Here is a 1,133,495-nt window from a genome sequence, read left to right as displayed (position 1 = left end):
CCCCCGCCCCCATCCTCCCCACCCCACCGCCGGGCACCTATGTGAGACACTGTCACAGTGCCACGGGTACCGCGTGGGACACTGCACCAGTGGTGGAACTGAAGAGTGTCCTGCAGAAACAGTCCTCAGCATGCTTCAGAAACTGGGAAAAGGGGCTATAATGATTCAGTTCGAGCAAGAGCACATCCTCTTCTTCCTCCATCCTTAACTCCAGCGGCTGCTACTGCTGCTGCTGCTAAGTCGCTTCAGTCATGTGACCCCATGGACGGCAGCCCACCAGGCTACCCCATCTCTGGGACTCTCCAGGCAAGAACACCGGAGTGGGTTGCCACTTCCTTCTCCAATGCATGAAAGTGAAAAGTGAAAGTGAAGCCGCTCAGTCCTGTCTGACTCTTAGTGACCCCATGGACTGCAGCCTACCAGGCTCCTCCCATGGGATTTTAAATTGTGGGCTTGCCGGTAGGTCATCTGGGTAAGTAGTCCTTCCTAAAAGGCTTGAAGCAGCATGTATTAACTTTTTTATTTTTCAAAATGTCTGACATCTTGACTGTAGCAGAGCAAGGTGCTGGCATACAGCAGGCAGTAGATAAATATTTAATAAATATTTAATGAGAGATAACTGAATGCCAACATAGGACTTTTCCCACCATATCCATTAGTGCTAATCATTTTAAGCTGTCAGCTCCAATGTCCCTTTCCTGATCTTCCCAGATTTGAACAGATCCCCCTTTTATATGTCATTAGAAGACAGGATACAATTTTCTTACACACCACTCATTATAATTTATGCTTATTTGTTTTGTGAAGATGTTTAGTAGCTGTCCTTAAAGCTCAGAGTGCTAAGATTTTGTTTTTTTCTGGTACTGTATTCCTAGAATCTAGGACAGTACCTGCCAGTGATAGATATGTATGGAATTAAATGAATAAATGAATGACTATTTGTTGAATTGTAAATGGTGTTGGAAGAACTTGTTATGTTCACCTATTCTTTTTCTGTTTTTTTTGAGACTCTTGTGTTGTTCTGCAGCATATATTAGTATCCAAATTTTGCTAGTGGAAAAAGCAACCCCCTCAGGATTCCTGTCCCGAATCCTACATCTAGTAGGCATTAGAGTTTAGACTTGAGTAAAAGGCTCCAAAACTAATTCCTAGTCCAGTGCTTCTTCCATACTCCAGCTGGTAGATAAGTCAAAAACTATGAGTCTCTTTTTTAAAGACTGACAGCATGATACACTCAGACAAAGCACAGAATAATATTTGCATTAAACATGGAATGAAAATAAAGCTCTTCAAGCGGAATCACATGGTGACTTAGTTTTGGAGCTCTGCTCAAAACAGATGTGCCATTTTGAAGGACAGCAAACTAACCCAATTAGATTGTCTCATTTAAGAAGGATAAAGCCAGGCAAAAAGGGGGACAGTGGGGTGGGGGGGAGGGGAGAGGAAGGCAGTTACAGGACTCAGGATGTGCACCTAGGACTGGTAAGCACTTGTACCTGGTTCTCGGGAGGTCTGCCGTGCACCCCAATCTCTGTACCCAGGGGCTGCAAAATATATTCAGCGGGCAGGAATGTTTTCCTTTGATTGTGGTGTTTAAAAGAAGTGAGTCAAAACCACATAATGTAAGATTCAGTTTCTGTGAAATGTCCAAAATAGGCAAGCCTATAGGGACAGAATTTAAGCTAGTGTGTGATACCCAGGTGCTGGGGGGATGGAAAGATTGAGCGGTGACGGCTAAAGCCTGTGCATTTCATTTTGTGGTAGTGAAGTATTCTGAAATCATGATAATAGTTGCACAACTCTGTGAATATACTAAAAACCATTGAATTGTACATGTTAAATGAATGAACCGGATGATATGTGAATTGCATTTCAATACAGCCATTGCCCAGAAAAGTGAGCCAATAGCTAAACACTGGGAGGTTTCACATGTAAAGTTAGATGCCCTGCTGCTCTTGAAAAAACAGGCGGAAGCCCTGGCAATACTGGGACTTGTGGCTGCCTGTGACATGAGTGACCACTCCCCCAAGCCCCTACTTGAGCTACGATGCTGGTATCTGTGTCTTTACATATTCTTTGCAGGCCACAGTGCCAGAGGGCTGTCTGTGACCTGCCCTTGGTGAAGGAACTGTGGCAGAAGTGTCCTTGAGTAGGTCTCAGGGTAAACGTTGAGAAGTTCTGGCAGCTTCCACTTTTGTGCCTTGGGAGTCCTGGACCAAGCTACCTTGCTGGAGAGACCATGTGTTGGGAAAGATTCTGCAACTCCATGGAGAAGGGTTCCCAGCACTCCAGCCTTCCAGCAGGCCTTCCCGTTCAAAGAAGACACATAAGTAACCCCCAGAAACAGCAACAGGAAAAACTGCCCCGCTGAACCTCCAACCAGATCACAGAAAAATGAACAGATTGAACAGTTGTTATTATTTATTTTTTTAATCTTTTTTGTCTGTGTGGCATGGGAGATCTTAGTTCCTCAGCCAGGGATTGAACCAGCAGTTCCCAATATGGAAGTCTTAACCACTGGACAACCAGAAAGTGAAAGTCAGTCGTGTCCAACTCTATACAGTCCACGGAATTCTCCAAGCCAAAATACTGGAGCCTTTCCCTTCTCCAGGGGAATCTTCCCAACCCAGGGGTCGAACCCAGGTCTCCCACATTTCAGGCAAATTCTTTACCAGCTGAAGCCCAAGAATACTGTAGTGGGTAGCCTATCCCTTCTTCTGCAGATCTTCCCAATCCAGGAATCAAACCGAGGTCTCCTGCATTAAAGGTGGATTCTTTACCAACTGAGCTATGAGGGAAATCTGGACCACCAGGGAGGTCCCTAAATAGCTGTTACTTTAAACCACTAAGTTCTGCGGAGGTTTGTTAGGCAGCATGAGAAAATGAAAATATGCCTGCATTCTCCCATAGTCACCATCTGTGACTCCAGGTAACCACCCAACCTTTAGATGGAGCACACACTGTCTAGCTCACACATGTCATCCCAACTCTCTGTTGTCTTATTTTTTTTCACAGTAGAGAAATTATTCCCCATATCTACACTGACTGCTGTCCAACTGAAATTAGTTCAAATTGAATAAAATGAAAAATTCTGTTTTCCAATCACACCAGCCACATTTCAGGTGCACAGTGGCCCCAAGTGATGGGTGGCTGCCATTGTGCACAGCACAGTCCAGATCACTCCACAGCTACAGGAAGTTCTACTGCTGTATATGAATGTGCAAAGGCATGGTTGATTACTTGTTACCAATGTCCACACCCTCTTCCTCCTTCCAAACAATCCTGACCCCACCCTGCTCTCCTTCAACTACCCATGTAGTTCAAGAGAAACTAACTTGTTTGTTTCTGGATCTGACTAGTCCATACCAGTGCTAAATCTCTGATGCTTCTTCCTTTTTTAATTTATTTTTTATTACTTATTTTTTGTCTTCACTGTATGGCATGTGGGATCTTAGTTCCCCAACCAGGGATCGAACCAGTGGCCCCTGCATTAGGAGCACAGAGTCTTAACCACTGGGCCACCAGGGAAGTCCTTCTGATGCTTCACCACTTTCAGAAAACTAGACTGTAGCCATTCAGGATGTGAATTTCCACCAGGGCCCAGGAGAAGACAAGTGACATAGATGGGCCCAGTCAGGCTAAAGGAAAGGACTCTTACTCAATGACTGCAAGAGAAATACACAATGGCACCCCACTCCAGTACTGTTGCCCAGAAAATCCCATGGATTGAGGAGCCTGGTAGGCTGCAGTCCATGGGGTCGCTAAGAGTCAGACACGACTGAGCGACTTCACTTTCACTTTCCACTTTCATGCATTGGAGAAGGAAATGGCAACCCACTCCAGTGTTCTTGCCTGGAGAATCCCATGGACGGAGAAGCCTGGTGGGCTGCAGTCCATGGGGTCATACACAGTCGGACACGACTGAAGCGACTTAGCAGCAGCAGCATCAGACAGGGCGTGAATGAGAATGCCCATAGACCTAGTTGCCAGGGACGGCTGTTTCACAATCATGTGACAAATCAGTGTAGGATGAAGCCAGCTTTGTGGATGGCACAGTGATGAATCAGGGAGATGTCACATAACAAAAGAAACAAAAGATAGTAAATCTGACGTTGTTTAAGCCACGGTGCTGGACTTTATGTTAGTATGACCCAAAACCACCTGTTGTGATTTGATCAGAACATGGGAAAACTGGGATTTCCCTGGTGATTCAGTGGCTAAGACTGTGCTCCCAATGCAGGGTGCCTGTGTTCTATCCCTGCTCAAGGAAGTAGACCCTCACATGCTGCAACTAGGAGTCTGTATGCCACAGCTAAAGATCCTGCACACTGCCACGAAGACCCTGTAGCCAAAGAAATAAATAGATTCACGCTGGTGTAAAGCAGAAACTAATACAGCATTGTAAAGCAATTGTGCTCCAATTAAAGTAATAATAATTTTTAAAATAGGAAAATAAAAAATAGAATAAGGGAAAGCAGCCTAATTTCCTACCCCTTCCCCCCAACACATGGTCCAATTTGCTCTTAGAGTTTTCCACCTGGTTCTTGTAATCAGTGACTTTGCCGACTGCATACTAAGCCCACAATGATTATATAGCTAAAGGGTTGCTATACATTGACTCTCACCTCTTTGTTGGGTACGTATATGATCCATGCCCTCTTCCTGAAAATAATTGTATAAGTCTCTCCCCTGCACCTAAAACAAATAAATATGTAAAGGCCCAAACTCATGCAGCAAGTGTCCAGGGATAGGTGACATCATCTTATTATTAAGTTCTCTGGGCAGCTTCTCCCCCTCCAGGGCCCTCTAGGAAAGAGGATCTTACTGCAAGGACGCTTGTGGTATAGATTGATTTTGGAAATGCCCTGTTTTCTCCACCACCACCCTGCCCCCTGTGCCTTGCTTAATGCAGAGCTCAGAGAAGATGCTCTCGGAAGGGAGGTGTTCAGAAACCACCAGAGGCTGAGGACATTTCAGGGGCTGCCCAATCTCTCTGACTCTTTTTCATGTCATTTCTTCTTCTTGTTTCACATTTGTGCGGCTCACCCCTTGCGACCAGACAGTGGCATGTACTTACTCAGTTTCAGCTTCCTCAAAGTGCTGGTTTACAAATAGTCATCATGGACTTTCTGCATGTCCGTACATCACTCATTTGTTCAACAGACTGCCGAGCACCTTGCCTGCATGTCACAACAGCTCAGCGCCAGCACCCACGGCCGATCCTTCTGCTTTTCTGGTTTCCCAGTTCCCTACAGAGGAACTCAGGCACAGCTCATCTTTTGTGCATCATTAGCTTTATTAGACTCACAGGTCATGTCATTGGTCTTCCAACACTCCATGGAGAGCTGTCAGAAGTTCTCTTTATTACAGGGAATCCCTATTGCAACAGTTTTATCTGGATGCAGATAGTCTAGGTAGAAGCAGAAAACAGGACTGAAAACAGAGTCAACCAACAGAGCGGAATAAAGTCTTATTTTCTGAAGCCCAAACCAAAGCTACCCTAACCTGCCTCGGTGGGAATTAATTCAGCTCTCAGAATGACCTGTATTTTATTTTTGCAGAGGATGTGAGAGTGTGTGACCAGGAAGATGGGTTTTGATTTGACTTTTTTGAAACACTTGCTATGTTGGACCTTTGGAGTAGCAACCTCTGTTTCTTGGGTTTTTTCCCTCCTGGCTTGTAAAAACCTGTGGGACATCTGCAAAAGTCAGACATTCACCAATAGAAAGGGGGAGGTAGAAGAGGGAGTGAGAGAGTAAGTGAAAGAAAATGAACTTCTGTTTCCTCCTATTTGAAGAAGTAACAGATGTGAACACATAACAGATGTGGACCATGCCTAACCATTCTCTTTGCACTCCCACTTTAAGAAGTTCCTTATAAATATCTTATGTTTCAGTTGTAAAATAATTGTTAGTTATAAGTGTATTTATTTTTTAAATTAGGCCTTACAGGAAAGATAAATGGACATGAATCCAAAGGACAAAAATTGAAGCACATATTAATACATAAAGTAACTCAGCATGTGAAAATTAAAGGCATTTCCAATCCATGGGGAAAATAATAGATTATTCAGTAAGTTTTGTTGGCAGAGACTACACATGTGTGGGAAATAGGCTTCACATATTGTACTGACATAAATTCCAGATAGACAAAATAGTATCATGGACAAATTGAAAAGATAAAAGCGTTAAGAGAAAATATGGGCAAATATAAAATCTCAGGGTGGGCAAAGCTTTTCTAAGCCTAATACTAAAACCATAAAGGAAATTTTAATTGATTTGACTCCATAAAGATTTGAAACATACTTGTAGAAAAAAAAATTGCAGTTGACAGCAAACAAACGAAAAAATATTTTGAAATACATATGACAAAGTTATTGTCCTATTATACAGAGTTCTTTGGAATCCTATGAAATGTATTGAATAAGCATCCAATAAATAAAACTGGCAAAGTGAATGTCCAGGCATTACTGAAGACAGCTGTCCTTTGGGCTTCACCAGCCTCTGTTCCTGCTCTGGCAACAGCCCCTGGATTTTCTAGGGTCATCCATACCCCCTGTGGTTCCAGTAGGACTGGCTGAGAGTGATCAGCAGTGGTCGTGTGACCTATGCCCATCCAATCAACAGTAGTTCATCTATTGTGCTACAGTGATTGGATCAAAGATAGACATGTGACCCAAGTTAGTTTAATCAGAGCTAACCCCATGACTTATTCTGGAGTAACCAGGAAGAAACATTCCTTTTTCTCCTGGATTTGGAATTTTAAGGATATAAGCCTGGAGTTGCTGGGGACCATCTCATGAAACCTAAGGATGAAGCAACCCAGAAGAAGGCTGAAATGAAGAGAGAAAGCCCTTGTTTCAAAGTGGCATATTCTAGGTCTTAGTTCTGACCCTGACTCCCCCCCGCCCCCCGCCATCCCCCTGGCCCTGGACATTTCAATTTTGAGTCCATAAATTCTCATTTTGATTAAGCAAGTGTGACTTTCTTTATTTGCAGTTGAAAAAGTCCCAGTTAATACAAGCAATACACACACAGAGAGAAAAGCAAAAATGCCAGTGCCCTTCATGGAAAAAAAAAAAATCACATTTCATCAATACTTAAAAAATGCAAAAAGAGAGAACGTTTCATCACTCGAACATAAAAATACCCAGTATTGGCAAAGTTTGGGGAGATGAGTGTGCTTGTAAATGACCATGCAAAGTGAAATTGCACAACTTTTCTGGACGACAATTAGTCATTTGTATCAAAATCACATTCGCCTACGCTTGTAATGTGCAATTACATTTCTAGGAACATAAGAATGTGGCAGAGACTTAGCTATAAAATGCTCATTGCAATGTTGCTTAAAATAACAAAAAGATTAGAAACAGCAAAGATTTACAATTCAGTTGCTCAGTTCTGTCCAACTCTTTGCCACCCATGGATTGCAGCACACAAGGCTTCCTTGTCCATCACCAACTCCTGGAGTTTACTCAAACTAATGTCCATCGAGTCGGTGATGCCATCCAACCATCTAATCCTCTGTCATCCCCTTCTCCTCCTGCCATCAATCTTTCCCAGCATCAGGGTCTTTTCAAATGAGTCAGCTCTTCCTATCAGGTGGCCAAAGTATTGCAACTTCAGCTTCAGCATCAGTCCTTCCAATGAATATTCAGGACTGATTGCCTTTAGGATGGACTGGTTGGTTCTTTTTGCAGTCCAAGAGACTCTCAAGAGTCTTCTCCAACACCACAGTTCAAAAACATCAATTCTTCAGTTCTCAGCTTTCTTTATAGTCCAACTGAGAGGGTAACAGGCAGGAAGGTCAGGGGTCTCCAAACGGAGGTAATAGGCTGAAAGTGTCAGACATTTTTATCTCTCTTAAGTGGCAGGAGGAAACAAACTAGTAATTTTTTTTTTCCTTCTCTATACAAATTTAAAAGGTTTCTCTTAAAATACTGTGTTGCCATAATGACACCTGGTTTCACCTGAAGTTAACTATTCTCAAACCTTGAGTTAACCAATGCATTTTTCTTATGGAAATGTTTGTCTTAAGCTATGTTAATGTACTATGCATTTACCCCAAACTCTGTCTTCAAGTCGGTTCCACCTAATGGCTCAGAACCTACTTGACAAACCAGTATGTTATACTCAGATATTCCCCTAATCTATGTAAATGAAACTATTTGTATGGTAATCTGCCCTTCTACAAGATTCAAGTCAGTTGTTTTATGGCCCGGGATGAATCATCTGGTGCCAAGATTATCCCAAAATGCATCTTATGGATGGGGGGGCCTAGTGCCATTCTGAATTTTAAGACATTCCTTCTTTCGTCAACAGACTGCTCTGATGGCACCCCACTCGAGTACTCTTGCCTGGAAAATCCCATGGATGGAGGAGCCTGGTGGGCTGCAGTCCATGGGGTCGCAAAGAGTCGGACATGACTGAGCGACTTCACTTTCACTTTTCACTTTCATGCATTGGAGAAGGAAATGGCAACCCACTCCAGTGTTCTTGCCTGGAGAATCCCAGGGACGGGGGAGACTAGTAGGCTGCCGTCTATGGGGTCGCACAGAGTCGGATACGACTGAAGCGACTTAGCAGCAGCAGCAGCAGTGACTACATAACACCCAGCTGAAGACTAGCAGTGGGGTACTCTTTCTGCCCCCGTCTGATGCCTATATTAGAAGCTTTCTCTATCTCCTTTATACTTTAATAAAACTTTATTACACAAAAGCTCTGAGCAATCAAGCCTCGTCTCTGGCCCTGGATTGATTTCTTCTCCTCCGGAGGCCAAGAATCCTGGCGTCTTTTTGTTCAGCAACAACCTTTCATTTGGAGGCTCATCCAGGATCCTTCAGGACAAGATAAGGATGCTTGGAGCTCTAGTTCTTTGTTCTCCTAGCGAACACATTTTCTGCTGTGCTTTACTAACTCTACAGTGTGCTTGTGTGAATGAATGAAACGCCCTGAGTGAAGCAAGTGCAGAGCCCTGCTCTGCGGTTCTGTGGTGATCTCATATGGCTTATGGCAGAAACCTGTCAGGGGTTTATACCGACCTGCCAATGCCAAAAGGCACCCAACGTCTCCTTTGGGGACAGACCAGAAATGGGCAAAGTGTGTGGACCAAACTCTCCTTTCTCTGTCATACTTTTTGGTCTCTTTGACCATTTCATAACTCCTTGGGAATTAGAAGTACTAACCTAATCTATCAGATCATAGACTTTCAAGGGACTTGTGATCTATGCTATTAATTACTGTGTACTCTTACTTAGGTCCCAAACTTGAATTGGTAGTCAGGAAGCACCTAGCCTCACTAGGAATCAAAAGTATGGAAGCTAGATGGAGCTCTAGCTCCAAGAGCATCTCTGAGGTTAAAAGGTTACTCAGATTGGAACTGCATTGGGTTTTTTCCTTTGGTAACGCTGGCTCTTAGTGGACCAGAGGAGGCTCCTATACTGGTGTGGTGACGCTTGGAAGGAACATCTCAGTTTTATGTTAGTATCGGTCTTCTTGTGGTAAGGAATATATTCAGGGTTGTGCACAGGCACTCAGGTGACGAATGTTTCCCCCAGCGGTCTTAGCTTGGGAGGCATTCCGGAAGGTTACTCTGATTGCACCGCGGGTGGCATCAGAGACAAGCAAAGTTTTAATGGTGAAGAGCTGGACGTCAATCAGGGATGCCATCAGGTCTACCCCTGGTGCATCCCCACCCTGTCTCAGTGGTAGAACCGGGAGAGACGAGTATGACGCCTGTAAAGTCTGTCTACACCCCCATCTAGAGCAGGGAGGAACACCTCTGGTAGAAAGATGGCTCTGGTCGCTTTTTTTCTCTCTTACAGATGGGAGCTAACAATTCCAGCCTCACTCCTTTGAACTGTATCCTGGAAAACTGGAATAGATTTGATCCCCAGGGCTTAAAGAAGACACACCTGGTCTTCCTACATGATACTGCATGGCTGTGGTACCCACTGGAGGATGGAGAACGGTGGCTGGTTGGAGGGTCTCTTAAGTATAATACTGTTTTACCATTAAACCAGTTCTGTAGAAAACAAGGAAGATGGGATCAGAGTCATTTTGTCAGATGTATTCTTGAAGGACTCAGGCAGGCGCATTCTAAGCCTTTGCTGCTGCTGCTGCTAAGTCGCTTCAGTTGTGTCCGACTCTGTGCGACTCCATAGACAGCAGCCCACCAGGCTCCCCTGTCTCTGGGATTCTCCAGGCAAGAACACTGGAGTGGGTTGCCATTTCCTTCTCCAATGCATGAAAGTGAAAAGTGAAAGTGAAGTCGCTCAGTCCTGTCCGATTCTTCTCGACCCCATGGACTGTAGCCTACCAGGCTCCTCCATCCATGGGATTTTCCAGGCAAGAGTACTGGAGTGGGGTGCCATTGCCTTCTCCGCTATGGAAAATTGGCAAACATAAAACAGGAGGAGAAGGAAGCTCCTGGTAAATTCCTAGATAGACTGAGAGAAGCCCTTTGCAGGTTCACTGAGATTGATCCCGAAAGTGGAGAGGGAAAAGTGATCTTAAAAGATAGATTTCTCACTCAGTCGGCTCCAGATATCTGCCGTAAGCTATTAAAATGGGCGTATGGACCAAATCAGTCTTTAGATAATCTGTTACAACTGGCTCAGACAGTGTATTATGGTAGGAAATATGAGGAAAAGAAAGAAAGGCAGAGAAAGACAAAGGAACAGGTGGAAGCCTTCACAATGGCTATGAAAACCGTTCTTAAACAGCCCGAGAAAAAATGCCCAGAGGGAGCCAGGTGAAAAGGGATGGGCTTGCTATTACTGTGGAAAGGAGGGGCACCTTAAGCAGAATTGCCCTCAGGCATGTAAGCCGCCCCCAGCTCCATGTCCAGTCTGCAAAGGACCACACTGGAAGAGAGACTGGACCCAGAGGCGTCAGTCTCCAGGGTCAGACTCTCGGGACAATCAGGACTGAAGGTACCTGGGGGTCCCCACACAAGCTCCCGTCCTAATTACACCTGAGGAACCCCAGGTATTAATAACTGTGGGGGGCTAATCCGTCTATTTCCTTTTAGATACTGGGACAACTTACTCTGTGCTTATTGAAGCCCCTGGCCCACTTTCTTCCTGATCCGCTTCTGTAATGGGACTGTCTGGATGAGCCAAAAGGTATTATTTCAATTATTCTTTATGCTGTAACTGGGATTCTGTGCTATTTTCACACAAGTTTCTGATCGTGCCAGAATCTCCCTTATCCCTTTTGGGGAGGGATATACTGAGCAAGGTCCATGCCTCTGTTTTCATGAATACGGAGCCCTCACTTTCTCTCCCTTTCTCTCCCTGAACAAAACGTAAATCCTAGAGTATGGGCTGTTGGAAAATCTGTGAGTTGAGCACAAAATGCTATTCCTGTAGTTGTCAAGCTCAATGACCCACACTTATTTCCACATAAGAAGCAGTATCCACTGAAACCTGAGGTTAAGGAAGGGTTAAAACCCATCATCAAAAATTTAAAGGAGCAGGGACTATTAGTTCCCTGTAACAATCCATGCAACACTCCTATTTTGGGTATAAAGGAACAAGCATCTTTTAACTTCATGGCTGCAGTCACCATCTGCAGTGATTTTGAAGCCCCCCCCCCCCAAAAAAAAAAGTCTTTCACTGTTTCCATTGTTTCCCTGTCTATTTGCCATGAAGTGATGGGACCAGATGCCATGATCTTAGTTTCCTGAATGTTGAATTTGAAGCCAACTTTTTCACTCTCCTCCTTCACTTTCATCAAGAGGCTCTTTAGTTCTTCTTCACTTTCTGCCATAAGGGTGGTGTCATCTGCATATCTGAGGTTATTGATATTTCTCCTGGCAATCTTGATTCCAGCTTGTGCTTCATCCAGCCCAGCGTTTCTCACGATGTACTCTGCATATAAGTTAAATAAGCAGGATGAAAATAGACAACCTTAATGTACTCCTGTCCCAATTTGGAGCCAGTGTGTTGTTCTATGTCCAGTTCTAACTGTTGCATCTTGACCTGCATACAGATTTCTTAGGAGGCAGGTCAGGTGGTCTGGTATTCCCATCTCCTGAAGAGTTTTCCACAGTTTGTTGTGATCCACACAGTCAAAGGCTTTGGCATAGTCAATAAAGTAGAAGTAGATGTTTTTCTGGAACTCTCTTGCTTTTTCAGATGATCCAGCAGATGTTGGCAATTTGATCTCTGGTTCCTCTGCCTTTTCTAAATCCAGCTTGAACATCTGGAAGTTCAGGGTTCACATACTATTGAAGCCTGGCTTGGAGAATTTTGAGTGTCACTTTGCTAGCATGTGAGATGACTGCAACTGTGTAGTAGTTTGAGCATTCTTTGGCATTGCCTTTCTTTGGGATTGGAATGAAAACTGACCTTTTCCTGTCCTGTGGCCACTGTTGAGTTTTCCAGATTTGCTGGCATATTGAGTGCAGCACTTTCATAGCATCATCTTTTAGGATTTGAAATAGCTCGACTAGACTTCCATCACCTCCACTAGCTTTGTTCATAGTGATGTTTCCTAAGGCCCACTTGACTTCACATTCCAGGATGTCTGGCTCTAGGTCAGTGATCACACCATCGTGGTTATCTGAGTCAAGAAGATCTTTTTTGTACAGTTCTTCTGTGTACTCTTGCCACCTCTTCTTAATATCTTCTGCTTCTGTTAGGTCCATACCATTTCTGTCCTTTATTGAGCCCATCTTTGCATGAAATGTTCCCTTGGTATCTCTAATTTTCTTGAAGAGATCTCTAGTCTTTCCCATTCTATTGTTTTCCTCTGTTTCTTTGCATTGATCACTGAGGAAGGCTTTCTTATCTCTCCTTGCAATTCTTTGGAACTCTGCAATCAAATGGCTGTATCTTTCCTTTTCTCCTTTGCCTTTGGCTTCTTTTCTTTTCACAGTTTTTTGTAAGTCCTCCTCAGACAGCCATTTGGCCTTTTTGCATTTCTTTTCCTTGGGGATTGTCTTGATCCCTGCCTCTGTACAGTGTCAAGAACCTCTGTCCATAGTTCTTCAGACACTCTATCAGATCTAATCCCTTGAATCTATTTGTCACTTCCACTGTATAATTGTAAAGGATTTGATTTAGGTCATACCTGAACGGTCTCATGGGTTTCCCTACTTTCTTCAATTTAAGTCTGAATTTGGCAATAAGGAGTTCATGGTCTAAGCCACAGTCAGCTCCCAGTTTTTGCTGACTGTATAGAGCTTCTCCATCTTTGGCTGCAAAGAATATGGTCAGTCTGATTTGGGTATTGATCATCTGGTGATATCCACGTGTAGAGTCTTCTCCTGTGTTGTTGGAAGAGAGTGTTTGCTATGACCAGTGCATTCTCTTGGCAAACTCTGTTAGCCTTTGACTTACTTTGTTTTGTACTCCAAGGCTAAATTTGCCTGTTACTCCAGGTATCTTTTGACTTCCTACTTTTGCATTCCAGTCCCGTATAATGAAAAGGATATCTTTTTGGGGTGTTAGTTCTAGAAGGTCTTGTAGGTCTTCATAGAACTGTTCGACTTCAGCTTCTTCAGCCTTACTGGTCAGGGCATAGACTTGGATTACCGTGATATTGAATGGTTTGCCTTGGAAACGAACAGATCATTCTGTCGTTTTTGAGACTGTATCCGAGTACTGCATTTCAGACTCTTTTGTTGACTATGGTGGCTACTCCATTTCTTCTGATGAATTCTTGCCTACAGGAGTAGATACAATGATCATCTGAGTTAAATTCACCCATTCCAGTCCATTTTAGTTCACTGATTCCTAAAATGTCGATGTTCACTCCAGAAGGCATTGATTAAATGAATTACAGTGCATACATACTCTGTAATATTATGTAGTTATTCACACAAAAATATAGAAGTGGGTTCTAAGTATTGCTGATATGTTTTTGTATTACTTTCCTGTGAGTGAAAGTCACTCAGTCGTGTCTCAGTTCTCCAGGCCAGAATAGTGGAGTGGGTAGACTTTCCCTTCACCAGGGGATCTTCACAACCCAGGGATCAAACTCAGGTCTTCAGCATTGCAGGTGGATTCTTTACCAGCTGAACCACAAGGGAAGCTGCATAACACATGACCACAACCTTAGCTGCTCAAACAACACTGACCTATTATCTGGAGGCTTTGCAGTTCAGGAGGCTGGGCGGGGCTGACTGGGTTCTCAGCCCAAGGTCTCACCCAGCTGACATTAAGGTGTGGGGCGGCTGAGAGGTCACCTAGAGCTCCTGTACTAGTGGTTCATTCTAGTTCTTTGAGATGGTGGTGGGAGGCAGGGAGTAGGGGTATCCATTTCCTTCTGGCTGGCATCTGGGCATTGCTCTCAGCCTCTACCTTCTAGTACTCCTTGTCATGGGACTTCGTTTATGCCCCAAGCCATCATTAAAGAATCTCCCTGACAGCAAATCCTCTCTTCTACTTTGCATCTTTCCAACATCGGGAAATGCCCAGTCTCTTTAAAGAGACAGTTAGTGGGTTTGACTTAGCTTGCATAATCTCCCTATGGAGGGCAACTGATTAGTTTTGTTTGATTTTTTTTGTTTGTTTGTTTGGTTTTTTTGTGGACCATAAGTCTTTATTAAATTTGTTACAATATTGCTTGTGTTTTGTGTTTTGGTTTTTCGGCTGCAAGGCATATGGGATAGCTCCCCAACCACAGGTCAAACCCACACCCCCTGCATCGGAAGGCAAAGTCTTAACCACTGGACCACCAGAGAAGTCCTATGGACGACTGCTTTGGGGATTTAATCACTTTTGCAAATTCTCTTATAGCTTCACCTGGATAAGTGTTTAAATTGGAAGAATGTAAAACAAGAGGTGGGAAATCTTGAGGTAGAATGTTGCCTATCATAACTGTTAAAAGAGCAGTTACCTCCCCACCCCCCAACCCCCAAAAAAGTGTAGAGTGTTTCTACCTTTTGTAGCAGTCACAAACACAAAACAGAATAAAAATCAGCCACAATAAAAACTCCAAAGCAGAGCTAGAAAAATCACAGTAAAAAATCCACACTCCCTGTGTTACTTTGGGAAGTTTCTATGCCTGTTTCCTCATCTGGAAAGTGGTAAGAACCATAGTACCTACCATCTAGGACTGGGGGAAGGTCCGGAAGTATGCCGAATGTTTAGAACGTTGCCAAGCTCAGGGTCTGCAACCACTGCTAGGATGATTAAATTTACCTGTTAAGTCTGGAAAAACCTGAAAAAGTATTAATCGCACTGCTCTCAGAGAGTGGGATGCTGTGAGATTTTATAAACCTGTTTATCTGTATGGCTATATAATAAAACTTGGTCATGTAATAAAAATAAGTTGACAACCTGAAAGAATAACTATGGGCCTCTGCAAGCAACAGGTTGTTACTGGAAGCAGTTGGAACACCTTCCCTTTAGTAAAGCTCCAGTGTGCCCAGAATTGGACCTGTGTCTCTTGCATAATTAGAAATAGGAAGCCATATAGCTGTCAAACTCACTGTCTCCTTCAGCACTGATGAGAATCTTTAGGGTGAGCATCCTCCTGCTGAAAAGTTAGGAAGAGAGTCTGCTCAGCCGTCAGAACAGCAGTGGGAATCAAAGGCCTGCTTTCTTGCCCAAAGCCAAAAGGGAAAAGCACTTAGTCCTGGTTGACTTCCTCCTGTTCATTAAAGAACACTAGAAGGAACTAGTTATTTTCAGACTAACAGCTTTTTTTTGGTCACTTTCAAGTGCTGTCAGTGAAAGCCAGGAAAAGGAAACATAAGTGGCACACTTAAACCACAGTTCTACATGTATCTTTTTTTTTTTTTAATGAAGATTTCTCACTTTCCTTCCCTCTCCATCTCTCTCTCTCATACACTCACACACACACACACACACACACCCCATTTGTAGTTCTCAGTACTAAGGAGAGGAATGAAGATGCAAAGATGGAAAACTCTGGGGACTTCCCTGGTCGTCCAGTGGTTAAGACTCCACTCCTCCACTGCAGGCGGTGTGGGTTTGATTCCTGGTTGGAGAGCTAAGATCCCACATGTCAGGGTGCAGCCAAGGGCATGGGGAGGAGGGGTGGGGTGGGGGGAGGAAACAAAAAAAGATGGAAAACTCTGATGGAAACAAAGAAGCAGAATCCCATTTATTAATGTCAAGAAGGGTTGGGGGAGGGGAGTTGGGGGGTGGGGAATGGGGGTAGAGATGTAAGTGTTGACTTTTTTTCTTTTTTTAAGTCACAGAGCCATTTTTTAAGCCAATATGCCCACAGTGCCATCCCTTGAAAATGCTATCACTTTTATGCAGGTTAGATAATAAACTTTCATTTTCTCCCGCCCAGAGCTAGTAACTAGAGAAATAGTCTGAACAAACACTATGATCAAAAAAAAAGAAAAACACACACACACACAAATTTTGCATTATGTATATTTTAAGACCCTTATGTTAGAAGCATCTGGAGAAAACTCCTACGAGACACCAAGTTCTACCTCCTCTCCGCCTCATAATTATTTCTACATTATTCAATAATAACACAGTTGTCTTCGTACCCTTTTATATTACCTACCTGGGAAAATCATAAAAGACTTCATCAAAATGAACTAATTAACTATGATACTGTTTATAGCTTTTCTCGTTTTACAAATGGGTAAACGAAAGCCATGAAAGGATAAAGTAATGGTCCCCCAAAGATATGTCAGAATATCTTACCTCATGGAACAGGTGTATTCCAGGAAAACTGAATAAAAGTGAGTTTCAACCTAGCAAAGCCTACTGTGGCAGCACTGACTTTCACTAAAAAAATCAGAAATGCATTCTCAAGGGAATAAAATCTCACAACAGAGCAAATTCAGTGACTTTACTTAATTCAACAAGCATCTATTGATGTCTGTTGTCTGGTGCCAGACAAGCAAAGGTGAGCACTTCACCCTGATCACAAAACATAATGAGGTCAGTAGAGAAGAGACAGAGAGCACTAGGGGAGGGGAGGTAGAGAACAACCCCAGATGAGTCACTGGGGACCTTCATACATGCAGCCATCTGTGAAAAGGAGCCTCTGAAATGGATTAAATGGCAGCGGTGAAAAAGAAATTTTTGGTCACCCAAGGTCACCATTTTATTCAGGGTGGCAATATACCCAGCTAACAGACTGCATTTCCTAGCTGTCTGGGATGGACGATGTGGTCATGCACACAGTAAGATAAAGTCATAAAGGCTGTGTGAAATTCCAGGAGGAGCCCTTAAAATGAAATGCAGCATTATATCCTTCCTTCCTGCTGACCTGGAATGTGAATGTGATGGCTGGAGCTCCAGCAATCATATTACACCTAGAAACTATCTTAAGAATAAAGGCCAAACATTATGATGCTGGAGTAGAAAGAAAAAAGTCTCTGTCCTTGGTGACTATGGAGCCAAGATATAAACTTCAACTTCTTCTAACAACAGGAATACAGATTGAGCTCACAAAGAAATTGAAATGCACCTACAACCACTGTGGTAAACTGGGAAGCTCAGGTCCCATCTGTTAAACAAGGAGGCCACTTGACTGAGGGCTTAAATGCCCCGGTGCTTCCTTAACCACACCAAAAGACAAAAAGTGAAAGTGTTAGTGGCTTAGTTGTGTCCCACTCTTTGCAACTCCATGACTGTAGCCCACCAGGTTCTTCTGTCCATGGAATTCTCCAGGTAAGAATACTGAAGTGGGTAGCCAGCCATTCCCTTCTCCAGGAGATCTTCCCCACCCAGGGATAGAACCTGGGTATCCAGCACTGCAGGCAGATTCTTTCCATCTGAGCCAATCAAACCAAAACCTAAGCTGTAAATGCCTCAAGGTTATAGAACTGAAACCTAAGGATAACCAATCACAGAGAGCCAACTAAGCTTTCAGCAACAAGAGAAGACTCTACACATGGACATCACCAGATGGTCAATACCGAAATCAGATTGATTATATTCTTTGCAGCCAAAGATGGAGACGCTCTATACAGTCAGCAAAAACAAGACTGGGAGACTTAAATTGAAGAAAGTAGGGAAAACCACTAGACTATTCAGGTATGACCTAAATCAAATCCCTTACAATTATATAGTGGAAGTGACAAATAGACTCAAGGGATTAGATCTGATAGAGTGTCTGAAGAAATATGGATGGAGGTTTGTGACATTGTACAGGAGGCAATGATCAAGACCATCCCCAAGAAAAAGAAATGCAAAAAGGCAAAATGGTTGTCTGAGGAGGTCTTATAAATAGCTGAGAAAAGAAGACACAAAAGGCAAAGAGGAAAAGGAAAGATATACCCATTTGATTTCAGAGTTCCAAAGAATAACAAAGAGAGATAAAAAAGCCTTCCTCAGGGGTCAATGCAAATAGAGGAAAACAATAGAATGGGAAAGACTAGAAATTTCTTCAAGAAAATTAGAGATACCAAGGGAACTTTTCATGCAAAGATGGGCACAATAAAGGACAGAAATGGTATGGACCTAGCAGAAGCAGAAGATATTAAGAAGAGGTGGCAAGAACACACAGAACTATACAAAAAAGATCTTCATGATCCAGATAATCATGATGGTGTGATCACTCACCTAGAGCCAGACATCCTGGAATGTGAAGTCAAGTGGGCCTTAGGAAACATCACTATGAACAAAGCTAGTGGAGGTGAAGGAATTCCAGTTGAGCTATTTCAAATCCTGAAAGATGATGCTGTGAAAGTGCTGCACTCAATATGCCAGCAAATTTGGAAAACTCAGCAGTGGCCACAGGACTGGAAAAGGTCAGTTTTCATTCCAATCCCAAAGAAAGGCAATGCCAAAGAATGCTCAAACTACTGCACCATTGCCAAAGAATGCTCAAACTACTGCACCGTTGCACTCATCTCACATGCTAGCAAAACGATGCTCAAAATTCTCCAAGCCAGGCTTCAACAGTATGTGAACTGTGAACTTCCAGATGTTCAAGCTGGTTTTAGAAAAGGCAGAGGAACCAGAGATCAAATTGCCAACATCCGCTGGATCATCTGAAAAAGCAAGAGTTCCAGAAAAACATCTCTTTCTGCTTTATTGACTATGCCAAAGCCTTTGACTATGTGTATCACAACAAACTGTGGAAAATTCTTCAAGAGATGGGAATACCAGAACACCTGACCTGCCTCTTGATAAATCTGTATGCAGGTCAAGAAGCAACAGTCAGAACTGGACATGGAACAACAGACTGGCTCCAAATCGGAAAAGGAGTACGTCAAGGTTGTATATTGTCCCTGCTTATTTAACTTATATGCAGAATACATCATGAGAAACACTGGGCTGGATGAAGCACAAGCTGAAATCAAGATTGCCAGGAGAAATATCAGTAACCTCGGATATGCAGATGACACTACCCTTTGGCAGAAAGCAAAGAAGAACTGAAGATCCTTTTGATGAAAATGAAAGAGGAGAGTGAAAAAGTTGGCTTCAAACTCAACATTCAGAAAACTAAGATCATGGCATTTGGTCCCATCACTTCATGGCAAATAGATAGGGAAACAATGGAAATAGTGGCTGACTTTATTTTGGGGGGCTCCAAAATCACTGCAGATGGTGACTGCAGCCATGAAATTAAAAGATGCTTGCTCCTTGGAAAAAAAGTTATGACCAGCCTAGACAGCATATTAAAAAGCAGAGACATTATTGTGCCAACAAAGGTCCATCTAGTCAAAGCTGTGGTTTTTCCAGTAGTTATGTATGGATGTGAGAGTTGGACTATAAAGAAAGCTGAGTGTCGAAGAATTGATGTTTTTGAATTGTTGTGTTGGAGAAGACTCAAGAGTCTCTTGGACAGCAAGGAGATCCAACCAGTCCATCCTAAAGGCAATCAGTCCTGAATATTCATTGGAAGGACTGATGCCGAAGCTGAAACTCCAGTACTTTGGCCACCTGATTCAAAGAACCGACTCATTTGAAAAGACCCTGATGCTGGGAAAGAGTGAAGGCAGGAGGAGAAGGGGATGACAGAGAATGAGATGGTTGGATGGCATCACTGACTCAATGGACATGAGTTTGAGTAAACTCCAGGAGTTGGTGATGGACAGGGAAACCTGGTGTGTTGCAGTCCATGGGGCTGCAAAGAGTTGGACACGACTGAGCGCAGGTCAGGAAGCAACAGTTAGAACTGGACATGGAATAACAGACTGGTTCCAAATAGGAAAAGGAGTTCGTCAAGGCTGTATATTGTCACCCTGTTTATTTAACCTATATGCAGAGTACATCATGAGAAACGCTGGACTGGAAGAAACACAAGCTGGAATCAAGATTGCCGGGAGAAATATCAATAACCTCAGATATGCAGATGACACCACCCTTATGGCAGAAAGTGAAGAGGAACTCAAAAGCCTCTTGATGAAAGTGAAAGTGGAGAGTGAAAAAGTTGGCTTAAAGCTCAACATTCAGAAAACGAAGATCATGGCATCTGGTCCTACCACTTCATGGGAAATAGATGGGGAAACAGTGGAAACAATGTCAGACTTTATTTTTCTGGGCTCCAAAATCACTACAGATGATGACTGCAGCCATGAAATTAAAAGACGCTTACTCCTTGGAAGGAAAGTTATGACCAACCTAGATAGCATATTCAAAAGCAGAGACATTACTTTGCCAACAAAGGTTCATCTAGTCAAGGCTATGGTTTTTCCTGTGGTCATGTATGGATGTGAGAGTTGGACTGTGAAGAAGGCTGAGCGGGGAAGAATTGATGCTTTTGAACTGTGGTGTTGGAGAAGACTCTTCAGAGTCCCTTGGACTGCAAGGAGATCCAACCAGTCCATTCTGAAGGAGATCAGCCCTGGGATTTCTTTGGAAGGAATGATGCTAAAGCTGAAACTCCAGTACTTTGGCCACCTCATGCGAAGAGTTGACTCATTGGAAAAGACTCTGATGCTGGGAGGGATTGGGGGCAAGAGGAGAAGGGGACGACAGAGGATGAGATGGCTGGATGGCATCACTGACTCGATGGATGTGAGTCTGAGTGAACTCCGGGAGTTGGTGATGGACAGGGAGGCCTGGCCTGCTGCGATTCATGGGGTCACAAAGAGTCAGACACGACTGAGCAACTGATCTGATCTGATCTGATCTGAGCAACTGAAATGAACTGAACTGAACTGAAGTTCCTTACTTTGCTTCTGCCTTTTAGTTATAATAGCCTCTCCCCTGCTCCTGTTTGTGGCAAGCTCCTGGCCACTTCTGGTTCAGTACTGCCCAATGGGAATGAATTTTTGCTTAAACTTAGAATTATGCCTTAGTTTATCTCAATACCTCCAAAGAAGGCAATGGCTTCTTAGCTCAGACAACTGTGGGAATGGTGGCTGAATATTGCAAGATCTCTCATTTTCAAAAGATATCAGAAATCCCACGTGGTGGTACCCATGGGAGCGGACTTCAGGTCAACCTGATCCCCTTGGGAGTCCACTAATGGCCTCCTCTGGTTCCTGTAGGAGGGACTTGGTCATCATCCCTTGTGCCAGCCACCGTGGAAAGGGACTCGCAACCCTTGGTCCCCAGGGGAGCAATGGGCAGCCACCCTGGTTCCTCTGAGTGTGTGTGTGTGTGTGTGTGTGTAGTGGGGAACCTGTGGCTAACCCTGGTCCCTGTGGGAGGGGATTGTGGCTACCCAGCCCTCCTTGTCTAAGTGGGAAGGGACCTGTTATCTCAGATTACAGGCCACATGGATGCAGACCTATGTTCACTCTGGGACCACCAGAGGAGCCTCTTCTGGTTCCCATGTAGGGGACCCGCGGATGCCCCGGTGCTGGTCCCATGGGAGGGACCTCGCGGACGAACCCCCACCCCCCACCTTTCCGGGCACGCGCCCCACTCGCAGCCCAGCACGCCCCAGAGTCCCGGCGCCGGAACCGGCGAGCGCGGGCGCGGCCTGGGGAGCGGCGGGCGGACTGACTGAGCCCGGCCGCCCGCCGCCCCGGTCCGCGGCCCCACTCCCGCCCCGGGCCCGGCTTCGGTGGGCGGTGGATGGCCGGGCAGCGGCGGCGGCATGCGGCTCCTATTCCTGGCGGTGCTCCGGCGGCACACGGGCAACGCAGTCACCGCCCAGCGCGTCCGGTAGGTGCGGCTGCGCCCGGGGCCTCGGCGAGGGCACCGGGAGGGGGCGGGGAGGGGTCGGCCTGGCTTTCCCGACCGAACCGCGCGCCCAAACGGACCCGCCGGCGGGCGCGGGGCCCGGGGAGCGCGGGGCTGCGAGGCGCGCGCTGGCTCGGCTCTGGAGCGGGGGCCCGGGCCCTAGCCTGGCGCTCCGATTCTAATGAGACGCCCGGGGCCGCTCGGCGGGTGATCCCAGTGATACCCGGCACCCGGGTGGCCCCGTGAGGCAGCGCGGCGGAGGCTTCTCGGCGGTCTCCGCGCGCATCTCGCCGGGGCCGCTTTCAGTGATGCCCCCTATTGATTGTGAATGCCTTAGGTTTGGGGAGACAGCAACGAAACCCCGAGTCGGGGCTTCCGGACGCCACATTTCAGTGGGGACGCTAGAGGAAGAATAAAAGCATATGGGTCCATGTATACAGTGGTACCTATAGACCCATATAGACACAGGCCAGGGGCCGCGTGTGCGTGTGTGCCGTTTCAGGCAGGATGCTCAGGGAGGCCTCCCTGTTGGAGTGACATCTGCGCAGAATCCTGGGTGCCAGGAGCGTTCCTTGAAGCCGGGGCGGCCTGGCGGGGTGTGGGGGGAGGGCGGGTGGCTAACCAGAATTTCCAGGCAGAAGGCGCAGCAAAAGTACAAACCAGTGTTCCTGCATCCTGCCATCCTAAGTACGTTTCTTTGGACTTCCCTGGTGGTCTAGTGGTTAAGAACCCACCCTGCAATGCTGAGGATGGAGGTTCGATCCCTGGCGGGCAAAGTAAGATTCCACAAGCGCTGTCACATGGTCAACATACCCACCTCACCTACCCACACGCTAAGAAACAAACTAGTCTCTCTTCCTTACCTACCCCTCTCCCTGCCTGGCTATCTTCTTAACACTTGTCTTTTAATGCAGTTGCAGTTTTCTTGTTTTCTAGATTTACCCCTCTACTTTTTCTCTTCTCCCTGCTGGAAGGTAAAAGTCCTCAGGGCAAGGAGGGAACTGATTAGTGCCTGAAGCTCAGTTCAGTTCAGTTCAGTTCAGTTCAGTTGCTCAGTCATGTCTGACTCTGCAACCCCATGGACTGCAGCACGGCAGGCTTCCCTGCCCATCCCCAACTCCCTAAGCTTGCTCAAACTCATGTCCATCAAGTTGGTGATGCCATCCAACCATCTCATTCTCTGTCCTCCCCTTCTCCTTCCTTCAGTCTTTCCCAGCATCAGGGTCTTTTCCAAAGAGTTGGCTTTTCACATCAGGTGGCCAAAGTATTGGAGCTTCAGCTTCAGCATCAGTCCTTCCAATGAATATTCAGGACTGATTTGCTTTAGAATGGACTGGTTTGATCTCCTGGCTGAAGTTTCATAGCAGCCTTTTTTTTTTTTTTTTTTTTTCGGCAGAGTGACTTGCTTCATGTAATTTCTCAATTGACTTCCCCTCTGTGAACCTGCTTCCTCATCATGAGAATGAGTGATGGGGCTGTGCCTACCATTTACAGTTTTTCCGACCAAAATTTTCACCATACAGGTTTAAGGTAGTAACACTGCCATCACTCATTTGGAAGGCAGCTGTGCTTGCCACTACTTTTATTTATTTTTTTCCCATGCTGTGCCACATATGGGATTTTACTTCCCCAACTAGGGATTGAACCTGTGCCCCCTGCACTGAAAGTTTGGAGTCTTAACCCCTGGACCACTGCGGAAGTCCCAGTCATCACTCATTTGGACACAAGTAGCCAGGACGCACACAGTGGTCTTCACCCTCATGGAGCACATTCTGTGAGAGGAAGAAAGATTTGGGGATATTAACCAGAAATAAAGGAGGTGATTGAGGCTGTGGATGCAGAGAAGGGCTCTCTCAGGAGGTGACATTCAAATAAAGACCTCAGTGACAGAAGGGCTCACCCACTAAAGGGCTTCCAGGGGCACCAGACAGGCACTGCCACAGACATGTAGCAAGGGTGCAGGGTCCTTTAGTTACTGTGTTCTTTTTTTTCCTGGTTGTACAGGATGCAAAATATTGCTTTGGTCGGTCTCTCATCAGAGCCAGGCTTTGGCCTCCCCTTCACGCACTCAGGAAGATTGCTGGGGATGGGAGTAGAGAAGGGGAAAAGCAGAAGTTGCTGGAAGATATCTTTTGTCTTGTGAAAGCCTGGGTTCCTTGAGGAAATGATGCTGTGTATCCTGAAGGAGAGGGGAAGGTTTCCTTGGCAACAAACTTCCCTGGGAGCCAATTACCAGAAAGCAGTGAGAGCCAGAGGTTCAGACTTTCTCTGAGGGAGACTCCTGTGATCCTCCAGTGACCCTGGGCCATAGGAGAGGGAGCCCCTCAAATGAATAAGATTGGGGTTCCGAACCATCAGTCTACCTGGGCAGGCTGAGTTAGATAAGACTGGGCTTACAAAAAGGGGAAATGGGTCCATTCTTGCACACTCAAGCTTGTAGTTGTGAATGAACACCCGATATATAAATGGTGATGCTGACTTTCGATGGGCACATCCACACGGCACAGGATGACATACAGGGCACTCTGGGAAGCTATCCTGGGCTAGACTTAGGCTGGTTCAGATCTCCTGCCTTCACTTGCCAGCTTCCCTGCTTAAGATCTCTAAGATCTAGGTCAGGTTACATGATCACAGCTCAAACCTGCCACATAGGCTTGTTGTTAGGATCAAATGTGAGTGTTTTGAAACAGGGTGTGGTACTTAGTACGCACTCAGTAAACATGGGCTGGTTATGAAACTATGTACCTTAGTTGGCAAAGCAGGGAAGGGTCAGTGTGAACGGGGTGGTGTCTCGGGTTGCGGGGCAAGCAGGTGGAATGTTGGTAAAAGCGGATCCCTTCTGAACCAAATTGTGCAAACTAAGCAGTACAGAATATTCTATGTCAGTGATTTTTTTTTTTTTGGCTGCATCTTGAGCAATGCAGGATCTTAGTTCCCTGACCAGGGATTAAACTGGTGATCCCTGCAGTGGTTAAGCTTGGAGTCTTAACCACCGGACTGCCAGGGAAGTCCCATAGGTCAGTGCTTCTTGATGGGAGCAGAGGCCAAGAAAATGTGTGACAGAGGAGGGAGTGATTTTCCCCCGAGAACATGGAGCAATACCTAGAGGTATCTTAGGTTGTCACAGCTCCCGGCATCCTGTGAGTAGAGGCCAAGGATGCAGCTAAATACCCTCCAATGCACAGGGCAGCCCATGACAAAGACAGAATGAGCTCAAAATGTCAGTGGTGCTGAGGCTGACAATCCCTGCTCTTGGTGGAGTCAGCAGATGTGGCTGGAGGGGTAGACCCAAGTCATGAAAGACCTTCAGCTATTCATTTATTTTTAGCTGTGCTGGGTCTTCATTCCTTTGAGGGCTTCTACTCTTTGGTTACAGTGTACCGGCTTCTCATTGCCGAGTTTTCTGATGTTGTGGAGCAGGGGCTTTAGGGTATGTGGGCTTCAGGAGTTACAGCTCACGGGCTCTAGAACATAGGCTAGTAGTTGTTCAAGGGTTAGATACCTCACGGCATGTGGAATCTTCCCAGACCAGGGCTCTTGGGAACCCTTGTCCCCTGCATTGGCAGGTGGATTCTTATACACTGGACCACCAGGGAAGTCCTGTTGGCAGAATTTTGAAATACCCTAATCAAGGCCTACTCTCTGGGATTGTCTCCTAAGCCCCATGAATGTTAGAAACCTGCATCAGAGGTTTGTTCACCAGCGTGCAGCGTTTCATAAAGAAGAGAACTGTTTAGGGTACGTGGTTTGCTGCACAGTTATGGGGCCCTTTGTGTGGAGGAGAATCAGGGAGCCCTGCACACCCAGCAACCCTGCTGTCTGCATCTCCCTTTGGTCAGTGTCCCCACTGTGTCACCTGGCTCAGCTAGAAGCCAGGCCCAGTGAGAGAATCCATGTTTCCCTCCTCTCACTTCTAATCCCCTGAGGCTTTCAACAATTTCCAGAAGAACCCCCAAATCCTGAGGACCCTCTGAGCCAGGCGAATGGGTTCAGGTCAGTTCCTCACAGTAAAGGTGGAAATTTAAATTGCACAAGTTAAAAAAGAAAGTCATAGCATTCTCTTTGGGACAAAGTAACGGGAGATCAGTGTCAAAGGACACCTCCTGTTAGGCTAAAATCAATAACAGGGTCAAGTAGTAGGTCAGAGATCCTCCACCTCTAAACTCAAAGGTATTTACTCTCTGGCCATTTCCAGGGAAGGTTTGCTGACCCCTGCTCTAAATCAGACCATCAGAGACTTGATAGATTACTACGTCCCATACCTAGAGTTTTGTCTGTGGTGTTGTAGCCATGCGTTCCGGGAAACAAATTCACTCAGGACAATGCAGATAGTGGAGTGCAGTTTATTACACCGGCGGGCCCAAGGCAGTTTATTACTCCTCTTGGCCAAGGACCCTGACCAGTTTTTGTGAAAACCTTATATACCCTAAGTGTACTTGCTCAAACCCACCTCCCCAAATTCCTTGAAACTAGTCTGGACAAGGTAAAAGAGATATGATCAAAGTTAACCCATGATTCATGTGTCACAAGACTAGGTAAACAGTGGACATTTATCAATAGGCCTGTGGTCATATCCTAATAAACATAATGGAATTTACCACTTTGTTCTATTACAGAGATAATTAGCATATTCTTTTAGGCAACGGAGAGTCCAAGTCCAAGTCCTGAGGCTCTTTTATCCGGGGTGGGGTCTGGTTTTCCATTGGTATGCCATTTCTACAGACAAACCGGGCACAAAGTTCAGAGTCTATTGGGAGGGTGAGCCTGGCCTAAGATGGAGTCCAGCTCTGTCTGTTTCCTCCTTCAGTGCGGCTAAAGGTTTAAGGATGTCAAGTGCAAATTGGCACTTGCCAAGAGCGCTGCCAGCGACTGAACAAGGGCATTTGCCATCTGCCTCTGTGGAGATTGAACCCTGTGCTGCTTTAGCTGTTGACCTTCAGCGCCCCCTGAGGGAGTTCAGGGTAGAGTGAGGACTGTGTGCTCCAGGGAATCTGGTGGGACAGGTCTTTAGATAGTCAGATATTTTCAGGAACAGATTTTATGATCCCAATCCTTTTTGTTTGTTTTGTTTAGTTGCTCAGTTGTATCTGACTCTTTGCAACCCCATGGACTGCGGCATGCCAGGCCTCTCTGTCCCTCACCATCTCCCTAAGTTTGCCCAAGTTCATACCCATTGCATTGGTAATACCAGCCAGCCATCTCATCCTCTGATGCCCTCTTCTCCTTCTGCCCTCAATCTTTCCAAGCATCAGGGACTTGTATTGAATCAGCTGTTCTCTTCAGCTGACCAAAATACTGGAGTTTCAGCTTCAGCATCAGTCCCTCCAATGAGTATTTGGAGTTGATTTCCTTTAGGATTGACTGGTTTGATCTCCTTGCTGTTCAAGGGACTCTCAGGAGTCTTCTCCAGCACCACAGTTGGAAGGCATCAATTCTTCAGCAGTCTGCCTTTTTCACGGTCCCGCTCTCACAACCGTAAGTGACCACTGGGAAGAGTATAGCAGTGACTATAAGGACGTTTGTCAGCAGAGTGTTGTCTCTGCTTTTCAACACACTGTCTAGTTTTGTCATAGCTTTCCTGCCAGGAAGCAAATGTCTTCTAATTTCATGGCTGCAGTCACCATCTGCAGTGATTTTAGAGCCCAAGAAGAGGAAATATGTCACTACTTCCACCTTTTCCCCTTCTATTTGCCATGAAGTAATGAGGCCGGATGCCATGATCTTAGTTTTTTTAATATTTAGTTTTAAGCCAGCCCTTTACTCTCATCCTTCACCCTCATCAAGAGGCTCTTTAGTTCCTCTTCTCTTTCTGCCATTAAAGTGGCATCATCTGCATATCTGAGGTTGTTGATGTTTCTCTCGCTTCTCTTGATTTCAGCTTGTAACTCATCCAGCCCGGCATTTCTCATGATGTACTCAGCATATAGGTTAAACAAACAGGGTGACCGCCCTATCATACTTCTTTCTCAATCTTGCACCAATCAGTAGTCCCGTACTGAGTTCTGACTGTTGCTTCTTGACCCACATGTAGGTTTCTCAGGAGACAGGTAAGATGGTTTGGTATTCCCATCTCTTTAAGAGCTTTCCACAGTTTATTATGATTCACACAGTCAAAGGCTTTGGTGTATTCAATGAAACAGAGGTAGATGTTTTTCTGGAATTCCTTTGCTTTCTCTATGATCCAGCAAATGTTGGCAATTTGATCTCTGGTTCCTCTTCAGATCCTCATGACTAGCAGAAAACCTTCTGTAAAATGAATGCTTAATGGTATTGAGCTCCGCCTTAACCAAAACCTTATATGTTAATCTTTCCCCACTGCCTCTTTGGAGCAGTCTCTCAGAGCTATCTGAGGTGTTGCCTCTTGGGCTGCAGTCCTCATTTTGCCCCAGATAAACTTAACTCGCAACTCTCAAGCTGTGCATCTTTTTAGTAGAAAAGAAAATGCAAGAAAAGAGATGGAAAAGAAGGAACTTCCCTGGTGGTCCAGTGGTCAGGGCTCAGCACTTTCACTGCTGAGGGCCCTGGTTCAATTCCTGGTTGGGGAATTAAGATCCCACAAGCTACCTATTTTGGCCAAAAAAAAAAAGAAGAACAAGAGATGGAAAACAAGAAAAGGTGGTGAAAGATTGAGGCTTGCTGGGTCCACAGTTCTGGGACTTCCTTGGGGATTCAGTAGTTTAGACTCTACAGTTCTAATGCAGAGGGCGTAGGTTCAATTTAATTTTTAATTTTTTGGTGGGGCCCAAAAATTAAAAACAAAAAACCAGAATCACACAGCAGAGTAGGGAGTTCTAAAAGTTGGTGCTTGGACCAGGGCTCTGACACCAGAGTGAATGCAATGTCCCTGTGTTGAGAGAGCCAGACTTTGTACAGGAGTGTGTGGTTGTGTGTTCTCTTTTTCCTCCATCTGAAACACAGTGTGATTTTATTTGATGGGAAGTAGTTTAGATAACAGAAGCAAACAGAAGACTTTGTGGAAATGCACTGGAGGGGGAAAAAAAAGGAGGAAAGCAAATATCACATGTAGTACAGTCCTGACCCTACTGCCCAGGGACCCTCTGCTGGTATAGGTCTGAATTCTGCTGTAACCACCAAGTGTTGCTGGGGGTTTGGCTCTGCAGAAGAGTTCAAAGATACTGTTCTATGTACCCCTTGACATGGAACCAGGACCCTGTCCCACAGCTGCAGTATTGTTTCTTGACTGCTCTTCCCTTGTCTCCGCAACCCCTCCCTTCCCTGATGAACAACTATTTGAACCTGCTCTTTGGACCTCAGAGAAGGTCACCGAGGCTGTATGAAGCCTATTTCTTATAAAGGCTTCCATACCCGGAAGCCCCACAGGGTCCTGCCCAGTTTCAGAAACTGCAGGTGTACATTAAGTCAGTGAGAAAAGGCTTTCATCTTTTCCCCTGATAAAATCATTGTTGCTTATTGTTTTCATTCAGCAAATATTTATTATTGCACATCTCCAGGGGCACAGAGCTGGGAAGGCTCTGGAACAGAGGAAGACAGGTTAGCCCTGCAGAAGCCAGCAGCTGCTCAGCCAGAGAATTTTTAGCACATCAGCTCAACGCTATGCCGTCATTTGAAAGAAGGTTTCGGCATTCTAGCACGAATGTACAATCACACGGATTCTTTAATTACAATATGATCAATGCTAGGAAGAACTGCCAGGTGGAAAGAGTGTGTTCTACCTGCCAATGCAGGAGACGAAAGAGACGTGGGTTTGATCCCTGGGTCAGAAAGATCCCCTGGAGTAGGAAATGGCAACCTGCTCCATTATTCTTGCTTGGAAAATTCCATGGGCAGAGGACCCTGGCAGGCTACAGTCCATGGGGTTACAAAGAGTTGGACATGATTGAGTGCGCTCACACACACACACACACACACACACACAAGAGTGTGTTCAAAAGACAGACCTATTTCTAGAGGGTCTGGGAGGCTCCCCAGAGAAATAGCTTTTCCTTTCTCATGCAGTTTTTTTAATTGAGATATAATTCACATACCATAAAATTCACCCTTTTAAAGCATCCAATTCAGTGGTTTTTAGTATATTCATAAAGTCACACAACCATCACCACTATCTCATTTCAGAACATTTTTAACCATCTCAAAAGGCACCCCAGACCCATTAACTGTCATCTTCCCCTCCGCCCCCCAGTGCCCCTCCCCAAGCTCCAGGCAGCCAATAATCTTTCTGTCCCCATGGATTTGCCTTTTTTGGACATCTCATATAAATGAAATCATACTCTATATGGTCCTTTCTGAAGGCTCTGCAGAATGCATCAGTACTTAATTCTTTTATAGCGGAATAATATATTCCATTTATGGCCATATCACATGTTGCTTGTCCATCCATCAGCTGAAGGACATTTGAGTTGTTTGCACTTAACTAGCTACTATGACTAGGGCTGCTGTGAATGTTTGCATATGAGAAAAAAACTTTTTATTTATTTTTTATTATTTATTTACTTTGGCCACACTGCACAGCGCGTGGACTCTTAGTTCCCCAACCAGGGATGGAACCCACGCCCTATGCATTGGAAATATGGAACCTTAACCGCTGGGTCACTGGAAAAATCCCAAGAGAAATAACTTTTTAAGCTGGAGCTTAAAACCTGTGGGTTAATTGGATGAAGAGGGAGAAAGGTTGGGAACAGCATTTCTGGCCAAGGGACCCGCCTGTGGGGATGCCCTGACACAGGAAGCAGCTTGTGGAGTTGAGAAGTGGAGGCATCTGAAGAGTTAGCAAGAGAGGGCAGCTTCCAGGTGAAGGTTCTGGATTGAATGCTAGCAAGATTTGGGAGTGAGGGACTGAGGTGGGTGACATAGGAACAAAGGGAGAGTACAGGCTTGAAAATGATTTGGAAGGACCTGGGATGATGTAGCAGAGGAGAGAGATGATGTAAGAGATGTAAAAAATTGAATATTTCCTGCCATACCAGTAGACAAGGACGTCACAGTCATTGGTGATTGCAGCCGCCACTGATGGTGAGCTGGTGAGCCCTGAGGACACTCAGGAAGGAAAAAATACCTGCCATCTATTACTAGCAGACATCAGACTGCAGCCTGAGGAATCTCAGGATGTGAAAACTGAGGATACTGGCCCCAGATAGCTGAGGTGCATACCAAAGGAATGATTTCACCAAGCCCAGACTCTTGCATCTTCCCAATACATAGAAAAGTCCTCAATTCCTTAACTTGAGATATCCGGTTTTCTTTTTGTTGTTGCTGCTATAATTTTCCTTTTTTAAAACATTTTATTTTGTACTGGGGTATAGCTGATTAACAAGCAACGCTGTGATAGTTTCAGGTGAACAGTGAAGGGACTCAGACATGCATATCCATGTATCCATTCTCCCCTAAACTCCCTTGTCATCCAAGCTGCCACATAGCACTGAGCAGGTTCCCTGTGCTATACAATAGGTCCTTGTTGACTATTCATTTACAATACAACAGTGTGTATAAGTCAATCTCAAACTTTGGAACTATCCTTTCCCTTCATCCATCCTCTGGGCAACCTGTAAGTTTGTTCTCTATGTCTGTAAGCAGGACTCTTGCTTTATCACTAAATTATCCTTTCTTATTTTATTTTCTATTTTTGGGAGTTTATTTTTCTTTAAAAATTTTTTCTTTATTACTTTTTTGTTTTGTTTTGAGCAATTGATGGTTGCTTCTATTTTATGTTCCCTCCCTTCCCTAATTAATAACTGCTTGAGTCTGCTCTTTGGAACTTGGGGAGGGTCTAGGAAACGAAAGCCTTTTTCTACAAACAAGAAATAGGGGACAGGGAGGGGCTTTGTGACCCTCTGAGGTCAGAGTACTGTTGCTGTGGAAGGGATGAAGGGCCTCGGGGAAAGATCACCTCTGTGATTAGAGACCCTGATGGTTTATGAGAAGCTAGACAGGATTTTAGATCAGGAACAAGAAAGGCTCTAATCTGATGGTCTATAATAGTAACAGAGATTTGCAGCCTCATGTCACTGAAAACCCAACCCTAATCACATGGACAAGGAAAGGGATTTAGCTGCTTATCCTATAAAAAGTCTGAAGGTAGGGCAGACTTCGGGCATGATGTTACTTTTAAGATAGTATGGACGAGAGTCAGTTGCTCTCTCTGTCTTGTATCCACTTCCCATGCTTGTCAGGTTTTCTTTGCTGGCACCTCCCAACTCTATATCTATTCAGTTCAAGCCCAGCAAGAAACAGAACTCTCCCTGGTGGCTCAGACAGTAAAGTGTCTGTCTGCAGTTCAGGAAACCTGGGTTTGATCCCTGGGTTGGGAAGATCCCCTGGAGAAGGAAATGGCAGTGCACTCCAGTATTCTTGCCTGGAAAATCCCATGGACGGTATCCCATGGATGGCGGAGCCTGGTAGGCTACGGTCCATGGGATCTGCAAAGAGTCGGACACAACTGAGCGACTTCACTTTCACTTTCAGCAAGAAACACAAGTCTGAGTCCCTGAAAGTGCAGTCCCAAGTTCCAGAGTGCCTGCCCTGGGCTGGTTGTATGCATAGGTGGCAAGCTCTGATTGGATCCTGGAGTTGAGTGCTTCACACTGAAATGAGGGATGCGGATGTTCAAGGAAGAGGGGAAGTGGAAATGGATGTTATCGAAGTGTCGACAAAAAAGTGCAACGTGAGAGTTGCGAGCTAAGTTTTATTTGGGGTAAAATGAGGGCTGCAGCCTGGGAGACAGCACCTCTGATAGCTCTGAGAGACTGCTCCAAAGAGGCAATGGGAAGAAGGAAGGTCAATAGGGGAGTTCAATGCAATTGAGCACTTACTTTACACAAGGTTTTCTGCTAGTCATGAGAAGCCGATGTCACCATGAAGGGATTTAGTGCTTTCCTAGATATGAAGAGATACAAAGTTTGGGATCATGATATCAGTTCCTGGAAATATCTATCTATCTAAAGACCTGTTCCACCAGATTCCCTGGAACACAGAGTGTCTCATTCCACCTTGGATTCCCTCAGCCTGTATTGAAGATCAATAGCTGCATCAGCACAGGGTTCAATCTCCACAGAAGCAGATGGCAAATGCCCTTGTTCTTGTTTGGTGGTGGTGGGGGTGGTTTAGTCGCTAAGTCGTGTCCGACTCTTTCGATCCCATAGACTGTAGCCTGTCAGGCTCCTCTGTCCATGGGATTCTCCAGGCAAGAATACTGGAGTGCTTTGCCATTTCCTTCTCCAGGGAATCTTCCTGACCCAGGAATTGAACCCAGGTCTCCTGCATTGCAGGCAGATGATTTACCAACTGAGCTATGTAGAAACTGGCAAATGCTCTTGGCAAGTGCCAATTTTTAGTTGACAGAGGTGACATATTTCAGAGTGAAAGCTTTATTGATACTTACCAGTAAAGGAAAGAGGAAAAGCAGACCTCTGAACTTTTGAAGTTTTAGTTCAGTTCAGTTGAGTCACTCAGTTGTGTCTGACTCTTTGTGACCCCATGGACTGCAGCAAGCTAGGCTTCTCTGTCCATCACCACCCCCCAGAGCTTGCTCAAACTCATGTCCATCGAGTCAGTGATGCCATCCAACCATCTCATCCGCTGTCTCTGCTTCTCTTCCTGCCTTCAATCTTTTCCAGTATCAGAGTCTTTTCCAGTGAGTCAGTTCTTCACATCAAGTAGCCAAAGTATTAGAGTTTCAGCTTCCAGTGAATATTCAGGACTGATTCCCTTTAGGATTGACTGGTTTGATCTTGTAGTCCAAGGGACTCTCAAGAGTCTTCTCTGACACCACAGTTCAAAAGCATCCATTTTTGAAGGTTTAAGGGAAAAATAAATGTTGTAGGTATCCCTTGACTTCCTACTTTAGCATTCTAATCCCCTATGATGCAAAGGACATCTTTTTTTGGTGTTAATTCTAGAAGGTCTTGTAGGTCTTCATAGAACCAATCAACTCCAGCTTTTTCAGCATTTGTGGTTGGGGCATTGACTTGGATTACTGTGTTGTTGAATGGTTTACTTAGAAATGAACAGAGATCATTCTGTCATTTTTAAGATTGCACCCAAGTACTGCATTTTGGACACTTTTGTTGACTGAGGGCTACTCCATTTCTTCTAAGGGATTCTTGCCCACAATAGTAGATATAATGGTCATCTGAACTAAATTTGCCCATTTCTATCCATTTTGGTTCACTGATCCTTAAAATGTCGATGTTCACTCTTGCATCTCCTGCTTGATCCTGTCCAGTTTACCTGGATTCATGGACCTGACATTCCAGGTTCCTATGCAGTATTGCTCTTTATAGCATCAGACTTTACTTTCATCACCAGACACATCCACAAGTGAGTGTCGTTTCCACTTTGGCCCAACCACGTCACTCTTTTTGGAGCTATTCATGATTGCCCTCCGCTCTTCCCCAGTAGCATACTGGACACCTTCCAAACTGGGGGGCTCATCTTCTGGTGTCGTATCTTTTTGCCTTTTCATACTGTCCATCGGGTTCTCTCAGTAAGAATACTGGAGCGATTTGCCATTCCCTCATCCAGTGGACCACGTTTTGTCAGAACTCTTCACTGTGACCCGTCCACCTTGGGTGGCCCTGCATGGCATGGCTCACAGCTTCATTGCTATGCAACCCTCTTCTCCACGACAAGGCAGTGATCCATGAAGGAGTTCTAGAGCTGAAGAGGATGTAATCCATGTGTTTAGACATAAAGGGAGCCACTGTGTCATTTAAAACATTCTAGTAGTCACTTTAAACAAAGCAGAAACAGATCAAATTAATTTTAATAATACGGTCTTATGAACTCAGTATATCCACATATTATTTCAACATGTTGTCAATACAAAAATTATGATTGCGCTGTATTCATTTATTTGATTGCACTGGGTCTTAGTTGTGGCATGCAAGATCTTTAGCTGTGGCATGCGAACTCTTAGTTGTAGCATGTGGGATCTAGTTCTCTGACCAGGGATCAAACCCAGGCCCCCTGCATTGGGAGTGCAGTCTTAGCCACTGGACTACCAGGGAAGTCCCTGTACATATATTTTACACTCAGCACATCTTTTTTCGACTTGCCACATTTGCAGTGCTCAGTTGGCTTTATTATTAGACAATGTAGGACTCACCCTGCAGATGGGACCTGTCTCTTCCATTTGATGTAGGACCCCTCATTTCTTGTTGTCTCCCCTTCGCCCCAAGTTCATTTACTTCATCAGTCTGAGCTCAGTAGTCTTTTGGGTTCAGGAGACCTGATCTAGATGCTTTACCTGTTTTGTGACTATATGTTTGCATTATTTTAAAAAGAGTGACTTCCTAACAGTTATCTCTCAAGTATAAGAATCCACTAGAATCACATTAAAAAGTAGATTCACTTTACAGTTTGCAGAACTCACCAAAGGAGATAATATGCAAGGTAACACCATGTCCCACAAATGTGCTGTTATTATCTCACTGCATTTATGGAGAGGCAAGGGGGGCAGTGTTCTCTCCAGTTTACTCTCCTGAGCTGGGGCTCACGGGTTCATGTGGGCATTGCCTTGACAGGTCTTCATCTTGCTGAGCTTCATCATGGTTTCAAGACCAGCATGGTTTCTCTTAACTTATCTGAACTTCCTTTCTTAAAAAAGTTTTTATTTACTTAATTATTTTTGGCTGCACCGGGTCTCTGTTGCTGCACATGGGCTTTCTCTAGTTGCAGTGAGCAGGGGCTATTCTTCATGGTGGTGCACGGGCTTCTCATTGTGGTAGCTTCTCTTGTTGCAGAGCTAGGGGTCTAGGGTGCAGGCTCAGTAGTTGTGGCTTGTGGGCTCAGTAGTTGTGGCACACAGGTTTAGTTGCGCCTAGGCATGTGGGATCTTCCCGGACCAGGGATTGAACCCATGTCCCCTGCATTGGTAAGTAGACTGTCAACCACTGGACCACCTGGGAAGTCCCACGTCTCAGAACTCCCTGAAATAGTATCAGAGTGTGACATCTTACACTTCAACACAGGTAGCTTACCCCACCAGTGACACGACATTCTTTCCCCCCAGGTGAACCATAGTTGAGCCAGGTTGACATCACGGGACAGTAATGTCAACACCAGGTTGACATTAGGTGCAATGTTCTATGAGAATCAGTGGGCCCCGCCACCTGCTCACACTTAGAGGCCCACAAGGTGAGATGGCCTTAAGAAATATTAGATTCCTGTTTCCTGTCTCAGGATCATGCAGGGGCTCATGGCTATGGAATGGGATGCAGTTCGTGCGGCCTGCCCTGTATCAGTTTTTCTTGCCTTTTTTTTTTTTTTTAATGGAGACATCATAGCTTATCAAAATCCACATAGGCTAAACACACAAATGATTAAGCTCTGTTTGTGCACTCAGTTAAATATGATGGCTTTCAGCCAAGTGGAAGCAGATAGAGTCCTACTGAATCTTTGAATCTTGAGTCAGGGATGTGCAAGGAGGTTTAGTCAATTTCTAGAACATGCTCAAAGTCTCTTAATTTGTTGGAGATGCTTTTGTTCTCAAAAAAAAAAAAGCCTTCGTTAAGCCAAATAAGCCAGAGTTCCTGGGACATAACAGGTGCTTGGGGAATTTATTAGTTGAATCAAGTTATTACTCATGACAAGTGAAGAGTGAAAGTCACTCAGTCATGTCTGACTCTTTGCGACCCCAATTCTCCAGGCCAGAATACTGGAGTGGGTAGCTGTTTCCTTCTCCAGGGGATCTTCCCAACCCAGGGATCAAACCCAGGCCTCCCACATTGCAGTCAGATTCCTTACCAGCTGAGCCACCAGGGAAGCCTAAGAATAATGGAGTGGGTAGCCTATCCCTTCTCCAGTGGATCTTCCCGACCCAGGAATTGAACCGGGGTCTTCTGCATTGCAGGCAGATTCTTTACCTGCTGGGCTACTGGGGAAGCCCAGTGATGCTGAAAGGTCAGCCTCTGTGCGCTGGTGCCAAATCTGTTGCAGGAAGGGGGATCCCTTCCAGGGCCTGAGAGTGGGCTCTTGTCTAACACGTGGCAATGAATTGTTGGAGGAAATACATGTGCTGACAAAGCAAGAGACTTTTTTGGGAAGGGGACTTGGATGGGGAGCAGCAGGGTAAGAGAACCCAGGAGAACTGCTCTGCCACGTGATTCGCAGTCTCAGGTTTTATGGTAATGAGGCTAGTTTCCAGGTTGTCTCTGGCCGATAATTCTGACTCAGGGTCCTTCCTGATGGCGATTGCATGGCTCAGCCAAGATAGATTCCAGTGAGAAGGATTCTGGGAGGTTGGTAGGACTTAGGTACTGGCGTCTCCTCTTTCCTTTTGACTTTTCCTGAATTCTTCTGGTTGATGCTAACTTGTTAGTTCTACATTCCTTTTGAGGACCTCCTGTTTAACAGAACTCACGTAAGTGGTTACTATGGTGCCTGGCCAGGGCAGGTGGTTTCAGTCAGTGGTTCCCCTAACAAATCAAATCTCGGAGACAGAGTTTTGGGTGAAGTAGAAAAGAATAGCTTTATTGCTTTCCCAGGCAAAGGGGAGCCCTTGAAACTCTGTGTCCCAACCCTGAAGAATTTGGTGAGGATTTTTATAGCAATGGTCCAAGGGTAGTGTTGTTGATAGGATTAGGGTGTGTGCATGGCCTGTACTCAGTTAATCTCAAACCAGGATAGGATTAGGGTGTGTGCATGGCCTGTACTCAGTTAATCTCAAACCAGGATAGGATTAGGGTGTATTCATGGCCTGTACTCAGGTAATCTTAAACTTTGACCAGAAGCAAACAGTTGCTTCTTGGCTGTTCCTCTCTTGCCTCTGTATCCCCTTCCTTCTCTGACTGGCAACTGTTTGAACCTGACTTTTGGAACTCAGTGGAAGTCATGGAAGCTGAACAGAAAGGCTCCTGTGCCCCGGAGCCCCAGAAGGAACAAGGACAAAGCAATTTAAAAGTGTTATTTCCTTAAGATCTTATGGAAAAGCCAGAAAGAACTTTTTGGCCAACCTGATACAAATCGGCAGAAAACAAGGCTCAAGTCTTGGTCCATAGAGAATTAAGATTAAAAAAAAAAAAGACTATTTTTAAATATTTATGAGATCATAAAGCTAGTGTTGAAATGCCATTTGAAAATGCGTTTAATAGACAAAGAACAAGGCATTGTCTATATCCCGTCACCCAATCCAATATGCCCTGCCCTGTAGATTCTGCATCAGCCAGAAATCTCTCAGGTATAAATTTCCTAAGTAGAATTCAAACTGTTTCCTTTCCATTTCCCAACACCTTTGTTTTTGGCTTCTCATTTTAGAGTTTTAAAGATGGAATAACAGTCATTTCACAGTTATACTCTGAAGTTTGTGGTGTCCTTATTTTTGCATGATATGTATTTTTAGGCTGAAGTGAGCAGATAACTAGACAGCCTGCAGGCTTCTATCCTGGTTCTGCTTAACAGTTACCATCATCATTTCTAAAGGAGTTGAGGGGGTTAGGTGGTGGTGGTAGGGGGTTGGGGGGTGGTCGGGGGGTAGGGGGCAGTGACAGTGGTCAATCAGCATTAACAGCAGAAATGACAAGATAAAGATACTCAATATGTTGTAAGAACAGAAGCCAACTCAAGTCTCCAGACCTTAGTTTTTCTTTCTTGGCAAGGTGATAGCTGCAGCCTTGCATTTAATTTACAACACAAAAGAGAAAACAAAGAGAGAGAAAAAATTCATCATTCACGTAGTAGTATCGGTGATGATTCTCGCCATATTTCCCAGAGTGGAGGTGGGCTTGAAGATTTGAATCTAATGTATCTTCTGAAGACCTGAGTTCTCCTGAGGCGCCCCCTGTGTAAGGAAGTTGGTCATTTTATGATCATTTGGATTAAATGTTCTAGATCCTTGTTCTTCTATGTTTACTCTTATTATTTGATACAATATTGCTCCTAAGTGCCACCCAGCTAACTCCTCTGATGTTCAGCTGAAGAATAACCATTTTTATTATCTCTGGAATTAGGGGGAAAATGGCTGTGTTAGGTTTGAACTTTGTACTCCAGTACCTTCTGGATGATTTAAGAACTTTTCAAGAGTAATTTTAAGTGTCCTTGATTGCCACTAATGTGCTGATTTTGTGTTTTTCTGTTTGTTCTTTTCCGATTTTGTTTTTGGAGTATAGTTGATTTACAGTGTTGTGTTCATTTCAGGTGTACAACAAAGTGATTCAATCATAGCTATATATTCTTTTTTCAGATTCTTTTCCGTTATAGATTATTACAAGATATTGAGTATAGAGTCCCCTGTGCTATAGCAGGTCCTTGTTGGTTTTCAGTTCTGTAATAGGAGCTCTAAGTATGATGTGACTGCCTTGCTCATATGACTGCAGCCCAGAGGGATGGTGGTAGCGATAGGCTTGGAGCACAATGGAAATAGTGAGGGGACAGCTGCATTAGGAGCAGAGGCTGTCAAATTTCACTGAAGGGGGCTGGTGTTGGGGAATGTTGGGGCCATGTCAGGGGGCTCAGAAGGCATGATGCATTGGACATCCTCCAGATGGAAGGGCAGGACTGGAGCTAAGGATGGCAAGAGTGGGATGCACTTGGCCTTGCAGGGGAAGTGGGATATGAAGGGCACTGTGTGCTAGGCTAGGGCACTTGGACTTGATCCCAGAGACACATCCAGCCATCACTGCTTGCTTTATTCAGTAAGCAAGACAGATGCATGCCCCATTCTCGCAGAGTTGACAATTGAGCTCTCTACTCTTAGCCATTTGAGGGTTTTAATCAAGGGAGAGGCCAAGTTGGATTGGCTGTACATTCACATGCTCACACACATACACCTCAAGCAATTACAAGAAGTTCCACTTATGAACATTGCAGATTTTAAAAACTGCAGAGTGTGCATTCACATGTCTAACCATAAGTTAGTCCTGTGTCTGGCATACATTGTCACATGTGTGCATTGTCTACAAGTTGGTTATGCTTTTGTGTACTTTACTGTGAGTACTATATGGAGGACAGAGGTGCAGTATCTTTATTTCAAGCCCAGGAAGTCTGGAAGCAAGTGCAAAAGCAGCAGTCATGTAACTGTTACTGCTGTACTTTTCAAGGTTCTGTACTATAGGGTTAAAAATGTTTTCTCTATTTTTTTGTGTTTGTTTCCTTTTTATGTATTATTTGTGTGAAAAGTATTACAAACCTATTACAGTACAGTAATATATAGCTGATAGTATTAGCTGGGTACTCAGGCTAACTTTGTTGGACTTACCAATAAATTGGACTTACGAACATGCTCTCAGAATGGAACTCATATGTACGTTAGGGACTTACTATATTAAAAATAATGTATGTACCTGGTCAAAGTATCTAGCCATGCAAAAGGGTCTAGCCGTGCAAAAAAGCTCTGGTCCCTGGATCTCTTTGGACAGAATCATTGTTACCTATTTCTTCTAAATCTTTCTACAGATATTCTATGCACACATGCTATATATACACAGGGTTCTTCACTTTGCTCTCTTTTCATTAACAGTGTGTATTGAGTTCATTCTAAATAATGTCACAGTGATCTGCATTTTCTTCACAGCATCAGGGCTTGATGGCCTCATACTCACTGTAATATAACTGGTCCCCTCCTGTTGCACACTGAGGACATGTGCTTACTTTTTTGCTTCCTCAGTGCTTATTCTTGGATGCATGTGTTGCACTCGTACCCTAGTGTGCTTTTAGGTCAATTCTGAGAAGGGAAGTTATTTGATCACAGAGTTTGTGCATTTTAAATCTGCTAGTGGGGCCTCTCGGCGGACGGGCTGCGCTGCACCGGACGGAGTGGCCGCGCTTCAAGATGTGCTGCCTGACCATGCCCATGCTGCTTCGGGCCCTGGCCCAGGCCCAGGCCGCACGTGCAGGGCATGCAAGTGTCCGTGAATTAAAAAAAAAAATAAAAATAAAAATAAATCTGCTAGTGGTTGCTACTTTGCCCACAGAAGAGCTTGTGCCTGTTTCCCCAGTATAGTAGTGTTTATTTCTTGAAGCCTATGGCAGACTTTCCAAATAGTCTACATTGAAAAGATGATCACATTAAAAAGTTGATCACCATTTTGTGTATGGAAAAGCCCAATTGTATTATGAGGGGTATGGACTGTAATTTTATACTGATCTCTATTTGGGTTGATGGAACTTCTCTGGTGGTGCAGATGATAAAGAATCTGCCTGCAATACAGGAGACTGGGTTTGATCCCTGAGCTGGGAAGATCCCCTGGAGAATGGAATGGCAACCCACTCTCGTATTCTCGCCTGGAGAATTCCATGGACAGAGGAGCCTGGTGGGCTATAGTCCATGGGGTCACAAAGAGTCAGACACAACTGAAGCGACTAACATTTACTCTTTCTTTCCTGCTACCCTTGGTCCCAGCCCTGGTCCCAGTCCCAGTTTTGGTATTTGAGGCTGATGGATGAATGTCTTTTAGGTGGATTGCTTCTAGAGGACAATTCAGAAGATATGTATTATTAACTTTTGGTTTAATGAATCTTTTGATTGATTTAAAGTTTTGACCACAGCAGCAACATGTTCCATTTTAATTTTTTGTTTTCCTATCTTTTTTCTGTTTATTTTTTGATAAAGGGACCATCTAGAAGCTGCAGGTCATGTGTGTATTCTGAAAGATGCCTTTGACTTTGAAAGTCCATCTGAAATCTCAAACTTCATCAAGGCAGAAAACTTGGAGGCAGCTGTGGCTCTGCATTTGTATAGAGGAGGCAGACTTTTGCAAGGTAAGCCCCTCTCTTCGGGATGAAATGCTAGCAGTCACGAAAACCAGCAGTGCCTATAAGGTCAACTTGAAACATAGATGAAACAGTTTATCCCATTTATCCGGTTCCAAAATGGAAGGAACACAATCATCTTTTTGGTTTGTTCTTAACAGATGGATTTTCTAAAATGATGTAACTACGCCAGTTGAGATTGGATGTATATCGAAGCTGTTTTTACTACATTAAGAGTCTTATCGTGAATGTTTTTGATGTGTTTTTCTTCACTCAAAATCTAATGTTCAAAAGTTAAAAATGGGGCTCTTTCACAAAATGTAGAAGTGAGCACATAGGAGAGAGTTTACTCAATTTATTAATGAGGAAACTACTAAGATGCTAAAGCCAATTTAAAGAGCATTTGGGGAGCTGAGACTTGAGTGGGCAATTTAGTAAAGACTGTTAGGATGAGGACTTCCCTGGTGGTCCAGTAGTTAAAAATCTGCCTGTCCATGCAGGGGACACAGGTTCAATCCCTGGCATGGGAAGATCCCACACACCTCGGGGCAACTAAGCCTGTGTTTCACAACTACTGTGCTCGCGTGCTGCAACTACTGAAGCCCATGCACCCTGGAGCCCATGCCTTACTGCAGGAGAGCCACTGCTATGAGAAGCCCGTGCACCCCAACAAAGAGGAGGCCCCGGCTTGTGGCAGTAGAGAAAGCCCGCACTTGGCAAGGAAGATCCAGTGCAGCCAAAAATAAAGAAATAATAAGGTTTTTAAAAGAATATTAGGATGGGGTTGGCTGTAGAACTGGTTAGTGTCCAGCAGGGCAATCACCTGTAAGCTTCGGGCTAAGCTCTCTGTCTACAGCAGCTTCCCACCAGCTCTGTGTTCTGTACATGGTAGTGTGTGTGTGTCATTGCTACTCTCCCAGTTAGTCCAACACCCCGTCCCACCCCGCCATTACCCACCCCATGTCCACATGTCTGGTCTCTATGTCTGCATCTCTATTCCTGCCCTGGAAGTAGGTTCATCTGTACCATTTTTCCAGATTCCACATATGTAAATTGATACAGCCACTGTGGAGAATAGTATGGGGGCTCCTAAAAAAGCTAAAAATAGAGCTATTATATGACCCAGCAATCCTATTACTGGGCATATACTCTGAGAAAACCATAATTCAAAAGGCCACGTACCCTAGTGTTCCTGGCAGCTCTATTTACAATAGCCACAATGAGGAAACAGCCTAGTGTCCGACGACAGATGAAGAATAAAGATGTGGCACATATGTACAATGGAATATTAGTCATAAAAATGAATGAAATTGAGTCATTTGCAGTGATGTGGATGGATCTAGAATCTGTCATACAAAGTGCAGTAAGTCAGGAAGAGAAAAACAAATATTGCATATTAACACATATATGTGGAATCTAGAAAAATAATCCTGGTATTTTTCTTGAGTGCTTGTTAATTTACAGTGGTCTCCCAAAGTTCCCTAGGTGTCCCTCTCTATCTATAATTCCCTACTGGGAACTCTACAACTACCTATATAACTATCTTAGTCTATTCCTAACTACAACTTCACAGAGTAAGAACTTTTAATTAATAGTAAATACTGAAGTCACACAACAGTCTTAGAAAACTAATCCACAGGGAACCTTTAAACACTGCTTTCTTGCACCTTGAAAGGATGTGCATGCAATCATTCTCTTGGCTTTATTTACAATTTTTGGATATTTCTTCTTTTCCCTTCCAAGGTCGGCTTGACTTCACTGAGAGCCCGGTGGCTACCGAGTGGAGGCAAGACAGATAATTTTGTTGTTGAGCCACAAGTGGCTTTTTCCAAACATGAATTAAATGACATGGCAGTGGCAGCTTTTCAGGAGATAGTGTGTCACTTGAGGCCCTACATTATCTATAGTAATCATCATACAGGAGTAACACTTCACTCAGCAAGATGTATCAACTTCTGAAATTTTCAGACATTTCACTGCTGTGAAATTTCAAAGGTGACTTCCTGTTTCCCTGCACTATCAGTTCAGTTAAGTCGTTCAGTCATGTCTGACTCTTTGCGACCCCATGAATCGCAGCACGCCAGGCCTCCCTGTCCATCACCAACTCCAGGAGGTCACCCAAACTCACGTCCATCGAGTCAGTGATGCCATCCAGCCATCTCATCCTCTGTCATCCCCTTCTCCTCCTGCCCCCAATCCCTCCCAGCATCAGCCTTATTAATCTTCTAGCTCTGTCTCCCGCTCCTGCACCATAGGAAGTAGGACCCTCTTTTCCCATATAGGTGTCGCCCAATGGTGCAGCGGTAAAGAATCTGCCTGCCAAAGCAGGAGATGCAGGAGACAAAGGTTCAATCCCTGGTCCGGGAAGATCCCCTGGAGAAGGAAATGGCAACCCATCCAGCATTCTTGCCTGGGAAATCCCATGAACAGCAGAGCCTGGCAGGCTGCAATCCATGGGGTTGCAAAGAGTCAAATATGACTGAGCATGCACACATACATATGGTATATTTAAGCACATAACTTAGTGATCTTTCAAAATCAGTGCTTATGCTGACCATTTGTCACTCCCAATCATCTGCTGAGAAAAAAAATCTCATGGTTTCCTGAACCTGGCTTCTTAAAGCCACCTGATGTCTGTTCCTTGCTAGATTCAAGCCTAAAGCCTATTCTCAACAAGAAACAAAGGGAAAGATTTGTCAAAACCTTGATTTCTCCTTTCTGTGTAACATAATCACAGATCCCGGGAATTATGGATGGACATCTTTCGGGGCCATTATTTTAACTGCCACAGACCTTTCTCTGGTCCCCAAAGGTTCATGTCCATCCCATGTGCTAAAATCTTAACATCCCCCAAAGTCTAAGCCCCTGGCAGAAGGTAAATCCTCTCTACATGGTCTGCTTTTCCACGTCTGGCTGTGTGTATTTTTGGAAAAGGTCACACCTGCCAATAGTAAGAAAGGCAAGCAATATAAAATGTTATAGAGAGAAAAAGTAAGTTTCTCTACCATCCCAGATTTGTGATCTTCTGGGTTCCTTTTTTTTTTTCCCTGCCACACCAAACAGTTTGTGGGATATTAGTTCCCTGACCAGGGATCGAACTCGTGCCCCTGGCAGTGAAAGCATGAGTCCTAATCACTGGACCACCAGGGAAGTACCCGGGGTTCTTTCCATAGAGGCAATGGCAGCTAGGTTTTTCTGCTTATCTTTTCACAGATATTCTTTGTACAGAGAAATTTATGTTGATCATTTTACTACACACATTGTGTTCATCAAAATGCTCTTGATTTTTTTTTTTTTACTTAAATTCCTTTTTAAAGTTTTCATTTGAATTTTTTACTTACCGCCTTTCTGTACCTCCTGTGTATTGTCAGAGTGCTTAGTATCTAAAGGCTGTGAAATGAGAGGCACTTCACTAGAAAGAAAAAATATAAAATCTGCTCCTTTTCATGACAAAAGACTTCTAAGGTAAATACAAGGAAAGATCACTACCTTTTCGTTGCAATGTTGAATCTCTGTAGTGGAAAAGGCAATGGCAACCCACTCCAGTACTCTTGCCTGGAAAATCCCATGGACGGAGGAGCCTGGTAGGCTGCAATCCATGGGGTCACTAAGAGTCGGATATGACTGAGCGACTTCACTTTCACTTTTCAGTTTCATGCATTGGAGAAGGAAATGGCAACCCACTCCAGTGTTCTTGCCTGGAGAATCCCAGGGACGGGGGAGCCTAGTGGGCTGCTGTCTATGGGGTCGCACAGAGTTGGACACGACTGAAGCGATTTAGCAGCAGCAGCGATGGTTTGTTTGAGAAACCCCAGTATGAACTCAAATTAGATCTGGTCTGTTTAGTGGTTTGCTTTTGCTCTTTTGAAATTTTTATTGACCTTTGGAAGTCCTTCTGGGAAGCCCTATTTGATGAGCACGTGTTTAACTTGATCTGTGCATGCTCCATGCCTTTTGAGATTACCAAGGCAGGAAATGTGCCTTCCATCAGTTTAGGGCTCATCATTCAGAATAAATATGCTCCTGGAGGGAGGGGGTGGAATCTTTTTGCACTTGACATTCGCAGCATCTCAGATATTTTTGGTTCCCATACCTTTGTGCTCTCCGTAATTCATCATACTGCATGTTCCTGAAAGATACAGTCTGTGTCTCTTTCCTTTCCCTCCTGGTTCCTCGCCGTCATGGTGACTGATATCATGAATAGCAGGTCTACATTTCAAGCCATCTTTTCCCGTCATAAACACCAGCAGTTCCAAATTAACTCATTTCCCAGGGATGATACACTTGGCTTTATTTATTTATTTTAATTTTAATTTTTAATTGGAGGATAATTGGCTTACAGTGTTGTGTTAGTTTCTGCAGTACAACAATGTGAGTTAGCTGTTTAATGTGTGTATTCAGATATCCTCTCCGTGTTGAGCCTCACTCCCACCTCCCCCATCCCACCCCTCTAGGTCATCACAGTGTACCGAGCTGAGCTCCCTGCGATCTGCAGCAGGCTCCCACTAGCTGTCTGTTTCACACCTGGTAGTGTACATATGTCAGTGCTACTCTTTCAGTTCATCCCACCCTCCCCTTCCTGGCTATGTCCACGTGTTCATTCTCTACATCTGTGGCTCTGTTCTTGCCTTGCAAATAGAGTCATCAGTACCATATTTCTAGCTTCCAAACATTTGAGTTAATATTGCTGTTGTTTAGTCACTAAGTCATGTCTGACTCTTTTGTGACCCTCATGGATTATAGCCCATCAAACGCCTCTGTCCATGGGATTTCCCAGGCAATAATACTGGAATGGATTACCATTTCCTCCTCCAGGGATTCTTTCCAATCCAGGGATCAAACTTGAATCTCCTGCATTAGCAGGCAGATTCTTTACTACTGAGCCACCAGGAAAACCTCATGCATTAACAGACAGTATTTGTTTTTCTTTTTCTGACTGACTTTACTCTGTATGACAGACTCTGAGTTCATCCACATCACTACAACGGACTCAGTTTCATTACTTTTTGTGGCTGAGTAATATTCCATTATATATATATGTATATATATATACATGTATATATCACAACTTTAAAATATTAATTTATTTTAATTGGAGGCTAATTACTTTACATTATTGTGGTGGGTTTTGCCATACACTGACATGAATCAGCCACGGGTGTACATGTGTCCCTCCATCCTGAACCCCCCTCACACCTCCCTCCCCATCCCATCCCTCTGGGTTGTCCCAGTGCACCAGCTTTGAGTGTCCAGTGTCAAACATTGAACTTGGACTGGCCATCTGTTTCACATATGGTAATATACATGTTTCAATGCTACTCTTTCTAATCATCCCACCCTCGCCTTCTCCCACAGAGTCCAAAAGTCTGTTCTTTACATCTGTCTCTTTTGTTGTCTTGCACATAAGGTCATCATTACCATCTTTCTAAATTCCATATATATGTGTTGTCCGACTCTGTGCGACCCCATAGATGGCAGCCCACCAGGCTTCCCCGTCCCTGGGATTCTCCAGGCAAGAACACTGGAGTGGGTTGCCATTTCCTTCTCCAGTGCATGAAAGTGAAAAGTGAAAGGGAAGTCACTCAGTCGTGTCCGACTCTAGCGACCCCATGGACTGCAGCCCACCAGGCTTCTCTGTCCCTGGGATTCTCCAGGTAAGAACACTGGAGTGGGTTGCCATTTCCTTCTCCAATGCATGAAAGTAAAAATGAAAGTTGTGTCTGACTCTTAGTAGCTCCATGGACTGCAGCCTACCAGGCTCCTCTGTCCATGGATTTTCCAGGCAAGAGTACTGGAGTGGGGTGCCATTGCCTTCTCTGATATATGTGTTAATATACTATATTGGTGTTTTTCTTTCTGACTTACTTCACTTTGTATAATAGGCTCCAGTTTCATCCACCTCAATAGAACTGATTCAACTGTGTTCTTTTTAATAGCCGAATAATATTCCATTGTGTATATGTGCCACAACTTTCTTATCCATTCATCTGCCAATGGACATCTAGGTTGCTTCCATATCCTAGCTATTGTAAACAGTGCTGTGATGAACACTGGGGTACATGTGTCTCTTTCAATTCTGTTTTCCTCAGTGATATCACATCTTCTTTATCAACTCATCTATCAGTGGATATGTAGGTTCCTTTCATGTCCTAAATATTATAAATAGTGCTGCAGTGAACATTGGGGTACTTGTGTCTTTTTGAATTATGATTATACTTGACTTTGATAGATGGAAGCTAACAACATTTTTCATATGTTAAAATTTAAAGCATATTGATTTAAAATGGCCTTGCCTCACATGAGTAACCCCATGTAATGTTCACAATGGTGATACCTAATCTATTCAGGGGAGGTGGATGTAATTGAACAAACAACATGACCCAGTCCATATGTTTTGGGAACTTTGGTTTTTTATATCAATGCTTGGGGATAATTAGTGAGAGGGTGTTTTAAAGGTAAACTGTGCTTTGTTAAGTATCCTAATTTTGCAGGTAATGGAATTCCTTTTGGAATCATCTTTGGTGGAACTGATTTAAATGAAGATGTTAACCAGGGAGATAAAAACAAAGTGATGGGAAAAGTCCTTGAAGAAGCCAGGTAATCCTTAAGAGAATTTCACAGGAGTTAAGCATGTAACCTTTTTGGATAAAATTCATTAACACAAAACGATGGAGTAAACCAGTAGTTTGGAAGTTTTTATGTCTTACCCTAAAAAAAAATTTCTTTCCTTCTTTCATTTTTTAATTCAGTCGGCACATGTTTATTTACCAGGAATAGTCACTGTAAACAAGTTACTCGTCTTGAGCAATTCTTTGACTTCAGTTACTATTGGATGAATGTTCTTAAAATGTTTGTTGCGGTGGAAGAGACAGAATTATTGCTAAGAGTGAATAAGGGTAAACTCAGGCTTTATTAGCACACAATTTAGGGTCAACTTTGCATCCGGTTTGCCCAAGTCGAATGTTTTCATTTTTCCAGTTTTATTGAGATATAATTGACATGCAGAACTGTATCCATTTAAGGTGGTGGTTTCTTGCTAAGTCCTGTCTAACTCCTGTGACCCCATGGACCTTAACCTGCCAGGCTCTTCTGTCCATGGGGTTTCCCAGGCAAGAATACTAGAGTAGGTTGTCATTTTCTTCTTCCAAGGATCTTCCCAACCCAGGAACTGAACCCAGCTTTCCTGTATTGCAGGCAACTTCTTTACTGATTGAGCCATCAGGGGTGAGCCATCAGGCATAATGATTTGATTTGAAATGATTATCACAGCAAATTTAGTGAACATCCATCATCTCCTATAGCTACAAATTTAATTAAATAGAAAAGAGATTTTTTTTTCCCTTGTGGTGAGATTTACTTAAATGCGTAAGATTTACTCTCTTAGTTCCCCAACCAGGGATAGAACCGGTGCCCCTTGCAGTGGGGAGCATGGCGTCCTAACCACTGGACCACCAGGAAAGTTCCTGAAACTTTGTGCCTTTTGACTAATACCTTCCTGTTTCTCCCTCCCCTACCTTCTTTCATCCTACTCATGCTTCCATGAGTTTGCCTATTTTAGATCCCACATATTGGTGGAGTCACCCCCCCATGCCCTGCCATTTGTCCTTCAATGTCTGGCTTGTTTCTCTGAGCATAAGTATGCCCCGAGTTCATCCATGTTGTTGCAGACGACCGATGTCCTCCTTTTTAGAGGCTGAATAGTATTCTAGTGTATGTGCATGCCACATTTTCTTTAAAAAAAAAATTATTTATTTATTTTTGGTTGCTCTGGGTCTTTGTTGCTGCACACAGGCCTTCTCTAGCTGGGGCAAGTGGAAGCTACTTTCTGTTGCAGTGTGTGGACTCAGTGGTTGGAGCGCATGGGCTTCACTGCTCTGTGGCAGGTGGGATCTTGCCCCACCAGGGATCCAGACCCTTTCCCCTGCATTGGCAGGCGGATTCTTAACAACTGGACCACCAGGGAAGTCCCATGCCACATTTTATGTATCCATTTGTGTATTGATGTGTATTTAGGTTGCTTCCATATCCCCAATATGTGGCCAGCCTTGGGTTTTTTGTGGCTCATCTGTCACCCTTCTATGGCTGAGGAACTGTGGTTAGGGAATCCTGGCCTTTTCAAATCTGTATAATTGTCCCATTTCTGATCCATATCTAGGACAGAACTCCAGGTTCTATTGTACAGCCTAGTTCAGTTCAGTTCAGTTCATTCGCTCAGTTGTGTCTGACTCTTTGTGACCCCATGGACTGCGGCATACTAGGCTTCCCTGTCCATCACCAACTCCCAGAGTTTACTCAAACTCATGTCCATTGAGTCGGTGATGCCATCTGACCATCTCATCCTCTGTCGTCCCCTTCTCCTCCTGATCTCAATCTTTCCCAGCATCAGGGTCTTTTCCAATGAGTTAGTTCTTCACATCAGGTGGCCAGAGTATTGGAGTTTCAGTTCCAGCATCAGTCCTTCCAATGAATATTCAGGACTGATTTCCTTTAGGATGGACTGGTTGAACCTCATTGCAGTCCAAAGGACTCTCAAGAGTCTTTTCCAACACCACAGTTCAAAAGCAACAGTTCTTTGATGCTCAGCTTTCTTTATAGTCCAACTCTCATATCCATACATGACTACTGAAAAAACCATAGCTTTGACCAGATGGACCTTTGTTGGCAAAGTAATGTCTCTGCTTTTTAATATGCTGTCTAGGTTGGTCATAACTTTTCTTCCAAGGAGCGAACATCTTTTAATTTCATGGCTGCAGTCACCATCTGCAGTGATTTTGGAGCCCCCCCCAAAGTAAAGTCTGCCACTATTTCCACTGTTTCCCCATCTATTTGCCATGAAGTGATGGGACCAATTATAATCTTAGTTTTCTGAATGTTGAGTTTTAAGCCAACTTTTTCACTCTCCTCTTTCACTTTCATCAAGAGGCTCTTTAGTTCTTCTTCGCTTTCGCCGTAAGGGTGGTATCATCTGCATATCTGAAGTTATTGATATTTCTCTCAGCAATCTTGATTCCAGCTTGTGCTTCATCCAGCCCAGAGTTTCTCTCGATGTACTTTGCATAAAAGTTAAATAAGCAGGGTGACAATATACAGCCTTGATGCACTCCTTTCCCGATTTGGAACCAGTTTGTTGTTCCATGTCCAGTTCTAACGTTGCATCTTGACCTGCATACAGATTTTTCAGTAAGCAGGTTATATTGTCTGATATGCCCATCTGATTTTCCACAGTTTGTTGTGATCCACACAGTCAAAGGCTTTGATGTAATCAATAAAGCAGAAATAGATGTTTTTCTGCAACTCTCGTGCTTTTTTCGATGATCCAACAGATGTTGGCAATTTGATCTCTGGTTCCTCTGCCTTTTCTAAAACGAGCTTGAACATCTGGAAGTTCACGGTTCATGTACTGTTGAAGCCTGGCGCCCCCAATGTCTTTTGGTTAAGACAGGTGCCGGTCTTGCTCCTTAAAACTAGGGTCACAGTTGGATGTAGTTGCACTGCAGGACCCTGCTTCTTCCTGAAGACTTCCTGGAAACAAATGTGGCAATACAACCCTTTCAACATAAGGAGTACCTTCTATATACATGTGTGTGTGTTACAATAAATAAAGGCGTGAAAACAGTGCCGCCTCACCTTGAAAGGCGATGTATCATTGCAGGTTTTCTTCTTGTTGTTGTTCTTACACCCTCAAAATTTAATGTCTTCAGATTCCTTCAGTCTGTAATGCATTATCTTTTAGAAGGAAAATCATTCTTCTTGGGAGAAACAGTATGGAATAAATCATCTTATGATATTGTCATTAGCATTATTCATTGTGTTATTATTAAAACACACATTGACTTTTATTTGGGGGCTATTGATTGAAGTTAGTGGGCAGGGAAGTTGCATGAATCATAGATTTTTTGTCTGACACTATACAGCGCAGTTTTCTATAGAACAAAGTATTGAACTTGTCTAGCTTTATGACAGGTGTTTCATTTGAATACTTATATTTTTCCTACAAGGTATACTTTTCAACTTTAAAATTTTATTTATTGATTGGCCTCGCCATGCAACAAGCAAGATCTTGATTGCTAGACCAGGGATCAAACCTGTACCCTCTGCAGTGGAAGCTCAGGGACTAACCACTGGACAACCAGGAAATTCCCTCAACTTTTTTAGTATTTAAAACTTTTTTTCCTGTATGGTATAGTATGTGAACTTATTTTAGCACTCACTTTTTTTGATTTCTGAACACTGTAATAAGTATTTGGTAGTTATAAACACCAAAATTAAATAAGGACTATTTGAAATTTGTGAAAGTTGCTTAGTGAAGGATCATCCAGGTGCCTATTAGAAAAAAACTTAACCTTTCCAAGCAAATGAACAGTAGTTTGTATGGAATGAATTGCCTCATAAATACTTCCACGATTATGAAATCTATAGCACATTAGTAGGTTAAACCACACGAAATTACTGTTTTGTGGGTCAAAAATGGTTGAACGTAAGTAATTTCATATGGCTTTTGAGATACTTAGTGTTACTGAAGATGTTTTTGACAAACAGAATTCTTTGTCAATGTAAATATGATTTGAAATGGCAGTATTCAAGCGAAAGTGGTAGTTTTTATATTTTTCCTAAGATATATGTTTCTGTTTATGGTTACTTCAGATAGTATTTCTTTTATTTTTTACTCAAGTATAGTTGATTTCCAATGTTGTGTTAATTTCTGCTGTAAAGCAAAGTGATTCGGTTATACACATATACATTTTTAAAAAATATTCTTCTCTGTTATAGATTATCACAGGATACTGAATATAGTTAGTTCCCTGTACCATACAGTAAGACCTTATTGTTTATCCATTTTATATATGATAGTTTGTTTCTGCTAACCCCAACCTCCAAATCCATCCCTCCCCCTTGGCAACCGTAAGTCTGTTCTCTATGTCCCTGAGTCTGTTTTGGTTTCATAGATAAGTTCATTTCTGTCAAATTTTAGATTCCACAGAAAAGTGACATTACATATTTGTCTTCGTCTGTCTGACTGATTTCACTTAGTATGATAATCTCCAGGCCTATCCATGTTGTTGCAAATGACATTATTTCATTCTTTTTCTGTGGCCAAGTAATATTCCAATGTGTGTATGCACCACATTTTCATTATCCATTCATCTGTTGATGGACGTTTAGGTTGTTTCCATGTCTTGCCTATTGTAAATAGTCTAAATGAGGAAATGGCAACCCACTCCAGTGTTCTTGCCTGGTGAATCCTATGACGAGGGGAGCCTTGCAGGCTGCGGTTCATAGAGTTGCACAGAGTCAGACATGACTGAAGTGACTTAGCACATGTTATTTTAAATGTCTTTTTCTTCTGAGGATCTTTGGGCTAAGAACTCTTTTAAAAGGTTATTTGTTAGGTGAGTGTAAACCCAGGGCTACTGTTTCTATATAAGGGGCCACAATAAAGACCGTGTTATCTGCAGCTCTGAAATAAGTGACATGTCCGACAAGTTAATTCCAGTTGACCCTCCTGACTCCTGGGACATTTTCCCGTGCACCTTCGTCAAGGCTGTATATTGTCACCTGTTTATTTAACTTATATGCAGAGTACATCATGAGAAACGCTGGACTGGAAGAAACACAAGCTGGAACCAAGATTGCCGGGAGAAATATCAATAACCTCAGACATGCAGATGACACCACCCTTATGGCAGAAAGTGAAGAGGAACTCAAAAGCCTCTTGATGAAAGTGAAAGAGGAGAGTGAAAAAGTTGGCTTAAAGCTCAGCATTCAGAAAACAAAGATCATGGCATCTGGTCCCATCACTTCATGGGAAATAGATGGGGAAACAGTGGAAACAGTGTCAGACTTTATTTTTTTGGGCTCCAAAATCACTACAGATGATGACTGCAGCCATGAAATTAAAAGATGCTTACTCCTTGGAAGGAAAGTTATGACCAACCTAGATAGCATATTCAAAAGCAGAGACATTACTTTGCTAACAAAGGTTCGTCTAGTCAAGGCTATGGTTTTTCCTGTGGTCATGTATGGATGTTAGAGTTGGACTGTGAAGAAGGCTGAGCGCCAAAGAATTGATGCTTTTGAACTGTGGTGTTGGAGAAGACTCTTGAGAGTCCCTTGGACTGCAAGGAGATCCAACCAGTCCATTCTGAAGGAGATCAGCCCTGGGATTTCTTTAAGTTGACTCATTGGAAAAGACTCTGATGCTGGGAGGGATTGGGGGCAAGAGGGGAAGGGGATGACAGAGGATGAGATGGCTGGATGGCATCACTGACTCGATGAACGTGAGTCTGAGTGAACTCCGGGAGTTGGTGATGGACAGGGAGGCCTGGCGTGCTGCGATTCATGGGGTCACAAAGAGTCGGACATGACTGAGCGACTGATCTGATCTGATCTGATCTCTGATGAAAACCCTCCCAAGAATCTCATTCTTCCCTGTTGTCTTAAATACACTGTAGCTCCTACTGGTGCCTCATCCTGGGTGTCAAATGAGCAGGATGTGATGGTGGGGACCATTATTTAGGTAGGAACAGTCATCATCAGCCTCCAGGCTATGATGCACACAGAGTCCACTCTGCACACCTGGGACATTTTTCATTTCTTTTCTCCCTCTCTCCATTCTTTTCTCACCCTCACCTGTTTGGATTTTAGGGCAAACTCCTGTTGGAATTTACGGCAAAACTGTTCCTTCTCTTGCTTATTCACTCATTCAGCTGGCAGGTATTTTTGCCTCCTGGGTGCCAGACGCTCCAAGGGGCTGGGGTGGTGGATGTGAGCAGAGCAGTGTTCCAGCACATGTGGAGCTGACATTCTCACAGGAAGCGAGAGCGTCAGACTTGCCAAATGAGTGGATTTCCCTTTCCACAAAAGCCTGAGGACTGCACTTGTGCATGTATTCATCAATGCTGTTATGAGGTACAATGCACAGTCTTAGTGTCACTGACCTCGTTCTCTGTTCAATGGCTCTTCTTGGTTCTTGGGATCTTTTCTTTTTTGACAGTGTGAGGCTGTCACTGGCCACGTGGGGTGCCCTAACATCTTGCAGATGTGCTGGTAGTTGCATGAGTACTAGTGGAAAATAATAATAGCAGATGTGAAATGAACTAGGGACCAGCAACTGTGGCAGGCAATTTATAGGCAAGGTGTTCTTTGTTTGGCTCTTAAGTTTCTCATTTTTGCAGTTTTCTGCCAATGAAAGTTTCTACACTCCTTGTAACTGCTGTTTAGCTGCTTGTCTTTCCTTTTTATCTCCATTTTTTAGAAAAAAATTGATGGCCTTAGAATACAGTTGATTTTATCATTTCGCCAATGTTTGGGGGCGGAGCATAGAGAGTATCTCACTGGATTCTCCAATCCCTACTGGACTCAGATGCAAGGTTTAATGTGGTCTGGTCCTCGTCGCTCATGTTTAACATACACAAAGGGAAGGATTCCATATTTCTCCCTTAAGTAAGGAGCATACGATTGGCTGTGTCTGGGATTGGTTGCTGGTTGTAAAAGTGGGAGGGGAGAAGGGAAGGCTTGGAGAAGACACAGACAAGGGAATACAAGCTCCCCTTTCTGGGTCACGCCACAGGGAAAGAATCACATAAGAATCACATAATAATGCTTTTTTTGTTGACTATGCTGTGTGTGCAGCTTGCAGAACTTTAGTTTTCCAACCAAGGATCGTATCCTGACCACAGAAGCACCAAGTTGTAACCACTCAACTGCCAGGGAATTCCCTATTAATGGGTCTTTGCTCCAACATTCTTTGCTGCACTGTTTGTGTAATGATGATTTTCTATTTCTACCACTCCTACATTGGTTAATTGGAATTCTACTACAAGAAGAGTTGTCTGTTTGACCCTAGTTACTTGTTCAATTATTTATATAGTTATATCAACATGGACTCATGGCTATTTATTTTTATTTTATTGGGTTGGCCAAAAAGTTCGTTTGGGTTTTTTGGTGCCATCTTACAGAATAAATTTTTTAAAAAATAAATTTATTTATTTTAATTGGAGGCTAATTACTTTACAATATTGTAGTGGTTTTGCCATACATTGACATGAATCCGCCACAGGTGTACATATGTTCCCCATCCTGAACCCCTCTCCCACCTCCCTCCTCATCCCATTCCTCTGGGTCATCCCAGTGCACCAGCCCGGAGTACCCTGTCTCATGCATCGAACCTGGACTGGCGATCCATTTCACATATGATAATATATATGTTTCAGTGCCATTCTCCCAAATCATCCCACCCTCGCCCTCTCCCACAGAGTCCAAAAGACTGTTCTATACATCTGTGTCTCTTGCTGTCTCGCATATAGGGTTATCATTACCATCTTTCTAAATTCCATATATGTGTGTTAATATACTGTATTGGTGTTTTCCTTTCTGGCTTAATTCACTCTTACAAAATGAATTTTGGGCCAACTCAGTATGTGACTCTGTAGCTCCTATTACTTTTTTTGGTGCCCAAATCACCCCAGCCATGGCCATCGGAGATATTTTGAGTTGACTTCTGCATCCTTTCGATAAGCCCTCTCTATATTTTGAACTCTCTTACTTTCTGGCTCCATACCTGGTTCATTCCATGGGTACCCAGTCCCACTTCTGGAAACACGCAATTCTTAATGAGTGGGGACATTCACATTCTTTGTCCACAAACATTCAATAAATCTTGAGCACTTTAGCCTAGTCTTCCTTTAGCGAAGCTAGTGAGCCACATATCCTGCCCCTGAATATTAAGAAGTTCCTTGCTTCTCTCATCCATCTTGCTTTCTGTCGTTATCTCTGCTTCTCTCTCCTTCCATAAAGGAACAAGAAAGATAGGAAGCTTTGAGCTTCATTTGTTTATTTCCTGCCTACACAACTTCTTTTTTTGGATGTGAGTGGAGATGAGACCTAATAGCCAACAACCACGACTAATAGAGATTGATTGCGCTGTAAATTCCGCTTCTCACCTGTCTGTCACCATTTGTTCCAGAGCGCTGTTTTTCAGTTATGTTGATTAGATTCTGCCCTAATTGTTATCATTCTTTTTGTTCGCTTTCCTAGGTTTGCTGTTGCTTTCACGGAGTCAATGAAGGAAACGGCACAAAGACAGTGGGTAGGTGTTCCTTTCGTGTTTTGATTTGGGCAGGGCTGGCGAAGTTGCAGCGTTGGAGAATAGGAAGGCAGTTTTATTAAAGAGCTGACCACCTTCCTATTGGCACTGCCCGTTCGTGGTGGCCATCATGGTGTATTATATTTCTCATATATTGACTTTTTCTTTTTTTTAAATTTGTGTAGGTACTCTTAAACCTTCACTGATTTTTTTTTTTTCCTGATGTTCTTGAATAGCAAAAATAGCCCAATACCTAGATCTTTTCATTCTTTGTCAGTTCTCCTTTTGTGTGCTCAGATGCAATGGTTTACAAATCACACTGTAAATGTTGCAGCATCCTTGTACACATTGAGAAAATCTGATTGCACAAGTAGTCCCTTAGGTGGCACCTGGAGTTTCCTAGGCTGGACTCTTATTTGAAGAGCGTTAACAAGCAGAGGGCTTTGTCGCTCTGCGAGTTAATGCCCTTATTGACTTTCTAAATTCACTACAACTTAGGGGACAGGTGAGAGGAACTGGCGGGAGTCTAAATCCTCTGTAGAGCCCTGGTGGAGCTGGTGTATGCAAAACTAGAGAAAAAAGCCAGCCGAAATGCCACTTTCCTTGGGTGGACCATAGACACGAGGCTGTTTTCTCAGGTGGTGGCCCTCTGCAGTGTGCCTGGGCTACCAGGATTGCTGGCCCCTAGGCTTTGCCAGCCAATCATTGTGCTGGCACTTACACACTTACACCACAGCACTCACACCATTGTCACCTGGAAGCATTATTCCTGTTGGTGGCATTTTGCTGGCTATGTGCATTCTTTATCTGTGGGATTTCAACTCATAAAACCTTATGCTTGGAAATGGCTACAATGCAACAAGGGCAGATACAGTCTTTTGTGGGAATGGTGGTCCTTTACCAAAGCCCAGAGTACCGTGTGCACTTGAGATCCCCTGCAGCCAGAGTGGGGAGAGTCTTTTTTTTTTTTTCACCTTGAACTCTACAGGCAGAGAATCCGGGGGGGCATTTTTCAGTGCAATGTAATGAATGAAAAACAGCAAGCTTCCTAGCTGCTAGTTTCATGTCTGTATCAGTTTGACTGTTCATCAGCCTTATGGCAGTGATGTACCAGTGGTTCTCAAAGGGATTTCCCTGGGACTCTCTCAGGATCTCTGCAGAGTCAAACCAATTTCCTTCATAATGCTCAGACTTTATCAGAGGCATGATGAAAGGCAAAAACCTTTTTCACCATGTGGAGAGCACTGGTGAGGAAAACGCTGATGCCTTCATCCTCATGAAGGCAGGGGTACCCATGGATTATTCACCACCACCCACTTGTAGTTAAAAAACAAGAGCTAGTTTCGCTTAAGGATGTCCTCGATGAAGCATAAAAATTATTGATTTTCTCAAATATTAACCTTTGAATACATTTTTAAAATGTTTTGTGTGTTGACCTGGAAAGTATACATCAGCTGTTTCTGCTGGGTCTGAGTGAAGGATGGGGTTATCTTGACCAAAAGCCCTGGTGGGATGTTGGGGTTGTAGACTGAACCAGTTACTTCTTCATAGGACTTTTTTTATCTAAAAGACTGGTAGCCAAATTATGTTTCCTCAGACTTGGGCATCTGGCAGTCATTTAATCATTTCCTTAAAAATGAGACAATTGAGTGAGTTGCTTCCAGAAACACAACGAGTAGTATTTATTGCCGATGACACCATTTGAATTTTCAAGCAAAAATTAGAATTTGGTAGAAAATCCCAAGGACAGAAGAGTCTGGCGGGCTATAGACCATGGGATGGCAAAGAGTTGGAGGTGACTGGGAGACTGAGCACACACACAAGCTGCCAAGAGGCAGACTGCTTCCCTGCACAGCCTTTCCTGATGAGATCAGCGGTCATGTTAACAAATGTGATTTTTTTTTTTTTTCGAATGCTGTTTAATGAAATGGTTCCACGTTAGGAAGACCTGTGTCACTCAGTGAACCAATATTTTTCAAAAGACTAACAGGTGGCACTACAGAATGATACATAGATAACAGAACCATCAAAGTGCAAGACAGATCTATGGATTTTACTATATCAGAATGTGATGTAATTTCAGATTCCGTCTTGCAACTCACATTTAAGAAATAACCATTTGTTGAGTTTCGGTGTCATCAGTTCAGTTGCTTAGTCATGTCTGACTCTTTGTGACCCCGTGGACTGCAGCACACCAGGCTTCCCTGTCCATCACCAACTCCCAGAGCTTGCTCAAACTCATGTCCATTGAGTCAGTGATGCCATCCAACCATCTCATCCTCTGTTGTCCCCTTCTCTTCCCACCTTCGATCTTTCCCAGCCTGAGGGTCTTTTCCAGTGAGTCAGTTCTTTGCATCAGGTGGCCAGAGTATTGGAGTTTCAGCTTCAGCACCAGTCCTTCCAATGAATATTCAGGACTGATTTCCTTTAGGATTGACTGGTTGGATCTCCTTGTAGTCCAAGGGACTCTCAAGAGTCTTCTCCAGCACCACAGTTTAAAAACATCAATTCAGCTTTCTTTATAGTCCAACTCTCACATCCATACATGGCCACTGGAAAAACCACAGCTTTGACTAAACAGACCTTTGTCTGCAAAGTAATGTCTCTGCTTTTTAATATGCTGTCTAGGTTGATCATAGCTTTTCTTCCAATGAGCAAGGGTTTGGTGTCATATCCAAGAATAAAACCCATAATGATCTGAAAAGGCTCAGGAAGGGCTAAGATTAAAATACTCCTCACCATTTTAACTACCTATCAGCAAGAAGCAGAATTTTCTTTCTATACCTCAGCCTAAACAACATATGGAAACAGATTGAATAGAGTAGCAAATATGAGACTCCAGCTGTCTTCTGTTAAGCCAAACATAAAAGAGGGGTTTTCCTTGTTGAAGCATATTTCTCCCCCATGAGTTTCCCCCCCTTTCTCTAATTTCTCAATTTTTTTAAATTTATTTTTTAATCAGAGAATAATTGCTTTACAGTGTTGCTAGGGTCCAGTCCCGGTGGATCCAGGGAACTCGAAGCGGGGACCGCGGCGGCGAGGATCAGGAAACAATTGCTTAATTAAACGTTAATTAAGGATATAAAGAGTGGCTAAATAAGGATAGCTCAGTGAGGAAATTCAGTAGAGAAAAGAGGCTGAATAATTCAGCCAGAAGGTGAGAGAAAGAACGACATGGGGAGACCAAGCTTCGGTGAACAAGGCCCGCATTTTATTTTCCAAAGTAGTTTTTATTCCTTAAGTTATGCATAGAGGATAATGGGGGAAGGGGTAGAGTCATGCAGTAAGCCAGGCTTTCTTCCTGCAAACTTATCATATGCAAAAGTTTAGGTGATTTGCATCATTTTCTGGCCCAGAGGCCTGTTAACATTTTAAGACCCTTTCTTCAGAAAACTTATTTTTCTCTAAAGGTGATTAGTCAAGCACCACCCTCCAAAAGCATTAGATAAAGTTGCATTCCTACAGGGCAAAGGTGTGGTGGGCTCTAACAAGAAAAAGAATTAACTCAAGGGTCCAAGGTTACAAACATTAAAGCTGCTACTTACATTTCTATACACCAGTTATATCAATCAATACACTGCCAGGGACACAGTAGGTAAGGGATATGGAGACTTAGCAGCAAACATTGGCCCAACAAGTGAAAAACCCTTCACCAATACAATTTCTAATCAAACTTTTAACTGCTCAAAGGAATCTGTATTTAGACAGTTTAGAACATCTCATGCCTCTCACAGTTGGGAGGCTCTAAACAATCACATGTGGCAGGAAAAACCTATTCAGGCAGGCTAGAGGACTCCCAAAGGAGTTTGTAGGTTGAAACACTATCACACCCAGGAACTTTATTAACTGGAGCTGTAAGTTAACTCTTTTTTCAGAGAGAGGGACTGGGGGACAGCCCCCTGTAAAGTCAGAGGTGTAGGTGAGAGCACAAAGCAGAAAGTAGGCAGACTCTGGTTTTGGGGGTAGATGCTCGAGAATTTCCAGGGGGACTCCTGAGGCTCCATCCCGCCTTTGCATATGCTGAGCCTCCTTCCTCATGACCTTTGCCACGGGCAGAGTTCCTCACGCTGGCTCCCGGCACAATGTTGTATTGGTTCCTGCCATACAACATTGGTTCCTGCCAGTCGTAACTATATGTGTATACACATATATCCCTTCCCTCTTGAGCCTCCCTTCCACCCTACCCTCCCACCCCTGTAGGTCATCACAGAGTGCCAGGCTGGGCTCCCTTAACTTCTCAATTTGAATGTCACCTTTGTCTGTAAAATCTGTGTGTCTCCAAAATTGGTAGAGATCTGTTCACTGCTGTATCAGTTATTTTTTGCTACATAACTGCTGCTGCTAAGTCACTTCAGTCGTGTCTGACTCTGTGTGACCCCATAGACGGCAGCCTACCAGGCTCCCGTCCCTGGGATTCTCCAGGCAAGAACACTGGAGTGGGTTGCCATTTCCTTCTCCAATGCATGAAAGTGAAAAGTGAAAGTGAAGTTGCTTGGTCATGTCCAACTCTTCGAGACCCCATGGACTGCAGCCTACCAGGCTCCTCTGTCCATGGGATTTCCCAGGCAAGAGTACTGGAGTGGGGTGCATAACAAAGCTCATCAAACATAGTGCTTTAAGACAAACATTTATCATGTGTTCTTTGTGTTGTCTGGGCATTTCTGGCTGAGGTTGGCTCAGCAAGGCTGGGTGCTCCAACGTGGCTTAGCTCACATGCTGGAGCCCCTCAGCTGGGCTGGCTGGGACACTTGCTGTCTCTCTCTATGTGCTCTATTGCCCTGTATTAAGTTCAGTGGCAGGAGAGCGCAGGCACCAGTGCATGAGCTGGCTGCACGCTTCTGCCTGTGTGATGTTTGCTCCTGTCCTGTTGGCCAGAGCAAGTCAAGAATGGAGACGTTATCTCCATCTCATTACAGGATGATTTTCAAGATAGCCTTGAAAAAGGTTGGATTCAAGGAGGGGGTAATCTGTGGTCCATTTTAATAATCTGCCACATTTAGCATTTGTCTCTCACGATTATAACACTTCTTTCCTTTACTTTTCTCTCCATGTGGCTGTGAGCTCTTTGAGGTCAGGAACCAGATATGGTTCACCCCGTTATCCCCAGAGGTAGCATAACTAACACCTCCCATTCAATACATTTTTGTCCAGTTGACTTTGTCAGGAACGGATCCTCCTTTAAAAGTTTTTAATATAGAAATATCCAAGCATTCACAAAAGTAGCAAGAATAGTCGGGTAAAAATCTATATACATACTGTCTACTTACCATTCTCCAATCCTTATTCAATCTGCTCTCATTCTCTACTCACAACTCCTACACACACACACACATTTCTTTTTTCTGGACTATTTAAAAAAAATCACAACCACCATGCCATTTTATTGTTTTAACTTTCCAACCCAGCTTTTATTCTGAACAACTAATTGCTGTAGTTAGCTTCCAATTGTTTAGTCTATAAACCCCTTTGGGTGGCCCTGATAAAAGTCCCCTAAGTAGCATTACAATTTGATGAACGTTTTATGTTTCATTATTTTTTTTTAACTTTTTATTTTGTATTGGAGTATTGATGATGAACAATGCTGTGATAGGTTCAGGTGCACAGCAGAGTGCCCATTCCATTTTATCTGTGCATATATGCCATTTACCTGCAAATATTCCTTGGGTAAAAGCTTTTTTTTTTTTTTTTTTTAACATAAGCTCCATGTTATGGATCCATTTGTGGGCAGGAAGATCATAGTGTGTAAGGAAGAATTAAAAAGGGCTCAGGGATGTTAACATTTTGTGAATAAGTTGGAAGAACTTGAGTCAAGGAGTTTAGATGAGGAAAGGGAGGAGTATGGAGCCTTTGAGTTGCAGACACATTGAATTAGAGACAAAGATGGAACCTGAGGGGTAACTATCCAGCTGTGGTCAGAAAGGAGTGCAGCTGGAGATAACAGATGTAGGAGTCACCAGTGTCAAGGTGATACTTGAAGTGTGGAAATGATTATTCTTAGATGGGATTAACTTTTAGACGTGATGATGAGAAAGCGGTGTTAAATGCATAGTTCAATTACATTTGGGGCCGACTTTGCAGTCCTGGTGATAATAGCTAGCAGTATCCTATATGAAGAGTCAATTCTTTTTTTTTTGGCTGGGCCTAGGGGCTTGCTGGATCTTAGTTCCCCTTCCACTGCGGTGAGCCCTGAGCCACTGCAGTGCAATGAGAGCAGAGTCCTACCCACCGGACAACCAGGGAATTCCTGGAAGGATCATCTTACATTTCAAGATTAAGTTGGCCATTTGCCTGCCACCCAGGAGGTCAGTCACACTCTAATCCTGGGTTAGCAGTCTTTGTTTTCAGAAAGATACTTTCCCGAATATAATAACAAGGCATTTGAAGAAAAATGGGAGAAGTCAGCAAAACTTGTTTGGTTTTGGATGATGATATCAGAGGCAGTATCATAAAAGCTCATAGCAGAAAGGATGAATTTATTTTTATAGTTTAAAGTGGTGGAGTTAGTTATTAAATTTGAAGGTGAACCTGTTTTTTATTTTTTTAATACAGCTTTTTGGAATTTTTTTTTTTTTGGTGAATGATTTTTTGATAAAGTTAGCTCAATATCTTTATTTGGTTAGTTTTTAAAAATAAAAACTATATAGAAATAATATAAAGGTTAACTGTTCAGCCATATCTTTGGAATTCTTTGAGACGGATTTTTGTGGAAAGACTGTTTATAGATCTGTGTTCTGAACAGTGATGCAGTTTTTGAATAATTAAGGTTTGTTCTTCATTATTGAACTGCCAGCTTTTGTTTTTAATTCTTTCTTCTTTATTTTGGTGAGCAGGCTTGACTCAGGTATAAATATAGCTAATCCTTTCTAATTATTATCAGACCAGAATCAAGTTCCAATAATCCCAGATTAGAAAGAAAGATTTACAGCCTTTGCTTCTTACCGCTTTTGTGATGTCATTAGAGTCTGTGTAGATAAATACAGTTTTGAGCATAAAAGCTGGCCTAAAACTTATATTTTCTCAAGCTTCATTTGTATAAAAACACATGCATGCTCTTAAAAAATTTTAATTTTATTAAAAAAAATCTAATTTTATTAAAAAATTTTTTTTTGCCTCTGCCATGTGGCATGTGGGATCTTAGTTCCCTGGTCAGGAACTGAACCCATGCCCCCTGCATTGGAAGTGTCCTCACACCACTTAACCACTGCATCACCAGGGAAGTCCCCATAGGCACTCTCTTGATACCAGTACTAGAAGTTCAGTGCAACCTACAAAGGTGAGCCATGGATCTAATTTAAAATTTTCTGGTAGCCACATTTTAAAAAGTAAGTGGAAACAAGAAAAATCAGTTTTAATGATCTGTTTGACTTAATCCACCTCCTGGAGTTAGCCAATCTGTGAAAGATAAGCCAACCTGCAAAGACTGCCCTCACTTTTGACATCAACTGCAAGTTCAGGGGGTCCCCAGAACCAGCCTCAAGTTTGAGAATTTTCTTGCAAGATTCAGAACTCACTGAGTGTTATTATACTCACAGTTATGGTTTATTGCTGGGAAAGGATACAGACTAAAATCAGCCAGAGGAAGAGACACGGGCTGATCCTCCATGGCCTTCTCTCTGGTGGAGCCAAGACTGTGTGCCCTCTGGTTATCCACCTGTGGTTATTTTAACCTCCAGTTATTTTAAAACAGATTTTATTTGTGTATAGTTGCTTTATGATTTTGTGTCAGTTTCTGCTGTACAACAAAGTGAATCAGCTGTATATATACATGTATCCCCTTTTTTTGGATTTCCTTCCCATTTAGGTCACTACAGAGGACAGAGTAGAGTTCCCTGAACTATGTAGTAGGTTCTGATTGGTTACCTGTTTTATACATAGTAGTATATATACGGGACTTCCCTGGTGGCTCAGACGGTAAAGCGTCTGTCTACAATGTGGGAGACCCGGGTTCGATCCCTGGGTCGGGAAGATCCCCTGGAGAAGGAAATGGCAATCCACTCCAGTACTATTGCCTGGAAAATCCCACGGACAGAGGAGCCTGGTAGGCTACAGTCCATGGTGTCGCAAAGAGTCAGACACGACTAAGCGACTTCACTTCACTTCACTTCACTTTAGTATATATACACCAGTCCCAATCTTCCAATTCATCCCACCTTCCTTCCCCGCCTTGGTGTCCATATGTTTATTCTCGACATCTGTGTCTCTATTTTTGCTTTGCAAATGAGTTCATCTGTACCATTTTTCTAGATTCCACATATATGAATTAATATGCGATATTTCTCTTTCTGACTTCACTCTGTATGACAGACTAAAAATAGAACTACCATATGACCCAGCAATCCCACTTGTGGGCATATACCTGGAGAAAACCGTAATTCTGAAAGATACATGCACCCCAATGCTTATTGCAGCACTATTTGCAATAGCCAAGACACGGAAGCAACCTAAATATCCATCAACAGAGGAATGGGTAAAGAAGATGTGACACATATATACCATGGACTATTACTCAGCCACAAGAAAAAGAAATCATGCCATCTGCAGAGATATTAATTAACTTCCAGTTATTGATCTGAGACGGTATACACAGAGTTTTGCTAGCCCAGGAAGCTCACTCGAGTTTGGTGTCCAAAGTTTATTCTGGGGCTCATTGCATAGACTTGATTGACTGACTACATGGTTGGATCCAGTCTCCCAAGTGGACTGATACCACTTGATCCAAAGGCCCCACCTTCCATCACGTGGTGGTCTTCCTGGCTTGCCAGTCCCCACCTCAGACTGTTAGCTGCGGCTGGCCCCACCCTAGGCAATACATGCCCCTTAGGAATCACATAGATTATTTCCCAGAAGCCTAGGGCATGAGCAGGACCTGTCTTGGCCGAGGCCACGTTCTTAATTTTTTTTTTTTTTTAATTTGGTTGCATCAGATCTTAGTTGTGGCACACAGGCTTAGTTGTCCCATGGCATGTGGGATTGGATTTCGATAAAGAAAGTTTTATCTCTTTTAATTGGAATGCCTTTGTTTGGGCTGGTCATTGTTTTTTTAATGTTACTTATGTCAGCCTTAATGTGACGTCCTGCCTACTTTGTAAGGAAGCACTTTCCCAGGGGGCTTTTTACTAGGTCTGCCTTAGTATTTACCACCCAAGTTCAATATTGGTTATGTTTTGGGATAGTACTACTCTGTTGTTTTGTGATATTTTACCTTTGATTTGGTGTGTTTAAGAATTTGATTCACCATACATGTCTAACTGTGATCTAGGCATTGTACAAATTTAAAACAAAGTACAGTTACTGCCACAGTAACAGACCTTCAGAATGCAAATTTGGGCACTTCTAATTCTAGTCCGTGTTCAGAATGCTTTCTCTAAACTCACCAGGCTTTTACCAGAAAATGTAACTATTTCACCAGAATAATTAAAAACAAATTCGGTATGGATATAGTCTTAACTGAAGCCTTTTCTCTCTGCAGAACCAATGAGTGTGGTTTAATTTGTCTCCATTGAGTTCAAAACAGCACAGGCCTGTGTAAAGTTTAACTGCACTGTTCATGTACTTTTTTTCTAGTAAGTACTCAGCTAAGAGGACTTTTTCTAAATTCAAATATTTGTTAACTATTTTTACAAAATCGTGAGCTTGAGTCAATATTGCTTGATGCAATTATCAGATTCAGAACAACCAACATGTCACATGGGTACTCTTTGCTGAGTTTAGTGCTGAGCTAAGTTTCCTGGCATTGTTACTTTTTAGTGGTTTTTTTTTTTTTTTAATTATGAAACTGAGTCCCTGACTCCAGAGCCCTCGTGTATCTACCCTGCCTTGGCACTCCTGAAAGAAAAATAACTTTCTGGAAGCAGTTAGGCGATACTTAAAGAGTAATTTTCCTTTCATTGTGTACCTATACTCATCAAAGTTCTTTTAGAAGTTAAAATACAGAAAGCCAGACAGATCTCATTGGCTGTCATATGCCCGGTTCATGGCACAGGTGAGCTCAAAAGGCCAATGTCCGTGTGAGTTCTGTTCTAATCTGAATGCGCTGCCTCTTGCCTAATCGTTGAAGTTCGTTGTCCTGAGAATTGCTTATTTCTTCTTCTTCCTGCATGGCCTACTGCTTTATATCTGATCATCTTTGAAAAATCACATCGACAGAAGCTGCACAGACCACATCTTTTATTATAGCTTCTACTACAGTGGAAACTTAGGAAACATTTGCTTCCTTTGTTTCATCTCTGGAAACCCTAGTTTGTAATGCTGGCCCTCCCTGCAAATAGGCTGCAAAGGAAGCTCCAGGGACTGGTCATATCCTAGGGAGCTAATCATTTCTAATAACTTCTATTATGATTGGCTTCCCTCAGAGATTTCTTGATAGAACTGCAAGTGTTCTTTGCATTTTTTCCCCCATGTGAGATCCTTGGGAATTGAAAAATTTTAAAGTTTTTCCAAAGAATGGAAAAACTCATCAATTTCAGAGTATAGATTCTGAGTTAACATTTCCCATAACCTGGGGCACAAACTTTTGGAATGATCTGAAGTATTGCTTCTAATTCAAAAGATTACTAAGGCACAGAATGGTAGGGGAAGCTCCTGAATAAAATCAGCAATGTGTGCATGAATAAAATCATCTATGCATATGTGCTAAGTCGCTTCAGATGTGTCCGACTCTTTGCGACCCTGTGGACTGCAATCTACCAGGCTCCTCTGTCCATGGGATTCTCCACGCAAGAATACTGGAGTGGGTTGCCATGCCCTCCTGCAGGCAGATTCTTTACCACTAGCGCCACCTGGGAAGCCCCAGATCACCAACGATTCCACATTATTTACTCCATAGATTTAACTGTATTTTTAAAAAATCTTCCTGGGGATTTTCCTGTTGGCATTCCTATTTCTTGAATCGCTGGACTACATTACCTATTACACGTTCATGCCTTGATTTTTGCCCAGGGTTGTTTTAGTTTTATTTTTATTGCCTGTTCCAGATTTGATCCCCTGAAATCAGACCCCAATTTAGTTTTCAGATTTCTCCCCCATATCATTCATGGATTTTTTTCCTTTTCTTGAAAAGTCTTGGCTTGGTTCAGTTGTAAGAATTCCGTGAAAAGGTCGTGTCCCCTCCTTTTTATTTTTTTATTTATTTAAAAAAAATTTTTTTTTTTTTTTCCTTTGGGGTATTTTTTTTTTTATGATCAATTCCAAACACATAGTACAGGGAAGATGGAATGAGTAAGAAAAAAAAATTTTATTTCCCCATTAACACCAAGTCATATTATTCAAAATGTGTTTCAGAATACTTAGCCAGATCACCAAATCCCAGCCACTGCCTTAGTTCAAATGTCCACTAATAGTCAAGCAACAGAAATCCACTGAGACTTTTATACAGAGAGAAGAGCTACATTGCTATATATAATTTATTAACTTGGTTTAGTTTCTCGATATTTAGCAAGTTTGCATAAAAATGACTATTCCCATTGGTTCATAGTTACTTAATATAAATGCATAATTTCAAAGCCAATATTCCTTTCACTGTGAATATAAAACTTCTTAAAGAGAGTGTGGATTGGGACAAAATAATGACTGGCTGCTGGGATAGCACTGTTCAAAGCCAAATATACTGGCAGGATCAGAAAGCATAAATATATATACAAACTCTCAGGATGCTACTGTTTTCCACGTTTTTGCAATACATACTTAAGGTATGGTATGAATTATTTCCTCTAACTTGAAAAAAAAAGAATACTACATTTTAATCTTCATTTCAAAATAACTCATTCAAATGAAAAAGAAGTTCATTTGTTAATTCTGTTCAAAAGATGGATTTAAATATTTTCTTCACTACATGTACAATTTTTTTTTAACCTAAGTGTCTCATTACAACCAGCTCAGCAATAAGACCTCTAGTGCTTTGTTAGAAAACTGCATTCAGTAGGTACGACTGTAAAATCTATGGTTGAATCCTTCTTAAGACACTGAATTATAACCAACTCCAAAAAATGTATGAGCATTCAACAATACCTTTAGAACCTGTGAATTACTGCAAAAAAATTTTACATGTCCATATAATTCAAACATAAACTTTGTGGAGAAGGGGTGTAAAATAAATACTATAGTATTTTCCAACTCTATTTAAGTGCTGCCTAAATGGTTAGATGTGAAGATTAATATTACTAACATTATTAGTCAAACTATTTCAAGGACTGTTTTCCAAGTAGTGAGAACAATTTTGCAAAGCAAAGATAAGCAAGAGCCTATGCCAATACATTTTTTCCTGTAGTGTAATGTAATTGCTAATATGAGGTATAGTCTGTAAGCAATTAATACAAATATAAATAGGTATAGGTCACCACTAAATCACAGTCTGGCGAAAAGCTTCTCAGGTATGTAGTTTGAGGAGGGAGTAAGGGAAATGGAGAGAAGGGAAGGACAGGGCAGGTTTCCACTGGAAACATCATTTACACTCTTTATTGTTATCACTATGTTGTATGTAACTATCCACTGATGCAGAAAGGTAAATCCTTTCTAAGTATGCTGGTCTAGAATATACTTTGTGTAGCATAGTAAGATTACTTAAGTATTACTGATGCTTTATTTGCATTTATACTTGGATACACACATAATTATATGTATATCAAAAACTATAAACAGAATTTAAAAACTTTTATCTCATTTTAGAAAACTTATTAAGATAGAACTATGTGCTACAGAATTTCCTAGAATCCCAGGTATAAAACCAAAGGAAAACATTACTATGTCTTTAGTATAAATGGTTTGTGTGAAACCTCAAGCTCACTCATCTTTTTATAGATGTGTTTATTTGATGAGGATTGTGATCCAATGATTGTTTAGCAGCAATTTTACCAAACTGTAAATTCTTTTATTAACAGGTATTATAAACATAATACTAATCTTATTTAAAAACCATGAGTGCCACACAAGTGAATATACAGCTCATGAATAACTTAAAAAGTATTTCCCATTTTAAAAGGCAACACTCAGCATACAAAAACCTATACTAAACAAAGAAGCTATAATATGGATACATGATTGATGTGTCTAAAATGATATATATACAGTACATAATTAATGTTAATTATGCGATCAGTACGTTTTTTTCTATATGATTCCCTTCATGCTTCACTTTCCCCAGAAACTGAATTCTGAACTTCTTCTTCTAAAATTGGTACAATCAGGTTATCCTTGGACATCAAATTATATTTCATCACAAATTTAGTAAATCGATGACACAAAAATGTTTCATTTTCATATTCATCAAATATCTGCCGGTGATGAAAATAAGCATGTGAAAATATTCTGTAAATCCTACGGCATACTGATCCTAGTTTTGCTACAGATGATTCCTTTATGCTAACTCTGCTGGGAAAATATTTATTGCTATTCAGAAGACATGCAGCACCATCAAGTGTGTGTCTAGTGTAGTCTATAGCAGGACACTCTTTCGGTGTTTTATGAGCTGCACAAAGAAAAATCTACTGTTCAGTTGCTGTCATCTGAGTGCATGTATCTGAATGGCATTCACTCTGAAGTTTGACAGCAAGTCCATTTAGCTCAAGACAGAATTGCCTTAAATGTTCATACTTCCACACACCTTCATCTTGGCCTTCAGGTGGTTCAAGAATTTTGTCAATATTGGAACAATCTGCCCTTATGTTCTGTTGAATATACTGCTGAACAGCAAGTGTACTGTCCATTTCATCAAAGGATTCATCAGGCCAATTATAGAAATCCTGAGCCTTAGTACCCGGCCTGTTCCGCCTCAGCACAGCCGTCCCCTCCGCCATGACCATAGTGCCAGAGTCTGGGCGGCTGGAGTCGGTACCCGGATGTAGGGGACGGCTGCCTGCGCCTCCTTTTTATTTTTAATTCTTTTTTATTTTTTAGGCTTGCCTCTCAGCTTACAGGATCTTAGTTCCCCAACCAGGGATTGAATCCAGGGCCCTATCAGTGAAAAAGCTGAATCCTAACCACTGGACCATCAAGGAATTCCCTGGACATTATTTTCTTTTCTTGCTTAAAAACAATTTTTGAGGGGAAAAAGAAAAAGGAGAAAAGAAGAGACCTGTGTCACCTGAAAAGTGTCCAATTTCTGTGTTTTGTGATATATTTTGAGAGTTTTACACTTATTAGTCATGATTTCTTTGAACTCAAATCCATCATTAGAAGTTGTATTGAAATTGAAAATAAAAATTAATGGTTTTTGCCACCTGTAGAGGACGAAACTATGCACAGATTTTTAAAAATAATATTTATTGTGCTTTCCACTTAGCATAAAGTTTAATTTCAGGTCATATTAATCAAAGAGTGGGAAATCTTTTTGTTGTTGCCATCTGTCTGGTATTCCATTATACCACTACTACTACTAAGTTGCTTCAATTGTGTCCGACTCTGTGCGACCCCATGGACTGCAGCCTACCAGGCTCCTCTGTCCAGGGGATTTTTCAGGCAACAATACTGGAGTGGGGTGTCATTGCCTTCTCCCGGTATTCCATTATATAAAGGCATAAATGAGTATTTAAGTTTGTTACAAAGTCCCATATACATATAAGTATTTATCCAAAAAGGCCTTGGCTTTTTATATCTAGTAGTGGGTCAAATTAAGTAATGGTTTCACATAGACATTAAAAATGGAGGGAAAAAAATGGAGAATCTTCCTTTTCCATCCTTCCTACACACACACACATATACACAGTCTTCTTTTTCATTTTATGCATCAGTGAGCTCATCTTGCAAAGGAAATGATATATATGTAAGGACTTCAACTCATGTTATTTCAAGGCAAGTGAAACAATAAATATTGAGCAAAGAACACTGATTTGTATTTAGAATATTTTAATACAGAGAATGATTTTCAAAATCAATATAAGCCAATTGGCTTTTGCCAGATAGCTTTTTAGTGATTGAAAATAACTCAGATGCAGATTTCTTTTATACCATGCCTCTATTTTCTTGATTTGCCTGGGTAAGATCTTCAGATATCATTTATGACATGTTTTAAAAGCTTATGTCAGACTTGAGGGGGTTCAATAGATTCTGGGGAAATAATCCTCATAGACATAGGTAAAGATTAGCAGATAGACCCAGATGTTTCTACATAGGGTCAATTTATTCTGTTTATTGAGTTGAAATACTCATTTAATTAATTAATCTTTATTTTTGCCCAAAAGAGATTTCTTGAGAGGAGCTTTTGGGGTATATTTATTTATTTTTAAAAATCCTGCATATCTTTTTAAGAATAAATGTTTATTTATTTATCTGGCTGTGTTGGGTCTTACCTGTGGTGTGCAGGCTTAGTTGCCCCACGGCATGTGGGATCTTAGTTCCGTGATCCCTCAGCAGGAATCGAACCCACGTCCCCTGCATAGGAAGGTGGACTCTAATCACTGGAACACCAAGGAAGTCCCCAAAGAGGTTTTCTGTATTTCTAATTGCACAGCACAGTTCTAACGAACTCCATGTTGCCGGACTTTCATGAATCGAATTTATATAGAATTATATTGAATGTGTTTTTGTCAAACACATTGTATTACCTTTAAAGTTAAAATGCCATCTGGGTGTATTTTTTTTACCATGCTTCAATATCCTTCTTATAGACATTTTCTAACCCAATGTTGTAGCCTTTAGGGCTGGTTAAAGAAGAGATGCTCTTAAGCCTGTACCGCATTCCAATGCAATTTTCTTCAGTTTTCTAATGAAATTATAATTAAACAAAAAGGAATGTTTTAGGGCTCTGAGCTAAATTCTGACATCAAATAGTTACTATTATCCATTTTTTCCCCATTTAAGTTAACATCTTTTTTAACTAGTAGAGGTTTTTGAAACTTGTGTGTGTGTGTGTGTGTGTGTGTGTGTGTGTATTTTGGAGGCTTGCTATTTTAAGGGTTTTTTTTTGTTTTAAGGATGCCTCTCTGCTCTATGGTGAATTGAGGAGGATACACAAGACTTTTAGAGGTCTCAGATGCCTCTGATGGTTAAATGTAACATATCATGCTAAGGTGAAAAGCGAAACGAGACTGGTCTCCCTGTACCAACTTCCGATCAGCTGTTGTCCTAGCATGGCTGGAAGGTACCTCTCCCAGAAACTTCCTGTCCAGTAGGGAGAGGGCAGGGTAACCTCTACTTCTCCTCATCAATTATCTCTCCCTTCTTGGGACTGCCTCACCTTGAATTTGTTTCCTAAAACATAAAACTGATTTGAGGATGAAGGTCAAGTGGACCAGCAGATCACATGCAGAACGTGGGCTCCAGGTCACCTTAAGGACCTCTCAGAGCACCCCCCACCACACACACACATTCAGAGCTCAGCGTGGGGGAGACTTCTGGGGTGGCCACTCTTTACCTAGGTTAGTCACTTCATGCATGGAGCTAATATTTAGGCCTCCTGGCCAAAAAGTGCACCTTTTAAGACTTTTTCACCCAGGTGACCATATCTTTGGCTACTTACGAGAAACACCCATCGGAACCTACTTGACCCTGCCGCCCTTTACAAGCAGATGTCTCACTCGGCTCCTGCAGCTTCCGTCTTGGAGGTCTAACCCTGATTTTAAAAATATTTATGTCACTGTTTCAATATGAGCTCGAGAAATGGATTCTTTTTCTTTCTAGCAGTTTTGTGAAGTTCCACCAGAAAACATCACCAGGAGTAGTGAGTTTATCTCTGGGGACCCATATCTAGGTGATCATGCAAGTATCGCCTTGTCCCTTGATGTCAAAGAGGCTTTTGGGGAGGTGCTTTACAGAGTCCTTGAGACCAGTCCATTCAGCTCCTGAAAGAATCTGCCCCCCTGATGCCTGTCCTCCTGTTTCTCAACGTATTTGGTTCCCTTCCTCCATCTCCATCTTCTCCTCCATCTTTGTCTTCATCTCCTTCTCACTTCCTCCTCCTCCTTCTCCTCTGCCCCTTCCTCCTTTCTTCTCTAGAGGTGGGGAATGTACTCTCTCTTATTCAAGGACTTGTATCCTCAAACCACATTTCCCCCCAAAACTTCGACCTTCAGCCTCAGCTCCTGATGTGCACTTGATGGGCTTTGTCCCTGGCATGTTTTCTGTCTGAGCTTCATAACTCTTCGACTAACATAGCAACTATATTACAAGATATTTGTAATGATGCATAATGCTTGATTTAAGGGACATCTTTGTGCTTCTTATCTTAGAAATGCTGCATTTTTTAATGGGCTAACCCCCATTAAAAATAGAGGTAATTCTTTGCTCTTATAAAGTAACTAGTCTGTGAGCAGCTGTGTAGATGATTATTTTCGATGTTTGCCAAGAGGATATTTTTATGACCTTCATTTTATTTCTAAGAAACAATGAGAATGGATTATCAAATTTACTTTTTTTTTTCTCTTTCTCCCCTTTTCAAAAGCCACATGCTAAGGATAAGATCTATGTCCAGAGTCAAGGTAAGAAATTTAAAATATATATATTTGGGGAAAAAAAAAAAGTCTTTTATCTTTTAGAGTCATGTACTGAAATAGAATAATATGATGTCTGGGATTTACTTGAAAATAGTAAAATGGGTACATTTTTATTATCTTTATCATTAAGATAAAAAAGGAGAACCTTATAAAAGAATAATTTAAAATGCAGATCGCAGATCACTTAACAGAGTACAAACACTCTATCAGTGATATGTTTACGAAAGGAAAAGGATGAGCTTCTCCATTTATGTTGAGTTGAGATGGGGGCCCCGGAACCCTCTGCCTCCATTCCAACTCTTCCTGCCCTCCCCAGGGTCCTGCCCTGGTTGTGATTTCTGACATCCTTTCCTGAGACCCTCAGGATCTCCTAAACACAACTAGTAAAACATTGACCCACACAATAGGGAATCGACAGTTCCAGGAAGAACACAGCTTAGTCCAAGCTGAGATTAGAACCAATGCTGAGCTCAGGGTCACAAGTTCAATTCCACATTATACACATCACATTGTTGTTATTGTTGTTGTCGTTCATCTGCTAAATCCTGGCCGACTCTTTGTGACCCCATGGACTGCAGCATGCCAGGCTTCCCTGTCCTTCATCTTCTTCCAGAGTTACACATTTCATTGTCGTGGTATAAATGCAGTAGTGGTGTCAGGGATAATTTCAGAAGCAGAATCACTCATCAAATACACTTTTTCTCAGAGCCCTCATTTTAAAATGATGCGCTGACTCAGTGTGTATAAAAGGAGTGTGTCTGTGTCAGGGCAGGCCTGGAGTTGAAGCTCCCGTTCCTCCTCCATGGCCCCTGGTTTATAGCCACAGAAAACAGTGGTGCAGCAGGAAACACACGGGCTTTGATGTACCACGTGTGTTTGGACGCAGCCTCTAACACCTACATGCTGAGTCATTTTGGATCCGATTAACCTCAGTGAACCTCGGTTTCCAGCCAGATAAACTGGAGGAATCAACCTGCTTAACAGGGCTTATGGGTTTCCAGGAGGGCGTGGAACATACCCACCCAGATTCTGTGCCAGGGCCAGCATGGGGTGGGCACCCCTTAACTAGCTACTGTTTGTTTAGTCAGTGTGAAAGGCCAACTTAGAGGTGTCTTGGAGAGATGATTCAATGACGTAATTTATACTCCATAAATTTTTAAGTCTTTTCTACTCTCAAGATAAATGTTGCCTCTGGATTTTCAAACATTTTAGTGTTCATTTTTTCAGAGCATTTTAAATGAAAATCTGCCTGAAGAAGTCACACAGCTAGCAGGCAGTCATGTATGATTTAGAGGGATGAGATGAGGAATTTTAAATACAGATATAATTTCTGTGTAATTTTTTAAAATATAATTTTATTTATTTATTTTTGGCTGTGCTGGGTCTTCTTTGCTGTGAGGTCTTTTCTCTAGTAGTAGCAAGTGCGGACTACTCTCCAGTTGCATTGCACTGGGTTCCCACTGTGGTAGCTTCTCTTGTTGCGGAGCACAGGCTCTAGGGCGAGAGGGCTTCAGCAGTTGCAGCTCCCAGGCTCTAGAGCACAGGCTCAACAGTTGTGGCACACGGGCTTACTTGCTCCACTGTGCGTGGGATCTTACTGGACCAGGGATCAAACTCATGTCTCCTGCATTGGCAGACGGATTGTTCACCACTGAACCACCAGGGAAGCCCTGATAATTTCTATTAGAGTTTAGCTGGTAGTGGTTTGGATACTTGTTACCTAAGTGAATTTTTTTTAGGAACTCAAGCTTTCTGTGATCTAGAGACAGTTTGACCCAGGAATGGGTGGTGGGGTTGAAAGCGGTGTATCTTTTCTCCTTGGGAGCTGTGGGCTCATTTTAATTTAATTTAATTTTTTTTTTTTTTTGCCACACCACGCGGCATGCAGGATCTTAGTTCCCCTACCAGGGATCAAACCTGTGCCCCCTGCAGTGGAAGCATGGAGTCCTAACCACTGGAGCACCAGGGAAGTCCCTCATAGGCTCATTTTTAAACCTCAGGGGCTTGGAGAGATTAGTGGAAATTCAATGAAGCCCTCAGAACTTTAATTTTGTATGAGAGGCGAGTGTGACAGTTTTTAAAATGTCAACACAAAATAACTGGCTATGTTTCAACAACGTGAACTTTCCTCTGATCTCTTTCCTTTGACCCAGGAATTGCAACAGTGCCGAACACCGCCTTTAACTGGAATACTTTTCTTCAGCGTTCAGGTAAGAGATGAGATCTTCCAGTAGGACTTTGACACATGCATCTTGTCAATGCATCAGTTTCTTGCTAGGTTCATGTGGTTTTGAAGAAGGAGCTGTCAGGTCAAAGAAACTGGGTGACACAGTGGGAAGGGGCAAGGCACAATTAGAACAAGCTTTGTTTCTCCCCACCAGTGGTCTCATCCCCTTGAACCTGGGGATGCAGGTGGAATGCAAGAGGAAGAGTAACACCAGCCTTTCTGATGGTGCTCTTGGGACAACCCCTCAGATGTTTAGTATCATGTGACAGCTGTTCTTATTAAGGATGCTGACTTCCTGTGTTCATTTAACTCATCCATCTTATAGGTTGATGTATCTGTAGTTCTTCCTTTTTTTATTGTTGAGTCTTATTCCACTGTTCCTTGTATGGATGTGTCACAATTTGTTTCTTCATTCTCCTATTGATGGACTTTTGGGTGGGCTTCCCTGATAGCTCAGTTGGTAAAGAATCCACCTGCAATGCAGAGGACCCTGGTTTGATTCCTGTGTCAGGAAGATCCCCTGGAGAAGGGATAGGCTACCCACTCCAGTATTCTTGGGCTTCCCTTGTGGCTCAGCTATAAAGAATCCACCTGCAGTGTGAGAGACCTGGGTTTGATCCCTGGGTTGGGAAGATCCCCTGGAGAAGGGAAAGTCTACTCACTCCAGTATTCTGGCCTGGAGAATTAAATTAAATTAAATACTAAATTAAATTCTAGTCCAAGAGTGTTGGGAAAAAACTGACCTGCGTCAGGAAGAAATGGACCCCCTCTGAGGGCTCCATTTGGAATCTGATTCAAAGAAAACAACAGTTCCCCAAACTTCATATTGTTAATTGAGCCTCAAGTAAAACTCAAGTTTCCTGATGTCCTAATCTTGTGTACAAAGTATCTTCAGGTCGAGAGGTGCTGTACTTGAGGAACCACTTCTTGGGAGTTTAATCTACCCTTGGACCTGATTTAGATATTGAAGTTCAAGATTGTCCTGATGCCATAGTGGATTGAGACTTTGCAGGTCTTCGGGAGGGCACAGTGTAGTCTGCATATGGGAATGATGTGAATTTTGGCCAGAGTGAAGACTGTGTTACATTGTATTATCCAAAGATTGTCACAATAATATTTCCATTCTCACATGATTTTAAATTAAAAAATAATAAAATTAAAAAAAAAATTCTAGTCCATGGGGTCGCAAAGAGTCGGACATGACTGAGTGACTTTCACTTTCTTCCACTTTGGGTTGTTTTCCATTTTTAACTGTTATAAATAAAACTACTCTCCACATGTTTGTACAAGAAATCTGGTGACATTTGTTGGGATTTCTCTTGGATAAAGCCTGTAAGTTCAATAGCTTGAGTATAGGGTGGATACATGCTTAACTTTATAAAAGAACAGTCAAACACTTTTTGAAAGTGTTTTATACTTTACACTTTCAAAACTATTTTACACTTCCACAGACACTGATGAGAGATCTACTTATGGCACATCCTTGCCAACAATTGGTGATTTCAGACTATTCAATTGTAGTTATCCTAGGTGATAATGAATTGGTATCTGACTATGGTGTTGGCCATTCATGTGTCTTCTTTGGTGAGATGTCTAGCCAAGACTTTTGCCCAAATTTTTTAGCGTGTTGTCTTTTAATTCTCAATCTGCAGAGAGTTTTTAAATTTATTTGTTGTTGTTGTTCTGGATAAAAGCTCTCTCTCTCTCTCTCTTTTTTTAATGTTGACAGATTTGTCTTTTTTTTGGTTGTGCTGAGTCTTGGTTGCTGTAAGGGGGCTTTCTCTAGTTACAGGAAGTGGGGGCTACTCTAGTTGCAGTGAGCAGGCTTCTCACTGTGGTGGCTTCTCTTGCTGTGGAGCACAGGCTGTAGGTGTGCAGGCTCAGTAGTTGTGGCACACGGGCTTAGTTGCTCTGCAGCTTGTAGAATCTTCCTGGACTAGGGGTTGAACCCACGTCCCCTGCACTGACAGGTGATTTCTTAACCATTGGACCACAGAGGAAGCACATGGGCACAAGCTTTCTGTCAGAAAAGATTGTGATACACAGACTGTGAATATTTTCTTTCATTCTCTGGTTTACCTTTTTGTGTTCTTAACCATGTCTTTTGAAGAGCAGAGGTTTTAAATTTTAAGTTTAAAATTTAAATTAATTTAAGTTAATTGATTAAGTTAATTGATAAGTCTAGCTTATCAATTTTTTCTGTAATGGTTAGTCTCTTGGAGTCCTATCTAAGAAATCTGCTTACCCTAAGGTCAAAAAAATATTTTCCTTATTTTCTTCTCCAGAAGTCTTAGCTTTTCCATTAGGATTGTAATCCTTCTGAAATTAATTTCTGTGTTACGGTAGGGGACAGGGATTGAAATTCATTTTTTTCCTATAAATTCCAATATCACTGAAAATACTTTTCAACGAATTGCTTTAGTCCCTTTGCTGAGAATCAGTTCACTGTATATGTTCCTTTTATGTACCTGTATGTTGTTGTTAGTCGCTCAGTTGTGTCCAACTCTTTGTGAGCCCATGGACTATAGCCCACCAGGCTCCTCTGTCATTGGAATACTCCAGGCAAAATACTGGAGTGGGTTGCCATTCTCTTCTCCAGTGTATCTGTATATACCCACTCTGACGTCAGTATCATGCTGCCTTGTTGCTGTAGATTTATGGTACGTCTAGAAATCAGGCAGTGTTAGGCGATGACTTTGTTTCAGAATTGTTTTAGCTCTTCTAGGTTTTTTGCATACCCATATAAAAATTTTAGAATCATCTTGTCAGTTTCTATAAAATCTTGTTGCACTGAATCTATAGATCATTTTAGAAAGATTTGATATCTTAGCAATTCAGTTCAGTCACTCAGTCGTGTTCAACTCTTTGCGACTCCATAAACTGCAGCACACCAGGCCTCCCTGGCCATCACCAACCCCCCAGAGTCCACCCAAACCCATGTCCATTGAGTAGGTGATGCCATCCAGCCATCTCATTCTGTCATCCCCCGTCTCCTCCTGCCTTCAATCTTTCCCAGCATCAGGGTCTTTTCAAATGAGTCAGCTCTTCGCATCAGGTGGCCAAAGTATTGGAGTTTCAACCGCAACATCAGTCCTTCCAATGAACACCTAGGACTGATCTCCTTTAGGACGGACTGGTTGGATCTCCTTGCAGTCCAAGGGACTCTCAAGAGTCTTCTCCAACACCACAGTTCAAAAGCATAAATTCTTCAATGCTCAGCTTTCTTTATAGTCCAACTCTCACATCCATACATGACCACTAGAAGAACCATAGCCTTGACTAGACGGACCTTTGTTGGCAAAGTAATGTCTCTGCTTTTTAATATGCTGTCTAGGTTGGTCATAACTTTCCTTCCAAGAGTAAACGTCTTTTAATTTCATGGCTGCAATCACCATCTGCAGTGATTTTGGAGCCCAGAAAAACAAAGTCAGCCACTGTTTCCACTGTTTCCCCATCTATCTGCCATGAAGTGATGGGACTGGATGCCATGATCTTAGTTATCTGAATGTTGAGCTTTTAGCCAACTTTTTCACTCTCCTCTTTCACTTTCAAGAGGCTCTTTAGTTCTTTTTCACTTTCTGCCATAAGGGTAATGTCATCTGCATATCTGAGGTGATTGATATTTCTCCCGACAATCTTGATTCCAGCTTGTGCTTCCTCCAGCCCAGCGTTTCTCATGATGTACTCTGCATATAAGTTAAATAAGCAGGGTGACAATATACAGCCTTGACGTACTCCTTTTCCTATTTGGAACCAGTCTGTTGTTCCATATCCAGTTCTAACTGCTGCTTCCTGACTTCCATACAGGTTTCTCAAGAGGCAGGTCAGGAAGTCTGATATTCCCATCTCTCTCAGAATTTCCCAGTTTGTTGTGATCCACACAGTCAAAGGCTTTGGCATAGTCAATAAAGCAGAAATAGATGTTTTTCTGGAACTCTCTTGCTTTTTCGATGATCCAGCGAATGTTGGCAATTTGATCTCTGGTTCCTCTGCCTTTTCTAAAACCAGCTTGAACATCTGGAAGTTCACGGTTCATGTATTGCTGAAGCCTGGCTTGGAGAATTTGTCTTAAAATCTCCGAACATGATATATCTTTCCATTTGCTTGGGTCTTATTTATTTTCACAGTGGTTTGTAAAGAAACATAATAGTTTCTTTCATGTCTTTTAAAACTATTTGTAAGGATTTTATTATTTTTGATGTATTATGAAGAATTTTTTTTTATTTCAGTTTTGAATTTTAGTTGTTGCTAGTATATAGAGGTACATTTGGTTTCTGTACATTGGCATTATATCTTGAAATCTTATTATTTATTTATTCTAATTACATCATGTTCTTAATTCCTTTTTTGTATTTAAAATACTATAAATGTATCCAAACAATCCTTTTTGTTGGACATTTAGATTTTTATTATTTATTAAATAATTTTATTTATTATTTTTATTTTTGTTTGCCCTGGGTCTTTGTTGCTGCACGAAGGCTTTCTCTAGTTGCAGTGAACGGGGGCTACTCTTCTTTGTGGTGCACGAGCCTCTCATTGCGGTGGTTTCTCTTGTTGCGGAACACAGGCTCTAGGCACACGGGCTTCAGTCGTGTCAGCGCTTAGGCTCTAGAGTGTGGGCTCAGCAGTTGTGGTGCACGGGCTTTAGCTGTTCCATAGCATGTGGAATCTTCTCAGACCAGAGATAGAACCCATGTCCCCTGCGTTGGCAGGCAGATTCTTAACTACTGTACCACTAGGGAAGTCCAGGGCATTTAGATTTTTAAAAACCTTTTTGATATGCAGGGATGAAAGTGCTAGGATTTTAATCTTCATATGTCTGCCCAAATGTTTTCTTAGGAGCAATTCCTAGAGAAAGAATTGCTGGATTAGATTATGCATTTAACCAGAGCTTTCATACATTTTGTGTGATGGTCCCTTGGAGAGATGCCATCAGGGTGCGTGTCCATCAGTGAAGCTCTGAGAGTTCCATTTTCCGTATGTATGGTGCCATTGTGTTTTTTGTGCTTGGTATGATCGAAGCATAATCATGGTATTTAAGCAAAATTTTATTGTACAGGATCTTTAAGTGTAGAAAGTTAAGTTGTCCACAGATGAAGCCCATAAGCGTAAGCTGCTTGGGATTATAACTGCCTTACAGGCTGATCAGCCCAATAATTCTGGTGAAGGTGCTAGAATAGCTATAATAATCTCAGCAAGGACTTCCCTGGTGGTCTAATGGTTAAGAATCCACCCTCCAATGCAGGGGACATGGGTTCAATCCCTGGTCAGGCAACTAAGATCCCACATTCCGCAGGGCAACCAAGCCCACTAAGCCCATGGGCCACAACTAGAGAAGCGGGTGCATTGCAGCCAAGACCCGAGGCAGCCACAAAATTAAAAAAGAAAAAATAGAATTAAGGGATGGTATGGGGAGGGAGGAGGGAGGAGGGTTCAGGATGGGGAACACATGTATACCTGTGGCGGATTTATTTTGATATTTGGCAAAACTAATACAATTATGTAAAGTTTAAAAATAAAATAAAATTGGAAGAATAAAAAAAAAATAAATAAAATCTTTAATAAAGAAAAAAAAAATAGAATTAGCTCAGGAAATGCAATTTGAAGCCTAAATAAAGATTCATCTCTTTTAACCTGAAATGTTCTCCTTAAAGACAACAATGCAAGGGTATCTTTAGAGGGAGCTGAAGTTGCACGTCCTGCTATAAATGTCAGAGAAGAGCGTGAAAATGCAAAATCAGTGCCCTACTCGCAGCAAACAGGAAGACACCCCGGCCTGTTATTACTCCAAAAACTTCAAACAGAACCTCCACCACGTACTCCATTCCATTCCCTTGAATTCCATTCCCTTGAAAAGAAGAAATTTTCAAGCATTTGATGAGAAATAATTTTCCAAGTGTTTTACATCAATCTCGGCTACAGTGGCAGAGCTGTTGTCAGCATTACAAATGAACCCATGCGGTCCGATTGCTTTATCGTGTCAGGAAGTATAAGCCGTTATTCAGAACCTGGGGGCCTGTTTTAAATCGCCTGCTGTAAGGTTATTCCATCATCTGTATATCACAGGTCACCGTTACGGAGTAACTAAGATTCATAATTTCCAAAAAGAGGGTGATTTGTCATCCAGTTCTGTAGCCTAATGTTTGCTTGTTTCATCGGTCTTACTGTTGAGTGATTAACGGAACAGCCAGGAGATTTTAAATACTCCTTAGACAACATTCCCTCTGGAGACCTGATGGGCTGCAGTCCATTCTTAATGTGTGCAATTAGAAGGTGTAAATGTATTCAGAATAGATGGGCTTAGGGGAGCTGTGGTTGTGGCTGCAGGAGCTGACTGTGGATAATGGCTTAAGGATAAGATGGAGAATTCAGCAGCAACTCTGGGTTTTATGATCAGATGTCTGTTCTCATTTGTATGGTCGTTCATCTTTGTCAGTTCTGGAGTTCAGACTCCAGAGATGGAGCATCTTTCTCACCCATCTTCTGTCTTTAACGCTGTCCTCTGGAGAATTCGAAATCTGTGATTGTGTTTTGTCACTTCCACCCTGAGACAGTGAAAACAGAAGTTACAGTGAGCAACTTCTCTGGTGGTCCAATGATAAGGCCACTTCCACTGCAGGGGGCATGGGTTCGATTCCCGGTCAGGGATCTAAGATCCCATGTGTGCTGCAGTGCTGCCATTAAAAAAAGGTTGTAATGAATTTGATGAAGACTGTGAGTGATCAGTTACTCATCTTCTGGATTCCTATGGATTATTAATCTTAAAATCAAAGTTTTTGGTTTTTTTTAACTCTTTATTCTATATGGAAATGTAGCCGATTAACAATGTTGTGATAGTTTCAGATGGACACCTAAAGGACTCAGCCATACATATACATGTATCCATTCTCCCCCAAACTCCCCTCTCATCCAGGCTGACACATAACATTGAGCAGAGTTTCCTGTGCTATACAGTAGGTCCTTGTTGGTTATCCATTTTAAATATAGCAGTGTGTACATGTCCATCCCAAACTTTCCGTCTCTTCCTCCCATTCTTCCCTACTGGCAACCACAGGTTTCTTCACTAAGTTCATGAATCTGTTTCTGTTTTGTAAATAAATTCATTTGTGCCATTTTTTTTCAGATTCCTCACATACAGGATATTGTATTTCTCCTTCTCTGACTTACTTCACTCAGTATGGGTGGGTTGGGAAGGGTCTTAATGAATGCTTGGTTTAAATAGGCAGATAGCTGATGAATCCCCAGGGTTTATAGTCACCTTCTTAAACACCTGATGTCAATTTTAGGATGCATTCTCCTTTAAGGTACACCTTAGGTTTGCTGAGAATGTTCAGTTATATTTCTAAATCTCCTTAGTTTAAAACATTAAATCAGTTTTATGCCAACCAGATTCCATGTTAAAATAGGTCAACTAGGAACAAATAAAGAATAAAATAGAGTAAGGGCACTAAAGAAAGTGAAATGTTAGTCGCTTAGTTGTGTCTAACTCTGCTACCCCCATGGACTGTAGCCCGCCAGGCTCCTCTGTCCATGGGATTCTCCAGGCAAGAATACTGGTGTGGGTTGCCATTCCCTTCTCCAGTGATCTTCCCAACCCAGGGCTTAAAACCAGGTCTCCTGAATTACAGTCGGATTATTTACTGTCTGAGCCACCAGGAAAGCCTAAAAGGCACAAGTGGCATTATTCACGTGATAGTCACACTAGCACTTCTGATCCAGAGGTATGTGTTTAGACATCAAGTTAGTGACCTGGACTTTGAGTTTTCAGGTACATCTTGCATGTTGTTATGGTTCCATCATCCATGATTTTTGCTTTGATTTTTATTTATTTGTTTGACTGCACCAAGTCTTAGATGTGGCGTGTGGGATCTTCAGTCTTGGTTGCACCACGAGGCTTAGTTGCAGCATGTGGGATACAGTTCTCTGACTAGGGATCGAACCCAGGCCCCTGTGCTCTGGGCATGCAGTCATTAAGCACTGGACTATGGGGGAAGTTCTAATTTTTGTGTTTCAATACCAGTAACTAATGCATGTAGAGTAACGGTGCCTCGAAGGCCATCAGTCCTGAAACTGTAAACACTTGACCTGGCCACACCTTCTTGGGTTTTATTCTCACTTTATTTTTATTTTCGTTGTTTATTTTTCTCTCTCCTTTAAAACTCAGTATTCCTATATGGATACTCTAATATGCCAACTCAGATGGTCATATTTTCCTTCCTCAGGCTGCTCTGAGGAAAACTCACTTGTTTTTCAGATGGAAAATTCCTGTTATTAGATCTCTTTCTGCATTCACAGCCCCCCAAAACAGATTTTTCAACTTAACATTCACTAAGTCTGATCACTCAGCAGAAGTTCTTGAATTTTTTTCAAGAACAACAACAACAACAAAATAAGAGCTGCTGGAATAGAAAGCAGCAAAGAAAGTGACTTTAAGAAGGATTGGGTTCTGTTCTGGAACAAACTCAGAGGACTTGGAGTGTGGTGCTTAGTCTGTCGCGACCGATATGGTGTCAGACCATGAAAATGACACATTTTGTTTAGAAGATAAAAATACCGTTCTCCAGGAAATGGTAATATTGGAAAGACATGTAAATGGGTGTTTAAAGGATGAGTTCAAACCTTGGTTCATGTGAATCCTGGATCTTAGAGGAAAAGTCAAGAGAAGAAAAATAAGTTTTGGGTTAAAATGAGGAGGTGAAATCCACTGAAAAGTTTAGGTGGGTCTGTGCCTGATCTCCGAGCCTCTACAGGCCAGTCTGTTTTGTTCTTTTTTAAAATCAGAGAATGAACATAGAACATTTCCCCAGGAGAGGCTGAAATGGAATCACTCCAGATTGATGCGTTCCCAAGGGGGGCCTGAGACCTTGGTTGTGTGATCAGGATTTTTTAACTTCATTTCCTGAAAATGATGTTGGTATATCTGAAAAATGCACATAAGCTCTCAAACCCAGGTGCTGTCTCTGCATTTAATTTAAAATTTGTTTTTAGAAAATTCCTAAAATAAGACAAAGCGTTTGATTCTTTATTTGATCCTGTTCTAATGTCCTTTTCTAAATTCCTGTGACATTTAATCTTCAGCCCAGGAAGAAGTGGGGGAAGAGAAGCAAGGGGATATGGGATTAACTCTGTCTCCTTCTAGAGTCTAGTAGGTCGGGGAGGAGAAGGGCCAGGAGGATTCCAAACTCAGTTCAGTGAATTGGGCACCAGCACTTTTAAAAAATGAAGTGAAATGGAATAGAAAGTATCAGAGTGCCTGGTATATAATAAGTCTAAATGATTCTTTGAGACTGTACTGTGTATGTGTGTAGCTGTGAGTGTAAATAATTATATCTCATGGGTGAAGGATGGCAATATAAGTCACAAAGCATTCTAAAGATCAGTGTTATCGATTATGGATTATTTTCTTACAAGGTTGGCTTTCCTAGGGACCCTGGGGTACAGATACATCGAAGATCACTTTTTTTCAAGGGTCTTCCGAACCTGCTTTTCTTAAGAGATTTAAGGGTTTTCTAAGAGGACATCTGAATCTTAACATTTCAGTTAAGATTTTCTCCAGAGCTAGTTATGCATTATTATTATTATTAGCTTTTGTGATTGTGTCGGTGTGCTCTCAGTGTATCTTATTATATTTATTCTAATTATGTTACTAAAAAAAGCACAAAGGAGGGATTTCCCTGGCAGTCCAGTGGTTAAGACTCTATACTTCTAATGCAGGGAAAGCGAGTTCAATCTCTAGTTGGCTAACTAAGACCCCACATGCTTCAAGGCATGACCAAAAGATTTAAAAAAGAAAAAGAAAAAAGTCACAGAGGAAATGAACTTGTTTCCATTGAGAATTCGATGAATGAGGGGCCTTCCCTGGCGGTCTAGTGGTTAGGACTCAGTGCTTCCACTGCAGGGGACACAAGTTTAGTCCCTGGCTGGGGAGACCCCAGACATACCCACACACCCATACCATACCCAGCCATACCCGCATACCCACATACCCACAAAGCATGCAGTGTGGTCAACAAAACAAAACCAAACCAGAAGAGTACAACAAAAAAAGAAGTGGATGAACGAAATGAAATGTATGAATGAACACTTTCTCCTTGCATGGCTTTATGTCCAGTTATATGCATTTGCAAATGATGACGTTTTAGGCTCACTGGGGTTAATGATACTAATACTGTCTGTTGACCCTGTGATATGGCTGTGTAACAAACCACCTCAGCATATGATGACTTAAAACAACCACAATGCATTTCGTGGGTCGGTGATTTAGACTTGGGGCTTTCCTGGTGGCTAAGATGGTAAAGAATCTGCCTGCAGTGCAAGAGACCTGAGTTTGATCCCTGGGTTGGGAAGATCCCCTGGAGAAGGGCATGGCAACCCACTCCAGTATTCTTGCCTGGAAAATCCCATGGATGGAGGAGCCTGGTGGGCTACAATCCAAGGAGTCGCAAAGAATCGGACACGACTGAGCGACTTCACTTTCACTTTCTTTTCACTTTCCAGTATTCTTGCCTGGAGAATTCCATGGACAGAGGAACCTGGTGGGCCACAGTCTATAGGGTCGCAAGAGTTAGACATGACTGAAGCGACTTAGCACACACGCGCAGTTTGGACTTGGCTCATCTCTGCTTCCTCTGTGTGTATTGGGCTCACTTGTAAGTTAGGCTGAGGCCTGAAAGGTCCTGCATGAGTGGCTGAGTCTCTCTCCACCAAGTATACTTTTAAGGAGGCAGCCCAGCCTATGAGGCAGCAGTGTCCCAATGGGTTGGGGCTTCCCAGGTGGCTCGGTGGGTAAAATATCTGCCTGCAACACAGGAGATGAAGGTTCAATTCTTGGGTCGGGAAGATCCCCTGGAGGAGGGCATGACAACCCATTCCAGGATTCTCGCCTGGAGAATACCATGGACAGGAGGAGCCTATCGGGCTACAGTCTCTAGGGTCACAAATTTGACGCAACTGAAGCAACTTAACATGCGTGCACACATGTCCCAACGGGTGAGGGCATTGGACCCCAGCCTTCAAGACCAAGACTTGGGAATCACTTTCACTTGCTCTGTTATTTTTTTTTAAATATTATTTCTTTATTTGGCTGCACTGAGTCTTAGTTGCAAAATGTGGGATCTAGTTCCCTGACCAGGGATCAAACCCCGACCCCCTGTACTGGGAGCTCAGAGTCTTAGCCACTAGACCACTAGGGAAGTCCCCCCTTGCCGTGTAATTAATGCAAGTCACCAGGTGAGCCCAGCATCTAGGGGTAGGGAAATGGGTTCCACCTTTTGTTGAAAGGGACCACAAAGAATGTGTTTTACTTGTGTGTGTGTGTGTGTGTGTGAGCTCAGTTGTGTTCGAATCTTTGTGGCCCCATGGACTGTAGCCCTAGGAGCCTGGTGGGCTACAGTTCATGGCATTTCCAGGCAAGAATACTGGAGTGGGTAGCCATTCCCTTCTCCAGAGAATCTTCCTGACCCAGGGATCAAACCCATGTCTCTTAAGTCTTCTGCATTGGCAGGCTGGTTCTTTACCACTAGAACCTCCTGGGAAGCCCCAGCCTTACATGATAGCTTTCAAATGGCAAACCAAAACTTTTCTCTATCTGTGGGTGTGTGTATGTACTAATATATGAACTTAAGAGGACATTCCTATATAAACCATTTTTCTGGTTTCATAAAGAAGACATTCTTCTTAACTGGAATTTCACTGAAATATTTTCTATGACTGATGGCTGACGTTTCAGTAATAACTGAGTCAGTTCTCTGTTGGCCCCTCCCCTGCATTGCAGTGGGAAGTACCTTTATGTTTATTAGGCCAGGCTCAGCTTGGGCTGAGCCATCAGAAGAACTGTTAGTTCATGCAGTGAAATGAAAATAAAGGTTTGGTATGGGCACAGCTGGCTGAAAGGTCAGAGCCGAACAGCCTCTGACCTGTCTTGTCATCAGGTCATGGAGCTGCGTTCTCTCCTTTGAATATATCCTGAACTCTTCTGTTGCAGAGATTAACCAAAGTGCTGACAATCTACACGTGTTTCTCCTGATCTGTGGACTCAGACAAGTGAAAGACCCTCTCTATTTGGTGGATGCATTCTCCGGTATGTGTTCTCGGGTGACCTCTCACCTGCGGGATTCCACTGGGGTTCTCATCTTCGAAGGTCTCTCCTTAGGACTTTGAGATTTCTCATTTTTTTGGCCAACCAGCAGAACTGTTTCTAGATTGTTGCTTTGGAAACAACCAGAAAAATAATCGCACCGTGTAGTCATTTCAGTTGTTTTCTACCTTCCTGTAACCTCGGCTTCTGTTTTGCTGTTGTTATTTAGTCGCCCAGTCATGTCTGACTTTTTTGCAATCCCGTGGGTTCCTATAGCCTGCCAGGCTCCTCTGTCCATGGGATTTCCCAGTCAAGAATACTGGAGTGGGTTCCCATTTCTTTTCTCCAAGGGATCTTCTCAGCTTCTGAGAAAATTGTAAAAAATAGCCAATGATGATAAGGCTAAAATAATTTTACCTGGAAATAATTTACACATGCCAATTTGTATGGTACATTTGGAGTTTTGTTGCACTGCTTAAGTTAGTCTATAGACTCCAGTGCATCCTACTGCTGCTGCTGATGCTAAGTCGATTCGGTCGTGTCCGACTCTGTGTGACCCCATAGACGGCAGCCATCCCTGGGATTCTCCAGGCAAGAACACTGGAGTGGGTTGCCATTTCCTCCTCCAATGCATGAAAGTGAAAAGTGAAAGTGAAGTCACTCAGTCGTGTCTGACTCTTCGCGACCCCATGGACTGCAGCCTACCAGGCTCCTCCATCCATGGGGTTTTCCAGGCAAGAGTACTGGAGTGGGGTGCCATTGCCTTCTCCGATATGCATCCTAACTACCTAGTAAATTAGATATCTGAATAATATGCAATGGTCTAGAAAAAAAGTTTTCCTTTAAACCATAAAATGTCCAATACTTACATTTCAAATAATTATAAGTTGCTAATATGAAAGCAAAATGATATGAAAGAATTTATATTGTAGCACAGTTAATACTGAACTGACTTATGTTTTCAGCTGTGACTTAAAACCATTTTAAAAGTCTTTTTTTTTTCTTTTTTCTCCCCAAGAATGGCATCAAGAAGAGCCCAACATTTACATGGTTATTGTTGGTCCTGAAGTAAGTTGATTTGCTGTGAGCCTTGATCTCATCTCTATTTTCCTCCATTCTTTTTAGACATTTTATAAAATTAGTTACTTTTCTCACCCATATTTGATTTCTTTCTTAAGCAAATAAAGCCTGTTTGCCTTCTAAAAAATGAACACCAGACCAAGGTTAGAGATGATGACACTTTATAAGTCTTTACAATTAATTTAATGCTACAAAGGGTAAGTAATAGATTCTCTTGGGACTAGAGGCATATAAAGAAAGTTTGTCTAAGTCGGTATATAAGATAGATGTTACATGTGGTATATAAGATAGATGTTACATGTGGTCCAGATCATCTTTGAAACTCATTGGAAGTGCTCAACAGACATGGAGCTGTTCACCCAAGCACTGGACTAGGTAATTGACATGCAGTTAGAAGCCAAGTAGGGTGGAGAATAAGAATCTATAAGCACGAGCATCCCCCTTCACTGGGGGATGTCCTTGGCTGACCGTGGCCATTGTCCAGGGAACAGAGGTCAGTGGAAGGGCTTGGGGGTGCGGCCTCTCATCTCCCTGGGACTCTGGACACCCCCACTCCCCATTGGCAGATCTGGAGGAAGCAGGTGATCTGTTACAGAGTCGATTCTTTTTTTTTCAATTGTTACCAAGGCTGTGTTTTTTTTGTTGTTGTTTTATTTTATTTTTGGCCATGCTGCTCTTTGTTGAGCTCTTCTTTTCTGCATGGACTTTCTCTAGTTACCGTGAACAGGGGCTACTCTCTAGTTGTGGTGCGAGGGCTTCTCACTGCGGTCTTCCTTTGTTGCAGAGCATGGCCTTAGTTGCCTCATGAAATGTAGGATCTTGGTTCTCGCACCAGGGATCGAACTCACGTCCCCTGTGTTGGCAGGTGCACTCCCAACTGCTGGACCACCAGAGAGGTCCCCCGTTCGCAGAGTCAATTCCAAGCGCACAGGACTCAGAGAGTCTGGGTGGCAACACTGGTCATCTCATGAAAACAAACGTTGACTGGCTCTGTCCAAGCAGTTTAGAAAACAGAACCCTCGTCCCGCCAGTTGGGATGTAACCCTGCAGGAAGGATGTCTCGTCTTCTCTTCATGGGGTGTCTGTATCGGGGCTGCGTCTTGTTCCCATGAATGACATCTCCCACTGCCTTTCCCTTCCACCCGGCAGGCTGACTCTGGGCCTGTTAAATGCCTTCGTGGCATCCTTGTTCTATTCTGTAGTTTCTCATCTTGTCAGTTTCCTGCTTCCCTAGGGACCCATGAGGTATGCAGTGGAAGTGGCAAGCTTTTCTCAGTATTCTAAAGACCTCTGGAAATACTCCATTTACCTGGAGAAAGGCCCGCTAGCCTAAAACATATACCAAGAGCTAGAATTTGTAGGGCTACACTGGTTGTCACACGGAAGATGAATCGCTCCACCATCCATGTTGTTTGTTGGTATAACAGGCACTCACATATACACACCTGCATGCACACACACACATCACACACAGGCTCAGGGCCAGGCTTTAGATGGTTAGCAAGAGAATTCCCAGTGCACTAATGAATGTTAAGTCACATAGTGGCAAAGCTATTACTATTATTATTTTAATTCTCTTATATCCTTCTGTTCGAGCAGCATGATTGAAAAAGTTTTAATTTGATACTGAGATTCTTGCTAACCAAGAGAGAAGACTGCAAGCTTAGAGCCATGGCAGTAGCAGTTATCTTGAAAGAATTTAGTAATGTGGCTTTCATTTTCACTGCTTTTGGTTTTATGGTTTGGTTCCATTTATGATGCATGATACTGGTTTTCCAACTCTGAAAATTTCCTTTAAAAATCATTGATTAAAAAAACGAATTTATTTCACAAATGTATTAAATAAACAATAGTAGAGAGGGGGCACAGATGTGATGAATTGTGAAAGTACGCAAATAGCCAGTTTGGGAAGCAGTTTTTAATGAAGAGTCAGTGTGCCTAGGAGATGCAGGTTTGAACCCTGGGTCAGGAAGATCCTCTGGAGGAGGAAACGGCAGCCCATTCTGGTATTCTTGCCTGAAAAAAATCTCATGGATAGAGGAGCCTGGTGGGCTACAGTCCTTGGGGTTGCAGAGTTGGGCATGGTTGAGCATGTGTGTGCACACACACACACACAGTGTATCTGGAGGCAGAAATACCAAAAGAATAATACTTGGTGGAGAAACATGTTCACAAACAACTCTGGCCTAATGATGACCTGATTTCTCTGTTTGACTTTTTCTGTCATGCTTCCTTTTAAGGAAACCTGGAGAGAGGTGGCAAACTTCAAAGTATAGCACTAAACATGTGCCAGAAACCCTTTTCCAGGAACATAAAGACTGAGGTGGTATTTTAGCTGGTACCGGAGTCAGAGCAGAGGGAGAGGCTAGGGCGCGTGTTGTTTTCCCGCATCTATTAGCACCTTCCTGTTTAACTCACTTGCCTACCAGTGAGGGACGCCATTTGCTTCATAAAGACTTTCTAAGTCATGGTCTCTTAGAAGAGGCACTTCTTTTGTTTTTGCTTTCTTTTGGCCGTGTCAGGTCTTTGTTGGGGCTTTGTTATGGTGTTTGGACTCTCAAGTTGTAGTGCAGGGCTCAGTAGTTGTAGCGAGAGGGCTTAGTTGCTCCGAGGCATGTGGGATCTTAGATCTCCAACCTGTATCAAACCCACGTCCTCTGTATTGGAAGGCAGATTCTTAACCATTGGACCACCAGGGAAGGCCCAGTTGTTTTGTTTTCTAAACAATTAGGAAGGCTTTTTCATCCCCAGGGGAAAGAACCGTATTTTCCCATTTGTTTTTGAAACATACAAGCTTCCCTCTAACTTTAGTTGGCCTACTTTTGAAAGAACAGTGAGTGTAAAAAATGTGTTTCCTTCCTCCTAATTTCACTGCAAAGAAATTAGACTCTCGGGCTCTGGGTTGGGAGGCAGTAGGGGAGGGTGGAGACTGTGGCAAACCGTGGCATCACTGACTGGGAGCATGATTCAGCCGCAGCAGGGTTTACATCCAGAGATGCAGGCTCCCTTGTCAATCTTCCAAGAGAAGTCACAGCCCAGAGGCCTTTTTTTTTTCCTCTTTTGAAAAAAATGAATGTGTGTGTGTGTGAAATTTTTAAGTGCTCGCAACTAGCTAGACAAACATTCGTGTGTGGCCACGCTCTGTCTCTCTCTCTCTCTTTGTTCACCTTGTCGGTCCTACAAAATGCATCTCTGTATTTTCTTTCTTTTTTAAAAAGTTGTATTTATTTATTTACTTTGATCACACGAGTCTTCATTGCTTCACATGGGCTTTCTCTAGTTGCAGCAAGCAGAGGCTACTCTCCTGTTGCAGAGCGTGGGCCCCAGGCCTGAGGGCTCAGCAGTTGCGGCTTGAGGGCTCAGTAGTTGTGACTTGGGGCCTCAGTTGCCTTGTGGCATATAGAATCCTTCTGAACCAGGGATGGAGTCTGTGTCCCCTGCATTGCCCAGTGGATGCTTAACCACTGGACCACCAGGGAAGTCCCTGTATTTCCTTTTTTTGTAACTTCCAGAGGGAGGCAGTGACTTTGACTCATGACTGTTTCCTGATGAGAATCAGGAAACAGATGGTGACTTGAGCTGGCCGAGACAAAGCAGGTTTACAGGGACCCTGGGAAAGTCGTGTCTTGGGAAGCTTTAGTGCTTCCACAATTTCTAGTGGAATTTCTCCTTTCCCCCTTTCTCCTCCCCTTTTCCAAGCTGGTCTAATGCATCTCTGACATACCTGAGGACATATTTCTTCCTGAGCCAATGCAGGTCCAGAATAAGTCTCCTAGAATGCCCCACCCCCGAGGCCCTTGGAGGTCCCTTCTGAAGCTGCATCTTCAGCCACTGACTTAGTTTGTGTGAGTGGAGCCAGGAAAGCAAAGCAGCAAGGGAATAAAAGAGAAAGAGGAGCCTGGAAAGGGAGCTCTTGAGTGAAGGGTCGTGAAGGATTATGATCTGAGAGTTACTGGTCCTTAAGTTCATTGCCATGAATTAGTAATAATTCTCAGGCACTTCTTCCACAAGGCGCTCCACTATCTGTAATTAAAAACCCTCTAGGAAACAGAGAAAGGCATCTTGGGTTGCAAATTTGCCACTTGGGAAAACCAGCTGTAAGCACCTGGCACTGTGCCAGGGCCACACTCAGTCTGGAGATTTCCTGGGATCTGCTCACTTCTCCTCCACCAACCAGAGAAACTGGATCTTCCAGATCTAACTCTGCCTCCGAGATGTGGCTGCCTTCTCAGGCTTGCACAGACCTGAATGCAGAAGCAAGCGTTTGGGACCTGACTCCTGTGTCTTTGTCTTGGTCCATCTGGGTGGCTATAACCACGTACCGCAGACGAGGTGCCTAAGAAACAACAAATTTATTTGTGACGTTCTGGAGGCTTCGAGTCCAAGGCGAAAGTGCCAGCTGTGTCATTTTCTTCTGGGGTACTCTTCCTTTATCTTTTTTTTTCCTTCGATTTTTGGCTCTACTGGATCTTCATTACTGCATACAGACTTTCTCTAGTTTCAGCGGGCAGAGGCTACTCTCTAGTTGTGGTGCCCAGGTTTCTCACTGTGGTGGCTTTGCTTGTTGCAGAGCGGTCTCAAGGGAGGGCTCAGTAGTTGTGGTGCACAGGCTTAGCTGTTGAGGCATGTGGAATCTTCCCAGACCAGGGATCGAACCCATGTCCCCTGCACTGGCAGGCGAATTCTTTACCACTGGACCACGTGGGAAGCCCAGAATCAGCAAGCAACTCTTGCTTGCTGAGTCCTCGGAGCTGTCTGGGATCTTTTATCAGAATGCCAATCCCATTCATGAGGGTTCCTGCATCACTTCCCAAAGACCTATGCTCCCAAATATCATCACCTCGGGGATTAAGATTTCAATGTGTGAATTTTAAGGGGGATACAAACATTCAGCCCCTAGCAATATCCCTGCCTTCTAATAGGTCTTTATCAAATCTAAAGAGAATCAGTAGCCACCATCACAAACACCTTGCTGCTGCTGCTAAGTCACTTCAGTCGTGTCCAACTCTGTGCGGCCCCATGGACTGCAGCCTACCAGGCTTCTCCGTCCATGGGATTCTCCAGGCAAGAACACTGGTGTGGGTTGCCATTTCCTTAGTAGACAGAATAATTTGAGTTTCTGAAATACTAAGGCAGCACTGAATATGATTAGTCACAAATTCAAACCACTTGTTTCCTTCTTGGCTCCCTCTTCCCTACAAAAGTTTTCTTTTCTTTTTTTTGGTTACACTGCCCAATTTGTGAGATCTTAGTTCCTCAACCAGGGATTGAACCTGAACCCCTAGCAATGATAATGCAGACCACCAATGAGTTCCTCAGAAGATTTAAAACCAATATTTTGATATGTAGACACACATTTCATATCCTCCAATAATTCAGATAAGCTAGTGTCTCTTAAGTGTTATGTTTCTTCGCTTTTTCTCCATAACCAGTGGTATGCTGGTCAGTATTGAACAACTGGTTCTGTTGGGATGGGCAAGGTGGTAAACCCTATTTTTTTTAAATTTTTTTAATGTGGACCATTTTTAAAGTCTTTATTAAATCTGTTGCAATATTACTTCTGTTTTATGTTCTTTGGGTTTTTTTTTAAGCTCCCTGACCAGGATTGAACCTGCGCCCTGTGTATTGGAAGGCGAAGTCTTAACCATTGGACCAACAGGGAAATCCCAAGCTGTAGTTTATAAATAAAGCCTTATTTGCCTATTTCTGTAAAAATGTTCTCCCATGGCCAGTTTCAAATTACCAGACAGCAAGTAAAGCCAACTCCAGCACATTTTACATGGTGACCCATCACACACACACATACACCCCAGAAACAAGCTTAATTAAATAATCCTCTTGATTCGTGTATGTCACACAGTCTGTTTTTCTTTAAAAACCTGTTCTATGCCTCTGCTTTGATATTTCATGTCATTAAAACAGTGCCTATTTTTATTCCAAGATTGATTTCATGATGTGCTTCATGATTTGAAGTTTGGAAAACACTGACTTGGGCCACACTGGATGGTTGTGTGTATGTGTGTGTGTGTGATGGGTCACACACAAGCCAGTGAGTTGGCTGCTTCCTTAATGAGATTCCCTCCCCGGATCGTGGCCTGGCTTCGATATGCTTCTCGTGACCACTCAACTTAAACAAGCTCTTCCCTATTATCCTTGCAAGATTTCTAGGCATCTATCAGTTTTCAGTGTCAAGAATTCAATTTAACACCACTTTAGAATACAGAAGTAGGAGGAGACTAAAAGGGTTTTACACTTGACATTGAATCTTTGCTACAATGTTATGGGTTAATACACTGATCTTTTGGAAATGAATTTGAGAAGTGGGTCAGAGGTCAAATCTTGGGACACATTACAATTCATCTTTTAACCATTATCTCTTAGAGCGGATTAAACACCCCAAGTACTACAATTATTTTTGACATCTGATGTGAATACACTCTTCTTCCATTCATTTTTTTTTTCCTTTGTTAACTGCTAAGCTCAATGACTGAATAAACGCTTTAAGTCTAAATTGAACCCTTTAGGAGGACCATAGCCTTTCTGGGTCATGTGCAGGTCCTCTTAGAACAAAATTGCATTGACTCAGTTAGTGAATATGTCTTGAGAAAGAGCTCAGTCTGTTTTTAGGGAGTGCTCACAGTGCATTCAGCAGTGATTCGTGCTTCCTTTGTCCGTGTCTCTGCATGGAGCCTGGTCAGATAGGAGACGCCAGTGAAGAAGCTACACAGCTCAGCCTGTGCCCCTGGGCTGCAGCCTCAGACCAACTTCAGCACAAGGACATGTATTAGGAGATGATAAGAACTTCTAAGAGAATTGTTGGGGAGGCTGAAGATCAGGTTTGACTACATCCGTTTCTTAGTCTCTGGGTCATTCCCTTCAAGGTCCATGGTCTGCCATGGGTTACCTCTGCCATTTTGTAAGGAGAGGACCAGGCACCTAATTCCATTTCCATCAGACCACACCCAGTGGGCAGAAGTGAGAAGATGCACAGGGGAAGCAGAAGAGGTGAAATGGATGCCAAATATTCAAAGCAGAAAACTGATGATAGTGGCGTATGCAAATCACCGATTTGTTTGTATGAACGATCAGACAAGAACTGAATACTTTTGTAGGTCACTTAATGGATATCAACGTGGCCCTTATGTTTAGTCCCAGAGAATAGAATACACTTGGCCCCTGCCTGAGTGGACGTGAGGTCTGGTTAGGAAGAGAGATGACAGGTAACTCTAGACTGGAGGTGTATCTGCCAGGACAAGGGAGCCCATGGGCTGGGCTGCATACAGCATTCACGTTTGTTCCTACCATGTTCCATGGTCCAGCTCAGAAGGCAGTTATCACCCTCCCTTTGGAATATTATTGCTCTCCTTTTTAATCAATGCTTATCTCTCAACCAACCATTTATAAAATACTAGAGAGAGAGAATGTTCGGGAAAAGGCAATGGCACCCCACTCCAGTACTCTTGCCTGGAAGATCCCATGGATGGAGGAGCCTGGTAGGCTGCAGTCCATGGGGTCGCTAAGAGTTGGACACGACTGAGCGACTTCACTTTCACTTTTCACTTTCATGTATTGGAGGAGGAAATGGCAACCCACTCCGGTGTTCTTGCCTGGAGAATCCCAGGGACAGCGGGGCCTGGTGGGCTGCCGTCTATGGGATCGCACAGAGTTGGACATGACTGAAGTGACTTAGCAGCAGCAGAAGCAGCAGCAGAGAGAAGGTTGGGCTTCCCAGGCGGCACTAGTGGTAAAGAACCCACCTGCCAATGTAGAAGACGTAAGAGACGCAGTTTCGATCCCTGGGTTGGGAAGATCTCCTGGAGGAGGGCATGGTAACCCAGTCCAGTATTCTTGCCTGGAGAATTCCATGAACAGAGAAGCCTGGCAGGCTACAGCCCACAGGGTCGCAAAGAGTCGGACACAACTGAAACGATTTAGCACACACGCAGAGAGAGTGTTCTTAGATTGCTTTAAAAAAAGTGGTGATGCTGTGTATGTTACACAGCTAAAAAATAAAGTGATCATTCTTAACAAGAACATTTCAAAAAGCGAGATCCCAGTCCCCTGTTAAATCTACTTAATCCTTCATTACTGCTTACTGCTGGCAAGTTTGTTAACATCTTTAGAACAAGATCGAATCATCCCTGTCAGGCAAAGGGTAGTTCTGCATGGCTGGGTAATAGAGTGATTGCATGCTAGCTGGGTACCCTTCACTGCTCTGGGCCTCAGTTTCTCCATCTGTAAAGTGGACATGACTCAGAAAACACTACTCAGAAAACTCATAGTTTCCTATGAGGCCAAAATAAGCGAATACTTGGCATAGCACCTGGTTCATAGGCAGCATCATAGGGGCGTTTAATTAAAGAATGAAAGAACTTTCTGTGCTGATGTTTCCTTTGTGTGTTGACAGGCTAAGATTCTGTTTTAGCTGCAGGATGGTTTGAGTTAGACGCTGGTTTTCTATTAAAGCTTCTTTGATCTCTCGATCCAACCATTTTGGCAAAGCATGTGGTTTCTGCTTGCAGGGGTGTATGGAGTGGGTGCATTTTATGGTTCTCTTTGATAATCAGTGTGGTAGGAACATTCAGCTCGTGCGTGACAGCTTAATGACTTCCCACGATAATTTCTTATATCTAAGATGATTTTCCTTCAGCCTGGGAGTTGAGACAATGTATTTTGCTAGAAAGTAAATAAGCTTAGAAGGAGGAAATAGAATTTTCTTTGCTGCTTACCATGCTCTCGCTTTTTAAAATTTCATAACATGCGCTTTCATTAAATAAAAATATCTACCCTTCTTTTTTTTTTTTTTTTTCTTTCTCTTGTGTTTTGTTCCCCTTGGATTCACTAAGAGATTTGAAAATGAACTGATGTGGAAGGCAAGCCCAGAAAAGTTTAATGCAGTTTGTACTTTCAACTTGAAAGTTGCTGTTACACCTTCGGCTAAATTTTAGTTTAAGGGTTATGTTAGTTGCTCAGTCACGTCCAACTCATTGTGACCCCATGGACCACAGTCTGCCAGGCTCCTCTGTCCCTGGAATTCCCTAGGCAAGAATACTGGAATGGGTAGCCATTCGTTTCTCCAGTTAGGTATTTCAGCTATCTTTTACATTTTTTTTTTCCTTGATGAAATCTTTTCCCCTAATCATGAGAGAAGAAACATGTTTAAAAATTAAAACAAGAGGAATTTCTGTTTTTTTCGAATAAGAAAAAAATTTTTGGCCACACCATGGAGCATGTGGAATCCTAGTTTCCTGACCAGGGATTGAACTGGTTCTCCTTGCTTTTGAAGCACAGAGTGTTAACCACTGGACCACCAGGGAAGTTCTGAGGAATCTGTAACTAAAAATTATCATAAGTAAAGCATGTATGTCAGAATTCATGGTGGTAGTTGTTTAGTTGCTAAGTCATGTCTGATTCTTACGACCCCATGGACTGTAGCCTGCCAGGCTCCTCTATCCATGAGATTCCTCAGGCAAGAATACTGAAGTGGATTGCCATTTCCCCCTCCAAGGAACTGAACCTGGGTCTCCTGCATTGTAGTGGAATTCTTTCCGCTGAGCCACCAGGGAAGCCTCATCAAAATTCTTAAGTGTTAGTCGCTCAATCGTGCCTGGCTCTTTGCGACCCCATGGACTGCAGCCCACCAGGCTCCTCTGTCCATGAGAGTTTCCAGGCAAGGATACTGGAGTGTGTTGCCATTTCCTTCTCCAGGGGATCTTCCCAACCCAGGGATCGAACCCAGGTCTCCTGCACTGCAGGCAGATTCTTTACTGACTGAGCTGATCAAAATTCATATGTAATGCCAAAAGAAGGCTTTCATGAAATTGTTTACCTTTTCATGATGAGATATTAGGGTTATAATATAATCGAATGGCTTAGGATAATTCAAGTGAAAAGAATCAAAAGTAGGAAACAGAAAGGTAGAACCAGTTGGAAATCATTCATTTAGCAAATATTATCCAGCACAGAACTAGCATGACCTTGGGAGGAAAATGAAGATGTATAAAGAGAAGAGTTGGACAAATACCCAACAAGTACCAAAAAAAGTAGGTCCATGTTTTGTAGGAGGTGGTAGAAAAGTTTGAGAGGAGACTTTACTTCCTGTTTGGATGATCAGACAAAGTTTCTCAGAGAGGGAACTTTTGCCTGTGCAGTGGGGGATGAATGGATTTTAAGGATTGAGGTTGGCCTTCCTGGTGGAGAAAAAGACATGTAATTAGGAGAGAGGTGAGAAGCAGAGAGTAAATGTTACTGAGTCCGAATTCATACTGCCTGCTGCACGACAGGCCAATAAATCAAGAAATGAGTTGTTAAGGTAAGAAATAGCAACTTTATTTTGGAAGGCCAGCAGACTGAAAAGATGGTAGACTAGTGTCCCAAAGACCCATCTTCCATACAGATCTGCTTCTACAGAGCGCAGCTCTGCGTGCTTGGCAAGAGACAAGTGAGGCATCTGGTTGTCTTTTTAGAAGACACCAGTCTGTGGAGAAGGCAATGGCACCCCACTCCGGTACTCTTGCCTGGAAAATCCCATGGTGGAGGAGCCTGGTAGGCTGCAGTCCATGGGGTCACTAAGGTTTGGACACGACTGAGCGATTTCACTTTTCACTTTCATGCATTGAAGAAGGAAATGGCAACCCACTCCAGTATTCTCGCCTGGAGTCCCAGGGACAGGGGAGCCTGGTGGGCTGCCGCCTATGGGGTCACACAGAGTCGAACACGACTGAAGTGACTTAGCATCAGCAGCAGCAGTCTGTGGGCAATTCATGCCAAATGTGCCACGGTTATGCCAAAGGACATTCACCCAGCATGTTGCATACACCGAGAGTATCCCTAAGACCCTACTAGGACAGAAAACATTTCACTTCTTAAAAAAAAAAAAATTATCTTCCTGTTTGATATTTCTAAATGTTACATTTTTCCCCCATGGGGTCAAAAGCTACCTGTGTAATTTTGAGTGGAAAAATAGGGGGCAGAAATCAGGGGTCACAATTTTTCCATTTCCATTTGTTTGAGAATAGTATTAAAAGCAGAGACATTAACACAGGTCAGAATGTTTCAGCAAGCAAGTTTCAGAAGTTGAATTTTATAACAATAAACCTGTTAAAATATTGCCAGCATTTGGATTTTCTTAAACAAATGTCTTTAACAATTTTTTTTATTGATATGGGTGTACCTATGGCTCGTAAAAAGCCTCTTGATGAAAGTGAAAGAGGAGAGTGAAAAAGTTGGCTTAAAGCTCAGCATTCAGAAAACTAAGATCATGGCATCTGGTCTCATCACTTCATTGTAAATAGATGGGGAAACAGTGTCAGACTTTATTTTTCTGGGCTCCAAAATCACTGCAGATGGTGATTGCAGCCATGAATTTAAAAGATGCTTACCCCTTGGAAGGAAAGTTATGACCAACCTAGATAGCATATGAAAAGCAGAGACATTACTTTGCCAACAAAGGTCCATCTAGTCAAGGCTATGGTTTTTCCAGTGGTCATGTACGGATGTGAGAGTTGGACTGTGAAGAAAGCTGGGTGCCGAAGAATTGATGCTTTTGAACTGTGGTGTTGGAGAAGACTCTTGAGAGTCCCTTGGACTGCAAGGAGATCTAACCAGTCCATTCTAAAGGAGATCAGTCCTGGGTGTTCTTTGGAAGGAATGATGCTAAAGCTGAAACTCCAGTACTTTGGCCACCTCATGGGAAGAGTTGACTCATTGGAAAAGACTCTGATGCTGGGAGGGATTGGGGGCAGGAGGAGAAGGGGACGACAGAGGATGAGATGGCTGGATGGCATCACCGACTCGATGGACATGAGTTTGAGTGAACTCCGGGAATTGGTGATGGACAGGGAGGCCTGGCGTGCTGCAATTCATGGGGTCGCAGAGTCAGACACGACTGAGTGACTGAACTGAACTGAACTGATGGCTGATTCTTGCTGATATATGACAGAAAACCTCAAAATTCTGTAAAGCAATTATCCTCCAATTAAAAAAACAGAGTGGCAAAAATTTTTTTATTGAAATATAGTTGATTTACAAAGTTGTATTTCACGTATACAGAACAGTGATTCAGTTATATATATATTCTTTTTTAGGTTCTTTTCCATAATAGATTAAGTGATTCAGGTATACACACACACAGACACACACACGCACACATTTCCCTGGTGGCTCAGTCACTGCACTGCCTATAGTACAGGAGACCTGGGTTTAATCCCTGGATCAGTAAGATGCCATGGAGAATGGAATGGCAACCTACTCCACTATTCTTGCCTGGAGAATTTCATGGTCAGAGGAGCCTGGTAGGCTACAATCCATGGGGTTGCAAAGAGCTGGACACAATTGAGCAACTAACACACTCACACAAACACACATTAAATATATATTCTTTTACAGGTTCTTTTCCATTATAGGTTAAGTATTGTTCCCTGTGCTATACAGTAAGACCTGTTTATCAGTTTTATATACAGTAGTGTTTGTGTGTTGGGCTTCCCTGATAGCTCAGTTGGTAAAGAATCTGCCTGCAATGCAGGAGACCCCAGTTTGATCCCTGGGTTGGGAAGATCTGCTGGAGAAGGGAAAGGCTACCCATTTCAGTATTCTGGCCTAGAGAATTCCATGGACTGTATAGTCCATGAGGTCGCAAAGAGTCAGACATGACTGCTGTTAATATATCCCTCTCTCCATGCCTTTCCCCTTTGGTAACCATAAGTTTGTTTTTTGTCAGTGAGTCTATTTCTGTTTTGTGAGTAATTTCATGTACATCATTTAAAAAATTCCAAATATAAATAGTATTATATGATATTTAAAACAAGTACGTTTCTTGTTGATGGCAACTAAGTGGTCTTTGCAGTATTTTAATCATATGGTAGGTTCCATCTGTTCAGTACACTTTTGAGTTGCTTTACATACATGTGTCTAGTGGTGTGTATCTTCTGTACTGTTCCTGCAAGTTTGCTATTAAAGTATATTAAGCTTTTAAAAAATCTAGGAATAATTTCCATTTTGTTATACACCCAGATTTGCTGTGTCTACCATCAAAGTGATGTCATGACCTCAGGGGAATGAGTGAGCTTTGCGTTACTGGTTCTTTGGGATACATCTTCAGCATATGAATATTTTAAAGGATCTGGGCCCCTCCACACACACACACACACACACACAGTATTTCCTTGCCAGACGAAACCAAAATGAAGTTTTTGGAAAACACAAAATTATTTTAGTATGACAAACTCTAGGGATATCATCATATTCATTAAGTCGACTTGGTTTGTAATTCCTGATACCTACTGGTGAGGTGTGAATGAGAATAGAAATTGAATCTGCCTTCACTTCTAAACTCATCTGCAGTAACAGGAAGAGCTGGCAGACACTGTATTTGTAAAATGTGTTTACACCCTCATCTACCTCTATCTTTGAAGACATGTTTAGAATTTTGTCTTACACTTGCTTAAGTTTAAGAATATTTTCTCAGTTATTTTAAAATTGTATTCATTGTTAATAAAACCTGGGGAGGGATGCAGGGTAAAACCTGTCTACTGATTGTTTCATTTAATAGTTTGCAGTTGGATGAAACAGACGCGATAAACATGCACTGCAGCTTCATCCTGATAGGATTGTAGGGACCCTATGACAGGTGGAAAGTTATCCGTAAAGATCCTCTTGGTACTTCAGGAAGTAAATTTACCCGAGAAGAGGTCATTGTGCATAAAGAGTACGTTAGTTTGGCTTCTGATGGTCAGGAATAAGGTGTGTTTTCTGTGGATTCTGTGATGGCCTTCAGGTGTGCAGGGTCTTGCTGAGAAGTATGGCAGTGTCACTGGGAAAGTACACGTTTGAGATGGAGTGTCTAGATATTTTTGTATTAGTGCTGCAATCTGCAGCTCTCACTCTTATGCATTCTAGCAAGGCTTTGATATTTAACTTTTCTTCTACTACTCATATAGCAGTTACTGTGTTTCAGAAAAAGTTGTAAGCACTGAATGTATTTTAACTATTTGATCCTCCCAACAATCCCACGGTGCTGTTATCATTCTCTTCTTATGGATGAGGAGGCTGAAGCCCAGAGAGATCCATTAATGTGCACATGGCCATGTGGCTAGAGATTGGTTTGGGAAGGATTTGACCCAGGTGGTCTGTTTCCAGAGCCTCACTCAGTCTGGACATCTACATATGAGTTTTCTTAAAAGCATGTGGAGTCAAAAAATGTTGGTATAAGAGACCAGTTTAAGAAACATTGCTATTAATGTTTGCATTAATTTAGCAAACATATTGACTACCAGGGATACAATGGGATGAAACAGGGTGCCTGGGAGCTCCACTAGTAATCCAGTGGTTGAGAATCTGACTTGCAATGCAAGAGACACTGGTTCAGTCCCTGGTCTGGGAACATCTCACATGTCACAGAGCAACTAAGCCCATGAGCCACAACTACTGAAGCTTGTATGCCTGGAGCCTGTACTCCTCAACAAGAGAAGCCACCTCAGTGAGAAGCCCATGCCCCACAACTAGAGAGTAGCCCCCAATCTCCACAACTAGAGAAAGCCCACATACAGCAAAGGAGACCCACCATAGCCAATAAATAAATCTTTAAAAAAAAAAGCATGGCACCTGTCTCATAGGACGTATTTCCTCTAAATATGAAATAGGAGTGAAGTGCAGACTCAAGAATATCACATTGTAACTAATTAAAAGGTTGGACTTGGCTTTTTAAAAATGGAAATATAATTTGTGTGTCATACAATGCACCATTTAAAGTATTTAATACAAAGTTTTGCAGTCATCACCTCTATCTAATTTTGGGGTATTTTCATCATCTCCCCAAAATCCCATACCCATTAGCATTCACTCCCCACCTCCCAGTGCCTAGCAACTAACCTACTCTCTTTCTTTATAGATTTGTCTTTCTGGACATTTCATATAAAAAGAGTCACAATTTAGGGCCTTTTGCAAATGAGCGTTATATTTTCAAGGTTCCCCCATACTGTAGCATAAATCAGTACTTCATTCCTTTTTGTTGGATGAATAATATTTCATTGTATGGACCCCATTTTGTTTTCCCATGTATTGCCCCATGGACGTGACTTTGCTTTAAAATTGTGTGTCTGGAAAGGCTCCATGTTAAAAATAAAATTTTAATTCAGTCAGATCTTTTATTTTAGATCTACCAAGCATTCCAACTCCTTCTGCCTCAAAGGTTTTATGACAAAATCCACCACTGTAATCAACCAGGCAAAACTTTCATTGAAGTATTATGTTTTTGTCAGATTTTCCCTTGACTGTAAATGACTTCTGTTTTAGGAGTTGGGTGGATAATTCTTGGCCTCCCATACCTGGAGCTTCACCAGGCTCTTATCTTATAGACCAAACAGGAAACAGGACTACAGTTGGCCCTGTGTATCATCAGGTTCTGTATACTCAGAAACAACCAACCATAGACTGAAAATATTCAGGAAAAGAGATTCCAGAAAGTTCCAAAAAGCAAAACTTCAATTTGCTGTGCATTGGCACCTATTTAGATTGCATTTATATTAGTACTGTAAGTAATCCATAAATGATTTAAAGTATACAGGAGGATGTGTTTCAGTTAGATGTAAATACTATACCATTTTATATAAAGGACTTGAGCATCCACAGAATTTGATATCTGAGGGGGTCCTGGAACAGTGGATACTGAAGGACGACTGTATGTGTTTGTGTCTTTAAATTTTCTCTCAAGTCCTTCTTTTCCTTATTACTTTGCCATAGCTGGACTCCGGGGTATTCTTTTGTATTTGATTTACTTTTTCCTTTTCTGAGTTGTTACATATGGCTCTGTTGCCATGATCTGCAATCCTCTTGAGACTTAGATTCATTTCTGGCTTTTCCTAAAATTTATCTTTGTCAATTTTCAGGTTGATCCAGTCTTTACAAGGGAAGTAAAAGCCAAAGTAAAGAGGTAAGTATGGGACTTCCCTGGTGGTCCAGTGGTTAAAACTCCAAGCTTCCAATGCAGAGGATTCGGGCTTGATCCCTGATCAGGGAATGGTAAAGAACCTGCCAGCCAATGCAGGTTCAATTCCTGGGTTGGGCAGATGCCCTGGAGGAGGGCATGGCAACCCACTCCAGTATCCTTGCCTGGAGAATCCCATAGACAGAGGAGCCTGGTGGGCTACAGTCCATGGGGTCACAAAGAGTTGGACATGACTGAAGCAACAGGGAACTGAGGTCCCACATGCTGAGTGACATGATGAAATACATTTTAAAAAAAGAGAGAGAGATAAGCATAGGGAGTGAATAGGTGTTTTGCAGGAGCGGAAGCCTAATGACTGATAAACAATCCCAGTTCCCAGCATTCACCGTGTCCGAGGCTCTGTTCCCAACACTTCATTAATAATTCCTCCTTTAATCTCCTGATGATCCTGTGAGAATCTGGGCACTATTCCTTTCCCCACTGACAAGCCAGGAAGCTGACATGCTGGGAGCATCAGCAGTTCCCTAGGGAGCAGTCGCGTGGATGCACGTGTGAAGACATACTACCTCGCTAGGTCAGGAAATGCTCAGGAAACCCACTTTGAAGTTATAATTGTCCCTTACCTCGTGGGTCAAAACCGAAAAAAAAAAAAAAAAGACTAAAAATCTGCTGGTGAGGGTGAAAATTGCAGCCATTCCTCTGGAAAGCAATTTGCCAGAGTCTTTGCTATCAATTGTGTTTGCCCGTAACAGAGACCAGGGCTTCCCTGGTGGCTCAGTGTTAAAGAATCCTCCTGCCAGTGCAGGAGATGCAGGTTTGATCCCTGGGCTAGGAAGATCCCCTGGAGGAGGAAATGGCAACCCACTCCAGCATTCTTGCCTGGAAAATCCCATGGACAGAGGAGCCTGGTTGGCTCCTACAGTCCACGAGGTCCCAAAACAGTCAGATATGACTTAGCGACTAAACAGCAGCAACAGAGACCCAACAATGCTGGCTTACACACCCAGGGGTTTTAACTGCTCACATCAAAAAAATCTGAGGTCATTGGTCCAGGACCAGGTAAGACTTCAGAGACATTGTCTGCTGTCTCTCTTTCTTGTGTTCCCTACCTGTGACTTCTATTTCTAGGATGACTGTAGCTGTAGAACTCACACATCACTTTCTGTATTCTAAGTGGGGAGATGGGGCAGGACAAGAGCCAGAAGGATCCTCTCCCGTGCGGGTCAGCCCCCTTTTATGTGTATATCCTCACTCTCCCAGGATCCCAGCTCCTCCTCCTGGCTACTCCACCACCCAGGAGGACTGGGAAACACTGATTTCACCCCCATGTGCAATCATGGATACAGAATGCATGTATGTAAAAGTATCACCAGTTACGTGAAATGATAACCTCAAAACTGTGAGACTGGAGAGGGTTGGGGGAATGGGGATGAATGTCCGTACCATCAGGTGAGAAAAATAGAACAGGGCAAAACCTCTGTGACAAAGGTTGTGTTACCCTCTTGGTTTTACTATTTCTATTTCTCTCTGTTTATGATACATCTATGATTATCTCTTTGAGTATCTTTTCTAATATTTATCTTTATTTATTTATTTGACTGAACTGGGTCTTAGTTGCGGCATGTGGACTCTAGTTCCCTGACCAGGGATCGAACCCAGGCTCCCTGCATTGGGAGCACGGAATCTTAGCCACTGGACCACCAGGGGACTCACCCTCTCTGAGTATCTTTTAAAAAGCATTGGGAAAAAGGCTGCATTCTTAGGAAAGGTCTGTTTTCTAAATCATTCAGAGAAAAATGGCAAGAGCCACATCTCTGACGTCCAGTATCTGAGAATCATGTGTCTTGTTGGTCAGAAGGATTCAGGATGGAAGCTGATGTGTTCACAGCCTTCGTCCCTCCCTTATCAGGGCTGGAAATAGAACAGATTCTCACTCCAGTATGGTTTTCTGTACTGAACTCTTTATCAATCATGCTTCCCTGGTGATCTAAGATATTTCTCCAAAATTGTCATCTCTCCGCCCAGCCTCTCTCTGTAAGATTCCCAGCCATAGATGCTCTCTGCTCCCTGTTGTTTCAGGACCCCTGGGGTACGACTGATCAGGGAGATGGCTCAGGAAGACCTCCATGCAGTCATGAAGAATTGCTTCGCGCTGGTGAATAGCTCTGTCTCTGAAGGCATGTCAGCCGCAATTCTGGAGGTAATGATCTAACGAGCCCTGAAAGTGGAAATATGAAATTGTCGATCACCCCTTTTCTTAGTTATGGAGGTGATGCATTTGTCAATAAAGCTGTGTGCTTCTTAAAGCTAACAAGCACAGCGGCGTCTCTTCGGGAGTTCTAAAGTAGTTTTGAAGTTCTAGCTGGGATTTAAAAATACTATTTTCTTTCTCCTTGCCATTTTTCCTTGCCAGTGACAAAATGAAATAAAACTAGGATAGCGTTACCTCTCTGACTCACCAAGTAGCTTCAGTGGGAAGGTGATGGAGACTATGAAGGGCTGGGACAGGATGTGGATAAAGGTGTGTTTTGTAGGAAGCCTTCTTTTGTCTTGATTTCTTCTCCCTCTTTTCAGTGTGTGCAATGATCCCAGAATTTAGGGGATAAGAAAGGGATGGGCTTATGCACAAGACAGGGGGTGGGTGTGGAAACACACAGAGGAGTGGTTACAGATGCACAGGAGGGCGGGACTGAGGGTGGACCGAACCTCTCCACCTAGTGCTCAGCTCTGAAAAATCGCTTCCTGGACTTTCCTGGTTGCCCAGTGGTTAAGACTACACCCTCCACTGCAGGGGGCGAGGGTTCGACCCCTGGTTGGGGAACTAAGATTACACATGCCACCGTGCTGCGCAGCCAAAAGGAAAAGAAAAATTGCGTACTCTGCTTGGGCTGAATATACACATCCCAGCACAACCTTGCAGTCCATTGCTGGAGTTTTCTGCATTGAAATAAGCCCCTGCTCTTGAAAACCTGGCAGGCTCTAGTTTGACTGTATCAACTCTTGGGTAGAGGACTTAATCCAACCTTGAAGCCCTTTGCAGTCTCTTCTTACTGAGCATTTTCCATAATTGGGTGTTTACCCAGGATATCTTTTTTTTTTGGTATCTAAAAAAATGTTTTTTGGCTGTGCAGCATGGCGTGTGAGATCTTAGTTCTCTGACCAGGAATTGAAACTGTGTTCCCTGCATTGATAAAATGGAGTCTTAACCACTGGACTGCCAGGAAAGTCCCAACCTGGATATCTTTTAAAACTTTTTCTGTTTTTTTTTTTTTTGGCCATGCCCTGGAACTTCAGGGATCTTAGTTCCCTGACCAGGGATTAAACCCCTGGCTTACAGTAGTAAAAGTGTGGAGTGCCAACTGCCGGACCATCAGGGAATTCCCTTACCTGGATATCTTAGTGGCTTTGTACTAGTTACTTGAGGTCATCACCAGTGTGCACTTAATACAGAAGGGTTTTTGCTTTCTCTTATTTTGCTGTTGGTTCATGGTATGCTGGGTTCCTTTAAGGGTGGTATTAGTAAAGAAGAGATGCCATCTGTCCTGTCATAACCAGCTTTTGGTGCTGAGTTGTCTTCATATCCCTAAATCACAAGCCATCAAATGTATGGAATTTCCTATAGTTCTTTACACATGACTTGCAGACAATGGATGCCGCAGAAGTCCTATGGATTAGCACTTGATAAAACCCCCTGTTCAGTTCAGTTCAGTTCAGTTCAGTCGCTCAGTCGTGTCCAACTCTTTGTGACCCCTTGCAATACAGCAAGCCAGGCCTCCCTGTCCATCACCAACTCCCAGAGTTTATTCAAACTCATGCCCATGAGTCGGTGATGCCATCCAACCACCTCATCCTCTGTCACCCCCTTCTCCTCCTGCCTTCAATCATTCCCAGCATCAGGGTCTTTTCCCTGGTATGAGTGAGTCAGTTCGTCCCATCGGGTGGCCAAAGTATTGGAGTTTCAGCTTCAGCATTAGGCCTTCCAATGAATATTTAGGACTGATTTCCTTTAGGATGGACTGGTTTGATCTCCTTGCAGTCCAAGGGACTCTCAAGAGTCTGTCTCCTCCAACACCACGGTTCAAAAGTTATCAATTCTTCAGCACTCAGCTTTCTTTATAGTCCAACTCTCACATCCATACATGACTACTGGTAAAACCATAGTTTTGACCAGATGGACCTTTGTTGGCGAAGTGATGTCTCTGCTTTTTAATATGCTGTCTAGGTTGGTTAAAAATTTCTTCTTCTAAGGAGTAAGCGTCTTTTAATTTCATGGCTGCAGTCACCATCTGCAGTGATTTTGGAGCCCCAAAAATAAAGTCTCTCACTGTTTCCTTATCTGTTTGCCATGAAGTGATGGGACCAGATGCCATGATCTTAGTTTTCTGAATGTTGAGTTTGAACCCAACTTTTTCACTCTCCTCTTTCACTTTCATCAAGAGGCTCTTTAGTTCTTCACTTTCTGCCATAAGGGTGGTGTCATCTGCATATCTGAGGTTACTGATATTTCTCCTGGCAATCTTGATTCCAGCTTGTGCTTCATCCAGTCCAGCATTTCAAATGATGTACTCTGCATATAAGTTAAATAAACAGGGTGACAATATACAGCTTTGACTTACTCCTTTCCCGATTTGGAACCAGTCTGTTGTTCTATGTCCAGTTCTAACTGTTGCTTCTTGACCTGCATACAGATTTCTCAGGAGGTAGGTAGGGTGGTCTGGTATTCCCATCTTTTGAAGAATTTTCCAGTTTGTTGTGATCCACACAGTCAACGGCTTTGGCATAGTCAATGAAGCAGAAGTAGATATTTTTCTGGCACTCTCTTGCTTTTTCAATGATCCAACGGATGTTGGCAATTTGATCTCTGTTTCCTCTGCCTTTTGTAAATCCAGTTTGAACATCTGGAAATTCACAATTCATGTACTGTTGAAGCCTGATTTGGAGAATTTTGACATCACTTTGCTAGCATGTGAGATGAGTGCAATTGTGCAGTAGTTTGAACATTCTTGCCTTTCTTTGGGATTGGAATAAAAACTGATGTTTTCCAGTCCTGTGGCCACTGCTGAGTTTTCCAAATTTGCTGGCATATTGAGTGCAACACTTTCCTAGTATCATCTTTTAGGATTTGAAATAGCTCAACTGGACTTCCACCACCTCCACTAGCTTTGTTCGTAGTAGTGCTTCCTAAGGCCCACTTGACTTCACATTCCAGGATGTCTGGATCTAGGTGAGTGATCACACCATCGTGGTTATCTGAGTCATGAAGATCTTTTTTGTACAGTTCTTCTGTGTATTCTTGCCACCTCTTCTTAATATCTTCTGCTTCTATTAGATCCATACCATTTCTGTCCTTTATCGAGCCCATCTTTGCATGAAATGTTCCCTTGGTAACTCTAGTCTTTCCCATTCTGTTGTTTTCCTCTATTTCTTTGCACTGATCACTGAGAAAGGCTTTCTTATCTCTCCTTGCTATTCTTTGGAACCTTGCATTCAAATGGGTATATCTTTCCTTTTCTCCTTTGCCTTTTGCTTCTCTGCTTTTCTCAGCTATTTATAAGGCCTCCTTAGACAACTGTTTTGTCTTTTTGCATTTCTTTTTCTTGGGGATGGTCTTGATTACTGCCTCCTGTACAATGTCATGAACCTCCGTCATAGTTCTTTAGGCACTCTGTCAGATCTAATCCCTTGAATCTATTCACTTTGAATCTAATCCCTTGAATCCCTTGAATCTATTTCTACCCCCTGCAGAAAAGGAAATGTTTGGCCATTGGTCCTCCAAGTCTTTGAATCACATTTCACATCCACACTCTCATAACCCTAGTTTTTCACTTCAGGGTCTACTTAATTAGAGCAATGCTATTATTGTATCATAAGTTGTTTGTAACATCCATTTATTCCTTTGGACACTAGTTGAATTTACTGACCAAAGGTACAATTTGTGAATATTGATGTTTCAGAGGTCATGGTAAATAATTAAAGCAGGAAAAAAAAATGATGTTCCGTAAACTTAAGAAATGACTGATGTTGTATGCCTAATATTTTCTGCAAATGTGGCATCATTTAGAAAAGCAAACATAAAAAAATAAAATACTGTGGGCTGGGATAGAAGCTATATACTGACGCCTGTAATTCTCGTGTTCGGAAGCTTTTAGAGCACAGAGCCTGGATTTGTGACATGTTCTTCTTCATCTAGATGTTGAATGCCTCAATATCTCAATCTGAGCTTAATGATTAGCATTAATCTCCATTGTGGTTTAAAATCAGCTTTCAACTAGAATCACTGGAGCAGTACATTGTACTCTTCATATTAGCTTTAAAAATGTACATTCTTAAGAGTACCAGTCCTCAAGCCTTGGTGAATTGCTCCTTTGTATGTAAATACACATTTCCTCTCCCCCACCTTCTTAAGAAAAGGTAAAGTGGATTTGGGGAATGATTTTGTAGCCAGCACATACAGCATTTCATTGCAGATGAATTGCTGTCAGATCTCATTTACTTCAAAGGAAAGGCAGCTCTGAGTAATTCCATCTGCTTTCAGATGCCGACACTGTGTTCCTTTTGAAAACTCCAAAATAACCTTTGGGATGAAGGTTTTGAATGAAACTGATTTTAGAGGAGCCATGGAGGGTGGATTTCATTAAAATCAATTCAAAGATCCAAAATGGTTAATCACAGAATAAGTGCATCTCACTTTGGAGGGAGGGGATCTTTTGACCTTTCAGAATTAGCATTGTTTTATTATGCATGGGTACATGCTAAGTCGCTTCAGTTGTGTCCCACTCTTCCACCTTGTGGACTGTGGTCCGCCAGCCTCCCCTGTCAATGGGATTCTTTAGGCAAGAATTCTGGAGTGGATTGCCATAGCCTCCTCCAGGGATTCTTCCCAATACGAGGATCAAGCCCAGTTCTCTTACGTATTCTCCATTGGCTGGTGGGTTCCTAACCACTAGTGCCACCTGGGAGAAGTGCCACCTGGAGAAGGCAATGGCAACCCACTCCAGTACTCTTGCCTGGAAAATCCCATGGATGGAGGGGCTTGGTGGGCTATGGTCCATAGGATCGCAGAGTCAGACAGGACTGAGTGACTTCACTTTCACTTTTCACTTTCATCCATTGGAGAAGGAAATGGCAACCCACGCCAGTGTTCTTGCCTGGAGAATCCCAGGGACGGAGGAGCCTGGTGGGCTGCCGTCTATGGGGTCGCACAGAGTCGGATATGACTGAGGCGACTTAGCAGCAGCAGCAGCAGCAGTGCCACCTGGGAAGCCCTTATTTTGTTTCAGAGGCATGTAAAAATCCCATATGATAAGACACATTTCTTTTAAACGTGAACTGTCACCCACCAGGCTCTCCTGTCCATGGGATTTCCCAGGCAAGAATACTGGTGAGGGTTGCATTTCCTCCTCCAGAGGACCTTCCTGACTCAGGAATAGAACCCAAGTCTCCTGCATTGGCAGGCTGATTCTTTACCACTGAGCTACCTGGGAAGCCCAATATAGACACCTATATAAGGCACCCTTCAAAAACTCACTTACTGTGTTGATACAGAGCCCTGGTGGCTGTGTTTCCAAAGACTGTTCTGCAACGTAGACTGGGGGGTCATGTCTCTGAAAACCCTTATCAGCCCTGCTGAGGATGGTGCACCAGAGACAAAGCTTTTAAATTTATTTTTATTTGTTCATTGTTTGGCCACAACGCCCGGCATGTAGAATTGTAATTCCCCAACTGGGGATCAAACCCACACCGCCTGCAGTGGGAGGTAGAGTCTTAACCACTGGACCACCAGGGGACGCCCCAACGAAGCTTTTTTAAAAGTTCAAATGTGAAGCTTCCACCCACTTGCTGGATGCTTGAAGAGCTCATGGTGGGGAAGAGAAATCCAGTGACTGCAAACCTGAGTAAGTGTTTGGTACCTCTTGAGCTCTGATGTTTTCTCTTCTTAGTCCCCAAATGGGGCCCCAGGCACCAGATTTGAGCTGATTTCTGCTCCAAGTGCCCCTCCCCAACACTCCCCCTTTCCCAGATCATGACCTGAAGGGTTCAGAGGGTAAGCTCGCTCATCTCCAAACACCATCTCCCCAAGACATTCCCAGGCACCGTGTGCATCAGGACCAGCGTCACAGCACAGTCATGTTCTCAGACTTTGCCTTTTTGAAGAGGTAACTTTACACCTAAAGAAAGTGACTTGAGAATCAACCATCCTTAATGTCACATCTTGGCTGAATGAAAATAGCATTTCCATATGCTTTTTAAATGACATGTTTTTTTTTTTCTTTCTCTTTTATTAAAGTATAGTTGGTTTACAATATAATATTAGTTTCAGCTGTACAGCAAAGTGATCCTGTTATATGTATGCATCTATATTCTTTTTTCCCAATTCTTTTCTATTATAGGTTATTATAAGATATTGAATATACAGTTGCTTATGCTATACAGTAAATCCTTGCTGTTTAAGATGAACTTTGTCTCCCCAAAATGATGGTGATGAGGAATGGATTTGAAACCCGCCATGCCAGTCGAGAGCAAAGCTCCCACCAGGGCAAGACCACAGTTTTGTGATTCTTGGACTGTGGTCTTTTCCAAAATGCCAGATGGTACTCACTGGAGGTCGGAACCCAAGGCCCAAATAGTGGGCTCATAAGGGGGCTGTGACCCTAACGCTGAGATGCGGAGTTACTTTCTGCCCATGCTGCTGAGTTTTCTTGTTCCCAAGTGTAATGAGAGTTGTTGTTGTTCAGTTGCTAAGTTGTGTCCAACTCTTTTTGACCCCATGTACTGCACATGCCAGGTTTCCCTGTTCTTCACTATCCCCTGGAGTTTGCTCAAACTCATGTGTTGAGTCAGTGATGCCATCCAACCATCTCATCCTCTGCCTCTCTCTTTCCCTCCTGCCCTCAATCTTTCCCAGCATCAGGATCTTTTCCAATGAGTTGGCTCTTCGCATCAGGTAGCCAGAGTATTGGAGCTTCAGCATCAGTCCTTCCAAGGAATATTCTGGGTTGATTTCCTTTAGGATTGATTGGTTTGATCCCCTTGCAGTCCAAGGGACTTTCAAAAGTCTTCTCCAACACCACAGGTTCAAAAGCATCAGTTCTTTGTCGCTCAGCTTTCTTTATGGTCCAACTCTCACATCCATACATGACTACTGGAAAAACCATAGCTTTGATTCTAATGATAGTGGAGGGTCCCAATCTTTACCCTATAAGATGAGAAGGGAAATTTATGACTTGGAGACTTTTATCATCATGAGGAACCCCATGCTGGCTGATCCCAGGCATTTGAGACTGGAAAGGTTGTTTAGTGGGTAATCAGGTGATAAATCTTATTCCTCCTTACGTCTGTATCCATGCCAAAGGGATGTGTACAGATCTGGTGGCAATCATATGGCTGGTGCTGAAAGAAAATTACCCATCAAGGAAAGTGAGAATGATGATAATTAAAAATGTATACTCCAAGGACTTCCCTGCTGCTCCAGTGGCAAAGTTTCCATGCTCCCAATACAGGGGGCTGGGGTTGGATCCATGGTCAGGGAACTAGATTCCACATTCCACAGCTAAGAGTTCACATGCCACCATGGAGATCCTGCGAGCAGCAACCAAAACCTGGTGCAGCCAAATAAATAGGTAAATATTTTCAAAAAGTGTACTCCAGGCTGCCATTGAAGAAGGGTGAACTGAACATTGGAGAAAGAGAAGGTTTCTTTGTGATGTTGCAGTAAGATAGGCCATTACAGTATATAGTTTGCCAACACTTGCAAATACAGTCAGTCGTTAAGATTCAGTGTGTAGTTGGAAAATCCGGAATTTGTGTTGGGAAACCACTTTGGGCAAAGTTTTGGGGTGATTTTTTGGGTGGTGCCAGAGCTCCAGTGAAACTAAGGAGTCATTCTGTCACAGATTGGCTCATCTCACCACACAGACTCTGACAGTGATCGCCCACCTGTCTCCTTTGCCCTTTACATCCTTTCAGGCAATGGATTTGGAAGTTCCGGTGTTGGCGAGGAACATCCCCGGAAACTCTGCGGTGGTGAAGCATGAAGTTACAGGATTGCTGTTTTCAGACCCTCAGGTAAAGGAGAGCGATTTCTCTGTATTCACCTGGTCTGAGTCGTTTTCATCCGCCTGTGGTTCAGAGAGTCTGTAATTTGCATCTTTGTGATTAGCTCTCAGTGTTCCCTTTACACAGTAAGTCCCCTACAGACAAACAAGCCCAATTCTGAGAGCACATTCATAAGTCCAGTTTGTTTGTAAGTCCAGCAAAATTAGCTTAGGTACCCAACTAACACAATTGGCTATACAGTACTGTACTGCAATAGGGTTATAATACTTTTCATATAAATACTACATAAAAAGCAAACAATTAAGAAAACATTTTTAATCTTACGGTGCAGGACCTTGAAAAATACAGTAAGACAATTGACATACAGGGGCTGGCAGTGAGTGAACAGACGAGTTCACTCACTGAGTGAACTGACTAGAGGAGGGAGAGGAGGTGGGAGAAGGCAGAGCTGAAGGATTGTCAGCAACAGGAGACGGAAGGCAAGCTGCAACTTCACTCACGCCTGATGTTGATGGCTCAGGTTCCGGTTCCTTGCTGGATTTAATTCTATCGACCCTCTTAAAAAAACAATCCAGTGATGTCTGGGTAGTAGCTCTTTTTTTCTCATCATAGATGACACAGTAGCACTGGATTGCTTTCTGAACGTCTGCTGCAAGCTTCATGTACCATTCGACATGAGGGCCCTGTGCCTCAGAACCTACCAGTGCCTCCTCAAGTAAAGAAAACCCCCAGGCCATTTCCTGCATCATGAGTCTCTTCAGTTCTTCAGTTACTCCTTCTGCCTCTTGTCTCTCTTCATCCTTTCTCCGCCGCTGCTCTCAGGCTTGTTTCTGGGCATCCTGGACTTGAAATAAAGATGCTGTACTCTTGTACTGTATACAGTGCTGAGCAGTAAAGTACACAAAAGCACAGCCACTCGTAGAGGAGGCACGTGACAACGTGCGCCAGTGGTGGTGGTTTAGTTGCTAAGTCCTGTCTCGTTCTTGCAACCCCTGTAGCCCACCAGGCTCCCCTGTCCTTGTGGTTTTCCAGGCAAGAATACTGGAGTGGGTTGCCACTCCCTACATGATTGGACTTGCGAATGCGAATTAGCATCTTTGAAAGCTAGCAACTTGAAGGTTTACATGTAGGGGACCTACTGTAATCAGTAGAAGAGTATATGGAACACAGGGTCACTTGGTCACATGGGCAGCCTCCTGGACATGTCACTAAAAGAAACCTAGGGACTTTCCAGAAACATGAGACCTGGGTTCTATTTCTGATGCTGCTGGTGTTGATTACCATGACCTTGAGCAAGTCACTTCCCTTCTTAGATGCTTGAATTTCTAGTTTCTTTTTTTAAAGTTTATTTTATTGAAATATAGTTGATTTACAATGTGTTAGTTTCTGCTGTATAGGACAGTGATTCAGTGATATATGTATATACATGTATGCATTCTCTTTCATATTCTTTTCCATCATGGTTTATCACAGGATATTTAATATAGTTCCCTGTGTTCTACAGTAGGATCTTGTCATTTATCCATGCCATATATAGTAGGTTGCACCTGCTGCTGCTGCTGCTAAGTCGCTTCAGTCGTGCCCGACTCTGTGCGACCCCATGGACGGCAGCCCACCACGCTCCCCCATCCCTGGGATTCTCCAGGCAAGAACACTGGAGTGGGTTGCCATTTCCTTCTCAAAAAGTGAAGTTGCTCAGTTGTGTCCGACTCTTCGAAATCCCATGGACTGCAGCCCACCAGCCTCCTCCGCCCATGGGATTTTCCAAGCAAGAGTACTGGAGTGGGGTGCCATTGCCTTCTTATCTACTAACCCCAAACTTCCAAATAGATTTCTGGTTTCTGATGCAGGTGTTCTTCAGGTATAATCCTATGCTTCTGGAATATCCCCCAGTATTCAGAAGATTGCCATATATCTGATCCCTTGCAGTTCTTCAAAACAATGTACAGAAGAGGCAGCATGGTTGTGTTCATACATGTATGTGTCTGATACATGTGTGCATCTGAAATTAAAATAAAGGCCAGTGCAGTTGACATTGGGCACAGATGATGGGCACAGTGCCATCCAGGGCACACGTGTGTGCCAGGACCTTCCAGGATATGTGTGAGGGGGTTCCAGCCCCAAGGTCTGAAGTTCCAAGGATGTGCCTTTAAACCCCCGGGACCCTGTGCAGGGCGTGTAGCCTTAACCTGAGTCTCCAAGCTCCATCTTCTCCTCGGGACAAGTGGAACTAATTTTAACAGCGCATAGAGGTTAAAGCAGCTGATGATATACAGGGCTGAGCCGTGGGTACGGCACTCAGCCCAAGGCTCTGGGTACCGTTATCAGCAAAAGGAGAGCCCTTGATGCCCTATAGCTCGTGTTGTTGTTGTTTAGTCAGTAAGTTGTGTCTCACGCTTTGTGACCCCTTGGACTGTAGTCCTTCAGAATCTTCTGTCCATGGAATTCTCCAGGCCACAATACTGGAGTGGGTTGCCATTTCCTCTTCCAGCAGACTTCCAGATCCAGGGATCAAACCCACATTTCCTGCATTGCAGGCGGGTTCTTTATCACTGAGCCACTGTGGAAGCCCTTTCCTTTGAATGTTGTTGTTTGAGGAGGGCGGGGCAACCCACTCCAATATTCTTGCCTGGAAAATCCCGTGGACAGAGGAGCCTGGAGACTACAGTCCATGGGGTCAAAAAGAGTTGGACACAACTGAAGCAAGTTAGCATGCACGCAGTGCACATGTTATTTTTTAGTTGCTAAGTCATGTCTGACTCTTTTGTGACCCCATGGACTGTAGCCTGCCAGGCTCCTCTGTCCATGGGATTCTCCAGGCAAGAATACTGGTGCAGGGTGCCATTTCCTTCTCCATCGGATCTTCCCAACCCAGAGATCGAACCTGCGTCTCCTGCATTGCAGGCAGATTCTTTACCACTGAACCACTGGGGAAGCTGAGCCATCGGGGAAGCCCTTTCCTTTGAATAGTAACCCCTAAAAGCCAAAACAATACCAGGAAATGAAGAGTGTGTAGTGGTTCCCTGCTGATTCTCTAGACAAAAGCATATTGCTTTTTACCACGTTCTGCATCTCTCCACATCAGCACCAGCCATGCCGGAGGTCATAGGATATTGTCTCCCCGTGGGCAAAGAGATTTTATTTTTATCTTCCCAAACACACTGTCTATTTATTTTATAGCTCAATTTCAAACCACTGCAGTTTTATCAGCAAGTGTTTGAATAGCCATCACTTACAAATGGGTGTATCAAGTCCAGTGTTAGAACAAGAACAGTTTGGCTCTCCTGACTTCATTTCATGTTCCTTGTAAGACATTCCTTTTAATATTTGCAAATAACGATCCTGTCACTGACACATCCAAGTTATTTCTGCTGGTTACCGGCTTCCTGTGAGTTATCAGACACAGCCCCGAAGCACTGACAAAGTTAAGGCTTGGGCCTATTTTGATTCCAACTCTTTAATGTTACTTTTACAAAGGATGTTAAAAAAAAAAAAAAAATAGAACCGCTCTATGTTTCAAACAGGAGGAGGCTGTGGTTTTTTTTTTTTTTTTCCTTTTTAATATCACATTTTGAAACATGTGCTAGACACAGATATCACACGTGGCTTTGTTTCATAGTCATGATCAGACTCGACCTAGCATGGAGTGGGAGCTGTTGCTTTAAAAACAAATGTGCATTTTCCACAAGTCAGTGGCTGCGGTTGCTGTCATCTCGGTTCAGGAGCTCAGATGAAATTAACCACTGACTGGTTGTCAGTGTTTGTGAGATTTATTTCAAATGTGTATTCAAATATGTCCTCGAAGCTCTGTCTCACTTATTAAGAAGGGACTTCCATGCAAGGGTGTCAGCTTCATAAAGTTAATATAGATAGATACATAGAAACACAGATGGATACATAGTTACATATATACATAGATACATACATACGTACACACATGTGCATTTGCTCTGTCCTGTCCAACTCTTTGCAACCCCATGAACTGTAGCCTGCCAGGCTCCTCTGTCCATGGGATTTTCCAGGCAAAAATACTAAAGTGGGCTGCTATTTCCTACTCTAGGAGATCTTCCCGACCCAGGGATCAAACCCTCGTCTCTTGTGTCTCCTGCATTGGCAGGCAAGCAGACTCTTTACCACTGAGCCACCTGGGAAAGCCACATACATACATATAAAATGCAAAAAGTCATATTTTGGATTTTCAACAAAATGATGATTAAAAATATTCAGCTGTGGTAGGAACAAAATAACCTCTGTTTTTATACACCTCAACCATGGAAAACCTTAATTTACATGAAGCTTTCCAAACCTACTAAACATTGATTTTTTTGTTGTTGTTACCTCGACAATCTCATTCTTTTTCTTTTTAGGAAGAAAAGAGCTGAGCTATTTTATGGCACCATTTTATAGCTTCAGAATTAAAATCCATTTGACATTTAATAGAAACTGTGAATCTATATTCTTTGTCAAGGACAGACTTTTGAAGTGTGGTCCAAACTAATGTTGCTGGGAGGTTCTGTTTGTTTTTTAGGCAACTGTAAAGAAAATCATAACTTTTGTAATAATGATGATGACAGCTAACATTTATCATGTATGTATTTTGTTCCGGCCTCTCTTCTTTGTGTTCATCATGCACTTTTACTAAGACTGTTTGATTTTCAAACTTTGATAGTCAATCCAAAGTTTCAGGTTTGGAAGAAGTGAGGCATGTCGGAGACATAGCAGCCTCCTTCAGGCTGTGTTTGGAACTTGAGTTTTCCACTCGAAATATGAGTGATCCTGGACACATTTCTTCTTCCTGCACTCAGTCCTTGATCCTTAAGATGGAGATAATGATGTTGGTCTTTGGGGAACAGCAGAAAGCACGTGGGGTTGAATTCCGTCCTTGGTCTCAGTGGAGAGCTGTGTGGATACAGAGTTAATCATATTCACGGTGCTGACCGCTGGGTGATGTCATTGGCTGCCCCCTGGGAGCTATATAGTCTGCAGAGCTCTGGAATTAGGTTCAATACAGCGAGACGTTCTCCTTGTGAGATCTGGCCAGCGTCATGCAAAATATCATTTCTCTTTTTATTCAAAACAAGTGTTTAACTTTTTAATTCTGTCTATCTATTTTCGATTGATGATTGCTTTACAATATTGGTTTGCCATTCTCTCCATTCATCTCACCCTCTCCTTCCTCTCCCCCACCTTGTCCACAAGCCTGTTCTCTATGTCTGCATCTCCATTGCTGCCCTGTGAATAGGCTCATCAGTACCATCTTTCTAGATTCCATATATATGCGTCAATATATGATATTTGTAAAGCAAATTTTTAACTTTTTAGTCAAACATTTAGGATTCTTGGATATTAGGCGCTGGTGGTAAAGAACCTGCCTGCCAATGTAGGAGACATAAGAGGTGTGGGTTCGATCCCTGGGTCGGGAAGATCCCCTGGAGGATGGCACGGCAACCCACTCCAGTGTTCTCGCCTGGAAAAATCCCATGGACAGAGGAGCCTGGAGGGCTAGAGCCCACGGGGTCGAAAAGAGTCAGATACGACTGAGTGAACTTAGCACTAACACATGATGTATAAGCCCCCAACCAGTCCCTTCAAAATGTAAAAGCACAGATGAATGTTCACTGTTGATCGGATTTCCACTGAAGCCCAAAGGAAGCTCAGGGCAAACTCAGTTCAGTTCAGTTCAGTCGCTCAGTCGTGTCCGACTCTTTGCGACCCCACAGACTGCAGCACGCCAGGCCACCCTGTCCATTGCCAGCTCCAGGAGTTTACTCAAACTCATATCCACTGAGTCGGTGATGCCATCCAACCATCTCATCCTCTGTCGTCCCCTTTTCCTCCCGCCTTCAATCTTTCTCAGCATCAGAGTCTTTTCAAATGAGTCAGCTCTTCACATAGGTGGCCAAAGTATTAGGATTTCAGCTTCAGCATCAGTCCTTCCAGTGAATATTCAGGACTTATTTCCTTTAGGATGGACTGGTTTGATCTCCTTGCAGTCCAAGGGACTCTCAAAAGTCTTCTCCAACAACACAGTTCAAAAACATCAATTCTTCAGCACTCAGCTTTCTTTATAGTCCAACTCTCACATCCATACATGATTACTGGAAAAACCATAGCTTTGACAAGATGAACCTTTGTTGGCAAAGTAATGTCTCTGCTTTTTAATGTGCTGTCTAGGCTGGTCATAGCTTTTCTTCCAAGGAGCAAGCGTCTTTTAATTTCATGGCTGCAATCACCATCTGCGGTGATTTTGGAGCCCCCCAAAAATAAAGTCTGTCACTGTTTCCCCATCTATTTGCCATCAAGTGATGGGACCAGATGCCATGATCTTAGTTTTCTGAATGTTGAGTTTGAAGCCAACTTTTTCACTTTCCTCTTTTCACTTTCATCAAGAGGCTCTTTAGTTCTTCCTTGCTTTCTGCCATAAGGGTGGTGTCATCTGCATATCTGAGGTTATTGATATTTCTCCCGGCAGTCTTGATTCCAGCTTGTACTTCATCCAGCCCAGAGTTTCTCATGATGTACTCTGCATGTAAGTTAAATAAGGGGGGTGACAATATACAGCCTTGATGTACTCCTTTCCCTATTTGGAACTAGTCTGTTCCATGTCCAGTTCTAACTGTTGCTTCCTGACCTGCATATAGATTTCTCAATAAGCAGGTCAGGTGGTCTGGTATTCCCATCTCTTTAAAAATTTTCCAGAGTTTGTCATGATCCATACAGTCAAAGGCCAGGGCGAACTAAATCCCAAGTCAATATAACATTTATTTATATGGATTTGCCCTTTAGGGTGACCATATTGTTCATTGTGCAAAACCAGGATATCTTTGAGAGTGAAAGTGGTGTTATTATTTGTGTTTAAACTTTTGGCCACACTTTGCAGCATGTGGGGTCTTATTTCCCTGACCAGGGATTAAATCCATGTCCCATGTATTGGAAGTGCAGAGTCTTAATCACTGGACTGCCAGTGAAGTCTCAAAGAGGGTGCTATTGATAATTATGCTGAGATGACAGCTTTGCACCTTGAACAAAATGACTGTCTGATTGAAAATCTGGGATCAGGTGCATGGCTGGTATTTGTCCCGGGACCAGGGTGAGTCCAACCACGTGTAGGAGTTACAATTTCCTAATAGCCACGTTCAAAGAAAATAAAAAGAAACAGATGAAATTCATATCAATAAGACAATATGTTTTATTTAGCTCCATCTAGCCAAACTTGCATCCTCTCAACATGTAATCGATATAAATATTTTGTTAAAAGATTTATTTATGGTTGCTCTGGTTCTTCGTTGTTGCGTCTGAACTTTCTCTAGTTTCAGTGAACGGGGGCTTCTCTTTGTTGCAGTGAGCAGGCTTCTCATTGCAGTGGCTTCTCTTGTTGCAGAGCACCAGCTCTAGGCATGTGGGCTTCAGCAGTTGTGGCGCACAAGCTTAGTTGCTCTGCACCATGTGGGATCTTCCTGGACGAGGGATCAAACCCATGTCCCTGCATTGGCCAGTGGACTCCCAACCACTCGACCACTAGGGAAACCCGGTATGAATACTGTTTAATGAGATCTTTACATTCTTTTTTTTTTTTTTTAAGTCTCTGAAATCTTGTGTGTATTTTACACACCAGCTCATCTCCATCTGGAGATTAAATTTGTATTGAACTACTTGGTTTGCATTGAGACTCCATACCGTTTGCAGTTGGGAAAGTAGATGCGCGTATGCAGGCTGTTCCAATACACTTGAAAAGCTTTGCAATACCTGACTCGAGCACCAGTTTTAAAATTTAAATTTAAGTCCACTCAAGTGAATAATTAAAAATGCGGTTCCTCGCCGCCTGCACTGGCCACACTTCCAGAGCGCAGAGTGGGTGGTGGGGCTGCGTGCCTGGTGGAACTGCTCTCAGGAGAGGGAGTGAGTGATGGGGCAGGTGGTCCCTGCCTGACCTCCTCTGGGTGCTGGGTGCCCTTGGAGGAACTGTGCCCATTTCTCTTATTATTTCTCACGAGTACCCCACACAGGCTGGAGGTGGTGGGGCGGGGACTCGAACCCGCAGCCTGATGGCAGAGTCTGCTCAGCCGTTCCTGAGAGCCTTTGCACAGGATTCCTCCTGTGGCCACCTCTCCCTCTGTCTGTCTCTCCTCTGCTTCCATGTCTCTCTTTGTCTTGCACTCCCTCTGTCTCTCCTTTCTCTGTCTCTGTTTCTCCTTCTGTCTCTGTATGTCCTTGTCTCTGCCTTTGTCTCTGTCTCTCACTCTCTGACTCTCCCTCTTCTGTCTGTGTGTGTCTCTCTCTTTCTCTGTGTCTGGGTCTGTGTCTCTGGATCCCCCTCCACTTTGTGTCTGTGTGGGTCTCTCCTCCTCTCTGTGTCTCTCTGCCTCTCCTTTATCGCTGTCTGTTTTTGACTTTGCCTCTGTCTCTGTCTCTCTCCCTCTATCTGTGTCTCAGCCTCCCTGCCACACGTCTGTGTCTCTCTTTCAGTCTCTGCCTCCCTCTCCAACGCTCTCCCTCCCTCCCCTTCTCTCGTCTGGGGAGAGAAGGGACACTTTTCCATAGGACCGTCCTCTAAAAGGATTCTGCTCATGATTTTGTCCAAGTCCCTGGGGAAAGCGGACGTCTTTCTAAGTCCCAGTCCTCTTTGGCTTCTTTGCCTGTGGCTGGTCTGTGGGATCAGAAAGACACAGATGGCAAGGGATGCCCCAGGTGGGCACAGCACTGAGTGATGCTGCACAGAGCCAGACTTGGCCAGGTGAAGACGAGCGCAGAGCCACCAGGTGGGGCTCAATGCTCAGGAAAGGCCAGGCCAGGCCACGCAGTGGATCAGGGATGGAGCACAGGCTCTTCCTGGTTCTGGTCCAGGGTCTTGCTTCAGGCCATCAGGCAAAGTCTGACATTCCCCTAAAATAGGAGAAATACGGGACAGTTTTTTTTTTTTTTTCCCCCCAACTGTAGAGTCTTCATTTGCCTTTCCAGGGCAGGAGAAAGCATCTCGGACTTGGCCTTCTGGCCTCACCTCTGCCGGTGGCCTGCTTCTCACAGGCTACATGTGGGCTTCTGGGACCCACCCGCTGTGCAGGTCCTCTCTGCTTGTGAGCAAGTACATTATAGTTTGGGGGCTTTGTTTTTTGAAAGTGAGAGTTTTTAGTTACTTCATTAAATATTAATATATTCAATTTCAAGGCTTTGACCATCCCTAGTCACCATGATGCAGAATATGTGTCCGTGTGTAAACAATACCCATTCAACATACTTTAAGAGGAATAACTGTTTTGCAATCTATGCAACATGCAATAGAATTAGATTTTTTCTTTTTTAAAAACAAGTAACTGGGGAGTTCTCTGGTGGTCTGGTGGCTAAGACTCCATGCTCCCAATGTAGGGGTTCAGTCCCTGGTCAGGGAACTAGATCCCACATGCTGCAACTAAGAGTTTGCATGTCAGAACTAAAGATCCAGTGTGCCACAACTAAGACTAGCACAGCCAAATAAATAAGTATTTTAAAAAACGTCATTGTAGTTAGGGGGCTTGCAGTTAGGAGAGTGGCCTTTGTGACCTGGCCTGACCACACTGAAGGGACCCTCTGTCCCCAGTGAGTGAAGTAAGTCGCTCAGTCTTGTCCAACTCTTTGCGACCCCTTGGACTATACAGTCCATGCAATTCTCCAGGCCAGGATACTGGAGTGTGTAGCCTTTCCCTTCTCCAGGGGATCTTCCCAACCCAGGGATCGAATCCAAGTCTTCTGCTTTGCAGGCAGATTCTTTACCAGCTCAGCCACAAGGGAAGCCCAAGAATACTGGAATGGGTAGCCTATCCTTTCTTCAGTGGATCTTCCCCACCCAGGAATCAAACCGGGGTCTCCTGCATTGCAGGTGGATTCTTTACCAACTGAGCTATCAGGGAAGCCCATCTGTCCCCAGAGCTGCCAGCCAATTCCCTGCCCGCCACTCTGTGAGCTCCTCTTACCAGGGGCCTGGTGGACTCTTCTAGTGACTAGATATCGGGACAGCAAATGTGGTGCACAGCTTGCTCTAGCAATCAGCCCTGTAGGTGCCTTTGAAGTTGATCCTGGAGTTCAGAGCAAAGAGATGCCGGTGACTTCTTAGCACTTGCAGAATTCAGCCAGATGGCCTGTTTAGGATCTTTGGGGACTGCAGGCACGAGGGGTGATCCTATAGGAGAAGGAAGGGGGACCCTGGCAGCCGACTCAAGCCCCCTTCCCAGGGGCTTCCACCTTTGTCTGCAGCAAGTGAGGCAGTGAGCACACACCAGGAGCCCCGCACCTCTGTATCTGTGCTGCTTCTGTCTGTCTCTCGGGCACTCTGTCCCCAGAATACTGCTCAACCGGGACTCTTTGGAGGCATGACTGGGTCTTGTCTGGATGGTTATAACAGCCTCCGCCATTCCACCTATGCACTCTCCTCCTGGCCGCCAAAGGGACCTTTATACAATGCAGATCTTGGGACTTTCGAGGTGGTCCAGTGGTTAAGAATCTGCCTTCCAATGCAGGGGACACAGGTTCCATCCCTGGTGTGGGAATATCCTACATGCCACAGAGCAACTAAGCCCGTGGGCCACAACTACTGAAGCCAGCACGCCTAGAGTCTGTGCTTCGCGACAAGAGAAGCCACCACAATGAGAAGCCTGCGGACCACAACTAAAGAGTAGCCCCCCTCCCTGCAACTAGAGAAAGCCAGTGTGCAGCAAGGAAGACCCACAATAGCCAACACATACAAATAAATCTTTAAAAAAACAAATTAAAAAAAAAAAACAAAAAAAAACTCAGATCCTGTCCATCCATTCCAGTAGAAAAGCCCTGGGTGACTTCCCGTGGCTGCAGAGAAAATGCAGCTCCCATCTCAGTTCCCCAGGCCCCCGTCAGCCCCCTCACTCTCCTGCTCTGATTTCCCTGCCCCTTGCTCCCGCCCGGTTCCACCCACATCCAGGCCCCCGGGAGCATCCTTCCCCTTCGACTAAACTGTCTCTTTCTTGAGAGGCTTTTGGTGGCCCCCAACTTATCACCTCATCCCCACCCCATATTGTCTATCCCCCTACCCTGTATTTTTCCTCCATAACCCTCTGCACAGTTCAGACATGCACAGTTGCTTTTATTGTCCACAGCCTCACTTCCCCACCCCCACCCCAGGCTGGATGCCCCCCAGGGTGGCAGTCATGCTGGTTTTTCATGCAGCCCCCTCGTGATGGTTCTGGCACAGATGGGTGCCCAGTAACTAGTGGGAGACGTACTTAGACCAGGGCATTAAAGGGATCATCTTTCTGGTAAACACCTTCGGTTATTTAAGTATGATGTGACTGTACGCCACGCGCTGTCCAGGTGTGATTGAACTACTGTCTTTCCCTGTTTTCTTTGCAAAGTAGCCGATGACAGCTTTGGCCCCTGAGCTCTGCCTGGACTTTGAGGTGTCCCTCCTTAGGTGGTTCTTTCCACGTCCTCGCTGAAGTCAGTGATCCTTGGGTGACACTGTCAAAGTCATGCTCATGGCATCTCCCCAAATCATGACCAGGATGACTTAACTGCAGATTAACTTGCACATTTCTTCTGGGTTTTGCTCTTTCCCTCTGACATTTGACTGCTGGTAACGTGTCCACCAGAACCATCTCCGGAGTCCACCTCTTCTCTCCAAAGCCGTTCCTCATTTTCTTCCCTTTCCTTCCTTCCATCCTCCTCTTCCCTGCCTCCAGAGCTGCCAGTATAGCAAGGGCAATGTTCTGCCAGCTTGTATATTTGAGCTGATGCTCTGAGAGGAATCTGGGAAGCAAGAGAGAGAATGTCCACCATCCTTGGCTTTAGCTTCCTCAGCAGGTCCCAAGTCCTGTGGATCCGTGGACTTACTCCATCCTGCTGTGAAGCAACCTTGGCTCTGGGGCTGCATGGTCCAAGCTTACTTCCCGTTTCTGATACTTCCTGCTGTGTTACCTTGGGCAGGTTCCTGGACCTCTCTGTGCCCCATGTTTCTGTGAAAGGAGTCGTAGTCATAGCACAGAGTTCGTGCCCTTTTCCTGCAATTCCAAAGTTCCAAAAAACACTTGAAAAAACAATTTTATTTTTAGTAAATTGGGTGCCAAAACTCCCTTGGCAGGAAACTCCTATCTGAGCTGATGTGAAGTTATTTGTGGCTTTGTTTGTCCTGCTGGGTGGGACTATTCATAGTTTGAGTCGGAAGTTTCATTGTGTTGTTTACGGGGCTCCGTCTTAGACCTGCTGGAGGATACTTAAGCATCTTATTGGGCTTCACGGATGGCTCAGTAGGTAAAGAAATTGCCTTCAATGCAGTAGGCACAGGAGACGACGGTTCAATCCCTGGGCCAGGAAGATCCCCGGGAGGAGGGCACGGCAACCCACTCCAGTATTCTTGCCTGGAGAATCCCTGTGGGCAGAGGAGCCTGACAGGCTAAGATCCATAGGGTCTCAAAGAATTGGATACGACTGAAGCAACTGGGCACACACATACGTAACCCAAAATCCTGAACGCTGAAACGTGATCAGTGTCGGCTGTTGTCAAATTCTGCCTGATTCTGGCCACCACGGAAGGCTTTTGGCTACAGACATCAGGAGTCATCGTTGAGAAGTTAGGGAACAGGCTGGCACCTCACTGAGGTCTTCTGCCTGACTCAACCAGGCATGGAAGAGAATTGAAAGGCGGTTCACTTTCTCACCAAGTGGCCCATGGCACTCATGTATCAGAAAAGATACGTGCACCCCAGCGTTCATAGCGGCACTATTCACAATGGCCAGGACATAAAAGCAACACGTGTCCATCGACAGATGAATGGATGAAGAAGCTGTGGGGACATACATACAATGGAATACTACTCGGCCATAAAAAAGAATGAAACAATGCCATAGCAACATGGATGGACCCAGAGATCATCAGAATAAGTGAAAAGGAAGTCAGACAAAGAAAAATATCAGGTGATGTTGCTTATATATGGAATCTATATATGGCACAAATGACCTTATTTATGAAACAGAAATAGACTCACAGATATAGGAAACAAATTTATGATTACCAAAGGGGAAAGGGGTGGGGTAAACTAGGAGTTTGGGACTAACAGATCCACAGGACTATATCTAAAATAGATAAACAATAAGGTCTTGCTGTACGACACAGGGAACTAGATTCAATATCTTGTAATAAGCCATAATGAAAAAGTATACAAAAAAGAATATGTATATATATGTATAACTGAATCGCTTTGCTGTGCACCAGATACTAATACAAGATTGTAAACCAACTACACTTCAATTAAAAAATGAGAAGCTGGGGGTTTGGGCTTCCCAGGTGGCGCTAGTGGTAAAGAACCTGTCTGCCAATGCAGGAGAAATAAGAGATACGAGTTTGATTCCTGGGTCAGGAAGATCCCCTGGAGGAGGGCATGGCAACCCACTCCTCTATTCTTGCCTGGAGAATCCCATGGACAGAGGAGCCTCGCAGGCTATAGTCCATGGAGTCGGAAAGAGTCGGACACGACTGAAGCTACTTAGCACACACACAGGCTGGAGGTTTATGCTGAGTAATTCCAATACTATTTGTACGTTCTTATGAGTGGCCCCCACTTTACTTAATGGCAGGAGTCGAGAGAATAGCTAATATATGCAGACAGTTGGGAGTATTATGTGACCGTGTTTACATACCCATCGTTGTGAAATGTGGCATTTAGCTAGAGCTTAACACTAGACCAATGAATGGTGTTGCACATAAGAAAAACAGACTTTTCTAGATGGATCTTGAAGTGGGATTCTCATTACTGACAGTTTCCAATAAGATCAATCTATTCTGTGGCCTAATAACTTGTGTAAAATAAGGTAGGCACAGTGGTCCATCTTAGGCCAGAATCACCTGGGGAGGGGTGGAGAACTATTGGAAAACACACATGTGTTATGGACCAAATGTTTTTGCCTCCACACACTCACCCCCAAATCCACATGTTGAAATTCTAACCTCTCCTGTGATGGTGTTAGGAGGTGGGGCCTCCAATAGTCCATTAGGATGTGAAGGTGGGGTCCTCATGAATGGAGTTAGAGCCCTAATAAAAAAGACCGTACGTGGACTTCCCTCGTGGTCCAGTGGTTAAGAATCTGCCTGCCAATGCAGGGGACACAGGTTCAGTCCCTGCTCTGGAAAGATTCCATATGCCGAGGGGCAGCTGAGCTCATGCAATGCAACCACTGAGCCCTTGCTCTCTAGAGCCCGCAAGCTGCAACTCCTGAAGCCCTTGTGCCTAGACCCTGTGCTCGGCAACAAAAGAAGCCCCCACAAGGAGACGCTGTCACACTGCAGCAAAGAATAGCCCTGCTCAATGCAACTAGAGAAAGCCTGCATGCAGCAATGAAGACCCATCGCAGCTGAAAATTAACCAATTTTTTAAAAAGGACCCCACAAAGAGCTCTGATTCCTTCTGCCACATGAGATTATAATGAGAAAACGGCCATCTATGAATTAAGAAGCAGATCCTTTCAGCCTCCAGAACTATGTGAAGTAAATGTTTGCCATTTATGAGCTGCGCCCGACCCCCAACCCCTCAGCCTGCCCAGCCTCTAATATTCTATTGTTGTTGTTGTTGAGTCATGTCCCACTCTTTGAGACCCCGTGGACTGTAGCATGCCAGGCTTCCCTGTCCTTCACTGTCTCCCAGAGTTTGCTCAAACTCATGTTCATTGAGTCAATGATGCCATCCAATCATCTCATCCTCTGTTGCCCCCTTCTCCTGCCCTCAGTATTTCCCAGCATCAGCTTCTCTTCCAGTGAGTCAACTCTTTGCATCAGGTGGCCAAAGTATTGGAGCTTCAACTTCAGCATCAGTCCCTCCAACGAATATTCAGGGTTTATTTCCTCTAGTTTGGACTGGTTTGATCTCCTTGCTGTCCAAGGAACTCTCAAGAGTCTTCTCCAACACCACAGTTCAAAAGCATCAATTCTTTGGCGCTCAGCCTTCTTTATGGTCCAACTCTCATATTCATACATGACTACTGGAAAAACCATAGCTTTGACTAGATGGACCTAAGTGATGTCTCTGCTCAAACAGACTAAGACAACACTCCTGGACCCCACCCCCAACCTATCCAATCAGAATCTTATGGCAAAGTTTGAGAACCAGAGGTACAGACAAAACCTTAATTAACTGCAGGATTCCATGCAAGAAAGCCCCGGGGAAAACCACAGTCTTAATGACAGCACTTCTGTCAGTCTTCAGAAAGCTCCTTGTCAATTTCTCCCATCAGTGAGTTATATTCAAAGCATCTGCAGAAGCAGCTTTGGGGCTGTTTAATTGAACATACACCCCGAGCCTGAAATGCAGAGTTTTTATGTGATTGACTTTTGCTCTTCCAGTAAGAATAAATATGTGTCACTCACAGAAGGTTGTTGGAATGCAATGTTCTTTAGAACCAGCCCATGTTCAGTCTGCTAGCTCTCATGTTCTCTCCGCGTGGGTCATTTGTTTCTTGTTGAGGGGTTTTCCTCTGCCCCATGGCTTTCAGCTGACGTGGTTACGTGAAGGCTCCCAACAGAGGTCTAACTATCCATCCTGTGAAATGGACAGCTTCTCATGCCCTGGATCTGACAGTTGCATCAGGGCAACAAGGCAGGTCGAAAGGATTCAGTGATTAAAAAAAAAAAATTAATCGAAATATAGTTGATTTACAATATTACATTAGTCTCCAGTGTACAGTGTAGTGATTCATTATTTTTACACATTATATTCTATTTAAAATTACTATAAAATATTGGCTGTATTTCCTGTGCTGTACAATATATCTTTGTAGCTTGTTTATTTTGTAACAGCTTATACCTGTTGATCCCATACCCCTGTCTCACCTCTCCCCACTTACCTCTCCTCTCTGGTAACCACTGGTTTGGTCTCTGTATTTGTGAGTCTGTTTTGTTATATTCATTCCTTCATTTTATTTTTTTAGATTCCACTTGTAACTTACATATAGTATTTATTGTCCTCTCTCTGACTTATTTCTCAGTGAGAAGTTTTTCCACCGGTTTTTCCACCACTCAGAAAGGAAGAAAACTCTGAAAATGGTCAACAACTAATTGAATAATTATGAAAGCAAAACTATACTTATTTGCATGATTTTTTAAAAAAAACTTTTGAAACCTATAACCTATGCCAGGGTTTGCACACCGCTGGTCCTGGGATAGATCTAGTCTGCAAACATGTTTTGTTTAGTTTTGCTGTATACTTAAGATTTTGAATTAGCTGTTGATATTTAACATGGAGTGCCTTTAAATAAATATTCAGAATTTCAACTTCTCTTGAAGATCATAGGAAATGTGGAGACAAGCAGAGGCCTCTATTCACCAAGGTAACTGGGGTTTGACTCTTCCCTGCCAGGGCCCAGGAGGCAGGCACCTGAGTTTCCAACTCTGATTTTAAGATGTGGGATCCTAATATTGGTTTCTATTTTCTTTTACTTGTTCTAGTGTTACAGTTCAGTGGCTCCATCATGTCCGACTCTTTGCAACCCCAAGGACTGCAGCACGCCAGGCTTCCCTGTCCATCACCAACTCCTGGAGCTTGCCCAAACTCATGTCCATGGAGTCGGTGATGCCATCCAACCATCTCATCGTCTGTCATCCCCTTTTCCTCCTGCCTCAGTCCTTCCCAGCATCAGGGTCTTTTCCCATGAGTCAGCTCTTTGCATCAGGTGGCCAAAGTATTGGAGTTTCAGCTTCAGCATCAGTCTTCCTAATGAATATTCAGGACTGGTCTCCTTTAGGATGGACTGGTTTGGTCTCTTTGCAGTCCAGGGGACTCTCAAGAGTCTTCTCCAACACTACAGTTCAAAAGCATCAGTTCTTCGGCACTCAGCTTTCTTTCTAGTTCAACTCTCACATCCATACATGGCTACTGGAAAAAACCACAGCTTTGACAAGATGAACCTTTGTTGGCAAAGTAATTTCTCTGCTTTTTAATATGCTGTTTAGGTTGGTCATAGCTTTTCTTCCAAGGAGCAAGTGTCTTTTAATTTCATGGCTGCAGTCACCATCTGCAGTGATTTTGGATCCCAGGAAAATAAAGTCTGACACTTTCCATTGTTTCCTCATCTATTTGCCATGAAGTGATGGGACCGGATGCCATGATCTTAGTTTTTTGAATGTTGAGTTTGAAGCCAACGTTTTCACTCTTCTCTTTCACTTTCATCAAGAGGCTGTTTAGTTCTTCTTTGCTATGCACCTTTTAATGCCTCATAACTTATTATCATGAGTAATTTTCAAGAATAGATCATTACATGAGTGATGAACACTCCCCTTCCCAACCAGGATTTGGCAGTCAGATGGTGAGTGTTCTGGAGAGTTCTGCAGCTGACAGGTATATAGACGCTGTGGGGCTTTGGTTGGGATGATGATGAGTTGGCATTTGTACTTGTTTCCTGGAATGTTTTGAAAAATTTTTATTTATTTTTGGCTGCACTGAGTCTGTGTTGCCACGCTTGGGCTTTCTCTAGCTGTGGCCAGCAAGGTCTACTCTCTAGTCGCGGCACACGGGCTTCCCATCTGTGATGGCTTCTCTTGCTGCGGAGCACAGGCTCTAGCCATGAGGGCTCAGTAGTTGTGGTGCATGGGCTTAGTTGCTCCACTGCATGTGGGATCCTTCCACACCTGGGATCGAACCTGTGTCCCATGCATTGGCAGATGGACTCCTAACCCCTGGGCCACCAGGAAAGACCCTGGGAGTTTTGCTACAGCTCTTATAGCATGGTTCTTTGGTCCACAGGATGAGTGTCTGGTGGTGATGCAGGTGGTAGCCAGGCATCTTTGTCGAAGTGGTCTTTTGTCTTCAGGAGGCTATCTCAGGCTTCTTTGTGGGGTGACCTCGGAGGCCCATGATGGCAAGGGTGGGAGCTGTAAGCCCTTTTGAAGCTTTGCTTGGAAGTCAGACAACATTACTTCTGACCTAGTCTGTTAGTAAAAGCAAATTCCAGGACCAGCCTAGATTCAGGAGATGGGGAAATAGACCTCCCACTTTATAGGAGGAGTGGGCAGGTCCTATTGCAAAGAGACGTTCATGAAAGGGATGGAAGGGCTGTGGCCACCACCTTGCACAGAGTGGATGACAGAGTGTGTCAACATACTTTTCTCATCGTCCGCACAAGTGTGTTCAGAATATTGCCTTCGTTGAAATGGGGAGCTGTTTCAGCCCAGAAGAAAAAAATTTCAGGGCCTCAGAGAGTGACTCTCAACATTCCAGAGTGCGATTTTCTTCTTCTTTCTTTTCTTTCAGCCAGCATCCAGGGTTCTATGCCAGTGGCGAAGACATTTCTCACTCCTCGCCCGACTCTCTCTTGCTTTATTTCAGTCTGTGTTTTTTTTTTTTTTTTGTTCAGTCTCACATGCAGAGAGGAATAAACAGTGTGCTTTATCACATCCTATTCCTAGAAACTCTATCATTCAGGACTCTGTTGTAAAACGGTCATAGATTCTATAGAAATCATAAGCGGGGGGGGTGAATTTTAGCCAAAGTCTCTGTATCAGGTAAATCAAAGATATGACCAGCATCTTAAAATAATGTACCAAAGCTATAAGCCTCTAGAATAACTTTAATAAGGATGTTGTTATCCTATGAGATGAGAATAAATATGTTATATTTTTATTATAAAAAGAACACCAATTTACCATAAAGTGTATGCATACTGCTTAAAAATAAAATTCTACTCTATTGTAAATATTGCTATTTATATTGCTAGCTATAAAAATCATCCAACGTTTAATTAACAATAATTTTGAGAGTATGTGGATGTTCCTTGCAAACAGCAAAGCACTGTGTATTACTCTCTGTTGTTTTATTGGAATTTACACAAGTTGGCGAATCATAATAATAATGATAGCTAAGTCTGTGCTAGGCTCTGCCCTGAATTCTATGTATAAACTCATTAAATCCTTTCAGCATGCTACAAAGCAGGTACTTTTTTTTTAGTTGTTTAGTTGCTAAGCCGTGTCCAGCTTTTTAACCATCCCATGGATTGTAGCCCCGCCAGGCTCCTCTGTCCATGGGATTCTCCAGGCAAGAATACTGGAGTGAGTAGTCATTCCATTCTCCAGGGGATCTTCCAGACCCAGAGATCGAACCTCCATCTCCTGCATTGGCAGGCAGATTCTTTACCACTGAACCCCCTCCCTGGGAAGCCCTAGGTACAGTTATTATTCCTATTTTAAGGATGAAGAAACCGAGTCTCAGGTTGCAAAATGCATCCAGCATCACTTCTGTGATTGTTCTTCATTAATTTTTATTGGAATACAGTTGCTTTGCAATGTGTGTTAGTTTCTACTGTACAGCAAAGGGAACCAGCTGTATGTATACATATATCCCCTCTCTTTTGGATTTCCTTCCCATTTCGGTCACCACAGGGCACTAAGCAGAGTTCCCTATGCTACACAGTAGGTTCTCGTTAGTTACCTATTTTAACCACAGTCTGGTATGTATGTCAATCCCAATCTCCCAATTTGTCCTCAATATCTGTGACTCTATTCCTGCTTTGCAGATAAGTTCATCTGTATAATTTTTCTAGATTCCACATACACATTATATCATATGATATTTGTTTTTCTCCTTCTGACTTACTTTACTCTGTATGATAGCCTCTGGGTCCATCCACATCTCTGCAAATGGCACAGTTTTGTTCCTTTTTAGGGCTGAGTAATATTCCATTGTATATTTGTACCACATCTTCTTTATCCACCTCCTCTCGGACATAAATCACAGCAAGATATTTTTTTGACCCACCTCCTAGAGTAACAACAACAAAAAAATTAAACAAATGGGACCAAATTAAACTTAAAGACTTTTGCACAGCAAAGGAAACTATGAGATGAAAAGACAACTGTCTGAATGGGAGAAAATATTTGCAAACAAGTTAACTGGTGGCTCAGATGATAAAGTGTCTGCCTACAATGCAGGAGACCCGGCTTCAATCCCTGGGTCGGGAAGATCTCCTGGAGAAGGAAATGGCAACCCACTCCAGTGTTCTTGCCTGGAAAATCCCATGGATGGAGGAACCTGGTAGGTTACAGTCCATGGGGTCGCAAAAGTTGGACACGACTGAGAGACATCACTTTCACTTTCTTTAACTGACAAGGGATTATTCTCCAAAATATACAAATAGCTCATGCATCTCAGCATCAAAAAACAACCAACCCAACCAGAAAATGGTAGGGTGTGAATTTAAACGCAGGCCTCCTGGCTTATGAGCACTGCTTTGACTTATGTGCAAGCATAATAAATAATGAACGTTCCCTTCCTCTCTCTGAATACTCTTTAGCAATCAAAACAACTCTAATTCTTTCCAATTATGAAGGGTTTTGATTAAACCCTTAACCCTTAAACTCTTTAAACCCTTATTAAAAAGTGGTTACTTTGGGATTTCTCTGGCAGTCTTACTTTATTTTGGGCTTCCTTGGTTGCTCAGGTGATAAAGAATCTGCCTGCAATGCAGAAGACCTGGGTTCAATCCCTGGGTTGGGAAGATCCCCTGGAGAAGGGAATGGCAGCCCACTTCAGTATTCTTGCCTGGAGAATCCCATGGACAGAGGAGCCTGGTGGGCTACAGTCCATGGGGTTGCAAAGAGTCAGACACGACTGAGCAACTAAGTGTGCGGCTGGGGACTTCTCTGGCAGCCCACTGGGTAAGACTCTGTGCTTCAAATCCAGGGAGTGCAGGTTTGATCCCTGGTCGGGGAACTAAGATCCCCCCTGCTCACAGTGAACCCACAACAAAAAAATTACTTTTAATTCTTAAAAGAGGTGGCCAGTTTTTCATTGCATCAGTGTCTACAAAAAGTATGGATAAACATAGAGCAATGTAGACTTCCTCGCTCTGAAGCTGAGCACCAGAAGCAAAGTCTAGAAAATTGAGGCTGGTTAAATCCCCTTTCCCCGATGGAGTCAGGGGCAGGGCAGGGCTTATCTGTCAAGTGCCCACTGCCCCTTGGGAGACGATCAGTGTGGGACTCACAGAGGTTAACTAGTTTGCCCAAAGCTGCACAGCTAAGTTACGTGTTTCAAAGAGGATTTGTATCCAGATCTGCAATAGAAGCCTGACCTTTTCCACTCCGTCAGATGATGTCCATGATTTGAAGACATGCTCTGTGCCCAGAAAAGATGAAGGAATATAATGAAAAAAAACAAAACAAAACTGGGCAGAGGTACTATTGTCTACAATATAGGAGCTCAGATCCTGGAGTAAGACCTGACTTCATCTCCCAGCTGAGTACAAAGGAGGGAAGAAATTATGGCTCTAAGAGTCACTGTAAGAATTCAGTTACTGTAAGAAATAGTAAATTTGGGCAATCTAGAAAAGAAAGATGGAGGAAGCATAATTGATGGCTCCAGTATTTTTCCACGTTGTTCACCCTTGCGCACACGTGCCCACGTGTGTGTGGTTTGTGTATGTAATTTCTTATTCAGTCCCAATGTTTGCACTAACTTGCATCCCTCTGAAGGGCTATTTTTTTTCCAGAATAAGGGCGGTGGGCAAAAGAGGGACCAGGAGCAAAGGCCGACCTGGGCTTTCAGATGTGTTTGCATCCCCCATTTTACCAATTACTTACCTCTCTTTCTCCTCCACCTCCTTCTTTGCAGGAGTTTGTTCAGCTGGCAAAGAGACTGGTTAGCGATCCGGCATTAGAAAAAACAATCGTGGCCAATGGAAGGGAGTATGTGAGAAAGTACCATTCGTGGCAGGAGGAAAGACAGACCTACAGGCAGCTGGTCAGGACGCTGGAGAGAAGCCCTGAGGACTAAGAGTACCTGCCTGGTACTGTGAGACGCTCAGCCGTGGGCGGATACCCCGGACACAGCTCTGGGCAAGGGGCCTGGCCAGTACAAACCAAGCCCAGTTCATTGGAATCGTAGACCTATCAGTCATAAGACGATTCATCCAAAAACCTCTCTGTGCTTCCAAGTAACATCCCAGATGTGCTTCCAGATCATACCTCCTGGAGATGCAGTCCTCACTGGGGTGGGGGCGGGGTCACTGGTTTTAAGGGGAGTCAGGGAGAGAGTTGGATTAGCTGCTTTAGGACGTTCTAGGACTTAGCAGCTTAGCAGCAGCAGGGCCAACAAAGACTTATTTTGTAAAGCCCTCACAGGGTTAGACACCTCTCTCCTGTCTTCTGATGATCACTGCCTTCTCAAGGAGCAAAAGCAAACATCAGACATGTCAGCTGAGAGGGGTTCTGGCAGCGATTTTTAACATGGTACAGATCCTGCAGCAAATCTAGGGCTGACACATGTCTGGCTGCACCCCCAGGCTCTGCAGGTTTGCATCTCTGAACACCGGAAGCAGGGCTGTGTGTAATCGTCATGTAAGATAGCCCGGACCTCTTTAGATAAGCAGGCAGCACCACCCCCACTCCCCCACCCTGTAGACTCCACCTACCTCCAGTCGAATTGGGTTTGAAAATCAGTTGGCACTAAGGCCGCATCAACCCATGGCCTGGAAGACACTGGAACTGACTCTGGGTTCAGCATCAGGGTCTCAGCCTCAGAGACCCAGCAGTGAGTGGAGATCAGGTCACCAGCCTCCAGCCCGTCTCAGGACCGGCACGTGGGTCCCGGTGACCTTATCCAACATGGGGCGAGTTTAAGCAAGTGTCCGCATCACTGTAAGGACACCCTGGCCACACCAGTGGGCATCCCCCAAACCCCGTGCTTCTTTTCCTTGGTGGCAGCATTTGCCTCTGTTGGATCCTGAAACCCCCGCTTTCCAGTGGACATTCCATGATGACTGGGCGTGACATGCTCTGTTTCTTGTGTAAAGTTGGAAGCCACAGGATCCAAAGGAGGAGATGAAGCCAGCTCTGAGTCTATCCGAGGAAGTGTTTCCTTAGGGTTTGTTCTGATGCCCGCAGACCCTGGAGGGGGCAGAAAGACCCACGCTGTCTTTGCTTCAGACTTCACAACATCCTGGGCTTTTTTCTTTCCAACCATCCTGTCTTTATAAACAACCAAACCTAAAAGAGGAAGGCTCTGACTGAACACCTTAAACTCTGGTGCTGATGATGTGGAGATGAGAACAGCGAATTTATAGATTCTGTTCCGTGTCATTTCCAGTTTAATCCTACCCCTCAATCTCACAACAGAGTACCTTCCCAAAGGCAGTTATCTGGTAAACCTGCTCCTCATGCCCAGGATTCTCTAAAAATACCCATCACCACCCTCCTCCTTTTTTTTTTTTTTTTTTTTGGTGGCATCTGAGGGTCATGAGAGTTGGGGCTCCCTTATGGCCATAGAGAAGAGAGGAAGGGAGAAACAGAGTCCAAACCCCTAGTGGACAGATCCATCTGAGTTTGGAATCAGTGATGCCAACCTAAGAAAAGGCCAAGTGTTGTCCTGGGTACTGACCAGTGATGCTGCTGCTGATAAAATACTGGTCATTGGGAGTCTCTGCTCTCATCCTGGTTGAATGATATTGTATGTGCTTGGCTCCACTGAACCTCAGCATAGTTCATCCATATCTTTATAGAAACATACACACATGCCTCATGCCCTTTGGGGAAGGGCATGTTTTTAAATGAATAAAGTGTCACCGTCTGCTGTACAGCAAGAGTCCCTGTGTGTTCCTTTTGTGAGCCTGATTCAACAAGAACTAGACCCACCCCACCCTCCAGTTCCTGCACTTTAAAAGCAGATATTAGTACACTGACACAATTCATTAAGAAGGGTTTAAAATACAATTGCTATTTTAATACTGAAGTATAGACGTAAAAAGAATGCTTTTCTGTAAATGTTCTAGATGCTCTCAGTTTCATACTCCGTTAACTTTATGTTTAAACATTTTGCGTATAGTTTCCAATTTGCTGATGTACAGGTTTGGATGACTCAACGAGTCAATTTCCAGATAGAACTAAGATACTATAACCTTCCCATGTGGAGGGAAATTGCATTTAACGCAGCATGGTGTTCTCTAGCAAAGAGGCACTGCTCGTACCTGACTTGCAATTGGTGTGATGGGCTGGCTGGCGCTCACCACTTCTGCCAGAAGAGCCCTCCACACCCCTTCCCCACACTTTTGCAATGAAGTTAAATAGGATAGCTTTGTTTTGATCTCAAGGGTTCATCAGATATCTCCAGGTTTCCAAAGGCAGACTGTGCAGGCTCTCCATGCAGATGGGAGTGGGTGGTCCACACGGTGCCTTGTGCGCCCCATAGACTGGAATGCCCCACTAGCTAGTCTCCGTTCTGGTGGCTTCCCTCACTGTGGCTCAGATGCTAAAGAGTCCGCCTATAATGTAGGAGACCCGGCTTTGATCCCTGGGTTGGGAAGATCCCTTGAGAAGACAATGGCTACTCACTCCTATATTCTTGCCCAGAGAATGCCGTGGACAGAGGAGCACGACAGAGCGACTAACACACTCATACATATTATCAGTTAGGGATGGGATTTGGAAATCCGTTGTACTCTCAGCCGGCACGTGGCTTCAAGTGTTCGTTGTATTTCTGTGTCATCTTCAGTAACAATACTTGGCATAGCTGCATAAACTCTTCCCTAGAAGCTTCCTGGTGCTTGACCTTGCAGTTCGTTAATTGCAGCCCATTAGGAGAAGGCAATGGCACCCCACTCCAGTACTCTTGCCTGGAAAATCCCATGGATGGAGGAGCCTGGTGGGCTGCAGTCCATGGGGTTGCTACGAGTCGGACATGACTGAGCAACTTCACTTTCACTTTTCACTTTCATGCGCTGGAGAAGGAAATGGCAACCCACTCCAGTGTTCTTGCCTGGAGAATCCCAGGGACGGGGGAGCCTGGTGGGCTGCCATCTATGGGGTCGCACAGAGTCGGACACGACTGAAGCGACTTAGCAGCAGCAGCAGCAGGAGATGGGGAGAGCCAGCTCTTGTCTTCTTCCTCCTCCCACCTCTCTCTCCTCCCTTTTTCACATGCATCTCCCCATACTCCACCCTCCCACCTCCCTTCCCCTTTCTGACCCAGTCTCCTCTTGGAGAGTTAGGAGTCTGATGTGGGAATGACACGCAGGAAGTCCTCCCCAGCCAAAGCCAGCCCTCACCAGGGAGGCCAGGTAGTAAAAGCAGCAGTTCCCCAGCCTCAGCTTTTATTTTTAATTTTATTTAATTTTTAAAAATAATTTCATTTATTTATTTATTTTTGGCTGTTGCTGCATGGGCTTTTCTCTAGTTGCAGAGTATGGGCTACTCTAGTTGCCATGTGTGGGCTTCTCATTGTGATGGCTTCTCTTATTGTGGAGCACAGACTCTAGGGCGTGCGGGCTTCAGTAGCTGTGGCTCCCAGGCTCTAGAGCACAGACTCAATAGTTGCACTGCGTGGGCTTCGTTGCCCTGCAGCATGTGGAATCTTTCTGGGGCAGGGATCGAACCTGTGTCCCCTGCATTGGCAGGCAAATTCTTAACCACTGGATCACCAGAGAAGTCCCCGCTGTCACTTTGAAAACTCCTGATGCTTGGGCTGCCTCTCAGACTGATTACATCAGAGTCTTGGAGGTGGAGGCACCCAGGCCCGAAGTTTCCCTGATCCAAAGTGTAGCCACAAGGGACAAGGACTGACTGAAACATCCACTTGAATATGGACCAGAATTTCAGGGAAAACAAGGACCATTGAAATAAAGGTTGGTTGTGACTTTGTATTAAAAACTGAATCCCAACATTAAGAACATAGAGTACATTCGTCTAATGTTTACTAAGATTTATTTCTGCAGATAGAATTGAAACTCTCAGCGCAGTGCCAAGAAATATTTCACACAAACAAATAAGCAAAACCCATCCACTGGGACTTCATCAATATTCCTCAGAGCTTCTTTTCTTCCTTTGATGTTGTGGTTTTCTTTTGCAGTGTCTGCCCTGTCCTCATCCTTAAGTCACTCATTACCTGGTTCCATCCTGCCAGAGCCTCCTTTGCCTGGGTTTTAGGTAATTTTCCAGCATCCGTTTCATCCATTTCAGGAAAATCCTGCATCTTCTGCAAGGTTTGCTATTTCACTTTGTAGCTGACTTACATTGTGTTGACATTTAAACATGTAGAATGTGGAACCATCATTAAGAGGGGCCAACTCTATCCTGGGTATGGGGAGTGGAAGGGTATTGTTTAGAATTAACATTTGGATATGACTGACAGAAAATCCAAAATAATAGTGGCTTAAGCAGAAGAGAAATATATATTTATCTATCAAGTAGAGACAGTAATTCAGCTCAGATTGTGCTTCTCAGGGTCAGGGACCCTCCATCCTCAGCAGGTGTTCCTCTCTACCCACCCACCATGGTGTAAGGTGGCTGCCCAAGCACTGCCATCGTGCCTGAATTCCAGGCTGCAGGAAGATGGAAAGTGGGAACAAAGATTTACCTCTTTCCTTTCAGGAAAATTCCTGTTTCTAGTTACATACTGTGCCCACATCCCATTGTAAGGGAAGCTTGGGATTGCAGGCTTTTCTCCCAGCAGCCATGTGCCTGGTTAAAAACCAAGTGTCTATTATTGAGACTTCCCTGGTGGTCCAATGACTAAGACTCTGTGCTCCCAATGTAGGGGGTTCAGATTTGATCCCTGGTTTGGGAACTAGATCCCACATGCCACAACTAAGAGTTCACATGCTGCAACTAAGACCCACGGCAGCCAAATAAATAAATAAAGTTTTAAAAAAAAAAACAATGACCTACAATCAAAACAGAAGGGGATGAACAACCAGAGCAGACTATCCTAGAGCTATGGGACAGTTTTAAAAAGTGTAATATGCATAATGAGAATGCCAGAAGGAAAAGAGAGAAAGAAACAGAAGAAATATTTGAAACAATAACTCCGATAGTTCTCCAAGATCAAGGTCAGACACCAAACCACAGATTCAGCAAACTCAGAAATCATCAAGAAAGGTAAATGCCAGAAAAATATACATGTAAGCTTAACACATTCAAACTACAGAAAATCAAAAATAAAGAAAAAAATACCTTGAAAGAAGTCACGGGGGAAAAAACCCCCACTTACGTAGAGAGGAAAAAATTTACAGGAATTATATCTGACTTCTATGGAGCCATGCAAACAAGATGAGAGTGGAGTGAAATATTTAAAGTTTTTTTTAAAAGAAAGAGGGACTTCCCTGGTGGTCCAGTGGTTTAGAATCCACCTTCCATCTAGAAAGATGGTATTGACTAACCTATTTGAAGGGCAGCAAATGGGCATCCCAAGTGACGCAAGTGATAAAGAACCCACCTGCCAATGCAGGAGACATAAGAGACGCGGGTTTGATCCCTGGCTCGGGAAGATCCCCTGGAGGAGGGCACGGCAACCCACTCCAGTATTCTTGAGTAGAGAATCCCATGGACAGAGGAGCCTGGCAGGCTGCAGTCCATGGGGTCACAAAGAGTCGGACACAACTGAATCGACTTAGCACAACAGAGATGCAGACATAGAGAACAGACCTATGGATTGGAGTTTGGGGGAGGAAGGAGAGGGTGGGACAGAAGGAGAGACTAACATGGAAACACATACACTACCATATTTAAAATAGATTGCCAGTGGGAATTTGCTGTATGACTCAGGGAGCTCAACCCAGTGCTCTGTGACAACTTAGAGGGGTGGAATGGGTGGGAACTGGGAGGGAAGTTTACGAGTGAGGGGTCAACCTATGGCTGATTCATGCTGATGTATGGCAGAAACCAACACAGTATTGTAAAGAAATTATCCTTCAATTAAAAATTAAAAAAAAAAAATCCGTCCTCCAGTGCAGGGGCACAAGTTCAATCCCTGGTGGAGGAACAAAGATCCCACATGCCAGGGGGCAAACGCTCGTGTGCTGCAACTGCTGAGCCTGTGCACCATATTTACAGAGAAACCCACAGGCTGCAATGAAAGATACTGTATTTTGCAGTGAAGATCCTGAGTGCCGTAACTAACACTCGACACAACCAAATAAATAAATATTAAACAATAAATAAATAAATAGAGAGAAGGGAAAATGCTGATTTGGGACAGCTTGCAGTACAGTAGCCACTGTGAAAAACTGGTTTTAAATTCTGTAGTGGTTACAGCTGTATGACCTCTTACTTATCACTGAAGACCTTTTAATGCCAAGAAAAGTGTTTCCCATAAGGTTTTGATTAAGGCTTGAAGGCCATCTCAACACAGTTCACATTTTCTTCCCAAGATCTTATTTGTATACAAACCCTCAGCTGGAGCCATGTATCGATTATTACCTCAAACCCTGAGTACAAGGGTTTCCAGCTGAATCTCCTACAATGTTTCTTTGTGTGAGGTAAGACACAGTCCTGGAAGACATAATAAAATGAAATGTGTTGACTTTATATGTAATCCCAGTCTTTCCACTGGTTGTTCTCCTGATTCCCCTAAATGAGTAACCATGGCAATGCTCATGTCGGAAGGTCTTGGGAAATAGAAATAGTTTCTCAAATGATCCATGGGTCAGTTTGACTGAGACAAAACAAAAATTTGGACTAAAAACTAAGATCATGCAGTATTTGTCTTTCTCTGACTTATTTTGCTTAGCCTAATGCCGTCCAAGTCCATCCATGTTGTTGTCCACGGCAACATTTCACTTTTACAGAGTAGCAGTCCATCGCATATATGTATCACATCTTTATCCATTTGTCTGTAGATGGACACTCAGGTGGTTTCCATATCTTTGGTCAGTCTTTCTTTTTTAAAACAGAAAAAAAAATTATTTTTTGGCCATGTCACTCATGGCATGTGGGATCTTAGTTACAGAACCAGGAACCAAAAGCATATCCTCTGCACTGGAAGCATGGAATCTTAACCACTGGACTGCCAGGGGAATCCCCTAAGCCTGTATTTCTTATAGCAGTTGAGACAGACACTGCTTTCTGGTATGGATACCATAATGAACACTCCTGATCCTTATGAGAGGGGTCACTTCTTAGTGGGCTCAACCATTCACACAGACATGGATGGATGATTACAAGCAGTCAGTGAGCATGTAGCCAACGCTCAGGAAGGGATCAGATCAAAGGCTGTGAGAATATGACCCATGAGGCAGTTACGCCTCCAAAGTTAGAATGAAAACCCCAGCCAAGGCACCACAGGTCATTTCCAAGAGAACTGTTTTAGACTGTAAAGGAACTTCTGGTAAAAATGATTACAAAAAAAAGTCTATCAGGGGGAGGGTGTCAATTTAAAAAAATAAAAATGACTTCATCTTTATCTGTGGCCACAATCTATTTTAAAGAGATTATTTTACAATCTACTTCTTTCTTCAAACTCATTACTAGTCCTTAAAAATCCAGGCTGAAAGAAATATCTTCCCTCCAAATTATACAATTCTGCTAAATTACAAAATCTTTCTTCTTAGAAAAAAAAATAATAACTTCATGATGCCATTCTCAGTAGAAGCCTTCAAACTCTTTCTACAATCTTTAGAAAGCCCCAGCTATTAGGAGAGTCATGCTTCATTTAAAGTGGATTTTCTTCTTTAGCATCTAATATAAAAATATGCTAAGTATTTCCTCCAAATCAGAAAGGTTAATAACCAGGCATTTGCAAGAAGTCAGAGCATGAGGAACCAAGTAATACTAGGAGACTAGCTTTCTGACTTGGTATTTGGTGCAAATTCCCCCATTTTAGAAACAGCTGGAGAAACAACTCACAGAGTCTAAAGATCTTCTAGATTTCTGCTTGCTAAGAAGGGTTTCCTCTCTGTGTTACAGAGTCTAGGCTCATATGGCTCTCTGTACAGCAGGTCAATATATCAAGAGAGGAGATGTTGGGGCAAAGGTTAGCAACTTCATTTAAAAGACCAGCAGATTGAGAAGATGGTGGACAAGTGTCCCAAAGAACCATCTTCCTGAAGTTAGAATTCAGATTTCTTTGATACTAGAAGGGGAGAGGGTGTGGCTGGTTGGTACAAACTTCTTGGTGCAGGAATCCTTTGTTCTTGCAGCTGTCCATGTAGGTCAGGTCACCATGTTCCTATAAATGTCTAGCAAGACAAGTATTATTCTCTGTTCTGAAACATTTTATCTCTGTATGGATGGAAAAGTTTTACACCTTTAAAGGTCAGAGCCTTGAGAAGGGCCCTCCTGTATATTTCAGGCTCTAGGGAACATTCTTTTACAAAAGGTGCAGGGCCAGCATGACTCAGTCAAGGCAAAAGAGCACAAGAGTTAGAGCTAAAGGAATAGATCCAACATGGAGTCAGACTTGCTCTTCTCTGTTTCATTGTTCCTTTCCTATCCTATTTCTCTGAGTGTCTAATTTAGACACTATCCAGTATCTAAATGAGTTTAGAGGCTCAGCAGGCATATAAAAAATGATAATACACAAGGTGATTGAAAAAAATATCTGTGTTTATGACTTAAAATGGTGTCATTACTCCAATTTTGTCAGTAATCACAAACATTAATTGGACACTGTGTGCCGGGCAGGGTGCTCAATGCTGATGACCTTGAACTTTACCGGAGCTCTGTGTTCCTGGAAAACAGCAAAGGTTAAGAAATGCACTCCCCACGTTTATGTTCAGGGAAATGGTTTACTGTAAAGGACTTCCCTTCCCCACATGGCTTACATGAACTCACAGATTGCCTACTTCCCCCACTTCCCATGCACTTCTCCTTCCTCAGGTTCTGGTCCAGCCTTAGTCAGAGGCAGCAGAGAGCTCATCCATCACAGCCCCCCACCCCCACCCCCACCAGCCTAGTCTCAGGACACAGACATCTCCCACACATCCCACTTCCCCATACCGGGCTCTTTCTAAGCCTTGTTTCCTCTTCCTAGATTTAATAAAAAATTCACTTTGCAAAATGCTTGCAAAGATTTGCTTACAAATCTTATTGTCAGAGAGTCCTCTCTATTGCAAAAAATCCTCACAAATCCACTCCAATAAAATCTCTCTTTGCTAACTCAGGATTTGCTTCTTGTTTGACAGTGCCTTATCTGCGGTGTCTCGATCCTCACCCCAACCCCATTAATTAACAGATGAGGAAACCGAGGCTCTGAAACTGGTCCTGAGTCACAGGGGTGGAAAGAGATAAAGCCAGAAAACAGACTCAGGGCTGCTTAGACTGTTTTCTCCTCTCTCTCATTTCCTGCACCCCGCCTCCGCCCCCTCATTCTCTCTCTCTCTGTCTCATATTCTCTCTCTCATTCTCTTCTTGTCTCTCTCTCTCCAACCCTACGTGTGATTGTCTCCTTATCCCACGCACTTAGTTGTCAGCTAGACTCTAAGGAATTTAGTTTGCACATGAACTAGATAACTGTTCAACCCAAGTCAAAGGGAATTGAAAAGGATCAGAGTATGTGACACCCAAATATGCCTCTTGGTCATATAGATTCTTTTGAACTGAAGTCGGTGCCAAGATGAGTGACTGAGAGTGGCACAGTTGTGTCCGACTCTATAACCCCATCAGCTACAGCCTGCCAGGCTCCTTGGTCCATGGGATTTTTCCAGGCAAGAATAGTGGAATGGGTTGCCATTTCCTTCTCCAGGGGATCTTCCCAACCCAGGAATCAAAACCAGGTCTCCTATTTTGCAGGCAGTTTCTTTACCATCTGAGCCATCAGACAAACAAATTTTACTAAATAACATTCATCTTCCATTAGTTTCCCTATCTGTTTATCTTCCCACAACTGATTGCCCCTAGAATCTCAAATCCCCTTTCCATTTGAGGCAGGAGGTAGATGCCCACCTGCCATTCCAGGGTAAAGCAATTGGAGATTCAATCCTTGTAGACTGAAACTCCAAGACAAGAATACCAGAACAATTAAGAGAAGGCTAGACCCTGCCCAGATCACATGTTTCTCATTCTTGAAGTTATGAGACCTCCTTGACCACACATATGCAGAAAGTCTCTTTGGAGGTCAAAGGGGAGTGATGCTAACTAATGCCAGGCTACCCATAGGCCTTTGCAGTAGAATCCATCTTGGCTAAGAGATGCGTGCACACACATGGGAGGATCTGGAGAGGTACCAAAAATGGACTGTGAATCAGGCAAATCAAAATGATTGGCCAAAGGAAGCTAGAAGAAATGCCCTGTATAAGTGATTTAAACACGAAATGGCACCCCACTCCAGTACTCTTGCCTGGAAAATCCCATGGATGGAGGAGCCTGGTAGGCTGCAGTCCATGGGGTCGCTGAGAGTCGGACACGACTGAGCGACTTCACTTTCACTTTTCACTTTCATGCACTGGAGAAGGAAATGGCAACCCACTCCAGTGTTCTTGCCTGGAGAATCCCAGGGACGGGAGAGCCTGGTGGGCTGCCAGACGTCTATGGGGTCGCACAGAGTCGGACACAACTGAAGTGACTTAGCAGCTGCAGCAGCAGGAGGTACTCTCCCTCTGAGTCTAATACATCCTATACTCTTTTCCTCTTAATGAATACTTTACTTGCTTCTCTACTTTCTGTCCTTGTGGAAATTCTCTGCAGAGCTGAAAGGCCAGGGCCCTTGTCACTGACCACTGGTCTAGTGGCTAGGATCTGGTCTCTCGCCGTGTGACCTGGCCTCAGTCTGTGGCTGGGAACCTGAGCCCTGCTTCAAGCCACTGCAGGCTGGGGCTACCAGAGATCACTTTGTCTTTTCACAGCTCCAAATATATGTTGCCCTTTGTAGAAATTGTATGTAAGTCTCTGCCTCTGTAGGATTTTCACTTCTGTGAGCCTTCATATGGATGTGAATAAACTTGTTCCTCCTATTCATCCATCTTTTGTTAGATACGCAGGATTCCGGCCACTGAACCAACGGGGTAGAGGAAAGAGATGTTTTCCCTCATGTAAGTTTTAATATCAATATGTTTATTTTGAATGAATTACATAGGAGTATTGTTCTTTGTTGATCAGTAGAACCGAGATAGAATTTTGATCAATAGGTCTTAAAAATGTGTGAAAGCATGCTAAGTCCTTTCAGTCGTGTCTGACTCTTTGCAAACCTATGGACTGTTGCCCGTCAGGCTCCTCTGTCCTTGGGATTCTCTAGGCAAGAATACTGGAGAGGGTTGCCATGCCCTCCTCCAGGGGATCTTCCGGACCCAGGGATCGAACCCAAGTCTCTTATGTCTCCTGCATTAGCAGGCAGGTTCTTTACCACTAATGCCATCTGGGAAGCCCAGGTCTTAAATATAATAAGACTTTATTGTTTTTAGAATGTTTTTAGCAGCCTGAAAACAACTACGATGTTGCCTTTATTCAAAATTTTTTCCTATTTTGTGGTGGCAGAATACTACACCAATATATTAACTAAGCATATATTTTTTTGCACGCACCCATATAGGTACACACTTACATTAATTCTTTGTGAAAACTGGACCATTTTGAGCTTATTGCATATGGGACTGGAGGTAGGCATTGTCAGACCAGATTCAGATACAAAAGAGTCAAATTCTTGGCGTGAGTTGCTAAGAAGCCTTTGGAATTTCCAGAGAGAGAAAACAAGAGTCTTGAAAACCAAGGCTTTTGAATTGCAAAGCAGGGGTTTTTGAGAGAGACAGAAAGGTTCTGTTGCTTCAAAACAGAAGGTCTAGCCAGTTATCAGAGGCAAAGTCCTGAAGGACTCAAGGCATAATGTCTGTGCTTTAATGATCAGATTGGGAAGAAAACAGATGAGGACTCGGGTCACCTGGGCCTTGAAAATTTGAGGTGTAGCAAGGCAACACATCAGCTGCCATTCAAAAACACTGACTCACTGTTGCCAGGTGGAGGGGGTACATTGTGCCTTGAGAACCACAAAGGAAGCACCAGGGTACATCAGGAGGCAGAGGGAGCTGGTGAGGGGGATATGTGCATTAAGCCCACATTTTGGCCAGTCATGAGGAGCAGAAGCCTCCATCGGTTTTTTTTAATTGGACAATAGTGGGTTTTTTTTAATATTTATTTTAATTATTTGTTTGGCTGCTGCGGGTCTTAGTTGCAGCACATGGTATCTGGACCACCACAGCACTGGGCCACCAAGGAAGCCCTGGAACACAGTTGATTTACAATGTGGTGTTAGTTTCAGATGTACAGCAAAGTGATTCAGTGATACATGTATATATTCTTTTTCAGATTCATTTCCCTTACAGGTTTTTACAAAATATTGAGTGCAGTTCTCTGGGCTATACAGTGGGTCCTTGTTGGTTATCTATTTTATATTTAGTAGTGTGTTTATGTTCATCCCAAGCTCCCAATTTATCCCTCCCTACTCCCTATTAATGATTTTAGTGCTTTTCTAGGTATGAGAAGATGTAAAAAACTGGGCTTAGAAAATGTTCTCCTGAAAAGGTCTAATTATCTGAAGGCATGTTCTGCCAGTATCTTCTAGAGCACAGAGGGCCTCCTTCCTGACTTGTGCTCTGAATTCCTTTCAGGGTGTGTTGAAGATCGGTGGCCGTAGTGACCAGTCACTTTGTCTTTGTAGAATCAGAGGGTGAGTGACAGTTTCAGCCATCAGACCTAGGACTTGGAACTCAGGAATACTTCCAGTTCAGTGTCTATTCTCCAAACTAAGGCAGTCCTATGCCCCATTTTGACAGAAAGTTATTACAGTTATAGTTGCCTTGTTGTTGTGTTGTGAAGTTGCTCAGTCATGTCCGACTCTTTGCGACCCCATGGACTATAGCCTACCAGACTCCTCCCTCCATGGGATTCTCCAGGCAAGAGTACTGGAGTGGGTTGCCATTTCCTTCTCCAGGGGATCTTCCCAACCCAGAAATCAGACCCGGGTCTCCCGCATTCCGGGCAGACGCTTTAACCTCTGAGCCACCAGTCGTTGCCTAGTTCCCTAAATTAAAACTGAGCAGGTCTCTGTGGGGCTCCAGAGTACAGATCTGTTCTGTGTTCTGCATTTCTTATCCGTAGGATATAGGCTTCATTCAGCCTCCTTGACCTTCCCTGAGTTCCAAAGGGTGGATTCAAACAATTGCTAATCAGGGAAGGGAGGGGATACAGAAACAGAGGAGAAACAATCAAATGGTGGTACAGCCTTGAGACAGCGTCCTGGTTCCTAGTCAAAAAATATGCATAACAATATCTTTTAGTTCTTTTGCAGAACTGGGACCCCACCCAGGTGGAGGATGGTAACTTCAGGCTGAGCACAAGATTCCTGGAGCACAGCTCTGTTGCCTCACCACCAACCAATCAAAGTCACAAACTCTGCACCCCTCATCCCAAATGTTGCCTTCTGTTTCTGGGGACCAGTGATGACCATCCTGTTAGGTCTCCTGTTTGGCCCCTGTCTATTTCATCTCTGAGAGGAGCCAACAGTTTCAAACTAAATCGCTGTTATTACAAGGGTGAATGCTGGTTCCAGACAAAAAATACCTTGACTTAGATCAGGTAGAGAGAGACATCTGCTCTGCTAGGCAGGCCTACACCCATGCACAGCAGGAAGAAGTTACAGAATAAAAGAGACCTTTACCTCAATTCCCAAGAAGTATCTTGAGTATGAAGTCTCTTAGTGGGGAGTTGTTAGAGGAAGCACACTGACTGAAACCGTCCACCCTGGGCGGCTACCATAGTAACCATTTGCATGAGTTGTTGTACAACAGGAGGTCCTGGTAAGGAACACGGAACTAATAAGCCACCACCAACTGGAAGTTTGGGAAAGGTCAAAAGGAGACACCACATGTCCAACCACCTCCCAGAATCCTCTCTGGCATCCATCTTGGCTGAACAAGGCGTGGACCACCATGAAGGACTCTGAGTCAGAATGATTGGCTAAAGACAACCTGGAAACTAATCCCATCACCATAAAACCAGAGACTGCAAGCCACAGAGCTGTACTCCTGGGTTCCCTTACCCTACTGCTCTCCACCCGGTGCCCTTTCCCAATAAAATCTCTTGCTTTGTCAGCACATGTGTCTCCTCGTACAATTCATTCCCAAGTGTTAGACAAGAGCCCAGTTTCAGGCCCTGGAAGGGGGTCCCCATTCCTGCAACATTTCATATTTAGTAGTGTATATATGTTCATCCCAAGCTCCCAATTTGTCTCTCCCTACTCTCTATTAATGATTTTGGTGCTTTTCTAAGTATGAGAAGATGTAAAAAATCAGGCTTATAAAATCTTCTCCTGAAAAGGTCTAATTATCTGAAGGCTTGTTCTGCTAGTATCTTCCAGAGCACAGAGGGCCTCCTTCCTGACTTCTGCTCTGAATTCCTTTCAGGGTGTGTTGAAGATCAGTGGCCAGTGACTTTGTCTTTGTAGAATCAGAGGGTGAATGACAGCTTTCAGCCATCAGAGTAAAGTCAGGTCCCTGCTTGGGCCCGCCTGTGCAGGTAATGAGAAAGAATACCCCAGGTGTCACCTCATATCTTTTTTTTTTTTTTTTGAGTCTTTTTAAAAAATTATTCATTTCTTTTTGGATGTGTTGGATCTCCACTGTTGTGCATGGCCTTTCTCTAATTGAGGCAAGTGGGGCTACTCCCTACTTGCAGTGCTTCGGTTTCTCACTACAATGTCTTCTCCTGTTGTGAAGCACAGGCTCTAGGGTACAAGGGCTCAGGAGCTGTGGTGCACGGGTTTAGTTGCTCTGCAGCATGTGGGATCTTCCCGGACAAGGGATCAAACCCATGTTCCCTGCATTGGCAGGCAAACTCTTAACACTGGAACACCGGGGAAGTCCCACCCGTCTCTTTAACTCTTTCTGTTGGGATTTCCTTTCTTACACTTATTTATGATGACCCAACACATGCAGGTGAATTTGTACTGAGATGGGTGTTTTGCAGTTACCCACTCTCCATCTTCACAACTCGCCAATAATTGTCCTACTCTTGCGACCTCCAATCCATGGGCATGAGTAGTATCACAAATAGAATTTTCAAGGTGTTAAAAACTTAATTCTATGAATGAGACTATGTCAGGTTTCATTTAACACATTAGTGAGGGAACCAGTGGGAAATCAAAACCAGTTTAAAGGACACGAGGAACTGATGTCTGTGCATCACTAAAATTCTAAAAAGTATAAAGTAGGAGCGTGTCAAATGGTAGGTATAGTGGTTGGCTTCTCTAAATAATTTGAGTTGCACCTTGACAAAAATTATTTTTAATATCTAAATATTGAAACTTGTAACATGTCTGACTCCTAATCTATTACACACACACACACACACACACACTCACACACACGAGTCTCTTCCTCAGAACTCTTAATGCTGGCTACAATTAGCTGGTCCAGGAATGAACATTCGATCCAAGATAGGCAATCAATCTTTCTCTGAGAATTTTGAGCTGGAAAGAGTGAAAACTGCAACAAATGTTACAGAAAAGAGCAGAATGTGAAATGAGAGAGAGAGAGAGTTTTAAAGAATTCAATTACCAGACTTTGGTTATTCAGGCTGGTATTTTTTGTCTTTTGTTTTAAAGGGACACCTCTTTAAAATAAATTCTCTGTTTTGCTTACATTAGTTTGGGGTGAATGGAAATGGTATTCTTATAACTACCTGAGTGCTGTTGCTGAACTAGGCTGCTTGGATGGCTGCAGAGTCATTAGTACAGGGCACCAAAAGGTCAAACTGAAAAGCTCTAAGCTGGGTCCAGGCTTTGCGGCTCCTGGCATTCCCTGGCTTTTAGCAGCGTCACTTCAATCTCTGCCTCTTTCTTCACAGGACACCCTTTGTTTGTCTGGATGTTATGAACTGAAGTGAATCAAATTCGTATGTTGAAGCCCCAACTCTGAATGTGACTGTATTCAAAGATAAGGCTTTTCTGTGTGTGCTCAGTTGCTTCAATTGCATCCAACTCTCTGCAACCCCATGGACTGCAGCCCGCCAGGCTCCTCTCTCCATGGGATTCTCCAGACAAGAATACTGGAGTGGGTTGCTGTTTCCTCTTCCAGGGCATCTTCCTGACCCAGGGATTGCACCTGAGTCTCTTGTGCCTCCTGCATTGGCAGGTGGGTTCTTTACCACTGAGCCACAGGGGAAGTCCTTTCATAGATAAGGCCTCTAGGGAGAGAGTTAAGAATAAATAGAATCATTAGAATGGGTCCCTACTCCAGCAGGACCGGTGTGGGAGATGAAGGAGGAGGGGACACCGTAGGGGAGGAGGAGCAGAAGCCAGAAGAAATATCAGAGACCTCTTTTGCTCCCACATGCTCAGAGGAAAGGCACCTGAGGACACAGCAAGGAAACCATGTGTAAGCCAGAAGATGAGTCTCACTAGAGACCAACCCTGGTGGCTCCTTCATCTTGGACTCCCAGGCTCTAGAACCTTGAAAATAAAGGTCCATCCTGTAAGCCACCCCATCTTGTATTTTACCGTGGCACTTGAACTGATACACTATGTCTTCTTTTCTCTCTTCTAAAAAGACACTCATTCTTGGATTTCCCCCTCACCTTTATCCATGGTGGTCTCATCTTGAGATCCTCATCTTATTTACATTCGCAGAGATGCTTGGTCCAACAGAATCATGTTCCTAGGTCCTAGGTGAACATACCTCCTGGGAGCCTGATTCAACCAGCTTAACCAGCACATCTCATTTTTTAGCCAATTTAAGACCACTTATATATAATCCAAGGCAGGGCCTCACTGTTTATAGAATGTTATGTGCCTGGCACCCTTCTGCATTTATGCAGGGCAGTAGCCTCCTTCACAGACACATGCAGCCATTGTGAATGTGGGTTATTTAGGCAGCAGGCCACAGCGTGGCTAGGAGGGCAGCTCTGGGAAACGGTGGAGAGTGGGGCTAGTTGACATCAAATCCCTTGAGATCAATCAGAGCGCTTGTTAACTGCCTCATGGAATTAGGAGGTGGGTGCCGCGGAAGAAAGGAGAACATCAAAGCTCCGGCTAAAGATGTGAGCACTTTAAAAATCATCAAATTCTTGAGTGCTTATCCTGGAAGTGTAATGGGTGCAAACTTTCTTTAGGGCTATTTGGTTTTATATATGTTGTGTAAAAATACTGGAGGGTTGCCATGCCCTCATCTAGTGGATCTTTCTGACCCAGGGATCAAACCCACATCTCATGTGTCTCCTGAATTGGTAGGCAGATTCTTTATCATTGTGCCACCTGGGAAGCTCCATATATAAATTCAATTCAGTTCAGTTCAGTCGCTCAGTCGTGTCTGAATCTTTGCGACCCCATGAACTGCAGCATGCCAGGCCTCCCTGTCCATCACCAACTCCTGGAGTTCACTCAGACTCACATCCATCGAGTCGGTGATGCCATCCAGCCATCTCATCCTCTGTCGTCCCCTTCTCCTCCTGCCCCCAATCCCTCCCAGCATCAGAGTCTTTTCCAGTGACTCAACTCTTCCCATGAGGTGGCCAAAGTACTGGAATTTCAGCTTTAGCATAATTCCTTCCAAAGAACACTCAGGACTGATCTCCTTTAGAATGGACTGGTTAGATCTCCTTGCAGTCCAAGGGACTCTCAAGAGTCTTCTCCAACACCACAGTTCAAAAACATCAATTCTTCAGCGCTCAACCTTCTTCACAGTCCAACTCTCACATCCATACATGACCACAGGAAAAACCATAGCCTTGACTAGACAGACCTTTGTTGGCAAAGTAATGTCTCTGCTTTTGAATATGCTATCTAGGTTGGTCATAACTTTCCTTCCAAGGAGTAAGCGTCTTTTAATAATCATGGCTGCAATCACCATCTGCAGTGATTTTGGAGCCCCCAAAAATAAAGTCTGACACTGTTTCCACTGTTTCCCCATCTACTTGCCATGAAGTGATGGGACCAGATGTCATGATCTTAGTTTTCTGAATGTTGAGCTTTAAGCCAACTTTTTCACTCTCCTCTTTCACTTTCATCAAGAGGCTTTTTAGTTCCTCTTCACTTTCTGCTATAAGGGTGGTGTCATCTGCATATCTGAGGTTGTTGATATTTCTCCTGGCAATCTTGATTCCAGCTTGTGCTTCCTCCAGCCCAGCATTTCTCATGATGTACTCTGCATATAAGTTAAATAAGCAGGGTGACAATATACAGCCTTGATGTACTCCTTTTCCTATTTGGAACCAGTCTGTTGTTCCATGTCCAGTTCTAACTGTTGCTTCTTGACCTGCATATAGGTTTCTCAAGAGGTAGGTCAGGTGGTCTGGTATTCCCATCTCTTTCAGAATTTTCTGCAGTTTATTGAGATCCACACAGTCAAAGGCTTTGGCATAGTCAATAAAGCAGAAACAGATGTTTGTTCTGGAACTCTCGTCCTTTTTCCATGACCCAGTGGATGTTGGCAATTTGACCTCTGGTACCTCTGCCTTTTCTAAAACCAGCTTGAACATCTGCAAGTTCACAGTTCACATATTGCTGAAGCCTGGCTTGGAGAATTTTGAGCATTACTTTACTAGCATGTGATATGAGTGCAATTGTGCGGTAGTTTGAGCATTCTTTGGCATTGCCTTTCTTTGGGATTGGAATGAAAACTGACCTTTTCCAGTCCTGTGGCCACTGCTGAGTTTTCCAAATGTGCTGGCATATTGAGTGCAGCACTTTCACAGCATCATCTTCCAGGATTTGAAATAGCTCAACTGGAATTCCATCACCTCCACTCGCATTGTTCATAGTGACGCTGTCTAAGGCCCATTTGACTTCACATTCCAGGATGTCTGGCTCTAGGTGAGTGATCACACCATCGTGATTATCTTGGTTGTGAAGATCTTTTTTGTACAGTTCTCCTATGTATTCTTGCCACCTCTTCTTAATATCTTCTACTTCTGTTAGTTCCATACATTTCTGTCCTTTATCGAGCCCATCTTTGAATGAAATGTTCCCTTGGTATCTCTAATTTTCTTGAAGAGATCTCTAGTCTTTCCCATTCTGTTGTTTTCCTCTATTTATTTGCATTGATCGCTGAGGAAGGCTTTCTTATCTCTCCTTGCTATTCTTTGGAACTCTGCATTCAGATGCTTATTATCTTTCCTTTTCTTCTTTGCTTTTAGCTTCTCTTCTTTTCACAGCTATTTGTAAGGCCTCCTCAGACAGCCATTTTGTGTTAATTATAATGACCAACAATTCCAACAGTGCAAATATCCAGAAATAGCAAATTGATTGTTGCTGTTAGTCTTAACATGGAATAATGTGCCGCTTTTAGAATTTAAAATATAAATGATATGACTGGACAAGGAAACATAGACCGCCTTGTATGTAAAGTATGATCTCAGTTTCCTTATAAATCAGAACTTGTTCACAGGTGTGTATTTGGGTGATGAGGTTATGGGTAACATTTATTTTCTTGTGTGTTTTTTCTGTGGTCTTTAAGCTTCCCAAAGTGAACATATTTTATTTTCATAGGTTAAAAATGATATTTTAAAAATTATTATGAAACAATAATAATGATTATAAAATAATAAATGAAGAAGGAAAAATAATCACAAAGCCCCAAAATCTCCATCTGTCAATGACTAGTCTCGAGTTCCATTAAATGAAAATGCTGATATGAAATGCTACACATGTTTCTGGAACAGACTAGCTGAGGCCACTACATAAAATGAAAGACATCATTCCCTCTTATTCCTAAATGTCCCACTGGAGCTATCTCTTCAAAAAAGAGTCTTAAATATCTTCATCAAGAACAAAAACCATGCTTTGTTTAAGCATTGGCTTCTGGCTTAAGACTGTATTTCAGTTTTCTTGGAAGTGGTTAATAAAACTGTAGTGAAGCAGAAGTTGGACATAGACATAGGGCACATCTCAGATGCACTGCCATAGGCTTGAAAGTAGAAATGCTTATTCATCCATAGACTAGCACCTGACTTTTATCTGAGAGGGTTTATGGGGAGATTTGGAGTTTCTTTGTAGTAAACTATGGTGTGATGGGTAAAGGATCAATATGACCAGTGTTGAAATTAACCTAATTGAAAGTAATGGTTCTGTCACTGTAGCTGTCAGGTGTGTCAAGTCCACACAGAGCCCACCTGGTGAATCCTGGCATTTGTACCAAGTGCGTTCCTTGGATTCATTGCAGACATTTGGGATGCTAGCTTCAATTCAAAGACAGCTTTGAGTGCCCTCAAAGGAAAATTCTACCAGTTGCTAAGCCTGCTTTGTTTTAGGAGCCACTATATACTTTTTTCATGTGTTAATAATCAAGATAAATTAGAATGTGACCATTTTGTTAAACTTAGGTGACTTGCAGTTCTGAATTTTTGGTTAAAGGTTTTGGCTGATGTAGAAATGTTATTTTAAATATATTTTGAATTATAAGAACAGAAACTTTTTTATAGTTTTTCCCCCCATTTAACTGGAATGATTTCCAAGTTTCTGCAAATAAGGTAATTGTAAATTTAAAGAATTAAGCATTTATTGGTGAATAATGTATATCTTCTCATTCTGAGAAATGTAAGTGGGTCAAGTCAAAATAAATCCTTTAAAGTTTACTATGCTGCAAGTAGTTTCACAGCCATTCTCTTGTATTTATTTTTCAGTTAAGTCAAATAAAAATGATTAAGACTGAAAAAAAAAGTGGTGGCCAGAGTCACCTAAGATTTAAGGGCCAGTCCAGGAGTACTAAATTAACCAAATGTGGGTGATTACTGAGCTCTCAGAACTCATCTCTCATTACCTCATAACCTCAATTATTTGAATTTGAAAATCTCCAAAGAAGACGCTTTATTTTTCCTGGTGGAAGTCAGGGGTGGTAAACTACACTGGAAAAGAAGAAACGAGCCCTCTTTCTATATGAGCAATTTGTAACGCAAGTCCCCTCACACACACAAAAACAACAACACAGGATTAATACTTCATTTTCACTGGATGGGAGAGTGTCATCTATCTTGGGACCTTCTGGTCCTGTCTCTGGCTGTGTCTTGACTGGTGAGCAGTGAAGCTCAGACAAGGCTGCAGTTGGGGAAAACCTTTTTGGTTAATCTTTCTCATCCATAACATTTCCATGAAAAAATAAAGAAACAGTTTGTCAAGAGCTTGTCACAAGCCATGGAGGCTTCCATGTGGAAACCAACCATTTAATGCCTCAGTGGCAGCTGCGAATTTTTCATTAAGTTGTCCAGTATAATTTCATCATTCTGGGAAGTATTCGGCTTTCTTCTGTTCTTTTGGGTTGGAGAGAAGCCAGTCATTGGAAAGTCGACAGCTCTATCTAGGTGCATGGTCAGGGTGAAATTCTGGAAGCATGCTCTTAAAAATCCATTATTTACCACTTTGTTCTTAATTGATATGTGAGTATATGTTTTCATAATTTGTTCTTTCATGATGGACACTTGGTTATTATTTCTGTGTCTCCAATGACAATCCATTCTGATCTCTTCTAGCTTTGCCTGGAATGGGGTTCACCCATTTACCCATTATCTGTTCACTCCACAAGTAACCCTTGATGGTTTGTTACAGATCAGAAACTGGTGTAGACTTTGGGGAAGGTGGCTGTGAACCAAGGAGGGCAAGACTCCTACCATCACGGTGGGGTATATTCTAGAGCAGGGGTCCCCAACTTCCAAAATCTAATGCCTGATGATCTGAGGTGGAGTTGATGCAATAATAGTAGAAATAAAGTGCACAATAAATATAATGCACTTTAATCATCCAGGCTTCAGCTATATGTGAACCGTGAACTTCCAGATGTTCAAGCTGGTTTTAGAAAAGGCAGAGGAACCAGAGATCAAATTGCCAACATCCGCTGGATCATCGAAAAAAGCAAAAGAGTTCCAGAAATACATCTATTTTTGCTTATTGACTATGCCAAAGCCTTTGACTGTGTGGATCACAATAACCTGTGGAAAATTCTGAAAGAGATGGGAATACCAAATCACCTGACCTGCTTCTTGAGAAACCTGTATGCAGGTCAGGAAGCAACAGTTAGAACTGGATATGGAACAACAAACTGGTTCCAAATAGGAAAAGGAGTATGTCAAGGCTGTATATTTCCACCCTGTTTATTTAACTTATATGCAGAGTACATCATGAGAAATGCTGGGCTGGAGGAAGCACAAGCTGGAATCAAGATTGCCAGGAGAAATATCAACAACCTCAGATATACAGATGACACCATTCTTATGGCAGAAAGTGAAGAAGAACTAAAGAGCCTCTTGATGAAAGTGAAAGAGGAGAGTGATAAAGTTGGCTTAAAGCTCAACATTCAGAAAGCTATGATCATGGCATCTGGTCCAATCACTTCATGGCAAATAGATGGCGAAACAGTGGAAACAGTGGCAAAGTTCATTTTTTTGGGCTCCAAAGTCACTGCAGATGGTGATTGCAGCCATGAAAGTAAAAGACATTTACTCCTTGGAAGGAAAGTTACAACAACCTAGACAGCATATTCAAAAGCAGAGACATTACTTTGCCAACAAAAGTCTGTCTAGTCAAGGCTATGGTTTTTCCAGTAAGTCATGTATGGATGTAAGAGTTGAATTATAAAGAAAGCTGAGCACCGAAGAATTGATGGTTTTGAACTGTGATGTTGGACAAGACTCTTGAGAGTCCCTTGGACAGTAAGGAGATCCAACCAGTCCATCTTGAAAGAGATCAGTCCTGGGTGTTCATTGGAAGGACTGATGTTGAGGCTGAAACTCCAATTCTTTGGCCACCAGATGCGAAGAGCTGACTAATTTGAAAAGACCCTGATGCTGGGAAAGATTGAAGGCAGGAGAAGGGGACGACAGAGGATGAGATGGTTGAATGGCATCACTGACTCAATGGACATAGGTTTGGGTGAACTCTGGGAGTTGGTGATGGGCAGGGAGGCCTGGTGTGCTGCGATTCATGGGGTTGCAAAGTGTCGGACATGACTGAGCGACTGAACTGAACTGAACTGAATCATCCTGAAACCATCTCCCCCCAGTCCGTGGAAAAATTATCTCGCTTGAAGCTGGTCCCTGGTGGCAAAAAAAAGGTTGGGGACCACTGTAGAGGTCTGTGCTCCTCCCATTCCTGGGCATAAAGACCTATTTCTAGATGTATCAAGGCTTTAGGGAGATGTAAACCAATGTCACATCTATCTCTTTACATGACACATCTTTGATTTGTGTAATTGCCCTTCTACATAAAGGTTATTTATAGTTTAAGCTTAATTGAATCAAGCATTAGCAGATATCTGATGGGATCTGAGCAATTTTCAGAGATTACTTGTACTGCAGAATGGCCCAGGTTATTACTGGGGCCCTGGGGAAATAAAATGAGAAGCGGTAACTTTAACATAAGTGATCCATCAACATTACATGTGCAAACGAGCCCATACATGTGCACACATGCGTGTCTATCTCTAAGAATTTCCTAGAGAAACATTGCAAATAGCTTCTTCTATAAATAAGCTATCATTTCTTCCCCTGTCTTTGGATTCATTATGAAACGGAAATATGTTACATGGATACCAGCTATTATGGCTTTTACTTTTTAATATATTTAAAAATATATATTTTATTTATTTGGCTATATTGGGTCTTAGTTGCAGCATTCAGGATTTTCAGTTGTGGCATGTGGAATCTAGTTCCCTGACCAGGGATCAAATGCAGGCCCCCTGCATTGTGAGCTTACAGTCTCAGCCACTGGACCATCAGGGAGGTCCCTACTATGTCTTTTAAATGTATGTCTCTAAAACATATGTTTAAAGGTTCCTAGGAATCAAGGCTTTTTGTTTAAATTTTTAACACTTTATTGAGGTAACACTGTTTATAACACTATTTGTTCCCCATATACTGACTTCTGTACACACTGCAGAGCGCTCACCACCTAAAGTTTATGTTCCCAGAGTTTCCTCGTGGTCCAGTGTTTAGGACTCTGCACTTTCACTGCAGCCGGCCGGAGTTCAATCCCTGTTAGGGGAGCTAAAATCCCACAAGAGAGAAACCAAGGAGTAATTCAATAGACCAATAGTTTTTAGTTTTCATCTGTCACAATACAGTTGAGCCTCTGTACCCATTTCACTGCCCCCAAACCCTTCTCCTCTGATAACTACTGCTGTGTTCTCTGTATTTGTGTTTGCTTTTATTCAGTTTGTTCTTTTTCTTTCCTTTTTATGTCCGCATATAAGTGAAATCCTATGGTATTTGTCTTCCTTCATCTGACTTATTTCACTTAGCATGATATTCTCAAGGTCCACGCTGTTCCAAGAGGTAAGATTTCATCTTTTGGTATTCTATTCTCTCTGTGTGTGTGTGTATGTATCTCACATCTTCTTTATCTAGTCATCTATTTATAGACACTTAGGTTTCTTGCATGGGATTCCCTGGTAGCTCAGCTGGTAAAGAATCTGCCAGCAACGCATGAGACCTGGGTTTGATTCCTGGGTTAGAAAGATCCCCTGGAGAAGGAAATGGCAACCCACTCCAGTATTCTTGCCTGGAGAATGCCATGGACAGGGGAGCCTGGCAGGCTACAGTTCATGGGGTCACAAAGTGTCAGACATGACTGAGCGACTAAGCACAGCACAGCACAGGTTGCTTGCATATTTTGGCTGTTGTAAATATTGTTGGAATAAACATGGGAGCTGTGCGTATAGCATGGGGGGCCTCATGGCCCCTTGCTCCATCCTCAAGTTCAGTTCAGTTCAGTCACTCAGTCATGTCTGACTCTGCGACCCCATGGACTGCAGCACACCAGGCCTCCCTGTCCATCACCAACTCCTGGAGTTTACCCAAACTCATGTCCATTAAGTCAGTGATGCCATTCAACCATCTTACCCTCTGTCAACCCCTTCTCCTCCTGCCTTCAATCTTTCCCAGCATCAGGGTCTTTTCAAATGAGTCAGCTCTTCGCATCAGGTGGCCAAAGTACTGGAGTTTCAGCTTCAACATCAGTCCTTACAATGAATATTCAGGACTGATTTCCTTTAGGATGGACTGCTTGGATCTCCTTGCAGTCCAGGGGACTCTCAAGAGTCTTCTCCAATACCACAGTTCAAAACCATCAATTCTTCAGTGCTCAGCTTTCTTTATAGTCCAACTCTCACATCCATACATGACCACTGGAAAAACCACAGCTTTGACTAGACGGACCTTTGTTGGCAAAGTAATATCTCTGCTTTTTAATATGCTGTCTAGGTTGGTCATAACTTTCCTTCCAAGGAGTAAGGGTCTTTTAATTTCATGGCTTCAGTCACCATCTGCAGTGATTTTGGAGCCCCTTAAAATAAAGTCAGCCACAGTTTCCAATGTTTCCCCATCTACTTGCCATGAAGTGATGGGACTGGATGTCATGATCTTTGTTTTCTGAATGTTGAGCTTTAAGCCAACTTTTTCACTTTCCTCTTTTACTTTCATCAAGAAGCTCTTTAGTTCTTCTTCACTTTCTGCCATAAGTGTGGTGTCATCTGCATATCTGAGGTTATTGATATTTCTCCCGGCAATCTTGATTCCAGGTTGTGATTCATCCAGTTCAGTGTTTCTCATGTTGTACTCTGTATGTAAGTTAAATAAGCAGGGTGACAATATACAGCCTTAATGTACTCTTTTTCCTATTTGGAACCAGTCTGTTGTTCCATATCCAGTTCTAACTGTTGCTTTCTGACCTGCATACAGATTTCTCAAGAGGCAGGTCACGTGGTCCAGTATTCCCATCTCTTGAAGAATTTTCTACAGTTTATTGTGATCCACACAGTCAAAGGCTTTGGCATAGTCAATAAAGCAGAAATAGATGTCTTTGTGGAACTCTCTTGCCTTTTTGATGATTCATGGATGTTGGCAATTTGATCTCTGGTTCCTCTGCCTTTTCTAAAATCAGCTTGAACATCAGGAAGTTCACGGTTCATATATTGCTGAAGCCTGGCTTGGAGAATTTTGAGCATTACTTTACTAGTGTGTGAAATGAGTGCAATTGTGTGGTAGTTTGAGCATTCTTTGGCATTGTCTTTCTTTGGGATTGGAATGAAAACCGACCTTTTCCAGTCCTGTGGCCACTGCTGAGTTTTCCAAATTTGCTGGCCTATCAAGTGCAGCACTTCAACAGTATCATCTTTTAGGATTTGAAATAGCTCAACTGGAATTCCATCACCTCCACTAGCTTTGTTCATAATGATGCTTCCTAAGGCCCACTTGACTTCACATTCCAGGATGTCTGGCTCTATGTGAGTGATCACACCATCGTGATTATCTGGGTCATGAAGACCTTTTTTGTACAGTTCTTCTGTGTATTCTTGCCATCACTTCTTAATATCTTCTGCTTCTGTTAGGTCCATAGCATTTCTGTCCTTTATTGATCCCAACTTTGCATGAAATGTTCCCTTGGTATCTCTAATTTTCTTGAAGAGATCTCTAGTCTTTCCCATTCTATTGTTTTCCTCTATTTCTTTGAATTGATCACTGAGGAAGGCTTTCTTATCTCTCCTTGCTATTCTTTGGAACTCTGCACTCAAATGGGTATATCTTTCCTTTTCTCCTTCGCTTTTCACTTCTCTTCTTTTCACAGGTATTTGTAAGGCCTTCTCAGACAGCCATTTTGCTTTTTTGCATTTCTTTTCCATGGGGATAATCTTGCTCCCTGTCTCCTGTACAATGTCACAAACCTCCATCCATAGTTCATCAGGCACTCTGTCTATCAGATCTAATCCCTTGAATCTATTTGTCCACTTCCACTGTATAATCATAAGGAATTTGATAAATCAAATCATACATGAATGGTCTAGTGATTTTCCCTACTTTCTTCAATTTAAGTTTGAATTTGGCAATAAGGAGTTCATGATCTGAGCCATAGTCAGCTCCTGGACTTGTTTTTGCTGACTGTATAGAGCTTCTCCATCTTTGCCTGCAAAGAATATAATCAATCTGATTTTGGTGTTGACCATCTGGTGATGTCCATGTGTACAGTCTTCTCTTGTGTTGTTGGAAGAGGGTGTTTGCTATGACTAGTGCGTTCTTTTGGCAAAACTCTGTTAGCTTTTGCCCTGCCTCATTCTGTACTCCAAGGCCAAATTTTCCTGTTACTCCAGGTGTTTCTTGACTTCCAGTCCCCTATAATGAAAAGGATCTCTTTTTTGGGCGTTAGTTCTAGAAGGTCTTGTAGGTCTTCATAGAACCATTTGACTTCAACTTCTTCAGCATTATTGGTCCGGGCATAGACTTGGATTACCGTGATAGTGAATGGTTTGCCTTGGAAACGAACAGAGATCATTCTGTCATTTTTGAGATTGCATCCAAGTACTGCATTTTGGACTCCTGTTGACTATGATGGCTACTCCATTTCTTCTAAGGGATTCTTGCCCATAGTAGTAGATATAATGGTTATCTGAGTTAAATTCACCCATTCCAGTACATTTTAGTTCACTGATTCCTAAAATGTTGACTTTTACTCTTGCCATCTCCTGTTTGATCACTTCCAATTTTCCTTGATTCATGGACCTAATATTCCAGGTTCCTGTGCAATATTGCTCTTTACAGCATCAGACCTTGCTTCTATCACCAGTCACATCCACAACTGGGTGTTGTTTTTGCTTTGGATCCATCTCTTCGTCTTTTTTCCATCCTCAAAACTCATAGCATATCTTCAAATCTTGCTCTCTGCCCTCTGCTTCTGTCTTCACATCTCTTCTTATGACCCTCTGTTTCCCTCTGATAAGAATTTTTGATGACACTGAGCCTACCTGAATGATCCAGGAGCATCTCCCCATATTAGGATCTTTCATTGAATCACATCTGCAAAGTCTCCTTTGTTATAAAAGGTAACAAATCTACAAGGTCCATGGATTAAGATGTGGGCATCCTTTTGCTGCTGCTGCTGCTAAGTCGCTTCAGTCGTGTCCGACTCTGTGCAACCCCATACATGGCAGCCCACCAGGTTCCTCTGTCCCCGGGATTCTCCAGGCAAGAACACTGGAGTGGGTTGCCATTTCCTTCTCCAATGCATTAAAGTGAAAAGTGAAAGTGAAGTCGCTCAGTCATATCTGACTCTTAGCAACCCCATGGACTGCAGCCTACCAGGCTCCTCCATCCATGAGATTTTCCAGGCAAGAGTACTGGAGTAGGTTGCCTTTGCCTTCTCAGGGGGATCCTTTTAGGTGAGGTCATAGTCTATTAACCACACTGTCTAAGTCAAGAGTTAGGAGGGCAGAAACACAGAACCAATTTGGTTAACCCACATTCCTGGCTTCTGCAAATCCATTTATTCTAAGTCCTCCCTAAGAATTTGTCATTTTGAAAACTGAATGGCAACGTGATCAGCTAATTTCTACTCAAAGTAGTTGTTCAGTCACTAAGTCTGACTCTTTGCAACCCCATGGACTGAAGCACTCCAGGCTTCCCTGTCCTTCACCATCTCCTGGAGTTTGCTCAAACTCATGTCCAATGAATATTTATTAAATCTTACTGATACCTACCAGGGTTCTTGACCTTCTCCAATCAATAGAAACTGATACAAAGCCAGACAAGGAATTCAGGCAAAAGTTTTATTGGGGCTCCTGCTATAGCAGAGAGGAGTGAGAACAAGTAACAGATTCTGTTGTTCATTCGCTCCCTGAATGGGTGGCAAGGTTGTTCCTTAAATGGAGCAACCAGAAGTTGGATTGGAGAGGTGGCTTAGGTGGTTTGCCCACTTCTCTGGTGGTTTTGAGGGTAGGGGCACGTTCTTGCTCCCTTCTCTTCAGAAGTGGCAGTTGCATTTTTGGTCCTTTTGTATCTTTTGTCCAGAATGCCAACTATGGGTACATGCAGTTATTTTTAGTCCCTTAGGCTTTCTATTTTGTTGCTCAAGGGGACATTTGTCCAGGTTCAAGCACCGCAGCAAAGGGTCCCAGGCCCCAGCCTGTCCCACTACAAGGCACATTTGTGACATCTTGCACTAAGTAGGTTCTTAGTAAGATTTTTGCGGAATTTATGAGTGATAATAGTGGTAGCTTGCACTCACAGTGTTCTTCCTTTGTTTCAGATCAGATCAGATCAGATCAGTCGCTCAGTCATGTCCGACTCTTTGCGACCCCATGAATCGCAGCACTCCAGGCCTCAGTCAAGAGGAGCTACCCCGCGTCCGAGGTCAGGGTGGGCGGCGGAGAGGAGATACCCAGCGTCCGAGGTCAGGGGCGACGACAAGAGGAGTTACCCTGCGTCCGAGGTAAGGGGCGGCGGCCGGAAGGAGATACCCCACCCCGCTAAGCCCGAGGCCAGGGGCGGTGGCTGGGAGGACCAACCCCACGTCCAAGGAGCCGTGGTTGCGCGGGCACAGGAAGGCCTAGAGGAGCTATCCCACATTGAAGGTCAGGAAGGGCGGTGGTGGGGAAATACCCCTCGTCCAAGGTAAGGAGCAATGGCTGTGCTTTGCTGGAGCATCCATGAAGAGATACCGCACGCCCAAGGTAAGAGAAACCCAAGTAAGACGGTAGGTGTTGCAAGAGGGCATCAGAGGGCAGACACACTGAAACCATACTCACAGAAAACTGCTGCTGAGTCACTTCAGTCGTGTCCGATTCTGTGTGACCCCAGAGACGGCAGCCCACCAGGCTCCCCCGTCCCTGGGATTCTCCAGGCTAGAACACTGGAGTGGGTTGCCATTTCCTTCTCCAATGCATGAAAGTGAAAAGTGAAAGTGAAGTCGCTCAGTCGTGTCTGACCCTCAGCGACCCCACGGACTGCAGCCTATGAGGCTCCTCCGTCCATGGGATTTTCCAGGCAAGAGTACTGGAGTGGGGTACCATTGGCTTCTCCGTCACAGAAAACTAGTCAATCCTTTGTTTCAGGCCCTGTTCTATTTCATTAATATATACCTGCACATTCTAGGCAGAAGGTAGTAAAAGCTCTCTCTGGAGGGTTACAGTGTTAATATATTACTGACCTTTTATTTTAGTTAAGCCTATGCACTTTTTCCATTATTTTCGCAGAGTGCAATCTATAGAATTAACTCCCAATGGTGTTGGGCTTCTAATTGCAAATTCCTTAGGTGACTATTTCCCTGGGAAGGGGAGCAAAGATTAAAATTGGGCCGGGACAGTGGGAATTTATCAGATGGCAATGAACCATCTTACTTAATAGTTCTTCTGAAAGCCTACTTGTTGTTTTTCCACACTTTGTCTTTTGTTAAAACAATCAGCAATGATTTGAGAGAGGAGCTCAGGAAGAGGAGGTAGGAGGGCTACAAAAATGACCCTAGTGTCTTGTCGGTACACTCATCTAGAGTCTTATTTTCTGGACTTCTATGATGGTCCAGTGGTTAAGAATCTGCCTGCCATGCAGGGGACACAGGTTTGATCCATGGTCAGGGAAGATCCCACATACCACGGGGCAACAAAGCCTGTGAGCCACAACTACTGAGCCTGCGCACCCTAGAGCCTGTGCTCCAAAACAAGAGAAGCCACCTGAATGAGAAGCCCATTTCTTTAGGCAACTAAAGAAAGCCTGAACACAGCAACAGAGACCCAGCACAGCCAAAAGAAACAGAAGTCTATTTTCCTACTTCCGAGTGGGAAGCAGACTGGCCTTTTGACCTGCCTTGGAGAAAAGAATGCAACAGAACCAGTGTCTTATGAGTCCTGAGTCTGGACCCAAGAAATGTTACATGCTCTTGATCAAGCTTTTCTTAGAAACCTGCAGAACCATTACATAAATAAGCCCAGGCCAGCTGGCTGGAAGATGAGAGTCTTGGTGGAGCATAGAGAAGTCATTCCAGCTGAGGCCTCCTTAAACCATCCAGACCACAGCTGACCAGACACCCGACCACAGAAACATGGGTGATCCCAGCCACAGACAGCCAGCATGACTTAGATCAGTGGGACCACAGATTCCTGAGCAATAATCATGATAATTAACAAATCATTACATGCTTAGTTGCTCAGTTGTGTCTGACTCTTTGCAACCCCATGGACTGTATGGAGCCCACCAGGCTTCTCTGTCCATGGCGATTCTCCAGGCAAGAATACTGGAATGAGTTGCCATGCTCTTCTCCAGGGGATCTTCCCAACCCAGGGATCGAACACAGGTAAATCATTATAATACATTATAATTCATAAGCCATGTCATATTACAGTTAATAATAACAAAACATGATAATGGAAAATAAGCCATCCACTTTCTAGGTCACTGACATTTGGGGTGTGTGTGTGTGTTTTATGCAATAATAAACAACACAGAGTTAACTTGGTGGGCACTTCAAGCTGGATCTAAAAGAATCACAGAGACATTCCTGACAGTCCAGTGGTTAGGATGCTGCACTTCCACTGAGGGGGCGCAGGTTCAATCCCTGGTTGGGAACTGACATCCTGCATGCTGCACAGCCAAAATAATAAGAATAAAAAATACAAAAGAATCACAAATATGCTGGTCATGTTTGGGTTAACCTTTTCAAGCATCATATTTTCATAGCAAGTTCTAACTCAGAGGTTGTAATGTGATCTATACAGTTATTAAAAACCAAACTGAGTCAATACATAAGCACTGAGATATTTTATAAAGAAATCCTAATTTTGGTCTCTTTCCAGAAAACAAAACATCTGTCGATGCTGAATGTGCCTTCCCCAAAGGCAACAACTGACTCTCGACTATTGCTTCTGGGGGATGAAATCTTGCATTCCCATCATCTGGTTCTGACTCCGGTTGTCAGTTGTAGTGTTGAAAACCGAACTGGATTGTGTTGAGATGTCAGGATTCCAGCACATGCCTTCTGCAGCTAGACTGCTCTGTACTGAGCCCTAGACCTGCTGTTTTCTAGCTGTGATAGCAGGTACACTGCTCAAGCCCTTTCTGTCTCGGTTTTCTCATCTGTAAAATGGGGCTATAAAGGTAACCTACTTTCTGGGTTTGTTGTGAGAATCCAATAACTATGACATGCAAAGTGATTGTCCAGTCCTTGGCACCTTGACAGCACTACACAAGTGTTTACTATTCTTATCATTATGATCTTTATTAATTTCTATGCCTTGCCATGCCCTATAGGTAGGTGAAGGTTTTTGAAAGTATTTAATTAATTTATTTATTTGGCTGCACCGGGTCTTAGCTGTGGCCCTTAAGATCTCTGATCTTCGTTGCAGTATGCAGGATCTTTGGCTGCATCATGGGGGATCAGTTCCTGATCCCCTGAACTCCTGATCAGTTCCTGATCAGTTCAGTTGACTAGGAACTGAACTCAGTCCCCATGGATTAGAAGCATGGAGTCTTAGTCACTGGACCACCAGGGAAGTCCCACTATGTGAGTTCTAAAACTTCTGCTCGAATTCCCTTTTGCTGATTTATTTCCTATTCTACTCTTCTGCTGTTAATCACCAGTGAAAAGAAAGGACAGCAGTCTAGAATATAGATTTGGGATATTGTAAGATTCCTAGGATATAGATTTTCAATTCTGTGTGAAGTTTTTCCATCGACTCCATGGTAGGAAACCTCCTTAAGGCTACATTGCTTTTAAGAACACTGCATGAGTGTAGCCACTTTGAAGGGCAGTCTGGCAGAAAATATTAAAAGTAAAGATGTGATGCCTTGTGACGGAAATTCCTCTTCTTAAAGGCCTCTCCAGCTCCCCTCCCATGGTGCATGGGTAGTCAGGATAGCAATTGTGCAAGAGGAATAAAGTTTCAAGCTAATTTAATTAAAAATTCAGTTTAGTTCAGTTCAGTCGCTCAGTCGTGTCCAACTCTTTGCGACCCCATGAATGGCAGCATGCCAGGCCTCCCTGTCCATCATCAACTCCCAGAATTCACCCAAACTCATGTGCATCAAGTTGGTGATGCCGTCAAGCCATCTCACCCTTTCTCTGCGTATAGAGTTCCATGAATTTGAGATGTATGGATTCATGGAATTAACACCAGGATCAGGATACAGAAAATTCTTTGTGCCTTCCTTTATTTTTACAAGTCAAATAAGTAGTTTTTATTTCTAAATTGAATTTCTTTTCTAGATCTTTGCGTCCTTTATTTTTAACAAATTTTTTTATTGGAGTGCAGTTGATTTACAATGTTGGTTAGTTTCAGGTGTATAGTAAAGTGAGTCAGTTCTATATATACATATATCCACTCTTTTTTAGATTCTATTCCCATATCGGTCATTACAGAGTATTCAGTAGAGTTTCCTGTGCTCTATAGTAGGTTCTCATTAGTTATCTATCCTATATATAACAGTGTGTATGTGTCAATCCCAATCTTTCAATTTATCCCTCCCCCTTTTTCCCCCTGGTACCTCCCTTTATAATTATACTCTCCTTCCCCAACCCCTTACCTCTGATGACCACAATATCTTCGCCATAGGTGCAGTTTTTTTAAGGCTATCACAGAAATGGAATCGTACATATGTCATGTAAGCTTTTGAGATTTGGCTATCAATATTTATAACAGTGTAAAACTGAAAACTAACCCAGAAGTATACCAATCAGTTCAGTTCAGTCACTCAGTCATGTCCGACTCTTTGCGACCCCATGAATCGCAGCACACCAGGCCTCCCTGTCCATCACCAACTCCGGAGTTCACTGAGACTCACGTCCATCGAGTCAGTGATGCCATCCAGCCATCTCACCCTCTGTCATCCCCTTCTCCTCCTGCCCCCAATCCCTCCCAGCATCAGAGTCTTTTCCAATGAGTCAACTCTTCGCATGAGGTGGCCAAAGTACTGGAATTTCAGCTTTAGCATAATTCCTTCCAAAGAAATCCCAGGGCTGATCTCCTTCAGAATGGACTGGTTAGATCTCCTTGCAGTCCAAGGGACTCTCAAAAGTCTTCTCCAACACCACAGTTCAAAAGCATCAATTCTTTGGCGCTCAGCCTTCTTCACAGTCCACCTCTCACATCCATACATGACCACTGGAAAAACCATAGCCTTGACTAGACGGACCTTTGTTGGCAAAGTAATGTCTCTGCTTTTGAATATGCTATCTAGGTTGGTCATAACTTTCCTTCCAAGGAGTAAGCGTCTTTTAATTTCATGGCTGCAGTCACCATCTGCAGTGATTTTGGAGCCCCCAAAAATAAAGTCTGACACTGTTTCCACTGTTTCCCCATTTCCCATGAAGTGATGGGACCAGATGCCATGATCTTCGTTTTCTGAATGTTGAGCTTTAAGCCAACTTTTTCACTCTCCACTTTCACTTTCATCAAGAGGCTTTTGAGTTCCTCTTCAGTTTCTGCCATAAGGGTGGTGTCATCTGCATATCTGAGGTTATTGATATTTCTCCCAGCAATCTTGATTCCAGCTTGTGTTTCTTCCAGTCCAGCGTTTCTCATGATGTACTCTGCATATAAGTTAAATAAGCAGGGTGACAATATACAGCCTTGACGTACTCCTTTTCCTATTTGGAACCAGTCTGTTGTTCTATGTCCAGTTCTAACTTACTTCCTGACCTGCATACGGATTTCTCAAGAGGCAGGTCAGGTGGTCTGGTATTCCCATCTCTTTCAGAATTTTCCACAGTTTGTTGTGATCCACACAGTCAAAAGCTTTGGCATAGTCAATAAAGCAGAAGTAGATTTTTTTCTGGAACTCTCTTGCTTTTTCCACAATCCAGCAGATGTTGGCAATTTATACCAATAGGAGAATGATTTAATAAACAGCACATACATCCTATGAAATACCATGCAGCAGTTAAAAAAATTAGGTAGCCCTATATATGCCATCAAGGATAGAATTCCATGACATATACTATTGGGTAAAAAAATTGCCAATGGATACATTTGACATATTATCCATTTATGCTAATTTCCTCCCTCATATATGGGTTCTACATAAATGCCCAGAGAGGGGCTTCCCTGGTGGTTCAGTGGTTCAGACTCCATGCTCTCAAAGCAGAGCCACGGATTTGATCCTTGGTTGGGAAACTAAAATTCTGCATGCCTCACAGCTCGACATTAAAAAAAATGCATAGACAAAGGACTAAAAGGAAGAGCACCAAATAGATAACAGTGGGTATCTTTTCCTTTTTAACCTCCCCAGATGATGTTGACGTCCATCCAGTCATTGCATTAGTTCAGTAGTTTGTCACCTTCTCTGTACTGTCTTGCCTGGAGAATCCCAGGGATGGGAAGCCTGGTGGGCTGCCATCTATGGGGTCGCACAGAGTCGGACATGACTGAAGCGACGCAACAGCAGCAGCAGCAGTGGGGGGGCTTTTATTTCTTTATTATTATTTTTGGGGAGCATGCTTCAGGGCATGCAGGATCTTAGTTCTCTGACCAGAGAGCCAACTTGCACCCCTACGTTGGAAGCATGGAGTCTCAACCACTGAACCACCTGGGAAGTCCCAGTAGTGGGTGTCTTATAAGGCTAAAGTTCTCCACCTTGTTTCCCATCCTAGTCTGTCTCCGCCGCCCCCCACTGCCCTTATCTCCATCCCCTAGCCCTGGGGCTGTGCTGATATTTCCAGTTCTGTTACAAACATTGTGAAAACAGAGTTTCCAACATGGCGTCCAGTGATCCCCGCCATTTCCATCACTATATAATTCCCCTCCCATGTAGACTAAACCTGATCTGTGTAACCTCTCAAGGCTCCAGTTGGGGAAGAGGGAGATGCTTCTAAGCCCACCCATGTGGCTGTTGATCATCCTCACTGCTTTGCCACATGGACTTCCCATCGGGCTGCCACCAGAGCCGGCAACCCAAGAGAGAGTCTTTTTTTTTTCTCTTTCTCTTTAAAGAGAGTCTCTTTGAAGACTGTAGCTTTCCATTCTTGAGACACGGAAGCTACAGCCTTTTTATAACCTTTTTATAATTCATCTCTTCTGCCACATTGTATTAGTTAGAATTGGGTTGATAAGTCCAGATCACACATAATGGGAGCGGATGGCCCAGGGTGTGAACATCAGAAGCCTAGGGTCAGGGATTGGGGTGGGGGAAGCTTTAGAGACTGTGGCTACAACATCTGTGGACACCAACATAAATGACACAAAGCAACTGTCTGAAGACATTTCACTTCCATCTTTTAGAAGCATTCAAACTATACTGGGATTTAAAAAACAGTATTTTTGTTTTGTTTTTAAAAATCTAACCCCTTAGGGACTTCCATGGCGGTCCAATGGTTAAGACTGTGTTTCCACTTCAGGGGACACAGAGATGATCTCTGGTCAAGGAACTAAGATCCCACATGCTGTGTGGCATGCCCCCTCCCCCAAATCTAACCCCTTAAATAAGCAACACATTTAAGTGGTTCAAAAATAATATCCCCATTGCCCTTCCTCCTTTTACCCCAAACAGGTCATTATTTTAATTATTTGTGTTTTATTACAGAGCATCTTCATGCAAGCAGAAGCAAGGACAAAATACATTCATATTTCCCCCATTTTTTCATATAACTAGTTGTAGTGCTATGCATCCTATTATGTAACCTAAGTTTTTCCCTCGCTGAAATGTGTCTCTGTCTACATCAGTACACATTTTCCTCTTTCCTTTTTTTTTTCAGATGCACTCTTTTTGATTACGTATTCTGTTGGATACAATGCAATTTATCCAACTAGTTCCTTGATGGTGGACATATGGGTTGTTCTCAATCTTTTGCTCTCACCACAAAAATGCAGCAGTGAATACTCTTATGGACATGTATTCCTGCATTTCATATATATGGGTGGGATATTTTCACAGCAGAAGAGTAGATGGGTCAAAGGTATGTGTATTTCTAATTTGATGAACACTGCCAAATTAATCCATATGGAGCTTGTATCAGCTTACGTTTCCACCAGCTACGCAGGAGCGTCTGCTCTCCCTCAGCTTTACCAGCACAGCGTGTTGCCAGGCTTTGGGATCTGTGCCAAGCTGCTAGGTTAAAAACATAATATTTCAATCTGCTTCTAGTCTATACTTGTGATGCTATGGAGTCAAGTTGAACCTTTTCCCATATGTTTGAGAGTACTTTTTTTTCCGTGTCTGTTCACAAATGGCATTTTCAAGTCTCTGTATTTTCCCAAATTTTTAAATTAGAATACCTTTGCCTCCCTACAGCTGGGGAGTTCCTTAATCCCACTCTCGATTTCATGACTCATTAGAACTCCCAGAACTCAGCAAAACTATTATACTCATACTGCTGTTGTTCAGTTGCTAAATTGTGTCTGACTCTTTGCAACCCCATGGACTGCAGCACACCAGGATCCTCTATCCTTCACTATCTTAAGTTTGCTTGAACTCATGTCCATCCTGTTGGTGATGCTATCTAACTGTCTCATCCTCTGCTGCCCCCTTCTGCTCCTGCCCTCAGTCTTTCCCAACATCAGGGTCTTTTCCAGTGAGTCAGCTCTTCGCCTCAGGTGGCCAAAGTATTGGAGCTTCAGCTTCAGCATCACTCCTTCCAGTGAATATTCAGGGTTGATTTCCTTTAGGATTGACTGGTTTGATCTCCTTGCTGTCCAAGGGACATACTCATGATTATGTTTTATTAGAGCAAAAGGATACAGGATAGAATTAGCAGGTGGAAGACATATATAAGGATGATAATGAATGAAGAAGTACATTGTGGGTAGCTAGCTCAGCGTAGAGTGTAGTATTCCAACATGGGCTCTTCCAGGGATTCCTGGAAGACCCAGTTGAATTTGGGAATAGAGTCGGACATGACTTAGCAACTGAACAATAGAATTTGAGTACGAGGAACACTGGGTCAGGAATTTTGTATTAGTCAGGATGGGTTATCTGACATAAACAGTGGCTAACACAGTTTGTTCCTTGTTCATTTAACAGTTTGGAGCATGTGTATAGTAGGCATCTTCCACATGGTGACTCAGGAACCCAGATTCTTTCCATCTTGTAGCTCTGCCCTTCTCTAGGGCTTCACCGTTTAGCTGGTGGATGGGGGAAACACAGAGATGATACCCACAGGCTTTCTTTGCTCCATGCTTTAATTGGAAGATATCATTTTCTCCCATATTTCTATTGACCATGCCTCAGGCATTTGCTTTCTTCTACCACAAGGAACCCTGAGAAATTTAGTTAAGCTGTGTTTCCAAGTGGAAAGGAAATTAGGGTTTGGTGAACCCTTAGCAGCATCTGCCAGAGTCCCTGAATTAAACAGCTTTATCTCCTTGCTTTCCCCTCACTGTTGGGTAGGATGGAGTTCACCTAAGCTTGCTAGTGTCAGAAGCAGGAGTGTGAGGTCAAGGAGGAGGAGGATGAAGGAGGAATGAAAGCACGTCAGATGGGGAGGCGGACAGGCAGCCAGGGGGGTACCCTGATGAATTCGCAAACACCGGCTCCAGAGTCTTTCCTGGATCACCTGTAAGTGCCTTCCTTGCCATGCAAACTGTTGCTAAGTATTTTTAGCAAGGCCAAAAGTTCCCTTAAGCACCGTAATTATCTCCATTGGAGATGTCAGGAGAGTTTACTGTTAAAGCAGGAGTTGACTTTCCGCCAGCATGATAAGAAAGTACGCTCTGTGCTGTGTTATATCTTTGGGACAGAGCGCTCCTGCAGAGATATTACATATGGACTGGGGACTCACTTGTCCTTTGGGGGAACCAAAGAGGCATAATTTGTCTTCTGTGGAGTAGGGTAGAGTACGTTATTCTGACCCGCAACACTCCCACCTCAGGAGGGAAGAAAATCAGTCGACACTCTGTGCAAAAGCTTCCCTCGTTAGACCCAGCTCTGATGAGAACCCCTGGGGATCTTGCTGGTCTGAAGGCAGCACCCAGGCTGGATTCCACAGGAAAAAAAGAAAACACCTGAGGTTATGCAGGAGAGCTTTCTCAGAAACTGGGGACTGTGTAAAGAGAAATAGAACATGAGTGTTTGGTTCCACCAGGAGAGAAGTTATCTGTTGAAATAAATGGGCTGAAGAGAGGAGGTTGATTGTGAGGATAAAGAGAGTATGTCTGGGGGAGCCAAGCCCCCCGGACTTGAGGTCAGGCTCCGCCAATGACTAGCTATGTGGTAGTGGGCAGGTTCTATATTACCTCATACATATAAATGGGAGCCTGTAAGGTAAGTCCATGACTGGCCAGCTGAGGCTGATTATTTTCCAGTAACAACCCCCAGATCCAGAGACCTACAACCCCTGAGATTCATTTCAGGCTCATATTATATGTCTACCATGACAGAATGGCTCCTGTTCATGATGCTTCCAATCTTGTGGCGGAAGAAAAAGAAGAGTGCAGATCAGTCAGTGATGCTCTGTCTGGGAAATAGTGAAAGGCACGTCTATTCACATCCCATTGCCTAAAGCAAGTCAGTGGTGACGCCTGACCGCATGGTTCTCCCATAGAAACTGGACCTTAGGGGAGGAGCAGGAGTGACTTCTAAACAACAACCCATGGCACACGGGCTTAGATGCCCAGAAGCATCTGGAATCTTAGTTCCCAGACCAGGGATTGAACTCGTGTTCCCTGCATTGGCAGGTGGATTCTTAACCACTGGACCACCAAGGAAGTCCCTCTCTAGTAAACTTTTTTCTTTATTTTTGAGTAGAGGATAATTGCTTTACAATATTATGTTGGTTTCGGCCGTACAGCAATGTGAATCAGCCATAAGTAAACATATGTCTCCTCCTTCTTAAACCTCCCCCTCCACCCCTTACCCCATCCCACCCCTCTAGGTGGTCACAGAGTCCTGCACTGTGCTCCCTATGTTATACATATGTTGGTTTTATTTCTCGTTTTTAAGGAACCTCTGCAGTGGCTGTATCAATGTATTCTACTTTCTGTCTCTGTGAATTTGAATTCCAGGTACCTTGTAAAGGTGAAATGATGCAGTGTTTGTCCTTCATACCATTTATTCTTCCAAGCACAGTGTTTTCAAGGTCCACCTATGTTGTAGCATTGTATCAAATGTTCATTCCTTTTAATGGCCAAGTAGCATTCCATTGTAGATAGACACATTTTGCTTAACCACTCATCGCTAGATGGACACTTGGATTGTCTCTACCTTTTAAATATTGTGAATAATGCTTCCAGGAATGTGGTATACAAATAACCTTGAGTTTCCACTTTTAATTCTTCAAAATTACTCTTTTTAAAAAAAAAAATTTATTTGGCTGTGCTGTGTCTTAGTTGCAACGTGAGGGATCTTCAGTCTTTGTTGCGGTATATGGGTTTTTCAGTGGCAGCATGCAAATAGTTGCAGCATGTGGGATCTTGTTTCCTGATCAGGGATTGAACCCTGGTCCCCTGCATTGGAAGCACAGAGTCTTAACCACTGGGCCATCAGGGAAGTCCTCTTCAAAATTATTCTTGCTGATTCATTACTATGCTGGAAAACTTCATAGCACACACTCTGTCTCAGAAAACCAACACACACATCTTCATATTTCTCTTACTGAACAAGTGTTGATGAATCTGCTCAATTTAATTGTCTCTACTTTCCTTTGGGGTTCTTCTGAATCATTAGTTTTCAGCAAATCTCTGTCATTATTTCCAGAAATTTATATGCTCATCCGTAACTGTAAGCCATTCTCTTCCTGCGATTTTCCCCTATCTTCAGTAAAAACTTTCCAGCCCGGTGTGCCACCTCTCCAAGTCTTGCTAAATAATGACAGTCAATTTTACTGAATCGTGTCAAGAATAATGGATTAAAATCACTCCTCCCTGGGAACACATTTGCATCTGCCTAGGATCTAAAGAATCTTAACTTAGGGCAATGTCGAATGCAGGGAGTTTTGGCATCCAGCTACCATGATGGAGGGAAGGGTAATTGGAGTTTGAGGACTTTTCTAGGTTAGGAAGCCCCCTCATCACAACAACTGACCATCAATCAGGCTGTCAGCTTTGCACCAAGAAAGATGTGCAGTCAGCCCCAAAGTCTGCCTCTGCCCCCAGCCCTGGCTTGCTGCTTGCATCTGCTTTGCCAGGGAACCCTGTGGATCCTGAGAGAGAAGTTTTTCACGGCCCCTCTCTCCCACCAACAGCCAGGAAATCCACTCAAAGGTCAGCTCTGTTTTTGAGAGATGTGACATTTTTTCAGTCAGTTAATGACAAACTGGGGAATTGAAGTGTGTTCGTCCGTGATGCTCAGATCAGGGGAAGACAGATGGCTCATATTTGAACTTCAGACTTTGGGTGAAAGAGTAGGAATCTGCTTCTGTGCGCGCGCACACACACACACACATACAGTCTCCCCAACTAGCCTCCATGAATCACAGCTGGTGACACACAAGTGCTGGCTGGTCCTCTCGGGTGAGTGCTTTGCCTTCCTCTAGAGGTTTAAGTCGGTTTAAGGCAATGGCACCCCACTCAAGTACTCTTGCTTGGAAAATCCCATGGACGGAGGAGCCTGGTGGGCTGCAGTCCATGAGGTCGCTAAGAGTCGGACATGACTGAGCGACTTCACTTTCTCTTTTCACTTTCACGCATTGGAGAAGGAAATGGCAAACCCTGCAGTGTTCTTGCCTGGAGAATCCCAGGGACAGGGGGAGCCTGGTGGGCTGCCGTCTATGGGGTTGCACAGAGTCGGACACGACTGAAGTGACTTAGCAGCAGAGGTTTAAGTTCTCTTTGTACCTTTCATGGAGACCAGCGCATTCCAGAAGCACTGCTTACATTCCTCATCTGTAAGGGGTTGGAGAGGTGAAATGGTAAATGCCTGTTATATCTTAGTGGGTCCATCCTGACTCACCCCTCTCCAGCCCATGCTGCACACAGCACTCAGAGGCATCTTGTATCAATACAAGTTGCAAACAGGATAATGGCCCAGCTGAGAGCTTCTCATTACATTGCGAAGAAAAATCTTACCTCCCAACACAGCCATAGAAAGTAGAAAAGTGTCAGTGGCTCAGTCGTGTCCAACTCTTTGTGACCCCATGGAGTGTAGCCCACTAGGCTGCCCTGCCCATGGGATTCTTCAGGCAAAAATGCTGGAATGGGCAGTCATTCCCTTCTCCAGGAGATCTTCCTTACTCAGGGATCGAACTCAGGTCTCCTGCACAGTGTGTAGCTTTTTTATTGGCTGAGCCACCAGGGAAGCCTCTAGGATGGCCCTGCCCGTCCTGTCCCTTGGGGACGCTGCACCTTGACCCCTGCCATCCTCTCTCCTGTGGCAACTCCTCCCCCGACGCTCAGACGGCTGACTCTTATGTCACATCCTGTACAGAGACCTCGTTGTTCACCTTCTCCAAAGAGCTGTTTACTTAGGACTTCACTGTATCACCCAATTTTGTTTTTTTGTTTTTAAATTTTATTTATCTATTGTTTTTGTCTGTGCTGAGTCATTGTTGCTGTGCGGGCTCTTCTCTAGTTGCATCGAGTGAGGGCTGCTCTTTTTCTGCATGGATCACCCAGTTTTATCTTCTGTATGGCACCTGTCAGTGTCTGAAATGACCTTGCCCATTGATGGATTTCTTTACTAACCGTTTGCCCCACCTCCGCCCACTGTGCCAGACCCCACGCTGATAACACTAGGCGCCAGCAGGGGCGCTCCAGAGAGGCGTGAAAAATGAATGAATCCTTCAGTTGAGTTCAGTCATTCAGTCGTGTCCACCTCTTTGGGACCCCATGGACTGCAGAATGCCAGGCCTCCCTGTCCATCGCCAGCTCCTGGTGTTTACCCAAACTCATGTCCATTGAGTCCACTGATGGCCATCCAGCCATCTCATCTTCTGTCATTCCCTTCTCCTCGTACCTTCAATCTTTCCCAGCATCAGGGTCTTTTCAAATGAGTCACTTCTTCGAATCAGGTGGCCAAAGTATTGGAGCATCAGTCCTTCCAATGAATATTCAGGACTCATTTCCTTTAGGATGGACTGGTTGGAACTCCGTGCAGTCCAAGGGACTCTCAAGAGTCTTCTCCAACACCACAGTTCAAAAGCATCAGTACTTCGGCACTCAGCTTTCTTTATAACCCAACTCTCACATCCATACATGGCTACTGGAAAAAACACAGCTTTGACTAGACAGACCTTTGTTGGCAAATAAAGGTCTCTGCTTTTTAATATGCTTTCTAGATTGGTCATAACTTTTCTTCCAAGCAGCAAACGTCTTTTAATTTCATGGCTGCAGTCACCATCTGCAGTGATTTTGGAACCCCCCAAAATAAAGTCTGTCACTGTTTCCATTGTTTCCCCATCTATTTGCCATGAAGTGATGGGACCAGATGCTATGATCTTAGTTTTCTGAATGTTGTGTTTTAAGCCAACTTTTTCACTCTCCTGTTTCAATTTCATCAAGAGGCTCTTTAGTTCTTCTTTGCTTTCTGCCATAAGGGTGGTGTCATCTGCATATTTGAGGTTATTGATATTTCTCCCAGCAATCTTGATTCCAGCTTATGCTTCATCCAGCCCAGAGTTTCTCACGATGTACTCTGCATATAAGTTAAAAAAGCAGGGTGGCAATATACAGCCTTGACATACTTCTTTCCCAATTTGGAACCAGTCTGTTGTTCCATGTCCAGTTCTAACTATTGCTTCCTGACCTGCATGCAGATTTCTCAAGAGGCAGGTCAGGTGGTCTGGTATTCCCATCTCTTTCAGAATTTTCCACAGTTTGTTGTGGTCCACACAGTCAAAGGCTTTGGCATAGTCAATAAAGCAGAAATAGATGTTTTTCTGGAACTCTCTTGCTTTTTCGATGATCCAGCAGATGTTGGCAATTTGATCTCTGGTTCCTCTGCCTTTTCTAAAACCAGCTTGAACATCTGGAAGTTCATGGTTCACGTACTGTTGAAGCCTGGCTTGGAGAATTTTGAGCATTACTTTACTAGTATGTGAGATGATTGCAATTGTGCAGTAGTTTGAGCATTCTTTGGCATTGCCTTTCTTTGGGAATCCTTGTAGACCTGTAATCATATTATATACTATTATATGTCAATTTTAAGTAGTTTATCAGTTTAAATCTCAACATTTAATCAAAAAAGATTAATGATAAATAAGACCATGGATATGAATACCAAAAAAATGAATGAATGAATGGATAAGCAGCAATTTCTGATGTTGCCAGAAAACTAAGCGACACAAGGTATATGAAGCTCTCAGTACCAGGACTGGTCATGCAGTTGGTGTCACATTAATGTTATTTATCATTATTACCATCGAGAAGTTTCACTGGAAGATAGCGCTCACAGCCTGGACTGCAGGCTAACTTTGTGTAATTTGGGGGATTAAAAAAAATATGTTTATATATTTATTTATTTGGCTGCACTTGTCTTAGCTGGACTGTGCAGGATTTTCAATCTTCATTGCACGTGCAGGATCTTTAGTTGTGCAACCTTTAGTTGCTATGTGTGGGAACTAGTTTCCAGACCAGGGATTGAACCCAGGCCCCCTGCATTGGACCACCAGGGAAGTCCCTTTGGAATGCTTTTTAAAAATTGAGCCACTCACAAAATGTTGGAGGGTTTACATTAAATCCTGATTTCTACATTCTTTTCCACTCTCTATCATCACCCTCCAAAAATCAGAAAATCTGGTGACACCAGACTCACATCTCTCATGGCAGCAATGGCTGGCTGGTGCTGGACAGCACAGGCTGCTTTCCCTGGGGGTGTCTGGCCAGGTTGCTGCTGTCTCCACTGTCATTGGGACTGTTCACCTGGCCCCTGGGTGCATCTGAGTTTGCAGGATGAATAGGGGCCTGGTGATCACAGTAGAAACCTTGATTCCTACGGATCTACTTCTTGTAACCAAGGGCTGGGTTGAGGTGGGGGAACCGTAGTAAGCCTAAGCTCCTTATCCTGACCCTCCAGGGCCACAGATGTCTCCTCGGGCCCTTCATGGCTGTGTGGTGTGGTCCACAAAGCTGTGATGTTGGGTTTCCCTCTGCTGCAAGCAAGTCCCCCAGGGTCTCAGATCTGGCTGACTAGGCCCTGGGTGATCCCCTTCCAACCTCCAGCTCTCTGCATTCATCTTATCAGGGAGAGGGATTCCTCGATTCCCATAAACTGCAGCCTCCTTCCAGATCTCAGATATTGGGGAGTTTCACTGCCAGTAAGCGGGCAGCATCCCACCATCTAGCTCAGCCTGCAGCAGGAGAAGGGTAGAGACACATGTGGGTCTGACTGCTGGACAGAATTAATAATCAGATGCTCTGGGAGAGGCCCTGTTGCTCCCAGTTATCATCTCTGGGCAGGACCCACCACCCATTCAAATGGTTCAAATCAGCAAATAATTAAGAGCCCCATCCATAATGTCCAGCCCCCACCCTCCCTCTCCCCAAGGCTCTGCACACAGCTTGGACAAACCAGCCTCTAACAACCAATAATCAAGTGGACTTTCTGAGCACAGGAGACTTACCAGCCCTGCCATAACTCAGGTAGGGTCTCTTTTGACACAGGAGTGGTCCACAGAGCAAGTAGGATGAAAAAGTGGTGTGGCTGCTGGTGGTTAGGAAGCTTTCCACGCTGTCACCCTGGAAATGTATGTTGCTGCAGAACGTTATGCTAGGGTTGCTGGTGCCAGGGGCTCTTTGAAAGTGCCAGAGTTAAACACATCTCTCCCCATTCCATTAAAAGGGGACAGGAAGAATGGTCCCACACACGCTTGTTCTTTTATTAAGCGCTAATGGCTATAGTTTGTCAGCATAATTAGGATATGTATGGGGTCGCACAGAGTCGAACACGACTGATGTGACTTAGCAGCAGCAGCATGTCTTTCCAGGTATCTCAGGATAAAGCATTGATTGGTAAGATGCTTTCTCTGGAGCAGATAAAACTCTTTCCTGGAACTTCCCAGGCGGTCCAGTGTTGAAGAATCTACCTCGCAATGCAGGGAACACAGTTCCCCCCCACCCCCTTGTCAGGGAATTATGATCCCATATGCCCCAGAGCAACTAAGCCTGTGTGTGGCAACTACTGAGCTTGTCTGCTCTGGAGCCCCTGCATTGCAACTAGAGAATCCATGCATGGCAGTGAAAGATCCTGCAGGATGCAGCAAAGATCTTCTCTTGAGGTTCACACTGGTCACAGTAAATATTTTATTTTCAACAGACTCTTTATAACATCTTAAGAGTCTCACAGTTACAGAATTTCTCCCTAGTTGATGCTTCTGATGACAAATCAAGAGGCATTTTAATCTCATCCATAACTTGTCCCCAAGCCGTATTTTCAGGAAGATTTGCTTCAGGGAGGCATCCCTACAGAGAACTAATTCCATCTGTGGAGTATGACTCCTTGTTCCAACCTCATGGATTGATTTATATCATCGCTAGTAGATTAGGGGACTCATTATTTGGGGTTCATTTGTTACTGAGTCCAAGCTCACTCTGCTTGCCCCATGAGAGACCAGTGAATCTGAGAGACCAGGTGTTGTGGCAAGGACTATGACTTTATTTGGAAAGGCAGCTGACCAAGAATACGGCAGACTAATGTCTCAAAATAACGCTCTTGTGGGGGTCTGGATGCCAGGTTCCTTTATGTATCAGAGATAGAGGGAGGTGAGGAAGCAAAGTAAAAAGGTCATTTAGTCTTGCAAATACCTCCTAGAATGGCACGCTTCAGGCAGGGGAATGTATTAATTTCTTCCTTTCTGCCATCTACAGATGGACAGGGTTCTGAGAAAAAGGTTTTAGCTTGAGTGGCTCAGACAGTAAAGAACCTGCCTGCAGTGCAGGAGACTTGGTTTCGATCCCTGGATCAGGAAGGAGAAGGACGTGGCAACCCACTCCAGTACTCTTACCTGGAGAATCCCCATGGACAGAGAAACCTGGCAGGCTACATTCCATAGGGTCGCAAAGAGTTGGACATGACTGGGTAACTAAGCACAGCAAGCACTCAGGCATAGGGGCAGGATTCTCTGAGACAGGCCATAATATCTGATTATAGTAATAAAAGTGACCAAAAACACAGATCTAGCATGAAGAGTCAAAACTGACTCTTTCCTGTTAGAATCCAACATTCTTTTGTTGTAACAGAAAATGATTTTGACTAATTTTTCCCCACCAGGTCAGCTTTTTTTTTTTTTTTTCTATTGGAGTATGTGTGTGTGCTCAGTTGCTAAGTCATGTCTGACTCTTGTGACCCCAAGGGCTGTAGCCCATCAGGCTCCTCTGTCCATGGGGTTTTCCAGGCAAGAACATCAGAGTGGGTTGCTGTTTCCTCCTCTAGGGTGTCTTCCCCGCTCAGGGACTGAACCTGCGTCTCCTGCATCTCCTGCATTGGGAGGCAGATTCTTTACCACTGAGCCACCTGGGAAGCCCCTTATTGGGTGAATAGTTGATTTACAATGTTATGTTAGTTTCAGGTGTACAACAAAGTGGTTCAGTTATATATGCAAGTATGGTGGTGGTTCAGTCGCCAAGTCGTGTCCGACTCTTGCGATCCCATGGACTGTAGCCTGTCAGGCTCCTCTGTCCATGGGATTCTCCATGGACAAGTATACCTATCTTTTATGATTTTGACTAATTTAAAGAGAAATAGGCTTTATTATAAGGTAATGGGGTATCTTACAAAATAGAAAATTGGGGGGAGGGATAAATTAGGAGTTTAGGATTAACAGATACACACTAGTATAAACAAAGTAATCAACAGGAACCTAGTCTACAGCACAGAGTACTAGACTCAATAGTCTGTGTCAACTGAAAGATCAGTCACAACCTGAAAGCAGAGAGCTATTTTATTTGGTGGGAATGTTTGGTACCCGAAGCCCTGGATACAGCATCTCAGTAGCTCTGAGAAAACTGCTCAGGAGGCAGGACGGAGAGTCATGCTCTATACTTTCTTGCAACAAAGCGGGGCAGGCAGTCTGAACATCAAAGATTATTGTTAAGTAGTAAGAAAACCTAGATATCAAGTGAGGAGTTTAGCGCTCTTCTGTGTATGGGAAGATGCAAGTATCTGGGCTCACTGAATTCATTCCTTTCATATGCACCTCAGCTATCTGGGGCCAAATCCTGTTTGTTTTTTTTTTTTTTTTTAATTTCTCACATCCCCCAGGGCTCTTCAGCAATCACTGTAGCGGGGTGATGGCATCTGCTCAGGCATTATGCTCCCTTTTGGGAGCCCTCAGTCACATTTGGAGGCTTGAAGTCACTGATGGCTGTTACATCCTTGTTTATTGATATGATATTCCATTTCACATCTGTAATAACCTATATGGGAATACAATCTGAAAAATAATGGACACATGTATATGTATAACTAAATGACTTTGTTGTACACTTTAAACTAACACAACATTGTAAATCAACTATACCACAATCAGTTCAGTTCAGTCGCTCAGTCGTGTCCAACTCTTTGCGACCCCATGGACTGCAGCACGCCAGGCCTCCCTGTCTATCGCCAACTCCCAGACCTTACTCAAACTCATGTCCATTGAGTTGCTGATGCCCTCCAACCATCTCATCCTTTGTCATCCCCTTCTCCTCCCACCTTCAATCTTTCCCGGCATCAGGGTCTTTTCAAATGAGTCGATTCTTCACATCAGGTGGCCAAAGTATTGGAGTTTCAGCTTCAGCATCTGTCCTTCCAATGAATATTCAGGACTGACTTCCTTTAAGATGGGCTGCTTGGATCTCCTTGCTGTCCAAGGGACTCTCAAGAGTCTTCTCCAACACCACAGTTCAAAACCATCATTCTTCAGTGCTCAGCTTTCTTTATAGTCCAACTCTCACATCCATCCATGACTACTGGAAAAACCATAGCTTTGACTAGATGGACATTTGTTGGCAAAGTAATGTCTCTGCTTTTTAATATGCTGTCTAGGTTGGTCATAACTTTTCTTCCAAGCAGCAAACGTCTTTTAATTTCATGGCTGCAGTCACCATCTGCAGTGATTTTGGAACCCCCAAAAATAAAGTCTGACACTGTTTCCACTGTTTCCCCATCTATTTGCCATGAAGTGATGGGACCAGATGCCATGATCTTAGTTTTCTGAATGTTGAGTTTTAAGCCAACTTTTTCACTGTCCTCTTTCACTTTCATCAAGAGGCTTTTTAGTTTTTTGCTTTCTGCCACAATATTAAATAAAAATTAAATTAATAAAAGTTTAAAAAGTTAATAATGGATTTCTCTGAAATAGGAAATCAGGCTGAAACCTAGACTTAAAATGGACAGGAAAGGACCAAGGGATCAGAACATCAGTATAATGCAGAAACTGAGGGCACCTGGGTGGACATCCTCTGAATGGAGGAGGCCCGGGCAACTTGACCGACAGCTTCACCAGACTGCATCCAATTGGGCTCAGTCAGTAAAGAATCTGCATGCAATGCAGGAGACCCAGTATCCATCCCTGTGTTGGAAGATTCCTTGAAGAAGGGAATGGCTACCCACTCCAGTATTTTTGCCTGGAGAATTACATGGAAAGAGGAGGCTGGTGGGTCACAGCCCATGAGGTTGCAAGGAATCAGACACGACTGAGGGACTAACACTTTCACTTTCATCTTCCTCAAAGCAAATTTGAGATGCTGTCACCAGAGAAAGTGTGATACTAAAACTGCAAAACAACATGTGACCACGATGTCCTGTTTTATCATTTTTTTTTACTTTGTAATTTTTTAGATGTAATGCAATGCCTTTCAAAAGGTAATTTTTAAAAATAAACTTAATATTAATAATGCCAAGTTTTGCTATCTAAAACTTACTGTTGCAAGTTGATACACTTCATGCAGGCATTCCCAATTTAGAAAAATGTTTTTCAAGCTTCATAGGAAAACATTTGAACACATTAAATATCACTGCAGCAATGAACAGAGATCTCATATTCCTCTGATTTCCTCCTTTTCTGATTTCTACATCTTTTATTTATCTATTTATTTGGCTGTGTTGAGGCGTAGTTGTGGCATGCAGCATCTTTTGTTGCAAGCACGTGGACTCTCTAGCTGTGGCATGTGGGCTCAGTAGTTGCAAGGGCTTCCCTGGTGGCTGAGAGGTTAAAGCATCTGCCTCCAGTGCAGGAGACCTGGGTTCGATCCCTGGGTCGGGAAGATCCCCTGGAGAAGGAAATGGTAACCCACTCCAGTATTCTTGCCTGGAGAATCCCATGGACGGAGATGCCTGGTAGCCTACAGTCCATAGGATCTCAAAGAGTTGAACACGACTGAGCGACTTCACTTTCTTTCACTTGGTTGTTCCGAGGCAAGTGGGGTCTTAGTTCCCCAATCAGAAATCAAATCCACATCCCCTGCATTGCAAGGCAGATTTTTAACACTGGACCACCAGGGAAGTCCCTCTACATCTATTATATTATGAGCAGACATTGCCAAAGAAAAGGCAATAAATTACTATAAACGACGACATTGATTCTTAGGGAGAAAGGATAGCAAAAATCAGCTCTTTTATGTGACCATAGAATCTCTTTATTTAATGCTCTTATTAATGTGAACTGAACCTAAAAATGTGAACATCTAGATATATATACATATTGCTTAAGTCGAGTTTTACCTGCATTAGATAAACTGCCTTTAACTTCTTTTCTTAAGGAATAATTGTGTATTTCTTTTCCTCAATTTCTCACTAAATGTCAAATCTTTTTGGAATAAATAGTACAGTAAGGTATTATATAAATAGGAAAAAGTTAAATACTACATAAGACATTGTAAGATGCCTTCTTTTACATTTATTTTTTATTGAAGTATAATTGATTTATAATGTGTTAATTTCTGCTGTAGAGCAAAGTGACTCAGTTACACACCTATATTATACATTCTTTTAAAAATAATATCCTCTTCCATTATGGTTTATCCCAGGAGATTGGATATAGTTCCCTGTGCTATTCAGTAGGACCTCACTGTTTATCCATTCTATATATAATAGTTTGCACCTACTAACCTTAAACTCCCAGTCCATCCTTCTCTCTCCCTGCCTGCTTGGCAACTACAAGTCTGTTCTCTATGTCCATGATTCTATGTCAGAGATAAGTTCATTGTGCCATATTTTAGATTCCATGTATAAGTGAAATATGGTATTTGTCTTTCTCTGACTTAGTTCACTTAGTATGATAATCTCTAGTTGCATCCATGTTGCTGCAAATGGCATTATTTCATTCATTTTTAGTATTCCTGTATTTATATGTAACACATCTTTATTCATTCATCTGTCAATGGACATTTAGGCTGTTTCCATGTCTTGACTATTGTGAATAGTGCTGTTGTAAACATTGGGAGTGCATGTATCTTTTTGATTATGGTCATATCTGGGTATATGTCCAGGAGCCGGATTGTTGGATTCTATGGTAATTTTATTTTTAGTTTTTTAAAGAGCCTCCATACTGTTCTCCATAGTGGCTGCACCAGCTTACATTCCCACCAACAGTGTAGGAGGGTTCCCTTTTTTCTACACCCTCTCCAGCACTGGTAATTTGTAGACATTTTGATGATGACCATTCTGACCACTGTGAGATGATACCTCACTGGAGTCTTGATTTGCGTTGCTCTAATAATTGGCGATATTGAGCATCTTTTCACTATGCCTTCCTTTTTAAACTGGTCCTCTCCATAGATGCAGTGACTGTATTCAAAATACTTAATGAGCAGTGTGAACCCTGACCAATCAGCGTGGGGGTGGGACAGCCCTGCAGGGGTACAGCAGTGAACACCAGCTTCACTGCAGGCACACAATTCTATTATAGACGTTTTCCCTCTCCTGAAAGCTGGGGAAGTAAAAATAAACACACACTGCTTTCTTGTTTGTATCGTCTTCCTTTTCTGTATATTCATCTCTGGATAATTTTGGAGCCAATGCGCCTAATGAGATGAGCACTGGGTTAGGAATTCTGACATTCTGTCATTTCGACTCATCTTCTTAAATCAGTCTTGTTGTTTTACCAGGGGGTCTCAGGGTTCCCACTGTGAAACTGGGGCAAGGGACCTTTAAATCCAATTGACCTCAACAAGTTTCTTAAAATCCTGTTCACCTAGCATCTGTTAGCAACAGTTGACAGTCATTAATTGTAGAAAAGCAACACTTTCTGAATGAGTTGGCCACTCGGATTCTGTTTCTTTAGACTGATCAGCTAGATAGATAGCCTAGAACTTGAAGATTTCTGTCTCTCACGTGGATAAAAGTTAAAAGTCCACACACTACGGCCTGTTTAGCATCTCTGCTGTCAGAGTTAGCTTCACCTGGAGAAACCGTCCCCTCCAAAAAAGAGACTAAACAATGCCAAAACAGGGTCTCTCTTCATCTTGAAGAACAACAGCTTAATTGGCTCAGCCATTTAGAAGCCAAATCACCGATATGTTCACTAATGAAATGTTTCATGCTCTTTGGAGCCTTTGAGGGGAAAAAAGAAAAACGTTCACGCTGATCTATAAATCACATTAAATAATTTCTATTCCCTTCCAAGGAAACTTTTTTCACTCTCTGTGTGTTATATTATCTCCGTGAAACAGACACTGGCAGAGGGGAAAATGACAGGACACTCTAAGCAAATTTAATGAAGTAGCTCCAAATATTGTATCAAAATAAATGAAGTGAATAATGCAAGAGCTCGTTCCTGGGTCTCTTTTCACAACAATAACCATTGTATGAAACACATACCAGAGGGGATTCAGATGGATGGCTGAGTCTGAAGGCGTCATTGTGATGTATTACATACCAGGACACAATAGGCAGCTTCAATCGCTATATTTAATTTCAGTAATTCTTTGAGCCTGGTAATTGGGAAGAGGTAGGAAGGGGTGGGGGAGAATGAGAGTGACAGCCCTTTTGAGCTGTCTACAAACAGTGTTTGCTTTGGCTTCCATCAAAAAACCTAGATGGGTTCTTGAGTGTTTTTATTATTATTATTTTTAATTCTATTGAAGTCTAGTTGATTATAATGATTAACAAAGTGACTCCATTATACATTTGTTGTTAGTGGTGGTGTTTAATTGCTAGTCGCGTCTGATTCTTTTGCAACACCATGGACTGTAGCCCACCAGTCTCCTCTGTCCATGGGGTTTCCCAGGCAAGAATACTGGAGCAGGTTACTGATTCCTTCTGCAAGGGATCTTCTCAATCCAGGAATCAAACCTGCACCTCCTGCTTGGCAGGTGGATTCTTTACCACTGAGCCACCTGGGAAGCCCCCAGAACATATATATATATATGTTCTTTTTCATATTCTTTTCAATTCTGACTTATCACAAGATGTTAAATATAGTTCCCCGTGCTCTGCAGCAGGACCTTGCTGTTTATTCACCTATACATGCTAATTTGCATCTGCTAACCCCCAAACTCCCAATCCTTCCTTCTCCTCCCAACTTTTGGCAACCGTAAGTCTATCCTCTCTGTCTGTGACTGTTTCTGTTTCGTAGATAAGTTCATTTGTATTGTATTTTAGATTCCACATATAAATGGTATCATACGGTATTTGTCTTTCTCTGACTTACTTGGCTGAGTATGATCATCTCTAGGTCTATCCATGTTGCTGCATGGCTTCTTCAGTTTTTTAAAAATGTTTACTTAAATTTATTTTTATTTATCTGTTTTTTGACTGCGCCACCCAGCATGTGGGATCTAATTTCCCCAACCAGGGATCAAATCCGTGTCCCTGCAATGGAAGTGTATATTCTTAACCACCGGACTGCCAGGGTTTGGACTCTCTGGATCTCTTGGTAGGACACCCTCCATTGTCTGAGGGAGCATTGCTTAGAAATTAGGGGCTCCCACTAGGGTGGACCTTTGTCATCTTCTGGTTGTCCAACACTGGTGATTCCCTTAGGGAAGCCCTCACTGTGAAAGAGTGAGATTCCATCTCTGATGGTGAGGGGGTCAGCACATGTCCTGGATTTGGCCAACCTCATTCTTTTCCAAGAATTCTGATTCTTGAGTAACTGGTGTAGGGAGTCGGGAAATATAGGAGGTCACACAATATTGGGACATATAGAGGTCAAATACAGAGGTGATCACTATATGTCCTATAGCTGGGACATAAGTGGCTTTTGTCACCTTTTCTGTGGTCCCCAATAGCTGGTTCTCTTGGTTCTTACTCATTTCTCAGGTTTTTAATCTCTGCCTCTGATATCCTTCTAATAATGGGTCACTTTCTGTTGCTTGAAACCAAGAAAACCAACTCTCTTCAACAGCTTCTTAGAAGAACATGCCCCCTTTCTTTGTTTCGGGGGAAAAAGAGGTGTGAGGTATTTTGAAAACATCCTGAGGCTGAAGATAAGAAGATAATATGCCACAAATCCATTAAACTTGTGCTATGTGTCAGAAGTGGTTCTAAGCAGTTTGTATCTATGAGCTCAATCCTCACTATTATATTTTAAAGAGATTTATCATTCTTCCCATTTTAAAGATTAGAAAATGAAAGCAGAGAAATGATCAATAAATCACTTATGTGCATCAAAGTAAAAAGTGGAAGGGCCAGAAATTGAAATCAGGGAGTCTGGGTCTACCTCTTGTTTTTTAAGGATATTCTGTTGCTTCTCTCAAATGATAAAACTGTCCAACTTTTTCAAGATGGATTCCAGCCCAGAGGCCTCTGGGATCACATATTAGCATCACATATTATGGGTTGATGACCCCCATAGAGCCTTTCTGCACACGTGCAGTGTCTCCCCTACCCCAAGGATGGGAAATATGTGACCTTCTGATCCTTTACTCAGACAAGGTTTAGCCCGTCTCTGTTCCTGCCATGACCATTATCGCACAGCGTCCACAGGAGGCAAAGCCCGGCTGTTTACCCTGTCTCAGTTGCTACTTCCATTCCGGAGAGCAAATAGCAAGCTGGTTATAAATGCCTAACCTGGGAGCCTGTCTATCTCTTACTTCACTACCATTTAGATAGCAGAGTAGGCTAGAAATATTACAGTTTGGATATAATGGAGGTGGTTTTTGCTGCTTTTAGCAATTATCTGGCAGCTGTGTGCCCTCTGTTTAGGTCTTGGCTAAATTTGCTGTACCTGGTCCTTCTCAAACCTTGTAGAATTAAGATTCCTCTATCCAAGGACATCATTATGCAGTTCCATCACAGTCTCGCACATATGTTACCTTGTCGTTTTTATACTGTTAGTGGGCAGCATAGCACAAGGCCTAAAATTTTACTCAAAATGACATGTGAGATTTAGGAGCTGTGGCTCACTCAAAGTTGTCTTTGAGGGGACTTCCTTGGCAGTCCAGTGGTTAAGACTCCACACTCCCACTGCAGAGGGTACGGGTTCGATCCTTAGGGAACTATGATCCCACAAGCTGCATGCTGCGGACAAATAAAGTACCAAGCAGCTTTTTTTGTGTGTGTATCTTTGAAATCAGGAAAGATGGTTTTGGGGTAGTTTCAGAGAAGCACAGCTGGGGATATAAGAGGCTTGAAAACCTTTCCTTGGGGGTTTCTGCAATGCGGGACAGACAGAATGCACTGCCACCATTTTCCTTGGGGAAAGAGAAGGCTTTATTGATTATCACCCCTCCCAGGCCTCTGGAATCCATTAAAAAAGATTTATCATTTGCATTGACTGCAGAAGTTGTAGCTTGTGTAGGATTTATGCATCAAATTACTCCTTCCCCCTTGTACCCCAGGCTCCTGCTTCAGTTCTTCATGAGATTACTTAAGCTTTACCTGGGGGCTTCCCAGGTGGTACTAGTGGTACAGAGTCCACTTGCCACACAGAAAAACTGGGTTCGATCACTGGGTCAGGAAGATCCCCTTGAGGAGGAAATGGCAACCCACTCCAGCATTATTGCCTGAAAAATCTAATGGACAGAGGAACCTGAAGGGCTACAGTCCATAGGGCTGCACAGAGTTGGACATGACTGAAGCGACTTAGTAAGTGTGCAAACTTTACCTAGCTACTTTTTCTCCAGGTATAGCTTTTCTGGCTTGGCCAACCTCCCTCTAATCTTGCAGATTTGGAAATACAATCCAATTACTCTCAATTTCTCCCAATTATGGTCCAGGTCTTACATCTGGATAAGCATATTTTTATTCTTTTTTATTTTCCATTAAGTTGACAAGCACCATGGACAGGTCTACTCATCTATTTCTATCATATCTTGTGGTAATGACCAAGCTGAATCAGTGTTGGGCTCAGCCTTGGTATCTTAAGTGCATTATCACCAACCTAACCCTGTTAACAGATTGAGAAGCTGTAATTAATATGATAACTTTTCACACAGGACATTTCATCTACAGAAATAAATCACAAGAAACATGCATTGCTTTCAGTTAAGGTGAACTCAACTGAATTACTGAGAAGTTATGGCCTCACTGGGAGAGCTGAATGCCTTGAAAACAAAAGTAGAAAATGAATTAAAGTGAGTCTTAAGTAGACATACACAGATGTAAGTTGGGATTGTCACCTTGAGTTGCTGTGTGTGTGTGTGTGTGTGTGTGTGTGTGTGTATGTACATGCCATGTGTATCTATACAACAGGGATTAAGAATACAGGCTTTGGAGGCAGCCTGTCTAGTTTCATATCATGGGCCTGCTAATTATGAATTCTATGATCTGGGGCAGGTACCAATGAACTCAGAATTTGAGCCCAGGCATTCTGGCTCCAAGTCCATACCTTAAGCTACCATGCTTTACTGCTTTTCCAGCAGGATAATAAATAACAAGTCAAGAAGACAAACCAAGTGTTCTTCCCACATCCCCCTTGGTCTTCTGATTCTTTTCAAACAAACTTACTAGTTTCTTATTTTTTTTAATTTATCATTGCTTTACATTTTTTAATTGAAATGTTTCAGGTGTGCTGTGCTATTATTTGATATTTGCATAATTATGAAATGATCACCGTGATAAGTCTAGTAACCATCTGTCCTCATACAAAGTTATTACAATACTGCTGACCATGTTCCTTATGCTGTATATCCTCATGACTTATTTAATATATGAATGGAGGTTTGTACCTGTTAATCCCCTTCACCTATTTTGCTCCCTATTCTCTCTTCTCTGGCAATCCTCTATTTGTTCTCTGGTTCTGTGCATCTGATTTTTGTTTGATTTGTTTTTAAGATTCTACATATAAGGGAGACTGTGGTATTTGTCTTTCTCTGACTTATTTCATTCAGCACAGTACCCTCTAGATTCACCCATGTTGCCACAAATGGAAAGATTTTATTCTTTTTTATGGCTGAGTAGTATTTCATTGTATGTGTGTGTGCGCATGCACACATATGTGCTGTGCTGTGCTCAGACACTCAGTCATGTCCAACTCTTTACAACCCCATGGACAGTAGCCTGCCAGGCTCCTCAGTCCATGGAGATTCTTCAGGCAAGAATACTGGAGTGGGTTGCCAAGCCATCCTCCAGGGAATCTTCCCAACCCAAGGATTGAACCCAGGTCTCCTACACTGCAGGTGGATTATATCCCACCTGGACCACCAGAGAAGCCCATATATAAATACATATATATAATCTAAGTCAAAACATTTTGTGTTTATTTGTGTATATTGTGTGAGAAATTAGTCCAATTTTATTCTTTTGCATATAGCTGTCCATTTTTCCCAGCACCATTTATTAAAGAGGTTGTCCTTTTTCCATTGTATTTTCTTTCTCCTTTTGACATAGGTTAATTGACCATGTAAGTATGGGTTGAGTTACTGGTTTCTTATGTACCACTCCAAGAATATCGATTTTAATTAAGTGTGACCTAGTCTTCATATCTACATGTTTGGCTTAACAACAAAGCATAGAGTGTTCATGTTCTATAAAGACACCCTTCATTCCTTTTAGTATGCTTTATTTAAACTCCACTGAATGAGCTGGCCCTGATGTGAGACAGGGTGTCACTCCTGCTACAGTGACATCATGCTTGTGAACAGAGGGTGAACAGCTCAGCCAACACCCAGGTTGACTTCTCCAAAGCCACTCACAATGACAAGATCCCCTATATGGCTGTGGTGGCCCTGTGGCCAGCATCTTCCTCAGAGACATCTATTTCTATGATGATGGAAAGGGATTCCTGGGAGCCTGTGGTATCTTCATATGTCCAGGGAGACCTTATGGACCCTCTGTTACCATGAAACCTATAGGTTCTATGTGGCAAGAGGAAGTCACACTGACTCTACAAATTAAGGCATCATCATGGTCTTACCAAGGTGTATCAGTCAGCTATTGCTGTGTAACATCCAAGCACAAAAAATCCTACTGCTTAAATTAACAAACATTCTTTAGCTCCTGAGTCTGTGCATTGGCTGGACATTTCTTATGGTTTCAGATGGGCTTACTGATATTCCTATGTCAGTTTGTGAGTCAACAGTTAGATTGATTTTGCTGATTTTGGCTGGGCTCTCAGGTGTTTGGGGTTTTGACAGGACAACTGCATTTCCTCTCCTGCTATGTATGACTCATTCTTCAGCAGGCTGCCCCCGGCTCATTGATGTGGAGGCAGAAAGTTCCAAGGAGTGAGCAGGAGCAGGGCTCTTGAGACCTAGGTGTGGAAAGGGCACAATGTCACTTCCACTATACTTTGTGGGCTAAGGCAAGTAACAAGACTAGCTCAAATTTGAAGGCTGAGGAAATATACTGGAAATATACTCTACCTCTTTTTTATCTTTTTAAAATCCTAATTGTTTACCTTAATTTTCCCACAAGCTCAGTTCTTCTTTTTTTAAAAAAATTTTGTTTATTTATTTATTTTTGGCTGTGATGGGTCTTGATTGCTGCACAGACTTTTCTCTAGTTGAGCTAAGCAGAGGTTACTCTCTAGCTGTGGTGTGGAGGCTTCCTGTTGCAGTGACTTCTCTTGTTGTGGAGCAGGGGCTCTAGGATGTGCTCAGGCTTTAGCACTTGTGGCACGAGGGCTCAGTAGTTGCAGTGCCCAGTACTCGTGGCACATGGGCCCAATCGCTCTGCAGCATGTGGGATCCACCCTGGATCAGGGGACCCATGTCCCCTGCACTGGCAGGCAGACTCTCCACCACTGAGCCACCAAGGAAGCCCTCTACCTCTTAATAGAGGGAGCGTCCAAGTTACACTGAAAGTGATGTGCACCTGGGGAAAAGACTTGGAGCCCCTTTTTACAATCAATGCATCACACAACTAGAATATACTGTCCCAGAAGCTTGGAGACACTCACAGGTTGAAAAAAGACCTTGGAAGCCTCTACTGACTGTTAGCAGAAGTTCATGTTCTTGACACACAATGAGACCAAGCAAACTGAAATGACAGAGTTTGGAGCAGAGAAATGTTTACTGTAGGACCATGCAAGGAGAAGGGTGGCTCATGCCCTGAAAAATCCTGAGCTCCTCAAGGGTTTTGACAAAGTGCTTTAAAAATCCAAGTTAGGGGGTGGGGGGTGTCATAGAATATATAATCAGCTTGTGAACAATTCTATGACTGGTGAAGCAACAGGGTGGTGTCACAGGGGTTGACATGATCAGTCCTTAGGCTCCAGGAGAGCTGAGGCTATGAACTCACGAATGTCAACTAGTTAACAAGTTTCATTTGGTGAGAGGTTTTCACATCTGCAAAACAATTCAGGAAATGTGCATCAAATACTGTTATCTAGGTACTTTGGAGAGGAGCTAAACCAGAGGGTATGGAGGAGGGCCTGTCCCCCCACCCTCAGGAAGGCCCCAAGGGGTCCTGCTTGGTTACATGACCACTTGGGGCCTGAGAAGCTAGTTATAACTCAGAGAGCCAGAGGTGCCCCTTGGACTCTGCAGCCAGTTCCCTTTTGATTGTTCCCCAGTATTTTGTCACTCCAAAGAGCTGAGCGAGAAATATCCTGTCTCCATCTGTCTTTGTGCAAAAGTTCAGATCCAGCTGTAGGTTAACTCCCATGGACAGAGGAGCTTGGTGGGCTATAGTCCATGGGGCTGCAAAAGAGCTGAATATGACTTAGCAACTGAACAAGAAAAGGGAGCCCTTGAGAGAGAATCCTTCTTTTGGGGGGAGGAGTGTTTGGTAAAGTATCTAAATAACTCCATGCAGGCAGGGGCTTCCCAGATGGCTCACGAATCCACTCGCCAATGTAGGAGACACAGGTTCAGTCTCTGGGGTCAGGAAGATCCCCTGGAGGAGGAAATGGCAACCGGTTCCAGTATTCTTGCCTAAAAAATCCCACGGACAAAGGAGCCTGGCGGGTTCCTCTGCCCATGGGGGTCACAAAGAGTCGGACACAACTGAACGACTGAGCACGCACACGCTCTGGTTCCATGCAAAACAGTTCTCCCTGAGACCTGTTCCTAGAGGCTGATTCATCATCAGAGGCACCAGTGTCTAGCAGCAATGGTCATTCTCTGCGTCCAACCTCTGCTATCCATCCCCTCCAGCATTCAGCATCAGTCTTCCAGACAACGTTCCATGGAGTGCCTCTCCCCTCAGCCAGGTACACAGAACCAAGGACTGCACTAAACCAGATCTCGGTTGAATGGCTCAGTATTGCAGGGCATCCTGATTCCAGCCCTGCAGGCCAGTGCTATTGTTTAAAGAGAGGATTCGTTGCCCATCTCTGACCTTGGGAACTCACCCAAGGCTTGCAGGTGAATGCCAAATGCTAAGAGGAATGCTATTGATCAGGACTGGAAGGGGGGAGGAAAGCTGGGTCATAAATGCTTATTAATGGCTAGAAAAGGGACTGACGCTGGGGTTTTTGGCATGACAATAAAAGGGCAGAGAGTGAAGTTAAAGAATTGGAATTAAAAATCTCTGCCTTGGGGGAGCCAGTACTCAGACCAGGTTTACATCAGAATCAACTGGGGGAGCTTTTAAAAATACAAATTCCCGGCCCAGACTCAGCCTTATCAACTCAAAACTTCTTGGGGGAGAGGCCTTAGATTTTTCAAGTCATATTTTGTAAAAGGTCTCCAATTGGATTTTAGGAGCTACTGATGTGGTCCAGTGCTGTAATCCACTCCTCATCACCCCTGAAGGATGAACCCAGGATATTTACAACCATGGTACGTCCTGTGTATGAGGCTGACTGTGGCCAGGCAAAGTGCATTATTTCATCATGTTTCCTCCCAATCCTATCTATCTGTGTGTTGTTTAGTCACTAAGTTATGTCCAACTCTTTACAACCGCACGGACTGTAGCCCATCAGGCTCCTCTGTCCACGGAATCTCTGTCAGGGATTCTTTAGGCAAGAATACTGGAGTGGGTTGTCATTTCCTTCTCCAGGGGATCTTTCTGACCCAGGGATCGAACCCACATCTCTTGCACTGGCAGGCAGATTCTTTACCACTGAGCCACTAGGGAAGCCCCAATCCTATCTATAGGTACAATATAATCATTATTCCCATTTCCCACATAAAATAATTGAGGATTAGAAGGGATGGAGTAAACAAAGGTACACAGAAGGGGAGTGGCAGAAAGTGAAAGTGTTAGTCTCTCAGTCATATCCTACTCTTTGCGACCCCATACACTGTAGCCCACCAAAGAGAATATATATATTGGGCTACCCAAAAAGTTCATTAGGGTTTTCTGCAATACATCTTTTTTTTTTTCTTCCAGTTGTTTATTCATTTATGGCTGCGCTGGGTTTCTGTTGCTGTGTGCGGGCTTTCTCTAGATGCGGCTACTGGGAATTACTCTTCATTGCAATGTGTGGGCTTCTTGTTGCAGTGGTGTCTCTTGTTGTGAATCATGGGCTCTACGTGTGCTGGTTTCAGAAGTTGTAGTTGCAGTACCCAGGCTTAGTTGCCCCTTGGCATGTGGGAACATCCAAGACCAGGGATCAAACCCATGTCCTCTGCGTTGGCAGGTGGACTTCTAACCGCTGGACCACCAGGGAAGTCCTTTTCCATAAGATCTTATGAGAAAAAAACAAATGAGCTTTATGGCTAACTCTACATATAATATTTATATGTATTTATGCTTATATATATTGGAGAAGGAAATGGCACCCCACTCCAGTATTCTTGCCTGGAAAATCCCATGGAAAGAAGAGCCTGGTAGGCTGCAGTCTATGGGGTCGTGAAGAGTCAGACACGGCTGAGTGACTTCATTTTCATTTTTCATTTTCATGCATTGGAGAGGGAAATGGCAACCCACTCCAGTGTTCTTGCCTGGAGAATCCCAGGGACGGCAGAGCCTGGTGGGCTGCTGTCTATGGGGTCGCACAGAGTTGGACACGACTAAAGCGACTTAGCAGCAGCAGCAGCATGCTTATATATACTGAAACAGCTGAAGTTCCAATACTTTGACCACCTGTTGAGAAGAGTCAATTTATTGGAAAAGACCCTGATGCTGGGAAAGATATAAGGCAGGAGGAGAAGGGGAAAACAGTGGACCAGATGGTTGGATGGCATCACCAACTCAGTGGACATGAGTTTGAGCAAGCTCCAGCAGTTGGTGATGGACAGGGAAGCGTGGCATGCTGCAGTCCATGGGGTCACAAAGAATTGGACATGACTGAACAACTGAACAACAAAATGCATGTATATAAAGTGTGTGTATATGTATACACCCAGATGTATATACAAATGTGTGTATATATGTATGTATGTGCATAAACATTTCTGTATCTCTATGTGGATATATATGCATGTATAAATGTATGTATCAATGTGCATAAAGGTATATGTGTTTCAGATGAGATCAGATCAGTTGCTCAGTTGTGTCCAACCCTCTGCGACCCCATGAATCGTAGCACACCAGGCCTCCCTGTCCATCACCAACTCCCGGAGTTCACTCAGGGAGTGAATCAAGTCAGTGATGCCATCCAACCATCTCATCCTCTGTCGTCCCCTTCTCCTCTTGCCCCCAATCCCTCCCAGCATCAGAGTCTTTTCCAATGAGTCAACTCTTCGCATGAGGTGGCCAAAATACTGGAGTTTCAGCTTTAACATCATTCCTTCCAAAGAAATCCCAGGACTGATTTCCTTTAAAATGGACTGGTTGGATCTCCTTGCAGTCCAAGGGACTCTCAAGAGTCTTCTCCAACACCACAGTTCACAAGCATCCATTCTTCGGTGCTCAGCCTTCTTCACAGTCCAACTCTCACATCCATACATGACCACAGGAAAAACCATAGCCTTGACTAGATGAACCTTTGTTGGCAAAGTAATGTCTCTGCTTTTGAATATGCTATCTAGGTTGGTCATAACTTTCCTTCCAAGGAGTAAGCGTCTTTTAATTTCATGGCTGCAGTCACCATCTGTAGTGATTTTGGAGCCCAGAAAAATAAAGTCTGACACTGTTTCCACTGTTTCCCCATCTATTTCCCGTGAAGTGATGGGACCGGATGCCATGATCTTCGTTTTCTGAATGTTGAGCTTTAAGCCAATTTTTTCACTCTCCACTTTCACCTTCATCAAGAGGCTTTTTAGTTCCTTTTCACTTTCTGCGATAAGGGTGGTGTCATCTGCATATCTGAGGTGATTGATATTTCTCCCGGCAATCTTGATTCCAGCTTGTGTTTCTTCCAGCCCAGCGTTTCTCATGATGTACTCTGTATATAAGTTAAATAAACAGGGTGACAATATACAGCCTTGATGTATTCCTTTTCCTATTTGGAACCAGTCTGTTGTTCCATGTCCAGTTCTAATTGTTGCTTCCTGACCTGCATACAGGTTTCTCAAGAGGCAGGTGAGGTGGTCTGGTATTCCCATCTCTTTCAGAATTTTCTTCAGTGTATTGTGATCCACACAGTCAAAGGCTTTGGCATAGTCAATAAAGCAGAAATAGATGTTTTTCTGGAACTCTCTTGCTTTTTCCATGATCCAGCAGATGTTGGCAATTTGGCCTCTGGTTCCTCTGCCTTTTCTAAAACCAGCTTGAACATCAGGAAGTTCACGGTTCACATATTGCTGAAGCCTGGCTTGGAGAATTTTAAGCATTACTTTACTAGCATGTGAGATGAGTGCAATTGTGCGGTAGTTTGAGCATTCTTTGGCATTGCCTTTCTTTGGGATTGGAATGAAAACTGACCTTTTCCAGTCCTGTGGCCACTGCTGAGTTTTCCAAATGTGCTGGCATATTGAGTGCAGCACTTTCACAGCATCATCTTTCAGGATTTGGAATAGCTCAACTGGAATTCTATCACCTCCACTAGCTTTGTTTGTAGTGATGCTTTCTAAGGCCCGCTTAACTTCACATTCCAGGATGTCTGGCTCTAGGTCAGTGATCACACCATCGTGATTATCTTGGTCATGAAGATCTTTTTTGTACAGTTCTTCTGTGTATTCTTGCCATCTGTTCTTAATATCTTCTGCTTCTGTTAGGTCCATACCATTTCTGTCCTTTATCGAGCCCATCTTTGCATGAAATGTTCCTTTGGTATCTCTGATTTTCTTGAAGAGATCTCTAGTCTTTCCCATTCTGTTGTTTTCCTCTATTTTTTTGCATTGATCACTGAAGAAGGCTTTCTTATCTCTTCTTGCTATTCTTTGGAACTCTGCATTCAGATGTTTATATCTTTCCTTTTCTCCTTTGCTTTTTGCTTCTCTTCTTTTCACAGCTATTTGTAGGGCCTCCCCAGTCAGCCATTTTGCTTTTTGCATTTCTTTTCCATGGGGATGGTCTTGATCCCTGTCTCCTGTACAATGTCACGAACCTCAATCCATAGCTCATCAGGCACTCTATCTATCAGATCTAGGCCCTTAAATCTATTTCTCACTTCCACTGTATAATCATAAGGGATTTGATTTAGGTCATACCTGAATGGTCTAGTGGTTTTCCCTACTTTCTTCAATTTAAGTCTGAATTTGGCAATAAGGAGTTCATGGTCTGAGCCACAGTCAGCTCCTGGTCTTGTTTTTGCTGACTGTATAGAGCTTCTCCATCTTTGGCTGCAAAGAATATAATCAATGTTTATATATGTGTAAATGTACATATATGTGTATATGTCTATATATCATCTCCACACATAGCTAGCCAAGGAAACTGGAATCTGTGTGCCTTCTTCATATCATGTCTGGGAGATTCCGTGAGATGGCCTTTCAGGGTCTGGGGCAGAGCTTACCCATTGTCCCTGGAATCCATTCTTCCTATATCCCCTTTAGAAAAAGGATCCCCTGCCTTTGAGCCAGGCATAAGGCAGCTCAGGTGGTGACATTTCCCAGCATCCCTTGAAGCCCTGGGTGGACCTGAGACAAGTTCAGGCCAGCGGGATGTGAATGGAAGGGAGGTGAGCAAAATCAGGGTCATGTCCTTCTGAAAGGAGATTACTCACTCTCTACTGCTTTTTCGTTTCTCCCTTTCCTCCCTGAAGGCTGGAATGAGGACCCTGTGGTGGTCACACAGCACTGAGTGGTTCTTGTCTAGAAGCAATTTTGCCCACCCCCACCATTGGCACCTGGGAATACCTGGAGACACATTCTCCTATCACACGACAGAGGGGGTTGCTGCTGACATCTCATGGGTAGAGATGCTGTAAAATATCCTGTGATACACAGGAAGCCCCCTCTCCCAAATAAAGAATTGTTGTTGTTGTTGTTTAGTTGCTCAGTCACAACGGACTCTTTGCGACCCCATGGACTGTAGCCCACCAGGCGCCTCTGTCCATGGGATTCTCCAGGCAAGAATACTGGAGTGGATTGCCATGCCCACTTCCAGGGGATCTTCCTGACAGAGGGATTGAACTTGCATCTCCTGCATTGGCAGGTAGATTCCTTACCACTGAACCACCAGTACAAATAAAGAATCATCCAGCATTAAAACGTCAACTGTGTGGAAGTTGAGAAAGGTTGTAATAAATGTCTCTACATAAATATTTCCTTTTTCCTACAAGCTTAGCTTGTACCACGATATGGGACTTTATTAAAGCATAGGGCATCAGAGATCCCCAAATGATTGTGGACCAGATGCCATTCTGGGAGAACAGAGAAGCCCTTTTATTATCAGGAAGCATAAGAGAAAGACCAGTTTTTAAAGATAAGATATCTGATGGAAGTCAGGAAACTGACATGCTCATTAATACAAGCAAAATATAATTTCCTGGAAGGCCACTGAGAACTGTCAGAATCACTGGGGAGGCTGGAAACAGGCATGTAGCAGTAGAGCTTTGGAGACCTGGAGGTAGAAACTATAAAAATGTTCCCTAGCAGGAACAAACTGGATGAGTGGGTCCAGATTGGGTGGATGCAATTTCGTCTGCTTCTTCTGTCCTTGGGTCACTTGTTGGAAAGTTAGTGGCTCTAGTTAGCATCTACCTGGTTCAGTTCATTTCAGTTCAGTCGCTTAGTTGTGTCCAACTCTTTGTGACCCCATGAACCACAGCATGCCAAGCCTCCCTGTCCATCACCAACTCCCGGAGTTTACCCCAACTCATGTCCATTGAGTTGGTGATGCCATCCAACCATCTCATCCTCTGTCATCCCCTTCTCCTCCTGCCCTCAATCTTTCCCAGAATCAGGGTCTTTTCCAATGAGTCAGCTCGTCATATCAGGTGGCCAAAGTATTGGAGTTTCACCTTCAACATCAGTCCTTCCAATGAACACCCAGGACTGATCTCCTTTAGGATGGACTGGTTGGATCTCCTTGCAGTTCAAGGGACTCTCAAGAGTCTGTCTCCTCCAACACCACAGTTCAAAAGCATCCATTCTTTGGTGCTCAGCTTTCCTTGTAGTCCAACTCTCACATCCATACATGACCACTGGAAAAACCATAGCCTTGAGTAGATGGACATTTGTTGGCAAAGTAATGACTCTGCTTTTTAATATGCTGTCTAGGTTGGTCATAACTTTCTTTCCAAGGAGTAAGTGCCTTTTAATTTCATGGCTGCAGTCACCATTTGCAGTGATTTTGGAGCCCCCCAAAATAAAGTCAGCCACTGTTTCCCCATCTATTTGCCATGAAGTGATGGGACCAGATGCCATGGTCTTCGTTTTCTGAATGTTGAGCTTTAAGCCAACTTTTTCACTCTCCACTTTCACTTTCATTAAGAGGCTTTTGAGTTCTTCATTTTCTGCCATAAGGGTGGTGTCATCTGCATATCTGAGGTGATTGATATTTCTCCCGGCAATCTTGATTCCAGCTTGTGCTTTCTCCAGTCCAGCGTTTCTCATGATGTACTCTGCATATAAGTTAAACAAGCAGGGTGACAATATACAGCCTTGACATACTTCTTTCCCAATTTGGAACCAGTCTGTTGTTCCATGTCCAGTTCTAACTGTTGCTTCCTGACCTGCATACAGATTTCTCAAGAGGCAGGTCTGGTGGTCTGGTATTCCCATCTCTTTCAGAATTTTCCACAGTTTATTGTGATCCACACAGTCAAAGGCTTTGGCATAGTTATTAAAGCAGAAATAGATGTTTTTCTGGAACTCTCTTGCTTTCTCAATGATCCAGCGGATGTTGGCAATTTGATCTCTGGTTCCTCTGCTTTTTCTACCTGGTTAACCAAGCTTAAACTCTGAGCCCACCTGCTGGCTGGGTGCCCAGTAGAGATAGGAGTGCAGTTACTCAGGAACTCTCCAGGTGACCTCTGACCTCAGAAGATCGGCCGCCTCCCTGTACTGTCTGACCAGGAATGCACACAGTGTGACCTCCCTGGTGGTTCAAGGGTTACGAATCTGCCTTACAATGCAGGGGACACGGGTTTGATTCCTGGTCAGGGACCTAAGATCATGCATGCTGCTGGGCAGCTAAGCCTTCACGCCACAACTGGAGAGTCTGTGTGTTACAACGAAAGATCCACACGATGCAATGTGGATCCTGTGTGCCACAACTGAGACCTGATGCAGCCAAATAAGTAAACTAAAAAAAGATAATAATAAAATAAAACTTAAAAGGATCTTAAAGAAAGAATGCCCACAATGGAGTAAGATAATTGCAAAGGAATTTGGAGTCACAGTGCGAAATGGGGTTGAATACTATTGTAGCCCTAACCAATGATTCATGTTAGGAAGTCAAGAGAGGAGATTCAACCACTGGCTTTGCCACTTCCTACCCATGTGACTCCGAGAAAATTCCTTTGATTTCTTGGGGGCCTGATCATCAAGACTAGAATCTCAAACGATCCACATCCTCCAACTTGAAGTATCTCAGATCCACTCAAGCAAGTGCAAAAGATGATTAATAGCTGCTGGTAATAGATTACCCTGCTTGCCAAGATCTATATATTGACACCTACAGCTCAGGCATTTGTCTGTTCAATTACACATCCAAAAAAAAAGGGAACGTTTTAATTGCATATATTGATTTTGTCTCAGAGATTTGAGGGGCATGGAGACAGACTGGGAATTTTCTTCAAAGCCTTCATGTACTTGAAAGCATCTCAGAAGTTGGGAAGAAGCAGAGCAAGATCTCCTGTGCTGTGAATAAGCCATCTAGCCATAGAGAGGCAGTGAGGGAGTCTCATCATCCCATTCTTGTGTTTAGGGACTTCCCTCACAGCTCAGTTGGTAAAGAATCTGCCTGTAATGCAGGAGACCTGGGTTGGATTCTTGGGTCAAGAAGATCCCCTGGAGAAGGAAGTGGCAACCCACTCTAGTAGTCTTGCCTGGGGAATCCCATGTACAGAGGAGTCTGGTGAGTTACAGTCCGTGGGGTCACAAAGAGTCGGACATGTTTATCCTAATCTAAATCTCCTGAGTTTGAACCACAGATGCTCATTATCACCTTGGGCTGTGTCTAATCACACAGCCCCGAGAAATGTGGACTTTCTAATGCTTCTCGATGACACAGATCTTCCAAACGAGATTGTCTAAGATGAATGTTGGCCCATCCAGTTCTCATTAAAACCCTTTCTTCTTGGCATGGTGATTTGGTTTCTGTTTCCATGGAGGAGGCAATCAAGCCATAGACTCATTATTTAACTCATGCTTTCTCTCGCTCTCTCCTCTCTCTGTCTCTCTCCCAACTACAGTTATTTTCAAACACCTTTTTTGAGAACACTGAGTTTTGCATATTCCTTGAGGCTTTTTTAAACTGGGAGGATTGAGATTTTGTTTACATGGAGAAAAGTACCAATCTGGGAAATCTCATTTGTCGGTGCCTGAGTTCTGCCCCAGGGGCCCCTCCAGGCTAGGTGTAGAGCTCTCCTTTGTGGTAAATCATAGGTGACAGTCATGTCTGGGAGAACAGCTCTTGGGAACACAGAAATTCACACTGAGAGTGGCAAGAACTGCCTGGTGTAGTGTCAGAGGCAGCCACGGATGCCAGAGCAAGCGATGGCAGGGGACCAGCCAAGGATGACCAGGAGGTTACCCTCTTTAGAACAGAGGGGGCCCAGAATCATCCCAAATAGTGGAAATGGATGGTTCCATTCAGAGCAGTGAAGATTTTGAAAAATTTGAAATATCAATTGGATATTAAGCTTAACCTGGTGACTTGATAGATATTCTTGGGTCTATGTTTTCCTAAGATGGTATGGGGGGAAAGATAGGGCTAAAAGAAAAACAAGGATCTCATCTTCTAGGACTTCCATCAATCTACTGGGAAGTTATAAAACTCCCCTTCCACCAGGGTCCAGGTTTCCTGGGCTGCAGCACTCTCTCACTGTTCTAAGGCTGAAAAAACCCATATCTGTTTTAGTAGATGGATACAAGATTCAAATAGGTGGTTGATTGGAGACCATGACCCTCTATAACTTCAGCTCCTGAAATATCTGGGGCTAGAATGGTCAAAGGGCGAAAGAATTGGTGCCAGGCTCGTGGTCAGTCAAAGAGGATGCTACCTTGCAGGGTCCCCAAGGATACTTGTGCCCCATTCAAGATACTCACCTTCATCAAGGGCTATTGATGTCCTTGTTTTAACAGCTCTTTCTGCATCCACATCAAGAAGAGCTTGCTACTCGTCAAAGATGTCATGGATAACCTTACAAGTTCACCCCAATCATCTTAATGGGGCAGCTGTGGTCTTCTCATGACAGCCTTGCCTGTTACAGCAAGACTTTGCATCATGGAACAGGAAGCACAGGAGAGGGAATGGAAAGAAAGGAAGCCTCCCACACTGTTGGTGGGAGTGGAAATTGGTGCAGCCACTATGGAGAACAGTATGGAGTTTCTTTAAAAAACTAAAAATAGAGTTACCATATGACCCAGCACTCCCACTCCAGGGCGTGTAACTGGAGAAAATACTAATTTGAAAAGATATGTCCACCCCTATTTTCCCAGCAGCATGATCTACGATAGCCAAGATATGGGAAAAACCTAAATGTCCATGGATAAAGAAGATGTGATACATATATACAATGGAATATTACTCAGCCATAAAAAAGAATGAAATGATACCATTTGTAGCTACATGGATGAACCTAGAGATAATCATACTAAATGAAATCAGATAGAGAAAGCCAAGTATCATATGATATTGCTTATATGTGGAATCTAAGAAAATGATTACAAATGAACATATTTATAAAACAGAAATGGCTTCCCTGGTGGCTCAGGGGTAAAGAAACCACCTGCAATGTGGGAGACACGAGTTTAGTTTCTGGGTTGGGAAGATCCCCTGGAGAAGGAAATGGCAACCCACTCCAGTATTTTTGCCTGGGAAATCCCATGGACAGAGGAGCCTGGTGGGCTACAGTCCATGGGGTCACTAGAGTTGAACACAACTTAGAGACTAAACCACCAACCACCATAAAACAGATATAGACTCACAGACATAGAAAACAAACTTATGGTTATCAAAGGGGAAAGTGGGGAGAGAGGGATAAATAAGGAGTTTGGGATTAATCGATACACACTGAATGCATGTGTGTGCTCGGTTGCTCAGTCATGTCCAACTCTTTGTGACCCTATGGAATAAATTAGATAACCAACAAGGACATACTGTATAGCACAAGATACTTAATATCTTGTAATAACATAATGAAAAAGAATCTAAAAAGGAACATATATGTATTATATTCACATATTCACATACACATTGTGTGTTGTGCTTAGTTGCTCAGTCATGTCTGACTCTTTGTAACCCCACGGACTATATATAGCCCACTGGGCTCCTCTGTCCATGAGGATTCTCCAGGCAAGAATGCTGGAGTGGGTTGCCATGCCTTCTTCCAGGGGATCTTCCCAACCCAGGGATGGAACCCAGGTCTCCTACATAGGAAGGCAGATTCTTTACCACCTGAGCCACCTGGGAAGCCCATATATACAAACACATATATGTAAAAAACCAAATCCTAATTTTGAAAAATACAATTAAAATTTTTTTAAAAAGTGAATCACCTTTTCTGTCCACACGAAACTTTATAAATCAGCTATATTCCAATGAAATTTTTTAAAAATAAAAAAACTAAAAATAAGCTGAAAGCATAGATTCCAATCAACTAAATGGGGTCAGCTGAGGTCAGTAGGCAGGAAGTGAGTTTCTCTGGCTCTGTTATGAAAAGGGTGGTCGCTCAGAAAGCAGCAGTGGCCACTAAGCAAAGCACAGGAGTGGGGTCCATAGAGACTCTTCCAGGCAGGACCTCTGCTATATTGTCAAAGATACAGTGGTGCAGGCAAAGAAGTGGCCCTCAGCCAGGTGGCATCCTCTCCATATTGCAGGTCAGATGCATTGAGGCTGGCTGTGTCAGTTCCCGGATACCTTACAGAATCTGATCTTAGCAGCACGAAACGCTTCAAACAGTAGCAAGAGCAAGCTTCCCTGGTGGTTCAGCGAAGACTCTGTGATCCCAATGTAGGGGCCTGGGTTCCATTCCTGGTCAGGGAACTAGATCCCACATGCTGCGAATAAGAGTTCACATACCATACCTAAAGATCCTGCATGCTGCAACTAAGACCCGGCACAGACAAATTCATTTAAACAGACAAACAAACATCCACACGGGAACACAGGAGATTTCAGGCAACCTCAGCTTTCTTGCCAGCAACTGAGGCCACGTGGAGATCTAAGCCTGGACGTCTGCCCACATCCGCCGCTCATAGGAGTGGGAGTTGGACCCAAGCTGCCTCCTGTTGTTTCCTGACCTTAAGCTGCTTGGTGGGTCTGAGAGGCTGGGACAGGAGCTGGGAGGGACAGCTGAGCGGAACTTGCCTCCTTAGGACTGTAGTACCCACATCCCCATGTATCACTGATATGTGTGCTTCAAACAGTAGCTTGGGAGCAGGGCCACCAGTGGAGCTGGGACAATCAACCAGTACAGAGGCCTTTTGGGAAGGTCAGGCTGCTGAGTGATGCTGTCATAGACAGAGCAAAGCAGAGATGCTCCTTTCTCAGCCGCCTAATTAGTTCACACCAGCCACGAGACACCGGCAAGAAAGTCCCTGGTCGTTTCCCTCAAGTTGGTGATAAGAAGCCCAATTAGGCCTCGAGAGACCTAGTCCCTCTCAAGATGCTATGCTTGTTCCACTCCTTCAGGCCAAGCCTGCATGAGCATCCAAGTCACGTGGACCCTCAAAGGGGAAAAGGAACCTGGTTTGGCATGAACCTGGTCCCCCTCCCTCTGTGCTCCCATCTTTACAGGAAGGTCAGCTCCCCAGAATCCAGCCACTCAATAAGTCAAGAAGCTTCTACTGAACGGCTAGTGCATTAATCAGGCGGGAGTAGGTACCGCTGTAAATAAACCAGAACAGCAGTCAGTGAAACAGAATAAAGGACTGTTTCTTGTCCAGAAGGGTCTGGGAGGGTCCCATCCTCTCTAAGGCCATGAACCTCCCATGTGTCCCTGGGTCCTTGGGGACTTGGGCTCCCTCCAACCGGTGGCGCTACATATCAGCATGTGTCTTCCCCAAACACCATAGGATGCCACTTATATGTGGAACCTAAAATATGACAGATGAACCTACCTAGGAAACAGAAACAGAACCGTGGCCACAGACAACAGACTGGTGGTTGCCAAGGGGTGAGGGTGTAGAGGGAAGGATTGGGAGTTTGGGGTGAGCAGATGCCAGCTACTATATATAGGACAGATAAACAATAAGGTCCTACTGTAGAGCACAGGGAACTGTATTCAATACCCTGTGATAAACCACCATGGAAAAGAATATACATACACATATATATGTCTAATTACTTTGCTGTATAGCAGAAATTAGCATTAGAATTCAACTATATTTTAATAAAGAAAAAGTCCCCAAACATGTGTCTTCCCAGTCGCTGAGGCAGGATAAGGGAGAGCATGCACAGGTCACTCACCCTGGCTCCTGACTGCCCCTGCTGGGAGTGACCTGTCATCACTGTTCACAGTCGTTGCCAGAACTGCTAGTTATGCAGACCCAACTGAACTGCAGGGCTGGTTGGGAAATGTATTGAGCAGGTGTCCAAGCATGCCCCAAGGATGTGGGGGCTCTACACAAAGAAGGTAACCCCATTCCTTTCCTGGGGGGCATGAAAAGGCCAGAGAGATGTCATGTGTTTTTTCACTAGACTCTGGAAATTCTGATTGAATGGAGCATGACTGGCAAGATTTCGACTCAAGTGAAGACCTCCGCACAGTGAGGTTGATCTGGGAAAAGGAGGGGATGTTTTAATTCTTACCATGCTTCACTCACAGAGGGGTAGGCCTTGATGGCAAGCCAGCAAGGTCTGTATAAGAAACAGAGGACAAGGAGTATTGTCTTCTCTGCTCCTCTTGAGGGCAAGAGTTGCATCTAACTATTTTTATTGCCCCCAGAGTGACCAAATCTACAGACTCAGGGGAAGATGCTGTTGTTACCTCCAAGTGGAAGCACAGCCCCACTGTATTAAAAAAGCCTCTGACATCAGTTTAGTTCCTGGTTCCCACTAGGTGCCTAGCTAGTTTATCAGACTGTGTTTTTGTCATTCATGCTCTGCAAACCGTTCATTGTCTCTTGCCCATCCATCCATTCATTCAAACATCCACCCATACATCCAAACATTTGTCTATCCTTTCAAGCATCAAATCATCCATCTATTCATGTGTTTAATTCATCCAAACATCCACTCACTCAACCAACCATCAATCCATCCATCCATTCACTCACCCATCCAAATATCCACATATTCATCCATCTCTTTTCATCTATCCATCCAAGCATTCATCCATCCACCCAAACATTCATCAATCCATCCAAGAATCTAATCATCCATCTGTCCATCCATTCATTCAAACATTTGTCCATCTATTCAAACCTATAATCGTCCATCTTCCAACTGTCCATCCATTCAAACAACCACTCGCTCAACCATCCATCAATCCATTCATCCGTTCACTCATCATCCAAACATCCATCCATCCAAACATCCATCCATCCAAGTATTCATCCATCTATCCAAGCATTCATCTATCCATTCAAGCATCTAATCATCCACCCGTCCATCCATCTGTCCAAGTAAATGTTTACTGATTGCTGACTCTTGCTAGGCATGGCTCTAGTCATGGGGTATATAGCAGAAGACAGGTAGGACTAGATCCTTATTCTTCTGGAACTTATCTTCTACAAGGAAACACATATAGCAAACAAAGAAGCAAATACTTGGAAAGGACAAAGCCAGAGTTGTCTAGGAGATACAAGGACTGTAAGATGGGATGATAACTGGGGGGTAGGGGGAAGGGGAGGGACTTAAATGGAAGGGATGTGAAGCTACTCTCAGGTGGCTAGAGAAAGCCTCACTGAAGAAGCAACCTATGAGCTAAGACCTGAATGGTGATGAGGAGTCCAGCCTGTGACAATCTGGGAGAATAGAGTTCTGGAAAGAAGAGGGAAAAGGGGAATAAGCTCCAAGGTGGGGATGGGCTTGTTTTGCCAGAAAAATAGACAAAAGAGAACCAGTGGGACTAGAGTTAGTGACCAAGTGTGGCTGTGGTGGGAATTGAAGGTGGGGTTATGGGCAGTGCTGGTAACAAAGTCCGGATTTCATTCTAGGATTTATGATCATCTATTGGAGGGTTTTAAGAAGGGGAGTGAGCTCATGTGAATTATGTTTTTAAAAGGTCACTCTGTTAATTTTCACTTAGCAAACATTGACTGTCTGCTTAGTAGATTTCATTTAAGAGGCATGAAATGTTCTGGAGGTAGGGGAAGCAGAGGAGAGAAAGACAGAAGTTTTAGAGTTATAAAACAAACATTGGCCATCGTGCTTTGAGTCCATTAGCATCACTGGCGGACTTGATTGAACATCAGGGGAAAATGGTCATGAGATGTTCAAAGTCTGAAAGTCCTGGACAGAGGAGGTGACCCAGAGCCTGATGCCCCCAGGACTCTCTACTGGGCACCCAGCCAAGAGTGACAGATGGGTTTCCTTGTGAAGTTTTGCTTGTGAAGGGTGTTTGCTGTCTCTCCTTCAGCTTGGACCTCAGTCTTCTGGGGTCCTGTACTTGCGGTTCCAGAGTCTTCCTCAATGTCCAGAAAGCAAAGCTCATGGGAATGGAATTGGGGGTGGGGAAGCCAGGAAAAGGCAGTGAAAGGAGGAAGGAGATCCATTGCTTTGCAGGGCAAACATCCATTTTTATTGCAAAAATATCTTGATTTTCCCTTGGAAGTTAGTCCTTTCTCACTTTACTTTTTTTAAACCAAGATTTAATGTACATTTATTCTGTTTACTTAAAGCTGAATTTTATTTATTTATTTTTAAATTTTGGCTGTAATAGGTCTTCGTTGTGGCATGAGGGGTTCTCTAGTTTCGACACTCGGGCTTAGTTGCCCCGAGACATGCAGGATCTTAGTTCCTTACCAAGAATGGAACCCACTTCCCCTGCATTGGAAGGCAGATTCTTAACTCCTGGACCACCAGGGAAGTCCCTTGTATATTTATTCTCAATGTGTGGAACATGTAGTATAAAGGTTTCATACTGAATAAAAGATATTCTTTAAGCCAAAAAGGGAGGAATTCACATCAGGTTTTAGTTACCTTGTTTGCAATACAAATATGCAGATTTTATCACTGAAAGAAATCTCAGTTGTATTTCTTCATCAGAAACTTCAACTGAACCTAGAAATTTTCACACCTCGATCAAAAACAAAATAAAACAAAGACACAGGAAATAAAAAATGTAAGTTGATTGTTGAGACAGCAAGGCACTAATCTCTCCCCCTGGCACTAATCAGTCTCTAGGGTTGGAGGAAGATGCCTGTGATGGAGGCCTGGACATTGCATCTTGCAGGTGACAGATTTGATTTCTGTTCAGCTTGTGACTCCAGCCAGCCAATAGGGATCAATTGAAGGACTTCATCTGAAAGTGTCAGGACACTTACTGTCTTTAACTCAGAATTTCTTTCATGGGAAATTACCAAGGCTAGAGTTTCTGGAGGCCACTGTATGCAAGAGCTTTGCCTGAGCCTGAAGTCAAATAAGCAAAATGAGATATGGAGGTTATACATTTATTATTTAAATTTATACAGAGACCTAAACTAAACATTAGACCTAAATTAACATATCCCTAAATTTATGTTGTTAAAATGTAAATTTTAAAATTTTAAAAAATTAAATTGACAACTGCTTGACAATTCATTTGCCATAAAACCCCCATAGGTGTAATTGGGGTAGCCAGACAAAAAATTGGTTTTATGGCAAAACAGCCCCATAGAGTGGGTCCATCTGCTCGCTCAAACTAAAAAAGTAGCAGCTTCTTATCCAGGATTGATAGCTACTTTGATATTAAAGGAAAAAATCAGAACATTAAGTTATTTGGTAAAGAGCCATCATAAATTGTAATTCCATATAATAAAGAACAAACTGATGCTCTTCTAATGATTGATGAAAATTGGCAGATTGCTATAAGAAACTATTTTGGTCAAATTTTTACATCATTTACCCTCCAACGTTTTGTTAAATTTTATATCTAGACACCCAGTTATTTTCCCTGTTAAATACAAACAGTTCCCTATTCCAGATACCAAAAATTTTGTATAAAATTTCAAATAAAACATAACACAGGCATCCCTTACTATCCCCAGGGTCTAGCTATAGCAGGTAGAACACACTAAACATTAAAAATACACATTCAAAAATTAAAAGAAGGTGAGTTTAAGTATAGTTCCCTCCATCAGATCTTACAACATGCTCTCTTTGTAATAAATAACCTAAATGCTGATTCGTCCAGAACAACAAGATACAAAGCCATTGGTGAAATGGAAGGACCTCCTCTCCAGACAATGGAAGGGTCCTGAGCCATTATTAACTAGCAGTCGAGGATGTGCTTGTATTTTTCCACAGGACACAGATTCTCCAATTTAGATCCCGGACAGGCTGATTCACCATGTTGCAGTCCCCCAGACATCTGGTTCCCCCATTGCTTTGATCACAATAGAGGAGGGGTGCTCCTCTGCTCCTGCCACCGCTGCCGCACGGAACAGCCACGCGTCAGGAGCCGCGGGCCGGACCAGCCTGGCTGCCAGGGCCCAGTGCACAGCGCTCGCAGCCGGTAGCCCCGCCAGCGTCTGTCTGCGCTTGCTTGGCCGCCGCTGAGCCCAAGGCCAGTTCAGCGAGGGAGCAGGGGCAGCGCCCGCCGGTAGGGGAGGCAAGATAAACATCGAGATCCTGGCGAGACTGACAGGGCTGCTGCAGCGCGAACTCCAACCAGAAAATAATTCTACTTATTCTGTTTTAGCTTGTCTACCCTCGCCTTATGTTTTTCTTTTTACTAATGACTCCAAGAAACTCAATGTACATATGAATTAATCAGGTGGACCTAATATAGTAACTTGTGAACAATGTATGCTTTCATCTTGTTTAAACCCTCAATGTAATGTTTGCTCCTTTGTGGTGTTACAACGCCCATCCTATCTTATGGTGCCTATATGATAGCTATGGTCTTGCTGTGTTACAACAACTACAGGATTTAATGCCATCACGACGGTTTGTGGGCTTACTTATTTTAGAAATATCAGCTTTAATAACCGCAATTACATCTGTTACAGTGGCAGCAATATCATTGACTCAATAAGTGCATACTGCCCAATATGTTGATACCATGTCTAAAAATGTTTCTCTAACAACACAGGAAGCTATAGATACAAAATTGGAGATGAGAGTAGATGCCTTAGAAGAGACAATAATGCATATTGGGACTGAGTTACAGGCTTTAAAAGTGAAAATGGCTTTAACATGCCACGCTGATTACAGGTGGATATGCGTGACATCTTTGAAGGTAAACGAGACAGATTATGAATGGGAAAAGATTAAAAATCACATCTCAGGTGTTTGGAATAGGTCTGATATTGGCCTGGACTTAGGGAAACTTCATAATCAAATACAGACCTTGGAACACTCTCGACTGGATTTTACCGCCACTGGAGCAGCTAATGACTTTTTTCACACCTTCTCTAACTTTATTTCTGGAAAAAACATTCTGTCTAATATCCCTAGTTATGCTGTCGTTGGTGCTCTAATCCTACTTCTCATAATCATTCTTCCTTGTATTGTCAGGATTCTTCGGCAGAGCATTCGGAAGCTTGCGACTGAGCTGCATCTGGCTGTTTTAAGAAATAAAAAAGGGGGAGATGTTGGGGGCCGGCGTGAGGCACTCCGCCCATGGCAAAGGTCATGAGGAAGGAGGCTCGACATACACAAAGGCAGGATCGAGCCTCAGGAGTCCCCCTGGAAATCCTCGAGCATCTACCCCCATAACCAGAGCCTGCCTACTTTACTACTTTGTGCTCTCACCTACACCTCTGACTTTACGGGGGGCTGTCCCCCACCACCTCTTTTGGAGAAGGAGTTAACTTAGAGCTCCAGTTAATAATAATTCCTGGGTGTGATAGGAGTGTTTCAACCTACAAACTCCTCTGAAGGTTCTCTAGCCTGCCTGACAGGCTTGTCCGGCCACATGTGATTGCTCACAGCCTCCCAACCATGAGAGGCACGAGATGCTTTAAACCTTCTAAAAATAGGTTCCTTAGAAAAGTTAGAAAACCATTAGTATAAGTATAGTGGGCTGATTAGAAATTGTATTGGTGAAGGGTTTTTCATTTGTTGAGCCAATGTTTACTGCTAAGTCTCCACATCCCCTGCCCTTATACACATTAATGAATATATAGAAGAAATAAGTATTAACCTTTGATATTAATCACGTTAGACCTTAGGCTAAGCAAATTCTTTCCTTAATTAAAACCCACTACACCCTAACCCTATAGGAATGTAACTTTCTCTGGTACCTTTGGAAGGTGGCGTCTGTTTCAAAAATAATCACCCCTGGAGAAATAAGTGTTCTGGTTGACTGACCGCTGTCACAAGGAGAGGACCATAAATTGTCAGCAGGCCCCCCTGGCCAGAAGATGATGTAACACCCCTAAGACCTCTATATACATTTGTACAAAGTACCTGACTTTAATAAAAGTCAGGACTGCTGTCCCCACGTGACTTTTGTATAACACCTCAGTGTATAAAAACAGACCCTGGAAAATAAAGAATTGGGATCAGTTTCTCGAAAGACTGGTCTCCCCATGTCACTCTCTCTCTCTCTCACTCTGGCTGAGTCTCCATCTGGAGCGCGGAACCCACCATGCTTACTAATTATGCCTGGGCTTCTAAGATCCGACCGGGGAGGCCTCAGTGTCTCCTCTCCTTTGGGAGAACGGAAGGATGCCTGCGGCCTACGTAAGTGATCCAAACTTCTTGTCTTGAAGTTTTATTGGTCTCCTGCGTAAACCAAGCTACTCAGCCTCTTTTCTCCACTGAATTTTCCTACTGAGCTATCCTCATTCTATTACTCTTTATATCCTTAATGAATATTTAAATAGTCATCGACACCGTCTCCCCTTCGAATACTCTGGATCAGCCGGGGCTGGACCCTGGCACAAGAACACTGGAGTGGGTTGCCATTTCCTTCTCCAATGCATGAAAGTGAAAAGTGAAAGTGAAGTCACTCAGTTGTGTGCGACTCCTTGTGACTTAGTCACATACAATTCTTTGAGGCTTCATGGACTGTATGTAGCCTTCCAGGCTTCTCTGCCCAAGGAACTTACCAGGCAAGAATGCTGGAATGGGATTACATTTCCTTCTCCAGGAGATCTTCCTGACCCAGGGGTCAAACCTGCATCTCTTGCACTGGCAGGCGGATTCATTACCAGTAGCGCCACCTGGGAAGCCTGTTGTCCAGTCCTAGGGAGAAATAAATTCTGTCCACTGCCCCTATTCTTCCTGAAGTTTGGTTAAAAAATAATGTTTAAAATCACTTGCTGCATAGATTTTCTCCAAAGCAAACATCAGAAAAGGACTTCTTCCCTCGTAAGGGGACTGCTTCCTCCCTGGAGTGGGTAGAATTGTCTTCCTGAAAAGATATGTTGAAATCCTAACCCTCAGAACCTGGGACTGCAGCCTTATCTGGAAAGATCATCTTTGGAAACAGCTAAAGGATTCCAAAGATTGCTAGTGACCAGCAAAACCCAGGGAAGAAGCATGAGACAGATTCTTTCATAGCCAAGAACCAATTCGATTAACACCTTGATTTTGGGCTCCAGAATGGGGAGTAAATACATTTCTGTTGTCTTAAACCCCTAGTTTGTGATACTTAATGATGGTCACTCCAGGAAAAAATAAGTACACCTCTCAGAGGACACGTAGCCTTAGTCCTTTCAATTCTCTTATCTACAGGAGGCTAGATACACAGCTCAGCACTTTCCCCCATGTCTTGTGATAGACACAGCAACTGGAGCCAGGTGTAGGCAAAGTGTACCATAGAGAACTTAAGAGGAAGGCCTTTGAGGGCCAGGCAGGGGTCAAACTTGCATCTGGAACTCTGGCCATAGCATGTTCTTCGCTCCAAATCCCCTGTCCATCACCCCTCAGGTCATCAATGACGGCTGGGTTTGAGGAGCTGGTCCACGCTGTCAGAATATGCTTGCTTCACCCACATTTCTGCCAGAATCTCCATGGCTGCAGCCACAGCAAAGAGGGGGAGTGGTCCCCAGTGAGGAGCTAAAGACTGCTAATGACTGTGTCTTGGGAAGTGACACATGGGGTAATTAATTCACAGTTCTGAGCTTCCCCAGAGGGAAACAGATAAACTGTTCCCTTGCTCTCCCAGGGTGTCCTTGCACAGCCTCATTTGTAAAGTGGGTGTGAAATTGAGGATGAGGTGAGGCTTTTCAAAATAAGACAGTTTCCTGGAAGCCCAGTGCCCTGGTTGGTCCATGGAGCAGTCAATTGCTCTTAGTCTGCTCACGAGTTTAGCTCCTTAGACCTCTGGCCAGAGGCCAGTGCTATGACTTTATTTGTGCCCCTCACATTAATGGGTTGAAGTCCTAACTGCCCAGTAACTAGACGTGACCTTGCTTGGAAATAGGGTCTTTGTGGATGTAGTTAGTTAAGATGAGTCTTCCTGGAGCAGGGTGGGCTCAACTCCAACTTGCCTGGCGTTTGTTTATAAAGGGGAAATTTGGGGACCTCCCTGGCAGTTTAGTGGTTAAGACTCTGCACTTCCAGGTTTGACTCCTGGTCAGGGAACTAAAGGGGTTTCCCTGGTAGCTCAGATGGTAAAGAATCTGCTTGCGATGCAGGAGACACGGGTTTGATTTCTGGGTTGGGTAGATCCCTAGGAGGAGGGCCTGCAACCCACTCCAGTATTCTTGCCTAGAGAATTCCATGGACAGAGAATCATGGTGGACTACAGCCCATAGTGTGGCAAAAAGTAGGACAGGATTGAGCGACTAGTACTTTCACTTTCAGGGAGCTAAGATCCCATGTGCCTCGTGGCCAAAATAAAAAACCCTGATGACCAAAGAACCCACAAAGCAGCTCTGAATGCAGACCTTCAGTCCTCTTCCCTATAAGAGAGAAATACAAATAAAAAATAAAATGAGGAAATTGGGACACGCACACGCGCACATGATGTGGAAAACGCCATGTGAGCATGGAAGGAGAGATGGGGTGAAGCCTCTGCAGGACAAGAGCCACCACCAGGAGGCAGAGAGGGGCTGGATCAGAGCCCCGTAGAGCCTCAGAAGGAACCGACCCTGTGGACACCTGATCTCGGACTTCCAGCCTCAAGACTGTGAGCACATTTCTGTTGTTCAGGTGGCCGAGTGTGTGGAACTCTGTTCAGGGAATGGATCGCTCAACTCTGGCGCACTAAACGCTGCAGGAAGCCACGGGGTCCACCAGGGGGCGCTGATGATCCTGGTTTTTGTGGGCTTGGTATCTAAGTCTACTGGGTCGGAACTCACCAATTGGCGGGATGGGGGGCCCACGAGGGGTGGAAATGAGCAAGCAGGTCAGGCTAGGAGAAACTGCGCAGCATCCTTTATTTTATTTGCACCCTAAAACACCCTGTCTAAAAGTCAATTCGTTAAGGTGTTCGTATCATTTCTTTCTCCTACTCTCCGGGCACACAGATCACATTATGAGCTGTGTGAGCTGTGTTTTTTAAATCAGCGGTCCCCAGCCTTTTTGGCACTGCTGCTGCTGCTGCTGCTAAGTCGCTTCAGTCGTGTCCGACTCTGTGCAACCCCACAGACGGCAGCCCACCAGGCTCCCGTGTCCCTGGGATTCTCCAGGCAAGAACACTGGAGTGGGTTGCCATTTCCTTCTCCAATGCATGAAGGTAAAAAGTGAAAGTGAAGTCGCTCAGTCGTGTCCGACTCTTCGCGACCCCATGGACTGCAGGCTACTAGGCTCCTCCGTCCATGGGATTTTCAAGGCAACAGTACTGGAGTGCGTTGCCTCTAGGGACCGGTTTCGAGGAAGACATTTTTCCGTCGAAGGGGTGGGGATGGTTTGGGGATGTGTCAGGCGCATTAACATTTACTGACTTTTCTATTATTATTGTCAGCTCCATTTTAGATCATCAGGCATTAGACCTCTGAGACTGGGGATCCCTAAAGACAACAATCTCTATTTTCCTACCAGACACCGAGGGTACTCTCTTTAACATAAGAATATACTTCTCCTAATTTTGTCTAGAGAACACACAGCTCCCTCCATTTATTTTTGTTTTCAGCACTTCTGGGTAGAGACACAGCTGGGGAGAAATATTTCCTTATTAGAAGAAAAATGGTGAAATAGATGGCAAATGAAATTTGCCCTCTGGGTCAGAGAGACAATCTGGGTGTGGAGGAACCTGCAGGGGTGTGGGGGTGTCCTGCCTGGAGGCCACAGCAGTAAATTCAGGATGTCCAATTAGGGCCAAGGTGGATTCTAAGACCCATCTCACCAGAGTCTGAATTTTCGAGAGAAGACAGAAATTCAGATTTTTTTTTAGGTGCAATGGCCAAAGTCTTAAGCATTGACCCAGTCTTTTTCTATACCATAACCTATTTTATTATCCTTCATATAATGTATGATGATCTGAAAATTACATTGTTGTTAATCTCCTCCACCCCACACTAGAGGTCTTTGAGAGTAGGCATGGGTCTATTTACCACTCATCCTTGGCCTGCAAGGAGATCAAACCAGTCATTCCTAAAGGAAATCCACCTTGACTATTCATTGGAAGGACTGATGCTGAAGTTGAAGCTCCAAAACTTTGGCCACCTAATGCGAAGAGCCGACTCATTGGAAAAGACCCTGATGCTGGGAAAGATTGAGAGCAGGAGGAGAAGGGGGTGACAGAGGATGAGATGGTTGGATGGCATCACCAACTCAATGGACATGAGTTTGAGAAAGCTCTGGGAGATGGTGAAGGACAGGGAAGCCTGGTGTGCTGCAGTCTATGGGGGTCGCAAAGAGCTGGACATGACTGAGCAACTGAACGACAACTAGCATATAGTAGGTGCTCAATAAATACCAGTTGAATAAAAGAATGGTACATCACTTGATATTGCTTGCATGAAGACAAAGATTTCATGCAACTTCTTCTTCTGTGGAATCATCTTGGGACTGCAACTGATTATCAGAGGAATCTGAAAATCAACCTTTAAAAAATTATTTATTTGGCTACATGAGGTCTTAGTTGCAGCACTTGGGATCTTCACTCTGGCAGGCACACTTCTCTCTAGTTGAGGTGCAAGAGTTCAGTAGTTGTGGCATACAGGTTTAGTGGCCCTGCGACACGTGGGATCTTAGTTCCCCGAGCAGATGCCGACCCCAAGTCCCCTGCACTGGAAGGCGGATTCCTAACCATGGGGCCACGAGGAAATTCCCTGAAAAATCAACCTTAAAAAAACAACAACAAGAAACCCAGCCCACAGTCACCGTGGGCATATACATCCTTCAGGAAATTGACCTCTGAACGTACAAGAGCGATCTAAAGAAATGACAGAGCCCGTTCGTTCCCTCCCTCCAGCCCAAAGGGAGGCTGGGATACACGCTTGCCTGCCGTGGTTCTCACTTACCGCCATCAGTCAGCAGGCTTTTAGCAGAGAATTGCATGTGTGATTGATTTGCAAATCCTTTCAGGTCCTGAAGGAGAGATGCTTAGTACACAATGTACTTTGTCATCGTGTGTCAACATCGCCTCGATGCGGAGAGCGGCATTACACGATGTAAGCGTGTAATTGGATTGTTGCTGGGATCTTTCCATCTGCATTTTCATTTACCCAAAGCTGCAGCTTTGGAGGGTCATTTGCTGAGGATGCCAGCCACTGGGGCGGGGAAGGGGGTGGTGTGAGTGCGTAGAAAGACAAAGGACAGCCATAAGCCACAGAAGGCAAACTTTATATTTACAGTCGGTAAGTTTATAAATATATATTACATTCTTATAATCTACAATACATTCTGCACACAGACGGATTGGAGAGGGGGCATCGACAGCGGTATGAAAACGAGGGAAAGGCTGAAAGGAACAGGAGTGGGTTACTGAAAGCAAAGGATTATCATTGAAAAAAGGGTGACCGTTTAGTCACCCAGCCAGACAATGTAAGTCAACTTGGGGACAGGAGCAGGTGGCTGATGGCTCCTGGACTCTCAGTGTTAGGGCAAATGGACAGCACCTTAGTTTTAGAGAGAGTGCTGAGGTTGAGAGGATGAACTGGTGGAATTACACACTTGATCTCAGGAGAATTCAATTATATGCACAGAGAGAGACTGAGACACAGAGAGAGAGGAAACAGAGAGATAGGTTCAGAGAGACGTAGAGACAGAGAGACAGAGAAAGAGAAATTGACTTTAGAACCCAATGCTCGAATAACCCAGCTCTCTGTCCCATAGGCAGGTACCATGGGTCCCTCTATCCCTCCAAGGTGAAGAAGCAGCAGCCTCATGTTCTCCCCACATGTGAGGGGGGCCAGATTTCCTGCCCAACCCTCGTCACACACACTGAATCTCAACTCTCCTCACCCTGTACCCCTCTATGGGCATGCCCAGATTTATCTCAGCAGCCTTGGACAGCAGACCAGATGGGACTGTTGCAAGACCCATCACAGACCATCCCTCCCTTCTTTCCAGAAAAGCCAGGAGAATGAGCATCCTTGGGTGTTGTATTCCTTGTGAGCACTGCTGACCCCCAAAGACTAGCCTTTTCAAAGCAAGACACGTGTGAAGTTGGCCCCATGGGGCTTCAGTGTAGACTGATTGACACAGAGGCCACGGTGGAAGAGACTCAGCAAACAGTGACACGGCTCCCCACTGCCCAGGAGTGATTAATGACTTTTGCAAAGGTGGCAATGCAAGGAAGGGTACAAATGTGAACAGAGTAAATTTGCTTAAAAAAGAAAAAAAAAAAAGCCTGGTTCTTTGAACCTGATTGAAACTCTATGCCCAGGATCCCTAGTTTACCAATAATGGGATGCTCCGAATGGCTCAGAGGGTTTAGTTTCCTGGGTGTTTGTTCTTGACATCTAGTTACAAAGGTATTGGTGACCTGTTTGCCCTCTTGTTCCCTTTCAACCCCTTGTCAACGATTGCCTTGGTTTGTCAATAACCCGGGTTTACCCTGACCCAGCCTGTGGGAGATAATTGGAAATCATACTTCCCAAGAGCTGACTCTAGGCGGCGCTAGACTCCGCTTCTGCTCAGGCTCACAGCCAGGTGAGTTTCCATGACGCACTTCCTCCCATCCAGCCCGCCCAACCTGAGTCTCCTTTTTTTCCTGTGGTCCGCAACATTGAATATTGCAGCCATGTGGCTTTGGCTGTATCCAAATTGCTTCGATTAAAGAAAGAGAGATGGCAAGTGAGGGACAGTTTTTTCCTGGAGGCTGTCGGAAGCTCAGTGACTCAGAACTCATTTTTCTTCCAAGTTGAAAAAAAATCTCGCCATGAGTGATAAACCTCTTTTCATCGACTGAGACATCGGACCCTGGAATGTGGACATTGATTCCAACTCGGGGCCTCCCTGGGGGAGCCAGGGTCGTTTTCTGGGGCTCTGTGGATAGTGTCAGCCTGATCGTGTCCCTTTTTTTTTTTTGCCACGCCTGGAGGCATGGGGGACCTTAGTTTCCTGACCAGGGATCAAACCCACGCCCCCTACAGTGGAAGTGTTGAGTCCTAAACCATTGGACTGCCATGGAAGTCCCCCTTGTCTTTTCATTCCCCCCACTGCGGTCCCCGTTGCCCCGAATCCCCAAGTTAAAGGCCGAAAGGTGAGTGAGAACCAATGTCTGCGAATGCCCAGTTTACACATCTTCACGTAATCCTTCCCTGTAGCCATGTGACTCTTGGCCTCCCCCAGGGTCCAGATCCTGGCCGACCCAGTTCACGGTATCCTCCCTGCTGGCCGCTAGGGAGTTCACAGCAGGGCATCCATCCTCTGGAGAGAGGGTGGCGAAAGTGGTGAATTTGACTCTTTTCCTTTTTGAGGTAGGGGACGTTGGGGGCTCGCTTTTCTGATCTTTCCCGTCCATGAGGGTGGGTCCTGAAGATCTGAACAGCTGCCCGTTGATGCTCTTTTGGGAGTCTGTGCAGAGCAGATACTTACTCTCTTCGAAATCCATGCCCCTGTCGATGGCGGTGATCTGCTCCTCTTGGGAGGAGGCAAAGTGGAGCTGGTTCTCCAGCAGTTCCGTCCGGTGGCTCAGGCCGACCCAGTCGTGGGAGTGAGTCATCCCTTCCTGTTCTTCGAAGGGGACCTGTTTGTGCCTGTACTTTAATGCAAAGGTCACGCAATTGATGAGGAAGACCAAAATGGCCAGGCAGAAGACCCCCAGCAGGGCATACATTCCGATCTCCAGGTCGCTCAGCCCTTTGGAGGACTGGGGGTCGTTCTCCTCTGTCTCCCCATGGCTTCTGGGCAGGTCCACCTGGGCTGGGAAGCTGGTGAGGTCGATGGAGATGGTCTGCAAATGGCTGCCATCATCCAGAAGGCTTTCCTGGCCCCTGTTCTTCTGGAAGGTGGACCTCTCCGTTGTGGAGCCCCTGCCTTCCATGAGGCCCATGGAGGAACTGCTGTAGTACTCTCCCTCCTGACTCCCCCATTCCTGCAAGGGCTTTTTGGGTCTTCTGTCACTGATGTTATTATCCAGGCGACCTCCTGCCCCTGTGTGTCTGCTGTCACTGGTATTGGGGGTGGCATCGTTTTGGCCAAACTTCACTTTGATATTGGCTGTCCCCACAGCCAGCACGCTCTTCCGCTTGGATTTCTGGCACGATTCGCAAATGACCATTTCGACCTTCACCAGGGCCCCCTGTCCTTCAGCTTCAGCGGCAATTATAGGCCACTTGAATTTGGGGTCTTGGTGGATGGAGACCACCTTCTCATCCAGGGATGTGGCCATCAGGGAGAAGTCTTTTGCATCGTAAATATCCAAGGGGGTGACGGAGCCATCACTGAATTGGACCCAGCAACTGATGGCTGCTTCCTGTTGAAAAGAATAAGTAAGCTCATCAAAGATGGACAGAGAGGGGGAAGGGGAGGGTGGAACAAACTGAAAGAGTAGTGTTCACATATACACACTACCACATGTAAGACAGACAGCTGCTGGGAAGCTGCTATATAGCACAGGGAGCTCAGCTCGGGGCTCTGTGATGACCTAAAGGGACGGGATGGAGTGGGGAGGGGCGGGGGGGCAGTCCCAGAGGGAGGGAATATATGTATACTTATAGCTGATTCATGTAGTTGTACAGCAGAAACTAACACAACATTAACATTGTAAAGCAATTATACTCCAATTAAAAACTAAGGTAAAAAAACTGGGTCCCAAAGCTCATTGCACACAAAGACACTCTGTAGCAAAGAGAATGTTACAAGAACAAAGGGAAACCTGTTACACAGTATAGAAGTAAGAAGCACAAAAGGTATAAAATAGAATGAATTCTTGTAAAGACAAGAGAAGCTAAAGAAAACCCACAACAGTAAAATGACAACCACGAAACACGACCAGGAATAAACACCTCCTAATAAGATTTGCTTTCTTTCCCGAGGTGTTGAAAGAAAGATTTTTTTTTCCCCCTTCGCTGGAAGATCTACTTCTGCACAATAATAGATTGCATGTCAAAGGAGATTTACTGGCTAGTGGGTCATTCACAAGTGTTACACATTTAAATGAAACATATTTATTACATTACTTTTAAGCTGCTTTAATACCCAGTCTCTGAACATTACTCACAACACAGATGAAAGCCCCTGATCTACACAAGGGCGCCTCAGAGGTCTGGCTTTAGGCTTTAGTTGTTTCGGGTCCTGCCACACAAGCATCTAAGGATAGGCTTGTATTGGCTTGCAGACACAGTCCCGGCTTGGAGGTGAGGGGTAATGCTCTCCAGGCAGGGAGAGGGGTTGGGGTGAAGATTAAAGTTAGGAAGCTCTCTATTGGGAGAATTTTTGTACTCCCATCCATCCTCCAACCCACCCATTGGGGGAAACTGGGAGACCAAAGAGTAGCCAGGGCCAAGGTTTGTGTATATCTCAATTTCTTTTCTTTTTACTTTGTTGCTTTAGATCTGATTTCCTAGGGACTAGTCTGACCAGGGAGATCATAAGAGATGAGATAATCTCCAGGCCTTCCAATTCAGTGAAGATGTCATTGGCCTTGACAGCGAACTGGCAGGCCCGTTGCTCCCGCTTCCTCCTGTCTCCTGGAGAAGCTGCTGCATCCCAAGCCCAGAGGGGTGCTCAGCCCCAAGAGGCTTATGCCCCTGCCCACCTGGCCATAGCTGACCTAACCCGGAGAATGGCTGGTCAGAGCCATTCATCTCAGCAGCTCTGAGCCGGCCAGCATCTCCCCCTCCAGTTTGAAATAAGAAAGACAGGACTGAAGCACTTAGCTGTGGGCAGATGAGTGGGAGCTTGTATGAAACTGGGGAATGAAGCCTCACTTTGGAGCAACTACAATGGATCGAGTACAAACAAATGTCTGGGCTCAGCATTTATCTAATGAGATAATGGATATGAGAAAAACTGCTGAACCCGTTTCACCAAGTTCTTATAGCTGGGCTTCCCTGGTGGCTCAGACCGTGGAGGATATGTCTGCAATGAGGAAGACATGGGTTCGATCCCTGGGTCGGGAAGATCCCCTGGAGAAGGGAATGGCTACCTACTCTAGTGTTCTTGCCTGAAGAATTCCATGGACAGAGGAGCCTGGCAGGTTATACAGTCCATGGAGTTGCAAAGAATCAGACACGACTGAGCGACTAACACTTTCACAAAAGCCTTGCTAACCTTGTAGTAAATCCAGTGTTATTTCAACTTGCTTGAGTGGATTTCTCTTTCTTGAAACCAAGGCACCCCAAACCACAACAGATTAAGTTTTACTGGTGGTATCTGGTCTTTGGAAGTGAGAAGGAAGCTTCTCACATGAGACTGGGGGCTTCTGCTCCTGCTTCCACTCAGTCGGTAAATCCTGACCTTGTTAGACATTGGTTTGGACTGGCTGCTGGGTGGAAAACACCACCAGGAGCCAGTGCAAAAGCCACTGGGCATAACCCTGGTTTACAGGGTCAATTTTTCTTTTAAGCTGTGCCAGCTCTTAGTTGGGGCATGTGAACTTCTTAGTTGTAGCATGTGGGATCTAGTTCCCTGACCAGAGGTCAAACCCCGCCCCCTGCACTGGGAGCACAAAATCTTAGCCACTGGATCACTAGGAAAGTCCTCTACTAGGGTCTTCTGATTGGCCATGAAATCACAGCAGGAAAGTCAAATGCACACTGGATTTCTTGAAACTGAAATGTCAGAGCCAAGTTGTAGGCAGAGGCCAAGCTCCACCCAAACCAAGCACAGACCAAACCTCAGGGTCACATGGCTTGCTCTGCTTGTGGGGAATGGATCAGCTCTGTGGCCTTATTCTAACTGTGTCTTATTGCTTCCTTAACTCCTCACTGGCCGTCATCTGATTGGATCGCCCCAGGAAGACAGGAAGAAGCCTCAGGTTATTTCTCCTTTGCTACCTGGAATTTGTGTCCTGGCTGGCATTGTGCTCTGAGAAGAGGGAGGTTTGCCTTTGGCAAGAATTCATATCTGTTTCTGAGCTCACCCACTTTCGAGTGCTTTGTAGTCCAAAGCCTTGCACACAGAGACCAGAGTGAAAGGGCAAGCAATTAGCTAACGCCTGATGGAGGAGCATTCAGTGATGGATATGGGCTGGGGAAACTGCAAGACTGACTCTGTGCTTCCAGGGGAAGGTCTGGCTTAGCCCACCTCCCTGCCCGAACGTAGTCACAGCCTCAGTGGATGCACAAGGGGGCTCAAGTCGTAACGCACCTGCTGAGCATAGAGCTGCTGGGAAAAGGGCTCTTGATTGACAAGGCAAATTGCCTGAAAACTCCCCACAAGGACTGGAGGCCTTCCAGCATCCCCTCGGGAGGACGGTCTGTCTCATGGGGCACAGAGAATCAGCAGCCTGAGACCATCATCCTTGGGTGTTTGGTAAACAAGGCTCCTGAGACTCACAATCCAGGTTCTCTCTAAGAAATAATGTTTCTCCACCTCTGATGAGGGAGAAGATCAGATAACATTTTCAAGTGCCCTGTTTGTTTGGAAACTGTGGCATCAACACACAAACATGCGCTGCACAATACACACAACATGTGCACAACATACAGAAAACACAGCCAGCACACACACCCATTCTATTAGCACATGCTGTTTTCCAGTAAAGAGAAAGAACTCCACGTACAACGTAACCAGTAGTTTGTTACTTCTGCTCGGAGCTAAACAATAAATGTGGAAGCAACTCCTCCATTCTCCTTCTGAGCCCCCAGACCTGTGGCCCCATCATAGAGGGGCAGGGACTTTACAGGAGTTTGGACACCTCCTTAGGGTCTGTTCCTGCCCTTGCCTTCACCCCACTGCTCGGGGAGGTCAGTGGGGTGAAGAGCCAGGACCATCATGATGTGGAGAAACAGCAAACACGATGTCCAGTGGGATGTAGAGCCTGCATTGAGCCCCTGGATTCTGCCTAGAATCTATCATGCATGGCAACCTTGTTGTTCAGCATCTCCATTTAGGGGGTAGGAAGCCTGAGGCTGAGCAGTCACTCCTTCACAAACCCTTTTCAAGACTAACAAGGACCTATTGTACAGCACAAGGAGCCCTACTCAGCACTCTGTAGTGACCTATATGGGGAAAGAATCTAAACTAAAGAAAAGAGTAGGTATATGTATATGTATAGCTGATCGACTCTTCTGTACACCTGAAACTAACACAACACTGCAAATCAACTATAGTCCAATAAAATTAAAAACAAAATAACAACAACTGAGAAACACCCAATGTGCAAGCCCACTCTTTTTGTGGGACTCCCCCCCAAACTGGTGACTCCACCAGATGGGCAACCTCACCTGCTGCGTGACCTCAGCTGGTGTGTGACCTCACTTGATGTGTGTGTGTGACCTGCTGAGGGCAGGACCCCACTCAATGAATAAACCCACTGGTGTGTGACCCAAGCCCGCCATGCGGCTCCGAGACACATAGGGTTTCTCCCTGGTGTGTGACCCTCCCAGTCACGTGACCTCCCTGATAGGTGACCCCTCCCCATGGTGTGCTGTTCCCACTCCCACACCTGTTTAGGCCTTTGCAGAAGTTCTTGAGCCACCGCAGTGGCGAAGATGGCTCTGTTGCTCCCTGGGCTGAGTTGCAGGGAGAGGGACAGTCCCGTCACCAGCTGGACCCCAAGGTCTGTGATTGTCACCTTCTCGTCCAGCACGGTGACCGTCTTTTCAGCCAAGATAGCGTCTGACAGAGGCGACAGGATCTGAAAGGCAGAAATGACATAGCTCTCTGTGGTTTCAGAAAGCCCCCCCTTTGGTGTAAAGGATGCTCCATGCGGGGGAGGGAGAGAGATAGACAGATGAGTGGGTCAACTGCAGGAATTTAGATCTTTTTTAAAAAATTTATTTATTTATTTTAATTGGCGGTTAATTACTTTACAATATTGTAGTGATTTTTGCCATACATAGACATGAATCAGCCATGGGTGTACATGTGTTCCCCATCCTGAACCTCCCTCCCACCTCCATTCCCATCCCACCCCTCAGGGTCATCCCAGTGCACCAGCCCTGAGCATCCTGTCTCATGCATCAAACCTGGACTGGCGATCTATTTCACATATGGTAATATACATGTTTCAGTGCTATTCTCTCAAATCATCCCACCCTCGCCCTCTCCCACAGAGTCCAAAAATCTGTTCTTTACATCTGTGTCTCTTTTGCTGTCTCGCATATAGGGTCATCATTACCCTCTTTCTAAATTCCATATATATGCATTAATATACTGTATTGGTGTTTTTTTTTTCTGACTTACTTCACTCTGTATAATAGGCTCCAGTTTCATCCACCTCATTAGAGCTGATTCAAATGCATTCTTTTTAATAGCTGAGTAATAAGGAATTTAGATCTTTTGAGCAAAAGTCAGCTGTGAAGATTGTAAGCGCTTGTCTATGGGGCAGGTATGTTTTGTCTGATGTAGTACTTTAAAATGGGATGAATGGCCATCCTTAAAAAATAGAGGATTTCATATTAACGATAGCTTTCTAGCTTTTCTGGAAAACTGGCAATATCTCTCCATGCTGGGCTCCCATTTGCCCTTTGGCAGTTTTTGGAGAGGAATAGCAGCCTCTTCATCACACTCCTCACCACTCCGTATTGTGCTCCTCGCATTTAGGTTCCAAATCAGTCATTGTCTCTCATCTGACACCCATCCTGACTTTCTCACTGACGGCTCCTTCTCAGCTTTCAGAGAGCATTGGAACATGTGACTCCTGGGTCCCAATTCAAAGCAATCTATTTTCCTCCTTGATAAAATGATCTCTTTTATTTTCACTATTTTTTTCCAGTGGCAGAAGTACTTTATTAAATTATATCATTTGCAAGTGGTTTCATAAGAATATCTAAAAGGAAAGTTATAAAACATTCTCAAAAAATATAGGGTTAACAGCAAAATTACATTTTCTTGATCATATAAATAAAAACATTTTGTTTCAATAGGCTGTCTGAATATTTTATAATATATGCCCCAACTGACAGCTGCAATAAATCTATTTTAATGAGAAGTCCCATGGTTAATTAAGTCATTTGTTAATAACGGGTTCAAAAATGATCTCTTTTAAATTCAAGCCCATTTCCCAGAGTGATTTAAATTTTCCACAATCCAATATAGTTTCACTTATAAGTCTTTGCAATGCCCAAATACTTTAGAAACCTCACTTGTTGCTTAAGAGGATGATCGCCTCTCCTACAAATGGGGCAGCCACTGAGGAATATTATTTGGTCTCAGACAGGAGGAAAATGACTAAACCCGAGTGGCCCTCGAGAACCATGTCTTGTGAAAGGGTTTGCTTCAAAACTCCCATTCTGCGCACTGGTCTACCCCATCCATTCCCAGCAGGAGGTGCTCACAAGACTGGTGGAGTCACAATTACTGTGTTCCTTCCTTCCGCACATTTCTGGAATGTGTGGGAGCTGTGGCCTGGTGAATGCAGCTGAGCATCACGGCAGGATGCAAAGCTTTCAGGTGACAAGGGTCAGTGAGGTAGATTGACAGAGCGAGAAGCTGCTGGCCACGCCCCAAATTCTAATGAGGTTAGTTCATCTCGAGGGCTTTTCAAATTTTGTTTTTAATTTAAAAATTAAAAATTTGTATTTTATATTGGGGTAGAGTTGATTTACAATGTTGTGTTAGTTTCAGGTGTACAACAAAGTGATTCAGTTATACATACACATATATCTATTCTTTTTCAGATTCTTTTCCCACATAGGTTCTTACAGAGTATTTAGTAGAGGTCCCTGTGCTGTACAGTAGGTCTTTGCTGATTGTCTATTTTATATATGTAGTGTGCATATTTTAACCTCAGATTCCTAATTTATTCCTCCATCTACCTTTCCCCTTTAATAACCATAAGTTTGTTTTCTATGTCTGTGAGGCTGTTTCTGTTCTGTAAATAAGTTCATTTGTATCATTTTTTTAGATGTACAAATGAACTTAATATCATATGATATTTGTCCTTCTCTGACTGGCTTACTCCATTTACTATGCTAATTGTTGTTGCAACTGGCATGATTTTGTTCTTTTTAATGTCTGAGTAATATTCCAGTATATATGTGTGTGTATGTGTATATATATACATCTTCTTTATCCATTCTTCTGTTGATGGACACCTGGGTTGCTTCCATATCTTGGCTATGTAAATAGTGCTGCTATGAACACTGGGATGCATGTATCTTTTCGAATTAGAGTTTTTGTCTTTTCCAGATATATGCCCAGAAGTACAATTGCTGGATCGTATATATAGTGGTTCTATTTCTAGAGCTTTTGTCCCAAGATGGTAATGTCCACTGTGTCTTACAGACAAGTAATGTCTTGAAGTTTCAGACATGATTCAACCCAAGAAGTCAGGCCAGTGTTGCTCAAATGAAAGGAATATGTGAGGAATTTAAAGACTTGTAACATTATTATACCATTCATGTTATTTACTTGACAGTTCCTTTCAACCTACTCACTCTGAAAATGGGCATTGTCAAATAGTTACCTCATGATCCAGGGATAGCACTCCTGGGCAAACATCTAGAGAAAACTCTAATTTGAAAAAATAAATATACCTCTATGTTCATTGCTGCACTATTTGCAGTAGCCAGGGCATGGAAACAACCTAACTGTCAACTGACAAATCAGTGGATAAAGGAGATGTGGTACATGTATGCAGTGGAATACTACTCAGCCATAGAAAAGAATGGAATAATGCCATTTGCAGCAACACGGACAACCTAGACATTATCAAACTAAGTGAACTAAGCCAGATAGAGAAAGACAAATAACATGATATTCATATGTGGAATCTGAAATATGACACATACATATGTACTTACTACTACACACTACTATATATAAAGTTGAAAAACAACAGGGACCTACTGTGCAGCACAGGGAGCTGTATTCAACATTGTATAATAATCTATAAGGGAAAAGAATCTCAAAAAGAATAGATACATATGTATGTATAACTGAATCACTTTGTTGCACACCTGAAACTAACACAATATTGTAAATCAACTGTACTTCAATTTAAAGACTGGATATTATGGATATTAGTGTAAGAGACAAATAACAGAGTTCTCATCTGAGCTGTCTTACCTGAATGGTGGTCATCCCCAGTTCCTGGCCAATCAGGACTTGTCCCCCTTGCAGCTTAGCGATCCGGGGCTCCTCCACCTGCATGAAGTCATTTACCAGCTCCGTGATGTCCACCTGCCAATCGGAGCCCAGAAGGTGGGCCAGCTGCCCCCCAGGCTCAGCCGCTTCCGCCACAAACTGAGTCAAGACCCGCACCATGGCATGCTGGTATTGGAGCGTGCAGCCCCTGTTCCTCTTCTCGTCTTCATCCTCCTCCTCGCTGTCCTGAGCTGGCCTGTCAAAGGGGCGGTTCAGTTTAATAGATGCTGATTTGTTGGGTCAACGAGGGGGCTGGGTGTGAAACATGGCAGGAGCTGCAAAGGTGAGTGGGTGTAAGTCCTGCTGTTATGGAGTTCATAGCCAGGGGTGGGCTTTGACAGACATGCAGGGGTGATACTCAGAATATTTGACCACTGCTATGGCCTGAGGACGGGCTTCCCCAGTGGCTCAGCAGTAAAGAATTCTCCTGCAATGCAGGAAATGCAGGAGACTTGGGTTTGATCTCTGGGTCAGTAAGATCCCTTGGAGGAGGGCATGGCAACCTGTTCCAGTATTCTTGCCTGGAGAATCCCATGGACAGAGGAGGCTTGTGGGCTACAGTCCATGGGGTCACAAAGAGTTGCAACTGAGCACCCACCCACACTTACGGCCTGAGTACAGGCCTCCCTAGTGGCTTGGCTGTAAAGAACCCATCTGCCAATGCAGGAGACACAGATTAGATCCCTGGGTGGGGAAGATCCCCTGGAGAAGGAAATGGCAGCACACTCTGGTATTCTTGCCTGGGAAATCCCATGGACAGAGGAGCCTCACATGGCTACAGTCCATGGGTCACTAAGAGTTGGATGCGACTTAGCAACTAAACAACAACATGGCCCGAGTACTGACCAGTCAGAATAGACTGGAGTGGCCAGCAGAGATCTAAGTTGTCCCTAAACCCCCCTCACCTCCTAGTATTCATTTTGTGAAATCCCCTTCTCCTTGAGTGTGGGCTGGACCTAATAAATTTCTACTGAAGTAAGATAACTAATTGAGTTTTGCCAAGAAAATACACTGGTCATAGCAACACCCTCTTCCAACAACACAAGAGAAGACTCTACACATGGACATCACCAGAGGGTCAACACCGGAATCAGACTGATTATATTCTTTGCAGCCAAAGATGGAGAAGCTCTATACAGTCAACAAAAACAAGACCAGGAGCTGACTGTGGCTCAGACCATGAACTCCTTACTGCCAAATTCAGACTTAAATTGAAGAAAGTAGGGAAAACCACTAGACTATTCAGGTATGACCTAAATCAGATCCTTTATGATTATATAGTGGAAGTGAGAAATAGATTTAAGGGACTAGATCTGATAGATAGAGTGCCTGATGAACTATGGACTGAGGTTCATGACATTGTACAGGAAACAGGGATCAAGGCCATGCCATGGAAAAGAAATGCAAAAAAGCAAAATGGCTGTCTGGGGAGGCCTTACAAATAGCTGTGAAAAGAAGAGAAGCAAAAAGCAAAGGAGAAAAGGAAAGATATAAACATCTGAATGCAGAGTTCCAAAGAATAGCAAGAAGAGATAAGAAAGCCTTCTTCAGTGATCAATGCAAAAAAATAGAGGAAAACAACAGAATGGGAAAGACTGGAGATTTCTTCAAGAAAGTTAGAGATACCAAGGGAACATTTCATGCAAAGATGGGCTCGATAAAGGACAGAAATGGTATGGACCTTACAGAAGCAGAAGATACTAAGAAAAGGTGGAAAGAATACACAGAAGAACTGTACAAAAAAGATCTTCATGACCCAGATAATCACAATGATGTGATCACTCACCTAGAGCCAGACATCCTGGAGTGTGAAGTCAAGTGGGCCTTAGAAAGCATCACTACGAACAAAGCTAGTGGAGGTGATAGAATTCCAGTTGAGCTATTCCAAATCCTGAAAGATGATGCTGTGAAAGTGCTGCACTCAATATGCCAGCACATTTGGACAACTCAGCAGTGGCCACAGGACTGGAAAAGGTCAGTTTTCATTCCAATCCAGAAGAAAGGCAATGCCAAAGAATGCTCAAACTACGGCACAATTGCACTCATCTCACACGCTAGTAAAGTAATGCTCAAAATTCTCCAAGCCAGGCTTCAGCAATAGGTGAACCGTGAACTTCCAGATGTTCAAGCTGGTTTTAGAAAAGGCAGAGGAACCAGAGATCAAATTGCCAACATCTGCTGGATCATCGAAAAAGCAAGAGAGTTCCAGAAAAACATCTATTTCTGTTTTATTGACTATGCCAAAGCCTTTGACTGTGTGGATCTCAATAAACTGCAGAAAATTCTGAAAGAGATGGGAATACCAGACTATCTGACCTGCCTCTTGAGAAATTTGTATGCAGGTCAGGAAGCAACAGTTAGAACTGGACATGGAACAACAGACTGGTTCCAAATAGGAAAAGGAGTACATCAAGGCTGTATATTGTCACCCTGCTTATTTAACTTCTATGTAGAGTACATCATGAGAAACGCTGGGCTGGAAGAAGCACAGTTGGAATCAAGATTGCCGTGAGAAATATCAATAACCTCAGATATGCAGATGACACACCCTTATGGCAGAAAGTGAAGAGGAACTAAAAAGCCTCTTGATGAAAGTGAAAGAGGAGAGTGAAAAAGTTGGCTTAAAGCTCAACATTCAGAAAATGAAGATCATGGCATCCGGTCCCATGACTTCATGGGAAATAGATGGGGAAACAGTGGAAACAGTGTCAAACTTTATTTTTGGGGGCTCCATAATCACTGCAGATGGTGATTGCAGCCATGAAATTAAAAGACGCTTATTCCTTGGAAAGAAAGTTATGACCAACCATATTGAAAAGCAGAGACATTACTTTGCCAACAAAGGTCCATCTAGTCAAGGATATGGTTTTTCCAGTGGTCATGTGTGGATGTGAGAGGTGGACTGTGAAGAAAGCTGAGTGCTGAAGAATTGATGCTTTTGAACTGTGGTGTTGGAGAAGACTCTTGAGAGTCCCTTGGACTGCAAGGAGGTCCAACCAGTCCATTCTGAAGGAGATCAGCCCTGGGTGTTCTTTGGAAGGACTGATGCTAAAGCTGAAACTCCAGTACTTTGGCCACCTCATGCGAAGAGTTGATTCATTGGAAAAGACTCTGATGCTGGGAGGGATTGGGGGCAAGAGGAGAAGGGGACAACAGAGGATGAGATGGCTGGATGGCATCACTGACTTGGTGGACGTGAGTCTGAGTGAACTCTGGGAGATGGTGATGGACAGGGAGGCCTGGCATGCTGCAATTCATGGGGTCTCAAAGAGTCGGACACGACTGAATGACTGAACTGAACTGAACTGATGGTAACAGCAGAAGTTACAGGATGTCACTTTCAAAATCAGATTTTAAGATACTTTCTTGTTTGGCTCTCTTTCCTTGGTTCTTCTCTCTTGCTTGCCCTGATGAAGCCAGCTGCCATGCTGTGAGAAGCTCTCTGAGGACATCCCACAGCTAGAAACTGAGCAGCCTCTGGCCAACAGCCAGTGAGGAACTGTGGCCCTCAGCTCAATAGCCTGTGAGGAGCTAAGACTGGCCAGCAACCATATGAGCTCAGTTGCAGGTCCATCCCCATCGAGCCTCATGATGAGACCACAGCTCTGACTGACAACTGGATGGCAGCCTGAGAGAGACCCAAGCCTTGCCTGGGTTCTTGATGAAGAACTGTGAGATGACAGGTTTTTCCTTTAAGCCACTTGGTTTTGGGATAAGCCATTATATCATGTCATGGTAGTCAATACAATAAGGCTCTGGATGACCAGTGTAGCCCTATAAACCAATACACAAGGAAAGTGAGCGTTTCACTCAAGGTGTTTGGTGACGATAAATGTTGAAAGAACAAGGATGGTGGCCAGGAAGCAGATGTTAGTTGTTCCCTCATCATCTGATGCCTTATGCACTCTCTCAGCCCTTCCCAGCACCATCACAATCACCATCAAACCAGCTGTTGATTTCTTGAAATAGTTCTGTAGCTGAAAAGTTGTGACAGCATCTGGACTGTCCATAAAGAGACTCAGCCAGGTCTTTCTTTTTCCCTTTTTTCAGCCAAACAGCATGTGGGATCTTAGTTCCCCAACCAGGGATTGAATCTGTACCCCCTGCATTGGAAACATGGCATCTTAATCACTGGATCATGAGGGAAGTCCCCAATTCTTTGGTGAGTCCCTCCCTGCAACTGCCTGCCCTCAGGAGCATCAATAACCATGCTGAATTCCATTCTTCCAACTCAACATTAGAAACCCCTGTGGTTAAGAAAAAGATCGTGTCTGAAACCATCTTCCAATTGCACATGGAACCCAAACCTCCATTCCTGAAGTCATGCCCTCTCCCAGGGGCCACAAGAACTCAAAGGGGTGGACTTCCAAGGGTAAGAATGTGAAAGCTATCCCTCACATAAGTACCAATTTTCTCCTCTCTGTTGAGTACCCAGACTCCAGGAATATTTCCTTGTCTAATTCTGCACTTTCTACAAGTCACTTGTATGTGATTCTTTGAGCAAGGGTCTCTCTGAGATGATAAAGTTCTCTGAACAAAATTCTCTTTTTATCTGATGCCCACTTATTTGCCTCATGTGGATAGTGCAGACTTGTCATTCCATCAAACACCATCAGAGTGATGCACTAGGCACACAGATGACAAGCTTTGGACTTCATCTCCCCAGGGGAAAGTAATCTCAGAGTTTCTGGGCTGGGGCACAAAGAGACTGCCCAGGTCAGGCAGCATCTGTTCAGACAGGTCTCTAGTGAACCTCTATGGCTTGGGTCCTCCCAGATCAATTCTCCCTTCTCCTGATATTGATCCCTTGGTTTAGGCAGGGTTGACCTTCTTTCTTTAGTTCCTCTGGCTCCAGCCTAGCTGGCCAATCAGTGTATTCTGTCTACCCCCCTTCTCCTCCTCCTTGTCTACAGTGATTAGATCAGGCATGGACACACAACCCAAGTAAGAATAACACTTAACTCCAAGTCTCTAGTAGGAATTATTGGGGAAGAGAGGATGTACTTTTTTCAGAGTCACAAAGAAGGTAGACTAGAAGTTTGGAACCTCAGGAGCAAAACTTGATAGGGAATGAAGCTGATATAAAGCAAATTGGAGCTGAGAAGGGGATAGAGACACACACCCCTAGGCTACCCCTGAACCCCTGGAATGAGACATGCCTGAAGTTAGCTATCCTGTAAATTTCCACCTTTAGCCTAAGCATACTTGACCTGGGTTTCTGCTGTGGAGCCTGATCAGCACACCCACCTCTTGTTGGAGACGATGGGGACTCTCCAGCCCTTGATCTGGTTGAGCTCAGTGTCCGAGATCTCGATCTGCAGGGGCAACCGGGGCACCCATACCGTCATCTCCAGAGGAGTGTTCAGGTGCTGGAAGGTGAAGTTCACCACCACGCCCACCTTGCCCTTCATTTCCTTCCCATTGACAAAGATGTAGTCACATCTGTCAGAAACCTGGAAGAAGAGAGAGAGTGGTAGGGGACCCATGAGTGAGTTTTTATCACACCGCAAAGTGGTAGTGGAGAAGACTCTTGAGAGTCCCTTGGACGGCAAGGAGATCAAACCAGTCAATCCTTAGTGAAATCAACCCTGAATATTCATTGGAAGAACTGACGCTGAAGCTGAAGCTCCAATACTTTGGCCACCTGATGTGAAGAGCCGACTAACTGGAAAAGACTCTGATGCTCGAAAAGATTGAGGGCAAGAGAAGTGGGCAACAGAGGATGAGTTGGTTGGATGGCATCACTGACTAAATGGACATGAGTTTGAGCAAACTCAGGGAGATAGTGAAGGACAGAGAAGCCTAGCATGCTGCAGTCAATGGAGTCACAAAGAGTCAGACATGACTTAGTGACTGAACAGCAACAACACAGGAACAGCAAGAGAAAGCAGAGGAGAAAACTGAAGTGCCATAGCTCTTTTGGGGTCACGACCATGAGAAGTAAGTGGACGCTGCTTTTTTTTTGGCCACACCACATGGCTTGTGGGATCTTAATTCCGGATCAGGGATCGAACCGCGCGCTTGGCAGTGAAAGTGCAGAGTCCCAACCACTGGGCTGCCATGGAATTTCCTGGATACTGGTTTTTGCTTTCTGATACAGCAGAGGCTACAATGACAGATACCATGGGCCCCACCCACCTCTCCTTCGAGCTCTTTGACTAGTTGAGGTCATCCCCACTGGCTGCAGGTGTTCTGCTGATAATTTATGCTGCACCTCCTCTGGGAGATTGCTCTTAGGTGATGGAGCCGTACCTGCAGAGTTACTTGCATGTTATATACCACCCATCCCATCCCGTCCCATCACATCGCATCTCTTTGCCCAGTGATGACTTCCTGGTTTGTCTGAAGGAGGAACAAACTGCGTGTTAACACATCCACACACAGGTTAGATCATTTCATCCTCAGAACAACCCCGAGATGGGTGTTAGTCCCATATTCCAGATGAGGAAACTGAGAGTAGAGGAGTTTGGCCACAGTCCCCTGCTGGGCAGGAGCAGCCATGAATCAGCCCTGGGGTCTGGTTTTGGAATCCACATTCTCACCTCGTGCTGGTGTATGGGACGGCTCCTCTCTGCCCACGTTTGAGAGAAGAGCCAAGTTCAAATCACCTTGTCCCCTCATCTTTGTGTCCCAGCTCTGCAGGGGAGCCCATGCTCGTCCTAAACAAGACTTGGGGCAAAGTTCTGGAGTTGTGCGATAGGATGAATGATGGCCCTCAACGATACCAAATCCTAACTTCTGGAACTGGTGCATTAGTTTATTTGGCAAAAGTGACTTCACGGGTTTGATGACGTTAAGGGTCTTGAGATGAGCAGGAAGTCCGAGATTATCCAGGTGGTCCCTAAATGTAATCTGAGTGTCCTTATAGGAAAGAAGCAGAGGGAGATTTGAGAACCTCGGGCGGAGGAAGGCTGTGTGTCGCCAAAGCAAGATGCTACATGGCCAGTTTTGTGGATGGAGGAAAGGGTCAAGGAGCCCAAAGAAAGCATCTCGAGGAACTTGGGGAGTCAGGGACTGTTCTCTCCTCTAGAGTTTCAGGGTTCAGGGGGAGTGCAGCCCTGCTGACACCTTGTGAAGCTGATGAAGGGTTTCTTCTATCAGAACGTGTGGGGGAATACACGTGTGTGGTTTTCAAGAAACTTTTATTTATTTATTTTTGACTTGTGGGATCTTAGTCCCCCAATCAGGGATTGAATCCACACCCCCTACAGTGGAAGTGCAGAATCTTAACCACTGAACTACCAGGGAAGTTCCTCTCCATGGCTTTTTTCCCCAAGATTTTTTGATGTGGACCATTTTAAAAATCTTTACTGAATTTGTTGCAATATTGCTTCCTTTTTTACACCTCTGGCCACCAGGCATATGGCATCCCAACTCCCTGACCAGGGATCGAACCTGTATATCCTACATTGAGTGGTGAAGTCTTAACCCCTGGATCACCAGGGAAGTCTCACATGTATAGTTTTAAGTCATCAGATTTGTGGTCATTTTCCCCAGAAGCCACAAGAGATGGACACTGAGAGGGAGAGGAGGACAGAACCAGAGGCCATGAGGGTGTCTTCCTTGCTCGGGGCTTGGCTGGTTGAACTTGGAGCAAGATATGAACTGGAGTGAAGCCCTTGGTTTACTGAGCACCTAACCTAATATGTGCCCAGCCCAGCAGGTGACCACCTCCCACATATGGTCCCAGTTACTAGTCAGTCACAAGAACCCAGGAGGTGGGGCCATTACTGTCATTTCACAGGTCCAAGAATTAAGTACCTTTTCTTAAGGACACTTCCCAGGTGGCGCTAGTTGTAAAGAATTTGTCTGCTAATGCAGGAGATGCAGGAGATGCAAGAGACACAGGTTCGATCCCTGGATTGATAAGATCCCCTGGAGTAGGAAATGTCAATCCATTCCAGTATTCTTGCGTGGGAAATTCCATGGACAGAGGAGCCTGGTGGGCTTCTCCATGGGGTCACAAAGAGTCAGACATGACTGACACACACACATACACAAAGGACGCATGGCTGGAAAGTGGAAAAGACCAGATTCAACCCAAGTCACCTCCCAGCTGCCTCCTGCCTCGGTACAGGCATCACTCTTGCCTGGATGCTCTGTTGTGGTCTGTTTTTTTTTTTTTTTAAAGGATGTAAACCTCCTTCCAGCACTTGGAGGGGCATGAAGAAAGCAAATGCAGAAAAGACTAGGTTGTTCAAACATCTTAGAAAGGATTGCTGATGATGGCTCCTTGATCTTCCCGGTGAGGCAACAAGGGGGCCAGGGAGGCTCACGGGGAGCTCGGCATCCAGGGGATGGTCAGTGACTTGGAGGGAAATGTGGGCCCGGGTCCATTTCTGAGTGGAGTGGGTGGTCCTCCTAAATGTCCGCCAATAGTGGGAGTACTGAAATCTGATTGGAAAGTGGAATGGAACCAGCCCAGGTAGTTTGACTGTCATTTGTCCTGATCACTGACATTTCATCTTCAGGGCTGCCGAGTCTTGAATCTTAGGCATTTTCTTTCTTTAAATATTTTATTCTTTTTGATGCTTTTATAAGTGTAAATATTTTATTTTTAAATTTTATTTTGGCTGCACTGGATCTTTGTCATGGGGCTTGGGCTTAGTCGCCCTGAGGCAGGTGGAATCTTCACAGATCAGGGATCAAACCTGTGTGCCTTGCAATGGAAGGTGGATTCTTAACTATGGACCATCCGGGAAGTCCTAGCTTTTCACTTTTAAGCCTTTCAATTCTGAATGAGGCTGAACTGCCAGAGGTAAGCTGAGAAACAGAGAGACTGAGAGACAGAGGGAGCAAGAAAATACTGAGAAGACTTGCTTTCAGAAAAAGAAGCTGGGACTTCCCTGGTGGTCCAGTGGTTAAGGATCTGCCTGCCAATGCAGGAGACACAGTTCGATCCCTGATCCAGGAAAATCCCATATGCACTGGAGCAACTAAGCCTGTGTACCACAACTATTGAGCCTGTGCTCTAAAGTTCGGGCACCGAACTTTAAAGTTCACTACTGAGCCTATGTGCCACAACTAGAGAAAAGCCCGTGTGGCAACAAAGACCAAGCACAGTCAAAAATAAATAAATAAATAAAAATTTAAACAGGCATTAAAAAAAAAAAGAAAAAGAAAAAGAAGCTGTTTCATGACTTTAATTTTATGGGCCCTTTTGTCAAATCAGGGGCTCTAAGAAAAGATGCATGAAGCTCACTGTGGGCAAAAAGCCCTATATTCTCCTGTGGATGAGAGATGCTTGGTGTGTTAGCCAAAGCTGTGAGCGCAAAAAATGAAGTCTATGTGTTTTGTTCTTTTTTTTTTTTTAAAACAAACAAACAAACAAACGAACTCAGTGTTTCCCCCCTGAAGCAATGAGGAAAAGTGGGATTTAGACTTTGATACAAAGGACAAGGAAGGAGAGCAGAGGGAGAGCAGGGTTTGACACTTAGAAGGTCACTTTTAGTAGAGATGAGTGGAGGCAACTGATGCTTGGGACTTGGAACAGGAGTGCTAGGTAAGCCGGGCTGAGCACTGAGATAGAGACGGGGTGTGTGTGTGTGTGTGTGTGTGTGTGTGTGTTTACATCAATGAATAAGGACAGCATCTGCATTTGATAAGAGGTTTGTAAGTTTGATTTAAGAGTAAACTCTAGTTATTAAGTACTTTTAAAAAGAAATCCAGAAGCAGCATTTTTCCCTCCTGCGCAATCAAGTTACAAAGTTCAAAAGTGTTTCTTATGCTTCACCACTCAGTTTTTAGATGACATGTACCCCAGTGTGCGAGCTTCCCTGGTGGCTCAGACAGTAAAAAACCTTCCTGCAATGCAGGAGACCCAGGTTCGATCCCTAGGTTGGGAATATCCCCTGGAGAAGGGAATGGCTATCCACTCCAGTATTCTTGCCTAGGAAATTCCATGGACAGAGGAGCCTGGCAGGCTATGCAGTCTATGGGGTCACAAAGAGTTGGACACGACTGAGCGATTAATACACACCTGGGTGTGCATTGCAGCACTGTTTACAACAGCCAGGACATGGAAGCAACCTAGATGTCCATCAACAGATGAATGGATAAAGGAGATGTAGTGCATATATACAATGGTATATCACTCAGCCATAAAAAAGAATGAATTTGAGTCAGTTATAGTGAGGTGGATGAATGTAGAGCCTGTTATATAGAGTGAAGTAAGTCAGAAAGAGAAAAACAGATATTAATACATTTATATGGGATTTAGGAAAATGATATCGATGAACCTGTGCAGGGAAGGAATGGAGACAGAGATACAGAAAATGGGCTTGTGGACACAGGACGGGAAGGAAAGAGTGGGATGAACAGAGAACGTAGCATCGACACATATACATGGTCATGTGTAAAGCAGATAGCTGGTGAGAAGTTGCTGTATGACACGGGGAGCCCAGCCTGGGGCTCTGTGATGACCTAGAGGGGTGGGGGGAGGGGAGGGAGGCTCCAGAGGGAGGGGATATATGTATACTTAATGCTGATTTGCATCATTGTATAGCAGAAACCAACACAACATTGGAAAGCAATTTTCCTCCAATTAAAAAATAAAAAAGATAGTAACTAGAAAAAAACCTGTTTTTAACTTTGTAAACCACATCTGAGAGACTTGGCACTTCTGCATTATCATGTTTAATTTTTTTTTTTTTTTTTTTCTGTTTTGGTTGAGGACAGTAGAAGAAGATTTTCTGGCATTCTTGTTCAGTTGGTTACATTTGTCTAAACTTACGATTGCCAGTTGCTCAGATAGCAAGTGACAAGGCACAATTCTTTAAAGTGTTCAAGTTCCTTAAACCCGAGGCTAAATCCTGAATACAGTATTGAATTCTTTAATATTCTGATGGCTAGCATTGACAGGTGCACATGCGGCATACTTTGGTGTTCGGTTCTTTTTGGACTTTATTTTTCCTTGCAGGTTTATGTGGTAACTTAAAGTAAATTTTGTAAACTTGTATCAGGTTTATGAATAAAGAATCAGTAAAAAAGCAAATGGCCCTTCTGGTTTTCCATACCCAGCCCCTGTCCTTGCTCTGGGCGTGGAGGCATCACTAAAGTATTTGCCAACCACACCTGGTTCTTCTTTGGTGACACAGTAGGGGAGGGAGGCGGGAAAGGAGGGGGGAGTAAGGAGGCGGGGGAGAGAGAATTTTGGAGAATTCCTCTGGCTGGTGGGAGATGCCTGGTGAGGGTGGGGTCTTCCCACCCCTGCTTATCCCCTGGGCAGCCTGTGGCCAACCACTGGCTGTACGAACACACCTCAGGACAATGTCTCTAGTACATTTCAAACTCCAGAGCTGGCGTGGGGAAGCAGGGTCTCCTGAACCCTATGCGTGGGAGGCTGAATAATGGTTCCCAAAGATGTCAGATCCTGATCCTTAGAAACTGTAAATGTCACCTTCTATGGAAAAAGGGTGTAATTAAGCCCAGGATTTGGGGATGAGAGCATCCTGGATTATGGGCCCTGAATGCAGTCCCAGAGTCCTTAACTGGGAGAGGCAGAGGAGGCTGGACATGGACAGAACAGCAGCCCACGTGGAGAGGAGCAGCGGTGTGGCCACAAGCCAGTGAAAACCGGCTGCACTGCCAAAGCAGTTGGAGCAACTTCTCCCCTGGGGCTCCCAGAGAGAGCATGACTTCAGTCTTTTGGCCTCCAAGACTGTGAGAGAAGGCTGTGTTTTTTTAGAGTCCTTTTTTGTTTTTTAAGAGTTTTATTTATTTGTTTACTTATTTATTGGCTCCACTGTGAGGCATTTGAGATCTTAGTTCCCTTCAGTTCAGTTCAGTTCAGTTGCTCAGTCATGTCCGATTCTTTGCAACTCCATGAACTGCAGCATGCCAGGCTTCCCTGTCCATCACCAACTCCCGGAGCTTGCTCAAACTCATGTACATCGAGTCAGTGATGCCATTCAACCATCTCATCCTCTGTCATCCCCTTTGCCTCCTGCCTTCAATCTTTCCCAGCATCAGGGTCTTTTCCAATGAGTCAGTTCTTTGCATCAGGTGGCCAAAGTATTGGAGTTTCAGCTTCAGCATCAGTCTTTCCAATGATCAAACCCATGCCCCCTGCATTGGAAGGCAGAGTCTTAACTGCTGGACCACAGGCAAGTCCCAAGGTGTGGTTTTAAGACTCCAAGCCTGTGGTCATTTGTGACAGTGGCCACAGGAATCTAATATACCATCCCAGCCCATCTCTTCCCTTGCCCTGTTCTGCCCTCTCACCCCTCACTCCCTTATTTCTTGGGGGGGGGGGTTTCATCAATGGATCTCCTACACACAGTGCCTCAGCTATAGGGAATCTGATCTAAGACTTGGTGACTGTCAGTTGGGAAGATACCAGTCTGGTTTCCCAAGGGCAGACCTGGCCCCTGACCATTTTCTTGGCATCTGCTCAGGACAGATGAGCTGAACTGTGTTCTCACAGGAGCTGATGGGGCAGAACTGGTCCTTCTACCTCGATATCCATCTTTCCCTCCATCTCCTTGGCCACTGAATTCTAGCATTAATTCCTCCTCCCCGAGGAGCTGAACCAGAGAAATAGGACAGTCTAGGTGAGCTGACAAGACCTATTCATTCCCTCTTGTTTAAATACAAATGACTGTACATGTCCAATAATTCATTAACTACCACTTTACAATGCTGAAGATTTGAAGGAAGGATCCATTAAAACATTTCCTCTCATAATACATTTCCAGCCAGCTGCACTGTTCCGTGACGGGAAAATGGTTAATATTTCTGACTCTGGGTGTGTACAATCTGGCACTTTTGTGAATTTAATGCCATTTGCTTCTTTTCTGTTTAAATGCTGTACAAATTTAAATCTTATTTAAATATCACCAACATTTGTGGTGAAACGTATGTTCTTCTGATGTTTTTCTTTTTTTTTTTTTAAGAGTGAGAGCTAAGGATATTAAAATTCCATCCCCCTTCCCTTTAAATTTGGCAAAAAGTCACAGTCAGCAGGAGTATTTGTATCCAATTCTCAAGTTAGGCATTACCTACCTGAGATTAGTGTTAATCTTGGACAAAAATGATACCATTAATAATAACAGTAACAAGAAAAGCAGTGACTGATATTTATTGAATGCTTTCTGTATGCCAGGCACTGGGTTAAGCATCATTCCATTTAATCCTCATGATAAATCTATTAGTAAATGCTATTATCCCATGTTTCAGAGGAGAAACTGAGTTGCCGTGTCCTATGGGCTTGAGGAACATGTAGTGAAGTGACAGTCACTCAGTCGTGTCTGACTCTTCATGACCCCATGTACTGTAGCCCACCAGGCTCCTCTGTCTACAGGATTCTCCAGGCAAGAATACTGGAGTGGGTTGCCATTTCCTTCTCCAAGGGACATGTAACACTGGGCTAATTAATGGGAAGAGAATTTCCCAAGCTTGTGACACTGGTTAATTTATTGGGAGACAACTTTGTCTACCTCAGCGGTGTCTATAAATGTATAATAGACACTTTTCTGCCAAGCGAAAAGTTCTACATGAACACACTGGAGGAGGAAGAGCCAAGGCAGGGAGTATATGCAGGTCCTGAGGCTGACACTCAGGTGGATGGAGGTGCCTGGTGTTGTTATTGTTTATTCAATAATTAGAGTTTGACCCTTTGCAACCCCATGGACTGCAGCATGCCAGGCTTTCCTGTCTTGCACTATCTTCTGGAGTTTGCTCAGATTCATGTCCTTTGGTGATGCTATCTAACCATCTCACCCTCTGTCATCCCCTTCTCCTCCCACCTTCAATCTTTCCCAGCATCAGGGTCTTTTCCAATGAGTCAGTTCTTCACATCAGGTGGCCAAAGTATTAGAGCTTCAGCTTCAGCATCAGTCCTTCCAATGAATATTCAGGGTTGATTTCCTTTAGAATGGACTGGTTTGATCATCTTGATAGCTTGTAGGAAAAGGTTTTTAGAACAACATGAGGGGTGAAGGTTACGAGGGTGAACATTGCTTGGGTCGTTAGGTAACAGGGTGGTGTTTCAGGAATTTCATTCATCAATTTTATGGCTCTAACAGGTCTGGAGTCTATGTGCTGGTAGTTAGCATACAGTCAACTTTTTCCACCTGGTGGGGATTTTAGTAAGGATACGGTTCAAGGAAATGGCTCAAGATATTATCTCTAGCCCTTGAGAAGGAACTAAAGGTCATTGACTTGCTTTATGGATAAACCATTATTATTCTGTCTTGCTTGACTGCTTTCCTTGGTTTCTACATTTTTCTCACTTCTCTGATTAAATTTGTTCTTTGGAGATTGGGGAAAGACTAGGAGACTAAAACTTTTCTACAAAGAGGCCAGGGATGTGGTGGAGTCTTCCCCCAGGAAGGTCCTGTAGGGTCCTATTTGGTTCCAAGAGCCCTATTTGGATGGAGCATCTGAGGTCCCTTCCATGTCACCACAATGAACCTCTTCTTGAACAGGGATATTTTTCACATTTTTGGAATCATTTATATTAGATCCTATTTTTCTTCCATTAATAAAACCCTAAATTTAAGTTCCCAAGAAGCTCTGTTATTTTTAACTCAAAACAGAACATTTTTACACAACGCTACATTCTCACTTTCCCTCTTTCCTGGGTCAGAAGGAATAACACATTCAGTGAACGTTCTCTTTTCTTTGTTCTTGAAATTACCCCATGTGGTCTGGGTCACCATTGTTTTCTCACAGTTGCCAATCAGCACTCTGATAGAAAAGAACTTTCATACCAACCCATGCAAGGAGCTCTTGGCCTGTGCCAGCCTTGGCACTGGCAACATCTGGGGATGGATACTTCTTGTTACAAAGGCTGTTTCGGGCATGCTAGCGTGTTTAGCAGCATCCCTGATCTCCAATAACCACATGCCAGTTATGACCATAATATTGTCTCCAGTCATTGTCAAATGCCCCCTGGGCTGAAAAGTCACCCTCAGAGAAGAACTGTCATTTTGAGCACTTCTAAATGATTCCTTTGAGCATCACAAGGCCCTATGTCACAGATTGTACAACTGTGTACAGAGGGGGGTACTCTTTCAATTAAGAAACATTCACATGTTTCTACATTTTGCTTTTTAAAACCATGTGGTAACGAATGTCCTTGTGCACACTCCCTGTGCTGCAGTGCATGCTTGTCTTCAGTGCAAACTGAGAAGCTTGCCCTAGGGAATTCCACTAGGTCCTTCTGCTTTTCCCAGCAGTCCTGGGAGGTTGATGTGATGACACTGATTTGTTTTTTTTTTTCCTGGGTAGAGAACTTTGAGACTCAGGGATGCGAGGGAATGTGGTACATTGTATTCCCAAAGGTGGCCACAATTTCTCACAGCTCACATGCTCTTCCCCATGGGGCCTCACTGTACCCCACAGAAGAGGTGGAATCCAATTCCTCTCCTTGAGTTTGGACTGGTCTTAGTGACTCTCTGGACTTACAGGATGTGACACAAGTGGTAACCTGTGACTTCTGATGCCAGGTCATGAGAAGCCCTCCACCTATGGTTCCTGAAATACTTGCCCTTCAGATGTTCCCCCTCAGAAGTCATGTGCCAATATCCTAGGAAGCCTAGGCCAGGTGGAAGGCCACCTGTGGACTCTCCCATCTACAGCTAACACTGGGCTCCCAGCTAACCACCAGCACCAGTTGCTATATGCATGGGTGCTCCACCTTGGATGTTGGTCTGGTTCAACCTTCAGGTGGGTCCACCCAGGAGCCACTGATAGCAACCACATGAGGTCATGAAAACCACTCCACTGTGCCCAGTCAACCCACAGAACTGTGGTCTGTTGTGCAGATAACCAGAACAAGAAAGTATGTGTGGAAACCGAGAAACTGGCCTTGAACCAAGATGTGCCTTCCAATTCTTTGTTCTCAGAACCCAGGACCGCCATCAGTGTGGATCCTGTTCTGGTTGTATCACATGCCTAAGAGAGCCTGCTCTCTTGGTTCTCATGGATAATGTCTCAGGAGCACAGAATCTTTGTTCTGGCTTTCCACCCCCAATGTGTTCAGCACGTTGCTTCACCACATCCCACTGTGTCGGAAATTCCAGATTTCCCCTTATATAAATGCTGTCCGGTGCCTTGGTTTCTCATCAGCTCTGCCCCACTGCCCTGTCTGCCTCAGAGCTTGGTTCCTTAGCCTGGCCTCACTGGTTACAACTCTTCATTGAGACTTGTGAAGCCAAAAGATCTAACATTGATACATTCCAGTGTTACGGTCTTTGTAGACCAGGACCTGGGGACTGGAGTCGATGAGAAGGACGCAGGGGACCCAAGTCTCGAGTGAAACAAGGGTGCTTTATTTGCAGAAACGCATGTTTATGTATCTTCATACATGGAAGCTTTAGGCAGTAAAAAAATTGAGCAAAAACAAAGCCAAGCAAATAACAATCTTCAAAGGGCCAGAAAGCATTCCACATCCTGAGTAAGAGGGGTATAACTGAATAGATTACCTTTAAGTAAAAAGTCACTGAAGGGGGTCACTGAAGGGGGTCACTGAAGGGGGTCTATGAAGGGGGTCGCTGAAGGGGGTCTATGAAGGGGGTCACTGAAGGGGGTCGCTGAAGGGAGGCGCTGAATGGGGTCACTGAAGGGGGTCACTGAAGGGGGTCACTAAAGGGGGTTGCTGAAGGGGGTCACTGAAGGGGGTCGATGAAGGGGGTCACTGAAGGGGGTCACTGAAAGGAATCCAAGCAGGTGCCCTTCTCATGATCTCAGTCCTGAGAACTGCATGCAGCTCTGCTTGTTCCTGCTTTCCAGGAACTGATAAGGAATAGAGAGTCCTTGAGAAACGACACACAAAAGAAGAAAATAACATACTGGATCCCTTAAAGTTGAATGTCCCCTGACATTCCAGGCTCTGCATTAACCAACTTACATACATCACTTACGTCTTATGATAATCTTCTACATAAACAGAGGAGCAGAAAGGGAGGCCTCATTGCTGAAGAGTTGCAAATTAAGAATACAAAATTTCTATATACTTATGGTTACCAAAGGGAAAAAGGAGGGGAACAGATCAATTAGGAACTTGAGGTTAACATGTACACACTGGGCCTCCCTGGTGGCTCAGATGGTAAAGAATCTGCCTGCAATGCAGGAGATCCGTGTTTGATCCCTGGGTTGGGAAGATCTCCTGGAGAAGGGAATGGCTACCCACTCCAGTATTCTGGCCTGGAGAATCCCATGGACAGAGGAGCCTGGAGCGCTTCAGTCCACAGGATCGCAAAGAGTCGGACATGACTGAGTGACTAACACCACTGAACTTTTGATATACACACTACTATATATAAAATAGATAACCAACAAGGACTTATTGTATAGCACAGGGAGCTATACTCAAATCTTATAATAACCTACTATGGAAAAGAATCTGAAAAGAATATACATATACATACAAATACACACACATATAAACAAAACTGGATTGCTTTGTTGTATTCCTGAAACTAATATAAGATAGTAAATCAACTATACTTCCATAAAAATTAAAACAAAAAGAATACAAAATTTCTTTTCTTTCTTTTCAAAAAAATTTTTTGAAGTATGGTTTATTTACAATGATTCAGGATTACAGCAAAGTGATTCTATTTTATATATTATATATATGTGTTGTGTGTACATATATATATATATATACACACATATGTATTCCTTTTCAGATTCTTTTCCATTATAAGTTAATACAAGATATTGAATATAGTTTCCCATGCTTACAGACTTGTTTATCTGTCTTATATGTAATAGTGTGTATCTGTTAATCCCAAATTCCTACGTGCATACATGCCAAGTCACTTCAGTTGTGTCCGACTCTTTGCGACCCCATAAACTGTAGCCCGCCAGTCCCCTCTGTCCTTGGAATTCTCCAGGCAAGAATACTGGAGTAGGCAGCAATGCCCTGCTGCAGGGGATCTTCCCAACCCAGGGATCAAACCCATGTCTTCTGTGACTCCTGCATTGAAGGTGTATTCTTTACCACTGAGCCATTAATTCCAAATTCTTAGTTTATTCCTAATTTATCCCTGTCCCTACTTTCACCTTTGGTAACTACAAACTTTTTTTTTTTTTAATGTCTGTGGGTCTACTTCTTTTTTTAATAAATAAAAAAAAGAATTTTATAAATAAATTAATTTGTATCATTTAATCTGTGCTGGGTCTTGGAAGAGAGCCCAGGTAAGGGAGGGGCCATCAAGCTTAAGCTGCATTAGCTTCACAGTAGATCTGCCTCTGGGTAAGAATGATTAAAGTTATGACCAACCTAGATAGCATATTCAAAAGTGGAGACATTACTTTGCCAACAAAGGTCTGTCTAGTCAAGGCTATGGTTTTTCCAGTGGTCATGTATGGATGTGAGAGTTGTACTGTGAAGAAAGCTGAGTGCCGAAGAATTGATGCTGTTGAAATATGGTGTTGGAGAAGACTCTTGAGAGTCCCTTGGACTGCAAGGAGATCCAACCAGTCCATTCTAAAGGAGATCAGTCCTAGGTGTTCTTTAGAAGGACTGATGCTAAAGCGGAAACTCCAATTCTTTGGCCACCTCATGCAAAGAGTTGACTCATTGGAAAAGACTCTGATACTGGGAGGGATTGGGGGAAGGAGGAGGAGGGGACGACAGAGGATAATATGGCTGGATGGCATCACTGACTCGATGGACGTGAGTTTGGGTGAACTCTGGGAGTTGGTGATGGACAGGGAGGCCTGGCGTGCTGCAATTCATGGGGTCTCAAAGAGTCGGACACAACTGAGCAACTGAACTGAACTGAAGAATGATTATTATCTCCAGTTTACAGATGAGGAAACTGAGGCATAGATTGTTTATTTGCCTTGAAAATATTTATGTAAGCTAGAAAATAACAGAATCAAAACTCTGTCCCTAGAAGACTAACAAGCTGCCAACACCGAGTCACACCCCCTCTAGGCAGTGGTCTTCTAAACAGTGTCCCCAGGCAGTGGTGTGCTGGTAAGTGTAACAACCGGCTCTCTGTGAAATAAAAACAAGCCTTATTTATAGCGTGTGATTTCCATGGCATAAATGCTCCTGATGTTACGCTATCAACCTAAAGTCACTGGATGCAGACTTGAGAAGAGATGAGCGAGGATGAGTCGTGCTAGATTTACAAGCCAACTCCCATGCACCTCTGTCCCCAGCACTCTCCGGTTCATGGGGTCCCACCACCCCCTATTGTCTTGCCACCAGCATTGGATTGGCAATCCCTAAAAGAGAGGACATCACAAGAGGGAGAGAATCAGCGATGCTACCAGACTTCAAACTCAGTTTTCCAGATGAGAGAACTGTCTGAAAGAGGAAGCCTTCAGGGCCATGAACAATCACATACATTTCCAAGTGTTGCTCATCCATTAAACTGTAGATACGAGATCTGACCCAAAGGTTTCCCTGGCCCTGGTGTCCTTACTCATTTCATCATCTCATGCTGTTTTTCCCCCTTAGCCCCATCAGTGCAGTCCTTCCATCCATTTATCAAGAAAGAGCTATTCCAGAGAGAACAGCATTTGTACTGACAGTGAGAAATCGGAGGAGAAATGCTGATGGCAACCTAGATCCTTTGGCAACTTTCTGGTTATAAATGAGAATCAGTAAATACAAACAATGCTTATAAAAACACAGAGCAAGAGCCGGTCTTCTGGGCATGTCATTCATAAACCTCATGCAACCTCACCCTGCGCAAGTGATGAAGTCTGTGGATCAATGTCGCTGCCTTCATTCCCCATAGAATGGCATGGACATGGGAACAGGCCAGCTTCAGGGCAGTGGAGGCCTTGGATGTGAGACTACAAGGGTGGCAGAAGCTCTGGTCCGACTGATGGAGCTCTTGACTCCATCCTCATCACCAAAGAACACAGAAAAGTAAACCAGTGATGTATTTGTGAGTCAAACCAGTGAACTGTCAAGAGCCACGCGTCTAGAAAGACTCTGACCCATCTCTTTCTGGGGTATGTATAGACACACATTCATCATTAATCACACACACACACACACACAGATGAAATATAGATAAAGAGGGGAAATTGGAAGCCTTAAATCTCTAAATGGACAAATGCTTCTTTTGCTACCAGCTGTTGAGTTTTGTTTCCCTCTCTTGCTAAACCTCTCCTTAAATACCTTTATAAAAAATTATTCATGTATTTGACTTTGATGGATCTTAGCTGCGGGACTCAGGCTCTGGAGCACATGGGCTCAGTAGTTGCAGTGTGGGCTTAGTTGCTCTGCAGCATGTAGGATTTTAGTCCCATGACTAAGGATTGAACCCACGTCCCCTGCACTGCAAGGCAGATTCTTAACCACTGGACCCCCAGGGAAATTCCTAAATACCTTTTAATAGCCCTTGAATACAAACACTGCAGCCCACTTCTGGAAACCACCGCTCCTTTCTTTTCTTTTGGATCACACAACATACTCGACATTGAAGCAGCAGCACAAGTGAACAGGGAGTTGATGGAGGTTTTGTGTTTGGTCCAAGGATCCGTCTTCTATTTATGGTCTCTGGAACTCATGGAACCAAAGCCAGGTCTTGGGAGGACAGAGCCTGTGTCTCACAGCACACTCAATACTCAATAATCACAAAAGAGAAAACACAGCACAGGAGACCAGCAGGTGCTGAGTTCTGCTTTGTGAAAACGAGATAGAGGAGACTGTGAAGATCAGCGCATTGAGAAATGAAATGTTTTGGAAGGTGGTTATTGTCGCTGAGCTCAAGCTCGCTCTGCCATGTCCTGTTCCGGGACTCTGTAAAGTCAGCTGTGCTCTTTCATAGGTTTAGCCAATAAGATGATGAGAAGGCAACTTCCAGGCTGGTGGAGGAAAAGCTGGCTCCTTCCTATTTTCTTCCCAGGAGCCTGTCCTGTCTCCTGTTGGACCTGTGAGCATCACTGTAGCAATGCCTCAGGCCGTAGCAGCTGTGCCTCCTCTGGGGCATCCAGCCCACAGCTCCTTTAACATTTCCAGAACCAGCCTCATCACACCTCTTCAAAGACAAGAGCATTAGCCAGCCAGCATGCCCTCCTCCAAGCTCTGGCTTTACAAATGAACTTATTTGCAAAACAGAAATAGACCGATAGACATAGAGAACATGCTTATGGTTACCAAAAGGGAAAGACAGGCAGGCATAAATTTGGAGTGTGGGTTCAACAGATACACACTAATTTTCAGACTGTGGCCCGCCAGGCTCCTCTGCCCATGGAATTTTCCAGGCAAGAATATTGGAATGCGTTGCCATGCCCTCCTCCAGGGGATCTTCCAGACCCAGGGATCAAACTTGCATCTCTTATGTCTCCTACATTGGCAGGCAGGTTCTTTACCACTAGTGGGGAAGTGGGAAGGCCACTATATATAAAACAGAAGTGGGAGGCTATTTTACATATAAAATTGATAATTAATAAGGACCTATTGTATAGCACAGGTAAGTCTACTCAGTACTCTGTAGTGACCTATATGGGGAAAGAATCTAAAGGAGAGTGAATATTTGTATATGTGTAACTTGGGTTTCCCTTGTGGCTCAGCTGGTAAGGAATCCATTACAATGTGGGATCCCTGGGTTGGGAAGATCCCTTGGAGAAGGGAAAGGCTACCTACTCCACTATCCTGGCCTAGAGAATTCCATGGACTGTATAGTCCATGGGATAGCAAAGAGTCAGACACAACTGAGCGACTCTGACTTCACTTCATAACTGATGCACTTTGCTGCACACCTGAAACTAACAACACTGTAAAGTAACTATACCCCAATTAGAAAAAAAAACATAGCATCTAAAAAGAGTCATAAGGAGTAGACAAGTCTGCACACAGTCAGGGATGGCTACATCTCTGACCTCCTATCTGGATATTACCTAAAAGCTTTCACTGTTGAGTAAAATTTTCGAAGATGGTTTTTGGGGACACTGAGTCCACTATCTCCCCCAGATTGCTGGCTTTCTGATTAAAAGCATCTTTCCTTTCTACCAAAATTTGTTTCTCTCGAGTGTTGATTTTTGAGCAGCAAGCAGCCAGACCCAAGTTGGGTAATACAGGTAGAGACCTTGTTTCTAGTTCTCATTTTTCTTTTCATTCCTGACACTCCCCACCTCCTTGACTTAAGCATGGCTGTGAGATTTACTCTGGCCAATAAGGCAGGAATGTGTTTTACTTCTGATCAGAAGCATTTAGGAACCAGTGTACGTTCTCTGAGTCCTTTTCCCTGTCTGGGAGTCCCAAGATGCAAGTGCCCCCAGTGGAAGTGGTCTGGGAGGCTGTGGTGTTACTCCATAAAGGATACTTCCCCTGGGGAGCTTCCAGATGCTGTCTCTGAGAGTGAGAGGAAAAGTCAACAGTGAAAACCTGCCGAGTTTCCTGTGCTGTTTGTTATCTCAGCATCATCTAACCTATTCTGACTAATGGCCTGTTCATCCATTGTATCCACTGTGCCGAGAATTGGACCTGGTATATAATAGGTACACAAGACAGAATTGTTGAATGAATAAATAAAAGAGAACCACTTTGCAAGAAAGTCTTAACTGCAGCTAAGATAAAGCACACACTTCCTAACACCACGGTTTTCAACCTTATCAGACATAATACCTCCATTGTTCAATGAATATTTTATAACGCCTTCAAAATTCCAAAGTGGAATTCACAGATAATGTAACCCATCTGCAAGATCTTGTTATTAAGATAAATATATGCCCTAACTGGATATCAAGTAAAATAAAAATTAATTTATAATAGAATGATACACATTTCAACAAGTACCTTCTTAAGTGTAATTCGCTAGGAAATGTAGAGAAGGCAGATTCTCCCTCTTCTCCCCCCCTCAATCGAGCCATCATAAATGCTACAGCTATGAGGGTTCTGGTACAGAAGGTGGAGTGGTTGGTGGGGAAATTTTCCCTGGTAGGCACACTCTTGGTAAAGTTACAAACAAACACAAAATATTCTTTTTTTAAAAAAATTCATTCATTTATTTTCGGCACTGATGGGTCTTTATTACTGCATGTAGGGCTTTTGCTAGTTGCAACAAGCAAGCGTTACTCTCTAGTCATGGTGCTTCTCATTGCAGCGGCTTCTCTTGTTGCAAAGCATGGGCTGTAGTCAGTATGTGGGCTTCAGTAGTTGTGGTGTACGAGCTCAGCTGTCCCTTGGCATGTGGGATCTTCCCAGACCAGGGACTGAACCTGTATCCCCTTACTGGCAGGTGGCTCCTTCACCACTCTACCACTAGGGAAGTCCAAGTATTCTTTTGATTTACCTTGAGTTCGCATTACTGAGAAATTCCTGGTTGTGTGTACTAAGCTACTGTACAGATAATAACAGTTCCTCACCCCCTAGTTTGGAGGGACATCTAAAAGTCAAGAATGTATGGAATAATTTTCTATAGTGCAGAGCTGTCCTGGACATTACAGGACATTACTACCTCTGATGTTTGCCTACTAACTATTGGTAATCCCTGAGTGACTGAACTGAACTGAACTGAACTGAATCCTTATGAACAATAACAAACTACTCTCACAAATGTGCCAAACACCCCTGGATCTCTATCACAGTCCAGGGCCTCAGACTGAATATTTTAACCTTGGACCATGCCCAGTCACTGCCCCCTGCTGGGTCCATGTCCGGCACTCCATGACCATGATGGATGTGGCTACTTCTACTGTCCTGGTCCCAGTGACCAAAAGGAAGATGTAAGTGGATATAAGGGGGAGAGGACCATCTCTTTTGGGTGCATGGGCACAGGAGTTAACAACAGTGCATTTTCATTCACCAAGTTCTGGGGATGTGGAGGAATGGGCCAGGTGGAACATTCCGTGCGCCTTATGTTTGGGTGGCAGGAAAAGAAAGAAAAAGAAGCTTCTGGGAACTGCAGAGAAAAAAATACATCTCTCTTCCATGCAAACAGGAACAGGGCAAAGCTTTCCTATTAATGGCCATCCTCTCTCCATCACTCTCATCCTGACCTCCTCCTTTGCGATGTGATTGGCACAAAGCAACCACGAAATGGTCTGTTTACATTCAAGAAGCCATCTCTGTCCCCTTCTCTGGATATCAGGAAGTGGCTGCTTCTGGCCCCTCTATTGGCAGAGGGTGCCCAGGTGTGACCCAGGTCACTGCTCTGAGTTTTTCTTCAGGAAGGAGAGGAGGGGGTACTCTTCAAACCAAGGCATCCATGTGAATGACACCCTCCCCCCAGAGTTCTGCAGTGCACAACCTATTCAAACATACACTGCAACTCCAGAAGGCAGTTCTTGACTTTATAACACCGGAAAACAATATTAAGTCATCCCATCACTGGTCCTTTTGCCAAATGCATCATGGACTCTTCTAGGTCAATTTCTTTTCCGGTGATGAGTCCTCCCACGCTAAATGTGCTGGGCATCCCCTGCAGTCATTCTGGCAGCTGCAAAGCACAGGGTTTCTGGGGCTTCTGTGTAGGATATGTTTTGGTTAATATTTACAAGCAAATAGAACTGCCCACTCTTGCTCCTGAAACCATACAGACTTTTTTTTTTTAAATCAGTCAACCTTTATGAAATAATGCCATTTGCAGCAAGATGGATGGACCTAGAGATTGTCATAGTGAGTGAAATAAGTCAGACAGAAAAGGAGAAATATCATAAGGTACCCATACATGTGAAATCTAAAAAGAAATGGTACAAGTTAACTTATGTACAAAACAGAAATAGACTCACAGACTTTAGAGAACAAACTTATGGTTGGCAGTAGGGGTAAGAATGGTGGGAGGGGATAGTTAGGGAGTTTGGATGGACATACACACACCGCTGTATTGAAAATTGATAACCAACAAGGACCTACTGTACAGCACAGGGAACTCTGCTCAATGTCATGTGGCAGCCTGGATGGCAGGGGAGTTTGGGGGAGAATGGATACATGTATATGTATGGCTGAGTCCCTTTGCTGTCCACCTGAAACTATCACTACATTGTTAACTGGCTATACTCCAATATAAAATAAAAGTTTGTTTTTTAAAAGAAAAAGAACCATCCTTTGATGTTTAAAAGAGGTGTGGATGCAGAGCATAACAGACGTTGAGGGGCATGGCTCCAGAAGCGAGGGAGTAATCAACGCAAACCAGACCGTTTATACCCTTGAACCGAGGGACTCTCTACCAGTCACCGAACAGGAAGATTTTCTTAGTTTTCCCGATGACTTTTCAGACTTTTAGGGGGAGAAATCCCACTAACATCCCAAAGAGGGCAGCAGTACAGACAGGCAGAGTGGGGACTCTGCACCCACTCACAGATCTGGCATCACAAGCAAGTGCCCTCTCCTCTCTGCTCCTCATCTGAGCTGGTATTCACTTCACAGGGATGGAGAGTCACATGGTGCCCTCATGGCACTTACAGCAGGTCAGGAACACGGTGAAGAGCATACATTTATTAATACTTAAAACTATGAAAACTCAGGCTGATCACCAACAAATCCAGAAGCCTCTGGCATCCCCTATATCTTTACCCCAGGTAAGGCAGCTTTTCCTGAAGTTGAAAGTCTAGCCTGACCCCGTGTTGCTGCAGAATGTATTGATACCTACCTCGCATGCTTGGGCGTCATGTACCATCCGTGTTGTGCTTGGTCATTCAGTCGTGTCTGACTCTTTATGACCCCATGGACTGTAGCCCCACCAGGCTCCTCTGTCCATGGAGATTCTCCAGGCAAGAATACTGGCATGGGTTGTCATGCCCTCCTCCAGGGGATCTTCCCAACGCAGGGATCACACCTGGATCTCCTGCATTGTAGGCGGATTCTTTACTGTCTGAGCCACCAAGGAAGCCCCACGTATCGTCTCCCACACAAAAATGCCATAAGTTCTCCAGGGGTCCTTCCTGCGACCCTGTGTTTGCCTTAGACTGTGTGGCTTCGAGGAAACTTTCTGTGAGTTCATTTCGGCTCTGATTTTGGCAGGTGGGCGTGACTCAGGCTGCTTGTCTCACATCCTGATCTGGTTCTTGGCAGCATTACTAGGTTTGGGAAGATGGCTCAGATCTCAAAGCCTTGGACAGTCTGTTTGAGTGACAGCTGTGATGTCCGCCAGAAGAGGGGAGACCACACTGGTCAGGTTAATGCTCCCCTTCCCCCTGAAGCTGGAGCTCCCCAACCCCCAGTCAGGTCCAGGGAAAGCCTGAGCTGCTTGGTTCGTGCAGACTTTTCTGTCTCCTCTACCATTTGGGGGAGGACCTCTCTAGCCATCACTCACAACTGTACTATTTTCCAAACTCCAGCAATGCTCAATCCACCCACAGAATGACTACCAATCACACATCACCTACAGTTTACAGTTTTGATTAAACTGTTGACCTGCTGTTTTCAACCATTTGTTATGACAAATTTTAAACAAAAAAGAATGAACTCATATAGCAAACACTCATACACCCACCACCAAGCTTCTATCATCAACACAATCTGGACGGGCTTTGTCACACGTCTATCCACTTCTCGGCCTGTAGTCCATTTCCTTTTATGATTCATTTCAAAAGAAGTTGCAAACAATCAGTTTTCCATAAATGCTTCAACCTGCCTGTTAATAACTTCAGTTCAAGAATCAACTTTTTTCTCTTAAACTTTGTACTATTGTCAGAGATGGAAAACTATCATCAGAATGCATAAATAGAATTAATTCCTCTTAAATAAGGATAATGAAAATACTGTAGGGCTAGAAGAAACAAGAATTTGTTCAGAACTTTTACATGATGGAAAGGTCTGTGTGAGTTTTTCCTTCTGGGTAAATCCCAAGGCAGTCGAGTATCACTAGGTTCTGGATCCAGATGTTCCAGGTATTTTACATTATACCAGCTCCTTCATTCACTGGCTGTGTGACCCCGGACAAATCACTTAACCTCTCTATGACTTGGTTTCCTCACCTGTGAAATGGGAGTGGTGAAGGGTTCCAGCTTCATGCACAGTTTGAAGAGTAAATGAGTTAATATACATGCAGTTCTGAGGCTTCTGCAAGCATACAGCAAACAATAAAACTATCAACCCTGTTTGCCTTAGGGTCTACTCTGATGAGGGTGGCAGAACAGATGCTCAGCAGTGGTGAGGAGTGCCATTCAGATTTCCCTTCAGTGGGAGTCTACCATCGGGAGTGTCATTTGCTGACTCCATCTGCCTGCAGGGCCCCCAGCATCTGCCAGCCACTGTTCGAACACCGTAATGGAACCAGGATGACCATTTTGACCCAGTGTCAGTTTTCCAGGTCATCTGCTTAATGGCCTGAGAATTTTGAGATTTGCTGCAGGCAGGCTCCTTCTCCTCTTCCTGTTCCTACCCCTCTCCTTTCATAGGGATCAAATCCTCACTGCATTCTGAAGCTCACTCTGCTAACTTCCACTCCTTCCCCACTTTATCCTTCCCTTTGATTAATCTCTTACACATATAGCTCTGTCTGTTTGTAAAGAGGTACACTGATCTTGAGGGTGACCCACATGTTGGGATCTGAAACCTAGAGTCAAGAGAGGAAAGAGGAACCTCTTCCACCCTTTCAACCTCATTTAGAAAATTCACTATTAGTGATTCATTCCTTTGGCTATAGGGCTTATGGTCACTATTAACCACAGAGAGAGTCACACTCAAATCTTTAAAAATTTTTTCACATCATTTTCTGTGTAGTTGTAAATATAACACACACAAATGAATATTAAACACACAAATAGGGCTGCATGAATAATTATGATGCAAATTAGTATACTGCCAAGACAAGAAGTAACTATTTGTATATAAGCACCCTCATAATTTTCTCAGGTGGTACAGTGGTAAAGAACCCAGCCACCAATGCAGTAGATATAAGAGATGCATTTTAATCCCTGGGTTGGAAAGATTTCCTGGAGAAGTTAATGGCAACCCACTCCAGTATTCTTGCCTGGGAAGTTCCACGGACAGAGAAGCCTGGCAGGCTGCAGTCCATGGGGTTGCAAAGAGTCAGACACAACTGTGCTTGGACACACACATCCTCGATGGTATAATAACAATGCTCTGCCTTTTAGTCTTATCAGAGGTGTCTATGTAAGAGGAGAAGAGGGAGGGAAATGCTGACAGAGGAATAGGAGGACCAAGGATGTGCTCTGCCTGCTTCCTGACTCTGCTCAGTATCTCCCTGTTGGCACAGTAAATATGAGGGCCACGCTGCTCAGGTGGACCTGTGACCTTCTATTGAATCACACAGGTGCTAGCTGGATGTACACCTTGTGGTCTGGTAGAGCAAGGGGCAGGCTGGTGCTCCGCCCACTGAAGTGAAGGGATCCAGGATGCATCCCGAAATGAGAAAAGCCAGTGCCCACACAGAGGCCACCCTGGCTGACAGATCATCGAAAATCTCAACTGGATTCTAAGATCATTACTGTCCTCAGTCTCCAGGTCACCCCTGCCACCCCCGGGATTCCTGGGGCCTCTCCATGGCAGAGCAAGGAAGGGGTTTCTCTGTCTTGAAAGGAGTCTTGGGAGTGAGATAAATTGGGAGATTAGTATTGACACATATACACTATGTATAAAATTGATAACTAATGAGAACCCACTGTGTAGCACAGGGAACTCTATTCAGTGTTCTGTGGTGACCTGAACGGGAAGGAAATCCAAAAAAGAGAGGATATATGTGTATACATAACTGATTCACTTTGCTGTACAGCAGAAAACTGACACAACATTGTAAAGCAACTATATTCCAACAAAAAGTTTTTAAATGACCAAACTGGGTGGTTTATAAACAGCAGACATTTATTTCTGACAGCTCTGGGGATGGAAGTCCAAGATCATGGCTCCACCAGATTTGGTGCCCACTACCTGCTGTGTAGATGAACGTCTTCTCTGTGTCTTCATGTGGTGGAATAGGCCAGGGCACTCTCTGGGTCTCTTTCATAAGGGCACTAATCCCAAAGTAAAGGCCCCATCCACCTGACCTAATCACCCCCCAAAGGCTCCACCTCCTGCCACCATCACATTGGGCACCAGGTTTCAACGTATGAATTTTGGGGAGGATACAGACCCTCAGTCTAGAGTACCACCTATGATAAGAGCCTATTTTTAAAAAAATATTATTTATTTATTTATTTATTTTTGGCTGCCCTGGATCTTCATTGCTGGGTGAAGCCCTTCTCTAGTTTCAGAGAGCAGGGGCTTTTCTCTAGTTGTGGTGCATGGGCTTTTCATTGCAGGGGCTTCCCTTGTTGGGAAGCACAGGTTCTAGGTTCATGGGGTTCAGTAGTTGCAGCACGCAGGCTCAGTAGTTGCAACGTGCAGGCTGTAGGCATGCTGGCTTTAGCAGTTGCAGCACGTGGGCTCAGTAGTTGTGGTGCCTGTTGCTCCATGGTATGTGAAATCTTCCTGGACCAGGATTGAACCTGTGTCCCCTGCATTGGCAGGCAGACTCTTATCCACTGCACCACCAGGCAAGTCCCGATAAGGGTTTCTTAGTGTGTCTTTTCCTCCAGGCAACCTTTGATTTGTCTTTTTTTTTTTAATTGTATTTTAATTTTTAAACTTTACACAATTGTATTAGTTTCACAAAACATCAAAATGAATCCATCACAGGCACACATGTGCTCCCCACCCTGAACCCTCCTCCCTCCTCCCTCCTCACACCATCCCTCTGGGTCGTCCCAGTGCACTAGCCCCAAGCATCCAGTATCATGCATTGAACCTGGACTGGCATCTCGTTTCATACATGATATTTTACATGTTTCAATGCCATTCTCCCAAATCTTCCCACCCTCTCCCTCTCCCACAGAGTCCATAAGATTGTTCCATACATCAGTGTCTCTTTTGCTGTCTCGTACACAGGGTTATTGTTATCATCTTTCTAAATTCCATATGTATGCATTAGTATACTGTATTGGTGTTTTTCCTTCTGGCTTACTTCACTCTGTATAATAGGCTCCAGTTTCATCCACCTCATTAGAACTGATTCAAATGAATTCTTTTTAATGGCTGAGTAATACTCCATTGTGTATATGTACCACAGCTTTCTTATCCATTCATCTGCTGATGGACATCTAGGTTGCTTCCATGTCCTGGCTATTATAAACAGTGCTGCGATGAACATTGGGGTACACGTGTCTCTTTCCCTTCTGGTTTCCTCAGTGTGTATGCCCAACAGTGGGATTGCTGGGTCATAAGGCAGTTCTATTTCCAGTTTGTCTTGCTTTAGTGGAGAAGTGGAGAAGGCAATGGCTGCCCACTCCAGTATTCTTGCCTGGAGAATCCCAGGGACAGAGGAGCCTGGTGGGCTGCTGTCCATGGGGTCGCACAGAGTTGGACACAACTGAAGCGACTCAGCATGCCTGCATGCATTGGAGAAGGAAATGGCAACCCACTCCAGTATTCTTGCCTAGAGAATCCCAGGGACAGAGGAGTCTGGTGGGCTGCCGTCTATGGGGTCGCACAGAGTTCGGCATGACTGAGGCGACTTAGCAGCAGCAGCAGCAGCAGCAGGGGAGAAGACTTCATATCAGCAGGTTCCTCACCTCAAATGGTCATGGACCAAGGTCATGGTTCTGATGGCTGAGTTTCCACTAACAGGGGGCTACATAAGATGAGGACTGCCTGAATGTCAGTGTTATTTGAAGTCATGTGGACATATACCCAGATAAGGAAAAAATATATAACAAAAACAAATCCCTCAGATCTTTTGCAGATCTATGGTAGTGGATTGAATCCTTCCAAATTCCTGTCTACCCAGCAGCTCAGATTGTGACATTATTTAGAAATAGGGTCCTTGCAGATGGAATTAGTTAAAATGCAGTCAGACTGGATTAGGGTGGATTCTAAAGCCAAGGAGAGTGTCCTTGTAAGAGACAAAAAAAGGAGACACAGGAAAGCAGGCCACATGAGGATGGAGGCAGAGACTGGAGGGATGTGGCTGCGGGTCCAGAATGCCCAGAGACACAGGGAACTGGAAGAGGCAGGAAGGATCCTTCTCTGGACCCTCTGGAAGGAGCACAGCCCTGCCCACACCTTGATTTTGGAATTCAGACCTCCAGAATTGCAAGAGAGGAAATGAACTGATCCAGTTAGTGGCGATTTACTACAGTAGGCTCAGAAAGTGAGCAGACTTCCTAGGTGAGCCCTCCCAGTTAAGCCAGTGAATCTGCATTTTGACAGATGCTGTGGCTGATTCTCATTTAGTTGACAGTTGAGAGCTGCTGATAGGAGGGTGTCCTGCGCCCAGAGAAGGGATAGTGATATTACCCTCTCACTCCACAAAGAATGAGCTAATACTAGTAACTTCTTTCACAGATGAAATCCACCCATCTGTTCTGAAAGGCTTGGGCTTTGATTACAAGTTCTATGGTGAATAAGGACTGATGATAAAAAACCTCCCTTCCTCTCAGTCCCTCAACAAAAGCTGTTTCCCTGGCTGCTTTGAGCTGGAAGATTCTCTGCTTAATATCCAGTGATGTTGGACAATAATCCTTACAGGGCTAACATGAATGCCATCTAAAACATGCAATGCAAATGCAGCCTGACGATGCCTCTGTCAGCTCAGTGTTACCTACTTAATGTGTTTCCTCACTGCCTCTGTAAGTGATGTTACTGGTGGTCCAGGGGCCCTGGACCAGCAGTTCGGGGGTGGAGATGGTGAGGTGGCAGTGCTATGGCTAGAAATGTCTGCTACATCTCTGACATCCATCCATTCTTTCCTTGATCCATTCGTCCACCCCTCCCTCCATCCCTCCTTCCCTCCATCCATCTGTCCTTCCATCTAATCATCTCTCCATCCCTCCCTTCCTCCATCCCTCCCCCATCCATTCATCCTTTCCTCCATCCATTTATCTCTCATTCCATCTATTAATCTCTCCAACCTCTTCCCTCTCTCCCTCCCTTAATCTCTCCATCTGTCCCTCTATCCACTCATCGTCCCTCCCTCCATCCATCTCTCCTTCCATCTAATCATCTCTACATCCCTCCTTCCAACTCCCTCCCTCAACCTATCGATTCATCCATCCATCCATCCTTCCTTCCTTCCCCTCCTCCCTCCTTCCTTCCTCCCTTTATTATTTAAAAAATCTTGGGACACCCCTGGTGGTCCAGTAGTTAAGGCTCACACTCCCAATGCAGGAGGCCTGGGTCTGATCCTTGGTCAGCAAACTAAATCCCACATGTCTTGACTAAGAGCCTGCATACCACAATTAAGACCCAGCACAGCCAAAGAGATCAATTAAAAAAAAATCTTTTTAGGAGCTCATTTTCTGTTGAACTTTATTATCTACAGATAAGTGTACACACCACAACTGTCTGCTCAGTGACATCTCACAGTGAACAAACTCATAACCTGAACCCGGCTCAAGAACCAGAGCACTATGGTTCACACTGGAAGCCCCTCGCACCCTTCCAGTCCTGCTCCACCCCCACCACCGGAGTAAAGGCGAACCTCTTTTCTGATATCATAGCTTGGTCTTCCTTGTTTTTAGTCAGGAATAATGAGTCAGCACTGGGTGGACGCCAGGAGCCTGCAGGCACACCGACCTGGCAGGAAGGGTGAGCACTGTCCGCAGGCTTGTGGAAGCCAGAGCCCAGGACAGTCAACGTCACAAGCACCAAGGTGGCACATGAGTACGACCTGGATGAGCTCCCGTTACTTCCTGGCAGGACTGGCTGCAGGCTTTGGTGCAGGGGGCCCTGCACATGGCAGGTGAGGGCAGCCACACCTCCTTTTGGCTGGACACACTCTTTTTTTTTTTCCTACTTTTTATTTTCTACTGTAGTATATCCGATTAACGGGCTTCCCATATGGCGCCAGTGGTAAAGAGCCTGCCTGCCAATGCAGGAGACTTTAGAGACGCAGGTTTGATCCCTGGGTCAGGAAGATTCCCTGGAGAAGGGCACGGCAACCCACTCCAGTATTCTTGCCTGGAGAATCCCCATGGACAGAGAAGCCTGGAGGGCTACAGTCCACAGGGTCCCAAAGAGTCGGACATGACTAAATAGACTCAGCACAGCACAGCACAGGACACAGCCGATTAACAGTGTGTGATAGTTTCAGATGAACAGCAAAAGGACTCAGCCATACATATCCCTATATCCATTCTCCCCCAGATTTCCCTCCCATCCAGGCTGCCACATACCATTGGGCAGATGTCCCTGTGCTATACAGTAGGTCCTTGTTGGTTATCCATTTTAAATATGGCAGTATGGACATGCCGATCCTGAACTCTCTAAACAGCAAAAACCAACCCTTGTCATTTATTAGTGAGAATGGCATTAGAACACTGCAAATCTAAATTTGCATGACTGATAGAGAATAATAGTAATAGCAGCTAATGTTTAGACAAGCGACAGGCTGGGAGAAAATTTTTGCACGCATCTGATAAAGACTGGCATCCAAAATATACAAAGGATTCTTAAAACTTAACAATAAGAAAAAAAAAATTTAAATCAGTGAGAGATCTGAACAGATACCTCACCCAAGAAGGTATCCAGATGGCAAATAAGAATATGCAAAGATGCTCCATATGTCATCAGGGAATTGCGAATTAAAACAACAATGAGATGCTACCACACACCCATTAGAATGGCTAAAATCCAAAACATTAACAATACCAAATGCTGGCGAGGATGCAGAGCAAGGGAGACTCTCCTTCACTGCTGGTGGGAATACAAAACGGTACTCAGCCACTTGGAAGGCCATTTGGCAGTGTCTTACAAAGCTGAGCACATTCTTACAATATGATCCAGCAATTGTGCTCCTTGGTATTTACCCAAGCGAGCTGAACAACATATGTCTACATGAAAACCTGTGCACAAATGTTTGTAGCAGTTTTATTCATCATTACCAAAATCTGGAAGCAACTAAGATGTCCTTCACAGCAGGTGAATGGATGACGAATACACTATGGCCCAGCCAGACAAAGGAGTATTTAGTGCTCAAAAGAAATGAGCTACCAAGTCATGCAAAGACATGGAGGAAACTTAAATGCATATTGCTAAGTCAAAGAAGCCAAACTGAAAAGGCCAGGTACTGTGTGATTCCAACTCTGTGACACTCTGGGAAAAGCCAAATTACAGACGATAAAAGGATGAAGGTGAGGAGGGAGAAGGAATAAGTAGGCAGAGGACTTTTAGGGCAGTGAAATTATTCTGTATGATACCGTGAAGGCAGATACATGTCATATTGTTATTGTTTAATTGCTAAGTCATGTTCAGCTCTTTGTGAACACATGGACTGTAGCCCACCAGGCTCCTCTGTCCATGAGACCTCACAGGCAAGAATACTAGAGTGGGTTACCATTTCCTCTTCCAAGGGATCTTCCCAAACCCAGAGATCAAACTAGAGTCTCCTGCATTGGCAGGCGGATTCTTTACCACTGTGCCGTCAGGGAAGCCCACACATGTCACATACATTGGTCACAATCCACAGAAGCCACAATGTAGACGTTTCACCAAAAATGAAGGAAAGAAAATGAAATAATGTGATATGCAGCTACATGGATGGACCTGGAGACTATCATCCTAAGTGAAGTAAGCCAGATAGAGAAAGACAAATATGACATGAGATCACTTACACATGGAATCTAAAATATGATGCAAATGAACCATTTACGAAACACAAACAGACTCACAGCAGAGAAAACAAACTTATGTTTACTAAAGCGGATGAAGGAGAGAGAAATTAGGAGTTCAGGATTAGCAGATACACACTACTATATAGAAAATAGATAAGCAACAAGGTCCTACTGTACAGAACAGGAAGCTATTCACATATTCAATATCCTGTAATAAACTATAATGGAAAAGAATCTGAAAAAAATGTGTATAAGTATATATAACTTTGCTGTATACCAGAAACTAACACAATGCTGAAAATCAACTATACTTCAATAAAAAGAGTGGAAACTATGGACTTCAGTTATTAATAAAGTATCAAGATTGGTTCAAAAAGTCCCCTAATGTTTATTATAGTATTTTCTATATTGCAGGCACTGTTTTAAGTGCTTTCCATGTTTTATTGAATCTTCATAACAACTCAGTGAGGTAAGTATTTTTATCATGATTTTTTTTTCATGATTATTTTTTTGAGAGAGGAAATTAAGCCCTGCATGGCCCATGTCACAGCTGGTAAGAACCTAAGCACTCTTGTTTCCTGGGGTTGCACTGTTAGGCTCTCTTCTATAACAGCCTCGGAACACACCAGTCAGTTCCCAAAGGACAGTCTGAGCTCGGACTCCACAGCCATGCAAAGAAACACGTCTATCCATGAGTACAGGTTTCCCTTCAATGATTTTTTAAAATTCATAAAACTTTGTCATATATTCTAAACATTTCAGACTGGGTTTTCAAGTTTGAATACCTCGTTGGAGATTTTCAACTGTTACTTATTTTTCAGTATAAAAATGGAAAGTTGGTACAGGTTCATGGTTTAAAGTCAAATAGAACAGGAAGAAGCATTTGCAGTGAAACAAGCATAAATCCGTCCCCCTCCCAACTGGAGCTCCCCCTGCTTCCCACTCTGAAAGGAACCATCGTCAGCAGTCTCTTGAGCCTCCTTCCAGAAGAGTCTATGCATGTACAAGCATTTAAGTATATATACTTTTCTCATTTTTTAAAAATATGATGGCCAACATTCTATGTTCTGAGCTTTTCCCTTAAAAATACAGCGTGTGGGTAGTTCTAAGTCCTTCTCAGTCCATTTCAGATTTCTAACATTCAGGAATCTAAGAATCAAAACCATACTTTTGAGTTGCCATATATCCCACTCCTGGGCATACATCCAGACAAAACTATAATTCAGAAAGATACATGCAGCCTTTATGTTCATAGAAGCACTATTCTCAATAGCTTAAGACATGGAAACAATCTAAATGTCCATCAACAGATGAATAGATAAAGATGATACGGCATATAGACACAATGGAATACTACTCAGCCATAAAAAAGAATGAAATAGTACCATTTGCAGGAACATGGATAGATCTAGAAGTTATCATCCTAAGTGAAGTAAGTCAGGGAAAGACAAAGGTCATATGATATCACTTATATGTGCAAACTAAAATACAACACAACATGAACTTATCTACAAAACAGAAGCGGAATCATGGACAAAGAGAATGCATTTGTGGCGGTCAAGGAGGAGGTTGGTAGGGAAGGGATGGACTGGGAGTTTGTGGTTAGCAGATGCAAACTATACATATAGAATGGATAAACAACAAGGCCCTCCTGTAAAGAACTGAGAACTACAGTATCCTGATAAACCATAACGGGAAAGAACATTAAAACAAAGAATGCATGTATTAATATACGTATAACTGAGCCACTTTGCTGTACAGCAGAAATGAAACACTTTGAAGACTAATTATACTTCCATCAAAGACTTCATCAAAATCATACTTTTGAAGATGATGGTTAAATGGAAAATGGACACCAACTTTCTTTTAAACATAGGGGATGGATGCATAGGGGGTGTTGTGAATTATGAAGCATATGGTGCAGTTGGAGCACACGGGAGCTGCAGAGTGGCTTCCCAGAAACTCTGGGATGTGTGTTCTCAGTCAGCAGTGAATGCCCGTGATGAACCCCCTAGCCATCTCACTCCCCTGGGGGAGGGCACTGGACCCCTTTCATCACCTGCCCCTCCCGTAGCACTGGTTCCCAGTACCCTGACTGCTCTGGTTTCCAGGGATGCAGAGATGCAGGATGTCAGGCTGCCCAATGGCCCATTGGAATGGTGTGTGTTCTCTAACACCTTCTTTCTTTTTTATTTTTAATTGGAGTATAATTGCTTTACTATGCTGTGTTAGTTTCTGCTGTATAACAATGTGAATCAGCTATAAGCATACGTATATCCCATCCTTCTTGAGCCTTCCCCCAACCCATCCCAGCCTTCTAGGTCATCACAGAGCCCCGAGCTGAGTTCCCTGTGTTATACAGCAGCTTCTCTGGTAACTTCTGCACACAATGATCAACCTCAGGGCCTTTGAGAGGACATGAAATTAAACAGTGCTGCTTGCAATGAACGTCAAAGCAGAGTTGACTTGGGTGCTGCTGTTTGGAGATCAAAAACAATCTTTGTGAGATGCTCTGGAATGAGACAGGCCATGGAATATACTCAATGATGTCCTGGCAACTCCAGGCAAGGGTTCATGTCTCACCAGCATCTCTCCTCTGTGGTGAGAGCTCTGATGCATCATATACCACAGCTCGCACACAAGGCTGCCGCAGAGAAAGGGACTCAGGGAGAGCACAGCACCTACGTCTCTGCTGCTCAGATGCTCATAAAAGATCCACTTCTCTTCTGTCTGCAGAGGCAGTCTCGCTACTCTTACAAATGAGCTGTCCTAAAAGCAGGCTTCCTGAACTAAGACTGTCCCCAGAGAAAAAGAATGCAAACCACGTCATCCTTGCTTTTTTTTTTTAAACTTTTAATTAATTTTTATTGGAGTACAGTTGATGGACAGTGTTGTTAGTTTTAAGTGTACAGCAAAGTGAATCAGTTATACATATATTCCCTCTTTCTTAGATCCTTTTCCCATTTAGGTCATTATTTCCTGGTGGCTCAGAGGGTAAAGAATCTGTCTGCAATGTGGAAGACCCAGGTTTGATCCCTGGGTCAGGGAGATCCCCTGGAGAAGGAAATGGCAACCCACTCCAGTATTCTTGCCTGGAGAATTCCATGGACAGGGGAGGCTGGCAGGCTACAGTCCATGAAGTCACAAAGAGCCAGACACAACTGAGCGATTAGCACACACACACACATACACACAGGTCATTACAGAATACTGAGTAAAGCTCCCTGTGCTGTACAGTAGGTGCTTATTAGTTATCTATTTTATATATAGCAGTGTGTATATTTGTCCATCCCAGTTTCCCAATTTATCCCTCCCTCCTTTCCCCCTTGATAACTGTAAGCTTATTTTCTACTAATGTGATTCTATTCATGTTTTGTAAATAGGTTCATTTTTTTTTAGATTCCACATATTTTGTTTTAAATAACAGCTTTATTGAGACCTTATACTATACAATTCACTTACTTGAAATGTACAGTTGAGTGGTTTTTAGTCTATTCAGAGTGGCACAATCATTGTTTTAGGCTATTTTTGTCTTCTTGTTGCCAGAGTGTTTTTTCTTTTAACTTTATGTATTTTTTAATGTATGTATTGAAGTCTAGTTGATGTACAACATTATATGTTACAGGTATACAAGAGAGGGAGTCACCATTTTAAGTTATACTTCATTTATAGTTATTGTAAAACATTGGCTATATTCTCCATTCTGAACAATATATCCTTGTAGCTTATTTTCTGCCTAATAAATTGTACCTCTTCATCTCCTTCCCCATCTCCCCCCTCCCCCTTCACTGTCCCCACTAGTAATCACTAGTTTGTCCTCAGTATCTCCAAGTCTGTTCTTTGTTATATTCAGTAGTCTGTTATATTCACTAGTCAGTTGTATTTTTCAGATTCCACATGTAAGAGATTTGATACGGTATTTATCTTTCTCTGATTTATTTCACTCAGCATAATGCCCTCCAAGTCCATCCATGTGGCTGCAAATATATTGCCCTTGTTTTTAAGCATCTTCCATGAGTTGTTCCATGACAGGAGACTGACCACAGTAATTGAGGGGATGCTGATGGGGGCCATAGGAGAGGTTGAACTTAAGCAATTGGTAGAATTCCAGTGTGGGAAGACAAGGCTTAAAAAGGGTGTCTCTTGCTTAGATTTTATAGGAAGGCATTATGTTACCAAATCTGGAGGTGCTAGAAGTAGGAATCCTTTGGAGTCTGAAAAAGGTTGTTTGAATCGATGAAATGAACTACTCCTTAATCTGATGTTGGCTAGAGCTATGAACAGGATTAAAGGAATTCATTTATCCAACCAATGTTTTATGAGCACCTTTTGGGGGCCAGGTACTGTCCTCAACACCATAGATAAAATGGTGAATGGTAAGTCAAACAGAGAAAGACAAATATCATATGATATCACTTATACATAGAATCTAAAAAAAATACAAATGGATTTATTGGCAAAACAGAAATAGATTCACAGAGAAAACAAATTTTATGGTGTATATATGCACATACACCCACACACACACATACACACACACACACACACACATATATATATATATATATATAACACCGAATTCACTTTGCCATAAACTGGAAACTAACACAATATTGTATGTTAACTATACTTCAAAAAAAGCAGTGGATGGTAGAGATTAAATGTTTGATTTGAAGAAGCTTATAGTGGACTTCCCTGGTGGTCCAGTTGTTAAGAATCCACCAGCCAGTGCAGGGGACACAGGTTCAACCCTCGTCTGGGAAGATTTCACATGTAGAAGGGCTACTAAACCCATGCACCATAATTACTGAGCCCACACTCTAGAGCCTGGGAGCCCCAATTACTGAAGCTTTCATGCCCTTGAGCCTGTGCTCCACAGTAAGAGGAGCCCCTGCAATGAGAGTAGCCACTGCTTGCTGCAACTAGAGAAAGCCCACACACAACAAAGAAGACCCAGCATAGTCAAACATAAATAATAAAAAGAAGAAACTTATGGTATCATTGGGGCAAAGACATGCATTCAGATAATGGTGGGATTTGAGAAAATGAAGTAGAACCCCACACTTGGCCACAGAAGAATGAGAAAGGTAATAGAGATGGGGAAGGAGGCAATACTTTAACTAAGATCTGAATCCTAAGTCATGGGTCAACCATGAGAGGACCTGAGCAGAGGGTATTTAGGAAGAGGGAAAAGCAAGTGTAAAAGTCAGACAACAGAAATGAGCATGAAATCTCGAAGAAATAAACCAAATGCAGAATAGGATGACCGAAGCGGAAGGGAGAGAGGCAATGTGGGTGAGAGGAATTTGGCAGGGCCAGATCATACAAGGCCTGAAAGGTTAAAGTGAGAAGGTTAGATTTTAGTAAAACCATACAAAACCACTGCAAAAGGCCATCAGGATGCTTTCTGCATGGGAGTGATACAGCTGACTTACATGTTTAAAAGCCATTTTGACTACTTGGTGAGGTGTGGATTGTGGGGAGGAAGGGCTGAAGGCAACATCCCTGGGTGATGTTAATGTCAGCGGGTGAACATCTAAGGAGAAATGGGATATTTGCATGCTATCAGGATACTATCCCGAGATTAACTGCAAAGGGAAAGAAATAACTTCACAGTGGAGAAACCTGGCTGACACTACCTTAGCCACATAATCAAAGTGAACATCGCCGGGAAGAAAGCATACTGATATCACATCACCTCATTTCTGTGCTGTGTTTCCCAGAAAGCTAACCTCTAATCAGGAGAAAACATCAGACAGACCCATATCGGGAAACTCTCTACAATGTTTCTGACTGGGACCCTTCAAAAATGCCAAGATCATAAAAAATAAAGAAGGATGGAGAGATTGTCCAAAGTGCCCACCTGGCCCCAGGAGGATCAGTATCACCCACATCTTGGACCTCCAAGTCTTACCTGCACACACAGGTAGTTAATAAAAGTTGAGTCATAACTTACTACCTGAATGTGCACACATCTTACCTGTACAACTTGGTGGACGCCTGTGTGTGTACACACCTGTACAGCCTCCCAACTCCAGATCACCGCAGCCCTCTCAAAGTCTCCCTCCTCCTTCTCTTCATCACTCCCCGAACCATTCACAATTAGTTTGGCTTTTCTTCCCAGGGGTTAGTTTTGCGTCTTCTAGAACTCCCCAGAGAAGAAACAATGCCACGTCTCCTCTCCTCTTTCCAGCTTCATTAGCTCACCTTTAAGCCTGTGGGCTGTGTCCATGCTCACTGCTCTCTTTGAGCAGTGTGTTGTATATGAACCCACAGCCGTGTGTTTATCTATCCTCCTAAAGATGGGCATTTGGCTCATTTCCAGCTTTGGGCAATCACACGTGATGCTGCTGCGAATGTTCCCGTACACAACTTCTTTTTTCATCTCTTTTTTAATTAAAAAAATTTTTTTATTGAAGTGTAGTTTTACAATGCTGTGTTAGTTTCAGGTGTACAGCAAAGTGATGCAGATTCTTTCCCTACATGAGTTACTACAAACTATCACACCATACAGTGGGGCCTTGTCATTTATCTATTTTATATATAGTCGTGTGTATGATGCTTTTGAACTGGGGTGCTGAAGAAGACCCTTAAATCCCTTGGATAGCAAGGAGATCAAACCAGTCAATCCTAAAGGAAATCAACCCTGAATATTCATTGGAAGGACTGATGCTGAAGCCAATGCTTTGGCTACCTGATGTGAACAGCCAAGTCATTGGAAAAGATCCTGATGCTGGGAAAGACTGATGGCAGGAGAAGAAGTGGGTGACAGAGGATGAGATGATTGGATGGCACCATCGACTCACTGGACATGAGTTTGAGCAAACTCCGAGAGACAGTGAAGGACAGGGAAGCCTGGTATGCTGCAGTCCATGGGGTTGCAAACAGTTGGACACGACTCAGTGGCTGAACAACAACAACAGTGTATATCTGTTAACCCTAAGCTCCTAATTTATCCCCCCTCCACAGTCCTTCCCCTTTGGCAACCATAAGTTTGCTTTTTTTTATTTTTTAAATCTTTTTTTTTTTTTATGGCTGTGCCAGGTCTTCACTGAGTGCATGGGCTCCTCGTTGCAGTGGCTGCTCTTGTTGTTGAGCACAGGCTCAGTAGTTGTGGCACATGGGCTTAACTGCTCTGTGGCATGTGGAATCTTCCCAGACCAGGGATCAAACCCGGGTCTCCTGCACTGGCAGGCAGATTCTTAACCACTTTTGGGACATCGGGGAAGTCCTATAGGTTAGTTTTCTATGTCCGTGAGTCTGCTTCTGTTTTGTAAAGTTCCTTTGTACCACTTTCTTTTAGATTCCACATTTAAGTGATATCATATTACATTTGTCCTTTGCGGTCTGACTTACTCAGCCATAAAAATGAAGGAAATAATGCCATTTGCAGCAAGATGGATGGACCTCGAGATGATCACACTAAGTGAAATAAGTGGTATACAACTTTTGATGACACATGCATGCCCTCATTTTTCTTGGGTGGATTTGCTCGGTTCTGGACAGACCTATGTTTCATTCTGCAAACACTTCCCCTTCTCGTTTGGCCAATAAACTCAGTTTCTGCTCTGAGAGGAAGTCTGGTGCCCCCTATTAATGTAATTACATTTCCCCATCTCGTTACAATGACGTGGCTGCCGCTGTAACTAATCCCAGGAGGAAGACGAGAGGAGAATGGACCGTTTGCCTTCGGAATGAAGCACATCCCGACAAGCCTGGGAGAGACGGGGAGATGCCTGATGTCTATTAACGATGTTTCATGCTCTTCTGTCGGTTCCCAAAGAGCGATAATGCGACCCAGCTCAGAAATAATGGGACGTGTTCCTGGAAGTATGCTCATTTCTAGAGGGATTACGTATGTTGATATTAGAAAAATCTAGACCCACCATTAAGCACTCTTCTGGGACATGATCTCCCAATAGAAATTCTACCAGAGAAGTTGAGAGCCACATCCCGTAAACTCGTCCCCAAAGTTTAGCAAGAAACTAGCTCAGTGGGTCTGAGCTGTGTCAACTCAGTTCTTTTAGCTCAGGGCTCCTTCATCTCTGTGTGATAAAGAAAGTTGATTTTTTTTCTTTGATTTCCAATCTAGCACAGACTGACATTTTGGTAAAACACAATGAAAATGTATTTGGAATCTAAAAAGAAATGATATAAATGATCTTACTTACAAACCAGAAACAGACTCAGACTTAGAGAAGGAATTAATGATTGCTGTGCAGAAGGCGGGGAGGAAGGGATGGTTAGGGAGTTTGGGATGGACCTGTACACACTGCTGCATTTAAAACGAACAACCAACAAGAACCGACTGTATGGCACTGGGAGCTCTGCTTGGATGGGAGGAGAGTTTGGGGGAGAATGGATACATGTATATGTATGGCTGATACTCTCTGCTGCCCACCTGAAATTATCCCAACACTGTTAACCAGCTATACTCCAACATACAACAAAAAGTTTCAAAGAATGTGTTTGGAGGATGTGAAGATGCTGAGTTGCTATAGCCTTACTGAGGCAAGAGATGTGATGATATCTTCTTGGCCAGAGAGTTCCTATCAAAACATCATCGACACGGCGTTCCTTGCCCTTCCCAATCTTCTGCTAATTTACACAGTGTCCAAGGCAGGTGACCTCCTGGAGGACATGCCCTGGCTGCCCAGCTGTGCTCGACCCAAGCACATCCCTCTGTGAGGTAACAGGAGCTTTGAGCATTGAGTGCATCTTAATTTTCCTTTTCTTTTGCTCAATGAAAAGCAAGAAGTACATGGGCTTTAAAGTTATCCCAGGCCAGACGTACAGACAGAATATTGAAATGCACTGATATTAAAATCTATAATTGCTCTCTCTCTATTTATATCTATATACTCTTATTCATGGGCTTCCCAGGTGGCACTAGTGGTAAAGAACCTGCCTGCTGATGCAGGAGACTAAGAGACTAAGTTCAATCCCTGGGTTGGAAAGATCCCTTGGAGGAGAGCATGGCAACCCACTCCAGTACTATTGCTTGGAGAATCCCATGGACAGAGGAGCCTGGTGGGCTGCAAAGGGTTGCAAAGAGTCGGACACAACTGAAGTGACTTAGCACGCACATTCATATTCATGTAAGTATCTGTGGTGTCTATTTCAGTGGCACTCCAGAGCCAGTTAAAAATCTTTGTATTCAGTCACAAAAAAGAATGAGATAATGCCACTTGCAGCAACATGGGTGGACCTATGGACGGTCATACTAAGTGAAGTAAATCAGACACAGGAAGACAAATATCATATGATATCACTTATATGTGGAATCTGAAAAATGATACAAACGAACTTATATACAAAACAGAAACAGAATCACAGACAGAGAAAACTAACTTATGGTCATCAAAGTGGAGAGGTTGGGGAATAAATTACAGAGTTTGAGATTAACAGATACAAGCCACTATACATAAAATAGATAAACAACAAATAAGGTCCTGCTATATAGCACAGAGAAACATAATAACCTATAATGGAAAAGAACATGAAAAAGAAGACACATATATATATATCTGAATCACTTTGCTGTACACCTGAAATTAACACAACAGTGTAAATGAACTATGTGTTAAGTCGCTTCAGTCGTGTCTGACTCTTTGTGACCCTCTGGACTGTAGCCCACCAGGCTCCTCTGTCCATGGGGTTCTCCCTCCCCCATTGATAAGGATACTGGCGTGGGGGGCCATGCTCTCCTCCAGGATCTCCCCGACCCAGGAGTCAAACCCACGTTTGTTGCGTCTCCTGCATTGGCAGGCGGGTTCTTTATCATTAACGCCACCTGGGAAGCCCCAGCTATACTCCAATAATAATAATAAAAAATCTTTGGGTGGTTCTGAGACCTTGGTTTTCTCTCTGTTGTCTCTACTTTTGCTTTTTCCAGCAAGATCTTGTTGCAGTTTCTGGCCCCCAGGCCTCTCCTCCAGCAGAAGCATTTGAATAAGGAAGGGACAGACCTCAGAAGCAGCAAGAAACTCTCTGGTGGGTTTCTTCTATCTTAGTTTAATTAGCGTAGATAACATCTCGCGTACAGGAACCCACTCAACGCTGTAAGCCTCTCCGCTGTATCTAAGGGATCTGGCTAATTGAAGAACAAAAATATGCCAGTGCTGTCGGGCTGGTGGGTGAATGGTATGGGAATAACTACATCACAATATGTACGCATGTGGCAGGAATTTATATTAGGGAGTGAATTAGCATTCCTTGAATTAACTCAGGGTTCTAGTTTAATACATTTTCAAGACTCTGATAAAATGAGCTAGAACAGAGTTTTTCCTCTTAACAGCACTACATTTTTAAACTTAAGAAAGAGCTTTTCTCTTCCTTATTAGCATCAGGCAGTTACAAGAGAGGACCAAGTTGTACATGAAAAGATGTGTCATTAGGTCTAACAGATCTGTCACTGGGATGCTGAGATGCCACGAGTCATGAGAAAGACATCGCATCTGATTCTGGGGTGTGGGATGCCCTGTAGTTGCGGATGACATTGGAGGGAGGCAGTCTGAACTAACCTGGTGGCCTCAGAGAAACATTCAGAGGAAAAACATTTGGCACCAAGGAATGACAGACCTGTCCATCCATCATGGAGCCAAGAGGGAGAGGGACTCACAAAACGAATGACATTTGCATTATATCCTGTCATACTCCCTAAAGGTACTGGCGTGCATGTGTACCACAGCATGTGTGTCCTTGATGAAGTTTTTCATATTTCCAATCACTTGCATGCCAAGAACACTTGTTCTCCACAACTTAGGACTTTTTTTTTTTTTAAAAGAAAGACTAGCTCATGGTGTGAAACAGTGCACAAATGTCTCCTGCCTCCTCATGCCAAATGCCTCACTAATCCCAAATCCAAACAGCCCCGGAGCATCTGAGGCTAATTTCATTATAGCGGTTGAGATTCAACAATTGTCAGATGTGAGGAGACTTGGCCCAGCCGGTGGCTTCCAGCAGGTCCGGAAGGTTTCCCAGGAGCCAAATTTTGGTCCTTATGCATACACAGATGAAAGCAAATAAGCCAAATGCCCAAGAAAATTGGCCCTTCAAGGGTATGTAAACAGCCTACGCTCTAGGCATCTGCTAAATACTGGGGCTTTTGAAAATGCTTCTATTTTACCCTAGGTGCTTGGCCAGGTTGAAGCAGAAAGCCACAGAAACGGTCCTTGAGCCAAAAAAGCAGCAGCTAATTCAAACACAGCAAAACAGATTTTTGCCTAATTGGTGCATCTAAGTTTAAAGGTTCATATAGTCAAAGCTATGTTTTTTCCCAGTCATGTATAGATATGAGATTTGGACCATAAAGAAAGCTGAGTGCCAAAGAATTGATGCTTTTGAATTGTGGTGCTAGAGAAGACTCTTGAGAGTCCCTTGGACAGCAAGGAGATCAAACCAGTCAATCCTAAAGGAAATCAACCCTGAATATTCATTTGAAGGACTGATGCTGAAGCTGACGTTTCAATACTTTCGACTCCTGATGGGAAGAGCTGACTCACTGGAAAAGACCCTGATGCTGGGAAAGATAGAAGGCAGGAGGAGAAGGGAATGACAGAAGATGAGATGGTTGGATGGCATCACTGACTCAAGGGACATGAGTTCTATACATCACTGTCTCTTTTGCTGTCTCGTACACAGGGTTATTGTTACCATCTTTCTAAATTCCATATATATGCGTTAGTATACTGTATTGGTGTTTTTCTTTCTGGCTTACTTCACTCTGTATAATAGGCTCCAGTTTCATCCATCTCATTAGAACTAATTCAAATGTATTCTTTTTAATGGCTGAGTAATACTCTGACTCTGTTGGAGAGGGAGAGGGTGGGAGGATTTGGGAGAATGGCATTGAAACATGTATAATATCATGTATGAAACGAAAAAAAAAAAAAAAAAAAGGGACATGAGTTTGAGCAAGCTCCGGGAGATGGTGACAGACAGGGAAACCTGGTGTGCTGCAGTCCATGGGGTTGCAAAGATTCAGACACGACTTAGTGACTGAACAAAAACAACATGTTTCTAAATGAAGATGTCTGGCTGATCAAGAGGAAGGGTAAGAATGGCTGGTGTTTTGTACTGGACACCTCCTGTGTACTGTTTCATATGCTCTTGCCTGCATTTTAACCTTGGTGGTTGCTGCTGGAATCAGCATCCTGCAGGACTAGCCCAAAAGCTTCTCTCTGGTTGCCGCCTGGTGCCTGGAGGAATCTGTCCAAGTGGTGACCAACCGTTCTGGGTTGCCCATGATGGAAGAGTTTCCTGGGATGTGGGACCTTCAGTGCTTAAGCTGGGGCAGTCCTGGGCAAATCAGCTGGTCACCTCCTGTTTGGCCTTAGGAAGGCAAGTGCATACTTGAAGTGCAAGGGAGCTAACATCCCTGGTGGGCCCTGGACTGGTAGGGGAAGGAAGCTGGTAGGAAATTACTCCCCTTCCTGGAGTCACGAACACATGATTCTCAGATGTCTTCTGCATGCCTCCTCTGAGGGCTCTGAGCAGGACGGAGCCCTGTGGTCCACAGCTTGTTGTGTTGTTTTAGTTATTAAGTTGTGTCTGACTCGTTGCACTCCTATGGACTGTAGCCCGCCAGGCTCCTATGTCCATAGAATTTCCCAGGCAAGAATACTGAAGTGGGCTGTCATTTCCTCCTCCAGGGGATCTTCCTGACCCAAGGATTGAACCCACATCTCCTGCTGGTATGAATAAATACATCCTTCACTCTCCCTAGTCCTCCAAACCTGTTCCTTGGGTTAACTCTCCAAGATGAAGTTTGTAAGCTTGAAAATCAAAGGTCTGTTTGGGGTATGGGGAAACAGAAAGTTACTTTCTAAAGTAGTTTTGAGCACCGTGACACTGGCTGTGATGTGCCCCCCGCACCCCAGACCCCCATCTCCAGGAAGGAAGGAAGGGTGAATTTACTCAGGTGCCAGTGGTGTGGGTAGTAGATGGTCCTTCACCGTCAGCCCTCAGGGGATGGCTGTAGCCGAAGCAAACCAGCTCCCCCAAGGTGGCTCTCCTTCCAGGGATGCCTGTACCTGGTGACTGATCAGTGTGGGGGCATAGAGGTCCAGCCATCTTGCTCTAACTTAGCCCCAGGTCCTCCTGGGGGCCCATCACTGAGCCCTCCCGGAGGCTGCAATGCACCCAGCTTCTCCCTCCTCCCTACTGTGCTTCTGGCCCCTCTCTTTCACAGGTGTGGATCCCCAAGGAATATCCTGCAGGCTTACCTCCATCTTGGGGTCTTCTCAGGGGAGCCCAACCTGCTAAAGCACTTTCTAGAATGTTCTAGACACTTGAGACAACAGCTAAAAAGCCCTGTCTTCATGGAACTTTATTCTAGGAAGGGATGTGGGCAATAATCAGAGACAGACAGATTTAGGGGCTTTCCTGGTGGTCCAGTGGCTAAGACTTCGCACACCCAATGCAGGGGGCCGGGGTTCGATCCCTGGTCAGGGAACTATCCTGTGTGCCATAACGAAGACCTGGTGCTGCCAAGTAAAGAAATAATTTTTTTTTTTTAAAGAAAGAAACAGATTCAGAGCACAGTGTCAGAGAGTGAGAGGCTCAACGAAGATCAGTAAAGCCTGGTAGGGTGTGGAGAGTGAGGGCTGTGGCAAGGTGATTAGGAGGATGTTCTGGGGGAGGGGCTATGCTTTAAAGAATCAGTGAGCCAACATCTGCTGCAGAAATTAGCAAGAACCTCACACCTGCCGGTTATCCTGGATACACATCAGCTTAGACGCTGACTAAGACTAAAATGCTGGGGCTGAGCCCAGAGTGTGTTTTCCCACCCATTAAAATCATCTGGATAGCTTTAAGAAGGCAAATTCCTGGGCTTCCCCAGTGGTCCAGTCATTAAGACTCTGTGCTTTCACTGCAGGGAATGCGGGTTCGATCCCTACTGGGGAACTAAGATCACACATGCTATACAGAGCAGCCAAAAAAAGAAAAAAAGCCAATTCCCAGGGCCCATGCCAAGAGGTTCTGATTCAACTGGACAAGAGTGGGGCCCAGGCATGAGCATCGTAATGCCCCCGAGTGTTTTATGTGCATTTGGGTTGATAGCAGTCACCTAAACACTTGTTCAGTTGATCTACCTGGAACACTGTGACATACAGATAACAAAAATTACTAATGAGAAACAGAAACACAAATTGTGTCTTTCCGTGCAATTACATTATATTTATAGTTATATTCATCACGTGTGTACATGCTTAAGTTACTTCAGTCATGTCCGACTCTTTGTGACCTCATGGACTGTAGCCCATCAGGCTCCTCTGTCCATGGATTCTCCAGGCAAGAATAATGGAGTGGGTCGCCATTCCCTTCTCCAGGGGATCTTCCTGACCCAGGGATCAAACCCATGTCTCCCGCATTGCAGGCGGATTCTTTACCGTCTGAGCCACCAGGGAAATCCATGTGTCACATACATGATTGCATAAGTGTGTATGAACTCAGAACACTTTGGAGCGGTATTCCAGATTCCAGTGCATTTTCCTGCTTTGGGGGTCCAAAGATGCCTGCTTTGAGAAGAAACCTCATGTTAGAGAGTCTCCTAAAAATTGCAGGTGGTGAGCAGGTGTCAGAACCCAGCATACTCAAAATATGTTTAATGAAAAAGTCATGAAAAAGAAATCACCAAGCAACGCTGACAACTTTATGCTTAAATAACAACCAGCTCTATTTTCCTGAATTTTCATTAGACCCCAGTAACTTGCTCTAATAATTAAATTCCTACTAAGAGCACATAATCTTTGCTCTTGGACACTTTCAATGAACTAACCAAAATTAAAAGCAAATATTTTCTTAATATTTTCAAACTTTTGCAGGAGGACAAACACTGAATTTTTAGCTAGGCTTCACTTGAATGCTTTCTCATTTAGCCACCCCAAACTTGAAATCAAGACTGCAAAGATTCATGGGTATAGAGCAATTATGCTCTGTGTACAAAAGAGTTGAATTTGAAGTTTTATCCTACCTTCACTCTCGTTTTTACTTGCAATGAGTAATTTAAAAAGGATTTTTAAGGGAAAGGAAAGCTAGTATAATTCTATTGCTCTTATAGAAATGCTTTCCTTTAAATATGTTTGCCAGGAATCTGTTTGCAAAGTAGTAGGAAAAATATATACACACACATTACTAATATATATATATATTATATATATTATATTGGGACAAATCTCTTTTTGTCTGTTTATAAATATCAATGAAAATGAAAATTGTTGCTTTTAATTGACAAGAGAAACAATTACTCATAATTTAACTATTTTAGAATTGTAACTATGAGAACTGCATTCCTATTTCCTTAAGACTGACTGCTATAAATTTAGGAACTTATATATGTGGAAATATGTGTGTGTGTGTATATATATATATATACACACACTTAACTATGTGTAAGTTAGTCGCTCAGTCATTTCCGACTCTTTGCTACCCCATGAACTATAGCCCGCCAGGCTCCTCTGTTCATGGAATTCTCCAGGCAAGAATACTGGAGTGGATTGCCATTCCCTTCTCCAGAGGATCTTCCCGACCCAGGGATCGAATTCTAGTTTCCTGCATCAAAGGCAGATTCTTTACTGTTTGAGCTACAGGGAGATCTCTCTATATATTACTATATACATGTACATATAAAATGTATAACATATCATATACACATAATATACATATAATAAAATATAAATTATATACTGTGTATATAATTGCATAATGTAATAATAATATAATAATATATCTCTATATAATATATTTATATTATCTATATCTTACATTCCTAAATTTATAGCAGTCAGTCTTAAGGAAATAGGAATGCAGTTCTCATACTTACAACTTTAAAATAGTTAAATTATGAGCAATTGTTTCTCTTGTCAATTAAAAGCAACAATTTTCATTTTCATTGATATTTAATAAAGAGACAAAAAGAGATTTGTCCCAAGCCAATGGTGAAAGACAGAGTAACCTGGCGTGCTGCAGTCTGTGGGGTCACAAAGAGTCAGCCACGACTTAGCGACTGAAAAACAGACCTTGAGTCCAAGTCTCAGTGACTGCACGTCCCATATTATATTCGCCCTCTTCAAGTCTGGTGTTCACCCCTTTCTGCCCCTACAGTGCTCAGTGCCGCAGTGTCTTTCCACCTTTCTAATCTTCCTTGAAGATGCCTGCGGCTATGTGATACCTTTTGGACAATAAGAAGCAGGCTGTTCAGTTCTGGAAATGTTTTGCTTCCCTGATATAGCCTGTGCCCCTTCCTGCTTCATTCTTTTTCCTACTTAGAATGTAGACTTGTGGCTGGAGGTGTGGCAACCATCTTGTGACCACAAGGCAACAGACCTGAGCAACAAAACCATCATGCTAAAGACGGTGCTGCAAAAAAGGAGGAAGAGACGGCTCCCTGTTATCATTGCTAAACAGCTGCAACAACTCTGGACTCGAACCTCTGGACTCCTTGTCACAAGTCCAGCCCTAAAAATAGAACTTGGTTCTTCTACATGTTGCTATTGTCAGATCCTTGTTATTTCAAGCCACGTGTGACCCTAATCTGATCCCCAAATACAAATACAGCTTCCTTCTGTTTCAGGAATGCTGGTTTCTAAATTTTTCCCTAAAATTTTTAATTGAATTTGGGGGTCACCAAAGTCCAATAACTACAGAGAGTATATATACATAATATAAATAGACACGTTAAGTGTAAACTATAAAGCTCTCTCCCAGGCAGAAGAAGAATAGCTGTTAAGATTATCTGACTGTTGCCCTGTTAAAAAAAGGGGTCACTGTTGCCAGCTATTTTATTTTCTAAAAAAAGCTATAAATCCCATTTTAAATGCAACTTTTAATATAACAATCCCAGATTTCAAAATTTTGGCCAATATTAAAAACTTTAAGGCCAAACACAATGTGTGTAATGGCTGCACGTAACCCAAGGACCTCAAACCGGCAACCTCTGACTTAGAATATAAAGCTGGCATCATGACATTTATTTAGTTTAGGATATTGGAGAAGAAAAGAGCCATAAGAAAGCAGGCTGGGACTCTGTGATCTCTAAACCAGCCGTAAAAACCAACAGCAAAAAACATGTTGACAAATAGAATCTTCTCACACTGCCATTGTTCATCACCATCAACACAGAGACTGGAAACCGTGAAATATTGTAACGGGAAGCCCCTTCTTCAGCTTCTGCTGTGTCTCTAATCATAGCACCCACACCAGTGACCCCACCTTCATTCTGAAGACAAATGGCTGCCCCCAGACTTAAACTTGGGTGCTGATTTCTAGTGCTGTAAACAGCAGCCCTGACTATTTTAGTAAGAGCACATTAAAATCCTCCCCTTGCCCAAACACTGACTTTTTTTTTTGCATTACTGCTGAAGCTTGCAGGAAGCAGGAAAGATGAATCCCAGTTCAGTTAGGAAAAGAGAGAGGGGAAAAAAAAATATCAACTTTCCAAGGTCCTGAAGGAGGGAGTCTGATGCTGCCTGGACTTGGTTGCATGACTTAAAAAAAAAAAAAAAAAAAAATATATATATATATATATATATATATATTTAAATTTATTTTAATGGTAATTAATTTCTATTGGAGTATAGTTGATTTACAACATTGTGTTAGTTTCTGCTGTACAGCAAAGCGAATCACTTATGCATACACATGTATCGACTCTTTAGATTCTATTTCCATCTAGATCATTACAGAATATTGAACAGAGTTCCCTCTGCCATAGAGTAGGTCTTTATTAGTTATCTATTTTATATACTGTAGTGTGCATATGTCAATTGCAATCTCCAATTTATCCCCTCCATCTTCCTTAGTCAGACAGTCCCTTGGACAGCAAAGAGATCAAACCAGTCAATCCTAAAGGAAATCAACCCTGAATACTCATTGGAAATATGATGGATGCTGAAGCTGAAGCTCCAATACTTTGGCCACCTGATGCGAAGAGTCCACTCATTGGAAAAGACCCTGAAACTGGGAAGGATTGACGGAAGGAGGAGAAGGGAGTGGCAGAGGATCAGATGGTTAGATAGCATCACTGACTCAATGGACACGAGTTTGAGCAAACTCCTGGAGAGAGTGAAAGGCAGGGAATCTTGGCAGGCTGCTGTTTATGGGGTCGAAAAGAGCTGGACATGATGGCAACTTATCAACAACCATAAGTTTGTTTTCTACTTCTGTGACTCTATTTCTGTTTTGTAGATGGGTTCATTTGTACCATTTTTTTTTCAGATTCCACATGTAAGTGATATCATGATATTTGTCTTTCTCTGTCTGACTTACTTCATTTAGTATGATACTTATGACCTCGCCCACTTTTTCGCTCCCAGAGAAATTCCCTGGACATTTAATTTGGAGCTGTCCTGTGACAGCTGAGCGGCACTCCATTCATTATTTAGCTTTTCTGTTGTTGGACCCTTATCTACTCAAAGAGCTGATCAGGGGCCTGAGGGCTAAGATGGTATCTTCTCACCTTGCTTGGCACCCTCTCCCACACCTAGCATCAAGGTTTTCTCACAGAATTTCAATTAATGAAGAAGAGAAGTGGGCAGAAAGGAAAACAGGGATACACCAGGGTGAAGGACAAGCCTTAAAACTCGAGAACAAGCAGAGCGTGGAAAAGACACACCAGGAATTACATACGAGTCACGCTACAGCAGGGGTTGTGCTAATGGCCTCTAATCACTCATGCCCCCAGTGGCCAGATCCTTGGGGTTAGGGTCCCTTTCCATACTGACTCTGGGCTTCATGTCAAAATGATGATTTTCCAACTTGTTCTGGCCAAAGTAGCATCTGTGAGCACAACACAGAGGCTTGCTAGGTGCCTGGAGAGGAAGCCCTAGTTGGCCAAGTGGAGAAGCCTGGTGCAGGAGAACCAAGGCCACCAGCTGACAGTCTGGCTGATGCTCAGACCTGTGAGGGGGCATCTGGGACCACCCAGCCCTGATTGGGCTGCTGGGTGACTCTAGCTACCTGTGTGTCCACAGCAGAGGTAAGTCCAATTTGCAGTTATATTTATACAACTTAAGAGACTGAACAACAATATATTTAAATATATTTACATATAAATGATTTGTTGTTTGAAACCACTCTGGCTTTTCTGCAGTAATAGATAATTGATGCACGTTCCATTTGCAATGATATAAAGAGGTATATGTGTGTGTGTGTGTGTGTGTGTGTTTATATATCTGTATATATAAATACAAGGCTTTGCGGGTGGCTCAGAAGGTAAAGAATCTGTCCACAATGCAGGAGACCTGGCTTCAATCTTCCCATGTCGGGAAGATCCCCTGGAGAAGGAAATGGCAACCCACTCAAGTATTCTTGCCTGGAGAATTCCATGGATAGAGGGGCCTGGTAGGTAACAGTCTTAGGGTTGCAAAGAGTTGGACATGACTGAACAACTAACACACATATAAACACATATAGGAATTTATATGCATGCATTATTTTGTATGCATATAGACTGAAACACAAGTGTTCATATATAAGCACATATAACCAAAATGAAAGTTGTAAAAATAAGACTTGCTTCTCTTATATGCATGACAGTATTTTCTATGCCTTTCCTTTCCTTTATTCCATTCTTTCATCCCTTCTCTTTTTTCTCTAATTCTGGTCAAAAACCCACTGAATCTATTTCATAACCCACTAACGGCTCATCACTCACACTTGGAGTTCCTGACCTCAAGAAGAGCTCTTTAACTTGGACAAGGAGGGAGGGACTTCAGGGATGACTTCCAGGGTCATTCCTTAAATTTACATGAATATTTTTTAGTGCAAGTGGGCTTCCAGGAAAGAATCCCAGATTTCATCAAATGAAAAGAACCCACCACTGATCTTCAGAGTCACCTTACCTGGTGATGTCATACACAACAGCATTGTCATCAAGGTGATGGTGATAACTCTGAATCTCTGTCTCTGACACTGAGCTCTGGGCTCAGCCAACAGACCACTGGACATTTCCATCTGATGTCCTTCAGTTCAGTTCAGTCACTCAGTCGTGTCCAACTCTTTGCAACCCCATGAATCACAGCAGGCCAGGCCTCCCTGTCCATCACCAACTCTTGGAGTTCACTCAAACTCATGTCCATCGAGTTGGTGATGCCATCCAGCCATCTCATCCTCTGTCATCCCCTTCTCCTCCTGCCCCCAATCCCTCCCAGCATCAGGGTCTTTTCCAATGAGTCAACTCTTCACATGAGGTGGCCAAAGTATTGGAGTTTCAGCTTTAGCATCAGTCCTTCCAATGAACACCCAGGACTGATCTCCTTTAGGATGGATTGGTTGGATCTCCTTGCAGTCCAAGGGACTCTCAAGAGTCTTCTCCAACACCACAGTTCAAAAGCATCAATTCTTCGGCGCTCAGCCTTCTTCACAGTCCAACTCTCACATCCATACATGACCACTGGAAAAACCATAGCTTTGACTAGATGGACCTTTGTTGGCAAAGTAATATCTCTGCTTTTCAATATACTATCTGAGTGAGTGAGTGAAGTTGCTCAGTCGTGTCCGACTCTTTGCGACCCCATGGACTGTAGTCCACCAGGCTCCTCCATCCATGGGATTCTCCAGGCAAGAGTACTGGAGTGGGTTGCCATCATAACTTTTCTTCCAAGGAGTAAGCATCTTTTAATTTCATGGCTGCGGTCACCATCTGTAGTGATTTTGGAGCCCCCCAAAATAAAGTCTGACACTGTTTCCACTGTTTTGCCATCTATTTCCCATGAAGGGACGGGACTAGATGCCATGATCTTAGTTTTCGGAATGTTGAGCTTTAAGGCAACTTTTTTCACTCTCCTCATTCAGTTTCATCTAGAGGTTTGATGTTCTTAGGGCACCTCAAATGCATTGTTTCCAAAATTTTTCAATTTTTTTTTATTGTGCAATTTTTGGAAAGAATTTAATACATTCAATGGTTTTTCTTCCATTTATGCTATTCATCCACTATAAAGTATTATCCACTTCACAACATAAAACCATTTCCAGATAATTGTTGACTGTATCAAGAAGTAGGTAAGCTAAAACCAACAAATCTGTACAGTTGGGAGAAATGATAATAGCCAGGACTCAGCAGAAGCATTTTGAACCCTTCTGCCTCCACACTGTGGGCCAATGGAGTCCATCTACAGCCTTTAGGACTTTTCAGGATGACAACTGCACATCCTCCACCCCAAACCAGCTCCTCCTGCCATTTTCCAAGCCAGAAGCCTGGAAAGGCATTCATTAAAAAAAAAAATCACTGAAGTATAGTTGATTTCTCACATCATGAGAAGTGCCAGGCTGGATGAGTTACAAGCTGGAATCAAGATAGGCAGGAGAAATATCAAAAACCTCACATATGTGGATGATACCACTCTAATGGCAGAAAGCGAAGAGGAACTAAAGAACCTCTTGATAAGGGTGAAGGAGGAGAGTGTAAGAGCTGGCTTAAAACTAAATATTAAAAAAAATGAAGATCCATTACTTCCAGCCCCATTACTTCATGGCAAATAGAAGGGGAAAAGGTGGAAGTAGTGACAAATTTTCTCTTCTTGGGCTCTAAAATAACTGTGGATAGTGACTGCAGCCATGAAATCAGGAAATAATTGCTTCTTGGCAAGAAAGTTATGATAAACCTAGACAGTGTGTTGAAAAGCAGAGACATTACTCTGCTGACAAAGGTCCATACAGTCAAGGCTATGGTCTTCCCAGCGGTCACATATGGTTGTGAGACCTGAACCATAAAAGAATTGATGTCTTCAAACTGGTGCTGGAGAAGACTCCTGAAAGTCTCTTGGACAGCAAGGAAATCAAATCAGTCTATCTTAAGGGAGATCAACCCTGAATATTCATTCATTGAAAGGACTGATGCTGAGGCTGAAGCTCCAGTATTTTGGTCATCTGATACGAACAGCTGACTCATTGGAAAAGTCCCTGATGCTGAGAAAGATTGAGGGCCAAAGGAGAAGAGGGCATCAGAGGAGGACATGGCTGGCTGGCATCACCGATGCAATGGACATGAACTTGGGCAAACTTCGGCAGATGGTGAGGGACAGGGAGGTCTGGCACACTGCAGTCCATGGGGTCGCAGAGTGGGACGTGATTTGGTAACTAAACAGCAACAATAGCTGATTTACAATGTTGTGTTCATTTTAGGTGTTCAGTTATGTACACATTCTTTTTCATATTCTTCTCCATTCTCATTTATCACAGAATATTAGATATAGTTCCCTGTGCTACACAGTAGGATCTTGTTTATCCACCCTATATATACTAGTTTGCATCTGCTAGTCCTAAATTCTCAATCCTTCCTTACCCCTTGACAACCACAAATCTGTTTTCTATGTCTGTGAGTCTGTCAGTTTCATAGATAAGTTCATTTGTGTCACGTTTCAGATCCCATTTATAAGTGATATGCTATGATATTTGTCTTGCTCTTTCTGACTGACTTCACTTAGCGTGATAGTCTCTAGGTCCATTTGCTTTGCTGCAAATGGCATCATTGTGTTCTTTTTATGGCTGAGTAATATTCTGTTGTATGTCTGTACCAGATTTTCTTTATCCACTCATCTGTTGATGGTCATTTAGGTTGTTTCCATGTCTTGGCTGTTGTGAACAGTGCTGCTCTGAACATAAGCTTGCGTATATTTTTTAAGTTACAGTTTTGTCTGGATATATATGCCCTGGAGTAGGATGGCTGGATCATATGGTAACTCTATTTTTAGGTTTTTTAGGAACCTCTGTCAGAGAAGCCAAAGGCAACCCACTCCAGTATTCTTGCCTGGAAAATCCCGGGGACAGCAGAGCCTGGTGGGCTGCTGTCAATGGGGTCGCACAGAGTCGGACACGACTGAGCGACTTAGCAGCAGCAGCAACCTCTGTCCTGTTTTCTACAGTGGCTGTACGAACCAACATTTCCACAAACAGCATAAGAGTTGGGCAGGCATTCTTGATGTTTCCTCACCACCCACCAAATCACGTCACTCAAACTGCAGATTCTACTGACTGTATCTACCAGATATCTCCAAATCCTTTCCTCCCATTTGGCCTTCCTGCAGTTTCCCTGGTTCCAGTTCTCATTATCTGTTCCCTGGATGGTCACCATCCTTAATGACTTGCTGGCCTGTTATTTCGATTGGTCAGATCCATTTTCTACGATGGCCAGGGTGGTCTTTGAGAATTTCAAATTTTATGCCACCACTCACCTGTGTGAATTGAAGTGAAGTTGCTCAGTCATGTCCAACTCTTTGCAATCCCATGGACTATAGCCTACCAGACTCCTTTGTTCATGGAATTTTCCAGGCAAGAGTACTGGAGGGGGTTGCCATTTCCTTCTCCAACTCACCTGTCTGGACCTACATTAATCACTCAAACGCTAACCACACTATAGAACAACTAACAACCTTCCTTTGTGTGGGCGAGAGGCACTTCATAGTCTGGCCGCTCCTCATCTGTCCATCTTGTGCCACATCCCACCTCTCACTGTAGTTTTCAGCAACATTTCTTGCAAATCGGCAATGCTCTTATTGTACGTAGCCAGCTGGCAAACTTTGACACATCCTCCAGATCTCAGTTAAATGTTACCTTTCCTGGGGATAATAACACAGGCAGTTCTGCTGAGCACAGAATCCTCTTCCAGGGGCTTCACATGAATTAGTTCATCTGAGCTGCACACAGTCCAACCAGGGAGGTGCTGTTGGAATCCTTATTTTACAGATGGGTAAGCTGAGGCTCAGGGGAATCACAAAATGGGCTGAAGTTAACAGAGAGAATGAGAGGGTACAGCTGAGACTCAATCCCAGGCAAGTCTGGAGTCTGAGTTTACACTGTGTTCATTAAAAATTGCTTTTCATTTGGAAATAATGTCAAGTTTATAGGAAAGCTGCAACAGCAATACAAAGAGGGCTTCCCTGGTGGCTCAGTGGTAAAGAATTCAATGCCAGTGCAGGAGACACTGGTTTGATCCCTGGTCCAGGAAGATCCGACATGCTGCAGAGCACCTAAGCCCCTGCACCACATCTACTGACCCTGTGTTCTGAGCCTACGGCTCTAGCCACACTCTGGCAACAAGAGAAGCCACCACCATGAGAAGCCCCTGCACCCCAACTAGAGAGTAGCCACCACTCTCTGCAACTAAAGAAAAGCCTGAGGAGCAACGAAGACCCAGCATAGCCAAAAATAAATAACTAAAATTAAACAACAAATGATAATACAAAGAGTTTTCTTGACCTACATTCATCTACTGCCAATATTTCACCCATTTGCCATAATGTGTTCTAATCATGACTCCACTATCTATCATCAATTTATTAATCATCTCCTATTCATCTATAATCTAACATCTATCCACAATTTCTTTTTGAACAATATGAGAGTGAGTTACATACATCATGGCCCGTTGTTCTTAGATACTCAAGTATGAATTTGTCAAGAGCAAGGATATTCTTGAGAAATTCATATTTGAGTATTTAAGAGCAATGGGCCATGATAACTATAGTATAGTTATCAAATTCAAGAAACAACCTTTCAGTTAAATTCGTCTGATCTTCCATTCATATCTGAAGAACATTTTCATAATTATTTTTTCTCTCCAGGACAAGAGCCTGGAGTCTTAGATTGGGCATTGCATCAGGTGTCATAGTTTTTCTTTAATTTGGAACATTTCATCATATGATATCACTTGTGTGTGTGTGTGTGTGTGCATGCACACACTCAGTTGTATTTGACTCTTTGAGATCCCATGGACTGTAGCCTGCCAGGCTCCCCTGTCCCTGGGACTTTCCCAGGGAAAGAATATTGGAGTGGGTTGCCATTCAGAATTTAAAAAATGATACAAATGAACTTATTTAGAAAGCAGACTCAGCAAATGAATGTATGGTTACAGGGAGGGAGGGATAGTGGTCAGGAGGGAGTATGGGACGGACAGTGTACACACTGCTATGTTTAAAATAGATAACCAACAAGAATCCACAGTATAGCACAGGGAACTCTGCTCAATATTCTGTAATAACCTAAATGAGAAATGAATTTGAAGAAGAATAGGTTGAACAACTTGGAACATTTCCTTGACCTTTTGTTCTCTTTCACAATATTGACATTTTTGAGGAATCTGCCAATTTGTAAAAATAGGATGTTCCCCATTTGGGGCCAATCTAACAGTTTCCTCATGATTAGATAACTCTATGCCTTCCCATCTGGGATGCTGCCCAGGGAATGCTGTATCCTTCTTGGGAGAATTCCATCCACAGGTATGGGACATCCATTTGCCCCTCATTCGTGATGTTAATTTCGATCACCCCTGGTCAAGGTGTGGTTTGATTTCTTCACCCCAGACTTCCTACTTTTTCTTCTTGTAACTTATAAGTGTTGTGAGACACCTAAGACCGTGAGAGTATCCCACTCCATCCAACACCCTCCTACCACCCTAGCTTTAAGTGTGACTGACAATTGCTGTCAGAACTAACTTGAGTGTGATCATTTAGAAATCATGACTTTCCATTTCTAGCACTGTCTCCACATTTCCTGGCCAGCATCTGCACAGATGCCATGATTCCTTTCATTCTTCCAGATTTAGGCATCCCATATTTACATCCCCGTGCTACTATGACCATAATTTACTGCTTTGTGATTGCTTTGTTGACCTAGCTTTTTCTCTACTAAACCTCTGAGCTGACTGAAGGCAAACACCCCACCTTTCCCTCTTTGCATCTGCAGTGCTTTTAAAGAGCTTGTTCTAAAATAAGCACTCAATTTGTTTTTTAAAAAGCTATTTATTTTTATTTATTTAGCTGTGCTGAGTCTTAGTTGTGGCACATGGGATCTAGTTCACTGTGCAGGGATTGAACCTGGAGCCCCTGCATGGGGAGGGTGGAGTCTTAGCCACTGGACCACCAGGGAAGTTCCAGCATTTGCTTTTGAATGAGATAAAATGTCTCCCCACCATCCCACAAGATGTCCACATCCTAAGCCCTGGAACCAGAGACTATATTGCTTGAATAGGAATGGGAACGTTACAGATGTGATTCAACTAAGGATCTTGAGATGGACAGATTATCTGTTTGGCTACCCCAGACCCCTTCCTGGGACCCTCCCTCCAGACATGCCCAGTATACAGCAACTAAAGGTCCATCCTAAAGGAAATCAGTCCTGAATATTCATTGGAAGGACTGATGCTGAAGCTGAAACTCCAATACTTTGGCCACCTGATGCGAAGAACTGACTCATTGGAAAAGACCCTGATGCTGGGAAAGATTGAAGGCAGGAGGAGAAGGGGACAACAGAGGATGAGATGGCTGGATGGTATCACCAACTCAATGGACATGAGTTTGAGTGAACTCTGGGAGTTGGTTGATGGACAGGGAGGCCTGGTGTGCTGCGATTCATGGGGACACAAAGAGTTGGACACGACTGAGCGACTGAACTGAACTGAACTGAAAGGGAAGGCCAGGCTTCCAGCATTGAATCTGCTGTTGGCCTGTGCTTGGTTAACAAAGGCACCTTTGTAACATATCTGTATATCATCAATCCAAATCCATATGCCTTTAATTTCATTATTTAGTTACTCTGTGCCTTTTGTAATTTCCAGCTTTATTGAGGTATAATATTATAAGATATTAAAAGTACACATGCGGTGATTTGATATACATACACATTGTGAAAGGATTCTGCAATCTAGTTAATTAACACATCCATCACCTCACATATTTATCTTTGTTTATTATTTATTTTTTTTGTGACCATTTAAGTTTCTACTCTCTTAGCAAATTTCATGGATACAACCCCGTGTTGTCACCTGTAGTCACATTTTACCTTCAATCCTCACATCTCATTCATCCTATGTACCTTTGAATCAAATTACTTTTGAAGTCAATTTGCTTTATGAATTATACGAAATATTTAAATTTCTATATAGTTTTCAAAAAATTTTTTTAAATATCTTTTTTTAGCTGTGCCCCCGGCTTGGTGAGATCTTATTTCCCTGACCAGGGATCTAACCTGTGCCCCCTGCAGTGGGAGCACAGGGTCTTAATCACTGGACTCCCAGGGAATTTCCTTAATCAATTCACTTTAAAGCAAACAAGCAGTGCACTCTGGGCTTCTGTAGATGGGCTTTCTGTAGATGGGACTTTTCCTGTGAGGTGCTCCAGTCTCTCTGTTATGGGGTGACAGGGTGTTGAAATAGAGTGTTTTCCCATATTCCTGCCAACTTGAAAATACCATCAGCTGAGGTGGTGATGCATTGTCAATCTGCCTTTTGATTAGTGTCAGGGGAGGGGAAGCAGGGACAGTTGGGTTGTTAATTCTGCAGTCCTCTTAACCTTCTGCCCAGTAAGGCAGGAGCACCAAGAATGTGCTCAAAAATCCCCCAGGTGGGGCCTGAGATAGGTCTGGGCTCCAGTGGGAAGGCATTGCAGTCACCAGTTCTTTGTCTTGGAATGGCTGCCCTCGTGAGGCTCTCCAACCATTGCTGCAAGGGCGTTTTCTAACCAGGAGGTGAAAGAGGTCTCCCAGCCAGAGGGGTTCTGGAGCATCCAAGGGGAGAATCAGGATTCTGGGAGGAAGGCTCTCTCTCTCTTGTGTAACGTAGAAGTTATATCCTGGGTGCCTGGAATTTCCTCCTATGACTCACTCCCCTGCTACCCCACCAGCACTGCTCTGAATCACAGGTCTTTGCAAACCATTCCCAGGCTTCATGGTCAGCTGGCTTCCAAGTAGGTTCAGCCAAGTGGAGGCACTGGTGGGGTTGGAGAGGGATGGGGATACTGGGGGAGATCCAATAATATGATACAGGATTGTAACCTATAGTTACATTGTACCTCAAATCCTCACACCTCACTCTCTCTGTGCTCAGGACAGCATCTCTGGTAGGGGCTGGGTGACTCCGTGGTTCTGGAGATATCACCTCATCCATTCATCCTTCCAGACCTACTACTCATGGTGCTTGCTGCCCACTGCTGCTAATGTCTCAATTCTTTCGCAATCTCCGCTTGGCCCTTTCAGCTATTTGACAGCAGTCCCACACCTTAAATTCCCTCTGTGGAGGCTTTGCCTTGGTTTCTGGTGTCCTGATTGCACGTGGCTTAATGCAGCAACTTTGTATCCAGCCTGGTGCCCAGCACTGGGAGAAAAGAAGGATTCAGACACGATGATGTATAGACCACAGAGATGGCTGTACAACATCCTTGGGAGAGTTGATGATCACCGATCATGGACTTTAAATGTGGTGCTGCCTGTAGTATACAGAGTCTGAATATGATGGAATCAGGGATTTCTGCCTACATACATGGAAACTGATGTTCTGAAGCTTTTCTGTCTCCCCCTCTGAAGCTGGAACTCAGCGTTCAGGTCCCAGTGAAATGCCACAACCTCCTAGGTTCTGAAGGCAAGATTGGAAGGACAGCTGTGTATACCAATTATTTATTTCTACCTTTGACTTTTCTGTGTTTTCCTTAATGATTCTCAGAAGCTGACCTGGTGAGGAATTTTCACACTTGTAAACAGATATGAAAAGATTGCATCTGAAAAATTAACAAATGTTTTTCAAAACTGCCAAATCAGAAGGAAGGAAGGTGACTTTTCAAAGAACCCCAGGCTTGGCTGGTGGTGACCACCACTGCCAGCCAAGAACAGGAGTTCCTGGGAACCCAATCATTTTAGTTGAGAATCAGTGATAGAGATAGAGGTATGAGGTGGAGTTTATTGGGATGACTCTGGAGGTGGGGATGGTGGTCCTGCACCTTCTCCTGTGTGCCCAGGATGATGTTGGCTCTTATTTCAGTTGGGAGTCATTTCACAGACTGGAAAGTGACATAGGAAATGTATTTTGCAGGAGTGGAGCCAATTAAAAGTCAGAAGATGATACATCACAGCTGCCCATTCTAGGCAAGATTTATTCAGAATATTTACTAAGTTTCTGGTTCTTCTCTCAGTGTCACAATTTTCTCTGAAAACCATAATTCATCTTATATTTAAAATGCTTGAAGTCTGGGCTTCCTTGGTGGTCCAGTGGTTAAGAATCCATCTTGCAATGCAAGGGACACTGTTTTGACCCCTGGTCCTGGAAGATCCCACATGTTGCAGAGCAACAGAGCCTGAGCGCCACAACTACTAACTCAGTGCTCTAGAACCCTCCAGCCACAATGACTGAGCCCATGTGCTGCAACTACTGAAGCCTGAGAGCCTACAGCCTGTGCTCCACAAAAAGAGAAGCCTCCGCAATGAGAAGCCCACACACTGCAATGAAAAGTAGCCCCTGCTTTTTTCCACTAGAGAAAGTCCGTGTGCAGCAACAAAGACCCAGCATGACCAAAAATAAATACATCTAAAAAAATGCATGACATAGTCACATGTCATTGCCTCCTTCTCGACAAATAGGGACAGTGTGATAGATTCCTGGGTGGTCCACAGACTGCAGTTTGAGACGTTCTGGGGATGCGGTGAGAGACAGTGAGTGAGAGACAGTTCTCCGGTGGGATTACAGTGTGGTAGGATAGTAGAGAGACAGGCTGGAACAGCATCCAGAGGACCACATGTATCATTCCCATCTGAGTACTGCCTGCCTTCCCATTTTTAGAAATTGTGGAAAATATGCCTAAGTTTCCCCAATTTTGCAATGTACATTAGAGAGCTAGGATGAGATGATATAGATTGATTCATTAATTCCACAAATATTGACTCTTTAGCACTGATGATGATTCAAGATATACAGAGTTGCATAAAGGGTGGATTTTGTTTTGGGGTACAGTGTCTTCAACATTTGGTATCCTCAGATCATTTAATCAGTGTTTGGATGCAGAGTACAAGTTTATAAATAAGACATAATCTTTTGAGATTTAATAATGATGATTCTAATATTACTAAGAATGATCATATTTCTGATGATTACACCTCTGAGTCAATGACAGATAGCTTACACCCTAAGCTTGCTTGCTTTCTTTTGCTCTTTCTTTCTTCCCCTTTTTCTTTCCTTCTTTCCTCCCTCCCTTCCTTCCATTCTTTCTTTCTCCTGGCTCATTAGAGACAGCAGGTAGAATGAATTAGTTCTAATACTTCTGGATGTCTGAAGTGACCACAGACTCAGAGCATTTGCTGTGGCTTTTAATTGCCAACTGCTTCCTGAGAGTTACGTAATTCCTGCCCCTTTTGCTGCACATCCCTTGAATGGACACATTCCCATTCCATCTTTGATCATATCTACACTTCTCTGACATTACAGAGTCAAGATCAGGTAGCATACTGTCGACCACAAAATAATGAACAGAATATGAAGTCATCTAATATTTCTTTCTGATACACGCAAGAAACAGCACACGCACTGAGAGCTGTTTTGTATGAAACATGCATTTGTAAAATAAAATGTTTGCGAGAACACACTGATACAAGTTGCTTTTCTGCAGAGAAAGTTGTCTGATAAAGGAACTTACCAATACTGTACTGCACTCTCTCTCCAAGTATATCTGGTATTCAATTCGCACCTGACTTTGAAGCTTTCTTAGAACTAGTGTGTAAGGTACTCGTTTTACGCTACAAGGAAGACATACATCTTTGATGGTGATTATGTAATTTTGATTTCTTTACCTTTAACCATGATGCTAATTTGGTATAAAACGCATTATGTTGCTTTTGCTATAAAATGATTATTAGAGAACTACTTCTTTTTTGAAATGTCACAAACATTTCCATGGCTTCCTGTCAGTTAAATAAAATCCAGTTTTCAGGGAGTCATTATTCTTACTAGTTACTCTTTTCTTCTTCATGAAAGCTCATCATATTTTCAGATTCACTGGCCTCAATACATTCAGATCTACATTTGGGATTTGGCCATTTGGGATTTGATGTTCATATCATCATTCTAGATAAAATACTAATATTACTATTTTAATCACTAAGTTTGATACTTAGTTAACCTGTGTGGAGTCACTGACCTATGTTTATGATTTGGAGTATAATGACAACACGATAGAAATGATCCACCGTGCAAACTTAACAAATGCCAGCAAAAGCCACAAATTATATAAAAATACTTTAGCTGATATTAATTCCACCCTGATCACTGAACATTCAGTACAAACAAAACTCCAGACCATCTGGTCTTCGCAATGCCTATACAACTTTAAAGTTGTAACGATTATTAAGAACATAATGTAGTTTCTTTGATAATCACATTTCATCTTACATTTAAAATTTATGACATCTCTAACTCCATTGCTTTTTCCTCTGCAGCTGTCAACGCACTAGCTAGATGGCTGGATGTAGTCTACTAGGAGAAGAGGAGTGAAATTTATAGCACAGTGTGTTGGTGGAAGTGTAGTTCAGTTTGGCTGGAAAAATACATTTTGACAGGTGAATGGGGACAAGGTGGGAGAAGGGAGGGAAGCAGAGGCCAGATCGTGACATACTTTGGTAGCAGGGGGGGATAGGTGAGGTTTATATTTTAGTGGCTTGAAGAGGGTAAAATTGGGGACCCAAGAATGATGTAGGAAGTTGTTGTAGGTATGCAGGTGAGAGGTGATGGTGGCTTGGTTGAGGAGAGTTGTGATAAAGAAGGAGAGAAGGACTTCCCTCGGGGTCCAGTGGCAAAGAATCTGCCTTGCAATGCAGGGGATGCAGGTTCTATCCCTGGTCAGGGAACTAAAATCCCACCTGCCACAGAGCAACTAAGCCTGTACGTTGCAACTACTGAGCCTGTGCACTCTGGAGTCCGATTCACAGCTGTAGAGTCTGTGTGTCATAGCAGAGAGTCCATGCGCCACAAGGAAAGATCCCATGTGCTGCAACTAAGACCCAATGCAGCCAAATAAATTAATAAATAAAAGGAGGGAAGAAGACAGCTTGAAGATATATTAAGGAAGATAAGCCTCAAATCAGGGGTTGACTCCCAGTGATCAAGTATGTGTATGTTTTGCAGGTAGGAGGAGAAAACTGAAGAAGAAGGAGGAATCAGGAATGACTCTCCTTCTGAAACAGAAAATGCAGTTGTATGAGGAGGTTGGGGGTGTGTGCACACTTTTGATTCTGGACATTTTGCATTCAAGTGGTCCACGTGACAAGTGAGCAGGTATGTGGCCCAGACACTGGAGTTCAAGACAAGCAACTGGGTTGGAATTCATACTTGAGGATCACCAGTTGATGTATGACCATGGAAATGAGTGGGGACTCTCAGAGTGAGTGACACCATGAGAAATGAAGAGGCAGAGGATGGGACATCAGTCTTTAAGTTGCCAACTGAAGAATGTTGCCTGGCCACCGGCTCTATAGGGTTGAGTCATTTGCCACTGTGGTTGCTGACTTTCAACACACGCTGAAAGGAGTTCAGGGTGGAGATCAGGGTTAGGGTTCTCTGTGCTCTGGGAAAACTGGCAGAACAGACCTTCTGATAGATATTTTCAGGAGAAATTTTTTGTAAACCTGGATTCTTGCATCTTCCCATACATTGAAAAGTACCAAAATCATTAACTAAGACATCTGTTCCTTATGACTAGCGGAAACCTTCTATCGAGATGTATGACTGGTTGTTAAGTATCCCCTTCAGCAAAATCACATATATGTTGACCTCCCCCCTTATCTCTTCAGACCAGTTCTCAGAGGTACCTGAGAGGCTGTCTCCCTGGCTATAGTCCTCAGTACGATACTGAATAAACTTTGCTCACAGCTTTTACATCATGTATTTTTCTTTTTAAGTTGACACAGTCTTGGCCAGGAGGATAAGAGCCAAATGAAGGACAGGAGAAAAACTGGAAGAATGTATCATGGAATTTCAGGGAAGATGGTTTTTCAAGGAAGAGAGAGTGGTCAGTTTTACTAAATGTTGTTGGGAGTTCAAGCAGGATGTGGATGGAAAGTGTGTCTTTTTTTAACAGCAACTATTTGGTTCTGTGACCCTGGCAGGAGCATTTTTAACCCAGTGACATGACAGATGACAGTGAGTTGGGGGTTGAGATTGAGTAGGGTATACGAGAGGACCTCATGGGTGCAGACGATGCCTACAAGATTCTAAGCTATGAAAAAGCCCCAAACTGGCCACTAGCTGGAGGACACCCTACCTAGAAGGTCACTCTTTTCCCCCCTTTTAACATGGAAGGAACTTAAACATGTTGATGTCTGGGAAAGAGAGAGAGATCAGAAGGACATATATCGCATGACACTGTCTATATGTGAAATCTAAAAAAAAAAGATACAAATGAACTTATTTAAAAAACAGAAATAGAACCACAAACATAGAAGACAAACTGACGGTTACCAAAGGGAAAAAGGGGAAAGGATAAACTAGGAGTTTGAGATTAACAGATACACACTATCATTATAAAGTAGATAAACAATAAAGTCTTACTGTATAGCACAGGGAACTAAATTAAATATTTTGTAAGAACCTATCAGGGAAAGGGCTTCCCAGGTGGCGCTAGTGGTAAAGAACCCACCTGCCAATGCAGCAGATATAAGAGAATCCAGTTTCATTTCTGGGTCAGGACGATCCCGTGGAGAAGGGCATGAGAACCTATTCCAGTATTCTTGCCTGGAGAATCTCACAGTCAGAGGAGCTTGGTGGGCTACAGTCCATGGGGTTGGACATTACTGAAGTGACTTAGTGCACATGCATAAGGGAAAAGAATCTGAAGATTTCATATGTATATTCATGCTGTACACTTGAAACTAACGCAACGTTGCAAATCAGCTATACTTCAGTGAAAGATGCAAGAGATGCAGGTTCAATCCCTGGGTCAAGAGGAGCAAATGGCAATCCACTCCAGTAGTTTTGCCTGGGAAATCCCATGGACAGAGGAGCCTGGTGAGCTGTAGTCCATAGGGTCTCAAAGAGCTGGACATGACTTAGTAACTAAACCACCACCACCACCCATACACACACAAAGCACTACATGCGATATGCAGAATAGAAAAGGAGAATGAAAAAGACAAGAACAGTTGGGATTCAGAGAGAAACAGGATCAGCTACGACTCTAAGCAGAGGACGGCCAAATCATCCCTGTGACGAGGGAAGGAGGGTAGAATGACTACAGATGCAGGTGGGTGTTTTGATCTGACTCTTTCTGGTTTCTCTGTGGACTAAGTACTGAGTTGTTGCCTGAGAGGGGTGAAGTGGCAGAATCAGAGTAGAAAAGTGTGGGTCACATGTAAAATATTCACAGTTGTATATGAGGTGAACCGTCATCAATTAAAGAGTATATCACAGTTGACTGTGTTTCTGAAGGAATCTGCACTTCGCTAGAGCATCAGTTCCTGGTGGATATTTGCTGGGCATCTGTTGTTTCGTTCTGTACCAGCCCCACTGCATCCTCTCTCAGATACAGAATTCCTATTTCCCTTGGGGAGTCACCTTTCTCCCACTCTCAGGCCAGGTGATTCAAATGGCTCACTTCAAAAGTGGCATGCACCCATGTCTTGCCCGTCAATCAATCCCATTCTGTCTGGTCACATGGATTGGCTCAGAGATGGGTAAATAGCTCAGAATACACAAATCAGACTCAGTTCCAGGGTACTAGTTTGAATTATTGGAGAAAAGAATGTCTCTTTCAATTGTACTGCTGACTGTGTGGATCATGTAACTGAATCTGCTGACATCCATTTTATTTGAGAATGAGGCCGACCTGTGGGCAGCCAGAGTCGAGAGATGGGCAGAGACTCATACTGATGAGAGTGTTTGAAATCCTAGTTCAAGCCGTATCTGAAAGAAGCACCCCTGGATTTTCAGTTACAAAGGTTAACAATTCCATTGGGAATAAGTTTTCTGATCTTCCAAAGGAAGGGTCCTGGCTACTACAGAAGGATACGGCCTGATAGATTTGGGCACAGAATGGAAAGTTATCTGAGAAGAAAGAAACAGGACTTGGTGACGGACTGGATATGAGAGATGGCAAAACAGGAATTTTCCAGTGTGAGTGCCTGAAAGAACAGAGAGATGCTATTTACAGCAATGGAGATCACGAGTTGAGGGAGATAACAGATTCGGCTTTAGATCAGCTGGTCTGAGATGTGGTCAGATCACTGTAGGCAGACAAGTCCATGCTAACACAACTTGGAGAATTCAGGGGATGCAGTGTTTAATGGAAAAATTTGGTTCATTTCTCTTAGAAATGAGAAGTGAAGCTGCAGGAATGGATCAGTAACCTGAGGGAGAGAAAGAGAGAGGGAATAAGGCTGAAGACAGGACTTTGCGAGGTGTCCAAGTTGCAGGATGAATGGATAGATGCAGTTATAGAGGCAAGCGAGAAATCAGGGGTCCTGGCAAGTGGAAGGATGTGAATGCAGGCAGATATTATGAGAAGAATAAACAATTTACCAACAGCACCCAGAAAGATGGGAGAAGACAGATGATGGGGATGGTCTGAGGTGGGGGTATGGCAAAGAAAAGATTTCATTCTATGGTCAAGACAGCACTTGGCAGAAGTTTAAAGTGTAGACTGTGATGATCCAACAGGTGTTTGTGTTGCAGAATGATGACCACAATACAACGAGTTAACATTTCCATCCCCTCATACAGGTGTCATTTCTTTTTGTAGTGAGGACTTTCAAGAACTATGCTCTTGGCACCTTACAAGTATATGATACATTATTGCAACTACAGACACTGTGCCACACATTAGCTCCCAGGACTTAATCTTCTTGTAACCAAGCTTGTACCCTTGGTCCCACATCTTCCCATCCATCCTTTGCCCCATAACTCCTGGAAAACACCATTCTACTCTCTGTTTCTATGAGCTCTGTCTTTCTTTCTTTCTTTTTTTTTTTAAACAAAGAGTTTCCATGTAAGTGATTTCATGCAGAATTTGCCTTTATCTGATTTATTTCACTTAGGGTAATGCCCTCAAGATTGATTGATGTTGTCTCAAATGGTGGACTTTTTATAACTGAATAATCTTCCCTTGGATATATATGCTACATTTCTTCATCTGTGCATCATACATGGGCACTTGGGTTATTTCCACCCCTTGGCTATTGTGAATGGTGAACACGTGGATGCAGCTGGGCCTTCAAGAGAGTGCTTTCCTTTCCTGAACACACGATGAAATGTACATTTATTTCTTATGCTTACTAATACTGAAAAAAAAATCAGAGTGGAAGCATTTAACTGAGTACCTTAGACTTTTGGAACAGGCTTCCAAATATAAAAATCCAGAACTTTCTGGTGAGCAAAACTTTCTGTGGACATTTAGCATGACAACTGATTTATCTCAAGGTGCTATTTCAGAGGGCTGAGAAAAATTATAATAGATTCTTTTTTTGTTAACAAAATGAAGCATATAATATCTCACTTCTAAACCAATCCTTTATGCATTTCCAGTAATTTTGCAATCTCTTATGTAACTGCTTATGTGTCAGAAGTTAGATCATAATCCTACTCTTCTCTTCCAGCTTCTAGTAAAGCATTACTTGCTAAGAACTTGCTGGTTTTCTATTTAACTGCTAAGTTCTTCCTATATTTACCTTATCGTTTGGACAATTTAACTTTTTCCCTGACTTTTTATTTTTCACAGCACCAGCAATGCCAAGATTTTTGTTAGGATTTTGTTTAAAAGCTAAAACTTTGAGAAGCTTCTGAGAAGAAACATTCTTCTTCCTTCAAGTGCTCACAACTAGCTCCTTTTTTGGGGGCGGGGGATGAGTTTAATGTGTTACCTTTACCTTTTTAAAAAATTATTTATTTTTAATTGAAAGATAATTGCTCTACAACATTGTATTGGTTTCTGCCATACATCAACATGAATCAGTCATACAACTAGTTCTGTCTTGTTACATCCTAAAGCCCCGTGTCATAAATTTCTCTTTGCTTCTCTCTACAACCTGGATTGGTTCTGACCTGGTGGGTACATTAATATGCTGGTTGGCTTCTGTTCCAGTTATTTGGTTTGTTGTTGCTTAGTTGATGAGTTGTGTTTGACTCTTTGTGACCTCATGGACTGTAGCCTGCCAGGCTCCTCTGTCTATGGGATTCCCCAGGCAGGAATACTGGAGTGGGTTACCATCTGCTTTTCCAGGAGATCTTCCTGATCCGGGGATCAAACCCATGTCTCCTGCCTGGCAGGCAAATTCTTTACTGCTGAGCCATCTTGGTACCTTGGCCATTTGGAGTCAGACGTGCTACCTTTGCATGGTGAGGTCCTGGTACACCTGGCCATTCTGGACCATGAACTGTTTTAAATACCAGCTCTTCTACATAGGAACGAGCTAATTAATCCCCTGAATCCTCTGTCCTCTTCTTTCTCCTCAGGTCCTGGAATGAAAAACTTATACTCTCCTTTTGAAAATAGTTATAATAGACAGGAAACATCGAAACACCCCTCATTAAGAAATTGATTAAATAAATTATGATGCATCCATGCCACAGAATGCTACAGAGGAGTTACAGCAGAATGAGGCAATTCTGTGCATGCTGGTATTGTGATTTATAAGAAATCACATTAGAAATATACATTTGGTCTTCTCCACGGTTCCTGGCTCATAGCCCCCCAGACCTTTGAGATGTCCTCAGCTACAAAAACAATGGGAGCACCTTTTGCTATAACATTTGGCCTCTTGTCCTCAGTTCCTGAAAAACTGCTTCAGAACCATGAAGATGTAATGAGTGTCTTATTATTCAAAACAAGCCCCTCTCAACCTCAACAGGGTTCATGCTAATGAGGCAACTTTTGGAAATCCTTTAAAGATGGGGAAGCTGGTTGCCAGGGTAACCAACCTTGAATAGAAGGTTAGAACTTTCAGTCCCATCCTCTGATTTTCTGGAGAAAATGGGAGAGGGGCTGGAGGCTGAATCAATCACCAATAGCCATTGATTTCGTCAATATTGCCTGTTAAACGAGGCTTCCATAAAACCAAAAAAGGATGGGGTTCAGAGACCTTTCAGGTTGGGGTATCAGAACATGTTTTTATGCCTGCTGTTGGGGCTCAGACTCCCCTAGGACAGAAGCTCCTTTGTTTGGGACTCCACCTTAAATATCTCTTCCTCTGCCTGTTGATTTGTATCCTTTAATACCCTTTGTAATAAACCAGTAATCCAGGGAATAAACTGATTCCTTGAGTTATGTGAGCCATTCTAGCAGAATAGTTGAACCCAAGGAGTAGGTGCAGGAAACTCTGACTTACACACAGTTGATCAAAAGCACAGGTGATGACTCAATTGGTGTCAGAAGTGGGATGTGGGTGTCTTGTACGATTGAGCCTTTAACCTATGGGATCTTATGTCCCTGGGTAGAGTGTGTCAGAATTGAATTGAAATGTAGGACACCCAACTTGTGTTGGAGAATTTCTTCCTGGTGGGGAATTCCACCTCACTCCCCCAACACATACACACATTTGAATTGATTCCAGAACTTTTAGTATGCTAATCTGATGTGATCACTGAGTTTTAGGGCCGAGAAGAAAAAGCAAGATGCAGGATCCTAGAAATAGTGTGATACACTTTTGTATCAAAAAGGAGGGGGCAATGGGTCCAGATGGCTTCACAGCTGAATTCTACCAAAAATTTAGAGAAGAGCTAACACCTATCCTGCTCAAACTCTTCCAGAAAATTGCAGAGGAAGGTAAACTTCCAAACTCATTCTATGAGGCCACCATCACCCTAATACCAAAACCTGACAAAGATCCCACAAAAAAAGAAAACTACAGGCCAATATCACTGATGAACATAGATGCAAAAATCCTTAACAAAATTCTAGCAATCAGAATCCAACAACACATTAAAAAGATCATACACCATGACCAAGTGGGCTTTATCCCAGGGATGCAAGGATTCTTCAATATGCACAAATCAATCAATGTAATACACCACATTAACAAATTGAAAAATAAAAACCATATGATTATCTCAATAGATGCAGAGAAAGCCTTTGACAAAATTCAACACCCATTTATGATAAAAACTCTCCAGAAAGCAGGAATAGAAGGAACATACCTCAACATAATAAAAGCTATATATGACAAACCCACAGCAAACATTATCCTCAATGGTGAAAAATTGAAAGCATTTCCTCTAAAGTCAGGAACAAGACAAGGGTGCCCACTTTCACCATTACTATTCAACATAGTTTTGGAAGTTTTGGCCACAGCAATCAGAGCAGAAAAAGAAATAAAAGGAATCCAAATTGGAAAAGAAGAAGTAAAACTCTCACTATTTGCAGATGACATGATCCTCTACATAGAAAACCCTAAAGACTCCACTAGAAAATTACTAGAACTAATCAATGACTATAGTAAAGTTGCAGGATATAAAATCAACACACAGAAATCCCTTGCATTCCTATACACTAATAATGAGAAAACAGAAAGAGAAATTAAGGAAATAATTAAATTCACCATTGCAACGGAAAGAATAAAATACTTAGGAATATATCTACCTAAAGAAACTAAAGACCTATATATAGAAAACTATAAAACACTGGTGAAAGAAATCAAAGAGGACACTAATAGATGGAGAAATATACCATGTTCATGGACTGGAAGAATCAATATAGTGAAAATGAGTATACTACCCAAAGCAATTTATAGATTCAATGCAATCCCTATCAAGCTACCAACAGTATTCTTCACAGAGCTAGAACAAATAATTTCACAATTTGTATGGAAATACAAAAAACCTCGAATAGCCAAAGCAATCTTGAGAAAGAAGAATGGAACTGGAGGAATCAACCTACCTGACTTCAGGCTCTACTACAAAGCCACAGTTATCAAGACAGTATGGTACTGGCACAAAGACAGAAATATAGATCAATGGAACAAAATAGAAAGCCCAGAGATAAATCCACGCACATATGGACACCTTATCTTTGACAAAGAAGGCAAGAATATACAATGGATTAAAGACAATCTCTTTAACAAGTGGTGCTGGGAAAACTGGTCAACCACTTGTAAAAGAATGAAACTAGAACACTTTCTAACACCATACACAAAAATAAACTCAAAATGGATTAAAGATCTAAACATAAGACCAGAAACTATAAAACTCCTAGAGGAGAACATAGGCAAAACACTCTCTGACATACATCACAGCAGGATCCTCTATGACCCACCTCCCAGAATATCAGAAATAAAAGCAAAAATAAACAAATGGGACCTAATTAACCTTAAAAGCTTCTGCACATCAAAGGAAACTATCAGCAAGGTGAAAAGATAGCCTTCAGAATGGGAGAAAATAATAGCAAATGAAGCAACTGACAAACAACTAATCTCAAAAATATACAAGCAACTCCTACAGCTCAACTCCAGAAAAATAAATGACCCAATCAAAAAATGGGCCAAAGAACTAAATAGACATTTCTCCAAAGAAGACATACAGATGGCTAACAAACACATGAAAAGATGCTCAACATCACTCATTATCAGAGAAATGCAAATCAAGACCACTATGAGGTACCATTTCACACCAGTCAGAATGGCTGCGATCCAAAAGTCTACAAATAATAAATGTTGGAGAGGGTGTGGAGAAAAGGGAAACCTCTTACACTGTTGGTGGGAATGCAAACTAGTACAGCCACTATGGAGAACAGTGTGGAGATTCCTTAAAAAACTGGAAATAGAACTGCCTTATGATCCAGCAATCCCACTGCTGGGCATACACACTGAGGAAACCAGAAGGGAAAGAGACATGTATACCCCAATGTTCATCGCAGCACTGTTTATAATAGCCAGGACATGGAAGCAACCTAGATGTCCATCAGCAGATGAATGGATAAGAAAGCTGTGGTACATATACACAATGGAGTATTACTCAGCCATTAAAAAGAATACATTTGAATCAGTTCTAATGAGGTAGATGAAACTGGAGCCTATTATACAGAGTGAAGTAAGCCAGAAGGAAAAACACCAATACAGTATACTAACGCATGTATATGGAATTTAGAAAGATGATAACAATAACCCTGTGTACGAGACAGCAAAAGAGACACTGATGTATGGAACAATCTTATGGACTCTGTGGGAGAGGGAGAGGGTGGGAAGATCTGGGAGAATGGCATTGAAACATGTAAAATATCATGTATGAAACGAGATGCCAGTCCAGGTTCAATGCACGATACTGGATGCTTGGGGCTAGTGCACTGGGATGACCCAGAGGGATGGTATGGGGAGGGAGGAGGGAGGAGGGTTCAGGATGGGGAGCACATGTATACCTGTGATGGATTCATTTTGATATTTGGCAAAACTAATACAATTATGTAAAGTTTAAAAATAAAATTAAATTAAATTAAAAAAAAAAACCATTCATCCTAACAGTAAAAAAAAAAAAGGAGGGGGCTAGATATACAGAGGTCTAGAAGCCCACTGAGCATTTGAACTGGATGCTAAGTAGAATGGGTGTCTCAGGTGGATGAGCTGGGCACCTGGGTTCAGGTATGTCTTTACATCATTTCAGTCATGAGAGGGCATTAAAGTCCTATACATGAGTTGATGTTAACACATGAGTCCTATAAACAGATAGCTTGGGTACCAATCCCAGCCTCTCCACTTACCATGAGTCACTGCACACAAGTTATTTAACCTCACTGAGGATCAGTATTTCTATCTCTATAGTAGAGATAATAATAGTACTTACTTTATATGGTTGTCACAAAGATTATATGAATTAATGCATGATTTTTTAATTGGCTTATATTAAGTGCTATATGAGTGTTAATTATTATATGATCCCTTGCTGGAATGCTTTATCATAGACATGTAAAGCCTTTGTTAAATTAGAGGAAAATGTGTGAAAATAGATGAAGGCAAAAAAGTTAAACATTTCACACATAGACTTTGATTGGACTCAAAAGGACCTCTTGTCAAGCCCAGGAAATGAGTGATTTTCTCTTCACTGCCTGCCACCTCAGCTCCCAGCTTCACCAAAGATGAAAGCAGAGAGAAGCAAGGCTGCCCAGAGAAAAAGACAGCACTTTTGAAAAGGACTGAATAACTGTGTCCAGATGCAGTAAATGCCAAAGGAGATGGAACCCAGAGGTTCTCAAGTCAGGGGGCTCCAGTTGAAAGTTGACTTGAAAATTCAAATAAACTGATTGGAGCCTCCGTCCAGTCTTCTACGGTGAGACCTTCCTGGCCTGAGAAAAAATATCAAGGTCTTCACACTCTCCCGGTCAGTTCCGTTCTGAGCCCACTTCCTCTTTACCTTTTGGCCACGGCCCTGTGGTTCTTTTGTACATCCTGTCACCCCTGCGGAACAATGCCAAATTCCCTTCCTCCTCCTCCAGAATACCTCCATGAGGTAGCAAACACACCAGACTTTTACTGATCTTTTGGAGTGAGAGCGAGGTCTGCTGGGCAGTTGACATTGGGCCAGCACATGTAGTTCCAAGTCCAGCCACTGGGGGGCGTTGACTGGCCACCGAGCTCTATTGTTTCTTCCTAGTCCTTTTTTTCCTCTTCCTTCCAAATGCCAGTCTCCAACCTCCACTTGGTGGCTTCTGTGCTCACAGCACTCACTTTATATTCGTCCCCTCCTTCTAGACCATACCTTGTCCTTAGGGTTAAAGACGGTAGCAGGGAAAACAGTGCAGGGTGGAGGGGGGCACTGGTTTATTTTCTGCCCTCTACCAGCTATTAAAGTGGTTTCTTAAATCTATCCACACTTTTCTGAACACATCTTCTCTGATATAGCTTTGCCTCTTTCTCCATCCCTCTAACAGGCAGAGATGTAGTTGGAGGACCATTGAAATGATCATGGTCTAAATGGTCCAAATGAAATGGTCCAAATGAGGCCAGCCTGTCCTATGCAATGAGTAGTAGCCACAGGCCCCCTTGAGGATGACCTACTTTGCTGTATCAGAATCTCATCATTTTGAAAATGGAGCACTATGAAGCATCTGTTGTCCTGGAGAAAGCAGATAGTAAAAATTCTTGTGGGCTTCTGAAGCCGAGCCCTCCTAACACTCCTTTAGGAACTGTTAGGAAGTGCTAGGAAGGAGGCAGATTTTTAAAATCAAGTGAGGGTATTGAATGATCCAAAGAGGGATGTTAACCAGTAAGAATAGCCTGACTTGGTGACTCAGGATTAGGACAAAAACCTAATGGTTTGGGGACTTCCTTGGTGGTCCAGTGGTTAAGAATCTGTCTTGCAATGCAGGGGACTCAGGTTTGATCTCTGGTTGGGGAACTAAGATCCTACATGTCACAGGGTAACTGAGCCCGTGTGACTCAACTAGAGAGAAGCCTGACACAGCCAAATAAAAAATACAGTTTCTTTAAAAGCCTAACGAATGATTTTGTTGCAGAGTATGTAGTCTCACCCTCTGAAGTGTCATGCTTTGAGGATTAACAATTTTACCTTTAGACTACATTGTATCTTTTCCCCACCTTAAGTTCCTATGTTGAAGCCCCAACTCCCAATATACTTGGAGATGGGTCCTTTAAGGAGGTGATTAATGTCATGAGGGTGGGATTCTAATTCAATAGGACTGCTGTCCTTAAAAGAGAAGGGGGAGACGTCAAGTCCTCCCGCCCCACCCCTTTCCTGAATGCTCAGAGGGAAAGCCATGTGAAGACACAGCAAGAAGGTGGCCCTTTGCAATGCAGGAAGAGAGATACGGGAAACCAGCACTGATAGCACCTTGATCTTGGATGTTCAGCCTTCAGAACAATGAGAAAATAAATTCCCGCTGCCCAGTCTCGGATATTTTGTAACATCAGCTCAAGGAGTACCGGCAGGGAACATGTGAAGTGAGTATTGATCTGGGAGTCTGTGCAGCCCTGTCTCAGCTCTGGGTTAAAAAGGTCTCCACCCCAACATCAATCACCACGCGGCTGACTCTGCGGACGCACTACTCGGCAGTGCCGCCAAGTGGCCGCAGGATGCAACGGCAGACGTGAACCCGTCGCGCGGAAACCTCCCCCATGCTCCCGCTCTCCCATCCTCCTTGTTCTCTGCAAGCCCCTGTAGTTCTTGGACAATGCATGAGTGGGTGGCCATTGAAAGGAAGATTCTAGACATCCTGATAATAAGGCAGGTGTGTGCTTAAGAAATTAGTTTGCAACAATACAAGAAGTAAATTAATTGTATTTGTGTCCAAATTGGTGAAGCGTTTCATGAGATAACAATGCTAAAGCAGCTGCAGCAGTTATTGTTGTAAATAGCATTTTAATTTCTTCTTCCTACGTCGAAGTAACAGCTTATATGATTTCATTGAGCTTTGGGATTGCACTTTTTTTTTACTCTCTACCTCTCCTGATACATTCTCTGCCCTTCCCTTCCCTTCCCTTGTCTTCCCCCAGGAAGTCAACTTTCATGAATCAGATCAATAGATTTCCTTTTTTAAAAAAATATAATTTTATTTATATATTTATTTTTGGCTTTGCTGGGTCTTTATTTTTGAGTGGGTTTTTCTCTAGTTGTAGTGAGTGGGGGCCACCCTCTAGTCCTGGTACATGGGCTTCTCTTGCTGTGGAGGCTTCTCTTGCTGTGGAGGCTTCTCTTGCTGTGGAGGCTTCTCTTGCTGTGGAGGTTTCTCTTGTTGTGGAGCATGGGTTCTCGGCCATGCGGGCTTCAGGAGTTGCAGCTCCTGGGCTCTAGACCACAGCCTCAGTAGTTGTGGTGCACAGGCTTAGTTTCTCCACGGCTTGTGGGATCCCCCCAGATCAGAGACTGAACCCCTGTCTCCTGGATTGGCAGGTGGATTCTTTATCACTGAACCACCAGGGAAGTCCCACCAGATTTCCTTTTCCCACTAGATCCTGGGCTGGGTTTGACCAAAGGAAGACACTGACAGGAAGTCTGACTAGCGGCAGAGAAAGGCTGGATATTCAGTCTCCCAGCTCCTCCCTGCCAGGCTGCTGATTGGTCCCTGCTGCCTTACTTCCTGTATCCATGTGCACAGCTGCTCCTGAGCAGTGTCTCTCCTGCTCTGACTTTGTCTGAGGTTCAGCACCGGCAACCTCTCCCTGGCCCTTTCCCCCAGGAGTTCACAGCTTCTCACTGTTACTGTTTCCTGGGTTCTGCATCATGTTTGCCCATGCCTGTGAAAATGCCCTTCTTTCAATTCTGTTCAGTTACCTCTGCAAGTCTCCTGCTAACCCTGAATGTTGTTGAGTCACTCAGTCGTGTCTGACCCATTGCAACCCCATGGACTGCAGCACACCAGGCTTCCCTGTCCTGCAGCATCTCCCGGAGCTTGCTCAAAGTCATGTCCACTGAGTTGGTGATGCCATCCAACCATCTCATCCTCTGTTGTCCGCTTCTCATCCTGCCTTCAGTCTTTCCCAGCATCAGGGCCTTTTCTAATGAGTCGGCTCTTTGTGCATTAGGTGGCCAAAATATTGGAGCTTCAGCTTCAGCATCAGTCCTTCCAATGAATATTCAGGACTGATTTCCTTTAGAAATGACGGATTTGATCCCCTTGCAGTCCAAGGGACCCTCAAGAGTCTTCTCCAGCACCACAATTCAAAAGCATCAATTCTTCAGGGCTCAGCCTTCTTTATGATCCAACTTTCACATCCATACATGACTACTGGAAAAACCATAGCTTTGACTAGATGGACCTTTGTAGGCAAAGTAATGTCTCTGCTTTTTAATATGCTGTCTAAGTTCTTCCAAGGAGCAAGCATCTTTTAATTTCATGGCTACAGTCACCATCTGAAGTGATTTTGGAGCCTAAGAAAATAAAGTCTGAAAATAAACCCTGAATGGTACAGGATAATTGACTCCTTATTCTACTCTAGTTCAACCGTCTTTACTCCTTAATCTTCTTCACCCAAAATCTACTCTGCGGGAAGGAGAAACGTTTAGGTGAATCAACTGGGTGGAAAATGACACCAAATGGATGATCTGATCTTTGTCCAAGCATGTGGTTTCTGTGACACTGCATGGCTTCCTGTGTGACTGAGGACCCCCAATACTGCAATCTTCTCTGGCAAGTTTCCCCATGGCAGCTGGATTGATATGCAAAGTCAATCAATTGTGGGGAAAACCCACGATGCATGCCTAGGGTCTGGAAGCTGATGGGGCATCATTTCAGCTTCCAGCTTTGTGTCCCCAAGAAACACATTCCCCGGTCAGCTGGTGGTAAGAACTGGATATGATGCTTTTGTTCTGAACCAAGTCAAACATTGTTGTCCCTGATACCCACAACTCTGCACTGTTCTGGTGGCTCCTTCACCACCAGATCTGACAGTGCACCCGCTGGAGTGGCTGCAATTAAAAGAGCTAAGAGCATCATTTAAATATTGCTTGGATGTGGGCAAGAACATGGAGCAACTTGAACTCAGACTTGGTGGGTGGGGAGTTTGGCTCTTTCTAATTGTAGGGCTTATGACCCAGATATTTTACTCATATTTACAGGAAAGCAATGAAAATCATGTCCACATAAAGATTTCCATATGGGGCTTCCCTGATGACTTGGTGGTAAATAATCCACCTGCCAATGCAGGAGACACAGGTTCCACCCCTGGTTCGGGAATCCCTTATGCCTCCCAGCAACTAAGCCCGTGCATCACAACTATTGAGTGCTTTCTCTAGAGCCCAGGAACCACAATTACTGAAGCCCAAACTCCCTAGAGTCCATACTCCACAACAAGAGAAGCCCCAGCAATGAGAAGCTCATGCCCCACAGCTAGAGAGTAGCTCCTGCTTGCCGCAACTAGAGAAATGTCCACATAGCAATTAAGACCCAGCACAGCCAAAAATAAACAAAGAAAATTATTCTTAAAAGAATTTACATATGAATGTCCCTCTGTCCATGGGATCCTCTAGGCAAGAATACTGGAGTGTGTTGCCATGCCCTTCTCCAGGGATCTTCCTAATCCAGAGATCGAACCCAAGTCTCCCACTTTACTGGCTGAGCCACCAGGGAAGCCCCAAAATTATTTTAAAAAGGATTTACATATGAATGTCCATACCAGTACTCATATGAGCTAAAAACTGGAATCATCAACAGGAAAGACACAAACAGTGGGATATTCAGAGATGAGAACGGAAAACTATCCAGGCTTTAGAAGGAAAGAATTATTGATTCACATGATAAAGTGAATAAGCCTCAAAAATATTGCACTAAATGAAAGAAGTATTCCATACACGATTCCATTTATGTGAAATTTTCAGACAGGGAAACTAATCTATTGAGAAAAATCTCAGAATAGTGGTTGCGTCTGAAGAAGGCTAGGGTTGACTGGAAAGAGGGATAAAAGAACTTTTTTTCCTAATTTTACTTTCATTGGAGTATAGTTGATTTATAATGTTGTGTTAGTTTTAAGTGTTCAGCAAAGTGACTCAGTTGTACAAATACAAATATTCACTCTTTTTTAGATTCTTTCCTCACATAGGTTATTCCAGAATATTGAGTAGAGTTCCCAGTGCTATACAGTAGTTGAAGGAACTTTCTTAAATGGTGGGAATGTTCTGTCTTGACAAGAGTTTTGGGTACAAAGGTATATGCTTTTGTCAAAACCCATCACTTAAGGGGACTTTCCTGGTGTTCCAGTGGTTAAAAATATGCCTACCAATGCAGGGCACATTGGGTTCAATCGCTGGTCCTGGAAGATCCCACATGCCACGGGACAGCTAAGCCCATGAGCCACAACCACTGAGCCGGCACTCCAGAGCCCAGGAGCCTGCATGCTGCAACTGCTGAAGCCTGCGTGCCTAAAGATTTGCAACAGGAGAAGCCGCCACAATTAGAGGTCCAAGCACTGTGGTGAAGAGTAGTCCCCACTTCCTGCAACTAGAGAAAGCCCACGTGTAGCAATAAAGACCCAACACAGCCAAAAAAAGTAAAAATAAAATAAAACGACTGTTTCCTTTAAAAAAATCACTTTGTACTGTTAAGATCAGTGCATTTCATGCCATAAATTTTATGGAAATCAATTTAAACAAATACTGAACTCTAGTTAATGATAGACATACTTAAGTGTTCAGAGGTGAAATGGACTGATATCTGCAACTAACCTTGAAACATACAAATAAATAGGTCAGTGGTAGTAGGTATGAATAGATAATGAAAAGTATAATAAAGTAAGTATAGCAAAATATTAATTGCAAAAATTAGACCTTTCCTAACATGGTTTCCCTGACATTATTCTCTAAATGTGCTCCTGTGCTGTATGCTAAGTTGTCTGAGTCGTGTCCAACTCTGGGTGACCCATGGACTATAGCCCTCCAGGCTCTTCTGTCCATGGGATTCTCCAGGCAAGAATACTGGAGTAGGTTGCCATTTCCTTCTCCAGGGGATCTTCCCGACCCAGGGATCAAACCCAGGTCTTACAAATTGCAGGCAGAGTCTTTACCATCTGAGCCAAAATTATGAACCGATGAAACGTACTCCTACCACCCTGCAAGTGGAAACAGACTGGCATGACAAATGTAGATTTGGCCATGGGCAGGGCAGTATCACAGCTTTCTACCCCTGCTCTTTTTTTTTTTTTTGCCTGCAGAAAACACGCATGTTAGAAACAAAGCATTAGAGAAAGTTAAATAATGACACCAAGAACGCCTTCCCAGAGAGCCTTGAATTCTTCTGGCTGGATGTTCCCTAGGTTGTTTCTCTTGGTGTGTAAGTACAGGAAAAAAAATCATAAAACTGATGCCTGTATGATCACTGGCAGAGGCAGGCACTGCCATGGGATGCATAATTTATGACTTTTTCCTTTAGAAGAATCATCCTACAGGGTCCTGGTAACTTGACAACAGCTAATGTTGCAGAAAGAAGTCAATTCTGATTCTGTGTCAAAACTGTTTCTTTGACTTGCTTTCTGTTGCTTTTGTTATAATCACACATAAAGGCCCATCTCAGAGAATCCTGCCCCTCTGCCTGATACTGTTAAGCTAAAGTGCCTTTGTCATAACCCTGTCTACCTGTAGATGGCGGGAAGGAAGAAATCAACACATCCCCCTGCCTGAGGCTTGCCATTCTAGGAGATATTTACAAGATTAATGGGCTTTTTCGTTCGTTTTCTCCCCTCCCATCCCACATCTCTGATCCATAAAAGAACCTGGAATCCAGACCATGACAAGATGGTTATTTTGAGACTTTAGTCTGCCATCTTCCTGGTCAGTCAACTCTCCGACTAAAGCTGTATCCCCCCCCCCCCCCCCCCCAAAAAAAAAAAAAAAAAGCTGTATCCCTCTCTCAACACCTCATCTCTGACTCATCAGCCCATCAGGCGGTAAGCAGAACTTGGACTCAGTAACACTAAGACCAATATCTGAAGCCAAATGATGATGTTTTTGATTAAGGGCTGAATATTTACATCCTTTCAAAATTCCTGTGTTGGAGACTTATCCCTTAACATGTTGATATTAGGAAGTGGAGGCTTTAAAAGGTTTAGGTGAGGTCATGAGAGCAGGGCCTCCATGATGGGATTGGTGGCCTTATAAGTAGCGGAGAGTGACCAGAGCTTGCAGTCTATGTCCCCCAAGTGGGGATACAGTATGAAGATCATCTGCTAGCCAGGCAGAGGGCTCTCACCAGGACTGAACCTCCCAGGCTTTGATCTTGGACTTGCCAGCCTGGAGAGCCTTGAGAAATAAATGTCTGTTGTTTATGCTGCCAGTGTATAGTATTTTGTCAAAATAGACAGAACCAACTAAGACATTCATGGCATTATTAATAGCGACATTCATTTTATAGCTTACTTTGAGCTGGGCACTGATTTATCTTATTCACATGTATTCTTTTTAATTCTCACAGCCACCATTTGAAAGTACAGTTAGTATGAACATCATTTTAGGAGTGATCAAAACGAGGTTCAGTGAGGTTATATAAGTAGCTACGTCACACAGTGAATCATTAGGGGACCGGGACTTGACAACTAGTCTTTAGGATTTAAAACCCGGTGTCAGAAACTCAAATGCCTGCAGGGCTGAGGCAGGAAAAGAGAAGCAATGGGCTTTGTGCAAAGGGGAACGCCAGTTCACTCTCACTTGATTCAGTGTTGGGGTTGAACTGGGGTTGGTGGGGACTGCAGCAAACCAGACCACCCTGCTCTGCTTCTGTTTAAAGGGCCAGATTGATTTCAGCTCTAGCTGACGTCTGATGAGCATGTATGTATGTGGACTGGGTGTTGCAGGCTTTTTGGTATCTCAACTGATGCCAAATCTATATTCTGACCCAAAATACCTAAATACTTGAATATCAGAAATGAATTCAATATTAAAGTGCTGTAAATTAGCCAGTTTTACATTAACCTTAAAATACAGTATTAAAATATAGAAGTGTACATGCATGCATGCTAAGTAGCTTCAGTCGTGTCCGATTCTTTGTGACCCTATGGACTGTAGCCCGCCATGCTCCTCTGTCCATGGGATTCTCCAGGCAAGAATACTAGAGTGGGTAGCCATTTCCTCCTCCAGGGGATCTTCCTGACCCAGGAATCGAACTCTCACCTCTTACATCTCCTGCATTGGCTGGCAGGTTCTTTACCACTAGCGCCACCTGGGAAGCCCAAAATATAAAAGCAAACAATAACAAAAAACTAAAACTTATTCTGAACAGGGAGCTTCTGTTGTAAGACTCTGGATGTAACTACTACATAAATTGCCAGGCATTTCTGGCCCTATGCAAAGGCCCACTTATGGTGGGTAGCGGTGGTCAATGGCAGAGACATAAGAGACTCCGTGCTGTTGCCTGGGATTGCTGGGCAACCACGCCGATGCTGAGATGGGTAGCAAGCAGAATATTTCTTAAGTGACCTCAGGAACTCCGTGTGTTCCTTGGCTAGAAGACTCACTGGGGCCCGTGGTTCTGGCCATTGCTCAGTGGGAGGCATGCGGTAAACTCAACATCTTATGAGATCAAGGGCTCGTGCCCCCCGCCAGGAGGGGCGGCAGAGTCACTACCTACTAGGCAGCTCGCTTCCCTGACAAGTCCTATAAATAACTGACTTCTAAAACCAGACTGCTTCTGTCTAGGCTGTCTGCTGCTCTACCAGCTGACAAGGTTGCCTCACACCTGCCAGGTAAAAAGCACCTGCGGCAGCAGGAGTCAGGGGCCCTCTGCAGGTTCCCCGCAGCCCTTGGTCTCAGCACATCTCTCCATGGAACAAGGGAAGATCGGGAAACTTGCCTTCTCTAGCTACTGCTTCTTTTTTTATTTTTAAATTTTATTTATTTATTTTGGCTGTGCTGGGTCTTTGTTGCTGTGTGTGGGCTTTCTCGAGTTGTGGGGAGAGGGGGCCGCTCTCCAGCTGTGGTGCCTGGGGCTTTTCACTGTGGTGGCTTCTCCTGTTCCGGAGCACGGGCTCCAGAGGGTGTAGGCTTCAGCAGTTGTGGTGCACGGGCTTAGTGGCCCAGCAGCATGTGGAACCTTCCTGGACCAGCGATCAAACCCTCATCCCCTGCCCTGACAGGCAGATTCTTATCCACTGCGCCCGCCCCAGGGAAGTCCCTCTCCTGCTGCTCCTTGATTCATGACTTTCCCCATGAAAGCCCACCTCTGAAATACACAATGTGGAATTTCCACATTGACACTGTGGAATTTGCCTTAACCCATTTTGCATGAGAGTAGCCATAACATAGGTCTACAGGATAATGCGAGCATTTATGTAACGTTTAAATAATTGAGTTTTGAATTCAGATGGCAGCTGGTCAAACTGGGAGCCAGCCCAAGTACTGCATTTGGAGTTACTAAGATATACAAGCCTGGGGAAGAATTACCTTGACCCCAAATACTACAGAGGCTGCAGTGAGCACAAAGGGCTCCTGCACTTCTAGCTGCTTAAGGAAAGCGTGAGGATGGGTGGAAGAAGAACGCTGTCGAAAATAGTCTTTTTCATAGCGATTACCAAAACAATCAAGCTTTTTGCAAAAAGTAAAAATAATAGCCATATTCACGGAGATAAGATGACATATTCAGAGCTAATAGAAGGAAAAGTACCCAGTCATGATGATTCTTGGAAAAATGTATTCTTTTTTGAAAAAAGCTGGGGCATTAGCAGTGGGAAAATTGCAGCTTTTTCTATGAGATAGCACCATGGTTTCTCAACAGAAAGAAAAGTCTTCAGCACGGGAAATGGTTTTACTAAAGAGTTTTCGGTTAAGGGCTTTCAATTTATCCCCCCTTTTTCTTCCCCCCAATAACAGCTTTATTAAGATATTGTTTCCATACCATGAAAATAGTCCTTTTAAGTGCACAATTAAGTAGTTTCAACCATATTCACAGAATTCTGTAACCATCACCACTTCCAGTTTTCATCATCCCAAACAGGAAACCCCCAGACCCATTAGCAGTCAATGTTCTTTACCCTTCCTGCCAACTCTGGGCAACCAATAACCTACTTTCTTAAGGATTTGCCTCTTCTAGATCTTTCATGTAAATGGAGTCCTACAACACGTGGCCTTTTGTGTCTCGCGTCCTTCGCTTAACAGAATGTTTTCAAGGTTCACCTGTGTCGTGACATCCCTAGAGCCATCCCAGGGTTCCCCAGCCTTACTAGTGACATATGGGGCTGGATAACTCTTTCGTTTGCGGTGCTGTCCTTTGTACTGTAGGCTGTTTAGCATCATTCCTCTCTTCCACCCCCCTAGATGCTAGTAGTGTCTCCTCTCATTTTAATGGCAACCAAAAACATCCCCAGATACTGCCAAAGGTCCTGCGGGGAGAGGAATTGCTCCTGGTTGAAAACCACTGATTTGATCAAACCTCTTCTCAAAACTCCCCCCGCCCTTGCACTCCTATCACTGTTTAAATAAATGAAATCTGGGAAGTTAACTTAATTCCAATAACCACACAGTTAGCTAGTGACCAAGAAAGGGACCAGAACCCTAGCACTTGATAACCTACTTTATGTCTTTTTAGCATCTACCTTTCAAATTTAACTTGACTAAAATCAGGCTGCTTTTTACCCAAACAGCATTTTTCCAAAGCAGTGTTTTTTAAACTTGATAATGCAACCAAGGGTTTGTTAAAATACAGATTACTGGTCACCACCCTCAGAGTTCTTGATTTGGTTGGTCTGGGGTAGGATCTGAGAATTGGCATCTGTATGCAATTTCCAGGTGATGTTGACACTGTGAGTCTGGGGATCCTACTCTGAGAATCAGTGGCGGAGAGTAAACTCATCCTACCCTTTTATGGACAATCACAAATATCTTCTCTGGTCAGGCAGGAAACATAACTATGGGACATGGTGGTGTGAGGATGTTGTGGTTGGAGATGTAGCAGCCATTATGTGACAGTGAATAGAAAACCAAGAGAACCACTGGAAGCCAGGTTGAAGCCCTGATATCAGGGGCTGCTGACACAGCTGCAGCTGGAACTGGCAACATCTGAACATGTTGTCTTGTAGAATGGATTATCAGTTCAGTTCAGTTGCTTAGTTATCTCTGACTCTTTGAGACCCCATAGACTGCAACATACCAGGCTTCCCGGCCCATCACCAACTCCCAGAGTTTGTTCAAACTCATATCCGTCAAGTCGGTGATGCCGTCCAACCATCTCATCCTCTGTCGTTCCCTTCTCTTCCTGCCCCCAATCCCTCTCAGCATCAGGGTCTTTTCCAATGAGTCAACTCTTCACATGAGGTGGCCAAAGTATTGGAGTTTCAGCTTTAGCATCAGTCCTTCTAAAGAACACCCAGGACTGATCTCCTTTAGAATGGACTGGTTGGATCTCCTTGCAGTCCAAGGGACTCTTAAGAGTCTTCTCCAACACCACAGTTCAAAAGCATCAATTCTTCGGGGCTCAGCTTTCTTCACAGTCCAACTCTCACATCCATACATGACCACAGGAAAAACCATAGCCTTGACTAGGTGGACCTTTGTTGGCAAAGTAATGTCTCTGCTTTTGAATATGCTATCTATGTTGGTCATAACTTTCCTTCCAAGGAGTAAGCGTCTTTTAATTTCATGGCTGCAGTCACCATCTGCAGATTTTTATTGTCTCTGTATTTCCACTATCTAAAAGAAGGAGGTCTGACATTCAGAGGGTATTCAAGATGTCCTTACTTACTGAATGAATGAATTTACTGCTTACCCTTGCCAAGCTTCAGTCATCCATACATAGCATTTTTACTTTTGCCACGTATCTAAGCACCATTTCTGTTATTATCTTTTTTTTTTTCTATTTTTTGGTTGCACCCTAGGGCTTGTGGGATCTTAATTTCTTGACCAGGAATCAATCCAGATCCCGCTGCAGTGAAAGCATGGTGTCTTAACCACTAGAGCACTGGGGAAGTCCCTATTACTTTTTTTTTTTTTACCCTAACCTTCTTCCAAGTAAAATATTTGCAATCCCAGTTTTGATATGTTACTTACAGTTTCTAAGAGATTAAATGAAACACACAAATATTGTGTTTCAAAAGCATCCATCTATGATCTATGTACCACCTAGAATTCTTACACTGGCTATGAGTTGAATCATGTCCACACTTAGGGATACCCTGCTGGACTGCAGCCAGTCCTTAATTGGGTCCAGGGCGGTCTGACTTCTTCATGAATAATCAGGAAGTCTCCAAATCCCTTTCTCACTTAGAGCTGCTCTTTCTAGGTTAGGGGTGAAGCAATGGGGGGAGATTGTTTCTCGAATGCTCTTAGCGTATGCAAACTGTGAATAAATAAAAGATGATGACATCTGAGGCTGGCAGAGAAGATCCTCGAGGCAGTAACTAATCACCAACAGATGTGAGGTACAAATTACAGTGAAGAGAGCAAGCAAATATGCCCAGGATTTATTGCTATAAAGATGAATAAACCTTGCCTCCTCCAAAAGTCTCTAAAATGGACTGTGTTTTAAGAAAAACTACTTGTGAGATGAAGGGCATGATACTTTGTGTCCCTGGACATTTCTCCTACATTGTACCTAAAAAATTGTAAAAAAGGATGTTCTCTAATGAGACATTATTTCTCAGGCCAGCTCAAGCAACCTGTTTCTATCTGCCTCCTTTTGGTCCAAACCCTGCTTATTTCTCACCAAAGATTCCCAGCCTGGGGGACTCTTCATCCCGTGAGTATATGATCTTTTCAACATCAGCAGGGCAGTTTCTGACTCTCACATTGCATTAATGCAACTTTCTTTTGTGATTTATATTTATGCCAATGTTCAATTCTTCCACTTTCTCCTTCCCACAGCCTCAATGTCCTCTCCAATTCTTTTCATCCTGATAATATCCTTTTTGTAGCTAAGTCATAGGCTGTCACTTTGCATTTGTGAATGGAGTCAGAGATGTGCATGATTATTTTTATGAATGCCCATAATGACTAATGTACTGAGTGAATTCTGAGGGAGGGGCTTTAACTTCTGCCTAATGGATTGTCTCCTCCCCACCCCAACGAAACGCTTAGCTTTTTAACAATCTGCCTGTGTGGAACAGGTGATGAAAATCTGTCATTCTTTTTCAGGGTTTTCAGAGATTGTGAAAAAAGCCAAGCCTATCTTCCAATTGCTTGAATTTCAGAATCACTTTAAGTTGTGATTCAAAAGAAGAGGGAAATGCACTTCTATTTTAATAAGAATTGGACCAGAATGAGCTTAGCCTGGCTATATAAATACTCCTTCAAAGTCATAATTAGGCTGTCTGAAAAAAAGATGATCTGTTTTTCAAGGGAAAGCAACATGGTGGGCTGAGACGACCCAGCACGTGATATCCAGAGCTAGATTTCTATGTCACTTCTGACTTGGCTATCAGATACCAAGAATGTCATTTAACATTATGTGTTTCTGCTTCCTCATTTGTCTTACAAGTTTCTGTAAATGAGGAGAATATAAGAAAGTATTTGAAAACCTATAAAGTGCTATATAAATGAAATCATCCTAATAAAGCAAGGCTGCTTAACAAAATTGATTATTGTTGCAAATGCAATGATGCTTTGTCTACCTAACATCCTGGAATTAGGATCCTTAGCCTTCCAAGTTTGTTCTTTTACAAGAAATAATTTTATTTATTTATGGCTGTGGTGGGTCTTTGCTGCTGCCGGGGCTTTCTTCTAATTGCAGAGAGTGGGGGCCACTCTCTAGTTGTGGTTTGAGGGCTTCTCATTGTGATGGGTTCTGTTGTTGCGGAGCACGGGGTCTAGGGCGAGAGGACTTCAGTAGGTGCATCTCCTGGGCTTAAGAGCACAGGCTCAGTAGTTGTGGTGCATGGGCTTGTTGATCCACCACATTTGGGATCTTCCTGGACCAGGAATTGAACCTATGTCTCCTGTGTCGGCAGGCGGATTCTTTATCACTGAGCCACCAGGGAAGGCCTCAAGTTTGTTTTTGTCATGCCCAAGAACCTTCTAGACTTAGCAGAATGAAATCTCCTATAGGGGTGAGGATGTAAGGCAAAATATTTTGCAGAACATACACCTCCCCTCCCCACTGATCGCAAACTCCTTTGAGAAGCACTGCATTGGATCCAGAGACTGTCTCAGTAATTCCAGCACGGTCCAGCACCCTCCCAGCTCTAGAATTGGTCATCATTTTTTGGATGAACGCTGGATCCACTGAGGGGGCTTGGATCAGAGACCATGCTATGTGAAACTAGGCATTTTCAGAAGCTTCTGCAGGGAGATGCTCACATCCTGAGAACCGTCTGGGGAGGGAGATCATCGGGGAAGAGTAGATTCTGGCTCCCTTTTCCCCATTGCCCCCAGGAAGCTCCTCTGCATGTGGAAGGTGTGAAATCTCCTTATTATTTGATTAAGACTTCTCTTTTGAGGGACTTCCCTGGTGGTCCATGATTAGGACACCAATGCAGGGGGCACAGGTTTGAGCCCTCGTCTTGGAACTAAGATCCCACAGGCCTCATAGCACGGCAAAAAAAAAAAAAAAATCTCTCTCTAAGCTCATGTGTGTACTTGAATTTCCATGACAAATTCACATGCGATATGGTTCTACTGGGCTCAGATGCAGCTGCCATTTATAACTATAACTCCTGAATATTCATTGGAAGGACTGATGCTGAAGCTGAAGCTCCAATACTTTGGCCACCTGATGTGAAGAACTGACTCATTAGAAAAGACCCTGAGGCTGGGAAAGATTGAGAGCAGGAGGAAAAGGGGGTGGCAGAGATGAGATGGTTAGATAACATTACTGAGTCAATGGACATGAGTTTGAGCAAACTCTGGGAGATAGTGAAGGACAGGGAAGCCTGGTGTGCTACAGTTCATGGGGTCAGAGAGTCAAACACGACTTAGCGGTTGAACAACTTGAACTTCAGAAAATCTTCCCACCACATGGCAAAAGCCATAGAAGAAAGCAGGTCTCCAAGAGAAGTCTAAATATTAATTTAATTTTTAAAAGAAACTTATTATTTTTTGGCCATACCAAAAGGCATGCACGATCTTCACTCCCCAACCAGGGATTGCGCTTGTGCCCACTGCAGTGGAATCATGGAGTCTTAACCACTGGACTGCCAGGGAAGTCCCGAGACATCTAAATATTAGAAACATCACTTTTTTGTTCTCTGTGCTAGAACCAGGTGAATCCTGGTCTTCTGGAACTCTCCATCCCCTATTCACTTTGCTTGGATGACTCTTTCTACAACCCTACAGAGAATACATTTCTTTTCATTACAGGCATTAAAATCCATTTTGAGGTTTTTGCTGGGGCCTCTGAGAAAATGTGAAGATCTCACTGTCAGTAATTAGCTTTGCTGAAGGGCAGACACTGATGGCAGCCTGGCCCTGCCCGTCACAGGTGTGAGAACCAAATTCAGCAATTAGTGTCTGAGAAATACAGCTACTTTCCTCTATATGCATCTTGGGCATTGCCCAGTCCCAGATGTGACCAAGCAAACTGCCAGGCATGGAGGTGTATTCAGGCTGAGAAGAAAAGCTGCCATTTGGGAAACAGTCTGTCAAACACATTGGAAGGGAAATATGCCAATAAAGCCAAGGATTGCCTTCAGTGGCTTTGCCCAAATGCCATAGCTTTCTCTCTCTCTTTTAATATGTATTTATTTATTTGGCTGCATTAGGTCTTAGCTGTGGCAGGCAGGATCTTTCCTTGTGGTTTGTGTGCTCAGCAGTTGTAGCACATGGGCTTAAGTGGCCCACGGCATGTGGGATCTTAGTTCCTGGACCAGGGATCAAACCCATGTCTCTTGCATTGAAAGGTGGATTCTTAAGTGTCAGACCACTAAGGAATTCCCACTAGAGTCTTCTCTTTAACATGGCACATGGTTTGGAGATTCCAAAGTCCTGAAAATTATCTTGTTGGCAAAACCACAATAGGTGATATTTAATTCTCACAAAATGGGGAATTAATAGGATGAAAGGAAAAAAAATATCATTAGATACTTACAAGTGGAATCACAGGGAAGGGTTACTCTCACTTGTAAGTTGTCAATGAATTCATTCATTAAAACAAATATTTTATTGAGGACCTAATGCGTGCTCAATGAGAAATGTTCCTACATGGGCTCCATCAGTCAATAAAACAAAAATTCCTGTTCTTGTGGGGCATATATTCTAATGTGGGTAGAGACAATAAACAATCAATATGATAAGTACACTATGTAGTAGGTTGGAAAATGATGAATGATATGAAAAAATCAACCAGAAGATGGAGAGCCCACGTGGTTTCAAATGAGTAGGGATTCTCTGGTGGTCCAGTGGTTAAGAATCCACCTTCCAATGTAAGGGACACGGGTTCGATCCCTGATCAGGGAACTAAGATCCCACGTGCCTTGGGGCAACTAAACTCACACACAACTACTGAGACCGAGCGCCGCAACTCAGAGAGCCTTGCACTGCAATGATGTCAGTGTCGACATACTGAGCTCCTACTGTGTGCTCTGCACTGTTCTAGGCATCCAGGAGATGCTGAAGCCAAGGAAGTCAGGTCTTTGCTTTCATGGATATCACAGGGAAACTTTTGGATAGTATGGCAAATAGATGGGAAAACAATGGAAACAGTAACAGACTTAATTTTCTGGGCTCCAAAATCACTGCAGATGGTGACTGCAGCCATGAAATTAAAAGACGCTTGCTCCTTGTAAGAAAAGCTACGACCAATCTAGACAGCATTTTAAAAAGCAGAGACATTACTTTACCACAAAGGTCCATCTAGTCAAAGCTGTGGTTTTTCCAGTAGTCGTGTATTTCATGTCTGTCATGTATGGACTATAAAGAAAGCTGAGCACTGAAGAATTGATGCTTCTGAACTGTGGTGTTGGAGAAGACTCTTGAGAGTCCCTTGGACTGCAAGGAGATCCAACCAGTCCATTCAGAAGGAGATCAGTCCTGAATATTCATTGGAAGGACAGATCCTGGAGCTGAAACTCTGGTACTTTGGCCACCTGATGTGAAGAACTGACTCATTGGAAGAGACTCTGATGCTGGGAAAGATTGAAGGTGGGAGGAGAAGGGGACGACAGAGGATGAGATGGTTGGATGGCATCACTGAGATGATGGACGTGAGTTTCAGTAGGCTCTGGGAATTGGTAATGGACAGGGAAGCCTGGCGTGCTGCAATCCACGGGGTTGCAAAGAGCTGGACACGACTGAGCGACTGAACTGAAAGTGAACTGAAGATCTGTGAAGGAAATGATGGGAGAGATTAAGTAGAGCAATGGGACTGCTTAAGATGGGGGTGGTCAGGAAAGGTCTTTGAGAAAATGACATTTGAGAGTCGAGTGATGGGAAGGAGGTAGCCAACCCCAGATGTGGGGTAAGAGCATCGCAGACAGGAAGCAGAAAGGGCAGAGAGCATAACTCCCTTCTGTTGTCTCCTGGCTCATCAAGCACTGCCCTCCAAAAGAAAAGGAAAGCAGACCAGGGCAGTCATAATCCGGTAAGGGGAACATGGTAAGAGTTAGAGTCAGATGACATCAAGCCTTATAAACCATGGAAAGGCATTTGGATTTTTTTTTCCTGGGGGGGAATGACAAGATACTGGAGGGCTTCAGCAGAGAGAGGACATGATTTGATGGACTTTATGGGATCATGGAAGGAAATACGGAGACCCATAAGAAGGATGTTGCAATTATCCAGGTAAAGGATGATGTGCTGGACTCGGGTCGTAGCAGTGCGAATGGGATTTGTGAGCAGACACAGGAAACGCTGCAGGCAGCGCATACTCATTATAAACAAACTAAGTTCATTTCTCTTCAGATTTGTTTCTTCTCTTGCTTAGAGGTCAGGTGCTACTCTCGATCCAGAATTGTGGAAGCCATCTGAAATTCCTCCTCCTCCTTCATTTCCGATACCCGATCAGTCATCCAAGCTGGCAGACTCCATCTAAAATAGAGCCTCTAAAATACGTCCTCTTCTCTGTATCCCTACTTTATCATGTCTCACCCAGACTATTACAATGACCTCCAGATTGATCTCTCTGCCTCTAATTCCTCACCCTGCTTTGATTGATTCTGCAACATGAGGGAGAGTTTTCTGAAGTGGAAATCTGAAGATGCCATTGCGTTTCTGAAATCTAAGCAATGGCTCCCATCCCTGCAGGATAAAGCCCAAACTTTAGCAGGGCACATGTATTGCTCTCTAGATGATCTCCTGCCCGATTTCCCAGCGAGGTCCTACCTCTAACTCTAGTTAACCTGCCGGATGTAGGACCCAGGCTGTTTTCCCCTCTGCCTTGTGAAAAGCCATTTCCTTTGCCTAGGATGCATCTCTTCTAAACCACACACTGGATGAGACCCTGTTTAATCTCAGCTGATCCAGCTTCAGAGTCATTCTTTGATCACCCTCTTCCTCTGTGCAGCTGTGACCGTTCCCTCCTGTGCGGACCTGTTACACTCCATTCATTTTTCTATCATCTCCCATGTAATACTTTAGTGCACTGATTTGAAAAGCTGTTTTCCTTTTAGTGCAGACAGATTCCTCTGTTTCTTACTGCCACCATGTGTTCCATTCATCTCAGTGTCTTGAGCACCTAGCAAAGCTTCTGACACACATCAAACACAGAATCTAGTGGGGGTGGGCATGAGCGAAGGTATGAAGGATTTCTTTGCCGCCATACGAATGAAATGTGGAGCAAAAACAATTGACCTTCCTGTTGAATGGTGGGTGCATCCTGCCACCACACAATAAGCAAGACCAAAACCACCCACACTTGCCTTGGTGGGATGGTGTATCAATCAGGGTTCTCTAGAGAAACAAAACTAGTGAGGTGTATGAGTGTGTCTGTGCACGTGTGACTCTGTGTGTTTGTATACATACATTCACACCTACTTCTATAGATATCAGCGGATATCTATATCAGCTCTCTATACCTTGTGTGAATGCTCAGTCCTGTCTGACTCTTTGCAACCCAATGGACTACAGCCTTCCAGGCTCCTCTGTCCATGGAATTCTCTAGGCAGGAACACTGGAGTGGGTTGCCATTTCCTTTTCCTGGAGATCTTCCCGACCAGGGATCAAATCCACGTCTCCTGCTTGGCAGGTGGATTCTTTAGCATTGAGCCGTGAGAAAAGCCCACCAATAAAGCTGTTACCCACCAAAAGAGAGAGAGAGATTTTACCCAAGAACCTGGATTTCTAGTTTCTCTTGAAGAGTTACTAGCTCTGGCAGCACTGGGCCAGTGTCACAGGGACGATTATCTGGGGCCGGGTGGTGAGAGAGTCAATTCCTAGGCAGGTTGATAAAAAGTCTGGGGGTCCTTGAGGAGAGAGGGGTCTGGGGTTCTCGAGGAGGAGATAGGGGTCTGGAATTCTCCAGGAGGAAAGGACAAACATTTTTTTTTCTTTAAATTCCTGAGTCTTGTCACATTAAAATGTTTTTTTTTTCTTTAAGCCTGGAACTGATGATTAACAACAAACAACTTGGTTTAAACTCTGTACTAAGGATTATATAACAACAACGTATCCTGCTTGCGGACAGTTGCTCCTTCCTGAAAACCTTCTGACTAATCCTGATATCTTAGAACGTATATTATGGGAGTGGGTCTGGAAGGATCTTTCTATTGTTAAGTTCTAATCCTGTTATACTAAAATGTAAATTGTGGGAGTGGGTCTGGTAAAATTTTTACAACCTTGAGACATTCTTTTGATTTATTGTAACAACTAAATTAAAAAGTATGTAATTCCTTTCCTTGCTAACTCTAGCAAGGGGGGCGTTCTCCAGCCCCCTGCTGATGTCTATGTCAGAAACTTTCTTTGTCCCTTTTCACTGTAATAAAACTTCTGCTACACAAAAGCCTTGAGTGGTCAAGCCTGGTCTCTGGTCCTGAAACTAAATCTTCTTCAGAGATCATGAATCAGACATCATTCACTGTAAGCTATCAGTGGTGGCTTCCCCCCTTTAGTGGGGACCTTCTCCCCAGTTTTACAGAAAGCCCTCCATGTTTTCCCTCTTAAAAGAAGTTACATGCTGGTTGCCATTTATTGTTGAGCTAAGGTTGATGTTTTTCTCTTCATAGAGGTAAATTTCCCTGTGGACATGGTTTTATTACAAGAGAGACAACAAAAGCTGCCTTGGGAGAACTGTGCACACACATACCCTCCACATCCCCGCTCCCCAACCGCTCATGTCACCATGCTCCCTGCCACCACTGAGTCTGTGGTCCTCAGCAAGGCAGACTCTAATGGAGCCAGGCATCACGCCAGCAACAGGGCAGGGAAGATAGAAGGTCTGGACGGGCTCCAAGAGGACTAGGGATGCCCTCCTATCTCATGTCTCTCACTGTCAGAATTCCTCACATCCCACAAATAACCAGGACTGAACGCAGAAGCTGGTTGTGTTTCAGGAGTGCCTGTCTGCTGTTGCATTTCAGTAGAGGACTGAGCTCTTCTGAGCTCCTCTCCTCTGTGGGCTGTCTTCTGTATGGGCTGTTCCGAAGCCAAAGAGAAGAGTACCGGCTGATGGGATTTTGCGGGGCCAAAATGCTTACAGGAATGGGGGTCTCAGGGGCTATGTCAGTCCTGGGCATATTCATGGCATCCCCATAGCATACAGAAGAGCTACACTGGATGTTAGTCTCTTCACGGCTTTATATGTGAAGTTCAAGACCATCCATCCTCAGGCACAATCCACTCTAAGAATATACACATGTGATCTTATCTTTGGGACTTTTTTTTTTTTTTCCTTCTTTTTTCCCAATGACTTGTTCTCTTCAGCCCTGTATTATCTGGTGATCGAGAGAAGGTGCTAAGTCTGACTCAGAGGGGGCTTCATGCCCCTCCCCTTAACCTACTTCCTCTTTCCTATAAAAATCTCCTTTGGTTGTTTCATCAGAAATGTTTCATGCATTAAATTAGGAGGAAAAACAGGACAAGCGTTTGGGCAAAGCCAGGAGGTGGGAGCATGTACTTCTGCTTCAGGTGACCTGAGCTGACCCAAGGCTGAGCCCCACAGGAGAAGAGGGGACTAATTTGCTAAACAAAGCAGAACCTAGGTGGAAATTATTTCACAGAACCTCAAGTCTAACACCAATGAACGTGAGCTGGGTTGAATCTGGGCTGAACTTGTTTACTTTCTAAAACTACAGAATCGTCTTGGAATTGAACTTGAAGCTGATCAGGTTAAAATTCCCACTTCTACCTCCAGAGAGAGAAGATGCAGGAGCTTGTTGGCATTGCCGCAAGGAAAGGACCAGATGATACACAGAGCATGGAGGAGAGTAGATGATCACCTACAGAGGAAAAAGCGTTTCTAAGGTTTCAAGAAAAGACAGTTTCTATTATCTGTCAGCACTAGGACAAAGGGTATAGCAGGACAGAAAAAAGAATCGCATTTTCAATCAAAAGAGCATTTAAAGCAAACAAAGGAGGACTTCCCTGGTGGTCCAGTGGTTAAGAATCTGCCTGCCAGTGCAGGGGACATGGGTTTGATCCCTGATCCAGGAAGATGCCCCATGCCATGTGACAAGTAACCCCATGCACCAAACAACTGAGCCCACGTGCTGCAATACTGAATCCCGTGTACCTAGAGCCTGTCCTCTGCAACAAGAGAAGCCCCTGTAGCCTATACGCTGCAACTTGAGAGTAGCCCCCACCCGCCACAACTAGAGAAAGCCTGCTCAGCGACGAAGACCCAGCAAAGCCAAACTTAAATAAATAAATAGAAGGAACTGATGAAGACAAGTCATCACATTGCAAATTCTTGATGAATTTCTCCACCTAGAAAGTCAAGCTTTCCCCCCTAGTCATTTCCAAATATATCAACAACTGGGAATTTATGTATGTACAACATTCTAAGTTTGCTTCTCAAAATCAGTTGGTTTAAGATTTCCCAAAGGAATGCTTACAGTTTCTTTTTATCTATCTATCTAAAAGAAAATGAAAGTTGCTTGGTTGTCTTTGCCACTCCATGGACTATACAGTCCATGGAATTTTCCAGGCCAGAATAATGGAGTGGGTAGCCTTTCCCTTCTCCAGGGGATCTTCCAGGGATCAAACCCAGGTCTCCTGCATTGCAGGTGAATTTTTTACCAGCTGAGCCACCAGAGAAGCCAAAGAGTACTGGAGTGGGTTGCCATACCCTCCTCCAGGGGATCTTCCTGACCCAGGAATCCAACCGGGGTCTCCTGCACTGCAGGTGGATTCTTTACCAACTGAGCTATCAGGGAAGCCCATCTATCTATCTAATCACCTCCGCATTGGTGAACTTAAGCAACTTCGCTCTGAAGTAGACTGCATAGAGGGGTTTCCCAGGTGGCTCTAGTGGTAAAGAACCTGCCTGCCAATGCAGGAGACATGAAACATAGGTGCAATTCCTGGGTCAGGAAGATCCCCTGGAGGAGGGCATGGCAACCACCTCCAGTATTCTTGCTTGGAGAATCCCAGGGACAGAGGAGCCTAGCAGGCTACAGTCCATGGTTGCAAAGAGTTAGACATGACTGAAGTGACTTAGTATGCAGCCATGCGTAGACTGAAACAATCCAGAGGCCTTGGAAATGTGTCCTGTTTTAATAAATGATTTTCCCCTGACAACACCATGAAAAACCTCTCGATGGAATTGCCACTAGAAATGCTCAGACCTGTGGAGGGTTGCACTAAAAAGTCAAGATTAGGTGTTGAGCCTGACTCCCATCAACAGCAGGGTTCAGAGAGGCTTGCAGTCTGCAAAAGGCCAGACCCTTCTGCAGGGTTTTGAGGAGCTGCTGGGAGCCCCTTGGAGGGGCAGGGAGTAAGTCCAAGGGGGTTCTGCTTGTACATCTATTCAGAGTGCAGAAACCTCTGCATATCTGAAGTCCAGGTGAGCCCAGGGCCCCTGTCTGGTGCACCTCTGGTTTAGGTCCTGCTTGTCGAGCCTGATTCGGGCAGTTGTTTTGTAGCCACATTCAGGAACCTTCTGGGTACACTGCCTGTGGCTCAGCTTCACCTGCTCTTCTGAGGCCAGACTCCAATCTTCATCGCTCCCAGGCCTCTGCATATGGTCGTGCTCCACTGGAAGGGGTCCAGGAATCTCCTGTGCAGCACAGGGGTCTGCTTCCTCCCTGCCCTGTCCTTTGTGTGATCATCCACCCCATCCCTCTGCAGGCTGCACTGTTCCTGCCTCCCCGCCTCCTGAAAAAGGCCTCTCCCTTCTGTCTCCTCCTTTATCACAAATTGTCTTCATCTGTGATCAATATCCTGGTGAAGCCTGGGGCCAGACAGCCTGAGTCCAAGCTTGGGCACATGCCCCCGGTTCCTCATCTATAACACAGGACCTTCCTTACAGGGACATTCGGAAGGCGAAGTGAGCGATGGGTCTGAGTGCTCAGGACAGTGCTGGGACCAGCAAGACCACGAGGGGTTAGTGTGTACTCATCATTACTTGCTAAACTGCAACAGCAATTGCAGATTCATTGCAAAAGGACAACTTCGTTTCTTCACAATTGATTTTGCATGATATTAGTATCCTTTTTTTTTTTGCTGCACCGTGCAACATGTGGGATCTATGTTCTTAGACCAGGGATCGAACCTACACCCCTTGCATTGGAAGTGTGGAATCTTAACCACTGGACAGCCACGGAAGTCTTAGTATAATATTAGTATCTTATGAAGGTTCAGAATTTATTAAAACCATGTTCATTCACAGAAGCACTATTTACAATGGCCATGACATGGAAGCAACCTAAATGTCCATCAACAGATGAATGGATAAAGAAGATGTGGTGTATATGCACAATGTAATATTGGTGGTTTAGTCACCAAGTAATGTCTGACTCTGTGCGACCCTATGGACGATCGCCCACCAGGCTCCTCTGTCCATAGGATTTTCCGGAGAAGAATACTGGAGTGGGTTGCCATTTCCTTCTCCATAATGGAGTATTACTCAGACATAAAAAGGAATAAAATAATGCATTTGAAGCCACATGGGGGGACCTAAAAGATTATTATACTAAGTGAAGTAAGCCAGACAGAGAAAGACAAATATATGATATCACTTACATGTGAAATCTAAGATATTATACAAATGAACTTATTTGCAAAACAGAAATAGACTCACAGACATTGAAAACAAACATGGCCACCAAAGTGAGGGTGGGGGATAAATTAGGAGTACAGGATTAACATATAGACACTACTGTATAGAAAAGAGATCATCAACAAGGCCTTGCTGTATAGCACAGGGAACTATACTCACTATCTTGTAATAAACTAAAATGGAAAATAATCTAAAAAATATATAAACACACACATATATACATGAATAAAAGAATCACTTAACTTTACCCCAAAACACTGTAAATCAACTATACTTAAATTTAAATTTTTTAAAAGTGAATAATAATTTTAGATATCATATTTTTATGTTATAAAAATCTGTGGTAAATCATACCTTTATAACATGACACATGTGTCAATTTAATATAAATAATTAGCTGCCTACAGGCTCTCCTACTTCTTTAGACCTGAGTCCCCTCCACTCAGAGAACTTCTCTGTCAGTACACACCTAGCCTCCCTTGCACTTAGGTGAGACCATGTGACTGTGTTCCAGCCAATGACAGGAGAGTGGAGGCACACCACGCTCAGGCCTAGCCATCATCAACCACTGTGTGTGATTCGCCACGCTCTCCTCAGCTCCACCAGATGGCGCTAGAGGAGCCCCAGGGGATGGAGAAGCCACAAGATGGAAGGAGCTCCACCCTGAATCACCACGTAGAGGATGACAACCAATGCCAAGATTGTAGAAAGGAAAGTAAACTCTGATTGTGTCGTTGCTGCTGCCAAGTCGCTTCTGTCGTGTCCAACTCTGTGCAACCCCAGAGATGGCAGCCCACCAGGCTCCCCCGTCCCTGGGATTCTCCAGGCAAGAATACTGGAGTGGGTTGCCATTTCCTTCTCCAATGCATGAAAGTGAAAAGTGAAAGTGAAGTCACTCAGTCGTGTCCCACTCCTAGTGACCCCATGGACTGCAGCCCACCAGGCCCCTCCACCCATGGGGATTTTCAAGGCAAGAACACTGGAGTGGGTTGCCATTTCCTTCTCCGCTGGTTGTGTTAGGCTTCTTAAATATGGAGCTTTATTTGCTACAGCAGCAAGCCTTACTGTAACAGATACAGATGGAGAAGGGGAGATGGGAGAATACTATTAATAAGTGAGTAGCGTCAAGCTTCAAGCTTCAAGCTGCAAGGAGATCCAACCAGTCCATCCTAAAGGAAATCAGTTTTGAATATTCATTGGAAGGACTGATGCTGAAGCTGAAACTCCAATACTTTGGCCACCTGACACGAAGAACTGACTTACTGGAAAAGACCCTGATGCTGGGAAAGATTGAAGGTGGGAGGAGAAGGGGACAATAGAGGATGAGATGGTTGGATGGCATCACCGACTCTATGGACATGAGTTTGAGCAGGCTCCAGGAGTCGGTGATGGACAGGGAAGCCTGGCGTGCTGCAGTCCATGGGGTCACAAAGACTTGGACATGCCAGAGTGACTCAACTGAGCTTCAAGATCTTGGAAAATGGGGCTGGAGGGATTTAGGCAAGGGTGTCAGGGATGTGGTGGTGGTAATGGAAGGGTGAGCAGGGAGAAACTGGATGAAAGTCTCAGATTGTATTACTTAAAAGTATTTTTTAAATTTAGCTTAGGTTATAAACTTCTATCATAATCATGAAACTAGAACTTTTAATTAAAAAATATATATTTATTTGGCTGCCTTGTGTCTTAGTTGTGGCACATGAGATCTTCAGTCTTTGAGGCAGCAAATAGGATCTTTAGTTGCAGCATGTGGGATCTAGTTCCCTGACCAGGAATTGAACCTGGGCTCCCTGCATTTGGGTCTGTGGTCTTAGCCACTGGACCACCAGGGAAGTCCCCAGAACATTTACTTTTTAAAAATACTAATAAAGTCAGCTATACAGAGTGGAGGTTTCTTTTTTGTACTACTGCTGCTGCTGCTGCTGCTGCTAAGTAGCTTCAGTCGTGTCCGACTCTGTGCGACCCCATAGATGGCAGCCCACCAGGCTCCCCCATCCCTGGGATTCTCCAGGCAAGAACACTGGAGTGGGTTGCCATTTGTACCACTGCATCCTCACAATTAGAATGATGACCTATAGTTCTGGCATTCTAGGAAGGGACGATGAATCGTTGTATGACACTGGGGCCTTACCCGTGTCTTTTCCTATAGAATCATACTTTTAATGAGTACACAACAGAGCCATCTCCCGTTTCCATGAAGAGGGTTACCCACGCTTATTGAAGAAGGCAACAATTCCTCCACTTTAATGCAATTGTATGTCGAAGCGGCATTGTCTGATCCCTTGTGTACCACCTTCACTGTTTCTTATTCTTCCCACGTACCACCTGTATTATCGTTTACTAATATGTTTCCTTACATCTTCTTTATACTAACAACTTTTTAAATTTAGTCTGGTCCCAAGGAAGAATATCCGTAAAATCACAGTTGGATGTCCCAGACATATGTTAGCCTAGTAAACATTAAAATAAATAGAAACTGCTAATATAGAAAGTGTTCTTCTCACCCTCTAGAAAAATGTTATATATTCTACCTTAGAAAACACTGCATGAAAGGATCCAGGACGTGAATTTTCCTTAAACTGAACAGTTCAGTGTGTGAACCCCAGAGGCATTCCAGAATCGCTATCGTGTTCCTTCCAAGTCTAACCTCAGGGGTGACTTTTTCTTTGGAAATGGCATTCAATTATAGATTGCTATTCAGTGAGAGACTGCTTTCCGGCTCTGAGCCACAGAAAACACATCAGTGCTCACGGTTCAGTTTCTCTGAGCTCAGAATTCTTGCCCTAAATATCAGATGCACCCCACCCAGTGAAGCAAGCACAGCCCTTTGCTCCTATTTGGGGTCATTGCACACCCTGGTTTGCCCAGGACAAGTCAGCTTTACATCTTTCATCATGAGTACCATCTCCCTCCATTCTCAAAAGTGGCCCAATGTAAGAAATATGCTAAATTACATTCTATCTATTAGCTGCCCTGATTACACTATTCCTTCAGCATCTGAAATATCAAACACGGTGTGGCTATACTGTTTGAACTTCACATCTCCTCCTGTCCCCACGAACCTGCTTTTCGGTATTTTGGTGAATGGAAACACTGTCCCCCAATATGCTCAAGTCAGCCATGGCTGGTCAACGAGGGGATTGGGATTGCAGAATAAAGGGTTGTTTTATTGTGGGAGGATAGTGTTTCTGAGAGGAAAATCTCTCTGGCCCTCAGGCCCCCAGGAGAGAGGAGAGGAAAGTCCTTGAGAGGTTACTGCCCATCAAACCATCAGAAGGAAGCCCCCCAAATACCTATAGCATTTGGAAGCATCCAAACTATCCCCCTTCACAATGTCAGAGGCTGGTGACCCATACTCTGAAAGTGTGGGAGCCCTTGAACCAACAAAGTGTCTGATATGCTTGGAGATAATGAAAGTGAGACTAAAATCGTGGTTTGAGGTGAAAATTCTCAAGTCTCCAACTGCTGAGAAGTAAGGGAGAGGGTTCCTGCTCAGGCTTTGGAATTAAAGCCCAGGGATTACGTGATGGTGGGGGTGAGCTTGCAAGAGGCAAGAGGGACATGCAAAGGAATATGGCACATGGCCACCACCCACTCCTGCAAAGTGTAGCTGGATATGAAGGGCTGGGCTGGGCTGGGCTGACCCAGTCCCCCCTACAGATGGATAAAACGTGTGATGTTCAATCTGGAGGAAGGTGTGCATGGCCATCGCAAGCCACAGGAGACCATGTTTGGCTTTTCTCTCTCCTGTTGTGTCACCTTTCAGCCAGAGATGTTCAGGAGAAAAGGGTGTATGTGACACTTCGTCATCTAAATATCAAGAGAAGCACATCAGGTTGGCAGAGATGTTGGCGAGGTAGCCTGTGTTGGGCAGCACAAAGTGCCCCCAAGGATGTCAACACCCTGCTTCCTGGAAACTGTGCACAGATTGGGTTTCATGACAGAGGTTGTAGATGGAACCGAGTCTGTGATCAGCCGACTGTGAGACACAAAGACCATCCTGGGTGATTCAGAAGGGCCCAGTGTAGCTAGGGGGCCCTTGGAAGTGGAGGACAGAGGCAGAAAAGGAATCAGAGTGAGCACAGAGACACAACTCTGCTGACTTCACAGATGGAGGGAGGAAGGGGCCACAGACAAGGAGATGAGGGTGGTCTTTAGCTACTTCCTTAAAGGCAGATTTTCAATTTTAAGTGGGAACACCTTTGAAGTACTAGCCAATATGGCTCCTGCTTTGAGCATTTAGACACACCTTCCCTAAGGATACTGAAAAGTAAAACAAACAAAAAGAACCCTTTTAAGAATCTAGCATTTGCCTAAAGCAGACTTTGCAAGCCTAGTAGGATTCTGTCCCTAAGAAAAGGACTGAATTTCATCTGTCCTTAGACTGTTCTCGCCTTCTCTCTGTAACATCACTGAAACCAGGACGCGCTTCACAATCAACATTGTCAGCCTTGGGTCACGTTTTACCTCCAGTATTTTTCTTTCTTAGCGGTATTTGAAATCAGTGTGAAAATCAGCGATGGATTAAGTCAGATGAAATACGAAAATTGATTTATTCTTTCATTTTTATAAGCATCATGAAGCCTTATTTAAGTTTATTGTACTTTATTACTTTGTTATTACAGCTATCATAATCCTTCCTGTTTTTATGCATTTTCTTTTCACAGAGACAAAAAACCAGAATCACCCGTGGTTTCAATATTAGACCCGTTTTTTGCTCGCTTTCCCCTCCTTGCTTTGATGAGATGTACTCAACATGTAACATTGTGTAAATTTAAGGTATACAACCATGATGATTTGACACATGATCCCACATGCCACAACTAAGACCCTGACTTAGCCAAAAATTAAAATTAATTGATTAAAAAAGATAAACTTTCTATAGGATATAGATAGATTATATCGAATATATATATATATATATATATGCAATATGCATCTGTAAATAAACAATATGCAAACAGGATATTTACATATATATCCTATTTTTAACCTCCATGGAGAAAACCATATATGTGAAACTACATATATATGAAAGTGTATATACAGGATATACATCTGCTTACCCGTGGGTGTGTGCTGAGTTGCTTCAGTCATGTGACTTTTGTGACCCTATGAATTTTAGCCCACCAGGCTCCTGCTCATGGAATTCTCCAGGCAAGAATACTGGAGTGGGTTGCCATGCCCTCCTTCACGGATCTTCCCAACTCAGGGATCGAACCCATGTCTCTTATGTCTCCTGCATTGGCAAGTGGGCTCTTTACTGCTAATGCCCCCTGGGAAGCCCATGTCTGCTTATATATGAAACTATATATTATAGGTTGTATCAGATATAAAATTTATAAGAAAATATCTCCTACTTTACTCTTCTGTAAAGTATATGAAATTATATTTGTGAAGAAATATGTATAAGATATAGGGGATATAGAATATGTACGTGAAAATAGGATTTTCTTTTTTCCTCTTGAAATCATGAAGGCAGGACTCTGTTTTGCTCACTCCTGAATCTACAGCACCTGAAAACCATGCCTTCTGTGCATCAAAAACTCAGTAATTATTTGCTGAATGATTTATGTTTATAATTAAGCTCTTCATTAGACTAGTTATAAGCCTTTCAGTGCAGTTTTAATTTTGAATACCATATGGTAGCCTCCACAATATTTTCTGAACTTTGGGCCTCTAGAGTCTTAATCTGACTCTGGGGAAAAAAAGATATTTCCCTGGAGAGTGGTGGCTTGAATGCTTACCTCTGGTTTTCATCAATACCTGAGCATTACTTGGCCTGGCCTCTGCTATTTCTTATGGCCTGAGTTGTGCCCAGACTGGAGAGGCCTGGGACCCAGGATAGATCTCTGAACACTCCAGCCAGTTCAGTGTTGCTCAGAGACTTGAGGGTCCAAAGAAGGTCTGCATGTGGGATCTGAAACCACACTGATTCTTCTCCTTGACTGTGACCACTGCCTCCAAACTGAGAAATCTGACTCCCTAGTTTTACTTGCAAGGGCCCCAAGCTGGGTTTTTGTCTCAGTCACAAACACTCATTATGCTCCTGGCATTTTCTTTCCTCTTCTTGGATCAAAGATCATTCCCTCGGGGAAAAGCCAGCAGAAGCTTCTGTAACTCACCCTAAAATTAAAGTCAAGGCTTTGTGTCAAGTTCTTATAAGGCAGAAACCCTCAGTGCCAGGCCTGGAAAGACAAATAATGGAAAAAAACAAAAAACAAACTCCACAACTTTTGGCTAAGTATAATATCAAATATCGGATTTTGTATGTACATTTTTGCCATCATTTCTGCCCTCTATTAATTTTAACTCTGTAGAAGCAGAAGGTAAAGATGTATTGATGGGTTGGTACTAATTATCTCCTGCTGTCTTCATTGATGAGAGTTTCTGATGTTAGTTGGGATTTGAATCACAGCAGTGTGTTGTACACTCACATCCATTTTAGATGTGATGTGCGAGCTGCTAGCTGTATGCATCATTTTACTACCAATGGAGGTTTGACTCCTAAATCACCATGCAAAACACCATCGTTCTTATGTTGGGTTTCAAAAGAAGAGTGCAAAGGCTCTGTGCCAACAACATGCACTCTGTATAGGACAGTGTTTAAATGTCTGAGCATTAACTCAGAGGATTTAAAAGGGCTTAGGACCTATAACTCATGCCTTAATTCACCTGTTATCAATATGTTTTCCTTCTTCATATAACAATCTACTTTCAGTCACAGAATTGTAAGTCAAAGTAATAATTTCTATCACAGAAATGGAGGGAGGTTGAGCCAAGATGGCAGAGAGGAAACACACAGGGTCAGTGTCTCCCCACACCTAGGACACTCACCAGGTGCTGGTGGGGGACCTCTGACAACCAGGTGGGCACGAGGAAGCCCTGAGTGACCAGCACTGTTTACAATAGCCAGGGCTTGGAAGCAGCCTAGATGTCCAGCGACAGATGAATGAATAAAGAAGATGTGGCACATGTACACAATGGAATATTACTTGGTCATGAAAAGGAATGAAATCAAGTCTGTTAAAGTGATGTGGATGAATCTAGAGCCTGCCATACAGAGTTAAGTAAGTCAAAAAAGAGAAAAATAAATATCATATATATATTATTGCATATATATGGAATCTAGAAAAATGGTACTAATGAACCTATTTGCAGGGCAGGAATAGAGGCACAGACACAGACAATGGGCTTGTGGACATGGTGAGGGGGAAGAAAAAGGGTGGTGAACTGAAAGAGCAGCATTCACATATACACACTACCATGAGTAAAACAGATAGCAGGTGGGGAGCTGCTGTATAGCACTCAAGGAGCTCAGCTCAGTGCTCTGCGATGACCCAGAGGCCAGGGATGGGAAGGTGGAAGGGAGGCTCAAGAGTGAGGGGATACGTGTATACATATGGCTGATTCACGGTGTTGCATGGCACAAGCTGACACAATGTTGTAGAGCAATTATATTCCAAATAAAAATATAAAGAAGTGGAGGGGAATTAGTTACTCTCACCCTTATAGGCATTTTAGAATCCTGGAAGGTACTATGCTTGCAACTGGGGCTTCTGCCTGACCAGGCAGTGCTCAACAAGAAACCTTTAGCTCGTAATGAACATCTGGCTCCAGGTGTAGACAGATGATGCCTCTTGGCATCCAGCAAACAACACATCCAAAATCCAAATTTCATCAAGTATGTGTGTTCACAAAAAGACAGTGTAACAGAAAATGCTATGGCAAGGAAACGGAGAGGATCTGGTACTTCGTGCCCCACTGGATGTTTATCAATGCTCAGTACACATCTGTGTTTATTCTACCATTGATTCATTCCATTTATTTATTAAGAAACTGCTATACGCCAGACTCTAAGTTAAGTCCAGGAAGATAGAAATAAGTCAGAAAAGTCCCCCAACTAGAATGTCTCCAAACCTAACATGTAAATAACTGAGGATAACCACATTCCTCACAGAGTCACATCTTACCTAAGAGTTAAAGTCTAAAGAAAGGTGCATCCACCTAAAGTGAAAATTACTCTTGAAAATCTTTTAAATTGGGTTTTTTTGGACCACAAATGTATTGCTTGACTTCTAACATCTGACTTCTGTCATTTTGATCTTTAGCATCTTGGAAGTAACAGTGTGCAATTCTCCTGCACAGTCTAATTGCCTACCCAGTGTCTGAGAAAGAACGCTCAGCCCCTGGCTTCTTGTTACCATTTAAGCTGCCAAAGAATCCTAATTAGCTGTCACAGTTCCTCCTTCATGAGGAAAACAGAAAATATGGAGGAGTAGCAATGGAGCTGGATCCCTTTCTTTCTGACCTTGCCTTTACAGCCAAGGTATTATTCTCTCTATAGCCACTCTCATCATATCTTTACTGTTTTCTGAGTCAAACTAACAGAGCCATTTAAATACAATACTGAAAGCTGTCCATCAACTCATTATCCATCATCTATTGGAACTCCTGCATGTTTCCTCTTGGTCCTGGAGAAAATTCCCACCCACCATCCTTTAAATGATCTTGCTTTTTCATATAAAGGTTTGGAGAAATTCTGCTGCACAAATGAATATATAGGTGTCTCTTCACTTCAAAGAGGAGAATGCTGAGCTGGGTTACTTGCTGATTTTTTCCTACTGCAGGGAAGTTTCCCTTGGATATCCGAACCTTCCATGTCACAACCAAGAGAGATGGAGCTCTTCTCCCTCATCCACTTTGTGACTCCGTAGATTAGACCCTTCCTTTCAACAGTTATTGACAAAGCAGCAGGCATTGCTCTAGGTACTGGAAAATCATCAATGGTCAAACCAAGAAGGTCTTGGCCTCATAAAGGTGGACAGCGAATAGATGAACAAGGTTATGGTGATTAAGTTCCAGGAAGAAAAATAAACCAGGAAAGTGGGGGTGGAGAGTTGGGGAGTGATGGAGCCAGCTTATTGCCCTGTGAACTGGGGACTTTGGAGCTAAGAAGGAAGTGAAAGGGTGAGCTTTGTGTGGATCTGGTAGAAGAGACAGCAGATGTTTGAAGGTCTTAGGTGGGAGCATGCCTGCAAGGTCTCTGCAATCTTCAGAAGGCAGTCTGGCTGAAGGGAGAGGCAGGAAATGAGGTCAGGTGGTGAAGATCCATGGGGGAGGACAGGGAGATTGGATGGTCTTAGTGGCAATTGTAAGGCATTTTAGCTTTTATTTTGAGAAAATGGAGAAGCCACAGGACAATTTTGAGTGGAGGAGTGATGTGATGTGTCTTACATTTCTAAAGGAATACTTTCACTGATGAATTGAGAGTAGTTTTGGGGGTAGTTTTGGAGAGTAGTTTTAGGACAAAATCAAGGGCAGTAACATGCTTGAGGAAGTTGTGGAAAGTTCATTTTACCTTCTAATCTTGACCCCACTTATTAAGTTCTAAATGAAACTTGAAAAGATTTTGTGCAGATACTCCTGAAGTTAAGACTGTGGCTCAGAGGCAAATTTCTACTTATAAAACAAATATACAAGTGATCAAAGTGGCTCTAATAGATTGCTTTCCCAACACAGTGCAGAATCAAATTTGTCATAAGAATGTTATATCCATCTTACAACTGAAGAAACTGAGGAAAAGGAAGTTTAAGTATCCAGACTTGATCTCATTTATTAAGAGTTAGGATTTAAATCCAGACAATCTGGATGAGAGCCCAAACATGAGAGCCCAAACTCTTAAGCCCCATGTGTCCACCATGCAATAATCACACAGGATGTGGCATTGGCTGCACCTTTAGACAGGATATATGCTGCTCAGTTTGCTGAAGTCTCTACTATTTCCTATCTCCTTTACATGTTTAAGTTATTGTGTGGATCCTGTTTTCTGGGGTGATGATCCTTGGTCTAAATGTTTTCCGAGATCCTTTGTGTAAATTCTAGGTCAAAGATGATGAAGAGGTTTCATCTCTTAAATCCATGATTGATGGTGTTGAGAAGAGTTCCCAGGAATGTCTGAACATAATAGAAAGATGTGCTATATTTGACTGGCGATGCTGAGAATTTTGTATGAGGTATGTTTGCTGATGCTGCTCTTGGCTAACCCAGGATGGAAGGCAAGGTTGGTTTGCCCTCTCCGACCCAATCTATCCCATTTCCCCAAAAGGCAGAATCTCTGCTTGTCCTGATTTTGACTACCAAAGAGCAAAGTTGATCTAAGCAAGTTCATTCTGACAAAATTTTCAGGGAGGAATATATACACAGTCTCTCCCAGAAGTATGTTCAGTTTGACAAAGGAGAGCAGGAGAATGAATGGTTAGTCCAATAATATGATGTCTTGTTGGAGGGATTGCAAGCATCCATGTGTGGAGGAGTTATTTTTGACTGGGAGTGTGGGCTTTCCATGTGCCATGGTAAATGATCACTCACAGAAGGAAAGCCTGATCAGAGTCCTTGAACAGAGGTGGGCAAATATTTTCTGTAAAGAAGTGGATGGTAAGCATTTTTGGCTTTGCGGACTGTGTGATTGCTCTCACAGCTACTCAAGTCTGCCACAGCAGTGCTAAAGCAGCACTGATAAATGGATGGTACATTCCCAACTTGTTACCATGGCAGCCATAGTTTGCCAACCCATATCCCGAATGATGAGCGATAGAAGCAAAAGCAAAACAGGCCTTGGAAATGGGTATCATGGATCTCGGTTTCTGATGATGTGTTAAAATTCTGTGCATTCATCTTCCAAGAGAACTTTGCAGGCAGAAATCTTGCCCTAGTCCACTCTCAACAAAATCCATTTAGAAATACAAAAATCCAACCAGATTTAATCCAGTCTTAGAAAATCCTGAGCATGTACGATTTTAAACATGTGGTTTCTTTAGAGAATATCTCAGGGTGGCACTAAGTACCTTCAGTTTCCTAGATACCTTTAATCTCTCTGCAAAGGGAAGCCAATATTCAATAATTAATGCTTTAGTATCTTATTTCATTTGGAAATTACCTACCCATTAAAAAAACTCCCCCCCAAAATCACCCCAGAAACAAACAAAAAAACTGTGTGTTCACATCAGCCAGTTGACAAAAGGCTGAAGCAACCCAAGTTCCCACTGATGGATGAATGGATAAATGGTCTGTCCCTACGATGGAATATGACTCAGCCTTGAAAAGGAAGGAAATTCTGACCCATGCAAAAACATGTATGAACCTTGAGGATGTTACAGTCAGTGAAATAAGCCAGACACAGAGGACAAATACCGTATGATTCCACTAATATGCGGCACCTAGAGTGGCCAAATTCACAAAGACAGAAAGTAGAATAGAGGCTACCGGGGCAGAAGGAATTAGTGCTTAATTGGGACTTAGTGTTTAAATGGGTACCAAATTTCAGCTTTGCAAGAAGAAAAGAGTTCTGGAGATAGGTGGTGGTGATGGTTGCTCAATAATGTGAATATACTTGACAATACTGCCCTGTACATTTTGGAATTGTTAAGATGGTAATCTTATATGTATTTTGTCACAGTTTAAACAAAAAACCTCTGGGTGCCTCAATATTCTTATCTGAAATATAAGATAAAAACAACACTATTTCTTGGGGTCATAGTGAGGATCAAAGAAATGTTACCTGCTGTGTAATGAACACCCAGGATACATGAAAACATTGCTATTTCTATTATTATTATAATACTTTTCATGTTTAACCTGGATCAGGAGTCAAGACCTACTGACAACTCTGAAATGATGCTTTATATATTAGAAACTGGCAAGTGGATAGAAAGGAAGAGAATCAGGGTCTAAACACTGGGTCCAGGTTTGAGGAAGAGAAATTCTGTTTTCTCTAAGCTGAAACATTTACTCTCAATCAAGCAATAAAAATGTTCTGACACTAGTAAGTCAACTTCAGGGAAGGAACACTGTTATTTGGTGTCCAAATAGGATGCTGCCACATGAAGAGAGATGCCAGTAGTTGTACAGGCAGAGTTGATGCCGTGCAGCCTATTGGCTCTTTTTCTGCTTCTGCTGCTTCATTTGCATCCAAGAGTGTCTCTACTGATGGTGGGGGGGGGGGGACAAATATGAGGTCCAGACATTGCATCCAGCAGGTGGCTTCACCCCACTCTGTAGCTACAGATTCTATTCCTATATGTGAGGTTTATTTATTTTTTTGTTTTTGTTTTAAATATAAATTTATTTATTTTAATTGGAGGCTAATTACTTTACAATATTGTACTGGTTTTGCCATACATTGACATGAATCCGCCACAGGTGTACATGTGTTCCCCATCCTGAACCCCCCTCCCACCTACCTTCCCATTCCATCCCTCTGGGTCATCCCAGTGCACCAGCCCCGAGCATCCTGTTTCATGCATCGAACCTGGACTGGCGATTTGCTTCACATATGATAATATACATGTTTCAATGCCATTCTCCCAAACCATCCCACCCTCGCCCTCTCCCACAGAGTCCAAAAGACTGTTCCATACATCTGTGTCTCTTTTGCTGTCTCGCATACAGGGTTATCATTAACATCTTTCTAAATAACCACTGATACAATCTAAATGCTCATTGACAGATAAGTGGATAAAGGTGTGGGATATTTATACAATGGAATATTACTCAGCCAGGAATGAACTAAGGCCATTTGCAGCAACATACATGGACCTGGGGATTATCCTACTAAGTGAAGCAAGCCACGCAGAGAAAGACAAGTATCATATGATATCACTTACAGGCAGAAGCTTAAGAAAACAGATACAAATGAATTTATACACAAAATAGACCCACAGACATAGAAAATGAACTTATCGTTATCAAAGGGAGAAGGAAGGGGGGAGGAGGGATGAATTCGGAATTTGTGATTAACAGATGTGTGTGCTCAGTCACTCAGCCGTGTCCAACTCTTTGGGACCCCATGAACGTTAGCCCATCAGGCTCCTCTGTCCATGGGATTTTACAGGCAGGAATACTGGAGTGGGTTGCCATTTCCTTCTCCAGGGGATCTTCCTGATGCAGGGACCGAACCCATGTCTCCTATGTCTTCTGCATTGACAGGTGGATTTTTTACCTCTGAGACACCTGGGAAGCCCAATTAACAGATCAGATCAGATCAGTTGCTCAGTCGTGTCCGACTCTTTGCGACCCCATGAATCGCAGCATGCCAGGCCTCCCTGTCCATCACCAACTCCCGGAGTTCACTCACACTCACGTCCATCGAGTCAGTGATGCCATCCAGCCATCTCATCCTCTGTCGTCCCCTTCTCCTCCTGCCCCCAATCCTCCCAGCATCAGAGTCTTTTCCAGTGAGTCAACTCTTTGCACGAGGTGGCCAAAGTACTGGAGTTTCAGCTTTAGCATCATTCCTTCCAAAGAAATCCCAGGGCTGATCTCCTTTAGAATGGACTGTTTGGATCTCCTTGCAGTCCACGGGACTCTCAAGAGTCTTCTCCAACACCACAGTTCAAAAGCATCAATTCTTCGGTGCTCAGCCTTCTTTACAGTCCAACTCTCACATCCATACATGACCAGAGGAAAAACCATAGCCTTGACTAGACGAACCTTTGTTGGCAAAGTAATGTCTCTGCTTTTGAATATGCTATCTGGGTTGGTCATAACTTTCCTTCCAAGGAGTAAGCGTCTTTTAATTTCATGGCTGCAGTCACCATCTGTAGTGATTTTGGAGCCCAGAAAAATAAAGTCTGACACTGTTTCCCCTGTTTCCCCATCTATTTCCCATGAAGTGGTGGGACTGGATGCCATGATCTTCGTTTTCTGAATGTTGAGCTTTAAGCCAACTTTTTCACTCTCCACTTTCACTTTCATCAAGAGGCTTTTGAGTTCCTCTTCAATAGAGGAAAACAACAGAATGGGAAAGACTAGGGATCTCTTCAAGAAAATCAGAGATACCAAAGGAACATTTCATGCAAAGATGAGCTCGATAAAGGACAGAAATGGTATGGACCTAACAGAAGCAGAAGATACTAAGAAGAGATGGCAAGAATACACAGAAGAACTGTACAAAAAAGATCTTCACGACCCAGATAATCACAATGGTGTGATCACTGACCTAGAGCCAGACATCCTGGAATGTGAAGTCAAGTGGGCCTTAGAAAGCATCACTACGAACAAAGCTAGTGGAGGTGATGGAATTCCAGTTGAACTATTCCAAATCCTGAAAGATGATGCTGTGAAAGTGCTGCACTCAATATGCCAGCAAATTTGGAAAACTCAGCAGGGGCCACAGGACTGGAAAAGGTCAGTTTTCATTCCAATCCCAAAGAAAGGCAATTCCAAAGAATGCTCAAACTACCGCACAATTGCACTCATCTCACACGCTAGTAAAGTCATGCTCAAAATTCCCCAAGCCTGGCTTCAGCAATATGTGAACTGTGAACTTCCTGATGTTCAAGCTGGTTTTAGAAAAGGCAGAGGAACCAGAGATCAAATTGCCAGCATTCGCTGGATCATTGAAAAAGCAAGAGAGTTCCAGAAAAACATCTATTTCTGCTTTATTGACTATGCCAAAGCCTTTGACTGTGTGGATCACAATCAACTGTGGAAAATTCTGAAAGAGATGGGAATACCAGACCACCTGATCTGCCTCTTGAGAAACCTATATGCAGGTCAGGAAGCAACAGTTAGAACTGGACATGAAACAACAGACTGGTTCCAAATAGGAAAAGGAGTACGTCAAGGCTGCTTATTTAACTTATATGCAGAGTACATCATGAGAAACGCTGGGCTGGAAGAAGCACAGCTGGAATCAAGATTGCCAGGAGAAATATCAATAACCTCAGATATGCAGATGACACTACCCTTTTGGCAGAAAGTGAAGAGAAACTCAAAAGCCTCTTGATGAAAATTAACAGATACACACTACTATATATAAACTAGATAACCAACAAGGACCTACTGTATAGCACAGGGAACTATACTCAATATTTTGTAAAACTCTGCAAGGGAAAAGAATCTGATACACACACACACACACACACACATGTATACGTATAACTGAATCAGTTTGCTGTACACCTGAAACTAACACAACATAGTAAATCAATTATACTTTGATAAAGATAAAATTTAAAAAGAACAAATGCTAAAAAATGATATTGAGGAAACAGCAGCAACAAATAACTACCCATTACGTGCAAGATGGACTGAAGAAGGGGAGTATTGAGAGGTTATTCTAATCTAACAGCCTTGCTCAATAAAGGAACTCAAGGGATATGTGTTCACCAAATGAAAAGTGCGTCGCCTCTATCAGTGCCTGAAAAGCATCACGCTCCTTCTTGGAGGATGCCATGTCCTACAGCTGAACCTCTTCCCAGGAGCTCTTCCCCTGCAAGTAACACAGGGAGAGCCTGCAGAGGAGGCAGCAGGGCTGATCGAACAGGCATAATCCACACGATTTCCCGATTCCTTGGCTGGTATTTAAGGAACCACTTGGGGGACTTTCCTGGTGGTCCAGTGGTTAAGAATCCACCTTGCAATGCAGGGGACGTGAGTTTGATCCCTGGTTGGGGAGATAAAATCACACGTGCCATGGAGCAACTAAGCCCACGTGGACACAACTAGAGAGAATCTTTATACCACAATGAAAGAGCCTGCATAATGCAACAAAGATCCCACGTGCTGCAACTAAGACCCAAAAGAGCCAAGTAAGTAAATAAAACTAAAAAAAAAGAAGCCACTTCTCTCTGGGAGGGGACAAAAATGATGAGCCCCAGTAAAAGATCAGCAGACTGAGAAAAAAAAAAGAAGGGACTCAAGAGGATGCCCTCTCCTCGTGGCTCTCTCTGTGGCTGATCAGGTGACAGGAAGTTCAGCAGGGGTCCCCAAAGTGGGCTGCATGGTGGGCAGGGTCCCCACTATCCCTCTCTCCTCCTCTGGAGCAAGGCCACCGCCAGGACAAGCCATAGCCTGCAGCCCACAGCACAGCGCCCCGCTGGGGAGGCAATCTCTGCTACTCCTTTCCTCTCTTGGGGTTGTTAAGTGTCTCATTCCAGTCCTGAAATCACCCTCCTTCCCCTGGCAGCGGCGGTCTGCTCCTGTGGCAGGAACACTTCTGCCTGGATCAGCCTTGGGAGAACACGTCAGGCTTGATTAAGCCCAGCTTCCAACCCTTGTGAGTTTCTGCTGGAAAGCAGGGTAGGTCCTGATGCTGTCAGAGTATTAGAAGATGCTGAAGCAGGCTCACTGGATCCAGCTGCGATGTGCAGGGGCTGACCTCCCTTCACTGGTAACAGAGGACTTTTCTGTCATTTGGGGAAGATACTTGTCTGTTTAGGAGCAGTTAATGAACGCTTTAAAAACAACTCAGCAAAAAAAGAAACCTCCTACACTATTGGTTGGAATGTAAATTGGTGCAGCCACTATGGAGAACAGTATGGCGGTTCCTTAAAAAACTAAAAATAGAGCTACCATATGATCCAGCAATCCCACTCTTGGGCATATATCCAGAGAAAAAATCTAATCTGAAAAGATACATGCACCCAAATGTTCACAGCAACATTACTTACAACAGCCAAGACGTGGAAGCAACTCAGTGTCCACCAACAGATGAATGGACAAAGAAGATGTGGTATATATACACTGAAGTGAAGTGTTAGTGGCTCAGTCCTGTCTGACTCTGTGACCCCATGGACCCACCACGTTCCTCTGTCCATGGAATTCTCCAGGCAAGAATACTGGAGTGGGTTGCCATTTCCCTCTCCAGGGGATCTTTCCAACCCAGGGATTGAACCTGGGTCTTCTGCATTGCAGGCAGATTGTTTACGTTCTGAGCCACTGGGGAAGCCCATATATACACTGGAATATATTAAAAAAAAGAATAAAATAATGTCATCCGTAGCAACACGGATGGACCAAGAGATTATCACACTAAGTAAAGAAAAAGAAAGACAAATATCACATGACATCACTTATACGTGGAATCTAACTTTTGAACTTATTTGCAAAACAGAAACAGACTCACAGATAGAGACAACAAATTTATGATTACCAAAGGGAACATGTTGGGTAGGGGAGGGATGAGTTAGGAGTTAGAGATACACTCTGCTGCTGCTGCTGCTGCTAAGTTGCTTCAGTCATGGCTGACTCTGTGTGACCCCATAGATGCCAGCCCACCAGGCTCCCCCATCCCTGGGAGATACATACTACTATATATAAAAGAGATAAACAATGAGATCCTACTGTATAGCACAGATAAATATATTTAATATCTTATAATAACATATAATGGAAAAAATGAAAAAGAATCTCTCTATATATCTATAAAAATATGTATCTCTCTATATTCTATTACCATATATCTGAATACCTTTGCTGTACAACAGAAACTAACTCAACATTGTAAATCAACTGTTGTTCAGTCATTAACTCATGTTCGACAAGTCATGTCCGACTCTCTGAGACCCCATGGACTGCAGTACGCCAGGCTTCCCTGTTCTTCACTATCTCCCGGAGTTTGCTCAAACTCATGTCCATTGAGTTGGTGATGTTATCCAACAGTCTCATCCTCTCTTGTCCCCTTCTCCTCCTGCTTTCAGTCTTTCCCAGCCTTTTCCAATGAGTCAGCTCTTTGTGCATCAGGGGGGTCAAACTATTGGAGCTTCAGCTTCAGCATCAGTTCTTCCAATGAATAATCAGGGTTGAATTCCTTTAGGATTGACTAGTTGGATCTCCTTGCTGTCCAAGGGACTCTCAAGGGTCTTCTCCAGCACCACAATTGAAAAGCATCAATTCTTTTGGTGTTCAGCCTTATTTATGGTCCAACTCTCATGTCCGTATTTAAAGGAAAAAAAAAAAAAAACTCAGCAAGCATTTCAGGAGTGACTCTTGAGCCCAAATCAGTCTTCTCTGCTATGTGTAAAAGTGTAGTTTGGCTTTGCAGTACAGCCACTTCCCACAGGGCAACTGTGGGGCTCTTAAGGGTCCCTGACCTCCATAGCTCTGCCAGTCATAAGTGGCTGCATGCTGCTGCTGCTGCTGCTAAGTCACTTCAGTCGTGTCCGACTCTGTGCGACCCCAGAGACGGCAGCCCACCAGGCTCCCCCGTCCCTGGGATTCTCCAGGCTAGAACACTGGAGTGGGGTGCCATTTCCTTCTCCAATGCATGAAAGTGAAAAGTGAAAGTGAAGTTGCTCAGTCGTGTCCGACTCCTAGCGACCCTTGCAGTATATGCTGTTTCTGTTTCTCGAAGGCCCCCACCGTCTTCGGTGGTAAGAGCACGCAGAGTTCCTGGGGCGGGGGAGGGCCTGCCCCTCTCCCCACAACCCCTCCTTTATCAGTTTGTGTCCTTTGGAGTGATGTAGGCTTTGAACAATTGGTGTTTTAGGCTCTCTGAGCTTCAAGGATAAGGAGGTGACCTAAACAGGTCCCATGAGAGCATATCCCAGGACTTACACTGGACTGGCCCAGAAGATGTAGGTTCTTTCCTGTTGGATTTGAATCGGTTCTGAGGCATCCATTTTGCTCCCACAAGGGTAGCCTCTGTCAGAATGAAACTCACCCACAAGAAAGTGTGGCTATATGTGAGGGGGTGGGAAAGAGAGAAAGAATGTTCTTGTGGTTCTGAACAAAACCCTCAGAAATTAGTTCTGACTGAACTCTCCAATGACGTCAGCCACACTTTTTTCCTATTTAAACTTAAGTCAGTGTGGGTGGAATTTCCTGTTATTTCCAACTCCTAAGAATCACAATAGATATTCTCATCAATATCTGAAATGCATCCGTGAGGGACCCGCTGCCTTCTTAAAAACCCAGCAGCCTTGGGAGACACAAGGTAACATGCCTTCATGTAATTTACTATTCAGACCAAATGAGTTTTCCAGTGGATCTCCTGAGAGGTGGTTTTGTATGGAGGGAGGAGAATGCAAGAGCTTATTGGGCCTCTGGCTAGGGAAAGAAGATAAAGCAATGAAAATAAAAAGATGTAGGGGATGGGGAGATGGGCTTTAAAGACAGACCTACTGCTCAGAGATTTCCCAGGAGCCTCTGAGCAGGTGTTGAGATGCTTCTCCAAGGATTCCTTGGCTTTCTTTCTCAAGGGCCTCCAAATGGCACCAAAACATTATCTACACCAAGTGATTCTCCTTCAGCACCTGTGATTCATAGAGCAGCACGGTGACAGCTGTGCAGGCTGTGGGGTTTGATTTTCAAGTTATTCACCAGGCGGTGAGGCCTGTGGATGGACGTGAAACTGAAAAGGTTTTCCACTTTCCTTGAGCCTCTGCATTTCTGACAACGATTTCATGGACTCCCGAGACGACCCAAGTCATTCTGTACTCTTTAGGGCACATATATAAACCCGGACTTCTTTGGTGACTGGTATTATAAGATAAACAGAAATTGCTTTACACAAAAAAGGACTCCATTGGTTTAGGTTTAGGGAGTAGTGTGGTGGGCTTCGAGGTCTTGAGCAGTAGCATAAGTTCCTGTTTTTTCTGAACAGTGGTTCTGGCTTCCTCTATTGTTTCTAATTCCCTGGCAGGTTCCTTTCTCAAGATGGAATCTGGACATCCCCGGTGGTACGGTGGATTAGAATCCTCCTGCCAATGCAGGGGACATGGGTTTGATCCCGGTCCAGGAAGATTCCACATGCTGTGGAGCAACAAAGCCTGTGCACCACAGCTTCTAAGCCCACAAGCTGCAACTACTGAACCCATGTGCTGCAACTATCGAAGCCTGTGTGCCTAGACCCCGTGCTCCGCAATAGGAGAAGCCACTGCAGTGAGAAGCCTATGCACTGCAGTGAAGAGGAGCTTCCACTTGCAGCAACTAGAGAAAGCCTGCACACAGCAACAGAGACTCAGGGCAACCAAAAAAAAAAAAGGAACTTAATAACTCTGGCATATCCTCTCAAGGATAAGGAGTAAGAACAAAAGGAGAGAAAATGTTCTCTTACAGGAATTTCAGCCAAAGTCTCAGGATTGCCTCCCATTGATTGGGATTGAATACTGTGTCTCCCCCTGAGCCAATGAAAGTCTCTGGATGGATGCAGTGCTTTGATTGGCCACTGTGGGTCACATGGCCACTGGAAGCTGGGTTGGACACCATACTATTTAAATTGCATAGATTTAAAATAAATGAGGCATGGTTATGAAATACACAGCATGGGAATACAGTCAATAACTATGTAATATCTTTGTGTGATGACATAGTGACTAGACTTACCGTGGTGATCATTTTGAAATATATAGAAATCTCAAATTACTCGGCTGCATAACACAAACTAACATGGTGTTGCAGGTCAATTATATTTCAAAAACAAACAGATATAAAAGAGATCAGATTTGTGGTTATCAGAGGCGTTGGGTGAGGTGAGAGGGAATTGGATGAAGGCAACCAAAGAGACAGACTCCTAGCTATAAGATAAATAGGTGCTAGAGATGTAATGTACAACATAAGAAATAGAAGTAATACTGCTGTATGTTACACGTAAAAGTTGTTATGAGAGAAAATCCTAAGAGTGAGCATCACAAGAAAAAAATTTTTTTTCTATTTCTTTATTTATGTATCTCCCTGGAGTGAGAAGCAACTCACTCCAATATTGCCTGGAGAATCCCATGGACAGGGGAACCTGGCAGGCTCAGACTGACTGAGCACACAATTAGATATCCACGTGAAGTGATGGACATTCACTAAACTTATCATGATCATCATTTCATGACGTACGCAGGTTAAATCATTATGCTGGACACCTTAAACCTATACAGTGCTGTATATCAATGATAACCCAATCAAACTGGAAGAAAAATTTTAAATAAATTTTAAAAAGTAAAACATTCAAGACTCTCATACAGTGAAGTTAAGTCACAAAGAGGAAAGCAAATACCGTGGATCACTTATAAGTGGAATCTAGAAAAATGGTACAGATGAACTTACTTGCAAAGCAGAAATAGAAACGCAGATGTAGAGAACACACGTATGGATACCAAAAGGGTGGGTAGGATAAATTGGGAGACTGACATTGGCATATACACACTACTGTGTATAAAATAGATAACTGATGAGAACCTACTGTATCGCACAGGGAACTCTACTCAGTGCTCTGTGGTGACCTAAATGGGATGGAAATCTAAAAATCAGCATATGTAGGTATACATATAACAGATTCACTTTGCTGTACAGCAGAAACTAACACAACATTGTAAAGCAACTATACTCCAATAAAAATTTAAAAAAACAAAATAAAGAATTTGGGGGCAAAAAAAGGAAAAAAACGTGTACGAATTCGGTGGAGGGATTTTTAGAGAATATCCGGTTATTGTTATCAGAAAAAAGGAAAATGGGAGCTGCAGGACAAAGCTCCCTATCTACTGTAGGAATCAGTAGTACTTCCTAAAAGCGGCGCAAACTGGAAGAAACTCACAGTGGATGATTTACCTAATTCATAATAAATAGCCAACAGAGACTGTCTGGAACATAAAATGCCACCCACAACGTTGCAAACTGGAAGCTGGTGCAGGTTTAAGCAGCAGACCTCCCCAGGGGTATGTATGGTTTCCGTGATCTTCCTCTTCTGCAGGTTCATCTTCAGAGTTTCCTTAGTGTTTTCCTGGAGCCATGATGGAGAGGACCCTTAATAATAATAAGCTAAATAATACGCTTAATAAATATAAGCTAAATAAAGTAAATAATGAGCTAGATCGAATGGCATATGATTTTTACAAAATTTTGCAAAACTTACTCAGGGGGCTTCCCTGGTGGCTCAGTGGTAAAGAATCTGCCTGCCAATGCACGAGACACAGGTTTGATCCCTGGCCCGGGAAGGTCCCACGTGCTGCAGAACAACAAAGCCTCTGCCCCGCAAATCCTGAGCCTGTGCTCTAGAGCCTGGGAATGGCAAATACTGAGCATAGCCTGCCGGCCCTAGAGCCCACACTCCCCAAGAGAAGTCATCACAATGAGAAGCCTATGCAGCACAACTAAAGAGTAGCCCCTGCTTGCTGCAACTGGAGAAAGCCGGGGCACACCAACAAAGACCTAGCACGGCCAAGAATAAAATAAATAATATCATATATATCAAATGATATATATATAATTTATTTATATAAATATATATATCATATATATTATATATATATATATAAAACTTGCTTAGGAAAGACTTTAGCAAGAAGATAAAGGGCTGAGCATGCCTGAAAACCATCGAGGGGAAGAGAGTTAGGAGCTTGCGGAGCAGAAGGATGTCTGAACTGTTAGAGGAAAAGCGAAATCTGCAGAGTGCTTGGAACAGAGGTGGTGAGAGGGAGCATGACCAGAGTGAGGTCTGAGTTGAGGCAGGCATAGCTGGCTGGGCTGTACTTCCCCTGTCCTGGTAAACCCTTTGGCTTTACCTTTGAGGTGGGAGGAAGCCAGTGGATGGTTCTGAGCTAAGGAATAACATCACTAGGCTTCCACATGAATCACCTCAGCTGCCTCAGGAGGCCACTGGGAAGCCAACAAGAAGGTCACTGCTTTGATCCAGGAGAGTTATGGTGGCTTGGGCTGGGGTGGTAGCTGTGAGGACTGCTTGGCTCCTGGGTGTGTTTAGAAAGCACTGCCAACGGGAACTGCTGAAGGACTGGATGTGGGGAGAGAGAGAGAACCAGGAATATGGGATGTGCTAAGACACTGGTTTAAAGGATGTGCCAAGATTCTGGTCTGAGCCACTGGGAAGATGAATGTGCCATGTACTGAGGTGAAGGGAATGAAGGGTGGGATGTGTTGTATAATGTGTCACACAGCTCGGTCATCTTCTCACAGCACTGCCTTCTCTCTGAGACTCTAAGGACAGGGCCGTGCCTCTAACTTGTGGTCCCAGCATCTGAAACTGGACCCAGAGCTCAGCGACGACTCAATCTGCGTTTGTCCACTGCCTTCTCGTGGGTGGAAATGCTACCTGGGGTTCACATGGGGTCAGAGAGGCCCTTCAGTCCCTGAGCAGAAGAGGCAGGAAGGCTGGTGGCTCTGATGAGTCCTGGGGCCACAAGGATGGGAGGCCCCCGCCCTCCCCACTGCATCCCTCCCAGGATGGGGGCGTTTGCTGGGAGGCTGGCTCAGAGGAGGTGCCAGGAAGCTCTGTCTGCACAGTGGGTGGCGACAGCGTGACAAACCCTTTCCCCTGCTGACTGGCATCACACTACAAGCTGCTTGGCAGAGCAAACTAGGCACCCCCTTCCTCCCCAGGCATCGCATCCCCCCAAAAGCCTTTGTTTTAGATCACTTTTGCACTCAATTTAAAAGGTGAAAGAAGCAGCCAGAGAGAAGGAGGGAGTCTTCAGCATTTAAACCAGGGATGGGGGAACTGGTCACCCCATCCCTAACTCATGGAGAATCCTACTGGTTAGCTAGGGGTGTGGAGCCACTTGTGAATTCTCACTGATCCTCCAAAAACCTTTGTGCTATGAAATCATCCTAGAGCGTGGCGGCATACACATCAACCTAGTTTCTGATGCTCCCTTCTCTCCCCTTCCCAGCCGATGCGGTGAGCGGGGGGACAGTAAGCTCTATTTGGATGGTGGTCCCTCATCCCTCGGCCATCCTCCCTGGGGGCAAGGAAGAGGTCACAGCATTTGGAAACACAGACGGTTAGGATCATCACTGACCAGGACTACCATTCCCCACCACCCCCTGAAGCACCATGTCCTTCTCATCCTGATCTAATCTCAGGCAGGGAATGGAAGCAGCAGGATAACCAGAGTGGGATGGGGGATGGGGGATCTCGGGGGACTCTGTGATCCCAGCCGGTTGACGAGCACTGATGCTGACTCAACAGTGGATTTCTGCAGGGAGCCGGGGGTGTCAACTTGCCTTAATGACATCTTCATCAGACGATCGACACTCCACGGACTTGAGATCTGTCACCGCACCGTCCTCCTCCACAGAGACCACCTTCACGGGCACGGCCACCGTCTTCCCAGTGAGGATGGCTGTGTTCAGGATTTCCGCCTCCTGGAAGAGCAAACGTATTCTGCCATCACATCCAGACACGTGTAGATCGCCTTCCCTCAGGCTCCCTGTGAAGAAGCTGCCCCCACTCAGGTTCAGGAAGCCTGGCATTCTGCACCAGCCAAGGGATCATGGTGGCCCAGGTAATGTTCCTCCATCACCCAGACTTTTGAGGGGTTGAATATGATGGAGAGGGGTATGGGATGCAGAGGGCGGGGGAGCAAATTCATCATGAATATTGTATTTGACAAACTTCATCATGCACCAAGAACTGTCCTAGCACTGTATAAGTATGGACCTATGAAGTCTCACAGAATCATTTAACGTGCATTCAGATTTGCTCTACTATGTGGTTGGCACAGAGAGGTTTTGTTACTTGACACAGCTAAGAAATGGCGAAGGTGGAGGTGGAAGTAGAACCCAGGATGTTCAACCCCTGAGTCCACGTGTTCATGTTCCAATTGGTCTAAATTCACACAAAAGGATTCCGATGTAAACAGTCAACTGTTGGCCAGGGAACAAGATGCCTAATGTGCGGGACATAAGGAGACTGAGAGACTGTCACTCTGTATGCTGTGGCTCTTGCTTTCTTTCATTTCCTGTCACTTTTCCAAGGCTATCCCAGCCTCTGTATGTGTCTGGAATGCTATGATGACCTCAGTGACACCCCCAGAGCCCCATCAATGTGACACACACACGCACAACACTCATACACACACACTCACCCCAACATGCATTTTCCCTGCTAAACACTTCCTCCAGAGCTCAGCTCAACATGTGTCCTTTAGGACCTCCCTGTTTGCTTCTGTTATTTGCTTTCAGAGCCAAGAACATGACAGTCCCTCAGAGCCCAGGAAAGAAAGGCATGGGCTCTCCTTTGGGGCATCTGATACCACTGCAGTTTTGCTATTCCTTATAGTTGTTCAATCCTTTCATCCTTCTAGATGGTAAGCTCTGTGGGGCTGCCTCTGCTTCCTGCTCAATAGAACCTCACCCAGAGCCTGTGGAAAGCATGGAGAAGGACCCAGCAAGGGAGGAACTGGAACCCACACTAGCATCTTCATCTCCTTGTTCTGTATGTTAGCCTTCTGTGCGTAGGTCCCTTCCTTTTAATTTTTTATTTTTTACTGACATATAGATGCTTTACAATGTTGTGTTATTTGTGATACATGGCAAGGTGATTCATATATGTATATATATATTACTTTTCAGATTCTTTTCCATTATTGGTTATTCCAAGATACTGGATATAGTTCCCTGTGCTATACAATAGGTCCTTGTCGTTTATCTCTTTTACATATAGTCGAGTGGAAAAGGAAATGGCAACCCACTCCAATATTCTTGCCTGGAGAATCCCAAGGACAGAAAAGCCTGGAGGGCTACAGTCCATGGGGTTGCAAAGAGTCGGACACGACTGAGCGACTAACACACACACACACACACACACACACACACACACACACAGAGTAGTGTGTACCTGTTAATCCTAAACTCCTAGTTTGTCCTCTCCCTGCCTTCCTTTTTGGTAACCACAGTTTGTTTTCTATGCCTGTGAGTCTATTTCTGTTTTTGTAGGTAAGTTCATTTGAATCATTTTTTTGGACTCCACGTGTAAGTGATATCATATGACATTTGTCTGCCTGAGTTCTCTCTTCTTGGCAATGGGTACTTTTTCTCTGTGTTGGGAAGATCCCTTGGAGAAGGAAAGAGCAATTCACTCCAGTATTCTTGCCTGGGAAATCCCATGGACAGAGGAGCCTGGTGGGTTACAGTCCGTGGGGTCACTAAGAGTAGGCTACGACTCAGCGACTGAGCACACACGCACCTTTTCCTGGACACTAAGCAAGAATCCTCACTCCGCACTTCTGCCTCCAACAAGCCTATGCCTTCTAGGGTTACTCTCACACTCTTGCGGTTTGTGAACTGGAGCAGTCCTATGGGATCCTGTGAGCCTATTTCTCAGGTGGAGAACACTGAGCCTCAAGCAATAGGAATCTCATTCTTCTCTGCAAGGATCACCTCCTCTAACCACGTGAAGATAAAAATTCCCATATAAGCCTCAATCTTTGTACAACAAGACATTCGAGTTCTGTTCAACCCCCATTCATCACATGTCAGTCGTGTTCCTAAGAGATCTTATGTCAGCGTGCACGCCGAGTTTCTTCTATTCATCTGAACTTGACCGGTTGAGCCTGGGTACAGCAACACCACGTCTGGACGGGCCTCAGGACCTATTTAGGAAGCCTTTTACGTCTTTAGAGACAGGCTTGCAGAGATTCTTGTTAATTTGGTTTTCATGTGAAATCAAAAACGCCCATTTAGCTGTATGCCAGAAGAAGGCGTAGAAGTTTATCAGCTTAAAATTATATAACAGTTTTCCTTATGTTAACTTTCTATTTCTTATGTAAGATTTTACTTTTCCTGTATAGGACTCAGTTCGTTTTATAATTAGTTCATTTGGCTTAGCCTTTGGATATGATAATATATATATATACACACATACATGGATATATATGTGTGTATATATATATTGTTTCTTTAATTCTAAAAGACAAGACTACAGTTTGTAATGTTCCTGAATTTCAAAGACTATGCCTCAAATTGTCTGAATATGCATAGGCCTCCAAATACCCCATTCCTTATGCACCTTTTTTCCCCTCCCCTGTGGGTTTCCAGCGGATTTTTATTTTATTTTGGGTACAAACATAGTAAAAGAATGAAGGAAGCCAATCAGCATGGTGTTGCTACTTCCCGCTGCCTCTGGGGAGGAAAAAGGCCAGCCATATTTTTCCACTCTAAAGGGTAGAGATCAAAAGGAACTGTTCACACTTCGAGAAGAAGTGGAAAAATGCAATTTAACTCTTGGGCCCAAACTGGCTCATCTCTAAGGGAAAAAGCAGACTAGAGAAACAGCATTAGAACATCAGCTTCAGGGAAAACAATTTTGCACACCAGTGGTAGAAAAGTAAAGAGCATCTCTGCCCAACAATAAAACTCAAAAGGCCTGGAATGCATTGCAGTCAGGTCAGCATTGTGGGAAATGACCCTGGGATAACCACTGAGCAGCTGTGAGCCCACAGGTCTGGGATGTTTTCTTATCCTCTAAACAGAGTGCATCAGTCCATCTGCAAGATTTCAGTGGGGATTAGGGACCAAGCTTTCAAGCCTGGCATTTTCCTGCCTCCTCTGTGTGATTATTTGATATCAAGAAACTTCTCTTCACTCTGCTTAATATTCAGCAACAATCTAAATGGGAAAAGGATTTGAAGAAGAATAGACACATGCATATGTATAACAGAATCACTTTGCTGTATACCTGAAACCAACACAGCCTCAGTTGCTCAGTCACGGCCGATTCTTTGTGACCCCATGGACTGCAGCCTGCCAAGCTTCTCTGTCCATGGAGTTTTCCAGGCAAGAATACTGTAGTGGGTTTCCATTTCCTATTCCAGGTTATCTTCCCGACCCAGGGATTGAACCTGTGTCTCCTGCATCAGTAGGCAGATTCTTTACCACTGAGCTACCTGGGAAGCCAACTTCAATATAAAATAGAAATTAAAAAAGAAACCTAGATCTAATCCATGCAATAATTCATGGACTTCATGGTTATACAAAGCAATGTATTCCCTACTGCTTATAAAAAAACAAACAAACAAACAAAAAAACGTTATTGCTGTGTTTTTTTGAATTAGTTAAGTTTGGTTCTTTTGCTTGTATTAGTAAGGTTCTGAGGGTGGTCCAGTGGTTGAGGACCTGGTGGTCCAGTGGTTGAGGACCTGCTTTCCAGTGCAGGGGACAAGGGTTCGATCTCTGGCCCGGGAAGATCCCACATGCCATGGGGGCAACGAAGCCTGTGTGCCACAACTACTGAGCCCCTGCTCGAGAGCCCATGCTCCGCAGCAAAAGAAGCCTGAGTCCCATAGCAAAGACCCAGCGTAGACAAGAAAGAAAGAAGGAAACATAAAGAAAGTTCTGAGTAGTGCAAAAAATTTAAAAAAAGATGAAAAAAGAAGAGAGCCTTCTCTTGTGCATTGCTGACTTTCTCCAGGAGGTGACTGGTGTGTGGATGGCTCACAAAAGTCTCTGGACAAGAAGATGGTGGTGAATGTGCCTGCAGAGGCCTGGCGTGGGTTGAGATGTGATTCCATAAAACCCTTGAAGGCCCAGTTGCCTTATTGACGTGAGTTCCCCTTATCACAGCCCCTGAGCCTCGGATACAAAGGCAGGCATGTCTTGAGAAAGCCCTGTCTCAGTTCTTACTGGTAGCTCCATGCTTGTCTTCTGCCATCTGGACACTGTGTTCTTGCTAGTAAGTCCTTTCTGGGAATTGGACCACACGGCTGCAGAACTTGAGGGTCACCAGCGGCTAGGAGAGGGCAAGAGGGGGCAAGAGACTCTGACTGTGGCACCAGGAAAAGGGACGACCTCATGAGTAAGGGTGCAGATCCTTTTTTGAAATGTAACTCATTATCCTCTATTGTCAGGCAACAATGACTGTCCTCGTTTTACTTGAGAAACGATGACCCGCATCTTAGTTTGGAAAGGCCCCAGAAACAGATGCTGGAATGAGGATTCAAGAGCCATTTGTTTCAGAGACTCAGGAAACTTCAAGAAGGGACTGGGGAAGTGATACATGGAAAAATGGGCAGCCAACAAGGATGCATGTCCTGCCAGCGACCAGAGTTGGGGGCTGGAGCTTAATCTTGCAGGGGTTGATCCCTATGATGAAACACATTGGTTATGTTACATATTTTAATATGTTGAAATGTTTTATCATATATTTTCCTGTGGGGGAAGCTATCTAAAAGACACAGCTGAGGGGCTCCCCTGGTGGCCCAGGGGTTAAGATTCCATGCTCCCAATGGAAAGGGGCCCAGGTTCAATTGTTGGTCAGGGAACTAGATCCCATATGCCCCAAACTAAGAACCCTAGTGGCGCAGCCAAATAAATTAAAAAAAGAAAACACACCAAAATAAACAGCTAAAAATAATTACAGGAAGGGAGAGGGAGCTGGAGTCTTACCCATCAGCTCCTGCAAGCTGACCATTCCCTGGCTTGTCCAGCCTGCTGTGTGTGCAGACAGACAATCTCAACAAAAGATCCTGGCAGACGGTGATGCTAGGAATTGGTCTGGAGCACTCTGGCAGTGTGTAAGGGAAATGCACACAGCCCTGACAGTCTGCTGTGACTTAAGTGTGAAACACTTTGTCATATGGAGATCTGACGGATTGGAATCAACGTTAGAGTGTTTGTTTGTTTTTTTAAACTTCCTCTTGTTTCTAGGGTTCTGATTTTGTGTATGAACACAGTCATTTCTTCATGTGCACTTTTGAACATTATTTTTAAAACAGAGAAGAGGAAGATAATGGATACAGGAAAACACTTACTTTTGAAGGGGGACCCTCTAAAACATGTCAAAAACAGAAATAGACTCACAGGCATAGAAAACAAACTCATGGTTACCAAAGGGGAAAGGGGGGAGGAATAAATTAGGAGTTTGGGATTAACAGATACACACCACTATATGTAAAATAGATAGTCGACAAGGTCCTACTGTGTAGCACAGGGAACTATATTCAATATTTTGTAATAACCTATAATGAAAAAAGATTCTAAAAGAATATATATGTATGATTTAACCACTTTGCTGTATGCCTGAAACTAACACAACATTGTAAACTAATTCTATTTCAATAAAAATTAAAAAAGAAAACCACATCAAGAGATGGATCTGTGTGTTACAGGCAGTTTGTAACTCATCCAGTACATATCCTGCTTTCCTGCTTACCTAACAAAATGCCAATTTCCTTTAAGGCTGTAAAATGCCCAGCTAAAATTATTACATCTTTTTGGCTGCCCTTAATCTGTGATATGGTTTTGGTCCATGAGATATAAATGGCAGTCTCTGGGTGAAGTTGCCAGGGAAGTCTGTTTTAAAAAAGCAGATTCTGAAGGTTTGTTTTGCATTTTCCTTTTCTTCCAGCCCACCATGCACAGTTGGGGCTGTCTCTTGCACCCCCAAAGGTGGAGCTTGCTGTTAAGACCCAAATGGTTCAGTGTAGTACAAAGGTTAAGAGCAGGGAGACTCTTGTAGGACCACTGGGTTCAAATCTCACTTTTGACACGACCCACTGGGTGACCTCAGGCAACCTATATAACTTTTTTTTTTTTAATCTCTTATTAAGTATGCTATTTTTTTCTTTCTTTTTCTTTTAGCATTTTGGCTGCGCTTCACAGCATATGGGATCTTAGTTCCCTGAACCCACACCTCCTAAATTGGAAGCTCACAGTCTTAACCACTGGACTGCCAGGGAAGTCTAACTAACTTAACTCTTGGTGCCTAAATTTTCTCAACTATAAAATCAGGATAACAGTGCCCACCTCTTGCTTTTGACCTGGGTTTCAGTGGGTTAAGAATTGCCCGGTGCCTAAGAAATTCAAGTTGCAAACTTTCAAAGATGCTAACGTGCATTCCATCAATGTTAAGTGAGAGTGAAACTGCAGTTTGCCCTCCATCTCCTGTTGCTGACGATCTGCAGCTCTGCTATCTCCCACCTTCTCTCCCTCCTCCAGCCAGTAGCTCTTCTTGCCCGTTCACTCGATGCCAGCGCTTGGATGCCAGCTGTTGTACTATACTACTGTACTTTTCAAGGTCCAGTCCTGTAAGATTAAAAATGTTTTATTTTTTGTATTTTTTTAATGTATTATTTGTGTGAAAGGTATTATAAACCTATTATAGTATAGTACTATATAGCCGATGCTGTTAGTTGGGCACCTAGCTGCCTTTGTAGGACTCGGGAACAAATTGGACTTAGCAATGTGCTCTCAGAACAGAAGTCATTCGTATGTAGAGAACTGACTATACCCAAAGGTGCATGATGACTGTGATGGGGTGAACAGTGTCCCCCAGAGTTCCTTTCTACCCAGAACCTCAGGACATGATTTTATTCTAACAGAGAGTCTTTGCAGGTATAATTAGTTAAAATGAGGCCATGTTGGGTTTGAGTGGGCCCTAATCCAACAACCAGTGTCCTCATAGGAAGAGAAAACAGAGTCAAGAGGCACAGGGAGAATGGTCCTGTGAAGACAAAAGCAGAGACGACAGGGATGCAGCTACCAGCCAAGGAGCTTCAAAGATGCTAGCAGCATATGGGATCTTAGTTCCTCAAACCCACACCTCCTAAATTGGAAGCTCAGAGTCTTAACCACTGGACTGCCAGGGGAGTCTAACTAACTTAACTCTTGGTGCCTAAATTTTCTCAACAATAAAATGTGAGAAAGAGGAAGCAGGAAATGTACTCTTCAAGAACAATCAGAGGGAACATGGCTCTGTCAACACCTGAATTTTGGGATTATTGAACTGTGAGAGAATAATTTTTTTTTAATTGAAGTATAGTTGACTTACAACATTGTGTTAATTTCTACTGTATGGTACAGTGATTCAATTATACATATACATACATCCTTTTTCATATTCTTTTCCATGATGGTTTATCACAGGATACTGAATATAGCTCCCTGTGCTACAAGGTAGGACCTTGCTGTTTATCCAGTCCCTATATAGTAGTTTGCATTTGCTAATTCAAAACTCTCAGTCCTTCTTTTTCCTCTGCCCTTGGCAACCACAAGTCTGTTCTTTACATCTGTGAGTCTGTTTCTGTTTCACAGGTAAGGTCATTTGCGTCATCGTCTAGATTCCACATGTAAGTGATATTGTGATATTCGTCTTTCTCTTTCTGACTTACTTCACTCAGTGTGATAATCTCTAGTTGCCTCCTGTTGCTGCAAGTGGCAAGATTGCATTCTTTTTTATGGCTGAGTAATACCCCTTTGTGGGAGAAGGCAATGGCACCCCACTCCAGTACTCTTGCCTGGCAAATCCCATGGACAGAGGAGCCTGGTGGGCTGCAGTCCATGGGGTCACTAGGAGTCGGACACTACTGAGCGACTTCACTTTCACTTTTCACTTTCCTGCATTGGAGAAGGAAATGGCAACCCACTCCAGTGTTCTTGCCTGGAGAATCCCAGGGACGGGGGAGCCTGGTGGGCTGCCGTCTATGGGGTTGCACAGAGTCGGACACGACTGAAGTGACTTAGCAGTAGCAGCAGTAATACCCCTTTGTATACATGTACCACATCTTCTTTATCCATTCATCTGTCAATAGACATTTAGGTTGTTTCCATGTAAATTTCTGTTGTTTGAAGCCACCACATTTGATGTACTTTGTTACAGCAGCCCCAGGAAACTGGTGCCATCGCTGAGTCTCAAAGAGAAGCAGCCTGATGGTAGATGCCTCATAGCATGAAGCTTGGACTGCTTCCTCTGAACACATCTGGAGAGAAGACTGAGGTCCTGCCCTTTTCATCCTTTTGTATGTGTGTCCCTGTCACTCACAGATAATCACAGTCCTATCTGACACACCTTGGAAGGAAGAAATATTCATCAGTTTTCACAGCTCTTGGGCTGAAAGAAGTAAGTTAAATTGCCTGTTGTTCCTAATGAGAAGAAAACGATTTGGGAACTTCAACATTACTGTGGCTTTGGGAAATCATGTTAATATGTGGCTTTGAAATGATCCCACAAACGTTAATCTCAATGAACGAGGTTGGAATAGAATAAATGTGGTGTTAGCTGGGTTCACTCCTTCTCTAAACAGAAGCATCATAGACAGGGCTTCGAGTGCCCCATTGGAGGAGGGCAGAGAAGGGCAAACATCCTATAAAACAAACAGGATGAAGCACAAGTGGAAGTCGGCTCTCAGCTGGGATGTGGGAAGCCTGGCTTGGGGTCAGCATTTGCAAAATCAGAGGCTTATCTGATCAGACTGCACACGATCCCATCCCCTTACCTCCAAGCAGGGCATTTCACATCTTTTTAACTCAGTGAGAGAGAAATTTGAAAGATGGGCGTTATGAGGAGGTGGCAATAAAAGTGAACTGGCACACTCAGCTTGATTTTACTTAGATTTGCACAAAGATAGCATTTCCTCTGGGGGCTCATGAGGACAGAAGAAGAGCGTGTAAGCTCTCCAACAAATGGGGTTTGAGTGAAATATCACAGTCAATTTCCTTATATTGACAAAAAATTCGTTCGGGTTTTTCTGTAACATCTTTCGGAAAAAGCCACATGAACATTTTAGCCAATGCAGTAATATTTTTAAAGAAATATAATGAGTTTCTGGGATGGACAACCTTGATTTTCACCTGCCCCAAGTCCTTCTGCATAACAGGACTTCAGTTTTCTTTTGGAAATGCAATCCCTTCCTTTTTTTAAAAAAAAAGTATGAACATGATTTATTCTGGAGCTTCATACTATGGATTAGCACTGACATAAGGACTGACAAGTACATCTGTGTAACACACTAGAGAGCCTACAAACAGATTTCTATTATAAACAGCAATTTATAGTATTAATATAAATAAATTTCTATTTACTAGAAATTGGTACATGAAATGGATCGATTTAGAAATAGCTAGGGAATGGCTAGACTGGCTGAAACCATCCCTTTTTTTAGGACTGAAAATCAGCATAACCCTCTGCCCACAGTGATCTCTGAAGCTCTGACAATCAAGCCCTCTAACCCTGGGATTTGAATTTCATTCAAGAAGACCGAGGCAAGAGTCAAGAATGTTTGGATTCTATTTGTTGCACTGGTGGCACCTGGAAAAGTCTGTCATTTGCCCTGTTATCTGTATTTCCACTAAGGTCCTGATTCCTACCTTTTAAACGGTTTTATCCATTCTCCAACGGAGCCGTATTCATTAGGTAATAACCTTTTTAGAGGGTAGTGAAAGTGAAAGCAAATGTGTTAGTTGCTCAGTCATGTCCAGTTCTTTGCAACACCATGGACTGTAGCCCACCAGGCTCCTCTGTTCATGGAATTCTCCAGGCAAGAATACTGGAGTGGATTGCCATGTCCTTCTCCAGAGGATCTTCCCGACCCAGGGATCAAATCTCTTGCATTGCAGGCAGATTCTTTACCATCTGAACCACCAGAGGGTACAGGGTGTGTTAAATGTTCTTACCGCATACATGAGTAATAATAATGACAATGATGACAATAAAGGGGGAGGGAGGAAACACTGAGAGGTGTTGGCTCTGGCCATGATCTTAGTGGTGTCGATGGCTTCACAGGTGTATGTGTGCATTCTAAGTTTCTTCAGTCCTGTCTGACCCTTTGCAACCCTATGGACTATAGCCTGCCAGGCTCCTCTGTCCACGGAATTTTCCAGGCAAGCATACTGGAGTGGGTTGCCACGCCCTCCTCCAGGGGATCTTCCTGATCCAGGGAACCAACCCACGTCTCTTTTGTCTCCTGCATTAGCAGGCTGGCTCGTTACCACTAGTTCCACCTGGGAGGCCCTCACAGGTATATGTGCTGTGCTGCGCTTAGTCGCTCAGTCATGTCCAACTCTTTGTGACCCTATGGACTGTAGCCCGCCAGGTTCTTCTGTCCTTAGGGATTCTCCAGGCAAGAATACTGGAGTGGGTTGCCATGCCCTCCTCCAGAGGATCTTCCCAATCCAGGGATCATACCCAGGTCTCCTGCATTGCAGGCAGATTCTTTACTGTCTGAGTCACCACAGAAGACCAAGAATACTGGAGTGGGTAATCTATCCCTTGTCCAGGGGAACTTCCTGACCCAGGAATCAAACCAGGGTCTCCTGCATTGCAGGTGGATTCTTTACCAACTGAGCTACCAGGGAAGCCCAAAAGTACTGGAGTAGAATGCCTATACCTTCTGCAGGGGATCTTCTTGGCCCAGGAATCCAACCAGGGTCTCCTGCTTTGCAGGACCATCAAAGGCCTATCAGTTCAATTCAGTTCAGTCGCTCAGTCATGTCTGACTCTTTGTGACCCTATGGACTGCAGCACGCCAGGCATCCCTGTCCATCACTAACTCCTGGAGTTTACTCAAACTCATGTCCATTGAGTCGGTGATGGCATCCAATCATCTCATCCTCTGTCCTCCCCATCTCCTCCTGCCCTCAGTCTTTCCAGCATCAGGATCTTTTCCAGTGAGTCAGTTCTTCACATCAGGTGGCCAAAGTATTGGAGTTTCAGCTTCAACATCAGTCCTTCCAATGAACATTCAGGACTGATTTCCTTTAGGATGGACGGGTTGGATTTCCTTGCAGTCCAAGGGACTCTCAAGAGTCTTCTCCAACACCACAATTCAAAAGCATCAATTCTTTGGCACTCAGCTTTCTTTATATTACAACTCTCATATCCATACATGACTACTGGAAAAACCATAGTCTTGACTAGATGGACCTTTGTTGGCAAAGTAATGTCTCTGCCTTTTAACATGCTGTCTAGGTATATGATGCTACTGCTGCTGCTAAGTCACTTCAGTCGTGTCCAACTCTGTGCAACCCCAGAGACGGCAGCCCACCAAGCTCCCCCGTCCCTGGGATTCTCCAGGCAAGAACACTGGAGTGGGTTGCCATTTCCTTCTCCAATGCATGAAAGTGAAAAATGAAAGTGAATATCCCCAAACTCATTGAGTTGTATCCATTAAATATGTACAGCTTTTTACATGTCAGTCATACCTCAAGTGTGGTTAAAAAATAAAAATTAACCAGCATCATTTTCTTTTGGTTACAAAGCATCCTAATCAATAAAGTTGACCAGGAAGGTAGTCAGATGAAAGCACTTTGGTTTACAAAGTTTTCTTCTACTTCTTATTGAGATGCAGACTTGGTGTTTCTTTAACCATTATCAAGCTCACTTTGCCAATGTGCAAATTGGATATTGCATTAGTCTGAGTTTTCCCCAAAGCAGAGCCTGAGCCAAGGCTCTGGATGAAGTTGATTTATTTGCAGCAGGCAGGAGTGAGGGGTGAGGCATGGGAGGTAGGAAAGAAGGGAAAACTGACTGTAGGGTGTGTGGGGCAGCTTGCAGCTGTGGGTGGGGGGAGCATAGGCCTGGCCTCCCATAATTGGCTACTGGAAGAGAAGCATACATCCCCCAGGGTTATAAACTGAACACCTGGGCAGAGGCTCCTGGGATGTAAGGAAAGCCCTGGACCAACCTGTGGGAAGTTGTCTGAACGACTCAAGGTGGGACCAGGTCAGGGAAGTGCCCAGAGCAGGGCTGAGGCAGCAGATCCAAAATGGACCCAGCTGTTAGAAAGTTACTCCCAGGTCGGGTGAGAAATTTCCCAGGATCAACTGTGGGACAAGCATTTCACTTCATATTTAAAAAAAGAAACACACCTGGACATTCTCGTTTGCATGGAGATATGTGTCAGAAATTACACTAATAAAGCTGAGCACTGAAGAATTGATGCATTTGAACCGTGGTGTTGGAGAAGACTCTTGAGAGTCCCTTGGACTGCAAGGAGATCCAGCCAGTCCATCCTAAAGGATATCAGTCCTGAATATTCATTGGAAGGACTGATGCTGAAGCTGAAACTCCAATACTTTGGCCACCTCACGCGAAGAACTGACTCATTTGGAAAAGACCCTGATGCTGGGAAAGATTGAAGGCAGGATGAGAAGGGGAGGACAGAGGATGAGATGGTTGGATGGCATCACTGACTCAATGGACATGAGTTTGAGTAAACTCTGGGAGTTAGTGATGGACAGGGAGGTCTGGCGTGCTGCAGTCCACGGGGTCACAAAGAGTCAGACACAACTGAGCGACTGAACTGTACTGAACTGAAACAGCAGGTTTCAGAAGTAAAACTCCTTCACTTGCCTGCTTATCACCCTTGGAGAGACTAAAATACTCAATAAGGCTGTATCAAATGCTCCACTGAAGCAAAGACACAAACAAAATGGCGTCCCTATGGTTCATCAGGAGATGAAGAATTCACACACCCTGAATTAAGGATCCACACTGGGAGCCTTGGCACCATCTGAGGAGTTGACATGGCTCCTTTTGGAGCACAGTTTAGATCTACCTACAATTTGCAACCTTCTTACTCTCCTCCTGATAGTTCTGCAACTTCCTATATTGCTAACAAATGTTTAAAACAGGTAGTTGATGTCTTACAATATTTACCCATTCTTCAAAGTATCTTGGAAATGATGTTCAGTTTTGAGAAACACTATGTGAGTCAGGGATCTTAGTTGCACACAACAGAATCCAATATAGCTCAATTCAGCTGAAAGGGGTTTGTTGAGTGTGGACGGAGCCCTGCACTGTTGACAGGATTGAAGGAACAGACTCCAGCCTCACCTCTGAAGCTTAACATCTGGAAACACAGAGTTGGCCCACTTGCTGCTTCTGCCTTGATTAGGAAGCTGACAAATCAGGAAAATTGTTCTAGAATCTCACTGCCTCTTAAGAAATCTCAGGCACACATCCTTTCTCATGGCAGCATTGGAAATAAAGCATCACAGGTACATCCAACTGGCAGAGACTAAATCATGATGCTAAATCGCCATGGACACTTTGAGCGCACGCGTGCTCTCTCTCCATCTTTCAAGGGAGGCTACATGAAGCAGGTTTCAGAAATTTACCCAGAGAAGATGAGATTTACACTGTGGGGTACAAAGAGGGTACCCTTGGGGCAACTACAAATGATAGCTTTCCACAGTACATGCACTGGTATTTTCCTGATGTTAAAATACCAAGAGTATTCTATTAAGTCTGTTAACACTCTTAAATTAACATTCTATGTAGGCATGATTCACCCTCTGCTCTTGATGACACCTCGAACGACACAAACAAACAGTATCTTATGATTCTTTGTCCAAAGCAGACTGAATTCTAGGACCTCCAATGTCAAAGGATATAAGGAGTGAGAATTTAGGTTACACACTAAAATAAGCACACTGTTGAGTTAAAGATGAATGTCCAAATCAGGTATAGAAATAATTTTCCCCTTCTGCCAAAACATACATATTCAAAAGTGACAAATAAAATATGGACTGGGGCAGGGGTTCCCAGCCTCTGGGATCTAATGCCTGATGATCTGAGGTGAACCTGGTGTAATAATAATAGAGATGAAGGGCACAGTAACTGTAATGAACTTGAATCATCCTGAAACCACCCCTTCAACCCCAGTCCATGGAAAATTTGTCTTCCATGAAACCAGTCCCTGGTGCCAAACAGATTGGGGGTCACTGGGCGGAGGGACCCTAAAACACTGGTATGGCATGGGTACCAATTAATCAGAAGGGATGCCTGGCCAGTTAGACTGGATGTTGGTAGGTATGCCATGCAAGTGAATTCCAGTTTATGCCAGAAAAACAAGGCTCAGCCAATATGTCATTTGCTCTTTTATATTTTCCTTACTTTCTACCCCTGCAGATAGAGCCATGCAAACACTTACAGCCACTAAAATGCCAGAGTCAATGTTATTTGCTACTTCTGGGTTGAGGCATTAAAGCTTTCATAAAAAATTATCTGTTCTTTCTCATCACCTGCCCTGATGACTGAAAAGGCTACGCTTCCCAGCTGGTTCAGCTCCAAGAAGGCAGAGCTTGTTAGATCCAAGTTAGCATATGGAGAAGAGCTTCCTAGTGCCCCATGTAAGACATGAAGCAGGAGTAAGAAAAATGCTTTCCTTGTCTTAAGGCAACGAGATGGTGGAGCAAAACTCGTTACTGCAATATAACGCAATCCACTCTGACTAATACACAACACCTCCCAACGTCATTTCAAAAAATATATATTCATTGAGTTCTGGACTGTGCCCCAGGCCAAAGTATTTTAATAGACAGCTCAGGTATGAAAACTCAACACTGCTGGGTGGCTGGCTCTTCATCTCCTGGTTGACTGTCCTGATTTTTGTTGAAAGGAGCTGGGGCAGACACAGAACAGGAACCTAACATCACCAATGCCATGCTTTTCCTCAATGTGATTCCTTCACTGTAGTTAATTTCTTACATCTTTTCAATTCACTTCCCAACAAAGATCAACAACCTAATAAATAGAATAGTGACTCATCATCTTGTTGATCTCTTGCTTGTTTGGACAAGGTCTGTTATTCCAGCTCCCCCACCTGCACCCTTAATGAATACCAAACAGGCCAGTTCATACCACATTAAACAGAAGAGCCATTAGATGACCACGGAAATACTCTATCTCATTAGTGATAATGCTGCATCATGATAAATCACCTCTGTGCTTCTTTTAACAAGTGGGAGCATCAGTCAATTTGGCACCTGCTTTGCAAGCAAATTTATAAACCACTCTGTTTTTGAAGGTACATCAGCCCTCGGGCTTGATGGTATAGCATGGTATGGAGAATTATTTTAGCAGCCATAAAGGCTGCTAAGAAAATAAAAATTTTCTCCCTCCCAAGGGGAAACAGAGAAATGTCATACCACAGAGCCCACAGGAGACTGGCAGTCTGCTCATGCCTTTCATAGTTAGGCTGTCTTTCGGATGACATTAAGATGCAAACCCAATGCATGGTGTGTTTACTTTTTTATGTGAATTAAAAAATCTTATCAAGGTTATATAACCTCATTGTTAAAATTTTGCATTTTTGAAAAGGTTTATCATAAAATACCATAAAAAGTCATCTCATCCATCCCACTTTCAACTCTTCCACTATGTTAGGAAGGCTTTTCCCCTGTATATCTGAATAACAGTTTCTTGACATAGTATGCTCAAATATTATCTACTGATTTTCTGGGATGACATGGATGAAATCTTTCTCCCTCTGCAATTTCTCCTGTCCCAGTCCACGCAGCTAAGTTCCTGGTTTGATTCTTCTATTACCTGTCTTTTTTCTTTTCAAAATCAGAACCTTGCTGTATAGCAACATTAACTTCTTTTTTAAAAACTATTTATTTGACTGTGCCAGGTCTTAGCTGCAGTATGCGGGGTCTTTGATTTGGCAAGTAGGATCTAACTCCCTGACCAGGGATTGAACTCAGGCCTCTGGCATTGAGAATGCAAAGTCTTAGCCATTGGAGCACCAGGGAAGTCCCTTGATAAGCTTTTTTTTTTTTTTTCATTTTAAGCGAAACATACCTCTCATCAAGAGACAAAGTGTTGATTCCCAAGTGGTTTAAAAGTCTGTCTGCTCAGTTTTTGACTCTGCCTATGCAGAAGTGGAGTCTAGGGAGCCTCCCCTGAAGTACAGCCTGGACTTAGTGACTCACGTTCTGAAGCTGAGAATGCAAAGGAAGTGATATGTTTTTTTCTGAGAGTCAGTCATCTAGAGCAATATAACTTCTAGTTTTCTCCCTGGGGATCCTTGTTCTTGGAACTCAACCGCCATGCTGTGAAGGAGCCCAGGCCACGTGGAGAGGGCACTGGCATGTAAGTGGCTGCTGCTGCTGCTAAGTCACTTCAGTCGTGTCCGACTCTGTGTGATCCCTTAGACGTCAGTCCACCAGGCTCCGCCGTCCCTGGGATTCTCCAGGCAAGAACACTGAAGTGGGTTGCCATTTCCTTCTCCAATTCATGAAAGTGAAAAGTGAAAGGGAAGTCACTCAGTCATGTCCGACTCTTCACAACCCCATGGACTGCAGCCCACCAGGCTCCTCCATCCATGGGATTTTCCAGGTAAGAGTACGCTGAGTTAGCAGCAAAAATCCAGCACTGACCCACCAGCTACATGAATGAGGAAGCCTTCTAGGGCACTCCCCCAGCTGAGCCAGATAACTGAGTCCTGACAACTCCCAGAACCAGGACAGAAACAATATAAATGACAATCACCATGTTATGCCACAACATAATACTGTTCTTTCTAATGCAGATAGAGGTAACTGAGACCCCACACACTTTATAAGATGAGAGTATTAGCACGGCTTAAAGCCCCTTCAGCTTATAATACCACATTGACCTCCCAAGTTTTTTCATTTCTAACTGTTCCTTTTATCCTCTTCAGGTTGATAATATCTTTGTTGTGTCCTGATATATAATAAAGCCTCCTTTGCTTGGCACAAAGGTTGAATCTAAAAGTTGAAAACTGGTAATGGATCTATTACACTCATACAAATATTGTTCATTGGGGAGCAGAAATTCTCTGTCTAGACTGTTGATGTTTGGGGCTAGAAAAGTCTTTGCTCTCAGGCTATTCTGTGTACTTTATATATTTAGCCATATCCCTGGGCTCAGCACACAGTGTAATTCTCCTGTCGTGATGACCAAAAATGTCTCCAGACTTCTGATGTCACGTCAGTTGGGAACCGTGGTACGGAAATATACTGTGCTACGTTTCATTGCTTTCCATGCTATTGATAATACTGGGTTGGCCAAAAAGTTTGTTTGGGTTTTACATAAGATGGGATGGAAAACCCAAATGAACTTTTGGGCCAAGCCAATATTCACAGATGCGGGTGTCTCTGAGTGCCTATTTCTTCTCTTGCCTTTCACAATTCTCTTTACCATAGCTTTAATTGTTGTCAAGCTCTTCACTGACTTCTCCATTCTCCTGGGAGTGTTCCCAGCAGAACTTTCCATGCTTCTGTTCCTGCTAACACATTCTCCAAGCCTACTGCATAGATTTAATTTGGGGACTTTCCTTTCCTAGATTCAGGCTTTAATAAATACATGCACCAAAGGATAGAAAAAAGTTTATTGTTAAAGCAGGAGGGAGGGAAATCCTTGATTTTCTTCATGTCAGCAACCATTACAATAGCACTGTTATCTGTAGGAGATGTGCCTTTGAAAACTGAATATAAATTTGAAAAATTTGAAAAATTGTACTTTTTGTGCCAGTGTAGCTCACTGTTAAGAGTGATCCTAAAATGCTAAGATCAAGGTCCAGCTCAAATGGGACATCTTTCTTAATCTCTCTGGGTAGAAACAATCAGTGTGCTATCGTGTAAAGTTTATTACAGATATTATAGAAAATAAATTATATATGGAGACAGTAGATCAAAAAGTGAAGAATACTGGCTCTGAAGCCAGACAGGCTGACTTTGAACCCCAGTTGAGCTATTTCAAATCCTGAAAGATGATGCTGTGAAAGTGCTGCACTCAATATGCCAGCAAATTTGGAAAACTCAGCAGTGGCCACAGGACTGGAAAAGGTCAGTTTTCATTCCAATCCCAAAGAAAGGCAATGTCAAAGAATGCTCAAACTACTGCACAATTGCACTCATCTCACACACTAGTAAAGTAATGCTCAAAATTCTCCAAGCCAGGCTTCAGCAATATGTGAATCGTGAACTTCCTGATGTTCAAGCTGGTTTTAGAAAAGGCAGAGGAACCAGAGATCAAATTGCCAACATCCACTGGATCATGGAAAAAGCAAGAGAGTTCCAGAAAAACATCTATTTCTGCTTTATTGACTATGCCAAAGCCTTTGTGTGGATCACAATAAACTGTGGAAAATTCTGACAGAGATGGGACTACCAGACCACCTGACCTGCCTCTTGAGAAACCTATATGCAGGTCAGGAAGCAACAGTTAGAACTGCACATGGAACAACAGACTGGTTCCAAATAGGAAAAGGAGTACGTCAAGGCTGTATATTGTCACCCTGCTTATTTAACTTCTATGCAGAGTACATCATGAGAAACACTGGACTGGAAGAAGCACAAGCTGGAATCAAGATTGCCGGGAGAAATATCAATAACCTCAGATATGCAGATGACACCACCCTTATGGCAGAAAGTGAAGAGAAACTCAAAAGCCTCTTGATGAAAGTGAAAGTGGAGAGTGAAAAAGTTGGCTTAAAGCTCAACATTCAGAAAACGAAGATCATGGCATCTGGTCCCATCACTTCATCGGAAATAGATGGGGAAACAGAGGAAACAATGTCAGACTATTTTTTTGGGCTCCAAAATCACTGCAGATGGTGACTTCAGCCATGAAATTAAAAGACGCTTACTCCTTGGAAGGAAAGTTATGACCAACCTAGATAGCATATTCAAAAGCAGAGACATTACTTTGCCAACAAAGGTTCGTCTAGTCAAGGCTAAGGTTTTTCCTGTGGTCATGTATGGATGTGAGAGTTGGACTCTGAAGAAGGCTGAGCACCGAAGAACTGATGCTTTTGAACTGTGGTGTTGGAGAAGACTCTTGAGAGTCCCTTGGACTGCAAGGAGATCCAACCAGTCCATTCTGAAGGAGATCAGCCCTGGGACTTCCTGGGATTTTACTGGCAAGAATACTAAAGTGGGTTGCCATTTCCTACTCCAGAGCATCTTCCCAACCTAAGGATCAAACCCGTGTCTCTGGCATCTCCTGAGTTGGCAAGTGGGTTCTTTACCACTGCACTACCCTGGTGTCTCGGGACATGGTATCAAAGCTCTGGTCTCAACCAGCCTGGGAGGTGATGATGGTAACATGAGGACCCTGGTTCTCACATCTGATCAAAAGTGGGCAGTTTTAGCTCCAGCTAAGGACTACCATGTAAAAATGTGGACCTGGGGTTTGCATGTTTTTTGATTTTCCAAGAGGCACCAAGAATCAATATTTTTATGTATTGTTGTTCAAGGTCTAAGTTATGTCCGTATCTTTGCAATGTCATAGACTGCAGCATGCCAGGCTCCCTTCTCTTCCACCATCTCCTCGAGTTTGCTTAAATTCATGCCCATTGAATCGGTGATGCTATCTAACCATTTTATTCTCTGCCACCCCCTTCTCCTTCTGCCTTCCATCTTTCTCAGCATCAGGGTCTTACCCAGTGTGTTGGCACTTCGCATCAGGTGGCCAAAGTACTGGAGCTTCAGCTTCAGTCCTCCCAACGAATATTCAGGGTTGAGTTCCTTTAGGACTGACTGGTTTTTATGTGAGATCTGATTTTTTACCTTTGGTGAAAACCACCAGGAAGCCCAAACAAAACACATTTACCAGTTATGTTGACCTATGGGCTCAAATTTGTGACTTCTGTAGATAGTAGATAATAATCATTCCTAACAGAGAAGTCCCTTTGGGATAAAAGGGAAGTTCGAACTCTATACTTGTCCGCACTCCCCAGCGGGGTAAGCATTTTCCCAGGACCCCAGTTCATCTCTCTGGGTCACCCCATGACCCCTACTGGCTGTGAATAAGGTCCCTTTTATTCTAGGCCATGAGAAGAAATCCCCTGGTATCACAAAAGGACTGCTTATTTTTGCATCACTAATTTCAAATCTCATTTAGCATCAAGATTCAGAATTAAGAAACTAAGTGACAGCTGTTTAATTAACTCCTTAAGCTGATTAGACAGCATTACTGAAATCCCCTCAAGGGGGAATGCATAGCTATATGGAGAACGCAGGACCATGCTGCCGCCACTGTTTAAATTTTGAAAGATGCTAAAATTGGCCAAGCGTTCTTGACATCCCCAAGGATGTGGTCAAACAGAGATTTTTATTTATTACATTAAGTGCTACAGAACACTCCAAATGATAACAATAACATGAACTTATTTATATCTGCTAAGCAAACGTGTCCTGCATGTGAAAAAGAAAAGGAAAAGGAATGAATTGGGGGTTTTCAAAAAGCACTTTAAGACGCACAGAAATCCCAAGTGTTTAATTGTGTTGTTTAGAAGGATTTGGATTAACCCTTGGTCCTCACATAATGGGCTGTATATCCTCCTCCTGATTTATAAGACAAAAGCATATTAATGAATTTAAGACTTTAAGCCAATTTTGTCCTTAAGATTTCTGTTTCTAAAGTGAAGTTTTCAAGGAAGAGAAGAAATTGTCATTTTTGTCTGATTTTACATGTGAGTCTGAGGGTGGTTGGACATCCTAGCCCTGGAGAAAGGGTACAAAACAATGGATCCCCCCCCTCCATTTTCTAATCCCTATTTGGGCAACATTGAGCAGATGACAATGAGAATGTCAAAGATCTTGCAGACAGAGAGTCTAGCAGAATAAACTGTCATTTGCCCAAACTTTTCAGAAATAGATAAGTTTAGCTTCAATTTTTAAAAAATTTTAAATTGAAGTATAGTTGATTGACAACGTTGTTTTAGTTTCCGCTGTACAGCGATTCAGTCATACGTGTATGAATGCAGGCTCAGTCGCTTCACTGACTCTTTGTGATCCTCTGGACTGAAGCCCACCAGGCTCCTCTGTCTGTGGGATTCTCCAGGCAAGAATACTGATGTGGGTTGCCATGCCCTCCTCCAGGGACTCTTCCTGACCCAGGGATTGAACCCACGTCCCCTGTGGCTCCTACATTGCAGGCAGATGTTTTACCGCTGAGCCACCAGGGAAGCTTTCTACATGTATTCTTTTAAAAATTCTTTTCCATTCTGGTTTATCACAGGATACTGGATATAGTTCCCTGTGCTCTACAGTAGGACCTTGTTGTCTTGTTTATCCATTCCATATATAATGGCTTTTATCTGTTGTAAGTTTAACTTTTGAATTGAGTTTTAGAAGGATGTTCCCAAGAGGCTGAGGACACGTGGTATGATGCAGATATGGTGGGCTGGTTTTGTATGCTGAAAATTTCAGTTCCTTTTTCAAGGCAAAGAGGTTTTTGTTGTTATTTATTTTCTAAATGGGCTTCCCTGGTGGCTCAGTGGTAAAAAATCCACCTGCCAATGCAGGAGATGTGGATTTGATCCCTGGGTCAGGAAGATCCCTTGGAGCAAGGCATGGCAATGTACTCCAATATTCTTGCCTGGGAAATCCCATGGACAGAGCAGCCTGGTGAGCTACAGTCCACAGGGTTGCAAAGAGTCAGACAGGACTAAAGAACAACAATTTTTCAGACAGCTTCATGGAGATGTAATTCACATATTATACAGTTCACCCATTTAAAATGTACTATTCTTTAGTTTTTAATATATTCACAGGTATGTGCAACCATTACCATTTCAGTCAATTTCAGAACATTTCTGTCACCTCAAAAAGAAACCCTGTATCTTGTAGCTTTTTTCCCCCACCTCCTCCAATCATACCCCTACTCTGACCCTAAGCAATTACTAACCTACCTCCTGTCCCTATGGATTTTCCCGTTCTAAATATTTCATAGGAACTGAATTATGCAATGTGTGATCTTTCATTTCTGCTTTTTTAACTTGACGTTTATCCTTTTTAATTTTTAAGAATTGATGTACAATATTACATAAATTACAGGTGTACAATATGGTAATTCATAATTTTTAAAGGTTATACTTCATTTCAGTTATTATAAAATATTGGCTATATTCCTCATACTGACTCATTGAAGAACTGACTCACTGGAAAAGACCCTGATGCTGGGAAAGACTGAAGGCAGGAGGAGAAGGGGACGACAGAGGATTGAGATGGTTGGATGGCATCACCAACTCAATGGACATGAGTTTGAGCAAGCTTCGGGAGTTGGGGGTGGACAGGGAAGCCTGGCCTGCTGCAGTCCATGGGGTCGCAAAGAAGCAGACATGACTGAGCGGCTGAACTGAATTGAATATTCCTTGTGGTGTACAATGTATCCTGGTGGCTTATTTTATACCTAATAGGTTGTATTTCTTAATCCCCCACCTCTGTCCTACCCCTTCCCTCACCCCACTGGGAACCACTGGTTTGTTGTTTATATCTGTGAACCTGCTTCTTTTTGTTACATTCACTAGTTTGCTGTATTTTTCAGATTCCATATGGTATGTGTCTTTATCTGCCTGACTTATTTCACGAAGCATAATATTCCCTAGGTCCATCCCCATTGCTGCAAATGGTAGAATTTCATTGTTTTTTTAATGACTGAGTAGTATTTCATTGTGTATATGTATCACATCTTCTTTTTCTATTCATTTGTCAGTGGACACTAAGGTTGCTTCCATATCTTGGCTATTGTGAATAATGGGGCTATGAACATTAGGGTGCACATATCTTTTCTTTCTGCTTTTGTTTGGGTAAGTACCTAGGAGTGAGTGGAGTTGCTGAATCACACAGAAACTCTACTTTTGGTTTTCTGACGACCCTTCATACTCTTCCCCACAGTGGTTGCTCCATTTTACATTCCTACTGACAATGTTTGAGGGTTCCCTTTTCTCCACATCCTTGCCAACATTTATTATTTGTGTTTCTTTTGATGACAGTCATTTTGACTGGCTTCTTTTACAAAGCATAATGCCATCAAAGTTCATCTGTGGTGTAGCATGTATCACCAATTTATTCCTTTCATGGCTGAATAATATTCCTCAAGCCATGGAGTTTTACTGTCTTCCATTTTGTAAAAGTCAATTCTGAAAGTGAAGTTGCTCAGTCGTGTCCGACTCTTTGTGACCCCGTGGACTGTAACCTACCAGGCTCCTCTGTCCATGGGATTCTCCGGGCAAGAATACTGGAGTGGGTTGCCATTTCCTTCTCCAGGGGATCTTCCCAACCCAGGGATTGAACCTCGGTCTCTTGCCTTGCAGACAGACGCTTTAACCTCTGAGCCACCAGGGAATGCTGTTCAAATTAGAGTTTGTAAATGGGGCTCTGTGGACTGATTCCAGCCCACAGATATACTTTGCTTGGATTATACAGATTTAATTCTTTTTAATAGATCACAACATCTAAAAATTGGGAGATATGCAGAAGTCTGGATTTCTGATTTGTCTTGAAAAATGAGAAGTGCAGGCAACTCTGGGGCATCTTTCAGTGGGCATGAAGTAGTAACTCTCCATTTCACTAAGGTCCACTTCTCCTTTGTACAACACAGCTGGCTGCAGGAGGCTTTGAAGCTGGTCTCACTTGTTTAGATGTTTGGAGACTGGCAACATGTGTGTAAATCCCCAATGCCAGGATACAAAAATTGCCTAAGCCCAACAACTAAAGCTAAAATGTATAGGAAAGTATGAAAGGCACAATAGTTAAGCACTCAACTTCCTTTATAACACTTTTTTGAAAAGCAAATGATAAATCCAGTGATTCATTGCCCTCTCTGGTAAGAAAAGTCTGACATATGACAAAAATACTACAGAGTGCACTTAGCAAAGATTGACAACTCTGGATGTTGGTGAGGGTTCTTCTAAGAAACTTAAACTTCATTTACTTCATTTATAGCCTCCAAACAGCAATTCCATGAAACCTGGCATGAATATTTAATTTATGTCTGTTGATATAATCCTCTTGATATCATAAAGAATTTGCTTTTTGAAACTAGGGGAGTTTTTGCCTGTAGCCCTGAATGAAACCAGCTGTTGGACCATTTTCCCTATCGCTACAGAGAAATGCATGTCAAATTGTCAAAGGCAACAGAATTTTCTGAAGGCTGGAAGAAGCCTACTGGTTTTCTGAAACTAAGGAATTAATTCAGTTAGTGTGGAAAGGACATACAAAATTAAGAAACATGAAAGGACTTCATTTCACTGAGTGGGTGCACCTAAAAGTGGGTCTAGAATCTCAACCCTCCAGAGGGACTGCGAGTGGTGCTGAGTGCTTTTCTGACCTTCAAGCTACAGGGATCTCAACAAGACTTATTGGTGGGGCTTGGAGCCCAGCCTTGATGATCTATGCTAACGAGGATTCAGCGGTACGCCTAATTTGAGATGGTATAAAGTCCAAAAGTCATTTGCAGTTTGGCTCCAGAATACATTATGTGCCTTTTCTTTTTTTCCAGCAGACAACTTCTTAATTATGTTTTTCTTAGGCTAATATAAAAATGAATTTGCATGTCTTGAGCCCAAACTAATTAGGAAGAGAGGGGATGCAATTAACATTATTTTGGGAGGCAGGGGATACTCCATTTGGGATTTTTAAATTGGCTACAGTCACCCATGCATTGACTTCAGTCCCATAATGTCTTGGCCATGAAAATGCTTTTCAGGCATTGGTGGTGGCAGTGGTTGGTGCTACTTGTGAGAGGGACAAAATCAGTATTCTCTCATTTTGTCTTTGTATCTTTCAGTCTTTTCTCAGTATGTAAGCCTCGGATTCTATGATTCCTGGGTGTGGCTGCCCTCAGATCAGAAAGACAGATGAGGATCACAGGAGCTAGATGTGAATAAAGATGCTTACAGACCCTATTTCAAAAGGAAGCTCTATGATCAAGCTCATGAACACTGATCTTACTCTCAACCTGTTTGAAAATACAGAGAAATGTGTGATCCTTTGTGGGCCACATTGCCATGGAAGACAGCACCATGGAAGGTGATGTCATCCAGCCCCAGGATATTGAAACCAAGCAGGACCTTGTGGGTCTCCTGATCGCAAAAGCCCTTCTCTGTTCCCTTCCTCAAGTTCCAAAGGGCAGGTTCAAACAGTTGCCAACCAGGAAAGGAAGGGCATGTAGAGGCACGGGAAGGGCAGTCAAGAAACAGCAGTGCAGCCTTGGGGCAGGGTCCTGGTTACACCTTAGAGGATACACAGAACAATATCTTTGAGCTCTGCTGCAGAAACAAAACCTTCCCCAAGTCGGGTTAAGAGGTTAACTTCCTGATGAAGCACTCTTCAAGCCAGAAAAGGTCACAGTTTGAACATCACCACCTGATACCCAATGATCTCTAGGTTGATCAGCAATCCTGCCCCTGGACTATAAAACTCCTGACAACCACCTCTCTACCTCAGGTGTGAACACACAGTTTTGAGGGCATTAACCCACTGTGACTGCCTTTGTTTGGCAAAGCAATAAAGCTATTCTTTTGTATTTCACTGAAACTCTATCTCTGAGATTCAATTTGGTACTAGTGTACAAAGGCTGAATTTTTGGCTACAATATTCACATTCTATTTATTTCCAGATTATGTCTCCAGCTCTGACCTCTCCCATGAGCTCCAGACTCAGATGTTCCCTGGCTATTTGACCTCTCTCCCAGGGTGTCTCAAACTCTCTGTGTTGTAGAAGACAGATCCCTTCCTGAGCCCAAGAGTAGGCTCCTGTCTAACACTTGGAAATGAATTGTCTGAGGAGACATACGTGCTGACAAAGCAAGAGACTTTATTGGGAAGGGTAGCCCAGACAGAGAGCAGGAGGGTAAAGGAACCCAGGAGGACTGCTCTGCCACGTGACTCACAGTCTCAGGTTTTATGGTAATTCGGTTAGTTTTTGGGTTTTCTCTGGCCAATCACTCTGACTCAGGGTCCTTCCTGCTGGCACGTGCATCGCTCAGCCAGGAGGATTCTGGGAGGTTAGTAGGACATTGAACTGGCATCCCCTCTCTTCTTTTAATATTTCCTGAATTCTCTTGGTTGCTTATTAACTTTTTAGCTCTGCATTTCATACCAGGACCTCCTGTTGTAAGATAACTAATGCAAATGGTTACTATGATGCCTGGCCAGGGTAGGCGGTTTTAGTCGGCGTTTCTCCTAACATCTGGGTCCAAGATAGAACTCGTGATAGCCTCCTTAAAACCTGCTCCTCTTTCAGTGTTCTGAACAGCAAACTGTGCCACTGGGCACCTGGATGCTCCAGCCAGAAACCTCAGAAGTCATCCTTCACTTTCTTCTTTAGCTCATTCCCATACCTCATCCATTCATGAGGTCCTGTGAGCACTGTCCCAACATGTTCTGTCAACCCAGCCAATTCCTTCCACCTCCGCTGCCATCATCTTAAATTAAGCACCAGGATGTGAATCCAAGGTTATGAGAAAGTCTTTGAAACCACTCATCTTGTTTATTTCACTCCATTTAAGAGAGTATTTGTTCCTCTCAGAAGTTATTTTTTCCCCTATGAATTGATTGCCTGTTTGACCAGATCAGCATAAAAGCTTCAGAAGGGCAGGGCTTTTGTGTGACTCCAAAAGGCGATAGCACCCCACTCCAGTACTTTGCCTGGAAAATCCCATGGACAGAGGAGCCTGGTAGGCTGCAGTCCATGGGGTCGCTAAGAGTCGGACACGACTGAGCGACTTCACTTTCACTTTTCACTTTCATGCATTGGAGAAGGAAATGGCAACTCACTCCAGTGTTCTTGCCTGGAGAATCCCAGGGACGGGGGAGCCTGGTGGGCTGACGTCTATGGGGTCGCACAGAGTCAGACACGACTGAAGCGGCTTAGCAGACTTAGCAGCAGCAACACACAATCCAGAGCTGACCCCAGGAGGCAAGTGGGACTCACATGTCAAACTTGGAAGCGTCACATGCTTAACTCGGGACTCATCAGTATGTCTGGAATCAGCATCTGAAGTCCTTCCCTCAATTCATCTTCAGCGGATACTCTGTATTACAATCAGGTTTTCTGCCCCACCTTTTGTTTCTTAAATGATGGGTATTTTAAAATTTATTTCCTTATTTATTTTTGGCTGCCCTGGATCACCATGGCTTCGTGCCAGCTTTTTCGAGTTGCGGTGCATGGACTTGTCCTTGCAGTGGCTTCTCTTGTGGTGGAGCACAGGCTGAGGATACACAGGCTTCAGCAGCTGTGGCACATGGACTCTAGTGCGTGCACAGTATGGCGCACAGGCTTAGTTGCTCTACGGCATATGGAATCTTCCTGGACCAGGGATCAAATGCATGTCCCGTGCATTGGCAGGCAGATTCTTTACCACCGGACCACCAGGGAAGTCCAGCCAGATTCTCTTTGCTATTTTGTTCCACAGTGAAAGCTAAATACATCCTTAGTGGACCCTTGTAGAAACATCTCTAGCTCTCCACAGTTCCTGGCTGGACTTGGGAAATCTTGTCACATCCATAAACCTCAAAGTGAAAAATGAGTCACACATTTAAAGCGACCAGACTTGGTCCAATTCAGAGCAAGAACTTAAGGCAGGGTTACCTCATTTGCTGGAATCACCGTGTTATTACCAGTGTGTGTCATTGTTATTATCATTATTTTTTATTTAATTGAGTTGGACTTTGGCAGAAGTCTTCCAATTGATGGGCAGCCAAGGAAGCATCTGTCGTTGATGAGTTCAGCTGGTCAGAGCACGGTGTTAATGAGTCCAAAGCCATGGGTCCATCCCCACCTGGCTGTAGGTTTGCTCAAAATCAGCCAGCTGAGATGATAACAGTAACTCTGGCCAACAGCTTAATGCATAGAAGAGGAAGCATGGACACATAAGAGCCAAACTGTCTTGTCTTTCTTAAGGTTCTGGGGCACCTGAAGTTGGGTCCAGAGCACTGCTTCTCAACCAAGGCCATGGAAGATAATCCTGCAGGGAGGTGTGAAAAATACCAAAGCCAGGAACCTATCTCAAACCAATTATATTACCATCTCTAGGAAGAGAGGGACTTCCCAGGTGAATGGTAAAGCAACCGCCTGTCAATGGGGGAGATGCGAGTTCAATCCCTGGGTTGGGAGGATTCCCTGAAGAAGGGCATGGTAACCCAGTATTTTCCAGTATTCTTTCCTGGAGAATCCCATGGACAGAGGAGCCTGGTGGGCTGTAGACCGTGAGGTCACAAAGAGTCAAATATGACTGAGCACAAGCATGAGGGACAGAGACTCAGACACCAGTCATCTTCTCATATCTTCATGGGCGACTCTACCCTAATGGTCCTCAAACTTTGCTGCACATTAGAATCACCTGGGGAGACTAAATATACTGATGCTGGATCCTGTACTTAGGGATTCTGATTTAATTGTTATGGGTTTCGGTCTCAATTTTGAGAGGTTTCAATTCCTCCCAGAGTTCTCATGAGACCCGCTGAGAGTCATCTCTGTCCATAAAGGATGGTCACTTCACCAGCCCACTCCGTCCAATGTATAAAACACATGCACACACCAACATGGCCCAAGACAAATGACTCGACAGAGAGGGCAATTGGCAAAGCAGTGTGAGGCAGAAGGTTTACTGCTCAATGCTCAAGGAATATTAAAAGAGAGTGATGGTGCCATAAAGGAAACACAGAAGCAAGGAAGGTTGGCTGAACACAGAGCTAAATTCAGGAAGAATCATGTGGGCTCGGACTTGCCAGTCCCACCCAATCTGGTCCAGAGATTCCAAGATGCATCCTTGGGAGGCAAGATGTCAGGGGCGAGGCACTGCTTCCTTCCCCCAGTCCTTTATTCACGTTTTCATTCAAATATCATTGCCTCAGAGGGGCTTCTCAAACTGATCTACTGTTAGTTGCCTTCCGCCTCTGGCTCACAACCACCGCCCCTCCCTGAGGGTGCCTCATTTTCATTTTACCTTGAAAATGATCTGACTTTTACATATATTTAGTTTTAAAATGTAATTCATTAAATTAAATATTATTAAAGGTCCATCTAGTCAAGGCTATGGTTTTTCCAGTAGTCATGTATGGATGTGAGAGTTGGACTATAAAGAAAGCTGAGTGCCGAAGAATTGATGCTTTTGAACTGTGGTGTTGGAGAAGACTCTTGAGAGTCCCTTGGACTGCAAGGAGATCCAACCAGTCCATCCTAAAGGAGATCAGTCGTTAATGTTCATCGGAAGGACTGATGTTGAAGCTGAAACGCTAATACTTTGGGCACCTGATGTGAAGAGCTGACTCATTTGAAAAGACCCTGATGCTGGGAAAGATTGAGGGCAGGAGGAGAAGGGGACAACAGAGGATGAGATGGTTGGATGCCATCACCGACTCAATGGACATGAGTTTGGGTGTTGGTGATGGACAGGGAGGCCTGGTGTGCTGCAGTTCATGGGGTCGCAAAGAGTCAGACACGATTGAGTGACTGAACTGAACTGAACTGAAGTGACTGAAACACAATGAATTATTTGAACTTTGAAAGTTGTCTGCCTTCTATGCTAGACTTAAAAATGTGTGAGCACACGGATGGTGTGTGTTTTGCTCACTGCTCTGATCCCATACAGGATGTAGTGACACCCAGTGCTGGCTTTCAATCATCCTTGTATGAATGGATGGATGAGCGTTCCCACAGTTTTTAGAAAAAAAGATTCTTTTCCTCCCTAGGCTTATGCTTCTTTTTCATACTCAGATCCCCCAAACAGTAATTTATCTTTTAAAAATGATGCCCTGTTTTAGTGGTTTTGAAAGCTCTTATATCCGGTGTCATTATAGGATATATTTTTGGTGAGAGCAGGATTTATTCTATGAAATATGCTTCCTAGTGTACTGGAGAAACTGAAGCAAACAAGGTGATAGAGGGAGGTGTACCTTGGGAGGACAGACTGAAACCACAAAGTGATAGACAGTACTAATTTTATTTTAACGTGATTGGGTCTCTAGGTTTCCAAGGGTCAATGGATTAAAATAAAAAGAGCAAAGTACATATTTTAAAAATTGTGACCTGGATAATTGTTGCAATAAGTAGTCTAAGCAAAACAGAAAGAAAGAAAATGACATGGATATAAATGTGTCCCATGACTTTCAAGCCAAATTTTTAATGAGGGTTGTAAAGGGGTCTTTGTTTTCCACACCCAAGTCAGATATGTGCATAAATACAGGTTTTGAAATGTAAACTCTGTTCAGCCTGTGGCAAAACGTGACTTTAGGAGTTTGAGGGTTGAGACAAATTTCTAAAAGTGATTGTAGAAGAAAATTAAACCCACTCCATATCATCTCTATTGCCATGCAGGAAGGTTGCTCAGAAATTAAAGAATGGAAATTAAAATAAGGGAAAATTATGGAGATCATGCTGCTGGTTATTTGCAAATCTAGGGAGGTTTGGAAATGGGGAATTGGAGAAGCCATTATGAAGAGACAGAATCTGTCTTGCAATAACATTCTTAGAAAGTCCTGCAAGTAAAGGCTTTCAAGCCTTTCTCACTGTAGGCTCTGTAGCAACAGTTAACTAGCTCATCTTTTCCGAGTGCTTCCAAGAGAATTTATGTTAATGCTCACTATGTGCTCAAGAAAATAAATCTGAGCTTGACTTTGGCTTTCAAGCCCATGCCTTGAAAAATCTACATTTCTCCAAAATCTGATTTATAATGACCTGTAATCTTGTTCTCACCTGCCCTGAACACAAAACCAGTATTTCTTTTCTGCTCCTTTACCAGAATGAAGTACATTTTGTGAAATATCCTACTTTATCTAAATCTCTTTAAAATACCATAGGCACACAGAATCACAAATCCATAAAGAGAGCCAATAGTAATGACTTCTTGTTTTAATTGAATAGGTTTTTAATAACTGATAGAAATAGAAGTACTATTATTATGGGTGAAATAATGATTTTTATTCACAAAGGCAATCTATGTGAGTGAAATCCATTATCTTAGAAGCATTTTGATAAGGATAAATCTATGGAGAAAGGGCTATGTATCTTGCCTGCAATTGTTAAACTCCATTAAACATGCTTAATAATTAGTTGGCCAAAGAATCTCATTAGATGTACATTAAATGTGTATTTAAGGCATATTTGAGACACTTCATTAAGAGTGACATGGTAAACTTTACTGCAAGACTTTAATAAAAATTCTAGTCAAATTAAAACTTGAATTTATGGTCAGTCTTACTATAGCTTTGAGAACAGAATACTGCCTTAAATTCTGTTTTTTTTTTTTTTTTCTCCACAAGGACCAGTCCTGGCCATGATACGTATTTCATAACTTCTATATTTAGATATAATTTACATATGATAAGGGCTTCCCTGGTGGCTCAGATGGTCAAGAATCTGCCTGTAATGCAGGACACCCAGGTTCAATATCTGGGTTGGGAAGATCCCCTGGAGAAGGAAATGGCAACCCACTCCAGTATTCTTGGCCTGGAGAATCCCATGGACGGAGGAGCCTGAAGAGCTATAGTCCTTGAGTCAGATACAACTGAGGGACCAACACTTTCACTACATACAATTAAGTCAATGACTTTAAAGAATTTGATGTTTTTGTAAAAGTATACAATTTTGCAACAATCACCATAATCAATTTCAGAACATTTCCCCAACCCTAAAAATTCCTTCAGCTCCCTTAGTAGTCAATCCTGACTCCCAACCCACCACTCTGATTTTTTTCACTAGCTTGCATTTTCTGGAAATTTCTTATATGTGTCTTCATACAATGTATCGCCTTTTGTGACTAGTTTTATCTTAGTGTAATATCTTCATGTAATCTGTGTAATGTAACTTTTGTTGCTATGTATGTCTGAAGGTCATTTCCTTTTTCACTGCAGAGTAATATTTCATTATGAGGCTCTATCACAATTGGTTCATACATTTGTCAGTTAATAAATATTCTGGCTGCCTCCTTTGGCTCTGATAATTTTTTTGTGGGGGGAGGGGGCCTGCGCCATGCAGCATGTGGGCTCATAGCTTCTGACCAGGATGGAACCCATACCCTCTTCAGTGGAAGTTTGGAGTCTTGACTACTGGATTGCCAGGGAAGTCCCTCATTTGGCTATGATGAATAATACCTATTTGAATATTCATATACAAATCTCTGTGTGGACATATGCTTTCATTTTTTTGTTTGTTTGTTTTTGGTTGGGTGGAAATGCTGGATCTTATGGTAGTTTATGTAACTTTAAAATTCTGCTAACTCTTTTCCAACAAGGCTGTACCATTTACATTCTCACCAGCAAAGATATGGGTTCTAGTTTCTTCACGGCCTTTCCAACACTTGATATTGTCGATCTTTCAAATTTTACCCATTTTAGCAAGTGTGTAGTTGCATCTCATTGTGGTTTTACTGTGCATTTACCTAACAAAAATGATGTTGAATATGTTTTTACATACTTATTGGTCACTTGTATATCTACTCTCATGAAGTGTTTATTCAAAAAGTTTGGCTATTTCTATAGGATTGTTTGTCCTGTATTCTGATTTATAGGATTGACAATGAAAAGTGTTTTTAACACACACTGGATACAAGTTCTCAAAAAGATGTCATTTTCTGAGTCCCTTTGGTGTCTTTGTGTGGCTATAGTATTAGTAAAATCCTGGCCTTGTAAAATAAAATGGAAAATTATTTTTAATCTTTGTAAGGATCACAGATTGGTATTAATTTTTTTTTTAATTAAACACCTTTCTTGGGGTGTATATGTCATGTTCCTGTGTGCTAAGTCACTTCAGTTGTATATGACTCTTTGCATCCCAATGCAACCCCATGTAGCCCACTAGGCTCCTCTATCCATGGGACTCTTCAGGCAAGAATACTGGTGAGGGTTGCCATGCCGTCCACCAGGGGATCTTCCCAACCCAGGGATCGGACTTGCATCTCTTGTGTCTCCTGTGTTGGCAGATGGGTTCTTTACCACTAGCACCATGGTCACTTGTATATCTATCTATGTCATGAAACCAACCACATATATTTTAAGTCCACTGTTAAGTGTTGTATGTATACACCAGTGAAACCATCTCTACAGGCAATCAATACAATGAACATATCCATCAGTCTCAAAATTTCCTAGTAACTATTGGTCATTTTTAACTTACACCTCTCTGCTACCACCTGTTCCCCACCCCATCTCCTGGCAAGTATATCTGTCCCTATAGATTAGTGTGAATTTTCTAGAGTTTTATATAAATGGAATCATGTAGTATTATTGTACCATGCAACTGAGTTTGAGAATACCCCCCAAAAGATATGTCCCAATCCTAATCTTCAGTTATGAAGCTTATTTGGAAATGAGGTCATTTTTATGGAATTAAGGTGAGTTCCAACTGAATGAGAAAAAGTGAGAAGTGTTAGTTGCACAGTTGTGTCTGACTCTTTGCAATCCCATGGACTGCAGCCCGCCAGGATCCTCTGTCCATGGGATTCTCCAGGCAAGAATTCTGGAGTGGGTTGCCATGCCATCCACCAGGGGATCTTCCCAATCCAGGGATCGAACCTGGGTCTCCCCCATTGCAGGCAGATTCTTTACTGTCTGAGCTACAAGGGAAGCCCTGACTGAATAAGGGTGGACCCTAATCCAATGACTGGTGTCCTTGTGATGAACGGTAAATTTGAACACTGACACAGAAAAGGGGAAATATCACGACAGCTTGGGCAGAGACTGGAGTAATGCATCTACAAGCTGCTGCTGCTGCTGCTAATGCTGCTAAGTTGCTTCAGTTGTGTCCGACTCTGTGCGACCCCATAGAAGGCAGCCCACCAGGCTTCGCCGTCCCTGGGATTCTCCAGGCAAGAACACTGGAGTGGGTTGCCATTTAATTCTCCAATGCATGAAAGTGAAAAGGGAAAGTGAAGTCGCTCAATAAGTGTCCGACTCTTCGCGACCCCATGGACTGCAGCCCACCAGGCTCCTCCATCCATGGTAGTTTCCAGGCAAGAGTGCTGGAGTGGGTTGCCATTGCCTTCTTTGAACTACAAGCTAAGGAATGCCAAAGATTAGAGTCAAGGTTAGAGAGGAAAGGAAAGATTCTTTCCTAGAACCTTCAGGGAGAAAGCATGGCTCCACTGAATTCAGACTTCTTTCTTTAGAACCTTCTGTTGCTTTAAGATACCCAAATATGCAGGAATTTGCTAAGGCAGCCTTATGTGTGTGCGTGTGCATGTTCAGTCATGTGCAACTCTTTGCAACTCCAGGGACTGTAGCCCTCCAGACTCCTCTGTCCATGGGACTTTCCAGGCAAAAGTACTGGAGTGGGCTACCATTTCCTACTCCAGGAGGTCTTCTTGACCTCAGGATCAAACCCACATCTCCTGCATTGGCAGGCAGATTCTTTACCACTGAGCCACCTGGGAAACCCAAGACAGCTTTAGGACACTAACATACTTCATTTTGAACAATTGTGATTTCATTGCTCTGGATCTGGACCCAGATTTCCTGAACATACTTCCTCTCAATAGCTTAACAAAATTGGTCTTGTTTTAGCCAGAAGGGAGAAATGACCATTAGGTCAGTGATCAATGATGCCTGCCTCCCTGTCCAAAAAGATGGACATCCTGTCTTTTGCATTAGTGATAAAAGTTGACTCAGCATGAAAATTGTAGAACATTTGGAAGCTACATGGAAGCATAAAGAAGAAAACAGACATAAGCAGGAATTCATCCAGACAGAACCTCTGTTAATTGTCACTGCATATCCTCCAGGACTTTCAATATGTAAGAATATTTGTTGGTTTCATGTATAAAATAACTCCTTAGCCTGGTGTGTCTCGTGGATGCCTCTCATTTCCTATTCTATGGCTAATGTACATTTCTTCGATCCTGGTCCAGTAAATTGGTTTGAATTTCCCCCAGGGTAGCAATGATTATGACATTCAAGTAGAGGTTATATCACAGAGAGACTGAGCTAGCTGGGACCTCGTCAATCCTCAGACAATTTGTGTTGAATGAACAAGAACTTTAGAATTGTTCCAAATGACTTCCCCGGTAGTTAAGTGGTTAAGACTATGCATTTTTAATGCTGGGGGCGTGGATTTGATCCACGGTTGGGGAATTAAGATTCCACATGCCGAGCAATCAAAACAAATTAAAAAATAAAGAATTGTCCCAAATGAGAATGTATGCACTTAGACAATGTAATGTCTCTAAACTATAATATCAAGAAGCAGAAGAATGAAGGGAGTTATCAGAATAAGCATGGAGAATAACCTCTTGATCCACGATTTTTAAAAAAAGGCTTTGTGATCTGTGAGTATTGAATCCACCTGTGTCTTCATTATATTTTTATGGATATTTTCTCCCCTAGACTGAACTCTTCAAGGTTGAGGCAGTGAGCCTTGTTTATAATATTTACATGGATGCCCAATCTCTAAGGTACCTACATCAAATTCAATATATGCATACCTATAAACTGCCCCCATAAACTTAGTACACTTGAATTTTTCTCATCTTTGAGAAGGACATTCCCTTCTTTCCACATGTTCAGGCTATCAGCCTAGGAAGCTCAAAGACATCCCTTCACCTCCCTGTCCATCCATCACTGTGTCCTGTCTCCATTCAACCTTCTGAATCTCCCCCTATCCCATCCCCTTCTCCTCATACCCATCCTATCCATCCCAACCCACAAACACCAGCATCCAACCCCCATGTTTTCCTGCCTGGATTTGGGCAATAGAGTGGACTCAGTCGTTGGCCCACCCACCTCTAACCCACCCATCTCTAGCCTCAAAACCCCTTCTCATCTCCTGGTTCCCCGTTCCCCTGCCCTTCTGCACCTCCAGTCACAAACCAACTTCAATATCTTCAATTGCTACTGGAACAGAAAATCTTCCTTGATCTGATCCACAAGGCTCTGTTTATGACACTCTCCCTGCTCTCTGTTCTCTAGTCTTAGACCTGCTTCCAGCAACCCTGTAAGATGCTCCCTCCTGCCTCAGGTTCTCTGCATGTGGTATTTCCTCACCCTGGAACATGGCATCCTGCTCTGGGACCCTGGTTCCTTCACATCCACCCTTCAGATTTCTAAGCATCACTTCCTTGGAGAAAGCTCCTCCGACTTCTCTTAACAGGTCGGTTGACCTGAGGTTTCAGTACTGTACCTCTTCTAGTACATTTTCTCTCTCCTTTATAGCACTTGTCAGATAATTTTTATATTTCTTTGTGTAATTATTTGATTACGATCTATATAGATCATCGAATTCTGTGGTCCCCGGGGGCAGAGACCGAGCATGTTCTGTTTTCCATTCTATCTTTGGAGTGTAACAATGTGTTTGGAAAAGGGCAGATAACTAAAAATATTTCCTGATTAGATGATGCATGTCCTCAGTTGTGTCTGACTCTTTGCAACCCTTTGGACTATAGCCCACTAGGCTCCTCAGTCCATGGGACTGCCCAAGCAAGAATATTGGAGTCGGTTGCCATTTCCTTCTCCAAGGGATCTTCCTGCCCCAGGGACTGAAACTGCATCTCTTGTCTCTCCTGCTTTGGCAGGCAGATTCTTTAGCATTGTGCCACCCGGGAAGCCCCCATACAGATGATGCATATAAGGTGCCAATAATAATAAAGAAGGATGCATGAAGAGAGAAAACCAAACTTACTTAAGGAAAGAAAAAAATCTATCATCCCCTTCGACCTCACTATTCTGAGTGTGTGTGTGTGTGTGAGAGAGAGAATAAGGGAGAGAGGCCTTGAAGACTGATCCATTGATCCTGAGCTGTGCTCTGTGACAACCATTCCTAGTGTTCAAATGGGTCTCAATTGGGACACCAGGGTCTTTCAACCAGAGTGTCATTGAAAAATGGCTGTCAGCTCTATTCTTTTCTTTTTTATTAATTTTTATTGCAGCATAGTTGATTTACAATTTGTGGTAGTTTCAGGTGTACAGCAAAGTGAGTCAATTATATATATATATATGTATATATATATGTGTATATATATATGTATATACACACACGTATACAGATAGTCACTCTTTTTTAGATTCTTTCTCCATATAGGCCATTACAGAGTATTGAGTAGAGTTCCCTGTGCTGTTCAGTGGGTCCTTATTACTTATTTTATATATGGTAGTGTATATATGTGGGAGGAGGGAATGGCAGCCCACTCCATTACTCTTGCCTGGAGAATCCCACGGACAGAGGAGCCTGGTAGGGTCCCAAAGAGCTGAACACAACTGAAGTGATTTAGCAGGCAGGCAGGTAGTGTGTATGTATCAAGCCCCCTCTTCCAATTTATTGTTCAGCTGGTAAACAATTTGCCTGTAATGAGGGAGACCTGGGTTTGATCCCTGGGTTGGAAAGATCCCCTGAAGAAGGGAATGGCTTCCAACTCCAGTATTCTGGCCTGGAGAATTTCGTGGACTGTATAGTTCATGGGGTCACAAAGAGTCGGACACGACTGAGCGAGTTTCAGTTTTCACTTTCACTTTTCCCTTTGGTAACCAGAAGTTTGTTCTCTACATCTGTGATTCTGTTTCTATTTTGTAAATAAGTTCATTTGTATCTTTTTTTTTTTTTTTTAAAGATTCCACATGTAAGCGATATAAGCCCATCTCTGGAGAGTGGGGTTTTATAGCCTCTCCCATTGACTTGTTCTGGAAAATCCCATGGATGGAGGAGCCTGGAAGGTTGCAGTCCATGGGGTCTCTAAGAGTCAGACACGACTGAGCGACTTCACTTTCATTTTTCACTTTCATGCATTGGAGAAGGAAATGGCAACCCACTCCAGTGTTCTTGCCTGGAGAATCTCAGGGACAGGGGAGCCTGGTGGGCTGCCGTCTGTGGGGTCACACAGAGTCAGACACAACTGAAGTGACTTAGCATAGCATAGCATTGACTTGTTCTAGAGTTTAATCCTCCTCCACTTCAGGAAGGTTTCCTTATGTCCAATAAATTTGCTTTTCATCCCAGGAGAGGAATAAGGTTTCCGAAGACTATTATTTTGATTAAATATATATGAATGCAGAAAGGGTATAGAATGCATATATGTGGGTACATAGATGGATAGATAGATACATCTACTTACACTTTTTGCTACAAAATCTATTCATTCGATAGTTATATACCCACACTAATTTTCTTTTAACTAGAATTTGCTTTATATATAACTTCCCAACCATCTACTTTCAATCTTTCTTTGTGTGTATATGTTGAATGTGTGTGTTCAGTAAAAACATATAACTGGAGTATTATATTTTTTTAGGTAGTCTTATAATCATGGTCTTTAATGGCAGAGTTTAATTCATTTTTATTGGTTATCATTATCTACATATTTGAATTCATTTATTTCATGCTTTGGGCTTCCCAGGTGGTGCTAGTGGTAAAGAATCCACCTGCCAATGCAGGAGACACAAGAGATGCGGGTTTGATCCTTGGGTTGGGGAGATCCCCTGGAATAGGAAATGGCAACCCGTTTCAGTATTTTTGCCTGGAAAATTGCATGGGCAGAGGAGGCTGAGGAAATGGCAACCCGCTCCAGTATTCTTGCCTGGAAGATTGATGGGCAGAGGAGGCTGACGGGCTACAGTGCATGGGGCCACAAAAGTTGGACACAACTGAGCATAGCACTTTTGCGCTTTATGTATTTTGTGTTTTCTATCTGCCTAGGCTTTTAAAATGTATTTGATTTCTTATTTTTCCTCTTCTTGCTCTTTGTTTGACTCTTTTTTTTGGTTGTTATTTTCTCCCTTCTTTCAATTTTTTCCCCTCTATTTTCTATACCCTTATCTGCCCTCATTCCAATTTTCAGTAATTACTCCAGAGATTTTATTTTTGATGGTCCACTGATTTGTTCTTTAATCATTTAATTGTTACTGAACTGTGATGAAATGCCAGACCCTGGAAATGTGAAAATAAATAAAGCATCCTTGAGGACATGATCATTCAGTAAGAAGGGCAATAGTTTTAAATCAGGGTCTACAAGGATGGCATGGAGGCTGGCTTTCCCACAGCTTGTGTATGGAAACACTATTTTTAACTTTTTATTTATTTATTTTTAGGCCACACCATCAGGCATGCAAAATCTTAGTTCCCAGACGAGGAATGGAACCTATGCCCGCTGCAGTGGAAGTGCATATTTTAGTCACGGGACAACCAGGGAAAGTCCTTGGAAAACACTGTTAACGGGATGCAAAATCTAGACTTCCCTTCATGATTCTCTTAAAGACCAGTGGTTGGATTTAGCCCTTCAGCATAGTCTGGAGAAGCTAAGCAAGCACATGGATGCACCTATTCACACATTTACATGCATACTTTTGCAACCTCTGGTCAGAATGGATAAACCATAGTACAAATCACTAGATGCTTTTTCAAATATGATATAAGCATATGGAGCCTTACAGTTGTAGTTAAAAGCACTTTTACTTGCTCACAGCTTTTCCCCAAGGTTGATAATTTTTTTCATTTTCTGTCCTTTTTCTTTAACTTTATTTTTGGCTGTGTGGGGTCTTCTTTGCTGCCCATGGGCTTTTCTCTAGCTATGGTGACTGGGGGCTACTCAGTTGCAGCGTGTAGACTTATCGTGGCGGTGGCTTCTTTTACTGTGGAGCACGGGTTTTAGCCACGCAGGCTCAGTAGTTGCGAAGCGCAGGCTTAGCTGCCCTACGGCATATGGGATCTTAGTTCCCCAACCAGGCATTGAACCTGGCTCCCCTGCCTTGGAAGGCAGATTCTGTTTCACAGTGGCTTCTGATTCCATTTTACAGATGAGGACTTGCGAGTTTAGTAGTCAGGAGAGACGAACCCAAGATTTATGAACAACATGGCCCTCTTTCTATTATACTGCAGTTGTTGGATAAGCATAATTTGCATAAAGACATATTTAGATGATATTTGCCTTGTTGTGTGTAGGCTGTAAAACCGTATATGGGTTTGAAGCCCCTAGGGAGAGGGAGCTGCAAATCCAGCTCCGTGGAGTCCTACTCTTCGCATACACATGCAACTGTGGAAGCAATATGATTTTGCACCCTAGATTAGAATAGCTGGAAAGAGTATGACCTTTGGCTGATTTCTTTGTCAACACAGGGCTTTATCTCCAGGTATTTTGTGAGTCTCATTCTTGTCATCAGGTGAGATTTGATTTTCATTCTTGTAAAGGTGAGTTTAATGCAAAGTAAATTAGATTCTGTAATGGGATTTTCTTTAGCATGAATGAGAAATAGAAAAATGTCAATATCAAATAGCAAATTATTCTTGATTAATTTTTTAATGGGTTTAGCTAACAACCGATTGAATACATCTTAGATAATTACTTCTATGACTCCTGCATCTTAGAATTTTAATTAACTGTTGAAATGCTCTCGTTTTGATGGATTTTGTTTTTTTTTTTTTCCCTTGGGTAAATGAAGCAGGTACCTGGCTTAGTTTTACATCTGGAATCTTAACACTCCTCAGGGAGGGAGTACTAGGGACTCCTATAGTCACAGTCACTGTTCCCCCAAGGACAAGGACAGTGGTGAACAGTGAGGGGGGTGGTTACAGAAAGTGACCACCACTGACCACAGAACCAAGGACAAATATTTCACTGTCTGCATGCATTTTGAATCTACCATCGAGAAATTAGAAAAGGGCAAGAAATGAACTAGAAACTAGGAAAAATGAAGAGGGTGAGCTTAGAAAGATTGACTTATTGTGCCCGAAAATAAAAATCTTAGGAGCAACTTAATATTATAACTCTCTCTTAAAGCACTGAATAGTATTCCATTGTCTGGATGTGCCTCGGTTTGACTTATTCACCTGCTGAAGAATATCTCGGTTGGTTTCAATTCGGGGTCAATTATGAATAAAACTACTATAAACATTTGTATGCAGCTCACTTTTTATTATATTAGAACATATTTCTGGATAAAGAGAGTTTTTGCCCTCGGTCAATTTCTGATGTCAGCTTATATATTAATAACTTACACTTCCCGTATTTTGGGGGGGTTGCAGTTTGTTTATAAAGGACAATGACAGTGAGTGAAGTGGGAAACTGGGCATTGATATGGCTACAAAGCCAGTAGAAGGCAAAGTGGCAGAGAGAGAAGAAAGTTGACACAACATAAAACAGAATGTGGGAACTGGCATCCCAGAAGGCAGACCTGGCCTACATGGGTTCTGTTTAGCCTGCCTGTTTTTTTTTTGTTTTTTTTTTTTATAAGCTAGTTACTTGCCAACTTATAAAAATTAGGAAGTTTCACAGAAAAATAGAAAATTGGGACTTTTATTAAAAAAAACTGGAGAATCTGTCAGTTTGAGGTACTCTTCTGGAAGGACATTAGCTGACTGATTTGAGAGGCAGCTGTCTCCTCTTAGCTAGAATATGTATTGGTGGACTTGTCATCTTTCCTGCGTGACCCTTTTCATAGCATCCACTGACCTCTACAGGCATTTAAGTTTTTCATTTCACAAAGCAGGTTACCATGTTCATAGACAACTTCAAGCAACTCTAAGTCCTTTTAGAGGGAAGATCACTAGAAAAGAAAGAATGGTGTAACCACAGCAAGACAGCACCAAGCAGAATCACTGAGGCTGCTTTTTCTTTTCAACATACAAACCTGAGCTGGTAGAAAAAGAGACATGGAAACCTATGGAAAGAGATCAGGTAACAGCTCAACAAGGTCACAACTGAGGAACTTCCTGGTTGTCCCATGGTTGAGTCTCTGTGCCTCCAATGCAAGGGGTGCAAGGTTTCATCCCTGGTGGGGGAACTAAGATCCCACATGCTGTGTGGCCAAGAAAGGAAAAAAAAATGAAGAAATGGGATAAAAAGATGCTCTACATCCAAAGACAAAGAAGAAGCTGTCTTCATCATGACTTACTTCGTTTGTCTTTGAATGTAGGGTATCTTAAAAAAAAAGGTCACAGATGAGACTGTACATAACAGGATCAAAAGTTCTCATGCCCAAGACGTGCCAAATATATTATTAGTGATAGGCCAGTTCTGTTTATTTACTGGAGTTGAAGGGTCTTTTATGGTCTAGAATAAATTATATATTTATGCAACCATTTTTTTCATTAAGTTGGTATCGAAGGTGTGAAAACTGTAACTGCTATCATATGGATTTCCTTTGTTTACATCCCTTGTTCCTTAATCAAAAAGATGCTTCAAAAACTTTCTAAGTAGCTCATTTTACTTTCTTGAAAAATGTTTATTAGCAAATCGCTAAAGCTAAAAATCTGGAGGTCAAGGTAGATTTTCTTCGGGAAGTGGACACATTGTTATCAATTTATATTTCTCTAATCCTTCAGATTTGGGCTTAGTCATAGAGGTTTTTCTGCATTTCAGGCCAGACATAAACAAACAGACCTCACATGTGCAGAGGGCAAGGATTGGGATCAACGTAAAATAATGACATTTAAAAGAGATATACAGACCAGATCGCCAGTTTCTCCCTCTCTGGTTTTCAGAATTACAGCATATATTAAGCTATCAGCCTCCTAAAGTATTACTGAAATAGGTCATGCTCTGGATTTGGCAACTAAATGACATTTTCTGGTATTTAGATGACCACAAAAACCAAATCCTGAACTGCTTTCTCTCCTGTAATATTTTTCTGTGCTTCTCACTCTTTTTCACAAACAGGGAACAAAATTTTAATATAAATTGTCCTGATAAGATTCATATGAATGTGGAACAAAGATAGACACGATACTATTGAATATAACTACACACAGTTCTATCTAGAATAATGGTAGATAATATTGTCTAGAATAATGAGGCAGAATATTATCTAGAATCACTGAAATTGTCACTAGCTCTCAGGAAAGTTTCCTCATTGTGGATGAGATGTTTCAAGTCAAGGTATGGGGTTGGCTAATGTGGAAACTGAAAATGGTTTTGCCTGGTTAGAAAGGTGTCACTGAAATTGGAGGCTTTCGGCCTCAAGGAGCAGTTTTTTAAGATAAAACCTGAAGAACAGGAAACTTGTGCTTTGAAGCAACAAATTTCCAAGCTAGCAATGACATCTTAATAGATAAATAACATTGCATTGATTATTTACATACCTATAACATAAAATTCACATCAAATCTTTAGTTATTCTCTATCTCAATATCATGGACAACTTCTACAAGTCTCTTTGCAAAGAAGGGCAAAATGTCTTCATATCAAATTCAAATACCTAATAATTTGAATCACTTTTGACTTGTGATTTTGAGACAAAGGATGATCGCTGAGGAATCTACCTGTGTTGAAATGTTTGCTGAAATAAATAGCATTTCTTCACTTAATGCTGAAACTGTGTCACAGGTGGTTGATTTCCCCTTCAACTTTGTGCCAGAACTCAATATAATCCTCTGATCTCACACTAATTAACTCAGCTATCACAAAAGGCTGCTGCAGATACTCTTAATATTATAAAATAATGAAGATGTTCTGCCTTGCAAAATCCATTCTACAAGTGAAATGAAGACAACTCTAATGGATTCATTTAAAAATCGAATTCAGAATCCTCATTGTGGTGTAGCATAGAAATCACTGAAAGTGCTAAACGAGAAACAAGTAAGTGGCTATTTACTGCCACACAAAGGACTTAGAAACTAATGAGAAGAGAGGGTTTTTTTTTTTTTTTATTAAAATGTCTGTTTTAAATTTCTTTTCAGACAAGATCAGTATTACGGAAGCTATCTCATCTCTAAAATCCCACGATGCTATAAGACAGCTCATTAAGCATAATAAAATCACCTTACGATCATGGAGGTACTTTGTCATGTTTTAGAATACTGAATTAACTTGAAAAGTCATGTTTATAATCAGTGCTTCCTGGGGAAGCCCTAAAATGCTTTCCAACTCTCTGATTATCTAAAGTACCCTGTCACATCCAGGCATCATACAGTTGCTTAAAGGTCTTCTTAGCATTGAGAACTACTCGCAATTAATATGTTCACTTATAAGTTTACTCACTGTCCTGCCCCCCGAAGGAGGCACCAACAAAAAGGGGCTGGAGAGTACACTTGTTTGTGAAGGGTGGAAGCATGAGGTCACTGTGGGACAGAGGTGTTGCTGTGGTCCTGGCTGCCAAGCCTCCTTCTGGCTGCCTCCACTGGCCTTCTCCTATGCCCCCTTCCAAATGGAATGTCCCTTCTTCTGTCCTTGCTTGGTGACCTGGGTAGTGACTTGTATGGAGTCCTTTTGCCTTACTGGCTTCTGGTTTGGTTCCTGGGTGGGTTTGGCCCATGGGAAGCACCAGAGAAGATCTGATGGAGGGAAGTTAGCACCTGGTCCTCCTCCTTGCAAGGTGTCCCTGTTGGCTCCATCCTTTTTACTGAAGGTCTCAGTAGTTCTAAGTCATCTTTGACCACACAACCCTCTCTGTCTTCCAATCCTGGTAGTTATTTTCTCTTCTCATCCAGTCAAGTCTCAGGGGTCTGTGAACATCTTTGCTAAATTCTTTGTTAAACTTGCCTCAGATCCTCCTAATGTGAGTGAGCCATCTGTTTTCTACTGGGTCTGTGAATAATCCACTGTCCAATTTCTAAATGTGGTTCTAAGTTTTCCCTCTGTGATTCTTTGAGCCATTCAGTATCTTTTAACTTAAACTCCTTTTCTGTCTCTATCAGCCAGGTGGAATATCTGTTATTGCAACTGAGAGCCCTGACGGACATAGAGATTGGTCACTCCACATGGGCAAGACCCTGGCCCATATTACCTGCACCTGTTATGGGGACTGCCAAATAGAAGGAACTCAGTATATATTTGCTGAATGACTGAATGAGTGTGGCCAATGAAAGAAGACTGAGGGTTCAACATATGTCACAATTATATGCAATGCATTCTGGGACCTTCATAGTTGTTCCTTTGGAAAGTCATCCATTTATTTCATTGCTCAAAATATTCTTGGAATATGATGTGACTGACAGGGTTTAATTCCCAAAATATACAAACAGCTCATTTGGCTAATACAAACAGCTCATTCAGCTCAATAATGAAAAACCAAACAAGCCAATCAAACAATGGGAAGAAGATCTAAACAGAAATTTCTACAAAGAAAACAGATAGATGGCCAGTTAGCACATGAAATGCAAACCAAAACTACATTGAGATATTAGCTTATGCTGGTCAGAATGCCCATGATTAAAAAGCCTACAAATAACAAATGCTGGAGAGGATGGTGGGAAAAGGGAACCCTCAGACACGGTTGGTGAGAAGGTAAATTGGTGCAGTCACTATGGAAAACAGTATGCAGGGTCCTCAGAAAATGAAAAATAGAATTGCCATGTGGTTCAGCAATCCCACTCTCAGGCATAGATCTTCTCTCGGGAAAAGATTAAACTCTAATTTGAAAAGACACACGCACCTCAATGTTCATAACAGAGCTAGTCACAATACCCAAGACATGGAAGCAACCTAAATGTCCACTGACAGTTGAGTGGATAAGTAAGATGTGACACATATATACAATGGAATATTACTCAGCCATGAAAAATGAAATAATGCCATTTACAGCAACATGGATGGGTCTAGAGATTATCATAGTAAGTGAAATAAGTCAGAAAGAGAAACACAAATATCATTGTCTTGATACTATTTATATGTGGAGTTTAGAAAAATAGTACAAATGAACTTACTTACAAAATAGAAACAAACTCACAGAAATAGAAAATAAACTTGTAACAAAGGGGAAAGAAGTAGTTCAGTTCAGTCGCTCAGTCATGTCCGACTCTTTGCCACATGAATCACAGCACGCCAGGCCTCCCTGTCCATCACCAACTCCTGGAGTTCACCCAAACTCATGTCCATCTAGTCGGTGATGCCATCCAGCCATCTCATCCTCTGTTGTCCTCTTCCAGTAATGCTGAAGAAGCTGAAGTTGAACGGTTTTATGAAGACCTACAAGACCTTTTAGAACTAACACCCAAAAAAGATGTCCTTTTCATTATAGGGGACTGGAATGCAAAAGTAGGAAGTCAAGAAACACCTGGGGTAACAGGCAAATTTGGCCTTGGAATACGGAATGAAGCAGGGCAAAGGCTAATAGAGTTTTGCCAAGAGAACACACTGGTCATAGCAAACACCCTCTTCCAATAACACAAGAGAAGACTCTACACATGGACATCACCAGATGGTCAACACTAAAATCATATTGATTATATTCTTTGCAGCCAAAGATGGAGAAGCTCTATACAGTCAGCCAAAACAAGACCGGAAGCTGACTGTGGCTCAGATCATGAACTCCTTACTGCCAAATTCAGACTTAAATTGAAGAAAGTAGGGAAAACCACTAGACCATTCAGGTATGACCTAAATGAAATCCCTTATGATTATACAGTGGAAGTGAAAAATAGATTTAATGGACCAGATCTGATAGATCGAGTGCCTGATGAACTATGGACAGAGGTTCGTGACATTGTACAGAAGACAGGGATCAAGACCATCCTCATGGAAAAGAAATGCAAAAAAGCAAAATGGTTGTCTGGGGAGGCTTTACACATAGCTGTGAAAAGAAGAGAAGTGAAAAGCAAAGGAGAAAAGGAAAGAGGTAGAGGGAGGGATAAATTAGGAGTTTGGGATTAATAGATACAAACTACTATATATAAAATAGATAAACAATAAAGTCTTACTACATACCACAGGGAATTGTATTCAGTATCTTCAGTAAACTATATTATATATATATATGTGAATCAGATTGCTGTGCACCAGAAACTAACACAACATTGTAAATCAACTATACTTAAATAAAAATTCTTGGAAACTCTTCCTTTTGGAATTCTTTAGAGTAAAACAGTTCATCATTTGTGTAAGTTGCATGGAGGCAAATGCTTACTTCAATTTGTTCAACAGCTCAAATCCTTCTCTACTCCAGTATTTCTGGATCTCTGATAAGGGTCCAGAGCAGACAGAATACTTCTGCACAGATTAAACAAAAAGAGGCAGTTCAGTTCGGTTCTGTTAAGTTGCTCAGTCGTGTCCGACTCTTTGCTACCCCATGAATCACAGCACACCAGGCCTCCCTGTCCATCACCAACTCCCGGAGTTCACCCAAATTCACGTCCATCGAGTTGGTGATGCCATCCAGCCATCTCATCCTCTGTTGTCCCCTTCTCTTCCTGCCCCCAATCCCTCCCAGCATCAAGGTCTTTTCCAATGAGTCAACTCTTCCCATAAGTTGGCCAAAGTATTGGAGTTTCAGCTTTAGCATCATTCCTTCCAATGAACACCCAGGACTGATCTCCTTTAGAATGAACTGGTTGGAAGACTCTCAAGAGTCTTCTCCAAAACCACAGTTCAAAAGCATCAATTCTTTGGCACTCAGCTTTCTTCACAGTCCAACTCTCACGTCCATACATGACCACTGGAAAAACCATAGCCTTGACTAGATGGACCTTTGTTGGCAAAGTAATGTCTCTGCTTTTCAATATGCTATCTAGGTTGGTCATAACTTTTCTTCCAAGGAGTAAGTGTCTTTTAATTTCATGGCTGCAGTCACCATCTGCAGTGATTTTGGAGCCCAAAAAAGTAAAGTCTGACACTGTTTCCACTGTTTCCCCATCTATTTGCCATGAAGTGATGGGACCAGATGCCATGATCTTCGTTTTCTGAATGTTGAGCTCTAAGCCAACTTTTTCTCTCCTCTTTCACTTTCATCAAGAGGCTTTTTAGTTCCTCTTCACTTTCTGCCATAAGGGTGGTGTCGTCTGCATATGTGAGGTTATTGATATTTCTCCCGGCAATCTTGATTCCAGCTTGTGTTTCTTCCAGTCCAGCGTTTCTCATGATGTACTCTGCTGGAGGGCCCCAAATGCTCTTAGACCAATGGTCACTCTTAGACCAAATGTCTACTTATGTAGAAAATGAGTGATTCATTCATTCTCTCTTTGGGGTGGTTGAAAACAATTTAATGATAGAGCTGCCTAAGTTTTCCAGGAATATTCCCCAATACATATGGGCTGCTGGTGGTGGCTGGCCCTGGAGAGAATGACCAGATTCTCCAAAGATAAGAATTCAAGCCTAACTGGAGTCAGGCTCTCAACCATTGGGGAAGGATCATGCACCCCATGTTCACAAGTGGGAAGAGAGTGTAAGAGGCTAACTCATAGATTTCCACCCCCAGATTTCCTAGTGCAGAGGCATTATATTTTACATAAGAGGTAGTTTTGTCAGCAAGTGCATAAGGTAAAGCTGTGTGTAATCAAAAGAAGTTTAGAAAATCAGCTTAGTTGCCCATAAATTTCAACTTCCAAGGTTTAATGTGTGCCACACTGCACAAAAAATTTTCATGCACGCTGAAGTTTGGAAGCACTGAACAAGACAAAAGGAAGGAGTGGAAAGGTAGCTCCAATGTCGTCACTGAAATTGCTCTGCCCTGAAGTTAACTATCAAATCCCTTGGATGGATGAAGGATGTACAAATATTTCTTACATGTTCTGCTTGTCAGCAGGAAGTCCTTCATTTTATCTTATTATAAGCCTCTAACTTTTACCTGAGATCTCTTAAAGAAAATTAGAGATACCAAGGGAATATTTCATGCAAAGATGGGCTTGATAAAGGAAAGAAATGGTATGGACCTAACAGAAGCAGAAGATATTAAGAAGAGGTGGAGAGAATAGACAGAAGAACTGTACAAAAAAGATCTTCATGACTCAGATAATCACGATGGTGTGATCACTCACCTAGAGCCAGACATCCTGGAATGTAAAGTCAAGTGGGCCTTAGAAAGCATCACTACGAACAAAGCTAGTGGAGGTGATGGAATTCCAGTTGAGCTATTTCAAATCCTGAAAGATGATGCTGTGAAAGTGCTGCACTCAACATGCCAGCACATTTGGAAAACTCAGCAGTGGCCACAGGACTGGAAAAGGTCAGTTTCCATTCCAATCCCAAAGAAAGGCAATGCCAAAGAATGCTCAAACTACCGCACAATTGCACTCATCTCACACGCTAGTAAAGTAATACTCAAAATTCTCCAAGCCAGGCTTCAGCAATAGGTGAACCATGAACTTCCAGATGTTCAAGCCGGTTTTAGAAAAGGCAGAGGAACTACAGACCAAATTGCCAACATCTGCTGGATCATAGAAAAAGCAATAGAGTTCCAGAAAAACATCTATTTCTGCTTTATTGACTATGCCAAAGCCTTTGACTGTGTGGATCACAATAAACTGTGGAAAATTCTGAAAGAGATAGGAATACAAGACCACCTGACCTGCCTCTTGAGAAACCTATATGCAGGTCAGGAAGCAACACTTAGAACTGGACATGGAACAACAGACTGGTTCCAAATAGGAAAAGGAGTACGTCAAGGCTGTATATTGTCACCCTGTTTATTTAACTTCTATGCAGAGTACATCATGAGAAACGCTGGACTGGAAGAAACACAAGCTGGAATCAAGATTGCCGGGAGAAATATCAATAACCTCACATATGCAGACGACACCACCCTTATGGCAGAAAGTGAAGAGGAACTAAAAAGCCTCTTGATGAAAGTGAAAGAGGAGAGAAAAAGTTGGCTTAGAGCTCAACATTCAGAAAACGAAGATCATGGCATCTGGTCCCATCACTTCATGGCAAATAGATGGGGAAACAGTGGAAACAGTGTCAGACTTTACTTTTTTGGGCTCCAAAATCACTGCAGATGGTGACTGCAGCCATGAAATTAAAAGACACTTACTCCTTGGAAGAAAAGTTATGACCAACCTAGATAGCATATTGAAAAGCAGAGACATTACTTTGCCAACAAAGGTCCATCTAGTCAAGGCTATGGTTTTTCCAGTGGTCATGTATGGACGTGAGAGTTGGACTGTGAAGAAAGCTGAGTGCCAAAGAATTGATGCTTTTGAACTGTGGTGTTGGAGAAGACACTTGAGAATCCCTTGGACTGCAAGGAGATCCAACCATTCTGAAGGAGATCAGCCCTGGGATTATTTTGGAAGGAATGATGCTAAAGCTGAAACTCTAGTACTTAGGCCACCTCATGCAAAGAGTTGACTCATTGGAAAAGACTCTGATGCTGGGAGGGATTGGGGGCAGGAGGAGAAGGGGATGACAGAGGATGAGATGGCTGGATGGCATCACTGACTCAATGGATGTGAGTCTGAGTGAACTCCAGGAGATGGTGATGGACAGGCCTGCCATGCTGCGATTCATGGGGTCACGAAGAGTCGGACACGACTGACCGACTGAACTGAACTGACTGAACTTTTACCTATTTACATTTTTCTTGAACACTCAGTGGGATAGAGAAACTGAATAGGTGTTAAAGTGTTAAGGTCAGTGTTTTTGGCACAGATTCTAATCACCTACCTTCACTCTCCCCTTTTTTCCAGAACACAAAGCTGGACTACATTTCCCAGCTTCCCTTGCTGCTGGGTGTGGTCATGTGACTTAGATCACCAATGAATGAGTTGAGATATAAGAACTTCATGGGAAATAGATGGGGAAACAGGGGAAACAGTGTCAGACTTTATTTTTGGGGGCTCCAAAATCACTGCAGATGGTGACTGCAGCCATGAAATTAAAAGATGCCTACTCCCTGGTAGGAAAGTTATGACCAACCTAGACAGCATATTCAAAAGCAGAGACATTACTTTGCCAACAAAGGTCCGTCTAGTCAAGGCTATGGTTTTTCCAGTCGTCATGTATCGATGTGACAGTTGGACTGTAAAGAAAGCTGAGCACTGAAGAATTGATGCTTTTAAACTGTGGTGTTGGAGAAGACTCTTGAGAGTCCCTTGGACTGCAAGGAGATCCAACCAGTCCATCCTAAAGGAGATCAGTCCTAGGTATTCATTGGAAGGACTGATGCTAAAGCTGAAACTCCAATACTTTGGCCACCTCATGCGAAGAGTTGACTCATTGGAAAAGACCCCGACACTGGGAGGGATTGGGGGCAGGAGGAGAAGGGGACGACAGAGGATGAGATGGCTGGATGACGTCACCGTCTCGATGGACATGAGTTTGGGTGAACTCCAAGAGTTGGTGATGGACAGGGAGGCCTGGCGTGCTGCATTTCATGGGGTTGCAAAGAGCTGGACACGACTGAGCGACTGAAGTGAACTGAACTGAATGAATGCTCTTTGGAACATCTCATTTAAGAGAGCAAGGGTGCCTGTTCCATGTTCCTTATTGACTGTTGTGCCTGAACCCTGGATGTGATGTCTCAGGGACATGGCAGAGACACAAGATAGAAGAACCCAGGCCCCTAAATCTCTACTTGGATGAGAGCTCCTTGGTAACTGGAAGTGTCCACCTGTCCACCCTCTACGTTTATGCAAATGAGAAATACTTCTATCATGGTTGTGTCATTGCATTTGGGGGCTTATTTGTTACAGCAACTTAGTTTCCCTCACTAATACAAGGTAGTCAAATCATCCGCCTGTTTACTAAATATCTGTGTATCTCCATTTGATTTGTAGCACAGAGCTTCCCTGACTCCTATATTTCAAATTTACAAAATCTTAGAAAATGAGAGGATTGTTTAGAAAATAAAAGGAGAGACATAGGCCTAAGGTATCAGGTGAATAAAGAAAGAGAAGAACCAGAATATGGATAGAGTGTTTTGTCCAGAAGTAGTGGACTGGGTGGGGGATCTGCTTGTGCCCCTGACATGGAAGGCTGTTTTTCTGGGTGTGTATCCTTGGCTGTATCTTTGGATAAGGAGGCAGGGGGCAAGAGGATGGGACACCAAGAGAGAAGGTGATTTCTGACTTCAGGCTTCTTGCTGACACTGCTGCAGAAGCAGCAGGAATCCATAGACCTGACTGATAGTGAAGCCAAGCAGAGGACCACGGGTTGCCCCCTAGAAGGTTTCCAGGTTCCCAAGCAAGGTCTGGAATCCTCAGAGACTTCCAGTTCATGCTGCCAAGATGACCAAGGCAATGGCCTCCCAGTAGCGCCCTCACAGGGCAGTTGATCTGATGATCTTATGGGCCCACACCACCCAAAGTCCCAGTACTCTCTGAGTTCATTCACCACATGTTTCAATGACCTCAGAAACAAACCAAAAGACACCAGGGTTAATTTTCCTGCCAAACCATAAACAATGGGGTCTGGGAAAAGTAATTAAGTTGAGTTACAGAAAAACAAAGAAATAAATATTTCTTGATGACTTGAGCCTGTCCACTGAGATTTATAGCCCCTGGAGTCGGACTTTGGGTGTTGAGGAAGACCTCAGACCTACCAGCCAGGAGCGAGTTTTCTGTTGTGCATTTCAACTGAACTCAGCCTGTTGCAAACGGCAGGTGTCACAGAGCAGGGATGCATTGAATGGAAGTGCAGATTTAGCTGACTCCTTTCTGGAGCCTTCTGAGGACTACCTCCTATGTTTTCACTTCTCCTTGTGGGAGGTGGGGAAACCGAGTTTCCTGCAAACTCAAAGACTCCTAGCTGAGCATCTGCACTTCTAGGTGAGGTGGGATCTGGTGATTCTTCCCACAGTAATAATTAGGAGGAGAAATAAAGGCGCAGTTGTGAAAAATTAATTTCCTAGTGAAGCCATTTGAATCAAAAAGGCTCTTTGAAAAGAGGTGGGAGTCAGTGGGCAATATAAAAGCTGCAAACAAAACCCATAGACTCTCTTAGAGTCATAGATTCTCTTAGAAGTGATCAGACTTAGGGACGTTGGCTTTCTTGTCAGAAGTGGAGGAACCGATGTTGCAATGAGGCCAATTATTATTGTACTGTGGGAGGTGTGGTGCCCAAAAGACCTGCAGGCACAAATCCTTCAGCCTGGGCATCCTCATCCTCTGGGAAGTTGTGGGAAACTCCCCAAATGAGAAAGTTGCATAACGAAGCTATATTCAAAACTGAGGAGGGTTTCTTTTTTTAATTTAATGTTTTCGTTATTGTGGTAAAAGTCATATAATATTAAAAATACTATTTTAACCATATTTAACTGTACATTTCAGTGGCACTAAGTACATTCAAATTGTTGTGCAACTGCTACCATCATCCATCTCTCGAATTTTTCACCCTCCTAAACTGAAACTCTGTCCCTATTAAAGACTAACTCCCCATCTTTGTCCCCCCATCTCACCCCCAGCCCCTGATATCTACCAATATACTTTTTGATTCTATGAATTTGATTATTCTAGGTACCTTTTTAAAAAATTTTTACAATCTTGTGTTGGTTTCTGCCATACAACAATGTGAATCAGCCATAATTATACATCTATTCCCTTTCTGCAGAGCCTCTCTCCCTTCCCCCCTCCTATGCCTCTAGATCATCACAGAGTGCCAAACTGGGTTCCCTGTGCTACATGGGAGGGTTTTTTAAATGGTGCTGATGCTTCATAGCATCCCTTAGAAGAACAGAGAATTTAAGAAGGAGCATGGAGTTAGGTGGTCTTGTTCAATCCCACTCTGCCACTTGCTATATCTGGGACTTAGCAAATTAATCTTCTCTGATTAATCTATCAGACTCCTCAGTAATCAAATGGAAATAAATAAGAGTATCTAAATTGTAGAGCTGCAGGGGGGATTCAATGAGATCACGTCTGTAAGGAGCTTATTCGCAGTGCTTGGAGCATTCAAAGGCTCAGTGAATATTATGGAGCTTTGTTTTTCCTCAGAGGGCACGCCTGTCAAGGACAAGGCTCTTCTGACCACTTCTGGGATGGGTCCTACTCAGGGACACTTCCGTGAATCTCTTTTCTCATTCTCCCCTACCACCTGCCTCCCCTTCCCATTTATACATATCTTTATGTTGTTGTGTGTGTTTAGTTGCTATACAATATTTGAACATACTTTTCCTAAAAAAATAATTTTTTAAATCTGAAATTCAGTAAATTTTACTTGCTAACTCTTGCAACCTTATAAAGCTGATACTTGGAGATGGAGAAGAATCAGGTCCCTACAGAGGGACAGTTTGAGCTCCTGGATCAAGTCTTGCCTGAACACATCCATTACAAAAACAAAAAATTCCCTTTCAGGTTAAGATTGAGTTGGGTTTTCTGTGGCTTGCAGCCAGAGTCCTGACTATTTTCCACAGATGATGTAAAGGGAAAGGTGAGACTTCTAGGCTAGAATGACTGGATTGCAACCTGGTTAAGCTCAGTGGTGAAGAATCCATCTGCCAATGCAGGAGACATGGGTATGATCTCTGGTTCAGGAAGATCCCCTGGAAAAGGAAATGGCAACCCACTCCAGTATTCTTGTCTGGGAAATTCCATGGACCGAAGAGCTTGGTGGGCTACGGTCCATGGGGTCTTAAAGAGTCTGACATGACTGAGTCAACACACATGCATGTGTATAGGTAATATGCAAATACTACACTAATACTACATAGGCAATACTACAGAAGGATATATGACCCAGACAGAGATATCAAAGTGTAATGATTTTGATTTTCTAAGATGATTTTCTGGAGTTTCTCAGAGAGGCCACTGGAATTGAATCTAGGAGGACTGAACTTGAACTACTGTGGGCATCCTGACACTACATAGCTATGTATGGAGCTATCTGAGAATGGAGCTGGCTCAAGGGATGCAGAGAAAGCAGATCCTAGTGACCTTGTTTGAGCTCCTGGATAAAACTATATCTGAAGTCAGTGCCCCCAACTGTCCTATTACATGCTATTTACATGAGCTGTACAGTTATGTGAGTCTTTTCTAAGCCATTTTGGGTTAGGTTATCAATCTCTTGCAGTGCACAAAGTCCTAACAGATACAACAATTAAGACAGGGTGCACAACCTTTTCACATCCCACTGTTTAAATAGAACACTTTTTTTTTTTTTTTCGTAAAACTAGACACATGTGTTTGAATTCTATTCCAGTCCCTTCTGGATGGCTCATCCTGGCCAAGTCATTTAAACTCTCTGAACTTCAGTAGTCTCACTTACAAAGCTGGGCTAGATCCCACTTAATTTACAGAGTTGTTTTGAAGATTAAATGAAGTCATCTATGTAAATCAGGTAGTACATACATGAGCCATTGTCAGAACACTCTATCAAGGGTAATTATTATTATCAATGTCATTATTTAATAGTAATTGGAATATCCTACATACATGTAGGTAGGGTGACTATTCTGGATCTTCTTTGCAAAAATAGCACACTCCATGCTTACAAACTGCTTATTCTCAAATTAAGGAATAAATCATTCCTAATATATATTGGCTTATAGACAGCCATTGGGAGAAATCATTTCTGAATGGGAAGCTATGTGATGATCCTAAATGAATTCCGACTGACATCTGCAAGGGGAAGGATAATGACCCCAGCCATGTGTTCACTTTTTGCCTTGGTGCCAGAAGCCAATCAATTGACTAGTCAGTCACGCAAGACAGGCTGTCTGCTTTGCATGGGCTCATTTGTTCAATTTTTCATTTTCTCATGTAATATTTCTGGGCACCCATTATCCACCAAGTACTGTTCTGGGCTTGAATGGCATTGGACATGGATCTCCTCCTTTCACAGAACTTACAGTGAGAGAAAAGGACAGGAAATAAGCAAACAAATAAGTCAACTAGATAAATTCAGAAAATGATCATTGATTCCCAGTGGCTCTGCTGATAAAGAATCTGCCTGTCAATGCAGGAGATACAAGAGTCTCGGGTTTGATTCCTGAGTTGGGAAGATTCCCCTGGAGAAGGAAATGGCAACTCACTCTGATATTCTTGTCTGGAAAATTCCATGGACAGAGGAGCCTGGTGGGCTATAGTCCATGGGGTCACAAAGAGTTAGACACAACAGAGTGCACATGCTTGCACACCCGCATAAAGTAAATAAATATGATAATGGGATGATGTGTGTCTTGGGTTCAGTTTCCAGAAGCAGAGATAAGGTGTGTGACTTATCAAGGGTGTGGTCTTCTGGAAATGCCAAAAAATAATGAGGGAAACAGGTGAGCAAGAATGTGTTTCATGTAGAGAACGGACCTGTGGACCCAGAGAGGGAAGGAGAGGGTGGGATGAATTGAGAGAGAAGCACGGACATATACACACTACCACGTGTGAAATAGACAGCTAGTGGGAAGCTGCTGTATTGCACAGGGAGCTCAGCTCGGGGCTCGGTGGTGACCTAGAGGGGTGGGAGGGAGGTCCAAGAAGGAGATGACATATGCATACTTATAGCTGATTCATGTTGTACAGCAGAAAATAACACAACACTGTAAAACAATTATCCTCCAATTATTTAAAAAAAGAATGTGTCTCAGGTGGAGTCTAGGATTGGTAGAGCCTCATGGGCTCTTGGGACACCAATCATACAGCATGAGTGTCCACAACTGAGATCCAGACATCAGCCATACATTGACTCTGAGCCACCTTTGGGGGCACCACTGCCTCCCAGGTTAGGTGAGACCAGATTGTGAGGGGTGGGAATCAAGAGTCTCATCCAGCCATGCTGAGTCTGAAATGCATCTGACTTCCTCGAGGAACTATCGAGTAGGTAGTTGGAGACAAGGGTATGAATGTCCGTGGAGAAGTCAGGCTTAGATTTGGAATTTCAAGCTTAACAATGAAAGGAGAGAGCTGTGGATGGATGCCTGAGAAACTCTAAATTGGGGAGCTGAGCAAAGCTATCCAAGGAGACTGAGAAGGAGTGGTCCTGAAGGTGGGAGGATAAAAAGCAGGAAAGCCTGAGGATAAAGATGCTGAGACAACAACAAGTGTCTGGAGGCTGACAGAGGCACCCACCTTCTTAATTCCACTGAGAGGCGGGGTGAGATGAGAACAGAGGGGCCACCACTCAACCAGGCACACTGGAGTTCCTTGGAGGCTATGAGTCAAGTGGTTGGGGTCATAGCTGACTCAGATCACATAGAAGAAAGTAAGAAATGAACAGGTGATGGGACTTCTCTGGTGATTCAGTGGTTAAGACTTTGCCTTCCAATGCAGGGCGTGCATGGTTGATCCCTGGTTGGGGAAGTAAGATCCCCACGTGCCTCGGGGCTGAAAAACCCCAAAGTTAAAACAGAAGCAATATTGTGACTAATTTAATAAAGACTTTAAAAATGGCCCACCTCCAAAAACCTTGAAAAATAAAAAAGAGGTGAGCAAAGGATTTAGATATTCATTTAAAAATATTTCCAGGAAGGTGGCTTGTAGCTTGAGAAAGAGGGGAGGTCTAAGGGAGAGTGTTTTTAAATTGAAGTCTAGTTGTGGCACCATATTATATAAGTTTCAGGTGTACTATAGATTGTACTATTTATTGACTATGCCAAAGCCTTTGACTGTGTGAATCGCAACAGACGGTGGAAAATTCTTCAAGAGATGGGAATACCAGACCACCTGACCTGCCTTCCGAGAAATCTGTATGCAGGTCAAGAAGCAACAGTTAGAACTGGACATGGAACAGCAGACTGGTTCCAAATAGGGGAAGGAGTATGTCAAGGCTGAATATTGTCACCCTGCTTATTTAACTTCTATGCAGAGAATATGGCACCCCACTCTAGTACTCTTGCCTGGAAAATCCCATGGATGGAGGAGCCTGGTAGGCTGCAGTCCATAGGGTCACTAGAAGTCAGATATGACCGAGCGACTTCACTTTATTTTTTCACTTTCATGCATTGGAGAAGGAAATGCCAACCCACTCCAGTGTTCTTGCCTGGAGAATCCCAGGGACGGTGGAGCCTGGTGGGCTGCCGTCTATGGGGTCGCACAGAGTCGGACACGACTGAAGTGACTTAGCAGCAGTAGCAGCAGAGTATACCGTGTGAAATGCTGGGCTGGAAGAAGCTCAAGCTGGAATCAAGATTGCCGGGAGAAATATCAATAACCTCAGATATGCAGATGACACCACCCTTAGAGCAGAAAGAGAATAACTAAAGAGCCTCTTGGTGAAAGTGAAAGTGGAGAGTGAAAAAGTTGGCTTAAAGCTCAACATTCAGAAAACGAAGATCATGGCATCTGGTCCCATCACTTCACGGCAAATAGATGGGGAAACAATGGAAACAGTGAGAGACTTTATTTTTTAGGGCTCCAAAATCACTGCAGATGGTGACTGCAGCCATGAAATTAAAAGACACTTGCTCCTTCCAAGAAAAGCTATAACCAACCCAGACAGCATATTAAAAAGCAGAGACATTACTTTGCCTACAAAGGTCCATCTAGTCAAAGCTATGGTTTTTCCAATAGTCATGTATGAGTGTGAGAGTTGGACTGTAAAGAAAGCTGAGCACTGAAGAATTGATACTTTTGAACTGTGGTGTTGGAGAAGACTGTTGCGAGTCCCTTGGACTGCTAGGAGATCAAACCAGTCCATCCTAAAGGAAATCAATGCTGAATCATTGGAATGACTGATACTGAAGCTGAAACTCCAATGCTTTGCCCACCTGATGGGAAGAACTGGCTCATTTGAAAAGACCCTGAAGCTGGGAAAGATTGAAGGCAGAAGAAGGGGACAACAGAGGATGAGATGGTTGGATGCCATCACTGACTCGATAGACATGAGTTTTAGCAAGCTCCAGGAGTTGGTGATGGACAGGGAAACCTGGCATACTGCAGTCCATGGGGTCGCAAAGAGTTGGACACAACTGAGAGACTGAACTGATATAGTGATTTACAGCTTTTAAAGGCTATACTTCATTTATAGTTATAAAGTATTGGCTATATTCCCCGTGTTGTACAATATATCCTTGTAGCTTACTTTATATAAAATAGTTTATACCTCTTTCTCCCCTACCCATATTTGCCCCTCTCCCAGCCTATCCCCTCTGGTAACTAGTGGTTTGTTCTCTATATCTGTGAGTCCTCTTCTTTCTGTTACATTCACCACTGTGCTGTATTTTTTTAGATTCCACATATTAAGTGATCACATACAGTATTTTTCCTCCTCTGTCTGACTTACTTCACTTAGTATAATGCCCTCCAAGTCTGTCCATGTTGCTACAAATGGCAAAACTTCATTCTTTTTTATGACTGAGGAGTATTCAGTTGTATACGCATCACATCTTCTTTATCATTCATCTGTGGATGGACACTTATGTTACTTCCATATCTCAGTTATTATAAATAATGCTGCTGTGAACAATGGAGTGCATGGATCTTTTTGAATTAGCGTTTTCCTTTTTTCAGATACATATCCAGGTTTGGAATTGCTAGGTCCTATAGTAGCTCTCGGAGAAGGCAATGTCAAGCCACTCCAGTACTCTTGCCTAGAAAATCCCATGGATGGAGGAGCCTGGTAGGCTACACACCATAGGGTCGTTACGAGTCAGCCGTGACTGAGCGACTTCACTTTCACTATTTACTTTCACGAAATGGAGAAGGAAATGGCAACCCACTCCAGTGTTCTTGCCTGGAGAATCCCAGGGATGGCAGAGCCTGGTGGGCTGCTGTCTATGGGGTCGCACAGAGTCGGACACGACTGAAGCAACTTAGCAGCAGCAGCAGAAGCATAGTAGCTCTATTTTTAGTTTCTAGAGGACCCTTCATTCTGTTTCCCACAGTGGCTGCACCATTTTATACTCTGTATAAAATGTACAGTGTATGACAATGGCTCAAAGGGAGGGGTTTGTAATAGTCTGTGTCAGTGAAGCTCAGCATCAACAACAGAAATGTGCATTCTCACAATTCTGAAGGCTAGAAGTCTATGGTTAGGGTGTCAGCAGGGTTGGGTTGTTCTGAGGCCTCTCTCTTTGGTGTGTAGATGGCCGTCTTTCCCCTGTGTCTTCAGTTGGTCACCCTTCTGTGTGTGTCTGTGTCCTTATCTCCTCTTCTCAGAGGATACAGTCATCAGGGTGGGTCATCAACTTAATCACCTCTTTAAGGACCCTATCTATAGTTACATCACCTTCTGTGGTGCTGGAGTTAGGACTTCAATATATATGTTGAAATATAAATTTGAGAAGATACTCTTCATTTCATTACAAGATACTAGAGCCTATTCTCTTGATGATATAAATGGGAGAAATGGATGATGCAACAGAGAGGAAAATATCTCAGGTGGCCATGTCCTTAGGTGGGTCAGAGGGGATATGTCCAGGGGCACTGGTACAAGGGCTGCTCCTTTCCTAGAATCCATTTCCTCCAAAGCCTATGCTTGTATATCACTGCCTGTCATGGCTGCTCATTTACTATTTGTTAAAAGGATTCACCAATAATGCAGAGTTTCAGCTAATTTCTTATGGTGATCAAGGCAAACGACCTTAATTGAATAAGCAATTAGCTTTGAAAATATTAGTGTGCACAAAGGCATAACAAATGAGTTTTCTAATTATTCTTTCCTACCAGAAGCATCAGCTGTTTTGGTCTTTGACAGGAAGCTTCTAACTCTTGTAGGTAAGATATTAGCTTCTAGGTAGCTACTGAGTTCTGGGCATGATAAAGCTTAAGGCAGATGTCCCAAACTCATGTGTCTGCTGGGTTGGGAAGGTAGTGATGGGGTGAATGACCACAAAGAGTAAGAGCTATGAGATTCGAGAAAGTACACACTGCAACTAAAGAAGTAATTGTGGCAGAACGTGGGCTCAGGGCCACCTGTTGAGTTTTTCACACAAAAGGCTGCAGGACCCAGGTAAACAGTGAATGCATTCTCATTGATATGACCCTAGAGGCTCCAGTGTGCCATCTCCGGTCTGGGGTACCACCACCCTTTTCAGAGGTTCATGGTCCAGATGGAGAAGGTTGGGCTAGTTAGCAGAGTCCATGCACAAAGTGTTCTGAGTACAGGTTAGGACAGGACCAAAGAGTAACAATAACTCCTACTCATGTTCTAGGTACTTCATCCTCCCGATTAGTCCTACCCTTCCCCACCATGCTCAGTGACCTAGACGCTGACCAGTATGGGCTATCCATGGCTCCTTGACCTTGGGTTTCCAGTTGGTTAGTCCAATGGGGAGCTCCAGCAGCAGACCAGAGACAAGGGACAAAGTAAATCTGAAGATTTATTCCCCATTCCCCTGAGCACCTGTTCTCTGCAAGGTCACTGTGGGCTGGCTCTGTCCTTTGCCTGAGGCCACTGCTCCCACCCAGTGACTCTGTCCACATAGTGTCTTTCTGGGTTTGAGTAACTGTATCCTCTACTCATTTCTTGAGATCTATGTATGGAAATGGTTCTTGTCATAAGTCCTGATACATTACACTGTGCTCTGTTGCTTCTCTACATCCCTTTATTATACTCTTCTCAAATGCCCCAATTTGGTTATTCCTTTTTTTTTTTTCCTGATAATGTCTTAGAAAATACTGGCAATATGGTTGACAATGTTCTAACTGGTTGGAACTCACTTCCTCAAATGTTATATCATTCCTATATTGCAGATGTTAAGCCTGAGGTGTAGATTTGCCCACCATCACACAAATGGTAAGTGATGGAGCTGGAGTTTGAACCCAGGCAGTCTGTCTCTAGATTCTGTGCTCTTGACTGATATACAGAAGGGAGTCATTTACACCAAGATAGCAGGAAGTCACAATGATCAGGAAAATCTTAAAGATCAACTATTTTAACAATGTCTAGAAGGATGGATATATAGGCAGAGAGGGAGAGAGGGAGAAGGAAGGAAGGACATACCAGACATATGACTGCTGTGAGCAGAAAAAGGGATTCTGTAGATGTGTCAAGGTGCTGATGAAGCAACTCTTTTCACCCAAGAGTAAAATACCAATCCTTGAAGAGAGGAAAAAGAAGCAGAAGGCAGGATATGTAGGGTTCTTCAGAACAAAAAAGAAGGGTCTGAATCTAAGACAGGGAGTGTATATACTCACCATTGTATCAGATTCAAGTAACAGGAAGTCAGTTGAAAATAGATTAAGAAAAAGGAACTTGTGGACTCATGTGACTGAAAGTTCAAGAGGAGGCTCAGCTTTGGAGTGTGGGAGTCAGGGTCTGTTTGAGAAATATGCTTTTGCGCTGCATGTGACGTGTAGAGGTCTACACGTGACCGATAATCTATAACGTTGCCTAAAACATCGGTATGCCCTTCCTCACCTTAGTCCTTCCCCATCTCCCTTGGAGTCACAGCCAGTGATGTTCCTATGACCTGCTAAACATGATGGGTCATGCTCCTCCTGCATCTTCACTGCTTCCATGACTCCATCTCTACTCTCCTCCCCTTGGTACCTAAACTCCGGCACCGTGGCCTCCTCTGTGAGTCTACATTACTCTTATGCAGCAGGTGTTTGTCCTCAATACCCTCTCTGCAGAGCTCTTCCCCAAGAAACCCAGATGCCCAATTACCATCTTCTATCAAACGTCACATTCTTAGTGAGGTCTCCTCAGACCACTCTAACCAAAAATTGTAACCCCTCCCCTAGCTCCTTGGAAGAAAGGCTATAACAAACCTAGATGGCATATTAAAAAGCAAAGATATCACTTTGCCAACAAAGTTCCACACAGTCAAAGCTATGGCTTTTCCAGTAGTCATGTGTGGATATAAGAGTTGGACCATAAAGAAGGCTGAGCACTGAAGAATTGATGCTTTCGAATTGTGGTGCTGGAGAAGACTCTTGAGAGTCCCTTGGACAGCAAGGAGGTTAAACCAGTCAATCTTAAAGGAAATCAACTTTGAATATTCATTGGAAGGACTGATGTGGAAGCTGAAGCTCTAGTACTGTGACCACATGATACAAAGAGCCGACTCATTGAAAAAGACCCTGATGCTGGGAAAGATTGAAGGCAGGAGGAGAAGGGGGTGACAGAGGATGAGATGGTTGAATGGCATTACTGGCTCAAATGACATGAGTTTGAGCAAACTCAGGGAGATAATGAAGGACAGGGAAGCCTGGCATGCTGCAGTTCATGGGGTCACAAAGAGTCAGACGTGACTTAGTGACTCAAAAACAACAACCCATCCCAGACACTGCTGTCCCACTTACATGCTTTATATTATTATTCTCTTTAACATCCATCACTAATAGGGCATACATCTTACTTATTTATCATAGTTATTATGTCTTTCCAATGATGATGTAAAACAAAGATGTTTTGTTTGTTTTGTCCATTGCCTAACCTGGCATGCTCAGTTGTGTCTGACTCTTTGCAACCCTATAGACTGTGGCCCACCAAGCTCCTCTGTCCATTGAAATTCCCAGGCAAGAATACTGGGGTGGGTCCATTTCCTTTTCCAGGGGATCTTCCCAACCCAGGGATCAAGCCTGCATCTCCTGCATTGACAGGCAAGTTCTTTACCACTGAGTCTCTAGGGAAGCCCCTCATCAATTCTTTACCTGGTATCATAATGAACTTTAAATAGCTACCCCGCCCTCATTTAAAAACCTCCAGCGGCTTCTGATCACACTGTATAATCAAATGCAACTTCTCACAAGTCCTGAGATAGGGAACCTTCGAACCCTCTGGGATGTCCTGTTTCATTCTCTGGATCATCACACTCCAGTCACAAGGGCGTTCCTTCTCTCTTCAGACAGGCCTGATTCCTGTTTGGGTTTTCCATTAGCTGTGTCCCCTTCTAATTACACCTTTTTCCTTACCTTTGCATAATTGGCTCTTTCATCTTACTCAGATCTCAGACTACGTCAAAGGGAATCTTCCCAATCCTCCAGGCAAAGGGCGTCTTTTGTATTTCCTTAGTTTATGTCCTTTCCCGAACAGTACTTATTCTAACATTCTTTACCCACTCCTTTTTTTCCCTCCCTCCCCTCCTTCCTTCCTGATGTCTGTTCCACTGGATTGTCAGTTACACAAAAGCAGGGATTTTTACATGAAAGCAGGGACTTTGCCAATCTTGGACTCTGTTCCATTCTCCCAACCCTAAAAAGGTACTTCATATGTCAGACACATCAATAAGCATTTGTTGAATGAATGGATGAGTGTATGAATTCCTTAGGTGTTCATGGACAACGTGGCAGACAGAATGGGGAGGTGGCTTATCAGCACAGGATGATGGCAAAAGGAGAGGAGATAAGTTTGGCAACTCCGTACTTAACAGAATCCTCAGGGAATCCGTGTTCTCGGCTCTACTTCAGCTCCTTCCCCTCAGTCCCACTGGCAGTCCGGTCCTTTGTGTCTCATTATTGGGTCAGAGTTAGAGCAGACTTCCTCTGAGCAGTGACTTGATCTAGTTTTCATGCTGTGTGCAGAACCCAGCATCTTGTTAGTGAAAGTGCCAGAACAACAGGGCTTCAGCTAGTGCCACTAAGTGATGGATGGGATGTGACCAAGCTCCTCCAAAAGGGAAGGTGGAGGCATGAACTCAGGGGGTACCATCTGGTGAATGAATGACACTGACATCTGGGTCAGATTGGGACAATCCAGCGAGCCAGTCAGAGAAAGCTGAGGAAGAGAGGAAAGGCTCTCATAGGAATCTGATACACTCTGGCTCTTCGGAATCGCCGTTTGTTAAGTCTTGATTTCTGTTCTTGGTGCTGGTGTCCTGTATGTAGACAAGGTCATGCTGGTTCTACATCTGCTCTGTTTTCTCATTTTTCTTCCAGCAATGATTTATCATTTGCATCTCTGCCAGAAGGGTAAGTGTTGTCAAGAGCAGGTCCTGTAACCAAAGCTGAACAGCAGCATCAGGACAAGAAACCCGGCCCTCGCCTATCTGGCCTTGTTACCATAGAAACCGCCTAGAACATAGGGTACCACCTGAGTTTAAATTCTCAGAATTGAAGAGACACGGATGGCTTCTGGAAAATGAAAGTATATAGACAAGCTATTCAAGAACTGTCTGCATCATTAAGCAAGGTGGCACCAGCCGACGCATGTCATCTTGTATTTCCTGTGAAAACAAAGCTTTGCAACATACCCTACTTAAACGCCATTAGAATCCAGTCTAGACAAATCTCCATCAGGTGACAGAATATGAAATGCAATTGCATATTTAGAGAGTTTCCCTTTGATCTTTGGAAATGCCTTACATCCTTCACGGTCAAAATCCCACATGGTTGGTGTGAGTGTGAGAGTGTGTGTCGAAGGAATAGGTGTGTACAGCCAATGGCTCAAGTTGCAAAAATACATACTTTCTGTTTTGCTAGGCAAGTGAGAGTCTAAAGTGTTCAGCTCACAAAAGGCTGCGATGTTTTCAAATTAGTCCTCATCCTCCAAGTTGGTCACATGTCAAAATATTAGCATCCCTTCAGAATTCATCAGAGATAATTATAGGCATGACAAGGTTTAATATGCATTTTAAAACTGGTTGTTGTTGAGTATCTTACTGGAGCATCTGTGGGCCTGGCTTTCTCGTAGGCAGGGATATTTTTGACCTACATGGTGGTTCCCCATGACAGCTGCCTCAAAGGCTTCATTGTTGAGAGCAAATAAAGGACTAATGCTCATATTTTATGTCACAGAAGTGCACAAAGGTTTTTTTGTTGTTGTTGTTGCTTTGTTTTTGGAGTGTATTTTCCTTAAAGCTGTAGCTTTTGAGTTGTGTTTGTAAAGCTGATTAAAAAAAAAAAAAAGACCAAGCCATGTTTTGCTGATACTGAGTGATGCTGTCAGGGAAAACGACAAAAAATACCGACAGCCTAATCTCCGAAGATTGGGAGCTCTTTTAAGTGGGTATTCAAGAGGACTGTGATTCTTAGCTTTGTAACATCACAGCTAAAAGCAGGGTTAGAGAGCTTTCTTGCAATAATCTGACTCAAAACATTATACCTCTTCTGTGCAAAGAGAGATCTCAGGAAGATTTTCCTTCTCCAAAGTTGGGATAGTCAAGTGCCAGGTACTAAAATATCTCAGGGGTGATAGCACCAGAAAGCAAAGGCCACCTCAAGTCATGTAGCAGTTGGCTCTTCCAAGGAAAGTCCTTAGGGCACCAGAGGTAACACCATCCGGGAGTTTTCCAGCAATGCAGAGTTCCAGGTTCACTCAAGACCAACTCCATCAGTCTCCAGTGTAACCAGATGGCCAGAGAATCTGTCTGCACATCAGATCTGGGAAGCACTACTCTAGTGAGTCAGGGGATTGAGTCATCAATAACCCTTGGTTGTAATGCTAGAGGATCAACTGCCAGCTTCATTAGATGAATTCATTGGCAACATGATTCGTGACTAAATCTATAACAGAAATCCCACAAATCTTAACATTGGGGTCCCACGAGGCTCTTTACAAATTGGATATTTCTTTTCTATTGAGACACAGTCTTGTCCGTAAGCACGTTTGCATCTGACTTGTAATACAGGACTGACCATGTCTTTATTTTGCCAGGTATGGAGATGTGAAAAGCACACCTAATTTAGACACATCCTGTATCTGCCACGTTAAAGAAGAAACATTCTCTGCTGTGCTTCCCACCACTGTGGAATAAAGGATGGACTTTAAATGGCCAGTTTTCGCCATAAAATTGGTAGCTGGGTATGAATATTAGAAGGAATGGGGCCTTGCCTGTCCATCCCATGGGAATAATTTTACTCAAAACAGTGGACTCTTCAAGTGTATTGGAAATAGGACAGAAAATTACCATGAGATATTGCCTCACACCAGTCAGAATGGCCATTATCAAAAATGCTACAAACAATAAATGCTGAGGAAGGTGTAGAGAACAGGAACCCTCCCACACTGTTGGCAGAAATGTAAATTAATTGGTGGAGACATGATGGAGAACAGTACAGAGATTCCTTAGAAAAGCAAAATTAGAGCCACTGAATGATCCAGCAATATGGGCATATATCCTGAGAAAATCTTGGTTTGAAAGGATACTTGCATCCCAGTGTTCATTGCAGCAATATCTATGATAGCCAAGACATGGACTCAACCTAAATATCCATTAACAGATGAATGGATAAAGATGCAGTACATACACACAATGGAATATTACTCGACCTTAAAAAGAATGAAGTAACTCCATTTGCAGCAACATGGATGGACCTGTAGATCTTCACACTAAGTGAAGTAAGTCAGTCAAAAATAAATATATCATATAACTTGATATATGATTTGTTGAGAACCGAAAACAAATGAAACAAATGAACTTATTTACAAAACAGAAATAGACTCACAGACTTAGAAAACAAACTTATGGTTACCAACGGGAAGACAAGGTAGGCAGGATAAATTGGGAGTTTGGGATTCACATATATACTAAGCTATGCATAAAATAAACAAAAAGGACCTACTGTTTAGCACAGGGAATTTTGCTCAATATTCTGTGATGACCTAAAAGGGAAAATAATTTGAAAAAGAATAGATAACATAGTGTATGTATAAATGAATTACTTTGTTGTATACCTGAAACCAACACTTCATTAATCAACTCCAGGCCAATATAAAATAAATGTTGGGAAAAAAAAGGACAGAGTCTGCTTCTGCAACAGATGTTCCTGCAGCAGAATTCTTGGGTCTAGAGTTTCTCAGATGATGGCACTGGGCCCGGTTTCAGCATGCACGGATGGCAGGAAAAAAACAGAAAGAGATGTTGTAGGGTCCCCTCTTCAACCACCACCCCCAGTGGTTCTGGGGACATTACAGAGTTTGATGCTGGTGTGACCATACTTCAGACACTGCCAATTCCTTCCCTACATTTTTTTTTTCTTTTAACAAAGAGCAAGACACCTTTTCCTGGCAAGGAGATGCACTGGGATTGTTTGCTTTATAATAGCACTATTTTTACAGTTACCTTATTGCAAGCAATCAGAGCAATAAAAGCAATATAAAGTATCTTTAAAAACATTTGTTAAATGAAGAGTTGAGTCTGTGTGAAGAAGAGCACAAAGCTGTTAGCAGAAGTAGGAATACAGAACCACCTGAAATCATGCAGGTTGAACTTGCATAGCTGAAACTGGGGCAAGGCTGCTGTGATTTAAGCAATAACGGGTTTATTCATTATTTGGTATCAGTTTATTTCAGTGCCACTTGCCAGATTTGAAAAGAAGCTAAAAATGCAAACCACATGCTCAGAAAACTCAAACCCCACATAGAGTGGAGTTTCCAAAATAAATTGTTCAAGAGGGACACAGAGCAGCTGAAACACTGCACCCCAGGGGATGGGAGGACACAGCGGTGAAGGGCAGAGGGATTTGTGTTCCATCTTTGTTCATTCTACAGCTGCTATCAGACCCCTCCCAAGCCCCAGTGAAACGAAGCAGGGGCCTAGGGTTCTTCCCCCGCCATGTCCTCCACCTGCCTTCTGTCTTCAAAAAACTTTAGGCAAAGAATAAATTTAATCAGAGAAGTGAGAAAATGCAGGAACAATGGAAAATAGTCCAACAAGACTAAATAATAATTTAGTACATAAGCAAACTCAAGGACCTCTAGTTCCTTCTCAAGGGCTAAATATAATATTCTGAGCCATCTCTTGTGAGCTGTCTTATAGATACTGAAACCCCCATCCAGGGAGAAGTTAACTACATGATGACCAGACTGTAGCCATGATGTACACTGCCACAATTCCAAGAAATGGTCTCAAGGAAATGAATGCAAACTGAAGATGACCTGTACTTCAGCAAGATGATGCTGGTCAGATCACAGATGACCAATTTTAAGAGGACTGTCAGAGCTGACTGTGCTGCTTCTGCACATGGCCCCTGCCCTCTATCTAGAAAAGCTCTTGTTCACTGACTGTTTGGGGATGGGGGTGGCTTTTGGATAGGCGTCTGCCCTCCCTGCAGGTTACCAGCATACAAAATAGAACAAACATTTCTTTCTACCAAACTTCCCCCTTTAATTGCTTTTGAGGGGCAAGCAGCCAGACCCCACTTTTGGTTATACCAGGTCCCTTGTAAGTCACTAAAGCCATTCTTGAGATTGGGGACCTTTCTTGACCCAGAGGAGTAGCATCTACAAGGGTATGAGCCTAACCACTGAATGGCTTTTTTAGACTCTGTCCATTTAGGAGTATAATCCCTGATCACTCTTCCAGGCAAACTTTCTCTTTGAATTGTTACTCAAAGATAAAATGTTTCCTACCCAAGGCACCATTTCATTGAATAGCACCTTTTATAGGGAACTAAGTCATTGGCAACTCTGAAAACTATACTGTTAATCTGTGGGGAGCATGCAAAAATTTTTTTTTAGAGATAGCTTTCAAGGACACTGATGATAAATCTATGAAAAGAACTCTTACAAGCCAGGGATTTATGGAATTTGCCATTTATTTGTGTCTTTGCTTTTGTCAATAACACTACGATCTGCTGTTGGTGTGGAATTATCCACTGACCCAAATCCTAGCAAGCTATCAAAATCTGTTTCTCAGCTAAAGTCGTGCAGGGGGAGATACATTTATCAGTGCCAGGCAGGTGGCCACTCCACAGAGGGGGCTATTTGTGACTCCTTTCAGTGTCGGTCGAAACGGAGAATTAGGGATAAATCACAACCCACTTACACAAATAGTTTTCAACCATTACTAAGCACTCATTGTTTCAAAAGTACCATCACAGAAAGGCTGTCTGCTGGTTTCCTATGAACTTTTAAAGGATAATGACACCCAATTTGTTTATCTAATGCACAGCCCTGAAAATTACTGACACGGCCAACATGATTTATTGTTCTCACATTATGCAAAGTGCTTTGGGGAGATCATGGCTCATTATGCAAAATCAAAACCATTGCTGTTCACTTCAATGAGTCTCAATGTGTCACTGCCAGGTGCCCTCCTTGACTGACGACCGTGTTTGTCAGCGACCTGCTGCCTAAGAGTTCAAGGCAAGACTGAAATGCCAAGTATAGAGTCTTATCTGGGGAGATGCCAAGTTGGACCAAAGTCTGGTCCAAATAATGAAAGGCAGCACATAGGTGCTAAATAATGAAAAGGTGAACCTCAGGGTCTTAGAACACAAATCGGAGAGAAAACAGTGGCAGCGTTTAACACAAAAACTTGAGAAAAAATGCTGGCTTTCTCCCTTTATTTTTCTGGCTAGAGAGAAGTGGACTGTGTGCTTCTGAGTCTCTCTCTCTTTTTTTTAAATTATTTATTTTTAGTTGTACTGGGCCTTCATTGTGGTGTGAGGGCTTCTCATTACAATGGTTTCTCTTATTTCAGAGCACAGGCTCTAGGCACGTGGGCTGCAGTAGTTGTGGCCTATGGGCTAGTTGCTCCATGGCATGTGGGATCTTCCTGGACCAAGGATTGAACCCTTGTCCCCTGCATTGGCAGACGGATTCCTAACTACTGTACTACCAGGGAAGTCCCCAAGAGTCTCTTTAAAAAAAGAAATGTATTCTCCTCAACTACCAGACCCAAGTCTTAGTGGCATCTATGTCAGATTAGAGCTTCACTGTTACTTTGAAATAGTTATTATAAAATAGTTCTATTAGTTTAGAGATCTACTCAGATTATCACTAGAGATTTCAGCATTCAATTTGTCAAGACAAAGAGACATAGTTTCAACTGATGCAAATTTTTGAGTGCTTGTAAAAATGATTAAATGTATTTTATTACCTATGTATCAATGCTGACTATCAAGAATTTGAAAGGCTCATTAAAAAAGGATTTGATGCGACCATTTCAAGAATGAAACCAGATAGTTAAAAGTTATGCACAGGCATGTCAGCTAAAGTTTCTCATTAACAAATTTAAAAGGTTGTTATTTGGAAGTTATAAACAAATTTAGCATCTAACTTTTAAAATTGCTTGTATTGTGTTTTTTTTAAATCATAATCAGATCATTGTAAGAAACACACCACTTTTTCACGGGCCCCCATATATTCTCTGAAGACCCTCTCAATCCCCCAGAGCTGCTCAAATTTGTGTGGATGATAAAGTTTGGGATGTGTTGATCCCAAGAATGATTCCATAGGGTTAAGAACACTTCTCTCTTTGTATCATCTTTGAAAACTCCCACCCCTATGTAGAGAGAAATGTCCAGACCTTAGTTGAATATCAGCTTTCTGGTCAACCCTCTTCCACTTGCAATGAGAGAATCCAAGCCAGAGTGAGAGATCAGAGAACTCAGGAACAAGTGCGCCCAACAGGTAAGAACTCAGATACAAGGTGGGGTCAACAACTGGTCCTCCTCAAGACAGATCTGGTCTTATACCAACTTGAGTTTTCTTCTTTTAATTTTATTGGGTTACAGTTGATTTACAATGCTGTGTTAGTTTCAGGTGTACAGCAAAGTGATTCAATTATATATCCATTCTTTTTCATGTATGCATATATCCATACACATATTCATTCTTTTTCAGATTCTTTTCTCCTATGGGTTATCACAGAATATTGAGTAGAGTTACATGTGCTATACAGTAGGTCCTTACTGGTTATATATCTTATATACAGTAGTGTGTGTATGTTCATCCCAAGCTTCTGATTTATCAGTTCAGTTCAGTCGTTCAGTCGTATCTGACTCCTTGCGACCCCATGAATTGCAGAACGCCAGGCCTCCATGTCCATCACCAACTCCCAGAGTTCACTCAGACTCACGTCCATTGAGTCAGTGATGCCATCCAGCCATCTCATCCTCTGTCGTCCCCTTCTCCTCTTGCCCCCAATCCCTCCCAGCATCAGGGTCTTTTCCAATGAGTCAACTCTTCACATGAGGTGGCCAAAGTACTGGAGTTTCAGCTTTAGCATCAGTCCTTCCAATGAACTAACCCCTCCCAAATTTCCCCTTTGGTGACTATAAGTTTGTTTTTGGTATCTGTAAGTTTTGTCAATAAGTTCATTTGTATCACTTTTTAAAAACTTAAACCCCACATATGAATGATACAATATGATATTTGTCTTTGTCTGATGTGAATGTAAATTGGTAAAACCATATGGAGAACACTATGGAGGTTCCTTGAAAAACTAAAAATAGAACTATTTTATGACCCAGCAATCCCACCACTTGGCATATATCCAGAGAAAACCACAACTAGAAAAGACATATGCATCCAAATGTTCATTGCACGACTATTTACAATAGCCAAGACATGAAAGCAACTGAAATGTCCATGGACAGAAGAATGGATAAAGAAGATGTCAGTTCAGTTCAGTCACTCAGTCGTGTCCGACTCTTTGCGACCCCATGAATCACAGCACGCCAGGCCTCCCTGTCCATCACCAACTCCCAGAGTTCATTCACATTCATGTCCATCGAGTCAGTGATGCCATCCAGCCATCTCATCCTCTGTCGTCCCCTTCTCCTCCTGCCCCCAATCCCTCCCAGCATCAGAGTCTTTTCCAATGAGTCAACTCTTCGCATCAGGTGGCCTAAGTACTGGAGTTTCAGCTTTAGCATCATTCCTTCCAAAGAAATCCCAGGGCTGATCTCCTTCAGAATAGACTGGTTGGATCTCCTTGCAGTCCAAGGGACTCTCAAGAGTCTTCTCCAACACCACAGCTCAAAAGCATCAATTCTTCGGCACTCAGCCTTCTTCACAGTCCAACTCTCACATCCATACATGACCACAGGAAAAACCATAGCCTTGACTAGACGAACCTTTGTTGGCAAAGTAATGTCTCTGCTTTAGAATATGCTATCTAGGTTGGTCATAACTTTCTTTCCAAGGAGTAAGTGTCTTTTAATTTCATGGCTGCAATCACCATCTGCAGTGATTTAGTACATATTAATAGATATAATGGAATATTACTTGGCCATAAAAGTGAACAAAATGCCATTTGCAGCAACATGTATGAGCCTAGAGATTATCATACTAAGTGGTGTAAGCCAGCTTGAGTCTTAACTGTTCTCTCCTTTACATCCCACCCCTGCTCCTCCCAAGCCCTCAACTGTAATGCAAACTAGCAGCACATTTCCTTGAGATCCCTATTGCCTCTGTGAGTTCAAGATAGCAGCAAACTTCGTATCACAGAGATGGATGTCAAATGAGTAATGCACCCAGATCTGGGGTGGGGGATTCAGGGACTGTCACTCCTGGGAATGACTCAATTACAGCAGCTGGACACACACAGCCCCTGGGTCATGCTGCTACATTACTGCTGGGAGAAGGTCAATGAAAAATTTGGAAAGGAATTTTTCAAAGAAGGGAAGGGATTAGTTCAGAAGGGAGCAGTAATGATTTCATTCCAAACCAAGCACTCCAAGGCTCCATTTTAACCCTAATCTTTCATCTGGGTCACAGCCACGCTTGGCTTCTAGAGGACAGACAACTCTGCCAACTTTCCAGGGTCGAGTAGCCATTTTACTGCGTTTGGATTCCTCTTCAGGAAACTAGATAACCACTGCGTTTAAAAAAGGCACCTGTGCATACACACTGAGGAAACCAGAAGGGAAAGAGACACGTGTACCCCAATGTTCATCGCAGCACTGTTTATAATAGCCAGGACATGGAAGCAACCTAGATGTCCATCAGCAGATGAATGGATAAGAAAGCTGTGGTACATATACACAATGGAGTATTACTCAGCCATTAAAAAGAATACATTTGAATCAGTTCTAATGAGGTGGATGAAACTGGAGCCTATTATACAGAGTGAAGTAAGCCAGAAGGAAAAACATAAATACAGTATACTAATGCATATATATGGAATTTAGAAAGATGGTAACAATAACCCAGTGTACGAGACAGCAAAAGAGACACTGATGTATAGAACAGTCTTATGGACTCTGTGGGAGAGGGAGAGGGTGGGAAGATTTGGGAGAATGGCATTGAAACATGTAAAATATCATGTAAGAAACGAGTTGCCAGTCCAGGTTTGATGCACGATACTGGATGCTTGGGGCTAGTGCACTGGGACGACCCAGAGGGATGGTATGGGGAGGGAGGAGGGAGGAGGGTTCAGGATGGGGAACACATGTATACCTGTGGTGGATTCATTTTGATATTTGGCAAAACTAATACAATTATGTAAAGTTTAAAAATAAAATAAAATTAGGAAAAAAAAAAAAAGGCACCTGTGGCACAAAGGCTTCTGTGGATTTTGGCTCTGGGAAGAATAAAGAGAATTTGGTTTTAGAAAGAATCATGCTTTCCTTCCTTCAAATAAATCTATTATGTGGTCATAATGGCCAGCCCTGAATGGTAGATAAATAAGCAGAAGACTCAATGAATGTTGTGTACATGAACAACTTGCTCAATCTGGGACAATATTTATTTAGACATCATTTTGCTATTGTTGCTGTTTAGATCAGAGGTATCCCACAAATGGGGTCAAAATGGAGTGGATTGGGTGGGTCTTGAGGTCAACTGGAAAATGCAGTTCTGAATTGGAGAAGCTTCAGCAGGCTGTAACCAAGCAGGGCTCTCATCTGCCTGTCAGTTTCTAGTTTTACAAGAGAACTCAGAAATCCAGAATTGACATAAAGTTTGCTGATGTTAAACCTAGCAATAAAAATTTACATATTTTTCTTTTAGAAAAAAATCTCTGTGAGTACTCAAGATAACCTTCAGTAGGTGAATGAATCAATAAGCTGTGGTACTTGTTTGTAGATTTTTTGATGATGGCTGCTCTGACTGGTATGAGGTGATACCTTATGGTAATTCTGATTTGCATTTCTCTAATAATTAGTGATGTTCAGCATCTTCTCATGTGCTTTTTGGTCACGTGTATGTCTTCTTTGGAGAAATGTCTAGATCTAGCGCCCATTTTTGGATTGGGTTGTGGTTAATAATGAAATATTGCTCCTCTGTCCATGGGATTCTCTAGGTAAGAATAATGGAGTGGGTTGCCATGTCCTCCTCCAGGAGATCTTCCCGACCCAGGGACTAAATCCATGTCTCCCGCATTGCAAGCGGATTCTTTACCGTTGAACCACCAGGGAAGCCCATGAAATATTATTCAGGAATTTTTAAAAAAAGAGCTATCCTTGCATCCCTGGGATAAAGCACACTTGGTCATGGTGTATGATCTTCTTAACGTGTTGTTGGATTCTGATTGCTAGAATTTTATTAAAGATTTTTGCATCTATGTTCATCAGTGATATTGGCCTGTAGTTTTCTTTTTTTGTGGCATCTTTGTCAGGCTTTGGTATTAGGGTGATGGTGGCCTCATAGAATGAGTTTGGAAGTTTACCTTCCTCTGCAATTTTCTGGAAGAGTTTGAGTAGGATAGGTGTCAGCTCTTCTCCAAATTTTTGGTAGAATTCAGCTGTGAAGCCGTCTAGACCTGGGCTTTTATTTGCTGGAAGATTTCTGATTACAGTTTCAATTTCTGTGCTTGTGATGGGTCTATTAAGATTTTCTATTTCTTTCTGGTTCAGTTTTGGAAAGTTGTACTTTTCTAAGAATTTGTCCATTTCTTCCACGTTGTCCATTTTATTGGCATATAATTGTTGATAGTAGTCTCTTATGATCCTTTGTATTTGTGTGTTTTCTGTTGTGATCTCTCCATTTTCATTTCTAATTTTATTGATTTGATTTTTCTCCCTTTGTTTCTTGATGAGTCTGGCTAATGGTTTGTCAATTTTATTTATCCTTTCAAAGAACCAGCTTTTGACTTTGTTGATTTTTGCTATGGTCTCTTTTGTTTCTTTTGCATTTATTTCTGTCCTAATTTTTAAGATTTCTTTCCTTCTACTAACCCTGGGGTTCTTCATTTCTTCCTTTTCTAGTTGCTTTAGGTGTAGAGTTAGGTTATTTATTTGACTTTTTTCTTGTTTCTTGAGGTATGCCTGTATTGCTATGAACTTTCCCCTAGCACTGCTTTTATAGTGTCCCATAGGTTTTGGGTTGTTGTGTTTTCATTTTCATTCATTTCTATGCATATTTTGATTTCTTCTGTGATTTGTTGGTTATTCAGCAGCGTGTTGTTCAGCCTCCATATGTTGGAATTTTTAATATTTTTTCTCCTGTAATTGAGATCTAATCTTACTGCACTGTGGTCAGAAAAGATGCTTGGAATGATTTCAATTTTTTTAAATTTACCAAGGCTAGATTTATGGTCCAGGATGTGATCTATCCTGGAGAAGGTTCCATGTGTGCTTGAGAAAAAGGTGAAATTCATTGTTTTGGGGTGAAATGTCCTATAGATATCAATTAGGTCTAACTGGTCTATTGTATCATTAAAAGTTTGTGTTTCTTTGTTAGTTTTCTGTTCAGTTGATCTATCCATAGGTGTGAGTGCAAATCAATCAATGTAATACACCACATTAACAAATTGAAAAATAAAAGCCATATGATTATCTCAATAGATGCAGAGAAAGCCTTTGATAAAATTCAACATCCATTTATGATAAAAACTCTCCAGAAAGCAGGAATAGAAGGAACATACCTCAGCATAATAAAAGCTACATATGACAGACCCACAGCAAACATTATCCTCAATGGTGAAAAACTGAAAGCATTTCCCTTAAATTCAGGAACAAGACAAGGGTGCCCACTCTCACCTCTACTATTCAACATAGTTTTGAAAGTTTTGGCCACAGCAATCAGAGCAGAAAAAGAAATAAAAAGAATCCAAGTCGGAAAAGGAGAAGTAAAACTCTCACCGTTTGCAGATGGCACGATTCTCTACATCAGATCAGATCAGATCTGTCACTCAGTCATGTCCGACTCTTTGTGACCCCATGAATCTCAGCATGCCAGGCCTCCCTGTCCATCACCAACTCCCAGAATTCACCCAGACTCACGTCCATCGAGTCAGTGATGCCATCCAGCCATCTCATCCTCTGTCGTCCCCTTCTCCTCCTGCCCCCAATCCCTCCCAGCATCAGAGTCTTTTCCAATGAGTCAACTCTTCGCATCAGGTGGCCTAAGTACTGGAGTTTCAGCTTTAGCATCATTCCTTCCAAAGAAATCCCAGGGCTGATCTCCTTCAGAATGGACTGGTTGGATCTCCTTGCAGTCCAAGGGACTCTCAAGAGTCTTCTCCAACACCACAGTTCAAAAGCATCAATTCTTCGGCACTCAGCCTTCTTCACCATCCAACTCTCACATCCATACATGATCACAGGAAAAACCATAGCCTTGACTAGATGAACTTTTGTTGGCAAAGTATGTCTCTGCTTTTGAATATGCTATCTAGGTTGGTCATAACTTTCCTTCCAAGGAGTAAGCGTCTTTTAATTTCATGGCTGCAGTCACCATCTGTAGTGATTTTGGAGCCCAGAAAAATAAAGTCTGACACTGTTTACACTGTTTCCCCATCTATTTGCCATGAAGTGATGGGACCGGATGCCATGATCTTCATTTTCTGAGCTTTAAGCCAACTTTTTCACTCTCCACTTTCACTTTCATCAAGAGGCTTTTTAGTTCCTCTTCATTTTCTGCCATAAGGGTGGTGTCATCTGCATATCTGAAGTTATTGATATTTCTCCTGGCAATCTTGATTCAAGCTTGTATTTCTTCCAGTCCAGTGTTTCTCATGATGTACTCTGCATATAATTTAAATAAACAGGGTGACAATATACATCCTTGACATACTCCTTTTCCTATTTGGAACCAGTCTGTTGTTCCATGTCCAGTTCTAACTGTTGCTTCCTGACCTGCATATAGGTTTCTCAAGAGGCAGATCAGGTGGTCTGGTATTCCCATCTCTTTCAGAATTTTCCACAGTTGATTGTGATCCACACAGTCAAAGGCTTTGGCATAGTCAATAAAGCAGAAATAGATGTTTTTCTGGAACTCTCTTGCTTTTTCCATGATCCAGCGGATGTTGGTAATTTGATCTCTGGTTTCTCTGCCTTTTCTAAAACCAGTTTGAACATCTGGAAGTTCACGGTTCACATATTGCTGAAGCCTGGCTTGGAGAATTTTGAGCATTACTTTACTAGCGTGTGAGATGAGTGCAATTGTGTGGTAGTTTGAGCATTCTTTGGCATTGCCTTTCTTTGATATTGGAATGGAAACTGACCTTTTCCAGTCCTGTGGCCACTGCTGAGTTTTCCAAATTTGCTGGCATATTGAGTGCAGCACTTTCACAGCATTATCTTTCAGGATTTGGAATAGCTCAACTGGAATTCTATCACCTCCACTAGTTTTGTTTGTAGTGATGCTTTCTAAGGCCCACTTGACTTCACATTGCAGGATGTCTGGCTCTAGGTGAGTGATCACACCATCGTGATTATCGGGGTTGTGAAGATCTTTTTTGTACAGTTCTTCTGTGTATTCTTGCCATCTCTTCTTAATATCTTCTGCTTCTGTTAGGTCCATACCATTTCTGTCCTTTATTGAGCTCATCTTTGCATGAAATGTTCCTTTGGTATCTCTGATTTTCTTGAAGAGATCTCTAGTCTTTCCCATTCTGATCCTCTACATAGAAAACCCTAAAGACTCCACTAGAAAATTACTAGAGCTAATCAATGAATATAGTAAAGTTCCAGGACATAAAATCAACACACAGAAATCCCTTGCATTCCTATACACTAATAATGAGAAAACAGAAAGAGAAATTAAGGAAACAATTCCATTCACCATTGCAATGGAAAGAATAAAATACTTAGGAATATATCTACCTAAAGAAACTGAAGACCTATATATAGAAAACTATAAAACACTGGTAAAAGAAATCAAAGAGGACACTAATACATGGACAAATATACCATGTTCATGGATCGGAAGAATCAATATAGTGAAAATGAGTATACTACCCAAAGCAATCTATAGATTCAATGCAATCCCTATCCATCTATCAACGGTATTTTTCACAGAGCTAGAACAAATAATTTCACAATTCGTATGGAAATACAAAAAACCTCGAATAGCCAAAGCAATCTTGAGAAAGAAGAATGGAACTGGAGGAATCAAGCTGCCTGACTTCAGGCTCTACTACAAAGCCACAGTCATCAAGACAGTATGGTACTGGCACAAAGACAGAAATATAGATCAATGGAACAAAATAGAAAGCCCAGAGATAAATTCACACACCTATGGACACCTTATCTTTGACAAAGGAGGCAAGAATATACAATGGAGAAAAGACAATCTCTTTAACAAGTGGTGCTGGGAAAACTGGTCAACCACTGGTAAAAGAATGAAACTAGAACACTTTCTAACACCATACACAAAAATAAACTCAAAATGGATTAAAGATCTAAATGTAAGACCAGAAACTATAAAACTCTTAGAGGAGAGCATAGGCAAAACACTCTCTGACATACATCACAGCAGGATCCTCTGTGACCCACCTCCCAGAATATTGGAAATAAAAGCAAAAATAAACAAATAGGATTTAATTAAAATTAAAAGCTTCTGCACAACAAAAGAAACTATAACAAGGTGAAAAGACAGCCTTCGTATGGGAGAAAATAATAGCAAATGAAGCAACTGACAAAGAACTAATCTCAAAAATACACAAGCAACTCCTACAGCTCAATTCCAGAAAAATAAATGACCCAATCAAAAAATGGGCCAAAGAACTAAATAGACATTTCTCCAAAGAAGACATACAGATGGCTAACAAACACATGAAAAGATGCTCAACATCACTCATTATCAGAGAAATGCAAATCAAAACCACTATGAGGTACCATTTCATGCCAGTCAGAATAGCTGCAATCCAAAAGTCTACAAGCAATAAATGCTGGAGAGGATGTGGAGAAAAGGGAACCCTCTTACTCTGTTGGTAGGAATGCAAACTAGTACAGCCACTATGGAAACAGTGTGGAGATTCCTTAAAAACATGGAAATAGAACTGCCATATGACCCAGCAATCCCACTGCTGGGCATACACACTGAGGAAACCAGAATTGAAAGAGACACGTGTACCCCAATGTTCATCGCAGCACTGTTTATAATAACCAGGACATGGAAGCAACTTAGATGTCCATCAGCAGATGAATGGATAAGAAAGCTGTGGTAGGTATACACAATGGAGTATTACTCAGCCATTAAAAAGAATACATTTGAATCAGTTCTAATGAGGTGGATGAAACTGGAGCGTATTATACAGAGCGAAGTAAGCCTGAAAGAAAAACACCAATACAGTATACTAACGCATATATATGGAGTTTAGAAAGACAGTAACGATAACCCTGTATGCGAGACAGCAAAAGAGACACAGATGTATAGAACAGTCTTTTGGACTCTGTGGGGGGAGTGATTTGGGAGAATGGCATTAAAACATGTATAATATCATATAAGAAATGAATCGCCAGTCCAGGTTTGATGCAGGATACAGGAAGCTTGGGGCTGGTGCACTGGGATGACCCAGAGGGATGGTATGGGGAGGGAGGTGGGAGGGGGGTTCAGGATGGGGAACACGTGTACACCCGTGGTGGATGCATGTTGATGTATGGCAAAACCAATACAATATTGTAAAGTAAAATAATAATAATAAAAATAAAATATATTTTGTGATAACCTAAAAAAAAGAAAAAGAGCTATTAAGCCATGACAAGACGTATATTACTAGGTGAAAGACTCAACTTGAAAAGGCTACATACAGCACGATTCCAACTATATCATATGAAAAAGGCAAAATGGTGGAGAAAATAGAAAGATCTGTGGTTTCCCAGGGTGGGATGGCAGGGAGGATGAACAGGGAGCACAGAGGATGTTTAGGGCATACTAAAATACTCCATATGAGACCGTAATAATGGATGTATTTCATTATACATTTATTCAAACCCATAAAATGTACAACATACAAGTGAACCCCAGTGTAAATTACAGACTTCAGGTAATAACGGATGTCAGTGCAGACTCATCAGTTCTAACAAGTGTCCACTTTGGCAGGGAATGTTGACAATGGAGGTGTGCTTATGTGGGAGCTGGGGGTGAATGGGAAATTTCCCCTCAAGTTTGCTCTGAACCTAAAATTGCTCAAAAAAGTAAAAAAAAAAAAAAAAAAAAAAAGGTCCTGTGTAGCCCAAGCACCCACATATCTGACTAAGAGGACACCAATTTGCAACTTTTGATTCAAAGGGAGCAGTTACTACCATCTATTTGGGGGCTTCTAAGGTGGTTCTGGGGCTTCCCTCATAGCTCAGTCGGTAAAGAATCTGCCTGCAATGCAGGAGACCCAGGTTCGATTCCTGGCTCGGGAAGATTCCCTGGAGAAGGGAATGGCAACCCACTCCAGTATTCTTGGCTGGAGAATCCCATGGACAGAGCAGCCTGGCAAGCTAGTCTATGGGGTCACAAGAGTCGGAAACGACTGAGTGACTAAGTGCACACGCAAAGTGGTGGTTGTGGTAAAGAAACCAGCAGTGCAGGCAGACATAGAAAACATGGATTTGATCTTTAGGTTGGGAAGACACCCTGGAGGAGGGCATGGCAACCCACTCCAGTATTCTTACGTGGAGAACCCTATGGATGGAGGAGCCTGGTGGGCTGAAGTCCATAGGTTCTCATAGTTGGACAAGACTGAAGCAACTTACCACGCATGCATGCAAGCCCTACCATCTAATTAGTATGTAATTAAGACACTTAAGAAAGTAGGATTTTCTCTTGCTAATAATGGACCTTGGTAAAATAATAAATGTTGTGGCAAAGTGGCAGATGTTTTTACCACTTCCTCTGCTTCCTAAAGAAATTTTTAGGAATGAGAACTTTGTACTCATTTAGGAGAGAATTACCAGACAGCTCTGGCAATTTGTGAAACATCATCTTAAAACTGGAAACCTGGAATAGAAATCCTAACCATGCTTTGCACTGTTTGAAAAAAAAGTGTGAAAATTCCCTAATGGCTGCAGTCTTTAATATTTGATTTTTTTACCTTGAATTTTTTTTTTTTTGGTAGAAAAGTGCAAACCTAGAAAACCTTTTACCAAGAGTTTAAATAATGAATTAGAGCCAATCCTTTAAGGGCACTAAGTCACTGGGAATCCCACCATCTCTTAAAAAGGGAACTCCTGGTCTCGTGAGTGAAAACTGAGAAATAGTGAAAAAACAAATGTTTGGCCCACCCTTCCTCATGGCTGTGTCACATGACTAGGAAAATCAATAACAGTACAAGCATCCAATGATGATCTCATTTTTTTTTTTTATGGAGCTGCGTCAATTCACTGCTAAATGATGGCACTTCATAAAGGACACAGTCAGATAATTCCATTGTATCTGAAGTCGAGTACGTTAATGTAGCCTGAATTAATTTCCCTGGTGTTAAAGTGCAAACTGGGCTAATAAAAGTGATACATTGACTTTTCCAGAGAATAATGTGCAGCTTATGAGGAATGGCAGCGTAAATGAAAATTAGCCTCAAGACAATGTTAATTATCCTCTACCCATTAGCAGAAGGGGAATTGAATGACTCGTTTTACAGCAAAGAAAACCCTGCTGGCTTCGTAAAGGGAAACTATAGTATTTAATGTTCTAATTAAGGCTAACAATGTGGCTGTATAGAGAGAAGAAATAGTGAAATACACACAGTACATTTGAGATACAAACTGTGAGTGCCATCTTGTTGAGTTCTTTTAACACGCTCATCTTCCCTCTGATTTCTAAGAAACTGCTTCATAAAAAGCATTCAAGATAGGTATGGCGGACTTCCCTGGTGGTTCAGTGGTTAAGAATCCACCTGCCGATGCCGGGGACACAGGTTCTATCTCTGGTCCGGGAAGATCCCACATGCTAAGCCCGTGCACCACAACTACTGAGCCTGAGCTCTAGAGTCTGGGAGCAGCCAGTACAGAAGCCCTCACACCTAGAGCTGGCGCTCCACAATAAGAGAAGCCGCCGTAATGGCAAGACCACGCACCACAACTAGAGAGCAGCCCCCGCGGAGCAATGACGACCTAACACAGCCAAAAATAACTAAATTTTTAAAACATTAAAAAAAAGAGAGGTACTGTGATGGCAATCATTTCCATGACATACCGTGACCCTGGGAACACACAAAGCTAGTATATTGTTGCAGATACAATTGAAATCAAGTTAATTGCATTTACAGTGTACACATAATACAGTATCTGTTTTTTTCCAGAAAAAGAATATAAAATGATTGATTTTTATAAAAAACAGACAGACATCTCCTTAGTTTTTTTTTTTATATATATAAGCAAGAGGTTCACTTTTAATTGTTGTTGTCCAACATTTTAGAAAATAGAATACAAAGAGAAAAAATTTCAGAAAGTACGCCATAGCTTTAATGGGTAGAATAAGAAGCAAATAGTTAAAAATTTGGAGATCCTACTCTAAGTATTATCATTTTAAACTTATTCTGTAAAACTCAGTTACTGCATGCATGCCAGTGAAGTTTAAAAAGAGAGAGTAAAGTTTAAGCAGTAAATGCTGTGAACATTTAAATAAATATAACATGTTTGTACATATACAGCTTTCTAGTAGGTATATATCATTTCTGCCTGGTAATTTTCTCCCTCCCCTCTGTGTCTTCCACTTCAGCACAATACAATATGACAAAACAACAGCAATTGAAAAAGAAAAAAAAAACTAAAAATAGAACTACCATATGACCCAGCCGTCCCACTGGGTTTTCCTTAGGTCTTTCACCAGAAAGTGAAAGTGAAAGTTACTTAGTAGTGTCGGACTCTCTGAGACCCCATGGACTATACAGTCTATGGAATTCTCCAAGCCAGAATACTGGGGTGGGTAGCTGTTCCCTTCTCCAGGGGATCTTCCCAACCCAGGTCTCCCGCATTGCAGGCAGATTCTTTACCAGCTGAGCCCCCATGTCTTCTTTCAACTTCCTACTTTGCTGTAGAACTTCAGGAGCTGGCTTAGATGGGTTCGTGCCAAAGCTGCTGATGGATACATACAGACGTCCCACTAGCTTGAGCCTGAATTTTGTGGATGGAGAGGCATTTGTTTTACAAAATTTGAAATCATGTGGCTAAACGAGATTTTAACTCACTGAGTATGGGAAGAAATTTCTTTTATTTCCCTGTTTTTATTTTATTCTGGAATATTGCCAATTAACAAAGTTGTGATAGTTTTCAGGTGGACAGCAAAGGGACTGAGCCATATAAATACATGTATCCGTTTTCCTCCAAACTCCCACTCCCATCCAGGCTGTCCCATATCATTGAACAGAGTTCCCTGTGTTACAAGGTAGGTCCTGGTGGGTTATCCATTTAAAATATAGCAGTGTGTACACGTCCATCCCAAACTCTCTAATTATCCCATCCCCTGCTTCTGCCAATGGAAAGAATCTTCCTGATGCCTCAGTGGTAGAGCATAGTGCTCAGATGTATCCAGTTATCTTCTATCTTCTTTGTTTAAATAAATAAACCGTTATTGACACCCCCATCCCAACTCTGAATCTGCTGCTGGGGTTGATGCTAATAGATTATAGTTCAAGAATCCTGAGAACTACCTTTGGACAATGGGAGCTGCCTCCCCTGGTATTATCTGCAAGATTCTGCTTTTCCTGAAAACCACCCCAAACGATGGCCCATGCCAGACTGATGGGGAAGACAAAAGACCGTCTTCCTTGCCCCCTGGGGCCTCCATTTAGTGACGCATTCGCTAGGACAGCAGTCCCCAACCTTTTTGGCACCAGGAACTGGTTTCATGGAAGACAGTTTTTCCATGGACTGGAAGCGGGGAGGTTTGGGGATGATTCAAGCACATATGTTTATTGTGCATTTTATTTCTAGTCTAATGCTGCCGATATTCTGACAGGAGGTACTGGTATGCCACCTGGAGGTTGGGGACCCCTAACCTAGAGCTTCCCATGGGGTCAGGCTGAGGATGGGCTTCCACAAAGCTGATATCAGATAACAGATAGCCTGGCTATCTGTTCCCCTCCCGCTTTCCTTATAGTTCTCTCCTGAGACCACCTCCTCAATTAATCACTTATTTGAGAAACTTCATCCCACTTCTAGAAAACCCAACCTAAAACAGAGTCATAGCTGTGATACCATAACTCAGAAATAAAGTGAACAGAAAGCTGAGGGTTCCTGCAACCTGACTCCGTCCTGGGCTGAATTGCAGAAGGAATAATAACATCTTCAGGTAAAGTGATGGCTCAGATGGTAAAGAATCCTCCTGCAATGCAGGAAACTCAAGTTCAATCCTTGGCTCAAGAAGATCCCTTGGAGAACCAAATGGCTACCCACTCCCGTATTCTTGCCTGGAGAATCCCATGAACAGAGGAGCCTGGTGGGCTACAGTCCACGGAGTCGCAAAGAGTCGGACATACCTGAGAGACTAGTATATTACTATATTCAGGTAAAGTTGGGACTAGGAGAGCAGAGGGAACAGAGCCATCTGCCTAGTTTTGCCCCACAGCACATACTGGGAACTGACATGGTTACCTTCTGAAGACAGCAGCTGAAGTATTAAAATCTACACGAACAGACTTACAGACTTAGGAAACAAACTTATGGTTACCAAAGGGAAAAGGTGGGGGAAGCCATAGATTTAGAGTTTGGGACTGACAGACACACACTGCTAATATTTAAAAGAGATAACCAACAAGGACCTACTGTATGACGCAGGGTACTCTGCCCAATATTCTGTAAGTAAGGTAAATGGGAAAAGAATTTGAATAGGAAAGGGTCCTTCCCTGGTGATCCAGTGGTTGAAAGTCCACCTTCCAATGCAGAGGATGTGAGCTGGATCCCTGGTTGGCTGGGGAACTAAGAACCCACATGCTGTGGGGAAATCAAGCCCGGGTACTACAACTACTGAGCCGGAATGCCATAACTAGAGTCCATGTGCCGTAACTAGAGAGTCTGTGGGTCATAACTAGAGAGTCCAGGTGCTGCAACAAAAGATCCCACATGCTGCAACCAAGACCTGATGCAGCCAAATAAATGAATAAATATTTTTTAAAAAGAAAGAAGAAGAATAGATACATGTATAACTGAATCACTTTGCTGTACATATGAAAGTAACACAACATTGTTAAACTATAATATAAAATAAAAATTAAAAAAATAATCTGAGTGTAATTAAGGTTTGAGACCGCTTGGAAGCACGCTACATCTCCTGGTGGTAAGGCAGTAGAAGGGACATGGGCATGGCTCAGAACCATGGCATCTCTATAGACAGCAGTGGTCCAGACGAAGACCAGTAACATCTGGGTTGATTCACAGCCCAGGAGGAAAAAAGGACTGATACAGAGGTTCAAAGACCTCCCTTGAACCCAAGGCACGACATGGCAAATAAGAAAGTCCCTAGAATTTCTGTCGGATCCTAAAGAAAGACAGAGTTGAAACTTTGGGTCACCTGAGATATAGGAGGAATGCAGGAGAAATGAAAATCAAGTGGAGAATTAATAATAAAATAATAGATACATTTACATTTCTTGCATGGGTAAGGTACTGAGATGATGGTCACACCTGAATAAAAAGTGAAAAGTGAAAGTATTGGTTGCTCAGTCATATTTGACTCTTTCCAACCCTTATGGACTATAGCCCACCAGGATCCTCTGTCCGTAGAATTCTCCAGGCAAGAATACCAGAAGCCATTCCCTTCTCCAGGGGATCTTCCTGACCCAGGGATTGAACCTGGGTCTCCTGCATTGCAGGCAGATTTTGTATCATCTGAGCCACCAGGGAAGTCCCATGATGGTGGCCTCTAGTAGGCTTCAAAAACATTTCAGATCCTGATCATCTGTCGGATGCTACAGTCCCAAAGCACAAGCTCTGAAAGCAAAAGTCCCTAAACTATGAAGCATGAGGCTGGGGATGCTTTCGTCACTTGTGCCACCTGATAAAGGCACCTGGGTCAGTTTTTTGGGTACAATATTAGCATTTCTGGGCACCTGTATCTGAATGGGTAAGTTTCCTGAGCACAAGAACAGAAAAAAAAAATCTTTGATTCTCAGGTCTGCTCAGAAACTCTATTAACACTGAGTCACAGACGGGACTTGTCAGGAAAGAGCTGACAGTCACAGATCTGTCATTCCGTCATCCGTTCATTCAGGCATTCATGAATCAAGTAAGTATTTATCAAGCGTCTACTATAAATCAGACATTCTTTGGTTTTGGGCATTTAGCAGCTATGGCAACAGAAAAAGACTCATTCTTATAAATATTACATTCTAGAGGAGAAGAAAGACAATTCATAAATAAATACCAATATAATTTTAGATAGTGATAAGTGCTCCAAAAATGATAATCTCTATTTCCTATGTGCCAGAGCCTCTCATGAGTGTTTTATGGGGTTCACTCACTTAATCATAATAAAAAATCCTCACAAGATGCATGAAATTATTGTTCTAGCCACTCCAGGATTCTTGACTGGATGATCCCATGGACAGAGGAGCTTGGCACTCTACAGTCCAGGAGGTCACAAAGAGTCAGACACGACTTGAGCACGCACACAGGCACATGCGCAGTTTGATAGAAGTATAAATGGAGGGACAAAGGAATAAGAGATAGGCTTAAGGTCAAGGCTAGGAATGTAGCTTGCAGACTAGATGGTTCAATTTCAGTGTCCATATGACTGTGGTTGGCTGTTGCCAGCCTGGCATTATACTATAGCCAGAGTATAATGTGAGTCTATAGACCCCCTCACAGCATTGTGACTGCAACTGGAAGATCCACTTAAATGGTTACTTTCACATTATTTGACTCCACCTCAATAAATTATATTTAAAGGCAATTATATTACCTTCATGTCTAAAATAATGTCTTTACACAGTGACATGGTCTTCTGTATGGTAGAGACGGATAACAATCTCAGACTGGGACCATGATTCAGGAACAGACCAACAGTAAACCAGATGAAAGGCACCATTCTGATTTCAAGAACTGGGACACCATCCCCAGGTCATGACTGTTGATCTATGATATAACCAGAGAAAGCTATGTCATCGTAAAAGTGAAATGCCTGAAAATTTACTTTCACTTTTATTTTCTCAAATAAGTTGCTATTTTGATGTGTTGTAGCCAATTATATTTAAAACGAATTGCCTAGAATATAGGTGTGAAAGGTACCTTTTTTTCCTCCTTCCATCATTATAATTCAGTCTACCTCACTCTTCCCTTTCTATACCAGCAGTATTCTCCCTTCTGCTTCTCCAGTTTGTCCCTCAAAATCTTCTCCTCTAATCTAGATTTTTCTTTAGCCATAGTGTGTTATAGAAACAATGTAACTTTACTAACCACATCTCACAGTTTCACAGTTCTATTTATTCAGATCAGACACTTGAAAAAAAACCATGTTATGAAAGCCTCTTGTTTTCTTATTGTTAACAAGAGAGTTTTATTTTAAATGAATGGTTTATAGAAGGCTGTGACCACCAACCCCTGAGTCCAATTATGGAGAGAAGGTTTCTGGAGTTTGGGGTTCATTAGGAAAAAAGTCAAACTAAAAATAAAATAACTAGAACCTGAGTTTCAGACATGCCAGCTTGCCACAATCCACTTTAGATTGTTTTACAGGGAAAACAGCTGATGGCAAACCCGAAAAGAGTGCAGAACCCAAAATACAAGTGGGCCACGGTGTTTCACTTTTGGTGGTGAATAAGATTCAGAAAATATCACCATGGCCAGATTTGAAGCTGTCCTGATCTCCTTATGGATCAGCTGAGATATTTTTTAGTGACAACGAACATGGATAATCTACTGGGACTGTGACCAAGGAGACAGGCTTGGAGGATTACATTGCAGGGTTATTTTTAAGAGTGAAAAGTTGGAAGCCTAGGACGTGGGTAAATACAGAGGGCTCAGCACACTCAGCACTACCGTAATGGCAAGAGCACCACGTGCTCATCACATTGCATCCTTTCTTGGGTATTGAAAACGTAAGATTTCTCGGTCTCCCTGATCTTAGGTTGGGAGTGTGTGACCGAGAGCCAGCAACTGGGAGTGAGAGCAGGGGATGAAGCACTGTGTCTGTCCCAAGACAGCACATACCCCTAGAACCCAGATCTTGGAGCCAAAATAACGTCTTCAATAAAAGGAACTGGGATCCTTGGAGAAATGGCAGATGCCAGTCTGCAACATGACAAGTACACGATGAGCCTGGGACCTCTTCTGAAAGTGAAAGTGTTAGTAGCTCAATCATGTCCGACTCTTTGCAACCCCATGCACTATAAACTGCCAGGCTTCTCTGTCCATGGAATTCTCCTGGGTTGCCATTCCCTTCTGCAGGGGATCTTTCCAATGTAGGAATCAAACCTGGGTCTCCAGCATTGCAGGCAGATTCTTTACCATCTGGGCCACAAGGGAAGCCCAGGACTCTCAAGGTGGCAGGCAATTTAAAAAGTGCTCCAAAAAAAAAAAAAAAAAGGATAATGGCATCCTGAAAGGGCACAAGGACCAACTGAAGGAGTTTTAAATGGACAAATCTGGGATAATTTGAGCAAGAAACTAAATCATGAGAAGGATGGATTGTATTCCACAGAATAAAACAAATATCCATGTGTCCATAGCTGATATAAACATATAGTGGGACACATGAATGAACTGCAGTTAATAAACATAGAAAGAAGGGTGGAAATAGAAAATCAGCAGAGGTGAACACTATAGTGATGACTGTTCTGGAGTTGAATCAAGGGGTGACACAATTTGTAGGAAAAGTATGACAATTAATAGGATATTTACATAGTCTCCAAGTATCTCTATAGTTATTTAATACACAGGAGAAAACAGAAAGGTCAGAGTGCATAGAGTCTGGAAGATGCTACCTTAACCAAACGCTCCAAGCTAGCCTCCCCTGTAACAGGATATAATGATGCCATCCACCTGCCAGTACAACTCTCCAAGAAGGGCACAGCATAATTTCCATGGTATTCATGCCAAAAAAGGACATCCTGAATTTAACCACAAGGAAACATTAGCCAAACCCAAACTGAGGCACGTCCTACAAGATAACTGACCAGTACTCAAGGCAAAAGGAGAAGGGGGTGGCAGAGGATGCCATAGTTAGACAGCAGCAATGACTCAATGGATGTGAATTTGAGCAAACTTTGGGAGACAGTGGAGGACAGAGGCGTCTGGCATGCTGCAGTCCATGGGGTCACAAAGAGTCGGACACAACTTAGTGACTGAACAGCAACTCATTAAAAATGGCAAGGTCATGAAAAACTAAGTATAAGGAATTATCTCAGATAATATCTCAGTAAGAGTGTGTGACTCATGCTAGAAAAGGGCATTAATGGGACAATGGTGGAATCCAAATAGGTCTGTATTGATTCACATTCCCATATCAATATTTATTTCCTGGTTTTGATCAATTGCACTGTGGTTATGTAACATGTTGACATTTAGGGAATTTCAGTAAAGAGCCTATGGGAATTCTTTCTATTATTTTTGCAACATATTTTTAAGCCTAAATGTATTTCAAAATGAAAATGGAACAAGTAAGGCCCATGTGTTTCCTCCACCCCTCTCTTTCCTTTCCATGCTATTCTTGGAAACGATGCATTGAGGTGGGAGCATCACAAAATGGAAAAAGCCTGGATCCCCAAGTTAGCAGATAAAAAAACTCCTTGCCAACCTGATGGTAACTCTACATGAGTGAGAAATACATTTTTGTTGTGCTAAGACCCTGAGATTTCCAAGAACATTGGTTACTGTACTATAACCTACATTATTTTGGTTAACATAACTATGTGACAGGTAATGGGAATAACTGGTTTTATGTGCAGAGACATGGGCAGATCACTAGAAATGCTGCTGCTGCTGCTAAGTCACTTCAGTCGTGTCCAACTCTGTGCGACCCCATAGACGGCAGCCCACCAGGGTCCCCTGTCCCTGGGATTCTCCAAGCAAGAACACTGGAATGGGTTACCATTTCCTTCTGCAGTGCCTGAAAGTCAAAAGTGAAAGTGAAGTCGTTCAGTCGTGTCCGACTCTTAGCGACCCCATGGACTGCAGCCTACCAGGCTCCTCTGTCCATGGGATTTTCCAGGCAAGAGTACTGGAGTGGGTTGCCACTGCCTTCTCCGAGAAGTGTTACTGGTGAAGAAAAAAGGGAGTTGCAAGGCAATAACTTCAGAATGACAGCTTTGATGTGGAAATAAAATCTCCAATGTCCACTATAGATTTCACATGTGCATGAATGTGTATGTGTATGAGATGTGGACTAATGTGTATGATATGTGTATATTCTACATGTGCATGAATGGGCATATAAAAGCCTAGAACGAGGCTGAAAAGAACACATGGTTAAAACAGTGGTCATTCCTGACTGGGGGGAGGGGTAGAAGACAGTAAGATGGGAAACTTCTATGTAATACTTTAAAGGTAATAATATATTCAGCCATCATTCTTACAATTAAAATTCACAATAAAAGCAGGCCATTAAGTTGTTGACCTCAACCAAGTGATGTGTCAACCCATGGCAAAGATGTATTTTCATAGCAGACATCATTAGTCTGGTAGGGTCAGACTCTCTATTTATTGTGTAATGAAGTTGCCTTTCCCTAGAGGATTAAGCCTCAAAGTCAGAGCAAGACAGAAACGGCATAAAGTTCATTACTTTAAAATTTTTCCTTAATTGTCCATAAAGTACGGTGTAGGTGGTTTCATGTGTCCAATCAACACAGTGATCTTTACAGACTTGAATGTTGAAGAATCACTGGGCTAGGACTTCCCTGGTGGTCTAGTAGGTAAGAATCTGCCTGCCAATGCAGAGGACATGGGTTTGATCCCTGGTGAGAAGATTCTACATGCCTTGGGGTAACTAAGCCCATACTCCACAACTATCAAGCCTGCGTGCTCTGGAATTCACGATCCCCAACAAGAGAAGCCACCACAATGAGAAGCCTGTTGCATCACAGCTACAGAGTAACTCGAGCACAGCAACAAAGACCCAGTGCAGCCAAAAAGAAATAAACCAATAAGTAAAAGTTTTGAAAAATCATCAAGCTAAAGAGAGAAACCAGACCAAACTCCAGGTGCAGACATCTAGGATAACACCCTCCAATGTTAAGTACACAATTCCTATGAGCCAATGGCTGGAGAGACATCCTTACATGATTTCTTCTACTCTAATATTTTGTGTCTCAAGTTCAAAATATGCTAAAAGATATGTCCAGTGTTGCAGAATTAAGTAAAATAACAAAGTTTCATCTTCCTGGGGTTCATTTCCAAATATAGTTCTTAAATTAATTACAGCCCAATTTCATTTTACAAGGCTTTCTTTCATTAAAAAAAAAAAATTTTTTTTATTGGAGCAGAGTTGACTTACAAGATTGTGTTAGTTTCAGGTGTACAGCAAAGTGACTCAGTTATACATATACATATATCCACTCTTTTTTTAGATTCTTTCCTCATATGGGTCATTACAGAGTTTTGAGCAGAGTTCCCTGTGCTATACAGTAGGTCCTTATATTATTTATCTATTTTATATATAGTAGTGTGTATATATGGAGAAGGGAATGGCACCCCACTCCAGTACTCTTGCCTGGAAAATCCCATGGACAGAGGAGCCTGGTAGGTTGCAGTCCATGGGGTGGCTAAGAGTTGGACATGACTGAGTGACTTCACTTTCACTTTTCCCTTTCATGCATTGGAGAAGGAAATGGCAACCCACTCCAGTGTTCTTGCCTGGAGAATCCCAGGGACGGGGAAGCCTGGTGGGCTGCTGTCTCTGGGGTTGCACAGAGTCGGACACAACTGAAGTGACTTAGCAGCAGCAGCAGCAGCATTGTGTATATGTCAATCCCAACCTCCCAATTAATCCCTTAGTAACCAGGAGGCTTTCTCAACAGAGACTACATCTTTGTAATCTTTCCATTTGGCTCTTCCTCACAATGATCTGGAATAATTACAATTCTCTTGTTTTCTTCTTTTTCTTCTAGACTTTTTGTCTTAATCTGAACTACTGAATCCAGTCTGCCATCTCTCCCCACTTCCCCTACTTGGAGGGAACTATTTTTAAGAAACATATTCGTTACTTTTATACCAGAAGGTAGGCGATATAAGAAGATGCTTAATAACACTTGGGGGCATAGGCTATGAAGTTGGAACTCAAGATCTTTGCAGGGTTGGTTTTGACTTGACTATTAAGATAGTCTGGGCTTTCCAGGTGGCTCAGTGATAAAAGAATCTGCCTGTTGATTCAGGAGAAGAAAGGGATGCAGATTTGATTCCTGGATCAGGAAGATCCTCTGGAGGAGGAAATGGCAACCTACTCCAGTATTCTTGCCTGGGGAATCCCATGGGCAGAGGAGTCTGGTGGGCTACAGTCCATTGGGTCACACAAAGTCAGACACGACTGAACATGAAAGCATGATTAAGATAGCCCATGGGCTGCACAGTCCCTTCCAGTGGCTCTAAGACTCCCTCTGGGTTCTTGTATCACTGGGAAGTGGGAGTTGGAGGGGCGAGAAGATCTTTGGGAGAAGGGCTCAGGAATGGCTATGAGGTTATGGTAGAGCAATGATTCGTGGCCTGAGAAGCGGCTGGGAGGCTGAGAAAGGTCAAAGTAAGTGTCACATCCGAGGAAGAAGGTGGAAGAATTTGCTGCAGGGAATCAGAAAGACAGACTGAATGGGTTTGGAGAAGCCCAGGTGGGAAAACCACAACATTAGGGGAGATGGGGGAAGAAGCTCTTTAATATGATTCTATAGCACAGCCTGTGATGGGGAGGAAGAAATGCAGCTGAGATGATTAGAGCATGCCTGTTACACAGGATGGGGTTTATAATTAGGATTGACTTATATATACTCCCATGCATAAAATAGATAGCTATTGAGGATGTATATCACAGGGAGCTCAGCTCGGTGCCCACTGGGAACCCAGCGGGGTGGGATGGTGGGGGTGGTGGGAGAGAGGTCCAGGAGGGAGGAGATAAATGTATACATATAGCTGATTCACTTCAGTGTACAGCAGAAATGAATACAACATTGTAAAGCAGTTACACTTCAAAAAAGGAATGCAGGAGTCACAGCATTGTAAATCAACTATGTGCACGCTCAGTCATGTCCGACTCTTTGCAATCCCATGGACTGTAGCCCACCACGCTCCTCTGTCCATGAGCTTTCCCAGGCAAGATTACTAGAGTGTGTTGGCCACTTCCTCCTCCAGGGGATCTTCCCAACCCAAGGATCAAACCTGTGTCTCCTGCATCTCTTGCATTAGTAGGTGGATTCTTTACCACTCCATCACCTTGGGAGCCCCCAAATCAACTATACTTCAATAAAATTTTATAAAGAGACAAGGGAGAACATTAATAAAGGGCAAACTTATTTTGACTGGTGCTATTCACATTCTTTGTATGACTCAGCAAACAAACTCATTCTCATCAGTGAGAGGAGAGATGATGCTTCCTCTCCCACTTCCCAAACGTAGCCCTAATGTGGTCAGCAGAGCAAACAACGGAAGAAATCCATCATCATCTTCCCCCTAGCCCGCCTCAGCAAAGCAGATAATGATTCCTGGGCAGACAAAGCTCCTCATAAGAAGAGGGAGCTACCCACATACGCCTCTTATTGCCAGTCAAATCACACCCATGAGAGTGAATGAGGGTGATCCATCCTTTAAAGAGATTCTTTAACTAGAGAAAGGCAGGGTTAATTACCAAAGGAAAAAGACCAGCAAGCACACTTCAACCTTATTCTTGAGCATCTCAGTTCCAGACTCAGATTTATAAACTTTACTTCTGGTTCCTTATATCCTGCACCACTTGTCTTTGGTATAGACAAACACAGAAAAATGCAAGTAGAAACACTCAGAGAGAAAAAAAAAAAGAAACACTCAGAGAGTTCAATTGGTATTAATGAGGATTATAAAGATTTATTTTTTAATAATGTATAATTATGAATAATAATAGAGACACACACGGACTTCCTAGGCGGCGCTAGTGGTAAAGAACCCACTCGCCAATGCAAGAGATATAAGAGATGTGGGTTTGATCTCTGGGTCAGGAAGATCCACTGGAGGAGGGCATGGCGACCCACTCCAGTATTCTTGCCCAGAGAGCCCACAGACAGAGAAGCCTGGCAGGCTACAGGGTCTGACATAACTGAGGCAACTTAGCACTTACACAGGCATGCATAGACATACACATGATTAACTATGGCATTGTGTGAAAGAGATGTGCAAATAAAATGTAGAGAAGAAAGCAAAATAAAGAGAGAAAATTTTTTACTGACTTCTGATTTCCAAAAGTCTACACTGGAATAGAGAAAAAATACAGCCAATGTTAAGATTTGAAGGAATACTCAGTGAGTAATGTCAAGTGTCCTTCAATTTCCTGAATTTGCTTCCTCTAGCCAAGAAGAGGGGAAGACAGTCAGTGACGAGGTGGGGTGGGTTTCACACAGAGTCTTAGACTTCAAGCTAAGTGTGAGAGCAGTGAAGTGGCTCCATTTCTTGCTTCCTGAGGCAGTTCCCAGGGATGTGAAGAGTCTCCAAAGATAAGATTTTCTTGAGATTTCACTAGGCTGACAGAGTATCTTGGACATGTGCCATGCCCTGGGTTGTAGAGAAGCAGCAGAAATATTCTCATGTGCCCAGGAGTGGCTTGGAAGTAGCCAAGGGAGTTTCTGGACCTGAAAAGATGCTTCACTATATAGATGAGGGTAAAAAGCTTTTCCTAGTGGATTGTATGCATGGAGACGTTCATGGACCAATGTGTAAAAGCCAGATGGGAGAGTTGGCATCTCAGAAGATGCTTGCAAGAACACGTTCTATGCATTCAGATGTCCTCATCTCCAGACACTTTGGAATATATATTCTGGGACTGGAATATATATTCTGGGACTTCCTGGTATGTCAACAACCCAAGAAGAAAAGGGGAGGTGGATGAGATTAGATTCCTGATAACTAGCCTAGCAGAAACTTGAAAAAAAATTGACTTATTGAAAAGCAATAAAAAATATTGATCTTGCATCTTGACGTTTATGGCTCAGGACACTATTTCCATGGATGGATCATGAACATTTATGTAATCAGAATACAGTGAGTGATACGGACCCAAATTCAGTGCTTCTACCATGATTTAGAACATACTGTAAGATTTTCAACACCTCGAATACAAATTATATATATGGGGAAATCAACAGCTGGCAGATCTTTATGTCTATTTCCTAATCTGTAAAACAAAGTCATTAGAGGAAATATTTTATGAAGTGAAACAATCCAATCAAGCTTATCATAAAATTCATCAATTGCCTGCCGTGTGTTAGGGACTTGGGGCTCAAACAATGAAGGCATCATGAGGAGGCATAGGGCCAGAGTTTTTCCCACTAACTCTGTCCAGACAGCCAACCTTCATTCTCACCATGGGGGCTTGGTGGACAGTTGACATGAGCAAGGACTACAGGAGGGACTCTGGGAGAGCTGAGCATTTCTCACAGAAAACTCAGAGTTTTGGTGTGTTTTCCTGCTCTCAGCACCACCTCACACTGATTTCTGAGATGCCTGGAACATCTAAGTCCTAAGCAATTTTATTCACTCTCTCTCTCCACCTGCCTCTCTCTCTTATCAATATATCCCCCCGCCCTTCTGCAGGTGGTTGGCTATCTCTGGTCTGCTAATTCAGTTACCACCTGACAGTCATCTTTCCACTTTTCAACATTTTGTGCAGTCTCTCATATGACTGTTTACTTTTTTCTTCAGTTTGATGGGTTTTTTGAAACAAACAAACAAAAAACTTCACTGTTGTGATGGCTAATTTTATGTATCAGCTTTGATTGGGCTTTGGGGTCCCCAGATAGTTGGCTAAACATTATCCTGAGTGTTTCTGTGAGAATATTTTTGGATGAGATTGACGATGAAAGCAGACTGCTCTCCATAACATGGTGGGCCTCATCCAATCAGACGAAGGCGTGAATGGAACAAAAAGAACGGCCTCTACTGAGCAAGAGAGAATTCTCTTGCACACTGCCTTCAGACTTCATTTGCAACAACAGCTCTTCCTGGCTCAGCAGAAGACAGCCTCTAGACTCAAACTGGAACACTGGCAGCTTGTATCCTCAGTCTGCTAGTCTACTCTGCAGATTTCAGACTTGCCAGACTCCATAATTATTCTTTAGTATAAGTCTCTTCATATATATGTGTATATATACATATATAATTCAGTGTATATATATACATATATATATATACACACACATATACATATATGTATAAAAGTAAAAAGTATATGCAGCCACACCTCATTCATTCTGCTTTGCTTTATTGTGTCTTCAGATACTGTGTTTTTTTGTTTCATTTGTGTGTGTGTGTGTGTGTGTGTGTGTTTTACAAATTCAAGTTTTGTGGCAACCTTGTATTGAGCGAGTCTATCAATGCCCCTTTTTCCAATAGCATTTGCTCATTTTGTGTCACTGGGTCCCCTTTTGGTTAATCTCTCAATATTTTAAACTTTTGCAGTATTATTATACTCGTTACATTTATTTGTGGTCAGTGATCTTTGATGTTATAACTATGACTTGCTGAAGACCCAGATGACCGTTAACATTTTTAGAATTTTATTTATTTTTGGCCATGCTGGGTCTTCACTGCCGCACTGGCTTTTCTCTAATGCAGTGAGCATGGGCTACTTTCTAGTTTCAGTGCACAATATTCTCTTTGCTGTGGTTTTTCCTGTTGCAGAGCACTGGGCTGCAGGGTGTGCAGGCTTTGGTGGTTGCGGTTCCCGGGCTTCAGGGCACAGGCGCAATAGATGTGGCGCATGCGCTTAGTTGCTCTGCCGCATTTGGGATCTTCCCAGACTGGGGACTGAACCCGTGTCTCCGGCATTGGCACGTGGATTCTTTACCAGTGAGCCACCAGGGAAGCCCCAGAATTTTTGTTAATAAAGTATTTTTGAATGTATGTTCAGTTATTATTTTAGACATAATGCTGTTGCATACAGTATACTACCATATGGGATAAATATAACTTATGTAAGCACTGAGAAACTAAAGAATTCATGTGACTCACTTTACTGTGAAATTGGCTTTATTGCAGTGGTCTGGAACCAAACCCACAATACCTCTGAGGTGTGCCTGTACATATACTATTGGTTCTGTTTTGCTGGATCACCTTGACTAACACAATAGTAAATGCAAGTAAACAACCCGCCATAGAAGTCTAGATTTGGTAACAAGAAAGCCTTTGGATTGCATTGCATGTGTTGGGAGAATCTGAATGCATTATCCCACTTAAACCTCCCAATGGTGTTGTAGAGAGATGCTTAGATTGCATAACTGGTTTGCCAAAGGGAAAATGGCAGTACAGATATTTTTTTATATTAAAAATGTTTTCAGCCGTATTGAAGTATATTGAATATAACTACAATTGTAGTTATATTTAAAGTGCAGAATATGATGATCTAATGTATATATAATTTTGAAATGATTATCACAGTCAAGCTAACACATCTATCACCTTACACAGTTACCTTTTCTAAAAAAAGGATACTTTAGATCTATTGTTAGTATAGTTCAAGTGCACAACACATAATTATTAACTATAGTCACCCACTGTCCCCAGAACTTATTCACTTAATAACTAGAAGTTTGGACCCTTGGGCCAACATCTTCCCATCCCCCACCCCCAGACACTGGTAACCACCATTCTACTTTCCGTTTCTATGAGTTCAACTCTCCTTTATTTCAGATTCCACATATAAGTGATAGCAAACAGTGTTTGTGTTTCTCTGTCCAGCTTATTTCACAGTCTCATACCCTTGGAAGGAATGCAAGTTGGTACAGCTTTTATGAAAAACAGAATGGAGGTTCCCCTCACTCCCCAACTTAAAATAGACCTACCACTTCTCTCCAGTTATCCCACTTGTGCGTATACATCCAAAGGCAACAAAATCAATATCTGGAAGAGATATCTGCACCCCTGTGTTTACTGCGGCCATATTCACAACAGCCAAGGTAGGAAGCAACCTAAATGTCCATTGATGGATGAATGGATAAAGAAAGTGCACTATATGTATTCAGCCATAAAAAAGTAGGAAATTCTGCCATTTGCCACAACAGAACAGATATTTTAAGCTAAGTACACTACACCAGAGTTACCTCTCTGATCACCTCTAACTCACCCTTACGTTCTATTCTAGGAGCAACAAGACGCCATTTGGGCAGAATCAAAGAATCTCCTGTGTTATGTACTTTGACTTCATGCTTTTCACAGCCATGCAGCCTCATTAGTGGACAAGTATTAGAAGCTTCCAAACCATCCTACTGTTTCTATGGCTGAGGTGACTCTGGATAAAACCTGTAACTTTGTCTTACTGAAGTTCCCTACACCTTCCCCAACAAGTTCCATAGTGTCCTGGGTGTGTAAGGTACTTTAAGGTGTCTGAGAAAGAAAAGGCATCCCCTTCTTCCAAATGAATCATAATCACTCAACCTGTATTCTACAGAAAACCTGAGGCAGAGGTTATGTGCTGTGAAACAAGAGAGTATGCTAGCCCCTGGGCAGGAGTGCAGAAAAAGGGGGAAGAAATAGAAATGAAGGAAACTGGTATGAACATGCATGATGGAGCTGGTCAGTGTTTGATGTCAAGCATGACAAATTGCTCAAAGTCGCCAGACTCTCTTCTGTGACCAGACCCATGGATGCTTCTCAGATCCATCCATTTGGGGAGGGATTTATCCACTGGATTCCATCTTTTGTTGGTCAAAGATGTGTCCTGAAGGATGCTAACTCCTCTTTGCTTCTGAGTACCATGTGTATACTTGACCACAAAATCTTTTACATTTCAGAATGAACAAGACAGTTCTAGGGCAGGACAGCACAGGTCTAAAGTCAGAGGCTGGTTTTTGTGTGTGTGTGACTCTCCGGAGTCACTAGGGAGTTTGTTACTACTGTATCTAGAAAGAATGGCCCAATGCCCCTGCATCAGGTAGAGCTGAAAAGATCTGAAATGGCACAAAGATATACAACTGATACAAATTCTTTAGTCCAGCTCTCGTTCCCTGTTCACCGAAGCCCATGCTGGGTGATTCTGGCCTGGCTAAATCTCCTGGTGGGTACAGAACAAGCATCCTGATGATACAGCTTAAGCTCCTGGATCAAGCCATACCTGAAATCTATGTGCAGACTGCTTCTTATGAAAGTCAACCAATATCTCTCTTTGGTTTCACCCAGTTGACTGGATTTCTGCCACACGCAACAAAGAGTTTTGACAGCTTAACACTGGACTGATGTTTCTCCAAAGCACATTTTGGTCCAAAACTATATAAAGAAAAACTTAGAGACAGCTAGGGCAGCTCAGAAAATGTATTATACATGACAACTCCTCTCGATTTCCCCCACCCCACCTCTCATCAAACTGGAATTACTGAACGACTGACATTTTTTTAAACTCTTGGAACACGCAGACACTATAAATAAGAGATCATGTTCACATCTTCACTGACACTAGATTTAATTCACTGCTAAGACAAAATGGAAGCATTCGCTATGTCTTTCTCAGATGTCCTTCAGGATGGTCTCACAGTGGTGCTAAAGAAGAGGAAGCCATCATCTCCATGAACCTTTTGGTGCTGTAAAGTTAAGCATGTTTCTCCAATGAACCATCCCATTCTGAACAGCTCTCCAATCATGCTCCATCATTTTCATAGGCAAGCTTCAGACCTCAAGCACTTTCCTTGTGCTCTCAAAATCTGAAATTAATCAAACATACAGAGATAACTTGAGCTCTTTAAAGGTTGACAAAAAAAAAAAAAAAGAGTGCAAAAATGAAGAAAAATAAATAAAACCTCACGTCTTTTCTTTTTTTCAAGTCTGTGCACATTTGGAGTTTGGGCGCAAAGAAGATTCATAGAATAATGACTGCTTTAATGGGCCTTTCAAGACATACAGGGGAGCCAGCTGATCTCAGAGGCGATGCTGAATACTTGAGCAGCTACTAATAAAGATGCAGGCATGTGTGGTGTGAGTTCAATACTCCTGAGGCCAATCAATGCTCAGAGAAATTATCAACCTACAGAGCAAGGCACTTTGCCACACAGTTATCCTGTAAAAGGAGAGAATTCTGAAAGTCATAAAAACGGGAATGTGGGACTTCTGATAGTCCAGTGGTTAAGAATCTGCCTTGCAATACAAGGAACCCCAGTTCGGTCCCTGGTCCAGGAAGATGCCACATGCCGAACAGAGCAGCTAAGCCTGTGCACCCCGACTACTGAAGTCCATATGCCCTAGAGCCCATGCTTGGCAACAAGATAAGCCACTGCATTAAGAAGCCCACGCAGAACTAGAGAGTAGTCCCCCTCGCTGCAACTAGACAAAGCTCATGTGCAGCAACAATGACCCACCACAGCCAAAATAAATAAATAAATTTTAAGAAAGGAAAAAAAAGGAATGTCATTGATTCATTCAAATAAAAAAGGCATTCGATGTTATTGGTAGCCAGGGCTACGAATGGAAGGAGTGCTACAGATAACCCCAGGGCACCTGCCCAGCTTAAGACCTCGCTCAGCTGAGTCTGACTCTTTGCGGCCCCATGGACTGCAGCCCGCCAGGCTCCTCTGTCCGTGGAACTTTTCAGGCATAAATACTAGAGAGGGTTGCCATTTCCTCCTCCAGGGGATCTTCCCGACTCAGGAACTGAACCTGCATCTCCTGCATTGGCAGGTGGATTCTTTACCACTAGTACCTCCTGGGAAGCACCACTTAAGAGCTTACACACGTACAAGCACCTGTTAAGGTCCCTGTATTACTTTCCTGTTGCTGCTGTAACACATGGCCAAAGGCTGGTGGCTCAGAACAATGCAAATAGATTCTCTTTCACTTTTGCAGGTCAGAAGTATAAAAGCAAGGTGTCCACAGGGCACGTTCCTTTTGGAGGCTCCGGGGGAGAATTTGTCCACTTGCCGTTTCAAACATTAGAGGCAGCCACCATTCCATGGCTTGTGGCTCCATTCCAACACCACTCCAACCTGTCACTTTCCTCCAGCCTCCTTTTGAAAAATCCCCACATCAGAGTCCTCCTGTAGCCAAATTCTGCTGTTCTCTTCTATCAGGACATGTGTGATCACATTCATACTGATGATCAGGGCAAACCCCCTCATGTCACTTTCTTAACAACACCTGTAGAGCCCCTTTTGTCACAGAAGTGTACATTCCTAGGTTCCAGATCCAAGGAAGGGATATCTTGGGGCCATTATTAAGTCCACACAGTCTTTTTTTAAAAGTATTTATTTATTCAGCTGTGCCAGATTTTAGTTGCAGCACACGGGATCTGGTTCCCTGACCAGGGATTGAACCTAGGCCCCCTGCATCAGGAGCAGAGAGCCTTAGCCACTGGACCACCGGGAAAGTCCCTCCCACACAATCTTGAAAGTAGATGACGGAAATCAATGCACAAAGTCCCATTTCAGAAAGGACTGTCCCATTGGAACAAGCCCTGGGTTTTGCTGTGTCATTTATTTAAGCTTCTTGCAAATGCTCGATGTTTTCCAGAGTTTGGTTTCTTAGGTCCCTGTATTAAAAATATTAATATCTGGATCCTCTTTCATGTGTATACTGCATGTCCCTGTATAGAGCTTGGCGGGGGGTGGGGGGTGGCTCATGGCATTGTTCCAGCTCCTTTCTATCTCAACATTTACTCAGTAATGTTGGACAAAGACCTTTTATGAGATGTTGGAAGAAAAGACTCATACAGGAGACTGAAGTGTCTGTGGTAATTTACTTCCTCATCAAACTTGTTTCCAAAGCACAGACATTCCTGGGACTTTCCTGGTGGTTCAGTGGCTAAGACTGTGTGCCCCCCACTGCAGGGGGCCTGGGTTCAATCCCTGGTCAGGGAACTAGATCCCACAGGCCGCAACTAAGAGTTCGCCTGCTGCAGTGAAGACAGCAGCTCCCGTGTGCTGCAACTAAGGCCTGGTGCAGCCAAGTAAATAAATATTTTTTAAAAAGCACAGATGTTCTTCTTATTCTCCAGACTGAGGACCAGAGTGCCCCTGCTGTCTGAGGCATGGTTCTGGGGGCTTTTGTGCATTGTTTTGCTGTCATTTTTTAAAATTCTTATTTTATACTGGAGTATTGGGCTTCCCTGGTGGCTCAGACAAAAAAGAATTTGCCTGTAAAAGCAGGAAACCCAGGTTCGATCCCTGGGCTGGGAAGATCCCCTAGAGAAGGAAATGGCAACCCACTCCAGTATTCTTGCCCAGAGAATCCCATGGACAGAGGAGACTGGTGGGATACAGTCCATGGGGTTGCAAAGAGTCGGACACGACTAAGTGACTAATATACACACACACATACACACACCGTTGATGAACAAGTTTGTGCTTGTTTCAGGCATACAGCAAAATGATTCAGTCATACATATTCAACTACCTATTCTTTTTCAAATTCTTTTCCCACTTAGGTTATTACACAATATTGAGCAGAGTTCCCTGTGCTATGCAATAGGCCCTTCCTTGTTGGTTATATATTTTAAATATAGTAGTGTGTATATGTCTATCCCAAACTCCCACTCTACCACTCCCTCCTACCCTTCCCCACTGGTAACTGTAAATTCACAGGTGCATTGTTTGAGACCTTCACAGCACCAAAAGACCTGAAGAGCTACCAACTCTTTTTTTCCCTCTTTTTATCTTGCATTCACAGCATTTATCTGAAGAACATAAACTGAAGCTATTGTCAACCTTAACAGATTCTCAGGCTCCAAAGACTTTGATTAAGAAGAGTCAGAACAGGACTTATCCATATTCATAAGGCGTGTCTGCCACACTTCCTACGGCTGGGACTGGTGTTTCTGAAGAGCTCTGACTCAGTTAGAGTGATGTACAACACGAAGCATTTATTCTCAGCATCCCTGATCCTTGGCTCAGCTGATGATGCTCTACTTCAGGCTGTGGGTTAGCTGGGCTCAGAAGGTCCACAGGACTTGGCTCCAGGCTCCAGATGGCGTTCAGTCGTTCTCCACACATCTCTCAGTCTCCTGGGACCACCAGACTACACGACATGTTTTTCTTATAATGATGCCAGAAGCACAAGAGGACAAGTCTGGTCACATAAGCATGTTTCCAGCACCTGTTCTGCTCACATCTGCCACCATCACCTTGGCCAAAGCAAGATGCATGGCAAAGCTCAAAGCCAATGGGAGAGGAAGTGAACTCCACCTTCTAGGAAGCGGGGAGGCAAATACAAAATCCAGGATGGAGCTCTGGGGTCCCAGTGTAACCTATCACAGCCTGTTCATTTCTGGTTTGTTTTTCTGACAGTGATTCTCTCACTTCTACATCTGCTTTGATGAAGGAAAAGCCAAAAAAATAAAACACAATGTATTCTACCCCACTTGCAATTTTTTGCTCTCAACTCCATCCCCATCCCTTAAATTCATCCCCAAGGACTAAGTGTCAATGTTTCCACCTCAATGCCACCTGATTTGTCATCTGTGCCATCTTGCTGCATCCCATCTCCATCATCACAGGATATTCAGAGCTTCAAGCAGCACCCTTGACTCTGTTCAGCACCCTTGTTTTCACACACTGGCCAGGGTGGTCCTTTGAAACAGGGGTCCCAAACTTCCAGGATCTAATGCCTGATGATCTGAGGTAGAGCTGATGTAATAATATTATAAATAAGGAGCACAATAAGTGTAATGTTCTTAAATCATCCTGAAACCATCCTCCCACCCTTGGTCCGTGGAAGAACTGTCTTCCACGAGACCAGTCCCGGGTGCCATAGAGGTTACGTGTAAACTCCCTACTTTACAACTGTGTAGTAGGAGAAAGCAATGGCACCCCACTCCGGTACTCTTGCCTGGAAAATCCCATGGACAGAGGAGCCTGGTAGGCTGCAGCCCATGGGGTCGCTAAGAGTTGGACACGACTGAGTGACTTCACTTTCACTTTTCACTTTCATGCATTGGAGAAGGAAATGGCAACCCACTCCAGTGTTCTTGCCTGGAGAATCCCAGGGATGGGAGCCTGGTGGGCTGCTGTCTATGGGGTCACACAGAGTCGGACACGACTGAAGTGACTTAGCAGCAGCAGCAGCAGTTACAATAAAATTCAAATTCCAGATCATGCTCCAAAAGACCCCATCTTCCCCAAGGTCCTGCCAACCTCTCTCATGTCATCTTGTCACCATCCCCCAACCTGACTTTGTGTCCCAAGCATACCTGCATCTTGTCATTTTTTTCCAGCTCATGACTAAGTTATTTATTTAAGCCATCTCCTGCTCTAAGCAAAGGGAAGATCAGTGTAAAGGTCATCAAATATGTGTCTATATGCATGTGTGCTAAGTTGCTTCAGTCGGGTGTGACTCTTTGCGACCCTACAGACTGCAGCCCACCAGGTAATGATCATCAAATACAATGGCCATCACTGGATATAAGAAGCTGAGCTGTCGATCAGATAATTAAACATTTCCAATAAATATCTTAAACAACAACGAAAAAGAAGGTAGGCTCTAGGTCCCATACATTCTTCTGGCTCGTGGGTGCAGAGCAGTGGTCCAGTTAGTGCTGTGGTCCCCACTGGGTGGTGGTCCAGGTTCTCTTTGTTCATCTTCATAGCTTGGATCTGATGTGCCCATGAAGATCGGTGATGGACTCAGGTCTCTCCTCCTCTCCGCAGTGAGACTTCAGGAAGAGTTCAGCTTGCTCACTCCCACCCCTGGGAGTGCAATGGAGTAGATGAGGGCCTTCCACATGCAAGCTGAGCCTTCCTCAACACGGGCATCATTGGAAACAGGCTGACCCAACTGCAGCCCAGAACGATCTAGTAGCTCAGAAACCAGCTGCCACTGCCACCTTCCACCTCCATCACCGCCTACCTGGGTTTTCTAATTTGTTGTTAGAATTTGCTGTGCTCTTTACTTGGGGTCGTTGTGACCCTGGGTCTTCACACTGCTAACCCCTCTTGATATCCACATCTCTTGAAGGCTAACTATGGTGGCTCAATGGTAAAGAATCCGCCTGCCAATGCAGGAGATGGAAGTGGTGATCCCTGGGTCAGGAAGATCACTTGGGGAAGGAAATGGCAACTCACTCCAGTATTCTTGCTTGGGAAATCCCATGGACAGAAGACCCTGGTGGGCTACAGTCCATGGGGTCACCAAGAGTTGGACACAATGGAGCAACTAAAGAACAACAATGGTACCTGCAAAATCACACACACCCCCACAACCCCCACAAACTAAACTGTTCTTACGGTGGTATCATTTGGTGGTGCCAGTTTCTTCCTTAGAAAGGAACTTAACAGAGCAGGGACCTTATCAGCCCAATTTACACTGTGCCCCCAATAGCAAGCACAGTGCCAGCTTATAATAACATGTCCCTAAATACTGTGTTGAATTAGAAAAATGATCAAACAGAGACATCCGAACAAGAAACTCACACGCGGAAAGTTGCAGAAAGCGATGCTTCGTAGAGATCACCGGACACTGAAGGAACATTGCTCCAAGTCTGAGCTGCTCATTAATGTCAGCTCATGCCTACACGCACTGCTGATATTTGGGAAATGAAAGTTTAGAGTTCAAGGGCCACTGTGCTTTCTGAGGCTTGGTCAAGGGTCTTACGTAATCCCCAAAGAGTAGAACATCAAGATCTGTGTTAGTTACGAAGTCAAGGTAAAGTAAAAATGCATTCCGATAGAAAGTAGGTACAAATACTCTTCAATTCCCCTTGAACAAGATACTCAGAGTAGTCAAATTCACAGAGTCAGAAAGTATGATGACAGATATCAGGGGCTGGGGGTGGGGTGGGTGGTGGGGAGTGGGGGTTAGTGTTTAACGGGGACAGAGTTTCAGTTTAGGAAGGTGAAACATTCGGGAAATGGATGGTGGTGAGAGTTGCAAGGCAATGTGAATGTAGTTAGTGCCACTGAACTGTATAGTTAAGTATGGTTAAAGGAGTATGTTTCATATTATATGACTTTAACCACAATAAAAATCATTAAAAAAACAAAGTCAAGGTCATGTATGTCTGAGGACAGACAGTTACATGATGTACTGCTAAGCTGATGAAAGACAGCCTGATAGGGGTCTGAGCTTTGGAGCTGACCGTCTGTGTCAGAATTTGGTTAGTTTCTTCCCTCTCTTAACCTCAGTCTCAGCATCATTAAAATGAGGATAATAATAGCCCCTACTTTCTAGGCTATCATGAAGATAAAATGGGTTAGTTCATGCAAAGCCCTTGTGAACACTGCTTGGTACATAGTAAGCAATCCATCTGGGTTGGCTATTATTAGTATAAATAAATATTAATTTGGATCAAATTGTAGATACAAAGTGTGGAGAGAGAGGGGAAAAAATCATAATTAGAGCTGTTAAATAACACTTGTTATAATTTGCCTGTGGTGCCTTCTCAAAATAAGGTCTTCTGTAAATGCCACTTCAAATCTCAGAACTCAGCAACTCACCCACCAGCCAGCTGTCGGAAAATGGGTTTAACTCGTAAAAGTGGTTCTGTTCAGCCATTTCTTTTTCTCTGACAATGTGATCTCAGGGTTACCCAGCAGAAAAGTTATACTGCTTATTATAACCATAGTACAAACAAGGCCTGGGATTTATGTAACACCTCGGATACCAAAAGCTAAAAGCCCATCTAAGTGAGCCAGTCCTGTCTCTTTTCACAACATCCATGCAAAATCAAGAGAGTTTGATAATATGGTTCCCTAAGCAGATAAAGAGATCAAGAAGAAATCAAAGAACTCCTTCCTGGTGACCCAAGAGAGACGTTACAAAGCTGAAAAGAGGTCTGAAAACCAAGGTTAGCATGCCAAACCTTCTGTAAATTACCTGACTTTACATTGTTGATCTGTTTACTTATATTTCATCTCTTTCCAAAAAAGGAATGGGGACTTCCCTGGTGGTCCAGTGGTTGGGAATCTGCCTTCCAATGCAGGGGACACAGGTTCCATCTCTGGTCAGGAGGATTCCACATGCCGCAGGGCATTTAAGCCTGTGCAGCACAATCACCGAGCCTGCGCTGTAGAGCCTGTACTCTGCAACAAGAGAAGCCACCACCACAAGAAGCCCACGACTAGAGATGGCCCTGCTCGCCGCAACTAGAGAAGGGCTGAAGGCAGCAATGAAGAGCCCGGGTGCCACAGCAAGCACCCGATGCAGCCAAACAAGTAAGTAAATATATTAAAAAATAAGAAAGGAATTGGAAATATATTTAATATGTCAAGTAAGATACCCCAAATTGCATCCTATAGAACAATTACAGATGGTGGTGATGGTGACTTGGGAAAAATCCACTGGCACATAGGATTCCATGGTGAAGAACATCTTAACCCCCTTCACACAGAAAAGGGTCATTATTTACAGTTCTGAGTGGCCCGACTGCAGAGAAGCCTGCTAACTTTGGTTAACCCAGCATTTTACATCCCTGGCAAAGCATTTTTTTAAAATACAAAATCAATACTCTGCAGAGTGCCAGTGTTCCATGGATCATCTGTTTGGAAAATGCTGACTTGAAGAAATCATGGTACAGAGAAAAATAAGGATGATAACAAGAAATCCAGGGTTGGGCAAGTGCATGAGTCCAAACCACCACTGCCTTGGCATCCAGTGGTGATAAGCAGGCTGCAAATGTGTCCATGAGCACCCTACAGGCCAAGGAAAGGGTAAGAATACCAGCGATTCTAAGCATCAGGTTATGAACAAAAGATAAATCTTGAAACAGCTCATTTTAGGATGTTTAGTGAGCCTTTAACCCCGGCTTCTTCTTCAAATATTTTAAGATTTGAAATAAAGAAGCAACACAGGACAGTGAGCAAAGACTACCCTGGCTTTCTTTTTCCTAAATAAATTTAGCAATTCAAAGTGCAACATGTGACATTCATAGAGGTACTATTTAAACTTGTTTTAAAATTAGTGCTACTAGTTTGAAAATGATAGTGTAAATGCAGAAAATTTTCAGACTTCCTAGGAGAATTAGAGAGAAACTTGGAAACACTATGGAAAGGATAATAATTTATACAAATAACAGTAACTATGCTGCTGCTGCTGCTAAGTTGCTTCAGTCTTGTCTGACTCTGTGTGACCCCATAGACGGCAGCCCAACAGGCTCCCCCGTCCCTGGGATTCTTCAGGCAAGAACACTGGAGTGGGTTGCCATTGCCTTCTCCAATGCCTGAAAGTGAAAAGTCGCTCAGTTGTGCCCGACTCTTAGTGACCCCATGGACTGCAGCCTTCCAGGCTCCTCCGTCCATGGGATTTTCTAGGCAAAAGTACTGGAGTGGGGTGCCATTGACTTCTCCGACAGTAACTATAAGTCATCTATAATGCACCTAACAGAGACTGGGTATTCAGCAAACGACTCCCTGACATTATTATTACTGCTATTAAAAAAAAAAAAAAAAAAACTAGTGGAAATGTTGTAACTGAAGCTTCAATGCTGTGCTTAGTTGGTAATTCAAGCCTAGAGATCCTTTTTGGCGATGAACGCATGATTTATATAAAGGTTGTAACCTTAACTCGTCTTCCTATTGAAATGGAGCAATGAAATGGTCCTTGCCCACCATGGCCTCCACCTGCCTTCTGTCTGTGGAAAAACTTTAGCCGAAGAATAACTTTAATCATAGAAGTGAGAAAATGTAGAAACAAAGTAAAACAGTCCAACAAGACTACATAATAGTAGTTTAGTCATTAAGTATGTCTTCCCTGGTGGCTCAGACGGTAAAGCGTCTGGCTACAATACAGGAGACCCAGGTTCGATCCCTGGGTGGCAAGGATCTCTAGTTCCTTCTCAAGGGGTAGAGATGATATTCTAAGCCATATCCTGTCCACTGTCTTATAGATGCTGACACCTCCACCGGGTAGAAGAAGTTAACTACATGATGACCAGACTATAGTCATGACATAAGCAGCCACAATTTTGAGAACTGGCCTCAAGAAACGGGAAACAAACTGGCCCTGGAACTGAAGATTAAGTGCAGTTAAAACAATCAATATGACACTGGTTAGGCCACTGATGACCAATTTCAAGATGACCGTCAGAGCTGACTGTGCTGTTTCTGCACATAGCCCCCTCCCTCCATCTATAAAAGCTCTTGCCCACTGATTGTCAGGGAAAGGAGTTGGCCTCTGGACAGGAGTCTGCCCTCTTCCCTGATTGCCAGCATCCAAAATAAAGCAAACTTTCCTTTCCATCAACCTGTTCTTTTTAACAGCTTTTGAGTGGTGAGCAGTTGGACCACATTTTTGGTTCCATATTTTCCAAGTACTCCCAAATTTACATATCAATAACTAAATTTTTGATTTCTCCTTGAAACCATGTCATCTGCTTCTTCACCTCTCCAGTTTGAAGCAACACCTCCTTATTTCTATTTATTTGAAATCAGACATGGACTTCTCAGGATCCTCTTTTTTCTCTAAATGCCCACATGATCATCCACCAGCAAGGTTCAATGGCTATTCCTCTTACGATAACCTCAGGTATCTTGACTCTGCCCCCTTCTCTCTACCCCATCCTCTTTCATCGTTTCTCTGCAGGACGCTGGGAAGTAGTCCACAGGTGGTCTTGCTGTCTCCATCTCTGCTCTGTTCCAAAACAATCCCCACTCACAAAGTATTTAAAATCCATAATATATACATATATATTTATATTTAAAAATTCTCTAATTGACACTCTCAAATTCTAACCACTGCACTTGAGATAAAATCCAGATAGTCATTTCAAGATCATTTTGAGATATTTTTCTCTGATTTCTTGCCTTCTGGCCTCGAAGGTCACCTTAGGTCCTTTTTCACCTTAGACTCCACCTGCAGAAGTTTCCTTCTGTCTGCAGTCACATTCCTTGCATTATGCAGGAGTAACATACTTTTATCCTGTAAGCCTCAGTTTATTAATTTTTACTGGAGTATATTTGCCTCCCACTGGGCTTCCCTGATGGCTCAGCAGTAAAGAATCTGCAGTGCAGGAGCTGAGGGTGTCAAGGGTTCAGTCTTGGAGTCGGGAAGATTCCCTGGAGGAGGGCATGGCAATCCACTCCAGTATTTCTACCTGGAGAATCCCATGGACAGAGGAGCCTTGTGGGCTACAGTCCATAGTCCATTGGGTTTCAAAGACTGAAGTGACTGAAGTCCATAGGGTCAGACACGACTAAAGCGACTTAGCACACATGAAGTATAATTGCTTTACAATGTTGCATGTGTTTCTGTGTGTACAGCAAAGTGAGTCAGCTATACGTACACATATATCCATTTCCTTTCAAGTCACCACAGAGCACTGACTAGCATTCCTGAGCTACACAGGAGCTTCTTATTAGCTATCTATTTTATACATAGTATGAATAGTGTATATATATCAATCCCAATCTTCCAATTCATCCCACTCCCACTTCCCCTTGTGGTATCCAATATGTTTCCATAAGTCTCAGTTTAAACACCACCTCCTTAAGGCTGATTTTCACTAATATTCCAAACTAAGTACCCTCCCTTCCACAATCCTGAATTCTCTATCATGATATTCTGTTTGATAGTTTATACTATGCTGTCTGATACTCACAATGTTTACTTATCTGTTCTTTACCTGTTGCCTATGTCTTTACTGCTAAATTCATGGGATTGGGCTCTATGTCTGTTTATTTACCAAACCTTACACTTACCTAGTATATTTAAGGCATGTAAACACACACACACATTTGTAGAAAATATGCATGATTAAATGAATGAGGAAAACACCACAAAGGATTCTTTATGAAAAAGGAATATAATTTGAATTCATGGTACACTATGTTGATGATTTGCAAAACATCCGTGAAAGGCCGATTCACTAATAAATTCCATTTTTCTCTGCCACAAAACCCACTTTGGCCAGCATATCAAAACACAAGCAGGCCTTGCTCACTATCATTTCCCTTGAAGATAATCAATGACCCTTTGCCTTGTTTAGAAATCATAAATTGATTGCAGCAGCAACATAAAATAATTCTCCAGAAAGAGCAGAATACTGCTTAGTTAACTCTCGAGCGAATAATAAAACATGATAAACAGCCTATGTCAGTGGGATGGATTTATTAACTAGGGTTTACAGAAAGAAAGAGCACTTGTAATTCAGCCATTCTTTCTGGACCAATCCCAGCTACACATGGGCAGATACTATTTGATGGAATGAAAATGTCCTAGGTAAGTGGTTTCTATCTGCCACAATGGGACCAACAGCAGACTCTAGGTGGATACTGATTAATTTGCCATTTTAGATGTTAATCTAAATGACATTCTTAAAGGTACTATCAATATAATGGAAGTAGGTAGTTGCTAGGAAGGGAGTATCTGTAGCTTTTGGCCAAAATTTGCAAGGAACATTACATAAGGGTAAGTAGCTAATGTTAACTTACTCTTTAGAATACATGGTCTTCGCAACCTCAGTTTACCCATCCACTGGAGGAAGATCAGCCCTCCCTCTCTCTATGTCATTTGTGTAACCTCCTGAACAAACACATTCAGAAGCCAGTTATAGGGTATAGCCATTAATAGCAAAATCTATCATCAATATCATCTCTAAAGATTGAGAAAAATGATACAGATGATCCTATTTGCAAAGCAGAAATAGAGAAACAGACATAACAAATATATGGATATCAAGGGGGAAGTTCACCTGACTAGAGTGGGATGAACTGGGAGACTGGGATTGACTTAAACACACTACTGATGCTATGCATAAAATAGGTAAGTAATGAGAACCCCTTGTATAGCACAGGGAACTCTACTTAATGCATTGTGGTGACTTGAAGGGTGAGGAGGCCCAAAAGGGAGGGGATACATGTTTGTGCACAGCTAGTTCATTTTGCTGTAAAAACTTTTGCAGTAGAAACTAATACAACATTGTAAGGCAACTATACTCCAATAAATTTTAAAAAATAAACACACACACAAAACTCTAACTTTTCCTGGGTTCCTCATCATACATTCCCTCTGGTTATTTCTGAAAGTTGAGTTGACTTTTCTAATGTTCTTTTTGTGGTTGCTGGTGACATATTGTTGTTGTTAAATGCAGAGGAAATAAACTGTCCAATTACCTATTTAATTACTAGTTCAGTAATTACTTTATCACTACTTAGGTACCAAATTATCTCAATAGCTTGTGTTCTAAGATCTGTCTTGGAACAAATCTTCTGGGATTTGTCTCTTTAATACATTGGGTTGGCCAAAAAGTTCATTCGAGTTATCTTTTTTTTTTTTTTTTTCTGTAACATCTTATGCAAAAAGCTGAAGATTTCTGGACAACACTTGTAGCGCTCTCTCTTTCCACATGTTAATGTGGGTAGAGTCGTCATGGATGAAAGTAGGACTGGGATTGAGGTGCTCTGTGACTGAAGATGCTTCATAGGTGACGGTCCAACCTGCTGTCCAGTTTCAGAGGCACTCCCAGCCTGACCATCTAGGGGAGAGCTGGACTTCAGGCAGGACCCATGAACTCTGACCCTCCTCTTCGTCCATATTTGTTAATTAGTCCACACCCATTAGGAGGATAAGGAGTCTTACAGCCTGAACAATTAAGATGTGCTCAGGGGCTTCCCTGGCGGGCTCAGTGATAAAGAATCCGCCTGCCAATGCAGGAGACATCAGTTCTATCCCCGGTCTGGGAAGATCCCACATGCCTCGTAGCAACTGAGCCCATGTGCCACAACTATTGAGCTGCATGCTGCAACTCCCAAAGCCCACACATCCTACAGCTTGTGATCTGCAACAAGAGATGCCACTGCAATGAGAAGCCCGTGCCCTGCAACTAGAGTAGCTTGCCACCACTAGAGGAAGAGGGGGAAAACTGAAATTCTGCATTCAAAAGGCAAAGGACTGATAGAGGAAGAAAAGCCACAAATATCTGAAGGTCTAAGTTTGACCAGGGAAGGGACAGGTGGGAGTCTTGTGGTGAGAAGTGGGTCTTTTTAAAATCTTTTATTTCTTTTTCAAGGTGAATATTTAAAAAATTATTTATTTATTTATGGCTGCTCTGAGTCTTTGTTGCTGCACAGACTTTTCTCTAGTTTTGGTGAGCAGGGGCTCCTCTCCAGTTGCGGTACACAGGCTTCTCACTCCAGTGGCTTCTCTTGTTGCAGAGCACAGACTGTAGGGTGCAAGGGCTTCAGTAGTTGTGGCTCCCAGGTCTGGAGCACAGGCTCAATAGTTGTGGCCCATGGGCTTAGCTGCTCTGGGACATGTGGGATTTTCCCGAACCAAGGATCATACCCATGTCTCCTGTATTGGCAGGTGGATTCTTTACCACTGAGCCACCAGGGAGGTCCAGATCCTTTTTTAAAATTAAATTTCTACTGGAGTAGAGTTGTTTCACAATATTGTGTTAGTTTCTGCTGTACAGCAAGGTGAATCAGCTGTATGTATGCATATATCCACTCTTTTTCCGATTTCCTTCCCATTTAGGTCACCACAGAGCACTGAGTAGAGTTCCCTGTGCTGTAAAGCAGGTTCTCGTTAGTTATTTTATACATTGTTGTATACATGTCAGTCCCAATCTCCTTGCAGGAGGATTCCTAGGGCATCAATTAGGGTTCCGATAGAAAATAGGACAGGTTGAGAAGGGTTCATTTAGGAAGGTGGTGACACAGAAGGACCATAGAAAACCCATCAGTAATCTGCAGCCAGCACCAGGCTGTACCTGCCACCCCTTGGCTGGAGGGGAGGAGGGATGTTGTTGGGAGGACCAGATATGTTTGGTAGACGGACCCCCTCCTCCAGGGCCTCCCCCAGCGTCCTGGGAAACTTGCAGAGAGGCAGTCAGGAGGGAAAATATTGATACTACTCTGCCTCCCTTTACTCCTGCCATCTGGACTCCTGCTGGGGCCTCCAGAGACTTCTCTCTGGCCAAGCCTGGTGACAGACCAGAGGGTCTTGAAGCCCTTTAATGTAGAAAAGGGATGACAAAAACAAATGGGTCTGCAGAAGCAAAAAGATTCCAGGCGCACACATCCAGGAAAAGGAAGGCTTTCAGAAAACAGTATCAGCTACCAAAAAGCCTCATTCCCATTTGTGCTTCCATTCTGTTGTCAGAGAATCGTCAGAGCAGGAGTGAGAGTGGTTAAGAAGGAACTGGACTCCCAACTGGATAAATAATTTGCAAGCCATCACTGAACCTTTTTTTTTTTTTGGCCCCCACAGTGAGCCTTGTAGGATCTTAGTTCCCTGACCAGGAATCAAATCCACGCCCCACTATAATGGACACATGGAATCTTAACCATTGGACAGTGACGGAAGTCCCTCATTGAGCCTTTTTAAATGAGATCAAGCCTTCATAATTGAATGTATCACTCTGGGGGACAGACAGACAGACTTTGTAGTGTTTTTACTGAACCTTTGAAGAACCATAAAGAGGCAGAAAAACCCCTGAATAATTTCCAGTGAACAAAAATGGACAGGACAGAAAGTAGATTATGAAATCTGCAGATCAGTAAGCCTGAAGTCAACAGAGACATGGGTGTAGAACATGTGATCATGGATAAAGAAAGAGTGGTATGTATAAACAATGGAATATTACTCAGTCATAAAAGGAACAAATTTGAGTCAGTTGTAGTGAGGCAGATGGACCTAGATCCTGTCATACAGAGTAAAGTAAGTTAGAAAGAGAAAAACAAATATCATATATTTAATGCATATAAATAAAATCTAGAAAATGGTACTGATAAACCTATTTGCAGGGAGGGAATGGAGACACAGACAGAGAACGAACTTGTGGACATAGTGAGGGAAGAAGAGTGTGGGGCGAATTAAGAAAGTAGCACTGACATATATACACTACCATGTGTAAAATAGATGGCTAGTGGGAAGCTGCTGTATCAAACAGGCAGAGTGGCTATCGGTGATGACCTGGAGGGGTGGGATAGAGGCTCAAGAGGGAGGGGATATATACATATATATGTAGTTATGACTAATTTGCATTGTTGTACAGCAGAAACCAACACAACATTGTAAAGCAATTTCCCCCCAATTTAAGAAAAAACTGACAATCACTAGAAGTTGCTATGGCTTCATAAGGACATGCCATGTCTGAATAACCTCAGGTATTAATTGGTTGGATGTTATATGCATCAACATTTAATCATCCAACAAATATTTTGAGCCCCTACCATGTGTGAGTTAATATTCAAGGTGTGTGGATATCACATCAATCAAAATGGACAAGCACCCTGAGCTTAAGAAGTTTAAAACCTGTGTGGATGTGGGTGTGTGTGTGTGCGCGCGCGTGTGTACTAAATTGCTTCAGTCATGTCTGACTCTTTGCAATCCTATGGACTGTAGCCCACCAGCCTCCTCTGTCCATGGGATTCTCTGGGCAAGAATACTGGAGTGGGTTGCCATGCCCTTCTCCAGGGGATCTTCCTAACCCAGGGATCTAACCCACATGTCTTGTGTCTCCTGCATTAGCAGATGAGTTCACCAGTAACATCACCTGGGAAGCCCTTAAAACGTAGGAGGGGAGAAACAAGCTTGTAAGTCGATATAAAAACAGGGAGGATAATTTCAGACAACTAAAGATAAAACAAAGCAGATAAACCATGGGATGGAATGTCTTGATGGTGGTGGAGGCAACACTGATTTCTTCACTGATTGAAGAAAGCTTATAAAGAGAGGACAGGTTGAGTGATGAGTCACCTGGAGACATGCTTATGATTGAGACTTCCAGGCAGAAGAACAGCTAGTGCAAACCCACTGAGGTCAGAGTAAGTTTCAGGAAGACCAGAGAATGGGACTGTGAAGCTTACCAGCAAGAGAGTTAGTTTCAGGAAATGAGGTCAAAGAGGCAGGAAGGGATCAGACAATGAAGGAGCCTTTGAGTCTTAGTAAGAACTTCATGACCCAGATAATCACGATGGTGTGATCACTCACCTAGAGCCAGACATCCTGGAATGTGAAGTCAAGTGGGCCTTAGGAAGCATCACTATGCACAAAGCTAGTGGAGGTGATGGAATTCCAGTTGGGCTATTTCAAATCCTGAAAGATGATGCTGTGAAAGTACTGCGCCCAATATGCCAGCAAATTTGGAAAACTCAGCAGTGGCCACAGGACTGGAAAAGGTCAGTTTCCATTCCAATCCCAAAGAAAGGTAATGCCAAAGAATGCTCCAACTACCGCACACTTGCACTCATCTCACACACTAGTAAATTCATGCTCAAAATTCTCCAAGCCAGGCTTCAGCAATATGTGAACTGTGAACTTCCTGATGTTCAAGCTGGTTTTAGAAAAGGCAGAGGAACCAGAGGCCAAATTGCCAACATCCGCTGGATCATTGAAAAAGCAAGAGAGTTCCAGAAAAACATCTATTTCTGCTTTATTGACTAGGCCAAAGCCTTTGACTGTGTGGATCACAAGAAACTGTGGAAAATTCTGAAAGAGATGGGAATACCAGACCACCTGACCTGCCTCTTGAGAAACCTATATGCAGGTCAGGAAGCAACAGTTAGAACTGGACATGGAACAACAGACTGGTTCCAAATAGGAAAAGGAGTACGTCAAGGCTGTATATTGTCACCTTGCTTATTTAACTTCTATGCAGAGTACATCATGAGAAATGCTGGGCTGGAAGAAGCACAAGCTGGAATCAAGATTGCCAGGAGAAATATCAGTAACCTCAGATATGCAGATGAAATCACTCTTATGACAGAAAGTGAAGAGGATCTAAAAAGCCTCTTGATGAAAGTGAAAGAGGAGACTGAAAAAGTTGGCTTAAAGCTCAACATTCAGAAAACGAAGATCATGGCATCTGTTCCCATCACTTCACAGGAAATAGATGGGGAAACAGAGGGAACAATGTCAGACTTTATTTTTCTGGGCTCCAAAATCACTGCAGATGGTGATTGCAGCCATGAAATTAAAAGACGCTTACTCCTTGGAAGGAAAGTTATGACCAACCTAGATAGCATATTCAAAAGCAGAGACATTACTTTGCCAACAAAGGTCATCTAGTCAAGGCTATGGTTTTTCCAGTGGTCATGTATGGATGTGAGAGTTGGACTGTGAAGAAAGCTGAGCGCTGAAGAATTGATGCTTTTGAGCTGTGGTGTTGGAGAAGACTCTTGAGAGCTCATTGGACTGCAAGGAGATCCAACCAGTCCATTTTAAAGGAGATCAGTCCTAGGTGTTCATTGGAAGGACTGAGGCTAAAGCTGAAACTCCAGTACTTTGGCCACCTCATGTGAAGAGTTGACTCATTGGAAAAGACTCTGATGCTGGGAGGGATTGGGGGAAAGAGGAGAAGGGGACGACAGGATGAGATGGCTGGATGGCATCACCGACTCGATGGACATGGGTTTGGGTGAACTCCGGGAGTTGGTGATGGACAGGGAGGCCTGGTGTGCTGCGATTCATGGGGTCACAAAGAGTCAGACACAACTGAGAGACTGAACTGAATTGAAAAACTCTTAATTTTATTTTAAGTGTGGATGGAAGTGCATGCCATGATCTCAAGCAGAAAAGATAGGTAGATGTCTTGTATTTTATACAGATCTTCCAGCTGATATGAGGAAAATGAATCAAGTGGGAGTAGGGATAGAAAGAAGTGGAGGAAAGGAGACCATGTGATTAGGGCAAGACAGTGAAATGTCTTGAACTTAGGGAACAGCAGAAGAGATCAAACTCAAGGATATACTTTGGAGACAAAACAAAAACTGGGACTTCTCTGGTTTGATCCCCGGTTGGAGAACTAAGATCCCACATGCCTTGCAGTCAAAAAACCAAAACATTAAACAGAGACAATATTGTAACAAATTCAATAAAGCTTTTAAACATGGTCCACGTTAAAAAAAAAATCTTAAGAGAATAAAGTTCTAAAAACTAACATGGTTATTGCTTGGCTTATCAGATAAGAAAAATCAGTACCACAAGAACTCTTAGGTTATTGTGTTGAGAACAAGGTAGCTTGAATTATAATTTATTGGGATGCTGAACCCAGGAGAAGAAAAGGTTTAGGGAAATTTTAATTAATTTTTAGAATATGATAGGCATGTTTTACCTAGGATATTGGTCTGACTGTGATAGAATAACTCACTGTGTCATTTTGGACAATGAGAAGTCATATGAAAATCCCCTGGGCAGAGGAGCCTGGTAAGCTGCAGTCCATGGGGTCACTAAGAGTTGGACATGACTGAGTGACTTCACTTTCACTTTTCACTTTCATGCATTGGAGAAGGAAGTGGCAACCCACTCCAGTGCTCTTGCCTGGAGAATCCCAGGGACAGGGGAGCCTGGTGGGCTTCCGTCTATGGGGTCGCACAGAGTCGGACACGACTGAAGTGATGCAGCAGCAGCAGCAGCAGCAGCAGATGATATTTAACATCACAAGAAAGGTGCAGTCATCAGAGGAGTCAAAGTAGCCAGGAAAGAAGGCTGAAGACTTCCCAGGAGCAGATCAGGTGGGTAGATGAGAAGGAATGGTGAAAGGGGCGGGGGGAGGTCAGGAAAGTAGCCCACAAGTCAGGAGGAAAAGCTGGTACGTGTGCTATCGCAGAAGCTGTGGAATTCCACAGAGGGTGCCATCCTCATCCCTTTTCTGATCAGAATTCCAGTTAATGAACTGAATGAGGATACTGACAGGAAGCTAATTACAGTCATACATGACATCAAGCTGAAACGTATCATCAAAATGCTCCAACACAGATTCAGAACCCTAAAATATTTCAAGGGGCTGAAATGATGATGAACTGTATCTAATGAGGTTAGAGTTGAGAAAGAAATGCCACTTTTAGCTTCCTGGATCCAAACCCTCACTGATTCAGAACAATCATAGATAAGATGCGCTGAGGACCCATGTGTGAAAAGGACAGAGATCTGTGTAACTAGGTGTTGGCAATGCCATGAAGCTTCCCAAGAAAGGTCATGGCAAATTGGCCATGATTCATGGGGATATGGTGACCCCAAATGAGATATTAGAGACAAACTCCACTCTCTTGCCAGCTCACGCCCTGAATACTATTTTCAGTTCCAGGACTACAAATTAATTCGGGATCAAAACTGAGACTCAAGCATAATTGAATGCTGAAAAGAAGTGGAGCAGTCATCTCCAAGGACACTAATAACCCAAGGGTATTTAGAGAAGAATGCCTGACATAGTTAGAGATTAATAACAGTTGAAAGAACTGAGAGATATTTAAACCCGAGAAAGACTGAAGACTGTGCTGTGGATTTGCCAGCTCCTTCTTAGGCAGAGAAAACTACAATTTCCAATTCTCTTGCAGAAGAAAACGATGTCAGAAGAGACTGGAAAGGTAGGTAAGACGTATGTCACAGACAGTAGGCTTCATGTGAGATGTTAAGCATTTTGATGTCTCTTTCCAGAGCAATAAGAAGTCATTCAAATGTTTCAAGCAGGAAGTAGTGACATCATCAAAGTTGAGTTTCTAAAAGATTACTATCTGCAGTGTGGAGAGTGAACTGGAGAGGGATTAAAAGTAATGAAACATGAGACTTCCCTGGTGGTCCAGTGGTAAAAAAAAATCGCCTTCCAATGAAGGGGATGCAGGTTAGATCCCTGGTCAGGGAACTAAGATCCCACATGCCTTGGGATACCACAATTAGAGAAGTCTGCGCATCGCAAAGAAGAGCCCACGAACTGTAACAAACATGCAGCACAGCCAAAAAAAAAGAAAAAATAAATAAAATATATCAATAAAAAGTGATGATTTACTGTATAGCATAGGGAACTATAGTCAATACCTTGTAATAACCTATTATGGAAAATAATTTCAAAAATAATATATGTATATTTGTGTAAACGAATCACCATGCTGTGCGCTGGAAACACTGTAAGTCAATGATACTTCAGTAAAGTATTTATATGAAAAGAAGAGTGATGAAACGTAGGTGATGACTAGAAATAAGGTAATTTGATACAACAGTGGCGGTACGTATGGGAAGAAATGGATGGTTTTGAGAATTAGGAGGTAAAAAGTTCTTGATATTGGGTTGAACAGGGGGATATGGGACAGAGGAAAGTCGAGGATGACTTGAGTGGGTAGCAAAATGGCAAAGAAGCCATCTACTAGGGGTTGAGCATTACAAACCTCTCTGTGTATGTCTTCATTTGTGTATCACTTATAGCTAAATTATCTCTACCACCCATATTCATATTCATACTTTACCCATGTCTTTCCCGTCACCAATTATGTCTGTAGCATGGGTTTTCCTAAGACGTAGTGCATTATTCTCTATACCCAGAGAGGATCAATAAAAGCCTATACAGGTCCCTGGTGAGGAGTGCTATAAGGGAAATTCTATCTTAATATGAAAAACTCACAGGTTGTTGTGAAACATACTACCATGGATCTAACAAAATGTCAAGAATTCTATTCAGTGGATGGGCTCAGTGTGGCATTATTTCATAGATAAGGAAAGGCAGACACAAAGACAGAAACTTGCCAAAGTTACTCTGAGAAGAGGTGAGAGTGACATGGGTTTTCTTTCGTGGGAGTCCCATTTATTTTCTCCTGTCATTCAGAAAGCTCCCAACATCATCCGCCTACCATTTAGCCATACCATAGCTTTGCTTTCTCGTCTTCTATTTTGAAGAGAAACGTATCTGGGACCACTGCATGAAGTACGCCTTTACCACCCATCCAGGTATGGGATCGATGTTTTACATTTGCTTGTCTTAAGGCACATAGGTACATCTTATGTCCCATGTCCCCGTTCAGAGGACAAGGGATGTTTCTGCATATTCTTAGTGGCATAATTCCACATTTAAACCCTGCTGGTTAACAAGTGCCAGACTTTTTCTAACTGTGTGACTTTTGGTAACTTATTTTCTTTCCATGATCCTCAGTTTTCCCATTTGAAAAATGGCCATGATGCTTCTCATGGTATTGTGGAGCATAAATAGGATCTAGAAAAATGGTACAGATGAACCTAGTTCCAAGGCAGGAACAGAGATGCAGATGCAGAGAGTGGACATGTGGACATGGGGTTGGGGAGAGGAGACGGTGGAACAAATTGGGAGATTAGGACTGATGTATATTCACTACCATGTGTAAAATAGAAAGCTAGCAGGAAGCTGCCGTATAACACAGGGACCTCGGCTCACTACTCTCTGATGACCTAGAGAGGTGGGGTGCAGGTGAGAGGGAGGTCCAAGAGGGAGGGGATATACGTATGGCTGATCTACTCTGTTGTACAGCAGAAACTAACACAACATTGTAAAACAATTATATTCCAGTTTAAAAAAAAAAAGTTTTGTAAAGCACCTAACATGGTGACTCAGGTAATAGAACACAATATAGATACTCAATAAATCAGAGTCTGCTTCTTCTTGCATGATTGAGCTCTTTTCTTACTAATTGAATTGCATGCTTATTATGATTTTGCAACTTCATTAGCACAAAGGGAATTTAAAATCAAGGACAGATTTTTCTAGAAAGACATGGGAACTAGGTTCCATCACTCTACCTGGATTCATAGACTGGAAGGCTAAATTTGCCTCCTGTCTTGTATCTCAGAAATGAGTTCAACCTTTTTCCATTTTTTAAAAAGATGAATCTGGTATACACCATAAGAGGTAGGTAATACCTATCGCTCTGATAGTCGTTAAAAGAATTAACTGGCTTGTCACACACACATTTTCAAAATGGAGAAAGACAAGATTTACGGATAGAACTTGCAGATCTCTGGTAACATGCCTAGCAAAATCCTTTTCTTAATTATTCCATTGCCTTTCCATATGTTAGCTTATTATACTTGCATATAACTACAAATTCATAAGGAGTGATGGCCTCCATTTCCATTTCACATTGTCAGGCAAGCAGATCTGCCTGGAATGCACAGAGCAGTTTAAATACTTCCTGTCCCACAGTTAGCTGCAGACAGGTCTAGGAAAAATAAGTTCTAGTTAAAAAAAAGTCACTTTCAACTATAAGTACCACATCCCTCAGATAGTAATTTTGAAGAATTTTGCTGCAGGGCAATCATTGTGATGTTTTATGGTGTAGCTTCCTTTTTAGAAAAGCCGTGCAAAAGTCCCTTCTTTCTATTACTGTTAATATTTCTCATGTTTTTACAATTAAAAAAGCTTAAAGGCTAACTTCTTCCATCTTTTCTGATCTAGTCATGATTGTCTCTGACACATATGATCATTCTATTAGTTCAAAAATGAATACACTCCCACTTGCTATGGCCCTGGAGATGAACACCAAGCTTTGCGAATATATTCCAAACAGACAAACACGATCTAGCATTAGATGAATTAATAAACCAAAGACTCACCACTGGTGAGCCATAGAGAATTAAACTGATTCTGAAGAAGAGTGCTGATTTATTAGCAAAGTATGCTCAGAGGCAGTTTGGACTGGAGCTTAAGATGGTCAGCTTACTTTGCTATGTTTTGCTAAAATCCCTTTTGATGAGAAGTTCACAGATCATAGATAAATACATTGCAAAGCTTTAAACCTTGGCTGAAGCTCAATCTTCAACTATTTTACTTTTTTAATCGAAATATAGTTGATTTACAAAGTTGTGTGTTTCTGGTGTATAGCAAAGGGATTCATATATATGCACATATTCTTTTTCAGAATTCTTTTCTCTATGATATATAGGAAATCCTTTTCATTTATCTATTTTATATATAATAGTTCATATGTATCTGACAATCCTGAACTCTTAATTTATGTCCTTCCCCACTTTCCCCTTTGGTAACCATAAGTTTGTTTTCTATGTCTGTGAGTCTAGTTCTGTTTTGTGAAAGTAAAATTCACTCAGTTGTGTCTGACTCTTTGCGACCCCAAGGACTATACAGTCCATGGAATTCTTCAGGCCAGAATACTGGAGTGCGTAGCCGTTCCCTTCTCCAGGGGATCTTCCCAACCCAGGGATTGAACTGGGGTCTCCCGTATTGCAGGCGGATTCTTTATCAGCTGAACCAGCAGGGAAGCCCAAGAATAATGGAGTGGGTATCCTACCCCTTCTCCAGTGGATCTTCCCCACCCAGAAATCAAACTGGGGTCTCCTGCATTACAGACAGATTCTTTATCAGCTGACTTACCAGTTCTGTTTTGTAAATACATTCATTTTTATTCTTCATATCCCACATACAAACAATATCATATATCTGTCTTTCTCTTCCTGACTTACTTCACTTAGTACGATCATCTCTAGGCCCATCTGTGTTGCTGCAAATGGCATTATTTCATTCATTTACTATGGCTGAATAATTCAGTCCTCAACTTTTAATATTACTAACCAAGCATTTTATACCAGCTATTGTGATGAACTATAGCAAGACCCTTATGGTTGCTTCATTAAGGACCACAGTACCATTGGTGGTATCCCAAAGGTGGGGACTAATTTGTTTCATACTGTACGCAGTTGTGTTTCACTAATGAAGGATGGTGTGTGGGTTCTTCCTTCACAAGTCTATCATTTTGATTTTTCAAGCACCTTCTCTACTGAAAAGTTTTCACTCTTGTTGGTTCTAAGATGTGTTTTGTACATGATATGAAAAGGTAGTGTATCTCCTTTCACCCAGAACTCTATGTGATAGTATTTGTCCTGTGTTTTTCTGCTGGAGATTTTCCAGGACACCTCCGTGTCACAGGTTCCCCTTCTTTCTTCCCTCCTTCTTATCAGAAACCTGGTTTTAGTTGAATATCCATCCTTACTAACAGCTAGTGGATTCAGAGAATGCTGACATCATCTTCCATCATAGCCAAGCATCGCGGTACTATCCCCTTGGCTGGAATGAGTTTAGACAGTCAGCCTCAAACTTCTCATAGTATCTGGTGATTATTTTGGGGGCAAGTGATCAAGATTGAATCTGGCATGAGCTGATCCAGAGGAAGAACTTCCATTGGATAGCTGCAGGAGAGCTGCACTTCTTTCTCTGGCTGAATGTGAGCAAAGAATCCCTTTGCCCAGGGGTTTGATGCTACCCATGAAGGCTGCATGGAGGACAAGCAACAGCAGAGCAGGACTGAGAGAAGTACAGTGAAACAGAGTGGGCACCCTGGACTGGCCACCACCCCAGAGACTGCCGCCCAAGACTCCCTGGGAGGTGGCATGAGACATTTGCTCGTGCTGTTTGCATGTGTGAACTAGATCCCCCGGTTCTTGCATTCTGAAATCATCTCAACTGGTGACACACTGATACCTCGTAAATGCAGTAATAAGATCCTTAGGTGGCCCACAATCTGTTTAAGCTGGAGACCTGCGAGAGCTGGTGGTATAAGTCCAGGCAGGGTCCATAGGTCTGAGAAGCAGGGGAACTGGTGGTACTAATCCCAGTCCAAAAGCAGGATGAGATGAGATGTCCCAACTCCAGCAGTGAGGCAAGGGACGAGAGGGTAAATTTCCTCCTTTTCTTAGTGTATAATGTAATATTGATATAAAGAAAAGGAGAATAATAATGTAATTATATTACATATATACACATGGATATAGATATGTATCTATTTCTCTATCATCTGTCTATTATCTATTTACCTATTATCCCCCTGTTATCTATCATGTTATCTATCTATCTGGGTGTCCTGGGTAGCTCAGTGTTAAAGAATCCACCTGCCAATGCAGAAGATGCAAGAGACATGGGTTCGATCCCTAGGTCGGAAAGATCCCCTAGAGAAGGAAATGGCAACTGAGTACAGTATTCTTGCCTGGAAAATTCTATGGACAAAGGAGCCTGATGGGCTATAGTCTACAGGGTCATAAAGAACTGAACACGACTGAGCAACTGAGCACATTTATCTATCATCTATCATCCATCTATAATCTATCTATCTACCTGCCTACCTATTTATCAGGTTTTCTCTGGAAAACCTTGACAAATACAGGAGGAGAGAAAGGAATAGGGGAGAGAGAACAGGAGGAGACAAAAAGGGAAAAAATAGTCTCTTTCACCAAAATAAGAATCGAGAAAGCATGTCCTCTGCATTTGTATTCATAATCTCTTTGAAGCAAAAGAGAAATTGCATTTAAGGATAAATCAATCCCTTTTGCTTAGGCTAAATTTAAGGAATAATTTAACCACACAACTGAAAAGACTGGTTTATTCCAACTGAAAAGACAGATTTTTTTTCCCCTAATTTCCCCATATTGCAAAGCTCTAACTCTGCATTTACCACCCGTCACACAAAGATTAATAGAGCAAAGAGCTTGTGGAAATGTTACTTAAAAAGGAGTTTTCTTTAATTCTACACCAACTCAAATTTTCAGCATCTATTGAAATTTCCAGTTTTCTTAGCATCTGTCAAGAAAATAATGCTTTTTGTTGATCACTTCTGAGTTAAAGAACACTGGGAAAATAGTTAAGCCCCACATGAGAAAACCACTACTTTTTGAAAATACATATTTTAATGTGCTCTTTAGAAAAATTTTTCAAAAATTTAATAATATTCTTTTCTCATGACTGACACGTAATTACCAGCATGTTTATATTTAGACTCTTTATGTTTTGTATGAGAGTTCTCTGCCTTCCCTTATACTTTACAGCCAACACTGTGAATGCAGAAACTCTTCTTATTTAAGATAAACATTATCTAAAAGAAAGAAATTAAGGTATCCTCAGTGCAGTCACTCAGTCGTGTCTGACTCTTTGCGACCCCATGAATCGCAGCACGCCAGGCCTCCCTGTCCATCACCATCTCCCGAAGTTCACTCAAACACATTTCCATCGAGTCAGTGGTGCCATTCAGCCATCTCATCCTCTGTCATCCCCTTCTCCTCCTGCCCCCAATCCCTCCCAGCATCAGAGTCTTTTCCAATGAGTCAACTCTTCGCATGAGGTGGCCAAAGTACTGGAGTTTCAGCTTCAGCATCATTCCTTCCAAAGAAATCCCAGGGCTGATCTCCTTCAGAATGGACTGGTTGGATCTCCTTGCAGTCCAAAGGACTCTCAAAAGTCTTTTCCAACAACACAGTTCAAAACCATCAGTTCTTCGGCGCTCAGCTTTCTTCACAGTCCAACTCTCACATCCATACATGACCACTGGAAAAGCCATAGCCTTGACTAGACGGGCCTTTGTTGGCAAAGTAATGTCTCTGCTTTTGAATACGCTATCTAGGTTGGTCATAACTCTTCTTCCAAGGAGTAAGCGTCTTTTAATTTCATGGCTGCAATCACCATCTGCAGTGATTTTGGAGCCCAAAAAATAAAGTCTGACATTGTTTCCACTGTCTCCCCATCTATTTCCCATGAAGTGATGGGACCGGATGACATGATCTTAGTTTTCTGAATGTTGAGCTTTAAGCCAACTTTTTCACTCTCCACTTTCACTTTCATCAAGAGGCTTTTGAGTTCCTCTTCACTTTCTGCCATAAGGGTGGTGTCCTTTGCATATCACAGAGGTTATTGATATTTCTCCCGGCAATCTTGATTCCAGCTTGTGCTTCTTCCAGTCCAGCATTTCTCATGATGTACTCTGCATAGAAGTTAAATAAACAGGGTGACAATAGACAGCCTTGATGTACTCCTTTTCCTATTTGCAACCAGTCTGTTGTTCCATGTGCAGTTCTAACTGTTGCTTCCTGACCTGCATACAGATTTCTCAAGAGGCAGGTCAGGTGGTCTGGTATTCTCATCTCTTTCAGAATTTTCCACAGTTTATTGTGATCCACACAGTCAAAGGCTTTGGCATAGTCAATAAAGCAGAAATAGATGTTTTTCTGGAACTCTCTTGCTTTTTCAATGATCCAGCGAATGCTGGCAATTTGATCTCTGGTTCCTCTGCCTTTTCTAAAGCCAGCTTGAACATCTGGAAGTTCATGGTTCACGTATTGCTGAAGCCTGGCTTGGAGAATTTTGAGCATGACTTTACTAGCGTGTGAGATGAGTGCAATTGTGCGGTAGTTTGAGCATTCTTTGGCATTGCCTTTCTTTGGGATTGGAATGGAAACTGACCTTTTCCAGTCCTGTGGCCACTGCTGAGTTTTCCAAATTTGCTGGTATATTGAGTGCAGCAGTTTCAAAGCATCATCTTTCAGGTATCCTAGAGACTCTCTTATTTGGGGCTGTTCTTCACATGTTATTCTATTACAGGAAATTTGTATTTTCAAGTCTTGAGTTCTTATTAAAAAGACACCAGATGCATACTAAGTTAACCTTAAAATGCATTCTAATATATAGTACATGCCAGAGAAGGCAATGGCAACCCACTCCAGTATTCTTGCCTGGAAAATCCCATGGACAGAGGAGCCTGGTAGGCTGCAGTCCATGGGTCTGGAAGAGTTGGACACGACTGAGAGACTTCACTTTCACTTTCACTTTCAGGCATTGGAGAAGGAAATGGCAACCCCCTCCAGTGTTCTTGCTTGGAGAATCCCAGGGATGGGGATCTGGTGGGCTGCCATCTATGGGGTCACACAGTGTTGGGCATGACTGAAATGACTTAGCAGCAGCAGCATACGGTACATGCAAATGAATACTGTTTGATTCCCCTTACATAAGGTATTGAGAATAGTCAAATCCATAGAGTCATATAATACACTGGTAAATGCCAGGGGTCAGGGGGTGGGGTGGATGGGGAGTTAGAGTTTAGTGGGGACAGGTGAAAAAGTCAGGTCATGGATGATGGTGAGAGTGGTACAGCAACGTGAATATCCTTAGTGCCACTGAACTGTACAGTTAAATATGGTTAAATTAGTATGTTTTATATTATGTGACTTTTACCACAATAAAAAAAAATTTTTTAAGATAACAGATGCCATTTGTCATTCATGTCAAATGTCAAATGTCATTCACGTCTTGACAATATTTTTGGATGGTAGCATTACTAGGTTTCGTAGAAGCCACGCAGTCAGAGATCTGAATACTCAGTCTTGTCTAATGGATTTGCATGCTTCTTTGAAGAGTAAGTTTTCAAAATCTATGCGCGTTCACTTTGCCTGAGCAACATAAAGAGGCACAGTGGAATCCATGTGTGCCCCTGACAGCATCTGTGTCTTTCTTCTTGCTTTAGTAGTCAGAGACACTTCTTCGAAGAACCATTTCTCATCCTTGGGAAACGGACTTGGGAAAATCAGGATTTGAGACCTGCATAGTCCTCAACATTGCACTACCAAGAGGAGATCAGCCTGAGGGTGAAGCTGGTTCCTGGGTGAGAACCAGTACGAGAGAATTTCAGGGAAGCAGACTCAGATCCTGGGTGATATCACATAATTTTTGGAGTAAAATTGGTCAAAGTCAGTTTTCATTGAGTTTGAGGTTATGTATTTGAAGTTAGTGTTTGAGGTTATGTGTTTCCAGAAGACTTGGCTCATTGCTAGGGACATCTGGTCTACCCATTTCCTCAGTACTGGAGGCTCAGTTTTATTTAGGTACAGACTTGCCATATATTGCACACCCCCAGAATTGTACTATAATGCAGCCCTCTTTCAGAACCCCTGGACTCAGCCCAAAAACTTCATTTCCCGATATTCCCAAATATGACCATATGATTATGTTCTGACTGAGGAGATATAAGCAGAAGTGTAGGGGGAGGCTCCTTACAGGAAGCAGATTCTGATATTCGGTGAATTTTTGGTTCCTTTCCTTCTTCCTCTTTAAGTCTGTAACTCAGACTTGATGGCTGGAGCTTTATTAGCTGTTTTGGATCATGAGGTGATTTGAGAATGGAGTCACATGGTAGAGGGACAGATTCAGGTGGCTCCTGGAGCCCTGATAACCAGGAAGTCACCATATGTGTCTCAAAATGCCTACCTCTGGACTTCTTTCCGATGCAAAAGAGATAAACTTCCATTGCTGTTATAGTCATTGTGTTTTGGGGTCTCTTGTATGCAGCCAAATGAATCTAATTTTACACAGTGAGTCAATCAATTATGATTTCTGCATAAACCAATTTGGATTGAATTTGAATATGTCCTAACAGATTCATCATTGTCATCCTGTGCCCACATAACTGTTTACTTAAGTCTCCATGTACAGAACTTAGTTATTATTACTTACTATTTTTTTCTTATTTTTTAAATTCAAGTATAGTTGATTTACAATGTTGTATTATTTTCAGGTGTACAGCAAGTGATTCAATTATACATATATATTTACTTATGGCTTAAAATGTTAAAGTCATTTCATTTAAAATTGAGTCATTTCATCTCTATAGGACATTCAAAGCTTATTTTCCCATAATTTCTTGGAAAACTTGTAGAAGAATAATATTGAGAAAATAATAAATACTTCAGTATTTTGTGCTAATATCCACAAACATACCTTCTTATGACTATGATTCTTAATAGTATGATTCTTAATAGTAGTGAGATTATTTATTGTACAGTCACTAAGTGCCAGATCCTGTGCCAAATATTTTATTTTGACACATTAAATTTTACATCACCCTATAAGGTACCTTTATTGATGAAACCATCATTATCCCCACTTTCTAGATAAGAAAAGTGAGGTGCAGGGAGGTAATTTAATTTGCAAAGGGTCCACACAGTTATCAACTCTCATGCCTGGGATACTAATTCAGCTTCATCTGATTCATTCTACATCATAAGCATGTTTATAGAGACTCTACTGTGGGCCAGACACTGGTCTAAGTGCTACAGATCCAGCATGAGCCCCACAGGCCATGCCTCTGTTTCCTTGGTGTTTGTGGGTTGAACAAAATCAATCTATGATACATTAGGTGTCAAGAAATACCATGGAAAGAAAGAAAATAAAGATAAAGAGGTCAGAGTGAGAGAGTATGCTCTTTAGATAGGGTGGTGGTGGTTGCTGTTGTTTAGTTGCTAAGTCTTGCTTGACTCTTTGTGACCCATGGACTGTAGCACACCAGGCTCCTCTGTCCTTCAGCATCTCCCAGAGTTTGCTCAAATTCACCTCCACTGAGTTACTGATGCTATCTAATCACTTCATCCTCTGCCTCCCCTTCTCCTTTTGCCTTCAATCCTTCCCAGCATCCAGGTCTTTTCCAGTGAGTTGGCTCTTTGCATCAGGTGGCCAAAGTACTGGGGCTTCAGCTTCAGCATCAGTCCTTCCAATGAATAGTCAGGATTGATTTCCTTTGGGACTGACTGGTTTGATATCCTTTCTGTCCAAAGGACTCTTAATATACAGTGGTGGAGGAAGCTTTCCTGATGAAGTTGGATTTTATGGATCACAATCTGGACCATGTGGTATATAATGCCAAATTCTGACCCTAACATATAAGCAGGTAGCTAGTATCTCAAAAATACATGGATCCTAATATCTTCCCCCTGGAGAAGGAAATGGCAACCCACTCCAGTATTCTTGCCTGGATAATCCCATGGACAGAGGAACCTGGCGGGCTATAGTCCACGGGGTCGCAAAAGAGTCGGACACGATTGAGCGACTTCACTTTCACTTAATATCTTCCAGAAGTCCGAGTTGGGGTTTAGGTCATCTCTTTTGTAAGAAAAATATCAAGATTCACAGATAGACAACAGTGGCTTGGCTGTTGGCATAAATGTCTGAAAAGCCCATGGATCATCTATGCAATCCTGTTTTCTGAGAGGTGTTTTCACCTTCTTTTAATTGCTGCCAAGATTGTGGAGGTCCTGGAGTGAGCCAGCCCTTAACAAATAATTCAAGAGGCAAGGAAATGTTGACGCTGAGATTTAGCGGCAAGCATGCCCTTAGATTAGTTACCAGCTCTCTTTTTCCTGTACCACCTTCAACTCTTGGATAATGAGGTTAATTGGAAGGTTAATGGAAGCAGTACAGCCAACAAATTTTGATATCATCCAGTGGAAATCACCAGAGGAAGACGATGAAGTTAACCAAAGAATGTGAGGAATACTGAGGCAGATTTAAGAAGAATAAACATCATGAGTGTTGGGTGGGGAGTCTCCCAGGACTCTGCAAAGATGGAAGACATTCATTTGATTCTAAGTGTCAGGAAGGTTTGTTTCGCTCAGGAGGGGAATTAACAAGTACAAGGCCAAGTAGTCAAAATTGAGATGTTGAGAGTGTGATCATGGCTCAGACTTCCTGCTCTGGTTACCCTGAACCTTTTGGAAACTCTTTATGGAGTGGCATATGGTGGGAAATGTATCCATGTTTACTGCAGAAAATACACTTTGCTCATGCTAATGTTACTATTTAAATTTGTTTTTATTTTTAGGGAAGCTTTCATGCAAAGTGGTTTAGTCACTAAGTCCTATCTGACTCTTGCGACCCCATCAACTGTAGCCCTTCAGGCTTCTCTGTCCATGGGACTTTCCAGGCAGGAATATTGGAGTTGCCATTTTCTTCTCCAGGGGATCTTCCCAACCCAGGGGTCAAACCCTGGTCTCCTGCATTGCAGGTGGCAAAAAGGTCAAGCCTTACAGCATAACTGGACTCCAAGGGAGGGGATGTTCTCAACTTGCAGAAGAAGAAACTGAGACAAAGATAAGAAGAGACTGTCTACATTAGATCAGCAATGGGCAAATTATGGCCAGCAAGCTATAGTTTTTGTACAGCCTGCAGCTAAGAATAGCTTTTATATTTGGGAGAAAAAGACAGTTTTTACATTTGGAAAAAAATCAAGAGAAGCATACTTTTTTTGGTGACACATGTACATTACATAAAATTCAAATTTCAGTCCCCAGAAATAGTTCCACTGGAACTCAGCCACGCCCATGTGCTTACGTGTTATGGCTACTTCTGAGCTACAAGAATACGGCTGAATTGTTGCAAAAAGACTGTATGGCCTGCAAACCTGAAAATATTTACTATCTGTGCCCTCACAGAAACCATGTGTCAATGCCATTGTTTTGGGCCCTTTTGAGCTATTGCTCCTTTTACATAACAAATATAGTAGTGCTGACTTTATTATCCAAAATAAGAACCATAATGAATATAAGCTTGCAGCACACATGCTTAAAAAATACAATATAATGTTGTAACTGAATTATAAAGGCAGAAATAAAAGTGAATTGTTTGTAATAAAATAATATGTACTTCAATGCATGCATTTGAGGGCAGGAACTATACAAAAAGACATAATGGTGCATTCAGGTTAATTTCACCTAATTGTTGAAGGAGTGTGAATAAGACAACTATTAGTGCAGATGGACACTGATGCCTATATTTGCAACACAAACTCCACAGCTGGTATTGATGCAGTTCCTTAACCACACTTTTGACTAACAGGAGCTGGTGCTATTGATAGAACAACACAGTCATTGAGAAATGGTGGCTCATCGGGGAAGGAAGTAAGGGAAAATAAAAGCCAAACTTTCTTTTCACCCAATGATCTTCTTCCATTTACTGGACCCAACCAGTGGACAAGACAGCCCACTGGAGGTGATCCATACAAGAAACACTCCAAGAGCATAGCTCAGGGTGCAGAAGAGTGGGGTGTGGGTCCACAGACCATGTGGAGAAGGTACAGAACACCATCTCAAAAAACAGCATGATGGCCCTCTCAGTTTCCCAAACCAAAAGTTTAGCACTGTACTGTCTAATCTGATAGACACTAGCTCATATGAGTATTTAAATTAATTCAATTACATGAAATATTCAGTTCCTCCATGATACAAGTCACCTTTCCAGAGCTCAATAATCCCATGTGGCAATGGCCACCATATTAGATGGCTCATACTTTAGAACATCTCAGGGCTTCCCAGGTGGCACAGTGGTAAAGAATCTGCCTGCCAATGCAAGAGATGCAAGAGAAGTAGGTTTGATCCCTGGGTTGGGAAGATCCCCTGGAGGAGGAAATAGCAACCCCCTTCAGTAATCTTGCCTGGAAAATCTCATGAACAGAGGAAACTGGCGGGCTACAGTCCATGAGTCACAAAGAGTTGGACACGACCGAGTGACTGAGCAACAAGAGAGTCCTACTGGACTATAAGAAAACAGTGACTAATCTAGGCTATTTCATCTCCCCATCCAAACACACTCCTTATCTATAAGCAGTTTTTGATGGCTATACTGAGAAAGGACAACCCAAGACCTTCCTTGCCTTCAATATCGCCATCATCCTAGCCCAAGTCCTCATCCTTTTCCACCTGGACCATTAAAGTAGCCTCCAGTGTGATATTTCCATTTTCATTGTTGCCCCCCTTCCAAATTTGTTCTCCCCTTGGTGTTTAGAGTGATATTTTAAAAACAGATCATGAATCAGATGAGATTTATACACAGAGAAATCAGAAATCCTACTGCATGCATCATGGCTGATAAGGTATCTACTCCAGTGTCTGCCTGCCCTGACCTCATCCCCCCATCTCACTGTTCTCCAGCTTCACTGGATGCTCTCTATTCTAAGGCTCATCAAGCTGGCCTTGCTTTGGGCTTTGGCATTCACTTCTCCTTCTGTCTGGAAAGCCAGCTCTTCTCAGATCTCTCCATTTGGGTCCTTTTTGGCAGCTCAAATATCACCCCTGCAGAGATGACCCCCATCTCAAAGAGCTTGCCCAGCCAGTCTTTCCCCTTCCCAACCTTCTGTTCTATTTTCTCCTAAACATAGATCAGTTCTGAATTCACCTTGGTCAATTATTTTTTACTTATGTTTTAAATTGAACTATGCTTGGTTTGGGCTTCCCAGGTGGTACGAGTGGTAAAGAACCCTCCTGCCAGTGCAAGAGACATAAGAGGCATGAGTTTGACCCCTGCGTTGGGAAGATCCCCTGGAGGAGGCCATGGCAACCCATTCCAGTATTCTTGCCTGGAGAATCTCATGGACAGAGGAGCCTAGTGTGCTACAGTCCAAAGGATCTCAAAGAGTCAGACATGACTGAAGCAACTTAGCATGCATGCTTGGTTTACAAAGTTGTCTTACTTTCAGGTATACAGCAAAGTAATTCAGTAATTCAGATATTTATATATAAATATAAAGAAAATACCACTGACCTAGAGCCAGATATCCTGGAATGTGAAGTCAAGTGGGCCTTAGGAAGCATCACTACGAACAAAGCTAGTGGAAGTGATGGAATTCCAGTTGAGCTATTCCAAATCCTGAAAGATGATGCTGTGAAAGTGCTGCACTCAATATGCCAGCACATTTGGAAAACTCAGCAGTGGCCACAGGACTGGAAAAGGTCAGTTTTCATTCCAATCCCAAAGAAAGGCAATGCCAAAGAATGCTCAAACTACCACACAATTGCACTCATCTCACATGCTAGTCAAGTAATACTCAAAATTCTCCAAGCCAGGCTTCAGCAATACGTGAACCGTGAACTTCCTGATGTTCAAGCTGGTTTTAGAAAAGGAAGAGGAACCAGAGATCAAATTGCCAACATCCGCTGAATCATGGAAACAGCAAGAGAGTTCCAGAAAAACATCTATTTCTCCTTTATTGACTATGTCAAAGCCTTTGACTGTGTGTATCACAATAAACTGTGGAAAATTCTGAAAGAGATGGGAATACCAGACCACCTGATCTTCCTCTTGAGAAATCTGTACACAGGTCAGGAAGCAACAGTTAGAACTGGACATGGAACAAGAGACTTGTTCCAAATAGGAAAAGGAGTACGTCAAGGCTGTATATTGTCATCCTGTTTATTTAACCTATATGCAGAGTACATCATGAGAAACGCTGGATTGGAAGAAACACAAGCTGGAATCAAGATTGCCGGGAGAAATATCAATAACCTCAGATATGCAGATGACACCACCCTCATGGCAGAAAGTGAAGAGGAACTCAAAAGCCTCTTGATGAAAGTGAAAATAGAGAGTGAAAAAGTTGGCTTAAAACTCAACATTCAGAAAACGAAGATCATGGCATCCTGTCCCATCACTTCATGGGAAATAGATGGGGAAACAGTGGAAATAGTGTCAGACTTTATTTTTCTGGGCTCCAAAATCACTGCAGATGGTGACTGCAGCCATGAAATTAAAAGACGCTTACTCCTTAGAAGGAAAGTTATGACCAACCTAGATAGCATATTCAAAAGCAGAGACATTACTTTGCCAACAAAAGTTTGTCTAGTCAAGGCTATGGTTTTTCCTGTGGTCATGTATGGATGTGAGAGTTGGACTGTGAAGAAGGCTGAGCGCTGAAGAATTGATGCTTTTGAACTGTGGTGTTGGAGAAGACTCTTGAGAGTCCCTTGGACTGCAAGGAGATCCAACCAGTCTATTCTGAAGGAGATCAGCCCTGGGATTTCTTTGGAAGGAATGATGCTAAAGCTGAAACTCCAGTACTTTGGCCACCTCATGTGAAGAGTTGACTCATTGGAAGAGACTCTGATGCTGGGAGGGATTGGGGGCAGGAGGAGAAGGGGACGCCAGAGGATGAGATGGCTGGATGGCATCACTGACTCGATGGACGTGAGTCTGAGTGAACTCTGGGAGTTGGTGATGGACAGAGAGGCCTGGCGTGCTGTGATTCATGGGATCACAAAGAGCTGGACACTACTGAGCAACTGATCTGATCTGATATATATTCTTTTCCATTATATGCAATTGTAAGATATTGAATATAGTTCCCTGTGCTATACAGAAGGTCCTTGTTGTTCATCTGTTTGATATATAGCACTGTGTGTATGTTAATCCCAACTTCCTAGTTTATCCCCCCTTCTCCTTTGGTAGCCATAAGTGTGTATTCTATGTCTGTGAGTCTATTTCAGTTTTATAAATATGTTCATCTGGATCATTTCTTTTTAGAATCCACACATTAAGAGATATCATGATATTTGTCCTTTTCTGCCTGACTTATTTCACTTAATATGACGTCTAGGTCGATCCATGTTGCTGCAAGAGCATTATTTCATTCTTTTTTATGGCTGAGTAGTAGTCCATTTATTAATACAATACACACCACACTTCCTTTATCCATTCATCTCTTTATGGACATTTAGGTTGCTCCCATGTGTTGGCTATTGTGAAGAGTGCTGCTATGAACATTGAGGTGCATGTATCTTTTCAGATTACAGTTTTGTCTGGATGGATGCCCAGGACTGCTGGATCATATGGTACATTTTTTACCAGCCACCTCCCATGAGTGCGATGCATGCTGTTATCCCCTTCTCACAAAGGCCAGTGCCTGGTTCATAGAGGGAAACTCAGTAAATGCTTCTTCAATGGACTGCCTTTCTGGGGTACCTGCAAAATGAGTTACATCATGAGCATTTGTTCACTGAGAACAACCAGTTGTACAGTCTCTGGGGCTGTAATAACCACACGACTAAACAACAATAGCAGTAAGTCTCCCTATTTGTTTTGCATCATGTACCTTTAAAAGCACCGAGGTGCAGCCACCACTGTCTCATTATAAATCACCTCTGGAGAGGACAGCTCATTAGCGAGCATCAAAGGTAGCACAGTGGGCTGAAAAGAAAAGGCAGTGGCTTTGTGTGTAATAAATAATTCATTTTCAGATGACTTTTCCTATTTCAGTTAAGACTTCTCAATTTCATATTTTTACGAGTGCACATTCTTGCATTGCATTTTCCAAAGGTCTTCCCACATATTGAACTGATCAACAGCCTTAACTCTGTTTTCAGGGAGGTGCAGCACACAGGTTTCGAGCACAGACTCCGCAGCCCATCTATCTAGAATCTAATTCCAGCTCAGTGTCTCACCTGAATCGCTTGGCGCCATTCTTCAAACACTACGTGCTCTCATCCATCTGTGAAATGGGCATAAGAGTAGTCCAGGGACATCCCTGGTGATCCAGTGGTTAAGAATCTGCCTGCCATTGCAGGCGTGGACATGGGTTCAATCCTTGGTCCGGGAAGATCTCAAACCTGTGGGTCTTAGACTAAGCCCATGCACCACAATTAATGAGCCCGTGTGCCTAGAGCCTATAATCTACAACAAGAGGAGCCAGTGCAATGAGAAGCCCGCACACCACAACTATAGGGCAGCAATGAAGACCCAGCAGGGCCAAAAATAAACAATAAAATAAAAGTAAATAAAATGTGAAAAAGAGCAGTACCAACATCAGTAGGTCTCTTAGAACTGAATGAGTTAATCCCTGCAAGGAGGAACCTAGAGGCATATCTGATACATAATAAACAGTAAGGACCTAGAATCATCATGACTGACGGTGTTTTGGGGAGTTAGTGACTCAACAGACACACAAAGGAAAGAGTACGTCTTGGAGCAGAGATTTTTCTCAAGGCCTGTTGCAGCATCTTAATTTGCACTTGGTTGAGAAAGTATAAAAATGAAAGCAGTGCTATGCTATCCAATGTGATTGAATTTTCAAAAAGTCTGAGGAAAACAACAGAGGGTATCTGGCATATTAATTAGCAGGCTGACACAGGAAAAGGATATCATGAAAAGTCAAATAAAAAAAGAGCCAAGGAATCTGCTTTGATGACAAAAATAAAAAGAAACTTCATTACTGGAGCCAGGAGAGAGAGTTTTTCTTCTATAATTTGGGAGCCTTATCTCAAGTTCAGATCTCAAAAGGTGACGGTCAGGGCACGTGACCTGTGCTAAGTTCACAGTTGATGGGGGATGAAGCAGCTGGTGTGACCCTACAAGACCCATACGGCTCTAGTGAGTGGTAAAACTGTTCTCCAGGCTTCTACTATGGGTGGTACCATGCCTTCAGCCAGGAATACAAATGTGAAGGGGACATGGATTAATAATAACCACAGTGTTTGCAGGAGATCATCCAGGCAAGGTGGTGTGCAAGAAGATTAACTCCTGAAGATCCTAAAACCAGGGGAAGGTATGGGAGATGAAAGGGCAGTTCATTTGCTTTAAGGAGACAAATGTATTCAATTCAGGAAAGCTTACTTAAAATGCATTTATTTCATCAGGAGCTTTACAATAGCAAATTATATGGTAATGAACGTGGGGGTGAGTTTTGTCTCTAAGGTTTACAGAAATGGAATTTCTGCTGAGTCCTGGATTTAGGAGGACATGCCTTGATTGGCAAGATTTAAGAAGATGCAAGTGAGATCAGGAGGAAAGAGGTTATTTGATGATTACTTTCTTGAAATCCCCAAAATTGTAGAAGAAAGAACTCAGGCCTCAGTCAAAGAAGAGAAGGATCTGGCTACGTCTAAACTTCATGGTTCCCTGGGACTTCCCTGGGTCCAGTGGCTCCCAATGCAGGGGGCCCAGATTCGATCCCTGGTCAAGGAGGTAGATCCCACATGCTCCAAATAAGAGTGTGTGTGTCGCAACTAAAGATCCTACGTGCTGCAACTGAAATCCAGCACAACCAATATATAAATAACACAATTTTTTAAATGGCTGCTACCTGCTCTTGTCTGGCTTATGAGGCCCTTAACTAAGGCAAACTCAAGAGAAGAAGGCATTTGGTTTGGACATAAATGGTAAGTCAGGAGTGGCGCCCTGGAGTCTCGCTTCTTCTATTTTGGAAGAGGGACCTGGACATCAGAAGGATTTAGGTGGAGTTCAAACAATAAGATGACATAAGGAAGGACTTTGAAGGTACATAAAAGGACATTCAGAGTTTATGTCTTTCCAAGCATCTTGGGTACAGCTCTTGCTCCCAGTGGTGTGATCTCAACCTGCAAAAAGAACTGAAGAGCGTTTGAATTCCCCAACTTGATTGTTACCCTCACAAATCGTGTGGTAGTCACAGAAGAAGGTCCAATAAGAATCACGTCGAGCTGTGAAGATCCAGGAGGACTCCCTGGAGGAGGTGGGCAGGGGAAATGGGCTTATACAGAGAATTCTGAGTGATATCTGTTCTCCCATGAGTGTCATGTTTGAAGAAAGGTTTGGAATATATCAAATTGCACTTCATAAAGAGCACATGGCACATCTGACTGTTTTTGCTTAAAAACTCTGTTGGCCTTCCCCAAGCATCTTCAGGGCTGGGTCTGGCAGACACATCTGTACTCTTATGTCATCTTATGTAAATGCCATGGAACGTCACCATCACCAAGGCACTTTTGATTATTTTCAAGGATAACTGCCTGTCCAGACTGTATCTTGTGATTAATTTTTATCTAAAGTTCCAACTCAATTCTAATAACTAAAATTCAGGGACTTCCCTGGTGGTCCAGTGGCTAATACTCCATGTTCCCAATGCAGGGGGCATGGGTTCAATCCCTGGTCAGCAAACTGGATCCCACATGCGGCAACTAAGAGTTTGCAAGCCGCAACTAAAGATTTCACATGCCTCAGTGGAGATCGAAGATAAATAAAGTCAAATAAATAAATAAATATTAAAAAATAAAATTCAGTGGTCAAGGCTGAGACACAGCAAAATCAGAAACATCAGAAGCTCAGCATTAAGAGGAGGGTGTGCCCTTACAATCCAGAGGAGAGCTGAGTCACCTACATCCATCCTACATTCAGAACAGCCATCACAGTTATGGTACCCAAATAGCTACCGCCCAGCATGAATGAAAACACTGTTTGTTTTATATTAAAATAAAGAACACATGTTAATAGGTTTGAAAGGATATTCAACTAACTGATACGGCATTCAAATTGATGAATATCAGTCTCATCATCTTTGAATCCCCACAGAAGTTCAAAACACTTGTTTTAGCCAAAACACATGAGGCAGATAGGACAGAATGATAAAGAACCTTGAGAAACTGGGTGCCCACTCCCCACCCCTGGAAGAATATTTTCTGACAAGAAATGCAAGAAATGGAAGAAATGCAAACATGCTCCCCAGAACCCGACAATGACATGCAGTTACAGACAAACACTAATTAGATTAATGGCAATGCTCATTTAATGACCTTTTCTTCAGAATTTTCTCCCAAAGGACCAAAAAAAAAAAAAAAAATAGATTTACTCACGAGATAGTAAGGGATCATTTACTGAACAGAAAAAATAAATACTGTAATAACAGAGAGATACACGAATGGACTTAGGAAAAAGAAATATACAGGTTTTAAGGCCATAGACATCAGGAAAAAATATGCAAAATATTGAGAAAGAAACAAGCATCTTTCGAAAAATGAACTTTGAATGGAAGGGGTTAACTGCGTGTCATCTCAAAGCTTTCCTGGAGATGAAGTTACACATCTCAGAAAGAACAGAGGGGCCATGTGCTCACCCCATGTGTACAGGGAGTCACAACTGCATTTCCTTTTAGCATTGTTTTCTGAAGATTATAGTCCTACCTATTCAAATATGCTGTGGGGGGACATTTTAATATTTGGAGGTTTTACAAGAACACAAAAGACAGGCATGATTTTTCCTCTTGGTTACAATTAGGGACAGAGGAAAAGATTTCCACTATGGAAAAGATCAGTAGATTTGACTACATAAAAATTAAACAAATACCCACAAACTTCTGCATGCTATAATATATACAGTAAATGACACCATAAGACAAATGGTAAACTGGGAGGAATATTTACAGCACTACGATCAAAAGGCATGAAAACAGAAAGTAGAAGGCATTTCTAACGGCTGGGAGGAGGGTGGGGTGGGGCTAGTGTTCAGCGAGTTGCCAGATGAAAATATTCTGATGATCTGTGGCACAACAGTGAAAATATTAAACACTAATAAACTGAACAGTTAAAAGGGACTGGGGTTTCCAGGTGGCGCTAGTGGTACAGAACCTGTCTGCTAATGCTAGGGACATAAGATAAGAGATGCTGTCTGTGGGTCTCCTAGAGGAGGGCAGTTTGGTGGCTCTTATAAAAAATATTATATAGTACTGCAAAGTTTTTGATTCCCATCCTTTGATTCAAATGTATTTCTAAAAGTTTATCAGAAATGTGGGCAAAGAATTGAGGGTAAAAATGTAGACCACAGAAAATTTTATAATAGAATATCTTTTTAAAAAAACATTTTAAGTTTTTGTGGTGCTATCATATAATTACTGCAGATGGTGATTGCAGCCATGAAATTAAAAGACACTTGTTCCTTGGAAATAAAGTGATGACAAACCTAGATAGTGTACTAAAAAAGCAGAGATTTCATATAGTCCATATAGTCAAAGGTCCATATCGTCAAAGCTATGGTTTTTCTAGTAGTCATGTGCGGATGTGAGAGCTGGACATGAAGGCTGAGTGCCGAAGAACTGATGCTTTCATACTGTGGTGCTGGAGAAGACTCTTGAGAGTCCCTTGGACAGCAGGGAGATCAAACCAGTCAATCATAAAGGAAATCAAACCCTGAATATTCATTGGGAGGACTGATGCTGAAGCTCCAATACTTTGGCCACCAGATGCAAAGACCTGACTCATTGGAAAAGACCCTGATGCTGGGAAAGATTGAAGGCAGAAGCAGAAGGGGACAGCAGGGGATGAGATGGTTAGACGGCATCACTGACTCAATGGACATGAACTGGAGCAAATTCCTGGAGATAGTGGAGGACAGAGGAGCCTGGCATGCCACAGGATTGCATGCCAGGGGATTGCAAAGAGTCTGACATGACTTAGTGACTGAACAACAACAATCATATATAGGGAGCTTTGGGGCTGGGTCTAAAATCAGACTCATCTTTCCCCCAACTTCTTCCTTCACACCTATAACCGATGTATTGAAAAGTCCTATCATTTGCCTGCTAAGATGTATCCTAAAATGGTCTACCTCTGCATCTCTCCACAGAGATCACTGCAGTCCACTGCAGTCCAGAATAACCTCAGTGTCTCCCCATCATACATCTGTATATATACATTCCCCATATACATTTTCACCAAATACATCTATAGCTGGACACAGGGGCTCCTGTGATAAAACTCACTCTCCCAGCCTCCCTTGCTCTAGACGTGATCGTTCAGCTGAGTTCATGGGCTGATGGGATGGAAGCGGAGGTGGTGGATTCAGAGAAGGGTCATGTCCTTCGTGGAGAGGGGCACACCCTCCCCTTGCACGCTTGTCCTAGTCCTATTGGCTGCCACATGGACACGTCTGTTATTAATCTGGGGCTGTGTGGATAAGGTCAGTGTTTTTAGAGTCACTTGGCAAGAGGATAGAAGGATGCTATGTTCTACCCCTTGGGGCCACCTGGTAACGCTGCTCACATTCAGATGGGAGAGGTGGGGACAAGTAAACGCCACGGTTCTTAAGTCATGGTTATTTTACAGCAGCCAAAGTAGTCCTTTCTGATGTTCCCTTGCTCTCCCAAATCCATTCTCTACATACAGCCAGAGTGCTTTCTAAAAACATTCATCAGCACAGCGGCTGCTGTGCTGAAAGCCTTTCAGTGACTCCCTATCACACTGAAATATCCACCTCTGTTCTCTAGCTTACAAGCCTCCATGTGACCTTGAGCTCAACTCAAAGTATTCTCTCCTCATGGACTCATTATAGTCCAGGTGAGCTGGCCTTCCTTCTGTCTCTAACATTTCAAAAAAAGGTAACACATGTGAGTGATATTATATGGTCTTTGTCTTTCCTTTTCTGGCTTACTTGACTTAGTATGATAATCACTGTGTGCATCCATGTTGCTGCAAATGGCATCATTTCACTCTTTTTTATGGCCGGGTAGCACTCCATTGTATGTATGTATCACTTCTTCTTTATGCGCTAATCTGTGGATGGACATTTAGGCTGTTTCCATGCCTTGGCTGTCGTGAATACTGTTGCTGTGAACATAGTGGGGCGTGTATTTTTTTGAATTATAGTTTTTTCTGGTTATATTTCCAGGAGTGAGACTGTTGGATCTGGCACAAATGAACCTATCCACAAAACAGAAACAGACTCACAGACATACAGAAGAGATCTGTGGTTGCTAAGGGGGATGTGGGGAGGGAGGGGGTGGACTGGGACTTTGGGATTGGAAGAGGCAAAGTTCTGCCTTTGGAATGGATAAACAATAAGGTTCTCATGTACAGCACAGGGAACTATATTCAATATCCTGCCACAAACTATAATGGAAAAGAATATAAAAAGAATGTCTGTATGTACATAACTGAGTCACTTTGCTGTGCAGCAGAGATTGGCACAACATTGTCAATCAAACAAACTTCAATAAAAAAGAATATGCAGCACAAATGAGTAGATGACAGAATGATATCTGATTTCAAATACCTCTCAACAAATATATATGAACAAAAATAAAGTAAAAATGAAAATATACAGCAAAAGGTCTATTTAATGACCACTCCTCTAAAAACAAGTAAAATTTTTTCCCATCAAGTCAAAGGTGAAATGATGCAACTTTCTCTGGAAAAGGGACTCAAAACGCTCCAAATACAAAAAGACTGGGGAGTCAGGACCATGAAGACTTTAAGTTCCAGAGGAAGATGCTCAGAAGGTACTAGCAAAAAACTCCTCAGACCACATATGTTTTAATGCAATTTTAATGCAATTCATTCACTTCCATTCAAGAATTAGAGAGCATCCCCCAATATTCAGAGCAGCATTATTCACAATAGCCAAGGCATGGAAACAACCTAAGTGTCCAACCACAGATGAGTAGATAAAGAAGATGTGGTGTATATAAACAAAAGAATATGCCTCAGCCACAAAAAGGAACACAATTTTGCCATTTGCAGCAACACGGAAGAACTTGGAAGGCATTATGCTATAAGTGAAATAAGTCAAACAGAGAAAGACGTATATTGTATGATATCACTTATATGTGGAATCTAAAACAATACAACAGACTAGTGAATATAACAAAAAAGAAGCAGACTCACAGATCTAGAGAACAAACTAGGGTACCAGTTGGGAGAGGTGGTGAACAGGCGATATAGGGGTAAGAGAGAGGGAGATATGAAGTATTGGCTGTAAGGTAGGCTCAAAGACTTACTGTTACAACATGGGGAATATAGCTGATACTTTGTAATAACTGTAAATGGAGTGTAACTGTTTAAAATTGTTAAAAAAAAAAAAAGAATCAGTGAGCATATACACACCGCCTGCTGCTGCTGCTGCTGTCGCTTCAGTCATGTCCGACTCTGTGTGACCCCATAGATGGCAGCCCACCAGGCTCCTCTGTCCCTGGGATTCTCCAGGCAAGAACACTAGAGTGGGTTGCCATTTCCTTCTCCAAAGCATGAAAGTGAAAAGTGAAAGTGAAGTCGTTCAGTGGTGTTCGACTCTAGCGACCCCATGGACTGCAGCCCACCAGGCTCCTCCATCCATGGGATTTTCCAGGCAAGATTACTGGACTAACACTCTTCTTATCTTGGGAAACATGGGGACTAGGAACATTCCCTTTCCTGAAGACTTTACAACATAATTGCTAGAGAATTATTTATCTTTTGCATTTAGTAACTAAATGATTGTAATAAGAGCAAACATTTATTGTATGCTTGACTTCACTGGGCACTCTTCCAGGCCCTCTTGAATTATCACCGTCTCTTACATCAACCTTACGAGTATTATCTCTTTCACCCCTTGTAGATGAGGAAACTGAGCCAGAGTGAAATGAAGCATGGTTGCATAGCTAATAATGGCAACTCACTCCAGTATTCTTGCCTGGAGAATCCCAGGGACAGAGGAGCCTGGTGGGCTATAGTCCATGGGGTTGCAAAGAGTTGGACATGACTGAGCAACCAAACAACAACAATAGCTGCTAAGGGAGACTAAGATATACGTATATTTTATTTTGCTTCCCAGGAGGCTCATAAAGATGAACACAGAATGGAAAACAGGTGCCAGGATGAGGAACCTCTCTGAGCCTCAGTTTCCTCATCTGGAAATGGAGAAGGATTGTTTCAAATACTGCTCATTGCTTTGCAATATTTAATCTCTTGTTGTTTCCTTGTAACAGAACCTGAGCAAATGTGCCATGCTAAAAAGTAGACTTCCAACTAAGTATCCATATAACCAAGTTCTTGTTCATTGGATACACACAGAAATATTACATTGGCTTCTTATGAGGACTTCTTGAAAGGGAAAAGGAATGGATCCAATTCTATATCTCTTCCTTTTTCTGGCTGGCAGAATATGGATATGCTGGCTGGATCCCAGGAGCCATTTTGGACCACAGGGTAACCATAAGGATAGAATGTATGCCTTCGAGTGCTGAAGCAGAAATAAAGATGAAGACTGAGTCTCAGATAGCATGGGGCAATGTACCAGCCCTGCACTACAAACCTTAAGAGTTCTTTTACATGAAGGAAAAACACACTTGTATTAAAGTGACTACTGGCCAGGGCAAAGTGGAGTGAGTGGGTAGGGCTAGGCTTGGGGTTAAGGTTAGGGCGTGTTTTCAGCCAAACGCAATTCCTAACTGATAAAAACTGAGATTCTTCTAGCTCTGCCATTACACACACTTCTACAATTATATGTATCGTAGCCAGAAAGGGTGATGCAAGGTGAGAACTGTTTCAGAGACCAGGAGAGGACAGAAAGTAGATTCATGTGAGCAGGGATTCATGTAGGTTATGAAGAAGAGTGGGGTCTGAAACAGGCTGACAGTCTAGGCAGAAGAAATGCTGAACTCAGGAAACCAAGCAGACTGTCTGATGCTGAGCCAAGCAACAGAAGCCGTGTAGTGTATGGCTAACAGCTCATCAGACTAAAGGTGCTGAAAAGGGGAACAAATTCAAATAATTACTTATTCAAGACAAACGGTCTTGCCATTGCCAGTAACAGAACCACTAACAGCCTAAACGAAGGAGCACTGCTGTCACATATGAAATAATGTACCAGGGGAGATCTGGTGCCTTTAAAATATAATAAAAGAAATAGGTAATAAGAGCCCTTATCAACTGAAGGATCCCAACACCTTTACATCGCCTAATGAACAGTATAATAACCAACTTAGTGTCACTAGGCAACTGTCCATGTTACCTTGTATTGAAAGATTGATTCCTGACATCCTTTCATGGCCCCATAATAACTCTTGTCAATAATTCCTAATAGATGGTGAGGGGGAGACATGAGGCTGTCAATCCTTCACTTCCAACAGTAAAAGTACTTTTGTAACATGAGGAAGCTCAAAGTACTCTCAGCAGACTCTCAATCCCAAGCATTTGCACTGTGAAAACTCACATCAGGAAAACGTATGATTCCTTTGTAGAGAGACCCTGGGAAAAGGTGAGGCTAGATAAGGCATCGGTGTGTTTGTTGAGGTCAACCTGGGTGGTTAGTCGTCCCACAGGCAGTGTGGTCCATTGCATAGCAACCAGGGGGTGGATCCTTCTAAGGATGAAAACCCATCTCTATTCCACAAATCCTAGGAAACACATGGAGTGACTTAGAGACCTAAATCTTTTACAAGTTACTAATAGATGGCCTGTGAATGGATTATAGCTAACCCTTTCCTAGACAAGCTTGATTTAAAATAAAATTAGTTCTAACAAGGAGTTGACGGTTCACACTAAAACTATATGGATGTTTTCTGTTGAAAAGTTAGTAGGTCTTAAGAATTCAGACTTTTCCTTGGCTTTCCTGCATGGCTTTCCTTGAATTTCCTGCATGGCTTTCCTCTTGGCTAGGCCTTTTCATTGGGTAGGTATTTGTCAAATCACTTGTCACCTTCCACTCAGATGCTAGATCTGTTTGGTCTCTGCAGGTATACATGTTTAAGATCCTTGACTAGTCTCCAGTGTATCACACAAACACCTTGATAAAATCATCAATACTTTTCTTATAGTGGAAGACCCAAATCTAATGCGTGGATTTTAATTATTTTCTAAATAATATTTTAAAGATATATGTAAGTATGTATTTAGAATCAGCAATTTGCAGTACCTTTGTCAGTTCTCCCTGACCCTGGTTCTGGGCTCACTGACATTTTCCCAGTGCGTTTAGGTCATGTGTGTGATGCTGTGCCTTTCCCTGAGGTCTGTATTAACAGCCCAGGGCAGGGACTGTCTTACCATGGCCAGTGGGATGACTCCGATCAAGTCTTTCTGACTCACGTAGATCTTGGAGACACCCAAGTCAGACGTGATGTCTCCTGGATATTCAACCTGCCATGTGACAAGCTGTGTGGCTGGCGGGTCACCAGGTTCTTCGATTTCTACGTCGATCTGCATGACTTCATAGGAGGCACCGTTAGCACTGGACAGAAGGAGAGAGAAGGAGAGAACAACACTGAGGCCTGGGTGGGCGTGCCTGGCAGGCAACAGACAATTTCCACGCGCACTTATACTATCGTTCAAAGAGTCTGTCGGAAAAGCAATCTTCGATGACCATCGACAGATGAATGGACAAAGAAGATGTGATATATGCACATATATAATCTATATGATATATACATACATATTATACATATATTTATATATAACAGAAAATTACTCGGTCATAAAAAATGAAATAAATGCTATTTGCAGCAATGTGGATGGACCTAGAGATTATTATACTAGGTGAAATATGTCAAAGACAAATATCATATGACATCATTTATATGTGAAATCTAAAAAAGAGGGTTCAGGATGGGGAACACATGTATACCTGTGGCGGATTCATTTTGATATTTGGCAAAACTAATACAATTATGTAAAGTTTAAAAATAAAATTAAATTAAAAAAAAAATGAACTTGTTTACAAAACAGAAATAGACTCACAGACATAAAAAACAAACTTACAGTTACCAAAGGGGAAGAGGTAGGGGAGGGAGGAGAGATAAATTAGGAGTTTGAGATTAACAGGTACACACTATTATATATATGATAGATAAGCAATGTGGATTTACTGTATAGCACAGGGAACTATATTCAATATCATGTAATAATCTATAATGGAAAATAATCTGAAAAGAATAGACACACATATATATATGTATAACTTAATCACTTTGTTGTACACCTGAAACTAATACAACATTGTAAATCAACTATATACCAATGAAAAAAGAAAGGAAAAAAAAAAGATATTCAATATCCAAAAGATTTGAATATCCAATATCTTCAAGAAGATTCACAGCCTTGGCCTGGCCTTAGACACCATTGCTCAAGCTTCCCAACCCTTGTTTCTTGTGAGCTGCTCAGAGTCCCCAGAACAGGTGTTTGTGGATGACTACATGAAGTGCTGATTGAATTTCCTAAATATTTCTTCCCTGAGCTCCATCTAGGAGGACAGGATTCTTTCTCCCACTCCCAGAAATCTTTTTGCTGCCTATATTAGATTTTCCAAAGCCACAGTCCCTTCAAGTTGGATGCACAGAATTTTAAAGGTGTTTGAGGGTGATATGGCTTTTTATTTCTGGTGGGAATGAGAAAGAAGTGGAGAGAATCAGAGATGAGCCATGAACAGAAGACTGGGGCTATGGGACCCACACGGATGAGCAAGGAGAAGCAGCCAGATGTTACCTGAAAACAGGAGTGATTATGACAATGATTAATTTTCAGACGTCTTGGGTTTTCTGTAAACACATATCTGAAAATGAATCCAAGTCAGAATATCAGATGATTTTTTTCAGCTATTTTGGTTAGTTTAATTCACTGGCTACCTCTTCTTCTTTTTTACAGTCAGCTTTTATAAAATGTCTGCTTTTCTAAGTGACAGGCGAAAAAGATGCAGATGTGGTGCCATCCACACCCCAAGGGAAGATGTGAAGAAGTACAGGTGAGGGTTCACCAAGGAGGCAGCAAGGAGAGATGCTTTTTAACCCTACGTGACCAAAGCCACTTCCACCTATCAGATCTGTCTCTAGAGATCGGAATTTCATGTAACTGCAAAAATGATCACTGACCTTGACATTTAAGAGGATAAGAATTGGCCTTTAAGATAAGAAAAAGCTATTGAAACATTTATCATACCATCAGATCCATGCAAATGTACTCCAAGAAGCTTGGAGATAAATGGTGGGGAATTTGGAACATGAGGAGGAGGAGGGCAAGAAAGAGAAGGAATATCAGAAGATATTCCCAAAGAGAGAGCACCAGTCACAGAGGTAAACTCCCTGCATGAGCAGCGGCCTCTCACGTGGAACAGGAGTAGCTACAGTGAACCATGGGCAATGGTGAAAGCAAAATGGCACTGGCTTTGATTTTATGTAATTAGTTAATTTATTCTTTGTTTAAATTTTCTAGTTTTTATTGGAGTATCGTTGATGGACAATGTTGTGTTAGTTTCAGGTGTACAGCAAAGTGAGTCACTTATAAATCCATAATTCAAGCACTCCAGTGTTCATAGCAGCACTTTGCACTAGAGACAAGACACAGAAACAACACAAATGCCCGTTCATCACTGGCAGATGAATGGATATGTGGTGCATATATACAGTGGACTATTACTCAGCCATAAGAAAGAACAAAACAATGCCATGGCAGCAATATGGATAGACCTAGAGAAGGCAATGGCACCCCACTCCAGTACTCTTGCCTGGAAAATCCCATGGACAGAGGAGCCTGGTAGCTGCAGTCCATGAGGTCGCTCAGAGTCAGACACGACTGAGCGACTTCACTTTCACTTTTCACTTTCATGCATTGGAGAAGGAAATGGCAACCCACTCCAGTGTTCTTGCCTGGAGAATCCCAGGGACGGGGGAGCCTGGTGGGCTGCTGTCTATGGGGTTGCACAGAGTCGGACACGACTGAAGCAACTTAGCAGCATCAGTAGCAGAGATGATCACACTAAGTGAAGTAAGTCAGAGAAAGACAAATATGTATCACTTATATGTGGAATCTAAAAAAAATGTTACCAATGAACTTATTTAAAAAAGAGACTAGCACCTGATTTTTAAATCCTACAAGAATCACTCTCTCTCGGAAAGACGATGAACTCTTTAAGAAACAGTGGCTGTGATAAGAATTAGAAACAAATTGTGTAAGCCACTGTGGATTGATACCCTGTGCAGATTTCTTTTCCTAAGACGCATGCCGTTGCCTTTTTGGAACTCTGAACGACAGTTTCGACAAGCACAGGAAACTTGGGAAAGTGATACTAGAATGCATCTTGGTTTTTATATTTGGAATTCGCAAGCATTCCAGTATTCCTCTCCCATTCATGAAATGGGATAATCCTTCTTTTGGCTGTTATGAGCCTTGTCTTCTATGTTTAGTCACAAGGAAAGGGAAATTCACAGAGCAGAATTGGTAAAAGTTGAATTCAGAAACTCAACTCCACAATGAAGGCACGTGGGAATTCCTTCAGAGTAGTAATTCCTTGTATGCAATATCATGACCCTGCTCCATACTTTACACTGTTCTCTTTTTTGCCCCCCCTTCCAGGTGCCCTAACCTCAACAAAACTGCACAATTCCAGATTCCACTGGAATGTGGGACTTTTCTTACTGCCACATCCCCACCTTTTACTCACAGAGTTCACTTTATCAGAAATACCTTTATAAATCTCTCCATTTGGTCAAATTCTTCCCATTCTGCAAGACCCATCTAAAATAGCATCAGCTATATATATATATATATATATATATATATATATATATTACTTATTGGGATATAGTTGTTTTACAATGCTGTGTTAGTTTCTGCTGTACAAAGAACTGAATCAGCTATAAGTGTACATACATTCCCTCCTTCTTGTATTTCCCTCCCACCACCCCCCTCATCTTACCCATCTAAGTCACCACAGAGCACCAAGCTGAGTTCCCTGTACTATATGGTGGCATATAATTAGTCATCTATTTTATACATGGTAGTGTATATGTGTCAATCTCAATCTCCCAATTCATCCCACCCCCTTTCCCCCAACCCCATGTTCATCCATCCATTCTCTAGGTCTGCATCTCTATTCCTGCTCTGCAAATAGGTTCATCCATGCCATTTTTCTAGATTCCACATATATGCACTAAATATTTTTCTCTTTTGGACTTACTTCATTCTGTATGACAGATTCTAGGTCTATCTAGAATGAAATGACCCAATTTCATTCTTTTTCATGACTGAGTAATATTCCATTGTATATATGTACCACATCTTATCCATTCTCCAAAGAAGACATATGGATGGCCAAGCAGCACATGCAAAGATGTTCAATATCACTAATTATTAGAGAAATGCAGATCAAAACTACAATGAGGTACCATTCCACACTGGTCAGAATAACAGTAATGTTTAAAGTGCTCTATTTACTTCTTCTAATTTTACTCCTTCAGTAATCTTGCACCATTCTCCTATCAAGTCTGATTTTCTTTTTGCCCTTAGATCCATTGCCTGGCCAAAGGGTAAAGCAAACAGTTTCTTTTGAGCTAACTTTCCTCTATTTGATTTGCTGATGCAAACAACGTAGGTTGGAAACGCTTAACCTGGCAGCCAGAGCAAACTCTAGGAAGGTCACGTATTCTGAGATTGTGTGTTTTTCTTGAATGGTTCCTTAGCGTGCAGGAGCTTCTCGGTATTTCTGATGCACTAGGGTGTGCACCAGGTCCCTGACAGTTTCCTCTGCAAATTCTGCATATGGTGATCTAGCTTTGGAAGAACTCACCTTGTGTGTCTTAGCAAATCACTGGAAATTTGAATTTTAGTAACTTTTTGTAAATATTTAGCACTTGAGAGTTTCCAGAACTCTTCCATATTTGGCACTATTTATCACTTCTTCATGTTTAACTGGAAAGCTAAGGACTGTATCTTTGCAGTTGGAGTGCTTGGGTGTTAGCCTGAAATACTCTGAAAAGAGTAGTCATCCTTAGGCTGTTCCCAGAGTGCCTTGTGCAGAGGACAATACGTGGTATCTACTGTGTTACAGGAGACAAAGTACTGTGAAGTGGAAGCTTATGAAATATGTCTGCATATATCATATGCAGTGTTTCTCCACTTTACCCAGGGATTAGAAATACCTGGGGAGAACTTCACAAATAAACTAATGACCAGGCAACACTCTGAGTTCTGATTGTTTCTGAGTGGGGTGAGGCACAGATTTTGTTTTTTCTTTTCTCTTATCCTTTTTTTCTTTGTCATTTCCCTTTCTTTCTCTTTCTTTCTTCTCCTCTTCCACCCCTTTCCCTCCGCTTCCTCCTTCTTCTCTCTCTCCCCTCCCTTCCTTGCTTCCATCTTTCTCTCTTTCCTTTGATCCAGGTCATGCTATTATACCACCAGATCATGAGCAACTATGTTAGAAGTTTTAAAATTTAATTATATGGATACCCACACTCTTGGAAATGTTTTGTATATAAAGGTATTTGAAATGGAATGTCCTAACTGAGCAGATTTGGGAAATATGATCAGTAAAATCTGTGAAGACACAGATGAACCAAGAAGAAGAAACATTCAGGGTTTCCAATGTCCATCAGTGAGAGAATGAGGAAGGAAAAGAACAGAGCTCCAGCCAAGGGCGCCTGGGGGTCTGGAGCAGCGTAAAGCGTTCAGATGCCACTTTCAGTGGCCCTAGACTCAGCCCCAACCATTCTGCCTCCTTCTTCTCCTTCCCTCAGTGTTAGCCGCTCAGTTGCATCTGACATTCTGCGAAAGCATGAACTGTAACTTGCCAGTTTCCTCTGTCCATGCAATTCTCCAGGCAAGAAAACTGGAATGGATGGCCACTCCCTCCTCCAGGGGATCTTCCTGATTCAGGGATCAAACCAGGGCTCCTGCATTGTAGACAGATTCTTTACCACCACCAGGGAAGCTCCCTCCCTGCAGAGACCGAGTTAAACAATTAGCAACAGGGATGGGCAACGCTTTATGCGTGAACTCCATCTGGAAGGCAGTATCGCAGTCGAGTTTGAGCAGAGTTTGCATGGAAGACAGTGCAGTCACCCATGGAGAGGCTCAGTTCTGGATTGCGGACCTCAGAGCACTGTGGGCATGGAGCTGCCTGCAGGTTTAGGTTCTTCCACTGGCGTGGCTCCTACCAGCAGAGGAAGCCAAGAGCAACCTTCCTGCCCTGTCTTGCTTTTAGCTGTCCTTTGCACACAAGACAGAAATGGAAGCAACGGTATGGTAATGCACCCTCTTAGGGACTCCTCAGATCCCTACTGACTGGTTCCACCTCAGTTGGCTTGGAGGCATCTCTTAATAGTTCTCTTTCACAGAGAAGTTGAATAATATATCCTTGATTTGAGGAACTCTTCTTATTTGCCTATAGCTTCCCCCTACATCGGAGAAGGCAATGGCACCCCACTCCAGTACTCTTGCCTGGAGAGTCCCATGGACGGAGGAGCCTGGTGGGCTGCAGTCCATGGGGTCGCTAGGAGTCGGACATGACTGAGCAACTTCACTTTCACTTTCCCCCTACATGGGCCACTTGGTGCATTGGGTTCAAAATCTCAGCCTTTAATTTCTTAATTTTAAAAAGTGTTATTTATTTATTTATTTTTTGCTGTGTTTGGTCTTCACTGTCACATTCAGGTTTTCTCTAGTTGCGGCGAGTGGGGGCTACTCTTTGTTGCAATGCACAGACTTCTCACTGCAGAGCCTTCTCTGGTTGCAGAGCTTGGGTTCTAGTGCATGGGCCCAGTAGTTCCGGTGCATGGGTTTAGTTGCCCCTCGGCATGTGGGATCTTCATAGACCAGGGATCGAATCCATGTCCCCTGCACTGGCAGATGGATTCTTCACCATTGGATCACCAGGCAAGTCCCCAAATCTAAGCCTTTTAGATAAGCAATAAGGACCCACTGTGTGGCACAGGGACTGATATCCACTATCTTGTAATAACCTCTAACGGAATCTAATTTGAAAAACATTGAATCGCTATGCCATACACCTGATACCAACATATTGTAAATCAACCAAACTTTAATAAAAATCTAAGTGTTTTTCACCTTTAAAGACACATGGTTTTTGACATAGCCTGCTGTTGTTCAGTTGCTAAGTTGTGTCTGACTCTTTGCAACCCCATGGACTGTAGTCTGCCAGGCACCTTTGTCCCTGGGATTTCCCAGGCAAGAATACTAGAGTAGGTTGCCATTTCCTTCTCCAGGGTATCCTCCTTACCCAGGGATCGAACCCACATCTCCTGCATGGGAAGGTGATTTCTTCACCTCTGAGCCACCAGAGAAGCTCTGCCATAGCCTGAGGCTTCCCCAGATTTAAGGAAAAGAAAACACCCTTTCAGAAAACAAGGCTCTGGGTCAGCTCAGACAGTCAATGACCACATCCTCCAGGATCAAATGGAACCACCCCAGCGCATCCCAAGGTCAAGGAAAGGCATCACTTTCAAACAAAAAGAAAATCTTCTTTTGGATGGACATGCTTCTTTTCCCAAAGTGATGGAATAATTACCACTGAGTATTTTGAATGTGAGCTGTTTTAAAAGCATTTTATGTCTTACCTCTTGCTATCCTCACAGTATTACAATAAATAGCTGTTATTTACTCCCAGTTGGTAGATGAGGAGTTTGGGGTCAAGGAGGGTAAACCATCTTTCCAGGGTCACCCAGCTACTGAGAAAAGGATCCAAGAGATCTGGGTACAGGATGCCCAGTTTGCATCCGTGGGTTATAAACCCCTATCTCTTTTTCCACTGCCAGGACAGGTATGCTTATTAGCAATAAAGATCAGTAAAACAACTTTTCAAACCCCAAGAGAAACACAAGTCAAGGCATTACACAGGGCTTCCTCAAGACCCCAAATTGGATGCTTCGAGTGAATTCTGTATAACCAAAGCTGGAACATTTTTTGTAACAAGATGCTTGAGATGAGCTTGCCTTTAGGGTCTTCAGCCAACTATTTTAAGTTCCACAATGTGTCCATAAATCAGAACAGAGATGTGGAAACAAGAGTATTAGATACGGAGGCCTACCATCATCATTTGGAGAGATGAGAAACCATGCAGACACGGACCTCCCAGCATTAGAACAGTTAGGAGCTACGTATTTGAGATGCAAGTCAATGCATGTTGAAGTTACCTGTATTTTTTTTTTTTCCAGCTTAGAAAATCAACATATTATGGTTAAAAAAAAAAAAAAGTGTGCCAAAGATCAGAGTGCATTCTGTAACCAACCACGTGGACAACGGGTTTCCACCACAAGTGTGAGTGTCCTGGGTGATATGGTGGGGTGGATGGGGGGAAGCAGAGAGTGGCATTTCATTTGCAACTTAGGTTTCTTTTTCCCAGATGGCACTCTATAAGATAAATAGGTAAAACTGCTAGAAACAAAGGAAAGCTGGAGAGAGAGCACATCTAGTATCTGAATGACTGCCCTTAGGAAAATTGTTCCAGATGAGTTCTAAAAACTTCAGGACACTTTCTAGAGGTCGTGTGAATGAGAGCCACTTATGACCGGGGAGCAAATGGTGATGGACAGTGTCAGGGTTCCAACCAAGTCTCCTCATATCTCTTCATCATTTCCACATGCCTTAACTCCTGGCTTCTAAGTGCTTTTTCTTTTTTAAATTTTACTTTTTTTAAAATTATTTACACAATTTTTAAAGGTTACTGTCTATTTATAGTTATTACAAAATTATCAACCATATTCCTTGTGTTATACAGTGAATCCCCGAGCCCATCTTACACCCGATAGTTATACTACCCACCCCCTCCCTCTGTATTGCCCCCCTTCCCCCTCCCCACTGGTAACCACTAGTTTGTTCTCTATATCTGTGACTGCTTCTTTTTAAAGTTATATTCACTAGTTTGCTGTAAATCTTTTTATATTTCAGATATAGGTGATATTATATATTATTTAGGAGAAGGAAATGGTGACCCACTCCAGTATTCTTGCCTGGGGAATCCCACGGATAGAGGAGCTTGGCGGGCTATAGTCCACGGGTTTGCAAATGAGTCAGATACGACTTAGTGACTGAACAGCAACAACATACAGTATTTGTCTTTCTTTGACATATTTCACTAAGCATAATACCCTCTAGGTCTATCCATGTTGCTGCAAATGGAAAAATATCATTCATTGTTATGATTGAGTACTATTCCGTTAGGATTTTCCAGGTGGCACACTGGTAAAGAATCCGTCTGCCAGTGCAGGAGATGCAACAGACTTGGGTTCGACCACTGGGTCAGGAAGATCCCCTGGAGGAGGGCACGGCGACCCACTCCAGTATTCTTGCCTGGAGAATCCCATGGACAGAGGAGCCTGGCGGGCTATAGTCCATGGGGTCTCAAAGAGTCGAACACAACTGAGCACGCACACTTATACTGTACCATTCCACTGTATGTATGTACCACATCTTCCTTATTCATTCATCAGTTGAGGACCACTTAGGTTGTTTCCATGTCTTGGCTATTGTAAACAATGTTCCCATGAACACTGGAGTGTATGTATCTTTTCAAATTACTGTTTTTGTTTCTTTCAGATATATCCCCAGGAGTGGAATTGCTGGGTCATATGGTAGTTCTAGTTTCATTTTTTGAGAGCCTTCTATACTCTTCTCCACTGTTGCTGCACCAGTGTACATCCCCACTCACAGTGTAGGAGGGTTCCCTTTTCTCCACATCTAAGTGCTTTCATTTGTAATGATATCTACCTGTGACTCTCCCTGGATGGCTTTTCTTGAGTTTCTGGAGCCATCTTGCCCGCAAGTACAAAGGGCTGCATGTGCTGTAGAGATCACTACCCTTGGAGGCTGCTCTTGGGCAGAGCCTGATGGTGCAGAAGGTGAGCTCTCACCTCCAGCTGAATCAGTTGGAGGCACTGAGCGTGCTCCATGGGCTCCCTATGGGGTTAGGCTAAAACCACCCTGCACGTGACTTTGAAAACAGCATGAGTGCCTGGGCTCTTCTCTCCTTCTTCTACTCTCCCTGACCTCTTATTGATTTATGGGGGACATTTCCTTTATAAATCACACACAGTCTTGGCTCAGGATCTGCTTGTTGGGAAACTGAAGGAATTTTTCAAATAAAGAAGACACCACTGGCAAATGACAAATGCTGTGTGGATGATTCTATCAATGAAAGAGACATGAGGAATGAGTGAAGGGGTGGAGGAGCCATTAGTCCAGGCACTAACCCTTTCCAGCTCCACCTGCAGGTATCCTTCTGACCAAGCCAGTATTTGTCTGCAGTGGCATTTTGGAACTTTGCATCAAATCCAGACATGGGCAACTAGATGTCTCCTAAATGCAAGTGCCATGGACTTCTTTTTCCTTCCCTTCACATCTCATGTTCAAGATTAAAATAAGGCTATTATTCAAAAAAATTGTTTTTCTCAGACATTATCACAGGATGAAGGTTTTCTATTACTGACATCTTTTTTCTAACTTTTTCATTAACATTTCAGAATAAAAACCTCTCTTTAGGAGAAAAAATAGACACGATCCTTTTAATGTATGTACTTTATAATTAGGGCTTCCCTGATGGCTCAGTGGTAAACAATCCACTTGCCAATGCAGGAGATGTAGGTTTGATCACTGGGTTGGGAAGATCCCCTGAAAAAGGAAATGGCTACCCACTCCAGTATTCTTACCTGGAGAATTCCAGGGACAGAGGAGCCTGGTGGGGTACAGTCAGGGGTCACAAAGAGTCAGACAGACTGAGCGATTGAGCTTGTACACACTTTATAATGAAGTTTTTGTCCCCATAAATTTGTCTTACCATGTCCTCTGTTTCTACCTTATAATACTCTGAGGTTGGGTAACCAGAGTACTTCTGGAGAAGCAAAATGGAAAGCTTGCAGCTTGAATCAAATTATGCTACATTTCCTCCTTTTATCTATGCTTTCTTGCTTTCCCTGCCAATATTTACTTTATTCATTCGTTCACTCAAGTGATATGTGAGGAATTCTTCTTATTTATTGGACACTTCTGGGTGATAGAGATGCAGATACAAAAGTTAGCTTAAAAAGATGGAGATCCAGTGGTTGCCCAGGCCAAGCTGATTCTAAACATTTCCTTCTACCTCCACATCCACTGACATCATTTTAGTAGCTTGACTTTGACTGGAGTGGAAATACTTTCTTTTCTAAAATTTTTTATTGGGGTATAGTTGATTTATAATTTTGTGTTACTTTCTGCTGAACAGCAAATTGCATCAGTTATATATGCATATATATCCCCCCTTTTAGATTCTTTTCCCATATATGCCATTACAGAGTATTGAGTAGAGTTCCCTGTGCTGTACAGTAGGTGCTTATTAGTTATCTATTTTACATATAGTAGTATGTATACATCAATCCCAATCTTCCAATTTAACCCTCCTCTGCTTACCCTCTGGTAACCATAGGTTTGTTTTCCACATCTGTAACTCTATTTCTGTTTTGTAAATAAGTTCATTTGTACCCTTTATTTAGATTCCACATGCTCAGTTCAGTTCAGTTCAGTCACTCAGTCGTGTCCAGGCCTCCCTGTCCATCACCAACTCCCGGAGTTCACTCAGACTCATGTCCATCAAGTCAGTGATGCCATCCAGCCGTCTCATCCTCTGTCATCCCCTTCTCCTCCTGCCCCCAATCCCTCCCAGCATCAGAGTCTTTTCCAATGAGTCAACTCTTCGCATGAGGTGGCCAAAGTACTGGAGTTTCGGCTTCAGCATCATTCCCTCCAAAGAAATCCCAGGACTGATCTTCAGAATGGACTGGTTGGATCTCCTTGCAGTCCAAGGGACTCTCAAGAGTCTTCTCCAACACCACAGTTCAAAAGCATCAGTTCTTCGGCGCTCAGCCTTCTTCACAGTCCAACTCTCACATCCATACATGACCACAGGAAAAACCATAGCCTTGACTAGATGGACCTTTGTTGGCAAAGTCAAGTCTCTGCTTTTCAATATGCTATCTAGGTTGGTCATAACTTTCCTTCCAAGGAGTAAGCGTCTTTTAATTTCATGGCTGCAGTCACCATCTGCAGTGATTTTGGAGCCCAGAAAAATAAAGTCTGACACTGTTTCCACTGTTTCCCCATCTATTTCCCATGACGTGATGGGACCGGATGCCATGATCTTTGTTTTCTGAATGTTAAGCTTTAAGACAACTTTTTCACTCTCCACTTTCACTTTCATCAAGAGGCTTTTGAGTTCCTTTTCACTTTCTGCCATAAGGGTGGTGTCATCTGCATATCTGAGGTTATTGATATTTCTCACGGCAATCTTGATTTCAGCTTGTGTTTCTTCCAGTCCAGCGTTTCTCATGATGTACTCTGCATAGAAGTTAAACAAGCAGGGTGACAATATACAGCCTTGACGTACTCCTTTTCCTATTTGGAACCAGTCTCTTGTTCCATGTCCAGTTCTAACTGTTGCTTCCTGACCTGCATACAGATTTCTCAAGAGGCAGGTCAGGTGGTCTGGTATTCCCATCTCTTTCAGAATTTTCCACAGTTGATTGTGATCCACACAGTCAAAGGCTTTGGCATAGTCAATAAAGCAGAAATAGATGTTTTCCTGGAACTCTCTTCCTTTTTGCATGATCCAGCGGATGATGGCAATTTGATCTCTGGTTCCTCTGCCTTTTCTAAAGCCAGCTTGAACATCCGGAAGTTCATGGTTCACATATTGCTGAAGCCTGATGGTGTCATATGATTATTCATCTTTATCTGTTTGATTTATTTCATTCTGCATGACAGTCTCTAGGTCCATCCGTCTTATTGCAAATGGCATTATTTTGTTCCTTTTTATGGCTGAGTAATATTTCATTGTATATATGTACCACACCTTCCCTATCCACTCCTCTGTCAATGGACATTTAGGTTACTTCCAGGTACTGGCTATTATGCACAGTGCTGCAATGAACATAGGGGTGCAAGTATCTTTCCAAATTATAGTTTTCTCCAGATCTATTGCAGAAGCAAATGATGACCCACTCCAGTATTCTGACCTGGAAAATTCCATGGGCAGAGGAGCTTGGCAGGCTACAGTCCATGGGGTCACAAAGAGCTGGACACAACTGAGCACACACACACTGGATACAAGCCCAGGAGTGGGACTGAGAGATCACATAGTAACTCTATTCTGCTTTTTAAGGAACCTCCATACTGTCCTCCATAGTAGCTGCACCAATTTACATTCCCACCAACAGTGTAAGAGGGTTCTGAGGTTGGGGGGAATAGTCGTGCCATGGAAACTGGCAAACATCATAGTCCAGGGTTCACTCTTAGCCCCCAAAGAGCAGATGGATAAAGATTCTTGCTTTTCCAGAGCATACATTCTAGTGAGGAAGATGGATATGAAATAAATGATCCAGTCAGAAAATGTAATTAGCCACTGTAAGAAGAGGTGAGAGACAGAAGCAGCTGGTGAGATGAGAGCTATGTTAGAGGACCCTCCTGTACTCAGGGAGATAAGGATGCATTTCCTGGTGTAACAAGCCTTGGCCTGTGATCTCCAGGCCAAGTTCCAGGCTGGTTTCCAGGCAGAAAGAACTGCACATACAAATGCCCTGAGTTCGGAGGGAGCAGGGTGGGTTGAAGAAAACAAAAGAAACCAGCGTGACTGGAAGATGCAGAGGGCTTAGAACTGAGGCATGAGAGATACACTGAAGGGTGAGTAGAGGGAGAGAGTCCTTGTAGCCACATTCAGAGTTGTTGTTTATTTTTTTTTTTTTTCAGAGTCAGCAAACTATGGTCGGTGGTCAAATCCAGCCAAAGCTTGTCTGTGTATAGATCCTGGGCTAAAAGCAGCTTTGCCATTTTTAAACATTGTTTAAAAAGAAACAAGATTATGCAGGCTAGAAAGCATATGGCCCACAAAGCCAAAAATATTTACTATCTTACCCTTTATGGGAAAAGTTTGCAAATCTCTTTATCATAAGGGAAATGGGAAATTATTAAACCTTAAAAAAATAATAAGCTAACATTGATTTCCATATATAAATGCTTGGAAATAATCATCACTGGAAGATATTAGGAGGTGGGGAAATATTTATTCCTAAGGATGAAAAATAAATTTGGATTTAAGAGTTGATCTGAGACTGTTCGGAATGAGAAAAACAGGAAACGAAAAAACACAAATGTATGCACAAGCCCTGGAATAAAAACTGTATACCTAGGATAAGAATTCACAGACCGGACTTATTGTTATAAGATAACTTAAAAAGTACAGAATGACACAGAGAATTATATTCAATACCCTATGATAAACCATAATGGAAAAGAATACTAAAAAAACAAATAATGCATATGTATGTATACCTGAGTGACTTTGCTGTATAGCAGAAATTAACACAACCCTGTGAGTCAACAATACTTCAATTTTTTAAAAAAAGTACAGAATGATAATTGAACTAGGAACAATAAGTCAAGCTAAACTATAGATCTCTGAAATAGGGAAAAATGAAAAAAGTCACACTCTTTCAGATGAGCTATGAGTCCTACAAAAATGTCTGCAGAACATTAGAATTTCAAACTGCGTAAGGGACATTCTTCATTGTGTGGAACCATCTGTCATTCTGGGCCCCACCTACAGGTGCTGAAAGCAAACCCCAATCATCACGATGACTATCACTATGCTAAGCCACACTCAACACTCTCTAAAGAGAAGTACAGGCCTGCTGTGTGTCTACGATCCTTCCGTATTTTTTCTGTCTTTAGGAAGTCCTTCTGTAAACCAGGTGGGGTACAGAAATGGTTATTTCCTTTCTTTTCTTCCAGTTGCACATCCTATTTTTAGCACTGAGAGCCTTCATGTAAAACTGTGAGTGTAGGGTCAATGGGGAAGAAGTTGGGGAAGGGATGAAACAAGAGGAGGCCTTTGGATGGGGGAGGCAGTGATTACTTGCTCATATCACCATGTGGTGGGGGGCAGGTTCCCCTGAAACTCATGACCACTCCTATCCTCCATCTGAGCACCCAGGGAAGGTTCTTGACCAGAGTATGCTGGGTGGGTTTGCAGTGGGAATGCAGATGGAGGGTGCTCCAGATCAGTCCATGATGGGTGGGAGTCAAGAGAGCCTGCCATAAGGAAGTCAGTCCAAGAAGTGAGGACTCCCCCGGAAAAGTGGCCACCACCTTCTTGATCAAGCCATTTCTGATCCCTCACCTGGATGCCTCCCACTGTAGAGTTTGGCTTTTGTCTTCATTGTTCTGATGACAAAGGTGACTTGTAGAGTCTGCATGTCAGCATATAGCTCCTTCTTGGATAGGCCTATTGCTGGGGTCTGATGGAAGGGACTATAGGGGTCAAGCATTCAAACCATGAATGGGTTTGTCTTTGTCTAGAAACACAAGTTTCCATGGTGGCTCAGATGGTAAAGAATCCACCTGCAACGCAGGAAATCTGGGTTCAATCCCTGGGTTGGGAAGATCTCCTGGAGGAGGGCATGGCAACCCACCCTAGTATTCTTGTCTGGAGAGTCCCACGGACTGAGCAGCCCAGCGGGCTACAGTTCACGGGGTCACAAAGAGTCAGACATAACTGAGCGACTAAGCACACACAGAGAAACACAAACGAAGTTCTGTAGTCAGGGCATCCGGGGGCACACCAGGACATTACACCTGCCAAAGCAGCCCTAGAGTCCCAAGTCTAAATAGGATTCCATCATAAGGGAGGATGGTTTGAAAACACCATGATGGCTACAGTGCTGAGAATGGATTACAGGTGAATCAGAGAATACCAGGTAGATATTTAAAGAAATAAGGCCGTGGGAGAGACACACTTAAGCTTGGGTGGGCAGTAGGAATTTGCAGGACTGAGGCTCAGGGTGTATATATACGAATTTCTGTCTTGAGTTTTTTACTTTTTTTCCATTTTATTAAACTTTTTTAAACTAAAATTTTTTATTTTGTACTGGAGTATAGCCGATTAACAACATTGTAATAGTTTCAGGTGGACAGCAAAGGGACTCAAGCCATACGCGTACATGTATCTATTCTCCCCCAAGCTCCCTCCCACCCAAGTTGCCAGCTAACACTGAGCTGAGTTCGCTGTGCTTTGTTGTTCCCTGGTGGCTCAGTCAGTAAAGAATCCACCTGCAATGCAGGAGACCCGGGTTCTATCCTTGGGTCGGAAAGATCTCCTGGAGAAGGAAATGGCAACCCACTCCAGTATTCTTGCCTGGCGAATCCCATGGATAGAAGAGTCTGGGAGGTTAGAGTCCATGAGGATGCAAGAGTTGGACACAATTTAGCAACTAAACCACCACCACCCTGTGCTGTACAGCAAGTTCCTGTTGGTTATCTATTTTATTATTTTTTTTCAATTAATAGTAATTTTTATTTATTTATTTATTTTTATTTTTTTAATTTAATTTTATTTTTAAACTTTACAATATTGTATTGGTTTTGCCAAATATCGAAATGAATCCACCACAGGTATACATGTGTTCCCCATCCTGAACCCTCCTCCCTCCTCCCTCCCCATACCATCCCTCTGGGTCATCCCAGTGCACCAGCCCCAAGCATCCAGTATCGTGCATCGAACCTGGACTGGAGACTCGTTCCATATATGATATTATACGTATTTCAATGCCATTCTCCCAAATCATCCCACCCTCTCCCTCTCCCACAGAGTCCAAAAGACTGTTCTATACATCAGTGTCTCTTTGGCTGTCTCGTATACAGGGTTATTGTTTTTAAACATAGCGCTGGGCACCTGTTCATCCCACACTGTGTTGATTTTTTAAACTCCTGTTGATAGAGTCATGATCTTCCTGCCCAATGACTGTGAAGACACTAGTTATCACCTACAATTGCAGGTTTGCCCGTAAAAAGATACACCACAAATACATTCACTGCTCCTTATAACCACAAACACACAAAAGCATACAGACCAGGTTTCCCTACAGCAAGGAAGGGAAAATGAGAAAACAGAAGGCAGGGAAGATAGCGGAAGAAATATAGGGGCTCCTTGTATCTGGACAAGGGCTCTGTGATGCCGTTGATGGAAATGTAGACCTCATTCGGTGATCTCTCCACACTCAGCATCTGCATCCTAAATGTCCATCATAAATGTCACTGTTGTGTGAACTCTTATATAGAGAATGCATAAACAACAAGGTCCTACTGCACAGCACAGGGAACTATATTCAATATCCTGTGATAAACCATCATGGAAAAGAATATGACAAAGAATGTATAAATGTGTGTAACTGAATCACTTTGGCATACAGGAGAAATTAAATCAAATATTGAAGTAAAACATTAAATGTCATCACTGATTGCTATTTGTATATGGAACACAATCACATGCAAACACCATGCAAATCTACTGCAAAGGGATATTTTTAATTTTTTAAAAACTGTCATATTTAATCAAATCCACCAGTGGAATTTCGAAGACAATTGCTTGCATTACTTGAGTCACACATGAAATGATTGACAAACAAAGGCTTGGTAGACTTAAACATATTAAGAGAAAATATACAAGGATTATGACAATTTAGGAATGTCAAAAACATACGATGTAACAAAGGCACAAGTCTTTGAGAAAAGTTAATGAAAACCTAGATTACTTTTTAAAAATTGATCAAAACTGAAAGTTCCCCCTCCCCCAAAGATTACTTCTCCGCTCAAGGAATACTGGTTTCAGTCTTTATCTGAGAACAAGACCATAATTCTAACTTTTGCATATTTAAGGTGAAATAACCTGATCATGTCTTAAGCTTCATTTACAAATTGTAAGTTCCTAATCAAATGCATTTTAAACTACTTTTACTATGACATTTCAACCTCTATTTGACATAGATGGACTTGGCTGGAAGTATAGTTTATTTACAAGGTTGTGTTAGTTTCAGGTGTACAGCAAAGTGAATCAGTTATCAGATCAGATCAGATCACATCAGTCGCTCAGTCGTGTCCGACTCTTTGTGACCCCATGAATTGCAGCACGCCAGGCCTCCCTGTCCATCACCAACTCCCGGAGTTCACTGAGACTCACGTCCATCGAGTCAGTGATGCCATCCAGCCATCTCATCCTCTGTTGTCCCCTTCTCCTCCTGCCCCCAATCCCTTCCAAAATCAATTCTTTTCCAATGAGTCAACTCTTCACATGAGGTGGTCAAAGTACTGGAGTTTCAGCTTTAGTATCATTCCTTCCAAAGAAATCCCAGGGCTGATCTCCTTCAGAATGGACTGGTTGGATCTCCTTGCAGTCCAAGGGACTCTCAAGAGTCTTCTCCAACACCACAGTTCAAAAGCATCAATTCTTCGGCGCTCAGCCTTCTTCACAGTCCAACTCTCACATCCATACATGACCACAGGAAAAATATACATATATCTTTTCCAGGTTCTTTTCTTAAGTAGGTTATTACAGAATATTGAGTAGCATTCCCTGTGCTATACAATAGATACTTATTAGTTATCTATTTTATATAGTAATGTGTATATGACCTGCTGCTGCTGCTGCTAAGTCAAATCAGTCATGTCTGACTCTGTGCGACCCCAGAGATGGCAGCCCACCAGGCTCCCCCGTCCCTGGGATTCTCCAGGCAAGAACACTGGAGTGGGTTGCCACTTCCTTCCCCAATGCATGAAAGTGAAAAGTGAAAGTGAAGCTACTCAGTCGTGTTCAACTCCTAGCGATCCCATGGACTACAGCCTACCAGGTTCCTCCGTCCATGGGATTCTCCAGGCAAGAGTACTGGAGTGGGTTGCCATGATCTAGATGGACTTAAAATTATTTTTTAAAAAGTATGTATTGTCCTCAGCAAAAGAGGTTCCAATACTCATAGTAAAAGAGACACGGGACTGAAGTGGGAGGAATCAGTTCAGTTCAGTCCAGTTCAGTCACTCAGTCATGTCTGACTCTTTGACACCCCATAAACTGCAGCATGCCAGGCCGCCCTGTCCATCACCAACTCCCAGAGTTCACCCAAACTCTTGTCCATTGGGTCAGTGATGCCATCCAGCCATCTCATCCTCTGTCGTCCCCTTCTCCTCCTGCCCCCAATCCCTCCCAGAATGAAGTCTTTTCCAATGAGTCAACTCTTCACATGAGGTGGCCAAAGTACTGGAGTTTCAGCTTTAGTATCATTCCTTCCAAAGAACACCCAAGGCTGATCTCCTTCAGAATGGACTGGTTGGATCTCCTTGCAGTCCAAGGGACTCTCAAGAGTCTTCTCCAACACCACAGTTCAAAAGCATCAGTTCTTCAGCACTCAGCTTTCTTCACAGTCCAACTCTCACATCCATACATGACCACTGGAAAAACCATAGCCTTGACTAGACGAACCTTTGTTGGCAAAGTAATGTCTCTGCTTTTGAATATGCTATCTAGGTTGGTCATAACTTTCCTTCCAGGGAGTAAGCATCTTTTAATTTCATGGCTGCAATCACCATCTGCCATGATTTTTGAGCCCCCCAAAATAAAGTCTGACACTGTTTCCACTGTTTCCCCATCTATTTCCCATGAAGTGATGGGACCAGATGCCATGATCTTTGTTTTCTGAATGTTGAGCTTTAAGCCAACTTTTTCACTCTCCTCTTTCACTTTCATCAAGAGGCTTTTTAGTTCCTCTTCACTCTCTGCCATAAGGGTGGTGTCATCTGCATATGTGAGGTTATTGATATTTCTCCCGGCAATCTTGATTCCAGCTTGTGCTTCTTCCAGCTCAGCGTTTCTCATGATGTACTCTGCATATAAGTTAAATAAGCAGCCTTGACGTACTCCTTTTCCTATTTGGAACCAGTCTGTTGTTCCATGTCCAGTTCTAACTGTTGCTTCCTGACCTGCATACAGATTTCTCAAGAGGCAGGTCAGGTGGTCTGGTATTCCCATCTCTTTCAGAATTTTCCACAGTTTATTGTGATCCACACAGTCAAAGGAGGAATAGAGGGTCAGAATCCATGAAGAGGCCCTTCCTCATTGTCCAGCAGCTAAGACTTCATGCTCCCAATGCAGGGGGCCCAGGGTTCGATCCCTGGTCAGGGAATCAGATCCCACATGTGGCAATGAAGACGTGGCACAGCCAAATTAAATTTAAAAATAAATACTAAAAAAAAGGAGCCATTACATGTCTCTGCTCAGAATTAGGAAAGAAAGGCAAAATTCTCTCTGAAAGTGAAATGTTCCTGGAGTGATCCTAGAAGCACTTCCCCCACCCCTCCTCCCATCAGAAAGTATTTTCCACACATGAGCTGGAAGTGCTGCTGCAGACAATACAGAAAGGAAAATACAGTAAACTCTTTCCTCTCCATAGCCTGACATTTTCTTAAACATATGCACTTGCAGAGGGAGAGATATTTTATGTATATATTTTTGTTGGGAGTATTATTTTTTACTTGAAAAATCCGATTTGTAGGGCACAGACACGTTAGCATCCTTGCCAGGACTGCAGATGGGTAGAGATCACAACTTGTCTGCATACACAGGTGATGAGAATGCCATCAACTCGGTCTGCTCAGCATCTCCGATGAAACCCTAGATGCGCTTTGGGCAGAACACACAGAACCAGAATACGGCGGAATTGGCAGGGAAGGGAAGCAACACAGTTACGTGCAATTAACTCTACATGTCTCATTCTCTCCTCTTCGGGGGCTGGAAGAGGATCCATCTGAAACACCAGCTCTGTGCGCAGGTTCCTTCACCCTTCTAAGTCAGACTGACAACGGTCCACGGTACAGCTTTTTCCCTCGTCTTTGCCCTCAATCATTTAAAAAAATATCTTTATATGTAGACCATTTTAAAAGTCTTTATTGAATGTATTACAATATGACTTCTGTTTTATGTTTCTTTGGAATTTTGCCCACGAGGCATGTGGGATCTTGGTTCCTGGACCATGGATTAAACCTGAACCCCTCTGCATTGAATGGAGACATCTTAACTACCGGACCACCACCAGGGAAATCCTTTCTCTCAATAACTTTCAATGAAAAATATTTCCTCTTCAATCTACTGTATAGCACAGGAAACTAGATTCAGTATCTTGTAATAATTTATAATTGAAAAGAATCTGAAAAAGAATACATATATAATATATATAACTGAATGACTGAACTACTTTGCTATACATCTGAAAGTAACCAATATTGTAAATCAACTACAGTTCAATATAAAAAATTTTCAAATTAGTATTTCAAAAATTAAAAAAAAATTCCTCTAATTCCTCCACTTTAATGCATTTATTTGTTAAGAGAGCACACTAAGAAAAAAACGTCTATTAAGACTCTGTCTCTGAAGGCTATGTCACCAGACGGGTCAAAGGAAGACATTTTGGGATGAAATTCTTTGTGTCTTGACAGGGCTTTTAGTAACTCATCTTAGAGTCAGTGCTACCACTCACAGGTGATGGCCAAAGAACTGTCTTCATCAGAAAAGCAAGGTTGGACTCCCTAAACAAGCACCTCTGACAGTTACATTGCATGCAAAATCTTAGCACAAAAATCTAACAACATCAGCTTGATCCTGGAAGTTACGATAACCAGAGACAAATTTTCTTTAACTAGCCATGATCTCTTTAAGCATGTAGCTGAATTTATGGAGTAGAATCTCCATTCATGTGAAAATGTAAACAGGACTATTAATTGATAGAGATTGGCTCTCCCAATGGTTTTCTCAACTCCCATCTGACATGACAAATGAAAGGTGAGAGGCTCAGATGTTTTATTCTTTCACAACAAAAAATAATTCAAATACATATCTAGTGAATTTCTCCTCTGCAAGCCAGGGGTCTGTTTCTTTAGGCTTAGCCAGTCGATTCCCACATGACCAAGCCACACCATATCCCATGATCAATGTGTAACTGTGCTCCAGCCCCTCACATGCTCTAGGTCTGAGGTTGAAGAATTAATTTGCTGATCGAGGTTAATAGAATGTCAATGAATTTCTCAGTATAAATGTCAATACATTCAGTTACGCTTCATGATTTAAATATAATTAAAGACAAACTTTAAGTCAGTGTTGCCTTTCTGGTTTGGGGCATGATGGGGGATTTGCTAAAATCTCGCAAAGCTGCCGTGAAGGAGAATTTCATCAGGAAGTTTGTTTTTCTCACAGAAGCACTTAGATGTGTTTGTTATCAGTTTCATTTGAGGAAAGAAAGAGCACTTACATTATTTTATCAAAGGCTTCAAACATCCACCTATTAACCTTCACAGTTGAGGCCACTCCCAGAGGGATTTTACAGCACGAAAGTTTATTTTGTCATCATGAACATTCTCTAGACAAGATAGTAGGCAGGCAAATATAGTAGTTGACAGAATGGAGTTTGGAGTGAGTTACACTCACAATAGAATCCTGACTGCTATTAGTTATGGGATCTAATTTTTAATCTCCTTAAACCTCAGGTTTCTCAACTCTAAAATAGTCAATAATCACAACTCCCTCTGCACACATGATCCCATTTAACCACCATCACCAGTGCTAGGATTGGCGTATACATCGGTGCAGGTACTGCCCAACTCAAAGATACACCACACTGACTGTGAATGATGTCCCTAGAATAGTTCAGCGTACATCTGCACACTGCATTCTGAGGACTGATCACCACACCAAGGGATAGATATGAGGTTGATTAATTACTCATTTACATATCCATTTCTCATAGCAGAGAGTGAATGTTTTGAGGACAGGAAGTATTCTTTCCTCTTCTCATTTCCTTCCATCTTTCATTCCTTTCTTCCTTATCTCTTTCCTCTGTCAGTCCCTCCTTTTTTTAAATTCCTTTCATTTTCACTGTTGCTGTTACTCAAACCTTATAGATCCCCATAGGTTCTAGGTACATGAGTATTCAATAATGGAATGATTCAATAACTGTGTGACCAATGTTGGATCTACAGTAAGTTCCCTACATACAAATGAGTTATGTTCTAAGAGAGCATTCATTAAGTTCACTTTGTTCATATGTCCAACAAGGTTAGCCTAGCAAGGATGGTAAAGAATCTGTCTGCCATGCAGGAGACCCAGATTCAATCCTTGGGTTGGGAAGATCCCCTGGAGAAGGGAATGGCAACCCATTCTAGTAGTCCTCCCTAGAGAATCCCATGGACAGAGGAGCCTGGCTGGCTACAGTCCACAGGGTTGCAAAGAGTTGGACACGGCTGATCGACTAACACACACAGATACCCAACAAAAGCAACCAGCTATATCATACTGTACTGCAATAGGTTTATAATCCTTTTCACACTAATAATACATAAAAAACAAACACAAAAAATAAAGAAAACAGTTTTCATCTCACAGTACCTTGAAATGTAGAGGAGTACAGTACAATAGCTGGCATACAGAGGCTGGCACTGAGTGAATAGGCGAAAAGAACTACTGACTGGAGGAGGGAGAGGAGGTGGGAGATGGTAGAGCTGAAGGACCGTCATGTGTATATTTCTGGAAATCTATTTTGTAGCTTCCAGGAAACAAGATTTTTCCTGATAGAGAGCTGGAATGTCAGAGGGCATACACTTTTCACCCTTCCCTCTTTCTCTTTCTTGCCTGGAATACACATGTGATGCCTGGAGGTGCAGCTGCCCCCTTGTGATGGTGAGATGGCACAGCAGGAAGGTACAAGGAGGAGACCTCAGTGGGTCGTGCAGCCATCATATCAGGCACAGAGTACCTACCGACATCTTTTTGTTATTTGAAATACACAACCCCAGTGTTTTAACGGTAACTATCTCCTTAATCAACAATCCAGTTTTAAAAAATCTAACTTGATAAAAATTATCTGTTCCTCAGGTTTTTTTTTTTTTTTTTAAATTCAGATATCAGTCTTGCTGTATTAGCAGTTCTATATCTGAGCATTGCCAGGGAAGTTAGATAGGAAATTCAGCGAATGGCACACTATACTAATCTTTGCTAGAACTCTGGAGAATACAATCACAAGATCAGCCCATCGTGTCTAAATGCTCACAGGTAGCTGGATCGGATCCACAGGGGCCAGTGCCCCTGTCATTTATTCTTTAAATGTCCCGCCTCACTGTTCAGAGGCAACTTGGGGCAGATCTAAATAGCTGGGGCTCTATCTGCCAGAAGGCTAATTTGCAAAGATCGCTGCAAGATGAAAGTGATATGAAACATGACAACTGAATTTTACAGCAGCAAAGAGAATAGCCAAAGGCACGAACAGCCATCTTAAGCTACAAACAGAGAAAGGGAGGGGAAAGCTTCTCTCAGGAAAAGATTAAAGCCAGGTGAGATCAAGTAAGTTTAGCGTGCTTGTAAGCTCCCTTTGTATTTGACACATATAAGGGTATCATATTGGGAAAAAGAACTCCAGTTTCAAACACTACAAAGACCAAACAGGTCACACAGTGAGGGGGCACAATGAGCTAAAGGAAAACAGTAGTGGTAGAGACTGTTGACAACTGGAGGAGGTTCTGAAAAAAAATGCAGTATTGGCAGATCTTCTAATCTTTTTCAAAGAAAAGTCCATTTAAAAAAATTGAAAGCTCCTTATTATTAAACATGGATAACTGATTAAACATGTATAACTTTTTTTTAAAATTTCTTAAAACCAACATGCAAGCCAAACAAATACGTCTTCAAACCAGGTTTGGCACAAATGGCTTGCAATGTCTTCAAGGAAACTTAGAGACTGGATGTTTCACACTGTATTGCCATGAAGCTGGGAAAGTGATAAAGGTTTCCGGAGACTCCTCCTGACCTTTGATACCTTGGGCTCTGAGCAGGGCTGGTCTGCATGGCGCTTGTGTGAATTAGTGCACTGCCCCCTCTCTCTGAAGTGACAGCTCATGTCAGCCACGGCACTGGCAATAGAATGAAGTTGGGGTTCAGAGCCCCTTCCTATAGAAGAACTTAAATAATCAGCCTTGTCCATGAAGGGCCTCCATTAGGTCTTTTTAAAAAAAATAACTGGAGTGCAATTACAATGTTGTGTTAGTTTCTGTGCAACACTGTGAATCAGCTATATGTAGACATATATCCCCTACCTCTTGAGCCTCCCTCCCACCCCAGGACTTAATCTTAGTAGACAAAGTATATGCTCTTCCCTCCAGATTTTATGAGTTCGCTTTTCTACATAAAAGTTTTACAAAGTAAAGTAACACTAACCATCTGATCTTTAAAAAAAAAGATGATTTTGATCATGACGATGATGATGACAAAGGTGGTGGTGATGGTGACGATAACGGTGGTGACAGTGATAACGGTGGTGATGGTAACCGATGATCATGCTTATGGTGGTGGTGGTGGTGATGGTGACGATAACGATGGTGGTGACAGTGATAACGGTGGTGATGGTAACCGATGATCATGCTTATGGTGGTGGTGGTGGTGATGGTGACGATAACGATGGTGGTGACAGTGATAACGGTGGTGATGGTAACTGATGATCATGCTTATGGCGGTGGTGGTGGTGACGATAACGATGGTGGTGACAGTGATAACGGTGGTGATGGTAACCGATGATCATGCTTATGGTGGTGGTGGTGGTGGTGGTGATGATAACGATGGTGGTGACAGTGATAACGGTGGTGATGGTAACCGATAATCATGCTTATGGTGGTGGTGGTGGTGATGGTGACGATAACGATGGTGGTGACAGTGATAACGGTGGTGATGGTAACCGATGATCATGCTTATGGTGGTGGTGGTGGTGATGGTGATGATAATGATGGTGGTGACAGTGATAACGGTGGTGATGGTAACCGATAATCATGCTTATGATGGTGGTGGTGCTGATGGTGGTGGGGCACTGATTAGAAACGGAAAAATACTGGAGTCTGTACGCCTCTATATTTAGCTGCTAAAAGTGGTTCAATGTTGGGGGGCTATCAAGAGACACTGAACAACTTACCTGCCCCCACATTATCTTGCCAAGTCATGATCATGAGCAGTAGGGCACTTCCTGTTGGGCCAACATACATTCTGCAGCCCAGATTCTGCTACATGTTTGTTTGGGCTGTAGTTAATGTATGGGCCACTGTGAGCATGTGATACAATGTATCCCTCAGTGGTTGAGAAGAAAGAAAGGGGTTGTTGCTGTCAGCCCCTGGCCAGGCTTTGGGAGCAGGGAAGGTCTGATGCTGTCTGGGGCCATGGATGGATGGGTGTCACAGGCAGAAATGAAGATCGTGGGGCATGTAGAAAAGAATGCATCACTGCTTTTCACTTTCTTCTCTATCATATCCCCAATATTTCTTTCAACTAAGAACCAGTGTGGTCAAGCTGAATAACAACCCCCAAAGATATCTACATCCTAATCCACAGAACCTGCAAATGCTTCCTTATATGGCTAAGAAAGACTTCGCAGCTGTGATTAAGTTAAGGCTCTTGAGATGAAGAGATTATCCTGGATTATCTAGCCAGGTCTTAAATGTCATTACAAGTGTTCTCCTCAGAGGGAGATTTCCCCACAGAGAGAGAGAAGGCCATGCGACAATGAGAGAAACAGGAACTGCAGGGGTGAGCTTTGAAAATGGAAGGAGAGGTTATAGGCCAAGGAACACCAGGGCCTCTACAAGCTCAAAAAGACAAGGAAACGGTTTCTCCATCAGACTCGCCAGAAGGGACCAGCCCTGCAGACAGCAGTGAGACTGACTGCAGCCTCTGACTTCTGTGAGGTCTGTGAGAGAATAAATGTTTATTGCTTTAAGTCTCACTTTAGTGGTAACTGGTTACAGAGGCCATAGGGAATAAATACAAACAGGGACCCTCTCACTGTTAGAAAAACCAACCTATTAAGGCACCATTCCATTGCAAATATTTAGAAAGTCAAATGCCAAGTTCTGCAGACTGAACGTCTGGGGCTCTCCAAAATTCATCTGTTAAGCCCTAACCCTTAATGTGATGGTCTTAGGAGATGGGAACTTCGGAGGTGATTAGATCATGAAGGAAGCCCCCCATGAATGGGATTAGTGCCTTTTTAAAAGAGACCCCAGAGAGCTCCCTGGCCCCTACCACTGGTGAGGACACAGCCAGGAGAAGCCATCTACAAACCAGGAAAACAGTCCTCACCAGACACTGAATATATTGGCGCCTTGATCTTAGTCATTCCCATCTCCCAAACTGTGAGAAATAGATGTTTATTGTTTAATCCCAGTCTATGATATTTAGTTGGAGCAGCCTGAGAAAAGTAGCACACCAAGTTTTCTTTAGGTTGATACATGTATCTGAATGTGGAAAATGACTTCATGTCATCACTTATGTGAACAAATCTTTCCAGCCTTCCACCAGCTTCCCTGGTGGCTCAGATGGTAAAGAATCCACCTGCAATGCAGGAGACCCAGGTTTGATCCCTGGGTCAGGATGATCCTCTCAAGACGAAAATGACAACCCACTCCAGTATTCTTGTCTGGAGAATTCCATGGACAGAGGAGCCTGGTGGGCTACAGTCCATGGGTTCTCAAAGAGTTGGACAAAACAGAGTGACTAACTCTTTCCTTTTCCTTCCAGCCTAAATTATTACCCCTCCACTATCCCATCTGTCAAGCCCCTTTCCAATCATAACTGTATTTAAATTATAAACATTTGGGCCTCATAAAAATAGAGAAATTTTACAACGAGCATCATAAATTTGTTAAAAAAAATTAGGTAGAAACTTCTTGGCGTGTAATAAACACTTCCTGTTTCTTATTGGTGTTATCCAGGTCACATTTATATTAACTCTAGAAAGCAAAGATCTGGTTCATCCATTTTTTTTTTTCTTTAAATAGGCTTTAGTTTTTAGAATAGTTTTAGAGTTACAGAAAAATGGAAAACGCATTTCAGAGAACTTCCATATATTCAACACTGAGATTCCCCAAAAATTAACACCTTAGATTACTAAGGTATATTTGTTACAATATACCATGCTGGGAAAGATCAAAGGCAAAAGGAGAAGGGGGCAGCAGAGGATGAGATGGTTGGATGGCATCACAGACTCAATAGACCTGAGTTTGAGCAAACTCCGGGAGATAGTGAGGGACAGGGAGGCCTGTATGCTGCGGTCCATGTGGTCACAAAGAGTCAGACCTGACTTAGCGACTGAACAACAACAATAATTTGTTACAATTAATAAACCAATATTGATATATTATTATTAACTGAAGTCCATCTGCTAAGTCACTTCAGTCGTGTCCGACTCTGTGCAACCCTGTAGACGGCAGCCCACCAGGCTCCCCCGTCCCTGGGATTCTCCAGGCAAGAACACTGGAGTGGGTTGCCATTTCTTTCTCCAATGCAGGAAAGTGAAAAGCGAAAGTGAAGTAGCTCAGTCGTGTCTGACCCCCAGCGACGCCATGGACTGTAGCCTTCCAGGCTTCTCTGTCCATGGGACTCTCCAAGCAAGAGTACTGGAGTGGGGTGCCATTGCCTTCTCCAAACTGAAATCCATAATTTCTCCATATTGCAATCTAATGTTCTTTTTCTGTTCAGGATCCCATCCAGGTTTCTACAAAATATTGAGCTTTTGCATCTCCTTAGCTCTTCTTGGCTGTAAAAGTTTTGCAGACTTTTCTTGCATCTCATGACCTTACCAGTTTTGGGGCATACTGGTACAATATTCTGTAGTATATCTCCACTATTGAAATATGTTTGATGTTTCTTCTCATGATAAGACTAGAGTTTTTGGTTATGGGGAGGAAGACAGATTGTTTTATACATTTGTAATATAGTTAACTTGTCTTGTCACACTCTGCATTCCTTCCTCAGATGCTCTGACTTCCTACATGATTTAAGGCTCACTGTGCTGTAAGGCTCTTTAGGTTCTGACAAATGCATGTCATGGATCCACTCAGACAGTATCATACAGGATACTTAAGGACTACAAGGTACAAAATGAAGCCAAACCACCTGAGGATTATGGTAGGGTAACATTTTTTGTTTTTACAAGTTAACTGGCTATTTTCTTGATTTTTCTCTTTTCTTCCTTTCACTGTATCAGGCAGAGAGACTAGTGGGTGCTCAGTGCTTCTGAGAAACAAGAAAGAATGGAGTTTCCTTCCTGGCTGCTAAATTTCAAAAGTCTAGAGTCTTAGGGAAATATTTAAAAAATAAATGAGTAAAAGAAAGAAATGAAAATCTTAAAGAATAAAACAGAATGTGCAAGAATGCGTTTCCCCCAGTCCCTGAAGAACTGTCCAAAGACAACTAATCCTATCAGATGAGGGCTCTACTCTTATGACCTTACTTAACTTTACCTCCTAAAGCACTGTCTTCCAGTACAGTCACAGTGGGGCTGAGGACCTCATCATGAATTTTGGAGAGGGAGGGACATCCTTCTGTCTAGAGTAGATGCTTTGAGCTGAGAGTAGAAGGGGATTCAGAGATGGTAGGAATAAGAGGTCTCTAGGTGAGAAGTGAGGACCAGTGCTGGGGAGAAGAGAGTCATGGAACAGACTCGCAGCTTTGTTTTGAGAAAGTCAAATCGTCACTGGGACCCAAGAGCAGTGCTGGGCAATTTTCAGGTTGTCTGTGGTTATTTCCTTTGCGTGACCGCATCATAAAGCCTGATGAGTGACAGCAAGAAGGACACTCATTTTGCCTCAAGCCTGCTTACATAGTTTGGCTTAAGAGATGTAAACAACCCACTGACTCAATATTTCAGGAAGCATTATAGAAGGAGGATAGAAGCTGGTAGGGTAGCAGTGAAGTGGAGTATAATACTTCAAAAACTCTACTTGGGCGGGGCTTCAGGTCACCCCTGGGGAACCACTAAAATGTACCCCAGCTCCAGGAAACATCATAACAACTCCTACCTGGCACTCTCTCTACCTGGGCAGACCAACAGTACTCCAGCCACTTAGAATAGCTATGCCGGAACTTCCCCAGTGGTACAGTAGTTAAGAATCAATCCCTGGTCAGGGGACTAAGATCCCACATGTTGTGGGGCAACTAAGTCCCTACACTCTGGAGCCCATGCACCACTATTTGAGAGAAGCCTGTATGCTGCAACTAGAGAAGCCTGTGTGCTGCAACTAGAGGAGCCTATTTGCTGCAACTAGGGAAGCCTACATGCTGCAACTAGAGGAGCATGCATGCTGCAACAAGAAAAGCCTATGTGCTGCAACTAGAGGAGCCTGTGTGCTGCAATGAAGATCCTCAGTGCCTCAATCAATACCCAACACTGCCAAATAAATAAATAAACACACAAATATTAAAAAAAGAACAGCTTTGTCCTTGCATGGCCAACCAGAGGAATTCTCAAAGTGACATAAATGTCAACCACAGCGCAATGCACAGGGAATGTGGGTGCCCTTCAGCTTCCTCTATCTCTCATCATTTCTGCCACAACAGATCCAACAGTTATTTGCCACTTCATGTAAAGGAGATGATAAATCAACATCAACTGTACTATGCTCAGCCTTATAATAATCAATAAATTATTCAGCACAGCAGTCAGTAAACACAGAGTACTTTACAAATAGCCCAATCATGAGAGACTGTGATTCAGGCCAAACATCTGCAGTTGTGTCTACACTGCAGACTCAAGATGGGTGTCGTTTCAGAACAAAGGTTTATGACGTGGGCTGCATGTTGGGGATCACTTGCATTGCCAGGTAATACTGATGCCTCCCATAGAGTTTGATTTAATCTTTCTGGAGTGTGCACTGGGCAAGTCTCTGGGTTTTAAAAAATTGCCTTGCATCAGTCAAATATAAAGTCATGATTAAGAACCACCATATTTGAGTACAAGGGAACTAAACTGCTTGGACCACAGATTTGGGAAGAAAGGGTGGCAAAGGGACCACTTAAATCAATGTCCTCTCCTGGAGAGCATATTAGAATCACCTGGATCAGTTGAAGCCTCACCTGAATTGGAGGTCAGTGTCTTCTTCTCCCATCTCCTCCTCCCCTACTTCCTAATAAGTATATTTCCCCACAGCCTCACCAGTAAAACTTCTGCAGTCAACTCTCTTCCTTAAAGTCCATTTCCAAGGAAACCTATCTAAGAGAAAAGCTCTGAAGAATACATAACAACGGGAGGGGATAGAGGCCCCACTTTTAATATGGTAGGCATAGAAGATGTTATCACCATTACAGAAAACTAATCAAAATGATCACATGGATCACAGTCTTGTGTAACTCAAGGAAACTATGAGCCATACCATGCAGGGCCACCCAAGATGGACAGGTCACGTTGGATAGTTCTGAAAAAATGTGGTCAACTGGAGAAGGGAATGGTAAGCCAAGCTGAAGCTCCAATACTTTGGCCACCTGATGTGAAGAGCTGATTCATTGGAAAAGATCCTGATGCTGGGAAAGATTGAAGGCAGGAGAAGTGGATGACAGAGGATGAGATGGTTGGATGGCATCACTGACTCAGCGGACATGAGTTTGAGCAAGCTCTGGGAGATGGTGAAGGACAGGGAAGCCTGGCATGCTGCAGTCCATGGGGTTTCCAAGAGTTGGATACAACTTAGAGACTGAACAACAAAAGATGTTATGAGCTGAATGATGTCCCCTCAATTTTTGTATATTCAAGTCCTATCCTTCCCACTGCCGAGTACTTCAAAATGTGACTCTTTGGGGAGATATGGTCTTTAAAGAAGACATTAAGCTTAAATGAGGCCTTTAGGGTGTTCTAATCACTGCAGGTGGTGATTGCAGCCATGAAATTAAAAGACGCTTACTCCTTGGAAGGAAAGTTATGACCAACCTAGACAGCATATTAAAAAGCAGAGAAATTACTTTGCCAACAAAGGTCGGTCTAGTCAAGGCTATGGTTTTTCCAGTAGTCATGTATGGATGTGAGAGTTGGACTATAAAGAAAGCTGAGTGCAAAATAATTGATGCTTTTGAACTGTGGTGTTGGAGAAGACTCTTGAGAGCCCCTTGGACTGCAAAGAGATCCAACCAGTCCATCCTAAAGGAGATCAGTCCTGGGTATTCATTGGATGGACTGATGTTGAAGCTGAAACTCCAATACTTTGGCCACCTGATGCGAAGAACTGACTCATTGGAAAAGACGCTGATGCTGGGAGGGATTGGAGGCAGGAGGAGAAGGGGACAACAGAAGATGAGATGGCTGGATGGCATCACTGACTCAATGGACATGGGTTTGGGTGGACTCCAGGAGTTGGTGATGGACAGGGAGGCTTGGCTTGCTGCAGTTCATGGGGTCACAAAGAGTTGGACACGACTGAGTGTCTGAACTGAACTGAACTGAACTGAATCCAAAACAACTTGTGTCCTTATAAAAAGAGAAGACTGGGAAATAGACACACTCATTTAAAGGAATGACAGTTGAAGACAGAAAGAGAATACGGCCAGGTACAAATCAAGGTACAAGGCCTCAGAAGAAATCAATCACTGAGTTCCTATTTCTCGCCTCTACAACAATGAGAAAATAAATTCATGTGGTTTAAGCCACCCAGTCTGTGGTTCTTTGTTATGGTAGTTCCAGGAAACTAACACACAAGCCTTCTCTGGACATCAGGCATTTCAAACAAATCATATTTCAAGAGAGATATAAACTATGGGACATCTGAGAGAATAGCATTCCGGAAAAGAGCAAATGCATTACGTTCTCAACCTACATTAAGAAATGTTAAATGAAATGGTAGAATTAAAAATGAAATATTCTTCCAATATTTGAGATGTTGCCAAGGGCACAGTCCACCATATTCCACGGTGTCCCTTCTCTGAGGATCAACATAAAACCTCCACCCAGATCCTGTTACCAAGAGAAGTTGTGCATCCCTGAGTTATTGGTTTGGATTCATTTTGTGGTCACTTTGAATCTTTTACTTGATTGCATTCTTTGATCTGTTGACCATTAGGATTTTTAGAAAGAAGCTCTGATTTACCACCTGCAAGTGTGAAGAACCACGTGGTGTTTATTTCCGTTATGAATCCTTACTTAACTTTTCTGTTTCCATCTGTGTTTTCCTTTCACTCCCTAGTTCTTTATATTTTATCTTTTCTATGATTAACTATGGTCATCAAGCCACTTTAAGTCATCTTAAAGTGAGGTGAAGTAGGTATAAATACATGAACAGTGAAGTGTTCACATCATAAGAATGTCTGAACTACAGTCACCATCTTCAAAGTCAACATTATTTTGCAAACTTATCAGTTTCTGTTCCTGCTGCACAGTATCCTGAAATATCTGCACACGTCTCTCTTCATGACATTTAACGATCACTACAGTCTCTTTTCTTTTTCAAGTTCACATCAAAATAATCATTTTCTCAAAGTGAAACTTTAAAATATAGTGGAGAACAATCAGGTGCCCCAAACCTCAAAGGGTATTTTAATTTAAAAAATTGGTGATGGTATTTTAAGGGCAAGACCATGGACATCATATATTCAGTTCTGCAGAGGCAGGCAAGTCCAGCCTTTGAGGCCATATTCTAGGTCTAACATGGATATTCCAAAGTTGATCAAAGCAACACTACTTTCAGTTATCCAGCACTTTGAGGGCAGTTCTGCCACCCAGCACTCTTCAAGCTAATTGAAAGCTGTGGTCAGGCTGTGTCCTGATACACACACACTTTCAAAGTTCTCCATAGCTAAGAGTCTATTTCTCAGGAGCTAATCAAAAGTTTTGGGGGGAACCTGAGACAAATAATGTCAAAGGCAGCTGAAAGCTAAAGAGCTTCGTCTGAAACAGAAAATGAAATAATAGGGTCTCTCCATGCTCTGCTAGCTATCCCTGAGGGCTCTCTGCCCTGAAGCAGAACAGGCCAGCTCTAAATGGAAGAATGCCGCCCCCGTCCTCCATTCAGCTATGTGCAGGATCCCATTTCCTCCCTATAGAGGCTCGGTGAGCTGTGGCAGAATGGAGCTATTTTCAAAGGTAGCCATCAGCACCATTATTGCTGGCTGAATATTTTCAGTGAGGACCCGCATGCCTTTGGAAAAGTTCAGTCGACACAAACAGCAGAGGTGGATGGAGTGAATTTTGAAATAAATGTCTTAAGCAGCTTCAGAGACAGAAACAAATAAAAGCAATGAGTGTTAGTTTCAATCGCAACATGCCTTTGGATTAGCAGGGAGCTAATTGCCTGGGAACACTGGTGCGCTCAATCTGATAGGTCTCCTCAGAATACACCTTTAATTCAACCAATGGATTACATTTAATAAACCTGATTATGGGTAATAAACGATGAAAATGCGTTATCCTGGAGATGGTTTTCATTGCAACATGTGATTTAGTGTTGTGGAAACATTCTTTCAGTCCTGTTCAGCCCATATCTGAATTTGTTCACAGCCCTGCACACAATTACACGCAGACACACACACAAACACATGTGGATAAGTGTAGGCGGTTAAATTAAAGGCTTAATAGTTTGCATTCAATAAGAATAAAAAGAAGGTAAGCCATTCTGCACAGTTTTCAAACCTGCACCCCCTGCATCGAAAGGTGGAGTCTCGATCACTGGAAGCAACTTTGATATAAATCACCTGGCCTTTTAATCACCCCTGTAAGGTGATGAGAGGTGGAAGATACAATGGAAACTCATGGTTAATTCCAGAAGCTTAATGTGTGGGAAAGAGTCCAAAGAAGACCCAAGAGATGCAGGTTCAATCCTTGGGTCAGGAAGAACCCCTCAAAGAGGAAAAGGCAACCCACTCCAGTATTTCTGTCTGGAAAATTCCAAGGACAGAAGAACCTGGAGGGTTACAGTCCATGGGGTTGCAAAGAGTTGGACAACTGAGTGACTGAGCACACACACACACACACACACACACATACACATTGTGTTTGAAATCATCTTTTGAACACCTGTATTTTATTTTTACAACACGGTTATCTCTAAGCCCAACTATGCCTTTTGGTATTTGACTCCTTGTTACTTTCCTCATGGAAACTCATAGACAAACCAATAAACAGTGATAAAGTTACCCAGAAAACCTAGCAAATGCAGGCGATTTGGCTCTGAATGACTCACAAAAGGATTAACTGCCTCTGAGAACATTGAAAATGACTTCTATCCTTTCAAACAATCACCTGACTTGGAATTACGGCTTTTCATTACAATTAGGTTGGTGACATTCTGGTTTTTTTTTTTCATTGTTGTTCTTTTTTTTTTTTAATAATTTATTTGCTTCTAGAGTACTTGCTGCCATCTCTGAGGTGGATTTTGCTTACGACTCCCATTTTGCATGTAAACAAATGTAAACCCAGCACAGTTACAAGAGTTTCCTCAGGTTCTGTGGCTCTGAAGTGAAAACCCAGTATCTGATTGCAGGCAGTCTGGCTCTGGTGTTGGTTTGATTCCCTTATAATTGTTTAAACTTTGTCACGGAAGTTCACATGGCATAGAGGCAGAGTCTGACAAATTTTCATAAAATTAGTCAGGTAGTTAGCAACTGAATCAAGTCACAGGAAATTAACAACATCCCAGAAGTTCCTCTCCAGAAACTGCCCTTGTGCCCAACAGTCATCATGCACCTGGCCTTTCAAGGGATGAGCATGTGCCTGCTACATCACTTCAGTCGTGTCCAACTCTTTGCAACCCTGTGGACTGTAGCCCGTCAGGCTGCTCTGTCCATGGGATACTCCAGGCAAGAATATTGGAATGGGTTGCCATGCCCTCCTGCTTCAAAGCATAGATTCATTTCCCCTGTTTCGGTACTTCATGTAAATGAAATGACAGAGTGTGGACTCTCCCATTAACATGAGCTCATCCCTACTGTTGAGTACAATCATGGATCGTTAATTCTCATAGCGGTATTGTGTTGCATTGTGTGAATACACTGGAATTTAGTCATCCTACTCTTGGGTATTTCAGTAGTCTCCCAGTTTGGGCCATGTTCTATGTACATTCTAGTCCATATCTTCTGGTAACATACATGCACCCATTTCTTCTGGAGTATAATTCACTCAGGGGTGTAATTGATGGGTCAGAATCCATCCATCTTAAACACAGCACCATGTTCTTGGAAAAACTTGGTGGTGGTTGAAGTACTGTAAAAGCCTATGAGATTTCAATAACAATCGAAATTTCCATTCTGCTACTGAAAAAGAACTTCTATGCTAAAATATTCAAGAGTCAGTTTAAATATCAAACCCTTCTAGCTGATAATCAAATGTCAATTCAGAAGCCAGTTTACAAGACTCTTTCTTTGAAATTTACCACTTTTCAAGCCACTATCATTTAAGTCAAGGTTAGAACATCAGATCACAGTTTTTTGAGCACTTACATTCTTTCCAGCCCATTAAACTGAAAAGGGGTATTCAATTACCAAGTATTACTGTAATCATCCCTGAAAAATCATTTCTAGGCAATACTTACAGTATAGAGACTTGCTCCAGCAAAAACAATAATTGTCACTTGTCCATCATATTGACCAGTAGGGATGGACTCGAGATCCCTTTAGCAGGGCAGTTTACAGGTAAGGTGATCTGTGAAGTGGAAAAGTACAGGCTACCCACTGTTGCACTGTACTGCTTGATAGTAGAAAACATAAAGTCCTAAACCTCAAGTATTAAACAAAATATTGATTCAATTGAAAGAGAAAGAAGAGGAGACCCTAATTATTAACCCTAGGAAGTGCTATTAACTAGAAATCATTACTTTTCCATGATTGTATGCATCACGTTCATAGTAGGTAAAAATGGTAGGCTAGATCAATTTTCACACCATGGCATCTTGAGTTTGTCAACCTTGTATGTAACTTAGAAAATTGGCCACTTTTCACGATATGGAGTTTTTTGAAAGAGTGAAATATGAGAGTTCAGGTGAAGACATGTTTAGACTGTACGTTCCCCCAAAAGCCAGGTGTCCAGGGACAGAAGAAATTCTAGTTTTCAGACTTCCCTGGTGATCCAGTGGTTAAGAATCTCCCTGCCAACGCAGGGCACATGGGTTTGGGCCCTGTCCAGTGAAGATTCCACATGCCCTGTGTCATGGTTCGGGTGCGGGTTGGAAAAAAATTTCCAGACATGAGACAGAATGACAGGGAATAAAGTTTATCAGTGTGGGAGACACTGTTAAAACAGCTGGCCAGCTCAAGGAAGAACTGACATTGAACACGGGTCCTTAGTCTACTTTTATACCCAGGGTACAAGGAGTGGGATGGGGTCTTGTGGGTCGTTTGCTGATTGGATGAGGCACGTATACTGGGTTGGGGAAGAGTAAGGCAAATACCTTCTCCCTATGGGATAGGAAGGGAGACAGGTTATACTGATCAGGAGGACATGAAATCTGTTAATAGTTACAGCATGGGGGAGGGAAAGATGATAAGGGTCTGGTTTTTTTCCTGCATTCCAAGACCCTCCTTGGTTTTATCTGCTCTTTCATCCTTGGGTCACTACACCATGGAACAACTAAGCCTGTGCGCTATAACTTCTGAAGCCCGTGCTCTAGAGCCCGTGCTCGAGAAGCCACCACAATGAGAAGCTTGAGCACCACAACTAGAGAGTAGCCTGCATGCTGAGATGAGGATCCAGCACAACAGCAGCAAAACCAAGAAAAGTTTCATAGAATCAAACTCCAGACCAAATGGCAAACAGAGATGACACACCAACACAGAGATTCAACAACATGCTCCCAACAGCACATGCTCATCACAAGAAACAAGAAGGTGCAGACAAAGAGTTGCACTGAAAGAATCTGGGGGATAGCTTGATTAGTAAAACCTCGTGTATGAAAGTGCAACATTCAGGTGCCAAGTCAACTACTGAAAATTTAACAGAGCTTATTGAGACTTTAAGAGTGACCTAAAACAAAAAGGAGCAAAACAAACAATGGAAAATAGACAAAAGACAGCTGGCAACAAATTGCATCACAATAGGAAGGGCTCCACAAAGCTGTCTGGGTGTAAATCTCCAAGAAATTAACATTCAGTAGAACTCATGGGGATTTGGACCATGCTTTTGTCTTTTCTGCAGGACAAAATGTCTCAAAAGTCAAGGTGATCAGTGGGTTCCTAGAAAACAGATGACATGGCAACACTTTGCTTTCCTGGCTCTATTTATGGATAGAAGGTACACATCAGGTCATCATTCCACTTTTTCCTCAAGGACGAACCTTGGCTACTCAGTGTGTGGTCCACAGACCAGCATCTCTTAGAACTGGTTGAAAAGAATATTCTCAAGCTTGCTCCAGACCTCCTGGATCAGAGTCAGCATTTGAACACAATCTCTTGGTGATGTGTACATACAAAACAGTCTTAAAGCACTGGGAAAAAAGTTCCTATACTTCCTCCCATGTTAGAGTGCAAGTGTTTATGCTTCCATTTTAAGGTGTCATGTTCTATCTTAAATTCTTGGAAAATACAAAAAAGAAGCCAATTATCACTCTTTCCCAAGACAGCATGTGTAGATGGACTCATAGTCAGAAACCATTCCACTCATCTCAAATTGTCTGTAATATACATACATCATCTGAAACTGCAGCTTTGTCCCCTCTCTGCATCCCAATGAGCATTTTAAATGGTTAAAGGGCTTCTTAAACTTACTGGATTATAGATTTAGTGGGACATTTGGGGGAAAACAGTTTTGTATCTTTGTTATTCCCAGCGACCTGAAAATAAACAGATTATTCATTCATCTCCCACCCACCAGACTATCTGGTTGGTTTTTAAGAGAACAAGACTGCAATCTCCCTCTTCTTTAAATATGCAGCAAGAATTAGTCAAAAACACAAATCAAATTTCCCAGGCACTGACAGGAGAGTTAGGAGACAAGATTAACTGCTAAAAATGTCTCTCTTTCTTATTTTCAGGTTTAATAATTTAGAGCTTGAATTGTTTGCTCAGAAGGCAAACAATATCTTCTGTTGCATATTTTATGACTGTGTATTACAGAGAGCAGTGGGCCAGCAGCCAAACCATTGGTGCATACTTAACAGACTCCCCGGAGATAGAATCTCTATTAGGAAAAGAAGAGGAAGAGGCTGGGATCAACCCTGACATGCTGGCTCAGAGGCTCAGAGAGGATCAATGATGCATCTGGGTGAGTTTTAGAACCTCTTAATTAATTTCCACTGGAGACAGGCCACTATGCGGTGTACACAGTTCCCACGCTGTTCCTGCAGGTCTCTGTCTCTGATGGTTTCCCTACACAATGGCCAGTTAGGACAACACTTACTGATAATTTACTGTGGCTCAGTCCTGTGTAATGAACTGATTTATGAGATGCACACAGACCTAAATCCCTTGTTACAAGAGGGTTTCTGATGCTTGCAATGGAACATGCTCCTGACCAATCATGGAAACAGGAACCAAAGTGTATAGTGACTGTTTCTCAGGACTGGTGCCACAATACTAATAGCAATACCTACATTAATACTGACCCTGACCCCAAACCCAACACTGATACTAATACTGACCCTGGCGCCAAATCCAACGCTAATGTTAATACTAACTCAGACCCCAAACCCAATACTAATACCGTCACTAAACTTGACCCTAAACCCAAAACTAACACTAATGCAAATACTAACACTAATTATGGTACTATAACACAAGTACTCGGAGAAGGCAATGGCACCCCACTCCAGTGCTCTTGCCTGGAAAATCCCATGGACAGAGGAGCCTGGTAGGCTGCAGTCCATGGGGTTGTGAAGAGTCAGACACGACTGAGCGACTTCACTTTCACTTTTCACTTTCATGCATTGGGGAAGGAAATGGCAACCCACTCCAGTGTTCTTGCCTGGAGAATCCCAGGGACAGGGGAGCCTGGTGGGCTGCCGTCTATGGGGTCGCACAGAGTCGGACACGACTGAAGCAACTTAGCAGCAGCAGCAGCAACACAAGTACTAACCCTAATACTAACAGCAACACTAACCCCAACCCTAACCCTAACCCTAACATAATATTAACACTGATTCTGTTACCAAAAGAATGTGCGGGGGTCCGGCTACTCACCGCTCAAAAGCCAATAAACAGGCCAGGCTGGTGGAAAGGAAAGTTTGCTTTACTTCCAATGCCAGCCCTGGGGCTGGGGGAGGGCAGATGTCTGTCCAAAGGCCCAGTCGCACCCTGTCAACCAGTGGGCAAGAGCTTTTCTAGAGAGTAAGAGGGGGCTACGTGCAGAAACAGCACAGTAAGCTCTGAGAGTCATCTTGAAATTGGTCACTGGTGCTCGGATCAGCATCATCTTGGTTATTTTAGGTACAGTACCCACTCGACTATCCTTGCCTGGAGAATCCCATGGACAGAGAAGCCTGGTGGGCTACAGTCCGTAGGGTCACAAAAGAGTCAGACCCAACTGAAGCAACTTAGCACGCACACAATCTTCAGTTCCAGGGTCCATTTGTTCCCATTTCTTTAAGGCCAGTTCTTAGAATTGTGGCAGCTTCTGTTACGGGTACAATCTGGTCATCATGTAGTTAACTTCTTAAACTTTTTCCACTTGGGGTTTCAGTACCTATAAGACAGCTCACAGAATATGGCTCAGAATGTTATCTATAGTCCTTAAGAAGGAACTAAAGGTCTTAATTATTACATTATTATTATTTGGTCTCCTTTGACTTGTTTTCCTTTGCTTTTGTATGTTCCCATTTCTCTGATTAAACTTATTCTTTGACTAAAGTTTTCCACAGACAAAAGGCAGGCAGAGGACATGGCTGGGGGAAGGGGCAGCAAGGACCCATAGGGTCCTGGTCTGTTTAAATTCCAACAGGAACACAAATTCTAATACTAACCCTAATACTTATACGAACCCTAACACTAATATCAACTAACACTAACACTATATACCAACACTATCCCTTACTCTAGTCCCAATACTAATACTAATGCTAGTGTTCATGCTAATATTGTACTATATTTATACCAACACATTCATTAATACCAGGCTTCCCTGGTAGCTCAGCTGGTAAAGAATCTGCTGGCAATGCAGGAGACCCTGGTTTGATTCCTGGGTTGGGAAGATCCCCTGGAGAAGGGATAGGCTACCAGACTCCAGTATTCTTGGGCTTCCCTGGTGACTCAGATTGTAAAGAATCCGTCTGCAATGTGGGAGACCTGGGGTTCCATCTCTGGGTTGGGCAGAGCCCCTGGAGGAGTGCATGGCAACCACTCCAGTATTCTTGCCTGGAGAATCCCATGGACAGAGGATCCTGGCAGGCTACAGTCCATGGGGTTGCAAAGAGTTGGAAATGACTGAATGATTAAGCACAGTGCATTTATTAATACCATGCTAACATTGGAACTAATGATATTCTATAAATAAAATTATAAGAGCTAACAAAGTTTGAGCATTTACTATCTGCTCTATGCTATACAAAGTATTTGATCATTTAATTCCTAAAAACCTCTTGGAAGTAGAGATATTACCATTTCCAGGAAATGCTGAAGAAAATGAAGCAGAGAGTGGCTAGGTTACTTGTCCAAGGTCAAACGTATGAAGAGAAAGGATGTGAAGACACACAGCCTGATGATGTAATTGAGGATTGTAATTCCTCTTCTACTACAGGAAATTTCAAGAGTAAACCCCACCAACAAGTTTCCAAGAAATGTTATATTCAGTCTGAATGGGAGGGGAGTTTGGGGGAGAATGGATACATGTTTTCCTATGGCTGAGTCCATTCGCTGTTCACCTGAAACTGTCACAACATGGTTGATGGGCTACACCCCAATATAAAATAAGATGTTTGAAAATAAAATAGAAACTAAGAAATGCCACATAGGGACCATTGCCATCAGCAACTATCAAGACCTCCTCCTAGAGCATCAGGACCACACCTCCCACATCTGAATCTCACCACCAGCTGAGATGCTGGAGGACCAGCTGAGGAGGAAAATGATTGTATGACAGGGATTATCATGCTGTGGAGGCACGGATACTCCTGTACTTTCTAACACCAACAGACTCCTCTAGAATATAGTCTACCCCAGAGGCTGACAAACTAGAGGCAAGAGCAAATCAGGCCTCTCTGTTTTTATACATAAAGTTCTACTGGAACACAGCACATCCACCTGTTTACAGAGTATGTGTGGATTTTTAGGGTCACAACGACTGAGATGAGCAACTGTGCATTTCTCTTTTTTTGTGATGGTTCTGGTCACTGCCTCCTGTACAACGTTAAGAACCTCTGTCCACAGTTCTTCCAATACCCTGTCTGCCGGATCTAATCCCTTGAATCTATTCATCAGTTCCACTGTATAATTATAAAGAATTTGATTTAGGTCATACCTGAATGGCCTAATAGATTTTGCAATGAGGAGCTCATAATCTGAGTCACAGTCAGCTCTCAGTCTTGCTTTTGCTGACTGTACAGAGCTTCTATATCTTTAGCGGCACAGAACATAATCAATCTGATTTCAGTACTGACCATCTGGTGAGGTCCATGTGTAGAGTCATCTCTTGGGTTGTTGGAAACGGGTGTTTGCTATGACCAGTATGTTCTCTTGACAAAATTCCATTAGCCTTTGCCCTGTTTCATTTTTTACTCCAAGGCCAAACTTGCCTGTTACTTTGGGTATCTCTTGACTTCCATCTTTTGCATTTCAATCCCCTGTAACTCAAGGGACATCTTTTTTGGGGGGTGTTAGTTCTAGAAATGGAGAAGGAAATGGCAACCCACTCCAGTGTTCTTGCCTGGAGAATCCCAGGAACGGCCTGGTGGGCTGCCATCTCTGGGGTCGCACAGAGTCAGTCATGACTGAAGCGACTTAGCAGCAGCAGCAGCAGTTCTAGAAAGTCTTGTAGGTCTTCACAGAACTGTTCAGCTTCTTTGGTATCAGGGACTGGGGCATAAACTTGAATTACTGTGATGATGAATGGTTTGCCTTGGAAACGAACAGAGATTATTCTGTCGTCTTTGATGTTGCACTGAAGTACTGCATTTCAGACTCTTTTTTGACTGTGCGGGCTACTCCAGTTCTTCTAAGGGATTCTTGCCCATAGTAATAAATATAATGATCTTCTGAATTAAATTCGCCCATTTCTATCCATTTTAGTTCACTGATTCTTAAGATGTCAATGTTCAATCTTTCCATCTCCTGCTTGACCACATCCAATTTACCTTGATTCATGGACCTAACATTCCAGGTTCTCATGCAACACTGTTCTTTATAGCATCAGACTTTACTTTTACCACCATACACATCCACAACTGGGTGTCATTTCTGCTTCAGCCCAGCTGCTTCTTTCTTTATGGAGTTATTAATAATTGCCCTCTGCTCTTCCCCAGTAGCATACTGGACACCATCTGACCTGGGGAGCTCATCTTCCATTGTCACATCTTTTTGCCTTTTCATACTGTCCATGGGGTTCTCCAGGCAATAATAGTGGGTTGCCATTTCCTCCTCCCATGGACCAGTTTTTCAGAACTCTTCACTATGATCCATCTGTCTTAGATGGCCCTGTATGGCATGGCTCATAGCTTCATTGAGTTATGCAAGCCACTTCACCACGACAAGGCTGTGATCCAAGAAGATGAAATCAGATATATGTATACATAGATCACCTTTAAAAAAATGTTTTCCTTTTCATTTAGGTCACTGGAGAGCATTGAGTTGAGTTCCCTGTGCTATACAGTAGGTTCTTATTAGTTATCTATTTATACATGGAAACTACACAAATGTCCATCAACAGATGAATGGATAAAGACGATATGGTACATACATACAATGGACTATTACCCAGCCCTTAAAAGGAATGAAATTGGGCCATTTGCAGAGATGTGGATGGACCTAGAGATTGTCATACAGTGAAGTACGTCAGAAAGAGAAAAACAAGTATCCTGTATTAACACATACATGTGGAATCTAGAAAAGACAGTATCGATGACCTTATTTGATGCCGATATTATGTGTGGAAGGAGTCAGAGATTCCTGATGTCCTCTCTTCTCTCCATGGTTGAGCCATGAGTCAGGGCAAGCCTCCAGAGGAGAACTCAGGTGTACGAACTGGCAGGGCAGGTACAGATGCTGGAAGGAAATCCAAATGACTGTCCATTCTCACCTCCTATTTGCAGATTTCAAAGGACCATCCTTGGTCCTCATGCTTCTTCCTGGTGACTCTGTGATCACCAGTCCCTAACCCCTATGTCACTCGATCTCATCTGGGTCAACCTTTTCTATCTAGAGTATAGTATAAGAGCAGAGGGGGGACTTCCCTCGTGGCTCAGTGGTAAAGAATCTACCTGATAATGCAGGCGATGCGGGTTCGATTCCTGGGTTGGGAAGATCCCCTGGAGAAATAAACAGTAACCCACTTCAGTATTCTTGCCTGGAAAATCCCATGGACAGAGGAGCCTGGTGGGCTACAGTTCATGGGGTCACAAAAGAGTTAGACTTGATTTAGTGACTAAACAACAACATCAGAGCAGAGTACATCTGTTGAAGATAGGGATCAAGGAGCCAGGCTGTGTTCTTAACCTCAGCTCCAAACTAGTGTTGGGGTGTTGAGAAAGTTACTCAAATTCTTCTTATTTTAGCTTGTTTATTTGTAAAATGTGGGTCTTAATATCATACTATGGTGCGATTTGTGTGAAACAATTATTTAACATGTCCTAATACTCAAATAGGAACAACAGACTGGTTCCAAATAAGAAAAGGAGTACGAAAAGGCTGTATATTGTCACCCTGCTTATTTAACTTCTATGCAGAGTACATCATGAGAAATGCTGGGCTGGAAGAAGCACAAGCTGGAATCAAGATTGCCGGGAGAAATATCAATAACCTCAGATATGCAGATGACACCACCCTTATGGCAGAAAGTGAAGAGGAACTAAAAAGCCTCTTGATGAAAGTGAAAGAGGAGAGTGAAAAAGTTGGCTTCAAGCTCAACATTCAGAAAACGAAGATCATGGCATCCGGTCCCATCACTTCATGGGAAATAAATGGGGAAACAGTGGAAACAGTATCAGACTTTATTTTTGGGGGCTCCAAAATCACTGCAGATGGTGACTGCAGCCATAAAATTAAAAGACGTTTACTCCTTGGAAGGAAAGTTATGACCAACCTAGATAGCATATTGAAAAGCAGAGACATTACTTTGCCAACAAAGGTTCGTCTAGTCAGGGCTATGGTTTTTCCTGTGGTCATGTATGGATGTGAGAGTTGGACTGTGAAGAAAGCTGAGCGCTGAAGAATTGATGCTTTTGAACTGTGGTGTTGGAGAAGACGCTTGAGAGTCCCTTGGACTGCAAGGAGATCCAACCAGTGCATTCGAAAGGAGATCAGTCCTGGGTGTTCTTTGGAAGGAACGATGCTAAAGCTGAAACTCCAGTACTTTGGCCACCTCATGTGAAGAGTTGACTCATTGGAAAAGACTCTGACGCTGGGAGGGATTGGGGGCAAGAGGAGAAGGGGACAACAGAGGATGAGATGGCTGGATGACATCACTGACTCGATGGACGTGAGTTTGAGTGAACTCCAGGAGTTGGTGATGGACAGGGAGGCCTGGTGTGCTGCAATTTATAGGGTCGCAAAGAGTCGGACACGACTGAGCGACTGAACTGAACTGAATACTCATACACCCATATGTACCATATATGTGTGTGTGTGTGTGTATATTCTAGCACATTATAAGTTCTGTATACTGTTGATTATTATATCTGTGGATTAATAAGACCATTATTCTTTCTATGGTTACTTTTTTCTCTTACCCTACGAAAAGTGAATCTCAAGGTTCTGCCTTAGCATGCTTCTTGTCATTTCACTATTTTCCCTCAATGAACTTATCTCTACTTGAACACTGACACAATAATGACGTAATAATATTATTATTAGCAGATGATATGGTGTGCTTGCCACTTGTATATGTGCTCAGTCACTTAGTCATTACAGATTGTTTTGATTTTTCAAGATGCTGGAAGCCTAGATTTTCACATCAAAGCCCTTGATTTTTCAAACAAGGTGTGTAATGAATTTTCATGAACCACATCCTGGTAGCAACCTAAATGTCCATTGACAGACAGATGAATGGATATAGGCGTGGTGCATGTATACGATGGAATACTACTCATCTATAAGAAGAGAATGAAATAATGCCATTCGCAGCAACACGGATGAATCTAGAGACTATCACACTAAGTGAAGTAAGTCAGAAAGAGCAAGACAAATACCACAGGCTATCACTTCTATGTGGAATCTAAAACATGATATAAATGAACTCGTTTACAAAACAGAAACAGACTCACAGACATAGAAAACAAACTTATGGCTACCAAAGGGGAAAGAAGGTGGCAGAGAGATAACTTGGGAGTATAAACAAATACAAACTACTGTTAACATATATAAATAGATAAACAACAAGGTCCAACGGTATAGCACAGAGAACTATATTCAGTATCCTGTAAAAAACTGTAATGGAAATGGATATGTATATATATAGATATTCATGTATATCTATTATCTATATCTATATATACATTGTTAGTTACTCAGCTGTGTCCAACTTTTTATGTATGTATATATACATATGTGTGTGTGTATATATATATACATATATATATATAACCACTTGGCTGTACACCAGAAACTAACACAACATTTTAAATCAACTATACTTCAAAAGAAGAAAATCTCACTGGACAACAGAAGTGCTATCTGTGGGACACACTCAGCCAGTGGATGTGAGTTTCTGATTTCTGATCAAGACTGTCAGAGTTCCTGGAAGGAAGGGCTATGTCATATGGACCATCTTTGCCCAGGGTGTGTGACTGCAGAGGTACCAAAATGTATCTAATAAATGAGTGAATGAATCAATGAAGGTGAGCGAATAAACCAACCAGCTCTGTGTTGAAAATGTCCATCAGCCCTGCTGTGTCAGTTTGTTTCACTGGTCAGCATTTAGATGCAGTGACTTCCGGGGATTTTTCCTGTCTTTTTCCAGGAGAGTGGTGGTTGTGTCTGAGGAGTGGCTCAGAGTATGTTACAGGGTTTGCTGAGAGCATACTTAACCTTCTTCCATTGGGATGGCACAGGGCCAGACTGCAGCCTTTGTGTTCTCTTTTTGAGCGGAGCAAAGTTCACATACTTGCCGTAGGCTGCTTCTCAGAAACTTGGCTAAATTGAAAACTACTTTCTTTTACCTAACCCTGAAAAACTTTTCAAAAGCCCCTCTGGAAGAGTCTTGAGTGGCTATACTTTCATGAAGATAAATAAGACTCCAGCTGGCTCAGACACCTCAGCCAGAAACTCATGGCAAACTGAGTACAGTAACATCCATCACTCAAAAATGCCCGTCACAACCCACAGTAACACGCGTACACAGAAGGAGCAAAGCAGCGCTCTCTAAGTACCAACCACGGTCACGCTCTTCCCTGGGAAACATAAATTGTTGTTGTTCAGTTTCTAAGTTATGTCTGACTCTTTTGCGACCCTGTAGATTGTAGCCTTCCAGGGTCCTCTATCCGAGGGATTTCCCAGGCAAGAATACTGGAATAGGTTGCCATTTCCTTCTCCAGGGTATCTTCCCAACCCAGGGATCAAACCTGCGGCTCCTGCATGGCAGGCAGATTCTTTACCACCAAGCCACCAGGGAAGCCCCGGAAACATAAATATCATCCCAGAATTCAATCACTTACCACCAAGCCACCAGGGAAGCCCCGGAAACATAAATATCATCCCAGAATTCAATCACTTATCTGTCAGGCTTCTCCAAAGAGACATCCACCTCACAACCAAATAGAAATACTTTTCTTGACAGGACCATCATTTAAAATTAATATTGAAATAAGCAGCAAGGCTTTTCATCATCACCTCGTTAACAAGGCAGAATTACAAATTGAATTAAACGGCTTCCATCTCAAAGCAGTTTTGTGGCACTGCACATTTTTCAGTAACAAGCCGAGAACGCTAAACCATTGATCAAACTCTGCCATCTCGGAATGATGGGCGGGGAAAGAAATAACACTGGCCTCTGAGCTGGGAGTTGTAGCTATTACTGTCAATTACGGTTTCTGCTGAGAAACATGAAGAAATTTTATCCCTGCTGGCTGCTGCTTCCTTCAATACATTTTTGCAAGAACTGTGGATACAAACCCGGAACATGAAAAGAGGTGATTATGACTGCCTGCTAGGCTGAAATACTACTCAGAAACTCAAGGACTGGACCCGGTTGGTCGATAAAATTATTGAGATCGGTTGGCTCAGAAATGACAGTAAGTGTTTTTCTCCCTGATCACTAACTAAAGAAACAGATAAATCTCTGAGAGGCTGCATTATTTCTTGGAAACTTCTGTGGAAGATTCTAGAGGTGATAAAGAACTCCCAAAGCTGGGTCACCCCAGAGTTGGGAGAAGTCAGAAGGAGTTTCCCAGGGGAAGGAGTTTAGAAGCAGGGAACAGCATTTGATGAGGTTTTGAGCTTGGTGCCTCTGTTGTGCTAAACTGCGCACATAAGATGCCCTAAAGGAACTTCCCTGGTTCCAATGGTTGAGAATACGCCTGCCAGTGCAGGGAACCTCAGTTCGATCCATGCTCAGGGAACTAAGATCCCACATGCCTCTGGGCAACTAGAGAAGCCCATGTACTGCAGCGAAGAGCCTGTGCAGCAAAAAAAAAAACCTCTTCATTCAAATAATAAAAAATTTTAAAATGATGCCCTAAACACACTCAGTGCCATGTCACGTCACACCAGCTAGAAACACAACAACATTGAAAAGACCACATATTATATGATTCCATTTATATGAAATGTCCAGAAAAGGCAAATCTCTAGACAGAAATTAAATGTGCAGTTGCCTGGGGCTGGTGGAGAAGAGGGAGATTGGCTTTAAAGGCTCCCCGTGATCTTTTTGGGGTGACAGAAGTGTTTTAAAATTGGATTGTGGTGATGGTTACACAATTCAGTACATAAGCCAAAATGTACACTGAATTGTACACAAAAACAGGGAACTTGACAAAATGTAAATTATACATCTGTAAAGTGTTTAAAAAACATGACATGAGGACTCTGTCATCTATTCACTGTCCTCTATGTAAGCACCCCATTGAGGGTACCAGTACACCAAATCATCTAAGAATTTCTACCACCAAGTAGAACAGGAGATTCAAAATAGAAATTAACTTTTATTAAGAAATATTTGAGGTACTATTTTTTTATCCATTTGCATAGCGTGCATGCTCAGTCATGTCTGACTCCTTGCAACCCTATGGACTGTAGCCTGCCAGGCTCCTCTGTCCATGGGATTTTCCAGGCAAGAATACTGGAGTGGGGGCTAATTGTGACTTTTGACAGTAAGAAGGAGAGCAAGAATGAGAAAGTGATATTCTAGTGTAACTTGGCAGGTTGGTGAGTTGCTAAGACCACACTGGGGAGGAATTATGAATATGTGCTATATGCTAAGTCACTTCAGTTGCGTCCGATTCTCTCTGACTTTATGGACTGTAGCCCTTCAGGCTCCTCTGTCCACCAGATTCTCCATGCAAGAATACTGAAGTGGTTGTCATGCCCTCATCATATATGAATATGGGTATGGATTAATCTCAAAAAACAAATTCAGTGAAAGGAAAAACTGCAAAACACTATGTCCAGTATCTTTATTTATGTAAAGTGAAAATTAATTCACATTCGCATAAAAGAGAGATGCACACCAAACAAAGGACAGAGGTGAATCATGGGACGGTGGGGAAAAGGATGAGGTTGGAGGAGGTGGTTGTGGAAGAAACTGCTAATTGTCTCCTCCAATTCATTTCCCTTCTTCTGCTAATAATAGGACCTTGATTCATAAGCTGAGTTTATGATCTGCTATATTCATAACATCAGTTCAGTTCAGTCGCTCAGTCATGTCCAACTCTTTGCGACCCCATGGACTGCAGCACGCCAGGTTTTCCTGTCTATCACCAACTCCTGGAGATTGCTCAAACTCATGTCCATCGAGTCAGTGATGCCATCCAACCATCTCATCCTCTGTCATCCCCTTCTCCTCCTGTCTTCAATCTTTCCCAGCATCAGAGTCCTTTCCAGTGAGTCAGTTCTTCGCATCAGGTGGCCAAAGTATTGGAGCTTCAGCTTCAGCATCAGTCCTTCCAGTGAATATTTAGGACTGATCTCCTTTAGAATGGACTGGTTGGATCTCCTCGCAGTCCAAGGGACTCTCAAGAGTCTTCTCCAACACCATGGTTCAAAAGCCTCAATTCTTCAGTGCTCATTGGTTGTGAAATGGCCAAACCTGAACAAACTTTCTGGCCAGCCCAATACCACTTAGCTGTAGACATGTGACTAAGATGTATCCACTGGATGATGAGAAAAAAATCACCTGTGTAACCCCAAGATCACATCTATAAGTGGAATTTCCTTAATGGCCACCTGTTCTTTCCTTTCCTTCTAACTGAAAGAAGGACTTGATGGTGCTGGGCCACTTGTTTCCATGTGGACAAGGGCACTGTCCTAGAAAACAAGACACTAGAAAGAGTCTAGGTCTTGAAAAACCATGTAGTTGCATCTGCCTTCCTAGCCTGGGTAACTAGGCAGCTTGGATTTCTGTAGAAGAAAAGAATAAAGTCTTTATCTTTTTCACATTACCAATGATTCTTTCTTAAAGCACCTCAACTCAACACACTACATAAGGTCCTATTTAAAGATGATGTTATATCTGAACATTTTTATTTCTTAACAAATCCAAGAGCAAATATGATAAAACCATATTGTTGTTCATTTTGATGGAAATAAGCTATGTCTACAGAGTTATTTCTACAAATGTGTTAGTTTTTACACTTTCCTGAAACTTTTATCTTTGTCCAAGAAAATATAAAGACAGTCACACTGCTTGTGCACTCAAAATTGTAATTTAAGATCTGTTTCCAGGGACCTTCCTGGTGGTCCAGTGGTTAAGAATCCAAGCTTCCACTGCAGGAGCCTGAATTCAATCCCTGATTGGGGAACTAAGATCCCACATGCTCTGTGGTGCAGCCAAAAAAAAAAAAAAATCTGTTTCCACAAAGTATCTATGGTATCTATCCCATAAACATACTTATTTGACTATTTTGTTTGTGGGTTGTTGCTGTTCAGTCGCTAAGTTGTGTCCAATTCTTTGTGACCCCATGGACTGCAGCACACCAGCTTACCTTCACTATCTCCCAGAGTTTGCTCAAACTCATGTCCATTGAGTTAGTGATGCATCCAACCAACCATCTTATCCTCTGTCACCCCTTTCTCCTCCTGCTGTCAATCTTTCCCAGTGTCATGGTCTTTTCCAGTGAGTGGGCTCTTTGCATCAGGTGTCCAAAATATTGAAGCTTCAGCTTGTGGGTAAGTTTATTTAATAACTCATATCTTCTCCCAAGCCCTGATCAGAAGAATAAACCGATTCTTAATCTTATAGGAATATTGCCAATATACGCTTAGTTTTTTTAGTACTCTGGGGTGTAAGAACCTGTAGTCCACTTTGAGCATCTCACCTCACACAGTGCGTCTCAGTATAGAAAACACAACAAATGTTTATTGACCTCTCCAAGTGGCCTTTAATAAATTCGTCTTTGCCCTGTGAGCTTTCTGAGGAGTCTTGCTTGTCTGGGAGACGGAGTTTTCCATGCCCATCACTCACCAAGTGCGTGGCTGTGTCATTTAGGGTCAGAAACTAGATTAATTGTGTTCTTGATGAACAGCATTCTTTACAACACCACCGATCCTTAACCGTGTTATGCATTTAACCTTTCCAACAAACACCATAAAATATAATGAAAAATAGCCCTAGAAGGCAATCAGAGTAGTATCTATCAAAAACTTGGTTGAACACTTTCTCATTTCTTGATTCTATTATGCCTATCCTGGGACTGAGGATCAACAGAGAAAAGAATCTGGGAGCTGAGAATTCAGGAAAACTGCAGTGTCAGTATCTTCATTCATCTTTCTCCATGTCTGGGAATGTATCTGATGCAATCAGTGATCATTCTGGGGTGGTTGAATGATTTCCCACTCAACAAATAATTCTACTCTTCTGTCAGCCAACATTCTTTTCCCTAAAATGGCCTTGAATGGAAAGCATAGCTTAATAGTGGCATCCAGTCTGGACAATCCACATCTGCTTTGGCTTCACTGAGCTCTACTTTGATTCATCTCAGGTTGTGGAACCAGAAGTCTCGCAAGAAGGCAAAAGTCAACCCACAGATGTGGAGTTGACAGACCCCTGCAATCAGGGCCTTTTATTTAGGGCCAAAGCTTTGGTTCCTGCATGGGAACACCTTAGGGAAATAGTATATGTAATACCTGAAAGTCACAGAAGATGAGAGGAGAAGGGACTGGGGAAACTTGTACCTCAGGAGTTATGAGAGAAACCCAGAATGCAGACTAGGTGAAAAGACCAAGTTCAGGGTTAGTGGGAATAAACTGCTGCTGCTGCTGCTAAGTTGCTTCAGTCATGTCCGACTCTGTGCGACCCCATAGACGGCAGCCCACCAGGCTCCCCCATCCCTGGGATTCTCCAGGCAAGAACACTGGAGTGGGTTGCCATTTCCTTCCCCAATGCAGGAAAGTGAAAAGTGAAAGTGAAGTTGCTCAGTCGTGTCCGACCACAGCAACCCCATGGACTGCAGCCTTCCAGGCTCCTCCATCCATGGGATTTTCCAGGCAAGAGTACTGGAGTGGGGTGCCATTGCCTGAAACAGGCTGGGACTGGGACGCTTTGCTGCACTGCTTGTACCTGGACAAACAACTCCTCGAATAACAAAATACAAAGAAACTATAAGGGACTAGAAATAACTCTGTGCATGTGCAGTTGGAGCAAATTATGGACAACATACAAAATGATCAAAAAACCCAACTGCTGCTTCTGAAGAGCTGGGAGCTAAAGCAAGAGTTCAGGAGCTAGAGGGTACTGCACAAGCCCCCTGCAAAGGTAGGCAAAATACCTAAGCCACCTCTCCAGCTGAACCTCAGGACACATCCCTCCCCTCACCCCATATAAGGAACCAGCTCACCCCTGACTTGGGAAGTGAGAGCACAAGGGAGCCTGTTATTTGCTCTCTCTCCCCACTGCTGCAAGAGGGGCCCCAATAAAGCCCTGGCTGAATTTCTTTTCTAGTCTCTGATAAGTTTCTATTGATTAAGGAAGGCCAAGAACCCTGCTTGGTATCACAGATGCAGGCACATTAGTTAACAGAGAATCCTTTTAGTTTGAATCTGTAACCTATGCTGGGTTGAACCATAGTCCTGCCAATGGGTTTACGTGGCCCACACCTCTTTATATGCAGGGCCACCTGGGCTACTTCGGCAGTGAAATTTATTCATTTTGCATCTCCAAGTTCCAATCAATGAACCGCAGGGTCCAATCCACTCAACACTGATGTTTTCAAATCAGTATGATGGGAAGGGAGTTGTATAATTTGCACTTTCTGGAAGAAAAATTCTTGGGTAAAATATATAATCTGGATGCCAAGTTACATATGTAATATTTTTCGCATTAACTCTCAGTTGTTCCATTTGAGTGGGAAAACTACCAAGATCTTTGTGGGAAAAACGTGAGTCACAGCAGGTTGGTCATTTAGAAATTATTCAACGAAGGAAAAAATACAGCATAATTTCTTTTAGTCTGACTTCCCAAACATGAGCAAAGTTCTGAGCATGCGTGCAGTCCTCTTAGGCTATTTCTCCGTCGATAGATCTAGAGTGATGCTTCTCTTCCATTACACCCCTCAAGTTTTCACTGAAATCCACTGTTGGTTTAATTTTTCTGCACTGAGTTTGGCTGTGAGGGAGCTGTGTGATTTGAGCTGCAGAATGACAGAGGGACTCGGAGGGACTCTTATAGCCCATCTTCTTTTCAGTCCCCAGAGAAAATGTCATTGAACTGGAGCTATACAGGCAATACAGCTATACAGGCTATTGAAGCCCCAGCTTCTGGCTTGAGTCTGGGTGCCCTTCCCTCTACTTCTCCACCTCCTCTGTTCTCTTCAATCTCAGTGACCAGAATAATCTGGCTCTCTATAGATGCCCTCAAGTGTTTAAGGATGTGAACTGATCCCATGAAGTCAGCCGGTGGACTCAGTTTGTCTTCTCTTGATGGGTCTGCTAGCTCTGTGATGGTGGATGCATCAGTCTCAGTACCACCGGGGGAAGCGAATGGAGGGAGATGAGTTCACTGAGAAGCCCAACCATGGAGGCTCCAATTCCATCCCCTTCTACAACCCAGCATCTCCAAGGGCAGAAAGCAGCTACCCTAGACTCCACGCGAGGCAGGAGAGGGCGGATTAGTTTCTTGACTAGCCAGGTTTCCCGCTTGTGCATTTACCATCTAGTTTTGGAATTTGTTGTTGCTGTTGTTTGTCTGGAGGATGACCAAAGAGAGAAAGATTAGAAACTCTTAGGGGAGTCTTGACAAACAGCTTTGAACAGATTTCCTAGAAGTCTGCCCCTAAGGCTTCATAAAAGAAATCAAACTCACGGTGGTAGCTAGAATCCAGCATTCATTTGAGCCTGTACAGCTCCAGTTCAATGAGATTTTCACTGGGGACCGAAAGGAAGATGGGCTATAAGAGTTCCTCCGAGTCCCTCTGAGAAGATGTCTGGGAGGTAGAGCTCACTGCCTGTCACACGGGTCTATGAGCTTTCTTACTGGGGTTCTCAACCAGAAATGTTAAATCTCAGCTAATCAACATGCCTCAGCCCTTCAGTTCAAGGACAAGATGTAATCCATCCATTTCATTCTGTAATTGATAGGGTAAAGAAAGTGTTTATTTTCCACCAGCCATGAGGCTGAAAGGATGGCCGGGGAGTCTGGTGGGACAGCTGGTGAAGAGCAGAGAGATTGAGGATCTAGTCCTGGGGGTGTATTTCTCTCAGCATCCGGAGGCAATCTTATTTCTGAATGTCCACGTACTTACATGGATGAATTCTCCTTTGTTTACTAGTTTGAATTGTGTTTTTCAGCCATGGGTTATCAAAGAAGACCCATCCCATGGAATCATTTACCAGGATTGTGGTTGGCTCCTTGAAAGTCCCAACTGAGTGCCAAATACAAATTATTAAAGGACTTTGTCATAAATAAACAATAGTCTTCACTTAGCAGTTCCCTCCAAGTCACCTCAATTACCCAAAGGATAAAGTTCCCATGGCTTGAGTAATTTTACTGCTTGTTATCAAAGACTTGTCAGGCAAGGTGACTGCTACAGTGAGTCTCCGTGTGATTAGAAGATTCATCTGGAATGCTGAAAAGCAGCAAGTGGCTTTAGAAAATGCTCCCAGGCATGTCTCTCTTAGAAGAATGTAGACACATCCTTTAGAATACACACGTATCTCCTTAAAAGGAGTGTCGTAAGGAGGAAATTCACAAAACAGATGTTAGGAAGTGATGGCAGAGCACTCACGTGAAGTGAATGATCTCAAATAGAAAACTGCACTAATGCATTTTAAATAGATTTTCACCTGCAAAAATTCAGCTCATATGTAACTGCTGAAGAACACATCTGCTGTGGAAAGTGCAATGCACTTGTAATGGGGAAAAAAATCAGACAAAAGCAAAGACCTCTCCTGAACAATTTGTCACTGTTCATTTATGTGTTCAATTGCTATCTTTGGAGCATCTACTACTTGTCAGGCAAGGTTGTAGCAATTGTGGATATAGAGGAATGTGAGAGGGAAAAGGTCCCTGCTATTGGCATTCTGCTGAGTGAGTGATGTTGTATTAGTCTTCATTTTTAATTAAAATTTTTAAAATTTAAACCTTAATTAAAAAATAATTGAAAATAAATAATTGAAATATAATTGATTTACAATGTTGCTTTAGTAGCAAAGTGATTCATATATATATATATATATTGTTTAGTCTCTGACTCTTTATAATCCCATGGACTGTAGCCCACCAGGCTTCTCTGTCCATTGGATTTCCTAGGCAAGAATACTGGAGTGGGTTGCCATTTCCTACTCCAGGGGATCTTCCCAACCCAGGGATCCAATTGGCATCTCTTATGTCTCCTGCATTTGCAGACAGATTCTTTAGCACTAGAGCCACCTGGGAAGCCATATATTCGCTCTGGACAAAAGATACAAAGAGACAAAAAAAAAAAAAAAAAACCTAACTGAAGAGCCTGGAGCAAAAACGGGGTGTTGGGAGCAAAAGTAGAATACTGCCCATGCCCTCTGCACACAAAACCACCAGAGGGGTGTGCAAACTACCTAAGCCACGCCTCCTGCCTGACCCTTGCACACACCCCCACCCTCTCTCCATTTAAGGAACCAGCTCACTCCCTCCTTGGAGTGAGCAAGGAAATCTGTTTTTTATTCTTCCTCCCCACTGCTGCAGCAGAGGCCCCAATAAAACCTTGCCTAAAAAATTTTTTTAATTGAAATATGACTGATGTACAATATTGTTTTCATTTCAAGTCTATAGCAGAGTGATTCATTCATATATATATATATATTCTTTTTATAGATTCTCTAAAACTCATAGGTTCATGATGATATGTAAAGTAGATGGAGAATAAAGAGAACATTAATTAGAAAGATGGATCAGCAAAGGCTCTTTGCAGAGGTCACATTCAAGAAAGGGGCTGGATGAAGTGCGAGAACCAGCCAAGGGAGAGCAAAGAGAAGTGTGTTCCAGGTCGGGGGCAGAGCACGAGCAAAGGCCCTGAGGTTGGTGTGTGCTGGGCATGTGTGACGGATGGTAAGGAAGGAGAAAGTGGGCCAGAAACTGTAAGGGCTTTCTCTCTGATAAAGATTTTGGATTTTATTCTGAGTGACACAGGAAGTCACTTTAGTTCTTAAGCACAGAGGCTCTCTGATTTGAATGTTAAAAACAGCACTCATTTTTTTTTTGAAATGTAAAAATGGATGGAATATAAAAATAAAGGTATAACATTCTAATTGTGGGACCATGGTGTGGCCATGAATGAAATGGGGAGAAGACATCTCAGTCTATATATTTCCATGTCATTTTGTTATTGGAGTCTAATTGCTTTACAATGTTGTGCTAGTTTCTACTTTACAACTCACTGAATCAGCCACATGTATACAAACAGCCCCTTTCTCTTGGGCCTCCTGCCCACCATCCCCACATCTCATCCGGCTAGGTCATCAAAGAGCACTGAGCTGAGCTCCCTGTGCTATACAGCAGGTTCCCACTAGCTGTCTGCTTTACACATGGTAGTGTACATATGTCATGACCCAGAAATCCTGGGCATATATCAGGAGAAAACTCTAATTTGAAAAGTTACATATACCCCAGTGTTAATTGCAGCACTATTTTCAATAGCCAAGACATGGAAGAAACCTAAACGCCCATCGACAGAGTGATGGATAAAGAAGATGTGGTACCTATATCCATCATTTTGATTTTTGAAAAACTTAAATATTAGTTATTGAGTAAGACCAAACATACGAGATTTACAAGAATCTCCCTGGATGTCGGGTGAAGAGGAGGCTGTGGGGACAAGGGAAGAAGCAAGGAGTGATGTTGAGCTGACAAGTGGCCAGATTCACGGTTTCTTTCGGAGAGTAGACCCAATGGCATTTGCTGATGGATTCAGAGTGGGCCTTGGGTGAAATAAGAACATCAAGGATGACTCCTTCAAAGACTGCCATATTTCTTTACGAAGATGAATCCCTCTTCTCCACCTCCCATCCTCCCACAGTTCATCACTTGTAGGGATATAGAGTAAGTAGATAACTTCCTTTGAATCTTACAAAAGAGGAAAAATGAGAGTTCGTGAAAGTGGGACTTCCCTGGCAATCCAGTGGTTAAGACTGTGCTTACATGTCACGGGGCATGGGTTCAATCCCTTGTCAGGGAACTAAGATCCCGTGTAGCCAAAAAAGAAAGAAAAGAAAAAGAAAATTTCTTGAATTGAATAAAAATGAAAATACAACATATTGACTTAAAAATCATTTTAAAAAAGAATTTACGAAAGATACCAGATATTTTTCTTTAGAATTTCTTTTTTCTTCTAGAAGGGAAATTTAATCAAGTTCTCATTTTTTTAGATAATGGTTTATTAGACTAAATAGTCTAATAATTTGTCTAATTAAATTATTAAAATCCCCAAGTTTCCATAGAATCCAATTAGTTTGATTCACTCAGTTCAGTTCAGTCACTCAGTCATGTCTGACTCTTTGCAACCCCACGGAGCACAGCACATCAGGCTTCCCTGTCCATCACCAACTCCCAGAGCTTGATCAAATTCATGTCCGTCAAGTCAGTGATGGCATCCAACCATCTCATCCTTTGTCATCCCCTTCTCCTCCTGCCTTCAATCTTTCCCAACCAGGGTCTTTTCCAATGAGTCAGTTCTTCGCATCAGGTGGCCAAAATATTGGAGCTTCAGCTTTAGCTCCATCATCAGTCCTTCCAATGAATATTTAGGACTGATTGCCTTTAGGATGGACTGGTTGAATCGCCTTGCAGTCCAAGGGACTCTCAAGAGTCTTCTCCAACAACACAGTTCAAAAGCATGAATTCTTCAGTGCTCAGCTTTCTTTATGGCCCAAATCTCACATCCACACATGGCTATTGGAAAAACCATAGCTTTGACTAGACGGACCTTTGTAGGCAAAATAATGTCTCTGCTTTTGAATATGCTGTCTAGGTTGGCCATAGCTTTTCTTCCATGAAGCAAGCGTCTTTTTATTTCATGGCTGCAATCACCATCTGCAGTGATTTTGGAGCCCAAGAAAATAAAGTCTGTCATTGTTTCTATTGTTCCCCCATCTATTTGCCATGAAGTGATGGGACCAGACGACATGATCTTTTTTTGAATGTTGAGTTTTAAGCCAGCTTCTTCACTCTCCTCTTTCACTTTCATCAAGAGGCTCTTCAGTTCCTCTTCGCTCTCTGCCATGAGGGTGGTGTCATCTGCATATCTGAGGTTATTGATATTTCTCCAGCAATCTTGATTCCTGTTTGTGCTTCATCCAGCCCAGCGTTTCTCCTGATGTACTCTGCATATAAGTTAAGTAAACAGGGTGACAATATACAGCCAAATTGGGAAAGACTCCTTTCCCAATTTGGAACTAGTCCATTGTTCCATGTCCGGTTCTAACTGTTGCTTCCTGACCTGCATACAGATTTCTCAGGAGGCAGGTAAGGTGGTCTGGTATTCCCATCTCTTTAAGAATTTTCCATAGTTTGTTGTGATCCACACAGTCCAGGAAGGCTTTGACACAGTCAATAAAGCAGACGTAGATGTTTTTCTGGACTCTCTTGCTTTTTCTATCATCCAACAGATGTTAGCAATTTGATCTCTGGTTCCTCTACCTTTTTTAAATCCAGCTTGAACATCTGGAAGTTCTCGGTTCACGTACTATTGAAGCCTAGGTTGGAGAATTTCGAGCATTACTTTGCTAGCGTGTGAGATGAGGGCAGTTGTGTGGTAGTTTGAGCATTCTATGGCATTGCCTTTCTTTGGGTTGGAATGAAAACTCACCTTTACCAGTCCTGTGGCCACTGCTGAGTTTTCCAAATTTGCTGGCATATTGAGTGCAACACTTTCACAGCATCATCTCTTAGGACTTGAAATAGCTCAACTGGAATTCCATTACCTCCACTAGAATCACTCAGAAACCTCATTAAAAAGAGGAGCATCCTTCTTCATAAATACATTCATTAATATATTATAAATACATTTTTCATGATGGTTATACAAAATAAAATTTCAGAGTTGTCAAGAATTTAGTCAAATATTTGTGTTTTAGAGTAATTCAACTTTAGTCTTACAAACTATACTTTTGGAAAACAGTGTTTGTTTATATACTTTAACTGAAAGTGAATTAGGAACAAAGAAAGTTTTTAAAGCAGACTTCAATGTATATTTTTACAAAATATGTCCACATATACATATTTATACACAAATATTTATACATATGGGCTTCCCAGATGGCTCAATGGTAAAGAATCCACCTGTCAAGACAGGAGATTCGGGTTCAATCCCTGGGTTTGGAAGATCCCCTAGAGTCGGAAATAGCAACCCACTCCAGATTCTTGCTTGGGAAATTCCATGGACAGAGGAGCCTGGGAGGCTACAGTCCATAGGGTCCAAAAGAGTTGCACAACAACTTACTAAACAGCAGCAGCATTTATACAGACACATACAAACGTGTAATTACACATGCATGCGCCTATATGCATACATACGTCTTGTATGTATTAATGCATACATGGATATTTATGATAAGTAGACACACATGTCCATACAGCATATACACACTGCACATTAGGTTTGAACCTGAAGTTTCAGCAGTGAGACAAATGAGACCAGGTTGCTTCCTATGCCTCACAGGTGGTGGGTTGTATATTTAGACTCTTGTGTGAAAGCATCCTACTCACCTCAAACTGTGCAATATACCAACTATGGTCCCGGGAGTAGCGTTCTCAGATACAGACACAGAATACAGAGTTCTGTTCAAGCCTATTAGTTTTTCTCCTTGCATCTATTCCTCCAACACACACTGCATGTTAATGACAGATTAATTTTCTTTTAACAATGTCCTTATTAGATAAAGCAAAGGTCCCCTTGATATAAGAAAAATGCTACCAGAAAAGGCAACTTGAAATGACGTTTCCTAAACCAGGGTCCAACTTTTCAAAATCAACAATGAACGAAAAAATTAAGCCTTGATTAAGGCCTAATTTAGGAAGCTAAAGTTATTAAAATGTTTGCTATGTATCTCTTTAGCAACATTTAGGTTTTAATTGCAATTACAGAGTGATTCGCAGGAAAAACAGAATGCAAGCCAAGTCATTTTCTAATTAACACAATTTTACAGAGGTTAAAAATGTTAATTTGCTAAGTATAAACCTTTAAAATACAATATGACACTTGTAACTGTCTTTGCCATTTCTTCATCAGTTAGAATCATGGAATTCTTACAAATGGGAAGTGACCCTGGCACTCTCTGTCTCTGAGAAGCTCAGAGAAAAAGTCGTAAGATTGAACTTTAAATTCATGTATTTAGGTATAAATGGTCTTGTCTGCAAAGCATAAATAGAGACCCAGACACAGAGAACAAATATATGGATACAAAGGGGGAAAGTGAGTGTGTGTGGCATGAATTAGGAGACTGGAATTGACATATATACACTACTGATAATATGTATAAAATATTAATAGATAACTAAGGAGAACCTACTGCATAGCACAAGGAACTTTACTTAATGCACTGTGGTAACCTGAATGGGAACGAAGTCCCACAGGGTGGCATACAGATACACGGATAGCTGATTCACTTCGCTCTACAGTAGAAACCAGCACAACATTGTAAAGCAACTGTACTCCAAGAAAAATTAAGAAAAAAAGTCCCCAGGGAAACCAAAGGTAAAAAATAATGCCCCACTTAACCATATAATGTGCCTGGACCTTACTTAGGGCAAGGCTGATTAACCCAAAAGGCAATGAGTGTATGTATATCAATTCTAACTTTTTAATAATAATCAATAATACCTAATACTTATTGAGAGTTTGTAACAAGATTTGTTCTAAATGCTTTGTGCTTTTCTGAGTTTTTAGTGAATAAAAAATTTTTCTTTACAAAAAAATCATGTATTTATTTTATCAGAAACAATTACAGAAACATCTAGACAACCATGGTGGGATGATTTGAAATATCACCATGAATAGATGCCAAATTACTAAAATAAACTAGTTCATTTCTGGATTTGAAAGAAATGGACCATTGTGCCATTGACCTATTGTTCTTAGAGAAACCTTTCCTGGCAATCCATCCAATTTTAGCATTGTATTTTTCCTGAAGCACCACCCTTTACACTGTTTTATTTTTATCATCACTCTGTCTGTAAGATAGCCTTTTCTCCTCCATTTGCACACATTAGAACATAAAGGATCTTGTCTTTTTTGCTTAATTTCAGCATTTGGACAGTGCCTGGCATCATGTATACTCACTGAGTATGAATTTTTCCATTCTATTTTTTTCATACGTGATTAGCATGTAGGTTTATAATTTATGTGCAGGATGTATCTTCCTTTTTTGAAATATTTTGGTTATTTCACTACTTCTCTTTTTTGAAATATTTTGGTTCTTTTAAGCATTCTTTTTTCTAGATGAATTTGAGAATTATTTGGTTATTTTTCTGACCACCCTGTTAGGATTTAAATGAGCATAATACTGCATTTATAAATTAATTTACTGTGAATCTGCCACTTCTTGGTATCAACTTTTTTTTTTTTAATCATCCAGGAACATGAATAAGACTTCAATGACGGAAGTCTTATTTCTTATCCCTTAGTTGAGTTTGAGGATTTTTTTCCATATTGCTCCCAAACAACTGTTCTTGAGTTTATTCTTGGGTGCCTTATATTTTTACACATGGTCATTTAATACCATTGAGAGATGGTCAGAGGAAAAGTAATAAAGCATGCTCTGGTCAGTGGTTCTAAAATTTTGGGGTCACTAATTTCTTTAAGAATATGAAGTTCATGACATTTATGAACTCTCTGTACATATAAACGTGTTTATGCGTGTGTGTCTGAGTTTCGTGGGTTCCATGAACATAGGTTGACCATAAGTAAGTAAACCTTATGACTTTTAAACGAATTTTTATTTATTTTGCTTTACTTGGTCTTCATTGCTGCATGTGGGCTTTTCCTAGTTGCGGCGAGCAAGGGCTACTCATCATTGCAGTGCATGACTTCTTATTGCAGAGCACAGGCTCTAGGAGCATGGGCTTCAGTAGCTGTGGCTCTCAGGCTTAGTTACTCTGCAACATGTGGGATCTTCCCAGACCAGGGATTGAACCTGTGTCCCCTGCATTGGCAGGCAGATTCTTAACCACTGGCCCACCAGGGAAGTCTTGTAATGACTTTTTAAGTACAGAGACTGATAGACATTCAGAGAGAAATCCACTTTTATTTAAAGGAAGCATTATGTCTGTATGTCTCTGCTCCAACTTACCTATGTCTTTCTTGGGAAAAAAGAATATGTAAGATGGTATGGGGAACACATGTATACCTGTGGTGGATTCATTTTGATATTTGGCAAAACTAATACAATTATGTAAAGTTTAAAAATAAAATAAAATAAAAAGAAAATAGAAGTGAATTAAGATAGAAAGTCTGTCTGTCTGATACACACACATACACAGACACGTTTTCGTGAACACAGGTTCAGAAGAAGACAAGCAAAGCAATATGAATATTTTACTGGATTCTCTTGGAGAAAACATAAACATTTTCTGTGTCTTTAATCATTTCTGTTCCAGTGACAAAAACACCACGGGAGAAAATTTTTCATCCTGTGGATGCTGAGAACCTAGTGGGTGAACCACCTGTAGGAAATGTGAATGACAGTGTTCAGCAGTTCAGGAGATTATTTTGCCAGCAATGTTCTGACATTTCCGTATATTGTTCCAACTTCTGTAAGATAAACAGAAGCATTTCTTTACACATAGAGTGTGAAAGCACTGGGTACCTATCAATAGTAAATACCCATATTTGAACACTACGTTATTTCATATTTATATGCCACAGAACTCCGACAGTAGAACTTAATAATGCGTATAAAATAGTAAACATCATTCACTCACTTTGATACAAGCACAGAAACACAACCGAAATGCTTGAATGGCCCAGAAAGTCAAGCATGTTTATAAATGGATAGAAAAAAACAACAAAAAAAACAAAAACTAGAGGAATGTAAAATCTGCCAACCTCAGTAATACTCTGGGAAGTGGACATGCTTTTAGAATAAGTCTTTGGCTTTCAAAAATATTTAATTTATTTAATTTTGGTTGTGCTAGGTCTTTGTTGCTGCCGATGAACCTTCTCTAGTTGCAGTGAGCAGAAGGTACTTTAGTTGTGTGTGGGCTTCTCATTGCGGTGGCTTCTCTTGTTGCAAAGCATGGGCTCTCGAGCTTGGTAGTTGCAGCGTGTGGCTCGGCTGTTCAGAGGGATGTAGGATCTTCCCAGACCAGGGATCAAATCCACATCCCCTGCGTTGGCAGATAGAGTCTCCACCACTGGACCACAAGGGAAGTCCCAAATCTTTGAGTTTTTTTATACATTTTTATTAAAAACATTTTTATAATGAACATACATATAAGAAAAATCATAATCATCACAAGAAATACAGCTATTTCCACTTGGAGAAAAAATATAGAGGTTTCTAGCACTAAAAATGTGGCCAGTGTGACTGAAATCACTTAAAATTTTAATTTAAATAGCCACAGGGGTCCAGTGGTGTCCATAATGGACAGTGTGAGTTCACTTCCATGGAACAATAGTAAGAAGCAAGAAAATAAAGTCTATATGGATTTAAAATACCTGGTTTATTTATATTTATACTATTATATATTCTCCTAAGAGAATACCATGGACAAAGGAGCTTGGCGGGCTGCAGTCTGTAGCATCGCAGATCCTACATGACTGCGCAACTGAGCACACACACAAGACTGGTCCTAAGGATGACTGTGGAATGAACAATGCTGATGCCTAAGGCACCCTCAAGCAAGCAGGCAGGCTCCTATATTCTTTCATTTACCTCCCAAGTCCTAATTGACAGGTTCTTACACTTTCTTTTTGCAAGTTTTCCCAATCCATCTCCCAATTCCTCTTTGCAGATGGAGCTCACAAAACAGGTGTTACTATGGCAAACTACTGTTGATATCATTAGCAGGAGCAGGGGGCAATGAATGAGGGCATTGCAGTGGTACCCGAGTGGTTCAAATGCAGGCAGAGATCACCTTTCAGGGGTAAATTCCACACATCTTTCCCTATGACAAACAACCTTGCAAGATGCATATCCATCTTTTCATGTATTAATATTTGACACTGTCCATTGAAGAGAGATCTCTTGACCTGGAATTGCTGGTCAAACAGCACATGCCTGTCTAATCATTGGGATATCATAAAATTCCCTCTCTTAGGAGTTGTGGCATTTTTAATTCATCTGCTCACTTCCTCACGGCTATGCCAAAAGAGGATGCTATGAAACATTCGATTTTTTTTTTATTAATTTGGGGGTGGGGGTTGAGATGTGGTATCTCAAAACACTTTTAATTTACATCTCCTTGTATATGAGCAACAGTGAGCATATTTGATATATTGAATGACCATGTGCTTTTACTTTCTGCAAACTGTTTATACCTCTGAACGTTTCCCTTTAGGGCCAGTGACCTTTTTTCTCTCTGGTTTTAAAAATTCTTCATAGGTATATGGTTAGGTCTGTCTTAAAATTTATAGATATTTTCTGAAGTTTGTTATGTTTGCCTTCTGGTGAATTTTCCCCCATTCATAGCTTTGTTTATGTCATCCTATTTGTCTATCTTTTTTCTCTCTGAATTTTGGGTCCTAGGAGGGTTGTTTTTTTTTTTTTCTCAGATTATGGAGGAATTTCAGATTATGGATGAATTCATCCATATTATCTACTAGTATTTGCATTTATTGCTTCAGTGTGTTTTGTTTTTACATTTACATCTCTGATTCATGTGTTATTTACCCTGGTATGATATGCGCAGAGCAGCATATCATGTCATTTTCACAAGGTGTATTCAGCTATTCCTATACCTCTTATTAAAAAGTTCATCTTTTCTCCACTGATTTGTAATGCTTTCTCATAATAAATCTCAGTATGATAAATTTTTTCTACTATGACCTATGGATTTATCTCACTACCCATGTAACAATACTACAAAGACCAATACTATGATCCTGCTTTAATTATACAAGATTTCTGATATGCTTTTTAATTTTTTTAATATTTATTCATCTATTTGGCTGTGGCAGGTCTTAGTTGCAGCATGCAAACTCTTAGTTGTGGCATGTGGGATCTAGTTCCCTGACTAGAGACTGAACTCAGGTCCCCTGGGTTGGAAGCATGGAGTCAGCTACTGGACCACCAGGGAAGTCCCATCTCATATGTTATAAGATTAGGTAGGCTTCCCTGGTGGCTCAGATGGGAAAGAATCCACCTTCAATGCAGGAGACCTGGGTTTGACCTCCAAGTTGGGAAGATCCCCTGGAGGAGGGCATGGCAACCCACTCCACTATTCTAGCCTGGAGAATCCCCATGGACAGAGGAGCCCGGTGGGCTACAGTCCACGGGGTCGCAAGAGTCAGACATGATTGAATGACTAAGCACAGCACAGCACAGGTATACTGCACCGTGTTTTTCTTGTTCAATATATTCATGAATCTTCTTGTTCATTTAGTTTTCTAAATGAACTTTTAAAGCAACCTGTATAGCTCCAGAAAAAAAATACGATAGTAATTTTATTAAAGATCACTGAGTTTATTATTTTCAGGAAAACTACCTTCATGATGTAAAGACTTCCTATTCAACGACATGGTATATCTTTCTATTTTGAAATAGGGTTTTCATTTTTCTTTTGAACTTTAAAGAAGGTTTTATAATTTCCTACATTTTGGTTTTGAATTTTTTTTCTAAGTTTGTGCTTCAGCACTTTATGTAATTTTTGCTATTACAAGAGCAGTCTTGTTAATAAAAATAAAAAGTTAAGTCTTTGTTGTCTGCATATAGAATGCCTATGAGTTTTGTGCTGATTTTTATAAATCCATTATTTCATTAGTTTGTCTTACTATTTTTCTCAGTTTTCCCATTGATTCCTTGGAATTTTCTGGATATATAACTATATCATCTGCAAAGAGAGATGCTTTCATGTCTCCTTTTCCAATTCTTATGCCTCTAATTGCTTTCATTTGTCTAGTTAATGGAGTAATATCACCAAAAAATGTTAAAAGTTTGGGAAGAGCACAGACATCTTTATTTTGTTCCTGGTTTTAGTGAATGCCTGTGCTTTGGTTAATGGCTGTAACACTAGCTTTCTGCTAGACTTGATATTTTTGAGTCCTAAGCTCTCTCTGAGGTTCTGTGGGGACACACAGCCCTTTAGCTGTTCATCCCTACACCTGGGGCCACACTGCCCCCAGCCCCCTCCAACCACACAGATCCCCACATTTCCTCTTCCCAGTCCCCCATATCTCATCTTTCTCTGTTCTGTGTTCATAGCTTTTTCTTTTCTTTTCTATATTTTATATGGTACCTTGGCAGGGAAGGATATAATATGTGTGTATAAAACTGAAAGTTGTGCAGTCGTGTCCAACTCTTTGCGACCCCATAGACTATACAGTCCATGGAATTCTTTAGGCCAGAATACTGGAGTGGGTAGCTGTATCCTTCTCCAGGAGATCTTCCCAACCCAGGGACTGAACTCAGGTCTCACACATTGCAGGCAGATTCTTTACCAGCTGAGCCACAAGGGAAGCCCAAGAATACTGGAGTGGGTAACCTATCCCTTCTCCAGCAGATCTTCATGACCCAGGAATCAAACAGAGTTCTCCTGCATTGCAGGTGGATTCTTTACCAACTGAGCTACTATGGAAGCCCATGTATGTTTAAGCTTCACCTTAAACTAGATTTACCAAAGGAGAAGTTGACTGAAATGCGGTACTCCCGTCAACCACCTTTTTTGTTGTTGCTGTTCATTTGCTTTGAAAATTAGTTTCTTATCAACAGTCTGCATTGGAACAATTAGCCAAAATGTCAGAAAATCTCATTTGAAAGACAGTCTATATATATAATATCAATATTTATTTTTCAATGTATTTATATTTAAAATATAAGTGTATTTAATAAACATATATTATATACCGTATATAATAATACATATTATATATCATATATACAACATATGACATATATATAATGTATATATATGGCAGACAAATTCTATGGTAAATGCTACAAAATAGAGGTTTTAGACGGTGAGCTAAAATTTACAAAAATACTCATTGCTTTTGAAGAGTCTAAAGTCTATTTTTTAGAAAATAAAATATGACTGAGCTCTCTCTCTGAAGCAGGAGCAGTTTGAATAAACTGACTTGTTTACTCAGGAACCCTGTGTGGATGACATTGCTAGTCGTCTATCCAAAATCCATTTCCCTTTTTCTCTTATTATAAGAGCCTCGATTTTGCTTGAGTTGGCAGTGATCCTAGCTTTGATAAACACAAACAATGACTCCCCTTGCCTTCAGGGTGGCCAGGGCACAGTTCTGCCAGGCATTTAGGAAGCAGAAGTCTGCTGGGGATTCTGAAAACACTTAGCTTTCCTGCTCTACGTGTCATTCCTGCCTCATTCTTCCTTCACAGAAGGAAGGAGGGGGAAGAGCTGTCTGAAAACCAACAGGGAGAAAGCCATACTTTGGGGACAGGATAGTGGAAAGATGGTGCCAACCTGGGACATCGAACGCATCAGTCCTGGACCATCTTCCTCTGGGCTAATTTTCTTCATGAGAAAACTATAATCCTCTATTGGGTTAAAAAGGTTAAACTACAGTAGTCCAGTTTCAGCCACACAGATTCAAACAATATCTAGTGAAGGCAGATTTCTGTACATTTAATATCATTAGTTTGAGATAGAAAATTCCTCTAGAAAGTAAGCTATGCTATTTCCTACAGTTTGGGCATCAAACCCATTTGGGAGGATGGGGTGATTTTTGTACCCTAAGAAATACAGGTGATATTAGAAAACATTAGATAAACCCGCTTTCCAGCAAGCACCATTCTAGAACCTTTAGTCTTTGGAAGATGGTAATACATCCTCAAGGTTTCAAGTTCCACAAATATTTATTGCACACCAAGTACTTCGCTGAGTGCAACATGAATAGGAAACTCTTATTTTGACCTTGGAGAGATTACACTTTATCTATTCTAGGAGACAGACAATCAAACAATATGGTAAATACTGTAATAGAGGTTTTGGACAGTGATCTATTGAAATACAAACAAGGAGTAATTATTCTTTCCATGAAGTCATATGAATTAAGTATTAAAAACATCTTAGCTGGCTGTGAATGAACAATGTCTTACACCCAATAAGCCCTTACAAAATATTTTCTAAGCAGAATTACAGCATTTCACTATGCCTCCAGTGAGAACACAATCCACACACGCCTTTGAGTATCCTAGCCCTGTGATGCTGTATTATAAAGAATCAAAATTAAGTCACTGAACTTCCCTGGTGGCTCAGACGGTAAAGAATCTGCCTGCAATGCAGGAGACCCCGGATGAATCCCTGGGTTTGGAAGATCCCTGGAGGAGGGCATGGCAACCCACTTCAATATTCTTGACTTGGAGAATCCCATGAACAGCGGAGCCCGGTGGCCACAGTCCACAGGGTTGCACAGACTTGGACACGATAGATGAAACTTAGCACAACATGGTGTTAAATACTGGCCCTCAAATAGTCGTGTCTACAGACTTTATGATGATGTCCAAGTGATATGCATTTAATAGAAACTGTACTTTGAGTTTTGAATTGTGACCTTATCCCAGCCTGGTGATACGTGATTCAATCCTCCCTCGAGATTCTGGATAGTGGCAGCTACATCTCACATCAGCCACATCATGACCAGAGTAAACAACTGATACACTTACAACCATCCTTGACCAGACAACCATTCTGTTTTTCACTTTCACTACAGTATTTAATAAATTACATGAGACATTCAACACTTTACGATAAAATAGGTTCCGTGACAGGTGATTTTGCCCAACTGCAGGCTAACGTATGTATTCTGAGCAGGGCAAGGCTAAGTTACGATGTTCAGGAGTTTAGATGTATTAAATGCATTTTTGACTTACAATATTTTCAACTTAAGATGGGTTATATGAAGACATATTGAGACATAATCTTATTGTAAATCAGGGAAGATCTGTACTTGGAACCTGAGAATGTGATCTTAAGTAGGGTCTTTGCAGATGTAATTAGTTAAGATGAGGTCATAATGTATTAGGGCCCTAAACTCAACAGCTGGTGTCCCTAAATCCAATGGTTGGTCGCAGAAGCAGATAAAAAAGCCATGTAAAGGTCCAGTGGTGAAGAAAGTGTCTGCAATGAAGGTGACACAGGTGCGATCACTGGTCTGGGAAGATCTCACATGCCCCACAGCACAAAGCCCGCACGCTATAACTACCGAAGCCCACACGCCTAGAGCTCTGGAGCCACAGCGAGAGAAGTCACCACAATGAGAATCCCAAGAGTTGCCCCTGCTCACTACAACTGGAGAAAAGCCTACAGCAACGAAGACCCATCACAGCCATAAATAAATATACATAAATAAAATAATTTTAAAATAGCCATGTAAAGACGCAGGGGCAGATACACACTCAGGGAGAAGGTCATGTGATGATGGAGGAGGAAATTAGAGGGATGTGCTACAATCGAGGAACACCAAGGATTCCTGACAATACCAGAAGCTTGAAGGAAACAGGGAAAAGTCCTACCCTGGAGGTTTCAGAAGGAGCAGAGCCCTGCCAACACCTTGACTCCAGATTTCTAGTCCATAGAACTGTGAGAGGATGAATTTCCATTATCTGAAGCCACCTAGTTTGTGGTGCCTTATTCCTGAAAATTAGGTGCAGGAAATGAATCCACCATCTTTCTTGTATTTTCCTTGGGGAGCCACCATTTCCCAGCTTCACTCCCAGGTTCAGGAGGTGCTAATGTCACATCCCCAAGTTTCCATGGTGTAGGATGTAGACCTGGCCAATCAGTGTTGGCTGTGATGGGGTCGCAGGGAGGAGGGATATGACCCAGTTTTGGCCAAAGAGAGAGGACTGAATTCCAGAAATTCCATGGAAACTCCTGAAGCATTTCTATTTCCCTTGGATGCTCTGGGATAAAGATTTAAGTTCAGGTGCAGCATTAAGTATTTTGTCACCATGAGGGAGACAGGCACTGACAGAAGACATGTGTGGAGCTTAAAGACAAAGGCTTCCACAGAAGTAATATGGCAAAGAAGATAGAAACCCTGACCCTGGTGATGTCATTCAGGGGAATTAATGAAGCTTTGCCTCAAACCGGAACCACCACTCTACTTTGCAGTGATGTGAGCTAATGTTATAACCAAGAAAATCCTAAATAAGTAAATAAATAGTATATATATATATATATATACAGACACACAGTATACATATACACTATATGTGTATATGTATATTCATATTATATATATATATATAAGCTATACTACACTATGTTTTCTTCACTGCATCCACAGTTAAACCCTATCACATAAGAATATAAAATGCCAAGTCCACAGTCTTTCACTTCACAGGTAGCAAGTAGCCGCTAGATTTTATTTAGTCATATATTTTTTAAAAATGTAAATGTATATTGTATGACATCACTTACTTGCAAAATCTAAAAAGAAATTATACACATGGACTTATTTACAAAACAGAAAGAGACTCAGACTTAGAGAACAAACTTATGGTTACCAGGGGGCAAGGGTGGTTGGTAGGGGAGGGATAATTAGGGAGTTGGGATGGACATGTACAAATTGCTATATTTAAAGTGAATAACCAACCAGGACCTACTGTACAGCACAGGGAACTCTGTTCAATATTCTGTAACAACCTAAATGGGAAAATAATTTAAAAAACAATCTATACATGTATATGCATAGCTGAATCACTTTGCTGTACACCTGAAATTATCACAGTGTTGTTTATCAATTACACTCCAATATAAAATACGTTAAAAAAAATGACCTGAATGGGAAGGAAGTCCAAAAAAGAGGGAATATATGTGTATATGGCTGATTCACTTTGTGGTACAGTAGAAACTAACATAACATTGTAAAGCAACTATACTCCAATAAAAATTAATTTTAAAAAACTGTCAATCATCGCCACACACATCCTGCCGCTGACAGTTCCAAATCATGCCTAAGAAAGCAGAGTAAAGTTTCCTGTGCACAGCATCACGGCAGAACCGTCCAATAAATGAGGAAAACAGCAGGGGAAAAATGCGAGCCAACAGGACAGCCAGGAAAACCGAAAGCAAATCTATTTCTTTTGCTAGACTGTTTATGTACTTTCTCACTAAGCTCAGGTCCTGCAGGAAGTCACAAAGGCAGATAATCATCCCTGCTGCCAAGAAGCTGCCAGTACAACCAACAACATAGTGAAGGATAAAGGCCCCCCATCACCCCAGTAGACACCCTCGTTTCTGCCTCCCTCCAAAATCTATCGCCAACTAAACCAACACAGAGTAGGTGCAGCCTCCAATATTTTTTGAGTACTGACATAGGATACCCAGTATAAACCTACTAATTGGTGAAAAATTCCAGGAACATTTTTATATTTCCATATTTAAGCATTACATATGGTGTCTGATGTGGAGTTTTGGTATCTAGTCTTCATATAGTTAAAAAAAATTCTCATCCATTCCGACAACTTGAGCTTATTGTGTATTTTAAAAATCTTTGAGACATTTTCTTCAGATGTTTATAAGACATCAAGATGATCACATGTTTCTTTATTTATTCTACTGATCAATGATTTTAACCAGTTTCTCATGTAGGGGAGATTTTGCCACCCAGGGAATATCTGGCAATTGCTGGAGATATTTTTGATTGTCATATATGATGGAGGTTACTATGATATCTAGGTAGTAAAGACCAGTGAAAAAGTGAAAGTGTTAGTCATTCAGTCATGTCTGACTCTTTGTGACCCCATGGACTATATATAGCCCAGCTCCTCTGTCCATGGGATTCTCCAGGCAAGAATACTGGAGTGGGTTGCCATGACCTTCTCCAGGGGATCTTCCCAACCCAGGGACCAAACCCATGTCTACTGAATTGCAGGCAGATTCTTTACCATCTGAGCCACCTGGAAAGCCCAGTGGAGGCCAGAGATGCTGCTAAACACCCCTCAGTGTCCAGGACAACACCCCCTGGACCCCTGAACAAAGAATCCTCTGCTCTAAACTGCAATAATGCAGAGACACTGGAGAAACTCCTAAAGCTGATTCCCTGATGTTCTAATGTTGAATACCTACTGAATTGTATTCCAACACAATCTCTACTTGGTCATATTTTTAATACACTGTTGGATTTGATTTACTAATATTTTAGGTAAGATTTTGGCCCCTATGCTCCCAAATGAGTTGACCCTTATTTTTCTTTGTTTTTCAACTATTGTAAAATTTTGTCATCAGGGTAAAGCTAGATTCATATAATGGGAATCTTTTCTCTCATGAAACTGATTATGCTCAATTAACATACAGTACAGTTTCTTCTTACTGTGCACACTTTTGTGAGTTTCGACAAGAGTATAGTTTTATGACCATCACCACAGTAAAGATACAGAAGAGTTCCATCGGTGTCACCCCCACCCCAAAACGATTTCCTTGTCCTGCTTCTTCATGGTCAAATCCTCCCTTAACTACTTTCATTTTTCTGTTTTTTTTTTTTCTTTCTTCCCTCTCTCCCGCCCTCCCTCCCTTCCTTCCTTCTTCATATTTTTAATTTTCAAATTAATTCATGCTCATTCAATTAATCAAATCATATAGCAATTTAAATAATGCTTTTCTACTTTTCTCTTATTCTCACCCCTTACTGGCATTAATTCTAGTGTTTAAGAGAATATTTACATATTTGGGGATCATGAACTGTCATATAAAATAGACAGCAATTCACATCCATATAACTGTTTAACTTTGGTTGGTGAAAGGCACCATCAACAAAAGCAAAAGAGAGATACATGGTAGCTGTATCATTGAACGGAAATGTCACCATCTTGACACAGGACAAGGACACTTAAAGATAATAAGGTGCCCTTGTTATAAGACAAACAACAAGAAACAAAACCCTTAGCATATATGTACCACAATTTCTTTATCCATTCATCTGTCAGTGGACATCTAGGTTGCTTCCGTGTTCTAGCTATTGTAAATAGTGCTGCAATGAACAATGGGATACATGTGTCTTTTTCTATTTTGGTTTCCTCAGGGTATATGCCTAAGAGTGGAATTGCTGGGTCACATGGTGGCTTTATTCCTAGTTTTTTGGGAATTTTCTGTATGGCTCAGAAAACTCAAACAGGGGCTCTGTATCAACCTAGAGGGGTGAGATGAGGAGGGAGATGGGAGGCAGGTTCAAAAGGGAGGGGATATATGTGTTCCTATGGCTGATTCATGTTAAGGTTTGACAGAAAACAACAAAATTTTATAAAGTAATTATCCTTCAATAAAAAATAAATTAATTAAAAAAACCCAAAACCTTAGCATAGGGCATCAACAGGCACATCCCCAAAGAGAAGCTGCCAGAGGCCAGAAAACATCTGGAAAACACTCTTCCTTATGAACAGTCAAGACAAAATAGAACCACAAAGATTACACAGTTCCTCATCAGATTAGGAAAAAATGAGCTAACATCTAAGTCCAGGGAGCTTGTTGCTAAATAAGAACTTCCAAAAAACGTTGTCAGACAAATGAATTGCTTTGGTGTTCTGAAAATTAATTTGGCCTTGCTTATTATCCTAAAGAATTAAATATTCTTTGACCCATAAATCTCAATTGGGATTTTATCTTCAGTAGTAAAATCACCAGTACATAAGGATGTGTGCAGAATTATTCACACTGACAAAATATTGGGAAGAGACTTACCTGTCAGTAGGTGAATGGCTGAATCAATTATAGTAAAACTTTCCTTTTGATTATCATGCAGATTTTTTTTTTAAAAGAAATAAGTAATTCGGTATATACTGATGTGGAAGAAGAAGAATACACAGAATATACCTTTAAGCCAAAATATGTTAATCTTTTATGAAAAACTATGCATATATACAAACATTCATTTAGATAGTATAGCTGACATTTCAGGCTTCCCTGGTGGCTCAGTGGTAAAGAATCCACCTGCCAATGCAGGAGACATGGGTTTGATCCCTGGGTCAGGAAGATCCCCTGGAGAAGGAAATGGCAACCCGTTCTAGTATTCTTGCCTGGAAAATCCCATGGACAGAAGAGTCTGGTCGGCTATAGTCAATGGGGTCACAAAGAGTCAGACATGACTAAAGTGACTTAGCACAGCTGACATTTTAACTGAAATCATATTATTTGATAGTTTCCTTTCTTTGTTTTACCTCTCCTGCACAGAAACATGAAAAAGTGTTCTGCAAATTATGGCATTCCAGTTGAGCTATTTCAAATCCTGAAAGATGATGCTGTGAAAGTGCTGCACTCAATGTGCCAGCAAATCTGGAAAACTCAGCAAGGGCCACAGGACTGTAAAAGGTCAGTTTTCATCCCAATCCCAAAGAAAGGCAATGACAAAGAATGCTCAAACTACCGCACAATTGCACTCATCTCACACGCTAGTAAAGTAATGCTCAAAATTCTCCAAGCCAGGCTTCAGGAATATGTGAACTGTGAATTTTCAGATGTTCAAGCTGGTTTTAGAAAAGGCAGAGGAACCAGAGGCCAAATTGCCAACATCTGCTGGATCATGGAAAAAGCAAGAGAGTTCCAGAAAAACATCTATTTCTGCTTTATTGACTATGCCAAAGCCTTTGACTGTGTGGATCACAATAAACTGTGGAAAATTCTGAAAGAGATGGGAATACCAGACCACCTGACCTGCCTCTTGAGAAACCTATATGCAGGTCAGGAAGTAACAGTTAGAACTGGACATGGAACAACAGACTGGTTCCAAATAGGAAAAGGAGTACGTCAAGGCTGTATATTGTCACCCTGCCTATTTAACTTATATGCAGAGTACATCATGAGAAACACTGGGCTGGAAGAAGCACAAGCTGGAATCAAGATTGCCGGGAGAAATATCAATAACCTCAGATATGCAGATGACACCACCCTTATGGCAGAAAGTGAAGAAGAACTAAAGAGCTTCTTGATGAAAGTGAAAGAGGAGAGTGAAAAAGTTGGCTTAAAGCTCCACATTCAAAAAACGAAGATCATGGCATCCGGTCCCATCACTTCATGGGAAATAGATGGGGAAACAGTGGAAACAGTGTCAGACTTTATTTTTTGGGGGGCTCCAAAATCACTGCAGATGGTGACTGCAGCCATGAAATTAAAAGACGCTTACTCCTTGGAAGGAAAGTTATGACCAACCTAGATAGCACATTGAAAAGCAGAGACATTACTTTGTCAACAAAGGTCTGTCTAGTTAAGGCTATGGTTTTTCCAGTGGTCATGTATGGATGTGAGAGTTGGACTGTGAAGAAAGCTGAGCGCCAAAGAATTGATGCTTTTGAACTGTGGTGTTGGAGAAGACTCTTGAGAGTCCCTTGGACTTCGAGGAGATCCAACCAGTCTATTCTAAAGGAAATCAGTCCTGGGTGTTCATTGGAAGGACTGAGGCTGAAGCTGAAACTCCAGTACTTTGGCCACCTCCTGTGAAGGGTTGACTCATTGGAAAAGACCCTGATGCTGGGAGGGATTTGGGGCAGGAGGAGAAGGGGACGACAGAGGAGGAGATGGCTGGATGGCATCACCGACTCAATGTACGTGAGTCTGAGTGAACTCTGGGAGTTGGTGAAGGACAGGGAAGCCTGGCCTGCTGCAGTCTGTGGGGTTGCAAAGAGTCGAACACAACTGAGCAACTGAACAACAACAACAAAACAATGGAAATAAGCCACAGTGGACTGACTTACATGACTGAGTGGGTTGCAAGTCTTTGCACTGGTAACAGTCACTGTCCCTGTCCTGTCTTGTCACAGAAAGCACATTCTCTTTCATGACATTTTGGTGACATTCTCATTAGGGGGCCTGATTCTTCCAGAGTTGGGCTAGCAAATAGATTCCATCTCAAGAGCAAACTTGGGTGATTGGTAGTGGCAGTCTGAAGCTAGGTCAGGGCTTAATGGAAAAACATCATGATTAATTACCAAAGCCTTCCTTTCACCAGTGGAGGTGGGGACTGTTGAAGGAGAGTCTGAATGTTGACAATCTAGTTATAGATGATGTTTAAGACAGGTGTTCTGGGTGGTTCAGTGGTCAAGACTCTGCACTTCTACTGCATGGGGCACGGGTTTGATCCCTGGTCAGGGAACTAAGATCCCCACATGCTGTGGTATGGTCAGAAAGAACAAAACAAGATACAAAAGGAAAAAAAAAAGACAGGTGTTCTGTGATGGGAAACAGAAATCACAGTGTCCATTAGTCGAAAAAACTAATACCAGATACCTTCAGAAAGTCTCCGCACATAAATATTAATTTGTAATCTGTTGACTTGAAATAGAAAGATGTCACAAATTTTGATAAGGAAAGCCCACTACATCCTAATTTTTAAAACATATTTTTACAATCACGGCCATTTAGGGCACGAAATCCAATTCATTAAAGCCAAACAGATCATAAGTGTGAAATTCCTTCGATTTATAATAGCCTCATGGGTAAGTCTCCTGGGCAGCTTTGGCTGATGAAATACTTGACATTTTTAGAAAATTACATACAAATTTTACAACCTTTAAAAAAAACTTTACAAAGATGTATTATTTTCTATGAGTATTATATCTGTTTGATACTAGTGACACTTGGATGATGATAATCAAGAAATTTAGAAGCATTTCTGTACACGGATGACTTACTTCCCAAAAAGTTACGTGTAAGTGCTTTCATTTGTGTTCAAGGTGAGTCTATGACAAAACTTTCTTAATAGGATTTCCACTCTTTTTACCATGAAGTTTCCCAATAATGTAGTTTTCTCTCAACATCACACCAACGATATAGGTGTTCAATATCGGGGCTGACTCTCTAATACAACATTCACAGTTTCTTGTACCCCATCACCCTTCCCTTTCCTCACCCTAATTTTGACTTAGCCAAGGCATGTCTACCTCTTATTTGATAATACTCTAGCCTTCAGAATTCTTCCTATTTTCCATTGACTCTTAAAATACACAAAGAATTCTTCACCATGAAACAGCTTTGGGGTTTTAAAACATATGTATTGAAGTACGTTTTAAATACTATTTAATACAACCATTGCTGGTGTATATTTCAATCACTGTAATTACATTTCCCAAATTGTGCTATCATCTAGACCATTTTGAGGGTATTTCCACCATCCTAGCAAGATCCCTCATGCTTATTTACAGTTAATCTCCATTTCTATCCTAAGCCCCTAGCAACCACTAATCTACCTTCTGTCTCTGTAACAGTTTGCCTTCTCTGGACATTTTTCATGTAAATGGAATCATGCAATATGTGGTCTTGCGTCTGCTGCTTTCACTTAGAATAATGGTTTTGAGGTTCAGCCCATGTTGCTATCTTTATCAACAGACCATTTCTTTTTATTGCTTACTGTTTCTTTGCATGAATATCACACATTGGGCTTACCCATTCATAAGCTGATGGACATTTGTGCTGCTTCCAATTTTTTATCATTGTTAATAATGGTGCTGAAATCACTCGTGTGCAAGTCTTTGTGTGGACATAAAATTTCATTTCTTTTGCATACATATCTAGTATTGAAATTGCCAGGTCACGTGGTAAAGCTATGTTGAGCATTGTAAGACAAAGTTCTCCAAAGCTGCTGCACCTTCTTCCATTTCTACCAGCAAGGTAGGAGGCTTCCTGTTTGCCATATGCTTCTATTGTAGGTTTGTTTTTAAATTCCTACGTTTGTTTCATTATAATGGAAGTTTTTATATTGCAGTTGGTTTTATACTAATTGACATTATAAGATTAACATACATATGTCCCAACCTTCATAGCAGCTCTATTTACAATAGCCAAGATACAGAAGCAACCCAAGTGCCCCAAAACAGACAACTGGATTAAGAAGACGTGATATATACATGATATAATATTACTCAGTCATAAAAAGAACGAAGTAATACCATTTGCACAACATGGATGGACCTAGAGAATATTATGCTTAGTGAAATAAGTCATACAAAGACAAATACCATATATCATTTGTATGTGGACTCTAAAAAAATAATACAAATGAATATATATACACAAAACAGAAACAGACTTACAGATATAGAAGACAAACTTCTGGTTACCAAAGGGGAGAAGAAAGTGGGGAGGGACAAATTAGGGGTATGGAGTTAACAGATAAAAACTACTATGTATAAAATAGATAAGCAACAAAAGGATATGGTAGAGCACAAGGAATTATATCAAATATCTTATAAAAAACTTACAATGTTATCTAATCTGCAAAAAAAAAAAAAACTAAGCTAAATCACCATGCTGTACACGTGAAACTCATATAACATTTTAAATCAACTACAGTGCAATAAAAACATTAATCTCTTTTGAAAAACACTCTGGAAACACAACAACATGCAGATGACTAAACGAACACGGTGGTCAAGAAAAAGTGACCATGAGACTTCCCTGGGGGTCCAGTGGCTCGGACTCCACACTATCAATGCGGGGGGCCCAGGTTCGATCCCTGGTCAGGGAACTAGATCCCACATGCCACAACTAAGAGTTTGCATGCTGCAACGAAGACAGCGGATTCTGAGTGCCGCAACTATTAATAAGATCTGTGTAGTCAAATAAACACATATTTAAGAAAAGTAAAATTGACCACACACACATATGCTGACAGAGCTTAATCATGCCCTTCTTTTTGAAGTAGAACTTTGTTCCTGTTTATACAGTCAAATAGAAGTGAGTTTCTGATACTGATGTGAGGTGGGCAGGATATGGTATTCATAGTTGCCATTCACCGAACATGTTTCAAGAACAGGAACCAACTGTGATCCTTTCCAGCTTTATCGAGTGTGGTTTAGAACAACCCAGTGAAGCAGCTTTGATTGTCTCTATCTACACTCAGAGACCAGTATTTGGAAAGTTTAGCACATTCCCCAGGCCTGCACAGGCAAGGCAGGACTGAGATGACATGTGAAGCCTTGCCATAACATGTGAAGAGCTCATGTTCCAGCATGAGATCTTTGGGAGAACAGCATGACAATTGGTGTACAGTTGAAGAAGAATGAGATGTGGCTGTGTTTGGTGCACACATTTTCAGGGGCCCAGAAAACTGGCAGCTGAGAGACACCCATCTCTCTATCTAGGTCCACTGAAGGCCACTGTTAGTATTGGCTAGAAACTGTGCTCAGGAGCTTGAAAGTGAAACCATAGAAGTGATTCCTTTTTCTCAAACAGCCACGAGTCCAGAAGTAGGCACTTCAGGTTTGCATAACATCTTGCATCTTCATGACCTAGTGCATGGCCTTCCTCTTATAACTGCCTCATTATCACAAGATGGCTGCACCACATCCTTCCTTCAGTCAACAATTCAGGAAGGGAGATTATGAAGGAGAAAACAACAAGGAGAAAGAAAGCTCTTAGAGCAAAAAAGGAAAACCTTTCCAGAAATTGTTTGGAATCCCTTTCATAAGACCCCACCTAAGACCAGAGGAGGCTCAGAAATGTAGTCTTATAGCTGAGACAGTTGTTTCTCTGCAGAGAGTCAGGATTCTGTAAATACGAAAGAAGGCAGAAGGAGGATGAGGAAGGCAGTGAGTAGCAGTTGCCACATTAATGTTTAAATGTCTCTCATCTTAAGAGAAGCTCAACACACTCCCTCTCCAATCCTGTCTCAAATTGTTAAAATATTGGAAGAACCACTTGCTGAGCATGAAATTTCTAAATAATAATAATGATAATAGCAACAGCTCACAAATAGTGCTTACTGTGAACCAAGTGCTCTTCTAAGCTCTTTACATATATTAATTACATTTATTTAATTTTTATTGGCGTATAGTTGCTTTTTTTTTTTTTTGCCACACTCTGCAAGCATGTGGGATCTCAGTTTCCCCACCAGGGATTGACCTGCAAGCCCTGCAGTGGAAGCTCAGAGTCCTAACCACTGGACCGCTAGGGAAGTCTCAATATATTACCTAAATTTAAATCCAACAATCATGTGAGGGAAGCAATATGTGAGTATCATCACCATTATTCAAATGGGGACACTGAGGCACAGAGAGGTTGGGTAATTTGCCTCAAGCCACACAGTCTGGCAGAAGTCGGAGGAGCCACGGATGCAGTGCGGCTGCAATGCACATGACATTTTCATTCATCTGACGCTCTTTCACAAGCAGAATGTGTGGTCTCGTTTAGAGACCTATAACCTCTTAAGAGATACATGACCTTGGCAAAGTCACTTTCTTCTTGCTGAAGTTTTATTGCTCACGTGCCACGAGGGTGATGACAAAAACCTCAAAGGATGTTTGTAAGGCGTAAGTAAGACCTCATATGTGAAGCACACATACCAAGCGAGCTTTGCATCATCAGTGCTTCTGCTGAAATGTTTATCATCTCTGAGATTTGAATCTCATTTAGGGTGAGAACAATGATGTGTGTGTGGATGGTAGGAGATAGGGAGGCGGATGACCTAGGGGGTACACTTGCCAGGTTTGGCAGAGGGATAACACTCCATCATTTCTTTTCTTGGTCAGAAAATAAAGCCTAGGGCTTCCCTGGTTGGCTCAGTGGTAAAGAATCTGCCTGCCAATGCAGGAGACGTGGGTTCAGTCCCTGATCTGGGAAGATCCCATGTGCTGAGGAGCAGCTAAGCCCATCACCACAACTACTGACCTCGAGAGCCACAACTACTGAGCTTGTGAGCCACAACTAGTAAAACCCGCATGCCTAGAGCCCGCGCTCCACAACAAGGGAAGCCACAGCAGTGAGAAGCTGGAGCCCTGCAACTAGACGGGAGTAGTTCTTGCTCGCCACAGCTAGAGAAAAAGCCTGTGCAGCAACGAAGACACAGCACAGTCAGTAGATAAATAAACAGAGGAATATAAAGCCTACCATTAAGGAAACCTCCTCTGCTTTTCATTTGATCCCGGTCATTTTGACTCCCTATGCACCCCAGTTTTTTTTTAAGAATATTGATAAAATTAAAAAGCACTTAAAAAAATAGCATTTCTGGGAGAAAGTGAACCTTGTGAATTTCCTACAGGAGGAAAATAAAATAGTGGATCTGAGGATGCCGCAATGCAAGAGGTATTAAGACTTTGAGTTTACTTCAAGGGGGATTTTCACTTTAATTGCTGTATTAACAGATTTTCCAGGTATTAAGTCCCACTGAGCAGATCTCAATCATCTTTTCACATCCTGTCTCTGCTCTTATTGCTGTGTTTTCAATCCTCTCTACAATTAATGGAAATTTGTAGATGGGTCATTGAAGCTTCTATAAAGATGTACATACAATAGTAAATGTTTTCAATTACCTGATAAACAAAAACACAAAATCCATGAAGGGAAGAGTGAATAGAGGGACAAAAGACACAGAAACACAAAGAGGAGAAAACCAAGAATACGGCAGGTCAGATGTGACAGAATTGGGGACAAGAGATCGGTTTCTTTTAAGTGAATTTAAAAATCAGTTTTAAATTGGATAGTTCAGTGTCCAGGTGTACTTTACAACTATGTCACAACACAACAACATCTTGTTATAGAACATCCAAACACTTTTCCTTTAAAACAAAAACAAAAGGAAAAAAACAAAACCCTTCAGGGCCCAAGTGTGAAATTTGAATGATGAAGACCAAAGAGGTGAAGTCTTCGCATTTGCATTTTTCTATTGTGCAACTGTGTGGTTAATGTGTCCATGTTCAAGAATTCTTAACATGTGTTATTACTGGGATGAGGGATTCCATTGCTTATATAAGATAGAGAGGGTTCAAATAGAAACTTTGATTTTTATTTATTTTTTTGGCCCTAGGACAAAAATCTAGTTTTCCTTGGTAGAGAAATGGATTAACCATGGCCAGTTCTCAATTTTCCATATTCATGAAGGCTGACATCAAACAGCCAAAGACAACCCAAAACAAAACAGAAAACAATATTTGGCTTCAGGAGGCATTATGCTTTTTAATGGAAATACATGTCTTGGACATTTTCTCAAGGGAAAAGCTATTACCTTTCATCACCTGGTCCTCAATCCTTACGAAGGCCCTTGAGAACAATGAATTCCTCTCACTACTGAGGGGGAGGGGATGGAGAAAATGCCATCAGCCATGGCTAGAGGTTCTCCTTGGGAAATAAGCCTCCTTGAGAGCAGCTGAAGAAATGTGAATTTTGCCACTTAATTGTATTCAACAGCTCATCATCACTCATTGGAAATCTCTTAGGTTGGTCTGGCCAAGTGTTTGGGAATTGCGCCCTAAACTCTACTGGGTGCTGAATTAGATGAGCTGGGTCTGTCAGTAGGGGTTCAGCTGCCATTCACAGAAAGCCCCCTCATCGTGATACATAGAAAGGGGGGCTACTAGATGGAATGACTTTACAAAATCATTGTCAGATTAATGTGATTAATTAATCAAGAGCTGGAGAAACCAGCTCCAGAGTGGGATTAGAAACCCACAGAGAAGGACTACCAAGGAGTTGCTGCAGCCTCTGCTGATTAGGAATTCAGAAATTCAGGAAACACTGTCCCACCAGGGGCTCCTGGAACACACTTTAGCTCTTGTTGGGGAAGTTTGGCCAGAACTGCTGGATCCAGAGCAATGACACTGGCCCTTGCTAGATCCATACCAGGTAAAGGTTGCTTCAGCCTGCTGCTTATCACCTTATAAGGTAGTTCTGAGGTTTGATTGTGTTTGAGAGCATCTGATGGACAGATCCCTAATATGCAGGCTTCCTGGGAGTCTGCAAAGTACAGTTTTTAGGTTTTCCATCTATAAAGTCTCAAAGGATGTTGACTGGGCCAGCTGACCATTCCTAACTCATCTGGGTTTAAACCCAGCTCTGCATTTTGCCTGTGGAACAGCCCTTAGACGCCACTCTGCCTTATTTTTATGATCTGTAAATAGTGATAAACTATCTCATGGGGTTGATTGTGAGAATTAAATCACTATAAAGCCCATGACAAAGTGCAAGCTCATAATAAATGCTGATTAGCCCTGACTCCCCTGACCTTTTCCCATGGGTACTATCTTCCAGCTGGCAACAAGAGATGGAGACATACAGGAAGGAAAATGTCCCTGTTCCTTAAACTTGGGGAGGTAATGACAGATATTGCTAAGGAGAGTGAAGGAGATAGGCATACGTCTCAGCCAAATTAGACTGAATACCCAGTGCATACTCTGGCTAGGCCTTGGGTGCATGCCTGGTGGTGGGAACCTGGCTTGAGATGAAGGATCAGTGATAGTTAGCTTAGACTCACTGGGGACAATCCCAGGACTCAGTCATGTTCAGCTCTTTGTGACCTCATGGATCATCACCCACCAGTTTCCTCTGTCTGTGGAATTTTTCAGGCAAGAATACTGGAGTGGGTTGCCAAAGCCCTCCTCTAGGGGATCTTCCCAACCCAGGGATCGAACTCGCGTCTCTTGCATCTCCTGCATTGACAGGTGGATTCTTTACCACTGTGCCTCCAGGGAAGCCCCCAGGTTCATGTTCTTCTGGCTTTATTCTGGGGAGCTTCCAAGAATGGAAACTGGTCCTGCACTTCCTTATCACAGCAAGGAGGATGGATGCCTCCCACCTCTATCTCATCAGGTACTCACAACTTGCCCTTGTGCGGGCCACTGTCCTTGTCCCATATTTGCAAAAAAGGACACTGAGTTTCAGAGCGATTCAGTGACTTACTTGATGATCCCAGCAGCTGAGTCTAGTGCTCACATGTTTCTGCTTCAATGTGCTGCTTATCTGGATTTCCCAAAGGATTATTCTTCTGGGCCTCAGATGTTCCAGAAAGTCAATTTTCTTTCAGTTTACCTCTCATGGGAGATGAAGGGCAAAGACCCATCTGTCACGTCTGGGCTGAGAGCCTAAGAACCCAGCTGCCTGGAGTGCCTCTCGTCTTCTCCAGAGTGATGCACATGGGATTCCTTTTGGGTATTGGATCCGATCAGCGGGTCTTACTTTACACACCAGATCTGGGTTCCAACCACGTGTTCTCAGCTTTATCACTCTTGCTCTGCTGGAAGCCATCATCACCTCCTCCCAAAGAATTATCGGGTTGGTCAAAAACTTGGTTCAGGTTTTCCCGGAGATCTTACAGAAAAGGCCAAATGAACTTTTTGGCCAGCCCGATACAGTAGCCTAAGTGGACATCCTGCTCCACTGTGATCCCTGTAATTTTATTGTTCATGTAGCAGCCAGGAAGAACTCAGAACAGGCCTCTCATCTCCGCTGGTTTCCCATCTCACTGTAGACAAAACTTGAGTGCTCATCACCTGCCCAAGTCCCCACATGGTCTGGTCCTAGGCTCCTTGGTTGACTCACCTCTCATTCTCTGCTACTCCTCTGCTCCATCCCCTTGGCATCTGCACTTTCCTAAAGCACAGCAATTGCACGCCTGCCCCAGAGCCTTTGCATCTGCTATTCTCTCTGTCTTTTCTCCTCCCACATACCTACAGAACAGTCAGGTCTCTCTCTGATGTGACTTCTCCCACCATCCAACACAAAATTCCACTGAAACTTACTTCATCATCTTGCTTTATCCATCTCCAAGCATTTATCCATACTCACAGGTTAAGTAGCTAGGTATGTTTGGATTTTACTTCCTCCTACTAGCTTTTGAATCATGCTGGAGAATACTCTTTAGAGTCCTTGGACAGCAAAAAGATCAAACCAATCAATCCTAAAGAAAATTAACCCTGAATATTCATTGGAAGGACTAAGGCTGAAGGTGAAGCTCCAATAATTTGGCCACCTGATTCGAAGAGCTGACTTGTTGGAAAAGACCCTGATGCTAGGGAAGATTGAGGGCAGGAGGAGCAGGGTGCAACAGAGGAAAAGATGGAGGGCATCACTGATTTAACATGAGTTTGAGCAAACTCTGGGAGATGATAGTGAAGAACAGGGAAGCCTGGCGTGTTGCAGTCCATGGGGTCGCAAAGAGTCCGATGTGACTTAGCAATTGAACAACAACGAGGATGTAAGCTTCTTTTAATGACATGCATCTACTTTTTAAAAATGTATTTTATGGAAGGAGAGTTGATTTACAATGTTGTGTTCATTTCTAGTGTATAGCAAAGTGACTCAGTTAAATATATATATACTCTTTTTCATGTTCTTTTCCATAATGGCTTGTCACAGGATATTGAATATAGTTGTCCATGCTACACAGTAGGATCTTGTTGCTTATCCATTCTCTATATACTATTGCATCTACTAATCATAAATTCACAATCATTTTATATTTATCTATTGATTGATATATATATATATATATATTTATACATATCACACACATCTTGTTTATCCATTCATCTGTCGATGGACATGTAGGTTGTTTCCATGTCTTGGCTATAGTAAACAGTGCTGCTATGAACATAAGGGTGCATGTATCTGTTTGAATTACAGTTTGCTCTGAATATATGTCCAGCAGTAGGATTGCTGGATCCTATCGCAACTCTAGTTTTTTTGAGAAACCTCTATACTGTTCTCCATAGTGGCTGCATCAATTTACATTCCCACCAACAGTTTATAAGAGGGTTTCCTTTTCTCTTCCCTCCCTAGCATTTGTTAAATTTGTAGATTTTTTTAAATGGCGGCCATTCTGACTGGTATGAAGTGGTACCTCACTGTAGTTTTGATTTAAAACACATGCTTGTTTCTGACAAGCAGAAAATTCTGAGCTCACCTGGTACTTACTACTTGCCACGGGAGGTTGCTGCTCGGGGAGCCAACACATGTCACAGCCACCCTCACCTGGCCGTCTTTCACACCTTTACGCTACTCTCCTGGCTACTTCAGCAAATGAAGGTGATGTTCAAATCAGTCCTAAAGGTTGGTTTCTTACCTGCTTGCTTTTCCCATACCACCTCTCTACCTCAAATGTTCTCCACTCCATTTTCCCTGATCAACTCTCGATTCTTCTTAGGGTTTACCTCCCCAGGAACTTCTGGGGACCCCTTGGTCTGTACACTCTTACTCAATGCTCAAAGAAGGAACCTGTGCAGACCTGTATTCCTGCCCTTCCCCCATCACTCAAGCCTCCTGTTAGGACCTAACTAGCATTGCTCTACAAATATTACATGTAATTTATTCTTTCCAACAATCCCACAAGGAAGTGTAGTTCATATCATTACCAAAAGCATCTGTACAAAGGCTGACTCCCTCCAGCCGACAATCAATGGCCAAAAGATTTTATAGACAGAGGGAGGGGGCTATATGCAGAAACAGCACCGTCAGCTCTGACAGTCATCTTCACATTGATCATCAGTGGTCTGACCCGTGTCACTCTATTTGTTTTAGGTACAGTAATCTTCAGTTCCAGGGTCAGATTCTTTCCATTTCTTTGAGGCCAATTCTCAGAACTGTGGCAGCTTATGTCATGGCGACAAGCTGGTCATCATGTAATTAACTTCTCTCCCTGGTGGGGGTTTCAGTATCTATAAGACAGCTTCACAGGATGGCTCAGAATATTATCTACAGCCCTTGAGGAGGAACTAAAGGTATTTGACTGTGCTTAATGAGTACATTATCATTATTATTATTATTATTTGGTCTTGACTGTTTTCCTCTGTTTCTGCATTTTCTCACTTCTGTGATTAAACTTATTCTTTGGCTAAGTTTTTCCACAGACAAAAGGCAGCAGGGGACATGGGGTCAGGGACTGTAGAGTCATGCTCCATTTCAGTATCATCTTTATTTACAGAAGAGGAAACAGGACCGAACAAGCCTGGCCAAGAACATTCACTCAGCACATGGCCAAGTCAAGATTTAGTATCGGGTTGCCTGGCTTCAGACTCCAGGATTCTGTTTACTATAGGAGACTATCTCTCCTGTACACTGGAGTTTATTTAATGAACTGTCTCCTTCATTAGTGAGAGAAATTCTAGAAGGGAGAAGATCCGTCTCTTTCATCCTCTCCTGGTTGCTGCATCTCCTTGTCTGAGCTGAGAAGAATGTTTTCATTCTATAGCAACTCATGTCTACTGTACCTGAGACCTTAGAATGTCATTCAGGTGTGTGCAACCCTGGAACAAATATCAGGGATGGTATTCCACTTGGGTTTTCCCCCAAAACATTGCCTAGTGACACTTCTTTTGTTCCTTGGTTACTGGGTACAAACTTAGGATCATAAAATGAATTGTGTAAGAAATATCAGTATATCTGTTTGTGTGTGTACTAAGTCGCTTTAGTCATGTCCGACTTTTTGCAACCGTTTGGACTGTAGCCCTTTAGACTCCTCTGTCCATAGGATTCTCCAAGCAAGAATACTGGAGTGGCTTGCCATGCCCTCCTCCAGGGGATCTTCTGGACCCAGGGATCGAATCCTCATCCCTTATGTCTCTTGCATCGGCAGACAGGTTCTGTACCACTGCCCCATCTTGGAAGCCCACGTCTCTTTACTGCCACTCAAATCACTTTTTAATTCCAGAACCCATCAGTCTCTCTGGTGGACATTTAAACTCTACTATGCTCAGGAATTTCCCCCCAATCTTTTTGTTAAAGTGTTTTAAAAGAATGAAAACATGGTCATACTTGTGTTTAGAAAAGATCAAAAAAATCAACTCAAAAAAAAGACCTTTTGATTGATGTCAAGTGTTGGTGAGGATATGGAATAACTGGAGTGCTCCTACACTGCTGGGGAGAGGAGCGGAACTTGGCGTAATCACCGAGAAAGTGTCTGCCAGCGTTCGTGCAAAACATACCTACTCTACACAACAAATGTATGGATACCAAGGGGGAAGCAGGGTGGGATGAACTGGGAGACTGGGATTGTTATATATACACTGCTATTATAAAACAGATAACTACAGTATAGCACAGGGAACTCTATTCATTGCCCTGTGGAGACTCAAATGGGAAGGAAATCCAAAACAGGGGATATATGTATGTGTATAGCTGACTCACCTCGCTGTACAGTAGAAACCAACACAACACTGTAAAGCAATTATACTCCAATAAAAAGTAATTTAAAATGAAAAAAAGAAAACACATCTCCTTACAATATCATAGATAAATCTCACTGATACAATTTTGAGCAAAAGAAGACAGACACGAAAGAGTGTATACTGTATGACTTCATTTCTGTGAAGCTCAGTAACAGGGAAGACAAGTTTATGATGAGCGAGGTCCGAATAACTCTTCTCCTCCAGTGGAGGCGGGTCCTGGCACGCAAGAGTGAGAGCATCTGTTGGGATGATGGAGAAGTTCTGTATTTAGATCTGGGAGGTGGGGACCTGACTTCACATGTGACATTTCATCACGATTGACACTTACGACTTTTGCACATTTACTGTATATGTTAGAATTTGCTAATTTTAAAAATTATATTCTTCTATCACCAATAAAGTGCTGAACAGGAATAAACTGTAATTAAAGGGTAACTCAGACATAATATGACAGAGCAGTATGTGTTTTCAGAATCAGTTTACTTGTCAGTTCCATGTATAGTACGCCATATGGAATCTGCTTTGAACGTTTTTTTTAATTGCAATTCTCAATGGAATCGCTTATGCAATAGCTTCTGGCCACTGTTTTCTTATTCCAAAACCCCAGGTTTTATGCCTGGTACAGGATTAAAAATAGACCAATAGCTACAGGATTCATAACTCCCTTTTGGGATTTTCCTCCTATAAACATTCAATTCAGTTCAGTTCAGTTCAGTCGCTCAGTCATGTCCGACTCTTTGCGACCCCGTGAATCGCAGCATGCCAGGCCTCCTGTCCATCACCAACTCCCGGAGTTCACTCAGACTCACGTCCATTGAGTCAGTGATGCCATCCAGCCATCTCATCCTCTGTTGCCCCCTTCTCCTCCTGCCCCCAATCCCTCCCAGCATCAGGGTCTTTTCCAATAAGTCAACTCTTCGCGTGAGTTGGCCAATTTTTGGAGTTTCAGCTTCAGCATCAGTCCTTCCAATGAACACCCAGGACTGATCTCCTTTAGGATAGACTGGTTGGATCTCTTTGCAGTCCAAGGGACTCTCAAGAGTCTTTTCCAACACCACAGTTCAAAGGCATCAATTCTTCTGCACTCAGCTTTCTTCACAGTCCATTGCTGCAGGAAATTAGGGGGAAAGCGCACTACAGCAGAAATTGGGACTTTGGGAATTATTCTTAACAAAGACATTAACACATTAATATTAAATACCCCAAACTTGAAATGTACAAAGTTAATCAGGTTTACTTTGGGGGTCAGATTCCTCTCTTTAGGGGCTCTGAAACGCAGTACAAGAGGTTCTATTTCAGTCAAATATCCCCACCTGGTAACAGACAAATCCCGGCAAGAATAAGGTCAGTCCAAACACCTGATGGTCAATACTCTGCTTGCATACATGGCAAGATCATGTTTTTAAAAAATTTTTTAATTGAAGTATAGTTGATTTACAACATTGTGTTAGTTTCTGCTGTACAACAAACTGACGCTGTGATACATACATATATATACACACATTCTTTTTCATTGTGGTTTATCACAGGATATTGAATAGAGTTCTCTATGCTCTACAGTAGGACCTTGTTGCTTATCCATCCTGCATAAAACAGTTTGCATCTGCTAACCCCAACCTCCCAATTCATCCCTCTTCCACCCCCTGCCCTCCTTCTTGGCAACCACAAATCTGTTCTCTATGAGACTATTTTTTAAACATTAGCTTAGGTCTGCCCTACTCCCTGCTTTTGTCTCTTAACCCACTTTCTCTTCACCATTCACCCATAATCTAGTCAGTTCTGTTCTTAATGTTCAGCATAAGGGCAGACACAGACTGTTTCCCAAGCAGTGAAATTTTCAAAAGTATGGCAGATTATTCAATTGTTTCCAAATACATGCTGGCCCTCCCTTTGGTAGACTTCTGTTTTTCTGCCTATTGATATCAAGCTTGGACATGTGACTTGCTTTAACCCATGAAGTTAACAGAAGTGACATATGGCACTTTGAGACAGATGCTTAAAGACTTATGATGTGTTTCCAAGATATTTCTTTATCCCAAAACAAAGCTGTCCTCAACAGCAATGGAACATAGATAGAATGGAAAAGAGGTGCCCCATAGCTACTTGTCACCAAGCATGGACTGGCAGAGAGAGCAAAAAGCAAGCTTTGGTTGGCATGAGCCCCTGAGACTTCAGGGTCATCCATTACCTAGGCTGACTTGCATAAAACATAGTTCTCCTAGGAAACAAGGACACAGGTGCACAAAAGTAGAAATGGATTTTGAAGTATCCATGATAATGTAAGAGTGAAGCATCCAGTTCTTAAAACAAAAAATTGTTTATTTTTTTTAAATGAATTTACAAGAGAGATATTTGAAAGGAAAGCAAGGAATGAGTAGAAACTGTGGACATCTGAAAAAAAAATGGCCAGGTCTGTCTCCCTAAGTCTCAGAGAGAGAAGGCTGCAGACAATGAAGAGATTTAGGGATTGACAACCATGGAGACCATGACTCTATCTCTTAAAAAGAAGCAAGAACCCAGAGAGGAAATGATTGTGCAGTGTGATGAGGCAAAGGATTCAAACAACAGAGGTATTTTTCCAGATTCAGTGATGTAAGGACATGATGATAAACATCTCACATGTCCCAGAGAAGCAGCAGAGTCTTTGAGGCATCTCTCTGTGTTGGAGTCATTCTCCATGACTTGTAGAATGAAAGATTCATGATGTAGAAAAAACCTAGACAGACCCACACCTGAAGCCCAGGTAGACCTCAGACATCTCAGATGTTAGCTGGCTAAGTGATGACCAAATACACTTTCCCTTCACTTTCCTCTTGAACCCTTGGCAACTGCAGATCACTCAAGACTTAGATACAATTGTGCAAAGCAATTGGAAGCCTGGATCGGGAGGGTGAAGTATGTAAAAGAACCTGATATGATTGAGAGTGAAGTGCCTTCATCCAAAAGAATGGAAGTTTGAAGTAGATACTAAGATCAACTATAGAAAAATAATATTAAGTCTTGCCCATAGGAGTTTTTAGATTGGGATTTGTATTCCTCTCTATTCTATTTAACAATTATTTTGAAATTTTCATTTATCTAGCTTTGATTAATGATCTTATGGGTTTAAAATCCAGTCAGGAAAACAGTCTTTGTCTGGAGTTAACAGAGTGAATTTAATCCAGGGGATTAGTTTAGAAGATGTTGGATGTTCATGAAGATGTACAAAATTACATGCACTTAACTGTATACATAATACATTTTAGCAAAAACTTCAAAAGGTATTGGAAGAACCAAAAACCATAAAAAGAAGCAGTGAGGCAACTTAGGAAAGCAACTAACATCTCCAGGGATGGAGGTGGCCAGAAGGAGGTGGTCTTACTAGAGTCAGAAATGGAAGCCACCTGTTAGGAGCTGGAGTCATGGTGGAGGATGTTTGGTATGAGACAGAGCCATAGGGGAGGGAAGGCCACTGAGTGAGATGTTGCCCACAGCAGAGACAGAGAGACAGAAAGAGAGAAAGAGAGAGAAATCCTGGGTTCTCCATTCTTCCTGCTCTCAAATCTCCTAAACTTTCTTCCATTAACTAAACGTTATGAGCACCCAGTGGGCCAGGGAGCTTGAAATATGGAATTTGGAACAATCAACCCTTTGTGATTGGAAGTAGAGCAAGGAAAGTGTGAAGAAGGGGTCTGTGAACAACTTGCCAGAAATACCTGGTTCTACATGTGCATCCCTAGTGGCTCAGAAGATAAAGCATCTGCATGCAATGCAGGAGACCTGGCTTCGATCCCTGGGTTGGGAAGATCCCCCAGAGGAGGGCATGGCAACCCACTCCAGTATTCCTGCCTGGAGAATCCCCATGGACAGAGGAGCCTGGAGGGCTACAGTCCATGAGGTCACAAAGACTCGAACATGACAGTGACTAAGCACATTCTTAGCTCTCTCCGAGGAGAGAGCCCCATGCCTCTGTGGTAAAGTAGAAATGCTCCTGAACTTAGATGTCTCAAGACTCTTCCCTTTCCCCCTGCCGTGTAATTCTGGGCAAGTCACTGAACAGTCCTTATGTACTGAGATATAAAAGCCAGGACTCAACAAGCTGCAAGGCAGTAGAGGAGTCTTCAAATTATCCACCCAATTCCCCTTCCATTTTGTCCTGGTGCCTCTTGAGTGGTACAGACAGGTTTGGAACAGGGTGCTGGAATTGACTGTAGCCTCAAAGCACAGCAAAACCCTGAACACACATCTGTGTTTGATGATGCCAGAATGCACACCCAAGGCAGTACAATTGCATCTGGATTAGATGCGGGAATTTCTTTCTATGAACACAGTCAAAACAAGGAAAAGGGAAGAGCCACTTGCATTTCATTCATGACCCAAAGTCCTTTCAATTCCTTACCTTTATTGAGTAAATAAGGTATATAATGGGTTTCCCCAATGGCTCAGTGGTAAAGAATTGGCCCACGACGCAAGAGACGTAGGAGACATGGGTTTGATCCCTGGGTCAGGAAGATCCCCCGGAGGAGGAAATGGCAACCCACTCAAGTATTCTTGACTGGAAAATCCCATGGACAGAGGAGGCTGGTGGGCTACAGTCAACAGGATTGCAAAGAGTTGGACACAACTGAAGTGACTGAACACACACCATGGATGTCCTGGGGTGCTTTATCTGTCCTGCTTCCAGATGAAGGCAGGGATCCCCAGCTGATTGGCACATTGGGAGTGGACAACTTCTAGGAACTGCCCCCAGATGAACAGACCCACCAACCCATTGCCTCCCACCCCATGCCAGGTCATGCTTCCTTCCAGACAGAAGCTGCTATTGAAAGACTGGTTGAGGCTGATACAAAGATCTGGTACCCTGGCTTCACCCCAACCTCAGAGCTCCACTAGGGATGGACTGAGACCTTTGCTGAAACCGCACTGAATATGCTCAGTCCTGCTTCCTCCATAAGCTTTTCCCAAGGACACACCCCTAAATACCTCTGCACACACAAATCAGGGCTCAGGGCTGGAGCAGAAAATGTGGGTGGTGCACCAAGACACCCACCACTAGTGCAGTGAGTCCTTCAGGGAAGAGAATGGGAGACCTTGGAGAGAATATAGTGTGACTTGGTCAGTGCTTCCATCCCTGTGACCCAGGGTTGCAGGATCGCTGCTTACACTAGACACGGCTCAACTTTCAAGGCTGTGCACCTTAGCTGCCCTGCTGGTGCCCATGCAGAAATGACTTATCTATTCATTCAAAACTATGTGCTGAGAATACAATGTCCCAGATGTGGGAGGTCCAGCATTGCATGAGGGAGACAAGATTCCTGCCTTCACAGTAGAATACGACATTGAATCAGCACATGGATATACCAATGGATGTATTTACAAATTGATGTTTAATGTCTCCTGTTGACATGAACATTTCTCAGATCTCTGCCCTTAAAAAGCCCAGTCCTCCCTTGCCTTCTGAGCCTGGGTGAGCAGTAAATACATCCACTGTTCCACATTTGGCCGAGTGAGGTGTGTGAAACTGATTTTAAAAAGGCAATTGAAAGCTGGTGTCAATGATATCTTTCAGGCTTTGGTTTTTCTCTTTCTGTCACTTTAAGAAGAAAAGATGCTGTACGGAGTAAGTTCTTCATTGTGCTTGTTTGTGGTTGTGCTTAGTCGCTCAGTCGTGTCCGACTCTTTGCGACCACATGGACTGTAGCCTGCCAGGCTCCTCTGTCCATGAGGATTCTCCAGGCATGAATACTGGAGTGGGTTGCCATGCCTTCCTCCAAGGGATCTTCCCAACCCAGGGATCGAACCCAGGTCTCCCACACTGTAGGCGGATTCTTCACCATCTGAGCCACCACTGGAGTGTGAAGCCTATCCCTTCTCCAGGGGGAACTTCCTGATCCAGGAATCAAACCAGGGTCTCCTGCATTGCAGGTGGATTCTTTACCAGCTGAGCTACCCGAGTCTTCATTAGAAACAGCAGTTGCATCTGCCAAGCTTTAATCAATTGCCTGGCCATGAGACCAGGCTGGCATTAGCTGTCTTTCCCAGAAATGAAATGTCTCTGATTCTGACCACACAGCAAAGCCCCGAAGTGGACCACACATGGCATTATTTAACCATATTTGAAATCTAAAATAGGCTAATCTGCAGTGATAAAAGCCTGGAATCCCAGGTGCTGAGTTTGTCCTTCTCAGACATAAACTGACAATTTCTCTGTTTCTCTTCTCATCTTTCCTGACACAAGGAAAGTGACTTTTTGGCACAGAAGCCACAGAACACATGCACAATTCACTTTTCCAACTACTATTCAAAACGCAGCACTTTCTCCAATTTTATCTTTTCTTGAAAGAGTTATTTTTAGCTCAGTAAATAGTCTGGCTCAGGGCTTTTCTGCTTCAGTCATTCTGGAATCCGATGTTTGCTCCATATGCATGCAAGTGACACTTAGGCAAACTTAATATTTTTATTAAATTGACTTGCTTTCTTGACTTAAATACATTCATTTGGAAAGGAAGTTTTATTGCACGGCTGTTAAGTTAAAATGGTGCTATTTGCCATAAATAGAAGGCAGTCATAAACATAACCAAGGAGAAAATAAACAACATGATTAATTCTAACTGTATACTATTGCCTGCCAAAGGCTCTGCCTCTGACTTGTACTTCACTGTGAAAAATGAGAGAAGCAAATACAGGGATTTAAAGACACCCGAGTATGAATGGATGAAGAAGATGTGGTATCTATACAAAGGAATATTACTCAGCCATAAAAAGAATGAAATATCATTGCAGCAATGGATAGACTCAGACATTATCATACCAAGTGAAGTAAGCCAGATAAAGAAAGGCAAATATCATGTTATATCGCTTGTATGTGGAATCTAAAAAATGATGGAAATAAACACATTTACCAAATTGAGGGGGGGAGTGGGGAACCTCACAGACATGGAAAACAAACGTATTGGTTTCCAAAGGAGATGGGGGGAATAAGTTAGGAGTTTGGGATTAAGGATTTCCCGGGTGGCTCAGACGGTAAAGCATCTGCCTACAATGCAGGAGACCCGGGTTCGATCCATGGGTCGGGAAGATCCTCTGAAGAAGGAAATGGCAACCCACTCCATAACACACTACTACATTACTAAACATAAAATAGATTAATAACTAAGACCAAATATATAGCACAGGGAACTATATTCAATATGCTTTAATAACCTATAAAGGAAAAGGATCTTAAAAATATATATATGCACATTATATATATATACACATATATGTATATATATACATAAATCACTGAGCTGTACACCTGAAGCTAGTAAAACATTGTAAATCAACTATCTTCAGTAAAATAAAAACAAGATATTCTAGTATCAAATACAGCCTTTCTACATGGGGGAACCTGTATGGTGGGAAAAGAAAGGAAGAGACTCACATTCTTCCCCTGTGAGTTATTGTTGTCTAGTGCTATGCCCATGTTCCTCCACTGCAGCACCTTCAGCTTTCCTAGATATACAATAATGCAAAACATGGTCATTCATCTAGTGACGTGGAAGCAACATCAGAATCAGGAGCCCTCAGTTCCTGGTCTCTGCCACTAACCAGCTGTGTGAAGCTACCTAATCACTTCACCCGTCTGGGTACCACTCATCTGAGTTGTAATAATCAATAAGCCTGACCACCAGTGAACTGTGAGCTCCTAGAAGTTGAAAATTACACCCTGCACATTGCGATCTTTAGGGCAGGCAGAACAAGAGAGGAGCACTTGCAGCATGATGCTCAGTGCACTGTGGGTGCTCAGTGAATTTATGTGTGCTGAATGTCTGGGCACCAGGCACTTTACACAGTAATGACTTTATTCTTGACAATTACACAACAGAGTATCCATTCTCTGTGTTTCACAGATGAGGAAACAGACTTACTTTGGTTATTATTCTTGATAATTACACAACAGAGTATCCATTCTCTGTGTTTTACAGATGAGGAAACTGAGACTTATTTTGGTTAAACAACTTTTTCAAAGGATGTACCAATATATGGTGAAGTATATAGTTTTTAAAACTTCTTTTTTTTTTCATTTTGAAACACTTGAAGTTCACAGGAAAAATAGAGGGAATGACATAATGAAAGCTTGCATATCCTGCACCTGTATGTAAACAGCTGTCTGTGCTCTGTCATATTTGCTCTGTCTCATACTAAAAGGCAAAAGTACTTGAAAGTAATGTACAATAAATCCCCTACATACGAACCTTCAAGCTGAGAACTTTCAATGATGCAAACATACATGCCAGCCCCTGTATGACAGCTGTTGTACTATATTACTGTAGTATTCAAGGTACCGTACTGTAAGATTAAACATGCTTGCTTTATTTTTATATTTGTTTGTCTTTTATGTATTATTTGTGTGAAAAGTATTATAAACTTATTACAGTACTATAGAGCCAATTGTGTTATTTCGGTCCCTGAGCTAACTGTGAAATTAAAAGATGCTTGCTCCTTGGAAGAAAAGCTGTGACAAACCTAGATAGCATATTAAAAAGCAGAGACATCACTTTGCTGACTCTAGTCAAAGCTATGGTTTTTCCAGCAGTCATGTATAGATTGAGAGTTGGACCACAAAGAAGGCTGAGCACCAAAGAATTGATGCTTTCGAACTATGGTGCTGGACAAGACTCTTGAGAGTTCCTTGGACAGCAAGGAGGTCAAACCAGTCAATCCTAAAGGAAATCAACTCAGCATTCATTGAAAAGACTGATGCTGAAGCTGAAGCTCCAATACTTTGGCCTCTTGAGGCAAAGTGCCAACTCACTGGAAAAGACCCTGATGCTGAGAAAGATTGAGGGCATGAGGAGAAGGGGGTGACAGAGGATGAGATGGTTGCATGGTATCACCAATCAATGGACATGAGTTTGAGCAAACTGTGAGAGATAGTGAAAGACAGGGAAACCTGGCATGCTGAAGTCCATGGGGTCACAAACAGTTGGACATGACTGAGGGACTGAACAGTAATAGGCTAACTTTGTTTGACTTACGAACAAATTGGACTTACAAGTGTGCTTTCAGGACAAAATTCATTTATATGGAAGGGACTTACTATAGTAGTTTCTTATTCATTCCTACACTATACTAACTGCTATGGATTGAATATTTGTCACCTCTTCCTCCACTAAAAAATTCATATGCTGAAACCCGATGCCCAGTGTGATGGTGTCAGGAGATGGGGCCTTTGGGAGGTGATCAGGTCATGAGGATGGAGCCCCCATAAATGGGGTTAGTGCCCCTATTAAAGAGGCCCAAGAGCTCCCTCTCTCCTCCTACCATGTGAGGACGCAGCAAGAAGTTGGCCCTCTGCAACCCTGAGAAGCACTGCCACCAGAATTCACCCTCACTGCCCCCTGATCTCAGACTTACAGGATCTAGAATGGTGAAAACTAAATTTCTGTCCTTTGCAAGCCACCCAGTCTGTGGTATTTTGCTATATCAGCCCAAACAGACTAAGTTCCTATTTGATGTAATGCCAGTAACATATCACCACTCAAATATTTTCAAAAGACTGAATGTATCAATATTCTGTGCTCCAAATCTGCTAAAAGAAAGATAAGGGACCCCAGTATTTCATTTAGCCATTAGTCAGCAATCAAATAGTGATGAAGATTTTGAAGCTCTCTCTCACACTCATATGACTTGCCTGATTTTTATCTTCTGATAAGTGAGATTTCATTGTTCACAGTGGGTATGGAGTTTGGTTGGGGGGTTGGAAAGAGTATAGGAACCAGCAGAGCTATTGGCATTGGGAGGTCCAAGGTTCAAATCCCAGGTAAGTCACTTCATCAGTCTTGGGTATTTATCTATTAAATGGTAACAATTTAAAAAAATCAGCTCCATAAAAAAAATGCTTTGAGAATAAGCTCCTTGATGACAATGTTTAACCCTGCCCAGCATTCAATCAAGGAGCTCACTGATCCAATGGCAAATAAACTTGCAATGCAAATAAACTTCCAGGGGATGGTAAGATTGCAGTGTTAAGTTTCCACCACACCCACTGGGGCTCCAGAGGCTTAGGAGAAGTCTCTGAGGTGTAACACATCTTTACACCTCCAGATTTTGTTGGAGGAGCAACCATTATATGGCCTTGCCCTCCCAGTCAGCACCCTAAGTGCGGAACAGTCCTTAGGTGGAGGCCAGATGGGAACTTTCATTCGGTCCATATTCTTCTTCCAGGTTGGAAGAAACATTTCTGTTGTTCCAGGCACACAGTGAACTTCATAATATTGACCAAGAATGTGGTCATGTGGCACCTGACATCAATCCCATCAGTGTATCTGCCCACCTTAGGGAGGAAGTGGGTCTTTGTCTGCAGAATGAGAGGGGTACCTGCAGCCCATCAGTTGGTGGGAGCCGTTAGGAGGGACCCATCACTTCTTCCTGCCAACTGGTGCCTTGTGTTTTAAGCCTTCCTTGGCATCTCCAAGCCTGGAGAGGATGCAATGGCTCAGGTCTGTGGGTGTCTACTTTTTGTGCTTGGCATCACCGGGATCTTTTTCCTTCACTTGGTGGGAGGCCTCCTTTGGGGTTGATAGGTGAATCTTCCAGCCTCCCCTGGTCATGCTAGATGCTAACACAAGTCCTGCAGAATCTCAGCATACGTGTGGTTACTTATACAAATGCAGCTTCAAATGACATTCGTCCATCCAACTGATCAGCACCTTGGACAGTGACTCAGTGGGCAGCATGAATATGCTGTCTTCTAGAATCTCACAGTATGAGAAATCTCAGCACACCAAGTATGAGTCCAGGGTGTGAAAATGTACATTTTCCTACAGCGTGATCCTTGGTGTCAGCCAACCAGTGACTTCTTTGGGTACCTCAGAAAAACAAAACAAACCTCCCAAGCTGGAAACTGTAATCTGCTCAGAGCTGGGGGATAAACAGATATGTTTGATTAGTTGAAAGTGAGTATACTTGTCTTGTGACAAGGATTTTCAAAAGTGACTTTGATTCTAAGTGATTTTCAATGATGCTTTGATTTCAGTCTGATCCTTATGTAAGTTAAGATCCCAGGTTTGATTTTTAAGTAGCAGTGAAACGTACTCCTATTAGAAAAGAAAAGAAGCAAACAGTGCTACACTTTGCAAAATTATTAGCTATAATGTCCTGATAGTAGCATCAGCCATGAAACTTGCAAATTACTCTGCTTCTTTGCAAATAGCAGGTATTAGGGCTCATTAAAGAAATCACTTGGCACCCAGACAGGCATTTCTGCCCTGGGAAGTTTCCATAACTTCTTATCAAGGTTTCCTGGGCTTTCTGGCAAGTATGTCTGACTTTTGCTTCCCGATGCAGTGAAATTCAAATCATGGTTCACAGATACTCTGTCTTCTGTGAATGTTCACTTCATGGGTTTCCCACGAAGTGACTGAAGCTCCTCAATGTTGTCAAGGAAAACAAAATACACAGATGCTGGCAAGAAGGTCATCATAAATTTACCACCCCCCAAAATATGCTGGAATTTACCCAGCTGGCAACACAGACCTCTGATAAACAGGCATTAATCATGGTAGAAGCATTGTTAAAACTCAAATCTGTATTGCTGCATAGCTGCCTCCCCCTTTATGCATCTTGTTTCCCTGTGTAAACATTTTGCTGCATATCTGGTGCCTGCAGACTGCACATTAGTTATAGCTTCTACGGAATTCACACAGAAGTTTGAGTGGCAATTACAGGGCAATAAATCATGTAAACTAACTAAATGTTCAGAAAGAAGGGGCCCAGCATATTGATAACCGAGCAGAAACATTTCGCAAAGTACATAAAGCCAAAGAAAGAACTTCAAGAACAAAGCAGAGATAAAGTAAATTCATTAAAGATGTCAAAAATCAGAAACCTGACTATAGAGGTTTGTCAGTTTAACGTGACCTGCCCATCAAGGTTCTTCTCCTGTAACAAGTAATCCAGATAAAGGACAGCCAGGGGCTTTCCTGGTGGTTCAGTGGTAAAGAATCCACCTGCCAATGCAAGAGACACACGTTCAATCCCTGGTCTGGGAAGATCCCACATGCTGTCGGGCAGTTAAGCCCATGTGCCACAACTGTTAAGCCTGTGCTCTAAAGCCCAGGATCCGCAACAACTGCAGTCCACATACCTAAAGGCTGTGTTCCACAACAAGAGGAGCCACCGCGATGAGAAGCTCACACACAGCAACTAGAGAGGAGTCCCTGTTTGCCGCAACTAGAGAAAAGCCTGAGCAACAATGAAGACCCATCATAGCCATAAACAAACAAATAAATAAAATCATATATATAAGGACAGCCAGGTCTGGGCAGCAGCTTAATGATAAGAGGAACCCAGGCAGGAGGGGAAGTATATCCTCGTAGGAGCTCCGCCTGGAAAATTCCACCTGTCCTTATTACAAGAATTGTGTCACATGACTTCTTAGTGGCAAAGATCTAGGAAGGTGGTTTCACCTAGAACACTGTTCTGTCCCACGGTGAGTGCAGAGGAAGGGCAGAATTGACATTAAGCAGACAAACAGCCATCTGCCACAGTGACATAAAAGGTTAGAACAAATAGTTCATCTTGAGTCTGGGTTCCTTGAGGTCAGTATAAAGAGATGAAATGCTGTCTCCCAGCCCTGGTGAACGTTCCTCTTTTTCCTCATTTCCTCAAAGACACCACTCAGGACTCATGATGGATGATACCTCCACCTACCCCATTCCACATGGCCCACTTTTCAGAGCAGCGAGGAGAATTGTGGCATTTTGCTTGAAAAGAGGGCAGTGTGGAATAGTGCCTGCTTGGGGAAAAAAGTAGTGTGTGGACCCTGGAAAGAAATTCTCTCTGTTTATTGCAAAAATAACTATAAATGGACATGAGTTGATGGAGAATCAAAAGTCTTCACACTTGCTTTCTTGTCTATCAATAAAACTTGGAAGTCATCTCCAAAAGGAAGGATGCTGTTTCATCAATCACATGCAAGATGAGATGCTGATTGCATTCTTTCTTCCTGCTCTCCTTGGATGTTGACTTAACTCTTGTTATGGGTATTATCTTCATCACAACCCAAGTCTCTGCTTATGTTTCCCAGCCAGTGTCTGAAGAAACGAACGGGCATTCACATCGGTGGTGACACTATCCTAACAGAAACATCCTGGGAACTCATGAGTTGATCATTTTTACTGTTAAACCTTTGTTGAGCCTTGGTTTCTAAGTACTTTTTTAGAATGAAGGATGGATGGGAAGGAGGGAGGGAGGAAGGAAAGGAGGGAGGGAGGAAGGAAAGGAGGGAGGGAGGAGCAGGAACCTGTTATTTATCCCTTGTTTTCTCAGATTCACTCATCCCCCCCATCCCCCACCCTCTGCAACAGTTTAACCAGGATGCAGTGTACAGATTCTTTTACCATATTTTAGGATCACCTTTGCATTCTAGCTCTTAGCACAAACCCAGGCATATTGTAGATGATCTGAAAATCTTTGCAGACTAAAAAGCGAGCGTCCATATCTGTTCGTTTCTGCCTCCTGGCTTCTGTGTGTGGCAGTCCTTGGCCTGGAATTTCCTACCACAATATTCAATCCTTTCTAAAGGATTCAAGTTGTATTCAAAGAAGGGGTTAAAGCTGCTTCCTCCGACTGAATGAGACTCTTTCCAATAATCATCTTGGTTGGTTGCAAATACTAGAAACCTTAAACTAACTGAAGCTAACAATAATCATTTTAAAAAGAATGTATTTGCATGCAATGAAACAGTCTAGCAGTGGCTGGACCCAGGGGTTCAAACCAGGTGCAGGCATAGCATAGCTACTTCCTCTACCTGTTTCTGTTTGTTTTCTAGCTTTACTGAAGTGTAACTGTCATATGTTTCAAGCATACAACATGGTGATTCTTCCAGCTTTTGACTGCGTTATCTATCTCCTCTGTGACTCCATTCCCTGGACAGGCCCCGGGAGCTACAGGCTTCCACGCTCAGTGCCATTAAACCCAGGGGATTAGAACCATCTCACCCTTAAGGTCTACCCAACAGCCCTAGAATTAAATCGCATTGTGTCCTGTTGACTTGGCGTGGGTCCTGCACTCACACTGGAGCTAATCACTGTCACTACTATCTGTGTGTGTGTGTCTCATTGTGTGTACGTGTGTGTGTCTGTGTGTGTCTCTGCATGTGCGTCTGCCTTTGTGCCTGTGTGTCTGTGTGTGAATCTGTGTGTTTGTGTATATTTGTGTGTCTGTGCATGTGTGTGTGTATCCGTCATGTCTCTATGTGTGTCTCTGTGTGTTTTTATTCATGTGTGTGTCTCTGTGTATATCTCAGTGACTGTGTCTGCATACGTCTCTCTGTGTTTGTATCTGTGAGTGTGCCCATGTGTGTCTCTGTGTGTATATGGGTGTGTATCCGTGTGTGTCTGTGGCTGTCTGTGTATATGTGTGTGTATCTCTCTGTGTGAATCCATGTGTGTCTGTGGGTGTATCTGAGTATGTGTTCATTTGTGCTTGTGTCTAAGTGTCTGCGCCTGTGTGTGATGTCCTGTTTGGTTTTCCTTTGTTCTCACATCCCCTCCCCGACTCCCACCCCGAAGCCAGTGTCCTGTCAATTACTCCTTAACCACATAACAGGAGAGGTAGTTGGAGTTCTATTTCTAAAACAGCTACTAAGTAGCAACCATAATGCTTCCTCTCTATCATCACTCATGATATACCTTGTTGAATAAATCTCTGTAGGGTTCGATTATCCCTCAGGCAAGAACATAACTCCTCCAGGTCACATTCTGTGTCTTTGAGCTTGTTTCCTGCCAGTGCTAAACGGAGTGCACAACTATTATGCATTGCACTGAATGACAGTTTTGAGCATCATTATTAGTATTGAAGAAGAACCTTCAATTCTTCTTAAACTATTACATTGGAGACATTAAATTACTCTTAATATTGAAAATACACTATGGGGGCTTCCCTGGTAGCTCAGTGGTAAAGAATCTGTTTGCCAATGAAGGAGACATGGGTTTGATCCCTGATCTAGGAGATCCCACATGCCGTGGGGCTGAGCACCACGACTACTGTGCTCTAGAGCCTGGGAGCCATGACTACTGAGCCCACGTGCTGTAACTACTGAAGCCCACTGCCTAGAGAAGCCCGCATGCTGCAACTAGAGAGTAACTAACCCCTGCTCGCTGCAACTAGAGAAAAGTCTGCATAGCAACAAAGACCCAGCACAGCCAAAAATAAATAAATAAGTATTTTTTTTTTAAAAGAAAATACACAATGGAATTTTAGAAAAGATGAGACTTCGAATGTAGGGCTTTCAGTGTAAGGTCCTCCCCTAAGCAGTGGGTGTGGTGCAAAGTGACTGACTCGAGGAGCAAAGTCAACAGGGGCAGTAAGATCTGGGAGGCACCAAGACACATTCCTGTGAAAGATTTTCCCTGTGAGGACATCATACAGGCAGTGTCACTGACTTTAAGAGGTCTCCCTTTTTGCTTCTAGCTGGGGAATGAAAGAGTTCTGTGATGGTTAATTTAAGGCTCTCTAGGCACAATGATACTTCACCAGCAAGTGAAAAATATCTTTACCAATGTGCTAAACCATATAATCCTTCAGTTGGTATAGGAGCATCACATTTGCCCTCCAAATAGGAGCTTTCTCCCTGGAAATCACCTCTTCAGTCCTTGCATTAGCCAAGGATGGTACCATCTAAGAAGGAGTTGATTCTCCTGCAAGAAGGTATACTACCTGTCTTTCTCTGCCCCTCCTCTCCAGCTCACAGACACTGCGTTCTGAGCCATTGTCTGTGACTACCATTACAGTTCAAGATAGCAGGCAGTCTGTCTGCCTGTTTGTTTTTCCCCAAGAACTCCATGGCTGCAAACACTGGATGTGACCTCCCATCTCTCATGCATGACAACCAAGTTAAGTGCAAGAAATTCTGCTAATTAACAGCTGACCTTTAGAGAGTTTGAAAAGAGTCCAAAAGGCAAAGGGGACTCATAATCCAGCATGCTTCCTCGGAACCATAGGCAACACGTCTAAAGTAGACAGGTGTAGGTATGGGAGCCCGAAAGCTCACAGGGCTCATCAATTAACAGCCAAGTGTCTGGGCTCTGGCTGCTGATTCCAGGAGCATTTATCCAATGAACATGCATTTGGGTTTTATCACGGTCTAGAACTATAAAAGTTTAGGGCTTCCTGGGGGGCCTCAGTGGTAAGAAATCCACCTGACAATGCAAGAGGTGTGTGTTTGATCCCTGGATAGGGAAGATCTCTTGAAGAAGGAAATGGCAACCCACTCCAGTAGTCTTCCCTGGGAAATCCCATGGACAGAGGAGCTTGATGTGCTAAGGGCCATGGGGTCACAAAGAGACAGGACTTAGTGACTAAACAACAACAACAAGAAGGGTAGTCAGAGATAATCATACAAAGCCATGGGATATGACACACACACTGTAGAGACAGGAGTGATGCTATAGAGCAGTAAGAATGAGCAAAGCTAGGGGCTGGGGTGGACATCCTGGCTCTAACCCAACTTCAGCACTTAAATGCTGTGCATCTTTGGACAGAGTACTTGACCTTTCTAAGTCTCCACTTCCCCAGTTTGAATTGAGGATAATCATACACTTGTCTCACCAGGCTTTTCTTTTTTAGTACTACCGGAGGTAATACGAACGATTGTGTTACTGTTTTCAAGATCACAGATTTGAGGTGGAAGCTGACTTCAGCAATGTGATTACAACACGTTATGATGACAAACATAATGAGGAGAAAGGGCAGAAGAGGAGGACAAATAACTAAGAAGGAGGGAGCTGGGGCAGGCTTGTAAGGAGAGCATCATTTCCCTGGGTGCTGAATTGTTACTAAGAATTCTCCACGTGGGGGGAAGGAAGAAGGGAGCTACAAGCAGAAATCACAGCACGTGCAAAACCATCGAGTGTTCCAGTAGGGATCTGATACATGGCTGCAGCTTAAAGGGCAGAAAGCAGTGCCTAAAGAGAAGCTTCTGGTGAGAATTGTTTGGATGGTCTTGTGATGATGACCTTGCCTTGGGACAAAATGGAGGTTGTAGTTGTCCTCTGGGGAGCCAGAGGTTTTCAGTTCAGGGGACAATGGCTGTGTGTTTTCCCAGAAGGACAACTCTACTCTTTGCATGTAGGAGGGGCTTCTCAAAAGGAGAGACAGGACAAGCAGGGAAATGATTTAAGGGCTCAGTGCAATCACCCAGGAAAGACATGATGATGGGAGGTGAAGAGTTCAAAAGATGCTTAGTAGACAGAACAGACAGAACCGCATTATTGATTGAACGTACAGGCGAAAGGATATTGCAGAAGTTAAGAGGAAAAACAAGGATATATAAGGATATATATATATATACAGGCTTCCCAAGTGGTGCTAGTGGTAAAGAACCTGCCTGCCCATGCAGGAGACATAAGACATGTGGATTCGATCCCTGGGTCAGAAAGATCCCTTGGAGGAGGGCATGACAAGCCACTCTAGTATTCTTGCTTGGAGAATTGCATGGACAGAGGAGACTTGTGGGCTATAGTCCATAGCGTGGCAAAGAGTCGAACATGACTGAAGCGATTTAGTGTATATATCACAGGGAACTCTGTTCCAATATTATGGAACGACCTAAATGGGAGGAGAACTTGAAAAACAATAGATACATTTATATGAATAATTGAATCTCTTTGCTGTACACCAGAAACTAACACAACATTGTTAATCAACTTCAACATAAAATACAACTTAAAAAAAAAAAGAAGAAGAAGTTAAGAGAAAAACCTGGAGACTCAAATAGCACCAACCTCAGATCCTGAGTTTGCCACCTAATCACTCTGTGTGGATATATTATTACGCTTGTGTACACCGTTTCCTCATTTCTCAACTGGAGATGATTTTAGTGGCTCTTTTATTTTTTTAGGACCATCAAGAGGATTAAATGAAAGAACATTAAAAGTTGTTAGCGTAGAGCCAGACTCATGGAAAGCATCCAGGAAATGTTAGTGGCTATTATCACTGATTCTATTACCATTGTCATTATAATGATCGTGGTGACACTGGGGGGTGGGGCAGAGGCACGGCAAGAGGGGGGGTGGGGCAGGGAGGGAGAGGAATAGACTGAGTTCTCCCCACTCCTGCTGAGCCTGTCTCAGGGTCCCCTGGCTTAGAAGCCGACCCCAACATCTTCCCTTCTTTCCAGTCACCGACTCCCCAGTATCTTCAGATTCCTCCTGGAACAAATTGATCTGGCCTTCCAGATGGCCCCCTCTCTGCAGTCATAAAATAAACAGTCCCTGTGTACAACAGCAAGGGCTTGTGCTTGTCCCTGAAAATCAAAGTGGTGGGGCTACCACCTGCTTTCTTTTAGGCTGAAGGTGAAGGAGGCCTCTTCATCTGCTCCCTTTATCAATACATGATTAATAGAGCTGGGTTTTCTCTATTTATATCCCTCCCCCACTTACCCATCTGCCACCCCAGTTCCACCCCCCTTCCTTCTGCTCTGTTTTAGAATCCCTAAGGGCTACAGCTCTAAGATCCTTTATTTTCTGGCTTCTGGTTAGTTTTGGACAAAAGACAGAGGAACAGAGGGGAAGGGATGTTTATTCCCCAACTCTCCCCTGATTAGTTGCCCCATTTCTGACAGCAGTTGAATCTCTCTGGGCTAACAGCTCTTATCCTGGGATCCTTCTCCAGGAGTCCAGTTCCATCTTCACTCTGGATATTGTTTTCTCTCTTGGCCCTCAGACCCAGGGAGGTAAGAACTTCCTGCTGCTTTAGTCACTTATTGGGCCTTTCTCCCTGCCCACACCTCTATGAATAATCTCTCTGTAACTTTCTCTCCACTCTAACTGTATCTCTTCTGCTTCCTGCTGTGACTTCAGCTGTAACAACAATAAATGGGGCAAAAACTCAGCCAGGCTGACTCTTTTTGGTATAAGTCCTCTCCACTGCAGAGGATATTAAAGGGAAAAAAAAAAAAAGCGTAACAACAACATAATAGCATTGCTATTTCACAAGCTAGTATTTGCCTTACATCTGAGTAGGAAGAGGTTTGTGTTTTATTTTATTTTTCTCAAGATGGGATTTGAGTCCACTGATAATGATACCACAAGACACAAGCTAAATTCATTACAATTTTCTTCCTTTTCTACTAAAAGACCTTCTGATGTGGTTTAATCAGATGCCTCGGAGAAAGATAATTACACAGACAGCTTTGGGCATCACACAGAGAAAGAAATAGATTTGAAAGACCTGCTGATGAAACTCTGTCCCTAAGGAGACTTGAACTCACAGTCTTCCAACCAGGAGTTAAGATGTTCCAGGAAAGAGGCAACAAGCTAAACAGCGGAGTTCAGAAGGAACACCCTGGACTTCCTTGGTGGTCCAGTGGTTAAGAGTCCACCTGCCAATGCAGGGGACACAGATTCCATCCCTGGTCCAGGAAAGATTCCACATTGTTGTTTTTCAGTAGCTAAGTCTTGTCCGACTCTTTGCGACCCCATGGACTGCAGCACACCAGACTTCCCTGTTCTTTACTATCTCCCAGAGTTTGCTCAGACTCATGCCCTTTGAGTCAGTGATGCCATCCAACCATCTCATCCTCTATTCCCCGACTTTTCCTCCTATTCTCAATCTTTCCCAGCAACAGAGTCTTTTCCAGTGAATCGGTTCTTCGCATCAAGTGGCCAAAGTACTGTCCTTCCAATGAATATTCAGGGTGGATTACCTTTAGGATCTACTGGTTTGGTCTCCTTGCTGACATGCCTTGGGGCGATTAAGCCCCTGAGCCACAACTAAGCCTGAGGACCCTAGAGCCTGTGTTCAGCAATAAGAGAAGCGACTGCAATGAGAAGCCTGTGGACTACAATTAGAGAGTGAGCCTGGTTTGTTGAAACTAAAGAAAACCTGTGCGCAGCAATGAAGACCCAGCAGAGCCAAAAATAAATAAATAAATAATTTTTAAAGAAAGAAAGAATACCAGGTCGCTGTTAAATTATTCCCCAAGAGAGGCTCACAGTAGTTCTGTAATTCATCAGCTACAACCTACAGTAAGACTGGAACTGAACACACACACACATAAGTCAGCTTTCTACTCTGACAGTTTCACCCAGGGAAGTCGAGAGAAGAGACATCCAGCTCAGGGTAGGCAGGTAAGACCCACTGAATCCCCTGGGAGCTAGAAGGCAGCTCAGAAACCATGGTCTCCACTCTCTCCCATTTGACAGAAAAGGGAAAGACATTTTTCTCAATTACCAAGAAAAAGCCCAGGGCTAGTGTTTCCTGTCTGAGGTTTGGAACGTCACAAGTTTCCTGAATGAGCCCACTGGGGCTCTTTGCTCAGTAGGTTGTAATGACACCAGAAACACCTCCCCGTGTGTTCTCTGAATATCTCCAATGATGTTCCTGTCACCTTGTCACCTAGCGACACTCTGCTAGATGGATATCCTGGGGAAGCTCAGAAAATCACCCAGAAATGAGGACGAGCTGCAGGCTGGTAGTCCTGCTGATGTCCATAAAAGGATTTCTTCTGCAGTCAAAATCAAGAGAGCATCCATTTTCTTCAGTGACTAGGATCAGAACACTCTTTCCTCATTTGCAATGCTTTGTTTTTGCACAGTGTAAATGACTGGCCATGCTAATTCAGTCACAGATCCATCAAATGTCTACTGAGCCCCTAAAACTTGGCAGGAGCTCTTCTTGGTGCTGAAGTTATGTGGTGGACAAGGCAGACAAGATTCCATGATGGTGGGCAACACAGACTATAGGCAAAATGATTTTCATTTGTAATGGTAATATGGGTATTTTATAAAATGTGAATTGTATGGCTAGACATATTCTAGAACACTGGCTAAAAGCAAGACTTCATGCAGGTTGGTGCTCTGAATTCTTATACAATATGAATATTTGGAACTTGCAAAAGAGAAACTGAATGTCCCAGGAATTCTCAGAGGATTTTTAAAATCATAGGTTATTCCTAAAATACTACCAACACTTCACACCCTCTACTCATTATTATGGATAAATAAAGTGTGTCTAATAAGTCTTACGTTTAGTTGAATTTATAGATAACAATATTCCATGGTGAATGCTGCAACTCTAGAAAACACTAGTGAACATTTTGGGGTAGTCTATGAGTAATTTTACATTAATATTTCATATTAGGGTGAATGGCAATCACAGAAATGGCCAATTTAAGGACTTAATTTGCTTTGAAGATGTGTTATTTCTTGATATGTTATTTCAAGGGTTGATATAAAGTGTGCTGTGTATACAAACATATTGTTATTTCTTTTATTAGCAATAGTGACTTACTGTTAACAGAAGTCAGGGCCACCAGCAAATATCAAAAGGGACACAGTTACAGGAAAGACCCATTAGATCACAAGGATTTACCCCTACATACTGCAACCTCAGTGTTCCCAAATGTTCACCTTGCCCTTCAGTGCCACTCCCAGTGTTCCCACTCTTGTTTTCACCTTGACTTTGGGGAATTTTCCTGAAGCAGGACATCTCTGTGTGGTTTGTTAAGCTTGAATACTTGTGTAAGAATTGCCATACTTTTTCTCAATTTCCCCACTCAATTTTCTCAGGATTCAAGATTTGAAACATCTCAAGATGTTTCTCAAGACAGGGTGGGAAGAAATTCCTGCCTGGGAACACTAACTCATGCTGTCTGTGTTTAAGGAGCAGCTGTGTTATTCACTGAAACAGATCAACTTTTCAAGTTTGGATGTTTTACTAACCTTCTATGGGACTCCATCTCCTTGTCTGAAAAGGGCATAATAATTAGCACCTATGTCATAGAACTGAAGTGAGATTAGATTCTTGAATGGGTAGAAAGCAGTGAAAACAGCATTTGGCATGTAATTAGCATTGAATAAATGTTAGCTGTTGTTAAAAAGGTTACAGTTGGGATTGCTGATGACTGTATGCAGAAAATGAGGAATGAATCAGTGAAGACTTATGTGTTTGCATATGAGTGTGATGAGTCGCTACAGAATTCAGTGAGCTGATTAGGAGAGCTATACAGAAATGCCTAAGGTGATTATAAAGAGCTTACTTCTCACTGGGTGCTGAGGACACACCCATTTTCAGATACCCATGCCTATAAGGCAAACCCAGAGTGCTAGAGGTCCCCCCACAAAATGAAAGTGAAATTGAAGCAAGTGTGTGAAGCATGTTACTGGATATCGAACATACATTAAATGAGAGAAGTTAACTCGAGCTGGCCAGATGTGAATGGAGGTGGTCCTTGAATGAAGGTGGTCCTTGAAGAGGTTACAGGCTTTCTGGTTACCAAGCTCACCAGTGTGAGTTTGATGGCAGAGCTGGAAGTTTTACAGTGACTCTGCTGATCAGGGTTGAAGGTGATGGGAAGTCCGGTCAATATAACTATGGACAGTAAAGGCTTAGAAAAAATCAGTTGGATGGAGGAAATAGAGACAAGAAAGCACAGAGGCTGGCAATTCAGGAAGGTTTTTTATTTTGCTGGAAGGTTCCACTCAGGAATATGAAGTCTGAGCCAAGAGAAAGACCAAGAACCAGAATGGGGACTCCAGGAACAAAGTCATGTGTGACCGCTGACCTGAGCTTTCCAGTGGATGCAGGGAAAGAGATTCAAATGGAAGCTCTTAAAGGGCAGAAGTAGACATGTGGATTGAGAAACAAGACCAGAAGATTCTGTTAGCCCAGTGGCCTGACAGGTAAAAGGGGTGTTTGGTTTGTAGACAGACATAGATGGACTCAGATGAAAAAAGTAAAAACAAGACAAACAACAAAAACAAACCCAGGGACTTCTCTGGCGGTCCAGCGGTTAGGATTTTGCTTTTCAATGCAGGGGGTATGGGTTCAATCCCTAGTCAGGGAGCTAAGATCCTACATGCCTTGTGGCCCAAAAACATAAAACAGAAACAATATTTTAACACATTCAATAAAGACTTTAAAAATGGTACACATGAAAACAATTTCAAGGGAGAAAAAAGAAAAAACTCAAAGAAAATCCCGGTAGGTGAGATAAAATCTCTATCCTTGTGTTTCATGGAAGGATCAGTCTAAAAATTCCACCTTCCTTCTGACTCATTTGTCTTTTTGAGGGTCTTCACATGAAACTGGAAAGGCTAGTGTGGCTGAGCAGATGTGTAAGCTCTTTTGCAGGGACCAAGAAAGAAGAGAAGACAACCAATCGATGGATGATTGATAGATTCATATAGGTAGACGTGTCCATACGGACATGTTCCTCTCAAAGATGGAAGGCTCAGTTCAAGAAGACTGAGTAAGGAGGCATCAGAGGCTAGACATTCCAGGAAACTTCATCTCATTTAATTCTCCAGAATTCTAGAAGGGAGGCATTGCTAGCTTGTGTTACAGATAGAATGTTTGAGGGATTTCCCTGGTGGTCCAGTGGTTAAGAATCTGCTTTTCAATGCAGGAGAAGGGGGTTCAATCTCTGGTTGGGGAATCAAGATCCCACATGCCTGCAACCACTGAGCCTGTGTGCTCTAGAGCCTGTGCTCCACAATTAGAGGAGCCCCCACGTGTGACAACTAGAAAAAAGCCCACACACCACAATGAAGAGCCTGCATGCTGCAATGAAGACCCAGTGCAGCCAAATAATAATAATTTGAGAAAGGATAAAGAAGCTGTGGTACATATATACAAAGGAATATTACTCAGCCATTAAAAGGAACACCTTAGGGTCAGTGCTACTGAGTGGAAGAACCTAGAACCCATTATACAGAGTGAAGTGAGCCAGAAGAAGAAAAACAAATATTGTATATTAACACATATATATGGAATCTAGAAAGACGGTACTGAGGAACCTATTTGCAGGGCAGCAATGGAGACCCAGACACAGGGAACAGACTTATGGATGTGGTGGTGGTGGGGAGGGAGTAGGAAGGAGAGAGTGCAGCAAATGCAGAGAGTGGCATGGAAACATATACACTAACGTATGTAAATTAGACAGCCAATGAGAATTTGTTGCTTGACTCAGGGAATTCAAACTGGGTCTCTGTACCAACCTAGAGGGGTAGGATGGGAAGGGAGGTGAGAGGGAGGTTCAAGAGGGAGGGGACATAGGTATACTTATGTCTGATCTATGTTGATGCATGGCAGAAACCAACACAATATTGTAATTACCCTTCAATTAAAAAGTAAGAAAAACAAACCAAAAATGTAATTTGAGCAGGAAGAAAGAGTTAAGTGACTCACTCTGAGTTTCAGAGCTGGGATCTGAACCAGATCTCAATGACATTAAAACCCAGGGCCTTTCTTCTGAAGGGGTAGGAGAGAAGAGAAATTCACAAACTGAGGAGAAATGAATCTTTGCAGTGAGACCACTGTAGGGGCACTTTTCCCCAAAGTTTAAAGAGAGGGATGAATGGGAGACACTGATTAAGGATATGCTTAGGAGGGCATTCCATAGACAGAGAGACACTGAGACACAGAGACAGAGAGACCAATGGAAGGAGGTAGAGATAGAAAAAAAAATAGAGAAAGGGGGGGACATGGAGAAAACCTGAAAGAAAGGACGGGGACTTAATTTTCTTAAAATGGACAAGGAATTTGAGGAATTGAAATGGTATCACAGACCAGAATAAGAAAAATGTTACAATTTTGAGTTACAAATCTGAGTTGTAATTTTCACATTTGTATGACAGAACTAAAATGGTGCTTAGGACAGGGTTTTATGGCTGACTTTGCTAAGGAAATTATTATGAAATCTATGCGGTTAATAAACACTATTCACATTACCAGTCTCTCAGCCCTCTGACTATTGTGGGGGTCGAAGCATAACACACTCAATTAATTTTACAACAGCATTAAATATCCCTCTTTGTTAGACAGAAATTGCCTGCACAAACAAGGCTGCAGCAATTAAATTTTGGCTACCCTTGGGATATGGTAATAAAGAATTCTTTTGTCCAATTAACAACCTCAAATTGATTATAAACGGGACTTTGTAAACGGGAGGTCAAGGCAATAGAGAATTAACCCGTTGAATTTTAAGCCTTCAATGGAATGAGACGTGTAGTCCATACCCTGTTCATCTTATGCTTTCACCACTTTTATGAGAAGCAGGTCTTGGCAAATAGGCTCCATCAACTTTGATTCAGGGAACCCACCCAGGAATCTCAGAGCACACATTCGTGCATACTCAGTTGCTTTAGTCATGTCCAACTCTTTGTGACCCTATGGACTGTTGCCTGCCAGACTCCTCTATCTATGGGATTCTCCAGCAAGAATACTGGAGTGGGTTGCCATGCCCTCCTCCAGAGCAGAGCCCACAGCAAACCACAAAATCTCAAGCTGATAGACACGTGAAATTCTTATTTTAAGAAGTCTGATCTAAAGGGCACACAAAAGGATATTGGATCCAGCCAACATCACTTATTCCTCAGATACAGTTGATCAGATTGTTTTGAACAAGAGCTCAGAATAGAGACAGTCCTTTCTGGTTTTCCCTCCTACCAGCCTTTGAGTACGCATATTCACTTAACTGGAGGATAAACTGTAGCCTTGTTGGTACAGGAAATTTTTGTCTATCCAGATGAACTTGGTCTCTTAGCCTCATTTCCTTCATTTTAAAAATGGGGACGGTTTCCTCGTGGTTCCGTGGCTCAGGGGCTTCCCTGGTGGCTCAGTGGTAAAGAATCTACCTGAAATTCAGGAGACAGGAGATGCAGGTTTGATCCCTGGGTTGGGAAAATCCCCTGGAGAAGGAAATAACAACCCACTACAGTATTCTTGCTGGGAAAATCCCATGGATAGAGGAGTCTCGTGGGCTACAGTCCATGGGGTTGCAAAGAGTCAGACATGGCTGAGTGCCTAAGCACTCACTCACTCAGTGTCTAAGACACCAAGTTCCCAATGCAGAGTGCATGGTTCGATCCCTGGTCAGGGAACTAGATCCCACGTGTCACCACTAAACATGCCTCATGTCACAACTAAGACTAACTAGAGCTAAATAAATAAATAAGAATAAAATATGAAAATAAAAATGAGAATATTCATAATTTCCGTATCTCTGGATTACTATCAACAGTGATTGACACAATGCAAGTAAATTGCTTAACACAATTCCTAGCACCAAGAAAAGCCTTCACAAATAACAAATCATTGCTGTTAAGAATACTTCTGTTATCATTTGCTACATGCCCAATCCAATCAAATGACAAAGGCTGCATGTCTGGTCTCTCATTCACAGTTGGTTTGACAGGAAAGACTAGTAGAACACTGGTTGGTTGAACAGACTTTTAATTTTCACATAACAATTATTTATCTGAGCCTCAATGAATCATTCCTTCTCACAGTAGCTGTTATGAATTTTCTATGACCTGTAACAGCACTTGACAATGATGTTCACTCATTAACTCACTCACTCACAAACATTCCTTTGGAAAAGCACTGTTCCTTAGGTACTTCAGAAATCAGCTGGGGGAATTCCCTGGCGGTCCAGTGGTGAAGATTCAACGCTTTCACAAATACCATATATTCATGCATTTATATGGAGTTTAGAAAGATGGTACTGATGGCTTTATGTACAGGGTAGTAAAGGAAATGCAGGGGGCTTCCATGGTGGCTCAGACAGTAAAGAATCTCCCTGCAATGCAGGAGACCTGGGTTCAATCCCTGGGTTGGGAAGGTCCCCTGGATAAGGGAATGGCAATCCACTCCAGTATTCTTGCCTGGAGAATCCCATGGACAGAGGAGCCTGGTGGGCTACAGTCCATGGGGTTGCAGAGTTGGACACGACTGAGAAACTGACACTAAAGCAGATGCAGACATAAAGGACAGAATTTTGGACATAATGGGGGAAGAAGCAGGTAGGACGAATGGAGAGAGTAGCATGAAAACATAAAATAGATAGCCAGTGGGAATCTGCTGATTAATGCAGGGAACCCAAGGCCGGTGCTCTGTGAAAACTTAGAGGGGTGGGATGGGGAGGGAGGTGCAAAATGGAAGTGACGTAAGCACATCTATGACTGATTCATACTGATGTATGAATCCATCACAATATTGTCAAGTAATTATCCTCCAGTTAAAAATAAAATAAAAAAAATTTTTTAGAAGACTCCACACTTTCGATGCAAGGGGCACGATTTAGATTCCTGGTCAGAGAGCTAAGATCTCACATACTGTGTGGTGCAGCCAAAAAAAAAGGGGGGGAGGGTATCAGTCAAGAACATCGGACAGTCTCCCTGCCATGATGAATTACATGTTATTTTCCCCCCAAATCACTATACACCCTCTTATTTGTTCTCACATATTATTTCCTTGGCTTGGAATGCTTAGTCCCTGCTGATCTGGTAGGAAACTCTTATTTATTCGTCAACATCCAGCTTAAATGTCACTACCTCCAAGAAGTCTACTCAGTTATATCTGGAGTTGCAGGAACAAGGCAGATTCTCCGAAGTGTCTACTAAGCTACTTTGCACTGCTGTAATTATTTACATCTCCCCCATTTGGTTGGATCAATAGCCCTTAAGAGGCAGGAACTGAACTCAGTGCCTGATAGGGAATCTGACAGATACTACATACTTCATAAAAAACGTATGTTAACTGAATAATCAAAAACAAAATTTAAAACATGCATCCATGATTATAATCCAGCCAAGAAAATAAATGTTACTGCTTTTATAAGTACCTAAATAGAAAAGTCAGTAATATAACTCTGGCTTAGATCAAAAAGAAAATAATTTATTGGGTTATAGTCCTGGGAAATTCAAATGGTTGGTCTTAATCCAGACCCAGCTGAATCCACAGTTTAAATTTTGTCACCAGTATATGCTTTAAGCCTTGCTTTTCTCCATCTCAATTTTATTCCCAAGCAGGCTCTCAGAGATGGTGGAGAGCAGTTCCAGGCTTATGTGATACCAGCTCTGTTCTTGCTCTATAAAGAGACGGATTTGCCTAGTAACTCCAGCCAAAGTCCAGGGATGGAATCTCATTGGCTATCCTTGAATCATATGACCACCCCCAGCCAATCACTGTGGCCCAGGAGAGTGGGCTGTTCTGATTGATGGGGCCTCAGTTACCTGCCCACATCTCTCAAAGGGAGCAGATTCTCCTTACATATTCAGGATGCAAATAATGGGAAGAAGAGGCATGGATGCTGGGCAGCCAGAGGAGCAAACCTCCACCTTACAAACCTTATAAAGAAAATGTGATATCTCCTAGGAATTCGGAAATGATGACAAGGCAGGCATGGAGGGGTCAAGGCATGTGTACATGGCCTTCAAACCAGGAAGAATTTAGACAAGTATACGGGCCTCCTATCAGAAGGCACCAAGGGTGATGGGTCCACCTCTGTGCTTGAACAACTTTGTTGTTCAATTGCTCAGTTGTGTCTCTTTCTGACCCCTTGGACTGCAGCACACCATGCCTTCCTGTCCTTCACCATCTCCCAGAGTTTGCTCAAACTCATGTCCATTGAATTGGTGGTGCCATCCAACCATCTCATCCTCTGTCAGCCCCTTCTCCTCCTGCCTTCAATCTTTCCCAACATCAGGGTCTTTTCCAGTGAGTCACTTCTTTGCGTCAGGTGGCCAAAGTATAGGAGCTTCAGCAACAATCTTTCCAATGAATATTCAGAGTTGACTTCCTTTAGGATTGACTGGTTTAATATCCTTGCAGTCCAAGGGACTCTCAAGAGTCTTCTTCAGCACCACAGTTCAAAAGCATCAGTTCTTCAGTGTTCAGCCTTCTTTATGGCCCAACTCTCACATCCATACCTGACTACTAGAAACACCATAGCTTTGACTAGATGGACCTTTGTAGGCAAAGTAATGGCTCTGCTTTTTTATACACTGTCTAGGTTTGCATAGCTTTTCTTCCAAGGAGCAAGCATCTTTTAATTTCACAGTTGCAGTCACTGTCCACAGTGATTTTGGAGCCCAAGAAAATAAAATCTGTCACTGTTTCCATTGTTTCCCCATCTGTTGGCCCTGAAGTGATGGATCGGATGCCATGATCTTAGTTTTTTGAATGTTGAGTTTTAAGCCAGCTTTTTCACTGTCTTCTTTCACTTTCATCAAAAGGCTCTTTAGTTTCTCTTCACTTTCTGCCATAAGGATAGTGTCATCTGCATATCTGAAGTTATTGATATTTCTCCCAGCAATCTTGACTCCAGCTTTTGCTTCATCCAGCCCAGGATTTCACATGCATATAAGTTAAATAAGCAGGTGACAATATATAGCCTTGATGTACTCCTTTCCCAATTTTGAACAATTATAATGGGCTAGGCATTTGGAAATACACTTTAGAACCAGTGCCCCAAAGACCTTGCATGCTGGACAGCAGGAGCTGAATTTTATTGAGAAGCCAGTGGGAGACCACTGTAGCTTTTCACTCACAAGGAGGATGGAACTAGTTGCTGCTTTAGAAAGCTGGATCAGGCAGCTGCATGAGCTACGCCTGGGGAGCATGAAGAGAGAGGTTCAGTCATCCAGGGAACAGATAAGGAAGGCCAGGCATTCTAAGAAAAGCACATGGGACAGTGCGATTCGGGAGTGACTGGGAAAGCAAGGGCTGCTTCTGAAGTAGTTTTTCCACACAGAAAGCTCCTCGCTTCAGCCGCTTGGCATCTGGGGGTGGCATTTAGGAGAGAAAACAAAGATGTTTTCAAGGCTAGCATATTAGGCATTACACACAACTACTTTTGTTTTTTTTCCCCTGGCTTCTGCCTCCCAGTAATTGCTTTTTCTTTCTCTTGCAGCGAGAAGAGGAAGATGAGCCAGGAAGGCGATTTCCATCATTCTTTGTGGTGCTCTGACCCTGAGTGAGGCAATTTGTGGCTGATTCCTCTGGACCATGATGACTGGAGACAGAAGGTGGGAAGCCCACATTCCTGGTTCCCTTCCTGGACATATGCACATCAGCATTCATTATCACAAAGGCAACATGGAAGGTGCTGATTCAAATGTGGCCCACCCATCATTCCTACATCCACAGCAGGACAGTGAAGCAAAGAGAACTTGTCACCAGCCCCAGCCTCAAAGAGGCTCCAAGCATTCACCCAGCCTCTTCAGAAACCTTCCATTGATAGCTTTTGGTTTTCATTTTTTACCTTTTTGGCTTTCCAAAATGCAGTTCATGAGGCCTTCATCAAGAATGCAACCTGGGCTTCCCTGGTGGCTCAGTGGTAAAGAATCTCCTGCCAATGCAGGGGACATGGGTTCGAGCCCTGATCTGGGAAGATCTCTCCTGCCAATGGGCAATGAAGCCTGTGTGCCGCAACTACCAAAGCCCAGGTGCCTGGAGCCCATGCTGAGCAACAAGAGAAAGCACTGTAATTAGAAGCCTGCACCCTGCAACTAGAGGGTAGCCCCCGTGTGCCGCAAATGGAGAAGGTCCACGCACAGCAACCAAGACCCAGGGCAGCCAGAAATAAATCAATCTGTAAAAAATGCCAACTAGATCCAGAAATATTTCCCCAATTGTATCTTGGTGATTACACTTCTTTGAAACCCCCCTCAGTAGCCTCTCCTGTTCTGTCTTCACACTTCATGAAACAATATTTTCCATGCGATACTTTGCAAACTGCTTTTTACCCTGACAGCCGTGTATATTTCTAATTACTCCAAGCTGAGGGTGCGTGCTGCATTTTATTTTGCTTTATCTTTATGATTGGATAAATCAATTTTAATGTCACGCCTTTAAAAATCTGGCTTATTCCAGCTGGAAACAGATGTTTTGTTTTCTTGATGATACCTTAACGGGTCGTTCTTTGAAAGAGGCCCCAGTGGTAAGACAGACTCCTTAAACTCTCCTATCTTACATGGTGCTCCAAACCTGCATGTCACCTAACACATTAAAACAGCAAGAAAACAAAACATCTCCTCCTTGACTTAATGAAGAAAAATAGCCCACAGACAAGGGACCATAAGATCAAAAAGAAAGAGCTTGATTACATGCTCTCAAGATACAAGAGATTGTACCTTTTTTTTAAAAAAAAATTATTTTGTACTGGAATATAGCCAATTAACAATGTTGTGATAGTTTCAGCTTCACAGCAGAGTGATTAAGCCATATATACACATGTATCCATCTTCCCTCTGGTGGCTCAGACCATAAAGAATCTTCCTGCAAGGCAGGGGACCTGGGTTCAGTTCCTGGATCAGGAAGATCTCCTGGAGAAGGGAATGACAACCCACTCCAGTATTCTTCCCTGGAGAGACCCAGGCACAGATGGGCCTGGTGGGCTACAATCAATGAGGCTGCAAAGAGTTGGACAAGACAGAGGGACTAACACATTCTCCCCAAAATTCTTCTCCCATCCAGGTTGCCACATAACATTGAGCAGAGTTCCCTCTGCTATACAGTAGGTTCTTGTTGGTTATCCATTTAGAATACAGCAGTGTGTTCATGTCTATCCGAAACTCCCTAACTATCCTTTCCCCCACTCCTTTTCCCCTGGTAACCATGAATTCCTTTTCTAAGTCTACGAGTCTGTTCTCAGTTTTGTAAATAAGTTTATTTGTATCATTTCCTTTTAGATTCTGCATATAGGGGATACTACTACTACTAAGTCGCTTCAGTCGTGTGACCCCATAGACTACAGCACATCAGGCTTCCCTAAAATAGGTATAAAACAACAAGGACCTAATGCATAATACAGGGATCTATATTCAACGTCTTGTAATAACCTATGACGGAAAAGAATCTGAAAAAATAATACACATACACAAATAAATATACATATATACATACATAAATATAAGAAGAAAAGCTATGACCAACCTAGCTGCTGCTGCTGCTGCTAAGTCGCTTCAGTCATGTCCGACTCTGTGCGACCCCATAGACGGCAGCCCACCAGGCTCCCCCGTCCCTGGGATTCTCCAGGCAAGAACACTGGAGTGGGTTGCCATTTCCTTCTCCAATGCATGAAAGTGAAAAGTGAAAGTGAAGTCGCTCAGTCGTGCCTGACTCTTAGCGACCCCATGGACTGCAGCCCACCAGGCTCCTCCGCCCATGGGATTTTCCAGGCAAGAGTACTGGAGTGGGGCGCCATTAGCATACCATATTTCCCTTTCTCTGTTTGACTTACTTCACTCAGTATGACAATCTCTAGATCCATCCATGTTGTTGCAAATGGAGACGGTATCTTTTTAAAAGATTTCAAAGTAATACATGCTAATTGTAGAAAATTAGGAAAATGAAAACAAGTAAAAAGATGGTCAGTATTCTTGCCTGGAAAAAATCTCACTACCGGAGAAGCCTGATGGGCTACAGTCCACAGAGTTGCAAAGAGTCAGACATGACTGAGTACGCGCACACACACAAAAAGATGATCAAACATCAGCTACAAATATTCCACTCATATATAAGTTTTTTTTTAATACAAAATAATTTTGGTGTTTTCTTGTTTCGCTTTACATCGTGTACCTGTGTAATCTATCTACGTACCTGTCTATCTATCATCTGTCCCTTTGTCAATGTCAGACTATACTGTAAATAGTTTCCTTTATTTTTCATCTGACAATACATTATAGATAGCTTTAACAGGATGACTTTCAGGTGGTCCTTTTCTTTTCTCCCATTCTCTTTCATAGAATGGCCTGATAGCTCTTTAATACAGTGCATTCATTTACTTTGAATTATCAGATATGTTTTTTAGAAGTGTTTTGTGAACCACCTTGTTCTAAGTACAATTGGTTGATGAGGGATTTTAATTGAGAAAATTTCAAGGCTGAAAGAGAAAGCATAAGCAAAATGACCCAGAACTAGAGAAGTATTAACTAGAAACAAGCTAATAGCTTTTGACATTTTTTTCCTGATTTTAAAAATAAACAAAACAAAACCACTCCAATTCCCAACTTGTCTCTGAGCTCTTGTGATTTATATTTCAATTCAACTTCAACCATTCATAAATTGCTATTGTAAATGTACTCCTGTGGGTGACACATGGACCTGTATTTTCACAGAGTGAATGCTTTTTAGATATTTACTGCATATTTCACCCATAAGAGACCGAGCAAAACTGCAAGAGCAAGACCGAGCAAGAGAGAGAGCAAGACTGCTACTTTTTTTGTCTTCCATTAGTACAACAGCTGGCGTCTATGGGGTTGCACAGAGTCGAACATGACTGAAGCGACTTAGAAGCAGCAGCAGCAGCAGTACAACAGAAATTTATTCATTGCCTTGAGTCAAAAGAGTAAAAAATGTCTGTCTTGAAAGGATAAAGAAGATGTGGTACAGAATGTACAATGGAATATTACTCAGCCCTAAATAATGAAATAATACCATTTGTAGCAATATAGATGGACCTGGAGAAGGCAATGGCACCCACTCCAGTGCTCTTGCCTGGAAAATCCCACGGACGGAGGAGCCTGGTGGGCTGCAGTCCATGGGGTCGCTAAGAGTCAGGCACGACTGAGCGCCTTCACTTTCACTTTTCACTTTCATGCATCAGAGAAGGAAATGGCAACCCACTCCAGTGTTCTCAGAGAATCCCAGGGACAGGGGAGCCTGGTGGGCTGCCATCTCTGGGGTCGCACAGAGTCGGACACGACTGAAGCGACTTAGCAGCAGCAGCAGCAGAGATTATCATACCAAGTGAAGTCAGAGAAAGACAAATATCATATGATATCACTCATATGTCAATCTAAAAAAATATATACAAATAAATTTATATACAAAAACAGAACTAGGCTAACAGACATAGAAAACCAATTATTGGTTACCAAAGGGGAAACAAGGGAGGGAAGGGATAAATCAGAAGGTTAGGATTAACAGATACACACTACTATATACAAAATATATAACAACAAGAACCTACTGTACAGCCCAGGGAACTATACTCGATATTTTATAATATCCTATAAGGAGAAAGATTCTGAAATTGATTTTATATATACGTATGTATATATACATATATATCTGAGTCACACTGTTATAAACCTGAAACTAACACAACATTATAAATTAACTACACTTTAATTTAAAAATGTCTGTCTTTTCTAGCTTCTATGCCTGTAAGACATTTTTTGTTTTTGAGTCTACAGATGTTTAAAACAATTAAGGGGCTGAAATGTGATAGGAGTTCTCGAAGTGTGTCCCACCACCTGGGAGCTTGTTAGAAACACAAATTCTCCAGACTGATTAAATCTAAAATTCTGAGAGTGGGCCTAGCAATCTGTGTTTTAACAAGCCCTCCAGGGTGATTCTGGTAAGTGTTAAAATTTAAGAACCACTCCTGTAGGGTAACTGAGAAATTAAAAATTAAAACAATCTAATGATAGAACAGAATGTTCATTCCATCCATCATCACTAACAGAATCACTGATCATGTATTCAGTTCAAGATACAGGACACGGACCACCCCACCGGGCACAGAGACTGAGAATAATATTCATCATCACTGCTGTTGTAGTATAGTTGTTTTTTTAATGGAGAGAATGTAGGATCTATGAGCTTATTAGTAATTTCATTTTTTAAAATATTTATTTATTTAGTTTTGGCTGAGGCAGGCTTATTTGATCCACAGCATGTGGGATCTTAGTTCCCTGACCAGGGGTTGAAATCACCTCCCTTGCACTGGAAGGCAGATTCTTGACCACTAGACCACCAGGGAAGTCTCTGTAATATAGCTCTTGCTTTCTTACAAAGTCAGACAGAAATACCTCTCTCTGTTTCCAAAATTTACTTCAGGGACTTCAGATTACAAAGATCCAAACATTGTGGACTTTCCACTGGGGTAAACCTGTGCAAAGGGAAATAAGAATTTCCCCTACGAAGCTGAAAGGACAGACTTCAGCCTATGTCTTCACATCACTTTGAGTTGTTGCCTCTGTCAAAACCCCAGAAGCCTCTAAAGTGAAATCACAGAAAATGTTTGACAAGGTGATGTTGGGAAACTTAAAACTGAACCCCCCCCGCCCCCCGCACCCCAGGCCCTGTTGGATGCAAAATTAACCTTTATGAACTGCCACTCCCAAGGAGGAGGTGAACGTTTGGGGCTTCCCTAGTGGCTCAAATGGTAAAGAATCTGTCTGCAATGCAGGAGATCTGGGTTTGATCCCTGGATCAGGAAGATCTCCTGGAGAAGGGAATGGCAACCCACTCCATTATTCTGGCCTGGAGAATTCCATGGACAGAGGAGCCTGGTGAACTATAGTCCACAGAGTCGCAAGGAGTCAGACACGACTGAGAGACTAATGCTTCTCACTGGGGTCATAGTCCCCTTCAAGCCTCGGTGAAACATGCTGAGCGGAAAAGTTATCGATTATGTAATTTTGAAGAGGGATGGAATGTGGCTGCCTGGCCTGAAAAGAGTATGTGAATCAACCTGGAAGCTATAGATGGGAAGATACTGGGCTGATCAATCTTTATTCCCAGGCAATCAAGCAAGGTAGCATCTTTAGTTCTCTCCACCGACAGCTCATAAAATACGGGTATTGATCAAGGGGTCTAAATTTGTCATTTTGACTATAAAAGCAATTTGTTTTTGTGGAATGGTCATAAAAGATGAATGCATTTGGGTTTCAAACTTCAAAAACTATTCTTCTGGATAACTTTGCAAGGTATCTTTGCAAGGTAACTTTGCAAGGTATAACTTCTTTGGGAAGTTACCAAGCTGTCTTCAAGTATTTTTATGGGTATGTGCATGTAAATTACTTTAGGTGATTGAAGTGCCTACCAACACATCTGGAAGCGTATTTCATAGAGAAGTTCATACTTTTCAATCCTCTGAAAGACATAAGCTAGCATTTATTAAGGGTTCCCTACTTTGTGTCAGGCATATTATGAGGATTTTGCTTATGATTCCTGATTTAATGTATCCTGATAAGTCTATGTGTGGGATATTTGGGTTTTTGTCTTTATTTTTTGGGTGATGAAACTTTTGCTACAACAGTGATGTAATGTGCTTAAGGACACATAGCTAGGAAGCCAATAATGGACTCAGGGCTGTTCCTTTCGAAATCCTGTATTCCTTAAGAAGGTTGAAAATATTGTGGAAAATGTACATGCGGGTTCCAGGCCACATAGACCACAGGCAAAGATGTATACAATTTTAGAAACAGCTTCTTTCCTCCAAAACAGACATTTATGAAACAGGTTGCTCCTTCACTGAGCTAAAAACTGGCGTATATGTTGTCTTAGTTAGCACCTTTTGTCCCTAGAAAAGTAGAGGAAGATTGTAATTTGTAGTGAGAGTTTGGAGGCAATCAGCAGTATATGTAAACGCACATCAGTAAATGATCCTGGTGGCTCAGATGGTAAAGAATCTGCCTGCAATGCAAGACACCCGAGTTCAAAGCCTGAGTCAGGAAGATCCCCTGGAGAAGGGCATGGTCACCCACTCCAGTATTCTTGCCTGGAGAATCCTATGGACAGAGAAGCCTGGTGGGCTACTGTCCATGGGATCACAAAGAGTCAAGACACAACTGAGCAACCAACACTTTCAGCCGTACATGTAAAGTACATCAGTAAATGATCAGAGAACTAGTCTGCAGTGTAAGAAGAAAAAAGTAGAATGAAATAGAGATGATAAGTCATGAGGACCCAGAGAGACAGAGATGAGAAAGCAGGTAATCGAGAATTTTCAGGACCTGTGAAAGCTGAGCATGTGTCTTCCACTAATTTGTAACAATCTGGATCTTCACCATAAATCCTCCATGACATAAACAAGCATTTGTAAATTTCTCCTTGTGATCAAATAGACACTTAACCAGGATATAAGCTACTGTCTATGAGCTACAAGGAAGCAGATATCAAATCTTTCTTTTTCTCCATTGTTTACACATGCCTAGTATAACACCTGGCACATCATAGGTACTCCAACAAAAATAGACCAATAAGTGAATTAACTCCTTAAATATATGTTGTTAGAAACTGCATTCCTGTGCAAACAACACACAAGCCAACTCTATCCCCAAGCTGTGCCTTTTCGGGTGGAACTAGGGACTTAAACAACAAGGCTTTTCAAAATGCAGAGACTAGTAAAGTGAATCACTTAATCCTTTTTTTTTTTTTTCTTTTCCCTTTCAAAGATCTCTCTTCTGGGGAGTTTCCTGGTGGACTAGTGGTTAGGACTCCAGAATTTCACTGCCATGGCCTGGGTATAATCCTTGATTGGGGAACTGAGATCCCACAAGTCCTGTGGTGTGGCCAAATATATATCTATATCTATCTATCTATACACATGTATAGGTATATATATGATAGATATAGATATATATCTATATATGTAGATGGGCTTCCCTGGTGGCTCAGATGATAAAGAATCTGCCTGTAATGTAGGAGACTGGGGTCCTATCTCTGGGTTGGGAAGATCCTCTGGAGAAGGGAATGGCAACCCACTCTAGTATTACTGCTTGGAGAATTCCATGGACAGAGGAGCCTGATGGGCTACAATCCACAGGGTCACAAAGAGTTGGACACGACTGAGTAACACACACACACACACACACACATGTATCTGGTAGCTCAGTTGTAAAGAATCCACCTGCCAATTCAGGAGACGCAAGAGACGCAGGTTCAATCCCTGGGTCAAGAAGATCCCTTGGAGAAGGAAATGGCAATCTTCTGCTCAGTATTTTTGCCTGGAAAATCCCATGGACAGAGGAGCCAGGTGGGTCACAGAGAGTCAGACAAGATTGAGTGACTGAGCACGCATACTTCCCTTCTAATAGTTCTGATGCCTGAGTTAATTCAGGTCAACGGATGACAGAGTTGTTTATCAATGCTAATCCTTCAAAGATATCTTCAGTATAGTAGAGGATTCTGGGATACAGTAGTACTCAAAATTGTAGAAATACTATAGCGACATGTATGCATATAGCAACATGTATGCATAGATACATTCTCTTCTAACACATTACCTATTAATTTGCTGAGTGCTTGCTCTGGTCCAGGCCTCGTGGTGCTTTAGGTAATTTATTATGTTTGATTCTCACATCAATCCATCACTCCAGTGAGGCAGGTATGATTATTCTCTTGTTCAGGTCAGTTCAGTCGCTCAGACTTTGTGACCCCATGAACCGCAGCACGCCAGGCCTTCCTGTCCATCACCAACTCTGGGAGTCTACCCAAACCCATGTCCATCGAGTCGGTGATGCCATCCAACCATCTCATCCTCTGTCATCCCCTTCTCCTCCTGCCCTCAATCTTTCCTGGAATCACAGTCTTTTCAAATGAGTCAGCTCTTTGAATCAGATGGCCAAAATATTGGAGTTTCAGCTTCAACATCAGTCCTTCCAGTGAACACCCAGGACTGATCTCCTTTAGGATGGACTGGTTGGATCTCCTTGCAGTCCAAGGGACTCTCAAGAGTCTTCTCCAACACCACAGTTCAAAACCATCCATTCTTCAGTGGGCTGTACAAACTAAAGCTCAAAGGTAAGATATTTTGCATAATAAGTTCATGGATAATAAGTAGAATCACTGGTGCTAAGTGATGTCCACGGCACCAAAGTGTGCAGGGCTGACATCTGGCCCACTTCCCTTTTGTGCAGACTAAACTGGTGTCTCTACTGACCCACTGTTCAAAGTAGAAGGGATTTGGTGACAGACACACCAAACATTGTGTCACACCAGCAGGTGAAAATTCCATCAAGGTGCACAGCTCATGTTGACCATATCTAACCTACTGGCCACAATAGGGCGAAGACTAAATCATAGATATTTCTACTGGCTCAGTCTGCTGGGCCATCTTGTCGAGCTCAGGTATCAGACTATCAGACTGAGATATTTTCTGGAATGTGTGACATTGGCCTCACGAGGTTAGCACCATAGTCTAGCTTTTAAATATCTGAGAGAAAACAGAAAAAGAGAGAGAAAGGACTTTCTTGGTGGTCCAGTGGTTAAGAATCTGCCTTCCAATGCAGAGACAAAGGTTCAATTCCTGGTTTGGGAACTAAGATCCCACACACTATGAGGCAACTAAGTCCATGCATCACAACCACCCAGTTTGTGCTCTAGAGCCCAGAAAGCCACTTTAATGAGAAGCACAAACACCACAACTGGAGAGTAGCCCCTATTCACCACAACTAGAGAAAGCCTGTGAACAGCAACAAAGACCCAGAGCAGCCAAAAATAAAATAAAACAAATATTTTTAAAAAGAAAGGTGACATTAACTGACATGTAAAGAATAAGCCGGACGCTGCTTGATAAGTAGCAAGGGGCCAGCAAAGATGAAGGCCCTGGTGTGGAAATTGCTTGGTGTTCCAGGAACCTCAAAAAAGGTCACTGTGGCTGGATGTTCCTGGATGATGAGAAGGTGGGATGCTGGAGTTAAGTAGGCATCTCCCATTGCCCATCCTTGTGTTAACTCACTCTGTGTACATGACCCTTCATGAGGCAGGGCCTACTAGAATAAGCTTGCCTCCACAAACTGCTTCCTCAATTCGGGGCGTATAGGAAAGAACACACACAAAACACAGAGAGGGAAAATAAAGGGGTCATATCTTCTCAAAAAAGTGGATTTTGCTTGGAATCTGTCCAGGACAGTATTTTCAATGCCCCTTCTTTATAACAATCGTTGTGTTTTGTCCTCTTTCCTCTCTAAAATGAAATTCATACATAACAGGATTATCTACATGCATAATTCAAAAGAAATATAATGACTTATCCATAAGGTAATGAACCCATGAAAGGAAAGTGATTTTGAATGAAACAATATGCATTTCAATGTGAAGATGCGTCAACATGACTACTCTGAAAGGCACAATGAAATCATCAAAGGCTTTAGCCATTGGAAGAGATATCATAAATGTGGTACCATACAAAGTGATAGACTTCTCTAGAAAGCTTAATAACTTTTGAAACTTCTCTGAACTCAACAGAATGCAATCTTATCTTGACATCCCCCAAATTTGGTGTATATTGAAATGATGCAAAGTACTGTATTTCTATATCAATGGTGTCAAGCAGTAAGACCCACTATTTATATATAGGCTTCCCTATCTATCATCAGACTTCCCTGATGGCTCATCAGTAAAGAATTCGCCTGCAATGCAGGAGCTGCAGGAGGTGTGGGTTCGATTCCTGGGTCGGGAAGATCCCATGGAGGAGGGCATGGCAACCCACTCCAGTTTTCTAGCCTGGAGAATTTCATGGACAGAGGAACCTGGCGGGCTTCAGTCCATGGGGCTGCAAAGAGTCAGACACAACTGAAGTGACTGAGCGTGCATGCTCGCACTCATGTATCATTACCACTGTCCTGTGCGGTATTTGAAAACCGACTTGATTCTCTGTTGGATGAACAGCCCCATCCCATCACTATAGGAGATTAAACATCCCTGGTCTTTGTCCACTAAACATGAATGGCATCTCCCAGCACGTATGTTGACCAAAAATAACGCCTCCCACACATTATGAGGTGTGTGCATGTGTATCCGTGTTTGCATGCAGTGGTGGCGGGGGGACTATTAGGAAAATCTGTGGGGCTGTGGCTTTTGGTTGGGGACTCAACCATGCTGAGAAGCAATGCTCCTTGTGACCAGAATGATGAAGATATCAGCATGACTTCCTAAATTGTACATGACCAGGTGACCCACAGCCATATTTACATATATTTGTGTATTAATAAAGGAGAATGAAAACAGCATGATAAATGAAAGGTTATATTCCTGAAAGGAAAAACTCATGATCTCAAAGATCTCTGTCCTCCAACCAATTAATCTATAAATTCATCACCATTCCAATCCACATATCAGTGGTATTTATTAGGGGATTTTCCAGACAGTTTTTAAATCCACACAAAGGAGGAGGGATCTGTAAGAATAACCACCACGATTTTGCAAATGATGAACCATTAGGGAGGACATGTGGTACCCACTATCAAAGACAAAAGTATAATGTTCACATGATTAAAAGAGGGTGATATTTGCTCAGTGGAGTAGGGACCGGGGATGAAACAGAATAGTGAGTCTAGAAATAGATGGACTGGATTTACATGCAGTGATCAGTACACATCAAAATCAGACATTTCAGATCAGCAGGAAAATGAGATTAGTTATTCCATAAATGATCTTAGAATATTTTGGATATCCAGGACAGAACAGGGGGAGGGGGTTCTTTAAGGTGTCTGTGAGGTTAAAAAGAAAAATGAGAAAATTAACGTGAAAGTGTTATGGTAGAATAGGGACTTCCCTGGTGGTGCAGTGAATGGTTAAGACTCAGCGATCCCAATGTGGGGGGCCTGGGGTCCATGCTGGTCAGGGCGCTAGATCCCACTTATCACAACTAAAGATCCCACATGTGGCAACTAAGACTAGCACAGACAAATTAATTAATCATAAAATGAATTTGTTAAAAAAATTACTAATACTGAAAAAAAAGAAAAAAATTACTAATACTAAATTACTAATATAATATTAGATCCAATGTGAAGAATGACTGTCATCCCCAAATGAGCCAGTGTTGAAGTTCAGGATGAAAGGTTGCATGATAATTAAAGGCTTTAGTGCCCTGACCATTCATTTTTCAAAAGATATTTTAGCTTCCTCTCAAAATGAAATAAAACATAATAAATGAATTAATAAAATATAATGATATGTGTATTATAGAAATAAAAACATTATAATTTATAGTTATATTATTATAGAAATATAAAAATAAATTCTAATTAATTATCTAATTAATTAGTGGATCCACTGCACAAACACTAAATTAACTTCTGAAGTGTTGTCTCTCTGACTATGAGTGTTCCACACTTTGCTTAGGTTGCAGTGTTGTTCAGGTGTGGAGAACCTGGCCCAAGTTACTCAGACCTTGATCTTCCCATCACTCTCCGGGGCCAATGGATGCCACCTGCTGTTCAGTTTTATGCTAAAGCTCACATTCTCTAAATTAATTAACAGCACATCTCTGAGCTTGCCATGCTGAAATATCATCAGGCATAGTTTCTCAACCTGGACATCTTGGGCCAAATAATTCTCTGTTTTGGGAAGCCCTTCTGTGCCCTGTAGTGTGTTTAGCAGCATACTGGGGTGGCATCTAACCACTGGATACCAGTAGCGAACCTGTATCCTACAAAAAAATGTCCCTAAATGTCCCTGCCAATCTACCCAAGCTGAGAAACACTGGAGTAAAATGTAATATTTGATTTCTTTTGGTGTTACCAAAAACGGGATCCAGCTGCATGCCATTCAACAGTCAATAAAGAGGCCAAGTTGGTGGAAAGTTAAGTTTGCTTTATTCTGGATGCCAGCAACTGAGGGTTGATGGGGAGGGCAGATATCTGTCCAAAGGTCGACTCCCCCCACTTAAAATCAGGGGTCAAGAGCTTTTACATTACAGATGGAGGGAGGTGGGTCCATGCAGAAATAGCAGTCAGCTCTGACGGCCATCTTGAAATTGGTCATCAGTGATCTGACCAGCATCATCTTGATTGTTTTAAGTACAGTTAATCTTCAGTTCCAGGGACAGTCTGTTTCCATTTTCTTGAGGCCAATTCTTAGCACTGTGACAGCTATGTCATGCCTACAGTCTGGTCATCATGTAGTTAACTTCTTACACCTGGGGGGGTTTCAGTATCTACAAGACAGCTTCCAAGATATGGCTCAGAATATTATCTTTAGCCCTTAAGAAGGAACTGAAGGTCCCTGACTATGGTTACTGACTAAACTACCACTATCTGTTTCCTTTGTTTCTGCATTTTCTCACTTCTCTGTTAACTTATTCTTTGGCTAAAGTTTTCACACAGACAAAAGGCAGACTGAGGACATGCAGGGCAAGGACTGTAGGGTCCCACTCCACTTCACTGATAGCCATATCAAAAGACTCTTCAGCTGTCTTAAGATTCCCCTTGTGCTTTACAAGCCTGACATGCTGAGATATTCTATGCTAACTCTCAAAACTGCCCCTGGCCCAAATAGAGATGCTAAGGGAGAGATAAAATATATATATATATATATATATATATATATATATAATTTTTTAAAGTGTTGCCTTTTCTTCACTAGATCATCATCTTCTGTTCCATAAGTATCACCTCCTCTTAAACCTGGTCCTGCCTCAAGGTCTAAGTTTGGAGAGCAACAGATTAAAAAAAATATATATATATATACTGGACCAAAGTGACAAGGCTGGGGTGTGTAGTGGCCTTTCATCTGTGGGGCGGTTCAGAACATGCAGGCAAGTATTTCATCTGAAACTAGACAGAGGTACCCACAGTGTCTTTCCATCCCACTTCCCAAAGCTCCTTGGCTGTGCTGAGAGAATTTCCCTCTTGGCTTCAAAACTGACTACACATTCAGCTGTAAGGGATGCAGGATGCTGACTTCAAATTTTAGAATCTGAGCTTCATAAAGAAGTTTCCTTTGAAAAAGACTGAAGGTACAATAAAATGTGACTACTTGCCCCTTTTTCATTTTTCAGTTTTTTAGGGTTTGGTATTCTTCCCTGATAGCTCAGCAGGTAAAGAATCTGCCTGCAGTGCAGGAGACACAGGAGGCATAGGTTCAATCCCTGGATTGGGAAGATCCCCTGAAGAAGGAAAATGGCAACCCAGTCCAGTATTCTTGCCTGGGAAATCTCATGGACAGAGGAGCTTGGTGAGCTATAGTCCAAAGTGTAGCAAAGAGTTGGATACAACTGAGCAACTATGCCCACATGATTCTGCCCTCCAACATCACAGTGACTTAAAATGTTAGAAATACATACAAACAGAAACCAACACATGTGAATGAGGACATATTTGCTGGTCACTGCTGGAGCAGAATTCATCATTTAATCCTCTCTGTTCTCTGCTCTCTGAGGGGTTTCCAGTGACTGCATCTTCAATTTACATCCAGTTGGTTGGGACCATCTCAAGAACTCAGTGTTGAGAACAACCCTTTCAGACAAGGGTGTTAGGTCAGTAGCCTTTGAGTCCTCAGCACCCGAAAAAGTACATGAAATGAATTTGATTTCATTTTGATAAAAAAGTCTGCTGAAAACTAGTCCTTATTATTAAGGGAAGCAGGAAGAGATTCCACCATATGGATAAGCCTGGGCAAAGAAAAACGAAACCAAACCTCTATTTTGCTGCAAATTTAAGGACTCTATGTCTAAATTGGGAATAAAGAGAATGATCTCCTTTACTGGTTAAGTGTCTAGCCTGGAGATCAGAATCCGGGGTTTCTGGGAGGTTGGAATCCCAACGATCACTACTGGCCTTCATGCTGCTGTTGTTTAGTTGCTTCAGTTGTGTCCGACTCTTTGCAACTCCATAGACTGTAGCCTGCCAGGCTCCTCTGTCCATGGGATTTCCCAGGCAAGAATACTGGAGTGGGTTGTCATTTCCTTCTCCAGGGGATTTTCCTGACCCAGAGATTGAGCCAGGGTCTCCTGCGTTGGTAGGTGGATTCTTTACCACTGACCCACCAAGGAAGCATCTCTTAAATATTTATTGAACTTCCAAGATGTCCCAGGTACTGGAGGTACAGGAATAAAACAATAAAAAGTAAAATAATATCAAATAAATGATCTAGGGTATAGCTGAAATCTTCTCCAGTGGTCATGTATGGATGTGAGAGTTGGACTGTGAAGAAAGCTGAGCGCTGAAGAATTGATGCTTTTGAACTGTGGTGTTGGAGAAGACTCTTGAGAGTCCCTTGGACTGCAAGGAGATCCAACCAGTCCATTCTGAAGGAGATCAGCCCTGGGATTTCTTTGGCAGGAATGATGCTAAAGCTGAAACTCCAGTACTTTGGCCACTTCATGAGAAGAGCTGACTCATTGGAAAAGACTCTGATGGTGGGAGGGATTGGGGGCAGGAGGAGAAGGGGATGACAGAGGATGAGATGGCTGGATGGCATCACTGACTCGATGGACGTGAATCTCAGTGAACTCCGGGAGTTGGTAATGGACAGGCAGGCCTGGTGTGCTGTGGTTCTTGGGGTCGCAAAGAGTCGGACACAACTGAGTGACTGAACTGAACTGAACTGAGAGATCTAATAGAACAGTTCCTATTGAACTAGAACTTAAGGAAGAGCTTAATACACAAAAAGATTTTCCCCAAACTATGCAACAACCTCCTATATAAAAATGTAAAACAGTTTGCAGAAGACGTGAGGGATTCGGCCGAACAGCAAATACGTGAAAAGATTCTCAATCTTAGTTTTGGTAAAGGAAATGGAAACTAAGCAGATACCAGTTTTCACCTATAATATTGTTAAATTAAAAAATTAACATTTACTATGTGCATCGATTTTGGAAATGAGCTCTCATAGGTTCCTTGTGATAATGTTAATAGCCCCACCTATTTGTAAGGTGATTTGCAGGATTTACTAAGATTAAAACTGTATGTACCCTTTGACCAAGTAAAATTGCTCTTGGGACTTTGCTGGCAGTCCAGTGGTTAGGAATCTGCATTTACATTGCAGGGAGTATGTCTTTGATCCCTGGTTGGGAACTAAGATCACACATGCTGTGAAACAGAGTAAAAAAAATTAGACTGCTCTTAGGTGGCTCCAGGGGGCCATTTCTCCTGATAGTCATACCATTCTGTACCCATCCCCTGCACCACACACATGCAGACATTGGACTTGACCATGACACTTGCTTTGGCCAATGGAACGTGAGGATGTATGAGGCAATGACAAGGCTTGGATCATTCCCTCTTGGAGAGCTAAAAACTGCCGTGTTGTTATACTCCAGCCATATTGAGAGACCTCTGAGAGAGAACAAAGTTGTCCAGCTGATCAGCCAGAAGGAGGTCCCAGACCTACAGCCTTAGAAGAGCTGGGTCAGTTACACCCTAGCCATTCAGGCAATCCTAGCTGAGACCTCAGATGTCATGCCCCAGAGTTGATCCATCTCCACCATGGTTGTATCATTACTGCAGTGAGTGGAGTGGTGAAAAACAGATGCAGCCAGAATGTCTACCAACAGGGGAGGGATGAAGGAACCATGCTACAACCATTCTATAGATTCAAGCAAGTGTCAGGACCACAGAAGAAAAAATCTTCCACCTGCCCATCTGAATACATACCATCCTATGATAAATGGAATACTGCAGCATTGTAGACAATCCTGGTGTTGTAAAAGTACATTCAAATCCTTAAATAAATGCAAAGTAAATGTGAGTATGAACAGGAAAAATGTGGAAGACTGTATTGGGTTGTTGATACGAGCTATTTCAGGAGGGTGGGAGGAGGGACATGGTAAGGTGGAGATTATTGCCTTTTTAAATCTTTTTAGAGTAATGCAGTCATTACATGCACAATTCTGGTAATTAAAGAAAATCTAATGAAAAAATGGGAGCACAAACAGCGTTTTAAAAAGATCAGCCTCTGAAAAAAATCAACATCAAAGGAAAAAAAACAGGGAGAGTAAAACTAAGGGTGCCTGCAAGAAGGTTCTTTCACAAATTTTAAATGAGCATTATTATTATTTATTTTTTTTTTTTTTGGCCAGCCTTAAATTCAGATTAATTCTGTGAAAAGTTTCAGTAGCCTTTTTCCACCTGGGTTTTCAAGATTCATTTACTATGATGATTTGGCATTTTTCCTAGCAAGTCCCCCTGGAAAGCACACACATCGGGTTTTATGTCTGTGAACATGTTTACCGTGTGTGTCTGTGTGTTGCAGGAAGTGCACTAAATGGTCAATTTAAGTCCTTTTGCTCTGGAATTCGAATGACCTGGAAGCTTAAGAAAATATTTTGTCTTCTAAATATCATACACATGGAACAAATGATCCCAAAATGTTGCTGTCTGATATCTGTCATTGTGTTTCTTTTTTTGTAGGCAACTCCTGCATGTACAATAGAATCTAGACAAATTCATGCCAATATGCTTGACTTTTTCCTTCCTTTGTCTAATACCATGGTTCTCCACTTTGCCTTCCTATTGAAAACTTCTAGAAGGCTTTGAAAATACACAAGTGCCTGGATCTCACTCAGAGATTTTGATTTAATGTGGATGAAGCCTCGGCATGAGCATTTGGGAAAGAAACCTCAGGTGATTTTAATCTTCACTCAACGTCGAGAACCACTGGTGTTACAAAGAGCATGAGTAATAATTATTCTCAATGAACACAACATATTTTTATCATTTCTTTTGAATCCATGACAAATTGAATACTATTTCACAAAGTTTTAACATGAATTGTACCTTACAGGAGTTGAGTTGTTTTGAAAATTGGTAAAAGAAATGATCATTTAATTAAAAAATTCTGCTAACCAGGAGTATCATTTAATGAGAACACAAGTCCTGCGTGAATTGCAAGAGGTTTTCAGAGGATGGCATGTGTGTTTCCGTATCAAAATATCAAAGCCTCACTTGATAGTAACAAAAAATAGTGTTTAGGACTTGGGGCTATAATTAGGTTGGCATTTTATAGCTATGTTGTAATGTTTAATCAGGTTGTAGCATTTCATTCACAAAATTCCTTCCATGAGGTAACCTATGATTTAAAAAAAAAAATCTGTGTTTCACAATGATTTTTCTCTAATGTAGGTTGAACTTAACAAAACATATGTGGACAAGATTCCTTTAAAATCGTGAACTTAGAATAGCATTGACATATATACAGTGCCTTTTGTAAAATAGCTAGCTAGCAGGGACCTGCTGTACAGCACAGGGAGCTCAGCTCGGTACTCTGTGATGACCTAGAGAAGTGGGCTGGGGAGATGGGAGAGACGCTCAAGAGGGAGTGGGTATATGTGTACATACAGCTGATTCACACTGTTGTACAGCAGAAGCCAACACAACTCCGTAAAGCAATTATACTCCAATTAAAAAGATACACATAGAATCATGAACTTGCCCTGAATTGATCTTCACTCACTTCTTTACTCTTATAGGCATCTTTGAGCAGTTGATTTTATGCCTCAAATGCTTCTAAACTCTTCCCCTGGACTGTACACTTCTCCGGGGGACAGAAAGTTTGCGTTCACAGTGCTAGGCACATAATAGGGTAATTAAATGCCTGCTCCCCTGGTTAATCATTTTTGCTTGGTAATTTTGTTTGCTATAAAATATCATCCCATGCACTAGAAAGGTCGCCAAGATTCTGGCATATTTGAGGAAAAGTCATCAGATCCCTGGGGTTTTGACAAGTAGTATATTAACTCTATGAGTGGTGAGACAGACTTCATCTTGTTTCTTTTCTCAAAAGGTCTAATGTGTTCTCTTGTGACTCTTGGGTTTTCATCAGCCCAGTACCAGCCCACCATAAGTGTGACTTATAAAAACCAGACATTGATTTTTCACAGTTCTGGAAGCTGGAACTCCAAGATGTCAGTGCCAGTATGGCCAGGATCTGGTGAGAGACCTCTGCTAGATTGCAGCCTTCTTATTGTGTCCTCACATGGCTGAAAGAGATTCTTGGCCTTCTCTTGTGTATGCATGCATGCTAAGTCGCTTCTGCTGTGTCCAACTCTTTGCCAACCCATGGACTATAGCCCGCCAGGCTCCTCTGTCCATGGGATTCTCCAGGCAAGAATACTGGAGTGAGTTGCCATGCCCTCCTCCAGGGGATCTTCCCAACCCAGGGACTGAACCTGTGTCTCTTATATCTCCTGTATTGGCAGGCAGGTTCTTTACCACTTGCGCCACCTGGGAAGCTCTTAGAAAGAAAGTCAAGTCACTCAGTCGTGCCCACTCTTTGGGACCCCATAGACAGTAGCCACACCATGCTCCTCCCATCCATGGGATTTTCAAGGCAAGAGTACTGGAGTGGGTTGCCATTTCCTTCTCCAGGAAGCTCTTATAAGGGCACTAATCCCATTTGTGTGAGCTCCACCCTCATGATCTACTCACCCTCCAAAGGCCCCACCTCCTAATACCATCACACTAGGGATTACGACAACGACTTCTGGGGGTCCTTCGGCCACTGTGAGGTCAGCTTTCATGGGCACAGTAAGGATGGAGGCGCTAGCAGTCAGGCACTATCAGTGTTCGTCGCCTGGGGACCCTGAAAGCTGTTGTCCCAGTGGACCAACCCACTTCTGCATCTGCACATCCTCTTCCCTGGATGCATCTTCAGCGAACCCACATGGGTCCACTGCCCATGTGTTTACAGCCAAACCCAAGGGGTGGTGAGGGGCAGCTCTTTGCAGAGGGCACTGAAGACGCTCTCCAAATGCCTGTGTATGCCCCTCGTGGTTGGCCAGGTGGGGAGGCTTGGAAGTGGGCCCAGGTTGATTGTGCCATGGGACACAGATTCTAAGGCAGAATCTGAGGACTTGCATCCAAGAATTCTGGATCCTAATGTGGCAGCCCAGGTAGTTACAAAGGTAGATTAGCCATGATGGGAGGACAGAGCATCTTTTATTTATCAGCTTGTTTACTTGATTTATAACTCTTGAGTATGGAGACATATGTTGTGTGCAGCAGATGCTGAGGGTGCCCCTCACCCCTCCTCGTGTTCCCAGGCTTCCCCACAGGTGCACTCAGCCTGACTTCCAATTGTCAAGACTGCATCTCTGTGCCTCGGGGCTTCAGGTTCCTGCTGGAGTCTGCTCTGCTGCCAGAACAGCAGGCGGAACATGAGAGAAATGGGTCTCCCAGGAGCAACTTCCAACAAAAGACCGATGGGTGTTGGGACAGAAGTACCCCAGGTTCTCCACTCAGGGGTGTTCACCCTCAGTTACCCCATCAGGGGAAGTCTGCCGTCATCCACATGACTGACACGCTTGATGCCACCTTTTATTGGCTCTATGCCCTTCCTTGTCTTACTTCCCCTTCCCTTTTTGTCCACAAAATATACCTGCATTTCAATGTTTGTTTCAGCTTCTGCTTCTGGGAGAATCCAAACCAAGATGGTGCACAAGCTCCATTTACGTGCTTGTTCCAAGTCTACAAATGTAAGGGGGTGGGCCCGGTGTGACCACTTTGTCTCCCTCATCTTGACTCCTCTCTTCAGCCAAATGAACGAGGTTGTGATGATCCCCATTTGAAAAGGCTTTGAGCATGAAAGTCATTTGTGCAAAGTCATAAGACAATAATTAAAAGTGTATATAATCTCATCTGTGCAGGTGGCATCTGATGCACAAGATGGAGATGATGGGGAAGTCGTATCCATCTGAACTATTTACTGGACTGCTGCCAAGGTCCAGGGAGATGATGGCAGTGAGAGATCAGATACACTATGAACTGCTTTCTTCTCAGGATTATTACATCCACACTGCCCTAACCTCAAGACAACGGAATTGGGTTCCCACCTCTTCTCTACCTCTTTATCAATTTCTTATTTCTTCTTCCCTTTCCTCTCTTCCCTTCTGAGACCTGAATGATAAGAATTAAGATTTCTTATTTTATGACAATCATAATTATCTAGACTCAAGTAAAAATATAACACAAAATTTTCTCGTTGAATGTCCCTCTTTTTCAGTATAACTTCAGTTGAACAAAAACTAAGGTCTTTACTGCTCTGCTAGAACCATGGAAACATCAGACATTAGTGTCCCTAGGCAAAGAATCCAGGGGCTTCCCAGGTGGCTCAGTGGTAAAGAATCCACCTGACAATGCAGGAGACTCGAGTTCAATCTCTGGGTCAGGAAAATGCCCTGGAGAAGGAAATGGAGACCTCCTCCAGTATTCTTGCCTGGGAAATCCCAAGGACAGATGAGCCCGGCGGGCTACAGTCCAAAGGTTCGCAAAGAGTCAGACACAACTGAGAGACTAAACAACACAAAGCCAAAGAATCCACTAGCTCTTGGGAATACATGTCATCTTTAATCAATGTTTATTGGTTCTCAAACAGTATTTGAGCATCGAAAAACAAAAAACACTATTATGTAAGATTCTGTCTTGTGTGCTTGCTAAGTTGCCTCAGCAGGGCCCAACTCTTTGTGACCCTGTGGACTCTAGTCCACCCGGCTCCTCTTTCCATGGGATTCTCCAGGCAAGAACACTAGAGTAGGTTACCATGCCCTCCTCCAGGGGATCATCCCAATCCAGGGATCGAACCCATGTCTCTTAAATCTCCTGCATTGGCAGGTGGGTTCTTTACCACTAGCACTATCTGGGCCACCTAAGATATTATCTTATTTATTTAAAATAAAATGATCAGGGATACTTGTGAATGTATATATGTCACGTGTATATGTTAAGTGACACACATTCCTTGGCCCTATAGTTTTGACAACTGCAGTTGTAAATGTTATTTGGCCTTGACCTTTTAAAGAATACCATTTTTATGTGCTATATTCCTGTGAGATCATTTGAGGGAAATGGGAATCATTAGGGTAGAATATAATTATCTCTTTAAAAACTTTTATTATTTTCTAAAATATGCAAATAGTATTCTTAAACAGTAGACGAGTTCATAATTACAGACACACAAGTGGATTCTTAAAATCATCATTATAAAATCCCACCATCCAAAGAGAATTAACATTTTGATACAGATTCTTTTAAAGTCTTTTGTATATAATACAACAGTTGTCCACATGACTAGCTGACCCATTCTTTCAGGACAGAGACTAAGCCCTCCTTCCCATTGCCTATCTGCTGAGAGAGAGAAAGCGTATCTAGGCAACCATAGGCCCATGGGGACAGAGGCTAAATCCATGCGCCTCTTGAAATTAGAGTAAGCAGATTCTTTCTTAAAATGCTTTGGGCTTAAATATGTACCAAGGAAAGCTTTCCAACTATTTCATCATATCTAATGACCACACGATATTCTGTTTAACATAGCTACTATAATCCATTTGGTCAATTCAGAATGACTGGGTACTTGAGCTTCTCTAGTGTCAATCTACTATATACAATACTCATAAATAAATAAGTTTCTACACCCACTTCAGGGCACTTGACATAATTTGCCAATCTGTTTGCTTCAGGTCTCCGGATACCCATTTGGCTTTGTAAGACCCATCAAAACATCAGTTCCTTCAACCTTCAGCTAGAATTTGCAGACTGATGACCCACAGATGTATTCTGTTTGTTCTAGATGATATTGTCAATATTTGGAAACTCCACCTGAATATATGAATGTTTTCTTTCTCAGAAAGAACTCTGGCCACTGTAGATCCATAACCCCATATAGCAATAAGCAGCAGGGTCTGAGTTTCAGGGCCTCATTAGTTTGTACCCCGGTTTCCACAATATCCTCCTCCCCATACCTCCACTCACAATTTGTTTGCTCATTCATATCTTCTGCCTGCCCTCACTCCTCAGGCATTTCAATGTGTGACCATCTGTTGGTCACCATGGGTTTCTTAGTCATTGAATGGCACCTACCTGTGTTACCCTATAAGCACTGGAATCTGGGCTAAAATGTAATGTCCCAACTCTAAATTTAAGAGATGTGTGACTTTAGACAACTGAGTTTCCCAAAGACTAAATTTGCCCTCTGATGATATAACCTCATTAACTCATGATCCTTATGAATATCAAATTAGATAACTCATGTTGAAAGCCCCTTGAATACAGCACAATCCCCAACAAATGTGCACTATGATTATCAGCCCATGGGAGAAAGCTTCCTGTTTCATTAATATGTCCACTCTGAGTGCAAGATAAAAATGAGGGTAAGGATAGCACAGGAAGGCCAATTAGACTATTAACTCACAGTGAAGAATAACAAAACACCAAATTTACATTACTGGTGTCACCAACACTCATTGGCTGTTCACCAAAACCATTTCTTCTTATTTGTGGCACAGAGATAGACTACATTTCCCAAGCTATCTTGCTACATAGATGGTCATGTGACTGAGGTCAACAGAATGTGAACATAAGTGATGTATGCCACTCAGGTCTATCCCAACAGCCTCTCCCATGATCCTCACTGCTTTCTTCCTCCCTTCACTTCATCCTGATAACTTTGGTAACCTTGGAACCTATGTACCAAAGGCAATGGGATGAAATTGGATTTGTCAATCTTCGCTTAATGAGAGCTATCTATTAGCAATATCTGTTTGTATTTTACATGCAATAGAAATGAATGTCATGTGTATAAGCCATTATCAATTTGGGTGTGTTTGTTAACAATTTATATTATTAAGGGAGAATTTTCCAGTGGTCCAGTGGTTAGGACTCCACACTCTCATTGCTGAGGGCCCAGGTTCAATTCCTGGTCAGGGAACTAAAATCCCACAGTCAAACAGTTCCTCAAAAAAAAAAAAAAAAAAATGTTCCGTAATAAAGAGTATTAATGGAAATAACCAATAAACCTACTTGTAGTAGGAATTTTAAATGAATTTTAAAAGAATTTTTAAAAGGATTTTATTCACTCCAAACTGAGGACTATAGCCTGGGAGCCACAGATTCAAGAAGCACTTGAATTCTATTTTGTTGAACTACAACATGAAGGAGGCTTAGAAAAAGCAAAAACTGCAAAATACATAAGCTGTTTGTCAAGAATTAGGATTGGAGCTGGCAAGAAGTAAGGTGCTTGTTAAGCAAGGGTTGGTTGGGGTCTGAAATGGTTGCTTAGTTACAAGAGGAAGCCTTGAGATGCAGCTGGCAGCTGCTCACAGATACTGTTTTGAGAATGTCTGGTGGTGTCCTTGAGTCTAATAGAGTTCAGAAAATTTAAGTTCTCAGTATTATAGGAACATGTCTACAACTATGTCCACAACGGCCACCCAGCTCCATTTTGATGCATGAATGCATTCTTTTATTTAATGGTTAAAGTCTAAGCACAATGCATGTTTAATAGGCTACAAAAAGGCTATTTTGTTTACCCTAAAGTCCACATGGGGCTTTTCTGGTGGTTCAGTGGTAAAGAATCTGCCTGCAATGCAGGAGATGTGGGTTTGATCCCTGGGTCAGGAAGATCCCCTAGGGAAGGAAATGGCAACCCACTCCAGTATACTTGACTGGGAAATCCCATGGACTGGCAGGCTACAGTCCATTGGGTCACAAAAGAATGGATGCGACTTAGCAACTAAACAACAACAACAAAAGCTGAGGTGAGATCATGTAGAAGTCAGAACGACTTCCCCAGGGGTCAATGTGTGAAAATTCTTTCCATCAATAGTTTGCAATGTCTGAAATATTATAGGTCGAAAAACTTCCTGAATCTAGTTATGAATTTCTTATCTTTTTCTGTCTTTTATTTTTTGAGTTAAAATCAGTAAGAAAAAAATAGAAAATGTCAGTTTCAAGCCAATTAAGGATACTTTTGGTTACAAATGCAGTACTTGGAAACTGATTATGAAATACTTCCTGGGAGACACATCTTTTTGCTCACAGAGTTAGCTGAAAAGCAATTAATTTTTATTTTAAGAAAACATGAGAGAGCTTTTCAGTACAAAGCAGAGAAATCAAGAAAGAAATGTGTCTATAAAGTGATAGAACATAAGTGCACTTAGATGGATAGCAGAGAACATCTAATTATATATCATATCATTAAGTACACTGTCACAGAATCACAATTCATGCACAAAATATAACTATATGCAGCCCCCATATTTCTACATTGCACACTCCACTCATTACCTAAGCACGACCTACAATTTTCTTTCTGTCACTTTACTTATCGGAAGGTCTTTTTCCTCGGATGCCAAATGAAATGCAGTATACATGCAAGACAAAGTTGACTTTGTCTTTCATGTGATGATAGAACATTTTTGTTTTTTGGGGGGCAATGACACCTTACATTTTGTGGGAGGGTTGGCTGCAGTCCATGGGATCGCGAAGAGTTGGACACGACTGAGCAACTTCACTTTCACTTTTCACTTTCATGTAGTGGAGAAGGAAATGACAACCCACTCCAGTGTTCTTGCCTGGAGAATCCCAGGGATGGGGCAGCCTGGTGGGGTCTATGGGGTCGCACAGAGTCGGACACAACTGAAGTGACTTAGCAGCAGCAGTATCTATTACCCATTCTTTAGGTTCCTAAGAGGTTGCCCTATCCTAAAGTACATAAGGCTAGCATGAACCAAGCCTGGACAGTAGGGCCTGTCTTTTTAAGGCTTAATACTTAGAGAGGACACATGGCCCAAGGCAGATCAGAGACGGACCTGAAACTTTCGCTGTGACTCTTGTGAATTAGTAATCTTCATTCTTCCTGAGATTATAATCTAAATGGTGGGCCCAAGCCACTGCATGGAGTCTTCTGAGAACAAGATGATGTGAAGAACGCTGAGTCCAGTGGTGGAAAAACCATGCCCTCATGACACCATTTGTGTCTTCATATTCAGCTGAAGCTATGTATGCTGGGCACCTATATGTCCTTGAGCCAATAAATGCACTCTCTCTCCCATTTTGTTTTTGTTTAATTTTGAGTTTGGATTCTATCACTTGCAATCAAAGAGTCCAGATTAATCCAACAGTGAATGGGAAACTATTTTCTTATAGCTACCATGATTAACTATCCTATAACAGGCATCAAATTTGGTAAGGCACAGACCCATTTGAATCTCCAAAACAATATTGAGGGTGATGTCAGTTAACATCTATTAGGTACTTGCTTCATACTGAGCAGCACTCTGTGTAATTTTCATTGTTGGAATAGTAATTGATACATATGGTTCAAAAATTCAAACAGTACAAATTGGTGTAAAATTAAAATCAAATCTCTTCACTCTCCCAGACCTCATTCCCCAGTTCTCGGGCTCAAATACAGTACTATAGCCAGCTACTCTGTAATCTCTTGGGATATTCAATATAAATAAATGTGCATAAGAATAAAATGGATGTGAGGGTGTGTTCATTTTTAACACAAATAGCACCAGCTAATAATAAAAGACTGGCTATCATAGACTAGGTACACTTTTAAACACATGACACTGATTTAATTAAATTTTATTTTAAATGTAATTTATTATTAAATTTAATAATTATTTAAATTTAATAAATTATATCTTATTTAATTATCATGAGACTCAGGACATGAGTCATCCTATGAGGAAAATGAAACATGGATAAATCAGGGAAACCAAGCAAGCCTTCTGAGCATGAACTCTGTGGATGTGTTAAGGGATCGGTAGATAACATCCCAGTTTTCCACCTGAGTCTGCAAGAAAGTGAGAGGTGAAGCTCAACTCATGCCATCTTGGAATCAGGGTTAGGCTGTAGGAAGCAGCTTGGGAATACAATCATGTTGGCAGTGGCGGGGTGGAGTTCTAAAACCTTTCCCTCCCACATGGGGAAAAGGGAACCCATATGTACTGCCAGTGGTAATGTGAACTGTATAACCACTATGGAAAACGGTACGGAAAAAAGCTAATAGTAGAGTTTCCATATGATCCAGCAGTCCCACTTCTGGGCATATACCCAGAAAAAACTAATTCAAGAAGATACAAGCATTCCAGAGTTCAAAGCAGCCTTATTGACAATCGCCAAGACATGAAGACAACCTCAGTGTCCATCAACAGATGACTGGATTAAGAAGATGTGGTACACAATGAGAAAGAATGAATTCTGCCATTTGTGGCAACATGGATAGACCTAGAGATTATCATACGAGGTAAAGTAAGAAAGAGAAAGACAAATATCATGTGATACCACTCATTATGTCAAATCTAAAAAATAATACAGATGGATGCATATACAACATAGAAACAGATAGATATAGAAAACAAACTTGTGGTTTCCCAAGGGGAGAGGGAAGGAGGAGCTGGACAAATTGGGGGTTTGGGGTTAATAGATACAAACTACTCTGTATAAAATAAACAACAAAGATTTACTGTATAGCACAGGGAACTATACCCAGTATCTTATAATGACCTATGAAAGTGAAAGTGTTAGTCACTCAGTTGTGTCCAACTCTTTGTGACCCTATGGGCTGGGGCCTGCCAGGCTCCTCTGTTCATGGAATTCTTCAAGCAAGAATACTGGAGTGGGCTGCACTTTGCTTCTAAAGGGGATTTTCCTGACCCAGTAATTGAGCCTGGGTCTTCTGCTTTGCAGGCAGATTCTTTACTGTCTGAGCCATATAATCTGCAAAAATACTGAATCACTATGCTCAACACCTGAAACTAACAAAATACTGTAAATCGACTACATTTCAATAAAAGCTTTCCCTCTCTTTCCTACTCCCACTATCCAGCCTAGAGTTTGGGGCAGACCCCCTCTTGGAAAGTTAAAATCAACAGAGGCAAGCTCATCCAATATTCCTGCCTCACCCTGTTGGGGATGGAGAGGAAAATTAAGAGAAAATCTTCATGGTTCAGGCATTTAATAGAAACTTGGATTTAGGTGGGAAATTAGATGGATGTCATCTACCTAGTAAGTAAGAGGACAGAAGTGCTTCTCTAGTGCCTGTATATGGACTCGTGCTCAGATGCTCAGTTGTGTCTGACTCTGCAACCCTATGGACTGTAGCCTGCAAGTTCCTCTGCCCATGGGTCCAGGCAAGAATACTGGAGTGGGTTGCCATTTTCTCCTCCAGGGGATCTTCCCAATAAAGGGATGAAATGCTCTGTCTCTCATGTCTCCTGTATTGGCAGATGGGTTCTTTACCACAAATGCCACCTGGGAAGCCGACATGGACCCATGAGGGGGTGAGTTATTCATGTTTTCTTTAGCATCCTTAGTCAGTTTATGAGGAATTGAGGGTCAGAGGAGTTAAGGAATATGCCTAAGTCATACAGCTAAGTGTCAGGGCTGGAAAATCTCTGGCTCCAAAGTGTGTATAAATTCACTACCATGAGCTGCCTCTCAGAGACAAGCTGCATTGAAAGACAGGAGCCGCCTACCTGCAGGCACACCTTTTCTTTTTGACATGACTCATGAATCTAATTTTCTTAACATTGCAAGCATATGCCTGCTGGGTGGACAGAATATGTAAATGACTTGTTTACATTTGCATATTAAGAAATGTACAAAGAAGTATAAATCGGCTTATATGTAATGGATTTTTCAGCTTCAATCACTGGCATTGCCTCGAATTCTGTCCCTGTGCCTCTGCTGGTCTTTGATAATATTTTATTGTAGAATGATGATCTCCTCCCTTAAAAAAAGAAAAAGGACAAAGCATGACATATCCTCCTTCAATCTCTTAAATATCCTCATCACTGAATCAAACCAGATGTCTGTATCTTGGCCTTGTGTCTGTCTGTCTGTCTTCTCCTTCTCTCAGCTCTAAGCATCCTGGCCTCTTGCTGATCCCCAAACACTTCAGTAGTCAGCCCTGTGTTCAACAGTGGGTGTCCAGTGTCTAGAACAGTGTTTGGCATGTGGTACATGCTTAGGCATTGCCAGCTGAATAAATGGGCAAGCATTTCTAAGCAAAGCAATGAGCACACACAGAGTCCCAGGGTTTGAGGCCAGCGTTTGAGGCCAGCGGGGTGGAATGAGAGTGGGCAGAAATGGACTTGGGCATTTTTTTAAATTATTCTTTTTATTTGACTCCATCTCGTGGCATGCAAGATCTTAGTTCCCCAACCGGGGATTGAACCCATGCCTCCTGCAGTGGAACTGCAGAGTCTTAACCTCTGGACTGTCAGGGAAGTCCTTGGTCATATTCTGAAAAACCTAATTTTCTCAACAAAGGGGTAAGGAACTTAGCAGTAAGATAATATGTGTTTTGATGATCAAAACAGATTCATATACACAAAAGAAGATGAAAGCCATCATCAAGCTTTACCAATAATTTCAAAAGATACAAATGACTGATTGATACAGCCAGAACAGAAACAGCTTTGGAACAAGAGGGTCAGGCATCCAGATGTTTCTCCCCACTTTGTTTTTATTTATTTTTACTTTTATTTTCTAATTCTCATTTTCTTGGCCGTGCACCATGCAGGCTTTCTCCAGTTGAGTCCCATGGACTTCTCTTGTTTCAGAGCATGGGCTCTAGAGCACACAGGTTCAGTTATTTGCAGTACGTGGGCTCTCTAGTTGTAGTTCACAGGCTTAGCTGACCCTGGCATGTGGGATCATTAGTTCCCCGACCTAGGATTGAAACTGCTCCCCCTGCATTGGACGGCAGATCCTTAACTGCTGGATCACCAGAAAAATCCATTTCTCCCCACTTTGCACAAAGCAGCCTCACGTGAACATCTGAAATCTCCAAGTGGTGCATGTACACGGTGAATGTCACTTCAAAGAAAGTTGGCAGCCACCAAGCATCTCCGTTTTATTAATATAAGCAGATGGTCACCAGCTTATGTGATTGTCCTATGAGGCATGACATAACTCCATTGATTCCAGCTTTGTTTGTGTGGAAACTTTGTTTTGACCATCAAGACACTGCAGCCACCCCTGAAGATGCATGCACTCTGGGGGGATTCAGATGGAGACAAGTAGGATACTGGCCCCAGACAGATGAAGTGCATATCAAAGGAAAGATTTCAGTGAGCCCAGATTACTGCATCTTCCCATACATAGAAAAACACAAAAATCATTAATCTGAGATGTCTGGCTTTGTGACTAGCTGTCATCTTTTGAAGTTTCACTACATGTTTTGTTTGTTTGTTTGCTTGCTTTCCCCCACTCCCCCCAGCAAAACCTTCTATATATCCTAGCTCCCTCTTCGGAGCAGCCCCTCAGATTGATCTGAGAGGCTGCCATTCTGTGCTATTGGCCTCAGTAGGGTATTGGACTAAAACATAGTTCTCAATTTTTAGGTTGTTTTTTTTTTTTCTTTTCTCCAGTCTATACTTACCTTTAGCAATATTAGGCTTAAAGCATTGTCAAGATAAGGGTACTCCTGACTGCAAACACTAGGGAGTCTGTTATTAAGTTACTGAACCGGTTGACTTGGACCCATCCTCAGGGTCCTAACCCCAGTTGAGACCCCCTGTGTTGGCCAGAGAGATTCTTTTTCCACTAGGATTTGCCCAATCAATAATGAAACCAATGCAGAAACTGGAAGAGTAGTAGCTCTATTCAATGGTCAAAACATGAAGAAATGAGAATTTAATTCACAAGTCAAATTCTCAACCTGATTTGAGAGGGAAATCACATATATAGGACGGTCGAGGTAAAAGGGAAGGAATTCTAAAGAATGGAAGGAATATTCATTACTTATCCAAAAACAGAGGTGTGGTTTGGACCCCAAACTGATACAACTCTCCTTTTCAGTCCTTGCCTGGGCTTTTCTGGTGGTTGCTATGGTAAAGTCAACTGTCGTGACATCCACGGGTGTGTCATTTAGCTAAGATATTACAATGAGCAGGTGAAGTTCAAGGTTTACTGGAAGCCAAGTCTTCTGCCATCTTGGACCTTGGACGTTCTAACCAGTTTTGCTTTTCTCTTTGCAGCTTTCTCTTGAAACTGAGATTACAGTAACTGGTTTCCATTTGAGGGAGGGGCAGGGGTATGGTCCTGCAGTGATGGCCTTGGTTACAATTAGTGTGAACAGAAGGTGAGACGCGATCACTTTCCTTCTTTTTGGTGGTGTCCTCACCACTCCCTCCTTAACCTAGGGAGAGAATTGTGAACCTGCTGATTAAGCCTTTCCTTTCAAACCAAAATCTGATAGAGAGCTTTGAAGGGTTTTATAAAGAGAGTGACTCGTGACACAATTAGACTGTCTTTCTATTATGAAGTTGCTTCTGATCACCTTCTAAAGAGAAGGGCACTGGTTTAACATCCTCAGGGTGGGGACTCAAAGCTTAGTTCTTTCCGAATCTCATTTCACTCTGGGGTAAAAATGCCAATCTCTCAACAAATGGTTTTTGAAGTGATTACAAAATAATGAGGAGTTTCATTTTGACTTTTACAAATGCATTACAAAAGAATTCTATGATAAATAGAAAACACAGTAGGAAAGGGGTCTAGAAATTTACGATGAACACAAAGAGAACAATATTCGTGCTTTTTTTTGGCAAGAGATTTATTTGGAAGCTCTGTGAGTTGAGGATTAAATTGTTTCATTCATCATCATACCCTTCACATTTAGTACAGTACATCCATACAATTAATATTTTCTTGAATGAATTTATTGAATGAATACCTACAAAAAATTGGAAGTTATTGAGAAGGATAATGGCTATATTTAGAAGCACACATGGGGGGGGGTGTGTGGCAGCAATAAAATTTAAGATATATATGCACTCAGAGAAAATTACTAAGCCCTTTAGGAGAGAATTAGAAAATTCAGGAGAGTAATTCTGAACTAGTTTTGGCAACAATGGAAAAAAAAATCACTAATGATGACAAGGCTAGCTTGTGGAAGAAAGAACATTGCTTGGCTGACTCAGTCTGGACCCCCTAATGTTGAAAGAGTAAGGCCTTAAGCAGATCACAAAGGAGGAAATTACACTCATCAGTGTGGGAAAAGATGTTGGCATGAATAATGATCAGGGTAAGGATACATTTTGGAAATGTTCCAAAGATGGTAAAAGGCAACTCACCAGCCAGAAATATTCGTGTGGGAAGAAAAGAAAATATGAATCTCTGTACTACTAATAATATTATATTTCCCAACTGCAACTTATAGTGGGGGGAGAGGAAGTCATGAACCCCCAGTATAAGGAGAGGAAGAAGAAAATCCTAAAGGTTTCCATGGCTTTCTTGAAAGTAAACACTACATATTGACTGAACCTGAAATGTAGAAGTCTATTGAAAGTCATGGTGCACTGATTATTTTCTATTTATCTCTTCTTTTGTCCAAGATTCATTCTCCGCCTCCTGTGAACCCAGGGCTGACTGAGATGGACCACATCACCCAGGGGCTCAGATCAAGGTCCCCATTAGCCTTCAGCTTCCAACTGGGTTTGCCAATGGGATTTTCTTGGCATGAGAATAGAAGACAGAGGATAGGTATCAGTCTTCTTTCCCACTTCTCTGCTATATTCCAGATTGCATATGGCTGCTGTATTCCTTCAAAACCCTAGCTTGTGACAGGTGGTCCCCTATCTCTGAGTCTACCTCTTACTGGGCCCTCCTCCCTCGTCAAGCAAGAGTCGTGGCTTGTGACCACCCTTGGGAGTCTGAGGGAACTAACACTGCAATTTGCCTTACTCCTGCTCACACCTCATTCTTCACTGAAGTTTCTCCCATTCCAACCATCTGGAGTTTCCTGCTGGAACCCTGGCTCATATGAAATAATTCAGTTTGTTTAATAAGGTATTTGAACACATCTAAGATTCAAAATAATCTGGGGGTGTCAACTGGCTAGAACTACAAGTTAGAAACTATCCATTGGTTTTCAGAAAGTTTTTTAAAAGTCCTATTGTTTGAGATTACTTAGCCACACAATTTCCCAGGCTTGGTTGTTGGGGTTCCTCTTTGAGCAGCAGAAATTAAATAGATAAAAAGAAGTCACACTAACACCATTCCCCCCGTGGCTCACCTTCCCACATGAACTCAGACAGGAAACAGGACATAGGATGCCCAATAATAAAATGTTCCAGGGGCTTCTTGGTGAGAAGAAGGCACTGTCAGAATGAATAAATGCAAAGGTATGCTGTAAGCTTCAAGATGAGACACGACATACCAAGATCTCGATATTAGAAACAGTGCTATTTGCAATTTCCCAAATCCTTCTCAGAAATATACTAGTTGGCTTGGGTCAGAATGCAGAGTTTTAAGTACACAACAATACAGATACACATTTAGGCAAATAAAAGTAAGTCTACTCAGTCTACAGCAGTGTCTCTATTCAGCATCTCCTATTTGCCTTTATCAAATAAGCTTCTTTAGCAGCAAGAAAAAGAGTTTGACTCAATATTGTTTAAGAAGAAGGAAATCTTGGGACTTCCTTGGTGGTCCAGGGGTTAAGACTCTGGGCTTCCACCGCAGAGGGCTCAGGTTCCCAACCCTGGTCTGGAAACTAAGATCCCGAGGGCCTCGCGGTGAAGCCAAAAAAACCCCCACAAGTCTCACACGAGAATATAGGACCACCCAATGGAATCAAAGACTGGGGATATATAGAGATTCAGAAAGAACTGAAGTTAGGAGTCCATACGCGTAAGAGCTCTCTCTCTCTCTCCTCGCCTAGGCTGCTCCCCAAGTATCATGTCCACTCTTTCTCTATTTCTCTAGCATCGTCTTCTGTTTCTCTGCCTTCAAAGAATATGTCTGACAAATTCAGGAAAATGCCAGCTTGCCTCTATCCATTCACTCATTTAAAATACTTATAGATTCCTTATCACATATACTGTATTATTCTAGGAGCTGGAGAAACCATAGGGAGAAAAAAAGGAAGGTGACAATGTTACTGCTCTCATAAAGTTCGCTTTTCAGTGGGAGAGACAGGTCATATTTAAGTATATATATATAATGTGTGTGATACTGAAGTGTGTGTGTGTGTGTGTGCACCATGTGGTTTATTTTATATTTTAGCTTATTTAGTATATCATATAAATATACAACATGGGATTCCCTGGTGGCTCAGATGGTAAGGAATCTGCCTGCAATGTGGAAGACCTGGGTTCAATCCCTGGGTCAGGGAGATCCCCTGGAGAAGGAAATGGCAACCTACTCTCGCATTCTTGCCTGGAGGAACCTGGCAGGCAACAGTCCATAGGGTCACAAAGAGTCACACAAGACTGAGTGACTGACACTTTCACAAGTATACAACATGATAAAATTACATCCTAGAATATGTAAGGTTGACCTTGGGAAGATGGGTTTATATCATAAATTAAAAACCCTGGAAAGAGGTCCTGGGTGACACTTAATCAGAACAGAAATATACTGCACTGGAGAAGTGAATGGAATAGAATCAGAATTAGTGTGTTATGTGAAAAGGTATGAATACAAGGTTAAGCATGCTTCAAGTATTCTCTATGTTTCTAGAGCAGAAGAACAGTGTTCATCCAGTTGACCTTGGTCCGTGAGATCAATAGCCAGGACAGAGGTATCGTGAAGAAGATGTAGAGTTTTGACCTTTTTGAACCCACAAGAGCACATAAACTGAGTATATGTGGAATCAGTCCCAGTATAACAATCATTCTTAATGTTCCGATAAGAGGCCTCTTCTCCACGCTGGTGACATCATGAAGAAAATGAAGCAAAATGGATAGGAGTGAGGGATTATGTGCTACTAGAAATGCTACTAGAAATGGTCCAGGGACCATTTTTGGGGGGACCTTCACTGTAGGGGAATCACTGGGTAAGTTTGAAAAGAAATCTGAGTATGACCTCACCAACAGTGAGATCATACATGGGAGGTCATGGCAGTATTCCTTAATGTTTCCCCCACCATGAGATCCTCTAGCAGGGCTTAGAGGAGCTCCCCCGTCTGGAGGAGAGACCACCCCAGCCTCCCTACGGCTGTTGTGAGTTGCCTGGATCACCAGCAGTTGAGTCTGCCTTTCTACCTTGGCTGCTATTAGAAGATGTCACACGAGATGTGCCCAGAGGACACGAGGTGAGGTCTTCCCAGGAGGTTCAGTTCAGTTCAATCGCTCAGTCCTGTCCAACTCTTTGCAACCCCATGGACTGCAGCGTGCCAGGCTTCCCTGTCCATCACCAGCTCCTGGAGCTTGCTCAAATTCAAGTCCATTAAGTCGGTTCTGCCACCTAACAATCTCATCCTCTGTCGTCCCCTTCTCCTCCCACCTTCAATCTTTCCCAGCAGCAAGGTCTGAAATGAGTCGGTTCTTTGCATCAGGTGGCCAAAGTATTGGAGTTTCAGCTTCAGCATCAGTCCTTCCAATGAATATTCCCAGGCAGAGTGAGGCATTTAAGTACTCGGTCCAACCCTTGATGAACAAAGTATGCTATTGCGTGTACAAACACCACCTGAGTGCTCCACTTCCCTTCTCTACCTGCTCCTGATGGACAAAGAGAAATTCTATCACGGATCACAGCAACATGTCTAATGAAAGCAGCTCTTTTGCCCTTCCCCACCTTGATCTGACCTTAAAAGAACCTAATTATACAAATTAGCTCAGTAGGCAATTTAAACAAACTCCTGACCGCGCTCTCCTGAATGCACACCGTGCCATGCCTAACCTGTTGATTCTTTTCCGGGATTCAAAGAAGTCCGAATGAAGAAGGAAGTAGTTAAAGAATGACTAGTTCTCTACACCCAGAGGCCCGCTTAGCAATCCTGCAGGGAGATCACATGGGTATGATAACATCTGAAGAGAGTCAGCCAGTCTGCATGCAGTGGAGAAGAATGCAGAACCCCCCCTCCTGGGAATTCCCTGGCTGTCCTGTGGTTAGTACTCTGCTTTCATTGGTATGAGTGGGACAGGCTGACACATGTCTGGGACCCTTTGCTGCAGTGCATGCACTTCAGCACACCTCGCCTTGAGCAAAAATTACAAAGGGAGCTATGGAATGAGGTTCGTGACATTGTACAGGAGACAGGGATCAAGACCATCCCCATGGAAAAGAAATGCAAAAAAGCAAAGTGGCTGTCTGGGGAGGCCTTACAAATGGCTGTGAAAAGAAGAGAAGCGAAAAGCAAAGGAGAAAAGGAAAGATATAAACATCTGAGTGAAGAGTTCCAAAGAATAGCAAGAAGAGATAAGAAAGCCTTCTTCAGCGATCAATGCAAAGAAATAGAGGAAAACAACAGAATGGGAAAGACTAGAGATCTCTTCAAGAAAATCAGAGATACCAAGGGAACATTTCATGCAAAGATGGGCTCGATAAAGGACAGAAATGGTATGGACCTAACAGAAGCAGAAGATATTAAGAAGAGATGGCAAGAATACACAGAAGAACTGTACAAAAAAGATCTTCACGACCCAGATAATCACGATGGTGTGATCACTGACCTAGAGCCAGACATCCTGGAATGTGAAGTCAAGTGGGCCTTAGAAAGCATCACTACGAACAAAGCTAGTGGAGGTGATAGAATTCCAGTTGAGCTATTCCAAATCCTGAAAGATGATGCTGTGAAAGTGCTGCACTCAATATGCCAGCAAATTTGGAAAACTCAGCAGGGGCCACAGGACTGGAAAAGGTCAGTTTTCATTCCAATCCCAAAGAAAGGCAATGCCAAACAATGCTCAAACTATCGCACAATTGCAGTCATCTCACACCCTAGTAAAGTAATGCTCAAAATTCTCCAAGCCAGGCTTCAGCAATATGTGAACCGTGAACTTCCAGATGTTCAAGCTGGTTTTAGAAAAGGCAGAGGAACCAGAGCCAAATTGCCAACATCTGCTGGATCATGGAAAAAGCAAGAGAGTTCCAGAAAAACATCTATTTCTGCTTTATTGACTATGACAAAGCCTTTGACAGTGTGGATCACAATTAACTGTGGAAAATTCTGAAAGAGATGGGAATACCAGACCACCTGATCTGCCTCTTGAGAAATTTGTATGCAGGTCAGGAAGCAACAGTTAGAACTGGATATGGAACAACAGACTGGTTCCAAATAGGAAAAGGAGTATGTCAAGGATGCATATTGTCACCCTGTTTATTTAACTTATATGCAGAGTACATCATGAGAAATGCTGGACTGGAAGAAACACAAACTGGAATCAAGATTGCCGGGAGAAATATCAATAACCTCAGATATGCAGATGACACCACCCTTATGGCAGAAAGTGAAGAGGAACTCAAAAGCCTCTTGATGAAAGTGAAAGTAGTGAAAAAGTTGGCTTAAAGCTCAACATTCAGAAAACGAAGATCATGGCATCCGGTCCCATCACTTCATGGGAAATAGATGGAGAAACAGTGGAAACAGTGTCAGACTTTACTTTTTTGGGCTCCAAAATCACTGCAGATGGTGACTGCAGCTATGAAATTAAAAGACACTTACTCCTTGGAAGGAAAGTTATGACCAACCTAGATAGCTAAAACCTAACTCTACACCTAAAGCAACTAGAAAAGGAAGAAATGAAGAACCCCAGGGTTAGTAGAAGGAAAGAAATCTTAAAAATTAGAGCAGAAATAAATGCAAAAGAAACAAAAGAGACCATAGCAAAAATCAACAAAACCAAAAGCTGGTTCTTTGAAAGGATAAATAAAATTGACAAACCATTAGCCAGACTCATCAAGAAACAAAGGGAGAAAAATCAAATCAACAAAATTAGAAATGAAAATGGAGAGATCACAACAGACAACACAGAAATACAAAGGATCATAAGAGACTACTATCAACAATTATATGCCAATAAAATGGACAACGTGGAAGAAATGGATAAATTCTTAGAAAAGTACAACTTTCCAAAACTCGACCAGGAAGAAATAGAAAATCTTAACAGACCCATCACAAGCATGGAAATTGAAACTGTAATCAAAAATCTTCCAGCAAACAAAAGCCCAGGTCCAGACGGCTTCACAGCTGAATTCCACCAAAAATTTAGAGAAGAGCTGACACCTATCCTGCTCAAACTCTTCCAGAAAATTGCAGAGGAAGGTAAACTTTCAAACTCATTCTATGAGGCCACCATCACCCTAATACCAAAACCTGACAAAGATCCCACAAAAAAAGAAAACTACAGGCCAATATCACTGATGAACATAGATGCAAAAATCCTTAACAAAATTCTAGCAATCAGAATCCAACAACACATTAAAAAGATCATACACCATGACCAAGTGGGCTTTATCCCAGGGATGCAAGGATTCTTCAATATCTGCAAATCAATCAATGTAATACACCACATTAACAAATTGAAAAATAAAAACCATATGATTATCTCAATAGATGCAGAGAAAGCCTTTGACAAAATTCAACATCCATTTATGATAAAAACTCTCCAGAAAGCAGGAATAGAAGGAACATACCTCAACATACTAAAAGCTATATATGACAAACCCACAGCAAACATTATCCTCAATGGTGAAAAATTGAAAGCATTTCCTCTAAAGTCAGGAACAAGACAAGGGTGCCCACTTTCACCATTACTATTCAACTTGGTTTTGGAAGTTTTGGCAACAGCAATCAGAGCAGAAAAAGAAATAAAAGGAATCCAAATTGGAAAAGAAGAAGTAAAACTCTCACTATTTGCAGATGACATGATCCTCTACATAGAAAACCAAAAGCAGAGACATTACTTTGCCAGCAAAGGTTCGTCTAGTCAAGGCTATGGTTTTTCCTGTGGTCATGTATGGATGTGAGAGTTGGACTGTGAAGACTGAGCGCCGAAGAATTGATGCTTTTGAACTGTGGTGTTGGAGAAGACTCATGAGAGTCCCTTGGACTGCAAGGAGATCCAACCAGTCCATTCTGAAGGAGATCAGCCCTGGGATTTCTTTGGAAGGAATGATGCTAAAGCTGAAACTCCAGTACTTTGGCCACTTCATGTGAAGAGTTGACTCATTGGAAAAGACTCTGATGCTGGGAGGGATTGGGGGCAGGAGGAGAAGGGGACGACAGAGGATGAGATGGCTGGATGGCATCACTGACTCGATGGACGTGAGTCTCAGTGAACTCCAGGAGTTGGTGATGGACAGGGAGGCCTGGCGTGCTGCGATTCATGGGGTCACACAGAGTTGGACACGACTGAGTGACTGATCTGATCTGATCTGAAAAATAACCACGTGCATGTGCATTTGGGACAAATTCTGGACAAAAGATACAAAAAGACCAAAAAACTCAACTGCAACTTCTGAACAGCCAGAGCAAAAACAGGATGTTAGTAGTAGTAGGGCTCAGAGCATGACCCCTGCACACCGTGCCATCAGAGGGGTGGGCAAATCATCTGGGCCACCCCTCTGGCCAGACCCTTGGACACACCCCTACCCTCACCCCATGTAAGGCAGCAGCTTGCCCGTCCTTGCCCACCCTCCACTCCCCTTACCCTGGCCAGGGAGCGAGCAAGAGAACCTGTTACTTGTTCTCACTGCTCCTGTTGCAGCTGGAGCCTCAGTAAAGCCTTGCCTGTATTTCTTATCTGGGCTCTGTGCATGCACCTGTGGTCACTTCGGTCATGTCAGACTCTCTGCGACCCCATGGACTGTGCCCACCAGGCTCCTCTGTCCATGGGATTCTCCAGGCAACAATACTGGACTGGGCTGACATGCACTCCTCCAGGGGATCTTCCCAACCCAGGGATAGAACCCACATCTCTTAGTCTCCCACACTGGCAGGCGGGTGCTTGACCACAACACCACCTGGCGGCTGTTGGGCCTCTAATGAATTTCTATTGGTTGAAGAAGACCAACAACCCTAAGAGTATAGGTTCAATCCCAGGTTGGGTGCAGCCAAAAAGAAAAAACAAACCCAGCTTCCTTAATGATTCACTGAGCTTCTGCACAGTCTTCGGAGATGGCCTCTGGACATGAGGTCACTTTCTCCCCTGATTACCAGCTTTTGTGACTAAAGCAACTTTCCTTTCTCCTGACACTCGCCTCTAGAATTACCAGCTTTTGAGTGATGGGCAGCTGAACTTGAGTTCAGTACTGCTTGTTCCTGAGTTGGATTCATCTCTGGCAGGAAAATGGACACTCTGCTCCTGAACGGCCACCAAGACCCAAGTACCTAATTGTGTTTATGCTATCATGCATCTCATTTCCAACACCGATGACCCTGGTCCTTTATGGGCATCTGATAACACATCATATGGGAGTGATAATAAGCATGTCATGGTGATTCCAATGGTTCACAAGAAAACGGGGCTGATAAAATGAGTTTAACTTCAAAACATTATAATTTCAATTATGATAGCATTTGTTTCTTTTCTGTTTTCTCCCTACAGACTCCCCGGTAAATGAAGGTACAGTTTGAGCGCCTTTTGTCTGCCCCAAAGCACAATGCCGTACATAGAGAACAGAAGCTTGAAATTACAGCATCAAAGTAGAATTAAATTTCAGGCTATAGATAGAGGAGCAAAATGAAATAAAGCTTTCAGGATTAAGGGGAAATTCATACTTAAAATGACAACCAAAGTGAAAATCATTTCACAGAGATTGAAAGACTCAAGATCTATCTCCTTAGATTAGAAAAATGAGGCAGGGGAGGAGAGACGGAGGTTTACTTAGACAATCCTAAAATACAATCTCACATCTCATGATTTCTGAGGCTGCTAAGAAAAGTAGCTTGGGGAACCACCCTGCAATTTCTCTTCTGAAAAAAAAAAAATCTGATTATATCCGAGAGATGTGCTTATTTCTCATTTAAAAACTTTCTAAAATCTCCAGACTTCCGAATATCTTCAAAGCAATACATGCAAAGAACTATCAAAAGTTTGCAGCAGATCCTAAATTCAACTAAGGCTAACTCCCAGATGGGAATTGGTAATGATAAATGCCTTGAACATCCTGAGACCTGGATTCTAATGATCCAGGCTCAGAACAATTTCTCCATCTGTGAAATATATGTCTTAGACCAAACACCGCTTACTCACAATTTCTGTGATTTTCTTAAGTGATGTTGGCGACCACAGGAGAGATTAAATGCCAAGTATTAGATAATGGCTTTGTAATTTGGCCAAAGATGCAAAATCACAGAAAAACAGATGTTAATATATTCCCTACTTGAAGCCACAGATCAAATGAAGAGATACTCAGACGGCACCCTCCCAAAGATTTAAAATTTTTTACATAAGAAGTACTCATATATAGAAACCTAGTAATTTCAAGCTCTATATCTTTAGTCATTTTAAATAAATGCTTTTGCACACTGGCTGGAACCAGAAGTTCTTCTTTTTGTGCCACTGTTGCAATTCCATGACATGTATTCTAAAATAAAATTTGACATTTTTATACTAATTTGCGGTATATAAGCAGAACGGTAATCTGGTGTATAAGACAGGTCTGCAACGAGCAGAAACCCAGCTTCGACTGCTTTTTGCCAATAAACATTATTGGCAAGTGTATGTGACAAATCCAGGGAAAGTACTAACTTCAGGTAAAGCTTGACTTAGGTGTAAAACATGGCTACCTAGAAGACACATCTAATTTTACGTCTTTCTCTGTGCATACTATTCTCAGAAAGAGTCATGCCACATTATGGCAAATTAATTACCAGCAGCTCTGAGTCTGCATCCTACCATTCCATGTAGAAGGAGCGGAAGAAAACGGAAAAGCTTATTTCCTGTGAAAGTTGTAGAAATGGAGACTTCACTGGTGGTCCAGTGGCTGGGACTTTTCCCTCCCAGTGCAGAGGGTAGGGGTGGAGGTTCATTCCCTGGTCAGGGAACGAGATGGCACATGCTGCAGCTGAAGATTCCACATGCCATAGCTCAAAGATCCTGCATGCTGCAACTGGGACCCAGCACAGTTAAATAAATATTATTTTTCAAGTCATGGAAAATGACATTCAAACATATTTTTCATCTACCTAGACCAGGGGAACTATGTGGATTTGGACCATGTCCCTCTCTCCTCTAGAGTCAGAGGGTGGGCTTGGTTCTACTCTAAGCAAGTGAACTGAGAAGTGGGGAGGACTGGTCCCAATTTTATCTAGTTATGCATTAGTCTGTCTTTGGGCCCTAGAATATAAGCTCCATGAGGGCAGGAAACTTGTCAGTCTTCTTTACTACTGTATCCCTAGTACCTATAATACCGAATATCACATAATAGGTGCACAATGAGTATTTCATGAATGAATGAAAAGAAGAATAGATGACGGTCAGCCAAAAGCAACAGAAGTCCAGTACCCTAGGATACTTGGTTTGTAAACTCATAATAAGTATTGACTATCTGGTCATAGTCAACAAATCTGTAAATCAACCTAAACAGACACACAGATATCAAAAGCAAACTTCTAGTTACCAAAGAGGAAACCTAAGGTGTGTGTGTGGTGGGGGAAGAGGGGATAAATTGAGAGTTTGGGATGAACAAACACATACTACATAATATAGATAACCAACAAGGACCTACTGTTTGGCACAGGGGACTTTACTTAATATTCTGTGATAACCTATATGAGAAAAGAATCTGAAAAAGAACGAATATATGTACATGTATAACTGAAACACTTTGCTGTACATCTGAAACTAACACAAACCAGTACATTATAAATCAACTATAATCCAATAAAATTTTAAAAAAAAAACACCCAAATCTGTAAATCACCAAGAGTGATTTTCTAGTTGCTTTAATATTTATGTGTGATATGCAGAGTCTACAGAGGAAGTCTAAAGATTCCCCAAGTCTGGAAACAGAGACAAAAGTCCCAAACAACAGCATATACACACTGTCGTTGTTCAGTCACTAAGTTGTGTCTGACTCTTTGTGCCCCCATAGACTACAGCACATCGGGCTTCCCTAAAATAGGTATAAAACAACAAGGACCTAATGCATAACACAGGGATCTATATTCAACGTCTTGTAATAACCTATGATGGAAAAAATCTGAAAAAATAATACACATACACATATAAATATACATATATACACACATAAATATAAGAAGAAAAGCTATGACAAACCTAGCTGCTGCTGCTGCTGCTAAGTCGCTTCAGTCATGTCCAACTCTGTGAGACCCCACAGATGGCAGCCCACCAGGCTCCCCCGTCCCTGGGATTCTCCGGGCAAGAATACTGGAACGGGTTGCCATTTCCTTCTCCAATGCATGAAAGTGAAAAGTGAAAGTGAAGTCGCTCAGTCGTGCCCGACTCTTAGCGACCCCATGGACTGCAGCCTACCAGGCTCCTCCGTCCATGGGATTTTCCAGGCAAGAGTACTGGAGTGGGGTGCCATCACCTTCTCCATGACCAACCTAGACAGCACAGTAAAAAGCAGAGACTACTTTGTTGACAAAGGTCCATATAGTCAAAGCTATGGTTTTTCCAGTAGTCATGTAAGGATGTGAGAGTTGGGCCATAAAGAAAGCTGAATGCTAAAGAACTGATGCTTTCTAACTGTGATGTAGGAGAAGACTCTTGAGAGTCCCTTGGACAGCAAGGAGATCAAACCAGTCAATCCTAAAGGAAATCAATGCTGAATATTCATTGGAAAGACTGATACTGAAACTGAAACTCCAATACTTTGGCCACCTGATCCGAAGAATTGACTCACTGGAAAAGACCCTGATGCTGGGAAAGATTGAAGGCAGGAGAAGGGGATGACAGGATCAGATGGTTGGATGGCATCACCAGCTCAATGGATATGAGTTTGAGCAAGCTCCGGGAGTTAGTGATGGACAGGGAAGCCTGGCATGCTACAGTCTGTGGGGTCGCAAAGAGTTGGACACGACTGAGTGACTGAACTGAACGTATATATGTAAAACTGAATCACTCTGCTGTACTCCTGAAGCTAACACAACATTGTAAATTGACTATACTTCAATGTAAAAACACAATAAAAAATAAATAAAATTTACAGTGGTTGAAAAACAAATCTAAAACAGCAAATGAACAATGGTCAGTGTGTTACAGGAGCAGAGAAGAGAAACAGTTCCATTTATCTTCATTCAGGAGGCTAGGGTTGAAGACACCCAGGAATGAGGACATTTAAACTGAATAATAAAGGATATGTATATTTGGATAGGAACCCAGGTTCGATCCCTGGGCCAGGAAGATGGCTTGGAGGAGGGAATGGCAACCCACTCCAGTATTCTTGCCTGGAGAATCCCATGGACAGAGGACCCTGGCGGGCTACAGTCCAAGGGGTTGCAAAGAGTTGGACATGACTGAGCGACTAACATTTTCACTTCACATATCTGGATAGGCAGAGAGGGGAGGGAAGGACACTGCAGGCAAAGGAAACAGGCAAAGGAAACAGCATATGCAAATGCAAAGAGAATGTCTTAAAAACCTATCTTATATACTGTATACACAACACACTGATGTATAGAACAGTCTTATGGACTCTGTGGGAGAGGGAGAGGGTGGGAAGATTTGGGAGAATGACATTGTAACATGTAAAATATCATGTAAGAAACGAGTTGCCAGTCCAGGTTCGATCCACGATACTGGATGCTTGGGGCTGGTGCACTGGGACGACCCAGAGGGATGGTATGGGGAGGGAGGAGGGAGGAGGGTTCAGGATGGGGAACACATGTATACCTGTGGTGGATTCATTTTGATATTTGTCAAAACTAATACAATTATGTAAAGTTTAAAAATAAAATAAAATTAAAAAAAAAAATTAAAAAAAAAAAAAATAAATTTAGAAATTGATGTTGTTTTATAATGGAATTTCTCAGCATCATAACCTACCCCCTGAGTGATAACCACCATCAGCTATACAGTCAACTTTTTTTAAAACCTACACAGGAATACCACAGGAGAAGGCAATGGCACCCCACTCCAGTACTTTCACCTGGAAAATCCCATGGCTGGTGGAGCCTGGTAGGCAGCAGTCCATGGGGTCGCTAAGAGTCAGACACAATTGAGCGACTTCACTTTCACACTTTTCACTTTCATGCATTGGAGAAGGAAATGGCAACCCACTCCGGTGTTCTTGCTTGGAGAGTCCCAGGCACGGGGAAGCCTGGTGGGCTGCCGTCTACGGGGTCACACAGAGTCGGACACGACTGAAGCGACTTAGCAGCAGCAGCAGCAGCAAGAATACCACAGAGGGGGGTTGAGATGCGGGTAAAGAAAGATGGGAAACAAGCCAAAAGATGGACCCAAGTAAGTTTCTGGAATGTTTCTTCTGTCTGAAGTTGCAGCTGAGAGTTCCTTTTTTTCCTTCTCTTTTGAAACATAATGGTCCAGATTCCTGTCCTCCCCTTTGCCCCCTCTTCTTCAGCCCCCTCCTCCTTCTTATTCTTGTTTCCCTTCCCTTCCTGCTTCATAATCTGAGCCCTCATCGGATGGTTCTCTTCTCTCTCTGGAACCCCAAAGCTTCCACACCCACTGCAACTTCATCTACAAGCCTGTTAATCCCACTTCTCACACTTCATCACTGAGGACCTGTTCTTCTCTGGCTCTTCAATTCTATTTGGTCCACCGCCCATCAGCATCGTGGTCTTCCCACCGTCCCTCTTCTGTGTACTCTTGGGCACACAATTCAGCCCACCAGCTTTGTGAATGACTGCTTATTCTCTCCGTTGAGAGGATGGGGTCAGCTCTGATCAGCCTGAGGATGGCAAGTGGTGCTGGTGCATCTGTGGACCAAACATGCTGAAAGGACAGCGAGATTCTAGCATCTGAAGGGTTCCCAAGAGCATGCTACAGAGTCTTGTTTCTGTTACACAATATTCTTTTCAGTTTTTAAAATGGTGTATAATACATGAAAGGTAATGCTTTGGAATGCTTTTTTCAAGAGTTGACATGGAGGGAATATTTGATATAAAAAAAAAAAAATGAAGCAGGGAAAGGAGGTGACTTCCCTGGTGGTCCAGTGGCTAAGGCTCCGAGCTCTCAATGCAAGGGGGCCCGGGTTCAATCCCTGGTCTGGGAAATAGATCCCACATGCTGCAACTAAGACTCGGCGCAGCCAAATAAATGAATAAAAATGAGCGAAGGGGCCTGGGTCTCAGGGCTGCGTACTGATGCAAACTGGTCTGTGATTTCTTCTTCGGAGGGTAACCCCTCCACTTGCGCTGACTGCAGTCACAGCCCAGCAGACCGAGATCATACTGATTTGCGGGAGATGCAAAAGTCTACATTTTGAAGTAAAATTTCCCAAATTCTAAAAGAACAGTGTGAGGGAAATAAAAAAACGTGTACGGAGACCTGATCTAACGGGTGGTTCACCCTATTGCAACCCTTGATTATACAGATTGTTTATTGAAGCTACTACTTTGCACAATCAAAACAATTGAAATGATTCAGAACCTCCCTGCCTGCTGTACAGAAATGTCTAAAGCTCAAATTCTCCAAGGTCATTTGAGAGGACTTCACTTCTACTCATCACCAGAAGGCCATTTAAACCCTTGAAAGGTCAGAGGAGGCCCTAGTGAAATGTTAACTTACTTTTCAATGAAATTTATTGAAGTACAATTTGCATATAATAAAAAGCCACCACTTGAGGCATATAGTTAAACGAATTCTGACAAATGTACACAGTCATGTAACACAATCAAGTTATAGAACGGATCCATCAATGCAATAAGTCCCTTATGAATCCGTGGAGTCAATTCCCAGCCTTTCCACTGCCCTAGGTAAGGCCTAACATGCTTTCTGTCACTATCATTTAGCTTTTCCATTTATCAAGTTTCATATTAAAAAAACAGTACACTATGCACTTATTTGTTTCTGGCTTCTTTTACTCAGCAAAATGTTTTTGAGATTCATCCATGTTGTGTGCATCAGTACCCCATTTCTTTTAATTTTTGAGTCTTATTCCATTTATAGATATATAGAAATGTATTCACCAATTAGCCTGATGACAGACATTGGGTTATTGTGAATAAAGCTGCTATAAATAAATGTAAGTATAAGCTATCCACCTTTTAAAACTTCATTCTAGTGGATATGTGTGGTACCTCATTGTAGTTTAAATTTAGGTTTCTTTGATAACTAGTAGTGAATATTTTTTTTCATGTATTCATTTACCATATGTATATATATTTTTGGGAAACCTCTGTTCAAATGTTTTGTCCATTTTTCAGATTGGTCATTTGTCTTCTCTTCTGGATACTGGTACTTTGTCAGCAGTATGATTTGCAAGTATTTTCTTCCAGTCTGTGAACTTGGTTTCAATATTGAAAACAATATTCTGTACTTCATATATTATTTCCACATACATCACCTCATCTCATCCTTAGGGTAGGGTGCAGGGGGGACTTGCCAATAGAGAGAAGAAGGCTGTATTTTAATTTTTCAGAGGAAAAAATAAGAGGAGAAGAATATGACTTATTCTGGGTCACACAGCTGTTAACTTGATAAATATTGCACCATTAGTTAGATTTGCAGTATTTTTAACCACCTCAGAATTCATTTGCTGAAATGTAAGCAATACAAAATGGAAATTTTTGTTCTTTTTTCCAAGCCCTGATGTATCCTCAGGGCTTAGAACTGTGCCTGCACATAGCAGTCGTTGAAATAATTGTTGACTAAATTCCTCTCTCTTTTCATAATAAGACCATGTTCTGACTGGATAATTGCCTCGCATCCCGCCTCTTTCTGTGTTTCACTGACTAACTAATCCCTCTCTCCATCATGGAACCTAGGTCCCGGCTCCACTGATTGGTCCAGAGAGAGGCACATGACTAAGGCTGGTCCAATCAGAGTAAGTCTCAGGATTTCTGGAGGAATTTACTGGAGAGACACTTTATCGTGTCTTTCCTACTGTAAAATGAGATGATTTGATGTTGGAGCAGTTGTAATCAACCTGCCATGAAGAGAGGTAACCTTTCTGAGAATGTAGCCAGCCCAGAGATGAGTCAGGGATTAGATAGAAATTCAGGACTGACGCCATCTTCTAAACTACAAATCCAGATTGGTGTAGCAAAACAAGAGTAAATGTTTATCATTCTCATGTTCTCTGAGGTCACAGATTTTGGAGTGGCTCAGTTGGGTTGTTTTGGCTGAGTCTCTCAGAAGGCTACAGTTAAGATGTAGCTAGGGCTGCAGTTATCTGAAGGCTTGACTGGGGTGGAAGACGGACTTCAAAGGAGCATGATGCATAAGACTGGCAAATTGGGCTGGCTGTGGCCAGGGTGCTGTGTTCATCCCCACATGACTTCTCCATCGGCTACTTGAGTGTCTACATGTCACAGCAGCTGGCTAGCTTGTGCCAGAGTGAATGCTTCAACAAAGATCAAAGTAGAAGTGGTGATGTCTTATGATCTAGCTTCAACCGTCACACATCATTAATCTGCCATGCTCTATTCATTAGAGAAAAATAACTGAGTCTGACCCACACTTAGAGGGAGGGTTATTAGACTGTGCCTTTTGAAGGGAAGAATGTCAAAGAATTTCTAGAAGCTTAAAATTTTTATTTTATTGAAGTATAGTTGATTTACAATGTTGTGTTACTTTCTGCTGTACATCAGAGTGATTCAGTTATACATACATATGCATCCTTTTTCATATTCTTTTCCACTATGGTTTATCACAGGATATTCAAAATAGTTGCCTGTGCTATACAGTAGGACCTTGTTGTTTATCAATCCTATATATAATAGTTTACATCTGATGATCCCAAAATCTCAATCCTTCCTCCCCTTGCCGCCCGACCCTGGGAACCAGAAATCTGTTTCTAGACATATTTTAAAACCATTACACCAGCCATACTTGCAGCTCCACATTAAGACCTGTTTCATGAGCCGATAATTCCACCACCATCATCTCCACCAAATCTCCTAGTTTATTTTTTCTTTGTACCTTGAGTAAACTAGCTGGACTTGGGTTTTCTGACACTTTCAATAGGAGACTCCTAGCTGATATAGAAATCAGAAAGACGTTTTCTCACTCTAAATGTAGTGTTCCTTCTGATACACCACAGTAGTCAAATTATGGTCTGATTTTTGACACTGATGGGCTAGGTTTTTATGTTTTGTAGAGAACACTGGGGCTTCTTTTAAAAAAAAAAATCGATAGTTCAGTGCTCACATCACTCATCTTGCTCACCTCAACAAAATGACCTGATTTATCTGTGCCTGTGAACTGCATGAACATGCAAGGCTGTATTTTATTATCTTTGCATCTCCAGTGCCTAGCAAAGTGTCTGCTGTAAATTAGACGCTTAATATATATTTGCTGAATAGGGCAAAACTGATTGCATTTCACTGCGTGAAATGAGTGCCAGTATTTAAGATGGTTAGAATTCTGCTTTTACGATACATTCTTTTCATAGCCATGATTTGTTGGAAACTGGAGCCCTCCATCAGGAATGTGACCCTCCAATTGCAGTGCTGTTCTTACGGGAAAATATGGTCCAGTGTGAGACAATATGCTATATGATTAGTGATGTTCCAGAATGCCCAGTGATGGAAAACAAGGACTGCCCATAATAGAATTGCTCTTCAGTCATTTGGAGAGACTCATTTAATCAAAGCCTTCCAGCACCAACTGCTGCTCTGTACCATGAGAGGCAGTTTCCAAAGAACATTAACCCTTGCATCTCCCCAGAACCCCAATTCAGCATGTTTGGAAATCAGCGAAAAGAAAGTCAAAGTGTTGGTTGTTCAGTCATGTTGGACTCTTTGTGACAACATGGACTGTAGCATCTGTCCATGAATTCTCCAGGCAAGAATACTGGAGTTGGTACCCATTCCCTTTTCCAGGGGATCTCTTCAACCCAGGGATTGAACCCAGATCTCCTGCATTGCAGGCAGATTCTTTACCATCTGAGCCAGCAGAAAAGCCCCAGGGAAATCAGTTTATATATATCCCATAATAACCATAGACACAATACTGCCCACTTTATTTCACTTATCTATTAATCTACTTGCTTATCAATTTTCCCAGTGTGAAACCAGGTGTCCATATACATAACTCTCCCTAAAAATCAAAACTCTGTCTCATAACTATCAGTGACTTGGCTTTCAGCCTTTCACTGTCTTTTAAAATTCATTCCAGGAAAGACTTTTTGGACACACACCTCCCTTCACATACTAGTTACAAATAGAATAAATACATACTGCTTTATTTAAAATGGATAACCCACAAGGACCTTCTGTATAGCACAGGGAACTCTGATCAATTTTATGTGGCAGCCTGGATGGGAGGGAAGTTTGGAATAGAATGGATACATGTATATGGATGGCTGAGTCCTTTTGCTGTCCACCTGAAACTATGACACATTGTTAATCAGCTACGTTCCAGTGCAAGATAAAGAATTTAATAAAAAATAATAAAATGATTGTGAATGAATGAAGAGTCCAAGAAATGTTATTGAAGCTTCACACTTGAAAACTTAATTGGCCTTTCAAAGTCTTCATGTGCCTTCTGTTACTAAATGTGATTGTGACATTGACAATGAGATAAGAATCTTGTAAAGTGCTTTCCAGACATCAATTCCTCCATCCTTAGGATCCCTAAATGCATGTGTGACTAACATGTCCATTTCTCATGTAGATAGTGAGATTAGGAAGCCATATATCTTGACCAATGCCACACAGCTGCCAAGTGCCAGGACAGGGACTCTGTTCATTTAACCACTAAGCATTCATAACTTTAGGGGACTTAACTTGAGTCAAATGATCTTTAAGTGCAGCACTATGGCTAAAAGCTCCAGCCTAGGGACTGTCTCCCTGGAGTTTGAGACCTCATTATACCATTACTGCAGGAGTGAAAGAAGGATGTGTTCTAGATTCCTGCTGCTGCTGTAACAAACTACCACAAACTGAGTAGCCTAAATCATACACATCTACTCGCACAGCTCTGGAGGTCAGAAGTCTGAAATCAAGGGTCAGCTGGACTAGTCCTGAGGTTTGGAGACATCACTGGAGAATCCACTGCCTGCCTTTTTCAACTTTTAGAGGCTGCTTGCATTCCTTGTCTCCCTGCCTCTTTTTGAATTCATCAAACATCTAATTCCATTGTCACTTCTCTACTTCAGTAGTCAAGCTTCCCTCTACCTCCCTCATATAAGGACAATTGTAATCACCTTAAGTCTACCAGGATATTGCTGTTGTTAATACAAGAGTTGTTGTTGTTCAGTCGCTAAGTTGTGTCCGACTCTTTGTGACCCCGTGGACTGCAGCATGCCAGGCTCCTCTGTCCTCTACTATCTCCCAAAGGACAGAATTTGCTCAAATTCACATCCACTGAGTCAATAATGTGATCCAACCATCTCAACTTCTGCTGTCCCTTTCTCCTCTTGCCTTCAATCTTTGCCAGCATCAGAGTCTTTTCCAGTGAGTCAGCTCTTCTCATCAGGTGGCCAAAGTACTGAACCTTCAGCTTCAGCATCAGTCCTTCCATTGAATACTTAGGGTTGATATCTTTTATGACTGACTGATTTGATCTCCTTGCAGTCCAAGGGACTCTCCAGAGTCTTCTTCAGCACCATAATTTGAAAACATCAATTCTTTGGCGCTCAGCTTTCTCTGTGATCCAACTCTCACATCTGTACATGACTATGGGAAAAACCATGGCTTTGACGATGCGGACTTTGTCGACAGAGTGATATCTCTGCTTTTAAATACACTGTGTAGGTTTGTCGCAGCTTTCCTTCCAAGGAGCAAACGTCTTTTAATTTCATGGGTATGGTCAGTGTCCGCAGTGATTTTGGATACTAGGATAACTGGATAACTACCAGGATAACTTGCTGTAATCTGCCCATCTCAAGATGCCTAATGTAAACACATCTGCAAAGTCTTTTTAACCTATAAGGTAACAAATTCACAGACTCCAAAATTTAGGAGATAGACACATTCTGCAGAGAGGGAAGGAGGAAGGCATTATTCAGCCTACTCCAGGGAGTCATTTAGATTACCAAAATTTAGCTGGGTCTCCATGATGCATGGAGAAGGCAATGGCACCCCACTCCAGCACTCTTGCCTGGAAAATCCCATGGATGGAGGAGCCTGGTGGGCTGCAGTCCATGGGGTCGCTAAGAGTCGGACACGACTGAGCGACTTCACTTTCACTTTTTCACTCTCATGCACTGGAGAAGGAAATGGCAACCCGCTCCAGTGTTCTTGCCTGGAGAATCCCAGGGGCAGGAGAGCCTTGGTGGGCTGACGTCTATGGGGTCACACAGAGTCGGACATGACTGAAGTGACTTAGCAGCAGCAGCAGCCATGATGCATAAAATGAGGATGATATTTTTACCTGTAGGGTTAGGAAGATGAATCAAATGAACTAACTGTACAGTAGTATAGGTAAAACACTGGAAGACATTGGATCATTACTCATCTCTTAATAAGTGGAAGATATTAGCAGTCAAATGACTATTTGGAGGGGTCCAAAAATAGACAGTAGACTGTAATGAAAAGGGCTCAGCTGAGATCCTGGGAGTATCTAAAAATGGCAGAGATGAGGGGAGGGATAAAGACAGACAGCAAAGCCATTAGGGTTTGAGGGATCACAACTGCCCACCCAGGGTGGGGTGAAGCTGGGGGTCATCTTCAAGGGTGTCAAGCCATCTCATTGCCTTATGTTAAAACAGCACTTGACAACAAATACTAAATGAAATTTCCCTTCCCCATGCAAAATTCAATTCACATCTTCTCATAAATCCTGCCTAAGGCTCCTGCTACAATTTCTTAGGCTATAACCCCATCACAAGGTCACTCTGAAATTAGTTTGGAGATTTTCTCTGTGGCAAGCATGGGCAAATAAGGAATAGGGGGAAATTATGCTTTTTTTAAAAAAAATATTTTTTGTTTTAAAAAGAAAATTGAACTTTTGATGCTATCTGTTGAATCACAATTTGTTGATTTCTTTTTTTATATTATTTTGATATATGTCCTAAGAATATTATATAATAGATCAATTCCAATATATCTTACTAAAAGATAAGTGAGGTACGGCATGAGTATTGCAAATATTTTCATTAATCCAATCCAAAGTGAATTTAGCTTTGTGTTCTTAAATGTAGACAGATACAAAAATGCACAATGTATGTAATTACCAAGATAATCAAAAGGCAATCATTTTCAAAGACAGTTCTTTTCTAAGGAGAAGAAATGATTTCACAAATACCTTGACAGCTCCCTTCAAGCCAACCCTGATATCCTGAAGAAAATGTGTGTATTTCTCTATAGCAAGTTTGGAATAATAAAACTAAAATTTCTGGAGAGGGCATTCCTTGGCAGTTCAGTGGTTAAGGGTACCTGTCCATACAGGGGACACAGGTTTCATCTCTGGTCTGGGAAGATCCCACGTGCCCCAACGCAACTATCCTCACAAGAGCCCAAGCTCTGCAGCAAGAAAAGCCACCATAAGGAGAAGCCCACGTATCCCAGCTACAGAGTAGACCCTGCTCCCCACAGCTAGAGAAGCCCACACACAGCAACCAAGACCCAGTGCAGCAAAAAAAAAAAAAAAACTTCTGGGTATTTTATGTAATTATTAAAACTAGTCTAAGTTCATTGTAAAGACTCCCAAATGTCAACAAATTAAAAACAGACTTTAAGATCCACGAGAACAGATGCTCTGTTTTGTTACCATTTAACTCATGTACAATCCAGTACCACACACATACTGCTGCTGCTGCTGCTAAGTCGCTTCAGTCGTGTCCGACTGTGCGACCCCAGAGACGGCTGCCCACCAGGCTCCCCTGTCCCTGGGATTCTCCAGGCAAGAACAATGGACTGGGTTGCCATTTCCTTCTCCAATGCATGAAAGTGAAAACGGAAAGTGAAGTTGCTCAGTCGTGTCCGACTCCTAGCGACCCCATGGACTGCAGCTCACCAGGCTCCTCCGTCCATGGGATTTTCCAGGCAAGAGTACTGGAGTGGGGTGCCACTGCCTTCTCCAAGGTTCTCAAAAAATAGTGTAGAGATTGGATTGAGGACAAAATAAATACGACCTATAATCTCACTGTTATTAAAATTCTGTGTTACAAATTCCATTTTTGTAGCCTTCAGACAATGCTGTATGTATGTGTGTATGTGTGCGTGCGTGCTCAGTCATGTCGCTCTTTTGTGACACCATGGACTACAGCCTGCCAGGCTCCTCTGTCCGTGGGCTTTCCCAGGTAAGACTACTGGAGAGGGGTGCCATTTCCTCCTCCAGGGGATCTTCCTGAGCCAGGGATCAAACTCATGTCTCCTGTGGTTCATGCACTGGCAGGCAGATTCTCTACCACTGAGCCACCTGGAAAGCTCCTCATATTTGTACACACACAAGTCAAGTAAAAGCATTTTCTGGTATCAGTAAATCTTTAAAATAGCATTCTACTGACCCTGTCATATTCTGCTATGTGAATATCCTCAAGTTTTATTTTAATCACCCCCATCCTTAATATTTAGTGCTATTAATTTTTATTAATGCTATTAATTAAAGTGTGAAGATCATGCTTGTGCACAATATTTGTGATTACTTATTTAGAACAAGTTCCTAGAATATAGGACCAAAGGGTGAATAACCATTTTAACAAATTCTGGCACATGCAGATATATTTTTTTTCTGTATAAGAACTTTTGTGAAGACTTTTTTGTCGTGTACAAATACATCCAAGTGTACTAAAATATACTTTTCTATATTTAATGCAGCATAGAGAGGTTTAGGTTTTGACTTGTTACGAATATTAAGTCCTTGAATTTATGTCTTACCCTGTTTTAAGAAACCTAAACTCCTTTTTTTAAAAGAAACGATTCATGTATTTATTTTGGTATTACTTGACCTGCATCAGGTCTTAGGTGCGGCCCTCGTCCTCTTTGTTGTGTTACGCACAATATTTCGTTGCGGCACACGAACTTTCTAGTTGCCGTTCTCGGATACAGCAGTCGCCACATACAGGTTTAGTTTCTCTGGGGCATGTGGGATCGTTGTTCCCCAGCCAGGAATCAAACCCAAGTCCCCTGCACTGCAAGGCAGATTCTCAACCACTGGACCACCAGGGATGTCCCTAAATTCCTTTTAAGGAAGGCTCATTAATCGAGTGCTCAAGGAGATGAAATTCAGGGATGCTGGAGTAGAAAAATGTACCTTTAAATTAATTCATTCATTCAGTCTTGAACTGAAATTTAGCATAGCCTTCAAAAATGAATGAGAGCAACAAGCAAAGTGGTGATGATGGTAACTTCCAGCACCCAAAGTCACGGTGATCTTCATATCAACTGTATTTGTAAAAGAGATTTCAAAACGTATTCTGCCCTTCACACTTAATTAAAAAGCATAGTACTTATCAGACATGCTGTGAGTCTTTCTTATTTTAAAATACTTATTTATTTATTTGGCTGCTCCTGATCTTGGTTGTGTCATGTGAAATCTTCAGTTGTGGCCTGTGGGATCTAGTTTTCTGACCAGGTATCGAACCCAGACCCCCTGCGTTGGGAGTGCAGAATCTTGGCCATTGGACCAGCAGGGAAGTTCCTTTCCAGGGTTTTATTAAGGAAACACATACAATAAAAAATATTTTGAAAGATGTAAAAGAAAAGTCTATGCACACAACCATGAAGCTCTGCATGTTGACAAACATCTTCATTCCTCCAACTTCTATATATGGTATTTAACACTGACATTCATTCTCTCCATGTAGCCCCTTCAGAAGCCTGTGCTGTCTCATTTCTTTCCTAGGACTTCACACAGGTTTTCTCTGAGAGGATTTGTTATAACAAGCATCTGCACACCACGCAAAGTGCTTCTCTCATCCACTTCCGTTTGGCTCCAGGAGTGTGTAATCAAAACCACATTTAGCAAGTATCTCAGACTTCAAGAGTTCCACAAGCAAAACGCTGAGTGGCTATAGACAAGCACAACATCCATCACAAAAACTGATGTTGACTGAACTGAAAGAAAACCTTGGTATGTTTAGGCAGTTCCCATGTGATTTTTGCACATTGTGAAATTGATCCTAATACAATTACATCTATAGGTATTCTGTCTACAATGGAAAAAAACAGACATTTTTTTTTTCTTCTGAAATATTTCAGACTTCAGATTATATATCAAAGGGATCACCAACTTTGCAGTGTGAGTTAAAGTCATCCTTAGCATCTCATTTCTATGATATAAAGACTTGGATCTACTTTTATGACAAAGATGAATGATCTTAGAGTTCCCTGCATTTATTGATTGGCATCTTTTGTTTAAAGAAACAAATCCCTTCAAAATAGTGAGATGAAACCTTTTCATATTGCCTGTAATTAGAATGGCTGGTCAGTGGGTCATTTCTTCTCCTGATGATTGTGTGTGTGCTCAGCTGTTCAGTCATGTCTGACTCTTTGCAACCCCATGAACTGTAGCCCCCCAGTCTCATGGCTCCTCTGTCCCTGGGATTTCCCAGGCAAGAAAAATCAAATGGATTGCTGATTCCTTCTCCAGGGGATGTTCCTGTGGACTTCCCTGCTGCTCAGTGGTAAAGAATCCCCCTGCCAATGCAGGAACATAAGAGATGCAGGTTCGATCCCTAGGTCAGGAAGATGTCCTAGAGAAGGAAAGGGCAACCCACTCCAGTATTCTTGCCTGGGAAATCCCATGGACAAAGAAGCTTGGTGGGCTACAGTCCATGGAGTCACAGAGTGGACACAACTGAGCGTGTGCACACACACACACACACACACACACACACTCACACACACACGAATATATATGAAAAAGTGAAGTGAAAGTGTTAGTTGCTGAGTTGTGTGTGACTCTTTGCAACCCCATGGACTGTAGCCCACCAGACTCCTCTGTCCATGGGATTTCCCAAGCAAGAATGCTAAAGTGGGTAGCTATTCACTTCTCCAGGGGATCTTCCTGAACCAGGGATCGAACCTGGGTCTCCTGCAATGCAGGAGGATTCTTTACTGTCTGAGCTACCAGGGAAGACTGTATATACACATACACATAGTCATTCCTCAATATCTGTAGGGATTAGTTCCCACCACCACCCCTGAGGCTACCAAACTCTGAGATGCTCATATCCCTTTACATACATGGTGTGGCATTTGCATATAATCTACACCTCCTCTTATATACTTTAAATCATTTCTAATTACTCACAATACTTAATACAGAGCAAATGTTTCGTAAAGAGTTGTAGATACAATATAAATGCTATGTACATAGTTGCTGGTGTGAGCAAATGCAAATTTTGCTTTTTGGGAACTTTCTTGAATTTAAAAATTTTTGATCTACAGTTGGTTGAATTTGCAGATATGGAGAACTTATTGTAAATGGACTCATTGAATAGGTCATCTCATGTGACTGGCTCCTTCCAATCAGTGTAATACTTTTGAGTTTTATCCAGATTTTTTGTTTGATTTTTCTATCTTTTTTATTCCCCCACACTTCATGGCTTGTGGGATCTTAGTTGCCCGACCTGGGATTGAACCCTGAGCCCTTGGCAGTAAGAGCACAGAGTCCTAAACACTGGACCATCAGGGGACTCCCTAACCATATTTTTTCATGCATCAGTGGCCACTTCCTTTTCACTGCTGTGTAGTATTCCATTGCTAAAGTGTAGCACAGCTTTTAATCCACTCACCAGTTGATACATATTTGGATTGTTTCTGACTTGAGCTATTATGGAAAAAGCAAAATTATGGATTCAGAAAAGAGACAAGTGGTTGCCTGAAATCGGTGAAGAAGTGGGGTTTCATGGCAAATTGGTAAAAAGGGACTTTTTCCACAGATGGAAATCTTCTTAAACAAGATGACTGGATAAAAAAATTTTTTTCTAAAATTCATTTAACTGCACACTTAAAATGGGTGCATTTTATGTTACATAATTTATAACAAAACTTTTTTTTAAGAGCTCTAGGTAGGAATATAAAGTCCTGTGCCCCACCACTAATTTTTCCAACTATGTTTCAGTTCAAGTACAATTCCAAAGCAGACAAGGCCCACCAGACTAACTGCTGACCAAATCAACCACCAGGGTTAAAAGACTAATAAGTTACCAAAGAAACTTTTTGAACTGGCACCCAGCATGGAAGGTGAGTACTGTCAGAAAAAAAAAATGAGTTTAGAAATGATAGCAAATCCAAAACATGTGCTCTTAAAAATAAAATAAGACATCCTGGCTGAAAAAACAATAATCAGAGCAAAATTTTTAGAACATAAGAAACAAGATGATACTTTTCACAGTTGGACTGTAAATAAAGCTTCTTTGGATGGATCCCATAATTTTTCTTTTGTTTCTTTTTTAATGTTCCATGAAATACTATTATCTTTCTAAACTGCTCCCCAGGCCCTCAAGAAAACAGATAATCCAAATATAGCTTTTGCTTCTTCCAGCTAAGCACACAGGAAAAACCTGGGGATTTTGAGAGGCTTGGTAGGGTGCTGACAGCAAAGGCTTGTCATCGAGGATGAATGCACAGATCAGAGACTGTGGAGGCTCATACAGGTAAATGATTCAAAAAAAAAAAAAAAATGACTTTCCCAAAGAACTTGGCCCCTAGAAAACATCTAAGTTATGCAGTGCACCATTTTTGCAATGGATACTTAGCAAAACAAATTTGACTACAAAAGCTCATGACCCTTTCAAAATAAAAATAATTTTATTTTTTGCATGATGCATATTTATTATGCATACATGTGTAATTATAAACTGAGACATGTATAGGTAAGTTATCAGTATGGATATATATGAAAATACAGATGCAGAGATAAAGATATACAGATATATACATATCAATGTAGATACAGACTTGTTTTTTTTTTCCTTTAAGACTTCTACTGATAATGTTCTCCATGTTTGGAAGGAAGGACACTAAGGACTATGATTTGTGGCTATAGACACACACATACACACGTGTACACACACTTATCCAATGAAGTTTCAAGTTCAGAAATTTACTATTTAATATTGTATTTGATTTACTATTTAAATTTAATATTGAAGACAAATATTAGCCCATGGTTTTCTTGATGGGATATTACATGTCACACCAGATACTTCTGCTACTGCAGACATTTTTCATCATTTCTGTGAAGGAAGAGGCAATATATAGTGGCTTGGTATGACTTTGTGAAATCACAAACCTGGGCAACCCAACATTAGCCATGATCTACAACCCTGGAGTGTGCTTATGAAATATTCTGATGAACACCAGCCAGTGGCATCATATAATTATTGCTGCTATTAGGTTATTATTTATGCTGCATTCGTGTAGCTCTAGCAGAGAAAACAGTTGGCATTTTTTATTATAGTGCCCTGGATATCCTACCCAAAACAAAGGCAGATTCTCTAGTAAAGATGTACAGCGGTAACTCACATTGTTCCCTGCTGAGAGTGGGTGTTTAATAATTTAATTCTAAGCGTGGTACTCTACTTGGAAATGGGAGATGTTAAATATCAAATATATGGATGTAATAAAAGTAAAGCCACACCAGGGTACATTCAGGCAAATCTCACACTCCCCCCTGCGACCACCAAATAAGATGGTGTATGTGTCAGGAAGTGGTAAATGAGTCAACCCAAGGTATAAATTCATTGGGAATTGGGCTTGTAATTTTCCTTCACTGTAAAGCCATGGGCTTGAAGGATTGCTGCCTCCTTTCTCAGTCTATCTGTTTCTAGAGGAAGTGATACAAATAAGCTTACCTTTCCAGGGACACAACTAGGATGCTATTTTAGGAAAATCTTAAAGCTTTCCCCTACATGAGGCCTGCCTGACACCCTCACACACCTTCCTCTGGATTATCTTTCAATGGTTGGTCTTTTAAGAAGCAGCCATGGCTCATCCCATTTATATCTGTATTAATCCAGATTAATACAGATAGAATGACTTGAGTAGAATCATACTCTACACGTTATTTAATTTAATTTTCAGTTGGAAAAATATTACTTTACAATATTGTGATGGCTTCTACTATACATCAGCATGAATCAGCCATCAGTTCAGTTCAGTTCAGTCTCTCAGTTGTGTTTGACTCTTTGTAACTCCATGGACTGCAGCATGCCAGGCTTCCTTGTCCATCACCAACTCCTAGAGCTTGCTCAGACTCATGTTCATTGAGTCTGCGATGCCATCCAAGCATCTCATCCTCTGCCTTCAATCTTTCCCAGTATCAGGTTCTTTCCCAATGAGTCAGTTCTTCACATCGGGTGGCCAAAGTATTGGAGCTTCAGCTTCACAGTCCTTCCAATGAGTATTCAAGACTGATGTCCTTTAGGATTGACTGGTTTGATCTCCTTGCTGTCCAAGGGACTCTCAAGAGTCTTCTCCAACAGCACAGTTCAAAAGCATCAATTCTAGCCATAGATATACATATGTCCCCACCCTCGTAAAGCCCCTTCCCACACCCTCCCCATCCCACCCCTCTAGGTTGTCACAGAGCCCCAGGTTGGAGTTTCCTGCTTCATACAGCAGATTCCCACTGGCTGTCTATGTTGTCTATGGTAATGTATATGTTTCAGTACTAGTCTCCCAAGTCATCCCACCCTCTCCCTCCCCACTGTGACTATAAGTCTGTGTTTCGCATCTGTGTGACCTCTGCTGCCCCGCAAATAGGATCATCAGTACCATATTTCTAAACTCCATATATATGTGTCAATATATGATATCTGTCTTTCTCTTTCTGACTTAACTTCTTTCTGTATAACAGGCTCTAGGTTCATATACCTCATTAGAATGGATTCAAACGCATTCTTTTATATAGTTGAGTAATGTTTCATTGTGTATATGTATCACAACTTCCTCATCTATTCATCTGTTGAGGCACCTCAGCAACCTCTCCAGCTGGACCCCTGGATACACCCCTATCCTCACCTCTTATAAGGGAACAGCTCTCACGCCTTCCAGGAGTGAACATGGGGGCCTGTTACTTGTTCTTGCTCCCTCCTGCTATAGCAGGGGCCTCACTGAAGCCTTGCTTGAATGTTTTGTTTGGCATCTTATCCATTTCTATTGATTAAGGAAACCAAGAACCCTGGCCTATCAAAACAAATGTTAATAAACATTCATTAATAATTACACTTAGGTAATTCATAATTGTTGTCTTATTGCTTCATAATTGTTGTCTTATTGCTGCATAGATTTCAATTAGATAAATGTACAATTTTAAAATCAATTTATCTTTTGATGGATATTCAGGCTGCTTTTAACAGTTAGCTGTTTTTCAAAAATGCAATAATGAATACTCCCGTACCCATCTCTCCATATCCATGGCTAAGTGTTTATCTGGAGAAGTATCTAGACCTGTCCTTTCAGGGTCACATGGATGCATGTTTTAAACATGCATCAATGGCCAGTAGGTCCCTGCTGATTATCTATTTTATGTATGGTAGAGTGTTTATTTTTCTCTCAACCTCCTAATTTATCACTCCCCCCACCTTTCCCCTTTAGTAACCATAAATTTGTTGTCTATGTCTGTGACTAAGAACCTACTGTATAGCACAGGAAACTATATTCAATATCTTGTAATAACTTAGAAGAGAATGTGAAAAAAGAATATATATGTATAACTTTGCTGTACACATGAAAGTTGCTGTTGTTGTTTAATCGCTCAGTACTGTCTGACTCTTTGCAACCCCATGGACTGTAGCACACCAGGCTTCCCTGCCCTTCACTATCTTCCTGAGTTTGCTCAAACTCATGTCTATTGAGTTAGTGATCCTATCTAACCATCTCATGCTCTGTTGCCCACTTCTCTTCCTGCCCTCAGTCTTTCCCAGCAACAAGGTCTTCTCCAATGAGTCAGCTCTTCACATCAGGTGGCCAGAGTATTAGAGCTTCAACTTCAGGATCAGCCCTTCCAGTGAATATTCAGGGTTGATTTCCTTTAAGATTGACTGGCTTGATCTCACTGCTATCCAAGGAACTCTCAAGAGTCTTCTCTAGCACCATAATGAAGTAACACATTGTAAATCAACTATATTTCAGTAAAAAAAAAAAATTTTAAGTCAATAGTTGGATACTGACAAGTATTTCTCCAAGGAGGACAAACTATTTTATAATTCTTTCAATGGTGTATGAGGATTCTGTGTTCTTCCTCATTCTCAGAAAAATATTTCATTATTTGTATCTTTGTTTTGCCAATATAATTAGGACAAAGGTCCATATAGACAAAAAACTACTGATTTTTCCAGTAGTTATGTATATATATGAGAGTTAGACCACAAAGAAGGCTGAGCACTGAAGAGTTGATGCTTTCAAACTGTGGTGCTGGAGAAGACTCTTGAGAGTCCCTTGGACAGCAAGGAGATAAAGCCAGTCAATCCTAAAGGAAATCAATCCGGAATATTCTTTGGAAGGACTGATGCTAAAGCTGAAGCTCCAATACTTTGGCCAGATGAAGCGAAGAGCCGGCTGATTAGAAAAGACCCTGATGCTGGGAAAGACTGAGGACAAGAGGAGAAGAGGCCAACAGAGGATGAGATGGTTGGATGGCGTCACTGACTCAATGGGCATGAGTTTGAGCAAACTCCGGTAGATAGTGAAGGACAGGAAAGACTTGCTGCTGCAGTTCATGGGATCACAAAGAGTCAGACATGACTGAGCAACCAAACAACAACCACAGATAACAACTAAATCAGTATGTTCCACACCTGAAACCAACACAACACTGTAAATAAACTACAGTCCAACATAAAATATAAAAAAATAATAAAGACAGTGGGAAAACTTCCTTCATTCTCAAGTACGAAGCTCCATATACAACTCAGGCTCCATGTACAACTAATGTAATTCATCTGGTATATTAAGGAATTTTCAGTTAGGCTGTGGAAATAAAGCAAAATCTTTCATGATCAAGGAGAACTTGGGTATGTGTTCTTTTTTTTAAAAAAAAAAAATATATATATATATATATTTTGCTGCCCTGGGTCTTCATTGCTGCACACAGGCTTTCTCGAGTTGTGGTGAATGGGGGCTATTCTCTAGTTGCAGTAAGAGGGCTTCTCATTGTGGTGGCTTCTCTTGTTGCAGGGCACAGGTTCTAGGGTGTGCAGGTATCTGTAGTTGTGGTGTATGGGCTTAGTTGCCCCATGGCCTGTGGGATCTTCCTAGACTAAGGATTGAATCCACGTCCCCTGCCTTGCAAAGTTGATTCTTAACCACTGGACCACCAGGGAAATCCAGGTATGTATTCTTGATTATTTCAAAGTGTGTCTGTTCTTGTTTAGGATTACATGAGATTCTCACAACTGTCCAGTGAAGGCTAACATTGATAGGGTTGACGTTTAACCTTTTATTGCCTCTTTGGTGAACTGCAAGATGGCCAGGATAAAAATGAGCAATGAATATTAGATTTCATGAATCTTACACCTGTATTGTTTCTACTCTTTGTGAAAGAATTATCATTCAGATGGTAATACGTATTACTATTATAATCCATAACAGCCAACAATAAGGATACTGAAAGCATTTAAGGCGTCAAAAAAAAAAAATCACACTTTCCACAAGAAAGACATAAAATTTTGATAACTTTACACCATTGTCTCAGGTCTTGTTGTTAAACTCAAGTTCTGGATGTCAGAAGACCTGAATTGCCTTGACGAAGAGAAATTGCTAGAAAATAACTCTAATCAAATCATTACATTAATAAAAAAAAAAAGATCTTTTTATTTCTATCACTTGATCTGTCATCCTGACATTGTCAAGTAGCTGTAAATTGCAATCATTAAAACTTCGCTTTCTAAAGCAAAACTGAACATTTTTAACCGATCTATAACATCTCTATTACGAGATTTTTGCGTGGAGCCAAAAAGAAGGGCCAGCTCTTTCCGGCTTCAAATTTGGACAAGTCAGCAGATGAATAAGGCATTGCTAAACTGTCAATATTCCACTGCACAATGACAAGAGAGATGTACAGACTCTATTAAACAATTTTCCTAGCCACAGTGCATTACAACTTTATTTTTTGTTGTTTGTTTTCCATATCTGATATTTTCCTAATTAAAAGAATTTTACGTTCACCACGGGAATTTTCAGAAATACATACTGAGTCAATGAAGGGGACATTATGAATCACGAGTCATGTTGCCATCTGGCAACATCCTGATTGAATATCTGCTAAATTTTCCCTCTCCTATATTTATTGATAAAATTGGTCTTATCTCATTAGCTTTTTTGTAATAAACTGACTTTATAGCAGATTTATCAAGATATAATTCATATACTATAAAAGTCACCATTTTAATGGTGGTTTAAATCCAGAGGTTTTTAGTTGAACAACCAGCATGTGTGCATGTGTGCTAAAGCTGCTTCAGTCCTGTCCAACTCTTTCAGACTCCATGGACTATAGCCCATCAGGCTCCTCTGTTCATGGGGATTCTCCAGGCAACAATACTGAAGTGAGTTGCCATGCCCTCCTCCAGGGGAATCTTCCTGATTCAGGGATTGAACCTGCATCTCTTATGGTTTTCACATTGGCAGGCGGGTTCTTTACCACTAGCACCAGCTGGGAAGCCCTGAACAAACCTCAGCACTATCTAATTTTAGAATATCTTTTTATTACTTCCGAAAGAAGCCCCATATTCATGACCAAAATCTCTCCATTCTCCCCTTCCCAGGCAACCACTAATCTACCTTCTTCCTTAAAAAAAAATTTTATTGGAGTATTGTTGGTTTACAATGTTGTATCAGTTTCTGCTGTATAGCAAAGTGAGAGGTATACATATATTCCGCCCCCCTTTTTTTTTATTTCCTTCCCATTTCAGTTACCACAGACCACTGAGTAGAGTTCCTTGCATTCCTTTGCACAGATAGATCATGTGTTTATCTGCTCATCTACTAGCTGTGATAACAAATGCTGCTGTGAACATGTTTGTACTTAGTTCTTGTGTGGACATTTGTTTCCAGTTCTCTTGGGTATAGAACTAGTTGTGCCAGACCTTATGGTAACAGGTTATCTTCAGCTGTACCTGTGGTCATTCTTTCTATATAGTCTTGTTTGATTGGTTTTTAGGGATTTCTTTATTTTCAGTTCTTTTATTCTCTCTTCTAAAAATTCTTTCTCCCTAAGTTTTCTCTCAAGTTCATTGACTTCATTTTAAGAATTTTTAAAAAATGTACAGCATTTTTAAAGTTTTTATTGAATCTTTTACAATACTGCTTCTTTTTTATGTTTCAGTTTTTTTGGCCTGAGACATGGACTCTTAGCTCCATGACTAGGGATCGAACCTGTACCCCTTGCATTAGAAGGCAGAGTCTCAACTGCTGGACCACCAGGAAGTCCCTGATTGCAGTTTCTACAGTAGCAAGTCCAAAAGTCATTGAGTTTCTCATTCCATCTTTATTACCTCACGGACTTTTTCTCCTTGCTGGCTTCATCTGTCTTTGATGACATCATGCTTATTTAGAATCTGAGACCACTGGTCAGTGTTTAAAATTATCTCTATTTCATGCACAAAATTCTAATTCTATCTCTGATTTTTAAGAATTTTTCCAAAATTTCTTGAGGTGATATTTTTAAATGCCTATGGGTCTTCTGCAGCTTCCCAACTGGTGCGGTGGTATTGAACCCACCTGCCAATGCAAAAGACACAAGAGACTTGAGATCAAGTTGGGAACATCCCCTGGAGTAGAAAATAATAACCCACTCCAGTATTCCTGCTTGTAAAATTCCATGGACTGAGGAGCCTGGCGGGCTACAGTCCATGGGATCACAAAGAGTCAGACACGACGGAGGGATTTAGCACACACACACATGGGTTTTCCGCCTGCTTGAGTACCTGCTCCAAAAGTGTGCTCCTCGTCCAGTAACTGCCTTTTATTGTTACCAGTCCAAAGAGGAAATCTTACTGGCTTTGACATGTCCGTGCCCACCTGTACTAGCACCTGCTGTCAATATTAGGAGACAGTCCTGATTTGTGTGTGTGTGTGTGTGTGTGTGTGTGTGTGTGTATGTACCTGGATTTCTTCTACACAAATTCCTGGTCCTTTTCTTTTTTTAAATTAATTTATTTTTTATTGAAGGATAATTACTTTACAGAATTTTGTGGTTTTCTTTGAAACCACAACATGAATCAGCCATAGGTATACATATATACCCTAATGCACAATTGAGACTGGCAATCTTGGTATCTTCCTTCAATCCAGTCTTGTACTTTTCACAAATATGTCTGTACATTTCTAACATACGCATGATAATTTTTTCCTATATGTATGTACTTATTTATTTAATTGGAGTATAGCTGATTTATAATGGTATGTTAGTTTCTGGTGTACAGCAAAGTGATTTATATACATATATAGACATATATGTGTGTACACATATATATCCTTTTTCATATTATTTTCCATTATCATTTATTACATAGTATTTAACATTGTTCCCTGTGCTATACAGTAGGACCTTGTTATTTATCTATTTAAAATATAATAACTGAAAATTTCCATGGGAACCTGGCAGAATGAAAGGAATGGTTAGGTATCATGTCCTTTCCATCATCCTACTGGAAATCCCACAAGATTTACACTTTATAAATTGCTGAGATCAAGGTTTCTGGTCCCTTAACCCATCCAGTCCACTTTTCTCTTTGGAGCAGAAAACTGATTCTGACTTAAGTATACTGCTGCCTGCAATACATGATGTTTCTTACTTCCCTCTGAAGTCTGGTTAGGCCATGTGATTAAGTCCTGACCAATGAGAAGCAGGAGAGTATTGGAGGTTGGCCTAAATTTCTAGAAAAGTTGTTCAAACGGAACTGATCCAGTGGAGAAGGCTCTTTTCTGTCAGTTTTTTTTTTTTTTAGCCTGCAATGCAGATATGGTGGCTGGCACTCCAGCAGCCATCTTATTCTATGAGGATAAGAATCATGCATTAACATGGTGTTAAGGAAAAATAGGTGCCTGGGACCCTGATGGTACTGAGGAGCTGCCAGGCCATCTATGGCCTGCCTGTATCACAGTTTCTCCTATGAGACAGAGAAGTAAACTTTTACTTTACTTAAGTCATTTTATTTTTTGTAAGTCATTCATTGAATTATCAAACTTAATCCTAATAAAAGTATTATGAGATGGATTTATCATGCCAGCATATATTTTTTGAACACACATTCATGATTGTAATCATATCTGTGTATCCTTTAAATATTACTTTCTACTTATGGTATGTCATGCTATTACTTAAGCTATATTTGTTTTAAAATGAAACATATTGTTACAGGGAAGAACAAATCTGACTCCATATTGGATCTCTTTATTTTTACTTTAACTTCTGTGTTCTATTGCTTTTGCTACAAGTTAAGAATTTGTCTATAGCCTGAAATATACAGCATAGTCCATTCTCAAGGCTCTGATCTTTAAAGCTTTAATACTTTATAGAGATTAAAAGGTTGCAGAATGGGCTGTAAGGTTGCAACCTGACTTACATGGATAGTTCCAAGAACAAAGGATTCCTGCACCAGAAGTATGCAACAGTCAACACCCCCCGCCTCCCGTTTTAGTATAAAAGAAGCCTGAATTCTAACACAGGTAAGATGATTCTTTGCAACACTAGTCCACCCATCTTCTCAGTCTGCTGGCTTTCTGAATAAAGTCACTATCTCTTTCCCCAACAACTCATTCATCAATTTATTGTCCTGTCATGTGGCAAGCAGTATGAGCATGAAGTCGTAACAAAATTACCTATAATAAATGGAAAAGCAGTATCTTATGAAGTAAATGGATAATCATGAGAAAGGATTAAGCCTAACTATGTACTCTTGCTTGTCTACAATCTATTAACAAAGGATAGAGACTTTTAAGACATATTAGCCCCAAAAGAGATGAATTTCTCTTCAATTAAAAGTCCTGCTGGATAACTGGAAAACACACACATTTTTGTCATTTAAGTTTATTTGATCCTGTTTCTTTATACCACCTAAAATCATTTAGATAGAAACTATGGCAAACTTTGGAAAACACTCATCTATGCAAAGAAGAGCAAAGAAATAAAAAAATACATGACTTTTGTTACACATTTATTTAAGTTTACAAAGTGCTAGAGTGAGCAAGATTTAGAAAATGCCAAATGGAATTTGATGGATAGAGCATAATTAGTTATTCTCCTTCTGTTCCATAATATTTCCTGGCAATGCTTAGTCAAAACAGATCTGATAGCTGTGGGTAACATTCATATGTTAATACTCTGATGATAAGGCTTTGAATAACCACAGTTCTTTAAAAAAATGAAGGATGTAGTTCAACTTAGATAAAAGATCTTCACTTACTCCTGTTGAGTTCATCACTAGACAAGCATCTTCTTAATCCATAAAACTACACCTGTCACAGGAACTTAACTTCATTAATGCACCTTCACAGTCCATGGTAAATTATTAGCAATACACAACCCATGATTCTCAAGTTCATTAAGACTGACTCTTTTGCATCTTTATGATCTGACTCTGACTCTAAGAATAACGGATGCATTTTCCTGGTGGTCCAGTGGTTAAGAATCCACCTTGAAATGTAGGGGACATGGGTTCGATTCCTGGTCAGGGAACTAAGATCCTACATGCCATGGGGCAGCAAAGCCCATGAGCTGCAACTAGAGAATCCCTGTTCCACAACGAAAGATCCCACATGACACAACAGAGATCCCTCATGCTGCAACTAAGACTCAGTGTAGCCAAAATAAGTAAATAAATAAAGTCCAAAAGAAAAAAAAAAGAATAACTGAAAAACATTCAAAGAGAGTAGGGAGAATGTATAAAGCAAAACTGCTTCTGAAGCAAAACCTATTAACATGAAAATATCCAATCCATCATATGTTCTCCAATTATCCTTCAAGGAAAAGGAAACGGATCTTCTGGTGTGCTCACTACCCCCAAGAGTAGAGCATGATTCTTCTGCATTTAACCCCATAAAGACAGAAGCAAAATAAAAACAATTTAAAGGGAGGATAAAAGTTGAACATAGAAATGAATATATCCTATTCAGAAAAATCTATTTTAACTGTATACATTATATTAAATGGTAATACATGCACATATTAAAAAAATCATAGTCCAAATGGCTCACAGTAAAAAGTAATTTACATTCAGCTTTCTTCCCCAACTTCCCAGCTCATTCCAAAAGAAATTACAGTTGCCAGTCCCTCTGCTGAAAAAGTGTCCTTTTCTGGGTTTTCCCTCAATAGGTCATCAATGCAGATGCTGTTATGCACCTTACTTGATATGAACAGGTATGTCAAGAGACTATTCAGTATGTGTACTTACAGATTTGCATAGTAATACATAAAGTAATGTCTTTATAGTCTTATATATAGTCTTATTCTAGGATGTCACTAAAGGAATATTCATGGAGACTCTCACAGGTAACATGTGTTGCTGTAGGGTCTGGAAACAGCTACCAACCAGACCCACCGGTGGTGTGGTTTTCCATCGGATTCATTTTGATATTTGGCAAAACTAATACAATTATGTAAAGTTTAAAAATAAAATAAAATTAGAAAAAAGAATCTAAAAAAAAAAATAAATAAATAAAAGAGCATGCATTCTACAGCTTCCTCATTAAGCAAAGCCTTCCTGGCTGTAGTGTAACAACTAGAGTGAAAAACACTGAATAAACTTCTGCATCATAACATACTTTTCTATTTCTTATTGTGGGTCCAGATGATGAAAGAAAGCATATGTACTCATGCAGACATACACAAGTACGCATAAGTATGTCATGTATACATGCAGATACTGAAACACCCATATCCCTTATATGTCCTAGATACATATACTATATATATGACATATTACAAAGACATGTAATATACTGCATATGCACATACATATAATAGTCTACATATGCACACAAATATAACATATTATAGATATAGAGTTGTGTGTGTTTCTGTATGTCTATATTAGGCCACATGCTTTCTTTCGTCATCTAGACCCATAGTAGAAAATAGAAAACTGATATCAGAATCTACAAATGGATAAGGAATAGTCTCCATAGTGAGTGGCATGATGATATCAGAACTGTGAAGGAGTAGCTTGACAGTCCATTCAGCAAATTTGTTTCTTAAAGATACTGATACAGATGAAAGGGGGGAAAATGGCAAGCACCATACATTTGTACATTTTGATATGTCCTAGAGCTGTTGATTTTCTGTTTCATCTGAGGAAGTGTTAAAGCCCCTTGGGAATGCCTATCTTAGCTGATGCATAAAAAGGCAGCTTACACCTTACATATTAATGGGAATGAGCTTCTCTTGGAAAGTTTCCTTAATTTCTCCATGCCCAAGACAGACTGAATGAACGCTTAGCCAGAAAGTCAAGAATACATTTCAAATGATTCAAATCTCTTCGCATTTCATACATAACACTACAATCACTGCTACTCCCACTAATCCATACAGTAAATGGCAAGAAGAAGCAAGCTGGAAAAAAAGCACCTTGGTTGGGATTTCTCCCAAGTCTCCCCCAGACTCCTGCAACTTTCTGGTAAAGAAAAAAATATATGTTTGTCTATATATCTATCTGTATATGTATCATTTATCTCTCCACCCATCCATCCATCACATTATCTATTATTTATCTAACTATCATCTATTTATTGTTTATATATCTATCATTATTCATCTACCTACCTATCTATCCTCCTAATTTTTGCTAACATTACAACACAAAGGAAACCCTTAAGGGAGCTGGCACCTTACTTCCCAAACCACGTCACTGGCACGGACACTTTTGGACGTGACCTTATTTATAAGTTCTTGAAGGTACTCCACATGGCAGACCATTACTACATAAAGACTTAGGGCAGAACTCAGATACAGATCTCTTCTTCTCTGCTCTCATTTGCTCTACAAGCAAATCTTCAAGAAAAAAATTCTTGAAACACTGGTCACAAGAGGAACGTCTTGACAGAGCTTGACAGTTGATAACCCAAATCTCAGAGCACCCACGTGAAACAGGAGCTTGGAGGGAAATTCACATCATGTCACCCCCAAATTCACATCAAATGCTCTTTGGAAATAAATCCCCAAAGGCAAACTAGACATCAGCTGAGATTCATGACCTCCATATTAGAATAAACAATGGAAAATAAACTTTCTCTAAACATGGAGCTAGGAAGTTTAAAAACCTGACTCCAGAAATAATGCGTATAGGTATGGCTGGTCCATTTATTATTATTTCAATTGCCGGTAATACAATGAGCAAAAAAAAAAACCCAACCAACCCCAAAGTGGCAAAAACAGGTGACCAGACCAGAAATATTTTGGAATCACAAATGCTGCTGCTGCTGCTGCTAAGTCGCTTCAGTCATGTCCGACTCTGTGTGACCCCATAGACAGCAGCCCACCAGGCTCCCCCGACTCCGGGATTCTCCAGGCAATAACACTGGAGTGGCTTGCCATTTCCTTCTCCAATGCATGAAAGGAAAAGTGAAAGTGAAGTCGCTCAGTTGTATCCAACTCTTAGTGACCCCATGGGCTGCAGCCTACCAGGCTCCTGCGTCCATGGGATTTTCCAGGCGAGAGTACTGGAGTGGGTTGCCACTGCCTTCTCCGGAATCACAAATGAGGTTTCAGGAAACAGAACTAAATCAAGAACCACTGAGTTTCCAAGTCTCTCTGCCCAGCTGTGAATCAACTGCTTATAATTTGGTGAGTATCAGAGACAAAGTCACAATTCCCTATAATTCCACAGCAGATTGTTCACATGCCCATCAGAAAATGCCCACACAAAATGCAATCCTTGCATTATATTTAAATGACACGGCAAATGTAAAAGGCACCTTTTCAGGCCAGGAAATCTACCAACTTTACTCGTTTGTTTGTTTGCTTTCTCGAGAAACTCTTGTTTGGAACACTTGCAAAATAGGCCGTTTTATCAGAGCTGCCCAGACTTTCCGTTTTCCCTAATCGTACAGATTAGAGAGAGGTCGTGTTGCCATGTAACATCATTTGGAGATTAAACTCCATCTGCACGGAGGAGTCCCTGCAGGTGACCCAGAGCTGCACTGGGACTGTAAGCAGGTCCACCGTGAATAATAGCTCACCTTTTTCCAAATGAAGGACTTCATCCGTCTTACCTAGAAGCGCTAATAATACAGACGCACAGCAAATGCAAACCACAGTGAAAGTGGCTGTTAATGATGTGGGGAAAACAGAGGCCGCCCTCACTGATAATCTGAATACACGGCAGGCCGTGGGGACTCACCTTTTTTCCGAGCCAGCCGACTTCTTCTGACAAACAATGACAGCGGGTGTGTACTTCCCAGCATAATCTGTGCTCTCCTTGACTTCCCACACGGAAGGGCTGCTGGCTCTCACCCCAATGATGTTCATGCCTTTCATCACCTTTACCCTGTTGGAGACAGCAAGTGCACAACTGAGACGCCGGTGGGCATCCGTGGGTCACCTCTGCTTCTGGGGACACCCAGCACTTAATGGCACATGGTCGCCTGGCAGGTGTCACCCCATGTTTAACAGAATTTAATCACACATTGACAATTCCATTCCAATCCATCCATCCTCATTTTTTCTCCTGGTCATTACTTCCTTTAACAGAAACAGAATAGTGACACAGGCAAGGATCGGTCACATAATAGTGGATGGCTTTAATTAAAAAAAAAACTACCTGAATACCCGTAGACTGTTAAAATTAAATAGAAAAAAGAAATTCATTCAAACTGCAAAAGTGAATTAATAATAACAATGCACAGTTTAGGAATGTCTTTTCCATGCCACATACTGATGGGCCCTTTCTCTGTATTATCTAATTTCCCAAGCATCATTCCAAGTTCAAGGGTGGAGGACAGGCCCTGCCACTCAGACAGTTTTGAGAAGCATGCTAGTTCATAGGAAAACAGATGTTGACAGGGTACAGAGGCATGCCTTAATTCCTTTTTTTTTAAAGATTTTTTTAATGTGTACTATTTTTAAAGTCTTTATTGAATTTGCTGCAATATTGCTTCTGTTTTATGTTTTGGTTTTTTGGCCGCAAGGCACGTGGGATCTTAGCTTCCCAACCAGGGATCGAACCTGCAACCCCTGCATTGGAAGGCAAAGGCTTAAGCACTAGACTGCCAGGGAAGTCCCTGCCTGACTTCTACTCTTGTGTTCCTCCCACAACATCCTCATCATCAGCATTGTCATCACCAGGACCATCATTCCATCATCACTATCACTTATCGATTCCTTTCCACAAACTGGGTGCTCTTCTGAGTTCATGACAGTTTTATTTCATTTCACTCCCACGTATGCCCTGTGAGGTCAGGATCATTTTAATTTTCACTGAGAAGCTGAGCAACCAGGGGATCTGGCTGCAGGTGAAGCAGGATTTGAAACGGTTCCTGAATCACAGTGTGGGTCCAACGAGTCTCAGGGCTTTCCTTGGCATCACATAAAACTTCCTCGTGCTCAAGCCACTTATTTGAGCTGGTTGATTTCTTTGTTAGCCAACACTGGCCAGTACCTGTCCTGAGATTTAACATCTTCTCAGACCTAATGACAAATTTGTGAAAGCAGGTGAGGCCTCATACCAGACTGCTTATTATTTCTCTCCTTCCCTGGTGGCTCAGGCAGTACAGAATCTGCCTGCAATGCAGAAAACCTGGGTTTGATCCCTAGATCAGGGAGATCCCCGTTGAGAAGGGAATGGTACCCACTCTAGTACTTTTGCCTGGAGAAGGAAATGGCAACCCACTCTAGTATTCTTGCCTGGAGAATTCCATAGACGGAGGAGCCTGGTGGGCTACAGTCCATGGGGTCGCAAAGAGTCAGACAGGACTGAGTGACTAACACTTTTACTTTCCATTCACACATTCCTTCTTTCATTCATTCACGGAAAGGGACAGATGACACGCTTGCAAATTTTTCCCCCAGATATCAGAGAAGCAGGATGAGATAGGCAGAGAATGCATGGCGGAGCTGGTTTCCTCATACACCCTTATTTTTCTCTAAGAGATTTCAAGTGAATAAATATATGGGAAATGGAAAGGATATAGTCAAAGGACAACGCAATAAATCGCAAACAGTTGGATGCACAAACTGCTGGGAAGAGTCATGCTTCCTGTTGTGTCTTCTTTTCTTAGTCCCTTGAGGAAAACATGAATGGATCTGAAGCAAGAAGGCCAGGGGACAAATGGGGCAGGCTGATGGGTGACCAGGTGGAAGATGCTCCCAAGAGGGGAGCCCCAGAGGTATGCTCCCCAGACTTATAGCTGTGGTACCTGTAATGACACAGAGGCAAGGAGGTGGGCTCTGAGTCTCCATCTCTAAAATCCTCACTCTTATCACCAGATGAGACAAGCCAAGTCACCCCTAATATTAAGAACAAAGCGGGAAGAAAAGATGCCACTTTTAGGAATGGGACTTGGTGAGAAAAGGACTTGCCTGCATGCACTATGAATGGAATTTCCCAAAGAAACAACTTGAAGACAGATTGTGCAAAGAAAAGTGAACTCAGCAGGTCTGAGACTGCCCCCCTAGAAAGGCATGCTGGCAAGGCTGCCCTCTGGTATCTGGATTTTGAAAGGGGTTTCCTCAACTCTTTAATAATGGGCTCACTAAGTCTAAATTTTTTGTACAAGCAATATAGTTGATGACGGACTCCTGCTTTCTTTCTGGTGGTCTGAAGTTACCGTGCCTGCCAGGCAGGTGGTGTCTAGGAGACCTGCCCCCAGTAAAAAATGCTTGGCTCTCAGGCTTGGATGAGCTTTCCAGAGAGACAACTGTTTATCCGTGTTGTCATAACTTGTTGCTGGAGGGATGAAGGGCACCCTGTACAACTTCCTGAGAGGGGACTTTCCCAAGCTTGTGTCTAGTACCCCGAGACTCCACCCCGTGTCTCTTTTCCTTTTGCTGAACTTGCTTTGTGTCCTTTTAATCCAATTATGACTGTACGCTGAGTCCTTAGAGTTTTCCCCACAAGTCATCAAACTCAGGGGTGGTCCCGGGGACCCCAAAACACATACTACTTTGCCTTATCTAACAAAGACAAGAGGAATCACTTCTTACATTTGAACCCCAGGGCTGAAGTTAGCATTTGTAGGTGAGCACCATGCACATTGGTGCTTCTAGAGGAAAAACAATACAATGCTTTGTGTCATAAATAATCCAAGTAGAAACCAACATCTTGAATGCAGTCACTTATAAATTGGGGATTGTATGCACAGACTAGGAAGCCATCTGACCTTCTGGTGACAGGAGCTGGGATTCCTGCCTTGCAGGAACTTATTTAAATTGTAAGCAACCAAGATGGTTGATGAAAAGTTCAATTCACTACGGACAGCTGCTAGTCTATGAAGATGAATTCTAAGGGCTGTTCCAATTACTGTGCACTGGGATTTTATTGAGTCAAATTTACTTTAAATAAATAGGTCATCATCAACTTGGATTTGGCAATCTTTTCGTGATACAGGAGTTATTAGTATCTAAGCTTTTTCTGATTATAGAATAGGCTCTTATTTTTCTTAAAATTTATTCATACGTAGGTTATTTAGAATTCAGATACTGTTTCTCCAATGAATCATTTTTAAGTTCTTAGGAAAGAACATGGTTGCTTATTTAACCCACAAAGTACCTAATATCTGTTGCCAATAATTCCAGTGCAGCTACCCGAAGCTATAATTTATAGCATTATTTCTAAAGAGGGATTATGAAATTGAGCACTGGGCACTAAGAACTGGTGCTTTGTGGACATAGAATGTTTTCATAAGAGAAGACACATTTCTATAGCATATTTCAGATGTTCTGAATTGGGCAAGAGGTCCCTGCTCAAGAAACATCCGTGAATAGAGTACAAACATCAAGAACGAATGAATGTATGAAAGAAACGAGAGTGGTTGTTTCTCAGAGACACATCTGTGGTACACACTGAATATGGTTTGTGTTGGGAGCATCATTTTGAAACATTCATCTCAGCGCTGTAAGTAGCAGCATTTTGGAACTATTAAGATAATCCTCAGAACACATGAAATTTGGCTCTGCTGGGTCTGAACCAAATGCTACTTCCTTCTTTTGTTGATGACAACTGGGTTACTTACATTCATTAGTGGAAATTTTATAATCTACTTGTGGTTCAATAAATACAGGTTACACTGACAGCTTTACTACATAGAGATAAACACAGCACTTGATTTCCAAAGACATTTACTATATATTTACATTTAATAGTATGACTACTGTAGTGGCTGGAGAAAAAGCCATAATTTCTCCCCACAGAATGTACATGGACTGTGGACTGGAATAAACAAACCCTGCTTGGCTTAAAGGTATAGTTTATTTCAAAAACATAACAGAGTTATTGTATTTATATAGGTATACACACACAAATATATCCATAGATAGATGTAAATACACATACAAACACAAATACACATACACGCATATAAACACAAATATAAACGCATTGATATACACATCATATATACACACATGGACATGTACACACACACAGACATATACAGATGCATATACACGCATATACATACACAACAACATATGCACAGATGTGCACACACAAATATACATGTATATACACATAGACATATTCATGACAATATATGCACATTACATATACACACAGGTATATATACACATATTGACATACACAGACATATATACATGCACATACACATACTCATATATACACACAGTGACACACACAAGCACAAATATAAACATATATATATACACACATACATGCATGCACACATAGATACATACAGAGACATATAGAAACATGATACACATATATACATACACACATATGTATATACACATATATCTCTGGCATTGCAGGCAGATTCTTTACCATCTAAGTCACCAAGGAAGTCCATATATATACACACACACACAGATATATATAGACACACATAAACAAATATGATGCATGCATATATGCATATGTTTATATATACATATAGACACATACCCATATACACATATGCGTGCACATCTATGCTTGTGAGTGTTTCAAATACAGTATCCAGTAACAGTTGAAACAGCCAGCAGCCTGGGATCAGAGCTGTGGTGTGCACCTGTTATTTCTGCTCTCCCTCATCCCATCTCTCATATCCTGGGTAACAGAAGGATGCTACACGCTTCCAAGTGCTGTGGATTTGGTTAGCGGCATCCTTTCCAATTAACTGATGGGAAACCTGTCACTTCTCATTGGTTCATAGCCCAAAAAACCCCTTTGGTTCAAAATAAAGCTGTTTTGAATTCCTCCCTGTCTCCTTACTTATCTTCCCTCATTAATTATGGAAAAGAATTAAATATACTGTGTTTTCTCATACTCAGTAACTTTATTGTAATATTAATAGTCCACAATCACTCATTATTCTAATTTCTAATTGATGAGGATCAATTTATGACCATATTATGTCCCACCAAGACCACATCTTTTATAGCCTATAACATTTCATTTAAGAACCATTTTCAGACAAACACCACATGATATCATGTAGATGTGGAATCTAAAATATGACACAAGTGAACTTATTTATGAAACAAAAACAGACGCTCAGTCATAGAAAACAAAATTATGGTTACCAAAGAGAGAAGGTGTGGGAGAAGGGATAAATTAGAAGTTTGGTATTAGCAGATACAAATTCCTATATATAAAATATCTCGAAAAGGTCCTACTACACAGCACAGGGAACTCTACTCAATATCCTGTAATAGACCATAATGCAAAAGATTAAAACATAGAACAACTTTCAGCCCCATCCCTACTACATCTTGGACCTGCCCCAGCCAAAAATTATTTTAATGTGATTATTTATGATGTAATTAACAGCCTTTGTTAATCTTGTCCCATTTCTCCTTCCTGGGACACTGGGCCCCTCTTCCCATCACTGGAATGTACTTTGCTGAATTTCTCTGCACATGACTTTGGGACTAACCTAATATATGCAGTTCAAGGCCGACAATGCTACACACGAGTGAACCCTAGTTAAAGCCGTAGTGTGAATTAGCAGGTTCTAAAGTATTTCTTTTACAACCAGGAACTCACATCAGTAAATTATTTTTTAGCATTTCACTTTAATATAAATATATTTATTTATCAAATTTATACTTGAACTACTGACATAATAACATGCATGATAGAAAATACGCAGAAAAATATAAATAAAAATGATGAGATTACAAAACAACATGGTGAGAGGTCCTATTTTTGCATCATTGCAATTTTTTCATCACTTTGCATATCTCTTGGGGTGCACACACCTCACTTACAGGGAATTGCTCAAATCTCTGGACCCTTTAATTCCCAAGCGTGATGTGAATAAACATAATGAACAGAAGTCCTGTTATATGGAAGCAGGTAAATAAATGCACATTAATAAGGAGATAAAACTCTACTGCTGATTCCGTGTGTTCCTATAAGTATGAAGAATCTGTTTCCACACTGCCATTTTGGTAAAGTTAAATTCAGAATGAAGGCCAGTCACTTCAAGACAAGTCGTTTTTGATGTATTGCTATCTTGAGGCATTGAAAGTCCTAGGCTGACACAAGGCGTGTGTACCATCATCCCAGCTGTCAAAGGACCACACTCTGAGGGGGATTAAAGAGCGGAAGATCAAACACGGAGTGGATCTGCGTCACACAGGAAGGGGCATTCCCCAAAACCCACAGTGGGAGGAGCCACCAGTGGAGGAAGAGGGGGACATGGCCTCCAGGAGCCCCTGCCAGCCAGATGGGAGGGAGGCGGACATTCTTTAGTCATTGGCTGATCAACTGAATTTTCAAAGGCTGTGGAAGTGGAGATGATGTCATTCCTTATAAAGTGCAAACTTAAGGAGAGTTGGACAACTCAGACTATGAGCCCAGGCCTGGTGTTGCCAAGTCTTTAAACATTGAAGGGAGGGCAGAAATTCTCAGATGTATGTGAAATTCCAAAAATGTAAAAACACCATCCTCGCTAAGCAAAGTCATTCAAGGATTGGAAGCTGCCCAGCGTTTGTGACCTCTGTTAGCTGGAACGCAGTAAGATCAATCCATCATGAATGAGTGAATGAATCAATGAGGTATGTGACGTCACGTTACCTCAGAAGTATCATTGAGGTCTCCAAGCACAGAAAAGCACACCAACATCTTGCCCCTCCCCACACGCACACTGGACACGATTGATACCTTTATCATTTTTGTCCTGATTAAGGGGTTGGGATATGCTCACTGTAGAAAAACACTGAGTAATACACACAGGTATAAGGAAAAGAGTAAAATCTGCCTGAAGTTCTATCACACTGAACTTAGATCATCAAAATTTTAGTCATCATCCTGCTTTGTTCACACCTGTGGATAAAGAATGTCACCTGCCATTTCAGTAAACAAAGGACGGTCTAGACATCAAGCCCTCAACTCCTGCAGCCACCCTGACTGTTCACCCTGAGGGGACTCAGGATGGAGAAAAACAGGATACTGGCTCTGGACAGCTGTAGTGAACATCAAAGGAGTGATTTCAATAAGCTCAGACTCTTGGATCTTCCTGTACAAAGAAAAGCACCAAAATTATTCACTCGAAATGTCTGTTTTTGTGATTAGCAGTAATCTTTCAAAGTTCAACTACTTTTTTTTTTTTCCCAGCAAAAACTCCTTATACATCCAGTTCCTTCCTGACCTCTTTGGAGTAGACCCTCAGAATAATCTGAGAAGATGTCCTTAAGTCCATCGAATAAAATGTAATTCTTGACTTTGAGGCTGTATTTTTTTTTTTTTTACAGTTGACACACCCAGGTTATAATTCTATAATTTTCTATAAATAAGATCACGCCCAGGATTGTCATACAGCCATACAACTTGTGCCCTGACCAACTCCAGGAAGTACCATGCATAGAAATTATGACGTGAATCAGGCCTCGTAGAGTTGAGCAGTGTACAATCTCTACAACTGTTTGCAACAATCCCGATCATACAAAAGATGCTGCTTTATTCACAGATCACCCTGGCCGCTCTGCTCAACTGACTCCAAGGACAAATTAATAGCTGAAAGCAGGAAGCAGGCTGGCTGCCAACCAACTCAGAAGAGCCCAGTGAGAAGAAAAGCCAAAGCAACAGAACTCTGCATCTTGACCCAAAGGGTGAGCGACATGTGATGCCAGTCTCTGGCCAGGCTGGCTGCTGGTGCAGAGGCTGAGGACTTGCTGTTTCTCCCGGAACTTCCATGAGTCACCACCTTTCATCCCAGTAAACTCAACCTGTGGGCTACCTTTGCCAGCACAGAGAGATGCTCACTAACTCTTTAAAAGCCATTGTAGAGCTAAAGGTGTCCTGTACATAGTCCTTAGTCTCTCCAAGTACCTGGTTTCCTCTGACTCTCAGTTCATTCACAAGAAGGTTCCAGAGACCCATCTTTCCTATGGGCACATGTCCAAAACATGTGGTGAGTAGAAACGGGACAGGAAGGACTGCACACCACACGGGAAGCACACCAACAGGACGAGTCTGGGTGCTAACTGTTAGAAGCTTTGGGGGGAGACTTCCCTGGTGGTCCAGTGGCTATGACTTTGCACTTCCAATGCGGGGGCCTGGGTTCAATCCCTGGTCTGAGAACTTGACCCTGCATGCCAAAACGAAGAGTTTGCATGCTGCAGCTAAAGATTCCACAGTCAAATAATAAAACAAAAAATAATATTAAATATTTATTTAAAAAGAAGCTTTAGAGGAAGTGATGATCCCCCTCCTAGTACCTCCCTTCCACCAAAATGTTCAGATATAAATGCCTAAAGCAGGTCATGAATGTAATGAGTAACACTAGGTGAGTAAACCAATCCTGTCTCTTTGTCTGCTTCTTCAGTCACTGATTCATTCAACAAACACTGAGTCCCACCTGTTCTCCAGGCATCATTCACAGTCCAGGAAGCTTGTTAGGCACAAACCATGCATACTTCCTATTGACAGGGAACTAACATTCCTGGGGAAGAGACAAAACACACACACAAACCCACACACGCTTCTTACGTTGATAAATCCTATGAAGAAAAAAGAAAGCAAGACACAGAGATGGAGATCCCAGGATGAGGATGACTATCTTACACAAAGATGGAGATCCCAGGATGTGAGTGACTATCTTAAAAAGACTTTGTTACCCACATAATACAAAATGGTAAAGCCAGGAACCAAAACATGTGGGAAAATAGAAGGGAAATATATATATTGGGGGGAAAATTTGCCAGCCCAAAATGTCTCTGGCATGCAGATTATTTTCAGATGAAGACAATCACAGACCCAAAAACTCAGGAAGAAACTTTGACCCTTCCTTAACTGCCTGAAGAATTTCAATAGTGGTCCTATTGCAGGAACAGAGCTATCACCAGGGATAGAGGACCTGAGAAGAACAGAGACTAGGTGTGGTGGAGGGAACTCTTAGAGATCAGAGATGTCTCTGTGTCCCACGGTGTCTGCCTGGCCCAGCAAACATTTGTTCACCAAACACTTGCTTTTCCATCTCCATGTTAGTTGCTTTTCTCCCCACCAAAGTACCAAACCTCTATCCCCAACATCCTCTTCACCCATTAGCTGAAGCTGTTGTTGAAGGTGAAGATCTTGGTCTTTTTTCGAGTTAGTCAATTTTCCTGGTTTCTCCAATGTATACATGTGATTACACTTTTGTTTGACGTTCTCCTGTTCATCTGTTTCATCTCAATTTAATTCTTGAACCAGCCAGAAGGACCTAGAAGGGGTGAAGAAACTTTCTTCCTCCCTCCAAAATAGATATATGAATGTCTTCTAGATGTGATTTGATCTTTGCCTGGCATGTGAGCAGGAAGCACAATTCTTGTTCTTACTGAAAAATGGCAGACCACCATCCAACCATCAAGGATGCAATTTAAATATTTCATAGCTTATTATGTGCGACTAGTATCTAACATACAGGACTTCCCTGTAGCACAAACTGTAAAGAACCTCCCTGTGATGCAGGAGACCAGGGTTTGATCCTTGGGTGGGGAAGTTCCTCTGGAGAAGGAAATGGCAATCCACTCCAGTATTCTTGCCCGGAGAATCCCATGGACAGAGAAGCCTGGAGGGCCACAGTTCGTGGGGTTGCAAAGAATCGGACAGGACTGAGCAATTAACAAACAGTATATAACGTAAATATGTTATATATATGTTGACAGAACTTGATAGAACTCTGTATGTGTTACTAGAATACATAGACTGGGGCTTCCTTGGTGGTCCAGTGGTTAAGAATCCGCCTGCTAATGCAGGAGATATAAGACATGCAATTTTGAGCTCTGGATCAGGAAGATCCCTTGGAGGAGGAAATGGCAAACCACTATAGTATTCTTAACTGGAAAATTCCATAGGCAGAGGAGCCTGGAGGGCTACAGTCCATAGGGCTACAGTCCATACAGTCACAAAGAGTCAGACACGACTGAACACACACGCGCATGCACAGCATTTATGGATTCCTTTGAAAAACCAAAGCCTTAGACAAGGTCTCTCATCACAGCTTCCCAGTAAATGATGGCTGAGTTCAGAGGGGTAGCAAAGACATGCAGAAGGCATGCCACATGAGCACATCACATTTCTGGAAAAGCAGGAAAAATTATTTGCCTCATTGTTACCAAAGCAATAAGTGACTACACTCTGTGAACTGACCATATGTCCATGAATTAGGCCACCTCATTCTTTACATGCTATTGAGTCTCTTATCACAGAGTCACAGATACATCGGCAAATACATCAGCATTCATGCAAGAAAAAAAGTCCTATTCTTTGTTGAACATAATGAACTCTACAAGATACAGTGTGCACCACTATACTTAAAATGGATAAAAAATAAAATAACCAACAAGGAGCAAGTGTATATCACTGGGAACCCTGCTCATTGTTAAGTGGCAATCTGGATGGAAGGGGAGTTTGGGGGAGAATGGTTACATCTGTCGTTATGCTACGCACCTGAAACTATCACAATGTAGTTAATCAACTATAATATAAAATTGAAAGTTTTTTTAAACAGATACAGCGTGCCAACTCCATAATGTCCACTAAAAATAGTCTATTATTATTATTACTATTACGATTATTATTTCCCTTGTTACATAAAAGTTTACTAGGTGAGTAAATCAAACTGGTCTCTTTGTTTGCTTCTTCGGTCATTGATTCATTCAACAAACACTTTCTGAGTCTCATCTCTTTTTCCAGGCACCATTTTGAAAGCTGGACAGCTATTCTGAATCTCTTTCCATCTCATCCGCACAACAGTCACTACCCAACGGCCTGGTTTTCCTAAAAAACCAAAACGAAATGAAATAAATCTGCATCCACGCTGTCCCGTGGGAGGTGGAAGATGCAGAGTCAAAGTTCACATCGGTCTCAGGAGTTCCAAATTCCCAAGGGCAGAATCGCAGCAGAGCAAGCTCGATGAGTATCTGGAGCACAGCAAGCCTGGTGGCCTTCCTCAGTGACTCGTGTTTGGAACATTAGTCTCCCAACTCTGTTCCCGGGGCACGGAGATGCACTGGGGGCTGGGAGGGGTCTGGCTCCCGGGGTTTGGAATAAGACCTAATTCTCTTATCTGTTATGAGTCCCCATCCTCTAATTTCACTACAGCACATAATAGAACAGGATGGCTGTTTCCTTCAGCTTTCAAGGTTACCAGGGTTTTAGAGGGATTGTTTAAATATACTTCTTTAATTAAGGAAAACATTCTAAATCAAAACCAGAGTTATAGTTAACAAACTTGTATTTTCAGAGGCTCTTTTTGGAGGGATTCAGTGTTAATTAACTTTTTTTTTTTCATTGAAAAGAATCATACAAGCATGTTGGTAAATATTTCAACATAACAAAGGCAGAAACACAAAGTTTCACTGCAGACTTCTCCCCCCAGACTTCTCCCCAGGTCAGTGCCCATTTTCTAGGAGATTAACACATTTAGAAAAGTAGATCTTTGGAGACTTCCTTGTGGTCCAGTGCTCAAGACTTCACTTTCCAATGCAGGGGGTGCAAGTTCAATCCCTGGTGGGGGAGCTAGGATCCCACATGCCTTGTGGCCAAAAAAACAAAAAGATGAAACAGAAGCAATACTGCAACAAACTCAATAAAGACTTTATTAAAAAAAAATAAAGAAGTATAGATCTTTTTAAAATACCAATGGCAACATACTGTATACACTTTTACGCATCTTATCTGTCATTTCAGTTCAGTCACTCAGTTGTGTCTGACTCTTTGCAATAATGTATCTTTTCATGCATCTATATCAGTGTTTATATTCCCACTTCCTTCTATGTACTACTTCAATGTGTAGATTTATTTGAATAAAATTTAACTGCCTGTTGGCCATCTGATGGTCTTATAGGAGGTGTCCAATCTTTGCTACTTACAACCAGCACTTCAGAGAATTTCCATACACTCACAGCTTTGTAGACACAGACAAGCAGGTCTACAGTAACAGTTCTTAAAAAAGAAATTGCCAAGTCAAAAAAGATGTCCATGTTCAATTTTGATAGAACGTGCTAAATTACCACTCAAAGAGATTCTACCAATTTGCACATTCACTGAGAATGTGTTAATGTGCCTTTTGATCACTACAGATCTAATACAAACAATACTTCATTAAGTTTGAGTTTCACTGAATATTTTTCATATACCTATAACTTTTTTTTTTTTTTGCTAAATATCTGTTCAAATCCTTTGTCTACTTCTCTGTTGTTTTCTTGGTCTTGGAAGACTCTTGAGAGTCCCTTGCACAGCAAGGAGACCAAATCAGTCAATCCTAAAGGAAATCAACTCTGAATATTCCTAAGAACTGATGCTAAAGCTGAAGCTCCAATACTTGGGCCACCTAATGCAAAGAGCTAACTCACTAGAAAAGACTCTGATGCTGGGAAAGATTGAGGGCAGGCAGGGAAGGGGGCAACAGAAGATGAGATGGTTGGATGGCATCACTGACTCAATGGACATGAGTTTGAGCAAACTCTTGGAGATAGTGAAGGACAGGGAAGCCTGGTGTGCTGCAGTCCATGGAGTCGCAGAGTTAGACATGACTTAGCGATTGAACAACAATAAGAACATGTTATTAGTAAGGAAGTTAGTCCCTTGATCCATCAGGAACTCATTTTAGTGCAAGAAGTTAATGAAAGAGGGATCTTCCTTTATCTTTTCTCTGTATGGGTTTTACCAGCATGTGGTTTATTAAATGATTCCCTCAGTACTTGATTTAAAATGCCATCTTCAATATGCACTAAATTCGCCTTTTTATGTTTATTTTTGGCCTCTCCACTTACTTTCATCGATCTGTCTGATCTGTCTTCACATGAGCCAGTACCCAAATGTTTTACACACAATAGCTTATGACATTTTAATATCTGATAGAGCTATTTCCTTCTTATTATCCCCATTTTTTCGGGAGTATTTTGATGCCTATTTCAACAAGAATCATTTCTGTCAGCACATCTTCAAAGATGGCCTTTCAGCTTCCAAGAAAAAAGAAAAATGTGCTTTTGTAATATTCCTCTCTGAAACTGAAGTGCATACACGTCAATCAATTAAGACAGGTGATGGCCACAGCAGAAGTTATCTCTTGCAAAGATAACATGCATGTGTGTTAGCATTAGGGTGACAGCTGGATTCGAACACAACACTGGCTGCTTCAAAAAACAGGTTTTCGAGGACAGTGATAACCTTCCAGGGATTTGTGGTTTGCCTTGAAAGTATTCCAATTCTTTGGGAACTGCCTTGGGTCCACGTGTCCAATGGATTACAGTGGTGTGGTCCAATCAGACTGATGGGCTCGGGAATTTTCCCAGAGCAGCAAGAAAAGACTATCCCTCCACCTCAAAATATCCTCACCAGCACGTGCGTTGTCATATAGGACCCTTTGTGACCCCTTTTTGGGACCCCTTAGACCGTAGCCCTCTGGGGTCCTCTGTCCATGGGATTTTTTTTCAGGCAAGAATACTGGAGTGGGTTGCCATTTTCCTCTTCCAGGTGATCTTCCCCATCCAAGGATCAAACCCAGGCTTCCTGTATTGGCAGGAGGATTCTTTACCCACTGAGAAATCAGGGACACCTGACCTAACCAGAGCCTTTTTTTTTTCTTTTCATTTTTATCTTTACTTTTTTAAAAAAGCAGTAAGAACACTTAACTTGATATCTACTCCATTAACATATTTTTAAGTGCACAATACTGTATTGGATTTATTCTATTTAAAAAGACTCTATTTCCAAATAAAGTCACATCCACAGGTACTGTGAGGTAGGAATTGAGAGGGACACAATTCAACTCACAGCAAGGTCAGTTCGGTTGGTTCTCTGCAAACTCTAGTGGGCAGCTCTTAATGCAATTTCACCCAAACATGATGGACTATTAAAATTTGTTCTACATGATATTCTCTAACTAGAAAGCATCCAGTGAATAAGTTAGTGCATGGGTCTTTGCTTAAAATTTTAATGTTGAACTAGCACTTTTTAACAAATTAATAAACTTTATTTTTTAGAGCAGTTTTACATCAACAGCAAAACTGAGCAAAAGGAGAGATTGTTCAGGTACTCCTTGCAAGCTCACCACACACACACACACACACACACAAAACCTCTCCATCACTGACATCCCAGAGTACAGTGGATAGACTACAATACCGCCTCATCATCACATCTCTTATTGTGTTTCTGGAGAGAAAAATCAATACACCACATAAAAGAATCTTGTCCAACATAGAGAGTAGACATACAGTTGCCAAGAAGGAGGGAGAAGGGAGTGAGGGATGGGTTTGAGTTTAGGGTCAACAGATGCAAACTATCATATATAAAATGGATAAACAACAAGATCCTACTGCAAGCACAGGGAGCTCTATTCAATATCCTGTGGTAAAACATAATGGAAAAGAATACAAAAATAATATACATACATGTATAAGTGAATCAGTTTGCTGTACAGCAGAAACTAACACAACATTGTAAATCAAATATACTTTCATTAAAAAAAATCTTTTTTCCAAGTCTTCTGTAAATGTCTTATCATACTTCCATAATTTAAAAAGAAAAAAAGAAAAAAAATTCCTATCTGAAAATGGTATAATTTTTCAAGGGTGCTTATGGAGACAAGATGTAGCCTTATTTTATAGGTGAAGACTGAGGCACAGGGAAATTAAGCAAGTTGCTTAAAGCCACATGGCTAATAATGGCTCCAGGAGCCCTACTCTTACTCACTATGTCCTATTGCTCCTTTTTTCTCCCTGTAGGATACCCCCTGGCTAAGTTGACAGTCCATGCCCTCAGCTACCTCCCCTGCCCCTCCAAGGACACATGGGGACTTGGTACATGGATATGCTATCCCACACTATTACAATTGGGCTGACATAAATTTAGACCTGGGCTTACCAAACACTGACGATTGAGTCATTGTGTAATCCACCACTGAGACAACTTCTTTCCAGAAGCTAAATGCTACTTGCTAGCAGAGGTCCTTCTGCCCTTGGAGTTCCTAATGACTTTTCTGGCAAAGTCCTGTCACCCAGCTCAGATTTTCTGCCCCATTGGTGGCAACACAGACACGCAGCTCACCCTGTTTCCACTATTTCTGGCCCTTTTCTTCTTTCCACAGTCCCTCAGGACTACGTTTACATCCTCAGAGGTGGGATTTGGTCTTTCTACATCCTCTTCTCCCCACTCTGGCCCCTGCAGTATAGCAGAATCTATTATCTGCTGGGCCCCCATCTTAGTGGGTTGCAAAGTGGGGGATAAAGAAGGTTTTCAAGAGATTTTTCTCTCACTCTGTAAACCTGGCTTCCCAATGAATCATCTAAGGACAAGAGAATCCCACTTTGGAAATTAGAATCTGAACATTGACCCTTTCTATTTCTCTCTTTAACTTCCATCTGTACCACTCTCCCTCACAACACCATGGGGTGGTTTCAATTCCTCAAACTCCCCCCTGAATTCAACACCTGTCACTTCCCCTCACATTTTGTTGGCTGAAGCAAGTCACGTGACTATACCTACGTTCAAAGCGGGGGTGGGAAAAGTTGATCCTACCTTCTGACTTCCCTGGTGGCTTAGATGGTAAAGCAAGCATCTGCCTACAACACAGGAGACCTGGGTTCGATGCCTGGGTTGGGAATATCTCCTGGAGAGGGAAACAGCAACCCACTCCAGTATTCTTGCCTGGAAAACCCCATGGACAGAGGAACCTGGTAGGCTATAGTCCATGGGGTTGCAAAGAGTCAGACACAACTGTGCGACATTTACTTTACTCTGCACTTAGACATGGGATTGCCTTGAACGAAGAAGAAAGCTATTTTCCCCCCCATGAAAGTATTTCCAAAACTTGTTCAACTTTCTCATTGCACAATGAGAAAACCAAGATTTAAAAGAGATTAGAGGGACTTCCCTGATGGTCCAGTGGTTAAGAATCAGCCTGCCAATGCAGAGGACATGGGTTCAATCCCTGGTCTGGGAAGATTCCACATGCCTCAGAGCAACTAAGCCTGTGCATCACAACTACTGAGTCCGTGTGCCTAGAGCCCATACTCCACAACAAGAGAAGCCAGAGCAATGAGAAGCCATGTGCACCACAACTAGAGTAGCCCCTAATCATTGGAAGTAGAGAAAGCCCAAGCTCAGCAACAAAGACCCAATGCAGCCAAAAACAGACAAATGAAGTTTAAAAAATTTTTAACGTTTAAAAAATATTTTTTTAAGAAGAGATTAGAAAGACTGGCTGTTTCCTTAGAACGCCTGATGAATTATTAGACACACAAAGAAAGGGAAACTTAGGACATGTACTGTCACTTGTAGAGAGTGGCAGTTGCATGACTTTCCTGTTTTTTCTTCCAGGTGCGTGGTATGATTTATTTCTCCACCTCTCCTTGAAGTGAGATCTGGGTTTGTGGCTCTGGCCAATAAAATGTGGGCTGGAGAGACACGCATCACATTTGGTGAGGTTGGAGCGTGCTCGGTGTGATGTCTTCCCCTCCCTGCCAGAGACAGTGAGTGTTCCAGGTGGTGACTTTCCCATCATCCCAGATCCCGACTGAGGACACACCAAAGCAGGGGCACCAGCAGATATGTAGTGTGACAGAGAAATAAAACCAGCTGGCCTCAAAACACTGCAGTCTAGGGGCTGTTTGTTACAGCAGCATAACCCGGACTATACTCTCTTTTAGAGAAATTCTACTCTGACTCCTTTTCCTAGGAACATATAAACTGAAAGCCTGAGTAAGAATCTGTGAATGTTTCTTCAGTTCTGATTAGATAACAAATAAACTGATCAGGCAGTCATTTGAAAGATCTGTTCTTTGGGTGAAAGAGAGAATTTTCCAGATTCAATGGCACTCACTGGGTGAAAAAAGGATAATTCCAGTCTTAAAAAAATTTATTTCATTGACATATAGTTGATTTACAATGTTTTGTTAATTTCTGATATACAGTAAAGTGGCTCAGTTATACTTCTATATACATTCTCTTCTCTTTGAATAGTCTTTTCCATTATGGTTTATCACAGGATACCAAATAGAGTTCCCCATACTCTAGAGTAGCACTTTGCTGTTTATCCATTCTCTGTACACTAGTTTGCAACTGCTAACCCCAAATCCCAACTGATCCCTCTTCCATCTCTTCTCTCTTGGCACCCACAAGTCTGTTCTCTGTATCTGTGAGTCTGTTTCTGTTTCAGAGATAAGTTCACTTGTGTCATATTTTAGATTCCAGATATAAGGGATACATTTCATTTTCGAAACTAATTATTATTTCATTCTCATGTGTTTTTTCATATTTTTATATTTAAAAAATCCTGACAGGGACTTGCCCAGTGGTCCAGTGGTTAAGACTCTGCCTTCCACTCCAGGGGTTGCAGGTTTGAGCCCTTAGTCTGGCAACTAAGTTCCCACATGCTGTAGAGTGTGGTCAAAAAAAAAAAAAATCCTGATAGAGAAACTTGATGTTGAAGCCTTGGGAGCCAAGGGTAAGGATTTAATTCCTCTGCTTTCACTACTGAAAAGTGGGATTTATTCAACAAAGGGAAAGCTTGGTATTCGTCCTCCCTGATTGCACCTCGGAGACTGTTCTTTCCTGTTGCGATCCATGAGGCTCTTGAGTGACAGCAAAGAGGGATCCTCAGCTCACATGTGAACCAGCATCTCTGTTGACACTGCGCGGCGGCCCCTTCCAGCCCACATGCTGCAGGGCTGGTGTTTGTCAGCAGCCAGCTGTTTCACTTTCTACAACACTTAGGTAACAATTTCACAGCCATTACCAGCCTGCAATCACGACTCTGGCTGAAAGCTAAGTGCTAAGCTGGTTGTAAACTACAAAGCCAACCAGGGGAGGTGAACACAGAGGCTCTGATAAACAGGAAGAGACAGCCTGTACATTTTAATGGCTTGATTTAAATCTCCATTCAGCTTTGCTTTCATCACCTCAGTCTACTGGTTTTTAGCAGATAGGGAAGGTTGTCTTGTCCGAAAACAACCCTAAGAGCATCTATCTCTTCTTTCAGTGTGAGCTTGTCTCTCCTTCTGTGAAGGAGGGAGAATTGCATGTAGGGCAAAAGAGAGGGTACAAGACTTGTGAATTAGGTCAGAGAAGATCCGTCGGCTTCCATGGTTTTCCCACGATGCTGAGCCTCTCCTGAGCAGTCTGAAGCTGCCATGCTGTGATGCAGCCCTACTGCTAAGGATGACAGGGCTTTGGAGGACACGCCCAGCTGAGGCCCAGGAATGAGCCAGCATCCACCATCAGGCATGTCTGCAGTGAGACTTAACAGGATTCCCACCATCAATGGTCTTGTCATCTCTTTCAAGCTTTCCTGGTTGAAGCCCCAACTTTCACGGTGTAAGCACCACCTTGGCCAGAGAACTTAGTTGTACTTTATACTCAAAGCCTTTACATAAGATAAAATATACTAGTTTAGTCACTAAGCAAGGCCAAAGACCTTTATTTTCTCCTCAAGAGTCACAGGTAATATTCAGAGCCATCTCCTGGGGGGTGTTTTACAGATACTGAAGGCCCCCCCAGGTGGAAGATGACTTCATGATGACCTATTTGAAGCCATGGTATCAGCTGCTCTACTTCACACAGATCTAAGAACTGGTCTCAAAAAACTGGGAATAGACCATGGAACTAAAAATTAACTGTACTCAAAACAACCAAAGGTGTTTTAACCACCTTCTGGTGGCTCAGTGGTAAAGAATCTGCCTACCAATGCAAGAGACATGGGTTTGATCTGCATGAGGTAGTTTGATCTCTATGGGTTTGATCTCCATGATTCGGGAAGATCCCATATGCCGAGTAGCAACTAAGCATGTACCACAACTACTGAGCCTGTGCTCTAGAGCCCAGGAGCCATGACTACCGAAGCCTGCACACTCTAGAGCCTGTGCTCCAAAACAAGAGAAGCCACTGCAATGAGAAGCCCGAGCACCGCAACTAGAGAGTAGCCTCTGCTTGCCGCAACTAGAGAAAAGCCCGCACAGAGACGAAGACACAGCACAGCCAAAAATAAAATAAATAAATAAATAAAACAACCAAGGTGACATTGGTCAGATCACTGCATTACTGATGTTGAGATGACTATGCTGCTCTCTTCCCTCCCTCTGCCTATACAACGCTTAAACTCCCCTTTAAAAGCTCCTGTTCCCTGAGCAGCAATCGGGGGCTGGTTTTCAGATGGGAATCCACCTTATCCTCCTGTTGCCAGCCTCCACAATAAAGCAAATTTTCCCTCCCTATGAACACAGGTCTCTGAAGAATCGGCTTTCGAGCAGCGGGTGGCTGGACCTGGGTTCCATAACAATGGAGCAGAGACATTTACTCTAGACACACTGCTTCGCAATGCCTGACACACAGAATCCATGAATGAAGAAAATGGGTTTTGTCTGGAGCACTAGATGTGTTATGCAGCAAGAAAAACTAGCACTTGTTGCTCAGTTGTGTCTGTCTCTTTTGCAACCCCATGGACTGTAGCCCTCCAGGCACCTCTGTCCATGGGATTTTCCAGGCAAGAATACTGGAGTGGGTTGCCATTTCCTACTCCAGAGGATCTTCCCAACCCAGGAATAGAACCCATGTCTATTGTGTCTCCTGCATTGGCAGGCGGATTCTGTACCACTGAGCCACCTGGGAAGCCCATGTAGCAAGAGAAAATGCAACAACAATGTTCTGATGCAAAACTGGAAAACCATTGCCTGCCTGTCCTTAGTCTACATTGGAGGCTGGGCTCTACCTGGGAAGGTGGGTTTCTCCCTCGGAAGTCATAAATGGCGGCCCATGGACTGAATTGAGCCTACACATCTCTTGTTTGACATTGTTCTATTCCATTTTGATAATTTGAACCAGTTATTTTCAAATTAAAGCATTTCCTTTAAGAATCCACATCATTGACTTGCCTTGAAACATAGTGTATAACAGTACCTGATCTGCTGCCTTAAACACCAATCAACTGAGGCTACCACCTGAAACGGTACACAAGTCGTCCAGTTTTCCCTGGTGTCCACCATCCCCTAGTGCATCTTCATCCATCAACAATTTTCTTAGGCCCAACCTGAACTAATTCACTCAATTCTGTTGTCGTTTAGTCACTAAGTCATGTCTGACTCCTTTGGCACTCCATGGACTGTAGCCTGCCAGGCTCCCCTGTCCATGGGATTTCCCAGGCAAGAATATTTGAGTGCATTGCCATTTCCTTCTCTAGAGCCACCAGAGAAGCCCAATTCACTCAATTGTATTACTTGTCTGCCTCTTGAAGGCAACCAAGTTCGGGACCCCTGCTTTTGTCCTTGGAACTAACAGAGTCCAACATTGCCTTTGCATCAGTGACCACAGAGTCTAACAGTTTAATTACAGTCCTGTGACATTAAACAACAAAGAGAACTCAGTGTTCTCTGATGTTTTGGTTAAGGTGATGAATACAAAACTGGAAAGAAGAAGTAACACACACGGCCAGAAACAACAGTAAGTCCTCCTCTGATTGAAAAGTTCTTGTTACAGGGATTAGTAGGTTTCTCTCCTGCTCTAAATTCCTTCCCATCAGATTGGAAAAGAGTATGTCTATTGGGGCCTGAGAGTAAATGAACAAACTGTGTTCAGAAATAAACATCACAAAGAAATGAGGAAGGTAAACCTGTGTGTTACATGGAAAACTTCCAACAAAGCCATTTAAGTGTACGAAGATTGGCAATTGAAAGATTCAATTTGCAACGGGAACGTAACCTTGAAATGGTGTTATCTCCCATATTAAATCTTATCTACCTATTTAACCATATGTCTGTCTTTCTACAGAGATGTCTGTCCTACAGACAGAGGGTGAGATGGTTGGATGGCATCACTGACTCCATGGACATGAGTTTGGGTAAACTCCGGGAGTTGGTGATGGACAGGGAGGCCTGGTGTGCTGCAGTCCATGGGGTCGCAAAGAGTCGGATATGACTGAGCAACTGAACTGAACTGTTTTTCTATTTTCTTTCTATGTACCTGTCTACATATCAATCATCTATCTACATATCTATCAATTGTCTATCTACCTACCTACTTAGCTTTTATTTATCTACTTACCTACCTATCAATCATGTATTAATTATCTATCATCTATCTAACTATTGATTATTTATCTATCACCTCTTGTCATTAACTGTTTCCCTTCTAGTTTCATGCATGCTCCTTTAATTGTGTTCTCTTTTCTGAATCAAAAAGCCTGATCCCGGCCCCATCTATTACCACCTTCTCTTCACTATCATCTCTCACATCAGTTCAGTTCAGTTCAGTCGCTCAGTTGTGTCCGACTCTTTGTGACCGAATGAATCACAGCACACCAGCCCTCCCTGTCCATCACCAACTCCTAGAGTTCACTCAAACTCACAAGTCCATCAAGTTGGTGATGTCATCCAGCCATCTCATCCTCTGTTGTCCCCTCCTCCTCCTGCCCCCAATCCCTCCCAGCATCAGAGTCTTTTCCAATGAGTCAACTCTTCGCATGAGGTGGCCAAAGTATTGGAGTTTCAGCTTTAGCATCAGTCCTTCCAATGAACACCCAGAACTTATCTCCTTTAGGATGGACTGGTTGGATCTCCTTGAAGTCCAAGGGACTCTCAAGAGTCTTCTCCAACACCACAGTTCAAAAGCATCAATTCTTCGGCGCTCAGCTTTCTTCATAGTCCAACTCTCACATCCATACATGACCACTGGAAAAACCATAGCCTTGACTAGACAGACCTTTGATGGCAAAGTAATGTCTCCACTTTTGAATACGCTATCTAGGTTGGTCATAACTTTCCTTCCAAGGAATAAGCGTCTTTTAATTTCATGGCTGCAGTCACCATCTGCAGTGATTTTGGAGCCCAAAAAAATAAAGTCTGACACTGTTTCCACTGTTTCCCCATCTATTTCCCATGAAGTGATGGGACCAGATGCCATGATCTTCGTTTTCTGAATGTTGAGCTTTAAGCCAACTTTTTCACTCTCTTCTTTCACTTTCATTACTTTTAGTTCCTCTTCACTTTCACAACGATATGCCATAAGGGTGGTATCATCTGCATATCTGAGGTTATTGATATTTCTCCTGGCAATCTTGATTCCAGCTTGTGTTTCTTCCAGCCCAGCATTTCTCATGATGTACTCTGCATATAAGTTAAATAAGCAGGGTGACAGTATACAGCCTTGACGTACTCCTTTTCCTATTTGGAACCAGTCTGTTGTTCCATGTCCAGTTCTAACTGTTGCTTCCTGACCTGCATATAGGTTTCTCAAGAGGCAGGTCAGGTGGTCTGGTATTCCCATCTCTTTCAGAATTTTCCACAGTTTATTGTGATCCACACAGTCAAAGGCTTTGGCATAGTCAATAAAGCAGAAATAGATGTTTTTCTGGAACTCTCTTGCTTTTTTGATGATCCAGCAGATGTCGGCAATTTGATCCCTTACATAGAGACCTATAAAATGTGACCACGCACTGAATTTGACATTCCCCACCAAGTAACTCTCCTTTTATGAGGAAGAGAAATCTGGAGACCTGTATCCAGGGGGAATCCAACCAGCTTCCCTGTAGGAGGCAGACTGTAAGGCTTATGGTGCTTAAGATGGTAGTACCTGAGTTCAACTTCCTAAAATTTTTCAACGATATGCACTCAAGCTAGATCAGACCCTCAAGTCACCAAGCCTGTGATTTTGAGATATTGATGGTCTGATCTCTGGCGCTTTCTCCCTATTCCTGATGAAGTCCCAGTCACTTGAATAACCTTTCTTCTAGCCCTACTGTGACTTAAAGCATCCAATTTTCCAGTGTATCCTCCCCAGCTATTTTGCTGTCTCTCTCTGTCCTTCCAAGACACCAAATATCCTGCCAATTCTTAGGTTGCTAGTGAAAACATGCCAACAGGAACTGCACCACGTCACTAAACCCATCACAGTGTCTTCTTGTCCCCAACTTGGAAAGAGAACCTGTTTATACAGAACTTAAACCCATTGTTTACTGGAGTTTGACAGCCCCATGGCATTGATAGAGAGCTGGGAGGGTATCAGCCAGATTGGATGCATAAGAAAATATTAACCTATCATAGAGCACATTTGAATTTGAGGATGCCTTAATGAAAAGGTGGATCTGTTCTAGGCAGTATCTTTCAAAGAACAAGCTGCCAGGTGGCATGACCTGGGTTTGCAGCCACAGAATTAAGCCTGGGTTGACCCCTTAGTAATTGATGACTTGAGAAGTGTTCATTGTTTACTGTGCAGAATATGTGTGAAATATATACACAAAAAAGCTAGAGAAACAAAAGACATTTATTTTAAAGTCATTGATCTAAAAAGGATATTAGATCATCATCAGAAGATTTTTTGGGCCTTTGAAAATGTATTTTGCCTTTCATATTTTATTTCTACTGGAAAATAATTAGCAGAAGAACGTGGTTCTCATAATCTGACAGTGCCTAGGACTTTTAAGGTTCTTAATGTGATTCTGCTAATCTATGTCATATCTCCCCTAGAATCTGAATACAGTGAAAACAAAAGAAGAATAAAGAAAATAAACTTATGATATAGATTTAAGTGAGCAGACTTTCTGACATTACAGTTTTACTTGATATGTTCCTCCCTGTAGATACTATAGATGAATGTATAGATATGTATCAGAAGGCTGGGCATATATGTCAAAACTGAGTAGTGACATCTTGGGCAATTGGGTTACAAGTGATTTACATATTGTGCTTTGTACTTCCTCCATAAAGACACTGGTTTTCTCTCATGAATATTCATGAATTATGAATGAAGGCAAAGTTTAGAGGATGTCGCAGGGAGTTTAACATTTCCTTTCTGCCTTCATTACTTGCATATATAACTGACTTGAATACAGCCTTGAGGAATGTGCAGGGCAATGGGAAAAACATTCACTTGTTTTCTGAGCTGTTCATCCTTGAATTTAAACACCTGCAGCAGTCCACACCCCCACCAACCCCATCACTGGCCCATGTATCAAAGTGAGAGGAGGAAGTGGTATCTCTATCTAGACCACCACTTCTGCCAACACCAAACCACCTGGCACCCAGATCCTCACTGGGTTGAAAGAAGTCTCTGAAACTCCACCCCATCAGTCCAAGTTGAGCCAAATCCCAACATATCCTTCATTACAATGGAGATGCCTCTCACTGCACTTCCTCTGGCAATGGAATGGAGCTTTATCTTCCACAGGTGCTGAAGTGAGAAGGACAGGGTTGTCTCTGTAGAGGTTAAAAATTGCTGAACATACCTCAAGTGCTTACCCTTCTTTTACAGCAGTGAATGTAAATAATTTCACAATTTTACTTGGCCCTTTTTTGCTAGTTTTTAAAGTTTTTTTTTTAATGGTTATTGCAGTTGACTTACACTGTTGTTAGTTTCTTCTGTACAGCAAAGTGAGTCAATTAAACATGTACTTACTTGTATGGCTCTTTTTTCCATCTGATAGCCCATAACTATTCGCCTGGCGTGCACAGACCCTGAAAATGCACTATTCAAAAAGTTAGTTAGCTCTTGGTCCTGTGAATCTATTTAAATTTAAAATTGTAGAGACTGGCACTTCCCCAGAGGTACATTGGTTAGCACTCTGAGCTTTCTCTGCCAACAGAGCCCAGGTTCCATCTCTGATTGGGGAAACTAAGATTCCTGCAAGCTGCATGGAGTGGCCAAAAAAAAAAAAAAAGTAAAGATAAGATAAATTCAGTTCCTCAGGGGCATAACCATAATTTGAGAACATAACACATGCAGATAGGCACTACTCTGTAAGCTAGGATAGGTAGAGAACATACCCATGTCATAGAAAATGTCGTGGGATAGTAATGCTCCAGAATAATTTTTACAAAACAAGGTCTCTGCGGGCACATTTGAAAGGTGGCATTTAAAACTTTCCTTCTCAGCGGCAAAGGTTGAAATTTTCAGTATATTGTAACCATTGGCATTTTAAAATTAAACTGCTATATCAAAGTATTCACCGGAATCTAAATATTGTAGTGATTTGATACCTCCCATTATTTGTTTTAAAAAAGCACACAGACCACCTGTTCTTTACCAGGCTTGAATTTTATATTTCTTTTTTCTCTTTTAGTTTGTATATCCATTTTATTTCTTTCACAGAAGTTAACTCTAATGTGTTATGTTTTCGTGCCTGAAAGTTTTTTATTGATTACTCTGTCACACTTCTTTGCAACAGATATATGTATATAAATTCAAATTTATTTTTCCCTGTGTCCACGTCTCTAAATGTGGTTTTTAAAATTCTAGACTGAGATGCATTACAATTATGTTCAGTATACATTTAAGAATATATATATATGTATATATATATTTGAAAGAATAATTATTCAACACAAGACAGTGAAGGATTATCGAGAATGAATTGATTAATAACAGGAAGGGGGTTCTATAGTCAGGAGAGCCCTTCTTATGCTGACGCAGCAAACAACCCTGATGCTTACTGGCTTAGAGTAACAGATTTATTTTTTGCTCAGATCCGCCTGCCAACGCAGCAGACATAAGAGACGGGGGTTCGATCCCTGGTTCAGGAAGATTCCCATGGAGTGGGCCTGGCAACCCACTCCTGTATTCTTGCCTGGAAAATTCCATGGGTAGAGGGACCTGGTGGGCTACAGTCCATAGAGTCACAAAGAGTTGAACACAACTGAAGTGACTTTGCATGCATGCATGCAGACAGGGAAGAATTCAGATTGATGGCGCTTTAGAATTTCTCAGCCAAAGGAAGATAGAACATGAAACATCACCCCATGTTGCATACTTTCTTCTACATGGAAGCGACATACATCAGATTGTCCAAAGCAAGTCACATGACTGCAGCATACTCCATGGGAGCAGAGAAATGCAGGGTTCCTGTGGGTCCCATCAGGGTAGAAGAACTGAAGCAAGTCCAAGTGGAGAGTATTTAATACAAGGAAGCAGAAACTATTGGCAACCTGGAAATAAGGGCTGGAAAGCCCCTTCCAACTATCTCTACCATCTGCTGCAGGAAAATGGATGATTCCCAGTACTAGCTCCCCAGCTTCTGGGAATATCTGGAATCTTCAGAAGCCACACAGGAGAACAACGCCTATTCTCTTCTACTTTCCAAAGCCTCATGCCTCTGCTTGGCAGACTCTAACCCAGCAAGACATGGGGAAAGGACATCTGGAAAGCATAGGTGCAGGTTTCTGCTCTGAGATAAAGAGAAGAATACAGAAGGGGTAGCAATTACAGCAAACGGATAAAGATGTTCTAGTTCAGGAACCTTCTTCCTGAGTTAGCACATGTCAGTGGATGTGTTTCACATCATAGGATGTGTTTCATGAACTGCAAGAATGAGATGGTCAGCTTCCATTCCAGTCCTGCAACTCGACCTCATAGGTGGAGTCCAGGGCACTTTGTGACAGAGATGTCACTCGTGGTTCTCAACTCTTTAGAAGAGAAACACCACATTGTGATTCATCCTCAAAGGGGATGTTTAAAGATCTGACAGTGTGATCAGAGCCCCTTCTACTGCTTTGTTAAAAGCAAAGGATTAGAGATTCTGTGGCTTACAAAGGAATTTGTTATCTAGTCATTAGAGTAATCTGCTTTCTCAAAGGCACTAATATCACTAAACTGTCTACAGCTCCTAAGCCTTTACCCAGTGCAATCCATCCAAGTGAGATCCTAGATGGGTGCATAGAACAAATAAGAAGCTGATGGGTACCTTCATGGTACATCAACTTCAAGAAAGACAATGTATGGAAGTAGAGAACTCAGAAAACAGATTCCATTTTTAAGAGAATGTCTTAAATGTTCTCTTTAAGAGAATGACTTATTTCTATATACTCTTTGAATGGCTTGGCATAACATCAGGCATACATGTACCCCAGGCTGAAGTCCTTTATAATTTAAAACTGTCTTCAAAATTCCAAAAGAAGAATGGAGTTCTGGTAGATGAATAATCACAGACAACCCACCAACACCTAACTGAACACACCAGCTCTTTTTTCTAGAAACTACAAAGATTCTGAGTTTTCTGCACATGTAATATTTTATACATGTTGTGAGGTTAGATGAGGTAATACGTGAGAGAATAGACAGGAAATCTATTTTAATTTTCATTCCTTTTCATCTAACATGCAGAGATTATGATTTAACCTAGAATACTTCTTCCTCCCTAAATCAAAAGTATTTATTAATAGTCTTTCTACTTTGGGTTCAATGTTGGAAGACACCTAGAAAAATGTCAACTAGACAGATTCTTTGATACGAAGCCCACCTAAAAAGACTTCAATTTCTCTATAATATTTTTTGATGTACAAAGAACAAGTATAACCTTGCTTCCTGTCATGTGAATCTAATCTAAAAGATATAAGGAAAGTTTTCATATTGAAAATCTACTGGTAAAATAAGAAAGGACATGAGCATGGCTTCAAGTAACATGAGAAGTGTGAAGTGAGGTGGGGTGTAGGTGGGACGTGAACACCTGAGAGGCCAGAGAAATGTAGAAACATTGATAGAAGGTGCATTTTGCTTCAATATGAAGAGTGTCTGAGCACTCGAAGCTAACTGAAGCTTAAAGAGGCACACTTATAAGTGCAGCCATACGTAAATTTCTAAGAATGAGCCCAGTTCTCCATTGATGAGATCCCAAGGGTTTTATTTGTAAATTAAAAACATTTACTATGCATCATCCGTGTACCTGGCCTTGTTTATTGCTAGGGGTACAGTGGAGCACAAAATAGTTCCAGTTCCTGTTCTCGTGGAGCTTATCAAGTTAATGGGAATGAACAGTCAGGTTAGGGCATGTGATGCTGCAATAACAATTCATGCCTACGAAATAAATGACACAAGGTTATTTCTCATCTGTGCACCTGCTCACCCAGGTCAGTGGGAGAGCCAAGAGAGGCTGTACTATCTGGAATGTTGGCAGACCCCCACTAGAGAAGAAAAGATGGAAACTTTTCACATCAGTTTGCCCTTGCATCCGTGGTGGAGTGACATGTCACTGTCACTTGTCTTTAGTCTGAACAAGCCATAGCATGCCTACCTTCACGGTTATGGGAAAACATAACCCAGTTCTCTTCCTAGAGTAGATATTAGCCTATGGCTGTTGTTGTTTTAGTTGATAAGTTGTGTCTGACTCTTTGTGATACTATGGACTGTAGCCCACCAGGCTCCTCTGTCTATGGGATTGCCCAGGAAAGAATACAGGAGTGGGGTGCCATGTCCTTCTCTAGGGGATTTCCCCAACCCAGGGATGGAACCCGTGTCTCTTCATTGGCAGGCGGATTCTTTACCACTGAGCCACCTGGGAAGTCCCATTAATGGTTGGTAACAATGGCCAATAAAGGAAGACAGATGATAAACACATGATTACATGACAACGGATCATGGTGACTGGACTGAAGAAGTCTCAGGTGTCATGAGAAAGTAAATAAGGGATCTAATTTGGCTGCGTGGGCGCAGGAGGGCTTAGAAAAGCTATCCCATGTTGAAGGTCAGGAAGAGTGGCGGTGAGGAGATACCCCTCGTCCAAGGTAAGGAGCAATGGCTGCACTTTGCTGGAGCAGCCATGAAGAGATACCCCACGCCCAAGGTAAGAGAAACACAAGTAAGATGGTAGGTGTTGCAAGAGGGCATCAGAGGGCAAACACACTGAAACCATACTCACAGAAAACTATTCAGTCTAATCATACTAGGACCACAGCCTTGTCTAACTCAATGAAACTAAGCCATGCCCGTGGGGCAACTCAAGACAGGCGGGTCATGGTGGAGAGATTTGACAGAATGTGGTCCACTGGAGAAGGGAATGGCAAACCACTTCAGTATTCTTGCCTTGAGAACCCCATGAACAGTATGAAAAGGCAAAATGATAGGATACTGAAAGAGGAACTCCCCAGGTCAGTAGGTGCCCAATATGCTACTGGAGATCAGTGGAGAAATAACTCCAGAAAGAATGAAGGGACGGAGCCAAAGCAAAAACAAAACCCAGCTGTGGATGTGACTGGTGATAGAAGCAAGGTCCGATGCTATAAAGAGCAATATTGCATAGGAACCTGGAATGTCAGGTCCATGAATCAAGGCAAATTGGAAGTGGTCAAAAAAGAGATGGCAAGAGTGAATGTTGACATTCTAGGAATCAGCGAACTGAAATGGACTGGAATGGGTTAATTTAACTCAGATGACCATTATATCTACTACTGCGGGCAGGAATCCCTCAGAAGAAATGGAGTGGCCATAATGGCCAACAAGAGTCCAAAATGCAGTACTTGGATGCAATCTCAAAAACAACAGAATGATCTCTGTTCGTTTCCAAGGCAAACCATTCAGTATCACAGTAATCCAAGTCTATGCCCCAACCAGTAACGCTGAGGAAGCTGAAGTTGAACGGTTCTATGAAGACCTACAAGACCTTTTAGAACTAACACCCAAAAAAGATGTCCTTTTCATTATAGGGGACTGGAATGCAAAAGTAGGAAGTCAAGAAACACCTGGAGTAACAGGCAAATTTGGCCTTGGAATACGGAATGAAGCAGGGCAAAGACTAATAGAGTTTTGCCAAGAAAATGCACTGGTCATAACAAACACCCTCTTCCAACAACACAAGAGAAGACTCTACACATGGACATCACCAGATGGTCAACACTGAAATCATATTGATTATATTCTTTGCAGCCAAAGATGGAGAAGCTCTATACAGTCAGCAAAAACAAGACTAAGAGCTGACTGTGGCTCAGATCATGAACTCCTTATTGCCAAATTCAGACTTAAATTGAAGAAAGTGGGGAAAACCACTAGACCATTCAGGTATGACCTAAATCAAATCCCTTATGATTATACAGTGGAAGTGAGAAATAGATTTAAGGGCCTAGATCTGATAGATAGAGTGCCTGATGATCTATGGAATGAGGTTCGTGACATAGTACAGGAGACAGGGATCAAGACCATTCCCATAGAAAAGAAATGAAAAAGCAAAATGGCTGTCTGGGGAGGCCTTACAAATAGCTGTGAAAAGAAGAGAAGCGAAAAGCAAAGAAGAAACGGAAAGATATAAACATCTGAATGCAGAGTTCCAAAGAATAGGAAGAAGGGATAAGAAAGCCTTCTTCAGCGATCAAGGCAAAGAAATGGAGGAAAACAACAGAATGGGAAAGACTAGAGATCTCTTCAAGAAAATCAGAGATACCAAAGGAACATTTCATGCAAAGATGAGCTCGATAAATGACAGAAATGGTATGGACCTAACAGAAGCAGAAGATATTAAGAAGAGATGGCAAGAATACACAGAAGAACTGTACAAAAAAGATCTTCACGACCCAGATAATCACGATGGTGTGATCACTGACCTAGAGCCAGACATCCTGGAAAGTTAAGTCAAGTGGGCCTTAGAAAGCATCACTACGAACAAAGCTAGTGGACGTGATGGAATTCCAGTTGAGCTATTCCAAATTCTGAAAGATGATGCTGTGAAAGTGCTGCACTCAATATGCCAGCAAATCTGGAAAACTCAGCAGGGGCCACAGGACTAGAAAAGGTCAGTTTTCATTCCAATCCCAAAGAAAGGCAACGCCAAAGAATGCTCAAACTACCCCACAATTGCACTCATCTCACACACTAGTAAAAGAATGCTCAAAATTCTCCAAGCCAGGCTTCAGCAATATGTGAACCGTGAACTTCTTGATGTTCAAGCTGGTTTTAGAAAAGGCAGAGGAACCAGAGATCAAATTGCCAACATCTACTGGATCATGGAAAAAGCAAGAGAGTTCCAGAAAAACATCTATTTCTGCTTTATTGACCATGACAAAGCCTTTGAATGTGTGGATCACAATAAACTGTGGAAAATTCTGAAAGAGATGGGAATACCAGACCACTTGACCTGCCTCTTGAGAAATTTGTATGCAGGTCAGGAAGCAACAGTTAGAACTGGACATGGGAACAACAGACTGGTTCCAAATAGGAAAAGAAGTACGTCAAGGCTGTATATTGTCACCCTGCTTATTTAACTTGTATGCAGAGTACATCATGAGAAACTCTGGACTGGAAGAAACACAAGCTGGAATCAAGTTTGCCGGGAGAAATATCAATAACCTCAGATATGCAGATGACACCACCCTTATGGCAGAAAGCGAAGAGGAACTAAAAAGCCTCTTGATGAAAGTGAAAGAGGAGAGTGAAAAAGTTGGCTTAAAACTCAACATTCAGAAAATGAGATCATGGCATCTGGTCCCACCACTTCATGGGAAATAGATGGGGAAACAGTGGAAACAGTGTCAAATTTATTTTTCTGGGCTCCAAAGTCACTACAGATGGTGACTACAGCCATGAAATTAAAAGATGCTTACTCCTTGGAAGGAATTTATGACCAACCTAGATAACATATTCAAAAGCAGAGACATTACTTTGCCCACAAAGGTTCATCTAGTCAAGGCTGTGATTTTTCCTGTGGTCATGTATGGATGTGAGAGTTGAACTGTGAAGAAGACTGAGCACCGAAGAATTGATGCTTTTGAACTGTGGTGTTGGAAAAGACTCTTGAGAGTCCCTTGGACTGCAAGGAGATCCAACTAGTCCATTCTGAAGGAGATCAGCCCTGGGATTTCTTTGGAAGGAATGATGCTGAAGCTGAAACTCCAGTTCTTTGGCCACCTCATGCAAAGAGTTGACTCATTGGAAAAGACTCTGATGCTGGGAGGGATTGGGAGCAGGAAGAGAAGGGGACGACAGAGGATGAGATGGCTGAATGGCATCACTGACTCGATGGACGTGAGTCTGAGTGAACTCCGGGAGTTGGTGATGCACAGGGAGGCCTGGTGTGCTGCGATTCATGGGGTCGCAAAGAGTCGGGCATGACTGAGCGACTGATGATCTGACAATTGATGTTGAAGGATTCAGATAATGCTTCTCTGAGGGATTGAAAAAGGGCAAGTTAAGAACCTAAAAATTCTGTCCCATTTTGAGAGTCAATTCTGATTCTAACTAGGCAATGTAAAGTGAAAGTCACTCAGTCATGTCTGACTCTTTGTGACCCCATGGACTATACAGTTCTTGGAATTCTCCAGGCCAGAATACTGGAGTGGGTAGCCTTTCCCTTCTCCAGGGGATCATCCCAACCCAGTGATCGAACCCAGGTCTCCCGCACTGCAGGCGGATTCTTTATCCGCTGAGCCACAAGGGAAGCCCAAGAATACTGGAGTGGGTAGCCTTTCCCTTCTCCAGCAGATCTTCCCAACCCAGGAATTAAACTGGGGTCTTCTGCATTGCAGGCGGATTCTTCATCACCTGAGCTAATCAGGGAAGCCCCAACTAGGCGATAGCTATGCCTAATTCAAAATAATTAGGCAAAATAAACAACTCCAAATCATTCATCTAACCAATGTCTGAGCACCTACTATGTGAAGTTCATTTCCGAAGACCATGTGTGAAAGCCTGTGTGTCTCTTCTCTACCTGTGCTGCTATTCACCAGGGACAGTGAGCATGGCTAGTTTCTCCAGAACTAATCTCATTTATGGAACACTAGGCATGCAATCAGTGCTGTTCTTCATAGAAGTAGGCTCAGAGTTGCTTCATGTCACACTAATAGTCTCAGTGATTGAAAATCTGCAGCAGACAAGAACTAGGAGTCCCCGAGATACTGCTGGAGTTAGAATAATTTATGGAGAGCAGTCTAGCACAACATAAGCTATTTAGAGCTGCATAATATACCCGAAAACTCTTATTAAGGGCTGTGGTTTTCAACCCTAGGAGACAGAAACCAGTTATCATTATGCATCACCATGAAAGCAGATTAAAATTAAATCAATTTGTTTATCTCTGGGTTCTCTGCACAATTAACAGTTCAGAAAGAAAAGCATTCTGTCCAGATACGAGGACAACCCTCATTCAAATAGAGATATTAAAAATATAAATCTCGGGAGGTTTCAGGGCTAAATTCAGTTATGAAAAGGGCAGAAAACTAGTTTATGAATGATTTGTACTATGAGATAGAGCTGGAATTCTTGGACACTATCCACTTGGATTAATGGTAGGTAAAAGTTTTCTATATATAATGATTACAGTAATATATAATAATTCAGAATATAAGTAGATTTCTTTCTAGAAATAGAAAAACCACTTTATTTTGATGGCTTTATACATATACATATACACACATATTTCTTGAAAAATGTTTTACAGTGAAATATTGAAACTTTGGTAGAATAATCTATGTATTTATTAATAAATTCATAAAGTTTATGGAGGACTTTGGCTTCAACTGGGCTTCCCTGGTGGCTCAGATAGTAAAGAATCTGCCTGCAATGCAGGAGATCTTGGTTCAATCCCTGGTTGGGAAGATCTCCTGGAGAAAGGAATGGGTACCCACTCCAGTATTCTTGCGTGGATAATTCCATGGACAGAGGAGCCTGGCGGGCTACAGTCCATTGGATCACAAAGAGTCAGACATGACTGAGTGAATAAAACCTTGGCTTCAACTACCAAGGATTTCCTCCCTCTGAGTGTGGATAATCTTTTATAGCTTGATTTCAATTGGACAGTCCAAGTCCAGGTAATTCTTGGATTCCCAAATCATGTGTTTGAAAGATGACATTGAATTTAGCAATTTTTCCATGGTAGAATGTAATAGGTTGAGAGCATAATATACTCTCAGTCAGAAAGCTAATGCTGCTTCAGACCAATTAACCCAGTTCAAAGAGCGCTTCCTACTAGCCAGAAACCCTACTTTTCATCAAATGAGTTAAGAAATCTTTCATAGACAGGTAGCCAGATGACAAAGAATAGATTAGACCAGAGAGGCTGTGAGCAGGCCCTGAGTCCCCCAGACCTCTTGGAATCTCATGGAATAGTAGATACATCCCCATCCTCGTAGAAGGAAGACCCAGATTCCAGCTCAAGAACAGGCACTCACCAGCCCTGTTTTCTTGGACAATGAATGTGACAGTCTTCCTGACCCTGAACTTCCTCTTTTGAGATAACCCGACTGGGTTATCCCAAATTAGTCTCAAGAATCAGCAAAGCCTATGTGTGTATAAGATCTCAACCACTGCATCCTCTGCTATTCCCCAAGGTACCCCATGCTCCCATCTGGGTGTTTAAATGCCCATGCTCTTCCCTGGTATAGAACCGGGGTCCTTAATTCCCAGGCCACAGACTAGTTACTAGTCTGTGGCTTGTTATAAACCAGGGCACACAGCAGGAGGTGGGCTCCAGGCAAGCCAGAGAAGCTTCACCTATATTTACAGCTGCTCCCCCTTGCTTGCATTACCACCTGAGCCCTGCCTTCCATTCAGTCAGTGGCAGCATTAGGACTGGGAACACTACTGTGAACTACAAATGCAAGGTATCTAGGGTGTAAGCTCTTTTTGAGAAGCATCCCCAAACCATCCCCCATCACACAACATCTGTGGAAAAACTGTCTTCCATGAAACCAGTCTCTGGTGCCAAAAAGGTTGGGGACCTTGTCTACAAGGTACTTCAACCGTTTTCCTCATCTGGATAAATCTCATGCTTCCTTTGTGACCTCCTTTATAGCAAGTCCTCTAGTGAAGTCATCCCTGATTTATTCTTCTTTGACCAAGTCCTATAAACTTCCCTGTTCTCCACAAGTACTTCTATTAGGCATCTACTGCCTTGCATGTAATTGACATGCAATCAATGTGTCATTTATCATACTAAGTAGCAAACTTCTCTATGTACTTCTCATCAAGATTGCCCTAGCCTCTAACAGAACCGTAGGCATAGGAGGTGCTCAGTTAACAGGGTGACTTATCGTATGGATTAATTATTTCAGAGGGTGCTTTCATTTACTGAAGATATAAAACTAAGATGCTAAAATTACACAATAAAGAATAACCACAAGCTATAATGTCCCAAAATAACATTTAAACAGACAGTATTTCTCTGTCTTCTCCAATCCTCTGTTCATCTTCACAAAAATTCCAAGACCTTGTTCAAGGACCACGGTGACATAAATGTCTACTTTCCTTAAGATGGTAACATAAAGGTCCACTTTTTCAGAAGGCACACAGCTTTGCTTTACTGTTTTATATATTTTTGATCCTGAGTGCTTTTGATCCTGTGCATAGTTGAAGATATTTATGGATATTTTCCCCCATCCTTCTTTCTTTTACCCCTCCCCACTTAACCCTTCTTGAGGGGTAGAAGGATAACAACCCAATTCTGCTACAGAGACCCAGAATTGGTCAGCAGAACAGAACAGTTAAATTATGAGGAATGTTACAAAAGAGATGTTCATTTTTCTGGTAGGTATCTCATTCTGTAAAATCTGAAGGACCTAAAGCCCTCTTCCTGGTCTGTATGTCACAGAGCAACTAAGGTTGTCCTTTCAGAATGAATTCCTGGAGACCTTGGGAGAAGAACAGCCTGACTGGGAAAAGATATAAGACTGTCAAGGAGGAAAGAGAGAAGGTTAACCTTATCTGAATGCCCATCTGAGATGATGTCTTGTATCCGGGGAGTGGTAATCAAAGTATTTTTTTTTTTAACAATTGGTATATTACTAAACCTGTCAGGACAGCCATGAATTCTTTCAGTTGCCCTGACTTGGGATGGTGTGGAGTGTAAAAGGAAATGACTAAAGAAAGAATCAAACCCTTGGCTGATCTGATATGAGGTAAGTGGTGTCTATTTCTGAAGACAGACGATAGGTACTTTTACACACTGGTAGTATTTCAGGTAGACGGACAGAGTTAACAGATCAAAAGGAACACAGTACAACAGCCCAAGGCATTTCACAGGATTTCACTTGTTTCTCCCAGAGAATCTGGTCTATGCAACAATTTAGTGATGATCTACTCAACCTGCCTTATTTTTTAGACAAGAAGACAGAAACAAGAAGTTGAACAACAGCCCAAAGTCAAAACTGCTGATCAGTGGCAGTGCTGGCCTTAGAATTCTATTCTCCTTGACTTGTTGAATTTATTGAAATAGAAGCAGGCATTCTTCTGATGGGTCATGTGACACAGCTGCAGTGTGGTTATAGGATCTGACAAAGTTGACAGACTAAAAGGAACATGAACCAACAGCCTGGTGCCTTCTGGCAGGACAGGGCTTGAATCATCTGGACCAAGGTCGTCTTCATGATCCTTAGGAACTTTGTGGACAAAGGGTCCCATGACCTTCCTGGACAGTTGTCTGAAGCATCTGCTATTTTATTTAATATTTATTTATTTGGCTATGATGGCTCTTATTTGCAGCACTCAGGATGATGAATCTTATAGTTGCGATGTGCAAACTCAGTTGCCGCATGTGGGATCTTGGCTTCCTGACCAACAACTGAACCTGTGTCCCCTGCATTGGGAGCACGGAGTCAGCCCCTGGGCCACTAGGGAAGTCTTGCATCTGCTATTTTTGTCACTCTGCTTTCTTTTACTCTGACTCAGATGGTAAAGAATCTGCCTGCAGTGTGGGAGACTCAGGTTCAAACCCTGGGTCAGGAAGATCCCCTGGAGAAGGGAATGTCAACCCACTCCAGTATTCTTGCCTGGAGAACTCCATAGACAGAGGAGCCTGGTAGGCTACAGTCCATGAGATAGCAAAGAATCGGACACCACTAAGCAACTAACACTTTTGTTGAAACAGTACATTTTTGTCTCTCCAGACAATATTTCCCTGTGACTTAGCGGAAATGACCCATGTCTCAGTTGTAACCAGGGTTCTTGATGGCTGACCTCTGTGATTCTCAAAGTACAGCCTGGGAACCCCCGGGGAATCCTTCAAATGTTTTCAGGCACTCTAAAAAGGCAGAACTATATCCATAATGAAACTAAGATGCGACCCACTTTTTTTCTAAGTTGTCATTTGTAATAATGTTGCAAAAGCAATGCTGGATAAAACTGCTGTCACCTCAGCATAAACCAAGGCAATGAAATCGGCCTGTACTCCTAATAATGCTATTATTCACGGTAACACACTCAAAGTAAAATGCCAATTTTACTGGAGGATGTCCTTGATGGAACAGTAAAAATGACTGTTTTTATTAAATGTGTCTTTGAATACATGTCTTTTTTAAATATTCTGTGTGACAAATATATACAAACTTATATCTCTCTTTTTAAAAATTTTTGGCCCTACCAACACAAGTGGGATCTTAGTTCCCTGACCAGGGATCAGACCTGTTCCCCCTGCATTGGAAACATGGAGTCTTAATCACTGGATCACCAGGGAAGTTCTATAGATACATATAAACTTCTACTACATACTGAGTTCTTATGGTCTTCTTGAGGAAACATGCATACTATTCTTTGAGCTGTGAGTTAAGCTGGCTACTTTTTTTTTATGGAATACCATTTTTTAAAAAAAAACAACTAACAAGCTATGGGTATTCAGTTTGGGTATTTCACAAACAAATATGACAAATTGAGATTGCCACTTCAAGAAAAACATCTAACAGTACTTGTTACCAGTGAGCCATTGACAGTTTTCTAGCAAAAAGTGGATTTTGGAAAACTGGTATCTGCCACTGTGATTCTGAAGTGTCACAGTGGGTATAGGCTTTTTCTGATGTTTAAAAGAAGATGTGAATTTTTAATGCTGTGCAATAAATCGGTCAGCATTTGAAAGTTGTACATAACCAGTGAATCAGTATTTTCTAAATAACCAATGCATGATTTTACAATTCATGAGTGGTTTTTGAACCACTCAAAAGTTTTAGTATCCACATTGCAACTAAGAAACTATATGACAAGTTTTGGTGTAGTATTAAAAACACACACACATATACACACACAATGATCTGAAAGATTATTAAAAATTCCTCTCTTTTCCAACTACATCCACATGAGGCCAAACTCTATTTTTATGTCAATAAAAACAATGTTGTCACCACAGCTTGAATTCAGAAGCATATATAAGAACCCAGCTCTTATTTGTCAAGTCAGATGTTTAAAAAAATTGACAAAAATGTAAGAGTGCTGCCTTTCCCATGAATTTTGTTTGAACACGAAAAGTAGAGTTGCATTTCATAAAAATATACTGTTATGTTCACGTGCATTGGCTTTACAACTGGTTTTTTTTAATAAATTCATAAATACACATTTTTTGCATTTCTCAGTTTTAATTTCTAGTGGGGTAACTATTGATGGGTACAACTTAAATAAACAAATGTTTTTTAGAGTCCTCAATAATTTTAAAAAGTGTAGCCTGAGACCATGAAGTCTGAGAACTTTAAGCCAGTTAATGCATCCAAATGTCTGATCATTGTAGGTGGTTTTAGGGATGAACACGTGACCTGAATAGAACAAAAGTTAAGAAGATGTTCTAAGACCTTTGGAAGAGCAAAAAATTAACTTTATCACCCACAAGGGCTTCCAGGAGGTGGGTGTCTACTATGGGCCCTTCAAGGGAAGAGCAGACAGGAGCTTGGGCGCTCCACACAGCCAAGTCCAAAAGCAAAGTGCTTAAGGATATTGTTTGAAATGCTAAATTGAACCTCCCTAAAGCCTGGCGTGCTGCGATTCATGGGGTCGCAAAGAGTCGGACACGACTGAGCAACTGAACTGAACTGAAAGCCACCCTGTGGGCTTCTCTGGTGGCTCAGACAGTAAACAGTCTGCCTGCAATGCCGGAGACCTGGGTTCGATCCCTGGGTCAGGAAGATCCCCTGGAGAAGGAAATGGCTACCCATTCCAATATTATTGCCTGGAGAATTCCAGGGACAGAGGAGGCTGGTGGGCTACAGTCCATAGGGGTCGCAAAGAGTTGGATCTGACCAAGTGACTAACACTTCCACTTAACAAAGCCACCTTGCACTTGAAGTTTGCGTTTCACAAGTCATATATTCCCTCTGCTGTTAAGTCAGTTTGAGTGTTTTCTGTCACTTGCCACCAGAATCCTAACTTATACAATTGGTTCAAATGATAACATATTATCTGATAGTCAATAATTCACCACACTGACACATCAAACTCCCTTATGCTAGAAGCTGAGGAGAGTCTTATTTCTTGGGAAATGAACATCACCCCAGAGTACTCATGAATCATTATTTTATGACATAATTTTCCCTACTGTTGTGTCTTAGACATCAACTTTGATTGCCTCGATATTATATTTAAATGTATCTGTTGTATTTTAAAATCTCAAATCATATTGTTCTCTTCCCTATGAAGTCCCACTGCACATCTGTGGAAAGGCAGGTCATTTATTAAGAAAATTTGTTTCTAAAAAAAATCTTTCAAACGTATTAAGCAATGCATTAAGCAATAGAAACTTCTTATATTTATTTCATTATTTTATTGTATGTTATATCATGTTAATACCTTCTTACTACTAATATTATATTAGTATAGCATGATATTATTATTTTATTTTTAATCCATCATATGTTTGAAGAGAATCTGATTAATTTTTTTATTGTTCAGTTGATTCAACAGAAAAGAAAACAAAGTAGGTAAAGGTATATCTGTGGACTTCTTTTTAAAAATATTATTGAAGTATAGCTGATTTACAATGTTCTGTTAATTTCTAATGTATAGCAAAATGACTGAGTTATACATATACATATTCTATTTCATATTCTTTCCCAGAATGTTTATCACAGGATACTGAATACAGTTTCATGTGCTATGCAGTAGGACACTGTTGTGTATCCATCCTATATATGCGCTGTGTTCAGTCGCTTCAGTCGTGTCCAACTCTGTGACCCTATAGACTGTAGCCTGTCAGGCTCCTCTGTCCATGAGATTCTCCAGGCAAGAATACTGGAGTGTGTTGCCATGCCCTCCTCTAGAGGATCTTTCTGACCCAGGGATTGAACCCTCGTCTCCTGTATTGTAGGCGGATTCTTTACCTGCTCAGCCATCAGGGAAGCCCCCATCCTATATAGACTAATTTGCATCTGCTCAACCCAAACTCCCAATCCTTCCCTTCCCCACCCATCTGCTTGCCAAACCTGTGGACTTCTACAGTAACTAGTTCTACAGGTCAGAAAGTTCAATATAGTATAAACAGGGATACACTGTCTGCTGCTAAAGCAGTGGTTCCCAAATCCTGGCACACATCAGAATCACACTGAAGGCATCAAATTACTGGCTCCTGCTGTCACAGTCTCTGCCTCAGCAAGGCTGGAGAGTTTGCAAGTCTCCACTGCCACGTGACCCTAGAGTGACTTAGGGTCATCTCACATGACATGGCTAGTTGTGAGATATTAAAGTTCTACCAGTTAGATTTAGAAACACTAGAGGAGTAAGAAGAGTCGAGGTAGGAGAGCATCTTCATTCATAAACAAATTAGTAAGATTTCACACGGATGGTCCTCTGATTACAACATAACAGAGATTATCTGACTTTGATCAATGTACCTATCATGACAGCAGCATTAAAAGCGCAAAAATGGAGGAGTTCCCTGGTGACCTAGTGGTGAGGATTCTGAGCTTTCACAACCATGGCTCAAGTTCAGTTCCTGGATGAAGAACTGAGCTCATGCAAGCCACAGAGTATGGCCAAAAGTAAATAAATAAATAAAAATCAAATGTAAATAAATAAAAGTGCAAAAAATGACCTATTGTATAACATAGGCAACTATACTCAGTATCTTGTAATAATTTATAATGGAAAAGAATCTGAGAAAGATAATACATATATTGTATATAATACATATATATAGCATATAGGAGACTATATATTACATTAGTGTATATAATACAGATATATTATATACATAACTGAATCACATTGTTGCACACATGAAACTAACACAGCATTGTAAATTAACTATATCAATTTGAAAAAAAAAAAACAGATTAAAGTGATCAAAAATATGACTACCACATTGTAAAAAGGATAATGAAATTTTCACAAGTTGTATGATTGCAAACTTTTCTCTATCAAAACATTCTTTAATCTTCTTTTTAAATTTTTCATCCCAATTTTTCAGAAGTTTATTAAACTTTATATTGAACAAAGAAAAAAGTCCAATAAAATCCGAGGTTAAAGGTAAACTTGGACATCTGGGGGCATTTTCCATACTTAGGCACAAGAAAGAGATAATGGTTTTCAGATTGGCATTACAGTACGATGCTTGCCACTGGCCGTAGCACTTAAACAAATGTCACCATCTTCTGGATTTGATCAGTGATTTCAATTGCCGCTAATACTCTCCTGCGTGCTCGATACTATAGGAAGGGCAGGGTGGCAGAGAGATATATATGTATAAAAGAGCTTCTCTTCTGTATGACACTGTAGAGTGAAAAGATTGCAGTATGTAAAATTTTAAATACAGATTTATTTGACTTTCCAAAACTACATTTGTGAAAGGTGTAAGCACAGAATTAAAGTATTGCTCAAGGTTATACAACCTGCCAATTTCCGGAACACGCATCAAAGCTGAACCTGCAGGCTTTGCAAAGGAAGTCAAATGAAGCAACAGCTTCATCTCAGCAAGTGGCACTGGGAGATGACTGCCTGCTGGAAACGGAGACCTGGGACCGACACTCAAGGTCGATTACCACACAGTTGCTGCTATCATATAGGGAAGAGGAAGCCTTTTATTTTCATGGTTGCATTTTTGTGGGAGGTAGATGAAACCGTACACTGAGCGTTTTTAATTAAAGTGGACATAGCTAACGACAGCTTGTCATCCCCGTAAGGCAGTTGTGTGTGTTTTTCACTAGATGGCAAATAAAGCCAGATGTTTCTTCAACTCTAAAGGAAACAGCTCTTAGATAAAAAGAATGAAATGATGGCTTTTGCAGCAACATGGATGGAACTGGAGATTATTGTACTAACGAAGAAAGTCAGACAGACAAACATCATATGACATTACTTACATGCGGAATCTTAAAAAATAAAACACTTCTTTACAAAACAGAAATAGACTCACAGACTTAGAGAACAAATTCTTGATTACCAGGGCTGGGAGCGGGAGAGAGTGAGACTTCGGGATTTACATGTACACACTATTGTATTTAAGACAGATAACCACAAGGACCTACTGTATAGCACAGGGAACTCTGCTCCACACTCTGCAATAACTTAAATGGGAAAAGACTTTGAAAAAAGAACAGATACATCTATGTGTGTAACTGAATCACTGTGCTATACACCCGAAACTAACACAGCATTGTTAATCAACGGAACTAAAATATAAAAGACAAAGTTTAAAACTTAAAAATATAAAAATTATTAAAATGAAAATAGAAAAATTTAAAGGAAGGAACCCTTGGAAGAGGAGCAGGATGGTGGAATAAATCTTTAATGTTTTTCAGTTGGCTAAATAAAGCCACCTAGAAATGACTTATTAGAGACAATGGTGGGTCAAAGACAAAAGAAACATTAGGACAACAGTTAGGAATTTTGGCTTGAAGTAACAAAAGACCACCTACAAGGTGCTTAAAAGACCACCTACAAGGAACTTATCATCTCACAAACCATTAAATCTAGAGGCACAGCAGCATCAGGGTTGGTTAATTTTGCAGCCCAGTAAAGATTCTGTTTTGATGCCATCTAAGTCCAAGGTGTTCCTTTCCTCATGGTTCCAAGATGACTATGGTACTTCCAAGCACCTCAGCAGAAAGATATTTATCTTAATTTAGTTTTATCTAGAATTATACTCTGAAATGCAGGAGACTCCGGTTCGATTCCTGGGTCAGGGAGATCCCCTGGAGAAGGGATAGGCTAACCCACTCCAGCATTCTTGGGCTTCGCTTGTGGCTCAGCTGGTAAAGAATCCGCCTGCAATGTGGGAGACCTGGGTTCTATCCCTGGGTTGGGAAGCTTCCCTGGAGAAGGGAAAGGCTACCCACTTCACTATTCTGCCCTGGAGAATTCCATGGATCCTATAGTCCATAGGATCGCAAAGAGTTGGACATGACTTACCAGCTAGACACACTGCAGTCACCAAGGGAGTAAGAACAGAGGAGCTAATGGAGGAAATCAATTATGGTTGCTATAATTAGACTAAGTTAGAGAGAATTCCATTCCATTTAAATGTAACCAGAAGAGAGGACCTCTTCTTCTGTGTCCTCAGACGGACACTGTTGAATAAAAATTTAATTTTTTTTAAGTTGCCAAGCTTTATTTAGGTTGCAGGGGTGATGCCTTCTTGATGAGCATGAAGCAATTTCTTTTTTGGCCATGCTGTGTGGCACGTGGGATCCTATCTCCCTGATCAGGGATTGAACCCATGTCCCCTGCACTGGAAGCATGAAGTCTTAACCACTCAACCACTAGGGAAGTCCCTAGAAATTTCTTACTGTGGGGTGGCTAAAAGTCCTTATGAATGCTAGAAGTTATTTGCATATTACTCTTCATTCTTCATTCAAATATTAATTCAAAATTTAAATGTGTGTGGGGAATGGAGGGATTAACAGACGCCAACTATTATATATAGGATGGATAAATAAGGACCTACTGTATAGCACAGGGAACTATATTCAACATCTTGTGACACATCATAATGGAAAATAATATATGCTGAATACATATCAAAGAATCACTGTGCTGCACACCAGAAATTAACACATTGTAAACCAACTGTATTTCCATAAAATACAATTTTAAAAATAAACACATAATAAAGTCTTGCTATATGTGCACTACTTGAAATAGCATTGAACTGACTTGCTATTACATGTTAAATGATGTGGAGTTGGCAGGTATAAGGTTGTTCACGTGTTTTCCTTGAACAAATAGGTGGGGTGTTGCAGACTGTACACTAGAGTGAGAAGGTGCGAGGAATAGGGGGAGACAGGTGTGGACTGAGGGCCGCGGGGTCTCTGTGAACTGGAGGTGCACCCACTGCAAGACTTCCATTTCAAAATAATCACTCTACTACTACTTGGATTCTGGGGAAAGCTAGTTTAGTGCTCTTGAAGTCTTTTCTCTCTCTCTTTTTTAATTGAAGTAGAGCTGATTTACAACGTGTGTTAATTTCTGCTATACAGAAAAATGAATCAGTTATACATATATTTTTGTCTTTTTAATTTTTTAATAGTTTATCATAGGTTACTGAATATAGTCCCCTGCAATATACAGTAAGACCTGTTGTTTATCCATGCTATATATAATAGCTTACAACCGCCAACTCTAACTTTTCTCTTTTAAATTAATCTGATGGCCATAAAAGGGCAAAGCAGCTTTGTGTGGAGGCCTTGGGATGACTGAATACCCAGGGTGGCAGCCTTGAGGAACCCATACCTATATGGAGTGGCCAGTTCTTATCAGAGGACGATGCTTCAGCCAGTGGGCCAGATTCTTTTTTGGGATACTGATTTTGAAATGCATCAGAAATAAGATGGATCAATAAATGCAAAGAAAGATACATTGATGGATGTATGAGACATTTACATAATAATGTAAAGGAGACATTATTAAAAAGTCCTTTGTAGGGACTACCCTGGTGGTCCAGTGGATAAGGCTCCATGCTCCCGATGCAGGGGGTCTGGGTTCAATCCCTGATCAGGGAACTAGATCCCACATGCCACAACTAAGAGTTCACCTGTGGCAACTAAAGAAACTTCATGCCCGGTGTAGCCAAATAAATACGTATATTTAAAACAATATTTGAAGAATTTCGATGAAGGATATAGGTATGAAATCTAACATTTGATTAATATAACTGCATGTTTAAAATTTTTTATCAGTATAATAAAATGTTGGGGGGAATATATATGCCTGAACTCTATCCAGTTTAAATCAGAATCTTTAGGGATATTAAAACTCCAAAATGTTAAAAAAAAAATTAACAAAAGGCCAAGACACACTGTTTTTCTTGGGAGGGAATAATGATACATGAACAGAAGTGGCAGCTGTGTGCAGAACAAATCCCATTACAAAAGATGCTGAAACCCATTCACTTGTCTGACAGTGGAGGTGGTGGTTTAGCCGCTAAGTCGTATCCTACTCTTGAGACCCAGTGGAGTATAGCCCGCCAGGCTCCTCTGTCCATGGGATTCCCCAGGCAAGAATACTGGAGTGGGTTGCCATTTCATTCTCCAGGGAATTTTCCCAGCTCAGAGACCGAACTTGGGTCTCCTGCAGCGCAGGCAGATTCTTTACCGACTGCGCCACCAGGGAACCGGACAGTACAGGGGTGGGGCTTCATGGATGCCCTTTTGAGCAGAAAGGAAGCTGAAGCTCAGAGAAGGAAAGTGATGTGTCCAAGCGCCCTCAGCAAGTCAGCGACTGAGTTCAAATGAAAATCTAGGAATCGAGTTCACAGCTCTTTCCAGTATTTGGGAACCTGAGGACTGCAGTATCCCTCAGTGTTTTCTGATATCAATGACAGATGATAAGATATGAAATGAAGTAAATAAGAAAGACTTCCAACTAAGGAAGCAGCAAAGTCAAAATGAAAGAAGCTAAGAAGAAGCTTGATATCAGAGAAGATGAGACGTAGATGCCAAATATTCCCCCAGGTTCGGCTGGCTCTGTGTAGAGATGGAATCAGAGAAACTGTAAAGCCAAATTCTATAGGAGGGCAGCTCACTTCCTCATCACATCTGCAAGGAGATACATTTTAAGTCTAAGCAGATCCCTCTGCCACCCAGAGGGCGTAAGGAAGTTTCTCAGAAGAACAGGTCATTGAAATGGAAACTTTCAGTTTCCCAGAAAACTTTCCTCACATGAGCCTGGTTACTGGTCCCTGCATTATTATGGCTTCCCAATTGCTGCTTGTTGAAATTATTCAATGCTCTCTGCTTCCATGAAGTAGTTAGAAATCTCTCCCTAAATTAGTGAGCTGCTGCTGCTGCTAAGTCACTTCAATCGTGTCCGACTCTGTGCGACCCCATAGACATCAGCCCACCAGACTCCCCCGTCCCTGGGATTCTCCAGGCAAGAACACTGGAGTGGGTTGCCATTTCCTTCTCCAATGCATTAAAGTGAAAAGTGAAAGTGAAGTCTCTCAGTCGTGTCCAACTCTTTGCAACCCCACGGACTATAGCCTACCAGGCTCCTCCGTCCATTGGATTTTCCAGGCAAGAGTACTGGAGTGTGTTGCCATTTCCTTCTCCCAAATTTGAGAGCAAATAACTCTTTATGGACAAAAGTGAAATGATTACTGAAGCTGGGCTGGGTGTCAAACAGGAAATAAGAAGTGATGGCACCGATCAGAATGGCTATCATCAAAAAGTCTCCAAATAATAAATGGCAGAGAGGGTCACACTGTTGGTGGGAATAAACGCTCCCACAATGTTGGTGCTGCCAATATGTAGAACAGTATGGAGGTTCCTTAAAAAACTAAAAATAAAGTTACCGTATGATCCTTCAATCCTATTCCTGGACATATATATGGAGAAAACCACAATTTGAAAAGATACATGCACCCCAATATTCATTGCAGTACTGTTATCTACAATAATCAAGACATAGAAGTACAATGGAATATTACTCAGCCAGAAAAGAGAATGAAATAATGTCATCTGCAGCAACATGGATGGACCTAAAGATTATCAAACCAAATGAAGTCAGACAAAGACAAATATCATATGGTATCTTTATATGTAGAATCTGAAAAAAAAAGATATAAATGAACTTAGACACAAAACAGAAACAGATCCACAGACATAGAAAACAAACTTATGGTTACCAAAGGGGAAATAGGGAAGGGAGAGAGAAATTAGGAGTTTGGCATTAACATATACACACTACTATCTATCTACTCTTTACATGAGTGTTCGGTTGCTTCACTTGTGTCCGACTCTGCGTTGGTACCCGCCAGGCTCCTCTGTCCATGGGATTCTCCAGGCCAGAATACTGGAGTGGGTTGCCATCCCCTCCTCCAGTGGATCTTCCTGACCCAGGGACTGAGCTCACATCTCCTGCATTGCAGGCAGATTCTTTATCCACTGAGTCACCAGGGAAGCCCATCTATCTACAAAATAGACAACCAACAGGACGACTGTATATCACAGGGAAATATATTCGATATTTTGTAACAAACTATAATGGAAAAGAATTTTAAAAAGAATCACTTTGCTATATAGCCCTGAAGCTAACACAACATTGTAAATCAACTATACTTCAATGAAAATGTTTTTTAAAAAACATATTTAATTACTGAAAATAGCTGTTATGCAAACAAGCAATAATATAAAAGTAATTTGTAGTACAAAAATGTAAAAGAAAATAAAACCCTTAAAAGAGGAAATGGGAAGTGATAGGAATGTGTGCCCAATTGGATTGCTAAAGCCAGTATTGGCTAGACAGGTCCAACCAATTTTTGCTCAGTATAAATATGGACAGAGTGTTGTCAGATCTAAGTTTTTGATGAAATTAAAAAATCCAGTTTTATCTGAAATCTGTACATATGTCAGAGATTAATTCAATTACACATACTTATAAATAAACAAAGTTTTCAGGCCAGTTTTCCCATTTGTGAGTCAGTTTCAACTTACGGACCTTTGTGTACAAAGATCATTTTTTCTCAAGACAGAATTAGCTGTCTTCACAATAACACTGCCTAAAAAACCAACACAAAATGTAGCAGCTCAAACAACAATAATTTTTCCTGAATGTCACCTGAGGGTATTTCACTATGATTTTTATCAATTTTTCTGAATTTCTAATTGAAATAGACCCATACAATGAGCTCCCTGAAAATAGCAATTTTGTCTTATCACCATCATAGTCCCATTACCTAGAATAGGACTTAGGTGTGGAATATCTGTTGAAAAACTAAATAAATACATGCCTCTCTGATTTTAAATACAGTTTTCCTGGGGAAAAAAATCCATTTTAGATCATCAATGCAAATCCTATTCCACTTTTCACCCCTTTTAAAGACAGAAACATCAGATTTATTGACAATATTACCAGAAGAGGAAATTGGAATGATTTCAACTAAATTTACCTTCCTTCACATGTTCTGAACATTTACAGAAGAGTTTTTCCTGTTAGAGGCATCTTAGCTTGAATTGCTCCAGAAAGAAAGTCAAAGATAAAGTCTGATCACACTGATATGGCAGTGTGATCTCAGGGTGTGGAGTCAGGGATAAAGGCATGAGGAAGAGGAGAGAGTAAACAAGAGACGTGTTATCGAATCGGCAATCAAAGACGCAGTAGTTTCCTGACCAGGGAACTCTCTGAAAGAGAGGAGGCAATGCAGAGCCAACGCTGGAGAAAGAAAGAAAAGGTGATGTGCTTGCTTCAGTCCCCTAGTTATTCAAGAGTTGCCCCAAGAGGCATATGCTTTTCCCAAGTTTCTGGGAAGCACACACGTCAATGTCAAGTGGTTCCTTCAAGGTGAGAGAAACCCTGGGGTAGAAACACATACAACATGCGTGAACTGGGAGCCTGTCAGACAGTGTCTGGACCAATTGAAATGAAGCCCATGTAGAACTAGTCTCTGCTTCCGTGCCTGGAATAAGAGCTGAATTTGAGAGGCTTTCCTAGTGGCCCCATGGTTAAAAATCTGCCTTCCAATGCAGGGGATGCAGGTTCGATCCCTGGTGGGGAAACTAAGATCCCACATACTGTGAGGCAACTGAGCCCACACGTCACCATCAGAAAAGCCTGTGTGCCATAACGAAAACCCAGCACAACCAAAATGAAAAAGGTTGAACTTGACAGAACTTGAAGGAGTGCCCCAGAGGTGCCTCATATACAAACGTCTTGTGTTAAAAAAGAACACCCCTCACATAAAATGTTGGGGGGAGGTATGCGGTGGCTAACACAATTTTCATTTACTAACAGAAGTCTACATTCTTCTAAGCATTGCCTTAAAAATTTCCAAATACGAACACTCAGATCAGATCAGATCAGATAAGTCGCTCAGTCGTGTCCGACTCTTTGCGACCCCATGAATCGCAGCACGCCAGGCCTCCCTGTCCATCACCAACTCGCAGAGTTCACTCAGATTCACGTCCATCGAGTCAGTCATGCCATCCAGCCATCTCATCCTCTGTCGTCCCCTTCTCCTCTTGCCCCCAACCCCTCCCAGTCTACGGGTTGTCTTGACCTTTTTTTGTTCATGTAAATTAGATTGGCAGGGTCTATTATTGATTTTTAGAGATTTCAAATGACAGGCAGGATCTTGGTGTGAAAATGTCTACCTCTAAAACTGGTACCAGGTAGACAATGGCTGATTGTCTATCAGTGATTAACAGTGATAGCAACTGATGGTTCCAGATTTTTGGATTTGGGTCATTCTCCAATGCACACTGACAAAGTTTGTGGTTAAAAATAAACTCTGCTTTAACATCATTTGCCAAAAACACCATCCCTGATGGGCTTTTTTAATTTAATTTTTTACATGGATAAAGGCATATGTGCTGATGGGAAGAGTGTCAGCGAGACAGAGCTGGAACAAACCAAGTGTTCATATTGGATAAGTTATGCCAAGGGGCTCACAGGTCCTCTCTGATTTTATTTCCCATCTCACGGAAAAAATGTTGAGTTTTGATCTCGTGGCAGAACAAAAAATTGTGGTTCACACTTCACAATTTCCATGGCCAATCTCATGTGCTATTGACATTTCCCCTGCTTTAGCCAGTATTTTTTAATTGTTCTTAATTGACGTAGAGTTGATTTACGATGACTCATGTGTACAGCAAAGTGATTCAGTTATAAATACATATATATATACACACATTATATACATATATATATACATGTGTATTCCTTTTCAGATTCTTTTCCATTACAGATTATTACAATATACTGAATGTAATTCCCTCTGCTATAAGTAGGCCTTGTTGTACACCTATTTTATACACAGTAATGTGCATCTGCTAATCCCATACTCCCAATGTATCTGTTTTCCCACTTTCCCTTTTGATAATCAGACATTGGTTATCTGTGTCTGTGAGTCTGTTTCTGTTTTGCAAAAAAGTTCACTTGCATCATTTTTTAAGGTTCCACATAAAAGTGATACCATATATTTGTCTTTGTCTGACTTACTTCACTCAGTGTGATGATCTCTAGGTCCGACCATGTTGCTGCAAGTGGCAGAATTTTATTATTTTTAAGGCTGCCTAATATTCCATAGTATATATAAGCACTACATCTTCTTTATCCATTCATCATCTATTAATGGGCACTTAGGTTGCTTCGGTGTCTCGGGTATTGTAAACAGTAATGCTATGAACACTGGGGTACATGTATCTTTTCGAATTCGTATTTTTATTTTTTTCCAGATATATACCCAGGAGTGGAATTGCTGGATTATATGGCATCTCTATTTTTAGCTTTTTAAGGAATCTCTATACTACTTTCCACAGTGGCTGCACTGATTTACATTCCTGCCAACAATCCAGAAGGGTGCCCTTTTCTCCACAGCCTCACCCACAAGTCTGTCATGTGTAGACCTTTGTATGATACCCCTTCTGACAGGTGTCTCATCCTTGTTTTAAAAACTAAATTTGGAATATGTTCTTTTTACTGCTGTTAGTAGTCCTCATTCTAAGCATGGTAGATGCAGGTGAAGTACTTGTTTTCACAGAAGTTACATTCTGGAGGGAACAGAGCCGTAAATGAGGAAGTAGGGAAACTGGTGATTAAAAATAAAATGCGATAATGTAGTAGGAAATGACCAGTCTGGGCACGTGCCTGTTTTAGAGAGTAGTGAGACAGCTGTCTCTGAAAGGGAATCAAGGTCAAACTGGAAAACTAGAAAGAATCAGTCAAGTGCAAAATTGGGAAAAAGCTATGTCAGCTTTATTACACTTATAACAACATGCTAGGTGTTCTCATTTAATAATGTCTCCTGATTCAAGAGCCCAAAGGGGAAAAAAAAAAGGCAGCTGTCTTTGTTTATCTTTTTCTCATTATTAGTTCAACAGACCACTCTTACACATTTTCTATTTTATAAATAAACATTTCATTTTTGAAACTCAATTGCTTTTGTTCAATGTGACAAACGATTTTCTCATTATAGCTTCAGTTAGACATGGTTTAAAGGTTAGAAGTTTTAAATCACACTCTGTTGTAACTGGAAGGGAGACAAATAATTTGCTGATAACAATTTATCCCTGTTTTTTCAAGTTTTGACTGAAGGAGCACATAGCAAGAAATTCAGATTGTCATAAAACTACAAAGGAGAAAAATAAAACCCCTTTCTCTTTTGCCAGTCTTCAGATGCAACTTCTATTTCTAGCTTATTATTAACATCAATGATAGCTTTCTCTCATTCCCTCTGCTATTATTTTTTCACTTAATAATATACCTGGGAGGTTGATTCAGATTGGTCGATTTATACACTGATGCTTTCCCCTTTCAGCACACACTATCCTATTTTAAAGTAGACCATCATTTATGGAAACAGATGTTTTTTTGATAAGCATTCACCTACTCCCAGCCTTTGAAAGTATAAATGATGCTACATAAGTGTCCTTTATACAACTGTCAGAGGCCAAGGCTCTAGGTTATGTCCCTAAAATGGAATTTCTGGGTAAACAAAGATGCTTCTTTGACAAATACTGAGGGAGGTCAAATTGCCTTTCAAGCTGATTGTACCAGTTTCAACTTCCAAGAAAAATGTGGAGAGAGCTTTCTTTTCACATCCCTGCCAATACTTTTCTTTAAGAATCTTAATCCTGGGCATCCCTGATGGTTCAGTAGTAAAGAATCCACGTGCCAATGCAGGAGACACGAGATCAAAGTCTGGCCTGGGAAGATCCCACATGCCACAGAGCAACTAAGCCTGTGGACCACAGCTACTGAGCCTGTGCTCTAGAGGCCAGGGGTTGCAACTCTTGAGCCCGCAGGCCGCAACTACTGAAGCCCTAGCACCCTAGAGCCCATGTTCTGTGACAAGATAAGTCAATGCAGTGAGAAGCCCAAGTACCGCAATGAAGAGTTGATTCTGCCTGCAGCAACTAGAGCAAGCCCTCACAGCAAAGAAGACCTACAGCCAAAAATGAATAAATAAAATTTTTAAAAAAGAATTTCGATTCTTACAAATCTGTTGGATGAAAATTGACACTCCTTTTCTGTGGCAGGGTACATATTTAATGCTTGAAACCACTTGCAGAGCCTCATGGTAAATTTTCTGTTCCAGACATCTGACTCTTTTTATATTGAATTGTTAGCAGTTTTCTTATTGATTTCTTAGAGTTCTTAATATAACGAAGAAATTAGCTCTTTCATCCCATATTTACATGTGATAGTTATTCTGTGTGTTCAGTTAAAGGATGTTACCGCTTGATTCAAGCCCATTTGGTTCCCCTTCCAATTTATAACCTTTATATCAGGGGTTGCCAGTTATAAGTGGATGGGTCAAATCCACTGACCATTTGGTGTTTATTAACTTTTTATCTTGTATAGTATAGCCAATTGACAATGTTGTGATAGTTTTAGGTGGACAGCAAAGTAACTCTGCCATACATATACATGTATCTATTTTCCCCCAAACTCTTCTCCCATCCAGGCTGCCACATAACATTAAGCAGAGTTCCCTGTGCTATACAGTAGGTCCTTATTGGTTATCCACTTTAAATACAGTAGTGTGTACATGTCAATATCAATCTCAGTTTTTTATTTTATCAAAGTATAGTTGCTTTACCATGGTGTGTTAGTTTCAGGTGTACAGCACAATGATTCTGTTATACACACACACGCAGATATGCTCTTTTTCAGATTCTTCTTCCATTATAGGTTATTACAAAATATTTTGTATAGTTCCCTGTGCTACACAACATGTCCTTGTCAACCACCCATTTTTTAACAGCTTGTAAACTAAAAAAAAAAACCCAAAACTACATTTTTAATTGTTGAAAACAGTCAAAAGAAGAGCGATATTTCATGACATATGAGACTTACGTATCATTTAAATTTAAATGTCTACAAATAAAATTTTATGGGAAAGATGGCCACATTGAATTCATGATTCCTACACTGACTTCAGCTGCTTTCCCACTAGAATGCAGGGGCTGAACAGCTGCCGGGAGGACCATATGGCTCACAAAGCCTCAAATTTTAGTATCTGGCCCTTTACAGGAGATGTTAACGTAGACCGGAATTTATAGCTAATATTGGTACTTTTTCTAGTTGAGCAGGAATTCTCTAACAGACTCACTTTCAAAATGTTGCTGCTGCTGCTACTGCTAAGTCGCTTCAGTTGTGTCTGACTCTGTGCGACCCCATAGATGGCAGCCCACCAGGCTCCACCGTCCCTGGGATTCTCCAGGCAAGAACACTAGAGTGGGTTGCCATTTCCTTCTCCAATGCATGAAAGTGAAAAGTTAAGGTGAAATTGCTCAGTCGTGTCCAACTCTTAGTGACCCCATGGACTGCAGCCTACCAGGTCCTCCATCCATGGGATTTTCCAGGCAAGAGTACTGGAGTGGGGTGCCATTGCCTTCTCCAAAATGTTGCTAGACAGACATTAACCAATTGGTCAAGTTCAGCACAAGTGATAAAATTCATCACCACCAGGGTCTAGGTTCAACTATTTCTATTATTTCTTTACATTGTCTCATTTAGAAATTTTCATACAAGGAAAGTTCAAAAATAGTCTCTTTAGAGACAAACCCAAATGCTCATAGAAAACATTATAGTCATCTTGCTAGAAATCTTTTATTGACTTATGTGCAAAGTCTTTAAACTCACTTTCCCACTTTAAAAAAATGCATTACTTTATTTATTGGCTGGGTCTTCATTGCTGCTCAGACTTTGTTCCCTAGCTGTGGCGAGTGGGGGCTACTCCTCACTGCAGCGTGCAGGCTTCTCACTGCAGCGGCTTCTCTCGTTGTGGAGCACGGGCTCTAGAGCGTGGGCTCTGCAGGTGCAGGTCTGGGGCTCTAGAGCACAGGCTCAATAGTTGTGGCACACAACACTAGTTGCTCCACGGCGTGTGGGATCTTCTGGGACCAGAGATCAAACCCATGTCCCCTGCACTGGCAAGCAGATTCTTAACCACTAGACCACCAGGGAATCCCCCACCTTCCCACTTTTAAATACCTTTCTTCCTCAGTTAGAATTTTCCATCCCAAGAACTGCTAATTTACCAAGATGAGTATCTTCCTTGATAAGAGAAGTATTTATGAGGAAGTAATCTGTCTTATTCACCAAAATTTTCAGACATTTTTAAAAATTCAGGTTTTTTTAAAAAAACTTTGCTTCCTTTATGTGCATGTAAGTAAGGGTCATTTTCAACGGAATGTTTTCCAAAATAATATTTTTACTTTGATATGAGAAAACTAACCATCCACACTAACAAAAGATAACATCTACCATCTTTGAATTTCTGCCATTGACCTATATACAATGGATTCAATGTTTTAAACCAACGTTTGAGAAGAAGGTAATAAAATGCCCCAGACTTGCCATAGGATATTTTCTGAGGTTTTTTCCCCGTGGAATCACAGTACGATCATAAACCTTGGCATGAATTTAGTAAACTTCTAGTGGATTCCAGTTAGTACATTCAGATGAGAATTTTCACCTGGTTCCTCTGATAGTGTCACCTAGACATTATTTCATATCCATTTACTTTCTGTGAAGAGGAAAAGCAAAACACATCATTCATGTACTTTCTCAAACCAATCACCTTGCAAACTCACAGGAAAGGTTTTTCTGGAGAAACAGTTTTATGTAGCTTTAAATAATTCTATTAGTGTTTTCCCTTACTCTCTGAGAAAGACATTTTCTGCTCCTTCTGTATTTAGAAGTGCTATCTTAACAGCAGAATAATGGAAGGCTGTCACCGATGTTTATCCCCTCTCTTTAAGAGAATCATGAACAATTTAATATTTTTAAGTTTGAAATTATTGTTACTGTTTTAAGAAAGCTTCTGGAATAATGTATCCTAAAGGAAAGTAAAGAAACTTTGAAAAGTATGCTCATATGAGCTCCCATCAAATAAAATTTCTGAAAAATGACTTCTACAAAGAGTTGGCAGAGACACTCCTTATTAGAAACAACAAAAATACTTTTATTTCATGTTATGTAGTTTTACTTTTTTTCCCCTCTGTGTGAACCATTATACTGAATTGTGAAAACTGGCATCTTGTTGGATTTGGTTTTTGGTGATTCAGGAACTAGCTTGAGCTTTGTGTTTGTGCTCATATTTATTTTGTCTTAGCAATACTCCAAAGTTTTTGGCTTAGGGAAATCTGTCTGTGTTTTTTAAATTCCAAGGATAGTATTGGCATTGTTCCTGAAATGAATATATGGTAGGTGAAATTACCATTTATAAATAATATCCCACTCTTTCCAGAGAAGAAGCATATTTTCCACCTTACTGATCTTTGAATGTGGCTACACGAATTCCTTTAGGACCTCCCCCAGAGGCTCAGTGTTGAAGAATCTGCATGCAATGCAGGAGATGCAGGTTTGATCCTTGGGTTGGGAAAATTCTCTGGAAGATGAAAAGGAAACCCACTCCAGTATTTTTGCCAGGAAAATCCCATGGACAGAGAAGCCTGGTGGGCTTCAGTCAATAGGGTCGTAAAGAGTCAGACATGACTGAGCACGCACATACACACGAATGCCTTTAAGCTCATGAGGATGGTGGTCACTTCCTCATCATTTGCCTTTGGGCTCTGCCATGTGACTTGCTTTGGCCAATGGGATGTGAGCAGGTGTAACATACGCAAGCCTGAAGTAGGGTGTTATGACTGGACTTTGTCTATTTCACTTTAACCATCACAGAGAAGTACCTTCCTTGACTACCCTCCATGGTCCAAGTAGCCTAAGAGAAACAGCCTAAGCTGAGCACCACAAGGCTTGGCTGCAAGCTGTAAGTTGGGTTCCCCGCATTGATTCAAATGACTTTCTGTATTTATCAAAGATGGGAATGTTCCAGGAGATTGTGGAAAAGATCAAGGCTTTCTCCAGTCACTAAACATTTATAATGAGATAGATAATAGTAAGAAGAAAGAGTAACTCTGAATTTCTGTGTAAGCTACCCAAAGAGAACTGAAAGGGAATGTCATTCCATGAGTGGAAGAAGCGTGGCAACAGAGCCTGAAGACTGGAAACTGATTATCGGCTCTGGGCTTGCAGTTTGAGAGACCTTCAAGATTACTCTCTCTGTCCCAGTTTCCACCCCTGAACAATGACAAAAATAATAGTGCCTACTTCACACGTGGATCTGAGGATGAAATACATTGATGCAAAGAAAACAATGAGAATGCTGTTGACACATAACACACGCTTAATCAACAGTAGCTTTGTTGTTATCATTATTAATTAGACAGAAGTTTAATTAGTCATTGAAGAAGACTTCATCTATATTAAAGAAGCATGTGTGATCACTGGAGTGGCAGAGAAGTTTAAAAATGATTTCCGTAAGATGCATGAAAAGGCTTAGTTGCTATGAATATCAGTGTAATATTTGAACAACTGCAGTTTCCTTTCAAAAGAGTCAAGGGCGAACTAGATACATTGTCATGCCCCTATCTTGCACTTAGTGGGGATGAGGTTTTGAGAAAAAGAAAGCATATCCTCACACCCTTAGAACTATCAGTTTGTCCTGGATTGCAATTTAGGAATCTGAAAACAAGATGAACAATTTTTTAAAACATTTGAAAATGGACCGAACCCATGGCAGGCAGCAAGCTCTGCCATGTGTTGGACAGACATTGAACCAAGGGTCCCTGGGCACGATTTACCATGAAGGAGAGACCCTTGCAGGATTGACTGACAAGTCATAATCTGTCCCCAATGATTCTTCAAATGCACAAGGGCCTGGTGAACTGTGTGATTTGTTCACAGGGATTTCCACGTCTGATTTCTTTCTACTCCATTAAATAATGTTATCACAGGATAACTGTCCCACAAATTCTTTCAAAGGGACTTTGGGTTAAAATTGCAGGTATTTTTGTTTTGTTTTCAAAATATCAGCAACTGAAGGAAATAATGAATAATATATAGATATTGATGTTTCTCCTCAAAATGAAAATATGAATGTAATACATTTCCAATCAAAATGCCAGTGAGATTGTGTGTATGTTTGTGTTGAGAATATCTTCATCATTTTATTAAATGAATTTATTTGCATAAGAAAAGCCAGGAATATTTAAGGGAAAAAAGACATAAAAAGATTTTTTCCTACTCTATGTCAAAATGTACTGGAAAAATGTAATAATAGTCATTAAAAGAGAGCTGTGCTAAAATAAGAATAGATAAATAGTTCTTTGGAACAAAATGGAGCATCTAAGATCAGAACCATGCATGTGATGGTCTAGGGTTGAGATACTGCTATATGCTCACCAAAGCTTCTTTTCTCCATATACATACAGGATGAATAAATCTCTAAACATTCTCTGAAATTAGATTGGAAACATGCAACTGAGTTTTGCCTATGAAGGGTGGCAGAAGTCACATAAGACACATCTAGATTTAGCACTTAAACTCATGTCTTTGATTCTCCAGCCCATTTCTGACCTATAGCATCCAATTTGAGGGCCATCTCTTCATCTCTTCCAGATGGCATAACTTTAAGATAGAGGAGGATCCCATGACCAGCCTCAGAGTGAGCTGGGTACGGCAAACACGTGTTTATAATGCTATGCTAATGATTTCCTAAAGCTTACAGTGCTACAATACCATAGCCTGGCCTATCTCCACTAATACAGGCAGATAACGTGTAATAAAGGTCACAACAGCATTTACAAGGAATAAGGAAAGAATCGATTACTCAATAGATAATGTTCAAATAATTAGTCACTTTGAAAATGAAAAAAATGAGAGAGAGATACCAAGAACCAAATGTAAAAATTATTTTTGTTGGTTTCCCACAACAAAAATGTATTAAGGGCTTCCCTGGTGGTCCAGTGGTCAAGAATCTGCCTGCCAGTGGAGGGGACATAGGTTCAGTCTCTAGTCCAGGAAGATCTCACATGCCAGGGAGCACCTAAGCCCATGCACCACAACTATTCAAGCCTGCACTCCTAGATCTGTGCTCTGCAACAAGAGAAGCAACCCTGATGAGAAGTCTGTACAACACAATTAGAGAAGGCCTGTGTGCAGCAACGAAGGCCCACCATAGCCATAAGTAAATAAATAAAATTTTAAAAAATGTATTAATTCCTCCCAAGGCAGTCAGAGATGGGTCTAAAGACCATGAAATAAGTTGGAAAATACTCATTAAATACCAAATTAAAAATACAGATTTTAAATAATATTTATGTAGTAATATCAGCCAGGCTTCCCAGGTGGCTCAGTGGTAAAGAATCCGCCTGCCAAAGTAGGAAACAGAGGAGACTGGGGTTTGATCCCTGGGTCAGGAAGATCCCCTGGAAGAGGAAATGGCAACCCATTCCAGTATCTTTTCCTGGGAAATTCAAGGCACAGAGGAGCCTGGCGAGCTATAGTTCATGGGGTCACAAAGAGTCAGACACGCAGAGCATGCACACACAGCAACACAGTAATATCAACTAGAATAAAAGTTATCACTGAAAAGAGAATCAATGCAGAGATCTCAGAAATTACATTTGCAAACCTGCAAATAAGGAAGGATTTGTATTTGGACAGATGCCCAGTTTTGTCGAGAATCACATTTCCATTAAGACTGCACACCCGCCTTGGCGTGCACTGCCAGGCTGGACAGCTCTCACTATCACAATTTCCTCTATTCAACAGGTGGTTTGCACAAAGAAGAACTATTTTAATCAATGCAAAAGGTTATGACAAAAAGCAACTAGAAGGAAAAAGTCAAGGTGACAGAAATGCTGGTCAGTATTAGTTTCCTGCTGCTGTAATAAATTACCACAATCTCAGTGGCTTAAGAAAAATAACATGAACAGCCATCTCACAGCACTGAAAGTCAGAAGTCCAAATTCAGTCTCCATAAGTTAAAATCAAAGGGGCAAGAGGCTGCATTTTTAGGGGAAGGATCAGGGCTTCTGAGGCGGTGCTAGTGGTAAAGAACCTGCCTGCCAATGCAGGAGACAAAGTGATGAGGGTTAGATCCCCAAGTGGGGAAGATTCCCTGGAGGAGAGCATCACAACCTACTCCAGTATTCTTGCCTGGAGAATCACATGACAGAGGAGGCTGGTGGGCTAGAGTCCATGGGGTCGCAAAATAGACACGACTTAGTGACGACTGAGCGACTTCACTTTCACTTTTCACTTTCATGCATTGGAGAAGGAAATGGCAACCCACTCCAGTATTTTTGCCTGGAGAATCCCAGGGACAGAGGAGCCTAGTGGGCTGCCGTCTATGGGGTTGCACAGAGTTGGACACGACTGAAGCGACTTAGCAGCAGCAGCAGCAGTGACTAAACAACAACAAGATTCTGGTGTAAACATAATTGCTTTAAGACAAATAAAAGGAATGGAAGAAAATACACCTGAGGTAACATACATAGAGTTGCAAGAGTGCTTGAATGAATGATGAACTGTGTCTTCTCAACCCCATTTTCATTTTTTAATGATCAGCTACACTCTTATAAAGACAAATATATCTTACTTTAAATATATTAATAATGATGACTCTAGAATCACACCTAAAAGGGAAAATAGCTAAAAAAAATCACAGCAAAGGAAACTATAAGCAAGGTGAAAAGACAACTCTCAGAATGGGAGAAAATAATAGCAAATGAAACAATTGATAAAGGATTAATTTCAAAATATCCAAGCAGCTCATACTACTCAATACCAGAAAAACAAACAACCCAATCAAAAAGTGGGGAAAATGACCTAAACAGACATTTCTTCAAAGAAGACATACAGATGGCTAACAAACTCACAAAAAGATGCTTAACATTGCTCATTATTAGAGAACTGTAAATCTAAACTACAATGAGATATCACCTCACACAGGTCAGAATGGCCCTCATCAAAAAGTCTACAAATAATACATGCTGGAGAGGGTGTGGAGAAAAGGGAATGCTCTTGCATTGTTGGTGGGAATGTAAATTGATACAGCCACTATGGAAGACGGTATGGAGATTCCTCAAAATACTAGGAATAAAACCACAATATGACCCAGCAATCCCACTCCTAGGCATATACCCTGAGGAAACCAAAATTGAAAAGACACATGTATCCCAGAGTTCACTGCAGCACTATTTACAATAGCTAGAACATGGAAGCAACCTAAATATCCATTGACAGATGAATGGATAAATACACAATGGAATATTACTCAGCCATAAAAAGGAATACATTTGAGTCCATTCTAATGAGGTGGTAAACCTAGAGCCTATTATATAGAGTGAAGTAAGGCATAAAGAGAAAGATAAATATTGTATTTTAATACATATATATGGAATGTAGAAAAAACGGTACTGAAGAATTTATTTGCAGGCAACAGTGGAGAAACAGACATAGAGAACAGACTTATGGGCATGGAGAGAGGTGAGGAGAGGGTGAGATGTATGGAGAGAGTAACATGGAAACTTATATTACCATACATAAAATAGATAGCCAACGGGAATTTGCTCTATGGCTCAGGAAACTCAAACAGGGGCTCTGTATCAACATAGAGGGGTGGGATGGGGGAGGCAGATGGGAGGGGGGTTCAGAAGGGAGGGGACATATGTATACCTATGGCTGATTCATGTTGAGGTTTGACAGAAAACAACAAAATTCTGTAAAGCAATTATCCTTCAATAAAAATAAATTAATTTTAAAAAATCACTTATCATTAGTATTCATATAAATATTACCAGAATGAACTTCTAAGTGTGGTTCTATAATGTAATATCAATTCTTTAAATAGGAAACTGCCCTGTAGCAGTTCAAATGGTTCAAAGTATTCAATCTTTCAAATTTTTTAGACAAGGGAGAGATCCTTGCCAGAAATTCTTTATTTTCTGATGAATTTATTTATTTTTATTGAAGTATAGTTGATTCACATTGTGTCAGTTTCTGGTATACAGCAAGATGACTCAGTTATTTATATAATATATATAATTATTATTATTCTATATAATAATATATTATACATAATTGTATGTATTTATAATAATTAATATATATTATATACAACTGAATATATATATATATATATATATATATATATATCCTGTTTAAGATTCTTTTCCATTACAGATTACAAGATATTGAACATGGTTCCCTGTACTATACAAGAGGACCTTGCTGTTTATCTATTTTATACTTAGTAGTGTGATTCTGTTAATGCCAAACTCCTAATTTATCCCTTCCTTCCCTTTTCCCTTTGGTAACCATAAATTTGCTTACTGTATCTGTTAGTCTGTTTATGTTTCTTAGGTAAATTCATTTGTATCATTTTTTTTAGATCCCACGTTTAAGTGATATCATATGACATTTGTCTTTCTCTGACTTCACTTAATATGATCATCTCTAGGTCCACCTACGTTGCTGAAAATGGCACTCTTTCTTTTTTATGGCTGAGTAATATTCCATTGTATATATGTACCATGTCATTCCTTATCTATTCATCTCCCCATGAATACTTTGGTGGCTTCCATATCTTGATTATTGTAAATAATGCTTCTATGACCATTGGGGTACATGTATTTTTTTGAATGACAGTTTTGTTCGTAAGTTTTCTCCTTGGGAAGTGTGGGGGAGGAACTGGTGTCTGGCTACAGATTCAAGAACTAATGTTCCTGATATATAGATAATATATCTTTGTCCAGCAGTCCTTTTTGCTATTTCCTACTCCAAGTCTAGATCCCTACACAGATTTCCACAATCAACCAGCAGGGCAGGGAAAGAAGATTCAAACAGCTTATACATATTCTTGAGGAGAGCCACCTGTTGCCACGTGGTTCTTCTGGGCTCATGGAGCAGACTGATCTTCATGGCTGGTTTAGTAAATTTACTGGCACAGTCCCACAGTGAGCAGAGAGCAACTACATCTCAACATAGAAGCATTTATCCCATTCTCACCAATAGGATTAAGTCCATTAGGCGCTGAATCTTCCACGGCAAGACTGGTGTGATCAGACGGAGTTCATTGCCTGGATTGCTCCCTGGACACTTGGAGTACATTTCTCTTTTCTGAATTTCACTTCCTTTCCTCCTGGGTCAATGACATTAAATGATTCCTTCCTGTCTTTGTCACTTCAAGACTGTATAGTTACCATGAAAGATACATATTTAGTTGGTTTTATCTTCCTTCATGAATCAGTTTCTTCAGTATCCTGCTTCATGTGTTGTTCTTTTTGCCTTTTATTTTTCATCTAAAACCCCCTCTATTTGTATGTGTCTCGATCCTGGGGGAGAAAGATCCCCTGGAGAAGAAAATGCAACCCACTCCAGTGTTCTTGCATGGGAAATTCCATGGACAGCAAAGCCTGGGAGGCTACAGTCCATGGGGTCACAAAAGAGTCAGACATGCCCGAGGATGTACGCACCTTCTGAGAAAAAGGTATCTCAAATGAAATGCATTTTTCCAGTTTCCATCTGATTTGTGAGACTGAGTTGTTTGTCACAGCTCCTGACTCACCAAGAAATGCCAGATCAGGACGGCCCCTTACCTGACACAGCCACCACTGAAACAGATCTCTTTTCGCACACGGCCACCCCTAAGTCTGTTTGAAAGCATGTGAGTCCCCTGTACCCACCAATCACCCATTTTTCATATCACAAGTTCACTTTCAGGTACAAATTCTTTCAAATACCATTTCATTTTTTGCCCCTGGTTCTCATAATTCTTGCAAGAGGCTGGCCCACATGCCCAAAGAAAAGGAGAAAATTTTACTTCCGTTCTTCTTGGCTGGCTGTGTGAGGAAAGATCAGAATTGTATCATTTAGGGTAAAGTTTCAGCAGCTGGAGCAGAGATCGAAAGTAATGGTAGTGTCAGTACAATAAAATAGCAGTTTATTTTTTATTCTTAATATTTTTTGTTGCAGTAAGGTGGCACCAGTAGTAGAGAACCCACCTGCCAGTGCAGACTCAGGTTCGATTCCTAGGTTGGGAAGATGCCCTGGATGAGGGCATGGCAACCCATTCCAGTATTCTTGCCTGGAAAACCCCCATGGACAGAGGATCCTGGTGGGCTACAGTCTACAGGTTCACAAAGAGCTGGACACTACTGAAGGGACATAGCACACACACATAGTTGATTCATAATGTTGTGCTAATTTTAGGTGTACAGCAAAGAGATGCAGCTGCATATTTACACACACATACAAATATATGAGTGAGTGAAAGTTGCTCAGTCGTGTCCAACTCTTCGTGACCACATGGAGTATACACTCCTGGAATTCTCTCATCCAGAATACTGGAGTAGATAGCCTTTGCCTTCTCCAGAGGATCTTCCCAACCCAGGGACTGAACCCAGTTCTCCTGCATTGCAGGCAGATTCTTTACCAGCTGAGCCACAAGGGAAACCCATACACACACACACACACACACGCACATACACACACACACACACACACACACATATTCTTTCTCAGAGTCTTTTCCCATATTGGTTATTATAAAACACTGAGTAGAGTTCCCTGTGTCATATAATAGTACCTTGTTGTTTATCTATTTTATATATAGCAGTGTGTATGTGTTAATCCCAAACTTCTAATTTATCTCCCCTCACACATTTCCCCTTTGATAACCATAGTTTGTTTTCTATGTCTGTGAGTCTGCTTCTGTTTTGCAAACAAGTTTATTTGTATCATTTTTATTAGATTCCGTATATTTGGTTGAATACTCCAACCAAAAGACAAAGACTGGATGAATGGATACAAAAACAAGACCCCTACATTTGTTGTCTACAAGAGACCCACCTCAAAACAAGGGACACATACAGACTGAAAGTGAAGGGCTGGAAAAAGATATTCCATGCAAATAGACACGAAAATAAAGCAGGAGTAGCAATACTCATATCAGATAAAATAGACTTTAAAACAAAGGCTGTGAAAAGAGACAAAGAAGAACACTACATCATGATCAAAGGATCAAAGAAGAAGCAATAACAATTATAAATATATATGCACCCAACATAGGAGCACCACAATATGTAAGACAAATGCTAACAAGTATGAAAGGGGAAATTAACAATAACACAATAATAATGGGAGACTTTAATACCCCACTCACACCTATGGATAGATCAACTAAACAGAAAATTAACAAGGAAACACAAAATTTAAATGATACAATAGACCAGTTAGACCTAACTGATATCTATAGGACATTTCACCCCAAAACAATGAATTTCACCTTTTTCTCAAGTGCACACGGAACCTTCTCAGGATAGATCACATCCTGGGCCATAAATCTAGCCTTGGTAAATTCAAAATATTGAAATCATTCCAAGCATCTTTTCTGACCACAATGCAGTAAGATTGGATCTCAATTACAGGAGAAAAACTATTAAAAACTCCAACATATGGAGGCTGAACAACATGCTGCTGAATAACCATCAAATCACAGAAGAAATCAAAATATGCATAGAAACAAATGAAAATGAAAACACAACAACCCAAAACCTGTGGGACACTGTAAAAGCAGTGCTAAGGGGAAGGTTCATAGCAATACAGGCATACCTCAAGAAACAAGAAAAAAGTCAAATAAATAACTTAACTCTACACCTAAACCAATTAGAAAAGGAAGAAATGAAGAACCCCAGGGTTAGTAGAAGGAAAGAAATCTTAAAAATTAGGGCAGAGATAAATGCAAAAGAAACAAAAGAGACCATAGCAAAAATCAACAAAACCAAAAGCTGGTTCTTTGAAAGGATAAATAAAATTGACAAACCATTAGTCAGACTCATCAAGAAACAAAGGGAGAAAAATCAAATCAATAAAATTAGAAATGAAAATGGAGAGATCACAACAGACAACACAGAAATACATATACAGAGTGAAGTAAGCCAGAAAGAAAAACACCAATACAGTATACTAACACATATATATGGAATTTAGAAAGATGATAATAATAACCCTGTATGCAAGACAGCAAAAGAGACACAGATATATAAACAGTCTTATGGACTCTGTGGGAGAGGGCGAGGGTGGGATGATTTGGGAGAATGGCATTGAAACATGTATAATATCATATGTGAAATGAATCGCCAGTCCAGGTTCGATGCATGATACAGGATGCTCGGGGCTGGTGCACTGGGGTGACCCAGAGGGATGGGATGGGGAGGGAGGTGGGTGGGGGATTCAGGATGGGGAACATGTGTACATCCGTGGAGGATTCATGTTCATGTATGGCAAAACCAATACAATATTGTAAAGGAAAAAAAAAAAAAAAAAAGAACTGGACATGGGACAACAGACTGCTTCTAAATAAGAAGCAGGAGTACATCAAGACTGTATATTGTCACCCTGCTTATTTAACTTATATGCAGAGTACAGTTCTGAAATGCAGTTCTTGGGTGCAGTCTCAAAAATGACAGATTGATCCCTGTTTGTTTCCAAGGCAAACCATTCAATATCACAGTAATCCAAGTCTATGCCCCAACCACTAATGCTGAAGAAGTTGAAGTTGAACAGTTCTAAGAAGACCTAAAAGATCTTCTAGAATCAGATCAGATCAGTCGCTCAGTCGTGTCCGACTCTTCACAACCCCATGAATCGCAGCATGCCAGACCTCCCTGTCCATCACCAACTCCTGGAGTTCACTCAGACTCACGTCCGTCGAGTCAGTGATGCCATCCAGCCATCTCATCCTCTGTCGTCCCCTTCTCCTCTTGCCCCCAATCCCTCCCAGCATCAGAGTCTTTTCCAATGAGTCAAGTCTTCGCATGAGGTGGCCAAAGTACTGGAGTTTCAGCTTTAGCAGCATTCCTTCCAAAGAAATCCCAGGGCTGATCTCCTTTAGAATGGACTGGTTGGATCTCCTTGAAGTCCAAGGGACTCTCAAGAGTCTTTTCCAACACCACAGTTCAAAAGCATCAATTCTTTCTCTTCAGACCGTATAAATCTTCTAGAATAAACACCCAAAAAAGATGTCATTTCCATTATAGGGGACTGGAATGGAAAAGTAGGAAGTCAAGAGATATTTGGAGTAACAAGCAAATTTGGCCTTGGAATTCAAAATGAAACAGGGAAGAGGCTAGCAGTTTTGCCAAGAAAATGCACTGGTCATAGCAAACACCTTCTTCCAACAACACAAGAGAAGACTCTACACATGGACATCACCAGATGGTCAATACTGAAATCAGATTGATTATATTCTTGGCAGCCAAAGATGGAGAAGCTCTATACAGTCAACAAAAACAAGATCAGGAGCTGACTGTGGCTCAGATCATGAACTCTTTATTGCCAAATTCAAACTTAAATTGAAGAAAGTAGGGAAAACCACTAGACCATTCAGGCATGACTTAAATCAAATCCCTTACGATTATACATTGGAAGTGACAAATAGATTCAAGGGATTAGATCTGACAGAATGCCTGAAGAACTATGGATGGAGCTTCATGACATTGTACAGGAGGCAGTGATCAAGACCATCCCCAAGAAATGGGAATGCAAAAAGGCAAAATGGTTGTCTGAGGAGACCTTACAAATAACTGAGAAAAGAAAAGAAGCTAAAGGAAAAGGAGAAAAGATATACGCATTTGAATGCAGAGTTCCAAAGAATAGTGAGGAGAGATAAGAAAGCCTTCCTCACTGATTAATGAAAAGAAATAGAGGAAAACTAGAAAAGAATGGAAAAAGAAAAAAGGAAAAGAAAGGGAAAGACTAGAGATCTTTCAAGAAAATTAAGAGATATCAAGGGAAGATTTTATGCAAAGATGGGCACAATAAAGAACAGAAACAGTATGGACATAACAGAAGCAGATGTTAAGAAGTAGTGGCAAGAATATACAGAAAAAGTATACAAAAAAGATCTTCATGACTGAGATATCCACAATGGTGTGATCACCCTCCTGAGCACGACATCCTGGAATGTGAAGTCAAGTGGACCACTCAAACAAAGCTAGTGGAGGTGATAGAATTCCAGTTGAGCTATTTCAAATCCTGAAAGATGATGCTGTGAAAGTGCTGCACTCAATATGCCAGCAAATTTGGAAAACTCAGCAGTGGCCACAGGACTGGAAAAGGTCAGTTTTCGTTCCAGTGCCAAAGAAAGGCAATGCCAAAGAATGCTCATGCTACCACACAATTGCATGCGCGTCACACACTAGCAAAGTAATGCTCAAAATTCTCCAAGCCAGGCTTCAACAGTACGTGAATCATGAACTTCCAGATGTTCAAGATGGATTTAGAATAGGCAGAGGAATCAGAGATCAAATTGCCAATATCCACTGGATCATTGAAAAACCAACAGAGTTTCAGAAAAACATCTACTTTTGCTTTATTGAGTAGGCCAAAGCCTTTGACTGTGTGGATGAAAATGAACTGTGGAAAATTCTTCAAGAGATGGGAATACCAGGACACCTTACCTGTCTTCTGAGAAATCTGTATGCAGGTCAAGAAGAAACAGTTAGAACTGGACATGGAACAACAGAGTGGTTCCAAATCGGGAAAGGAGTAGGTCAAGGCTGTATATTGTCACCCTGCAAAGAGTTGGACATGACTGAGCAACTTTCACTTCACTTTACTTCAAGACACTGCTGATTTGCAAGACATGCCATGGTTCATGTATGATTCAGTTCAGTTCAGTTGCTCAGTCATGTCCAACTCATTGTGACCCCATGGACTGTGGCACTACAGGCCTCCCTGTCCATCACCAACTCCCAGAGTTTATGCAAACTCATGTCCATTGAGTTGGTGATGTCATCCAACATCTCATTCTCTGCTGTCCCCTTCTCCTCCTGCCTTCAATCTTTCCCAGCATCAGGGTCTTTTCCAATGAGTCAGTTCTTCACATCAGGTGGCCAAAGTATTGGAGTTTCAGCTTCAGCATCAGTCCTTCCAATGAGTATTCAGGACTGATTTCCTTTAGGATGGACTGGTTGGATCTCCTTGTTGTCCAAGGGACTCTCAAGAGTCTTCTCCAACATGTATGATTAAGAAAACAAAAACACCACTGAATCTAATTGTAAGCCATCACGAGTATAACACCCATCTGATTCCAGGGAGTGAGAAGAGAAAGTGACTTGGAACTGGTTAAAAAACATGATGAAATATCTTACTTTCCTGTTCTAGATGGTTCTCTGTCCCCCAGTTCTACTGATCAGCTTTCTAGATGGAACAAGAGGTTATAAGAAAAACTATAAGGCATCCACAAAATACAGGCTGTTTAAAGATAACGCTTACCTATCCTAAGCACTATGAAATTAGCTTTGCTTTGAAGTCTCCCATTTCATAGGATAATCCAATAGTCCTATAGAATTCGGCAATATTGTTCCTTTGAGCCAACTTCTTTTTAAAAAGTTTTTAAAATTAAAAAAATTGAAGTATAGCTGAATTACAATATTGTGTTAATTTATGCTATACGACAAAATGATTCATTTATACATTATTAAAGGACAGTGACTGCGGCCATGAAATTAAAAGATGCTGGCTCCTTGGAAGAAAGGTTATGACAAACCTGCCAGCATATTAAAAAGCAGAGATGTCACTTTGCCAACAAAGGTCCGTATAGTCAAAGCTATAGTTTTTCCAGTGGTCATGTACAGATGTGACAGCTGGACCACAAAGGTTGAGCAACCAAGGATTGATTCTTTCCAATAGTGGAAAGACCACCTGACCTGCCTCTTGAGAAATCTGTATGCAGGTCAGGAAGCAACAGTTAGAACTCGACATGGAACAACAGACTGGTTCCAAATAGGAAAAGGAGTTCATCAAGGCTGTATATTGTCACCCTGTTTATTTAACTTATATGCAGAGTACATCATGAGAAATGCTGGACTGGAAGAAACACAAACTGGAATCAAGATTGCCGGGAGAAATATCAATAACCTCAGATATGCAGATGACACCACCCTTATGGCAGAAAGTGAAGAGGAACTCAAAAGCCTCTTGATGAAAGTGAAAGGGGAAAGTTCATAGCAATACAGGCACAACTCAAGAAACAAGAAAAAAGTCAAATAAATAACCGAACTCTACACCTAAAGCAACTAGAAAAGGAAGAAATGAAGAACCCCAGGGTTAGTAGAAGGAAAGAAATCTTAAAAATTAGAGCAGAAATAAATGCAAAAGAAACAAAAGAGACCATAGCAAAAATCAACAAAACCAAAAGCTGGTTCTTTGAAAGGATAAATAAAATTGACAAACCATTAGCCAGACTCATCAAGAAACAAAGGGAGAAAAATCAAATCAACAAAATTATAAACGAAAATGGAGAGATCACAACAGACAACACAGAAATACAAAGGATCATAAGAGACTACTATCAACAATTATATGCCAATAAAATGGACAACGTGGAAGAAATGGATAAATTCTTAGAAAAGTACAACTTTCCAAAACTCGACCAGGAAGAAATAGAAAATCTTAACAGACCCATCACAAGCATGGAAATTGAAACTGTAATCAAAAATCTTCCAGCAAACAAAAGCCCCGGTCCAGACGGCTTCACAGCTGAATTCCACCAAAAATTTAGAGAAGAGCTGACACCTATCCTGCTCAAACTCTTCCAAAAAATTGCAGAGGAAGGTAAACTTTCAAACTCATTCTATGAGGCCACCATCACCCTAATACCAAAACCTGACAAAGATCCCACAAAAAAAGAAAACTACAGGCCAATATCACTGATGAACATAGATGTAAAAATCCTTAACAAAATTCTAGCAATCAGAATCCAACAACACATTAAAAAGATCATACACCATGACCAAGTGGGCTTTATCCCAGGGATGCAAGGATTCTTCAATATCTGCAAATCAATCAATGTAATACACCACATTAACAAATTGAAAAATAAAAACCATATGATTATCTCAATAGATGCAGAGAAAGCCTTTGACAAAATTCAACATCCATTTATGATAAAAACTCTCCAGAAAGCAGGAATAGAAGGAACATACCTCAACATAATAAAAGCTATATATGACAAACCCACTGCAAACATTATCCTCAATGGTGAAAAATTGAAAGCATTTCCTCTAAAGTCAGGAACAAGACAAGGGTGCCCACTTTCACCATTACTATTCAACATAGTTTTGGAAGTTTTGGCCACAGCAATCAGAGCAGAAAAAGAAATAAAAGGAATCCAAATTGGAAAAGAAGAAGTAAAACTCTCACTATTTGCAGATGACATGATCCTCTACATAGAAAACCCTAAAGACTCCACCAGAAAATTACTAGAAGTAATCAATGACTACAGTAAAGTTGCAGGATATAAAATCAACACACAGAAATCCCTTGCATTCCTATACACTAATAATGAGAAAACAGAAAGAGAAATTAAGGAAACAATTCCATTCACCATTGCAACAGAAAGAATAAAATACTTAGGAATATATCTACCTAAAGAAACTAAAGACCTATATATAGAAAACTATAAAACACTGGTGAAAGAAATCAAAGAGGACACTAATAGATGGAGAAATATACCATGTTCATGGATTGGAAGAATCAATATAGTGAAAATGAGTATACTACCCAAAGCAATTTATAGATTCAACGCAATCCCTATCAAGCTACCAACAGTATTCTTCACAGAGCTAGAACAAATAATTTCACAATTTGTATGGAAATACAAAAAACCTCGAATAGCCAAAGCGATCTTGAGAAAGGAGAATGGAACTGGAGGAATCAACCTACCTGACTTCAGGCTCTACTACAAAGCCACAGTTATCAAGACAGTATGGTACTGGCACAAAGACAGAAATATTGATCAATGGAATAAAATAGAAAGCCCAGAGATAAATCCACGCACATATGGACACCTTATCTTTGACAAAGGAGGCAAGAATATACAATGGATTAAAGACAATCTCTTTAACAAGTGGTGCTGGGAAATCTGGTCAACCACTTGTAAAAGAATGAAACTGGACCACTTTCTAACACCATACACAAAAATAAACTCAAAATGGATTAAAGATCTAAACGTAAGACCAGAAACTATAAAACTCCTAGAGGAGAACATAGGCAAAACACTCTCCGACATACATCACAGCAGGATCCTCTATGACCCACCTCCCAGAATATTGGAAATAAAAGCAAAAATAAACAAATGGGACCTAATTAACCTTAAAAGCTTCTGCACATCAAAGGAAACTATCAGCAAGGTGAAAAGACAGCCTTCAGAATGGGAGAAAATAATAGCAAATGAAGCAACCGACAAACAACTAATCTCAAAAACATATAAGCAACTCCTACAGCTCAACTCCAGAAAAATAAACGACCCAATCAAAAAATGGGCCAAAGAACTAAATAGACATTTCTCCAAAGAAGACATACAGATGGCTAACAAACACATGAAAAGATGCTCAACATCACTCATTATCAGAGAAATGCAAATCAAAACCACTATGAGGTACCATTTCACACCAGTCAGAATGGCTGCGATCCAAAAGTCTACAAATAATAAATGCTGGAGAGGGTGTGGAGAAAAGGGAACCCTCTTACACTGTTGGTGGGAATGCAAACTAGTACAGCCACTATGGAGAACAGTGTGGAGATTCCTTAAAAAACTGGAAATAGAACTGCCTTATGATCCAGCAACCCCACTGCTGGGCATACACACTGAGGAAACCAGAAGGGAAAGAGACACGTGTACCCCAATGTTCATCGCAGCACTGTTTATAATAGCCAAGACATGGAAGCAACCTAGATGTCCATCAGCAGATGAATGGATAAGAAAGCAGTGGTACATATACACAATGGAGTATTACTCAGCCATTAAAAAGAATACATTTGAATCAGTTCTAATGAGGTGGATGAAACTGGAGCCTATTATACAGAGTGAAGTAAGCCAGAAGGAAAAACATAAATACAGTATTCTAACGCATATATATGGAATTTAGAAAGATGGTAACAATAACCCTGTGTACGAGACAGCAAAAGAGACACTGATGTATAGAACAGTCTTATGGACTCTGTGGGAGAGGGAGAAGGTGGGAAGATTTGGGAGAATGACATTGTAACATGTAAAATATCATGTAAGAAACGAGTTGCCAGTCCAGGTTCGATGCACGATACTGGATGCTTGGGGCTAGTGCACTGGGACGACCCAGAGGGATGGTATGGGGAGGGAGGAGGGAGGAGGGTTCAGGATGGGGAACACATGTATACCTGTGGTGGATTCATTTTGATGTTTGGCAAAACTAATACAATTATGTAAAGTTTAAAAATAAAATAAAATTTAAAAAAAAAAAAAAAAAGAAAGTGAAAGTGGAGAGTGACAAAGTTGGCTTAAAGCTCAACATTCAGAAAACGAAGATCATGGCATCCGGTCCCATCACTTCATGGGAAATAGATGGGGAAACAGTGGAAACAGTGTCAGACTTTATTTTTGGGGGCTCCAAAATCACTGCAGATGGTGACTGCAGCCATGAAATTAAAAGACACTTACTCCTTGGAAGGAAAGTTATGACCAACCTAGATAGCATATTCAAAAGCAGAGACATTACTTTGCCAACAAAGGTTCGTCTAGTCAAGGCTATGGTTTTTCCTGTGGTCATGTATGGATGTGAGAGTTGGACTGTAAAGAAGGCTGAGCACTGAAGAATTGATGCTTTTGAACTGTGGTGTTGGAGAAGACTCTTGAGAGTCCCTTGGACTGCAAGGAGATCCAACCAGTCCATTCGGAAGGAGATCAGCCCTGGGATTTCTTTGGAAGGAATGATGCTGAAGCTGAAACTTCAGTACTTTGGCCACCTCATGCGAAGAGTTGACTCATTGGAAAAGACTCTGATGCTGGGAGGGATTGGGGGCAGGAGGAGAAGGGGACGACAGAGGATGAGATGGCTGGATGGCATCCCTGACTCGAGGGACTTGAGTCTGAGTGAACTCTGGGAGTTGGTGATGGACAGGGAGGCCTGGCGTGCTGTGATTCATGGGGTCGCAAAGAGTCGGACACCACTGAGCGACTGAACTGAACTGAACTGAATTGTGGTGCTGGAGAAGACTCTCAAGAGTCCCATGGACAGCAAGGAGATCAAACCAGTCAATTCTAAGAGAAATCAACCCTGAATATTCATTGGAAGAACCGGTGCTTAAGTTGGAGCTCCAATACTTTGGCCACCTGATACAAAGAGCTCACTCAGTGGAAAAGACCTTGATGCTGGGAATGATTGAGGGCAAGAGAGAAGGGGATGACAGAGGATAAGATGGTTGGATGGCATCACTGACTCAGTGGACATGAATCTGAGCAAACTCCAGGAGACAGTGAAGGACAGGGAAGCCTGGGATGCTGAGTTCATGGGGTTTCAAAGATTGGGACATGACTTAAAAACAACAACAAGAAGGGCGCTAGGCAGGTAAAACCATGTATCTGAAAGGAGAGACCCAGGGAAAAGGACACAGCTCAGACACTGGATTATATTGGGAAATGTTAGAAAGAGGATTATTTTAATAGTACACATCTTTGTACTTTATAGTTTTTTGATCTGTCTCTCTCTCTATATATGTATATATATATGCTATATGTATATGTGTATATATATGTGCTATGTGTGTGTGTGTGTATATATATATATATATATAAAACATATATACATGCTATTCTGTGCTTAGTCGCTTAGTTGTGTCCAACTCTTTGTGACCCTATGGACTGTAGCCCCCAGGCTCCTCTGTCCATGGGGATTCTCCAGGCCAGAATACTGGAGTTGGTAGCCTTTTCCTTCTCCAAGGCATATTCCCAACCCAGGGATCAAACCCAGGTCTCCTACATTGCAGGTGGATTTTTTCCCAGCTGAGCCACCAGGGAAACCCATATATATGTGTTGCCAACTCAATACTGATGATGAGGAGGCAGAGGAAGGGGACAAGGAAAAGGGGATGAAACCAGAATACATTCCCCAACTGCTGTGATATCAGTTGTGAAGAAGTAAAGGGTATATATTAGTCAGGGAAATTAAATACTTGGAGGGTCTCTTGTTCTGACTTACAGTGCAAAGTGGGCAAGGCCCCAGGAAGCACAATGATGGTAAAGGAACCATCCCTTAATGGCACGTTGGTAAAACTATACCAGCTCAAGACAACAGAAGATGAAAATGCCACATGACCCAGATATTTTACAGCCATAAAAATTCCATTACCAGTATGGGAGCAAAGCAAGTAAAACTGGCCACATACGTTGGCTGGATTCAAGGGTGTTTTAATATATCAATGAAATAAATCAGGTCTCAGACACCTGAACCCCAGGAATGGCTTGGACAGATTTCAAATGTACTAGAAAGTGAATGGTAGCAGGAGGCAGAGAAGGTTTAAAAGCTGAGTTAAGAGAAAATATATTGAGGTCAAACACTAACAAATTTATGGTTTTGGCTTTGGGAGGAAGACTAGCAATTCTCATGAAAAAATGAAGACCAATTTCTGAGAGGAAGAGGTTTTTCCTTTACTTGCTCAGTATTCACTATTTTGTGTTGTGCTGTGCTTAGTTGCTCAGTCACGTCTGACTCTTTGCGACCCCATGGACAGTAACCCACCCAGCTTCTCTGTCCATGGAGATTTTCCAGGCAAGAATATTCGAGTAAGCCTCCATGCCCTCCTCCAGGTAATCTTCCCAACCCAGATATTGAACCCAGGTCTCCAGCATTGCAGGCAGATTCTTTACCACCTGAGCCACCAGGGAAGCCCATTCACTATTTTAGGCCAAGATAAATTAGCATGGTGCCAATTGAAACACTACAATTTGTACCTTCAATTCTCAGGAGATGAGAACACCTGATCTGCCTCTTGAGAAATCTGTATGCAGGTCAGGAAGCAACAGTTAGAACTGGACATGGAACAACAGACTGGTTCCAAATAGGAAAAGGAGTTCATCAAGGCTGTATATTGTCACCCTGTTTATTTAACTTATATGCAGAGTACATCATGAGAAATGCTGGACTGGAAGAAACACAAACTGGAATCAAGATTGCCGGGAGAAATATCAATAACCTCAGATATGCAGACGACACCACCCTTTCGGCAGAAAGTGAAGAGGAACTCAAAAGCCTCTTGATGAAAGTGAAAGTGGAGAGTGAAAAAGTTGGCTTAAAGCTCAACATTCAGAAAACGAAGATCATGGCATCCGGTCCCATCACTTCATGGGAAATAGATGGGGAAACAGTGGAAACAGTGTCAGACTTTATTTTTGGGGGCTCCAAAATTACTACAGATGGTGACTGCAGCCATGAAATTAAAAGATGCTTACTCCTTGGAAGGAAAGTTATGACCAACCTAGATAGCATATTCAAAAGCAGAGACATTACTTTGCCAACAAAGGTTCATCTAATCAACGCTATGGTTTTTCCTGTGGTCATGTATGGATGTGAGAGTTGGACTGTGAAGAAAGCTGAGCACCGAAGAATTGATACTTTTGAACTGTGGTGTTGGAGAAGACTCTTGAGAGTCCCTTGGACTGCAAGGAGATCCAACCAGTCCATTCGGAAGGAGATCAGCCCTGGGATTTCTTTGGAAGGAATGATGCTGAAGCTGAAACTCCAGTACTTTGGCCACCTCAGGCGAAGAGTTGACTCATTGGAAAAGACTCTGATGCTGGGAAGGATTGGGGGCAGGAGGAGAAGGGGACGACAGAGGATGAGATGGCTGGATGGTATCACTGACTCGATGGACATGAGTCTGAGTGAACTCCAGGAGATGGTGATGGACAGGGAGGCCTGGCGTGCTGCGATTCATGGGGTCACAAAGAGTCAGACACGACTGAGCGACTGATCTGATCTGATCTGATAGTAAAAGCAAGTGAAGCTGTGATGAAGTGTCACAGGGAACTCCTTCGCTTGATCTAGATTTTTCTAAAATAATAAATTCCTTGAAGATCCCAGAGTTTTATCAATGGAGAAGCCCTGACTTAAACCTGCAAACCACCATGTGCTTGTTTCCTGGGCTTCGCATGATAACCTGCTGTAACTGGCTTCCCAAGTTCCCCAAGGGCTTTCTTCTGTTTTTAGCAGAAGACGACGTATTTAAGGTGATGGTTTTGGTCATCTCAGGGAGTGACTCAGTCTTCCTTCAAATCAACCCTGTATAAAAGAGGTATACATGTTATTAAACTTCTGGTTTTGTCCTGGTTTAAAAAGAAAAAAGCTTGCAGGATTTTTAAAGCTTGCATGATTTCAACTACTCTTCACCAATGCTTTTCCTTTCCCCTACCTTTTATCACCCTGATCTTAAGCCACCTCCTATGATGTATCATTTGATGTCAGACTAAGAGAAATCCTTAGAGATTCCATTTTGACAGATTTCCAAGCCATGGTATAAAAACAAGGGGCTTGCTTCTGGGCTTTCATGGTTCGTGTTTAAGTGATGAGTACATGTCACTTTGACCTGTGGATACACCAAAGAAAGAGGAATGGCTTAATGCCAGAAACACAAAGCACTTCCTGGGGCTTCCCCCTCCATATTCAGAAGTGGTTTTAAAAGCTTTTGTAAGCTGACTCAGCTTAGTAACTCCATAAGCCACATGACCTTGATTGAGACCATAATTTGCTTCTATGTGATTTTTATATTCAAGGTTCATCAAGAGATTTTGTTGACGTTTATCAGGTAGATTGCCAGCTAAATGAACATTAATGGTCATGTCCAGAGGAAATTAATACATTTGTTTACCCAACTGTCAGGAGGAATGATGATTAAGAGAGGTTCTCAGTAATACACAGCAAGTTGCCTTCAGTTTTCACTGGAAGACATGTAAAAAGGGATATATCACATATTCTACGTTTAGCCAAACTATGGAGAATACCTGAGCTTCCTTGGTGGTTCAGACAATAAAAAGTCTGCCTGCAATGCAGGAGACCCAGATTCGATCCCTGGTCTGGGAAGATCCCACATGCCCTGGAGCAACTAGGCCCATGAACCATAACTACCGAAACCTGCGCACCTACAGCCTGTACGCTGCAATAAGGAAAACCACTGCAGTGAGAAGCCTGCACAACACAAGAAGAGTCACCCTTGTTTCGCCACAACTAGAGAAAGCCCACTTCAGCAATGAAGACCCAGAGCAGCCAAAGATAAATAAAAAATTTTCTAAAGTGGCTACAATAACTTCCCACTGAGATTAGAGATGTGTGGCCAAAACCAGTTGCAGGAATCACATTCAGCCTTGCACTAATGCTCCACAGCTTTCCTAAATCCTCTATAAATTATTCCTCAGTATTGTACATTCTACCTTTTCACATCAGTGTTTCACATTTGCTATTCTCGTAACTTTCTTGGAGCAGATTCCTTGGCATGCTAGTATATCCAGTCCTCCATCTCAAATACACTATGTATTTAGTATGAACATGACTGACACTTGCTGAAAAGCTTTCCATATCTGGGGCTGCTGCTCCAATTGTGGACAGATCATTTCCTATGGCTCTAAGAATGAAAGCAATGTAAATTTACCTTATTCAACAGACTCAGGGTCTATCATCAGAGAAGGGGAGAATTGAAAGCGAAGTAACAAGCCGTAAGAGTTAATAGTTTCCTTTTACAGACTGAAGAAAAGAAGGCTGGAGAGAATTAACTTGCTTCTAGACACAGATTGTGCTCAAGGGGGACTCTGGATAAGAAATCTGATCTCCTAATTAATTTCAGAGAAATCAGATACAATGCACACATAAATGTGAATAGAAGCTGACATTTAAACCTGTCACTGATGCAAGAACACTATATAAAGTGCCCACTTTGTACTTATGCTGAATCTTATATTAAAGGGAGGTGAGAGGAAGTAATATGGAAACAAGATAACTTTAGGAAAGGAGGAAGTAAAATGGAAACAAAATAACTTTAGGAAGTAAAATGCAGTCTTGTAATAGGGAAACCCCTGCTGGAAGATTGGGGCATCTTCAATGAACTAGTGAGAAGCTGTCAGCCAGGATGGTAATGTGAGTTATTGGACCCAATTCTTCACCCAGTTCTTAACGTTTGCTCTACAACTTCACAGCTGTATAAGAGGGGCAGGGACATTTCTCCACCATTGACTTTGAATTCAGTTCATGGGACACACTTTGGTCAACAGAATGAGGTAAGCATGCCTTTGAGCCAGTTCTCAAGAAGTCTTGTGCATTTCCACCTGCCCTCCTGCACTTTGGCTCTTGCCATGAGAATACCCCTGGGCTGGCCTGCTGATTCTGGGAACTGGAAGAGAGGCATGTGGAAGGCAGCCAGCCCCAGAAGAGCCAGATGGTTGCAGATGTGTGTGTGAGAACAGTTGATACCAGCCCAGCCACTGAACTGAGCCCAGCCTGGATCAGCCAATCTCCAGCTGACCCTCAGCTGCTGCTGCTGCTGCTAAGTCACTTCAGTCATGTCCGACTCTGTGCGACTCCATAGATGGCAGCCTACCAGGCTCCCCCGTCCCTGGGATTCTCCAGGCAAGAACACTGGAGTGGGTTGCCATTTCCTTCTCCAATGCATGAAAGTGAAAACTGAAAGTGAACTTGCTCAGTTGTGTCTGACTCTTAGCGACCCCACAGACTGCAGCCTACCAGGCTCCTCTGCCCATGGGATTTTCCAGGCAAGAGCACTGGAGTGGGGTGCCATTGACCCTCAGCTATCCTGTAACATAGGACCGATAGAAGGGCAGACTCTTTCATGCTGCCCATCTTTGGGGGCTGTCCGCTCTACAGCACGGTGCCGTCAAAGCTGCAATATATTTGCACACAGCTGCGTTCATACACTTTGGAAACAGATGATTCCAAAAATGCAACAACTTCAAATATTCCAAGAAAAGTACAAGTCAGGCTTTGAGAAACAGAAAGGGGTCCAGTGTGACTGAGCCACTCATTAAATGCTTGAAAACTTGCAGAATGTGGTTTCAAACAAATAGAAAAGGGCTAGGTTCAGTGTGGTCCTATGGGACAAGGTGGAGATTTTATCACAACTACAATGGAAAGATGTTGAAAAGTTATAAAACTAGTAACTGACAGAATCTCTTTATCTTGCTGATACATAACTGGATACTCTGCAAGCATCAGATACAGGCTGGTGAACAGAGAAGAAGGTAGATGAAAGGGGGCTATTTCAATAGTTGCCATGAGACAATATACTTCTTGATGTCTCTGAACAAGTATATTATATATGTGTGTATACATGTTGAGTGCACATATATATAATAAATTTATATGTTTAATTATACTGCATTACATATAAAATCATACTTACAAATGCATATATTATCTATATACTATATTACATATATATTTTACATATTATGTATTATATAATATATACATATATAATTATATATATAATATATAATTATATAATATAATATATAGTATATATACACTATATATAATATATAATCACTTTTATCATATATGATATGTATCATACATACATATATATAGTTATATCTGTATTTAATAGTGGATAATATTATCAAGCTAATGGACCACAGTTGTGCTGCTATCAACTAGGAGGACATTAAAAAGAATAGTGATATAATCCTCTCCAATTCCAGAATGTCCTAAGATATTTTTCAGGTCCTGAAACAGGTACATTTAGAAATAAAATATAACTCAATCTTCTATAATGAACACCCAGTATTTACATAAAGCAGAGCTATAGAACTTCCCAGGATGATAACTAAAATGATGTTATAAAGAGAAATGTTCCATCAGAATTCCCCAGAAGCAAATAACACATCCATGCGGTCCAAGTAGGAGTGTCCCCTGAGAAGGCAATACTACCTCTCAATTCATCCTTTATACAGGTTCCCTGAGGCAGTCCAAGGACAAAAGTCATTCCCCTTAGATGAACATGGAAAAATTCTTTAAAAAATAAAATGAAGAGCCAGGAAATCCAAATATCATGTTAAAGAGCCTTAACTACTCCGCAGTTGTGTTTAACCACAACCGCCTTTCGACCACAACGTAGCATTTGAACTTGTAGCTATATTGGCTGAACCATTGTCTGCATATCACAAAATGCCTCAAAGGTGGGCCTGCCATTATTCACAGATCAACCATTTCCCATCTGGCTTGGACCATGGGTAAAGTTTAGACAACCTCAGAACATCCCAGAGTTCAAGCTGGTCCTACATTAGATGTGCTTTATTGGGGGGTGATGAGTCCCTTCAAACATGTTTTTTAAAATGCTATTTGAAAGAGACACGTGTACCCCAATGTTCATTGCAGCACTGTTTATAATAGCCAGGACATGGAAGCAACCTAGATGCCCATCAGCAGATGAATGGATAAGAAAGCTGTGGTACATATACACAATGGAGTATTACTCAGCCATTAAAAGGAATACATTTGAATCAGTTCTAATGAGATGGATGAAACTGGAACCTATTATACAGAGTGAAGTAAGCCAGAAAGAAAAACACCAATACAGTATACTAATGCATATATATGGAATTTAGAAAGATGGTAACAATAACCCTATGTACGAGACTGCAAAAGAGACACCGATGTATAGATCAGTCTTATGGACTCTGTGGGAGAGGGAGAGGGTGGGGAGATTTGGGAGAATAGCATTGAAACATGTATAATATCGTGTATGAAACAAGTCGCCAGTCCAGGTTCGATGCACGGTACTGGATGCTTGGGGCTGGTGCACTGGGACGACCCAGAGGGAGGGTAGGGGAGGGAGGAGGGAGGAGGGTTCAGGATGGGGAACGCGGGTATACCTGTGGCGGATTCATTTCGATATTTGGCAAAACTAATACAATATTGTAAAGTTTAAAATAAAATAAAATTTAAAAAACAAATAAAATAAAATGCTATTTGAATAAGGTCAGAGACATATCAGAATTCAATGAAATTAGTGGGGAATATAAGAATTTCAAAGGTGGAAACCCAGTCATGACATTCTTTGCGAAAAAAAAAATAAATAAATACAATAAAATTCTGTCACAGGGATTTCCCTGGCGTCCAGGAATTAGATTTCAACTTTCACTGAAGGGGTGCAAGCTTGATACCTAGTCGGGGAGCTAAGATCCAATATGCCTTGAAGCCAAATAAAATGAAACATAAAACAGAAACAATATGTAACAAATTTTTAAAAAAGACTTAAAAAATGGTCCACATCAAACAATTTACCAAAATATTTGATCACAAATATAAATTACATATATCTTTGAGGGGTAGAATCCTGGCACACGGTAAGCCAGATTTCTAGGATAGATTCTTAGGAAACACAGGAGTGTTTTCACACATTTCAATCTTCCATGAGAAAAATGCATCCTACAAAATGCTCTTCATTCCTTTCTGGGCTGTTGAGCACAGTGTAGCCTGGAATGACTCTCAGAAGTGGCTGAAAAAGGGCTGTAAAAATAGACTTACTTAGGTCAACCCTCAGACCACCTAAACACATCAAACCAGACTGACATCTGAGCAAGACATCCAGATCTGGATTTTCTATGATTTTTCTTTGCCCCAAATAGAATCATCACTCTCTCTCTCTCAGCCAAAGGTTCCTACTGCTGTTGCACAATTAAGATAGACTTTGTACGTGTTTGTATTTTCTATTGTCGCTATAGTTCCAGGTGTGTATTGGCACTAATGGCAGAAAATAAGCAAGAAATGGTACAATCAAGATAAACGTAAGCCAAAGGAATACCACCAACAGAGGAACAATAAAAATATAAAACAACAAAGATGGATGGAAAAGTCACAGCTTACAGAAACATTGCTTTGATTTCTAGATAATGGTGGTCATGGGTACTGGATACCAGTTTCCCTGTTTTCCAAGACTTGTTCTCTCTTTATCTCATGCTGGGGACTTCACTGATGGTCCATTGGTTAAGAATCTGCCTGCCAATGCAAAGAACATGGGGTCGACCCTGGTCCGGGAAGATTCCACATGCTGCAGGGCAACGAAGCCCGTGGACGCAACTACTGAAGCCTGCGTGCCTAGAGCCTGAGCTCAGCAACAAAAGAAGCCACCACACTGAGAAGTCCATGCTCTGCAATGAAGAGCAGCCCCCACTTGCTGCAACAAGAGACAGCCCAAGTGCAGCAATGAAGACCTAGCACAGCTAAAAACATAAAAGATAAATAAATACATTTTAAAAAATCTGATGCCACTAGCATCAGTTTCCACTTCTTCTTCATCCAAAGTCCATGTGGTTTGGTGGGGTGAGTCTATCCCAAGCTAGGCTGGGCATTTGATCAAGGCAGGACCATCATACCTTTTCATAGCATTGCATCGTATTTGACTTGAAAACTCATTTTGTATCATGTATTTGGATGCCTGATGTGATTAAACCAGCCACAGGAAATCCCTAGGCTTCTGAGGGATGCTGGGGACTACTGACCTTCCCCTGTAACTGTTCAGGGACAGAATGCAGGCTTGGGGTTTCTGGAAGCCATATTTCATCAAGAAGGGGAAGCAATGGAGAAAGGAGAGCAGGGCTGAGAAGCAGAGAAAGATTTATTGCCCTTGGCTCCTAATCCTAGAACTAGCCATGCATGAAAGCAGGGCCACCCTTGGAATTCCCAGTTTTATGAACCAATAAATCCCTCATTCTGCTTAATCTGGTTTCAGGAGGGTTTCTGTCCCTTGCAATTAACACATTCACAACTGATATATTTTGGTGCATATGACTGTCATTCTTTGTGTATAATCCAAGGCGAAAGTAATAATAAACATGAAACTTGGAGTTACAGAAGCTTTTAAATACCAGTGACTATACAATATTCATACAAAAAATTCCCTGCCAGTCCAATAAGAAAGAATTTAAAAACAACAAATGACTACTGCTATCATATAATTTGTTTCATCAGTTGGCATGTATAATTGCCCCAAAGAGGTTACATTTTAGTTTTATTTTTTAATTATTTATTTATTTGACTGTGTCAGGTCTTAGTTGTGGCACACAGGATCTTCTTCATTTTGTTCTGCAGGGTTTTTCGTTGCAGTGCACAGACTCTCTAGTTGTGGCACATGGGCTCCAGAGCATATGGGCTCAATAGCTGTAGTTTGTGGCTTAGTTGCTCCTCAGCATGTAGGATTTTAGTTCCCTGAACAGGGATTGAACCCATGTGCCCTGTGTTGCAAGGATTCCTAACTACTGCACCAACGGGGAAGTCCCAAGACGTTGCATTTGAAACCACAATTCAGAACCACCAAAAAGCTCTCCGTCGTGAATCAGTGGAATTTCTCCTGTATTTTATACTTTGTGCATTTTAAACGTTCCATCTGTATCTTGTGAATGTTGTCGCGATCGCTTGTACTGAATGGATTATGATTATTTATTTCTGCCTCCCCAGCTGGAGTCTATTCAAACTTGTAAATTCAGTACCTAGGACAGCACCTGGCAAAGTCTGTGCTCTGTTGGAACATCTTTTAGGGCCAACTGACAACATTAAAAACCATCAGGCAGAGAGGTTAAAGGTGAAACCTGAGCAGCTTATCTCTGTTTATTACAACCACACCGTATAGGTTAAGAATGTGCAAACACCTACCCATATTTCCAAAAACAGTGCACCAAAAAACAAATACTGATACCAGAACAGATTAATGAAGCTATCAACAATCAGTTCAACTTTTGTTTTTAAAAGCAGACAGCAGTTATGCCTGGATGCTACTGGCTTATTTAAATGTAGGCAGGAGACGATGATAAAATGAAAAGTATGAGAAAACAGTAAGAGAAAATAAGTGAAGAATAGGAAATAATAAGAACATGAGAGGGAAAAGACAATTTGAGGTAATACCAGAAGTTTATACAGGTCACCTCCAGCTCTCATGACATCAACTTTGGGGCCCACTGACTGCATTTCTTTGGGCCTCGTATTGATTTTAGTCACATGGGCAAATGCCATTTTTGATTCAGAACATCACAGATGTCATCATTTCCAGACCTGACCCAACTGTCTAGCCTCTGGTAATTGTTTTCAGTTGAATGAGGAAAGAACGGACGCATTCAAATCACTATAATGCAACTAACCAATTGGAAAATGACACAGACAGGAAAAAACTCCCTCCCTCATGCCTGAAGCACTATCATACTTAGATGCTGAAGCATGAGATTTCATTATCATTATCGTTATCTAAGCTTGACTAGCTGCAAATGAATTTCAAGTTCCGGCCAAGGCACAAAATGAAGACGCTGTTGGCAGACAATATTAAACAATACAAATGCATACCTTCCTAAGAAAATAGTTTTAATTAAAACAGCTTTGCCCTTGAGGGAGTAAGGGTAGGGAATGAACACATTGAGATGTGAGATAACCATTTCAGAGCAAAGTTCGCCCCCAAAAACTTGAGTGACCTATCCACATATAAATTTCAGAATTTTCCTCTTGATACTGTAGGTATTAATACAAATGAATCATTTGCCCTTAAAATATACTAGAGGTATAAATCCAAGATGACCTTGATGGGGCTCACTCTTAAAGGTTCTCATCATTGGTCCCCTTCCAGATTTTCTTCTCACGTACTTTGTAGCTCGTGTTCTGCTGTGTCACACACAAACACCCATCACTGTGCCACTGAAGACTTAAATATGACGGGTATGATTACTAAAATGATATGCACTTGTGGGGACATGACTTTTTATCATGGCATTGTGGATTTCCTCTCCTACCAAGTCATCCCTAAATGGGCACACACCAAATACAAAGTAACAGGCAACTGGAAAGGAATACAGATGCCCTCACTTTAACTCCTCAACAGTCATGAGGGTTCTAGCCTCTCTTTCACCTCCAGGAAAAAAAGATCTTGTCTCATCTTATATTCTCCTGAACAGTCCTTGAGTGACACTGGATCTAAGGGTTAGAAAATTCTTTAGTTTCTCTTGCAATATCTTCATGCCTCCATCTACATAGCCTTTTGATGATTATGGGCAATTAGGGCTCCATGTAGAGAAGTTGTATTTAGGGAGAAAATGTGCTGATTGGCAAACACTCATTTGGAAACCTTGAAGACCACATTGTCCATTGTAAATCAATAACCAGGCAATGCAGTTTTTCATATATCCTTGTTTTTATGGGTTGGTGTTCTTGGTTGCCATCAACAGCTGCCATATTGAATCTGTGAAGGCCAGATAAACAGGCTTAGTTGCTGGGAAGCCAGAAACAAGGCAGCCAGGAAAAACTCTCAACTCTGCCCCAAGGCTGTTTTGACGATATCACAGCAGATGCTCCTACTTCTGTGCAGCTGTCCATGTTAGGGATCAGACGACACACAAACCAACAAAGCTGGTTAGGAAGGACCAGACCCTCAGCCACCCAGCTTAATAATTTCCCTGCACAGGGAAACCTGAGCTTGTATAGTTACCCACTCACCTCTCCCCCTTGGTCTTGTGAGTGGTGTCTCCTTGGGAGAACAGGTTATAGATGGACCCCAATTATAAAGGCCTTTAGGAAATATCATTTTAGCCTATTTTCACCCTTCACAGTATAAAAGGAAAGTTGGAAGTGAGTCACAGTGGGTATGGATGAAGACAAACTACAGATGCCTCTACAGACTTTCTTGAATAAAACCTGGGAAGATGGAGGAAACTGACAAGGAAGATGTAGAAGGATAAGACAAGTCATCATACCCAGGTGCAGAGACTCTAAGACAGGCCCAGAGTTTGCCAGGGTCCCCTAGCCATGTGGGAAAGCTGCTAAAATTCCCCCGTATCCAAGAGACGGTGTAGACTGGCTCAGTTACCAGCCCAGCTAGAGAGAAGCCTGCAGAGAAACTCAGTAAGGTCATAGCTTTGGTGGGAGTGGATGAACACCCAAGGACCTGAGACCACACCAACCTCATTCTCCATCACTCTCACCCAAAGGCAGGAACTATCAAACTGCCTGAATCTTAGAAGCAACTACCCAGAAAAGCAGACAACTCAGAATTGACGATAAGAACCATATTGAATTACCTGACTGATTGAGATAAATTTTCTGCTGTTTGGGTAAAAAGTAGGGAGAAGAAAAAGAAATTACCTTAAATTTGGAGGAATACAATTGCATTTCTTACACACCTAAGTATATAACTTGATGTAAGCACCCTCTACAAAATACTTAGGGTACAGTGTAACCCAGAATGCAGCCTTATCCCAAACAATGCATTTGGAATAGAAAGGGCAGTAAGTGTACTGATTCCCTGGTATACAAAGAGCCTTTATTATGCTCTTCCGCCATTATTGGTTTCCTTTTCTCTCTTGGAAACGAAGAAAGAGACTTTGTTCTCATCTCTGTGTCTCCAGCTCTAACATAGTCCCTGACTTTTTGAGCAGGCACTGAAATACAGGAGGTCCCCAGGTTTATCCTGAATAAGAATTAACTAGAACTCAGCAAACTCAGTAAAGCTATAATACTCCCAGTTATGGTTTATTACAACGAGAGAACACAGATTAAAATCGGCAATGGGGGAAAACGCCTAATGGCAGGGTCCAGGAGAGACCAGGTGTAAAACTTTCTGTGGTCCTCTTCCAGAAGAGCCGTGCAGACAATGCATATTTCTCCCATCAATGATGTGTGATAATATGCACAGAGTATTGTCAAACAGGGAAGCCCAGGGAAGCTTGGTGTCCAGAGATTTTATTGGAGTTTGGTCCTATAGGCATGGCTGATCACCTGCATGGTTGACCTTAGTCTCTAGCTGCTCCAAAGATGGAGTTGGTATCTTTTGGATGAATCAAGGGCTCCACCATAAATCATATTGCTGCCACTGACTATCTGGCATGACCCAAGGTCCTCAGGTAAACAAAGATACTTACCAGGCAGAACATTCCAAAGGCGGAAAGGTTAAACCCCAGGAGCTGGGGACCAAGGACCTGTCTTCTGGAGACATTAATCTTTTAGTGCATCTTTCAGTATTTGTTTAATAAACAGAATGGCTGATAAATAAACGAATGACAATTCCACTGTTGCTGTCCAGTCACTAAGCTGTGTCCAGCCCTTTGTGACCCCATAGTCTGCAGCATGCCAGGCTTCCCTGTCCTTCACTACACACCAAGATTCACTCAAATTTATGTCCATTGAGTCAGTGATGCCATCCAACCATCTCATCCTCTGCCATCCTCTTCTCCTCCTGCCCTCAATCTTTCTCAGCATCAGAGTCTTTTCCAATGAGTCGGCTCTTCGCATCAGGTGGGCAAAGTATTAGAGCTTCAACTTCAGCATCAGTCCTTCCAATGAATATTGAGGGTTGATTTCCTTTAGGATTGACCCACATGATCAGTATGAAAAGACAATTCTATAATAAATATGTATTTTTTAAAGCCCCTTTCTGTATTTGTGGGCACTCGGGTGTCACACAAGCTTTCTCCCACAACTCTCAAAAGATATAGAGGTTTCTTGTTGAGTTGTTCAAGGCATGAATTCATCTTTTAATTCTACCAATCAGCTTATAACATGCTTTACCAGGCCAGAATCGCTATCGTCCAAGTGTACTGTATCAGATAAAGATTTCCAGACCCCATTGGGTGTACTGGATAGGGTCGGGGAGGCTGGCAAACAAAGAGTTGTTTCTACTAGATTCTATGAGATATTGATTGCTATGGGGAAACCAGATAACACACTGCAAGAAGAACAGAATAATCACCCACGAATCCCTGGCTTTTAAATGAAAATCACTGTGAAGGAACAGTGAAGTGTGGTTTAAGGAGTTTTAATTCAGCACTCTTGACCCTGCAGTGGCAGAAACAAGAACGCTGATGTTTATTCACTCGAGACGCACTGGCTTGCCACTTAACAGAGTAGAGGAGTCTGTAAAAGCTAACAAAATGCCAACGTTGCTGCAGGGAGTGGGCTGAGATGCCCAGCTGGGGAGACTAAAAGCTCTCTTTTGAAACCCATCTTCATTCTATCCAGATCCAGAGTTGTTTTTCATCTGCAAAGATGGAACCTAACTATGTCGATGATGGATGAAAGTTCAAATGTCACCAGAAAAGATAAGAAACCATGAGGCAGGAGAGCTCTTAGATAAGCATAGCTCGCATTTGACAAATGATGGATGCTGTTAATGAGAGACCAGTTCACTGGATGGAAATGCAATTGATTTTAAGATTTTTTTTTAATGTGGACCATTTAAAAAATCTTTATTGAATTTGTTACAATAGTGCTTCTGTTTTATGTTTTGATTTTTTGGCATGTGAGATCATAGCTCCCTAACCAGGGATCAAACCCACACCTTCAGCATTGGAAGGTGAAGTCTTAACCACTGGACCACCAGGGAAGTCCCTGATTTTCTTTCTGAAACCTGTACAGAGAGTCTTCTTTTAACACTCTGTTTCTGGGGGGAAAATACAGAATTTGGAGTTAGAGAACAAAAACTGTGTGCCCTGTAGAAAACCAGGTGATTTCTGTTAACAGATAAATCTAAAATATCAGTTTATTGACCCATCAGCTCCTGTCTTTCTCCCTCTCTCTGCACCATCCTCATTCCTTTCCATCGCACAATTTCCAACCAACTCCCCTCGTATTTTGTCCACAAAGAAACCCATCAGAGAAGTGGCTCTCAAAATTCAAGTGTACCCCAACCACCTGGTGGCTTGTTAAAACACAAACGGCTAGATTCCCACCCCAAAATTTTCCAGTTGAGTGGGTCTGGGTTGGGGTCACCAAATATTCATTTCTAGTTTAAGTTCCCAGGTGTTGCGGCTGGGAAACTATCCTTGAGAAACACTCACGGGTAGTATTAGAGTCTCAATATATCACTCAAAAGAAAATTAGGTGTCTTCAGTTAGGACATGGAGGTAAGGCACAAGGGCATCATGAAAAGGAGCAGCAGAATTGAACTTGTTTGACCTCTAAGAGTCTTGTTGAAGATCCATGCCTCCTTCCTCCTCTGGGTGTGAGTGGTTTCCCAAGAAAGATGGTGGCCTCTGCAAGGTTAGAGGAAAACTGACAGTGGTTCAGTAATTGATCACAGTCACTGACAAGCCAAGGCTCTGTCCCCTTGAGACCAGCTGGGACCTGGGATGCTTTGCTGCAATGCTTGCACTTGGACACACATTTTCTCCAACAACAAAATACGAAGAAACTATCTGGAACTAAACATAACTACATGCATGTGCAGTTAGGGCAAATTCTGGACAAAAGATACAAAAAGACCAAAAAAAAAAAAAAAAACCCTACTTCTGAAGAGTCAGGAGCAAAAGTTGAGTGCATGCCCCCTGCACTCACCACCACCCAATAGCTCAGTAAACCACCTAAGCCACTCCTCCAGCCTGACCCCTGGACACAACCTTGCCCTCACACCATATAAGGAGCAACCTCACTACCCGCCCATCCTGGGGAGCAAGAAGCAAGGGAACCTATTGTTTGTTCTTAGTCCCCCCTGTGCAGCAGGGGTTGCAATAAAGCCTTGACTAAATTTCTGCTCTGGCCTCTCAGTTCAGCTCAGTTCAGTTCAGTCACTCAGTTGTGTCCGACTCTTTGTGACCACATGGACTGCTGCATGCCAGGCTTCCCTGTCCATCACCAACTCCCGGAGCTTGCTCAAACCTATGTCCACTGAGTTGATGATGCCATTCAACCATCTCATCTTCTGTCATCCCCTTCTCCTCCTGCCTTCAATCTTTCCCAGCATCAGGGTCTTTTCAAATGAGTCAGTTCTTCATGTCAGGTGGCCAAAGTATTGGAGTTTCAGCTTCAACATCAGTCCTTCCAATGAACGTTCAGGACTGATTTCCTTTAGGATGGACTGGGTGGATCTCCTTGCAGTCCAAGGGACTCTCACGAGTCTTCTCCACCACCACAGTTCAAAAGCATCAATTCTTCAGCTCTCAGCTTTCTTTATAGTTCAACTCTCACATCCATACATGACTACTGGAATAACGATAGTTTGACCAGACGGACCTTTGTCGGCAAAGTAATATCTCTGCTTTTTAATATGCTGTCTAGGTTGGTCATAACTTTTCTTCCAAGAAGCAAGCATCTTTTAATTTCATGGCTGTAGTCACCATCTGCAATGATTTTGGAGCCCCCAAAAATAAAGTCTCTCACTGTTTTCATTGTTTCTCCATCTATTTGCCATGAAGTGATGGGACTGAATGCCACAATCTTAGTTTTCTGAATGTTGAGTTTTAAGCCAACTGTTTTCACTCTCCTCTTTCACTTTCATCAGGAGGCTCTTTAGTTCTTTGCTTTCTGCCATAAGGGTGGTATCTTCTGTGTATCTGAGGCTATTGATATTTCTCCCAGCAATTCTGATTCCAGCTTTTGCTTCATCCACAATCTGGAATCATCTCTGGCCTCTAGTCAAGTTCTATTAATTGGGAAAGGCAAGAACCCAGGTCAGTATCACTCTGATCACACCAGGAAGAGTCTGGTCCTCCCCCCAAACCAAATGCTGGGCTGGCAGGTTGGGCACAAGATTCTGCCTTCACTCGTGCCACTTATGCTCTGGCCCCGGATCATGCTGGAGGCAGAGCCAGTGTTTAATTTTTGAAGCTGAAGAGTTGGGAGCCCTCCCTTTTAACCCTGTAACCATGCTAGGTCTCCACACGCTGCTAAGTGAAAGTCAAAGTCAAAGTCAAAGTGTTAATCACTCAGTCCTGTCCGACTCTTTGCGACCCCACTGACTGTAGCCTGCCAGGCTCCTCTGTCCATGGGATTTTCCAGGCAAGAGTATTGTAGTGGCTTACCAGTAACACAGTGCTGCTAACACAAAGCTAACAAAGACCCACACACCTGCCACTTCTCCTATTTCTGTGATTCCCCTCCGTCCCCTGACAAGCTGTGTACTACAATTTGGTGTATGAGCCTCTTGACCATTTGCCATTGTTTTAAAGACAACATAGAAAAAACAATGGCCCTTTATTGGGGAACACGAAAGTATGATCCAAAGCATTTGTCAGAGGCAACAGCAAAGTTAACAGGTTTTTCTCCCTGGTTATTTTGTTCCTACGCCTATTACTGCAATTATATGCATCTCTTCAAACACAGTCGCTTCAGTCGTGTCCGACTCTGTGCGACCCCATAGACGGCAGCCCAACAGGCTCCCCCGTCCCTGGGACTCTCTAGGCAAGAACACTGGAGTGGGTTGCCATTTCCTTCTCCAATGTATGAAAGTGAAAAGTGAAAGTGAAGTTGCTCAGTAGTGTCTGACTCTTCGCGACCCCATGGACTGCAGCCTACCAGGCTCCTCCATCCATGGGATTTTCCAGACAAGAGTACTGGAATGGGGTGCCATTGCCTTCTCCTCAAACACAGTGATTTTTTTTAAGAGTAAAGATTATGTGCTCACTCAACAGTTCTCAATGTTGTGGTTAAAATGGAGATTCAGATTCTGTAGGTCTGGGGTGGGGTCAGAAATTTTATGTTTCTAACCAACTCCCAAGTGACGTGGTCCAAACATACGTAGCACGGTCTTAGTTCATATTTTTCTCTTTTAATCTCATGACTGTAGAAGAATAATTAGTACACAGTGGGCCGCAAATTCAATAAACACTTCTTTAATAGGAATATATAAGCATTCTACTTCTGAATCAGTCAAAATCCTTAGTTGCAAGCAACAGAAAGCAATGCTGGTTAACTGCAACAAGAAATAACCAATTGCAAGGACACTAAGGGTCTACAGAACTGATGAAAGCTTTGAGGATGTGCTTCCCTGGCAGCTCAGTCGGTTAACAATCTGCCTGCAATGCAGGAGATCCCCGTTCAATTCCTGGGCTGGGAAGATCCCCTGGAGAAGGGATAGGCTATGCATTCCAGTATTCCTGGGCTTCCCTGTTGGCTCAGCTGGTAAAGAATCTGCCTGCAATGAGGGAGACCTGGGTTCTATGCCTGGGTTGGGAAGATCCCCTGGAGAAGGGAAAGGCTACCCACTCCAGTATTCTGGCCTAGAGAATAATCCCACAGACTGTATGGGGCTGCAAAGAGTCAGATATGACTGAGCGACTTTCACTTTCACACTTGAGGATGTGCAGGAGATTAAAAGAAGGAGTAATAGGGAGAGATTAGAAGCAGGAATGGTCTGCTTAGAATCTTGTCACTCAGAGGGCATCCTAACCATCATCTCTTCGTGCCTCTGTTTCATATTCCTAGTTCATGGAAGGGATGTCTGGCTGACTTGGTTTGAGTCATATGCCTGCTCCACATAGGAAGATGAGCAGCCCTTGATCTATTTCCCTAGACTGTATCCAGTTGGTGAAAGTAATTCAGGTGAAGGAATCAGGGATGCTCTGAAAAAAAAGAAAATGCCTGATGGATGTGGCAGAGGGCACACATCCTCTTAATTTAAGAGAAATTAAAGGGACCACATTGAAAATCATTAGTTCATGTCCTGAGTCATTGCTTTTAAATAAATCTGTGTTGACCAGCCTTGAAATGTTAGCATCATAAAAAGAATTTATCACAAGTTTTATAGAAACTTAGAAATCAGCCCTGTTAAGTCAGAGTATAGAAATCAATAGGTTTCTGACCTTAAGCAAGTTATTTCACCTCTGAATTTGAATAATAAGGATAATAATACAGGATTTAAATCTTATTGATCAAGTGCGCATCAATGGATCACTGGATGAATGGATAAACAGGATGTAGGGTTTATAGACAATGGCATATTATTCAGCCTTAGAAAGGAAGAAAATTCTGACACACATTATAACATGGATGAACTGTAAAAAGAGTATACTAATGAAAGAAAGGAAACACCGAAGACAATCATATAGAAGTTTCACTTATGTGAGGTTCCCAGAGCAGTCATATTCATAGGGTGAGAAAACAGAATGGTGGTTGCCAGGGGAAAAGGACAAATGAGAATTATTGTTTAATGGACACACAGTTTAACTTTTGGATGATGAAACTGTTCTGGAAATGGATAGTTAACACAACACTGTAAATCAACTATATTTCAATGACATTTAATGGATAGTGCTGACTGTCCAAAAATGTCACAGTACTTAATGCCACTGAACTGTATATTTAAAAATTGTTAAAATGGTGAGCTTTATGTTGTGTATATTTTATCACAATAGAAAAATTTACTGTAAATGGGAAAGTGCACATAATCAGAAAGCACTCAAAATGTAATGGGTAGCATTTAATTTTTATGTTCACTCAAATACCATATGATATCACTTATAGGTGGAGTCCCAAATATGACACAAATGAATTTATCTGTGAAACAGAAGGGAATTCCTAGGGTAGCTCAGTGGGTAAAGAATACTGCTGCAATGCAGGAGACACAGGAGATGCAGGTTCAATCCCTGGGTTGGGAAGATCCCGTAGAGAAGGAAATGGCTACCCACTCCTGCATTCTTGCCTGGAAAATCCCAGAGGAGCCTGGCAGGCTATGGTCCATAGGGTTGCAGAGAGTCGGACATGACTGAAGAGACTAAGCACGCACACGCATGAAAAAAAACAGACTCACCGACAAAGAGAACAGAGGTATGGTTGCCTGGGAGGGGGCGGGAGGTGAAGGAGGGATGGATTGGGAGTGTGGAGTTGGGGCAAAGTAGTATATACAGGATGGATAAACAACATAAACAACAGGGTCCTACTGCACAGCTCAGGGAACTATTAATATATTTGATGTCTTGTGATAAATCATAATGGAAAAGAACATTATATATATATACACACACACACATATCTGAGTCACTTTGCTATACAGCGTCAATCAACACTACATTGCAAATCAGCTATACATCAACAAAGTTTAAAAAATACATAAATAATTCTTATGTCCACTTAACTAGTAGAGTTTTCTATGGTCTGTGTATCCTATGAACTAATCAGCATTAATTCATCCATTTATTCTATGTCTGCCCTGGTAGCAAAAAGACAAATGAATAAGACAGAGTCATGAGACCAAGGAAATGTTCTCCAGTGGGAACTGATCTCTCATTTCCTGCCTGAGACAGGAGCTTCTGCTAGAGCTCATGAAGACAAAGGGCATTCCTCTCCTTTAAAAACCAGAGAAAGAGAAAGAGGGGTGGAATGCGGTAAGCTGTCATCTTGAATGGACACCTGTGTTGTCCTTTTTGCCTCTTAAAACTTATAACCCAATACCTGTAAAGAGCTTCAGCAACAGCACTCCCTTACACATTAGTGAATCTATTCCTTGTTCCATTACAAAACTCTCACTTCTTTTTCTTCTTTGTCACCCAGTTCAATAAGACAATGAAACAATTCAAAACACCTGAGATTCGTTTTCTAGCAGTCAGGCAGTTAGTTTCCTGCAGGCTTGGGGATTCTGTTAAAGATGCTCTGAAAAGCTGTTGTCCAGTCAAGCAGAACAGAGCAAAGAGTTCTGACCACTTCATTCCACAGTGCATGTCCAGCATCGCTTAAAATCTCAAATGTATGAATTTGGGGGCTGTATTCCTCAGGTTACAAGCAGGCAAGCGATGGATGATGTTAATAGAAAGAAAACAATAATATTAGAACGTGGCTCTGTTCATCCATAAGTGAATTACAAACGTGTTCATAGGATGTGTTAGCAAGTAAACAGCACATAATCGGAGGGATTTACAGGACAATTAGGTTAAGTACCGACAAAAGTGCATTAGTCTGACACTGCACTAATGTTCTGATAACAGACCTGCAAGGCACTGGTCCAAATTGCCACCCAAGGGGAAGCCCGTGTTCACCTAGGTCCAGGAAGAACAGCAGTGCTCATTAATCCCCAATGTCCCGATCTCAGCTGCACCCCAGCTGACAACGCAGGAGTCAAAAATTCTGCAGTAGAATTCAAAGCAGGATGGCTTACAAAGTATCAGAAGATTGCTCTCTCCGTGTGTCTCTCTTCCCCTCTCCTCTCTCTCTCTACATTTACCATGTATGAGATGTTGTCCAAAGCTCTTCATGTATGCATTACATAACTCTTGCAGCCCCCCCGAGTTAGATACTATTTTTATTGTTCAGTAGCTAAGTATCCAATTCTTTGGGACCCTATGGATTGCAGCATGCCAGGCTTCCCTGTCCTTCACTATCACCCAGAGTTTGCCAAACTCATGTCTATTGAGTCCATGATGCTATCCAACCCATCTCATCCTCTGTCTAGATTTACAGCTATACATCTAATCCTCTGTATTAAAGTCTAGATTTCATTTATAAGGAAACGGAGGCAAGGAGAGGTAGAATGACCTGCTCAAGCATGACCATAATGCTAGTGTCTTTCTAAGGTAATTAACATCAACTGCCATCAACATTTCTGCCCTGATCATGCTACTCTATTCTCTTGTCTGCAGCTGACATTTGCTTCTGGATTTGCATCTTGGCAGGTTTTCCTCTCAGGTATCTCCCAATTACATCTGAAATGAAGGTGGAGGAGCTGAAGAGCTGCACAACTTTCATAGCTGTTCCTTTTTCCTGGAACCTTGGGCACCCAAGGTTTACTTTAAGCCTAACACAACAAAACTTTCCTTCTCGCTCATACCAGCTCCAGCGTGTGTTGACTGGTGGTGTCCTCCATCCAGTGACTCAAGGCTCCCTCCATCCTGTGATGCTATCCTATCAACTCACGGCTTCCAAGTCCATCCCACTGTGGGAAGAGAGGGATGGGGGAGGCACACAGATGCTGGTGCTTCCTGGACCTATATGCCTGGGATTCAAAGTGATGTACTGTCTTTTTACATCCCTACTTGCCAGAACTCAGTCCCACTGACCCATCTCATACCACAAAGGAGGCCAGGGATATAGACAGGCAGATGGATGGCAGATATGCATGGTCATCTCAGCAACAACTAGAATGCAGAAAAGCCAGTGTTGATAGCCAGGCAATGTGGCTCCAGAGATAATGCTCTTGGACATTCATCAGTTAGCAGTGTCAGTTCAGTTCAGTTCGGTCACTCAGTCGTGTCCGACTCTTTGTGACCCCATGAATCGCAGCACGCCAGGCCTCCCTGTCCATCACCAACTCCCGGAGTTCACTCAGACTCACGTCCATCGAGTCGGTGATGCCATCCAGCCATCTCATCCTCTGTCGTCCCCCTCTCCTCCTGCCCCCAATCCCTCCCAGCATCAGAGTCTTTTCCAATGAGTCAACTCTTCGCATGAGGTGGCCAAAGTACTGGAGTTTCAGCTTTAGCATCATTCCTTCCAAAGAAATCCCAGGGCTGATCTCCTTCAGAATGGACTGGTTGGATCTCCTTGCAGTCCAAGGGACTCTCAAGAGTCTTCTCCAACAACAGAGTTCAAAAGCATCAATTCTTCGGCACTCAGCTTTCTTCACAGTCTAATTCTCACATCCATATGTGACCACTGGAAAAACCATAGCCTTGACTAGATGGACCTTTGTTGACAAAGTAATGTCTCTGCTTTTCAATATGCTATCTAGGTTGGTCATAACTTTTCTTCCAAGGAGTAAGTGTCTTTTTTAGGTACAAATAACAGGAATACAAGCAGAGTGGCTTAACCAAAGAGGCATTTCTTTTTCTCACAAGACGGAAAGTCCAGAAGCAAGCTATTTCTATGATAGTTTCAATAGCTTTTGATGTCAAAGCCAGACTGAGTCATCCCAGCTGTAAAGAGGCTGGGAAGGTGGGTGAAAAGTTTGTCATGAGTGAGCTGGGTCAACCAGAGTTTGGATGCAGAGGAAGAAGATAAGGCAACAGTTGGCAGACAGCAGGGGCATAGCCAACCATTCTGTCCTACTCCCTCTTGCAGCACCCCTGAGTTAGATATTATTACTATCTAGAGTTCATTTGTGAGGAAACTGAGGCTTGGAAAGGTAGAATGATCTCTTGGTTGGAATACCGCTACCCCTGGAGCTAAAATTCCAATCAAATGCATCTAAAATATGTTGGCCACTGTGAGCTATGGTACCAGATGATGCTAAAAGAGAGCTGAACTTGAAGAGTCACAAACTCCAGGGCCCACAGGGCCAGGTGGATAGAAGGAATGAGCGAAACAGACTGGCTGGGGAAAACTTAAACATGGCGGGTGGCAGCTCCCAAGTGTCAGCAAGTCACGGGCAGGTGAACCACATCAGGCCACATCTTCTGGGACTGCAAATGACAGCAGAAATAGGGATTTTTGTGTGACATATCCTGATTCTAAATGGTTAGCACTTCCTAATTAATTTGTGATTTACATTTTGGTCCCCAAACCTAGAAAGATTTCGTGTTCCTAACCACAGCTGAGATGCTAACAGAATAGATCTGATCAAGCAGGACCGCTGGGATTCAGAGAAGGACAAAAGTCCTGATGGACAGGAATCCCCACCCCCAGTCCTAAGATCACAATCCTATTAAGGGACTACTGGAGCCAGGCAGATCTTGCTTAATGACAGGGAACAAGGTTAGAATTCGAGGTTGAATTTACAACCCAGGCCAAAGGACCTCCAGGATATCTGCTGATGCTGAAAGAGTCACTTGCAAAGAACCCATGATATCACCTCACCTAAAGTGTAAGGAGTGACTGAGTCCTGAATTCCACGCTTGTGAGACTTGGACCTCAGATAAGCACTCATGCAGCAAAGCAAGACCAGGGTGCCAACTGCTCTGACATTCTAGAAACATACAGTTTCAAGGCTAATGCAGAAAATGAATGATAGAAAGACTAAAAGAATCTATGAGAAGAGATTCTAGACCCCAGACTCAGGCAAGAGAGGGTTCATCTACCTTTCAACCAATCATTGGCATCAGGTCTTAGAGTTCCCCTTCACCCTCTTACACCTTGTTCTCCATCTATGGGATAAGGATATAGCTTGGGAAGCAGGCCGGCTTCATTCAACATCTCAAGTCTGATCCATCCTGACATCTCCTAGCTGTATGGCCTTGGGCAAGTCATTTTACTTCCCTGTGTATTAACTTCCCAGCCTGTAACAAAGCAGAAAGGAAACCTACTTTATACTGTTGTTATGAGGACCACAGAGAAAGCAGGAAAATTGCCCAAAACAAGGCCTGCAGGTGGTGATTTCTGAATTAGATAAAACAATGCAAAAGGACACAAGTAGGAAATACATGGATGCAAAGAAGACTGAGCACCGAAGAACTGATGCTTTTCAATTGAGAGTCCCTTGGAAACCAAGGAGATCAAACCAGTCAATCCTAATGGAAATCAACCTTGAATATTCACTGGAAAGACTGATTCAGAAACTGAAGCTCCAATACTTTGGCCACCTGATGCAAAGAGCTAATTCATTGGAAAAGACCCTGATGCTGGGAAAGATGGAAGGCAGGAGGAAAAGGGGATGACAAAGGACAAGATGGTTGGATGGCATCACTGACTCGATGGGCATGAGTTTGAGCAAGCTCTGGGAGATGGTGAAGGACAGGGAAGCCTGGCATGCTGCAGTCCATGGGGTCGCAAACAGGACGCAATTGAGTGAGTGAACAATAACAGTGGCCATGTCACTTTTAAAGGTTGTGCCCTGTCCACTTCCCTTCTGTTTCATACAGTTTCTGTCATAACTACTGTGCTCAAGTTAAACTCAATAACTGAGAGAGAAAAATATCTCAACAGTAATATTCAAGTCCTTAAAATTTGTGCAGTTTCAATAATAATTTAAGACAACATAGGTTTTTTTCTATATTCAGGAAATTTGCTATTATCATTATTTTTTATTTTTATTGAAATATAGATGATATATATATATGTATTTTTTTTCAGCTTCTTTACTACAGGTTACTACAAGCTATTGAGTATAATTACCCCTGCTATACAGTAGCTTGTTCATCTATTTTATATATGGTAGTGTGTATCTGTTAATACCATAATCCTAATTTACACTCCCCCCACCTTCCCCTTTGGTAGCTACAAGTTTGTTTTCTACGTGCATCTATTTCTGGTTTGTTTATTTACTAGTTCATTTGCATCATGTTTTTAAGGCAATATGGATTTCAGATTTTGAAATACACACACACAAACGCAGACACACACACACACAAGAACAGATATACCTGTGTCCCCAGAGAAATTCATTATGAACACAGCACCCTATAAGGGACAAGTTTCATTTCTCTGTGACACTCACATCACCTCTAGTGGGGGACTCCACCGAGACACAGTGTATGTGCAGGAACGTTTCTGCCAATGAAGGACTAATTACTTAATTAAATATGCAAACACTTAGCCCATTTCCCCACGCTTAGCTAATGTCCCAAAGTGTTTCCATTCATAGGCATTCAACTGTCCCGGGTTATCACAACCTCTCTACCACCGTTTGATTTTTTAAACTTCAGCCAAATTGCCTTAATTTAAACTCAATTAACTTCTGCAAGGAAAGGTATCACTGTAATCCCATTTGCTGAACTAAATTCTCTTAATGTTCCCATTACCAATTCCTGTTTTCAGTGTTTTAAATATGAGGATCATCTGACATTTGGTGTAAAGGTCTCCATCAGTAGTGTTAATGAAAATCATTAAATGACTTGCTTTGATTCAAACTGAGTTACAGTCATCATTTTCTTCTTAATTTAAACACTGTTAAGATTTTCTTTTTAAAGGACATTTCATTTTACAATTGAGTGCATTCCCCTAACAGGAGAGGGACATTTAGGACATAAAAACCAAACTCCCCTCTAGAAAGACATCCAGAATTAGTTGTATTTGATTACAGAACCCTAAAATAGCCCCAAGTTACCCAATCCAAGGCATCAGTGTGTCTCTATTCTATACATATTCATTTCTACTTTTGTCCCCAAGCCTGTTCCACCTACAAGAACTGTCTGCCAAATCTTTGGGGTCATCTTAGACTACGCTCCCTCTTTCTAGCTCACAATCAACCCACTGGCAAATTCTGGCAACCTACCCTTTGAGGTTGACCCAACATCCAGCCACCTGTTTCCCCCTCCCCTGAACACCCCTGGGGAGAGCCACCCTCGCCTCATTGCAATGAGGCAGGAGATTTATGGGGCCCCAGTGCAAACAGTTGGGATTTGTCCTCTGTGGATTGATGGTCCAAGATGAAAACAGCAGGACAACTGAGGGGAGGAGGGCCCTGCCCAGATAGAAGATAAGAGACCACATATTTCTCATACGTGAAGTCAGGAGACCTCCCCTACTATGCATGTGCAGAAAGGCTTCTTAGAGGTCAAAGAGGGATGATGCTAAGTGATGCTAAATACCCATACGCCTCTGGGGTAGAATCCAGCTTGGCTGAGAGATGCAGGCGCACATGTGGGAGGATTCCGAGGTCTACCAAATACGGACCCAGGACCAGGCAAATCAGAATGACTGGCCAAGGAAAACTGGAAGAAATGCTCCACAAAAGTGATGTATGTTCCACAAGGGTGTGACTCAAGGACTCTCTGAGCCCACCTGTGTGTCTCTCCACACGTACTGTACTCTTTTCCTCTGAATAAACACTTTACTTGTTTCACTACTTTATGTCTTTGTGGGAATTCTTTACTGCAAAGTTGAAGGGCCAAGGCCTGGTCACTGACCAGGTCACTGACCACAAATCCTAGTTCCTAGGATTTGTTGCTCTCACTGCCATGACCTGGCCTCAGTTTCTGGCTGGAAACCAAAGACCTGCTTTAAGGAGCTGCAGACTGAGGCCACTTGAGATCAGTAACAGCCTCTTCTATTTGTTACCAAACACAAGATCATGTGCCCGATGCACAGAGAGGCCAAACAAGCCCAAACATCAGAGTCTGGAGCACAGAAAGGTTCATTGCAGGGTATCACAAAGAGAATGAGTGGCTCCTGCTTAAAACTCCTGAACTCCCCAGGGATTTTCAGGGAGTTTTTCACAGGCAAAATTTGGGGTGAGGGCCGCAGGGAGTGACTTTCTTCTGATTGGTTGGTGTTGAGGTAACAAAGCTCTATTCCAGCAGTTTTGTGCTCAGCCTGAAGCTACCATCCTTCATCTGAGTGGGAGCCTGAATTCTGGAAGAACTCACAAGTATCATTAGGTGTATACCATATATACCTGGGACAGACCCAGGAAAACTGAATAAGTTGCCTAGATGGCTGAAGCCCTCAATTTAAATACCATCTTCAGCTAAAGACAAAAGAAGATGCTGGGGATGGTGGTTTAGGATCTCAGAAGGAAGGAAGGCAATTCACATGGAGATGGAAAGCAAATGTTTGGTGAATAACTGTTCTCTGGTTTGGAGACCATGGGGCACAGAGTGGACTCCATCTCTCCTTCATCATGCCAAGACCTTATTCTTCACAAAGATCTCTGGTGATCACTCTATTCTAGAAACAGCCCTTCTATCTAAATTCTTTTAGGCAGTTAAGCGGGGATGGAGTGGAAGTTTCTTCCTGTGTCTTTTCAGTCTTGATTATTTTCAGCCTGAAATATCCACGTGCCAAAGAGGCATTTGGGGCTGCCAAGTTTTGTTCCCCTACAAATGCCTTTACAAGTTTATTTTCTCTCTTGACTAGAATGCACATTTCACGAGGTAGGGACCTTGTCTATCTTTTCAGTATTGGATCCCCACCAGCCATAACTGCATGCTTGGCACCGTGTCTGTATCCAACAAATGATGCACATGAACGAGGCTCCTGGTCTCTGGCTTTAGTATCCTAATAAAGTAAGATGATGCCGAGGGCCTGCTAGCAGGTGCCAGGCATGGTCCCAAGTCTTTGAAAGATTCGCATATTACATCTTCCAACAGTGGGAGATAGGTTCATTATCCCACTTACCAACAAAGAGTCTGAAGCCCAGAGAGGCAAGCAAACTTGCCTGAGGACACACAGATGCTTGGCAGAGGCAAGCTGTGAACACAGGTGGTCTGGGTCCAGGGTGCTTGTGCATAACTGCCCACGGCCACTCCTGCTGAGTGCTGTTATTTATCTATTCATTGTATTTGTCTATGCTACGTTCCATCCTTTACCCAACACCCACTTGACTTTTTGGAAAAGTGAAGAAGGTTGTACTTTATGTGACTTAAAAGCCTGAAAGGTCATCTGTTCTCAGAAGGAGATGCTCTGAGCCATAGAGAGGGATCTTGTTTTAGCTATGCTCACTGAGTCCAATGAAGGTGGAAATGTTGAGAACAGGAGTCTGCTAGACCCTGAAGGTATAATGCCACCAAGGGAGGCAGGCTGTGCTCTAAGATCTTCATTCCCAATAAGGAGGCCAGGACCGGAAACCTGCAAATACATTAAAAATAGCTATGATCCTGAAAGTCTACCAACATGCCAGCACACAGGAGTTGCTCTATATGCAAATGCAAAGGAGCCTTTCAAAATCTTAACATATCATATGGGCAACTGACCGTGAATAAATTTGGGGGAAAGTATACCTAGGAAAAGGTTCAAAGGTCAGACACTGAAAAGGTGTTCTGACCACCTATATCCTATGCCAGATTCATCTTCTCAAAATATGAAGAGAAAAAAAAAAAAAAAAAAAAACCTTAATCTCCCAGTGCCCTGAGGTGGGAGAGGATCCATATATCAGTTAATAGGGCTTTCCCTCTTCTCTTCACTCCTCTACTAAATGTTCTTGTAAATATCATGAGTCATTGTCTACTCTTGTAGGGAAGATGTGTCTGCTTTATCTCAATACTACCCTGTCTTATCCATGTGGCACTAGCAGGGCTGTCAATCATGGAACCCTGCCCTCTAGTTATGGTAGTGATCACGTGACATGGGATGGCCAATCAGAATAATCCATTCTCATTGTCTTGGTGCTTGGCTAGGCTAGGGACAAATGACCTAACCCAGGATGGTAAGAGCCTTCCTTTGGACTCTGTTACAGCTATTGGGGGTAAGCCTGGCTTTGGCTAGTTGGGGAGTAAAAGTTAAGGCTGGCATAGGCATTTCCCCAGGATATATGATGCAAAGGAGTTCATCAGTAATAGAGGAAAATGAAAATAACACACAGACAAGTCAGAGCTGAGAGGAAGGTAAGAAGAAGATGGGGTGAGAAAGAGAGATCTAATGATAGCACTTGACTAACTGGATCCAGCTGTCCCTAAAGCCAGGAGCATGCTTTCTTGCTTAAACCAGTTGGATTTGGGTTTTCTTTCTTATTTAACAGCAACCAAACAAAGGTCTGTAAAGTCAAAGCTATGGTTTTTCCAGTAGTCATGTATGGATGTGAGAGTTGGACTATAAAGAATGCTGAGTGCCAATGAATTGATGCTTTTGAACTGTGGTGTTGGAGAAGACTCTTTAGAGTCCCTTGGCCAGCAAGGAGAACAAGCCAGTCAATCCTAAAGGAAACCAATCCTGAATATTCATTGGAAGAACTGATGCTGAAGCTGAAACTCCAATACTTTGGCCACTTGATGCAAAGAGCTGACTCATTAGAAAAGACACTGATGCTGGGAAAGATTGAAGGCTGGAGAAGGGGACGACAGAGGATAAGATGTTTGGGTGGCATCACAGACTCAATGGACATGAGTTTGAGCAAGCGCTGGGAGACGGTGAAGGACAGGGAAGCCTGGAGTGTTGCAGTCCATGGGGTTGCAAAGAGTCAGACACAACTAAGAGACTGAACAACAAACTAAGCTCACTGTAACACATCAACAGGTGGTGCTGGTAGTAAAGAACCCACCTGCCAACACAGAAGACATAAGAGATATGGGTTTGATCTCTGTGTCAGGAAGATACCCTGGAGAAGGAAATGGCAACCCACTCCAGTATTCATGCTTGGAGAATCCCATGGACAGAGGAGCCTGGCAGGCTACAGTCCATGGGGTGGCAAAGAGTCAAACAAGACTGAGTGACTAACACACACACAACACATCAACAAGCTAAATGACACACGTGGGTGCCATGACAATTCCAAGGTCAACCATCAAAGACCAAATAGTGGGTGGTGACCCCATTACTGGAAATCTCTGTCCCTTTTCCCCAAATAGTTGGAATAATCCTCCCACTCATTAGCCTATGAAATTATCCAGCCCATAACAGCTAATCACATCAGATTTCCAGGCTACTCTTGCCTTCAAATGGCCCACACTCTGCATGTGGAGTACGTTTCTCTAAATAAATCTACTTCTTAACCTATCACTGTCACTGAATTCTCTCTGTGAAAAGACATCAAGAACCTGAGCTTTGTTAAGTGCTGAAACCAGGTGGGGGGGGGGGGGTCTCAGTTGGAAGACGGTGGGTTCAAGTCCCAATCTGAGGTGCACAGTTTCATCATGGACTACTGCAATATCCTTTTGGGGATTGCCCATTTATCATTCGGGTATCCATCAATTTTCTATGACTTGTGGGGAGGTCTTTATATTTTCTAGATTGTACTGAGCCATGTTTTTTAAGATCATCCAGTTCTGGCTCTGGTACCCAGTGTTATTTAAAGTTTCAAGAAAAAGATACAGAAACATAATTTTCCCCAATCAAGTGACATTATTCTCTGAACTGGTTTTCACTTTTTAGAAATTACTGTTCTACTCCACCCTAGGAACCCACACTCCAAAGGTTTGCTTTTGTCATATCAGTACACAGAGGAGCTACTGAAGCTATTGAAAAACAAAATCAGAGAAGCCAATTCTATCTCCAGGATCAGAATGTTTGCATGAGTCTGGTCTCCCCAGTAATGAGCACCTCCTCTGTTCATACTGCTGTTAATCTTACAGTTTTTGCAACTGCCTCAGCCCACAGACCTGCAAAACAATTACCATGTCTCCAACAGTTAGAGTGTGGATAGGCTCCGCCACACTTTAGAAACACTAGGCAAACATGAGCTATTTCAAAGAAAGCCCTGCACAGTAGGTGCATTATTTAAAGACAGGATTTGTTACTTACAACACAATTAGTTACTGTACACCCACAGGAACTTCTTATCCCCTCCACTTGTGAGGTTGCGATTAAACAACACCTACTCAGAGGGGGTATGTGAAGTCTCAATTTGGGATGTTTAAAGAAGATTGCTGTTATTGCAAATTACATAAATAACTGTCTAACTTTAAAAGATTTAACTTGGAGCACTGCTCTTCATGTTGAAAAGAATATAATTCACTATAGCTGTAAGTGGTCCGTGGCTATTATAAACTTATCAACTTACAGTTGTTTCCCAATTGTCTTTCCTCGGAACACTAGCTTCTAATGGAATTTTAATCAGTATTAGGCTGAAAACAAAAGAGCTCCGTGGTCGATTAATTTCGAGAAACATGGAATTAAATAAAGCTACACAGGTTTCTCCTGTGTGCCTTCTCAGAGGCTCTACTGGTCCAGGGCTTTGAGATGCTCTGGAATAAAGATGTAGGATGCAGTGTTCTCCAAACCTATTTTCTGATAACCTGTGTAACAGACTGCCTGTGTTCCTCCAAATGAGTTTAGAATATCAACTTCCAGAAGTTTCAGAAAAACTCTGATCAGGAAAGAATAGGCTGCGGCTATTTATACGATGCTTCACATTTTGCTGAATGTTTGAAGGACAGGTCCAGGAAAAGGGCAAAGTGATGTTGCAGGAGGCAGGAAGGGTGGATGGATGGAGTGTCTGTTGAGTAGTGACCCCTGGATGTCACTGGATATCTTACCAGTAGGTGGAGTTGGCTGTATCACAAACAAAGTGGTTGTTAGGCTGACAGCCTTGGCCAGTCACTCATACACTTTCCCTACATTCAGGAAATATATACTAAGCACCTACTCTCTGCCTGGAACTGTGCTTGGCATGGGAGATTCAGCAGTACACAGGAAGGACCTGGTCCCAGCTTTGTGGAACTTACTGTCTAATTGGGAAACATACAGTGGTCAAGTAGATAAGTAAATGAACAACGCAATTGCAGAAAGGGATGTGTGTCACTTAAGGAGCATGCAAAATGAGTACATTGGGTGTGATCACATCTCACCTCCCCTCTTTCATCTTCTAGTGAACTTCCTTCACTTACTTCCTATCACCTTAAGAAAAAAGTCAGAATCCCTTACCAAGGATAGAAGACCACAAGGGATCTTGCTCTTACTACATTTCTATTCTTATCAATTTCTCTTTCTCTCTCTCACACACAGACAGACATTCTCTGTCTTTCCCTCCATCCCTCCTTCTGCTCTAGTCAAGCTGAAGTCCACCTACAATCCTCTGCTCCACCACAGTGGCTTTGCACATTCCAAGTCCATCATCTGGCATATTCTTTCCCCCTATCTCCCCTAGATAGGCTTCTTATTTTTCAGATCTTGCCTAGATCATCTCTGCCCCTGGGGAGGTTCTCTTTACATTCCCTCAAACCTTCTCAGAGTATCAGGTAAGGCTCTTTGGTGGCAGGTACCAGAATTATAATGGTGATTTAGAATGATTTGGAAGAAGGCAATGGCACCCCACTCCAGTACTCTTGCCTGGAAAATCCCATGGATGGAGGAGCCTGGAAGGCTGCAGTCCATGGGGTCGCTGAGGGTCGGGCATGACTGAGCGACTTCACTTTCACTTTTCACTTTCATGCATTGGAGAAGGAAATGACAACCCACTCCAGTGCTCTTGCCTGGAGAATCCCAGGGACAGGGGAGCCTGGTGGGCTGCCGTCTATGGGGTCACACAGAGTCGGACATGACTGAAGTGACTTAGCAGCAGCAGCAGAATAATTTAGAATTAGAATGGTGTCCATGTCTGCTCACCATTGAAGCCCTCGCACCTAGAGCAGTGCATGATATTCAGTTATGCTGGGCAAGTTTCTGATGAATGAATCCATCAAAACTCAGTTCATGTGTCTTCTCCCACCCCCTCCTCCTACCTGGAAGACATTATCCTTAATTCCCTTAATTTATCTCTGCCTCTTCCGTGATATCTGTCTGCCACCTTCTTCCCTAGAGTTACTAAAGCTCATGTCTTATGTTTCCTATGACTTTATTTGTGCTGTTGTATTTTACTTAGGAATTAGATCCTCCAACGAGTTCATAAGAAAGAAAAAACTATACAATCAAAGTCATCCTTGAAAATCTCCCCAACAAGGTCAGTATTTATGACTTTGAACACAAACATGTGCCCATATATTGTCCCTCAGTGTGACCAGAGAGAAGGGGCAGACTGCTGGGTTTCAGGAGAGCTGAAAGGGTTTCAGGGTTTCAGGTGTAGTGTGGCTTGTGTTTAGGATACACTTTGTATAAAAATATGGGCACATATAGTTGAATGTATGAAGTTAACCATTTATTTGGTAAAAGTGCAATGTATTCAAAGGGAAGAGACACATTGTGGGATGGGTTTAAGAGGTACAAACTACTAGGTCTAAAATGGATAAGCAACAAGGATATGTTGTTCAGCACAGGGAATCAAACCATTGTCTTGTAATAACTTTTAACACAGTATCATCTATAAAAACACTGAATCACTATGCTCTACACCTGAAACTAATATTGTAAGTCAACTGTAATTCAAGTTTTAAAAAGTGCAATGTATTCTTTTTTTTTTCTAATTTTATTTTATTTTTAAACTTTACATAATTGTATTAGTTTTGCCAAACATCAAAATGAATCCGCCACAGGTATACATGTGTTCCCCATCCTGAACCCTCCTCCCTCCTCCCTCCCCATACCATCCCTCTGGGTCGTCCCAGTGCTCTAGCCCCAAGCATCCAGCATCCTGCATCGAACCTGTACTGGCAACTCATCTCTTACATGACATTTTACATGTTTCAATGCCATTCTCCCAAATCTTCCCACCCTCTCCCTTTCCCACAGAGTCCATAAGACTGTTCTATACGTCAGTGTGTCCTTTGCTGTCTCGTACACCGGGTTATTGTTACCATCTTTCTAAATTCCATATATAAGCGTTAGTATACTGTATTTATGTTTTTCCTTCTGGCTTACTTCACTCTGTATAATAGGCTCCAGTTTCATCCACCTCATTAGAACTGATTCAAATGTATTCTTTTTAATGGCTGAGTAATACTCCATTGTGTATATGTACCACAGCTTTCTTATCCATTCATCTGCTGATGGACATCTAGGTTGCTTCCATGTCCTGGCTATTATAAACAGTGCTGCGATGAACATTGGGGTACACGTGTCTCTTTCCCTTCTGGTTTCCTCATGCAATGTATTCTTGAAAAACAAAATTTATTAATCTGATTTATCTTTGGGTCTAGATAGACAGCAATGAAAAAGAGTTTTGCACATAGAAGGAAGTTAATGCATGTCTGCTGGGTAGCTGGTTAAATAGTTTTTTGAAAGTGGCATATTTGGATACACACCAAATACACAAAACATGTTTGTGTGTGAGGTCGACATGTGATTTTCCAGATGTCCAGTTGGCCTGGGAGCTTGGGTTTACTCCTGTTGTCTTGATATAATAATGGGTGCTGTCTGTTTTCAATTGAAAAGTGCTCTAGTTTGGAACATAATTTATATGTGGCATGTGTGTGTTGGAGAAAAACAGACAGATGGAAACTGTTCAACTCAATGGTTTATGTTTGGAGTTCAGGGCAGTCGCCATGGAGGAAAAAGAAAAGAGGAAACTACACTGCAAAGGTTCAAAAGACATCCAAGAATCAGATGGGGAAACCAGGAAAATAAGAAATGACGAGGCTGTTCATTCTTTGTACAGGGATTACCTTGGAATAAACTAAAACAATCTGAATGTTTCCCATGTCATAGAGAAATGAGGTCTCCCGGAACATTTCTAAGAAGCAAGAGTTTGGAACACTGAAAGAAAGCAAATAGAGACAAGGCAGTTAGCCTGATCCAATAACTGCCACCTAATCTACTGTTCTAGTTATCAGAGTAGCTCCTGATAAGAACTGATATTTACCTGATATTTACCAAAAGCTCGTGACATGTGGCTCAGCTGGTAAAGAATCCGCCTGCAATACGGGAGACCTGGGTTCAATCCCTGGGTTGGGAAAATCCCCTGGAGAAGGGAAAGGCTACCCACTCCAGTATTCTGGCCTGGAGAATTCCATGGACTGTATAGTCCATGGGGTCGCAAAGAGCTGGACACAACTGACGACTTTTCCTTTCCTTTCCATGACATATCAAGCCACTGGTGAGTCCACCCCAGGCTTCTTCTCTTCCAATGACTATATGAGGTATAGCACTATACTTATGATCATGACACCCATTTTACAGATGAGAACACTGGAACTCAGAGATGTTCATCAACTTGCCCAAAGCCACCAGGGGAGACATTGGAAAAGCCAAACTCAACCAAGGGCTGTGATGTCAGAAGCAGCTCTTCTTTCAGGGCTCCTGTATGCTTGTTCCTGGAGAGAGGGGAAAGGTTAAATGGTCTGCACAAAAGTCCTGCAATACCCAGACATCTCACCCAGGACCGTCTCATGAGAAAGAGCAGAAAGCAGCAAAGTCCAACCTTAAGAGTAAAGGCTTCATCAGACCATCAAAAGAAGCAGAAAGGATTTCAAGGTACTCATTTCACAAACCTCCCAACCAATAGACACAGCCAGACATGGCTTTAGAAACATGCTACCTATGAACAAATTCGTGTCCTAGAGACAATGATTGAGGGAAATTCTGAACATCCAAACTGAAAGTTTAGAAACACACACTTAGAAAAGCAAAGAAGTTTTCTTCAGGAGTGAAGTAAAGGGAGTAGGAAGGAAATCACAAGACTGATGATCCTTGGTAACATATTTGACAAACTCTTAGCTGGGAAAAGATCATTTGAAAAGATCAAAATGAGATGTCAGGGTTCCACAAAGTCTCACCTCTCAGACAAATGAAACTTTCACCAAAGAGCAGCGAAACTGTTCACATCTTTTTGACTGATGGTCACTCTCAGTTGTTAAGTCGTGTCCAACTCTTTATGACCCCATATAGCCCGTCAAGCTCCTTTGTCTAAGGGACTTTTCAGGCAAGAATACAGGAGTGGGTTGCCACGGCCTTCTCCAGGGGATCTTCCTGACCCACGGATTGAACCCATATCTCTGCATTAGCAGCTGGATCCTCTACTATTGTGCCACCAGGAAAGCCAATTTGGAATGGTGCAAATTTGGTGAGCAATGTCATTCTGAGGAAGAATCCCTTGTTAATAGTAGTGAATGTGACTTGTGGACAATCACAGCTGCCATTTCAGTAAACAAAGGATGTTGCAGCCACAAAGCCACCAGGGTCAACAGCAACTCCACCCCACCTTCACCATGGTACACCCTGAGAGGAATTCATGATGAAGAAAAACAGGATACTGTCCCTACATAATTAAGGGGGATGTCAAAGGAATAATTTCAACAAGCCCAGACTCTTTGATCTTCCCATTGTTTCTGAGAAATTAAACAGCTGATCTAAGAAAAAAATGGAAAATTTTACCTGAGCCAAATCTAAGGATTATAAGCTGGCAAGAGCATTTTGGAAAGTTCCCAGAACTGTTCTGCACAGTAGAAATCAAGGCACAGTTAACGTAAATTTTTTTGAGACAGAGGGCTGTACATTAAGTGACATATCACTAACAGTTTACATAATCCATATCTAAGCATCATCGTGGTCCCTTACAAGATCCAGAAGGAATGTTATCAGTTAAGGAACTGTGAATTTGATGCTAAGAGAATGTTGCTGTCTATGGCTGAGCAGGTATTCCTGCCAATGGGGGAGCTTTGGTGGATGTATAATGCAAATATACAGTGCGCTATGTGGGGGGAGAGGAGGCCAAAGAGCAGATAAATTTTTACTTTTCAAGTTTTCTTGCCTTGCCAAGAATATGAATTTGATTTCACAATTTCCCCTTTTTGTTCATTAATTTTTTGTTAGAAAGTATTAAATGATCAAATATAGTTCCTCAAAGCCTGGGTGGCTCCTATTCCAAACATATCACACAAGAACTTTAGAATTTAAGACTAATTCACATACAAGAAAAAAGAAAAAAAAGGAACTATTTCTAGGAATAAAAAAAAAAATGCCAATGAAAATGACATGAAGATGTTCACTACAGCATTATTTACAACCAGAGAACCAGACAAGCAACATCAATCCACTGTGACTAGGAAGAGTCCTTTCTCTGCCTCCTGTTTCTTGTTTGCAGGTCAAGGCATATACATAAAACAACATCTTTGAGCTCTTCTGCAGAACTAAACACTCCAACAAATGGAAGATGCTAACTACTTAATGAAGCATTCTTCAGAGAAGTTCAGGAGACCACTTGAGGCCAGATTAAAGGAACCACAGAAGTTCAACAGGAGGACCACCTGAGGCCAAATTAAAGGAACACAGGCCCTGCACACACCCCATCATCAACCCTACCCTGGATCCATTGCTGTAAAGCTCCTCACCAAATGCTCGCAGGTTGGGACACACCGTTTTCCAGGGCATGAGCCCACCATGTCCCCCTTTGCCTGGCAAAGCAATAAAGCTATTCATTTCTACTTCACCCAAAACTCTGTCTCTGAGATTTGAGTCCTAGTGCACAGAAACTGAGCATCCAGCATCAAATTTTCGAGTATTTCGCTGCTTACTTACAAAAGATTATTAAGGGCATTGAAAGTTATAATTAGAAAGTTTAGCACATTGGGAAACGGTTACATATAAATGGGAAAAGCTAGACCTGAATTGTATCTGTATACAATTACGATGAGATAAAAATCTTGCCCATTATAGCCAAGGACTGACTGAGAAAAAGAACACAGAACCAATGCAAACTTTGCTCAGTCCAACCTCAGGGTTGGAGGTTTTATTTGATTTTCTTAATGCTTTTTAGGAAAAAAGAAGAGAGAGAGACAAGAAGGATGAAAAAGAAAGAAAAACAGAAGAAAGGGAGGGAGGAAAAAGTAGAAATACTGTTCTCAGCTCTGACGATGTTAACCCTCAACTCAAAATTCATTTATGATCCTCTGTTTCTCTCTCTCCTTTATATAGAATTGGACCCAATATTTGAAGCTTAATCTTAGAGCCGTTATATGTGCATGTTAGACATTCAGCCCTGTCTGACTCTTTGCAACCCCATGGACTGCAGCCCACCAGGCTCCTCTGTCCATAGAATTCTCCAGGCAAGAATACTGGAGTGGGTAGCCATGCCCGCCTCCAGGGGATCTTCCCAACCCAGGGATCAAACCCAGGTCTCCTGCATTTCAGGCAGAATCTATTAAAATTAGGATCTAATCTCTCTTTCATTTTATACTGTTTTCATCCTGGCTGTGTTTTACTTCTCCTGGATCAGCCTCCAGGCCTCACCATCGTGAACCCTGAGTTCCCTCAGGTAAGAAACAGGATGCCCACCATCCAGCTCTCAGCCACTGTAGCCACCCCAGATGATGTACCCAAAGGGACCCAAGATGAGAAAACACAGGATACTGGCCCCATATAGCTGATATGCTTATCAAAGGAACGATTTCAGTGAGCTCAGATTCATATCTCCCCATACATAGAAAAGTGTTAAATTCCTTGAGAATTTTTCTTTTGCTGTTGGAGAAGACTCTTGAGAGTCCCTTGGACTGCAAGGAGATCCAACCAGTCCATCCTAAAGGAGATCAGTCCTGGGTGTTCATTGGAAGGACTGATGTTGAATCTGAAACTCCAGTACTTTGGCCACCTGATGCGAGGAGCTGACTCACTGGAAAAGACCCTGATGCTGGGAAAGATTGAGGGCAGGAGGAGAAGGGGACGACAGAGGATGGGATGGTTGGATGGCATCATCGACTCGATGGACATGGGTTTGGGTGAACTCCGGTAGTTGGTGATGGACAGGGAGGCCTGGCGTGCTACGGTTCATGGGGTTGCAAAACGTCAGACACAACTGAGCGACTGAACTGAACTGCACTGCACTGAATCGCTAGATGTTCCAACTACCTGGTCTTTGTTGAAGAAACTCCCCTCTTGCTTCTTCAGCACAGTCCCTCCGAGCTAAGATGCTGTGTCTTGTGCTTAAGTCCTCAGTTTTATTCACTGAATAAAACATAACTCTCAACGTTTATTTAGGTTGTGCTTTTTTTTTTTTGGTCAATACCCACATTGGGACAAGTATGGAGCTCAGCTTATAACAGAAGGCAATTCACATGAAGATGGAAAAGTAAATGTTTGGGAAACAAAGTTTGCTGGGCCTGGCAGAGGCCTTGGGACACAGAGAGGACTCTGATCTCTAGGTTTGTTCCCCCCACCACATTCAGCCCATTTTCTTTGCTAATATCTCTGCTGATAGCTTTCTGGGAACAAACCCTCTAAGTTTTTTCAGTAAGGAAGGGCCAAGGTCAAAATTTCTTCTTGAGCCTATTGGGGGTTTGATTGTTGTCATCTTGAAATAATCTGCTTGTTAAAGAGACATTTGGGGATGACATATTTTGTTCCCCTACCGCCCCTCACCCACACACATTATAAACGAAACAAAGCCTTGGACCAAGAGATAAGCTTCCTCCCCACGGGCTTTGGCTGATTTGTCTCCTGTATTTTTTCCACCAATGTCTCACAACACTAAATGCATCAGGGAATCAACCATCTACGGGTATTCTGAAGCTAGGCAAATTCAAGGTTTCAAAAGTCACATACCTTCCGATTCTTTTTTCTTTTAACTTATTTTTAATTGAAGGATAATTGCTTTACAATGTTGTGTTAGTTCCTGCTGTACAACAACATGAATCAACTCTACGTAAACATATATCAGCTCCCTCTTGAGCCTCCCTCCCACTCCCCATCCCACCCCTCTAGGTCATCACGGAGCACCCAGCTGAGCTCCCTGTGCTATACACAGCTTCCCAATAGCTATTTACACAGCGTCCAGTTATTACAAAGAGTTTCTTATCTGTTTAAACTCAAGAAACAATATAAAGCCAGTGATCTGATGTTGGTCTAAATTACAGAGATGCTGGAGATTGGTGAGGAAATCTGATCTGTGGGAGAAACTTCTGGGTAATACCTGGGCAGCAAGAAAACTCACAACATGTTTTATTTGTCACCTAAGAACAAACAGAAGCACTGACATCTGAATTCCACAAAAAAATGGCGCCTGCTAAGGGTTCAGTGAACACAGACTCTATGGCTTCTATTTCTTCATGGGGTTAATCTAGTTTGAAGTCCAGGGGACCAGGATTAATGCAAGACCTAAGCTTTTTTTAACTGGATTCATTTTATCAGCTTTTTGGGAATTTAAGTACATCCAAATGGCATCTCCCGCTCCTGGTAGAAGTGTGATGGATGAGGGCAGAGTGACAGCAAGGAAGCCTGCTCACACACCGTCAGGACTCATCGCATCCACCATCCATCTCCTGTTTACCCCCGGGCCTGACAGCCTTCTTTCAAATTGGTTCATTTTCCTACTGCTGAAGAACCACTAATGCATTCTTCCTGGATGCTAGGAAGCTAGAGAAACATAACCATGGTCACTTTGGAGGTGTTTGTCCCTGAAACTAAAAAATACTCAGTCAAGAGCAGGTAAGCCAACAAACTTCTGAGTCTTAGGTTTCCATCTAAGTTAATAAATAGAATAATATTAAAAAAAATTTTTTTAAACCCTTTCTCCCCTAAGATCTGTCTCTGTTACAGAAGAGGCAATGAACTTGTGCTGAAACTATTATGATTCTCAGAATATTATCTATTCTGCCCATCTCCCTTCCAACTGCTCACCTCTCCCTTCCCTGAGGTTGTCTAGTCCTGTGGGAGGGCCGACAGGGGCCCTCCTGGAGGTGCATCCTTTCTGTTCAATTCAGTACCTTGAACTGAACTGTCCACCATGGACACTTTTTTTTTTTTTTAAGTTTTAGGTTTATTCATTCTCCTGTAGAACTTCAATTCTATCAGAATCTTGGATACAAACCTGATGCTTTTCACGTCTCTATCTTGGACTTTACTAAACGGTTCATGGGACTGATCATTTCGTGTTTAAATGTCATGCAAAGAAAACAAAATTTGGACATGTCAGTATCAGAATGTTATTTTTGAAAATTTGTTTAAAGTATTTGCTTTATAAAAAAAAAAACTACATCATTCATATTCTCTTAGCATCTTCTGGGCTTGCACGTTAAAGTGAAAACAAGAGGTTTTGCCTTTTAAAAAATGTACATTAGAGTTCCATTAACACCTAAGAGATTATGAAAAGAAACAAATTTAAGCCAGTAACCTCTGCTTTGCAATTTACTTATTTTAGAATGTTCTACTGCTTTGGGAAGCAGAAACCATGTTTAGGAAAGAATTTGTATTTCCTGGGCTTCTGCAATTCCTTTATTGAAATGTTTAAGTTTCCAAACCAAGTCTACAACTGTATTAAAATGCTTCCCCATAAGGTATCTCTTGTTACATTTACATATACATAAGGTAGACTGAATTATGAAAGAATATTTTTTTTATTCTGCATTTCTTTTTTTTTAAACTTTTTATTTTATATTGGAACATAGTTGATGAACAATATTGTGTTAATTTCAGGAGTACAGCAACATACATATTCATGTATCTGTTCTTTTTCAAATTCTTTTTCCATTTAGGTTGTTACACAATATTCAATCTCCCTGTTCCATACAGTAGTTCCTTGTTGGGTATCCATTTTAAATATAGCAGTATGTACACGTCCATCCCTAACTACCCCTCCCCTCCCTTCTCCCCTGGGAACCGTAAGCTTGTTCAGAGAACATTTCTAAACCTCATATCTGATGGTGACCCTCACCTTCCCCCACGGTCCCAGCAACTGTGTATTTAGATGTGGCATCTACATTATTTGCTTTAAAAAAAATGTTGGTGGCTTAGAATTCGAGTCATTTCATCTTTGCACATATCTCTACAATAGTAAGTCCTCAAATTACTGAAACAAACAAAGGGAAAACAGACTGCCGCACAAAGAGATGGAAGCAAAGAAGGACAAAGAAGCCCTAAAGAAAAGGAAAAGAAACCCAGCCAGTCACCTGTCCGTCCCTATGACCTCCATTCCCCACAAGCACCAGCTCAGTAAATACCTTCCCTCCTCTAAGTATCTTCACTCCAAGCAACAGCTAAAATAGAAACCATCACTCAGAAGACAAGTGCTTAGTTTTCATTTGATGGCAAAGGGCTCTCATCATGCAGAATCAAAGTAAGTTTTAATTGATTATGTTAGGCAGAGATGACAAATAAATATTTGGAGAAGTAGTCTGTCAACGCAAAGCGTTGTCCAAATCCCCAATCTGGTTGTTCCCTGGCATTTTCCCATGGGGTGATCAAGTAAGTATCTTTGTACAGATGCAGAGTGAGTGTGTGAGAGAGAGAGAGACAGAGAGGAAGAGGAAAGGGCAGGGGGGAGATGGCTTGAATTCAAAAGTCAAAACTGTTAAAAAGAACACCACAAGCCTGGACTTCTCTGGTGGCACAGTGGATAGGAATTCACCTGCCAATACAGAGAATGAGGCTACGATCCCTAGAGAATGAGGAAGATCCCACATGCCTCGGGGCAACTAAGCCTGTGCACCACAACTGAGCCCATGGGCTGCAAATATTGAAGCCCCTGTGCTCCAGAGCCCATGCTCCGCAACAAGAGGAACCACCGCAAGGACACACCCGTGCATTGCAACAGATAGTAGCCCCCGCTGGCCACAACTAGAGAAAGTTCACACGCAGCGACGAAGACCCAGCACTGCCATAAATAAACAAATAATTTTTTTTTTAAATAAAGAAAACCACAAGCCCAAGATGGAGTCACATATGTGAGGCCACCAAACTGGGGCTTAATATATGACTTATCTAACTGAAGCCTCAGCTTCCAAAAATGGAGTCTGAACCTGTCACTCAGCAAGAATGAAGTCACCTGTCACAAGGGCGCTTTCCATCCCCCAAAGGTAAATGGAGTATCTGCCACACAGACCCCTTCCTTCCCTGTGGGCTACCTAAGCCTGACACACTCTTTTTTGCTTTTTATCTCCTTGTCTTGCCTTTAGAAACCTTCCCCTTTCTTTAACCCTCTGGAGATGCCCTCTCCATGCTAGATAGGAGGGTCTCCCATTCATGAATAGTTCAATAAAGACAAGTAGATCTTTAAAATATACTTGGTTGAATTCTATGTTTTGTTTTTTTTTAAAAAATAAGTCACAGCTGAACCTCCTTTTCATTTTTCTCCATTTTTTTGGACAATTGAAGACCATATCAGGATTTAGGACAATTGTGGATCAGTTATAACACAGCTTTGCATTTATAAAGTACCCATCATGAGAAAGGACCTCAAAGCTGTCACATACATAAAACAGCTGGGGGACCAAATCCTGCAACCCTGACACACACCCAGTGCTGCCATATGAATTTCTCAGCACTAAATGGACTCGCACACACACAGGTCAGATTTCCAAAGCAAAGATGACTCAGGTATGCATAACCACTCTAACTGCTTTGGATAAAAATCCCCATGCCATCCTACCATAGCTTTTTTTCTCAAAAAGCTTTTATTTAACTAAAATAGACTTTTTTTGTAAAGCTTACTCCTTCTCTATGCAAATGACTCAGACATTTTTTCAGTTAGTTACATTGTATTCAAATCTATAATTTTTCTCTAAAACTTACACTGAAAAATGAGTTTGCAGACCTGCTATTCTGTCGGATAGTCATAAAAGGAATTATTTGAATACCTTGGGAAGATCATTATTAGGAGGTTTTCTAGGTTTTTTTTCCCAATAAAAACCATGGATTATATCGATCATTGCTCTTCAATTTACTTTCCAAAAAGATCTAAAAATTCTAGGATGAGGTTTGCATTGTGGAAGGTGTGGCTCTGAGAATTGTGTCCGTGACCCAGAGGGCTTCATACTTGCCTCAGCTTAGCTACACCTTAGCCAGGCCTCCCCTGCCCCCAGCCCTTACAGAATCCAGACAGCCTATCCAATGAACCCCTCCTTTTTTTTAGAGCACACACTTTAGAAAACTTGTCACCAGTAAGTTCTTTCTCCACCCCTTTGAGATGTTTTAAAATCTTTTTGAAAGCCTCTTACCAGGGACTTCCCTGATAGTCCAATGGCTAAGACTCCAAGCTCCCAATGCAGGGGGCCTGGGTTCAGTCCCTAATCAGAGAACTGGATCCCACATTCTGCATCTAAAAGACCCTGCATGCTGCAATGAAGATCAAAGATTCCTGGGAGCCACACCTAAGACCTGGAGCAGCCAAGGAAATTTTAAAAAATAATTAAAATAAAAAAACAAAGTCTTTTGCCAGTTTTGCAACCCAGCAATGTCTTTCTCAAGGACCTGGGGGCCAGCCCTTTGAAAACTTCAGGGGAAACAGTGCCACCTGCCTCCTGGCTTTCTAAGAAGGGAGGAGCCTAAAGTGGGTGGGAACTTTGCTCTGAGTTGTCAACCTCCCTCCTGTGGGGAAGAGGTAAGAAAGTTAACTTTCCTTTAGATTAAGCTGATTAGCACACACAGTATCAGTATCAGTTCAATCACTCAGTTGTGTTCAACTCTTTGCGACCCCATGGACTGCAGCATGACAGGCTTCCCTGACCATCACCGACTCCCAGAGTTTGCTCAAACTCGTGTCCATTGAGTCAGTGAAGCCATCCAACCATCTCATCCTCTGTTGTCCCCTTCTCCTCCTGCCTTCAATCTTTCCCAGCATCAGGGTCTTTTCAAATGAGTCAGTTCTCCCCATCAGATGGCCAAAGTATTGGGAGTTTCAGCTTCAACATCAGTCCTTCCAATGAATATTCAAGACTTATTTCCTTTAGGATGAAGTGGTTGGATCTCCTTGCAGTCCAAAGGACTCTCAAGAGTCTTCTCCAACACCACAGTTCAAAAGCATCAATTCTTCAGTGCTCAGCTTTCTTATAATCCAACTCTCACATCCATACATGTCTACTGGAAAAACCATAGCTTTGACTAGATGGAACTTTGTCAGCACAGTAATGTCTCTGCTTTTTAACATGCTGTCTAGGTTGGTCATAGCTTTTCTTCCAAGGAGCAAGCATCTTTTAATGTCATGACTGCAGTCACCATGGCTGCAGTGATTTTGGAGCCCCCAAAAATAAAGTCTGTCACTGTTTTCCATTGTTCCCCCATCTATCTGCCATGAAGTGATGGGACCAGATGCCATGATCTTTGTTTTTCGAATGTTGAGTTTTAAGCTAGCTTTTTCACTCTCCTCTTTCATTTTCATCAAGAAGCTCTTTAGTTCTTCTTCACTTTCTGCCATAAGGATGGTGTCATCTGTGTATCTGAGGTTATTCATATTTCTCCCAGCAATCTTGATTCTAGCTTGTGCTTCATCCAGTCTGGCATTTCATATGATGTACTCTGCATATAAGTTAAATAAGCAGGGTGACAATATACAGCCTTGACATACTCCTTTCCTAATTTGGAGCCAGTCTATTGTTCTATGTCAGGTTCTAACTGTTTCTTCTTAATCTGCATACAGATTTCTGAGGAGGCAGGTCAGGTGGTCTCGTATTCCCATCTCTTTCAGAATTTTCCACAGCTTGTTGTCATATACACAAAGGATTTAGCATAATCAACAAAGCAGAAGGAGATGTTTTTCTGGAATTCTCTTGCTTTTTTGATGATCCAACAGTTGTTGACAATTTGATCTCTGGTTCCTCTGCCTTTTCGAAATCCAGCTTGAACATCTGGAAGTTCACGGTTCATTTACTGTTGAAGCCTGGCTTGGAGAATTTTGAGCATTACTTTGCTAGCGTGTGAGATTAGTGCAATTGTGCGGTAGTTTGAGCATTCTTTGGCATTGCCTTCTTTGGGATTGAAATGAAAACTGACCTTTTCCAGTCCTGTGGCCACTGCTGAGTTTTCCAAATTTGCTGGCATATTTAGTGCAGCATTTTCACAGCATCATCTTTTAGGATTTGAAATAGCTCAACTGGAACTCCATCACCTCCACTAGCTTTGTGCATAGTGATACTTCCTAAGGCCCACTTGACTTCGCATTCCAGGATGTCTGGCTCTGGGTGAGTGATTAGCACACACGGTTGGCCTCAAATCTCCCCACCCCAACTCATACAAACCCTTCCACCCTTCTTCAGTGGAGCTGAGCTCAGACTGCGTCCTGGTCTCCCTCTTCTCTGTTACAATAGTTTTGAATAAAATCCTCTTGCTTATTTTAACTCCATCCAGTGCAACGTTTCTGCTTAGATACCTGTTTTAATTCATTACTTCCTACAACAAAATTGTGATCTAAGTATTACTGCTTCTCTGTTTTACAGGTAAGGGGTCATGACCTACCCCAGATCCCACCAAGTTTAACTCTTGCAATTCACATCCAGGTTGAGATTCAAATTCTACAGCACACTTCTTTCCCTACACAGATTAAGAAGATATGCTTCCATGGAAATATTTCACAGGTTAAATTTCTTAATTCTCACACTCAAGCCAACTCCTTCACTTTATTAATGGCCACGCCTTTTCATTTGCAAAATTCAAGGTGAAAAAAATCAGTATTAGCTATAAATCTGTGATGCTTCTATTAAAAAGACTCCAAAACAGTCCTGTGGTGGGTTTTGTTTTGTTTTTGTTTTTGTTTGGTAGACTTTGAGAAAAGAGTAGAGTGTTAACATAATGCCTCTTCTCAAAGAACTTCTCTGTACCCAAAATGACACAGGGGTTAGCCTGCCAGCCAGGAGCTTGAAGACATTCTCTATCCTCCCATAGAAATTTCAAAGCAACACAATACAGCATAAAGAAGATGACAAAATAGCTGGAAGCTTCTGTCATTATTTGGTTTATTAGTTTGATTTTATACTACTATCTTATTTCTAGAGCAGTGCTTGAAACAGCTCCAATAAGTGAAATTCAATCAGATTGCAAGTTATCTGAAATCTCAGTCTTCCTGTATCCTGGTTTTTAAATTCCATGAAGACACACATTGCTCTAGAGAAGAATGAATCGTCTAATTTTGAGGATGATTTCTCCCCTGATACCAAGGCATAAGAGCAAACTCCACATTGCATGGGAAGCCCTGATTAGCTGCCTGGTGGCTGATAAATGACGCTCCAATCTTCATCCACAAATACTAAGGCCCATCTAAGGTAAGAGGGGGAACACTGTTCAGTCCAACCACTTGGATGAGTCTGAGAGTAGAGGTATGTAAAGACCATACCTGGAATTTTTAAATTACATTTCTTCGCTACCAAAAGTTTAACCAAAGATATTATTTCTGAATCACTGAAGGCACATGGAAGGTGGAACTATCAAATCTCTTAACAATTGTGGAGAATGTGGGTCCCTCTTCATAGAATGTCTTCTCGGCTTTGGACGGGAAATTTATCAACCACACAGGTGTGATGCTTGTGAACATCATTCCTGGGTAAGCCTAATGTGATAAGCGCTGTCTGCAATTATGTCTCTAAACCATAATTAACGCTGAAGGTGTCCACATTGCTTCCTCACTTAGAATGGCAAGGGTGCAGGCACATTAGATTAAGTGGAGATTCCTGGAGCCCTGGATAAGTCAGGAGTTCCCAACAGCACAGCAAAAACAAAACACAGGGGTGATGTGTCCAAAAACAGGATGCATTTCTAATCATCATTCTAGCCCTCAGGTAGCAAGAAGTGCATCACAAATGGATTTCAAATGAGCTGGCAGTTTCTAATACTGTATGAAAAGCAATAATTTTGAGAGATACTGCTCAATCACTCAGTCGTGTCCAACTCTTTGTGACTCCATGGACTGTAGCCCACCAGGATCCTCTGTCCATGGGATTCTCCAGGCAAGAATATTGGAGTGGGTTGCCATTTCCTTCTCCTGAGAGATACTATGCATAAGGAAATACTGATGCATTTCAACTGCGGTGTTGGAGAAGACTCTTGAGAGTCCCTTGGACTGCAAGGAGGTCCAACCAGTCCATTCTGAAGGAGATCAGACCTGGGATTTCTTTGGAAGGAATGATGCTGAAGCTGAAACTCCAGTACTTTGGCCACCTCATGGGAAGAGTTGACTCATTGGAAAAGACTCTGATGCTGGGAGGGATTGGGGGCAGGAGGAAAAGGGGACGACATGGTTGGATGGCATCACTGACTCGATGGACATGAGTTTGAGTGAACTCCGGGAGTTGGTGATGGACAGGGAGGCCTGGCGTGCTGCAAATCATGGGGTTGCAAAGAGTAGGACACGCCTGAGTGATTGAACTGAACTGAACTGAACTGAAGTCCAAATCATATGAACCTTCAAGTTGTGAACTGTCAGAGATGCAAATGAGTGTTCACATGTCCAATCACAGAAGTTAGTCCGATGTCTGACATACATTGTCGTATGCATGCATCCTCTGGACGTGTGGTTGTGCTTTTGTGTGCTTATTGCACAGCACTGTATGAAGTACCATAAGACAATATCTTTATTTCAAGCCCAGGATGTCCAGGAGCAAATGTAAAAGCAGCAGTGATGCAGATGATACTACTGTACTTTCCAAGGTCACGTAATATATGATTAAAAGTGTTTTATCTATTTTTGTTTGTTTTTATGTATTATTTGTGTGAAAAGTATTATAAATCTATTACAGCATAGTGCCATTTGGCTGATTGTGTTAGTTGGGTAGCTAGGCTAACTTTGTTGAACTTACAAACAAATTGGACTTACGAACATGTTCTCAGAACAGAACTCATTTGTATGTAGGAGACTTACTATATTTCTATTGTTTCATATATACCTGCACAAAACGTCCTTGTTTGAGCTCTTGCCCATTTTTATTCTTGATAGCCCTCTGCTCAGCTCATGGCTCTGGTGGCTTAGGCTGCTGTTAGAATATCCTACCTGAGGTCCACGCCAGCTGCCATGTATGGATGTGAGAGCTGGACTATAAAAAAAGCTGAGCACTGAAGAATTGGTGCTTTTGAACTGCAGTGTTGGAGAAGACTCTTGAGAGTCCTTTGGACTGCAAGGAGATCCAATCAGTCCATCCTAAAGGAAATCAGTCCTGAATATTCACTGGAAGGACTGATGTTGAAGCTGAAACTCTAATACTTTAGCCACCTGATACGAAGAGCTGACTCATTTGAAAAGACCCTGATGCTGGGAAAGATTGAAGGCAGGAGGAGAAGGGGACAACAGAGGATGAGATGGTTGGATGGCACCACCACCGACTCAATGGACATGAATTCAAGTAAACTCCGGGAGTTGGTGATGGACAGGGAGGCCTGGTGTGCTGCAGTCCATGGGGTCGCAAAGAGTCGGACACGACTGAGGGACTGAACTGAACTGAACTGCCCTTAATACCATATTCTACAAGGCTACCAGCAAGCAACATCTTTAAAAATGTAAACCACACACACACACAAAATAGAATTGCCATGGGATCCAGCAACCCCACTATTGGGTATACACCCAGACGAAACTAGAATTCAAAAGGATACATGCACTCAATGTTCATAGCAGCACTATTCAAAACAGCCAAGACTCACATGAAGGCAAGCTAAATGTCCATCAACAGCTGAATGGATAAAGAAAAAGTGGTACATATATACAATGGAATATTACTTGGTCATAAAAATGAATGAAATTATGCCATCTCAGCAATGAGGATGCAATTAGAGATGATCATACTAAGTGAAGTAAGTCAGACAAATATCATATGATACCACTGATATGTGGAATTTAAAATGGGCTTCCCTGTGGCTCAGATGGTAAAGAATCTGCCTGCAATGCAAGAGACCCAGGTTCGCCTATGTATGAAACAGAAAGAGAATCAGGGACATAGAGAACAGACTTGAGATTGCCAAGAGGGATGGGCATGCAGGGATAGAGTTGGGATTGGCACAGGGATTGGGAGGTTGGGATTGGCAGATGTAAGCTTTTAGACACAGAATGGATAAACAACAAGGTCCTACTGTATAGTAGAGGGAACTCTATTCAATATTATGTGATAAATCATAGTGAAAGTGAAAGTCAGTTATGTCCAACTCTTTGCAAGCCCAGGGACTATACAGTCCATGGAATTCTCCGGGCCAGAAAACTGGAATGGATAGCCGTTCCCTTCTCCAGGAGATCTTCCCAACCTAGGGATTGAACCCAGGTCTCCTGCATTGCAGGCAGATTCTTTACCAGCTGAGCCACCAGGGAAGCCCCAATAAACCATAAGGGAAAAGCACATGAAAAATTATGTATGCATATGTATAACTGAGTCATTTTGCTGTACAGCAGAAATTAACAAAAACATTATAAATCAACTATACTTCAATTAAAAAGAAATTAAAAAAATAATCTGGTGGCCTCCTGCATTTCACGTGATTTCCAATAAAGCTGTCAAGACCCATCAGGAAACTCTGCACCCCATTGTGTCCTGACTCAAGTGAGCTTCTACTGGAGGAGGCTGATTGTAGCCACAGACCCCGAGACCCTTTCCTCTCCTGCACCTGCTCTGTCTGGACGCCAGTGACACAGAGCCCTTCCACACCCACCTGAGGAGCTATTGTCATAACACCTGGAGCAGAATCGGGGCCGGAGGTGGGCAGCAAGACAGGCTGAGATTCATTCCACTGCCGTTATCGTTCAGATAAGTTAGAGCAGCTCAGAATATGCTTTTCCTTGTACAATGGCAAGTCCTGCAACAGTGCCTTTTAAGAGCCCATTATTCTATTTTCAGATTTTAACTGTGCAAATGTCTCATTGCAGCTCATTTTGTAGCTTACTGAGCTGTGTTATATCATGAAAATTCTCCAAGTGCAAACTGAACATGTCTCAGCGAACACGATTACAGCTCCATCCCATCTTAAACCAAGTAGAAAATCCAGTGGTTCAGAGGTGTGGGGATGGCAGTGTTGTAACAGACAGAGGAGATGGTGGCAAGAGGGCTATAGGCTATATGGGTAAAGATTAATTGGGTAGCTCTGAATTGAAGTGGTTTCTGCTGTGAGAAAGAGAGAGATGGAGACAGGTGAAATTTCATCACACTCTTTGAACAGTTACAAAAGCAAACACATTAGTTCACCTTTTGTAACTACAGAAAATATTCCCAAGTTTCACTTTCTGTGATTGTAAAAACAAACTCATCAGATCCCATGCAAGAGAGGGCAAAAAGCCCTCACACACAGCAAGTGTTGTTATAGATGTTGGCGCTAGACGCAGAGGCTGGTTCGTGTCCAGTGAGAAAGAATAGCCCCGGGACAAAGTACAGTAAACCACTGACTGTAGCCAGAGTCGCTGCTTTACAGACGCCTGGACCAACCAGGTCAACCCTTTCACTCCACCCCTCACTGTTTGCACTCTGACCCCTGCGTCCAGCTCATCCTGGGTTCTTTAACCATCCAAACTCAAGCCAAGCTTCCAGCCCCCAGCTCACAACCAAGGTTCCCTCTAAGATGGATTTGTACCCAACTGGTTCCATGGTTTGTGATCAGCTACCTTGCTGAGCCTCATTTTCTTCAACAACCATAAAATGTGGAATTTGGACAAGAATTGTGTCTTTCACACGTCAGATATTCAGGCAGACCCTTTGTGATTTTTTTTTTTCCAGAATGTATATACCACCAATATTGTAATAGAGTAAATATTACCCTTTAAATCAACTCACTTTAGAAAAAAAATCCATTTATTTTGAAGAGAAACCTCATATTATTACTGCACACCCCATTAGCACTCTAGAAGAAGTCTTAGCTTGGTGGCAGCTTATCTTTGCTGTCTATCCTCGCTGCAATCAGAAATTGTCAAGAGTTAGCGACATGTTAAACGCCTTCTGATCACAATTGAGCAATTCTCCTTGACATCACCAAAAGGACTCACAAATAGTTTGAAAAGGAATGACTCACTCAACTCGGGCTCAAATATTATGTGTACTGAATCACTGAACCACCTCAGATCCTTTCACACACCCTGATGAAGGGGTTGGCAAACTGCAATCCCTGCATCCAATCATGCCCACACTGCCTGCTCTTGTAAAGAGTTTTATTGGAAGACAGCCCAGTAGAGTCATTTATGTATTTTCTATGGCTGCTTCCGCTATACAATGGCAGACTTGAGTAGTCACAATAGAAACTGTATGACCCACAAAGCCAAAAATACTGACTATTTGGCTTTTTACCGAATATTTGTTCACACCTGCACTGATGGATGGATGCAATTTGTAGAACATTGCTGTATATATAAAGCTTCTTGCCTGTGTATATTAAGCTCCTTCCCTTTGCGCCTCGAATCCATATCTGATACAACGTCTTTACTGCCTTAATTGTTTGTCTGTGCATCTTCTGGCTTTAATAGACTATCAGGTCCCCAAGGGCAAGAAGGGGCACAAAAAGAGCATTGCCATGGGAATCAAGAGAGGGCAAAAGTGTGAACAAGGGCAAGTGATCACCCTCAGGAGCTAAGGTCTGCTTCCTGTTATGAAAGGAAGAACTATAATAACTATTTTGACAATTAAAAATAATTTAGGTCCAGAGAAAAAATCTAATTCAAAAAGATACATGTACCCCAATGTTCATTGCACCACTATTCACAATAGCCAAGACATGGAAGCAGCATGTCACATGAATGGATAAAGAAGACACGGTAAAAGAATGAAATAATGTCATCCAGCAACCTGGACGGACCGCGAGGTTATCATAATAAGTGAAGTAAAGTCAGAAGAGAAAGACAAATACCGTATGATATCACTTATATGTGGAATCTTTAAAAATGATATAAATGAACTTGTTTACAAAACAGAAATGTATTCATAGACACAGAAAACAAACTTACGGTTACCAAAGGGGAAAGGAGGAGAGGATAAATTAGGAGTCTGGGATTAACATATACACACTATGATTTGTGAAATAGATAACCAACAAGGACCTACTGAATAGTACATGGAACTATATTCAATATCTTATAATAGTCTATAATAGAAAAGAATCTGAAAGAGAAAATTAAATATACAGATATAAATACATATCTGAATCACTTTACTGTACACCTGAAATTGACACAGCATTGTAAGTTAACTATAATTTAAAGATGGTTAAAAAAGAATAATATAGGTAAACCACCAAGCACATCCTATCACATTCAATGAGTATTTTGAAACTAAATGAACAAATCTGTAAATCAATGTATTTGTAACACACTGATTTTTTCTTCATTCCAAGTGTAAAGCCCTTAGATCTGGTTTGTAATTAGAACTGTTTGCAATTATATCCAATCAGTGTTAGCATAGTCCTCCAGGGCTGCAATGTCCAATAAGGTAGACACTAGTCAAAGAAAAGCAGGGCTCTGAATTGAGCTGTGCTGTGAGTGTAAAAGCCACACTGGATTTCAAGACCAAGTACAAAAAAGAAGAATGTATCATGAATATTTGTATATTGATTATATATTGAAACGAACATGATTTGAGTTTCTTGGATTCAATAACCTATCTCACTAAAATTCATTTATTCTGTTTGTTTTTGTTTGTAGAGTGGCTACTAGAATTTTCTCTATGATTTATTTTGTTGGAGTATATCTGATTTACAATGTTCTGTTAGTTTCAGGAGCCCAGCAAAGTGATTCAGTCATACATATACATGTATCAGTTCTTTTTCAGATTCTTCTCTCATATGTTACTACAGAGCACTGAGTAGAGTTCTCTCTGCTGTACAGGAGGAAATTTTAAATTCTGCACGTGGCACACACTTGTGGCGCACACTGTGTTTCTCACAGGCGACACTGCTGCAGAGTTGGCAAAGTTCATTTCTCCATCATTGCTCACAACTACCATTGAGAAGGAATGACGTTGCCCATTTTGCAGAATCAGATGCTGAGCATCCAAGAAGGTAAGTATTCTATCTGAGGAGGCCTTGCTCATACTGTTGGTGCCTGGACTCCCACTTGTGACCTTTCCACCACATAGCCGAGCCTCTCTTGGTCATTTAGGTCAGCACTTCGTAGGACTTCTTTACAGCATCTCTTCATGTCCACATAAGGGAGGGACAAGGGCTTTCATATCAGGGAATACTTCAGGAATACAAGAGATGTCACTGTCTTAGAGTCAACATCCATGTTGCCACCACCCAGTTTGAGAGAAATACTCTTTCCAGATCCCACTGGATTCTCCTTCCCTCAAAGCAACTACTATCATAAACTTGCACTTACCACCACAACTTGTGTTTATCATTCCTAGATGTGATTTTATACAAATATATGTATGCTTGTAAATAAATTTGTATAAATATGCATACACATGCATACATGCATATACATGCATATAAGCACACAGATACACACATATACACATGACACTAAGGACAGGGAAGCCTGGCATGCTGAAGTCCACGGGGTCGTACAGAGTAGGACATGACTGAGAACTGAACAACAACATACGATATAAAATGTATGCATATGTTTTTAATATGTATACACACACAAGCCAGAGTATTGCTTTGCATGTCTTTTAAATGGCTATAGGGTCATACCATACCTTTTCTACAACTTACTTTATTTCCTGTTTGTTTGTAGTTTGAGAGGAATGTATCCATTTTGATGCATAAGCTCTATTTTAACTCACATACATTGCATGACTGTACGCATAAGTCACAAGGTTTGTATTTAATTCTTTCCTGGGTGGAAGTTTAGAGGGTTTCTAATCTTTCTCTAGGGCTTCCCAGGTGTCTCAGAGGTAAAGAATCCACCTGCCAATGCAGGAGATGCAGGAGACACAGATCCCTGGGTTAGGAAGATCCCTTGGAGGAAATGGCAACCCACTCCAGTATTCTTGCAGGGAAAATCCCATGGACAAAGGAGCCTGGCAGGCTACAATCCATGGGGTCACAAAGAATCAGATGTGACTGAGCCCCCAAACACAATCTTTATTGCAATGAGTGGACATCTTTGTAGCTGCCTCTGGATCCAGATGCCAAGAATTTCACAAGTGTCTGTCTAGCAGAACTGCTGGTCACAGAGGAAGACCTTCTGCTTGGCTTTATTGCCAAATTGTTCCCTTGAGGAGACACACCAATTTACACACCTGTCCCCAGGGAACCCCAGTGAACCAGTATGCCCATTATCCCACTTCTTGTCAGAATTCTCTTTCCACCAATATGATAAATGTGAAACGACATTGTGCATTTTGTGTTTCCCTGATTCCTGAAGACAGAGCATCCTGGGGGCTGGTGACATTTTTTTCCTCTGAGAATTGCTTACTCATGTCGTTTGCTAGATTTTCTATCCTGTTGTTTAGTTTTTCCTTGATGATTTGCATAAGATCTTTAATTATTTGAATCTTTAGTTATTTTTACTGTTTCAGACTGAGTCTGCTTTATGATTCTCCTGTCATATACTTTGCACATAGGGTACCAAGCACATGGCCTATACTTTTAAAAATGAGAATTAATGATGAATTGGTTTCTCCCTTAAGGATGTATCTATTTATGTTCAATTGTGATACAAGTCAATTTTATTTGCAACAAATCCTCAATGCCCTGTCTAAACAACTGCATTTTATTAACAGATAATTTGATTTCAATGAATAATGCATCAAATAAATGGGAAATTCCATTCTAAAATTTTCATATGATACACATTTTCACTCCATCAAGATTTATTAGAAGAGGGTTTTACCTTTATAAATTCATATGTATAATTGGTAAATGAAAACCCCAGGATGAATGAACAACAGAATGCAAAGCAAAATGGACAAGTCTTCCAAATCTAATGGGAAACACATTTCATATGGACTCACTGAGGATGACAGGAAGGAAGATATAAATACCTACTGCGGGCGAGCATAACACTGTGTGTCTCTTAAATGAAATGAAAATGAGTCCATCTTTCATTTAATCCCCACAAGAATTCCGGAAGGTAGTGTGGGGTAATTTGGGGTAGCTAAGCTAAGTCGTTTCAGTTGTGTCCGACTCTGTGCAACCCCATAGACGGCAGCCCACCAGGCTCCCCTGTCCCTGGGATTCTCCAGGCAAGATCACTGGAATGGGTTGCCATTTCCTTCTCCAATACATGAAAGTGAAAAGTGAAAGTGAAGTCTCTCAGTTGTGTCCGAGTCTCAGTAACCCCATGGACTGCAGCCCACCAGGCTCCTACATCCATGGGACTCTCCAGGCAAGAGTACTGGAGTGGGGTGCCATTGCCTTCTCCATATTTGGGGTAGGCTGCCCCCAAATGTGCCTCGATAGCACATTATTTTGAATTGAAATTACTTAAATGGCCAAGGCAAGAGAGACACTCTAACCCTCCATTGTCATCTCCCTGAAGCAAGAAGTAAATCTCCCCAAATGAGAAGGAGATTTGTGTCTGTATGCAGAAGGACACCTTATCACCAGAGATGGAGAATTCAAGTCAAGAAGCCTACATAAAGAAACCTTGTTCCTGCTTTCATTGACAACTCCAGCACCAACTCTGTTTGGATTCTTCATTAACTGAGCACCAAAACCTAAGTTTGTTTGTCTGTCAATTCTTTACCAACTAATGGTTTCTTTGCTTAAAACGTATGAAAACTGCCTGCTTTGGCCAATTCTAAAGTCCCATCTCTGTAAGACTGAAACCGAGCAGGCTCCTGGTCACAAAAGCCTTTCTGTGTTCCCCATTTCTTGATTACAAGAAATAGGCTTCATTCAGCCTCCATAGTCCTCCTGAGTCCCAAAAGGACTGGTTCAAACAGATGCTAATCAGGGGAGGGAGGTGATGCAGAGACAAGGGAGGAGAACTCAAGAAACAATAGTGCAGTCTCAGGGCAGAGTCCTGGCCCCCCTCAAAGGATGCACACAACATCTTTGAGCTGTTTTGCAGATACTGAAACCCTCACCAGGTGGGAGAAGTTACCTGTCTGCTGCCCACAAGCATGTAGACCTCAGACCAGATGGACCAGAAGGTTGATGATGCTGACTCCCACTTAGCTTATCAATAACCAAATAGAAAAATGTCCATGAGTTGAACACACCCTCTTTGAACCATGACGGTAAAACTCCTCACTACCCTCTTCTGGGGGGGGACACACAGTTTTGAGGGCATTAGCCCCCTACGGCCCCCTTTGCCTGACAAAGCAATAAAGCTATTCTTTTGTACTTCACCCAAAACTCTGTCTCTGAGGTTTAATTTGGTGTCGGGGTATAGAGGCCACACTTGGCTTCAAGACCTCCATGTGCATGATTCAAATATGTTTGTTTTTCTCCCATTCGTGTGTCTTGCATCAATTTTATTATCAGTCCAGCCACAAGCACTCAAGAGGAGTAGAGGCAGAAATTTCCCCCTCCCTCACAATAGATATTATTTTCCCATGTTTTCAAATGAAGAAACTAAATACTCAGAGAGGAGAAGAAACTTTACTAAAGTCACACCCTGAGTGAAACAGTTAGGACCCATAGCTTTTACTACTTATTCAACAAGATCTTTCTTCCAGAAACTCAGTTCTGAGAAATCAGATAAATGGGGAATCATCACTAACCTGGCTTCCAAATGCTTTCTCTTGTGATCCATCCCCAGATGTTGAGGGTGGTAGTGGGTAAGCTTGGAGTTGCATTGTCAGCAATTTAGGCTATGAAATACCCTATGTCCCTCTGCCCCTGCTTCCCTGCAAAGTCATCAATTAGCTAAATACAACCTAAGCATAAAAAAGCACTTTAAAACGTAAGACAGGGCATAGGATGAGACAGAAACCTTTTGTATCATTTCATAGGGAATTTGTTATCACCCACCACTCTACAGTCTTTGTGAAAGAATTATGATGAATAGAACTCTTTTCCCCTAATCTCCGGAGAAAGCTTACCTCTAGAAAATGTGGTTTCAGATACACAGTAAGACATAGGTACCTAGCACTCAGCTGAAGAAATAAAATGTTCAAATGCAACTGAAGTCCCCAGGGAACTCTTCCTCCTCCTGTTGTACAGTTGTTTCACCTCACCTCCCCTCCCCCTCCCCACAGCCAGGTGCCATCTCTTTCCCTGTGCCTGGGGTTGCCATTCATATGTATATAGTTATGCTTTCAATACACACGTAAATCTTCATGTAGGTTTATATATAACTATTTTACAAGTTAATAGAAAGTACACCATATTGTCCATGCCTACCTAGAATTTTACCTTTTCCCTCACTGTTGTGTGTGATATTGTATTAATAACAGGGACGAACAAAATCTGACTCTATGTTGGATCGTTTCTTTTTTTTTTAACCTTTACTTTCCACTGCTTTTGTTACTACGATCACTAAAAGGATGCTGTCTATAGCTATAAGCATACATAATGGCCTGTCTCCTGGAAAACTGCCCCCTGCCTGAATGTTAAAGTGCCTTTATTCAGCTCAGAGAGACACTGCGACCGCGTCCACCTGTAAATGGCTGCAGAACAAAAAGAAATTAACAAATCCCCTCCCCGATGTTGGCCAAACCAGGAGATATTTTACAAGACTTATGGCCCTTTTTTTTTTACTTTACTTCCTCACCTCCTCCCCCATCTGCTTAATAAAAGAAACTAGCATCCAGACCCCCATAAGATGGTATTCTAGGTCTCTCTAGTCCACTATCTTCTCAGACGCCCAGCTTTCCGAAATAAGTCACTGTTCCTTGCCTCAACACCTCATCTCCAGATTATTGGTCTGTTGTGTGGACAGCAGACAGAGCTTGGACTCAGTAACAATGTTGACACCACTGTAGTGCACTTACTTTCTCTGCTGTGGAACGCATGTTGAATAAGCATTTGAAATGTATGCGTTACTTTTTTTATGCATTACTTTTTGACAAACGTACGTTTGTTTCTCATGTTTTTCTATTAAAAGCAACGCTGTTTCAAACAGTATTGTATTTATCCTAGTTTAGATGACCAAGAGCTTCCTCTGGAACAGATCATTAAAGAACAGAAAAGAACTACTGGGTCATTTAGATCGTGCATCTTCAAATTAACTCTATGTGGCCAAATCACTTTTCAAAATAGTTCTAACATTTGACCCTCTTACTGGCAGAACCTTGGAATTCTCATTGTTTCATTTTATTTCCAACAGTTGGTCTTGTCACACTTTTTCATTTTGTCGATCTGACAGGGTTGAAACTGTACCCTGATGTGGTTTTAATTTTCCATTTCCATGACTTTATTTCACTTTATTTCTTTGTGAAATTGAGCATCTTTTCTATGGCCATTGACAGGACGATGCAGGTTTCCTCTCTAAGGAATCACATGTTCACGTGTTATGGTTTAGTCTCTAAGTCATGCCCAACTCTTGAGACCCCATGGAATATAGCCTGCCAGGCTCCTCTGTCCATGGAATTCTCCAGGCAGGATTACTGGAGTGGGTTGCCATTTCTTCTCCAGGGGATCTTTCTGACCCAGGAATCGAACCCACGTCTCCTGTGTTGCAGGCAGATTCTTTACCAACTGAGCTACGAGTGAAGTCCCTCCTGTTCACATACTTTTTCCATTTTATTTTGAGTATTCTTCATAATAGAGCTGCTGCTAATGACTTTTACACCTTGAATACTTAATAAATAAGTTACTACTATGTTTGAGCTTGAATGTTGGCTGACTCATAGGTATACAGGGAAATCAGAAGTAAGTATATATAAAGCCCCAGGGCACCCAAAATTCACTTTGTTTGCCTCACTATCTTCAACCCAGCATCCCTACATAGGTATCAGCCTCAGCGCATGGTGTTCCTTATCTATTCCTTAACCCCAGGCAATGAAAGAGTTTTTGCCTGGTCAACCTATTCCTTTCTAGATATGCTGGTATATTTCTGATCATTTTGGGTTTTGTGGGGATTTTAAGATTTTTTTTTTTTAAGGAAGCTTTACACTGCTAAAGATAACAGAAAACCAGTATCAGTGGCCACCAACAGAAGGTGTCTTCAGAAATAAACACGATGGAAAGAAAAAGCTGTTATGAGAAACCAGCCTTGATGGCATTCCTTGGCTGTTCTTATGTTTGTTTTGCTTTTTGTCTTTTAATTTTTATTTTATAGTGGAATATATAGCTCATTGACAATGTGTTAGTTTCAGGTGTACAGCAAAGTGATTCGTTTACACATGTGTCTACCCACCTTCTTGCTTGGAGAATCCCATGGACAGAGGAGCTGGTGGGCCATATATAGTCCATGGGGTCGCACAGAGTTGGACATGACTGAAGTGACTTAGCGCATTTTTTTCAAATTCCTTTCCCATTTGGGTTATTACATACAGACTACTGAGCAAAGTTCCCTGTGCTACAGTAGGTTCTTCCTCGTTATCTGTTTTACATATAGTAGTGTGGACGTGTCAGTCCCAACCTCCCATTCTATCCCTCCCCACCCCCAACCCTGTAACCATAAATTCATTCTTTAAGTCTGTGAGTCTGGCCCTGCTCCACAAACAAGTTCATCTGGATTTTTTTTTTTAATTTCAAATATAAGGAACATCATAGGATATTTGTCTCTCTCTGTCCAACCCACCCCATCCAGCATGGTAATCTCCAGTCATTGTATTCCTTTCTGGGTGTGCTGATATGCTTGTGGTCATTTTGAATACTTAACCCTCTCTCCCAGCTAGGAGAGTCACTGTGATGCCAAAAGCAAGGACTTAATCACTTTGATTCAAAGGTAATTCCCTGAGTTATCTGAATTTATTCTCTTCCTTCATGACTGAGCCTCATTAATGCTTTAAGGGATGAGGACAGTGCATACCTGTGGTTCTCAATTTATTTTCAATCTTGGTTCATTTAGACAAAACAAAAGATCCATTTCCTAGGCTGTTTCCCCACCATTTTCTATTCCCCAATGGGGTAAGGAGGTGGATTTAACCTGTACAAACAACCACAATTTTGGGAAACACACATACTTAATGTATTTAATGTAATAATACTACCTATATAACATATAAATATATTTAATATAATATATACTATGTATTTAAGATAACATAATATACATTTCCCAAAATTGGACTTCTTTATTTATATACACTGCATTTAAATTTATATACATACTTTAAGCAAACAGTTATATTTAAACCACAGCATGTCTTTAAGTGTAGCTAATGGAAAGTTCCAAGTTGTTACAGAAATATTTTCTCCAGCATCACAATGACTCTGAAGCTAAACAGACAACCCGTAACAGATTAAGTAGATAATGTTGAGGGTAAACTGAACAGTCATTCATAACTGAGAAGCAAGAGCAGCAATGACTGAGAGCTGCAAACAAGCCAGGACGTCCTCTCCCAGCTCTCCTCTGGCCACTCATGCCCACAGTGGGGACCCTGCAATGTTACAGAGGTTGTGCGAATGCAGCCTTCATAGGAGAATAACAAGGTCTTCAGCAAACTGCAGTAAAATATTGATGTTAGTCTTTGGATTCCAAACTTCTGTAATTTTGATAACTCACTTAGTCGATTCTTCGGAGTAAGCTTTCAGTTCAGTTCGGTTCAGTCGCTCAGTCGTGTCCGACTCTTTGTGACCCCATGAATCACAGCACACCAGGCTTCCCTGTCCATCACCAACTCCCGGAGTTCACTCAGACTCACGTCCATCGAGTCAGTGATGCCATCCAGCCATCTCATCCTCTGTCGTCCCCTTCTCCTCTTGCCCCCAATCCCTCCCAGCATCAGAGTCTTTTCCAATGAGTCAACTCTTCGCATGAGGTGGCCAAAGTACTGGAGTTTCAGCTTTAGCATCATTCCTTCCAAAGAAATCCCAGGGCTGATCTCCTTCAGAATGGACTGGTTGGATCTCCTTGCAGTCCAAGGGACTCTCAAGAGTCTTCTCCAACACCACAGTTCAAAAGCATCAATTCTTCAGTGCTCAGCTTTCTGCACAGTCCAATGCTCACATCCATACATGACCACTGGAAAAACCATAGCCTTGACTAGACGAACCTTTGTTGGCAAAGTAATGTCTCTGCTTTTGAATATGCTGTCTAGGTTGGTCATAACTTTTCTCTAGTCCCATGTAAAAGTGGAATCTATGGCCTCACAAATCATTTAAAGAATCAAAGCAAGGATGTGTACCTTTAGATCAGTCAGCTTGTAAGGGGGCTCTGAAAATCTCTACCAAGTGCTTTGAAACCCAGTATAGATGTCAACAATCCCAGGGACGGGGGAGCCCTGTGGGCTGCCATCTACAGGATCGCACAGAGTCAGACACGACTAATGTAACTTAGCAGCAGGGTAACACATTCTTTGAATCAAGGTAGCTCATGGAAATCCTTTCTTGGTTCTCTCAGTGGAGAAGAGGATCATTTTATTTTCAAATAAAGTTCAGTAGGAGATTATGGGGCCACCTTTACGTAAGAACTTTGGTTATAGAACACTCATTCATTCATTCATTCACTTATTGATTCATTCAACAATAGATAGCTGTCATTTTGAGCACTGCTGGTAAGCACTAAAATAGCCCCCAAAGATATTCATGTCCTATTCCCAGGATTCTGAGACAATGTTATACTAGTAGGCAAGGGGGATTAAGGTTGGACTTCTCTGGTGGTCCAGTGGTTAAGAATCCACCTGCCAATGTAGGAGACACAGATTTGATCCCTGGTCCAGGGAGATTCCACATGCTTTGGGGCAACTAAGCCCATGTACCGTAACTACCAAAGCCCACGTGCTCAAGGGCCTATGGTCCACAACAAGAGAAGTCACCACAATGAGAAGCTACTTACTGCAACTAGTGGGTAGCCCCCACTCCCAACTAGAGAAAGCCCATGCACAGCAAAGGAGATCAGCACAGCCAATATATAAATAAAGAGAGATTAAAGTTGCAAATGAAAGTAGTTGTCAACCAGTTGATTTCATGTTGAGATGACCCTGGATTATCTGGGCAGCCTGATATAATTATAAGGGCCCTTTTTATGTAGAAGAGGGAGGCAGAAGGTCAGAGTCAGACAGAGTTTTAAAAATGCTATGATGCTGGGTTTCAAGATGAAGAAAGGGGTTACCAGTCAAGGAGCATTGACAGTCTTTTAGGAGCAAAAAAACTAAATTCTTCCCTAAAATCTCTCAGAAAAACACAATACATCCCTGCTCATACCTTGAAGTTAGGCCAATGAGATCCATCCACTTCTGATGTACAGAACTTAAAATATTAGTTGTTTCAAGTCATCACGTTCGTCATCATTTGTTAGAGCAGCTACATGAAACTAATACAAGCATCACTGTTTGCCAGGCATGAACTAGGAACTGGGTGCAGAGTGATGAGCCCAGTTGGTCTGTTCACCTGTCTCTGTCCACCATCCCACTATCAGTCAACAGTCCAAGGCAGTCATTAAGAAAATAAATTATAATATATATTTTAAGTTGCCTTAAATCTTTGAAAGAAGTCAACCTGATGTTAAGGAATAAAGTAAGTTGACACATTATAAGTCAGAAGGTCAAGGAAGCTCCCTGGACACGGTGAAGGCAACCAGGTGAAGCTTGAAGGTCATGACGGTTGGGGACACAAAAGGAGAAATGGCCAGAATGGAGTTGGAGAGGGAGACACGGCCCAGAACATGCCAGGCCTGCTTGGTTTGGCTTCAGTCTAAATGCAATGAAGCCACTGGAGAACTTAGCCTGATTGCCAGCTTACAGCTGAAAGTGGGATCTGGCTGCTTACCACTCAAAAACCACAAAACAGTCAGGCTGGTGGAAAGAAAAGTTTGCTTTATTTTGGAGTCTGGTGATGGGGGTGGAGTGGGACTCCTGTCCAAAGGCCAACTCCTTCCCTCTACCCCCACCAGACAATCAGTGGGCAAGAGCTTTTATAGATGGAGGGAGGGGGCTCTATACAGAAATGGCAGTAACTCTGACAGTCATCTTAAAATTGGTCACACAGTGGGCTGACCAGCATCTTGATTGTTTTTAGGTACAGTTAATCTTCACTTTCAGGGTCGGTTTGTTTCCATTTCTTGAGACCAGTTCTTAGATTTGTGGCAGCTTACTTATACCATGGCTACAGTCTGGTCATCATGGAGTTAACTTCTCTCACCTGCTTGGACTTTCAGTATTTACAAGACAGTTCCCAGGATATCACTCAGAATATTATCTATTGCCCTTGAGAAGGAACTCAAGGTCCTTGACTTTGCTTACTGGCTAAATTACTATTATTTAGTCTTATTGGGCTATTTTCCTTTGCTTCTGCATTTTCTCACTTTTCTGATTAAACTTATTCTTTGGTTAAAGTTTTCCCACAGACAAAAGGCAGGTGGAGGACATGGATTGGGGGGCAAGGGGGAAAGAATAGAAGGTCCAGCTCCGTTTTAAGTTTCTGGTGCAGAACAGGCAAATAAGTGCATCGTGAAAGATAGTTCTCCTTGGAAGAAGCCTCAAGTTATCTTGCAGTTTGTTCTATTTTGCTACTTTTACTTTAAAACTAACTGATCAAGGGAGAAAACTGAGAGTAGGTTATCTTGGATAAGACTAATCCATATCAGAAAAAGCCAGCAGTCACTTCGGGACTGGAACTGAGCCACCCACCAGGATAAACGGTGCCTCCAACTGCAACCAGCTGCGTTTCTCCATATTTGTCTCCAGATCAGGGTTTCTCAGCCCTTATTTTTTCATTATTGCTCCCTAGGGAGACCTTTTTAAAATAAGCTTTGCAAAATTTTAGAACCATTTTAGAAAAATGGCTAAGAAAGTACAGAATATTCTCCCCAAATCCGGGTTCTCCTATTTTATAGCATCTTCTATTCCTATAGTACATTTGTTACAAATAATGAACCAATATTGGTACATGAGTAACTAAATTCAAGAAGGTATTCAATTTTCCTGTTTTTAAACTAATGTTTCCACCCCCCCGCCCCATTCCAGGATTCCATCTGGGGTTATCACGTGACATTTACTCATCAAATCTCCTTGGGCTTTTCTTGGCTGTGACTGGTATTCACATTTTCCCTCTTTCTGATGACCTTGACAGTTTTCAGAAGTACTCACCAAGTATTTTGTAGAACGCTTCTTAAATGAAACTTAATGTTTTTTCCTCCTGATTAGACTGGGGTGAAGTATCTTTCGAGAAAGGCCGTACATGTAAACCGGCATTTCTCTTATATCACATCAAAGGTACCTGCCCAGCTGTGGCCTTTGGGGCCTTTTTCCAGGGGCCTCCTGTGTCTCTGGCATGTTCCCATCTGTGTGTGTGTCCGTCAGCACTTCTTTCCTTTCTGCCACTAAAAGGTGCTCCAGGTCTGATACTATGTATAAAATAGAGAACTAATGAGAATATACTGTATAGACAGGAAACTCTACTCTTTGCTCTGTGGTGATCTGAATAGGAAGGAAGACCAAAAGGGAGGGGATATAACAATATATGTGTGTATAGCTGATTCATTTTGCTGTACAAAAACTAACCCAACATGGTAAGGCAACTATACTCCAATAAAAATTATTTTTAAAAATAATAATTAAAAAAAAGCAAGATGCTCCAGGTCTAAGAAGCTCTGTCACACTTAAATTTCCTAATCACTTTTTTCCCACAAAACCTTAAGCCCACAGATGTCTTGTACATCTGTTAAGTACTATGAATATATCTGTATTTTCTACATAATAAGGGTAAGATTCTTTTTGTCCCCACCCTCCCACCAAAGTAACAACTATATGCCCTTGGAGGTCAATCCAACTGCACTGAAAATGCATGATCTATATCTATATTTACACTTTTTAAAAAGCTATCACAATAGTGGTGCTGGGTCACCATAGTTTCCAGCCTGCTCCTTGCAGAGGAGACATTTGGATAAACCCTTGACTCTTATCTAATTTAGAATTACTCCTTTTTTTTTTAAGGGCTGCTCCAAGACTCAGGGTATTTGATATCTGACAGAGAGGGAAACGTATGTATTTTCGAGAAATAAAAAGGGTACCACCGAAACGGAGGGAGAGACTCTAAAAACTAAAGAAACAAACAAACCAAAGCCCCTCTGATCTCAAACACTTTCCTTCCATTTCTGTCTCCTCTAATTTCCTGTATTCCGCTCCTACTCTTCCTTCAGTGTTGGATGACTCTGAGTTTTCAAACTTCACATGAGGAGACCGAGAGCTAACTTCACAAACCGTGAGCAGCAGTATTCATCACCCCAGCGTGGTCGCAAAGCCCTTCATTTGTTCTGTAATCTGGCTAGAGGGGCAAATGAGCTGCTGACAGCTGAACCGGAAAACAGCATCATCTTAAAACAGCCATTTCTGGGATTGGGCTGCATTTTGTCTCCCTTTGGATAATGCAATATTATGAAAGGAATGAGAACACATAGAAGCAAGTGTGATGACTTTCTGCGTGCTGAACCATCTGGATACAGGCGAAAAAGTAGCCACGGAGATACAATTTTAAGTCAACAAACTTCTCATTCGATTTCTCTAGCCTTCAGACGGGCTCCCATGAATCCAGGCTGTTCCAGTGCCAAGAGAGACCAGCTCCCTCTCCCCCAAGAGCTGGCTCTGATTGCTTAGGTCACAACAGGACAGAGCTGACCCCACCTTTCCATCATCAGTAGGGAAGTAAAGTCTCTAAGCAGCCCTTTAACCACCCCTCAAATATATTTTTGCAATGAAAATAAATTCTGAAGGTCATCATTTCAGAAGGCAGCCTCCCCTTGGGACAGCAAGGCCTTGAGGTCTATAAAATTGCATGGGTAAGTTAATGGCAATGAATGCAGTGGGCCATTTGCCTTTCTCTCATTTTCAAAGCACTTGGCATCTGGTCATGGGTCTGCAGGAAAACAGCTGTGGTTAAAGGAAAGAAAACTTGAAACTGAGACTCTGAGGGTGAACAGGAGTCAGTGCTAAGAGACAATTTCCTGAGCTTGCAGCCAAATCACATGGGCTGCTGAAAATGAAGCTCGGTACCTAGCATTTTCCTTTGTGTGTTCAACTATTTATTTTTGGTTGCACTGTGGGATTCTCTGGCCAGAGTTTGAAGCCATGCCCCCTACACTGGACGTGCAGCATCCTAACTATTGGACCACCAGGGAAGTTCCCTGTGTTTGACTACTAATTCAGAACATCAAGAGGGCATCACCAGCTGGACTGGGCCCAGAGCTGGGTTGTAGGTGTGAACCAACCAACCAATTCAACCTGCCTTTCAGCAATTTGGGACAAAGGACCAGCAAACTCAAGAGATACACATAAATAATGCATTTCAGATAATGATAGGCGCTCGAGAGAACCGCCATGGAAAGCGTATTTCAGGAGGTGATATTTGGAATGAGACTTGTTCCCGGGAAAATCACAAACTATGCAAAGATGATAGGGAAGGAACAAGCTTTCTAGGCTAAGGGACTCACGAGAACCCAATAACACCTGGTGATGACAATAACCACTAGTTTGAGCAATTTAGATAAACAGGTGCAAATAACTTAGATATTAACTCAGAAGGGTCTTAGAAGGTCTTCTTTCATCTCTCCCACAAACCTTCAATAAACCTCCTTCATCTAATGGGGGAATTTAATCTTTGTTATTACTCAACTATTCATGGTTTTCTCTCTTCCCTTAATTCATTCTATGGTTTCAAGGTTCTCATCCTAGAAATGTCAGCTCCAAAAATCAGCATTTCAGACTATCAGGGAAAATAGTAGCAAACATCACATGGTTGAACTAAAAATGGCTCCAGATTCTTTGCTACACCTGCCATTGGAAGGTGATGTCTGATTCCCTTGATCTGAAACTTGGACTGGCTTCTGTGAATTGCTTGATGGACAGGATGGCTTCTGAAGCTAGGTCCTAAAAAAGACTGAGGGACCTCCCTAGTAATCCATGACTAAGACTCTGAGTTCCCAAGGCAGGGGGCCTGGATATGATCCCTCGTCAGGGAACTAGATCCCACATCATGCAACTAAGGGTTCGAATGTCACAATTAAAGATCCCACATGCTGCAACAATGATCGAAGACCCTCTGTGCCACAGCGAAGACCTCGTGGGTCAGATGGTAAAGAATCTGCCTGCAATGCAGGAGACACAGGTTCAGTCCTTGGGTCAGGAAGATCCCCTGGAGAATGGAATGGCTACCCACTCCGGCATTCTTGCCTGGGAAATCACATGGACAGAGGGGCTACAGTCCATGGGGTCACAAAGAGTCGGATATGACAGAGAGACTAACCCAGAACCAGGTGCAGCCAAAGTAATTAATTAAAAAAAAAATTTTTTTTTTTTAAGACTGAAACTTTGGCTTAGTTCCTTGAAACACACAACTTTGGAAGCCAGCCTCTAGGTAAGCTGTGTGACTATTCTAAGCCCACCAAGCTGTGTGACGATTGGGGATGGAGGATGCAAGGTCATAGGTAAAGAGGTCAAAGGCACCACGGTTCAGGTATATGGGTTTAAGAGCCACTAAGCAGTCAAGCAGTGAGTACTGCCCCATCAGCTATCCCACTGATGCCCCCTGGAGCTGACCTGAGCCCTTCCTGAGCTTCTGACACAAAGACTGTCAACAAATGCCAACAAATCTAGTGCTGGTTTAAGTCACTAAGTCAGGGGTGGTTCCTTCATTTAGTGCTGGTTTAAGTCACTAAGTCAGGGGTGGTTCCTTACATAGTAATAGAGACTCAAAATACATGTGCTTTTTTCTTTTTTTGGTCAAGAATCCAAACATTAACAGATTGATTGCTATACTGGGAAAGTGTTAGTCACTCAGTTGTGTCCAACTCTTTGCAACCCCATGGACTGTAGCCCACCAGGCTCCTCTGTCTATGGGATTTCCCAGGCAAGAATACTGGAGCAGGTTGCCATTCCCTTCTCCAGGGGATCTTCCCAACCCAGGGATCGAATCTGGGTCTCCTGCATTGCAGGCAGATTCTTTACCATCTGAGCCACCAGGGAAGATTCCCTCAGAAAAGGAAACTTCCTAAAATGTTGGCCATGGGGGCAGAAAAAAGGTCATTTTCTTATATTCCAGCTACTTAGAAATTTCCAAAAACTAATGTGTTTACTCATGCCCCTTGCTCTAATAAACTATAAAGGATCAGTCAGCTTGAAAAGTTATTTTGTGAAGTGAGAACAACTTGATTTTCTCCTAATAATGGGTAAAATAACAGGTGAGTAAAAAAAAAAATACAAAAACAAAAACCCTGTTGTTCTTCTCTGTTTTGTGCAATTAACCTTAAGAATAGAGAATGCCTTTTTTGCAGATTATTATAAATAGCTTTAGCAATATTATAATATATGACAGGGTGGAGTAGATTTTAATTATGACTATTTTCTTATGAAATGCAGTAGAGCTCTTTAAAAAATAATAGCTATTTCAAAGAATGGTTCAGTTGGAATTATTGAATGGTATTCTCTAAATCTTCAAAGTAGGTCTAATTTCCAGCTAATCAACAAAAGGGTTCCTGTCCTTTTAAGTGAAGACCAAGGAATTTTATTTGGAAATGCCTGTGAATTAAGAACAAAGTGGATGGGATTACCAGCATTAAGCAGATGACCCAGAAAGAATGTTATCTGAGTTGTCAGGAGAATTATCGCTGGGACATGATTCAGAGTCTCCATCTCCATTCCCAGAAAAAGAGGAGTTATGCTTTACAGGAAGGGTGAGAGTAACGGGTCGTGGAGGTGGATGGAGGCTAGTGGATGGGATAAAATACATACCGTAAAAAAAGAGATATGCCCCCAATTCCTGGAGGTGATACAGTAACATTATATGGATATATGAAGAAGTGACAAATAGATAAGAAAGGCAATTCATTCTGTCCCCAGATGCTCTGAGACCTCCTGGAGGTCTTGTGTCTAAGTTGTAAATACAGCTCCAGGGAAAGTTATATTCATGCTGCTTTCTTCTCACCTCTGAACAGGCCTCTCTTGCTTCTTTTGCTTGCATCTCCTATTCATAATAATCCAGACAGTGGTCTGGTTGAATTAGCTTGTGGCCATCCAATATGGAGAACCACGTTGGGTGGGTGGTTATGACCAGTGCTGTACTGAATACAATTTTGACATGACTTTGCTTAATGTTGGCTTCTGTGTTGATCCCAGCCTTTGATCCAATCAAGGGGGTAAGAATGAGAGACTCATGTGGCATAAAGTGCAGCCTGCTGCTTTCATTAAAAAGAGAGCTGTCCAGGACTTCCCCGCTGGCACAGTGGATAAGAATCCACCGGCCAAGGCAAGGGACATGGGTGTGATCCCTGCTCCAGGAAGATCCTACATGCCATGGAGCAACTAAGCCCATGTGCTGCAACTACCGAAGCCCACGTGCTCTAGAGCCTGTGCTCTGCAACGAGAGAAGCCACCACAATGAGAAGCCCGAGCACCTCAAGGAAGGGCAGCCCCTGCTCACCGCAAGTAGAGAAAGCACAATGAAGTAACGAATAGCCAGCACAGCCCCCCCCCCCCAGAATAGATCAATTCATTTTAAAAAATAAAAGGAGAGAAATCATAGAAAATATGCTTTAAAAAACGAGGGCTGTCCAGTACAGAGCAAGGAGCAGCTCAAGCCTGGGGGGCACAAGACCTGCTTACACACTTTGTACCAAAATGTAGCACCTTGATTCCCCTGCATGTGGTGCTGAGGATGCGCCATGTGCTGGCAGGAGATACACCAATGGATTTGTCAAGTGAGTCTCCAAGACAGATAGTTTACCTTAATTTCTCAAGTCGACATCCTCTTGACACAATTTGGCTAGAACATCACTATCGCACCATTATGACTGAGGAAGCAGGGCCCTGGGGGACCAGAACCCACTGCCACCAACGTGTCTCTCTGGACTAAGAATGACACCCGCCCCCATCAGTAAACAAGCCGCCAGCCGCTGCAGCTGCCCCGTCCTCAAATGCAGACCCTGTGGGGATTCAGGATGGAGAAAAACAGGATTTCAGCCCTAGACTTTTCTGGTGCATGATGAAATCTAAGGAATTATTTCAACGAGCCCTGACTCTTGCATCTTCCTATCCATAGAAAAGTGCTAAATTCTTTAACTCACATTGTCTGGTTTTCCTTAATTAACAGTACTCTTTTGATATTCTGACTACCTGGATTTTGTTGCAAAAACCCTTATATATCCTGGCTCCTCTGTTACCACTTTGGAACAACCCCTCAGAGCTCTCTGAGAGGCTGTCTCCTGGGAATGAATCCTGAGAAAGTTCACCTAATTTAATTCTAAACTTTTAGGCTGTGCTTTTCTTTTTCCAGTTGACATCCCCTCCAATGTTGATATTTTCCACAGCTCTATTTATTTCCTGAATCTTACTGGACCATTCAAACACCACTGCTAAAATACAAGCCATAGTGTAGCAAGTTGAGAAAGCAGTACCTAAAAAAGAAAAGAAGGGACTTCCCTAGCAGTCTAGTGGTTAAGACGTCTCCTTCTAATGTAGGGGGTGCAGGTCCAATCCCTGTTAGGGAGCTAAGATCTCATATGCCTTAGAGCCCAAAACAACAAAACATTAAACAGAAGCAACGCTGCAACAAATTCAAGAAAGACTTTTAAAAATGGCTCACATCAAAAAATCTTGAAGGAAAGACAGAAAAGGTTGTGGGAGAAGTGGTTTGCATGTCTGGATTAAAGAAAAATCTCCCACCAATGGCCAAGTGTCTCTTAACTTGCAGCTGATGTTTGAAAGCCAGAGACACAGGCACAGCTGAGTGGCTATCCCAAGGCCACTTATATTTTCAAGGAAATGAAGCTTTACTTTTGCTTTTCAGGGGCTTCTGGAGTTGGCAAATACAAACAATTGCACTGAAAAGCTAACTTTCAAGACTGAAAAACATTTCAAAAACAGAGGAGAAGGTGGAAAGGTTATTTGGTGCTCTGGAAATACAGTGTTCTGATGGTGAGCTAAGCAACTAGTCCCTGCAGCCCCATTAGCCAGGAAAGTTGTTCTCAAGTCGTACCTCCATAAAGGCCAAACTGTAGTCCACCAACCTCCCCATGACTGAAGGGGGATTCGATGAATCTGATAATTCATCTCAGATTGTAGGTGAGAGCAGGGTTGCATTTGCCTTTAAAACATTCTCTCCAGCTGGGACTTTCTGTTCTCACTTTTTTTCCACCTCTGAACGCTGCAGTACTGCTAAATGGCTACACTGGGTCTTCCTTGCTGCGCACGGGGCTTCTCAAGTTGCAGCAAGTGGGGGCTACTCTCTAGTTGCGGTGCACAGGCTTCTCAGTCCGGTGGCTTCTCTTGTGGTGGAGCACAGGCTCTAAAGCTCAGGCTCAGTAATTGTGGCACACGGCTGTAGTTGCCTGATGGTATGTGGAATCTTCCTGGACTAGGATTCAAATCCATGTCCCCTTCATTGGCAGAAAGATTGTTAATCAGTGGAATACCTGGGAAGCCCCAAATAACACAATCTGACTGAGTCCACAAATCCGTATCAGGCTAGGTATGTCCTATGGAATATTCAAGTTGTATAAAAAGTCTATGATATCTTCATAGACAATAAACTGGAAAGTAAATACAATAAATATTTGAGCAACAGAAGGAAACAAGCTCTAGCATGTGATGCACATCAGAAATGTAATGAAAGTGCAGGTGAGGGAATATTCTCAGGTGAGAGCCAGTGGACTACCTATTCTGATAGACCGCAGGCTAAGAGCCTTGAGATCAAACACCATCCATGAGCTGGATGTAAGTCTGAGCTTTCTCTTTGTGCTACCCAGGCCATACATCTTACAAAGAAGATAAGGATAGGTCTAAATTTTGCATTAAACTCAGAGGTCTCCTTAGAATGAAGACAGTACCAATGCATCTTCAACTTGTATGTGAGCTGTTTCCACTCTGTGGAATCAGCTGGCTCATCCATTTGTGGATGGTCTTTTACCTGGTCTGTCTCTCCTCTGTGAATTACTCACAAGGAGCAGCCACGTTCAAGCATATCTGTCTTGTAATTCAACAAAGCTAATAATTTATGCAAATAGAACACACCATCTTGGCTCTTTCTGCCCAAGACTCAAATTCATTGACCTTGTAAGACAGGTAAAAATACGAGTCATTAGGGACTTCCTTGGTGGTCCAGTTCCAGGTGGAACCCATGTCCCCTGTCAATGCAGGGGACATGGGTTCCACCCATTCCTGATCTGGGAACTAAGATCCCACATGCCACTGGGCAACTAAGCCCAGTGCCACAACAACTGAGCCCGTGAGCGGTAATGAAGATCCAGCACAGCCAAAAATAAATAAGTAAAATGACTAAAAATATGAATCATGAACAGTGAGGGCTGCACTGGGCTACATACAGGTCACAGATTTAATCACAGCAGTTTAAAAAAAAAACAGAGGGGGAGATCATTTTCCCATGTAAAAGAAATGCAGATGAGAGGCAAGGCTCAAGCCTTGAACTGGGTTATCAAGGACCCAGGCTCCTTCTAGCTTCCTGCTACATGTCTAGGTCATGACACTCAGTCTCTTAGTCTCAAGTTTTATTCTCCACACCCATCCTTATGACGCTGTGCCAGGAAGGAAGAAGGGCGAAAGGCAGATGGTGTGTCCTCCACCATCTTGGACTAATCAGGAAGTAAAGACTTTAGCAGGACACTGCTCCCCTGAATTAAATCAGAATTTTATTAGCAAGGAATAAGGGGTAAATGAAGCTGCTAGGCAACTAGCAGCTCTGCATGGCAGACTGACCATGAATTAATTCTAAATAATTGATAGCAAATCAACATACAGTCCATCTGTGACTATCCAAGTAAAGGAACAAAATCTCTGGCAATGGATATAGTCCTCTCCCCCAGATATTTATATTTGGATTATGAGATTCCCTTGGGGGAAACTCTCCTCCACGCGATTGTGTTGTGGCTTTTACTTTCTGTTCTCATAGGCATAGATCATACAGAACATTTGACAATTATGCTCAAATGAGAGAAAATCACTCTTTGGGGGCCTTTTCTAAAGTTAGCCTATGGTATTTGTCTTTCTCTGTCTAACTTCTTTCACTAAACATAATGCCCTCCAAGTCCATCCATGTTGCTGCAAATGGCAAAATTTCATTCCTTTTTTATAGCTGAGTAGGAGCCATAAAAAGACAAATACTCTATGATATCGCTTCTGTATGGAATCTGAAAAAAAATACAACAAACCAGTGAATATAACAAAAGAGAAACAGACTCACAGATATAGGGAACAAACTAGTGGTTACCAGTGGGGAGAGGGCAGTGGGGAGGAGCAAGACAGAGGTAGGGGATTAAGAGGTACAAACTGCTAGGTAAAAAATAAATAAGCTACACGCATACATTGTCCAGCACATGGAACAGGGCCAAACATTTTTTTTAAATTGGTCTACATATTCAGGAGAAAGGATGACAAATGTAATGTTTACACATCTCCTTCATGAAAACTTTTGTGATTGGAAATTAACTATTGCTTGCTTTTTAAAATTTCTATTAATGAAAAAAAGAATTATAGTGAGAAATTTTCCCTGAGACTTTAAATAGAGGTAAGAAAACTGGAATTAGATGCCATTGAGGACTCATTAGAGGAATCTAGAAAAAATCAATACAAGATCTGGGACCACAGCCCTCCTGGAAGGGTGATGGAGCTCTCTCCACACCCATGGCTCAGGCCAACAGTCAGGGGAACTTAGGACAATAAAAGGATTCCGCCTCTAAATGCTGAGCAAATAGCAACTAGCTCTAGCTCGGAGCCAGATTTGTGAGGCAATAAGAGAATGTCTGTATGCAGGTCAGGAAGTAACAGAGCTGAACATGGAACAACAGACTGGTTCCAAATAGGGAAACGAATACATCAAGGCTGAATATTGTCACCCTGCTTATTTAACTTATATGCAGAGTACATCATGAGAAATGCCGAACTGGATGAAGCACAAGCTGGAATCAAGATTGCTGGGAGAAATATCAGTAACCTCAGATATGCAGATGACACCACCTTTATGGCAGAAAGCAAAGAAGACCTAAAGAGCCTCTTGATGAAAGTGAAAGAGGAGAGTGAAAAAGCTGGCTTAAAGCTCAACATTCAGAAAACTAAGATCATGGCATCTGGTCCCATCACTTCATGGTAAATAGATGGGGAAACAGTGGAAATAGTGGCAGACTTTTTTTTTTTTTTTGGCTCCAAAATCACTACAGAGGGTGACTGCAGCCATGAAATTAAAAGATGCTCACTCCTTGGAAGAAAAGTTATGACCAACCTGCTGCTGCTGCTAAGTCGCTTCAGTCGTGTCCAACTCTGTGAGACTCCATAGATGGCAGCCCACCAGGCTCCCCTGTCCTGGGGATTTGCCAGGCAAGAACACTGGAGTGGGTTGCCATTTCCTTCTCCAATGTATGAAAGTTAAAAGTGAAAGTGAAGTTGCTCAGTCGTGTCCGACTCTTAGCCATCCCATGGACTGCAGCCTACCAGGCTCCTCCATCCATGGGATTCTCCAGGCAAGAGTACTGGAGTGGGATGCCATTGCTTCTCCATGACCAACCTAGACAGCATATTACAAAGCAGAGACATTACTTTGCCAACAAAGGTCCATCTAGTCAAAGCTATGGCTTTTCCAGTAGTCATGGATGGATGTGAGAGTTGAACTATCAAGAAAGCTGAGCACTCAAGAATTGATGTTTTTGATCTGTGGTGTTGGAGAAGACTCTTGAGAGTGCCTTGGACTGCAAGGAAATCCAATCAGTCCATCCTAAAGGAAATCAGTCCTGAATATTCATTGGAAGGACTGATGTTGAAGCTGAAACTCCAATACTTTAGCCACCTGATAGGAAGAGCTAACTCATTTGAAAAGACCCTGATGCTGGGAAAGATTGAAGGTGGGAGGAGAAGGGGACAACAGAGGATGAGATGGTTGGATGGCACCACCACCAACTCAATGGACATGAATTTGAGTAAACTCCGGGAGTTGGTGATGGACAGGGAGGCCTGGTGTGCTGCAATCCATTGGGTTGCAAAAAGTCAGACACGACTGAGGGACTAAACTGAATTGAAGATAATGTCCTAATCAAACAACTAAGGGACTTCCCTTGTGGAATGCAGGGGAAATGAGTTCGATCCCTCGTCAGGGAACTAAGATCTCACGTGCCCTGCAAGGCAACAAAGTCCGCACACTGCCACTGCTGAGCCGACATGCCTCAAGTACAGAGAAGCCTGTGCCACAACTATAGAAATCTACGTGCTCCAACAAGATCCTGTATCCACAGTGAAGATCTGACACAGCCAAATTAGTTAATTTAAAAAGGCATACTTTATGTATTGAAACATGTAAAATATCATGTAGGAAACGAGTTGCCAGTCCAGGTTCGATGCACGATGCTGGATGCTTGGGGCTGGTGCACTGGACGGCCCAGAGGGATGGTATGGGGAGGGAGGAGGGAGGAGGGTTCGGGATGGGGAACACATGTATACCTGTGGCGGATTCATTATGATATTTGACAAAACTAATACAATTATGTAAAGTTTAAAAATAAAATAAAATTAGAAAAAATAAATAAATAAATAAATTCCATATATATGCGTTAAAAAAAAAATAAATAAAAAGGCATACTTTAATGGTTGGATTTAAAAAAAATAAAAAGGAACTAAAACTCTGTGAACTACTTTGTGTCTCTTGGTGTTACACAATTAAAAAAAAAAAATCTCAAAAAATGAAGCTTGTACAGAGAAGCTGGGAATCCTCAATTTTGGTCAGTCCTGAAACATTCTGACATAAAACTATGGACATAAAACCATTCAGCCCATGAACACGACAAAAACAATGTCAACAGCATTGAGAAGAACAACAACATGTATGGAGTACTTACTATGTACACGGCACCATTCTAAGTGATTCGGATGTATTCATCACTATGAGGGGCGGATGCTACCTCTATTTTGTGGTTGAGGAATCTCACGTTTAGAGGACCCAGGCAGCCTGGACTCCTAACTATGGCACCACAGTTGCTTCTTTACACATAGAAGTAGTTACACGTGGTTAACACAGTTCGTTTTCTCTGGATATAGGTACAGGAGTGGGATTGCTGGATCCTATGGCAGCTCTATGGAGTTGGATCCTATGACCTAAACATAACCCAGGTATAAAATGAAGAACCAGAGGGATGTTTAGATGTATCAGCCTTGGGACGTGCTTGTGTCACCCATGGAAGATGCAGCCCTGAGAGTGATGCAGGGCTCAGTTTCGACCTGATCAATACGAGAGAAAGTCAGGAAACCAAGGCACATGCAAGTTCAAATAGGACAAAAGGCAGCAAAACATGGTACTCACAGAAAATAGAAGCAGAAAGCAGAGGAGCTCAGAAAGGGACTTGTGTGATGTTTCTTTGTTTGCTTTGTTTTGATTTTTATTTCATATTGGAGTAGAGTTGATTAACAACATCGTGTTAATTTCAGGTGTACAGCAAAGTGATTCAGTTATACATACACATGTATCTGTTCTTTTTCAAGTTCTTTTCCCATTTAGGTTATTACAGAATATTGAGCAGAGTTCCTTGTGCTATGCAGTAGTGCCTTGATTGTTGTCTATTTTAAATGTACCAGTATGTATACGTAAATTGCAAACTCTGTTTTAATATGCTATTTAAAATATCGACCTCTTTCAGACACAGAATAATTGAACATTTCATCATTTCTGAGGCATTTACAAGTAGTTTCATAAGGATTTTTTAGACTTTCTAACTAAGATATGGAGAAGGCACTGGCAACACACTCCATTACTCTTGCCTGGAAAATCCCATGGACGGAGGGGCCTGGTGGGCTGCAGTTCATGGGGTCGCTAAGAGTCAGACACGACTGAGCGACTTCACTTTGACTTTTCACTTTCATGCATTGGAGAAGGAAATGGCAACTCACTCCAGTATTCTTGCCTGGAGAATCCCAGGGACAGGGGAGCCTGGTGGGCTGCCGTCTCTGGGGTCACACAGAGTCAGACACGACTGAAGCAACTTAGTAGCAGCAACTAAGATATGGAACTTCCCTGGTGGCTCAGACGGTAAAGCTTCTGCCTGCAGTGCAGGAGACCTGAGTTTGATCCCTGGGTTGGGAAGATCCCCTGGAGAAGGAAATGGCAACTCACTCTAGTATCCTTGCCTGGAAAATTTCATGGACTGACGAGCTTGGCAGGAAATAGTCCATGGGGTCGCAAAGAGTTGGACATGACTAAGCTACTTTCTTTCAACTAAGAGGTGAGCTCTCTATGGGTAGAGATGTTTATATTACCATTTTTTCTACAAATCATATATGTAGGACCACATATAGGACCATCATTTCTGTACATATATCTATAAGTATTTTTTTGCACAGAGATAGGCAGACAGTAGATAGTCAAGTACATTTTGATTTATTACCTAATAATTCAGAACCTCAAGGCATTAATCTGTTTTAGCACGTTTTGAAAAAAATCTGCAAAATTGATGTTCGAAGACTTTCTTCTGCATTTGATAACTACCCCGGTTGAACCTGGGAAGTCTTGAGGAACCTTCAATCACTCTCTCTTCTAATACGAAGTTCATTCTATTTTAATTCTCTTGATTCAACTTTACAAAGAAACAGAACTCATTTCTCTCTTAAGCACATTATTGAAACCATGGCTCAGAAGTCCTCCCCATCATGCCACCAGAAATCTGAACTAAGGTTTGAGCCAGAGGGAGCCAAGAGCTGGGGGAATATTGGGAAGACACACATGTTTACATTTGGCAGGAATCTGTGCAATATTTCTTCCCCATTTGGCAAAGCAAAAGAAAAAAAAGTGGAATTTGGAAGCTTTTGTTTTAAAATCTTGGAACTCTTTCTGATGTTTCCTTCTCACTGGAATGATGAGGTACTAAACATTTGTTTGGCAAAAGAGAGAGGAAGCAAAGACAAGGTAAATACTGAGATAATGCATAAAACCATTGTTTCAGAACACTCCTTGCAAAGACAATAGAAGAGCAAATGTTGACAGCCAGAGGAAAGAAGCCACACATGGAACACTTTTCACATTCAGGAATTTGTATAACTTTGGAGGAAAGACAGTAACTTAAAAGATCACTGGTGGATCACACTTTGTGGATGAGAAGAGTTCCAGTCCCTGTCAGATAAAAAATGAGTTTCCACTATGTTCAATATCCTGCAATAAACCGTAATGGAAAAGAATATACACACATATATATAGATATATGTATACATATGTAAGTGAATCACTTTGCTATACATCAGAAACTAAACTAACATTGTAAAGCAATTACACTCCAATTAAAACATAAATACAAAATAAATAAATAAATAAAACACAAATACATTTAAAAAAAATCACTGCTGGATATCGATTTGTGGAATAAATGTGCTCTAATCCCTGGTAAAATGGTTGCTTCCAATTGGTTTCCAATATAAAATAAAAATTGAGTTACTACTACATTCAATATACCATAATAAATCATAATGGAAAACAATATTATATATACATACTAATATATTATGTATAATATATATGAAACTGAATCACCTTGCTGTCCACCAGAAACCAACACAACATTGTACATCAACTACACTTCAATTCTTAAAAAGTTTCCATAAAAATGCACCCCAAGAAATTAAGGTGAGTGCATTTTTAGATAAGAAGTAAATATGGCTGCTTTCAAATTGTGGTGCTAGAGAAGACTCTTGAGAGTCCCTTGGACTGCAAGGAGATCAAACCAGTCAGTGCTAAAGGAAATCAACCCTGAATATTCATTGGATGGCCTGGTGCTAAAGCTGAAGCTCCAATATTTTGGCTACCTGATGTGAAGAGTGTACTCATTGGAAAAGACCCTGATGCTGGGAAAGACTGAGGGCGGGAGAAGAGGGTGATGGAGGATGAGATGGTTGGATGGCATCACTGAATCAATGGACATGAGTTTGAGCAAACTCTGGCAGATAGAAAAGGACAGGGAAGCCTGGCATGCTGCAGCTTCTAGGGTCACAAAGAGTCAGACACGACTTAGCAACTGAAAAACAACAACAAATATGGCCAGGACTCTGGCCAGGGAAGGCTTTATCATCACTGTCAGAAATCAGAAGATCAGCTATTTAAGTTAGTTAAAGAATGTACAATATTGGTTTAATACCAATGGGAATGCAAGAAAGTGAGAAAACAGAGCTGGCTTAAGGAATAAGGGAAGTCTATATAGGATAGATAAGATTATGAGGCTGAAGCATTTAAACAATTTGGAGCAGGGCTGGGGAACCAGGCATGATGCCAGGAGTGGCCGGGTAAGATCACAAGGGAGAGGAGATTCCCAAGGAATCACAGACACAATCCTGAGTGGAGGTACTGCCTTCAGTGCAGCAGAAGGAGCAAGGCTCCCTTAGATATTGAAACAAAGAGTTCATTTATAAATTTAGGAGACACTGTACCTCATCTGACCTGGAAGAAATGAGATGGAAAATCAAGGTAGCACTGAGTTTGATATCAGCTGTGGGTTTCTCAAAACTATCCTGTATCATATTGAGCACTTTCCTTGCTGTTCCTAGCATCTTGAGAACTTTTACCAGGGGAGAAATTGGATTCCGTCAACTTCCTTTTATGTGTAAGTTGAAATGACCTTTTGTTTTACTTTTTCCTTTCATTAAACTCAGGTCATGTATTATACTGGTTGACTTACTTTTGGTTAACCTCCCAAGTATAATTAGAATAAATAGTATTTTATGATGGCAGAAAAAAAAATAAAAGCAAAGTAGCAAAACAGCAGTGCCGCATGGTTAATATTCCTCTAAATCACAAGACTAAGAGTAGACAACAGAACAGTGGGGAATCAGACCACCGAAGACAGAGAGTAAAATGTCAGAAGAAAGGTTAAGAAGTGCTTAATGTCACGATGTACTTTCCAACTCGAGGTTGCTGTAGTGACAGAATTTCCCCTTATATGGTGATGTTGGATGTTAAAAAATATTCCTACCTCATAGTAATGACATGATAATGGGAGAAAAATTCAAAAGAGGTAGATCGTGATTAAGGGTAAAGAGCCATGTTATCTACCTTTGGGCACCAACAATATAATTATAAGGGATGGAAAAGAGACGACCACAGACCAAACCATCATTATCGGAGTGCACAGCCAGGTCTTGTGTTTTCATGGCCTATGAGTGATGTGTAACCACCTGACCAGTGGAATCTGACCAACAGCATCACAGAGAAAGTGATGTGCGTTTCCAGGAGGGTCACAACTCCCTACATGACCCTCCACACTTAATGCCCACTGGCTGGAAGTGAAGGACTTAATGTCCTATACGAAAGCAGAGGCTTAGAGAAGCACGGGTCCCCACATCCTCCGTGGATGCCTCCTAGTGAACACTGGACTCTGTGTGAGCAAGAAGCACACATGTATTGTGAGAGGCATCTGAGATGTAGTGGTTGGCTTGTTCCAGCATCTGAAGATACCTATTCTAACACAAAGAGGAAGACTAGGATTTAGGTCGGAGAAGGCAATGGCACCCCACTCCAGTACTCTTGCCTGGAAAATCCCATAGATGGAAGAGCCTGGTAGGCTGCGGTCCATGGAGTCGCTGAGGGTCGGACATGACTGAGAGACTTCACTTTCACTTTTCACTTTCATGCATTGGAGAAGGAAATGGCAACCCACTCCAGTGTTCTTGCCTGGAGAATCCCAGGGATGGGGGAGCCTGGTAGGCTGCCGTCTATGAGGTCGCACAGAGTTGGACATGACTGAAGCAACTTGGCAGCAGCAGCAGCAGCAGCAGCAGCAGGATTTAGGTAAGCAAAGCTAACCAGAGACTGTATACTTGAGAAGAGATAAAAAGAAACCATCAATGGGACTTCTCTGGTGGTCCAGTGGCTAAGACTCTGAGCTCCCAATGCAAGAGGCCCAGGTTCAATCCTTGGTCATGGATCTAGATTTGGAATGTCCTAACTCCGGGAGATGGTGATGGACAAGGAGGCCTGGAGTGCTGCGATTCGTGGGGTCACAAAGAGTTAGACATGACTGAGCAAATGAACTGAACTGAACTGAACTGAACTAAGACTTGGCACAGCCAAACAATAAAAAGAAATCTTAAAAAGCAAAATCAATTTTTCACCATTGAGGATAATGTTTGCTGTGGGTTTGTCATATATAGCTTTTATTATGTTGAGGTATGTTCCTTCTATTCCTGCTTTCTGGAGAGTTTTTATCATAAATGGATGTTGAATTTTGTCAAAGGCTTTCTCTGCATCTATTGAGATAATCATATGGTTTTTATTTTTCAATTTGTTAATGTGGTGTATTACATTGATTGATTTGCGGATATTGAAGAATCCTTGCATCCCTGGGATAAAGCCCACTTGGTCATGGTGTATGATCTTTTTAATGTGTTGTTGGATTCTGATTGCTAGAATTTTGTTAAGGATTTTTACATCTATGTTCATCAGTGATATTGGCCTGTAGTTTTCTTTTTTTGTGGGATCTTTGTCAGGTTTTGGTATTAGGGTGATGGTGGCCTCATAGAATGAGTTTGGAAGTTTACCTTCCTCTGCAATTTTCTGGAAGAGTTTGAGCAGGATACGTGTCAGCTCTTCTCTAAATTTTTGGTAGAATTCAGCTGTGAAGCCGTCTGGACCTGGGCTTTTGTTTGCTGGAAGATTTTTGATTACAGTTTCAATTTCCATGCTTGTGATGGGTCTGTTAAGATTTTCTATTTCTTCCTGGTCCAGTTTTGGAAAGTTGTACTTTTCTAAGAACTTGACCATTTCTTCCACGTTGTCCATTTTATTGGCATATAATTGTTGATAGTAGTCTCTTATGATCCTTTGTATTTCTGTGTTATCTGTTATGATCTCTCCATTTTCATTTCTAATTTTATTGATTTGATTTTTCTCCCTTTGTTTCTTGATGAGTCTGGCTAATGGTTTGTCAATTTTATTTATCCTTTCAAAGAACCAGCTTTTGGCTTTTTTGATTTTTGCTATGGTCTCTTTTGTTTCTTTTGCATTTATTTCTGCTCTAATTTTTAAGATTTCTTTCCTTCTACTAACCCTGGGGTTCTTCATTTCTTCCTTTTCTAGTTGCTTTAGGTGTAGAGTTAGGTTATTTATTTGACTTTTTTCTTGTTTTTTGAGGTATGCCTGTATTGCTATGAACTTTCCCCTTAGGACTGCTTTTACAGTGTCCCATAGGTTTTGGGTTGTTGTGTTTTCATTTTCATTCATTTCTATGCAAATTTTGATTTCTTTTTTGATTTCTTCTGTGATTTGTTGGTTATTCAGCAGTGTGTTGTTCAGCCTCCATATGTTGGAATTTTTAATAGTTTTTCTCCTGTAATTGAGATCTAATGTTACTTCATTGTGGTCAGAAAAGATGCTTGGAATGATTTCTATTTTTTTGAATTTACCAAGGCTAGATTTATGGCCCAGGATGTGATCTATCCTGGAGAAGGTTCCATGTGCACTTGAGAAAAAGATGAAATTCATTGTTTTGGGATGAAATGTCCTATAGATATCAATTAGGTCTAACTGGTCTATTGTATCATTTAAAGTTTGTGTTTCCTTGTTAATTTTCTGTTTAGTTGATCTATCCATAGGTGTGAGTGGGGTATTAAAGTCTTCCAGTACAAGACAAGGGTGCCCACTTTCACCATTACTATTCAACATAGTTTTGGAAGTTTTGGCCACAGCAATCAGAGCAGAAAAAGAAATAAAAGGAATCCAAATTGGAAAAGAAGAAGTAAAACTCTCACTATTTGCAGATGACATGATCCTCTACATAGAAAACCCTAAAGACTCCACCAGAAAATTACTAGAACTAATCAATGATTATAGTAAAGTTGCAGGATATAAAATCAACACACAGAAATCCCTTGCATTCCTATACACTAATAATGAGAAAACAGAAAGAGAAATTAAGGAAATAATTCCATTCACCATTGCAACGGAAAGAATAAAATACTTAGGAATATATCTACCTAAAGAAACTAAAGACCTATATATAGAAAACTATAAAACACTGGTGAAAGAAATCAAAGAGGACACTAATAGATGGAGAAATATACCATGTTCATGGATTGGAAGAATCAATATAGTGAAAATGAGTATACTACCCAAAGCAATTTATAGATTCAACGCAATCCCTATCAAGCTACCAACAGTATTCTTCACAGAGCTAGAACAAATAATTTCACAATTTGTATGGAAATACAAAAAACCTCGAATAGCCAAAGCTATCTTCAGAAAGAAGAATGGAACTGGAGAAATCAACCTACCTGACTTCAGGCTCTATTACAAAGCCACAGTTATCAAGACAGTATGGTACTGGCACAAAGACAGAAATATAGATCAATGGAACAAAATAGAAAGCCCAGAGATAAATCCACGCACATATGGACACCTTATCTTTGACAAAGGAGGCAAGAATATACAATGGATTAAAGACAATCTCTTTAACAAGTGGTGCTGGGAAATCTGGTCAACCACTTGTAAAAGAATGCAACTAGAGCACTTTCTAACACCATACACAAAAATAAACTCAAAATGGATTAAAGATCTAAATGTAAGACCAGAAACTATAAAACTCCTAGAGGAGAACATAGGCAAAACACTCTCCGACATACATCACAGCAGGATCCTCTATGACCCACCTCCCAGAATATTGGAAATAAAAGTAAAAATAAACAAATGGGACCTAATTAAACTTAAAAGCTTCTGCACAACAAAGGAAACTATTAGCAAGGTGAAAAGGCAGCCTTCAGAATGGGAGAAAATAATAGCAAATGAAGCAACAGACAAACAACTAATCTCAAAAATATACAAGCAACTCCTACAGCTCAACTCCAGAAAAATAAATGACCCAATCAAAAAATGGGCCAAAGAACTAAATAGACATTTCTCCAAAGAAGACATACAGATGGCTAACAAACACATGAAAAGATGCTCAACATCACTCATTATCAGAGAAATGCAAATCAAAACCACTATGAGGTACCATTTCACCCCAGTCAGAATGGCTGCGATCCAAAAGTCTACAAGCAATAAATACTGGAGAGGGTGTGGAGAAAAGGGAACCCTCTTACACTGTTGGTGGGAATGCAAACTAGTACAGCCACTATGGAGAACAGTGTGGAGATTCCTTAAAAAACTGGAAATAGAACTGCCTTATGATCTAGCAATCCCACTGCTGGGCATACACACTGAGGAAACCAGAAGGGAAAGAGACACGTGTACCCCAGTGTTCATCGCAGCACTGTTTATAATAGCCAGGACATGGAAGCAACCTAGATGCCCCTCAGCAGATGAATGGATAAGAAAGCTGTGGTACACATACACAATGAAGTTTTACTCAGCCATTAAAAAGAATACATTTGAATCAGTTCTAATGAGGTGGACGAAACTGGAGCCTATTATACAGAGTGAAGTAAGGCAGAAAGAAAAACACCAATACAGTATACTAATGCATATATATGGAATTTAGAAAGATGGTAACAATAACCCTGTGTAAGAGACAGCAAAAGAGACACTGATGTATAGATCAGTCTTATGGACTCTGTGGGAGAGGGAGAGGGTGGGAAGATTTGGGAGAATGGCATTGAAACATGTATAATATCATGTATGAAACGAGTCACCAGTCCAGGTTCGATGCACAATACTGGATGCTTGGGGCTGGTGCACTGGGATGACCCAGAGGGATGGTATAGGGAGGGAGGAGGGAGGAAGGAGGAGGGTTCAGGATGGGGAACACATGTATACCTGTGGCGGATTCATTTCGATATTTGGCAAAACTAATACAATATTGTAAAGTTTAAAAATAAAATAAAATTAAAAATAAATAAATAAAAATAAAAGAAAAATCAATTATTTTAAAAAACAGAGAGTGAGCATATGGGTGAGACTGACAACAGCAAGCTATTAGATTTTTTTAGATATATGGGGTTAAAAATAGATAGTGTTTCGTACAATTAAATTCATCCATTTGACATGCTTATTGAGTTCTGACAATTTTATAGACCCATGTGATCAGGCAATGTACATAGATGTGTTTCTGTATGTCTGTACATGTATATAAATATTTTGCAGTCCACTGCTATGAGTTTTCAGACCTGTATTGATTCAGGCAACCACCCACACAATCAAGGTATAGATGTTTCATCAGCCCCCAAACCTCCTGACTGTTTCCGTTTGCAATGAAAACACCTCTCCTCCCAATCTCTAGCAACAATTGACCAATTTTCCATCCCCATACTGTGCCTTTTCCGGAATATCACAGAAAAACGGGAGCACACAACACCTGGCCTTTTGTAGCTGACTTCTTCCACTCGGCATATTGCCTTTAAAGTCGATTTTTAAGAAATGTTGGTGAGAGGGGGAAATGACACAAAAGTGGTGAAAACTGGCAACCAATGGATCTGGGAAACTGATAACTGGAGGCTCATTAATTCATTCTCACTACTTTCACATGTGTTTGGAAATTTCTATAATAAAAGAAGGTTTCAAATTTTGAAAAAAAAACAAAACACATGTTTTCTCTGGTCGTATATAACCATTTGCTGCTTAAAAGGAATCTAAAGACAGGACTTCCCTGGTGGTCCAGTGGTCAGGACTCCATGCCTCCATGGCAGGAGCCATGGGTTTAATCCCTGGTTGGAGAACTAAGATCCCACAAGCCACACCACCAAAAAATTAATAAGTAAAAACAAACAAATAAATAAACTAGTATCTCTTAAAAAAAAAAAAAACTAAAGAAACAAAAGACCCTGGACTGAGGAAAAGCCTGGACTCATTCAGTTCAGGCCACCAGATACTGGAATTATGCTGGTACCCTTGCAAGAGGCAGGCAGTAAATAAAACAGTTCCTGAGTCTGCGTGTTCAGGATTTTACTGTTTCCAGGATCTGACAAAGCCAAGAGGCAATGTCCTATTTCTCCAGCAAAAAACCAATATCAAACCTTTGCTCTTTACCATTCTGAGAATCTCTTAAGTTTCTGATTCAAAAGCTCCATAAAGCAGAAATAGGGCAGGCTCCTTCTCTAGGATGAAACTTACCAAAATGAGGGAACCTACTGCAAAAATGGAATTTGCCCCCTTTTCCCAGAAGACACAGATCTGCAAGGAGAAAAGACCTAATTTTAGGCATGAGGACTGTCACCACATCAGCCCAGCACAGAGAAAACTCCTGCCTCCTGTCTGCAGATGAACAGGGGAAGCCTTAAATCTGTACCTCCCAGATCCGCTCCATTTATACTTGTCTGAAATATAAGCCCTCCTGAGTTTTCTTTGCTGTTAATATAGTCAAGAGTTTGAAAAGTAGAATTAAAATAAATCTTCCTCAAACCAATGGAAAAGGGCATCAGGTGCTAATTCTGGAGGCAACAAGGAACTGAAATAAGCTTTGAAAAGGGCACATTTTCTGAGCAGCAGGTTGGAAATCCAGGCAGCCCTGCCATAGCTGTCCCTTCTGGCAAAGAAAATGGATAAATCCAGAGCTTTTCAAGCACTTTGATTTTTACTTAGGTAGAGAATGTCAGATATTTTATTTTCTTCTGAGAGTGTGTACTTAGTTTCACCAAAGTAAACTGCGTTTTCAGACATCTTTTCCCAACGAATCATGTCTACAGTAGCACAGTGATTCCCTTGTTTGATCAATTCTTGGTTTAAAAGACACTTCAATACTGAATTTTTAACTCGACATTTATTTTACATTTTAACCCTAAACCACATCAATTCTGGGGAATTTTCCACATAAAAGATGATGCTGAATCTTATGATACAGAATCAAAATTACTCTCTACCATTCTGGTTGCTTTATTTTTCTAAATATTTACTTATTTGGCTGCACTGGGTCTTAGCAGTGGCTTGCAGGATCTTCCATTTTTGTTGGCGTGCAAGATCTTTAGTTGCAGCATGTGGGATCCAAGTTGGGGCATGTACGATCTAGTTCCCTGACCAGGGATTGAACCCAGGCCCTCTGCATCGGGATTGCAGAGTCTTAGCCACTGGATCGGCAGGGAAGTCCCTCTGGTTGCTTTTAGCATGTAAGTTTTGGTCCCTCAACAAAGTTTCCTTCTGTTTTCTTTCAACAGTATCTAGAGAGTGCTAATATATGTGTCTTCAGAGCCAAATGAGATTGTTCACCATGACAAATGAGGAAATGCCTAGAAAACACCAGAAGATTATGGTAGAAGAAGTTAAGTCATGACAAATCAAGGTATCAGTGAGAAGATAGAACTAGATTTCATTGAAAATAACTGTGTAGGTTAGAAAGGGAGTCTGTAATTCAACTAATATTTCATTCCATGATAAGAAAATGTTTCCTTAGGATAACGGTTTCAGCTGAGGGTGATCTGGACTTCTGGAGATATCTGTCAACCACAACTAAAGGAGGAGGAGGGCTACTAGTGGCGAGGGACCAGGGATGCTGCCCCAAATCCTACAATTCTTAGAACACCCTCTCCCACCCCCCAACTCCTTAGACACAACAAGAAGTATGTGCTAGGGTTCAGAAACCCTGCCTCAGGATAAGACCTGGGAAAAACTTAAGTACAGAACCTGAGATGTAGGACCAAAGGTAGGTGGCCCTAGTGGTAAAGAACTCGCCTGCCAATGCAAGAGACAGAGACACCAGGCAGTTGGTGATGGACAGGGAAGCCTGGCGTGAAGCAGTTCATGGGGTCACAAAAAGTCAAACGTGACTGAGCGACTGAACTGAACTGAAGAGACACCAGTTCAGTCCCTGGATTGGGAAGATCCCCCGGAGGAGGTCACGGTAACCCACTTCAGTATTCTTGCCTGGGAAATCTCAAAGACAGAGGAGCCTGGCCAGCCACAGTCCATAGAGTTGCAAAGAGTCAGACACAACTGAACTGACTTTGAACACACACACAGGTAAAAATTCATCCAGATTTCCACATCAGCAAACCTGGGCTCTGTCAACATACAGAGAATCTTTCAGGGCCTTTAAATTTGCCATGGTTTCTGGCTTTACATGAATCAAAGCACTCGATCCCCAGAGATAAACTGCGATCGACTATGTATCAGAAGCTGCACTTGGGTTTTGAGGATGCACAAGAAAGGAAAGAGGTCTGCTCATGTGGAGCTCACTGGAAGAAGAGCAAAACCGTCAAAGCACAGAGACCTAAACAGCTGGATACCAGGCAGTGGTAAGGTCTGCTGCTGCTGCTGAGTCACTTCAGTCGTGTCCAACTCTGTGTGACCCCATAGACGGCAGCCCACCAGGCTCCTCTGTCCCTGGGATTCTCCAGGCAAGAACACTGGAGTGGGTTGCCATTTCCTTCTCCAATGCATGAAAGTGAAAAGTAAAAGCAAAGTTGCTCAGTCGTGTCCGACTCTTTGCGACCCCATGGACTGCAGCCTACCAGGCTCCTCCATCCACGGGATGTTCCAGGCAAGAGTACTGGAGTGGGGTGCCATTGCCTTCTCCATCTACTGAAGAACAAATTAAAGAAAGATGATGAAGGGAAGAAAAGGACCCGACTTGAGTTGCAATAGTTATAAAAGACCTCTCAATGTCTATTATCTATATATGATGCAATAAAGTACACCTGCAAGTATCTGTGTACCTACTCAGGCAGCCAACCAGCCATGATTCACCCACCCATCCACCCACACATGTAACCACTGATATATGCACCTTAGTATCTGTATATCTAGCTACCTACTTACCTCACTATCTACTTATCCATCCATCCCTATTTATCTATCTACCCATCATCTATCTATATATCTGCCTTCCCATCCATCCATCCATCCATCCTTTATCTTTCTCCCTTTCCATCCATCCATCCATTCATCCTCTATCTAACTAGCTATCACCATCATCATCAATCTATGACCTCTCTGCCTTTCCATCTGTCTATCCTATGCCATCTTCTGCCCTTCATGTTTCTCACCTAATGTTTTGGAAAACTTTCATATCAAAAAAGCTAGATAGTCTTTTGTGAACAGTATAATGCGAATATAAAATAACTGATATCCCTTTAATGAGCACTTTAGTCACTTGCAGATATTGCTCTATTATCTTCTGCACTGATGCCATGGAATGTTTCTGTGGAAAAGTCTAAAAACAGCCTGAAATTTTCCCCCTGGTAAATGACAAGTGACTCATTTTCTTTACAAAGCATTTTGAAATCAGGAATGTATCACTCACATACATACACCAATGTACATAAGTATATATAAAGCTTTCACTGAAATTACATATATGTAGATTGAAGAAAATACTATATACCATACACAGACATTTTAAAAGACAATGGTAATCACTACTGTAGTAGACCCCAGGTTAAAAACTAGAATATACCCAGTATTTTGAAGCTTCCAGCATGTTTCTCCTTATTAATATCTTCATCCTTCATTCTGAGACCGATTACTCTAAGTTTTATGTGCATCGCCTTGTCGTTTTTCAATAATTTTACCTAAGTGAATGTATATATCCATCACCCATCAACACTTTGCTAATTTATGCCTAGTTTTTAATCTTTACATAAACGCATTTTTCTGAAACTTTCCATTAAATTTAATATTCCAGATCAGAGGTTACCCATAGGGACGTAATTCAATCATTTTTGTGAATGTATAGGAGTCCACTGTAGGAATATGTCAACATTTATTTATCCATCCTCTCAATGGTCATTCGGGACATTTCCAGTTTTTTCCTATTAGAACGGCACTGCTATGAATATTTATGAATGTCTTCTGGTGATCAAATATAAGAGTTCTATACCTTAGAAGTGTAAATTTGGGGTCATAGTGTATACATATCTTTGATATAGCTGGGTGATTCCATATTATTTTCTAAAGAGCTTGCATCAATTTTGCCCACCAGCAATAAAGAAAGTTTCCTTTGTTCCACATCCTCTACAATTCATATTATCAGACTTTTGGAAATCTGGTGCACATAAAAATGAAATGTATAATAGTGTTCATTTGTTCTTCTCTGATTTCTAATGAGATGCGGTATCCTTGCTATTCATTGACTACTTTGTTTTTTCTTCTGTGAAATGCCTGCTCATATTTTTTGCCCATTTTTCTTTTCAGTTATTTTTTTACTGAATTATAGGCATTCTTTATATATTCTTCATCCTAATTCTCCATCAGTCTTTACATGTTACAAATACCTTCCCTCAAATTATGATCAATTTTTTATTGTTGAAAAAAGTACTTATTTTAAAACATAGCCATTTGTATCATTTTTTCCTTTGTGGCCAGGGTTTTGGTGTCTTGTTTAAAGAAATTCTTTCATCTCAGAACTTGTAAAGATATCCTTCAGTATATTCTTCTATATTGATTTTTTTTCCTTTCAAAAAAGAATCCTAACTGATCTGGAATTGATGTCTTAGACATCTGATTCCGTTTTTCTCTTTTGGATAATCAATGTGCTAGTGCCATTTCTGAAAAATGCATCTCTTCTCACTGATCTGTAATTTTAGTTCCATTACACAAACTCCCTTTTATTTATTTGGCTGTGCCGAGTCTTAGCTACAGCACACAGGATCTTTAGTTGCAGCATATGAACTCTTAGCATGTGGGATCTATTTTCCTGACCAGTGATTGAACCTGGGCCCCCTGCCCTGGACATGGAGTCTTAGCCACTGGACTACCGGGGAAATCCTCACAAAATATCCTTCTTCTGTTCATTATTCTATTCACCCATTGTGTTCCACTATCACACCATTTGAATATTTATGACTTTTAAAGAACCCATCAATGTTTTTCTTTGCTTTAGTTACCCACCAATTCTTGACATTTTGGTCTTTGTATATATTTAAAAATTAACATATCAAGTTCCTTGAAACACATTCCAGCTGATATTTTATTGCAATAGCATTGACTCTAATGATTAATGTGGGGGAAACAGCATGCTTTTCAAACTGAATATGGCATATCCATTTCTTCAGGGTTTTGATTGCATATTTGTTCTACCTGAATAATTAGTTGATTATTTCACTAAGATTGAAATTTCGTAATTAGGATATATCTTGGTATTTACTTTTGCATTATTTTCTTTTTCTGTAACACGAGAATGTCCTTTGGATCTATAGATTTAACTATTTCTAAATTTTAGAAACAAATATATTTGTGAATTTTTGGGGGGGTATTCATTCTGTGGGATTCTCAGCTCTAGGACAGGAATCATCCTTATATTAGATTAACTTTCTTCTTCATGTCTATTATTTTCTTCTTAGTCCTTTTTTCCTTTTTATTTTTGAGTTACAATCTACATACAATTTACTTTCTTTAATTGCACAATTCAAGGATTCTGGTATACTTACAGAGTTGTGTAACTATCACCACAGGGACAGATTTTGTTTTGTTTTTGGTGGTGCAGCATATGGGATCTTTGCTCCCCAACCAGGGATCAAACCCACTCCCCCTACATTGGAAGCATGGCGTCTTAACTGCTAGGCCACCAGGGAAGTCCCTCTTCCTAATTCTTTACTTTTTCATATTTCCCTAGCACTCACCAAGATTGCCACCCTGCTTATTTAACTTCTATGTAGAGTACATCATGAGAAACGCTGGACTGGAAGAAGCACAAGCTGAAATCAAGATTGCCAGGAGAAATGTCAGTAACCTCAGATATGCAGATGATACCACCCTTATGGCAGAAAGTGAAGAGGAATTAAAAAGCCTCTTGATGAAAGTGAAAGAGGAGAGTGAAAAAGTTGGTTTCAAGCTCAACAATCAGAAAACAAAGATCATGGCATCTGGTCCCATCATTTCATGGCAAATAGATGGGGAAACAGTGTCAGACTTTATTTTTTGGGGCTCCAAAATCACTGCCAATGGTGATTGCAGCCATGAAATTAAAAGACGCTTACTCCTTGGAAGGAAAGTTATGACCAACCTAGATAGCATATTGAAAAGCAGAGACATTACTTTGCCAACAGAGGTCCGTCTAGTCAAGGCTATGATTTTTCCAGTGGTCATGTATGGATGTGAGAGTTGGGCTGTGAAGAAAGCTGAGCGCCGAAGAATTGATGCTTTTTGAACTGTGGTGTTGGAGAAGACTCTTGAGAGTTCCTTGGACTGCAAAGAGATCCAACCAGTCCATCCTAACGGAGATCAGTCCTGGGTGTTCATTGGAAGGACTGATGCTGAAGCTGAAACTCCAGTACTTTGGCCACCTCATGCGAACAGTTGACTCATTGGAAAAGACCCTGATGCTGGGAGGGATTGGGGGCAGGAGGAGAGGGGACAACAGAGGATGAGAGGGCTGGATGGCATCACCGACTCGATGGACATGAGTTTGGGTAAACTCCAAGTGTTGGTGATGGACAGGGAGGCCTGGTGTGCTGCGATTCATGGGGTCACAAATAGTCAGACATGACTGAGCGACTGAACTGAACACCAAGATTGCCTCCATCTTTTCTATATATGCCAATAATTCCCCTTTAAACTATGTCTATCTTATTTCTTGTTTAATTTCTATTTTTCACTTTTGGATCCTCAATTCATGTGTTAGCTCTCTGGTCTACCTTATCTTTATTTTCTTTTTATATTTTAACTTCATTTATTTAGTTCATGTCCTTTAAAAATTTTTTTCTACCCATATAAACACTCACAGAAAAAAAAATTACCTTAAATTTATGTTTCTTCCCAAATAAATTCCTCTTCTCTTATATTGCTGTATTTCCTTCCATATTCCTTTCTTTCTTCCTTTCCTTTCTGCAATATATTTACATAGATGGATGGCCATGTCTTTTGCAATCTGATTCATGTCCAACTTGGACAACTCTGAGCCACCTATTCATGTGGAATGTGGATGAATTTTACTTAACAAGCTTTATCTTGCAAAATATGTACCAACACCTGAGTTTTCAATGGCCTGGGATTTACCTAGAGAGGGTAGAGAGGAGGGGAGTTGGGTCAGGGCCTTGATGGGTGGGTTAGGATCTGTCTCCTCTTTCTGCAGGTTTTCAAATGCTCTGTGCCTGAGTCCACTCAATGCTGTGTGTGTGCATTTGTGTTGAGATGGGGAAACGAAAGGGAGAGGGTTAGTATTGTATTGGGTTGGCCAAAAAGTTTGTTCAGGTTTTTTCTTGTGTGTGTGTGTGTTTTCATACAATGTAACAGAAAAACCCAAATGACCTTTTTGGCCAGCTGCAATATTTCTTCCATCTACTTGGGCTTCAGATTATCCTTCCAATTCTTCTCTGGGTCCAGGATCCTTGCTTTTCATAAAGACAAACATCCCTAGATAGTCTTTTATCATCATCAATCCTTCCACCAGCCAAAATGAGAACGGGGAAAGAAACAGAAACGTTGATTTTTCACTTTTGCATAAGGAGTTCACAGACTGGAGAGAAAAGTATTATCTCATGTCTCCGTGTTCTCTTTCTTCTGCCTCTTGGTCTTTCAAAAGCTGTTATCTTGTTTATGATGTTTTCTGTTAGAGTAAATTCATTTCTGCATTGCTTATGACCCTTCTGCCTTTGCTCCCAGCTGAGGTCGACACAAATGACAAACCTCCAAGACTGTCTCTGCTTTTGGTACAGTTCTTGCGTGGAGAATCCCAGGGACGGGGGAGCCTGGTGGGCTGCCATCTCTGGGGTCGCACAGAGTCGGACACGACTGAAGCAACTTAGCAGTAGCAGCAGCAGAGTTGATCGGAAAAGATAGTCGGCTTTCATAAAAATTATCTTTTCCGACTGCTGCTACACCCACAGGGTCAAGTCAGGGAACAGAAACCACAGCAGATAAGTGACCAGAAGCACTTGTGACAGAGGGGCTGAAATTACTGACAAAACAAGTAGATGATGGTGATGCAGCCGTGATGCTATTAACCGCAGGAAGTCTCTTCTCCTCAGGTCAGAAGGACTAAGCAAGGAGGGGAATTCTAAGGGGCCATCAGTGAGGCCTCACTGAAGGGTTTGGAGCCGTGGCACCGGTTGCCTGGCAGGAGCTTGAACCATGGAGGAGCTTTCTGGCCTGAGTAGGGACCGGGAAGCAAGGGAGAAAACTATCCTAACTTTTCCCATCTTCCAGGCCATAAGAGTCCTGCCATGGAGTCACACTGGTCGAACCCAGTTAAAAGCCAGATCTGGATAGTGTAGGTCATCTGGAAGATGCAGGTCACAGAGGTGGACTTAATCACGGCAGAGCAGGAGAAGGGTGAGGAGTAAACGTCAGAGCAAGCAGCTCCAGGGCATCACCTCTGCACTTTTGCAAGTAAAAATGCAATGAACTTTTGCAAGTTCATTGGCAATCTTTTTCTTGATTATTATTGGATTGGCCAAAAAGTTTGTTTGAGTTTTCCAGGTTAGGGAAAAACTCGAAATTTCTGGCCAACCCAACAGTTACTGAAAACTCCAGCTAACAACCTACCCCAAAACGTAGTGGCCTAGAACACCACAGTTTTCATGTACATCACGATTTTATGTACCAGGAGGCTAAGCAGGGCTCAGCTGTGAGATGTCTCTACTCCACCTGGAGGTGGTGAGGTCCCCTGGTGGTTCTGAGGTGTCATCTGGCTGGTCTACAGCACCCAAGACAGCTTCACACACATGTCTGGGATCCGGACAGGAATAGCTAGAAGATGGGGCTCACCAGGTCTCCCCTCTCTCCACAGAGCTGCAGAGCCTCCCAGGGGATCTCCCAGAAGATGAGCTGGACTTTTTACAGGTGGCTCTGGGCTCCCAGAACAAGTGTTCCTGGAGACTGAGGTGGAAGGTCACAGCTTATGTCTCATCTCAGATGTTCCAGGTCCTCACTTCTGCTGTCTTCTACCAGGAAAGAGATACACTAAGCCTAAATTTAAGTGGATGGGGAAGAGCATACAAGTATGCAAGCCACAGTCAGTTTGCTATTGCCCCTTGAAGAGCCACTGAAGGAAAAGAAACTACACTTGTGATCTGTGATCAGATCAGATGCACTGAGCTGATTTTTGCACTTCCATCACTCAGCTGATTTCCGTCTCACTCTTGAGCTGATGTCTGCCCAAGTCCTTTGCTTGTACATTGATGTTAGCATTATTTTTGCTGGATTTTTTTTTAAAAGAATCAGTTTACTTCCATTCCTTCAGATTTGGGAGAGAGGATTCTGACATCTGGGTCCACTCTCCCGTCTCATACTGGAAGATGCTGAGTCAGTTGCTTTCTGGAGTTACCCAAAAAAATGACTCCTCAGCAGCTTCAAACATGCGCCTTCTTTTGTTTCTTCTTCATAGTTTAAGTTAGAGGTGACCTGCTCCTTGTGTTAACAGGGGCCCCTTTCAGAATGAATTGACACTGCTCAGGATGAAATGACCCAAGGTCATCTGTTTGCATTTCAGAGGACACCTAATACATCCCTTGACTGATTGGTTATTTCCTAAATGCCTGATCTGGAGCCTCACAAACTGCTCAAGGCTTACCTGTCATCTTTTATTTACATTAACAACACCTGGAATGGTAAGAGCCCAGAGACTGAGGCTCAATGACTTTCGATGACCTTCCCCAGAGTGCACTGGCAGTGAGGATGCCAAGAGAGGTGACCATGGTCTTGGCCCCATGACCTGTCTTCTTCCTCATAAACCCAGGTGGTCTTCCAGAGGTCAGTTCTGCCCCCAGATCTGAAACTGTCATCCCACAGTTCAGACTGTGATAATCAGTTCAGACACTGATAATTATCAGTGTCTGAAGTCCCTGGAAAGACCCATGAAAATCCATCTAGCGTTCTTCAGAGCTCTTTACTCTGCAATGACCGGTAAGCCTGACAGATGTTCATGACGGTGGACATACCTTAGTCTGTCTACGCTCCAAAGCACTGTCTGAAGTTGGCATCTCATCCCCAGAAAAGACACCCCAGGTTCACATTCACAGCACCGGCCACTCATTACAGGGCTGTATCCATGTTTTATTCTCTGTTAACATCCCCGGCACCAAGCATCACACTCAAGAAACATCTGCTCAATAAGGGAAATGTTTCAGGTAATTCATTTCCTTAAGTGCTTTTATAAAAATGAGATTTTGGAGTATCTGTGTCTGCCTCTCTGCCTGGCACTGATGAAGATGGATTTTCCAAAACGTGTGCTCAGCAGTGTAAGTCAGCGAGGGTGAGTTCTCAGGACCTCAAAGTAGATGTGGTATGAGCACAAGGGCATCTGCCAGGCTGTTCACCTCTTGTGTTTCTGTTTCCACTTCTGGAAAATCGAGGTGATAATAGTACCTACGTTGTGGGGTTGTTCTGAGAATTAAACATGTGAAAAATATTTTAAGCAATTAGAAGAGTACCAGGCACAAATGCACAAATAGATACTTAATAAATGCTTGTTATTATACTAACATTCTTATTATCACTATCATTATCATTAAAATGATTGTATTCAGCAATCTCTCCCTCAAACCTCCTAGCCTCTGCACATTATTCTTGTGTTCCCATGAGTGACCCAGAAGAGGTACACAGAAAAACCACGTCTGAAGGTGACTGGCAAAGGATATGAAGATATTCGATCAACAGCCTCTGTGGCCTCCTGACCAAAGACCACCTGGGAAATGGAATCTCCATGGATACCAAATGCACAGATGACATCAAGGACCAAAACCCATCCCCGACTCCTCCCCATTAAGGTCATATAACCCTTCACCCAGTCCTTTCCCTCTGGCTGCTTGCAGTCTGGTTGAAAAGGAGACCGTCAGGTGGGTCTAGCATGCAGGGGATGTGATGAGGTCCTCACACGGAGACGAAGGTTAGTTCAAGGTTATAGAGTACAAACATCTGTAACCAGAAGCGGGCACAGTCAAAGAAGACCACAGGGAGCTTTGGTTGCAAGACATCTTTTCTGTGTGTACATCTCTAATGTAACAATATTTTTTTTAATACACAAAGGCTAAACATACTGAAAAAATTATTTTCATAAAAATCACTGCACCCAGCCCACAGTCAAAGGATATAATGGCAGCCACCTGGCTCATATCCTTATATTCTTTGAAAACCAAACCCCACACAATCACTTCTCAGAGAAACTTCTAGAACTATATGCAGAGAGGAACGGCCATGTCCATTCATATCTTTTCCTCTTCCACATTTCTTGGACTCTGCCTCAATAGACAGGGACTTGAGAAAGAATGTCATGACCCTCCTTCCTGAGGCCCCCATTAGCTGCCCTACTCCAACTCCCAGAAAAATATAAAGATTGTGAGCAAAACACTTCCCTGTGGTTTTTTGTTTTCTCCTTCTGGCTCTTTTCCAAGTCCAGTGAATATAGGAATTTCACATTGACAGCCACCTTTTGGCTCCCTTGAGGTTTTATGTTTTGAGGCAGGGAGGAGAAAATTGCTCCTTTCAAGAGGGGTGGAGATAAATTAGGAGTTGGGGATTAACAGAAACACACTACTATTTATAAAATAGGTAACAATGATGTCCTACTATGTAGCACAGGAGACTACATTTAATAGCAGGTAATAACCTATAGTGGAAAAGAATCCGAAACTGTACACCTGACACTAACACAAGATTGTAAATCAACTGTAACTTAATAAATAAAAAAAGAAATTGAAGGCATTATGCGAAATGTTGCAAATTTATTCTATCAGTGTTTGGTGTATCCTGGCCACCATGGTGAGCAAAATGACACTCAGAATAAGCAGAATTTGTCTGCAGATGCGTTTCATAAGGGATTTTGTTTTTTTCCTGAACAAAGATGAAAGTGTCAGGTGACGTAATGGGTAATGAACGGCCCCACCTATAATGAAAAAGAATTCAAAAGAGAACATGTGTGTGTGTGAATAACTGAGTCCCTCTGTTGTGCACTTGAAACTAACACAACACTGTAAATTATCTATAGCTCAATTAAAAAATTGCTGCTTTCAAACATGCTTCTCACCAAGCCTTGAAGGCAGTGTCCTGAACACCACATGATCATTCCTTAGAGCCCCCGGGGCCTCGAAGACACACAACAGTTTCCTGTAGCGCCTGCATTTTCTGGGCCTGTCCGAAGCGTAAACAACACACATACACACACAGTGGACTCTAGGGGGTTTCAGGCCACACTGCACAAACCATGAAGAGGAGTGTGGAGGTATGTCCACCCTGCTCTTTTTGTGTGTGCAAATTAATTTCATTTCATCTCATCCATGGGGATGATAACCTTTCCCTGAAGGAGTGTGCAGCAATCACGTGTCCTATTTTGGCTACCAGTCTCTCTGCCCTCTTTCTGGAAGCCCCCTGAGTTCTGAGTCGGGGGATCAGTGGTCTCTCACTGGGACTGATCAAGGAGGGAATGTAAATGCAGCACCTACTTCCCTCCCAGAAGTTACTGAGGGGGTCACATATTTTCTCTCACTGCTCTGGCATGGCCAAGGGGTGGACACAGGACTCAAGCTTGAGAGAATGACCTCCTCCCTAGGTTGGTGAGGTCTAGGCTAGAGATAAAAGAATGGAAGAAATGTACGAAGAGCATTGATTTCTGCAGGAGCTCTTCCTGTTACAGAACAGCTGCTTCTTGTTTCAACTCCGACCCCCCAGAATGGCATGGATCCTACTTCATTCAGCATCTTTTCTCTAGTCATTTCATTGATTTCTTTTTGTTTTCTGGCTTTCTTGAGATGTAATTGACATATAATACTGTGTAAGCTTAAGGTGTACAGTGTGATAATTTAAAGTGTAATGTGTAATATACATGACACACATACATAGTGTAAAATGATGATTTTACAGCAATAAGGTTAGTTTATAACTCCATCATCTCATTTAGTTATCTCTTTTTTCATGATGAGAACTTTTAATATTTACTCTCTTAGCAACTTTCAAGTATGCAATACAGTATGATTAACTGCAGTTACCATGCCGTACATTAAATCCCCAGAACTTGTTTATCTCAGAACCAGTAGTTGGTACCTTCGGACCAGCATCCCTTTTCCCCCTTCCTCAAGCCTCTGGCAACCATCCATCTATTCTCTGATTCTAGAAGCTTTCATCAGATTCCACCTGGAAGTGACATTATTCAGAATCTGAATTTCTTGGACTTATGTCACTGAACATAATGCCTTTAAGGTTTATCCCTGTTGTTGCAGGAAAAAATGAAATCACTGTCTCAAGGAGATATCTGTTCCCCGCTGTTCACTGCAGCATTATTTGCAAGAGTCAAGACATGGAAACAACCTGAGTGTCCAGTAATGGATGAATGGATAAAGAAAATGTGATGTATATACACGAAGAAATATTATCCAGCCATAAAAAAGAAAGAAACCCTTCCATTATCTTCAGAACTTCCAACTCTGCCAAGTTGGCCAAAGTCAATTTCTCTTGCTCATGAGATGAGCCTCCTGCTAGAACATGGCAAAGAGATTCAAGGAAATCTCAAGCAACAGTCCCAGTATCAATATCAGAGCACAGCTCGTACCACAGTTGGCATCTTCCTTCTTTCCTCTCTTCCCCAAAAGAATCAGAGCCATCAGTTTGTTTAACTCAAAAATGGATGTATAGCCATCAGCTTGGGGCAAAGGGTAGTGCTAGTGGTAAGGAACTCACCTGCCAATGCAACAGACACAAGAGATACAGATTGGATTTCTGGGTCAGGAAGATCCCCTGGAGGAGGGCACAGCAACCTATTCCAGTATTATTGCCTGGAGAATCCCACGGACACAGGAGCCTGGCAGGCGATGATCCATAGGGTCACAAAGAGTCAGAAACAACCGTAGTGACTTATCATGAACACTTGGTTAAAACACAGTATAGCTGGAAAGGAAAGGGAGCTATCAGCGGATGGAGGGATTCTTGAGTTGGAGATCACTATGGATTGACATCTTGAAATGTGTGAAGCTGTATGCAGAGAGGCTATGTGTATTGTTACACAGTGGAGTTTGCACAAAAATTCGTTAAACAATGTGATTCAATTATATAGCGGGAGAGAGGAGCATGAGCAGTTTAATTAACTTAAATTTCTAACTTCACCATTCGACTTAACAAGCATTGACCAGAATAGCAAGAAGGGTGACGTGAACCCAATGGCTCCCAACTCCAACTGCAAGTTCGTATCTCTTGGAGAGGTTTTTGAAAATGCCAGTACCAGGGACTTTTCTGGTAGTCAAGTAGTTAAGAATCCACCTGCCAATGCAGGGGACACGGGTTCGATCCCTGGTCCAGGAAGATCTGACATGCCGAGGGGCAACTAAGCCCGCTTGCCACAATGACTGAAGCCTGCATGCTCTAGGGCCTTTGAGCCACAGGTACTGAGCCCATGTGCTGCAATCACTGAAGCCCACTAGAGCTTCTGCTCTGCAACAAGAGAAGCGATCGCAATGAGAAGTCCATGCACCGCAATGAGAAAGCAGCCCTGAGTACCCACACCCAGAGAAAGCCCGCTCATAGGAATGAAGACTCAGCACAACCAAAAATAAATAAATAAATAAACAGAAAAAATATTAGCACAATACATGATATTATAAATCAACTATATTTCAGTAAAATAATAATATTAATAAAAGAGATAATGAAAAAGATAGAAGAACAATTTTTTAAAATCTATTCACAGTATAGGTTTGGATTTCCATTACCTTAGGGTACATGAATTATAACAGATGGATAAATTACTTAAAGAAAGAAATATGCATTCTTTTAGGTTCATGGATATGTGTGCTCAGTCACTCAGTTATGTCCAATGCTTTGCGACCCCATGGACTGTACCCCACCAGGTTCCTCTGTCTACGGGATTCATCCAAACGAGAATACTGGAGTGGATTGCCATTTCCTCCTCCATGGGATCGTCCCGATCCAGGGATTGAACCCACACCTCCTGTGTCTCCTGTATTGGCAAGAGGATTCTTTACCACTGAGCCATCATGGGTATTGTTGTTACTAAAAAAAAAAAAAAATTACTAACACCAAGGCTTCACCCCAGACTGTTATGGAGGCCAGAAGATCCTAGAAGCTGTCATTGTTGGAAACAATGGCCTCAGATCATCTCAGATTGGGGTTCCTCTTACAGAGCAAGTATCTTAATAGGACTACACCTGACTCTGTTATTTTATATTGTTGCTATTGTTCTTTAGTTGCTAAGTTCTGTCCAACTGTTTGCGACACCATGGACTAGCTCACCAGGCTCTTCTGTCCATGGGATTTCCCAGGCAAGCATACTGGAGTGGGTTGCCCTTTCCTTCTTCAGGGGGTCTTCCTGACCCAGGGATCGAACTGAGGCCTCCTGCTTGGCAGACAAGACTCTTTACCACTTGAGCCACCTGGAAAGCCCATTATTTTGTATACATGGCCTTGAAATACACACCAGCCACTTCATCTCAAGTCTAAATGAAGAACCTTCTCTCTGGTCCCCTCCTAAACGGAAGATACATGGAGTGAACTCACGGAGACTGTAACTACTACTCAATCCTCCAACAGTTAATGAGTGGCTGTTTAGGCCAGATATTGTATGAGAAATGAAGAAACAACAGCGAGCAGATGGAAGATTCTGCTCATCTCATGATTCAAGATTCTCATGGAATACATGCTCAGGTGGAAGTAAAACCCATATGTTGGGTACAACATAAGGGATTTTCAAGAAAAATCTGACTCCACACAGTATTTATTTATTCTAAACCTGGTACCTCCCTCTCTGTAAGAGCTGAGCTTTTTAATTTTATTCTTTTTTTTTTTTTTTTTTGCTGTGCTAAAAGTCTTTGTTGCTGCAAGTGAGCTTTCTCTGGTTGTGGTGAGCAGGGGTTACTCTCTAGTTGCGGTGCCCAGACTTCTCATTGTGGTGGCTTCTATTGTTGGGGAGCACAGACTCTAGTGCTCAGGTTCAGAGTTGTGGTGCACAGGCTTAGTTACTTCAAGTTATGTGGGATTTTCCTGGAGCAGGGATTGAACCCGTGTCCCCTGCATTGGCAGGTGGATTCTTATCCACTAAACCACTAGGGGGAAGTCCAAGAGTAGAGTAGTTTCCCAACAACCACAGTCATAATTTTTCAGTTGTAAGGGTGATTCCATCCCCACCCAGGAGATATTAGGAAATATCTGGACCATCTTGGGATATCACAATTCAGGTTGTGTATATAGTGGGTCAAGTCAGAGATGCAGTTACTCAAACTACAATGTACAGACCAGACGGCACCTCTCAACAAAACATCATAAGATCCAAATGTCAACAGCCAAAGACTGAGAAGTGTCTATTCTATGGGATTATAACCCAAACTGTAAAGTATTAACAAATATCCAGATGTCCTTATTGAAATCAATGATTGAATAAATACATGCATGAGGGAAAATTAACCAATTTCCCCCACAGAATTCCAAATGATTTACATAGATATACCACTGGCAAGAAGAAGGCACACTATAATTCCATAACTGTGAGCTGTGGATAATTACTTCCTTTTGGAAAATACTGTATAGGACATGTTGAAAAATCAACTTTACGGTGGAAAAACCCAAGAAATATCACCCCAACCAGTGACCAAAGTTCACATCAACAATGACTAAGTCAGATTGGGAGTAAATATCCTTGATATGATGAAATGAAAATGGCACTTTATTTTTATGTGTTTATTTTTTGTTTTTAAAAATCCCATTTGGTTTTTATTTCAAAATGATTGGGGATAAAAGAGCACAGAGATACACCTGATGTCTTTGTGTTTTTATCTGTACTGTTCCCTTTGCCTGAATTTCCTTTCTTGGAAAAGAGAAGTACTACATAAACAACAAGGATCTACTGTACAGTATAGGGAACTCCACTCAATATTCCACAATGATAATATGGGAAAAATCCAAAAAAAAAAAAAAAAAAAGATACATGCATATGCATGACTGAACCACCCCGTTGTACATCCGAAACCAACACAATAAATCTGCAAACCAACTACACCTCAATACAAAACAAAAATCAAATTAAAGTGAACCACTACATATTCTCCACTCTTCCAGGGCAGGGCTCACTCTCTCATGCTCCTGTCCCTCAAATAGGAGTCATTTTTCCTTTTAACTCATCTGTGTACTTCCTGACATCCTCAATCAATGTTTATTCAATGAAAAGGTGAAAGAGAGTAGTTTGCAGACAAATACAAAACATTATCTCTGTGGTTTTTTCTTTTTTTTATCCCCAAGCCCACTCTTTGGTCTTATCACAAGAAAAACATCAGATAAATCCCAATTGAGGGACATTCTTCAGAAAGTCTGAACAGGACGTCTCGTAGCTGTCAAGGTCAACAGAAAGCAAATCTGAGAAACAGTCACAGACAACAGAAATTAAAAAGACATGATGATTAAATGTGATATCCTGAGCAGGAGCCTGGAACAGAAAAGGGGGCATCAGGCAAACACTAAGGGAGTATGAATGAGTGTGGACTTCAGCTAAGAATAATAGTGGAGCAATGATCATGACAAATGAATGAAGCTAATGTCAGGTGTTAATTACAGGGGGAAGCTAACCACGAGGCACCTGGCACTGTCCTGTACTGACCTCACAACTTTTTCCTTAAATCTGAATCTATTCTCAAACAGAAGTTTATTGAAAAAAGATGGATCGCTCTCCTTTCTCTGTCTGCCTCGCACTCCAGTCTGCTCCAGAAGCAACTCCCTGAATCCATCAGATGACAAAGGGAGACGTAGTGCCAGGCATGGATGTCATGGACCTTTGTGGGGTTTGGAGATACGCAGCATCATCCTCTTCCTTAAAAGCACCCCACTTTTCTCAGGAGGGAAATACCACCTCCCCTGGGATGTGCTCTTGGTGACAGGTGACTCCAGAAGCCCACCTCTCATTCTGGAAGCACACCAGGTAACTCTGCTACCCTGGGCTCAGACAGCAACTAGGTCTGTGAGCCACTGGGAGCTTCCCAAGAGTCTTTTTTAAAAATCTGAGTGAGTATTTTATCTTGTTTTATTTTGTACCACCTATTTTATTCTATATTTATGTGACCCTAGATTAAGTAACTTGCATGACTGTCTTCATCTCACAGAATCTAATTCACTCTTTTCCTGCAGGCACTGCCTATATTTTCCAGATATATTTTTCCAAAGCAAATAACAAATAAAATGAAAGCTGTTTTCATTCTTAAAATATACTGGAAATCTCATCTCTTCTTGCTTTCTTTATGATCTAAATCAGTTAAACTTCATTCAGGTCTTAAAGCAGTAATTTTTCCACATCATGAGTTTTCTTGCTTGACAATACTTCATCCATGTCCACTTTGCCTTGTTGTTGCTCTTAAGTTCCTCAGTTGTGTCTGACTCTTTGTGACCCCACAGACTGCAACATGCCAGGCTTCCCTGTCCTTCACTATCTCCCAGAGTTTGCTCAAACTCATGTCCATTGAGTCAATGATGCCATGCAACCATATCATCCTCAGTCATCCCCTTCTCCTCCTGCCTTCAGTCTTTCCCAGCATCAGGGTCTTTTCCAAACAGTTTGCTTTTTGCATCAGGTGGCCAAAGTATTATAGCTTCAGCATCAGCAACAGTCTTTCCAAAGAATATTCAGGGTTGATTTCCTTTAGGATTAACCTGGTTTGATCTCTTTGCAGTCCAAGGGACTCTCAAGAGTCCTGTCCAGCACCACAATTTGAAAGCATCAGTTCTTCAGCACTCAGCCTCCTTTATGGTCCAACTCTCACATTTGTATATGACTACTGGAAAAACCATAGCTTTGACTAGAAGGATCTTTGTTAGCCAAGCGCTCCCTGGTGGTCTAGTGGTTAGGATTCAGCACTCTCATGGCCGCAGCCCCCATGGGGTTCTATTCCCAGTCAGGGAAGCCTTTCGTCTCCCTCTCTGCCTCCCACTTTTCCTTATTTTGCACTAATCCGTGAAATTTTGGACTCTATTCAATATATTTCTTTGTTGTCAATGCAGTTCATTTTAATGTTCAACTTCATCAATGGGATTAACTTCTGTAAACATCCTGCCATAAAGTAGGACATATTTAACATTCAGCACATGAGAACCCTGAGCCTTGAGATGGTTGTGAAATTTCTACAACCACACTGGCAACAAAACATATTACAGAGTCAAACTAGACTATAGCTCCTGACTCTTAAAAACCTTTTTATTTTATATTGGAGTACAGCCAATTAACGAGGCAAAACTACAGTCATCAAAACAGTATGGTATTGGCACAAAACAGAAACACAGATCAATGGAACAGGATACAAAGCCTAGAAATAAACCCATGCACCTATGGTTAATTAATCTACAACCAAGGAGACAAGAATATAATGTTGGAAAGACAGTCTCTTCAACACAAATGGTGCTGGGAAAACTGGATAGCTACAAGGAAAAAAATTAAAATTAGATCATTCTTTAAACATCCAAGAGTCTTTGCACCTTTGATTATAATAAGAACAGAGGGAACTTTTGGAAGAATTCATTATGCCAGGTGGGGAAGAGGTGCTGGGCAAGCAGGCTGTTGCCTCTAAACCAAGGGCATCCTCCGCCTCCCACACTGTGCATTGTCAAGGCAAGTGGTCCCATGCCTTATTAATTCTTAAGACTAACAACATACATTCAACTAACCCTTTCATTTATTTATGTTCTTAAATTATGTAGGTTGGGATTTATGGCATGCAACTAAGAATATCATTCGGTATACCAGGGCATACTTTACCTGCAATAGAATAAGGAGAGACTTTCTGCTTCAAGGCAGCGTCAAAGGCTACATCATTCAAGTGACTCAAGTTCAGGGCCAAACCACCAAAAAACACCACATATTATTTCTAACAAGCTCAAAACCTTCTGCAAAGCAAGCTTCCCAAACCACCAAAAAATACATTTGAGCCTTATCAACCCCAGGCCCACTTTGTCCTCTTGTCAATTATTCTTATTTTGTTTTTTTTCCCTCTTTTATATCTCTCATTTTTGCAAGAATAGTGAATATCTACTTCTTAATAATGCCTTATTCAGAAACCTGCTCTGAGACCTGACCACTTTCTGAGCACAAGATTCTTAACAAATTCTTGAAGATTTAGCATATAAAACTGCAAAGACTTCAGCAAAGTATATGCATTTGTTAATAATTAACAAGACGTCTAAACTTTCCAGGTGGCTTGGTTGGTAGAGAATCCACCTGCAATGCAGGAGATGTGGGTTCGATCCCTGGCAAGATCCCCTGGAGAAGGAAATGGCAACCCATTTCAGTATTCTTGCCTGTAGAATCTCATGGACCGAGGATCCTGGCGGGCTATAGTCCACGGGGTCGCAAAAGAGTTGGACATGATTTTGTGACTAAACCACCACCACCAAGACAGCCATTCATTCATTCATTCATTTAACCAATCTTAACATATCTCTGACTTTGAGAAAGGCACCCAGACAGTTCTGAGTGCTGTATCTCTGATTTGGATCTTTCCACCTCTTTTTCCTGGATTGTCAGGGAGCCAAGCTAATACTGTGCAAATATTTGGCTCCAGGCTTACATTCAGATCAGACAACCAGAAGCCTTTGAAACTGACTTCTTGTGGGAAGAAGCAACCGAAGAATAGGTGGGGGAGATGAGCAAGAAAGAGTTCCTTGATTCTCCAGACACATAATCAGGTGACAAGAGGCCTCGGATGTTTCTGAAATTGACTCTCTGTGGGAGAAGGAAAAGGGATGGAGTGGTGAGAATGTGCAAAAAAGGTCCACGTGCTGGGTGATGCTTTTGTTGTCCACTGGAAGGAAAACATTCTCTGAAATTAAAAGGGATCCTTAGATGTTTAAAGAATGAAAGTGCTTTGCTTTTCTTCCTTTGTGAAGGTCTGCTTTGGAAGATTTGGGCTCCAGGAGAGAAGAGAACTTCTAAGATGACAAACAGCCTCATCCTGGTTTTCCTCTTTGCAATGGCTAATGCACACACATGCACACACCCAGCTATTTTTGTAAATTGCCCTTGGAGATAATTTGCACCACAAAACTTGATTCTCAGGATAGAAGACAAGCCTCTTTGTGTCAGCTAGAAATGAGAGGCACAGAAGTGACAGGGAAGCGGCAGTTTTTAGGTGGTCAATCACTGTCTGCAGCAGAAGTCCTCAATCCGGATGGGTTCCCTTCTGTTGCTGGCAGTTAATCTGGTCCCCTCTCCACCCTGGCCATCCTTAAGTGGAGAGCTATGTCCTACTGGCACCTGACCTACAAAACATGAACCCACCTGTGGACTTCATTAGCACTGTCACCCCTGAGTCTAGAAACAAGTCACTATTGCAGAGGAAAGCACCCAAGGATACATGGTTGTATCCTTCAGGGTTGTATATACAGCAGATGGCTAGATAGAGCTCGGGCTTCCTGGTGGCTCAGCGGTAAAGAACCCACATGCCAAGGCAGGAGATGTGGGTTTGATCCCTAGGTCGGGAAGATTCCCTGGAGAAGGAAATGGCAACCCACTACAGTATTTTTGTCTGGGAAATCCCATAGACAGAAGAAGTCTGACAGGCTATAGCCCATGGGGCTACAAAGAATTGGACACGATTGAGTAACTAAGCACAGAACACAGCAAAGCCATCAGTTCATGCTGGATATTACAGAAATGCCTCTAGTCATTTAACAGATACCCATAGTATTTTACTTTGCCAACAAAGGTCCATCTAGTCAAGGCTATGGTTTTTCCTGTGGTCATGTATGGATGTGAGAGTTGGACTGTGAAGAAGGCTGAGCGCTGAAGAATTGATACTTTTGAACTGTGGTGTTGGAGAAGACTCTTGAGAGTCCTTTGGACTGCAAGGAGATCCAACCAATCCATTCTGAAGGAGATCAGCCCTGGGATTTCTTTGGAAGGAATGATGCTGAAGCTGAAACTCCAGTACTTTGGCCACCTCATGCAAAGAGTTGACTCATTGGAAAAGACTGTGATGCTGGGAGGGATTGGGGGCAGGAGGAGAAGGGGACGACAGAGGATGAGATGGCTGGATGGCATCACTGACTTGATGGATGTGAGTCTGAGTGAACTCCGGGAGTTGGTGATGGACAGGGAGGCCTGGCGTGCTGCGATTCATGGGGTCACAAAGAGTCGGACACGACTGAGTGAATGAACTGAACTGAACTGAACTGATAGTATTTTATGGATATATTAATACATGTATGTATGTGTACACACACATACACACACACATATGGGCTTCCAAGGTGGCTCAGTGGTAAAGAACCTGCCTGCCAATGAAGGAGATGCAGGTTTGATCTTTGATCCCTGGGTGGAGAAGAACCCCTGGAGAAGGAAATGGCACCCTACTTCAGTATTCTTGACTGGAAAATCCCATGGACAGAGGACCCTGGCAGGCTACAGTCCATGAGGTCACAAAAGAGTCAGACACGACTTAGCATCTAAACAACAACAACAGAGCAGACCCAGGCTAATTCTAAATACTCGGAAGCTGTGCTAAACGAGTGTCAAATTGACTTCATTAAAAAAGATACACAGCTTCATTATTTTCTAATTATGAGAATTCCAACTAAAGGCTAACGACATTGCCAGATCCAGGTTTCCCGCCAGCTGTTTTCATAAACAGATAAGACTCATTCGTAATTAGTGTGTGTTAAGTATTCAGCAGGCATATTATTAATGCAACTTTTAAAGAGATGGAAAGCGTGCTACTTTATCAACTTAAATACACATTTGTAAAGTATTTACTGATTTATTTTACTATTGTCTTAAATGGAAAGCACCTTTCTAAATGATGGACTCTGAACAAACACACTTTGGCTCTACATCCAAAATTTTCCAATCTTTTGACTTCTAAGTGGCAAGATGCTTATTTCTGAATCTGCAAAGCTGTGGATCCCTCAGAATACATAGCCCAGAAACGAACCTCTCCTGGCCATGGCACAGCTTGCCAGTGGCAGGGCTGCCCTCAGGATGCATGTGAACACGCTAGTGGGCAATGGATTGTGGTCAGATGCACAGTTTTCTGTGAAATGTAATTCTACACTGATAGCTGCTTCCCAATAAAGGCTGATGTGAATATCATCTACTGGAGAGTTAAAGCTTTAGGAGATTCTAGTTTGTAAACCATGGGTCCAGGAATTCAACAAGCAGTAGCTGGTAAATGAAAAAAAATGGTAGATTATGAAATTGTTTGACTTCTTCTTATTCAAGACCTTGAGTTTCCACTGGCAAAATATTTCTCTATATAGGCAGTCATCTCCAAAAAGAATATTATATAAATGTGTCGAGCCTGGGAAAACCAAGCGCAAAGCTACACATCAGGCAGAGGGAGGGCCCATGACCAGCTGGATCTAGGTCTGATTTCCAAAGGACAGAAGGGAGCGATCACGAGGTCTCAGTCCCACAGACGTGTTGTTCATACTAAATCCCTGTGTTTAATCCCCAGATGCACCCCCACCCGGCTGAAGGTTTTTCCTGCCAACATGAGCCAGGTCCGATCATGAGGTTAATGCTGTCCATTGGTTTCTGTGTCTTTGGTTGAGATTCAAAGGAAATTCCCAGCACTAGGTCACAATCAACAAAACTGAAATGTGCAAAGTATAAGCAAAAGAATGATTTCTTTCTTAAACTCATCCACCCCCTTAACAAACACAGAATTTTTTTTTTTAAGGAAAGAACAGTGGGGGACTTCATCATTCCACCTACACAATGTAAGTGGGATCATCCAGACAGAAAATTCATAAGAAAACACAAGCTTTAAATGACACATTAGAACAGATAGACTTAACTGATATTCATAGGACATTCCAACTGAAAGCAGCAGAATACACTTCTTTCTCAAGAGCACATGGAACATTCTCCAGGATAGATCACACCTTGGGTCACAAATCAAGGCATGGTAAATTTAAGAAAACTGAAATCACATCAAGCATCTTTTGATGTGAGATGCTATGCTCACAATGCTATGAGACTAAAAATAAATTATAGGAAAAAACTGTAAAAAACACACACACACACAAACATATGGAGGCTAAACAATTTGTTACTAAATAATCAATAGATCACTGGAGAAACCAAAGAGGAAATCAAAAAGTACCTAGAGACAAATGACAACAAAAATACGATGATCCAAAACCTATGGGATGCAGCAAAAGCAGTTCTAAGAGTGAAGTTTATAGCAAGACAATCTTGGCTCAAGAAAAGAGGAAAATCTCAAATAAACAACCTAACCTTACAGCTAAGCAACTAGAGAAAGAACAAATAAAACTCAAAGTTAGTAGAGCAAAAGGAATCAGAAAGATAAGAGAAATAAATGAAACATAGACAAAGTAAAAAAGAAAAGAAAGAAAGAAAAACAGCTATTGAGCCCCAGGGGAGAGGGACAAGAGGGCTTTTCATTGTTGGATAAGCTTTAAAAACCCACATATAAATGTGGTCCCATGTCCAGTAACACTCAGGGGTCATACCAAACTTGATTAGATGGCACTTCAGGTCAACTTTCTGGATTATGTAGCAATGTGAGGACACATTTAGTGATCTAATAATACTTACACCAAATAGCTGTTATAATCAAACTCATGTGTGTTTAAAACAAATGAAACAACAACAACAAAACTGTAATGAAAATCCAATCAAGCCAAGCTTCCCTCACAAGCTACTGTATGTTCCAAAGAGAAAACTCATCCCTTCTTTTTTCTTAAATCCCACAGGACTCATTTTAAATGCCTCCTCTTGGTATAATTTTTATATAAGACAATCCACAAACTCTACTGGATATCTTCACACTTTCTGCTCTTTTATATTTTGAACACCAAGTTCTATTTCCAGAGAGAAACAAAAGGGTAACTTTGAGGTTGGTGCCACAGAGTGTACTTAGAACTCACATGCTCCGAAGAGATTGTGAGTTGGCAACACTGTATCCTCTATCCTCCCTGACAATTTTTGCCAACCCATTTGCAGAGTTATGTCAACTCTGAGCCATTGAACTCTCCTAAGACCTGCTGAGAACCACCTAAGCCAGGTCCAAGATAGAATATCAGCCTGCTCCTGACTTTCCTGGGACAGCCCAGAAAATCTATTAACAACATCTTCACCGAATCAACTGCCAATTCAGAGAGCTCTAACTGGTCTTTCTACTTGACAGTGAACATTGGAGTCCGCAAAAAGTGGAGGGACGTTTCTACCCTGGCCAGCGCTAACACAGATCTATGCATCACACATAGGGGAAGGGTCTCAGAAGCGCCCTTGACCTTGGAGGTGCTACCGGAAGATAATGAACTCACCTTAACGTGAAGCGGTCCTCGGTGGAGTTTTTGGAGATGGAGACTGGAAAAGTCAGCACGTCTCCCTGCCTGACTGTCTTTGGCACGTACTGCACAGCCACGTGGTTATCCAAGCGCAGCTCTCTCAGCGGCGGCCGGCTGGGGGTCTGGTAAAGAAAAACACTCCCGATCCTGTGCAAGGGAGGCCCAGACTCATCGATGTCATTACGGCCCGTCCGCATACCGCCGGCTCTCCGGGCATCCTCCTTGGCGCAGTCTCCACGGTCGTCCCCTTGCTGCACGGCGTAGTAGAGCTCCACCGGACTCCCTTCGGGGGGCTCCGGCGTCTTCTTCCTTCCGGCCACCACCGTCGGGGGGCCGAACCAGCTGGCCGGGAGCTCCAGCTGCGCCACACACAGCCCCAGAGCCCCCCGCAGGCGGCAGCTGCCTCGTACCTCCCGGGTCTCCCGGAAGGCGAACACCCGCAGGCAGGGCAGGCTCTGCACCGGGCCAGGGTCGTCCCAGTCCCTGCCCACCACGTGGAACAGCACCTGCACGCGGGGCCGGCTCAGGTAGATCTTGTCCCGCAGGATGTGCGCCTTCAGCTTCCAGTTCAGAGAAAACGTGCTGGTGAATCCAAAGGGGCTGGAGGGGAGCATCAAGTCCTGGGGTACCACCTGCTCAATGGCGAAAGGCCCATAGCTGGCATTCAGGACTGGTAGCCTCTTGGATTTGTAAATCAGAAAGGACTCCACCCGCGACTGTAGACTGGAGTTTCTCATGATGTCCTGGTTGGCTTCCTTGAGGAAGAAGGACACGTCTGCGTGGTGGATGTGGTAGGTCACCGGGAGGTAGGTGGGCAGCAAAGAGAACCTCTGGATACTCTCCAGTATGCCTCGGCTTTCAGCCACTGTTGGGAGGAATCGGGGTTCAGGGGTTAGAAACTTGAGGGCAGTGATACCAATATTTCAGACCTCTTTGTAACCCCTTTATAGTGGATTGCCCTGCCTTAGCATTAATTAAGCGATTCTTTATCCAAAATGTCTTAAATCAATTCATTTTATATTAAATGTATTTCTTTAAAGAAAAATTGATGCCACTGGAGTAAGTAGAGAACCAGCCACCAGCCTCATTGGCCATGCACAGAAGCTAAGCGAGCAAATACAAATAGAATATTACTCGGCTGTAAAAAAAAGAACAATTTTGAGTCAGTTGTAGTGAGGTGGATGAACCTAGACCCTGTTATACAAAGTGAAGTCAGAAAGAGACAAACAAATACCATATATTGAGGCATATATATGGAATCTAGAAAAACAGTACTGATGAACCTATATATAGAGAAGAAATGGAGATGCAGGTGTAGAGAATGGACTTGTAGACACAGCAGGATAAGAAGAGAGAAAGGAGAAACGAAGTACAAACTGACAAAGTAGCACTGACATTTATACACTATGCTAAAGCATTTCAGTCCTGTCTGACTCTTTCTGATCCCATGGACTTTAGCCCCCCAGGCTCCTCTGTCCATGGGATTCTTCAGGCAAGAATACTGGAGTGGGTTGCCATGCACTCCCCCGGGGGATCTTCCCTATCATGTGTGAAGTAGATAACTAGAAGGAAGTTGCTATAGAACACAGGGAGCCCAGCCTGGTGCTCTGTCATGACCTAGAGGGGTAGCATGAGGAGGGGAGGCTCAAGAGGGAAGGGTATAAATATAAGTTTATAATTATACATATTAATTATATATATACATAAATAATTATGTATATATGGGAAAGGGAGGCTCAAGAGGGAGGGGTATATATATATGTATACATATATACACATATATAATTATGTATATATGGGAAGAGGAGGTTCAGGAGGGAGGGTGTGTATGTGTGTATATATATATATGTATGAGGGAGGGGTGGTGTGTGTGTGTGTGTGTGTATACATATAGATGTATGATAGATGTATGGCAGAGACCACCACAACAATGTAAAACAATTATCCTCCAATAAAAAAGAAAGAAAATTCAAAGTAATGCCTTTAATTTTCAACTAGCAGTCCTCATGCCTTTTAGGGGGTGATGGCTTATGCCTAAGACTTGCTCTCTTTCAGTTAGAGGGAAAGATCCTCATGAGAAAGGTCTTAAGAAACTGCTGGCATCCAGCAGAGAAGAGTGCTCCCATTAGCTCCACCAGATGGACTGAGATTGGAAACAAGAATGACTTTCTCAGCATGTGGCTTGATGCTGTGTCCATATTTTACCCAATACTATTTCCTGTTCCACCAGATACATACTCTACCCTTGACACATTTACCATGGGAACATGATAAAAGACTTTAAAGATGGACAATCATAAATCACTTGCACATCATGTACTTTCCTTAGGGCTAAGCTGAGAGATGGACAGAAAAGACCTTGGAAAGATACTGCTGGAAGGAAACCTGAAATAGATGCGATGACCCAACCCCATCATGTCGAGTCCATGTGACCCTAAAAACCCAAGAAGCAAGGGAAGTCCATCACTTTTGTGGCCTCCACATCCTTCGTGAAAGCTGTGTTGACACCAATGCACAGAAAGTCTTTCTCCCCCCACCCCCTTCCTGAACATATCCCGCCCTCAGGGAGAAAAAGAATCCAAAAATGTTATTTTTACAATGTGCCTTATATTCTGTAAGAAAAACACAGAAACAGAGATTACATAATTCAAGAACCAATTTAAGGGGCTTTAGAAATGGAAATTACTGGCTCTGGAAACACTGACTTTCTAGGCAAAGCTCCACAAATTATCCAGACCCCTTCTCATTAGCCCTGTCACTCTCTCTGGTTATTTTGCAATAAAAGCAACTCAGGCCCTGACATTCATCAGGCGGACCTGTTTCAGAGGCCCACGTGAGCACATTTTCTGATACATGACGCCTACAGGAGTCCGGACCCCTCCTGGCAGTTGTCTGTGAACAGAGGGGAAAGCAAAGAACTCAGAGAAAGGAGTCTTCACTGTGGCTTTGCTGCTCAGATCTCGTGAGAGAACAGGCAAGTCCCTTAGCCTCTCTGCCTCTCCGGTGCTGCTCTGTAGGAGGGGCCCGACCAGAGGGCAGAAGCCCCCATCCAGTTCTAGCAGCACAGGGCACTCAGCTGAAGTCCATCCTACCCTGGACAAGGAGTCAGCTTGGCATAAACTCGTCCTGAGTTGATGGAAAACCCCTGTGGGAAGGGCTCCCTCCATTCCATGGCATCACCCAGCTCAGGCCAAGCTGAGCTCCACTTCAGCAATGAAGGCTTCCATAGGCCTGAACCATCTGAAACCTCCAATATCTTGAGGAGTTCTGATTCACCCAAGCACTGATTTCATATGACTCAACCTAATACCTAGGAGGAGAAGGCAATGGCAACCCACTCCAGTACTCTTGCCTGGAAAATCCCAAGGATGGAGGAGCCTGGTAGGCTGCAGTCCATGGGGTCGCTAAGAGTCGGACACGACTGAAGCGACTTAGCAGCAGCAGCAGCAATACCTAGGAATTCCTTTTTCAAACATCAAAATATCATGGACTTCACAAGAGACTGGAGAAGGCAATGGCACCCCACTCCAGTACTCTTGCTTGGAAAATCTCATGGACGGAGGAGCCTGTTAGGTTGTAGTCCATGGGGTCACTAAGAGTCGGACATGACTGAGCGACTTCACTTTGACTTTTCACTTTCATGCATTGGAGAAGGAAATGGCAACCCACTCCAGTATTATTGCCTGGAGAATCCCAGGGACGGGGGAGCCTGGTGGGCTGCCGTCTATGGGGATGCACAGAGTTGGACACGACTGAAATGACTTAGCATAGCACAAGAGACCTCATTCCTTAGGAGAATTACATTTTTCTTAACATTCTGGAAATCTCTCAGGATTTATATTTTCAATAAGAGTGCACTGTCACTTGTGAATTTCCATGCAAGTGAAGTACAGGGAGTGAATTTTGTGCTCATGTTCAGGGTTGAAGCTTCCTCCTTCGTCCCTTCTCTGGGTACCACCTCCCCTCCCCGACTCTGCTGGGACATTGCAGGCTGCGTTGTAAAAGTCACTTCTCTTGACTGCACGATTCTGCATTATATGCCCCACTGATGTCCTCCTGTAGATCTTATACTTTCCTATTACAGGACTTTATTCTCTGCTGTAATTCCCTCCATGCCCCAGTAGGTTATATGCAAGTGAGCAGAGATGACACGTTGGCCTTTTCTCTGTTTTATTCACAGTCCTTAGAAGAGCACCTGGCAAATATTAGGTTCTCAGTAAATATTTGAGAAATGAATGAGTCAACGAATGCATGGTGCTTTCAGTATTACAAAAAGCTGATTATATTTTTATATCGGGACTTTATACTCTGCCTCCTCTGTTGCATCCCTCTATAATTAGAATCCTCCATTCTTTTACCCCATGAGGAGCTTCAAGTAATGGTGATGATAGGGGACTAACGAAGGGAGGCACCTCTCTATGGAATAAGGTCCCTGATTCTCTTTTATAAATTTTATTGGATTATAGTTGATTTATAATGTTGTGTTGGTTTCAGGTGCACAGCAAAGTTATACATATTTATATATATATATATATTCCTTTTATTTCAGATTATTTTCTCATATAAGTTATCACAAGATACTGAGTAGCATTCCCCATGCAATACAGTAGATCACTGTTGGTTATCTGCCATACATATAGTAGTGTGTATACATTTATCCCAAGCCCCTGATTTATGCCTACCCCTACCACATTTCCCTTTTGGTAACCATAGGTTTATTTTCAATACCTGTTAAGTCTGTTTCTATTTTGTAAATAATTTTTTAAAAAATAACCACTGATTAAGAATCCACCTGCCAATGCAGGGGGCATGGGTTCAATCTCTGGTTTGGGAAGATCCCACATGACACAGACCAGCTACGCCCAGGAGCCACGTCAAGAGAAAGTCCCCGTGCAGCAAGGTCAAATATAAACAAATAAATAACTTTTAAAAAAATGATACAGATAAACTTATTTACAAAATGGAAACAGACTCACAGATCCCGTGATTCTTAAAAATACGTCTTGGCACCACCTGGAGCGGTTATTCTGGTTGTCATCACATCAGCCTGTCATTCACTGTAGACACTGCTGAAGCCAAATAAATGGTCAGGTTATAAATAAGGAACAATATTTGACACCGAGGCTCCCTGAACTTTCCTGTTGAACATCTGATCCCTACTACTTGAGAATACCTAACTTTATTGTGCAACTAATTACATATCCCAAAGACAATGGCTGTGGGTCCCCTGACTCTATTTGGGAAAGCAATCAGGGGTTACCACGGGCATCATTCAAAGGGAAGTAATTTCTAAGCTGCATTCTACAAATGGCCTATTTGTCTTTTCACCTGGTTATCTAACCTCGATGTTTATTGCTTAAAAATGCTCCAAGTTGACCCAAAGCTAGTTGTTATTTCCTTTTCCAGTCATTCCTTTTTTAAAAAACAAAACTGAAAAAAAAAAAAAACAACAACAGTGTTCCACAATGCACAGAATGGACTAAGAAGTAAAGCTGAATATCCTGGAATCCCCATGGGGATGACTATTATAAATGAAGAACACCATTTCCATGTAAAAAAAGAGCAAGGTGTCAAATAACAAAGAAGTTGCATGTGGTAAATCTCAGTTAATAATCTCTTAAAGAAAAAAAATTACATTTGACTTTTGTGCTGTGGCTTACATGCTTATTTGAAAGAAAGTGACATGTTCCCATCTTTAAGCAACGCAAGCAGCCTCGCAGAGATTTTCTGTTAATTTTAACATTTTGAAAAAAAAAATAATTTCCCCTAAATAATATCTTTAAGAAACCTGAGGAAGATGGCAATTTGAGCACAGACCTTTAAAATTTCCCCTGAGTGGACTCAAAAGCAGTAGCTAAAAGAATATGGTAATAAGTAAAAATCGGCATCTGTGCTGAACATTCAGGGCAAACTGCAAGCCCTAGCCTGGGAGAATTCCTGAGAAATTGCATGAGATGCCAACACCTCATGCAGAAAAAACAGCATGGTGAGGGTTGCCAGATGAAATGTAGGAAAATCAACTATGTTTCCTTTTCTAATTTACAGAAAGGTTACATGGGGGCATGCTTATAATTAAGAACAAAAACAAAATTTGTCAGGTATCTGAAATCCAAATGTAACCAGGGACCCTGTATCGTTATTGGCTAACTCTAGTAGCCCTAAGCATGACATCATAAAAGAAGGTAATAGCCTGGTAGAAATAACCTGATAGTTGTAAAAGCAAAGGGCATGCATCCCAGGGATGCTCTGCACTTGGTAATGCTTCCCGATGCTGACTGCCGACAACATTTGTAATCAGCCAAATTGAATGACTCAAGAGTGAGTGTGACCACACAGTGCAGAAAACCCCAGAATCAGGGCTTCTTGCTGACTTGGAGTGGAAGGTGTGACACAGCCTTGCTGTGGACTGAGTCCAAGCCACACCAAAACGATTTACAGGAAACTGGCCCCCAGGGCAGCAGCTGTACCAAACTGAGAGAAGGGCTGTTATAGCGACCGTCTGGGAATATCAGCAATCCCAATGCATCCCCACGCTGCTCCAGCTGCAGCGTCAGGGATACAGGAATGTAGGACCAGTGGCCCTTCCAGGTGGACATTTCCTGTACAGCTCTAACAAGAGCAGGTGAAAACCGAATGGAGAAAAGAGGAACCCACTCCACTGTGCCAGTGAAATGCCAAGGCACGATGAGATGACCCTCATTCAAGGACCATGAGAGAGAAGGCAAATATAGACGGAAAACAGGAGAATAAAAAAAATTTTTTTTTTATAAATAAAAACTGCAAAATCAAAGAAAGACATTTCAAAGGGCAATGAAGAGGTAGTTTCAAGAGTAGTTACCGCAGAGGACTAAAGTATATTTCACACAGAATAACTTTTATACTTTCACTAATCAAGGAAATGCAGGCCCTTTGTTACTTTATAATGAAATAAGACCAAGATGGAAGAAGATATGGCAGTATTAAAAGTAAGGGATTTAAAATGGTTTCAAAAGCAATAAAATAGATATGAAAAAGAAGAAAATTGAATTTATCCTAAAAAAAGGAGAATTTATGAAGCTTTCCCTAAAGCTAAATGGCAAAGACAAGAAATGAAAATGATCAGTGGCAGACTGCAAACAAATATGAGACACATTAGATATATACACAGATAATAGAACTTCTAAGAAAAATAGCAGGAAAATGCAAAAGAAGAATTATTAAAAGACAATAGAGAAAGGAAAACAGTCCTGGGGTAAAAGTAAATATTCCACTGAATTCCAACAAAAACTGTAAACACCAACTTTTAGATATTTCCTAAAAACATTTCTTAATGCCACAGATGATGAATAATTCTATAAGTGCTTATTTAAAAGTAAAACTTTTAAAAGAAAAAACTAATGAAATTGGCCTCAGTCATGCCCACTGTACAAGATTATTATAAAATAACAAGTATTTCCCCAAATCTTATGGGGAGTGTTCTAATTGAACAATTAATTCTCTAAACTAGAGATTGTCCTGATAATATGCGAAGATAACACAAAGATGCAAGGTTACATCCTATCTACCTTTCCTTACAAACATCACTGAACCAAATTATTCAGGCAACCAGGAAGTGAATCAAAGTATAATATTCAGTAACAAGAAAATCATAGCATAAATACAAAAACATTTAAGCATATAGAATAAATTCAAATAAAGTTTAAAACATAGGCAAAACAAAGAAGTTCAAAATAGTTATTGATCAAAAAAGATTCATAACCCAAATATTGTAGCTTTTAAAAATCATATACTTGGTAAAAATCCCAAAAGAAGCATGAAAAGAAAAAAAAAGTAAAAGTGTACTAATTTTGCAATAGAAATGGCTTTATTTTTGTCAACAGTAACCAAATAAATATATATTTAACTGTACTTTTCTCTAAGTTTAAAATCAAGCTGTTTGGCTTACAAACTGGGAAGGGAGAGAGAAAAAGAGAGAAAACAGAAACAGCTCATCAAGTGATATATTGAAAATAAAGAACATTGATCGTCAAGAAAGAAAATTGATAAAAGGTATAAAATATGATGAAAGGAATAAGAACAAATTTGTTAACTATGACACTAAATATAAATAAGTTAAACTCTCTTGTGAAAAGAGAGACTGACAGATGACTCAAAAATCATAAGAAAGTAAGTTTAAATTGTCTGCAAGAGAACTCCTAAATAAAGTGACTATGACATTTTTTTTAAAAACCTAACCATAGATATTTCATAGGGGGTGAAAAAAATAGCACAATTTTAACATCAGAGGATAAGGTAAATTCCAGAGAAAAAATAACTACCTGGGTTAAAGATCTTAATTTTTGTGGAAGGATACAATTCATAGTGCATATGTAGTAATAAGTATTCTAAGCAAAAATATATCTCCAAAATTAATATAGCAAATCTCTTAAAGTTACAATTGGAAATTGACAGCTACTAATTTTTTTTAAAACTTTATATACCTTCTTTTCCAACCTCTGACTTAAGGATGAAAAAGTAAGGCTATGAAGATATAAATAATATGAATTATGAAGTTGTAATCTCTACAGAGGATACTCATATATATTATTAATGACCCTTGACAAATATCATATATAAAGTCACAAGAAAAACCAAAAATTTCACAAAAAGAATTTAAATTGTAGTCCATAAGCATATGTATTAAAATATAAATCAATAACAACAGAAAAATAGAAACAGTGCTACTTGCTTGGGAAAAAAAAACTACTAAACTGTTCTTGAATACAAAATTAAAAGAAAGCTTTTAATTGCACTATATTTACAAATCCTAATAACGATGATAGTATACATCAAAACATGTGAAGCAGCCAAAGTGTTAGTTGCTTGGTCATGTCTGATTTTTTGCGATCCCATGGACTGTAGCCCTCTAGGCTTCTCTGTCCATGGAATTCTCCAGACAAGAATACTGGAGTGGGTAGCAATTCCCTTGTCCAGGGGATCTCCCTGACCGAGGAATTGAACCCAAGTTTTCTGCATTGCACGCAGATTCTTTACCATCTTAGCCACTAGGGAAGCCTGTGAAGCAGACAAAGATGTAATCAAAAGGAAAGTCATACTATCTTCAATACTGTCAGTATAAAACAAAATAGAAGGAAGTTGGTAAACTAAGCATTCTACTCAAGAAAAGAGAAATCCCAAACAAAACAAAAAAAATTATACAGAAAAAATGATAAAACCAAAGGTAAGAAATAATAATATAAAAAATAACAAAATTGAAAATTAAGCCAAAAAAATGCTAAATTTAAAAAAATAAACACAAAATGGATTGTTACAGATGGCAGATTAAGATTATTCATTTACATATGAATTACAGAAAATCCTCATGAAACAGCCTAAAAGAAAAAATAGGAAAAGCTGGTATAAATCTGGAAAACAAATATACAATATCAATGGGCCAGAGATACTGATAAGTTCTAAAAGATATCCGATGGGATGAATTGGTCCCATATTGTGGTCTTTTGGTAACTGTACTCTCAATTTTACTACAGAATCTCTTAGTTTTGTCTGCTATATTTGTCAATGTCTGAGAAAGGTATGTTAAATTATTTCCCAGGGATTCTGAAATGGTTAGGTTCTTATATTTCAAAAACACAAGACCATACCTGTCCTCAATATGTTAGACACTACCCAAAGAATCATGACCATGATAAATTCTTGTGTATTATGTCTCCTGTTGCCAATAATAAAACCTTTTCTTTGGTCCTTCTTAATGTTTTTGGCTTTGAACGTATTTTTTTTTCCTGAAATTAATACAGCCATCCATCTCAGATTTCTCTGATTCTTGTAAACATTTTCTTAATGCAACGTTTTGCCTACTTTTATTTTCAGTGATCTGTGTATTTTTCTTTAGTGTTGATGTCTAAATAGATTTTGATTGAAAGCCTCTACTTGATTGATTTGTTTGGATTTATTCCTGCTATCTTATTTTATGTTTAAATGTCCCACAATACTATGTGGGTTGTTTTTTCCATTTCTTATCCTTCACTGGATTTATTCTTATATGCCTTTATTTTTTTCTGTCTAGTGATTGGAAAATGCTAAAGAAGTTCTTTATTGCCAAGGAAAAAATATGCATTCAACTTGACTAATGATCAAGGAGAAAATATACAAATTTGAAGAGATTCATGACCTTATTACTATGGGAAAATATTTTGGAATTTCAGTTTAATAAATCAAACTGAAGGAATATTAGGTCCACTGCGGTCCTCTCTCTTAAAAGTCAGTGAAAATAACAACAAAAACTTACATGAAGTATAGAAAATTTTCCTCCTCCAATATAAGAAGAATAAGAATGCATTCCAAAACCCGCAAATCACAGTGTCCAACTTAACCTGAATTGGATAGCTTTCCCCAAGAGTGAAAGAAGGTCTCTTCTTGGACCAGAAGGATCTCAGCATGCTTGAAATGACAAGACCTTATTACATAGCAGACCCCACAATCACTGTGGTTTGGGGAAACCTTGGCACTTCCTGTTTCCTGTGCCCTTATACTGGGTCACAGACGAATATGTCAGAGATGGGATGGAAAGCAGATGGCTTTACTGAGAGCTGGGACACACTAGATACCCTGAGTTTCAGTAAGTTCCTAAAGGCCCCAGACTGAGATGAGAGGTGTGCCCTCTGAGAACTTGGATTAGAGAGTATTTAACACACAAACCCAAATCAAACTTCCAGATTGGCTCAGCTCACCCACTTTGCTCCTTCCTACTCCTGAGTATCAGGGCTGCCCTACATGGAGATGAATAATCAACAGTCAAAATCATATCATCCCACTGAACCCCAACACAAGTTCAGCTGATGACTTATACTTCAGAATCCACCAGAAAGGAACTCTCTCCTCTTCTCTCCAGAGAAGCTGCCAGCAACTTAGAATTTGTTACCTGTCTTTGTCTGTGATTATAAGCATCTCCTTCTCCTTCAAAAACCAGTCTTTACAGTCCACTTTTCCCTCTCAAGCTTTCACATCATCTATTTCTGCCTCTCAACTGGATAGCTTGCCTCAGTTTATAAGCATGGTATACTCAAACTTCAAAAACAAACAAGCAAAACTGGTCCTTGACTCTAAAGCCTCTTCTATTTTATCTCTCTGCTCCTTTGTCTATACATGAAACTGAAAGTCACTCAGTCAAGTCATGGACTGTAGCCCTCCAAGCTTCTCTGTAGATGGAATTCTCCAGGCAAGAATACTGGAGTGAGTTGCCATTCCCTTCTCCAGGGGGTCTTCCCAACCCACAAATCAAAACCGGATCTCCTACATTACAGGCAGATTCTTTACCATCTGAGCCACCAGGGAAGCCCTTGTCTATACACATTAATGTACAATATATAGACACTATTATACATATGCTTGTAGACATGTTTGTATTTATGCCAATGATTGTAAACAGATCCTCAAACACTTGTGCATGTGCACACACAGTTGTCCCTGGTTACTGTCACGGGCTAAAAAATACATCCCTCCAAAGATATCCACGACCTAACCCCAAGAATCTGAGAATATGGGACCTTCATAGCAAAAGGGACTTTGCGGTTGTGATTCAGTGAAACATTATGAGATGGGGAGATGATTTTGGTTCGTCCAGTGGAACCAATGTCATCACAAGGGTCTTAATAAGAGAATGCCAGGAGGTCAGAGAAGAAGGACATATTTCTTGCCGGCTTTGAGGATGAAGGAAGGGGCTGTGAGTTCAGGCATGGAGGCAGGGAGCTTTAAAGGCAGGGAGACGATTGTCCTCTGGGACAATTGCTGGGACAACACTACCCTGGGGAAAAGTTTACACTTCTGACCTCACTGACCTCACTGACCACACTGACCTCTCTTTTTATAACTGCAAATGTCATTGATGTTGTTTTACATTATTCTCCTCCTTTTGTAGATAAGGAAACTGAGAGTCAAAGGGATTGACCCCCTGACCAGGGTCACACAGCTAGCCAGTGCCTGGAGGACTGGAGGAGGCAGGTCTTGTCAATGGTGTTGCTGGACCTGGCAGGTGCAGACTCACAAGAGCTGATTCTATGCACCGCCCTCCAGCTGGGTCCAGGAACTTCAGGAGCCAATCGTCCATGCTGAGACTGTTCACACCATGGACACTGGCAAATCCTCCCGACAGGTGTCTCCTTCCCTTGCACCACAGACCAGCATGTACCCTGTTGGTCTGCTGCCTGGGTTGGAATTCCTCACAGTCTACTGTGTCCCTGTCACGCTTTCTGCTATCATTAAAAAAAGATGTCCTTAACTCTTCAATGACTTCCATGTGAAATTTAGTAGCTCATTCAAAATCTCTGGGTTTCAATTCTCGCTTCCCAGCCTCAGGATCTTGCTGTCTGCCACATCAAACCTATGCCCCAACCAGGCCGAACTGCTGGTAATTCATCAAATGCCATCCTAGGTTCCCTCCTCTACTGCTCCCACCCTCCAGGTTGCCATGGCCTTTCCCCCAAAGCAAATCTCTAGTAGATAAATGCTCATCTGCTCTAGAACACTGCATATTAGGGCCTCCAGACCTAAGAAACCCTCCCTAGGAACCTCAGTCAAATGGTATCTCCACATCTATGCAATACTTTGATTCTGTGCTTCTCCTTGGGTAGGTAGCAAACTGCTTTGTATCACAGTTAGTTTTGAAATTATTTATTTAATGACTACACTTACTTCATTCTGGACACTGTTTTACACGCTCTAGAATGACCAATGAATGTAATACTCCCAACAACCCCATGCATTAGGTGCTTTTTATCATCCTCACATCACAGTGAGGAAACTGAGGCTCAGAGAGGTTAAGGGACTTGCCTTAAGTCACACAGGTGGTAAATGACAAAGAATTCTAATACAATAGTCTTGACTCCTTTACCACAAAGCAATGCAGCCCTCAAGGATTCATTCAAGGGCCCAGACCCACTGGGTTCATCTTTCCAGATTCAATCAGGCTTTTCCCAGAATATGGCTTGAGTATCAATGACATCATGATTAGTTAATTCACAGTGGTACACAGAAAAACATTTTTAAAATTTGCAACTGGCCATGCATCTCTCTTTTTTTAAAAAATAATTTATTTATTTTTGGCTGTATGGGATTTTCATTATTGGGTGAGGTTTTTCTCTGGTTGCGGTGAGTGGGGGCTACTCTCCAGTGCAGTCCACAGGCTTCTCATTGAAGTGGCTTCTCTTGGTGCGGACCACAGGCTCTTGGTGCACAGGCTTCAGCAGTTGCTGCACATGGGCTCAGCAGTTGAGGTTCCCAGGCTCTACAGCAGAGGCTTAAGAGTTGTGGAACTCAAGCTTAGTTGCTCCGCAGCATGTGGGATCTTGCCCGATCAGGGATAGAACCTGTGTCTTCTGCACAGGTAGGTGGATTCTTTACCACTGAGCCACTGGGGAAGCCCCATGCATATCTTAATGAATACTGGAAAAATATAACTCACACATCAAGTCCAAGAATCATAATTGTTAAAGCTGAGGTTGACGTGAAAGTAGGTACTTCTTGGTGATTGGTCTACAGTGGCTGCTTGACTTCCAGGTCCAGGGCTTACAGGACATGCTGCTGTAGCACAGATTGGAAGATGACAACTGTCATGCCCCCAGGACCCAGCACAGAGCTGGACACATTTGGGGGGCTTGTCATGTCGTCTTTAATTGAGAAAATGTTAGCTCCAGGAAAAAGACACAGGTTGTCCTTTGGGATTTGCATCAACAAAAGGACACTTTTTGAAGACCTTGAAAAAGCACGGTATCCCTCCCCCTGACTCCAAGGACACCATACATGAAGTATAGAAGAAAGGTCCAGCTATGCAGATGAACAAACACATTTACTTTATTTTTTTTAATGACATCAAATATATTTAAATATAAAACATGGAAGGAACTGCATTGCCAAAATAGTTTTTTTTTCCAAATTTATAATTGTTGAAAATTTGACACAAAACATTAACTCTGATATCCGTTAATTACTCTCTAAAAACTTTCATGATGCCCCAGATCTTTAGAATAACACAGAAGAGAATTTTATAAATCTGGAACCAACATACTTTTCCAGATTAAATTATCCTCACTAAAAATTAACCAAAATGGACAAGTAACCATTTTTCTAACTTTACATGGGAAAACAGACTTCATTGAAGGAAAATTTCAATCTCTGGGAATTATGCCAAGAGATATTTATGCATATTTTGCTATTACAATAAAAGATCTTGCTTCCTCATCTTCTCTTATTCCAGTCCCTTCATACTTGTCCCTTCTAGATCCAGTCCCTTCTAGATAGATCCATCTTCTCTTTTCTCCTTGGGATGAGCACATTTACTTTATACACATGGCTCTTAATTTGTTTCTAAAACATTGAGTTTGTTGCTTCTGATATTTCAGAAGGGAATTTGTCTTCATTTCTCAAGCACATTTTCTTTCATACTTTGAATGATTCAGGAAGCTGGTATCTGACTGCAGCTTCCCCAAGGAGTGTGACAACTAAAGACTGTAGCCAGTGGCAAATGCAGCCGATTTAAGTGTAGATTTAAGTGTGAGAAGCACTCTAGCTTAAAGAATAATTTGTTATGAGAAATATGTTTGGCATCTGTAGAGTTCTTTTAAAAGCAAGATACCTCTCTGCCTTTATTCATATTGTCATTCACGGCACGAATAGATGTGTCGGGCGCTGTCCACGGTGCTGGAGAGATGGAATTAAATAGAAAGAGTAATATCCCTATCCTCATGAGGCTCACATATTAGTGAGGAGGGCAGATTAAAACACAAGTAAAGAAATAAACCCACGTAATGTAATTTCATGCAGCAGTAAGTGCCATGAAGAAAAATAAACCAGGGTACACAGATGGAAGCATGGCCAGTCAAGTAGGTCTGTAACCTGAGACAGGACGGCTGTAAGGAGAGTTATACATTCCCACATATATTAATCATATTTAGTCCCTGTCAGCCTTTACATTTCACTAGCTAAGTGCAAAAGCCAGGAAATTAAACAGAAATTCCGACAGTCTTAACCAAGGTCTTTCCACCCCAGCACTACTGAGGATAAGTCTTTCTGCGGATGGTACACTGTTGAATATTTATCAGCCTCCTTGACCTCAACTAGATGCCAGAACTCCCCTGTCCAGTTATGACAACGACAAATGTCTCCAGACAGTCACAAATGCACCTCAGGGTAAAGTTGCCTGATAAATACAAGTGAAGTGAACTCGCTCAGTCGAGTCCGACTCTTTGCGACCCTGTGGACTGTAGCTCCGCTGTCCAGGCAAGAATACTGGAGTGGGTTGCCGTTTCCTTCCCCAGGGGATCTTTCCAACCCAGGGATTGAACCCGGGTCTCCCGCATGGCAGGCACATGCTTTATCCTCTGAGCCACCAGGGAACTCAATAAATACAAGATGCCCATTTAAATTTGAATTTCAGAATAATAACGAGTACTCTTCTTAGTGTAAGTGACTCCCAAATATTTCATGGGCCATTCAATGTTTATTTGAAAATCAAATTTAGCTGGATACCCTGTATTCTTGTTTGCTATATCTGGCAACCCTAATTGGGAAGAAAAATCATTCCCATTAGAGAACCACCACTCCAGTTTTACAATTTAGGAAACTGTACATATGTATGCCAGGTACATATATATGCATGCCAGTGACATATATATATATATATATTAGGCCACAACAAACTCGCTGACCATCCACAGGAATGAAGACACAATTGCAATGACCTTCCAAACAAAGTGAGTGTAGGAGACCCACTTAGATGGGATGAAGGAGACCAGGATCTGTTATTTCCAGATTCTGAAAGTAGAGATAAAATTCATGTCATGCTCAATATATCTTTCCTTACAGACTTGATGAAGAGTTTTTAAAATCACAATGAACAATGCTTCCTGGAGTTTAGTCATCACTATGCTCTCATACAAAGCTTGAGTGGAAACATAACATGTGTCATATTTCCGGAAGAGAACTTGACAATATCTAAGAGAAGTTTGGAGTTCCCTTTCTCTCTGCCCCATTCAGTGCACACTTTGGAATCTATTCCTAGACATGAAAAAATAAATAAATGCTAAGAAATGTTTATATTGAAAGAAAATTCAGTGCACATCAGGTTTAAAGTTTAAGTAAAAAGGAGCAAACTAAATATCCAACAAAACATGTATATAACCACTACACACCTCATGAAATAGCCAGAATCCAAAACACTGATACATCAAATGCTGGCGAGGATGTGGAGCAACAGGAACCCTCATTCAGTGTTGGTGGGAATGCAAAATGGTACAGCCACTTTCAAAGGCAAGTTTGTCAATTCTTGTAAAACTAAACATGCTTTTTCTATACCATCCAGCAATCATGCTCCTTGATATTTACTGAAAGGAGTGGAAAATTTATGTCCACACAAAAGCCTATATGGGAATATTAACAGCAGCTTTATTCATAACTACCAAACTTGGAAGTAACCGAGATGTCCTTCAATAGGTTAATGGAAACAAACAGTGGTTCATGCAATACTGAGGAGGAATAGCATGTTAGAAAGACAGGGCCGCGAAGGTACAGTTTCCAGACGACCCGAGAGCCACCACATTAGCTGGGACATTTATGCAAGTAAGAATAAATTTCTAGTTTGTTTCAGCCACTGTTATAGTTCAGCTTGTTATTCACAGCTGAGTCTAATCCCATCTTTAAGACAGAGTCATAGCTTTTTGAACTCTGTGTTCCAGCAACGGGAACTCCACCTGTAGTCCTGGTGGTACTGGCAGCATCAGCATCACATAAGAATTTGTTGGAGATCCAAATTCTCAGGTCCTGCTGCAACCCCGCTGATCCAGACACTCTAGCTGGGACTCAGTGATCTTTGCTTTCACAGTCTCCCAAGGGATTCTGTTAAATGCTACAGTTTGAGAACAACTATTCTAGCCAATTTTGGTAAAATGGTTCTCCTATATAATGTGTAAACATGCATGGGTGACTGCAAACATGTAAAAATCCATCTGCAGAAGAATTTTTTTAAATAGTCATAACTGGGTCCCCTTTAAAGCACCCTGTTTTTTTTAAAAATGCAATAAATTTATTTTTGGCTGTGCTTTGGTTGCTGCATGCAGGGTTTTCTATAGTTGTGGCACATGGGGGCTACTCTCTGGTTATGGTATGTGGGTTTCTCATTGTGGTGGCTTCTCTTGTTGCAGAGCGCAGGCTCTACAGCAAGGGCTCAGTAGTTGTGGCGCATGGGCTTAGTTGCCCCATGGCATGTAGAATCTTCCCAGACCAGGGGTCGAACCTGTGTCACCTTCATTGGCAGGTGAATTCTTAACCACTGGACCACCAGGGAGGTTCTCTGCAGAAGAATTTTTTGTGTTTGTTCAAATGGAGGTCGCTCTTATCTCAAAGAATTTTTTTTCTAATTAAGAAATTGCAATACTACTTTAAATAATGTGTGTAAAAGCTCTTTTAGGAAGAAGGGGGAAATGATAAATCCAACTTAATTTTGAAAAATCTAACTAGTCAGGCATCCTAGACAATTAGATGAGAAGGTTTGGTCCCATCCTCACCAGTCAGGTTTCACTTGAACTTTTGCATAGAAATTCCATAGCTACTGTAAGCCATTAAATTAAAAGACAGTTCCTTCTTGGAATAAAAGCTATGACAAACCTAGACAGCATATTGAAAAGCAGAGTCATCACTTTGCCAATAAAGGTCTGTATAGGCAAGGATATGGTTTTTCCAGTAGTTGCATATGGATGTGAGAGTTCAACCATGAAGAAGACTGAGAGACAAAGAATTGATGCTTTTGAACCGTGGTGCTGGAGAAGACTCTTGAGAGTCCCTTGGACAGCAAAGAGATCAAATCAGTCCATGCTGAAAGAAATCAACCCTGAATATTCATTGGAAGGACTCATGCTGATGCTGAAGCTCCAATATTTTGACCACCTGATGCGAGGAGCCAACTCACTGGTAAAGACACTGATGCTGGGAAAGATTGAGAGCAAGAGGAGAAGAGGTGACAGAGTATGAGAAGGTTGGATGACATCACTGACTCAGTGGCCATGAGTTTAAACAAACTCTGGGAGACAGTGAAGGACAGGGAAGCCTGGCATGCTACAGTCCATGGGGTTGCAAAAAGCTAGACACAACTGAGTGACTGAACAACAATAAAAACTATGAAGACTATATCTGGCAAATATGGCTGAAAGGGGAGGTGTGTGAGTTCTGACCATAATTTTTAAGACTGCAAAGAAGCAGAGAAACAAAACCCTCTTGCTGTCATTGCATACAAGGGTTCTCACCCTCTGGTCAGCATTGGGAATTACTTGGAGGGCTTGCTGTGGTGGGGTTTCACCACAGAGCTTCTGATTCAGAAGGAGTAGGTCTGGGGTGGAACCAAGAATTTGTATTTTAACAGGTGAGGCTGATTCACCTGGTCCAGGGGCCACACTTTGAGAACCACATACTCACTGCCTCCTTGACCTGGGAACTCATCTGAGAACTATTCAGAAGGAGAATAAGGCTGAACAAAGCAGATACCTTGAGATACCATGCAAGGCCATGGACAAAGTCTTGCATGACACAGCTGTGACCTCTGTCTTCCACTGTAACCTTCCCCCACTCCCCAGCCCACATCCATTCATGCCCTTCATGCCCTTTTTCAAATGCACTAACTCCTGCCTCAGGGCCTTTGCAGTGGCCCCTTCTTCCTGAAATGCTATCTATTCTGCATGGCTAGCTGTTTTTCCTGGGACAGGTCTCAGCACAAGAAGGACCTTGAAGTGGCCTGTCTGGTCCCTGCCTCCTGCCCTGCTTAGTTTCTTTCCACCTTAAATTGCCTTTTCTATTTGTTTTCTTGATTAAACCTGAAGACCCCACCTTCTTTGCTGGGACCTTGGAGGCAGACATCTGACACGACTTGTTCATAGCTACCAATTCAGGACCCGGAACAATACCAGGGCACAGAAGGACGTTAAGTAAATGCATGAATGAAAGAATAAACAAATGGATAAATAAAAGAATAATGGACAAATAGCTCAAAGCCAATCTCTTGGTCTCAGGGTCAGCAACTCATTAACCCCAGACTTTTCCCTGAGATGGTCATCGCTGTTGAACCCCCCTGAAAGCCCACTGAAATACACTCTAGTAAGGAAGATGAGGCCTGAATACAGAGCACTGACTTCATCTCTAACCTCTGACCTGTCAATGTGTAAGCATCCCCAGAAGCCTGGGTGCACACACTCAGTATGCAGGGAGTGTGCTTCATTAAGTTGCTTATATTAAAATTGGTAGAGTGTCACATCTCGTAATTTTGAAAAAACTTGTTTATATTAATATTTAATTAGTTCAGGGATTAAAAACCCCATAAACAACTTTTTCCTCCCTCTCTTGTTTTCTGAGGGCCAAGTGGATTTGAGATTTTTAATCAGTATACCAAATTCTCTGAAAAGAGGGTAAGAGATAGCAAGGGAACAAGAAGGCAAGAGGAAAGAGAAGGAGGAGGTAAGAGGAGATGGAGAAGGAGAAGGGGGAGGGAGGAGGGAGGGGATGAGGGAGGAGGGAGGGAGGAGGGCAACGGGGAGGGGGCCCCCCCGGGCAAGAAAAATAAATACCAACAGAAAATAGCAACCACTGCCATTCACTCCTGCCTGAGGTTCACAGGCCAGCAAACGAAGACCTGCAATCAGAGAAGAGTCAAGGATGCCAAGAGTGGTACAGGCTGCTCAGAGGAGAGTTCATCTAGTAGAAATTGGGGCAGAGGCAGAACTCTGTGCTTTCGTGGAAACTTTTCATGCCATTCTAGATTTTCAGAGTGTGATGCCATGGGAACTATTTTATAAGGCCGTAGATAACAGAGAGTAATTCAAAATAAATTTTGTCTATAGGAATGCACATCAGCTCTCTCTGGCAGAGGGACCACCCCTCCCCCACTACTGGAAAAGTCAGGTTTGTGTCTGCAGGTGTGAATTTTGACATTCCTCCTGTGCTTCTCTGCCTTCTCCTTGGGATCAGCTATCACATCTGCTGGGTGTCCCCATTTCATTAATGAGCTACATAAAAATTTTAACGTCTTCATTTTATATCCCTAAGACAGTCAACGACTTTATCTCTTTCTGAAAATTATCTTTTAATGGGGAAGAAGAAAAGAGGCTGGGGGTGTCTTCCAGGTCCCATGCCTGTGAGGATATGAAATTTCAGTCTCACTCAGCCCACTCCTGCCAGCCACCTCTGCACTCTCCTGCAACGGTACCACTGGGATGTTCCACAAAGACCCAGCACAGCATCAAACAAAGAAACTGAATCAGAGAGCATACCATGTGTAGGAAGTTATCATGACCATCCCAGGAAAAAAACTGAAAACCTCAACTGAGGAACAGAACAGATATATTTCCAAGCAGAAGATGATCATTCACTTATCAATTGCAATATCAAAATTACCAGAGGTGAGAGTTCCTAAACCCAGAAAGATGCCAGCCCCGGAAAGATTCGGGAATTACTTCCCTAGCCTAAGCAGCTTCAGGTTGGCAGTCTCAAGTGTGATTTGAATGCAACTGTAAAAACATGAAATCTGTATGGACTGAAAACAATGCATCTGGGGAAAGGGCCATCCCCTGAATCAAAAGGACACAGCAGGAAGAATGAGATCCCCCAGGGCAATGTTCTCATTCAGTTACCTGGAAAGTGAGATGAGTTCCCATTGCCCAGCTGCATAGAAAAATGGTTCTTGATGTCAAGTGAGCAAGAGGGGCTGCTGGTGAGGGTAACAGTGACTCTCCCTCAACAGTTAACTAGTTAGCTACACGAGAGCATGTGCCTGTTTGGAAACAATGTCCATTGAATTTAGCCCAGAAATTAAAAATCTTAAAACAAGTCCGGGAATAATTGACCAAATTTTCTAAAAAATGTAGGTGGAAGAAGATTTCTCCCAAGAGTCTCACCTGACTCCAGTGCTTGTGAACATGTGCCTGACACAGCAACAGGAGCTTTGCGGATGCAATGACGATAAGGACCAGGAGAGGAGAGGTCAGTCTGGAGCATCTGTGTGGGCGCAATGCCATCACAGGGGGTCCTTCAAAGTGAAGATGATCTATCCACTGATGTAAAGGGGTGTGAAAGTCCCTTCTAATATCTATTATTGTACTCCTGTCGATTTCTTTCACAGCTGTTAATACTTGTCTTACATGTTTAGGTGACTGCCAAGATATGGAGGCAACCTAAGTATCACAGATGGATGGATAAAAATGATATGGTATGTACATACAATGGAATACTGTGCTGTGCTGTGCTCCTTCACTCAGTCATGTCCGACTCTGCAATCCCATGGACTGTAGCCCACCAGGCTCCTCTGTCCATGAGGATTCTCCAGGCAAGAATATTATGTCCTCCTCCAGGGGATTGTCCCAACCCAGGGATCAAACACAGGTCTCCTGCATTGCAGGCGGATTCTTTATCATCTGAGCCACCAGGGAAGCCCAAGAATACTGGAGTGGGTAGCCTATCCCTTCTCCAGGGGAATCTTCCTGACCCAGGAATCGAACCAGGGTCTCCTGCATTGCAGGTGGATTCTCTACCTGCTGAGCTACCAGGAAGCCCATAAAAATACTACTCAGCCATAAAAAGAATAAAATTCTGCCATTTGCAGCAACATGGATAGACTTGGAGGCTATTCTGCTAAGGGAAGTAAGTCAGAGAGAAAGACAAATACTGTTTGTAAGCACTAATATGTGGAATCTAAAAAACTACAACCAACTAGTGAATATAACAAAAAGAAGCAGACTTACAGGTACAGAGAGCAAACTAGAGGTTACCTGTGGGGAGGGGGAAGCAGGACGGACAATAAAGGGGTGGAGGAGTAAGAGATACAAAGTATTAGGTATAAAATAAGCTACAAGGATATACTGTACAACACAGGCCAATATTTTATAACCATAAATGGAATATAAACTTTAAAAACTGATGTATGGAACAGTCTTATGGACTCTGTGGGAGAGGGAGAGGGTGGGAAGATTTGGGAGAATGGCATTGAAACATGTAAAATATCATGTATGAAACGAGATGCCAGTCTAGGTTCAATGCACGATACTGGATGCTTGGGGCTAGTGCACTGGGAAGACCCAGAGGGATGGTATGGGGAGGGAGGAGGGAGGAGGGTTCAGGATGGGGAGCACATGTATACCTGTGATGGATTCATTTTGATATTTGGCAAAACTAATACAATTATGTAAAGTTTAAAAATAAAATAAAATTAAAAAAAAAACTGTAAATGACTGCATTATACACCTGTAACATATAATACTGTACACCAACTATACTTCAAATTGTAAAAAGTGGAAGAGGGAAGCAGAAGGGGAAGCTGGAGTGATGGAATATGAAAGACTCAACATACTGTCTTGGATGTTGAAAGAGGTAGTGAGCCAGGAGCCAAGGAATGAAGGCAATGTCTAGAAGCTGGAAAAATCAAGAAAACATTCTCCGTTAAAACTTCCAGAAAGAAATGCTGCTGCAGTGACACCTGGTTTTTAGCTCAGAGAGACCTGTGTAGGACATCAAACCTACAGAACTGAAAGATGACAAATTTGTGTCATCTCAAGTCACTAAAAGCAATAGAAAACTAACACAGCTGTCAATGATGAATTAACACAGGGACCAATCTGCATGATCACAGCATCTAGTTTTTAGGGACATTTAGCATCTGGGTGTAGTAATGGAGCAGGTTAACACCAAGGTGGAGTTCTGCCAGGCCTGAAACTAACTAACATACAAAACATTTGTATAATTAGAAGTAAGTGTCCCTCTTCCCAGGCCAATACAGGCTCATGATAGCCAACACAGTTCACTGAACGCAACACAGACTGGCCTTTAGCTCCAGGACTCCTCTAGCATGAGAGCATTTGTACAGTGCACAACCTAAACAACCATACATGGCAACCCATAACAGGGATCATGAGCCATTTCATCATGGAAGGCTTTTTCTCTCCATGCAGATGAAGGAACTTAATCTGCATTCTAGAGAAGAGGGTACACTCAGTTTCTTATGTGCCATGAAACCTGTCATTTTGCGCTTCTTGACAGAGTCCTTTGGAGCTCTCATCTGATTTTGCCCATGCATGCTTTATGTCTCAGATCAAAAATCTGCACATAAATGGGACAGGACCCACATTCTCAGGTGTTTGGTAAGTGTTGCTTGCTTGCTTATCTGCATTTTTGTAAAAGCTATTAAAAAATCCAAATCTATCAACTTAGGCAAGTAAGCAATTTCTTTAACCCAAAATCTAAAAAGTCCAGAAGCATGAAGTCAAGGTTCAAGCACACTAGCAGCACCATGTCTTGTAACTGTTTCCTACAAAATGAATGGATCTATTTTCAGGGTGACTCACTCAGGCCAGTGGCCCCTAGCAGCTCCTGGCTTATCGTCTCGCAAGGACAAATCCACTGGAAGCAGTAGTTTCTTTCTCTTCCTTAAACACTTTAAAATCCCAGACCTGATGATCATTGGCCCAGCGCAGGTCATGTGCTCACAACTCAACCAATCACATAGGCCAAGGAAATGGAGTATGCTAATTGGCCAGGCCTGAGTCACATTTCCACCCTGACACTGTGGTGGATTCAATCCCATATGTGTCTTGGACTAACGGGTTATGGCAGAGGATACAGGAGGTTCCCCAGAGGATGTCATGGAACGAATAAAAACAGTAGTGTCTGCTACCTCAGGTTTGCGGTGAACATTTTATTCCTAAAGTACAAAAAGTGGCTTCCCAGGTGGTACAGTGGTAAAGAATCTGCCTGCCGATGCATGAGATGCAGGAGACGTGGGTTTGATCCTTGGGTCAGGAAGATCCCCTGGAAGAGGAAATAGCAACCCACTCCAGTATGTTTGCCTGGAAAATTCCATGGACAGAGGAGCCTGGGGGCTACAGTCCATGTGATCACAGAGTCAGACACAACTGAGCATGCACACACAAAGTAAATAAAACCTGAACAGCCCTGTTGTCCTTATGTTATTCTGGTATTTACGTTTGCATTCTGGTTTCTTTGGAGGAAAACTGAGGGAGAGAAAGTAACATCTGTTGTGTTTTTGCCACGTGTCAGACACTTCATTTATTCATGATCTTGTTCAGTGTTCGTGTGATATTGTTCAGGGTTTCCCTGGGGTCTCTGCTGGTAAAGAATCTGCCTGCAATGGGGGAGACCAGGGTTCGATCCCTGGGTTGGGAAGATACCCTGGAGAAGGGAATGGTGACCCACCCCAGTATTCTGGCCTGGAGAATTATAGGGACAGAGGAGCCTGGCAGGTTACAGTCCATGGGGTTGAAAAGAGTCGGACACAGCTGAGCACCTTCCACGTTTACTTTCTTTCAGTGTTTGTGTAACACCAAGGTAAGGAGTGTATTGTCCCCATTTAGCAGTTAGGAAAATTAAGGCCAAGACAATTGAAGATGCTTGGCTCACTGAGCTCAAAAGTACCTGTGCCTGGATTTGAAGGAGCCTGCCAGAGTCCAGAATGTGTGCTCTGAACCTCTAAAATGCCTGGCTTCACAGCACAATGGGAACTGATTAACTGTCAAAGCACTAATTAGGGCATTAGGAAGAAGAAGTGATTTCCTCTCTGTGCATCTCTGAGCATAAATATGAGTTAGAGAAACTGCCACACCCCAACATGCACAAATACTTAATTCATTTTCCTCTCAATTCATGTCCTTTTAATATTAATGAGACAAGGAATAAACAGCCAATAATTAACTCGTTTTCTACCACTATTTTAAGAAAAAAATTGAACACGAAAATCAGGCAGTGAAGGGAAAGTTAAGAAACAGGTTCTAAGGAACTTCCCTTATAGTTCAGTGGTTAAGAATCTCCGTTGCAATGCAGGGGACACAGGTTCGATCCTTTGTCAGAGAACTAAGATCCCACATACCACAGGGCAACTAAGCCCGCGTGCTTCAACTACTGTGTCTGCTCCCCTAAACAAGACAGCCTGTGTGCCCCAAGGAAGATTCCGTGTGCCTCAACTAAGGCCCAACACAGCTAAATAAATAAGTTTTGTTTTTGTCTTTTTTTAAAAAAAAGAAAACAGGCTCTGGGTCAGGTGGCCTGGGTTTCTGACCAGGTTATATTGAAGCATAACCCTTCAATAGTTTTCTGTCTCCTTGGCTTGGTAACTTTAGGAAATCATTTAAATTCTCTTAAATTCAGTTTCTTGAATCTATAAAATGGGGGTAATAACAGTATGCACCTCATACAATTGTTGAGAAAATTCCATGAGCTATTTTGTAGAAGTGTTCAATACACATGCGTGAATATATTAATCTTACTGCTTTCAGAAATGATAATCTGGCCATTCTATTGAAAAAGCCACCAAAAGCTACCAACATACTCAAGATGTAGCCTTAAAAAAAAAAAAAGAGATCAACGATATAGCAATACAAAAGAAAATTAAAAAGAAAAGAAAACCTAGCTATGCAAAATGGACCAGAAGCACTTGAGGGACCTAGAGACTTATTAAAAATGCAGTGGTAGAGGTCCCACTCCACGGTTACTAAATCAAAATTTGGATGCTAGTAAGATCCCCAGGTGATTTACACATTAAAGATTGAAAAATACTTTCTTAGATATCATCAGTTTTGCCCAAAATGTTTAGAATTCTTAGCAACAATCAGATACAACACAATCACCTGTGTGCAAGATGCTCATTTCTTTTCTGTTGGAATTCAGACACTTATGGTGTTATGTTTCCAATGCTACGTGCTGTGCTGTGCTTAGTTGCTCAGTCAGTATCTGACTCTTTGCGACCCTGTGGACTGTAGCCTGCCAGGCTCCTCTGTCCATGGGATTCTCCAGGCAAGAATACTGGAGTGGGTTGCCATGCCCTCCTCCAGGGAATCTTCCCAACCCAGGAATCAAACCAGGGTCTCCTGCATTGCAGGTGGATCTTTACCAGCTGAGCTCCCAGAAAAGTCCTTACAATGCAGTACTCCCTTGTTAATCCTTTTTAAAATTTTAAAAAGCCAACAAGGAAAAAAATAAAGAGGTGAAAATTTGTTAGAACCAGCTCAGTTCTATAGTATAAAATGTACTTCCTAGAATGGAAAAAATGCTCGAGTCTAAAAACAAAACTAGAGGGATACCATGGTTCACAACAATATTACAAAATTTTTTCAGTAGTCCTCTCTGCTGCTGCTGCTGCTGCTGCTGCTAGGTCGCTTCAGTTGTGTCCGACTCTGTGCGACCCCATAGACAGCAGCCAACCAGGCTCCCCCGTCCCTGGGATTCTCCAGGCAAGAACACTGGAGTGGGTTGCCATTTCCTTCTCCAAAGCGTGAAAGTGAAAAGTGAAAGTCAGGTCGCTCAGTCGTGTCCGACTCTTCGCAACCCCGTGGACTGCAGCCTACCAGGCTCCTCCGCCCATGGGATTTTCCAGGCAAGAGTACTGGAGTGGGGTGCCATAGTCCTCTCTAGAAAGGTCTAAATCCACATGAATGAGAGATGCAGGGAAAACCTTAATGATTTATTTTTACCATCAGACGTTTCTTCAGATAGTACATGTTTCTGGAAGCCTTAAGAAACATACAGTGTTTCCCATCAGGGAAAAAGCACTCTTTAAAGTACTGAGTTGTGCAAACATCGGGTAGCTGAGATGCTTTGAAAATGATTCTGTTAAGTTATTTATTCAATCAGAAAGTGCTTATTTGAGAGCCCTGGGTTCTTCTGTGGAATATTTGCCTAAAGCAGTACTCTCCATTATTTTAAACTTTTGATTAACTGTTGTGCCTCTCGGTGACAAGTTGATTTCACCCTGACAGAGGAAATACATGGTTCTATATGTGCGTCTTTAAATAGAGCTTCTGGGACTGACTTGCTTGTTTGTGGACCGCCTTCTTCCAAGCTATTCAGTGGCTGGAATTTGCCAATCAAATTTTATAACCAGTAGTCTGGACCCATGATCCCAGCAAAAGAAAGAGAGTCAACTGTGCCGTTGAGGATTCATAAAGAAGAATACAGTAAGTATTCTAATAGGACTAGATTTTGGAGTCATCTTCAGCGTGGAATGGATCCCTACTAGACGTGTGACACATCATTATCCTTTTTAAAAAACAATTTTATTTATTTTTATTTTTGGCTGTGCTGGGTCTTCATTGCTGCATGCAGGCTTTCTTTAGTTGCAGCATCCACAGGCTGCTTTTGAGCTGCAATGCATGGGCCTCTCTCGTTGCACAGCACAGGCTCCATGGCGTGGGCTCAGGAGTTGTGGTGCACGGTTTAGTTGCCCCAAGGCAAGGGGGATCGTCCCCGATCAGGGATTGAACCTTTGTCTGCTGCACAGGCAGGCAGATTCGTAACAACTGGAACCACCAGGGAAGTCCAGTAAAGGCAGATTCCCACCATTAGTTAAAGACAAGGTATTTGTAAAAACGTCGCACACATGAATGATGCCAGGCTAATCTCAACAGTGTTCTAAATGAAAGTGTTGACATGACTCTGCAATGATGATAACTCAGATGTGTGGAGAACACATCCATACCCAGGACGGTCCAATTCATCGAAGCATCCGATCACAAGAGGGTTATATCCACGTAGCGCCTTGCATGAAATTTGATAGGAAATGAAAGGGGGCAGGGAGGATGCCCTGTTCAAGTCAAGTGATAGGGAAGAAAAAAATCTCATTCCATATTTAATCTGTTTTTATTTTTTTTTAACTTTAACCTTTGTATCTTATTGCTTTTGTTACAAGTTAGAAATGTTTGCCTATAGCTTGAAATACACCGGAGAACCATTCTCAAGGCTTTGACCTTTAAAGGTATAACACTTTCCCATTCATAGAGAGTTAAAAAGTTGCAGAACAGAGAATGCATTTGTCTTGCTGGAGATTTACTGGAACATCATGAGGTGACCTATGTGGACAGTTGTAAGAACAAAGGATTCCAACACCAAGATGCCTGCAACAACCAATCCCCTCCCCTTCCCCTTCCACCCATCTTGCCTTTAAAAATGTTTTGCTGAAACACTTTGTGGAATTTGAGGTTTGGATGCACGAGTCACCTGTCTTTTCCAATGAGTCAGCTCTTTGCATCAGGTGGCCAAAGTATTGGAGTTTCAGCTTCAACATCAGTCCTTCCAATTAACACCCATTACTTATCTCCTTTAGGATGGACTGGTTGGATCTCCTTGCAGTCCAAGGGACTCTCAAAAGTCTTTTCCAATACCGCAGTTCAAAAGCATCAATTCTTCAGCACTAAGCTTTCTTTATAGTCCAAGTCTCACATCCATACATGACTACTGGAAAAACCAGAGCCTTGACTAGATGGACCTTTGTTGGCAAAGTTAATCCTTCCTTAGCTGAATGCAGCTCCATCTCCAGCTCTGACACTCAAGTATCAGCATCCCTGACTCCAAATGAGAGGACTAAGGCATAGCAAGATTCTCAATCCTGGCAGCAGGTTGGGCCATTTTAAAGAAATATTAGTACCCAACCACACATCCATGCTGATTTCTTTGCATACATGTGACCCAAACATATAACTTTAAAATATATATATTTTTTTCCTGGTGGGGCTTCCGTGGTGACTCAGTGGTAAACAATCCACTGGCCAACGCAGGAGACACAGGTTTGGAAAGATCCTGGTCTGGGAAGATCCCACATGCCACAGAGCAGCTAAGCCCATGTGCCACAGCTGTTGAGCCTGAGCTCTAGAGCCATGGAAGTGCGACAAGAGAGGCCACCACAACGAGAAGTCCCTGCATCACCGTAGCCCCCACTTGCAGCAACTAGAGAAAAGGCCACAGAGCAACGAAGACTCAGCATAGCCAAAAATAAATAAATGAATAAAATTATTTTTAAAAATTTCCAAGTGATCCTAAAGTGGAGCTGAGATGAGCACCCCCCAACCAAACGGTCTCCAAGCTTCCTTTTTCAATCTCATATGACAACAATGCAACGGTCCTCATCTGAGTGATTCAAAGACCAAGACTGAAAACAAAACAAGGCAGAACAAAATATCGGGGATTTGTACATCCTGGTCCAAGAGACAGTAAGAGGGCTGGCTGGAACCATGCAAGTCTCTCCACTAGCCTCCCCAAAACCACTTAGTGGTTTATATCACTAAGATCTCGTTACTCAGCACAAGCTATTTTTTCCCTAAAGTGACTTATAATCAAATGAAATTAACAGCTCAAATGTGGAACGTTAAGTATGGGAGAATTAATAGGAATCACTGGAAGAAATTTTGAAACCACAACCTTAAAAGCCTGAATATTTTTTGAACTGATAGGGGGGAAAAGAGCAGGGAGACGCCTATTAGCACTGCAGACAGCTAACCCTGCCTGGTTTATGCAAGCTCCTTACCCTCCCTCACCCATACTTTCAATCAGGAAATTATATTCTTCGTGGATCACAGAGCTGTATCCAGCTTGTCAGCATTTCTCTTCCAAGGCCATTATGCTGCCTCTATTTCTGCGTCTCTTTTGTATAGCATTAAATTTTTTTTTGAAAGATAGAGTAAGAAACCAGAAGGATGGCAGCCCATTGATGGTATTGTCCGGGGGGGAGAGGGGTCTCCCAAGAGTCTTCCACTTCATTGCATTATAAAAGAAGAATATAGACACAGAAAGTAAAGGACGCAATATGACATGGTGGCAGAGGAAATTCATTCATACAGAAGCTTCACTGAAGCCAGAACAGAATTAAAATATGCCCTGTTTTCTTTAAAGTGTTATCAATGACATTCACATATAACAACAAGTTTTGTTATTGTTTCTCAATTCATTTGCCAGCAAGTTTTGTTTCTGAGTGAGCGCAGCTCACAGTTTTATTGTCGGTGGCATCAGTGGTAAAGAACCCGCCTACCAAAGCAGGAGACACAAGAGACACAGGTGCAATCCCTGGGTTGGGAAGATCCCCTGGAGAAGGAAATGTCAACCCACTCCAGTATTCTTGCCTGGAAAATCCCATAGACAGAGGGGCCTGGCGGGCTACAGCCCATGGGGTTGCAGACTCAGACACGACTGAGTACACACACACTAAGAGTAATTATAATTAATGTGCAGCTCACTTAATTTTTCCTGGAAATTCTGCTCCAGCTGCTTTGTTTTGTGAGAACTCCAGGAGAGGGACAGCACGGAGTAAGGAGCAGTCAGGACCTGGGAAAACCTAGCAGAAGCAGCAGTCTGTGAGACGTGGCCACTGAAGCAGGTCAGAAGCCTGAGAAGCAATGGGGCTTTTACTTTTTGGAGTAAATTATGTTTCCCTGAGTTCAGGTTCTGGCCACTTGGAAAGGAAAAGAGTCAGTTTCGAGTCCCTTTTTAAAAATTCTACTCACTAGAAGTAGAAGAGGATCTAAACAGACATTTCTTTAAAGAAGACATACAGATGACCAACAGGCACAAGAAAAGATGCTCAACATCACTAATTATTAGAGAAATGCAAATCAAAACTACAATGAGGTACAACCTCATACCAGTCAGAATGGACATCATTAAAAAGTTGACAAATAATAAAGGCTGGAGAGGGTACAGAGAAAAGGGCACCCTCCCACACTGTTGGTTTGAATGTAAATTGGTACAGCTTCTATGGAGAGAACACATGGAAGTTCCTCAAAAAAATAAAAATACAGTTGCATATGATCCAGCAATCCCACTCCTAGGCATAAACCAGAAAAGACAAAAACCTCAATTTGAAAAGATACATACACCCCAATGTTCATAACAATATTACTTATAACAGCCAAGACATGGAAGGAACCTAAATGTCTATCAACAGAGGACTGGATAAAGAAGATGTTACATATATTTTCCAATGTAATATCACTCAGCCATAAAAAGGAATGAAATAAAAAAAAAAAGAATGAAATAATGCCATTTGTAGCAACGTGGATGGACATAGAGATGATCATACCAAGAGAAATAAGTCAGACCGAGAAAGATAAATAACATGACATCACTTATATGTGAAATCTGAAAAATGATACTAATGAACTTATTTACAAAACAGAAATAGACTCACAGACATAGAAAACAAACTTCTGGTTACCAAAGAAAGGGAGGCAGGGAATAAATCAAGAGTTGGGATTAACAGATACACATTGCTATATATAAAATAAACAAGAACCTACTGTACAGCATAAGACTAACTCTACTCAGTATCTTGTAATAATCTGTAATGGTAAATAATCTGAAAAAGAACACCACATAACTGACTCACTTTGCTTTATACCTAAAACTAACACAGCATTGTCAATCAACTATGCTTCAACAAGAATTCTATTGTTTTGAAAAAAATTCTACTTGTTAAATTCCAGGGTAGCTTTCATCTGGACAAAGGGCATCTGCAGTCATAAAGAGGGTTATAGGTGGCACTTGTTCTACAATAATCTGAGAAGAAATTGTCATTTCCCCAAACTCGTGCTGCAGAGAGAAGCTCAGGTAGATGATGGCAAAAGGTCATCCTCCAGGTCTTACTTCTTGTTTTAAAACTCTCCCCAATGCCCACAGCAGATTTTGTTACCTGGGTTGAATCTGGCTTCAAAGAATTTTAATTGATTCTTCATGGCGTTACTGAAATTCACAATTAGCTCTTAATGCCCAATACCGATAAAACAGATGATTTCACGTAAGAATCTGTTTCACATTTTTCTTTAAAACACTGCAACATGTGAGAAATCAGGGAATCCATTGCCATCCAGCCACAAACCACAGAGCTGTGTCCTGGGGCAAGAATTCACTAGTTGGCCACAGTCCCCACCCAGCCCTTATGCCTCATTTAGGTCACATACTTATCCCAACAGGCATTTGATTTTTTTAATCTTTAGGCTGCAGCTGTTTACTTTCTATGTATTTTTTTCAGTTTTACTGAAAAATAATTCACATGCATCACTGTGTAAGTTTAAGATACAGTATGATGGTTTGATTTACATATATTGTGAAATGATTACCACAGCAAGTTTAGTTAAGATCCATTTAGTTAACATCCAGTAAAAAGAAAAAAAAACTTATCATGATAAATCTTAGGATCTACTCTATTAAGAGTTTTCCTACATAGCGTAATTGGAATAACTATTGTCAACATGTTGGACATTACCTTGCTAGTACTAACCCTAGATGTTTAAAATGACCTGGCTACTACAGGGAGATTAGATGGGGGTGGGGGTAAGACAGATGAAGAAGAAGGACTAGATGGGGAATGCAGCAGCAGTCCAGACTAGAGAGGATGGTGGTTTGGGTCAGGATGGCAGCGGTGCTGGTGGTAAGAGTCCATGATGTGGACATGTTTCAAGATAGACACCCTGTTGATGGATTCGATGGGGTGTGTAGGGCACATTGTGTACTCGGCCAAGTCAGTCTTGCCTATTCTACCTCCCATCCCATTCTCCCCAGTCCTCTCCCTCCCTCACAAAGCATAGTGGAAGAGTCAGGAGATAAAAAGCAAAGCAGCTGGCCTTCCAATGTCAGAGACAATGACTCAAACAGTTTGGCACTAAGAACACTGGTCATTCATGAGTGAAGAAGGACAACAGTGGCCAGCAATAGGAGACCCAATGTCAGCTCCCCTGATGAATAAAAAAATCACAATACTTAATTACCCATAATTAGGTATCATGGTTGTCTACTCACGCTGCCCTTGCATTTGGACCTCATGAAAATGTAAGGTGTCATAGATAAAGAGAATATATTTACAAAAGCCACAAATGATGTCCAGAAAAACTCTTCACCTATTGTTTTAAGGTGTTTCAGCAACCTGAAATGAGCTTTTGCCTCTATCATCAAAATTCCATTTGGAATATAAAGAATCAGGTCAAATTCCACCTCTTCAGTGAAGCTTTCTTTCTGATCACCCCATTTGATCCTATTTTTCCCTGAACTTCTACAGCAATTATTATTTGTTCCATTCACTGTGCAATTAGCGGCTAAGTTCCATGCAACAGCCCTTCTATTATTATGGAACTGCTATTTAAATTGTTAATTGTTATGAACAACAGAATACTTTATCAAATCCATAACCCTATAAACCCAATCAAAATCAAGTTTACCACAAATGAGATCTTATATTCTTTGGTATATAAGATTTTGTTTTATACACTGATAAATTGGAGATTATTTTGTTTAATTTAGAACTTAATTCCCAGAAAAGTCTCCACTTCCATCTACCCCCTGTGTTCTTAGGGCTTGAAAAAAAAAGAAGATGAAGCTCTAAAATGATGAAGAATTTGGTTTCTTTACTCACAGAAAGGTAGACTCAGACAGAAGACATCATAACTTAAATTTCTGAATCTAAACCAACATCTAGTTTCTCAGTGGTAAGATAGTTCAGAGACCAGGAGATAATCAAAGAACAAAGAAAGTGCATATACTCTAATCCTTGCAAATAAAAGTATCAAGAATCAATGCTATTTCCATAGTTGCTAAGGTATTAGATGCTAGAATAAATGAGTCACCCTGTAACAGGATGACAACAAAAAAATGAAAAGTTACAAGGATCTGAAAGTGACACACTCCAAATATTATAATTTAGGAAAAAATACTAAAGGTTCACAGTAATTGTTTGGCCGCCACCTAATTGCACGGCAGTAGGAACTGTTAAATGAAATTGTGTTAACATTCCCTATCTCAGTTTTTATCATATTTTGCATTCTTGCTTTTTTAATTATCTGTGAAAGGCAAGGACTTTATTCTGAAAAAATATTTATCCCCAGATTTTTGCCCATGTCTGACACTTAGAGAGCCTTTATCCAGTACACAATTGTGGGGTAAAGCACAACTACTATATAAATTAGGCAGCTGCTCAAAGGACACATTAGAATAAAAACATTTAATGGTCTGGAGATATTTTCATCACACGTATATGTAAAAATATACACTGGTATTACATTTTTGGAAACAAAAATGCAGAACCCTGTATATTTATGCATATCATGGTGGTGTTGCTGTTCTTTAGTTGCTAAGTCATGTCCAACTCTTGCAGTACACTCTGTCCATGGGCTTTTCCAGGCAATAACACTGGAGGGGGTTGCCATTTCCTTTGCAGAAGTTCTTCCCGACCCAGGGATCAAACCCACATCTCCTGCATTGCCAGGAGAGTTCTTTATCACTGAGCCACCAGGAAAGCTCACTTAATACATATAAACAGGGCTAAACGAACAGAAGAGTACAAAACAGAAAACCCAATAAAAAGAGGCAAAATATTGGAACAGACATAACAACCAACAGAAAACTCATGAACATCATGTAGCTGTAAGAAGCCATACACAAACAGCTACAGAGTATAGGATGCTACTTGCATAAAACTCAAGAACAGGAAAAAGCAAAGTATGTTCAGGTAATGGCTACCTTTGAGAAAATAAAGACAGTAAATGGAAGAGGGTGACAGTAAGTTCAGGGATGCCAAGAATGTTCTCTTTTTTTCCTTTTTCAGCTTGATGAAGGTATAATCCACATATAACATTGCAATATATTAATATATGAGCACGGAAGGTCTACCCTCAGCAAATTTCAGTTACATAATACAATATTATCATCCATATGACCACTGCATTAGAAGCTCAGATTACTGTTTCACATTAGATCCCTGAACTTATTCCTCTAATAGATGAAAGTTTGTACCCTTTTCCCCAACCTCTCCCTACTTCCCCATTCCCCAGCTCCTGGCAAGCACATTTCTATCCCTGGATTATAGAAATGTTATATATAATGATTCATTTGTTTCATTTTCTTCATAGACATTATACTTTCAAAAATAACATTTATTTAAAAATATTGATATGGGTTCTCACGGGATATCAAGTTTATGACTGATTTACTAATTTTCTTTTTCACAATATTTATTTCTATTTTATTTATCTGCTTGCACCAAGTCTTAATTGCACTACGCAGGATCTTTAGCTTTGGCATATGCGATCTAGTTCCCTGACCAAAGATAAAACCTCAGCCCTCTGCATGGAGTCTAAGCCATTGGACCACCAGGGAAACCTCTGTTTTGCTGATTTTCTTATTTTTGCCCATCATTTTTGTTTTTTATTTTCTACAGTGATCAAGTATTACTTCTTTTTAATCTAATTTTTATTTATGAGACAGTTTTCCATACCAGTATATATCAATCACATTTTGTACGATAATGTTCTAGTACATTTAACCCACCAATCCTCTACTGGTAGACTTTTGGACTATTTCTAATTTTTTTTTTTTATATATATAACATGTGATGAACAGTCCTATGTAGGTATCTTTATATAATTGTGCTGTTTTCCATAGGATGACCAAGGATCGGTTTCAGAATAATACTTCCATAATATTTAAAAAAGTATTTTATTATAACTATAGTATTTTTGACTACTATTAAGTCCCACAGATCAGCATACAAGAGTAGGGTCATTGTGGAGCTTTTAATGCAGCAAAAGCCACCAGGGGAGTTGCAGTACTTCAGATCATCACTAGAGGGAGCCACCATCGCCTCGAGAGGAAGCCCACTGTGAGGCCCAGAGAAACAAACCTGACCCTTTCTCCTCCCTCCTGCAATGCCTAAGGATCAACCTCCTGGGGCACCAGGCAGACAGAGAAGGCAGGAGAGTGAATATGATGACTCAGCAAACAGAAAGTAATCCTTCCCACTATGTGGAATCCCTGCCCCAGTCTGTAATCTCATCTTCTCTGTGTCCTCTGAAACTCATGAAAGGCTGGGTCCGTCTCTCTCTCTCTTTCCTTGGAATGTTAACTCACCCGCCTCTGGATTCCCACTTTTACAATCACATTATTCTTTGGCATCCACTATTTTCTTCCATTTAGGTAACAGACCACCTTAAAGACAAACTTTATTTATTGCTGTTTCTTTAAAGAAGTATGTGCCCAACAGAAGTCTCCCTCTTTATAGACTGTTCACTTATAACAGTGCGATCCTTCTTTTTTATGGTACAGCTAGTTTCCCTTGATGCTGGTTTCACAGAAGCAGGAATAAATATTCTTTTACTCATGGTAGCAATACAATTCACATGAATAAAAATATATTTCATATCTGAAATGTCGCTCTCTCCAAGTATTTTCATAAGCACTTTACACATAATATAAAACACTGGATAATTCTGAAACAAATATACTATATCTCAGGGGTAGTGAAGAGACCAGTAGGAAAAGGAGTCAGGTCATTGATTAGAGAGGAAGGAAGTCGGCAGTGGGTAATGGAGTGACGGGCTTCCTGAGGAATTAGTGTTTCAACAAAGAGCAACAGTAAGTTTTTCTATTGAAAAAAACTTATTTACCACATATAATCCCTTAGATAAAAAATGCTCTGAGACAGATGATAATGGTCTTTTGTTGCTGTTGTTTAGTCGCTAAGTCATATCCAACTCTTTGCAAACCCATGGACTGTAGCCCACCAGGTTCATCTGCCCACGGGATTCTCCAGGCAAGAATACTGGAGTGGGTTGCCATTTCCTTCTCCGGGGGATCTTCCTGACCAAGGAATCGAACCTGTGTCTCCTGCTTGGCAGGCAGATTCTCTACCACTGAGCCACCTGGGAAACCCCAACTGTGGCCTTCCTTTATATAAAAATGAATTTTTACTTCTTAAAAGTGAAAGAAAATCTTCGAGACAGCTATTTAGAGAAACATTAATATACTACGTGGCCCATGCTCAAAATCAACCTAAGTTACTGTTGTCTTAAAAACAATTTACATTGTGAAAGTTGTGCATTAAGTTTTATTTGGGGCAAAATGAGGACTACAGCCCAGGAGTCTGTGTTTCAGATAGCTCTGAGAAATACCCCAAGGAGGTGAAAGGGGAGCCAAGATACGTAGGAGTTTTTCGCAACAAAGGGCAGGTAGTTGGAATATCAAAAGATTACCATTAATTAAAGAAAACCAGATACCCCAAGTTAAGGAACTTAGGGCTTTTCTATATATGTGAAGACGCAAAGTCTGTGCTCACTGAAATCATTCCTTTTGTATGCACCTCAGCTTTTTGGGGCCAGTATCTTGTATTTCACATCCTGAGTTTCGTCAGAGCTCACCATCAGGAGTGGCTACAGTCTGATGGCTACTAGATGGCAGGTATTCTATACTTTCCTGAGTTCCCTCAGGGTTCACCAGTTCATACTGGAGGGCTGTAATTGCTGATGACTATGGAGATCAGTCCTGGGTATTCTTTGGAAGGTCTGATGCTAAAGCTGAAACTCCATTACTTTGGCCACCTCATGCAAAGAGTTGACTCATTGGAAAAGACTCTGATGCTGGGAGGGATTGGGAGCAGGAGGAGAAGGGGAAGACAGAGGATGAGATGGCTGGATGGCATCACCGACTCGATGGACGTGAGTCTGGGTGAACTCCGGGAGTTGGTAATGAACAGGGAGGCCTGGCGTGCTGCAATTCATGCGGTCGCAAAGAGTCAGACACAACTGAGTGACTGAACTGAACTGACTGATGACATCCTTGCTTACTGATAAGGCAGGAAATATTCCGCTTCTCAATATGGTTTCTCAACAGACATTGAAGGCTGGATAACGTTCTTTGTTGTGGGGGCTGTTCCGTGTGATGAAGAATGTTTAATAGCATCTCTGGCCTCTACCCAGGGGCCAGCAGCATTTCCTGCAGGTGTGATGACGAAAAATGTCTCCACACATTACCAAATGTCCTTTAAATATTTTTTTAATTAGTTGCCAACAATGAACACTAGAGATATTTCACAAGGAAATTTCAACTTCTTACACCTCTTGAGTTATCAGAAGATAAGGAATCCCTGAACTTTTGGGCTGACTGGTTTGACACAACTAGCAGCTCCCTTTAGAGCGTGCCCGACCTCTCGTTTATCGATGGTCCACACCAGTCTCTACAGTTCTTCACCGACGGTGTCCCCAGCCGTGCACTATGTGCTTCACACTATTTTTTCCACTTTACACTTGTTAGTTTCACTCAGATTTCACCTTGGCCACTATAAAATCTGAATTTGCAGCATCTCCCCCAATCACAAAGGACCTAGGAATTTCTGCTGTGAACAAGAAAGTAACTGATTTTTACTCCAAATAAAATATAAATAGCAATAAAGAAAATTACCTAAAGAGCAAGGTTAAAAACAGTCATCATGGTCTCACCGAGACCCAGGGTAGTGGCCTGTTATCTGATCTGTAGGGGAAAGCTAACCCCACCCTCTGTTCTTCTTCAGTTTGTAGCCATTGTGACAATATCACCATGAATCATTTGCAACCAAAACTGGCATTTTTTTTAAAAAATTGGTCACTCATCCCCCTCCCAGTAATCTACATGGCCATCCATCATGTGACAGAGTCTGCAGCATCTCTATACCCAATAATGCACTGTATTGATCGATCATTACTGAACAAGCAGATTAAATGACTCCTGCGTTCATTTATCAAAATCTTATTTAAATCGCCTCAGCTATAATATCTGACCAAATACCAAGAAAAATCAATGAGATTAGAGATCTTGCTGCGAAACCTAAATGGCCACGTTAGTCCTTGCTGCGTAATGGATGGAATTAATGTTATCACTGTCTGCAGCCTCAGTCCCACCAGACACGGGGACAGAAGAGATGCTTTTTGCAGGAGAAAAGAAGAAAGAACAGAAACAAGGGTAGATGGGTGAGAAGGGGAGGGAGGGCGGAGGGAGTCTGTGTGAACACAACACGCACCAAACATTTGATATACAGCCTTTTACTAGAGACTCCAGAGATGCAAAAACAAGAAAAAAAAATCCCGACACATTATAGCATAGCAAGACATGGGGACACCCACGTAGCAGGACAAGCTATTCACCCGCTACTACGAGAAGAGCTCTTCTCCAAGATGGAGCCTCTGCCTTAAATGACTCAGTTAGACCCAGCTCCTTGACTCTCTGTCTTTTCTCACAAAAGCAGACCCAGGTCAAAAGCAAATTCTCCTGAGCACAGTCAAACCAGGGATTTTAATTTCCAAAAGAATAGGGCCATCTTAAGAGTAGAACACAATTTCCCTCTGCAAGAAAATTCCATTAGAAGACAATTCCCCTGTCCCAATAGGCTCTGTTCACCCTACATGACCTAGAAGGAGGAAAAGGGAGTCAGAGCTGGTAGGGGCACTAGCTGGTCCAAGTCCTACCTGCCCTCCACCCCCGCCCAGGTGATGGGGCCAGAGGCGGCTCCATCCCTCTGCAGGAGGGGACAAAATGTTCCAGTCCTAAGGCAGGGTTTCACACCTCCCTCTCACCCCGCCCAGTCCCAGGAGGTGCAAGCGGGTGGGTGGGTCATCCACAGAGGCACACAACTCCCAGCCCTGCAACCTGCCCTGTTCTTCTTCGGAGGTTTACCTGGCCTCTCAGAAAAAGAACTGCTTCAACTTCATCTGAGTTCACACTAAGGGGGACAAGTGATGGGGAATACTCAGTGGGGAGGAATTTCTGCCTCCCAAAGAACTGATGAGCTCTCATCTGAGGTAAGGGGTGTGTAGGTGGGGGACCCAAAGAACAGCAAGATGGAGGAGGCACTATAGCCCCTCCAGCACACGTGGGCCTCCCCGGAAAAAGGAGAAGAAATGCTGAGAAATCCAGTTCCCTTGGAGTTCTCTCTAATATAAGAGAGGAAGAAAAACTCTCTACTGGGGACAGAGATGTGATTTCCTGGGCCACAGTCATTATGGTCCATTGAATTCACACACAGCAACCTCTACTTTGGATGCAGCATTAGGAAACTACCTTTAGTTAACCATCTCAACTAATGAGTTGGATGCTCTGCTTGCCCATTCATATTTGTGCAGCATGAGTTTGCTCTGTGTGGACTGGACAACATCTACTGGTCATCACAGCTGCTTCAGCTGAGTGCAGGCAGTGGAAGGGACCAGCAGGAGATGTGGGAGGGGAAGCAAAGAAGTGGGGAATTTCCTCTGTCTTCACTCCCCTTTGAGGCCCAGCTTCAGTGGAATGACCTGGCTTCTGCAGGGACCCCTCTCCTAGTCCCAGGATCAAATTTTCCCACCCCACCGCGGGCCAAGCGGCAGTGACTCCACCCAACTGGTGCTGCCCCCTAGGTTTCATCCCTTAACTCTGACCACACTTCTATCATTAACCCCACTAACACATTCCCTGCAAGCACCCATCTGGAGTATGTTACCTATTTCCTTCTAGGATTTCGACTCATGCACTGATGCAGAAGAATTCCGTGACTTTGATAGTTGAAGTTTTTAAGATATTCATATATCTTTTCTAAAATAATTTTTTTATTTATTTATTTAGGCTATGCTGCGCCGTGCTGTGCAGGCTTTTCTCTTAACTGCCTTGAGCATGGCTCCTTTCTAGTTGTGGCACGCGGGCTGCTCACTGCGGTAGCTTCTCTTGTTGCAGAGCACAAGCTTTAGGGCATACAGGCTTCAGTAGCTGTGGCACGTGGGTTCACGGACTCTAGAGTGCAGGCTCAATAGTTGTGGGGCATGGGATTGGTTGTCGCCTGGCATGTGGGATCTTCCTGGGCCAGGGATCGAACCCACGTCTCCTACATTGGCAAGTGGATTCATTTCCACTGGGTCACCAGGTCAGCCGATATTCATATTATCTTATCAATACTTCTATAATTCGTGTAGCAAACATCCACACCTTTAGTGGTTATTATATATCAGGGCATCATTGCTGGACCAGGGAAATCCAAATAAATAAGACATGGTATCTACCCAGAGTCATTTTCAATGCCGGCAATCTCTCTTATTTCTGATATGTCCATTTCTACCCCGGCAGCTGCAGGAATTTTCATCACTCCAGGTATCAGCACACTTGTTCCTCGTACACAGACATATCCTCCTGATTGACACCTAATTATTGACAACTGAAAAAAAAAATTCTACGGCTCCTGAAGATCTCAACCTGACAGAGCATACGTGAAAGCATGAGAGAAAAACACATTATATTCTGGCTTGTGCTACAAAGTCTTTTTTGTAGCCATCACAAAATCATTTTAAAACCACTCAATTCCTTTAAAAAATATGTGATTCTCTTATAAGATGAATAGAGGGTTCATGCTGGAAAAGTCAGCTGATGGGATGGGAATGGATTTGTACATTTCTGCAGCTTTCTGTTATCTCAAGGATTCATTCTGTACACCATTCAGTTACCCTCAGCCGTTCCAATGTAATTATGACATTAAAAATGGATGGTGTCATTTTCATATTTGGGAGTTCTGAAATGAAGTCCAGTGTACAGCTTTTGTTGAAGAACTTTGGAAAAGTCGTGGTTTATAACATGTTGACTCAAGTGTGACCTCCCAAAGAATTTTTACCCTGGCTTAGTTTAAGGTTTTTCTGATGTGGACATTTTAAAAGTCTTTATTGAACGTGTTACAGGACAGCTTCTGCTTTTTGTTTTGGTTTTTTTGGCACCGAGGCAAGTGGGATCCTAGCTCCACAACCAATTATAGAACCTACACACCCCTGCATTGGAAGGTGAGGTCCTAACAACCGGACCACCAGGGAACTCCCTCTATCATGGCTTTAATGTCAAGTGTCTCCCAGGTGGAAGAGCACAAATTCTTGAAATACCAATGGATATGACTTTATGTCTCATAAGCACAAATATACAAGGCAGGTGTAGCAGGCTAATATTTGAAACGTGAAGTTGATCTCCCTTCTGGAAGTCTGAAAACCCTGGGTACCTTAGCCCCTGTTTTCTGGCAGGAGATACATTTCCAGCTATTTTCTCAGATGAAGGCTGCTGCTGCTGCTAAGTCGCTTCAGTCGTATCCGACTCTGTGCGACCCCATAGACGGCAGCCCACCAGGCTCCCCTGTCCCTGGGATTCTCCAGGCAAGAGTACTGGAGTGGGTGCCATTGCCTTCTCCACAGATGAAGGCAGAGCCCAAGAATTTCTTCCTTGTTTTTCATCGTTAAAATGCGTGCGTGCTAAGTCGCTTCAGTTCAGTTCAGTCACTCAGTAGTGTCCGACTCTGCAACCTTATGGACTGTAGCCCACCAGGCTCCTCTGTCCATGGGATTCTCCAGGCAAGAATACTGGAGAGGGTTGCCATGCCCTCTTCCAGGGGATCTTCCTGACCCAGAGATTGAACCCACATCTCTTACATCTCCTGCATTGGCAGGCAGGTTCTTTACTGCTGGTGCGACCTGGGAAGCCCCTTGTTAAAATGAACTCCTTTCAAAGACAGGAAAGGATTCATCATGTACACCACAGATGATGAGTGCCAGTGAGGCATCCAGAGACAGAGATGGAAAAAAACAATGCATAGATATTGACAGGGCCTCCCTGGAAGGGATCTGGCCCCTGCCCCTGGAGTAAGCCAGGCCTGAGTTTTTTTTTTTTTAAGTTCTGAGAGATCTTTCTTTTTTTAAATTTTTTTTACATTGACGTATAGTTGATTTACAACATTGAATTAATTTCTGCTGCACAGTAAAGTGATTCAAGTGTACATATTTATATATCCATTCTTTTTCATATTCTTTTCCATGATGGTTTTTCACAGGACATTAACTACTCCACAGTAGGGCTTTGCTGTTTATCCAGTCTATAGGTAATAGTTGGCACCTGCTAATCCTAAAACCCTAATCCATCCCTCCCTGAACACCTCCCCCTCAGCAACCACAAATCTGGTCTGTACGTCCATGATTCTGTTTCTGCTTCATTGATAAATTCAGTTGTGTCATATGTGGTATCATATGGTATTTGTCTTCCTCCCTCTGACTTACTTCATTTAGTATGATAATTGCTAGCTGCATTCATGTTTCTGCAAATGGCATTATTTCATTCCTTTTTATGGCTGAGGAGTATTTCATTGTTTATTTGTACTATGTCTTCTTTATTCATTCATCTGTCTGTGGATATTTAGGTTGCTTCCAGGTCTTAGCTATTGTGAACCGTGCTGCTATGAACATAGGAGTGCATGTATCTTTTCTGTCTGGCCAGACCTGTGTTTTGAATGAGGGTAGGCCCTATGGAGAGTGGAAACTGAAGACTCAGAAAGGCAACAGCAGCCTAGTGCTTGGAAAACCTCCTAGACTCTCCTGTGCCTTAAGCCAGGACCCAGCTGAGACAGGCACTAGAGCGCCTCATGCAAGTGCGGGGAAACCTCGGCAGGAACCTATGTGGATGGACGTGCAAGCATTAGGGAGGATGATGAACATTTTGGAAGACGCAAGTACAGGCAGATGACATGAGGAACCCAGACGGCCACCCCAGATCCTCCTGGGCACAACGCGTGTTCCCCGATTCAAGACAGAGCCTTGGCACCAGACCAGCTGGGGGCTGGCTCCTGCCACCCTCCTGAAATAGGGTTCAGAACAGAAGGTGACTGAAATTATAAGCAAGGACTCTCTGGGGCAGTCAGATCCTGACCTCAGATCTTCAAATCTCATTTCCATCTTCTGCTCATTCTGTGACTTTAGTGGCCTGTCTCGCCCTTTCTAACTGGTTTTCTCTTCTGTCAACTATGGGGATTAGCAGCAACCATATCCTATAGTTGATGGATTAGATGTGTTGATCCATGAAAATTAGTGCCCAGCCCTTTGTTAGTTCACAATAAATAGAAGCCACTGTTACAAAACAATAATGGAAGACACATTCATTTGCCAGCTGTTCCTCATATGAGAAAGAACAACCAAGTCTCAAAGGATTCTTAAATCACCAATAAGACATTGACAAAGATCAACAAGTCAATGCAAAATGGCAGTAAGTTTGGAGAAAAAGACCATCATCTCTCAGGATGGCAGGAAAAGCAGGAGGAAGCACTTCAGCTGGGACTCAAATGAGAACCACGTGGGAGGAGCACTGGGGCCATCAAGGTCAAGTCTTTTCTCAAACTCCTCTGAATCAAAAAATAGGAAATACAATTGTAAGTCCCATGTCTGTTGCTTTGGATGAGCCATGCAAGATCCTGGAGACTTCCGTAGCTTATCTACAAAATGAGAACCGTCTTCAAGGTGCTGTTTTACCTTTAAATGTCTGTGATATTGACACAATGGAAAGAGAGTCTTGATGTTTTCATCCTTGAGAAAAAGTGGCAAATAACTATAGCTGACCTTGGACACTTTTAAAGAAAACAGATTCCAAGACCATGACTGGGATCATTACTTTTCCTAAACTAACAACATCTGTATCTTCAGCAGATCACAAAGTATACAAAATGATGACCTGAGGGTATTAGTCAGGGTTCTCCAGAGAAAGAGGACCAGTAGTAGATAAATAGATAGATAATTGATAGATAGTAGATGATGGATGGGCTTCCCTGGTGGCTCAGATGGAAAAGAATCTGCCTGCCAATGTGGGAGACCTGGGTTCGATCTCTGGGTTGGGAAGATTCCCTGGAGAAGTGAATGGCTACCCAGTCCAGTATTCTTGCCTGGAGAATTCCTAGGTCAGAGGAGCCCAGCGGGCTACAGTCCATGTGGTCGCAAGGAGTCAGACACGACTGAGTGACTAGCACCATGCCACCAGATGATGGATGGATGGATAGATAGATGACAGATGTGATTAGTCACTCAAATGTGTCTGACTCTCTGTGACCCCATGACTGTAGCCCCCCAGGCTCCTCTGTCCATGGGATTCTCCAGGCAAGAGCACTGGAGTGGGTTGCCATTTCCTGTTCCAAGACAATAGATAAATAAATGATAAATAAATGAATAGATAGATAATAGATGATTGATGGATGGATGGATAGAAAATTAAGTAACAGATACTATATGATTGATGGATGGAGGGATGGATGGATAGATAGACAGACAGAGACGAGAAACAGAGATTGATTACAGACACTGGCTCATGCAGTTAGAAGACCCATGAGACCTCTGCAAGATGGAGGCCTGAGAAAGCAGGTGATGTAATTCATTCCAAGTCAGAACATCTGAGAGTCAGGAGCACTGACGTCTGAGGGCAGGAGAAGGTAGACAGATCAACCCAAGAGAGACAGAGATGGCTTATCCTTCCTCCATCTGTTTGTTCTGTTCAGACCCTCAGATTGGTAAGATGCCCTCCCACATGGGTAAGGGTGATCTTCAGTTCACCAGTTCAAATGCTAATCTCTTCCAGAAACACCCTTGCAGACACACCCAGAGATCTTGTTTTACCAGTTCTCTGGGTGTCCCTAAGCCCAGGCAAGTGGGCACCTGACATGGACCATCACATGGGGTATGAGAATGTTAAAGGCTTTTCTGGGGGATTCTCCTGGCAAAGAGAGGTCCTCTGCGGCAAGTACATTAGAATGACTTCCAACAAAAAGTTTTTAGTCAAATACTGAAAAGTTTCATCAACAACCTTCTGAGAAAAGGAGGCCACACAGAAAATGCATTCATTCTGGGTCCTTAAACAAATAAGATTTGCTCCTTGTAAAGTTAACAGAAAATGTATTCTACTCGAACAAAACCTGCAGTGTTCTCCACGAGGAGTCGATTTCCCTGGGGTGCCTGTGATCTTCAGTCCCTCAGAACCCTTTAGAACAAATTGTCAGAGGCCAGCACGCTTGGTGCAGCCCTTTGTCTTCCAGCTCTGTGACTCTGCTGATACCCTCCATCCCTGAGACCAAAAGTGATGAAAGCCCCATTCTTTGAAGCACTGGAATGCAAGAATCTCATCAATTTCAATTGCCCTCTGGCTTCCAGAAGAGGAACCCACTGGGAAGTTAGACCGAGGACTCTGACCCAGCAATATTGAGAAAATGAACACATCGCCTTTGTTTAAAGTGACTGAGGATCCACCGGGACATCACACTGTGAAGGCATCCTGAGACGGCTTCTAGGACTCGCCATGTAACCCCAGGGCAAAAATCCAACTTCTTGTCCTATGTCTTTTATCACAACCACCTCGGCGCATCTCAATTCGGGCACCCGCTTTCCATGTCTCTGCTTGAGACAGGCTTGGACCTGGGACCTTTTGTTGCAATGTATGCACCTGGACACACCTCTCCTCCAGCAACAAAATACAAAGAAACTATATGGGATTAAAAATAACTGGAGCAAATTCTGGACAAAGGATACAAGAAGACCAATAGACACCTACTGCCGCTTCTGAAGAGTCTGGAGCAAATGCGGGCTACTGCGCAAGTCCCCTGCACACAACATCGCCAAAGGTGGGGCGAAACACCTGAGCCGCCCTTTCAGCCTGACCCCTGGACACACCCGTACCCTCACTATCATAAGGAACCAGCTCGTCCCCACCTCAGGGAGCAAGCCCTGTGCAGCAGAGCCCCCAGTAATGCCTTGCCTGAATTTCTTGTCTGGCCTCTAGTCAATTTCTATTGATTGAGGAAGGCCAAGAACTCTGGTCAGTATCGTGAACATGATAAGAAAACCTGCCCACCACGTAGCCTCTCTGCTGTGTCAGAAATTTCCTCCTTTGTTCTTAGCAATTATAATAGACAAAAGAATGACTTCCCTCCTCTCCACCAACAAATTCACATTCAGATCCTCGGAGCGTGTGAATATGCCACCTTACAGGGCAAAGGAGCTTTACAGATAAGATGGAGTCAAGACTCTTGAGATGGGAGATGCTCCTGGATTATTAAGGTGGGCTCTACGTGATCCCAAGTGTCCTTATCAGAGGGAGGCAAAAGGAGCTACAGTGATCAGTGCATGTTAGACCAGGAAGACCGAGAAGAGCCAGGAGCCAGAGGGCAACTTCTAGAAGCTGAACAAGGAAGGAAGCAAACACTCCCCTGGAGCCTGCAGAAGCAATAGAGCCTTGCTGACACCGTGATTTTAGCTCACTGAAACCCATTTCAGACTTCTGACCTCTGGAAATGCAAGAGGGAAAAAACATGTGTTTAAAGCTATGAAATCTGTGGAAATTTGTGAAGCCACATCAAGTAATTAATCCAAGTATTTACCATGTTGTAAATTGTCTGAGGGCTATGAAGTCAGACTCTGTGTTGTGTGAGTAAATAATTTCATCTCCAGTATATAAACACTGAGAATATACAAAATGGAATATTACTCAGCCATAAAAAAGAATGAAATAAGTGACTTGCTGCAACATGGATGGACCTAGAGATTATCATACTAAATGAAGTAAGACAGAAAAAGAAAGACAAATATCATATGATATCACTTATATTTGGAATCCAAAAAAGTGATACAAATGAACTTATTTGCAAAAAAAAAAAAAAAACAGATGCACAGACATAGAAAACAAACTATGGGTAAACAAAGGGGAGAGGCAGCAGGGTGAATAAATTAGAAGTTTGGGATTCAGAGGTATAAAAACAGATGAACAGCAAGGTTCTACTGTATAGCACAGGGAACTATACTCAACATGTTTCGATAACCTTGGTGAAAAACAGAATCTGAAAAAGAATATATATATATATATATATATATATATATATATATGTATACATATACACACACACATATATATACAAACTCAATATATATATTGAGCAAACTCTGGGAGATAGTGGAGGACAGGGAAGCCTGGCATGCTACAATCCACTGGGTTGCAAAGAGTTGGACATGACTTAGTGACTGAACTACAACAGCATACACATATATAAGATCGAATCACATTGCTGTACACCTAAAACTAACACAACATTGTACACCAACTGTACTTCAATGAAAGAAAATCATCTTCCTCATCTGTGCAATGGGGGTAATAGCAGTTGCTAGCCAATGGGCTATTTTAAAGATTACTGGTGGCGTTAGTGGTAAAGAATCCACCTACCAATGCAGGAGATATGAGAGACATGGGTTCGATCCCTGGGTCAGGAAGATCCCCTGGAGAAAGGCATGGTAACCCATTCCAGTAATCTTTCCTGGAGAATCCCATGGACAGAGGAGGCTGGCAGGCCTTGGTCCACAAGGTCACAAAGAGTCAGGCACGACTAAGCAACTTAGCTCATGGCACATTCTTCAAACAATGCCCAGCACATATCAGTGTTAACTATCACTATTCTACTGAATGTCAATTTTCACTGTTTAATATTGCAAATTCTACAAAGTTAGGATAGCTCGGGGATGTACTTTCCTCAGCTCTGTGCTGAAATTATTATTGTTACATTTCAAGATTCTACTCCAGGATCTCATGTGCCTGAATGATTCCTATTTAATGATTAAAAGTGGGTGGGGAGGGAGATTTTCTATAGCCCACAGCAAGAGGAGACAGGCTGAAATGAAGCCTGTGACAAATATATATGTCTGTGGGTAATTGGAAACTGCAGTGCTAAATGTAGAGATTACGTATTTGCAGCCTTGCATATATCCGAATGTCTAAAAGCTCTCCAGGCTTTAAGAGCTGAGCTCGAGTGAGACAAGTGGAGGGTCCAGGTTCAAAACACAAGGAGGCCTCCACTGCCCAGCACAATCCCTGGACTTCAAGAGCTGGACTGAGTGCCAGGGCACCATATTGGACTCACCCTGGTCCCATCCTGAGCAGACCCCAGTGAGGAGGAAATCCCCAAATTGGAGACTCATAAAGACCTAGGGGGAAACACACAATGGCATCCAGACAGGGAAGTTGGATTCATCTACATAACATCACCTTCAAAACCAATCAGGAGAACTGGCTGGAAGTGTTGGGTAAGCAAAGCTCTATCACAGCATTTGCTTATCTTTAGACAACTTCCTTGCAATAGTGATGCTTACAAATGGATGATAGACAGACAGACAGATACGTTGTTATTGTTTAGTCCCTGAGTCATACTCTTTGGCAAACCCATGGACTGTAGCCCACCAGGTTCCTCTGCCCATGGGATTTCCCAGGCAAGAATACTGGAGTGGATTACCATTTCCTTTTGCAGGGGATCTTCCTGACCCAGGAACTGAACCCATGTCTCCTGCCACTGCAGGCGGATTCTTTACCACTGAGCCACCAAGGAAGTCAGATAGATACATACATACACACATAGATGATGGATGGATGGATGCAAAGGCAGAGATATAGATGACAGTCAGATGCATAGATGGCTGGATAGATAGATAATAGAGGGATGGGTAGGTAGGTACATAGACAGATAGATAAGATAGACATAGATACACTTCCCTGGCGGTACACTGGTTAAGACTCGGTGCTTCCACTACATGGGGCATGCGTTCAACCCCTGGTTGAGAAACTTAGATCCTGCATGCTGCAAGGTGTGGCCAAAAAAATATATATAGATGATAGATGGACAGATGGTTGGACATATGTATAGACAGATAGATAGGCAGATAGACAGACAAGTGGATGTCTATCTATCTATAGACATCCACAAACACAGATCTGGTCATTTTCCCAAGACCCCAGATGGTCCAGCCCAGGGATCTGGGGATGTCTTCCAGGCCATGTGGTAGTCGTTACCTTCTCACAACCAGCCCACCTGGATGGCCCTCTCACTCCACCCATTCCCCAGCATCTTCTGGTCCTGCTGCTCTAAGCTAGGAGGTGGAGCCCAGACTGCATGGATCCAGCTTTCTGGAGCTCTCTCACTAATCTAATTGCTTTCTCTTCATTTAAAAATGGAGATCCTAACAGTGGCAAGATGAAACCACACAAGTTGAGGTCTGTCTGTGTCCAGGGCTTACAGTCAGTTCTGGCGTGTGAATGACAGCTGGCAAATGTCAGCTATTAGTATCATCATAAAGAACAGCAGCTGGGCTGCTCCTGCCTTCAGGTCCCTCAGGACAGAGAACACACGGAACGCACTCAATATGACATATGCTAAAAAAACAAAACAAAACAAGGAGCAAATTAATGAGCTTGAGGGGTGACTTTCAAAGGTAAGGATGATGGAAATTGTTCACGTGTGTAGAGTGAAGGTCTCTGATTCTTTTAGCCCATAAACCATTCTTCCCCACCTCCAAACAGACCTACCCAGCCCCACTGAGTAAGGATGCTGAGGACACTGTTAGGAGGGCCAGGGGTGGGCAGAGCTCACAGAGGGCATGCCCATCAGTCAGGGACCTGCCCCAGGGGAGTGAGTGAGGCCAAGGAGCCAGCTTTCCAAGACTGAGAACAACATCTACGGATGAATGAAAAGAAGTCAACTAATCAACTTTTTCAGGTAGAGAAGGGACACTTACAAGGGCTTTGGTGAAACAAGAGGTTTGAACAATCCAATCAGGGAAGCCAGGATGACTGGAACACAGGGAGGTGGGCTGATACCAGCTCATGCACAACCTTGCAGGTCAAGAACCTGCATCTTCTCTTGACCACAATGAAGCCATCAAAGGATGACTTCTGGAGATGACACTGGAGAGAGAGTCTTCCCTGGTGGTCCAGGGATTAAGAATCCACCTTGCAATACAAGGGATATGGGTTTGATCCCTGGTCAGGGAACTAAGATCCCACGTGCTGCATAGCAACTAAGCTGAGTGTGCCAGCTACTGAGCTCACACAGTCCAAAGCCCATAAGCCACAGTGAAGACCCTGCATGTCACAACTAAAACCCAATGCACCTAAATAAATGAATGAGAGAGAGATTTGATTTCATGTGCCCTGAAAATCACTCCTGCTGCTGGGAGGGGAATGGGTTGCAAGGAGCCAGGAACAGAACTGGGGTGGATCCATGTGGACACTAACAAGGAAGAAAGATGCCAACAACCTGTACCAATGCAGTGAAACTGGGTATAGGAAGATGTCATTGGGCTCACAGCTGACTCGTTGGAAAAGACTCTGATGCTGGGAAAGACTGAAGGCAAAAGGAGAAGAGGGCGGCAGAGGATGAGATGGTTGGATGGCATCACCGACTCAATGGACACGAACTTGGGCAAACTTCAGGAGATAGTGAGGGACAGGGAGGCCTGGTGTGCTGCAGTCCGCGGGATCACAAAGAGTCAGATGTGACTGCGCGACTGAACAGTGACAACAACTTTGGGCTCAAAACACATTAAGGAGAACTCAGGACTTGAAAAGAACCCTAAAGCATGGGAGCGGGCAGTGGGCTGGAGTGCTTTGTAATATTGAACAAAGAATGTTCTATTTTCTTCTCTCTCAATCAAGAAACATTATTTCTCATGTATACACACAAGCCATTTTTGCCGGGAGGAAAGAGGTTTCATCATTTATGTAATCCTTTATTGAAGGCCTCCCAAGGCTGATGATGAGGTAATGAGAGCAAATGCTTTATACTCTAAAGAGCCCCTGTATAGTGTGGGAGAGACACATGGTCTGGGGAACTTCAGGAAACCACCTGGTCACCCCATGCCTGAAACTGCTTCTCCTGCAGCCTCCCCAGCTTTGTGGACAGAGCCCCATCCTTCCCTCGGTCGGGGCCCTCAAACACTCTTGATCTCAGTCAGTCAGTTCATGTCCAACTCTTTGCAACCCCATGGACTGCAGCACGCCAGCCTTCCCCATCCATCACCAACTCCCAGAGCCTGCTCAAGCTCATGTCCATCAAGTCGGTGATGTCATCCAACCATTTTATCCTCAGTTGCCCCCTTCTCCTCCTGCCTTCAATCTTTCCCAGCATCAGGGTCTTTTCCAAGGAGTCAATTCTTTGCATCAGGTGGCCAAAGTACTGGAGCTTCAGCTTCAGCATCAGTCCTTCCAATGAATACCCAGGACTGATCTCCTTTAGGATGGACTGGTTGGATCTCCTTGCAGTCCAAGGTACTCTCAAGAGTCTTCTTGAACACCACAGTTCAAAAGCATCAATTCTTCGGTGCTCAACTTTTCTTTATGGTCCAACTCTCACATCCATACATAACTACTGGAAAAACCATAGCTTTGACTAGATGGACCTTTGTTGGCAAAGTAATGTCTCTGCTTTTTAATATGTGATCTAGGTTGGTCATAGCTTTCTTCCAAGGAGCAAACATCTTTTAATTTCATGGCTGCAGTCACCATCTGCAGTGATTTTGGAGACCCCAAAATTAAAGTCTATCATTGTTTCCATTGTTTCCCAATCTATTTCCCATGAAGTGATGGGACTGGATGCCATGATCTTCATTTTTTGAATGTTGAGCTTACTTCAGCAACAAAATAGAGGCTTGTAAATCAAAAGAGGCAGGGAGCAACAGTGGCTCTGCCTGTTAAAATGAAATGCTGTTTCAAAATACAATGAGTCCAAAGCATCTCCCTATGGTTCTGATTTGCATTTCTCTTAGGATGAAAGATGCTGAGCATCTTTTCATGTACCCGTTGGCCATTTGATTATTTCCTGGTTAACTTTCCAAAATCAAGAGTTTCAAGTTTAGAAATCGTGTCGGGGCCCCGTTCCCACTCAGCCAGGACTGAACACCCGCTACTCTCATGGGCATATTCCCGCATATTCCCCCATCCTTCACGTGTCCCATCACTTCCAGCCTTTCCCAGGTGCCCTGCACTCATCAATTTCTTTGTAGGCATGGATTCAGGGCCCTGCCTTTTAAATGCTGGTTGGAAGTCATTTGCCAAGGCTGTTATCACTCACACACACAGAACTGCTTGTTTGTTTTTGCATTACATGTAGACTAACAAGACTATGTCTGCATCTACTAAACAGGGTTTGCAACTTCAGTAGAAACACCATGATGATTTTGTTAGTGGAAACATTGGCTGAAACCATTCTCCCTACACAGGCACAACAGTAACCATTTGCATGAGTTATTTTACAAAAGGAGGTCCTGGTAAGGAATATGGAACTAACAAGCCACCACCAACCGGAAGAATTTAGGAAAGGTCAAAAGGAGATTCCACATGTCTTACCAACCTCCCAGAATCCTCCTCACTGGAATCACCTTGGCTGAGTGATGTGCACGCCACGAGGAAGGAACCTGAGTCACGGTGATTGGCCAGAGACAACCTAGAAACTAACTCTATCACCATAAAACCCAAGGCTGTGAGCCATGTGGCAGAGCAGTTCTCCTGGGTTCACTTACCCTGCTGCTCTCAGCCCAGGCATGCCTTCCCAGTGAAGTCTCTTGCTTTGTGAGCACAAGTGTCTGCTCAGACAATTCATTTCCAAGTGTTAGACAACAGCCCACTCTTGGGCCCTGGAAGGGAGGGCGTCCCCAGCTTCCTGCAATAATTTTGTATTGTGTTAAAGCATTTTCCTAAGAAACCTTAAGGGCACTTCCAAATAGATTTGCTGGACAGAAAACTTGTCTTAGTATAATTTCACTCTTTCACTTTGCTGTCCTCACTCAGCCTTGTGATCTTAATTAAAACCAATCTCATCAGAGACTAATTCATACATTAATCTTGCATGATGCATCGCCAAACTTCAGTTATTATTTGCTTGATAGAATCCTAATTCTTTAAAATGATGAGGAGAGAAACATCAATTTGCAACTGCTCTGTCCCTGTGCCACCCCCCTATGACATTCCTGCTAAGATTTTTTTAAGTGGATTATAGTTCACCTTATCAGATATGGGGGAAAAAAAAACAGATGACTTCAGTATTTTTTAAATATTAAAAGGGGGGTTAAAAGTTTACTATATTTTAAATGCTTAACTTTACAATTTTACATTCCTACACACACAAATGTGCGTGTTCCATCACTGGAAGACAACTCAAAATATATCAAATGTAACAAATACCAAGGATGCAAGACTTAGGTCCAGTGGCACCTCATATATTGTCCTCTTACATCCTAAGAAAAGATGTCAATATCTTGACAGCAGGAATTTCTGAAGGAAGAGCCAGCAAATCAAACTTTCATGCCTCAGAACATTGGGAAAAATAAACTTTAAACTCTCTGTGGCCAGATAAGCTCTATCAAATTACCCTTTGACATTATTTGGAAACTTCAAGACTCTCTAATATTGCAACCAGAGGTTTTGGCTGACTTAAACACAACTCAGGACACTCCGGGTGTAAGCAGGAGCAGCAGAGTCCCTAACGTGCAAATCAGAGAGATTTGAAAGGCTCCTGGGGTTGGTCACTGTTATACTGTTATTTATAAGAATAAATATACATTTGGCCTTTCTCTACATTTCTGGCATAAAGCTTCTAAAACTCCTGGAATTTATTGTTAGAAGAGGTGTAAAGATATCTTTTGTTATTGATATATTAATGAGATGACTTTGGGACACATCTAAGGGTGGTGGCTGGTTCCCAGTGGAGCCAACCATCTGACTGGAGGATTGGGGCTCTCAGTCTCCCTAGCATCCCCTTCACTTTCACGTTTCACTTTCGTGCCCTGGAGAAGGAAATGGCAACCCACTCCAGTATTCTTGCCTGGAGAATCCCAGGGACAGGGGAGCCTGGTGGGCTGCCATCTATGGGGTCGCACAGAGTCAGACATGACTGAAGCGACTTAGCAGCAGCAGCAGCAGCATCCCCTACTCAACCCTGACTGCAGGGAAGGGAGGGAGGTTGCAAGTTCAGTCAGTCATCAGTGGTCAATAATTTAATCAATTGCACCTATGTAATGGAGCTTCCCTGGTGGCTTAGTGGTAAAGAATCTGATTGCAATGCAGGAGATCCAGGAGACATGGGTTTGATCCCCAGGGTTTGGAAGATCTCCTGGAGGAGGGCATAATAACCCATTCCAGTATTCTTGCCTAGAAAATCCCATGGACAGAGGCGCCTGGTGGGCTACAGTCCATGGGATCATGAAGAATCAAATATGACTGAAGCGACTGGGCACACATGCATGCCTATGTGATGTGTGCTGTACGCTGTGCTGAGCCACTCAGTTGTGTCCGACTCTTTGCGACCCCATAGACTGTAGCTCGCCAGGTTCCTCTGTCCATGGGGAATGAAGTCTCCATGAAAACCCAAGAGATACGTATATGTATGTCTGAGTCCCTTCACTGTTCACCTGAAACTATCACAACACTGTTAATCAGCTATACTTCAATACAAAATTTAAAAAAAAATTAAAATAAACGCAAGAGGACTAGACTGGGAGAACTTTGGGGCTGAGAACACTTAGAAGCCTGGGCATCGAGGTGCCTGAAGAGCTCTGTACCCTTCCCCCACCTTGCTCTGGGCTCTTCAGTCTGTCTGTTCCTGAGTTATAGCCTTTTATAATAAACCAGTAATCTATGAGTAAAACGTCTCTCTGGATTCCATGAGTCGCTCCAGCAAGTTAATTGAGCCCACGGAGGAGAGGTGTCATTGGTACCTACAATCTATAGCCAGTCGGTCACAGGCAACAGATGACCTGGGGTGGGGCTGTCTCATGGGACTGAGCCTTTAACCTCTGAGGTCTGATGCTGTCCGCCTGGTAGATAGGGTCAGAACTGAGGTGAATCACAGGACATCCAGCTGGCGTGGGAACAACTGCCACCCCAACACACTCTTCCTTGGAACTGGTCTCAGAACAGCAGTCACGGAAACAAAACTCCACCTGGAAAGGACAGAACCCTGAGCAGCTTTGGAGATTCAGGCGTGAGAACCGAGGAAATCATGTCCAAGATGCCCCAGTTTCGATAAAATAAAGCCCTACCACTTCTGGGTGTTTTTTGTCCCTCCGCTGGGAAATAACGTCTTACTGGTCCAGTGTTGGCAAGACTAGCTGCCCTGGCCAGGAGAGGTGAGGTGTCTTAATAATTTCACCAAAAAGAATAATAATAATAATTCCACCAAGCCTGTATCTGAAGGAGACAGTATGGTACCCAAAGCAACTAGTCGGAGGTTGTTGGATGAATGGAGCGTGGATGTTGGACAGGCAACAGCCACAGACCTCCATCAACCTGTCTGTTAACATTTAACTTTCAGGACCCAAGGGTATGGCTACTTGTTCTTTTTTTATAAAGGAATCTTTTATAAAAAATCTTTTATAAAAGATTTCACGTATAGTTGTTGTGCATGCATGTCCAGTTGTGTCTGACTCTTTGCCACCAGCCCGCCAGGCTGCTTTGCACGAAATTTTCCAGGCAAGAATACTGGGGTGGGTCACCATTTCCTACTCCAAGAGATCCTCCTGATCCTGTGTCTCTTGCATTGGCAGGCAGATTCTTTTACTACTGAGTCACCTGGGAAGCCCATATATATATGCATATATGTATAAGCTGTATGTATTACATGCCTTCAGAGAAGGCAATGGCACCCCACTTCAGTACTCTTGCCTGGAAAATCCCATGGACAGAGGAGCCTGGTAGGCTACAGTCCGTGGGGTCGCTAAGAGTTAGACACGACAGAGCGACTTCAGTTTCACTTTTCACTTTCCTGCTTTGGAGAAGGAAATGGCAGCCCACTCCAGTGTTCTTGCCTGGAGAATCCCAGGGATGGGGGAGCCTGGTGGGCTGCCGTCTCTGGGGTCACACAGAGTCAGACACAACTGAAGTGACTTAGCAGCAGTAGCAGCATAAGCTGTAATGCACAGCATGTGGGATCCTAGTTTCCTGATCAGGGATTGAACCCATGACCCCTGTGGTGGAAGTACAGAGTCTCAACCACTGGACTGCCAGGGAAATCCCACGGTTTCTTGTTCTTGATGAGGGTTTGCTCAAGGCAAGCAGTAGTGAAACTTCTCTCTAAAAAAACCTAGAGATGGTTATTTAAACAGAGGCTTCTCTGTAAACCCAGATTTACTGGAAACATTTCTATCAGTGCAGCTATCCTCAGAACTTAAGGATACGATGCTTCCAAATTTCCTTTGATTTGCACCTCGCACTAACATCAGGGCCCGCTCCCCGCAACAGACTGAATACCCCACAGGCATCTTTTCTCATCATCATTGCTCTTGTCTGAAAAGTGCCAAAAGCACTCAATATCGAAAAATTCACAAAACACAATGCAATATATAAAGTCCTTTAAAGCCAATAGCTCTTGCATTATTCAGATCTGAAAGAAATCAGAAAGAATCTTTTCCCCTAAACTTCATCCAATTGATTTAAATAAAGAATTATTTTTTTTATAGGCCTTCCAAATGTCCTCCAAATTACAAAGAGATTCCGGTAAAAATACGGCAGATCAAGTCCTGGATTTTCACAAATCAGTAAGCACATTTATTTAAACAATGTAGAATAATTTGAAATGCTTTCTTTCCTGAAAAATAAGGGTAGACTGACAAGTTAATCGAAAAAAGACATACACACTCATACACAATCACACGATGTTCAGCAAGTACTGGAAATGACACACTTAGAATTCATCAGTTTCAACAAAAGGAAATTAAAGAAGCCCATTTCCTGTGTGTTTTCTGTTACATAAGGCACACTTATTCCCTTGATGACTATATATATAACTCTCTACTGGTGCAGGGCACTCTGGTAAGTGTAGTGGAAAAATATTTTTGATCGTTACTTGATACATCCCTCCCTATAATTCTTTTCTCATCTTCGTCATAACATTTTATTTTATTCTTTCCCTTGGTGCCTCCCTCCCGCCCCCCCCCCCCCCCCCCCGCCAAACACTCTCTCTATCAGATCCTGATACTACCAGGCCACAAATTCCCAATTCACTTGTAGCATAAATGCAATGAATAAAAGCAAAACCTTAGCTTCTGAGTGTAAGAAACTCAGGTCAACCCAGCCCTATACAATAGATTTTGAAGAATCGGTCCTTTATTCAAACAATTAGAGGATAATTTTCTGATTCAAGGAAGGGGAACAGATACAAAGCAAAGAAGAAGAAAATATACATTAGGAAGAGATTCAATGAAATGGTATTTGAATCTGCCTGCTCTTCAGAATTGCCTCAAAGGGCAGGTGGAGTGAGGTGAGATAGAATCCCACCCCGCTTCAAATATATTGGAAGATCTCTCAGCAGAAGCCATCTGTGTCTTAAATTTCCATGGAAAATCTTGGATGTCCAAACCTATCAGAATCCCCTACTCTTCCATGAGAAGAAAACCAAAGAACTAATACAAACAGCTGTTAAGTAAGGAAGTTTGGGAAACTGAAGCAACACCACTAACAGTCTGTTTGACCCCAAAGAAGAACAGGAGAGCTAGTCCGCAAGGGGTTCATGCTCTGCTGGAATAACGAGTCTAGATGAAGGGACACCATGGTAGAATGACATCTGGACCAGGCAGCCAGAGAGCAAACACGGAGGTGATGTTCTCAGAAGATGCGAGTATGGATGCAGAAGCGCTAAGGGCTGAAACCCAGCTGAGATAACATGCATCTAGCTGAAGCCCCGTGACCTGGGACTCAGATCCCACCCAAGGGGAAAAAAGAGGAGGCCGGAAAATCTTCAAGGATTATATATACTGCAGTGCTTCTACATTTGGTGAAGTAGCCTGAAAAATCACCTCCATTAAAGGGAGTGGGATGAACATAAAGACTAAAGAGACAGGGATTCTGCCTTTAGTAGCTTATCGTCTAGATGAAGACCAAGCACTTATAAAATCGAGAAACATTCTAACTTAACACTTACACAGGGACTGGAGGCATCTTGTGATATCTTAAGTAAACAGAGCAGAAATGGGTTTAGGAAATCTGCCACATTGTTCAGCAGGACAACACAGAGATATATGGGCATTTTCCAATAACAATGACACTTCTGTTAAGAAATACTGTCCAGGGACTTCCCTGTTGGTCCAGTGGCTAAGACTCTGTGCTCCCAAAGCAGGGGACCTAGGTTCAATCCCTAGTCAGGGAACAAGATCCCACATGCTGCAAATAAGACCTAGCATAGTCAAATAAATAAATTTTGTTTTCTTTAAAAAGAAATATTGTCCAAAACCTGGAAACAAGACAAGAGCATGACTTCTGTCCTTCCATTATTATTGGTTAACAGGCTCACCTGAGGGCTGTTTAATTTTCTAGAAGGAGGCACCTATGTTTGGCTTGGCTATTTACTACTGGTTTGGTGTCTGTATACAGTGAAGCTATATATTACTTGGGGTTACAGCTTATTTGCCCTGTAGGGCATAAACCCTCCTTGCAGCTAACTCAGTAGCTCAATATAACATCCCTTTATCAAGTTATCTATAAATATCCAGCTTTTCAAAGTTGACCTTCAAAGGTCTTGAAAGACAACCTTGCCACCTATCCAGTTCCCTCATTAATGAATGAAAGGGATCATGCTCATGCTACAGGTGACACATGTTCATGCATATTTTATTTTTTGGGCATGCTGCACAACTGGTAGGACCTTGAGTGTGTGTGCTCAGCTGTGTCCAACTCTTTGCAACCCCACAAACTGTGGCCCACCAGGCTCCTCTGTCCATGGGATTTCCCAGGCAAGAACCCTGGAGTAGGTTGCCCTTTCCTTCTCCAGGGGATCTTTCCAACCCAGGGATCGAACCCACGTCTTTCACATCTCCTGCACTGGCAGGTGGGCTCTTTACCTCTAGGCCACCTAGGATCTTAGTCCCACTCCAGTATTCTTGCCTGGAAAATCCCATGGACAGAAGAGCCTGGTGGTTGACAGTCCATGGGGTCACAAAGAGTCGGACGCAACTGAGCACACACACGACAGACAGATGTGTCTGTCACGCACAGTGAAGTGAGTCAGATAGAAAAAACAAGTATCGAATATTAACACATGTATGTGGAATCTAGAAAAACAGTACAGACGAACCTATTTTCAGGGCAGGAATAGAAAAAAAGACTTGTGGACACACAGGGGAAAGGGGTGGGTGAGATGTGCTGGGAGAGATTAGGACTGACATATATACACTTGTGTGCATTAAACAGATATCCTGTGGAAGCTGCTGTATAGCACAGGGAGTCCAGCTCGGTGCTCGGTGGTGACCTAGAGGGCTGGGGTGCAGTGGGGAGGTGAGAGGGAAGTCCAAGAGGGAGGAGATATATGTGTACACATAGCTGATTCACTTCACTGTACAGCAGAAACCAATACCACCTTATAAAGCAACTATACCCCAATTGTTTTTTAAAGGCTTGAAATGGTAAATTTTATGCAATGCATATTTTACCACCATTAAAAATAAAAATTCAAAAAGAAAACAGAAAAAGAACAAGTGTTCTAAGGAATGATGTTACACAGTGCTAGAATAATTCAAATCGAGTTTATCACTCACCCAGCTGTCCAGCACGAGGTTCACAGAGCTCCACCATCAACAGTCAGCATGCCACCCTCTGCCTCCTTCTGGGTATGGCTCTGACATTCCCTTCCTTAGTGCACACCACTGTCCCTCACCCTCTCCAAGCACCTCTTCCTCCTCCTCTCATCTCCCCTTCATCCCTTTCCCAACTGATGGCTGTTACTTAAAAGACTGCTGCTAAGTCGCTTCAGTCGTGTCCAACTCTGTGCGACCCCATAGATGGCAGCCCACCAGGCTCCGCCATCCCTGGGATTCTCCAGGCAAGAACACTGGAGTGGGTTGCCATTTCCTTCTCTAATGCAGGAAAGTGAAAAGTGAAAGTGAAGTCACTCAGTCGTGTCCAACTCTTTGCGACTCCATGGACTGCAGCCCACCAGGCTCCTGCCCCATGGGATTCTCCAGGCAAGAGTGCTGGAGTTGGGTGCCGTCGCCTTCTCCTACTTAAAAGACACTCGGTCTTTATTGAAACAGATATGTGGATTCAACACACACAAGAATTATTTTTAGGGGGCAGATTCTTTTTATTCTTTCAATTTAATTTTTATTTCCTATTTATTTCATACATCATATTTAATTTTTATTTCATAGTTGATTTACAATGCTGTGTTAGTTTCAGGTGTATACCTAAGTGATTCAGTTATACATATAAATACATCCATTCTTTTTCAGGTTCTTTTCCCATGCCCATTATTAACCAATATTGAGTACAGTTTCCCTGAGCCATACAGTAGGTCCTAGTTATTCATCTATTTTTTATATAGCAGTGTGTATCTGTTCATCTCAAATTCCCAATGTATCCCTTCTCCCCATCTTTCCCCTTTGGTAAGCTTAACTTTGTTTTGAAGTCTGTGAGTCTGTTTCTGTTGTATAAATTAGTTCATTTGTATCATTTGCTTAGATTCTACATATAAGTGATGTCATACGATATCTGTCCTCTTTCTGACTTGTTTCACTTAGTGTGATACTGTCTAGGTCCATCCGTGTTACTGCAAATGGCATTACTATGCTCTTTTTATGGCTGAGTAGTATTCCATTGTATACATGTATCACATCTTCTTTATCCATTCCTCCATCAATGGACATGCACATTGCTTCCATGCCTTGGCTATTGTGAATAGGGCTGCTATGAATATTGGGGTGCAGGCATCTTTTCACACCACACACAAAAATTTGGTTGCCATAATCATGAAAATGAATGCAAGCCAAAGTCAGAGTCAAGGGAAAAGCAGACCACTATCCAGATGTGCTATTTAACCTATCATTTATCAGATGCTCTCTAAAGTTTTCACATTAAAACTGAGCTTTAAATGCAGCCCCCATTTTCCAGGAGGGAGATTCTGCCATTATCTCAAAAATTAACAGCACCTATGGGAAAACACGATCTTGGTATTAAAAATAATCCAGTATGAGATGTCTTCTTTTTTTTCCTTTCATCTCATGCTTTGGCAGAGGGGTCACTGCTGAAAGGTTGCCAGTTTAGTTTGTTCTGACTATATGTCTGTGTATTCAAATACCATCTATATGCCAATGACTCAAAAATTCAAAATCTCAGCCAAAATCCTGCCTGTGAGCTTCAGACCTTTGTATCTAGCTGCCTACTCACCAGCTTCTTCTGGATGTCTTGCTGGCATCCCAAATGCAACTTGTCCAAAGCCAGCCTCAAGATTGCTCCTGCCCCGACCTGCTTCTTGGCCAAAGTTTGTTGTCTAAGCAGAGAATGGGAATCTTGGGGACCTCCTTGTCACTTTCTTTTCTTTCAACCTCAGCGTCATTCATTTGCCAAGTTCTCTTAAATCCATCCAGTCCTCTCCACTGTCATCACCTTTATCCAAATTGCCTTCCAAAGCAATGAAAGTAAACTATTGTTTCTCTCTCTCCCCCTCCCCTTTTTTTTTTTTTTGGCCACACCTTACAGCTTGTAGGATTTAGTTCCCCAGTTCAGTTCAGTTCAGTTCAGTCACTCAGTCGTGTCTGACTCTTTGCGACCCCATGAATTGCAGCACTCCAGGCCTCCCTGTCCATCACCAACTCCCAGAGTTCACCCAAACCCATGTCCATTGAGTCAGTGATGCCATCCAGCCATCTCATCCTCTGTCGTCCCCTTCTCCTCCCGCCCCCAATCCCTCCCAGCATCAGAGTCTTTTCCAATGAGTCAACTCTTTGCATGAGGTGGCCAAAGTATTTGAGTTTCAGCTCCCCAACCAAGGATCAAATTTGCACCCACTGCAGTGAAAGCACAGAGTCATCACCCCTGGACTTCCAGGGAAGTCCCTGTTTGTTTCTCTTTAAGGGAAACATGATCATGCCTCACCTTGGCTGAAAAGCTTGCAACAGTATCCACAGCTTTGGAAAAAGCCATGACGTGTCCACCCTGCACTTCCTGTGCCTCCTACTAACAGTCCTTCTCACCACCTGCTCCCCTGCCCTCTCTGTGTTACCTACATGGGCTTTTCTTAATTTAGACTATTTCTCTATTTCTGAGCTCAAATAGCTGAATTTGTGTAAATTTTTATTCCTTTTTTTCATTTTATTGTTTTTATTGAAGTATAATTGATTTAAAATGCTGTGTTAATTTCTGCTATACAGCAAAGTGATTCATATACACAAATATATATATGTATGTATATATATAGAGAGAGAGAGAGAGACAGAGAGAGCACCATGGAAGCAACCCAAATGTCCGTTGACAGATGAATAGGTAAAGGAGATGTGGTACATGTACATAATGGAATATGATGGAATATTACTCAATCATAAACAAAAACAATAATGTCATTTGCTGCAACATGGATGGACCTAGAGATTATTATACTCAGTAAGCTAAATCAGCTAGAGAAAGACAAATATCATATGATATCACTTGTACTTGGAATCTAAAAAAACACAAAATGATACAAATAAACTAATTTACAAAATAGAAACAGACTCACAGACTTTAAAAACAAATTTATGGTTACCCAAGGGGAAAAGTGGTGGGGAGGGTAAAATTAGGAGTTTGGGATTAACAGATATGCACTACTATATATAAAGCAGGTCACCAACAAGACCTACTATATAGCACAGGGAACTCAACTGAGTATTGTGTAATAATCTAAATGGGAAAAGAATCTGAAAAAGAAGAGATATATGTGTGTGTATATATATATATATATATAAAACTAAAAAAAGAAATTAATTAGGAATGCAACTTGGTTTCTGCTTCCTACACTAGAATAAATACCCCATGAGGGGCTGCTCCTGCTAAGCTGTGAAGTCACTTCAGTCGTGTCCGACTCTGTGCGACCCCATAGACGGCACCCCACCAGGCCCCCCTGTCCCTGGGATTCTCCAGGCAAGAACACTGGAGTGGGTTGCCATTTCCTTCTCCAATGCATGAAAGTGAAAAGTGAAAAGTGAAAGTGAAGTCACTCAGTCGTGTCCGACTCTTCACGACCCCATGGACTGCAGCCTACCAGGCTCCTCCGTCCATGGGATGTTCCAGGCAAGAGTACTGGAGTGGGGTGCATAAGGGGTTACTCTTTTTTAAATCATCTCTGTAATTCCAGAACATATAAATGCCTGGCAAGAGACAGCCATAATATACACATTTGTTGTATAAATGAGTGAAGAATGATGATAATAACATATATCCAAAGTGGTGCCAATTCCCCTAATAACAGTTATGAAATTTAATTCATTTGGCAGCTTTTATACTTATTTAAAAATCCTTCCAACCTAAATATTTTCTGGAAGTCTCCATAACTAGAAATATTGGAATCTCAATGCCTTGGAACTTTCTGGAACGGTCCAGAATTAGAAATATTGAAACTTTCATGCCTTGGAACTTTCTAAAGTGTTATTTTTGGAAGACATTTTTTTGGAATTTCTCAGCATTCCAAGCCTCAAATCTTTCAAGGTGATCTACTAATTTTATAGAAGTATGAACCAAATCTCTAGAAGGACAGTGAATCTTCAGTAAACCTCAACCTTGCCGCACTCCTTTCATTTCTTGGCCACTGAGCCGTGTTCCCACACTGAGACTATTTCTATGGACAAAATTTAAGAAAAACATTTGTTGGAGCTGGGCCTTTGGTTGTTTTTATATGCCGTGAAAAAGTGTAAAGTAATATAATCTTTCTGAAGAGAAACTGGCTCTGAAGTCCAAAGACCCTTTGAACCAGCAGAGACAGAGAGGAAGCTTTGCCCTCAGGAGACAAGAACTCAAAGGCTGGACCAACTCATCTGCAAAACGGAGATTATTACAATGTCCTGCTCATTAAATGAGAGAGCATCTAAGTATTACAGAACCAGACACACACAGGAATTAAATTTCTGTTATTATTTCTATCACTCCTACATGCAGGGATTTATCCAAAAGGAAAAATCAAAGATAAGCAAAAGTTGATGTGTATCGCCATGGTTACTGACACACCATTCACAACAGTGAAACATCAGGCACAAAGTCACTTTTAGGCAAATAAACCAGTGAGAGAAGACCAGACAAACTGCTACAATCAGATTCGACAGAGACCATTAAATGTGGTTGTGGACAATGACATTTCCTCTCTCGATGCATAGGAAGTCCACCCTGAGATTCAGAGAGGGGTCATGTGTCTGAGATTTAGTCCAGGGAATGGACAGAGGCAATTAAGCCAATTCTAAACCTGGACCTTAAAATGGTGCCTTATGGTTCCTGGGGAAAAAAAAAAAAAACTAAACTAATAACAGAGTTGTCATGCGGCCCAGCAATCCCATCCCTAGGCATATATCTGAACACAACTCTAATTTGAAACGATGCATGCACTCTAACATTCATAGCAGCACTATTTACAACAGCCAAGGCACAGAAGCAACCTAAATGTCCATCAACAGAGGAATGGATAAAGAAGACGTGGTCCATATACACAATGGAGTACTACTCAGCCATAAAAAAAGAATAAAATGCATTTGCGGCAACATGATTGGGCCTAGAGATTATCATACTAAGCGAAGTATGCTAGAAAGACAGAGACAAATATCATATGAGATTGCTTATATGTGGAATCTAAAATATGATGCAAATCGGTATGTCTAGGAAACAAAAACAGACTCACATACATAGAGAACAGACTTGTGTTTGCCAAGGGGCAGGGGAGTGGGTTTGGGAGAGAGGAGAATTGGGAGTGTGGGATTAGCAAATGTAAACTCTTGTACATAGGATGGATAAACCACAAGGACCTACTGTACAGCACAGGGAACCACATTCAGTATCCTGTAATAAACCATCACGGAGAAGAATATGAAAAAGAATAACTGGATGCTTGAGGCTAGTGCACTGGGACGACCCAGAGGGATGGTATGGGGAGGGAGGAGGGAGGAGGGTTCAGGATGGGGAGCACATGTATACCTGTAATGGATTCATTTTGATATTTGGCAAAACTAATACAATTATGCAAAGTTTAAAAATAAAATAAAACTAAAAAAAAAAAGAAAAAGAATATATATGCGTGTGTGTATAAATGTATAACTGACTCACTTTGCTGTCAGCAGAAGCTAACAGAACATGTAAGTCAACTGCTCTTCCATAAAATATCAACTAGAAAAAAAATCACTCCCTTTTGGATGTGCAACTCTCTTCTCTTTTTACATGGATCCCGGAAACCATATGTTCCAGAAGGATCAAACAACCCAAATACTTGGTCAATGCTTGAAAGAGTTTCTCAAGAGAGATGCTTCAACCAGAAACTTTAAAGGAGACTTTGCATAAGGATGAAATATACATTTGCTGTAGAAAACCACTAATAGTCACAATTTATGAGTTACTGCAACCAAACCTCTCCTATCTTGATGAATAGCTATGCCAAAATGCATACATAAAATGGAAAATAAATCTGTTCATGATCCCAGATAAATAACAATTCAAAAACATGCATAGAAAAAGAGAAAGATATTTACCAAAACATCGACAGTTGCTGCATCTGAATACAATATTGTGAATTTTATGTCCATGTGTTCCTATAATACTGGTCCTCTGAATAGCCCTTGTAAGCCATATTTAATTTCAAAATAAAATTTAAAATAGTAAAAACATATAATCAAGCAGCCAAATTCACTGTGGGGATTAAGCTTTTGTCATTGACTTTATCTTGATCATCATATCGAGACACATTGAGAGAAATTATGTATGTGGCTATGATTATGGAGTGGGGAGGAATACAAGCTTTAAATACAGGGATTTAGCAAAATAAGTGCATTCATCCTGAGCCCATTTGTATAAGTGTATTTAATAGCATCTGGCATAGTGCATGGCACATTGAAGGCATTTAGAAAACACTAATTTTCCTATGGTTTGTGTATCTTCACTCTTTTAGTCCATTAGGAGATAAGTGCCTTATAAATGGTAAGAATAACTCAGTAAACATGGGCTGACGGATCCAACTGTAACATCTAAATATTGTTTTGCTCCCGGTACATGTCTGCTATAATGTCAGAAGGAGGAGAGAGCTTTATTCTGGAGCAGACACTCCCACTCTCCAGCATGGGGCTGGCTGCCCCCCACACAGGCCTGGTACATGTACCCTCCTCCTAAATATCGGATGACACCCCTTACATGTGGAATCTAAAAAGAAATAATACAAATGAACTTATTTTACAAAACAGAAACAGACTCCCAAACTTAGAGAACAAATTTTTGGTTGGCGGGGGGAGGATGGGGAGAAGGGGTATTTAGAGTTTGGGACTGCCATGTACATACGGCTATATTTAAAATGAATAGCAAACAGGACCTACTGTATAGCACAAAGAGCTCTGCTCAATGTTATGTGGCAGCCTGGATGGGAGGGGAGTTTGGGAGAGAAAGGATACGTATATATGTATGGAGGGCTTCCCACGTGGCTCAGTGGTAAGGAATCCACCTGCTAAAGCAGGAGATGCGAGTTCGACCTCTGGATCAGGAAGATCCCCTGGAGAAGACATGGCAACCCACTCCGATAATCTTACCTGGGAAATCCCATGGACAGAGGAGCCTGGCGGGCTACAATCTATGAGGTCAAAAGACTTGGACATGACTTAGAGGCTGGACAACAGCAACATATGTATGGCTAAGTCTCTTTGCCATTCTCCTGAAACTATCACAACATTGTGAACTGGCTGTATCCCAATGAACAGTTAAAAACATGTACCCTCTCCCCTGATCTTCAGATTGAATCCACAAGCCTGACTCTGTGCTCAGAGCCTAGATCCCAAGATAAGCCCCAGGGCTGGACCACCCCACATGAACCTGGAGAATATGGCTTCCCCTACCACCTGTGAAGTAACCTAGAGCACTACCATGGATTTGCCTTCCCAAGTATCCTCCCGGGAAGAGTTGATAACATCTGGAATTGCAGGGGCATTTCATCCACTAATATTTGGGAGTCAGTAAAGAATTGGCAGATAGATCCACTTCCATCCTCCCAGTTGGACTGCCAAGCCCCACCCAAACACACAGAAAAGTGACACGTGCAAGCTTTGTCTCAGGGTCTGCTTTTTAGGGCTTTTTAGGGAAGGTGGGCTGACAACCCTGAGCACCCATGTCTCTCCATGTCCTGTTTTAACTTTCAACAACTTCTGTTTGCAGCTATGACACGTTCCTAGAAACTGAGTCAATATCCCTTCCCGAGAAAAGAACCTGCCATCCTGGGCTAGGTCATCAGACTATTGCATTTTCTGTCGCCCATGGTGGGTACACAAGTGAGTCCATGGCCAACATGGATCCCAGCGGGGTGACCATCAAGATACACTACTCAAAGGCTGGAATAATGTGCTCGCTTCCCTTCAGGACTGGGGTCAATGCAGTGATTTTTTTTTCTGCCATGAGACACTCTAGCCTGAGGAGGAAGCAAGCCAAGAACAGAACTGGGACAATCCAAAAGAAGTGAAGCTAGAGCTTCCAATGTACAGTTATACCACTGAATCAATCTATACCCGAATCTGACAGTCCCTAAGTGTTTCAATTACACGTGCCTATGAATTCTTCTCATTGTTTAAGTCAGTTTGATTTGTCTTTCTAGTCATTTGCAAACAAAACATGCTCAATGAAGGTAGGATGGATATGTGACTGCAAAAAATAGCTCAAATCTAAATCTCCTAATGAGAGGGACAGAGTAAAGAGACAAAGTGGGTGATAAAATAGTTAATCCCACCAGGGGACTGTAAGTAGAAAAATATGGGAGACCCCCATAACTTAATGATTACTCGAGAGGTTTGCTTCAAGGCAAAACCAAGCAGGCATGCTTAGCAACAAAACCACGTGGCAGAAGCATGAGACATGCCCCCAAACAGTAAAACAATGAGACCCACATCCTGCCCAGTGAACTCAGTATGTTAATGATCCCTAGGACATGCTCTCTGCACACATGAAAGACAATTATCTGTGCACCCAGCTTGACCACGTAGAGAGAAGAAAACCTCCATGCTCAACCTGGAGAAAGAACTGATGATGGAAGCATGACATCTACTCCGAGAAAGACAAAGATGGTCTTGTCCCCATCCCCACTTTTCCCTTGATTATAAAACCGTAGCCTAGTAAGTTCTCGGGGCGTGGCCTTTCTCACCCGCCCACTTGTAAGTCTCAGAAGCATCCTAGTCTAATAAATCACTTTTTATCTATCACTTTGTCTCTCACTGAATTCTTTTCTGCGCTGAGACATGAAGGACTGAGGTACCAGAGCTCTCCGGAGCTCTCGAAATGACACCCAAAACGTTTCACTAATCCCAATGATAACAAGAGCTCACAACTTGTGCCTGCTTAAGATGAGCAGACCGAGTTCTTTTAAAAATCAGCAATGCTTCTCCAAAAGGGTTGGGCTTTCTAAAATCCTAGAATCAAGCTATATTGCAGTGACTATTCCATCAGAATACAGAGAATTATTCCAACGCTGCTCACAGTCCCTATTCTGTGCAGGGATTTTGCCTCTGTCTCCTTCTCACCCTCCTGAAGTCTCTGGCAGTTGCGCTCATTTTAAGGGCAGCATTAGCATTCTGCCTTCATAAGCAAGTAGGTGAGACAGACAGTGCTAATGGCTGAAGATGTCTCATCAAAGATGCAAACTCCAGGGGCCTCCTGTCATGCATACCTTCTCCTGACTTAAGAGCCTGGCCCAGTTCACCAGAGTCAGGCAGACTGTTTCTGGAGTCTTTAGCCATTGATTGTGCACATCAACTGGTTTATCCCAGTTTGGGGAGATGGATCGAAAAGCAATCGTTTTCACTCTCACAGCCCCGTGCATCAAGCCACTGAAAAAGCAACCCACTGCGTTTTGTGCCATCCAGGCAAACACACTAGGGTGGGTGGAAATACATCTATTGAATTCTTACAGTTGTTTTCCTACACATTGCTTGAAAAGTACAAAAGGATCCTTTCTGTGCAGATGAAATTAACAGGACACTAACTCACAGGGTACAGTTTTTAGCAATTACATTTTAGTTACCAAAGTAAAGGCTGCAAACAGGCTTAAAGGTGATCTATATTAAAATGTTTAAAATGATTTTTTAAATTGTACTAGAACTCAAAATTTTAAAATAATTTCCACATGGACCTCTAGACTTTGGGCTTTTTTTCTAAAGTAGTAAAACATCAGCCACCCTGGGTGTGGCACCAGAATGCCAATCATGCGTTGGCAAGGAGTTATACAGCCTCTCTTGTTTAGTTGCTAAGTCGTGTCCAGTTGTTTTGTGACCCCACAGACTGTAGCCCACCAGGCTCTTCTGTCCATGGGATTTCCCAGGCAAGAATACTGGAGTAGTTGGCATACCCTCCTCCAGGGGATCCTCCTGACCCAGGGACGGAATCCACATCTCCTGCAGTGATTGGCAGGTGGATTCTTTACCAATGAGCCACTAGGGAAGCCCCACAGGCTCTTACTCCCACTGTTTTATACCAGCCTGCTTTACACATACGGGTCACCTAACAGCAACCCACTGTTCTGAGAGTTTGTAAAACTTTCTTTTAAAGCATGTCCTTAGAGAACAAGGTGGGTGGGATAGGGATGAATTGGGAGTTTGGGGTTAATAGATGCAAACTATTACAGTTAGAATGGATAAAATAAGGTCCCACTCTGTAGAACAGGGAACTATATTCAATATCCTGTGATAAACCATCATAGAAAAGAATATGAAAAAGAAAGTACATATATGTATAACTGAATCACTTTGCTCTACAGCAGAAATTAACACATTCTAAATCAACTATACTTCAATAAAAAAAAATTTTAAATAACTAAAGCATGCCTTGTTTTTGTTATGGTTTCTAGATTTTGAGAAACTGTTCATGAAAATCTTCCCAATAAGACACAACAGTGTTGAGAAAAGCTTTGAATAAATGAAACCCTTTGTGTTTACAATGCAAACTGTGATTATCTCATTCTTTTTTTTTTTTTTTTTTCTTTCTTTCTTTAGCCTCCTAAGAATTGGAAGCCTGTAACATATACTAACACAACGCACATGGATAATTGGGACAGGAAAATAGGAAACCATACAGTCCTTTCTCTCCTCCTGGATTTCCACTCCAAATTCAAACTCTAATAAAACAGTGGGGTCGATAAAAGTGAAAAAGCAAAATTACTTCCACACAACAGAAAAATAATTTGAAAAAGAACTTCACAAATGATAGACTTTTCTCACCAGGGATCTTTTCAATGGATATAAACAGGTTACAAATATTCTAGCAACAATCAGATTCTAGGAAATCAATAATGTATTCATTGTGGAGAAAATACTAACAAACACACACACACATATTCACATGTGAATGTCTGTGTGTCATAAGGCAACACGGCAGACTATTCATTGGCTGCTAATAATCAACTTCTATCACTTCCTTGAAAATAAACACTCTACCTGTTCAGGTAGTAAAGACATATGGGTTCCTCTCAGGCAGTAGCCAACCCTACACCAGCCACTCCCTGGTCTAATTTAACAAGGGAGAACCGATTCTTGGCCTGGGATTGGACTAAAAGCAGGCATGTGATCTGGTTCTGGCTACAGGAAAATTCATGTACTCCTGTGGTGAAGTGTGTATTGTCTAGATTCTAGAGGGAAGCCCTGGGGTCATTTGATTCTATGGAAGCTATTTTGCAACTCTAGGTGTTAGATAACTTACCCGCAGGAGTGCCCACTCCCATTCCCCAATAAAATGGCAAAGTCATTTTAGAATACCCTGTGTGTGTTTCTTTATTTCTGTGTTTTATTTTTAATTTTTTAACTTTTTATTTTATATTGGCATATGAGCAGTTAACGGGCTTTCCAGGTGGTGCTAGTGGTCAAGAACCTGCCTGCCAATGCAGGAGCTATAAAGACATGGTCTGATCCCTGGGTCGGGAAGATCCCCTGGAGGGGGGCATAGCAACCCACTCCAGGATTCTTGCCTAGAGAATCCCACGGACAGAGGAGCATGGAAGACAATGGCCCATAGGGTTTTATAGAGTCAGACAGGACTGAAGCAACTTAACACGCACGCACACACAGCCAATTAACAATGATGTGATAGTTTCAGGTAGACAGCAGAGGGACTCAGACCTACATATGCATGTAGCCACTCTCCCCTAAACTCCCTTCCCATCCAGGCTGCCACAGAACACTGAGCAGAGTTCCCTGTGCTATACAGTAGATCCTTGTTGGTTATCCATTTTGAATATAGCAGCGTGTACATGCTGACTCAAACTGCCTAACTACCCTTTTACCCCATTCTTCTTCTCCAGGAACCAGAAGTTCATTCTCTAAGTCTGTGAGTCTGTTTCTGTTTTGTAAATATGTTCAATTGTGTCATTTATTTTTAGATTCTGCATATAAAAGACATCATACCGTATTTCTCTTTGTCTGACTTCGCTATGTATGACAATCTCTAGGTCCATCCATGTTGCTGCAAATGGCATATTTCATTCTTTTTAATGTCCGAGTAGTATTTCATTGTATATAGGTGCCACATCTTCTTTATCCATTCTTCTCTCAATGGGCATTTAGCTTGTATCCACGTCTTGACTCTTCTGAATAAGGCTGCTATGAACACTGACGCACAGGCATCTTTTTGCAAATACACACAAAAATTCAGTTGTCACCCATAAATAGGGCTTTCTAGTTTTTTAGCCAAAAGCTAAATAAGAGAGGTACAAAGGATTTTCAGCAAACTTTTAGGATATGTTGGGGTCACAGCCTATGCTGGCAATTTAGTTCTGAAGTCGCCAGGCAAGGAGGAAATCACATTTGTTTTCAACTATCTTTGAAAATCTCCTCCAACATGTAAAATGCAGTCAACAATATGGTAGACATAAGTAAGGCTCTATAGTTTTGGCTGGTACAGAGGAAAAGATGACTGACTTTGGGTTGGAAAAAAAGACATTTTCATTTTATGAGAACCATGCTGATGAGCTAGAAGAGGAGATGCTTGTCAGCAAGAAGCTGGTGCCCCCTCCCCTGAGTTCCTAACACAGTCCAATTTCAGGCTGTTTTACTACTTGAGGACACAAGACTCCCCCTCAAGAACAGCTTTGATTGCAGAGAGAAGAAAGACCTCTTCACACTTGGAAAGAGAAGATTACAAAAGATGTGTCTTGGGAAGGACTCCTCTGGAAGTTAACCTAAGAAGGCCGTTAGAAAGGGGTGTTGCCCACATGCATCTGAAGGAAGGCCCAGTACTCATCGAGGAAGAGTTGGAGGATCAATATTAGAGGCTGTAAAGAAATCATACAGTTGGGGACTTCCCTGGTGGTCCAGTGGCTAAGACTCCACATTCCCAATGCAGGTGGTGTGGGTTTGATTCCTGGTCGGGGAACTAGATCTCTTATGTTGCAGTTAAAGAACCCAAGTGCCACAACTAAGACCATGTGCAGCCAAATAATTTTTTTTTAAAGAAAGAGAATAATTCACACAGTCGTCCAGGAATGCAAACCACTAAGGATACAAATCGAGAAGATTCCCCTGGAGTAGGAAATGGCAGCCTGCTCCAGTATTCTTCCCCAGAAAATTCCATGGACAGAGAAGCCTGGCAGGCTACAGCCACGAAGTCACAGAGTCAGCATGACTGGGCAATCAAGCATGCAAACACACAGGTGAGTAAGGATACACAGAGTGAAATTCTGCTGATGATGGATAGGCTGATTTCCTTATTTCAGTCACATCCGTGTACCATGTTGGAGACAGAAATTCTCTCAGTGACATTATAATATGACATGAAAACATGCCACTGGGAACCAGCTGCAGTAGGTGTCTTATGTTTAATTAAATAATTACATCTCACTGAGATCTGAGAGATACACAGCACCAAAGGCCTCTGAGAAGACAGCTCATTCTTCCCTCCCAGCTCAACCTCCTTCCAGGCTCCATGTGTAGAAAGAAAGGAGGGTGACTCTCTTCCAAGAGTATACATCACTAACTTCATTCAAGGTAAGCATCCCACGGTAGGACCCCTCTTCTGGGCATTCCAGGTCCCAAGGCAGGTGACAGAACTACTTGATTTTATATAGACCCACACCTGAGAGGCAGGGCTTCCCTGGTGGCTCAGCTGGTAAAGAATCCACCTACAATGCAGGAAACCTGGGTTCAATCCCTGGGTCGGGAAGATCCCCTGGAGGAGCTAATGGCAACCCACTCCAGTATTCTCGCCTGGAGAATCCCATGGACAGAGAAGCCTGGTGGGCTTCAGTCCATGGAGTCACAAGAGTCAGACATGACTAAGTGACTAAGCACACCTGAGAGGCAGCATGGGCTAGAATTTCAAATCCCAGCTCTTCTCAGCTGTGTGGCTCTGAATAGGTTTAACCACTGTGCTTCTGTTTCCCCATCTGTAAAATAAAATGTAATATGAGGCACCTGCCTCAGTGGGTTTCTGTAATGATAAAGGGAAGGAAAATAGATGGTGTTTCGTAATTGTCATATCAGTGTTTGCTATTGCTATCAACATGGTGAATCATAGCAGCATGCCTTAGTAACTATTGGAACCAATGCAGCTACTCATCTCACCTCAGTTGGGCTTATGTGTGTGTATTAGTCGCTCAGTTGTGTCCAACTCTTTGCAACCCCATGGACTATAGCCCACCAGGCTCCTCTGTCCAGGGATTCTCCAGGCAAGAATACTGGAGTGGGTAGCCATTCCCTTCTCCAGGGGAAATTCCCAACCCAGGGATCAAACTCTGGGTCTCCTGCATTGCAGGTGGATTCTTTACTGTCTGTGCCACCAGGGAAGCCCAACAGACTTGCACAAGAAGACCATATATGAGCTTCAGAATAATTCAGTGTTTCTGTCAAAGCCACCACGTTCCTCAACACCAAAGTCTCAAGAGAAAGAAAAGTATCAAGTTCACACTGTGATCTCTGGAATCTAGTTCCAGATACTGAGCCCACTTCTATAATCCCCTTAACCACTGGATGTTTCTACTAGTTGCATGTTGTACACAGTGTAGAATCTCTGACAGCTGGGATTAGGGTAAATCTATCAATCACACTCACATGAAAAAGTTTAACAAAACATTTAGTACTTTACAAATACTAGCTCATCAATTTGCACAACTCTATGAGGTCAGTACTATTATCCCATCTTCTTCGAGTGACTGCCACAGTTACATACACAACAGATGATGCTGATACTAACCTGGGGCAGGGGTGGGGGGTGGGGGTCTGCATTTCCACCAGTACCAACAGGAGGAGATAAATGGACTGAGGTGTACCTTTTGTGAATCGCAAATGGGATCCCACAGGGACATGAAATGTGTCTTTATTTCACTTAATGAGTCCTAAGACTATTTCTGTTTGAAAAACTATAAAACTGCCTCATTCTTTTTAACAGGTGCACAGTGTCCCAAAGTATGACTGTAATAGGACTTTTTTGAGTAATTTTATAAATATATATGTGAAATATAATAGGATATACACCAAAAATTTATTTTTTATACATTTCAAGTAAGAAAGAATTTTTGTAAGAAAACAAACTTTGAAGGTTTTTTTTAATAATTATTTGGATTCCAAACACTTGGAATGATTTGAATTTGAAATTCCAGATGATTTAATGATTTGGATTCCACATACCTTCAATGATTTAGACTTGGAACTCCAAATGATTTAATGCTTTGGATTCCACATACTTGGAGTCACTTGGGCCATTTAATTTGAAAAAAAAAAAAAGTCAAAAGATAAAAGATACAAGTGCAGTATTTCAAAGAAAATAAATGTATACACTCAGTCTATACCTCAAATATTTAAATCCTGCCCACAACTTGCAGAAAGGACTTCACATCGAAATAACAGTTGCATTCAATCTCTGTTTCTAAAAGGCAAAGGAAGTCCTATCAGAGCCTGAAAGGAGACAATTTAAGGTAGCAGAAGCACAGGACCATGAAACTGTGTTGCCAACAATTCCAAGGTCTGGGTGAGCCCAGGTTCCTGGACCCGTAAGAACAGAAGCATCATGTACTTAAGCCAGTCGAAGCTGGGACTGCTCCCCCATCATTTATCTTCCTTAACATCTTAGAGGAATGGAGGAGACACAGACGCTGACAGAGTACACAAGATTCATGGCTGCGCCACTGAGAAAGGGAAGCAAGAGGACACAGAAGTCTTTTCATCTCCAGGGCTGAGCAGCAGTAGGGAGGAAGAGGCAGGGGATTGTTTGAGGGAGCCTGAAGGGAACACAGGCTGCTTTTTTGTGCATTGGCCATGCCGGGTACCTGGAGATCTTGGGCACAAATGCCCTCTGGGCAGAATAATCCCATTCCTGGGGGATTCATTCAGATGAAACACTTGTATAAAAATCCAAAAAGGTATAGTCAAGCAATCACATGTTCAACATGGAAAGCCTACTGAGTGGTATGTACAGTACCAGGGCTGCAAAGGTGAATAGGCAGATGTGCTGCAGTGGAGGGAGGGAGGCAGACAAGACAGACAAAGCAGCAGAGGATGGTAAGTGCTATAAAGACAACATAAAATGAGAAATGAGCAGTAGCAGGTAATTGCATCCAGTTTCAATGGACTCGGGAAAGCCTTGACCAAAGAGGTGGAATTTGAGCAGAGGGCTGTCTATCAAGAAAGAGTTGGGTGGGTGAAGATATGGAAGTAGCAGAATGTTACAGGCAAGGGAACAGCTAGTGCAAAGGCCCTGGGGTGGGGTTAAGTTTGTCTTCTCTCAAGAACAGAAAGGTTTAAGTGGTTGGAGTGTGTAGGTTAAAAGCATCTTTGCTCAGTGGATAGGCACATTGGCACAGTGGATAGGAATCCACCTGCCAATGCAGGGGACACAGGTTGGATCCTTAGTCCAGGAAGATTCCACATGCAGTGGAGCAACTAAGCCTATGCACCACAACTTCAGAGCCCTCTACTCAAATTCCACCTCTTGGGTCAAGGCTGTCCTGAGTCCATCGAAACTGGGTGCCCTTACCTGCTACTGCTCACTTCTCATCTTATGTTGTCTTTATAGCACTTACCATCCTCTGCTGCTTTCTCCGTCTTGTCTGCCTCCCTCCCTCCACTGCAGCAGATCTGTCTACTCACCTCTGCAGCCCTCAAACGTACATACCACTCGGCAGGCTTTCCATATTGAACGTGTGATTGCTTGACTATACCTTTTTGGATTTTATGCAAGTATTTCATGCTCCAGGGCCCCTGAGCCACAACTACGGAGCCTACATGCTGTAACTACTGAAGCTCTCACGCCTAGAGTCTGAGCTCCTCAACAAGAGGAACCATTGCAATGAGAAGCCTCTGTATCACAACAAAAAGTTGCCCCGGCTCGCTGCAACTAGAGAAAGACTGAGCACAGCAAAGAAGACCCGGTGCAACCCAAAAGAAATTAATTAATTAATTAATTAAAAACCTTTTTTTAGAAAGAGTATCTTTGTACACCCCCAAAGATGTTCAGACTGTGATCATCCAGACTAAGGAAGAATGGAACCAATCTAAATGTCCATGAATGCAAGAAAGTTTAAACAAACAGCAGCACATCACTGGATACAATGTTTCTGTATTAACCTTGGAAACCAGTCAGATGAATGGGATGTCAATTCCAGTCCCACCACTTATAAGACTTAGGCAAATTTCTTAATGCCTCCATTTCCTCAGAAGTTAAATGTGGATAATAATGTAGCTCTGTGGGTTATCCTGAGTTTTAAGTGCTTATAAAAACTGTGCATGGTGCTGGGAATATAGTACACCCTCAGTAAATGCTAGCTGTCATTATGAGGTGGGGGTTGGTGATCCTATAGTGAATAGAAAGGAGAAGAATATTGATCAAGAAATCACACAATCAATGGAAAATTGGCATCTGTCCTAATATCTGTGGTTGAGAACTCCAGGGCACTGTGACAACATCAAGAGCACTGATCCAATCAGGGAGGTGTGAAAGGCAGGTGTGCCCAAGGAAGTGACAATTTCCCATGCTCACATGGGAACACATTACATTACACATGTTCATAGGCTCCATTTCCTGTCTTTCTTCTCCACTGCTTTGGAACTCAGATTTCTTTCTTCTTTTCTCCATTTATAGACCCATGTCCCTTTACTTCATGGGCCCATCCTATAGCTCTTCACAAATTACTGACCAGGGGATTTCTGCAGAAACTAACACCTGTGGCTAGTGATTTGTTATGTAAAAGAATATTGAAGCACTCTGGTCAATAATGTTTGGGTAGCAAAAGATGTGTTCATATGTCTTTGGTCAATCAGCTGTTAAGAAAATCTACCTTGGGTCACAAATGACTGCCCACGGGTCTTGGTGCCAAGTCTGTGTTTGCCAGGAAAAGACTTTCATGGATGCTACCTAAGTCAAGCATTATCCCAAGGTGAGATGGAGTGTCACTGTATTTGCTCTGCTGTGGTTGAAACCACTGTTGCATGGGGTGGAGAATAAACAGGGATGGAAAAGCAAAAACTGATGGTAAAAAGTAGGGACTGAAGTGTAACCTGGGCTGACACTCTAAACATATGACTGCTGTTGTTACACAGATTATAATAAGAACAGAAATGTAGAGTTTCTAATAAAATGAGAAGTGAACAAAAGCACAAAACAAACTCACACAAGGGTTGTACCCACAATAAAACATACACAGATGTGGGCAAAAACTAGGAAGGAATAGATGAAAACAGGAGACAAAGTATTGCACTGAATCTGTTACTGGCTCAGTCTCTAGAATCGACGGGATTCCAACCAGTCCCTGCCGTGCTCTGTGGATGGCCTGGGCAAGCTGAGTGATCTCTGTGCCTCAGTTTTCCCACCTGCAAAAGTGGGGGTAATGACAGCATGTTCCTCACTGACCAAGAGCATCAACAGATGACTAGGATAAATAAGGGGCAGAGAACAATGCCTGCGTTCATTTGGAAAGCATGAGTCAGTGCTAGCCATGAATGCCAGAGCCCTGGAATTAATTGGATGGCAGCTTCCTTTTCTTTCCTCAAGTTTTTCTATTTTTTTTTGGCTTGAAAAACAGAAAGAATACTCTCCATACATGCTTAACTTTAATTCCCACCAAAGTTTAATAATCCAAAGAAAAAAGACCTGTATTCTGCAGCTGTTGAGAGGTTAGAGAGGACTTAGAGAGGTGTTGCTATTACATAATTCTGATGTATATCCTGACTTTATTCAAGGCATCCCTTCTTTTCTCCTGCACTCTTTCCTACCCCGAACCCCCACCCTTCTGCAACCAGGGCTCTGTATAAGCAGCACCCTCACAAAATCAGGCATCGATCTTGCAAAGTATCTGGCTGAAGGGAACATCCTAATTCCCCAAAGAATCAGCCTTCTGAAGCCCATCCAGGCTGCACAGAGGGATCGCTCTGAGGCTGCTGGAGAGAAGTACAAACGGCCTCTGTTCCAGGCTCAGAGTCGCTAAGGGATTCTCGGGGCTGTCACATTTCTGCTGCCATTAGCATTTCTGTGACAGACACTGAGACCAATTAACAAAGCAACCCGGGTCTATAGAAGAGATGGGGGCAGATAAATACAAAAAGGAAAAGCGCAGGAGAAAATCAAGGGAGTGAGAGTAAAACCACATAGACAACATCAAGTGGCACTCTGTTAAATGTGATTGCATTCTCACCCCCAGGGACATCCCTCCCTTTGCATTCTTGCCATATAGCAGCTACCAAAGGCATTAAATCCATCACATACACAAACACACACACTAGTTGTAATTATGGTAAAAAAAAAATACATGCACACACACAAATACATATACACATATACAAACACACACACATATATACAAACGTATGTGTATATATGTGTGTTCATGTATCTGTATATATGTATGTGTGTCTAGGTGTATATATACACAAACATATGTATATTTTTTGACACTGAGTACTCTGTGCTACGCTACTTCAACAATAAGGAAAAAAATTCTCTCCTGTCTTGGTGAGAAACCAAGATCCAACAACTAATGAGCCTTGAAACCAAGCTGTAATGAATTTTGTATTTGTGCTGTAATTTGAAAAAAAAAAAAAAAAATCATTCCAGGAAGGCGGAAAAAAGGCATGTATCTTTAAACTCTTTGCTCTGTAAAAGTAAGACCTCAGGAAAGAAAAAAAGGAAAAGATGATATTCTTGTGCGGGGATGCTGTGAATCTCCTTTAAGATGCCAAATACTCCACAATCTGTTGATTTCAATCCCAGGGACCATGAATCACCTAGTTGGGTGAAAACTCTACCCCCAGGGTACCTGGTTTCACAGAGCTGATGCTTGAGTTCAAAGGGTTAGTATGGAGGAGATTTTAGGATTGCTGTTTGGGAAGTCTTTTCCAGAAGCTGACATGGAAAAGCTCCACTCTTTTCAACAGGTTGGTTCTTTCATTATTTCAAATACTAGTGACCACCCCGCCCCCTGTCCTCATTCCACCCCCAATCTCCCAAAGTCTCTCGGTTCTTTCTAAGGTTATTCCTCTTTTGGTTCTTTCTCACGTTGACAGTGGAGTGAGCCAAGATGAGCTCTGAATACTTCCTGGCTGTGAGTCCGTGGGGGTGGCAAACAGTGTGTGAGCGCGCGCGCACACACACACACACACGCACACACACACTCACTACTAGTTAAGAAAGCAAGGTGTTAACCTGCCATTCCTGATACATCACAGAAAAATGTCAGCCTTACCTTGAGGCTTCTATTTTGCTAGCTGTTTTGTAAAAATGGCTCAATTCATTTTTTCAAGCAGACTTGGTGATAAACATATTTAAATTGGATACTTAAGAAGGAAAAGACTGCATTCCTTCATCATTTATGCAAGTTCTTGCTTCTTAACTAGGAAAAAAAGTAACAAGAACAACTTGTCAGGTCTGCAGCTACATTTTTAGATAATAGGCTTCAAAAAAATTTCATCTTTCCAAGGAGGGAAAAAAAATGACATCCTCTTTAATCATCAAGTCCATTGCTTCATTAGCTGCTCTTAATCAACCTTCACACACTTGAGTAAGAAAATAAATCTATACCTTTGAACAGTGGCATGTCTAACAACAAAGTCAGACACCAGGATGTCTTTTTTATTAACAGAGGTGTTTTTAAATATCTGCCATATACATATGTTCAATTCAGACATTTTAGAAAACCCTGGAGAATAGCCGAGCTGGGTCTATAAACTGCTAGGCTGCCCCAAGGCGAAGTGTCATTTGTGATGTTTCTTACTGTTGTTACCTGTGGCATTTAGCTAGGCAGGAATAAGAAGCCCAGACTCCATGGGTTCAGGGTGAGTCTAATAGTGTGCAGGTGAAAACTGAGTCAGGTAGGAGCTGCAGGGTATTGGAGCTCATGCCCCATTTCAAGAAGTTAGGACTCTGCTGATCATTATACAGAAGCCAGACACCCTTTGTCCCTCTATGGGACACTAATGGATTTTTTCAGTTCAGTTCAGTTCAGTCGCTCAGTCGTGTCCGACTCTTTGCGACCCCATGAATTGCAGCACGCCAGGCCTCCCTGCCCATCACCAACTCCTGGAGTTCACTCAGACTCATGTCCATCAAGTCAGTGATGTCATCCAGCCATCTCATCCTCTGTAGTCCCCTTCTCCTCCTGCCCCCAATCCCTCCCAGCATCAGAGTCTTTTCCAAGGAGTCAACTCTTCACATGAGGTGGCCAAAGTACTGGAGTTTCAGCTTTAGCATCAGTCCTTCCAAAGAACACCCAGGACTGATCTCCTTTAGAATGGACTGGTTGGATTTCCTTGCAGTCCAAGGGACTCTCAAGAGTCTTCTCTAACACCACAGTTCAAAAGCATCAATTCTTCGGTGCTCAGCTTTCTTCACAGGGCAACTCTCACATCCATACATGACCACTGGAAAAACCATAGCGTTGACTAAACGAACCTTTGTTGGCAAAGTAATGTCTCTGCTTTTGAATATGCTATCTAGGTTGGTCATAACTTTCCTTCCAAGGAGTAAGCGTCTTTTAATTTCATGACTGCAATCACCATCTGCAATGATTTTGGAGCCCCCCAAAATAAAGTCTGACACTGTTTCCACTGTTTCCCCATCTATTTCCCATGAAGTGATGGGACCAGATGCCATGATCTTCATTTTCTGAATGTTGAGCTTTCAGCCAACTTTTTCACTCTCCTCTTTCACTTTCATCAAAAGGCTTTTTAGTTCCTCTTCACTTTCTGCCATAAGGGTGGTGTCATCTGCGTATCTGATAGAGTTTTTAATGGCAAATAATCCAGACTTTAAAAAAACAACAACAACAACTCTGAGCAGGGCAAATAAAATACATCTGTAAGACTTCTGGTTACCAGGCAGGAAGAAAAGGGGAAAGAAACGGGGAGTTTGAGATAGACATGTACACACTGTTATATTGAAAATGGATAACCAACAAGGTCCTACCGTATAGCACATGGAACTCTGCTCAGCGTTGTGTGACAGCCCGGATGGGAGGGGAGTTTGAGGGAGAGTGGATACACGTACATGTGTGGCTGAGTTTCTTTGTTGTTCACGTGAGACAATCACAACACTGTTAATCAACTATACCCCAATATAAAACAAAAAGTTAAAAAAATACTCTGAGTTATATTCAGCCTATACATTCTCAATTTCAACCTCTAATCAACAGGTTCTCCACTGGACCAGAGCCGTCACCTGGCGTGCCCCAACCCATCTCTGACTTTTCATCATCAGAGGCACCAAAAAGTGACCATTCCACATCCTGTGAATACGGGACCATTGGGGAGATTTCATAAAGCGCCTCTCAAGAACTTTCTTCTTTTCTTATACTGCACCGAGTTCTTACCACTCTTTCAGAAAACACAAGGGCATCATCAACTATCACCAAGAGCACCCCAAATAGCAAACAGAAACCCTCAAATGCAAAGAAATTTAAATGGGATTCAATTCGAAGGGCAAAATGAAAAATGACACGTTAAAATCACTACAAAGCATGTATTGTTTTTAACAACCTAAGACAAAAAGGAATCTCTGCAAAAGGACAAATCAACAGAAATCCTTGCTCCTCGCCCCAGCAGAAAAGAAAACTTGTTTCATCAATTGCCGTCTTTAAAAGACTAATGCCCTTTGCAGCAACATGGCTGGACCCAGACAGAGGCGATCATACGAAATCAAGTCAGTCAGAAAGAGACAGATACCATAGAAAACCACTTACGTGCAAAATCTAAAATACGGCACAAATGAACTTATCTACAAAACAGAAACAGAGAACAGACTGTAGATGCCAAGGGGCAGGAAGGTGCGGGAGGGGGGGATTGAGAGTTCCGGGTTAGCAGATGCAAACTATTACGTATAGATTAAACAAAAGTCCTGCTGTATAGCACAGGGAACTACATTCAACATCCTGTGATAAGCTATAGTCGAAAAGCACGTGAAAAAGAGTATGTATGTATAACTGAATCACTCTGCTATATATTAAAAATTAACACAGCACAAATCAACTCTACTTCAATAAAATAAATTTTAACATAAACTCTCCTCTTTCAATTTTAAAAACTTTTCCTAATTTATGGTGCAAGCTCAACCACCCAGACTATACCATTCCCAAGCGTGATGCTCAGACAACCCAGGGTAGACTCTGATGTGTGAATTCTCAGTCGCTCAGTCGTCTCCAACTCATTGTGACCCCATGGAGTGCAGCCCGCCAGGCTCCTCTGTCCATGGGATTTTTCCAGCAAGAATCCTGGAATGGGTTGCCACTTCCCATTCCAGGGCATTTTCCCAACCGAGCAATGGAACCCATGTCTCCTGCTTCTGCTGCATTGGCAGGCAGCTTCTTTACCACTGAGAAATTAACTTCTCAAAACTTTTATAGGATTGTACAGTCTGGGCTCAATCCCATAAAAGTCTTGAGAATATGCATTGATCTAAAATGAACTCAGCTGCCAGCATACTGGTAAAAAGCATCTGGAGAATTTGTCAGTAGTTATTCCCAGCTGTTTATCATTCCTGGAAGACTCCTCTGCACACTCGGCACCATCAAGTTAGCATTAATATGACTCAGTCACCCCACTGGGTACAGTAAATCCCGTGCATCAAAGATGCTTTAGAAAATTGTTTGCAAGTTGCTTGTTGCACTGGGATGATTTCTGACAATCTGAGGCTTTTACAGTAAATAAATGTTTGGAACAGGTGACTATAAAAAATAGTAGCTTGAATCCTGACCCAGATATAGTTTTATTTTTACTTATTTGGGGATGCAGTGCTGTGTGGAGGAAGGCGCTATCTATAATTCTAACATTGAGCAGCTTAAGTTTTTATACATTTTGAGGGCTTTTAAATCTTTTTTTTTTTTTTTAATTTTGGGATGGGAGTTCTACCACTTTCAACCACCCCTGGACTGGCCCATCATCATCAGACGACTCCAATTGCACATGACAACAGACTCCACGTGTGAATGAAAGGACAACAACAGAGGCCAAAGGAGCAAAAAATGAACCGTGGTTTCAACAAGTTTACCTGTCATGTAAATGCCATCTAGTGCTAAGCATTCTAGGGCTGGAACTGTGCCTTCATGGTCAGAAAGGAGCCTGGCTCCTTTCATCTTTTCCCATATAGGTCTTTAAAATTCTTATGAAACACAGGATTGCAACAGCTCCAGCCATCACATCCAAAATCCAGACAGCAGAAGGGAGAGAAGATTAAAGAGAGGCACTTGCGTTTTAAGGACACTATTGGACATCTCCATTCCACACTTCTGCTTACAATCAAATGGCTATACCTAGCTACAAGGAAATGGGACATGTAAACCAGGTGGCATGTGCTTGTTGTAAATTAGGGCCCTGTTTTTAAGGAAGGAGAACACATACTGGGAGAGACAAAGAGAAGGATCTCATAATAACGGTTCTAGCTACTTTACATTGCAGCCCCTGTGCTGGCAAGTCTCATATCAGTTCAGTTCAGTTGCTCAGTTGTGTCCAACTCTTTGCGACCCCATGAATCACAGCACGCCAGGCCTCCTTGTCCATCACCAACTCCCGGAGTTCACTCAGACTCACGTCCATCAAGTCAGTGATGCCATCCAGCCATCTTATCCTCTGTTGTCCCCTTCTCCTCCTGCCCCAATCCCTCCCAGCATCAGAGTCTTTTCCAATGAGTCAACTCTTCGCATGAGGTGGCCAAAGTACTGGAGTTTCAGCTTTAGCATCAGTCCTTCCAAAGAACACCCAGGACTGATCTCCTTCAGAATGCACTGGTTGGATCTCCTTGCAGTCCAAGGGACTCTCAAGAGTCTTCTCCAACACCACAGTTCAAAAGCATCAATTCTTCAGCGCTCAGCTTTCTTCACAATCCAACTCACACATCCATACATGACTACTGGAAAAGCCATAGCCTTGACTAGACTACTTATGGTTTATTATTATTACTACTATTGTTGTTGCTGTTATTGTTCAGTCAGTCATGTCTGACTCTTTGTGACACCATGGACTGTAGCACACTAGGCTTCCCTGTCCTTCACCATCTCCTGGAGCTGGCTCAAATTTATGACCACTGAGTTGGTGATGCCATCCAACCATTTCATCCTCTGTCGCCCCCTTCTCCCCCTGCTGTCAATTTTTCCCAGCATCAGGGTCTTTTCCAACGACTCGGCTCTTCTCATCAGGTGGCCAAAGTTTTGTAACTGCAGCTTCAGCATCAGTCCTTCCAGTGAATATTCAAGGTTGATTTTCTTTAGGATGGACTGGTTGGATATCTCCTTGCTATCCAAGGGACTCTCAAGAGTCTTCTCCATCATCACATTTCAAAAGCATCAATTCTTCGGCACTCAGCCTTCTTTATGGTCCAACTCTAACATTCATACATGCCTACTGGAAAAACCATAGCTTTGATTATATGGGCCTTTGTCAGCATTGTGATGTTTCTGCTTTTTAATATGCTGTCTAGGTTGGTCATAGTTTTTCTTCCAAAGAGCAACCATCTTTAAATTTCATGGCTGCAGTCACCATCCAAAGTGATTAATAATAATTATTATTATTATTAATCACTGAATATTGCAACCACATGCATTTACATGTAATTCTTAGAACCATCCTCCAAGGTAGCACACTCAGCATCATCAGGGAGGAATCGGGGGCCCAGAATTTGGAGCTGCACAAGGTGACACAGCAGGATGTCTGAAGAGCTGAGTGTCCCGTCCAAGGTGAGGAGCATCCTGCAGCCTCAGAGATGCCCTACAGTGTGCCGCTTCCCACTGATTCTGGTCCTCACACACCTGGCCTCAAGTCAGCTTAGATGCGTCTTGCCCAGCCTGCCCAAGCCTGGGGACTCGCTGCCTTTCTGACGTTTAGGTATCGTATACCCAGTCTCGCTTGAAAGACGTGATTCGACCCATCAAGTAATTATTCAGCCTGACTATGTGCAGGACACTGTGATGAGCTATGACCTTTTTATCCATTAGGCATCTGCAGGCCAGCCAGTCATAAATAAGCCACCAGGGTTTTAATTTAGCTCACAGTTTATTGGGGGGTGGGCAAAATGTTTTAAAAACCTATTGTGAAAATTAGTTATTCACCTTTAAAAGTCAGGTTTTTCATCAAAATCTGCATGCCTGTCTTCTCTTTAGAGGACGGTCCAGTAACCCTGGGTCTACACCGCAATCAGGATGGAGAACTGGCTGCCTCCTAAGCCAGGATGCATCTCCATGGAGACCAAGTTTCCACCTGGCCTGCTTCACTTAAATTTACTCTTCCTGCCTGGCTCTGTGGGCATTTGAGTTTATGACCCATGGGAAGGGGGGAAATTACACAGGGAGCTATGCTCCAGGCAAAAGGCTGTAATAACTGAATTTCAAGCTTCCACAAACCCCAGTACCTGCGACATAGATAAATAACTAAAAAGCACCTCAGGGCTATTAATCCAGGACCTTTTTATCATCATTAAATTGAAGAGAAAATTGAAACAGTGGCTGAAATCTCTCTTTGATCTACAGCAAAGGGATGTTAATAACTACGTTTCTGGGGAGAGAGCTTATTAACACGGAACTTAGTGGTATTCCTGTAACAGCCATTATCAGGAATGTTCCCAATAAATGAATTTCAGACTAGCTCGTGAATATATGAATGAGGGGATTCTCTGGGTTGCTATGGCCATTCACTCTCAGCAAGTGAAAGCATTTTGAGTTTTGTGAGCTCAAAGGCATATTTGAGAGTTGCAATGTGAATACAAAGGGCTATTTAGTCAAAGGCTGTGTTGCAAAATACATTTTTAAAAATATATAAAATTTATATAAATATATAAAAAATATACAAAATTCTAAGATCAGGGTTTGGTTTTAAGTTTCTTAAGGATCCTAGTAGAAACTAACAGTACAGAAATTACCATATTTGTTTTTCTTAGCCTTTTATCTATAAATATTGAAGTGATTCATCTGTCTTAATTCATGCACACCTCACAAAATTTCTAACTTGTGTGTGACAGACACAGTTCCAAGTATGAAATGAGAGAGACTGTGCAAAGCAGTCTGGGAAAAATTCTACAGATGGCCAGACTTGAGGCATACTTCTGAGTGTACCACTTGGGGTACAACACAAAAGTGACCCTCCAATATAGCAGCTTATACAAGACACAAGTTTACATTTTTTTCTCACATATAGAGTCCTGGGCTAGTAAGGCAGTTCCAAACTCTTACCATATGGCTTCTAACTCTGGGTCCAAAGTGGCTGCTTCAGTTCCCACCATCACATCTATATTGAGACAGTGGGAAGCAGAGATCCAGGCAGCACTTTAAACTACTTCTCATATCTCTCTGATAAAAGTGTAATCCCTGGAGTTCAGTGAACTGTAACAAAGGTCAGGAAATGTAAACTTGAGCTACATTCAAGTGCCTAGCTAAAGCTTGGGAGCTACATTGTTGAGGAGAGTGAGAAAAGATCCTGGTAAGCGATCACCAGTCACATTCATACTAGAGAAAGGAGCTCTTTCTAAATTTAAAACACAAAAAGTCCAAAACATTCATAGCCTTTTTGAATACAACCTCATATGCAATGCAATAATAACTCTAGAAAAAGAAGATAGATGGCCATTCAAGAAGAGATTAATGCATCATGTGATCCCTAAGATAAAATACAGGGAACCATGTGTAACATAGCACTTCAGACCATGCACTCTGCAGTTGGACCTTTTGTATTGGGGTTAGCAGATATTTGGTCCTGTCAAAATGCACATAAGGCATTTGATCAACTCCAAAATGTCCTTAATATTTAGTCCTGTCCAAAACCATTTGCCATAAGCCAAATATGCTCATGGACATTTTGGACAGGACCAAAGTTCAAGGGCGTTTTGTGTGCTTAGTCGTTCAGTCATGTCCAACTCTTTGCAACCCCATGGACTGTAGCCCACCATGCTTCTCTGTCCATGGGGATTCTCCAGGCAAGAATACTGGAGTGGGTTGCCATGCCTTCCTCCAGGGGATCTTCCCAACTCAGGGATCAAACCCAGGTCTCCCACAGTGCAGGTAGATTCTTTACTGTCTGAGCCACCAGGTTGTGAACCGAACATCTTAGAAACATTTTCAGTCAGTTCATCTCAGTTGCTCAGTCATGTCTGACTCTTTGCGACACCATGGACTGCAGCATGCCAGGCCTCCCTGTGCATCACCAACTCCTGGAGTTTACTCAAACTCTTGTTCATTGAGTCAGTGATGCCATCCAACCGTCTCATCCTCTGTCATCCCCTTCTCCTCCTGTCTTCAATCTTTCCCAGCATCAGGGTCTTCTCAGATGAGTCAATTCTTCACATCAGGTGGCCAAAGTATTGGAGTTTCAGCTTCAGCACCAGTCCTTTCAATGAATATTCAGGACTGATTTCTTTTAGGATGTACTGGTTGGGTCTCCTTCTGTCCAAGGGACTCTCAAGAGTCTTCTCCAACACCACAGTTCAAAAGCACCAATTCTTTGGCACTCAGCTTTCTTTATAGTCCAACTCTCACATCCACACATAACTACTGGAAAAACCATAGCTTTGACTAGACAGACCTTTGTGGGCAAAGAAATATCTCTGCTTTTTAATATGCTGTCCAGGTTGTTCATAATAACTTTTCTTTTCTTCCAAGGAGTAAGAGTCTTTTAGACAGGACCAGGTGTCGTGCAAGATGTATTTGAGTTCTGCTTCCACTCCTTTTCCTGCTGTTTGACCTTGAGGAAGTGATTCAACCTCTCTGTGCCTTTACTGGCAACAGCATAATGCTTGCCCAGCTATAAAATCATGCCTCACTTCAATTTGCAGCATCCTGCCCATCTCCCAGACAGTGGGAAAGAAGGGAGAAAGGAACCCATACTTATTTCTTACAAATCAATGTCCATTGTGAGACATGTGTTACTCTCACTCACATCTTTGTGGCCAGAAATGAGTCACAGTTTCCACCTAGGTTGGGAAATGAAGTCTTGACCTATTTTGTGCTCTGAAAATTCCAACAGAGTCAAGCGCTCCATAATGCAGCTCAATTCCTGCTCCTGAGAACCCCCAATTCTATTTCCAGGGCTGTGCACTTTTTTGTTTGTTCTTGTTATCTTGGTCATTGTGGTCAGTAACTGAAGTCTTTGCTAGTAAGGGTCACCCTAAACTTGGAAACTGAGTACCTTTATGCTTCTCTGAAATGGTCATTTCTGTTTCTAAAAGTTTTGCAGCTTGAAGATCCATGCAAGAGCTTTCTGGAAAGAGCCACCCTGTCAGATTCACAGGTTTTCTTTCTAGAGCCCTCCAAACAGACAACTCTGAGAGCCTGGGGATAAATCTGATTCAACCTTTGGTTCACAGTTAAGTAAAAACTAGGGAGCTTCGGTCTTGTCTCCTTTTTTGGAATATAATTGCTTTACAATCTTGTGTTAGCTTCTGCTGTACAACAAATTGAATCAGCTACATGTATAAATATATCCCGTCCTTCTTGAGGCTCCCTTCCACCTTCCCCCATCCCACCCATCTAGGACCTCATAGAGCACTGGGCTGTATAGCAGCCTCTCACTGGCTGTCTATTCTATATACGATGGCATATATATGCTCAATGTTACTCTCCCCATTCATCCCACCTTCCCTGTCCCCAGCCCCACCATCTATTCCACGTCTATTCTCTACATCTGCATCTCTGTTCCTGCCCTGCAAATAGGTTCATCTGCACTGTTTTGCTAGATTCCATATACATATGTTAATATACAATATTTGAAGACCATAATTCAAAACCACACATGCACCCCAATGTTCATTCATTTACAATAACCAGGACATGGAAACAACCTAAATGTCCATCAGCACATGAAAGTATAAAAAGTGGTTCATATATACAATGGAATGCTACTCAGCCATAGAAACCAACGAAACTGAGTCATTTGCAGTGACGTGGACGGACCTAGAGTCTGTTATACATAGTGAAGCAAGTCTGAAAGAGCTGTGGTCTCACCTTAGAGGACCAGCAGGGTTAAAAAAAAAAAAAAAAAGTAAACATGTCCTATGTTCGAAGATGCAAATTGTCGAAAATAGTATCGTAAATACGATCTCATTCTGCAAAGGATGTTGTTGGTAATAAATTGCTTTCCTTCCCATCATCCATGTTCTATTCTCAGGACAATCCCACAGACATGATACAGTCTTGGAATCACCTTTTTCTCATGGAAAGTTACAGGGCTCCTGTGTGGTCAAACCAGAATTCTATTCCAGGTTCCAGTACTTTCGCTGTAGGGTGTCCAGGGCAACTGCTGCAGACGAATGCAACTGGGAAAACAGCTCTTTTGTCTTCGAGTTCTAAAAGTTGTTTGCATTTGAACTCCATGTTTGGAATAACTTTAATTTTGAGTATTCTGGTTGGAGTCAAAAGCTCGGTATTTGATGAAAAGTAAAGTTAGTGCATAGCACTAGAGACAGTGTGAAAACAGTACAAATAATGAAACCACTTAACAACTGATTGAATGGTGCTTGCTGGTATCCTGTGCCAAGCCTGAAAGCAAAGATCATTTCTGTCTGTGAGATAAGACAGCATCACAGATTATCTTTGAAATCTCTCAGCAAGGCTCATTATAAATGATCAGGATGATGTCCTTCCATAATTCCAACAGAGTAAGAATCTTCCTTTTTGCTTTTATCCACCTTTTTCCTCTTCCAAGATCAGAGGAGATGACTGTTTCTTTAGCACATCTCCAGGTAAAGCCACTGGCTGGCATTTAGTGACCGTTTTCTAGGAAAAACTCCCCTTGAAATCTGAAAATTACTCTCTGAGTAGCAGGAAGCTCATTCCAGGAATGTTAAGTGGGAACTTAATATCAAAATAGAGAAAAATGAAGCAGCTTCCATTCACTTGAAAAGGGTGTAATTGCCCTCATTGGTGGTTTTTATTTTTTTCATCTTCCTTGTTCAGTTCTTAACTCCTTAAAATCCATTTCATTTATCATTCATGTTTTTCAAAAGTATTTATTCTCATGGTTTTCTATGGCATGACTCTTTATTTTCCATGGAGCTAAGGTAATAAACCCACACCCAGCCAATGTGCCGACCACGGATTTTTTTTCTCTTTATCTTATCTTTGTTGTGTCCAAAAACACATATTTAAACTCAAAGTCAATGAACTTGAAAAGTGTCTTTGATTTAATTCCCTCCTATTAGTGAACAACCTCTGGGTGAGCTGAAGATCGATCCTTTTACCTCGCATCATTAGGAGGTTTATCCTGCAGCGAACGCTTCACAGGGTCCAGAGAGGGGGGGTTGCATTTCCACCCCATAAACCACTGACAGTCAGGAAGTCACCCTGTGCTAAACGTCACACCACGTGTGCACACAAGTAACTTTCTGAAGGATGAGCCACAGCCTTCTAGCTAATCCTCAAAAGCCATCTCTGGCACGAGCCACATGACAGAGAGCTGAAACACTGGCGTGGTGAATTTCATGAGATTCATCACTGTTTCTACTTGAATAATGTAGTATAATGTAGAATAATGTAATCTGGAACCATGAACTTCCAGATGTTCAAGCTGGTTTTAGAAAAGGCAGAGGAACCAGAGATCAAATCGCCAACATCTGCTGGATCATCGAAAAAGCAAGACAGTTTCAAAAAAACATCTACTTCTGCTTTATTGACTATGCCAAAGCCTTTGACTGTGTGGATCACAATAAACTGTGGAAAATTCTGAAAGAGATGGGGATACCAGACCACCTGACCTGCCGCTTGAGAAACCTATATGCAGGTCAGGAAGCAACAGTTAAAACTGGACATGGAACAACAGACTTGTTCCAAATAGGAAAAGGAGTACATCAAGGCTGTATATTATCACCCTGCTTATTTAACTTATATGCAGAGTACATCATGAGAAACGCTGGGCTGGAGGAAGCACAGGCTGGAATCAAGATTACCGGGAGAAATATCAATAACCTCAGATATGCAGATGACACCACCCTTATGGGAGAAAGTGAAGAAGAACTAAAGAGCCTCTTGATGAAAGTGAAAGAGGAGAGTGAAAAAGTTGGCTTCAAGCTCAACATTCAGAAAACGAAGACCATGGCATCCGGTCCCATCACTTCATGGCAAATAGATGGGGAAACAGTGGAAACAGTGGCTGACTTTATTTTTCTGGGCTCCAAAATCACTGCAGATGGTGATTGCAGCCATGAAATTAAAAGACACTTGCTCCTTGGAAGGAAAGTTATGACCAACCTAGACAGCATGTTAACAGCAGAGACATTACTTTGTCAACAAAGGTCCATCTAGTCAAGGCTATGGTTTTTCCAGTGGTCACATATGGATGTGAGAGTTGGCCTATAAAGAAAGCTGAGCACTGAAGAATTGATGCTTTTGAACTGTGGTGTTGGAGAAGACTCTTGAGAGTCCCTTGGACTGCAAGGAGATCCAACCAGTACATCCTAAAGGAGATCAATCCTGGGTGTTCATTGGAAGGACTGATGCTGAAGCTGAAACTCCAGTACTTTGGCCACCTGATGCGAAGAGCTGACTCATTTGAAAAGACCCTGATGCTGGGAAAGATTGAAGCAGGAGAGGAAGGGGATGACAGAGGTTAAGATGGTTGGATGGCATCACCGACTCAATGGACATGGGTTTGGGTGAACTCCAGGAGTTGGTGATGGACATGGAGGCCTGGCATGCTGCAATTCATGGGGTTGCAAAGAGTCAGACACGACTGAGCAACTGAACTGAACTGAACTGAACATCACTGTTTCTACTTGAATGTACTTTCAGCCCACTTACTGGCAAGTTTATCTTTGTTGCTGCCCATTTACTGAGAGCTTTCAGAATCAACAAGCTCTCACACGAAGTTTCCTTGCACCAGTGGCCTCAGAGGCCCTTTTCAGCTATGATGTATCACTGGGTGCCAGGCACTGTCCAAGGTGCTAGGATTACCATTACGAGCTGAGCTGAGGGCATCCAGGCTTCTTGGAGCCCCCAGTCTAGCCGCTGCATCCCACAGCCAGTCTGATTGACTGTCATTGACATCATCTTCCTTGTTCTGTAGGCTCTCAGGTCAGCCCTGCCCCTCGCTGAGTGTGATGTCTGAATACATACAACCTTTAGGGGACCAGGTGTTTTCAAGAGTAAAATGGAACTAATAGAACTTCCCTGGTGTTCCAGTGGTAAAGAATCCGCCTGCCAATGCAAGAGACACGGGTTTGATCCCTGATCCGGGAGGATTCCACACACTGCGGAGCACCTAAGCCCATGTGTCACAACCTCTGAGCCCGCATGCCCTAGAGCAACAAGAGAATCCACCACAATGAGAAGCTCTCCCACCTCAGGGGAGCAGTCTCCACTTGCCACAACTAGAGAAAGCCCGAGTGCAGCAACAAAAACCCAGTGCAACTAAAAAAATTAAGTGAATAAATAAATTATGAAAATGGAAATTATAGTATCTACCTCCATAGACTCCATCAGAATTAAGGTAACACACAGGACTGCCTGGTATGGGGATGGTGCTAAATAAATGGTGTTTCCTGACTTCAATCACACTCTTATCTGCTCAGTTGCTAAATATGCCAAGGAACATTGCATACATGAGACAGAGTGGCCTTAAGAACCCCAGACTGTTCAGATTTATAGCTCTTCTCATGCAGAGTGGGAAGGCTTTTATAAAAGGTGGCTTCGTCTTTCATGGCTGCCATGGACTGAACTGTGTCCCCTCAGACGCATCCATGAAGCCTTATGCCATCCCCATGATGTGTTTGTTAGGGGGCCTTTGGGAGAGAACTAGGCACAGATGAGGTCACAAGGGTGGGGCCCCACGAAGGGATTAATGTTCTTTGGTGGGGGGCATGTCCTGAGGCCTGTGAGATCTTAGTTCCCTGACGGAGGATTGAACCTGCAGAGGAAGCACGAAGTCCTAACCACTGGACCACCAGCAAAGTCCCAAGGGACTGTGTGTGCTGTGTGCTCAGTTGCTCAGTCATGTCTGACTCTTTGTGATCCCATAGGCTATAGCCCATGAGGCTCCTCTGTCCATGAGGGTTTCCCGGCAAGAATACTGGAGTGGGTTGCCATTTCCTACCCCAGGGGGTCTTTCCAACCCAGGGACCGAACCTGCGTCTCCTGCATTGGCAGGCGGGTTCTCTACCACTGCACCACCTGGGAAGCCCTTTATATTAATAAGAAGAGGAAGAGACAGCAAAGCGCTCTCTCTACCCTGTGAGGACATGGTGAGAAGGTGGCCGTTTGCAGCCGGGAAGGGAATCCTCACCAGAACCCACCAGCCTGGCACCCAGACTTCAGACTCCCAGCCTCTGGAACTGAGAGAAATAAATCTTTCTTGGTTCAGTCCAAAGGTCTATGGTACTTTGTTACGGCAGCCCACCTGGATGAATCCAGTATCTCAAATGGGATAGATACTAGCTGAGGGATGCAGTATGCTCTTTCCTATTGTAAACATTTAAGTTGCCTCTTTAAAATAAGTGTGACTGTCAAATAAAGTGATCTGTGGAAAGGAAACAGACTCTGACATAGAGAACAGACTTGTGTTGGCCACAGGTGAAGGGGAAGGTTTGATTGGGACTTTGGGACTAGCAGAGGCAACCTTATATATAGGATGGAAAAAAAAAAAATAATGTCCTACTGTATAACACTGAGAACTACCTTCAGTACCCTGTGATAAACCATGATGAAAAAGAATATTAAAAAGAGTATATATACACACACACACACACATACACATATGCACAGCAGAATCACTTTGCTGTACAGCCAAAGTTAACATGTAAATCAACTATACTTCAGTAAAATAAATTTTAAAAAAGAACTACTCAGTAATGTGTTTTTTATCCTCATCTACTTCTGACACTACAGGAAGCCCCAAGCTCCCTGGCCATCCTACATCCTTCAGGCTCTAATCCACATGCATTAAAACTGATACAAGTGTGAGTGTCTCCCAACCCACGCCACTTCCTGTCCCCTCTCCCACATCCTTCCTATTTGCCTTCACCAGACTATATGGTCCATGGGGGCAAGGATTTTTATCTCTTTTGTTCAACTGGTGTGTATTCAGGGCCTAGAACAGTGCTGGCATGTAGTGAGTACCAAAGACTATGCAGTGAATGAATGCGTAAATGAATGACTGCAGGAATAAATGGATCAGTCAATCAGTCAGTTCAGTTGCTCAGTAGTGTCCAACTCTTCATGACCCTATGGACTGCGGCATTCCAGGCATCCCTGTCCATCACCAACTCCTGGAGCTTGCTCAAACTCATGTCCATCAAGTCGGTGAAGCCATCCAACCATCTCATCCTCTGTTGTTCTCTTCTCCTCCTGCCTTCAATCTTTCCTAGCATTAGGGTCTTTCCTAATGAGTCAGTTCTTTGCATCAGGTGGCTAAAATAAGTGGATGTGTAAATCAATTACCTTGTGAACAATGCATACATGAATGCTGAAATAAATGAACATAGGTGCATGGGTTCACGAAAGAACCAGGAATGAACAGTGAAAATGAAAGTAGCTCAGTTGTGTCCAGCTCTTTGCGACCCCATGAACTATAGACCACCAGTTACCTCTGCCCATGGAATTCTGCAGGCAAGCATATTGGAGTGTATTTCCAATCCCTTCTCCAGGGGATCTTCCCAACCCAAGGATTGAACCTGGGTCTCCTGCATTGCAGGCAGATTCTTTACCATCTGAGCCACCAAGAATAAACAGATGCATGCATAAATCAATGCACATGAATTTAAACCTGGGGTTTAAAGCCCACACTTCTTCAGTGGTCAAGTATTGGGCTTTTATGGATAAAAGGTATCAGGATGAGTGGATAAACATGGCTCCCATCACGTGCACCAGAGCACGCCCATTTATCTTTCTATTAGAGACTGGTGTTTTGCATTAAGATTTTAAACAAAAACTTAAAAACTGGCACTCATATTTTAAAAGTGTGAACCATCGCTGTCTGAATTGAGTAAAACTGGAAAGAGAAAAAATTGTTATCAAACACAGGCATGAACACACAACCCAAGTTGGTGAGAAAGGTATAAATTACACAACTCCTTCATGAACAATAAAATACAATATGATGGGGATGAGCTATTCAAAAAGCTACGCTCTTTCACCAGTTCCTAAGAGACAATAGGGGCATTAAAAATACAGATTTTTGACCTGAAGGTGTTTTGCATAACAGCAACCCCTGAAACCCCAGCCCATCTTTTTCTCTCTTACAGAACTTGCTCAAGAGGGCAAGCCTATGAAAGTACACGAGATTAAAAGATTCCATTTCACTTGGTCTGAACAAAGCATAAAGTCTCAAGGGTAAAGGAAAGCATACCCTTCTCCGCAAACTTTTCAACATGTCCCTGACTTCCCTGGTAATCAGAAATGAAGTTAATTCTTATTGAGTTTCCTGACAGCTAGCCTCATCGAGATTTTAAATTTTACTGACTCTACTTATTACATTCATGTATCAGAATCTATTTTATCCGTTCTATCAGAAATATGTGGGTTGTAAGTTTCACGGCTGATGCTTGTCAATCAGAGCTGCCAAGGAGTGGAAAGGACCCCATGTACCAGAAAGAAACCTACAGAAAAGGACGTGCAATCAATCAGTTCCCTGACAGGAGAAAAGACAAACTTCCACGTGCACTGTGTCTTCATGTCATGTCTCTTCCTTCACTCCAGGGCAATGATTTCATCTAACTGGAGGGGTTCCTGTTATCACATAAAATAAAAGAGGGTAAGGAAAATAGTGAAGATGGAAGCTCTGAGTACATCTGCATGGGCAAATTTGAGAATGATAAGATGCTGGCCAGGCCATTGGGGTCTCTACTCACACAAGAAAAGAAGGGACCAGGCAGGACACACAGCAAGTGAAAAAAAAAAGTGAAAGCATTAGCTGCTCAGTTGTGTCCAGCTCTTTGCAATTCCATGGACTGTAGCCCACCAGGCTCCTCTGTCCATGGAATTCTCCAGACAAGAATACTGGAGTGGGTAGCCATTCCCTTCTCCAGGGGATCTTCCCAACCCAGGGATCAAACCTGAGTCTCCTGTATTGTAGGCAGATTCTTTACCATCTGAGCCACCAGGGAAGCCCACACAATAGGCAGAGGAAGTGGCTTTGGAAAGCTCTGCCTCCACTAGATGAGGGGAGGTCAACCCAGGAAACACTACTTCCCTTCCTTGTTGCAATCTCTACCAAAATAAATAAATAAAAATGTGAACCATGTTACTAAAAAATGCTTTCATCTTATTAAAGAATGATCCTAAATTTACAGACATTAACATTTTGGCTACTGATGACTTGATGGAAGGAAGGAGGGAAAGATGGAGAGAGGTAACAGTGAGGCAGAAAGCAGATGGGCCCCAGGTTGAGCAGCTGGAATCTTGTCCGCTGTGGACAGATCCTTCAAGACTAAGAAGATAAGAGCAGGAGCAGAGAGGAGCTGAGTGCTGCCCAGATGAAAGACCACACATTTCTCATCCTGGAGGTCAAGGACACCCAACTACACATGCACAGAGAGGCTCCCTATGGGTCCAAGAAAGGAGGGGTGCCACCCCACTGTAGGTGGTGTCAACCTACCCACAGGCCTCTTCACTAGAATCCATCTTGGCTAAGAGATGTGTGTGCACACAGGGGAGGACTCAGATGTACCAAAGATGGGCTCAGAGTCAGACAAAGCAAAATGACTGGACAGAGGTAACCCAGAAGAAATGCCCCATATAAGTGATTCAGACTACAGCAAGTCCCTACATATGAATGAGATCCCTTGTGAGAGAGCACTGGCAAGTCCAACAAAGTCAGTCTAGGGACCTAACTAACACAATTTACACTTAATTTACACTTGCTCCTGGACATTCTGGACTTGAAATAAAGATGCTGTCCCACAGTACTCTATATAGTACTGGGGGCTTCCCAGGTGGAGCCAGTGGTAAAGAACCTGCCTGCCAATGCAGGGTACACACAGATGTGGGTTCGATCCCTGAGTCGGGAAGATCCGGTGTAGGATGGCATGGCAACCTACTCCAGTATTCTTGCCTGGAGAATCCCATGGACAGAGGAGCCTGGCAGGCTACAGTCCACAGGGTTGCACAGAGTCGGACATGACTGAAGTCATGACTTAGCACACATGCATACAGTACTGTCCAGTAAAGTGCACAAAAGCACAACCACTTGTACAGGAGGCGTGCACGGGACAACATACACTAGATATGTGAACTAACTTAGGTGACTGGACATGTGAACCCATGTTCGCATCTTTGAAATTTCACAACCTGAAGGTTCGTATGTAGGGGACTTACTGTACCACAAAGACGCAATTCTCTCTCCGAGTCTGTGAGTGTGTCTCTCCACACATACTCTTTTCTCTTCTAATAAACACTTTACTTGTTTCGCTTCTTTCCATCTCGTTGTGGAGATTCATTTCTACACAGCCAACAGCCCAGGGGCTTGTCACTGGCCACAGGCCCTCATGGTCTAGTGGTTAGGATTCAGTACTCTCACTGCCATGGCCTGACTTCAATCTCCGGCTGGGAACAAAAACTCGGCTTCAAGACCCTGCTGGCCAAGGCCACCCAGATCAATGAGAGGGGAAGGGGAGAGAGGGGAGAGGTCACAGAGGCAGATGAGAGAGGAGGAAGGAATGAAGTAAGTAAAAAGAGTACCTTCCATTGACGGGGCCTTCCCCCCTTTACAGATGGTATTAGGATTGTCTCTGAACTCTAACTCCACCAAAGACTGGTGTTGTGACCTCAGGGATATCTCTTCTCTTTGCTGGGCCTCTTTCCTCACAGTATATGGAAGCATTGCACTAGATGTTCTCAAAAAAATTCTGTAGCTCAATCTTATTACAGAGAAAGGGGAAGTTTTACTTGTCCAAATTGATCTGAAAGTAGAATCAACATTTAACTGATTTTTCCCTAAAACCTCAGTCCTGGGACTTCCCTGGTGGTCCAGTGGCTAAGACTCTGTGCTTCCAATGCAGGGGACCTGGGTACCATCCCTGGTCAGGGATCTAGATCTCACACGTCAAAACTAAAAGTTCACATGCCACAACTAAGATCCAGTCAAATAAATCAATAAATATTAAAAAAAAAAAAAAAAAAAAGAATCAATCCTACGCACTTCAGGAAGGGTCGCTTTCCTCCAAAGAGCAAAAACTATTCCAGATGCTCCTAGTTAAGTGTGTAGTGGGTTTATCTCTGCTCTCCGCTCACCCAACATCCTATGAACGTGAGCGAATGGAGGTCGAGAAGGAAAAGGAAGAAGGCCACCAGGACAAAGAGAATGCAGGAGAGACGGCATCAGATGGATGATAACTGCCTGGGGAAGACAAAACACTGATGAAGCATTAGGACAACTGGGTTTCTGGAGCAGAGGAGTCAGCAGCCAAGATGCCCACAGAGAGGGGTGGTGCTGGAGGAGCGAGAGGATGGGCCAGCTCATCCCAGAAAGATGCAGAGGCAGAAACAGCAGGTACCAAGGGAGGTGTGGGGTTAGGCAGGGGCCTGAGAAGAGGAAAAATGATTCAAGATGTGTGGGCTAATCCAGACATCCCCTGCCCACCACCTACTCCCCTCTCCCCGCCCCAGGGACCCAGGTGACTGCCCTCCCCCACCCACTCAGGAAGCAAGGAATTCACACAAGCTTGAGCATAGCTATTTGCTTCTCAAGGGGGTCTTCCTGACTCAGGGCTTGGACCCAGGTCTCCTGCACTGTAGGCAGATTCTTTACGGTCTGAGCCATCAGAGAAGACGATGAAGGAAACCAAGGCATTCACACAGTGCCTCCTCTCAGCTCATTGATAGATGGTGAGACAGAACCATGAGAAAGGTCAGCACATTGTCAGATACGGGCACTCCCAGAGATGCTGACATAGAGAAAAGACGTGTGGACACGGGGGTGGGGCGGGGGCTGGGATGAATTGAGAGATTAGGATTGACATATATACAATACCATGTGTCAAATAGAGAGCTTTAGTGGGAAGCTGCTGTAGAGAGCAGGGAGCTCAGCTCAGTGCTCTGTGATGACCTAGAGGGTGGGAGGGAGGTTCAAGAGGGAGGGAATATATGTATACATAGAGCTAATTCACTTTGTTTTACAGAAGAAAGTGACACAGCATTGTAAAACAATTATAATCCAATTTAAACAATGGGTATCCCTTTTCTCTCTTTCACAAAAAAGCCATTCAGGGAATTGAATTTTCTTGACAAGTAGCTTAGAGTAGACCCCCCTCTAGAATTTTTGGTTCAAACTACTATTTCCTGTGTTCTAATGAATATCCTTGGGATCAATTCCAAACACTAGATTAGAAGCTATGTGAGAGTGGGAATTTGGTCTTTTGAGTACTAACATCCTCAAAAGTACATAGCATATGAAAGAGATGGGAATACCAGACCACCTGACCTGCCTATTGACCTATATGCAGGTCAGGAAGCAACAGTTAGAACTGGACAACAGACTGGTTCCAAATAGGAAAAGGAGTACGTCAAGGCTGTATATTGTCATCCTGCTTATTTAACTTCTATGCAGAGTACATCATGAGAAACGCTGGGCTGGAAGAAACACAAGCTGGAATCAAGATTGCCAGGAGAAATATCAATAACCTCAGATATGCAGATGACATAACCCTTATGGCAGAAAGTGAAGAGGAACTCAAAAGCCTCTTGATGAAAGTGAAAGAGGAGAGTGAAAAAGTTGGCTTCAAGCTCAACATTCAGAAAACGAAGATCATGGCATCTGGTCCCATCACTTCATGGCAAATAGATGGGGAAACAGTGGAAACAGTGTCAGACTTTATTTTTCTGGGCTCCAAAATCACTGCAGATGGTGATTGCAGCCATGAAATTAAAAGATGCTTACTTTTTGGAAGGAAACTTATGGCCAACCTAGAAAGCATATTGAAAAGCAGAGATATTACTTTGCCAACAAGTCCATACTAAAGGAGATCAGTCCTGAGTGTTCATTGGAACGACTGATGCTGAAGCTGAAACTCCAATACTTTGGCCACCTCATGCGAACAGTTGACACATTGGAAAAGACCCTGATGCTGGGAGGGATTGGGTCAGGAGGAGAAGGGGACGACAGAGGATGAGATGGCTGGATGGCATCACCGACTCGATGGACATGAGTTTGAGTGAACTCCAGGAGATGGTGATGGACAGGGAGGCCTGGCATGCTTCAATTCATGGGGTCGCAAAGAGTCAGACACGACTGAGCGACTGAACTGAACTGAACTGAGTTGTATAAAAACAGGAAGAATGAATCAAAGATTGGAGGTTCAAAGTCAAGGATGGGAGATTATGGCTCATTCTATTTTTCGAAAGAAAAAACCATTATTTTTCAGCAAGATGGACAGATATATAAGTACACATACACACACCAAGATCACCATACTCAACTCAGAAGACTGCTCATACACTTAACTCAAGTCTTCAAGAAGACTTGTGCACACAAAATATTTAACCAAATTATGATTAAACTCAGGAGGGACAAATATGACCTAGGGTATGAATTGGTCTATCCATCCACAGAACAACATTTATGGAGCATGTACTTTGCACTAGACATTGTGCTGGGTTTTGGGGGATTTGTCAGTCACCAGCAAGGGAGCCAACATTGTCTCCGAGGAGTTGGTATTTAAAGGACAAGCGATCCAGCTATGGAAGGAGCTGGGGAAAGTGTTCCAACTGGATGGAAGACCAAAATAGACAGACAGGAGGTTGGTATTCATAAGGAATAGAGAGAAGACTAGTGAGCCTTGACCACTGTGAGGAATGAACAAATGATTGAAGAAGTCTGGGACATAAAAAGAGATCAGCTCCTGTAGTGAGTCACAGTAAGAAGTTCTAAATATGATTGCAAACCATGATTGCAATCTTCTTATGTTTATACACTGACAGCTCTTTTCAGTGAATGATTAGAGATGAGTGTGGAGGACAAGGGTTACAGCAAGGAGTCCTAGCAGGAGGCTGGGGCACTAGCCAGGCAAGGACATAATTGCTTGGGGATGGATGGGGTCAAGGAGACAAGAGAGGTCAATGGACTGAGGATCTATGGATGTCTACAGGGTGTCTTCTATGTTTTTGTACTATAACCACAACATGTATGTACTATGTGTTCAGTCATGTCTGACTCTTTGTAACTCCATGGACAGCAGCCCGCCAGGCTCTGCTGTCCATGGGATTTTTCAGGCAAGAATATTGGAGTGGGGTGCCATTTCCTTCTCCAAAACCACAATATAAGGAGCCTCAAAATCTTTTTAATTTTTAAAAATTTTTTCCATTATAAAATCTTTTTCCATTTAAAATCTTTTCCATTATAGTTTATAGCTAATATTGAGCAGAGGTCCCTGTGCTATACACTAGGTCCTTGTTGGTTACCATATATATAGTGGTGTGTATATGTTTATCCCAAACTTCTAATTTATCCGTCTCTCAAGATCTTATAACCATGGAAATCTCTCAATAATCCTTAGACAGCCACGAAGAAACAGAATGGGTCGTTCACCCTGGGTGGTCTATTCAGATGGCATGTATCTACATTCCATAAGTGAGTACACTGAAGACTTTTTGCACTGGCTATGCCATCATCACAATTCTATTTTCTCTACAAATAAAAGATCTTAGATCCCCCCCAGCAAGCCCAGTGTCTGAAACACAAAGAATGCTTCATAGATACTAGTTGAACTGCATCTTAATAACTCTCCAGAGAGTCAGATTATCTTGCTTTAGGAGTTTCTGAATTTGTTTTCAACAGGAAAAAAACAAAATTGTAAACCGGCAACCTTCCAAGAGTCAAAGATCCGAAGACCTTTAATCCAGTATTGCCTTTCTGTCATCCATACTCTGCTGACACATTCCCATTTCCATCTCCACTGGACGTGTCGTAAGTTTAATGTCTATTGCATACATTTCTTTCATTTCAATAGTTTGCGTAAAGTGCCTCGCAAGACACAATCAAATTTGCAATGTCTGGTAAAGGCAACAGGAGAGACAGACAGTAAAAATCAGCGGTCCTGATTTTTACATTTTTCTGAGCTGCTCCAAGGAACAAGGTCTTAAATATATTGATCAAAAGCAAAATGGAAATAAAATTTATGAAAGTATACCTCCAACACTGACGACAAAAGAGAAATTGACCTTTAACAATTAATTATGTAGAGCATTTGAATAATACAGAAAATTATATAACCAGTTTCATCTTTTTTTCAAATAAAATGTTGCTTCTAAAGCAAAGGAATGGAGAGAAATAAAGCTATTCATTTTGAATGTCAAGCAAGAGAGGTAGTGAAAAATGGTTCAAATGGCTTAAGAAACTATCATTGCCTTGAACTCTGACTGCTTTAGAACACAAAGGAAAATATTCTAATTTAGATATTTTTCTGGTCCAATTACAAACATCCCCTCTTCCTTGGGAGGAACGACTGAATTAACTTCCACAGTATCCAATCTATGCTTCCCCACACATTTCAAGAACCAAGGTCATGATTTCTCAAAATCTAATTACCAAATGAATCTCTCCATTTCAGGCCAGCTCTGAGTTTTTTTAGCCACTGATGCCTGGAATCTTGGCTGAAAAAAAAAATCAATTTGAAAAGCAAATATTCTAGCAGCCATCAGCAGAGTAAGAAAATCCACAGATCATTTCAATAAAGCACCTATTTTGCTACATATTAGGACAAAGACCAAAAGAAGCTATCAGATCAGATCACATCAGTAGCTCAGTCGTGTCCGACTCTTTGCAACCCCATGAATTGCAGCACGCCAGGCCTCCCTGTCCATCACCAACTCCTGGAGTTCACTCAGACTCACGTCCATCGAGTCACTGATGCCATCCAGCCATCTCATCCTCTGTCGTCCCCTTCTCCTCTTGCCCCCAATCCCTCCCAGCATCAGAGTCTTTTCCAAGGAGTCAACTCTTCGCATGAGGTGGCCAAAGTACTGGAGTTTCAGCTTTAGCATCAGTCCTTCCAAAGAAATCCCAGGGCTGATCTCCTTCAGAATGCACTGGTTGGATCTCCTTGCAGTCCAAGGGACTCTCAAGAGTCTTCTCCAACACCACAGTTCAAAAGCATCAATTCTTCTGTGTTCAGCCTTCTTCACAGTCCAACTCTCACATCGAAACATGACCACAGGAAAAACCATAGCCTTGACTAGATGGACCTTTGTTGGCAAAGTAATGTCTCTGCTTTTGAATATGCTATCTAGGTTGGTCATAACTTACCTTCCAAGGAGTAAGCGTCTTTTAATTTCATGGCTGCAGTCACCATCTGCAGTGATTTTGGAGCCCCCCAAAATAAAGTCTGACACTGTTTCCACTGTTTCCCCATCTATTTGCCATGAAGTGATGGGACCGGATGCCATGATCTTTGTTTTCTGAATGTTGAGCTTGAAGCCAACTTTTTCACTCTCCACTTTCACTTTCATCAACAGGCTTTTGAGTTCCTCTTCACTTTCTGCCATAAGGGTGATGTCATCTGCATATCCAAGGTTATTGATATTTCTCCCGGCAATCTTGATTCCAGCTTGTGTTTCTTCCAGTCCAGCGTTTCTCATGATGTACTCTGCATAGAAGTTAAATAACAGGGTGACAATATACAGCCTTGACAAACTCCTTTTCCTATTTGGAACCAATCTATTGTTGCATGTCCAGTTCTAACTGTTGCTCCTGACCTGCATACAAATTTCTCAAGAGGCAGATCAGGTGATCTGGTATTCCTATCTCTTTCATAATTTTCCACAGTTTATTGTGATCCACACAGTCAAAGGCTTTGGCATAGTCAATAAAGCAGAAATAGATGCTTTTCTGGAACTCTCTTGCTTTTTCCATGATCCAGCGGATGTTGGCAATTTGATCTCTGGTTCCTCTGCCTTTTCTAAAACCAGCTTGAACATCAGGAAGTTCACGGTTCACATACTCCCCCTTGAAGAGGAGAGATACCCCATTTTTTTCCAGGGTGCTAGAAAAGTGTTTGTTATATATTACGGTGCTAAGTTACAGGGATAAGAGAATTGACTGACTTCAGAAGGTGCCATCAGGCTCCAAAGTAAATGTTTGAATCACTCTGGGAGAAAAGTCCCACATCAGTGATTTCCAGACAGACTAAACATCTCAGCATAAGACATGATTCCCCCACGGCAGCCTAGCTCACTTTATGTGCACTGCTATTAAGTTTCCTTTCCATTCTGTCAGATATTGGAGGGCAAAAAAGTCAAAAGCCCCAGTGTCAGAGTTCATTCTAAATTACCCTTCTCACCATCTCTGTAATCTTCAATAGGGTCTTTCATCTCAATAAGCCTCAGTTTCCTCACCTGCAAAATGGGAGCCATTTATACAGGGGTGTTATGGGAATGAATGAAACAAGACATGTTAAATGAATAACACATGAGAAGTATCCCATAGATTCCATAGGTGTTAGCCATTTTAATGAGCATCCATTTATTCATTCATTCTTCATCCAGTAAATCTTTACTGAGAACCCGTTAGCTGCCAGGTGCTAAGTACAATGTATGGGAAATGACCAGACACAGTCCCGAGGAACACAGGCCTCACGGTCTAGTGGAGAGGGATAGGCGCTGAACAAATCAGTACACCAGTAAATACAGAAATAAAATCTGTCATAACCGCTAGAAAAGAAAAATGGTTCTGAAAGAAACTTACTGAAGGAATCTCACTCAGATTGGGGATTTCGGGGGTGGGGGAAAGCTCTTTTAAAAAATGACTTCAGAAGATTATCCTGGTGTTTCAGTGGCTAAGACTTTGTGTTCCCCAGGCAGGAGGCCTGGGTTCAATCCCTGGGCAGGAAATTAGATCCCACATGCCCCAAGGAAGACCCAGTGCAGCCAAATAAATAAATAAAAATATTTTTTATAAAGAGTGACTTCTTTTTGGAGTATAATTGCTTTACAATGTTGTGTTAGTTTCTGCTGTGCCACAGTGTGAATCAGCTGATACATATACAAATATCTCCTTCCTCTTGGACCTTCCACCCATTCCCCATCCCACCCCTCTAGGTTGCCACAGAGCACTGAGTTGAGCTCTCTGGGCTATAGCAGCTTCCCCCTGGCTGTCTATCTCACACATGGAGGTGTAAATATGTCACTGATACTCTCTCAATTTGTCCCAAGAAAGTGACTTTAAGAGGAAGCCTGAAGGATGAACATACATTATCAGAGGGAAGAGTCAGGAAAGCTCATGTATAGCGCTTGTTTTTCTGAATGTAATTTATTACATTTTCACTAATACAAGAGAATATAGAAAAGTACAAAGAAAATTAATATCACTCATGATCCATCACCAGGAGGCAAATGGGTATGCATTTTACCAAATGTTTTCTCTAGAAAATATATATTACAGGACATGATATATGCCCACGCACATGAATTCCTAGCCCTGTATATGAATGTGTGAATTAGAACTATCATTTTTACTTACAAATATGTCTTGAGCCCTTCCCCATGCCCTCAAGAATTCTCTAATGAATAAATATGCAAAAAATATATTTGCAAATCATCTAATTTTATTTCCATAGGAAAAATATTCCAGCTGGGCTGTGGTATGAAACAGCAGGAATGTTTTAATGTCTCTCCTAAGAACTGCTAAACTGTCTTTGAAACTTTTGTTTGATTTTCCAAGCTCCACTCTCACCAAGAGTGTGGGAGCATCTTTTTGCTCTACTTCACGGTAGGTCCCTAAACCTCTGTCAGGGCATTAGGGAAAAGCAGTCCCACATCATTCTAATTCCTTCCTTTTAAATAAAGATGACAGTATTTTTCAGATGTTATTTTAAATTATTTTGTGAATTGCCTATTAATAGCCAATCTGACTTCTGTGTCAGTGTTACTGTGTGTCAATGTTAGTCTACTTGTTAAAAGCACAATGTATGTTGTCAGGTATTTCGAAAATGTTGTTACAGGTCAGTAAGTCAGCAAAGACGCTTGCTCTTTGGAAGAAAAGCTATGACAAACCTAAACAGCGTATTAAATAGCAGAGACCTTACTTTGCCAACAAAGGTCTGGATAGTCAAAAAAGCCATGGTTTTTCCAGTAGTTACGTATGGATGTGAGAGTTGGACCATAAAGAAGGCTAAGTACCGAAGAATTGATGCTTTCAAACTGTAGTACTGGAGAAGACTCTTGAGAGTCCCTTGGACTGCAAGGAGATCAAACCAGTCAATCCTAAAGAAAATCAACCCTGACTATTCATTGGAAGGACTGATGCTGAAGCTGAAACTCCAATACTTGGGCAACCTGATGCGAAGAGCTGACTCACTGGAAAAGACCCTGATGCTGGGAAAGATAGAAGGCAGGAAGAGAAGGGGACAACAGAGGATGAGATGGTTGGATGGCATCACGGCTCAATGGACCTGAGTTTGAGTAAGCCCTGAGAGATAGTGAGGGACAGGGAAGCCTGGTGTGCTGCAGTCCATGGCGTCACAAGGAGTCGGACATGACTGAGCAACTGAACAGCAACAACTTTACTTTTAAAATCTTGAATACAGTGTTTTAAATATATGTATGTTTTTGCCTGTAAGTAATCAGAGCAATAAATGTTTTCAAAGTTGTTCTTTTACATTAAATACATACACATAACACAGAGACACTATGACCAGCTTTCTGTTTTAGTCTATTAAACTTCTCCTTCTTAAGCTTCTACTGCAGTATTTTATTTATTTTTATAGGGTGTTTTAATATCTTACAGTTCAGCGTCTTCAAAATTATTCTTCCTTTAAATATCTGCCTTATTACATATAGTCGTACATTTTACTAAATAAAATTCAAAATTACTTTGCCAAGTTATCCTTAAATAAAACACTGCTAGTTTGATTGGAAAAGTAAGATCACAGATTAATTTCAGAAAATTACACTGTATAATACTGTGCTCAGTTGCTCAGTCATGACCTACTTTTTGCTCACCAGGCTCCTCTATCCATGGGATTTTCCAGGCAAGAATGCTGGAGTGGATTGCCATTTTCCCCTCCAGGGGATATTCCCAACCCCGCGTCTCCTGCATTGCCAGTGGATTCTTCACCACTGAGCCATCGGGGAAGCCCCTATGATATTGATCCTTCCATAATTTCACATAAGTGGTCTTTTTTGTCTTCATTTATAGTTTGTAGATTTTAGTTTTGTGAACCAGTTAGTTCAATTTTGTATGTTTTTATTAAGTTCTTCCTAGATCATTTATATTTTTGTTATTTTCAAGTGGGATCTTTTTTCTGTGTCATTTGCAAAGTAATTGTTGCTATTTTGGGGCAAAATGACAGATGTCTGAGTTTCTCAAATCCCCTAAAATGATATCACATTATATCTTCTCTTAATAATGATTTCCCTCTTGGGTAAATAAAAAAGAATACACACACATATATGCACATGCATTTCTGGAAGAAACTTAAAGAATAGTACTAAACTATTTCATGTGAACAGGCAGGCTGAAGGAAAGTGTCTTTGCTTTCCTATTTGTCACCAGTGCATATATTTATATTAATTTGAGTAATATAATCTTGCACGTGTTACTATTATTATTTTTAACACGAGGGAAGTTTACCAAAGGAAAGTGAATTATTGAATTGTATTCTTTATACCTCTTCACATTAAAGACATTAATAACAGCTTACAATCCTTTTCATCCTTTCCAGTGGTTAGTCTGATCCTTTTCTGACTCATTGCATAACTATGATGTGATTGTTTTAAATATTGATCTCTTTGGCTGCACTGGGTCTCATTTGCAGCATCTTTATTTATGGCATAAGAACTCTTAGTTGTGGCATGTGGGATCTAGTTCCCCGACCAGAGATGGAACCCAGGGCTCCTGCATCGGGAACGTGGAGTCTTAGCCACTGGACCACCAGGGAAGTCCCAATATAATATGATTCTTGATTGTTTTCAGCCTCTGCCCTGATAGAGGATGCTCACAGGCCCAGAACATCCCCAGGCATGCACAGTGCACCTGCTGAAGTGCAGACACTGCAGGCAGAACCACAACTCTCAACCAGACAATGGCTGGGTAGGAAGGACCAGGTTGTTCAGGTACTGCATCCTCTACAGTAAATCACTTATAAACGTCGATAAACACACACAGTAATCTAAAAAAGCATTTGACCAACCTCACAAGTGATGCTCACAAAACAGTATTTTATGGCACCGAAGCTCACAACAGCACCCGCTACATCATCGTGTCCACAGCCCGGCATCCGACACTGTCTTTTATTTATATTTTGCCCTTACATGTAACATAGTTACTGGACTCAGATAGACACAGTGTGTAACTCTGAGAAAGGATCACCCAATTCCTATAATACTGTTTCTATTTCTTTAAATCAGATACACCTATTGGATTTAATCAAAATTATCGATATAAACCAAAAAGTCAGCTTTACCCTTAGAAAACTAAAAATCGAGTTACCATATAATCCAGTAATCCCACTTTGGGGCATCTATCTGGAAAAGAGAAATACTCTAATTCAAAAAGATACATAAATCTCAGAGCAGCACTGTTTACAAATAGCCAAGACATGGAAGCAATCTAAGTGTCCACTGACAGATGAATGGATAAAGAAAATTATGTATGAAATACTACTCAGTCATAAATAAAGAATGAAGTAATTCCATTTGCAACAACATGGATGAGCCTAGAGATCATCATACCAAGTGAACTAAGTCAGACAAAGAAGGACAAACATCACTTATATCTGGAGTCCAAAAAAGTGATACAAAAGAACATACTGATAAAACAGAAACAGATTTACACACATAGAACACAAACTTATGGGGGAGGGAGGGAAATATTAAGAGTTTGGGATTAACCAATACACACCACTACATATAAAATAGATAAGCAACAAGGACCTACAGTATAGCATGGGGAACTATTTCAATATCTTGTAACATCCTATAATGGAAAAGAATCTGAAAAAGAATGAATCACTTTGCTGTACACCTGAAACTAACACAGCATTGTAAATCAATTCTACCTCAATTGAAATTAGTCACCTTTACTAACACATTTCTTAATATTATACCATTCTTGCAGATTTTTTTAAAGTTTTTGGCTTCATTGATGTATTGTATTACTCCACTTGACATGTCAGTATTTTATTGAGGATTTTTACAGCTATTTTTATGAGTGAGATTTTTCTTTAAAATTTCTTTTACTATTTTTTCAATTTTCATTTGAGGATTATGTGGCCTCATAAGATTCACTGAAAGAGTTTTATTTTTGCCTATGACTTATTTATATTTCCTTTCCATTTATTTCTGTTAATGTACAATGGAAATGAACATTTCTTTTACATTTACAGGAAAACATAAAACACCTAGGCCCAATCTGGTTTTTTCAGAGTAGGAAGATTTAATAATACTTTGGGTTTTTGGTTACAAACTCATTTATTACAATTTGTGTTTTTGTTTTAAAAAAATAGTTTACCTACAATAGCATTTACTGTAGTTTCCATTTCTGTAAACACTTTTCCTATCATATCTAGCTGTTTTAATTCTTGCTTTCCCCACTTTCATCCAATTCTGTTACCTTATCTCAACTTCCAGTTCTTACTTTATAAAGTCTGCCTTTCTCAAATGCTAATGTGATGTCTTCTAACATTTACTTGTCCTGTGCATCAACATTTTCTTTCCAAACCATAAACACCCTGTGCATCCTTAACACCACACTCTTCATCTATTATGTTACCAAATCATTCTATTCTGTTGCTGTTTCTCTTTCTTCAACTTTGATTAAAATTTCTATCCAGCCCAGGGACTATTTGGGTGATGGAAGATCTTTTCCGAAGATATTTTACTGCTTTCCTCTTTGCTTTTCAGATCCCCTACTTACATCTTTTTATTTTCATTTTCAATAAGAACTTTTTTAACTTTTTAAAAATTTTGTATTGGAGTATAGCGAATCATCAACTTTGTGATAGTTTTAGGTGGACAGCAAAGCGACTCAGTCATACATACACATGTATCCATGTGTGCGTTAGTCGCTCAGTCTTGTCCAACTCAGTGACTGCGTGGACTGTAGCTTGCCAGGCTCTTCTGTCCATGAAATTCTCCAGGCAACAACACTGGAGTAGGTTGCAGTACTGCACTCGCTTCTCCCTGGGATCTTCCAGATCCAGGGGTCGAACCCAGGCCTGCACTGCAGGCAGACTCTTTACTATTTGAGCCACCAGGGAAGCCCACACATGTATCCATTCTCCCCTAAAATCTTCTCCCATCCAGGCTGCCACGTAACACTGAGCAGAATTCCCTGCGCTATACAGTAGGTCCTTGCTATATATAGCAATGTGTACATGTCAATCCCGAGCTCCCTAAGTATCTCTACACTCATTCTTCACCCCCTAGCATTTTTTATGTCCATGAGTCTGGTTCTGTTTTGTTAAGTTCATGCCTATCATTTTTTTTTAGATTCTGCATTTAATATGATATTTCTCCTTTCTCTGACTTGCTTCACTCAACTTGACAATCTCTAGCTCCATCCATGTAGCTACAAATGGCATTATTTCATTCTTTTTCATGAGTAACATTCCATTGTAGATATGCACCATGTCTTCTTTATCCATTTCTCTGTTGATGGACATTTAAGCGGCTTCCACATCTTGGCTACTGTAAACAGTGCTGCAATATGTCCTTTGGTCTAACCCACTTTAAATGTTTTCAGTTCCATGTTCTGGGGGCATCTGTTGTCCTTTGGAATAATTTCCTAATCCTGCAGTATTTTTTTTTTTAATAGTACTTTTTTGAGAAACGTTAATTTCCCAGCAACACGGCATACCATTATCAGCTACTCCCTTCTCAAGAGCACGCAGAGCATCCTGTTCCCTTAGACCTTCTGGGTTCAGCTTTCACCATGGCTGCTGGTACCTTTGTCCACCTGCACAGATGCTTCATTACTTCACTGACTACAATCTCAGGCTAATAGGAATGGAGGATTCCAGAGTTGGGGAGGCTAGGTAGGAGAAGGCTCCAAAAGTATCTGCTGTGCATTTATCATTAAAGATTGCAAATGTTTCCAAGGCCATTTGTTAGAAATTATAAATGAGTTATGAAAATTCACAGTCTCCTCCCATAGCATCCTGTACCCAGGAAGAAGCCAAGATGGCTGAGGGCTTCACCAAAGCTCTGTCCAGGAACACTTTCCTTGACAGCCCAGAAGACTACATATATTCTAAATTCTGGGTCCCATGCCTGTCTTGGTAAGAATACCCCATTTGCTGGTAGTTTTTTTTTTTTTTTTTTTAATTCAATTTCTGCATTACCATTGGATTTCATTCATCCTGTATGAGAAAAACATAGTAACACATTATTTCAAAAATCTCTGCAGTTTGGCAACAAGACAGGAACATGATTAAATTGACATGTTATATTTATTAATCTAAACATTCTGCAGAGCCAAATAGGTTAAGTGTTTTCAAGTTCTGTAAAGGAATGAAAAGAGCTACAATAATTAGTAGTAACATAGCTAAGCTCATATTTGGCAAAACTAATACAATTATGTAAAGTTTAAAAATAAAATAAAATTTAAAAAAAAAAAAAATTAGGTAGAGCAGCACAATTCTCGATCAGAACCCCATCTAATTTGTGCTTGCCCTGGAAGAAGCAGGGAATGGGAGCCAGGCTTCCAGTGTGAACTCAGGGGATCTTGCCACCCAACGTTGCTCTAACCTGGGGGAGCATCTCTGAGAGGGAATGAAGAGAAGCGAGCGGGGTGGGGGTAGGGAGGGCAGATTAAGTCTGACTTTCCAAGGACTGTGTCTCCAGGGTTCTTGCCTTCTGGCTTGAACAAAAGTTGCAAACTGATGACCCACAGACCAAATCTAGCATACCCAATGGTTTTGTCTGGTCTGAACAACATTTTTTCAATAAAAAAGTTTTTAAGTTTTTAAGACTTGGAAGATTTCAGAGACTTCCCTGGCCATCCAATGGTTAAGACTCTCCGCTTCCACTGTAGGGGGCACAGATTCGATTCCTGGTTGGGAAACTAAGATCCTATATGCCACACAGCACAGCCAGAAAAAAAAAAAAAAAAAAGAATTGGAAGGTTTCACATAAAAACAGAGATTTCAGGGACTTCCCTCGTGGCTCCAGTGGTTAGGAATCTGCCTGCCAGTGAAGAGGACACAGGTTTGATCCCTGGTTGGGGAAGATCCCACATGCCGCAGAACAACTAAGCCGGGGAGTCAGAACTACTGAAGCCCGCACATCCTTGAGCCCATGCTCTGCAACAAAAGAAGCCACCACAATGAGAAACCTGCACACCACAACCAAGAGTAGCCCCCTGCTCGCCGCAACTAGAGAAAAGCGCGCGGCGCAACGAAGACCCAGCACAGCCAAAATAAACAAACAGAAGATGTCAGGCATCCTTCGGATATGGGAAGCTCTGCCAATGTTGGGCCTGCGTTCCAGATCAGCTGTCACCTGGGGAAGGTGGATCCAGACTCTGGTAGGACACAGCGCCCTCCTCCACCTGGCTCCTCCCCATCAGTTTTGAGTCCCTGGGTCTCACACCTGCCCGCATCACTCACTCTCACCATCTGCCTGGTCCCTATGAGTGTGTGTGTTTTTCATTCCTGCTGCAGGGAAAGCAAGAGACCGTGATGTTGTGGATTATCAGGACAACAGCCACAGGTCTGTCAAGAAAAGGGTGAGCCTTCTCCCCCGGCCTTTGGGAGGCTGACCCAGGATGGGATGGTACTTGTCCTCTGAAGGTCCTCTGTGCTCAGCTCTGCAGCCTGGGGCCTTGGACTGTGCCCCTCATAGAAGGCTTTTTGTATGAGCCCTCATCCTACTTGTGTCAAAACTCATTTCACCCTGAGATGCTGGCACAAAAACACTCTGGTCACAGGACATACCGCCTCAGGCTTACGTGCTGATTTGTTATACCAGCTACAGAATGGAAAGCATCCTTGGTGATCATCAAAATCCAAGAGAGCTTTCTCCATGACATGACACCCCATCCCCAATCACCCTACTGAGGCCAGCATGTTCCCAACAAGAAAGCCCATCATTAAGGAAGTGAATACAAGGCTTAAGAGCAATTTCTCCAGAAATGCTAAGATACAGACTTCACGAGAGATGACATCTTGCTAGTGACAAAAGAAATGTTCCCACGTTGAGGGACAGAGAAGTCATTCTTGCTTATCCATGAGTTCACTTGAATTCGACACTAATTAGCCTGTCAAACATGCATTGTCTATCTGCTTTAAATATTGAAGAAGAGGGCACACTGACCAGAAGTAAAGAATGACCATGTTAAAAATAAAGACTAAGAGGGTGGAATGAATAGGGAGATTCCAGGAAGATGGTGAAGGACAGGAAGCCTGGAATGCTGCAGTCCATGGGGTTGCAAAGAGTCAGACACGACTTAGCGATGGAACAGTATAGCTGATTCACTTTGCTGGACAGCAGAAACTGACACAGCAGTGTAAAGCAACTATACTCCAATGAAAAAATAGTACATTAATTAATTTGAAAATAAATAAAGACTAAATCAGAGAAGGCAATGGCCCCACTCCAGTACTTTTGCCTGGAGAATCCCATGGATGGAGGAGCCTGGTAGGTTGCAATCCATGGGGTCGCTAAGAGTCGAACAGGACTGAGTGACTTCACTTTCACTTTTCACTTTCATGCATTGGAGAAGGAAATGGCAACCCACTCCAGTGTTCTTGCCTGGAGAATCTCAGGGACGGGGGAGCCTGATGGGCTGCCATCTATGGGGTTGCACAGAGTCGAACACGACTGAATCGACTTAGCAGCAAAGACTAAATGCCTCCCTTCCTGGGACACCTGTGCTGGTCCTCCTTCAATGATAAGACTCCCTCCCCAGGTGTCAAGGCCGGGCTGACTTACTGTAAACACGCTAACCAGTTTGTTTTTTTAAACTTGAGGGGATATATCTCTGACTTGTTTGACGGTCTTTGTTCTGAGAAGACATAAAACTGCTGAAAACCCTGATGTGGGGGAGGGAGCAATTCCACAGAGCTATCTGAGGGGCTGTTTTCCAGGCTAGAGTCCTCAGTTTGTCTCAAATAAACCTATTTTCTACATCTACTATAGACTGCTTATTGATCACTTTCATCAACATTATTAATCTTTCCAAGATTTTAAATGCAGGATGTAGGGGACAGTGGGGAGGAATGTGTAAAGGAAGAGGGTGTATTTAGAACCCAAACCTATATATAGACTGTACCTGTGTGCTTAGTCACTTAGTCGTGTCCAACGTTTTGCAACCCCATGGACTGTAGCCCACCAGGCTCCTCTGTCCATGGGATTTCCCAAGCAAGAATACTGGAGTGGATTGCCGTTTCCTCCTCCAGGGGATCTTCCCAACCCAGGGATCAAACCCACGTCTCCTGTGTCTTCTGCACTGCAGGCAGATTCTTTACCTGCTGTGCCAGAGGGCAAGCCCCAAGCTTTTAGTCTAAACTCCTAAATTAAGAGGAGGGGAGTTCAGAAATGAGGCCCAGGGTGGAGACAATGGAAAATTAAAGTAACAAAGGAAAAAAGTTCATCTTCCAACGAGTCTATTTTGAGATCATTGCAGGTCAGGCCCTGAGCCATACTCTGAGGCCCCCCGAGCTCTCGGATCTCTCTCTTCCTGGAGTTGTCTGGCTAGGACTCCAGATATGGAACCAGCAATTCTGTCTCGTTCACGGTACACATAGAAGAGAAGTGGTGTGCAGGAGCCTGCAATCAGGCAGCCACGTTTAGAGCTTCAGGGAAGGAGTGACAGGTACACACCGCCCCCTGAGCAACTTGACAGTGGCCAGAAAACGCTTTGGCCTTTAATCAACGTAGCCTGTGAGGCCTACAGACATGTCTGAACATGTAGAACTTGGTAAACAGTGGATTTTCCCCACCTTTGGGTTTAAATTAATTGCCAAGTGAAAAGGGAGAGTTTTACATGAAGATGCAGATTTTCTGAGTTCTCTTGGCAACCAAGACTGAAAGACCTAAGCAGGATGCGGCTGGTGGTCCAAGTGGTTAAGAATCTGCCTGCCAACACAGGGGACACGGGTTCAATTCCTGGTCTGGGACGATTCCACATGCACTAAGCCCGAGTGCCAGGACTACTGAGCCCACACACCACCACAGGAGAAGCCACCACAGTGAGAAGCCTGCACACCACAACTAGAGAGTGGCCCCTGCTCACCGCAACTAGAGAAAGCCCATGCAGCAACAAAGACCCGGCGCAGCCAAAAAGTAATTATTAAAAAAAAAAAAAAGACCTAAACACAATCCATTTGCTGTGACCACCATGACCTGCGACCTGTAGCCAGGGCCAGCCTGCTCCTAGAAATGAAGGCCCCACCCACTCCTAGCACATCACCCCGGGCTCTGTTCTGCGTTGTTACTGCCTGACCAGGAAGTCTTGTGGCCATAAATGCCCACTCCCCTCCAAGGTGGCATTCACACAGCAGACACAAGACTCTCATCCTTCCACTGAAGTTAACAGATGGGCAGACATACTTCTCCACCCCCAACCCCCACTACACACCCAGTCCCTACAACACTACTTCATGGAAAAGTAAAAATGGAAAATTGTTTCTCAATGGGCCATACCATGCAATCCTTTTTCTCTCACAGTCCTCGGGTAGAAACTGCTTCTATTTGGCACTGCTGCCGTTAGCTTTTATAGCTTATTTTTGTAAAGTTAAGAGCAGATATCCTGTAGGTTGTTCAAATCCATCTTTGGTTTCTCCTTGTGTTCTACCTGAAAACAATTCACGCTGAACTGATTCTGATTAGGTTGTACCACTGGGGATGAAAACAGCTCCATGAGACTGAGGTCCAAGAGTAGCTGAAAAACAAGCAAATAGCCATTTGCTTACAGCTGCTCAACATTATTTCATTATCACTCTTTTTTCCAGCAATCTGTGCTATCTTAGATAGCACTCTGGCTTAATATTCAGCGTCATCTGTGGAGGTTGACTTAAGGGTGCTGACTTAGACAGAACAATGAACTCCAGAGCAGCAGGAAGTCTCGGGAATTAGCATGAGAAAAACCTTGAAAATGTAATTATTTTGGCTAACAAAACTCATAATGTCAGTCTTGGCTTCTGACTTAGTACTATGTCATTACAAAATATAGGACTCTATTGAGGAAACAATGATTTCAATTCTCAGCTGAAAGGAATGAGGTGCATGTGGAATATTACTGTTAATGATGAAAGAAATTTAAATTGCACAAATATTGTACAACACAGCTTAATCACAGACATCTACAGACAACTACACTCTCCTACCCTTTCTGCCTAGTGAATGCTATTCTTTACCCAAGTCAAGGGAATAGCAGAATTAGATCTGGAATAGAGATGTAGCATAAAAACAAGAGATCTCAAACTGCCATAATTCACCTATTATTAACAAAAGAAAAATACTGTCAAATTGGGTCAGAAAACAAAATATACCTCTGTGAAAACTGCAAAGGGTAAAAAAATAAAGATTGAGCACAGGTCAGTCAATCGAGAAAGCAGGGGTTGCAATAGGAATATGAGATAAAGTTAAATTCAAGATCAAAAGAATGAAACGAGGCAAAGACAAGTTATGAATACAAAGAGTAAAATGTACAATGTCAACACAGTGATTATAAATGCTTAAGGGCTTACTTGCATAGCACTGAAATATTGAAAACAGAATTATATACTGAAATATATAAAGCAAAAGTGGATAAACATAGAAATAAGGAGAACTTGGGCAGAACTCAGTAGAAACAAGAAATACTTAACATACTACATTTACTTCTGGCAGATTATGTGCATGAAAAAAACGTAAGGAAGAAAAGAGTTACAGAGAATGTGGAAAATGTAAGTAACAAAGTTTAGTTAAAGCTATCTCTACACTTGAAGCTAAGTATTACAAGGACTAGTGTACTTTTTCTTTTTTAAAAACTGACTTTTAATTGAAAGATAACTGCTTTACAATGTTGTGTGGTATACTTTTTCAAATGTGCCAAACCATTTAGGAAAAATGTTCACAAGAAATGTCAATAAATCCCTGAAGAAGAAATAAGAGAATAAACTTTTAGACCACAATCTAGTGATTCTGAAAGCAGCTCTTCTGCCCTTTCCTGTTTGCCTATTTCTGTTCCCCTCTGACCTTAAAAGAACCTAATAATTGGAATGAGTTCACTAGGTAATTGACATGATCTCCTGAATGAAAACCATGCTGTGCCTAACCTGCTGATTCTTTCCCAGATTAAAAGAAATCAGAATGAAGTATGAAGTAGATAAAGAATGACCAGAGATTTAACCCCAGCAGCCACCTTATCAAACAAGCAAGAGATCACATGGGCAAGATAACATTTAAAGAGAGAGCAAGCCAGTCTGCACCCAGTGGAGAAGCAAGTCGAACCCACCATCCTGCCTCCATGATTTCCTGAGATTCTCCCCACTATTTTTTCCCTTCTTAAAACTATCATGCCAAAGCAGATAAGTTTGAAGTTGGTTTTAGCTGCTTTCACATGAAAGCAATGTTTCTTTCTGCCAATACTTGCCTCTCAAGGACTGGCTTTTGAGCAGTGAGCCGTTGAACTTGAGTTGGGTAACAATATTCTGCTATTATAAAATAGGAAGAAAATAAAACCAACAAGCCAACTACTTAGAACTCTTCAAGCAAATCTTGGGTAATAGTATAATCAAAGGCACTTGCAGACTGGCTAATGAATCATTTGGATGAGAACAGAATGTATGGAAGCCTACAAGAGACATCTCTGGGGAGCTCACTCCATGAATCACTGAAGGAGGGTCCATTGAGTTGGCTGGAAGACAGTCTCCTACAGAGAAGTAGGGTAGAGTTTTTCTCTAACACTTACTGTGTAATAAATACATCATCAATATTACCAAGCCCTTTGTTTTTGAAAACCTACTAAGCCTCAATGTAACTCAGTTATAAAGTAGTTCTGAATCTCTGGGGAAACTGGTAGCGGATGTGTATTTTCTTTAAAAAAAGAATCCTGTAGAAAGACCAGTAATAAAAAATGCTAAGCCTCCAGTTAACCTAATCTAGAAAACGTGAGCAGAAAAAACAAATGATGAAAATTAAAAATGAGAGTAAATAAACACAGATGCTCAGGAAATTTAAAGGCTTATCACACTGTGTAAATTAACCCAAAGTTAATAAATTTGAAAAGCTGGAGCAAAGGGATGTTTCTAGGAAGCTGGAAAAATACAAAAATGGACTTGGGGAAAAAGATAAGATTAAAATGTAAAAATAAGTGTCTAATAAGTTATAAAACTTACTGAGGAACTGTTCCTAAGAAAAAGCATTTGTAATTAAAAGAAGAGGAAGTGGAGCACCAATAATAGGAGGCAACTCTCCAACCTGCAGTCTACCAAGACCTACAATCAAACACAAAACTCATCTTAACGGTGAAACAAGACCAGCATTTTTATCAGGAAGAAGGGCAGAATACTTTTATCATCAGCATTGATCACTAGAGATCTAGTGAAGCAAGGAAACAAAAATAAATAAGCAAGAGACATATTGGATTTGAAAAAAAACAAACATTATCCTCTGCAAAGTATTCATGTATTTTTAAAAGTCTAAGCTACTCCACAAATCTGAAATACTGTTTTTACATATTTAAAAAATCTAAAGGAAAAAAAAACACAAAATGTTAACATTTCTTCTATGATAGTCAATAAAAAAAGTGATTGTTAGGCTGCTTCTGGTTGTGTGTGTGGTAAGTGTCTTTGTCTGTGTCAGTACCTATCTATGTGTGTGTATATATATATATATACATGTACGTATGTGTGTGAGCTCAACATTTAGCAAAGAAAGGGTAGCAGGGGATGGAAATCAGACTCTTGGCAGTTTCAAATGTAAACTGTTTTACACGTTCAAGGAACACCATCACTATTTAATCTGTTCCCCAGCACATAGAAAGAACATTCTAGAAAAATACAATAAGAAATGTATCAAAGATAGGACTTAAAAAAATCAAATTAATTTTAGCAGGATTATATCTAAATGGAACCATTCAAGGACATGAATAGAGTGAAGAAGAAACACACAGACCCATTTAACAAAAATCAAAACATCCCTAACTAAAAATTAAATCCTAACTAAGCAAGATAAGGGCTTTCCTGGTGGCTCAGAGGTTAAAGCGTCTGCCTACAATGAGGAAGACCCAGGTTCGATACCTGGGTCGGGAAGATCCCCAGGAGAAGGAAATGGTAACCCACTCCAGTATTCTTGCCTGGAGAATCCTATGGACAGAGAAGCCTGGTAGGCTACCGTCCATAGGGTCGCAAAGAGTGGGACACAACTGAAAGACTTCACTTTCACTTTCAAGCAAGATAAAAGAAATAGGTAATCTTAAAGAAAACAACATTGCATGCATGGAAAATCCAATCAAAGCTACATGAAAATATTGCTCCTTGTCTTTTAATGTCTTTTAATAAACTATAATACAAATAATCTGAAAATATATATATCAGTCAGTTCAGTTCAGTGGCTCAGTTGTGTCCAACTCTTTGAGACCCCATGAATCACAGCACGCCAGGCCTCCCCATCCATCACCAACTCCCAGAGTTCATTCAGACTCACATCCATCAAGTCAGTGATGCCATCCAGCCATCTCATCCTCTGTCGTCCCCTTCTCCTCCTGCCCCCAATCCCTCCCAGCATCAGAGTCTTTTCCAATGAGTCAACTCTTCGTATGAGGTGGCCAAAGTACTGGAGTTTCAGCTTTAGCATCATTCCTTCCAAAGAAATCCCAGGGCTGATCTCCTTCAGAATGGACTGGTTGGATCTCCTTGAAGTCCAAGGGACTCTCAAGAGTCTTCTCCAACACCACAGTTCAAAAGCATCAATTCTTCAGCGTTCAGCCTTCTTCACAGTCAACTCTCACATCCATACATGACCACTGGAAAAACCATAGCCTTGACTAGACGGACCTTTGTTGGCAAAGTAATGTCTTTGCTTTTGAATATGCTATCTAGGTTGGTCATAACCTTCCTTCCAAGGAGTAAGTGTCTTTTAATTTCATGGCTGCAATCACCATCTGCAGTGATTTTGGAGCCCAGAAAAATAAAGTCTGACACTATATATATATATATATATATATACATATATATATATATACACACACACACACACACACAATTTAACCAAATCACTTTACTGTACACCCAAAACTAACACAATATTATAAAGAAACTATAGGCCAATAAGAAAAAAAAAACTACAGGAAAGGGATGATAAAAGAAAATATCAACATAATTAAAACACAAAAGCAGGGAACTTCTCTGGTGGTCTGGTGGTTAACAATCCGCCTGCCAATGCAGGGAGTATGGGTTCAATCCCTGGTCCAGAAAGATCCCATATGCCACAGGGCAACTAAGCCTGTGCACCACAACTGCTGAAGGCCCATAGAGCCTGTGGTCGGTAACAAAAGAAGCCACCGCAGTGAGAAGCCCACGCACCTGAGCTAGAGAGGAGCCCCCACTCCCCACAACTAGAGAAAGCCTGCATACAGCCACAAAGTCTTAGCACAGCCAAAAATAAATTAATTAATTTGTTGTTCAGTCGTGTCCGACTCTTCATGACACCATGGACTGAAGCACACCAGGCCCCTCTATCCCTCGCCATCTCCCGAAGTTTGCCCCCCAAGTTCACGTCCATTACATCGGTGATGTGATCCAGCCATCTCATCCTCTGATGACCTCTTCCCCTTCTGCTCTTCTAATTTAATTTAAATTAACTAATTTAAAACCCCACAAAATCAAGCACTTTTTAATAAGAATACATAAGTGGTTATAAATGCAGTGACAGAAAGATTCCATTCATAAATTTGCAGAGAAAACTACAACTAGATTAATGAGAAATTTGTCAGACCTCTATAAGAAAATGTTTACATTCTACTGAAGAATATAAATTGGTCAAAAAATGACAGATGTCAGTTCCTTTCTAAAGTAATCTGTTTGCTCCTACATTCAGTATTCCTCAGGGCAGGGACTGGGGTCAGCTTGACCTGTGGCCCCATCCCCTTCCTCTGAGGTGCCCACCAGTTGATGATACCCCACGTCCCGCTGGGGGTCCCTCGCCCCATCCTTGCTTCACCTGGATCCTCAGTGCCTGTCACATCCACAGTGACCTCAATAGTCACAAACGTGAGCCTCCCACCTCTGGGGTCCCAGTTCCTTCGCTCCACCTTCACCTCCTGGGCTGGGCAGAGTTAGGGACTCCCCAGAAGATTTCTTGCCCTAATCCTGGGGATATGGGCTCCCAGTTCCTTCACTCCACCTTTACCTCCTGGGCTGGGCAGAATTAGGGACTCCTCAGAAGATTTTTACTAATCCCAGGGACCATGAGGATATTGAGATACCATCTGTGACCACGTTGCCTTATATGGCAAAAGGGACTCTGCAGATGTGATTAAGGTTACTGACTCACTGACTGTCTTATAATAGGGCGGTCACTGTGGATCATTCCAGCAGACTCCATGTAATCCAGGGAACCCTTAAAAGTAGATGCAGGAGAGGAAGCCAGGCTGAAAAGTGAGAAGGCAGCACCGTGCCAAGGCTGACTTTGAGGATGGAGACAGGAAAGTGGGAGATCCCAGGCAGCAATGGGGACCTCAGTTCTACCCCTCCCAGGAACTGGACTTTTCCAACAGCCTGACTGAGTCTGGAAGCAGATGGTCCCCCAAAGCCTGTAGTCGAAATTCCAGCCTGGCAGACACCTAGCCTTGTGAAACCCTGGGCAGAAAACCTAGCTGGTTTTCTAGCTGGTTTCTCACCAGGACTTCTGATGCAGAGAAACCGGGGTAACACACTGAAGAAATCTCATCCACTCCGCCATTCATTCCCACTCAGTCTGTATAAGAAAGTGCACCAGACCTCAAGTGCCCACACTCTCACCATCAAGTCCTGCCCCAAGTTCTCCCCCTCCACCAGCACCCCTCTTCTGCCCTAATGGAGGCAATTCTCTCCATCTCGGTGGTGTTTCCACGAAAAGCACCTCTGTGCTATCAATGAGCGTGATTCCTGGCTGTGGAGTTTCAACAACCCTCTGAGTCTCTGTGTATTGCAAAGGTTCTTTTAAAAAATCATTCTTCTGCTTAAAGTTACCAGGCTGGCTTTGCTCATTGGTATCAAACAGCCCAGCTCACACAATCATGTCCTACTATTCTGCATCTTCAAAAAAATCCCTTTTCCATTTTAAACACCTCGTTCAGCCCTCTTCATCAAACCTAAGAATCATCTCTGGAAGTTGGCTCTGTCTCCTTCAGCTCAGTCCTCCAGATTTTCCAGTTTGGTTTCTTTTTAAATAGTTTCTTTATTGATTTGACTGTGCCAAGTCTTAGCTGTGGCACGCAGGATCTTCCATCTTCATTGTGGCACACAGCATCTTTAGTTGCAGCGTTCAGGATCTATAGTTGCCACATATGGGATCTAGTTCTCTGACCAGGGATCAATCCTGGGCCCCCTGCATTAGGAGAGTGGCTCTCAGCCACTGGACCACTTGGGAAGTCCCTCCAGTATGGTTTCTGTCTCCACCTCACCTGCCAAGATCACCAGTCATCTCGTCTCTGAATCATCGGAGCAGGATCTATCTCTTCTGGACTTTCAACAGCATTTGGTAGTATCAGCCCTTCTCCCAGCATGGAAGCATCCTTCTTTCTGGGGTACCACCAACTCCAGGTATTCCTTTTACCTCTCTCTCTCTCTGGCCACTTCTCAACCTCTTTGCCTGGATAATGCTTTGCCAAACGAATATTAAATGTGGGCATCACTCAAGGCATCACCCTTCAAGTTTCTCTCTACTGTCTCCTGAGAAGAGCGCATCCATCTCCTGAATCTAAGCACCATCCACAAGTTGTCCCTTCCTGAACATATACGCCCAAGTCTAACAATTCCACGAAACCCTGGATTTGTAAATCCTGTGCCTACTTGACAGAGTCACTCAGAGCTCATCCAAGTTTATCAAAAGTTCAAAAATCGAGCTCATGCATTGATCCTCAACTCTCCACTTTTCCCATCTCCATCAGTGGTACCTTCTCAGTGATAGTTGCTCGAACCAGAAACAGTTGAGTCATTTTTCATGGCTTCCACTCCCTCACCAGCCAACCCTTTGAAAACTTGACAATTGGAGATAACTCACTTGCCAAGTATCTCCCAAACCTGTCCACTTCTCTCCAGATCCAGTCACCACCCTGGTCAGACTCATTCTCGTTGCTTTTGTGGGCCATGGCAAAGAGGTACCATTGGTTTTGTTCCTTCATCCCCTCCAATTCATGCTTATCAGCTGTCAGTGTGAACTGAGAAACGTAAGATCATCTCATTTCCTGTTTAAAACCCTTCTCTGGCTTCCTAGCATACTGTGAAAATAATCTAAAGTCCTTGGTCCAGTGGTCCTATGGGCACTGAACTCTAGGTTCGCTTCCCAGTGGCTTTTCCAAGGTCAAAGCCTTTCCCAGTTATCACCCACTTTACTAGCAAAGCACTGATCATGCCAGTCAGCATTCAATCCCTCTCATGATCCTCTTCCTTTACCCAAGATCAGAGCTCTGCTTTCACTCTACAATGTCTTTCTCCTGCTATTCATTTAACTGACACCTTCATATTTTCCATGATTCAGCTTAAACTTAACAGGAGGCTGCTCCAGAAAAGCCTACCTCAAGCTCCTCCATCACCTGTTATTCTCCACCAGATTGCCTTTTCATTTCCTTCCGTTTGTAATCACGGGTGCCCCTGTCTTTCCTCAGACTCCTTTACTACTGTAAGAGTTCCAAGAAACTGAAGATTTTTCCTAGAATACTCAAGATGCATAATGGCTGTTTACTGTCAAACTATTCAAGATGTAAACAAGGGTGTTAATGGTGCTGGAATGATTCACCTAAGGGCATCTGTTATATAAATCTTAGCACATACATACAGAAGATGAGCATGCAGCCATTAAGAGAGTGATTTAGTTCCTGGTTCTATAAGAACATGGCAGAATCTAGAATATATTGCTGAGTGAAAACAGCAGGTTGCAAAACAGCAAATATGATATGATCCTTCCAGGCACCACGTGGGAGAATTGTTAAGCAACATGATAAATAAATAAGTCCCTGCCACCTCTCCAGGTGGTTTGCACACGGACACAGCAAGCAGGACCAATCCACGCCTGCAGCTATTCGGATGGATGAATGTTCTAGGTCTGCTCCCACCCTCCGGAGCTCTAGTTGCATCACCAGAAGACCATTTTATCAATACTCTATCAGATGACGTCAAGCATTTCTGTTCAAACAGGTGCATTTGCAACAGCTGTCAGGGACTTAATTTTTGTTTCTAAGCATAGGCATGTGTGTGCTTGGGTGTGTGTCTGTCTGTCCATATGACTGTGGGAAAGTGCCCCCAAGCACAAGCAGTATTTTCTTCAGGTGGTGGGATTTTAGATCCTATTTGTTTTTCTGCTTTAGGCCTGTCTGCACTGTCTGAGTTCCTTACAATGACTCTGTATTCCTTTTCCAATTAGAAATCAGAGTTCCTTTTCTTTGGAAACAAAGACAATGACTGAGATGGTTTGAATTCAGTGTCGGCTCAGGAAAGCTACCGACCACGGAGAAGCATCAGTTGGTCACTACAAACCAGATGATTCAGAACGATTTGCTTGGTCTGACTTTCTCTCTCCTCTACACCAGACCACTGGCAAAGGATAGGATGGTAAAGGAAAGTCAATACAGGAATCTGCACTGACCATGATCACCTCTTGCCTACCTGCCTCATACAAGAAAACCTGCCAAGCAGGAACCCAAGGTCAGACTCTTTTTCAAGAAAAGTACCTTATTCTACCTCGACACTTCAGAATATATTTTCTAGAGCCCTTGCCCTCTTTTTTGTTTTTGTGGTTTAGTCACTAAGCTCTGTCTGACTCTTGTGACCCCATGGACTGTAACCCACCAGGCTGCTCTGTCCATGGGATTTCCCAAGCAGGAATACTGGGGTGGATTGCCATTTCCTCCTCCAGAGGATCTTCCCAACCCAGGGGTTGAATCCTGGTCTCCAGTGATGTAGGTGGTCTCCTGCACTGCAGGCAGCTTCTTTACCGACTGAGTCACCAGAATGCAAAAAAGTATCAGCCAGAATATAAATCTGTACACATGAGACTACAAATATAAACTTCACCCTTTTACAAATATGTTTTGAATTTCTCACCATGTGTTGGAATATCTGTCATTTATAAACCACACAAAGAAGCAAGAACACAGGGAGGTACTAGCTCCATTTTCCAGATAAAAAAACTGAGTCACTTACTATGTCCGGGAGCTAACCAATGCTCCCCTCTTAGACACTGTGGGACTAAGTGATTGCAAAAGGCATACACGATCTTCCAACCTGCTTGCATCAGAGAAAAACTAAATATTAATTACAGAAAAACAGGCGCAAAATAAAACACACACAAACAGGAAAAGTCCAAATAAAAGAGAAGCAAATTCTATCTCTGGGCCATAAAAGGATGATAAAAATGATGAATACCACAATTAAGATGAAAGGGGAGAAAGATCTATTTTGTAATCATCAGTCTTCCCAAGTCTAGGAGAAAGGTTTACTTCTAAGACACGTCACGGGCTCCTTGTGAAAACATCCTGAGATGATTTATTCTGTAGCCTCAGTCTCTTTGCTGATACGAGGCCTTTGATTACAGCATTTGCCAAAACACGTGCATGCGATGCTCTCATGCGTGAATGAAGACCTCTAAAACACTGAGCTCATTTAATCAGAGACAAAAAATCTGAAAAAAATCACAAACAGGAACATAAATAGGTACCATCATTTCCTATTCAAATAATGAGTAGCTTTTATTACAGTCATCCAATTTGATCCAAGAATAGCACTTGGCTAATTAGACAGGAGTCAATTTAATAACTAGCTGACATTAATAAGAAGAGAAATGGATTACATGAAGAAGTGTTTACAATTGGAAAAGAATGGTTAAAAACTGGTACAACATTGTATGAAACTGGAGGGATTATATGTTCATTTCTTATCAATATGCAAGGGCTACAATGAAAATTCCTGGCAGTAAAAACTTCATGGCACCTTAATATATTCATGCATTCATTCACCAAATGTGTATTTATCAAAGACCTACTAAGTGTCAGACATTGTTAGGTTTTTCTAATGTTTTCTTTCTGCAGGAGACAAGGAACTGAATGCTTTAGCAGTTAGTGACCATAAATGAAAGTCACTCTGTACTGTCCAACTCTTTGCAACCCCATGGACTATACAGTTTATAGAATTCTCCAGGCCAGAATAGCAAAATGGGTTGCCATTCCCTTCTCCAGGGGATCTTCCCAAGCCAGGGATTGAACCCAGGTCTACAACACTGCAGGCAGATTCTTAACCAGCTGAGCCACCAGGGAAGCTCAAAGACCATAAACTTCTTGGTAATCAGTCTTCACTAGGAAGACCAGAGGCAAAAGAGGTAACAAATTCACAGAGGCAGAAATGAACAAATTCAGGCACTATGTTGAAGAGCTTGGGAAAATCAAGCTGGGTTTTGACCAACCAAGCATCTTCTATCTGGGAAGCCTCAGAATGTTCTGGCTCCGTTTTCAGTTTAAGAAGTGAAGGAGGTGAGAGAGTCAATTCCTGGGCAGGTTGATAAGAAGTCCAGGGTCCCCGAGGAGGAGAGAGGGGTCTGGGGCTTCTGAGGAGGAGAAAGGAGTCTGGAATTCTCAAGGAGAAGGAAAGAACAAACATCTTTTTTAATCTCTACATTCCTTAGTCTTAGTCACATAAAACCTTTTTTTCTTTAAGCCCAGAACTGATGATTACACAACTCAGTTTAAACTCTGTACTAGGGATTACATAACAACAATGTATCCTGCTTGAGGACAGTTTCTCCTTCCTGAAAACCTTCTGACTAATCCTGATATCTTAGAATGTATATTATGGGAGTGGGTCTGGTAGGATATTTCTATTGTTAAGTTCTAATCCTGTTATCCTAAAATGTAAATTGTGGGAGTGGGTCTGGTAAAATTTTCACAAACTTGGGACATTCTTTTGATTTATTGTAATAACTAATTAAAAAGTACATAGCTCCCTTGCTAACACTAGTGGGGGGGGGGGCACTCTCCATCCCCCTTCTGATGTCTATGTCAGAAGCTTTCTCTGCCCCTTTTCATACTTTAATAAAACTCTGCTACACAAAAGCTCTTGAGTGATCAAGCCCGGTCCCTCTTCCCGAAGCTAAATCTTCTTCAGAGATCAAGAATCCGACATCGTTCATTGTAAGCTATCAGAGGCTACATTTCAGCCAACAGGAAGAATAGAAGAAATCAAGACAAAAAGCGAAGATAAGAAGACATGATGTTTATGGATTTTTCCAAGATGGTATATTGGCTTGAACCCGCCATGTTGGAAATATGGTCTTTAATACTTGAAGGCTATATTGATAAATGTACGCATTTATGTACACACTCTGCACATGGGTTCATGGGACATAGAGTAGAATGTGTAGTTCTCATTCCTTAGGAGCCTCTGGAATTTATTTAACAACCTGTTCCCACCCTCCCTCTGTCCACTGCATACAGTTCTTACCTTGCTGAAGAAAGCCTTCACATGGAATGAAAACACAGGTTCATGTCATCAAATACAAAAGTGCTTTCTTGTAATATAAATTGTTTAAAGACAAGGAAATTTGTCTTATTCTTCTTCAAATCACCCCATCCCAGAGTGCCAAATAGCACACTTCATTCATAGAGGCTGACTTTTCAAGAACAAGAGCTAGAAAGGAGAGCCAACCCCCAGGTTCAACTTTCAATAAAAAATAATTGGGTAAATAAAATATGCTGAGTCTTCCATTTCAAGACAGTGCAGTAGAAGGACGTGCATCCATCTCCTCCTGCAAGAGCACCAAAATGGAAACTAGCTGTTGAACCATCATCGACAGGAGGACACTGCAACCCACCAAAAAAAGATACCCCTCATCCAAAGACAAAGAAGAAGTTGCAGCGAGATGGTAGGAGGGGCACAATTACGATAAAATCAAATCCCATGCCCACCAGGTGGGTGACCCACAAACTGGAGAACAATAATACCAAAGAAGTTCTCCCACTGTTGTGAAGGTTCTGAACCCCACATCATGCTTCCCAGTCTTGGGATCTGACAAAGGACTGGGAATCCTTTGGTCCAGGGAATCTGGTCTTGAAGGCCACTGGGATTTGATCACAAGACTTCTGCAGGACTAAGGGAAACAGAGATTTCAGTCTTGGAGAGCACAAGCAAAGTCTTGCATGCACCAAGACCCTGAGGAAAGGAGCAGTGACCCCACAGGAAACAGAACCAAAACTACCTTCTAGTGTTGGAGGGTCTCCTGTGGAGGCAGTTGGCAGGGGCTCACCACAGGAACAGGGTAACTAAGAGCAGCTGTCTGGGAAGGTCCCCTTCGGCATAAACAGCTCTTGGAGTTTGCCATTAACCCTACCATAGAGTCCATAGACCCCAGGCCCCGGTGGCCTCAGGCCAAAAAACTACCAGGGAAGGTACCCCACACATCAGCAAATAATTGGGTTAAAGCTTTACTGAGCAAGGTCCTGCCCACCAGAACAAGACCCAGTTTTTCCCACCACCTGTTCCTCCCACGAGGAAGCTTACATAAAACTCTTAACCTCCTCCATCAGAGGGCAGACAGAAGAAGTAAGAAGAACCACAATCCCACAACAACTAATACAAAAACCACATTAAAAAAGTTAATCAGCATGAAAAAGCAGAAAGTCATGTCCCAGATGAAGGGACAACATAAAACCCCAGAAAAATGACTAAATGAGGTGGAGACAGGCAATCTTCCAGAAAAAGAATTCAGAATAATGATAGTGAAGATGATTCTGAATCTCAGAAAAAGAATGGAGGCAAAGACTGAGAAGATGCAAGAAATGTTTACCAAAGACCTAGAAGAACTAAAGAACAAACAAACAGAGATGAATAATACACTAGAAGGAATCTATAGCTGAATAATTGAGTCAGAAGCACAGATAAATGACCTGGAGGACAGAATGGTGGGAATCACTACCTCAGAATAGAATATAGGAAAAAAAAAAAAAGAATGAAAAGAAATGAAGACAGCCTAAGAGACCTCTGGGACAACATTCAATGCGCTAACATTTGTATTATAGCAGTCTCCGAAGAAGAGAGAGAGAAAGGATCTGAGTAAATATTTGAAAAGACAATAGCTGAAAACTTCCTGAACATGAGAAAGGAAATTAAATCAATCAAGCCCAGGAAGTGCAGAGACTCCCAGGAAGGATAAACCCAAGTAGGAAAACACTGAGACACACAATAATCAAACCAACAAAAATTAAAGAGATAAAATATTAAATGCAACAAGGGAAAAACAACAAATAACATACAAGGGAATTCCCATCAGCCCATCAGCTGATTTCTCAACAGAAACTCTACAAGCCAGAAGTGAATGTCATGACATACTTAAAGTGATGAAAGCAATGAAACTACAACCAAGAATTCTCTACCTAGCAAGACTTTCCTTCAGATTTGATGGAGAAATAAATGCTAAAGGAACTCCTTTTAGGTAGAAAACAAGAGAAGGAAAGCCCTACCTACAGAAAATAAACTCAAAACAATTAAGAAAATGGTAGTAAAATCATCTATATCAATAATTACATTAACTGTAAATGGATTAAATGCACAAACCAAAAGACAGACTTGCCAAGCAGGAAGAAACATGCACTTTCACTTACCACATTACTCTGCTTGACCCTCCAGATTGTATGCAATTACATTACATTGTTGGGTTAATCACGTTCCCATGATGACTTGTGATTGTAATTATCAAGTACAGTAGAAAAGTTTTTGTATACAGATATATAAATAACATGTATAATATATATATTTTAGAAAACTAGCAAATTTTTGCCTAACTAAAAAATTTATGACATTTCAATTCCATTTGTTTGACTTAGTATGAATAGAATGCTATATTTCTAATTCAAAAAAAATAGGCAATAAGCAACAAAAGTTTACTGTATAGCATAGGGAACTATATTCAGTATCTTATAATAACCTGTAATGGAAAATAATTTCAAAAATAATATATGTGTATATGTATAAATGAATCACACACACACACAAAATTCTACTTTTTGAAATTTAGTAATGTTTTATCTTTTTGCCAGTTTTTCTAAATGTCCTATGGATATCTAATAAAAATGTATGGGATACAGAAGTTTAAATATATTTTGTGTAGGATTAATATAAATTAAATATAAATCTATTATATTTAAATTATTAATGATATCATTAAAGATCCCCATTATTTTTTCTGCACTTGATAAAATATTCGAGACATGTTAATATGTCTCACTATGATTATATATTTTTTCTTTTCCCTTATATTTCTTCTGACTTTTGCTCTATGTATCTTTGTTTCTCTGTTAAGAAGTCTAATGGTTTACGATGTCTATCTTCTTTGTGAATTGCATCTTTTACCATTAAAAATATTCATCTTTTTTCATTTAAAATAAATATCAAAAAATTTCATCAAAAAATATGCTAAAAATCGTTTAATACCATATAGACATTAACTTAGCCACTGGTGGGGAATCTCTAGCTCTTGAGATCTGGATAAAACTGATTTAAGCCCCAAGTCCACCATATATGAAGGTATGAATCCATCCTAAGGTCCGTGTATGTGTGTGTGTGTGTGTGTAGACTCTGGAGCCTGTGGAATGTGACCTACAGCAATTTTTTTTTTAACCTGCCTAAAATTCCTTCACCTGTGAAATGGAAATAAAAACAGTGCTTAAGAGTAACCTGCTTTGAACAGTGCCTGGTACACGCTAAGAGCTAACTAGTACTGGTATAACTACTACTATGATCATCACTATTGTTTAATTCTGCATTTTCTTCTCATTCTTGGTACTTTTTTTAAATAGTCAAAAAGGAAGTTCTACCCATCCAAATGTATTCACGAGTGTGATACACAGTATTTGGGGGCTGAGGCTGAAGATGAGAAGAAATCCCAAGACTTAACTGGAAGCAAAAGCTCCCAGTGGTACCCCAGCCACTCCTGTTCTCTGAATCTTTCTGACACGATCTATGGTTTCTCAGCCTCTCCTCATGAAGAACCAAGGGTCACTTCCTCTTCTGGCTCCTCTCCCCTCTCCCCTCACTCCTTAATTCTCCAGCCTCTGAAATCTTGGACACAGCAGAAATCAGCTCCCTCAAGTACCTGAATTCTTTCCAAGATATATTTTTCCCCCCTCTGAAGACCGTGAGTTTGGGTGAACTCCAGGAGTTGGTTATGGACAGGGAGGCCTGGTGTGCTGCAATTCACGGAGTCACAAAGAGTCAGACACAACTGAGCGACTGAACTGAACTGAAGACCATTCTCCCTCTACAAGGAATTCAAGAACTGGTTGTTGGAAATGTATTTCAACCTCATCATAAGAATTTACAAAGTTTTTTTCCATCTGTTGTTTCACTGGCACCTCCCAACAACACTGTCAGCTTAGTGGGGATCCTGAATGTCCCTTTACAGGTAAGGCAATCAAGGGTGGGGAGTCTACAGGGTTTACTCAAGTGTAGCAGAGCTGGGACACAAACCCAGGGCTCTTCACACAAATCTAGCATTGTTTTCTGCTCTGAAACACTTGCCTGTACATTATATGGATCTCGCAGTCAGATTTAGTCAAGATTTTCCAAGTAGAATGTTTGCAGTTCATTGGAGGTAGACCAGAAATCCATTTAGTTCAAAATATACTTATGTTTTATGCCCAATACTTTGTGTTGTACTTTGAGAGTTCCAACTGTAAAGACAATACATTTGAGGGCTCCTCTATGAAGGAGCTTATATTCTAGGTTTAAAGATATGACCCAGAGTGAAGTGAGTCAGAAAGAGAAAGATAAATATCGTATTCTAACACATATATACAGAATCTAGAAAAATGGTATGAAAGAATTTATTTACAGGGCAACAATGGAGAAACATAGAGAATAGATTTATGGACATGGGGAGAGGGGAGGAGAGGGTAGGAGAGGGTGAGATGTATAGAAAGAGTAACAGGGAAACTTACATTACCATATGTAAAATAGACAGCCAACGGGAATTTGCTGTATGGCTCGGGAAACTCAAACAGGGGCTCTGTATCAACCTAGATGGGTGGGATGGGAGAGAGTTTCAAAAGGGAGGAGATATATGTATACCTTTGCTGATTCATGTTGAGGTTTGATAGAAAACAGCAAAATTCTGTAAAGCAATTATCCTTCAATTAAAAAAAAAATCTAGAGCAAAAGACAAAATTCAATTAAGTAACTCTCAATTTTTAAATAAATCTGAAAAGAGTCAAGACAAGCTCGGAACTGTCTTACACATAGCCAGGTGATTGCAGCCTCTCTGGTCTGTCCTCTACTCTTCTCTCTTCCCTCTCCTCCCCTCTTCCCTTCCTCTGTCTCTCCAGCCCTCATCCCTACCTAAACCCTTTCTAACCCTGCTCCAAGAAGGGACTGAAATTAACCACCCCTAAGATGGCATGTTCTGGGTCTGATTCTGATCTATACATGCCACAGTAAAAGCAGTCCATGGTCAAAACCATTTGGGAAACACCGGGCTCAACACTGGAGAGGATTTTCTCCCTGTGGGATTTCTTGGAATCTTTAGCCTAACAACATGTGCTGTAAGTTTACATTTCTCAAACGCATTTGACCACAGAGGACTTCATTTCATGGAGAAGCTCATGGGGTTGGTTTTCTCAGAAATATATCCACAAATACAAACGAGATAGAGAATGACTGAAGAAACTAGAGGGCTTCCCTTCTGAGAGTTTTGAATTTTAACAGGTGAAAATGACCAAGCAAAATGGAATCTGCATCATCAAAATATAGGCCAACGGAGACCAACAGGGATTTAATTTCCAAAATATACCAAAAGCCCATGCAACTCAATAACAAAAAAAGTAAACCACTCAATAAAAAATGAGCAGAATACCTAAATAGACATTTCTCCAAAGATGACAATCACATGGCCAATAAGCACAGGAAAAGATGCTCAACTTTGCTGATTATTAGAGAAATGCAAATGAAAACTACAATGAAGTGTAACTTCACACTAGACATAATGGTCATCATTAAAAAGTCTGAAAATAATAAATGCTGGAGAGAGTTTAGAGTAAAAGGAACTCTCCTACACAGTTGGTGAAAATGTCAGGTGGTGCAGCCACTGTGGAAAATAGTATGCAGGTGCCTCAAAAACTAAAAATAGAGTTGCCATATAACCCAGCAATCACATTCCTGGGCAATATATCTGGAAAAAAAACTATAATTCAAAAAGATCCTTGCACCCCTATGTTCATAGCAGCACTATTTACAATAGGCAAGACACAGAAGCAACCTAAGTGTCCATCAACAGATGAATAAAGATGAAACATATGTATATATAGAGAGAGAGTTTTGTTTTCTTTTTTAATCACTTTGCTGTATACCTGAAGCATACAGAACACTGTAAGTTAAGTGGAAGAAAAAAGAACTGGATCCTCCTGCTGACCAAGGATAAGCTCCTAGCATGAGTAAGAAAGGAGTTTTCTTTGGGGTGAGCCCTTCCGGTTTTGTGGCTGTTTGTTGATACAATGTAACAGAGCCTGGGTTTCCCAGGGGGCACTAGTGGTAAAGAACCAGCCTGCCAATGCAGGAGATGTTAAGAGACCTGGGTTTGATCCCTAGGTTGGGAAGATTCCCTGGAGAAGGAAACAGCAACCCATCCCAGTATTCCTGCCTGGAGAATCCCATGGACAGAGGAGTCTAGCAGGATACGGTCCATAATGTCACAGAGTCGAGTACAAGTGAAGCAATTTAGCGTGCACACACGCACAACAGAGCCCATTTCCTCCAGAAGGTGACAAGGAGGAGTGTGTGACTCTCCATGCCCCACAGCACCCCTCAATGTCGATCTTTGTCATTCCCACGCCTCCTCCGATGTTTCTAGATGGTGGAAGGCACCCAGAACTCAGCCTGATAAAAGAACACAGAGCCTTTTATCAAGAGTAATGAGGTCTTCTTTGAACTTGACGCTGGAGAATGTAGCCACTTTGGATTGAAGGAAGTGCTGGGACTCCTGGCCACCACTCACGGTCAGGAAAGGCCACCCAGGTGCCCCATGTGGTCACATCACACAGGAATTTCAAAAGCCAGAGTAGAGGGGTGGGACTTGACCTCACAGGGTGAAGAATACTCAGCCTGGTCACAAGGCACTGTGAGGATCTGAGACAGGGAGCCCCCAGAATACTGTCATGAAATAGGGAAGTGTTGGAGTCCTTCTTTAAATAAAAACCATATATACTTAAGGTGTGCAATGTGAAGTTTTGCTCTATGTGTACAAGGGAAATGATCACTATCATCAAGCTGATTAATCTGCCTTCTCTTCACACAGGTTCCATCTTGGGGTGGCTATGAGCACTGAAATCTCCTCTCTTGGTTAGCTTCCAATATTCAATACAGTATGACTGGGACTTGCCCAGTGGTCCAATGGCTAAGACTTTGAGCCCCCAATGCAGGAGGCCCATGTTTGATCCCAGGTTCAGGGAACTAGATCCCACATGCTGCAACTAAGAGTTCGCCTGCCTCAACTAAGATCCAGCCAAATAAGTTTTAATTTAAATAAATTTCAAAGATACAGTATGATGGCTGTAGCTGCCAACACTGTCCATTCCTCTCTAGACTCCTGCACTCTACACAACAGCAAGTCGGAACTGTGACTAGCACCTCCCCATTGCTCACCTCCAGGATTGTTCACAAGGGGTGCCAACCATGAAAAGGAGGAAAGAGATAAAATAAAACAAAGCTATGGTTTTTCCAGTAGTCATGTATGGTTGTGAGAACTGGACTATAAAAAAGGCTGAGCGCTGAAAAATGGAAGTTTTTGAATTGTGGTGCTGGAGAAGACCCTTGGGAGTCACTTGGACAGGAAGGAGATCAAATCAGTCAATCCTAAAGAAAATCAACCTTAACATTCGTTGGAAGGACTGATGCTGAAGCTGAAGTGCCAATACTTCGGTGATCTGATACAAAGAACCGACTCACTGGAAAAGACCTTGATGCTGAAGAAAAAATGAAGGCAAAAAGAGAATGGGGCAAGAGAGGATGAGATGGTTAGATAGCATCATCAATTCAATGGAACTGAATTTAAGCAAACTCCGGGAGACAGAGGAGGACAGATGAGCCTGGTGTGCTGCAGTCCATGGGGTTGCAAAGGGTCAGACACAAGTGAGCAAGTGAACAACAAGAAGAAGCAACTGAATATCACACGGCAATAAATATTAATGCTAGAAGGTAATAATTGAGCACTTCTCTCCTTTTCCTCTTTAAAAAAAAATATATTGATTTGGCTGGGCCAGGTCTTAATTTCAGCATGCAGAATCTTTAGCTGTGGCAAGCAAACTCTTAGTTGTGGCTTGTGGGATCTAGTTCCCAGACCAGGAATCAAATTCATGCCCCCTGCATTGGGAGCTCAGAGTCTTAGCCACAGGACCATTAGGGAAGTCCCTTTCTCTTTGCTCTTATGCTAAGCTCTATGGATGCCTGACATCCTTAAATCTTTCCTGTGACCCTATGAAATAAAGACTATTACTAGCATCCCCATTTTCAGATAAAGATATTGAAGCTTGATGAAATCCTGTAACTTGCCCAATTGGTACCCAGTTAACAAACAATAAAATCTATTCTTTCTTGGCCCAAAATTCATGCTTTCATCCATAAATGGTCAGAGAACTGAGAACTCTAGAACACTGGATAAAAAATAGTTGTACCAATATTTCCTTACTCCTTTTTAACTTTGTTCTCATATAAGCAAGGAATAAAATTTGCAAAATACCATTTAGTGTAATTGAAGCTTTATGATTTATTAAAGAGAGTCCATAGTAATTTCTGTCCATCCTAATTAGTCATATTAGTTGTTAGAAGCCATCTTCTGAGCAAGGAACCTCCAAGGAAACCCAGCATTTCTTGTTTCCTATTCTGACATTTCATGAAGTTAAATTTTAAAACCTTGCTCGTTGTAGATGGAGATATCCTTAACCAACAAATTAGAGCAACTCTCAAGTGTAAAAAGGTGTCTGAAGAAATTGTTGTTTGTCACTGGAAGAGAAAAGTTCCTTTTTAACCCCCCTCACCTCAATTAAGTGCATTCTGAGCTAACTGATGCAAAGTGCCTGGAATTATGTTTTTAATGTGAATATGGAAACTGAGAAAGCACAGCCATTAAAAAAATAAAATATGTAGACGCTGCCTGCTACATTCACTAAGTGATTAAAAACGCAATCTTCCCTAAGAAATGCGCCACATATTTGTTTATATTAATGTTAATAACTTGCTAACTAATGATAAATGTATGATAATTTATTCTAAGTGAAATGAAGTGTGCCCTAAAGACAGACTCTGTAAATGAAAGCTTATGCTCACCCTAGTTTTGAGCGGGCATATGAATAACTGTATTCTTTCACTGCAGTGAAAATGACTGTATGCAAATTATATGCAAAGGTACCCACAGTCTCCAAGTAATGACAAAGCAGGGGGTTGGGAGGGGTCTCCAAAGCGGCAACTACTGCAAAGACTCTGTGAAATGATCTTGGCCTCTTTGCAATGGCTCAGAAATTCTTCTCATAAGGCAAGAGAATTTTCTAGAGTCTGTTCTATGGGCATATTAAAGATTCAGGATTCTCAGTCTTGGTTTCTCCCTACATGAACAGCATTAATAAAAACCTCTTAATGTGATACTGTGTGCATTTAGAAATCATTAAGCCAAATTATTTCTGTGAATTTAGAAATTATATAATTACCCATATAAATAATGTTAACAATTCTAATTTATCCATGCGGCCACATCTCAAAATATCTATTAGCATTTACAATGGTCTTTCTTCCCCTCTCAACATCATAGCCATCATCTATGATGCTGGTACCATATGACGCACAAATTAAATCCATGGTATTTTTTGTGGCAAACGTGGGTGATGAGTAATCCAAAGATCCTTAGCCTCCCTCTTTGCTGGAAGGGAGGAAAGAAGGAAGGGAGAGAGGGAGAGAAGGAGGGTAGCAATCACCCATGTCAGTGCTCAGAATGTTACAGCAAACACCATTCAAAACTCCAGCTATAATGCCAGGCTCTAAGTGCATCTCCTTTCGGGTTAAGTTTCATTTCTTACTTGTGAAACACAATTCAGTGTGCAATCTCACTAAGTTTTGTGTCCTTCTGGAACAGAGTGGTCCAGCGATCAAGCTACATTGCCTGCCAGCACCTCCTTTTCCAACTTAGGGTAAAATCTTATCCTGGTAATAATCTCATGCTACTCCATGCAGTTGTTGGATGGATTGAAAGAGGAGACAGAGAAGGACGGAGGACAGAGAAAGAGAGAGAGATGGGTGGGTAGATGGATGAGGCACGCACATGTCTTCTAGAACAGCACATGGAGCACAGAAATTATTTTATCAGGCTTAGGCTTACTTATTATTATTACAACCTCAGTGTTTTAGCCAGAATTTTCAGTAACTGGTGACAGAAAAGTCAACTTATTTGGACATAGCCGAGGAGTGATTTTCACTGCTTATATGTTACTTAAATTTCTAAGTGGCAATGGGTTCAAGTGTCCAAATGGTCTCAGTATTTTCTTTCTTTCCCTCTCTCCACCTCCCTCATTTTCTCCTCCCTCCCAGTCTCAGATTATGAGTCAGCTCCACCCACAAGCAGCCCCTCTGTTATCTTGGCCTTGGAAGGATCAAGGTGAAGGGAGATGTAACAGACCATTTGTGATTTGCAAAAAAAAAAAGAAAACCATTGAGCCCTTAATAGGAAAAGTCTGCCGACCTCTATCCTAAACCAACAGGAGCTTCTTTACTCATGACATGAAGATTACATCTGTCCGATTTCTGGCACAGAGCAGCGGGAGAACTAAACCAGATGATGTTTTGGAAGTGCCGTGTGGCTTACCCATCAGCAGATAAACACCAGCATTTTCTCTCTGCCTTCCGAGTCTCTGTCACCTGCAGGAAGGAGGGCTGAGTAGGTAAGTTCAGATGCAGCTGAGTCTGATGCCAGAATGTATTCAGCTCTGCCTGCAACTGTTGCCCCAAACCTAACCATAAATCCCTCAGGAAACGTCCTTTACTGAGTCATCACATCTCTGAGTCCCAGAAAGTGCATCATAAATGATGACGCGAAAGATCCAACTTTCACCTCTCAGGGAGCTTTTGCCTATGTGGGCCAGACCTTCCACTGCACATCTTTCTCACAAAGAACTAGAAAATTCCTCTGAAGCTTTTATTGTTCAGCATCTACCCCAACTCGAGTTGGTCACCAGCAGAGAATTGCTCTTGATACACAGCATTCTTCACAGGGAAGTCACTTGTAAATTATAAACAGCTCTTGCAGATTTCCACGCCTTGTTCTGAAAAACCCTCCTGCCTCAGTTTAGGTTGCCCTTTGGTTTCTATGTACTTTGACCCCTGAGACATTTCTCTAATTAAAGCTATCCTCGGGTATATTTGTGAAATTTGCAATGGAATTATTTTTAATATAGACCATACTCAATCACACACACACACCCAAATGCAAACCTATTTCCCTTAACACACCATTAAAGAATGTTTCCTGTTTGATTCACTTATCTATTTTCACATTTTTCATTGTTGTTGTTTAGTCGCTAAGTTGTGATTGATTCGTTTGCAACCCCATGGGCTATAGCCCAACAGGCTCCTCTGTCCATGGGATTTTCCAGGCAAGAATACTAGTGTGGGTTGCCATTTCTTTCTCCAGAGGATCTTCCTGATCCAAGAATGGAATGCTCATCTCCTGCATTAGCAGGTAGATTCTTTGCCACCAGGGAAGCCTGTTTTTATATTTTAATTGAATTAAAATATAAATTTAATTTTAATCTTTTAAATCAGTGCTTTTTATGACTAATAAAATTACACCAATGGGATGTCCACTCCCCTGCCCCACAGAAACCTTCCAAACACAGCATGAATTTCCATCCTCTCCCCTAAAGCAACACATCAAATCACTTGGTGTGTGTCTTCAAGAAATACAGACTTCCCAGCCAATACAAACATCAGGTCTGTGGATCTCTATCGCTGTGTCCAAATGCCCACAGCCCTAAAACTAATGAGATTTTTTTTTTTAATTTCTGCATGCAGCATAGTGGGGGTTAGGGGTGTGTATGCCCAGAATTCTTTACTTTGGAACCAAACTCTCCAGAAAGTCTGCAGCTGAGGCTGGTTTAGAATCACTGGCGAGGGTGTCAGCCCTCTTGCCCTCTGCACAGTGGGACTTTGGGAAGCTGGTCAGAGTCTGGAGCTTGTCTGGAACTTTTCCTGCACCAAAGGCAATAGATCTACAGATGGGACCCAGCCCACAGAGGGACTGTGGACCAGCACATTTTAAATAATTTGAATCCAGCCATCATAAGATGGGTGGATGGCATCACTGATACAATGGACGTCAGTTTGAGCAAATTCTGGGAGATAGTGAAGGACAAGGAAGCCTGGCATGCTGCCATCCGTGGGGTCCCAAAGAGTTAGATATGACTTAACAACTGAACAACAACAATCATAAGTGGAAATCGCATGCTCCATGAGGAGTTCCATACCTAGGTCACAGGTGCGAGGCCCTTCGTGAAGGCCACAGAAATGGAGTCCGGAGCCAAGCTCATCTCTGTAATTGACTGAGCCCCACTGTAACCACTGCCAAAATCCCCCCAGTCCTTACTGGCCAGCTTCCTGACACCATGTTAGGCAAAAATGTATGGTACTCACCCTACAGCACCCTAACTAATCACCTAATGCCACCCTTCCAGTATGAATTTTGTCTTGAGGTTGTAAAAATTGGCTACTAACCCATGAGAAGAGATGACTCATTGGAAAAGATCCTGAAGCTGGGAAAGACTCAGGGAAGGAGAAGGGAGCAAGAGATAGACAATGAGATGGTTGGATGGCATAATGGACTCAATGCACATGAGTTTGAGCAAACTCTGGGAGATAGTGAAGAACAGGGAAGCCTGGTGTGCTGCAGTCCACAGAGTCACAAAGAGTCAAACATGACTGAGTGACTGAACAACTACCCACAAAAAGCCTCAGCTCTCCCTTGAGTCCATCCACAGTTGCAAGAACATCTCCCGCTCCAGTAAACTCTATTCTCCCTTCAGCTGGCTCTCCCTGGCCGGTCAGGAGGTCAGCCCACTATGCTCACAGCACCCACGTTATCTCTGCTCTTTGTTCTTAATAAACTCACTCTCTTCTTCAATACTCTGTGTCTAGAAATTCTTTTCCAGCCCCCACTCTGAGTGCCACGACACTCTAGTTTTCCACAAGCTGCACACTGGACCATTTTATTCTCCAAGACCTAGAGGTTGAGCTTCCCAGGTGGCATTCATGATAAAGAACCCACCAACCAATACAAGAGATGCAGGTTCGATCCCTGGGTCTGGAAGATCCCCTGGAGGAGGGCATGGCAATCCACTCCAGTATTCCTGCCTGGAGAATCCCATGGACAGAGGAGTCTGGTGGGTTACAGTCCATAGGATTGCAAAGAGTCGCATATGACTGATGAGACATAGCACACACAGAGGTTTTCCACATTCTACCAGAAGATGATAAAAATGGCAAATGAATGCTACGGACAACCAAACAAAAGTTTAGGTAAACAACACACCTAAATCTTAAAATATACCAGGTAAAACAATGAGAAACAGAAGCAAGGATGTAAGATAATACCCATCAAATGCCTTAACACATACCTACACACAATGAGTACGTATTTTACAAAGATACGTAACATTGGCAGCTCCACATCAAGTGTGTTAGGACAGGAGCCCATGGGGAAGAGAAATGGACCAGGGTTGGAAGGTAAGGGAAACGCAGAAAATAAAGCAAGAAGGGGTCTTGCTAGGGGTTAATGACAGTCCGACCTTAAACTGTTAGGTTAACTCAATTTTCTGTACTTAAGGCTTTTGGTTTGTTTTTATAAAGACTGTTCTTTAGAGCAGTCCATGAGTTTGGACAAATGGACAATGACATGCAATCCACCATTAAGGCCCCAAACCTCTCTGGGCTTTGCCAAATTCATCCTTTCACCCCCACCCCTGGCCACCACTGATCTGTTCCCTGTCTCCACAGTTTTCCCTTTTCCACGATATCATAAATCTGAAACCATACAGCATTAGCCTTCTCAGATTGGCTTCTTTCATTTATTAATATGTATTTGATATAAAGGGCTTCCTACGTGGCGTTAATAGTAAAGAACCTGCCTGCCAATGTAAGAGACATAAGAGACCCTGGGTTGAGAAGATCCCCTGGAGGAGGGCACAGCAACCAATTCCAAGACTCTTTGCCCGGAGAATCCTATGGACAAAGAAGCCTGGTGGGCTACGGCCCACAGGATCACAAAGAGTCAGACATGACTGAAGCAACTTAGCATGCATGCATGGTAAAGAATCCACCTGCGATGCAGCAGACCCTGGTTCGATTCCTGGGTCAGGAAGATCTGCTGGAGAAGGGATAGGTTACCCACTCCAGTATTCTTGCCTGGAGAATTCCATGGACAAAGGAGCCTGGCAGGCTACAGTCCATAGGGTCGCAAAGACTTGGACACGACTGAGTGACTTTCACAAGACAAGATGCATGCATCTGATATAAAGTTATAAAAGCAAAATCACAGAAAAGACTATTCTATGAAAAAACTGTATTGATTAGAAAAGTGAAAAAACCTTGAAATGTACAGTTGTTAAATTACATGGAAGGACATTTGCTGAAGGACAAATAACCATGTAATTTCCCCATTTCTCTAGCACCTCTGTGTACATGAGCAGCTATGACCAAGGATTTCCGCAGACCATGGACATGATATTACAACTGAGCATTACAACTGATCTTTCAACTGAGCATGATCTTACAACTGAGTCTTACAACTCAGCATTGTGGACCTGGTGTGTGACCAGGCACACTCTTTCCTGCCACAGGGAGCCTCTGAGCCAGAGGGTACACCAACCAGCTGTCCGAGATTCCACGAGCCTGGACCCTGCACAAGGGGACTCTACCAACCTGCAGGAAATGTGTGATGAGGTTAGAAATAAACCATGTTCAGTCCTGAGCTGTACTCAGCAGGTCTCAAGAGTCCCAACTGATGTAACTGTAGAGACACATCATTTGTGATACAACTATTATATTTTTATCTATTCATCATATTTAATTGGAGAGGCAATGGCAACCCACTCCAGTACTCTTGCCTAGAAAATCCCTCGGGCGGAGGAGCCTGGTAGGCTGCAGTCCATGTGGTCGAGAAGAGTCGGACATGACTGAGTGACTTCACTCTCACTTTTCACTTTCACGCACTGGAGAAGGAAATGGCAACCCACTCCAGTGTTATTGCCTGGAGAATCCCAAGGACAGGGGAGCCTGGTGGGCTGCTGTCTATGAGGTCGCACAGAGTCGGACACGACTAAAACGACTTAGCAGCAGCAGCAGCAGCAGCATATTTAATGAGGAGCAAGCGGGTTTCATATAACTGAGAAGACAGAGGTGAAGCCATTAAGGGTATGGATGCTGCCAATTCCTTAAAAGTCTCTGGTACTATTATTTCACACCTGTGTGTGTGTGTGTGTGAATACCAACTCAGTTCAGTCACTCAGTCATGTCCAACTTTTTTCGACCCCATGGACTGCAGCACACCAAGCCTCCCTGTCCATTACCAACTCCTGGAGCCTGCTCAAACTCATGTTCATTGCATTGGTGATGCCATCCAACCATCTCATCCTCTGTCGTCCCCTTCTCCTCCCGCCTTCAGTATTTCCCAGCATCAGGGTCTTTTCCAATGAGTTGATTCTTTGTATCAGGTGGCCAAAGTATTGGAGTTTCAGCTTCAGCATCAGTCCTTCCAATGAATATTCAGGACTGACTTCCTTTAGGACGGACTGGTTGGATCTCCTTGCAGTGCAAGCGACTCTCAAGAGTCTTCTCCAACATCACAGTTCTAAAGCATCAATTCTTAGGTGCTCAGCTTTCTTTATAGTCCAACTCTCACATCCACACATGACTACTGGAAAAACCATAGCTTTGACTAGACAAACCTTTGTTGGTAAAGTAATGTCTCTGCTTTTTAATATGCTGTCTAGGTTGATCATAGCTTTTCTTCCAAGGAGCAAGAGTCTTTCAATTTCATGGCTGCAGTCACCATCTGCAGTGATTTTGGAGCCCCAAAAAATAGTTTTTCACTGCTTCCATTGTCTCCCCATCTATCTGCCATGAAGTGATGGGACTGGATGGCATGATCTTAGTTTTCTGAATGTTGAGTTTTAAGCCAGATTTTTCACTCTCCTCTTTCACTTTGATCAAGAGGCTCTTTAGTTCTTCACTTTCTGCCACAAGGGTGGTGTCATCTGCATATCTGAGGTTATTGATATTTCTCCCGGCAATCTTGATTCCAGCTTCTGCTTCATTCAGCCAGGCATTTCGCATGATGTACTCTGCATATAAGTTAAATAAGCAGGGTGACAATATACAGCCTTGACGTACTCCTTTCCCAATTTGGAACCAGTCTGTTTTTCCATGCCCAGTTCTAACTCTTGTTTCTTGACCTGCATACAGATTTCTCAGGAGGCAGGTCAGGTGGTCTGGTATTCCCATCTCTTTAAGAATTTTTCACAGTTTGCTGTGATCCACACAGTCAAAGGCTTTGGCGTAGTCAATAAAGCAAAAGTAGGTGTTTTTCTGGACTACCGACTGGGAGCTGGTAAATTACACAAGTACATTCTGCGTTTCATAAATGTAAAGACATATACATTAGCTCTTTATCAAGCAAGAGTAGAGCTTACCTACCAGAATAATGGCATTATTTTCCTTCCACGGACATAAAAGCACTTCCCATGAATCACTAAAATCAGAAAAAGGGTCCCCTCCCCAACACTATAAAAAGAGATGAATGACCGCAGTAAAACCACTCCCTGGCTGTCTATTGATGTTTACATACATTGTTAGCAAAATACAGCACTCTGAAGCAATGATTATTATACTTATATCTCTACAAACCTAAAGATTCAGGCAGTTTGGAAAAAATTACTTTGTGGTTGTACCTATTAGCAAACTAATTAAGGCAACCGTTAACAAATCTATCCCCCTAATTGATTCCAAATTTTGCAAAGCAATGAAGAAAAAGCAAATGAAAAGGGGAAAAAAATCTATTCTTCACCCAGAGGGAAAAGAATTTGATTCAAAGACACTTGCTAGGAAATGAAAAACATGACTTCGGTGTTTCATGTTTGTGACCACTGCCACTTAAAGTAATGTCTCCGAGGGGAAATTATGTAATTTATACGGCAACAGATGTGCCAACCAAATCTGAAAATTATTTTTTTAAAGGCACCGCTTGCTTCAATTGAAATGTGTACATTTGAGGCAAATACTTTCTGATAATTTTCTCATCTGACATCTCTCCCAAAAGACTTTATTCTCAATATTACTTTTTAATGGGAAATGAATCTGGAAATACCCAAACTAAATTCAAGCCCTGAGTGTTAATTTCCAAGGTGGGGAGTTGAGTGGTGAAGATTTGAGTACAAAATTCACACATGCAAATGAGTTTAATTACTAGGTTTACAAACAAAATGCCTTCTCAAGTTTTCTGTAGTAGAATCAGGTTCCAAAACAGCACCTTGGTTTTGTCTTCCTCCACGAGGCAAGTTCTCTAAACAGAAGCATCTATGCTTTCGATGGAAAAATAAAGATGGAACCGTACTCCTACTCCAAACTTGCTCAGACCTTACTAATACTGATTTCTCCACCAAACAAAAAGTTCTGGGGCTTGCTGTTAATATTTTTAACCCAAAACATAAGTGCAGACAATTTATTCCCCCATCACGTGCCCGCATCTGCTTCAGAACGGTGTCTGCTTCAGAATGAATGGGCTGAGACCTCACATTACTGCGCGGACTTTTCTGGCTCTTTGGAGCCCATGAAATATACATGAAATGGTTTCATGCCACCTGCAAATGAAAAAGTCAAATAAAATTTACAGTGTGGAGGCAGCACTCCAAAAGCCTTGTTAAGGCTAATTTAATATATCTGTCATACAGAATTACACACAAAATGTAATCCAAAACACCTATTTTTTTTTCCCCTCTCTTCAGACAAAAAATAAAGCAACTTCCCAGATTTCGGATTAAACAGCTGTCCCACCAAACAAAGATACTCACCTCTGACGTTTTTATGAACTAATAACCCCTCGTTCAGGCTGCTTTTCGGGGCAGTGGTTCGCTCCATTACATAAATTGCTGCACTAGATTCCTGCTCTTAAACCATAGCCATAAATCAGGATTAAAAGCCATGGGTGAGCGGCTATTAACTCAAAGATGTCAATACCATCTTCCCTAAATCACTCATCAGCCCGGATAAAAATAAGTAAATAAGACTGCCCTGAGGTATCCTCTACAATAGGAAAGCCCTTTCTAATCTTCCTAAAAATGGAATTTAGAAAGATGGTAACAATAACCCGGTGTACGAGACAGCAAAAGAGACACTGATGTATAGAACAGTCTTATGGACTCTGTGGGAGAGGGAGAGGGTGGGAAGATTTGGGAGAATGGCATTGAAACATGTAAAATATCATGTAAGAAACGAGTTGCCAGTCCAGGTTCGATGCACGATACTGGATGCTTGGGGCTAGTGCACTGGGACGACCCAGAGGGATGGTATGGGGAGGGAGGAGGGAGGAGGGTTCAGGATGGGGAACACATGTATACCTGTGGCGGATTCATTTTGATATTTGGCAAAACTAATACAATTATGTAAAGTTTAAAAATAAAAAAAAAAATTGGCGGTGAAAGACTGCCAATCCCATCTGGACCCAAATTTAGTGAATTCAGCAACCTCTCCGTCTGCAGAGCTAGAAGCCACATCACAGAACTCCACCTGCAGCAATGACTAATGCACCCCTTGCCATCTTTCTTAGGTCTGATTCCCCATCAGCCTCTCAAATTTTCAATCAGTCCCTCCTTACTGAATTATAAGGGAAGGTGGTTTAAAAAAAAAAAAAAAAGACCAGTTTAACATAGATGCAGTTCTGAAATTATTGCTAACCTTTCTCTCTGTATATATATATATCACACATACATATGTGATATATTTGAGCAAGGTTGTTCTCAACACAAAAGAACCTCTAATTTTTTAGAAAAAGATGGACACCCCAACAAAAATCAACCTAGGATATGAAGATACAAAGTCGATTCCCAAAAGAAATAAAGGGGGAAAACCAACAAGATGATTTAACCTACTAGCAATCAAAGATATACAAATGAAAAGAATTGGGGGACCTCCCTGGGAGTCCAGGTAGGCTTCCCAGGTGGCACAGTGTAAAGAAGCCACCTGCCAAGGCAGGAGACACCAGAGACACTTGTTCAATCCCTCGATCTGGAAGATCCCCTGGAGTAGGAAATGGCAACCCGCTCCAGTATTCTTGTCTGGAGAACTCCTTGGACAGAGGAGCCAGGTGGGCTGCAGTTCATGGGGTCACAAAGAGTCGACACGAGCATGCACGCACAGGCACTGGGAGTCCAGTGCCTAAGACCCTGCCCTCGTATGCAGGGGGTGCAGGTTCGATTCCTGGTTGGGGAACCATGATACCACATGCCACAGGGTGCTACTAAAAAACAAATTTAAAAAGGTTTTAGAAAAAAAGAATAAAGAGATATCCTTTTTCCTCTCATCATGATACCAATATAGATAAGGGGACAGGGAACTGAGATATATACACAAATAAAAGCAGTGGAGATGTCTGCAACATTTTGGAGGCAAATGTAGAATAGAATTTTCCAAAATGAAAGACTTTTAAAGATACTCTTGGCCCCCAGAAATTCTACTTTTTGGGAAAATGCCTGTTTAAAAGATTGGACAAATGTTATGGAATATGGATATGAAGAAAGTTATCATAGCACAACTCACTGCTGCAGCAAAAACAGAAATGAGTGAACAGCTTTTGGCATATACCAGCCAAACAGGCCTTCAAGAGTTAAGCAATCTGGATTACTTCTTAGCTGTTACTACTAACAAACACTTGTAGCTGGACTTGTCTTTAACAAAGCTAATTACTCTCTGACTCCATATAGATGATACACTGCATCCGGCATTCTTCTCCCCCTACACTCTCTTGCAGCATTCTAGGTCTCAGAAAGAAGGTCAGAGGCTGATAACTTCAGGGACGCCAGACCTGACTGCTGAGTTGCCAAGCTATGGCCATTTTGAAATTCTGCAGAGGAAAAGAAAAAGTAAGACCTTCACTGGGATATAAAACCTCTCCCTACTCACCCAAAGGGGCGGCACAATTCTATGTATTCCCCTTTGCTAGGCAGAGATAAAGGCATTTCTCTCATTCCTCTGAAACTCTCTGTATTTCTTTTGGTTCTCAGTGCACAGAGGGGGAAGAATTTTGGCAACATGCAGAAAGATGAGAAAGCCCGCACAAACTACAGGCGCTCACCTGGAAAGTCTGAGGCAGAGAGAAAGCATTCCAGCGCGTCCTCTACAGACACATAAGGGGCGCTCAAAAGAGTGTTTAAGCCCAGGGTGAATCTGATTTTAGCAATAAAACATGTGAGGGCACCGCAGGCCAAACTTCCCCGAAACCAGGCCAGCAAGGGTTCAACCCACCAGCTTCTGAATTTTTCATTGTAAAATCAAATGCACCCTGGAAAGTAAGCAGTATTTTAAATACCTACTGTGTGTATGTCTGTGTGTGTGTGTGTATCTGTGTTTGTGTATAAACTTAGTCACACCTTATTCTATATAAATATATTCTCTACATAAGCGTGTATACTCTATACAACACATATAGAGTGCAAGAGTATATTAGTACAGCAGTATATCACATAATTCACAGAGAAGCAATATTAATATATATCTTTATATATAAGTGGGCCTCCCAGGTAGCGCTAGTGGTAAAGAATCCACCTGCCTACGCAGGAGACCCAAAAGAAGCTGTTTTGATCCCTGGATTGGGAAGATCTCCTCAAATAGAAAGTGGCACCCCACTCCAGTATTCTTGCCTGAAAAATCCTATGGACAGAGGAGTCTGGCAAGCTACAGGCCAAGAGGCTGCAAAAAGTCGGACATGACTGAGCAAGCGAGTGAGCAAAGGAGCCATATATATGTGTATACCAAATATTCTGTGCAATATAGGTATACATGTACATAATAAAATATTATATATGTATATTTTCCCTTATATGTGAATTAGGTACACAAAGTACTATAATAAGATATTACGTTCATTACAAAATGGAATCGCAAAATTTTTCTATCCTGTGATAAACCGTAATGGAAAAGAAAATGAAAAAGAATCCAGGGATTTCCCCGGTGGTCCAGTGGTTAAGAATCCACCAGTCAATGCAGGGGGTGTGGGTTCGATCCCTGCTCAGGAAACTAAAATCCCTCAGGCTGTAGGACAACCAAGGCCCCACAACACAACTGCTGAGCTGGCATCCTGCAACTAGAGACAGAAACCCACGTGCAACTAAGACCACACGCACCCAAATAAAAAAAAGACGTATACATATGTATAAATGAATCACTTTGCTGTACAGCAAAATACATTGCAAATAGCTATACTTCATTAAAGTAGATTAAAAATCCCTTTTTCTAAACACTGTTTGTTGCTGTTCGGTTGCTCAGTCGTGTCAAACTCTTTGTGACCCCAAGGATTGCAGCACACCAGGCTTTCCTGTCCTTCAGCATCTCCAAGTGCTTGGTCAAACTCAGCTCCATTGAGTCGGTGATCCCACCCAACCATCTTGTCCTCTGTCTGCCCCTTCTCCTCCAGCTTTCAACCTTTCCCAGCATTAAGAGTCTTTTCCAATGAGTCAGTTCTTTGTATCAGGTGGCCAAAGTATTCTTCCACTTCAGCATCAGTCCTTCCAATGAATATTCAGGGTTGATTTCCTTCAGGATTGACTGGTTGGATCTCCTTGCAGTTCAAGGAACTCTCAAGAGTCTTCTCCACACCACAGTTCAAAAGCATCCATTCTTCGGCGCTCAGCCTTCTTTATAGTCCAACTCTCACATCCACACATGACTACTGGAAAAACCATAGCTTTGACTAGATGGACCTTTGTTGGTAAAGTAATGTCTCTGCTTTTTAATATGTTGTCTAGGTTTGTTATAGCTTTTCTTCCAAGGAGCAAGCGTCTTTTAATTTCATGGCTGCAGTCACCATCTGCAGTGATTCTGGAGTCCAAAAAAATAAAGTCTGTCACTGTTTCCATTGTTTCCCCCATTGATTTGCCACAAAGTGATGGGACAGTATGAAAATATTGTTTAGGATAATATATAAATTATATGTAAAGAGAAGCTCCACTATTTTCCTTCCACAGCCCCCACCCCCATCCATCACTCTCTTTGGAGAACACGCCTCCTTTCAAATGTAGCTGGTGTCCTGGAAAAGCAGTGAGATTAGTAAGGGAAGATTCCTGGCCAGCAGGTGGCCTTGGGCAGTGACACCCCTGCCCCCGGCCCCCCGCAGGCTTCAGTCCTCTTATCCATTAGGGTCCAAACAGCACCCATCTCACAGGCCCGGAGTGATGATCAGTGATGATTAGTGACACGCCTGTATCAAGTTTCTGGTACCCAGGGAGTCCTTTATTTGAATACTTTGAGTTCTCAGTACATAACAAGTGGAAATAAAAAAGAACAACATTCCATGTTCACCCAGGAAGTACATGATCCTTAGACAAAACTAAAAACAGAAGGATAATGCAAATTTTTTAAAATGCACAAAGTGGAAATAAAATGTCCAGCTACCTGTGTTGTACAAATAGCCCCCAGGCCTTCCTGAGGCCCCAGTGGGGGCTTATAAACCAATTCCTCCTCCAGCAACTGCAGAGGTGGGTCCAGCTGACCCCTCACCACCCAGGGAGTAGGCAAGCCACTGATGCTCTTAAGTCTCTCTCCCTAATCTGTCCGCACAGATGACAGAGACCAGCCCCCCACAAAGGACTGTTATGACAGTTAAATAAGCCAACACCCAAAAGACCCACTGCATAGCACAAGAAGTATGTGTGTGTTAGTTGCTTAGTCGTGTCCAACTCTTTGCAACCCCATAGACTGCAGCCCACCAGGCCCCTCCATCCACGGGACTCTCCAGGCAAGAACACTGGAGTGGGTTGCCATTTCCCTCTCCAAAAGGAACTATAGAAAGAAAGAAAGTAAAGTTGCTCAGTTGTGTCCGACTCTTTGCGACTCCATGGACCATAGTCCACCAGGCTCCTCCATCCATGGAATTTTCCAGGCAAGAGTACTGGAGTGGGTTGCCATTTCCTTCTCCAACAGGAAGTATAGTTATACTCAATATCTTGCGGTAACCTAAATAATCTACAGTGGAAAAGAATATCAATGTATTGGTACTTAATAGCTTGTCATAACCTACAACAGAAAAGTATCCGAAAAACAATACATATATACTCACAACTGAATCACTTTACTGTACATGATACTGTAAATCAACTATGTTGTTGCTGTTATTTAATTGCTAAGTCATATCTTACTCTTTTGCAACCCTATGGACTGTAGCCTGCAAGGCTCCGCTGTCCATGGGATTTTCCAGGCAAGAACACTGGAATGGGTTGCCATTTCCTTTTACAGGGGATCTGCTCAACTATATTTCAATAGAAAAAAAAAATTATTGAAAAAAAAAGACAACACCCACTACAAAGGTTAACATGCAGTACATGTTTAAATACTTGAAAGGATTACTGTTACTGTAATCACTAAATTTAAAAATAATCATTCATTGAACTTGTTTGGTCATGAAACTGTGGAAGTCTTTAGGAATAGTATAAATTAGGCTTTATCACAATGCAGGGGTACAAATTTGGAAACAATGTTATGGACCTAACAGAAGCAGAAGAAATTAAGCAGAGGTGGCAAGAATACACAGAAGAACTATACAGAAAAGATCTTAATGACCCAGATAACCATGATGGTGTAATCACTCACCTAGAGCCAGACATCCTGGAGTGTGAAGTCAGGTAGGCATCACTACAAACAAAGCTAGTGGAGATGATGGAATTCCAGTGGAGCTATGTCAAATCCTAACAGATGAAGCTGTGAAAGTGCTGCTGCACTCAATATGCCAGCAAATTTGGAAAACTCAGCAGTAGCCACAGGATTGGAAAAGGTCAGTTTTCATTCCAATCCCAAAGAAAGCAATGCCAAAGAATGTTCAAACTGCTGCACAATTGCACTCATCTCACACGCTAGCAAAGTAATGCTCAAAATTCTCCAAGCCAGGCTTCAACAATAGGTGAACCATGAACTTTCAGATATTCAGAATGGATTTACAAAAGGCAGAGGAACCAGAGATCAAACTGCCAACATCCGTTGGATCATCGAAAAAGCAAAAGAGTTTCAGAAAAACATCTACTTATGCTTTATTGACTACGCCAAAGCCTTTGACTGTGTGGATCACAACAAAATGTGCAAAATTCTTCAAGAGATGGGAACACCAGACCACCTGACCTGCCTCCTGAGAAACCTATATGCAGGTCAGGAAGCAACAGTTAGAACTGGACATGGAACAACAGACTGGTTCCAAATCGGGAAAGGAGTACCTCAAGGCTATATACTGTAACCCCGCTTATTTAACTTCTATGCAAAGTACATCATGCGAAATGCTAGGCTGGACGAAGCACAAGCTGGAATCAAGATTGCCAGGAGAAATATCAATAACCTTAGATACGCAGATTACACCACCCTTATGGCAGAAAGCAAAGAAGAAATAAAGAGCCTCTTGATGAAAGTGAAAGAGGAGAGTGAAAAAGCTGGCTTAAAACTAAACATTCAGAAAACTAAGATCATGGTATCTGGCCCCATCTAAATTAAAGCGAAGTCGCTTAGTCGTGTCCAACTCTTTGCGACCCCATGAAATGTAGCCTACCAGGCTCCTCCATCCATGGGATTTTCCAGGCAAGAGTAAAAGAACGGGTTGCCATTTCATTCTCCAGGGGATCCTCTCAAACCAGGGATCAAACCCGGGTTTCCCGCATTGCAAGTAGATGCTTTACCGTCTGAGACACCAGGGAAGCCTGGCAAATAGATGGGTAAACAATGGAAACAGTGACAGACTTTATTTTTTTGGACTCCAAAATCACTGCAGGTGGTGACTGCAGCCATGAAATTAAAAGACGCTTACTCCTTGTAAGAAAAGCTATGAAAAACGTAGACAACATATTAAAAAGCAGAGACATTACTTTGCCAACAAAGGTCCATCTAGTCAAAGCTATGGTTTTTCTAGTAGTCGTGTATGGATGTGAGAGTTGGACTATAATGAAAGCTGCTGCTGCTGCTGCCAAGTCACTTCAGTCGTGTCCAACTCTGTGCGCCAAGGAATTTGATGCCTTTGAACTGTGTGGTGTTGGAGAAGCCTCTTGAGAGTCCTTTGGACTACAAGGAGATCAAACCAATCAATCCAAAAGGAAAGCAACCCTGAATATTCATTGGAAGGACTAATGCTGAAGCTGAAACCCCAATAATTTGGCCACCTGATGCGAAGAAATGACTCACTGGAAATGACTCTGATGCTGGGATAGATTGAGGGCAGGAGAAGGGGAGGACAGAGGATGAGATGGTCGGATGGCATAACTGACTCGATGGACAGAAGTTTGAGCAAGCTCCAGGAATTGGTGATGGACAGGGAAGCCTGGCATGCTGCAGTCCAAGGGGTTGCAAAGAACTGGACATGACTGAACTGAACATATATATATATATATATACACACACAGAATATATATACACATATGTATATATAGAGAAACATATACATATAAAACACATTATTTAAGACCACATAATACATATGCTGTATACACATGCATACACACGTGTGCATGTGTGTGTACACATATACATTACATACAAATTTTATACCCACTATATTTTGCAATGCAAAGATGATAAAGTAAAAGAAAGGGGGGAAACACCTATCGTTCACCCAGAGGGGAAAAGAATTTGACTCAAAGACACTTGCTAGGACATGAAAGACATGACTTTGAGTGTTTCATGTGTGTGATCACTGCCACTGAAAGTAATGTCTCCACCAAGGGGCTTCCCTGCTGGCTCAGATGGCAAAGAATCTGCCTGCAACATGAGAAACCGAGGTCAATCTCTGTGTGGGTAAGATCCCCTGGAGAAGGGAATGGCTAGCCACTCCAGTATTTTTGCCAGGAGAATCCCATGGACAGAGGAGCTTGGCAGGCTCCAGTCCATGGGGTCACAATGAGTCCGACAGGACTGAGCAACTAACATTCACTATATTTTGATATTATATGTTTTAAAAGTGTCAATAATGTAGCCACAAAAATTTTTCAAGGTGTGAAGAATCATGTGTTTCCTCCATGGAGAGTACCAAATTGCAACTGAAGGAAAAAAGACTCTGAAAATCCACTTCTAAGATTAAAAGAAGAAAAAAATCAGCATAGGTGGGTGTTTGGAAGCCCCCATAAGACTGTCTAATTAGACTGAATGACTTTTCGTCTCTCTCATCAGAGCTGAGAGATGCTGGAAATCCCAGTTTAATCAACCCTAAGCCCCCTGCTCCTCAGAGGGAACTTTTTTTCAAAGCCATGAACTTGAGCCAAGAATGTGTTAATTTTACCTTTTGTATTTCCTGCCCTCCACTGTGGTAATAATGAAGTGCGCTGAAATGTTAATGCTATTTGAATTTTCATTTAAAGTCTTTCTTAAACTTTTGCCCCAAGTTCCCTCCTTTTAATAGACAAAGTTAGGATTCACAGGGAGTGGCAAAGAGAGAAAGCAGGAACAATGAGAAGCTGAGACATGAATCCATCAACACTAAAATATTAATTGTATTTAAAGGAGAATCCCCCAAAGTACAACAGCAATAATCTCAAGACTATTGTGTTGGATAATAGTCCTTTAATAAAAATTAAAGTAAGATATATGAGAAGTAATAATATTAATGATTATATATTTATATGTGCATACATGCTAAGGCACTTCAGTCGTGTCTGACTCTGCGACCCTATGGACTAATCCTGCTAGGCTCCTCTGTTCATGGGATTTCCCAGGCAAGAATACTGGAGCGGGTTGCCATTTCCTCCTCCAGGAGACCATCCTGACCAGGGATCAAACCCATGTCTCCTGTATTGGCAGCTGGATTCTTTACCACTGAACCACCTGGGAAGCCCTAATTAGGTCTCTAGTCCCTTTAATAAAAACTAAAGTAAGATATAAGACAAGAAATAATATTAATGATTATATATTTACATGTTCAGTTCAGTTCAGTCACTCAGTCATGTCCGACTCTTTGCGACCCCAAGAACCACAGCACGCCAGGCCTCCCTGTCCATTACCAACGCCCGGAGTTCACTCAAACTCACGTCCATCGAGTCAGTGATGCCATCGAGCCATCTCATCCTCTGTCGTCCCCTTCTCCTCCTGCCCCCAATCCCTCCCAGCATCACAGTCTTTTCCAATGAGTCAACTCTTTGCATGAGGTGGCCAAAGTATTGGACATAACTATATATAATTAATATAATTCTATATTGTGTATTGATTACAATTAATAAAATAGTAACAATAATCATAATGCTAATATTCATTAAGTGCTTACTCAGAGCCAGATTCTGCACCTTTGTGTTTTAACTTTATATAACTTAATATGACAAGATCCCGTTTTCCCAGAGTCTGACGGGCACCCCTGAAGGTCCACTCAGGGATTTCAGGTAGGTCACACACAGGCATCAAACAGGACAAAGCCCCACCAGGAGGAAGTTATCCTCTTTTCCATGGCTCTCCCTCCCTCCTGTGCTACATCAGAGCATTCTCTTCCTGCTGCTGTGTCTCTGGTCTCTCTCTGGTTGCTCAGATGTCCTTTGAATGGAGCTAGAACAGATCATAGTATCTAATGAGAGAATCTTCACCTGGTGTCCTTTCACTGAGTTTAACTTTATTTCTGTTTTTCATAAATAATTCAGGTTTCCCATTTATATTTATAATAAAAATTAATTTATAAAATTAATTTTTATTTTAAAAGTATCTCTCTACCGAAAAAAGAATATTAAGCTAACAACAGTACTTTGGGTTTCAGACAGGATAAAAATTGTAAAGCTGAGACACAAATAACTCAACTTTGGAAATCTTTGGCCAGGCTCATGTGTAGTGTCTGAAAAGTACCGTCTCCAACAGACTGCTTCACCGTGACAGCATTTCTTCAAAATACACGATGGCAGGACCCACTTTGTAAAGAGGAATCTTTAAAGACTGACCCACACCGTGTCCCTAAATCAGTCCTTGTAAGACTTTCACTTCAAAAAAATTTTTTAAGAAGCTAGATTTATTTATTTTTATTTACATATTTATTTATTCCACGTGGCTTGTGGAATCTTAGTTCCCTGACCAGGGACTGAACCCAGCCCTGGCAGTGAAAGCTCCAAGTCCTAACCACTGGACCTCCAGGGAGCACCCGTCATTTCAGAACGTTTTCAAACATTAAAAAATAACATGTTTTAAATAAAACAGGAATATGACTCAATAATAGACGAAGATTTTTAAAAACACACCTATGGAAAATATTCGAGTCTACAAATACGCATTTTTCAAACAGGAATCACATTCATACCATCATGAAATATTTAAAACCATGAGTCCAGCTCATAAGTCATTATAATTTCCCTGGAAACCTAAGACATAGTTCAAATATGGGGAATGGAGAACAACACAATAAATGACCCAATGAAAACCATCAAATGCAGAAATGAATGATATTGACAAAGTACTACAGTCAAAGGGGAAAGGATCGAAATTACCCGAAAAAACAAACAAAAAAACAGCTCTGGGGTCTGCGGGCAAGATGCTTGGAAGAGGAAAGGTGAAACTTAGATTTGAGGAGTTTGCTGCAGTTTCTGGACTTTAAAACCTCTCCATTTTTCATTCTTACGAAATACTTGGTCAAATCGATGCTGTGTTTCTGTTAGAACTGAGTCCTTTCTGGATGTGAAGGGGTGCTGTCCCTTTTCTAAGCAGGAACAAAGAGCACCTACAGCATGGGTCCAAGTGACAATTTGCATATTTAAAAGTTTATTTTTTTTATTGCAAATAGATTGTGTTTGTAGTAAGAAAACACCATTGGTACACAAAAAAATGACTACCGATTAATAAAATAGAAACTGAAAGATACTTTCATGACCATCTAACTAATAAGTGACCTAGAATCTTTCAGAACTTATCCATTCCACAGAACGGGTATCTTTTTCTATCTTGTCAATATGAAGATGCACATTTTCATATATCTGAAAACAGGATAAATCTTACAGGATGACATCTTATTTTCAGTGAAATACAGCAACTTAAACCAATTTCATTTTATGTGCTTGTAAAATTGAGAGGGTGAGAAAGGCAGAATAATTTAAAAGATACAGGTGCGGGCGTGTGTGCTCAGTCACCTCCAGCTCTGTGTGATCCTATGGACTGTAGCCCACCAGGCTCCTCCTCTTGCCTGGGATTTTCCAGGCAAGAATACTGGAATGGGTTGCCATGCCCTCCTCCAGGAGATCTTCCAGACCCAGGGATCGAACCTGTGTCTCTTGTGTCTCTTACATTGGCAGGTGGATTCTTTACCACTGGCACCACCTGGGAAACCCAAAAGATGCAGGTAAGCCTGCTAATTATTCTGCGTAACGAGCCTCTGTCCTGGCAGGAGTGTGAAATGAAGACACATACACCTGCCCTTTCTTCAGACTGCTGAATCCCCCATACCTCTTAGACAGCAAGTACCTTGCTGAAACAAGTGTGATCCCAACATTTAGGGACAATGTTATTGTTGCTATTAATTCTTTAAAAAAAAAAAAAACAATTATTTATTTGGCTGTGCGAGGCCTTGGTTGCAGCATGTGGGATCTTTAGCTGCGACACACGAACTCTTAGTTGTGGCATGTGGGAACTAGTTCCCTGACCAGGGATTGAACCCGGGGCCCCTGCACTAGGTGTGCGGAGTCTTAGCCACAGGAGCACCAGGGAAGCCCCTAGAGTAAAGAACCTGCCTACCAGTGCAGGAGACGTAAGAGACGTGGATTCAGTCCCTGGGTCTGGAAGATCCCCTGGAGGAGGGTTTGGCAACCCACTCCATTTATTCTTGCCTGAAAAAACGTAGGGACAGATGAGTCTGGCAGGCTGCGGTCCATAGGGTCACACAGAGTCGGACACGACTGAAGGGACTTAGCATATATGCACAGTCTAAGCAGCCTGAAGCCCACAGTGGTGAAATCACGTTCTTCATTCCCAAAGAGCCATGCCCTCTCCCTCTTACAGTTCCAGAATGCATTCTTCTCTTAGCCAAGGGACCAAATCCCAGCCCTTCACTGACTAACAGTAGCATGTCCGGTTAGAATGCACACTGCATTTTAGCTTTAAGTGGTGTATGCCACACAAAGCGCTCTCCATTTTAAAAAGGATGGAGTCACCCAATTCATGAGACAGCAGGGACAGTCAGGACACTGGGTCATTGTTATGCTCCATCGTCAGCTAGCACTGACCTCCTTCACCACTGATGTCAAGTCAGTGAGAAAGCTTGGGGCTTCCTGACAAAAACTCTCATGGAGGAAACAGGTGAAGCAATCTAAATACTCCTTTTCTCTGTGTTCTCAAACAAGAAGTTTACCTGTTGGTAGAGAGAGAACTGGTTAGGTCAGCCACTTTCCTTATTCATTATTTTTCAATAGCTGGAACAAAATATTCAAACTACCCAGAGGGAAATAAACATGAAATTGAATATATCTATTTTGTTTATCTACAGGATGAGATGGTTAGACAGCATCAATGACTCAATGGACATGAATTTGAGCCAACTCTGGGAGATAGTGGAGGACAAGGAAGCCTGATGTGCTGCAGTCCATGAAGTCGAAAAGTATAGGACATGACTTAGTTAATGAACAACAGAACAATATATTTTAAACATGCATCCAAAATAAATCTGTTTTGTAGCTAATAATTCAGCAATGGCTAATCGTCAAAACTCTTATAATAATGTTGAGATGCAGAATAAATTGCTAAAAAATAGCCCAGTCTAAGAGTAGCTTCTAAAACAAAAGTAAGCTTGAATGTTTTTCCCTCATGTTCTAGAGATATTTAAGACTAGCATGTCTCAGTCAGAAATCAATAAAAGAAAACCATTTATAACCATTTGGGGGAAAGCAAAAGACAAGATCATACAGATCATCACCTCAAATCACCCTCTATCTTACTTACAAAATCCTGGATACTTTGTATTCAAATATCCCCATAAAAACCAATCAGCTGCCCCACACAGGCAAGGCATGCCTCCAAAGTTAGTTACAAATGCATATTACATTTATGCCAAAATAAGATGATTCTCAAGAGCAAAATCGCAGTGTCATAAACAGATTTTATGTATGTGCTCAGTGGTGTACGACTCTTTGTGACCCCAGGAACTGTAGCTCGCCAAGCTCTTCTGTCCATGGGATTTTCCAGGCAAGAATACTGGAGCGGGTTGCTATTCCCTTCTCCAGGGGATCTTCCTAACCCAGGGATGGAAACCCTTCTTTCCAGCCTCTCCTGCACTGGCAGGTAGATCTTTACCACTGAGCCACCCGGGAAGCCATCAACAATTTCTAGTCAAATTCAAATGATATAAAAAAGGTTTCTCATTAATACTTTGTGTGGCCCGTTGTCATTTCGATTACCCACATATCTACCATCACTCCATCACAGTCTGCCTTTGTGTGCTTCCCACTGGGAATCATGCTCCTTCTAGTTGAAAAAATACATTTTAGCATCCCTTTCACAGCAGGTCTGCAGTGTCAAATTCTCTTTGTTTCTGTTTGTCAGAAAATATCATTATTTAGTCTTCATTTTTGAGTCATATATTTTTTATATATCAAACCCTAGGTTTTAACAGTTAATTTTCGTCTGTACTTTAAATACATGGTTCCACTGTCTTCTGAATTTTATTTCTATTGAAAGTCAACCGTAAGTCTTACTATGGTTTCCTTCCATTTAAATGTCATTTTTCTCTTTTTAGCAGTTTGATGATGATATACTTAGATGTGATTTCCTTTGCATCTATGCTGGGGGGTGTCATAGCACTTCTTGAATCTATATCTGTGGCTTCATGTTTTGCACCAATTCTATAAATTCCTCTCTCCCTCTCCTCTTGGTTCTTCACAATATTCTGTGACCTGTATTTCAGTTCTGAGTGCTCAGTCGCTCAGACATGTCCGACTCTTTGTGAACCCATGCCCTGTAGCCCACCAGGCTCCTGTGCCCATGGAATTTTCCAGGGAAGAATACTGGAGTGAGCTGCCATTTCCTACTACAGGGAATCTTCCCGACCCAGGGATCAACCCACATCTCTTGCAGTGCCTGCACTGGCAGTGGCCTTTTTACCACTGGGTCATTTGCTGATTGGATGAGGCACATGTACTGGGTTGGGGACGAGTAAGGCAAATATCTTCTCCCTATGGGATAGGAGGGGAGACAGGTTATACTGCTCAGAAGGACCTGAAATCTGTTAATAGTTACAACGTGGGGGAGGGAAGGACAATAAGGATCTGGTTTTTCCATTCCTGCATTCCAAGACCCGCCTTGGTTTTACCTGTTCTTTCATCCTGGGTCACCACAGGGACCACCCTGGGTCTCTTTCTGCCCCCTACACTACTGGTCCTGGCTTCTGGTGTCCCTAGGAATTTTTTGATGGAATTTCAGACAATGTATATGAAAATCTGTAAAGACCCTGTGGAATATGTTAACTTCCCCAGAGAGGACTTATTTTGCTTCACGAAGGCACTTAGAGTAAGGGCAGCCGATCTTATTCCAGCCTGCCGCTGAACTATTTCAAGGCTGATGCTGAGATTTTGTGAGGGTTAACCTGTCTCTGGTTCACTCTTATTCTTGGCCTCTGGTGCATTGGGAATCCCAACTAAAAGCATGTTTATGGGCCCAGGTTCCTTGGCAGGTTCTGAACTGCGTCTCTGTCTCTCCCAAGCAAATGCATAATGAGACTGCTGAGAGAGACCTTGCCTATCAGCTTCATCAGCCTCTGAGTCGCCACTTTCTCTTCAATTCCTCAGCCTTTCAACTGCTGCTGTTAGTTGGCAAATACTTAAAGAGAAACAGGAGAAGCAGTGATGCAGAATGTTGGGCTCACTTCTAAGCTTTTCCCTCCTGCCTGGGTTCTTAATCTCAGTCCCTGCTGCCTTCACAACCTTGAACCTCAGTTTTGATCTGTCCAGGTCCAGAAGACTTCCAACAGCTGTGATCTACTTTGTTCCTTCTCAGCTGGGGCTCAAAGTCAGGACGTGCCTTGAGTCAAAAAGTGGTTCCGAATATCAGGGATGTTCAGCACACGAGTGCATGTAGTTTTCGCCGTGGGTTATAGACATCTGCACATCCATGAAAAGGTGAGGCCTGCCCTTGAAGCTGGGCAGGTTCTGTGATTGCTTTGACCTACAGACCATGGCTGAAGTGATGCTCTGACACGCTCCAGGCTCAGGCCTGAAGAGCTTGGTACCTTCCCCTGCCTGTCTCTTGGGAGTAACTGCTCTGGAAGAAAAGAGGTGCTTCTTAAAGAGGTCTGACTACCCTAAGACCACCAAGCTTGAGGAAACCCAAGTTCATCACATGAACAGACAAGACATGAGATTAGAGAAGACTCAGTAACTCCAGCCTTGGCCACCATCTGCCTGTAATGGTATTGGGGACCCCAAGCAAGAATGACCCAGCTGAATCCACCAACTCCAAGAGCCACGAAGGATAATGATAAATTTTAAAAAAATTTTTATTGGAGTAAAACTGATTTGCAATGTTGTGTTAATTTCAGGTGTACAGCAAAGTGAACCAGTTATACATATACACAAATACACTCTCTTTTTTAGATTCTTTTCCCATTGGAGCCATTACAGAGTATTGATAAATTATTGCTTTAATAGTTTTGGGGTGGTTTGCTTCTCTGCAACAGATAACCAGACATTTTCTTTCTTCAAGTTTTAGCCTTCTGGCAGTCTCTCCAGCAAGAGAAAGTGTGTGTGCACACGTGTATGTGTGTGTAGGGGTGGGGGTGGGTGGGTGGGTGCGTGAGTGGGTGCACAAAATATTATTCCATGTCATTGCTTGACCTCAGTGATTAGACCTCAGTCTAATTCGAGACATCCCATCACACAGCTGGAAATAGAAGTCGTGTCCATGACAACCATAAAATCATTCATTAAGCCTTCAATGCCAACAACTTTCACGGTGTCAAAGTAAGAGACACAGAACCTTGTGACTGGTCTTCTCATTCCATTCAGGCCTCTCATCAAGTTAGCTCCTCAGAGATGCACTTTCCAACTTTCCTCTGTTGAACAATTATCCTCTGTCATTTTTCACTCCTTTCACCATCTTTAACTTTCTTCATAGTGTTCATCCCCACATCACATATCTGTACTTCTCTCCACAAAGTCATTTCCATAAATGACATGCAATGACAATCGTGAAGCCTCTTCACATTGGCTGGTTCCCATTTTCCTTCCTGGCATATGCTAGTAATTCACTTCCCTACCCTGGCCATGTGGTTGGTCATGGCCTATGAAAGGTGAGAAACTGACGTATGTCCCTTCGGTGTGAAGAGCCAGGGCACACTTTGCTACCCTCTCTTTCCCTCCACTATGTGATCAGCCTGGGTCCCAGGGTGAGAATAGTGCCAGAATCCACAGCTGAAACTCAAGGAATGCATAGAGTGAAAAGACATAAATCTTTTGTTGTTTTATTTTTTATAGTTCAATATATGTGTATTATTTTAATCCATTTATTTTCTATTGAGGTTGACAGTATCTTAACCTAACAATATCATATTAGTTCCAGGTGTACAGCACAATAATTCAGATATATATAAATATAAATATAGATATAGATATTTGTAGATTCTTTTCTACAAAAGAATGGTCCCTTATAAGTTATGACAGAATTTTGAGCATAGTTCCCTGTGCTGTACAAGTTGTTGTTTTGAACACCAGAAATTCAAGGGGCTATTTGTTAGTGTAGCATATCACAACTCATACTGATGGCATCAAGCAGAACTTCCTATGTTATGACCACTGCCAGAGACCAGTCCCCTTAGTGACTAGGGTTTTACACAGAAGTAGCCAAAGATGGTGAACAAGTTTAAGAAACTCACATCCTGATGTATTGAACATGTAACTAAGTTTTATAGATGACAATTCTCTGATGATACATTTTAAGCCTAAGAGTAGAATTTTCCTCATTCCCCAAGTTCAACATCATTTTACTAGATTTTATTCATAAGTAACTCATCATCCAAACATGACATTTTCTCCAAGGCAAGTCATTCACCTTCAGTCCCCCAAATTATCATGTTTTTAAAAAAGAAAAACAGAATATTATCTGCAACGAGTGTGCTGGCTCCAAATCAGTTAGCATTACGTGTAATTTGTGGCTCAGCCATGATTTTGCATCATCTGCACATTATTAATCTATTCAGTGAACTTGTAAATAAGCGAAAGTTGACTGCCCTCTGGATGGGCCACGAGCATCATAACTCATTCCAGGAGGATTTCACCTCTGAGCTACAGGTATTTTCTTTTTATTTGATATCTGACATACTCAAAGGTAATTTCCTCATGGTTCCTTTGAACATTATCACAGCAGTTTCGTAAAGACTTCAGGTGAAAATGGTCCCTGAAGGATCTGCCCTTAAATGAAACCAAGGAGGAATCAGGACACAGAAGTGACAATTTTTGTTCCTTGACATATAAAAAGAACTGTCACCTGAACTATCACTGAAGTGTTTATGTAAACACTTCAGCTTAGTCTTAGGATAAAAATGGCTTGTTTGGATGAGTGGATCCTAGCAGCAAGGAGATTTGAAAATTAAAAAAAAAGTTTTTTCCAATGAGGAAAAACGAAGAAAAATATCCTATGAAGGTAAAACCAGGCCACGTGACTCTCAACCAGGACAACTGGCCTGGGCAGAAGCATGGACGAGGCACCTGCAAATGAAAAGCTTTATTTTAGGAAAATTTGAGCACTTTGGTTTCAGTTTAGTTTGGTTACTTCCATTTCTTCAATTTCTCACTTTAAATCATGAAGATTAAAAGTAATTGTGAGTGGCCATTTGAGTCATCACTCTCAAAAGATTCAACTGACTGACTCCCTGAGTATTTTGAGATGATGTCAACCAGTTTTAAGGTCCCTTCCCTGATGGCTCAGCAGGTAAAGAATCCACCTGCCAAGGTAGGAGACAGTAGGAGGTGCTGATTCAATCCCTGGGTAAGGAAGACCCCCCTGGAGAAGGAAAATGGCAACCCACTCCGGTAGGCTTGCCTGAAAAATCTCAGGGACAGAGGAGCCTGGTAGATGACAGTCCAAAAGGTTGCAAAGAGTCGGACACGACTGAGCAATTAAGCAGCAGCAGCACCCCATGTAGATCAGCACATCCCAGAAGCAAGAACCACAGGGAAGAAATAAGACTCCCATGTTCTCATACATCTTCCTTTTTTTTTTTTTTTTTTTTGGCTACAGCATACAGCATGTGGGATCTTAGTTCCCTGCTGCTGCAGCTGCTGCTAAGTCGCTTCAGTTGTGTCTGACTCTGTGCGACCCCAGAGACAGCAGCCCACCAGGCTCCCCCGTCCCTGGGATTCTCCAGGCAAGAACACTGGAGTGGGTTGCCATTTCCTTCTCCAATGCATGAAAGTGAAAAGTGAAAGTGAAGTCACTCAATCGTGTCCGACTCCTAGCGACCCCAGGGACTGCAGCCTACCAGGCTCCTCCGTCCATGGGATTTGCCAGGCAAGAGTATTTGAGTGGGGTGCCATTGCCTTCTCCGCTTATTCCCTCTACCAGGGATCAAACCCATGTGCCTGCAATGGAAGTGCAGAGTCTTAACCAGTGGACCACCAGGGACCACCAGGGAAGTCCCCACATCTTCCTTTGATGCTTTGCTCAGTTTCATCCCATTGTCCTTATCAATACCCCTTTTCTTTTTATACTCCAGCCATCTTTCTTCCTGCCTCTTATAATTGGAAAATTATCATTTTCAGGTTGCAAATCATTCTTGCCCCAGACTGGAGTATGGACTCAGTAATTAAAAGGCAGATGCTCCAGAGGGGAAAAAAAAGTTATCTGTGCAATCATGGGTAGGAGTTTGTAATGCAACAAATCAGACTATAAGCATCTCTGGTTTTCCAACTTTCATCTTTACAAAGGGACATCTCAAAGTCCTTTGGTAGTATGGCCACATCTGATCCATTTTCATGTTCTAAACTCCAAATTATTTCATTTTTGTCATTTTTCTGTATAAACATATAGTTTTTTTCATATAGCTTTTAAAAATACTACTTTTAAGGATATAAATGAGCTCTTCTACAATGTATAACTAAATACCAAGCACATACAAGCATAAAACCATATTTCTGTTTGTTAGAGGAAAAAGCAAATCCCTCCTTTTGTTTAAGTCATGAATCTAAAACCAAACCAAGGCCAAAAATCTTGGAATGGAGTATGCTTTGACTTTACAAAAAGCTAACTGTTTTATTTATATAATTAGATTTGGTTTACTACAGTTGTGTGGATATAGTACCCATGATACATACATACACAATTACTAAATTACAACATCACTGACTACCCCCCAAATATAAGTTTTACCACTTAAAAAACCTATTTGGTCTAGTTGGTCACCGCGTGAATGTTACTGATCAGGGAGGCTGGCGACAAAATAGCAGTAAGGAACTGATTTTTATGGAGGTCAACTCCTTGCCATGTACCAGGCTCAGTATTTCCTACATGGTGACTCATTTGAATCTTGCAACATTCCCATGATTAACATATCCGAATACCCATTAAGCATATAAGAGAACTGAGTCAGAGGATGTTCACACTGAACAGTTAATACATAAGCAGAGCTGAACTATTCATAATCACCAAAACATGAAAGTAACCTAAATGTTCATTGACGAATGGATAAAGAAGATGTGGTACATATATATAATGAAATATTACTCAGCCATAAGAACAAATGAAGCAATGCCAACTGCAATAACGGATGGACCCAGAGATAATCAAACTAAGTCAGAGAAAGACCAATACCATATGATATCACTTGTACGTGGAATTTAAAATACGACACAAATGAAGTTATCTACAAAAGAGAAACAGACTCTAGAGAAGAGGCGTGTAGTTGCCACTGAGGGTGAGGGCGGGGTAGATTGGGAGTTTAGGATTAGAAGATGCAAACTAGTATATATAGAATGGATAAACAATAAGGACCTACTGTATAGCACAGAGAACTGTATGCAATATTCTGTGATAAATCATAATGGAAAAGAATATGAAAAAGAGTATATACACATAACATATATATAACTGAATTACTTTGTTGTATACCAGAAACTAATACAACAGTGTAAATGAACTCTACTTTAATTAAGTAGTTTTTAAAGGAAATATGCAGGAGTTCCCTGGTGGTCCCGTGGTTAGGAGTCTGCCTGTCAATACAAGGGACACAGGTTCAATCCCTGGCCTGGGAAGATTCCACATGCCTTGGAGCAACTAAACCCACGTGCCACAACTGTTGGGCCTGCATGCCTTACAGCCAAGTTCCACAACAAGAGAAACCACGACATCCGAGAAGCCCACGTGTCGTAGCCAGAGAGTAGCCCCAGTTTGCCACGACTAGAGAAAGCCTGCGTGCAGCAACAAAGACCCAGTGCAGCCAAACATGAATACAATTTAAGATAAAAATGGTAAAAAAAAATAATCAGAGCTGAAATTTTCCCTTGTCACCGAATGACCACCTGAACGCACCCACAGACTCCATGACGCCACACTGCACACCACTTCCGAGCCTGTCAAATAGGGATACATGGGAATTATTTGTAACAGCCAAGAGAAAAGTGCTAACAGACACAACCACAGCCTTCTGTTTGCGTAAGAGCTTTCACCGCAATGGAAGCTTCCATGTATTAGAAGCTCTGAGCTTTGAAAACTCAGACCTCTGACTTATTTTTGGAGTTCTTGAATATGAGAACTGAGGAATGTAGATGCCCAGGTCTGAAAGGCTCTCTCCCCAGGGCTCACATTGACATTGTTGGGGTCATGACGTGGAGCATGACTTGAAGACAGAGGAGGGACCAAACCAACAGACAACTTTCATGTAAATATGAGATGTGCAGTGTGTCGGGTTTGGGGAGTTGTTGTTGTTCAGTCGCTCAGTTGTCTCTGGCTCTGCAACCCCGTGGACTGCAGCATGCCTGGTTTCCCTGTCTTTTACCAGCTCCTGGGTTTTGTTCAAACTCATGTCCATTGAGTTGGTGATGCTGTCCAACCATCTCATCCTCTGTCATTTGGGGAGTGTTGAGCTATTAAACATTGTTTTGATTCCTCTTTGTTTATAGAGGTCCAGGTGTGAACAGCACATCTTACAAACATGTTTTCTGTAGAAACCGGATGTTTTCTCAAATACTTCCCTGAGTAAGGAGCCTGAGGGGGTCATTTCATCAGGGGAACTTTCTGCAGATGGATTAGGACTTTTTAGGAAGCTTAGCAAGTCAACAGGCTGAGCTACATATTTGGTATTGGTTTTGGTATGTTTGGTTTTGGTATGTTTCCAAATTTCAGAATTTGGAAAATTCTGAAAGAGATGGGAATACCAGAATGAGAAAGACTAGAGATCTCTTCAAAAAAATTAGAGATACCAAGGGAACACTTCATGCAAAGATGGGCTCAATAAAGAACAGAAATGGTATGGACCTAACAGAAGCAGAAGATATTAAGAAGAGGTGGCAAGAATACATAGAAAAACTGTACAAAAAAGATCTTCATGACCCAGATAATCACGATGGTGTGATCACTCACCTAGAGCCAGACATCCTGTAATCTGAAGTCAAGTGGGCCTTAGGAAGCAACACTACAAACAAAGCTAGTGGAGGTGATGGAATTCCAGTTGAGCTATTTCAAATCCTGAAAGAGGATGCTGTGAAAGTGCTGCACTCAATATGCCAGCAAATTTGGAAAACTCAGCAGTGGCCACAGGACTGGAAAAGGTCAACTTTCATTCCAATCCCAAAGAAAGGCAATGCCAAAGAATGCTCAAACTACCTCACAATTGCACTCATCTCACACGCTAGTAAAGTAATGCTCAAAATTCTCCAAGCAGGCTTCAGCAGTATGTGGACCGTGAACTTCCAGATGTTCAAGCTGGTTTTAGAAAAGGCAGAGGAACCAGAGACCAAATTGCCAACATCGTCTGGGCCATCGAAAAAGCAAGAGAGTTCCAGAAAAACATCTATTTCTGCTTTGTTGACTATGCCAAAGCCTTTGACTGTGTGGATCACAATCAACTGTGGAAAATTCTGAAAGAGATGGGAATACCAGACCACCTGATCTGCCTCTTGAGAAATCTATATGCAGGTCAGGAACCAATAGTTAGAACTGGACATGGAACAACAGACTGGTTCCAAACAGGAAAAGGAGTACATCAATGCTGTATATTGTCACCCTGCTTATTTAACTTATATGCAGAGTACATCATGAGAAATGCTGGGCTGGAGGAAGCACAAGCTGGAATCAAGATTGCTGGGAGAAATATCAATAACCTCAGATATGCAGATGACACCACCCTTATGGCAGAAAGTGAAGAGGAACTAAAAAGCCTCTTGATGAAAGTGAAAGAGGAGAGTGAAAAAGTTGGCTTAAAGCTCAACATTCAGAAAACGAAGATCATGGCATCCGGTCTCATCACTTCATGGCAAATAGATGGGGAAACAGTGGAAACAGTGTCAGACTTTATTTTTCTGGGCTCCAAAATCACTGCAGATGGTGATTGCAGCCATGAAATTAAAAGACGCTTACTCCTTGGAAAGAAAGTTATGACCAACTGAGACAGCATATTAAAAAGCAGAGACATTACTTTGCCAACAAAGGTCTGTCTAGTCAAGACTATGGTTTTTCCAGTGGTCATGTACGGATATGAAAGTTGGACTGTAAAGAAAGCTGAGTGCCGAAGAATTGATGCTTTTGAACTGTGGTGTTGGAGAAGACTCTTGAGAGTCCCTTGGACTGCAAGGAGATCCAACCTAAAGGAGATCATCCTAAAGGAGATCAGTCCTGGGTTTTCATTGGAAGGACTAATGTTGAAGCTGAAACTCCAATACTTTGGCCACCTGATGCGAAGAGCTGACTCATTTGAAAAGACCCCGATGCTGGGAAAGATTGAGGGCAAAAGGAGAAGAGGACGACAGAAGATGAGATGGTTGGATGGTCACTGACTCAATGGACATGAGTTTGAGTAAGCTCCGGGAGTTGGTGATGGACAGGGAGGCCTGGCGTGCTGCAGTCCATGGGGTTGCAAAGAGTTGGACATGACTGAGCAACTAAACTGAACTGAATTACTATGAACTATGAGTTATTAATATGTAAGCGAGGATACACAAACTGAGGACCTTTCCATGGCAAAAACAAAACAAATACTTTTCTTAATTGTTGTTGTTTTTCAGTTGCTAAGTCATGTCCAACTCTTTGTAACGCCATGGGCTATGGCACGCCAGGCTTCCCTGTCCAGTATCTCCAGGAGTTTGCTCCAGATCACGTCCATTGACTCAGTGATGTCATCCAACCATCTCATCTTCTGTCGCCCCCTTCTCCTCCTGCCCTCAATCTTTCCCAGCATCAGGGTCTTTTGCAGTGAGTCAGCTCTTCACATTAGGTGGCCAAAGCTGAGCTTCAGCTTCAGCATCAGTCCTTCCAATGAATATTCAGGGTTGATTTCCTTTAGGGAAATCTCTTTGAAAGAAAGGGGCCATCAAGAAACAGCAGCAGCCACTCTGATGGCTTCTAGCAGATTCCATCATGATAAAAACCCATTTCTTGAGCAGTTACTGGTGCACGTTGATCTCAGCACTGAAATAAGGGTGAAACTCAGGTCGATTATTTACCTTGGAGATAACACCATCTCAATATTCATGCAAATATTAGCACCGTTCAAAAGATACAGTCTCTATTCTGGATCCTTTTGTCCAAATATCCAGCTTAGATGTAGACAAAGGCAGATGTTGCTACCCGCAGGGAAAACCGACTTCTACATAGGGAATCAGGACCCAATTTGCATATGGAGCTAATCCAGGCACGTGCAACAAGATATTTTCTCCACGCTAAACAGTTTCCCCATTATTTGGAAATGAGTTGACTTGCTTTCCACATTTACAATTTGAAAACCTCCCAACTCATTATAGACATTTTTTTTTCTTTTTTTGCCACTCAGAAGAGATTTTCCTCTCTCAGGTTTCCATCATAAATAGTAAATTGAAAAATTGTTCATTTATCACAAGTTGCCACATTGCGGATGACATGGTACACGTGCAGGTATTTATACTGCTCTCGGCTGGAGATCATTGTAACTTTAGAAGCATGCAGAAGCTGATCTAAAAGAACAAGGATGTTGACTACAGCATTATTTGCCATTGTGAAAAATTAGAGACAAGCAAGCAGTGCTGTGCAGTGCAAGCCGCTCAGTCGTGTCCGACCCTTTGCGACCCCATGGACTATACAGTCCATGGAATTCTCCAGGCCAGAATACTGGAGTGGGTAGCCTTTCCCTTCTCCAGGGGATCTTCCCAACCCAGGGATTGAACCCAGGTCTCCCACATTGCAGGCAGATTCTTTACCAGCTGAGCCACAAAGGAAGCCCAGAGACAAGCACAGTGTCTGCTTTTATAAAATAAATTACAGGATGACAGCATTGTTTGACTTTGTAAAATACGTGTACGTCTACATGCCGCTTCCGTACAGCTGCGCATGTCGGGCACTGCACAATTTCACCAGGCATCCACATCATAGTCTATATCATGGGCAGGAACTCTTTCAGAAAAGGACAAGATAAGTCAAGGTTCTGGGCTTTTCAAGCCATAATGTCAATTCCACAATTACTCAACTCTGCATGTGTGTGTGCTCAGTTGCCAAGCTGTGTCCCACTCTTTGTGACCTCACGGACTGTAGCCCACCAGGATCCTCAGCCCATGGGATTTTCCAAGCAAGGGTACTGAAGTGGGTTGCCATTTCCTCCTCCAGGGGATCTTCTCAACCCAGGGATTGAACCCATGTCGCCTGCATCTCCTGCATTGTCAGGCAGATTCGTTACCACTGAGCCACCTGGGAAGCCCATTCAACTCTGACACTGTAGGGAAAGCAGCCAAAAGTACTACTGAATGAGTGTGGCCATATTCCAATAAAACTTTTTATCCGGACACTAAAATGGGAATCTCATCTAATTTTCACCTGGCATGAAATATCATTCTTTTGATTTTTAAACCATTTTCAAATGTGAAAACTGCTTTTAGTTCAAGGGCCTCCAAAAAACAGGTGTCAGACTGGCAATGACCATTGACGGAAGAGCCACAGATGTCTCACCCCGATCTGTGTGAAAGTCGAAAGTTGCCAAATGAACTTGTGTTCAATGCACTGCCTGACGTGAAAATCTTGTTTTGCTGAAACAAAGTTGGAGGATTTTCACACCCAAGTGTGAACACCTGTTATCTCTAAAACCTTTTGGGGTCGGGATACCGATAAGAATTTGTAAGTTTTGCCTTATTTGCTGAATGTATCTATTTTTCTCAGTAGAAATACACAACCAGTTCTTTCCAAAGGCTATAACAAGAGAAGCTAAAGCTGACCGCTTGGGGTCCACACTCAGGTAAAAGTGACTCCCCTGCATGTCTGAGTAGCGGCATCCACCTGGAGATGGACAGGAAGAGCTGTGATTAAGAAGCAGCGCACTGGGATTACAAGGTTTCCTATGTTGTCCTGTAAGGTGGTTACACAAAGCAGTGCCTTATCACAATTCACGAAACTGTCGTTGATGTTTTATGAACTTTTCAGTGTGTCTATTACAGCGGATGATGGAAGGATGAAAAGATTCCTGGAGAGACTAATCTTTCTGCCTTTTAGTACTCTCCAAACTTCCCTAAAACAATCAAGAGGCTGAGTCTGGTCATTACAAATTAAAAGAAATTGTGCAGTAATTAAATAATCACACCTAAAATACCACCCTTAAGTCCACATCACTGCAGCAAAGCCTCCTTTCACTATGATGGAAAACAGATGGACAGATATTTTTTCCAAATGGGGTAGAAAGATCTGAGATCCCAATCCCATCACAGTTTAACAAATGCCCATTGAAAAATGACTCCACAAGAAGATTTCTTTGTCCTGTATCTCACCTCTATCATGCTTGCTGGAACTGGCAGTTAAAAGAGAAAAGTTACAAAAAACTGCTCTGCATAATCCACTCTGGTATGCATTTAACTTTGGAAATCAACACTTTTTTTTTTTTAACTTTTTGACTGTACCTCACCAGCATGGAAGATCTTAGTTCCTCAATCAGGGATCAAACCCGTGCCCCCTGCAGTGAAAACACAGAGCCTGGACTGCCAGGGAAGTGAACGTTGTTTTAAAATGAAAGTCAACATTGTTTTTAAATAACAGACAAGGGCTTCCTAGACACCAGACAAGGATGCTGCTGCTGCTGCTGCTGCTACTAAGTCGCTTCAGTCCTGTCGGACTCTGTGCGATCCCATAGACGGCAGCCCACCAGGCTCCCCCATCGCTGGTATTCTCCAGGCAAGAACACTGGAGTGGGTTGCCATTTCCTTCTCCAATGCATGAAAGTGAAAAGTGAAAGTGAAGTCTCTCACTCATATCCCCTCTTCACAACCCCATGGACTGCAGCCTACCAGGCTCCTCCGTCCATGGGATTTTCCAGGCAAGAGTACTGGAGTGGGTTGCCATTGCCTTCTCTGGACAAGGATGCTATGGTGTCCTAAAACAAGGATGCTATGGTGTCCTAAACCTCCAAAGAAAAGCACAGAAAACACAGACCAGGGATAAGGGGGAGAGTCAGCTGGCAGGAAGGACAGAGCTATGGTGTACCACATACAAAGGCCCCCAAGATCAACTCCTCACCCAGCCACGAGCCTAAAGAGGAGAGATCTCATGGAAAGTAATGACTCTTCAAGCTTTAGTGGGCCTGGTGTCAGAAGCCTGGACACTGTTCCCCGTTCACTGTAGACTGAGCCTCATTCTTGAAGAGCCTGCTGTGGGATTGATTGGGAATCTGGAAATAGAAGAGGCTCTGGGGGTTCTTTGATTGAATCCCTTCAAAAGGACCATCAGCCTCTGTCTAGGAGGGCAGATGCCCACTGCCAGCCCTCCACATCCATTCCCCTACTCTGCCCTCAGCTCCTTTAGGATCCAACGATGCATCTCATCTTCCATGCAGTTTTTAAAATCACTCCAGATGCACTGGTACTTCTGTCTTTTTCTAACATTTATTTATGTGACAGACTTGTCTCTTTCTGAAAATCACTTAAAGTGTCCTGCCACTGGCGGCCGCTTGGTTATCACATTCTGGGCATCTCACAGGTAGGGTTAGGATCAGCATGGCCCCAAATCATTCTATCTGTGTGTGTGTCTACTTCTTCACATGTTAGATTACTCTCTCCTCTCCTCTCTTTCCTCTTTCTAATTCTGATGCCTGTTTCTGTGTTCTATCTGTATGAACAGCTATTTCTCCACCCCTGGTTTTAGAGTTCTTTCTGGAAGAACCAATTTCTCAACCTCTCTCGCCCCATCTCTTCCTCCCTCCCTCTTTCTCTTCCCTCTGCCTCGTCCTCTTCCTCTTTCTGGATCTACCACATCTCACTCAGGATGGCAAACATTTACAGAAACCAGTAATAAACCCGCTGAATTTCCCAGGGCAGGTATTTTTTTCTGAGTCTTCAGAATGAGTGTGATTTAAAATATCTTCCCTTCGCTCAGTCACGTCCGACTCTTTGCGACCCCGTGGACAGTAGCCTACCAGGCTCCGCCGTCCATGGGATTTTCCAGGCAAGGATACTGGAGAGGGCTGCCATTTCCTTCTCCAGGGGATCTTCCCAACCCAGGGATCAAACCCGGGTCTGCTGCATTGCAGACAGACACTTTACCGTCTGAGCCACCAGGGAAGCCCGTGATTTAAAATATACATATATATATTTATTAATTTTCAGCTGTGCTGGGTCTTTGTTGCTGCACAGGCTTGCAGTGAGTGGGGGCTACTCTCTAGTTGTGGTGCACTGGCTTCTCACTGCGATGGCTTCTCTTGTTACAGAGCACAGGCTTCTCTTGCAGAGCACGGGCTTCTCTTGTTGCAGAGCACGGGCTTCTCTTGTTGCAGAGCACAGGCCTCTCTTGCAGAGCACGGGCTTCTCTTGTTGTAGAGCACGGGCTTCTCTTGGTGTAGAGCACAAGCTTCTCTTGTTGTAGAGCACGGGCCTCTCTTGCAGAGCACAGGCATTCAAACCAAGTTCATTCAGGTTTCAGTAGTTGTGGAACGTGGGCTCAGTAGTTGTGGCTCCCGGGGCTCTATGGCGCAGGCTCAGGAGTTGTGGCCCACAGACTCAGCTGCTCCACAGCATGTGGGATCTTCCTGGATCGGGGATCGAACCCGTGTTTCCTGCATGGGCAGGTGGATTCTTTACCGCTGAGCCACCATGGAAGGCTCAAGTGTGATATTTTAACTCAAATAAACAGCCCATGGAATAGAAGTAAGGAGGTCTGGAAGACACAGAAGTAACTTACGCACAGCCATAGACAAGGACACAGATGAAGATTCCAGAATATAGCTGGACCACCTTCTGCTTTGTAACTTTTGTCTTTTAAGGATGTTTCCAGATTTTCTGATATGGAGAGATCCTAGACTCTGATATTCCTAAAAATATTTCCACTGGATAAAAGAGAATAATTTTCATTTATTTAATAGGATATCTGTGTGTCTCAGGCCCCCAACATTTACCATGTGAAGTGGAGGAGAGATAAGAGGTGAGAACTTCATTTACTCTGTATGACAGAGTGAAATAAAACAGAAAGAGAAAAACAAATATAGTATATTAACATATATGTGGAATCTGCATGCGTGCATGCTAAGTCACTTCAGTTGTGTCTGACTCTTTGTGACCCCATGAACTGTAGCCCACCAGGCTCCTCCGTCCATGGGATTCTCCAGGCAAGAATACTGGAGTGGGTTGCCATGCCCTCCTCCAGGGGATCTTCCTACCCAGGGATCGAATCCAGGTCTCCTACATTGCAGGCAGACTCTTTACCATCTGAGCCACCAGAGAAGCCCTATGTGGAATCCAGAACATGGTATAATGATCTTATTTGCAAAGCAGAAACAGAGACACAGACAGAGAGAACAAATGTGTGGACATCAAGGGGGTAGAGGGATGTGGGATGAACTGGGAGATTGAGATTGACATACATACACTATCAGTGAAGTGAAGTGAAATTGCTCAGTCGTGTCTGACTCTTTGCGACCCCATGGACTGTAGCCTACCAGGCACCTTGGTCCATGGGATTTTCCAGGCAGGAGTACTGGAGTGGGTTGCCATTGCCTTCTCCAGGGGATCTTCCAGACCCAAGGATCGAACCTGGGTCTCCGGCATTGTAGGCAGATGCTTTACTGTCTGAGCTACCAGGGAAGCCACAGTACACTATCAGTACTATGTATAAAATAGATAACCAACAAGAACGTACATTACAGCACATTAAACTCTACTCAGTGCTCTGTGCTGACCTAAATAGTAAGGAAACCTAAAAAAGAGGGGACATGTGTATATGCACAGCTGATTCACTCTGCTGTACAGCAGAAACTAACACAACACAGTAAAGCAACTGTACTCCAGTAAAAATAGAAAAAGAGGTGAGAATCTAAGGTAAAAACTGCACATACTCCAGATCATCTTGAAAAATCCCTCCAGCTTCCAATAACACACAGTACATATTCTAGTGGAGAATTCTCATGCCTTCTGATGTGTCAGAACCACATGACGGGACAAAAGAAAGGTTATACACAGATACCTTGCAACCAGCCTTCTGCCCTAGGCTGGCTGTCACTACCTGGGGGCCACTGTGGTGACCAACACTCAAGTTGGCCTGCCTGTCCAGAAGCTGCACATGTTCTGCATTAACCAAAGCTTCTATACAATTCAAAGTCAGTTTCCTTTTTTAAAAAATTTTATTAAGGTGCAGCTGATTTACAGTGTCATATTAATTTCTACTATCCAGCAAAGTGACTCAGTTATATATACATACACATTCTTTTTCATATTCTTTCCCATTATGGTTTATCACAGGATACTGAATATAGTTCCCTGTGCTATACCGCAGGATCTTGTTTATCCACTCTATAACAGATCTATTTTCTTCTTTTTTAAGAGTTTTGTGTGTGTGGACCATTTTAAAAGTATTTGTTACAACACTGCTTCTGTTTTATGTTTTGGTTTTTGGCCTCAAGGCATGTGGGATCTTAGCTTCTGGAGCAGCGATCAAACCCATACCACCTGCATTGGAAGGCGAAGTCAATACTAGACTGCCAGGGAAGTCCCACAGATCTGTTTTCATAATACAAGTCTTAACAGAAAACCTAGGCTTGGAAGCACCTGTCAGATGCTTTGCACGCAGGCACTGGGTTGACACTGCCAGGTGTGAATTCTGCCGAGGTCCACATGCAAACTGTTCCATTCTCTGCAGAGTTACAGGAATGAACCCTTTCGCCCTTGGTCTTTGGTCCCTGCCAGATGTGCTGTCTACCGGAGATTTGCATTTTATTGGGGATGGAAGTATGTTCTGGGTAAGGGAAAGGTTTTGTTTGGCACCCAAAAGTAAGGAGAGCACACTTGCATCTCCACTGACACCTCACAAGGAATCGAGAAAAACCCAGAGCGACTTCCAAGTAAGAGCGTTCCATCATGTTGCACAGGTATGACACTAGGTGACCATCGTGACCAAGCAGGAAAGTAACTCAATGATACAAACTAAGAGAGTCACCACGGGTGGGTGGGGGGGCTGGCCTCAGTTTTCTCATTGTAAAATGAGCTAGCGCTCAATCAAGTCCTCGTTCCCCTCCCCTCCCAGAACCAACTTGCATCACACTCTTTGTCCAAGTGTGCAGTATGCACGGCGAGCTGATGAGGCTTCAAGGTGGTCCTGGGGGGCTCTCATACATCACCTCATGTATATCATCTGTCATACATCATGCATTACCTCTCATACATCATCTCACCCATCGATGCGGTAAGCGCTATAGTCACCCTGCTTTACAGAAAGAATAATGAGATGGAGCCCCAGGCAACAGGATCAGTGATGGGCAGGAGGAGGATTCCACCTGCGCCAAGAACAGCAGGCGTTTCCTGGATCTGCAAGCATCTCTCCACACTCTAGAGCCCTTCCGGAAAGGCACTCCAAGGTGATGAAGCAAAGTGCAAGAGAAACCAACCTCATGGAGCAAACCAAAACCATAACACATGCTGTCCACCCGGAGCGAGTCTTGAAATCCTTTAACCCCAACGGCACACACGGTAGCATCTACTGGCTGCCAGGCACGCCCCTATTCATGGATGCCATCCTCACCTTGCAACTGAGTAGGACTCTATCAGGTCTTCCCAGAATAAATTCCCTCCCATGTCCTCCACCTGCCTTTTGTTTAGTCAAAGAATAAATTCAATCAGATTAACGAGAAAATGCAGAATGGAAAACAGTCAAGCAGAACAAAAGAATAACAGTTTAGCTATTAAACAAAGTCAAGGACCTTTAGTTCCTCCTCAAGGGCTATAGATAATCTTCTGAGCCAAGTCCTTCAGGTTATTTTGCAAATACAGAAACCCCCACTAGGTAGGAGAAGTTAACCGTCTGCTCCCCACCAGCATGTAGACCCCAGACTTGTTGGAATCAGAAGGTGGATGATGCTGGGTCCCATTTGTCTCTCCACCAATCAGAAGAATGCTCAGAAGTTGATCACATTCTCCTCTTTGAACCATTTCTATAAAACTCTTCCCTAAGAAAGTAGGGAAAACCACTAGGCCATTCAGGTATGACCTAAATCAAATCACTTACAATTATACAGTGGAAGTGTCAACTAGATTCATAGCATCAGAACTGATAGACAGAGTGCCTGAAGAACTATGGACAGAGATTCATGACACTGTATAGGAGGCAGTGATCAGGACCATCCCCAAGAAAAAGAAATGCAAAAGGCAAAATGGTTGTCTGAAGAGGCCTTACAAATAGCTGAGAAAAGAAGAGAATCAAAAGGCAAAGGAGAAAAGAAAAGATACACCCATCTGAATGCAGACTTCCAAAGAATAGCAAGGAGAGATAAGCAAGCCTTCCTCAATGATCAATGCAAAGAAATAGAGGAAAACAATAGAATGGGAAACACTAGAGATCTCCTCAAGAAAATTAGAGATACCAAGGGAACATTTCAAGCAGAGATGGGCACAATAAAGGACAGATATACCATGGACCTAACAGAAGCAGAAGATATTAAGAAGAGGTGGCAAGAATACACAGAAGAACTATACAAAAAAGATCATCATGACCCAGATAACCATGATGGTGTGATCACTCACCTAGGGCCAGACATCCTGGAATGTGAAGTCAAGTGGGCCTTAGAAAGCATCACTATGAACAAAGCTAGTGGAGGTGATGGAATTCCAGTTGAGCTCTTTCAAATCCTAAAATATGATGCTGTGAAAGTGCTGCACTCAATATGCCAGCAAATTTGGAAAACTCAGCAGTTGGACACAGGACTGGAAAAGGTCAGTTTTCATTCCAATCCCAAAGAAAGGCAATGCCAAAGAATGCTCAAACTACCACACAATTGCACTCATATCACACGTTAGCAAAGTAATGCTCAAAATTCTCCAAGCCAGGCTTCAACAGTACGTGAACTGTGAAGTTCTAGATGTTCAAGCTGGATTTAGAAAAGGCAGAGGAACCAGAGATCAAATTGCCAACATCCTTTGGATCATAGAAAAAGCAAGAGAGTTCCAGGAAAATATCTACTTCTGCTTTATTGACTATGCCAAAGCCTTTGACTGTGTAGATCACAACAAACTGTGGAAAATTTTTCAAGAGATGGGAATACCAGACCACCTTATCTGACTCCTAAGAAATCTGTATGCAGGTCAAGAAGCAACAGTTAGAACCAGACATGGGACAACGGACTGGTTCCAAATTAGGAAAGGAGTACATCAAGGCTGTACATTGTAACCCTGCTTATTTAACTTCTATGCAGAGTATATCATGCGAACCGGGCTGCATGAAGCACAAGCTGGAATCAAAGAGTGCCGGGAGAAATATCAATAACCTCAGATACGCAGATGACACCACCCTTATGGCAAAAAGTGAAGAGGAACTGAAGAGCCTCTTGATGAAAGTGAGAGTGAAAAAACTGGCTTGAAACTCAACATTCAAAAAACTAAAATCATGGCATCTGGTCCTATCACTTCATGGCAAATAGATGGGGAAACAATGGAAACAGTGATGACTTCATTTTCTTGGGCTCCAAAATCACTGCAGATGGTGACTGCAGCCATGAAATTAAAAGACACTTGCTCCTTGGAAGAAAAGCTATGACCAACCTAGACATCATATTAAAAAGCAGAGACATTACTTTGCCAGCAAATGTCCGTCTAGTCAAGGCTATTGTTTTTCCAGTAGTCATGTATGGATTTGAGAGTTGGACTATGAGGAAAGCTGAGTGCCAAAGAATTGATGTTTTTGAATTGTGGTGTTGGAGAAGATTCTTGAGAGTCCCTTGCACTGCAAGGAGATCAAACCAGTCAATCCTAAAGGAAATCAGTCCTGAATATTCACTGGAAGGACTGATGCTGACGCTGAAGCTCCAATACTTTGGCCACCTGATGAAAAGAGCTGACTCATTGGAAAAGACCCTGATGCTGGGAAAGATCGAAGGCGGGAGGAGAAGGGGATGACTGAGGATGACATGGTTGGATGGCATCATTGACTCGTCACCGACATGAAGGACATGAGTTTGAGCAAGCTAAGGAGTTAGTCATGGACAGGGAGGCCTGGCATGCTGCAGTCCATGGGGTCACAAAGAGTTGGACACAACTGAGTGAGGACTGAACTGACTGAATTAACAGACCACCGCCAGGGCAGGGTACACAGTCTTGATGGCTTAGCCCTCTGCAACATGTCATGCTGTGCCTGGGAAGGTACAAGCTATTCTCTTCTACTTCACCCAAACTCTTGTCTCCAAGATTCAATTCAGCATCAGTACACAGAGGCCAGATTTGGTAACAGCCTCACCAGCGAATGACAAGGTACCCAGTTACCACCCATTAGAGCATCTTCACATAGTAAGCAAAACCCAGGGTTGGATGTGAATGGACCATTCTACTCCCCAGCCCCTGATTCTCAGCATTCTCCCGACTGAGCCAGAGCAGGGTCTAGTCAATCACTTTTCAGAGGCATCATATGGCCCTGTTGGGGCCCAGGGCAGGCTGCCCCAAAATGTGTCTCAACAGCATATGGACTATTTTGAATTTAAATCATTTAAGAAACATGTGGTTGCCAAGGAGGAGGATGGGGAAGGGGAGGGAGTGGGAGTTTGGGGTTATCAGATGCAACTACTTGTATATAAAATGGATAAACAACAAGGTCCTACTGTGTAGCACAGGGAACTACATTCACTATCCTGTGAGAGACCATCATGGAGAAGAATATGAACAAGAATATATATTGCATAACTGAGTCAATTTGCTGTATATACACACACACACACAGAAGTCACTCAGTCGTGTCTGACTCTTTGCAATCCCATGGATTGTAGCCCACCAGGCTCCTCAGTCCATGGGATTTCCCAGGCAAGAGTACTGGAGTGGGTTGTCATTTCCTACTCCAGGGGATCTTCCTGACCCAGGATTGCCGGGCAGAAATTAATACAACATTGTAAATCAATTACATTTTAATAAAATTGAAAAAAGAAACGGCCAATGCAAGAGGGACACTCTGACCCTCCTCTCTGTCTCCCTGAAGCAGAACATAAAGGTCCCATGAGAAAGGTGCCCAACCCTTACTTACATGTAGAAGGACACCACTGTCACCAGAGATGGGGGATTCAGGTCAAGAAGCTTGCATACAGAACCGTGTTAGCTCTGCACTTGATGACCCCAGGCCCCAACTCTGTTTAGATTCTCTGCTCATTGAGCAGCACCCACACCTAAGTTTCTTTTTCCTGCCAACCTCAAAATGTATTGTTTCTTGGGATATATGTACAGACATAACTGATCCACTTTGCAGTACAGGAGAAAGTAACGCAACACTGTAAAGCAACTATACTCCAATAAAAAAAAAAAAAATTTCAAGAAAGGTATTGTTTCTTTGTCTAAAAAGTATAAAAGCTGCCTGCCTTGGTCACTTCTTAGGTCCCATTTCTATGAGACCTCCATGCACATGAATTAAAATGTGTTTCTTCACATCACCCCCCAACCCCGCTCATTTGTCTTGTGCCCATTTTATTATTAGTTCAGCCACTAGCTCTCAAGAAAGGTAGGGGTGGGAAGAATCTCCCCCTCCCTGACACATATCCATTTTTGTTAATGAACTAGTTGCCCAAATTTTTTAAATTGGGATTTTTCCCATAAAGACCTGGATTGACATTTTATTGTGGGCACTTGGAAGTTCTAGCCACCCTGCACCTGGGAATGAGTCCTTGGCCATGAGTCAGGGCCTTCACACCCCCGGTCACCGCCGTCACTCTGCCTCCTTTCCTCCAATCTTTCCATCACCCCATCTGCCTTTACAGAATGCAACCTGCTAAGATAAAGTGTGCACAGTTTGGAAGAAAGGCAACAAGCTCACCGCGTGCCCTTTCAAGATCAGGTGAGAACATTCAACAGCCACAAGAAAATGTCACGGGATCCTCCTGGGAAAGAGGACTCCACTGCACTCACCGTTTACTATTGATCAGGGCCCAGACTCTGTAAATAGAGATGTTAAGTTGCAGAAGACTGACAAGCTGAAAACGACTTTTGTCCAGGAGAGATGCAAATTGTTTCTGCCACATGGAAAAGAAAACCTCAGAAGTGATTTTTTTTTTAATGCCCAGGGGGTGTCAAACTTTATAATTCTATTCCAGCATCCTTTTACTTTTTCCACTGAGTGTGTGTGTGTGTGTGTGTGTATCAGTTTCTCACAATCCCCTTTTCTTTAGCTCTACCACGTCACCAACTCCAAATTTGGCTTATTTTGCTCCATTATGTTTCGAACTTTTGAAAATGTTACACTTTTGAACTGTGGTGCTGGAGAAGACTCTTGAGAGACCCTTGGACAGCAAGGACATCAAACCAGTCGACCCTAAAGGAAATCAACCCTGAATATTCATTGGAAGGACGGATGCTAAAGCTGAAAGTCCAACACTTTGGCCATCTGATGCTAAGAGCCAACTCATTGGAAAAGACCTTGATGCAGGCAGAGATTGAGGGCAGAAGGAGAAGGGAACGACAGAGGATGAAATAGTTGGATGGCATCATCAGCTCACTGGACATGAGTTTGAGAAAACTCTGGGACATAGTGAAGGGCAGGGAAGCCTGGTGTGTTGCAGTCCATGGGGTCACAGAGTTGGACACAACTGAGTGATTGAAAACAATGTTTTGAAAAATCACACTTTTTAGAATGTTTTACTCTGACCAACCTTTGACTTTTCCAGTGGAATAAAGCTAGAGATGTTCTCCTTGCAAAGCTGCTTTGAGAAGACTGACTTGGATCCAGACCTTTCCCAGAACACAGAAGAGGAGGAAACACTTTCAAATTCATTTGACAAGGCCAGTCTTCCCCTCATAACAAAACCAGCAAGGCCACCACAAAAAGAGAAAATGACAGGCTAATGTCCCTGATGAACACAGATACCAAAATCCTCAGCAAAATATTAGCAAAATGAAATTAACAACATAAAAGAATCATAGACCATGATCAAGTGGGATTTATTCCAGGGAAGCAAGGATAGTAAAAATAAACAAATAAATAAATAAAATAAGGGACTTCCCTGGTGGTCCAGTGGTTAAGACTCCACACTTCCAATGTAGGGCGTGAGGGTTTGATCCCTGATCAGGGAACTAGATCCCACACGCTGCAACTAAGAGATCACATACAGCAACTAAAGATTCTGTGTACCTCAACTAAGACCTGGCGTAGCAAATAAATAAAAATAGAAAATGTATATATATACACACACATATAGCTTTTAAATAAATAAATAAAATAAAAGACTGACTTGAAAAGCCACAAAAAGCAGACACTCTCACCCCTATATTTCAGGCCCCTAAATCAGGCAGGAATCTCAAGTTCAATAACCAACAGGTGAGATCTTAGTTCCCAGACCAGGGATTGAACCTGCACGCTCCTGCAGTGGAAGGAGGGAGTATCAACCACTGGAGAAGGAAATAGCAACTCGCTCCAGTATTCTTGCCTGGAGAATCCCATGAAGAGAGGAGCCTGGCAGGCTACAGTCCATGGGGTCACAAAGAGTCGGAACACGACTGAAGCGACTTAGCACTCAAGCACGCACGGGCTGCCAGGGAAGTCCTGATGCTGCATATTTATGATATGTTCAACGCACGTGCTCCACCGATAAAGCACAAAATACACCTGTCCTTTCCATTTACTCCGAGCCACTAGTTCAATCTACTTCTTCTGTGCTGTCTGAACTTTTCATTTCCAATAGATTCAGACTAATTCACCACAGCTACCAAAGTTGATCACTTGTGCCTTCTCCTCACATCCCGGGCTGCTACCTGCTGACATCTTTAAGAGAATTTAGAAACAAATCTAATAGAGGGCCTTTCACGCCAGAGAACTGTTTATTTGAATTCCATCAAGAGGGGACACAAGTAGAATCCAAGAATGGGACTGGGATTCAAAAGCATTTAGCTAAGACATTTACCTATGCGCTGCCTAGAACCATTCCATGGTAATAAAATAAAAACACCATTGAAAGTTGACACCGCCTAGGCTATATGCTTGCTGTTTGAATATGAAGCCTGATGAGCTGAGATTAAAAAAAAAAAAAAAAGCCACAGTAGCCAAGCTACAAGACTGAAGCAGCTGACAACACGCCTGCTTCTCAATGAAAAGAGAGGATACCGGTGGATGCAGACCAGCAATGGAGGAATTCCAGAGCAGATTGAATGGGACTCCAAGACCACTCATCCATCCATGCCAAGAACCGAGGCATGGAAAAGGAACTTGGTTCATCAGCACCGTCTTTCTAGATTCCATATATATGTGTTAATGTATGATATTTTTCTCTTTCTGACTTACTTCACTCTGTAAAACAGGCTCTAGGTTCATCCACTTCAGTTCAACTGACTCACATTCATTCCTTTTTATGGCTGAATCTATTTGCAGGGCAAGAATAGAGACACAGATATAGAGAAGAGACTTGTGGTTACAGTGGGGGAAGGAGAAGCTGGGACGAATTGAGAGTAGCATTGAAACATATACATTCAGATCAGATCAGTCACTCAGTCGTGTCCGACTCTTTGCGACCCCATGAATCGAAGCACGCCAGGCCTCCCTGTCCATCACCAACTCCCGGAGTTCACTCAAACTCACGTCCATCGAGTCAGTGATGCCATCCAGCCATCTCATCCTCTGTCGTCCCCTTCTCCTCCTGCCCCCAATCCCTCCCAGCATCAGAGTCTTTTCCAATGAGTCAACTCTTCGCATGAGGTGGCCAAAGTACTAGAGTTTCAGCTTTAGCATCATTCCTTCCAAAGAAATCCCAGGGCTGATCTCCTTCAGAATGGACTGGTTGGATCTCCTTGCAGTCCAAGGGATTCTCAAGAGTCTTCTCCAACACCACAGTTCAAAAGCATCAATTCTTCGGTACTCAGCTTTCTTCACAGTCCAACTCTCACATCCATACATGACCACAGGAAAAACCATAGCCTTGACTAAACGAACCTTTGTTGGCAAACTAATGTCTCTGCTTTTGAATATGCTGTCTAGGTTGGTCATAACTTTCCTTCCAAGGAGTAAGCATCTTTTAATTTCATGGCTGCAATCACCATCTGCAGTGATTTTGGAGCCCAGAAAAATAGTCTGACACTGTTTCCACTGTTTCCCCATCTATTTCCCATGAAGTGATGAGACCGGATGCCATGATCTTCGTTTTCTGAATGTTGAGCTTTAAGCCAACTTTTTCACTCTCCACTTTTACTTTCATCAAGAGGCTTTTTAGTTCCTCTTCACTTTCTGCCATAAGGGTGGTGTCATCTGCATATCTGAGGTTATTGATATTTCTCCCAGCAATCTTGATTCCAGCTTGTGTTTCTTCCAGTCCAGCATTTCTCATGATGTACTCTGCATATAAGTTAAATAAACAGGGTGACAATATACAGCCTTGACGTATTCCTTTTCCTATTTGGAACCAGTCTCTTGTTCCATGTCCAGTTCTAACTGTTGCTTCCTGACCTGCATACAGATTTCTCAAGAGGCAGATCAGGTAGTCTGGTATTCCCATCTCTTTCAGAATTTTCCACAGTTGATTGTGATCCACACAGTCAAAGGCTTTGGCATAGTCAATTAAGCAGAAATAGATGTTTTTCTGGAACTCTCTTGCTTTTTCGATGGCCCAGAGGATGTTGGCAATTTGATCTCTGGTTCCTCTGCCTTTTCTAAATCCAGCTTGAACGTCAGGAAGTTCACGGTTCACATATTGCTGCAGCCTGGCTTGGAGAATATTGAACATTACTTTACTAGTGTGTGAGATGAGTGCAACTGTGTGATAGTTTGAGCATTCTTTGGCATTGCCTTTCTTTGGGATTGGAATGAAAACTGACCTTTTCCAGTCCTGTGGCTACTGCTGAGTTTTCCAAATTTGCTGGCATATTGAGTGCAGCACTTTCACAGCATTATCTTTCAGGATTTGGAATCGCTCAACTGGAATTCCATCACCTCCACTAGCTTTGCTCATAGTGATGCTTTCTAAAGCCCACTTGACTTCACATTCCAGCATGTCTGGCTCTAGGTCAGTGATCACACCATCATGATTATCTGGGTCGTGAAGATCTTTTTTGTACAGTTCTTCTGTGTATTCTTGTCATCTCTTCTTAATATCTTCTGCTTCTGTTAGGTCCATACCATTTCTGTCCTTTATCGAGCCCATCTTTGCATGAAATGTTCCTTTGGTATCTCTGATTTTTCTTGAAGAGATCTCTGCTGCTGCTGCTGCTGCTAAGTCGCTTCAGTCATGTCCGACTCTGTGCGACCCCAGAGATGGCAGCCCACCAGGCTCCCCCATCCCTGGGATTCTCCAGGCAAGAACACTGGAGTGGGTTGCCATTTCCTTCTCCAATGCACAAAAGTGAAAGTGAAGTCACTCAGTCGTGTCCGACTCCTAGCGACCCCATGGACTGCAGCCCACCAGGCTCCTCCGTCCATGGGATTTTCCAGGCGAGAGGACTGGACTGGGGTGCCACTGATCTTCTAGTCTTTCCCATTCTGTTGTTTTCCTCTATTTCTTTGCATTGATCACTGAAGAAGGCTTTCTTATCTCTTCTTGCATATGTGAAATAAGTAGCTAACGGAAAGCTGCCATATAACACAGGGAGCTCAACCCAGTGCTTTGGGACAATCCAGAGGGGTGGCATGGGGAGGTGGGAGGGAGGTTCAAGTGGGAGCTATAATTTTTAGGTTGGGCAAGAGTCTTAATTACAGACTTTGTGTCTGTCTTAGAAGCTGGGTTTAAAAGGACATGGTTCTAGATAGCTACGCGGAAGCTGCTATATAGCACAGGGAGCTCAGCTCGGTGTGCTGAGATGACTAGAGGGGTGGAATTGGGGATAGTGGGAGGAAGACCCAAGAGGGAGGGCATATATGTATGCCTGCATGCGTGCTTTCGCTCCAGTCATGTCCAACTCTTTATGACCCTATGGACTTTAGCCCTCTATCCATGGGATTCTCCAGGCAAGAATACTGGAGTGGGTTGTCATGCCCTCCTCCAGGGGATCTCCCCAACCCAGGCACTGAACCTGTGTCTCTTGTGTCCCCTGCATTGGCAGGTGAGTTTTTTACCACTAGCACCACTTGGGAAACCCAGATATATGTACAGATATAGCCAACTCACTTTGCTGTACAGCAGAAACTAACAAAATATTGTAAAGTAACTATGCCCCAATAAAAAAGGAGATGCTTCTTCTATGGGAATGCTGGTGGGGAACATTGGGAATCCTTCCAAAACAGAAAAGGATGCATCCTGTACCACTGCTAAAGGACCAGCCCAGAGTCACAGAAATCAGCAGATGCCCAGAGGCAAAACTGCATCCTTCCCAAGAAACTCCCAGGTGCTCCCCTTCCTTCCTATGGGGTTACCCTTGCAGAGACTGAGGTGCACAGTGCCGACATTTCACGTTAACATGGGGAGTTTGCTATTTTAAGTAACCTGTTGGTTAGCTCTTTTGTAAAATGAAGAGCCTTAGTTTACAGAGCCTAATGCTCGTGCTTCACAAGGATGGAGTTTTATCTTTGTTTTTTGTGTATATCAAGTTTGCTAGAGCAGCCGTTACACATTCACACCCAAGCGAGACATCCATGAGCCTGGCTAAGTCCTGCTTCAGGATAACGCATGTGTCCTAACAGTTATTAGAAAGCCAGAGCACAGGGAACTATGTCTAGGATCTTACAATAATCTATAAGGGAAAAGAATCTGAAAAATATATATATATATATACACATATATGTATATACACACACACATATGCATATAAACTGAATTCTTTGCTGTACACCTGACACTAGCACAACACTGTAGTAAATCAACTAGACTAATAGTGAACACAAGTAAATAAACAGGGCTTCGCTGGTGGCTCAGCGCTAAAGAGATCGCCTGCCAAGGCAGGAGATGTGGGTTCGATCTCTGGTCCAGGAAGATCCCACATGCTGTGGAACAGTTAAAGCCGGTGCGCCACAACTACTGAGCCTGTGCTCTAGAGCTCGAGAGCTGTAACTACTGTATTCCATGTGCTGCAACTACTGAAGCCTGTATACACCCTAGAGCTCGAGTTCTGCAATGAGAAGCCCCTGCCTCACAACTGGAGAGTAGCCTCCCGCTCACTGCAACTAGAGAAAATCCTACGCAGCGATGAAACCCCAGCACAGTCAAAAATAAATGAATAAATTCAATTAAAAAACAAATAAACAAATGTAAAACATATATATATATATATATGGGGGTTTGTGGAAAATCAGTGGCTTTCCCCAGAGAAGAAGAAAGTCTGTAGCCCTAGCATATTTTAGTGTATAAAATACCCAGCATGGTGACATCATGGTTTGGGGGGTTTTTTCCGGGAGGGGGTATAACAGAATTTTTCCTTTTGTCCTTTGCTGGTTTCAGCACTCCCATGCACTGCTGCAGCATCAATCACCAGAGTCCAGCAACTGTGTTTAGTCTAGGGCTGTGGTGGTTTGGAAATATGCCTGTAAATTCTTCTACCACTCATCCTCTTAAAGTCGCAGCCTGACTGTACCACTGGCGGCCCCAGTGAGGCTGGAGCTGCTATTACCTTCCAAAGAGTAGCACATGGTGACTCCAGCAGAGGTCACAAGGGACATCGCTGCTCCCAGCCTGCCCTCTCTGGGGGAACCAGTGCCACCTTGGAAGAAAACTAACAGCCTTGACAACTGGCCCAGTTGGGAAGGAGCCAAGAACAACTTGCCAGGAGAGATGAATGATTGTCCAGCTCAGCCAAGTCTTCAAAAGATTGCAGATTTCAGGCTTCAAGTCTCCCAGCTGAGGGCCCAGACATCATAAAGCAAAGACAAACCACCACCACAGGGCCCTGCCTGAATTTCTGTCCTACCCGAAATGATAAATGCTTATCTTGCTTTACCTTTCTGTCACCATATGGAGGTTGTTTGTTCCTTTCTGTCACTGTTATCATCCAGAGGCTGTATGTTATTGAGCAATTGATAAGCAACACAAGGGCTGAGTACACGCCCACAGGCTAAGCAACACAAGGGCTGAGCACACGCCCACAGGCAAGCCAACAGGAGGAGGAACTTTCTGTTGTAAGCACCAAAATAGAGGTGTTTTTCCTGCTGAACATGAGGTTTGCTGCTAAGTCACTTCAGTCGTGTCTGACTCTGTGCGACCCCATAGACGGCAGCCCACCAGGCTCCCTCGTCACTGGGATTCTCCAGGCAAAAACACTAGAGTGGGTTGCCATTTCCTTCTCCAATGCATGAAAATGAAAAGTGAAAGTGAAGTCGATCAGTCGTGTCCAACCCTCAGCAACCCCGTGGCCTGCAGCCTTCCAGGCTCCTCCGTCCATTGGATTTTCCAGGCAAGAGTACTGGAGTGGGGTGCCATTGCCTTCTCTAGAACAAGAGGCTTGGGGGGATATAATTCAGGACCTACTGGAGTATACCATGTGAGCAGACTGCCTGAGGAAAAGTCGATCCGGAGAACAAAAACAACACATGGGGAGAGACTGAGTGTTGATGATGTCATCTGAGCTCCTGGATCAAGCTATACCTGAAGGTCACTCTGGAATTTTTAGTTGCTTAAGCCAATATATCTTCTCACCACCTGTGCTTTTACCTTAAGTCAGTTTGGGTTGATTCCTCTCATTAGGTGCTCAAAAACCCCTGACTCTACACACTCAGTGTTCCCTGGGCTGCCCCTAGCATAGTAGACTAGATAGCATACTTGATCAGCTATGTCCCTCTGAGGTAAATGGGTAGGTCCAAATGTTTGGAGCCAAAACAACCCTGCTACATTAGCCACAACCAATTAGACTAAGGATTAGGGAAAGACAGTCCAGAAGAGGTGAGGTGTATCCAAACTCCATGTGAGTTCCTTATAGAATGCACTGTCATGAACTTCTGCTCCTAACAGGGTCTCCAATGACAGAACCTATTTCCCAGTGGGAGGAGACGGAAATCCAGAAAATAAGCAGACACACAAAGAAATAGACAAGATAATTCCAGGTGTAGATGCGTGCCATGAAACAGAAAAGTGTGTGGCCCTGGGGAGCGACGAGCACAGACTGGGCAGGGTAGACCCCCTCACCGCATGACAATCAGGCTGGCACTGAATGCAAAGGTGCAAAGCCTGGGGAAAATTTCTAGGCAGAGGAAACAGCAGGTGCAAACCCCATGGTAATGAAATGAACCTGAAGCTGGGCTTACACAAACAGAAAAATGTGTCCAGTGTAGCTAGAGCATAGAGAAGGAGATGGGATGCCAGGAGTTGAGTCCAGGAAGAGAGAACGACCACATCTGCAGTGAACAGTAGGAATTTGGGCTTACTGTATGTGTAATGATTTCTTTTGCATTTCCTTTTAAGCACCCTGGCTGCCGTGTGAAGAATGAATTGTCAGGAGTACGAGCCATCAGGTTAATGCACAGGCTGCACTGACATTACACCTGGATGGGATTATTGGGGCTTCCTCTGAGCCCACTCCCTGGTGGGCTTCTATGGTGGCTCAAACAATAAAGAATTTGCCTGCAATGCAGGAGACCGGGGTTCGATCTCTGGGTCAGGAAGATCCCCTGGAGGTAGAGCATGGCAACCCACTCTAGTATTCTCACCTGTAGAATTTCATGGACAGAGAAGCCTGACAGGCTACAGTCCATGGAGTCACAAAGAGTTGTACACAACTGAGTGACTGTAACTTTCTGAGCCCACTCTAAGCTCTTTATGGTATCATTTCACTCAATTCTCAACAATCTCACAAAGGAGGCATTTTCTAATTTGCATTCTGCAGTCAAAGGAATGGAGGAACACCCTTGCCTGCGGTCAGATGGCTAGTGGGTTGAGGAGGCTGGATTTGAACCTGGGCAGTCTGGCTCCAGATCCCGATTCCTGAGTGACACTTCCCTGTGTTTTGGGACAGGGGTTGTCTCGCTGTTTCAGATCGTGTCCACCAACAACCCAGAGGCCATTGTTAGGGGATGAGTTGAGCTTTCCTATCACACTTCTGTGGCTCCATTCAACACGCCTGGAGTTAAAAACGTTATGTTCCAGACAAAACCAAACCTGTGGCAATAAACAGTTGGCAGCATGAGGCCAGGGATGCGGTAGGGTTGACATCAAGGGGGTAGAAGGTACTTCTTGGGATGACAGAAATCATCTATATCTTGATTGTGACAATGCTGACATGGTGCATATATGTGTCAAAAAATCAATAACTATACACTTGAAATGGGTGTGTTTGATTGTATGCAAATCACACCTCAATAAACAGATTTAGAATTTGTTCAGCCTATGTTCACGTCTAGTAAATAACTACTTCTTTGGATTTCAGTCTGTATATACTATATACACAATGAAAAGCCATCTGATAACCTCCAGGAGGGACTCCTGGAAGATGTATGCATGAAAAAATGCTGTTTCAATCAGTTCCTGAGGTCCCAGCAAACTCCATTCATGCAGGATTTCATGTAGCGAAAGTATCTGGGCTGATCCACCCCATCCCACCACTATCCCCTGCACGCCTGTGAGCAGGTGCCAGGTGTATGCACAGCTGATTCCAGCAAAATCTGGCCAGATGTTTCAGAACCCCAAGACTGCAGGACTGGCCTTTTAAGGCTACAACAAGCTGATATTCTGGAAACTCATTTCTCAGGCAGCTCAGGATGTAACAGACTGCCCCTCCCGTGCCAACCCATGCTGCCCCCAGCACTCTGTCTGTCCTCCAGCAGGAGTGAGTTCAAAGATGCCTGTCTGGCAGAGACAAATCAAGGAGCAAGGCAGGAGCCCCCAGCGACAGAGCAACAGCAGCTTGACATCGAAGATCCAAACTTCAGGGACCCGAACCCTGCTTTACCTCTCTGTGGGTTGCAAACCAGCCCTTACTATACCCAGCCCTTAGAACTCTTTTCAGCATCACAGTGTTTCTCTTTTGCTTTATCTATTTTTGGATGTAAATGTCTTAAGGCAGGATAAGACTCTCCAGCACCATGCACCCCATTATTCTTTGTCCTATGCCCAGTCAGTCCTCGGAATAAAACACCTCCTGGTGCCTAAAAATATGTGTCCATCAACTCCTTTATACAAACCACAGCAAGCAAACACCTGCTCAAAGTCAGCACCAAGGCATGGAGTGGCCTGTCTTTTTCAGCTTCATTTTATGCGCCAAATTAAATATAGTAAATGAGAAAACATAATTCTTTCTCAAAGTAGGCACAAAAATCCTTTTTCATCTGAATTAGGAGCAATTACCTTGCTATGCTTCTTGAGCTCTGCATTTCCCAGTGGAGATTTATGGAAGAAAGGGTTTAATGATGAACTGTTCCACCAATGGGTTTGCAGCACAAGACGAATGTACACACACATCTATATCTATACACATATATGTCATACCCATACTTAAATCTATATCTAATATAATAAAGACTCTACCTGATCTCGGTCTGAGTCCTTGTCAGGAGTTTCAAAAACCCTTGGAATTTGCCTCAGTGATAACAGCCTTTGTTATTCACAAGCACAGACAGGACTTTGCCAACAAGGTCTGAACAGTCAAGGTTATGTTCCAGTCAAGTTCCAGGAGTCATGTATGGATGACAGTCCATGCGGTCGCAGAGTCAGACATGGCTGAGTCACTAAACAACAGCAACAACCATTCACAAGCTTATGCTAATGAGGTGATTTGTGGGTGGACCCTTAGAAAACACCCGTGGAGGAGCTGCCCAAACCAGAAACAGCAAGCGGGACTAAACTTTCAGCTGACACCTCAATCTCTGGGAGATAAGTAGACCAATGAGTGAATCAACCAAACCTATGTACTGGATTCCATATAATAACCCTGGACCTTGGGACTTCCCTGGCAGTTCAGTGGTTAAGATTAAGACTCCATGCTTAAACTGCAGGGGGCACAGTTTCGATCCCTGGTTGGGGAACAAAGATCCCACATGCTGCACGGTGTGGCAAAAAAAAATAAAAATTATACAAAAAAAAAAAAAAATCCCAGACCTCTACACTCAGTGGAACTGCCCATGGAGGAACCCATCAATAGCTGAGATCATCTGCCCAGTCCACAAAGAAAGTTCATCCCAGCTCTGCATCCACCCCCTAGACCTTATCCTGTGCCTCTCTTCCATTTGTCTGTTCTTGAGTCGTGGCCTTTATAATAAAGCAATCATTGAATTGATAAGGACAGTTTTCTGGATGAGTTCTGTGATTCATTCTGAAACCGAGCAGGACCCGGGGCGGGGGAGCGGGGGGCGCTACCAGGCAAGAACACCTTTTTGTCCCCTGCTTCTTGTAGATAAGACTCCAGCCTCCATGACCTTCCCTGAGTTCCAAAGGGCAGGGTTACTGATCAAGGGAGGAGCTGTCATGAAACTACCTGAGGCAAGATTAAAAGGACCAGAGAAGCTAGCCAAGAATAAGATACTGACCGCCTGACACCCTGCACACAGCCTAATCTTGTCAACAAAGCCACCCTGGAACCATTCCTATAAAAGGCCTCATCAAGTCCTCCCAGGTTGGGACACACAGTTTTCCAGGGGAGGAGCTCCCTGTGTCCTCCCTGTGCCTGGCAAAGCAATAAAGCTATTATTTTCCACTTCACTCAAAACTCTGTCTCTGAGATTCGATTTGGCACTGGTTTACAGAGGCCATCCTTTAGGCATCAGTTCTAGCAAGTTATGAAACCTAAGCAAACATCATGGGAACCCCCAAATTTGTAGTCTGTTGGAGAAAAGTGCAGGTAGCCTGGGGAGTCTCTCTCGCCTTGCAGCTGGTGTCTGAAATGAGGGAGGGTCTGGTTGGAACTAAGCCCTTAACCTGAGGGTGTCCACTGACTCTGGGGAGTTATTCGAGACTGAATTGAATTGTAGGACATTCAGTCAGAAACATGATCAATAACCACATCTCCTGCCAATGCAGGAGACACAGGCTCAAGCCCTGGGTCAGGAAGATCCCTGGAGTACTGGCAACTCACTCTAGTATTCTTGACTGGATAATCCCATAGACAGAGGAGCCTGGTGTGCTGCAAACCACAGGGTCACAAAGAGTTGGGCACAACTTAGCAACTGAACAACAGCAACCCCATTTCCAGCCTCCATAGGTCAGGTCCCAAGAACTGGAGGGGAAATGGATAGGTAAAAAATGCAGCATCAAAGATCTGTTGGGTCTACAATCACCACTGAGCTGCCTCCCTATTTCACCGTCTTGACTCAGACAAAGATAAGGGCTCCCAAAGGCTCAGATTCTTCAGAGCTGCTTAGACACACGCTGCCAAGCTCCTCCCAGCAATTTCCACCAAACACCAACACAAGACCACGTTCTAACTGAGGGAGTACTCACCATGGACAGCAGGCTATACACACAGGATGAAATCTTGTTCTGCTGATATTGTTAAAGAAACAGACAGCAGAACCTGTTTTAATGCCTGTTCTCTTTTGTCCTGATAGGAAGAACTCTCTCCAAGAAAAAAAATGGGAGTTGAAAGGCTCAAAATCCCTAATCCAGTTTGTACAGGGAGTGGAAAAATGGAAGACATTTACAGCCTGGGGAATGTGAACTTTGTGATCAAGCAGCCTTCTTGATCTCCAAATTGAACAACACAATCCACCGCGCTACAGCCTCCGCTCAGGGCCCCTAGCTGCAGTATTATCTCCCCAGCATTAGCTGTTCAAAAAGCCTTTATATCTGCCTGCAGGATAACTTAAGAACTTATCTTCCTCCCAGTCTGAAAGCTTTAAAGGTCAAATCTGCTCCCCTCAAGGAAGAAAACAAATACAAAGAAGTTGTTTAGAGGTACGTTGTTCGTGTTATGTGTCCATCTGTAAGTTAAAACTGTGAAAATTTCACAGCAAATGCCAATGAACAACGAACAGTTCTAAAGCCAAGCAAGACCCTGTTAGGCTCCTGAGCACAAATCTTTTTGTGTCCCCCTTCTCTCCCCGCTACCCCTGGCCCAGTCCTGCTGTTTTCTTGTTTGCAGAAAATAAGCTTCATTCAGCCTCCAGGAACTTCCTTCCCCAAGTTACAACAGGCAAGTTCAAACAGTTGCTAATCAAGGATGGGAGGGGGTGCAGAGACAAGGGAGAAGCAGTCAAGAAACAATAGTGCAGCCTTGGGGCGGGGTCCTGGGTCCTCCTTAAGGGATCAGTTCGGTCCAGTCACTCAGTCCTGTCCAACTCTTTGCGACCTCATGGACTGCAGCACTCCAGGCTTCCCTGTCCATCACCAACTCCTGGAGCTTGCTCAAACTCATGTCCATTGAGTCGGTGATGCCATCCAACCATCTCATCCTCTGTCATCCCCTTCTCCCACCTTCAATCTTTCCCAGCATCAGGGTCTTTTCAAATGAGTCAGCTTTTCATATCAGGTGGCCAAAGTATTGGCATTTCAGCTTCAGCATCAGTCCTTCCAATGAATATTCAGGACTGATTTCCTTTAGGATGGACTGGTTGGATCCCCTTGCAGTCCGAGTCTTCTCTCACCACTTCTCAAGAGTCTTCTCTAACACCACAGTTCAAAAGCATCAATTCTTCGGCGCTCAGCTTTCTTTATAGTCCAACTCTCACATCCATACATGACTACTGGAAAAACCATAGCTTTGACTAGATGGACCTTTGTTGGCAAAGTAATGTCTCTGCTTTTTAATATGGCGTCTAGGTTGATCATAGCTTTTCTTCCAAGGAGCAAGAGTCTTTCAATTTCATGGCTGCAGTCACCATCTGCAGTGGTTTTGGAGTCCAAAAAAGTAAAGTCTGTCACTGTTTCCCCATCTGTTCACCACAAAGTGATGGGACCAGATGCCATGATCTTAGTTTTCTGAATGTTGGGTTTTAAGCTAACTTTTTCACTCTCCTCTTTCACTTTCATCAAGAGGCTCTTTAGTTCTTCGCTTGCTGCCATCTGCATATCTGAGGTTACTGATTTATCTCCCAGGAATCTTGATTCCAGCTTGTGCTTCATCCAGCGCAGCATTTCACATGATGTACTCTGCATATAAGCTAACTAAGCAGGGTGACAATATACAACATTGACGTACTCCTTTCCTGATTTGGAACCAGTCTGTTGTTCCATATCCAGTTCTAACTGTTGCTTTTTGACCTGCATACAGATTTCTCATGGTGGTCTGGTATTCCCATTTCTTGAAGAATTTTCCACAGTTGATTGTGATCCACATAGTCAAAGACTTTGGCATAGTCAATAAAGCAGAAGTAGATGTTTCTCTGGAACTCTTTTGCTTTTTTGATGATCTTGTGGATGTTGGCAATTTGATCTCTGGTTCCTCTGCCTTTTCTAAATCCAGCTTGAACATCTAGAAATTCATGGTTCACATACTGTTGAAGCCTGGCTTGGAAAATTTTGAGCATTTCTTTGCTAGCATGTGAGATAAGTGCAGTTGTACAGTAGTTTGAAAACTCTTTGGCATTACCTTTCTTTGGGATTGGAATGGAAACTGACCTTTTCCAGTCGTTAAGGGATACACAGAACAGTATCTTTGAGCTATTCTGCAGATACTGAAACCCCTCCCAGGTGGAAGTAGTTAATTGTAAGCTGCTCACCAGCACGTAGACCCCAGACCTGTTGGAACCAGAAGGTTGTTGAGGCTGACTCCTGATTACCTCACCACCAACCAATCAGAAGAGTGTCCATGAGCTGATCATGCCTTCCTCTTTGAACCATTTATGTAAAACCCTTCACTACCTCATCCAGGGCAGGACACACAGTTTTGAGGGCATCAGCCCACGCTGACCCCCTTTGCCTGGCAAAGTATTAAAGCTATTCTTTTCTACTTTACTGAAACTCTGTCTCCCAGATTTAACTGGGTACAGAGGCTGAATTTCAGCTACAGTTCTTCATGCAGCATTCTCAGATACCTCTATGTCTATAGGGTGTAACTTTAAACACAAGTTTCTGGGTTAAATGCTTAATGGGATATTGACTGTCCATGCTTGCATAGTGCCTTTCAATAAACATCAGAAAGCATACTCCACAGAGGCAAAGGTTTCTTCTTGCAGAACAGAGTAGGCAAGCTCTACTGGGAATACTTAAATCTTCCTCTTGTCGTGTGGGAAGACCCTAAGCCAGTCAGAGCCAGATCTGGCCTCTGATCACTATTACAAAAAGAAAGTCGGAGAAACTCTTAAAAATTCTTGTACTACAATTGTTGTAAAGGAGGCAATATTTTGATTGAATAGTTCAGACAGTTATTTTTCCTTTAATTCACTGTATCAAATTCATGCAACAAAGACTATTTATCTTCAAATTTCTTTGTCTCTCCTTCTAAGATCTGATAGGAGAGGGGCCCTCTGAGCAGATGCACTATTCTGATTGTGATTAACAAAATGGAAAGGAGCCCTGCATGCCAAGAGGGAAAAAAGCTGTTGTGATTGTCATTATCACACCATTTCACTGATTTACTGCAACTCCAATAAGGGCAGAAATGAAGACAATTAAAAGAGAACCAGACTGCTGTCGCCTACTTGATTATAAAAACAAACAATAGGAATTTAAGCTGATTTGTTAAAAGCAGCAGGAAGTTTCAACAAAAGAATTTTTAAAAGCCCAGCTCTTTGCTGAACTATTCCGATGGTGAGACTCTAAACCAATGTGAACCCCTTGCACAAAGAAAGATGTAGCTAGCTCCTTAAGCGGAGAAGACAATGGCACCCCACTCCAGTACTCTTGCCTGGAAAATCCATGGACGGAGGAGCCTGGTGGGCTGCAGTCCCTGGGGTCGCTAGGAGTTGGACTTGACTAAGCGACTTCACTTTCACTTTTCATTTTCATGCTTTGGAGAAGGAAATGGCAACCCACTCCAGTGTTCTTGCCTGGAGAATCCCAGGGACGGGGGAGCCTGGTGGGCTGCCGTCTATGGGGTCACACAGAGCTGGACACGACTGAAGCAACTTAGCAGTAGCAGGTCCTTAAGATGCTCTGAAAGTCAAACTGTTAGTTGTTTAGTCGTGTCCCACTATTTGTGACCCCACGGACTGTAGCGCCCCAGGCTTCTCTGTCCATGGGGTTTTCCAGGCAAGAATACTGGAGTGGGTTGCCATTCCCTTCTCCAGGAGATCTTCTGATCCAGGCATCGAACCCAGGTCTCCTGAACTGCAGGCAGATTCCTTACCATCTGAGCTACTAGGCAAGTACCTTGTTTCAAATCAGCGCTTTTACAGACTCAAGGAGCAGATAAATTACAGACAATCAAATCCACCAACACTTAAACTCACAAAGATCTGATTTCACAAAAGCAGAAACATACCCTTGTTTTCATCTTTGTGGGTAGAAAAAAAAAAAACAGGTTCTTTTTGAGGATAAATTTCATATAATTTGAGAGAGAAAAGTATTCTAGGAAGAAATTAGAAGTTAAGGAGATGGTAAACTTTTTGAAAAATGTAAATTGGATCATGTCTTTCTATTTTTTGAAAACTTCTCAAAAAGGAGCTTGAGGGATAATGGATACAGGTATATGTATGCCTGAGTACCTTTGCTGTCCAAATGAAACTACTACAACACAGTTCATCAGATATACTCCAATATAAAATAAAATGTTTAAAAACTCGCATCGACTGCCCATTGATTTACCCTCTGTGAACTGTTTTCAACCTGCATCTCAGATTGCACTTCCTACTGTTCTCTGTATTGGCTACATACCACCCCCAGCAACCTGCTTACAACAGGGGTCAGAAAATCAGGGCTCTTGGATCAAATCCAGACTGCTGTTTCCATACAGCTGGAAAGTGAAAATGGTCTTCATGTTTTAAAATGGTTCAAAAAAAAGGGGGGGCGGGGTGTGGAGAATATTACCTGGTATGTGAAAAGTATACGAAATTCCAATGCTAGAGATTATAAATAAAGTTTTATTGGAACAGAGGCAGGGACATTTTGTTTACATAATGTCTGGCTGCTTTCGCATTGCAACAGAGATGGCTAGTTATGACAGAGATCGTAGGGCCCACAGTCTCAAAAACATGCTATTTTGCTGAACCTGGCTTAGCACATCGAGTTTACTCACACTTTAGGGCCTGCCTTCACTAGGACTCTAAGAAGTTCTGGCTCAGTTGGTAAAGAATCCGCCTGCAATGCAGGAGACCCATGTTCCATTTCTGGGTCAGGAAAATATGCTGAAGAAGGGATAGACTACCCACCCAGTATTCTTGGCCTTTCCTTGTGACTCAGATGGTAAAGAATCCACCTGCAATGTGGGAGACCTGGGCTTAATCCCTGAGTTGGGAAGATCCTCTGGAGAAAGGAAAGGCTACCCACTCCAGTATTCTGGCCTGGAGAATTCCATGGATTGTATAGTCTATGGGGTCTCAAAGAATCGGACATGATGAAGTGAATTTCACTTTCTTTCACTTCCAGATATCCTCACAAGGGCCTCAGGTCTTGGCTTAACCAGTTCAGGCAGCCATGACAAAGTGCCATAGATGGGATGGCTTAGAAAGAACATAAATGTAGTCCTTATAGTTCTGGAGGTCAAAGTCCAAGTGAGACAGGAAGGGGACTGGGCAGGAACTTTAGCTTTTGCCCAAGGACAGTACAAAAACTGATTAGAACCAAATAGATCCAAGATGGCGACTAGCTGACTTCCATTGTAACATATCAGCAAGATAAATGACGCATCCACAGAATCCATGACAGTTCTAAGGGGGACAAAGGGAAAGAGGGCAGTGGCCCAATTCCTGGAAATTCCCACTCCTTCCCCATAATAGCTGGAATATTCCTCCCTCTCATTAGCCTATGAGATTGTGAAAGTGAAAGTCGCTCAGTTGTGTCCGACTCTTTGCGATCCCATGGACTATACAGTGCATGGAATTCTCCAGGCCAGAATACTGGAATGAGTAGCCTTTCCCTTCTCCAGGGAATCTTCCCAACCCAGGGATCGAACCCAGGTCTCCCACATTGCAGGTGGATTCTGTACCAGCTGAGCCACCCGGGAAGCCCCAGCCCATAAAACCTGACAACCCTATACCCTGGGGCCTCTCTTGCCTTCCCAGATGGGCCACACTTCCATCCAGGAGTGTGTTACCTCCTTGAATAAATCTTCTTTCACATTACCATGGCTCACTCTTGAATTCTTACCTGCATGAAGCCAAGAACCTACATTTGGTGGCCATTCCAGGGACTCAGCCATGACCTGGGATGTGATCATCCCCTGGCACTACCCGCCTCCCGCCCCCTCTTTCCTGCAACCCAAGATCAGGGCACCAGCATGGTCCATTTTGGGGAAGACGTTCTTCCTTCCAAGTTGCAGGGGACCATTCTTTCACTGTATCCTCCACTGTGGAGTGCAAAGGCAGGATGCCAGCCCTCTGTCACTGGTAAAGGCTCTAATCCTATCTTCAAGGGCCCAAGCTTCACAACCTCACCTAATCCTAACCACCTCCCAAAGGCTCCATTTCTTAAGACCATCACATTTGGGGGTAAGGTTTCAAGATAGGAATCTGGGGGAGACACAAACATAACAGGTCTCTACTTAAATATCACCTCTGTGGGGACATACCTGACCACCTCATCCACAGACTGGCCCTCCTCACTCTTGACTCACTCTGTATTATTTGCTTCCTAGCATACAGCATTTCTGAAATTACTCCATGCCACTTTTTTTTATTGTCAGCCTCCTCATTAGAACATAAGCTCCATGCAGGCAGACACTTCTGTCCTGTTCACCACCCTGTACGGGTAGGCACTCATCAAATATTGAATGAATGAACAAACTCATAGCAGAGAAAGCACCAAGATAGCTATTTGGCCTGAACTCCATTCCCAAAGGACTTACTAGGAAAATAAACATTTAATATTGCTTACAAATGAGACCTGAAAGGTATAGTATGTGGGTTTTTTAAAAAGTATTTATTCATTTATTCATTTAGCTGCACCAGGTCTTAGCTGCCACTCATGAGATCTTCAGTCTTCACTGTGGCATGTGGGGGTCTTTAGTCTCAGCATGTGGGATCTAGTTCCCTGACCAGAGATCAAACCTAGGCCCCCTGCACTGAAAGCATGGAGTCTTAGCCACTGGACCACCAGGGTAGTCCCCAAGGCACATTATGTTTATATGTGTATATGTGAGTGCACCAAGCAGGACCCTGTGGGGCTCCTAAGCATGGAAGCCTTTTAAACAGTTACTAATCAGGGAAGGGACTGTTGTTCAGTCTCTCAGTCGTGTCTGACTCTTTGCGACCCCATGGACTGCAGCACACCAGGATTCCCTGTCTTTCACTATCTCCCAGAGTTTACTCAGACAGATGTCCACTGAGTGAGTGATGTCATCCAACCATCTCATCCTCGGTCACCCCCTTCTCCTCCTGTCTTCAATCTTTCCCAGCATCAGGGTCTTTTCCAATGAGTTGGCTCTTTGCATCAGGTGGCCAAAGCATTGGAGCTTCAGCATCAGTCCTTCTAATAAGACAAGGGAGGAACAGTCAAGAAACAATAGTGCAGCCTTGGGGCAGGGCCCCGATTCCACGTCAAGGGACACATGTAACAACATCTTTGAGTCCTTTTACAGAGCTAATTCCCCCAACAAATGGAAGATATTAGCATTCTTCATTCCAGAGAGAAGGTCATAATTTGATAGCCTTGGGAACCAGAAAAGTTTATCAGGAGACCACCTGAGGTCAGAATAAAGGGGTGCAGGCCCTGCCCACACACACCCTGATCCTTGTCAGCAACCCCACCCTTGAACCATTGCTGGAGAACTCCTCAACAAATCCTCCCAGGATGGGATACACTTTTGAAAGGCAGGAGCCCGCTGTGTCCTCATTTGCCTGACAAAGCAATAAAGTTTTTCTTTCCTACTTTACCCATAACTCTCTCTGAGATTCAATTAGGCACCAGTGCATAGAAGCTGAGTTTTCAGCATCAAGAGAACCATTAATTATTAGATGTAAATGTAAATGCATAATAGAATTTGGGCACGTCTTTCATTTCTGGTCCTCTTCCATATTCTTCTTAAATGTAATACCAGACTCAAAAACTCATGAAATGATGCTGTCCTGACTCACACTTAGAAAGGCCTTGTGCTGCTGCTAAGTCACATCAGTCATGTCAGACTCTGTGCAACCCCATAGACAGCAGCCCACCAGGCTCCACTGTCCCTGGGATTCTCCAGGCAAGAACACTGGAGTCAGTTGCCATTTCCTTCTCCAATGCATGAAAGTGAAAAGTGAAAGTGAAGTTGCTCAGTCATGTCTGACTCTTAGCGACCCCATGGACTCCAGCCCACCAGGCTCCTCCGTCCATGGGATTTTCCAGGCAAGAGTGCTGGAGTGGGGTGCCATTGCCTTCTCCAGAAAGGCCTTGTAGGTTCAAATTAAGACAGTGTTAAGGGACTTCCCTAGTCATCCAGTGGTCAAGACTTTGTCTTCCAATGCAGGGGAAACCAGAAAATAAAGCAGAAGCAGTATTATAACAAATTCAATAAAGATGTTAACATATATGTAACATATATTTTTTAACATACATATAATATATAAGAACAGTGTTAAAGGGGAGACAGAAGGACATCAAGCAGGCACAGCTCAGAAGAGAGATACTGCCATCCTGACAACTCAAAGGCCTGGAGTGCAGTTCAGGGGTGAAACAGATAACAAAATGAGTGAGACTGGCTTCGTGGGGTGTATGAGGCAAACAGAGGTGTGCACGCATCATCAAAGGAGGAAGCAGCCTTTCAACCTCCACTGAGAGGGGACCATGGCAATACCAGCTCCACCGGGACTTAAGACTTTCAAAGTCACCAGAAACCCAACGGCACATGAATTCTCCTGATTTGAAAATGTTGACAATTTAATTAAGAAAACAACATCTATTGATCCATCACATGTCCATAGGCAATGTCTGACGTATCGGCTGCCATTTTGTCAACTCTGGTCTGGAGATTTCCAAATTAATCAACCTTCCTATATGCACTCATTCATTATTTACCAAGAGCTTTGCAAGTCCTTCTGCAGCAATGCTCTCAGCATTGGTAAGTGGTGTCCCTCATGCTGTACATGAATTTTCAGAACTAAAAGGGCAAGATGAGAGCCCAGAAGTGTTCATTCTATTCCAAATACAACTGTTTGGTGATTTATACTAAGCCCTAAGCATCCTCATCAAATCATTATTTCCAACTCAGCAAGAACTCTCACTTAGAAGTTTGTTTTGAGATTCAGTAGGAAAAACGGCTGGGGATGATGTGATGACTGGCATTTCTCCCAGCTGTCTCCATGACTATGGCTGTACTCCCTCCATGAGTATATCTGTCAGGCCTCTTTTAGCAACAAATGATACAAACTTAAATTAGCTTAAAGGAAAAAAAGAGAGAGATTTTATTAACTTATGTAACTGAACAGCTCTGGAGTCAAGCTGGGGGATTCAGGCATGGCTGGATCAAGCCTCAACTAACACCATCATGCTTGCCTTCTCTCTGTGTCTTTGTGTTGGCTTCATTCTTGGGCTCTGTGAAGTGGCCCCCAACAGCCCCTGCTCACATCATCCTTACTGCCAGTGCATCCCCACATAATGGGAAATGGGGTAGGACACAACATTTAAAAGAATGACAAAGCCCAAGGAAGCAACATGAACTGATTAGAACCAAACAAGTCCAAGATGGCAGATGAGCTGACGTCCACTAGACCTTGAGTCTCAGTGTACTCTCACTGTAGCACATCAGTAAGCTAAATGACATACCCACAGGCATCATGACAGTTCTAAGGCCAATCATAAAGACTAGAGAGTAGGCTGGATTTAGAAAAGGGAGAGGAACCAGAGAGCAAATTGCCAATATCCAATGAATCATCGATAAAGCAAGAGAATTTCAGAAAAATATCTACTTCTGCTTCACTGACTATGCTAAAGCCTTGACTGTGTGGATCACAGCAAACTGTGGAAAATTCTTCAAGAAATGGGAATACCAGACCACCTGACCTGCCTCCTGAGAAATCCGTACACAGGTCAAGAAGCAACAGTTAGAATCGGACATGGAACAACAGACTGGTTCAAAACTGGGAAAGGAGTACATCAAGGCTGTATATTGTCACTCTACTTATTTAACTTATATGCAGAGTACCTCATGTGAAATGCTGGGCTGGATGAAGCACAAGCTGGAATCAAGATTGCAGGGAGAAATATCAATAACCTCAAATATGCAGGTAACACCATCCTTATGGTAGAAAGCAAAGAGGAAGTAAGGAGCCTCTTAATGAAGGTGAAAGAGGAGAGTGAAAAAGCTGGCCTAAAGCTCAACATTAAGAAAATAAAGATCATGGCATCCGATCCCATCACCTCATGGCAAATAGATGGGGAAACAATGGAAACAGTGACAGACTTTATTTTCTTGGGCTCCAAAATCACTACAGGTGATGACTGCAGCCATGAAATTAAAAGATGCTTGCTCCTTGGAAGAAAAGCTATGAAAAAACCTAGACAACATATTAAAAAGCAGAGACATCACTTTGCAGACAAAGGTCCATATGGTCAAAGCTATGGTTTTTCCAGTAGTCACCTATGGATGTGAGAGTTGGACCATAAAGAAGGCTGAGAGCCAAAGAATTGATGCTTATGAACTATGGTGTTGGAGAAGACTCTTGAGAGTCCCTTGGACTGCAACGAGATCCAACCACACAATCCTAAAGGAAAGCGACCCTGAATATTCATTGGAAGAACCGATGCTAAAGTTGAAGCTCCAATACTTTGGCCACCTGATGCAAAAAGCTGACTCCTTGGAAAAGACCCTGATGTTGGGAAAGATAGAAGGCAGGAGGCGAAAGGTATGACAGAGGACAAGATGGTTGGATGGCATCACCGACTCAATGGACATGAGTCTGAGCAAGCTCCAGGAGACGGTGAAGGACAGGGAAGCCTGGCATGCTGCAGTCCATGGGGTTGCAAAGAGTCAGACATGACTGAGCAACTGAACAACAATAACAAAAAGAGTAGGCAGTGGCCCCGTTCCTGAAAATTCTCACCTCCTCCCCAAAATAGTTGGAATAACCCTCCCACTCAATAGTCTATGAAATTACCCAGCGCATAAAAACTAACCATGCCATAATTCAAAGCTGTTCCTGTCTTCTCAGATGGCCCACACTCTGTCTGTGGAATGCGTTTCCCTCTAAATAAATCTATTTCTTACCTATCACTTTGTCTCTCACTGAATTCTTTCCCTGATGAGACATTGATAACCTTAGCTCCATTAAGTCCTGAAAACAGGTGTGTGATCTCAGTTAAAAGACCATGAGCTGGGGCTTCCTGGTGACTCAGAGGTAAAGAATCCACCTGCCAATGCAAGACACGGGTTTGATCCTTGATCTGGAGAGATCCCACATGCTTAGAAGCATCTAGGCCCGTGAGTCACAGCTATTGAGCCTGTGCTCTAGGTCCAGGGAGCCCCAAATACTAAGCCCACATACCCTTTAGCCCGTGCTCTGCAACAAAAGAAGCTACCACAATGAGAAGCTTGCGCACTGCAACTAGAGAGAAGTCCCCACTTCCTGCAACTAGAGAAGAGCTTGCACAGCAATAAAGACCCAGCACAGCCAAAAATAAATATTTTTCTAAATAGCCAAACTATTAAAAAAAAAAAAAAGACCATGGGTTTTGGCTGGGTTTGAGTCCCAAGCACATGGGTTAAGTTCCAATCTGAGATGCACAGTTTCAAATGTGACCTTATGTTTTTCTGATGTTTCCACCAAAAGCTATGAAATGAACCTGTCTCTCCTTTACTGAAATTGAATCAGGTACCAAGCCCCTGCTCAATCACCGTGGTTGGATGGATGGAATGTGGTGACTGCCTCATTCCTGGTCCATGTACCCACCTCTGGAACAAGGCTCACTCTATGAACTGATACTAGGGATGGAGTTTTGTCGTTCAGTCGCTCAGTAGTGTGACTCTTTGAGACCCCATGGACTGCAGCATGCCAGGCTTCCCTGTCCTTCACTGTCTCCTGGAGCTTGCTCAAACTCATGTCCATTGAGTCAGTGATGCCATTCAACCATCTCATCCTCTGTTATCCCCTTCTCCTCTGCCTTCAATCTTTTCCAGCATCAGGGACTTTTCTAATGAATCGGCTCTACGCATCAGGTGGGCAAAGTATTGGAGCTTCAGTTTCAGCTTCATGGGATGGGGTGATTTCCCCCGAAAGGAAAACAGATGATGCTGTAAAAAGTGGAATGAAGACTGGGTGTGCAAGCACACTTTCTGTCCACATCAATAGGTATGAACCTCCTCCCCACTCCAGAAAGTGGAGTATCTTTATGAAGAAACAACCCCCTTCTGCCCGTGAACAGGAAGAACAACAGGAAACTACCACTACCGTCCAGAGCTGAGACCAAGAGAAGAAGAATGTTCGCTACGGTGCACACACATTTGCACAAGCACACACGAGCGAGACGAATTACAGAGCAATGCTGTGACCTTTCCTCAACCCCAGCCATTTCCTCCACACGTGTCAGATCCAGGAACCCAGCTGATCAATAGCTGATTCTACAAGGCACTTGAGAGCAGAGAGGGGGCACATGCCCCATTGGCTCAGCTAAGAAGCATCCTGAAACACTCAGGACAAATAAGGTCAGGGAGTGTCATTCATCTGCCTCCCACGGTCAGCCTGCAAATAAATAGTGGCTAAACAGCAGGCACCTCTACTGAAGAACAGCAGCCTAATTCTACCTGTTAACCACACACACACACACACACACACACACACACAGAGACAAACACACACACACACACACACACACAGAGCAATAACCTAAAGCTTCATCCTGCAGTCTCCCCACAGAGCTGTTAGCACTGATGACAACCCATTTCGGAAAGCGGACTCCTGGGTATCTGTGATTTGGCTCAGAAGTAGCTGTTTCTCCTCCAAGCACACCAGAAGTTATTCTAATGTCTTCATATCAACCACTCACTAGAACATACACGCGTGAGGCTGCACTGATTTAGCTTCAACCCCAGAGATGACTGAAGCCTAGAATCTATCTTACCGATGGGGAGTGGCAGTTTCTGTCCCTTTTGTCCTAAGAACTGAGACCCTCAGGAATCCCAAAGCTTAAGCAACGAGACGAATAAGAGATCATCTATATCAAAATGGCTTTACCATCTGTTTCAGGAGATTCCCATCCAGGAAGATAAAACTACAAAATAATATGTAACTTCATTGTTTGGCTAGGAGATTCCTGGAAACTGATTTATGGAAACCATCTATTGCTAACCTGGGCAAAGAGGCCCCTTTTCAGAGCAAGAGATGGCTCACTTGGCCTCAAAACTCACTTATAAGATAACTGGGGATCCAGATTCCCCACAAGCCCCTCACTTTGCTATCTACATGATCCACAAAGTGAAAGAATCACCTTAAGCTACTGGGGCCTGGGCCCTAAAATTCTAAATATCCATCCCTGACCTCCCTTTTCTGGGATACTACTAACAGTCTGGAGAGATGCTTTTGGGGTACAGGTGCCACCCCACGTGGCTTGCAGGATTTTAGCTCCCCAACCAAGAACTGAACCCAGGATCCAGCAGTGAAAGTACCAAGTTCCAACCACTGGACCACCTGGAAATTTCCAAGAAGTGCTTTTTTTAAACTTTATCACAGTAAGTAATAAAGTTTTCTTTGCCTAACTAGGCAGTTATCTAGGAAGTCTTTGGTTGATAAACAGCGGCCACCTCGGGGCATCTCCTTAACTATTGCTGTTCTGTTCTGCCTTGTAGGTGGACTGACCCCTGCAGCTTGCATTCCCAGGCTTCCATGCCAGCTGGCTGTAGGCAGGGCTGAAACAATGAAGGCCACTGGCAGGAGACAGAAGGGTGAAAGAGAGAGAGGCCAGGGCTTCTGTCCCCCTCACACTGGGGTGACTTCAGAGGAGTCAGCTGCATCTTTTTTACTGGCAGCTCCAGAAGGTAATACTTGCCCTGGAAACAGGACTGTGAGGACACATCTCCTCCCCTTGTCCCTTCTGCCTGGAGATGGCAGGGGTCCCTGCCGTAAGAAATCTCTGAATTCCCTGAGCTTCCCCCAAAATGAAACAAGATGGTGCTGTGAGAGGTGGGATGGAGGCTGGGTGTGCAAACACACTTTCTGTCCATAACGATGGGAGCGAATCTCCTCGCCACTAAGAACACAGTTCATTTGTATGAAGAAACAACCCCCTTCACCATCGGAAAGAAAGACCAACAGGAAACTACCACTGCTGTCCAGAGCTGAGACTGAATTTTTTTTTCTACTAAACTGATGTCTTCTGCTAAATTCCCCATGTGGACAATATTTTGACATGTTTTCTGTTCTCCTGATTAAACCAAAAGGGAGACCTAAAATAATTGCACTAGGGAAATGTCATGACATAAATGCCAAACATCAGACTTTGCACCTCATCCCCCACATCACAGCCCCACAGCATTTGAGCCTCAGAATCAAAATTACTGGGAGGCTTTTAGAACTAGACCTTTGTCTGGGCCAAACCACAAATCACATAAATCAGAATCTCTGCATCTGTTTTTTGGTTTTTTTTTTTTTTTTTTTAAGTTTTTGCCTAAGAAGCAGAGAATGGGAAAAAGGACTGAGCCCATCCTAACAATAACAACAACAGCAACAGAAAACACTGGATAAACCATCGACTAATAGAGTTTCTGGGACACATCAAAGAGCTGAAGTTGCAGAGAAACCAACTAGCCTGAAATCCAGGGGAAAAAAAGAGGTTCCTTAAAAAAGACAATAGACATTGGTTCACTTGGGCCAAAGACTGGGTAGGAGACACTCAGGGTGCTATGCAAGGAGATTCTGGTGGAAAAGGTGGACAACTGCATGCCCACATGGGCAGTCTGGGCAAAGAGAAGGAATAAGAAAATGTCCAGACGGAAACATTAAAAATAACAGAACAATGAAAACCCCACACGGTCAGACATGAAGAATATCTTCAATGGGTTTATTCATAAACTAAAAATGGCTAAGAGAAGAGTCAGTGATAGAAGAACAGGTCAAAAGTAGTTACTGGAAGTGAAACACTTAGTGAAAAAAGAGAAGAGTGAGAAAACAGAACACCCAGGAGCTCAGGGACAACATGAAAAAGTCTACCACGTGTGTAATTGGAACGGTAAGAGAGAGAGAGAGAAAAGAAGGAATGACTGAAAACAGAGCATGTGCTATTTTCCCAAAATAATGAAAGTTATTAAACCACAGACCAAGACGCTCAGAGAATCCCAAGCAGGATAAATAAATCCGAAACAGCACGTCTTGGGACTTCCCTGGTGGTCCGGTGGCTAAGATTGCACATTCCCAACACAGGAGGCCCAGGTTCGACCTCTGGTCTAGATCCCGCGTGCCACAGCTAAGCGTTCACATGCCAACTAAGGATTTTGCATGTTATAGTGAAGATCCAAGATTCCACATACCACAACTGAGGCCTGGCACAGCCAAATAAGGGAATAAACATAAATAGAGACAGACAGAAAGCATCTTGACACATCATATCCAAACTGCTGCAAGAGAAACATAAAGAGAAAGCTTAAAGGGGAACCCAAGAAAAAAAAGACACATTACATTCAGAAGAACAAAGATAAAGATTTCAGTAGACTTCTTGTCAGAAGCTATGTAAGACAGGAGACAGTGAAGTGACATCGTGAAGCAAATATATTTGGAAATAAAAATAAAGATACTTTCAGAAAAGTAAAAGCCAGGAATGCCTTACCATCAGATCTCTGACAAAAAGATATGTTACAAGATGTTCTTCAGAAAGAAAGAATATGTTACCAGGCAGAAACTTGATTCTACACAAAGAAATGAAGACCTCCAGAAATTGTTAAAATGTAAGTAGATATAAAATCCATTTTTTTATTTACAATTGCTCTAAAAGATGAATGCATGTATGAAACAAAAGTAATAACAGCAAGAAAAAGCATAAAAATGCCTGATATCATGACCCATGATAGATACTAAATATATATTCATTTCTTTCCCCATTTCATCTTTTTCTATTAAAGAAAATATGTTAAAAAAATAATAACAACAATATACTGTGGGTTTATAGCATGAATAAAAATTAAAAATGACATCAATATAACTAAAAGTGAGAAAGAAAAAGTGTAAATATACTGTTTAGAGCTTCTTACGCTCTATGTGGTGTAATAGTATTTGGAAATTAGTTTTGTGATAAATTAAGAGTCTGTATTCAAAACTCTAGAGCAATCACTGTAATGAGTTGTTTTAAAGGTGCAAGTAATAGCCGAAGAGTAGAGATAAAACAGAATTATAAATAATGTTTAATTAACTAAAAAACAGTCAAGGGAGGGCACAAGGATCAGAGAGTACATCATAGAACTAGGAAGATGGTAGATTTTAACCGTTAAATAAGAAATTACACAGCAAGAAAACTGTCTAAACACACCAATTAAAAAACAGATTGTTGAAGTGGATATAAAGCAACAGCCAGCTAGATGCTGTCTATAAGACACACACTGTAAATATAAAGGTATTCACTGGTTAAAAAATTTAAAACAGGAGAAAGGTAACATGCAAACACTAACCAAAAAAACTGAAGGAGCTACATTAATGAGAAAAAACAGACTTCCAAATAAGCACTAATACAAGGGGAAAAAGTATTATATGCTCATAAAGGAGTCAATTCACTTACAATATGTAACAATCCTAAATGTGTATGCACCTAACAACAGAACTCTAAAATACATGAAGCAGAAACTCACAATACTAATAGGAGAAACATAAAAACCCATAAATTTAGTTGGAGAGGTCAACACTCACTACTGGAAGGAGCAGGTAGGCAGAAAATCAGTAAGGATATAAAATATTAGACAACAATATAAACATAACAATCTTTTCAGGAACACACGGAGTAGGTAGCACATAGACCATATTCTGGAAGATAAAAAAATACTCAAAAACATAAATGAATTAACATGCTACAAACTATATTCTGAATAAAATAGAATTAAATTAAAAAAAAAAAACTAAGATCATAGCATCAGATCTATCACTTCATGGCAAATAGATGGGGAAAAATGGAAACAGGGATAGACTTTATTTTCTTGGGCTCCAAAATCACTGCGGACAGTGACTTCAGCCATCAAATTAAAAGACACTTACTCTTTGGAAGAAAAGCTATGACAAACCTAGACAGTATATTAAAAAGCAGAGACATCACTTTGCCTACAAAGGTCTATATAGTTAAAGCTATGGTTTTTCCAGTAATCACATAAAGCTGTGAGAGTTGAACCATAAAGAAGGGTGAGCCCCAAAGAACTGATGGTTTTGAACTGTAGTGCTGGAGAAGATTCTTCAACACCCCTTGGACAACAAGGAGATCAAACCAGTCCATCCTAAAGGAAATCAGTCCTGAATATTCATTGGAAGGACTGATCTGAAGCTGAAACTCCAATACTTTGGCAATCTGATGCAAAGAGCCGACTCACTGGAAAAGACCCTGATACTGGGAAAGATTGAAGGCAGGAGGAGAAAGCGGAAACAGAGAATGAGACGGCTGGATGGCATCACCAACTCAATGGACATGAGTTTGAGAAAACTCCAGGAAAGAGCAAAGAACAGGGTAGCTCGGCGTGCTGTAGTCCATGGGGGTCACAAAGAGTCGGACACAACTTAGTGAACAACAAGTCAATAACAGAAAGGTATTCAGAAAATTCTCAAATATTTTAAAAGTAAACAACAAAAAACCTAAACAATATATGAGGCAAACAAGAGGTAACCAGAAAAATTAATTTAAAAAATAGAAATTGTACGAAAACAGAAGTATAACATAAAAGTTTGAGAAAGAAAGTGAAAGTCGCTCAGTCATGTCCAACTCTTTGCAACCCCATGGAATCCTCAGTCCAGAATACAGTCCAGTATTCTGGCATGGGTAGTCTTTCCCTTCTCCAGGGGATCTTCCCAACCCAGGGACTGAACCCAGGTCTCCTGCATTGCAGGCAGATTCTTTACCACCTGAGCCAGGAGGGAAGACAGAGCTAAAACAGTGCCCAGAAGAAAATGGGTAGCAGCAGATGCTTATGTTAGAAAAAAAAAAATTATCTGAGAAACTGATCCAAGCTTCCAGGAGAAGAAACTATATAAGGAGGAGAAAATTAAAGTTGAAGTCACCAAAGGAAATAATAAAGATTACCACATAAATTAATAAACATACTATAGAAAACTTTCATTCATTGGAGAAGGAAATGGCAACCCACTCCAGTGTTCTTGCCTGGAGAATCCCAGGGACGGGGGAGCCTGGTGGGCTGCCGTCTATGGGATCGCACAGAGTCAGACATGACTGAAGCGACTCAGCAGCAGCAGCAGAAAACAACAGGAAAAAAAAGAAAATTGAAATCTGTTTCTTTGAAAAGACAGATAAAAGTCTTAAACCTCTAGCCAGACTGACCAAGAAAAAAGAGAAAAGAACATACAACCAACTGCAGGAATGAAATAAATGGCATCACTACAAATCGCAAGGCATGAAAAAGGCTAGTAAAGCAACACTGTGAACATTACTTCCACAAATTCAACAATTTAGATAAACCAGACCCATTTGTAAAAAAACACAACTACCAAAACTCACTCAATAAGATAATCTGAGCAGTTTTAACACTATTATATTGAATCTGCAATTTAAAAGCTTCTTTAAAAAAATCGCTAAGCACAAGCAGTTTCATCAGAAAATTTAAACCAAACATTTAAAGAAATAGTAGCACTGAATTTATACAATCTCCTCCAGAAAACAAAACAGGAGGGAATGCTCCACACTTCCTTTTATAAAACTGGTATTATCCCGATACAGAAACTAGACAAAACAGTACTTAAGAGAAAAGTACAGAAAATAACTCAGACACAAAAGCCCCAAACAAAATATCAGCCAAAGAAATACAGCAATGCATTAAAAATTATACCATGACTAAATTGGGTTGGTACAAGGAATACAGGGTGATTTGATATTTGAAAAAGCAATGTAATCCACAGTATCAGCAGACTAAAAAATAAAATCAGCTTGTGGCAAGTGATGCAATAAAAGGATTGGACAAAGTTCAACATCCGTTTATGATAAAATCTCTCAACAAATTAGGAAGAGAGCAGAAGTTCATCTCAATATTTTGTGAAATTACATATTTCATAACATATATATTCATCTAAAAAAAACCTCCAACATCATAGATAGTGGTGTAAGACTGACTGTCTTTCTCCTAAGACTGGGAAAAGATAAGGACGAAAACTCTCACCACTTTTATTCAACGCGAGAAATAGAATATTTCCTGCCATATCTGTAAACAAAGGATGTTACTGTCATCAGCAATTGCAGCCACTATGGATGGTGAGCTGGCGAGCCCCGAGGAAACTCAGGATGTGAAAACACAGTCTCCAGATAGCTGAGGAAAGATTTCAGTGAACCCAGACCCTTGCATCTTACCATACATAGAAAAGCCCTAAATTCCTTAACTTGAGATATCTGGTTTTCTTTAACAACAATATTTAGACATTACTGACTACCTGCCCTCTGCTGCAAAACTCTTACATATGCTAGGTCCTTCCCTTACCTCCTCAGAGCAGTTTCTCAAAGCTATTTGAAATGCTGTCTCCCACACTGCAGGACTCATTTTGTCCCAAATAAAACTGAATCTGCAACCCTTATGTTGTGGAGTTTTTTTTCAACAAACATCATACTGGAGGTTCTAGCTGGTGCAAAGGGAAGGCAAGGGAAGGGAAGGTATATAGACTGAAAAGTGGGCAATAAAAACTATATTCACAAATGACTTGACTGTTCATAAAATGTTCCCAAAAGTCTACCAAAAAAAAGTTATTAAATGAATGAAATAAGTAGTTTTAGGATGTAAGGTCAACATATGAAAACCAATTTTATTCTGTATGTTTGCAATAAAAGTCATATGTTTAAGTTTTAAAAAGAATACTATTCTATTCATGAATAGTATCCCAAACCCTGGAACACTTTGGCATAAATCTAAAACTTTTGTGTGGTATCTGTATGCTGGAAACTATAAAAGAGTGATGATAAAAAATCAAAGAAAGCATAAATAAATTGTTAGCTATACCATGTTCATGCATTAGAGAGTTCATTACTATTAAAATGAATGTTCTCATTATTATGAAGGTGTGTTTTCTGCACATTCAGTGCAATCCCAATCAAAATCCCACCAGGATCTTTTCTCAGAAATCAAGAAACTAGTTCCAAAAATTATATTGCAAATTGCAAAGAGACTAGAATAGTCAACACGATTTTTAAAAAAAAAGCACAAAGTTAGATGATCCCCATTACCTTATTTCAAGATTTATTATAAAGAATAATCATCAAGACAGACTGGTACTGGTGAAAGGATAGACACATAAATCAGAGCAACAAGACAGACTCCAGAATATGCCTACCATACATAGTTAAATGATCTTAACAAAAATATATGAAGCCAATTTAAGACAGCAGTAACAGTCTTTAACAATAAAATATGCTGGATCAATTGGTACATTCATATGTAAAAAGAGAAAACACAACCCATACATTGTACCATATACAAAAATTAACCCAAAAGAATCATTGCCCTCAGTGTAAAACCTAAAACTATTAAATTTATTAGAATATTAAACAAGAGGAAAGCTTTGTGACCTTTCTTTGGGCAAAGATACCTAAGATACGATGACAAAACCAATTCCATTTAAAAAAAAGTAAATTAGTCTTCATCAAAATAAAAAGTCGGGGGACTTCGCTGGCAGTCTACTGTTTAATTCTCCACACTTCCAATACAGGGGATATGGGTTCTAGTCCTGGTCAGGTAACTAAGACCCCAAATGCCATGGGACTCAGCCAAACACTTAAAAACACTAAAAAAATTTTTAATAAAAAACTGTTTTAAAGTCTACTCTGCCAAACATCTGTTAAAAGAAATGACATGTTACAGACTAAGAACAATATTTTCAAACCACATATATAAGAGATTTATATTCAAGATATACAGACAATTCTCAAGACTGAATAAGATAACCCAAATTAGTTGCCCATTTCAAAACAGAAATGATTAGATCAGATACTTTATAAAGAAAAAAAAAAAAGATATACAGACGGCAAATAAGCCACTAAAAACTGCTCAACATCATTAGTGATTAAGGAAATGAAAATTTAAATTACCAAGAGATACGATTACACATGTATTACAGTAGCTAAAATTGAATCGCAAGGTGAAAACATCACATGTTGGCAAGGATGAAGAACAGCTGGAACCTTACACAGCTCTGGTGTAAATGCCAAATGGTTCAACCATTCTGCAAAACAGCCTGGCACTATCATAGAATGTCAAACATGCAGGTTCCACATTTACCCAGTAATCTCATCCCCAGATATTTACCCACAGAGAAATGAAAACATAAATTGACACCAGAACTTGTCCACAAGCGCTTAAGAGTGGCTTTATCCATGATAGCCAAAACTATTAGCCACTTGGGCATCTGTGCCCTGGAGAACAGATAAACTAACTCTGGTACACCTGTGCCATGGCATACTACTTAGCAGAAATGAACTCCTGACACATCTGTAACAGAGAGGAACAAACCTGCCTCCATATTGGACCTATTCTTACTTTTGTGCTCCTTACTCTGGCTTAGTCATGCTGGTTCTGCACCCTCTGTCTTGTCAATCAGTGCCTGAAATATACATAATAACCCTTTCTCAAGTCTTTGCCTCCCAGGCTTGACCTTTAAAGGTATAACCTTTTATATGCATATAGAGAAATGGCAACCCACTCCAGTGTTCTTGCCTGGAGAATCCCAGGGATGGGGGAGCCTGGTGGGTTGGGTTGCTGTCTATGGGGTCGCACAGAGTCGGACACAACTGAAGCGACTTAGCAGCAGCAGCAGCAGCAGCAGCAGTACACTATCTGTGGGAATTTAAATTGATGCAGCTACATCTGGTCCCATCACTTCATGGGAAATAGATGGGGAAACAGTGGAAACAGTGTTAGACTTTATTTTTGGGGGGTCCAAAATCACTGCAGATGGAGATTGCAGCCATGAAATTAAAAGATGCTCACTCCTTGGAAGGAAAGTTATGACCAGCTTAGATAGCATATTCAAAAGCAGAGACATTACTTTGCCAACAAAGGTCCGTCTAGTCAAGGCTATGGTTTTTCCACTGGTCATGTATGGATGTGAGAGTTGGACTGTGAAGAAAGCTGAGTGCTGAAGAATTGATGCTTTTGAACTGTGGTATTGGAGAAGACTCTTGAGAGTCCCTTGGACCGCAAGGAGATCCAACCAGTCCATTCTAAAGGAGATCAGCCCTGGGTGTTCATTGGAAGGTCTGATGCTAAAGCTGAAACTCCAATATTTTGGCCACCTCATGGGAACAGTTGAGTCATTGGAAAAGACACTGATGATGGGAGCGACTGGGGGCAAGAGCAGAAGGGGACGACAGAGGATGAGATGGCTGGATGGCATCACCGACTCGATGGACATGCGTTTGGGTGAACTCTGGGAGTTGGTGATGGACAAGGAGGCCTGGATTGCTGCAGTTCATAGGGTCGCAAAGAGATGGACATGACTGAGTGACTGAACTGAACTGAACTGAACTGTGGAAAAGAATATGGAGGTTTCTCAAAAATCTAGAGTATTAAAAAGAGATCCAGCAATTCTAGCCCTGGGTATGTATCTGAAAAAAACCCAAAAACACTAACTTGAAAAGATACACTAATGTTCAAAGCAACATTATTTACAATTGCCAAGATAAGAAAGCAACCTAAGTGTCCATCAACAGCTGAATGAATAAAGATGATATAGTATATATACAGTTGTTGTTGTTTAGTCACTAAGTCATGTCTGACTCTTGTGACCTCATAGCCCGCCAGGCTCCTCAGTCCATGGGATTTCCCAGGCAAGAATACTGGAGTGGGTTGCCAGTTCCTTCTCCAAGGGATATTCCCGACCCAAGGATCAAACCCGCTATCTCCTGCCTTGGGAAGCTGATTCTTTACCACTGAGTCACCAGGGAAGCCCTAAATATATACAATACTCATCCACAAAAAAAGAATGAAAGTTTGCCATTTGCAACAACGTAGATGGACTTTGTCGGAGAAGGCGATGGCACCCACTCCAGTGCTCTTGCCTGGAAAGTCCCATGGACGGAGGAGCCTGGTGGGCTGTAGTCCATGGGGTCGCTAAGAGTCAGACATGACTGAGCGACTTCACTTTCACTTTTCACTTTCCTGCATTGGAGAAGGAAATGGCAACCCACTCCAGTGTTCTTGCCTGGAGAATCCCAGGGACAGGGGAGCCTGGTGGGCTGCCATCTATGGGGTCGCACAGAGTCGGACACGACTGAAGTGACTTAGCAGCAGCAGCAGCAGCAGATGGACTTCACGGAGAAGGAAATGGCAGACAGATTTGGAGGGCATTGTGCTAAGTGAAATAAGTCAGACAGAGGAAGACAAATACCATATGACAGCAGTTATATGTGGAATCTTAAAAATACAATAAACCAGAGGATATAACAAAAAAGAAGCAAACTCATAAATAAAGAGAACAAACTAGTGGTTACCAGTGGGGACAGGGAACGGGGTTGGGGGGGAACACAAAGGTGGAGGAGTGGAAGGTACAAACTATTAGGTATAAAATAAGCTAGAGGGAAAAAAAATAATATAACCAACATTTTGTAATAACTATAAATGGAGTATAACCTTCAAAAATTTTGAACCATAATACTATATACCTATAACATCTAATATTGTATAGCAATTATACTTTAATAAAATAGTTTATCAAGATTTATTTTATGAAAAAACTTTTAAATTTAAATTTTTTAAAAATTATTTAAAAAGAAGTCTGAGGGCTTCCCTGGTGGTTGTGGCTAAGCCTCCACATTGCCAAAGCAGGGGGCCCAGGTTCAATTCCTGGTCAGGGAACTAGATCCTGTGTGCTACAACTAAGACCTGACATAGCCAAATAAATAAATATTTTTAATTAAATATAATGTTAACTCAAGTACATCACTCAAAAAGAGAAGAGATCTGAATTCTGTCTTGGTAAGCTGGCTCTTTGGAACACAGTGTTTTGGATTTCCTGACTTTCTGAATAAAGTCACTATACCTTACTTCCTCTCAATTTATCGTCTCACCCTGTGGTGAGCAATAGGAGCTTGGACTTGGTAACATACCCAACAACCTGGAAGAATACGAAATGCACTGAACTAAGTGAAGTAAGTCTAACTCAGAAAGTTACATAAGGTAGGGTACCATGTATATACCATTCTGGAAAAAGCAAAATTTTATGGACAGGAAACAGATCTTCATTGCTAGGGGATGAAGGTGGAGAGAGGGACAAGCTAAAGGGGTAGGAGAAAATGGGGTGGGTGGGTGGTGATGGAAATGTTCTGCATCTTCACTACCTTAACTGTGGCAATGGCTACAAGACTATATGCATTTGTCAACATTTACAAAACTGTACAAAGAGGTGAACTGTATGCCATGCAAACTGGCCTCATATAAGCTGACACCCACTCTACATCTCTTCTCAGGAGATTTCAGTGCAGCCAGATTTCAGAATCTGTTTACCTCTTCTCTGCATGGACAGATGACTTTCTCTTGATGGTTTTGTTTCATGGTTCTCAGCCTTGATTTCTCAAAACTCCCAACACTTGAATGTGACCCAAAGATATTCTGGTTTCCTCAGCCAACAGTGTTGAAAAGGTTGAGAGGCAACTGTAATGTGTAATCCAGGCTGAGAACTACTATTCAAAAGCGAATGGTCTTCCAAGAGGATTGTTCCTCTCTCTCCTGGGAGAAAACTTCTAAAACTATGTAGTCACAGGTACATTTTAGAGAGGGGAATGGCAACCCACTCCAGCATTCTTGCCTGGAGAATCCCCATCGACAGAGGAGTCTGGCGTGCTACAGTCCATGGGGTTGCAAAGAGTCGGACACGACTGAGCAACTAAGCTCACACTGGTATATTTAAAAACTGATTTCTAATAGTTTTCATCAGAGTTTCAATAGTTGCTAAGGATAAACTTCGCAGTGTATTGTAAATCTTGACATTTAAAATGAAACTGTTACATCACTCTTTTAAATGCATCTATTGGAATATAAATAACAGAATGACTCCACACCCACCACCATCCATTTATAAAATCTTTAAAAAATCTTCATTAACAATCAAAATGTTACACTGCTCCTTTTCCCCCTAAACTCACATTTCCATTCTGATTCCTTTACAGAATTTAATCCTAATGTAATATATCTTTTTTAATTCAATTACAGTGGATTTACAATGTTATGTTAGTTTCAGGTGCACAGGAAAGTGACTCATATATATATATATATATATATATATATATATATATATATATAATGTTAATAAATATATTTTTCAGAATCTTTTCCCTTATAGGTTATTACAAAATATTGAGTATACTTTCCTGTGCTATACGGTAGGTCCCTCTTGATCATCTATTTTATACACAGTAGTGTCTATCTGTTACAGAGAAGGCAATGGCACCCCACTCCAGCACTCTTGCCTGGAAAATCTCATGGATGGAGGAGTCTGGTAGGCTGCATTCCATGTGGTCGCTAAGAGTCGGACACGACTGAGCAACTTCACTTTCACTTTCCACTTTCATGCATCGGAGAAGGCAATGGCGGCCCACTCCAGTGTTTTTGAATCCCAGGAACGGGGGAGCCTGGTGGGCTGCCGTCTTTAGGGTCGCACAGAGTCGGACACGACTGAAGTGACTTAGCAGCAGCAGCAGCAGCAGTGTGTATCTGTTAATCCGAAACTCCTAATTTATTCCCCACCCCCTCAATTCCCCTTTGGTAACCATAAGTTTGTTTTTATGTCTGTGGGCTTTATTTCTGTTTTGTATATAAGTTCTTTAAATGATGCTACCAAGGTATTAATGTTCAAAATATAATGTTCAAACAGCTTATACAGCTCAGTATTTTTAAAAAATCCAACCAACCTAATAAAAAAGTGGGTAGAAGATCCAAATAACATTTGTCCAAAGAAGACATACAGAGGGCCAAAAGGTACATGCAAATATGCTCAACATCGCTAACAATTAGAGAAATGCAAATCCAAACTACAGCGAGGTACCACCTCACACCATCAGAAAGTCTACAAACAACAATGCTGGAGAAGACGTGGAGAAAAAGGAATCCCCATACAGTGTTGGTAGGAATGTAAACTGGCACAGCCACTGTGGAGAACAGTATGGAGGTATCCTTAAAAACTAAAAACAGAGCTACTGTGGGATCCTGCAATACTGCTCCTGGGCATATATCTAGAGAAAATTATAATTGAAAAGATATATGCACCCCAATATTCACTGCAGCACTATTTACGATAGCCAAGACATGGAAATATCCGAATGTAATATACTTTTAATCTTGAAAGTAATGTATACCCATCACCTCTAATACATTCTTACAATAAAAACATAGTTGTGGATACTGAACTTAAGCTTTTTCATTTCTTCTTAAGACTGTAAAATTCTCAGTTTTCACAAACTTCATCAAGTTTGTTACAATCATGATTATGATACAACATAAGTATTATATTTGAGTATATAATACTCAAATATTACACATTTTGATAAATAACTTTTTTAAATAAAAACTAATTCTCTTCTTGTAAATATACCTCTCAATCAGCTATGTGGGGGGAGTATTATGCTGCACTGGTTAAACTAATTACTAATTTTGCTGGGGGTACTGAGGAGGTTTTAACACCTGGGAGAAATGCATCATAGTAAGACATTAGATGGATGAGAGGTTAAGTTTTTATTGTAAAATCAAAGAAGTTCTGTGTGTGCATGTGTAAGTGTGTGTGTGTGTGTGACAGTGCAGGAGAGAGAGACAGAGGAAGGGAGAGAGAAGATGAACAGTGTAACTGCAAATTAATATACGGATGTCAAGTTTAAGAGTGAATACATACAGAAGTTGAGCATTTGTAAATACATCTCCTTTAAAATATCTCCACTTACATACCCCTTGGAAGGTCTTTGCATGACCCCTCCATGCATATATTAGGATATATGTCAAGGGCACTGCTCCAGTAAATAAACAATGTAAAAACAAAGCAGAACACAAAATCAAACAATTCCTGGAAATTAAGGTAAATATGATCCAGCAGGGACTGTCAATTCACACATCTCCAGAGCCCAGCAAAATAATATAAATGAGTGAAGCTCTGTGGATTCAACAAATAGAGGGATTCCCATCCAGAGTTCATTTCCCCACTTTTGACAGACACCCAAACCCAGGGTATCAGTTCTCTAGTAGTTCAAGTCCAGGGATAATGTAACTAGGAAAAGAGATATGTACTAAGATGCACCCAGGGCAGAGCAACTGGTTGGAATAGCAGATGCCCAGCTTGGAACCACTGTTGACATGCAGAAATATCAGGGCTGCTCACCATTGAAAAGAAACCGGAAAATCCACACTTGATGAAAATCTATCTCAAAATATTCACCGCAAAAGCCATATATAATGTATTTGCAGGCCACATGTACCACCGCACTTATCTGTCAATCAAAAGGCACACCTCTACCTAGAGATTATCACAATGAGTGAAGTAAGTCAGATAAAGGAGAAATATTGTATGAGACTGATCATATGTGGAGTCTAAAAAAAAAAGACACAAATGAACTTATTTACAAAATAGAAACAGACTCACGGATTTAGAGATGGAACTTAAGGTTGCCAGGATGGAGGGAAGGGACAGTTAGGGAGTTTGGGATGGACACTTACACACACTGCTATATTTAAAATGGATAACCAGCAGGGACCTACTGTATAGCAACAAGGAACTCTGCTCAGTGTAATGGAGCAGTCTGGACGGGAGGAGAGTTTGGGGGAGAAAGGATGCATGTACGTGTATGGCTGAGTTCCTTTGCTCTCCACCTGAAACCATCACAGCATTGTTCATTGGCTATCAATTCAGTTCAGTCGCTCAGTCGTGTCCAACTCTTTGTGACCCCATGAATCGCAGCACGCCAGGCCTCCCTGTCTATCACCAACTCCCGGAGTTCACCCAAACCCATGTCCATCGAGTCGGTGATGCCATCCAGCCATCTCATGCTCTGTCGTCCCCTTCTCCTCCTGCCCCCAATCCCTCCCAGCATCAGGGTCTTTTCCAATGAGTCAACTCTTCTACTCCAACACAAAAAAACAAGTTTAGAAAAAAAAAAAAAAGCCACACCTCTGACATACAAGTACAGGAGGAAATCTGAAGGCTTTTTAAAAAGACACTCAATAGCTTATAATAACTTATAATGGAAGAGAATGTGCAAAAGGAACATGTATACACATACATACACATGTATGTATACATGAAGCACGTTGCTGCACACCTGAAACTAACACAACATTGCAAATCACCTGCATTTCAATCAGCATTGTTTTAAACAAAGCACTTTTCCTTCCCTACCAGTTAAAGGCTTATGGCACCCTATCGCTTTATTTGTTTTGCATCCTTTAGATTCATGAGGCCTTCTTTTTAAATTTCAATCATAAAAGAATAGTAATAATGTCCTTTCCCTATTAAACATCTCTTTACCACATCCAAAACAATTCCAGGAAAATAACTTTAGGATAGTAAAAAGGTGACATTTGGCCCAAATGTGCACTGCAAGCTTTGGTCTGTTCCGAAATGTAAATATTAGGTTATCCGTAATACCAGAATGCCCTGGAAACTGTTTTTCCCCTTTGTTTTAAGGTTACATTTATCTGAAGTACAGGCAAAAACCCAACGCCCTAATGTGTATTACCTAATTAAGGAAATCAAGCAGAACACTAGCTTTATGGGAACCAGATACGCAGAACTTAAAGGGCTAAGGCAGAACTCAGTGGTGAGCTGCTTTTACATTTCTGTACATCAAAATCACTGTTTTCCCTCCTTTTGTTGGCGCCGCTCCCTTGAAAATGTAAATAATATGATTTAAGCTGCTCTCTCTCCCTTTCAATAGAATTCTCAGTCATTTCACTGATCTCACATTTCAAAATATTGAATGCTTGTAAAACAAGCAATTGTGTGTTTTGATGCTTGCTTTTAACAGCCCATAATGCAAATATTTATTCACAATGGTAATTTCCACTGTGCATAGTTTTTACATCTCATTAAGGACTCTGAAAAATTGCAATCATTGGAAACGAAAGCGTACATTACATTTAAACAAATATTCAAAGGACAAAGTAACTTATCAGAGAGGGGACAGTTCTGTACTGGGAGTTGTCATCTGTGTGAGAATGGATGCCTTCGAACTGTGGTGCTGGAGAAGACTCTTAAGAGTCCCTTGAACTCTAAGGAGATCAAACCAGTCAATCCTAAAGGAACTCAACCATGAATGTTCACTGGAAGGATTAATGCTGAAGCTCTAATACTTTGGCCACCTGATGCAAAGAGCCAACTCGTTAGATTGGGAAAGATTAGCTGGGAAAGATTGAAGGCAGGAGAAGGGGGTGGCAGAGGATGAGATGGTTGGATAGCATCACCGACTCAATGTACATGAGTTTGAGCAAACTCCAGGGAGATGGGGAAGGACAAGGAAGACTGGCAGGCTGCAGTCCATGGAGGTACAAAGACTCAAACATGACTTAATGACTGAACAACAACAAAGGAGAGAACATGTGAATATTTTCATATTAGGTTGGAAAATGAAAATGATCCTAACAGTGGAATGCTGCTATCTATCAACCAGCCAGCATCCATCTCCCCAATTTGGCAAAATAATCATTTTGCATAACCTGCCCCTCATTTTCATAGCAGGTGGTCTCAGTGGGTTCCTCCTCCAGGCTCTAAAGGGGGAGCTTATTGGCTAAATGTAAGCCAATCAGGCTGCTCTATCCCATCCTTCTGTGCTCAGTGACTGATGTAGGAAGGCTCATGGAGTGATGTGGGCCTTTAACAGTCAGGACCAGAACTTTGATGGAAGTGTTAAGAGAACACTCTAATTACTAAATTTAGGGTTAAAAAAGGTGTAATTCTGAGCTGGTGGAGCATCTTGCTTAAATGAAGGGCAGTGTGTCTTAGACTAGAATGAATATAGTTAAAGAAGAGCAAAGAGATTTCAGGCATCATGTGAGCACCTGGATCAAGCCTTGCCTGATGCCCGGGATTTCAGCTGTGCGAATCAGTTCATTTCTCTTTTCCTTAGGCAGAGACTGTTACTGTTGAACAACTATATACATTCTTCTCGACAAGTCCCAGTCCTCCCTGCGGTTAGATGGAGGCTCTGTTTCTAATGCTGATCAATGGGATGTGAGTGCAATGAAGCCATTTCCAAATCTGGACCTTAAATGCATCCTACAAAATCCCCTAGCTCTCTCATCCCCTGCTGCCGTGTGTCTAAAATGGCATAACCACAAAGTCAAAGAGGACTGACTGGACTCTAAGCAAATAAGAAATAAATTTTTGTCAAATTATGCCACAGAGACATGGACATTTATTCATATATCAATATAAGTATGTGTAATAGATGTGTGTATGTATAATGTATGTATCTAATATATTGACATATACGCAATATATATATTTCATTATAGCCTACCCATCATTCTAGCCCATCCTCACTAACGTATTCCTCAGGCAATTTTAGATTTTTGTTTTGTACCTGGAACCAAAATATGTCTAGTTCATTCATCACAGTATTTCCTTAAATAAATCACACTCAAGCAGAATTCTCCCATCCAACCCATGGCTTCTTGGGGATTCTCTTACACTTTGCTTCCTATTTCAAAAAAAGGATCCTCACAGCTGAAGACCCACTTTGATTTCTCCCTTCACAGTATCTGTTAAAGGCTGACTGAAGACAGTAATCTAGAGGCCTTTGGGAGGATAAAACAGTATCTCCTCTTGAGAGCCTCCAGTTCAAAGAAACCCAAGGAATACTTTCAAATCCTAGAAGCCTGTTTAGAAAAATCAAAATTGAATCAGCCCATTCACTGAGCACCTGTTCACCAACATCATGACCATGAACATGAGAAACACACATTAAGGTCTGTGTTTCCTTCCCATAGTCCTCTTGGGAAGAGAAAAGGCACACAATTGAGATACTTTAACATGACTTTTTCCAATGTCATGAAAATCAATTTGAACAAGATGAGAATTTCTGCAGATACTGAAGACTGGCACATTTCACACTCATTGCAGATCCCTTCTGCTGTGCCTTTCTGAACTGAAGAGACTGGAGTCCTGATAGCAAGGCTGGCAGGAATCTCTGGGTTCCTGAGAACCAGAAAAGCCCATAGAAAAGATCTCTAGGAACTTCCCCTGTGGTCCAGTGGTTAAGACTCTGCGTTGCCCCTACAGGAGGCCTGGGTTTAATCCCTGGTGAGGGAACTAAGATCCCACATGCCATATGTCACAGCCAAATAAAAAAAAACCTCTAAAGGTCTTTAAGGGGAAACCAAGGCTGCTTTCCTTCTTTTCTTCACCTTATCAATGACTTTTCCTTATCTGCATTCAGCTGCTTACTACAGACAGGTAGGGGTTCACATCTCAGTCTCCCCCACTTTAAGGGCAGAGTTGATTTCATATTCATTGCTATATATTTGGAGCCTGTCTCGCTGTGTTTATAATTTGGCTTCAAAAAATAATTGTTGGATAAATAACTCAAAGCCCTTGGTGCTCAATACGAGTGACAGTCCCAGTTGGAGACAAAATATGAGAACTAGGTCAATCTCGGGGCTGAACTTGAATATTTTTTGCTGTATTTAGGCAGCAGGGGACCTTTCAAATTCTATCAACATCACAGAATCAAGGAATTCTGGGTTTAAATGTCCACCTGCTGTTTCGCTTCTGTTCTATAATGGTGATTCACAAACAGCTCGTCCTAGAGGGGCTTCATCTTCCCAGGTAACTAAATCAAATCCTTCTTACTCCATTTCTAAATGCATTTTCATTTTCCCTCGTCACCTTGAAGCCACAGTCTGCCTCCATGATACCTGTTGACTGAGGTCCTCTGAGCAAAGCATCCCAGGAAGAACCCTCTGTACGCAACTCTGCGTCTTCCCCATTGGCCACAGACTGCGACTTCATCCACTGCAACCCCGCAGCCCTTAGACACAAAGCATCTCAGGGGGCTCGACCACACTTCAAGGAAAACATCTTCAGACCCATAGAAGCCACGTTCTTGATGTGACTCCCTCCATGTCGTCTCTTTTTTAAAACAACAACAAAAATCTTTTTATGTTACATTGGGGTATAGCTGATTCGTAATGTTGTGATAATTTCAGGTGGACATCAAAAGGACTCAGCCATACATAACCATGTATCCATTCTCCCCCAAACTCCCCTCCCATCCAGGCTGCCACACAGCATTGGGCAGAGTTCCCTCTGCTATACAGTAGGCCCCTATTGGCTATCCATTTTAAATAGAGCAGTGTGTACGTGTCCATCCCAAACTCCCTAACTATGCCTTCTCTCATCTTTCCCCCTGGCATCCATAAGTTCTGTCTATGTTTTGAATACTTTTCAGGGCCACCAAGGCAGTCTACAAAGATTGTGGGAGTACAGCAGACACCCATAGTGCCATCACTAAGGGCAACAAGGTTCAACATGATGGTCACTTTCAGGTATCATTAACACCTGTACAAAAAGGTGAGCCCTTTTGGAAAAGAATTTGGCAGCAAATCTCTATCTATATTCTTTGGCTCCATCATTAACTAACTGTGATTCTAAGAAAGTAACTCAAAGGAAAAATTATGCACAAAGATAATGATTTCCTCACAATAGCAAAAAAAAAAAACCCATAAATTATATAATTGTGTAGCAAGAGTTGAAAATTTTAAGCTATAGCAAAGACATTAAAAATATATTTGTGATACATCTTTAAAACATGAGAAATATGCTTACATAAACATATGAACTCAGGAAAGTAAAAAACCAATTATGTGTCCCAGAGACCGTGTGAACACAACTGTTTCAAAAATTCATAGAGAAACAACCAAAACGAAAGACATCAAACTGCTGCAGCAGTCATCTTCAGGGAGTGAGATTATTTATTTTTACCTCTCCCTTGTGTCAGGATTACTTTGAAGTAGCTTACAAAAAATAAATGCACTGGGATAGAAAAAGTAGGCAAGGAGGCAGACAAGAGAGACAGAATAAGGAAAATAAAATAAAGCCAAGGCTGGAGCTGAGTCACAAGATGTGTCTCTTAAGTTCCTAGACTTATAAATAGCGAAGTTGGCTCCGAGACTCATAGGAGTTCAAGCAAAGACAGACAATTGGAAATTCACTTAGAAAATTCATGGTGTTCTTAGGATGAGGTGTAAACTATCTCTCAGGATAAACATAGCTTTTTTTCCCTTTTTTTCCTGGTACTAAGGCCTAAGAAGGATTTCTTAGAAAAGCAACTTGAAAAGGAGACAGATTTTTTTTAAATATATTTTATTTATTTGACTGAATCAGGTCTTAATTGTAGCACCTGGGACTGTTGCAGCGCAAGGACTCGGCCTTAGTCACTCCACGGCATGTGGGACCTTAGGTCCCCAACCAGGGATCGAACCCAGGCCCCCTGCATTAGGAGCATGGCGTCTTAGCCACTGGACCACCAGGGAAGTCTCTGTGTCCAGAATCTGAGAACCTCAGCAAGTTGTATCAAAATTTAAGCATCCCCCACAACCTACCAACATTGTTTTCCTGACCAAACACAGAAGCAAAAACAACAAAAATGAAATCTAATTGCCACCTTCTTTACTTAGTGAGTCTGCTCAGCATCTCTCCCTGAAACATAAGAATTTATGTTTCTCACAAGGAAAATAACTAATGTCGCTAATGGCTAAAAATTCTTTGCGAATTCCTGTCTTTTCAAATGTATATCTCAGTCTCATTTCTAGGCTTTGGTTAAGAAAAAGAGGGAGAAAAGTTTTATTCCCTTTCAACTCTTTCAAATGTATTTTTCACCTTGGTTACTGCTGTCCTGTCATGACAATATGTGCTTAATCTCTTTTTGAATGTATTTCACAAATTTGTTTGAGTTCAAGGGCCTTCCTTTCCTGTAGATTCTTAATTTCTGAGAGTTAACAGGACAGACATATTGGATGATACATTTGTATAAAAGGGACCCTTGAAACCCTCCTACACTGTTGGTATGAATGAAAGTTGGTGCAGCCACTATGGAAAAAAGTGTGCAGGCTCCTCAGAAAACTAAAAATAGAATTCCCATATGATCCAGCAGTCCCACTCCTGGGCATATATCCAGATAAATTATAATTCAAATAGATACATGCACCCTGTGTTCATAACAGCACTATTCATAAAAGCCAAGACATGGAAACAACATAAATGTCCATCAGCAGATGAATGGAGAAAGACGTGGTGCGTAAGGGAAGTCGCTCAGTCGTGTCCGACTCTTTGTGACCCCACAGACTGTAGCCTACCAGGCTTCTCCGTCCATGGGATTTTCCAGGCAAGAGTACTGGAGTGGGGTGCCATTGCCTTTTCCAAGTGGAATGCTGCTGCTGCTGCTGCTAAGTCACTTCAGTCGTGTCCGACTCTGTGCGACCCCATAGACGGCAGCCCACCAGGCTCCCCCAACCCCCGGATTCTCCAGGCAAGAGTACTGGAGTGGGGTGCCATCGCCTTCTCAGCCACAAAAAAGAATGAGATAATGCCATTGGCAGCAACATGGATGCACCTAGAGACAAATGAAGTAAGTCAGAAAGAGAGAGACAAATATCACATGATATTACTTATATGCGGAATCTAAGATATGACACAAATGATCCTATCTATGAAACAGAAACAGACGTATTGACATAGAGAAGAGACTTGTGGTTGCCAAGGGGAGGAGGGGGAGTTAAAGACTGGGAGTTTGAGAATAGCAAATGCAAGATATTATATGTGGGGTGGATAAACAATAAGGTTCTATTGTATAGCCCAGTGAACTATATTCAATATCCTGTGATAAACCATAATGGAAAAGAATATAAAAAAGGGTGTCTATACGGATATAACTGAATCACTTTGCTGTACAGCAGAGATTGGCACTACACTGTAAATCGACTATACTTCAATAAAAAATAATAAAGATTTTAAGAACGTATCAGTACCCTGACATTTAAATTTTTTAAATAAATAAGATTTTCAAAGTTGCCAAATCTTGAAAAACAGTAAAATTAAAAAGACCAAAAAAAATTTTTTTTAATAAATAAAGGGACCCTTAAAACTGACACTGAAATGAATACAACCCTGGTTTCAAGCTGTTGGGTGCTCCTCTTAATCCTTCCTATAGATTTTTTTAAAGCAGATTTTTAAATGAATGGTAAAAGTGATATCAAAATATCTGGAGTCTCTGGTTTCATGTCATGACAAATCCATGCTGGTTTCCCGTGATCACCACTCACATCTGCCAGAACCCACACAATATTCTCCCCATAACTCATTCAAGCTTGTGGTCTGGCATCATAAGTTAAACTCGCCGATCCATATGTTCACAGAACCTAACATTCTCCTTTTGGAAACAGGAAAAATATTTGTCTGCCTTCATGCTACACGCTTCTTTCTCTTTTTTTACAATGGTATTAAAGAGTCACCTAAGTTACCCAGAGGTTTAGTCTTATTAGAACAGAGGTCACGTCAGTCTCCCCTCCACCAGGACCCATGCATGTTAGCTGAGGTGATGAATGAATGATGGGATCCTGGGATTCAGGGAGCACAACCAAAGATGCATCAGCATCCTGGCCTCGGAGACAACCACACCATGACTCATCATCAGATCACCTCCTCCACCCCTGTGACAGCCTTGGGATTAAAATCTATGTTTTAGGGGCTTCCTGGTAGCTCAGCAGAGAGGAATCCGAGTTTGCCAGTGCAGGAGACACGGGTTCAACCACTGATCTGGGAAGATCCCACAAGCCACGGAGCAACTAAGCCCATGAGCTGCAATTATTGAGCCCGTGCTCTATCGGCCACATGCCACAACCACTGAAGCCCTTGTGCCCAGAGCCCGCGCTCCACTACGATAGAAGCCACCACAGTGAGAGGCCCACGCACTGCAACCAGAGAGTAGCCCGAAGCAGCAACAGAGACCTAGCACAGCCAAGTAAATAAATACAATTATATTTAAAAATCTATGTTTTAATCCTTTTTTGCTATCTTTCCCGATTGCTGTTGGAAAAATGAAGACTGAGAAAATTAAAAAAAAAAAAAAATCAGGATATTCATTTATTCATTTCCAGCAACAAATAATGAGCGCCAACCACATCCAAGGCTTGGAGCTGAAATTCCAGGGAAACCATTCTGTACACAAAGTTTATCAAGTCCAGCACCAGACGTAATTTTTGCCTGACAAAGGGATTCACTGTAAGTAATACACAAACATGAGCAGGATGTAAAAGAGCTAACAGCGAGGTGCTTGGGCATCAGAATTCAGACTGTGCTACTTTAGTTCTAAGATCTTGGACGCTACGTCTCCGAGCCTCCATTTCTGCATCTACAAAATGGGGCGAATAAAATCCACCCTACTGGGTTTATCTGCGAATTCACAAAAACCATTTTCATCAATCACTCAGCTCAGTGTCTGGCATGCAATAATTACTTTAAAATTCGCTGTTATTATTATCGACCAAAGTATGTCCTGGGGCTCTTTGAATTACTGGAGAAAAAAACAAAACCAGCATCAAACAATTTTACTGTGGCAAAAAGTTTCTTTTAACAATAATTTACAGTCCTAAGGATACTTAAAAACTTATTGTGCCCCTGCAGGGTCCAAAGTACTATACTAAGTACTGGAGAGAAAGCAGATAGAAAAATACATAGATGTTGCTTCTAGAGGTAATGAAAGCTTTAGAGGAGACAGAAAATAGTTTTAAAATGTTACCCCTGTAAAAAGTGCCCTCCAAAAGGTATCTATATGCCTTGAACCTGTGAGTGTTCCCTTATTTTTAGGGGGAAGGGGGAAGGGAGGGGGTCTTCGCAGATGTGATTACAGTAGAATGGGAGACAGTCCGGATTATTCCCAGTGGTCCCTAAATCCAATCACTTGTATTTTTATGTAAGGGGGAAGCATGGGAGGTTTGACACAGAAGAGAAGGTTTGAGAATGGAACAGACAGAGATGGGAAGACAGCAACCTTGAAAATTGCAGTGATTCTGCCATAAAGTAAGGACTACAGGCAGTCACCGGGACCCAAAAGATTTTCCCCTAAAGCCTCTAGCCGACACCTTGATTTTGGCCCAGGGACATTGATTTTGGACTACTGGCTCTAGAACTACGCTAGGATGAAGTTCTATTGTTTTAAGTCACCTTGTTCGTGGTAAGATGTTAAGGAAGCTACAAGAAATTTACAGACCCTTGAAAAATCCGTCTGTACCTGACATCTGGGCTTTCCCTGGTGACTCATGAGTGCATGCTAAGTCACTTCAGTCATATCTGACTCTTCCACATCCCATGGACTATAGCCCGCTAGGCTCCTCTGTCCATGGGATTCTTCAGGCAAGAATACTGGAGAGTGCTGCCATGCCTTCCTCCAGGGGATCTTCCCAACCAAGGGATAGAACCCGCGCCTCTTATGTCTCCTACATTGGCGGGTGGATTCTTTACCACTAGCATCACCTGGGTGGTTCAGAAGTCAAGAATTCACTTGCCAACGCAGAAGACTAGGGTTGGATGCCACGGATACGTCCACACCCCATCTGACTGCTGCCTGTCTCCAGGTCAGGGTGACAGGATCCTGTCCCTTCATGCAGTACCACAAGCCCCACTGCTCGCTCTGCCCAGCCACACTGCCCTCTGGAGTCCACGTACGTGTCTGCACCCTCCCTCTCATATACCAGCTCTGTTAACACAGCCACTCCCCAGATGCGCTAAGTTCAAGGCCAACGTACCTGTACTCAGAGATGATTGCTCTGTGCCTCTAGCACATCACAGTTGAAAGCTGGCATTCCTTTATATAACATTTTTATGTAATGTATAATTACTTTTTTTTTGACTGTGCCAGGTGGCATGGGAGATCTTAGGTCCCAGACCAGGGATCAAACGCATGCCCCCAGGATTGGGAGTGCAGAGTATTAACCACTAGAACACCAGAGAAGCCTTACAATTTTATACAGTTAAGCACTTTTCTCTGTCTCCTCTATGAACTGCCAGTTCTGGAAGGATAGTAACCTTATCTGGGTGGGTTCTTCTCACTGCTGTAATCCTACGGCCAGCATAAAGTGTGTAATAATACAACTGGTGCTCCAAAAGCAGCTACTGTGATAAAATAAGGAAGCAGAGGGAACCAAGAAAAGCAGAAGAGGAAAGGAAGAGGGACCTGAACACAGAACAGGAGGGGTTTGAGCTCACAACTTAAAATCGTGGATGATTTGTGCGCTTTACAAGCTAGAGAAATGGCCAGCAATGACTTTACACCTTCCTAATCCTGTGTCCTCAGAACACTGGCAAATAGTTCCTGCAGGGTTCTGTGCTCTTTGAAACTTTTTGAATTATCAAATTTTTTAGACTTAAGGATGGATAGGTGGCTACATAGATGAAAGAACAGAAGGATGGATGGGCACATGGATGAAAGGATGGATAAATGGAGGGATATATGGATGAATACATAATGGATGATGACTGGTTGAATAAATTGGTCAATGGATAAATGGCTAGATGAATTTTAAAAATGTAAAAGTCAAGGGTAAAGTGCAGAAGTGTAAAAATGTAAAAGTCAAAAGTCCATATCGTCAAAGGTATAGTTTTTCTAGTAATCATGTACGGGTATAAGAGTTGGACCATAAAGAAGGTTGAGCGCCAAAGAATTGATGCTTTTGAACAGTGGTGTTGGAGAAGGTTCTTGAGGGTCCCTTGGACAGCAAGGATATCAAACCAGTGAATCCTAAAGGAAATCAACCCTGAATATTCATTGGAAGGACTGATGTTGAAGCTGAAGCTCCAATACTTTGGCCACCTGATGCAAACAGCCAACTCATTGGAAAAGATCTTGATGCTGGGAAAGACTGAAGGCAGGATGAGAAGGGGGCGACAGAGGATGAGATGATTGGATGGCATCGCTGACTCGATGGACATGAGTTTGAGCAAACTCTGGGAGATACTGAAGGGCTGGGAAGCCTAGGCATGCCACAGTCCATGGGGTCTCAAAGAGTCAGACAGGACTTAGCGACCGAACAACAAGTAAGCTTCTACAATAGGGTATTTTTGGAGTTTTTGTTTTTCATTTTCCCTTGGCTTTCAGAATTGAACTAAATTAAGCAGATCTGAATAGTTAGAATTCTAACTTTCTATGTATTTAAGTATTTTTTATAAAATCATATTTAGCATTTAACTTTTTAATTCAGGAAAAATGAAATTTCATGGTCTCCCCATTTCTTAGCCTTTTAATTTTGTCACTGTTTAAATGTAAGCAGTGAAGTCTATTCTGTCTCTGTCTCTCTCTCAAACATACACACACACCCCAGAATGCTCCCTCCTGGAATATGCCTTCCTCCCCAATAGCCCAAAGTGTCACTGGAAACCGAAGCTCCTTCCAGTCCAGAAGGATGGGATGTGGGAGGACATTCTTAAATAAGAGGTGATGCTTGGCCACCCAGACACTTCAGTTCTGACCTAAGAAGAAAGCTCAGTCCTGGATGTTCACTGGAAGGACTGATGCTGAAACTGAAACTCCAATACTTTGCCCACCTGATGCGAAGAGCTTACACATTTGAAAAGACCCTGATGCTGGGAAAGATTGAGGGCAGGAGGAGAAGGGGACAATAGAGGATGAGATGGCTGGATGGCATCACTGACTCAATGGACAGGAGTTTGGGTAAACTGGCAGTTGGTGATGGATGGAGGCCTGGCGTGCTGTGGTTCATGGGGTCGCAAAGAGTAGGACATGACTGAGCGACTAAACTGAACTGAACTGATCAAGGTGGAAACATTCTGCAGAAGGTGACCTCACAATGCCACTGCCCAGCAGGCTGGCTGTACTGCTCCGGATGCAGGTGGAGCACATGACTGGCACAGCCTGAAGATGGTGCCCCATCACCCCAGCAGTTCCTCTCCCAGGATTCCAGGCCTCTGAGTGTCTGCTCCTTATTGGCATTTGCAAGAAAACACAACTCTGGGGGATGCAGGTCAGGGTCATGACAAGCAGTCTACATGTTGCAACCTTCCTGATTTTGTATTGAAAGCCTTCCCAGTTCTTTGACGGTCACTAGTCTTGTAAGTCTGGTAGCTCAGATGGTAAAGAATCTGCCTGTAATGCAGGGGACCAGGGTTCGATCCTTGGGTCGGGAAGATCCTTTACAGAAGGAAATGGTAACCCACTCCAGTATTCTTGCCTGGAGAATTCCATAGACAGAGGAGCCCGGCGGGCTACAGTCTATGGGGTCACCAAGAGTCAGACATGACTGAGAGACTAACACATGCACAGTTTTGTAAGAGAAGGAACCCCTGGGACCTTCCTGGGACAGGCCTTTCCCCATATCCTTTGCTTTAGCTCCTCTCTTAAGTACCTAAATAATAGTATTTGATGCACATTTCCGGAGTTGTTTTGCAGACAAGAAACCCCACCACCAAATGGAAGATGTTAACTACTTAAGGACTGAGAGCACATAGCCCCACAACCCTTGGAGCCTAAGGATAGATAAAGTTAACCCCTGTAACCCTGCCCTGTTCCCTCATCATCAGCCAGAGAATTGTGCACCATCTGATCAGGTACCCTGTGACCCACCCCCCACCACCTCCCTTACTTGGCTTTTAAAAACGCTTTGCCAAAACTCTTCAGGAAGCTCGAGGCTTTTTAGGGCATAAGCCACCTGTCTCCTTGCATGGTCCTGCAATAAACCTTTCTCTGTTCCAAATTCTGACGTTTCAGTTTGTCTGGCCTATGTGGCCGACAGGTGAACTTGCCTTAACAGTCTCATTAATTTGTCTTTGGGCCCCTTTCCTTTCCATGCCCTGCCCCCTTCCACGAAGCCAATAGCAGCATAGTAAACCACATTTGCAAGCTGGCATAGCTGTAATCTGCATGAAGCTTTTAAGTAAGTTAATATCCTAAACTTAAGACACAAGCCCTCTGATGACTTGACATAAAGATCATTCTCCAGTGAAGGCTGGGACCGCCTGACGACAGTGCTGATCAAACTTTTTGTGTCATAGTAGAGTTCCCAGTTCCCAAGGGATAGAAGTGCAAGCAATGAAATTTTATTTTTATTTGATTTTCAAAAGATCTATGAGGTTGCTCTATGTCCAATCACTTCCTGTGCATAAAATTTAAACAAATGTGAATTTCAAAGACCTTAGCCTGTTGTTAAAATGTGCACATCTGTTCCTTTAAAGCTTCATCTTTAGAAAGAACTAGAGCAATGCAGTAAAAACAATAATACACTGAAGCAATATTTAGTATTTGGTAACAATCTCCATCTTTCCATTGGACCCAGATAAACTGGGCACTTTGGATGGGTGTGTGTCTATGCATATGTTTTCTTCCAATCAAAATCCTCTGAAATATAGTCCATCTTGGATTTCAAACTGGTTCAGAACTTTCAGGGAGTCAGAGGATCTGAGAGCGCAAAGTGACTTGAACATAATGGAAAAAGAACTGCACTGTCCCTGCATTTAAAACACCATTATTATCTGCACCAGGAAATTTTATAGGACAGAATGGTTTTAGGGGTGTTCAACTCAAAATATGCCATAGGCTGGGCTTATAGCATCTTTCCACAAGCCAAGACCTTCACATCAGAGTTTCTCATTTTAAGGACATTTTCAGAGTTTCCACTTGAAAAAGTTCAAGAGACTATCAGGGGAAATACATTTCTTTTCAACCCTACTCAGTCTAATAAGGAGATCAGTAAGAGAACTATGTACCTAACCAAGGAAACACAATAGTTAGGTCATATTTACAAAGCAATTCTGTACCTTTCTTAGTAAAACCTTGTTACTGCAGCATAAAACACAGGAGTCCATTCCTACTATCAAATCAAGCGACAACCACTAGAAAACATGCCTTGTAGCAAAAGGCAAGTCTGCTGGGCTGTTGTTGCTGTGGATTCAGGTTTTTTTAACCTCACGTTTGCCTGGGTTGGCTTCACCAAATTCATCAACCTTTTCTTGCTTCTTGTGCACATCAAAAACCCCCGAGGCTCTGGCCCTCAGAATTGCTCTAACTCATAATTAGGAGACATGAGCCCTTTAGACCACACTTGAAAAGACAGCCAAGCAGAGTGGGCACGGGTCACCCTGTCCTAAATCACACCAGCACAAAAGCCGGCTATTGTCAGATCTAAAGCAATGTAACCTCAGTGATGCCGGAAAGGCTCTGAGAACAGAAAATTCCTGTAATTAAAAGGCTCTGTGCATGATAATTGGCTTTGAAGTTTCTAAGAGCGATCTCATCTCAGAAATCTTCTCCGGAGAACAAAAATCTGTTTACAGGGTTTTAGGGACACACATGGGAGACTGCTAAAAAGCTCCACGTTTCTTCTAATCTCTCTCTCTCTCTCTCTCTCTGTAGGAAAGAGGCTCTTGGGAGAAGGAACCACACACAGATAGAGTCCTGATCAGTAAGCAGGAAGAACTGCTGATCCTTTCTACAACCTCACGTGTGAATCAAATAATTTCCCTTCAAGGAATTCGTGTCCTGAGCATTCCAACTTGCTGTACCAATGACAGAGAGGGATGCTGACAGAAGGGAAGCAGATGGGGAATCCCGGCTTTTCTGGCAGCTGCAAATTAGGGGCTCTGCTGGGGGAACGCAGGTGATAAGCACGGTTTAAACTCTGCGCCCAACCCTCACGGATGCTGCCCTCGGACAAACAGCCACAGAAGGCAAAGGAAGAGAAGTCTGCCCCCAAAACCTCTCTTAGAGAAACTCAGGGCCACCTCTCCAGAGCTGGACCCATCTCATAGGCGTCGCAGCCGACGAATGTACTCAACTGCATTCCCATACAGAGGCGCGCTCTGGAATTATATCCTCACGGGTGCCTGCCAGCAGAAAAAGTCAAGTCCAAATTCCAGAACCTTTTCAGGAGGTCATTTCAATCCCTTCCTCGGACATCCTCCTCAGCCTTCCCAGGGCCCACGTCTCCTTTCAAGGTTCTCCACGCGACCCCCTCCCCGAGGCTGCCAGGTGGACCGGGCTATTTTGCCGCCCTTGGCATTCTCACTCAGGGCCTCCCGCCCAAGTCTTCCCGGGAGGCATCTGCTGCAAAGGGGCCGCTGAGGACCTTGGCTGCCGCACGCGCGCGCGTGCACACGCATCAACGCACACCCACACCCACTCTCCCGGCCACCCCCATCCACGCACACCCTCCCACACACTCACTCCCAGCAAAGTTCGTCCCGGGGCCCCAGGTGGCGGCGGCGGCGTCTCCTCACCTTTGGAGAAGAGGGCGGCCAGGCTGATGAGCACGGGGGACCAGAGGTGCCACAGCGTCCCCATCGCAGACGCGCACATCCCGGAGACCCGGAGTGCAGATCCTCGGCTCCACGGTGCCGTCTGGGCGATGAAGACACGGTCGCCAAGCTCCCCGAGGGTCGGAGCGGGGCGGGAAGGCGAGGGAGCGCCGGGCTAGGGGCGCGAGCGGCCGCGGCGCCCTGCGCCTTCCTCCCGCCAGTCCATGGCCGGCCGGGAGGCGACACCGCACGCCGCTCCGGAGTTGCTCTCCCGAGTCCAACGCGCGCGCAGACAAACCCCACCTCCCTTTCACCCCCACCAGGATATTTTTATTTTCATCCACACGAATTTGTTCCTTTCCGTTTACCCAGCGAGAACTGGCTCCCAGGTGGCCCCCAAAGGGCGCCTCCGGGAGCGCAGGGACGCGGGTAGGCTAACGGGCGGCGGGGCGGCCGGGATGCGGCGCCCGGGGCGCGGGCGGAGGCGGCGCGAGGACCCCCGGCCGGGTGGCCCGGCGCCCGGAACGGCGCGGGGCGCCCGGGCGCTTGGTCCCCATCCCGCCCGGCCGCGCCCCGGGGCGCGCACCGGCGCCAAAGTTTGGCTGGGAGCAGTCACTCCCCGTGCCGCCCGCCCCGGCCCGGCTCCCGCCCAGGATCAAGCTCGCGGGGACCTAAGCGCGCGGCGCGCACCGCCGACTCCGAGGACGCAGGGCTGCCCCCGCCGCCTGGGGGAGGCGCGCTAGCCGCGCGCGGAGGAGGACCCGCGGGCCCTGGGACCTCGCCGCCCGCGCATCGGCCGCGCTCCGCCGAGACTGCATCCGGCACGGACGCGAGCGCCACGGTGCCGGGTGCGGACTCGGGGTCTGCCTTAAAAATTTGTCTTTTTTTAAAAAGCCCCACCCTTTCGGAGTGACAGCCGCAAGCCCCAATCCGCACAGTCAATCCCACCTCTCCGGGTCTGCCCCTCACCCACCCTCCCGGCCACCCCCTCCCTGCGCGCCGGAGCGGCAGTGGAGGGGCTGGGAGGCGGGCTAGTACCCGGCCCGCTCGGCCAGCGCGGAGGAGGCGGCAGGGAGCTGCCCACTCTCCCAACAGGTGTCAAGAAGGCCGTTTACCTTCTCCTGCTAGTCAGATCTCACGCTAAGAGCAGGTCCTCTGTCTTGGGGGTTTCTAATGCTCTCCGCCTGCCAGTAAACGAGAAGATGGCTGTAAAGGGCCCATCACCCCCGCGCTGGATCTTCCCCACAATATGTAGGGAGGAAGACTTTGACTTGCCAGCCGTCCTGAGGGTCATGCTGGCCTCACCCCGCCTCTACCCTGGAATGACCACCAAGTCACTGATCCTAAAAGAATTCCGTCCTGACTCCCCTCTGGCCCATTTGGAACTAGGAATGGATCCGTTAGGGGCCAACTTGGCCTTGAGAAGATAAAAGACGAGTTCTTCATTTATCCTTCCTGAATGCCTAATTAAGACACACTGGAAACCAAGGCTACAGAGCATCAGCCTCTGATTTTAGCCCAAGGACTTCTCCATGGGAGCCTTTGAATTACCCGAATCAGAAATGAGAGCGAGAGAAAGCGGTCTGAATATTTAAAGAATATTGTAAGCCGACAACAACCAAATCAAATGAGGTAACTTTACCTCAGTAGGTAAAAATGGGTCATTATCATTCAGCCAAGGGAGCCACAGAAGTTTTATTATATATGCCCGTCATTGCAAAAATATATCAACACTTTGGGTGCTTAGCTTGCAAATTTTCAAGAGTGTCTGTCTGGGTTTCATTCTCTATGAGATGTGGCTTCTATTTTATTCTATATTTACTTTTTTGAATGTCTGTCTTTCTGGATGGTTTTGTTGTTTGGGTTTTTTTTTTTTTTTTTTTTCATTTACTTTTTAAACTTTCTGCATTTTCACTTTGCATCTCTCTCCTATAAAACTCTAGAGTTAATACAGCAAAAAACCTAAAAGATTATGTGTTTCAGGACTTGCAAAATTTGAGTAAGTATCAACATCACCTGGGATAGTGAGTCCTCCATCGCCACCCCTAGAGCCTCTTATTTATCAAGTCTACGACTTAGCAGCAGCAGCCGCAGCAGGTGACACTTAAGAATCTGTGTTTCTAACAATTGCCAGGTGATACTGATGCTGCCCATCCAAGGACCACTGGTCGAGTCCCCTATCCCCTCCACCTCAATGATGGGGAAGCTGAGGTTTAGTCCCTGGCACATCTCCATCTGTCTTCTTAATGGCGGAGCCAGTAGATTGCATAAAACGCCAAGTCCAGATTGCCAGAGCCCGTTTCAATGTGAAACGGAGTCTATTTCTAAAACATTTTTCAAATGTATTGACTAGGATCTAATGATCCTATGCTTTATTAAAAACAATCTTTTTATGTATTCTAATTCAAAAAAAAATTTTTTTTCCAGAACTGCAATCACCAAGTACATTTTGGGGGGAGGATGGGAGGTATGTCATGGCAAAAATTTTTCTCTATCTGCATCCTCAGGGCAAAAATAGCTAACATTCCAGGGTAAACCATTTCCCCATTATACACAGCTGACTCACAAAAATTTTTCCTACTCTTTGGTGTTCAAGTTTTGGGAAGCTGCAACTCCAGGTACTGGATCAGTGGCTGAAATACGATGTAAGCATGGCTACTCACTCTCCAAGACGCTGTTCTAGCTAATATATCTAATCTTCTTTGGGTAATTAGCACAACTAATCCTTGGAGAGGCAATACCTTAGGAAGGCTTTAGAGAAGTAAGCTGAGGCCTACCAGCTCTTCAGTAGCATCCCAGGCCTCTGGGAGCACTTCCCATCTGAAGAGCCTGCCTCAAATTAATTGTGAGAAATCTGCTTTCCTCCAAGAATATCTGTTTCCTCTGTAAGGCCATAAATCAATCTGTAAGCCTAATTCTGTCAGTAATTAAACAGTACTAACTGTTCCCACTTTGTGAATTAAGCTGGGACACCAGGCAGTTTGCGTTGGGTCGACTTTCCATAAAAACAAAACATTTTTCTGCAGCAGTTTCCTGAAAGACCAGGAAATGATGAAGGTGGAATTCCAGGATGGGTGGATCCCACGGGTGGATATAGGAGGCTTCTGGATACCACAAAGATGGGGCCTCCTCTAAAACGGAATCAGTTCCTCTTCCAACCTTTCTAATCACATCAAGGAGAAAGGCTGAGACCTAAGCAACTCTTAGGACAACTTTTCACGATTATAAATGCCCTTGGTTTCAAAATAGAAGGCATATTTTTCTGTGCAGAGTGATGGTGTCTAGCTAGAATTTTTGAATGCTGGTTTTATTTTTACTTTGGCTATTGATGTGTTTGATATCTCAGTTTCCCTTTAGTGATGTAAGTTGCATTTTCAATTAAGTTACCTAAGTTTTTGAAGCATGAGGCTTATTTCAAGGAGAGCATTGAATCACTAGTAACACAAGGACATTTGTCATCATCCCCCCTTGACAAAACTCATAAGGATGGTGAGAAATGCCTGAAGTTTGAGAATCATGGGGATGACACGCAAGCTACCAGATCAGTCCTTCTTGAGGGTGCAGAGGAGCCTTTCCAAAACTTCTATTAACTTTTTTAAAATGTTTATTTTTCTTTATTTATGTTTGGCTGTGCTGGCCTTCGTTGCGGCAAGCGGGGGTTGCAGTGTGCAGGCTTCTCACTGCAGTGGCTTCTCTCGTTGCGAAGCACGGGCTCTAGGGTGCATGGGCTTCATTAACTGTGGCTCCCAGGCTCTAGAACGAGGGCTCAGTAATTGTGACGCGCAGGCTTTGTTGCTCCGTGGCGTGTGGAATCTTCCTGGATCAGGGATTGAACCCGTGTCTCCAGCATTGGCAGGCAGATTCTTTACCACTGAGCCACCAGGGAAGCCCCCTGAAACTTCTTTTCTTCTCAGTTTCTCAAAATTCGTGGGCTGGCCTGGAAATAGAATGGCCAGATCCAAGGACTTGTCTCTTTTGAGAACAGAGACAGCACTCCGATGTGGAGGGCACGCTGCACAGCAGCTATGCCTCTCACCCTTCCTGATAAGGCTGGGCAAGGTCATCCCTCCAAAAAGAGCATCCTGGAGAGCCCCCATGAAGTGCTTTTGAGGATGGTGCAGGGTCTGCTGTTCTCAGCCCCAATTCAGGGACCAGTAAAACACTAGTGGAAATGATGAGGGCCCTTCTGAGATGAGGCAGTGGCAAATCACCTGTGACTGTCCACTCTGCACCTCCCCACATTCCTGCCAAGGGGGATGAATAGACTACATGCTTGAGATGGTACAGCTGCTCCAAGACAGGGACCCCCCATCAGCCAGCCCAGCAGCAGGCCTAGGGAGGCAAAGCCCCCTCCAGGTCACATGAGACATCCAGCAGGAGAAAGGAATCGCCATTCTGTAGTTCTGGGGTCTTCTGGGACACCAGAGTGAAATGCAGACTCTTCTACTCTTCTCCTTCTGATTCATGTCCTCCCAGGGGTCCACAAGCAGATGTTAAAAAACCAGGTGACTCCTGGTCTCGCCAGGTAACCCCAAAGTGAACCTAAAGGTGTAGACTCTTTAGCAAAGACTAATAGTAGGGTGCTCCTTTTGCCTTATTTTACTGATTCATGGATCAATACAGAAAGCTCAGGGGTGCCTTAAATAGTCTTCTTTGAAGTTATACGACGCAGTGCTGCCTGGAAGAAATCCTGCATTTCTACCTGTAGCCTCACCAGCCCCTGAGAGCCCTTCCATCAGGGGTGAGGCCTCTTCTATCGGAGGGCAAGGAGAGCCTGCAAGGCTGCCTCTCCCAAGAACACACCATTGAAAGACCTCCTGGATGTTTCACTCACTTGTTCACTCACGGGAGCTTGATGGATGCTCCCTGTTCACTAAAACCCCCTTTATCTACCTGTAGCCAAATCAGGTCCCCTGGCCTTCCTAAGGGCTTCCCTTGTGGCTTAGCTGGTAAAGAATCCACCTGCAATGCAGGAGACCTGGATTCGATCCCTGGATTGGGAAGATCCCCTGGAGAAGGGACAGGCTACCCACTCCAGTATTCTGACCTGGAGAATTCCCTGGACTGCAGCCCGTGGGGTTGTGTTAAGTGTGGCTATAGATTTGAGTTGTGGCCAAAGGAATGTGGGCAGAAGTGATGCCCATTTCTTCCAGGAAGAGCCTACAGTACCTCCACCCGGCGTGACTCTTTTCCTCTATTTTCCAGGTGGAGATGAAAGTCCAGTAGGGAAGTGAGAACAAAGGCCGAGTGATGAGAAGGAAGGAGGCTGGGCCCCCTAAGTGTGAAAGGCCTGGATTTAGCACATTCCAACACTGAATTTAGGGCCAGCAAGAAATAAGACTGTATCATGTTGGGACTTCCCTGGTGGTCCAGTGGTTGGAAATCCACCTTCCAATGCAGGGGACGGGACACGTGTTCAATCCCTGGTTGGGAAACTCAGACCCCACGTGCCGTGGGGCAACTAAGCCCAACTGCTGAGCCTGTGAGCTCTAGAGCCTGTGCTCCAAACCCGAAGAAGCATGAGTGCCACAACTAGAGAAGCCCCCCACACAGAAACTGGAGAAAGCCCACATGCCACAAAGAGGACCCGATGCAGCCCAAATAAAAAATTAACTAAATAAAAATAAAATTTAACAAGATTGTGTATCATGTTAAGTCACTGGAGTTTGAGGGCTTGTTTGTTACGACAGCTGATGTGAAAAATCCTAACCAATACACCTCCATTGATCTCAGCCTGTCTCCACAGAAGCAGGAGTGGTGTGCAAGCAAAGCATAAAATAAAACCCACACCCTCCAACTCTACTCACCAAGAAATGGCTTAGAGTCCAGTGGAGGGAACCATACTTAAGCTTTGGATCACTTATGATACGTATCAGGAGAGCTCAAAGGAGGAAGGCATGGTTTTGCACTGAAGTGAAGGCTGCACCAAGCACACTAATTAGTGAACATGTAGGGTGCTCTGGGTCCCACACCAGGATGCAGTGTGGGGCACCATGCGCCCTTATACTTGAGTCTATGTTAACCTCTTGGGACCTTTAGAGTGTATCACAGAGAAGCGCTGGAACTTCCAAGAGAGGGTCCTCATGGCTGGGGTACTCTGAGGAAAGGAATTTATATGGATCCCATTCTCCACTGGGGAGAAGGCAATGGCAACCCACTCCAGTACTCTTGCCTAGGAAGTCCCATGGACGGAGGAGCCTGGTGGGCTGCAGTTCATGGAGTCGCAAAGAGTCGAACACGACTGAGGGACTTCACTTTGACTTTTCACTTTCATGCATTGGAGAAGGAAATGGCAACCCACTCCAGTGTTCTTGCCTGGAGAATCCTAGGGACGGTGGAGCCTGGTGAGCTGCCGTCTATGGGGTTGCACAGAGTCGGACACGACTGAAGCAACTTAGCAGCAGCAGCATTCTCCATTGAATATGTATTTACTATATGCCTATTATTGGCCAGGCACTGGAGGCTTAGCAAGTGTAAAAGCCACCACTGAGCTTATGTTCTCCTGAGGATGGACAGACAGAAGACAAGCAAATAGTGAACAAGATACTTTCAAAAATAGCCTAAGAAGACACTCAAACAGGACAGTATTTACTTCTACTCAGAGGGGTCAGGTGAGGCTTCTCTGGGAAGGTGACCTTAGAAAGGGGACCCCACTAGTGAGAAGGACCCTCTGTGTGCAGATCTGAGTCCTAAGCATGTCTGATGGAGGGCACAGCAAGTGCAAAGGCCCTAAGGTGCAAAAAAATCCTGCGAGAATCAGATAGAAGAATGTGGGGCTGGGGCTGAGTGAGCCTTGGAGAGCAAGGAAGGAGGTGAAGTCAGGGGACAGGTGGGAGACAGAGGCACAGCCTAGATTTGGGTTGGTGTAAGGCAATAGGGAGGCCTGTGTGAAATGTCAAATCATATGAGCCAATTCACATTTCTAGAAGGTCTCTGGATGTTCCAATAGCGCCTATAGAGGCAGGGGCCAAGCATGAGCTCTCCGGCCTCTCATCTTCTCCTGGAGCCCACACCTTCCTGCCTTCACAACATGGGGCCTCTGTGTGGTCATGTGGGTTCCAGGGAAGCTGGAAAGTTAAGAATCACATACACAGAACCAGATCAGCTTTGCTGTGCCCAGGGTGGCTGAGACCTTTCCCGCTTTCCTGTCTGATTTCAGGTCCCTGTGTTCTGGCTTGAAAACACCTATGTTCATTCCTCAGCTATCAAGTATCAATCACGAGGCTCAAATACAGCCCTGCACTGGCTGTATTATCCTCCAGGGTGGAGAAAACGGGCTGATGAGCTGATTAGCATTAAAGTGCAGGCCAGAGCTGGAGATCCATCTGACCGCATCTTGCTGGGCAGCTGGTAGCCACCACCATATGGAGCTCCTGCCACTGTGGTCCTTAGGTGCAGCCACTTCTTAGCCTGGTTCCATGAGGCTTCTCGGTTGAGAGGGGGCTGAGCACACCATCATAAAGAAAATGAGGGTGTCAGACTGAAGGTCTTATTGCAGAGAGCATCCTTCCCAGAGAAAGAGCCAGTCCCCACCTACTCTTCAAGAGCACTTGAAAAGTGAAAGAGTTAGTCACTCTACTACTACTACTACTACTACTACTAAGTCGCTTCAGTTGTGTCCGACTCTGCGACCCCACAGACGGCAGCCCATCAGGCTCCACCATCCTGGGGATTCTCCAGGCAAGAACCCTGGAGTGGGTTGCCATTTCCTCCTCCAATGCATGAAAGTGAAAAGTGAAAGTGAAGTCGCTCAGTCATGTCTGACTCTTAGCGACCCCATGGACTGCAGCCCACCAGGCAACTCCGTCCATGGGGTTTTCCAGGCAAGAGTACTGGAGTGGGGTGCCATTGCCTTCTCCAGGGAATCTTCTGGACCTAGGGATCAAATCTGGGTCTCCCACATGTGGGCAGATTCTTTACTGTCTGAGCCACCAGGGAAGGACTTGATCACAGACGAAAGAGAACACTGGTGTCTGTATGGCCTGAACCAGCATACCATGGTAAGTCTGAATCTGACACGTCGAAAGGGCCCATTTTCTCTTCTGAGCTCAGCATCAAATGGTCTGATTTCTTTAACCCCTTTGAAATCAGTGTTTCCAATGGGTTTGAAAGGCTGGGTCTTGGGTTCCATACACCTTTGTCAGGGAGCAAACGATCCCCTTTGCAGACCTTTGAATAAGATGTTACACATCCCAGGTTGTGATGGGAGGAGATGGCTTCCTGCCCCCCTGCCCCTCTGCCAAATGCTATGAAAATGACACAGAGGGAGTTGATCTTGCCCCAGAGGAACTCAGAGCAGTCACGGAGGGAACGCTTTATTTGGCAATTTGTAGAGTTTGCCAACATCAAAGAGAAATTGAGCGCGGGAGTTGTTACAAGAGAACATTCCACAGCTTCAAAGCTGAAATCTGAGGATGTTTTCAACGGACTAATTTGGAAGTTATTTAAGGATGCTTTGGGGAATAAACAAATGGAAAGAATAGGGCTGGGAAGACTTCTGGCTTTAAAAAAAAAAAAAACTCTACCTTTCCTCTTAATAAAAGTCCTCTAAGATCACCGAGTAAATCGGGTGTACACTTCAGTTTCTTCCCGACGGCTAACTTGTCTCAACAGTACAGAGTTCTCTTCTGGGGATTTCAATAACTTGCTTTTGTCTCATCTCCCACAGATTTGTTGGTCCAAGTCAGGACATAGAGTCCCTCCTCCAAACAGCCACAAAAAGTCTTTCAAAAGATTATTTCTAACAATTCTCAAATAGTTTTCCATTTTGTCAGAAGGTCTCCGTCTGGTGTTTAAACTGATTAGCGTAGGAGTCATCCAATGTGATTAAATACGATCAGTTGTTTTAGATTGATCTTTGTCTTATCAGATGAGACAGGTCCATCTCGAAAAAATAACTAGTGACATCAGTGAGCTCTTTGGATCTTAAATGCAGAGACTGATGCTATAGTATCATTGAAGGAATGATTTTAAAAATCATTTTCAAAAAAAATAAAAATAATTTTCAACTGTTACCCCCAAATAATAAAATACATGTGACACTGCATAAATGTTGTTTTTGTTGCTATTTTAATACCTCAGAAAGGCTGCAAAGCAGCACCTGGAAACAGTCTCTCAAGGTTTCCTTTTGCACAGCCAGCAAGAACAGCGGTGCAGCGCTCTGGCGCTGGGACCCCCTGGGCGGCCGGCTGCACCACCGCGCGGACTCACAGCATCAGTGGGCCTGCAGCGACCCCTAGTGTTGACGTGGTGGCATCTCATCTTGTTCTCCCATCCAAGAACAAATGAGTTCTCTCCCGCTGCAATCAGCAGTCACAGGCTGTCATGTTTTCAATTATAGCCAAATTATATTTTCTAAAACCGGAAATTTAATTTATTACATCATTTTAAATGAAAAGGGTGGCCAAGCACATGACTGTGGTGAAGGAAATTCTGAATCTGGTCTTGTGGAATGAAAGTCACCACCTTGAGCCTTACATGCTCCTAAAAATGAAAATAAAAACATTGTGGAATTAACTTAAAAATGAAAACTTAAGTGTTCATACAGCATGCGTCCACTGTAATACTTGAGTTGAACTTGGGCTGTTCTTTAAAATCCGCCAGTGTGTTAGTCACTCAGTCGTGTCCAGTTCTTTGCACCCCACCAACTGTGGCCCGTTGGGCCCCTCTGTCCATGGGATCCTCCAGGCAAGAATACTGCAGCAGGTAGCCATTCCCTTCTCCAGGGTATCTTCCTGACCCAGAGATCGAACTTGAGTCTGCTGCACTGCAGGCAGATTCTTTACCATCTGAACTACCAGTTCAGTTCAGTTCAGTCGCTCAGTCGTGTCTGACTTTTTGCAACCCCATGAACTGCAGCACGCCAGGCCTCCCTGTCCATCACCAACTCCCAGAGTTCATTCAAACTCATTTCCATCGAGTCGGTGATGCCATCCAGCCATCTCATCCTCTGTCGTCCCCTTTTCCTCCTGCCCCCAGTCCCTCCCAGCATCAGGGTCTTTTCCAATGAGTCAACTCTTTGCATGAGATGGCCAAAGTACTGGAGTTTCAGCTTTAGCATCATTCCTTCCAAAGAAATCCCAGGACTGATCTCCTTAAGAATGGACTGGTTGGGAAGCCCCCAAATCTGCCAAGTAACTGATAATTTTAAATAGGTATAGGCAACCATGTTGATTATTCAAATGAATGTTTTCGAACAAGTGGAAGCTGGAAGCCTCCTTCACTTTCTCAGGACCAAATGCGTCTCTTAAGAAAAGGCAAATTCTTTAGAGGGAGTTTAAAGAGTTGCATAAGGTGTGTTCATAGCAGCACTATTTACAATATCCAAGACATGGAGCAGGTGAATGGATAAAGGACATGTGGTGTATATACAATGGAATACTCCTCAGTCATAGAAAAGAAAGAAATAATGCCATTGCCAACAACATGGGTGGACCTAGAGATGATCAAACTAAGCAAAATAAATCAGAAAAAGAAAAACAAATGCCATATGATATCACTTACACGTGGAATCTAAAATGTGATGTAAATCCACATAACTATGAAACAAAACAGACTTGCAGACAAAGAGGCCAGACTTGTTGCCAAAGGGGAGGGATGGATTGGCTTTTGGAATTAGCAGATGCAGACTAGTACATAGAGAATAGATAAACAAAATCTCACTGTATAGCCGGGGGAACTATATTCAATATCCTAAGACAAACCATAATGGAAAAGAATATGAAAAAGAAAGTGTGTGTGTGCGTGTGTGTGAAAAGAGTTGCACAAGAAGAAGCGATCTCAAATAGGCAGCACCTTTGGTCTGACTCCTGGAGAAGAGAACTTTACGTGTGATAGTTTAGAGCCTTGTGGGTTTGCGAGATGTCCAGAGTCACACCAGTGTCATTGACAATGGCAATGACCAATTAAAATGGAAAACCTTAGAGTTGGGGCGGCCCGTCATCTCCTGCTTCAAGCCTCCAATGTTGAACCTGAGCAAATAAAGACCAGACAGAGAATCCCTTAATTTAGTTATTGCTGCCTTTTAAAAACTCTGCTATGAGGATAAAATAATTTAGGATGTAGAAATCTGAGCATAAACCACTTCTGATCATCAAAATTGGCCGGTCCTAGTCATCATTTTCAGTTAGCTCTGAAAGGGACTACTAGGGAGTATCTGCAGGTGTTATATGTTTCAAGTAAACTAAAATACAAATTTTGGGGGTTTCTTTTCTTTTCTTTGTCTTTGATTCTGGTGTTTTTGTACTGGGATCACTATGGAAATGACTTCTAGAAAATCCATTATGAGACCTGTGTGATTAAAACATATTTATTTAGCAAACATTTCAAAATTCTTTCCGAACTTAGCCTTCAAGCAGTTACCGTTTTGTGGACTTCCCCAGGGGTACAGTGTCCCCTGACAGTGCAGGGGACCTAGGTTCAATCCCTGGTCCAGGAAGATTCCATATGCTGTGGAGCAGCTAAAGCCCACATGCCACAGCTACTGAAGCCCACTTGCCCTAGAGCCTGCGCTCTGTGACCAGAGATGCCCCTGCAGTGAGAAGCCTGCATACTGCAACTAGAGAAAGCCCCAGCGCAGCAAGGAAGACCCAGCACAACCAACAAATAAATATTAAAAAAAAAAAAAAAAAGTTACACTTTGGTTAAAATTTCCATGCTAGCAAAACTAGAGTTAGTCACATATGTACCCACCCTGAATGGATGCTTTTTAATAACTGGCAGATTCTCAAACCATGTATCTTGTTGGCATATCTGGCACTGCTATGTTTCAACCACACGATGCCTGTCTGGAAGTGGCATCTAAGCCGACTCATCACAGCCCTGCCCCAGGACAGTTGCATGGGAAGTGAGGTGTGGGGGAAGCCGTCTCCCTACATGATGCAAGACTGAGAAGCCACTGGCCACGCTTCCCGCTCCAAACAATCTGGAGGAAAGCAACACGAGGAGAACAGATTTAAGAGACAAAATCTGTCTGCTGTTCCAGTCCCTTATTCTGATCATTTCTTACCTTCTGTGAAATATCTTAGTTTCACATAAACTCAAAAAAATACATTTATTTTTTTGACTGTGTCAGGTCTTAGCTGTGGCACATGGGACCTTCACTGCGACACACAGGCTCTCAAGTTGTGGGGCACAGGCTTAGTTGCCCCGCGGCATGTTGGATCTTAGTTCCCAGACCAGGGATCAAACCCACATCCCCTGCATTGCAAGGCAGATTCTTAACCACTGGTCCACCAGGGAAGTTCCCGAACCCCACCTTTTAAAGCTGGTCTAGGTTGAGTTGGCTCCTCATTACTAGATCATCTCTCATCTCTCCTCTAACCTGACCCACTGGTTGAGCTCCGGCTTCTCCCCTGGTCGAGGACAGACTGAATCAACCCTCGCCACTCTTCAATCATTCCCTCCCATGGCTCCCATCCCAGTGAAAAGCTCAAGTCCCAACAGTGCCCTTCAAGCTGTTGGTGGGGTGTCCATCCCCCTCCTCCATGCTCAGTGGTATCCCCTCCTCCTCTCCTGCTTCGGCCAGCCCTGCTCCTGCCTGCACCACACAAGATTTGTCACAATGCATGGCCTCGCCAGACTGCTTTCTCTGCCTGGAACACGTGTTCATCAGATATCCATACAGTTCCTCCCTCACTTCACTTTCGGTCTCTGCTAAGCATCCCTTCGCCTCCCTTAGACGCAATGCTTAAGTAGCAGCCTCCATGGATTTCTCTCTTCTTAAACTGTGTTGTGTTTCCTGTCGTTGGTCAACACCTGTCTCTCTCTGCCACCTGGAGTGCAAGGTCCCTGAGAACAATACCTGTGTTTTCTCACTTCTCTATTCCCACCACTCAGAATACTACAGAAAAACCCAGTCGTTCAGTAACATTTTTAAAAGAAAGTAAATCAAAGAGAGAAATAGAATATGATATCACTTATACATGGAAAGTAAATCAAAGAAAGAACAATATCATGTGATATCACTTACATGCAGAATCTTAAAAAAATGATACAGATGAACCTATTTACAAAACAGAAGAAGATCACACAGACTTAGAAAATAAATGCATAGTTACAGAAGGGGAAAAGGGGAAGGAATAAATTGGGAGTTTGGGATTAATGTATACACACTGCTGCTGCTGCTAAGTCGCTTCAGTTGTGTCCGCTTCAGTCGCACTCTGTGCGACCCCATAGACGGCAGCCCACCAGGCTCCCCCGTCCCTGGGATTCTCCAGGCAAGGACACTGGAGTGGGTTGCCATTTCCTTCTCCAATGCCTGAAAGTGAAAAGTGAAAATGAAGTCGCTCAGTCGTGTCCGACTCTTTGAGACCCCATGGACTGCAGCCCACCAGACTCCTCCGCCCATGGGATTTTTCCAGGCTGCTACTAGGTATAAAGTAGAGAAACAACAAGGACCTGCAGTATAGCACAGGGAACTCTATTCAAAATTCTGTAAGAACCTAAATGGAAAGAGAACGTGCAAAAGACTAGTTATACATATTCCTGAATCACCTCTGTACCCCTGAAACTAAACAGCCATACTCCAACTGTAGTCAACTGTAAACTGGAAATCAACCACACGCCAGTACAAAACTTTAAAAATCAAGAAATGAATCAGCTACTCCTTCCCCGCCTCCCCCAGCCTGAGAGAATGTGCATTCTCCTTCTTATTTGAAGAAGACACTGCTTCGGGACTATTTACCTGCTATCTTTGGGCCGTATAACTGGTCAACATAATGAATTTAACATTGAACTCCAGCTTGGAGCTCAGTTAATTAGACCAGTCCTTTCACTGGTAGGGAAACAGATACTGAAAGAAGCAATGTGACTTGCCTTGTCTATATTTCCTTTTCCCAAAGGAGCGAGAGGGGTGGGTTTTAATATGAAACTCACCACATGGCTATCTCCTAGGTCTCCTGTCTACCCAGTACTATTCTGAGGCAGGGCAGTGGGGTGGTTAAAGCAAAGTCTGCTTGGATCTGAATTAATAGCTGTGTGACCTTGGTCAAATTACTTAACCCCTCTGAGGCTCAGTTTCCTTAACTTAAACAATCTAGGCTATTGTATCACTTGATATGTTGGGCTGTTACAGAATTGAGAAAACCCATATATAGCACCTACATGATACTCAGCATCCTAGAATATAGTCAGCATTATAATAGAGAGTTATTGCTAGTTACTGTTTCCTGTGGGAATAGAAGTGTATTTTTTTTAATCTTTTGGCCACACTGCATGGCATATAGGATCTTAGTTCCCCAACCAGGGATTAAATCCATGCCTTCTGCATTGGCAGTGCAAACTTTTAACCAATGGACCACTAGGGAAGTCCCAGAAATATATTTTTCTTTCAAAATGTTATATTTATCCTCGTCCAATTACCTGTATAACTATGCACATAATTCATTGGGTTTCTGTAGGGTCCAAGTCAGGAACAGATTTTCTTAGCATGATGTTAAATCAGTATGTCTGATCCCTGAGGATCAGACTTATAAACAAAAGTCTTGTTTGTTTCATGCCCACATGAGATCTCTTAAAAAACACTAATCATTAAGCCAGAGAAACAATGCATATAAATCAACTTTACTCATCTTGGAGTTTAAGAATCTTGCTCTTTCTCAGTTAAAGTTTTTCTTTTCTCCACACACACAAAAAAATTCCAAGTCTTGGAAAACAAAAACAAAATAAGACACCTTATGTACTTGCAAATTTTTCCAAGATGAAGCATCTGCAGGTGTAAGCTCTGTTTGTTGATTTTTCATCTTGGTGCACATGATCAGGAAAAAGTGCTGACTGGGATGCAAACTGTTCTGTCACGTCCCATTTCCAGGTTTCATTCCTGAGTTGTTGCACCTCCAAGTTCAAGTTGAGTGTCAGACTTGCCATTTTAAAATGGTGTTGCTGGGGTGTGTATATAATTATTTCGCAGTGTAGCAAGAAAACAGAGTTGCTCACCTGAGCTGGGGGATGGTGAGCAACTTAGGTGCCTTTCCTAAGCTCAATGCCAGCCCCGCCCCCACAGTCAAATGACTCATTGGAGAAAGGAAAACTTTCTCTTCGTCTTCTTCCAAGGTCAGTACAGGTGCCTGCTTCCGCCTTCCTCCTCCAAAATACACTTGTCCTTATACGTTCTACCTTCAAGCTGGTTGGGGAAAGCAAGACCACTTAAACTAATGCTAATAAATGATGGTGGTGGTGGTTTAGTTGCTAAGTTGTGTCCGACTCTTGCAACCCCGTGGACTGTAGCCTGCCAGGCTCCTCTGTTCATGGGACTCTCTAGGCAAGAATACTGGAGTGGGCTGCCATTTCCTTCTCCAGGAGATCTTCCTGGAGATCCAGGAATCGAACCCAGGTCTCCTGTATTGCAGGCAGATTCTTTACCAACTGAGCTACAATCATTGCTAATTCCAATCATTTACTTCATCCAATATGGCCAGTCTCTCCCCACCATCCTCCAAATAAACACCTTATCCCAAACTATGGCATTGTATTTTCCAAAGACAGCCACAATCATGTGCCCAACCACCTGATCTTTTCAATGTAATCTTAACTCCCTCCTCCATCAGGAGGTGGGGTCTCTATCCCTTTCCCTGGAATCTACATGGGCTTGTGCCTCCAGGTAAACCAATAGAAAAGTGATGCTGTATGACTTCCAGGGTAAATCAGAGAAAATAGGTCACCTTGCTCACTAGAGCCATTTTTCCTGGAGCCTTGAGGTGCTAACTGCCTGTGACATGGAGAAGTTATACATCATCATTCCAGGGAGCAGTCCTAATCTTCAGGGTCTCTAGCTGAGACCCCAAATAGACAAGTGTCAGAGCATTCAGATAATGCCAGTCCCCAGTTAACTGGTCAACCCCTGCTCAACATGTCCAAATGAGTCCCTGGTCACTGTGGAATAGAGACCCAACCCTACAGTGTGAATTCCTGAGCCACAAAATCTGTAACCATAATAAAAGAGATTGTTATTTTATGCCATTGAGTTTAGGTGGTTTGGTAAGCAGTATGGGTAATCAGAACCCTTGCTAACAGCAAAGCAGTCCTTTGTTCATTTCAGCACAACTCAATAAACACTAACTGAACACCTACATTCTGCCAGACATTAGGGGTACAGAAATCGTAAGTTGTCCCTGTCCTACATCAGTGAAGTTCAGTTCAGTTCAGTCACTCAGTCGTGAAAGGAACCCACAAATCGAAAGTTTGATGGAGAATCCTTCAGGAATGGCTGGATCCAGGTGGTCACCCAGCCTTAGTCTCTCTCCACCTCTAGGCTTGACTTTCTTTGGTATTGACATCTCTCTCTGGCAGCCCCTCCCCACCCAGTGGCCCCTGCAGCTACTCTCTTACAAATCTACAGGCCCAAATCTAAGTGAGAGGGAACTCTTTTTCTGATGATTCCAACAATATATCTCAGCCTGATTGTCAGCATCTCAAATAGGACCACAGGCCCATTGCTTAGGGATAGCCTGGCTGAACTGGATTTGAGGTTGTAAAGCTACCCAAACCACACATACTGAGAGTAGGAAGGACTGTTTCACCAAGGATAATCCTACTGTGGTTATCAAAAGGAATGATTTGTGTGCATCCACTAACAGCATGGACATCCAATAACAACACAGGTCTGTACATCATTCTCCAGTGGAGGGGAAAATGCTTATCTATGTGCTCAAGAATATCCAAGAATATGAACACAAAAATTCTGGGGACTTCCTTCTCTTTTTTCAGATGAAGTCAAGACACAAACACTGCAATGGCAAGTCCAGATTGCACATGTAATTGGCAGCAAAGTCGACTAGATACAGGTCTCCCAGTACCCAGTGCCTGGCTCGTTCTACTGCCCTGTCCCAGACCACCAATTCCACATACTTCAGACACATCCTTGCTTTCTGATCTCCAAATGGAAGGGATTTAAGCTCATTATTTTTTTTTTAATTAAAGTATAGTTGATTAACACTATTCTGTTAGTTTCAGGTATAAATAGTCCTGCTATGAACACTGAGATGCATGTATCTTTTCAAATTAGACTTTTTGTCTTTTCCTGATATATGCCCAGGAGTAAAATTACTAGGTCATATAGTAACTCTATTTTTAGTTTTTAAAGAAACTTCCATATTATTTTCTATAGGGTAAGCTCATAATTTTGATTCCAACCTCAGATAAGTGTTAGTTGCTCAGTTGTGTCTGATCCCGACCAAGGTATGAAACTCCAGTCTCCTTCATTGCAGGCAGCTTTTTTGTTTTTTTAACCATCTGAGCCACCAAGGAAGTAGCCTCAGATAAATAGAAAAGCAAATCAGAAATGTTAGTTTTTCCTGATTTCTACCTTGTCAAACTCAAATACTTAAAGCCCCCAAATCTTGCAAAGTGTGATATGTGAATGGTAGTGTTGTGTCCGTCAGATGGCTCACAGCTCTGCTCCTCTTAGAGTAGACATGGCCACGGGCAAGGTATTGGCCCATAAACGTAAATGGGGGATTGCGGGTGAACGTGAGTCTCTGAGCCTAAGCTGAGATTTGTTTTTGAGTTCACGGGATGGGTGAGACACAGCATTTGTTTTGCATGGGTTGACTTACAAGGTGCGGTGGGACTGGTCAGGAAGGTTTTCTGATCAAGCACGTCATGGTAGGGGTGGGAAGCTGGTTGCAGTCATAGGCGTGTTTTACCAGAATCTCTCTGAAAATCCTTCTATAACTGCTTGTCCCAGACATGAAATTGGGTCTGTGGTCTATACTGAACCCAACATACCAGCTCTTTCCTCTTCTTCCAGGCAACATTGACTGGCCCATTGAAGGGATATGTAACCCAGGAGGCAACAGTGACTGATAGATAGAATGAAAGGATGTGTAACCCAGGAGGGCCAGTAAGAGTCCTTCCCTGAGATTTTTCAAATTGGATCTCAGAAGTAGAAGCTCTTTTTTCTTCTTGCTGAAAGGCTGAAAAGCTGTGGGATCCCGGGACTTCCCTGGCAGTCCGGTGGTTAAGATTTCCCCTCCCACTGCAAGAGGTGCAGGATCATCGCTGGTCACTGGTTGGGAAGATAAGATCCCAGATGTCCTGCAGCCAACAAACCAAAACAAAACAGAAGCAAAAGCAATATTGTAACATAAAATTAAATAAAAGAAAGAAATGTCCCACTTAATGATTGTGCTGATGTTTACACTATTACATACATTGTCAAAACAAACAGACCTGTTCATTCAAAAAGAGATTTTTATTGCATGTAAAATATACCTTAAACCTATTTTTTTTTTAAAAAGAACGAAATAATGCCATTTGCAGCAACGTGGTAAGTCAGACAAAGAAAAATATAACATGATAGCACTTACATGTGGACTCCAAAAGTAATGCAGATGAACTTGTTTATAGCACAGAAACAGACTCACAGACTTAAGAGGGGGGCTTGTGGTCACCAAGGGGGAAAGATGTGGGAGGGATGAATTGGGAGGTCTTGACTGGCATATGCACACCTCTATAATGTAAAACAGATTATCAACAAGGACCTACTGTACAGCACAGGGAATTCTATGCAATACTCTGGAATGACCATATGGGAAAAGAGTCTGAAAAAGAATATATATGCGAACATGTAAAACTAAATCACTTTACTGTATACCTGAAACTATCACAAAATGTGGATCAGCTATACTCCAATATAAAAAATTTTAAAAAGCAATATAGTAACAGATTTGATAAAGACTTTAAAATGGTCCACATCCAAAAAGAAAGCTGTAAGGCTGTAAGATTCAGAGCCACCAGTAACTGGGTCCTTCACATGGTAGAAAGCAGATATAAGAGAATGAAGCCAATGTTTAGTGAGCAAAAGAAATCCCAAGGGAATCTGAGAGCCTGCCTCCAGTTTTCTTGACATCAAATCTGTGCCTCCACTTTAAATCATTTTATAACATGAACCAATGAATTACCATTTTGCTTGAGCTGTTTAGAGATGAATTTCACTGAGTGATGGCCAACACCATAGAGTCTTCTCCAACTCTACCCAAGAGCCGACTCCTAAAAGAAGTAGTGACAAGGGGAGAGCCCAAAAAGTGAAACTGGGGGATCGATGTCCATGGCCTCATTTGTTCTCAGGGACAAGGACCCTGGAGTTATAAGGATGGAAGAAATAAAACAAGAGATGGGAAGTTTCTGGCTCATAAGTTATTCAATAAACATTAGCTCTTGATTGTACTTAGCACATATGTAAGCACCTGCAATTTGCATCAGAATATACAGTTCCCACTGCAACAAATGTTCAATTTTGATTATTAATTTTGTCATTATTCTGCATGTATGTCTAACATTAAATCTTCTGAAGAGTAGAAATCTCTTTCATTAATTGGTTGTAGAGTACAAATAACCATTTATCCTTCATTGCTAGAATCCAGGGTTCCTGTTGAAAATCTCTTTTGTCTGCCAATACTAAATAGATTTTTCACTCTTCAGCCAACTGCAATTTATCTTTTCCCCATCAGTCTGTGGAC

At 42.4% G+C, this 1,133,495-nt stretch overlaps 2 protein-coding genes, 1 non-coding gene and 1 pseudogene across 6 annotated transcripts; 2 read left to right on the top strand and 2 right to left on the bottom strand.

The window, feature by feature from the left end:
• Positions 1 to 21,618: 21,618 nt before the first annotated feature.
• Positions 21,619 to 139,132, top strand: GLT1D1 (glycosyltransferase 1 domain containing 1). Of its 3 annotated transcripts, none has more exons than XM_024977227.2 (12): positions 21,619 to 22,012; positions 41,553 to 41,701; positions 48,184 to 48,289; positions 56,729 to 56,780; positions 74,149 to 74,185; positions 76,354 to 76,410; positions 88,411 to 88,506; positions 89,522 to 89,571; positions 105,468 to 105,511; positions 107,606 to 107,726; positions 115,493 to 115,591; positions 116,195 to 116,318. In XM_024977227.2, exons 1-12 carry the CDS (start codon positions 21,945 to 21,947, stop codon positions 116,204 to 116,206), a joined length of 891 nt encoding a protein of 296 aa, XP_024832995.1. In that variant the 5' UTR covers positions 21,619 to 21,944; the 3' UTR covers positions 116,207 to 116,318. The 3 variants fall into 3 exon arrangements, with proteins under 3 accessions (XP_024832995.1, XP_005217716.1, NP_001179376.1); XM_005217659.5 differs by lacking the exon at positions 116,195 to 116,318 and adding an exon at positions 137,173 to 139,132 and having other exon boundaries at positions 21,808 to 22,012; NM_001192447.1 differs by lacking the exons at positions 74,149 to 74,185; positions 76,354 to 76,410; positions 88,411 to 88,506; positions 89,522 to 89,571; positions 116,195 to 116,318 and adding an exon at positions 137,173 to 137,334 and having other exon boundaries at positions 21,945 to 22,012.
• Positions 28,503 to 28,575, top strand: TRNAE-UUC (transfer RNA glutamic acid (anticodon UUC)). Its single transcript has one exon. It is a non-coding gene; the product is annotated as a tRNA-Glu (tRNA).
• LOC100140533 (MOB-like protein phocein) lies at positions 69,810 to 70,586 on the bottom strand (annotated as a pseudogene).
• Positions 139,133 to 221,290: 82,158 nt separating the features above from the next.
• On the bottom strand, positions 221,291 to 1,114,489 carry TMEM132D (transmembrane protein 132D). Of its 2 annotated transcripts, none has more exons than XM_002694460.6 (9): positions 1,114,021 to 1,114,489; positions 877,429 to 878,317; positions 692,315 to 692,461; positions 503,291 to 503,474; positions 356,537 to 356,677; positions 237,417 to 237,622; positions 232,092 to 232,365; positions 228,526 to 228,717; positions 221,291 to 224,388 (listed from the first exon to the last, which is right to left on the bottom strand). In XM_002694460.6, exons 1-9 carry the CDS (start codon positions 1,114,097 to 1,114,099, stop codon positions 223,207 to 223,209), a joined length of 3,294 nt encoding a protein of 1,097 aa, XP_002694506.1. In that variant the 5' UTR covers positions 1,114,100 to 1,114,489; the 3' UTR covers positions 221,291 to 223,206. The 2 variants fall into 2 exon arrangements, with proteins under 2 accessions (XP_002694506.1, XP_059732292.1); XM_059876309.1 differs by lacking the exon at positions 1,114,021 to 1,114,489 and adding an exon at positions 882,429 to 882,527.
• Between the last annotated feature and the right edge of the window lie 19,006 nt (positions 1,114,490 to 1,133,495).

The sequence above is a fragment of the Bos taurus genome, chromosome 17, assembly GCF_002263795.3.
Source record: "Bos taurus isolate L1 Dominette 01449 registration number 42190680 breed Hereford chromosome 17, ARS-UCD2.0, whole genome shotgun sequence".
Taxonomy (NCBI): Eukaryota; Metazoa; Chordata; class Mammalia; order Artiodactyla; family Bovidae; genus Bos; species Bos taurus.
This window is presented reverse-complemented; position numbering and strand designations above follow the sequence as displayed.

Excerpts from the sequence above, each read along its gene's own strand:
- TMEM132D (XM_002694460.6), bottom strand. The coding sequence starts at position 1,114,099 with ATGTGCGCGTCTGCGATGGGGACGCTGTGGCACCTCTGGTCCCCCGTG. Across the intron at positions 503,475-692,314 it reads TCGGCTGGCTCGGAAAAAAG|TGCTAACGGTGCCTCCTATG; the intron begins GTGAGTCCCCAC and ends CCTTCTGTCCAG. Across the intron at positions 237,623-356,536 it reads CTGATGAAGATGTCATTAAG|GTTTCTGACAGATGTGACTA; the intron begins GCAAGTTGACAC and ends CTCTTCTTCCAG.
- GLT1D1 (XM_005217659.5), top strand. The coding sequence starts at position 21,945 with ATGCGGCTCCTATTCCTGGCGGTGCTCCGGCGGCACACGGGCAACGCA. Across the intron at positions 41,702-48,183 it reads AGGAGGCAGACTTTTGCAAG|GTAATGGAATTCCTTTTGGA; the intron begins GTAAGCCCCTCT and ends CTAATTTTGCAG. Across the intron at positions 115,592-137,172 it reads TGCTGTTTTCAGACCCTCAG|GAGTTTGTTCAGCTGGCAAA; the intron begins GTAAAGGAGAGC and ends CCTTCTTTGCAG.